At 36.8% G+C, this 1,153,433-nt stretch overlaps 1 protein-coding gene across 2 annotated transcripts; it reads right to left on the bottom strand.

The window, feature by feature from the left end:
- Positions 1–231,701: 231,701 nt before the first annotated feature.
- Positions 231,702–918,294, bottom strand: PCDH9 (protocadherin 9; the record flags this gene model as incomplete). 2 transcript variants are annotated; one of them, XM_084272703.1, is made up of 3 exons in its annotated part: positions 231,702–232,075; positions 475,741–475,942; positions 915,259–918,294. In XM_084272703.1, the coding sequence occupies 3 exons, from the start codon at positions 918,292–918,294 to the stop codon at positions 231,702–231,704; spliced, it is 3,612 nt and encodes a 1,203-aa protein (XP_084128829.1). The 2 variants fall into 2 exon arrangements, with proteins under 2 accessions (XP_084128829.1, XP_084128830.1); XM_084272704.1 differs by having other exon boundaries at positions 475,741–475,816.
- Between the last annotated feature and the right edge of the window lie 235,139 nt (positions 918,295–1,153,433).

Here is a 1,153,433-nt window from a genome sequence, read left to right as displayed (position 1 = left end):
GGATGATTACATTCTGAAGTGATCGATTTTTTAGAAATTAAAATTTCTTTTTGACACAATTACATTATTTCAGCTGACAATTTTTGGGTGTTTGTGTGGCAAGTGTTTTGTGGTAGAGGGGTCTGCAGGGGTGGTTTCTGCAAATCCACCTGTCTTTTATCCTCAGTATTAATCTAGACACATCTTGAAGTATGCTTGATGCTTTTTATTAGGTGGGGAAGGGGATGGGAGGAATTATGTTGAATCATAATAATTAAATATTGTCTGGAAAAAAACAGCAGAATTCCTGTCTCTTCCAAAGGGTGGCTTACTCATCTGTCCCCCATTTTTGGTGTTTCTTTTTTGGTCACGTTGCTCAGTGCTCAAATTTGTAACTGTATAAGGAGCACAAATACTTAACTTAAAGCCACTATGCAAGCAGCAGTGCTGAAATCAGTGTCGTATCTGCAAAATAGATGCATGAAGCCCTAGCTTCATACTGAGGATTCAAGCTGTTCAGGTACAATGTAGTCCAAAAAACAACTTCTTATATCCAATACTTAGCATAAAAATTAATATTTTCTTTAACCCATGATATTTTAAATGCTGAAACAGACAAAAGCATTCTCACCAACATGGTTTCCAGGATGTTGACAGTCTAAATCACTGAACCAAAAAATGTTACTTCAGCTGGCATTAATATTCTATAAGTTGACATGCACCACTGAAGCAATACGCATTTCATCACGGCTATATATCCAGTTGCAATTTTATTATGCTATTATACATAGTAACCTATATTCACATAAACAGTGTGCTAGTTTAATAATATGATAATAAAACATGGCCTTTATACAAACAATTATTTTATGAAAGATCATAATACACCTGCAGGAATGCTAAGCATTTCTCTTCTTTCTTTTCCTTCGGTGTCTGTCATTTTAGTATCCTTGTACTCAGCCCTGTGAACTGATTCTGAAAAGCAAACAGCTTTTATGGAATGCTGATACTTTTGTTTGGACTTTTCAAGGACTTTCATTTCCAAATGCAAGTTGCATTTGATTTTAAATGCATGTAAGTTAGCTGAAATAAATGGAACAAAAATATTAAATTGGAATTAAAATTTGTGTTACAGGAACTTCTATCATGCCATGTATGTGACACAAGTTGTGGTCTTTCTTATCTTGTGAATAGAAAGAATAGTATATTTGAAATAAATTTACCAGATATACATGAAAATATGAAGAGGGCAAGAAAAAGTAACTTAAATTAATTATGTATTTTTGTTTGTAGACTGAACTTGGAAGTGCTATACTTCCTTAGTATATTTTTTCTTCAGTTTTGTATATTAAAAACAAAAACTGTAAAAGAAGATAAGCCTTTTGTATTGTTTCTGCTTTCTACAATTAATTTGCATTTTATCCAAACAGAAAGTGCTCTTGTGTCAAGAAGAAATCCATGCATTTTCATTCTTTTATTCTTTGTTTTCTTCCTTTATTCTAATTAGGTATGCAGGTTGTAAGGAATAAAACCTACTGAACAGTCATGCTATCATAAAAGTAATGTAATTATTAATGTAATTATTAATTTATCTATGGTGGTGAAAAATATTTATGTTAAGAATGTGTAAGTTGCATACACTAATGTCTATATAGCTCTAGACAAAGAGGTAAATATTGTCTCAGATGCATTTTAAACCCTTTAAACCCAGAGATAGACATAATATGTTTGAATTATTCGTTCTAGTCACTTTGGCAAGGTATCTGCAGTTATGTAGGCCTGATTGCAAAATGGCAGCCAAAAATCTGAAATATTCTTTAAGACTCTTGTTAGTATCATGTAACTGAAACTAAAATAAAATATCAGACTTCATGACATGTAGAAAAGCTTTGGTACTAATAAGATTCACACAATACTTAACTTAAGAAAGAATACTAGAAGTTTAAGAAATTGAAAAGAAATAGTTATTTTTCAAGCTCCAGTGCTCAGTAAAAAATATTTTCTGAGGGAGGATAAACTATGCAAGATTATATCTATTTTTAAACCTTGGGTATGGAATTACATATAGAAAATACATAATTTGCACACCTTTGTTTGAGTTCCAATACCATTTCTCTTAACAAAATACCAGGAATGTTGAATTCAATGTTGTCACAATCCACAACCAGACAAGACTAATTTGGCAGAGGTTAAACCCCCTTGTGTTCCAACCGACCTCAGATCTCTCTGGGTGACTGGGGGTGGCTGAGTTTAACCCCTGAGTGATGTCCAATTATTAGGTGTTTTATCGTGACCAGATCTTTGCAATTCTTGAGAACAGAATTAAGCCTCAAAACGGAGTCAAGGTTCAAGTCACTTTATTTGTCCCACAACAAACATGCAAGAGAAGGGGCGAAGAAAGAGGAAAGAGTGGAAGAGAGAGAGAGAGAGAGACACACACACACACACACACAACAAGGCAATGTGCACAGTCCTGCACTTGGGACATAAGCCCATGCAGCACTACAGGGTTGGAGAAGAGTGGCTAGACAGATGTCTGGCAGAAAAAGACCTGTGGGTGTTGGTTGACTGCTGCGTGACTACTGAGTCAGCAGTGTTGCCAGGTGGCCAAGGTGGCTAATGGAATCTTGGCTTGTGTCAGAAACAGCATGGCCAACAGGTCCAGGGAAGTGGTTGTGCCTTGGCGTTGGTGAGGCCACACCTTGAGTACTGTGTTCAGTTTTGGGCCCCTCACTACAAGATAGACAATGAGGTCCTGGATTGTGTCCAGAAAAGGGCAGCGAGGCTTGTGAAGGGGCTGGAGAGCAAACTTTGTGAGGAGCAGCTGAGAGAACTGGGGTTGTTTAGCCTGGAGAAGAGGACGCTGAGGACAGACCTTATCCCCGCCTACAATTACCAGAAAGGAGGTTGTAGAGAGATGGGTGTTGGTCTCTTCACCAAGCAACAGGTGATAGGATGAGGAGGAATGAACTCAAGCTGTGCAAGGGTAGGTTCAGATTAGACAGTAGGAAAAAAATCTTCACCAAAAGGGTTGCCAGGCATTAGAATGGGCTGCCCCGGGAGGTGGTAGAATCACCAACCCTGGATGTATTTATAAGACGGGTAGATGAGGTGCTTAGGGATGTGATTTAGTAGAGGATGGGTATGGTTGGACTCGATGATCTCAAAGGTCTTTTCCAAACAAGTGATTCAGTGATTCTGTAATACAGATAACTCTTTTGTGCTTCTATACCTTTTTTGGTGGATGCTTTTATTTAATATTTGCTACTTTACATTCTGTTATACTGAACATTCAGCATAGTACACCCCCTCATTTAGGATTCTTCTTTTTCATGTAGTCAAAATGTTGCATAGCATCAGAAGTGAAGTTAAAATGAGAAGGGTAGAGGGCAATATGGAAGAAAAGGTCAAATGCTATGAACTCCCAACTAAGGAATCCAATGAAACTTAACATCCACGGGCATAAGAGGATGACCAAAGCATATTAAAACAGCCATTTGTCACTTCATGAGGCTATGTGGAATGATTGTAAGTGAAGAAAAGCAAAAAGTGGTTCTTTTTTTTTTTTCTTGTCAGAAGGTGAACCTACACGATATGCATGAAGAAGCATTAGCTTTAATAGCCTGGAGTTAGTTTATATATATAAAAATAAAGTCAGTTATCAGACTGCTTTACTAGGTTTTGAGAAATACTGCACTTCCAGCAGAAGTGAGTTTGGGAACACAGTGTTTTCATATAAGAACTCAAAATGAGAAAGCAATTTCAGAAGCATTTATAATAATATGAGGCAGTGAGACAAGCTGTAATTTCAGAGTTAAGGACTCATTATTTTGAAAGTCTGATTTTGACTTAAAAGAAACAAATAGATTTTTTTCAGTTAATAGAAAAAATACAGGAGCAGATGGACAGCTATAATTACTAAAGCTGGGTCAGCTAAATACAACTATTTTATAACATCTGTCTTTCTAATCCGACCAAAGTGATTATTAACTTTACACTAAAAATACTTTATACTTGTGCACAAGAAACAGACATGACAAACATTTAATACTCTTTCTTCATAAAAAGCACACACAAAAAAATTAAAAATCACAAAGCAAAATCTATAATTATTTGTTCTCATATTCAAAATTTTCTTGCTGCAGAAGGAAGATGAATTACAGATGTTAAATGCTTCATCCTGTAAAAACAAGTCCTGAACAGAAAACACAGGCATACCTTTTTCACTCCTGAAATTATTCATGCTCTGTATTCAGTGCAAGCTGTGGCCATTTATCCTGTAATATAAGTGCAATACATGATTTTGGCTATTCAGTAGTACCTGTATATTACCTCAACAGTATTAAACTTACAAATGCAACATTACCACAACTTCATCTTACAAGTAAGTATCTTACAGTTTCTAGAGTCATCATGGTATTTAGCCTATTACCTAAAACCTGGATGCTGACACACAGGTCAGAGAGATATCTAAAACCTAATGATGTTAAGAAGAAAAGGCAGTCCTGTTCCATATTGACATATAATGCTTAGAAATGCTTAGACCATTGAATGATGAAGCTGTTCCCCGTATCAGGGGAAGAATTTTTTTTTCAAAACCAATTGTTCTGTTATCTACAACTAACAAAATGAGATTTAAATGAAAGTTTAAAAATAATGGGAAGTCTTATGCAGATCTCTGGCACTGAAACAGATGGGAAAGCACCCTTTGAAACTGTGTTTGTTATCTGCTGAAATGTTTGTCAAATTATTAAAATCCACATTACCCAGTGTCAAAAAATAAGCAAAATGAAGAGGTGATATAAGAAGAATTTGGAAATGCTACATAAAACTCAAGTGGCAACATTACAATGACAGAAGATTATAAGAAAGACTTCACTGCCACAGGACACCTTATTCTTTAGCACATAATGTCTCAGGGCAGTTTTCTCTATTCCCATGATTCTTAAACAAAAATAGAATTATGGGAAAGGAGAGGTAACACCTCCAGCTTAAGGCATCTCATAGGTGCCATGGACCTTGTTGTCTCCTTTGCATCTGTCAAGTCTACACAGCAAGTATTCTACCTCATAGTCATTCTGTATATTAACAGCAAGTCTGACACTTTGAATTTGTCATATGTGAACAGCTTGTATAATCTATCTGGCTTCAAAATACTACAAACTTGCGGTGAGACCCGGTTCCAATGACTTCATGCTTTCAGATGCTTCAGCTTTCTTTAGAAAAGGATTGAAAAAGGTGGATTCTTCTAAAATTTCAAAGCGGCTTGTATCACACATGAGCCAGTAGGCCACATAGAATCTAAATGGATGAGCAGAGCAGAAAATGACTGAAAGAGAATTGTAGAGTAAAACACTGTGGATCTATCCTGAGGGTGTTAGGGAAAAAGAAAAAAGCAAAAAAGCAAAAAAAACCCCATCAATCAAATAACCAATTTATAAGTGGGTATGTATGTTACGTTAATGACACAATTACATTTCCTCCTCTTTATAGAAAATGAGTTACTGATCCTCTAACTGTTCCAGGCTGAAAAATTATAATTATTGGAGCTTTCGTCAGTTCAAATGGAGACCACTTCTTGTCATTAGTGTTAGTAAACAAGCACTCTGTCTGAGGGAAATACAGACCACTGTTTCTTTACAAGTTCACTTCTCAATGATTGGCACGTTTAAAAGTTAGTGTGGTTTTTTTTTCTTGTCAAAGACTCACTATATTTTGAAGTTCAAAGAGCTTTCATTATTTGTCATTTAAGAAAAACATACCATTAGTTGTCTCAGTAAGTTACTCACTCTTATTGATCCAGTTGATTTTCCCTTTCAGCCTCTGAGAACAGGAATATATGTTCCAGTATGAGACTTTGTGTTTTCTTCTCTTCTTGACCTGATGGGAAATTAAGAATCCTAATAGAATTTATAAAACCAATTACTTCTTCTCATTCAAATTTCTTTTTCAGTCTCACATCTGCTGTGCTACCAGGAGAACACCAAGTGGCACGATTTCTTACAGTATATATATATCCCTGCACACATGCTCCTGTGTAATCATGAGATCATCTCCCCATGAAAGCTTCATTTCCCCTATCCTTTCAGCAGCCCTAGCAGAAGAAACATCCATCAGTTTTCCCTGAAAGAAACAAAGTGAGAAAATACTGTAAGTGAAAAAAATACTGTAACTGAAAATACTGTAACACTTTTCAGTAATACCCCACAGAATACAGTAAAATGCCTGCAACTTGCAAGCATGCACTGCCTTGCAACTGCTGCTAGTTTCACCTGAAGAAAATATTCGTTTAATTAAACTGTATAACATTCGATTGACCAAGTACATTGATTCATATCTGACAGGAATTTCCCCCCATGTTAAAGAAATTCAGATATACTGACCTGATGTAAGAAGCATCCCTTGACCTATGGGGACATGACTCTAAAATAAAAATTTAACAAATCTAATTTTCATAATCTAAGCTGCAGAAGCTTACTAAGTCAAATATGTTGTTAAGAATAATAAAAATTACTTGGAAAAAACATTCTCGAACATGACAGCAGTAAAACAGTTCAGCTTATTCATTAGAGGCTGAAGTGAGATTATGTCTCATTCTCATGAGCTAAGAATATGTACTTGGAAAAATAACACAACAGTGTGTATACATGGTAAATTCTTAGAACCTGTTAGCTCAATTAAGAGTTGATTCAAAGTAGTTACAACCATTCTCCAAGGAGAATATTTTCTTCTTTCTAGTACAGAATATAAGTCCTTAAACTGTCCAAGTATAATGAAGGGCCCAAAGCCCTTCAAGGCTTTGCCTGCACTAGAAAACTTGGTTGCTTCAAAGTACTAGCAGATGTGCAAATACGCCACTTGAGCCAAGTTAGTAATTATACAGCCAAGAACTAAAATAATCACAGAAGTACAAATTGTGTCCTGTTGTACCAGCACAGTCTGAGGTGTTTTGTTTATATATTTATGTTCACAAGAAAAGTGCTACTGCAAAATGTCAAATATAGATGCCCTAGAGATTTATATGTCCATCCCCCTTGGCAAAACTGTATCAGAGGCAGGAGTCCTTCACACAATAATGTTTATTGCTTTTCTAAATAAAACAATATGGATTAAACCAAAACAAACTTGTGAACTAAATGTTATGTTTTGAGTAAATCTCTTTATTTCATACACATACAGCTGAGAGAGTAAAATAAAGGATAACGGTCAGAAAACTCCCTGAAAGATTTATTCAAGTTATTTGGTTAAATAATTAGTTCCCATAATCTCTATCTTCAAAACACTCGTTCACCTCCTAGTAAACCACGAGTTCGAAGATCTACTTTTTTTAGAGTCAGTCATATAATTTAGTTTCCAGAAAAAAATCCTATGGTAGGAAAAATAAAAGGCAGAGGAGAACATTTCTATTTCTTAAAATCTATAGCTTTTGCTGACATAAATACCTCTACATCAATTTCACAAACACAGATCTTCAAAATACTATGTAGGAGTCAAACACCCAAATAATAAATTAAGTCATTTTGCTTCTCCACGTTAGAGAAAAGACATCAGAATCTACAGTGAAAATCACATAATTCATTTGGGTCATATATGTAATAAAATTCACACCTGAAGTATTGTAAAAAAATGAGATCTTACTGGTCTATGGATCCTTTTCTGTAGTTAAGGAAATCAGGTCTGTGAGTGTTGGCTACTCTGACTAAATCCATATAGCGGCTATGATAATTCAACGCAGTTCCAGTGACATAAAGACAGTTATATGACTTTAAATTAATCAACTGACCCTAGACACTAAAACTAAATCTTATTATTTCATCGCACACCTTTTGCAAATTACTTGTTTCTTCCTTCTGTGTCTGCAAACCTTATCCAACATAAAAACTGAGCGGAAAAAAACAAGACCCTTAGAGGTGAATACAGACCTTCCTATTAGGTCTTTCTGCATCCCATACAGTACACAAGCTAGGTCAGGTTACCACTAAACCAGGCAGCACACTGCAGGTAACCACCTTCACACTAGGAAAGCAACATAGACAACAAAAACAAAGTACAAGGGGAGAGCTCTTGGAACATACAGATGTAGGATTCCGGGTCTTTGTGAAACTTTTTCATTAAAGAAGTATGGCATTTATGAATATTTAAGAAGCAGCAGAGAGTGTTTGCAAGATCATCATTTCCGACTAAGTTTTTAATATTGTGTTCAAATCCCACTTCGATACATAAGTCTTTTTGATGGATGAGGCCCAAAGTTTTGTTTGTTTGTTTTTTTAATTAAATGCCCCTTTTCAATTTTCTATTTGAGAAATCCCTAAAATAGCTACTGTGTCGTTCACACAGAGGATCTGAAATTCAGATAAATCTGTTACTCTGAGTTTTTATATTTTGATCCTGTGGTCACAGAGCACCTAATATATATAACATTTTATAAAGAGATTTTGAAGTCTTAAAAAAAATATTAAAATAGTTGCCTAATTTGACCAGAAATTTATCCTGAAAAACATGTTTTTTGTGTTTATTCAGTTTTACTTCTTTCTTTCTCACTCAACTGAGAAATATTTTTGAAATTACATGTTAATCCCTGATGTTCCTGCTGTAAAAGTTGGGCATAGGTCTTAATTTACAATGTTAAAATGTTCAAAGCTTCGCTTTGCACCTTTTATTCACTATACTCACGCTGCTTCTTCTAGAAAAACCTAATAAATTCTTCTCTTGAAGCATTTTGGTTGAATTATGTCAGTACAGAGTACTGTCAAGCTTTATTGCATTCAACTGGATCTCTGAATAAGACAGAACTATTCCTATTACAGCTAGTAAAATAATTTCTTCTCTTTCACTATTTTTAAAAGTTATTGTGGTTGTTACATGTTGACAGTCAGAGCTTCATTTCCAACTATTCTCCTGAAATCCATGGGTATATTAAAAAAAAAAAAGAGAAATATGTATGGAGCCACTAGGAGATATGTTTTTATATGAACTAGTGAACAATGACAAATGTATTAAAAAGAAATAAAAACATGCCATTTCATTTTCCCAAGTCAACTAAGTAAAGATAAATTTTTGTCATTAAAAAGATAGATATTTAGTAGAAATATACATATGTAATTTCACTAAATGCATCTAAAATAGCCTAAAGTTACATAAGATCTGTAGACTTCTAACTAGATTTTTCAGTAACAAATAATGGCGAAAAGCTATCCTTTATTTGTCTGCAAAAACTGCTTCGTGGTTAGAGAAATATCTGCAGACATTACAAGAGAGGAGATCTGAAGGCCAAGAGGTTAATTCTACTTACTGCAACATATATTCTTTAACTGACTCGTAGCTGTGTGATCTGCAGAACTCTCGCTTAATAGGCAAGGCTTAAAGAGAAAGAAAAACAAATTCCTTTTAATGGTAGCTGAAATCACTATGGTTTACTGAAGGAAAGGAAGACTAATACTGGGGGAAGGGAGTTGCTGTATTTTCATCTTGTTCTTTGTTGTCTTTATGTTCAGAGAAGGACAGGAGAGTGTTTGAAAGCATTTTTTTTTCACTAGGTATCAAAGGAGATATAATGATAGGGAGGATGAGCTTTTATCCTTTAAAAATAAAAACATCTACAAAAAGCTAATACCAGAGCCATGCACATACAACAAGGTGAAAAGCAACACAATCCATTTACAAAGGAAATTGTGGAAATAACAAGTTCCCAAACATAAGCATCATTAATCTTAAAAAAAAAAAAAAAAAGTGTGGGCATGAACCATTAAATGTACTATAATCTAGTCAGTGAGTTTAATGTAAGGGTCATTATGAATTTAGTGCTTATTAATGATTTATAATGCAATGGCAGCTAGAAGTCACTCCTGGGGTAGACACACCAATGTGCTATGTTGCTTCTGCATACTGATTAAGTGAAAGAGTCAATTCAGAAAACAATTGGCTAACTAATCTAAAGAATCTAGAACACTCCTCCAGAAGTTTTGCAAAGGATAAATGTCAAACTGCTCTTTTCTATTTCCAAATTACTTGGATGTACAAAACCCCATGCAGATCCTTTTTATTCTTCATCATTTTTCCTATGATTTGGGATATGCCCAAGATAATATTTAAATATTTTATACAATGAGTTCAATGTAAGATTAGATCATATGTCTATTACTGCAGTATATGGAACATTACTTTTCTCATACTTCACACAGATTTAGATTAACAGAGCACAGCAGCATTTGCATATCATGCTGAGATGTTCAGAGGCTCCAGCAGGGTCATCTAGCTGTTTCATACTATGCTTGACAGACACTTAAACAGAGAAGGCTGGGTAGACCTCCCATCACCATCACTGATAGTCTAATTTTGCCTTCTCCCTTTTGCCTTCCTCCCTGTCATTGTGAAGTGGTAAGATTTGCTTTTCTACTGAATACCCAGCAAGCAGGCATATGCCCAGGCATGGTCCTGAATACTTATTTTTTTCTTAATTTGTTTGTTTAGGTTTGGGTTTTTCTTTCCTTTAGTTGGTTTTTAGCTTTTTTTTTTTATTTTCTCCCAAATTGCTTGCTGTCTGTAATCTTGTGTCAAGTGCCTAAGGTTAGCAGGGGAGCAGAGGCTTCATGAATTGTGGTAGTTGCACCATGAAAAAAAAAAAATTTCAAATGCAAAACCTGACAGGCTTAGTAGCACTCAACAGAAAGCAGACCCTTAATTTCAGATAGAATGTCATGATATGGTCTTTAATGAAGAATTACTGAGTAAAGAGCTTTATTACACCTTTCCCTAAATCATCATTAACTGGAGAAAGAGACAAAGGTGCCTCTGTTGCTGAGCTTCAGCTTTTACTGCATTGCACCTTGTAGACATTCACAATTGAATTGAGTGAATTTTGGTCATTTAACAATAACAATGCCTAATTTGCCTATTCTAGAGACTTCCTGTTAATACAAAACTTGGTAAATGACACAGAACTTCTTTCTAGCTTTGTACTCTTGCTGCAAGAAAAAATAATTCCCTGACAACAAATGAACATGCCTATCATTAATATATTGAAAGTCACAAATATAAAATCGTATCTCTTTCACATATGCAGCTTTTAAAATCTTCACAAGTACAAAATGCAATATTTAGTCTCTTTCTAGCTCTCCTGACATATTTAGTGCCGTATCAACTACACATTACTGGCTCCTGTAATAAAAAAGATCAGTCAGAAAATAAATTACAAAATGCATTCCACACTGTACTTTTCTAATTAAGTGTCATGTGGCCATCATCATGATCTTTGATTTAAAAGACAATGGAGAACAGTTTTTCCCTTTACTCCTGAGAATATTCACTCAACCAGGCGATCATCAGATTAAATTGGAAGGAAGGGTATGTCACAAAATGTTGTCTAGAAAGAGTTAAAGGATTCTAGCAGGGCAGTGAAAATGCCATTGGCATTAATGACTATGACAGATTAAAGGCCTTTGGGTACATACTCATGTAAGATCAAGCACCTTTTTTGTCTGACTGGTACTAGATCAACAAAATATCTGCCGACTATGGGGATCACAGAGGGAAATAATTTCTTTTCCTTTTCACTGTGTATTATTCAGTGCAATACAGTTTGAAAAATGGCAGTGACACCTCCTGTAATCATTTGTTTGTGTATTTATCCAGATCTCTGCTGAGAGGAGGATGACAGCACCTATCGCTTATTGTTTAACTTCTATTTCATTGTGCTGTGTTGAGATAACTGCATCCCCAGCTACATCTCCAGATGTTGCAACTGATACAGTTTGAAACAGGTTTATTTAAAAAAAAAAGTTCAGAAAAAATAATAAATGTAGTGACTTTTTCTCAACATTCACTAGTCTGAAAACAACTATTCTAGAAACACAGACGTACCTGAGATTTTTTCTCTTCTGGGTCCTTGTGAAAATATTGGCATTGTGACCTCTGAAATCTGGATCTCGTTCTGTTCTATTTCTCCATATTTTGTGAGTCTACTGACCTACCCAGATCCCACTCTTTCACAGAACATAGCCCCACAGGCATGTGTGGCACCAAACACTAGCCAATCGATTCAAACAGTTTAGTTGTCAGTCCTCAGGGGAAATAACTTGCACACTGTTTTACTGGTCTCAGTGACAAGTGAATGAAACTCTAAGAACAAAGTAATAGAATAAAAGAGACACACTAGAGGAATGTGACCATTTGGATATTGAAATCTAAATTTTATGTGGCATATGTGTTAAAAATGGGAAGATAGGAGGGAATACAGAATGCTGTGTTCTCCTAAGTACTTAGACGTATCATCACATCAGTATTTCTTGGATCTGGAGTTATTTCTGAGGAAAAATGAGTAAAATATAGGGGCCCAGGGTAAATAAAAATGGAATAAAGTAAAATAATCAAAGTACACAGAATTACTAAGTAACTATAAAATCAGAATGGTTTGGGTTGGGAGGGACTTTCAAAGGTCATTTAGTCCAAACCTCCTTCAATGATCAAAAAAATCTTCAACTAGACAAGGTTGCTTAGAGCCCCATTCAACCATGAATGTTTCCAGGAATGGAGCATCTACCATTTCTCTGGGCAACATGATCCAATGTTTCACCACATGCATCATACAAGATTTCTTCCTTATATGTAGTCTGAGACAATATTACTAAAGCTGCAGCTACAGCTATGGCATCTGTTGGAAGAGGTCTGACACTTCATTAACTAAACCTGAAGACCTATTTCTGAAATAGCATAAAATTTATGATGCAGTTGAAACGTTCTTTTTAGATCAAACAGAGGCAACATATTGAAGAATATCATAAAAGTATACTGTGCTAAATCTAAAAAAGATAGAACCTCATGGAAAAGGGTTTTTTTGAAACTAAAGGCTGTTATGAAAGACAAAATAAATTTAGTGTCTCATTTAGAACAAAGAGGATTTGTGCATTTTAAATGTATTTATTTGGTTTTTGTATGTCTATCTAACTTACCTACTTAAGTAAACCTTAGGTGATGCTTTCTAGAGAATACAAGGAAATCAATTAGATGCTTCTAATCAAGACAATAAAAAATACCGAGTGAAATATCAAAGGCATGATACAATCATAGAATCATAGAATATCCTGAGTTGGAAGGGACCCACAAGGTTTATCAAGTCGAACTTCTGGTTCTACACAGGACCAGCCAAGTTAGACCATGGGACTGAGTGCATCGTCCAGATGCTTCTTAACTCAGTCAAGCTCAGTGCTGTGACCACTCCCTGGTTAGTCTGTTCCAGTGCTTAACCACCCTTGCATTGAAGAACCTCTTCCTAATATCCAGCCTAAACCTCCCCTGTTGCAGCTTCATACTGTTCCCTTTGGTTCTATCACTGTCCACCAAAGAGAGTCATCCCTTCACTCCCTTTGTCAGGAAACCACAGACCATAATGAGGTCTCTCCTCAATCTCCTTTTCTCCAGGCTGAACAGACCAAAAAAAAAAAAAAACCCCAAACATTTTTGAGTATAAAAAGATTAAAAAATTTTTAGGGGTCTTTTTTTCTGTATTCCTTTGAGTCAATTTTTCATTTAATACGAGTGTCTATAAAATATTACTATATCATCAGGAAGCTTCTTTTCTCACAAAAGAAGTCTACTTTTATGTATATACTATTTTGCAAAGTCTTTCCCAAATTGTCTTTCAGGGTGTCTTTTTCACTTTCTGTCTTTTCTGGTTATTGTGCTTAGAAGCGTCATCCACACAAGGACAGAACCGCAAATTCTATTCTTTCCTTTCCTCCTGCTATCATTTCTGTCAAGTTTTAGCCCCAGCTAGCAGCTAAGCACCACATGGCTGCTTTCTCACCCCTACTTCTCTTTCCCCATGGGGTGGGGAGGAAAATTGGAAGTAAAGCATAGAATTTGTGGGTTGATATAAGGACAGTTCTACAGGAGAGCAAAGGGAGAGGAAACCAACCACGATACTTATAAAAGAATATACAAAGTGGATGATGCACAATGCAATTTCTCACTGCCTGGAACCTAATGCTTATCCCCTCCCTGAGCAGCAATCCCTCCTACCCAGCCAGGTGTCCTCCTCTATATACTGATCATTATGTCATATGGAATGGACTATCCCTTTGGCTAGTTGGATCACCTGTCCTGGATGTGTCCTCTCCCACCAAAAAATAGAATATTTCACAGAAAATAACTGAACTCTGATAAATACCTGACTTGAATGCTGGAATACAGAATGCCAAAGCATACAAACCATTATGCTCCTTAGTAGGAAAGTAAAGGCAAAATGTTGCCTGCAGCTTTAATTAGTCAGCCCAATAACTGACATCAAGCTATGGAAAGATTGTATGTTAGTTAGTATTACTTAATGTCACTTTACACTCCACGGTTCTCTTCTTCTTTCTACGGAGGCGTGCAAATAAGACATTTGGAAGGTGAGTGCATAAGGGGATCTATTGGAAGTATGAGAACAGTGACTAGTGAATGGTATGCCCACACAAGATGAAGCCTATCCAAAAAGACTATTCAGGTAAGGGGGACCTTGTCGCAGTTTTCTGTAGCTGTGCTGCCAAGTTGGCTTCTGCAAGAAGCAGCTAGAAGGTCTCTGCAGGCCTCAGAGGGTAAACATCGGCTAATTCAAGGCCGGAGTTGCTGCTGACCAGGGCCAAGCCAATCAGAGATGGTCACAGCGCCTCTGGGAATCACATATAGGAGAAAAAAACCCTGCAGGCAGACACATTTTACCACCAGAGAAGGGAGTGAGAAGATGCAACAAGCTGCACAGACACCAATGCCAGGCCCAAACCTGGGGGAGGAGAGGATGGGGGGGGGGAGAGGGGCCAGGAAGAATGATTACCAGAGAGGTCTGCTAGGAAGGGAGGGGTGGGGGGAAGGTGCTTTAAGACCTGTCCGCGCTTCTCATTACCCAACTCTGGTTCACTGGGTGTGTGGTTCACTGGGTGTGTAGTTCACTGGGTGTGTAGTTGTAGTAGTAATAAATTAGTTTTCTTTCTTTTATTCAGTGTTCAGTCTGTTTTGCCCATTGCACTAATTGGAAAGTGATCCCTCTGTCCTTATCTTGAATCCTAAGCCTCCCAAGCAGGTGGCTTGGTGGGCATTTGGCCTCTAGGCAGGGCCAAACCACCACAGTCTTTCATCATATCTTCCTTGTTGGAAAACAGAGTTATATATGAACTTTGTTTTATAAATCTTTCTAAACTCACACTAACAGAATGTATTTGGGGCAGGTACATGTTTAGTAAGTCCTTCAAAATTTAAACTGACTAATTTAGAAAACGGTAAGTACTTAAAATGATAGGTATTTGGTCAGGGGAATACATAAATGGTTGTCAAATAGTGTAAAAGGCTGAGATGAGCTGAAACTGTAACACCCGAGGCATTCAAGTCAGGACAAGTGGACCCATCTACCAGATTGAGGGTCCTCCTCAGCTGAGTCAATGGTGCTGGTCTAAACTGGACCAGAGGGGCAAGGACCTTGATTTGTGTATGGTGTGTGGAGAGTGTGCGTTACTGCAGAATTTATATTATATGGCACTGAATGGTGTGGTTCTGTTCTTGTTGACAACCTACCCCAACTCCCGCATGGCATCTGGTGGCTCCATATTAGAAAATAATTGGGTTTCAGTAATTTATGTGCATGGCAAAGAGGTTCTACATCTAGATGTCCCTTTTCATTAAAATATATTTTCAAGATATATTTATATATGAAAGTGTACATGATTTTTTCATTCTATAATTTAGCGTACTCCGCAGTTTTAATTGAGGCAATTACCGGTGCATCAATGTCTTTATGCTCTTGATCACATTGCTTATTTCCTTACAATTTCACAAGACTTGAAACATTTTAAGGAAAACAACTTCACCTTTTCATTGATATTTCCAGAAAGCAGATTGACTTCCAATTTTCTCTGTTTCCACTTAATGTTTTCTTTCTGAAATTTAGGAAGGGAATTCGATGAATGAAAAATTTCATAGAACTGGAATCTGAGGGACAAGGGACAAGGAAGTTCTGAAAGGACTACAATAGAATTAATATAGAAGTGGCCCAGCAATAAAGAAGACTTCAGACAGACTGAAAATCAAATGAAAATGGAGAGAGTCAAGAGAATCATAATAATAAAATTCAAACCCAGATAGAAAAGTAAATATTGTAAAAGTGTACCCCATTTCAAATATTTATTTTCCTCTTCCACTGGCTGGAGGCTAATAGATTTAAACTCATCAGAACGTGGGGGGTTGTGTCTATATATGTGTGTGAATATTTAAATTTACAAAGTGACTTTCATTAAAGTCTCCAGACAAAACAGCTATATTATCTATAAATGTATAGAAATGTATCCCTTGAACTATTTATAATCAAGAATCTGAGCTTGCCCTTAGGCTTTAATATAAACCTCACAAGTGTTCCTCTGAAGACGAAATGTTGTCCTTTAGAATGCAAACCCTGGAAATTGGGTTCTGTTGCCTTGGGAAATTTCCTTTGCACTAAATATATGCTGCATTTTTTTTCTTTAAAAAGGCAAGTCGTAAAAGCAAATGACAATAATGTATCATTCCATAGCTTTTATGGTTTGACAGCTAGCAATGATTAAGTCTTTCAATCGGTGCAAGCATCTATCATCTCTAAGTCTTCAAACAGTCAACAGTATTTAGGAGTTTCTGCTATATGATTTGTATGTGAAGGAGTGGAATTCCAGAAATTGTTTACATTAATATGCAGTGTTATATATTCCTCGTGACAAATACTAAAATTCAGCTAGAACATGCAGATTTACATTGAGAAAGGACACAAGATTTTCTAAGTTCTTCTTTTCCAGAATACTGCTTTACACTGGGTCAACTTCTAATGACATTTGAAATCACAAGATTCCACTTAGCTGTGACAGCACCTAAGAGCATTTTTGTCCAGGAAACAGAGCTTGAAAATTTCACCATTCAATGGTTATATATCATAGGTACAAAAAGATAGTTGGATAATATAAGTCTTAGAAATTTGCCAAGAAAATAATATTTTACTACATATATGTGAATCAAAAAGGTGTTGATGGCACAGAAGAGGACACTTTTTCTCCACTGTATTGATCTTTCTTCCTCAGGATGTGCTAGTTTTGGTCATTATTTTCTGAGCTGCATAATGTCTTTGAAATAGGAAATTCTTTTTTTTTTCCCCCTATAAAGTTAAATATAGTTCTTATCCCTCAAATTGACATACAGATATTCTTACTTTGTAGGAATGAAGTCTGTAGGTAGTGATAACCTGCCCCTTTGAAAGGAAACAATTGTAGCATTTCATTCTTTCTGAGATAAGTTGATTTTTACCGTAAAGACAGTAATCAAGCTTTTCTAGTGAGGCTCTTTACACCATTTCATCATATAACAGTTAATGTTGAGCTTAGAAGTTTTATTCTACATGTAGAAGTAAAATTGCAAATGAAATGTAAAGCTTCAGTGTATCTCCAGAAGACAACCAGACATTAAGTATCTGGAATTTTTTCTGCTGTTGATACAGACTTCAGCACACCAGTACCTTCTTATTTGCCAAAATATTTAGAGAACCATTTAATTAACTTAACTGGGTCTTGATAAGATTTAAGCACAAGTTTCGATACTTTTGTTAATGTAAACCTTCAGAATGACCTGTGAAAAGAGAGGGGGCAGTGAAATTGAATGCAATTTTCTAATTGTATGCCCAATTCAATGAATCTTGCAGCAACCACTTAGGCAAACTACATTGCACAGTGATCTTAATCATATGTGTTTTCTTATGATCTATATGCAGGAGGATAATGATAAAGATATAATGTAGTGCTATATGTGTATGAACATAATTTGAGAAAGAGAAAATATTCTTTAAAATACATATAAATGAGGTACAGAAAAAAATTTCTTTACATCTTAACATCACACATTAAATTGTACTATAGTAACGTTTAATTAATAAAATATAAGGAAATTGTGAAATTTCATTAAGCTGCTTGCCACAAATTTAAAAAAATATAAATTCATTGAGATCATATCATAGCATTAGCTTCTCACAGGCAGAACAACATGTACTTTGCAGAGTCATTCTCATTTGAAGTAAATTATAAGACCATTTGATTTTATCACTGTTAAGTGAACTTCTTTTCATTGTGTCAAATTCTCGTGTGTGCTGCATGTTATCCAACTCTCTTTGTAATCCATAATGGAAAGCCTTCAAATGTATGCACTAAACCTGTGCCAATATAATCACCTAAGGGGTTAAAGAAAAACACATGTTCTTATAATCAATTACTTTGCAGAGCATGGAAGCAACAAAAGATATTCATTTCATGTTTACTGACATGTCCTCCAGTAATTCCATTTCTAGTTCACGATTCTCTTTCTGTTTTTCTCTTCAGAAAACTTACCACTCTTTCTTCTGCCGTGCCAAAACCTGTCTGCAAATATTGGTTTGATATTTAATATCCCACTTCCCTGAGGCTTCTTCAAATTTCTGCTCAGCTTAGCCCAGCACTGTCAATCAGTGAGTTGTTGCCTATCTTGTGTGTTAGTAACACCGTAGTGTTCAGGCAAGTGTGAGCATAATGAGGATCAAAATATCATGACAGACAAGAGCATCACAATCCTCCAGCACCCACTGTTGTCTATGACACAGTTCTGAGCAAGACTTATTTGATGTTTCAGTGAATATATTGAAGATACCATTAAAGATACCAATTTATCCTCTAACTGTAAGGTCAGAAAAGGTAAAAATTCTAGTTATTATTTATTTATTTTATTTATTGATATTTATTGGTGAATAATCAGACTACTAATATTATTGTGATGAATTATTTATTTACTTTATTATATGTACAACAGTGAACTTAGCAAACAGCATTTTCACAACCATGGTGCTGCCCACATTTTATTTTTCCCATTGATGTGATTGGAGCAAAATAGAAGGATTTGGGAGCTAATGGCACAAAGATTTTCTGTTGTGGAAGCACTGCATGGAAACATTTTGGTTCCTGATGAAAACAGATTATATTTCTTTTATTTCCGCCGCCCCCCCCCCCCCCCCCCCACGTCCATCTTTCTACTAACATTTATAATTCAAGATAGACTTCTACTAGAAAACTGAACACAAAGTTCTTGGTTCACGTACCTTTACAGTTACTGAATTGCAGTAGTAATTAATAAGCATATATGAATATCCTTGAATGCTTTGGTTTATTTGGGAAGCTGAGGGCATCATGGAAGACAATACATATGAGAAAGAAAATATACCTTTGTTTTTTATTTAATATCTAGAGAAGAAAATAGTCTTCTAATGTCATTGACAAAACTCACATGAACTGTCTTGGTACATAATTACGAAATGTAATAGTAAATAAGTTTAATTACTGAATTTTGTTACAATTTTCTGTCAAGCAAATTACAGATATGACATATTCTTCTGCAGTTTAGTTACTGAAATCTACTGTACTGATATGATCTACCACACCTTTACCTATTAGCTGTGTTATTGCATAATTGCCCTTAAGTTAATTGTAGTTGTCAATGACAAGTTGAATACCTCCAAAGGTGTAAAACCTATGAGATGCAGAAATCCATCTAACAAGTAACACTCATGAAACATAAAAGATCTTCTCTCTTCTAACCTTTCCCCTTCCAGTTCTGTGGAGAACTTGTCCTGACAGCCCACAACAATGAAGCAGACTGTGATAAGAAAATACTAAAATATATTTAAGCAGACCTCAAGACGGGGGACGAGAAAACTGTTACCTTGAATACTACCCTTTTCCTGTTGCTAACAGCTAGCATGTTAACAGCTCACCGTTGGATGAAATCATGAACAATCTTTCTCCTCTTACTTCTGCCACATTATAATTTTATAACTGACTCCCTGACTGTTTTTTTGGGGGGGGGTTGTTTTGTTTTGTTTTGGTTTGGTTTTCTTTCTTTTTTACCCCAGATTGAATGGTTCTCACTTGTTTGGTTGTTCATTTGACCGCTTTCTTGTTTTCCTGTTCTTGGGGAGAGTGTTTTTTGGGAGATAAGAACTATAGAAGGCATTCAAGATGTTGAGAGGTCATAGATTTGTAAATAGTGACTTGATTACATAGGTGTCATTTTCTTCTCTGTGCCCTTCTTAATAGTTTCTATGAGTAAATGTGTTTTCTTTACCTTTACTGAGCATTAAAATGATATTTTCACTGAACTAGTTACACTAAGGACATGGCTAAAGCCTACCTTGAATTAAATAATGGGATCACTTCTCTTTGACCTTTTTTCAAATTCAGGAGTGACAACATGTAAAGTACTAGAATTCAGGAGAAAATATTGTGCAAATACTGAAGCTACCTTTTGGATTCACTCTACTGGTACAAAATACATTACTGAATTAATAAATTTTTATATGAAAACATTATTTTTAACATAGTAGTCAACATATAGAACTTTAAAAAATAATATATATGTATCCTTATAAAAAACAATTCAGAATTCAACATAATTCAAAATAGTCATGATAAACAAAACTGTAAATGAAAGGTTATATGAGTATTGAAAACTGAAAATTGTTGTTGTTGAAGTTTACATATATGAACTCAGTATAATTGTGCAGAATTCTTATAGGATGGCAAACAAATTTATTTTAAAACCTTCATGAACAGAATTACCAACGTGCTTTGGTTGCTTTGTGCCAATTCAGTAAACACAAATTTATTAAAAGAAGTTTAAATGGTCATTCAACTTCAGTTTATGGATATTTTGTGACTTCAGAATGGCAGAAAGAACCTGGAATTTATAGATAAATCATCCGCAGTTAGTCAGCAGAGAATAATCTCCTTCTTTATATATCTGCATCATATTAGTGAACTCCAAAGATACAATTTTTCTCATTATTATTTTATAGAATGTCTCCAGAAATCCCAGTGACAATATATACTTGTTCGTTTTATAGCTATATACCACAACTAAGCCTACAGCAGTATTACAGCATCTATAGTAACAGCTCACAGGGAGAGCAACATTGCATTTAAATATAATGTTCTTTCATTAATACATGAGTATAAGGTGGCTATGAGCAACTTTGTAAGGAAATTAGAAAGCATTCAATGCCTAAAAGAATGAGTTTCTACATAAGTAATGCTGCTGTGACTAACTACCCAGATCTAAGAAGTAACATAGCAAGTTCTTAAGTTTATATGACAAGTATGTTATAAAACCAGTCTGCAGTTACTCAGAGAGTCCTTCTAGTCTTAGATTTTCTTATGTTTCCAAGTATACTTTAATAAAAAAACTCTGCCCCAAGCTTGCTGGGGGGTTGCTGTGGAAGAAGTGCAGGGCCCAGCACTTGACCCTGTTGAAGCTCATACAATTGGCTTTGACCTATTGAACAAGCCTGTCTAGATCCCTCTGCAGAGCCTCCCCACCCTCAAGCAGATCTACACCTCCACCCAGCTTAGTGTCATCAGCAAACTTAATAAGGGTGCACTCTATCCCATCATACAAATCATCAATAAAGATATTAAACAGCACTGGGCCCTGGGGAGCACCATTCATGACCAGCCACCAACTGCATCCAACTCCATTTAACACAACTCTTTGGACATGTCCATCCAATTCTTCTTCATTAAAGTTGTATTCATAAAGTTAGTATTATTGTCTAAGGATATAGTATCAATATGAAAATTAAATGAAAAAATGTTCTTACAATGGCAGAAATTAGAGTTATCTCTGAGAGGTTTGAAAAGGGAAAAAAAAGTTAACACGGGAATAACACTTTAAAGTATGACCTCAGTTATGCCACATACATAATTTTAAGTATATTAGAAACATTGTTTCCCTTCTTTAAAAGGTTCTTTCAATGTGTGGAGGCAAAGACAATTGCAGGTGGGGAGTCAAAGGGATTGCTTTTTGAACCCCAGACTGCAAGCCATAGAAGAGATCAGGTGTTTTCCGGATAGGGTCATCTCAGAAGTTATTTTGCTGAGCACACAGTCTGATTACAGCCAGGTGTCTGCATGTTCTATTTCTTTCAGTTATCTTTGACAAGGAGGACACAAAATGGATTTATAACAATCTTACTTCCTTATGTAGAGTGAAAAACCTGTTTGTGGTTTTTCTTTTTCAATTGATAACAGTTTACATAAATATATCCAATTTATTCACATCACTTTGGATTTGATCTTATATTGTGGTAATGACTTCAGAGAAAGGCATTATTGTGTGTAGCAGGTACAATATTTATTTTACCTACCTATCTGTACAAGCAATAAGATAGTCTCTTTGCACAGGTGGTGATCAAATCACACAGACTGGTTTGGAAATCTTTTGAAAATGTAATCTTAAATCACATGGTCCTTATTCCACTTTTCTGTGTTATACTGCCTGTCAATAACTGTTCTCTGTCAAATATATGTGTAAGTGTAAAGTACATGTTCATTAGCATTCTGCCATATGTTCCATGGACAACTATCCAGACATGATTTCTGCATATAGATTCCTTCAGTTTTCCCTAATTAGGAAGAATCATCCATGACCATCTGTCAGCCTCTGTACCCAAGTCCTCCAGTCCGAAGCAGGACTTGGATCCCTATCAAGTCAAAATTCAATCAGCAATTATTCATCTTGCCATGCCAATAAAGCTATTAATGCTGAAGGTAAATTAACACAAAGTGTTCCCTTCATTTCTGACTCACAGCTAAAAAGATGCTTTAGATTCAGGCTGTCTTCCTGAGTGGGCTGTGAGGTGTACTGAATTTAACATTTAATGCAGTCTTTTTTGCTTACAGAACTTTACTCCAGGGGAGTAGATGCAATAAAGGACTTGTGTCTCCTTCCCTCCATCCTTCATCATGCATTTAATTGTATAAAAAGTTTTCAGATCTTCTTCAGAGTTTGGGATTGTTGTGGGTTTTTTTGGGGGTTTATTTGGGGCAGGGGGGGAGAGTTTCTTTGGTTTTAAATGAAAATTTGTGATTACTTTTTAGCAGGGGTCCATTCATGTTACAAGACATTTGTACAGTACAGTTTACTTTTGTATTGGGTTTAAGTGGCAAGGTTTTGTTAGCAGAGAGAGTAACAGGGATGGCTTCTGTGAGAAGCTGCTAGAATCTTCCCCCATGTCTGATAGACCCAATGCGAGACAGCTCCAAGATGGACCCATCACTGGTCAAGGCCGAGCCCATCAGTGATGACAGTAGTGCCTCTGGGATAACAGAGTTAAGAAAGGGGAAAAAAATAATATGCAACAGTAGCTGGAAAGAGGAGTGAGATATGTGAGAGGAACAACTCTGCAGACACCAAGGTCGGTGAAGAGATGCTCCAGGGGCCAGAGCAGAGATCTCCTACAGCTCATGGTGAAGACAATGGTGATGAAGGCTGCTCCCTTACAGCCCATGTAAGTTAACAGTGGAGCATATATTACCCTGCAACCTATGAAAGATGCCATGCTGGAGCAAGTGGAGGCACCTGTGTGAGGCTGTGACCCTGTGGGAAGCTCATGCTGGAGCAGGCTCCTGGAAAGACATGTGGACTGATGGGAAGAGGACCCCCCGTTGGAGCAGATTTGATGGCAGGACTTGCAACCCTGTGGGGGATCCATGCTGGAGCAGTCTGCTCCTGAAAGTCTGCACTCTTTGGAAGGGACCTAGCAGGAGCAGGGTAAGAGTGAGGAGGAAGGAGCACAACTTCCATTCTTTATCCTCCCTGCATGACCTGAGAGGAGGTAGAGAAAATCAGGAGTTAAATTGAACATGGGAAGAATGGAGGGGTGGGGGAAAAGAACTTTTAAGATTTGGTTTTGTTTCTCATTACTCAAATCTGATTCAATCATTAAAAAATAATTAATATGCCCAAGCTGAGTCTGGTTTGCCCATGATGATAAATGGTGAGTGATCTCTCACTGTCCTTATCTTGACCCACGAGAGGGAATGAGAGAATGACTTTGGTGGGCACACGGTATCCAGCCAGGGTCAACTCACCACACCTGTTTACAAATACAGGTAGCCCACAGTTAACAGTTAGCATACAGAATTGTTTCTGCAATTATGCAAGATATTACATTTCAAAAAAATCTAATGAGCTTTAGGGTTACATGATTGCTTTTGATAGACTTCTTGGATGATAAATAGCTTGGCATGACAATTTCCTACAGAGATCTGAAAAACTGTAGCTTGGTTAGTTTTATTAGATAAATAAGACACGTTGTTGTTTCTCTTTCTTGCTAGGATAATTAACTTCTAGACTCATGTTTAAAGTGTATTCCCACTGATATGTTCAACCAAAGCTATGGAGATGTTATACATTTTTTCTTGTATTTGCATATTGTTAGTAGTTTTGATGATTGGCCTGGGATCCATATCACAGCTTGAAAGGCAAGAAAAAACACACCGAGATAGATGAGGTTATTCTCATTTTTTATAGTCTGATGTTGGTCGGAATTAGATTGGCATTTATTTGAATCTCTTCCCTTATGTTTTAATAGCTATTTTTCCACCTGATTTTTGTCGCTTCAATTATTTTGGGGGACAAATTGTCTGCTGATACAGATAAATAGAGTTGACCTAATTTCTGTGATGCTTCTATTTACCTTACCTGAGAATCACCTTTTGTTTTCAATGGACTACATGAAAATTTCTGCAATCAAAGCTGGGAAGGTTTCTATATATGTTTATAATGGAATTCCAAATTCATGTTTTATCCTTAAAATGTCAAATCAATTTTGTTTGGAACAGCAACTAAAGTATAGATTTAGGGAAAAAAAAAAAAAAAACATTTGAAAAGGGTATATCTCTAAACTTTTGTAACACATTTTCTGGGTTGCAGGGTATAGGATTACTCCATCAGGAACCACCTGAACCAATGGCAGACAAGCCTTACACAAAACAGTAAAAGTACAACAGTAATCAAACCTGAGCTGTGTTTGGTGCCCAGTAACTCCACACAACAGACCACCTCTCCTGCCCTGAGGGACCACTGTAACAGGTAGAACTGAAGTAATGGACTGAGTTAACTCACTGGATATTTTATGGAGAATTTATAGACACTTTGCAGGAGAGGACCATAGACTAAGGGAATGATGTCTGTGTACATATCAAAGGATTGGAAAGGATGGGGTATTTAATGAGGATTTATTGAGTAGTATGGGATCTGAGCATGGAAGAAATAACATGGAATAAATAACATGGAATAGAGAGACCAAAGTCAGTCTATTACTCCCCTTCTTAGTTGGACAGGGGAGAAAATATATATTAAGAGTCTCAGGAGTCAAAATAAGGACAGGGAGAGACCAATCTGTCATCAACAACGTGAACAAAACAGACTCAACACAGAGTGAAGAGGAGAGAAACTACCTAATTTATTACACTACACTACAAAGAACAGTGAAAACCAGAGTCAGAAGTGTGACCAGATCTTAAAACAGACACAACCAGATCTTAAAACACTTTCCCCCCACCACTCCCTTCTTAGAAGACTCCAGTCAGAATTTTGCTCCCTTCTTCCCCCCCGCTCGCAGTACATGGGGGGCAGGGACTGGGGAAAATGGGGTTAAGGGTAGCACCTTCCCCCCATCCCTCCATTCTAAGTAGACTTCCCTTTAGCCATGATTTTGCTCCCTTCTTCCCCCCACTCACAGCACAGGGGGGCAGGGACTGGGAGATGGGGACTTCGGTCAGTCCCTTGCAAGTTGGTTTCCTTCTCTGCCAGAGTTGGGGGGGGGGCATTCATTCCACATCCTCCCCCTGCTGCAGCATGGGGTCTCACCCACAGGAGATAGTCCTCCACAAACTTCTCCAACATGAATCCTTTCCCACACGGCTTTATCGCTTTATCACAATGTCTCTCAGTCCCAGTCCTCCACAGGATTCCAAGCCTCCCCCCAGCAAACCTGTTCCAATGCAAATATTTCACTCTCATCTCTGTGTCTCTGATTCTCCTCATGACTGCAAGTGCTGGCAGGGGCTTGTTACAACGTAGGGTCACCACATCTTCTCTATGTCTCCACCTGCTCCATCCAGCGTGGAGCCCCTCCACGGGCTGCAGGTGGGGTCTCGGCCTTTTCCATGGGTTTCTCCACAGGCTGCAGGGGCATTCTTCTCTCCAGCACCTGGGCCGCCTCCTCCCCCCCTCTTTCCTGACCTTGGTGTCTGCACAGCTCGTTACATCTTCTCACTCCCATCTCTGGTGGCAAAATGCAGTGATTTCCAGGTTATTTTGTCCTATATGTGATTCTCAGAGGCACTATGAATCCATCTCCCATTGGCTCAGCCCTGGTCAGAGTGACTTTGGCCTTGAATTGCCTGATGTTTACACTTTTGGGGGCCAGCGGAGCATTCCAGCAGCCATTTTCTGCAGCCCCCAGTCTCTCTCTCAACACCCAGCTATGCAAAACTGTGACAAGGTTGTACTGGCTTTGGCTGGGAAATAATTATATGGTGCTATGTTTTAGCTTTGTGAATAACTTTAGATTTGCCAACATTTTAGCTGTTGCTGAAAAGTGTTTATACAGTGTCAAGCAAGTAATTTTCTGTTTCTCATGCTGCCCTACCAGCAAGTAGGCTGGGGGTACACAGGAAGGAACACAGCCTGGATAGCTGACCCCAAGAGGTCAAAGGGATATCCCATACCCTATGACATTGTTACATTCCCTGCAAGATCAGAGAAAGAAGGAAGAGGGGATATTTAGACTTACGGTGTTTGTCTTCCCAAGTAGCCATCACACATGAAGAAGCTCTGCTTTCTTGAAAAGAGCTAAGCATCTGCCTCATTATGGGAAGTAGTAAATGAATTGGGTTTGGTGGGTTTTTTTGGTTGTATTTTTCCTTCTGTGCACATAATTTTTGCTTTACCTATTAAAATGACTTTATCTCAGCCCACAGGTTTTTTGATGTCCTGATTGTCTCCCCCATCCCACTGTGGGGTAATGAGCAAGCAGCTGTGTGGGGCTAAGCTGCCTACCAGTATTAACTGACAATAAAATTTTGTCTAGAAAACCACAAACTTGAACACATTTAATAAATGTTGAGAATTGGAAAGGAAACACTGGACTGGGATGGGACAGGAACAAGTTCTGTCCCCGATAGTTCATCGGTCAGATTCTCAGGTTTAAAAAAATACTGTCACTTTCACTTGCAAAACATTTTCTGGTTTTCTATGTGTTTTCTTTTGTTTGCATTATATACATAATAACTCTTCATTAGGATTAAAATGCACGAAGAGTCATAATAGTAATGTGAAATGTAACAGCCACTGAAATCCAGCATAATTCTAAATTATGCATGAATGAAGAAAAAACACCTGCTTTTATACCTGTAAAAATGTCGGTTGATTAGATACTTTCTGTTTTGCTGAGCTGGGTACTCATTTTTTCTGATAAAATTGTCTACATGTTATATGAGAAAATCAACAACAGAGTTTGAATTAAGAGCATGAAGAGCGCAGTTTATAGCTAGCTGAGGCAAACAGCACAGATGCTTACAGCCAGTGCATACTGTTGACAGTGCTCATCTCAAAACAACATACCACAATAACCAGAGGTTATCTTGCAGACAAAGCGGGAAATATGGGATCCCGCAAGAAATATGACACAGAAGCTTTCACTGCTCAGAGGCTGCAAGCTGAGAACTTCTTATGGCTAGAAACATTATAGACAATTTGACCTTGCCTCTAGGCCCCAAAATTTTCATATTTCACATATGCCATTCCCCGCTCTTAAAATCCAGCTTCAGTAGTGCTCACTCTTCAGCTGCTGTGCCTGTGTGTCTTTTTGCAGTACATTTTTCTTAAAATATGTGATTATATAGCACTTACTGATAAACAAGTTGAGCATTTTATTCACAGATGGCTCTTTCTTACTGCCACAGTTTATTACTCTAAAGACTTCACAATTTTTTCATTTTGCTGCTAAGATACCAATATGAAGTAAGTTTTGAGAGGTTATGCTTTTACCAGGCCAACAGATACTAATTCCTACAATTCTTCACACATCTTATTACTCAGGAAAGGTGGGGTGGAGGGTGGGGTGGGGCATGATTCAGTGGTCATACACACATTCCTAGACATCTGCGACAGAAGAGAATAGCTGAATTTGAAACAGTTCCTATCCTAGTAAGTGAGTAATTCTTGATATACTAAAGCACTTGTCCCTCATTTGCTGTTGGCTTATGGCAACTAAGTCTTGGTCCAGTTGTAGCATTTTGCCACTTCTGACTACATAGTCAGGCAGATAAATTAATATATATTTTGAAATAAAGCATCATTTCTTTTTTCACTGTCACTGAAGGGAGTGGAATTGATTGCTGAAATTTGAGTTACACTTGTATACATCTATGCCATTGAATAAGGCCAGATTTCCAGGAGTATTTAGCCACCCAGCTTTCTTGATAGCAGTGGGTATTAGACATCTAAGCATATTCATAAGCCTGCTTCAAAATTAAATTGAAAAATTGAGGAATAAACTCAAAAGATAGGAAAGACATTTACTGGAACATCTGTTGGATCTCAAAGGTATAATTGCGACACACGCCACATGTCACCTTCAGTGACTATGTCCCACCAGCACTGAAAATTTAGAGAACTGGAAGATGGCCATATGTCAGCCAGAGGAAAACAGAGATTCTTTAGCAATAGTAAACACAGACTTTAATTTTAGCCAGTTTGAATAACAGTTTGTGTTCTGTTTATATGGGAGGATAAGCAATATATTTTGTATTTTTTTTTTTACTTTCAATGTTCTGCTACATTAGATGACATTACCAAAGTCCTTAAAATGTTTGTAAAGACATAATAATAATACCTATAATAGGTTCATTCTTCAAATAAGTTTAAAGGAGAAAAAATAAGTTCATCAACACTTAGACAACTTCCAGACTATTTTCAAAGCTAATATTCCCTTAAAAAGTATAATCTACTAAGGAAGCAGAGAGACATGTGTTTTATGCCAGAAACGATACTGTAAAGTCTTCTCTACACACATAAGCTTCAAATAACCAAATTTACCTCAAGAAGACAGCAAAGAACAATTTTTCTCCTGCTTCCTTTGAACAAGGCATTCCAGTGCTATGTAAATGTACCTCAAAAATATTTAGAGTTTTCACAGGTTTTAATATATCTAATTTCAGCCTCTGGACACTGAATTTTTTGCTTTTGTCAAACAGCTAAAAGCACTTCGTAATTAAATATTTTCTTTCTATAAGTCTATACACAGTGATCTGCTCTCAAACTGCCCTTAGAGTTAATTCTCTTCATAAGCCTAATTTATCTACCTTGTTTGCCAGATCTGAACTACAGCCATTTTGATACATGAAGTATAACACATGGTGGCATACTATATGATGATTGCTTTTTTTTTTGCCTTTTTTTTAATGACTGGGTATATAATTTCTTTTCATTGATAAATGTTAATTTCCACAGGAAATTTTGTATTATTCAAAATAGTACACAAATATATTGTTTTGTGGTAGTTCAACCCCAAGTAGTGGCTGAGCACCACACACCACTTGCTCACTCCCTGAGGAGAAACAGACAGAGCCTCCATGGGTTGGGATAAAGGGGAAAAAATAACAGCCCATCACAAAATTACACTTCCACCTGGTAATAAGAGTACCTTACACATCCAATGACACAAGGACCAACCCAACACTCCAGCCACACCAAGACTGCCTTGAAGGTACCCAGGACCACCACTGTCCACAAACAGCCCCTTTTATGGGGGAGTAATGTCAAGTGGTGTGGAAAACAGCCCAGACTAAATTAGTTCACCTGGCTTAAATCAACTCACCTGTGATGACTGCTTGGGGAGGTTAACTCTGTCCTGGACAGAACCAGGACAGGTTTATATTTCTGTCTTCTGAAAATATTTGGAAAGTGAGTATAACTATTTTTCAGGACTGTCATCTAAAGATAATCACCTAAAAGCTGCTCTAGATCCCACTCTTGAAGTCTGATCAAAGTCAGTTCAAACAATGCCATCAGTTTCACTGAGATTTAATTTGCCCCTTACATACTTTTCTTCAGATCAATAAACCAGGAGTATTTAATGCTTTCTAAATGCATACAGTCCTGAATCTGTCACCGTTCAGCTGTTAAACTTAAAGCAGGACAGTTCTCCATTGAAATAATTCATGGATTTATAAACAATTATGTTATAAAATGATAAAAACACTGTTAATTTATAACATGGTTATAATTTATAACAGTTATAATTTATAACACTTTATAATTTATAATGATATTATAAATTATAACAACACTAATAACACTCTAAAGCATACACAAGTATGCTGTTCGTACTTGTCTGTAAAGATAGCTAACAAATTCCTGTTTAAAATGTAAAGAACAGCTCTTTCTCAGACTCCAACAAATTGCAGCTCAGGAGCATCATGATCCAGATAAATTGCCTTTGAATATTTCTTTTGTTAATCTATCTGGTTCTTAAACCACTGTAAAATTTCACTAAACTCAATATTCTGCAGCAGAGAGGCCCACAGTTTTAATAATACGTTACATGGAAAATATACTGTGGGGGTGGTGGTAGTGCTGCTGTGTTATATTTTTTTTTTACTTAGTTGTTCCCAATGTGGAAGATGTTAAAAATATTCAGCCATCTATGCTGTGTTCTCTGAACTTGTTCCTCTTCTACAATATCCTTTTCAATACGATATTGGGACCTGGACTGCGCACAATATTCAACATGCAGGCACAACAGGGACTTATGAAGTGATATGATTCTCGGGGATTTGTCTTAGTGTCTGCTCATGTTTTGAGGAACAGGCATTTGCTTTTATCCATTCTCCTCAGGTCATTTTAGATAAGCTATTTCCATGAAGTTATCTAAAATAACACCAACATCTCTAAGTAAAGACTGTGATGAAATCAGGACTTCTCTTGTGTTAGTGATGTTGGACTTAACCAGTTCCATCTCCTTACCACTCAGACTTGTGCAGTCTTCCACAGTCAGCCTTCCTCATTATTGCACTGAATAACTTATTGATATAAGAAAATTTGCACACCTTACTACCCCATGACCTTTTCCATACTTTATAATGATATGTACAGGAGCATTACATCTAACACAAATTTCTGAAGCACTCTATCAGTGTCAATCTCAGAGGTAAAAATCAATCATAAGGTCTTCCCTTGTCATTCTTTCCATTCCCTTTACTCCCTTTTATCCCCTTTCACTCCATTTTCTCTTCCCTGTCCCCTTCGCTTTTAAATTTTTTTTTCTTTTTTTCTTTTTTTTTTTTTCTTTTTTCCATTCAAGGATACATCTCTTGTCCTTTATTTGTTTAGTTTCTTCAAGGACATTTGGTGAGGAGCTATGTTTAATGTCTATGAGGTTTTAAAACATTATGTTAACCTATATATTTTTTACATGCCTGATTGTCTCAAAGAAATCTAGCAACATTTTAAGGCATAATTTCCCTATATATCTTATTTATCTGGCCACCTAGTGATTTTATCCTTTATTGTACATTCTACTAATTCATTGGGTACAGCTCTCCAATATCCAAGTGTGCATTTTCCCAGATCTTTTCTAAGAAAAAAAATATTATTATTGAACTTTTATATTATTATGACATCATATTATCTAACTTTCAAGCATGTAGGACAAAGTTGCCTTTAAGCAAGAGGTTATAAAACACATTTAATAGATTGGCTATGTAATCCCTGAGCTCCCATTTTTTGTGTCTATCATCTCTAGAGGGCTAGAACAGAATCTGCAATCTCAAGGAACCTCTGATTATTCCACTGCATCTGCTCCTTCAATTAATACTCTCCAAGGATAACTACTACATTGCTGAGTTTCTGAACTCTCTATAGCATAGGACACTGTATGAACTATGAAGCATTGGCCAATACAGCCCATTTAAAACATGAGATCATAGAAACTAAACAGTTGATGGCTTCAGTTACCTGGATTCTTCATGAAAATAAAAGCAAACAAAACAAAGCAAAACGATTAATAGCAAAACAAAAAAACCCAAACAAACAAAAAACAAACCCAGACCAAACCAAAACAATACAGCAGTTGCCATCTCTATTCTTCTTCTAAATTAATCCTCAAAAATCTGGAAAAAAAATTGGAAACTAACAAAAATAGATATCCCAATGCCCACTTCTGTCCCTGAGACAGACCTTGAAATATTTATATTCAGAAAAGTGATGTAGATTAATTTGATTATATTTTTCCAAGTTCAGTGGAAAAAATAATGTATCATGCACTTGGTTTTGAGTTTAGTTTTAGAATTAACAAAGCCATTCAGTCATGAAACTCAGCCATAAGAGACAGACATTTTTACTGCTGGTTTGTACTGCAGATGCCCACGAATGGGTCTTGTTTTGCTGAATCCAAAAAAATTGGACTTCAAGATTTTTAATCCAAAGTAGAAAACAGATTCACCTGTAATGTTTATAGAAATTGTTATTATAGTTGCCTTGGTAGTACTAGTGGCACCCCTCCCTCATTCTAAACTCTGGATCCATCTTTAAAATATGCAGGAAGGAACAGGGGTGTTTTTGCAGAAATAGATTGTTAACATTGAGTTGAACAGTTCATATTGTTCACATGCTGTGTCATGTTGAATTTTAAAACATTTAAGATGGAATAATTACAAAGAACAAAAATATATATTCAATTAGCAAAGAAAATTGCCTGTGAACGACATAAATGTGCCAATCAGTTGAAAATATTACAAGTCTGAATTGCTGTTTTAAGAACTCTGCCTTTTGGGACATATTTATTTCATTTTAATTGAGAACCACTGCATTTTAACTTGCTCTACTGCATTGAGATAAGCTTATATTTTGCTGATGGAATACAGTATTCCACAGTTCTATATTTATCTATAATAATTTCAGAAGGCTTTATTACTTGCAAAAATCAGGGATATTTCATTTAAAATAGTTACCTTACCAGGTTCCTTAAAACCTGAACTTTGAATAGATTTTACCAGATATGTATTCTGGCCAAGTTACATTTACCTGTTCTATTTTAAAGCACAGTTTGAACAGACCAGTGAAACATGTGTTGACATTGTATCAGGTATATTGAATTAAATATGATCTTCAGAGTATGAAGAGAGTTCATCTGTGCAATCTGCAGGTGCACAGTATGATTTGAAAAATCCCAGATGTGGCATATGTTTACTTATTTACTTTAAATAATTTCCAGCTAGATTAATATAGTTAAGCATTCTTCCAGTCCCCATGAACTTCACTGCTTCCTGTCTTAAAGATTGCTTTATTACTTGTGTAGGCACCACTTTGGACTTACTGGAACCTATGACTTGCTGCTGAACTGTGGTACAGTCACTGCACCTCCTCTGCTTGACTGATCACAATAGGCAAAGCCCTAGTGGGATCTGCTCCTTCAGATATGATCACAGAAACATAGAACCATGGAATGGTTTGGGTTGGAAGGGATCTTTCAAATCATCTAGTTTCAATTCCCATGCCACAGGCAGCAGCCCTCTCCACTAGAGGTAGATGCCCAACCTTGAATGCTTCATAGGAGAGGGCATCCACAACTTTTCTGGGCAATCTGTGCCAGTGCCTGATAACACTCACAGTGAAAAATTTTTCCTCATATCTAGTATAGATCCTTCATCTTAAAGCCATTACACCATGTCCTATCACTACTTTCCATTGGAAACCAACCCTTTCCAGGCCCCCTTTAGGTACTGGAATGCTGCAATTAGGTTTCCCTGGAGCTGCCTCTTCTCCAGGCTGAAAACACACAACTCTCTCAGCCTGTCTTCTCAGGAAAGGTGCTCCAGTCCTCTGATCATCTCCATGGCCCTCCTCTGCACTCACTACACATAGAGGGAATGCAGCGAAGGAACCTGAGAAACAGAAGGCTTCCAGATGGGGGGTTATGGCACGAGGTATAAAAGTGTAATAATATTCAGGTCCCAGTTTGAGGAAGTGAAGTTGCAAAAAAAATACCTAAGATAGCTAATATCTCTGCAGAAGAATCTGGATCATGCCATAAGAAAATAAGAGGAGATCACAAAATGAAAATAGTAATTTGAAAGGACTTAGGTATGTTCAGGAGAATTTCTTTTCTTTTAAATCATTTAAGAAATAATCAGTAATTATTTTCTGGTTTTATGTGTTTATAAAAATCATTTTTTTTCCTGGCATTGTTATATATATTGGAGAATGGTCTGCTCAGTTTCTCAGTTAAAAATATAAATGCAGATTATTTGATATCAATTTATATATTAACATTACTTTTTTCTTTGATAAATTTGTTTTCATGGGTATTTCCATTGCATTTTTAAGGATATTGTAAGTTTTTTACTTTTTACACTACTTTAGCCACTAATGATTATAGTAAAGGAAAGTTTGTTGAACGTTGTATTTGGTATCTGGGTGTTTTCTTTAGATGTTTATACTGTGTTATAGCCTAGCACTTTTTAAAAGTCTCATTCAATAAAGCATTCAAGAGTATATTAAGTTCTGTCAATGGTAGATTAGTTATTGGTACATATTTGGATTCCTTAAAAATGTTAACCAGCTGAGGCAATCACTCATGCATTCTGATTGCATTGTCTTTTATGTATATGTATATATATATACACACATGCACACACACACATGTATAAGATGGAAGGCTGTGATTCACTTACAGCTGCAGGCTGAGAAACTTGTATTGAACCTATTGTGTCTATATCCTCTTTCCTACATGCTGTAAGTAAGAGGTATAAGGACTGTCCAAAGAATTCTGACAGAGACAAGTACCCCCACAGTATACTGTAGAGTGCAGTATCCAAATCCAGTCAATGAAGTGACTAATGGAGGCTTCAAATCCACCATTTTCCCCACTGCTGCAGTAATTATCAATTAACCAGAAGAAAGGAATGCCTTCAGTGTTGAATAGATCTACCCCAAATCACCTAAAAAGCTACATAGATTCAGCATTTTTTTTCCATATGGAAAAAAAAATAAAAATAGAACTTCCTTACCTGAAACTGGAAGTCAGCCTTGGCCTTGTCACTGCAAGAGATCTAGCAAAGAGTGGGAAGCAGTAAAAGAAGAACATAAAACAGCAATGATTTCCCTTCACAGTCACAGATCATCATTTCCTCTTCCCTAATGTGATAGGAGTCCTGCTGCTTCACCCCCGGTCAAGCACAGGAAGACTATCAGAGGTGGTTGCCTAAGAAAAGAGAAAAGGAGGATAGGACATCTGGAACAATGCCTCGAGTACTCGCAAAAGGTTTGTCTTCTAAGACCCAGATGATGTTTTCTTCTTGTTCAATATCTTCTTGAAGTGTGACCAATCTGCTAAGTTTCAGAGAAAGAAGTGTCTACAGTATTATCAGTACATACATGAGAACTGAAATATGTTATTTGTGATTTATATCCAGGGCCAGAACACAAAAATTATTCTGAGGGAAACAAAAAAGGTCCATCCCAGAAAGCTTGACGCTACATTTGGGCAACCACTATAATGACATATTCAGTTTCTGATTTCCAGATGAGAAAAAGGCCTCAAGTAATTTTTATGCAAATCATAACCCACATCTTTGTGATACAACAGGAATCTGCAATGGCACTTCATACTGCCAGGGGTTATTTGTGTTTTTATCCTAATTCAGTATTCAGCTAAAAGTATGATAAGAGACAAATTCTATCTTTTTCCATGAAACTATAGTCTCCAATATATTATCTGAAAGTTTTACAGGTCTTAAGATTATATATAATAGTAGATTTTATACAAAGTAATTTTCAACAGTGCTTTAAGTTTGGGTTTTTTAAAAGATGGGTAATTTGCTTTATAAATATTTATGAAAGTTATAAACTGCAAGGAGGTAAAAAATCATTCTATAATTTTTCCTGTCATCTTGTAAAATATATAGCTTTAAATATGAAAGTAAGTTTCTTGGCTTCAAGGGAGTTGTTCTTAACCAGGCTGTAGGATGAATGTTTTCCCACATTTTTTAACAAGAATTATTGGGAAAAGATGTAGAAAAACCAATGTAGTGATGGTTTTTGAAATTGTGGTGATGCTGAGTAGAATTTAATTTAAATTTTTCATGGTAAAAATTTCATTTATTGTTATTGTTTCACAGAAGGTAGTTTTCCAAATATAAAACTGATTAGATGAAAGCTGCTTACACTGTAACATTCAAAACTTTCACTTTTGTCTACTTAGCTAAATAATGAAAAGGTTGCTTCTTCTTTTCAAATAGCAAAGCAGCACATGAAAATGATACTATACCAAGTAAAAAGAATCAATTTGGTCTTTATTTCTTAATGACCATAACAATAAAGTATGTCATATTGGGTGCACTTATTCATACAAGTTCTAATCTGAAAATCTGATTATTCTATGAGAACAGGATTTGAAGAAATTCAGAACTATTTATTCAGCCTGGAGAAAAGGATGCTGAGAGGAGACTTCATTGCAGTCTATAGCTGCCTCATGAGTGGGACCAGTGACCAGTGACCAGTGATAGAACCCGAGGGAACAATGTGAAGCTGCAACAGGGGAGGTTTAGTTTGGATATTAGGAAGAGGTTTTTTACTGAGAGGGTAGTCGGGCACCGGAACAGGCTCCCCAGGGAAGTGGTCACAGCCCCAGGCTTGACTGAGTTCAAGAAATGCCTGGACAATGCACTCTGTCACATATTCTTACTTGACTGGTCCCATGTATGGCCAGGATTTGGACTCGAAGGTCCTTATGGGTCTTTTCCAACTCAGGATAATCTATCATTCTGTTTTGTGTGTTGAAGTCTCATTGTGTAATTTGAAACTATGCTTCGTAATCCAGACAAAGAATATGCACTTAAATTGTATTTGAACATAGAAAATAGTCTACTTAAAGTTATATAATTGACAGTTCAGTGCTATCCTGTGGGTCCCTCATTTGTTTGTTTGGTTGTGTTTTTTTCATATCAAATCACTATCTTACAGAAACAAGCTGCTCTAGAAATGTGCCTATCAATGCATACACGTATGGGTATTAGATGTTTTTTCCTGAGAATGTATGTTGCAACTGTGTCTTTCTTGTTGCTACTCTGGTATGAGTGATGAGTCACATTTAAATGACCACATATGACAAACATTTTTTCAGTGAAAGGCTTTACAGTTTTCTTCAATACATTCAATATGGTGGTACAGGTTAACACCATTTTATTCAATACATTCAATATGGTGGAACAGGTTAACACCAAGGTTAAATGTTGTTAACCATTTTCCCTTAGAAAGAGACTCTAGATCCTATAGTGGTGAGGGATGTCAACTAGAATTAAATGTGATATCAGTTTCAAAACCTTGAAATGCTACAATGTATCATCAAACTTTTGTAAAAAGCAAACCCATCAATATTAGCCTCAAATCGTATGTGACAAAAGTTGGATATTGCTTAAATATAATAGAGAAGAGTAGGCTACATTTCAGTCTTCTGTCAGCATTGCTATTTCCATCAGAGGCTTGACGACAGAGTAGCTCCTATTGAAAAAGGTTTAACTAACTGCATTGATTTTGCTTGCTTTCCTTACTTGAACTGAGATTGCACTATAAATATGCATGCATGCTTACATATCTAGTAATGTAAGTCCATAGTAAAGCTTTGCCATTTGATTTGTGGCAACTCAGGGAACTCTTAATTGACACGGTATGACAGAAAGTCAGCACAAAACCCCCCCACCTCTGATACTATTCCACCTGCAATGGGCCATTAGTGGTATTATTTCCATAGTATTTTAGATACAAATACTACTCCTCAGATTGACAGATCTTTCAGTTGGATGTTCACTTTATTTTTTTTTATTCAGAGCTCCTTTTATTATGACTTTAAAAGTTAGGTATTTAGCAACACGAATCACAGAGTCACAGAATCACTGAATCATAGGGGTTGGAAGGGACCTCGAGAAGTACAGCATTTCTCCACAAATCTTGGTGGGACATTGATTTCTCTAAATTACAATGCTGCTAGTTATAAATTGATGAAGTTCAATATTTCCCCCAAGATACCTCTGCACTATCTTTAATAGATATTACATTTGCACACTGTAGATTTTCTTTTTGTCAGTGCATTTTGATACATAAGTCGAAAAGTATCTCCTCCTCTCACAATTATGGAAGTAGGCGTAAGTAGTTGTCTTCTAAATAGTTCCAAAGTATTTCAAAGTAAATTATTTCTCTTTGGGGTCCTTTTTATTTGTTTGCTTGTTTTTTCTCATTTAAAAAAAATACTTTGAAAGGAATAAAGGGAATATTGGTTGGGAATTTCTGTCTTGCATTGAAATGACAGTACCTTTGCTCAAAACTTGTTTGGATACTTCAGTGTATTATGGAAAAATATTCCATATGCATAGTTAGAAAATGGAATGAGAATTAACAGAACCAATAATTACAGAATTAGATACTATACGAGCCAAACTGCATATAAATTTATTATTTTTTGTCTCCTATCAAGTAGAACTAAAGTGCTGGCTAACATTTGTTTATCCACCTGGCTAATAATTATAAAAGAATAAAAATTCTCCTCATAATGATATGTAATTACATCAATATTTTACATGTTTTCCTGATCATAAATGAGTACAAGAATGAATGAAATGTGAGCAGTAACTGTCTTTCAGCTATAGTTCTCCTCAGGTTTTGTTTGTTTTTTTTTTTTTTTTCTTAGCAATTTTTTCATTTTAAAGAATTTCCTTTTTAAAAATCAACTTTCAGTTTGATTTATTGACATTAAAACAGATTTGTCTTCAAATGACTTTTCTGTAGATGACACCAACAGTAGAAAGGAAAGTGGACCAAAACTCCTTAACAATCATAAAATGGAATTGCCTTTTTCTTTTCACATCATAAACCCTTCTGTTTCCCCAGTCGTGCTTGTCTAAAGTCTCTTGGGGATATAAAAGGGTCTTCATGTTGCCAACAACCATTCTCAGACACCATCCTCCTTCCTTTTCTGCAAAGTGTCAATCAGTTTAGAAAAAGGCAAATGAACGACATGAGTGTGTTCACTCTTTATCCATTTTCTTTTTTGCTGCCATAGACCACTAACCTCTTTGCTGATTTTTAAAGTCCATCTTGTCTCTCACTCAGTGTCAGGTATTTGCAGAGGCAAGTATAACACTAGCAAATAATTTACATTCATAGAAAATGGAAGATACCTGTGCATGGTCACTATCTGTATCTTAACTGGGAAAAGCAAGTCAGCCTCAACGTTTTCATAAAAGTGATCACATTCTTGAAGTTTTATCTGGTCAGCTATTGCAAAAATATTCTTATATAATTTTTAATATTTCATTAAAAAAAAAAAATTCAGACTTCAAACACTATGTCTTAACCCTTATAGCTATAAGGTTAAATCAAACTGGGAATCTAAAATTAAAAGCACATGCTTATAAATGACCCCTTTCAGGAATTACCATCTGCAGTCCCAAGTGATCCTGCCTTGCAGTTATGTCTCTCAGCTATTTGTACACAATATGCAGCTGCCTGTCATCTGACAATTGTGCCAGCTCAGATGAGACTTCCAAGCAAACGTTTCATATGTCATTCTTTGAAACATACACTGAACTTTGTAGAGATCAGCAGCCTTCCATGAGATCTCTTGCTCTTTCCTCAGGCTCTGCTGTGACTGTAACACCCTTTAAAATGTCCCATGGAAATAAACTGCCTGATGTTTTCTGCAGTATGTCAGAAACATGATACCTGAATTACTGAGACAGCAATTTTAGCACAGACAGTTCCATATGTAACACCAAATGAAATGAGCTCCGAATTTGTAATAAAATCTTTAAAAATATGTATCAACAGCAACAACAAAACATTCCCAAGCACAAAATCTTATAATATTTTCTATGTATACATTGCAGCAATGTCCTTTACCCAGGAAAATTAGTTCATCTCCTTTTTTTTCTGTTTTCCTCTCTGCTTCATAAAAATACCACCTGCCAAGTTGCAGAGTATTTACAGATCTACAATCTTTGTTAGCAGATGCTGAATTATTCTGGAATTAACTGATTCTTTGTGTTTCCTTGTAGCAATTAAATGTGTAGCAGTTCTCTGAAGTTTTGAAGGATGTAATTTTTCATTTGCATAATTTTTTGTTCTAGTTAGTAGTTTAAAATCAAATCTTACAAAAAGCAGTGCAACAGAAATGAAAGACTGATAAATTAGTAAGTACCTATACAGCTGGAGAGAGACTAGTTAGGGCTATTTATATACTAGCTAAAACTCAAGATCACAGAGATTTCAGAAGATGAACTTTTTATGAGTTTAAATTAGACTTATCTCCAAGTTACACATGCAGTCTTTAATTGGAGAAGCAATGATGAGGAAGAAGAGAGATCTGCATGTCTGACTGTAAACCAGGAAAACCTAGAGATTCTTTAGAATATCAAAATATATCTTTTCATACCTCTAAGTCTTTCAGTCCTTTTTAACCAATGGTTCACCCACTGGTTCCATTGGAATGTCAATTTCAGTAGCATTCCTGTTGGCTATAGACACAGAGTATTAACTTTTCATAAACATACCAATTTCTTCGGGGGGGGGGGGAAGTTTTAATTTTAATGTTAAAAAATTTATTTTACTACCATTTTAAGCACTACAGGAAAGGAAGACTTTCTGAAAATTCAATAAATGCATTAATTAAAAAAAAAGTAGCTTATAAAGTCACCTACTTTTTATTTTGATTAGCCTGAAAAAATATTACTTTTGTTTAACTGAGTAAACAATACTAGTCCTGGGTTACCAGGACATTGCTGTTCTAAAATAGCCTGAAACTGAGTTGGACTGGGCATTTGCACCTTGGCCTCTAGACAGAGGTAACCTTTGATAGTAAAGAGTCATCATGACAGATATAATAGACTGTCAGAGACCTGCCTTGGAGGAAAAAGCATACTGCCTGTTTACCCTCTTGCTGTTCTGATCCTCAGTCCTTTAACATGCTCAGATTTTGATGGTACATAAGCTAAATCAATTTTATGCTGTCTTAAAATGCATAAGTTGGCATTGGAGCCAACTAGAAGTAAGATAAACTTATCATGAGTGTCACTTAAAGGCTATTGGTCTCATATTTATTTTAGACTTCTGTTAACTTTGACTAAAGATCCAAGTGAATCCTTGTTATAATAATAGTAACAATGATATTCTCTTTTGCATAAACACACCACGGCTTTACATTTCCAGAGATATTGTTCAAAGACCAGCCATTTAAGCTTTACTACTGGCATAAATGTAATTATTGAGTTTCAATTTCTGAGTAAACAGTAAACATAGAGATATTTTATCCATCTTCCTCTAATATGCTGCCACTAGCAAACCACTTGACATCATGATACAAAAAATTTGGAGTGAGCTAGAGTATATGAGCTTGTAGAGAGGTGGGCGATGGTCTCTTCTGCCAGGTGACAGGAGATAGGACAAGGGAAAAAGGCAAGAAGTTGTGCCATGACAGGTTTAAATTCGACATTAGAAAAAAAAATTTTGCTGAAAGAGTTGTCAGGGCCTGGAACAGGCTGCCCAGGGAGGTGGTTGAGTCACCTTTCCTGGATGTGTTTAAAAAAAGGATAGACGAGGTACTTAGGGATATGGTTTAGCTTAGGATGGGATTGGTTGGACTTGATCTTCAAAGGTCTTTTCCAACATTGTGATTCTGTGATTTTTTTATAGACAAGCAAATTAAAAGAATTCCACTGACCTCATCCTGTTTATTGCAAGGTTCTGCTTCAGAAAGTCCAGTTATTTTACTGTACTTCCTAAATTAGCCACCATTCTGATACTATGCAGGTAACAGTTAAAGTTCTATCACATCTTCTACAGTAATTGAAATGACCTAATGGCGTTGATAAGTTGGACTTCTCACTGGTATCTTGGTCTACTATCCTCTTTCGCTCTTTAATTTGCATCCACAGTCTCTAGTCCAGAAAGTTTATCTTGGCTATCGGAGGCTCTTTGACTACCTAATACAATGCCTGTAAGCACAATTGGGTCTGGAATTTGAAAATTCATGCAAACATATTATAACAACAACTTCTTTCCTGTTTTTTTTTCTTCTTCTTTTTTTTCTTTTACAAGCCCACCGGCTCTTATACTGCAACAAATATCATTACTTGTTACTCAGTGTAGCATATCTAATTTTAGATTGCAAACTGCTTGGGGCAGGTGTCATGTCTCTTATGCATTGTGCAAACCGGATTGTGAACATTGTATAACCCGAACAACAACATGGGGCTAGATTGTACCCTTGAGTCATATGCACAGCCAGCCTTTTTTACTGAGATTGCTTTGTAGACCAGTCTGGGAGAAAAGGATATGTGAGCTGGTTCTTCAGTGTCACCCTGTAACAATGAAACCCTACTTGAGATCACAAAAGAATTAGCTGTAGGTTTGAAGCAGCTAGATGAAAGAGCTTAAAAGGATACATCATTTATTATAACAACTAAATACAGATTATCAATAAATTCTACTCAAAAGGGAAGCCCTGAGAAAAATTCATTAGGCCATAAAATTATAACTTACAACAGTTATTATTACTTATTTTCTAATGATAATAATAAAGGAAGAAATTATGCTTGCTATGTTCAGGATTAGCTATCTATTTCAGTGGAGTCAGTCCAGATTTATGTTGGTGTAAATGAGAGCAAAAATTGCCCTAATTAATTCTCCTGAGTTTCTATCAAAGTCACTTGGAATGGTTTCTGTCTCACCCTCTAGCTATTTTAAAGACACCACAATACAAAGATTTCTTTCTTGCCAGTCTGCCAAAACCTTGACATTTGCTCCTGTTTAATAACAAGAGCATACATTTTAACACTTATCTAGAGGCAACTACAAACATTCCTAGTGACAACAAATCCTCCAAATTACCAGAATATATGCAGTTACGTAAGAAACAAGTATCAACAGAGGCCTTCACCTTTATCGCCACAGATTATTTGATCTGCCCAGCCTACTTGAACAGTTTCTTGCATAATCCAAATAAAACAAATACTTGATCATTTCATCTAAAACTCAAAGGTAGCAGAATGGAAAAAAGCTCTAGTCACTGTACAAAGTAGTAAAAAATTTCCTGCAGATCTCTATTATTCTATAATATCGGTGGATTAAATTTCTAAGCCATTATTTCAGAAGTCATATCAGTTCAGTGAAGTTCTCACTGACTGGAATAAACTAAAGGGGAAGTGTAACCCCCGTTTTTAAAAAAGGAAAAAAGGGAAGACCCAGAGAACTACAGACCAGTCAGTCTCAACTGTGTGCCTAACAATATCATGGAGCAGATCCTCCTGGAGACTATGCTCAGGCACATGGAAAATACGGAGGTGATTAGTGACAGACAACATGACTTCATTAAGGGCAAATCATGCCTGACAAAATCGCATGGCCTTCTATAGCAGGGTTACAGAGTTGGTGGATAAGGGAAGAGCAGCTGATGTCATCTACTGGGACTTGTTTGTGTCTAAATTGGAGAGGCATGGATTTGATAAATGCACCACTCAATGGATAAAGAATTAGCTGGACAGCCACCAGCTCAATGTCCAAGTGGACATCACTGACAAATGGCGTTCATTGGGGTTTGATACTGGGACCAGAGGTGCTTAACATCTTTGTTGATGAAAAAGACAGTGGGATGGAGTGCAATCTCAGCAATTTTGCTAATGAAAAGCAAGCTGTGTGATTCAGTTGACACACTAGAGGGAAGTGATACCATCCAGACAGTCCTTGAGAGGTGGGTCCAAGTGAACTGCATGAACTTCAACAAGGTGAAGGGCAAGGTGCTGCACATGGGTCAGGGAAATCCCAAGCACAACTACAGTCTTCTTGGAGAATGGATTCAGAACAACCCTGAGGAGGATTTGGTATTGATTGATGAAAAGCTCAACATGATCTGGCAATATCACAGAATCACAGAACTGTAGGGGTTGGAAGGGACCTCAAGAGATCAAGTCCACCCCCCCTGCCAAGCAGGCTCCATAGGACAGATCACACAGATAGGCATCCAGACGGGTCTTGAATACCTCCAAAGAGATATGTTCACTTGAAGCCTGGAAAAGCAACCATACCCTGGGCTACATCAAAAGATTTATTACCAGCAGGTCAAAGGAGCTGATTCTGCCCCTCTACTTCACTCTTGTGAGACCCTGCCTGGAGTACTATGTCCAGCTCTGGGGTCCTAAATACAAGAAAGACAGTAGCAAGTCCAGTGAAGGGCCACAAAAATGGTCAGAGGTTTGGACAATCTGGTTCAAGGCCAGTTTAGATGTGGCTTTGACCAGCCTGGTCTAGTGGAGGATGTCCCTGCCTTTGGCAGGCAGTGGTGGAACTAGATGATCTTTAAGGTGTCTTCCAAGCCAAATCATTCTATGATTCTATTATTCTATGATTCTATTGCTCAAAATTAGCCTAGAGACAAGAACTTTAAAAAGGAGACAGCTACTTTCTTTTATTTCCCATACCTGTAAGCCTTTTAAAAAATGTCCATCAATGTAAAAATAAAGAAAGAAGACATAAATATTCCTTAATGATAGACTATTTTGAAATCTTGAGCAGAAAACAAAAGATTTAAATACATTTCTTCTTGTTCTAAATGAATCTCTTTTGTATATTTATCTATTTATTGTTCAGCTGCCAAGTGTCACCTTGTGTTTCAAACTTCAAAAAGCAGGACTCAAGCCTGCCACTTCTATTAATCTTCATTACATAGCTTCTGGACAGAATTATGTCTCACAATCTTAGTAATCAAGCTGCTTTTCAGCATCACAAAGTTAATTTATATTCATTTCATTCTGTCTTATATTCAATTCAGTGACCTTTCCATCCACTATCTACCATTAGGTTAGAGCAGAGCATTATGAGTATTTTGATGTTTTATCAATTATTTAGAGGTTCTGCTTTAGTTTTGGATACCCACAGGCCCTCAAAGTGTATTAAAGTGTTTATAATATTAGCACAACTTGACATAATGAAGGAATATGTATTTCATGTATCTTGTAAGAATTAACTTGTAAAGATACAAATAGCAAAGCTCAAATCATCTTTGAAGATATGCACTTTTGAATATACAGCTTTTTAAACTTTTCTGGGATTATGCTCAGGAATTGCAGTGTGCAAAGTTTCAAAACTTCCAAATTCTCAGGTATTTGTTAGGGCAATAAAGAAAGAGAGAAAGTAAAGAAGTATTGAACAACATGAGATCATGTTATATTATCAACACTTTATAACATAGTGCATTTTTACTTCTTATCCAAAATACAGAAGTATATTTTAACTAGCCATGTCATAAATGGAAGGTTTTGACTATTTTTAAAATTAAGCATAAAGGTGCTGCAAACAAATAATAACTTTACTGACCATTTTTATTTTTATGTTTCAAATTATTCTCTCATTGTTCAACCCAATGGGTATGTTAATCAAAACTTTTCTATAAAAAGTGCTTTGTGGGGTTTATTTTTTAATGTTGTGCTATTAAAATAGGCATTAGCTTTCATGTTTGATGAATCAGAATGAAATATTAATAGGTTTTCTATTCTCATTAATTATCCTTTAAACACAGAGGTTCCATTAAGTATTGTATGACAACATTAATTACATTGTTTTGATGCATGTTGCGATAGAAAAGAGCTATTTACTTTTTGTGAATATTTTATCATGCTGCAATAGATATCCTGAATAGCAAACTGAATTTATATAAATGTTTTTAGTTCATATCCAAAAAAAAAAGTGATATGTCCATGAATGAACCAAATGATAAATGACGAGAAACAGTAGACAGTGTAAGATCATTTACTCTTGTTCAACAGTCAAGTACTGCCACTCCAAAGCATTTGTCAGCTGTGAACAAAAGTGGTTCACTCCAGTATGATTTCTTTTCTCTGGTAAGGAGCAGACAAATTCAGTCTGTTCTTTTGTATCTCGGTTTGTTTGTCCTTCCAGTGAAAAAAAAATAAAAATATATTATATCAGTACTCTCTGTGTTTCTGAATTTGAGGTTCTGATGATCTCTATAGTGAATTACATCTGCACCCACTTGAAAGTCCATTTTTATGGGACCTTAGCAAAAACAAGAGTCAGGCTATGGCACATTCTTCAAAGATGAAATAGGGTAATACAGCAGTGAAATAATTATGGCAACTAAACCAAATTAGGGATCAATAAATATCCTCCTGCACTGCATTTTACAGGAGCATGCCTTCCAGAAATGCCATCAGCTTATGTTTTATGAGTTGCACTAAGTTGTTCTGAAGATCTTGCCTCTAGGACATTATATATACTTACAGTCATGATGTGCATTGTTGAATATCCAACAGAGCCTTAAATCAGCTGGTTTTACTTTTTGTGCCAATGCCTACTAGTGATAAAAGGATGCTTGCCTCTTTTGTTTTAACTGGCACAGTTAGAAGCCAGAGGGCTTATTGTTAAGTCACTACAGATTTCCTTTCTATCTTTGAAACTGTTAATACAACATGGCATTCCCATTCTGAATCTCAGATAGTCCTAATTTATTTATTTTTTATTTTATTTTTAGAAAGTCTTCATTGTGCTCATTTGTGAACAGTTGCTTTCTCTACCCATATGGCTTTTTAATATTGTCTAAGTTTATTCATATACTTTATTAAAAATACATGATTGAAAAAGGAGAGGCACTCTTAATGGATAAACAAAATGATGTTATGCAGCATGTTAGCACTTTATTGAGTCCCTTGAAGTAGGGAAAGTTAGATAAAAACTGTAGCTTTCAATTCAGTTAAATGCTTCTGCTTTTACTGTGTGGAAAAAGAATACTTTCTTTTCTTTGGTTACCATATTATCAGCTAGGTTTTTATTCACAGATACTGCCCTACATGACTTTCAGCAATGATAACTGTCAGCATGGTGATAAAAGTACAGAATGCATGTCACAAAGGTGTAGTAGGAGTAGTCATACAGCATAGCCCCATGAGCAAGAAAACTGAAAGGTAATGCAAGGAAGGGACTTATGCCATTTGCTGAGACTAAACTTGTCATCTCAAGTTTACCATACCATCAAGTCACATTCCCCCGATTCTCAAAGTTTTCCTGTTATGAGGGTGATTTGAAAGATTTTCATTGCTCAGAGGGAGCAGTATCTTCTGCAGAGGAAACAAAAAAATCCACATGACTCCTTATGCTAGACTTCCTCCAGGAACAATAGTCACTGCAAAGCAGAAGATGCATATGACAACAGAGACTTCATAATGAAGAAATCTGGTCCTCTATTTGGCAGTAGATAGAATTGTGCAACTTGTAACACATAAGATAAATGCAGCCTGAACATCTACTCAATCACATTAGCAACTCAAGTACTAAACTCATATCTTTAAGATTTTGGATTATATTGTAGTTATAGTTTTTATTGTTCTCATTCTTTCACTTTTTTATTATTATTATTTTATGTTTAGTGCATATTATTATTATGTATATAAACCAATAAATGTGTTTTGAAGACAAATTTGACTCTCAGAATAAACATGTTTCCTCTCAATGTACCTGACCTTATTCCCTTCACCATTAGAAAAACCTTCTTTTCTTTTTATTTTATTCTTTTTTAAGTTGGTACGACAAGAGATATTGTAATCAGTTCGGTATGCCTCCAGAAAATAGATATAAAATCATGGAATCATAGAATGCATTAGGTTGGAAGGGACATTTAAAGATCATCTAGTCTAACCCCCCTGCAGTAACCAGGGACATCGTTACTAGATCAGGTTGCTTAGAACTCCATGAAGCCTGACCTTGAACGTCTTTAGGGATGAGGCCCCCACCACCTCTCTGGGCATCTTGTTTTACTGTCTCACCCCTCTCATAGTGAAGAACTTCTTCCTAATGTCTAATCTAAACCTACCCTGCTCAAGTTTAAAACCATTGCCCATAGTCCTATCACTATGTGTCTTTACATACTGTCCTTCCCCTGCTTTTCTGTGGGTACTGGAAGGCCAGTACACAGTCCCCCCTGAGCCTTCTATTCTCCAGGCTGAACAAGCCCAACTCTCTCAGTCTGTCTTCATAGGAGAGGTGCTCCAGCCCTCTGATCATCTTTGGACCAAGAGGTCCAAATCTTTCTTTTGTTGAGGGCTCCATAGCTGGACACAGTACTCCAGGTGGGATCTCACCAGAGCAGAGTAGAGGGGTAGACCCCACCTCTCTGTATCTGCTGGCTACACTTGATGCAACCCAGGATGTGATTTGCCTTCTGGCCTATGAGTGCACATTGTTGTTTCACAGCTAGCTTTTCATCCATCAGTAGCTCAAGTTCTTTTCTGCAGGGGTTGCTCTCTACCACATCAACTGCCAGCCTGTATTGGCACATGAAATGTGATTGTCTTAGTTGATTTATGACCTTCTGACAAAGGTAATGAAAAAAATATTTTCAAGTAAAATATTGTAATCAATGTATCTCTAACCTCAATAAAGATGAAATTATAATCAGTTCAGGTATGATAAAAACAAGAATTAAAAAAAAAAAAAAGAAAGCTGCTCTGAAATGTTCCAGAACCAGAGTTTATTCCTGTAAAGATAATTTCTAAAGAATATGTCTTTTTAAAAATATTATATGATTCACGCATATGGGGAGCAAAGCTGGAAAATAGTAGCATTTAGGGAATGATCATAGAATCATAGAATGGTCTGGGTTGGAAGGGATCCCAAGAATCACAGAGTTCCAACCCCCTGCCACAGGCAGGGTCACCAACCGCCAGATCTGGATCTACACAAGGCTGCCCAGGGCCCCATCCGACCTGGCCTGGAACAAATCCAGGGATGGGCCATCCAGACTGTCTCTGGGCAGCCTGTTCCAGCACCTCACCACTCTTTCTGTAAAAAACTTCCCCCTAATACCTAATCTAAACCCTCCTTCCTTTAGTTTTAATCCATCCCCCCTTGTCCTGCCATTTTCTACCCTTTAAAAAGTTGATTCCCCTCCTGTTTATAAGCTCCCTTCAGGTACTGGAAGGCTGCAATGAGGTCCCCCCGCAGCCTTCTCTAGCTGAAAAACACCAGCTCCTTCAGCCTCTCTTCTTAGGGGAGGTGCTCCAGCCCTCTAATCATCTTCATGACTCTCCTCTGAACCCTCTCCAACAGTTCTACGTCTTTCTTGTATTGCGGGCCCCAGATTTGGACAAATGCTATACTAATAAAGTATGTATCCTGATGATATGACAATTAAATGATGATATAATAATAAAATAAGGGTCCTGATGGAATGCACCCATGAGTGCTTGGGGAGCTGCAGAAGTCATTGCTAAGACACTCTCCATTATCTTGGAATGATAGAATCATAAAATCATAGAACACACTGAATTGGAGGGGACCCAGAAGGATCATCAAGTCCAATTCCTGCATCCACACAGGGCCAGCCAAGTCAGAGCATGGGACTGAGTGCATTATCCAGATGCTTCTTGAACTCAGTCGCACTCGTGCTGTGACCACTTCCCTGGGGAGCCTGTTCCAGTGCCCAGACACCGTCTCAGTAAAGAATGGTCCTGGAGAACAGGTGATAAAGCCAATGTCACTCCAGTCTTCAAAAGCAGCAGGAAAGATGACCGAGGAAACTAGAGGTCAGTCAGCCTCAACTCCATCCCTGGCAATATGTTGGAGAAGCTTATTCTGGAGCTCATCTCAAAACATTTGGAGGAAAAGTATTCAACATGGATTCACCAAAGGGAATATAGGAAGTTCTCTCTAAACTTGAAAAGGAACTTCTTTACTGTGAGGGTGGTAGAGCACTGAAACAGTCTTCCCAGAGAGGGTGTGGCATCTCCATCTCTGGAGACATTTAAAACTTGCCTGGATGCTGTCCTGTGCAGCCTGCTCTAGATGATCCTGCTCTGATAGGGAGGTTAGACTAGATTATCTCCAGAGGTCCCTTCTAACTCCTACCATTCTATAATTCTGCTATCGGTTACTATACAACTGCAGACTAAAAAATAGTGTGTTTTGAAAAAAAAAAGTATTATTCTTGGCCTTTATGTGAAATAATACAGTAACCTACTGAAGCTGTAGAGTGTTGTGCCTGGATGTCATCCAAACAGTTCAGCTCTTCTGTACTTGAAGTAGAGATGCAGTAAAAGCACATTGTTGCTAATGGAGAATTTAAATTTAGTGAAATATTTATTGTTAGCAATAAAGATGAATTTGAACCTTTGGAATGTATTAAATTGCACAGGAAGAGGAAGCAATGAATTGCTTGTGTATAATTTGTAAAGCATTACCACTAGAGCAGCTGCCAAATTGCAGCAGTGCAAATAAGAACACAAATATTTTTGAGTATTCCACTGTCATAGAACTCAAATGCACTTTTTTTTTTCTGAAAAAAGATAATGAAATTTATTTGAAGCAGTGTTTCATGCGGAAAAGTTTTGGGTTTTTTTTTTTTTCAGTAGGAAAAGCTCTTATTCCTTTGAAACTCCTTTAAGTGACTTTATCAACAAATGACTGTCATGAAAGTTCCATCTAATTTTCTGAGGGTTGTACTATAGAATTTAATAATTTTACATGTCTTATGAAATGTCCAATCAAGTCCAAATATACCTGGGAATGTCTCCTCTGTTAATGTTCAATTCCTTAGTGCATCCCTGATTAGTTAAAATTATGCTTGGGTGGCTAATTTTGTCACTGCACAAGGTACTCATTTTGGCAACTTGGACTTAGTGTTCTGATGCAGTCCACATGTATGTGGATAGTTGACTGAACTCCATGTCTGATCACATCAGGAATAAAGAGCTACTGTGATACTAGTATTACTTTTTGCAGTGATCTAGGTCACAGCCACAGTCTTCCCAGCAGAGAACTGGTCACACTGGATCGTAATGAATAGAATGGCCTGAGTGGACAGAAGGTCACCTAAGTTTTTCTTGCTGGACATTCTGCTTACAGAAGCTCCTTTTGCATCTGATTTTTTTTTCCAGATGACACAAACTCCATCTTTACTATCTTAGTAATGCATCATTTTCTGGACAAACATTTGCTTCAGTAAAGCCTATTTACAGGAAATACACCAGAGTCTTGACACATTTTGGGATAGCTGTGTTTATTCTATACACTGAACTCACTGTCATTATTATGCAAGCATTATCCCATCATTTGGTATGTTTCAACAACATAAATATATATTGGATTTGGCTGCTTCATACTCATTTCTTGAGAGACATACCCAGTAGATCTGTTCAGGATTCATGTTAAAGTCAGAAAGGCAAAAGCATCAGCCACTAGTCAAGCCTAGAAACAGTATATGATGCATTGTTGTTCCAGAAAGCCAGGTCTGGATTAGAAATCTGTATGCAGGTGAAGATGTCTAAGAGGCTTTGTCTACCAGACTGTGTTAAAGTTTTGTCATCAATATATCTCCTCCATTTCACACTGATGGAAACTGCATGAATTAATCTGTATGCCACACAGATAAAATAGAAAACTTGGGACCCTAATAAAATTTAAAGTTCACTCTAACTTAATAGCACATATATGTCCTTGTCATTTATACTTGATTGACTGAATACTTTTCTTCACTCAGTGGACCATGGAATAAAAAATCAATGAGGCAACACCTCAAATTTAATTGTTTTGGTCCTTTTATCCCCAAACCCTTTATTTAAAACAAGCACACTCATTACAAATTTAGTCAGCAATCAGATCAGCAAAGTAACAGAATACTCTTATACTTTTGTCTTTCCGTAATTTTATGGCATATTCCTTTTTTCTTTTAAATTATACAAATAAATATTAGGGCTTAGGGACATATTCCATATATTGTTAGTTTTGTCATGTGTCTTTCAAGCAGATGATACTCCAAAATAAGTGGAAGGGTTGCTTTCTGTCTTGGAGTGTAAATGAGGTAAATTTTTAAGATGCTTTTGGACCAACATCGTTCTCTGAGAAGTAAATACTGAGCTTGGCCTAAGATTTACTTTAGTGGGTGTTGATCCATGTGACAATGGCATGTGTGTATGTGTGCTTGTGTGTCTGAAAATTCAAAGTGTAAGAAAAGGCACCATACAGATATAAAGAAACTTCTTAGATGTTTCAAAAAGTGCTTATTGGGCTGCTTCTGTTAACATAATACACATTTCTTTCTTTAGCTGTATGCTTGCATACAGAAAGCAATATCCACATCCATATAAATAGAGAATAGGAATCAATGGCATATTCTAAATAGATGCACCCATGCATAATAGATTTATGCATACACAGATGAGGGCTTAAAATTGTATTTGAGCTGTTGGGAACCATATTCTTTTAATAATAGTATCTTAGCATTATTTCTTTAAGAATCTGCCATCCATTGAAAGACAGGAAGTTTAAAGCTACAGAAATGCACAAAACAAGTGCAGAACCCCAGTACAGCAATGCAACATTAGGCTGAGGTAATTGGATCACACATATTGCTTGGTTATGAGACAAGAAGGGACATATGAGACAAGAAGAGATATAAAGAGACTACAGGAAATGAAGCTCATATCTAGTTAATATTTTTCTGCTTCACAGTTTCATACAAAATCCTGTTCTGGCATGATTCTGAGGAATGGTCATACCACCTTCTGGAGAAGCCATGACATGTAATACCTGTGAACTGTCAGCAACCATGGGACTTTTTGCAGTTACGGCTGACTTTTTCATCCACATTTATAGGAATATTCATGTTTTTCATTCCTAAATCAAAGTATCTAAATTTCCATCTGGATTTGATTACTTGTTTGATTTTAGCTTTTTCCTCTTGAAATCAATTCCATTGTTCTTCCAAATGTCATTTGACTCTGGTATTGGAGTTTTCACCCTGCAGGAATTTTAGAATTTAGGGTATTTTTTCATAATTAATCAGAATGAAGAATGAAAAAGGTGAATTTATAGCAAAAATTATGTTTTGATAAAAAAATGTTTCAGAGAAGGCAGAGTGTATATTTTCTATCATTTGTAGGCCAGCAATCCCAGCTAGCCCAGCTAGCTTGGGGAACTGGGACCATGTCTGTTTTCTGGGCAGAGATCCAGAAAAATAGTCAGCCAAGAAACGGTCTGACCAGGAAACCATGTAGCCTAGGTTATCCAGGGAGCCGTGGCATTCCTGTATCCTAACAGTTGTACTATAAATTAGCCAGAGCTCCCAGGCACTTGGGCATCCTTCACCCAAACAGGTGGGATTTCAGGGAGCCAGGGAAACCACGTCAGTCATTTGACTGGTATGTGAGTTGACAGGAAAAAAGGCATTCATGTGAGCCTTCCAAGGTACCCATCTGCTTTGCTTTTTTAAAAGTTTCTGCTAAGTCAACAAAGTTTCTAGGAAAACTCTTAATTTCACGAGATTATTACTTTTTTTAAATTTATTTTTTCCCTGAGAAGAATTATTAGTAGCAAAGTTTTGCTCAGTTCTGAGCAAGGTAGGGAAAGAAATTTTGTACCATTTCAATGGCATTTAAATCCTAAAGCAGTGATGATAAATTAGAGCATGCTAGAGTGCAGACAGAATACACTACACTGCAGAAATTCCCACTCAGCAAAATTACTCTTAGGGTTGTTTCCATATTGGTATAAAATGTAGTAGTCCCAAGATTATAAATTAGCTATAACTATTTGAGAGCCCCACAAAAGTTGGTGCAGAATGGTGGTTAAAAACCTGAGCTACTGCTGCAGTGATTGGACCTGTGGCTCAAAAAAGTACACAGACCTCAATGTGCATATATCCTTACAAGCAGTACAAGGCAATCATTAAAATATAATAAAGAAGAGTACACAAAGTGCAAATAAAACTTCCTAAATGCACTTTAAATGATCTTTAAATTATACATTGGTAAAAAATATTTCAGGCACCTTTTTTATCTTCCTCCCCCCAGTAGAATTTACAAGATAATCAAGGGACAAATAGTTCCTACAGTGTTATTACTTGATATTCCTGCTTCCTCCTCATTTTGACACATCTGGGGCATGCAATTATTCACAAAGGTCATTTTCCACACAAGAAAAGGACAGTGACCAGAAGGCAGCATTTAGGCTGTGAATACACCATGACAATTTAATCAATGAGAAAACCCTAATGTCAAGAACCAGCTTATTTCCGGGTTGACAAAGACTGACGTCTCATCAGTTGCTTGTAAAACTTACTAAAGGCACAAAGCGGTTGGAATTTGGTGCAGCACCCAACAACTATAAGTGTTCAAATACGTTTTTCATCTAATCTTTAGATGGTCATTTTATAATTAGCTTGAAGAAGAAAGTATTTAGAGAGCAACAGTTGACATGCATTTGTAGTTTATACTCACAAAGAAGTCACTGTCCTTCTTAATAAGAAACTTTTAAAAGCTACAATTTTTTTTTCTTTCTGAGAAAATTTAAACAGAAATAATTTAGCTGAGGTTTAGTCATCTAAGTGACACGAGATTAACACAGAAATCCCAAACAGAAATCCTAAAAATTCCAGAAAGTTTCTATCTAGGTATGGATTTATTTTAAACGAATAGCATCCAGGCATGTCTGAAATGTGTGCAAGACACTAAACTTTCCAACTTTCAAACTCCATCATGATCCACAACTTAGGTACTTGTTCACCTCCCTTGCCTGTTGCTGTCAGTCTGATGATGCTATGTGCCTCAGGTAATATATAAAATAGACTCAGCTCAATACTTACTGGAAGGTATAAGGATACATTTCAATTATCTTGAGCTAATTAACCACAGCTAAGCTAACCTGAGCCACATGTGTACTTACTGGTATCTGGGCCATGGGGTTGCAGAAGTGCAAGAGTATGGAGGAAGACAACAGCAGCATCAATGCAAGTAGTGTAGTTTTGTACCACATTGTGATAAATGCAAAACATATTTGACCTAATTTTTGGTCCATCTGGCACTGTATGAACCAGGGGGGTTGTGGAGTCTCCATCTCTGGAAATATTCAAGACCTGTCTGGACGCCTATCTGTGTGATGTGTCCTAAGGAATCTGCTTTGGCAGGGGGGTTGGACTCTATGATCTCTTGAGGTCCCTTCCAACCCCTTCCATTCCATGATTCTCTGATTCTGTGATATTCTACTGCAACAAAGAAATGTTAAAATGGAAAACCTAACTAGACACTTAGAAGAAAAATGGTCCAAAGTCCTTTTCCACTGTTAGCTGAATTTTGGAATAAGTATTTCCAAACTAACTTAATTAATCTGTAATGATTCTCAGATAACATGAATCAGATATCTTTGTTGACACAAATTGACTGTGCTGATATGCTCTGATTTCTGTGTACTTTTGAGGTGCCATGAGTATCTAATTAACAAAAACACAGACCGGATCCTCTTTTTTTAATTTTTCTTGAACTTATTTTATTGCAAACTCTTCACATCTTTTTAAATATCCTTTTCATTCTGTGAAAGCAAATAGAAGATTTTATCTCCACCCTGGATGCACTTTACTTTTCCCATTTGAAATAAGACACTTTTCAGTGAGCAGAATTACTCAAGTGGATTTTTAGTTTTGTTTGCCTACTAGAAGCTATACCTGCTCTTTCATGGGGACAGTAGGGTGAGGTAGTTCTTAATTAAGTTTATGGAATTGCTCAAACTGATCTATTGCCATAATCAGATGCACCACAGACACAGGAAAGAAATACATACAGTTCTGCAGTTGGAGAGGTGCCCAAAGACTGAAGAAAAGCAAAGTCTCTCTTATCTTCAAAAACGGCAAGAAGGAGGACCTAGGGCTGGTCAGTCTTTTGTGGATTCCGAGAATGTTCTCAAACAACTAATATATGAAACTATATCCATGTTCATGAAGGACAAGGGGGTGATAAGGAATAGGCAGCGTTGGATTCACCAAGGGTACATCATGGTTGACAACTTGATAACCTTCTACAATTAAATGACAGGTTTGGTAGATGAGGGGAAAGAAATTGATATTAATCTACCTTGACTTCAGTAAGGGTTTTGACATTGTCTGTTGTAAGATCCTTACAGATAAGCTGTTGGAGTGTGGGCTAGTTGAGCAGACAGGTTGATTTAAAACTGGCTATGCAGTAGAACTCAGAAGGTGGTTATGAGTGAAATGAATTCTAGTAGGAAGCTAATAAACAGTGGTTTACATTAGACGTCCATACTGGATCCAATCCTTTTCAACATGTTCAGCAATGGTCTTCCCAATGGGACAGCGTAGGGTCATGTAGATGATTATGGGGCTGGAGCATCTCCTGTAGGAGGCTGAGAATCTGGAACAGAAGAGAAAATTCAGGGCAGATCTTATCGACATATTTAAATATCTGAAGGGAGACCACAGAGAAGAGACACAAAATCTTTCAATAGGTATCTAGTGACAGGACTTGAGGCAGTGAGCAGAAACCAAAACATGGGAGGTTCCTGCTGAACAGAAGGAAACATTTTTCACAGCAAGAATGACCAAGCCCTGGTATGGGTTGCTTGTAGAGGTTGTGGAGACACCATCTCTGGAGATATTCAGACGCTGTTTGGACATTGTCTTGGGCAAGCATATCTAGCAGTCCCTATTCAAGCAAAAGACTACCTCTAGAGAACCCTTCTAACCTCAACCATTCTATGAACTGAATTGTTTTAGAGACATGGATGAATTCAGTAGTGGAAGTGTTTTGCTTTTTTTTTTCCCCTTCTACTTTATTTGACAATTATTAATCAACCATAACCTGTTTACCTGATTATTTTTGCTTCACTTCCATTAAGATGACTGCACACATGCATGAACATGCGCACCTCCCTGCAGATATGCCTCTAACACTCTTCTGCAATATTATCCTTCAGGTATATAATTTATACATTTTTAGAAACGTCATAATAGCACAAATAGAAATAGGAATATTTTATGTTTTATTAAAAATTTGTTTCTTCCTTTTCAGTAGATATTTTCTCATGTGGCAAGCCATTAAATCTGTCATGAGTACTACCTAGCAGCCTACTTACATTATAGAAATTAATGCATGATCTGGTAACTAAATATACAGAGCATATACCCAGACTTCACACCTTCAGTCTTCCCCACAAGTATGACCAGATCAATGACACAGAATACACAGAAGATGAAAAATATTGCAGGTGTTTTCCTTTCTCCTTCTGTTGATTTAAAAATCCAACCTTAAACAGTATGATTAGCATGTAAATAAGACTTTAGGTAGAGACTATATTTTAACTTGCATTTATTCTTTCCATATACATGCAAAAATGGTTCTTTTGCTGATTATTGCAACCCTTTGCTTATAAGATTGTGCTTAACATCTGTACAGGGGGAAAGGACAAGTTGGTTCATTTTCTTAATAAAACCAAGGTGGAGAACCAATTCTGGTTCTGTTAAAAACCAGTTTTTGAAACATATTTCACAAATGTTTGCATCTTTTGTTTGTATCCCCTTTTGTTCTGATGGTTCTTCACAATTCCAGCAAATATAAACTCTTTGTGACTTTGCAGAGCAATTTAATTTTGTCAGTTTATACAGATCTCATTATGCACAGTGATTATAACAGAAAAAGATATGAAAGATAGTGATAGGAAAATGAATAAGAGGATATATGAAGAAAATTAATATGAATATTAGCTATAGGATATCCATGATGAGTTTTGATCTCTATTATAGATTTATTTCTGTTTTCTAAGTACTGTAGAGAAAGACTGAGAAGGCTAAAGATTACAGGAGACTGAGGTGAGAAGTAAGAAAAGTTCATAGACCTTTAGTATTGAGCAGCTTCAGAATCAACACTGATATGACAGTGGGTGTAAATATACGGCTATGTAGAAAACCAAACAGTGTACTGGAAAGAAGAAAAAATCTACAACAAAATAGAAGAAATAAAAGTAAAATACTTAAAATACAACAAAAAGAGAATAAGAATAAAGTCACAATTTACATGTTCTTAATGCCATCGTAAATTATTATCTGGTGTTCACAAAAAATAACAAACAGCATCTCAGAAATATCGAAGAAAGTGGAAAACATGTAAGGAAGCGGAATGAAGTATTTTCATCTTGAGCCAATTCGTATTCATTATACTGTTTTACGTATAAAAAGGACTTTGGAAGACTAATCCATTCTTGACAGGCATTTGTTTCATCTGCTTTACAGTACCATCAATGACAGGTCAAGAGTTTCCTTTCGCAAATGTTCCATTCTTCTTTTGTTTTTGCTTCCAAAAGTGCTTTCTAGTATGTCTTATACTAGACAACTTTTTTTTTTTCAATTTAAACCCATTATTTCTTTTTTGATACAGAGAGACTGTTTCAAAGAAACAGTTATCATATAATTTCTATATCTTTTCTTTATTCTATCTTTCCTTGCAGGTCATAATCTCAAGACCTTCAATCAGTATTTCTGCTCTGATTGGCACTATTACGAATTGGTACTTACTCATTATAAAGTCTTGTAGAAAAATATTCCATATAATAGGCAATTCTATTAATAAATTGAATGCATGCATCTTGTAGGTCAGGCAAAATGTTTTAGCACAAGGTCCAGTTTTTAATTTTTGTTTTTTGTTTGTTTGTGTTTTTCTTTTAATACTATGAAGTTGTTCACTCATGCTTACCTTGAAGCCCTTTCTAACTTGGAGAGCTGTAGAACTTATACTTAGTTGTTTGCAAATTCATGTGTGTAATTTACTACTTCTTCCTGAGTATCTTGCAGTTGTCTCTATTGAACAGCATCCTATTATTCCAAGCCTAATTCAAATTCTTCAAGATTTTTAATTTTATTCCTGTCCTTCAAGATACTTACATTCTCTTCCAATCTTGGTATCATATGTAAATATTCTCTATTCCAACATCCAGAATATTCATACTGAAGTTCCAGAATGGAATCTTCAGCGTACAGATTCAGTCCTTTCAAGAGCAGTACTTAGAACAGCAGAAGAAAACTAAAGTTATCTGATATACAATGCAAGCATTTAAGGGGGGATGGGGTGGAAGTGTAATTAGAAGACAAGCAAGACAATATACAGATTATACTGCAGGAAGGAGAGGTTTGGATAGTTCTGTCTTTAAATATGATCCCTAGTAGAAATAAAATTTGTTTATTTGTTTATTTCTATAATCAGTACACCTATAAAGTCACCTTCAGGCATCTTCAAGCAAAACAACTTTCTCATTGTCCAAAAGCTTTTAGATTACCTGTGTCTATGGAGCCTTATGCAAGAGAAATCCACGTGTTCCAAAATTCTGTATAAATCAATTGGATAGTTCAGTTTCTGACATAGTAATCTCTCTTTCTCTTTACTTTGTATGACACATCATCAGATTCTGCTTGTCTTTTCTTAATTTTAACCTCCAGAGTGAGTAGATGTCAAGATGTTGTCTTCTCTACCTATAACCATAGCAACAAGAGGAACTATGGAAATGTTACTTAGATGTTTCAATTTTCATTCCAATCTTCTTCCTTTCCCAATTACAGGATATTAGTATAGTTGAAGTAGATGATCACTGCAATGTCAGTGAGTTACACATGGAATAAATACAAATATGCTGTGGTACAATCAATCAATGGTATTCAAAACTTTCTCCTCCATCTCCAGAGCACAGAATGTAGATCCATAAGTCCAACCAGATGAATATTCTGTAATCACAGTTATTACATATACTTTCTATTTCTCTCCAAAAAGTGATCGAAGATTACAAAATTCATAGAGCTGTTGGAGCAGGTCCAGAGGAGGGCCACAAATATGATCAGGGGGCTGGAGAACCTCTCTTATGAAGACAGAATCATGGAATCATAGAGTGACTGAGAGACTCAGCCTAGAGAAGAGAAGGTTCCAGGGAGACCTAATTACATCCTACTAGCACTTAAAGAGGCCCTACAGGGAAATGGGAAAGGGACTTTATCAGGGAGTACAGTAATAGGAAAAGGGGCAATGGCTTCAAGCTGAAAGATGGCAGGTTTAGATTAGAGGTTAAGAAGAAATTCTTTACTATGAGGGAAGTGAGTGACTGTCCGGAGATGTAATGGAAGTCCCATTCCTGGAAGTGTTCAAGGTCAGGTTGGATGAGACTTCGGGTAACCTGGTCTAGTTGAAGTTTGTCCCTTCTTAAAAGCAATGGCTATGAAATATACTTTTCACCCCTGAAAACATTGATGTATGTGCCAAGTAGTAAGATCCTAGGATTGTTGTCAAAGTAGTACATACTACATTAAATAAATTTTTAAGTTTAGGAGCTGTTTATTTATTTTTGCTTATTCATTCTGTACTGAGTTACAAAAAGACTTTTTCCAGAACCCATATGTAAGATTTAGCTTGCTTCAAATTTTCTGAATGACTTTGAAAACATGTGCATCTTCAGCAATTTGTTGCCTATGCCTGAGTATATTGATAAGCATTATTTTTTGTCAAGTGATAAAAAATGTAAAGGGATTAATTGTGCATAAGATATATTTATGTTGCATAATTATTTGTTTTTCTTGTAATTTTAAAAATCTGAATTCTTACTGAGATCTACGGAAGTCTTTAAACATGAGTAACATGAGTTAAGGAAGCAGAAAGATTTTAGAATTTTCTTGTCAGTTTCATAGCAAAGAATAAACTTTTGAAATTTCAGATAAGGTGGAAGACAGAAATAAAAAAAAAGGAGGAAGTATGCAACATTTCAAGAAAAATTTCATTCCTACTCAATGTCTCTTTTTCCTAGTTTCTTTCACTTAGAATTGCTATTTTTAGAACAATAAAAACATGTATAAGACCTAAATTTTTCTTCAGTTAGTAAATCAGTTTTAGTTTTCAGTATCAATCTTCTAAACAAAGGTAAATTTCACTAGATGTAGCTCTAATTTTAATATCTATTTTTCTTAGTAGAGACATCCTCCATCCATTTTTCTCTGTCCAGTTAGTCTTTCTATGCTGTGAAAGCTTTTGTAGGAAAATGTCTGACTAATTTCACATTTTATCATGAGGTTTGAGCAGATAATTTAAATGCATTAAGAGGGTATGATGCTTCATATTTGTCTTCTGTCATTTTTTTTACTGTCCTCTGTTTCTGATTTCATTTTTATTGGTATTTTAATTCTTTTCATTGACTACTTTTTCTTATAATACTTCACTATTCCTCTTTTTATGTCCTATGTATTTTCCTTCATATGTCCACTTAATCTTGAATAATTAATGAAAATAATCATAGCTCTCTAGACACTGATTTTAGCACGCAGTCTTTCTGTTAGCTGTCAGCTTACAAAATGTAATGCTCCATTGAGTGCAGTTTCAAGAAGTCACACAATTCAATTATTTATGTCCACAGAGGAAGAATCACAATGTGTTAATACTTTCCTATGGTGGATTTTATATTTTGGCAATAGATCATAGTAGGGCTGCAGCTTTTCAAAATCTGGCAAAGTAAAGGAGAGTCACCAGATGGAGTCCTCAGGTAACATACTGAAATCAATGTAGTTTATTAATACAGAAATGTTTGGGTAGGCTGTGTATTAATCTTAACCTTCAAAAGCAGACTGACAGTGCCTTCCCAGATTTTGAAGTTCACAAAAAGAGACCCTGATAACTGATGAAGTTATTTCACATATTTGCTTAGATTTATTTTAAAGAGTCTTTGGAAGGTTTATCTAGCATGTGCCACTCTATTCCTCAGTCTTCCTAGCCAAATAGAGAGAGTTCAGCCTACCCATTTAAAAGGAGCCCAGGCCGAGTAATTATATACTCCAATTGTTCTCCATCTGCTGCTTGCTTGATCTACAAATGCCTTTTCTTGTACCAGGAAGCAAACAGCAGAAACTCAGCTGTTCAAAATTTCCATCTGGGAAAGTGCAAGTTGCTATGTTCCAGTACCTAGAAGAATCTTTTCCTACATATGGTTAAGTATAGATTAAAATGTATTGGAAAGGAAAATAACTTTAAAAAATAGAATTATGTAATTTCTACTGGACTAATACTAATGGTTAAGCAGAAAAAAATCCTGTGTCAATAAGCCGCCCATGACAACTTTTTGTAAATTGGAGCTCTGCAAGTTAGAACACATGCTACACCCTTGGATGTGTGGAATATAGCTATGTCTATATGGTACTGGAGGATTCCAGGAAATATTTCTTAGGATCATGTTCATAATTCTTCCCAATTTATGTGCTATCAAGCTTTTTACATGAGGGGCAATTATTAAAATCACCAGGTAGTGCCCACATTTTAACAGTAGCCTCACAAGGATAGAAATGATTGCTTATTCTAAAGCTTGGAACAAAATGATACAGATTTAATTGATTTTAAATGCTTATTTGGCATAAAACAAATGTCTACAAGCAAAAGAATAGCTATCTTTTTTTTCTATATGTTGCCAAAATATGCAATGACAAAATATTCAAAATAAACATTTTTATACCTTCAGCTTTTAAAAAATTATTGTATTTTTTTTATTAAATAAACACATTTCCTAGTTGAACTAAATATTTTCCTTGAATTAAAAGGGAAAAAAAAGGGGGGTATTAAATAGCAACATTGTTTTTTTGGTTGATTGATTGGTTGCGTTTTTTTCTGGATAAAACCCAACTTTCCAAAATAAATTATTTTCACAACAAAAATTTAATTTTGTTCATAATAGACATTCTAACATTTTGACATACCATATATTGAAAGATTTATATGACTGGAAGGCATAGTGAAGCAAAATCTCCTAGTAACAGTATTTCTGGAGGATAGCAAAACCGCAGGTGTGTATGTGGAAGCAAGAAAAAAAAAACAAACCTGATCCTCATTATATTAAAAACCAAAATAAATAAATAAGTAAATAAAAGAAGTACCTAAAGTGGGAGAAGCAGAGAAATAATATATATGATAGATATTAGCCGCTTTAGTACAATATGTATTTAATGACTGATTTTATTTGTTGTACTTACATAGAATACATGTCATACTTACTCTTAAACTCGGTTTTTGTTGTCTGTGCATGGGTGCTGGCAGCAGTGGGAGCTGCTGTGAGGAGAGGCCAGGACTGCCCCGAGCCAGACACAGCCGATTACAGCTGACTCCAACTTACCTACCTTGAGCCCCCTGACCAAGGTGGGGGCATCTTGGGGAAAACATATTTAAGAAATGCTAGAAACTACTAAAAGTGTGAGGAAAAAAGTAAAAAATTGTGACAAACAGTGTGTGAGAACAAAGAAGGAGCAGAAATTCTGCTGGAAGCTGCATCAAGGCATACGGATGCCAGTGAAATGATTAAAGAAAGCCAACATGGCTTCACAAAAGGCAAATTGTGCCTGACTAATCTGGTGGTATCTTATGATGGCGAGTCTTCACTGGTGGATGATTTAAGTCATATATCTGGACTTCCATTAAGTGTGGTGGTTTGACCCTGGCTGGAGGCCAGATGCCCACCAAAGCTGTTCTGTCACTCCCCTTTTTAGCTGGACAAGGGAGAAAATACATATTGGAGGCTTAGAAGTGGAGATAAGGACAGGGAGAGATCATTCCACAAGTAGCGGCATGGGCAAAACAGACCCAACACAGAAGAAAGGAAAGCAAAGTAATTTATTACACTACACTACACACACAGTGAAACCAGAGTTGGGTAATAAGGAGTGCATCCAAATGTTAAAACACCTTCCCCCACCCTCCTGTCTTCTTCTCAGACAACTTTAGTCATTATTTCACTCCCTTCTTCCCCCACATTGTGGCAGGAGAGGGGCAGGGAATGGGAATGGGGGTTTCTGTCAGTTCTTCACAAATTGTTTTCCTTCTTGGCTGGGGGGTGTGCCTTCCTCACACCGTTCCCCTGTTGCACCATGGGGTCCCACCCAAAGGGAACAGTCCTCTATGAACTTCTCCATGAGTCCTTTCTGTCGGGACTTCAGCTCCTCAAAAACTGCCTCAGCGTGGATCATTTCCATGTGGTTGTGACCTTCAGGTCCTAACTGCTCCAGCCTTGTCCCTCATGGAGTCACAAGTCCCTCAGCAAATTTGCTCCTGCATGGGCTGGTGTCTCCATGGGCTGCAGGTTTCACTGCCAGGAGTTTGCTCCAATGTGGGCTTCCTATGGGGTCATAGAATGCTTCAGGTGTCTCCACCCACTCCAGCGTGGGGTCCTCTACAGGCTGTAGATGGGATCTCTTTTCCCGTTCGTCATCCATGAGTGGCAGGGGGACAGCCTGCTTCACCATGGTCTTCTCCACAGGCAGGTGCAGGACATGGGAAAGGCCCATACTGGCATGAGGAAATAGCTTTAGAAGGAAGGCATGGCAGAAAAAACCTGTTATGGAGTGAGACAGTGGCTGGGTGGGCATCTGGCATCCAGTCAAGGTTAACCCACCACAGTACTGCATTGGGGAAATGCCAGCCTCAATAGCTCATGCAGAAAGAGTAAATTCTTTCTTTCAAGATGCACAGAAGGTAATATTTTTTTTAAATTTATGTGTTTAGGTAACAATATTAAAGATGCCATTTATTTATATAGCTTTTCATGAGAAATTGCTTTTAATATGGCAATGATATTAAAAGTATTTTTTAGAAACTGGGGTTTTGCTTGATGTCTTTCTTTTTTTTTTTTTTAAATTAAGCAGGGATTTGGTCAACATGGATTTTTTGTAATAGACAGTCTCAGAATGACTAGCCTGATAAAACAACTATTACAGAAAAGCTATCTTTCAGAAGTTTTTGTAGAAGTTTGTTCTGCCCTTAAATGTTTCTAATTTGAGTACACGACATGAAGTGTTGATAAGGATTTTTGTTACAGCTATTCTGTCTTTGGTTTTCTCAAGGACATTATTTCCTAGTCCTTGAAGTTGTATGTAGAGTTCTTGAAAAAAATTTAAATTTTCTTCAAGTGAAAAGCAAAAAAAACCCCAAGTTTGATTAAGATGTTCATAAGAGCTGTTGATACATGGTGCAGGTATACTAAAGATGGTAATTAAAGTGTTTTATTAAACTTGTTCTCTGTTCGATGCCTTTCAGCTTGTCAGAAGAAATTATTGCTACAGGTGTTTTCATTTTAAGAATGAAACAAAATGATGAGGGATTAGAGAACAAAATCCTTGCGGGAATGTATCTTTTAGTTACTGTATTGATGTTACTGCTGTCTGCTGTGTGATGCAGCAGATGTAAAATTACTGGTGGTATGTTTTTTAGCAATTTATGGAACTAATCACTATGACAGACAATCTTAAATATATAATACCCTTTCTGTCTTTTTAGAGTAATATATAGACGGTAAAATCCCCACTGAACCTTCCCATACAGAAATATGTAATAAGCACTTCAATCACTGCAGTATGTGAAACAGTCCTTCACACATTTTAAGTGTTAAAGAACAAAGCATGGTATAAATAAATTTTATGCTACTTATGCCCTGATGTACAACACTAACTACTAAATGTAACATAACACAAAATGTTGGTAGACATCTATTTTCATCCAGTTGGGACCATAAGTCACCGCTTTAATAGATATAATAGAAGGATTATAAAATCGATCTATTAGGAAAATATTTTTAAATGAAATCCAAGAATCTTCAAGGTTTCAAAAAGATAATAATATTAATAATAACATCAATAATAATAATAATACAGTCCCAGAAAAATAGACACACTGACTAATATGAAGAACAGAGTACACAAAGCTCAGGTTCAATGAGGTTCAAGTCTCACAGCAGGTCATGGTTGAATCTCACTGTGTCCAGTAGCTTTGCAAAGGCATGGGTAGCCATGATCACTGATTCTGCTGCAGATTTCAGAGAGACATTAAGTCCCCTTTATATTCAGAACCATATTGACAATTAACAAAAAGCCTAGTTCCTTCTGTGAAAGAAATAGGTTGGCACAAACAAATTCAGTTTCTCAGCTTGTGGTCAAGCAAGTACCACGCAATTATTTGGATCCTATGTTTGTTGAAACTGTCACTGTCTTTTAATGTTCATCACATCTACTTGTATGAAGACTCAGATCCAGCCTTTGCAAAAGTGTTACTAAGCAAAATTTGGGTCTTGGCATGTTTTATACTCTTGATGTTGGTCAAGCTGTGGATTACAAAAAAGCAGCTTTGAAATTAATTAATATGGACTTAATAATTAAAACAGCAGTATCAGCACCCAGTAATTTCTGTACATTAGTCAGTTCACAGAGTTTATTTAGTTTATCTGAATTAATTAATTCTCTTTTCAGCACAGTCTTTTTCAAGGTAACTGCTGTTTTGAACTGTTCAGCCATCGTAGTGAAAAGAATTCAGTATAGTATAAGGGATTTATATTGTGCCTCTTTTTTTATCTTAAAAGCCTCTAAGTGTGTGCTGTGGTTGTAATGGGAAAAATGTTTCTGTTTTCCTAATAGAATGACATTTCCTAGGGTACATTTATGTGGTTATGAGCAGTACATTGCATCGTGTATGGCAGAAGCTGTTAGAACTGGCACATTAAAAGGTTTGCCTGTTTTGCTTAGAGAAAAATAACAGGGCAAATCTCTGTATAACTCCAAATTTCCAAAGGCAGACCCAGAATTACACCACATCTTCATTTACTGTAATTGAAAAGAATGTAAGCAGAGTGAGATCTTGGCTATCCTTCAGGTCCCGGTGCATTGAACAAATCCTAAGGCAATAGTTGGATTATTTCCATCAGCCAAACACACTCCAACAGGTCTGCCACCTTTACAGATGTTATAAACATAACCAGCAAACCAACCAACCAAAAAAACTCAACCCAAACCTACAAACCAACCAAAAACAAAAAAAAGAAGAAAATAACAACCTCAGACACTTCCACTTAACTATTGGCATTTTAATGTGAAAACAGTTTCGCTTACAGAAAGCTTTCTAAACATTTTATTGTAAGTAATGCTAATTACATTTGCTTTAATTGATTTATATATATATTTATATATGTACACACTATATAAGTAACAGGTAAAAGTAATGTGTGACCTTGTTCTTCATGAAACAGAGAAGTGTTTCTAGGTGGAACTGATTATGTTTAATCTGGATTACAGAGCGAATGTAATCCAAAAGACACAGTAAGTAATTGTGTTTCTACATTGGGTTAGTTCTGTATTATCAGTGTTACTGAATGATATAGATAAATAGCAGAAGATAGCTCATATTGTCTACATAAGTATTTCTTGATAGGAATAATATTTTCCTCTGTGAGAAAGGATAATTTTTAGTAGATGAAAGGTTAACAGTTTTAAAATTCACTGAAAGAGTGAACGTTATTGTTCTTTTGTGTGTCCTGAAAAATGTTTTCCTTAAGTGGTATTTAAAATAAATTGCACAGTCTAACCTTAAAGAAAGGACAGAGGACACTAATTAACGCTGCAGAGTGTGTCTTTTCTTGTTTAATTTTGCTTTTTCTTAAGGATCTAGATCACTAACATTCAGATAATTGACCTGGTACTGTAGTGAGGAAAAATATTGTAGTGCCACATTGCTGACAGAAAAGAACAGTTCAGTTACCAAGACCACAACCCCTTAGACCAAACTCACTTTGTGTATTTTTATTTTTTTTTCTCCTGCCAAGCTTATCTACTAAGATCCATTTACCAGGAAATATCCTATCAGTATGAGTGGGTGATCTGAACATAATTCCTAGGATAGCCAAAAAGGGAAGGAAAGGAGAAGGGGAGCAGAGAAGAGGGAAAGGGCAACAGGAAAAGCATAGAAACAGGAAAATGAAGACATTATTTCCATAGAAGTATAGGGTTATTACATAGAACTACCATGAGTATGCCCTCATACTCATCATTGCTCAACTTTATCCCTCAGCAATCTCTTTTGCGAGACTATGATCTATGAAAAACATTGCATTCTTAGCTTCTTTTTGTTCTGTTAACCTCCAGAAGGATCCAATTTGGGAGATATTGGAACTTTGGTATAGGAGAGATCATTTAAACTTTTGAATAGCTAAGTATTCCTACATGAAATTGCCCTTAGTACAGGCCATGATTTAATGTAATTTAGTGTAATTTAATTCTGTGTGTCCAAGCCAAGATTAACTGAAGTACTGTACTTAGCATTTCTACAATTCAGACCTTGAATGATCCCAAGTCATCATAATATAAACATTTAAGTGTTCCTACATAGATACACAGTTCTGGTAATTCACCGACCCTAAAATACTGTGCTATGATAGGGCTCATTTTTGCCCCAGAGAAATGATGACTTTCCATCATAGACTGCATTCACATAGTGTCAAGGCAGGAAAACGTTTTTGAATTAGTAATCCAAAGTACCTACCAATCCCATCTACTTAATGTTAGACAGCAAAAATCCTTGGAGACACCCGTGTGACCACAAAATTCGCTAGAGGATGACAAATACCTGTTTGGGTCAGACAGTGTATATAACCCATCTCAAACCATGGATAAGTAACACTAAGGATAATAATACCACAGACTTGAATTTCCTGTAAGAGTATTCTCTAAGGGTCACCAGGCTGTGGATTTTTGTACATAAAACATTGCCAAGGGATGTATTTGAATTTGTGCCCACACCCATGCTCAAGATTTCTGTTGCATGGCCTGAGTGGTATCCCAACACATGACACATTCCTAACCCATTCTGACAACTGATGTTTAATAGCTTTACCGCAGTGTTAGGAGAGCACATTATGGTTGACAGGGAGTTGAGCATGACCAGCCAACTAATCAGTAAATACTTGGTTTGTATCTTAACTCAGAAAAAGCAGCATTACACTTCAATGTTCACTTTAAAGATTCATTTGTCTTAAACATCCTTAAAAGCCAATAAAATTTCATGCAATTTTGCAGAAAGTCCTTTAATTTCTTATTACTACAGCACAGTGAAAGTGTTGCTGTTACTATGTATCTTCATATTTCTTAAAATTTCCTGTATGTGGGTATCAATAGATTTCCAATTAACAACTGCTTAAATACCTGCACTTTAAAAATGTTGTCATACATACAAAATAGACATAGGAATTATTTTTGCTGGGTCAATAAATTCTTCCCTATTCCTGTAGATTGTGTGGATATTTTGCATAAAATGTTTTATATTTAACAAGTAAATAAGATATATTCATTGTGATTCTTTGTGTGAAATTCTAAACCATCATGTTGTGCTTTCTTTCTTTTCCTTTTTTATTTTTCTTTTTTAAACTCAGTGGTATAAAACCTTGAAAAATAGAGAAGAATTTTTTTCATCGAAATGCTTTCAGATCTTCGAGTACAGCAAGTCGGTGACATTGTTATGTAAGAATTAAATAAATGTGCCATCTCTCTTCACCGTGAAACACAGTATTCCCAGAGGGGAGTTTCAACTAGATCACTATCCGGTCTTGGAGAATGTTCATTGATGATGTGAGAATTGTTATTCAGGGCTCTTTCAGCAGATCTTCTCATCACTTTAGAATTTTAAAATCCTCATTTGTGTCAGCAGGTCATTGAAGTAGAACTACATTTCTTAGGGAAGAGGTGATATATACAATAAAGTGGATGAATACATTTCACTGAAGACTAATGCAACTTTTACAGTGTCATCTTTTTGCACTTTAAGGCATTTCTGTATATTATGAAGGCTAAAGTCATGATAAATGGAGACAGTTTAAAATATGTGTACTAAGATCTCTTACCAATTTTTTCAGGAAAGAACATCAAACAAAACAGTAAAGAAATTTTTACAGTTTCACTTCTAAATATTATGGTTGCTTGTGTACTGCAACAGATCCCAGAATTCCTATCATTCAAACTTTAAAGTACGTGTGAGATTTATGCAATGGCATATTATGCTTTTGTTTGATTCCTTGTTCAAGTATTTTTCATAATCTATTTTACATAGGACTGGAAAGAAAAAAAAAAAGATTTTTAAAAAGCAAAAAATTGTGCAACAATTTCTTTGCTGACTGCACCTGTTCCACCAAAGTGCCAGGATTCTGCAAACCTTCCACTTAAGTTTCTCCTGCTTGGACTGAGCAGCCAAGGTCTTCTTCTAGAGTGGATGTTTATGCTTCAGCTTCAGAAGTTTATAACTATTTTACTAATCCCGTACCTGTATTCTTGTCTTTTCTCAGGGCCTAATAGTGTATTATTTAGTGAATTAGCTAGCTCTCATACAAAAAAGTTAATTTTGAACAAAAAATAAATGTACAAAGCCTACCAGAAATAAAAATAAACAAACAAACAAAACCCCTTAACTTTTTAAAACAGTAATCTCTCAACAATTTAGTCAATCAATCAATATCGGTAGGACTTAAACATTTTGTTGTCTTGGTCAGAGCACTACATTACTTCTTGAATTGAGTGTGATCTGCCCAATCTGTAAATCAGCACTGCCTCTTAATGTAGATTCAGGTTCTTTGTGGTACCAGTCTTCCTGAACTTTATAAAGAATAAAATGTTATCCCCATTGGCTGTAAAACTTCAAAAAACCCGCCAACTTCATTAATCAAGACTTGAGAACTTGTGTTAATTACCCTTTCTGGGACCAAATTACTGAAAATATCACTAGTCTGAACCACTTAGGCAGGAATACAATAGGAAGCAAATAAATAAAAAATCACCTGTCATAAAGAACAATTATGTTATAGTCTCTGAATATTCCATGCTTCCAAAGTACCTGCAACTAAAAATTATAAATGGAGTAAGTTTAAGAGCTAAGAAATCAGACAAAATTTCTAATTTAATCTTTGAATCACAGACATGAGGCTCCTGGGTACCAAATGTTTTACACAGAATTAATGTAAGTACCAAAATTCACATCTGTAATCCTCAGAACATCCCGAGAAGAGATTGCTGACACGTAAGATTGCCCTAGGAAAAATCTCTAGATAAATAGCATGCTGCTGCCATAAATGGCCAGGACTGTTGCCGTCTGGCTTGGCTGATGTACTATACACTTGTTTGATATGCAGTCACATTAGTAACCTGTGTGGTCACACTTTGCTCAAGTTTTCATTTGAAATGAGAGATATTATTTAATACAGCTAAAACACATTTAAACATCAGGTCAACAAGACATTCAGCAACCATTGCTACTTTCATTAAAAATGTGGAAGCAAGGATTGAGAAAAGAAATATGTAGTTATCCTTACTAAATATCACATCATATTTTTACTCACTCAGAAACTGGGAGATCCAGCTTCAATATCCTTAGCCTAAGGATGTTCAAACTCAGGTTTCCATCCCAAGTGTGGAGCCAGTGGCAAGGATTGACAGTTTAATTTATTACATGCTTCTGAGGAACCTGTGCTGATTAAAACTAAAGAATGTTATCCTCTTCATTCAATTTATAAAGCTTTCAAATGAAAACCAACAATCTATTTTTGTTTTCTGGCCATAAAGAATGACTGTTAAACCAGAGAAACATGTTCAAGAGAATTCCCACAGAAATAAAACCACAGTTGTCAGCATCTCTCATAAATTTGACAAATCAACATTTCCCTCTTTTTCTCCTTAAAACTTGGTAGTTGTATAGTCTTCTTCTAATCTTTTTCAGCTAACAAGGAAACTTACTTTTCTCATTCTGAGCAAGAATCTTGAAGAACCTGTATCTAGAGTATTTGTGGCCATACTCCTGTTATGTAGAAAAAAAAAAACCCTATTCCAAGAACTCGCATAGATTGCTATAATCTTTCTCTGCTTCCTAGCCATCCACTACTAAACACATTTAGTATCAAAATACCAGGTTTCAAGTCTGGTACAACTGTTCTTACAGTTTCACAGGAAATACTATTCGTCTATGTGAAAGTATTTATTAATGTACTACTGCTAGTACCTGAAGGATAGCATTCATAACAGCAAGAATGTGAATTTTTCACTTTTTTGATTTTTTTTTTTTTACACATCTAACTTGGCAGTTTTGCCTATTTATGATTAACTAATGCAGAAATTACAGATGTATTCTATTAAGTGAGTATTAACTTATAAGTCTACATCTACTGTATCCGTTCTAGTTAATGTATTTTTTTCTCCATCAGAGACTACAGGAACACAAATTCTGCCTGAATGAATTCTGCAACAATCTCCTCCACCTTTTAGTTTAATCTTTAACCAGAACCATCACTGTAATCCCATTTCCCCAGAAACATCAATAAAGATTTTAGCTTGTCTGTATTAGTTGCTTTGATGTGGCCACATCATTGTCTAACAAATATTTTTCTCTTTTAACCATTGATGTGATGCACTTTGAGTTGGCAATCAGTGGCTTTATATTTATAAATTTGCAATTAGAAATTAGTTGTTGGTTATGAGGAGCATCTGTTCTGCCTATATTTGGCATAGATGTAATTGGGATAATATTTGCTAACCAAGAAAGACAGAGTAGATTACAGCAAAGCAATTCTGAGACCATACTAGCCGTCAAACTGAGTTATAAACCAGTTTTCAGTGTCATTGATCTTTATATAAAACTTCCATCACTCAGTAAAATCACTAAGGAATGAAATTAACCTAAGAAAAAAATTATACTCTTGTCCCCCTAACTTATTTCATCATTTTACCCACAGCAGAAAAGTGACCACTTCTTGTATTTGTAGAAGTATCCACAAAAAAGGCAAGTTCACGTAGTATGAAGGTTTAGAAGTTAGCATATTGATAGGTAATAAGTTTATGTTAGCTACAGGCCTATTCCAGTCCACATATACCTTGCTGAACTTTCACTTGTATTTTTCTCTGAGAAAATGTCTTTGCAGTTATCACAGGTACCTCTAAATTTGGATTAGAAGCTAAGTCAATTTATTATAAATGTTTCATGTAATTATCTAGTTTTCCATTAATTAACAAGTTGGGACTTTTCAATTTTTTCACAGTATCTGCTTATTTCCACAGTTATATAAAATTCTCTTGTTCATTTAGCTTAAGAAAATATGCAGACATCAATGACCGTATCCATAAACAAGGAGTAGTAATAAAGAGAACAAAGGAAGTCCTAGGGCAATCATTCACCAAGAAAGCAAAACTAAACAAAATGAGGTACATTACATGATGGTTGGAAATCATCCTGAGTAGTCTTCACTTCATCTAAATTTAAGAACTCTATATCTTTATACAATTGCAGTACTCAAAGATGCCAAAGACATCTTCATGGAGATAGTAGACACTGAACGTCACTGTCTGAGAATTAGTTTTCTATGTCTGGAGATAAGCTAATAGCATCCTGAATGGCAATAGATGCCTGATTTGATCAACTGAACTCAGCACTAGCTGTCTGAAAAGCCTAAATATGAGCAAAGTGTCTAATTTCTCATGATAGGAGGTCCTTTATATATATTATATTTCCATAAACTCCTTCACAACACATCCCACAATGACTTTTCAATTAAATGTAATCAATTTAGCACAATTCTAAGCATGGATTTCTCCTGCTTTGCTTATTGTGTTCATCTATATGTGGGGTGGAAAGATAGAGGGTGAATAGAGAGTTGTTAGGCTTCACCTATGAAGAAAAAGATGTGAACAAATATCTTACAGATATAGGCTGCCATTTCTAGTCCTAAGCTACGTATTCATATCTTTACATTTAAATAAAACAAAACAAAAAACCTTTCACCAAATGGCATGGTCCATCACATAACCCAAATTTGTTGTCCTTCTATTTACCCCTTATAGTGAATAGACACATTTACACTTTCTTAATATTAACAGTACCTGGAAGAAACTTTGCTCCAAGATGTGCCAAGGTATTTTGTGGAGAACTGATCAATGAAATTATTCATTTCTTCGCAAAAGCTTGAAAATTATTGAGCTAATGGTTTGTGCCAGCTTTATGTAGCTACCTTGATTACTACTTCTAGGCATATACAACTAATTCCAGCTATAGCTTATAACTCAGCTATTGTGGCTTTGCATGGCAAGGTTCTGGTGGAGGACCAGGGGCTGCAGGGGTAGCTTCTGTAAGAAGCAGATAGAACCTCCTTCTAGAGTAAATACCAGCTGGTCATAGGACTGGGCCTGCTGCTGACCAAGGCTGAGCCCATCAGTGATGGTCATAGTGCCTTTGTGAATCATATTTAGGAAGAAAAAAGAAAGAAAATGCAACTGGCCACTTTTTCCATCAGAGAAGGGAGTGAGAAGATGTAAGAAGATCTGCAGACACCAAGGACAGGGAAGAAGAGGGGCAGGGGATGCTCCAGGTGCCAGAGAGAAAGATTCCCCTGCAGCCTGCAGAGAAGAGCATGGTGGAACAGGTTGTCCCCCTGCAGCCTGTGGAAGATGATGGGGAGCAGAGATCCCGTGTAGAGTCCCCACGCTGTAGTGGGTGGAGACATATGGATGACACTGTGACCCGCATTGGAGCAAGCACCTGGAGGACCTGCAGCCTATGGAGACACTGACCCATGCCGGAGCAGGTTTGCTGGGGGAACTTGTGACTCCATGGAGGACCAGACTGGAGCAATCTAGGCCTGAGAAGCTACACCCTACAGAAGTGACCAATGCTGGGGCAGTTTCACTTCCTGAAAAGGACAGTGATAGAAACTTTGGTGGGCATCTGGCCTCCAGCCAGGGTCAAACCACCACATCTATAGAAATTTGAATAAAGCTTCATTTAAAATAAAGAAAAAGCTGTTGAACTAGTGGTCATAATGAGTGTCCTGCATGTAATATAACATGGAACAATAATGCTTTCTGAAACTCAAATATCTGCAGAAGGCAAAATGTTGTGGTCAAGCAAGGTACATGAAATCTACTCAAGAATATGACTGAAATGGGATGAGAGCATCACTGAGAATTTCTAAGTTTAAGTGCATGATTAAAAGTTCAAGTAGAGGAATAAATGATCATGGATAAATACAGAAGCCAGGTAATAACAGCAGAATTCAGGGGGTAGAGGTGGGAAACAGTTTTATGTTCACCAGAAGAAAAACTGTAAGAAATAAAAATAAAAAGTCCCTTGCTTGATTCATCTTCTACTCAGGAATAAAGAAGAATTACATCTCTTCTATAAATGATCAAAATTGTATCAGAAACTCCTAATTCAATTTCATAAATTTCTTCCCATACCAGAAACAATCCTGTGCTTTACCAGTTGCTCAGGTCAAATGGGGTTATGGTGAGTTGACCCTGGCTGGACAGTAGGTGCACCAGATCTAGCACTCCCCTCACAATGAAAGTTTCATGGGTCGAGATAAGGACAATACATCACTTACCCATCATGGGTAAAAAAGACATCACCATAGCATCACGGGTAAAAAAAAAATCAGCTTTCTTTTGGAAATTAATTTAATTTCTTTCTCATCAATATCAAAATAATGAGAAAGAGAACTGAATCTTAATAATACCTTCCCCCCACCCTCCCCTTCTTCCCGGGCTCAGCTTGACTCCTGATTTTTTTCTTCTTTCTCTCCTCAAGCAGCACAGGGGGACACTGAATGGGGGGTTGTGGTCAGTTCATCACATGTTGCCTCTGCCACTCCCAACATGGGCCCCTCCCATGGGCTGCAGTTCTTCACAAACACCTCCAGCATGGGTCCCCTGCGAGATTACAAGTCCTGTGAGTAAACCTGCTCCAGTGTGGGCTTCCCTCCCTGTGGATACAACCTCCGTAAGGATGTATACACCTGCTCGAGTGTGCGGTCCTCCATGGACTGCAGGCAGACATCTGTTTATTCCAATGCCTGGACCACCTCCTCCCCAAGGTTTTTCTCTTTACTTTCTTCCAGCTTCAGTTCTGCAGCTGTTTTTTCCTTTGTTAATTATGTTATATCAGAGGTGTTACCATTGTTCCTGATGGCCTTGGCCTTGGGCAGCTGTGTGTCCATCTTGGAGCTGGATAGCATTGGGTCTTTGGGACATAAGGGAAGCTACCTGGACATAGGGTAGCTTTTCACAGAAGCTACCTCTGTAATCCCCCACTACAAAAACCTGACAATTTTAATCCAATGCAAGACTGCATCCAAAGTATTATTAAAAAGTCATGATAGTTAAAAACAAGACATCAGATGAATAGTGAAAGTTTAAATTGTTCTGCCATGAAATCAAGCAGATTACTAATTTTAACTTTATTGAAAATAAAATTATTAATGTAGCATATATGTCGTGTTTATGTAATTCAGATTGGGAAAAAATGGTAACCAGAAATACTATATTATAAGTGAAAGATCTTGAAAAGACCATATTGTCTGTCTCACAGAGCACATCAGCAGCAAAATTATTCTGCCCAAGGCACAGGAAACAAATATTGTTAAGTACAACACTATTTCTGTTATAATCTCTCTACTGTCCTCAAGGACTGTAATGTTTCTGATATCAATTTCTTTATATGTTGCTTTTTTGTAACAAGTCTTAGTGCCCTTGTACACACTCAGCCTGTTCATCTGCTTTCACAGCTATGGACTTTCAAGAATGGAGGTGCATCCAAGGACAATAGCTCTTCCCAAAGTTCTAGTGCTGTACTAAGGATAAACTACCTGATTTCCTAAGAACCCTGGACCTACTTGCACAGCAAGACTAGATGATGAAAATAAATATATTACTGTCTTTAACTTACTCTCAGTAAAATTCAAAACACCTCTCATTTAAATATCCTCTCATCTTGGTTTTGTTGTGCTTTATAGAAAAGCCTATCAGTCAGGCTCTCTATGGAACACAGGATGAATTTCAAACTTGGCAAATATTAGCACTAACAGAAAATATAGTGGTATTATTATTACTAACAATCATTTATAGAAAACTGTAGAAAGTGCTATGCTTTGCAAAGAAAGAAACATTCTGAGCTGCCAGAATTAGTTAATCTAAACAATAGACAAAGCAAACTACAAAAAACAAACCACAGGACAATTGTCATTAAAGCTGAGGAGTGCTAATTGTTACAAAACAAAGAGAAATATCTTATAATATATAGTTTTTATGAAGTCTTAAAAAAATTATTATAAATAAAAGCAAGCTTCATTCCAGTTGTACAGATACAGTGTGGACAGTTGTTGATCCCTACATCCAGTTTTACTTGTTGACCTATGTTGATGTTATTAGTCTAAATCTAGATACAAACATGTAAAATTGAAATCACACTATCGAGTTTAAAACAGATATACAACTCCAGAAAGTGAATCGGGTTTCAAAAATTCTAGAAACAGATGCTTTTATTTAGATGGAAAGCCTTTGGTAGTCATAGAAATATTTTAAAATATATTTTCTGGTTTATTCTAAAGTTTGAGAGTTGACAGATAGCTACTTGTAAGCACATCACATACTTTGGTGTGTATGTCAAAATAAACTATTAACTTGGTTTGTCTTGCTCCCTAAAAGAGGGATATGGAGCAATCTAGATTGCAAGTCTGTCTATGGTTATTTTGTCAACAGCCTGGAATTTAACTCTGACCTAATTTAGCCAGAGCCTTCTAGACTTTGCACTTGTATTATGGTATAATTACTACACAACGACATTTTTACTCTTTGTAAATTAATTGATCCAATAAATTGTTGATGAAAGATTCGACCTGTTCTTGGTAGTGGAGCCAAAATTTATTTTCACCTTAAAAATAATTTGTGACCTATTTTATCCCAAAGCTATATGACTAATATTTTGTTACAGCCTACGTGTACCAGGACATTTTGGCAACTATGATAAAAGTAAGTGTACAGAATTTCTAGAAATACTTCTTTTTTAACATGAAGTGCATGTTGTTACTTTTACTAACCAATAAAAATGTAACTGTTTTTTAAAGAAGCTGGAAACTCTAAACCCCTAATACCCATAATTGTTTATGTATAAATAATACTTAAAGCCAACCGCATATGAGATTTATTATAGCTAATAGCACTGAAAGTACTTAATCAGGGTTGACTCTCCCATAGGGGTCTTTACGGGCATATTTAATATCAAGTAAGAAGACTAGTACTGGACTTTATTATATATGATTTTAATATACTAAAAAGTTACAACACAATAAATGATTAGTGAGAGAATTTCAAAAGATTTATGCATCTCTGGTGAGCACCAAAATGTTCTATCCAGCAGTCAGCTTGGTCTCCAGAAAATGTGTTATTTTGCTACTTTTCACAAAAGTAAAGTGTTTAAAGGTTGTTTGTATTCCTTTCTTCTAGCCTTCTATCACACACACTACACACATTCCTACACAGATTGCTTTGCAAAAACATTTTTTTTAAAAAAAACATACTAAAACTAATGAACATAAAAAAAAAAAGGTGAAAAATGCATCCCAGATTTTGTCCCAGGTAAGTTTTGCATAGATGAGTACTGGTAGAGAAGGGGGGACTGCAGAGATGGCTTCTGCAAGAAGCAGATGGAGGCTCTCTCCAGGCCCCAGAGAGTAAACATCGGCCTATTGAAGGCCAGAGTCATTGCTGACCAAGGCAGAGCCAGTCGGCGATAGGCATAGCAGTTTTGTGAAACACATTTAGGAGAAAACAATTGCAAGCAGCTGCATTTTGCCACCAGAGAAGGGAGTGAGAGGTAAGGAGCTGTGCAGACATCAAGGCCAGTGAAGGAGGGGGGAGAAGGCGCCCCAGGTGCCAGAGAGAAAACTGCCCCTGCAGCCCCTGGAGAAACCCATGGTGGAGTGGGTGTCCCCCCACAGCCCGTGGAAAAGGACAAGACCCTACCTGCAGCCCATGGAGAGGCCCCATGCTGGAGCAGGTGGAGACATACAGAAGACATTGCGACCTCCATTAGAGCAAGCTCCTGACAGCATTTGCAGCCCATGGAGAGAGACAGAGACACAGAGATGAGCAAGGGAGAGATTCATGTGCTGGGGGGAGGCTTGTGAACCTGTGGAGGACTGAGACTGAGACACATTGTGGTTTATGACTGCACTCCATAGAAGTGACCCACACTGGGGCAGCTGGTGAAGAGCTGAAGCCCTGTGGGAAAATACTCATGTTGGAGAAGTTAATGGAGGACTGTCTCCCATAGGTGGGACCCCATGGTGCTGCAGGGGAAGGGTGTGTGTTTGTGGAATGCCTGCCCCACCCCGCCCCCGGCCAAGAAGGAAACCAATTTATGAGGAAATGACCAAACCCCCCATTTCCCCACTCCCTGCCCCTCCCTGTGCCACAATGCCTTGGAAGAAGGGGATGAAATCATGACTAGAGTGAGGTCTGCTAAGAAGAGAGGGGGGTGGAAGATGCTTTAAGGTCTGGTCGCTCTTCTCATTATCCAACACTGGTTTCACTCTGTGTGTAGTGTAATAAATTAGAGAGTGGTCTTTTTTTCTTTTATTCTGTGTTGAGTATGTTTTTCCTGTTACACTAATTGTGGAATGATCTCTCCCTGTCCTTATCTCGACTCCTAAGCCTCTCAATATATATTTTTGCCCTTGTCCAGCTGAAAAGGGGAGTGATAGACCGACTTTGGTGGGCATCTGGCCTTTCCCCAGAGCTAAACCACCAGAGATACAATATATGAATCTCTTTTATAGTATTTTAATGTTTTCCTGAGAAGATTTTACAGTATTTGGTGTCATGAACACATCATGCAACAGCAGATAGAAATTATTTTTTGTGATCTAGTATTCAAAGTGATAAACTAAAATCAATAAATCTTAGTATAGGAATTGTATATTTCATTCTACGTATTTCAAGAGCATCTTTATTAATTGAAACACACATTTAAAGGGTTTGAGCATTATCCTTTTCATGGACGCATTCCCCATTGTAATAAAAGGGTTTTCCTCATGAAGTTTTATATTAGTTCATTCCTTATTTGTCAACCTTCTTTTTTAATAAATTATGCCAAAATCAGACACCTCTTTGTATAAATGAAAGAGGGTGAAGGTACACATATATACATCTAAAAAGATGAAGACTTAGTCTATATTTGCTCCAAACCATTTGGGTATAATCCAGCATCATTTCAGAAGGGCTACAGTCATATCAGCCCAGGATATAGACACATCAGAACACAAAGAAACTTGCATCTATCTACACATACCCACACAACAGTCCTCAGAATATAATTCACACAACAGGGAAGAGTAAGGAGTGTGATGTATCTGAAATTATACCCATCTATATTTTACCACTGAGTAGGTGGAAGTAACCAGATTTCACCAGCCTTAATCCTCTCCTGTAATTTAGAATGAAAGCCCTCTCTTTAAGAGAGTCGACTTCAGCCTTCTTTCTGTTACACCAGTAGTGGGATTCTACCATTAAAGCTGATTAGCTATCCTGTCTGTGTTCCAGTTGTTACCACAGGACACAAGCCTCCCACACATCCCAAGACATATTTCTTTGCCACACATGGAAGTCTATGATATCTTACAGCATTTGAAACAGTGATAACAAATTATGTATTGAGTATTTAACTTCTGAGAATATCACCTCCTGGTCCATTTATTTTCATCCTAAGAATGGTGTTTCAGACAGTTCAGATCAATCAAAGAATCATAGAATGATTTGGGTTGGAAGTGACCTTAAGGATCATCTAGTTCCAAACCCACCTGCCATGGGCAGGGACACCGTTTTGGTTTTGTGTGGCAAGGTTCTGGTGGAAGAGCGGGGTGGATGCAGGGGTGTCTTCTTCAAGAAGCAAATAGAACTTTCCCCTAGGCCCAACAGAGTAAATAACTGCTGGGCTGTAAGCCAGACCTACTGCTGACCAAGGCTGAGGCCATCAGTGATGGTCCTAGTGCCTCTGTGAATTATATTTAGGAAGAAAAAAGGAAATGTAACTGGCCACTTTTTGCCATGAGAGAAGGGAGTAAGAAGATGTAAGAAGATCAGGGAAAAAGAGGGGCAGAGGATGCTCCAGGTGCCAGAAAGAAAGATTCCCCTGCAGCCTGCAGAGAAGAGCATGGTGGAGCAGGTTGTCCCCCTGCAGCCCATGGAAGATGATGGGGGGCAGAGATCCCATCTACAGCCCGTGTAGAGTCCCCATGATGTAGTGGGTGGAGACATATGGAAGACACTGTGATCTGCATTGGAGCAAGCTTCTGGCAGGACCTGCAGCCCGTGGAGACACCAAAGCACACTGGAGCAGGTTTCCTGGGGGGACTTGTGACTCCATGGAGGACAAGGATGGAGCAGTCTGGGCCTGAGAGATTGAGAGACATTCTATGATTTTATGACTGCACCCCCCAGAAGTGACCCACACTGTGACAGTTTGTGAGGAGCTGAAACCCTACGGGAAATAAATCACATTGGCAAAGTTCATGGAGGACTATTTCCTGTGTGTGAGACCCTACACTAGAGCAGAGGAGGAGAGCGAGAAATTCCTCCTCACCCCCCCACTAAGAAGGAAAACAGCTTGTGAGGAACTGACCCAAACTCCAAAACTAGCTTTTAAAAATCAAGGACATAATTTAGGCAACATTTGTACTATAACGTTGCAGCTACAGGTGGAGTTCCACAGAACATGTAAAATGACATGAGACTGCTGCACTGGAGTAAATTAAAAATCTCTAATATAAAGCCTAGAGGCTCCAAATTCCATTTAATGTTATGACTTTGAGATCCATTCAGCTACTTAAAATTTAGCCATCTGATACAGTTTGGAATGCCCATGGGTACATCAGACACCAAAACAGGCTGGCAAATAATACAGGGAGCTTAAAGGAGGCACAGGACAATAGATGTTCACAGGCCGGCAAGTAAAGTGTGTCCTGACAAAATAAACTGAGATGATGATCCAAAGTTATCCTGGTGGCTCCAACTAGATTCATAATGCTCTATCTAGAGTTCTGTTAACCAACGATTCCATGATTCATTTGCTCTTGGTTTTGTTTTAAAGCAGGGATTTGAAATTTTTGGCTTGATTCTCCACTAAGTAATGACCCCTTTGAACTGGTCTGTAGCCTATGAATGATCCATAATTAGTTCACAAACTTTCTGGCAGAAAATTCCTTGGCAACTGTCCATTGAGTCCATAGTGTTATTCATTGCTCTTCTGGAAAAGGGCCCATCAGAAATCATAATATAGAGATGTCCACTGCCAACAATAAAAATCTAGGTCTGTGGAAATTTTACCAGTTGCACCAGCACAGTTTATTCTAGCATTCTTAAAACTCTGAATGTATACCAGTATAATTTTACATGTCAACATTTTTATACAAAACTAAGTGTGGATTTTTGGTTTACCTAATGCTGCTTTCTAGACAATTGTGGTGGGTTGACCTTGGCTGGATGCTTTATCACTCCACTCCTCAGTAGAATGGGCAGGGGGGCAATAAGATGGAAAAAAACTTTGATGGATCAAGATAGTGAAAGCACTTCAATAAAGCAGAAGCAAAAGGCTGCATGCAGAAACAAACAAAAAAAAAGAAAAAAAACAAACAAAATATTTATTCTCTACTTCCCATCAGCAGTGAATGTCCAGGCACTTCCCAGGAAGCAGAGCTTCAAGGCACAAAACAGTTGCTCTAGAAGACAAACAGCTTAAATTACAAATGCCCATCCTCCCAACCCACCCCCCTTCTCTTAGCTGTTATTGTTGAGTACATGTCATATGGTATTCCTTTGGTCAGTTTGGGTCAGCTGTCCTGACTGTGTCCCCTCCCAAGACCTTGCCCATCCACAGCCTGCTGGTGATGGTGAGGAATGCTGTATAGAAAGCCTTGCTGCCGTGCCAGCATTGCTCAGCAGTAGCCAAAGCGCCTGTGTGTTACCAACACCTTTCTAGCTACCAATACACAGCACAGCACTGCGAGGGCGACTGCTGGAAACATTAAATCCATCACAGACAGCAATACAAGAACTTCCTATTGTGCTTATGTAGAATAATCATATTTTCAATTGTACTGTTAAAATTTTGTAAATATCACTTTTTATCTGGATCCAAAGAAAAGGAGTCTTTGTGAATATTTACAATAGAAAAGGACTATGCACTGCACTAGGCTTCAAACTTAGAACAATGTTATTTGAATTATTGTAGGGTGAAGATGAAGAATAAGCTTTTGTGCTGTTGGAATGCAGATCACCATAGGTTGGAACTGTGGGAAGTAAACAAGAAAATTTTGGCAGAAATATTAAGACACTCTTGTAAACAAGTATTCTGTTTCAGCTGTATAATGTCAAGAGATTTAAATTTATTTCATTTTCCACCAACATGAAACTGAAATTTATCAAAAAGGAAATAATCCCTTCCAGGACATATAGGGATGGAAGGTATTTGCTTGACTTTGGTAAAAGCCAAACTTAATTCTTGCTTTAAATAACTTAGGGTAGACATTAAGATTTTGCTCACTCTTGAGATGATTAACTAAACCACTAAGCCTGTGGCTATTCTATGGAATGGCCTTCTATAATTAATAATTTTACCCTGTAGCCTAGAAAGTTTTATCATAGCTAGTATTTTCCATGAAAACTCTTGACTTCCATGAAGAAGCTTATATCTTGGCAAAAAAAGGAAAAAAAGAAAAAATCTTAACAAGCTAAAGTGGGAAAAGGTTAGAAGAAAGGTGAAAGAAATCTCTGGCAACAGTTATTAGCAAGCGAGAAGAAATGGGTATATGAGCAAAATATCAAAAACTTTTCCGGAGTGATACTTCTGTACATTTTGGTACAATCTGACTTTTGGTGTAATACAGCTGTATTATTCCCTCTAGCTAACAAACTGCAGAAGACACCAACCGTGAGCAGGCTGAGAGACCTCAATTATCACAGTTCTACGTGACTAGGCTAACCACCCCCACCAGAGAAACACACAATGTTCCTATGATGTTCTTGTCAGATGGCGTCTGATGAGAGTGCTTTCTCTGTGCAAGAACTGTACTTAGGAATCTGCAGACAGTGGATCCTTTATGGAGGTTAGATGTTGTTTTATGGAAGTGAAGAGCTGACTGTTACTGAACGTGGAGAACATGGCAACCTGCTGAGAAAATTTAATAAGAACCACAAGATAAAATCTCATAACCAAGTTGGGTGGCAATGTTCCTAGGAAATGCAAGCAATATTTCTGCTGGGCATCCAAAAAGGTCTTTTCTAAGCTCTGAGGGTTTTTTGTTTGTATATACCATGAACAAACAACAAAATCAGAACCCCAAAACTGCCTGTGAAAAGAAATTTCCATTACTGCTTTCTCACTCTATACAGAAAGTCACAACACTAAAGATGAGTCCTGCTTGAAAAAATACACAAACATGTACCAATTATTAGCTTGGCTTATTAATTTGGGATTTTAAAAAATTAAATTAATTATTCCCTGCTCCTTTTCCTCTTCTAGAATTTGGATATTTTTGGGGAGGGAGGGGTGGGATGTGTTCTGGATTGTATTTTTCCTTTTTTTATGGGTGCTATGCTTACAATTGAAAACCTATTTAAGCATATGTGACAAACATGCATATAAATATGCATATTTATACTTTAGAGAAATAATTATTTTCTCCAGTTTCTTGATGAAGACTAGACTTGCTAGTGTCTGTTAAGCGTTACAGGAATGCCAGAGTTTTAACCAGGCTTCTTGTTGCTGAAGCAGCTTCCTTTTCCTTTAAATTAACTAATCCTTTTATCCAAGAAATCTCCTTAACTCATATCAACATTAACTAGATCACCTGAAACTGTACAGGATTTCCAGCCTATTGAAAAGTATCTCTAAATCAGATATATGTAGAAAACTAATTCAAAGCTGGAGATGAAAATGGTCAATATATTAGTGTCAGTAAGACATACCTTCAGCTTTGTCAATTCACAAAATATTTACAATTCATACAATTTTTAAAACTTATGAGAACATTTCATAAGAATATATTTATGATTAGATGCACTGAACAACTTGAAAGATTAATTTGTAGATAAGGAAGAGTAATCAATCTGAGATTGTTTTAGTTGTAATGAAGAAATTATTAATGAAATAACATTCTATAATATTAAACCTTTTAACTAAGTGCTGTATAAATTTAATTAACACCTTTGATATGAAAATTAGCAGTATCAGCATCATGGATGATAACAGTGTTGAAAAGACATGTCAGAAAGTAATTATATATGAAAGTGCCATCCCACAAGATTTCCAAGTAACATTTTTTTCACATTTCACATTTCTTAGTGCGTCCAAGACCTAAAGAGTATACTCGAAGTCAAAAATGGGAATGATATGAGGCATCTTTATTTATCTCTTATAGTTATTTTGCAGTATCTTTCTACAGAAAGTTACTCTACATAGCGGAAGGGAGGGAGCTTAATCAGAATGACTATCAGATTGAAGGAATGTGTACTTTTAAGCAAGGAATATAGCAATTGTTTCCCACAGATAAAGGAGCTAATATTTTTAACTACAATACTTTGAAAACACATGAAAATACTTGCATCTTCCATTGCATTAACTACCATAACATGAACCAAGAAAACTGTTAGTCAGAAAAACTGTTCTACGAAAACAATACAGGGTTTTAGCTTTAATATAATTTCACTCTTCCCCCCCCCCCCCCCCCCCAACCTCTCCCCAAGTTTCTGCTATTAGCAATCTGTGGCAGATAACAGGTGAGAATGACAAACAGGTAATAAGAAAATTATGTTCTTATCACTTCTATTTTACTCAGCCAACTTTAATGCTTTTGTCAGAGGAAACTTGAATTGAGCTTACAGAACTGGCATTACAACCTAATCAACTATCTTTGAACTGCTGGCTGGAGTAGAGTTTTCTCATTTTCAACTATTTATGCAAAAGCAGAAAGATCTTGAAATTCAATTGAAATTGTGGAACCTTTGAAATTAACAGGGAAAAGGTTCTAGCCTCCCAGGTACTGTATATTAAGCATCTAAGGGAATGAAATAAAATGTTGGGGTATATAACACTTGCTTTTCTGCTTTAAGGACAGAAAAAGAGGTCCTAAATAAAGTTCTCTTTCCTTAATATATTTAAAAAAGTAGAATCAGGGTAGTTATCTGTAAAGAGAGTAAAAAATTTGAAGTAAATAAAGTCTCCTTAAAAATAGCACTAGAAAAAAAAAATCCTAAAAATGGGTATTCAGATAATAGGCAATGCCTGTGTACTAGCATTCAGTAAGATTTTACCAAGCTGGAGTTCCAAAGAACTATTTAATTATTTAAAATATTTGTGACAAATTCTGATAGAAAGTGCTAAATATTTTAAATAAATTTCCAAATTAACTCCCATACTAAGAAACAAATTTACTTGTAAATTATAAGCCAATTCTATCCATTCTCAGAATCTCAAAGCATAGGTGCTGGTTGTAAACAATACTTTCAAGGAGTATAAGGTGTACTTTGAACACATTAAGTACATTCCTGTTTTAAGTGCAAAATGTCCTTCATCATAAGCTTCTGTAAATGTCTTTCTGCTCTCTTTCCTTCCTTTGTTTCACTGATTTAGAATGGGCATAGATGAGAAGTAGAAGAACAAAAAACAAATACTTCGTTGATTTCCATTTTTAAAACTAGATATTGTTCTAAAACCAGATATTATTGTGTCTAGATTTCACATAAACTGTTTCATAGAACCAGGTGTTCTCCTTTCTGAAAAAATTCAAATAAGAAAATGTGAGGACCCATAATGTATACCAACTTAAGTTTTACTTTTGATAGTATCCAGTAAAGGATGCTTAAAGAAAAAGAAATAGACAACCTATAGAACTCTATTATCATAGTTCTTGGTATGGGAATTCCAGAAAAGGAATGTTTTCCTTTTCTGGTGAGAAAGAAAAGGAATTTTAAATTGATTTTTTATAGTTATTTTCACAATATTTTCTTGTCTTGCACCTTCTATTCTCTCTTCTTTTCAGTTACATGCAAAAAGTATACGTGTGGTAAATTGACCCGAAACAGGTACACAATTTTATTCAGAGTTGAATTCTTTCCAATCACATTTAAGCAGCCCTCTCCAACTCCCACAAGCCTTCATCCTTTTTTTTACCAGTTAACTGTCATCTAAGAGAAGTATAATTAACAGAGAGCTATAAAGACAATGCACATCAGAGAGAGTAAAATGCTCAAGCACAAGGAATTGTGCCATATCTGATGTTTAGCCCACATATATAGAGATTGTATTACTGAGTTAGCTGTACTGTGGAATGATAAACATTTTGTTTCATAACCAGGGGAACAGATAAGAAAAAATCATTGCTGTAGTCCTCCAGGGATGCCTCAGGCTAGATAAATCGTTTTAAGACTGACAAAGATATTCACATCTACAGTGACCAAAATGGAACTACTGCCATTAATGCTCCCTTCCTGACCTTAAATAATAAAAAGAATGGAATGGTAGCGTATATCATGACTCAGAATAGGTATCTTGTACAAATAATGGTTTACTGATGTACTGGTTCCCTTTATAAGGAAAGATTCATAACAGAGATACAATGGTTGCTATTCTAGATAATACATCTTACAATGAGAAAGACAAATACTTAATAATATTTGCAGAATTACTTGAAAGAAAGAACTTTCAAAGTTTCCACGAGGCGTCACCAAAGTCTTTACAGAAAGTTTCCATAACATGCAGAAGACATAAAATCTGAGTGGAATACTTTGTTTATTATGAAGGTACTTCGTGTGCAAAGTAGGGCTGTTTGATGTTTAACTGATATAGAAAGCCAGATTTCTTAATGCAACCTCTGTACTCTGAATAACATGGATTAATTTGGTCATGGGAAAGGTGTTTTTGGTGTGCTTAATCTGAACTTAGTGTTTCAATTAGTAAGACTCTATGACAAATACATAGTGTAGTAGCTTCTGTACAGCTGCATAGAATGGAAATACGTCACCATCCTCATCTTTTTTTTTTAGTAAGCTGAAGAAACAAATATGATATGAAAGGCTTTTGAAAACTGAAGTAATTTAGGTTTAAACATAAGAGAGGAAGACTGGCCCGTGATAGAGTAAAAACTGTCTCTCTGTGCTACGTGCCTGGTACAATATTTAATCCATCTCTGTTATCTAACAAGTAGTTACATGCCATTTTAGGTGTTCTTACCATAACATTGTGTTTGAAAGTATAAATTTAGTTTGCCCACCTCCACAATAATACTGACAGATGAGAACTATCAAGTACAAAGTCTTCTCTCTTGTCTATTCTTATTCAGAAGATTCAGAATTATCTTCAACTGATATTCATTTTACAACGTTTTTGTAAAAATAACATAACCAGCAGAAGCTTTTACCTCAATATTTAGAAAGATCACAACAAAAAAAGCCTAGTGTAATAAATGCAGAAGGTATTTAGGCATGTATTTAAAATGTATAGTAGTACTACTTACTACAGATGATAATGCTCCATACATTTGACTAGTGGTTGCAGTGATTGCAAATATAAATGTATTTAAATAGCCTACTGGGATATTCTAGAAATTTGTGTTAAAAAAAACCCAAAACATTTAATAAACCCTGACCTGTTTTACATTCTTTTTGAGATATTTTTTTTGCTTTAAAATAGAAGATACCTCACAATCCTGACAAAATTCTATCTTCTTACTTCTTCAGAATTGTAAGTTCTTGCTTTATCTATGCACACAGAAGTTTGTAAGTAGCTGTCAGTTTATCCATCTGTCAAGAAAGAAATAAACAAATCCCCCTCCCAAAACCCACACCAACCAAGCCAAAAAAAAACCCTACAGGATCTATCTTATGTATTATGTGGATTAGGGATTTAAGGTGAAATCCTCCTCTTAACCTCTAAAGTTAAAAAGGAACTGTCACATCTGAAAAAAATGCAGCCTCTTGGGAATATGAATAAATGCTTAGTTTCTCATTTTTTTTTTTTTTCTCTAGCTTGACGGATTTTGCCCATGCATGCATGGTAGTGGGAAATGAGAAAGATCTTTCAGAGTTTGTTTAATGCTTTATTAAATATACAGCAACCTTAAGCACAAAGCAATACTTAATTAAACAAGGCTAAACATCACTTACTCTGTGGTATATATGATTCTTTAAAACATGTTCTTAAAGAGTCTGTACTGTTTGTGCATCAATCCAAGATTGGATTCCTCATGAATAACAATTTCCATACAACATTCACAGGACAGTACATTACAAATAAAAACAGAAGGCAGGAAAAAAAAGCTCGAGGAAGTAGCTATACTAAGAAAACAATTCTTTTTTCTTAAAGTGATTGTCCAGACAAATTCCATCTCTGGTAACCAGTATATAATTCCTTCAGTGGGTGTTAGGTTATTTTCATTTGAAGATAAAGTTCAGGACAAACCTATTAAACTTAACTAAATCTGCACTTCTAGACCAAAGGCATAAGGAACCTGGGAAAGGAACCAAACCACAGTTTGATAATATCAGAGAGAAGTGTTTCTGAGAGAGTTCACAGATGGTAATGTTCCTTCTTGGAATGAACTTTTAAATTACATTTGTTGTCACACCTTTGGTATAAGGCAACAAGCTTTGACAGAACTTGTAACCCATTTACAGGAGTAACTTGGAACAAGGAGGCCACTAAAAAAGAAACTATTCCATTGAATACCCCAATTTTAAAAAAATTATTATGTTTACAAAATGACTTATTATATGTTTGCAAAATCTCATATAAAAATTACCTTTGAAAAGACATGAGGCTTTTAGAAAAAAATATGTAATAATTCAATCTTTAATATTTCTTCTTTCTTGTTATTTGGCTCTTGAAGAAGATATTGGACATTTGAACCCATATTCCTTCTGGAAAAATACTTTAAATTAGAATCTAAGTCATATTTTCATCAAAGAGAGAAAAAGAGGAAAAATATTTCAGAAATGATGGTCAGAGGTTGACTAAATCACTTGCAGAAATATGCTATAGTCTTTCAACAACTGTAAAAATAGATCTGGGGTTTGACTACAATCCCAAAATAGATGAAGTCTGAAAGCACTGTCTTTGAATCCGGTATCTGAAATCAGAATAAGCACCCTATATGAAAGCATCATTTTACCCCTTGTCTGTGTAATGGAAGGTAGCTTGATGGAAGGTCCTGCGTATATGTGGTCAACTGAAAACTCATTTGAAGCCTGAGTTGCTGTTAAAGCCTGTCATCAAGACGTGGTATGTTATTCATGCACTTGGATATAACATTCCTGAGAAACAAAAACTGGATTTGCCAGAGCCCTTTTATTCCTGTCATATTCAGGGAGAAGGTTATGAATTTGGGGAAGTAATAGATCCTGACTTTTCAAGGAGATTTTGTGCATCATCATCATAAAGAACAAAAGTCAACTCTTCTCATAAATTACTTTACATGGGATTTTAATCCACAAGCAAATTTTTCTCCTCTTTTTTTTTTCCTAGTTAATAGGTAGAATTAAAATAATAAAAGAAAGACAATGCAACTGTCGACATTTGAAAACTGGTACTGTTCTCATCTCAACAGACACAAATTTAGTGGCACAGTCTCTAATATTCCCAAGTATAAGAAAGAATAAGAATAAGAAAAATGCATAACTGTCAGAATTATTTCTTTTTCATTGAACACATTACCACTGTTTTTTAATTTCTTTTCCTATTTTTTAGAGGAAATAATCATAAATAAATAGAATCTCAATGCAGCAAAACAACTGATTTTTTTTTTTAAGTCAACATAGAATTATGTGCCTATAGCTCTTTTCTTCCATCCAAACTTTGTGTTTTGTCTTTCTGTCTCTCAAGATTTGGCTCAGGTCCTCCTTATACACACATTCTCTCATATCCTCCTACAGGTCTTAATGGTGTCCACAACAATATTCTTGTTTCTTCTTGAAAATACTACTATCGTCCTCTACTTGTACACATCTAAGGGCCTATTTCTCCCTTGTACTGATAAAGACTTGTCACACAGCATGCAACTTTACCCTTTTTTATTTCTTCAAATTGTTACATTTTCATTCTTGCTCAGATTTCAAGACACATTCATAATGTGGAACAGTTCCTAACTTATGGATTTCTCTGTGATTCTCTTCCTCATTTGCTATAATATTCTCAAACTCTTACCTTCCCTGAGGCAGCTATTGTGCAAGAGTTCATAAAGGTGTGGAAAGGTAAATGTAAGAATAGAATGTGTGGTGGTTTCATGAGAAGATTTATTTGACATGTAGAAACTATAGTGATGTGTAGATTTGTAGATTTCAGGGATGATTCTGTCTGTAATGTTGTCTGGCACAATTTACATTGCAGAAGCAGAACAAGGCACATGTATGTCATGATACACTGTACAGACAAGCAAAAAAGTACTTCTGAACTGGATAAATTATATTTAATTCTTGTAACAGGGAGAAATAAACAAACAGACAAACAAGAATATAAGTATTGTTATGATGGGAATTGAATAGGATTGTTTGATAGTTCAGGCTGGAAGAACTTCAGGAGGTCTCTGTCTGAAAACAGAATCAACTATGAGATTGGTTAGTTACTGAAGGGCTTTTTTCAGTCTGGATATACAGTTGCCATCCTATATTATTTTAAGAACCCCTTTGATCGAATAGAAAGTAACTTACAACTGAAACTAGTTAAAAGACATTTTTCACTGAACGAAGTTACACAATATTATAATCTGTAAAGTCTGATACTTTAAAATTACAAAATGGCCCTAAAATAGGTTTCTACATAACTTGGGATATGAACATTGTTTATCTGAGCTGAGCAACTTCATAAGAAACACATGCTGAACCGTATTTTTTTTTTCTTTAATTCTGAAGAGATTCATGTATGAGCACAATTTTTTATCTAACACAGCCATGGAAAAGTAGTTTGTAATAAGTGGCTGAGTTTTCCCAGTCCCCTTGTTTTTTTAAAGTTTGATGCTTTATTCTAGAAGTACTCCTGCAAGTTATTCTCTTTCCCTTTGAGCTGTCAGCAAACTTGAGAAATAAATCCGTTCAAACCAAAAAGCATTTACTACTTCAATAATGTGCAGGTTTTTTGTCTAAAACCAGGTAAAATATGTCATCTATTGTATTCTTAGTTTTGAAATGTTTCTATTTTTCTGACATTTTAATGCACTTTTCTGGTCAAAAATTGTAGAGCCTACAGAAATGCTGTGAAAATATCAGATCAGAAACTAGATCAGACTGCTTTCCCTGAAGATGTTTAATGTCCAAGCTGTATTAGTGAGTGATGCGGTTAATGCTCTAATCTAAAAATACAGCAAATTGAAACTCATCCTGTAGATTTCAACACAGTGCAAATAAAACAGGAATAATATAGTATAAAGGAGTCTAGAAGTCAATCACAGTATTTCTTTGACTATTGCAGCTCCATAAACAAGATTTTGCTAGTATCATCTGCACTGAAACCTAGTGTAACATTTCTCCTTAAACATATGCATAGAATGGGATTAACCTTAACAACTTTAGACTTCTACTATATATGAACTAATATGAACTTACTAATCATCTAGAACCCTTTAATAATTCAAAAGAAATAGGAATTTTCAGGGTGTACTTGACATGACCTATCTTAAACTTCTACCTTAAGAGTGGAAAAAGTGCTGTCTGGAAAAAATGTTCAGTCTAGACTCATGATAAAACAAGAATGTTGTCCAGAGTGGCTACATTTCAAATCCATTCTCTCCCGCACACATATCCACACCCTCAACAAAACCACAACAGAAAATGGCACAAAATAATTATTTTTAGTGAGGTTTTTTAGATGTTTATCACATTTTATTCAACTACAATTTAAAGGTGTTTCTTTTTTTTTAATAATCATTCCATTCCATTCTAGTCTATTCTGATTAATGTTAAAGAATTATACTGGCAGAATTATGAATACAAAAGCCCATACATAAATTCTTAAGCTAATCACTTTGTCATATAGATACATAGAAATCAAGTCCAAACTAAATATGAGTATTTAAAAAGTCACTCAAACTTTGAATCTGGTGATTGTCCTATCAGTTTTTCAGTGACTCCACTTATTCCCAAACTCAGAAAGTTAGGCATTAGGTGCATAAAAGGTGCAATAATTCAATTACTTCAATTTCTAGTACATACATTAAACTGATGGATAGACAGCACCAGGCCTGGAAATCTGTAGAAGCTCATTCACGTGTCTTAAGTCTCTGGAACCCAATTTCTTAAAATATATTTATTATATTGAAACTATTAGCACTGTGCTTTTTTTTCTAATGGGGTCTAATTATATTTCTCAGGCACATTAAAAAAAGTGTGTAAATGTGTGCAAGTTGCTTAGACAGTTTCATTACATTTATTTTGGTAGAATATCTGTGTACACTTCAGCGATGCTTCACTTCAGAAAAACAGTGTTCTTCACTACTCATACAAGGGTATGTATGACATGGGTTCATTGCTGAGTTGCACCCTGGAGGTTGATAAATTTATTCAGCACCTACTGCTTCGGTGGTATATCCATATTAATATGAACCTGTTGTGTGATTTAAAAATCAATTTTCTAATTATAAATAATTACTAGATAATAGCCCAGTAAAAAGTCAAATACAGTGGAAATCATGTATTCTAGTAAACAAACGTGTCATGTCTACTCCAGCTCTTTACACCCACTAAGCTACTATATAATTTATTATATACACATAGAAATGCATATGTTTTTATATTGTATAAAATAATATTGATAGAAATTTTATAAAGTACATTTATATTTCATAGTAGTTGATGCTATTACAATGTAATATAATAAGAAATAATACCTAGAAACACAAAATAAACTCCAAGGAAATATGAAAGACCAGCATTACATTAAACATTACGAGCCAGTAAGTGTACTGTAAAGTCAAATGTCATAATAACATCTTGTTTTCTTCTCTGTGAATAGACAATAGACAGAGAAACATTAGAAGATAATTACTCATCAGAAAGATTAAAATAAATTGAGTGCACACTTTACCATTTTTATGTGTTAAGGTTAAGCTTAAAATGACACATTACATTTGTTTATCATGTATGTATCTGTGCTGGTTTTGGATGGGATACAGTTAGTTTTTTTCACAGTAGCTAGCATGGGGCTGTGTTTTGAATTTGTGCTGAAAACAGCATTGACAATAAAGGGACGTACTTTTTTTATTATTGCTGAGCACTGCTTACACAGAGCCAAGGCCTTTTCTGCTTCTCACACCACCACTCCAGCCAGTAGGCTGGGGCTGCAGAGGAATTTGGGAGGGTACAGAGATGGGACAGCTGACCCCAATGGACCAAAGGGTTATTCCATACCTTGTGATGTCATGCTCAGCATATAAACCTGGGAGAAGAGGAAGGAAGAGGGGAGTATTTGGTGTGATGGTGTTTGTCTTCCCAAGTAACCTCTATATGCAATGGAGCCTTGGACATGGCTGAACACCTGTCTGCCGACTGGAAGCAGTGAATAAATTCCTTGTCTTGTTTTGATTGTGTGCAAGGTTTTCATGTTACTTATTAAACTGCCTCTATCTCAACCCATGAGTTTTCTCTGTTACTATTCTGATTTCCTCCCCCATCTGGCCAGGAGGGAGGAAGCGAGCAAGCAGCTGTGTGGTGCTTAGTTGCTGGCAGGGGTTAAACCACAACAGTTTGAGTATGTAGTAAAATTAATCCCCTATTCATGTCAATCAATTAGCATCAGAAATAAGTATTAAAGCTTTTTTTCCTATCAGATCCTAGGTAATATTACCCAAATCAATTTGAATCACACTTCATAGAACAGACATGGTTCAAATAGATAAAATCCAAGTACACAATTTCTGTCACACGAGATCTAATGATTATACAATGAAAAAAATTTTCTTGTTTTCAGTGGTATTTTTATTAACATGACTCTAATTTCCAAAATATATTTTCTGATATGTTACAGTGTCAAAATTTATTAAAGTAGCTCTTTTAAATCACACTTTTATGTAAACCTTTACGCTTCTGAGAAATTAACTAGAACATCATTAAATTTGGCTTCCATTTCATGTTATATAACTTTCAAGCTCCTGAAAATAAGTAATTTAGGCTGAAAAATATGTCTGTGAATAGAGAAACAGATGCACTTCCAGGGCACAAGGGATCCCATCCAAAGTTTTAGGATGGGATGTGTCTGTCTTTCTAGAGATCTCTGCAACTGTTTGATGAGGCAATTTACAATAACTATTTATTTTTCAGGTGTTGCATAGATAAAACCAAGGATAAGCAAGTGATATGTTCTGAACATTGTGTTAGATTCAGGCTTTTATAACTTTAACTCATGTCTACTTACTTGTAACCGCTCACAACACAAGTTACTCCTTCACCAAGGAGAGTGGCCATGCTATTTCAGAAAAGTAGCAGTCTGTCTTACACTGGATCCAAGTTGAGGTGGCTTCCCACCAGATTAATTGTCTATGCAAGATTATACTGATGTTTTTTTAACGAATCCTCATTCATAAGTCACAGTCCAGCTGTTTTTCACAGTAGGATGCCATATTACTGAAGAGCTATTACCAGGCTGGCACCTGCCCTCGTCACTTTACATCTTACAAAGTCATTTTGATTACAGTTACTTTCATTTATTTTTGAAGTACTTTACAGCAGAAATGATATGAAGATGATCAGAAAAGTCCTCAGAATACTCTGCTAAGTTATAATCACAGTATGTAGGTCAAGGAAGTATATATATGTAAAACTGCATACAAATACTTGAAAAGCCTTTGTAAAAGAGAACAGGGAAGTTTAACAGAGAAATTAGTCAAAGAGTTCATTAATATAAAATTCATATATAACCAATAATTGATAAACAGCTGGTTCACTTGACAATTACCTCTTATATCAACTCAAGCAGCTTCTAATCTCAATAAATCCATATTTACAACAAAGTAAAGATGCATGCTTTTTCCTAATCTCCTTTCAGCTTTATAGTTTACATGGAAGACAGAAGAATCTGCACCCTAAAATAGGTTTTTTATAGGTTGTCACATGGGTTTAGGTTTTTTTTAAATCTACAAATGTGAATTTATCCTATCTAATATTAGAAAACTAAGCTGTCCATTTCTTGTGGAGAGAGATACACAGCATCTCTAATCAAATAGCCCGTTGGATTTATATCAGCCAGAATTCTAGGAGTTCTTGCTTGTAGCTCAACATCAGACAAAAAAGATGAACCAAAATGTTTCTAAACCTGTATTGTTGTTGCAGTACCTGGGAGATTCATTCCCCTGACATGTGAGATTTCTCCTAACACAGAAGATAAGGCACTGTTTGGAACCCTCCTTGACTGAGCTCTGAGGTTTCCTTACAAGAAAGATCACAGAGAAGAAGGAAGAAGCTGTACACTTTGTGTTGACATCCACTTAGGGTAGAGTATCCTGTCAGTATAGGACCCCCACAGTAAAGAAATGCATAGTTTGACTGGCTATAATGCTTTATGTGGTCTGATAATAATCCATATATTCACTTTTCCACTCAAACATGAAGTAATATGTTATATTCTATAAATATTTGAAAATAAACAAATAAACAAATATTTTTCCTAATATCCAATCTAAACCTCACCTCATACAGCTTGAGACCATTTCTCTTTGTCCTGTTACTTGGGGAAAACAGATCAACACTCACCCAACTACAGCCTCCTTCCAGGTAGCTGTAGAGAGCAGTAAATTCTTCCCTCAGCCTCCTTTCCTCCGGGCTAAACAAACCCCATTCCCTCAGCTGCTCCTCATAAGACCTGTAAGTACTAAACACACTAAAAATGTAAACACTTTAAAATGCTTAGTTTTAACAGTGTAATCATCTCAGTCAGAAGAGTTTTGTTTAACTTCACAGTCAACAGGAAATTGCGGGAGGACTTTTTTATTATTATCTCATGTAATTTAGACAACAATTTCACTAACTCATTTACCACTGTTATTTTCTTTCAGTTTATAAGGAAAATAGTTTGACCTACAATACAGATTCTCTTGGTATTTTGTCAAATTTATTTTATGCCAGCAGCAGTCACTGATTTTAATTGAATGGAAACAACAGCTCTCATCCTCTGTGTCACATTGCTGCATTTTGTATCATTGAATTTCAATCTGGTTTCAGTGGGACCTGCCGAATGTGGCTTACACCAACCTCTGAGTCTCCTTGCTATACTCCTTTCCAGGGCAGCATTGTTTGCCTTTTGTCTGCTTTCTGATTAAATTGACACCACTTTACCTTTTGTGACTCCTGTGTCATTTTCTGTTGACAGCATCTAGTAATGGTAACAGACCAGTGTCCTTGTGGAAGGGGCAGAAACCATTGATTGGCTGGGTGTATTAATGCAGGCTCTTTAAAAGTCATGCAGACATGGCTTTGTGCTAACTGGCAGCTGAATGGGGGCTAGTGAGAGATGTTATTAACCACAGATAACAGTCAGCACCCTCTATTCACTAGCAATGTCACTTTGCACCATTTGAGGAACAGTTGGTACTGAAATTTGTTAAAGCAATTCTTTCCCTCCCTATACACATCCTGGACTGAAGCTATTTCAGGCAGAAGAGTGGAAATAGTGTTCTGATTAGGCTGATGTTGGTAGGATGTTCAGATAATTTCCAGGGAGCTGAAACACTTAATACAATCCATCTGCACTTCACAGCTAAAAATCTCTTTAGGACAAGATAGGCTCTGCTGACATGAGAGGCTAAATGTTTATCATAGATAGGGAATTTATAATTGCCTTTTCAGAAATGAATGATTAAAGTGGTTACAAGAAGCACCTGGCTATATAAGTTGTATCCATAAAAACACAAGAGAGATGTAATAGTTATGTCAAATGTTTCTGCTATGATCCTTTAAAATGTGATAGGAAAATTAAAATACCGAAGCTTTAAGTGATGAACTTTACAAAGCATCTGCATTTAAAGTTAAAATGTAAGTGTAGAATGGGCTTCATGTAAGCACATATACTGAACATGAAACTCTTATTCAGCCCCAGTTCTGCCCAGCAAGTCAGACTTGTTTTTTAATGTTTTCAAGACTTACATACAAATTTCAGAGGTTTTTTTTCTAGATTAAGGCATTTGCCAATAGTTAAAGTTGAAACTACAGCATGATTTTTTCTTCCTTCTGCTTAGTTTGCATTATCATGAATAGCATAAACTAACCAATATAATTTTCATCAGTATTCTGAAAATATAACTGTCCTTGTATTTTCCTCCGAAACTGAGAATTTCATCCTGATTCTAAGTCACCCTGCGAAAAAATCAAAACTCTTGGCAGGTTAAAATTTCTGACGAAAAATGTAGGATATACTAGCTCATGCACAACACCACATTAAAATCGCTGGCTTCCACACTATAGCTGTCTCACATCCAACCACCTCTTAAGCACTACTGGAATAAATTCAGCCTATCTTCATCCACTCATTTAAACATTGCCTAATTATGGCAAGACATTACAGAAATTGAATGGAAGAGCAAATCCCCAGTGATTCTCCTAATACAAGTAGGACCCACACATATATAAACGTAACCCGCATATATATGAGCAGAACCTGCACAGAAGTACTGATTAAGCCAAAAGATGGTATGTGTTGTATATTGTTTTGAGGATAATTAAAACGCCACCTCCTGTGACATTACACATGTACTATTCCGTACACTCTGTAGAATGATATTTACTTTATTGAGTGCCTTTCTTCACAACAGTTATTGTTTTGCTCCACTGTGGCACACTGCTGCCTACTTAGGATATTATTCACTACCTGTAGTTTCCAAAAACATATTTCCCATTATAAACAATGATGTTATTAGAGCTTTTTTTTACAGATTTTTATTTTAAATTGCAAACATAGAGAACTCTTATATGTAGTAAGGAAAGAAATAAAACCAAAAGGAATATTATGTCATTTGTATTCATATTCACCATGATAGCATTCATTCCAATTTTGACAAGCTGGTTTTTGCCTTTTTTCAGAAAAACGTGGCAATATGCTGTAATACAGCATATATACATGTCCATAGGCTATTGCCAGACTATTACTAGAATCCTATTGCACTGTTATCTCTTCTCAGCAGTGGAGATTCTCAAATAAGAATTCAGTGGTGTGTCTGTTGTCTTCAAATATGTCCCAAAAAAAAAAAAAAAAATTAAAAAAAAAAAAAGTGTTCAGACCCTCATTTTAAGTAAACTACATCATTGATTAGGCCTTTACATACTGGCATTTTTTTTGCTGCTGCATTTTATATACCCCATCAGGTATCTAAAAATATATGTCCCAGTAATAATGATATTGCAATATTTTTCAATTTTTGGTGACATAGATGAAATAGCATCTGGTTGGAATCATAAATGATATAGATCTGTCAAACTAAGTCCTGATGGATATTTTTGTTTCTGTGTCTCCGACTGAAAGAACAGTAATGTGGATGACACTTCGAGGCTGCTGTAATTAAACTCTCAGTCCATCTGTGCAGAAGATTTCGTAATATTTTCAAGAATAGAATGCTTTCAGTATTTGTACATCTTTATTTTGGATTTTTAAGGAACATATGATACCGTGCAACTTTCAAGAATGCTTTGTATGGAAGCTTCCTTCAGAATGTTTCAGTAAAGCAGAAGGCAGCAACTACCTACAGTATTTAAAGGTTAACCTACTTTTTTTTTCTTTTACAAGACCTGTGTGCAGCCTGAAAGATGCTTCTTTTGTAAGAATTGGTGGTTCTACTAGAAAATAAAACAGGTTGAAAGGGTGGGTTTTTTTTTTCCTTCTTTCTCAGGCATTAAATATTCTATGACTATGAAATGTTTAGGCAGTGAAGCTACACTGGGGCTAGAGGCCGAAGAATTGTAAAGACAAAAGAAATGGAAAACAGAAGTTTACTGATTCAGTGGATAGCTGCATATATTTATTTTTTTTAAAAAAATGAGAAATCATGTAAAAAAAGCTGTTAGTGATTTCAACAGCTCTAGCAAAAGATGTTTTGCAATCATGAGCTCATGAGTCGGCAGATATATATTAAGTCCTCAGAATGATGGAAAACCTTTTTGGACCTCAAATAAGAGTTAATATATACAAAAAGTTTCAATGAGTCTTTTAAAAAAAATATAAATCAAGACTTTTAAGTACTGTACAAATAGCACTAGAAAGTAGTGGTGACTAGAGACTGACAATTCCATGTCTCTAGAAACCTTTAATATCTCAGTATCTGTTTAATCCCATGTTGGGAAAATGAACAGACAAACAAAACCACCAAAATTCTTTCAGCCCTCCCGCCCTCCCGCAGAAAAAAAGACAACCCCGCCCACACACAAAACCACAACAAAACAAACTAACCAACCAGAAATCCCACAAAAAAACCCAAAAACAAAACCAAAAAATCCTACAAAATTAAGACAACCAAAAATATATTTTCTGACAATTAGGTGCATAAAATTGTAGTGTCAATATCCAATACTATCAGTATAAGATGCTATGTTCTAAAATATTTGCCTGAGCATTCTGTCTACAGAAATTATTTTAACTCCTTTTACTATCTCACACAGTTGTGCTTTCAGTATCCCAGGTCAATTTTAGTCAAACCGAGTACAGATAGAATGCTAGTTTTCATAATTCTTGCTTAGAATCTTACAAAGAAAAGTAGGGAGTTATTGGTTTTCATTGAAGCTGTCAAATTTCTGCTAGGTATTTCTGTTTCAAAAGTATATTTTGCCCAATATATTGAATATATTCCAAATTCTTCCACTCATGAAGTAATAAACAAATATGAAGTATTCTGTTGTTTTTCTTGTAGTAAAATAGATTAATTAAAAAAAAGAAGGATTCTTATGAGATTTTTTTTTTTTTTTTTAATGAGAAGATTATATACAGTTTAAATTGAGAGCTGTTTTGACAACAAAAGAAGTGATGGTCAGGATCTTTCAAAAAATCACAAATAAATGTATTTTACCAGTCCTAAATATTTTGTCCATAGTTAATACACTCCTGAATATGTTTGTTTGTAATTCAGTCAACGGTTGTGAGTTTGGATTTTTGCCAACCTCACTAACCCATCTGTCGTCACTTCTGAGTGCTCAGTGGCACTCCAAAGCTTGGCTGCTGCTTACTGTTGCAACTGTTTTTGAGTTCCTCACAAGCTAAAGTTCTGCACAGCTGCTAGCATCATCATTTGTCTGCCACCAGTTCTTGCAGTCTTGTGTAGCTGATCACTTCCACTATAGGATTCAATGAAGGGAAGGAGGAAGTAATGGGAAATAAAATCACTATCTGAAGACTAGGAGCTACAGACATCACTAATTTGTCCTTTTGTATTTTCTTACTTAACAAAAGGCCACACAATTAATGAGAAACCCAAACATATAATGCAGCATGGACAATGATCTACCAGCTGGAAATTATGTCCATAATATTTAAATCTATAATTAAAAATACAGGGGGGGTGGGAAAAAAACCTTAAAATAATAAGTATGCCATAGTTAGAATTGTTTACATCAGTCCCAACAACTAATTTTAACATTTCTATTTCATCACTTTTTTCTTCATATTTTAGAAAAGGCTATTCCACTTAGATCTGACTAGTTTTTCTACACTACATTTGACCAGGTTTTTAATTCCATTTGTAAAGTCAAAATACAACAGTTTTTTGGGTATGTTGTATTGCAGCAAGTCAGTAGAACCTGAAAATAAGCTAAAAAATCCCCAACAAACATAAATCTGTTTTCAGTTTTTTCCTCAGGGTATTTGGGATTTATTAAAATACATCACAACATGACAAGAGATGGGAGGGCTGTGTTAAAAAAAAACAACACAGAAAAAAAAATAATTGAGGAATTCAACATCAGGTTTAAGCTTCCTATGGGCATTTACATAAATATAAGCTGACACTTTATGAAAGGCCACTGTAGTTCATAAAATTATAAGTTTAGAAGGGAGCCCAAAAGACAAGGTCTACCATACAGTAGATCTTGTCAGTACTGAAACATGCATACCTGAGTTTCAGTTAAAGAAGCTTCAAATTCTCCGCCATAATCCATTCCAGGGTTTATATTTTAAACTGGGGGGGGGGGGGTATCCCCACCATTTAGTGCAGTGAAACTTCATTACTTCTTAGTTTATGCTGTTTGGAACAAAGGAAATAAAGTTCTTGTTTCCTGTCTTACAGTTCCCTTTTTATGCATATGAAGCTCTTTATTGCATTCACTCTTCAGCCTAACTTTTCTTTTTATGAACTGCACATACTAATTTATTCAGGGCTTCCTCCCTTGATCCTGTAGACTAAACATTTGATATTTAATTCTTCTTTTAACTATTTCCTGTCTATTCACAGTTTCACAAGTATTTCTAGAATATTTTGAGAAATGTGCCTAGAACTGGAAGTAGTATTCACAGTGAGTTTATACAGCTCTAAACAGAGTAGAGAGATTGTTTCATATCTTCTAGGTTATAGTTCCTGGATATTATGCTTGCATTCTTTATGGTCTTGCTTAATTTTATTATGACTTTACTAAAATCATGGTCTGTTACCTTTATTACTCCTTTGTTTACAATTCCTCCATAATTTTATACATAGAAACTGGTTCATTCAAATAAATCCATATTGGCTGTAATATTGTTTTCTTTATAGGTGCCTCGAAATATTTCAGTATATGTCCTGGCTGTTAAAGTTAAGGTGACAGGTGAATAATTCCCTACTTTTCCCTTTTTGAAGATGAGACCAGTGCTGCTTTCCTCCAGACTTTTGAAAGAAGATCATATATTTTCACAAAGACTTCAAGAATAATTGCTAATAGTTCTCAGGTTCCATCAGCTAATACTTTAAATAGTGTGGGCTGCAACTCATTTGTCCCAGAAAATCTGAAAACCTGTCTTTCTAAACTGTTCTTCCTCATTCAAGCATGAGATCTGATCTGCTGATGTTGTTGACAGACTGCATTAACTACATAATAGATGATCTTTTTGTTAAAACAGATAGAAGCCCCCCAAAATTCCCAGTCAAATATCTGTTACTAAATAAAATAGGGCATGAAGCACCTATTGCTCATTTTGATGATTATTTACACATCATTTAGTAGTGGTTTAGCTCACTACATCTCATACTCCTTAAGGCAATACAAAGGCACAATTCAGTAATTTGAACTAATTTGATTTTGCTCCCTCATTTTTTTACAGTTCCCTAAAACTATTGCTGTAAGCTTTACACTGTCCTTCCTCACTACATACCTTCATGTCATGCACCGTAGCCCACAGTGCACATCTTCAGACATGTGTTGAACCTGTCTCAGATATGGGAACACAATTCTCTGCTCACAAACTGCCAGAGAATCCCCTGGCAGGGTTTTGGCACATGCCAGCTAGCACTGGTCATTCCTGAGTTTGTGAGCTGTAAGTTTGCTGGGGCCATTTCCAATAGAGAATTTTCTGAATCCACAGCTTTGGAAGTTCACTTTGCAAGCTATATGTAAGCTACATGGTGTTAGCATCACTGCCAGGAAATGTTCCTGACAGCATTACTTTGGTAGTGTAGACACAGCATCATCTTCCCACCGCAACAGTCTCTATATTATACAAGATCCAGAGCTAATATATTGCTTATCTAGCCAAATTGTTCCTGAAAACCAGAGAACAGTTGCTAGCTCCTTTTAGTTAACTGATGTTTTAGGTTTGTTTTTGGGTTTTTTGTGTTTTTTTTTTGGTTATTTTTATTTTTATTTTTATTTGGCATCTCCATACTTATTTTTGTATCAATAAGACAGTTTCCATTGTAAAAATGTTTTCTTCTTTTGTTTGAGATCAGTGAAAACTATGCAATTTAGTCAGGTTTATCACTCATAACATTTCAAGTTAGGACAGTTTCACATAAATTCATATTTCTCCTTTTCTGTTTCAAATCTAATGCATTTCCTCTTTCATATTCTGAAGATTATGAATGTAATCATTTCATACTTCATGTCTTCCTAGCTAGGTCCCACCTCAATATTCCCAATCAGTTCTTCTCTATTAATTAGAATAAAATCTATTAATTAGAACCACATCCTCAAGATGTTTTCTACACCTTCTGTATAACTAAATTGTTACCTATGTCTTCCAAGAATTTGTGGATTAGTATGGCCAGGGGATTCATCTTATCCAGCTGTTGAAATCAACAACGTAGACTAAGAACTCTGACTGTGTCATTGCAAAATTCAATTATAGTCAGTGGAGAAAAAGAAGCACTTGGAGTACATAATTCACCTTCTGCATGCCATGTGAAGGATTCTGTTATTTATCAGGCCAACCAACTGAGGAAACAGTTTTGGTTGAGGGACTGGTTTTGATCCACTCACAAACTTGGTTCTTAACTACAGCTGCTGTCTTCACATAATGAGTGAAATGACATTTGACTAAATAAATAACTGTAGATTGGTCACTGGAAAGCAATGAAATAGTTTAGAGTTTCCATCCTACTGTATCATATAACAAAGTTAATTTAGCTGATTTCACAGAATCACAGAATGGTTGGGGTTGGAAGGGATGTCTGGAGATAATCTAGTCCAACCTCCCTATCAGAGCAGGATCATCTAGACCAGGCTTCACAGGGCAGCATCCAGTAGGGTTTTGAATATCTCCAGAGATGGAAACTCCACAACCTCTCTGGGAAGACTGTTCCAGGGCTCTGTCACCCTCACAGTAAAGAAATTCCTCCTCATAGAGGGAACTTCCTATATTCAAGTTTATTCCCATTGCTTCTTTTCCTGTCACTGGGCACCGCTGCAAAAGGAACCCCATTCTCCTGACACCCAGCTCTCCAGTATTTATAAGTATTGATAAGATTCCCCCCTCAGTTCTCTGTTCTCTGGGCTAAAAAGGCCCAAGTCCTTCAGTGTTCCTTTGTAAAAGAGGTTCTAGTCCCTCAGCAATCTCCATAGCCCTTTTTTTTGTATTCTTTCCAGCAGACCGATGTCCTTTTTGAACCAGGGAGCCCAGAACTGCACACAATATTTCCTTTTAGGTCTTATTGTACAGAGTCACTTATTGTAATTTATGCATTCACATGGAATTTTAACACTGACGGTGACCGTTATTGTTCTTCTGGTTCTCTCCTATGTTATACCAGAAAGCTAAAAACTTTCTAGTTGCAATGGTTCTGGAAATGCTTTAGTAGTTTTGTAAACAGCTAAGATCTCTTTTGTCCTTAAAGTCTATATTGGAAAATTGTACTTTTTTTTTTTGAGAAAATGCCAATTATGAAAGCAGGCAACATGAGCAGTTAACCAAATGGGCTTGAACTTTTATTTTTTTTAAATTGTTTGTCAATTAATCTACTACCCACAGTGTTCTCTGTGGGTGTATGTATATGCACAAGTTATCTTTCAGGGCTGCTCAAATTCTGCCTTTGAGATAGCATGGGAATCATGTTTTTCATTTATTTATTATTTAATTTCCCCAATCTATACATTAAAATTTGTTACAAAATCAAGAAATAGACTATATGCTTGGATTAGGAATTCTAGAATGCTATGTGAACAACATGCTTGTGGTTTTATTAAACAGAGACTTATATGGCCTGCAGTTCATTACATAGTGAACTGATCCTATCATAATAGGGTCAGTTTTGTGTATTCAGTAACTTTTGCCAATTTTCTTTCCATGGTAGTGGATCTGCACTCCTCCTCCTTCTTACTAGATCCACTTTACATTTTTGATCTATTATAAAATATTACCCATTCTTACAATGCTCTGTTGTATGAGATACTCTCCTCAAATAGTATGTTTGACTATAGAATCACAGAAGAGAGTGCATGCACAACTCTGTCAGCAACCTCTTACAGGGCCTCAGCATCCTCACAGTAAAGAATTTCTTCCTGATATCTAAAGTAAATCTCCCCTCCTTCACTCATCCTTTCACTATACTACTACCTGATAAACAGTTCCTCTCCATCTTTCCTATAGGCACCCCTCAGGTACTGGGAGGCTGCTCTAAGGTCTCCCCAGAGCCTTCTCTTCTCCAGGCTGAACAAACACAACTCTCTCAGCCTGTCTTCATAGGAGAGGTGCTTCAGTTTCTGATAATCTTTGTGGACCTCCTCTGGACTTACTCCAACAGGTCCATGTTCTTCTTGTATGGAAGGTCTCAGAGATGGATGCAGTACTGCAGGTGGGATCTCACAAGAAAAGAACAGAGGGGTAGAATCACCTCCCTCCACATGCTAAACATAAGTAGTAGCTTATTATCACTCCAGTATTTCAAGTCCCACAATAATGTAATAACTGCTGGCATTTTTATAGGCTGGTATTTTTTCATCCAAGAATGATAAAAAGTGATAATGATAAGTGAATCTTAAAGGAACAATTTTGAAAAGCTTTAAATCTCATCAACTATTATTTACTTCTGACTAAAATAAAAGTTACCCTTTAAACACAAAAGGGTAGATCTGTATCAGAAAAAGTCAAGATAGAATTTGTTGGCTAAATACTAATTGCAGAAATCACTAAATGAGAACCCATGGCACATGTCATACAAGAGGTCACACTAAATGACCATAATTTTTCATGAATCTACAAAAATAGCTGTTGTTGCTTTTTACTTAATACAACTGTAGCTTCCTAAAAAATATTTTTTATTCCACAGTTTAGCCTTTTGTCTTGAACTGAAATCTTCTTGTCTTCAGGCCTTAAGAATCTGATTGACACGTTTTTTTCTTTTACCTTTTATCTTTGGGAATATCATTACTTTTAAGTAAAAGAAGCGTAGTTTGTCAGTTCATGTACTGGACTGCTGGTTGGATGCTCTGCTTCATCATCTTGGTGTGGTGATCTGGGCCAGCTGCCAGACACCCACCCAGATACTCTCTTACTTTCAACCTCCTCAACACAACAAGAGGAGAAAATAAAGTGAAAAAGTAAATTTGTCAACATAAAGAAAAGGAGATATCTTGCAAGTTACTGTAACAGGCAAAAGAGACTCAACTCAGGGAATATTAATTTAATTAATTGCTAATTTAAAACAGAGTAGGCTAGTAAGAAACTAAGACAAAAACTAAAACACCTTCTCCCACATACACTTTCTTCCCAGATTCAGCTTAATTCCTTTATTCCTCCTAATCTTCTACACAAACACGCACACACCATGAATGGCACACAGGAGATAGGGAATGGGCTGTTTTCCGTAACAGTTTCTCTCCTGTTCCTTCACAGCTGTCTGCACGGCACATTCATCTGCTGCAGTATTGGAGTTCTCTATAGGTACAATGTGGATATCTGCTCAAACATGGTCCTTCATAGATTGTGAGGGAATATTCACATCCCTGCCTGGACCACCTATGGCCTCCCTCCTCCCACAAAATCACAGAATCACAAGGTTGGAGAAGACCTTTGAAGATCATCAAGTCCAACCATTCCCATCCTAAGCTAAACCATATCCCAAGAACCTCATCTACCCTTTCTTTGAACACATCCAGGGAAGGTGACAAAACCATATCCCTTGGCAGCCTGTTCCAGGCCTTGACAATTCTTTCAGTAAAAGTATTTTTTCTAATATCCAATCTAAACCTGCCCTGGCACAGCTTTGTGCCATTTCCCCTCATCAAATCTCCTGTCAACTGGCTGAAGAGACCATCGCCCACCTCTCTACAACCTCCCTTCAGGTAGTTGTAGGTGGTGATATGGTCTCCCCTCAGCCTCCTCTTCTCCAAGCTAAACATCCCCAGCTCCCTCAGCCGCTTCTCATATGATTTGCCCTCCAGCCCCTTCACCAGCCTGGTTGCCCTTCTCTGCACTTGCTCGAGGACCTCAATGTCCTTTTTATGCTGGGGAGCCCAGAACTGCACACAGTACTCGAGGCGTGGCCTCACCAATGTGAGTACAGTGTCACAATTACCTCCCTAGACCTACTGGCCACACTGTTTTTGATACAAGCCAGGATGCCATTGGCCTTCTTGGCCACCCAAGAACATTGCTGGCTCATATTCAGCCTGTTGTCAACCAACACCCCCAGGTCCTTCTCTTCCTGACAGCTCTCCAGACAACCTCCCCCAAGCCTGTAGCGCTGCATGGGGTTGTCATGTCCCATGTGCAGCACTCTACACTTGGCCATGTTAAATTTCATCCCCTTGGTCTCAGCCCATCGGTCCAGTCTGTTCAGATCCCTCTGAAGAGCCTCCCTACCTTCAGGCAGATCAACACTTCCTCCTAGTTTAGTGTCATCTGCAAACTTACTGAGGGAGCATTGAATCCCTTCATAGAGGTCATTGATAAGGATGTCGAATAAGACCGAACCCAGGACTGAGCCCTGGGGGACGCCACTTGTGACCGGCATCCAGCTGGATTTAGTTCCATTCCTTGGTCCTACTTTATTTAGCAGTATTATCAAATATCACTATTCTAGTGTCACAGCTTCTTCCATTTAGTTGTTATTGCCAATAGCAAGAGGTGATACAGATCGCTCATATGCATTCTGTAGTCCTGGTACACCATCCTTGCATTTAAATAAGGTGAGTAAATGAAAATAAAGAACTGTGAGGGACTGCCTAGCACCAGAATACAGCATGGTCATTATCTGAAAAGTAGATCATTATAAACAGGTGATAATGTGTGTATCTCGGAAATCTGTTGAAAGTAGTGATGTGCCAATAAACAAGTTTCATACATTTAATTTTTTAGATACACATGTCTGCAAGTTTTGCAGTTTTGCAGTTTGAAGATGGCTAGACTTGCAACAAAAAATAACTCCGATCTTCTCTGTATAGGGAAAAAAAGGTCAAAAAAACCCCAACAAATTAATCTACAGACCACATCTCCATACCAAAATAGCAGGTTTCTTTTCCCTTATCAAATGAATCTCAAACTTTTCACAGATATTCAGTTTTTCTTTTATTTTTCCTTTTTTATCTTTTGGGGTTTTTTTTGTTTTGTTTTGTAAGTTGAGTCATGCAAACAGCCTTACCGTATTTTTAACAAGTATTTCATCTGTTCAAGCACTAATATTGAGGTGAATATGTCCCTCTGGGACACAACTCAATTATGCATCAGTTTTATCTCTAATTCCTACAAAGTGTTCTGTTTTCCTTGAAGTTACTAAGTTTCTGTTTCTATATACCTTCGAGCTAGAAATATGCTTTTCTTCTTTTGCCTAAGTACATAATTTATTCCCAAGTGATTTTTTTTTCCTTTTTAAACTGCATGCTTCTATTGTATACCGGGGTTTGAAACATGTGCCAATGGATGCAACAATTCTATTAGGAGATTCTACACTGGCAGCCAATGTCAACATATTTGGGCTCCAACTTGCTCATACGACTAAAGTGCTATGGTGATACTGCAGAGGAAGAGAAGTTTTCATCAGACTATAAAAAGCTACAAGATGCCAGTTGGCTAACTCTCCTAGAGTATACACTGCTTCTCAACACATTCTTCTGGGTCAAAGTATTTGAAATACTTTTGGCAAGGAAGTCTATCATCAGTACTGCCATCATCACCATCATGGAGTCACTACTCTTAATCAGTAATACATTTCTGGCAGTCTTCTAGCATATGAGCCTTTGAATCCACAAGATTTTGTATTTTAACTATGAATATTAAGAAATTAAAACTAGTTTGAACTGAGTCATAAATCCAGACACTTAGACCTTTTTTTTGTTTCCTTCTTGAATTCAGATTTTAAAATAATCATTTAGGCTGAAATGCTTATCTGTCTCCAGACATATAAAACTGAAGATCCTAGTCTAAAATAACTTTAAAAATTGATAGCATTACAGTACAGTTCTACACATCACATCTGCAAATGGCTGCCTTTTTACTACTGGCAAAAGAATGTGCCAATACAGCCACTTTAAACTAAATATTTTAACTTTCGACTGTTAAAATTTTATGTGAAAAATATAATTTGTCTTACAATTCCTACAGTAGAAAAAGAACAAGCTTGTTCATCACTGACTTAAAAACATGCTGTAGCTTGGTTGCTACAACAATTATCTGCTGAGATTTTTATCCTGGATATTCCGAAGTTCATATCCATGGTTTTGCAGATCTAAAGAATATATCAGTAAGTCCCATCTTCCAGGAAGAAGTTCCAGGCAGTAGTTTATGTTTCTGCATGACCTGGTGTCTTCAATACCACTGTCACGGTTTTATAAAATACTTGGATTGGTGGTTATTATTATTATTATTATTATTATTATTATTATTATTATTATTATTATTATTATTATTATTATTATTATTATTATTATTGTTATTGTTATTGTTGTTATTATTGTTATTATTATTATTATTATATTTGTAAAACATTTTTTCCTGTGGGAATACAAAATAAAACTACTGCTGAAGAGTTACAGTGTGGCTTTGTTGTTTGATTTCTTTCCTTTGTATCACTGGGCTTTGCACTATGCTATAACCTTAAGCAATTTGTCCCATCCCTTACTTCCTTGCCTTTCCATTCCTTTTCCTTTCATGCCTCTGGCAGTCAGACTGTACCTCATAGCACTTTGAACACTACTGTAGTTCTTTGATCTGGTGCTTAGCTAGTGAATTTACACTGCATGGTGAACTGAAGCAAACTGCCACAGTATCCTGCAGTCAGTAAAATGCTGGCACTATAAATGAACTCTATTCTTCCATTAGGCTGAGCTTGTCGTCTAATGGGAAAACAGCATCTATTTTATAACTGTTTTAGGAAGCCTAATAAGATGCTCACTATAAAAGAAATGGTTCTGAAAGTATGAACATATCTGAACTGAAAGTACTTATCACTAACTGATTCCTATTTTTTGTGTGAAACTGGTATTTCTTTCCGAGCTTCTCTCTTTATTATTTTCCCCTTATGGAATTTCTACTTTTCTTGGATCATAAATCCATATGATTGCACAGATCATCTGGGTGCCTTGGCAAGTCTGATACTGCAAAAATTGGGTTAGCCTGCTTTACTCAGGCTCTTATGAAATGTATGTGAAGCCTACAGAAGCCTTTTCGGAGATAGCTGTGAGCACTTCCAATATCATAAGCTTACAATCAGTTACTCAGTTTAAGATTACTTTTAAAGGTCCTTTGGATTCACTTTTTGTTGATAAGTTTTTTCATATTTTCCATATTTCAGCTTGTGAGTAGCTTGCACTAAAATATGATGGCTGGAAAATGCAGTCCCTGAACTCAGGTATCAGATTATTATTCTGAGTTTGAAAGCAAAACATGACATTTTCCTAGATAACAAAGGAAAATTCCTATATTATTGGACAAATCTGTCACAGTGTCCTGATAAACAGAAGTTTGGAAACTCATTGTTATTGTTTCAGGGCATAATTGGTGTGTTGAAAATACAGATATTGAAGCAGCTATTTTTCAATTACAATTATAGTCAGTTTTATTTACTACTTTAAAATTTGAATAGAATTATCCTCTGAAATTAAGCAAAAGTAAATCATTGCTTTTATGCAGATCTGTATATGCTTCTATACAGAATCTAGAGGACTGGCTTGTCTAAATGAGAGAATTGCAAAACCAGCTTACTATTTTTCTAGCATATTAAAGAAAATCCTATTGACTTCAGTTAATATATGCTTCAATGAATATTCAGTACTCCTAAGAAGTGATTCATTCCTCTTCCAGAGAGTTTTCCCCATAAATAGGCACAATATTTTTATTTCTTGATGACAATAAAATATTTAGGAGATATTCACAAGAGAAATATACAAAAGCTCAAGAATAAACAATTTGTGAAAATCTCTGAAAAACAGAGGATTTATAAACCTTACAATATTATCTTCCCGACTATTTGTCATTGTACTATACTTTGAAATATAAAGATATTTATCATTAATTGAACCAGTATTCTAGAAAGACTGACCAAATTGTCCTTCCATCTGAATTTCTGCTCAAGAATTTAAGATTTTTTTCTTTAAAGGACTCTGATATCATCAGTAGATCACCAACATATTTTGCTTCCTTTAAACTTTAGCTTTACTTCTCATGGATTTATGCTGGAATTACATGTAGTATTTATGCACTAATCTTTTTTATATGTCAACTAGACATTATGTGTGTGGTTGTCTTGTAGTGCTTGGTCTTCAGTGGATTAGACTCCCCAGACTTTAAAACATCAAAAGACGAATGAAATTTTAAAATTTGATTCCTAAACTGCACTCATGTTTACATTTTATACCCCAAGTTATGGTATAATATTCTACAGGGAAAATAGAATAGGACAAATTGGTATGTTGTAGGCAGAAACCAAAATTCTCTTCAAATGAATAGGCATCTAAAAGAACAAGTAAAAATAAAAATGCTACCTTGTAAAATGTATTTGAACCCTGAGTGAATTTAGAATGAAATCGGTTGTTCTGCTTGAGGAAAAGAAAACAGGAAACAAATGCTACAAGAAACATCCTTTAAACCAGGATGTACTCGTCTGGGAGTGAGAAGTACAGAAGATGCTAGAGAGACTGTCTATGCCAGCTCTCTGAACCACATACTTGTGTTATATAAGAAATCTGAGATACAGAAGATGTGCAAATCCCTAAAAAATTACTTAATGCAAGCTTACAATGACAATTTTCAGTATATATTGCACACAACAATCTTTACTAGAAAACATAGGAATAATGCTTTAAAAAGTTCTCCTCTGTAAATAAAAACCCTCTGAAAATTCTGTTAGTTCTTAATTTTGACCTTCACTCAATTCTCTGAACTGTCAAATAAAATAAATCCTACCCCTACACAGATCTTTAAAGCCTACCTCCTTCAGTCAACTTCAGCAATGTTAATTTAGGAACAGAATCTTAGATGCACACACACATACATATAAAGCAACAAGCTAAGCTATACTTCCTTCTTGTGTTCCACTCTGTCTAAACACACCTGTTAAAAAAAAAAAAAGTTTAAAATTACATTTAAAATTATCTTTTCTTTCAGAATTATTGAATATCTAGTCATTGCTTCATTGTGTGATATACCTACAAGATTAATGAACTGTCATGGTTCTTTTTTGTGTCACCGGTTGTCTCCATTGTATTTTTGATGTATTATTTAAACACAGTACCTAAAAACCTGATCCTTTTTTCTAGATAAAATTCTTATTGTCCTCGTTCCTACTGAAAAAAATTCATTTGAAAGTCAAAGCTATTTCATCTTCAATCCTAACCAAGGAAATAGGACACTACTTTACTGTTGGTAAACTGGTAACAGCTTTTAGAAAGTAAGAAGCTTATGCTCCCGTGAAAACCCACCTGGAATACTGTGTCCATCTCTGGGTTTCTCAGTACAGGAAAGATGTAGAGATGTTGGAGCAAGTCCAGAGGAGGGCCATGAAAATGATCAAGGGGCTGGAGCACCTCTCCTATGAAGACAGGCTGCAAGAGTTGGGCTTGTTCAGTCAAGAGAAGGGATGGCTCTGGGGTGACCTTATTGCAGTGTACCAATACTTAAAGGGTTCATACAGGAAAGTGGTAGAGGGACTGTTCACCAGGGAATGTATTTATAGGACAAGGGAAAATAGCTTTAAGATGAAAGAGGGAAAGAATAAATTCTTTACTATGCAGGTGGTGAGGCACTGTAACAGGTTGCCCAGAGAGGCACTGGAAGCCCCCTCCCTGGAGGCATTTATTCTGTGATCCTTGATGTTTGTACATTTCTTTATAAATAGAATAATTTATTCAATATTATTGTAACATTTTTGCAACCATCCTCAGATGAGTCATGAGTGGCAGCATTAATATACTCATTAATATAATGCATAAATTCGGAACCGGAGATTATATACCTCCTGTTAATATACTCCCCAATTTCCAGCAGTGACTCCCTGAAGACACAAGAATTCAAGTCATGAACTTTCAACAGCATTTATCTGTACAGAGAATATATTTTTTTTTATTCTTCCAGTGTACCCAACCCATCACCTTAGCTGTTCACATAAAAGAATTTGGGATCATCTTTAGCAGAAAAGCGAAGAGACACTTCTATATGTGGCAGATGGAGGATTTATGCTCTTGTAAATCACACCTGGTATCTCTGTGAGGGGTACCGTTTCAGAAAAATCTTACAGGTTTTACCGTTTTTGTGCATAGTAAACTAGGAGAAAAAAAGTTTTATGTGAAAACAAAAAAACAAACAAAAGAAAAACCCAGAACAACAACAACAAAGGTGGTTGCATATATACTGCTATATTGTATGGTTTTAAATGGCTTGCTTCATGAGCATTATTTTTCTTTCTTTTTTTTTTTTGCCTTATACTGCTAAACATAAAGTAGAAATTCTTCTTTACTGCATAAAGCTCACAGTGCATAATTATGTATTTATTAGTAAAAAACACATCAATATTGTGTTCACTTGGGTTTCTCTCTTTCTAATTAGCTTTTGTTTTTCCTCCTCTCTTTTCTTTCTTTTATACTTTATCACCTTACGTGGAAACGGAGTTCAGATTCACACACATTAGGCAGGATTTAGTTCAGCTGCCTACTCATAGAATAGCAGTGCCATTTTTGTTGTTAGGTGGGGCGTTTTTTTCTGTCCTTCAGTTTCTGTTTCAGAACTATACAGGTCTCCTCACAGCATTGTGGTCAAAACACCATTCATGTGAGATGGCTTGTATACTCTAGGGCAAGTAAAATTGAGGTAGGTACCTACATTTAAGTCAAGTGATTACATTTATGGTCAATACAGTCACTGAGACTCAAGAAATTTGGTTAAATGTGTTCATCTCATGCCATTTGTAAATCCTCCCTCCAGCTGCCACTCCAGGAAGACAGAAATCTGCTTTACGTCCCATCTGTCACTTCAGTGTGTATTTCTTGGATATCCTAGAATATCTCAAATGGCACCACAAGCTTATGTTTAGGCAGTTGAATTAAGTCTATGCAGGCTAGAAAGCTCTTCAGCTGACTACATTACATGTCTCCTAAAGGCCCAACTGAATAATTCCTCAGGTCTCCTCAGCTCCACTTTAATAAAGACTTGATTCATTTTCCCAAAATAGGTACACAGTCCATTTGAAATGCTTCTCCATGTCCTTCTAGACCTCAAGTGCCAGTACAGTACTACACAGGTCTCCCATACTGGTCTTTTTGTTATATCTGCTAGCTCCACACAAAGACCTTGGACATCATGAAAGATCTCATCTGACACTAAACACCTGTACGTGGCAAATGGAAAAATTTCCAGATCCTGACAGGCTATGACAGCACAGATATCTCACATGTCAATATGTACATGTGTACTACTTGACTATAGTTGCTTATTTCAGGTGCATACGCTTACGTGTCTGGGTGGCATAGGGAACTTACTTTGATCCATTTTTGGCTACATACATTTCTGAAGCTCTTGTTTCATAACTGTTAGCCCAATGGAATATCTTGACTACTCCAGGATGTCTCAAATGACAGTAGATGTCTATATTTGAGCAAAACACCCCCAGTCCCATCTGACTACACAGATGACACCAAACTGAGATCTCTTCATAGAGACTAAGGCTGCTAATCAAAGGGACCTCAACAGTTCAAAACCTTATCATGTTCAAGAAAGACAGATGCAAAGTCCCATACCTGAAATGGGATAACTCGATGAAACAATATAAGCTGGGCACCATCCTGCTAGAAAGCCAGCTAAGCACCACACAGCCACTCACTCACTATTACCATAACAGGATTGGGGAGAGGATCAGAAGAGTAAAAGTGAGATAAAGACAGCTTAATAAGTAAAGCAAAAGCCACACCCACAAGCAAAGTAAGACAAGGAATTGCTTCACCACTTCCCGTTGGCAGGCAGGTGTTCAGCCATGTCCAGGAAAACAGGGCTCCATCATGTGTAACCGTTACTTGGGCATACAAATGCCATCATTCCAACCATTCCTCTCCTTCTTCTTCCCCCAACCCCTTATAGGCTGAGCATGACATCATATGGTATGCACTATCACTTTGGTCCGTTTGGGTCAGCTACTTCAGATGTGTCCTTTCACAACTTCTTGTACACCCCCAGCCTTCTCATTAATAGGGTGGTGTGAGAGGCAGAGAAAGCCTTGACTCTGTGTAAGCACTGCTCAGCAGTAACTAAAATGTCTCTATACTATCATTACTCTTCAGCCCAAATCCAGTTGGCCCATACAACTAAAAATAATCTTCTGGGGGATTTTTGAACCTGTTCCATTTAGAGTTATGGTAGACCATGTTCATTTTTCATTTGTGTTTTTAATCTAAAGTTCTCAGTTTAAATTGGAAGAAAACACTGGTCAGATATTGCCCCCACCAACTGTGAGATTTATAGTCAAAGTATTAGAGCCTGAAAACTTTAACATTCACATTTGCTGTAACCATGTCATTAGAATTTGATGTTTGACCTGTGGAGCAAGTAATTATTAGGGCAGGAAGAGTAGCGAGGTAAGTGATATTGAGTATTTTATTATGAATAGTAACATTAGCTAACAGTGCTCAAAGCATGAACATAGCTTAGGAGAATAAGAAATAGCTTCAAGTACAATTGCTCACATTTATGAGTTCACACTTCACTGTCTAGGCATATTCTCTAATACTTGTTCTGAATATATTTCAACACAAACTCCAGAGAGTAAACTCATCGATGAAATATTTATACCCAACAAATAAAGAAGCGAGCATTTTTGCAAAACCAAATCATTTCATTATTCAGGGTTATCTGAAGTATTTGGTGAATTTTTGTTTATTTTTCCCTAGCAAAAAAATAACATGTGTGTAGTCAACTGGTTCTTTACATTTAGTCCATTTTTTCCTGAACATTATGATCAGTCATGGCCCATATTCTAGTACCACAAAAACCTTTTGAGACCTGACAGTTTTTATTTTTTTTTTTTAAACATAACAGTTACAGCAGTTCTTCAAATAAATACCTGAGAAAGAGTCTTTATTTTCTAAATGTATTTGAGATTTAACTCAAACCTACATATTGTATGCTGCCCTATCATAACAAAAAATCAAGTTTCTGTAGTTTGTAAATACAAATGGTCTGATTAAACATAAATGATCTTCTGGGAATACACAAAAGATACACAAAGGAAATGCCATGTCCCTAGGTCATCTGACAAAAGGACACGAGATAAGTCATAGACCCAGTAAAATTCACTTCTGAATTTCAGACATCCAAACCCAGGCATCTATAGCTATATTAGATGTCCTATCACATCTTGCACTGTTGCCACTTTTTTCCATTATACTGTTGCTCAGCTTTCCCATGGATCCAGCCTATTTATACTCCTTGGTGATTTTGAAGTGTGAAGTTTTTTTAGAAATTAGTGGAACAGACAATAGCCCTTAGACTGCTCCCAGAAACAGGTACTGTCCTCCTAAGTTTAGTTTCAGGAAATGGGATTTTATCTAAGTCTTCAAAGTAACCACATTTTTCTTTATTGAATGCACATTCTTTGAATGACATATTCACATTCACCAGCCCGAGGGTGGATGGCATGGGGTCCTGGGTTAGGGTCGGGCGGAGTTCCAGAGAGGCTGGGAAGGGTCAGGGAAGCCTGATTGCCCACCAGCCCTAGCAAGTGAAGCCCAATCTAATCTTAGAAAACTGAAAGTATAATACACCAGGGTATATTTCAAATCTATAACAATAATCTATCATTCATAATATAGTACTTCATATACCATAATAATGTATAACATATAATTATATATATATGTATAGCTTTATAATATGTCATAATATTTAATTCTATAATAAATTATAGAATTATATAATTTATTATATAATTATTTGTATCAAATTTATCATGTCTGTTAGGAAAGAAGTCACAAAGGAAGGGGGTTTTCTTGTAAAAAAAATAAAACTTTTTAATATATTTACAAGAAGAGGAGTGTTTGGCCTATGAGGAGGTTATTCTTAATAGAAGGTAAATCAATGAAGAAAAACTATCAAATAACTAGATGGTTCCTTCTTGGAGATTGTTTTCCCACATCTTCACTCAAGTAATGAAACGTATAATTTATGCATATGGAAGTTTCCTTAAATCCTTCTATCGGTTAATCTGATTTTCACACTTGTGCAGCTTAATCCTGTTCTTTGGAGAACTTCCTTTACCATGTAATTTCTCAAGAAGTGCCCCAAGTAGCACAATGAACATCAATGTCACAGTGAACATCAGTGGCACAATGGAGCCAATGCACCTGGCTATATCCAGAAGCAAAAAGCCTCTTTTTGGTTCTTCTCTTACAATCAATGTTTTTGTCTTCTGTCTCCATCTCAGAGTTTTAGTCATCACTTGGTACACCCAGTTGGCTTACAAAGTCAAATTCTTTAAAGAAGCATGAAGCATAAACCCAACATATTTTAAATGCATACAATTTAATCTGAAGAACAAAAAGAAACATTGAAAAATGTAACTTACAGTCCTATTATATAATTATGTTACTCATAATTATATATAGAATTACATTTAAACTTATGAAAGAATGAACTTACAGAGACAATTTTGAAATATACAACTGCATGCAAAAAAAATACAGTAACTTTAATTTTGCTACTTCAAAAATAGTAGTTCATTATTAAAATCCAAAAAAAATTTAAGAAATATGGAAAATTTTAAACAGGTTCAGGTTTCAGAAACTTTTGGGGCAGCGCTTTGTAAATTCTTTTGCCTCCATTTTAGTAGCATATTTACATGTATGAAGCTCAATAACTAAAAGTAAATGAGACATGCATTTGACACTTAGCTGAGGAAGGAATCAGCCTTCTGATGCTGAAAAACTGCCAGGAATAGAGGAGACCCTATGTTTATTAATCATACTTCTGACAACTGAAGAATGAAAATGCTTCTTGAAAATACCAGAGCTATTTTAGGTAACACTAATCATCCATGATCTGGTAACGAAGACATTTACTGACAGCCAGTAATCCTGCCTCACATCTTCCCAATGCTGCTGTCCTGGAACAAGTAAGAGAACCAATGCTGACTTCATCTGGTGTGCACTCTACCAGTATACCAATATAACACTTGCTTAATACTAAGATTTGCACTGAACTTCACAAAAGACTGAAACACTGACAACTTGTTTTAGGTTTTCATGGCAAGGTCTTGGTAGCAGAGGGGCTACAGGGATGGGTTATGCAAAAAAGCTTTTAGAACCTTCCTATTGATTTGATAGAACCATTACCAGCACACTCCAAGATGGACCCACCACTAGCCAAGTCCCAGGCAATCAGTGATGATGGTAGCAACTCTGTGACAAGATATTTAAGAAGGAAAAAATAACCTAACAAATTAGCATCAGCTCTTGCAGCCAAAGAGAGTAGTAAGCAAATGTGAGAAAATTTGCAGACAGTGCAAAGTGAAAGAGGTCAGTGAAGAAGGGAGGGGAGGATGTACTCTAAGAGCCAGAGCACAGATTTCCCCTGCAGCCTGTGGAGAAGACCATGGTAAAGCAGGCTTTCACCCTGCAGCCCATGGAGGATAATGGGGAAGCAGAGCTTCTACGGTGGAGAAGTGGAGCCACCTGAGGTAAGCTGTGAGCTTGTGGAAAGCCTGCACTGGAGCATGTTTGTTGTCAGGACTTGTGACCCTGTGGGGAATCCATACTGGAGGAGTCTTGGAAGACTGCACTCTCGGAAAGGGACCCATAATGGAGAAGTTCATGAAAAGCTGCAGCCTGTGGGAAAGACTCACATTGGAGAAGTTCGTGAAGGACTACCTCCTGTGAGAGTCTCCCCACGCTGGAGCAGGGGAAGAGTGTGAGGAGTCCTCCATCTGAGGAGGAAAGAGTGGCAGAGACAATATGTGACAGACTGACCTCAATCTCCATTTTTTGTCCCCCTGTGCCACTGAAAGGGAGGAGGGAGAGAATTCAGGGGTAAAGATGAGCCTGGGAAGAAGGGAGGGGTGTGAGGAGGTTTTTCAAGATTTGGTTTTATTTTTCATTACCCTACTTTGATTTGCTTGATAATAATTTTTTTTTTTTTTTTCCCTAAGTTGAATCTGGTTTGCCCATACATAACTCTGGGGTGGTCTCTCCCTGTCCTTATATCAGCTATGAGCTTTTTGTTATAATTTCTCTCCTCTGTACAGCTGGAGAGGAGAATGATAGAGTAACTTTGGGGGGTACCTGGCCTCCAGCCAGGGTCAACCCACCCCACAATAACAACTGTTATCTTCCCAAAGTAACAAAAGATCAATCAAGATTTTTTTAAAAGAGACAAGAATAAAAAACAAATGACATAAATCTTTCATAAACATAATATTTCATTGAATAAATACATAAAATTAAACTAACCCTTATAGCTATTGCCCATACTGATCAGTCAAACAAGCCTACGTGGTAGAAAAATAACACTGGGCAAGATGTAGGGATTTTTGTTTATTTTGGGTTTGCTTGGGGGGGTTTTTTGGGTGTTTTGGATTTTTTGTTTGTTGTTTTCATTGGGGTTTAGTTTTTGGGGTTCTTTTAATAGCAAACAGAATGATGGATGATACAGTGTTGTGAGTTGGTTTGGTTTATTTTTAATAGAGGTCCTGCCTGTTTCTTTTATTGTACAGAAACTAGACTAGACACCAGTCATCTATGCCATTACTCAAAATGCCAAGTGGGTCACAGAACAAGTCCAGACTATTCAACAGTTAGTATAGCTTTGGTCTAGGTCAATCAGGGCTTTCTTGTAAAAAACTCAGGCATTCCTGAGACTTAGCACAAGAAAGCACTATTGCTAAGGTGTTTGCTCCTATCTGTTTCAACAGAGAAAAACTATTTTGCAGAGGAAGAAATTATAGTTGTCCGGATAAAATTATTTCCATGTCATTTGGCCTCAGGGCCTAAGAACCATGCCATTCTTATTTTGCTAGGATATACGTAGAACTCATCCCTCCAAAGCCATAGGATACTAAATTTGCTCACAGCCGATTTCAAATCTAATGCTTAATATTTTGCAGAAAGATGTCTGTCAGCACATCAGCAGGATGTGTTTTGCCTTCGCTAGTCGGTAAGCAGAGACCTGTTTCTGTTGGATAACTAATTCTAGTAAAGAGAAACATTAAGAGCTGTAATTTTACCTTGTTTCGTACATCGCATTATTGCACACACTATTCCTATATACCATGTAACTTGCAATTATGAATATAATGTTGCAGCAGCTTCCACAAAAAAAAGTCTGTCTCAGGAAAATAATAATTAAAAAATAGTATCTGAATAACATAACAAGGAATGATACATGGAAATTTTCAGTTTATCTAAGTGCAGGAAACTGCAGATGTGTAGTAAGGGAGTCTTACCAAAAATACCTGCCTGCTGGGCCAAATTTTCCATCTCTGTATCAGGTAGCTCTGCAGTAAATTGTAGACAAAATGTATATTCATATTCAGTGTATATTTAATGTGATACCAAACTGTTTGATTTGGAGTCATATGTATTGTAATCAACTGTGCATTGAGCTAAACTGTAGGCCTAAAATTAAATGGAAAGTTGTCCCCCTACTGCATCTAGACTAGGGAACTCAAAAATGCTTCCCAGCTTCTTTTTGTTTCCTTACTTCCACCCCTCAACAGAAGGAGTTCTCCAACACACTCCTCTGCATCACACATATGTAGGCTTTTCTCAAGCTAGACAAACTGAAGTGAAACAGAGCTACAGCATGTAAAACCAGTCTGAGTGTTTAGTATCCTGAAGCGTGCTGTGGCACAGCTCAGAAGCTATGGACATGACCTGTGAATGCCTATTGTTAGAACATTAAATGTCTACAGTTAGATAGAATATCAGTGCTCTTGTGAGTACTACAGGAAAACTTCCTTAAGTAGCATCTGGGCAGTTCTGATTCTTAGAGAATGTATAGATAGCAGGAGTGTTTTACGTAAGTGGAATAAATTATATCAATATGTATTTGATCTTTCAAAAAAGAATTTGCAAGAAACTTGTTTGCAAAGCATTCCTTCTTTGACAAAATTAACTCAGGCAGTCCATGTGTCTGCTATACTTATACTGCTTTCTACACAATTTAGTGCTAAAAATGAGTAACAAGAAGAATAATGTAATAACTATATGATTTAATTGGAATTTATCTTAACTACAACAGAATTAATTCTCCTTTTATTTGAACTGTCGATGCTGGCAAAAATAAAATCTTTAAATTTTGTGGTTAACACATATGAAAATATGCTGTTATGCTCATATGGCATTTTCTAGGTACTTAAAAATAGTCTTTCTTTTTCATATATATATAGGGAGGTTGTGGTTTGTTGGTTTGTTGGGTTTTTTTTTAATTCATCGGCATACCGAGCCGTTACAAATTGTGCAGGTTTGAATTTAGAATTCAATAGATACGATAGCTCATCTTAGCACCTATAAAATACCATAATGCAAAGTATCACATAAAAGAGGAATATTTAAAGAAACAATCACACCTGCATTTTTTGATGACTGGTTAATAAAAGTCACTAAGTAATGCAAACCAAACATATTTGTTTAACTTTAAATATTAATACAAAGCTAACCAAAGCTGAAATACTCAACATCTTACTAGGTCCTTAAACAGTCTCATTATTGTAGTATGCATTTCCCAGTTTGCTACTATATTATTATTATTATACTGAAATTATTCCAGAAGTATTTTCTAATGATGCATTCCTTTTAAATATTAATTTCTTATTCATATCCCTTATCAACATCAGTACCTCCTAAAACAAGTAGAAGGAATCGTATTTTGTGATAACCTTTTTAGTGAAATTTTTCTGATACAGGGGCCTCCTCTATTCTGCCTAAATAAAAAGTTTTATTTTTATTTTGCAGAGCTTTTATAGCATTCCCAAGAAAGTAATTTTAGTTCCCTCTCTCCCAGATCAAATTAATTTGATCAGGCATAATTTAATTAGCATCATTTATTGTACATTGCATGTAAAATAAATGACTACATCAGTAAATAAGTACACCAAACATCTAACCATATGTTATGAACTGCACTAACAAAAAAAATGTGTTACACATTTGGCAAAAGCAGGTATATATTGTTTTGACTTTAAATGACTTCTTTCCTTTCTCCTTTATCTAGCAGTCATTAGACAGGCCCTAACACCAGACCTTTTCTTTTGTATGGCTGGCAGTACAGCAGTGTCAGCAATGACGATGTGTCAACTGCTGGCAGATTACCAGGGCATCACTGCTGTTTCTGTGCTGCTGCACTGGACAGGCTGGAACTGCAGTATGAACTTGAGTAAAAAGAAATGTGACCTATGGATGAGTCCATGTGGGAGCAGGACACTGCAAAATCTAGCCATCAGTAAGTCCACACCAGAGTGGATATATCTTGAATTGTTTGCGGCCCTGATTATGTCTATGCCACAGCAGGTATACCTCTGAAAGGATGGTGGCCAAAGAGTAAGTCCATGCTGAAGAAGGTATGCATTGAAGTATTGGGCATATGAGACTGTGTATGAGATCATGCTGGAGGATCTCAAAGCATGTGGCTGTGGATAAATCCATGACAGAGCAGGTTTACTTCTCAAGGAACTGTGGCTGGAGAAGGTGCACCTCAAAGCAACTGTGGCTGTGGTAAGTCTGTGTCACAGCAGGTGAGACTGTGACTCATAGATAAGGCTCTACTTGGAGAAGTACACCCCTAAGGGACTGCCATCTGTGGAGTAGTCCAAGCTGGAGCAGGGGCAAAGGGAGGAGTTCATTGCAATGTTAAACTTGATGGTCTGGTTCAAAGGGACTGGGTGGAGTGTAATGAATACTTAAATTATTTTAACTCATGGTTAGAGTTACATATTGTATATACCAAGTAACTCCATGCAACACACCACCTCTCCTGTCCTGAGTGACCAATATAACAGATGGAGTCAGAAGTCACAGGCTAAATGAAAACAGTAAATATTTTGTGGACATTTGTGGACATTTTCTAAACATTTCACAGATGTGGTCCATAGACCTAGGAGATGATGTCTGTGCATTGTATCAAAAGATGGGGGAGGGAAGTGATGGTTAAAGAGATTGTGTTGGACAGTGTCGGACCTGAGATGACATAAATAGTATGGAATAAGGGGTGGAAAATGTTCTAGGTGTGGCTGAAATAGAGTTAATTTTCTGCATAGTTGCTAGTATGAGGCTAAGTTTTGGATTTGTGCTGAAAATACTGGTGATAAGAGGTTTTTTAGTTACTGCTGAGGAGTGGTTATGCAGAGTTGAGGACTTTTTTGTTTCTCACAACACCCCACCAGTTAGTAGGCTGGGTGTGCACAGGAAGCTGGGAGGGCACACAGCTAGAACAGCTGACCCCAACTGATCAAAGTGATATCCCATAAAATATGACATCATGCTCAGAATATAAAGTTGGAGCAAGAAGAAGGAAGGTGTGGACATTTGGAATGATGGTGTTTGTCTTCCCAAGTAACTGTTCCTCATGGTGGAGACATGCTTTCCTGAAGATGGCTGAACATCTTGCAGATGGGAAGTGGTGAATAAATGCCTTGTGCGTTGCTTGTGTGCGTGGGTTTTGCTTTACTTATTAAACTGTCTTTATCTCAACCCACAAGTTTTCTCACTGTTACCCTTCTGATTCTTTCCCCCATCCTGTTCAGAGAGATTCAGTGAGAGGCTGCACAGTGCAGGGGTTAAACCACAACACCCTCCATTTCCATCACATGCGCACATTCCAGAGTTTTGCAGCATACATTTGTTTACCTTACATGTTATCTCTAACAACCTTAATTGAAAACCCAAATTCTGACCTCATTTAAAACTAAAGAAAAATATAGATTCACCTCTGAAAACAAAAAACCAACCAAACAAAACCAACCCATACTCTGTAAGCACAGCTTATAGAAAAATGAAGTATGTTCTTAAAATTTTCCCCTACAAAGGCAAGAGAATGGCAACCTGGAAGACTGAGTTACATCATCACAGACCAATAATGGATAATTTCTCTTTTCATGTTGTTCAAGTTCAGCAAGGAATTATTAATATAAACACAAAAACTTTCATTAGTTTATCCTGAAATTTCATTGAACAATCAGCTGGGAACTGCTGAGCAAAAGTAGATATCCGGTAAGATACACAAATGCTTCCACCTGTAGTGAAGAGAGTCTTTATATTATTCTTACTAAAAGATATATGTGTGTCATCATAAACACACATGAATGTCTGTCTGTGTGCACACTATGTCTGTTTGTGCAGAACACAAAGTATCCTAACAATTGATATATTCCCAGGTAATTTGTTTGCTAGATGTTACCCCACTTTTTTTTTTTTTCTTTTTAAATCTTTATCTGATATATGTATTTACAGAGGAAATCAAAGTGGTGTTGTGGTTATACCAGCAAATGGCAAGTACATCCTTCTTTTAAGTATAATTAATCCTTTATTAGGTGTCCATGGCACACATAAGAGAGAAATCAAACAGTATTTTTCCCCATATTTCTCTGTGTGGAATCCTGTTGTATGAAGAAACTCAATGTCTAACAAACTTCATAAAGCACAGTCATATCCTGTCTTTTTTCACCTCTCCTCAGATTCTGAATATATTCATAAGTATTTTTGTTAGCCTCTTTTCCACTTTCCAAAAGATGTCATCTACTATTATCTTTAATACCACTTCATCTAGGTTTTTTCTATACTAATATTCTTGAAACAAATATTCTTGAAAAATATTCTTATATAATTCATTGAATTAGTTTAATTCTATGTTATTTATATATTAGTGAACCTATATATATATACAAAAATATTTCATAAATCATTAAATGTCTTAACAGCCTCTATAAAAAGAAGAGAAAAAATACAGTCTTTCACTCAATTTCATAAAAAGAAGAGAAAAAATAAAATCTTTCACTCAATTTCATTATGTCTTGTCTTTCCAGGAAATTTGGTTTTGAAAATGTTTATCTGAAAATTAGTGAATTATAATTTTCAAATGATTTTTACATCCCAAGATGCATTAAAAAAACCCTAAAACTGGAAAACAAGAAACAGGAAGTTGAGTTACAAAAAGACTACAATGATGTACGTGTCTTAAATTATTATGCCCAAGCCAAAACATGCCCATCATCTTTTAAAAATATACAGCAGGGAGAAAAATACATTGTAGTTGTATTTCATGCATCATTGTAAGAGATCTCATTTTTGACAGGCAATAAGAAACAAATTTCTTTCTTACATGAAATAAAAATTCTTCTTAAATCAAAAAACTACATTGATCAGCTCTTTCAAGTTTATTCATTCTCAAGTACAATTGATTTTACTTTTATTCTCCATATCAAACTTTTTTCCTTTTTTTTTTAATGATGAAAATGAATGAGATTTGACTGTTAGAATGTAGATTTTTTTAAAGCATACACAATTTAGATTATAAAATGGTTTAGGACATTGTAGAGATCTACAAACCAAGACTCAAGTATATCCTTCTGATGTTTTTGTCAGTCAGAATGGATTGGGTCACACAAACATGCAGACTGTGAAAAGGGGAGAGAGCTGTGTTAATGGAAGAGAAGCTTCAGTTACTGATTTTTACATTAATTTATACGGCTTCCTGCCTGTAGCAAGCCTAATAACTCAATAAGAGATAAAATATTTAAAATAAAAGGGCAATGGACAAAATCCAGGCTACTGAATGTAATCCCCAGCAGTCTTTTTAAAATCTAATACTGCTACGAGACATCAAATAATCAGCTCTGCTGCCCTTAAAAACAGTACTAACCAGCAGAATTTGACAGGAGCAGTAACTAAGTTTCCTTATGCATTTCTAGTGAGCCCAAAATCCTGGATTGAAACTGAAAATGAAGGTCTAAATATCTACAAAAATATGGGCTATATTTTCCAGTTCATTCCCCCACTCCAGGAAAGCAAAGAGGTGACAGAAGACAGCAATAGCTTTAGGTGGAGGCATTATATAAAATCTAACTCCTGTTAATCTACAGAAATAAAAAGTTTCAGATATTTTATATGAAGAAAACCTCTGTATTCCGTATCTTCTAGCAGAAGATTATATGAGTTAGACCCTATGCCACTTTCGTATTTTTAGTAAATACAGAAAGGAAAAGTAAAATTTGAATATTTTGTTAAATTAAATTCCCATTTTCAAAATAAATCAGGTTAGAGAATTCATCTGATACAAAATGCTTTATTTCAAGACATTGGTTAGCTCCAACACTTCAACTTAGAGCTTCTCTAACACAGATAATTTTGATTGCACTGAGTTAGGGAGTGATTACACAAGCAGATCCGAGGGCAGATCTGAGGGTGGGGGAGTATCTGGTGGGTGGAGAGTAGGAGATGAGCAGCTGCTCTTGAAACACGAGACAGCCTTAGGTGACCTTTACCGCTGTTTGTGCTGAACAAAACTGAATTTTTTGCACTTAATACTGTATAGAAGGAAGGACAGAGGAGTGAAGGAAGGATAGGACATATGGGAGAGCAGGAGGACACTCTCAAGTACACATTTAAGCAGTTGATCTGAGACAAAGGAGAGCAACATACAGAGGGGTTTATTTTAAATCCCTGTCAATGAAAAGTACAAGAGAAAGTAGGTAACTTGCAAAACACTGACAAGTATTTCACCTGGTAATTATTCAGTATAACATGTGGACTTTTCCATAACTAAACGAGGTCTGAAGAACACATTGGTCAACTGTGGTTTCCTTAATCTTTATCAAAATACCAATCAAACCTGAGTTATCAGGGCAGGGAGAGGGAGGACAGAGGAAGGGTGAAGGCAGGCAACCCAAAATCAAGATACCAGTGCTTGTGTTCCAATAAAATACTCTTTCCTTTTTTCTTTTCAACATGGCAAGGGTGATATTTCCATGCCAAAGAATCTTTCTATAAACACTTTATTTTTTGTACATATTTTTCACTCATTACTTCACCAGTGCAAACAGAGGTCGCTATGACTGACTTGCCTTAAGTTAGCAATTAAAATGTAAACCTGATTTGAAACCTTTTCGGTTGTCTAGGAAAGATTGTTGCCTCAGGGCAATATACTATGCTGAAAGGCTCATGGAGTCTGCTGTCACACGCTGCATTCGTGTATTATTACATTGTGGCTGTTGACGTTATGCCCTTGGGATTTTCATAGGCCTTTAAACATGATATGTAAGATTGCTCACAGTTTAGCTCCTGCACACTAATATACTACAGCTATAATACTCCTGGGCAGGCCAAAAATGTAAGCCTTTTCTTGCATTGGCTAGTAAGAGTGTCAAATTACCAGCCTAAACCAAGCGAAAGGGAATGCTAATTAAAAGGGCAGGATGTGTTCCAGTTGTTCTAATCAAAGAGAGCTTAATCCTTTCGTAAGCTGGCTGGCTTTGTTGGAGGAAATTCTGAACAACCTTGTTACTTTTGATAACTGTAAGCCACTGACTCATGGCCCCTTGACAGCTAGCTGAGCATGTAATAACATTTCTCTGTATTTGGGGACTGGCTTAGCTGGCTTTATAATAGATTATTGTGGATGTTAAAGTGAAATGTTAGTCTTTCTTTAAAGCTCTGTATTCCCTGGTAATTAAGGTTATAAAAAGGGCATTGAACACAATGCAGCCTCAAGGTCACCAAACACAGATACAAAAGTCTTCAGTTTGTGTAAATAAGGTATTAACCATCGGTTTATTCTGCAGCGCTAATAACTGAAACACGGTTCTTCCATTACCAGTACATGACAAATTCACTGAAAGCTATTTTTAAGTGCAAACAAGTGCCTTTGAGTTCAATTAGAACACCCAGGAAATTGTAAATACTTTTATAAGAAGACAGAAAAGGTCAAAATACACTGAACAAACAAACAAACAAACAAACAAAAAACTCTCATGTAAGTAGAGCACTACCGGACAGAGCACAATCAAATGACATTGGAAAACTACATCTGCAGAAGAGGAGGTTACTTGGTGTAACAAGAACCTTAGCGAAATCTCAGGTTTTGGCAAGTGTAGAGGGACTGTGAAAACCAGGATTTCATTTTAACTTTAAGGGCAGTGATGCTTATTTTCAGTTTTCCAATCTGTGTATTCCACTGTGAATTTAAAAGCTTGTAGAAAGGAATCTTCTTTAAGTATTAAATTTCTAACACGTAAGAGTAGTACAACAAGAGCTACATAGCCTAGGAATGCTAAACCCTTTAGACAAATAGGTTAAAAAAAAAAAAAAGAGTCTTTACTATTTTGGTGAAAAAATTATTGAGGGATAAAAGAGTTAAAATTATATATAAGGGCAGCCATTAGGAATGACCAGTGTAAAGGCAATCTGAGACATCTGTGTGCACCTGCATTTACTAGTAGACTATAACTTTTTTTTTGACAGACACAACATAAGGAATTCCTACTGCATTATGCCCTGATCAGAAAATGGGTGCTACCTTTCAGATCTGTTAATTCAATTGTCTTATAGTACTCTAAGAGAAATGTGTGAAATTACTTACAACAGCTCCAAGCATGCGTACACAAATACATCATACAAGCACAATGGGAAAATGAATGGGCGTAAGCTAAACTAAGAAATGATCAGGTTGACTAGAAGGAAGTATTTTTCATGATAAGGAAAGCAGTCAACCAATGGAGTAGTTTGTCCAGAAAGACTCTGGGGTTTTTCAATACCTGACTGCATAAAGTCCTGAAGAATCTGATCTTTCCCATAGCTGACCCTGCTTCAGCCAAAATCCTACTGAGATTCCACCCAATGCTTAAATATTTACTCAGAGTAGAACTGTTTCTATAAAAATGTAAGCAATTTTTAAACCTTTGGTCATTGCTACAATCACTGCCTAATTATGATTTTTTTTTTCACAAAGCAGGTTATTTCAAGCAAAATTCAAAACAAAGCACTCAACTCCTGTTTCTTTTCTATGAGTTTAAAGAGAGAGAAGGGAGAAATAAAACAAAACCCTATCAAAAAGAAAGATATGAGTTTAACTTACAAATAAAGCAGTACTGTGTCAGAAAACAAATCTTAACTGTCTGGCAAATCATAGAATCATAAAGGTCGGAAAAGACCTCTAAGATCCAAGATCCAACCACCCCCCTATCACCTGTATTACTTACAGAAGCATGTCTCTAAGTGCCTCATTCAAACTTTCCTTACACATCCCAAGGGAACGGTGACTCCACCATCTCCCTGGGCAACCCATTCCAATGTCTAACCACTCCTTCTGAGAAGAAATTTCTAAGCTGACCCTCCCCTGGTGCAACTTACAGACATTCCCTCTTGTTCTATCACTAGTTATCTGCGAGAAGCAGCTGACCCCCAGCTCACCACAACTTCCTTTCAGGTACTTTTAGAGAGCGATAAGGTCTCCCCTGAGCCTCCTCATAAGAGTTCTGTTCCAGACCCTTCACTCCACAAACATATAAAGTTGTATCTGTACATTCAAAATTTTAATTATGATGTTCATAAAAAAGACATCATGTATGTAAGTTAAAAACCAAAATCCCCAAACATCATGTAATCATCCAAAGTATTGCTATCATGAAAGCGTATGTTTACATAGTTATAGCAATATATTGTGCATTTATACTTAGTTATTAAAAATAATCATCTTCTCCAAACAGAAGAAGAATGCTATCTCATTCCTGAAGTGTGCATACAGGACCTGATTCTGTTTTTCAACCATATTAAGTTGCACAAAGACAAAACACTGTTATGCAGGATAGTATATAGATGTAGTTGCTCTGAGAATTGCAGTGTGGACTCGACCCAGTAAACACATCAAAAGCGAGTAACTCTTTTTGGAACACTTTAAAAGGAATAGTACAGCTGCACGTTGTGAAGGGCTCAGTCTTTTTGCTATGCATGTTCTTAAAAGGCCTCTGAGTCCTTCGGGGGACCTACAGTCTACTTGATTTCAAAATCCTGTCTGAGACTAGAAGCCAGGCAAGCAAGCTGCTCTGTTGGGGGTAGATTTGTGCCAAATTATAAGGAGTAGGACACAGCTGAAGTTCAAAATACCTGAATTTTTTGTGCCACCATACGTGCTGACAAAGGCGTATATGAATATGTCGTACTTCCCATTCACTGCTTGCCCTACCCTGAGCTCCAGAGCACTCTTCCCTGTGGAGCATTTCTGCTGATTCAAAGTCCTGTGACCAGGTAAAGATAAATGGTTTTCCGCTTTCTCTGTTACTCATCATCGTAAATATTATAAAAAATACAGATCACATAGATACTTAAATAGTAACCTATGATAATTTATCATATACATATGCAGCACAGCATAAAGTAATAAAGTTATTTTCATCCATCTGTTTTCATGCATGAAAAATTTCCCATTGCTTAGAACACCTTTGAAGGCAGAACAAGTAAGCAGTATGTGGGTGTTTTACATCAGCTGAAGTTACTATACATTCCCAATTATTTATCCACTGTATATCTCTAATTACAGTTGTGCACTTCTAAGATCTCCCAGTGTAGACTACATTTCCCATTTTGCGCAGAAATAAACAAAAATTCCAGTCTGCATTGCTCACAGCAGGGTACCAAGGCACCAGGCTTGTATCAGTTTGCAAATGTAGTCAGGTAGGATCCCAAAACAGATACAGCTTCTATGATACTAGGAGCCAAGATGCCAAATACTATAAACAGGCATTTCTTCTCTGACTTTGTTAGAGGAAAATTAGTTTACACTGAGAATTTGCTTAGAATTCTGTGAAAACTATTTGCACATGCTTTTATTTATATAGCTGGTTTTATATGTTTTTGATAGTCTATTAGTAAAATTAAATTAAATTTACTAATAAAACCAACACTTAGCAAGATAATAGAATATTCACTCTAAGGAGTTAATGAAGAATTAAATGATTCACTTTGTACCTAATAGTTGTCTACAGAATCTACATAATTTATATTTATGACCCAGGTATTCATTAGTCAGTTAATAATGATTTTTCCCCCATGGGAAATTCATCAAGAAATAAAGAGACAAGCAGGAAAATCCTAATGAAAAGTTTCAACAGATTTAAGTTTTCCTAAAGGCTAGGGCAGGATGATTATTAATTATTTCTACCATTTTAGCTTGTGTGAGTTCACACAAAATAAATGGTCAAACAACTCAGAAAAAGAGGTCCGCAAACAAGCAAACAAACAAAAAGACATTTTGGGAGTTTTGCTTTGCCATTCTCTTAGATTCTTCTGAAATATTTTAGGTCTATACTTGTAGCATTCCCTTTCCTCTTCCACTACTAGACAGAAGCCAAATGTCTGTCTTCTGGCCTGATCACTATTACTGAAGTTCATCATTTTATTTTTCCCTCAGATTGATGCTTGTACTTTCTTCTAGAGTTATGCATGCAATTTCTGGATTTTTGTAGAAAAGCATAAAAATACAAAAGATTTAGAATTTATTTACAGTGAGATTTTACAGATGGCTCCAACACATTTTCCTTTAACTACATAATTGAGGAACATCTCACGACAATTTTGTTCTGCAGCAAGATGTGACACAGACGGGAATATAAGGATTATATAGAGCTACTGTGTGATTCTGTGTGAGGTAATATTAATAGAATCATATTTTACACCTTCTTGAACCAACTACATTTGTATCATCAGTTCCTAAGAGAAAAACAGTGTGGCATCAAGTATAAGCATGAAGAGTGCTACATTTCCCTTGCATATTAAATTTGAACTCTGGGTTTTGACACAGCAACCTTCTGATTACATACCATTATGTCATTCATGACAATCTGTTAACTCAGCTGAACTAATTAAACAAATTTAATACCATTATGTAAGCATATATGTACAAACATATATGTAAATATTTATATGAGACTGAGAAGTGCTTGTTGCTTTCCAGGAAAGGACGAAAGAGATGCAGTCTGTCAGTGAAGCTTCATATTCACCCAAGAAATAGCAACTGATAGCAAACAGGCATCCCAGTTACGTAACTCAGATATTCTTGTCTTCCTGTTACCATTATACCCATCAGTACATTCTGATGGTTCCTTTTTGACCCTGCAGTGTTTCAAGGAACCACCTAGGATGATCCATCTAGGTCCAGTAGTTTTACAGTCAGTGGCACAAGGTATGTGCACTGTGCAATTTTAAAAATTTTAATAATCCATTAATGGAAAGGAGAAATATCTGTCTATACTTGTACATCTTTCAAATCATCAATTATTTTCTCAAGAGTGTATGGTTAGAGGGTTATAATTATTTAAATTGTGTCTTACTTAAATTATTTTTCTTTTAAATGCTTACCAATTCCAAGGAGTAATTCTCATCCTGGTATTTCCCTCCATCTTCTAAGTGTATGGAGTACCCTGTGCAATAGCTTAAACCAGACCTATTTCCCTTTCTCTCGCCAAATTCTCTTAGATTCCTCAGATACTGTGGCAAATTATTGCCAATTACTCTGTGGTGCAGTAAAAAAGCATAGAGTAACTCCATTTTGTATGACAACCTAATCCAGTAGGTGCATGATAATGCAGCATTCTCAAAATGCTTCACAGATTGAACCCTTTAGGGAGCGCAGACATTTCTCCAGTTAATTTCTGGAAGCTAACAGGGTTCAGACATATGGCTGCTCAGAGTGGGGCAGGTTTTGGCATGTGAAGAGGTACAGTTTTAAGAATATGTGTTTGTGGAATTTAGCCATGCCCTGAAATTTAGGTAGCAGTCATCTGCACATGTATTTTGAGGAAAAAAAGGAGAAAATTTTTGGACAATCTTTCCAAATGAAAAGTTTAACTCTTTCAGCCCTCATTAAAATAGCATAACAATGAAAAATTCGCTATATTCCCTCACAAAATCTCTGTTGTGAAGCATTCAGAACTTATTATTAAAGCACTGCCAATCCTGCTTGAATCAGAAAACATCAGAAATATCATGTTATTAGAGTGAGAGCTTCCTTTTGTGTGATTTACAGAAAGTACAATGTCTGTATAAATACAGCACAAGAATAAAAACTCTGCGAGCCTTTCTGACACAACCTATAACTAAAACAGCCTGCTATTTGCAATCTTATTACAGTGAAGAAAGTGGGAAGTCTTACTTCCTTGCAAAGTAGTATAAATGAAAGTGTGGTTATTAACATAAAACAGCAATGATACCCTTGAGTGAAGAAGGGGCAATCAGTAACAAAGGATAGTAATAATATAACAATCATGTTATCATCAAATGATGACTGTTTGATTGTGATGGATTAAACAATTGCAACATTTTATTACTTCATATCCCTCCTGCAGTAACATTACAGCAGCAATCATGTCATTTTTTTCCTGTAATTTTGGCACCTGCTGACTTAAAGTCATTTATAGGATGTTGTTAAGTTGGTTTCTTAATGCACGTGCTAAGTTACCATTAACACTCTTAATGACCACAAGAAATATGAAATTGGATCAATTAAAAGAGGGGGTTAGCCCTCCCACAGTTTCTAATCACATGTGGACAACCACTAATGAATTGGAGCTCTTTTGGGTATCTATTCTGAAAATCAAATCTTCTAGACAGTTAATCAATTGAGATAGATATCCATTGAGCTTGTGCTCTGCTGGATTTCACTGCCTCACTGCTACTTAGAGAAAAAGAGGCCAAGTGAGAAAGGAGCAGTGGTGGAAAGTAAGTTTAAAGGAGTTTATGTGCTGTAATATATAGTAAGTAATTTTGCTTTGTGTTATTCCCGAAATGCCAGGAATGTTGACATAGAAGGAACATTCTAAACTTTCTGCTGACATTTTCCATGCAAAAGTAATAAAAAAAAAATTCCACAAGCAAGGAAGATCTATTCCATTTTTCTCAGATCTTGGACAGTAATACTGCCGTGAAATAGCTGTGGGCTAAACATCTTTTCTGGCACAAACACAGTACACATCGTTTTTTTTTTTGCTTCCAAAACATCTACTGCCCCATATTGCCAGATATATGCAGTTTTACTAATGCCAGTACTGCAGCAATGATTTCCTTATTTCCAGATTTAATCACATGTTGCGAAAAGGAATATGTTCTGATTTAAGGAAAATAAGATGGAAAAAAAAAAAGCCCTATAAACCCCTGAAGCCCTCAGAGATTAAAAATATTTTAGTGCTTTATCTTTGACTGCACTGTAAAAGTGAATGCTAATTAGGGCTGCCAAGTTGTGCTTTCAAGATTTGCTATTCATATACTACTTTATCCACTGGCTTGAAAATAAGAGTTTTGCCAGTATGCTGCCTTTTCAATACCAAATATTTTTTAAAGGTATGTATTACAGCAATGTCACATGCACAGACAAGAAGAAAGCAATGGCTGCATATGATCTCAAATCTCACTGTATTATATCAGTTTCCACAAGGGATTGACTATGACTCTAGTTCCATTCTGTTTATTTTTCCTATCATCTTATATGAAACACCAACCAAAAACTCTGAAAAAGAAAAAATGGTGGATTAACTGGCCATGCAGAGGTGATACACCCAGACCATTCCACATGAAAAGCCTTCCAATCTCTGTGGAGATTTGCCTCTGCAAATCCCTGTTCTTGGAAGATTGACTAGAACTGAAAATTACTTGGTGAAGGGAAGTTCAAGAGTACATAAATAAGCTATCCCAAAAAGAACATATGACTTTGCTTCTCAGCCAAGAGAGTGCTACTCAGCAAAAAGTGGGAATACAGCTCCAGATGGCAGCTTTTCAAATTTGAAAGATAAAGATATTTCCTAAACAACTTATAGGAGCTGCCTACTATCTAAGAGGATGGATCTTCAGACTTTCAGCACTACCTACTTCTTCCTGATCAAGGATAAAATGAAACTTTAATCATTTAGGTTATTAAATAACAAAATTAATACCCTTATACTCATCCCAAATTCCATAAGTAATTGAATTTTAAAAAGAAATTTCAGTCAATAAATTCAATGGATTCTTCCTTCATTAATAAAGACACTGAAGATGCAGACATGTTTCTTCTGAATTGTCTTTCTGGGAACAAGACAATAATTAGACATAGAAGAGGTATTACTTCCATTAGTCATTGTACTTCATAATTTCCAAAAATCTGGAAATGAGGAATTATTTACTCTTATTTCCTCAATATTTCAGGTCAAATCATATATAAGAATTGTTGGAATTAGTAATTCACACCTGCATGGTAAAAACTTGTTTACTGGTATTTGTGATATTGTAGCAGTACATGTGCAGTACCAAAAGTTTGGGGATTTTTTTAAAGCATATTATTATCTCTGCTACCAGACCATTAGAAATATGTTATCAGAATGTTTGTGTTTCTCACCTTGAATACATAATTATTTTTTTTCCATAATAAATTACGATAACAGAAGCAGGGTACTCTACTGATTTTTTTGTTACATGTATAGATATTTGTCTGTAACATGGTATTTATATTCCTGTGGATATGATAATTCATACACTCATACTCCTGGATAGTGTGCTCTGTGAATGAACATAGGTTTTACTGTTCAAATGTCACAATGAGTTCAATGGGGTTTTTTCAACAGTCTTGTCTTATATCTTCGATGTGAGTGAATTTACCAAATATCAGATAGATGGGCATCTTATCTCTCCAAGGTCAATGGTTAAAAGTGTATCATATACTGACATGGTAAATGTATATGGATTCATGCTCACACATTTACTAGACAAAGAGAAAAGGAGGAATATTGTTATATTTCCAGAATAATTTTTCTTCTATTTCCTGATCTCTGTTTTCTTGTCTAAGGATTAGCATTTTTTTGCTTTAAAAATTTTTCCTCTGGCTTTTTTATGGGAAGTTATTCCCAGTAATTCTAGTCACGTTTTTCATGTACTCTTTCTAGTATTTGCTTAACCTAATTAGTGTTCACAGCTAATGCAATAACCATTGGTGAGCGTGAGCTGAAATAACCAGAAGAGCTTGCTGCAGCCCAGTCTGGTCAATACCAGGTTAAACCCAGCACTGTGTGGCAATCACTACTGAAAGGTTATTGTTGCCCAACATTTCAGTTTGCCCATCCTTTCTAATCTGCTTCTCTGACAAGATCCTCATGAAATTATACCCAGAAGTAGGAGATAAGACAGGAAGAATTAGAAAAATAATCCTTTAGAAACAGTTATTGCAGAGGAGAGTAGGGGTGGGGAGGGTATCTGGTAAGAGCAACAAGAACTTTACTGATGCCAATTCCTTCTTGCCCTCCTTATTTCCACTTAGAGAAATGAGCAATGTACATAAAACAGGTGTGCTTAAAGTAGAAATGGTACCATCTCAGTATCTCCTTCCAGAATATCTGAAGGTCACAGATGAAATAATGAAGAAGAAATGCCTAAAAAGGTCAAACTGAAAAACTCTCATTAGAAACTAAAGTCTCAAAATTACAATATTGAGGTCCAAGGGTTTTCCCCTTAAGCATTTAAACACCATGTAAAAAAAATGTTATCTTAAAATATTATGAATTCAAAATCATGATTCAGAGAACAAACAATTCAAGGAGGATAAATTTTCATTATACAGACACGAAAATCATAGAAGCATAGAATCATATAATATCCTGAATTGGAAGGGACCCATAAAGATCATCACTTCCAACTTCTTGCTCCACACAGGGCCAGCCAAGTCAAAGCATGTGACTGAGTGCATCATGGCAACCTTTAACAGTGGTCAGTGGTATCCTAAAGAGCTGCAGTTAATTTCTAGCGCATTCTGTAATTTAAAATGTTTTTATTAGTGTGTTTGCTTCAAAATTAATCTCCAGTTCCCAGAAACAAAGTGGCAATGATATCCGTAATAGATGAAAACATACATTAGAAGCAACAAGCAACCACAGTCCTTGAAGTAGGAATTTAGCAAAATTTATAGACAACACAGGCTAAATTTCTTAGTTCCTGAGCATCTGTCCCCTCAACTAAAAGTCACTTAACCTATATTAGTACTTCCATTTTATCCCTGATGCTCCTCTACATATATCTCAGAAAAATTTACCTTTATGTCTCTGAATAGATAAAAGCCCGATATAATTCAGAATTTATAAATTACACAGCAAGACTGGACGAAAAGGAAATTATTCCAATGTTTGTTGTAGTCAGAAATTAGGAAATTTTCCAGTGGAGCAGAATATAATACAGGTTATATTCTCTCTCAGACTGAGAAAATTGTCTCTGGTCTACTTTTACAAAAACAATTTGAGATTTTCAATTCCAAGCAGCAGTCCTGTTGGCAGCAACATAGGAAGGAATAATCTCTCTACCTCTATTTTTTCTTTCTTGAATGTTGTTTTCCAGATCCTATTTCAAGTTCCTTGCTGTTCTGTCATCCTGCATAGGTGTTTAGGCACCTAAATTGGGGATGTGTTTCCCAGTCCAGTTGGATGCTTCAGAAACCACCTTTCAAAATTCTCACATTCTTTATTAGATAGACCCATTGCTATTTGTTAGCAGATACACTCATTAGATCTATTTATTATAAATAATAGGTAGCAATTTCAATGAAAAAATATCTATCTAGTTTCTAGGAAAATTTCCATGTAATAAATGCTGTAGTTTGTAATATCAGTCATGCTGGAGTTCTTTTAAATCTATTTAAATATCCACCATTAATATTCTATGACAGGGAAAAAGAAAATACATGGGATTTTTTGAAACTACACACAAATTTTATCTTCTAATTTAATAGATATAATGTAACATATACTGGGCTGAAAATTAAAAAGATAAGGAAAAATTAGATGACGTAGGAAGAAAATATTTACAATATTTACAATATTTTAAATGTGTGTATGATTCTCTGCTTTCATATACAGATATTCACCAGCAGACATACTGTATTTGCTAAATAACTGCTAGATCTATTCTTGTGGTTTACTAGCAACATTCATAAACCAGTTCTTAACTACAAGAAATTATAGACTGACAGAAATTCACTTTACTTTGAGATATAAAATGTACCTTCTGGAATTTCAATCTCATTCAATGTGAGAAATTCTGTCCTATATTCCTAGACAGGGCACCTCTATCTATATAAATGTAATCACATTAATTGAAGCATCTGTCTGACATAGCAATTGATTAAAATTACAAATCAGAGCATTACAGAATTCTCCATTGCACACCACTAGATGGAAATTTGCCAAGGGATATCTAACTGCCCATCAAGGAATTAGGATTTTGTAAAGGTTGAGACAGGTACAATAGATGGGTGGATATGGAAGATAGAAGGAAGGATTTATTTTTTGATGGTTTAAGCATAAAGAATTGCAATAGGCACTGGCAGTGCTGTAAAAGTGTCTTCTTTCAAGGTTATCATATTCATTATTGTACCACACAGGAAGAAAACTAAAACAAAACCAAAAAAAGCAACTGGATTTTTTTCCTAAATTCATTTTAGCTTGTTGTTTTGTTTCACAGAAATATACAATCGAGCACAAAGCAAAGAAATTTTCCTTCTTCAGCTTCACTGCACTTAAAGAAATCTAGAAAGCTCTAGCTAGTTTGCTTTTTGTCACTGCTTTCTCTTCTCCTAAATTTTCCTTTTCATGTGATTCACTCTCTGCCAGTGAATATTTGCTGAGCCATCAGCAAAGTAGAAAGTTAATGTCACTTTCCTTTTCCAAGGAGACAATCAGGAAAAAAAAAAAAAGAAAAAAAACAGAGGCAGGGCAGGCTGGGGGGCGGGGAGGGAACACCAGATAAAGACCCCAAATTGAGAGCTGTAAGATAGTAAAATAGAAGTTTGTACTAATTTGTAGATTTTCTAACCAGAAGGTATCATAGTCATAGTCATAGTCACCTAAATAGATTCTCTGTCAAGTTCATAACTTTGAAATGAGACATAGAATTTCAGTGAAAAAAATGGCTTTATTGGGTTAAAGACTTCAAGTGAGAGATAATACTTGCTACAAATTCAAGGGTACATTTTTCTCATGATTAAAAAGCAGAACTATTAAACAATTGTCTTCTAGTTCTATTCTAAATTTGCCTAGTTTTAATTCTTACTATTGCATATTATAAAACTTTTCCTTATTACACTAGAAAATGTGTGTTTTCAAATGTTTGGAGGTTTTTTTGAGAATTAATTTATTATTTAGACAATTTAATGATGCAAAGTATTAAAGTTATTGTAACACAGTCAGCACTTTTAGTCATTTATAACTATGGAGTAGTGTAAATCATTAGTTTTACCACGAATTTCTGTAGGTTGTTGAACAAATTGTCTTTCTAGGTACAGATATATGCCACTTCCACCATAATAAAAAGTACCTTCACCAGTTGACAAATATGCTAGAAAAAGGCTAAAATGTATTCAAAATAAAACTTCATTATCACCAAAACCAGAAAAGCATTTTAAAACTTTAGAATTTTAAAGCAAAAGAAAACCAACCAAAATGCAAAACCTCAAACTTATAATAAAATAATATATAAAATATAGTAATTTTAATTATTATAATAATATATATAAAATAAAGTAATTTTACTACACGGAATGCATATAACTTTAATTGCTAGGCCTATATGTCTGGTTATGCACATCAATTTATATATAAGCAACACACACATGCACACGTACATATGTGTATATATCACATAGTTGGAAAAGTTTTAATGCTTTGAAACCTTATGCTATAATTTAGCAGGCATTATGTTGATAAATATTGAAACTTACAGATGAAGGGATATTCCAAAACTTCAATGAATCATTCAATTTCCAGATGTACTTCCTGCATGTATCAGTAGATTCCTAGTGTCATGCTGTCAAACTCTGGAAGGTTATGTTAGAATTAAAAACTCCAACTCAGACTTTAACAGAGGATGGAAAGCTTATCTAACCTGACAGTACTCTGGAAATAATCGTTCTGACTTGTCAAAGATGGTACATGCTAGGATCTTTACATTATTTAGTAATGAAGGAAGTTGAAGGGGAAAAAAAATGGGGGGGGAGGGGCATGTGTGGGGAAAAAAAGAAAAAAAAAAGAGAAATCTTAATATGTCCTAGGGTCACATTTGAACTGTGACAAAGGAGAGAGACATAAACCAAAAGAAAAACACCAAAAGTGCATAGAATCTCATGATATATGTAATTTATCCCTCAGAGTTTAGCTCTAACCGTTAGCTACACCTAGAATTCTATTCAAATTGAAAGAGTAAATGATAAAGTATGTCTCAATATCATTTGTCAGTGAGAAGCTCTTTATCATCTGTTTATCACCTGGTTGTAGCTGCCTTTGCAGAAGCAACCTTCAATTGACAAAGGACATCTAAAATGTTTTTTCAAAGAAGAAAAAGCTTGGCCTATTCTATTGTTTACAAAGAATTTAGGGAAAAATTTGCGAATATGACTTTTGGATATGATTGGGCATGATTGTGATACATACTGGTAGTCTGGGCTTTTTAATATTTTTCCCATAAAATAGTTTAAATGTAGTCTCCAATATGAAAATCTGTTTCAGTTGCCAATACGCCATTTTAGGTGCCTAGCATATGGCAGGCAGACCTAGAGATGAGGTTTGCCTTAAAACTTAATCTTAAATTCAGTTTATTTTGCAGAAGGTTACTATACCTCACAAATGTGAGCTTGTGCATTTTTCAGGTCTGGAATGGGTCATCTAGATTTATCAGTGTTTTTTTAACTCCACTACATAAAATTAAAATTTGCTAGATCAGTATAGTCAAGATATACTTGTAAATTTAGCTATTATTTTTGTTTATAGATTGTTTATGAAGGGTTCCTAATTTTACAAGTTGGTTTGTCTAATGTCTTTGCTACTGTAAGTCTGTAGGGTCTGGGTGGTGGTGCTCTTTATCATTCCACTCCATTCCAAAGGAGCCTCCTTTTGGAAGTCTTAAATTTTCTACGCTTACCAAAGATGCATCATTAAAATGGAAGCAGATTAGTTAAATTGTTCCTCATTGACTCTTAACACAGTCTGAGGATCACCATCCCCAATCAGGGTAGTCCTTACTGATCCTCTTTATATGTTAGTACTTCAGTACAGACATACTACACTGGGCACATACGGATGTTATTTTCACATTGGCAGTGATCCATCAATACGTGTCTAGTACTATTTTCACTGTCATAGGCCTGGGCTGGTCCTCAGCTGCTGATATGGAATAATTTGGCTTTTTCATAGGCTCATGCCCTATTTCCACTCCTTTGTTGAGGTTTTAGAGACCTTAAAGCCCTTAAATTGGCACCTGAGTCACTGCTTTTGCACTAAATTACACGTCCTTAGGGTTATAAAGTTATACTTATTTCTTGTGTGTTATTCAGCACTATTGCAACTGGTGTCCTACTAAATAACCGATTTCTAGGCTTTATGATAATACTAGAATAAATCATTATGATTAATAACAAAGGAGAAAATGATAATAAGTAATGATAATATTACTAATAGTAATAGCAAACATTATAAGGAGTTTAGGAAGAAAAGGGAAGCAATTGGTATAAGCAATGTAATTTTTCTGCATATCTATAAGAAACAAGATAGCACTATAGTGAAAACGTAATACATGCAATAGTAATATCTGAAATATATAACCATGAGAAATTACACCGTGAAGTGTGATCTGAATCAAACTATTTGTTATTGATCTGTTCTCTGAATCAAACTCACTACATTAAAGAGAGATAATTTCCATGACTTCAGACTGTTCTGAATGAAGATAGCACTGCAGGATGGAAACTGGTATTGCAGTTCTGTTGGTCTTTGTTATCACCTGCTGTCTTTGTTATACACTGGAGAAGCATTGGATAAAGAAGACAAAAAATAAGGAAAATATTTGTTAACTTTTTTGCCCCTTCCAGCTGCATGGATAGTAATGGTTTTAAAGTGAAAGAGAGTAAATTTGTATTGCATATAGGGAAGACATTTTTTACAACAAGAGCAGTGAGGCATTGGAACAGTTTGCCCAAAGAAGCTGTGGATGCCCAATCCCTGGAACTGTTCAAGGTCAGATTGTACAGGATTTTGAGCAAACAGAGTGCTCAACATTTAGGCATCAAAACTTCTTAAAGGAGAAGAAGGCCTAAAAGTCTGGATCTTTTCTGAAAGAGTGACCTTGCCACTAAGTGACTGTACAAAAGTCACCAGTGCATACAGAGAAACTGAAAAGAGATCCATCTCAGCTGTCTGAATAAAGAGAGTTTTGCAAGGCTATGCATTTTTTAACAATCTTTAGTTGAGGAAATTAACAAAGTAAAGTTGAAGACTACACCTTGAACACATGGTAGTTGAAATTTCAGCCCACAGGAAAATTTTCCATGGAAGTCTTAGTCACCTTGGGCATATCAGGTGCTGTAAAATCTAGGTAGCATTTTGTTGGGGTTTAACCTTGTCTTTCATTCCCTCGCTCCCCCCCCACCGCCCCCCGCCCCCCACCCCTCAAGAAGGATGGGGGACACAGTTGAAAAGAAAAAGGTAAAACTCATTAATTAAAATAAAGACAGTTTAATAGGAATAACAATAAGAATAGGAGTAGCAGTAAAAATAGAATATACAAAAAAAGTGATGCACAGCACAATTGCTCACCACCAGGAAAGGAGGCTCAGGTAGTTCCTAGGTTGCCCTGATTCCTTGCAACTCAGTTACATGCTAAGTATGATGTCATATGGTATGGAATAGCCCTTTGGACAGTTTGGATCTGAAAACTCCTTGACTGCTTAGCAACACTTAGAATATTATTGTGTTATCAACATCATTCCCACAGTAAATCCAAAGCACAACAGTATATCAGATGTTAGTTAGAAAATTTAATTCCATTCCAGTCAAAACCAGATCACATTTATAGATTGCAGTCCTGAATTTAGGCTTACAAGTAAAACTTCAGGCTTTGTAAATTATCCCAAAGTACTCTTCTAATGGTATATGTTCCTCTAGGTCCTAGCATGTACAAATTTATGCATGTTACAACTCCATCTTCAGAAACTTTTGTTTTAGAGCAGAGCTCATACGAATAACCAGAGGCATGTGCACATAGCAACAGTTAATTTGGAATTAAAAATCTGATCTTGTAACAGTGTTATCATGCCCCCAGAACATGGAGCCATGAGTAGTACAGCCCTCAGACATAAGATCCTTCCAAAAATGTTACCAAAATAAAAAGGGATGGTATCCAGACTTTCCAAAATACCCTTCCAACTAGTTCTCGTCTACAAGCACCTAACTGATGCAATAATTGTATCAAGTCTTTCTCCTACCTTGTTTCAAAATACTTCAAGAATCTGTCTTAGCTGCAGTGTGAGAGGATCTAGAACCAAAATGCAGTAACAGAAAAATGTACGATGACAAAAAATGTCAGCAAAGGGAATTCCAAGAAAATTTTGAGTGCCATCTGGTTTTTCATTATATGACATGAAAAAGCAGCTTTGGTGTTACTTTCCAATGATTCAGACACATGAAAAATTTTCACCAAGGTGATTTTTCACCTGACTTTTATTCCTTCCTCTTTTCTTTTGTCTTTCCTCAACAACTTCAAAGACATTTGTTTATTATGAATTCACCCTGTATCGTCACCAATTACCTGAGTGCCTGAGGGGTTCCAGGAATCAGTTTGAAACAATTAAAAAAAGATGAAGCAAGACTGTCCCTTCCAGCTCACAGAAGCAAAGGTTTAGTTTGGACTGAAATTAGAAAAAATAGGTGTTGTGTACACTGTTTGACTGCTAAATAAAACTGCATCTAACAGCAAAGGCCAGAATTTAATCATGTGACTTTGAGCACTGACCAGAATTTTTTTGGCAACGGTTGTCTATTTCTGACAATGTCTTACATAAGTCATATTGTTACCTCAGTTTAGTTGGACAGTCTTTGCTGGAATGTTATCTAACTCAAGGTCATTAGGACCTAGATCTAGTTTCTATTCAATTAATAAAATGAAATAAAATAAAACACACACCCTTGTAGGAAATTATCTAGCAAATGATTTTCTTCAAACTCTAGTCTCAGGAGAAATATTTCACTCCAAGGCATAGCTAAATAAACACCTGTTAACAGACTTCAGTTAATATGCCAGTACTTCAACATTCACCGAGAGAAGACCTAAATAGTGCTCAGAAAACTGAGATGCTACTGTTAAAAAAAAATAATAAAAAAATAAGGGCTGGAGCATTTATAGCACAACTAAGTTGATTAATTGCACCCTCGGGGTTCTGTCTTATGCATATATGTAAACTTCATGTGATCAAATATGACATCAGATAACGATATTAAATCTAAGTAGGTCTATCACTGTATCAGACCTTGCTACAAAACATGAAATAAACATCATTGTGTCAGGAGTTATTATTACCATCTGTCTACATGTCCTGTTTCTGCCTAAGCCAGACTTAACCTCCCCAAGCAGCCATCACAGATGAGCTGAGTTAGCCTGGGCTGTTTTCCGCACCACCTGACATCACTTCCCCATAAAAGGGGCTGGTCAGAGAGGGGTACTCCTGGGTGCTTCCAGGGCAGTCCAAGTGCAGGCAGGGTGTTGTGTCAGTCTGCCTGTTGGTGCAGCACTCTGTGTTATTGCCAGGTGTGAGTCTAATTGGCTATTATTTTTCTACATTCATGGTGGGTTTTGTCCTTATCCCAACCCATGGAGGCTCTGTCTGTTTCTCCTCTGGAAGTTAGTGAGCAGTGTGGAGTGCTCAGCTACTGACTGGGACTGAACCACCACCCTACACTATATAAGATCAAGTAACGGTTCTTCCTCTGTCTGTTTTTAACCAGAATTTGTACTTTGTACCTTGATAAAGCTGTCATTCTTTTTTTTTTTACGTTGCAAAAACATTTTCACTCTTTTCATTGGTTTTCTTCCTCTCCCTCTCAGTATATTTTTAAATTTTAATTGCTCAGGGTTTGTTTTTTTTTTTTTTGTTGCTTGGTTGTTTTTTAAATTTCTTTGTTTTAAAGGACAGTTTTTAGTCTTCATAAATATTATCATGAAGGCCTCTTAATAAATGTTTTTTCTTCATTCCAGCTTAGGGAACCTAATTCTCCAACTAATCGAAGACTCTATTCACTATTTTTGTCTTATGATGATAATTGCTTGGGTAAGCTAAGGCCTGGGGAAGTGATAGTTTCTTTTTTTTTTATTTGCTTTAGATTATCCTTTTATTTCCTGCTTTACTAGAGCCTATGGTGTACTATTTCTTGATTTCATTATTATCTGTAGCTACCACCCTTTAATGTTTAATATAATCTTTAATACTACATATTTTTATCCTCATAAATAGATTTCAAATGCAATACAATTTAATTATAGCTAAACTTATTTCCTGAAAGATAATATAGACATTATTATTACTTGTACAAATGCATACAATACATTTGGGGAATCCAATGGTGGTGAAAGATGAAGCAGAATATTTCTTAAAGGTGCAACTAATTAAATAAAATGATACCTTAGTAATGCACACAGCTTCTCAAAGGAAATCTGTCTGATATGTATAGTCTATGTGTGGCTTTAAGATATTAAAAGTATTTGTACCATAAGTTTTAGATAAATGAGTATGGGAAGTCCATGCATTCATATACTATACAAGTTTTTATAAATCTGTATAAAAAACCAGGGTAAGATTAAATAGACTGTAATTTGTTTGATGTTCATAGCAACGTGAATGTGTGGTACTGTGTGGGCAGCAATTCTTTTCAAAACTTCACCTTCTTTGTTTAATATCAAAATCTAACTTTTTCATAATGTAAACTGTTTGTTCACTTATGCTTTACATGGCACAAATTCTTAACCAACATAAAAAGTAATCCAGATCAAATCAGAGTCACCAGATTGAAGTAATTTAGAGCACTAGTTTTAGTTGTAATTTTGTCCTTTTGTTTACTTTTCCGTCATGAGAGACAACTCCTTCAGACCCTTCCTGAGGTTATCCATAATAAATCCATAAAATCCATTCTAGCATGTGAGGGGAGAAGTCAAATAACTATACCAGAATTTAAGAAAATAAGGAATACTAACTAAACATATGACAAGAATCAGATTGCTTAATAATTTACTAGATTTTTTATATTACATGAAGCTGCCAAAGGAGACACATTTCCTAAAACCTTGTAATAGGAAAAACAAAAGGTTATTTTACAATATGATTCGGTATCTAAAATAGTATTTAATTAAGACTATTCCATGAATAAAAGAAATCTGTCTGAAATGAAGCTCAGACTAAGCTGACATGATACTGGTGAGCTGGTGAAAACACCTGGAAATTATTGCAGATTTCAGATCAGCATCTTAAATGAGTGAATATCATCTGTTCTCATCACTGGTGCTCTCATTTAAGGTTTATTCCAGATTCCCAGCTGCTGGTGGATGGCCACACTTCGGTAATAGTCAGCTCTTTTTTGTCTTATCTGAGAGTCTTTATTGTCTCCATTTGCATTATTGGTATGTCTATGGAAGGACTATACTTGACTAAAATTAAGAAAATGAAACAAGCCATGTGCTATAAGGGCATATGAAAGCAATGGTCAGTGAAATACAGTAAAAAGTAGCTTCACTGCATCTATGGAAGTATCAAACTAAGGGTTATACTGGCTGAAAACTCCTTTTAAAGTAAGTGAAAACTGATTTCCGTTCAAGAGACAAGGCAGATCTTAGTTGCTTTTACTCTCTGGACTTTTTTTAGCTGGATGTCTTTAGGCTTGAGCACTACCATGACACTCACTTCTATGTCACATGAGACACAAGAGAGTCCCAAACTAAATTAGGGCTAGCCTGAAAAGTGTGGATCAGTTAACCTCTGAAATAAGCAACTAACTGAATATAATTAGGTGGGGTGAGCCTGGGACCTGACTAATTTATGTCTGCCCATACAGTTTGGCATCTAGTTGCTTTATCCTTTCTGAGAAGCAGTTTTTTGCCTCAGTAGTGATTTTCAAATTCTTACAGGATCTGATTTGAAACAGTTCATTAACAAGAAAAAACTGGGAAAACCAAAGAAAAAAAAAAACCAACCTCCCAATGGAAGTGTGAAATCTGATCCTGTATTTGGTTTGAAGCAGAACATGAATTTCACTCTCACAAGAAAAAATAGAATTCAAAGAATTAAGAAAATCAGGCATCTTGGACTTAGAGTTAAGTGCCATTTGAGACACCTTAGAGTATTTGATATCCCACAAAGGTTTCCGCTGCGTATTGCAAATCCTGTGCAGGTTTCCGGGACATTTTCTGAAACAAAGTTACTCTCAATGTCTATGGTTAGACAATTAAATGGACCTTTTCTTTTCAGAGGAGTGGGGTATTTTTGCTTAGCATAAATATCCAGGCATATTTTATTCCTGTGGCTTTTAAATTTTATTGAAAATGATTAAGCCAACATGGAAACAGTATTTTTGACTCTGTTTTCTTTAAAGCTTAGCCTAAAGATTATGATCTCATGGTGTCAAATTTCATGAAGTAAAGGTTCAGGCAATAGCACAGGGTTTTTAATGACTGAGTTTTTGCCAAGAACAGATTGTTTCTTGTTTCTGCAATGAATAAAAAATGCACAAATCAAAAAGAACACATATCAAACAGTTCCTGAAGGTCACCTGATGTAATAAACACATTTCTTCATTCATATATCCACTTCTTCAGAAAATATCATTACCAGGACACTTTAAAATGAGAGTATTCCACCAAGCCCAGGATTTCGCTCAAAATCTAATTCTTCATAAAATGAATGCAATAGTTAAATAAAGGAAATGATTGACGAAATGGCTCTTTGGTGATTATGATGGTGGAGAAAAGACTTCTGTAAGGTCAGTTTTATACAAGCAAGCTAGTACATCCAATAATGCGATTGATGAGTGACTGTCTTGTAATCATTTTGCTGTTTTCAGAACAGCACATCTCATGAAAGATGACATGCAGTCTCCCTCATCAGGAGTCTGCAGAGCCAGTTTAATGAAGGTAAAAGTATGAGTGTTGCAGTTGGGCAAGCTTTTTAATATTGCTGCCAAGAAGACAGAAAAACCTGGAAATTCTGTGTCGGTCTTTCAAAACAATAGTCACAGCAACAAGAAAATCAACATCTGTTGTGTGTTTTTCCTTTGTTTCTTCTAATCGATCCAGAAAATCTTTGCCAAACATTTGCACAGTATGCCATAGAAATGTCACTTGGTGAAAAAAGAGTGTCACTTTATAAGTAAATGTCATTTTGCAAGTAAATACCATTGAGTAGGGAAAGAAAAATGACACTGAGAAGCTCAATGGCTAAATGGCTGATGATACAAACGAGAAGTAGAGCATGTAATGAAGATTCCAGTTAATTTGTACACCATCTGTCTGATGTCTTGGTAATACTAGATGGTAAAGGAAGTAGTGAGTTTCCAAATCTTCTCAACGCAGGAACTTTACTATTCAACAAGCATCTGCAGTAGACAATGTGTTTCCACCCTAGCAAGTCATGGTGACTGAAATTCCTCTCCTTTTCAATTACTTCTTTTCCTGTAATTGAGTTTTGTAGAGTTCTCATGTTATCTCTGTCTCCGTTCTCCTAGCTCCTTTTCTCCCTTCACCTCCTGTATCTTCTTTGCACTCACTTATCTACTCTAAGCACTGTGGTCTAGCTGATACATTAGTCCAGCTACCTTACCTTGGAATATTTCAAAATCTCTACTGTGCCATCATTCCTATTTCAGTCTTATAATTTTGACTATTTCTCCATCTCCTTTCTGTAATGTACTTTCAAAGAAGTGAAGGTTGTCAGCCCTATCCTGGACTGAGTCAAGGAAGTGTCACCAGCAGGTTGAAAGAGGTGATTCTCCCACTTTACTCTGGCTTGGTGAGATCTCACTCCTGGTATCCTCAAAAATATGGACATAGACCTCTTGGAGTGAGTCCAGAGGAGGTCCTCAAAGATGATCAGACAGCTGGAGCACCTCTACTATGAAGACAGGTTGAGAGAGTTCAACTTGTTCAGCCTGAAGACAAGGCTCCAGGGAGACCTTAGAGCAGCCATCCAGTACGTGAAGAGGAGCTTACAAGAAAGCTGGAGAGGGACCATTTACAATAGCATGTACTAAGAGGACAAGTGATAATGAACTTAAGCTGAAGAAGGTTAGACTTACATTAGATATTAAGAAAAAAAATCTTTACTGTAAGGGTGGTGAGACCCTGGATTAGGTTGCTCAGAGACTCCCACTTCCTGGAAATATTTGAGACTAGGTTGGATGGGGCTTCAGACAACCTGGTCTAGTGGAGGGTGTCCCTTCCCAAGGCAGGGGGACTGGCACTAGATGATGTTTGAGGCACCTTTTAACCCTGGACAGAATCACCGAATTACAGAATATAAATGGTTTGAAGGGATCTTGAAGTTCATCTAGTCCAACTTCATGGCCACGGACATTCTATGATTTTATGATTCTACAATTAATGTAATATGTAATTACCAGAAAATTAATAACAAAGCTTGCTAAGGCTAGGTAAAAAAATTCATGTCTTATGCATTTAGTAGAAATAGAAGATCTTTGAGGCTTTATGACACATATTTCATTATTTTAAGGCTGTCTATGCAAAAGCTACCTGGCAAAGCATCTATGGAATCTATACTCAATGAAATTATTGACAGTATGAATGAGTGTTGATATTTGATTTAGCTTTTAGGATAGAAATAACAATTTATAATATGAACTTAAATAGTTTGCATAAATTAGTAAGAAGAAGGTGAATGAGATTTTTCTATTTATTTTAAACTTCCTCTCCCCAACTCTTCTATTTTCCTTAATGTACCACCTCACTCTTCTATTCTTTAAAACCTTCTATGTAGGTTAATTGTTGCAGATTTTAGCAAGAAGTACTTGTAAGTTCTCAAAGTGTCGTTATTATCCAGAAGAAATAAATAAGTCTGGAAAGGTGCTAGCAAAACATACACACACAGAAATAGTATTGTATTTAAGGCAAATTTATTCTTCAGCTATACTAAGGAAATAATATGTATCTGCAGTGCTTGAAGAGATCTGAATAAACATGTATGTTCTACCTTCACAACTTTTACCTAGGAATCTCAGTTCTTTGCCTAGTAATTTCCACACAAATACCAAAATCAATATCCCTGTCTTGTGATTCTGTTTTCTGACTTCCAGCCTTCCAGTCAGTTCTACGCTTTTCTGCTCCTTCCATTTAAACTTTTTCTGCCTTAAACTTTCAACTCTGCTGTTTTGCTTACAATCCTGGAGCAAAATCTTTTCATACCTTGGGTGTGCTGTAATCCAAGTTCCCTGTCTTCCCCAAGTTTGGTATGAAGAAATGAGGGAGAGAAAAATTCCCATTTCTCACAGAAAGGTGTGGAGGGGGAGGGGAGCAGTATTTAAATGTCATTTTGTTCCAAACTTGTCTTTATTCTTCTTTGGTAAAGTCAGCAGCGGAAGATGGAATCAGTGTCCCTAGCTCTTCTTGCCTGGAGTGTCAAGCAGAGAATGTAGCTTAGAGAGTTTGGCTTTTATTTTATTTCCTTGTTTCTCTCCCCCTCTATGCTCTGGTTATATTAATAATATAGTCACCCAGGAAATTATGCTTTATTCCCAGAATCTGCCATTTGGCTCACTTCAGACATCATACACAGACAAAATGTCTGTTTGCACAAGGGGAAACCATATAATTGGCAAATGAGAAGCAGAGGCCAGGAAAACTGTAGGTTTCTGTAAACTGTGCCAAAACAAAACATGTTCAATATTTAGTGCTGCTAGTGACATTCCCAAATTACACATCTGTGCTTTTGATTTACATTCCAGAGGACCTGGAAACAGATGGAAAAGACCATGAGACATTCAGAAGAGGACTATTCTCCCTTTAAAAATCTGTGTAGGACCTGCTAAAATCCTGACTGCTGACAATCACATGGTTATTTTCTTTTTTAAAATAAATAAAATATTGAATGAAACATTGGTGTTTAAGCACTTCACAATGCAAATACATTTCTGATATGGATGACAGGTATTTTGAAGACCAAATCAGTCCACTTGCAAGGTTTCTTACTTCTCTGCTACAAGGCAATCTTCACTTTATTCTGAAAATTCTGTAAACTCACATGGTAAATCATCTAAGCCAGCAGAAAGGAGCTAAGATGGTACACATACATTTAATGTATTATTTCAGTCTTTATCCATAATATACAAGGTTGTGATTCTCCAGTACTGATGATGATAGTGGGATTCTTCATTATCCACGTTCTTTATGACTTGAATACGACTGTTAGTGCTGCAGGTAAATGACTTGGCCTCCAGGGGACAATGCACTTCCTCTTCCTTTCTGAGGCTTCTAAAAAAGAAATTATTTAACCCTGGTTTCACAACAAGTTCCAAAGTGTTGATTTTATTTTGAATAATGATTAACTTGTTTCCAGACTTGGAATTTTAATTTCAGTATCCCCCTCAAGTTAAGGAATGTTTTCTTTAAGATGTTTCTCTTTTTTTATATATATATTTTTTTAAATTACATTTGAATGCATAATATGAAAACAGTATCTACTTTAAATATATAGAGCTGAGGATAACTTATTTAAAGCTTACTGTAATTTAAATTACATTTTTAACAGTTTGGCATTGTTTTGCTTAAAGCTTCCTTTTGCTGTTAGCAGGAGGTATTAAACCTAAATAAATATCAAGAGAATGGATCTTTAGAAAAATAGTTTTATGTACTAAGCATGCAGAAGAGAAAAGTATGAGTACGTCAGGAAAACCTGGGGAGAAAACTTGACCCTATCTCTTTTATGTTACAGTTTAGGTCCTCAAAGCAAAATAAGAAATTAGTTTTACTGCTACTCTATGTAACCTTTGTTTACTGTCATATTTGGAACATCAACTGATATCAATTCAAACCACAATACATTAGCAGGCAACACAGAAAACTATTCTTGTTTACAATTTCTTCTCTAAGCTCACATAGTATTGGAAGTATGTGCTGCTGTGTCCATTTAAGACTGAGATCTACCCATACAGCTTTACTGCCTGCACAGGATAAAATGTTTATTGAAGAACAGTAACATATGAAATGAAAAGATTGAAAAAGCACCATGGTCTAAATTACCATATTAGCATCTTCTTCTAAAAGAAACATAACAGCAAATTAACACAGTAATAAACCAAATTTAACACCAGTATTTATAATCAGAAACTTCTTAAGCCAATCAGAAAACCAGAATTTAATACACAAAATGTACTTCAAATATAGCTATTATTGTTAATAAAATTTAAAAAGCTGTAAACTTGGGTGTTTAATCTCCAAAATTAGTTTTAGTAAAAAAATATTTATAGACATTTTTTGTTCTTCTATTTCCTGCTCAGGCTAGGAATAATACTTCTAAAAAACAATTAATAATTTCCCTTAACTTCATATTCTTTCATAGCTTTAAAAAGACTTACAGATACTGCTTTCTGTTAGTAACTTTTTATAACCTTTATATACTTTATATGCTATATATAGAAAAGTTGTGAGTGTATGATAATTGTCATCCAAGTTTTCTTTTCACTGTCTTTTAGTGTAAAAATTGCATATAATAAATGCTACCACACTGCAATACACTCTTTAACTCTTATTCAAACTTTGTCTCTCAGACATACAATACCACTGGAAAGCTCATTTGACACACTATCCTCATAGAGAAAGACCATATAATTCATATAGTTCTCTCTTCAGTTAATTTATTGAACATCTGAGTCTCCATGAAAATCAGGCAAACAAACAAAGCCAAAAAAAACCCCACTCCCCCAGAACAAAAACAACCAAATACAACCTCCCCTTAAAAGCAGATAATGAGAAAGCCTTTTTCCTGTTTTGTGACTATGACTAAAAGGTAAGGAAAAAAGAGATAAAAAGACATTTTTGGATCTTATTAATGCAGTTTTGCAAATCTGATGATTAAAACAAGCCAAGCCAGCACCTGAAGTGAAGCAAATTGGCCCAGATGGAGTGTTTTAGATGAGATTGATCAAGCTGTGCCAGAATATTAGAATGTTGTTGTAGAATTCACGTTGACCTTTGGATATATCTGATCACAATGATGATTAATTCATACGGATTATCATGTGATAAGCCACCACATTTTTCTCTTCAGTGACTGCTCTGTACTGGTAATGGAATTCATACTTCAGCACCAGATCTGCAACTATGTGTGGAAAATGTCCATGCTAAGCAAATAGTTCAGGTGTCCCATTAAAACTTCTGACTTGTCTCAAAATATAATTTTATAGAGCTGTGAATTGTGTGTGTGCGTATAGGTGTGTGTGTGCACGTCCATGTACATGTGTTTCTGTGCACATCTAAAGGACTGGAATAAATTCCTGTAATTAATATGTAACCTCTAAAGAGACATATGAGGTTAAAGAAGGCATTTAATCAGACTGTTTTATTTTCTGATAAAGAGATCTGTTCCTAGCTTAATATTTCTGTAAAAAGGGCTGAATGTTTTCACAGAACACTAAAATTACTGTATCCCTACAGTGTATGCAGATAACAATAAAGCAATACTATCTATGCTAATAATATGCTAATACTAAAAGGCCAGGTTTGGTGAGGTTTTGGGCAACCCAGTCTAGTGGAAGATGTCCCTGCCCTGGACTAGATGATCTTTGAGGTCCCATCCAACACAACCATTCTGTGATTCTGTGATTCTATGACTTATTTTTTTCTCTGCATTAATTGCTGCAGAGCACATCTGTCTTCAGAGAACAGCTAGTGAAGGTTATTCACAACATCCCATCTTCTCTTCAGATTTCACTGGCCATCAACTTGCAGTGGCAACTATATTTTCATAGTGATCTACTATTTGGTAAAGTACACCATGCCATTGGAAAGCTCTCTTCTGTATTCCATACATACCAGAAATCCCCTTTTCTCTGTGCAAACTAGGCAAGTGGGAATGCTCATTCAACATGAAGGAACCTAAAATTATTAAAGAAGAAATAACTGCTTAAGTGGTGGTGCCATGTGTTTTATTGTGAAGAATATTCCCATAGTAATTCTCCAATATTACTTTATGAGAATACAGTTATTTAAAAGATTCTCTTTAAAAGGATTTACTTGTCTTCAGTTACAGGATCTAGTCCCTTTGTAAATAAAGACATTTATACCTTTTCTACTTATTCCATGAATACAAGATAAGAGATTTGCTGTGTTTGTATAGAGGTTGTCATTTTATATTATGACATAACATGGCATATTGCCTCTGTGGTACATTTTGATAATGTCAAATAAATGTACATAAGACTAGAATTTGTAGTTACAGTGTTTTTGGGGGGTTTTTGTTTTTCCCTCAACCTAAAGGCATGGAATCATTCAAACATGCAAATTATTTGCGAGAAAATCTATTAAATAAGCTTTAGCTGACATCTAAAAACAATAAGATAAAACTAAAAAAGATAGATTTCTTCAATGTGCAGCACAGGGCTTACCTGTTGGTTACACTGTTTTCATGATGATATTTTATTATCTTGTCTTCTTGATCATCAAAAGCCTAACCATGCACACAAAAGAAACCAATCAGAAAAAATAGTTCTATCAAATTAATTATTCACTAAAAGCAGTATGCTCAACAGAATATCTTTTAGATTAATATATCTGTAAAGAGAATACACTATCTTTGTACTAAACCAAAACATGCATAATAGTACAAAGACAACTCTTTAGCAAAACCTAATTGAGGATAAGCTTGTCACATTAAAGCTTGTTCTTGGCAATAAGGTTATGCAGAAACCTTTCTGTGATTAATCTAAAAGTTTAAGCTAAAGGAGTACCGTATAATTGCTTATTATCACGAGCTTCTTACAAAATCTTAAGGGAGAATATAATTTGCACAAACATATGCTCCTTCTTAGATTACTAAATATTTCTTAGGGGAAAATGGTTAGAACATTAATGAATAATAACAACAGATAATTTCATTACATTTAACACAGACATAAGCATTTGTTTCTGTATCAGAAATGTTAATTGCCACAATATATGAGAAGCAGTGATTTAGAAATATGTTGTGGGGTTTTTTTATTGTCTTGCATGTTTCACCACTTATTAAACCTGCCAAAAAATTATTGTGAATCATCCATTTGATTTCTCTCTTAAGCTTTTTTGAAAATCTCCATGTATACAGGGAAAAAAAAAGTGTCTTCTAAAGACAAAACCATTGAATGTCACATTTTTCCTGTTAAAATAAGACAATAAAATATATTACATGATGTTTAAAATTTTGCACAATTTATTTAACATAAAAATATTCTGATGCATAAGGAATGAAAAGGAAAGTTGCATCCCTTGAAGTTTCAAAAATAAGGAATGTAGGTGTAACACTTTTACTAGTAAAAATGTCTTCAAGTACTTGATTGTATTTTCTACTTTTTTCATTTAGCAGTACTGAAAAAATAAATGCCTTTGAAAATAATGTTTTGCAAATTATGACAGATTGCATCATCAGCATTTATTTCTGTATTGTTTTATAATAAAAAGTATCTTTCTATAAACCATTTGATAAGTGATATATGGGCTCTGTTGTAGTTTTTTAATGCATCCAAATTTTTGTCATTAAGTAAATGTCTACCTAGTAAGACAAGTCAACAATACCAAAAAGTCTTTCTGTATCAATGGTCAATCCTTATTTAAAAAAAAAAAAGAAAAAAAGAAAAAATACTTAGCAATAACAGGTCCCACATGCTATTTAAATGATTAATTCCTTTTCGTACATTGAAAAGGTGTGATCTGCAGAAATACATGTCTTATCATTTAGAGACTGGGCTGATGGTCTAGTTTTTACATTTCTTTTAAGGCTGTATAATTGGTATTCACCTGAGTAAGAACAGAGCAGAGCTGGAAAAGTATCAGTAGGATTTACAACAAATGTAGGCTTTCATTTCCCTAAAAGTTTAGCTACCTTGGAAGTTTGCCTTACACAATTTTGGTTAGAATTCTCTGTTGGGATGTGAGGCAGATCAAAGACCTGTACATAAATCTAAGTGCTTTCCATTGGTCTGTCTAGAACAATATACTGTCTTGGACAGTGGCTGTGACTCAGGTGTTGTCACCATTGTTATTTTTCTTGTTATTATAGGGGCATATTGTCCTCAAATGTTCTTTTCATTTAAAAAGAAGTTAAGGAAATGCTAAATCAGCTTTTTTAAAAAATTGAAATGCACATGAAAATACTCCTGACAATGTTTACTATTCAGGTACTCATGTATTAAAAGAGATATATCAGTGAGAGATAACAAATAGTTTGGCGTTATACATTCTGCAGACTCTACTGGAACTCCAAGCAATAAATGGCCCTGTATGAGCATTAGTGCAAAATAATGATTTTTTTTTTTAATCTATCTAGTTGCCTAATCCTGTTTCTTTATCCATTTAAACTGTTTTTTAAATGATGATATTCAGCACATTTTTCCATATCATAGACTTATGTTTCAGGAAACTCGTAACTTTAAATTTAGTGATAATCACTCAGTTACTTTGGAACTATGCACTCATCAGTTAGGTCACTATTCCTACACTGAAGTCACTCTCACCTCCTGGTTCACTTTTGCAGAACAGCCCTCTTTGTCTTGCTGCTGCTGCTGCTTGGACTCTGTTCTAAAGAACATTTAAATGTATTATATTCAGTATTAAATATTTAACTTACCAAAGTTTTGGGGATGATGTTCTAGATACCTGACTTTCTACTATACATGTTTTGTGTTATTTCCAGGTAAAGTAACCTTCAGAGATGCTTACCAAATTCAGGCTTTCACTGTGTTACATGTATAGATATGGTTATATAATGAACAATTTCTCAATCAGAAGAACTTATCTTTACAAAGACAAGGTAGGTAAAGTATAAAAACCCAATATTGTATCATTTTGCAGTTAGAGAAATAAAGCATAGACATAAGCAGTGTCTGCCATGAATTGAATCCAAGGATCTTAAAGACCAGAGCACTCTGTGACCATTCTTCTTTTGGAAATATGTTTGTGTATACTAGAATTCCAGACTTTTTTTTTTTCAGGCCACTTGTAGTTATGATGAAAATGTGGGTGTGGGAAGGGGGATGGGGAGGTGGTGTTGGTTTCTTGGTGGGTTTTTTTCCCCCCAATCATCTAATACCTGTACCAAATGTGTTGCTACTATACAATACCTATAGCAAGTTTCAGCTATCGCACTAAAACCTCTCTGTAAATATTGGTCCTTGTTCAAAGCTATTCCTTTTTCTTTTCAATCTTACAAATATTTTAACTCTATTTTAAAGACATATAGAATGAAATATCAATCAGAAAAAGGACTCCAGAGATCTCATAATTCTGAATGCCATACTACAAAACAACAAAAGACTTCATATATACAATTGTATCTAAAACAAGTCATTAATTTGGGCTTCAGCAAGAAGTTATGTCTCTCAAATAACAAAATATTTGTATAACTTGTAGAAAATATGAAGAAAAAAACCAATAAGCTCTTGTTTCCTATGAGACAATTTCCTTTTTGTCAATGGTCATTAATTTTCGGACTTTTATGTTCTTCAGTCAACATGGCTCAGTAAAGGTTTTAAAGATTCTGTAGTCTTACTACTTTCAAGCAAGATCATAAAACAGTTCTGAAGCTTCAGAGTGAGGACTTCACCTTTTTAACTTTCTCTTTGCTTTATTTTTTACAATACTATATAGCAGTTAATATCAAGCTAGGTGTAGGCCATTATATTTACATTGCAAGAGGGGGATCTGTGTACCTCTACAGACCTGTGTAAGGAATACAACAGGTTCAGTCACTTTTTTTAGATAACAATGGTCTGGTCTCAATTCCTTTCATATCCCTTTATGCCTCCTTGGACTATTGTGCATAGTAGACTGAAAACAGTAACTAGGGATGACATTGTCTACACCATTTAAGACTTCATGTACATCAAATACATTTTAGAATTGTGTATATGCCACAGCTCTTTTAAATCAATGGCTTATAGGTAGATTAAACTGTCACAATGACATTTTATTTTTTCAAAATATTAACAAGCAATCTATATTACACAACAACTTACTGTGTCATTGATAATAGCACTCACTGATCCTCACTTCACTATTTACACTACTGTTGTCTTCTTTTGAAGTTTTACAACTCCTTTGTGTATCTGCTGTTTCTGTATTCAATAAAACTATTTTTGAAAGGCAGCTAAGTAAGTGGACTGTGTACTGTGGACATTTGACTTTATTGTCTTCTATTATTATCATAATTTAGCACTGTTGCCTGGTCATTGGCTAAAATTCAATCTAGATTAGGCAAAAAACCATTCCATGTTGTACTGTTAACACAGTGGTTTAGGAAAGCAATCTTTTACTAAATCCTAAATCTTTCATCTTTCTCTCCATTCTACAGCATGCTTCAGAGATTTCCCAATTAGCACCAGAGAGGTTGAAATAGGTTGAAATCAAATCATCCATAAGCACAATCTTGTTAACCTAACTTGCCCTCCTTATCTCTTCATACAGGTTTTCATTTCTGGGTTTTTTCCTGTCCTTGGAGGTTCATTGTATGGTGTACCTGCCTTGTTATCACTTCAGTACTCCTACATATAAGCTTTGTTATTTTCTAAAGATGTCAATTCATTACTTCATGTGTTTCATTTTTCCTAACTTGTAAGAGTGCAATAAAACCTGAACAAAACAATCTTTCTTGGGAAACTTTATGCCATAATAGAACACTCTAAATAGTATTAAGTCATTATATGTGATATAGATTGTTTTGCCTAAATAGTATTGCTTCTAGAATGGATCTAAGAAATCATGTTACTCTAAATCTTCCAGAAAAATGTTTAGCTTTTAGATTACATTCAAATACATATTATTATTTCTTTTAGACACAGCATGTCTTACAGTTAATCATGGCTTTTGTTTTAGAGAACAAGGGACAATTTCTCATGACTACTCTCCAACTTGTGATATGAACAAAGATCTGAATCCACAGAAGCTTACAAATACAACTCTCTCAAATACTCTTTAAAAAATAATATATATATGTAATGCTTTTATTTTTTCAAATTAGGGTTTATTTGGGTTGGGTTGGGTTGTTTTTTTTCCATCCTATATGGATAAAAAATATTTGCAAAGGAAGTCACTGCTACAACAAATTTTAGTTACAAACTGTTTTGTTAAAAATTGATAGCCAGTTCTGACCTCTACCATGATACAGAGCACACAAAAAAATGATTCAGTACAAACATTCATTGGCACCATTCCATCAGAAAACTACAGCCACTTCTATACTTTTGATTAGTACCTAAGCAGTCATTTCCCTTTCCTTTCCAACTCTGAAAACAGAGTTCAGTTTCCTTAGAGAATACCAGCTTGTAACCTTTCCAGACACAGAAAATGAAGAACAACTCAAAATGGATTAAAGAAAGAACAGGCTATAGAGAAAAGACACTATACCTATAATCCTCCAGCTATCTTCTTCTATTCTGACCTCCCTTTACAATCAAGCACCTTAAAATGGTAAAGGAAAAGGGCCAAATCCTGCCTCTATATTATATACATTTCTCACTGTAGTCTAGCTGAAAGCAGAACTCAAGCCCAAATTTCTTAAAGTAGAATCTATTCACATTTAATGTAGGACATCTTCCTTTCTCCTCAGGTCTTATTTCTCAAATTTAATCAAAATCAGTTTTTTAAAAAATGTCTTTTCACATGAATGCCCTGACTCTGGCACTTTGCCCCTATCTAATTGTTATTTTCATTGTCCATTTCTACCTTCTGTGTATGCAGTTTCTTTTCATTTGTTCCTTTATTTTGTAGACTGTTTTGCTTGTCTGTCTTGTTTCCTTTCCAGCTGTTCCTGAAGTTCCCAGTGTAATTGTCAAAGCTCCTCCTTGTGGAATTCCAAGCATCTAAATTTCCCTGCTAGTTACTTGTTAATTTTTAGTAACAACGTTTTTAGCTGCCCTAGGCCTGAAAATGTTACTAAGCACTCAAGTTTAGGTGCTCAAGCATTTATATTAAGTTGCCCTTTTGTTAACTCCAGTATGAAATGTAAGTGTATTGTATATTAAAAAAAAAAGCGCACAATTTCAAACAGGATCTGATTAAAAAAAGGATAAAAGTGAAACTTGTAAAAACATATATTCCTACTCCCATTAAGTTCCTTTAATATATTACCTGCTAAGCTCTTAAAGTGTCACTGATTGCTCTATGAAAACAATAAGAAATGAGATAATACCTTGTACATTGTACGAAATGTTTATGTAACATTTCATAATTAATTTCAGGGGTGTTTTGGGGTTTTTTTGTGGTTTGGTTTTTTTTTTAATATGTGGATGTGTGTATATACTTTCCTGCTGTAAACAAGCTTTTCTTCCCATCTGGAGCAGGCATGTAAGGAAGACTGAGAAGATTTCTGAGGTTTCTGGTAAAGTAATTTCAAAGATGCATTTTTTTCCTTCAGTAGACACCACCAATTGCTGTAACTGATGTTTCATCCATTACATCAACTCAATTTCTCAGACAGTAGATAATTAGCCAGACTCTAGTTCTGGATTATTATTTTTATCTTCTGAGGAATCTCATGTTATAATGGACAAAATGTCATGAATAATATCGAATTATGTTGGTGAAAGCTACATCACTAAACCTAAAAGTTTATTGTACCTTGTCTTTGAAGAAGGAAAGAGATTTTTATGCATTAGTGGTCTCAGATCTGTTTTCTTGAGAGAGAATGTTAACACTATCTAGAAAATTAAAAACTAAAGATTATGTAGTGCTTATATCTGAAGAAGAAACTGAAATACAAGGAGTGATGCAATTTTAAAAATCCTCAGTATGGTCAGACAAACTTTGTTATTTAATCATGCATGAAGATTTTTTGCCTCTGAACTGGCATGTTATAAAATTATAATTGTATTAGGTGACTCACATTTATGCAATTACCTTAGGATATTGCATTATATTTCCAAGGATATATTTTTACTAAGTGCTGCCTATTGAGTTTATTCACATTATCTCAAAGATACAGATGAGGCTCTTTTATTGTCTGTTTTATGTGAGATGCTTAAAGTACAGAAGTAGGTGCCTTCCCCATGTGCTGCATGGTATCAACATTGTGTAGAATCCCCTGAACCACTGCACATTTTACACACACCACAAAAAAAGTGGAATGCTCTCCCTCATTTTCTTCTAAACTACCAAAAAACAGGAATATATTTGTGTTCAAAGAAGTTTCTGCAGAGGTTGGTACCACTGAGCAAGCAGCAAATGAAGCCAAGCCAATGCAAATTATTAGAATTTCACTGCTGAGTTCTTGTCTTCATGTGGCACATGACTTTTACTTGGAACTGCTTACAAGCTTGAATACTCAGGGGAAAGCCAGCAAGAGAGAGAGATTGATTACTGGAAATACACAGAATAGGAAACTCCTCTTGACTTTCACTTCATTCCTGGACTTTTTTTTGTTCATTTTTATGCACTTCAGCACCTGAGAAGCTATAGGTGTTCTGTAAGGGAGACAGACATTTCTCTGTATGAAATACAGATACTGAGATCCCATCTAATAATATAAGTCCTAGGTATATTTATCATAGTTTCCATATCCATAAGGATTTCAAAGAAAACAAGAAAAATAATTTTCTGACTATATCTTCATAACTGACTGACTTTGCATAATTTAAGAGCTTTGCTATTCTACAGAAGTGTAGGTAGACCCAGAGGATGATTCATGCAGGGGTAAGTTCTTAAATTAAGTGAAATGCAACAAAGCTGTTGGTAATTCATTACTTCATACTGGAGTATCAATAGTGAAGAGGGTTTAGAGGAGTGACATGGAGATGATTAGAGGGCTGGAGCACGTCCTTTAAGAAGGGAGGGACCTCATTGCAGCCTTCCAGTACCTGAAGGGAGCTTATAAGCAGGAGGGGAATCAACTTTTTAAAAAGGTAGACAATGCTAGGACAATGGGGAATGGATTAAAGCTAAAGGAGGGAAGGTTTAGATTAGATATTAGGGGGAAGTTCTTTACAGACGAAGTCGTGAGGTGCTGGAACAGGCTGCCCAGAGAGGTGGTGGATGGCCCATCCCTGGAGTTGTCCAAGGCCAGGTTGGATGGGGCCCTGGGCAACCTTGTGTGGATCCAGGCCTGGAGGTTGGTGTCCCTGCCTGTGGCAGGGGGGTTGGAGCTCTATGATCCTTAAGGTCCCTCCCAACCCAGACCATTCTATGATTCTATGATAACATTCCAGGATGTTCCATACATGAACCCCAACACTTTCAAAATGATTATTGCCAGGACACTGCACCAAACAGCTATTCCCCATGGGCTTGGGAAGCAGAAGCAGAGCATCTGGGGCTCCAGGGGCAGCCTCAAAGCTGGACACCAGGATCTTCCCTTGGGCCAGTAACAGGCTAAAGCTGGGCAGGGGAGTGGGCCTGAAAGGTGGCCCTGGCTCAGGGGGGTCCATGGCCCGGTGGCAGTGTCACTGGGGAAGAGGCTGATGGCCCCAGAGGGTTGAAATAGGGTCTTGGGCTGTTGGCAGGTTGAGGGAACACCAAGAGGGTGGGGAGAAACAGTGAGGGCTGTGAGTGTCCTCAGGGACCCGACACTATTGTGGATCCAGGACTATCCTGTCAAATTGAAAAAAGTTTCAATGTTCAGTTTAGCTAGAAGTTATTTAGTAAAATAACATTCATGCATTGACAAAATTACCTAACTAAAAATGAAAACTACTAGAATAAGGGTGGTGTCAATGAAGCATCAAGACACTTGATGGTGCTCCAAGTGGTGATGGAGAAAAACTGAAATTCAGCTGGTACAGTCCTTCTTCTACGCCCCAAACAGAAGTGTTGTCATTACTCACAAGTGCCAAACAGACAGGTGGTCAAAACAGTTATTTACTACAACCCACAAGATAAATGTAAATCATAAGGAGAGCGGGTTTATGGTAATCTTTCAAAGTAAAGAAATTGTTATATCTAAGGCTGACTCCAATATCTCTCCCTCATGCTGTAACTGTGCAGGCAGCCATACATACCTCCCTTCTCCCTTCTGTCTCTTCACACTTCTTTACATATACAATGCCCAAACAACTTTTAACTATACTATACCGAAATAAATAAGTTGGACCTCTGAAATATTAGCATATCCTACAGATTACTCCAAGGTAAAATTGAGTCACTATCCCTGGAGTTATTTAAAACACATGTAGATGTGGCACTCAAAGACATGGTTTAGTAGTGGACTTGGTAGTGCTAGGTTAAAGGTTGGACCTGACAATCTCAAAGGTCTTTTCCAACTTAAATAATTCAATGATTCTCTGATTCTCTGAAAATTACAAAGTATTCAGTGACTAGCTGAGATTTTATTATCTCAAAATATCCTGTGTTCATGAACATTTAAATTTTTTTTACTCTATAATTATTGTCCCATCTAATGATTATAAAATATTTTTTATTTCAGTTGAAAGGAGAATTAAGAAGCACTTAGGTGCCATAGCTGAGATATTTAATAATGTATGAGTGTCTTGTAGTTTAATGCTTCTAATTTGACTTTTGTAATGGCTTCAGGCTTTTCATTCTTTTGACTTCATATATTATATTTTAAAAATGGAGAACATCCTCTGTTGAGTACTTTCTTTACCAAGAAATTATTTCAGATGGTGGTCACTACAAGTATGTTGTCTCTTTAAGTGATTATATCCTTCAAGGAAAAACATCACGGACTGTGTATTTGGGAATTCTATATTTCCCATTTATTGGACTCCAGACAAGTCAAAAAGACAATATAGTATGCTACAAAGTAGCTTCAGACTTGTTTCTGACTGGAGATTAAAAGCATTGCTCCAAACCTGAGACAAGGTTTTATTTTTTCTTTTGTTTTATTTTTAAAGGCGTTTTTAATGATGTGTCCTTCTTTTTCTCAGAGTTTTCCTTCCTAATTTGAAAACAACTGTGCACATGAGGTCAATTTCATATTATTACTCATGAACTGGTGAACAATAGCTTTACAGGTAACCAGTAGTGGCAATTACAAGACTACAGTGTCCAGTGAAGCACACAGATTGCAGCTCAGCAAGCTGAGCCACTGAGGACTCAAATTTAACAAACAAAGCCTCTTTTTGTAGCCATTGTAGGTTTTTTTTTTAATTTAATTTCTTATTAATAACCTTTTAAAAAGTGGCAAACAAGGATTTTAGCAGCATGTTTCCCATTGACTTTAATGAGAATCACATAACTAAAATCATTGCAAATATTTAAAAACATAGCGGTTGCTGGAAAGTATTGTATGGCAAATAATTAACCAAAATTCAGACCACACACCAAACAATTCTAGAAATAAAATAGAAAATTGTGGATATGACAATTGGCACAGGCACACTGCCAAATCAGAAAGGGAGCAGTAGGACACATCTACAGTACATGGGGGAAATCTGTAATAGTGTAATTAAAGCTGCCACGAATTGGTTGGTCAAATGTAGATGTCTACATTAGGGTGAGATCCTTCACTCTCTGAAGTCTGCTGTTTGTACTGATGAGCTAAAACCAGCTAGGACAGGACAAGCTCAGACAAGTGCTGACACCCTGCAGTCAGGTCAGTGCAAAGTCTATGGCCTTCTACTACTAATGGCAAAATCATATTTACTAGGATGTATCACTATTTATGTCCTCAGCTGTAAAAAGCATTAAATCTGTGATCTAAGCAGTGACCAAGTCAGCAGGAGCATTTGAATTATGCATCACTCTTTAAACTACATGCTATTAATCCAGGTTACTTAGAAAACATGATGAATGCTGGAGACTTCAAATGTAGGGTGGTAATTTAAAACCTGTTCAATTTAACGACCTGATAATGCACACACAACCTGATACGTCCACCATCAGAATTCAACACTGACAGGCTTTGCTGTAATTTTAAAAATTTTATCTTTCATGGAAACCTTTCCATAAATAAAGTATTTTCCTTTTTATTTTTCTTCCCATGCATATGACATGCTGAAGATGGCATCTTTTCAGCATAATTCATAATAGCAGCATTATTTTAATTAATATTTCTTTGGCCTCTCTCTATTCTGAGAGTATATACACATTTCATAATGATGCCTAAGATAGGTATTATTAATATAGAACAGATTGATATACATCAGCAGTTCTCATTCTTAAAAATATTACCTGTTATGTATGCACTTTAGCTTTGTTTCGACAGTATTACCCAGTATTGCTCTGTCCTTTTGAAGATAATTATTGACTGGTTGTGTTAAAATTTCAATATCCATCCTTCCAGATCAAAAGATGTATTAAATACACCAGGATATTCAATATATCAGTTAATCCAACCCAGGGAATGAATCCTAAAGAAAGAAACATTAAGATCTTCCACCATCACAGTCTTATACTTCAAGCAGACTGGATTCTAATCATAATCTAGTCCATTTTTAAACTCTTATCAAATGATCACTGAAAGAATTAGAAATACTTTAGAAAAAGGGGAGTTGGGCACATACTGTTAATGTATTTGAGAAGAAAATTGGTCCTTAAAACTTCTATTCATTGTTTTGTTGATGAACTAGTTGAAGAGGGCTTTTCTTGCCTGGAACATAAAAATACAATAAAACATACCTGCTACATTCAGTCACCTTGGAGTTTTGCAGTTCTTTGTGCCCTCCTCTTTGCATTTCATTGCTCTTTCTCAACTGGCAGATAATGTAAATATTTTAGTGTATATTTTTCAGAACTGTTGGTTATTAGAAGGATCTAATCACAGTTTATTACTTCAGTGGGGGATATCCACAGGTTTACAGATTTTTCGTGATATTTCTGTTTTAAAGTATGAAACCTAGATTTCTTTTTCAGGAGTTGTAATACATGTGTTTGTGATTATTAACTATTCCTGTTACAAGTATCCCTGTGTTTATATCTTATATTTTTACTTTTAATTAAATTTTAACATATTTTTTGTTATGTACTAAGTTTTTGATAGAATAGACATTTTCATCATAAGAAAATAGAACTAAACATAACATATTTTCATGCTATATGTCTTATATAGCTATACAATATACGTAGAGGAAGAAGGAAAAGAAAGGGAAGGAGAGACGCAACTGCAAACCCTACATCAAGTAGTTTGTCCAGGCTTTCTTCAATAGAATGCACTGATTTTAAACCACACCTGCCCTGCTGCCGTTTTATCACTTTTTCTTTTGTTTTATTTTTTTTTAATGAGTTGCTGCAATTGCATATTACTTTTCTAACAGGTATTTTTTCATAATCTTGGAAGAATATTTAGATCATCAGAAAGCCATATGTTCTAGGTAACACCCCTTAATTTATTGAGAAATGAGAAAGCAGCTGGTTAGCGTGAATGACATTTTCTGTTACGCACCACATTTGCAAACCCTCAAGTATTTGTTTCAAGGTTGTATTTAGAGATGTCATTGTTATTGTTACAGATCAAAGAACCTCACTATGGGTAGAAAATATTTAATGTCTCGGTTTCCTGCAAATTGCTCTAAAAACTTCAGTAATGACACATCTCCTCCTTTGACTTTATTTTCATGGAAAGAGTGTCATCCTGATAATGAGCATAGATTAATTATAGTAATGGACTAAGACTGACTTTTTGTAACAGCTGTGAGAATCTAAATTGTTCTGTGGATAGTGCAATGTACATAAACAGGAGATTCAAGGTGTCACTGGTCTTAATTAGTGCATATAAAATTTATGTATTTCTGGTGATTGAGTAGCTTATTTGTTCTAGTCTCCTTAAACTAACCTGGAAGATTTTTTTGTTTGTTTATATCTTTCTCTTATCTTTTGCAGCATCTTTGGTATATGTTTCTGGTGTTATATTCCACGAATTCTGTTCCATTCAATTTGTTAATAAAATATCTTAAAGTTGTAGATTTCAAGTAAGGCACCTATTTGCTTTAATTTCCTACTTTCTTTCAAACAAAACTGACAGATTATTTTTACAGAGAATTAGTAATTCCTTTCAGTAGTGGTTAATAAAAGATACCTTTCTATCCCATCATAGCAGTGATACATCATCAACTTTTGGCATTCTCCTGGATTCATGTTAACATTTGACTTTGTGGTATCAGCACTACGGCAATTAAAAAATAACCATATTGATAATGTGGGCATCTCCTTATTTGTATATAAGAATAATAAGAAAAAATAATAATCACCCTCTATTCTTAGAACACTGCGTAATGCAACGAATCCTGAAGCAGACACCCCATATCAGGCACCTTCAAAATTAATCTCTGTTGACCTCTAACGCCTGGGATATCTCACAGAGAATCCCTATCCCTGTAATGATGACTTGCATTTGCAGCTGTTTTCTGTAGGAGATGTCAGCCTGACAATAGTGGGAAAATTTAAAAAAAAAAAACAAACTTACTGAAGTTTCTCAACTAGAGTAACAAAGCTTTATCTGACCAGACTAAAAAAAGCCTAAATTTAATACCCTTTCAATTAAAATATGAACTTCCTCAAAGATCACTGAAGATGGCACTGAGGGATGAAAGAGGATTTAAAACAGAAGATGAGAAAAAGAAAGAGATAAGTTGTGGTTAAAATACAATAAATAAAAATATGTTCCTAGCTCTGACTGCCTTAAGAGAAGTAGAGAGAAAAAATTGGATCACTGTCCAATTGTTAGAGCAGTTACAATTTCCACAGTGACACTTAGATGCTGCAGTGATATATGCTATTATAAGAACTAGAAACTAGCAAGCTTGCTAGAAGAAATTAAAATAATATATGACCTGACTTCAGTGGCAGCAGTATTAGATCTTGAGTCAGTAGGTGTCTGATTAGAATTTTTTAAGAGCTGGCTGTTTAAAATTTATGTTTTAATTTATGTTAATTGCTTTTTTGTACAATTTGTTATTTAAAGATGATTGTGAATAAGGTTAGCACATTTAAATTCAGTATTAAGGGTCAGTTCATGGTCATTTTGTGGAAAGCAAGACCACTTTTAGATTTTGATTCCAAAGAGAAGTCAGCATTACAGTCATGATATTGAGAGTGAAATCCAGTGTACCTAATCTGGCAAAGAGGCAAACCAGGCCACTTCAAATAAGTGTCTAAGCTTTCAATAAATGTAATCTAGAAATATATGCATTTTGTAAACCTGCAAAGTGAAATCCAGGACACCTTAGTCAGCTGCTTAACTCTTTTCATTACATACATATTAAGGCTTGGCCACCAGACGATGACACAGTCTATATCTAATCTTTCTTAACGTAAATTGCATGTCCTTCAGACGACTGCAAAGCTAGACAGACCTAGCCATGTGTGTCTCAGTGCAGATTGAGTTACATGGACATACTCCCACTTTTTGTTTTTACATTTCAGTGACTATTACACTAACCTAAATTGTGGAAAAAAAAGACAACCACAAAATATAGAAGATCAGTTCCATTGATGTTTATGCTTTTAATGTGTTGCACTTCAAATAAAAGTCAATGAGAGACATTTGCTACAGAGCACTCGAGTGCCTAATGACTAATTTACCCAACAGAAGCTGGTACTTTTCCCAGTAAATAACTCTGAAGAATGAAAAGTTTAAACACTCACATACTCCTAAAGGTAGTCAATACTGAAAGAGAACTTGTCTAGCTGTATTGCATAGAAACTGCATCTGACATAAATTTGTTCTGGACATGTGACTGCATAAGGAATAAAGTTCATCTGCTAACACAAGTGGGGCATCATTGTTTAAAAATCTGCAGTGAAGTAATAGTATCCCTCAAAGCTTTATGTCTGAAAACTCATTAAAAAAATTATCCTGCTGTTATTTGCTATACTCATACTTTGGAGAAAGTCATGGTGGAATTTCAAGCACTGATATTCCACAGTACTCAACCAGCATTGGCTTAATTGTTATGCACAATTTTTCCTCAACAACAAGCACTCCCAGAAACACAGCTAAAGCTCTGATGAGATGTCAACTGCAAGGGACCATTTTCAAGGGAGGGTATGTTTGGAACAGGGCTTGACTCCTTTAGAGTCTTCCACAAATTTTTCTGTAGACTTCATCAGTAGACAACAGAAGAGCTACAGATGTCATCTATATGGACTTCTCCAAGGCCTTTGGCACAGTCCCCTACAACATCTTTCTAAGTTGGAGAGATACAGATTTGATGGGTGGACTGTACAGTTGATAAGGAATTGGCTGGATGGTCGCATCCAGAGGGTGGTGGTTAATGACTTGTATTCCAGATGGAAGACAGTGACAAGCGGTGTTCCTCAAGGGTCTGTACTGGGACAGGTGCTGTTTCGTATCTTCATTAATGATATTGACAATGGGATCTAGTGCGCCTGCAGCCAATTTTCTGACAACACCAAGCTGGGTGGTGAGGTTAATGTGCCATGGGGAAGAGATGCCATCCAGAGGGACCTGGACAGGCTGGAGAAGTGGGCCCAGGTGAACCTCATGCAGTTCAACAAAGCCAAGTCCTGCACCTATGCCGGACAACCCCCGTTATCCAGATAGGTTAGGTGATGATATGCTGGGAGTACTTGTGGATGAGAAGCTGGACATGAGCCATCAATGTGCATATGCAGCCAGAAAGCCAACCACATCCACTGTAACAGGTCAGTGGAGAGGTAGTGGGGCCCCCATCCCTGGAGATATTCAAGATCAGGCTTGATGGGGCTCTGAGCAACCTGATCTAGTAAAGATGTCTGTGCTTACTGCAAGGGGGTTGGGCAAGATGACCTTTAAAGGTCCCTTCCAACCTAACACATTCTATGATTCTATGACTTTACATGCAGCATATAATTACAGTTTTATACATGCATAAATAAATTTTATTTTACATGAAGAAACATGCACAATGTAGTGGTTTATGGACATGTGGGCTTCTTCTGGAATCCAAAGCTAAATGGAAAAAGTTCTAATGCATCCAGTTTGTCTTAGCTCTTTGACAATATGCTCTAGGCATTTTTGACAAAAGCCAGTCATTTTCACATGAGCTCTGACACAGGGGTTGTTAACTGACCCTTATATTTTGAAGTATAGACATTCCTCTGAACTGGGTCAGGATTTAGCACTCACAGTACGCATTAACTCCTTTTCCACATTGAATTAAATTAGGTTTGTCAATTCACATGGTCACACAGAATTCTGTATACTGTTTATCTTTCAACAGGTAATGATTTCTTAATAATTGAGTCAAGTTTAAGGTATGACACTATATCAAAGGGCTCTTAGAATTTCTAAAGTGATTAAGATACAGCATAGCTGGAGGTGATATCAAAAATGCTAAATAAAAAAACTTTTTTTGGTTTTGTTTTTGGTTGGGTTTTTTTTTAGAGGAAGATACCAATAGAAAATCAAGAAAGGGATACAGTTCAAAACAAAGTTTAATTTACCAAAATCTGTAATTGGAACCCAGAGAAATTAGCATTATGGATTTGTGTAAGGATCCACAATCTATCAGTTGTTTACAGGGAAGGGAAGAAAAAGCTTTGGAAGTAGATCTTATGGTAAGAAAATTAGGTACATTTTAAAACTGATTTCTATCACATCTTTGACTTGGCTGTACATCACAGGTCTTGAATTTTGTAATAAATATTTTCATATAGTAGAAAGAGATAAGGATGACTTTAATCCTAAAACAGAGTAATGCTCCAGCATTCTTAAGTTTTGGATGTGGTAACTTACACTTGGAATTAGTGTAAACTGCGCTTGAGTCACCTAGAGTTTCAACAGGGTTTTTTTGTACTATCCAAATGTTAGGAGGATGTTTCTCAATTTAAGCTATACAGATTGGGAGCTAGTGTGAGTCATTAATTACTGAAGTGTCCAATAGCAATGATTTGATTAAAGTCAGGGAACATGCCTGATATCTGACAGTCGCAAACATGGGTATGGTAGATACAAACTTGGTAGTGAAAGCGTTAGATACTGACCAGTCCATACAGCATCTCAGTGGTGGTATTAAGGATGTCAATATCTACTAAGAATGAAGACCTGCATCTGAAAAGCTTTTTGGCTTAATCTTAAAATGTGTTGCATATTCCTATGAAAATATGTGCGGATTAATTTTAATATTAATAGCTGCTATGAAATTGCATACTTTTTCATAATTAATTGTATTATTCATACATTATTCTGGCAATGTAGCACTGATTTCAGTAGATTCCACATATAAAACACATTCTTAATCTGCATCGACATTTTACAAAAAAACTCCTCCAAATTAACTGTTAATATGGATGATGCCAATATATATTAAATTTAATTCACCAAATCATCCAGATGTGCAGTATTCATCTTAAAATGTATTCACATATTACTAATTTAAGATATTTACTCTTGAGACACAGAAGGCTAAGCTGGACACTGGGAGTGTATGTCCAGGATGATGCTGGAAATATCTCATAAATTTCCAAGATTGAATTTCAATTTAAGAATACAGCTGACATGCAAAAAAGTGAGAAAACTTTGGGAAGGGATTTGGTGCTCTGTAATCAGAAATGAAGCTACAGGTTGTGAAGCATGTTTTGGCACTCATGTATCTGCTATATACAAAATACTTTGGTAACACCAAGGCTTCTGCCATGTCTTTTTTTTTCTCCCACATGCTTCATACATTTCTTTTAATTTTTATTGCATTGGAATAAGTTTACTAGTTTAATGCTATAAATTCCAAGATTGTAATTGTCTTGATGCTTGGGAAATCATAGGCTGCCAGGAATTCATAGGCTGGGAAGGTGTGGCACCTTGTTTAGGAATCTTCACTAGAAATCATCTCTATGCAGAAAGAATTGGAGGCTTCTGCCTTCTAGGTATCCGTCTGTGTTGGACAGTTCAGTATGAATCACTGTCAAAAGTCAGTGACTGAGACATCTTCCACATTACCATTGCCTCAAGAAAAGCTAAGCTAGGAGTTATGAATCATGACTGTTTCCTTGCATCCACCTCTCTCACTAGTGGATTTGGAAATTTCAGTGATAGAAGGAAAACTCTAACCCGATAACTACAGATTTGAGGACAAGAATGCATCTCCAACATTCCCAATGTGGAGATCTGCAGTGACTTGAAACCTACAACACCTCTTTAGAATCAAAACTGTACAGAGGTTTACTTTGTGCCTTGGACCTTTGCCATGTACTTTGCATGGCCATAGAAGAACACAAAGTCTGTTTCAGAAATACAATTCTCAATTAATATGAAGCGGTACAAGATCAAAGTTATATAAGTCAACTTGGAGAACAGGTGGCTCCAAGGGGAATTCTTGCACCCTTCCAGTACCTGAGTAAGGTCTACAAGAAATCTGGAGAGGGACTGTTTTAAAAGGCATGTAGTGATAGGATGAGGGGAATGATTTTAAACTGAAGGAGAGTAGATTTAAATTAGATATTAGGGAGAAATTCTTTCCTGTGCAGGTAGTGAGGCACTGGAACAGGTTGTCCAGGGAAGTTGTGGATGCCCCCTCCCTGAAAGTATTCAAGGCCAGTCTGGATAGGGCTTTGGGTAACCTGGTCTAATGAAGGTTATCCCTGCCCAGGGTTGTTGGAACTAGATGATCTTTGAAGTCCCAGCCCAAATCATGATTCTATGAAATGCAAGTAACCAAAAGCATAATCAGAACTATTTAGCACTTTTTAAAAAAATACATTATATTTTAAAAATATTTCTCTAGTAAACTATTTTACTTTTAAAAGTCATTAAAAATTCAAAAGGATGAGACAGATGACATCACTGATTTAAATAGTTATCATAATACACAATTTGGAGAATAAAAGGATTCTTAAAGGTGGCTAGGGACCCTTTTTTCCCCACAGAGAAGAGATATTGCAGCCAGTGGCAGCATCCCTATATTAGTTTTCACATAGCCATTATGTTATCAGCAAAATGTAACAAGAAACATCTTGAAAATTGCACATACTTGCTTCCAGACTGCAATAAACTAGTTCCTTAAGAGAAAGAAAGCAAAGAATTTAAGTCTGTGACTCACTCTTAGAAGTCTAGTGGCTTGTAGTGTGATGTATGGATTTTATTAAGAAGCTCAAATGCATTTGGGTTTACAGTGGCAGCTGTCTAAATTGTAGACAAATATGTTTATAAACAGGATTATTGGCTCACTATGTCATGCAATAATTTCAATTTTTTTTTTCCATTTGGACTCAGTGTAACAGCTTTTTCTTCCATTATGATTGCTCCAGTCCTTCCCCTCACAGATTTGTTTTTTTGGGGTTTATGTATTTGTGTATTTATTTATTGGGATAGCACATGTTTCAGAAGGACAAGAAATTTCTCCTTGTAGCTCAACTTCTTTCATAACTAAAGGTAGGGTGCGGGGGCAACATGATAGCATTCAGGGTTTTTTTTTATTATTTCTGTAGGCACTTAAATGTTAGGCTATCAGTTTTGCTGAATATATTAAGAGAGAACAGTTATTGTTAAAAATGTCTTTCTGCTTGTCTTGAACTCCTGAGGTTGTACAAATAAGGTACAAATCAGCTAAATTTTCGAGCTCTAAGTACAATTTTGACAAGGTATTGAGCCAGCAATCTATTCAGGATGGTCTGTAGTTTTGGCACAGGGCTTTAAATAACTGCAGTATTGACATGGTACCTTACATGCATTATAAAAAAACTCCAGAGCTTCTCATATAGGAAATCAATGGTCATTACATTTAAGTTGGTACATAACAGAGTTATTTACATATTGCATTTTCACGGGCAGATTTTTTCTGATATGGCTGGCAACATGCATATAAGGAAGAGTAAACAATAAAGTTCACAATAAGTTACAGATCTAAAACACTGACCAACCACATCAAAATCACAGTTTATAACAAATATATTTAAACTTTGTAGCCCCCATGTATAATTTCTGTATAATTTCTCTATAACTAATCAATTCACAGAACATTATGGGTTGCAAGAAACCTCTGAGGATCATCTAGTCCAACCCCCTCCTCCAAAGCAGGATCACCTAGAGCACGTTGCACAAGATTGCATCTAGGCAGGTCTTGAATATCTCCAGAAGAGACTGTACAACCTCTCTGGGAAGCCTGTGCCAGTGTTCTTTCACCCTCCGAATAAAGAAATTTTTTCTCATGTTCAGATAGAACTTCCTGTGTTCCAGTTTGTGCCCATTGCCTCATGTCTTGTCACTGGGCACCACTGAGAAGAGGGCTCAGTGACCCTAGAGTGCTCTAGACCCTTTTTCTCTTTTTCTAGACATCCACTCTTTAGATATTTAGAATCCTTAATCAGATCCCTTCTCAGTGATCTCTTCCATAGGGTAAATAGACCCAGAGCACGCAGCCTTTCCTCATTTCCTCTGGTTTGGGCTCGGATAGAGTTAATTTTCTTTCTAGCAGCTGGTGTAGTGCTGTGTTTTGGAGTTAGGATAAGAGCAGTGCTGATAACACACCCATGTTTTTAGCAGTCAAGGACTTTTCAGCTTTTCATGCTGCCCTGCTAACAAGAAGGTTGGGGGGCTCTAAGGAAACTGGGAGGGTCCACAGCCAGGACAGGAGACACAAATTGTCCAAAGAGGCCCAAACCATGACTCAGGAAAAGATGCTCTGGTCCCCTTGTGATTTCTGTAGCCCTCCACTGGGATCTTTCCTGTAGTTCCTTGTTTTTCTTGACCTGGAAAGCCCAGAATTGGACACAGTACTCCAGATGTGGTCTCACCAGGGAGGAGTGGAGAGGGAGGATAATCTTCCTCAACCTGTTGGCCATGCAGTTCTTAATGAAGCTCAGATATTTGCTAACTGAACAGGGGTTCTGAATAACTAATTGCCTAATTATACAACTACTATTATTTCTGAAGTTGAATTTCAGGCTGTTCACCCAAATCTGTCTGTTAAAACACACAGCATAACTGCTATGTAAAATTCATCATATTCTACTGTTAATTTTCACAGAATCACAAGGTTGGAAAAGACCTTAAGATCATCGAGTCCCACCATTCCTGCCCTATGTTAAACTATATCTCTAAGTACCTCATCTACCCTTCTTTTAAAGACATCCAGGGTTGGTGACTCAACTACCTCCCTGGGCAGCCTGTTCCAGGCCCTGACAACTTTTTCAGTGATTTTTTTTTTTTCCTAATATCTAATCTGAAACTGCCCTGGAGCAGCTTAATGCCATTTTCCTTTGTCCTTATCACCTGTCACCTGGCTGAAGAGACCATCGCCCACCTCCCTACAACCTCCTTTCAGCTAATTGTAGGCAGAGATAAGGTCTCCCCTCAGACTCCTCTTCTCAAGACTAAATATCCCCAATTCCCTCAGCCATTCCTCATAAGATTTGCCCTCCAAAGGGCAAACCCTCTTTCAAAGATCATGATACACATTCCTGCATCTTTAAAGAGTTTAGACTCCTATGCACTTGCAAAAGCTGTCAATTTAATTTTGAGAATGGATATAGGATACTCTTGGGGGCAAATCTGTGTAATTTTCTTTAACATATATACAGAAAAAACCCACAATCTAGAATCATTTAACTAGAAATACAGAAATATTCTTAAGTGCCAAGTAGCAAAAGCATTGTTCTAAAGGTTTTCTTAAAACTTAGGATATACATTATTTTCTGCTACCTTTGCTTTTCTAAGACTTTTCCAAAGTGTAGGTTTGTAGTAAGGAGTGAAATTCAAACCTCAGAAAGTTTATTCATTGGTTATCAAGCCAAAAGGATCATTAGAATATCTACTGTAAGATTCTGTCTAAGATTGCATGTGGTTACTCTTGATTAGAGCCCTGTACCTTGTGTTTGTCTACAGTATAGTTTTCAGAAGTTTGCCTTGGAGACAGCAGTTACAGATCATATCCAAGAATAGAAAGTTCTTATTAGAGGCTATACTTGCAAAGACTTTTGAATGGCTTTGTCAAGTGCTCATCTCAGTAACTGAAGATCTTTGAAGCTTTTTGTCTATTTATGTAATAGATCAATGTTAGAAAGAGAAAAATCACCAGTTCCAACTAAGGGTCCTGGAAGAAATTGCACAGCACTGTGGTAACCAGCCTTAGATTAACAGAAAATTACTGTATTTTTACATACACTTGTACCTTAGAAACACATGTTTCTTCAGCACAGATGTGTTTTATTGCGGTGCATTGATTAGTTCTGTCAATTTGGCATTTGAGTAAGCTAATAAAGTTGTAATTTAAACACATATACATCTTTAATGTGTATTTCAAGTATTTTGATCAGTCCTAATCATATATGTGTATACCAGAAAAAAATTCCACATTTGAGAATTCATAACAGTGTTTTAAGAACAAGCACATGACCTTGTTTAAATTGAAATCACAAAATGTTATCTTCTTAGAGTTGCAGTTTTTGGGACAGTGTATTACAAAAACCAGCAAACTGTAAGTCAGATATAAAAGGTTTAGTTCTACTCCATTGTTAAACCAGATTGCTTCATACTAAAAGAAATAATGGAAATAAAATTATCGTTTGATTACTTGAGCTGAAACTCCACAGTTTTATGTTTCAGGATTAGGTCCATAGCTGACTGTAATGTCACTTAAGCTTCTGTTTTCACAAAGGTCAAAATCAGAGTGCCAATATCCATAATATATAAAATTTTAGTCCAGGATTTTGATAACTTTGGGATTTTTTTTTTTTTTTTTTAATTTCAAGACACTGTGGTTAAGATGTTGTGAAAACAGTTTCCAAAACCTTGGAACATTTAAACACTATCCACAATATGCCCATGAATCCAAGCTCTCATTTCAACAAAATCTGGATCCTAGAATCATCTTATTGACCGATCTTTTGACATAGATGACATCAGCTTGGCTATTTGCTGTAACCACATTTGTATAAAATTCCCACAGCTTTTAAGTAAGTGTTTAGTAATGACACTGACAGCAATGAAGCATGCACCATCTTGTTACAGTATTTTGCTCTTATCCTTGAAATGTATTTCCATCCCTTCTACAACACTGTAATAGGATATGCTCATTATTAAAGTGCACACAGTTTGCAACTCTGTTCATCAGATAAACCTTGTTATATAGCATTGTTATATTGAATAAAATAGGAGTTTATGCTATTAATCATCCAAGCATCTTTTTCTTTTCTTTTTAAATTGAAGTCCTACTTAAACCTCAACATATTTGATTGGAGCAACACTTTTGCATCATAATGTGGATAGTTCCATTAAAGATAGCACCATTTCAAGAGGAAACAGGTGAAAGTGAGAGTTTTTCACTATGCTATTTTGCATGCTGGCATCAGCACTCTCATAATTGACACACTGTTTCAAAATGGATTCTTCAGGCTTTCCTGTACAAAAGGGATTATTTTTCAAATGAGGTCCAGAAAATAGGTAAATTATTGAAAACTAAAATGAGGATCTCCATGACACTCTGAAACAGACACTAAGATACAAGAAAAGAATTCGAGAAAAGGAAAAAGAATTTTGGAGGATGGCCCCCATGTACTTTAGATGACATAATTATCTGAAAATTGGATATCTGAAGAGTCTTTTAATCCTGTTTTGCTAGTACTTATCTAGAGTAGAACGTTAGTAATATTTTTCAGTAATAAAATGACTCCTGAATAAAAATTAAGGTCTTAGTCTTAAATACTTCATACCAAGTAGATCAGTGTACAGAATGTTATAAGGTTCTTGTATTTCGTTGAATAGAGATGAAGCAACAGATAAATTTTATATTCTCAGATCATGATGCCTTTTAAAAATTAACCTTAATGGTGAGTAGGAAAGGAGTCAGATGAGAATATATGTTTGCAGAAAACTGTATTAATCTTTTAAGAAAAAGAAAGAAAGAAAATTCTGCTTCAAGGAAAAAACTAAGGCTTCTAAAATTGTTCTCAGCTATGGAACTGGAATTCCTCCATTGCACCAGAGACATGCTTTTCCAAATACTGGAAAGAATGTCTGCAAAGACTGCAGTAGATGGCAAAAAATCAGTGGGTGCCTTCCAGACGATTTTGTTACAAGAAGAGAATATGTGGGTGAAAGTAATATTATTTCATTCCATATACACATACTGGTAAATTTATTGGAAAGCATTTTAGAGAATATCTATGATGGAAATCTAAGATTTGCAAACACAGCAAAAAAAAGGAAGTAGCATTTCCTGTAAGAACTTCTGTGACCATTTAAATGTCTGAGAACTAACGTAACTAAATAGAGATGTAAATGCTGAGTAGAATCACAGAACTGTAGAATGGCATGGATTAGAAGGGACCTTAAAGATCATCTAGTTGCAATGCCCTTGCCACAGGTAGGGATACTCTCTGCTAGATCAGTTTGTCCATAGCCCCATCCAACCTGGCCTTCAACCCTGCCGGGGAAGGGACATCTGCAACTTCTCTGTGCAACCTGTTCCAGTGCTTCACCACCCTCACAGTAAAGGATATTATCTTTCTAATATCTAATCTAAACCTAACCTCCTACAACTTAAAGCCATTATCCCTTGTCCTGTTGCTACATTACCTTGTAAATGGTCCCTCTCCAGATTGCAGAGGCTGCAATAAAGTCTCCCCAGAGCCTCCTCCAGACTGTACAAGTGCACATTGTGCACTTGTGCATTATGCAAGTGCACATTGCTCGCGCATGTTGAGCTTCTCGTCCAGCACTCCCAAGTTCTTCTCCTCGGGGTTGCTCTCAATCCATTCTTCACCAAGACTGTAGTTGTGCCTGGGATTTCCCCAAACCATGTGCAGGACCTCTGCTTAACAAAAATGTATTTTAAATTGTTATAGGAAAAAAAAACCCAACCTGATGTCATATTTTCCTCTCAGGATTTCAGCAGGTTTTTTTTCAAGTAGCATCTCTTATTTTCTTCTCCCTCAGGATTTGTTGACAGTGTATACTATTCTACCTTGTTTGATATAGAAGACATTACATTACAAATTATTTCTGCTTGTTTGTTACCTTGTACTACACATATTTCTCAAACATCTCAGCACTGTTATTTTTACATAGATATCTTCTGGTACAGTCAATGTCTCACCCACTATGAACTAAAGACAGGTTCTCATTTACCAAACATACTGCAATACTAGGCACTGGAATAGGCTGACAAGTACTGGAACAGGCTGTCCAGAGAAATTGTGAAGATATTCAAGATCTGCCTGGACACAATCCTGTGCAACCTGCCTTAGATGATTTTGCTTTGGCAGGGGTGTTAGACTAAATTATCTCCAGAGAACCTTTCCAATGTCTACCATTCTGTGATTTTGTGTTTCTGTAATAGAATCAAGAATAAAACAAACATAAGCTTATGAAAACAATCATGGAAATGAAGAAGCCCCACATCAAATACATCTGTTTTTATTATTGTTTTTGATATCTATACCTGTTGTTGGGGGATCCTAGCAAGCAGCTAAGCACCCACACAACTTCTTGTACACTCCCCTTTCCTGCAGGATGGAGAGAAAGCAGAAAGTGAGAATCCTCATGTATTGAGACACCATTCAATAGGTGAAGCAAAAACTGATTATGCAGAGCAAAGATGTAGTTTATCCACTACACCCCATTAGTACATAGCCAATTCATTGGTAGGTGTGCTAGATTATAGTTGGGATAGAGTTAATTTTCTTCATAGTAGCTACTATAGGTCTATATTTTGAATCTGTGCTGAAAACAGTTTTGATAATACAGAGATGTTTTCAGAGTGGAAAAAAAATGTTCTGTACGGATTGTTCAATAACAGACAACACACTGGTGTTATCAACACTCTTTTAGTCACAAATCCAAAACACTGCACCATACAGACTGCAATGAAGAAAATTTATTCCATTCCAGTTCTGTTTAAGATTTTTATCAATGATCTGGATGAAAGCACCCTCAGTGCTCCCTCAGTAAGTTTGCAGGTGACACCAAGTTGGGAAGAAGTGATGATCTGCTTGAGGGTAGCAAGCGTCTGTCTACAGAGGGATCTGAACAGGCTGTATCAATGGGAAAAGGCAAACTGTATAAGCTTCAACAATGCTGAGTGCCAGGGCCTGCACTGGTGAAGCTGCACCTCAAATACTGTGTTCAGTTTTGGGTCCCTTGCTATGAGAAATACGTAAAGGGGCTGGAGTGTATCCAAAGATGGACAACAAAGCTGGTGAAGGGTCTAGAGCATGAGTCTTACATGGAGCAGCTGAGGGAACTGGGTCTGTTTAGCCTGGAGAAGAGGAGGCTAAGGCGAGATCTTACCATTCTCCACAACTACCTGGAAGGAGATTGTATTGAAGTGGGTGTTTCTTTCTTCTCCCCAGTTACTAGTGACAGGACAAGAGGAAATGGCCTCAAATTGTGTCAGGGGAGGTTTATATTGGATACCATTTAACTTACATTTCAACATTTAGCATGCTATTAGTCACATCTAATAATAGCATGCCATTATCGTTCTCTAGACCAGCCTCAATGAAAAATCTTATCTGGTGAGTGCACCTCTAACAGGTGGAACTCCACTGTATGCCAATAAATTACTGGAGAAATCAACCTTTTATGTCTGTGACATGTAGGAGTCATCTGCTTCTCTGCCATTATTCATCATGCTGTTCTGTTTAGAACAATTTTCTTTCAGAGTATGTGATTACTCAGATTGATATAGTCTTTTCAGTGTACAAGCATAGGTAGAATTAATCTAAAAAAGCTTATCTGCATCAATGTGGTCAAAGAAGGCTGTCATCCAGACTCCTTCTTATTCAGTGTGTGGAAATAGGCAACTCCAGACAGTGATTCATCTGGGGTTAGTTGTTGGTTGGGGTTTTTTTGATCTTTTTTTTGGAGGGGGGGTATGCGTGTTCAGATCAGGAGGTATTAAGCCAGTACACAAATCTATTACCAAAAAATTGGGTTTAAGGATGCATTTTGCAACACAGAATACAACAGGAACCTGGATAATTAGTTTTCACTGGAGAGTTAACTTTTAAATAATGAAATTACTGTTTCCATGCCACCTGTTTTCTCTTAGTATCTGCTTCTTTAGTTGGTCCATACAGCAAGAAATAAAGCTGCCATTACTGTTGGTATCTTGATAAATAGTCCTTCAATTGCTCCTGTCTGAATGGTTGGTTTGTTATCTCAATTTAGTCTGCTGATGTATGCAGCATCACGTGTTAAATTTTTTAAAGGAGCACTGAACACAATACATCAAAATGTAAAGATGCTGTTTTGCTTAATTAATGAAGTTCTCTATAATGTAAACATTTTTAACTGTTAAGTAGACTTTTATCAAAAGCATATACTGGTCTTCAATTTCTGCTTCATCCCTCTGTCACATCTTTCTTTATTTCTGTGTTTTCTAACAAAGTGTTTAACTAGTGGTTAGCAGACATATGTGTCCTAGGACTGATTGCTTTACAGTTGTTTGATTACTCCCATCTTCAAGAAGCTGAGAAATTTTCAGGAAATCATGTTCTACATATTACAGTTATATGCTCTTATTTCCAAGCCTCACTTGATCAAGTTTCATATCACTGTTAATGAAATTGTAGATGAACAAATTCATCACATGCCACTTCAGTGTTCTAATTCAACATTCTATATAGTTATCAAAAACCAAACCCTATCCTTAAAGAATCAATCTTTTTATATTAGGTTTATCATCCTACTGGGTTATTATTGGCTGTTATAAGAAAATGTATTGGACTAGCAAAGTTGGGGTCCTATTTCTTGCCTATGGAAAGCATATCCACTTGTATATTGTTTCTGTCTTTATTCCGATTTATTTCCTTCCATTAAACTTTGAGCCATTTCTCCCTTACGAGCCTTCTTATCTAACAAGTCAGAATGACTCATTTTCAATTCTGAGCTGAACAGAAACTTGGCTTGCTCCCCTCACCATCTATAGCCTACCCTGAGGTTCAGATACTATCTTCCCTGCATGCCAGACAGGTTTCTCTCAACTACATGTAGCCTGTCTGATAGTCTATGTCTATGATGCTAAGGGGAAGGGAGGCAGGGAAACCCTTACCAATAGGGAATTATTATAAGCTAAAACTAGCTCAGCCAAGACTAGAGTCATGAGCATCCTGAGGACTGTCAAGTCAGTGCAACCTCTGTTGTCTTGTATTAGAAATTAAAATACGTTATTTACCAGGATGCAATTTCATTTGTAAATGTAGTTGAAAACTGCCAGTTGTTTAATCAATTATGTGTTTCAAAAGCTTGCTAAAGAAAGGAAGTTCAATTTGAAGAAAGGTTGATCTTGAGAATTTGTCTAGTCAGGTATCAATTTACTTAATTGGAGTTCCAAATATTTGGAGGAAAGTAATTATAAATTGAATTACAGTACAAAAATGTAGCACAAATTAAAAATACTAACTTTTATTTTCTATGTCTAAAAGGTACTTTTAGGTCTATTTCAGACTAATGCATAACTTGAAAATTTATTTGTAAACACCGAGTAAAAAGAAATAAAACGAGACCTTCAGTCAAATATTTTAAGTGCTACCGGCAAACACCAAGGGATTAACCTCAGTAATACAGGTGTAGCAATCAGAGGTGTAGGCATATTATAGTATCTTCTGTCATGTGTGACTGTGGCGCATTGTTCTCATGGTGAAAGTGCCACAGAAATAAAGAAATGTCCTATTTGCGGAAAAACAACTTCTGAAATACCTCAAAGGGACACCTGAAATCATCCTGCAGAGATCTCCATGAAGCAGTTGCAGACTTTCTACAGAAGATAAGAGCAATAAAGAAGGGTAAGTGCAACATTAGACTTTTATCTGGAGTTAATATACAATATATCATTTGAAAAGTCATTGCAGTTTCTCAGAAAGTAGTGGTCTAATAATTCAAAGTTGAGAGAATAAATTAGTCATAGAAGGCATTAAGACTGGTAAATGTGCCAAAAGATCATGCAAATAGCCATGAAGTATGAAATAAAATAATGTGGTTATAAAAGATAGCGTTGTGTGTATAAATGTTATTAATTATGATTTCAGGTATCAGTATTATTAAATATATTACAAATTCTGGTAGATTAGGATAATAGTGTTTCCAAGATAAGGCCTTTTCACAATAAGCTTTTATGGTGAGAAGTAGTACACATTAAAGAAAAAAGCAGCCAAAACAACCACCACCAACAAAAAACCCTAAAACTTGTAAAACCCAAACATGAAAACATTTATCTCTTAATAGAAACTTTAATTTCCAGGTAAACTTTCAAAATTTAAACTTTCAAATGTATTTTTAAATTAATTTTAATATTTTAACAGTTCACTATCAATGTACAAGCATCTCCTCAACATTTAAGGACTACTATATCAGAGAATATTTGTTTTTTCAGATGGATCTCTAACATATATTTTGTGTACAGTGTGCTTATAAGTCCAACTTCCTGTCTCTGTGACCCTCTTCAGTGAAGTCTGAACCCAAAAGTCTGGTTTTGCCCATACTTGGTAGAATGGTAGGTGTTTCAAAGATAATTAGGAAAAAAAGTTCTTCAGGACAGACAAGATATTGGAAGTGCTCTCTATAATCACAACTTGTGGAAAAGCTGCAAGTTGAGCTAAATTCCTAGTCAATAACAAAAAATCATAATGGGATGGGGAGAGAGAAGAGAAGGAAGGAGAGGAAAAGGACAAATGAAAAGGGGAGGGAAATGGAAGCTGGAGGATGAGAAAGTTGAACAGAGGAAGGGGAAGAAGAGGAGAAGAGGAAGATGGAGAGAAAGGAAAATGAGAAAGACAGGAAAAGGGGAAAAAAGAGAAAGGGAGAAAGGGAAAAGGAAGATGGGAAAGAGACCTTGTAGTTCAGTGATATGACATTGACCATAACAACATGCAGCCCTAGGCCTTGTATTTATGTGACTGTGCTGGGTGTCACTGCATTGAACACAAAGTAATGGTTGTGTGTGAGACAAAGCTGGGGGGATGCTGTTGCGCAACTTCCAAACGCCATCTGAGATACCAGGAGTAGAAGGCAGAAAGTGGCAACAAGAAGACTACAGCACTGAGGAGCCAATGACACCCTCAGAAACACACCACTGTCACCAAGAGTGTTCCTCACAGCTACAATTCTGGGTGCCACTACTTGATTGTGGTACCTTGTACCTCTGAACTTGAAGTGGCAATCTGTCACACAGGACTCAGAGAGACACTGGATGGGCGGGCATAACACCAGAGAAAAGAGATAGGCAAAACTTACTTTTCTTTTATAACAAATTCAAGAACATTATTATGCAAACCTGGTAACCATGTGCTGTACTTTGGTTGCAAGATTTTGAATGTAACATTACACACTGATCAGTTTGATGAAATGCTCATATCAGTGCTACAGAAGCATAGGGCACTTCTGTTTGTTAGTGTTGTACTTTAGCATGGCTGGATTCTGGTAGAATCTTGCTTATGCAAGCAGCAGCTAGAAGCTCTCTGCAGGCCCCAGAGAGTAAAGATCAGCCAACTCAAGGTCAGAGTCATTGTTGACCAAGGCCGAGCCCATCTGTGATGGTCATAGCACCTCTGGGAATCACATTTGGGAGAAAAAAATGCCAGCAGCTGCTTTTTACCAGCAGAGAAGGGAGTGAGAAGATGTAAGAAACTGTGCAGTCACCAAGGTCAGTAAAGAGTGGGGGAGAGGAGGTACCCCAAGTGCCAGAGAGAAAGATTCCCCTGCAGCCCATGGAGAGGCCCCACGTTGGAGCAGTTGGAGACATACAGAAGATGCTGTGACCTGTGTTAGAACAAGCAGCAGTCTCGGTGGAGGACCAGTCTGGAGCAGTCTGGGCCTGAGATACATGCTATGATTTATGGCTGCATCTTATAGAAGTGACACAACACTGGGGCAGCTGGGGAGGAGTTGAAGCCCTGTGGGAAAGGACTCAGGCTGGAGAAGTTTGTGAAGGTCTGTCTCCAGTGCGTGGGACTCCACACTGCAGCAGGGCAAGGGTGTGAGGAATGCCCGCCCCTCTCCCAGCTAAAGAAGGAAAAGAACTCCTGAGGAACTGACCAAAACCGCCATTCCCCCATTCCCTGACCCCACCCTGTGCCACCCTAGGGGGGAAGAAGGGTGAGAAATCATGAATAAAGTTAAGTCTGCTAAGAAGGGATGGGTGAGGGGACGTATTATAAGACATGGGCACGCTTCTCATTATCTGACTGGTTTCACTGTGTGTGCAGTGCAGTGTAATAAATTAAAGAGTTTTCTTTTCTTTATTCTGTGTTGTGTCTGCCTTGCCCATGACATTAATTGCAGAATGATCTCTCCCTGTCCTTATCTGGACTCCTAAGCCTCTCAATATATATTTTCTACCCTGTCCACCTGAAAAGGGGACTGATAGAGTGACTTTGGTGGTTGTCTGGCCTCCAGCCAAGGTCAAACCACCACCATTAGTTACAGGGCTCACTGACTCCTTGTTAAAGCAATACTGCAAAATAAAATAATTTTAAAACACAAGATTACATTCAGTGCTTTATGCATACAATTTACTCATCATTTAATGAAACACTGTACATGGCTTTTTTATATACACCAGAATAAAGAGATTTGCTCAAAAATCAATTTCTAAAAATACAGGATTTCTGGAGGAAAAAGAAAAAAAAATGCATATAGATTAAAATTAATATTAGGAAAATACCAGGTACATATTTAAGTGTATTTACATTTACCAAGCTTTTGTGCTCCCTAGGAAAAATGCAAACAGAAAAAAAGCCCACACTGGTTTCTTTTAGCTTCCGTTTACTTTTCTTTCTCTCATTTCTCAACCTTCTGTTGAGGTCACCTTTTTCAACCACATCTTTTCCACATTTCTACAACCATCCAGTTCCACTATTGATCCCTAGAAGCAATTACTATATGGGCTGCACTTCCAGAGGGACTCACTGTCAGCAGTAGCTTAGCAGGGCTTTTGTTGTTGTTGTTTCTATCCATACTGATACAGGTTTCTTTTTAGGGTTTGGTTTTGTTTTTTTTTTCTTTTTCATCTCCCCAGCTACCCCCCCAAACCCCAAGCATCTTCATCCATGGACAATCCACATTTAAGACCTGGAACTTGTAGTAGCCACTTACAGCAAACAGCAGCCATTGCATCTATAAAGGGCAAGTGGAATGCTTGGTAGGGTACTCTTATATACAGTGACATTTCTATATACAGTGACTCTGCAGGACTTTCCCAGTGCTGCATTTCTAAAAATGTTTTAACTCACCATTTAACTCACTCCACTATCAGTCGAGCAAATAGACCGATGCAATTTCAAGCAAAGGACAAAGAAAACCAGGCTATGTTTATAGTTGAAAGTGGACCCAGATTGAAAAATAAAAACAACAACAAAAAAACCCACAACAAAGCCAAAACCAAACCCCCCAAAAAAACAAAATTCCAAACAAACAACAACTAAAAAAACCCTTCCATTAAAAATACTGTATTTCATTCTGGAGTATAGAATTACTAAAATATTACTTGGAAAGTGACAAATTTATGCTGTTCATTGATCACTAGCTATTTCCATCACAATGTGGGATGAAGGATACAAATCACAGAATTATTAAGTGGTGTTTCCATGCAATCTGATGCTTTAATTTGTCAGGCAGCGCATTTAAAAAAACCAAAAAAAAACCCCCAAAAAAACCCAACACAACAAAAAAAGACTTTTAAAGCCAGTTGTTCTGATTCTTATTTCCTTAAGGTGAATAGAGAGGAAAAAGGCCAAACTAATTGCAGATAATATTCCACAGCTTCCCTGCCTATGAAATCAAGAAGGAGCAGGCATAGACAGGCATACCTACACTGAATTTTTTACCTAAATAACATGAGCATGAATGTGTCAGTCTATGACATCACTGTCATAGAACAGCGAGACATTCCTTTGCCTGATGAAAATGTAGAAAGAACTGCTATAGTTGTTATACTCAGGTAAGCCTGGAAGCTGAGAAATATACTTGCAAATACAATGGACTTTTTATTTCATCGAACCATTCTTAGTCCTTCAAAGGGAAATACAGGCTTAAGTAAAAATCTGATTAGTATGTCCATTAAGTGCAATTTTTCATCACATATAGCAAATAATTAAGTGCTAATATCACAAACAAATTAACTTTTCTCCATCTCTCTCATATATCTGGATGTATGATTTTGAGATTTAAATAGCAGTAAATACAACATCTGGAATACCTTTTTCATCTTCATTAAATCTAGTAGAACAGAGAGATAGTAGTAAGAATAAAGCTATTCAGTCCTTCCTAATTGGACTAGTTTTTTGTAAGTATAGACCACTTTTTCCTTATAATGGGAAATTAAAGTCTTGTTTAGTTTAGCTTAGCTTAGTTTAGACAAGTTTAGTTTAGCTTAGTGTAGTTTAGATTAGTTTAGCTTGGGTTAGTTTAACTTTGTTTCCTTCAAATTATATTTGTTTATTATTGCTACTGTCTTCTTAGTATAGATTCCTCAACCTGCTCATACAAACTGTAGAATATATCTTTAAAATTTTAATTTACATGAAAAGAAATTTTTAAAAAAGCTTTTGATGCAATATATTTTAGTGCAGTATCTTTCATGGTTTCCTTTTGTTTCCTCATTTGCTTGGATTTGTTTTTTTTCAATTTATTTTTTTTTCCCCACAAGGTTTCTTCAATATGCCTGAAGCATGTCCTTGTTTCCCATGTCTTCTGTGTAACTCTAATGTCCCTCAACACAGTAGGGCAGGCCTGGGAGTCTGATGCTGTATTTACTGCAAGAACAACAACTTAATTAAGTGGTGCTTTAGAAATATCATCAGTGCTTTGTTGTTACTATTGCACTTGGGCAGGTATCACATTGTTCTGACAACGTGTTGGGAGAATTGCTTTGTAGTTTCTCTTGTTTCTGCAATACTACTGGCTAAGGACCCTGGAACAAATTGTTTGTATTGCACAACTGGGGATAATGCTCTCGCTTCCAAAAATGAGCACAAAAGAGACAGGATGAGGATCAAAGTTCTTTCAAGGCAGTGCACAATCTGAATCAGAATTAGACCTACTTCACTTTCATTGATATCCTGGATGCTTGCCATAGGAGATTTTTTTTTCCCCTGTACTTTAATAACACAGAAAACCCAGGATCAAATTCCTTTTTCCAACCCCCTTTATATGTGCAGCCCGGGAAGGCTGGAAAACAGAAGAAATTACTTTATTATTCATTCTATGAAAGCTGGACCAGCATTTTCTGTTTTATTCAATTGCCTTGCACTCTGTGTGGTATATTCACTTGCATAATGTGGGTGTAAGTGAAAACAGTTGGGCTTGAATCTCCGTCAGTTTTCAGCAAGTGTGATTATTTGCACCTTTGTGAAGTACAAGATGAATGTGGACTATGATACAAAAGACAATTCTGCAATTACTGTCCTTAGATAATGTGAACGGACCATGGTGCTAGGAGAATCAAAGTGTCAGAGCCTTAGTGAAGCATGGCTAAAGCTAGTGTTCAGAGATTACCTATATTACATAAAAAAGGGTTATTATAATAATTTTATGGAAAAATCAAGGATGAAGCAAAATCACAGGTTTCCTGTCACTGTGAACCCACAACTGCAAACAATATAGGTAACAATAAAAGGTTTCACAAAGTAGAGTTTAAGTAGATGCTGTTACCCACCAAACTAATTTTGTGTGTTCATATGTCTCTTGAAAAGCCTAGTTAAAATTTCTGGTTTAAATTCTCTCCATGTATTTGCAGGGTTTTTTTAGATGTTATTGTTCCAGTTGGAACACTACACTCATAGAGTCACAGAATCACAGAATGGAAGAGTCCTTTAGAGATCACCTAGTCCAACTCCCCTGCCATAGCCAGGGACTACTTTCTCTGGATCAGGTTGCTCAAAGTCCAGTCCAACCTGTTCTTGAATGTTTCCAAGTATGGGGGATCCACCATTTCCTTGGGCAAGCTGTTCCAATGTGTAGATCTTACCTCTCTTCCCATCCTGATGATCTGAACTCTGTAATTATGCCATTATTTCTCTGTTGTCTATTGGAAAAGATTACATGAGATTGCTGTACACATATTTAGATTTCCTTAATGATTTCTGCAATTTTTTCCCTGAGAGTTTTGAATGTTCTAGAGCCTGTCTATTCCATAATAGCAATACAACCAACACTATATCAGCAGAAACCGTATGCCAAAAAATACTTTTTTTCTGTTAGAAATTTTTCACATTTCCCCCATGTAACATTAGTTAAACCAGCAAAACACGTGGTTTTAACTGCTCAGACGTTTTGCTCCAAAATGGCTATACTAGCAAAATCATACAGTGTAGTTCATGTCTGAATTTATCATTTAGATTTCGGTACAAATATTTTCTACCAAAAGTATGATATAGACATTAAAATATTTAGGTCATATAACACTGAATTATGTTTGTTTGTTTGTTTGTTTTCTTTTCCCTCATACAGTCTTTTGATTGTAGAAACATCTTCAATGTCCTTAAGGATAGCTTCATTCTTTCCATGACATGGATTTATTTCACATCTCTTACGCTGTCTGCACTGCAGAAGTGCCTGTCTGGCTTTCCTGGAACCCTTTTGTACTTAATGAAGGGAAATAGCCATGTATATGCTGCAGTACCTTTCACTTGGTTTAGATTTCTAAATTATGTCTGCACTTTATGAGTACCTGCAATCTTCATTGACTATGATGGGAGACCAATTTAGATAGAGCCATTTATACTTGTTTTTTATCATATGAAGTGCATACCTTGTAACAAATACTATATCCACGTGTTCTGTATTCAAAAGGTCAGCTCTGCAGATAAAAAACAATTGTCTTGATAGGTGTTTGTACCATAAGAAAACCATGGATAATAACAATGCAGTGATAAGTAGTTCTAACACTGAAATGAATAGGTGCAGAAAATTGTTGTGCAATATATATGGGGATGAAGGATCCAGGGGGAAAAAAAAAAGCCTACATAAATTATGATAAAAAGCTGTCTGAAATTCTAACATGAGTGGATATGGTTGTTATATGGATTTACAGAAATGGATAAATGGTATGCTATTCAAAAAATGTGTACAGTAATTTTCTTGATCATGGGGCTGAAAAAAACTTGTTAGCATTTTCTGTCAAAGACTACAATTTCTATAACACTATTTCTATATTACTTTAAGAGACCATATTCTATGTCAACAAGCCTATGGGGCATTTCTGTGAATAAACGTATTCTAAAAAAAAGTAATTTTGAAAACTGTGTCATTGTTTTGTCTTTCAGACTTTATCATCATTTTGGCTCTGTATTTGGCCAGAAGCATAAAAATAATTCTCTCAAAATGAAGAATTATATCATCTTAAAGTAATTACAGGTAACTATTTTCTTCCTGTGACCTAAGTGGTCATGTTAGAGCCTCATGCTTCTCTGAAACACAAAAGTAGATATATTTCTTAGCTAACAATATTTTGTTTCACATTATATAAACAAGATACACCTTTTTTTTATTTCACAAGTACTATATTAAAAATAGATTAAAATATTGGAGTATCAGCACTTAAAAAATATGGTTATATAAAAAAGAAAAAAATTGGAGGTGATTCCACAATATTAACAGGTATTTTGTGAAGACAATACTTCCTAATTCTTTCTAATTCTTTTTCCACTTAGAAAAATTATTCTAATTTTTTACACATACAGTCATTAAGATTTACCAGCAAATGCAACCTCCATTAATTGTGGTGTTAACCTTACAAGGGTAACCTCCCCTTTGTACACCTTGTGCTTTTTTGATCTCTTACACATAATGTAGTGCTAATAGTACTGTAGGGTATTTTTAAGCATTAGTTATTGCAAAACGCTGCATCAGTTACTAAAATTGTGTCATTTTGGGTTTTTTTCTTTTCTCCTTTCTTTTAAGCTGTCTGGACAGATTTCATGTATGTATTCAAACATGCACCAGGGAATGTTTGCAAAGCTTTTATGGTGTGCTTTAAACAGCTACACACTTTTGGTTTTTGGAGAGCATTGCCCTGGAGGAGAAATCCTTCAGAGATAAGAAGAAAGGGAACACAAGGACTCAGGAAAAACAAGTTTGTAAATGGGGAGAATGATTAGTACAAAGGAAGGAGGAGGAGACATCTGTTGATTAAATGATTTTTAGAGATAATTAAGTGCATTCATCCAGAAATAACAAACATTACACATCGTTTGCAGGCACACATGGCTTTCCTGAAAACAAGAGAGAATTAAAGGGAGACTACAAATTAATCAGCAGCTTGAGGACAGTCAAAACTGTGTCACTGGGATGACCTTCCACATTATGTACAAGCCTTTATGAAGCAGTAGTAGCAACCAGGTGTTGAGTGCTAAATTAAAAGGGTCTAAATATAGATATAGGAAGCTGAAATGAGATAATCCTTTTCAAAAATATTTATTAACTTTTAATTTCTCAAGCAATGAATAATTGCTATTAATGTTACATAATTCCATTTCTGTCGTTCTTACCTCAAAAAATTCATGCTTTTTCCAAAACGCATTAAAGAAGCTGAGAAGCTTCTGATATTTTGTCTAATATAGCAGATGTATGAAGAATTTAAGCACAAGATACACACCAGTTTGGAGGAGTCATGTACTGTGAGATACAGTTAGGGCTATTATATAACTTAAGGAGCAAAGAATAAACAGGAAATTACATTAGTGTGAATTTTAATAAACAAAAAAACTATGCTCATGTGAACTTTTTTTGCCACCATCATGTCTACTTGGAACATTTGTGATTAGTATATATGATACCTCTTCATACTATGACTTCACCTGCTGCTTCTCATGAGACTCATGTTCTAGACCCTTCACCAGCTTTGGACATGCTCCAGCACCTGAATGTCTTCCCTGTAGCAATGTACCCAAAACTGAACACAGTACTTCAGGTGTGGCCTCATTAGTGTCAAGCAAAGAGGGACAATCACTTCTGTAGTCCTTTGGCCACACTCAAGTCAGGATGCTATTGGCCTTCTTGTTCACATGAGCACACTCATAGTCAGCCATCTTTCCCAGACTGGTAAGAACCCTGAGGTTCTTTTCCGCCAGGTAGTTTTTCAGCCACTCTTTCCCAAGCCTTTAGTGCTGCCTAGGGTTGTCCCCAGTGCAGGAGGCAACACTGAGCCTTGATGAACGGCATACAGTTCATCTTGGACCATCAACGAAGCCTATCCAGATCTCTCCATAGAGCCTTCCTACCCTCAAGCAGATCAACACTCCCACAAAACTTAGTCTTGTCTGCAAATTTACTGAGGATGTGCTCAATCCTCCTGTCCAGATCATTGATAAAGGTATTAAGGAGAACTGACCCCAGTACTGAGCCCTGGGGAACACTGCTTGTGACTGGCTGCCAACTGGATTTGACTTCATTCAACACAGCATCCAGCCAGTCTTTTTAACCACTGATGAGTGCACCTGTCCAAGCCATGAGCAGTCAGCTTTTCCAGGAGAGTGCTTTGGGAAGTGGTGTCAAAGGCTTTACTAAAGGCTGACAGTACCCACAGCTATTCCCAGGTGACAAGCCTCTAGTTCCCCAGATCCTTCTTCTGGCCATTCTTGTAGATGGGCGTCATATTGGCTAACTGGTCAACTGGGACCGGCACAGTTAGCCAGGACTGATGATAAATGAGGGTAAGTGAACACTTCTACCAGCTTCCTCAGCACATTTGGGTGGATTCCATCAGATCCCGAAGACGTGTGTCTCAAAATGATGTAGCAGGTTGCTAACCATTTCCCTTGTATTATGAGGGCTTCATTCTGATCCTCATCCCTGTCTTCCAGCTCAGGGGATGGTTACCCAGAAAACAACTTACTATTAAATCCTGAGGCAAAGAAGATATTAAATACCTCATCCTTTCTCAGTATGTTTCATCCAACATAGGATAGAGATTCTCCTTAGCCCTCTTCTTGTTCCTAATGTCTTTATAGAAACATTTCATCTTCTACAGCAGTAGCTATATTAAGTTCTAGTTGGTCTTTGGACTTCTAATTTTCTCACTGCCTACATACTCAGGATATCCTTGAAATCCTCCTGAGTGGATTATCATTTCTTCCAAAGGTCATAATTCCTCCTTTTTTCCCTGAGTTCCAGGCAGAACTGTCTCCCCAGCCAGGCTGGTCTTCTTCATCTTTGTCTTGTCTTTCTGCACATGGGGATAGCCTTCTCCTGTGCCTTTAAGATTTCCTTCTGGAAGAATGTCCAGTCTTCCCGGAAAACTATGCCCTTCAGGACTGGCTCCCAAGGGATTATTTCAACTGGTTTCCTACACTGGTCAAATTCTGCCCTCTGAAAGTCCAAGGTGGCAGTTCTTAATTTATTACTTTTCCAAGAATCATAGAACCATGGAATCATAGAGTTGTTTGGGTTGGAAGGGGCAGGAACAGCCTCTACTACACCATGTTTCCAAAGGCCTATCCAACCTGGCCATGAACTCTGCCAGGGAGGAGGCATTCACAATTTCTCTGGTAAATATCTCCCAAAGCCTCATCACCCTCATAGTGAATAATTTCTTCCTAATATTCCTAATATCTAATCAAAACCTACCCTCCTTCAACATAAAACCATTATCCCTTGTCTTCTAACTATCATTCCCTGATAAACAGACCCTCTCCATTTTTCCTGTAGGCATGCAGTCCTCCTAGGTCTTCCATGAAAATATCTGTTTCACCATGGTCCTCCATGTGCTGTGGTCTTCTACACAGGCATGCTCTACTCTGGCACTTGAAACATCCTCATGTTCCTTCTACACTGGCCATGGTGTATGCAGGACCATTTTTTTTACTTACTGCCACTCTCTCAGCTGCTGCCATGCAGTATCTTTTTTACCCTTTCTTAAACATGCTATCACAGTGGTGCTACCAACATGACTGATTTTGTCAGCTTTGTACAGCAGCAGATGTAGCATTCCACAGTTTTTATTCTCATCTTTTCATTTGTAAGTTACCTTTATTTGTTTTATCATAACACAGGGAAAATTTTTCTTCCCCGTTTCAGAGGTACATTTTTTTTTTCTCTTCGACTGAATATAACCAGATTTCATATGCTATATTCTGTCAGTAACTTATGAGCCAGGTGTGGCCATTTTCCCACTTTTCTTTACAGATTATATATTGATACATGTAAATACATCTCAATATACATGTCATGTATTTATACACTTTCAACTCAGGCAAATTATTCCATACGTACTAAATCAGTATTTATGCAGGTTTGCTTACCACAGTTAATGAAATACCACTGCAGGTCAAACATAGATCTTCTAATTTAGGAACACAATTTAAACACTATTATAGTAAAATTTTGGGTGCTTGCAAAAAACGCAGTACTAACATTCCCCACAGAGGCATTGAAGATACATATTCTACTTTCTGCATAAGAAATGGTAAGAAATGCTAGGCATGCACACCACATTCTCCTATCCAACTCATTTTTCTTTTCACCTTCAGAGGATAAGACCTAATCAAGTAGGAATTTTTATTTCTAATAGAAAAAAACAAACAAACAAAAAAGAGTTGAAAATAGCATCTGAACATTCTATGGTTTTTATAATTTCTGTACAGGTAGTCCCTTCCTTACATGTGAGCCATAACTTGGATAAGATTAGTTTGCATTTCTTCTAACTCTCATCAGTAACCGCGCAGTGACGTAGTCTCAAAAAAAAAAAGTAAGATCTCCTACTGAGGATACTCTACAGATTGGTTGTCACAGCAGTGTCCTAGGAGATGCAAGTTCAAAACCTTTCCATCTAACAGGGTCAAAAAACAAACTTAGAGATTTCTACTTCATGTTTGAGCTACATCACAGCTATCAAATGAGACATGATGTTTATACACAAACTTGACAGTGGCAAATAACATTTATGTTTTGGGGTTTCTCAGTGGACTTCAATCATGCACACGAGCCACATATGAGTTTCAGCCTGAAAAGAAATACCTGTTCCCTCAAAACAGGCACTTAGCAGGCATGACAAATTAACTGTCATTGGCAAGTGAGCATTCAGGTTAAGAAGAGCAAGTAATGAATTTCAGGGTAAGCAGTCCTACGAAGTAGCAGACTGAGATGCTGGATGTCACTAAAGAGGGTTATAGGTGACTAAATTCCAATTAATGAGGACTTTTGTTGATTGAACTCCATGACATGAACAATCTTGTCCTCATATTTGCAATTCCAAGACAATCAAAGCACCAATATTTCTGACTTGATTCAGCCTTAACATATTTTTTTAAACTTTATTCTTCCTCCTTTGCTAGTTATCTATGTAGTGAAATCACAGGTTTAGAAGTGCTTTATTTTTAAACTGTATTTTTTTCTATCTTGTCTATCCCTTGAATTTATTCTTTGTACAGTTTTAAAGATTTAAATAATCCTACTGATACAGGTTTTTCCCATCATAATTATAGTCTAAGATACCTGATCTCAAGTTTGTAAATTTCTGATTTTCACACTAACTTTGACTGCTTTAATTTCACTGTATTTTTTTCCTACTACATATACATTTTTCTGTGGTCCTTTCCATTTCTATCTTTGGTATGTATGTCTTTGAGCAATAGCCAGGGGATTATGAAACTTCCTTTGCTGCCTCTTGGCAGATCTGTGAATACTTAAATTCTTTTACTTATTGCTTATCTTAACACAGTTTAATCCCTGACCACTTCTATTGCTTCAGTCTTTAAATTCATCAATATATTTCTGGTAAAGGGATGTCCAGAATTGAATACAGACTTGAATCTTATCACTATGTATTTGAAATAGCTGTGTGAGATAGGTTTTAAGTCAATGAACAAAAACCTCACAATGAAGCACTGGTCAAGTTGACATATTATGAAGGTTAGATTAGCTGCTAGGAATTTTGCATTTGCCTGCAAAATGAGATGCATACATCTTAGAGTTAAGTACAGCAACTCCAGAACAGAAACAGATAAATCAGACTTGATGTCTTCTAACACTTGTAACCTACACAAGTAGAGGAAGAACCTCAGCTCTAAACTCCAAACAAACAAACCAATAAACAAAAAAACCAAACCAAAAACAATAGATTTCAAAGCTAGTAATAAAAAAAAAATACAGGAAAAGGAACAAAATCACTAGAAGTTACTCAAGTACTGCTACAGTAGCACTTCAGCTTCTGAGATGCTTGGGGACCTCAGCAGTCATTAAAAACAAAGGTGGTCTATCAGTTTATGAAAAGGACCTTATTAAATTACTCTCTTTTGTTCCCACTGTATATAATTCAAAAGATATGAATAGCTTAGCTACTATCCCAGCTTTTAGTTCCTTAAAAGGGCATCTCACACCTCCAGAAGTTCAAGTCCTTTTCAGAATGGAAAAATAAGGTTTTACATTTATTTAATTCTAAAGAAAAGTATTTATATGTATTTACATATTCTCCCCAGCTACAAGTGGAGCTTGTCTATACCTGCTGGGTTCAGTTTTCTACGCATCTATCAGGGATTGTTCTTACACATCCCCCTCATACATACGCATCAAGAAACCTATTTACAAACTAATAAACTGTTTTTGCATCTATCAGGCTAAACCCAGAAGCCTAGTGATGTCTTTTACTATTAGAATCACACACACATCTGCATGCAGATACCTAAAAATATTTAAACGTCTATATAATATGTATAACTGTATATAAACCACATAGGCGATAGGTATATAATTTAATATCTAATTTATAAATTATATCTGTAATTTTAAAATAGCATTTGAAATTAAGTCTTTGTTCCTATTTAACAGTATGGTGATGTAGGAACATATCTGTGACCAGTCTTCTATTCCATTTAATCTCATAAACTTAAGCATTAATTACTTTAATATAGCAAATCCCTTTTCTAGAATGGGCATGCAACTAGTCCTAAAAAACATGTAATGATGACTGTGCTTTATTTAGTCATATTTTTAAGGTATGGAGAAGGAAAATAACTCTTCTGTACCCTTTTTCTTTGTTTAAGCCGGACAATGAGTGATGCCAGCTCATGACAATTAGTAAGTTGTTTGTTTGGGGTTTTTTTTCTTGTTTATTTTGAGGATTTTATTTTCATTTTTCTGAAAATTTTATTTTTAATATTTTTTTTTTTTAATTGTTCATCTTCCACCAAATAGCCCTTATACAATAAGAACTTTGACTTAAAACACCTCTAGGTCAGATTGAATTCAACTATATATAAAAGGGAAGATTTATTGACCAATCCTAAAGTTTCAGAGTTCCATTATTCCAAGAACTCATTATGAATCACAGAATCACAGAATTGTTGGGGTTGGAAGTGTCCTCCAGGGATCATCAAGTCCAACCCCCCCTGCCAAAGCAGAACATGTCACACAGGTAGGCATGCAGACAGGTCTCGAATATGTCTGGAGAAGGAGACTCCACAACCCCCCTGGGCAGTCTGTTCAAGTACTCTGACACCCTCACCATGAAGAAGTCCTTCTGCATATCGGTGCAGAACTTCCTATACTCCAACTTGTGGCCATTGCCCCTTGTCCTATCCCCACAGACCACTGAAAAGGGGTTGGCCACTTCCCTTTGTCTTCCACACTATTAGATTCTTTTTTATAGAGAAATAGAAGTGTTTTCAGTCATTCAGCAAAAATGTTTGTTTGTGAAGTGTTAGTGACATTGAAGCAATTACTTTTTTTCCATCAGTTTTAGTGTTCATATGCATATAGAGTTCATGGAATACACCTGAAGCAAAAAGAAGACACGTAAGTTAAAAAAAAAACAACAAACAACTCAAAAAACACGAATGTTACATCATGCTAACCATTAGCACTGTTACTACAGCATTCACCCAAGTTTTGGAAAATGTATCCTCTTCTACACAACAGGGATTTGAATCTCATTCTTCTGGTAAAAAGTGTAAGTTCCTGACTAAAATAATTTTTGAAACTGTAGGTGTCATCTAAATACTGCATAGTCTTTACCCATCCGGAGGAAAGTTTATAAAACCGATACAACAATTTTCTTCATAATGCACAATCTAGTTGTGTTATTTCCACAGTTGGAAAAAAAAAAAATCAAGATATAAGATGCTCCACAAAGAATGAAATAAATTATTAACAAGAATTATGTTAATATTTAAGGCGCAAAATCAATGGATTGGGTGGTAATGTGAAATAAAATACAAAGAGATCCAGAGCAGCAACAGCAATGTATGAGAGTGCCATCAAAAGAAGAGGTGACAGATTGATAAAGACAGTTTTAGAATGGTTGCCAAGCTCAGAAATCCCAGCAGAAGAGACTAAAAAGAACTGCAGAGAGACAGAACCTGGTAGATAATCGAGAACAGCAGGGGTACAGACTAACCAGATACTGCAGAAGATGTAACACATGGGGAGCCCTGTGTCCAGCAGTGGATTGATAATGGCAGATATGCTAAAAATGTGTTGTAGTTATATTTCTAATGCAGTTGTATGATGCTGCCATATTTGATTAAGCTGTTTCATGCTGTGTCTATCTCTCATACTCCAGCTTCATGTGGTTGTACACAACACCATGAAGAGACATAATGGAACAGAATTGTTTTTTTCAAATGGATTTGCTGTCAGTTTGGATAAAAGGCATTTATGTGTAATCTTACTTTATGAAAAACTATGTTAATGTAACAAATAGGACATACATTCGATTACTCTAATGAGTCTGTTGCCCAAGTCACTTCTTTATTCTAGGTTTTAGTCATGTACAACTCACACTGAGTCCCCTGGGAACATTGCCTGAGTGAAAGCTGTAAAAGCCGACTCCTATGGTGACTGAAATCAGTGGGAAATTTTCCGAAGATTTTAATGGAATTTAGATCAGACCTTCAAGAAAGAAGGCCATTAGGTATTTCATCATTTAGCTCTTATGTACACAGATGTTAGTAGAAACTTCATCCCAATGGAGGCACTCGAATTCACTCTACAATTCATACGGGTATCTCCTGTCATATCACGAAAAACCTAACGATCCAGAGCACTTAACAGAGTAATGAAATCTCTGTTTTCTAGTGGTTATCCATGACCAGAAACAAAAGCTTGATCATTAGTATCGTACAGCCTTGTTAAGTGTCCTTAATAAGCTATTGGGGCTGTGTTGCAAGGAGTTCACTGACCCTCACTTGGACACAGTCCTTCAGTGTCATCCAATGTGGAAAATACTGTATTCTCCAAATATTTATTTGTAGACATTGTTTCTAGGCATATTAGTACTTGTTTAAGGAGGTGCTTAACTCCCACTGACTTTGATGGGATTCAAATTAAGTAATCAATTTGAAGCAGGTACTTATATGCCTAGCTGAATAAAGTCATTAACTAAGTGCCATTTTTTAGATTTTTTTATTTTTTATGATTACATTACTTTCAACATTGAATTTCAAACAAAGAAGTAAATAGTCAATACATGACTTAGTAAAGGAATTTGGGCAATGACTGTTGTAAATTAAGCCCACAGAAATAGGAATTCCTGGTGAAACATTAAGTTTTTGCAAAATATGATTTCAGATTATACTTTTAGTTCTCAAATGAAACCTGCAAACTCAGGAAAGTAGGCTTTGTAAGGCTTTTGTTGTTGTTGTTGTTGTTGTTCTTTATGCAGATGCTTAAAGGTATTCCAAGTCAGGACTCCTGAAAAAGGCAAAATACCTCATAGAACTGTAAACACAAATGATAGCAAATAACATTTTAAAGCTTATTTTGAACAGTTTTAACCAGTCTCTTTAATTTTATAAAGTAAAACTTAGAAATGACAATGGAGTACAAGGCACCTAATACATTTCTTAGCCCATCTCCTTGCCTCTATAAAAGATAAGAGGAAAACACCCTGCTGATACAGAGATTTAATTTGAAGTAAGATGCATAAACTTTGATACCTCCTTACGGGTTTCTTAACTCTGCCACAGATCTGCTACATTCTGCATACTGTATAAACACAGTTCTGAGGGTAATTCTCACACTAAAATTAGAAAAAAGAATAGCATGCATATTTAATACCTCCCTGAAGTGTTTTACTTCAGCAATAAAGCATAGCAGTGAAGTAAGAAAAAGCTTGCAGATGCTTTCCTAAGCTCTTTGCCTGAACGGGATCACATTGCAGCATTTGTTTTATTATGTAGAAATGGATTCATTTGAATAGAAATGCATTTTTCCACACCCTTTTTCTATTTATAAATGAGAAAGAAAGAAAAAAATAAATATCATGCATCTCAAAGAGGCTCACAGACAAAGCTGATCTTTGGCAGTTTGGATTCAGAAGCAGCAATGCTGTGGGAAATGGCCATTCTACAATTGAAAGCATATACTATATTTTTAACAAGCCTTCATTTTTCAAAGAAAAATGAAAATAGGTAGGTGGCTACCTTACTAGTTACTGTAATATTTCAGGCACTGTGATTTGATGTAAAGTAGAAAGCATATGGACTCATGCATCATTTATTAATCATTTCTTTTTCTGGACTCATTAGCAAACTTTCAATGAGAAAAGTGCTAATAAGACAATAATGCAGTGAAATACTGTTCCCTACTAACATATTGTTATCATGAAATCACATCTGAAAAGTAAATGCAATTGCTTGCAATTTCTGACACAAAAGAAAAAAGCCAAACAAACCAATAAACAAAAAACTATAGAGGCTTTAGTCTTTCAATTTTCTCTGTACTGAATTTTACAGGTGCAAACACCTGTTGCTAATAAAAGTAATGCTTATCCTATTTAGATTGTTACATAAGATACTTTATATTATTATATAAAACTGTAGTAGCAAGGGTTATATTTTAAATTCTTTGGGCAAACATATAATGAGATACAACAAAAGGGAACTGAAAGACATTTGTGAATACTGTGATCTCACTTAATGCCAGGTCAGAATCTAAATATAACTGCTTAATTTGTAAATTTTAAGATTACATTCTGAAATCTGATACACAACTAAAAATGTAGTACATTATCCTTTCATATGTATTTTGTGTCTTAGTGGACAACAAAGGATATAGCTACAATGTAATAACAACAGAATAAATTGCAGTAGCAATTTAAAGGGTCAAATTTTATTTTGATGTACACCATTTTAAGAGACTAGAATCACTGCAGACAACAGATTTATTTAGTAAAAAGGTAGTGAACATCAGAAAAAAACTTAAACAATTTAAATGTAGTTCTTCAAACATCACTTACAGTAATAGCAAATCTATTGGCTGATTTACCATGCCATGTTTGTCTTCAGTTCTGGTTGAATTTTTTACTGTGCCATGTATGATTTGTTCAGGTTTTGTGATATATATGGCAAGCAATATATGAATACTGAAATTAACATATGGATTATATATGCATATGTATAATTATATTTGATATATGAATATATGAATTAAAATAGGAAGACACTAAAAATAAGCAGGGGAGAGGTTTTAATGTAGCTTACAGTTCTTGTGTTAGACTTGAAAATTCACATAAAATTATCTTGAGTTTTGTCAGTTTACTAATAGCCTAGATTCAACTATAAGCCAACACTGAGTGTGGATTAAATCAAGAATTTTCTTCCTGAATGAGGGGAAGTTTGGGTCTGCATTAATTTGAAATAAGATTAAGTTCCAATTAAGTCAACTACATGAATTCAGCAACTGGCTGAATCTTTGTCGGGTATCTAGGCAGTATCATTTTTTTTCTTTTTTCTTTTTTTTCCCCTGTTGTGGATTTCAGTTCTGACAACATAATACTTGAGGGTGTTTTGGTTTGGTTTTGGAATTATTTTTGTAGTTTTGTCCTCTGGAGAATTTTGACAGCTATTTACCCTCTTGAAGTGCAAACTCCTCTGACCAAATCTAAAATTATAACTGGATGCAAAGAAAGGAAGGTAACTTCTTGAAATATGACAGCAGTTTTCAACTCCATGCAAAAATTTCTACCGAATGTGTTTTGAGCTGCTAACTGTCAATGTTCTCTTTGGGCATTCTCTGGACTTACCTAATGGAAGGTTTTAATGTTTCTACTGTGGGAAAAAAAATTCTTCCATTAAAGACTGTTTCAAAATCCTAGGATATCAAATGAGTAACTTTGGTTTTGGTACACTCCCATCAGACCTTCCTTTTTGTTGTGTTTTCCTATGCCCACCATGACTACTTTTTACACTCTGATAGCCTCAATACTGTAGTTTCTAAAGACATCACCTTGCTGAGGCCTAAAATACAGCGTGATGAAGTTCAACTGCATTTCTTTATTTAGGACTCCATTATGTTGAGAATAATTTAAGTTTTAAATACTACTTACTGAGAAATATTCATAGCACTGAAAGCAGATAAAATTCTTGTAAAGTTATGCAAGCATTTCACAGTGTAAACAACTGAATCGTGCTTTCAGATTGCTGCTAAATAAATAAATAGATAAATAAATAATGGCTACTAAAACCAAATAACATTTTATTTTAATAATCACTAGGTACAGACACATATACCTACAAATATTATGCGGTTACATTTTAAAGAACCTGGCCAACAGCAGAGTTACTCTTGGATCCTTAACATCAGTTTAAATTGCAAAAAAAGCAAAATGTTGTTTGAAAGGAAAGAAAGCTGTAATGAACCAAAACATTAATTTTACATTGGAAATGTCAATTTGATTGTGAAAACATTGGTTAGAATTGGCAAAAACACTTGCTTTATTATAAATGTTGCAATATTTAAATGCAGTATTTAATCCAGCATGAACAAGATTTTGAACAAGGGAGAGAAAAATCAAATAATAGATTTAATACAGTAGGCTGTTAAAAAAAATATGGACAGTCAAGATTCAGAATCACAGTAACATATGTTAGTTTATAAATATGCTAGGTGCAGGCAATGTCTTCTGATCTTCCACCAAATCAAGGGATCCCTGCTGAAGGTACAAGAGCCACAGTGCCAAGTTACAACTGTGAAGGAAGTGACAGCATCACACAGCAGTACTTCTGGCCCTAGCAGAGGTCAGCAAACACAATCAGCATTGAGGAAGGAAGTTCAGCTTCATTTGCTTCTTGCACTTTAAATAAATGAATGCTCAAGAGGCATGCTACAGTAAGATCTGTAACCAGTTCACCCTTTACCATATGGATTATAAGCTTTTCTCTTCATTACAAGAAAAAATATATAACAATATTTAGACAGTTTTTGACACTGAACATTTACTAAAATTTATTCTGAGAACTTTGATTTAAGAAATAATATTGAAGGAAAAGGTGTGCAATTTTGAAAAGGCAATTGTACTTTGTGTGTCTAACACTAAACCAAAATACGCTATGACTACGTATTTTTATTAGGTGAATTTAATCTTTTATCTGTGTAACTAAGCTCATATTTTTATAACCCAATAAATTCTTTCTCCAGCATAGCAAGACAGGTACATTTGCAAAATAATTAAATAATATAATTAAATGATGAGTTTTTAAAAAGTGATCAGGAGAAAGCAGAGGCAGATTCAGCAGTGTTGCATTTATCTAGCTCCAGTAGAAATTAATTTTCTTTTCCAGAAATCTTATCCAACTACACAAGCTAATGTGAAGACAGCTGACATCTGATTATTGATTTTTTTTTTGCTATCATTGGAAACTGCTGCCTTTTCATTTAGCTTTCATACGATGCAGAATTTTCTTCTTTATAGATTCTTTTCTTTTAGACCATCCACTCTATAGTAAAAAAAAGACAAAAAAAATCCAAACCGAAATATATACAAATAAAACGTGATAACCATTTTATTATTTTTTTTAAATTAGGATATCAGAGTACTTAAATGTTAGATCAGTCTCAGAATAGTTGCGTAAGGATAATGAGTCTGAGTCACATAGTCATGAACCCTATTTACGTTAATCAGACCCCAGTCTGTTAATAGCATACATAGGTGAAGAGGGAGTTGGAAACAGAATCCATACAGGATCCATTTCTCCCCTTTTTGACACCTGCAAGCTAATACTAAAGCACAATTTTACTTTCCTCCCTACTATCAATGAGCTAAACAGTCTTCACTATTTTATAACTGTAGTGTCCGGATGCCCCAGTGGAGATACAATAATACTTTCCCTCATTCCTACCTTTCTGAACAATGCCACATTCATGTTTTGTTGGAGAGAAACGTCGTCTCTTTTTATTAAGTAATGGCAATGATTGTTTTTACACTATACGAAGATGAAAACAGAGAAAAGTTGCAAGTAGACCTCACTTCTCTCTTCCTTGACTTCACCAGTCAGCATCTTTTCTGTACTAGAAGCCAAAATGAACATTCAATTCTTCCTTATATTATTATTTATGCTTTACTCAGTTTGATATTCTTTGGGCTGACACACATTCACATTTCTAACATATATTGTCACTGATGTAGCCACATCTAAGAGGATGAAGTTTTGCATCAGGGAATGCTCAGGATGCTCATGTCAATTAAACTTATGGTGCTGTGAATTCTTCAATGATTCTTTCCTACATATAAAATAGATAAAACAGAGAATGTTTTTACAGGACCGTTCAAATGAAAGCTCTGCGGGATAAAGGATATCAAATGACAGCATTGTCTGAGACCTGCTTTTCCTCATAAAAGAAAGAAGACGAAAGTTGTCAGTTTACTCTGCAGAGAGAAACAGTTCTAAAGCAAGATTCATCTCATCTTAATACAGATGTCTAAACAAAGCTGGCTTACTGGCTCTGTGCAAGTGTCTATTTCTCTCCATTGACAATAAAGTATGATCGAAGTTGTTAGCCCAGATTTGGATGTCTATGCTATAGAAATACAAAGAGATTAAATTAATTCTATATCAAAGTATTCTTCTCATTCCAGGTGTTAATTTATGGATGTTTTTGTCTATTCCCTTAAAAATGCTCCATCATATATGTCATAAATTGGATTGCACTTACTAATGATTAACTAACTAATTAATTTTTAATTTTGCATTTTGTCTTTTGGTCAGATCATTTTTTTCCTGGTTATTATCTTCATCCTCTGTGCATTGTTTGGTTTAAATTGTTTTCTATAAAGCTTTCTAGAAAAATCTAGATAAGAGTATACTCATGCTTATTGTTACATGCTGCCTTTTCTGCTACTCAGCATCATTTCTCAAAAAACTCAGGCATCAATATTGTTTATTTTTCCTCACAGCTAGAACTTTGAGGGCTTAATTAAATTGCCTAAACAACAAAAGGCAACTATTGTTTTCTGAAATACTCTAGGTTACTTGAATAACCTACAGGGACGAAAAGCATAGTATAACATCTACAGGGGAATGATACTTTGGAAAAGCACTGGAAGTCAAAGTAGGCTGTGTAGGGCAACTAAAATGACATTAATTGCTGATCGCATTAGTTGAACTGAACTCTGTTAGTTCATTGGCTCTATGAGTATGTGACTTCAGATCTGCATTCTTTTTGGGTAAACTGGTTAGATTAGAAGTGCTACATTTATTCTTACTTTACTTCCTATAAATAAAAACTTAAATATGGAATACTACTTGACCTTCTCTATCAATCTATTTTTTTCAGACTTTATACAACCTGTAACAGGAGATGAAATTCCATTCTTAATTGAGAAACCTTAAAGCAGGTATCTATACTTCTACAAATTGAAGTGATAAGCTCACAATTCATTGATAACCAGCTCAGTTCATTGCTTACCTATGTCTATCCACTGCCATTTGAGTTGGCTAGCATCTATCTGACATTTGAGACTGGTGAAGGGTTCCTATAGGTCCTGAGTCATACATGAAAATTCATGAAGCCTTCTTGATTATCTTTGGAAGCGTCAGATTGGTTCTAAAGATCTATGTTTAGGTATTTGAATCAAGCCCCAAGTTAAATTTCTTTCTAGGCTCCATTGGCAGCAGTCTGAATACCACAGACACATAGAAAACTAAATGAGGGTGTTTGGAGCTCAGACCCAGTCTTTATTTCACTGTTATTTTCATTGCCAGAGTTTGAACCAGATACTACAATACTTTTACATGTACAGGCTAACACACCAGCACCTACAAGTAAAGATAAAAATACACTGAAGATGAGAAAGACCATCAAAAGTAAAGCATCAAAAATTTATTTTTAGTTTTTTTTCTTGACAAAGTTATGTTCAGGATCACTGCAATATAGAAAAGCCCACACTGCTCTCAACCTCACAATGAAACCTATAGTGTGCTTCATATTAACTTATTCAGCTTTTTCTTGTTTGATTTTGAATTTTTCTACTCCTTAAACATGAGCAAACCCAAAACACATCAAAAACAAATGTGCCAATTGGAAAGCTAGACAAAGCCTGGGTCTACTTAAGCGCTGCTATCCTATTTATCACTACATTGTGAAGAGTCAGAGCTAATCGCCTGTCACTGGTGCGAGGTTCTAGAGCAGCAAAGGAAGAGTGGAGGAGCCCTCCATTACTGAGGGTTCAGTCTGAACTCAGGAGCATGGCACTGTAAGTAATTTTACTATAATTACAGTACCTATTTAATTTATATCAATCCAAAATAACATTTTATCTCATTTCAAGTACGTTGTATGATTATTTCCCCAATCAATATTTTTTGTTGTTGTTAAAAAATATTCTTCTGCTATATCACCTTGGGCCATAGATCAATATAGAAAACCTGGACAAAATCGAAGGTGAACAAGTCTTTTCCTCACTGTACCTCTATCTCTCTAACCATAGAGAAGTTTGAAATCAGCCTCCTCTGCACAGAGATCCAAGACTGACTGATAAAAGCAGTATCAAAAAAAGTAGATATTATTACTATTATTTAAAAATGTTGAGTTTTTTTCTCCATTTGGATGGCAAAATGATGATTTGTGTCATGTTACCCGACCAGGGAGACTGAGCAGATGAGGGCCTCTGTAAACGGACAGGAACATCCTCACTTTCACAAGCCCTAATCTTCATGAGGGACAACACAGCAGGGCATAAGCAATACAAGAGGTTCTTGGAATGTATTGACATTAACTTCCCTTCCCAAGTGATAGAGGAACCAACAAAGAGAGATGCCGTCCTGGACTTTGTTCTCTCCGCCAGGGAGGGCTTGGTAGGGGATGTGAAGCACAAGGATAGCTTTGGCTTCAGTGACCATGAAATGTCGGAGTTCAAGATCCTCAGAGCAGTGAGGAGGGCGTAAGGCAAGATCACTACCCTGGACTTGAGGAAAGCAGAAGAGAGGCCCAAAATAGCTGGCTAGTATTCTAAGATCATCTTATCCAAGCTCTACAGTGATGCATCCCGACAAGGAAAAGCCAGGCAAAACCAACCAGAGGCGTGCAAGGGTGATCAAGGAGCTCCTTAGGAAACTCAAACACAATAAGGAAGCCTAGAGAGGGTGGAAGCAATGGCGGGAATACAGAGAAATTGTCCAAGCAGCCAGGGATGAGCCTAGGAAAGCTAAAGTCCTGGCAGAATTAAATCTGGCCAGGGACGTCAAGAACAAGAAGAAAAGCTTCTATAGGTATGTCACTGATAAAAGGAAGACTAGGGAAAATATGGGCCCCCTCTGAAGCAACACAGGAGACATTGTTAGCTGGGATAGGGAGAAGGCTGAAGTATTAAATTAATTTTTGCCTCTGTCTTCACCACATGGGCCCTAGCCACACCACCCAGCTCATCAAAGGCAAAGACAGTGACTGGGAGAATGAAGAAACAGCCACTGTACAAGAACAGTTTTGATACCATCTAAGGAATCTGAAGATGTACGTGAGGTCTGATAAGATGTATCCACAGGTCCTGAGAGAACTGGCTGATGAAGTTAATGAGCCACTATCCATCATATTTCAGAAGCTGTTGCAGTCTGGTGAAGTTCCCACTTACTAGAAAAAGGTAGTGCCTTTTTTAATATCCTTTTTTAACACCCTTTTTTAACACCCTTTTTTAACACCAATTTTTAAAAAGGGGCAGGGTGGGGGGATAAACTAAAAACTGGTCAGTTTCACCTCTGAGTCCAGCAAAATCATGGAGCAGAACCTACTAGAATCTATGCTCAGACACATAGAAAATAAGGTGATTGGTGACAGCCCACATGGCTTTACAAAAGTGCCTGACAAATTTTGTAGCCTTCTATGACATGGTTACAGCATTTGTGGGAAAAGTAACAGCAACTGATGTCATCTGCCTGGAATTGTACAATGCATTTGACACTATCCTGCACAATATTCTTGTCTCTAAATTGGAGAAACGTGGATTAGATGGATAGACTGCGCAGTGGATAAGGAATTGAATGTATAGTTCAACTCAGAGTTGTGGTCAATGGCTCAATGTTCAAGTGGAGACTGGTATTGAATGGTGTCCCTCAGGGTTGGTATTGGGACCAGCATTGTTTATTATCTTTATCAGAGAAACGGACAGTAGGTTTGAGTGCATCCTCAACAAATTTGCCAACACCAGGCTGTACAGTATGGTTGACATGCTGGAGGGAAAAGATGCCATCCAGAGAGACTGTGACAGGCTTGAGAGGCAGACTTGAGAAAACTGCATGAATTTCAACATGTCTGGGTGGGGAGTGGATTAGGAGCAGCCCTGAGGAGAAGGACTTGGGGGTGTTGGTCAATGAGAAACACAACTTGAGTGATCAGTGTGCAATTGCAGCCCAGAAAGTCAACTGTATCCTGAGCTACATTAAAAACAGTGTGACCAGCAGGTCAAGTGAGGTAATTCTGCACCACTATTCCATTCTCATGACACCCCACCTGGAGTATTGCACCCAGCTCTGGGTTACCAAGTACAAAAAATACATTGACCTGTTGGAGTGACTCCAGACGAGAGCCACAAAGATGACCAGAAGGATGGAGCAACTCTTCTGTAAAGACAGGCTGAAGTTGGGCTTCTTCAACCAGGAGAAAAGAAGGCTCCAGGGGAGACCTAATTGCAATTTTCTACTACCTGAAGAGCACCTACAGGAATATGGAGAGAGACAGTTTATCAGGGAGTGTAGTGATGGGATGAGGGTAATGTGTTTAAACTAAAAGAGGGAAGATTTAGATTAGATAGTAGGAAGAAATTCTTCACTGTGAGGGTGGTGAGGGTCTGGAAGAAATTTTCCAGAGAAGTTGTTGATGCTTCCTCCCTGGAAGCGTTCAAGTCCAGGTTGGATGGGGCTTTGCACAGCCTGGTCTAGTGGAGGATCACCCTGTCCATGGCAGGGGAAGCTAGAACTAGATGACGTTTGAGGTCCTTTCCAACCTAAACCATTCTATGAGTCTATGAAAGGAAGAGCAAAAGGTCTCCAGCTTTTATATGCAATTGGTATACAGAAATGTACTTTTTAAAAAGGAAGTCGTAATAGAATAAATTTAGCAGAGGGTTGAGAGTCAATTTTCTAATATTTTAGATAATCAGTACTATAAACATAGAGAAATCTCTAGAAATATGTCTGCAAATAAGGATCACAGAGATCACAGAATATCCGGAGTTGGAAGGGACACATAAGGATCAAGTCCAACTCCTGGCTTCACACAGTACCAGCCAAGTCAGAGCACATGACTGAGTGCATCCTCTGGACTCTTCTTGAACTCAGTCAAGCTCAATGCTGTGACCACTTCAGGACCCTGTTCCAGTGTTCAACCACCCTCTCAGTAAAGAACCTCTTCCTAACATCCAGCCTAAATCTCCCCTGTCGCAGCTTCATGCAGCTCCCCTGGGTTCTATCACTGGTCACCAAAGAGAGGAGATCAGCACCTGCCTCTTTGCTCCCCCTTGTCAGAAAGCCACAGACCATGATGAGATCTCATTTTCTCCAGGCTGAACTAACCAAAGTTCTTAAGCCTCTCCTCGTAAGACTTCCCCTCCAGACCCCTCACCATCCTCATTGCCCTCCTCTGGACACTCTCCAATATTTTTGTGTCCACCTTGTACTGTGGCACCCAAAACTGCTCACAGTACTCAAGGTGAGGCCACAGGACAATCACCTCTCTGGACCAGCTGGTGAGGACATGCTTGATGCACCCCAGGATACAGTTGGCCCTCCTCTGTGGGCACACTGCTGGCTAATGTTTAACCTGCTGTCAACCAAGACCCCTAAATCCCTCTCAGCATGGCTGGCCTCCAGCATCTGATCCCAGTCTGTCTGTGTAGCCAGATGTAGAATTGAAACCTAATGATTCATTTGTTGACCACATTGAAGCAGATCTTCTTTCTTCCATACATGGCTTTAATGTGTTATTAGAGTGAACCCTAATTTTTTTTTTGCATATAATTTTAGTGTTTCTGGACACTGGATCCAGTTCATTCAGATTCACAGGGAAAAGGTTTATCTGTCATTTTGGGGGGTTTGCTGCTTTTTTATCCAGTTAGCCTAGATAGATTGTGAGTATACCGACATATATCCACATGTACTTTTTATACAAAACTAGATGAGCCCAGATGTTTTGAGAGTTACAAGAAAATGAAAAAACAACCAAGAATTAAGGTAGATGAGAGAATGAATACTAAAGAGAATTAAATGCTCAAAACTCCAACAGGGGCAAAACTATGGTTAATCTATACATAGGATTTTATAAAAAGGAGAAAATAACATGATAGTAAGAAAATAACAAAATAGTTAGGATGACAATGCTAATTGTCTCTGAGTAAAAAAAAAAAAAAAAGAAAAGAAAAGAACCTGCTATGGAGTATCATAGAAAGAAAAAAGTACAGAAGAAATAACATCAGAAAACTGTGCTTGTAAGTATAACACTTTCCTATTTTTACCATGTTTACCACCACCCCCCACAAAAGTGAATGGTGTCCTCATTACCATTTGTAATGTTCCTGTTAAGAAGAGGCAGTATTAGACATATTAATGTGTTTGGTTCTCTTTTAATTTATGATTCTCTCCCCACTTTAATGAGATCTGCTCTACAGCCCATAAAATAATTGTTATGGTAAACTGACTTTTTAAAATTAGCTACACACCAGTTGGTCCAGAAACCTATTCCTCTGGACTATTCATGCACAAAATACCTTTGTGTGAAGCTCTTTCCAAATGTGTAATGACTGGAGTAAGTCCAGAAGTTTGCCTGCAGAGTCTCTCTGCATGATTGCCATTGCAAGCAGCCTTATAGTTTCTTTTCCCAGCAAAGTTATGGAGGGGGTTACTGCAATATAGAATTGCTGATATTGCTTTCAAGCTAGCAGTGAAAACTACAGTGATTCTTCATACGAAATTAAAGCAGTTTCCTATTAGAAAAAAGCTTTTAAAACTCCCCATTCTACACTTCTGGGTCACACTTTGCTGTTACAGAATCTTTTCAAGAAATCTCTGAAGGGGGAAAAATTATCAGATTTTCTGATTTGCTCTGAAGTCTCATTAAGTTACTTCAGTGCCATACAGCACTGCTGTTTGCCCCCCAGACCATGTGTCCCACTGAGACAGTTATTCTATACCAATGATTTCCTGCTGGGTGCATCAGTTTAGGTCACAACCACTGTTTACTAACAATACTTTCTAATCAGCCCCAGGAAAAAGTATTTTATGTTACCAGAAAATAGCACATCAGGAAAAAGATCCCCCAAACCTAAGTCAACTGTGATATATCATATTTTAGGGACTGTATAAAATAGAGATACTGAAGATAGTTTAATAGTCATGGCATGCCGATAGGCAAGCTCCATCAGATTTAGATACCATATAAAACTGTGTGTATGCTTTTATGTTGTCACTTGTCAAAATATGAATATTTCCTTGTGTAAGAAGTGGAACAAAAGTATAATGGAGAGCTGGTTTTATATCCCAGCGAAGGAGACAGAAATGTCTTTCCACTGCAGCTCACACATTTCTTGCTCTTCAGCTCTCATAGTAACTTCTGTAGAACACGGTGGCTGCAGGTGAACAGTGAGCTAATGTGGTTGAGACGGTCTCATCAGTCCTCAATTTTTAGACAGGAGTTGTGATTGAAGATGGTGCAAGGAGTTGAACTAATCTGCTAATGCTTCTGAAGCTTTGGCATTTGTAAAGTTCTTACCAGAAGAGAAATTAATGTTCTTGGTATTTTTTTCCCTTGGTTGTAGGTTTTTGGGTTGGTTTTTATTTTTCTTTTTTCTGTGATACAGATCAGGAGTGTATATCTGAATTGAACAAGCCTTAATCCTTGTTATAACCCTCTCAGAAAAGAACATAATACATATATACTATACCTGCACCCTAATTTGTGTGGCTTAGATCCTGGCTCATAGCACTGTTTCAACTTTTTATGATTAAGGTGTTTCTGCATCTGGAAGCAACATCTCAGTCTTACCCAAAAAAGCACATTAAACTTTAGAATGTAGAGATGTAGTTCTTTTAATGGTTGGGCATCTCATATTGGTCTGTACTTACACATAAAATGAACAGCAAAAGAAGAAAAAAACCACCCAGTCCACTAAACAAGGCATTCCTCTGGCCTCCATCTCTCTCAGCAGTCTCAGACTGAATGTGTACTTTGGTTTTAACTCCAGTCCTGCCGAAGAGGAAAAGACAGAACAGAGGGTGAAACGTGTTCCTGAAATCGAATCCTTCATTATGCACCTTCATAATTCTGGGGTGGTTGCTTTGTCTGGGGTGCTGTAGGGGGATGTGTCTCGGCTATACCAGCTGGCAGAACTGGCCCAAGAAAATCCCTTTAGTTCTGGTTGAAACAGACCACAGAGATAAGGATAAGAATCAACACCCACCATTTTAGAGATATGACCTGCAGGAAATAAATATTTCATGCCTTTCTTCAATCTGTGAACAGCTTATTTCATCAATGTTATTTCCTGAATTTCACCCTTTCACATTAAAAATCGGTACACATTATGCATTTCCTATCAGTTAGGGAAGGTAATAGTTGCACAATAGAAACACAATAGAAACCTCTTTCTTGTATAATAAAACATGTTTATGATTTTTGTCTCAAAATAATAAGGATTCATGAGATTACATCACAGCAAATATAAACCGGTGCTTAACTTTTCCATTACAGAATTTTTGCTTCCGTGAATCTGCTTCTTTCCAAAATAGCAGAAGGTTAAAATCAGAGCAAAAGGCTTCTCAGAGGTGGAAGTATTAAAAAAGTTATCCATGCCTTAGGAAAAAAAAAAAAAAAAAAGAAAATAACCCACACTCCAAACCCCCCACCATGGCAAAATAAACAAGAAGTCATTTGGAAATGCTCTCCCAAAAAGATGAAGATTAACAAAATGCCACAGCAAAAGCCCTGGAGAAACCTGCAGTTACTGTGAAATATTCAGCAAACAGGAAAAAAAAAACCCAAACAAACCGACATTATAAGATTACCCGAATTGTCAATAAACATAAACATACAGCACTCTTACCCAACAAGACACAAATCACATCACTAAACCTCTAGAAACACCACAGAATGACAGTAATCTATCATCATACTTTTAAAAACTGCCTTAAAAATGAAACTCAAATGAGTCAGGATTTTTATCATCTTCAGGCAATGAAAGAATTGGAAAAGTGACTCAATGAGACATTTGAAATTCTTCTTATTTGAATTGCCTGAGCCTGGAAAGCTGTTTAAATGTATAGAGTATCTGCCTTCTCTGAAAAGTTTAATGTCAAAAAAGAGTCTATCTTCAACCTACTCAAAAAGTCTGTTGAGATATGTAAAATATATTAAATATTCAACTGTAAGTAAACATAATTTCAACTAATTTAAATTGGAGGTGATGCTCCCCTCTCCGAGGCAAAGAAGCTCTCTTCATTTAGTGTAAAACTGGCTGATGCATCAAGTCTATTGCATAGTCAATCAGCACAAGTTTAGTTCCAGATGTGCTGTCTTTTGCTCTGTAGGTCTGTCATTGAGGATGTAGGAAGGCTTAGGGAAAAACAGATGCAAATCTGTGAAGGATTAGGCTTCAGTATCTCCCTTCCTCATAAAACAAATGTTTCATTTTCTAAGGGTGCAATTTTTCTTGGTTTCTGGAGTAAAAATAAAATATTGAACTTGATGTATGAAGTTTTTATTATTGGAAGAATATGCACAATCCATCCATATTGAGTATACTCTATATTAATGAGATAACTAGAAATGAATTAATAGGAATTTCTGACATAACTAAGTTAAAGTACTACAGTGACTGTGACTGTTGAACGGCTATTCTGTGTTTTAACTCTAAAAACTTAATCCTTGCTCTAAGACAGAGGCTTAAAAATAGCACTTAAAGAATTTTGGAGAGCAAAGTCAGTCATAATACCCCAAAGCAGTATAAGCTAAATCTTTGCTTATGTCTACACAGACATGCCATTAAGTGGTTAAGCTCTGCCTTTTTCTTATCACAGATCAAGCATCAGAAATTTCTTTGTTAAACCTATGGAGATGACTTGTGATGTTCTACAGTTAACACTGCAGTTCCCCTGCAGCACATTGTATTTATGCTGTAAATTTCTGGCACATCCTCTGAGGATATTTTAAAAGTAGAAACAAAAAAGTATATACAGAGAAATTTAAAATTAGTAAATCCTTAGGGTGAACAACAGGCTTGTTGCATACTTAGGGAAGGGTTTCAATTCATTTGAAATATTTGTATTTGGAAGTCCTTTCACTTACTGCTGGTTTTGGTCCTAGGAGGATGGATGGGAAAGGAAGGGAAATGTTATTTACAAGCACTTTATTCATTACTTATGAGAAATAGATTCACCACTATATAATAGGAATATTTAATTGAGAGTTGAATATGGAGGACAGAACTTCACTGTGTTTGTGGAGTCACAAGACGAGAAAAAGCCTGAAAGTCAATATGGTCTCTGCTGGACTAAGCAGTTAAGGATTTATTTTATTTTTTAGGAGGCACTTTGTTTCTTCTTTTCTTCTGTCAACTCACTTCAAAATTTTTCAGAGAGAATAAAGTGAGTGAAATGTTTCTGGCCATGCCAACAAAGTAATAGAGACAAACTAGTATTTATGCTTCCATCAGGGTTTCATGATGCTATTTGTGGACTTTCTATGAAGCCTTTAAGGAGACGTGATTAGGATGAGGATTAAAGGCTATTGCGGATAATGCCCTGTTTAGGAGATAAAACCTCAGAGCAAGGGGGAAATGATCCATTGTCAGACTGGAAATAGGCTTACACTGGGCATTATTATCACTAGCATTATTTACTAGTCTTGACAAATGGTAAACAATCTGATGCCCACATCTGAGGAACACATGCTGACTATTAGGAACGTGGTGCAGTCATATTCAAGGAAAGGGCTGGAAGATATATATTATCTTTCAAAGAAACTAGTCAAATATGAAAAACAGTAAAAACCTAACTGACCCCATACACTTGTTAAGTCAATTCAATAAAATACATAGAGTTGTAGGCCTACATCCTCTGAGAAGAATACAAAAGACAAGAACTTCAGTGGAAGCTAATAAATTTAGACAAATGAGGAGGAGACTCAGTGAATAAAAGATAAGGTATGTTATAGGCAAGATACATCATAAGGAATAATTTGAGTTTAATTACTGATGTATGTTTCTAGGTTCTAAATTAACTAGTTACTGAGGCTAAACACCTGTGAAGCTCACTGGAAACATATGTTCAGTTTGTAATTTAGAATTAGGTTTTTTTTAAAGAAAGAAATCTTAGAATAGAAAATTTTGCAAAAGAAAAAGTACTATGGTAGTAGTATGTGCTTTAACAGTGCCATCACCTAAAATATCAGTCATCTGTGATCATCCACCGTCATATATATTAGAACCAGGAAAAGAAAGGAAAAAAAAATAGTCCAGAAGAAGACAACTCAGCTACCAAGAAGACAGTGTCTATATTAAAATTTGAAAACTCTATAGTTTGTAATAAACCTGAAGGGAAAAAGTAACCTGTACACCAGTAATTGGTATAAAGTAATTAGAAGCTGGGAGCTCTCTTTTACTGTTTCACATAAAAATAGATAAACAAGAAATTGCTTTATCCATAAATAATATTGAATCTTTCATTCCAGCAGGCTATAGAAAAGCAGGAACAGAGTTTCCAGACTTGTATTTTTCCATTTCTTTTCAGGATGGCAAGTGCACAAAAATATCTCACTGAAAAACACAGGGAGGTTCACTGCAAAAGTGTTCTTCATCCGTTTCCAGAGAGCTTACCACATATGTGACCTTAATGATAGATAGTGACAATAACATCAAGGTTTTGAAGCCATATCCCCATGCAATCTTGACTTTTTACTGGTTGCTTTTTCCTCAAAGGCAAAGGAATGGAAGGCAGGCAGCTGTTGAGGTAGAACATTCCCCTAAGTTTTCTACATAGACAAAGAAAAGGGAGGAAAACTGATCTGATAGCACATGGGGGTGTGTGTGTGTGTGTGTGTGTGTGTTTGTTTTTTAAATTTTTCTCTTTTTGTTATTATACTGAACAATATGCACACGAGAAATAAGCTTTACAACCGTAGTAACATATAGCATCTGTTACATATAAGCAGATGTCCCCTGTCAGTGTCAGCCTACTAGTTTATCTATACAATCAAATGCATATGACATTTAACTCCCTGTTGCCTTCTGTGATCAGTCTGGCCCTCACATGAAGCATGTACCAGTTACAGTGTAAATAAGAAACAAAAGTGCTGCTGTTAAGTACTGACTCTTAACAGACATGTAAAGTAGGTAACTGGACTACTCTATATTTCAAACTATGGAAGCCAAGCTAAAAGAAGCTGAAACAAACTTTTAGATGAAAACTATAATAATTACACCCCTCATTCTTTTACTATTTTCTTTTTCTTCTAAAACATACAAGAAAAATGGAATTTTTTTTTTTTATATATTACACCATGAATTTCAGTGTGCAGACTGCTATAAGGTCAAATACAAGCTCGATGTTAAATGGTAGATCACATTAAGGGTCTATACAGCAGTACTGTTATTCAATTTGCTGAGTGGTTTGAAGACATGAACTAGTGACGACATATATGACTCTTAGACAAATGTCATCTGTACCATCTGTGGACCATATTGTGCATCAGATGGCAGGATAAAATTTGCAATAAGAAAGTTTCAGAGCAGAGCTATGTTCCAGGGACTGAAGCCATGGTCATCATAGAACAGCTGCACTGGGCTGGTCACACATCTAGGATAGAAGACACCAGCATCCTGCAGCAGCTGGTGTGCTTTGTACTTGAAGAAGCAGCATAAAGCCAGGACAGACAGATGAGTCACTTAAAGGATACAGTGAAATACATCTTCAAGTAATAAAAATTGTTAAGACATCGGGTGAGTAGGATTGGTACACCATAGCTCAGGTTGAAGACACTAAGTTGAATCTAAACTTGCGAGCAGAAACTTGCATGGTCCTGGTAACCCATTGTCAAAGATAGACTTCTCCAATTAATAATGCATTACTGTTCCTTCGTGCTTGGTTTCCTTACAGAGTGCAGGTGGAGGAGGCTAATATGTCTGGATCTGGTTCCCCTATGGTAGCATAATACAAATCTGAACTTGGCAACTTCGGCATTTCTGATGCTTATGATCCTGCTCATCTGAGCAGAAGTATTGCACCCATAATAAAGTAAGGAGACATCAAAGGGAAAAAAAAACACAACAAAAGCCCATCAACCCAAAACAAAACAAAGCAAAAATCCTTTGGAAAAAAGAGATCCCAGTCTGTCTGGGATAAAACTGTGTTTAGTTTGAGGATTTTGTTTGTTGTGTTCTATTTTCCTTTCCACCCTTTACAATATTTCATGAAAATACCATGAGAAGTATTGTCTTCATTCATAAAGGACAATGTAGCATAAAGAATTTGGTAAATGTCAGAGAAGGGATTCATGTGTGAAAATCACCTAGTGGAGTTGTCTCACACTTAAGTTGATGAGAAACTTAGTTTTGTGTTTGCATTAATTGCAGTTGAAGCAACAGAAGTTAAATGATTACATCCTAATTTCAAAGCCTCGCTTTAATTAATACAATTACTTTCAAATTTTGTCTTGAAATAATCAAACTAATGAATTAGTTCACAAAATTATTTTGATTTCTAAGTGATTATAGAAAAGGCTTAATTAACTTCAATATATTTGAGATCAGAGTTTCAGTATCTCTGAATTCCTGGAACTAAATTATATATTAATGTAAACCCTCACTTGCAATCTTAAATTCCAGTAAAAATCTTCAATCTAACAAGTAAAATAAGATATTTCTATGGCATTTTAATAATACCTCAAATTACCCAGAACAGGAATGATTATATTGTCTCTTTTCACTATACGTTATTTATTTATTTACTTGTCTACATTTTGGGTTTGAAACTGTCATTGTGAAATTAGATGAAAGTAGATGAAAGTAGATGTCCTTCAGGACTGCAAGTTGGAGCACAGGAAGTTCCGCACCAACATGCGGAAGAACTTTTTCACAGTGAGGGTGACAGAGCCCTGGAATAGGCTGCCCAGGGAGGTGGTGGAGTCTCCATCTCTGGAGATATTCAAGACCCGTCTGGACGCCTGTCTGAGTGATATGTCCTAGGGAGCCTGCTTTGGCAGGGGGGTTGGACCCAATGTTCTCTTGAGGTCCCTTCCAACCCCTACGATTCTATGATTCTATGATTCTATTCTATGACTATAGGTGTCCTAGAGCTCATCATATTTAAAACAATGGTTCTTTCCCACATTCACATAAACACACTAAAATGCAATAATGATGTGTCAGAAGGTATCTGCACGTAGACATTGAGATTTAGAAAACATCAACACCTGCAATTCATCCTTCTTGCATATATTACAATCACACAAAATCACACAGAGGTATTCCTAATATGGTCTCACTAGCTACATACTCATTACTTCAGTTCTGCCTGGACTGTGAATGCCAATCAAGACTGTCCAAAGAAATTATGAAAGTGGTATATCAGGATGTTCACCTAATTGGTGGCTATTGTATTGGAGCACCCTCCCAGAGTTCCTCACAAAAGAGTGTCACTTAGAGTGTGCACACAGCAGACTACCTGCTCCATGTGTCTGACAGCCCAAAATTGGACTTCATGTTCTTTCTTATTTATATTTATATTTATATTTATTTCCCTTCTCTTCCCCACATATATTTTTTTTGGAGGGGTGGGCAGGGATGGTAGGGTAAAGAGTAATAACATTTACAAGATGTAGTACACTGTGTCACTTATAACAGTCTCAAGCATTACAGATATTCCCTAAAATGAACATGGAATCACAGAATCACCTGGGTTGGATAAAGACCCTTCAGATCATCGAGTCCAATCACAGCCTAACCCTGCCTAGTCCACCTCTAGATCATGTCCTTAGCACTTCATCTACACGCCTTTTAAATACCTCCAGGGATGGTGACTCCACCACCGCCCTGGGCAGCCTATTCCAATGCCTGACAACCTTTTCAGTAAAGAAATTCTTCCTGATATCTAACCTAAATCTCCCCTGGTGCAATTTTAAGCCATTTCCTCTAATCCTATTGCTTGTCACCTGAGAGAAGAGACCAACCCTGACATCTCTGCAACCGCCTCGCAGGTAGAGAGTGATAAGGTCTCTCTTCAGCCTCCTTTCTCAAGACTAAAAAGCTCCAGCTCCCTCAGCCATTCCTCATAGGACTTGTGCTCCATGCAAGATCTTCATCCTGATCTTAGCTACAACAAGAACAAACATAAAGTATAACATCTTTCTTTTCTTTTTCCATTTCCTCTTTTCCTTTCTCTACAGACAGCCACACTCATCCCATCCTGCCCTGGCTTCTTGCTCCTTTCAAAAAAAAGATGAAAGCATATACAAGTGTATACTCTCTTACACCCTTAAAAAGCAAGACTTTCCCCTCAAAATAGGGGAGGTACTGCCTGCACTGATGTAAAAGTAATCTACAGCAAGCCCTGAAGCAAGTCAACATTATCTTTGGGATATGCTTTGTTCAGCAAAACTGAATTCATGGACACTCTTGATTGCCTCAGAGTCTAAAGGAGGAAAATGAGTGGCCTTTCCATCAATGTTACAAAGACTCATAGAGAAGGAGTTCCTGCAGAATCAGGAGGTTTGTAATTTGCTAAAATGTGTCACTAACCCCAGGTATCCTAGAACATTTTTCAGTGGAGCAAAGGTAGGTAGTAACAATGAAAGACTATACAAGAGCTTTGACATTCATTTCTTGCAGCCAGAAGGCTAAAATGCTACTAGACTAACACTGTGAACAAGAAGGCAGATCGTATCAAAAGAAAAATGTGCTTATTTCACACACCAGCAGGAATTAAAGATGTTAAAGGAATATATTTCCTGTCTAAGGAAGTCTCTCAGGTAAACTTTTTTTTTTTGCTTTTTATTCTCCAGTGGCTATATATGGACACCTCATGGAAGTAGAATGCTCTTGCTTGAGGAACACACATCAACCCGTATGCCTATGCTCATCTTAGCTTTTTGATAGTGATTATAAGGATCCCCCAGGATGTCTAAAGGTGTCAGTAGCCACCAGTCATAGCAGAGGAGATGCTGAGAAGTTTCCCAGTAGTGGGAGTGTAGACAGGTCCCTTTGGCACAGCTGTGTTGATGTTCAGGGGTAGGCTAGAAAAAGACAGAGGAAGTCCTCCCACATGTGGCATGTTGCCACCTACAGTACAGCCCTTTGCAGTAGGAGATCATGTAACGAATACCTTATTGTAGGCGTGCCATTTAGGGACAAATACAACACCTCTAGCTAATGCTAAAGAAAGTTGCTGGTAGTTCTTGCCTCCCATATTGCCTATGTGTGTTCCTAGACAGGGCTAAAAAGCAAGCTGAGGACATTTTTACTCAGTTCATAGTGCTCAAGTGTGATCTTCAGGATGTGTGTTGGCTGGAAGGTAAATGTGATTTAACCTTCACCATTCTCCACTCCTTAGGAAGAGATGAAGTTGTCCCCATTCGCTCACAATTCAGGCTCATATGTTTTATTTTGAGGATAAGAATCTTATTGATTTTAGACAGTGAACCTATTGATGAAACCAGCATTTGTCTAAGTCCATGAGCAGCTTGCTGGATAGACATGTGTGAGGAGTTATGTGCAGATGCTACTCTGTAAGCATTAAAAAAACATTAAAACTGATACAAGTCAACCATTCATTTTAGTGCTGATGGGAAGAGATTCTGTTGATGTACAGTAGGATGGTGTGTGGTAGATCTGCATGTTCGTTCTACAATTTAGGCAGTTTAAATATCTATGTTAAGATCTTGTTCTTTACATTTCTGTGCAAAGTAATTGTTTGTTATGGAGCAGGCTTACTTGAGTCCATATGAGTTTAAGGATTTTATGATGTCTCATATCCTTTCATCCTTATTTGGTGTAGTGACCCCTGACATGAAAACTGCTGCTTGAGCTAATCCATCTCCCACTGAAATCACAGGGAGCTTTAATACAGTGAACTTTGCAGAATGAAGACACCTTCAAGAAAAAACAAAAAGCATTTTCACAAAATTTTACAAATTCCTCTCTAGACAGAACTGCCAGCTATTTACTTTTGGCAAGACACCAGCTCCACAACCTCAGGATCCCATCAGCTGCTGCCTATCACGCACAAAAAAATGAGGAGACAAATGCAAGAGAAGGACAATGAATTCAGAATAGCTCCTCTGTGCCCATGACCTATTGTCATGTTTATTCTAGCATAATCACAATGCCATGAACATTCAAAATGCAAAAAGCAGTCACAAATGTCAGCTTTAGGTATTCAATAGATTCAGCAGCAACCAGTTCATAGTAAAGCCTGCCAGACCACTGGAAACTAGTCAGGAAATAATATTTTGGTAACTGCATATCCTGAAAAAAGCTAATTCATTCTCGTTTCAGTTTGATTTCACTTTTAACAATTCTTTTGGTTGGCAGTTGGTTTGTTTATTGGTTCAAATGCTCAAAAGCATCAATGGGTGTTAAATGGAATTTCTGTATTTTTGGAAATGTACAGACTGAGACCTCATTAAATTAGTAGTATCCCTTTTGAAATCATCCATGTCTACTCCCAGTGCTAATGTAGTCAAATTAGTAATTATGCAATTGTTGAGGACTAAAGAATTACAGTCTGTAACTGCATGCTTATTATAAACAGTAATCATGCATTTGATATTCTAAAAACGCAGAGAAACTCCATTTCTTTGTACGTCCTGTACAAGAACCATATATTAACTGAATGTGCATTTGTGTGGAATTATTGCTTGTAAGTATACTGAGTTTAGCCCTTAGCATGGTAATTGAATCAAACATAGTAGGGCATTCAAAGAAAATGCAATGTTAGCAATATACTTCCCTGCAGCTACATGTTTTACAAAGAAAAAAAAATAATCTTAAAATCTTGAACATATCTTTTCCTCATCCTTCCACAAAGTTTGCTTGCTTTTTTTTGTTGTTTCGTTGGTAGGGTTTTTGAGGGTATTGCACAGAGGATGCACAGAGGATGCACATACATTCAGTCTCTTACACTCTTGTTCTGCTTATAGGTTTTCATGTGTTCAATATTACTGATAGGTAATTTGACATGGTGAAGTACCCAGAGACAGCTGTCAGCTGCAAAGTTTGGAATAGGTTCTGCACTCTGATTCTCCATAAATCAGTGAGCTAGTGTGTTTAAATTTGGAAATAAAAGGTCTATCTTTGGAGGACCTGAAACATATGTTTACAATCTAGATAATGTGACATTATTTTAAAAGGTTGCTCCACCACGCACCTAAAATGAAGGAGCCAGAGACCAAGGTAAGATTCTTTAAATCCATATATCCAGAGGCTACTCATGTTTCAAATCATTTTCAGAATGAAAATGGTGGGTTTAGACCCACCATGAGGCAAAAATGTTCATTACTTCATTCAGTGTGGTTCCTAGGGAAGGAAACAGTGTGCTGCTGAATCAGTCAGCATCAGTAAGAAGGTAGTTCTGGCTGAACGTAAATTTTGCTTTCATAACAGAGTATAGGGGTTATTTTTGTGTGAATAAAACAATTGTGGCTGCCTCCTTTTCTTTTTCATTTTTCTCTTGGGTGCTTACCACCACATGGTGGACAGTAATTATGCATGATCTTTATCAATAATGTAGAAGCTACTTCCTATTGAAGACAGCTTAAGTGTCCTAGGAGTACAAGATCATGCAGTAAAAGCACAGGCCTATGTCATTCCCCATGGTAAATAATATTCCTGAAAAAAATTCTACAAAAAAAACCCAAACAAAAAACCCATAAGTACAAACATTGTAACCAGAATTGAAACTTTCTCTCCCAAAAGAAAATGATCTCTAAACATGCATTTTAAAAAAAAAGAGATAATATGTATAAACCTGAATACTCTTTTAAAGAGTCTCCTTACTTACGACTAAGAAGAATATAATTCTTGTTACATAAAGATTAATGATTTGCTATTGGAAAAAAGTAAACTTTTTTTTTCTATTAATATGATGTTGGGTTGGGTTTTTTTGGGGTATTGTGACTGAAGTTCTTTAATCTCACATTAAATGAATTTAAAAGTCAGAAGAAAACACAAATATCTTCCCAACCCAGAGCATTCTGCTGAATGTTGCACATGGAAAGAAATCCACTAATCACTCTGTGGTATTAAACCTGTGGTTTTTTATCACCTGTGCCCTCTTTCAAGCGTTGTGAGGTTAAAGTGTCTGAATTGTTTATCAGGAGGGTAATGAGGTAATGCTTTGTGTATCTTTTTTTTTTCCTCTTTGCAAATTGGTAGCAGATAATTTCTTATTGATTTTTGCCTATAGATTACTTTTAAGTAAGTTATCCAATGTCTAATGATTTTATAAGTATTTCAAATTAAGAATGCATTAGTCAAATTCAGTGCTGAATTTCTGAAATTGTGTAGTACTTTTCTGTTCTTTATACACATGTGGCTGGCAAAAGAGCAATGTATGAAAAAAAAAACCCAAAACATTTCCCAGGAGTGTGAATACCAACTGGAAGAAATTCAGCCGAAGAAAGGTACAGGCTTGCCATAATTCTGAGTACCCCTTTTTCATAATAAAATAGCATTAAATGTGCTGTGTCCACACAAACCTACTCAAATAACAGAGTAATTTCTTACAGTGTTAGAGATATGAAGATGCAGGGCACATTTCTAAGGGCCTTCATAATAATTTTTCTCATCATATTTAAATTTACTCTTTTCATTGCTGCTGTAGTTTACTTCTTCCCTAATACATACATAACACATATGACCGCCTGCTATCCCCTCCCTTTCCCATCTGTCTCCTTCACTCTCTCTTGTTCTCCATTGTAGAAGCAATGAAGTCAACAGCCTTCTTTATTAGCACCCATGTGACAAGATGTCAAGAAATGTCTGCATAGCTGCAGGATCCCACAGATACCACTTTCAACTTCCTCCCTGAAAACAAATACAAAAAATTGCCTCTTTATATTCTAGGAAGGAAATGATACAGGTAAATATTACATAGCAGCAGTCTGAGCTTAATGTTGAAATCTTGGAGGAGTATGGGTGGATTCTCAAGATCAAGAAAAGGCAAATTGTTGGAGGGAGCCTTAGGAAATGACTGGTAAATACAGTGCCCATCTGGTATTCTCTATGGATGTAACCAGGAACTGTTGAATTGGGTAGGCACTATAAACCCTCAACTGTCTCATGTTCAGTCCACCATTTCATGACTACATCCAAAGCAATAAGGGGAAGGGAAAGGGGAAGGGAGAATCTTTTTGTGTAATAGTTCAGTGTGTGAAACAAAAGCAGAAGATGAGTTACCATTGAACAAATACACATTGAAATGTGGGTGAAATACTGGCTTTTGAAATAAGCAAGAAAATTCCCCTTGACTTTGATATAACTAAGGGTTACCAAAACCAGTTCCCAGTTTTATCAACAAAAAAATTTTGAGCACCAAAAAGAGGGGCAAACTCTAGTTGATCCACTCTACAAAATAAAGAGCCAAACTGCCTGTGAAATGTGAAAAAAAGCAGGTTTTAGTGTACAAGATTTCTGATTCATCTTCTGTTAAAATAAGCTGTTCTAAACATTGTCTATGCTCAGAGTCTCTCCCTCTCCCACCTAAGGCCTAATATATCTTGACCAGAGAGATGAAGAATGTAGGTTCACTTATGATAGCTTCAGTAAGAAAACCCTATATACTATATTATGCATTTATTTTATGGCTGATTTAAAGTACAGATCTCATCCTAATTTCACTTGTGAATAAAGACAAAAAGACATTTAGAAGCCATTGGGGTACTGAGTGTTACATTAAGCAATATTATCTCAGCTTTCCTTGAAATTTGAATCATGTGTAAGGAGACAACAAACATATAAAAAGACACATTCTTAAAACTCAGATCACTAATAAATATTGTTATAGTTATATATTTAGACAAGAAAAGAAACAGTTATAATTCCCGTACAGTACTTACCCATTTTAACATTATCACATGGTTGTACAAACAGGATTATAACAAGCAAAAGAAAGCACTTTATTTAATGAATAAATAATCTAAAGCATTGGTGAGGGTCGTCTTAAGAATATGCTGCTTCATACAGTTTAAATTACATCAAACAACAAAATCCATAGTCCCAAAATTCCATTAAATAATACTGAGTAATTATGTGATTGATAATATTTAAGTATATATATATAATCTATATATATATATGTGTGTATATAATCATATCATTATGAGTAATTAAGGTATTTATTTACATGCCATGCAATATCAGAATGTGTCGCAATACCTAGGCACAACAGGTAGATTTAAGAATGGCTGTGGTAAAAAAAACAAAACAAAACAAAACCAAAACTAAAACCAAAACAAAACAAAACTAATTTTTGAAAATGAGGGACATTACTTTCTTTTAGTTTTTTTTTTTTTTTTCCGTAATATACATTGAGAATTTGAGATCCTTTCTAGTACTGAAAGACATACTTTTTGTATTTTGCAATTAGGTAGCAGTATAAACTTAAAGCTGTAGTTAGAGCCATGAGATGCTGCAGCTAAAGAAAGCATTCTTACTTCAAAACTAAGCATATGACATGTCTGTCTGTGATAATCTTCTCATTGTGGACTCAGTCCTGTGAAATGTTGAGCTTCTCCTGCAAGAGGATGCTTACAGTTGTGTTCTAAAGAAATCAAGTGCACTCAGTGTCTCAAAAGAGCTGCACAGTATTTGGCAGGATGAGGATGCATACCAGCACGAGTTTTATTAGTGTACAGTGAAGTGATGTGTCTGTATCAATTAAAAAAACCCAAGCCTTATAATTTTGCATTTATTAACATTAATTTCAGTTTATAAATAAATTATATTTTGTTTAAAAAACCTGAAAGTTACAAATTTGTTTCTTCTCAAGCATTTGCTAGTTCACTGCATACTAAAGGACTATGGCCCTCTTTGCTATGATTGTACTATGTCTAGCTGGTTGAAAACAAAGTATAAAATGGGATCTCACAAGAAAATCAGTTTATAATACACACAACTGTGTTATGTAAAGCATTGTCTTTCAAAGAAACCAAACTGGAGGGAGGGGGAGGGAGAGGGGCAGATCTATCCATTCAAGTAATGTATGAAAACAGATCTTACAATTTTACAAGGAAGCATATACCAATGAGAGGGGTTTTTTGGAACAAGAGGAAAAGTCAGAGGGGTTTTGGATTATGGGGTAATATATATATGATGGATATATCCACTAAGGTGATCAGCAGTACAAGTTAATAAAACTAATATTAATTGAGTTAGGGCTTAACTGTCCATGATATACTGAGCTGATTCACACCTCAGTGTGATACTGTATCCTGGTTTTTGTACCCAGAGCCTTACTCTGCTGTAGAATCGGTTTCCATTTTGACGTTTTTCATCACAGCAGAGAGTATTGCAAGCATATAAATTAAATAAAATCAGGACTTTGGAGCATTGTTCTGCTGAAGAAGTGTATTAGATAGGGAGGGATTTAGCATTTAGGGGTAATTCCATGAGCATTCTGTTGCTTTTGCTGTCTGAATTGGCCCACATGAGCACATGTGCTCTAAAGAAGTCTCACTGGTTTCTTTTACTTTATGGCAAGGATAGATGGCATAAGAAAGTTTTATCAGCTGAATCAGGTAAATATTTGGGGTCACTACAGATTACTTGTTTGGGGGGGTTTTGAGTTTGGGTTGGATTTTTGGTGGGGGGTTTTTTCTGTCTGAACTAGATATGACACCACTGATGTGCTCTCATGCCAGTAGGAATACTTTTGTAACTTATTTTGAGATATCAGACACAACTGTCTAAGGTTATTAGACCTACCCCTATGCCTTTTGTCAGGCCTCAAATCCTATGGATCCCCTGAAATCACTTACTGACATGTCCCATGATTCTCTTTCTCTTTTGCTAAAGCAACCAATGCCTCCTTTTGTTCAAAACATCACAAGATTAAAATTCTGATTGATGTGATCCTTGTTTCCCTAATTCTTTGTGTTGTCATGTCAGGTATGTCAGTCTTTACCTTCCGGTTCTTTCCTCTTGCAAAGGTATGCAGCTTCTGCTTTTATGCCATTTATGTGTCCAAAGCTTCCTGAGGCTTAGTCTGCTCAATGCTCAAGCCCTTAACATTTCTTGTGATCATGATTCCTATTAATAACTTTCCAAAAGGTAATAAATACAGTAAGCAAGCAATGTGAATATAATTGTCTTAATATCTATTTCTTAAAATAGATATGTATATTCTGCTCATGTATTTCTTTGCCTGACTTCTGACAGTTCCTTGGGAAAGAGGTCCTGAATGCTCTATCTTTAGTATGAGTTGGGACAACATAGGATTTGTATTTGAACAAAGGGCTTTGGTCACCAACAATAAAAGTAAAGGACTACTGAAGAACCCTTTGGTTTATCTTTTTAGTAATCCTTCAAACATATGCACTAAGATATAAATAAATAAAGGGCACACAATCTTCTTAGGTGAGGAAAAAATCTAGAGCTAGCATCAGAGACTCATCCATATCATTCCAGGTTACCAATAATTTTAAGTAAAGTTTAACCTCAAAGATAGCTAACTTGAATAGTCGCCAAAATTCTTCTGTCTTCTCATTCTGTGCAGTGGGATTTTTAATTTTTGGGTTTTTAAGCTCCTCATTTGATTAATAACTGAATTCCTGTCAGTATTTAGCCTTTTTTTTTAAAATCTTTCTTGATTTGTGAGTTTTAGATAGTGCTACTATTATTTCTAATTGAGCAATTATTATTGCTCAAAATTAATTATTTCTAATTTTTTCATAAACAAATGGTTATGAAAAAAATGAGAACTTGTTGGATACATGGTTAGGGCCAAATACAGATTCCATGGAAACCTCTGTAAAACACCTCTTTCCCTTAAATGGGATTAAGATACAGTTCCAAATGCTGCAAATCCTTCCTTCCTTGTGATCATGAAGCATCCATGAGATCCTTCCTTCCTTCCTTCCTTCCTTCCTTCCTTCCTTCCTTCCTTCCTTCCTTCCTTCCTTCCTTCCTTCCTTCCTTCCTTCCTTCCTTCCTTCCTTCCTTCCTTCCTTCCTTCCTTCCTTCCTTCCTTCCTTCCTTCCTTCCTTCCTTCCTTCCTTCCTTCCTTCCTTCCTTCCTTCCTTCCTTCCTTCCTTCCTTCCTTCCTTCCTTCCTTCCTTCCTTCCTCCCTCCCGTCCTCCCTTTCCCCTTCCCCCCTCCCTTCCTCCCTTCCCCTTCCCCTTCCCCTTCCCCTTCCCCTTCCCCTTCCCCTTCCCCTTCCCCTTCCCCTTCCCCTTCCCCTTCCCCTTCCCCTTCCCCTTCCTCTTCCTTTCTTTCTCTTTCCTTCCTTTATCTCTTTCCCTCTTTCTCCCATTTTCTCTCATCTTTTCTATTTCTTTCTCTCTCTTTCTTTTTCCTTCTTTCTCTTCTCTTTTTCATCTTTCTCCTTTCTCTCTCCTTCCCTCTCCCAATCTTTCTTTCATTCCTTTTCTTTTTAAAAAGAAAAAACAACCCACAGACTATTTCAAATTTGGGTGAGGCCTTAAGAATCTAAAATTGCACAGAATTTGAGAAAATAAGATGAGAAAATTTTCATCTGCTAGTGATTGTATTTTTTTGTGTTTCTCCTGCTCAGGTTGATGACAGCAACCTGGTTGTTCCCTTTCTGTAGCAACAGTCATATTATTTACTTTCTAGCCATGATAGATTCTATTTTCAAATATATTTTGTTTAAAAAGGCACTTATAATTTAAATAGTTGGTGCTATTTGAGTTTTCAAATAATTATTGTATCTCTGGTTTTAATAAAGCACTCAGGGCACCTCTACTTTAAAACTCAGCTTGTTCAAAAATAGGTTACTTTTATTGATACATCTTTTTCAAGGTTGTTGGGCTGCTTTTTTTACCATATTTTTCTTTTTTTTCATTTCCTGTGCTACAACAAAAGTGATTATATAACCACACATATTTTCTTTGCAAGAAAGTATTTACTGTAGTTTGATATAACTTTATTCTACACTCAGAGGGAAGGATGAGGTCTGGTAAGTGCTGACTTTTCTATATGCTACCACTGTACTGTTACAAAGATTCATATAATGATGCTTATAACGTGCTCAAGTATGCCTAACAAATGCGGGCTAGATTCTGTCACCTTTGTGCTGGGTAAGTAAAACTTCACCCAATTCAAATAACTCCTTGTAACAAGTTCCTACTTATCATAGGAATGACAGAATATGGCCCACAGAATTTATCAGTTGTTGTATATTCCATTCTTATATATATCTATATGAGCCAAATTTGCCATGATATGCTTAGAAATATAACTGGAAATTCAGAATGAAACAAAGAAACAAACCAATCAATAACAACAGAAAGAAAGATAAATTAACAGGAATAAAGTCCCTTAGGCACCTGCCCAAGAACTAACACAACACAATCAGGAATTCAGAACATTTATTGCAAGAGCTGAATAACTAAATAATGTTGAACTGGCAAAGCAGTAACAAGGATAACTGGTTAGATATTTATTCTGTCAAAGTCATCAAACACCCCTCACAAACTGACATAAGTACTGCAATAAGCAATGCACCCCTAACCCACTTTTATGCCTTTTATACTGTGGAGGGAAAGGAAAAAAAAAAGAAAAAGAAAAAGAACCCCAAACCAACCAACCAAACAAAAAAGAACATAAAAGGAACTGCTATATACAAAAGAATAAAGAAGAAAAAAAGTTTGTGTTTTTGGTAAGAATAAAATCGCCTTCAGATTAGCTACGATTGTTACTTTAAGACTGATGTTTTACTGTGGCATAAGTAACTTTTGCTTTTTTTTTTTCTGTAAGGACTTTTTTTTTTTCTTTTTTCTTTTTTTTTTCTCTTTTTTTCTTTTTTTTTGCATGCTATTTATTTGTGTAAATCATCTGTCATGCCTTAACAAAAACCATCTAAAAATGTTTGGATTTGGATTTGCTTTGCGTGCAACTTTTAGATCTTATTAACATCAGGAGTCACTCTGCTGGTTTGACTGAGGTGACGTGATACTGATACCTGCCAGGCATTGACCATCTATGATAACAAACAGTTAAACAGCAATAATTAGAGATTTAACCCTTTAGTTCCCCCAACTAGCCTACCAGGAGAATGCTCTGTTACATCATGAAGGCACAACACATTAAATATTCTGTGGCTATGGTCTAAAAACACTTGTGTTACTACAACATTAACGCAGATGAAGATCAACACAAATGCTGTTGTTTCAGCAATACAAACTGTCTTAAGTATAGACACACACCTGCCCAATTGGAAAAAACATGGTTATTGTATTTTACTCCTGTAGAATTTCCTCCATATATATTCCAGCTGAAATCAATGTCAGCTACTGCTTATGAAATGACAGACTGAAGCTAATTTGTTCAAGGATTCCAAATTAATAGCTTTCCCTCTCACCCGCCACCAGAAATTTAAATCCTCTTTTGTTTTGCAGTTTCCCTGTTTTATGAAACATAATGAAATTAAAAAAAAAGTGCTAAATTGTTAAGCCCTTACATAAGTCCTTCCATTTTACAATATTAAAAAAATAAAAAGAAGAAATTCTACCTGAATGCTGGCATCATTTGCTACTACATGGAAAGAACACCTCCCCCCCCCCCCCCTTTTTTTTAAACTTTCTACGACCAAGCTTCCCTCCCACCCCATCACTCCTTATTTTTCACTTGTAACACAAGTGTTTTGAGTTCCTTGGAACATTGTGTGTCAGACAGACTACTAACACAGAAACACCATCACTGAAAATAAAAGCAAAACAACAGGAAGCAAGTGAAATAAAGTAAAAAGCAACTGTGAAACACAGGAATATGCTACAGTATATTTTCAAGTGAACGTTATAAGTACACAAAAATTGTAAGTAATAATTGTTTCTATTTACAAGTATTTGAACACTGATCGACTTTTAAGTGTCCACTAACATTGTTAATAGCACAATAGGTTTAATGTTTACAGTTTCAGTTGTTTTGTTTGCAATATGATCTCAAGTATAACGGTCCCAGCATAGATCAATGACAACAAAAGCACAATTTTTTAACTGGATATGCTTTTCAATCATTGCAATCCACCAAACTTTCTTTGTCTCTCACTCTCCGAATGCATCTTCTGTTGTTCATAGCAGCAGTCCAGGGTCAAAAAACAAAGAAACAAACAAAAAAAATAGGATATTTGCAAACTGGAGAGAGCTCTGTAGATTTTTAAACATGTCTATTTAACAAAACCACACAACTAGTAGAAACACTCTTTCATGTTGCAGGACTTCATACCTTCCACGGTGCTAACATAAAGATATGCATATCTCTGCTAGGTGAAGCATAGTTCTAGAGGTCTACCCAGTACATAAAGCTCTGACACACACACAGTATTAGCAAGTCTAAGTAGGCTAAAGTCATTGGTCCAAAGTAACTATTTCTTATAGCTGGTGCTCCTTTGGACTCTCAACAGCTCCTGAGGCCTGTTTGTAAGACTTCAAGTTGGCCAGAGGAATGTCAGTCATGTGGTTGCCAGTGTTGAAATGGCCCTCACTGGAACCATACTGCTTTCGGTCACTGAACTGGTTCCTGTTGCTATCTTCTTTCCAGGTCCTGGTCAATGTGTGTCCATTAACTAGTTTGTCCTTCTTAACCCATTCTTTCTGAGGTGCAAAGGTGGAGAGAGGAGACTTTGGCTGTTGGTATGGGCCCAAGCTGGGAGGCATCCAACAGTTGTCTGAGTGACCCAAAACCAGGCATTCTTGAGTACACATCTCTGTAGCTTCAGCTAATCCTCGTGGCCCAAGAGGCCCATCTGTAGAAGAAAAACAAATAAGAAAAAGAAAGAGGGAGGGAGAAAGAAAGAAAGAGAGAAAGAAAAGTAATATTAGATTGTGATATTCAGCATTAAATTTATACACACATCTCATCAGAAAATTAAAATTCTGCAGCAATATACTGCGCTGATAAAGCCTGGATACAATTTTCATTTGGTTATAGAATAGGGTTGGCCAAAGGAATGCTTTTTATCTGGGATTATTTTAATCTCTACTATTTCACATATGTTGGTGCATAGTTCTAGACATCTATCTAGTGGATAAAACTCTGATGCACACTCAAAAGAAGAGAGAAGTTACATTTTTCTGGATTTAATATGGAACCATGAAACACTTCAAAACAATACAACAGGATAGAGAATAAATTCTGTAATTCCTCTGACCATTAAACTTATCTCAGATAGCTGCTATGCAACCATAAAAATCAAGGTGTAATTTTTTTTTAAAAAAAAAAAAGCTTCTATCAATCCTGCACTTCATAAAAAGCTTTTCTCATAATTCTTTATAAGTCAAGAATATGTGACCACAGGAGACAGAAACAAAGTCTGCTGAAGTACTATGCATATTAAATATCCACACAACTTTTCACATACTGCTGAGGACACACCTGGCCAGCTACAGGCATCTTGCACTCAAGCAGATGGATCATTCATGTCTTCAACAGTACTGAATACGTCTGTCTTACTGTATTTTTTAATAACTACATTTGTTTCTCTGGTCAGAATGAATGTATGAGGAAGAACAAGCCAGGAAAAAGGCAGACAAATCTCTTTGTGTGTCATTGTTATATATTTCTCAATATTTGAGATACCCTTTTCAAGTTTCTTAGCTAACTGCATTGTAATTTTGAGCAAGAATGTTAAGATGCCTCTTCTTGACTTCATGGTAAAACAATTGGCTAGTGCTGGAGACAGTTGAAAAGTTAAGGAGACATTTTTCCTTGATTAAGCAGTCCAGTGGCAGCAAGAAAATTATAGATTGATTTTTGAGAAAGAACCTTAGCAGGTAGTCATGAATAGTGAAGTTATGAAGCATGTTAGAAAGCATTACTAATCAGAAGAAAAATGTCAGTGATATATCAGAAAAAAGGTATATCTTTATAATAATATAATTGAGGCTCAGAATGATAAGTGAGGACACTCTAACAAAGATTTCTGTGTTACAGTGCCAAAGAATATTTAATTGTCTTGTACTCCATGCGTAGACAATAAATTTCCCTTAGTAACATCTTTCTTCTGAATACTGAAATTATCCCAATTAATGTTTTGGAAATTTTTATTCTTTCCCACGTTTTTAGGTTGATTTTTGGTTTTGGTTTTCTGTTTGTTGATTTGTTGTGTTTTGTTTTTTTTCAAACTGGCACATAACAGTTTACAGTAGTAAATTCCACTGAATATCAACCCATTGTTTTTACACACATACAGAAATGCAACTAGGTATATATCTACATGTTACAAGGTAATTAGTTAGTCTTATATTTAAATAGCTCTTAATTTTTTAATATCTGGAGAATATACAGTACTCAGTTGCCGTGACACAATATAATGAATCATAGCAACAGTTGCTTCTGCATTCTCCACATGAGTGTCCTATTGCTGAATATTAGAACATGAAAAATGTATAGAATCAATACTACTTTCCATTTAGGTCAATACAAGATGAAATAATTAAACCAGAAATATTGGGGAAAAAAGGAAAAAATACTGTAAAGTAGGAGCTTAGCAGAGTTTTCAATGAGAATCAAGAACCTTGATTCCAAAATAAGAACTGATTATTCCTTGGAACAGATTCCTTTTCCTATAAAACTCTTCCTTGAATCCTCTAGAACGACGTTATAATCAAACTGAGGCAGGTACTTAGCACAAAGAAAAACAATAATAAGTAAAGTAAATATTCATGGCATACTGTTAACATTCCCAAAATTTAAAACTGATTTTATTCTCATTTATATTTTTTTTACTGAAAACAGAATTCTACTTTTTCCATTTTCAGAAGAAAAAATTGAGAAGTGGCAGAACTATTTTCAAGTTGTCTAATCCCACAGTACAGTACTGTTGACCAAGAAGGAAAGGTTTGGCAGAGATTAAAACGTTTGAAACCAAAAGGAAACTCTTCAGAGCAGAATGACACATTTCAAGTAATATAGTGCATGTGTTTTATATTTCCAGTCCATGATGGAATAAAGGTTAACAGGAGAGCCTTCAGTACTTCTGAAGGGGATAAATTACTTGTTCAGTTTAATTAAATAAATTTCCATTTAAAATTTAAATGAGCAATAAGCTGGATTTACTTAGGACCAAATGTGCACGTGACCCTATAAGCTACATGTCAAACTCTTTGGAAGATTTAATGTGTGTTTTGCTTTCTTTAGCAACAATTCTGGGCAGTAAATGCTGATAAATTCAGAATGGATTTTAAACATCCTTTGCTTTAGCCATCTTTAGGTTGATCAACTTCTTGACACCAATGGAATATTTAGATATCCATTATTATGAGCAATAGGGAAGAATAGGGTAACAAGGCTGAGCTGATTGCCTGCTCAGCAGCAGCTCCTTGTGTTTTCTGGTTTATCAAAATACCACTGTCCCACTTACACACTTAATTTGCCTCCTTCAGTCAGTCTTGCCTATGCAGAGATTTCAAAGGCAAGACCATAGCAGTCTCTGTAGCAGGTCAATTACAATTTTTGTATAGAGCCTTTTGGTTTAAACCATCACAAAAGAATAATTAATCCACAAAGTATTTTTTTAGAAATGTAAAATCCTAAAATAATATGTTTTACTGTTAAGCTACTACAAGGAATGATCTTGCTTTACTACAAGGAATGATCGTGCTTACTAATTCAGGAAAAAAGCAGCTTCATTCATTTCTGTGGTACTCATCACACCTGATCTCCAGTTAAGGTCTTCAGATACAAGCATAATAATTTTGTAAATATTATTGCTAATAATGTTTATGATCATGATTTAGAGGACTCTAAATATCCTACTGTGAGACACAGAAAAAAGATGTAAAACAGATTTGGGGAAAAGGATTTCACTTTACAAAAACAATTATATAAGAAAAATACAGTCTTTCAATAATACCTTTTTTCAGCTTCTGTTTTGTGTAATTATGTTCTCAAGTATAGACAGTTTATTCTTTTCTAAGACTCCTTATTATTCAGGTTGCTATTCAGTAGCATAAACTGAAATGATCATGAGCAGTATGATGGGAGAGAGATCTTCTGGGGGTAACTTGCACTGAAGAGTTGGCTGCTTTGTATTGAGAAAGCATAATGATGCCTTAATGGTAATTATCTTTCTCCTCCACCACTGCTGAGCAATAGCTTTCACCCAATTTTCTAAAGTTGTTTCATTACCACATACAAAGACACCACTTAAAAACCTGTTCCTGCTGCTTTAATTTTATAATTGCATTAATTTGTTTCCTTTCTCTTCATAAAAATGTCACTGAAATTTCTGTATCAAGTTTTTCCACACTGACGTACTTTATTGATATGTGGGCTTTTTTTCCGAAGTATTTGTTCTCTGAACAATCCGTAATACATGAGGCTGGTTATCAGTCTTGGCTGCTTGAATATATAATGACACAAGTGCTGATAAAACTGTACAAGCCATCTGTCTCTGGAGTTAAATGTTTTGAAAGCAAACACAAAAGTGCATAACAAACACTCCCTTAAATTGTCTTTGTAAATATTTATATCAGATCTTACCCAAAAATGCTTTTTTGTTGTTATTTTATTCTGTTAATAGCTGTCAAGCAGATGCATGACTTGCCTACTCAAAAGCAGACAGGTGTAAGAAGGAAAATAATGTATGCCACTCAAGAGCTGGTCATACCCTAATGCAGTAATTTCCGTGTGGTCTTTTATCTCTTTTTATTATACCCAGAAGCTAAACTGCTATTTCATTGATTAACTTACTGCAGCAATTAGCAACTAGCTTCTGGTGTGTTGACCAGCTGCTTTTCAACCTGCTTCTTTAAAACTCTCTTAAAGCCAGAAAATGTATTCTTCAGCTCTGAGAGACTCAAGAACACAAGGTAAGTTTCACTCAGTGAGACTTTTTGGTCTCAGAAAAAAAAAAAAAAAAAGAAAAAAAAAAAGAAGAGAGAATGGGTATTCTTTGCCTGGGGAAATAATGTTGCAACTAGAGGATTTGAATGTGACCATAGCTGTGTTTTAGGCAATTGCACTTATTTAGCTTTTCATATTGTGTCTTAAAAGGATAAGAGAAAAGAAAACAACAGTAACAACATTTTCAGCTCTGTTTAACATCAAATACAGGAAGCTTTTCTAAGCTTTCATGGGCTACTTTACTAAATGACCTTTTCTGAGACCACATGTTTTTATAGCCTTCCCCACATGTATTAGAATTGAAATGGCATTGTTATATTTCATAGAGGTTTTGCAACTACTGTATATAATAAATATAAAAACTGGAAATGAGTATACAATGAAAAAAGTTTTTTTTTTTTCTTCTTAAGTAGCAGCCAAATAAATGAGAGACAGTTATTTATTTCTAGTCTGTTTAAAAAGAAAAAAATAATCCAAGACCATAAACTCACATATATACTGTGCTGGATGTGTTTTCTTGGTAGTATTAATGGTGTGGTTTTGCATGGCTGGGTTCTGGTGGAGGAGAGTGGGCTGCAGGAGGAGAGGGGGCTGCAGGCCAGCAGGTCAAAGGACATGATCCTCTCCCTCTACTCTGCCCTGGTCAGGCCCCACCTGGAGTATTGTGTCCAGTTCTGGGCTCCCTGGTAAAGAAAAGACCGGGATCTCCTGGAAAGAGTCCAGTGGAGGGCTACAAAGATGATTAAAGGACTGGAGCATCACCCCTATGAGGATAAGCTGAGTAAGCTGGGACTGTTCAGCCTTGAGAAGAGAAGACTAAGGGGGGACCTAATTAAAGTCTATAATTAACTTAAGCAGGGGATGCAGGGGGAATCAGCCAGCCCCTTTTCAGTGGTCTGTGGAGACAGGACAAGGGGCAATGGCTGCAAGTTGGAGCACAGGAAGTTCCGCACCAATATGCAGAAGAACTTTTTCACAGTGAGGGTGACAGAGCCCTGGGACAGGCTGCGCAGGGAGGTGGTGGAGTCTCCATCTCTGGAGATATTCAAGACCCGCCTGGACACCTGTCTGAGTGATATGTCCTAGGGAGCTGCTTTGGCAGGGGGGTTGGACCCGATGATCTCTTGAGGTCCCTTCCAACCCCTGTGATTCTGCAAGAAACAGCTAGAAGGTCTCAGTAGGCCTAACAGAGTAAGCACCATCTGACTCAAGCCTGGAGTCATTGTTGACCAAGGCTGAGCCCATCAGCAATGGTCATATCATCTCTGAGAATCACATTTAAGAGGGGGAAAAAAAACCATAAGCAGCTGCTTTTTGTGACCACAGAAGGGAGTGAGAAGATGTAAGAAACTGTGCAGATACCAATGTCAATGAAGAAGGGGGCAGGAGGTGCCCCAGGTGCTGGAGAGAAAGATTCCCTGGCAGCCTGTGGAGAAGACCATGGTGGAGCAGGCTGTCCCCTGCAGCACATGGAAGATGAAAGGGAGTAGAGATCCCACCTGTAGACCATGGAGAGGCCCCACACTGGAGCGGGTGGAGACATATGGAAGATGCTGTGACCTGTTTTGGAGCAAGTCTCTGCCAGCACCTGCAGCCTATGGAGAGAGACCCACACCAGACCAGGTTTGCTGTGGAGGACTGGGCTGAAGCAGTCTGGGCCTGAGAGGCATGCTATGATTTTATGGCTGTACCTCATAGAAGAAGTGACCTACGCTGGGGCAGTTGGTGAAGAGCTGAAGCCCTGTGGGAAAGGACAGTTTGTGTCCTGGAGAAGTTTGTGAAGGTCTGTCTCCAGTGGGTGGGACCCCAGAGGAATTCCTCCCCCTCCCCACCCCCGTACCCTCCAACGAAAGAAAACAACTCATGAGGAACTGACCAAAACCTCTGTTCCTCCATTCCCTGACCCCATCCTGTGCTGCCCTAGCAGGGAAGAAGGGTGAGAAATCATGAATAAAGTTAAGTGTTTTAAGAAGGGAGGAATGACGGAAGGGGTTATAAGATCAAGTTTTATTCCTTGTTATCCTACTCCGGTTTCATTCTTTTCGTATAGTGTAATAAATTAGATGTGGTGTGGCTTGGTTTTTGTGGTGTTTTTTTTTTTCTTTTAGGTCTGTGTTGAGTCCGTTTTGCCTGTGATGTTAATTGTGGAATGATCTTTCCCTGTCCTTATCTCAATCCCTAAGCCTCTCAATATATAGTTTCTCCCCTGTCCAGCTGAAAAGGGGAGTGATAGGGCAGCTTTGGTGGGCTTCTGGCCTTCAGCCATCATCAAACCACCACAATTAATTAACAGCAAGATTCATTACTGACTACTAAAAATGTATTTTTAGTGGCTTATTGCATGGTCATTCCACCTGAAACAGTCTGTACTGATATTCTGTCCCCAGATGACCTTATTCCAAGGTCTCTGGATTCCTATCATTGCTGCTACTAGTTTTAGTAGACCTACCATCACCACCTTGTAACCTGCTGCTTCCCTTCCTTCCTACGTACTCAGGCACAGATCAAGAAACTCCTGCTAGTTCCTCTTCCTTTTCTTGGTCCAAGCTTTTTTCTTCATCATTACTGAATTAAATAATGCTATAAGGTAATGCTGATATAAGCTGCAAGAATCCTTAATTAGCACAATTAGAGGGAGGGAGGATGTGGGTGGGGGTGTGTATAGATATGAGTGTTTTAAGGGTGTGTGGGATGTACTGTCCAGCACACAGAAATGTAACTTAAGTATTTTCTGAAAAGGCAGTTAAGCCTGGCAGAATAAGACTTCTTATGCAATTGTGTGAGGTACTTAAATGATCCAGATGGGTTCCACAGAAATGTAGGTGTCTAAGATCCAAACAGCAATTTCAAAAGTCATATGTGACTTCTTGACTGGTTGGCTAAAGTTTGAAATGCAAGATTTTTCAACTACTTGATATTCTGCTTTTATACAGAATTGCCTCAATCTTCTGATGGTGAAGATAGCTTCATGACAAAAACGTACCAGAGTTAAGAAACTAAGTGTTCCCTTCATATCTTGAATATCTAAATATTTTTGGAATTTTAAGAGTACAACTAACATGTGCCAACAGGCTGTAGCTTTGAAAAATATAGCTGTTTCCCCTCACCTCCAGTTTATACTGATTATAGAAAGGGTACCTGCCTTTTGTTTCCAACATTGTGCAGGGGTCACTTGTAATTACAACATTTCTGGAAATCTCAGCTCTAATTCCCTTTTCTTCCTGATAGATTCTGGCCCATCCCTCCTATAGATGTGTAAGGATCAACTTTGAACTTGGTAACAAAAGCTTCTCTGATAAATGAGAGACATTTCTGTAATCCTTCCTGCAGAGAAGGAGACTATAGTATGTTTCATTACAAACATAGAGAATGCTGAAATTGCCACTAATTTACTACGGAATAGGTGCCTTTTAAGACCATGATCACTACTAGAAAGTATTCTGTATTTCTCGAGTTCCTTTCATCCATAGCTGCTCCAGTACCGAATCTACAAAAGAAGGGAGAGTTACTTAAATTGTGTAATATGGTTTAGCTCTGGTTGCTGGTTTTGTTTTGTTTTTCAATAACAGCAATTACCTAAAATTGATTTTATTTAGGGCTTAACATCTCAGAGAAATAAATACATTTTTGTAACCTAGTGGTAGATTCTCTTGGTTGCTGGAAAATTCACAGAAATTTAACCAAACTGTAGCCCTCATTTATTTGTAGAAGATTGCAAGCAGCCCATTTCCTAATCTCTGCTGAATACCCTTATGCGAGTGCTGAGCTTGTGAGATACTAGGGGTCGTTTGTTTAGCATTGTCTAGTCTTTATGAATAGGCAGATGCGTTGTTAGACTTGTGATCGTTCTGCAGGGAAGTTACAAAATTCTTTGAAATCACAAAGGTGGTCCATGCGTGGTCCATGCAATCAAGGGTGTAGGAAAATGCCACAGGAGGCATTCCAGAGCAGCCATGGTCTGTAGTGATGCTGAGCTTCCCACTGAACAGCTCAAAAGTGAATGATCTCTGGTCATAAAAATACAGCTTTATTGCTTAGGGATTGCATATTGTCTATGTTCAGAATGCAACAATACCACCTTTTTTTTTTTCTTTTTTTTTTTTTCCAGAATTACCTGGGTGAAACTTTACACATAGTAGTTAAAAAGTAGATTCACTAGATAATCTAGTGGTTGTTTCTGGTCTTAAAATTCTATGTATCAGCAATTATTAACATAAAACTATTCTGTCTAAAGTTTCACTGACAAATATAGCCAATTGTAGTGTACCCTTTAGAAATACTGAACATGAAAAAATAGTGTCTGGGATTGTTATTTGGGGTTTAATGCATTCTCTCATTATAAACAAACAAACGAAACTGCACAAACGACTGCAATTTGTATTCTCGGCTTAAGCAACACATTGTGGATGCAGACAGTCACCTTCCAAGGAGAGTGGAAGAAAAGAAGTGCAAACAGGATTTGGCAAAACCCCTCTTTTGTTAACAAATAAATAAAGATTAAATGTTTTACACATCTCTCATACAGATTTCATTCTTTGGTCACAGATGAAAAGTCAACATTTGCAAATGGAGATAGTCCAAATACAATAATACATGGACAGACAGAACAGCAGATTCTCTCCCTGAGAGGATATTGTTATTTAGACAGACTTCATGGAACACAAAAAGCAGACAGCATATCTCTATAAATTTGCACCCATTTTCAGCATGGCATGGAACTCATCCATCTTCTCATCCACTGAACCTACTCCTATGAAGAATGCTAACTCGTCTAATTGTATTTTCTCAAAATTAGCATTTTTTTCTGCTATACATTTAATTTTAGCAGGACAATCTAGCAAATCAAAATTCCACAGAGAATTCCAATGAACCTTGTAAATTTGATTGGATCGCTTAATGAGACCAAAGCACCAACAGTGTTCAAGTACTTGGAATAATACTCATTTTCAGCGTAAGTATTTAGTGTTATGTAGCTCTTCCTTTTGCTGCCTAAAAAAGCCTTTATTCCCAAAAGGTGATGATGGATGGTGATAATAAAATACGTATAAAGCATCTCATGGTCACAATCATTTACTATCTTTTTTTTCTCACACCTAAACATTTATGGTATTTGATCAAAATATATTGTTGAATTGATTTACAGTCAGCCTGCTGAGACAGCATTGCTTTTAACATGGTCGCATTTTTCTGTTCTATTAATATGCCCCAAACACAAACCTGTTGCCAGTCAAAAACAACTTAAGTCTCAATTTGGAATATTCTGTCAACTGTTTATCATAAAATCAAATTTCGGTGAGTGATTTCAACAAATTGTGCACGAGAAAATGTAGGGTTCAGTGTGAAAACAGGTTTTATTCAGCATAAGCAAGACTGCTGTGAACTGAGATGAACAGTATTTATTTCGACACTATGCAGTCTGGTAAACTTTTCATGTAGCCGCTATATGCCTGACCATTAACTCATGCACCACAGAAAAAGTAAAACCAGTCAATTTGAATTTAATTTGATTTTTATGTTTTTAAAGGAAGTCTGTGTTAAAGACTTGTTTCTACTGATCATTACAATTTACAGCAAAAGCCTGATGTAATTTGTGATAAATACAAATCATGCCTTGAGGGAAGGAAGGCATGGTACCTTTTGATTTTAACAAAGGATATTTGATTTATATATATATATATGATGAACTACGCTATCTGTACAAATATATCTCACGAATTTTACTTGTGTACAAATATATTACAAATATTTTTTTTATATTTTCTTTTTCTTAATGCATATTTATATATACATTCTATCTACCAGTCTAAGCCCTTTATCTTCATTTAGCAACAATATGGAATGAATAGAGTGATCCATATTCCGTAGTAAATGGAATTACTCATGAAATGGGCAACTTAATTGCTGTGGTCAAGTTGGGTACATAGTCATCCTAACTTCCTTCTGTTACCAATGAAGAGAAAAAACATTTGCACAAAGTGATTTAGCTCTCTGAAGAACACTTTCTGGATGTGTCATTCTCTCTCCATCGATAAAAAGGTAGCCCAACTCTCCAAAAAATAAGCTTGATATTCTTATTATCCACCACAGGTAGGTCAAAGAGGAAACCAGGATGGGGACCACAGCAAGAGTTATCGTTTAATCACAAATAGTAGTATTTTTCATTCAGACTAACCTTTTATGGAAAAGGCTAATTACCGTAAGCATGCAAATTACTTCAGTGTTCTACAGCCTTTACAGACCAGGAAGTTGGTAACAGATTTCAGTATGTTTTTCATTGCTGTAAGTTTCACCTTTTCTCAAATCAAACAAACCACAGTTTTATGAGGTACTCCTGGGTGAAAGTTTGTCAGTTTGTTTCTCTCCAAAAGTAACAAGTCCGTATTTTAATCTTGGGAAAAAACAGTTCCAAGTTACTAACTTTGTGACCTTTAGCAAATTTATAAAATAAAGCTGCCACCAAGAACAATCACTGTAGCTTCATTTCAAATTCTATCACTTGGTTGTACTTTTAAACATTCAGCCCTATTTCCTAGATATTGTTTTCTTAACACTAGATTAACCTCTGTACTGCAGCAAGTGCCAAAGTAATAATTTTTCCCATGATTTTTGAATAAAAAAGAGGAAAAATCAATTGTCTACTTTAAGGAAAAAATGACAAATGGAAAGATAAAAAAAGACAAACCAAACCAAACTTGCACAATATTAAAAAGCTACAAATCTTATGCTCCACCAGAAATTCATCTAAGAGCAAACCAGAAATGCAGGCGTACAGTATGGGCTTTAAAAATTCAATGTTAATTAAGAAATATAATTAAGACTATTTTTGCACAGGAATATTAATTTCATTCTGTAATTAGGTTAACTAGAGCTGTCTAAACAAACATTAAATATAAGTTGAAATGTAACTTTTTTTATGAAGCCTTATTACTAATATATGTTTCTTGTCATTTTTGTGTTTTCCTATTTTCCTTCAGTACAATTCAGACCAAAATCAAATTTAGGTTAAACTGAATTTGTTGCAGATATCTGGCAGATGCCTTATGTTTAAGTGCATTATGTAAATAAGTAGCTTAACTGAAAAGGCCTTTTGAAGTACATTTCTCTTTGCAGAATTGGAACCTAAATTTTGGAATTTGTTCTCCTAACTTAAAGTATGTGAACCTGAATAACTGAGGTATGTAAATGAAGAAAGTGCATAAATTAGGTGCCTAGTAAGCTTGATTATATTGTTAATTTTTTCTTCCATTCTCCACAAAAATGTATGCTTGATAAATTTCACAGGACACAGATGTCAGAGATGCCATTAAACTAATCCAGAGACGAAGGAACCATTTCCTAATTCTGCTTGTATAATGGCATCTCATTTAGTTCATTTTGTAAAATTCAGTTCAGTGCCAGTTGAGTTGTCAGAACTGCAGGCATGTTACATGGAATACTAGAAAGTGTTTTCCTTCATTATGTCTGAGCTACACCCATGCTACTGTTCCTTCATTTTCTTCAAAAACTGTGTCATTTATATATATTTTTTTTTCAGAAGAGATATCCATAAGTCTCTTAATGAGCTTATATAGTTTATAGTAAAACTCCCATTAAACAAATGTTCCTGAGTCAAAAACACTTACATTTTACTAAACTCTGCTTGAAAATTAATCTGTGCTGCATTTAGTCATAACATTAAATATACTAAAAAATAATATGGAAGTAATGTTGGTATACAGTATTTTCCAAATAATTTTGGTTAATTGTGCATTGCCATTGTAATCCTTGGCAAAAAATATATTTCCAAGCTCTCAAATTTTACCTGGAAGACTGAACAAAAAAATCTTTGTGATTCTAAAGAGGAAATCAAACTATATTTCACATGATTAGTAAATTCACGTTTATTTGACATTGAAAAGTTTATTTTGTCATCTATTTAAAAAAATTCTCAGCAAAACAAGACTTCCACACCTCTCTTGTTTTTTACTGTGTTATATTTATTCATGCAAGAGAAGACAGAAAGTAGGCCACTTTAAATTGCATCCAAATATAAGTACAGAGTAAAAGGATCATCTGAAATTAGTGCATAAAATGGACTTGATAGGTCTCCACACACATTTAGAGTAATTTCCTGGATAGCATCTCCAGGTGCCTCAACTTTTTAATGCAAATATTAATATTATAATAATATTATTTATTTTAAAATTTATTAAAATGGATTGAGAGATATGCTGAAGGAAGAATTGTGTCTATGAGCACAGATCATCAACACTTACATGCATAACAGGCTTTCCACATTCTCCTTTATGATTGTACTCGGGTTGATTTCTTAAGTAATCAAAAAAAAAGTCATTGGAAGCTTGGGAAATTTGGTTCATGTGTAAAACAATTTTGGGTCAGGTGCTTACCAAAGGAAACTTGTTTTGCTTTCCTTAAACCATTAGTCCTGTATAACACCAAAAGACAAGTTTTGAGACTTACAAAATGTAGCTAAAATGTAATATTCCTTGCCCAATCATGTAAGAATCTAAATATTCCTATGACATGAGAGTTGTGAATCCTTGACAGATCACTGGACCTTTTTTTCCCCAGTTAAAGACATAAAGTTAAAGATGTTTCATATATTTAAATTTACTAGGTTTATTTTCCATCTTGTAATACTACTGAAAAGAAAAAACAAACCAATGCTGATATAATTTTTGGCACATACATAATAAGGTATAAGATTATCACATTCAAGTTTCCGAAAATAATGGGCACCATTAACAGCTTTGTGCTTACTGAACTTGTAGAATTGAAAACCTACAAAGCCACTCAGATTCACAACCTTCCTGCATTTAAAAAAAAAAAAAAAAAGAAAAAAGAAAAAAGAAGAAAGCTAATTTACCTAAATATTAAAAGCAAATCTTTTTTTTCAATGACTGATTAAGATGAAAAGCCCTGAAAAGGATCACTGACACTTGGTTACGAGACCCAGTATTTCCCTCCTAACTCCAGTCAGTAACACATGGCTTTGTGCCAACAGTTTAGCTTTAGAGAGAAACTACTACAAAACTGTAGCTATGTGGAAATTTAGTCACATTTAGAAGACTGTTATCTTTGTATCAAGCAAGTTAATTTATTAAATGGTGACTTGAGAGGCAGCAAGTCTTTTAGAAGCAGTACCAAACACTTAAGAGCACAATGATGGATCTGAAACACCAGAATACTTTATTGGTAGACAAAGGGTAGAATTCCAGGCCAATTTACTCCATAGGGTAACAGAGGTAGGCTGCTGTTTGTCTATACATTCAGTGGACACATACTACTTCTCCAAAATCAGTACTTCTGCTTACTGCTAGTTCTGCTTACTCTCTTCTCGACATGTTTTCAACTCAGGTCTCATTAGTATTCCAGGTTTTTTTCCAAAACACACTTTCCTCCCACAATCTTCTCAGCTTCCTGGATGGTAAGTCCTTCTCTTGCACATTTATATTACTGAATCTAGTTACCAGATTTCAGTTAAAATGAGTGAGGGGCTTCTTATTATACTTCATTTAGATACAAAATTTTAGGGTACTTAAATACAGTCATAAGTAAGGTAGGATTCACTCTGCCCTACAGTTCAGCTCTAGAGACAGTCATCTGAAATGATCTTGCAAAGAGAAGATTTTGCCTTGTGTGTTTGCAACTTAAAAGATCAAGTTGATGAACTGCTAGAGAGGAGCCGAGTATAGGACTGAGATTCAGATTCAGATGCAAAAATAAGATGCCTACAGTGTATATATCTACATGGGAATCACAGATACATGACTTTTTCTAATCTCTCATTTTAGTTAACAGAGATCCTCTTGATCCTATTGGTCCAGTCAATAAAATTTAGCAATTTTGCAAACTAAATGTGAATCTTAATAGCTCTCTATATTATACCAATTGTTTTGACTAGATAGATCTCTACTAGCCATAGGAAGAAATTAAGGCACTTAACTCTTCTATATGTGCTTTCATTGTAGATAGCTAAATTTACCATTTGAATTCAGAGCTATGTCCTACCCTTGGCTATGCCATAACACTTCATCACTTTGATCTCTTAATATGTGCACACAGATGCTTTATTTATAGAATTACAAGGCTAAGTGCCAGGTCCTGCACTCGGGTCACAACAACCTCAGGCAAGGCTATAGGCTAGGGGAAGAGTGGCTGGAAAGATGCCTGGTGGAAAATGACCTGGGGATGTTGGTCGATAGCCATCTGAGTATGAGCCAGCAGTGTGCCCAAGTGGACAAGAAGGCCAAGAGCATCCTAGCCTGAAACAGTGAGGTCAGCAAGAAAAGGGAAGTGATTGTCCTCCTCTGCTTGGCACTGGTGAGGCCACACCATGTTTATTTGTGGGTCCCTCACTACAGGATAGACATTGAGGTGCTGGAGCATATCAAAAGAAGAACAATGAAGCTGTAGAAGTGCCTAAAGAGCAAATATTGTAAGGAGTGCTGAGGGAACTGGGTTTGTTTAGCCTGGAGAAAATGAGGCTGAGGGGAGGCTTTATTGCTCTCCACAATTATCTGAAAGGAGGTTGTAGTCAGGTGGGTGTCAGTCTCTTCTCCCAAGTTGCTAGCAATAGGACAAGAGGAAATGGCCTCAAATTGTGCCAGGGGAGATTTAGATTGGATATTAGGAAAAAATTTCTTCACTGAAAGTGTTGTGAAGTGTTGAAAGAGGCTGCCCAGAGAGGTGGTTGAGTCACAATCCCTGGAGGTATTTAAAAGACTTGTAATGTGGCACTTAGAGACATTGTTTAGTGGTGGCAGAGCTAAATTAAGAGTTGGACTTGATGAACCTAAAGGTCTTTAAAAAAAAAAAAATCAATTTTTCCATTATTCTAGTTTTTTTTAAAATAATCGCTGTAACAAACTACTGACTTTTTTACTTAAGCCTGTTGAAGTAATGAATTTTTCCTGAGCTCTGTTACTTGTGAGTGGATTCCATCTGGACAGAACAGAGCCCCCCACTGTAGCAAAGCTTTCAGATGGTCTCAAAACACATGCTGAGGAGTTTCAGGACTTTTTTTTTTTTCTGCAGTGTAAAACAAAACCAGAATGGAAATTCATAGAAATACCAGGGACCACAGTATTGCAAATCTCTGTCACCATAGCAGTATGGATTTCTGCAGTATTAAGGGACCAAAGGTCTAGGACAGCTAGCCAGACAAACAAAACTGAAAAACAGTCAACAACTGAAAATTCTACTAGTGCTTGTTGATTGCAACGTGAGAAAATAAATTCTTTTAAAAAGTTTGAAAAGCTGTATTACATCATAAATTGTATTAGGTCCCTCATTCTGGCATTAAATGCTAGCAGTACTCTTGATTAAAATGGAAAATGTTGTTCCCTGCTGTGGGGAGAAAAATAGCACTGAAAGCAGAAAACACCTGGCAGACACCTTGAATATGAAAATTTTTATTAAGCACTGCATTTTTTTCTTTGTTAATTAATCTATTTCACAGTCTCAGGTAATCACTTTACAACTTCTCAGTAGTCTGACTTTCAAAGGAACTTTACGCTCTGTCAGTTGCTATACCTGTGTTGTCAAAGAACATGGGAGTGACACAAGCATCTTGGTAATTTGTTCACTGCCTGTTTGCATATCCCTTCCTCAGTGCTCTTTTTCCAGAAGGCAGTAGCATTAAAAATGTGTTTTTTTTTTTTTTGTTGGAATGGGTATGCATTGACAGTTTATTTTCTGAGTCTATGTCATTTTATTAAATAAACCTTCAGGGTCCTACTATTTTACAGCTAAAAAATGGAGGGGGTAAGATCTCTTTGTTGACAAGGCTGATCAAGTGAGACTGCAACACTTGTCTGCACAAGCATGGCCTGCCTCAGTCACAGCACTACCTAGAAATACTTGCTTAAATTTCATGCTAACTCTGTTGCATATTACCTAAGGTTTACCATCCATACTTGATGTGCTTTTGTCTGATGCCTGCTGTTTACTAGAGAGGCATTTACTACAGATAAACAGGCACTATTAATGAGTGGAAAAATCCAGGTTCAACACCAACCAGTTTTATAAATACATGAAGTATGAGATGGGTACTACTTGACTAGGCTGTCATAAATGTACAGCCAACCTTAGAGGAGAGAAAAGCGAGCATAAATTACCACAAATCTATAAGAACTGATCTGAAAGAATTAAAAATAATTAAAAGGAAAATATAAAAATGTGACTACTGAAATATGGGAAGATCTGCCACATCAATTTTAAGAGTGGTAAATAATGTGAGATTACCATAGTAAATTACTTCATTTTTAGAAGCAGAGGAAATGGAGTAAACCTCATCTCTCTGGACTTCAGTAAAGCACGTGATGAAGCGTCATAAAGGAAATTATTTTAGTTTAGCTGGAATATATGCTAATAGAACCTGTAGGTTGATTTAAGGAGTGAATAGATGGTGCTGCAAGGGGAAGCATGGGGCTGGAGAGAGGTTCTATACAATTCAATATCAGAACTAGTAGTGAATAATATTTTCAGTAATGACCTTGATATAAATATCTGTGAAGACCTGATACAATTTGCTACTGAAACAAAACTGTTAAGTATTATCAGTAAAGACCAAATTAACTGATCAAAAGAACTAGATAAAAGAAAAAAAACCCACAAACAAACACAAAGCAAACAAACCAGAATGAAACACAGGAGTCTTTCTTATGTGGGAAGACTAGGAGATTTTAGCTTGTTTCATTCAGAAGAATGAAAACAGAGAGAGAAAAAGCTGAAGAGCAAGGGTAAACAAATAGCGATGTAAAATTAATTTGTAAGTTAAGAGACAGTGTGCCCATGAAAATAAATCTGATGACATTGTGTCTATGATAAAAGACTATTTGACCCCTAACTAATATTTAGATTCTTATAATAGCAAAAAATCCACAAGAAAAACAGAAATGATTTTTTACTTTTAATATTAGTGGATTTTATAGTTTTATATTTTATTTCTTAATGTCTGAATACAGTCATGGCAGCTGATGTAGAATACAAGTTGGCACTGCAATAAAGGATTAAGAGACTATAGGTACTATGCATAGTTTCCAATAGAAGACAGAAAAAAGGATTTATAATTCCATACAGAGACAATATGGAGCATTATGGATAAGAATTCTTAGGAAGATGGTGGGATTTTTTGGTACGAATGCTGTCCAGCATTCACATACTTCGGAAAAAAAAATATTTAAAAACTCTACTAAAAGAAGGTATGAAAATGATCTAATGACAGAAATACTGGCATTTGTAATTGAAGAATACCTTTCAGCTAATCATCTAGATTCTGTAAACAGGCTCCTTTACAATGTGACTGAATATAAAGCCAGGAGGGGTAGACACTGGCAGGACAAGGGGGAATGGATTAAACTAAAGGAAGGAAGGTTTAGATTAGATATTAGGGGGAAGTTTTTTACAGAGAGGTGGTGGATGCCCCATCCCTGGAGGTGTTCAAGGCCAGGTTGGATGGGGCCCTGGGCAACCTTGTGTAGATCCAGGCTGGAGGTTGGTGTCCCTGCCTGTGGAAGGGGGGTTGGAGCTCTGTAATGCTTGGGGTCCCTTCCAACCCATGCCATTCTATGATTCTATGATTCTATGACTCATCTGAAGTCCTTTAGGTTTTACTTCATGATAAAATGAACTATGCCCTGAAAATGTGTACTTCTTCTTGCTGACTACTAAATTACAGAGAGTCCTTAGATCAGATTGATATGTGGGATCCTTAACTTTTACATCAGAAGCAACGGAAGGCAGATCTTTAAAAATATATACTGAATCAAAGACAATGTGTGTGACCTTCGCTGTGTCGTTTAGTTCCTCTGTGCCTTTACTGCTCACCTGTAAAAGGGGGATAATAGAATTTCCATACCTTGCAGGGCAATACAGTAGGATGCAGATTACAAGGCCCTTTAATACCATGGCAATGCATGGTGTATAAGTACTTACGCCTCTTCTGGACTATTACATGAAGAAAGCTAATGAGTAAAACTCACAAAGTACTCTTTCTTTTTTTTTTTGAGAGGGACATCTGACATCTCCCTAAACAAAGCACCACTGAAGGATACTGTTCATGTCAAGCACACTATCATAACAATGTGATAGTTCTGAAAAAGGGAGTATCCCTCCCTCCTGAACAGAAAATTTGCACAGGATATATTTTTTGCTTTTATCACAAGCTGTTCCATTTGTCCATGATTTAAGTAAACAATTACTGCAACAACAAAAGAATGCTTTTTGTTCATTGCTCACTGATACATGATACATCCTTTAAAATTTTCTTTGTCCTCTTTTAAGTCAGCTATCAGGGAAATGTTTGCCAGGGTTTTTAAATCTTCAGTGAAAAACTCATTGCAAAACATCTCTAGTCTTAAATTATGACTCCCATGCTACGGTATGTGCTTGCTTCATATATGCAATGTCTGATTTTTTTACCTCATTTACACCAATACCATTACTCCGAATTTACCCTTGAACCACTGTAAAAATCATCTTCATATTTCAGCCAGACCTTACAAATCTTCAGGAAAGTGTCTTTTTATTGTAAGGTTTAATTGGCATTCATCCAGAATTCCCTGGGAGAAAAGGTTTTTTAACCACATTGATTTAGAGAAACATAGAGGCCTTATTTATTTAAAATCAAGGGTATAAATATTTTAACGGCAGCAGCAGCCATAAAGAGAAGGCACTCATTCAAAGTCACTGCAAATAAAAAAATCTCCTCTTAAGTTATCTAGAGCTAATGGCTGATGATAGAATTTGGGGAGTGCAGAGAAGTAGGTACAAAGAAGTACTTGTCAATAATGAGAAAAACAGCACTATATTTACAAGCATATGTTTAAAGCCAAAATAGACATTCTTTTCTCTGTTTGATCTTAGGAAAAGTTATCTGCAGCTCACAGGCCCGAATTTGTGTCTTCTTATGTCACTCAAAAGAAGTGCAGAGATAACTGTGCTAGAGATGATAGACTAGTAACCCCTCTAAGCAAGCCAAACCTGGAGGGGAGTGGGGGCCACTGTCGTGCTTTCTGGATCTGGGCTGAAAGCAGTCTTCCTACTTAGAAATGCTCTCTTTTGTTCTCCCATAGTGCCTGAAATTCATTCTCAAGAGATATGAAAAGTTGAAATTCATCTCATAGAAAAAAGGTCTCTTCAATTTCCATAGGAACAAAGAATCACAAAATGAATGTAAATCTTTTTTTTTTTTTTTCCTCTTTTTTCCCTTCAAGGCAGAACAGCTCATGGAAGTCAAAAACCAGATCCCCAACTATATCAACTGCTCTAGCACCACTTAAAGTTAGGTGTCCCCCTCAAGTATCTGTCTCTGTAAGAGACACATAAGATTGAGCTAATGCTATTCAATCTCAATATAAAAAAAATAAAAAATGAAAGATCATTTGTAACTATATGTTTGCAACATAGATTATTGCTAACTAGACAACTGCCACAAGAAGAAACAAAAATTGATGACTTACTGAGCTATTGTATTTTAATGGAAATTTGTCTTTCTCTCAAACATTTATTCAGTATTTTACTTGTTTTAATAAATTATCTCCTTAAGTAAAATACAGCAAGTGGAGAACTCATAAATTAAAAAGACAAAGAAATTTGAGAGACCAAGCTCACACCTGTCAAATCACATTATTCCAACTATATCCTGAAAGATCAAAACAAGAGTTCAAATTTTGGAAGGTAATAACATTATCAATTGAAAAGCATCCAGAACTACCTTATTCCAGTTTGGCAGTTATCCAAAACCAAAATTTCCATGAGATCAAATATATTCCTAAATCAGCTAATATACATGGTTAGAAACATGGGATTTTGGGGGGGGGGTGTTATTTTATTTTTTTTTTTTTAGCAAATATCATTCATGTCTGCACTGGCAAGATCATAATACCATACAGTTTCTACATTTAAAATAATGCCTATGCTATTTAGAATATACCAGGGAACTAAGGACCTTCTGTTCTCCTCCATTCAATCTATGAGTCTGTATCTTTTCCTTCCACTCAGGAACTCTCCCATTCCCCACATGATTTTCAAAACCCGTTTGTCCTGAAGTTTCCCTTTTGTTGACCTCGTCTATCAACCGTGAAGAAATAATATGAGCAACTAAACACAGTGTGTCTATCCACAAACCAACACCACTCAGAACTGGAGGTGTGCAGCCAAAGCAGTGTCCACGTGCCACTTGCACAGTGAGTGTGGCACTGAGACCAGAACCCAGCACACGAGCTCCCTGCAGGGGTTCCACCAGTGTGTGACTTTGACAGAGAGAGATAGAGTTCCTGCCTTGGTGGTGGCTTTTCATATAGCTTGCTTTGCTTCTGATTTAGGTCTGCTTAAGTTTTGGAAGCCGGGTTAAAAAAAAACAACCCTGTTTACATCAGGGTAAAATGAGACAAAATACACAGGAACCCTCACACAGTCTTTAGACGTTCTGGTAAAGCTACTCTCCAAACATAGTTGCAGAGCATCTCAGACAAAGGCAATAAAAATGCCTTTCAGCTCTGATAATGGAGGTGCTGTTTCTTAGGCTTAGCTGCTCTGTAACCCTTTTACAGCTCCCTCCCTGTTCAAACATAATTCCCAAACTCTAGACACACAGACCTTGTTAGCTGGATCCTCTAAGGGTCAAGTCATTCCTTTTTTCATCTTTACAATCAAAAGGTTTTTTCTTTGGTTTTACTTTTTTATTAGGTTATACAATATTTACACAGCAGGGGGTCAGATTCTAAACCATTAATCTTCCTTAATTACTCCTTTGACTATTTTTTATGCAATGATTAATTAGGATTTGATTCTGATTTACAGAGAATATATTGAACCCATCACCTTCAAAATTCTGGACAAAAAATAAGAAGTAATGAAAACCAACAATGGAACAGCAAAACATACTTCTTTAAACCCTCCACTAGTCTATCAACATATTTTTTTTCAAATTTAATTTAAAACATAGAAATAATTGAAATCTCCTACTTCCAACAAATGAAATAGAAGAGGGGACCAGCCTGATGTATATTTAAGTTACCTTTCTTTAGATAATCATGAAGAATCTAGCACACAGTCATATTGAATGCTATTGTACTTAACATACTGGAAGAGTGCAATTCTTACTTTTTGCCAACAGGTTTTATTTCTGGCTAATTAGTATCTTAACTAGAAATATCGTATTACTTTTTCTTCATCAGAGGAATTGGTATGATTATGTATATTCTCAGCACAATCCAAATTTATAAAGAGAAGTAGTATCTGAAAATAAAAATGTAAAGAACACAAAATAACATTTTATTAGGCTAATTGCCAGACCATAGTCCTGGATAAACTTTTTAGGAGATGAAAAATGCAAAATATTATTTTTAAATCAGGAAATATAAAAGATTCAAGAGACTCCAGTACATTCTTCAGAGTATACATTTTATGTGCTATTAATAAAAAAAAAAATCATAGCTAAATTTGCAAAAATGTGCCAAATATGTCACTCAAATCACTTATTAATGGTAAGCTGATTAACACAACATTTTATTTTGGAATGAAATTCAAAGCCTGTTATAGCAAAACAATTTAAGCTTACAGGATTGTATCAAGCACTGTTATGCTTGACCATGCTAATGCAGCCAGTTTTATTTCAGAAGCACTGGGGAGGGAAGCATGAAATCATTAGTAATTATATAAATATTAAGGCCACACAACTGGATCTATTGCTGTTTTCAAATGGTAGCATCTGCAAATTCAGCCTGCAATAAACACGAATGCATCCAGAGCCTAGAGTGCTGACACATGAATGGGATGCTTTGTCAGACTTGCATAAAAATGTAGATGAACTGCAGGGAAAGAAAACCAAAGAATTCAAAGGCTTTCTTGATTGCCTTCTTTAAAATGCCAAGAACTTAAGCTGGCCTTTCTTATCTTCCTCTACATGCATGTGACACTTTAGGAGGTCTTTCTTATTGTACTATAATTCAGTAATTGTTCCAGCTCTGTGCACCATGCCTTCCTTCCAAAGGGCAGCATGAGATATATAATTCTGGTAATGAACAGCTGCATAATTTAAGGGTCGAACTAGCAAGGCACTGTTCCTTATTTGTGTTTTCTTAGCAGTTGCCAAGATATTCCAAGCCTATTTAGGAATACAATCCTTTGTCTGCCTTATTTCTCGTAGATGATATATGTTGAGACTTGGTCGTGTTCCAGAAAGCAGATTTTATCAGCTGAAGTACCAGAGCTAGCTTTCCTCTCATTTTGCTTCAAAGGGCAGCAGTACAGAACTATAACAAGGTAATTCTTTTCTCTTTTTTTTTTCCTTCCCCATCCATGAACATTCTCTGTTCTATCGTGCAGACTTGTTCAAAACCAGTGCTATCCCCTTTCCAAAGCATGATAGACTTAATCACAGAGCTATCAAAGGCATTTCCACACAACATTTCACTCACAAAGGCTTATCTTCTAAATATTAAAAAGGTCCAGGCAGCTAGGCCCTTCAAGATGAAAGCTGCATGCTGATTAATCAGCAGCTTTTTTATTCTCTTCTGGCAAGTGTTCCCTATTTGTAAATAAAAGGTTTACCCTGGATTTCCTGTAAACTAAAGAGCATAAGGCAGCTTTGGACCAGACTCATAAAGCAACAAAGCCTTCTGCTGTTACATCTGCAGGGGTAGGTTGTTTATTCTATCACAAATATACTTTCAGGTGTCCTGGAGAGAATGAGCTAATCTAACACAAACATCATTCCAACATGAGAAAATTACGTGGCATCCTCAAACTTGCCTGCTTATTAATTACGTTCTTTGGCTTCCAGCAGCACTTTAATTGTTGCTTGCTTGAGGAGACCTGTCTGCAATTTGTGTCACTGCAGAAGTTCAGGTTGGTTTATGATGTGTGGCACAATATAACACAAGTCCTCACAGAAACACTCTCGTATTAAAGACGAATACATTTATTTATGTTGCAGAGTGCTGGCTCTCTATTCAGATGGTAAATAGGTAGTGTGAAAGAGATGTGACAGACCCAAGAAGACTAGAAATTGTCTGCAAACTGGCAGCTACTGCGGTTCACTGACAGCCCGAATTACTTTCAGGCAGTTTGGCACATCTCCATTTGTCACACTTAAAAGCTGAAGCCAAAGATACCCAATTAATACAAACCAGAGTATTTCTCTCTCCTCAGAGCTGGAACAGAAATGCAGATGTTTAAGATTCACAGCGCACATCATGTCACCCAGATATCACAAAGGGATGTAAAATAGTTATAAGCATACGTAACTTAAATGGTATCACACCCTCTTGGCCAACGCTCACCACAGGTTATCTTCTATTCTGTGCATACCACCGCTGTACTATTTATTCCAGACAATGATTTCTCATGTAGACTGAATCCCTTCTATTGTAAATCATGCAAATAGTTAGCACAAGTAGTTTGTGAATACAACATGTACCAGGGAATGAGCTTTTGAAATATCTGTCTAGATCAAGAAAGGCAAACTGTTCCTCCTGCGCCCAAATTTTGAAGACAAGGTGAAGGTTGCTTATTCGGAATGTAGCAGAACCTTAATGAATCAATATCAGATTTTGACATTATTATAGAAGTCCATCAATCATAGCACAGCAACAGCAGCTGTATCTTTTGCTATGACCCAATGCCAGTTTATGTCTGATTTGATTTGAATTATTGGTAGTGTAGTTATGAGGGTCAGCTTTATATAGCTCTTGCGTGGACAGAATTTTTCTTGAATCACAGGATTTTATTGGACTATTTACACTGTCCCTAAGTAAGTTTATAGAAGTCCTCTTTCTATTTCACGTACTATAGGTGCTCCTTTAGATTATCTAAAGCCAAATTAGACGTGTGAAGTAGACACTTGGAAGGCTACACTCCTGGCAATCTGTCATCAAAAGGTTTGAAATGCTTTTCAAAGTAACTGATGATATCTATTCTATTCATCAACTGCATTTGGCAACTTGAAAAAGCAAGAAGAAATAATAAGGGTTAAATAATGAATAAAGAATGAGAATGCACTTTCCCTGCTTTCTGCTATCTGAAGAAATATGCAGCTAACCCCTTTCTTTGCTTGGCCCCCTTGAAGCACCCACGAGAAAGTGTTTAAAAAAAAATAAAATAATGTTCTCAGATACTGATCTGAGTTACTGCCTCTTCCCAGCCAAAACCAGATATTGAACTCAAACTGATATGAGCTTCACTATCATTATTTTAAGTTTAGTGGTGTAAATAATTGCAGAATCCCTGGCTTTAATTGCCAATTAACAAATTTTCCCAACATTTTTCCTGCTTAATGCCATGGCAATTTTTTGACTTCAAAGTCCAGTAATAAATATAGCAAAATAAATGTTTGTTAGGCAAGGTATTTCAGGACAATTTTTTAAACTAATCACTGGAGTACAGTGATTTTTTCAGCCATTTTTGTGCTGAAGATTTCACATATAATTTCTTCTGCTAAACATTCGCCATTTAATATAGAAGGTATTCAGAAAACTTAATCAGATGATAACTATTAAATAAGAAGGAATGCTGTTTAAAGATAACTTCTTAAAGATATTAATCCATTATAAAGAAAAAGTACTCAAAATTCTGATGCAGATTTTTAGTCCTGTGGTAAGCAGAAGTAGCCTTTCAAAACCAGTTAAAATTATTCTGCAGCTTAAACCAACACCAGAATGTCAACTACAAAACAACTTTTATAGGTTTTAATGTAAAAACAAAGAAACAGACTTTTGTTGCTGTATTAAACTGGAATTGTGAATTGTGAAGTTTATGAAAAAATATAAAGTATAATATAATCTATTTTCACTTAGTTGTTTGGATTTACATTCCAGATCTCAGCTATCATTATGAAAAGAGAGTCTAGCTCCTTTTTTTTTGCTTTATTCCTAATGTTCATTAATGAATAGTTTCAAACGTTAGTTTGCTTTCTACGTCACAGACATATATGCAGTTTCTTATGCAAAATCTTCAAGTAGTTAACCATTATGTATTACTTGATGCTAATAATTATATGAGAGAAATGAGTATGACTGAAAATATATGTAATTTCATGTCTAGCCATATATACATAGATATAATAGAGATTATTTTTCAATTGGGGTTATTTATTTCCCTTTTATTTTTGGCAATCCAGTCAAATACCCTAGCCTATCAAAGGAAACCTCCTTAGTTATTTCAGCCTCTCATAGCAAATGAAAATAAATCAGTGCTTGTGTGAGATTGTGCCTGGGATGGTTTTCTCCTAGAACAACCCCTCTGTGGCACAGTGAGGGGAGGAGTATGGGGCAGGCATCTTTCCCAGCAGTCAGGAGGCATGCAGCCGTGCTCCTCCAGAGGAAGCTGTGCTGCCTCATGTAGATGCACGATATCCAGTTGGTCTCATTTCCTTGAGACAGTCCCAGGCATATTTATTATACAGGGAGTCTCTGTAGCAAAACCAATAAAATGCATCGAAGACTTTGTTGCAATTTGTGTAACTTTCTGCTAATAAAAAAAGAAATTATTTTTTGGTTTTCTGTAGATATGTATGTGAGCAAACCATTAAAATTGTTCAGTTAATAAAAATGAACATTGACTAAGGGCAAGATCATTTTGGTGGGTTTTGTTTTTTTGTCTTTTTTTTGGCCAGCATTTGAAAACAGATATAACTGCAAATATATTTCCCACATTTAATGTTACTGCCACAAGTAGTATCCTGGCCTGTGTCACATTATATCGAGTCCTTGGAATTACTGCTTACATTTCAGTGTTCTGCCAAGACTTCCCCAGAAACACTTTGTTTTATTTTATTTTGGTTTTAAAGGAGGGGAAAAAGAAGTGTCTTTTGTTAGAAAAAAAGTTTGAGGCAACTACCAGAAGAAAAACTGTAATGAACTACCTTGTCACAAATACCTAGTAGAACTGAAAAATGAAAACGGAAGATGATTCATTACACTTGTCTGCTTACAGATGATTGTTTGAAAGGTCACCCAGAAGAAAAATGTCCTCTAAACCAATGACACTTGTAAAACAACAAAAAAATTGCTATATTTATTACTTTCATTAAGAAAATAAGTTTTTTACTGTTCAAATACTGTTTAAAAACACCATCCTTCTAGTGAAAAAAATTCACATATAATTCTTTTATTTGCTGCCTGTATATGCACATACACAGATAGCCTCTTTGTTGTAAATATTTTTTACTTTAGACAACAGAATTTTTCTGGGCAAATCTACTCAATAGCCCTGTGAACACTGATTATGGTATGAATCTACAGTCTACAAAACAGTCTTGAGTAATCAGCTGCCTTTAAAGTTTTCTCTACTCTTGTCTTACGCTTTGTAATCCATACTCCATTATACCCATTCTTTGCTGTAATTGCTGCCCCACCATGTTTCCAGTGAAAAATAAGTCCATTAAAAGATGCAGCATGCTGTCTCAGCTGAGAACATCTTCTTCAGATAAAACCAGTGTTGTTACATAGGCTGAGTAATAGTAAGGTTACATGAATTTAACTAAATCTTAGTGGAGAATCTAGATCAAGGTTCTGCTCCTCCATCCTAGAGGAGAGGTTTGTGAAATATGAGGAATTTTAAGCTAATGTAAAGTCTATAAATAATAGAATGAATTCCCTCAATTAGTCGCTCCTGCATGAGATGTGCTGTAGGCTACGCTCCGAATTCATAACTGAAAAAGAGACACCACAAAGGATTTATGTGAACAAATTGTACAGTGTCTCAAAACCAGAAATATTCAGCATACGATTTTTTCCTTTAAATACTGTATGTATGCTTCCTTTGTCCTAAATATGTCATGTCAACAGTTATGTGTTTATTTTACGCACTGCAACACTGAATATATTCTCAGCTGAAGTCATCACGGTTGCATACCAGAGTATAGAAGCCAACTGGCTGTTTAATGATAACGGAAATGTTTTGCTGAATGATTTGTATAGTAGTACATGAACACACAATTTAGATAATGAGTTCTTTTTAGGATTGCTATACTTGGCTGTGACGTTACTGGAATACTTCTGAAGCTGGAGGTTTAATAAGTAGAGGAATTTCTGTTGATGACAATAAAAGACAAACTTTGAAGGAAAACGTGACATAAGAGAAGAAATCTAAAGAGCTTTTAATTCAAATTAATATGTTTCAAAGAAGCTGATGAAATATACTTAAGTTCATTGAAGTAAAAAAATTGAACAAAGTTGTAGGTAATAAGCATCTAAATTCTTTTGGGCAAAGTATCTCTAACTCGTTAGTATCTACTGTCAGTAACTCATAATCATCACCTGAAAATGAAGTCCTGAATTTTATTAAGGATAAAATTAAAACTAGAATTGGAATGAAAATTTATTAGAATAGGAATAAAAAAGAAAAAAAAATCCTTCTTTATTGAAGACCATGTAAAACAAAAGGACATGTGTATATATAATTGCTTGATCAGAATTCTACTTCCATTCAAAGTCATGTAAGCACACACACACGTATAGATAAGCATGTCTCTCAACACATGCCTGCATCTGTATAGCAACAGTGAAATTTAAAGATAAAAGTAAGCAAAAGTGTTGACAGCTCTTTGTTGAACTCCATCAAACTTCACAGTTCACAAGTCTTTTCTACTTCAACTTCAATCTTTCCAGCTTGATAACTCTGTCTTATAAATTGTCTCATAGTATTGCTTCAGCATCACTCAGTTCTGGAACCGAACTGAAGATCCGCACCCCTCTCTGAACATATTGCAACTTATTAAAAGGTAACAGCACTCAAGTAAATTCTTCCAATTGAGCTATCCATTACAGTGTAATCATGACCATGCACACAGCCCTGATCAATAGAAAGGTACATAGTTGCTGTAAAACAGCTCCACTAACCAGAGTAAGTAATCCACCATTTTAAAGACTTGAAGAACCAACCAATTAAACACTGGATAAGGTCAAATATTATTGATCGTAGATTCAAGTGAAATTCCTTTTGATGCTTTTCCTTCTTTTGATTTTGCTTGTAATCCAAGTATTATTTCCTTAAAAATACACTTCTTTTTTCAGTGGCTGCACTTACATAGCAATAGGATATGAGTGGTCTCACAGAACAACATAATGATGCATTGACTTGGAGATCAATACTGCTACAAAACCTCGGAGACAGAAAAATAAAGAGGAAAATACATTTTTTTCAAAATCCACTAATGGTCTAACTTCTACAGCTTTTAAACAGCAGGGTTTGACAATCCCATGAACTTTTCTAAACAATACCAGACAATATATTTTGATAATTGGGGAATACTAACAAAAGTTAATTTCAGGCTTCCTCCATGGACAGTGGATAGGGAGTCTAAAATGACATAAAAAGCAAGAGTAAGGTGCTCTTAATGAATACTTTTCCATGTCTTGAACATGTTAATGCTCTGGTACAGACTAGTCCTATTCTAATATATATAAAAGTCCAAGATATCGACTATAGGTTAAGCATGCTACGCATGCTCTTTTGTTCTTTGTTGGTTTGCTGTAATAAAATCTTCAGGGAGAAATCACTTTCACAGTTTGGAAAGTAGAACTATTAAGTATTACAAAAATTACTCAAAGGCAAAGTTGTTTGCAAAAAAAGCAATCAGTTCATAATTTTTCTAATTCCTTTATTCTTGGTCAAATTCACATAAAAAGTACATTTTTCTTATACATACTTCTGGGACATCTTCTCTGCAAAGTAGTTAAGATCTTTCAGCTTCCCTTTCAAAAACTTTGTAATATCACCACCACGTACCTCCTATTTTAGAGACGATAAAATAAAGGGCGGGGGGTGGGGCAGAAGAAGAATACAAATTTTCCTTTCCTTCTCAGTTGGTAAGGAGATCACCTCAAATCTTTTTTTCTTGTAAGTTTCTTTCACTCTGAGCACAAAGTCACTTTGATGAAGTTTCACAGTGGCCAGATATGCCCTACATCAAGTTTCCGAATGGGAGTCTTCCGCACAGAGCAGGAAACGAGAAACCTTGATTTCTTTGCCTTTTTGCAGTTCAGTGTGGGAGATCTACCTTTGAAGCTTCAAACTGGTAGGGACTAAATGTATACTACAGCAAACTTCTGGGTTCTCCGATTCAAAATAAGCAAAAGAACTCTGTCAATCTGACAGTCTTCTAGAGTCTTTTTTTACTTCAAACAGGCGCCTGCAATGCAACAGCTATTTTAAGTTCACTATGAGCTGCTATGAACACTGATAATGTGGGAGGTTAACAGTGTTATTTATTTTATGCTTTTTACAATACAGTGATTTATTGCATTTGGTATAGATCCATCCTTTTGGTTTGCACATTTTGCTTTTCCAAGCACATTTAACATGTTGCCTTAGCTTTTCTCTAGATTTCTAACACCATTTTCATTTACCCTAAAATCATTAATAAAGCCTTGTTTTCTCCTGCATTTTTGGCCTGTTATTAAATTAGTCTCAGTCTCATATATATTCTCATGTATCCACAGGTAGAATGATATGCTGGTGTATTTTTATCTGTCTGTCTCCAGAAAGCTGTGAACAGAGACATGGAAATATCACGTATTTGGAGAAATGCCACCTGGCACAAATCAGTCACTAGGTGAATGAATATTGTGAAGAGAAACAACTGGCTATATAGAAAATCCACTTATTAGAATCCAGCAGTGCATCTGACTCGCACATTTAAGAGTGAAACAAAATATTTGTCTTTAGTTAATGGCTTTGATGCTGTTTAACCAGGTTTTCCTGTCTCACTAATACAAATAAGTTACCTGATGATGTTTTATTTCTTTGGGGATTTTTGTGGGGGTTTTTTGGTCGTTTTGGGTGGTCCTGTCCCGTCCCCCCCCCCAACCAGTAGCAAAAGAATAAGAAAAGTTACATCCTGTTTTTATTAAACAAGGCACTAGTTTATGGGACAACATAAACCAACTTACAATCCCTTTATACAATACTTTTAAAATTTACTTTGAGCTCAATATAAGGTAGAAACTATTACAGCTTCTCAAATACGCTGGTATCCTTTAATGTCAACTGTTCCTACGGCAAATACATCCTACCTGCCTATGCATTTGTGCCAGTATTTTCTATAGGTCAAACAGAAACTGATATAAGAAACCAATTACCTGAGCTAGCATGAACAAAGCTTAAATTGTATAACAGATGTGCTAGGTCTAACCTATTTTTTTTTCCCCATAAAAATTGTTGTGTTTTTTTCAAACAGAAAATAGAAATTTTCACGATGTTACTCTGCCATTTCTGAAAGGAAGGAAAGGTTACTGCAGATGAAATCCAGTCAGGAAGGTCAAACTACAGAAAGGAGGATAAGAAATCTGCATTGCAGATCTTTTGAGGTACCAGCACATATTTCTGAATTAAAATACTTGATACTTGACTACAACAAATTTGGCTTGGAAATTTGCCCAAAAAACATTAGCTTTATTCTTCTGAGTACCCCTTTTCACAAGATTCTGAGGTTTAATTTAAATGAGCATAAAACCAAAGTGATTTTTACTGTTTACCACTTTTCTCCTGCTTGTCTTAAGAAGAAATAATATAAAGGAAGAAAAAGAAACTAGGATCAACAAACTTGCATGCCAACCGGAAATATAGTCTTATATTAGATGTTTCAGAGCAGTTTTACTGAAAATGACATAGAGCAGCATTGTACATGAAAAATTCTGCTGAAGAGTGTAACTTTCTCTGTTATCATCTCTCCATGTTTGTTTCAAGACCAAGAAAATTGCAGTGGGATAGTCCATTTTGGAAACCCTAAGGATGACAATGAAGTATGATTTACAAGAAACAGGATATTAAGAAGAAAGGCAAACAAGTACGTACTCCAGCTAAATTTGATATGATGAGAGACCTTCAGTGAAGTCCACAGGTGTAAAACTAAATTGCATTTACCATGCATCATCTCACCTGGTCTTGGCCCACAAAATCTGTTCTATTGGGACTACTTTGAACGTTGCAGATCTCTGATCACCTGTCAAACTCCTGTTAGTTGGGTTTTTCAATTAACATAAAACCAACCACAAAGATTAATTTCTTTTTGTTTACCACATTAGATTAATACCTTTGTGGACACCCAAGATTGTACTGTAGCACTTGCAGTTAGAAACCTGCTCTGAAGAGATTTGCCAATAGAATTAAACTAATTTTTTTAACTCAGTAGAACTACTTACAATGTGTAAAATAAAATTTAGTACAAGTGCAAATATATTTATAATTGAATTTGTAATGTTAATGGAAATATATGGATATATAACTGGATGTACTTTAGTTTACGGAAATACTTGCTTTTGCATGTACTGATTCTATGGTATTAGCTTCCCATATCGCAGTTCTTTTTAAGAGTCTTTTTAAGTCCCTATACTTTCCTAGTTGCCATGCAAATTCCAGTAAATTTGTGGGGTGAGAGGGGGAAAAAAAAGGGAAAAAAAATGTAGTAATTTTCTTCTCCCAGTTCCCTGAAACAAGTCCCCTTATCATGTGCTCTAAGTACATTGCTGGTTGCCCCTCCTCTAAATGATAAGAGGATTTAAGAAACTAGCTCATTCTGTAGGATATGATGGACAAAGAAAAGGGAAAAGTATGACCTTGATTGATAGCTGTAATTACTTGAGGTATCACAGTCATTTAATGAAGTTTAAAAAATACCTTCTAACCTGTAAAGATTTATTAGATTGAATTTCCACCAAAGATAAAGCATTTTATGGAAAAAAAAAGTTCTAATAATTGCAATTTCAATATACTTTTTACATAATTATCATTAGTATTATAGCACCTACTGTGAATTGTTATTGTTTATGGGGATTAGAAAGATCATAATTTGCAAGATGTAATTATTCCTGCTAGAGACATCATTTAATATCAGTTAATTCTTCAGAAAGACTGTCCATACTTTTCTGCCAAAGACAACAACTTAACTTTTCCATCTGATACTTAATTCTATCCCAAAGCAATTCCAATCACGGTTTTGGGGTTGTTTTTCTTCCTTTAATTATTTTGTTTGGAGGAATGCATGCAAAATAAATTGACTTCCTTTGCTACACTGTATAGTCTAATGCCAGTTCTGAAGTCCTCAGTGATCCAAAATTGTCTTTATCAAGGGAATCAGATATATTTGTGGTAAACTTAGTCCTGAGAGAACCCTGGATAGAATTATAGGACAGTAAGCAAAGGAATGTAAATGGAAGATGCACAAGCTGCACAATAGCAATCCTTTAACAAAACAGTAATCTACAACAATGTATAGCTGCAGAGAATTTGTTTCACTGATTTAATCCAAGAAAAAAAAAAAAAAAACAAACAAAAAAAACCCCACAACATATCTCTGCAAAAGTGTTTCTCCTTGGCTTAGCTCATCAGGCACATTGTTTTATCCGCTGCTGTAAACAAAGAAAAACTGCCTATGCTCTATCTACAATCCTGAAACTCCATTTGATTTCAGCAATTTCATGGTTCATGTAGTAGCTGAAAGAAAATTTCTCCCAAGAAGACTATGTGCATGAAGCACTGCCAATCTCAAACATATAAAATTCTGAGTCTGGGATCAAAACTCAGGATACCTTAAAAATAAATAAATAAATTTAAAAAAATAAATAAAACACATTCAATTGGTTAGATACACTTTTTGCTTTCTTTCAGTTCTTAAGGTAAGTTTTCATTTCCAGGTTTCTTCCTTAGATCACAGTTTCTAGGCTTTTTATTTATTTTTGTAACTATATTTTATGAAAAGTTTACATGCTCATGCATATTCCCATCATTATAGACTCAGAAATTAAAAAAACCCTAAAAAATATTCCAAACATATGAACATGTAATCCTAAAGACACACTGCACTTTTCCTGTAGAAAACACGCAGAAATAATGTGCTTGCAGGAAAATTTTCAAATGACTAAGGATTTTAAAAAAACATAAATCTCTGCAACATTCTACTGATTTGCATACTGTGTACTGAATTCAGATCATCTAAGTTTTCTTAGCAAAGTATGCCCACAGAACAAAACAAAGAGAAATGCTGAGCAGAATGGCAATGAGGGTGGCTTGTGGTTCCTTTGCAGAACGTGATGGCATTCTATATTTTCTTGCCCAGACTACTGCTGATTTATGTCCTCTGTGCAACTGGACATTATGCAATTTGCTAATGTTTTGCATGACAATAATTTACCTTTCTCATTTGCTGGCCCCCTACTAGCATTAAGCAAATACAGCAGATTTTGTAGTAAATGGCTTTACCACATAATTATCCAAGACTTTTTTTTTTTTTTTTTTTAAATAATTCAGCTGCTATATAATGTAGAACTACTGTGTGCTTCTAATAGCAGAACCTGAGATATGGGATATGCAGGTTATTTAAACTGTACCTGTTGTACCAATTATTTGTGTGTGAATGATTAACTGCTCTGCATCCTTTATAGAATACAATAAAAAGAAATAGGAAGTCATGCTACTTAGCATAGTTTTGCCAAATAGGATTTAAAGTATAATGAAGAAACATTAGGATGATCTGAAACTACTATTGGAGGAAAGTAAATTAATTTAAAAGGCTTTCAGTTACATTCACATTTGTGTACATTTAGTGACTTCATGAACTTTCCTTTAAATGCAATATTGGTAAGTTGAGTGATTGTAGGTTCAGATCTACCAAGGGCATGTATGTTACCATTTCAATATTTCCCTATATAATACTTCCCTAGCACAAAACATTTTTCAATGTGCATTGTGTGCTTCTTTTCTTCTTCTTTTTTTTTTCCTTTCCTCAAACCAGATAAAGTTTGGTAAAATACTTAAGTAAAAATGCCTGGGAGAGTTTAATAGATATCATAACAAAAAGTTGAAAAGTACTGATGGACAGAAATTTCAGTTCAGTGGGTTTATACCTACTGAAAAATTGTTAGCTATCAATACACTTGGTATTACTATGATTAAAAGTGGAAGGAAATTAAAAAATCTAATCTTCTATATGCACTATAATTCATTAATTTCTTTGCAAAAATGATAAGTTTAATTTGAACATTAAGAAATAACAATGTACAATTTCAATTCTAAACATTTCAGAACTTCAAGTTGGAGAGAATACCAAAAAACTTAAATTTCCAATAATTCTGATTAATGAAAATAATATTTATATAAATTTAAAATGTAAAAATTGCTACATACCTTTTCATTTAAAATCTTAATCTCTCACTTTTTTTTATTATACCTTGCACTTAAGGGTAAACATATTAACATATCCTTTAGAACTGAAACCACAACTTTGCTTATCAGCAAACACATAGAGACAAATAGCATTGAATTAAAAATCTGCAATAAGTTATATCATTTCATATGAATTATTTCCTACTTAATTGGTAAAAATGAAGAGAAAAATATATCCAATATATTGTCTATTAAATAATAAATTCAATTGCAATAAATTAATCGCATTGAAAAGTTACCACAGAAGACTGTGCTTTTCCAGTAGTACTGACTGAAGAGACAATTGAAAAAGCTTTAAGTTTTAGAATGAAAACTAGGTATAAAACTTGACTCACAGTTCAAAACACGTAATTGGTAAACTGAATTATCATAGTAAAACCAGAATCACTGTGGAATCAAATCTCTCAGGAGAATACAGCTACGACAATACTGAAGTTAATAGCATCAAATGCTTTAATACATATATGTATTGTAAGAAGATGATACGGTGTCAAGCACATTATGTATAAAGTGCCACTCTTAGACAAGAATTCAAGCACAGTATCCATGGGCTGATAACTTCTTACAGACAGGAATACAGCATCCTGACAACCTGATGCTCTTGCACAGTAAACAAGGAATGATTACAAAAGTTAGTGTTAATATAAAGACACAAATCAGCATAAAACATCCTATAAAATAGTTCCCTATTGAGAAAGCCCTAAAATCATAGGACTTTAAGGAATCTCCAGAGGTTCTCTAGTCCACTCCTTTCTGCAGGTAAAATCAGTTATATCTATGGTATTACTTATAGATGCCTGTCTCACTTGCCCTTATAGTCCCCCAGTGACAGAAACTTTGTAATCTACTTAATGTTTTCAGCATGCTTCCCTACCTGTACTACTGGAAGATTTTCCTAGCTGCATTATTGCTTTCTCTTATTCACAGTCTACATAGAGAACAGCATTTGTAGCAGTCCATTATGTATTTTAAAATGCTCAAACCCCCTTGTCATCTCCCCTTCATGACAAGCTTAATTTTTACAATCTTTACATGCAGATCATTGTTTTGAAATGGCTTCTTGATCTCTTCTGTACTCTTTCCAAATGGTCCACATCCTTCAAGCTAGGGTTCTGCTCAAAATCAACTGAAAGAGCTTATTTCTTTCCATGGACTATTAAGGGAGCCTAGGGTTATTAGCCTCCCAAGGATAAAGTTAATCTTTGTGAAGCACTGAAGTAAATAAATTGTATTTTGTAGTTTCTTGCTAGATGTCTGCAATGTAAGGACCATTGCTCCTAAAATAGCTCCCTGACTGTTATTGTATGGTAAATGAAGTGAATGACTTGTTGCTATATTCACAATACAGATGGTCTCAAAATCCACAACTATGTGGCTTTATTATGTGACTAGGTTCTGAAGTGTGCTACTCAGCTATTTTATTAAACTTACCATGTGGAATACTTCAGTTCAACAGATGGAAATCTCTAAGTCATATTATGAATCAGAAGGCACTCACTGGGTACCAACTACTTGAAGAAAAACTTCACTGAGATACAGTCAGGCCCCCTATCTCAAAACAGCTATCTATCTGATACTGTTCTTTTGCTCATCATTTTTTCATTGTGAATGCTTTCTTCTTTTTTTTCTTTTCTTTTTTGTATATGACTCTATCATGTGGTCTAAACCAGGGTCGATTTTGATTCTTCAGAATATTATTTTTATATCATCAGAATGCAAATGCTAAAGCTCCCCCACCTCTGGCTCTTGGGCAATGTGTTGCTTTGTAAGACTTCTAATGCTATTTATTGCCTCAGAAAAATTCAAAATAAAACTGAAATCAAAAAGTAGAAGAAACTATGTTGCTGCTTACAGCTTATTACTTCCTTAATGTTGCTGCCTATATGTCAGCCAGTTTTGGAGGACCATGGTTATATCATATCTGCTCTAAAGATTTTATGAATACCAGCTAAGTATCACTCTACACACAGAATGGTTATCAACCCTTTTCCTTCTTCAGGACAGTTTGTAAGGCAGTGCTACAATAAATCAAAATACTGGGTCAATCCATAAAAATATATGACAGTTACAATTTTTCCACTTGTATAGCGAAGTCATCATTCATAATAGTGAAAACACACAGTATGTCCCTAAAAAAATAAAATAGTTGCACCCTTAGGAGTCATCTTGGAACAACAATAAAAATATTGCTGGCTATAAAATTGGTGTGTAGGTTCTGTTCTCTCAGTACAGAACCAATGAAGATGAATTGCATTCAAAAGGAAACATCCAGAACACCCAGCGTGATAGCATACGAACTCAGAAACCCAACACGTACAGTAATGAGAAGTTACTAGTTCTCTACCTTTTGCCAGCTGTCTATTGGAATAGGTTACCTGTGGTGACTTTCTATCTCATGTTGGATAAAGGTTAATAAAGGTTAGGCACTCAATGAGTTCAATATGAATCTTTCAGCTGACATCAGCAGCTATTGAACTTGGCCCTAGAACAAAAAGGATTGTATGAGGGCATCTTTCAGAGAGCTTTTCTTTTATTATCTTAAAAGAAACAGCACTGAGAACAACAAAGGTAAAGATGCTCTTTTGTCTATCTACTGAATGAATAAAGCTGCAAAGTAATATTGATAAAGCAACACAGAAAACAGCGAGGGTTGTTATTTCCTTCTATCTGGTATTAATGGCAAGTTATAAATTCAGTAACACACTCTTCTCTTTTGGTGCTTCAACCAAGGTCATCCTATGCAAAATGGAACTCGCACTCCAGATGCTGAAACCAGGACAGTGTTTATTAATCTCAAGATGTGATCCTTATAAGGGGTTGTCGCCTTCACAACTGCCATAGAGAAGATTGCTTGGATCTCTTTATGTTGAGCAAATGTTGATTGCAAAAACAGGTGCATTGTCATTGTACTTGACAGAGTATGCTTTCAACATTATTTTTAAAGTACCAGTTTCCATACAGAGAACTCACAAATCTGTACCACAAAGGAATGAGGACAAATATAATCGTTCATAAATCACGTATTTCAAACTAACAATCTTGGGTGATTTGAAAATATACTGAAAACAGCCTCAACTCATTTTCTTGAATGATACTGGAATTTACATAGGAAGAATCCAAGGTAAAAGTGACTAACATGAATTGTAGAATTTTTTATTATCCTCTCTAATTACTACCAGGCAAACATATATTTTGTTTGTATTCTTGGGTAGCTTGATCCTCACACCTCAAACAACTATCCCAATTATATCAGAGGGGTTTGTTTTGTTTTGTTTTTCTTTTCCTTGCACCTGAAAAATCTTTCCTTCGAACACATCTGAAAGGTAACCAATTCCTCGATGCAATTTCTGATCAGAGTCTTTGAGAGCAAGCTGAAGACAATTCATTCAAGTGGGATACCACTCTGCTTTCTCAAATACTCAAGTTAAAATCTTCTCTGTTCCTATATTGGCTAACTGATGAGATAATTTACATAACAATGTGCCCCCACTGTGTGTTTCTACTGAATCAATACAACCCTCAATCTACACAAAAGCGCCACCAGCATGTATTAAGCAGATAGAACCTACACTCTCACAAGGAGTTTCCCAACTGATGCAAAAAATTGTGTGCTAATCTCATAATTGCACTCCTAGAGCCCTCCATGCGTTCCAACTTTTGCATCTTAACAGTTAATGTGTGTAGTTCAAACTAGTCTTTCTTCTAAATTGAAACATGCTGCACAGGAATACAATGGTTTGAATTTAAGACATGAATTAGAGATGGGTGGATGATTTTTCCATAATAGAATAGATGCTTTTCATTTCAGTTGTTAAAATATCACTTCAGAATCCCAGATTTGAGATGATATACACGTAGAACTTGAAAATAGTACTTATACACAATTTGCGGCTGTGTTACTAAATGTGCCCCGGTCCTCAGGTAGGATTCAAAACATGGGAATTTAATGCCTTTTTACACTGAATTTTCACTGAAGTAAACTAGAAGTTTCAAATCTTTCACAGCTAGGCTTATTCTGTCATTATTTCAGTTTCCACAGTTCAGTCCATTACCCCTTGCAATGCCCACAACAGCAAATTGCTGGAGCAGCAGGAATGGTTTCGTAATTCACACCTGATAGTACCAAGGCCCTTAGAAAACTTTGGGTGAGAGAGGATCGTTGTTTTGAATTCTATTCTAGCTGTCCCCCTACTATGTGTACCACTTGAAGCCCCACAGAGGTCTAGTATTTGGTTCAGATGCCATATCCCACTAAGTGTGAGGAAGTCTTGTGTGGTAGCATTAAAAATTTCACACTGTGTCTGAGCAACTTTTCAGTCCAACATGATTAATAATAATAAAATAATAAAATTTGAAGTAAGAGCAATATCTTCTATTTTTTCCCCCCCTTCCCCATATTTTCTAAAATTGTCAATAAGACACATTTCTTAAAAATATAGACCTCTGTCAGCTATGATCATTGATATTTGTGTCAGGAAAGTACAAAAGCTTTCAAAGAAGATTTCAAAAACAAAATTTATTTTGAAGTGAGTAGTGGAAAACAACACAAAGTTTTGTGAGAGTAAATGGTAAACACGGAATATACTTTGGATCCTTTTTTTCTTATTCCTCTTTTGCTCAAGGCATTTAAAAGTACACAAATGTAGAACTGCAGTGCTAGATTTTGCTGAGAGATAAAGTAGATTATTACTGGTTTAAAGTTAATTCCTGAATCAGAGCAACTCCTTGTTCCATAATCTCCTATTTGGGACCAAATCTTCTCTCATGTACCAGAGCTATGATGTAGTCATACCCTCACAACGCACATCAAGTCATAAAATCAAGTGAGAAGAATCTCTCTTCTGACTAAGGCCATCACAAGCCAAATATAGGCAGTGATCTTGTACTATTCAAAAATTACTCTGGTCTTACCCTTTTTTAAAATCACCTTATTAAGAGGAAAATACGTTTGTAAATTAATATCAATGTTGTTTCCAAAAAAAATCCCCAATGTGTCCATATGGTCAGTTTCCAAGCTTTCCCAGTCTAACTCTTCCTCAGACATATGTTTATTTCTCTTAATCTCAGTGGGGGAGTGATTTGAGGGGGTGGGCAGGGATTTTTTTGTTTGTTTATTTTTCTGTGGTTTTGGATTGCTAAATCAAATAGTACAAATAAAACAGCATATAATATTGTAAGGATTTCTTAAACATCCGAAGAGTAAATATGGTTTAGGCAGAGTACAATCTAAAAATTTAACTGACAATAATTAACAGGATAAAATAAATTTTGAGACAACAACAACAAAAAAAAAGAAAAAAAAAACCAGCGACCCAGACACCCCCCACACACACATAATCCAGAAATAATAAATGCATTTGGTACTATTTGCATATTTAAAAGTTTCAACATGATGATCAATTTCACCTTTAAGACAGACAGTAAAACAGAAGCATTACTAAAGTGCTGTTCTAAAGAAGTTATTCTCCTGTACAAAAGCAGAATTAACCGAGGAAAATGATCACTAATTTCAGGAAATAAAATCCTATTGCTATAAATTGTTAAGGATTGTTATTTTATTTTTGTTCTATTTTAGTACAAGTTGTAGAGATACTATTATCACAAACATAACCTATTAAATGATCTCCTTCACTGCCAAGTAACCAAATTAAGTTTTTGCAGCGAAGCTAAAATATTAGTGGATATGAACATTCAGCTGGAATCTTAGCACCTCACTCCTTGTGAGAACTTTAACACAGATGGTAAAGGGAATATGTTTAAGGCTTTTATGGAAGTAATGATGAGTTCAGTCATACAACAGACTGAAATAGGATCTAATCTGCAGCAGGATTCTTTTTTTTTTTTTTTTCCTTCTTTTTCCCCTAATGTTCACAACAAAGAATATATTTGGGTTATATGGGAAAATAATTAAGAATAGTTACTTTCTGCCCGGCGCATTACATTGTTAAATTTTTGACAGCCGGAGCTGAATTACTGGTGTACACTGAGACGAGAGCTGTATGGAAAGGAAAGCACAATTGCCAAATAAGGGATTAGAATGAAAGAGGAATAAAAAAAAAAAAAAAAAAAAAAAAGAAAGTCACTGTGAGGGAAAAAAATTTGCATGAAGAAAGACCAAATGGCAATATGCTGTTATAGCCTTCAAACGTGCAATTTGCAGATTGATTTCCCTGCTCTCTTTGCATAGTAGATGTAAAGATTATGCTGAAATCTACGAAAATTTGATTGTACATGTGCCAAAGTGGATTGAGAACTTGAGTCAAATGCCTGCCCCTGTTCTAACAAATTCATAATGAGAAAATAGCTCTGCAAGGCATTTCTTTGTAAACAGATCCAACTAATTTTGCAGCTATGCATTTTAAGAGTGTAGGCATGTAGGATGAGTCTCCCTAACTAATTCAGTTTGTTCTTGTAACATGACTGAATGTGTGCAGCTTTAGCCTTCTGTGATAAGCAGGAATGTCACACACCCCCTTATATTCCTCTCATCTCTGTGTTGTCAGTGCTGTTAGTTGAGGTTTTACTAATTACTTGCTGTCCCTATTTCTATTACGTGTTTGGTAGCCATTCTCATAGCAGAAGGCAGAACTACTGAAAACACTTCCTACCCTTATCCCTAAACAAGAAATAGTTCTCAAATGCCACCCACAGGCGGCTTAATTGATAGATGTACCACCTCTGGAGCAAAACTCGCCACTCCTATTCCTCAGTCATCTCTGTTTATTTGGAGCAGTTGGCTTTCTCCCTTCAGATACTTGTCAACATTTCCGGAAGATGTTTTAACTGGCACCCTGTCAGCTGACATATCTAAAGCAGGAAGGCTGACTAGCTGTGAAAGATGTGACTCCCAACCCCAGCAAGACTCAAAGCACTGGAAACCGAAACAAATCCCTTAAGAGCATATGTTACCCTACTTACAATGAAGTTTTTGTGACATCCTTTTAATTGCAACCATATGACACTTGCTTGTAAGCCAGAGGCACTGAATATGAGTGAAAAGTCTCATGTGAAGTACTAAGTTCGAGCTTTCAAAGGAACTTTCTAAATAGATGAATAGCTTTACTTACCATGCAAAACCAAACAAAACCCCAAAAGCCTTTTTCTGATGTGATTTTGACTGTGCCATTGTACAGAGCAGGCATATATACAACTCATTCCTGGAAATAACTTATAAAACACAGAGTGACTGTTTTGTGAATAACTTGGATTGGTGGGAGCAGAGTTAAGCATACAGGATTCAGACAGGAGGCAGACTCTATGCTAGCCTTAGCTGTCCACAGGTTAAAGTATCATTCCCTTGGATACCAGAGAAGTTAGTCTATGTTTCATCTAGAATAAATGAAAATTTATTCATGCTTAGACCCTCAAACTGTCTTGCCTCTTTTCCTTTCCTTTGAAACATCCAACACATTTCAACTAAAGCATACTACCAAAGAATGTACTTGGTTTGTTTTATTTCACTATCTCCATTCCTCTCTCAACCTATTTCTATATCCAAACACACTTTAAGAAATGTAGATAACAGTTACCTGACTGATTTATTGTTCAATAAGGTATGAAGCTCCAGAGTGGTTTCCATTAGCATGTCTTGCTTACACTGCGTGGGGTAGGAATGAAAGACAGTTTACGTGACAGTGTTATGAGAAATCAGAGTGAGATGACATACTGAGATATATAATTTCACCGAAGTATGATTAATTTAATTTTAAAAGGGCATAAATAATATCAAAGTATCAAATGGGAAACAGTAGAGGAAGCTGTCTAAGATATAAAGAAGGAATTAAAATTAAAAGCTGTGTATGCTATATTAATCTCACTGGAACTACCTTAGTTTAGCCCTGGATATAATTTGATCCCCAAGTCAGGAAAGCACTTAAGCATGTGTTTAAATGTGTTTCCATTTAGAGAAGCACTTTAGCACATGCTCATCTTCAAGCATGTGCTTTAAGTGCCATTGACTTTGTGAAACCTAAACACAAGCTTAAAAATCAAATCATATAATTAAAGCTCTGTATGGAGTAAAGAAGCTTCCCTGAAAGGGTTGCTTTGCTATGTATGTGCAAGCGGTTAAATTGAGATAACTCTAGAAATAAGGGACTCGCATTGAAATGGTATTGGTAGCTCAGTGCCTAAAAGGCAGAATGGAAAACATCAGCCACCTTAAGCAAAATTCATGGCATATTCAGGTGCAAATATTTTGTCTTAACCACATTTCTCAAATAGTCATGGTTATGAAGAGGCTTCCCCTATGCTAGTATGCAAGTTCCAAGATTCCTAATTATGTGCTTTTCTGTTTCTAGATTCATGTCTGATTTTATTTATCAGTTAGTGTTGGCAGGAATAAAATTCTGTTTCCATGCTGAATACCCTGACTGCACTGTGGTTTCCTAATGGCTCTCGGGAAAGAATGAACCTAGCAAAACTATTGTCTATTTCCTCAAAAAAGCTGTGAAAGATTTGCAGCCAGGATCCTATCTGTCAGGGATCCAAAAAATGTTGCCAGCTTGAACCCACACAGAGGTGTTGAAGATTATGAAAAGAATGCCGAGTGGCTTTGAGCACAGCAAAGGCAGGAAAGAAACTCTATCAAGACATGACTAACCAGTCATGGCCAGTATTTTTTAGGGGGGGGGGGGAGGCTAGTGTGAAGAACAACAGAAGACTCTGAGACTATCCATGGCTCATACTGGAGTTGCATATGAGATCTGCAGAAGACCAATGGATTTATCCTCTGCACAATACAAGGAAATGAACTGCCAAGACATAAATGATTGGCCCAAAGTGGCACTAGGAATGTATGTGAGGAAGGAAATTGAATATACAGGAACAAAATCCCATGACAGTTACAAAGACTGAATCATTTTTCTTAGGGCAAAAAATTGACTTGCAAAAGAATAAAACAAATATTTATTTTTTTTAATTGGAGGAAAAATACACATTGAAGTTTTATAATAAATTGCTAAATATGTATATATATATGAAATCTTTAAGTCTATATACACATGTAAATATTGAAAATCAAAGCAAAAACAAAGAGAAAGAAAATGTGTACTAAAACCAGGCAAAGAACAAGATACATTAATTGTAATGGTGAAAGTAAAAGTAAAAATAAAAATAGACTTGGTTAAGAATTAGACTCTTACATAGTAATGACTTTGCTGAGTGAACTGCTCAATTCAGAAGATAAATTTTGTGCATGTTTTCTGGAAAGCAAGTTAGAAATATACAGAAAAAAATCATCAAGCTGATGTCAGAAAACATATTTACAACCCCAAATTAAAAATAAAAATAAATGCAAAAAATTGTTTGTGAAGAATATTGTATGCAGCGTTAAACTGCCAAACATGAACATTCTGCTCACGAGCTGCTCTATGTGGAATAATATAAGAGACTATGACTAACAGCAGAAGAGTACAGTAATTCAGAATTTGAGATATCAATGGGATTCATCTCACCTAAACTTATGTGTTTAACAGTGACATCAAGTAGTGGATAGTCACTGCAGAACAGCTGTTATCTTCAAATGGCAGTTCCTTCCTTTCTAAAATTATTTTCAAAGACAGGCAGCATCCATTTCCCCTGAAGATGCCTATTTCTTTCATTTGATGATAGAAGGATCCTGACTAGGTTAAACTTAGGTGACAAATATTTAGATGGCCAGAATAAGATGAGATGAATCTCACACTGTTGTAGAGTAAGGGCCTTAGAAAGCCTCTGCGGTTTGGATTTTTTTCCATTACAGACAACAATTTAGTTGATTAATTTAGGCCAGATCATGGCTAAATTTGAAATAGGTCCCAGCATGGAGCATAGCATATTTTTGTAGAAAGGCAGATAAAAACATCTCAGCAAAACCTGGTCTGTCTAGAAATGCCATACAGTATCAAAAAAGCTTAGAAATATAATTTACTAGCAGAAATGGATATTGTTTCCCTGTCCAAAATCTGGTGACTAGACTCATAACACCAACACTTCAGGCTGACGCATGTATGAGCAAGTATAGCAAAAGGTGAGCACATCTCTTTGTAATTCTGCATACCTTAAATCTGAGTCACGCTCTGCAAACACAAAATCACCCTCTTACAAAACAGCAAGCTAGCAGTTAATAACATTCCAGTGAGGTACCTGACAAGGTATCAAGTAATAGGATGAGTCTAAGCCTAATTATATAGACAATCCTATCTGTAGACAACCTCTAATCCACTAAGAAGCTTCACTGAAAATAGGCTAACCATGAACTTAATTTTCCTTCTCTAAAAATATTAGCTCTTCAGCACGTCATTCCCTGATTAAATGAGAACACGCTTTTTTGGTATTGTCTTGAAAGAATTGCTACTTCAAAACTTACTTTCTATAAATGTTTTTGTAAGGAAGGAACAATTTTTCATTAGAAACTTATAAAAGGCTCATTGTGCCCTTAGAAATGGACTGGTTTAAGACTCACATTTTTTTCTTTTTACATTACCCAAATTCGAAATGTTACAGTTACAAATGTTTTCTTGTCTCAAGCATGAACTGTAAATCAAGTCAAATCTGAAATAATCTACAGTGAAAATCAGAACCAGAACTTTACTGAATAAGGGCAGCACACTGAACTAGATCATCTGGTTCACACTCATTAGCAAACGATTCTGTGGATGAATTATGTGCAAAGGCTTCAGATTAGACACTTTCCTCTTTTAATAGAATGATTTTGTTAAAGCAGAAACAGAGTAAGAAATCCAACTAATCCAGAAGAGTTTTTCTGTGATACTTAACCAAAAATAGCTCTTCCTACCATCAAATATAGAAAAAAAATTATCATGAAACATGTGAGAAATTAACATCAATATTTAAAGAAAGATTTGTGATGTTTCCAGTTTGTTCAAAGACATAATTTTGAACTGGTGTAATTTATTGTTAGCATTCACGAATTACCTCCATTGTGTTTTATTATTATTCACATCATCTTTTCCTCCTAATGAAAGTCTTATCAACATCCATTTTCTATCTTCCACAGAAAAAAAAATCAACATGAAAAGAAAGGTTTTACAGGCTTTTTTAAATTCTTCCTACACACAATAGAGACATGGCCCACAGCATCACATAGATTAATTAGTTTAGGTTTTAACTCAGTTAATCGTTAGCTTTCAGCCTAATAACCTGTTTAAATAACAAATTCAAATTAGTTAAATATTTCTCTGCAACATATTATTGGGAACTTCTGGTGGTCGAAAGTCTGTACTCAGCTTTCTGATAGAGAACTCAGCTTTCTGATAGAGAAGAGAACCTTGGCTACTGTCCTGATGACTCACATTCACATGTGCTCAAACACAGAAGTAAATGATGTGCAGAAACTGAAAATTTAATAAACAAACTGAATAGTGGCTTGGAGACGGAATCCTTCTTGAATGAGTAAGATCTAGTAAAGGAAACAGAGAGAGGACAGAAAACCATAGTCGTTCATTGCACTTTCATTACAAAGGTTTCCTCAAAAAACTTAAGGCTGATACTAATCCATCTAAAGTACTGTAATGCATTCACCATCACATATATTTCTAACTGTACTGCTCTCTAATCTTCACTTCCTAATTACATTCATCCTTTTGGTCTCCTCCTTATTTCTCCTCCAAAAATCTCCTCTGGCATTGAATAGCATTTTACATGAAAAACCTAATGAAGACACTGTTCCCCAGTAGTTTCTCTGTTTCAGCGCTAGAATTTCACTTGAAGTTAGAGAACCTACCTCTGATGCTTGAAACACAGATTGAAAAGAATTGAAAGGAACTTCCATTTTCCCCTGCTGGAGAATGTCACCGAAGCTTTACAAAGCATTTACAACATACCAACATTTAACTAGAAATAATCCATAACTTTGAGTCCAGCAAAATTTTTGGATGCACTGAGATCCACTGCTTAGAATTTTGGATATTTGCAAAATTACTTCTTAACATTTACTGACTTACAAGAACTTAAAATTCAAAACACTACTGTATAATAATAAAATCTTTCTAAAACTTGACAGATCTTTTTGCACATTTTTAAAAAGAAAAACGATGTAAAAATCTATCTGCAACACAATACTGGCAGGATCATACAATACACAACTACCTGCAACTGTAGATAAATTGCAACATCTATTGTTATATAAGATCACCGAGGGCATAGCACCAGATTTAGCAGTAGATATTTTGAAGAATTCCCCACTGAATTGTTCTTCTAACTTCTTTCTAAATCAGTTATTGCTGTTGGCTATAGTGGGTACATTTTTAAATTTTGCTTTTCTCTGTGATATATAAGCACTCCCAAGGAAGTCCTAGTCACTGCAAGTAACATCCATCCTGTGTTGTTTTTTCCTTTGGCGTGATGATCCATCCTCAGCATGCTCTTATTCATACATTCAAGCATTTTATCCGGTCTTAGCACCATGTCTTAGACACACACATGTGGTAGAAACCACGTCTCTGAAGGCTCATTATGACAAGACCTCAGAGCACTTCCATTTCCAATGGTGTCTTTTGAGTGTTCAGGAAAGTGGTTTTTAAGAATATCACACGTAACCACATGGGCTCTCCATTACTTAGTATGCGTTTTTTCTACTGATCCACATTTAAAACATCAAATAAAAGCAAAAGACAATATGATACAGATCACACAGGAAGAAAAAAAATATCTCTCACTGAATATACCTAAGGCTGCAGATATCTGGAATAAACAATAACCATGACTAGGCTTCTGAAGGGCTACAGATTAAATGTTGAATTTTTTATAGACATGTTCATTTTTATATTGCTCTCTTACACATGTTCAACAGGTATAGTGTAATCAATATGCAAATGTTTCTCTCAAAATCTAGGAAATAAAGGATATCTGGAAAAAAGTCTTCGTAAATCCAATATTAAGTTCCTTGAGTATTACATAGGACTAATTTACGGCAAATTTATACCAAAAAAAAAAGATTAATTAGAAGCAAAAGAAAACGACTTTTTTTCAGAAGAGTTAAATGTGAAACTCCCCCTTTCTCTATACACTTGCAAGGGCTTCAGAAGTTTTTTCAAAGCAATATTAATAGTCGTATGAGTAATTGCTGCTGGAGGGGGACTGAAAATGGACCTTCCTGGGAACAAAACTGTAAATGATGTTACATCTTTCTCTCTGTATACGCAAAAGTGGTTAGATATTAAAAATATACTTCCCAAGAAAGCTGAATTACACAGAAATAGAAATACTCATTCAAAATATGTTTCAGGGCTACATTTTTAACTCCTCTTTATAGGAATGATTACGAAATAACTGCTGAAAAGCCCCAAGGAGAAAGTAGAGCACAAAACTGTGTGTTTAAATGAAAATGGATTTAAACATGAAGTATTGGAATTGTTGTCATTCAACACTTTGGCAATATAATAATATTTTATAAAGGCTTTTCAGATCCTCTGGTAAAGGCATAATCCATCTTTGATAACAGTTGTTAGCTCATAGAGTTCAGAAGTAAGTATACTATGCTCCTTTCCTCTCATTTCTGGCACAGAGAAACAATATAATTACACCCAGCTTTAAGACCTGATCAGTGTACAACCTCTGTTTTTCTTTTATATAATAACTTTGCTACAAGTATGTGTGTTCTGTTACAATTAACCTAAATATATTCAAATAAATAAGTGAATAAAAGAAAACAGAAGTTGCACATTAAGAATGAACCATGTTCTCTGGTATTTACCCACTTTATAGTGTGGTATTAAAATAAAACTTAAACTCCTGCCATGTATACACTTTACTGACATAGTTTACCACATGGTTATACAACCATTTTACCATTATAATATTTCACACATGTGCCAATCTCCTGCTACTTGATTAAGGAAGTAAATTTACATAGTGACGACTGGTTCAAATCCTTTTCACATGATATAGTAGCTAGACAATAATTCTCCTAGAACAAAATCGTCCACAAAGCCCAAGATGGAACATGCAATGGTGAGGTAAAACTGAGTGGTTTATATTTTAAAGACCTGATGCAGAAGAGACTGAGGAAAACAGAATGCTGTGCAAAATACCCAGTTTTGGTAAAGACCTTCCTGCAGAATACTTTGTAAAGGATGTATCAATAGATTGATCTATCTATCTGACCCTGCTAGGTACAACTAGCTCAAAAGGGTGAAAACCCCAAAAAGACCTTGAAAATAATGAGCAAGTCATATTACATTTAAAAATTCACCATCAATAAAGGAATAAAAGATCTTCACTGGGACATCTTTGATACAGCAAAACAAGGCTCTGAGTCTATAATTTACATATGCCGGGACTGTTCCCTGGCACTGAGATCACCAGTGTGGAAAAGCCTGCGGTGCTGCTATTGAGTCTTTTGCTCTCCAAAACAATCAGATGAGGACAAGGCACATTTGAACTGCCTACTGGGGATGGTCTTTCCTCAGCTCTGACTGCTGGACTGTGCCGAGGAGCTGCTTGGAAGACTCTTATTTGGCCTGGGCCGAAACCATGAGAGAGACAAATTCAACAGTTTAACAATGTAAACAATTCAGTTCCAGTGGCTGGAAACATTCCTTGGAGCTATTTTATTTAGTATAAATATAGCCTGTGTAGTCACTAGAGATTTGCTATTGATAGTCAAGTTATGTGGAAGGTATTTCAATGACATGTTTATGAATGACAGAATAAAGCCTTAATATAAAAGACAGATCTCTTAGGGAAGCATTGAACAGGTTGTACTTCTTATGAAGCAACAGCTCTTTACAGAATACAATCAGGAAAAAGCACTTTAAGATTCTACTAATATAAAATTAACAAAGTAAACCTTTCCACGCTTATTGAATTATACAACAAAAAAACTGTTGTATTTAAAATATTATATTAACAAATTTATTATTTACTATATTGATTATACCATCAAAATAATCAACTTCAATTTAGAAATATGCATTTAAATCAACATTTTCCAAATTCATAATAATGTAAGCTGTATGATTTTATAAACAAACCAACCCCTCTCTGGCTTCAGAGGAAGTTACTTTAAGGTATAATGTGACACGCTGATAGCAACATTACTAACCACAGCAAATAAAACAACATGTCTCTGTCTATAGGCTAGTCTGTAGGCTTGTCAAACATGTTCAAAGTAAAATATATTAAGAAAAAAAATTACCAAATAGCTAATAAGATAATTTATGCACCGCATAAAAAAATACAAAGAATATAATCTGTGAACACTTTTTTTCACTTATAAGGAAACTTCCAAGGTGATGAAAAATCAAGAAGAATTTGACAATAGTAAAATGCAGTTAGGAGGCCCTATATAAACAATAAAACCACCAAGCTAAAAAATGGCAACTTGTGGAATGACATCATAACCAGAAGATTTAAGAAAAAAAAAAAATGTTTGCTGCCTTAGCTGCAGACAAATGTATCCAAATAAAATTTAAAAATTTAAAAAAATCCTGAACACATTACACTTCTTCACTTTCCCCAAAACAAAACAAATTCAATCTTAACCTACTGCCATATAAATATTTAATTCCTCTCTTTGAAAAATAAAATATCTTGTTTATTTTACATTTTAAAAATATATAGCTACCTTTCTTTCTGTTTACAGAATAAAACTAACAAGTCCTTGGCCAAGTTGTCCTCTTGTGGCTGTGTTATAGGACATAGAGAAATTCTATTTTGACCTCTTTTAACTTCCAGAAAATAAATGGGACAGCACATGTTCAATCAAAGTGATTATATTACCTGAGGCTTCGCCCTCAAATCTGCAGCTGCTAGCTGGAAAGCAGTGAAATGAGGTCATGAGGAAGAACACAATGACATCCAGAGCTACAGAAGCACTCCTGGATGTTCCGTGATGACAAAGTGCTTGAGCTGGCAGATGTCTCCTTTTGGTCAGATATTTTAATACCAGCAAATAAGATTTGCTTCACCTGTTACTAACCAGACCTACTCCGGACATTTAAGTCACAGCAGAAAGACGGTCCTAGGAACACATCTGCTGCATAAAAGAATTGAGGAAAGTGATCAAGTTGGGAGGGATATCAGGAGTTCTGTAGTCTACCCTTGTGCATCAGCTGTAATACTAGTGAAGATTGCTCAGGGCTTTACCCCATCAGGAGAATCTCTAGGGATAGAAACAGCAGAGACCCCCAGGAAGCCTATTCCTGCACTTGACTCTTCAAAGGGGTAATTCTACATGTTTTGCTTAGTAAATCTAGTTTCACTCATATGCACTCAGACAGACCATGTGTCATGTGAACTGCATGCTCAGTGTGACATTATTTGCAGCTGGACAGTACTTGTCCAGGCTCCATGCGCTTGCATCTTGAGATTTTAGGCATCAAAAAATAATCCCTGCTTGAAAATTAAGAGTATTTGAAAATGGATAAATATACCTCACTCAGTGATACAATTTACTGTGACTGCTAGTACTGCTACTTTCAGGAGATACCACTATGTCTATAAATGAATGGGAAAAGAAAATTAAAATTTGATTCTACGTAATTGTCAGTTCTCAAAAAAAACCCACAGCAAACATGACTTAGTGCAAGTCATCATGTTCTCTTTAAGGTTATCTAATAAAAATAGTAAACTGCTTATTCTTACCTACCAGATTAGTTTAAGAACAAGGGAACACATTTTACTTTGTCAGGTGTGAATACACAGTGATATTAAAGATCCCAGTTTTCTTTGTCACTTCTGCTTAAAAAGAAATTTGAAAATTTTCTAGCTATGAAAAGTTACTTTTCGTAAATTTAAAGTTCTTTATAGATGACAAAAAGACCTTGTCAGCAACTAAATACTACTTTCAAGTATTTTAGCATGTACTAAAACTTTTTACGATACAACTTCTAAATTAGAGAAATTTGATTGTGTATGTGCTCAGGTTTCTGGCATCACTGAAAGATTACCTGACAAGAAAGAACCAATGACAATTAATTTGGTTATAAACATAACTTTTATCTAAAACCACCCTAGGGCAAAGCAGAAGAAAAATTAAAAAGAATTGTAAAGACACAATCATGCTCAATTAACTGACTTCAAGTCTTGCTTTCATGAAATAACATTGTTATATCCTGATTCAGTTACTTTTTTCTGGAAGAAAAGACTGCAAGAATAACAAAGTTTGAAAAGAAAAAAGTTTAAATGTCCAAGAAATATCATGTAGTTCACAAATACTGGATTGTGTATTTGCATGCTTCATAAATACTTTTTTAAAGAAATAGTAGAAATACTGTAACATTTTATCTTAAAATCCCAGCTTTTTAGATTTCTTTATATTTTGTTGAATTTACTTAGTCATTTCAACTTAAAATGGAAAAAAAATATTTTTCTTGTGTAAACAGACTTGGGCAGATTTTAGAAGCTCATGAAATATAATTTCTGCAAAGGCTGAGATTTAAATTAATTTCAATTACATTCATAGAGTTATGTCTTGAAGTTCAGAAAGCAAAGATGTATTGAAATGCATTAAAAGTGATAATATCCACCAGTTAATATTAAGTCAAAGCTAAAAATAATTGAGAGCAGTGAGAATTGTGAGGGCTGTGGAAATGTATATGCAAGGAAAAACCCCAAACATTTAAAGGTAAGGGAAATGCTGTTCTTCAGTATTCCTTAGAATAAAATATTTTTCCATATTAAATATAGTAGTTGTTGAAAGATGATTATCGATTACTTCCCTATGAAGGGGCTAAAATGAAGATTGATTATAATAACACATTTTAAAAAGGAGAAAATGGTACAGTTAGGGATTATTTTAATATTCATCACATTACGTATCAAGTTACCACTTTCTTGTACATATCATATTTGCAAAGGTTCTCTGAGAACTATCACCAACAAAATATCAAGACTAGATCACTGAAAACTAAATAAATACACTTTTTTGAAGGATCCAGAACCTTTAATTAAACTATGTAATATTCTGGCTAGCAATATTACATATCAACATTAGGCTAAGCAGGGCAGGGGCAACAACAGAAGAGACTAAAGAAGGACAAGGAAATATTTTTTCCCACTCACACCCATCCCCCCAGTTCCAGAGCCAGCATATGCTCATAGCCCAAAACTCTCTTTCCTCTGAACATTAGCCCTTCCACAGCTCCAGCAAGTAGTATTGTTCAAGACATCAGTATGTCAGTTGCAGAAAACTATAGAGAAGGTAAAATGCTGTGTAAAACCATGAAGTGTGTTTCCTGTTCTTCAGATCTTCATTAGTCTCACCACTGATCCGAGGCAAATATGAAAGAAAGTCCATATTCCCCAACCTTAGTAATTTTGAGACTTAGTATAGCCCTCTAACCTAGAGATACTGTGGTGCCTCAGTATCTAAATACAGTGAAACAAATAAACAAACTGGAAAACCTCTGTAACACACATTAGAACATTCCCTTTATGGTCTTCAAGATCTGATCTTACCTACTTTCATTTCTGACATGACACATAGAAGCTTTTACTTTTGGCTGGGATGGCCATTTCTGTGCTACCCTGCTACTAGGTGAAATTGGAAATAATTTTTTAACAGGTGCCAAAGCCACCAGTACTGTTCACTTCAAGAAAACAATAATCTAATGCAAGGTCAGCTGCAGAAATTTATTCCTTCTATGTAGAAATAAATGATTGAATAAGAAAATAATATAAAATAAGGCAAAATGAAGCACATTTACCAGCCAGATCTTGCCTGAAGAAGGTATGATGTATGACACTTAAAAGTCAGTTCATTTCCAAGCCACAAGGACTATCTTTTTAATTTTTTTTTCTTTATCTATGCTGAATATTTTTCAGTTGGAAATTATCTGGTCACAGTGACAACATTCCTAAAACTGCTAAGGACATGATTATTCTCTAAGTTTAATGGAGAAAGACATGCTTACTGAATATCAGTCTGGAATTCTTATTCTGTATTGAGGTACAAGTACATTATGCTATGTTATGTTGCCCTGTTCTTGGTATATAAAGGGGAATTGAGAAATTGTCATTCATTCAAGTTACTGAACAGGTAATCAAAATCCCTAGAGATACCCGACTGCTCAGCAGGATGTTGCAACACAGAGAAAAACAATGACTATGACAACAACAACAACAACAGACTCTAACAATAATCACTCTGAAATAATCCACTTCAATCGGGATAGATAATTGGCATAGGCTAAACAGTTACCATGAGTAAACCACATTTTCAGTAATATGACAGATGATGTCTATTTTCAAATTCTCATGTATAGAGACTGGAAAAGAAAGTCCATAATTATAGACACTAAAGTAATAAGATTTTATTAGATACTGTCAGATATAAGAAATAAATCTTTCAAAACCTCCATAGACATGTATTTCAAATAGTAGCAAATGCTTTATGGTTTATAAGACAATTGGAATGGAATTTGTTGTAACAAAACTAAATATCCATATCTGAGCTAATCACCTTAGTCACTTTTTTAATGAGTGAAAAGTGGGTTTATCTAGCATATGATTCATTTCTACCTAAAGAAGCCAACTAGAATAGGTCAAATGAATTATGCTCTGAAATGGACATCTTTCTATTGCTGTAGATGTCTAAAACTAGGCAAGATGAATCCATGAAAATGAGTAGCTAAGACACCAGTATAAAAATCCAGTACATTGAAAAGATTTGGTCAGATTACACTTAGGTATATCTGCTGGTACATTGAAAAAAAAAAGAAGTCTGAGAGTCCTTACTCCTTTCACATCTCCTTGAGAATGAATTTATGCTACACAAACCTTTGACTAAGTGTCGTGCATGTCAGTGTTTTAAAACTGCTGAAGTTCCAAACTACCATCTAGCTTCCACTTTAAAATTGCAGTAAATTAAACAACAGTTCTTAAATTGTCTCTAAGTGGCTATAATTAAATCTTCACTCCTAATGATGCTGTCCATTCCAAGGACAAATTCAATATGGTAAGAGGTGTAGGAAAGGAGAATTATAACAAAATCCTATGGCTTGGCATACAGCCATGTGTAAAGGGCGTACATTAGCACTTCAACAGTTTTCTGCAGGAGTTGCTGGAAGAGATTCAGTCTGGAGAGGGTACAGATGAGACAGTAAAAGAGAAAAAGTCTTTTCTTATTATGGCCCTCTATATCTCTTCAACTATTTTTTCTCTAGTTAATAAATTATTGTTTTGTCAGAGGAACTTTAACAAATTCTACTTTATATGCTTCTTAGTCAAGCAAAGTATAGCCATGGTAATACACCATAGTTACTCAATATTAAGGTGTGTGTCCAAATCCAGGTATTAACACATTCCCTGATGCCCCTCTACTCTTCTTGGAAGCTCTTATCATTAACCCTTGTGATATTAATTGCTGCTGAGGAATACACAAACTTTCTCTTGTTAAAAATGGATAGGAAAGTGAGTTTTAACAGTGTGTGTGACTGGAATACTCTCTTCTAAGACAATGTTGTCCCAAATCAGAAACCCCTAAATAGGAAATTACTAATGACAAGCTTTGCATGAAATTGCCATCACAGATTAAACAATAATCAGATAATTTCAAAGGCACTTTCGAGAAATTAAGTCAGTGTGACCAGAAGAATAAAGCATTGTAACATTTTGTGATGGGGAAACACTTTGGAACAGAAAAGTGGTAACAGACCAGCATGACACTGGCAGAAGTCATCCTACCATCATCCTGACCTCCTTCTGGCCTAATGGGTTCTCCTCCCCATGTGCCATAAGCAACAGCATACCAGCTAGAGGGCTGGCACTGCAAGAGTGCCACATGGTGGCACCCATGCCTTGCAGTACTTGTGGAACCCAATGGACCTTTTGCACCAGAAGTCAGTTGTAGGGAGAAGCATGTGTACAGGTCTGTTTTGGGCCTGCATCACAAGATTTTGGTAGTGGGCTTCAGCGGTGAGTTCTGCAAGAAGCAGCTAGAAGCTTTCCCTAGGCCTGACAGAGCCAATACCAACCGGGTTCAAGGAAAAACCCGCTACTTCCCAAGGCTGAGCCAATCAGCAACAGTGGCAGTGCCTCTGTGATAGCATATTTAAGAACAAACAAAAAAACAAACCAAAGGGCAGCTTTTTGCAGCCAGAGAAAGAAGTGCGAAGACGTAAGAAACTCTGCAAGCACCAAGGTCAGTGAAGAAGGGGTTGGAAGAGGTCATACATAAAGCCAGCACACTTGCAATCCCACTGGGAGGTGTGTGTCAAGAGGGGAACCCACACTCCTAGACAAGATGGGGTGTGCATATAGCCGTGTGTTTGTATAGGTGCAGTTAGAGAGCTTCCTGGGATTACTGGAGGGCAGTTAAAAATGTGTAGGGGTACACATAATTCAAAAATCAATAAACCTGAATTGGTTTAACTAGAGTTCCTCCCTGCCACATTTGCTCAATTTACAATTCAGAATAATTACAGGTCTGATAAAAAACCTTAATTAATTCCTACCTATCACCCACCTAACTGTTGCCTAATAAGGTCATACAACAGTAAGGATTTGCAAACTAGATCATCTCTTAGCTCATCAACATGCAGCTTGCTGAAAATTTTATTTACCAAATGATCTAAAGGTCTGTCAAGAAATTGAGGGAACTACTGGACAGCAGTACTGGAAAAGTAATAAACTAATCCAGTTTTCAGAGTACTGAAGTGTGCAAATATGTCTTGTTTACATATTTACATGTACTCTTTAAGATAAATAATTGTATTTATCTTACAGTGAATTGTTTTCCCTCAAATTTTGTGATACCAAACCCACACACAATAGCAAAAGGTATTGCTATGGAAGCCAATTCAATGGTCTAACAATGAAGCTCCACAGGTTCATTCTGAACAGAGTAACTGAGGACTTCTGAGGCAACCCTCAGAAACAAAAATAATGGTAATAAAAATTAATATTATGCATGTTTCAATATTCCAAAGTTTCAAATTCTTTTTGTTGAAGTTTTGTTAATTTTCTAAACTTTTTTTCCCCCTAGAAGATTCTGTCAAAATCAGTCTGATGTTGATAAAAATGGTTCAGCTGAAATGTCAGACTGTGAATTTGGCTTCTTTCCTTTCTCAAGCAGAAGGTGGAGAAATATGATGTTATATAAAATGATTATTCCTCCTTTTTTTCATGTACAGACATTTGCCAGTGCTTAGATGCTATGGGGAACAATAGCAATGTAATTTTGGACAATGTTTGTCCTAAATCTCTGCCAGTTTATCCCCCTATATCTGACATTGTGGCCAGGGAGTTTATTCTGAATGCAGAAGTTAGCGTACAGATTTGGCCACCACATATTTCAGGCAAATTAATCCCTGTACCAGGCAGTACATGGAGCAGTAACTGATCCTTTCTATAACTTATGCCTGGCAATGTTTTGCAGTTATAAAGTGCATTATTTTACTCCTAGATTTTACCTCTGAGAGGTGGTGTCTTTCTTTCAGGTGAAAGTAAGTCCTCTTAAAGCAGAAACTGAGTGAGTAGATACACAGCTGCAAATGTGAGGGCTGTTACATGAAGACAGTGTTGTTATTTATTTTAACTAGTTTTTAAAGTATACAAAAACTTTTGTAATATTTTTTTTTTATGATGTGGATTACTAGAAAGACTAGACAAATAGTTTTGGGGAGTGTAAGTGGAGTCTCCGCAGTGTAACCATAGAAAGGAATATGTCCAAGAACAGAGAAGTTGCTGTGTTATTTCAGTCCCTTTCCTTCCACCAGCTATTTTCAAACCGGCATTTGACTTTCTAACACTAATTGGAGTATTGACTGACCATATAAATGCTTGCCCTCATTGTTCTACTCTCACAAATTAACTAGTGAGTGCCTCCAGTTATCTAAATAAGGTGCTGATTGATCGTGTGGAAATAATTAATCAAGCCAGAGCTGATATGATCTCCAGCCATGTCAGAACTTTCTTTTCTCATTATGCTTACCTAGTGCAGAATTTAAATTTACAGCCTGTGGCAAAAGGTAATGTTTTTTTGAGAGGTTTCTACAAGTCAAATTACAAGGAGGAAGTCAGATTTCATTGTAATAAGACTTTAAATGAGTCCAATTACATTTTAGTTCAAACAGTCTTGTTTCAAATATTGTTCTGCCTGTCTGGCAGCATTTAATAGAAGCCAACATCGAGTTTAGAGCACTGGGGAATAATATGCCAACTTTCCTGTCTTGAATCAGTGAAAGCAGGCGTCCTTAGTGGACAGGCACTTAAATGCATGTAATGCAGAAACTGAAACGCTGTTACAACTGTATTTCTCCTTAACGACAAGTAGACATAGTAAGCAATACAATGCTTTTTGCTGCAGCAACTCATTTATCATGAACAAGCTTACTGTCCTTCACCCTTCACCCTCCCCATGTTCACACACACGCGCTTAAATAAAGAAAAAAAAGATCTTTTTAACTGAAAAAGCGGGAGTAGCATACGTTATTAGATTGTTCACCGAAGTATGTTACACTCTCAGTGATCATATAAAGTCCCCGGACTTCTGCACAATATCTTAGCTAGGAAAAAGACAGCAGAAGTGATCTTCTAAATCATCAAATCCGGAGTACTATAATGATGAACAGTCACTCCTTGCTAGTCTTTCTTGACTGGTCTTGGTCCTAGCTGGCACTTCAACACAGTTGTTCTTACAGAGAACTGGAATTACCGAGCTTCTCCTCTCAACACGCTAGAAATGAGACAAGAGAAGAAAGCTTTTATCAAAGCTGTCATAATCTTACAACAATACAAGGTAGCTGAGAGCCAATCCAGCTATTTCCACAGCATAGAAGTGTCCCTGCTTTCTCCAGTAGTAACACAAAAAGTCTAGAGGCACAAGATCCTGACTTAGACTAATACATTGTCCCACACAGTTGTGAATTTCTGCGACATCCAGAAATACACCACCACTGAGGAAAATGAAACAAAATGCAATGTGATTAATAATTAAGAGTAGTGCCTAACTATGCTTACTTCAGCAGCATTCCCTGAGATTGTTTGGTAGTGAACCCAGGCCCTAGAGCATTTTCTACTTCAGAGGTGGCAGAAACAGTGTCTCTGTTTTAATTGCATATGAATCAGCTTAAACTGACTCTTACATTGTTAGAAGAGCACAATTCACAGCTTTTCTCCAGCATGCAATAGAAAATTTATACTTTTACCCTTTGAATGAAGAAAACATGCATTTGTAGTGAGGAGGAAAGAGCTGGATTCTGCATGTTCAGGCATATTCCTACGCAAATATATCTACAAAGCGTTTGACATTAAAATGTAATTATGAGAAGGAACTGTCGCACTGAGTATTTGAAAGCAATGCACCTAGTTTGCAATGATATATCTTTAATAACTGTTTAATAGCCATTTAAGATCTTCACCAAAAGGAAAAGAAGACAAATCTGCAACATCGCTCAGTTGGGAAAACAAACGGTCATCTTGTTTCACTCATAAATGACCACTGTTGGCAGTGAACCATTATGGAGAAAAATATTACCTTATTTCCAGTAGTAGACCATTATCAAATGCTACCAGATGCTCACCTCAATTGTCAATGTCATATTTGAAGATTCTAATTATGCTAGCTAGTTTCCTGCATGACAAAATTACAGGGTTTCTTCACCTCAAAGCTGCTTATCCCAGGATACAGTACCATTTGGCAAGCGGGTTCATATCCATTTTGAATGCACAATTTCTTCAAAATAGACCATGACCTACTGGAGAGTTTATTAACTGTTGCAAAAGCTTGTCCTGGTAGCTTTCCACAGCTTAATACCCAAAAGGGAGATAAATACCTGAACTGCAACACACTGGTTATGCTAGCAGTATTGAGTTTATCATTAATGTATTATTTTATGCTTTAATCATAGAACAGAATTTTAATTGAGTAAGCATGTTTAAAGAGAATGAGTAAAAAAGAGCAATGAATACTTAAGAGTATAAAAATACTTAAGTTTTTAATTAAAAGAAATGTATTGTGAACACAGTATAGAAAGTTTTATTTACCCATATATACATACATATATATATGTAAAAATATAAATATAGAATAGTCATAGCTTCAATGCTGCAGTCTTAAATTATGCCTTAGATTTTAATCCAGCTAATCAGTTTTGGCCTCTGCTTGCAGTTTGTATGGCATTTTAAACCAGGCTTGATTAAAATAAAAATGCCTAGCATATTTGAAAGCCATGCAGAGCATAGCTGTGCTTAGCTAAGTGGATCAAGCCATGAGTCAGAATGTTGAATGACCATTTGGTATAGTAAATAATTAAAGGAATGCCATGAAATAATTTATTACAAATGGAGTTTTTAAAGGGAGTCAGTAAGTGCATATGAATTCCTTGCTAGGAGATCTCGCTGCTTCAATCACTGAATTCAAACACCATTATTGAGATCCTGCTGGGAGAACAGCACAGGTACTTTCTGGATGGCCTATTTGTTTGCTCCCATCTCTATTCTTACTGTGCAAGTATTCCTTGCTTTGTAGAAAGTATGTGACTTCTCAAAAGGTGGCTAGAAATAACAAGCTGAAAAGGTTTTTTAAAGACAGATTTGAAATTGCAACTGCAGTCCACATCAGACAACAAAAGATTTTATCTAGATTACAATAAAATTTCATTCACATTTAATTTACAGATCAAGGCTAAAATTGAAGCCTATTAAATGCTGTCCTGTGCAACCTGCTTTGGTGATCCTGCTCTGCCAGAGGGCTTGGACTAGATAATTTCAAGAATAATGATAGGGGTTGGAAGGGACCTTTTGGGATGATCTAGTCAAACCCCCCAAAGTCCAACTTCCTTTAGTGCACTGAAGGAACAAGATATACTCAGTTCAAAATTTCATTGCCTTCACAAGAGCCTACAATTTTCACCACATGTGTGATTTTTTTAAACTACCACTATGGTTTATTTTAATAATTTTCTTGGATCCAGAAATTGCTGTCATCTCTCTTTTGTTATGTGAACAAAGTAAATGTTTCAAGCACATCAGTGTCAACAAGAATTGTCAGTGACAGTTACATGTTTCATTGCTTTCATAAGAAAAACAACTTATTTCACAACACCTAGCACAGACATTAATATTCAGGTTCAGTGTTTCAAGTTACTATTGCACGGCAAGAAATTTATGTGCATTCTTTGATGCCAGAATTTATAAATGTTCTGTATTTGAATGACCATGCTCATGACTTCATGGGTGTCCTCCAGCAACCTATAAACAACAGAATTAATCTGCCAAATAACTCATCATACACGGTGTAGAAATGCATTTTAAGAGTCCAGCCTTGAAATCAAGATCCAAATGTGCTTACAAATACTTTTGCTTCAAGTCCCATGGAATTTGCATAATTTTTTGTGAGAGCACACAGCTAGTCTGGACATTCAGAAAACATTTTTTATATTAGCTAGGAACTACAGAGCCTCTTAGACTTTCTAGATACAAGTCATATTTATATTCAATAATCACAGTATTTTACTTTGTTTCACAGCATCAATATCTCTTCAACCTTCTCCTTACTATATTTGGCTACTTTGACTTGGGACATCCAAGTCTTTTGCTTGCGAAGCAAAGAACAATGGTTGTGCATGTAAGGACATAGTGCTTCTATTTCCATGAGGTTCATGGGATTTCTATTTCTTCGCAGGAGCTTACTGATCAGGATTGTGTATGAGTGCTAAAACACATCCTGTAGGGTTAGCCTCTAGGAGTCACTTGGTCAGAGATTCTAGTAAAATAAAATAATGGCTAATTCACATAAAATAGGTGCTTGCAGATGATCTACGGATAATGCCAATGTGACATATGGACAAATAGTAATAGGACAGGGAAATGGAAATCTTAATAGCAGAGTCAGATAAACAGAGCAGAAAAAACTAATAAATACTAGTATTCTACTTTTGTTCTGAAAAGAAGCAGTTAAAGCAACAGTCCAGAAACTTTGTGATTCACTATCACGATGTATGTATAATATGGGCTCAGGAGGAGGGAATTAAAACTGTAAATGATAATATTAAAAAAATAAGATTAATTTGCTTTACCCTGGTGAAACTATATGTGGGAGATTAGAGCTAAAATACATGATTAGGTAATGGGGTGATGAAGGCTAAGCAAGTGTTTAAAATGAAATACTAATAGTAATATATCACTTATTATTTATTAAATAACCATATCTAAATATTTATTATTTAAATATTTAAATAATTACATCTATACATCTACATAGCACAGACTTTTCTAACTTGTCTAAACTTTTAAACATGTGAATTGATGGAGTTCCCTCATATTTTTGTTATTTTATTTTAGAGAAAGCAGTAAGAATACATGAATTCATGATGTTGATGAAAAAAATTAATTAAAATGTTAATAAAAAACTCACAAAAAATGTTAAGTTCTTTCAGCACTGAAGTTACACACTAGACAAAGCCCATTCAGTTTAGAGGATACAATAGAAACATTTATAGTGACAAAATAATAGCACATCTGTAATTCATTGCAGAGGTAAAAATGATGAATCTATTAATGCACTGAGTATATGATATGGATGCAAAGAACTGTTTGCACATTAAATAACCCTTTTGCAAACTATCATGAAACACATTATATTGTGTAAATGCTATTTAATTTAAAGGGTATTATACTGTACTATTTTGAAAAACAAACAAAAAACGCAGGTAAAACCCAAACCAAAACAAGAAAAACCCCAAGTAAAAAACAGATGGTCTTATGAAAACTTCAATCCTAAAGAAAATGTTAAGACAAAATGATAGTATAATTCAAAAATAGCTTTAGAACACAAATGGGACTTGAAAGATTATAAAAAAAATAGACTGGCAGAAATAAACTGGAAAAAAAAAATTAAACTACTGCAACAAAGCCAGAAATACTACAGCACCGTAGCAAAGGAAGATATCTGTGAAGAAGGATTCAACTACGCAAACTACATTCTAGGTAGGGATAACTGCATAGGAGCATTCAAAGGCATTTGACACCAGGTGAGACCATGATACTTTCAGTAATATTAAAACAAGTTACAATAAAAACCAGGGGGGGTGGGGGAAAGCATGAGTCTTACTGTTTTGGATGTCACGTGTAATTCACACCAAAACACAGCTTCTGAATTATATGTTGTTTCACAAGTACTAAATCTTGCCTTGAAGCCACACAGAGTGATCAAATTCAGGCTAATTGGAAACAAAACTTAAGCCTAGTATTTCTTGATATTTAAGTGAAAAATCTTATTTTTCGCACTTTGTTGGTTTATTTATTTTAATCATTACATTGGGAAAAGTCACAGGCATACATCTTTTGGGTATACCATCTTTTTGACGTCATAATCCCGTTGTGTAAACATGTATTCATTATTAACTTTTCATAAATGATGTTAAGGATATTCAGTCTAAAGTGTGAACAAACCACTTTGCACATTTCATTTCTACAAACCACATAGATTCCTCATTCCTTTTCCATATGAAACTAAATATTTTTCAATAGACTGTCCACTTTCCTTATTAACCAAAAGTTCTACCCATTTTGTACAAAAATACCTGTAGCAGACCCTAGAACATTACAGATCCTTGTCACCCTGACACCACCCACTCAATCCCTGCTCAGAAACAGAACAACTGATAAAAAACTAGAATAGTAAAGATAAATCTGTAAATGAAAGAAGTAAATATTTTCTGCATATTGTCTAGTGCTTTACAGTTTGGCCAGATGAGAAACAGGAGCACATGCATAAGAATTACAGGATTTGCAACAAGAATATATGTTCTTTAATATAACAGTTTTTCATCGGTTGGTCTTAAGCACAAAATGCTGGGTGTTTTATTTGCAATACCTTCAACATTAACTAAGTGGTTGAGAGTCCCATCGAGGAGTCATATTAGAAAGTGAACATGCAATTTTGTTTCTATTTTCTGGCATGCAAATACAACCTTACTACTGAAAAAGTGGCCTGATACATAACTTTATTTCAAGATCCTTCTGCTTGGTATAGCTTTTTGTTTTCTGACTGCTCAGGTGGGTCCATGTTTCCCTGTGACCTGAGGCAGAGTTGCCAATCCAGTCTGTCCAGCCCGCCCCAGCCAGTGCCAGCTGTGAAGGGACAACCTAATAAAGGCCTGATTTGAACAAATCATCACATTCCTCTTGCATGTATAGGCATTGTCTTGGACCTGCATCTCTGCTGAAGAGGAAATTGTCTCCTGACTCACTGCAATCTCAATGGGCAACTCCTACTGCCCATCACTGCCAGTTACTGACTGACAGATGTTTTCTGTTCCAGGATGAGGGACATTTATAAATTTGAATACATTCTTTAGCTGATTTTTTTTCCTTCTCTTTTTGTCTGCTGAAGAGTAAACGAATAAGCTTCCAGAAAAGAGCTCAGATCTCATGATTTAATCTCGTTCAATTAACTAGAAACTTCATCTATTTATCTCCCATTTACAACATATTGTACCTAATTAATTTGGGTGAACTCTTTTTATATGGGAAGGAAATGAATACAGAAAATGTGTGGTTAAAGTGCTTACTGAAACTGCAGGGATCTTAGTCCAGTTTCCCATTTGACAAAGACTTCCGCTGTGATCACTGTCAACTCATTTCATCTCCCTGTCCCAGTTGTCACTCCTTTGCTTGTTTAACATATCCTTTTCATTTACTTTTGGGTTGTTGGCTTTTTTTATTAACAGAGGCTTTTCAGAACAACAACAACAACAAAATTCTATTTCTAGGATGATATGAGGATTATTCTTAGATTTACTGTATATGTACATTGTTTTGTACATTGTTTTGTACATAGGTGTGTGCAAGTGTACACATCCACATCTATACATATATCCATATAAATATATACAGCTACTTACAATTATCTTTGACCAGTTAATATATATGTGAGTCTAAGTATAGCTTAATCAAAGCAAATAGTAAATCTGTACTAGCAAAATTAAATATCAGTAAAGATAAAGTTTCTTATATCTAGTATAGCATCATGTGTGAAATTTGTGGTGAAAGGTAAGTGGATAGAGTAATACCCTGGTGAGACCACATCTGGAATATTGTGTACAGTCCTGGGCCCCTCAGTTCAAGAAGGACAGGGAACTACTTGAAAGGGCCCAGTGCAGGGCCACCAAGATGATTTAGGGAGTGGAACACCCTCCTTCTGAGGAGAGGCTGAGGGAGGTGAGCCTCTCTAGCTTGGAGGAGACTGAGGGGTGACTTTATTAATGTTTATAAATATGTAAAGGGTGAGAGCCAGGAGGATGGAGACAGGCTCTTCTCAGTGATGGCCAGTGATAGGACAAGGGGCAATGGGTGCATGCTGGGGCATAGGAAGTTCCATGTGAATGTAAAGAGAAACATTCTCACTCTGAGGGTGACGAAGCACTGGAACAGACTGTCCAAAGACGTTGTGGAGTCTCCTTTTCTGGAGACATTCAAAACCCACCTGGATGCGTTTCTATGTGACCTAATCAAGGTGATCCTGCCCTGGCAGGGGGGTGGACTAGATGATGTTTTGAGGCCCCTTTCAACCCCAAACATTCTGTGATTCTGTGATATGCAGTCTATAGCATTCACTTCTTTTCTGCTAAAGTTATAGTAATTTACTATAATTTGACAGTAATTTGCCAGCAATTTACTGGCATCAATTAATGCCAGATGAATGTACAGTATGCTTATAAATATACAGTGTTAAGAAACACGCATGTCTTTTATGAATCATTTAGTGTTACTACGCTAATAACAAAATCATTAAGTAGCCTTTGTGTAATTTTAACACTTCACTGTGAGAGTAGTAAGGCACTGTAACAGGTTTCCCAGAGAAGTTAGGGATGTCCCCTCCCTGAAGTGTTTAAGGCCAGGTTGGATGGGGGTCCGGGCAACCTGTTCTGAAGATCAAGACTATGAACTGAAAATTCAGGGAAAACAGATATACAATATTTACCCAGCAGTCCAGCTCCTTCTTACTAAGTGTGTCAGAATTTTCTTTTAAGGTTAAAAAAAAAATTGCATCTTTATAAAAGACTGAAGATTTTTCTGTTCTTTGTACCGATAAACTGCACGTTAGTGTTAGATTTAACTGTTAACATTCACTCTCCTAATTTAAGTATTTGAAATTATAATTATTTGCAGCGTTGTTGATTGACTTGGATTTTTGATCTTCATAACAGATTGTTCACAGATGTTGTTACTAACTAGAGTTCCTATTAATCTTGCTGTGCTGTGAGAAACATAGCATGTTAAACTCACCTATGTTAAAATGCTTTATTCCTAGTGCTGTAAATCATGTTTGAACTTAATCATACAAAATGCACTTTAAGCATTGGAACACCAAAACATAAACAGTGAGACAGCATATATAAGGCTTGACAATACTCTGTCTTATCAAAAAAACAAATTATAAGAAACCAAGTACAGCTTGAATTGTAAAGTGCATTATTTGTATTCACTTTCAAAATCTTCATGATTGTCTGTCTCAGGTATCACACTGTTCTGATGCATCTGTGGTGCAGCAGGTGATTTATACACAGACCATTTATAGGTATTATTTATAACTACTATTATAACATGTACCTGTACCTTTTCAAGACACCTCTATATCCTCAACAGCCAATAGATCACAATAAGAAGGGTAAATGCTTGAACTTCTTCAACAACTAACAGTCATCAGGTTTTATGTGCATCTATCTTGTAAATTAAAATTATTTTTAAAATCGCACCAGGAACATCAAGTCCAAACTAATAGAAGGTCAAATCAATGACAAGGGTAAAACCAGACTTTATTGATGACTACTGTTTCTATTTCCCATACTCATTTTTACCGTAGAAACGTGAGTTTGCACTCTCACTGTTCAGATACAAGAAAATGAGCATGACCTCTTTTCAAACTCAAACAGCAACAAGAATTTTAATTAGGTTACAAGCAAAAATTATGTACAATCGGAAAGCACACATTAGCGTGTCTCTCCATTTCTAGGCTGATTTTGTTGACCTGGCATTTGGAAAAGATTACTTTTATTTTGTGACTGATAATTGAAGATATCTGAGAAAAAGGGGAAAAAAACCCAAACAAAAAAAGCCCCAAATACATAATGCCATGCTATAATTTTTTCCACTCACTTTGTATCTCAGGACTGCACTAACATATTCTCCCCTGTTGCAAAACTTCAACAATGGGTCTTTCATGAAGACATTCTTACAGAAGAGTGCCTGGGCCCCTCATTCAAGTAAATTCAAGCCAAGACTTCCAAGGAAAACTTCTGGCCATGATTCACATGACTTACATCAGTTAGAAAAAAAGACTGCCCAACAAAGGAACAAAAAGAAACAATGTCCCTTAGAAACAGACAATCCATTCAAGTAAAAAAATAAATACACAGTACTGCTATAACTGAAAAGACCATGTGTAAAGAACACTAGAGGATAGGACCTTTCCGTTAAAGCGGTCATACTACCAGCTGACCTTCACACTTTCACCTCCAGTGTGAGGCATTATGTACAGTACAGTGAAGCAGTTACAGAACTAACAAGGAGGAGGAAAAGAAGCAATTAGTATGCTTCAGCACAGCATAGGGAAAGGAAAATAAAACCAACCCAAATCCACAAAAACAAAGCCACAACAAAACAACAAAACACCCAAAGCACTATGAAGCTATGTAAGAGCACTGTTACAGCTAACTCTCTCCTTGCTCCCCTCTCTATGCTCTCCCCTGCATATTAAACACTGAGTTCAGTAAGGGACACAGCTTTTTGGATTCTCTAATGGAGAAGCATCCTTTTTCCATTCCAAGTACATTATATAACTGTGTAAGCGATGGAAGCCAATTCCACTGCCATGCCCTCGAGCAGCATTCATCTAATGCAAACAGCCATGGAGAAATCTGCTGCTGCCTCACATGTGATCCCAATCTAAGGAAAACATAATTCAGGACTTTGTCACACACCACAGCCTTAACCATTTGATTTTAACTTACTGATTTCATAGGAAAAAAAAATATTTATTTTCATTGTTCCTCATTCCAAAGTAATCAGTGAAACTCCCTACAGTCAAAGCTGCTCTGTTATATAAAAGATTTAGCTTGACTCATTGCAGGGAAACAGTTTTGGTTGAATCTCTAAGACGATTCACATTGATATTTAAAAATAAAACAGTAGCTTAAAGTGTTTGCATTTATTGGCTATAAGAGCCAGAGTTTACTTACCTGAACAGGCTGACTGCAGTTTATATGCTAACATTCCCAATTATTATTTTGCAAGACAGAAAGCAATGTTTCCTCATGCCCTGGAAAAAGAACCTAACAAAGCCTCTAAACCTACACACAAACAGCCCCCACCCCCTAATTAAAAAAATGCTTTCAAGTATAGCTTTTCAAGCTAGCAAATACAGAGTTAAAGACAAATACATTCAAAGGAACGTATTCTTAAGTAGCAATTTTTCTCCATACAAAAGGGTTGTTCATGAATCATCTTTTGAGTCTTACAAATCCTATCATCTCTGGTAGCCTCTGATTACTGCATGGAAGTTCACAGAAGACCCCCTAAATTATGCACATGGCTTTGGCATGAACAGTTTTTGAATGTATGTACTTCTGTAATGGAGATAAATTAATTTATTAAAATTATGCGTTTTAAAAAAACAAAAAAAGGAGGAACTACCAAAAAGAAAACATAATGACAAAAATGTTCCAGTTTCATCTATGCAAAAAAGACAGTGTATTGCAGAAAAGAGCAACTAAAGCACAAAGGAAAAGCTGTTTAATGTTTCCTGATGCTTCTAAGGTTTCTTGATTTGGTGATAAAAAATAGTTTCTCTGAGTTTGCTGCAACTGTTGGCAGTAAATATTAATCATGGGTTGGTTACTATCATGTAAGTAAACTACATGCACAAATCTTTAAAATAAGGTTAAAACTCTGGATTATTTTTTGACATTTTCAGTTACTCTGCTCAGATTTTTAATGCCATTTGAATGCTAAATCTATACCAGTGCTGCTGCACGATTAAATTCCATTTTCATTGATAAATTTGAGGCTTTAGCAGACTGAAACAGTAGGAGTTCTGTCAAATAACTTCACATCTCTATGCTACAGAGATGTCTGTACGTCAAGGCAAGTTCGGCTGCTTTATAGTCATTTCAGAGAAACAGAAAAGTCCTGGATAGTTGAAGTCATACTGAAAGGGACATCTAAACCAAGTCATACAAATTGTTCCTTACAAGTGTCTATTTGTCTCCACTGACAATACAGATAGTGACTGGACGTAGACACCTACAGTTTAGAACAAACTCATTCCAGATCTTCTGCAGCAGTGAAGATCTACCACAAAAGAAGTCAGCACTGAACAATGAACATACCTAGCATTTTTGTGGCATTAAAAAAGGAGTCAGTTTGAGACTCGTCGACACTTTGGACAGAGCTGTCATATTCTTAGACATCTCAGCACTAACATCTTTTACAAAATCATGTGCAGTGTTAACACCTTTCACAGGGGTTTTCTTGAAGCCAGCTTGATACAGATGTTTAAAAATGAAGTAATAACGTAGATAATCAGTAAAGAACAGGCACTTTTACACATACCCTCTCTTTCAAGAGAAAGGTTTCTAAGCTCAGCATATCTGAGCAATCAGTTTTAGATTTCAATTTTAGCCCCAGATCAGGTGAAGTTTATCAGAAAGTAGTAATGAAAGAAAAGGCATTTTTCTTTAGTTTTCATTCTCCCTGTAATGGAGTTATAAGCTGCTATTTGAAAATCACAGCTTTATTTCTAAATTATGTTGATATTTAAAAATAAAAAGGGGCAAAATCTTGAATGGTACAGTCAGCTTTTCAAAAATATGAATCTTCACATCACATTTTTCTTTGAGTCAGCTTTGACATGGATGACACAATACAAAACTAAAAGGCATAAATATCACACCAATGACCTACTAGTACCCTAAATACTGGTCAATGTACTTAAGAGTTCACTAGAGTTTGTTTGAGTGTTTTATTCAAATTCACCTGCTTGTTGTTTTCTTTTTTCTTTTTTTTTTCTTTTTTATTATTATTTCAGCTTTCTGGATAAGTTTCTCTGGTTTGAAATAATTGAACCCCAGAGTTCCAGAATAATGGAGGTCTGGGCATAGTTGGAAAACAGCCAAGTGCCACAATTTTCCCTTAAACTGCTTGCTGAGCAGGTCAGCAACCGGAGGAGTGTGATACTGCTGAGTATGAAACTAGAAACTAGTTACTGAGAAGCTATAAATCACAACTAAAATTTAGGGTCTACGAAAGAGATTAGGAAAAAGAAGCATGTGATGCTTTTGGCACCCACTGTGCAATAAGGACATTGCTTATAAAGGAAAAATTGTTAGAGCATTAAGGCTCTTTTCACAAAGATAAACCTACTGCACTTTGTTTTATGCTTTACAAAGTATCTGCTTTATGGTTTATAAAACCTGATGAACGAAGTCAGGAAACAGTGCAAACTGGTATTCCGGGGTTAGGCAAACATTTCAAAAGTTTCCAGAGTTGGTGGGAGAAATGTTAAATGAAAGGAGGGGGGGGGGAAGTAACTGCAGCAAAGAAATGCTGATATAGTTCTAAACACTAAGTACGAGGCTATTTTTTTTCAGTTCACTGAAAGATATCTGGAAGCACTGGAAACACAGTTTTATCAGGATTTGTGTGTGTGTATATATAGATATATCTTTGTACAGAATGTAGAAAAAAGGCAGTTAAATGCCAAAGATTGGATCAGCCTTAACAACAGTGATGCAACTGTTCAGTAGTGCTATAGGAATACACAGATAAGAGGAAATAAACACAGAGCATATCTGTACTGTTAAATAAATGAGACTAGGGAGCAAACTGGAGCACCAGCAGCATTCTAACCAGCTCTTGCCAGGACTCAGTCCTAGCACAGCTCACAGGGACGTCTCTGTCAGAGACCTTTACAAAAATTCAGCATGGATGTGCCCTCAGCAGTTTTGGATCCCTTTGCCCTGTTCTGCTCCCTGTCAGCATTGTCCCAGCAAGCTGGCATTGGTAGCCTAAATATAAAAAAAAACAAAAAAAAAAAAGCCTTGGTGTTCTTTAGGACTTTGTATGCCCACACCTGAAACATAACGTGCATCCTCTGTTTCATGCTATAAAAACATGGTTTTGGTGGTTTGCAGCACAGCCTTCAGATCAGTTCAAAATTGTTTGGAACTGGTACTAATGACTCATACAGGAATACCAGCTGGGACTCTCGACTCTCGAGGAACACCACAGCTCAACACAGCCAGTCTGCTCCAGAGGGACACAGTCCCAAATAATGTACATATGAAGCATGCTGCAGCACTTGCTATATATACAAAATACTACTTTACTTATGACTTACTATATTTACTACGTACCTTAGAGGTAAAGAAATTAAAAAAAAGAAATAGATTAGAGAGTAGAACTTTTGGGCAACAGAACCTGGATCACTATTTAACTACAGGTTGGTATTTTGAACAAATCAATTAGGATGCCTTTGGTTAACCTACCTAATCAGTGAAAAAGACATAGCCTCATATTTCTTCACTCAAGATCTGCCTAGTTAAATGTCTAAACTTAGATAAGATGCTTCTGAATATTGAAGAGCTGAGAGCTTGAGAGAGCAAGCAAGTGTGAATGTGTGAGAAGAAAAGTAACAGAACAGCAGAAGAAAACAAAATTTCTGTTCAAAATGCTGAACAATACAGTGAGGTGTTGATAGTCTGTGGAAAGAAAAACACCCTTAAAACCTGCTAAGTGAACTACTGTGATCCTTTTTCTCAACAGGTGAGAAAAAAATATATGTTTAGATGATAAATTGAAAGCAAGAGCACCAGCGCAAAGTTCATGAAATGCTGTAGGAAATTTTGAACAGTTTTTGTTCTATGTAGTTTTCTAATAAACCTGCTTTTCTTCCTTTTGCTGGAAACCTATGAGAAACTTCAAGACCAGCCGTTTTTCTCCTCAGTCCCACATATTGCACATTATGTCTTTTCCCTGCAACCTAAAAAAACTCATCAAGCAAAAAACCTCAAGAAATTTGGAGCATATACATATGCAAGATTTTGATTTTTCAGATAATGTTTAGAGTATATATCCTTGAATTTTTTACCTGCTTTACATGTTTTATTTCAATTGGTCTAAACACTGTTCTTTAGATACTTCTAAGAGCAATGAAACAGAAATTAATCATTATGCACTACAATTTGGCTTGCTTCCATGGGAAAAGAGATAACAGTATTCCACTGTAGAGCATTTTCAAGTATTATGTCTCTACTTCTTAAAAAAAAATAAAATACATTTTTGATGTAAAAGGAGAGCCTAAGGAAATACATAAAACAACACTTCAGTTTTTACCCTCACATCACTGCACAAGAAGTACCAAGCCATACTTCAGAGAAAAAGAAAGGAGGAGGAGGAGGAGAATCCTACACAATTGATAAATTAAACTTCATGCCTTAAAACCTCTGCTAAATGAGTGATTAAACAATAGAACATTAAACAGTGAGTGTGTGTTGTGGGTGTGATGAGTGGGTGTAAGTGAAGGACAACTGCAGTAAGCACTTTTGTGGAAAACAGGAGTAGTAAAAATACCTGTATTCCCATCTTTTGTTCCAACCACCAGTGATTTGAAAACAAATAAATAACATACAGTAATTTATCTCCTGCAATATTCTCCATACGCACAAAGACATATATTCTAGGACATACAGGTTTAGATATTCATGTTTTTCCTACTATTGCTCGAAGAGACAACTAACTCCCACAAAGCCATGCTTTAAACTCACAGCTGGCTAATACTAACAAACTACTTGAAATTCCTGTTTAACCTTTATAAAAATTATCCAGTAGTGACTATAGGGCTTCTGATAGAATAAAAAGAATTAATAAGCCTAGCACCACATTATCATTTTCATAGAGTATTGAAATGTCATTGAATTGAGTGACTTCAATGATAAATTTATTTGAGAATTTTGAGCTTTAGGCTTGTTCAACCCTCAAATGCTTTCACACTTAACACTTACTGAATTCAAGGGAGTTGCTGAGGTATGTCTAATAGAAGATTTTGACCCTCAATGATGAATTTTAAGACATTAAAATAGTGCTACACTCTTTTAGGTGGCTATATACAAAGAATATACACCTGAAATAGCAAAGAGGAGATTAGTCAATATGCCGCTGTTAATCAGTTAAAGCCCCTGCAAACATGTTTATAAACTTGACACACCATTGAACACATTTTATAAATTGGCATCCTGTTTTGGCATTTTAGTCTATACCACTTTAAAGTACACTTTTAACCTCGTGGCATTATTGGATATAGTATAGGCAAATAGATTTTACATTCTATTTTTATAGCCACACTATAACAAATCTATAGGATTTTTCCAGGCACCATCCAGTCCTGAAGTAATTGCAATGCTTATTGCCCTTCTGAAGCACAACCAGGAAGATTTTCTCCTATCTTTAAGATTCTAACATTCCTAAAGTAAAATTCTATAGGGCACAAAGAAATGGGTTGCATCTTTACATAAAACAAGCAAAAATCTAATGAAAACAGAATCTTGGAAGATTTGCATACTTTCTGGTCAAGTAAGTAATTTCTGTATGTGCTGTATGTAGTATAAAGTATATACTATATGATTATGCATGAGGATAAATTAGATTACTCTTACAGGTGATGCTATAAAGAAGTAGATCAACATAAATAATATATACAGTATTTAAATTGCAAGCCAGTTAATTCTGTATGCCAATAATGTTTTGGTCTTAGTTCATTCTTATTTAATTTGGAAAGGTTTACTTATCCTTAATATCACACAATGTCTGTATTATTAAATTAAAAATCTATGTGGCATCATCAATAATATATGACATGACAGTAAATATCTCAATTTCTATTCAAAATTAATCAACAAGAAAAAATATGTCAAGCAAAATTATACCAACCCAGATTAACACAAAATAAAATCCCATGTATTATTTTAGAAGAATGGCCATAGAAAGATTCAAAGACATTGGTTCAGAACTGTTCATTTAGAAATCTCTGGAAGTTTTGCAGCAGCTTCAGTGAGGGTAGATTTGTAACTTGTCTAGGTATAAATGAACAATTCAAATAATTTTCAAATTAAGCAAACTAAAATGTAAAAACAATGGTAATTCTAAATACACAAATGTAGTGCATCTGCCTTTATCTTGTAAAAGTCACCTTTTATGTTCTAAATGTTAGAAACCTTTTGACAAATTCCTTCTACCACTGAGCTGAGCTGATGGTGACAAGGAATGAACAGTGCAAGTGGATATATTTGTGCCACCTTTAGTCAGCTGAAGGGGAAACAGACACTTTTGCATCTAGGTCTCTAGATACATTAAAAATTGACTGGAGAAGGTAACCTTGACTTACTATTTGTGACTAAAGTACTATGTATATTTACTGTTCTGTAATTATAATTTCCTTTGGTGTTTAATCCTTGAGATAAGGACAGATGTAACTCCCCTGTGTTCATGGAATACCTAGTCCAGAGATGACTTTCACCTTTTTGTATTTATCTTATGTCCTGTCTTATCTCTTGGGTGTAGAACCTCTACAATTGCCTCGAAAGTACATATGAAAGCCTGGTTTTACAGTCTGAAAGTATAGATATATCTGCACAGATATGACAGACTTCCCATGCTTATGCTTCATGTTCTCTTTTTTTTTTTTTAAGGGAAAAAAATCTAGTTAAGCAGCTTAGAATGCACTGATGTGAAAAATCCCTCCGAATTCAGTAATGATGTGTTCATCTTTCTGCACATCTGCTCAAATTCCAAGTCACGATGAAGAACCTATAAAAATTCCAAGCGAGTGAGAGAGAGAGAGAGACACTCAGAAGTGTTAAAGTGCTGCTGAATCAGTATTTCCACTACAGACTTTTTATGGCTAAGGAAGTGCAGCAGTTACAGTCGCAGTCTCCCAAGTGGGACATGGGAATGCATGGGCGACAAATACAAAGATGCAGACTTGGACTGTTTCCTGCACTTTGTTATAGTCATACTCCATTCAAACCTCACAAAGAAGGAGGGGTGAACCTGCCTTTCGTCAATGTTGATTGAACCTTTTGCCATTTAACTAAAAGATTCAGAATTACTTATCATCTTGCTATTCTTTTTGGTTTTGCTTCCAGCTAGGAAGCAAATCTTTTCCTTTATCTGAAGATAAGTAAGTGTAAGAGAGGATATTTATACTGCTCATTAATTTATTGGATCTGTTGGTCTTGAAGCCAACATTTCAAACTTTAAAGAGGGCATTATTTTTTTGACTTGTGTAGCTAGCAAGAAGTGAAGGCAATGAGTTGCTATGAGGAAGAAGAAAAGATCTTTCTCAGTGAGAAGAAAAAGATTGGAAGAGAAAGTGTAGAAGAAGGAAAAAAACACCCCAGTAGTATTGTTCTCAGTTCAGCATATTAGTAACTGGTCTATGTTGAATGTAACAATATTTGCCTTTCAAATTTTCATAACAATTTTACATTGTTTTATTATAATTCATCATAATTATAAATATTAAAAATAAAAATAAAATTGGTGATGTATTAAATCCTACACCATATTCTTTATTTGTGGTCTAAGTAAGCCTTCGACTATCACTGACTGCTCCTTTCTCTGAGGAAAGCATGTCTATATCATAAACATACATGAAATCACAGAGGATGATTGAACTGACATTGATGATTTTGTAAAAGGGTTATATGTACTCCTGGGTAATGCGGGGAGGAGTTAAATTCATAACAGCTGGATGCAAAGCCTGAAAGATGCTTACAAAAAAGATCAACTAATAATTAGATCAAATTTTCAACATCTATTTCAGAATACAGACATACAAGAAGGTGCAGCAGCATCTTGTTAGTCTCAAGTTTGAAGCCAGCCTGACACTGCATTTGTCCATGAAGTTTTCTTCTGACATACAGTACTTCAGTTATACTGGACAGAGTAACTGATGCAGGACCTTGGCCCTTTGCCTCAGGTATGTCTGATGAACCTGAAGAACCCACTGAGCTTGGAAAATTGTTTCCCATAGGAATGACAGTGGTCATCTTTTGCTTTTGCTATTTTTACCTTTTTTATCATGCCTGACAATATTTGTTACAGAGAGTTTCTTTAGACCCTGGGTAGGAGAAATGAGTTTTTACTGTTCAGATAAACAGCGGTAGAAATACTCTAAGACTGTAAGATTCACTTTGTCCCCTGTATGGTTCTTACAATGAAAAAGAATATGTAATTTAAGATATCTTTCTTCACAGCCTATCTCAATAAGAACTCTGAAATCTCCAAATATAATCCTTCTGGCAGGCAATAAAACACACTATAGCATATTCATCACACATTATATCATATTGTATAAAGCATTACAACATAGAAAGCTGTAGAGGGACTTTTTACAAGGGCACGTAGTAATAGGACAAGGGGTGATTAAATTAGATATTAGGAAGAATTCTTTACTGTGAGGGTGGTGAGGCACTGGAACAGCTTGCTGAGAGATGCTGCAGCTGCCCCCTCCCTGGCAGTGTTCAAGGCCAGGCTGGATGGGGATTTGGGCAGCCTGGTCTAGTAGAAGTTGTCCCTGCCCATGACAGAAGGGTTAGAACTAGATGATCTTTGAGGTCCCTTCCAATTCAAAGCATTCTATGATTCTTTGATTCCATGATAGCATTTAAATAGTCACACTAGAGTTCAGATGTGTTAATTAGATTACAAGTAGGAGAAAAACAAATTATTCAAGATAAATCATATGTAAGTAAACAACTGAAGATTTTTTTTTAAGGGACAGTGCTCAAATTGCAAACTCAATTAAATCTTCCCAATGCTAACCTCCCATACTGATATTAAATCTGTACAGGAATGGTCTGCAAATGATATGCTAATGTTAGAACTATGGTAGGATTAATGAGCCATGCTTCTGTAGAGAATGGACATTCTTCAGAAAAATCAGACTGAAACACTGAGTAGGAAGAGTGTATCTTAAACTGTCTGAGTTGCCATGAAAGGTGATAAATGCGAGGTGAGGTACACCCACACATAGATTTTTTTTATTTAAAATAATATTTTTCTTGGGCCTTTTGTATCTTCTCTTAAATGAATTGATACTTCATTTGAACAAAGCTGTCTGATCATTAAATACCACTGCTCACAGACACCCAGTGTAAAATGTATTTTTCCCTTATGTGCAAAGTACAACAGTGAACACATATTCTGCAACCCAACCTATAAATGAGAAGATTACAAAATACAATTTTATGAGGGATAAGGAGTGAAAAACTAACATCTTAAGGCATACACAACAAATACCTTTATGTAAGTTAAATGTCTTTGTTATCTAGTTTGATCCCATATCTTCACTTCCAAATTTTCATTGCTACATAAATGTCAGTTCATTCATAACTTTCCAGACTAACCCAATAAATTGTTTCCAAAAGAAAGTCTGTGTACTGTCCCAGGGCTCGTTTGTATGACCACGATTACATCAGGTTGGCTCTCTTTGCCCTACACAGTTCTCCAACACATTTCCCACAGGTTGTATACCTGTAAACTTTTCCACTAGCCTTCAGGCGATACCACCGAATAGGCCATCTTCACACCCTTCTTTATGTTTTAAAGCATACTAATAAGTAATATAGGTGGTAGGAGGACAGTTGGACTATATGACCTTGGAGGTCTTTTCAAACCTTAATGATTCTGTGATTCTATGAAAATTACCATGCTGAGAACTGCAATGCAGTGCACATCCTTCCTAGTATTTCAGACACCCTGAATTGAGAAAGCACACATGAAATGGTAGCATTGTCTCAGAGTGATACAGGCACCAGAGAGAGTCAGGACCGTGTGCTATGTAGCATGGATGCAGCAAGTCTGGTCTGAGGTGGGGTAGCCCTGAGTGATGCTCTGCACATGAGCCATTCTGCACTACTTGGCATGGGATCAGCCCCTTGGGGTGGGTGCAGGTGCAGCCAACTGCTAAAAATGAATCCAAGGTGAAAGCAGCACTAAAAAATGTGGCAGCTGATACCAGGTTTCTGTTACCTGGTCTCTTTGCAATACTACCCTGACACTCTTAAATCTCCCTTGAAATTCTGGAGATTATTTTCTGTTTAGATATAAATATTCACGCTTGTACTAAACATCATTGTAGTCAACACCTCAGCTGCATGCACTTAGAGAAAGAAAACAAAACAAAACAAGCACATAAAAACGAGGTCTACTTTATTGCACTGCAGCTGAGATTTATAAGACATGTTGGAGGTAATTTCACCACTGTCTATATTCCAATAGTACGTGAGGAGAGTATGTCTATAAGCACATACATACACAGAGAAAGACAGTGTAAACTTACCTACCTCATCCTCAAGGCACTATAAAGCTATCAGCTGAGAGGGGCATGAAGTATATCAGGCCTGGTTTCTCCAGGCCCATTCACTTTTAGGAGCAGCAGAAGTCTCATCACTGGAGGAATGCTAAAACACAACATGCTGCAAAAAGACCCAAATTTATACTCTCAGAAGCAGCCAAGGTAGAAATTATTACCCTGGCTTTCCCTAAGGATATGTGTACAATTAGATGTGTAGTTAGATGTAATGGAAGAGTATCCAGACAGAATTAAACAGAAGGTGAAAGCTTAGAGAGTGTAAATGTCTGACACCAGACTGAATCTGCAAACAAAAACTGACTGGCATTTTGTAGTATGAGCATCTCAAGCAACTCCTTCTCTTGCTGTTCCTCTGTAACTGTTCCATCATTGGGGTAGCTTTCATCCCTCAGTGTAGAATACAGCAGAACTCACAAAAGAATTCCCAAAGTTTAAACGGACCCTGTAAGTGTTACTTGGTATTGTGCTTCTCCATTGGGAACTACACTATGTGACATAGGCCATGGATCAGCCTCTTATGAGATCAGCACCCCCACGGCAGTGACCACATTCAGCATTAACAGAAGCATTGTTACTGCTCCGCTTTAGGCAGGGAAGCCGCATGTCCTGACCACAGGTCTGTTGCCCAGTGTAAGCAACACTGTTTCTCACAGATAATGGGTCTCACAAAAAAAAAATAAAGAAAGAAATAAAAGAAAGCTAACGGAATACAAGGATCAATAGGAAAAAAATTAAGCACAACCACCAGAAAATAAACTATATGAAAGTACACAAAATGATCTAGTATCATCTACCCGTCTACCAAACAGGAAAATCTAGGGACCTCTTCAAATACCCTCAGGGTAATAATATATAAAAAGAAAGAAGGGATTTATTTACTCTAGGAAATGGTAAGGACAGGGGGCATCGGCCAAAAGCAAAGAGCAGAAAAGTGGTGGCAGTAAATAAGAAAAAGGTCTTAACTTTAAAATCAATCGGTTGCAGAAATAAGCTCCTTAAGGGCATTTGGTTAAGGCACTGTCATTGCAGATGCTACAGCAAAAGCTAGATAAATCATTAGTTGGAATGATGTGACATGGTTCTGCAAGGGGCTCAGTAGCTGCCCAGTGTGATTTTTTTTTATCATTATTATTGCACAAGTAGTATCGTACATACAGCTCACTTGCCCCCAGATTTCACATTTTCATTGTAATGCAGGTCTAAAAAAGACCAAAGATGGGAGAAAAACTATTAATTTCAATGTCCAGCTGTTTATGTTTTTAATGTCTTAAGAATTAACTGTTATATTTTTAGGATCTCATTTAGATACTGCTGAGAATCTAATTTTACACTAACTTTTTATGCATAAGAGCTGAAATATTTGTCAACACCAGCTAGATTGATGCTAACCACAAATCTCATCATTTAAAAGTAACTTTTTGATGCCTTTTTGTTACGAAGCTACTGTCATTGGCAAATTTTTTTCAAATGCTTTTTTTAGAAATATGTGAAGGAAAAACCACAAAAGTATAAACCATTAAGGAAGCCACTAAGAGGGAAGCCATTTTCTTCATTTGTTAATAAAAATTTGTAGGTGAAACATTATTTAAGTAATATTTTTAAAACAAATAAAGAGGAGGAAAATATGACTCCACAGAAGTCATGAGTATGTTGTGTGAATTCATTATTTAAAAGACAATTGCAAAATTCCTTTGACACTAGCAAGACCAGGATTTCATTAAATTTCATGGACATCAGGTCTCATGAGTACACAGATTAAAATGATAGGATTAAATAAACAAAAAACAGATCGTGTAATGCTATGAATGTATGCCCCTAAACAACTAAGCCTATTATGCCTGATAAGCCATTAAACAAATCGAACAAACATTTATGTACCGTGCCTTTTTGCAGAAAGAAAATGTAATTACAAATCCACTTTCTTTTTTTACAGTGATAGGAAATGATGTGGCACAGGGATCAAATTAACATGTCCATATGCCAAGCCACTACCACATAGCAGTAAAGGTAACACAACTGCCTGCGCTGTAACCGTGTTGTGGTAGTGTGAGAGCAAAGCTTATTTACAGGCTCCAGGGAGACAAAGTCTGATACCAGCAGCTAATAACTAACAGCACAATATTGCAACACAACTGGGCTAGCTCAGATCACGGAAGAAGACTATGTTTGGGGATTTTCTGCAAAGATGATAGATGAGGTTTGCTTTCCTTCTACTAAACATGTGGAACTACACTGTCTTCAAAGCAATATTTTCTTTACTACTTTTCTCACTGTGCAGTGCCCAGAATGCATCAAAACCCAATTTTTACTCCTCTCAAATATTACATTATGATCACTTCTCAACAGCAAGGTCATTTAAGAAGACCTGGGAAATAATTGTCCCCAAACCTTATGCTCTAGTAGCCATTATATTAAATATTATTTTTTTTTACTAACGGAAAACTAATTTTCTTCTCTATGGTCTCTGTGTAGAGGTTGCAAACAAGAGTCCCACACCTTAATCTTTATATAATCCAGATTGTTTGTTCCAGGCATAAAACATTAACCTTGTGTCATGTGAAGGATTTGTTACAATCTGTTTCCATAAATGCATGTTAGAAATGGAATAAAGATAAGTACAGAATCACAGAATCACAAGGTTGGAAAAGACTTTTAAGATCATCAAGTCCAACTGTTCCCGTCCTATGCAAAATCATATCCCTAAGTACCTCATCTAACCTTTTTCTAAACACATCTAGGGAAGGTGACTCAACTACCTCTCTGGGCAGCCTGTTCCACATCCCCACAACTCTTTCAGTATAAATTTTTTTTCTAATATCTAACCTAAACATGCCCTGGTGCAGCTTCTTGCCATTTCCCCTTGTCCTATCACCTGTTACCTGGCTGAAGAGACCATCACCCACCTCTCTACAACCTCACTTCAGGTAGTTGTAGGTGGTGATAAGGTCTCCCCTCAGCCTCTTCTCCAGACTAAACATCCCCAGCTCCCTTAGCTCCATCTCCTCATATGATTTGCCCTCCAGCCCCTTCACCAGCCTGGTTGCCTTTCTCTGGACAAACTCCAGGACCTCAACATCCTTCTTGCAGTGAAGAACCCAGAACTGGACACAGTACTCGAGGTGTGGTTTCACCAATGCCAAGTACAGGGGCACAAACGCTTCCCTGGACCTGCTGGCCATGCTATTTCTGATACAAGACAAGATGTCACTAGAGCCTTCTTGGCCCCGTAGACACACTGTTGAGTCATATTCAGTCTGCAGTCAACCCAAACCCCCAGGTCCTTCCTCACCAGGCAGCTTTCTAGCCAGTCTTCCCCAAGCCTGTAGTACTGCACAGGGTTGTTATGTCCCAAGTGCAGGACTCTGCACTTGGCCTTGTTGAACCTCATTCTGTTGGTCTCAGCCCACAGATCCAGCCTCCCTCTTAAGAGCCTCCCTATCCTCAGGCAGATTGACACTTAGCATGTGCTTCTTTCTCCACGTGCAGCTCTGTCATCTTTTATGTGTTTTGTGCTACCTGATACTCCATCACATGCACAGATCTCACTACTGTTGGAGAAAAGCAGTACTAAAAGTGTTGCTTATAGCATTCAGCAATCTTAACAGATGCACACCAAAGAGATTACATCACTCAAGGATATCAGCCAAGAGAGTTTCTAGTAGTCCATCAGTTTTCAATTGGACTTAATAGTTCAAAGGACATGCTGTGGCTACTGGAACCACACTGTATGAAACATATGGAAGGTTAAAATCTGAAAATCATCTCTTGATAAGTTGCAACAAATTATAGAGATGTGAAAATGGTAGGGCACTGCTGCAAAATAAAATGAACTGGGTAGTAAGGAAGCATGCAAAGGCTTAGAGGAGGATTGAGAGGAGAAAAAATGAAATAGATACAAGGGGATTGTTGTGGTTTTACCCCAGCTAAGAGCTGAGATCCATGCAGCTGCCTGCTCTTTAAAGGAAAAGAGCAGGGGGAGAAGGGGTGTGTGTGGGTGGGGGGGTGGGGGGCGGGGGGGAGGGGGTGAGGGGGCGGGGGGGAGGGGGTGTGGGGAGTGAGGCAAGGGAAGGGAAAAGGAAGGGGCAAATAACAACCCCAAAACCAAGAAACCAAAAGCCCGTGGGTTGGGATAAGGATAGTTTACTAAGATAACAGAAAGATACAATATAACAATGCTAACAGGACTTTAGAGCAAAAAATATATGAAGCTGTTGATACACAATGCAGTTTCTCACCGAACCCACAACTCAGGCCGTGCCACCCAGAGCCGTCCTGGAACCCGACCGTCCCCCAAAAACTGTGCGTCCTGGAGCTGCCTGCTCCTCCTCCCATCAGCCCCCCTTTATACTGAGCATGATGTAATTGGCATGGAATACTCTCTTTGGCCAGTTTGGTTCACCTGTCCTGGCTTCATCCCCTCCTTTCTCATTAATAAAGAAATATCAAGAGCTGAGAAAGTCCTTGACTGCTTGACTCAACTAAAAACATCAGGGTGTTATCAGCACTGCTTTCATTTTAACACTCAAACACAGCATTCCATCCACTGCTACAAAATAAGTTAACTCCATCCTGACCAAAACCAGAAGAGGGATACAAAAACATGGAACAAGAAGACAAAAGTTCATGGTTTCTTGGAACTGCCAAGACTTTGGAATATTGTGATATGTAATTTCTTTTGTCACCTTGGTAAGGAACTCCATGAAGTGTTTCATAGTTACTATTCTCCTTGATTCCACTTGGTTTGTCCCTCACATACTTTTCATGTTTGACTTCAGGAATGCTTATAATGCTTATAATAAATCTGCGTAGTTCAGCATAGTTTACAAATAATTTTCTGTAATTTAATCATAGAAGTGTTTCCAATGTTCCTGAAAAAACAGATCAAAAGATGAGTTGAATTGATTTTTGTTTTCATTCACTACAAAAAGGAATTAATAATGAAAAAATATTTTATTCCTTCTTTTAGTCATGGCAATCCAACTAGAAGTGAACACATAATCATGGGTTATGTTTTGGGGGGATATAAAAAAAAAAAGAGTGTCATACCGTTGTGGGTTAACCCAAGTGGGCAGCTAAACACCATATACCTACTTGCTCACTTCTCTTCACCCTACCCCCAGGGGAATAGGGGAAAAGGAGAAGAATAAAAGCAAGAAAACTTGGGGTCAAGATGAAAAAAGCAAAGAAACAAGCAAGGAAACAGGAAATTTTAAAAAAAGTTCAAAGGAATATTAAAGAAGGAATTATTTAGTAAGTGGAAGAATGAAGAAACCGAAACTAACAATGCAATCACTTGCTAGACATATGCCCAGCCAGTTCCCAAGCAAAAGACAGCTAACTCTCCTAAAACCCTCTCTTTTCATTTTCATTGCTGAGCATGACTGTATCTGATATTGATTCTCTCTTTGGTTACTTCAGGTTATCTGCATGGTTGTGTCAGCTGCCACCCCACTGTGCCCCCGAAACTATTCACTGGGGGGCAGTGAGAAGCAGAGGTGGCCTTCATGTCGTGCAAACACCATTCAGGAAAACCCAGAATATTAGTAACCAAACAGTATTGTTTTGGCCATAAATCTAAGATGAAGAAAATTAACTCTATCCTAGCCAGGCCCAGGACACACACATGATATTAGAATTTAAAAACAGGTAAATTTGTTTAAAGCAGAGTATATTACTATGTATTTCCCTTCAACATCAGCACAGCTTCCATTTCCAATGGGATTCTAAGCAATTTTTTGCAAATTTTCCAATGGGGAAATGGGATGTTTGCAAGAGGGGAGGCAAAACAAAACCCTGTAGACAAGACTCACCATGACAAGAATAAGTTTTTAAGATAAATTTTTACAGATTAATAAAGCACTGAAAGAACTTTCTATACACACCTGCAAGGCGGTTGCAGAGATGTCAGGGTTGGTCTCTTCTCTCAAGTGACAAGCAATAGGACAAGAGGAAATGGCTTAAAATTGCACCAGGGGAGATTTAGGTTAGACATCAGGAAGAATTTCTTTAGTGAAAGGTTTGTCAAGTATTGGAATAGGCTGCCCAGGGCGGTGGTGGAGTCACCATCCCTGGAGGTATTTAAAAGGCGTGTAGATGAAGTGCTAAGGACATGATCTAAAGGTGGACTAGGCAGGATTAGGCTGTGATTGGACTCAATGATCTGAAGGGTCTCTTCCAACCCAGGTGATTCTATGATTCTATGAACTGCAGTTTAATATTTTAATCTTAGGAATTATACCTGCTAGCCTCCCTTTATGATGTCTCTAAACTATGTGCAGAATGATATACCTATTGTGAATGTTCTCTGATGTTGTACTGCATAAATTATTAACTTAGGTTCATAGCTGTCACACAGAAATAAAGATGAAGTACTATATATTTTAATTAATACATTTATTAAATGAAAATTAGCAGATTATCAACTATATTAAAAAGCTAACATATAATTATCATAGCTTTAAATGGCAGGTTAAATGTATTATCATCGATTAAAAGCTTAATTCATTAATATAAGGAGAATTTCAGCACATTTTTGCATTTGTAGTTCTTTAATTATAAAAGAATAGGTCAAATTATCTTGCTTTTCAATGATGTTCATGTAAAAGTTACATGAAATTAACGTGCAATTAAAGAAGGATAAAATGAATTTTTAGCTATGCAGGGCACTTATGTGGCTCCTAAGAGGATAAATTAAGGGAGAAAAAGCCAAAGGCTTTTTGCCAGTGTAAAAACTGATTATTGCTAAGCAGAAGAGTATTAATCAATGAATAAACTGACAAAATGTGATTTTAAAAAGTTTTTTATCTTAGTGGAAATCATCAAGAAAGTTACCATTAGAGCTGGCAGAGCTATCTGTCTTACATAACTGATGCAGATTTCTATCATATGTAATATCATGCACCTTTGTGTGAGCAGCCAAATCAAGACTTAGTTACTTACAGTGGCTAGTTCTTCACAGATAGTAAATGTGACCTTTTGCACCTGTTGCAGATGTGGTCATCAAATTTAATGTACTCAGTGTTTCTCCTTTATGTATACATACATTTCGGGATTCTGTTTCCTATGGGAAATTGTTTCCTCAGTCCCCAAGACTGAGGGGCAGTCTTTGGGATTGCCCCTCAATTGTTATATTTTAGGTCAGTAGACAACAGCAACATGAGACATAGAATTGTATGGAACATCCCCACTCCTTGCTTGATTTTAGCACTCCTGCTTTTTGTTGTATGTTTAAGAAAGATGAAATTAAGCTTGTTCCCCTAGAAACACCAAATTCCTCGTTACTACCCAGCATGTTCTTGACCATTGTTTTTTACATGAAGATATGCTAGAGAAGTATTAACTACAATAAAAATAATATATTTTTTTAATTCACTGCAAATCTCACTATAGGAATCACAAAATCAGTGAGAGTTCCAGTGCCAGTGATTGAAAACTATATTTTCACCTTAGTGAGGTCACTCATTAAGACATTATCAGTTTCTCCTACAATTTTCTCTTACATTTATATCAGTCCCAACTAGTCATATTATTTATATAAAAAATTTTAAAGAAAAAATCCATTTAATGCTTAGAAATCTAGAATATTACAAAATGCAGAAGCTAAAATAAGTAAATGGCTTTGAGATGATCCAGAGGAAATATCATTACAGCAATCAGAGCTAGCAATTAGGTTGTTGAATAATACTATTAAGCAGCTTGTGAAATAAGTAATGTCCGCATTTATCAAGGAAACTTTTTTGAAAATAATATAGAAGACAACAAGCTCAGAGTGGCAGTTATTTGGATGATCCAGAGGAAGAAATCCGTTTAAATTAGCTTTTCTCATTCAGCAGATTTATTATGACAATAGTCAGGTATTTTGATTATTTAAGAAGTCCCACTCAGAGTATCTATCACATTTTAATGGTAATAAAGAACATTATTGAATATGTTTGTCATTTACACAGAGAAATGAATTCATTCTGTTTACTGTATTCTCTTTTTTTGTCATAAAGATTAAAAAGAGATCAGTATCTCAGGCTGAGCTTCCCTGACCCTGGATGAATAAATAGGACAGCAAAGAGCTATATTCATAACCTTTAGATCCCTGAATTTACGCATCAGTGAAACACACTTTGCCAGAGAAGGAATTAAACTAGAAACTGCCTCTTAAGAAGGGAATAGAGAAATCCATTAAGTCTCGGCTGGATTCCTTGGTGTTTCAGGGAATGTCAACAAATTAGCTTTTATTATTTGTGCCTCAAACAATTACAAGCTCAGTGATGTTTAGAATAGAACCTAGTGAACTGAAAACACAAATCACAAAAGAACAATTTAAAAGAAAATATTTAAGGTAGTGTAATTAAAATAGAATTAAAATACACATAGCAATGCTTTAATCTCAAGGCAGCTTGTATTCAGCATCTATTTAAGAAGGGGCAACTTCATCTCATTTGTGGGGAGAGGGGAAGTAAGAGAAGAAACACATGGTAGAGACTTTAATTCTTTCAACTGAAAAAGCAAATGAGTGTTTAACAACTTCCTTTTGGCAACCAATTCAAAAAATTGTTAACTAAAAATATGATTAGGTCCCCTTAACTACTGTCACCCAGAATTTAAATCTTTCATTAATCTTTTTCCTCCATTTTTAAAATAAAGTCAGCTGTTTCTTCCAAACTCAAGCTGAGAAAGTATTTGAACATGCCTTAGAAGGCAGCATCTGCTAGTCCTCCTCTCTTCCAGCACAGGCTGCCAAACTTACGATCAGAAAGAAATTTTAAAAAATGCACTTCGTGTACAGAAAGAGCAATTTTCATTTTCTTTCATTAGCTTTCTACTTTCTACTCGTCATTTCTTTTTAATGTCTTGCTTATCTGTGTTCTGAGATAATATCAAGCTTCCTGTTTCTCCTGCTCTGCACTGCTTGCTTCCACTTTTTTCTTTGTATTTTATTCCTCTTTAATGATCTCTTTTACTAAATATTCCACCTTTTTTTGGTTGTTTGGTTTTTAATGCAGCCTTACTGGGAAAAAACTTAGAAATGGAAATATATATTGTCTTACATAGTATGGTTTTAGAGGGACACAACGTGACAAGTTTCTCGACATCACAGATAAATCACAGTCCAAAATGACAAATGTCTGTCAAAATAGCTTCAGCATTTTTTTAAGTAGAATTTTATTGCATGATTTAAAGATACAAAACTCCAATACGACTTAATGATATATGAGGAAACCAATGTCTGTAGTGCCGAGAAAATACCTTTTATGGGAAATAAAACGTCAAGTAGCAGCACAAGAAAGAGACTAAAAAAATAAAAGAAAATCCAACAACCTAACCTTTTAAAATTCACCATTGTTAAACTCTGGTAGGAGCATTAATAATGCACTAGAAATTACTGAAACACCATAGTGCGTAGGACAAATAGCTTTAATAGAAATAAATACTTAACTTATTTGATTATTTTTGTTCTTATTTATTGATAAATTATCTGGAAAAGTATAGAATTCTCAATATGAACAAAAGAGCGTCTAGTAGCAGATAAGATTTTTTTTGTACTTGTATTTAAAGAATGTGTTCAAGCTCACGTTTAATGAAGCATATTCAGTGCCAATAAACAGACATTGTAATTTGAACCACTTGAGGTCCACATCTTTCAAAGCCAAGATTGTCATGACGTTCATAAAAGAAGCATGCAATCAGACACTTCTTTCACTCCAGATTAAATTATAAAATATTTGTATTTTAAGGGGATGATGACTGTAATGTTACAAATGGTCACATAAAAATAATAGAAGGAATAACATTTGAGCAGAATATTACAACTAAAAAGTGTCAGTTACCCAAGAGTTTTAGCTGTGGGCTGGAAAATGAAATGTTCTCAGAGAAGGAGGCAATGTAATATTTTCCAAATTGTTACTTAATTGTTGATAATACTACAAGCTGTACAAAGAGCAACAAACAAATCCCTATGTTCTTCTACGATGAACGTTAAAATTCTATCACAGTTGCAATGAATGAGGGATTGAATGACTGTGCTGGAGATTTTATTAAAGCCAGCAACATTCTGAACAAAGGTCTTATCATATACTTGCTTCTGTATCGTATTAATTGGTTTCTTATCATATTAACCAACTCCCCTCTCCCTAATAGCATACAAAAGTGAGTAATATGTTAAAACGTTGATAATACTTTAAGACTTATTAGCAACTTTCATGAGATTAGCTTCTTCCTTTTTCACTAGCGGAGAGAAGCTCTCAGATTGTATACTGTCAAGTACCTTTCATATCATATTAGTTTAAAGGTAATCATTAAGACAAAAGGCAGGCCAAAGATATGATATAAAAATCTCGCTGTTTAAGGAACTTCCTAAGTATACAGGCTTATATTTTATTATAATAGATCACAGAAAGCATTTCTACTGGCAGTATTTCCCTCATATCATTAATATGATGATAGATGATTACATTGTGTATAAAAGTCAAACAAAAGGCAGCATTAGCATCCTCCCTTCACAGTGCAGCCACTGTAATAACTCAGGTTCCTGGAATACGTCCACTGATGTATGACTATTGCATCAAGGGGTGATGATGCCCTTTTCCTGTATTTCCACTTGGTTACTCTCTGATAACCGACTTCCATACTAGCATGGTATCTTAATTAAAGAATATGTTGCAGCTGATACGATCACTGATGATGGATATAAACACAGCTTTACAGTTGCCTTTTATTCATTTGGATAAGAAAACTATTCCCAGTTGATTTAACACAAATTTAAAATGAAACAATATTTTTTGAAAAGACAGAAGCTGCCAATTATCCTCACACAAACACATCTCTATTCATTAAGAAAGTTGAGGGGAAACTGCCAAAGAGGGAGTTCTCATAACCAAATATGCAGGATGTATGATGTTATCCTGTAATGCAAATGCTGCATGATGCAAATGGCCTCCTATTCTCCCTGGGGGACAGTGGTGACATTTGCCTCGGGATCCATCAGGGCATTGTGAGAGTGACATCAGCGTTTGACATCAGCAAAAGCAGATGACTATGAGAAAGTTTACATGCATCACTGCTCACTGTTAGCACTGGGAATAAGGAGCATTTTAATAAAGATGCCTATAGGTATTAGTAGCACTGTAATTTGACTTATAAGAACTTTGGTTTTATTTCGACCAAACTGTTCAAATATTGATTAAACAATCAGTAAATTCCGAGTGCTTCAGAAGGTGTATTTCCTTAGTCAGCACAAATTTCACAGGTGGATAGAATGTGTCCACAGAAAAATTATCAGTTGGCTTCCTCCTGCACTTAGGATGTACTCCAGATTTATTTAGAAAAGCCTAAGATCAGCACAGGTACTCCTCTTCCTGTGGCTGTATTCATGGAATGATCTGTATTCATCTTTCGAGTCTACAGACAAAACTGCTGTCTGCTCTTACCTGCATTAGCATGCAGGCCAGAAAAGGGTAAAATGAACCCAAAGTCATTTATAAAAGATATCTCTATAGGCTGCAACTTTTTCTGAGGATCAGGGAGAGGTGGGAATGAGTGGATGGAGACACAGGCATAGCTTTTACTCAGCTGTCACCCTGAAATTCCTGAGTTAGAGCAGAAAGAAACAATGTGTCAGATATCTACAAGTGGGATAGTTTACTTTCCTTTATGAACAAGGGTGTAAGAAAATGACAGCTATGATTTTCTAAAGCACAATGTGGTCTCAGTTCTGTATTTCTGAATAACGAGAATTGTGCTTCCTTTTTCTAGAGGCAAAATTTTGCTGCAGTATTTCTTCAGTAGAAAATGTAATAGAGGTATGGTGTTGCAGATTGAACTACAGACTTGAAAACTGTGGAAGCAACCATAAAGTTTCAGTTCTAAATTTATTTCTTTCTTTTTTTAAGTCAGTTCTGTTAATAGATCTTCTCTGTAGCATTCCACCCTCTGGACTGTAGCTATAATAGGACAGATAAATCTTAATAGGTAATAAATGACCCAATTCCCTCCCTATCAAATACATAATATTTGCATATGAATGAAAGCAGAACTATGCACATTTTAAGCATGATTTACATTATAGTGCCCCAGATTTCCTATTTAAATAAGTTTATAGTGCCTTTGTTTCCTCCAGTTAGATCAGTTTTGTTAATTTTGTGTTTAATGTTTACTTACCTAAGAAAAATGCCTCAAAATACAGGCAGCAGATAATATATATTATTCCCTAGTGGTAACCTGGAAATCAATGGATTAAAAACCAGGATATAAAATCCCTCACCAAAACCTCCCATTAACAGCCAAAACTAACAACCCCAAAAAATGAAATAGAAATTTAAAAAGCAAGTTCCCAGTGTATAATGGTAGAGACAAATTTAAAAAGATATTAAGATGAAGATTAAAATAATATAATAATGAAAATTAAGCATATAAACTTCAATATTTTTACTGTGATATGAAACCATTTTTCTTGACTATAGGTCCCATTTTTCAGAAGGAAAGGTAACAGATACATAAACATATACCTACACCATAAGTATACATTTGCCTATGGATTATGTGGTTGAATATATACACTGATAAATACTTATATGTATGTATTCAACCAATATCAATGGAATATTTTCATACTGTCAAAGGAAAGTATTATATAACTCTTTTATTGCACATGTACCTTTTCTGAAATGTAATCCTTCTTAAAATTGAAAGCAGTACAAGAATACAACTACAGAAAGAACCAAGAAATTAATAACTTTATTTTTAATAGGCCTTGCATATACACAAATTTGATAAGAAAATAATAGTTAAGAAACTAAGTAATTAAATGGCATAGTTTTAGCTTTAGAACCTTTTTCGAGAATTACATGTATTTTCTAAGAGAAAATTAAAGGTACTGTGTTTTTCTAAACATGTAGTCTGAACATTTGCCTTCAGTACCACACCTTGCTCAAGTTAGCATACTTGGCTACCCAGCCATTTTCTACTGCTAATCTAATCTCCCTGTAAAGTATCACCATCATTCTGTGGTCCCGTTACAGTCTTTCCAAGGGGGTTGAGTCTCCCCATCTGTTTCCAGATGAATAGTCAAAACATTAGACCATAGAGACAACACGGGTACAATTAATCTTATCTACTTGAAACAAAACTACAATGTAGGCAACAGAGCTAATCAGTCTAGTTTCTTTTATAGTCAATGGAGAGAAACAGATGTTGTTAGCATAAAATTTATTTGATGTCTTAGATATCTGCTTTAGGGTAAGACAAATTATGGCTAGAACTGCCTTTTACTTCTGTAGCCTGTAATCAGAATGTAGATAGGTAGCTCAGACATAGATGCTGCCTGTAAGATAAATACCATCGCTTTTTGCTCTCTAAGTGTACCTACTTCATTTTTTGGGGCTTATCGGTTTGCAGAAAATGAAGAATTCAGAGAATCCATTCCTGAAAAATAAAGATCCTCTTCCAAATGTACTTAAAAAGTTCAGAGGGACAACTACAATGAGACTGAGGCAAATGAACCAAAAAGAGTTAATAAATGGATTTGTTTTTAATTACTCTAAGGAGCCAGCTTGGAGCATCTGCTTTGACTCATTCACAGCAATTTTGCAAAACAGATATTACATATTCTTTGAAAGAAGAGTAGGCCTCATAAAAATGGCTATTCTGAGGTAAATAGTCCTTACTTTTTTCTTGGAGTGTTTTAGGAGTCTTAGTTCTTGTACTGGTTTTGACTGGGAGGAGTTAATTTTCTTCACAGTAGTTCATATGGAGCTATGTTTTGAGTTTTTGCTGAAAAAAGTGTTGACAGCACAGGAATGTTGTTATTGCTGAGCGGTGCTTGCACAGAGTCAAGGCCTTTCCTGCTTCTCACACTGCCCCAGCAGTTAGTAGGTTGGGGGTGCACAAAAAGTTGGGAAGAGACACAGCCAGGACAGCTGACCCCAACTGACCGAAGGGATATTCCATATATTATATGATGTCATGCTCGGCATATGAAGCTGAAGGAAGATGGAAGAGGGGGACATGCAAAGTGATGGCATTTGTCTTCCCAAGTAACCATGACATGTGATGGAGCCCTGCCTTCCTGGAGATGGCTGAAAACCTGCCTGCCCATGGGGAGTAGTGAATGAATTCCTTGCTTGCATGCATGGCCTTATCTTTACTTCTTAGACTGTCTTTAACTCAACTCACGAGTTTTCTCATTTTTCCAATTCTTTCCCCCATCCCACTGTGGTGGAGTGGGCAAGCAGCTGTGTGGTGCTCAGCTGCCAGCTGGGGTTAAACCTCAACAGTTTTATTAAATGCAGACTACAAAACTTAAAAACTCTTGAAATACTTCCCAGAACATAAAAATAAAAATAATTTTAAAAATCTCATTCAAATAGGATATCAAAAAAGATTTTAACAAAATGATGTTGACTCACAATACAGTTCAATAACCACCATTTAGAAAGTAAATTTGTCTTCAACCTACAAAATCCTTTCAGCCAAACCTGTGGTAGTAGAAACATGCCAAGGTCCTTGTTTGTCCCTTTAGCAAGATGGAAGTCAAAGCATTGGAGCTAACTATAGAAACCAGAAAAGATATATGTATGAGCTGATATTTAAGGTGACTTTGGCTGCTAAGAAACAAGGTTAGAAGATTTTCACTCTGGCTCTGCCTTGGCTTGGTGTCAATCGTTATCACAGAGCCAAGCCAGCCACAGGTGCTGAACTCTAATTTGACTTTAACTTTCATTACACTCCTCACCACATTGTGGCCAAAACAGTATACCTGCCAAATCTTCAGCTGGAACCAAAAAGGCTCTTAATTGGGCACCAAGGGTGAAGACAGTAAGAAAGAAGTCCTGTTTTATTTCCCATTGAGAGACTGAGAGTATGATATTATAAAGTAAAACGATGAGTTCCATGTTTTTGGCTTCCAAAGTATCAGTACTTCCACTCCTCTTCCAAATCATTAGGCTAGGCAAAATGTTTCCTTCTTCATTTTTTATTTATACAAAATCCAGGAAAATAATTATGTTTATATAGTCAATATTAATCCAGTCACACACACACACACACAAAAAAAAGCAAAAAGCCAACCCAGAAGTCCTGTTACAGTGGCTTTAGCACATTGCTATACTGACAATGATCCCAATAGCTTTCCATCCCAGCCCAATATTAATCTTCTGACCTACTCTACAGAGAAAATGATAAGCAGCTGAATGCTTAAACCAGTCTGGCCTGTGTTTTTTTTAAAGACACCAAGGCACTATCAGATAAAGAGAACAAATGATTAATCACCAAGTCACTCTGTCATTTGCGAAATTCCTCAATTGCCAAGATTCATTCACCTAAGTTAGTAATCTAAAAGTAAGTTGAACATATTTGTATTTCCTTTATATTTAAAAGAAATTTAGGTTAATAAAAGTGTTTTAAGATTGTATTAAATCATTATTTGAAGATACCTATCTCCATTGTCTACAGAGACAGCCTGGAAGAACCGCTTGATGAGACAACTAATTGCTAAATATCTTAGCATTATATTTCATTGTAACAGAGTTCACTGGGAGCTAAGTGACTAATAGTCTTTACTCCATTAAAAGAGAGCTGAAAGAGGTAAAATAACATTTATTTACTGGTAAAAAGGTAATAAATACTTTTTTGTTCTACATAAAGCACAAAAAATAATTACAATTGTTTTCCATATAGATTTCTCATACGCTATGTTTTTGGTGGCACTGCTGTATGGTATACATATGTTATACTTGTGAACTGAAAAGCTTCTCAAATCTAGAAACACCAAATGCTGATCACTTTGTACCTGGTTCAAGACATAGGGAATTCCTATAAAATGATGCCCTCTCTTCTACCTTGACAGTATTATATAAACATGAAATGCTGTTTGTTCGAAAAGCAGAAGTTTGTTATAGGCTTCTATGACCTCTTCTCAAGCCTCTGTAAAATGTTTAGATTCCAAATTTATGACAAGCCATAACTACTGTCTCTGTATATCAAACGCATTTTTTAGAAAGAAAAGAACAAAAGCATGTTTTCTGAGTATATTTTGGCAAAATAACTATTTACCTGTCTAAACACTAACCTGCGTACAACATTCTTACTACTTTTTTCATTCCAGCACTAGGTTTCAAACTAGCATTTGACTATCCTTGAAACAGACAGTTAATTTTCTCATGTCAGCTTTTCTTGCAGCTCCTTACCATCCAGAAAACTACCTTTATTTATGTCCAAGTCCTGGATGCTGTGCAACTGATATTGCAATCTGCCAATATCTGATTTTTGGACAGCCAGTTGTACTTGTCTCATAACAAAACACTCTTGCTCTCTAACACATGAGGAATTAATATTTACCCTTATTGAACCTTTCAGCCTGTACCAGAATCTTTAACATAAGCTGTCCAAATCTCCATCCACCCTTGACTGGGAAGATTAATAATAAATCCTTTTGATCAGAATTACTCTGTTGGGCAGCAATGGTTTCCATGGTAATCAGGTGGTAGACAGAGCTGAAGCAGATTTCATCAGTTGTAAAACAGCATTAGAATTATCCTACACTTCTAATTATATCTTAGTAGGACTGACTTTTACATACTGTAGCTCAGAGGCATAAAACGAAGACAGTTTTAACTACTGGAAAGCTTCTACAAGGAAAGAAATTGCAGTGCTTTCTAATAGCTGGGGCTTTTGGGGGTGGTTTTGTTTGGATGGTGACTTTTTTGGGGGTTGGGTTTTTTTTCAGGTAAGGGTGTTGTGAATTAGTGGATTTCTGTAAAAGGAACAAAATATGATGGGCTTCAGTTAAATGCACCGTCTGTATAACACTGAGACTTTCAGTCAGTGTTTCATGTGCTAATGGGAGCAACTAAAACTGCTGCAGGTCTTAGGAATTTCATGTCAGAATAAATCATATGTCTTCAAAAACAGTGGGTTTAAATGTGAGGATAGGTGATTCTAGCAGCAAGGACAAACACATTTTCCAACTCACGCTGTAAGCATTTGTATTGGTTTTTGGTGGGTTTTGGGGTTGGGTTTTTTTGGGGTGGGGGATGTTCCTGATTATTTCTGTTTGTTTCTTTAAAGAAAAAGTCCTTGGGAAAATCCAATATGAGATTTTTATTCCACAGTCCAGCTGGTTCCCCTGGCATAGCAGTAGCCAGCGTATGATAAGCATGCCAAATGAATACTTAATCCTTATTTTAGTGGCAAACTCAAGAGTTGGTTGATGCATGTTTGGAATATGAATTAAACTTGAAAAGAAGGCAGCTGTAACTTACTATATATGCCTACATTTACCACAGCACAGCTTAATTCAAAGGGTAGCAGTACATTTGCAGTCAGTATTCCTGGAAGCTCCAGATAGACTTAGGAGCAAGAGAAGGGGGAAGAAGAAGGGAATAAACATTACATGGAATTTATTATTCAGGTGAGAAAGACGGGGCATAAGGGACATTTGATGAGACTCTAGGATGACAAATTTGGCAGCTTTGGCTCAAACTTTAATTTTAAGCCTATGGGCATTGTGTACTCATCTGACTGCAAGCATTTTTATTACATGAACAGCTATTGCTGTATATTCCCAAAATCAGGGAGTTCTTTGAAACTATGACCTTCATAATGAAGCATGTAGTCAATTACAGGAAATTACATAAGGGAATGCTAATGCAACTTTTCGTTCTACTACTAACTGCAGAAGTCATGATAGGACAGAAGACAGACATTGAAATATTATAAATCTATACCTTTTCCAGTTTGAAATTATATAAAGTTTAAGACTACTAAAATTCATGCCAGGGGGCAATGGAGGCCAGAAAAAAGTTCAGGGTCAGTTTCCTAAAAATATAATCAGAAATGTAAACGTGATTCTAGTTCATGGAGTATAAATGCCATGAACATGCTCTTCACAAAGGAGTTACTAGGTTTGAGTTGTGGAACACAGGCAGATGCCAAAAGGTGGAAGGTCCCATAGCAGGATTCCTTGAGAGTGCAGACTAGCGTCTGCATGGCTGTCATATCTTTAACTGATGTCTGTTCCCAGAAGAAGCAGACCAAAATCCATCTCTCAAGTCACTGTGGTTACAGTAAGGATTCTTGGAGCATCAGGGAACTCCAGCTGCACACACAAGACTCCAAACCTGGAAATCTTCCAAATGAGATCTGAGATCTACACCTCCAGGATCAGGCAACCAGAGGCTATGAGCAGTTAAATAAATCATTCTGATGACTGTGGAGAAGCAAGCATTGCTACTTCCATTTTTAAGGTCTAATTTTGCCTGGAGATGTAGTTGTTATTTACTATTAATTTTATTAGTCCAAAACCCAAGAGATCCAGTTAAATTTGAGGACCTAACTATGCACAACACAGAATAAACATGGAATAAAAAAATATGTGAAAGTTAAGGCATTAGGACAAGGCTTAGAAAACAGTTTAAAAGAATATTGTAAGAAATAAGAGAAAGAACAGGAAAATGAAATATAACATTTCAGAGCACTAAAGGATATAAAGACTGTTAAAAGGACTATGGCCTTTCAACTTTTGACAGACCATTAGTTTGTATGTGATCAAGTTCATTAATGTGTCCAAACAAAACATCATTACTGACTGATAGCTATTCATTTGCTTATGAAAATTGATCCTACGGTCTCAGTTCACTTCCTGTTGGACAGATGTCTGCATTACAGCTGACATTCTTGTCGACAGTATCAAGAAGAAAACCATGAACAGAGCAGAGGTGGATAAAACCTGTTAAGAGATTTTGCTTTCTTGTAGAAAGAGGTTTGTTTGGTTGTCTTTTTCAATACAGGACTTGAAATACTCTTTCATAAAGATATTCTTTGTAGCTAATCTCATATTGACAGTAGTCCTTTCCTCAGTAGAAATGTGGTGCTCAGCAATATTTCAAAAAATGCATGTAAAGGATGGAATTTTGTATTTAAATCACTTTCATTATTCAGAACTTTCTTTTTTTTACGTGTGATTTTTTTGCATTAGGTAAATTACTAGTCCAGCATTTACAAAATTTCAAAAATGTTTGTGTTCTTGTAATAGATTGTTCAGAAAGCAGCCCATTCTTCCAAACGGTAATTACAGACAACCCTACCTTTCATCCTGAGCAGTCTCATTAAATTTAGTATTACACCTAACATAACTGTAGATAGTTGTAAGCCTAAGTATCTTTCTGAATGAGGGCAAAGCTGAAGTGATTTATATAACATAACCGGACAGGACTATAAAGGGGACCACTATAAACCAGACTTTTTTTTTTAAACTGGACACAAAGTTTAACAGAAAATAGTCATTCACTTATCAGTCCATTTGTTTAAGAGGGAGGACACAGAGCAAGCAGTAAAGGAAATAAAATGAGTTCCACGTTTGGCCTGTAATTTGCAAATGTTGGGTAATTAACAAATTAAGTTTAACATTGCAAGAGAAAGCACAGAAGGACAAAATTGTAACATAATTAGAATCACATTAGAGTAAGAAGACTGAAGACCTGATTCTGCATTTATCAACAGCAATAGCAAAACTCCATTATTTTTGACTCAGGCAAGATCAGATCCCTTAAAAACTGACATGTTTCCAAAACAGCTAAACAATGGCCAGCAGCAGCAAAAGAAAACAGATTGTTCAGATGTTGCAAATAGAACACAGCTAATAACATCAGAAGAAAACTCAAATCACATATTTATTAGTATGAGGCACAATGTTTTGTAAGCTACGCAAAATCTTCAAGGACCCCTGGATTGGAATATTTTAGAAGTGGGGAAAATCTAGATTTATATTTTCTCCCATCCACTTAATAACAACTGAATTGTAACAGAAATATCCTGGGGAAATTCAAAAGAAATGTTTCTACGTGAGATTTATCTGACTAAATCTACAGCTAAGACAGAGTTCCTTATACTCGATAAGAAGTGCCAGTATTTTTAGAGTATGATCTCGTTTCATTACCAGGTAGTTGTTTGCAATAAATGTTGAATCATATCCTAGGAAAGCCTACTACTTTTCACTAACTAAAGAGGTAATCTAGGTAACAAGGTAAAGTTAGGTGAGACGAATCTCCCAAGATGTGTAACTGGTGGGGAAAATGGGCAAAGTACATGGTTTAGGGTAGGAGTACCACTTCATACGATTGGCTAATCACAATGGAAGATCCTTGAGTGGGAACAGAAGCCTCTATCATGACCTGTAACATACCTAACATGGACTAAGACTTGACAAGCAACCCTTCAGTGTCATGATGCTCGAACCAGAGGCCACTTCCACCCCTCTGCTCTTTGTGCAAAGGAACATTTTCTTTCAGCAATTTAGCCTGCAGAAAAGCCAGCCTAAGGCCAGTTGTTTGCATCATGACAGGAAACATGCTAATCACTGAATACCCAAATACCCCTCACAGGCAAATTGTGCCTGACCAATGTGACTGCCTTCTATGATGACAGAACTGGTTGTGTGCTTGAGAAGAGAATAGTAGACATGGCATTCTTTGGCTTTAGCAAGACATCTGTCACAGTCTCTGTATTCTTATAGCCGTACTCATGAGCTAAGTGGACAATGAAGTGGGAGAAGATCAGTTGGACTGTTGGTCTTAAAGAGTGGTGACCAGCAGATAAAAGTCCAACTGGCAACATTACTGGAGCAAGTACTGTTCAATTACTTTATTAACAAATTGAAGAACAGGAGAGGGGACACTCAGCATATTTCCAGATGATACAAAATTGGAAGGAACAGATGATATGCTCTAGGGCAGGGCTGCTATTTAGAGGGATCTGGACAGGTGTGAGGAATGGGCTGACAGCGACATCATGAAGTTCAACAAACTGTAAAATCCTGCATCTGGGAAGGAATAACCCTTAGCCAATGCTGTAGGCTGGGGGCTGGCTGGATAGAAAACAGCTTGACAGAAAAGTATCTGAAGGTTTTGGTGGACAAATTGAGCATGAGTTAGCAGCACATCCTTGCCGCAAAGACAGGCAACTGCAACATGGGATTCATTAGCAGAAACATAGTCAGCGGACCTAGGAAATCAACCCTTCTCTGGTTGGCAGTTGTGAGACTATATCTCAAGTTCTGTGATGAGTTTTGGGTTCCTCAGCACAAGATAAACAAATATACATTGAATGGGTCCTCAAGCAGGTGAGGGAGGTGGAGCACATAATGTGCAAGGAGAGTAAATAATGTTCTGCTTCCTGTGAGTATAGCTTGCTCTGATGAAGTACTCTCTTGTTTCTGAAGGCAATCCATGAAGGCTTTTGCCATTTACTACATCTAGCAGAAAAATCCCAGTCAGATCTGTCCCTGGGTTAAGGGGTTAAGGGAAGAGAGTTATGCAGGCAGTTTAAAACATTGAAGTGAAAAAAGAGAATTGTATATATGCTGGCTCTCAGCAATATAGACAAATTCATATTTAGTTCAGATAAGGGTACTTCAAAGAAATCGGTTAAAGAGGCATAAATGGGACTGAAGAAAAATAAACTTGACCAAGACTTAAGGAACTAACAGAGTATGGTAGCCAAAGGGAAATTGATGCTTGGAAACAGAGCTATGGAAAAAAAAAAATATTTAAAGAAGTAGCAGACAGATACGTAGCAAGGGCTATTTGTGGAGGCAGCAATGTATTAGAAAGGATTGGTTCCTGTGTGATTTTGTTTTAAAGTACATGCCCATTACAAATAACTGAAAAGATTTCATGTAGAAATACACTAAGATAACACTTTTTAAAGAAAAAATACTTTAAAAATCCTGTCTCACAGTCTGCTGCTGAAGGTCACACTTCTTTAGTCTATCATACAGAACTATTTTCAATTTCTATTGTCTATCCAGCTTCTATCAGAGGAAAGGAGACTAATATAAAGAAATTAAACTGTGAAGACAATCTCTTTAATGCAGTTCAAAAAGAAATGTGTGTTTGTAATTTAGGGATAAACTGCAAGAACATCTGTTCCTCTCAGTGAAACCTCCCAAATTTATTTTACACATAAAAAGGGACAGTAGGTATGTGAAAAGGAGTATGATCTGCTTTTCTAAGAGCAACTACATGGATAGCCACAGAGCTCAATAATTTCAAAGATGATAACTGCTTTTTGGTGCTATTAAGTAGTCAAAAGAACCTGAAAATAGTAAGGATTGTAAAGGCAGATTCATAATTCAATCTTTTACACAATGGAACAGTTACAGTTTCAAGATTAATATAGTTTTGTATAACTCAGAGTACAAAGGTATGCTTTCTCAAAACCAGATTTTTTTTTCTTTGTTGAAACTGTAATCTTGAAGTACCTGCTAACAGCCAGTGTCCTTTTCAATGTTTCACTCACAATATAATTAATATGCTACAAATGAAAATTCCACATTCCCTAGTATGACAGGTATTAGAAATTAATTTTTTTCTTTCCTTTTCTTTCCCATTTCCTTCTGCTATTGGTAAACCTGAGTGGGCAGCTAAGCACCACAGAAACACTTGCCCACTTCCTCCCCACAGTGTAATGGGTGAAGAGGAAAGGAAGAATAAAACCAAGAAAACTTGGGTGTCTAGATTTAAAAAAAAAAAAAAAAAAAAAAACATTTAATAGGTGAACAGTAAGCTGAAGAAGACAGATGAACAAAACAAGTGATGCAATCAACCACTCACCACCTCCCAGTGGTAAACAGATGCCCTGCAAAATCTGGAGTAAAAGATGGCTAATCTTACTAAAACACCTTTTTTTTCCTTTTCATTGCTAGCCATAATGTTATGTGGTAGAGAGTGTCTCTGATTAGCTCCGGTCATCTGCACAGCTGTGTCTGCTACCAACTTACTGTGCAATCTCCATTCTTTACACTAGGGGGTCACAGCGAAAGAGAAGGCCCTATCACTAGAAAAGCTAGAACATTCCAGTCTGACCAGTTTGGGTTACAAATCTAAAACAGCACCACTATGAAGAAAAGAAACTCTCTCTTATCCAGCTACAGCTGTTTTTCTTATCCCTTCTTGCCTCTCTTCAATGAGGGCCATCTCCAGCATGGTGCAGTTTGTACACTATCATTCTTGGTAATACTGTATTATATATATATCATTATATTTCTCTTCTGCGTGCTAATACTGAATATAATTTCTCTTTTCTAGACTTCCTGAAGGCTGTTTTTTAATGTTCTAAATATAAGTTCATAGGAACATATCTTCTTATTCCCAGCAGAGAAAATCAGTGCAAAAGTACTTACACAGTTTATCACTCCAGTCTTTCCCAAATCCACTAGCTTACAAATATGAATGTAGTAGCTTACAAATATGAACAAGACCATTGCTTTTGCAAAGTAACAGCACGAAGTAGTGCATGAAGAACTGACCTTGACTCCTCCTAAATATATAAGTAGTATTTATTATTATTGAAAGGTACTGAATTAAAGAATAATGTTGCATTTCTTTCTGCAAAAACTCCAGCCTTCATATAAGCGCCCTTCAGTTCTGTCACTCAGAGGAAGTACCAGAGGGTCACATGCAGTTTTGTATTCCCTTCATACAACTAAAACAGACCCATCAGAGTAAAATACAAATGGTTGCTTTTAAACATGTGCTATAAGCTAATAAATAGCTGACTTCTGTCACTACAGACCCAGGTTGCTTTAGACTATTTAATGATTTTAGCCTTGCGACATCTTTGTTAGTTTGGAAGTATTAAATTTCATTTTAAATATGGAAAATGTAGGTGAAGACAGACCAAACAAATAATACATAAAGTCTAGTGGAAATTGGATGTACCTTAAGCAGGAAGGGCATAGAAATATGATTAATATCCAGGTACTGACAGGTTTTGCCAGGAAAGCTTATAGCTGCCTCAAGTTCTGTTATTGCTCAGACCCAGGGGCTACCCCAGAGGCTACTTTACTTACTGTGAGCATTTCAGTATCTGTTTCATACCTGATGCCCATCTGAAAGTCAGAAATGGTCCTGCGCCTGAGATCCCTGAGGGACCTTATCTGATAGGCATATCTAATACATGGGCACCACTGAGTTCACTGCAGAGGCAGCTCCTGGATAGTGTGTGTGTGTTGGGGGGTGTGTGTGTGTGGGGGGGTGTTTGTTCTGTTTTTAAAATAGGGAAAATATCAGGTGGGGAGATGTACAAAAACCTTTTTTCAAGAGGGTAGAGAAGTGAAAGGAAGCAAAGAGAAGGGAAAAATCAAGATGCAATTAAATACCTTTGGCCTAAGGAGTTACTGCTCATCAGCTGAGTTTGTCAAATTTGATGTTTGCGAGGTATTAGCATAGCATAAAGAAGAGGCAAGTTTGTTTGTTCATACCACAGTTGCTGTGACTTTTTGTGTGAGGAAAACAAAAGTGTGATGCAACTCCCTTATCTTTATCCACTTAAAAGCTGCGTATCTACTATTCACTACTCTCTGAGACTCCTTCTATATCCAGTGGGGTATTTACAGAGGACAGTTCTTTCATTTCAAGATAACTGACCAAAACAGGTGATATGACTTTCTCTTAACACTAATCTAAGGATTGGAGAAGACATTTTTAATGTGTTAAGATGAACTTGATTCACTCGTGCCTAAAGTGTTGCAAAAGGGGAATAGTACTGTGCATCCTGCTTTTATTTTACTGGAGTAAAAATATCCACACTCAAATAAAGCTGTACAATCATTAGAAGGCCATTCTTAGGATCAGATTTCAAACTATTTTATTTTCCCACTTAATACTTTGCTTTTCAGAAGACAAAACTCAAGTCTGTAAATACAGATAATGCCATGCTATTCTTAAATTTGCTCTTCTAAAGCTTTGTCGATAGCATCTAGATGATTCCTATATCCAGTGATTAGGCTAATTTAAGAAATGATTATACTGAATTATAAAAAATTGGCCCAGAAGGAAAAAGATTCGAGGAATAATTAGAAGAAGTGAATCTGCCCACTCCAGATGCTAAGCACATGGTGATATGATGAATTTACAATATTCACATAACACTCAAACATATTTGCAGCAAGTAATAGTCAATCATTCAATAAGATATGCTTGATAGGTTAGCAAGTTAGGAGTATATTTTCTGCAGAATTACTGAGCATAAATAATGCTAAAACTAACTGGTATTAAAAGTAAATTAGGTAGTTAATTATTTCTTTAAAAGGAATCAAGTACCTTACTGAAAGCATTAGTTTTCATTCTTTCAAAGGCTTGTTGATTTGTCTGAAGTCTTGAAGCAAGCCCTATTTCCACGTTGATCCCATGAAATCTTAATGCAAGGGATAGGAAAGCAAATCAAGGAAACAGCAGGGAATTATTTTTCATTCCCCTGTCACTTTGTCAACTCTGATAAGCATGTGAACTCATACTAAAAGCAGTTCCAAATCCATGAGGTGTGAGTTCATTGACAGGAAATCAGTAAGTTCAAAAGATAATGCACATGTGATTTTTTTCTTGGTGTCTATCATCCTTCCTGCCAAGCCGTGGTCTTTTAGGTCTGTGCAGGGTGAGAGTGTGAGCACTGACACTGCAAGACCAGTTTGTGGCGTTCTCATTCCAGGAGACACAAAGAAGATGTTTCCAGCTACTGCTAGCAATGTATACAATAACAGTACACTTAGCCCTCGGTAGTATATTTAATATTTAGAAAGCAGTAGTTTTCTCTTTCACACATAAAACCTCTAAACGGCACGAACTATGAACTATAGATCATCTTTTGTGCTAAATTGGATCAACTCAAATCACTCTGTACATATATTCACGCAATCATATCAAAAGGAAAGTCTGCATCTAATCTCTTCACAGTTGCAGTACAGGGGGTATTTGCAAAGGACAAGCACTTTTACGGTCCCATTGGTCTCTGCTTACTGTATGTAACACCATTACTTCAATTATAACAACTCTGCCTCTTTGTGACCTGGTTCCCTGAGGCTTAGCAGTCACAGGAGGTTAATCTGGTTTTCTGATTTTTGATTTACTCCAAGTTCCAGTATCTTTACTTTTATGCAAGTTTCCTAGAGGCTGTGCACTGGAGTGAATACATGCACAACCTTTCATCCTCTTTAGCTCAAGCATAAACTCAGACCAAAATAAAAGCCTGCTTTTAAAAAGCTCTACAGAAAAAATGATTGTAGAGTCACCAAGTCATTAAAAGTAAATAAAATCTAGAGGGGTGCAGGAAAGCAACACCAAAAAAACCTTAATAAACACAAAAATTGTGTGACTTGGCAATAGACATAGCTTGGCTCCTGTGAGCCTCTGAGACCCAGTCTTCTGCTTACCTACCAAATTCAAAACCTACCAAATTCAAAACCTACAACTTGTTATGGAGGGTGGGAGGTGGGGGATATCTCACTCTCCGTTAACATTACTGTAATCGCAGTAAGGAATGAAAAAGCTCCTGTGCCTTGAGAAAAGACCTCTGGGTAAAAAAAGCCTGCAGCTATTTCACTCACACCTTATGAAAAAATAATACTGTATGCCATTACACATATGAGTATTCCCAGCACCTGTCTTGGAGCAAATGCATAATAGCATTTTTTCTTTAAAGACTGAATGAACAAAAGATCCTATTAACAGCTTGAGACTAAATTCAAATATACAAGAGGTACATATATGTTTAAAAGAAGTATATTACCTCAAATGCCATTTTGAGTCCCAGAACCCCACTTAAATGACCATATGGATATCACTATCTGGAGACATGTTTACTTTACATAAACTGTAATTCAGATGGATTATCTGCAGGCATGAGTTATATGACAATAAAATCAGTAGCAAATAAAATAGTCTATCTAGTATCTATCAAGGTGATCCCTTTAGCTGTATCCAGGGAAGATTATTTAATTCTTGACTATGATAAATGGAAAACACATATTTAAATATAACTAGTAAATCTGTGGTAAATTGGCAAGCATTTTCAAGACAGCAATTATGATGAGGAAAGCCACTTTTAAGTGCATGTCACTCAAGCTGACGTGGATTGTTTTTCCTTATGTGGTGATCATCCACTCATCTTCCTATACCTCCACTTTTAAGCCTACCTCATTACTCCTTTGGGTCTTTTTTTTTCCCTTCAATTCTATACAAAATGTAATTTTCTGCACCATAAACTTAGGTATTTTAATAACGTTCTGCAAAGTCAAGTAAATTATTAGTAGCTCAGACAAATGCATACTCTATATATTGTATTTGTTTCTCCTGCAAGTCCTCTAACCAAATTTTAGACAATACTCTTTCCTCAATAATAGTGAAGTAAGCTAGTCCAATTAGTGTCAGTGGGTATCACTACAATATTAATTTCCATTACCCACTCTTGCATGAGATGATATGGTGATGATACAAAATAGCATTACAGAAAAATGTGTCATCTAGCTGAAAACCCCGTTAAATGTAATAGTACTGCCAGTGAGGAAAGGTTTATTGAATAATGCTAAGGTAATTGTTTGAATCAAGGGCAGGATAATTTTAATTCAATAAAAAAAAATATGAAGATGAATTTATTTTCTATATCCTTCTCTCTCACAGTTCACTTGTGTGGGCTTTGTTTAAAGAAAGATAAACATCTATTCCAAAATGAGACTCAGTAATATTAGAGACAGTCCGAGCAAATTTATTCTAATAGATGCAAAAATGAAGATACTTCCTCACCACTTAAATGATATCTTAATTTCCACTTGCAGAGAGACTCATCACAAAGTTAATACTAAGATGTTTCTTAAAAAAAATAAAAATCAAATAAATTCAAACACACGACAGTTGTACTTTTCTAAAATAGTTTGATTCAAGCTAAATTTTATATGTAAGCACTGGGCTGACTCTGGTAGTAATTAAAGATGCAAGTAATTAGTCCTAGGAAAAGAGATTCAAAATGCATCAATGTAGGCGTTTCAATGTAATCATTTGTAAGAAAAAAAAAGTATTTCAAAAAGAAATAACTGTTAAGGTATTTGGTTCCCTTTTTTCTTCCTCTCTGTTAATGAGTTTTCCTATGTTGCTACAGCTGACTTGAAAATTAAGAACTTTTACTAATGCATCTGGATTTATTCCTTTGGGATTCCATGGCAGAGTGCTACAATTTCCCGAGCTGTTCAAATAATTTCCTCTTCCTTGGTTAACAACAGCCTGTTTATTAATTTCCTAGAAACAAAATAATCTGTCTCCTCTTGTTGGCTATTATGAATAACTTTAGCTGAAGGTCCTATTGTTTTGCAGTGCAGTTCTTAGCAGAACTAAGTATACTAATAAGTACTAAGTATGCTAATAAGTCTTTTTTTCATTGGCACTTTACATAAGTGTCCTCAAGGTAGCAGGTACCTTGCTTAAATATTCACCACAAAGACTGGTAATGAAATGGATAACAGCAGCATACATTTCTTCCTTTACAATTCTTCTTCTGCCTTTTATGCAGAGTACCTTATTTTTCAAAAGTAATTTACATCTAAGTATTTTTATAAGTTAAGGCCAAACTACAAATACAAGGAGTTAGTTTTCTTCAAAATACAGTCTGTCCTATTGTACTACATCAAGAATTACTGTAACTGAACCTTCATACTAGAACATACTATGAAATGGTGCTTTCTTTTGCTGCAGAATTCGGAGAATGAAAGAATGAGTGGGTCACCTGGCTTATTTATTCTATGATTTGTTTTTCAGGATAATGAATTTATATAAAGAATGCAAATCCCCCCCGCCGCCCCTCTGATTAGTGTCAGAAGTACATACTATGCCTTACAACATGCCTCAATCAATAGATCTTCTCCATAGAGAAAACAAATTATAATTATTGTTTATTGGAGGGTAGTAAATATCATATGCAAAATGGCAATAATGAGGATGGGCATACTGGTGAAGAGAGAAAAAAAAGATATTTTCTACATATCTTTCAGTTTGGCAGAACCAGAGAACACTTACTGAATGTTAGACTCCCATCCTCCCATCCTGGTAATCTGCTGTCGGTGCCCTTGGAAGAACGTGTAGGAGGATTACTTTTTGTTTAACTTCTCTGTTTAACCTTCACAGCATTTGCTTACTGTGTTCTCAGTAAACACAGGTCTTAAAGGATATGTGCTGCTGGAAGGATGGTTAAGTGCAAAGTTAAGCAACTTTTCCTCAACCTCTGTGTAACTGCAGGTGGGAGTGTGTGGATATAAAAATATAATTCTTAAAGAAACAGAAAAAAAAAGATTGAGCAGAAATTAAAGGTAATTAGCTGACAGGCAAAAGACTTGTTTCGATGAAGATTTCTCCAAGTGGATTGCAAGTCGAATTTATCTGATGCCCATAGAAATAGCGTATTGTCATTTATGTAGCATCCTGTAGATATCATAGAATCATAGAATCACAGAATTGTAGGGGTTGGAAGGGACCTCGAGAGATCATCGGGTCCAACCCCCCTGCCAAAGCAGCTCCCTAGGACATATCACTCAGATAGGCGTCCAGGCGGGTCTTGAATATCTCCAGTGAAGGAGACTCCACCACTTCCCTGGGCAGCCTATTCCAGTGCTCTGTCACCTTCACTGTGATTGATTATTTCTTCTATGATAGTACTGTGGTTTTGACAAAAGCAGGACAAGTACGTATCCAGAATTCTTGAATGAGACCAAGACTCCTGAGGAATTGGCTGATATAGTTGCCAAGCCACTTTCCAAGATATTTGAAAAGTCATGGCAGTCAGGTGAAGTCACCAGTGACTGGAAGAAGGGAAAAAATACATCTTGTGAAGTTTAACAAGGACAAGTGCAAGGTCCTGCACTTGGGTTAGGACAATCCTTGCTACCAATACAGGCTATGGGTTAATGTGATAAGAGAGCAAAGCTACAGAAAAGTTTTTGGGGGTACTGATGGATGAAAAGCTGGACATGAGCCAACAATGTGTCCTCACAGACCAGAAGGCCAATTGCTTCTGGGTTGCATCAAAAGAAGTGTGGCCAGCAGATCAAGAGAGATGATTCTGCCCCTCTACTCCACTCTGGTGAGACCCCACCTGGAGTACTGCGTCCAGCTCTGGAGCCCTCAGCACAAGAAGGACATGGACTTCTTGAAACAGGTCCAGAGGAGCACCACAAAGATGATCAGAGGGCTGGAGACACAGGAACAGGTTGCCAAGGCAGGTGGTGGAAGCTCCATCCCCTGGAGACATTCAAAGTCAGGCTTGATGAAGCTCTGAGCAATCTGGTCTAGTAAAGAAATCCCTGCTTACTGCAGGGGGCTTGGACTAGGTGACCTTTAAAGGTCCCTTCCAACCTAACACATTCTATAATTTTTTGGTAAACTCGTGAAGAGACAAATTGTTGGCTAATACTACCTGCATACCCAAAACAGTCAAAGAATGGAAAGGCAGCTAGAAACAGAGGTTAGACGAATTGCTCTAAATCTTACAATAGTCAACGGCAGACTGAAGATGATTGAAGATTTCTTAGCCATAGTTCAGAGGCTTTACATTATGCAACCAGTCCTTTTCACTGGATAAAGCTGCTAGCAAGTACAGAGGGCTCCGTAGCCCTTACCTTAGTGAGTATGGGTGTTTTGCTTCACTAAAGACTGCAGGATTAAGAGGAAGCAATGGCTGTTAAAGGAAATTAAAGTGTTTGCAAACTCCATTCTCCTGTTGACAAAGAAGCTGTAAAACCAATTTAAATAGCTAGGCATATGAAGAGAAATTGATAATTTTCAAATCTCTGATTATTGTGGAGATTGGTGAAGCAATTGATTTACTAAAAGAAAACAGAGACTTGAGTCAGAAAATCAAATGTGTTTGCAACACCTCTTCACACATGGATTCACTCAAACATGGAGACCAATAATATCTTTTTTCCTTCTACTTACAAAATATTGACAATTTTGATTTGCATTGGCTAATATTGTGAAAGAGTTCTGTTTAGTTGCACAGCTATGGAAGCATGAAAATACTTTGATAGCAATTATTTGCCCTCGGTGAAATTCAGTGCAAGATTCAGAAGCTCGCATGCTTGTAGCAAAAATTAATTTGTGCTCATCAGCCAGAGACTCAGAAAGTTGAAAATACACTTTTATAGTATTTACCCATTTTAAAATACAATTTTGTTGGGAGACAACAGGGTACTTAGCATAAATTTCTTGGAGTTTTTCCATTTTCTCTTAATTTAGTAGAATTGTTAGAGTATACATTTTCTAACCGATTTCTGACCAGTTTGTGATGTTTGGCTTCTTAAGACTATTGTGCCATGATTCTTCATGCACAGAGGAAGATGCAGGAGTTCCAGAATATCCATCACTCTCAATGGAAGTTTGCAGCTTAAAAATACTGGGACTATAAATAATCTTTTTTCCCCAGTCCTGGCATTGAGCAGAATGAGTACTTGAGCTCTTACATCTTCTTACCATTCTGATGAGATTTTATAAAAAGCTGATGTTGTAGGCATGTAATCAGGTTTTGACTCATTCTTGCAACATTGCTAGTACTCTTCCTATAGATTACCACATGGAAACCAAAACAGATTTAATGGTGACTCATTTAAAATGCTACCCATGTTAATTACAGTTAATGAAGCTGTAACATCACAGAAAGAGAGCATCATTACTTACTAACCTGTTTTTATGCCTCTGAAGAAGACATGTAGACACAAAAATAAGATTATTAATTTTAGATGAACTCTGATTTATTTGATTATAAATTGCAATAGAAATCATACTCGTAATTTCTGTGGTTTGGCTTCCATTTTTCCTTGTTTGTTTCCACACCCCTGCTGAACAGAAGGTATGAGGCAAGTGAGTAAGTACTTCACTCATTTGGACTGAGAAGCTAGTTGAACACAAAAATACTGCATCAACAGAAAAATGTGGCAAAACTTTGATTCACTCAGGAACAGTATCTGAAGACCATTTGCACTGAGTAAGCTGTGACTTGCTGGAAGTACAACTCTGTTTTACTCAGCAGATGAACAGCCAATGTATCCTCCCTGTAAGAGTGACATGATCATGGCTTATATGTACTAGGACTACATTACTTAGGTCAACTTAACAAAGTCACCTCACATGTACTCTCTTATGTAAATCATGCTCTGTTCAGGATATTAATTGCTAAAAGAAATCTCCAAACTACCAACAGTATCTGAACAGTCTGTGCTGCAGATGATAATTTGTAACATCTACTGTCAAAACCCTGACATTTTATTTAGGCTAATAGCAGAATGTGAAACTAAAGCAATATTCTTCAATTACAGTAGCTAATAATAAGTAAGGAGTAGCAGGAGAGCACCCTAATCTTCACACTTTTTTGCTGACTAGTTTTCTCTGCTTAGTACTGACAACGCTGCCAGCAGAAATTTAGGGTCCTGCTATATCCTGGGTAGAAGTGAATCAGTCTCCTTTAAGTGGCTGCCTATGTGGATGGGCTGACCTAGAGCAATAGATTCCATGCAGCTGAGCAACACAATAATGCACATGTTCAAAGGGCTCTGCTCCAGGGAAGGTTGTGTGTCAAGCCACTAAGTACAGCTGTCAGGAAGTACATAAGTGCAGAGAGGAATGGATGAAAAGGCAAATAAAATAATTAATCGTATTCTGTATGACTTGAAGACAAAATACATGACTTTCCGGTGCTACTTCCATAGCTGTCCATACTGATAGATTCTGACATGATCAAAAGCTCTCTATTTTTAAAATGGCAAGAAAAATCTAGGGTGTCTTTGTTCAGCCATTGTTGCAGTTCTGACAGCTACTCTTCTCAGTATGAAAGTCGGGAATTAGCTCAATGAAACTAAAAAACAGACTACCATTTACAGTGATAAAGTTAATACATGGATACATAGATGTGTATCTAAACATTTTAAATTAACTTATTATGTCTCTCTCCAGCAGTTTCAGCATAATTTATATCTTTTTCATCTTCATATTATAATCTAGCAAAAAGCTCTTTCAGATGCCCAGAAATTAGTAAATATCTTCATGCTGCATTTCAATTTAAATTCAGTGTTACACACTTAGTGCCAAATTAGGGTATCTGCAGATATTTAAAAAAAATAAAAATTGCACAAACACAAGGAATATATATGTTTAAACAAAGTTCTAAAGAAAGAATAAGTGTATCTTTTGATATTCTACTTTTTTTCATCATGTAATGCAGCTACATCGTGAATTTGACTTTAAATTGTCCTGAAGTCCTCCTGGATACAATGACATACATGCTGCAGTTTTAAATCTGAAGATCTTAAATTAGATATTATAGCAGTCTTAAATGCAAATCACTACTTTTTATGTTATGTTTTTACTATGTGTTACATCATTCAATATTTTTTGAGATTTAGTGAAATACATACTGTAGACATCACACAAAAATTGCAAGTTTATTTTTTAAAATATTTGTAATGTAGATCCATGTGCCAACCCCCCCACCCCCCAAAAAAAAAATGAAAACTAGATGAAAAAATTATCAAGAAAAATTCAGGTTGTCTCTGAACCTATATATAAAGGGAGAAAGAGATGGGGAAAGGTGACTTACCCCGTAGTTTAAAAAATCAGAGGTAGAATCCACTTATAGAGCTGCAGTTTTTTTCTGACTGCTAGGAATACCTGAAAAGCTTTACCTGCCTGAAAGGATTCTAGCCCAAGGAAACCATACAGAAGACCAATCTACAGTTTTCCAATACAGACTGATGGGTAAGGCTACCCATTTAAACTAGTGATTATAGAGAAGATGGTGGGCAGATTTAGGAAAACAAGTTCAGGAAAGAGTATTTCAATGTTGATAGCTAAGACAGATTCAGAATGAGGACCTCCCAGAGAACGTTTTTTATCTGAAGTGCTGCTAACTGAGAAAGGAAAGCCAGCACCACCTTACCCTTCAATATTCTTTTTCTCTGTGCACTCCAACCACAACATAACCCGCCTGGAAACTCCTATTCTCATGTCATCATTTTCATCCCATTTAAAACTTGTTCTGTTGTCAGTGTTACCAACCTCAATATTCTATTTGCTTGAGTGGTAGCCCTCAAAGCATGTGGGAGCAACCTGTAAATGTACTGTTCTTGCATTAGGATCTGCTTTACTAATCAAGTTCAACCCAAAATAACACAGTAGCTACAGAGGTACAGCCGTCACTTTCACTCAATTACACTCACAGTTAGAAGGCAATTATTATTACAATCATTTAATAATAAGTAATTAATGCCAGGGCCCATATTTTTCCTTGAGTCATAGTGTGCTAAATACATGCTACGCTTAGGTGAACATTTATTGTGAAAGCATGAAATGGTCCAAAGTAAGTGCATACTTAATGGAAGCCTTCAACCAGTGTAAATGAGAATAGTTCCATCAACTATAAAAGAATAATACGCTAGATCCAAAATAAGTCTCAGGGAAGAGATGCTGATCTCTTTGGTGCTAAAGACAGGATTTTGAAAATGCCTTCTGTTGTCAAATCTTGGAAGCATCTACCTTACATCAACACCTCCACTTTGGACCCTGCAACTGCCGTAACATCTATATCAGTTTATGTGCAGAAGTAGGAGGCCATGCAAGGGCCTGTTGGTTCTGTTGATTCAGGCCTCCCTTACAATTTAAAGTCATGGAAGTCCCTGCTCAAAGCCTGTCTAAAAATGTCAACAATAGAAACAGGAATTGTGTAGAGATGAGGCCTAATGCTGAAGCCAACCCATCAGAACACTAAATTGCAAATGTAACTCTAGGCATTGTCAATGGATGTCCCACAAGACATACAAAAGTCTCGCCTTTGTGCACATTAAAAAAAAAAAAAAAATTGTTCCTTCAAATCTGAAAGCAGATCAAAGATCATATTGTATTCCTGACGTCTAGCATGGCTTTTAAGTGCAAACAACAATTAAAGACATTTTCACAAAGAAGCGTAACACATTTTTGTGTGTGTGTGAATTGCAGAGGAAATTCATAAAAAAGAGCTGAGGCCTACTGTAAGTGCCACAGTTATGTGACTAGGAATAAAGAAAAGCCCTAAAGGGAGAGAAGGTGGCAGCCATGGTCCTGCAGAGGAAGAGGAAATTCTGTCTGTCTGTCATCACAGACAATATGTATGGCTTGACAGAAACTACTGGTCTGTCCAGGAAGTTTATTATGACATTCCTGTCACAACCTCTACCAGTGTTTATGTGTTTTAGACAGAAAATCATTGAAACTCAATCCTAGGAGTTAGGACTGGAACCACATGTTTTACAATTTTGCCATCTTGCTAATTGTTCTGAATTTCTATCTGTTCATGATGAGTTTTCAAGAGAAAAGGATTGTCAACCATATATTCCATCTTTGTGGAGAAGTGTTCAGCCTTTTCAGTTTATGAAATAAGATCCCGCCTTACCCTTTTTTCTTTTTTTATCAGACAAATATTTAAATAGATCATACAAGCACAGCAGAGAAAGAAGAAAGATTGAGAAAGACTACGCTCAGAGTATATCTATAGCCTAGTACTTGATGCAATCTTCTAGGAAATATGCATTCAAGTTTCATCAAGCACTAAAATGATCTAAAGAAAACTTTATCATACAGTGAATGGTTCTTTAATCAGTGAATTGTTACAAAAAACGTGAAGAACTTTGCTATGCTATATTTTGTGTTAAGAGAGTGGCTTGAATCTGTGTTTCCAGAACAGATTTTTTTAATCCAGTGAGAGGAACAATACTCTTGCAGAAGCGAGGCTTAAAGGACACTCCTCTCAGTGCTCAACGCAACCCCAAGCTAAATAGGAGTCTGTAAATTCACTGGGTTTGTTGCTTCTCTCACCTCTACTCCCAAATTAATTTGTGCACTCAAGCTACTCAGTAGAAAATACCAAGCACTCAATAAGCTACTAAATAACTTAAAAAATATATTTCTAAAGTTCTTGTGAATCACACTCTTTAAAAACTGTTTCTCCATTCTGGGGCATTTGTAATACAGCAAATTTACAATGAATATATAGGTACTTGGGGAATAAGGATTTCTTAAGTGAACCATTTTCTCTATATAGAGCTAATCTTGCAACTATTAATGCTTCCTACAACATATTGCCATGTTTCAATGCAGCGCTGGAATGAATATTGATGTCCATAAAATTATGATATGTACTAAAATCAGTAAAACTTACTAAATATAAAAAAATAAAGAAATACTATCTGCTTATTCATAATGCAATGAAGGCACTCACCTTTATCTAACTGGAAAGTTAAGAAACATAGAAAACGAAAAGGAATAAAAAGAAAATATTTTACCCCCTTCCATTTGTAATAATTATTCATTCTGAGCAGAACAAAGAAAGAAGCAAAATTAAACAGAAAGGTCAAATTCTGTTTATTACCATATTATTATATGTAAATTAAAAGCATTCTGTAAATAAACACCAATATATAATTGGAGACAGAATTCACTGCACAGTGGCAAGTTGTACTTAGGTCAGCCAATTACAGAGTTTACACTCATTAAAAAAATCAGAAGTTACCATTCCTTACAAAAAAGTTAATAGTCCACATCAATGGTTTTGTGGTTTTCTGCAATGAACAGAATCCATACAATTTCATTTGTGTTGTCCAGAAACAAGTCATATGCCCAAAAAGCACACATTTTGAAGACTGAAAGGCTGAGGTCAACCTTCCAATCTCTATAAGGAGGAACAGCCTTATGCCATATTTAGATTAAAAAAACCCAAACAAAACAAAACAAATATAATTTTTTAGTACTGAGTTTTGACTTGTACACTTTGTTAGTAAAAAGGGTTATTAACTCAACACATTTTCCTACTAAATATCCCCAGAAAAAGAATATGAAACAAATGATGTGTGATAAGGTGAATCTTCCATATTTTCCAGGTTACCTAATTTGAGTTAAACACCAATATGGATAAACGTAGACAAAAAATGCTCAATGTAAAATATGCAAACCAAAAATGAAATAAACACAACACCTGTTTAATCAAATGGACCACTAGAAGATCTCAAAATTTTCTTGGTTCAGTAGATTTACAGTACTAGTAATAATTAGGCAGGATGTGATGTACTCAGTAAACTACAGTAGCCCAAGCTAAAGTTTTAACATGCCTGGTTAACATATTTGATACATAACTGTAGAGAGTGGAAATTTTGAAGCACACACACATTTTTTCATAAATTTTGAACTCAGTAGTCATAGTATATGATTATAAATATGAACAGGCATTCTGTAGCCTTGATATGTGTTAGCTTATTGATAGAAACACTAGTATATATCAGAACACTGTGCTGCTGAGAAATTGCAAGGGGAAATGGAGAAAGGTTCTATTCAACAGGAAATGCAGAATGGATCCCCTAAGACAATGGGGGGAGAGAGGCTACACAGAAGTTTTCCTGGGTTATTTTTCTAGTATTTATAAAATTGAGGGATTTTCAAATAAAATCCATCTATATACAAAGAGACGGAAGACTGATTACGAGGTTAACACAGCCATTCTCCAGGGTTCATATTACTAATATCTAAATTGCATTAATTGGAAAAGGGGTAATGTTCCAGCTCTGCCTCATTAATGAGATGTGAATAAACACCTTGATATCTATATTTTTGGATCTGATAAAATGTACAAGTTTATTGACACCCTGTGTTCGTGTTGATTGTGCTCCAGGCTTTCTCTTTAATGTTTCCATTGTGAAGGGTTTTTTTTTCTTTTTTTTTTTTATTTTAGCCTTTATTATCAAAACACATAATTTGTTCTTTGCTCTTGGGCAGAAGGACTCCTTGAAGTTAAAAACAACAGTTAAGACAAATCAGAATTAGAAATAAGGCATGCCATTTTAATTAATTTTTCAGCAGTGAGAGGGTTCTAACTAAAACCAGATTTTGGTCAATAATTGCACTGAATGCTTCATTATTGAACTTTTTACAGAAAAATAATATTCAACATTTTGCCTGAAAAGATATCCAAGGCTTGGCTACTCTTCTTAAAGATCAAGTCAATTCAAGGAACTCCCACAAATTTTTGTTTTGAATAAAGACAGATTACCTTTTTTTTTTTTTTTTTACTTCCTTTCCTCCCCTCACTCCCTCCTAGTTTTTCCTGGACTTAAAATCTCAGTGCTGATTCCCACTGCCCAGGCAAAACCAATCCATTTTCATAAGATTTTCTCAGGCATTTTACAAAACACAGAAAAACCCCTAAACTAATTGAATGTACACATCTAAATTAAACAGTTATGGTGCAGAATTTGGCTTTTTTATTGGTTCAGTGATAGTCCACTATTCATTGGACTGAAGTTAATTCCTTGATGCTTCCTTTTTTCTCTCATCTTGAACGGAGTTGTCTTAGCTAACTTCCTTGTAGCTAAGCCTGTCCTTCTTAGAAAACATCCAGAATAACTGTGACATTTCTTGGCAGTCTGAACCCTAGTGTCAAGCACCGAATGAGCAAGCATTCAGTGCTTAGTCATGCACAGGAGTGGACTCATGCATAGCACTGGCCTCAGGATTGCTGCACGCTGGCTAGGCACCGTGGAGAAACTTGCATTTCTACTTCCCTTTTCAAACTAAATCTCCAAATCTGCCCATCCATGGTCACTTTGCATGGGGATGAAGGCGCTCAGTTTAGCCAGCTTAACGTCAGGTAATTACTGAAAGCGTGTTAGGTTCCTATAGACCTCTATGAAGAGACACAGACTCCTTCCAGAGGATGAATGAGTCATCCTTTGGAAATGCCTGTTTCTTTATGAAGAAAAGCTAAGTAACTGTGACCTTAAATTCAGTGGTCTTAAAAGCACCAAATTATTAATTTCAGTGCTTTGGGTAACACCACATACCACAGGTTCCTACCACATTATTATGACCAAGGACGTTCCAAACTACAGAGCAGGAGATATAGGACTGAACTGTATGGGAAAGTGTTTCTGAAAAGTGAGTACTGTAAATATTTTGAAAGTAACTTTTTAGTGAACAAATTAATTTTTAATTGGAAATATTTTTTTCTGTTTGCAAATTTTCACTGCGCTTTTACTTCACAAACAAACCAGGATCTTTGTCTTTTTAAAACACCAAGAAAACACCAACCTTATAGTGCAGTGGAAGCAAATCACAGGAGAAAGATACAGAAAATCTCAAATGATGACATAAATTCTGAGACCCAGCAGCATACTTGCTGTTAACTCAGACCACTGCAATAGGTCATTCTCAATGTCCTTTGCACAAAATGATCTTTAAGGTCCCTTCCATCACAAACTATTCTACAATTCTATGAAGAGTAGGAATAATTTATTTTTTTAACAAGTCCTCACAGAAAACCCTAAATATTATAGAACTGATTTTTATTCATCCTGTTCTTAATTTTAAAAGAAACCCAGCTATAAGGGAAAAAAGTAACCAAACAGTCTCATATCCTCTATATTTATTCAGATTTTTTGTTAAGGGTCAAATTCTGTCCTCTGATGCATAGCTCAGGAAAGATTAGTTTCCAGAGACTTGTAAGAGCATTGTCTCTGACTCATTAATTTTGCTCTAACCCTAACTTACTTCCCAAAAGAATTGCCACCTTCTGATAGATTTGTAGAGAGATTTCTGTCTTCAGATGGCACACAAATGCAGTTAACCTTAAATCAGTGACAATATCAAAGCAAAAGATACCATTAAACATTTCAGTGTCTTTTCCTACATAGAAGTCTGACAATGATATGCTTCTCAGCTTCCATTCTATAAGCCAAAAAAAAAAAAAGAAAGCACAACAGAATTTAAAAATTATACACAGATGTTATACTCTACGTGACAGGTGCTCTTCAACACTGATCTATACACATGATTACCCAATCATTCATTTTTGGGAACACGCAAGAGAGCAACACCGTTACTTTTAACCTAGGAACCCAGGTCTACTTATCAAGCAGTAGGAGAAAATAGCTCAGAATTCATCCCAGAATAAAGTCATAACATGGCTGGAGGCATGTAGCAGACTCCATGAAATGGGATTTATTCTTGCAATGCATCACAACTGTGAAATAGCCAGAGACAGATTTCACTTTAGTGAGAGAATTGAAACATCTGGGTTCATGTTCCTGGTAAGTCCAGAAATTTCCTTGAGCAACCATCATAGGCTTTCTTGAAATGTGCAGCAAAGAAAAACATGGATGCAGACATTCCCATGCCACAGGTAATATCTGCTGAATCTGATTCTTTAGGTTGGAAAAGACCTCTACAATGATCAGGTAAACCAAACACTTCCAAGTCCACTACTAAACCATGTCCTCAAACACTAAATCTTCAAGTCTTTTAAATACCTCTAGGGATGGTGACTCTACCACTTTCCTCAGCAACACGTTCCAATGATTGATGGCTCTTTCAGTGAAGAATTTTTTCATAATATCCAATTTAAACTTTCCCTGGTACAATTTGTGTCTTTTGGCACATGAGGACAGCATACTCCTGCATCTTTAATATTTTCTCCTTGGAGAATGTTCATCCTTCCTGGACTCCTTTGCCCTTGATGATTGCCTCTCAAGGGACTCTATCCACTAGTATCCCAAACTGTCCAAAGTCTACCCTCTAGAAGCTGAAGGTAGCAGTTTTGCTCTTCTCTGAGAACCAAAAACTCAATCATTTTGTGATTGCTATGTTCAAGATGCCCTCTGATCATCCCTTCACCCACAAGTCCTTGTTTGCAAACAACAGGTTCAGAGGGGCAACTTCCCTAGTTAGCTCCCTCACCAGTTGTGTCAGGAAATTATTTTCCACATCCTCCAGGAACCTTCTGGACTGTTTCTTCATTGCTATATGTATTTCCAGCAGATATCTGGTAAATTGATATCTCCCATGCCAAAAAGGGCTAGCGATCATGAGACTTCTCCCAGCTACTTATAGAACATTTCATCTGCTTTTTCATACTAGTTGTGTGGTCTGTAACAGACTCCCATCATGGTATCTGCCTTGTTGGCCTTCCCTCTGATTCTTACTCATTAACACTCAACCCTATCATCACCACTGTCAAGTTGTAGATAAAACATACATGGCTAGCCCACCACTTTTCCTTCCTTGCTAATGCTTCCTGAAGAGTTTATAGCCATCAATTGCAGCATTCCACTCATGTGAGTCATCCCACCCTGTTTCCATGGCAACTATATCATAGCTTTTCCTACTTCACAATGGCTTCCAGCTCCTTCTGTTTGTTGCCCCAGCTGTGTGCATCAGTGTAGATTCACTTCATTTGGGCTATTGATTCCACTAATTAATTTGAAGGAGAAGCCTTAATTCCTATCTGACTACTCAGGCATTTTCATGGTTTATAACCTATCAATAATCCTTGTGTTTTTGCTGCTGCATGGATCTATATCCCCTACCTCCCACTGAGGTGGGAGACCAAAGGAACTTGCTAGAACACCAGCCCTCAAATGTTGGTATGCACTCCCGAGGCTTGTCTCTAGTGAGTCATGTTTTATCCTTCTCCCTCTTCAAATATAATGTAAGTTCTTTTAATGAGTCCTGCTAACTCCTCTAAGAAGTTCCTTTTCCTTCTTTGAGATAGGTGTCCCCTGTCTGTTCCCAGAAGGTCTGGTGGTGTGTAAACTGACCTATAATGAAAAAAACCCTAAAATTCTACCAATGACACCAGGCTGGGAGCCAGGTATAAGTCTTCTGGCTCTTCCTGTTCTTCATCATTCCCTGCAACTGGAAGGGTAAAGGAGAACACTAGTTATGCTCCTGATCCCTTAATCAGTTGCCCAAGCCCCTGAAGTCTCTTGATTGCCCTTAGATTTCTCTTAAAACTTCATTGCTTCCTACCTGAAAAATCAATAATGATTAGTAATCTGAAGGTTGTACCAGAGTAGGAAGTTTTTTCTTTACATCTTTAACTCAGGCCCCAGGGAGGCAGCAAGCTTCCCTAAGAAGTGTGTCCAGTCAGCATATTGGGCCCTCAGTTCCCTCTGTTCAGAAGTGAGACTCATATGAAAATGACCCATCTTTTATTCTTTATTGAAGTAGTTTTGATGCAGGACATAGGCCAACTTATCCTCAGCTACATCTCCAAGCTAGATGAACCATCATCCTTGTTAATATTTGGTTGTACTTGCAGAGCCTCATACCTATTTTGAGACTGACAAGGTGAGGAAGTCACTGAAAAGACCTTTCCTGCTGTGCTGGGCAGGAATTTGTCACCAACGGCCCCTATCCCTTAAGTCACTGTGTTCATTCAGGTGGAGAGAGGATAGGGAATCCTCCATATCATGCATCATGCCTGTCTGTTGGGCCTGTCCTAGGGAAGAGAGGGTGTGATTCCAGTAGTCTCTCTCTCTCTCTTTCTCCTCTCTCTGGTATTCCTCAGCCTTCTCAGCTACCCCAGAGCTCTGTCACTAAGCAGAGGACTTCCTCTACCTGGGTGCACTTCCCACAGGTGTACTCACTACTGCCATCCAGTACTGGCATGAAAGCACTTGGGTGCCAGTATCTTCCCACCAGAGTTCTGTCTGGGAAGCTGCATCAGCTCTGGTGGGTACAGAGCTTAGAGAGACTCCGGCTTTCTGCTGGGTAAATACCATAGCTCCCTGCTTGGGCCAGTAGAGCTGCTGCACCCTTTCTGAATGCCCTTCCACACAAACTGCTGTGCTGTACCCTGTTTGCCCACCTTCTTCACCATGTTACAGTTTGCTTCCTAAGGGCTGCTTTTGTATGTATGGGGAGTATGGGTGTGTGGGTGTGTGTGTTGGCTGCTGTTGCTCCTGGCCCAGCCTAAGTCTCTTCAGCAGCTGTCACACAAGCTGTGGGTTCCTGGTGCAAGATTGGGTCTCCATGAGGATCCCCCTTTCTGGGAAACCCCTCTGTGCAACTGATGAGAGCACTCTGATATAGATTGTGGCAGCACTGGTGCTGCTCACCTCACCAACAGACTGTTAGATTTGGTTACACCATATTTAAACCTCCCATTGTTGAAACAATAGCACTGGCTCATGAATATTTGCTAAGTAAATTCATTAATACTTCTGAGATTCTCAAGCAGAAGGACGAAGGCCCACAATACCAAGTATTTCAGACCAGAATAACTCAAAACTAATTCTCCAATTTTTTGTGATGGATAGAAAATACATAACTGTAGGGTAAAACAAAAAGTGAGCCGGTATTAAACTGCATAGCTTCTTGCCACCACACGTATGTTTGGATATTACAAATCTTTAATGTATTAAAGTTAGCAGGAATGTAAATAGATTTACTTAATTCCTCCCAGACACACTGAATTTCTGATAAACAGACTGTCAAAATATTCCACAGAGCTTCCTCTATTTGATTTTTAGGTAGCTATGAAAGCACTTATTTTTCAAGATTTGTTCTGCTACAACCTGAAGGGACTGGGCTTTCTGACTCTCAATTTTCTATATTTTAAAGCATTGTTAGCATCATTCCAATTATGTTTGCTTTGATCTTGATGCAAGAGCCAGGATTCTGAAAAGTAGTAAGGACATCTTACTCCATGTGTATCAATGAATAATTCACTATGAAGACACAGCTCATTTATCGGGATAGCTCACCTCTATTTGGGTTGAACTGAACTTCTAAAATCATCAAGCAGTAACTTTGGAAAAACAACAGTGTTTTATTTTTTCAATGCAGAAAATAATACATTTTAAATTTTATTTTTAAAAATGGAAAATACATATGTATGCTTTACAACATGGAAAGTTAATGGAAGGATAAGGAGAATGGATTAGCATCAGTCCTAAAGCTATAGTCATCAACCTTGGCAGATCCACGGGTAATGACACACTATAAGAAGAATGTGCAACATCATATTATGTTCTTTCTTTCGCTTCTCACTTTTGTCAATATTCAGTGAGTGTGAGATACGTTGAAAACAATATTTTCACTGTGTACTGTAGACAGAACACTGCCTAACAGATCAGAGAATGCAGGTACAGCGGCAAAATGGAATCTGATAGACTTTCCCTGAGTCTAGCATTCTATCAATCAAACCCATTTCTTTTTTTTTTTTTTTTAAATCTAGAAATCTGTTGACATCTAATGATGCTACAACCCAGAGTTACAGAAATTTCATTTTTTTTTCTTTTGTTAAACTTCCTCACAAAATTCCCATTTGGGCATTATCAGGACAGTCCAGGCAAGTACAAGTGAAAGAAAAAGTTCTTTTTTTTTCTTTAGTTTTTCAGTCTTCCTCCAGATTAAACTAAAATATAAAAACCCAAACAACCAATCAAAACAATCCCAGTCAGAATTTTCTTCTGGATGCATTAAGAGTTCACTTATTTTTACTGGAAGTGTCTGGAAGTCCAATTGCCTCACTGAAGAATTAGATGGACAGCAAAAGTATGGGTTTGGGTTTTTTGGGGGGTTCTTGTGTACCTTCAAAATGCTAGATTTAATCCCTGGATTATTTTAACAGCCTGTGTTGAAAGAGGAAGGACTTCAACTCTCCATTATTCTTGGCTCTCAAATTGTAGAGCTAGAGTTAAGCTATTGTAACAGCTTTTTCAATCTTTTCAAACGTGCACTTGAATTAAGAAGTGCAGTCAAGTTGGTAAATTTAAATTGCCTTGACTCTGAAAATGTCAGTTCAAGCTGAAACAAAATTGTTTTGAAAACTAGTAATTTAATACAAATTGACTATATTACAAAGTAAGCATATATTTGAGTATGCAAGCCCCATCTAATGCTATTCATTATACTCCCTGAGAACCTGTGAAAAATTAATATTCTATACCACTTTTCCCTAGGAAACAATATCAAATATATTATCACACGAAAAGAGAGAAAATTCATGCTATAAACCCACACAATCTGATGACCAATTTTATTTCTTGTGTTATCCCCACATAGCCACAGAAGCATAATACATATGCCTTCATAGGTACTGTACCTTTCATCCTTTGTCAAAGAGCAAATATTTATAAGGGCCCAAATACACTTCCAAATTCCAAATTATGCTGGATACATAAAGCCCTTGGATAATTTTAAAGAAATGCATTTAAGTTGCTCTGCCTTCTCTGTACAGTCACTGGAGCAAAAGAAACACCTTGAGGCCATTTCAGAACTCTAGTAGCTACGGTACTGGGAAAGCTTGTCTTTCTTCACTGTCTGGTCATCAGCATTAACAAAATAATATTTAAAAAAAATTTCTAGACCTTACTTCCTTTGGGAATTGTTGAGGATATTCCTAAAAGATCAGTTTACCTGTGTGGTACTCAGCACCTGACTCACACTGCCATCATCATCTGCTGCATTCACTATCAACTTCTGTCTGATTTTGCAAGAACAGTGTACAGTCTGGCGCAAAAATCTGCAGCACAGGCTGTTTCTTTAAAATGCTGCATTTTCTCCCATTTTAAATGACTCAAGCAATAGGGCTTCCATTTCCTCCTCTGCAACACTATTAGCATTAAGTTTTCCTCTTATGCTATTTTCCTTTGTATTACTAATTCACACATTTTATTATGTGCATTAATAATATGCATTGCTGAAATAATAGGTATTTAGTACTCCTTTCCTTCAACTATCAAATTTTCTTGTTGTGAACATGTAGTTATTAATGCTTTAGAGACTTTGTCATAAGCACAGTTTCCAAAGAGGGTATTTTTTCACTGCAGTTTGACTACACTTTCTGGTATTAATTTAGTCCTTCCTATATACTTCTTTGCAATGATTATTGGCTTTGCTTTGCTGAATTATTATTCTTACTGACACTGTAATTGCTATCATATATAGCAATCTGTTTATAAATAAACATGTGGATGAACAGCAGAAAACAAGCCACCAAAATAATGTAATGAGGAGCAATTTGCATTTAGCAGAACATCAGAAAATTGCACAAAGTAACAAGAGAGAGAAATAAATATTTTTAATTTTATTTCCAAAACTTTAAACTTCTTTTCTAAAGTATCCAAGGCTTATTGATCACTTACTGAGAATAGGCTCCAATCTGAGATAGGGACATATCATTAACCGTGGCGGTAAAGCAGATTTGACACAAATAAGGCTGCCCAGGAAATAATTTTCCCATCAAGATTTACTTTGTAAGTTTTTATAATCTTTCTCATACCACAGTTGAACAAACAAAGGCCTTTCAAAGTTTCTCAAGAGTAGGGAGAGAGCTACCTCCACTCCAGAATGACAAACTGTGGAGAAGGGACCAATGAGGACCGGGGCTGTGCATCCCCCTGGAGTCCTACGTTCAAGTCCCACACACTAATGAGTGGGACGTGAACTTTTCTCAACACCCCTATGAATGTCAGTTACTGAATGTTACAGGTATTTCCCCTCTCTTAATGATTGATGGGTGCAGGAAATATTGTGTCGGACAACCTTCACAGGAACTGGAATGTTTCTGAACAAACTATGATTTTGCTAGATTTGTGTTTTCTAACACACCCACCTCACCTCTTTCTTGAAAAGTCAGTTCTTAGAGTTCCAGCTGTACACTAGAAAACACAACACAGGGATTGACAGTGGACCGCACTGAGACAGATCACAGCTGATAAATTCTTGCCTCAGTATAGCTTAGTATTGCAGAAATGGTATATTTTTTCTTTCCTCACAAGATATTCAGTGCTTGTGTTTCAGAATGTTTTCATCTATTTAACATTTTCCCCCTAATTTTCAGTTTTTCTTGCTTCTTCCCGCCCCCCCCCCCCGCCTTGACTTTATTGCTATTGGTGGTTAAATGTTTTCAGATACATAATAAGAGGAAAAAAATATAGGTTTGGTCTTTCAATGAAAAATATTAGGCTGATTTTACACAGCTGAGAAAATATTCCAATATTTTTCAAACTATTTTATAAACATATTTTAACAAGAAGTATTTTATTAGAGAAACTCTTAATGATAGTAAGTCGGTGTCTTCAGCAAGCTGAATTCTGTTGATTTATTCAGGCAAAGGTTCTGACCCCAATAGCCCTTGATGTAAGAGAGTGAACATTAAAGCCAAGAAAATACTGTCTTTACATGGACATTCATCAGTATATATTGAATACTGAAAGCCTGGAAATCAGAATTTCACTCAGATTCATAAATAATTTCCATTCACCACATCTCTTTAGAAAAAGCAAGCAAGTTAAATAATTAGATATATAGTTGTGGTTGACAATTTAATTTGTTTTAATGAGGACAGTAATATACCTGTTTCCAGCACAAAGAAACATTGTGCTTTGACAAAAGCATATTATGTTGTCTTACAAAGAAAGCGCTGCAGAAACCACTATTGAAAGCATAATAATATAAAGTGAAAATATGATGAAAATCTTTCTTCTAGTGTCATTTTATTTATGAATATTACACTTCAGAGGTTGCTGGGGCATGGTATTCTTTTACTTACGAGTTTACAAGAGAAGAGAAGGATCATTGCTTAAAAAAGACAGAGCTTCAGATACATTCAGCCATTCCTCCCACGTATGTGTGAATGAATAAGTACTAATCTACTTGCAGCTATTACTTTAACCACTAAAGTGACAGTATTGTCTTATTTTTTGTCACAATTTTAAGAAAAAATAAAATTCTATCTGCATTAGTTTCCACTAGAGTTTCCAACTCTATCAGGACAAGGCCAGGCCAAAGAGAAAACCTGATTCTGTGCTCATTGACTCTTTAAGCAAGCCTAGAAATACATCATGACTGTAATTAGTAAGTGTTACAGTAGCATTTGCTTGAGAAACATGAATGGTGTATAAGATAAAGTCATCTGAAACCAGATTTACTATTTATTAAACTGTAGTAGTATCTCCCCTGGCTTAAAGGTATCTCTATTTCTAAATCTGTAGAAAAAACCCCACCAAATAAGCAAGGTCCTGATGGATGGAGATCCTCAGAAATTTTACTATTCTGTTCAAAATATAGGTTTCTTCTACAGCATAATTCCAATGTAATGATCCAAATCCCTACACTTAATAATGATCCCCACCCCCATCCCCAGACATTTCCCAACTGGTTCTGGTATTGTACATGTGATTTGAGTCTGAAATACTAGAAATATTTAACCATTCTTTTACTCATGGCCAATTCATACAGCTGAAACAAGAAGTAGTAATGCTGGGAAGGCAGGAAGCCATCTGCTCCTACACCAGCCTCTGCAGCTGGAAGAACTGGTCTTATTGGCAAAGTCCATCAACTGCTTAGTCCTTCACCTGATCAGCAGAAACCATTATTGGACAATGAAAACACCAGTAGGACATCTCAACCCATTAAAAAAGGGACCCTTGCTGACCTCCAAGCCAGCCCATCCAGACCAGCTGATTCAGCTGTTTCACTGTTAGTTTGGGGACATTAAAAAAATGTCCTAAAGCAGATTAAACACAGCATGAAGTAAAAATGTCTCAGTGTACTTGCACTGCTGGACACTCTTGAGAAATCAATCATAAACAGTGAAGCTTTGAAAAGATTTGTATCATTTAAACAATGAGAAATCAAAAGGCATAGTTAGTAAGTGGACAGAATATAAACATTTTGGTTTTGGATCATCACAGTTCTCAGTTACACAGTGAACACAGAGGGAAATAGTATTTGTAAGCAAAATTAGGAGGAAATATGCTGACTGTGTCTTGTTGAGAATTAAATCCCTAGCAGGACTTCTTGTCAGACAGAGCAGAGTTATGCAGTCTGGAAGCAGAAATTACATTTTTCATGGCCACCTTAAAAAAAAAACAAAACAAAACAAACAAAAAAAAAAAACAGAAAAAAAAACCCAGAAAAAAAAAAAAAGACTTACAGTTCCAGAAGGGTAAAAAGTCATAGGAATTGCAACACTGTCTGCAACGAAGTATGAAACAAGGTTTAGTTAACAGTGAAGAGGACTTTGGGACTTTGGTTCTTTACTTTGTAACTTACAACAAGGCCTAAGAGCAGCACAATGTCCTCAGCTATTAAGTAAAGAGATTAGCTGTAATGATATAAACTAATTTAGAGCATCCCATTAAGACTCAAAAAGATCACAGGATCACAGAATTGTAGGAGTTGGAAGGGACCTCCAGAGATCAAGTCCAAACCCCCTGATGTCACAATTCTAGAGGATTTCTCACCAAAAAAAAAGATAATCATGGATGTGTGGAACATGGATATGACCACTGCTCACCAACTTACAGCCCTGTATCACTACAGCCCCTCTTGTTTATTGTCCTTCACATTGAATTCTGGAACCAGATTTTATTTGTGTAGGACTCTGAAGTCTCCTTAACCTAACCTTTACATAATCTTTGGAAGACTGTTACTCTCTTTTCACATTAAACATTTATTTCCAAACTAAATTGCACAGCTGCTTGCTTCCACCAATAAAATTGTTTTGCTGGGTTTATTTTCTTTAGGTGTGTTTTTTTTTTTTTTTTTTTTTTTTTTTGGTTTGGGGCTTTTTTCCATTTCTCTCTTACATAATGGTGACAAGCCTTAATGCACATATGCCGCATCAGTGCATGAACAGTTCTAGCAATACACACTAAAGTTAAGCTTGAATTACTTTAACAGAATTCCACCAATACTCCTGAATAATGCATTTATTAGACTCCCTACAATATAACCTATAATTTACTGTACAAGATGTGATAAATGACAATAGATGAACTCTTTTGAATATTTGGAATGTCATTCGATATTCATTTCACATGCACACTTAGACAAAGTACCTTGCAACACTTACCATCTTTGCAAAATAAAAACTAGCTCTAGTTATTAATATCTTTATTTAAATGCAGATCTTGATTTCCCCTGGAGACTGGTAAAGCTCCGGCACTGAGCTATCAGGGGAAAAGCAAACTTTGAGTCATATATTAACCACAAAGAAAGGATTTTTCCTAAGGTTTAGTGCGTTGAGCTTTTTTCCTTTTTTTTTTTTTTTCCTTTCTGGTGTGCTGGCAATCTATAATTGTACATGTTTGCCTTTAATACCATATTGTACTTTCACTCATAGGACACTATGAAAAGCAACTGCTTTTGTATCATGAGTCAGTATGCAGATTACAGTCTATAAATGTAACACTAATAGGGATGATAATTCCTGTCTCTTCTATAGCATTCTCTTATCAACAAAATTCAGTAAGTTTTAATTGGCAAGATAGTTATCTTTGGTTAATGGATAGAGAAAGTGAGGCACTGAAGGAACTTAAAGATTTTATTTCAATGTTTGCAAAACAGGATATTAAGTTTTCTTCGTAAATTTGCCATTTATGAAGAAAGAGTTAGCTGGTGGAAGATATTTCTAGGCCACTCTCCATCATCTTTGGTAAATTGTGGAAAATGGGAGAGCTGCCTGACAACTGGAGGAAAGCAAATGTCACTCCAGTCTTCAAAAAGGGCAAGAATGATGACGCAGGTAATTACAGACCAGTCAGCCTCACCTCCATCCCTGGAAAGGTGTATGGAATAACTTATCCACAGTGCAGTCCATAGGGACATCAAGAATAAGATGGTAATTAGGAGCAGTCAACATTTTTTTACCAAGGGGATGTCATGTTTGACCAGTCTGATAGCCTTTTATGAAGACATAACCAGGTGGATAGATGTTGGTAGCACAGTGGATGTGGTTTCCCTTGATTTCAATAAAGCATTTGATATTGTCTCCCACAGCATCCTCACGGCTAAACTGAGGAAGTGTGGTCTGGAGGATCGGGTAGTGAGGTGGATTGTTAACTGGTTGAAGGAAAGAAATCAGAGTTGTGATCAACTGGACAGAATCCAGCTGAAGGCCTGTATCTAGAGTCCCTCAGAGGTCAGTACTGGGACCAGTACTATTTAATATACTCATCAACGCCCTAGATGAAGGAACTGAGTGCTCTGTCAGCAAGTTTGCTAATGACACAAAACTGGGAAGAGTTGCTGGCAAACCAGAAGGATATGTTGCCATTCAGCAAGACCTAGACAGGCTGAAGAGTTGGGTGGGGAGAAATGTAATGAGATACAACAAGGGGAAAAGTAGTCTTGCATCTGGGGAAGAACAACCCCAGGTACCAGTATAGGTTGGGGGCAGACTTGTTGGAGAGCAGCACAGGGGAAAGGAACCTGGGATCCTGGTGAACAGCAGGATGACCATGAGCCAGCAATGTGCCCTTGTGGCCAAGACAACCAATGGCATTCTGGGGTGTATTAGAAAGGGCACAGTTAATAGGTTCTCCTCCACCTCTACTCTGCCCTGATGAGACCGCACCTGGAATATTGTGTACAGTTCTGGGCCCTTCAGTTAAAGGACAGGGAACTACTTGAAGGAGCCCAGTGCAGGGCCACCAAGATGATTAAGGGGGTGGAACATATTCCAAGATGAGGGAATGGTGAGGCAACTGGGTCTCTTTAGCCTGGAGAAAAGGAGACTGGGGGGTGACCTCATTAATGTCTATAAATATGTAACAGGGTAACAGGTGAGTGTCAGGAGGAAGTAGCCAGACTCTTCTCAGTGATGTCTAATGATGGGACAAGGGGCAACAGGTGCAAGATGGAGCATAGGTTCCATGTGAATGTAAGGAGGAACTTTTTTCACTGTGAAAGTGATGAAGCACTGGAACAGACTTCCCAGAGAGGTTGTGGAGTCTCCTTTTGAATGTCTGGAGACATTCAAAACCCACCTGGACGCGTTTCTGTGTGACCTAATCTAGGTGATCCTGCCCTGGCAGGGTGGGTGGACTAGATGATGTTTCGAGGTCTCTTCCAAAACCAAATATTCTGTGATTCTGTGATTCCACTCCAACTGTTTAATTGAAAACAAAAATATTATAAAGGCCCATAGAGGGTGCTGACTCATTGTGGTTTTTTCTGAGTATGCCGTCAGCTGGCATTGAACTGGTGCAGAACAGGAGAATATATTTTAAATGTCATGTTCCAGGGAATTTAAAGACTTTATAAAAAAAAAAAAAATAAAAACTTAACATAGACACAATGAAGTCAGCCAGTACAGCCACTGAAATGGAATCCCGGGTATTTTTCCTTACTATGATAACTACAAGGTAATAATTGCTCTTTAATCACAACATAAGCTTTAATTAAATCACTGTACACGCCCCCCTCTCCCCACCCTCCAAAGCCTGAAAGAAATCTTACAAAGCTGTAGATAGCAGAAAAAAAGTTTTGTGATTTAAATGTAAAATCAGAATTACCCTGGTGCACAATAGCATGGGTTTTCAATCTTATTTAAGATTTGAAGCTGTTAAATAGTTACAAAAATGACACAAAATAAATCTGAGATGCTGAACACTTTCTACTAAGAACAAGAAAAAAAAAAGTCTAAAACCAGAGGAAGAGGGTGCTAACTTATCTCTACAGGTTAGGAGATTTAGAAACATTCTAGACCAAATGAGAATGAACAAGACAAGAGAAACATAGGCTTAGAGGTCCAGGGAAAAATTGACATGTGGAAAAGTTCCTCCTATAGGAAATAAATCCATTTTCATGGGAAGGAACAGAAAATAGCTGAAAACAGTAGCCTAGCTAATCTTCCAGGATAGCCATGGCTGCTCACAAACAGAAAAGAAAAAAAATCCAATTACTTATTACTCAGGATAGAGTATCCTTCATTAACAGACAGCTAATAGGATAGTTTTATTTTGGGGTGAGTTTTTTTGAGTGAAAGTAACTGTTTTCACTTACGAATGCTAGGGATGTGCTGGAATGTCTAGTGAATGAAAAGACATAACCATTTCTAGATGACTCACCTAATTATTAAATGAGTCCTACCCATGAACATGAGAGATGGTGTTCCAGTTAATGAGACTCTATCCAGGCTGTTTCTTCCACCAGGAGAGAGATTCCAGATGATTACTCATTTCATTTTAAGAGTGCCACTAAATTTGGAGAATGGAAATACCTTTCTACACTGAGAAAGCCGAAAGAAGAGCTTAGACAAGATGCCTGGTTTACATTTCTAAAATAAATATTATCTACGCCATAAATACAAGATTATTTATGTGTCTTTGCTCACTGCACAAGAATTTATGGGTGATGGTCCATTTTAGTACAAGTGCCATTTCTCCATCTGAATTCATAGAACTTGTGGGGAATCAGCTGACTCAGCCAGTCAGAGGACATTAAACTAACAACTACCAAGGAGGGTGTAAAGGAGAAACAAATGAACACTCATTTAGCACAAAATCAAGATGTCAAGAATAAAATTAATCAAGGCACCAAGAAGCTTGAACAGAAATGCTTTAGTTGCCTATATATGAATGCTAGAAGCCTAGGTACTAAAAAAGAGAAATTGGAATTGGAATTGCTCTTTTATGATCTAGCCGGTATTACTGAGACCTGGTGGGAAGATTTGCATGAGTAGAATGTTAAAATCACTGATATACTGTATTTAGGCAGGATATAGTGAGCAAAAAAGAACAAAGGTTCTTTATATCAAAAAGGGGGTATTACTTTCTCCTGCGTTCTGTGGTAAGTCACAAGAAAACCATTTTGTATGTTCATAGATTCACACTCTAACAAACAAAAAGCTTAGATAGATACTAATTGGTCTGTAATAGACCAACAGTCTAGTTTAGGGAAAAGGATGATTGGCCTGTACAGCACTAATTTCTGCTGCATAGGTGGAAAAACTGGATTAGGATGTGTGACCTCAACTTGAATAGCTCTTGTTGGAAGTCTCAGAACCCTTCTGATTTTTAAAAAATTATCAAGAAAAAAAAATAGTAATAAAACAAATGTGGCATGCTAAATGTTCTATTTTTGTTACAATTATGTCAAACAACTAAGCAATTCTAAAAATAAATACACGTATAGACACACTTCCCACTTTAAAGGTTCCTTTTTCGCACAAATGATTATGGCTTAATTACATCTGTCACTGGTAAACAACAGTGCGTCCAAGCAAGTAAGACATGCATTCTGATCAAGTGTGTGGATGACACCAAACTGAGGAGAGCAATCAATATGTTGGAGGACATGACTATCATTCAGAAGGATTTCTACAGGCTGAAAGAATGGGCTTCCAGGAATACCATGGAATTAAAAAATGACAAAGCCATAGACCTGCATCTGCAAAGACAGAACACCCTGAACTGGTACAGCCAGCCTGGCTTGGGAGCAGCTCTGCTGAAAAGGACCTGTAAATCCTGATGGACTGGAGATTAAGCTTCCTTTAGAAGACAATTATTCTTCCTGACTATTTTACTGTAGCATTCTCAAAGACTACAATTAAGAATGGAACCCTAGGTTAAACTAGAACATGGCATCTTCACCACCAAAACAAAAGCCAAAAGTGATCATTAAAGACCATAAACACAGTAAATATATATATCTCTTTCATTTAGAAATTCAGTAAAATACATGACTTCACTAAAAAGCATCCATGGAACCTGGAACAGCCCTTTTAAAAGTCAGTTCTTAGGTCATGAATGTATTTTATTACTATTTTTCTTTTCTGTTCTGAGTACATTCTCAAAATGACATACTGCTAAGATTTAGAAAACCCTCTGCCTTGAAGGAAGAAAAAATGCCTTCTTCTTAACTGGCTAACTAGTATGAAACAGATTCAATAAAAGGAATGTGAAACATTCCAGATAAGTTATGTTTCAAAGATAAAAAGAAAACTAAGCACAGGCAATAACAAAGTTCAGTGTTATGGGGCATAACACTAATCCATAGGTCATTCTCACAGCTGAATTAACCTGGGGTTTTTTAACTCTTGGATAAGGAATTCAGCAAAGCATTGCTAAGCTGTACAATGAAAGTACTAATTATTACAATATATTATTTATACTCCTTTTTATCAATGTCTACCTACATCGGGCTTTTTCTGAGTTTATTTTCTTGGGTTATTTTCTTAGGGAGTCATGCTATACTAATAGGATTGCACACTTTACAACAGTGGGAGGCTGTGTAAGAAATGAAGTGCCAATGACTGAACTTCTAAAAAATCAGAGGCAGAAGGGAAAAAGAATAATACCTTGGGAGATTTTGAAATAGCTTCTTGCTAGCTGGTGCAATGCTTACGATGTGAATTACTGGTTTGAATTAGAATGTGTTCCTTTTCTCAAGATGGATAGAAATAGTGACTACTTTTTTTGTTGTTAATTATTTGTAATGCAATGTTTCTTTCACTGGGTCTTTGCAATTTGATTTTTAAATTCATGGATTTTTATGAAAACTAATTTAATTTGCAGTAGAAAACCAGATGTTTTTTATTAGTACATCTTCTTTCTGTAGTTTCAGTCAATTTAAAGATGGTTTATATATCCTACAACTTGCAATTTACTGAGCCTTCTAATTATACTAAGAATCCTCCAATATGAAAACTTTACTTCCCTGCAAATTTATAAATTTGGAGTTTTTGCAATATTATATCAGTGCACTACAAATGAAAGCAAAATATCACCTTGTTCTAAATGATCCTCACAGAAATGGCAAGTAAATAATTTAGAATACCTTTACAGCTGAAAAAAACGTTCCTGAAATGTTTGGCTCCATAGCTGCATGTGTTCTGCCATCTGAGTTAAACAGCACCAGAGAGTAACAGTAATTGTCAGTTGACCTTTTGATTAGACTAGTCCTATTAAATGTTATGAGAGTAATCAATTGGTACTAAACAATGAGCAAAACAACCAAACAAAATAATTTCATTAAATGACCTTTTTTAACAGTATTAGCTTGAGAAGGGTACTTTTGTTTTTAGCTTGGCTGTGACATAAAACGATTCGCTGTAAAAAACGTCCAACTACAATAAGGACAAAATCACAGTGGTTATCTAAATCTGGCAATACTCTTAAAACAGCTTTTACATTTTCCTGTGCACCTCTTCCACTTCCATCATTCTAATCCCTTCCACCCCAACAGGACCCATCAAATGCCAAGGTTGAGTTCAGAACAGGAGCCCAAAGAATTGCATGTGGGTCCATGCATAAGGACGCTTTGCATAAGGATGTTTTGCCTGATGGAACTAGCTGTTGAATGGACCATGTACAGTGATGCAGACAGTAATATCCCTCATGGACAACTTAGGGGTATCCAGTCTATAGCTTTAAAGCTCTTGGAAATGTCTCTATTGCTAGGGAAAAAAAAATTCTTACTTAACATACATATATAACAGTATGCTATGCAGTTCATTTGGTTATTTCATTAGTTATTTTTCTTACAGCATATTCAATTGCCATGGTAATGATTTTTTATGCTGACCTGAGGCTAGCTATTTTTATTGCAGGGCATTCCATTCACTCTTCCTCTGAGATAGATCCAACTGTTCAGTTTTGCTTCACAGTCCCCCGACTCTGAAGCGTAACTGTTCACCTTTTAAAACAAAAGTGGTTCCCCTCCGGGTACAGTAACAAAACAAATTGATGGTACAGCGTATACAAACTTATTTCAGCCTTCGGAGACTTGCTTACTGCCTTTCATACTCAGACACACATAAACATGGTAATTCACTCTGATTTTATGAATTGTCTCCTGACTATCATTGGGGAGTGATGGTTAGGCAGTGCTAAATGAAAGTATCTAAGGCAGGTTGAGAATGACTGCAGTGTGTCTCTAAAGATAGATGAGTTGGCAGGTAATGTTATAAATTACCATCGGGTGCCATTCACAGACGATAGGAGCTTCATCCTGCATGACAGTCATTGATCCGATGCAGAACTAAGATGCAACCTTTGATGACACTCCTTGAGGATAAAAGGTTATGCTTCACATTTAGTTATGAATAATAAGGTCATGTTTTAATTAAAGTAGTATCTCAGTGGAATATTAGGGCAGTGAAAATGTACAAATTAGTATGACTTGTATAACAATTGTTGCTGGAAAACAGCCTAGTGCTGAAGATAATAATGCAGAATAGCAATGCAATTATATTAATGAGGCAAATAGCCCACCTCATTAAAAAGAGCTGAACTATTCAGACCCAAAATTAAAAGAAACAATATTTTTTTTGAGTTTATATTTGACACTAAAACCAGCAAAACAAAAAAATTCACATTTAGGTAAGTAATTCATGAGGCACACCCCAATATTTCTTGATACAGTCATTTCAAAACACTTGATTTCAGAAATAATTTCTGCAAATATTAATGTCCAAGCTAAAATAAATTTGGGATTTATGATTTAAAGAGGTTTCAGAATCTTCTTTTCTGGTGAACTCAAGGGATTTTTTACAATTTTATTTATTTGTACAGTCCCAACAACATTCCAAACCAAGTTTGTCTGAAAATAATAGTGACCATATAATAAATGTACGTATTCACAAACTGCAATTAAATGAACACTTGCATATCGCTCATAAATATTTCTGAAAACAACCCTATTGTATAATACAATATAATTGATAAATATTTGTGATAATGATCTAGCCAAATAATTACACTTGTGCTAAATTTAAGCATAACTCATCTAACCAACTCAAATTTTAGAAAATTAATTAAGGGATGTAGGTTGGGATAGAGATGCTATGCCATCTACTCAATAGACAATGAATAGCACATATTCCAGTTGATACTCTGTAAGGTGATTTCACTCACCCAAGTTTCAGGAATTAACCTGTCATATGGCTAGTGCTATAAAAGGTCAGGCGTGAGGATTTAACAAGAAAGTACCATTGCTACCGTTTGCATTCTGTCAGTATGGCAAACTTTATTTATTTTTTATTTTGACATACTGCAAAGCATGTACCACCAAGCCTGTCTTTCTTTCCACCCACAGCTGTTCTAGCTTATGGTGTCCTCAATCCAATCTAAATGTTCATTTTGCAATTACTCTGCTGTCAAATGATAAGTGAAATATAGGATATATACACAGTAAGTACTTAATAGCTTTAAAAATATACTTTCCATCATAATGTCACTAGTTGCTTGTCAGAATTAGCAAATTTTAAAACGTTTAGTGCTCAAACTAGCAGAACACATACAGATCAGAAAACAGGGATAGTCACACTGTAGGAGGCTGGCTATGCAAATGCTTGAAAAACATAAATTGCTCTGAAAAGGCTGAAAATTCAAGATCAGATTGGGAGGTCAAGAGATTATGGAAATGAGCTATCCACCCTCTGTGCTGCACAACAGATTTTCATTTGCTTTTCCCAACATTGCTGGCCAGACACAAGGCACAACACAGTCACTACAGACACAGCAATGCTCGCTGTGGGGCTCTTACTAAGTTAGGACACTTAAAGAAATGCAAAACCTCAAGGCAACTCAAGGACCAGACCAGTTACTTTGCACTTCAGAACTACTGTTAAATCAAGCAAAATTGAGGTAGAGGCTGTTACGAATTTGTTTATAGCTGTCTGAAGACATAATCCACAGCTTTGCAGGGCAGATGCACTTTTTGTCATTTTGACAAGAAATAAGTGACATTCCATATGAAAAATGTAGATCTACTGAATATTTAATTTACATATGCTCTAGATTGTTGCTGCTATCAGACTATAGCTAAAAATGTTAAATCAACACATAGAATGGACTGAGATTCTTTTTTTTTTGAAAGCCACATAAAATCCTTCAGAATCATTGTCTAAGCATTTAGATCATTATTTGTTTCCTATAATTTTTAATTCAGTTTCATGATAACAGATGCATGCAAAGTTAAAATATTAACTATGTAGCATAATGTGGTAACTGATTTTTCTTTCTTCCAGTTTTAGTGAGGAAATACACATTCTTTGCATAAAGAAAAATAAAATATAGTATGTTCTAAGAAATATTCTGTGTTTTAATAGTCATATTCCATGATAAAAATTTCTGCATTGTGAGGAAGACAGGGTAACCAAACACTACTTAATAGCACTACCTTCCAAATTAAACAGGGTAATTGTGAGTGCACATGGGGATTCTGGTCTTCAAAAAGGGCAAGAAGGAAGACCCAGGAAACTACTGGTCAGTCAGTCTCACCTCCCTGTCTGGAAAGGTGATGGAATAGCTTATTCAGGGAGGTCATGAATAAACTCTCTATGATCACCTGATAGGAGGTTGTAGCCAGGTGCGTGCCAGTCTCTTCTCCCAAGTAACAAGAGATATGAGTAAATGGGCTCAAGTTACACTAAAGGAGGTTTAGATTGGATATTAGAAATAGTGTCTTCACTGAAAGGGTTGTTAACCATTGAAACAGGCTGCCCAGGGAAATGCTTGAGTACCCATCCCTGAAGGTATATTACAAATCCCCCCCCCCCGCACTGTAAGAGCAGAGCAAGTCCGAGACCGCCTCATGAGACTGAATGTCTACAAGTCTATGAGGCCGGATGACATGCATCCTAGGGTCCTGAAAGAGCTGGCTGATGTGGTTGCCGAGCCGCTCTCCATCATATTTGAAAAGTCGTGGCTGTCAGGAGAGGTACCTGCGGACTGGAAAAAAGTCACATCACTCCCATTTATAAGAAGGGGAGCAAGAAAGACCCAGGGAATTACAGGCCGGTGAGCCTCACCTCTGTGCCTGGGAAGATCATGGAACAGATCCTCCTGGATGACGTGTTGGAGCACATGAGTGATGAGTGCGTGATCTGGGACAGCCAGCACGGCTTCACCAAGGGAAGGTCGTACCGTACCAATCTGGTGACATTCTGTGATGGAATTACAGCATCGGTAGATAAAGGGAAGGCGACCGATGTCATCTACCTGGACTTGTGCAAGGCCTTTGACACAGTCCCCCACCACATCCTTATCTCTAAATTGGAGAGATGTGAATTTGATGGGTGGCCCATCCAGTGGATAAGAAACTGGTTAACAGAACATAGACAAAGGGTGGTGGTGAATGGTCTATGTCCAGGTGGAGGCCGGTGACAAGCGGTGTCCCCCAAGGGTCTGTCTTGAGACCGGTGCTCTTTAACATCTTTATCAATGACATCGGCGATGGAATTGAGTGCACCCTTAGCAAGTTTGAGGATCACACCAAGCTGAGTGGTGTGGTCAACACCCTAGAAGGAAAGGAAGCCATCCAGAGGGATCTTGACAGGCTGGAAAGATGGGCCCGGGTGAACCTAATGAGGTTCAACACTGCCAAGTGTAAGGTGTTGCACTTGGGCCGGAAGAATCCCAGACACAGATACAGACTGGGAGAAGAGCTTCTTGAGAGTAGCCCTGCTGAGAAGGACTTGGGGATTCTGGTGGATGAGAAACTTAACATGACCCAGCAGTGTGCTCTTGCAGCTCGCAAGGCCAATGGTATCCTGGGCTCCATCAGAAGAGGGGTGGCCAGCAGGGACAGGGAGGTGATTGTCCCTCTCTCCTCTGCCCTCGTGAGGCCCCATCTGGAGTACTGTGTCCAGATCTGGGGCCCCCCAATACAAGAAAGATGTCGAACTGTTGGAGAGGGTTCAGAGGAGGGCCACGAAGATGATTAGAGGGATGGAGCACCTGCCCTACGAAGTGAGGCTGCGGGAGCTGGGCTTGTTCAGCCTGGAGAAGAGAAGGCTGCGGGGGGACCTCTTTGCAGCCTTCCAGTACCTGAAGGGAGCTTATAGGCAGGAGGGGATTCAACTTTCTAAAAGGATGGACAATGGCAGGACAAGGGGAATGGATTAAAACTAAAGGAAAGAAGGTTTAGATTAGATACTAGGGGGAAATTCTTTACAGAGAGAGTGGTAAGGTGCTGCAATGGGCTGACCAGAGAGGTGGTGGATGCCCCGACCCTGGAGGTGTTCAAGACCAGGTTGGATGGGGCCCTGGGCAACCTTGTGTAGATCCAGGCCTGAGGTTGGTGGCCCTGCCTGTGGCAGGGGGGTTGGAGCTCTATGATCCTTGGGGTCCCTTCCAACCCATGCCATTCTATGATTCTATGATACAAGAGGTATAGATGTAACACTTAGGGACATGGTTTAGAGGTGGACATGACAGTGCTATGTTAACGGTTGGACTTGATGATCTTAAAGGTCTTTTGCAACCTAAGCTATTCTATGAGTCTATATTAATATAGAGTGAACATACAAATGCTACCACATTTCCTTCTCTTGGTGAAAAAATAAAATTCAATAAAATACTGTCTTCTGGCAATAGTCCAGTTTATTTTTGTCTGGGGATTTTTGCTTGGGTTTTTGGAGAGTTTGGGTTTTGGGGGTTTTTTGGGTTTGGGGTTTTTTGGTGGGGTTTTTTTTGGTTTTTTTTTCCCCTGTTTCTTTACTGATCCACTCTCTTGTGCAAAAATATGGATCAAAGAATCATCAAGATATTGCAGTTCTGAACCCAATATAAATGGACTGTAATCACTGGAGCACAGCAACATCTATCAGCAAAAGCTAAAAGCCTTAAGAGGAGAGACTATCATAAACATTAAGGTTAAAAAAAAAATGCATGCAGGGTTCATCTGTCACCTACAAACCCACAGCCTCTGAAATGCTGAAGGTTTATCTGACACATAAACAACTTGGATTTGATTCTCAAATACTTAATGGCAGAAGCTCGAAAAGCCATTTTCAAGCAATCTAACAAGACATATAATGAGGAAATTGCAACAGATTTCTCTGTTGTTGAGGACACTTCACATGTGGAAAAGTTACAGATACATGACTAGAAAATGAAAAGAAATAAGGTGGCAAGGTAAAACAAAAGAAAGAAATTTAAAAGGTCTAATAGCATATACTTTTTAATCTGAAGGCAAAGGAGACTTGAATGCTGAATTTCCAGTTTTAACAGCATCATCCCAGTAAATGCCAACATTAACACAAAGTCCCTGAGAGAGAAAAAGTTTTTGAACATGCAGAATATTGTTTGAAGCTCCTCTTCATTATACCTTACTAGAAGAAAATGTGTAGAAACATATTGACGATCAAAAGTCTAAATAATTATCTGCTTTATTAACTCATTCTAAAATTACATTTTACCAATGTCCCTGCAATACATACTTCAAGAATACATTACCAATATTTTAATATGTTCATTTCAGTGAAAATAGTATTCACCCTTTGGTGACTGTTTAATTACCACATCAAGAAACCTCTGCCATTCTTCACCCTTTTGGCAAAAATAATATTCTACTTTGTTTTCTTTTTTTAGGCCCTTACCCTTCAAAGACATAACATGGAGTGTGATCTCAATACATTTATTAAGAGGAAGGTTGACTTTTTGAAGTACAAAATTGACCAATGGGATTTGGTAAGAAATATCTAAAGGGATTATAAATCACATCAATGATAATATTTAAAAGTCTTCCTAGATTTACTTATGTATTCACCTTCATGCTACAATTAAAACTAATGCTATGTTGAAGATTCTTTTAAAATCTAAAAAAGGATGTTGTATACTGAAGATAGCCCCCAAGTTTGATAAAATGTATTCACACTAGCATTTCATTTCTGCTGTTTCCCTTTTGGGTTATATGCATTTTTCCCTTATTGTGAAGCATGCAAGATCTGCTGTATTGAGAGTCATCTACCTTTGGTGTTGTCCTGGTTTTGGTCAGGACGGAGTTAACTTCATTTGTAGCAGCGGATGGAATGCTGTGTTTGAGAGTTAGAATGGGAGTAGTGATGATAACACCCTGATGTTGTTAATTGCTGTCAGACAGTCAAGGACTTTCTCAGCTTTTCATGAGAAAGGAGGGGCGAAGCCAGGACAGGTGGCCCAACTGACCAAAGAGAGTATTCCACGCCAGTTACGTCCTGCCCAGGATATCGGGGGCTGACGGGAGGAAGGCCTGGGGCGGCTCCGGGACGCGTGGTTCTTGGGGGACGGTTGGGTTCTGGGACAGCTCTGGGTGGCACGGCCTGAGTTGTGTGGTTTGGTGAGAAACTGCATTGTGTATCAACAGCTTCATATATTTTTGCTCTAAAGTCCTGTTAGCATTGTTATATTGTATCTTTCTGTTATCTTAGTAAACTATCCTTATCCCAACCCACAGGCCTCTTATTTCTTGGTTTTGGGGTTATTTGCTCCTTCCTTTTCCCCTCCCTTACCTCTCACACCCCACCCCCCCCCCCCCTTCTCTTTTCCCTGCTCTTTTCCTTTAAGGAGCAGGCAGCTGCGTGGATCTCGGCTCTCAGCCGGGGTGAAACCACGACAGGTGTGTTGGTTAGGAAGTGACCTTAGCATTGGGCAAGCCAGCAAACTCTTTTACTCAACACATTAGAAGTCTTCTCTTTCACAGATCTGTGTTAAAATCAAAAATTACTCAAAAGTTGTTTTAAAATCAGAAGGAAAATAAGGAGGGGGAGGCTTGTTTAATTGGTTTTGTGGAGGTTTTTTGTTACTCGGACCTGATGGTTGATTTCAGTCAAAGTACTCTTTTTATGACTACAGAGACTTTGCTAAGTGATTAGGACACGATCTAGCAAAGCACTTAGTATTTGAGTTTGGAATGTATGAGGAGATCCACTGATCTCAGTAAGCTACAGGAATCCATCTATTAGAAATAATTAGAAAAAGGAAGAGAAAGCACATTTTGCTATGCTTCAAAAAAGTGGAAGAGGGAATGATGCTCCTTCCCCCACCTATATGTCTAATTTTTACCATTGTTTTCCTTTCTATCACATATGACTAGGAAGCAAACTAACAGGAGCAAATAAAATGATATGAGGCTTGCTAATATAAATATCAATCTGTCCTTTTTTTTCTTTTCTGCTCTTTATTCCCTTGATTTATTCCTCCTACTAATTTCTGAAATACAAATCTTCTTCTTATTAGAAATCTTACAGGAAAAGCCAGTAAATTATCCCCTGGAAAACTTTAAAGGAAATAGCACATAAGCTTACCCCACAACACACACCACACGCATGCATGCCTCCCCACACAACCTATATGCAAATATCTGTGTACAGAAAAGATATCGTTTATGAAATCAAGTGGAGCTAAGCAGATAAGTGAGATTCTAATCTGAAACTGTCCAAAGATGCATTTCTACATCAATTTAAAAATACAAAGTATTGCTTTTCATTGTTTAAGATAGAAATATTATTTTTTAACAAATTACATTTATGCAATTTTATGATTTTTCAGGACACATTGCAATATTTCAACTTAATAAGTAAAAGATCATATAAATATTTTGTCATAACAACATCTCAGAGTCAGATTTATGCCATGTTATTGCACCATCAAGGGCTTAGTTTTGTCTCTTATTTATGTTACATGACAATGAAATATTGCAAACCCATGCAGGATATTAAAATTAAAAAGTTGTTCTCGCTCTGCTTAAGCTCCATCTAATTTACTGCCATTTCTCCTTTTTGCCTGGAAACAAAGGTTCCTTTCCTTTGCATCTTACCCTTTTCTGGTTCCTGGATGAAGACACGGTTAATGAGGGTTCAGCCTAAAAAGTAGGGGATGAAGACCAGTACTTGGCTATCAGGTTCCACTACACTGAACAATTACAACAATCTTGTGGCAAACCATGTTCTGATCTGAACCTAACCCTAGAAGAGGTAAGGAGAAACCCCAGAGAAAACTAATTTGGGGTTGAGATAAATATGAGCAATTCTGACCACAAGTGTGAAAGTCCCAAGAGTGGATCACAGGGCCTTCAATTTTCATATCTGGGCAGCAGGTTGGAATAGTTCTGCTCTGAATCATTTATAAAGAAAAAGCCATAAACTGCAAACCCAGGAAAATGTGAGGAATGCATTTCTCCATTATCCTCAGGCACTGGCTCTTTGTACGATTTTACATATGCTGCTTGTTATGATGATATTGATTAGTAAGTCAACAGAAGCTTTCACAAGGGACTGCAGATCTCTTTACTACTGCTCTGTAATATTAAAATGTCATTACTGAGTCACCAACTTTTTGCCCTGCTGTAATGTTATTCTCTGATGATTGCCTGCCTGAGCTGAAATTTGAAACTGTCACCCACAGACTTGTAGAAGTGATTCAACTTCACTTATAAGGGAAGTGAAATTAAATATTCATCCCTAGACTGCATTTCAGGTTCAAACTGACTGAAGTTCCTCAAGGCAAAATGTACTTAAGTTGGAGATTTTTTTTTCTGTTTCAGAAATTCAGGATGTCTATTTTTCAGGGCTGGATAGTCAAATAATAATTTAGCTGGAACTTTTGTATACAGATTATTTTCTATGTTTCACAGTATGTTTTTTATTGTTTTGTCTAGGTAAATTTGTTCTCCAACATGGATTACCTTTAGCAAACCGAACATCCAGACTGACCTCTATCTACTATTCAGATAAAATTGGTTCACCTGAACTTCCTTACAGCGCTGAGCATTTCCACAGGTACCATGCTTTGAAATTAAGGCAAATTACTTTTGCAAATAAGTGATTACAGTAACAACTAAAGTCCAGTTATATCCTCAGACAGTTGTAATATCTTGAGACTTAAATTAAAATTACAGATTCACTTCAAGGTTTACCCACTTTAAAACTAAAAATGCCTGAGTAGATAAAGATAGGATGTTAAATTCACCCCTACACAAGATTTTCTTTGCATAAAAGAAGAGAGAAAATTCACTGATCCAGGATGAGGAAGTAAAGGATTTTTCTTCACAAGATAAATTCTTCATTGCACAGTTGCAGCCAAATTATTGGAAAATGGCCCACAGACTTGGAATGTTGTTCATTGACAGTGCTTGAAGGGGAAAACACTATTTTATTTAGAGATTTCTTGTTTTATTCTCAACATTCTTGCTCTAATGCTGGGAATATAGCATAGGATTTGGTATTATTTGTGATGGTTTTGATATAGGATTTTTAAGGTTCTTTTACTAAATACTACTCAGAGTAAATTTTATTAGGTTTAACAAGGTTATATTTTCAGAGGGTCCCAAAGCCATATATAATCACACAGAAAAAGTGTGAGCTAAATATTGCAGGTACCAATATGGGCAAAGCTGCCAGGTATTAGGTTCCAGGCAGCCTCAGACCAACCCTATCCAGGTAATAAGGAGGAGGCAAAGGGGCTTGGGAAAATGCTCAATTCATGGCTGTCCTCCCAGGACTGCTCTTAAAGGATACTGAGACAACAGTAAAAATTATAAGATTTAATATTGTCCCTCCATTCATCCTTATGATCATGGAGTAGTCAAAATATTAATAAATACTCATTTTATAAAAATGTGTAAATCAGAAAAATAAAACCAGTACAAGGCAAAAGAAAAAAAGAGCCCACATTTATACATTCATATAATTTTCTAAAAATCGTAACCATCTCAGATATCCAACTTACTATGTGTAGAAGGGCTTTTCCCTTTAAAATCCATTGCTGTAACATTTCTTTCTCTCTCTTGCAGAAAGATGTGTTTATGTTAAAGATGCTTCTCAATATAATTTATTGGGTTCCTCCATGCTTTAGAACAGATAAGGGGTAAAGGTGGAGGCAGGATATAAAATAATTGCCAGTGGAAATACAATAAAAGTAGAAGTATATTTTTAGAAAATCTGCAAAATATATGACATGCATTCAAGGCTCAGGCTGGTACTGGATTTAAATGAGAACCACTGGCTCAAATGAATGGATGTTACCTTCAGTGAGTACTGGCCCCTTTATCTCTAGAAAAAAATCCTAACTTTCAAATAAAAAAAAAAAGTCAAGAACACATCATCCAATAGCCTCAATTCTAACCCTTGGTTTGAGACTTCTGACTTAAGCAATGAGACTTTGCTTGTAATTGCAATGTGTGGATTTTCAGTTTCTCTTTGGTGTCATGAAGGTTAAGACAAACACTGAGAACTCATCTAGGAGGTTTTGGGTCAACTTAACATGTACGAAGGGATTTTACTTCATTCTTTAATGAAGGATGTGGTATGATTACATAGAATTCAATTTGCAGGTAGAATTCCAATAGGTAATATAGCATAATCAGCAAGATTTTTCTTCTAGATTACATTCCCATTTCGACAGGAATTTCCAACTTAAAATAACTATCTGCTTTGACTTTGATCCATAGCATGAATACAAGTTCTGCTTTTCTGTGATTTTAAAATTCCAGACAGGTATGAATTTAAATCTATGACATTCATGCTTATCTTCCTTGTATGACGTAGCAGTATTTTTCTCTCTAGGCTTCTCGTCTATATGAAGGAAGGTCTTGGCCTCATGCTTTTCCTCCCAGTGCAAAGTACTGTGTAGGAAAATTAATTATAGATTAAAATTGGCTTCTGCCTAAGCAGATGTCAGAACTAGATTATGAAAGGACAAACTGAAAATACTTATTGCACAAACCACGTTTTATCTTTTTATCTCCTCTTCTTTTTGATGATCAACACAGCTAGAAATATTTAATTATTGTTTAATTATGTGTACCAGAAATATATCCAAAAACTATAATCTTCCAGGACTGAATTCTGGGTAAGACATTTGCAACAATGCAAATTGATGAAGACAGTACTAAAACTTACGTGTCATTAGAGATACTTTTTTTTTCCTATGAATTTATATTCATGACAAGACCATGGATCAACATTTCTACTTAAAATAAAGGGAAACCAGCTGAAGAGGATACAAGTATCAGTAGTCTGATTGAATTCTTTATCCCCTGGCATAATGAATTGTCCCTGAGTAATGGCTAAGGCTTTGTCCCTAAATCATTAGTACATTGTCTTAGACTGTGCATGTACCTGAGATCCCAACAGATTTTTCATCTCCAAGGTGAGATAATAAAATCAACAACATCTAGCTATTAAATGCCCATTTCACATGCCAGACAAATTAAGTCTCGCATTCTGGGGCTAAGCGTAAGGTACCTAAAGATAGGTACTTGGAAGAAAGATGGCTTGTTTATCATGCCACTACTTAAAATTTCCCTCCAATTGATTCAGAGAGGTTCAGGACAGGACTGTACCTTGCAGCAAGGAAAAAAAAAAGTAACAAAAAGATTAGATTTTCATAAATCATAAGGTGATACAGGGCCTCAGAACTTCATAGTGGACACACTTTCTTGGATTTATGGAATCATCTTCTATCTCCAATCCTTTAGAAACCCCAGGGAAGATACTCTGTAGAAACACAGTGGTGAGGAAAGCTAGGTTCCTAGGTAGTAGAACATATATAGTAACTGCAATTATATAATAATTATAAGATTATTACATAATTAGTGTATCTTTGTCATACCTACAACCACCCTAAAACAAATTTTGAAGGTCCCAGCAAGTTCTGAATAGAGAAAGAGAGAAAGAGAGAAAGAGGAAGAGAGAAAGAGAAAGCGAGAGAAAGATTAAGAAAGGACAAAGAGAAAAAGAAAAGAGAGAGAAGGAGAAAAAGGAAGGATCATGTTTCCTTGAGGTTTATATCAGAAAGTTGTTTGTGTTTTTTTTTTTTTTTTTTTGCAATCAAGTTAAACCAGATCACGTAAAAAGTTTTTCACACTTGATAAAAACACTGTAATATCCTTTCAGGTGGTTCTATTTTATCTCTTAGTAGATCTCATGCTTGGACTAAATTGAGAAATACCTTTTTCTTTTTTTTTTCTATGAGGGAAAATTAATACACATGCTGCCATTTAACAAATCTGTTTGTAAATTGAAAATGAAGTCCATGAATATATAGATTCTTTGCTTTATCAGACATATTACAGCAGTTTTAAGTAAGTTATGAATAAGGACATAAAGAGAGAATCATCTCACTTATCTTTAGAAGGCTTAAAAGTTACATGTTACACTTTACACCAAAGTGCAGTAGTGATGTTAGTGTCCTGTACAATCAATACAGAGAAACAGAGAGGACTACAAAGGTGTCTTAAATAGTTACCTAACAGACAGGAAGAGTCATGCCCTCATGGTGTCTATGTCCTTTCACTTGGTGCAAATGTCATTGACTGTCTCATTCCATGGATGACAGGTGAATTTAATATCTAAATCAAAATAGATTAAAGTATCCCAGGGTGGATAAAACATGTATTCATTATGCAACTTTTATTTTTTAATGCAACATTATAAATGGGAGAAAGAAGTATAGATTTTAGATTTCTAGATCTAGATTTGTGTTGTAATTTTCTAAACACCCAAATAGAAATCTAATGAAAAATAATTTACTCTCATTTTTTGATAAAAAGTCACTGATTTACTTTAAGAAAAGATATTACTGAAATTAATTAAGCTATTGAAATTAGTATTCTGAGATTTTTTAAAAAAAGGTTAAAATAAAGCGTGTATCAAGTGGCATGGAGTCATCTTGACAGACAAAAGTTACATCCTGTTACTCAACAAGAGTTACAAGTCACAGTAGCCATGCAGCAGTTCCTCAGTTCAGAATCATATTGACTGTACTGAACAGGGTTTTTTTAGGTTTATGTGTGTTTTTTATAGCTTTTAGTATTGAGGGGGAAAAATGAATTCACATAAGAACTTGGGGGAAAAAAAGGTACCTAACATATCACTAAAAACTCATTTTTCTTCTAGGACTGGACAGACCTGTGATTCAAATTGGCAAGAAGAGGTTTCCCATTTCTTTGAATTCTGTGGAATGATCATGACAAGGAAAACACAAGCAATACACAGCTTCATGCAAAATAAGCAATAGCTGGAGATTAATGAATGAGCCAAATTCCCTAACCCCTCTTAATAAAGCATATTTTGCCAAAGCAAATTGTTCTGTAGCAGAAATAAACTGTATTATACATGAATCTGGCTAAATTCCTGCATACAAGCTGTTATGAGAATAGACATCTTTGGGTTGTGATTTTGGTATTAGAAGGAAGAGATTTTGTACAAGAAATGGAATAGATTTTTGAGTCCCAAGAAAGTTTTGTATTCATATCCAACCATCAAGTAAGCTACCTTATTATGGTCTCCAAACCTTTTGTTGATCTACCAGACTGTAGATTAGAATAATGCTGAAACTTGTAATAAATACAGCTTCATTCAACCAAAAATCCCCGCCCCCACACAAGAAAAAATAAAAAAAAATCTTAGTGAAATAAGTTTCCTGAACTGTGTACTTAGACTGTCAAAAGAAAATTTGTGGATTTAAAAAAACCAGAACAACACCAAGCAAAATATTGGTCTGCTTATTTTTTAAGAAATTGTCACAAACAACTGTACCAGTAAAAAACAAACAGGCACTAGGTGTATGGTGCATTCCCTTATTCTAATGATCTAAAAGATTCCTGATGTTTAATTGAGGTGTCAAGAACATACTTTCAGGTTCTTGAAGTTCACCAATTCCTCACTCATATCACTACTGTATAATTATTATTTTCTAGTATATTTAGTACTGCAATTATGGGTACTATTTAGAATTCATGCTAAAAACAGACAGTCACACAAACCAATTCATGTAATAGTGTAATTATTACCAGTGACAGTTCAGAGCTCCAATATTCTCATAGCATTTTGACAAACTTGAACCTCTCAAAGTATAAAAAGTTATTAAAAAAAATAAAAAATAAACTAGGATTCTTGTATTCATATTGAAATTTACTCCAAGCAACAACGTATGCAGGTGTGCAGCGTAAGAGCAACTAATATCTATTTTTTCCCCCCAAATCAGTAGCTCAGATGGCAGTGCATTAGGTTTCAACATACAGCCTGAAGCTATCATTGTACAACGTGTGTTAATAACAGAATTATTACTGCTTTGGTGTCAAACAACCAGTATGTACATGACATTCATACATACACACAAAAGGGTGTAAGTAAAGAAGAGAATTAGAACCCTCTCATCAGAAGACTCTCTTTTCCACTTTTCATCTTTTCACAGCTCCCTCATCCCCTTCTTTTCTTTTTCAGGTGGGTGTATGCACCTTAATTCTTACTGGTGTAGTTTGGCTTACTAAAGAACACAATGAAGCAAACATTTTTTTTACAAAGACGGGTGACTCAAACCATTTTTGAGCTAAGTAACCATCTGCATGTTTTTAGACCCCAACAAATGCAGGTAAACCCATAAGCTTAAAGCTTGTTGTCACTTACTGCAGTGCAACTGATGCATGACAACACGTTCTGTCTGTAGTAGTAGTTTCATTCAGTATCTAGCTTAATTGTCTGTGTTCATTTCAAATGAGTTCTGCACTAAAGTGGATTTTTAATATTTTTTTACTGCAAGTACATGAGAATGAAAACTCCAATATAAAGTTCTTTGCTTCAGTTGCTATGATGCTTAGCAATAGGTGCAATATATATTAGCATTTGTGAACCTAGGTATCTCAAGAAACCAAAATATTAATAATGTATTTTGCACCCTGACAGATGAGTTAGAGTGCTATGTTCCTCCATGATTTCACTTGCACAAGAATTATAAGCAAACAAGTCTATAATATCAACTAGGGTAAATATTACTGTACTACGTATTCCTATCTTAATCTCCATCAGTATATTTTACTCTCAATCAATATCTTAATTTCATAAAAATACATGTATCATTTTGTTCCTTTAGTACTCCAGACAAAGAAACCTTCTCCCTCTCCAGTTGGAATTTGGCAGAAGTTAAAACTATGGGATTTTTTTTTCCCCTCACAGAGAAATATCACCCTGACAATTTAGACTTTTAAAAACGGGAGACAAATTACACTGTCATTTACCTGGACATTGATAACAGGATGGGTGAACTGTCTATGAAATTTAAACTACATCATAATGTAGGACATATTTTGCTGTCAACTCAGTTTAGACATCTTCAGTATCTTAAGCAGCAGTCATATCATTTTGTAACCCCAAAAGAAGAGATATGCACAATATTGTCAGTTCAGGCACTGCACATATGACAATATAAGTAAATTCAATGACTATTATTTTTTCTTGCACTTTCTGCATTTGGGATTTTTTGTTTTTCTGAAATTTTAAGGGAAATTTTTATTATCATTTTGCTTCCAGTGAAAGATATGCAGATGGGAATCAAATTATCTGGAATATCTTACATTCAGTCATTGCTCAGGAAAAGTAAATTGCTCTTTCAGTATTGTTATCCCTAAAGTTTTGTTTAAAATTAAAAATTTACATATATTATATAGCAATTTTAAAAGCATGAATATATTTTCTCTGTAGCCCTTTTATCTTCAGTGATACCTGTTCCTATATCTGTATGTCTTTTACATAACTTTGTTCTCCAGTAAAATTCCAATGCCCTTGCTCTTCGCTTCAGACAAAAAAATGAAGCCTATAAGCTCCAGGCATATCAATCAAAAACAACAGAGTCAGCACTAAGTCTAATAATGAAAACCATGATTTCATAAATCATTCTCCGCAGGTTGGGGTCATCTTTTAAAAATTTCTTATCAGGTGCAGCTCAAGATTTCTCAGACTCTCATTCTTCTTTCTTTAATGAAAACAATAGGAAGGATGTCAGCATACAAATGATGTGACCCTCTTTAGCTTGAAAATATCCTGAAAATGAAAAGATTATGCCTTGCTTTGTCCTTGAAATTGTGGAAGTCAGGATTTCTGCCTCCCTTTCCACAAAGTTCAAAGAAAAAGTTTCTCTCACAGCTCTATAATGAAATAAAAGTATCTAATCATATGTGGATTTATTTAATAAACTGTAGATTTGGTTTAAGGAACCTGGTGCTGTAGGAGAATTAATCTATTGCCTGTATTAAGTACATAACAATTTGTAAAATTCCTTTTAAAAATTTTTGCAAGGATCTAATCTACTCCCTCATGAAATAATTAATTTTCTCCTATTAAAAAAAAAACCCACCCTAATAAAAAATACAGGTACAAAGCTCTATGGGAAAGAAAAAGGAAAAGGAAAAGAAAAATGTGTTTACCAGTTTTTATCTGTAGAACTGCAAAAGTAGTATCCCTCAAATGAGACAGTTTTAAAGAAGCATTGCAAGACAGCAGTAATACCTACCTTGGTTAATTGCACCTGTATTGTTATGTAAACAAAACCTGGGTCATGCCTTGCTATTGATGTACTAAAATTAGAAAAGTTTCAATGTTTTTATGGAATGTATTCATACCCTTTATGAAAAGAAGAGCAATTGATTGTAAAAAGAAATATCAAGTTGTGGATGCTGTCTTTAAAAGAGCAAGATCTTTTCTGTGATATCACAAAGAGGAGGGCCATGAGGATGATCAGAGGTCCAGAGCACCTCTTCTATGAAGACAGGCTGAGAGAGTTAGGCTTGTTCATCCTGGAGAACATCAGGCGAACATTGCTATTAACTTTATAAAAGAGTTTGAGATACTCTGATGCAAAGTGAACAGTTCAGATACAAGCAAATCATAAAACTTACTGGTAAAAATAATTTTACTTTCAGCATTCCATCTCTTAATAAGTGGTGGTTAACTTGATTAAAAAATATGTTTTGGTAGGAAGCTACTATTTATCAAGAATTTATCTTTTCTACCTGTGTCGTATTTTAAATAAGTTTATGTCACCAGTTTTTTTTTATTAACAACCTGTCATGAATATCAAATAGTTACTTCCAGAAACAAGACTAAAAATAGACTTTAAAGTTTTTTTACAAACTGCCAGTGACACAAGGAAACTCAGAAGATTCTTTAGAAGGACAAGAATTGACTATGAGGAGATTGCAACAACAGTGATAAGCCAGTACCTCCCAATGAGATCCTGGATGATTTCATAACTTCCATGCCAAGAAACAATAGCAAAGCACATTCACAAACTCAGTAATTTCTATAAAACATCTCAAATTTCTCATTGGAGATACCATTGAATTTACAGAAATGCCTCTTAATGGAGGATGGAAAATGGTGACAGACATATAGAGAGAGGCAATTTTATAGTCATAACACCTTGGAGTTTTATAGCTCTGGAATGAACAACCACAACTCTCAGATTTTCTTTGTAGGTTTTCCAGCCCCTTTGATCAGGCTTTTTCATGGCCACCCTCTGGACCTGCTCTCACAGGTCCATGTTTTTCTCATAATGGGGACCCCAAGATACGATTGGCTTTCTGGGCTGCAAGTGTACATTGCTAGGTCATGCATAATTTTTCATCTCCCAATAACTCCAAGCCCTTCTCTGCACGGCTTAACCCACTCATCCCCAGTCTGTATTGTTATTGGGGATTTTCCTTTACTCATTTTGAGTACAGTTTTTAGAGGACAGACCTTCAGACAAGCAGCACAAGTTTATTGAGATTTAGCCAACCCTGTATCTGAATGGCTGCTTCTATGCAAGTCATAATCTTATGAATTGTGGAAAAGTCATCCTTTGGATTAGTATGAGTACTTAAACATCAAAATTCACAATAGAAAGCAAAATCCTACTTTAAGCAAGCCCTCCAAAGTTCTGTGCAAATTAATTGGTCTATAACACAGACTTGACAATAAATATTTCAGCACTTCATGCTAAAAATCCCTTGTAGTTAGGAAACAATACACTTGACTCCTTAAAATGAAATATAGGCATGTAAAATGCAAGTTCCAGGCAACAATACAGTCCATCACTTTCCAATACCAACTGAAAAGACAGACATCTAACCTCACAAGACAACTTTTTTGACGTGAAAGCTTTTTGTGTGATAATACACTAGCACCTATCAAAACCCAGAACACTGCACTTAGAGAAATAGACACTTAATGATCCCTTTTGCATTCCAATTTCTTTTAAAGATTACCTGGTTAATCAGGGATATCTAGTGGATTATATAATTTATAACTTTTTATTCCTGTCTTCTATGAGGCTAGTGTTTCTAAGATGAATATAATATATGGCAAACCAGGATGGTATTAACAGAAATTAACTGGTCTTTGCTAAGGCTAAGAAAATATCTTTTTAATATTATGAGAATTCTTTACATGTCATCTTAATGTGATATGAATCCCCCTGTTTTAAAAGGAATTAGTGTATCAACAAAGATTACTTCTCTTTTCTCTTTCTCATTTATTACTAACCTAAGGAAGCATGTAATAATTCAATTTAATTTATATTTCCCTGAAGAAGTGCAATTCAATGGATAATACATGTGGAGCTTCTGTCTTAATAACACCTAGCTGGAGACAGTAGAATACATATGGTATGTAGTGGTTAAAATTAAGTAGGAAGACCTGAGACAGAGGCATTTGTATGAGCAGCTTTGTACTGCTTAGAAAAGTAATGGACCCTGAGGCAAAGCTGAGGGACTTCTTTATCTGCTATGATTAAAACTATTGATAATTCCCAAAGTGGTAGGGTCAGCTGCTGTTCCACATTTTATTGCTTAAGATATTAATGAGAAAAGAGAAACACTGCCTGTGCTATTTAGTTAATAACCAGAGGCCATATTCCATTTGCCATTTCTTCACGATTAGTCTACATTACTGTTGTTGATTTCACATCTTATGAAATCTTCTTTGGCTTAACCCATCTACTAAGAGTATATAATCGCATTACTGGTATGACAGGACTTTTGTGATACCTGAAGAATATATTTTTCTATGACTGGTTCTACAGTTTCACCTATTTCTACCCATCAATATTCGGGTATTAAACCAAGTGTAGAATAAAATATGTAGTTTAGATTAAAATATTGTTTCCATTCATGATGCATTGACTCTTTGTAGAAATACTGAAATGTTGAATAGAGCAGAGAAATGCTGTCCACAGAGAAGAGCGGCAGAACAGTCTTCCCTGCAATCATTACACTGGAATGACGCTTGACACTGATATCCAGTCAACACAGACTTTCTTGACACTGAGATTTACCCTTTCAAGCGGGATGAACAGTGAAATATTCCATCTAAGCAGCAAAATGTTGGAAGAGCGAGGTCACTGGCTGAATCAGTCACATGAAGAATCCAAGCAATGAGAGTTGAAGCACTAATTGTAATAACAAAGAATGAAAGAAGTTTGCCAAGCTGTGGTGTCTGATGGTGAGAAATAGTCATGGCAGTAACTGTACAGAGTGGCTGCTTGAGACATGAGATAGACAAGAATATCAGACTCAAAAATTCACTTCTAATCGGCAGTAAAATTTTAAAAAGCATGCCTACCTATTTTAATAGGTTAAAGTTATTACTTTGTCTCCCTAGCATAAGGAGATTTTATGCAGCTAAATTCCCTTGGAAGCACCACCTTTTCCTTTTTAATTGTTCTAATTTTATCTTCAAAAAATACTTTTGACAAGTATCTTTTGTTTCTGTCTGGAGATGATCCTTTTTATGTCTGGTCAGTATAACAATCTAAGATTTACTTAAAAAAAACCCCCGAAAAAACAAAACGAAAACCAACCAACCAAAATAAAAACCACAAAAAAACACCAACAAAACCCAACACACACACGCAAAAAAAAACCCAAACCAAAACACACCCCCCAAAAAAACCCTCCCAAAAACCAGAAGAAAATAACTCCATGCTACTGGTTTTAGAATGCCTGAAAACATGAAAAATAATGACAATTTTAAATTATCTTTATAATAGACTTCTTATATTTAACTAAGATTATGTGAACAATGTGAACATCTGCAGACTGAAATAATTCACTGGGTGAAGATGCTTTGTCACTTACCCTGTTCACAGGACAAGAGAAGCACCCAAATATTTGGTTCATCTTATGATTGCTATTACATCTTTGGACTGGTAAAGTTTCAGCACTTTGAAATTAAGGGTATAGCATGTTTTCCAATGTACTTGTAATATTTGTAAACATGTCTTCATGGATTTACTCTGACAGCAGTGTGTAATAGTACACAGTTGCAAAGAAAAGGACCTGGATAGTCTGTTGGCAATGATTTAGAAAAAAACCCGAACAGATACCTCAATATTTTATTTTCTGGATTGGTGCTAGCCATTAAGATTAGAAAGATTATAAGATAAGAAGATAAACGTGTTGTAGTTTTGCTTGGCTGGGCTTTGGTGGAGAAGGGGCAGATACAGGGGTGGTTTCTGCAAGAAGCAGTTGGAGGCTCTCTGCAGGCCCGACAGAGAAAACATTGTCTGATTCACGGCCAGAGTCAGCTGAGCGGAGCAGCGATGGTCATAGTACCTCTAGGAATCACATTTAATAAGTAAGAAAAACATTAGCAGTTACTTTTTTGCCACCAGATGATGGACTGAGAAGATGTAAGAAACTGTGCAGACACTAAGGCTAGTGAAGGGGGTGAGGAGGCGCCCCAGGTGCCGGACAGAAAAATGCCCCTACAGCCCGTGGAGAAACCCATGGTGGAGCAGGTGTCCCGCTGTAGCCCATAGAAAAGGCAGAGACCACACCTGCAACCCTGTGGTGAGGTCCCACAGTGGAGCAGGTGGAGTCATACAGAAGTGGAGTGAACCTCTGCCAGCACTTGCAGCCCGTGGAGAGGGACAGAGACACAAAGATGAGAGAGGGAGAGATTCGTACTGGAGCAGGTTTGCTGGGGAGTGGAAGGGCTTGAGACTCCATGGAGGACCAGGCTGGAGCAGTCTGAGCCTGAGAGATATTCTATGATTTCTGACTGTACCCTATAGAAGAGGTGACCCATGCCAGGGCAGCTGGTGAAGAGCTGAAGCCCTGTGGGAAAGGACTTGTGTTTGGAGAAGTGTGCAGAGGTCTGTCTCCTGTGGGTGAGACCCCACAGTGGAGCAGAGGAAGAGTGTGAGGAATGCCCCCCACCCCCCCAGCTAAAGAAGGAAAACGACTCATGAGGAACTGACCAAAACCCAATTCCCCCATTCCCTGACCCTCCCTGTGCCACAATGGTGGAGAAGGGAGTGAAATCATGACTAAAGTGACGTCTGCTAAGAAGGAAGCATCTGGGGGAGGTGCTTTAAGATCTGGTCATGCTTCTCATTATCCAACTCTGGTTTCACTGTATGTGTAGTGTAGTGTAATAAAATAGATACTTGTCTTTCATTTATTCTGTGTTGAGTCTGTTTTTCCATGACACTGATTGCAGAATGATCTCTCCCTCTCCTTATCTCAACTCCCAAGCCTCTCAGTATATGTTTTCTCCCTTGTCCAGCTGAAAAAGGGAGTGATAGTCTGGCTTTGGTGCGCGTCTGGTGTCCAGCCAGGGTCAAACCACCACTGCACGGTAGGAGCATAATATAGCTTGAAATAACAGCACATTGTTTGGAATAAGACAGATAAGAGATTGTCTGTTTTTATTGTCTCTAAGGTGCTCAACTACCAGTGTGCAAGATACCCTGTCTGAACAAATGGGACTACACAGTCACACTTGCTTCTTACCCATAAGCTTCATACCTTCCTTCAGAGCCAACAATCCAAGGGAAGAGACTGCAATGTCACACCCTCACACGAGATTAAACAGTTATGTATATCCCATGGAAAGTTCTAGTTACAGGAAGAATATTTTTTTTCAGACAGAAGTTTTTGGCTTTCTCTAATCACAGAAAATGCAATTTTTCCATGGAAAACAGATGTGTTTCATACCATATGAGTCTACACGTATGCTATATGCTACGGCTATAAATATATATAAATATAAAAAAAACATTTCTATGACTGTGGTGCAGAACCTATGTTTCATACATGTGCACAATTTTGATATTATTCTTAATGAAGAAAAGAGAATGACTCTTAATTATTTTCAAAGCGAATTCTTTAAATTTGAAGAATTGGCAGAAAAAGTGACCATATATTTCACTAGTGAAATGAAGATCTGTTTTTTATTTCTCAAAATGAGAATGTCTTTGGGATAAATGGGATAGATAACTAAACTCCCATGCATATACTGAAATTATTCATTACAACTATTGTTTTACACCCTTATGGAATATCTTATGGAATATATTTTTTTTTCTTTCCTACAAAACAAATTCACAAGTAAAATTCTTTTAATTCTGACTTGATTGCATGGTAGAATATCTTTTTCTAATTTCTCCGGACATTTTCATGTGCTTCGGTTATGTGGCCATAGACAGCAACCATAGCTCTCATTTGGATGTCTTTTCAAGACAGAAAGACTAACATGTTTAAGCTGCACAACTTACTCTCTGTATTTGACAGATCAGTGGCAGTCCCATTAAAATAAGATGTATGCTTTTACATTAGCCTGACAAGGGATTACACTAAATAAAATGTTTTTGACTGGCATGAGTTTCCCATTACTCAATTTGTCCTTTGCTGCCAGAATAGGGATATAAAAAGGAACATAACATGTAAAGTCCTTGTCCTCAGGCTCCTTGAAATTACTTGGGAGGCCAGCAATCCTAAAATTCATATGTATTCTTTATTTAGGTTTTACAAGTGTGCAGTTTTCTTATCATGATAATGCTAACATTTAAATGCATTTACTTCTCAAAAATAAATACCATTCTGATCGATAATTCGCTAACAACAGTTCTATACTGGCATTTTTGCATGTGTACAGAACTATGCTTTCACCTCAGATACATCTCTAAAAACAGAATTTTTGTCATTCAACACATTATAGTATTTTACTGTTGTATTTTATTCCTGTGTCACATTACAATGTAAAGGCTGATGAACTTGTGCTACTCCACCATATTTTTAAGTTAAAAATGTGATATTGAACCAAGGTCAGTTAGGAGCTCTCTGAGGGTGGGTATTTTCATGATCTGGCTTCTAGTGGGACCAACATTACACCATTCAACACTTTACATGACCTTCAAAGAATTTAGTCTTTGTCACTCAAACTAAAACTCAGTCAACACAGAAAGAATTATATGGGTCATCAAATAGCCTGTCTTTTTTTAAATGAGCCAAAATAAAAGTTCCCACCTGCTCAAACAAACATACAGTGTCTGTCCTGATTGGAAATCACTCCTGCCAATTCTTTTCCTGCTTAGTGGAAAGGACACAGCAGAGTTCATCATTTCCACATTGCCAACTGATATAGCCACCAGGAAAAGCCAAAAGCTAAAATAAGCTTAACTGTCCCACAGAATCTTCCAGTCATAGTGACAAAGTGTTACTTCTTCATCCAACAGAAGAGAAAAATCAAATTCTCATGGTTCAGAGAAGGCACAAAGTAATAATTCACAATTAAATCAAGTCTTTGCACATCTTATCCCTGGTTTTGAATTAGCAACTCAAGCAGTTCCTCAGTTTCCATGGAGTCAGAGGTTTCTGCCTCACCAAATCAAAAGCGTGAAATAATTATGCTTTACATCTAACAACTCAAGTGGGTTCACACCGGCTACCCACTTGCAGACACTGAATGTCTAACTCCTTTGATCCAACTATACTAGCTCATTAAGCAATTTTTTTTCAATAATTCTGTGTATGTAAACATTGAACAAAAGGCTAAATATTGTACCAAAGAAGAACTGACTACTGCACAGCAGGGTTTGATGCTAGCAGCCAATTGCCTCCCCTGCAGTTGGAAGACAGCTTGGATAACTATTCCAAAGATTAATGAGCAATCAGTTCTAAATTAAACCAAGACCTATGTTTAAATCTTTTTCCCTCACACCCTTTACAAGTCTCAATTTGAGTTACACTCACAGAGATAAAATGCAGTATTTGGCTTTGTGTGTTGTAGACCATTATTAGCAGAGTGAAAAATTGCTTCTTTAGCATTTCCTTCACATTTTTCAGCTTTTATTTTCCTTAGCAATTTGAAAGGAAATGGACCATGATTAGGTTTGCTGCTTCTGCACCAGGTTATAAACAGAAGTTCCCTGTCAGTCATTTTTAGAAAATATACAATCCCATTTTGAAACTGAAACAGAACTATTGGATCTGTGAGACTTGCAACTGTTCTGACTCGTCACTTTCATATTGAGTTCAGTTTTTAACTACTGACAAAGCATTCCAGTAGTACAAAACAAATAGCACAGCAAACAATGTGAAGAAGTGTCATTGAGGGCTTTTCAGCAGCTCAGTAAATTACAAGTTATTTTGTGTCTACTCAGCCTCTGTAGCTCTGTTCCTCTCCCCCTGTATCAGGTCAATTTCTAAGTACATAACTGATACAAAGCACAATACTGATAAACCTAGGTGTTAGGCACACGTGTACAAGCATGCAACAGTAGTTACATACTGTAAGCACTGAAGCAGTTTTTAGATTAGCCTAAGTAAAGGCATTATAGGGTAAGAATAACATTCTGAGCATGACTGCTTTTGGATAGATGGCAGAACAAACAGAAATATATTTCTGACACATTTCTGTTCTGATTTCCTAACTGACCTTTCTTTCTCTTCCTCCTCCTCACTTAATTCCAACCTAAAAAATATGAGACAGGAATCAAAACATATCTCAGAGACTGACAAAGAAATCAGGGATGCAAAAATTATCCTTATACAAAAAACTTTAAGAACATGTTAATTTGCTGTGTGATTTCATTCTCCCAGGGCGAATTTCCTCATTTTGTCCATGCACAGCTTATTGTGCATGTATCTACAATAAAGGATCAATTCTATGTACCATCAAATTGTGGTTTTCACTTATTGCTTGCATTGTGCAAAGAAAAAAAACACAGGATAATGTTTCTGAGTTTAAATCTGCTGAGGTTCTAAACATTTTGAGATTAATTAAGGTACAGTAAATCACAGACTAAATAGGATTAAGAAAGCTATGTAGTTTGATAAGACTCAGGAAGAAAAAAAGAAAATCACAGTGATACATTTTGATACTGAATACCAGTCACATTGCGTGCCATTCTGACATTCAGAACCGGATCTTTCCTTTTCACTTTCCATTATATATCAAACAAAATAGACACATTTCCTATAAAGATTTTTTAAAAATAACTAAATAAAAGGGAACAAAAAAAAAGCAGCATTACATCACTCATCACTTTTTTACCTTCTTTTGTAAAGAAAGTTGACAGTAAAACGTAGAAGTTTGGTTTGGTGGGGTTTTTTTTTAAGTAGTATGTCTAAACACACTTCCAACAAAAGGCATTCTATTCATTGAAAAAGCCCACCTGTGAAAATTACAACATAGCACAACTGTATTACAATACAGCTATTACAGGTCAACGAGGTGATAGTGATTAGATAAAATACAATATCTATTGTGGAGTTCAGCTGTTATCTGAAAGCACACTCTTGAGCTTTGTGAAATAGATAAGAGGAAGCACTTTGCTGGTAGAAAATACAAGAACTGATTTAATATATTTAGTATTGACAATGTGTTTAATATTATACAAAATACAGTAGTCTTCCAAACTCTGCCTTTTCCCTTTTCAGGGAAAGTATATTTATATGATTAATAGTTCCTGATACTTTCCATATACTTAAGTTAAACCTATTGATTGATTTTTTAAAACATATATACTGTTAATACATACATATATTTCATTTTTTAATTGAATTATTTTTGAAGTCAAGCTAAAGAAATGAAATCTTAGTGAAATTAATCAATATTTTTTTTTTCCTTTGGTGTTGCTGCTAAAATAGCCTCATTAGAATATCCATTGTTAGAAGAAATTTTTTATAACCCTGATATAATCAGTTGAACCCAGGACATACATTGCTCACCCACATTGGGTAATGGACCTCTAAACTGGAATACTATGTCTGTTGCCACCCTATCAGCCGAGCTGGGATACAGAAACTCTATGCCTATGTTCATTTTCCTGACAGGAATTATCAGTTAGGCCACACAGCAGTGCAAAAAATAGTCTTGGTTCTTTTAGACCCAAGATATGCCATCTTAGGAGTTTCTGTACCAAACTCACCTATTTCTAGATATGCAGTTGAAGAAGAAAGATAAGATAGGACTTTTCTGTAGCCATCACCAAAGATAAGCCAAGAGACAGTATCTTATCTTGATACCTTGATTTTGTTTGTGTCAGTATCCTTTTCACCCCTGATTTCATGTATAGTTTTCTGTATGTGTCTAGTTTTAGTGCATAAATGCTGCATAAGGAAAAAAAAAAATCTCTGTATTACACAGCTTTTGAGTGCTTTCTTGGAAAACACCACATACTCTAAGACTACCACAGATCTTTGCAAAGGTATTAATGTAGTTGGTGTATTTTCATAAAGCTCAGCAATTGTTATGTTTATTACTTGTAGCTTAAGCTTTCCCATCATAAGCTAATGTTAGCAATTTATTTATCCATTACTATTTAGCTATGTAGAAAAGAAATATGAGACATAAATAGGGAAACAATCATAAGTTCTTGTTTTTCAAAAGCTCATGTTCACATTATTTTATCACCATAGCATTAGAGAAATTACTGTGTTACATTCAAATAAATAGAAGGTAATGGAAAAAGTTGAATTGTCTGTGCTAGAGCATCAGAGTCTAATAAGTAACGATGTTGTACAATGGTTATTAATTTTCTTTAGAACCAAATATGCCCTTTTCTCACACACATTAGATTATAGTTTTGATTTTGCTTTTCATTACTTGTTGATGATTTTTACTTTGGGTGATTGGCTATCCATGAGTGTCAAGAATATACTATTTTACAAGATCGGTTCCAGCATTAAAGAGGGTTTTCAGAAACACAGTCTGCTCCACTCGTATAATATGATTGAAAACCTTGACACTTAATTATGTAACTACCTAGCTGTCCCACTGTAGTTTCCACAAGAAAAAGTGCTGTTCTTCTCTACTTGGTGCTTCCTTCCCTGCAAATGGTCTATCTGCAAATGGTCAGCTCTGAAGGGCAGATCAGCCACAAGTCCCCAGAGGAGGCACTGATGAGACGTAAAAGATTAAAAGAAAAAAAAAAAAAAGAACAAGGGACACTGCTAAAGGAAAGGAGACAGAAAGACAGAGCAAACAAGTGAACTAAGAAGAGATTAGGAGAAGAAAGTGTCGGAAAAGATTAATTTGAAGAGATGAGGCATAAGGCATAGTATCAGGAATTTTTATGGAACAGCTAGAGAGACAGATCAAAAAAAAAAAAAAAAAAAGAAGAAAGAAGAAAAGGAGAGAAGGGACAGGAAAATAAGAATCAGAATAGGCCTATACTAAAAATAAAAGAAATGCATGGCAAGAAGGGAAGAATAAAATGAGTGGTGAGCATAAAGAAGGCAGTTGGTGACAAAACACTAGAAGGAAGAATTTATGCAGAACTGTAAATTAACTGGTTAAATGCATTGGTTGGAGTACGCTTCATCCTAACAGACTAGAATACCACCTTCAAAATATAATTTCAGTATCACCTGCACTAAGGACCAAACAAAATATATGTCACTTTACCCAAAGGAGGTAAAGTCCAATTTCCCTACACTACTGAGAAGCCTGCTCAGAGCCTACTTTCAGTTCCTTTGAAAGGTAAGAACATTCAGCTGATGCCGCATGATGTTTTAATGAATGCACTTCACATCCGCACATTTAATTGGTTGTATTTTACACACAGCTATCCTGAATGTTTGTTAGCATGAATCATTAACTTCTTTTTTCCCCCCTCTTAAAGTTTATGGTCTGATTGTTGAAAATTGTGTTACTTACTGAAAATTAAACACTTTGTGAACATTAACTGAAATTTAGACTTCAATTCTCATGGGAGTTTATAAGGATTTTGAAAATACATAGTTAACAAAAAGGTTAATAAAAGGTTAATAGTTCTTATGAGTGAGCAGAGTGGATAGAAAATATGTACACTTTAGTAGCTTATTCACATGTTAACTCATTTCATCTCCAAATCTCTGAGGCTGCAAAGTGACTATGCTACCTCTGTTTCTCAGGTGAAAACAGTCTAGGGACATACCAGGGCAATAGTGTATAATCAATTTGACATCAGTTGAGGGAAAAGTGAAAAAAGCTAAATTTAGGCTATCAAAAGTGATCTACACAAAAAGTATTACACTGATTAATCTTCTAAATAGGTGCTGAAAATGAGTAATCAACCCTGACAGTATCTGGCAAAATTCTTACCTTGAAAAAGTGTAAATGAAGACGTTGTATATTCCAGTAATTGTAGATGCACTGATATTTTACACAGGATAATAAAAGTCCAAATAGAATATATATTAAGCAAAAAGAAAGAAGCTAAAATATACGAGGCTAAAGCAATGTATGCCTGTAACTGAAATACACAACACATTGGGTATTCTTTGATGTAATGTCTTAAAATATTTATCAAATTAAATGTTTATATGGGAAACTTTTAAGAAAAACAGAGTAAATTAAGGGGTAAATCACAGCCTTTTAAAATTTGACAAAAAAGGAGAAACAGAGTTATAAACAACCCAGTCTTACAAGAACCTAGGTTTTACTTATTTGTTTGCCTGAAAGGATGTAAGCCTTTTTTCATCCTCTCAAAAGACTATGCCAGAAACATTTTTGGGACATCTTGTCAATCTACTCTATATAAACAATTAAAAATTAACTGGAAGAGAAACAGAAAACTGTGTTTATCTGCTGGATGGATGCTCTAATCATCAGGCGCTGGGCCCTGTAAGTATTTGCATAACTTTCTGTATTGAGAAGAATCTCTGCAGCAGAATGTACTCAGTGAAATCCAAGTCTAAAATCCTTAGACACTAATATTTAGGGACTTGTACTGAAATATGAAATATAGTAATTTAGAGATCTTCAGACACAGAATGGATCTAGCCCCTGAAGCTTTGTGTAAAAGGAAAGTCATGGCATCCTTTTCAGTTTAAGATTAAATGCTAGGTGAAATTTGCAAATAGTCCCATGATAATAGAAAGTCAAGTTTTAAACATAATAATAATTGAGAAAACATCATTCATCTCTAGAAAAGACAATCTGAGAAAATAGAAAAGAAACTGAAATCTCAGATTCAGCTCTTCAATGATCCTACAGCAAGCATTGTATTGGTGATGGAATAATTAGAAGACATCTGACTGTTACTTCTGTAGCAATAGTGTAGCTCTACTACATGAAGGAATACAGCTCCATTAAGATCAGGACTCTGACATGACTATCCCCTCACAATCAGAATCGTTGGGTGTTCTTTATTGCCTCACTGAAGTTCACTATGAATATTAAGTAGCCACTCACCCATCACAAATCTTACCAGGGATCACACTAGACAGAAAACATACTCTCTATCTCACTTTCCTCCTAAACAGCAGTTAAATCCAGTGTCAATAAAATAAAAAAAAAAAAAAGAGAAAATACTAAATAGGGAAGGTCACTAACCTCTAAAGTAATGAGAAGGGGGCTTCTTTGGTTGGGTTTTGTTTCTTTTATTCTTAATTTCTTTATGGATAAGAGATTTTTTTTTCCCTGATGGTGGGATTCATTTTATTAGCTTCTGATTTCTGAAAAATACTACAAGAAAATGCTAAGTAGGTAAAGCTAATTTTATCAAACCAGCTGTTGAATTTTTAAAAACCTTAGAAAAACATAGTTCAACATTGGTCTGATAAAAAAACCTGTATATTATTACAAATGTCTAGACCTGTCTCTGATATACACATTTATGATCAGTATTTTATATCAGCTGCCAAAATACTATTCAGTCTTTTGTTATAAAATCAAGAGTGTGGGCATCTAGATGATTTCTGTATTAACAGATCAAACTGGGTAATCTCAGAAGACAAGCCAAAAATTGGCATCAATTTTAAGACATCCTGGCTAAGTTCCAGGCTGGATTTGAAGACAGAGCACATCTAGCAAATCTGATGTAAAGCTCAGAAAAAGATTAGGTATACTTCAATTTGGATTTTTGAATTGTTTTTCCTTGCTCTCAGCTCCCCTTATCCTACAAACATATATGTTACATTTCCTGAATGAAAGGGAAGGCATGAAAAAATCAATATTTACTAAACATTACTTGGACAATACCACAGATTTTGACCACTATAACCACATGGGAAAACTGTGGTAACCATAACTTGGATACCACACCATCACAGCTATTAATTAGTGCTGGTGTATTTTTTTCCAATGGACATTTGTCAAATCTTACAATGGTAATACCTAAGCAAAATGTTCTACTCACAATTCAGCATTAGAAGACATTTTACTGTTTTTCACTGTTAATACAGGAGTTCAGTTTTCATCTTCCTGTTCTACTGCACAGGAACAATTGGAAAGTTACAAAATTAGAAGAAAAGGGTACATTTGCACTTTAATCACTTTTCTGGATTTGCTGAACATAAATCAGACATTCCAAACCCATCAGCACATCAGAAATTATACTCATGGAGTCTTACCGACATCACTTAATCTTCTATGTTATGTGCTTTATGTCACAGAAATTTACAGAAACTGGTTGGGGGGGGCCTTCCATTCTTTACTATTTTTAAATTTGTAGTTAGAATAAAGACAAGAACAAAAAAGTTCCTTTAACTCTATGGTTTGTTAGAAATAGAATTATATAAACACAGACATTTTAAAATGAAAATGAAAAAGTATTGCACAATATTACTAAAGAAAAACAACAAGAAGAAATGTAGAAAATGAAGTTATGCATTGAAAATGCCAGATACACCTATTTCACTGTAGATATGCATGGGATTTCCTCAGTCCAAAACAAGACTGCTTCGGTTTTCACACCCACTAAACCCTCAATACAGCTTTTCTGACACAATTGCTTTGCAGTACAGACAAACTTTCAGGAAATATATGATTACTTAAAACTTCTGCTGTGCAATTCTATGAATCCTGTACAAGTTGTAATCACTCCCAGAGTACTATAAGTTGGTGTTAGTGAGAGATGTAGTTGCTCATCTTCTTATGGAAATAGAAGAAAAACACTGCAATTGCTGGTTATTTCTCAGGGAGAGGAGGAAGAGATGATCCTCAGGACAGTAAACTACCCTTTGTTTTTGGAGTATGAGCTAGTTAAATGGTGTGAGTGTGTTGAACTGATCTCTGTTTTCATATCACAATGTCTTACTGCATCTTTATAATTAGTACATAAATATTTGTCATTTATTTATGCTTAAGTTAACCTGTGGAATACTGAGTTTATATGTAGATACTAATTTTTTTTGTAAATCATAAATACCATGTGATAGCAAAAATCCTTCTCAGTGCAATGACTTATTTTATACACTCACACTGATTAGAATTATAAAGTTGATAGAATTAAAGTTTTTAAAAAATTATGTTCCAAGTAGAAAAAAAAATGTAAAAAAATACCTTCATTGTCTTCAAAAAGTTTATAATCTGTCTAGTTTCTCATGAAAGAAATACTGAGAAACAGACTTGACAGCACAAGCAGATAAAGATGATCCAAATACATTAATTTTAAAGCTAAATAGTACTATTTTGGTCACTTATTTGATCTCATATACAGAAAGAGTAGAAATTCACTCACCAATCTCTTTTTCATACTTACTTCTGTATACAAAAGCATTTACTATTTTTTTAATTTAAAAAATCCAATAACTTTTCATAGATTATAATGGGTGTTTAATGTATTATTCTTGTTGGTAAATTGTGCCTATGGTTAAATATATTCATCTGCAAATGTGACATTTAGTTTTCCTTATAATTGCCCTTTAATCTCCAAAATGCAATTTTAAAAATCTGATCTTAGAAGAATTTTAAAATAAAACTAATGATAACAGAGCACTGAAACAGACTGCCCAGAGAGGTTGCGGAGTCTCCTTCTCTGGAGGCATTCAAAACCCACCGAGACACTGTCCTGTGTGACCTAATCTAGGTGATCCTGCTCTGGCCAGGGGTTTTGGACTATATGACCTTTTGAGGTCACTTCCAACCCCTAATATTCTTTCATTCTGTGATGAAAACAAAGGAATAATCATTACAAAAATTTATGTTTGATATAAAAGCACAGTAAATATAGGGTTTTCCATAATGAATTTTTTTTTTAGTTTATTATATAATTATTTTATTATACAATTTATCAGAATTTAATCTATCCTGTATATACCTTCAGCATCTTATGCTTTTACTAAGTCACTCCATGCTCTTTACTTTTCAGGAAAAAAAAAAAAAAAAGTCTCATTTTTCCATATCATTTTTCTAGCATAACTATTTTGAAACCACTATTTAAAAAGCCATTAACCCAGAACAGTGAGTGCAAATAATACCTGTCTGAAAAGATATGACAGTCTAAACTTTTTTTTGCCCAGTACACTGCAACTACTGTGCCTGGCAGATAGCTTCCAAACCAGCTTACAAATCCCATTGTGAAAAAAGTATCAGCTTTTTTTTTTTTTTTTTTCTTTCCCCAAGCACATTCTTTAAACACCTCCACCACTTCCACAATCTGCTGGCTCCTATAGATAGGTAGGGATTAAAATCTTCCTGGCAGTCACTCTCACTAATTCCACAGAGAAGTGGCAAAGTCAAATGGTGCACCACTGCCAAGGCTTGAGTGGCACTGCTCCCGCACAGTCAGCTTCCCTGGGGATTGATTGCTACCACAGCAGCAGAGAATCTCTCCGCTAATCTCCTCTAACTGTTGTTGACCTATCTCTGCCATCCCCTCCCAAGTATACAATAAATCAAGCACATTTTACATGAAAAATGAAGTAATTACTCGGTGAATCCAATGCCTAATTGCACACAGAAGCCTCTGGGAGATGTGGGACAAATCCATGTCAGATTTCGAAAGGCAGAGAAAAAGGAAACTAAGTTAATAACTCTTCAAATACTGTCAGAGAGGGATTGAAATGCACCGTTTCTTCAGAGAAACCAATAACCCGCTTAAAGGAAATGGAAAATTCTAGCTATACAGTTTAGCTTTACAGCAACAACTGTAATGATTTTGAGGAAACACTGTACCAAATTCAACCAGTTTCTGGGGAAAAAATGTCATGGGGCTGCAGCTTCTTATGTCTCTGATATCATTACTACATGTTATTTAAAGTAACCTCTTTTTTATACCTTCCCTGCTTTCCACCTGCTCTGCAAACACGTACTTCTGAGTCCCATAACTCCTTGTTCAATTTCATTCAGCTGCCTCTTTCCCCAGCTGCCCTCTCAATTGCTCCTCATCTAGACAAACCTTCCCCAAACTCCTATTACTGATGTATCCCTCCAGCTGCTTAGATGTCTGGTACCTGAGGTAGTCTGCTTTTGCAGCCACATTGTGAGGGAGAGAAGAAAAAGGGCTGGGACAAGGAGAAAACAGGTGACAGAGAGACCAATTCCCCTTGCTTCCATTTGAGTTCCTAGCCAGCCTTTGCTGAAAGCTGATCACATCAGGTGTGATTAGTTTCACCCTTGAGGCTCTGACCTGAATGAAGTACTTCTGTCATATTTAAGCATAGGATTTCATCATCTGGATATTACTAGGAACAGTAAAAGACCAAAATATGATCAGTGACTTTTTTTTGAGGTAATAGTAGTGAAGTCCTGGTAAGTATCTACTGAACATATGTGCTTTTTCAACTTGGCTAAATTTTCTTGGACTGTCACAGGATAGCAAAAGAAACATCCGTGACACAAATGCCACCACCCTGCCAAATTTCAAGGTCACTCACAATTTAGTTTCAAAAAACCAACACATTTTACTCCAGCCTAGATGCTGGAAACAGCTGCACCATTTGGGTGGATTTTTTTTTTCACGTCGTCGTCCTTAAGTGACTAGCCAGCATGGAAAATTTTATCCTGTATAGTTATAGAACTTCCAAGCCTCATATGTTTAGTGTGAGACACGCATTTTCACTTATTTCCTAGGTGCTCCCATAGCAGTTACCTTCATCTCACATAGCTACAGGGCAGTGCTGAGGTCTTGCCCGCAATTCAAGACACCATCAACAGTATACAACAGATCAGCCAATCCTTTTTTTTTTTTAGTGACAGAGAAGAAAAAAAAAACCCTATCTCAAAATGAACCAAACCAAAACAAAAAACCCAACAAAGAAACAAATGACCTTTGCAGTTGGTTCTTTAAATATATGACATTAAAAAAAACCAGTGACTCCTAAATTAAATTTGGATGCCTGTGCTTCTCTTTATTGGTTAGACTTCTTAGCAGGGGCTACAAGCCTAGTTACATCAGGGGAGATAATATCATGAGAGAAAAAAGGGGGAACAGAACTGTCTGACCTACAGTTTCTTTAGCTCCTTGAAATAAGGTTTGGATTAGTTTTAGTTCAGCAGTAGAACTTGAAGACTTTTTGAAAGCAGAAAACAGGAGGCATTTGCCGAAGAGTTCTAATGGTTTAACACAGAAATATTCAAAAACAAAAAGTGAAAAGCTCATGGGCATTGGAGGATCTGAGGTAATTGAATTTGATCAGACAAAGAGGGAGGCAATTATCTACATAACCAAAAAAAAAATCCACAGAGGGAAAACAATCTTCCATTCGTGATACCTTAGAAATAATCAGACATCAAAACATTACTTTCATGCAGCCATGTTTTATCATCTCCTTAGGTTTAAGCAACATGCAGGGATGAATTGGAGATACTTAGACATTAAAAATTCTTTCCTGCCATGTATGTTTCCTTAAGTCCTCTTCAAGACTCTTAACTTTATTAGTCTAATGTACTTGCTTGTGTAAAGCAAAGTTTCTTTTCATTTTAATATCACAAAACAACAGTGACACATCACAGATATGACAGATTACACATGTAGTATTACAATTGTTGCAGCAAAGATGTTAAACTTGGAAAATTTGCACCAATCAGAACCCCAAGGTGAGTGGATAGACGGGTACATGCAGTGGGCATTATACTACATATGTCTCTGAGTGTTTGTGTGTGTTAGAAAGGAGAATCTTTTTCAAAACACCTCTGATTTTAGTTGTTTTGGCTTTCCAAAACCATATTGCTGTCATTTCAGTGCACCTGAATGTCACTGTCTGCACCTCAAACTTGAGATGATAGGAAAGACAGCAGTAGCCTACTTTGATGAATTCATATACCTCGTGTGGGAGGAAAGAAAATGTTTTTCTCTGCTGTTGATTGGTTAGACAGGGGAAGGATGCTCAAAAGAAGGTAAATGAGTTTGCTCTGAGATTTGTACTGAAATGACTAGCACTTCAGTCAGCCTGATTATGTATATACAAGCCTGAAACACAGCAACAATACAGGGAGTCGATGGCAATACATTAGTGCCACTTAAATACCATTTGGGGAAAAGGGGAGGAAATGTTTTTAGTTCTAATTTCTGCTGAAAACTTGAGAATTCTCAGAAAAATGAACATTTTAATGCTGTGCAAAACAGTCCTTTTTCATCTACAAATACTCCAATGTACAATTTCTGAGAACCAGTATTTTCACTTGATTATATTGAAAATGGACATCTACACAATTATATATATTTACATGGTTAAAGCCCAGCAATACCATATTAAATCCTAGATATATTTTTATATTTACATATTTAATATTTTTTTAATTTATTTTTGGAAAAAATATCTTACCACTAAGGAAATGCAAATGGATGCAGTAAAAGTACCAGCTTCTTAAATGCTATCCCTTTGCAGAGAAAATGCACAACTGGGAATAAGATAATGAAAGTAAGAAATTTGTCTGTTTTCTGAAATGTGTTTGTGTCCTAAACTGTACCATGAGAGTCACTTCAGTTTAATTTCTGTATTACCTTTTTTAAAAAAAATCATCATACTTTTTTCATCTTTTTTCAATAATAACTAAAACAAAGATGTTGCATGTTTATGCATTGGAATGGCAGGATCTCAATGCTGTTTTCTTGCACTGTAATACAAAAAGAGTTCACACCGAGTGGAAAGTACTAAACATATATTCTGAAATATTTTATTAATCACTTTTTCTTTTGAAAATCAGTGTGGAAACTGATTTTCAGATGACATTTTTGTTTTCTCCTCCCTCACCTTCAGTATTCCACTGTCCCTAAAGGAAACACTGATTTTCTCTTCAAATTCACATTTGTTTTCTAAATGCTTATTACTATGCCAATAGTTTTCTTTAAACCCCATAAACGCAGCCTTAAATCACTATGGAAAAAAACCCAACAAACTGCTATATATATTCAATGAAATATTCAACCTCTGAACGTCTTGCAACTCAATTCTTGGTGTATTCCTGATACAAGACTAGGCAGTGATAAGGCAGTGAGTTTGACGATAAAGAGCTGAACCTGACACACTAAAGATAAATGAGAATTACTGATAGAAAGCTGCTCTACTTTTGCCTTCACTGTATGGGAAGGTGGGTTCATTTCCATCTCCCTGTCAGGTACCTGAAAACAACGGGCCTTATCCCTCCTTAATCTCAATGGGTTACCTTCATAAGCTCTTTAAAAGTTATATATGGAAGCTGGAGTAAGCCGATTAGCAATGGTTGTTTGCAATCGGACATCAGCAAAGTACATAATAATACTGCAACATTACTGAGAATACGGAATGAGGATGGTACCAGTGGGAAGATACAGCAATGTTATTTAAGACACAGAAGGGTCACATAAAACTCAGAAAGTAGACATGTACATTTTCAAACACCATCTCTTCCATGCTGAAACAGCCATTTAAAGTTTCCTGACTTTGAAGGGGGCACCTTTGCTGACACTACTCAAACTACAAAAGCTACACTGTAGATCACTTTCTAGGCAGACATTCAGTATTTCTCAAGTTTTGATTTTCTGAAGTTCTAAAACGATGATTGATAGCACTCATTTATGACTATTAGGTATACTTTATTGAAATACCATCTGTATGCCTAACTCTCCAAAGTACATTTTGAGGGTTTGGGGTTTTTTTGTTGTTGGCTTTTGGGGGGGTGGGGTGTTGTTTTTGGTTTGTTTTTTTTTTTTTTTCTCCTAGATTAATGCAGCTTTTAAAAATTCACACTAGCATTTTGTACTGGAACATTCTCTCCCTAATATTAGTACTGTGACAATGGGTTGGTTATAAGATATATATCTTCTCTACTTAGTGTGGCAGTAAAACCAATGCTGAGCAAACTATGATGCCTAATATCCCCTTCTGAACAGATTTTAGCTTGGCTTGCATCCTTTGAAATGGTAACTGTGTCATGTTTGCCCATTTGTCAGTCCTGAATAAAACTGAAAATTGAGAGTACAGGAAAAAAAAGGGAGTTGATTAAAAGTAAAAATAAGGCAGGTTAGCATATACTAAAGTTCTGTGTGATTCTCCTCTGAGATTAGACAACCTTTTGATTTAATTTTTCCTGACAGTTCAGTATAATATCATAACAGACAGTATGTCCTTGGTTATCACTTTTGCTTCCTCTCACTGTTTGTCCTTGTCTAGTGCAGATGCTCTGTCTGGACAACATCACTTTTTAGACAAAGCAAATAAATGAGAATATTTTTACCCACAGTTGTAAGTGAAATTAGTGTGAAGGGCCTATCTATGATTTTTGTTGCAAACATAAGTATTGAATTATTTTCTTTTCTTTAGCGTACAGCACTGTAGAAGGGAACCTAAGACATATGGTACCTGCAAATATTTTAATGAGCCTACATGACAGCTTTCAAGGCTAGATGTACCCCATATTTACATTAGAAGCCTTGAAGGGTATCTTCAGATATGCTCATAGCCTGAACTCCTACATATTCTGAACATATTAGTATGTTTCGGAAGTTGTGTTGACAAAGCACAGCCTCAGCCAAACACAGAATATCCTGGACTTTATAGTAATCCCTAACTATTTGGGAGGGTACTTTGAACATTTGCTATATCTGTGCTATAGAAAACAATGCGGTGAGAATTAATGGGTGAAGTAAATCCCTCTCTTCACCTTGTGCTACAGACAGAGCCAAAGGTACTGGCAGAGTCACTTAGAGGTGTAAAGACATCAAACTTTATGGGGGTTGATGACAATTAACCTTAGGGGGGTTGATGATGGGAGGTTGATGACAGTTAAATACTAACACTCAGACCCTGAACGAGGTTTTAATGGCATATCCACAGTAAAAAATGGCATTTTGCATGGATTAGGTCATAAAACACTTATACAATTGAAAATAATTCCTAAGGCCAAAGTTAGAACAACAAACTCGACACACTTCCTTAATATACTCCTATACATCTAATATGGGGAAAAAATAGAAATAGCTGTTAAATTTTTTCTCTCTTGAAGCTTACTTTCAGCAGGAGAAACTGTGCTAGATTTTTTGGCCTGCAGACTTACACATTGTAATCATAGTGTTATCTCTGGTTATATTTTACACAATTTTGTTAATGTACTATGTGAAATATTTTCCAGAGACAACACAAAAAGGATAAAAATTATAAGCACATTTTAAGTGCTACATGTATGAGGCTATCACCCTACAGTGTTTACTTAAATTTTGACTTGCAACAAAGATACTACAAAAATGTACAGTTTAAATACTAGTGATTCTTACTTATCTTTTCATTCATAAATCTCTAGTGCATTGTTAATACAGTCACTTTACCCCTGAGAAAACAAGACTGTGACAAGTGACATCTCTTCTCCCATTATATGCCAGTAAAGGCAGGGAAAAAGCCTCTTACTTGGAATGACCCAAGATCCAGCCATACTATTCCTTTTGCATTTTTTGAATGTTCCTATTAAGAGAGATAGATGGCAATGCAACAGAGGAAATAGGCTATATGAACAATTCTGATTAAACAGAAAGCAACTACAACCTTCACAAGAACATTCAAGTATTCTTTTGCAGTTATTCTTCCGCAGCCTACTAAAAGTATTTCTAGGCCTCCAAGCATATTATAATTTCTCAAACAGGGAGTTGGACTTCTCCCTGGAAAGGCACCGTATCCTTCTCTTCATGGTTCACATGCCTCATTACTTGCCATTTCTTCATTGTAATGATTGCAGAGATTTTAAAGGGACAACAGAGGCAGTCTAGCTTTGAAAAGAGCTAGGGATAGATGGAAAATACTTGCTGCATTTAAGGTGTACAACAAATGCTATGGGAACGAGAAATGAATTCACTTCAGTTTAAGCCACCAGTAGAAATCTCTCAAGAATATGCATTAAAGATGTTTTGAAGTAGGCTGATATCCAAACTCCTCTGAGATTGCTGATTTCTAAACTTATTCCTTTACTGTTCTTATTCCATTAAATGATACTTCTACCAGTTAGTTAGCCACACAGAAAAACTGAGAATACTAGAAAACCAAAGAATTAATATAACTATCTCTGTAGGTTTTAAGGAGAATTATTTTATTTTATTTAAACCAATGATAACTATGACAGAAGGTGGTTTAACTAAGACCTGTCTAAGGTCTGCTTGCACATTTGTTTCTGTAGCACTGAAAGGTAAGTGGAAGTCTAGGAATGAGCTAAAGTCCTTTTAAATCTATAGCTATGTACCGGAACAATTTTCCTATACAAAGAACAGGCTAGTTATGTTCTCTGCCCTACTAAGTTCCATACACTCACTTTAACTCTTCTGGATGTGGGTAAGTACAAAAGGAATATATTTTAAAGGTGATAGATGAACGCCCAGCGGAAAGACAGGGTCCTTTTTAAGTTCTCAGTGCAAAAGGATAACTTTGTTGCTTACAAATTTATGGTAAAAACAGTTAGCTACATAGACATTGAACATACTGATACAGGAAAAGACTGACCCACTCTCATGGCCAACAAAGTGCTTCAGTTCAAGTACCCAACTACTGCCCTTTGAATGGAGAATCACTATAGTGTTATCCTTAATTTATCTCACCATTTGCATTTATCTAAAGTGTGATAAATAATGAAAACGAAAGGGACTAAAGTTGCTAAAATGATGTTCTTGAAAAGTGCTCAGACTTGTTTAGAGCCTGTTATTCCCAGACATCCTCAATGGCTTTGTTCTTATTTTGATTTTTAAAGGCATGATATAAACAGATACCGGGTTGATTTGTATTATAAAATTAGGTGTGACAGAGTCTCAACTGCATAGGGGTCTAGAGTGAAAATGAATCTTAAAAATTCAAAACAACCATACACAAAATCACACACACACACACACACACACACACACACACAAAGTTCATTATCCTGCTTTTCTGGTAGCTGTATTTGGGAACAAAAGTGAACAGGAATAAGAAAACAAATTTTTTACCAGGATAGTTTATTGAATAATTCAGTACTCCAACTGTATTTGAGGCTGTAAAAGAAAGATAGAAAACTTTTCTTCTTCAGTCTATATATATTATATATTTCTATAGCCACTCACACAATGGGGTTGCAATGCCTTTGAGGTTTCTGGTGTTTCTTGAATATATATAAAGGAAAGGATGAATTTTATTCTTTCTTTGTGAATACTGTACATATACATTCATAAGTTTTCAAGCAGTGAATTAGAACATTCCAGAAGATAAACTGTATGAAATCCTGTGATGTTAAGGATGTAGTGGTCTTTATCTTTACATATATATGGCCACGTGTGAGACAGCATAATGTAGAGTAACCATAGCAACAATACAGTATGTTGAGTAAATCAGCTTGAAAACTGTTGAGTGCATTAGATAAGCAGGACATAGAGGGTTATTTTTTTTTTATCCTATTGTTGGATCAGGACCATACTGGTGCTTTATATTAACCAGTGCTGTTATACATAAAAACTCCCTAACCCTTCCCAAATGAAGCAAGAATCACTTCAGGCTCTAAAAATGATTGCACACTTGAATACAGTTAGGAGAATGCTTTGTTTGTAGAGTGCTTTGAAGATAAAACCTAAGCAGAGCTTTTAATCTACACAAACAGTAAAATAAAGTGCAGGCCTACACATATTTGTATCACAGAAAATTTTGAGCAGCATATTGTGGATGATTTTGAGGAAAATGCTATATTGAAAGCATACAACAAAAGCAAATAACAAAAAATATTAAAAAACCAGTAGAAGTTCTGAGGTCTAAAACGGCATCTGCTCTCTATTTATCTTACTTCAAACTATGACCTATGCATTCCTTAACAGCTGCAAACCTGTGCTGGTCATGAAAATATTTGAAAGGAAAACCATAACACTTAATCTAATCCCTGGGATTTGATCACATCAGATTAGGATTCTGAATGTGTCCATAAAAATGAAGCTAATAATTATGTCCTTGTGAGATGTCATTCATTATTATTTTTGTTAATTTGCATGGTTCTTGATGTATTTTGTCGGATAAGTGTATTATAAGATCTGAAGACAATATATTTTCTCAGTTACAATTAAATAAACAGGCACCTAATTCAGATTTTTGGCAATCCCAAATTTATTATCAAGATTTTAATTTTCATTCTATTTACACAAAGAAATTGAAACATTTCCTAAATATAAATATCTGAGTAGAAGATAAATGCTCACTAAACTAACTGTATCAGGTGATGCTCCTAAGTTTTCCCATCAAATCCAAAGTAAAATGCTTTGAGCTCTCAGCAGTTTAGATCCTTCACAAGGAAAAACTGCATTCAGTGTCAGTGTTATTTCAGTTGTCATATTTTACCCTCTCTGCACTGTTGCAGAGATGGCAGCACATATCGGTACTCACAGACTCTAGGGTGCTTCTACAAATGTACCAAGGTAATCTGTTTTCAGAGTTATTGAAATGCACCACAAACTTAAAAATGGCTTTTTTGTAAGGAGTGACAAAAGATATAGTCATTAACACCCCACATCATATTTCCTTCTTTTGTGGTTGCATAAGAGATTCTGAGAAATCTTTTTTTTTTTTCTTTTCCATGTTGCTTTCTCCCCACATGACTTCTGTAGGCCAGCTGTTTTGAATCTTTTTTTTTCTTTTTTTTTTTTTTTTACTAAACCATGCCTATAATAGAAATCTTCAAATATAAGTTGGACCAGGTATGTCAAAAGCCTCTAACTAAATTCAGGTTGCCCGTTAGGAAGCCTTCATACTCTGTTAGCTGCTATAAGGTATACATGATGACTGAGAAAGCAACCTCTGACCCACTGGCTTTTTCATGCTCTAACTAGTAAGTAGGAAACAACAGGGGTTGAGGGGAGCTCTATGAAACAGTGCTCGTCAGAGCGTGACAAATTGGAAAATGGGCTCTTCTGTATTCTGTAATGACAAGAATATTTAATAGGCTATGTAGGGGGTACATTAAAAAAGATGTTAGCTAGCCTGAAAGTACACTCCTGGGGTGAAGTCCTAGTCCCACTGAAGTCTATTGCAAAAAGTTCCATCAGATTGAATGGGGCCATAATTTCACTCCTGGTGTACACTCAAGTGAAAACGTCTATTTAATTTTACAATAGATAGGCATTTCGATGTATGCTTTTTGATTCTACACAAACCACTGAAAATACCTGTTTAGGTAAAATGGCACAGGCCAGCATTACAGCTCCTGAGGCTTAAAATAAACCAATTTAATTTTGTCTTCCTACTTCACCACTCTCAAAATGAGAGTCTGCCTTTAGGTGCTCAGCGGTGAATTATGTCAGCTGTACTTTTTTATCCCACAATTCAATAGGGCGTAGAGGACCATAAAGTGGATTATTGAAAAATGGCTTGCAAGAGTGCAAAATAAAATTTATCTAAGTAGGCTTCCTCCCCCCCCCCCACTCCCCCACCTTGGCTCATAACTCCAATATTAGTAATTTTGCTCCTACTGACATTTATAAGAATTGTGACTGCAGAAAGACCCAAAAAACTTCTGTAAAGAAGTGATCCAAGGGCTGGGGCATAAACCTAGGATCTGTGTTAAAGTCCTTTCTCTTCCAGTAATATCTTGGCAAAGTCACTTTGGACTCAATTTTTAAAGGTGTTAGACTTCAAGAAATACAGACAGGCACCAGATTAGATTTTCAAAAAGCGTTTAAGGTATCTAACTCTTTTTAACTTCTATGCTGACTTTACTGACTCTGAGAAAAGGTAGCGGTTTCTAAGATGGTGGTAATAGAACTTGCATACCTTACACGGGCCTCGTAAACATAAGATACCAAACACTGTGAAATCCTTAAGTACACATCATTCACAAACATCTAAACAGTCACAAGAAAAAAAAAAACAGTGACAATCAGGTCCACAATTACTCTATCTTTCTTTAAAATGAGCAATATTTTGTTATTCAATCTTATTTGTATAAACAGACATACTGGGTGGTAAAGTAATAAAGTATGAATAAAGGTATCAGACTTGGCCTGAAAATGATTTTGTTTTCACATGCAACATTAATTACCATTTGGATTAGACTAATGTACCACTTATCACTCAGAAGTGGTGTTCAGGGAAAGGAGGAATGGAAGAAACCTTAGTGTAATTATTATTCTTTCTAAGTGAATCAGTATGCTTTACATGTCTGTTTTCTTTAATCTACTAGAGTAAAAATCCTTTTTTGCAAACTGCTGAAGAGTTCATTTCATTAATCCTTTAGGAAGAGTTTCTGTCAGATGCTTTAACTAACGGCTCTTAGCCCCCGGATGAGTTTGAAAGGAAAATATTACTTGGATCAATAATTAAACACCTGAGTTTTGGGGTTACTTTTTTTAAAAGGAATTATATATTATTATTCTTGTCAACCTTGCTTGGCATTGACTAGTGACTTTAGAAATCGTGTTATAAGACAAATCTTTTATTTGCCATTGGCCATTTCCTTTAAGTTTAAATGTCCTAAACATTCTGCTTTGGAGAACATACCTTCAAAGTGCTCTTTAATCACTACTATATTAACTGCTGTCAGTAACCAGCCGCTTCCATGAATGTTTAATACTGGGATGACTGATTTTTACTGAAGCTTGTATTAACCATGGGTAAGTAAACACATTCCAGAAAATATATGAATAAAAGCCTACATTGAAGCATACATTGAAACAGCTTAAATTTCTCTTTTTCAGTATGACAAAAGCTCATACATTAATTCTGGTCTGCAAATGAGTCCATCAATTATGGATCCTTAACACTGTTATTACTACTTTAAGATAGAATTTAATGTTCTTACTCATATTGGGTAGCACTTCACTGTGAAGCAGTCTCATTATTGATTTTAATAGGGCTATTTATTAAGTTAAGTAGTTTTCAATATGAGTCAAGATTTAACTATTAAATATCTATTCAAATAGTTTAATTAGGTGTTTTAAATATGGTACCTCTGCACTAGCATTTTAGTTTTCATCAGGAGTGCACTTTTGAAGGAAAGCTCTTGAACTCCCATTTACTGCTCTTTGGCTTACAGCACAGAGAATCCTTGGAGCATGCAACCAGAATTATTCTTGGATTAAATTAAGACACAAAAGACACCCTAATTGCTACCATTAACAATAATGGGTACTCAGTCCACAGGACCAAACCAAAGCTACTAGGAAGAGTACACACATACAGCCCACAAAACATGTTCAGTGAGGACACAGAGTCCTCAACACAACCTCTTTCACTCCATACATCTGCTCCCACTGAGCCACTCCACCTACTACTGTAGACATATTTCTAATGCACTCTAACTACTAGCAGGCATTTAATCTAGAAGATGAAAACAAAACCAGTCCAAAATAAAAAGTCTGAAATGTTCACAGTATGAACACTGTACCCTTTGCCAATTTATTTGTATTGGTCCAAACTTCTTGTTAGTTAGAAAATAAAAATAGAAATGCTAAGTTACCCATATGCTTAATGGAGACGGGGAGAATCTCTGGAGTGGAGTAATTTAGAACTGGCAAGTCACTGACATAAAGGAGACAGTATTGATATCTTCTGTGACTACTTTTTTCCTTTCTCTTTGACAGCTGGATGGCTAATGTTATGTTTTAAGGATAACAGTGCAAAATAGTGTTGAAAAACTGCTAAGGAAGGACCTCAGGCTGGACAGTTCAAAGATTCTCTGGCATAATATGTTCTGAGTAGAAAACTGAACAACAAGCTGTCAATGGGAGCAATAAAACCATAAGCATCTCACAATTATCATTTCATGACTTATAAACACTATCTCTCATAATCACTTTAAGAGCTTGCTACTCCATTTCTATCTACTTATCTCTCTATGCTCAGCCACTGAGCTCCTGGTCACTGCTAGGTTTCATTCTGTCACTTAATGTTTAACTCCATCAACAGCTGATTCAGCTGTTGGCCTAACTGATGGGGTGAAAAGCTTAAGTGATGAGGGAGGGAGAGAAGAAATGGAAACAAGATGAAAAAGTCAGGAAAAGGTAAGCCTGGTTTGTTTCTGACAGAAGGAAGCAATGCTTTTAAAGTGTTCCTGTCCTTATATATGTTTCCATCCCCATCATTCATTCTTAGTTTGTATATTATATCATAGTATACCGTACAAATAAATAATATTGCTGTATTTCCATTCTAGTTTATGTTCAGTTCTTGAGGCTTTTCTTGTGTTTGTATGTTTATTTGGTTTCTTTCCATCACCTATTATGAGAAAACTATATGACCAAATTAAGCTGCTGCAGGAGGTAATTGAATATAAAGACTATTTCACAGCTTTGTTCTATGCGGGAATATGGATAGATCAAGTCTCTATCACAAATAAAATCTTCCTTGTTTCCCACAGTTAGCTAAAAACAAGCAACTTGGCTTATTTCTGCCATAAGACTCCATTGAATTTAATCTGATATATTTGGGCTGCATTCAAATTGTCCTCAGTGGCACTTTGTATATGTAATAAAAGCAGAACATTATTTTTAATAATTATACCGTATTGTAAGATTAAAACCAATATTCATTAAAGAGTACTATAAAACCATGTGGGGTTGGAAAGGGCAGGGAATGAATGTATGAAAAAATACTTGGGATTTCAGGAATAAAAGGGAAGCCTACACCATAAAAATGTGAAAATGTGATTTAGTATTTAAACAATTGTAAGGGAAAACATACAATGCCAGCAGTATAGTAATATTTAACCAGCATCTTCTTCTTGAAGAAAGGAGAAAAAGATATGAGCTCTTTGCTAAAAACAAAAAAAAACCCAAAATCACTTTAATGAACATCAGTGAAAATCCAGACTTCAGTGTTGACTCTTGTATTTTAGACAGCTACAGCAATGCTGACTTACTCATGGCTGGTTCTCAGATGCAGTCAAGAACACAAAATAAGTTACAGTTTAGTATTTTTCTCAAGTCTGCCTCCTAATTTACAAACTGTACGTACTTTTAAATTTTAATTTCAGACTATGGATTTCAACTCTTGGTACTCACTGGGTTTCCCAGACTTAAAGGAATGCCTCCTGAGTTCCAATACATCAAGCAAACAGGATGGCAGGTTACAGGCAGCAGCAGTTGGAAATCTGCTTGTAGCTATCTCAGCTTGTAATTGCTGCTTCACAGCTGAGATCAGAGCCTGAGTATATGAGTATTCCTGCTTTGGTTCATACATTGAAGGTGGCAGCTAAAAATATAGTTTCCCAGCTGAGTCTGGTGCCCAGCTGCTCTTCCTAAGTAATGCATGCAGCTACCTAGGTGGGATGCAGGTCTCAGATGTGAACTAGCGCTATTAACTGATCATGAATACTACACTAGTGCTGCTTTCTTTCCAAGATGGAGAGAATTGCGTCGACTCTCAGAGGACACCTGGTCCTCTAATTCCTGCTGAGTGAATGTGAGAAAACTAGAAAGCTTTCACAATGATAGTGGTAGCTTCAGTTGCTACTTCCCAACTGAAAGAATCCTATCCCCCCATACACACACACCAACTTGTCCTCTTCTCTGTTCAATAGCTAACATTCAGACACAGCAGAAAAATCAGTAGTCTTGCCTAACCAAAGGTAAAGAATTAAGACCTGGACACTTAACAGCACATAACTTTAATCATAAAACTTAAATTAGGTTTCTAAAGAAGGCAGACTGTATCACTTATCATTCTCAAACCTAATTACTGCTCCTGAGGTTGGTTCTGAGATGAGAGTGGTGTAAGAACTGGTATAAAATGGAAAAGAATATGCACACTCATCAATCCTTTATTTTTCAGAAATTGGTTGAATATTTTGATGTTCAAACTGCTGAGCAAGCTGATCAGTTCAGTGCCAGCCCATCTCTCATGGCAAGGAAGACACTTAATTATTTTGCAATTCTAAAAGGTCAGGTAATTTAAATTAAACACAAATAATTTGCAGGACATGACACACAGCAAATAAAATGTACCAAGAATCAATATACCACAGAGTTGTTTCTGATTCGAATAAATCAATTGGACTATCACATAAAGCCTGCCTTTGCATGCTTTTCTGAAACAAAAGAAAGCTTGAAGTAGGTATAAATCAGCCTGTTTAGTGCCATTTCTTATTGTCATATTTTCAACTGTAATATGAAATAAAGTGTCAAGCTACCTGGTCGACTGCCAGGAGCTCACCTCTCAGTAAATGACCAATGCTTATGTTGCAAGTGAGATGAAGCAAAAATGGACCCCTCTTAAAAATTCTGGTCCTTCTACATCAAATCTCAGTGCCCCTGGAGACAGAATGCACTATGCCTTTCTCTGTTACATTTTAAGGTTACCAATTACTCTTTTGCTAGATATACACACTGTAAGGATAAAACCTATAACAGATCAGAACAGTTATTTTAATTAGAATAAATGAGTGGTTTAGCCTGGATATCTTTGATCGTTGTCATGTTAACAAACTGAATAACAATGAAGTCTTCGAACAGCAGGCTCTGCTGGGATTTGTGTAGCGTATAACGTCCAACTACAGCTAAAACCCACTAAGCCAATCCTTTTGTTTCTTTATGCAGTTTCATCGTAAAGGTAAATGTTATCCAGTACAGTTATACATTAAACACCATCAATGACTGTTAAGTCTTTTATAGAGAATTGTCACTGTCAAAGGCTAATCTTCTTTCCTTTTTATCATTATTTTTCTGCCTGACAAAAGGCACAGATAAGGTTTATACGGATACAAGCAATGGCTGCTCACACTCATTAAACTTATCCTACTTGTCTAGGTAAGAGACAAAGGTGCACTTAAATAAAGCTTTCCATCCTAATGACACACGAGTCAGCAATGCAAATGTTCTACTCATGCTTTTCATTAATTTAGCTCACTTTTGTGTGCTTACTTTCCTATCTACCTTCAAAGAGAGAGAAAAGGAAAAGACAGAGGCAAATAGTTATATAAACCCACATACATTTTAATGTTGCACCACTGCTAGCACTTTATTGTGTCTTGAAGATGCTGATATTTTCATAGCAGACATTTCAGATCACAAGATGAACTGTTTGTTCTTTCAGTCCCCAAGTACAGCTCATCTCTGTGTGTTCTGTTTGATTTAGAAAAAGCAAAAACATGTGACAGCAGGACTTCTTATCAAATAAGGCCAGTAGTTTAAAGAAGCTTTAATAGCTTTAAAAAAACTAAAATAAGAAAGCCTATCATCCTTCAAAACCCCTGTAGGTTTTACAAAGTGCTGGAAACAGACTGACTTGCAGTGAGCAGGTGCTAAGCATCTGACAGAAGAGTTCACAAAATATAATAAAACTTTCTAGCTAATAATGGGAAAAAATATTCCTAGATCATTATACATAATGGTTTAAAGCATGCCATAATTTGACCTTGCAGACAGTCACCTAGGACAGTAAATTCAGAGTGACTTCCTTGACATTGCTTCATCATCATCATCTTCACTTTACAATTCCCACAAGCTCAGTCATACTGATGCACTGCTTCAAAGCACAGCCATTCATTGCTATCACTCTGCACTGCAGCTGCTCAGCGTCTTTCTTTTGGCTTCCATTTGACAGAATGGGCCACATATCCTTAAATGCCCCAAAACCTGAGAACAGTGAGAGAAGAATCTGTGGCAAGATGACTCCTCTCACTGTGAACACAATACAATCTTACTTGAAACACAAAGGGCAGGAGAAGGGTTTGTTGGTTTGGGTTTTTTTTCACCCTTGTTACTAGTGCTTCCCTACTGACTCAAGTCATGTTGTGATCCTGCAGAGAGGGTTTGTAAATCCAACACAATTCCTGTACTTTTTACCAATAGTTTACTGGATAGCATTTTTACTACTGAAGTTTACAGATGACACAAAGATTGATGTAGTAATAAACACTAAGGACATGTTCCTTTCACAAAACGTTGTGGATCGCTGAGCTCAAAGGCCCCATTGAACAAAATGCATTTTAATAGAGGAAATAAAAGCTAATGCACCTGTGAATTAACAATTCAAGCTGTACTTAAAAATTAGGAGCCTTAGCAAGCAGTGACTTAGAAAAGGGTTGTTAAGGCCTTGAGGGCATTCACAGGACTCATTCTCCCTGACCAGACCCCCCATGGCCCAGGTTCCTCGGTATAAATCAGCCCCATCAGCCACAGCGACACCATAGCAGGACCAGTCTCTGGCTCCCCACAGCCCTTTCCTGCCCAGCCATGGGCCCTGAAGAGATGGCCCCACTGGCCCAAGGCCACTCAGTGCCTGATGCGCAGGGCTGGCGCTGCCCCAGTATGCCCTCACTACCCTGCTCCTGGCTGGGGGGTGGGACAGGCCTTGGCTGCCAGGCCCTGCCCAGGGGAGCCCATGGGGAGACCCCACCATTCCTGGCTAATTGGTACCTCAACAACTATTTGTGAATCAACATAAATAACTCCTCTCAGTGCTATAAGCACAGGAAATATTTTAAACTTTGCAGACCTGACAGTGGTTGACATAATAAAAACTACACACAGCGGCCAGCTCAGAGGTCATTTATGAGAAAAGTAAGTGTGAGAATTGGTCATTGTTTCCAAGTACCTGCACATCTGGACCAAAAAGTTTGATAGCCACAAGTTTCAATCTTCCAGACTGAAAAACAGTATGAAATGGCTTCAACCTGAATTTGAGCACATTCAACTTTGGAGCAAGACTTGATTTTTCCAACTGTGTGGATAAGTAATCACTGGATGATGGGATCACAAAGACTTGCATCAGGACCCAGATGTGTTATAAACATAATTTACCATTTTAATTTGAGGATCTTTTTGAAAGGTAACTTCCAGTCCAGGTGTAGGAGAAGATTAGTATGATATAAATTCAGGAGTTGACCCAAAGTAACAGTGCAAACATTACATTTCTGACCACTGTGACTTTCCTCATACATGTCAGTTGCTGGCTCATACAATTAGCAATTAATCTACACTGCCCAAAAGGAGGGGACTGAAAGTCACTCAAATAAAACAATAAGGACTCCAAACAAACAAACTATATGGGGTGCTCTGAATGCCTTTTTATTTCTGTGTAGCTATAGACATGCATGTCTTTTGATCCATTTTGTTTTACTTTCTTATTGCTTAGTTGATTCAAATTATGTACTGGTGTGATAATTATAAAGTACTTCTGTAATGGTCTGAAACATACTCCCATGTTTCTGTGTATATGTGACTTTTTCTCCTTTCTGGATTCTGAGATCATAGAAGGCTATGAGATTGGTCGAGCACGATCTCCCCTTGGTGAATCCATGCTGACCACTCCTCATGACCTTCTTCTCTTCCAATTGCTTGGAGACGGCATCCAGAAGAAGCTGTTCCATCACCTTTCTAGGGACAGAAGTGAGGCTGACTTGCCTGTAGTTGCTGGGATCCTCCTTCTTGCCCTTTTTAAAGACCAGAGTGATATTGGCTATCCTCCAGTCTTCAGGCACTTCTCCTGTTCTCAGGAAATCATCTATGACCACTAATATCATGATTTAGGAGAATAAGTAAACAGAAAAAAATATGAAGTTGCTGGATTCACAAGTTCAAATGGTGCAAATAAAGGGGAAAAAAAAGAAAAAAAGAGCTCATACAGGATATATTGTCCTCACTTTGCTGAGCATATTATAGAGACTAGCACTGGAAATCACACTGGTATTGTGATTGAACTGTATATTGAAAGTGCTATATTTTGCTAAGCGTAACTTAAATTTGTATTGTGTTTTCAGTAAATTTCGTATTGCTCTAGTAAATGAGAAATTCTATGTAACATCAATTGTCTTCAGATAAGTAAATTTGCTATTAAACGTTCCACCCTTCACGCATGGGATATCTAAAAGATCAGAGAATATTCGACTCTGACACATTATAATAAGTAATAATTCAATTCTCTTTAGTGACCACCTGCAGCTCTTGATACAGAGGCTAAGCCAATACTAAATCTGGTGTAAATCAGAGTGGTTTCAGTTGTGAGTGAAATTATGCTAATTTACACTAGCTGAATATCCAATATGTGAAGTCCACAAGATATGGAAGACTAAACACATGCTTAAATGATTTACTGAGTTAGGATGATAATGAAATTTACTTACTGTTAAAGTGCCTTCTCTTCGCTAGACTTCGAAGGGAAAAATAAAATATTGTGTAGCAAATACGCTTACCTGATTTTAGACATGCAGACAAAGGAAATCTCACAGCTCCTTTAGAGGTTGAGCTGAAGAGAAATAGCTGAATGGCAGATCACTTAAGCAGAAGGATGCAGAAAAATTTAATTGGCCACAGAAACTTACATACAACTTTCCCATTACTACAGAGATCATAATACAGCAGGAGGAAAAAATCCTTCCTAACATCTATCTGGATATATATAACAAAAAAAATTTTGGGAGGTTTTAAGGTGTCTCATATTCTGCCGGTGTTTTTTTTTATGTTCCCCACAGCACTTTTTCCCTTTAGCATGGATTTAGTATGTTTAACAGATTATCATGTTGCCATAGATGAGTGGGTGCTTAGCAGTAGTCACTCAGAACTCTTCTTTTTTTCTTTTTTCTTTTTTCATAGAATAGAAGATACTTCTTTTAAATAGGTTTGTGTTTATAAGAAGATAACCTCTTTTTGCTAGCTCCCTGGCACTTTTTTAAATGGAGACAGCAGTCCTTGAAAAGGTGGAACTGATTGCAGGAAAGGACAACTTCATCACAGTTTCTTTAAATGCATGTTACCCTGGGAAGTATAGTTAAACTAAATTTGTGATATTTATCTTTTTTTGCAGCAGTGAAGGAGAGTAGCATTCTATGAGCTTAGAGACGTCATTGGCAGTGTGAGAGCCTATGCAAATCTAGCAGCATATTGGCAGGGCTCAGAGGGTTGTGATAAGCAAAGCAGACTCTAATTGGATGCCTATTGCTAGTGGTGTGCCCCAGGGGTCAGTCTTGGGTCTGGTCATCTTTAACATATTCATCAATAACCTGGACAAGGGAACAGAGTGCACCCTCAGCAAATGTGCTGATGATACAAAACTGGGAGGAGTGGCCAATGCACCAGCATTCAGCGAGACCTGGACAGGCTGGAGAGTTGGGCAGAGGAGAATGTAATGAAATACATCAAGGGCAAGTACAGGGTCCTGCACCTAGGGAGGAATAAGCCCAGACACCAGCGCAGGTTAGAGGTTGACCTACTGGGAGGACCTGTGAGTCCTGGTGCACAAGTTCTCCATGAGCCAGCAAGGCACCCTTGTGGCCAAGAAGGCCAGTGGTATCCTGGAGTGCATTAAGAAGAGTGTTGCCATCAGGTAAAGGGAGGTTATCCTCCCCCCTCTACTATGCCCTAGTGAAGTCACATCTGGAGTGCCTTGTCCAGTTCTGGGCTTCCCAGGTTAAAAAACAAGGAACTACTGAAGCGAGTCCAGCAGAGGGCTGCAAAGATGATGAGGGGACTGGAGAATCATCTCCTTTATGAGAAAAGGCTGAGACATCTGGGTCTGTTTAGCCTTGAGAAGACAGAATCACAGAATCACAGAATCTTAGGGGTTGGAAGGGACCTCAAGAGATCATCGGGTCCAACCCCCCTGCCAAAGCATCTCCCTATCTCACATTACACAGATAGGCATCCAGACGAGACTTGGATATCTCCAGAGAAGGAGACTCAACCACCTCCCTGGGCAGCCTATTCCACTGCTCCGTCACCCTTACTGTGAAAAAGTTCTTCCACATGTTGGTGCGGAACTTCCTATGCTCCAGCTTACAGCCATTGCCCCTAGTCCTGTCCCCACAGACCACTGAAAACGGGCTGGCCAATTCCCCCTGCATCCCAGTATCGAAAGCTTTGCTAAAGTCAAATCATCATTCTCATAAGCACCTAAAGGGTTTATGTCAAGGGGATAGAACTAAATCCTTTTCAGTGGTATCCAGTGACAGGACAAGAGGCAATGGGCACAAACTGGAACACAGAATGTTCCATGTCAGTATAAGGAAAATCTTTACTCAGAAGGTGACAGAAGACTGGAACAGGCTGCCCAGAGAGATTGTGGAGTCTCCTTCTCTGGAGATATATGAAACCTGCCTGGACGCAGTCCTGTGCAACCTGTTCTAAGTGATTCTGCTTTAGCAGGGAGTGTTGTACTAGATGACATGCAGAGGTCCCTTCCAACACCTGTGTTCTGTGATTCTGTGATATTCTTCTTCACAGGGATCTACAACTTTAAGATAAACACTTCCTTCTCTCATAAAACTAACCAGAATCCAAGGGAATAAATGTATGAAAGACTACAAAAACTGATGACCAATCTCCTCCTGTTCAGAGCAGGAGAAAACAACACAATTTGCAACAAAATTCCTAAATTCTATAACATTCTTGTGAAACAACTGGTAGTTTACCATGGCACATTTGATATTGCTGTGCCAGTTTCACCAATTTAGTAATTTCAGCAAGAAATTAAATTTGACCTGAAGTGCGTATCAAACTATCACTTTAATTCACGAAAATTAGATGCAACTTGTGCTGTCCAAACTATGCAATCAGCAAATTAATCATTAGGTATTTTTTATGCTACAGCTAAAGTTTAAAGTTCTCTGAGGAAACGTGAATGTAGTCTCGTATGCAATGACACAACTAAAAGTTTATGTACACTTACACTGCTGACAGGCATCAAGGATAAAATAAAAAAAAAAAAAAAAGGAAAAGCTCTGAAAACTCAAGCTACTTTTGTTTCTCTGCAAGAGCAATTAACACATATTCCCAAAGGAACAACCGAAAGAAGGATAGAAACAGAGGATTCCCTTTGGGGGGGAATAGTAACTGTAGGAGGCATTAAATATGCAAGCAGCCATTAGGCATGATTAAAGATTAATTCTGTGTCATAGACAAGACCTGGGGTCATTATAGGTCACAACTTTCATCTTAATTATTTGGCTTACTGTTTTTATTTAATTAGCTTGGCCTAATGAGTCTTTCGTTATAGATGTCTGGTACACTGGATTACTGTACACCATATACTAAGTAAAAGGCTTGGCTATTTAACTTCTAAGCAGACGACTTCCACAATCTCAGCAATAAGATTCTGGATAAAACCAAGTGGATTCTAACTAATATCATAATGTTGCAATCTTATCTATGTCTCCAAAATCTTTATTGCAGGTTCTACTGAACTTGGTGGAATGTGTTAGCTCATAATTTGTTGGAATTATTCGAACTTTTAACGGAAAAAAGGCCCCATCTTTCAGACTTGAATTTTTTGGTACTGCCTATTATTAGTTACATTGGTAAAACTCTTTGTAAAAGAGCTATCAGTAGGCAATGTATATTGTACTGGCCACATCAGGGTATTTCAAGTCTTTGTGTTCATTTTATTGGTCTTAACACAATATATTCAGATGGAACATAAAAGGACTGATTACACAAAAATTAATTTAAATCACAGTTTTTCTACAAGCTGCAATAAATGTTTCTATAATAGAGATCTGACCAAGACCTTCATATACTTGTTTCTTACACGTTTTGAGTAATACCATTGTGCTTTGAAGGCCTACCATCTCTTCCCTTTAAACCCATACTTCTCCTACCTCTCCCAAAACTTTGCCTAACAGTCAAATAAATCACAAGTACGACTAAATCTCAATGCAATGTGTTTTCTCCTCCTGCTTCAATTTGGGGGTTATAAATCAAATAATAATTAGAGCACCTATAAGAAGGAAAGGACTGGGAGAAAAAGGCTCATGCTGTGAGTATAGCTCAGGGAACAGGACATTCTTCTTTTCAGATTCTTTGTCTTCCACACCAGAATGAAAAGAAAATTACCCTGTTCTTAAAAGACTTGAATAAATAGTCAAAACTTCAGAAAAAAACCTAAATGAAGGGAAATTCCCTTTCTCAATATCCCCAAAAATGGATGGAATTTGTCAAGGCAAAAACTACTAACGTCAGGACAGAACGTTAGCTCTGAATTAAGAGTGGTCTTAAGGCACAGCAAATACTAGGGAAAAGAACCAAGACCATTGTGGCCCAGAATAAAATGGAGACAGCTAAAGCTTAAATCAGGCTTAATGAAATTCACAGAATTAACATTAGAATAATTTTTCAGTATATATGATGCAATAAAATAGCCAGATAATTTACTAGGTAGCATGGTACATATTTGCTTATAATTTTTAAGGAGAGTAGGAATCTCAGTTCATCTAACAGTTATATTCAGGATTTTCTGAATGATGAATCTAAGGGACATGAAGAAGAGGCAGAAGATGATAACCTAATAACATAGCTAATCTGTTTTTTAAAAATTGAAAAATTAAAGTAAGTTTTTGTCAAGGGGAGTAAGGATGCTTGTATGTATGAGGACTTTGGAAAGGACAAATATTTTGCCTATAAAGAAAACTTTCTTTGTATAGAAATATTTGGAGGTGGATCAAAAGGTCCTAGGAAAAAATGAAGGCAATGCAGTTTCTGGTATCAGGCTTATTGAGAACGGAAGACTTTATCCAGAAAATTTTGGCATAGGTTTGTTTCAATATTGGTGCACAACAATAGGACAGATGTTCTTGGTCATTGATCCTTGTAATCATGTTATTTAAAAAACTTATACCCAGAAAGAAAGTTAATGATTTAATGACTCTTTTATCCATTGAGCTCCACGCGCAGCCAAGTCAGCTGTAAGTTCTTAACTGTGCATGAAGGATGAATCCATTCTCTTGATACAAAGCTAGTGTCTCTTCAGCACTCACTCATGGCTGACAACAGTCAGATTTGCTTTTAATTCTTTACATTGGTAGTGACCAGAAGGCTTATAAGAGAATAAAAAAAATAAAGTTCAGAGGACACCAAACTCAGTGGCAGCTATTAATAGTGCAATTAGATTAGTGGGTTAGAAATGTTTATGAAAGTTTTGCAGACTGTGAGCTCGTGCCAGACACTGAAAGAAAAAAGGACTGGAACAATGTGAACTATAAAGCAGCCAAGACTGTATTTTCTGAAAGTGTGGCAATTGCACAGAATTCTATCTGATAAGTCAGATGGATGAACTATTTAGGGATGACAAATTCTACCAGATGAATGCAACCTTAGAGACTACTTGGGAAAAACTACTTAGACTAGGAAAGAGTTCAAACAAGCTGGTTTTTTTATGCAATGGCAAATACTTGGGACATGTATAACTACAAGAATTTGGGGCTAGCAATTGGCTTTGTACCTACGATTGTCACAAACTGAGCCTCTGATTTAGTACCTTTTCCATGTGGAAGGAAGCATATATGATTCAAAGCTGAAAGTGTCTTACTTTAGTTATTAGTTATTTAACTGAAGACCAGATCAAGTTCAATCAAAGCTGAATCTCCTATACTGTTCCTCTGCCTGAGCTTACACTGATAAATTCCATATACACGCTATCTACATCATTTCCTCTATCACACATCTCCCTTCATCAATAACTTCTTTGGCTTTATTACCATCTCTTTTTCCCTTCTGTATTTCTGAAATAAGGACTGTGCCTCACTACAGGGAACCTGCATTTGGTATTAAGAGATCTTTATTATAAACACATGGTGCACCGAGCACAAAGAGAGAACTGATACTCTGGAATGGATCCAAGGTCTATTTAGTTCAATAACCTGTCTCTGAGAGAGGAAGATATAAGAAACCTACAACAGTCAGATCTAGGGTTATTCAATCTAAAAAAAAACCCGGAGAATACTTTACCCTTACAACTGACATATTCTTTTCAAAGCAGTGGTTTACAATTTGTTACAAGAAGCTAAATGTGTGGTCAATGTCATTCTTTCTTGTAAAACTGTCCTCAATGTATGTTCTAAATCATGTCTGTTTTTCATAAGCTCCATATTCCATTTACATGCGCATGGAAAACAATAGTAAACCTTTGAACATTTCTACATTGCACAACATTTTTGTTTTACTGTCCTCTTATTCTTGTGTTCAGAGATATGTAGAATTTGCCTTATGGAATATATCATTTATAACATAAATCAGAAAAACTATTATAATGTTCCTCATTTACTCACATTTGCTATGGCTGTAGTTTCAGCTTCTTTCAACAGAACCTTTCCTCACCCTTCATGATTTCATTAACTGTTATTGAACCTATTTTCATTCTGTGATATCCTTTAAGACACAGGATGGTCAGTAATACACAGCATTCTAGAAGAAATATTTAAAGCATTATGGTGTCTTTTCTATTCTTTGTTATCCCTTTACTTATACATTCTAAAAGCTTGCTCTTTTTTTACTACATATATATGTTAAGCTGAATTGCTCCATGATTTCTATACCATTATACATTATAAATATGCATTATTTTTAAGTGGTTATATCCAATTTAAAAGACTATAAATCATATGATTAAATTGAAATATGATCTATTTTTCCTATTTATTATTAAACTAATTTGAATATATTGCATTTTAATTTACCATTTGTTTCAGTTCCCTTGGACATCTAAAAAAACCCCATGATTTCTCTGATCCTGAACAAACTTCTCTTTGTTGTTAGATATGTGATCTGGAAAGAGATCTGCCTCATTAGTCTCTGTATTTTCAGGCTACTAATACAGATATTTAAAACAAAGATGAAAAGTAAAAGACTAAATAAGGAACCCGAACTTGACCTCACTGCTGAAGTATTCTCATCATGTTTTATCCATTATTTGAGCTTTGACAATATTTCACATCACTATGTATAACTATTTACTTCTTTTAATAACCCTCTATGTTATAGGGATATTAGCAGCATTAAAAAATAAGCAAATTTTATGATAATGGACTACTGTTGGGGCATCAGAATATTCCTTCATTTATAATCCCATATTGTCAGAGAAATTCAATACTGAATGTCTTTCAAATAGTTGTTAATGATCTGGTTTTTCTCAAAACAATAATTGTTTCTTTTTCAGTTTTCAAGATGTGAGGAGCATAGAAAAAAAATGTAGAAGCAAAACTAGAACAATTCAGAAATGGTTATCACAACTCTCATTAGTAAAAATGCATAGTCCAAGGATAATACCACAACAGTGTGATACTAGAACTGGTCGACTTTGGGTAGTAAACAGACAGAAAAAAGAGTCAGTGGTCTTTAGCTGGTGAATTTAGTTATTTATTTAACACTCAGTTCCATGTGTATTGTATTGGTAGCTTATCCTGAACACATTTCTGAACATAAACAATAGAAAGAGTCAATTTTCCATGTCAAGGAAGACAGTATGTTAAAGCTTAGAGTAAGCCTTTTTATATTCAGCAGCTAGTTTAATGAAGTGCTATAAACAATTTATATGACCAAGTTTTCAGGGGAAAAAAGTTTCTTCCTATTCTATTTTCTCATTTTGCATAATGTTTTTCCTAAGGGAATGGCATGAGGGAATGGGGAAATCAATTGTACATCAAATTGTAGAAACACTGACACATTCTTCTGGATCAGTAAAGTTACCAGGCAGTAAGGAAAAAGTGTATATAATTTGTCCATCTGAATTTATCAAAATATTATATGACAATTCATTAACCCACAACAATTCTAATCACATCTGGCACTAAAATTTTGTATCTGCCTTCCTAACAGAACATCACCAAGCCAAATTTCTAGAGGAATAAAAATAGTGCAACATGAGTAAAAATCTAGTTTAACCAATCAAAAAAAAACCTGCTTCATGGGGCCATTATTTCCGAACTCCACCCCACACCCACATTCCCCCTCTCCGGATTTTCTGGTGGTTATTTGAGGTTAATTAAGGAAACGATGTCCCACAATCGCTGGAGTCAACCTTATAGATAGAAAAAAGGATGATATGAAATACAAAAGCTAATGGGGTGAGAAAAACTGAACAAGGAATTAGTTTGTTGGAAGAAAATGTACCTCCATATAACTGCATAATCTGTGATAGACCAAAAAATATGGATTTGTTTACTTAATAATGAATAAGATAAATTTACTTTACTTCTACCCATAAGGTTCAATTTTGTATTGGTTATAGATACTGATGTCAGAACTGATATCAATAGAAAGTGGTTATAAACACACAGTTTACTATTATTTAGCTATTTTTAATAGATTTTTTTCTACTAATGTCTTGAAATACTTTATTCTCCATTTAATGCTCTGACTCTTCCTGTTATATAGTGAAAATAGACCCTCTATTTTGGAATTTGTTATTGACTGTTGTTGCTATATGAACCAAAAATACAGGGCAGAAAGGATTTCAGCAATCTTCCTCTTATTCATAGGAAACGATGCTTACTTATTTTTTTTCTCTGAAGCAACAGTGTTGCTACAGATTCAATTCCCATACTATGATTAAAAAATAAACAAAACTGATACCCTTTCCAAAGTGGTCTGGTTATTTTCTTTCTACTATTTGGAATCCTTTACTAGTCAAAAACATTTAAAAGGTAGAGAAAAAAAAAAGGGAGAAAAAAACTCCACATAAATACACATCAAGTCTTTATATGCTTCAGTCAGGTTTTGGATTTGTATTATCCATGAGGAATGAAACTTTCCTTGTGGTTCATACACGAAACTTGTATTGCCTGGACCTGTTTTATTCATGACTACCAGATAAGGATCAAAGCATGAAATTAGAGATGGTAGCTCACAGAAGATGTAAGGGCAAGGATATAGTTGAAAGCTATTGCCTATTGATGAGAAAAGCAGCTATATTTCTCACCCTCTGAAACCTGTACTTTGTGTTTACATTCTTCCTTAGATTTTACATATATATATACTTATATATATATTCTCGAGCTCACAAATGTAGAACTAATATATGAGGCTGGATGGGATTCACCTAAGGATATTAAAAGAGCATGTTGGTATGACTGGAAAGCTGAGGATTTGGCTAACAGAAACCTCATGAAGTTCAGCAAAGTACAAAATTATGTGCCAAGGACAGAATAAATCCATGCATTGATACAGACTGGGAAGCAGCTGGCTGAGTACCAGGCCGCCTGAAAATTATCTGGGTGTTACAGTGGAAGGCAGGTTAAGTAGGATCGAACTGTATGCTCTCATTGTAAAAGTGAGGCAAACCACATACAGAGCTACATGAAACTAACTGAGGTCAATGGATAGAGGTAAATTATTATCTTCAGCTCAGTCCCACTGAGGCTACAGTTGTGTTTAGTTTTGTGTCTCAGTTCAAGAGACATGCTGGAAAACTGGGAAGTACTCCTATGAGTACCTGCCTGCCAGAAGAAATTGAAGGAGCCAGGTTTGTTCAGTCTGTCGAAGAAGAATCTGAGGAGGATACACCTACAATCACTTGAAGAACATCTATAACCGTAACTCTCAAACTCTTGGCAGTGGCAAATTGTAAAACAAGGAACAATCACTAGAAGCTGTGACTTTCAAGGCTTAGGTTTCACATTAGGAGGGAAAACTTTTGTACAGCAATGGACCTTGTGAAATTTCAATCTTTGGAGATTACCGAGTCTTAGATAGGGAGAACCATGGGTCGCCTGATGCAGTCACCATTCAAGAATCTGGCTTCTTGACTTCATTGCGGAGGCTGAATTACACAACCTCCTGAGGTCTCTTTGAACTTATATTTCTGTAATGCAGATGCACATCCTCCTGTAGGTGGAAATATGAGTAATGATTCCTAGAGAACAGTAAGAATAAATACCGAAATAGAAATATGCTGACACTATTTGGTCATGTAGACTGAGTTTTAAGTACAACAGGACACCATGTCCTCCACTAAAATAAAAATCGTGTATCTTTCTTATTAAAGGAAGACAGCATTTTACTAGCTTCCTGAAGCCTTACCTAGGACTGGGAATAATTCTCAAGAGGTTCTAAGTAAGAAAATACAAGGAACAAAATTAAAATCAGTTCAATTTTTAATTTGAACAACTGTCATCATTGAGACAAAAATGGCCTTTTTGACAACATAGTACATTATTTCCATATGTAATTCTATTAATATTTTTATCACTCTTTTATTGATATTTTACTTGCTTTGGCATAAAAACTTGTTTATGATGCAAACCCCACGAACACAAGCCCTTAGGTTAGAAGAAAGAAAAGATCCATTTATAAAGTGAAAAATTTGGACACTGTTACGTGATCTGAATGATAGTCACCAACTATGGTAATACAATATTCTAGACACTAAAAAGTAAAAGGTCACATTACCAGATCTAACTCTGAAGTTAGTTAGCCCTGTTTTGAGGAGGCTGGGCTAGTCCAGAGATTCCTTTGAACACAAATTATTCTGTTAGTCTATTATTACTTCTAACTAGTGAAGGAGAAGGAAAATAAATGAAAGATACTTCTAAGGCTAGAAAGCTTTTTCTTAGGGCTGAAAAAGCACCCTGTTCATAAATACACACACAAAAGTAGTCTAGATATATAAAATGGGGGGGGGGGGGCAGTATTTTTTTTTATTTCCCCAGAATTAAAGTACCTTTAAATCACTCAAATGTCAATAGTAAAGTCTTTGAAAGAGTGACTGATGTTACATAACAGAGACAGTAATGTGTTGTAGTGTGGCAGGGTGAACTAAGGACACAGCTTTATTATTCTGCACTCAAAATGTCTTTGGTATAGTGGGTTGAAGTCAAACCTTTAATGTGAGCAAAATGTGGCTTTTATGCGTTAATAGTAAGATAAGTGAGGATACACAAACACAAATCCATCTTCGACATTTATAAAGCCCTTCTCTTCATATCTAATACTTGCCTTCACATCCCATTATGTCAAATCAGGTGCTATAGTGCTACATGATGGATATAATCTAATGTGACAGGTTACAATGTAGCACATTATTTGGAAAATTGGGAAAAAGGCAGTTGTTATGAAATTGGTTGCTAAAGATGTCTCAGGTTTGTTTGTTTGCTGGTCTGTTGTGTTGGGTTTTTTTAAATTTTTTTGTTGGTGGGTTTATTTTTGTCTGTGTTTTTTTTTCCGTGGGTTTTCTTTTTGTTATTTTAACCCATACAAAAGAAAGCCCTAAAGTGGCAGATTTTATTTTTAAAAGCATAATTCATCTCTAATGTAAGAGCTAGGGATTTCTCCACATACAGCAGATGTTTAAAAGGTGTAAGCAATTAGAGATGGGATCACTAAGCAGACATTCCCTCTAATGAGCCAGCAAAAGGAAAACTTGTGCATGTTGCAGTGATGGTGCTTTCTCCATTTTCCTCACTGAGAAACTCCAGCTATGCTAAAGCATATCTCTGTAACTATGCAATAGGAAATAAAACCAGATAAAACTTACGTTCAACTACTTGAATGAGTACGATTACAGCTCTGATATTTTACCATGTTTGTGTCCCATGTTTAGCATTTTAGAATTCATAAACATGTTAGCAATGCTTAGAAATAGAAAGACTCTTAGAACATTTTGTTGTTGGTTGGTTGTTTTTTTTTTTCTTGAATCACAGAATCATTAAGGTTGGAAAACACCTCCAGTATCATCCAGTCCAACTGGTTTCCTACCACCTATATTACTAAGCCATGTCCCTAAGTACCTCATGAACCTTTCATTAAACCCTCCGAGGGATGGTGATTTCACCACCTCCCTGGGCAACCCATTCCAGTCCCTGACCACTCTTTGTGAGAAGACATTTCTAAACTGAACCTCCCTTGGCACAGACACAGCCATTCCCTTTTGTCCTGATGTTAGTTATCTGCAAGAAGTGGCTGATCCCCAGCTAACCACAACCTCCTTTCAGGTAGTTGTAGAGAGCAATAAGGTCTCCCCTGAGCCTCCTCCAGGCTAAGCAGTCCCAGTTCCCTTAGCTCTTCCTCATCAGACTTGCGTTCCAGATCCTGTCTGTGTTCCAGACTACTCCTGTTTGATTTTAGGAGATAAATGCAGGCTTCAGCAACAACAGATAAAGCTTGCAAGTAAATTTCACAGGGACTGAAGAAGCAAATCTTCTTGTACATGAGAAAACATAAGCATTTGGTAGATTTTAAAAATTATTTATTATCTTTTGATTTACTGTTTTATGTTTGGGTTTCAGATGAGAGATGGAAAAAACCCAAATGTCTCTGTCATTGTGGTGCAGCCTACATACTTGTTTTTTAATCAGCCACAGAAATGAAGTCCCTAAAGTCTCATTCTACCTTAGAAATTTCACAGACAGAGAGAGAGGAATGGAAAGACTTAGATCAGAATTATTTTAGATATTATTCCAATAGCAGGAACTACTTAATTATATTATTATATCTATGATGCTCTTCAACTATAGCAAGGTATTTCAATATTGTAATAAGATGTGTATTGCAAGAATCAGGAAAAAGAGGAGAGGAGAATATGCATTATGTATTGATATATATTAAGAAAATATAATTTCTGTACATTGTTAGGTTGTTCTGTGATTTTTTTTCTTTAAAACTTTGAATGGTTTCCTCAAAATATCATATGTTATGGGATCGACAGCCACACTGAACTTAAGACAATGAAAATATCAATAAATGGATCGCCTATCTTTCAGATCAACAGACATACCATGGAAAACTGTAGCCTAATATACATATTGAAAAAGTATCTATAAGAGAACTACTTTTGATCATTCAGAAGACCACAACTTCATTCGCTTTTGGAAGTTCCCAGATGCATATGATGATGCAGGAAAAGAAAAGTGAAGAAAATTTTCCACTATAAATCTGAAAAAAAGTTGAAAATGTTGATTGTGTATATTCAGAATGTATACATACAAACATAAATTTGAATATATATCTACATATATGTGTGTGTACATATATATATATATATACTGTGGAAAAGCTTTTTGCAGAATAACTTTTTCACAGTAAGGGTGACAGAGCACTGGAACAGGCTGCCCAGGGGGGTTATGGAGTCTCCTTCTCTGGAGATATTCAAGACCCATCTGGACACCTCCCTGTGCAATATGTCCTAGGGAACCTTCTTTGGCAGGGGGGTTGGACCTGATGATCTCTCGAGGTCCCTTCCAACCCCTATGATTCTGTAAATCTGTGAGATAGATAGATAGATATAAACAGAAATTTTGTCTTTCCATTTCAGTGGTAGCAAAATGTAGCAGGATGGTATATTAGTAAGCATATTTGCACGACTAATGCATAATTGAAAGATAATAAAAAATTATATTAGCTATAGTCTTCTGGGAGGAATTGTTATGGGTTTTTTAACCCAAAAAATAACATAACAGAAGCTCTTGTGTATTTCTCCAAAGATCTATTACGGTGTCCATCATTGTAAGTTGCCATATTTCTATTATTTATATTTCCATATACTAAAAGTAAATTGAAGACGTATGTAAATATATGGGCCTAGGGGATTGTTGAATCAATCTTCAGAACACTACCCCATGCAAAAAAATGTTCTGGCTCCTTGATATCAGTGAGGACACAAGATGCTGATATCACAACCACCCGTTAAATAGTAAGTGTGATCTTAGGTTTGACAAGCATCATCTCAAAAATAGCATCTCAAAAACTAAACAAAGAATACTTGACATCTCTGAAGGAAAACTGCAATTGCTGACTTATGGAAAAAAGAACCATTTTATAAACCAATCCAGCTGAAAGGGATATAGATTTTCAAGTACTGTGAAGAAGGCTTCTTTCACATAACATTTTTACATCAGTGCAATCCCACTTCTGGAGTGGAAACTTTTTTTTATTAATTATTATTTCTACGATTACTACAAAAAAGATAAACTGCCAATTTATTATGCCTTTTATTATAATCTGCCCTAAATTTCTATCACAGTTTAGTATCCATTCAAGCATCACAGTAGGGAAAGTTTATTATTACAACCATGAATCTTAGGAGGCATTTTGCAAAGGTTTATCCATTATTACCTTCCATTAAAAGCCAAATAATCCAGTATGATTAGCTCCACATGTCCCCTCTGAAATTATTTAAAATTCAGTCTTCTGGTATTATCTAAATCTGTAATAATTTAGATAGGGGAAAAAAAATCAAAAATGGGGCAAAAGAAATGGTACCAGGTCTTATATGGGATTTATTTATTTTAAAATTTGTTATATCTTACGTTTTTAATAGATGAAATGTCCCTAAAGCTAAACTTCTTCAAAGATATGCCCAAAACTCAAGGGACTTCAAAACTCTTGTATAAGGACTTTTTATGAGGGTCATGCACATACATGTTTAGAAAATCATAGCTGAACTCTGTGAATACAATACTTTCAACATCCTACAAATTAAAAGACTCTCAAAGTAAAAAAAAAAAGTTAAAAAAAAAATCATAATTATGCAATGGATTTTTTAAGCTTTCCCATAAAATTCCAAAGTTTTATATTTAAATATCCTAATCATTGAAGTTGATTCTTTTAGTAGATTTAGAAAAATCTCTTAGGGGAAAAAAAAATAAATAAAATAGGGAGGAATTATACCTGAGCATCTGACTGACATTTCATAGCAGAATAATCTTTCTTTATATTTTAGGTCATTCACAAGCACACTGGAAAAATGTCGAATAATGTAGCAGCATGAATGTTTATATCTCTGTGAAAGACACTCACTACTGACTAACACCCCTGCATTTTCTATTACACGATGCCTAATTAAGCCCCATGACGCCACTCTCAAATCTGACAAAGCAGAGATAATTCTTGACATTTTCAAAAACTTGGCTTATGTTCCCCTTCTTTTTACAGTGACACAAGCTGGGGCTTCAAACCGATAATGACATTGCAGCAAGTTTCTGGTTTTTTAGTCTTTTTCACACAGTAGTTTACTCAGAATGAAGGGAATCACACAGACCTTTATTTGCCTTTGCAATCTTCAAGCACAGAATAGCGGCAGCCAAAAGACCAAATTTTGCCCTTACATGCCTCTGTTCAGGTCTCACCAAAATCAATGGAAATTACGTGTTATGCTACCCAGGGAGTGATTGGGTTCATAGCACACAGAGAGAACTGCCACAGCACGTATGAGGTGATAGGTCACATCACTTCAGTTGTCCCTATCTTCTTTCAGCGCTAGACAAACATCAGAAGAGACAAACATAAAACAGTAAAATAGCAATAGTAATACTCAGTGTCCTGGTGCTGTCCCTGTCACTGCTGCTCCTCCAATCCAGCCATAATGCAGAATTTTCTCTACCACATGCGGTGACTCACATTTACCTTTCTTGGGCAGCAGCAGGAGGCAGACCAGCAATATTTGGAGACTGTCTTTAATTTAAGAGTCATCTCTTTCAACATGAAACTGTGGCCTTTCAGACAGAAGGATAAGGACAAGGTTGAAAAAGGTCCTGCATCCACTTTTGAAATTATGAAAACTAACAGAGGAATATCCTTTCCTTTAAAAAACAAGAACAAAAACACAAAAAAGTAACCAAAAAAACCCCCCAAAACCCCACAAAAACCCACCACCAAAAACAACCAACCAAAAAAAACCCCAAACAGGTCTTTGCATTGCTTGCTTTGCATTACTTAAAGGACATCACTTTATTTTACTATGTTCACTGTGACAGCAAGAGACAACACAAGATCAGTTTCTCCATTAAAAGAAACAATAAAAAGAACTGGTAATGACTTACACATTTTTTTCCACAAATGTCTTGTAATGATTAAGAGCTGCCTTACAGATCTTAGGGGAAAAAATACTGAAACTCAAGTAAAATTACAGAAGCCTATACAAATCTCATTAGTATATGGTTTAAGAAGGCACAATTTGCCATTTCATTTCTCAGTCAAAAGGGCTTAATCTCCCGGAGTTAAGACTAATGCAAAAATCATTAATATTTTCCACTGTAAACTCCTGAGACCTGTGCACCAATAGCAAAATGTCTTGCTTTTCCACAATTTTCTTCTAGAAATTGCTTTAATACAGTTTTACAAGAAGCATCATTTGTTCAGGTTGTGTCCCAATTCACCCTGCAAACACAGACAACAAAACTAATTATTTTCAACCCCAACCTTTACCCAACTATATCTTTTGAAGGCAGACACCAAATTGGTGGAAAATTACATCTTACATTGGATTTCATGCTTATCAAAATTTTTCCCTACCTTTCTTTCTACCTATTTGATTAAATCATTTCACATCTTTCAGAAGTCATAAATTGCAAAGAAAAAAAAAAAAAAGAATTCACCATAGAAAGATTTAATGTCTATAAAGAATATCCCTATCACAGTTGTGGATTTTGTCCTTTGGCCAGTCAAGATAAAGAGCACACTGTAATCCAACTTATTCCTGAGCAACCATAGTCACGGGACATGATCTTCTCTCTTCCAACACAAGCTAAAAGACTAGAAGATAAAGCTATTTGTTTTACAAGAAACATCATTTGAGTTTGCATTTGCTTTGGTTTATTATTTGCATTATTGTAACATTAAGGTTCTAGTGAAACCAGGTACTGGGCAGCCATGAAGTAAGAAAAGGCTCATGACCAGATAGATTTACATTTGAACCAGAAAGATCAGTCACAAAGGTTGAAGACAAACTTAAGCCTAGAGCAAAAAAAAAATTTACAAGGAAGTTGATACTAAATTCATAACATATTACAGGCACAAGCCTTCAAATCTACATTTCAACCCCTTTGGGGCTACATTGCTCCAAATAATTAAACTCAATAACTAAAAAGGCATATTTTTCTCCTTACATTTAAGTGTCAAAGAACAATCACTAAAATCAGTTGAGGAAAGGAATGCAGAAAACTAAGAATCCAAAGAAACACTACTGTTGGATAAAGACAAGAAGTGATGGAAAACAGAAAAAATAACAGTATTTTTTCTATTTTTATTTTTCTATTTTTAAATGAAACATTAAGTCTTGCAAAATTCTCTGATCAGCTGCAATAAATATAGCTCATTGGGATTCCACTTCATTATGGGATTTTTACTACTGTTAGGAAGCTGGATTTGGACAGTTAACTTTTAAGAAGGAAAAGTATAAAGACGCTCCAAAGTAAAACATAATAAATTCCTTTATTTCATGCAAATCAATAGGGTGCAGTAGCCTGAATGAAAGTACTGAAGACTGATGGTTTAGAAAGAACATTGTGCCCACAGGATGGAGTAAAGAATATCATCTCTTTGAACCTTTTAACGTGTTTCTGCACCACCAGGTGCCTCATGGCTGCCCTGTCTGTTCACTTCTGTTAAATCAGCTCTTTAAACACGCTCAGGTAACCTGCAAGTTTTGCAGGGAAACTCAAAACCATAGCAAAAAGACCAGCAACTTGCTGACTAGTTTGTACACTTTAACAAGTGGAATTTTAATTCCCTGGATCTGTTAGATGCCATCACAATGAAATGCTGGTAGCCTTTCCTAGCTATGGTGAAGAGACACAGTCTAGGATTTTTCTGCTTGTGGGACAATTCTTGGTTCAAAGAAGATGGAAAACTTCTTTTTTTTTCCTCAGTGCCTTCTCCTACTTTTATGCTGTTTCATTAACCCTCTCACATTTAAATGGTCAAAGACATTCCCCATAGGACATGCATACTGACATGACAGTAACATATCTTTTTGTATGGAGATTATGTATACCCTTCATATGAGTCAAATTTGATGCAGTACAAAATCCTAATAATCATATTGACCAGAACACGCATATCTATTTGCATATATCAATAGACTGATTAGTTCTCTGATGCAAAATCAACTTCTGCTTTTCATATAACTCCAAACAAACCACAGGAACTACAGGCCTGAAAATGTATCATTCACTAAGGAATGGACATACATGAGAGGTTTTATAAATACACCAATATGGTGGATTCTCCTTTCACAAGTGTAACAGTAAGGGTTCTGTGTAAACTCTCCAACATGACACCTAAAGACTGCAATTTTCTCAAGAAAACTATTTTCATGGCAATATGTGAATCCAGGATTGATGCATTTCTATTTATGTGTTTTTCAGATCAGATAACTGGTATAAAAGATATTATTTTACTTGAAACAGATTCAAATGAACTGCTTTCTTGAGTCTTTCTTGAGTAACTCCTAACAATGACTAGCTTGATTTGACAGCTTGTTTGTTCTTAGGTAAAGCTGGATGACAGTCATCCACAAAAGCATTTGATTAGTTTATCATTACCTGTGTCTTTGTTTAGCAGATGTTTTCAAAGTACTTTGCCTCAGTACTCAGTGTAATTTGTCACCATATAACGTGAAGTGGGGAACTCTTTTTTCAAGTTACCGCTGAGTCCTTTCAACATTTTACAGCAGGATTTTTTTTCATCACTGAATAAAAGTTGAGATCATCTGTAAAGTACAATATTTGTGTTTATTTTTAAAATACACGGAATTGTGGGAATACCTGGAAAACTAAGGTGCCATAAATGGATATTAGGTAGAAGAGTTGAAGAGAGGGGGGAAGATAATATAGAAACAAAATTTTCAAAAGATCCCTATATGTATTATTTATACATTAGTCCCAGTAGACCTAATATCCAACAATCATAGCATATGTTGTGTCATGTTCTACCCTAAAAGTGAAGGATACTGCCATCGTGGTAAAGAAAGTGTTGCAGTGTGCCAGCAGGTAAAAGTGTGTTTGTAAAAAGAAATATTAAACAGCCAATAGTAAAAGCTTCAAGACAGGACTGCGTTGCCTATGAAATCAGAAACTGCAGTATTATTTTGGAGTAAGCTTTTGCAAATTACTATTACCTTTATACAAGAACTTAAAACTCAACTGTAGCCCTAGAAAACCAGCAGAACACTTGGCTTTCTGTGTTTGTGAAGCTGTCTCTCCCATGATGGAGAGCTGATGCTTCATTTCCTCTCACTTATGGAAAGATCTAATTCAACATAACTTTTTATTGTAGAATGGCTATCTCAAATATTTACCCAACAAAAAAATTTTGGCAGGTGGGCTACTTAATCTAGGTAATTTACTAGAGTGTTACAAATATATCTGGCAAGAAGGAGTTCTATGATTTAGCTAATCTCTAATGTACCGCATTACTCACTAACATTCATCTGTCTAGAAACACTAGCATTTGACCCTCTATCTTCTAAATATTGCAAGTTTTAATCTGAATGAGAATTCATTTAGATTAAGCAAGAATGAGCTTATGACAGATCTACTTTACTTCCTTGAAAGAAAATCAAGATTTAAGAATTTTTATTAATACTAATGATATCCAAAAGATATGTAGTTTTGTATTAGTGAGAAAGGATGCTATTTTCACTATTATGTCTATACATTGATATAAATATATTCTATTAATACATTCATATCTACTTGCAAAAATCTAAGTGTTGGAACATTTTTTTCTAATCCCAACCACTTCATGCAGACTGACATAGTACACTGAAATTAAGGCGAAATAGCAGAAGAAAAATGTGGAGCTTTGCCACAGGATTTCTTTGCTTGCTCAGTAGATTGAGCTAAATTCTGGAAACACTGAGGTTGGAACTATTGTGCTGCTAGGAGATTACAATGGTTTACTACCAGACCACTTAGATTAAAAAAAAAAAATAAAAAATACACCTTTCAGTGAAATTGCAACTTATCTTTTACCAAATACTTTCTAACCTAAGGTAATCCAAGCATAGAAGCCACAGGAATTGGAACCCTCATTTACTATCTTTCCATGGACCATGCAACGTCACCCTCAGACTCCCCTCAGTTTGCCCCTCCACTGGTCCTCAACCTGTCACAACCACCTGGTAGTAGAGAAGCATCTCTTCAGTCAGACAAGAGTTCAACAACACTACCCTAAGTCACTCCCTACTGTCTAAATAAGGCCCTAAAGCAGTTAAGCATGGTCGACATTTTTACTGAACTACATTTATTTCTGTTGAAACAGTCAGAAACTGTCATGATGAGTATATTCAGTTTGATATACAGGGGAAAAAAAAGGATTAGCAGCAATCTAAGTGAAAAGATTTAAACTCATGATATGCAACTCTTGTTCTAATTTTAACACAAGTTTTCCTTCAGCTACTTCTATATTTATCATAATTTGTAATGAATTTCATGACAGGCAATTTTCTTAAAATTTAAGTGACAAATACGAATAGATTAGCTGGAATATCACTTATGTGAAGTCCAGTGTATTCTTGGCTCACTGTGTAGTTACATTGACTGAGAATATGAAATAGCTGCTCAAGGAAAGAAAGAAACATGTACTTTCCAGTCCCTTGCTGTCACTTTGTTATCACATACAGCGAAGCTGCATAAAAGATATGGGTATAAGATCCAATTCTTTAATGATTTCTTTCTTAATGAAAGAGCTCTCAAGTTTTGTTTGAGGAGAAAGTCAGCAGCCTTTACATCTGGGTAATTCCCCTTCACCCTAGCCCCCATTTAACTAATTAAATGTTCTTTAGAATTTTAAATCACTAAGTATAACAAAGCTCCTGAGAATCATAAGGAAAGTCAGGAGGAAATCTCAAACACAGGAATGGTTAGTATAGGGCAGTCTAGGGAGTACATGATGCTTTCAGTATCATTTTGTACCGTACTTTAGGGCTTTAATAACCCTTCCAGCAATGTTGCACCAACTGCTAATCAATACCAATTATTTTTCTCACCATAGAAACGAGGTTTAGTTAACCCCTTGAGTGTCTTATCCTGAAAGAAATAGAGGATACATTTTTTACATGGATGAAGAAAACCTTCCATCCAGTACAATGAAATTGCAATGAAAGTGCTTCTATATCCAAATGTTAGTCATTCAAAAAATTACTCCAGTCCAACAGTTTAAGGCCATGTTTTACAACTATTAATTTAAATAAACAAGCCAAACATTATATTCTGCTACTATACTGATCCATTCAATGAGACAAGTGGGAAAGTCTCCTACACTTAGCTGTCTTGCACGGTTTCAATCACAGAGGTCTGTTTTTGCTCTTATTAATTACTTTTTTGAATTAAATTCAGCTCATAGAAGACACAAGGTTTCAGAGCAAATATCCAAGTAGATTGTTCAAGATTTTTCCCTTTTTTCTGTAAGTAGGCAGATAGACAGTGGAATTAGTGAAATACCTAAATATATCAAAGGTCTTACTTATTAGTGTTGAAGTCATTTCCAAGTAATTAGTTTAAAGGAAAAATAAAAATATGAGTAGCGGAGGCGAAAGGTCTTAGGAAAATGACTACTTGATAACGTTACTGCTGCTATACAAACTCACCATCTTTGTGATAATGGAAATATACATTCTCCTGAAGTAAACGCAATTCTCTGCTAAGGGGCCATAAATGGTGTGGGTGGGTGTGTCCATGTGTCTGTCTGTCTCTCTGTCTGTATCTATTTTTCTATTTGTCTATCTACCTACCTGCCTACGTATCTGTACCTATCTGTAAGTACACAGGGAACCTTTACCTAGCAGAACATTGTATATATTTATTCAGTGTAATATACCATCAAAGCGATGGGCTGAGACCAACGGGATGAAGTTAACAAGGCCAAGTGTAGAGTGCTGCACATGGGACATAACAACCCCATGCAGCACTACAGGCTTGGGGAAGACTGGCTGGAGAGCTGTCAGGCAGAGAAGGACCTGGGGGTGTTGGTTGACAGCAGGCTGAATATGAGCCAGCAGTGTGCCCAGGCGGACAAGGCGGCCAATGGCATCCTGGCTTGTATCAAAAACAGTGTGGCCAGTAGGTCTAGGGAAGTAATTGTGCCCCTGTACTCAGCATTGGTGAGGCCACACCTTGAGTACTGTGTGCAGTTCTGGGCTCCCCACCATAAGAAGGACACTGAGGTCCTTGAGCGAGTGCAGAGAAGGGCAACCAGGCTGGTGAAGGAGCTGGAGGGCAAATCCTATGAGGAGCGGCTGTGAGAGCTGGGGCTGTTTAGCTTGGAGAAGAGGAGGCTGAGGGGAGACCTTATCACTGCCTACAACCACCTGAAGAGAGGTTGTAGAGCGATGGGCGATGGTGTCTTCAGCCAGGTGACAGGAGATAGGACAAGGGGAAATGGCATGAAGCTGCACCAGGTCAGGTTTAGATTGGATATTAGAAAAAAAAAATTTACTGAAAGAGTTGTCAGAGCCTGGAACAGACTGCCCAGGGATGTGTTTGAGTCACCTTCCCTGGATGTGTTCAAAAAAAGGGTTGATGAGGTACTTAGGGATATGGTTTAGCTTAGGATGGGAATGGTTGGACTTGATGATCTTCAAAGGTCTCTTCCAACCTTGTGATTCTGTGATTCTCTGATTCCGTGAAAGAGGAATAAATTAGAACACCAGATAGTTTAATTTGGTAGAAGAAAAGAAGACCCAAAGATGACAATTCTAATAGGACTGAGAGACGGATAAAAAAATAAACACTGATGGTGGGTACTCTTCTGCAATGGATTTATCAATACATATAACTAATTGGCTTTACATCTTTAAGTCACCTGAGCTAATATGACATTTAAGTGTTCATTTTAGAAAGTGAAGCTATCTATAACCATTCAGGATTATGTAATTACTCAAAATACAGTGCAATATTCATTCAATCTCAGTATACCATATGGAACTATTCTAAACTAGTTTTCACAACCCATTTTAACTAAAACAGAGTTCTCACAAGAGAACCTCTGGAGCTGCCACTGTTCTCTACACAAGCTTGAAACACTGTTTTCACATTGATATTTTTCTGGCGTTCATCACAAACTAGCTCATATTATTACTAATATATCCCATATCCTCTGACGCACTGGGGACTATAAACAGTTGTAGTGAAGTATATTTCAAAGCCATGTGAAACTTTTTTCCAGGTGGTGTAGAAAAGTTTTCCTAAGGAGCATGATTTTTTTTAAAGTGGAAGGAACAAAATTTGTACTGCCTTGATAGGAATCTCTGCCAAAAAAGAAAATTAGGGACTGGTGACAACGATAAGGTGAATCTTCTTGGAAGTTTTTAACAAAATTTTCAAAGGATTTTTTTCTTAATGTTTTAATTGTTTCACTGCTTTTTCTAAGTAGTATGAGAAGACAGAACAAAGACCTAAGAATTTTAATGTTTTTTTGATACACTGAAAATAATACTGAAAAAAAAGAAAAGTAACTTCCTTTCATTACTTTCTCAGTCCACTGCAACTAAACACAATAACATAAAACAAAATGTCTTAAATGTAAAAAGTAAAAATGGCCAAACCATTTATCTTTGCTTTCACCATTACACTTGTCCATTATTTTACTAAAATACTGTCTTAATTCTGATGCCATGCAAAAAAAGCTATATATTTCAAAACATAATGCATTCTTGTACTTCAGACTACAAAAGTACCTGTTTAAAATATTGAAAGACCTTTTCTTCTGCTTTAAATTAGGTCTTTTTCGGTGTTTTACTGCATTACGTTCACCATATTACTCTCAACATATTTCGTAAATTGAAATTGCTAGAATATCTTGGTGGCATAGCAGAGGGAATGGGAGAAATTCCCAATAAGACAAAAAGCTTCCATCTGTATTTCATTAAGCAGTCATTTTTGTATAATTTACTCTATCATTTTAAATCATGGAAACCATTTAGATGTATTATTACATAATGATAATTTTCAGAGATTAATTATATAAAAATACTGGTTTGCTCAAGCATTTATTCTATTGCTGCATGGCCCAATATTTCATAAGTTAATTATCTGAACAGCAACAACAACAAGAAGTTATTTGCTAATGGTGTTCTGTCTTGGATCTGTCAGAAATTTCACTAAGTTTGAATTAATCATTGAACTAACAGGTAAGTGACCATAATTTTATGTACTTTTATATATACAAATAGAATATGCCACCCTCCAGCAAACATGTGGTAGGTATTGAAAGAAAACATTATTTGTCTTAATTACTTATGAAACATAAATTAAAGTAAATATTTTAAATTATACTAATGACTAATTTCAATAATATTTATTAGAATTTCAAAACCATAGGTCTTCTTCAATAAAATAAGGCAGCAGGCAGGAAGGTTTTAGGGGGCTTTTTTTGTTTGTTTTAGTCACAACTGAAAGAAAAAATTAAGGAACTGCATGTTGCATGTCCAGTCAATGTATTATCCTATTATACCAGATTTCTTAAGAAACTAAGAGACTTTTACATACTCTGTACTTTTGTGTTTGATCTTTGTGCTAGATTGCCATCTCTCATGCAATCCCACCTTGAGTACTGTGTCCAGTTCTGGAGTCCCCAACACAAGAAGGATAAGGAATTGTTGGAACTGTTGGTCCAGAGGAGGGCCATGAAGATGATCAGAGGGCTGAGGTACCTCTCCTATGAAGACAGGCTGAGAGAGTTGGGGGTTGTCTCTGGCAAGATCTTACAGAGGCCTTCCAGTACCTGCAGGGGGCCTACAAGAAAGCTGGGAGGCACTTTCTAGAAGGGCATAGGATGAGGGGAAACATTTTTTAATTGGGAGTAGATTTAGATTGGATATTAGGAAAAAATTCTTCACAATGAGGGTGGTGAGGAACTGAAGCAGGTTTCCCAGGGAGGTGGTGGATGCCCCCTCCCTGAATGTATTCAAGGCTGGGTTGGATGAGGCCTTGAGCAGCCTGGTCTAGTGAGAGGTGTCCCTGACCATGGCAAGGGAGGTGGAACTTGGTGATCTTTAAGGTCCCTTCCAAACCGTTCTATGATTCTATGATCTCCTAGGTAACTAGAACTGAATTGCTCAACCACCTTCAAATTCATGAAGCTTGGATGTCACAAAATCTGATATTCTCTCAAAATATCTATGCCTTTGCAAAGGAGTAGAGACAAATAACTGTCTGACTTTCACCGTTGTGAACTTTTCTTCACTGCAGGTCTACCTCTGCTTTTCAGAGCTTGTATAGCAATGTCCAGCATTGAATCACTTTTTTTTCTTCCCTCGAAGTTTCTCTCACTCTTGGTTTTTGAGGTTTTTTTCTTTACGCTATGCCAGTATGTATATGCAGAGGTAATCTGAGAGCACAGAGGGCCTAGAACTTAAATAGTAATCCTTGCTTCCAAAATAGTGGGGGAAAAATAAAAATAATTTATTTTTTTTTTTAAATCTCAGCAAAGTTTTAAAGAAACGGAGTAACAGCTTAAAGCTGCTTTTAAAATGAGATATTTAAGGCAGCCTAAGTTCTCTGTGAGAAGACTACATGTCACTTTGATCGTGGGTTGCAGTATTCATGTGGGGAGATGATTTCTTCTAAGAGAATTCAGCTTGTACTTAACAGAATTTATGGGCTGGCATCAGACATGATATTATTTTTACATATTGCAGCTACTATAGAAGCAGAAGGCTATCTCAGCACTGCAAATCAACAGGTCTCTTTCTCTCTCTCCCACAGAGTTAAATATTAGGGTAAGGGTTACCTATGGAGACACCAAGTTATAAACTAAGCTGTCTTTGCAGTGTAACGTTGAAGAATTTTATAATTTCACTGAAGCACTTGGGAAAGAATATTTTTTATTCTAATATAAGAAAGGGAGAAAAAAATACTGTTAGTGAGAGGTGAATTGAGTGCTAAACACTTGTTTCAGTTTGCAGGTCGATTTTAATTTTGTGTTAGGGATTACAGAGAAATCTGTCAATAAGACAATAGAACAGCAAACATCTGAAGGCAGTAGAAAAGTAACTGTACTATATAACGTAAAAGTTCCTGTGTAAATTATAATATTGAAAACAAAATAAGCTTATATATTCTTCAAACAGACTATCTAGTTTTCCATACTCTCAGAGGCATCATATTTCTGTCTGGTTCAAACACATGACTTCCAGATGTCCTACAGAAACCAGAAAAGACAATTCCAGGTGTACAGAACAGCTACGTAAGATCTGACGTTTAATTGCAAAAGTACAAGTCTTTGCTCTAAAAAAAAACCCAACCAAAACCCAAAACAAAACCCCACACACAGGGCAAACAAAAGCACTTCGAATTAGTATAACTTTATAATGCTTCACATATTACTCTAAAACCACCTTCACTGAGCCATCTATCATAAGACATTTCTACTACATACACAATGACAGGGCCAGTAGTTGGCAGATGAGTTTCTCTGCCTGGTCTGGAATCTCCACATTTTGGGAGCAGGGAGCACTTGCAAGCAGAGACTGAAAAATCTCACCACAACTAAGCATGCTGTCACTCATAGTCCCTTTGTGTGCCCCCAGGAATTCGACAGGAGTAGTAATGTTCTCTTCTAAGTCCCTGTTAGTAATTGTTCCCAAATAAATTAACTGCAGTGCACATTACTAGAGTTCTTAAACAAAGTAGGCATTTAATATCTATTGGTGCTCTAAGACAGGAATAGTACAGAAAATAACAGGTGGTATTAAATCAGTTTATTAGGATTTATTTTAGCAATAATGCATAAATCTGTTGTATTTCTACCATACCTTAAGAACTGAAAGATCTAAACCACTATTTAAATACACTGACATATTAATTATGTTAACATTTAAATCTCTGTGAATAACTAAAAAATGCATTTGTGTTGCATTACAGTATTTTAGAGAGGAGATGTTAGAAGGAATGATTTGAAACCACAGTATGATGCCAACTTCAGAAACTGGTCATTTTGGGAGGGTTTATACTGGTGGAGATCCCCTAGTAAGACAATGCAAAAGTCATGAGAAGAATAGCACTGAGAGGATGATTGAAGTATAAGCTGTAACTGGTTTACAGAGCACTAGTCATACAAGAGAAGTCCAATAGCTTTCTAGTTAAAAGTTAAGAATTTTAAAGGAATCAATCAAATGAAATATAAGCTTTCCAGGGTATTTCCTGAAACAATATTTTAAAACATAATCCCATTGAGATATCTATCTCTTATGAATTTGTTACTTAAGAAAATAAAAGGTTAAAAAAAAATCTAAGTATTCATATTGCGATCACACTGTTATTTGAATAGTGATATTCATTCCCTCTTTAAAAAGATTGAGAATTGCAGATGAAAACTGTTTAAGTAACATTTTCTTGCTAGATTCTGAACATTTCCTTTTTAACATGTCCTGAACATAATAAGAATTTCTATGAAATATGGTTCTATTTAAAGTAATATCAGGTTTCAAAACTTTTTATTATGAACATTGTATTTGAGGTCATTGTCAAGATGCAGTCTGTTTGGCTTAAAGACTGTAACAACAACCAAACAATAGAGCTGATGACAATTGAGGGAATAAACCTTAATTCCAATTGCCTATTTTTCTTCAAATAGCCTTAATGTAGTGTTTTCTTCCTAATCAAAGAAAAAAACCCTTATTTTTAATATATGAGAATATGTCCTCTCTTTTAAAAAACAACGAAAGTCGAGACAGGGAATTTAAAGAGAATGTACGAAGGGTAAGTATAAAAGCAGTATTTTTTAAAGAACTTGGGAAGGAGTAAGAGTACATTTTATTAAAGTGAGCTTGCAATTTATATCTGAAGATTCTCTATCGTGCATATACTAGCAAGTTTCATAACTACAAAGTAACTAAGCCACAAGTTTTGATATGCTGCAGGAATAAAGCTATTACCAAGGCAACAAAACACAATATGGTGTTTACTGTACTTTGTCTATTAAACTGATGCATTTACTTAAAAAATTTACATTTACCCACCTAATATGAGATCTGTATTTTAAAGAGGATATTTTCCTTCCTGTTTCCTTGACTGTCCAAATCATTCCAGCTAAAGTACATACATAATTACATTTGTATGCATGAAATCTAGTGAGTTATATGCAGGGTTAAAAATGCAACAACTTAAACACAGTATCAGATGAAAAAAAGAGTTCACGGAACGTCACTAAAAACAATTTCCACTCAAGCAAAGGACACAGTAATATCCAGGTAAACTCAATTGCCTACATACTTCTCTTAATTAGTAGAAAGCCACTAGAAAAAGCATTCGTTCTAAGGTCTTTACTTGTATATAAAACTAATCTATTACATAAATAAAAGCAATTATTTAAAAAGCAGAATTGACCATTTATTTCTTTTTTAATCTCTGTTATTTAATGTATGTTTTAGTAGATTTGTATCTTAGTACTCTTTGGCATCAGTGGCAACAGGCCTGGAATTGTCCTCTATTCGAGTATCACAGGCATTCATAGGGTAGTAAAAACCATGAAACTTCCAAGTAAAATAAAACATGGGAATGAAAGCCATGAACACTTGAGCAGTTACTCATCTGAATTTATGGACCTAGGAGGTGGTTTGTTTGTTTTTAAGGAAGGTTGATCAAAACAGAGTTGGATATTCCTGATACAATTCCCTTCACAGTCTACCCCACTGAAAGACTTTCTTGAGCATATTCTGCTAACCAGCTGTATTCTAGATGAGCTGTTACTCGTCAAGCTGCCTAAAGACAACTACTCATGAGACAAACTCAGTGTTGCCAATGACACAAACATAAGCTAACTTCTTTGAAGGTAATTTTAATGTCATACAATCTTTATTTTTAAATTTTATAACTGATACTTGTCATTAGTATCCAAATTAGGCAGTGCGTAATAGCAGAATATTTCCTCCTACCAGAAGCTCTTCAATTCCTCAGCATTAAAACCTGTGGTTTGGTTGGAAGAGACTGGAGGAGGGAATACAGTTCCATTGGTGATCACACCTAAGCCACCAGGTTCCTTAGCTGTATTAAAATGATCCTATAGTAATTACATTTATAGATGCCACATAGAAGAAGGTGTATATGTAGATTCCATTTACTGCTGTGGTTATTGTTTGGTTTGCTTTGTTTTTGTTTAAAATTGACTGCTTTGCCCCCTCCCTGGAAGAGTTCAAGGCCAGGTTGGATGGGGCTTTGGGCAACCTGGTCTAGTGGAGCTTCTCATGGCAGATGGGTTGGGACTAGGTGATCTTTGTGGTCCTTTCTAGTCTAAACCTTTTTATGGTTCTGTGGTTTAATACAAAGTCTACAGACCCATGCAAAATATCAAAGTACAGTAGCAGAAGTGGAATAATTTTAAAAAGTAACATATTTTTACTGGAATTAAAGACCTCCAGTTTCCAAACTAGAGGTGAGGGTCAACAGCTGATAGAGCAATAAGAATTGAAAATGCATTAATGTTTTCCATGTTGTTTGAGGAAGTGTTAAAAAATACATTAATGAATAGGTGTTACCTTAACTGATCCCTTTTACTATGTGAGGGAAATTGCACTGCTACTGATAAGCCATACTAATGTTAAACCATCATAAAACTGTTAAAAAAAAATCAATTACAATCTGTAACAGAAAATGCTTTGATGTGACAAAAATGTCATTTGTAGAGAGTTATTTAGCAAGTCTGCCTGGGAAGATATTTCCAACAACTGTTGAAGAAAGATAAACGAGAAGTATGTAAAAAAATATGCTATTGCTTTGTAAATTTATTAGTTGTAATCAAAATTAAAATTCAAATTCTTTTAGATTAATTAGAGGACCTGAAATTGTTTCTTGTTTCAGATTGTTGAAGTGATATACACAAGTATAGTCCCAGTCCCCATGGGTCATTATATCAAAAATTACTAATGGGAAAATCCCTTTTTTACCAGCCTTGGGTGTTTCTACTCCATTCTGCATGGTTGAAACCACACTAAAACAGAGAAGTAATCTGTTTTGTTTTGGAATCATAATTACATATTGACAAGTTAAACTGTGAGACCTAAATCAAGGGGATTTGGGCTATTATGTGAGCATTCTCATGGGGCAAACCTAAAGGGACATAAATTATTTTTCCACAACCTAACTCCTTTTCAATTTTCCCTTTTTGATTGGCATTAAATACTTGGAGAAAAGGAACTATAGAAATAAAATTGCAGTGCAAATGTATCATGGATGTTAGAAACAGTTATGACTTATAATTAAAATAAAGATAGATATGCTTTTTTAGGAAAATGTTCAAAAGTTTTATTACTACAAAATACCTCCTCTTGTTTCTTAATTATTTTTCTTTGGGGTTTTTTTCCATCTTAAATAGTTTTGATTATGTTACTAAATCCTTACCAAAAACCTTAAAGAAAGATCTAATTTACTGAACAATTACTACTGCTAAATTATTAGTCCGAGTGTTTTGAAATCATTTACTAGTTGATAAAATGGAGTTTATTAATAACATACAGTGAAGAAAGGACTCATTATTTTTTCTTTTCTTATAAGTTCAAATAATATTGAAAAATTTAAAACCATATTGCACACAGTCAGGAATAGCTGAACTATTCCCTCTTGACATACTGTAAAATCACTCATTAGGAGCCAATTTTTAGATCACCATAGCCTATTTCCATGTTCCACTTAGACTACCCATATTTTTTGTTTAATTTCAAGAACACATCTATACAAAAGTAAGAAACATCAACTACATTATATCTACCATTTACTCACTTCAAAAAAAAGAAATCTTGCTACCAATTTTTGGCTTAAATTTCTAAGAAAAAGGTCAAAGAAAAATATCAAATACAACAGATTCAACAAAAGGAAAACAAATAGAAAAATATGCTCCTATCTAAATTCTCACAAAGCAAGAAAATCTTTAAGTTCCTGAAAAAAAAAGTTCAGTAGAAACTTGCTGTTACATGAAGAACATGAAAAAGCAGTAAACTAACTTCAGAAATTTTATCTAATCATATGAATAACATAAAAGTGTATTACTATGTATGGTTCCATTTTTTGTTCTTCTGCAATATTTCATCTTCTGCAACTAAATCTCAACAAGAAACCAAACACTGTAAGCCCTGTTGGAACTGGTTTTACTGAACTCGTATTAAACTACTTTTTTAAGGCTGATTTTAATTCCTGCTTGAAGGTTTGGGTTTGCCTTTACAGGAATGTAACATGCCTGAAATACATATTTCACTGTCCCTAGTCTCTATGAATGGAACATGTGAGGTGTGGTGTGTCATTGCTCATGTCTGCATTTTGATTACTTGTAAAGCTCCATAGCAACCAAAATAGAAGCAGCTTGTTCTAGCAACAGGAGATTGCTTTCATATTTTACTAAGATTGGGTGTTCCACTTGAGTTGTAGAGTAGTGGATGACTTACTGGTTTAAAGAAAAAAGAAAAAATGTTTACAGAGTAAAAAGTTTTGATTCTTTATAAATCTAAATGTATGACAATCAGCAATCTTTGCTGGTGTACAATAAGATATCAACTTCAGGGCGAAAAATCAAAAGAAGATGATGTGATTGCATATTAAATGACCAAACTTTACGGATTCAATTAAATTAAAAGAGGAAGAGTGAGCATGAGTCTAAACTAGCAAAGAGGAACATAAAAACAAAACACCATCAACAACAAAAAGAGAAGCAAAATGACACAATTATAAGGTGATGGCATAATAGTTCTGACTTTTCCCAAGGAAAAGTAAGCAAAATCAAGTAGATGAATGAAAACCTTTCCCACATGGAATTTTTATCAAATTGTTCCTTAATGAGACTGTAGTTTGATGACAAAATCCTTTCCTCCTCTCCTCAACTATAAATAGCAAAAACAGTTTGTTGAATGATTTTGAATTCTGTTTCTGACCTTCTTGGCAGGTTTCTACACTGACTGCAAAGCTCTCTTTTATCCTAGAAGATATATTTACAAAGGGAATAGTGAACATCCACAATTTCTTTCATCCTTGCTGTTCCTCTTCAGCGCAGTGAAGCCCGCAGAGGAGTTTGGTGTGGTTAAAACTGAAGAAGTTGAAGCAGCCACAAAAGCATTTAAATTTTGTTTATCCAAGCTGTTTAATATGGGACCAAGTAACAAATAATTTCCTGCCTGCAGATCAAAGGCCAGAGGGGACAGTCATTCCCCAGGCAGACAGTACCAGGATGTTGCATGCATATGACACAAATTCTGGTTCACTCATGCCTGCTATGCCTCATGATCAGTTGGATGCCTCCAAGTGAGAGCTACATTAACATGTCTTCAAAACTGTAGATTGCTTTGTAATTTTCTGCCTGTTAAGTTTTGGTCCTCATTCTTGGTTCTGAACCCTGCCTTTACTGTTTACATCCTTGAATTGTACTATTTTAAGTCCTGTCCCTGGGGAGTTCACATAGGTTCTAAGGTAATACTACTTGTTAGTCCAGTATCTCCTGATTAGTTGAACTTCTAAATTATTTGGTTTTGCACTGAGGTCTTACTGTGTCATAAAACTATGGAACTGATGTCAGTGGCTTGTCCAATCTATGTTCCAAGAAGGTAAACCATATAGAAAAAAAATAATTTTTAAAAAAATCTAACTTTTTCTAGATTTGCTGCATCTTATCTGTACTCAGGGAATTGCACTGGTCCTCCCCACCCCACTTGGTTGAAAGTGTTTATTCTCTACTGTGTATGCCCAGTTCTTTCGATTATTCTTCCTCTTTAATTTGCTTTCCAGATTTCCACATGTAGTAAAAAATGTGAACCCAAGAAAATACTCCAGGAGTAGAAATAGGATGGGCTGGTAGTTCTCTTAAAGCTTTTCCTTATGCATTGCTTCTTTATAGTTAAAATGCACCCCCTGGTCTAAGACCACAGAAGGCAGAAGTAATCACCTGTGGTTGGACAGGGCTCCAGTATCCAACTTCTTTTAAGGGAATTTTTCAATACATTGCATTCCTTCCCCTAAGCAATCCTCCATGCAGTCCCCCACTCTTTTTGGGTGATGCTCCATTTAATAGGCTATTATGTAAAAGGAAACATTCCTTATTAATTGCTCAATTATTTATTCAGATTCACAGAAGCTATTTAAATATAATTCTAGGAATGCATTGTTCATTGTGAATCACAACCTCACTGTAGAAATTTAATCTGAATCACAAATGGACAATTAAGTCTAGTGACATAAAGCATCCTTGTTCTGACCATTTCTAATTCCTGATCTTAGTCAATTCTTTTCCTCAGTTCTTTGGTAGCATGAGATTGCTAAAAATTGTAGAAACTAGTTTGCAAAATTCTCAGCTTCCTGGGATCAGGTATATGCCTCAGCTGTTTCCTAGCTCATCAGCAGGGCATCAGTTGTGTTAACTAATGGCTAGCCACACAAAGGAAATTGTGATACACAAGAGGAGAAACTAAAAGAACTATGGAACATTCCAAGTGGTGCCTATATCAAAACCTAAGAAAACTGGACCTTCAATGGTACAATCGTGTACCCTCCCATCAAATGCAGGTGCCTAAATTCTCCTTTATGTTTGTGGATACCTAAATCAAATATCTAAAAACTTGATCTCCATGTTACTGTTCAAAGATGTGATGTCTCATTCCTGTAAATATGATCTATGCTTTAAACTCTATTCACAAGAGCAACATCTTTATTCAAAACATGAATCGTGAAACTTTCAAATGGAGGTTCATTTTGCCATTAATGAGCATGTCCAACTCCAGAGAACTTCAATACTGCAAACGAGGACAAAATGTATTCCTTAAATAATTAATTGGAAGTCACATTCATAATAAATACTGTAATTTAAAGTTTGCTGTACAGCTATTCATTGTCAATCAATATCATACTTGCTTGGAAGAAACAGATATTATGTTATTATTAATAATGACTTGATGTTGCTATTCTTTCCATTCAATAACCACAGTTTTAAAACATCCCATAAGGGGCAATGGCCTCAATTGGTTTTACCAGGCATTTTTATCTAAACTATGAAAATACAAAGCAAAAATCTCTCATACTGATACATAGATGTTGTAGTTGGGATAATTTATTCTGGGTTTAATGTAAGCACAAATCTTCCATAGGGTTTCAGTGTGCAAATCTATGGTTTTAAATTAGACAGAAATTATTTTGAGTGATGGCTCCTCTTAGCATCAGGGGAGTTCTTACCTTTCTCACTTTACTTTGTACGTGGCAGGCCTCCAAAACTCCTACTGTTTAATCTGAATTAAGTAGCCTTAATATGTATGATACTTAACATTTTCAGAAGCTATGCATTAAATCTGTAGCCTAAAACTTCTAGTTAAGGAATGAATCCAACACTTCAGGGGCTTTACGTGCATTTCTTTATCTTTAATTCCTCTAGCCAAGTGGATGTTTAAGTGCAAACTGTATAAAAGTTCACATCACCTGGATCTGTTTCTGCAAGATTAGTGGAGTAACATCTTAGTCTGAAACTGATCTTTTTTTCCCACATCTTTTTAGTCTCTGAACTCTAAGGCTCATATAAAATATGAAATAGGAATAATGAGTTTTAATTTTTAAAGACATTAAATACCCTGAACAAGCTGGTTAAGAATTGTAGAGTGACTTTGTCACCAAAAAAAAGAGCTTAGCAAATCCAGTGAAGAACCACATTAGTTTTCTATATGCATGATTTTATATATTTGCTGTTATGAATTCCTGAGAAAGTGTTCATTCCTTGAAATTTCATTTCTTCTGAACAATGTTAGATCATGAATGAGTGAATGGAGTCCCATTTACCCACCCAGCATCTTGCCACTACACTGCAAGTAATACTAACCCTTCATGTACTATTCTGTAAAGGTGTTTACATGCTCTGAACATGTATGACATTCAATAACTTTGTTGTCAATAGGAGTTTCTTTCTTGCTTCTATGATAAACAAATGGATTCTTTCTCTACTTATACTATTATAAGACCATATAATTAAGATATCAACATAAATTCAATATTATAGTAATTTTATTTTCATTCATTTATTCACATTTCTCAACATGAATTTATATTCAGTTTTACAGACTCAGTTGGCAATCAAAATTACTTTAATTAAATCTCTAAATAACAACTATCAATAAGTAGGTGTTTATTTAGAGGACAAGGTATCAAGATATATATAGAAGTATCTCCTCTGAGAAAACTGATAATGTGTGATAATCACACATTCAGTCACAGACCAGCACTTTTCCCCTTTACCCATAAAGTCTTTCAGGACTGAGGTTTCTACTACTGACACAAGTAAGTGGTAGACTACCTTGCATCAGTGCCTTATGAAAGCTCATACTTCTGTTGGCAAATCACTGTGACTTTGTTTCTATTAATACCTATTTTTTTATTGTGAAAGATAGTTAGCATTGTAGAGGAAATAATGGGGTAGAACCCCTGGTCTGAAAATAATAAACTTTTGAGTTAGTAGTGTCATAGGTTGACTTTAGCCACCAGATGCCCACCAAGCTGCTCTATCACTCTCCTCCTCAACTGGACAGGGGAAGGAAATGCAATGAATAGGGACAGGAAGATTACTTACAAGTTACTGTCACAGGCAAAACAAACTCAACTTTGGAAAATTAATTTAATTTATTGTTAATTAAACAGAGTAGGATAATACAAAATAAGAACAAATCTAAAACCACTTTCCCCTCATCCCTCTCTTCTTCCCAGGCTCAGCTTCACTCCGGACTGACTTCTCTACCCCCTCCTCAAGAGCAGAGCAAGGAGAAGGCAAATGGGAGTGTTCTCGAGGGGGCTGCAGAGGAATCTCTGCTCTAACATCTGGAGCACCTCCTTCCCCTTCCTTCTTCATTGACCTTGGTTACTTCAGGGCTTTTTCACATTTTCTCCACCCTCTCTCCTGAGCGTTCTTGCATAGTATTTGCTACCCTTACTTAAATGTCAGGATAAGGACAGGGAGAGATCATTCTGCAATTAGTGTCATGGGCAAAACAGACTCAACACAGAATAAAGGAAAGAAAACACCTAATTTATTACACTACACACACAGTGAAACTAGAGTCGGATAATGAGAACTACCACAGAGTACACCTCCCCCACCCTTCCGTTCTTAGCAGACTTAACTTTAGTCATGATTTCTCTCCCTTCTTCCCCCCTCCCACTGTGGCATGGGGAAGGTATGGGGGAATGGGTGTTTCAGCAAGTTCCTCCAGAGTTTTTTTCGTTCTTAGATGGGGGGGAGGGGTGGGGGGGAGGGGAGCGAGGAGGGGGGTGTAATTCCTCACACCCTTGCCCTGCTGCAGCATGAGATCTCACCCATGGGAGACAGTAGTCCACAAACTTCTCCCACCTAAGTCCTTTCCCACGGTGCTTCAGCTCTTCACCAGCTGCCCCAGCATGGGTCACTTCTATGGGGTGCAGTCATAAAATCACAGAATGTCTCTCAGTCTGTCAGGCCCAGGCTGCTCCAGCCTGTTCCCCCACGGAGTCACAATTTCCCCCCCAGCAAACCAGCTCCATCATGGATCTCACTCTCTTTCATTTTCTCTGTGTCTCTGTCTCTCTCCATGGTCTGCAAGTGCTGGCAGTTTGCTTCAACATGGGCCAAAGCATCTTCTGTATGTCTCCACCTGCTCCAGCATGGGGCCTCTCCATGGGCTGCAAATGGGATCTCTGTTCCCCATCCTCTTCCACAGGCTGCAGGGGGACACTTGCTTCACCATGGTCTTCTTCACAGGTTGCAGAGGAATATTTCTCTCCAACACCTGAGGTGCCTCCTCTCCCCCTTCTTTACTGACCTTGGTGTCTGCACAGTTTCTTACATCTCACTCCCTTCTCCGGTGGCAAAAAGTGGCTGCTTGTGGATTTTTTTCCTCCTAAATGTGATTCATAGAGGCTCTATGACTATCACTGATGGGCTCAGCCTTGGTCAACAACTCTGGCCTGTGTTTAATCTCTTGGGCATGCAGAAAGCTTATAGCTGCTTCTTGCAGAACCCATCCCTGCAGCTACCCCTCCTGCGCCAGAACCATGACATGTAAAACCACACCACCACCAGCAGATCCCTCTTGGAGACAGCTGGAACTGGCTTTGCCCAACGTGGGGACAGCCTCTGGGATCTTCTCACAGAAGCCACCCCTGCACCCTACTAGCAAACCTTTCCACATAAATCCAATGCAAGTAGCTGCAAGGATATCACATGATAACAAATTATATAGGAAGTAAGAGATGAAGATATAGAAGAATATGTCTACATTAAGTAAATAGCACTCTATGTGCAAAATTTTAAGGTCCTCCTACATTAAAATTTATTGTCCCATAGTACAATTTATTGTATGCTATATATTAGAAGATAGACTTAAAATGGCTTTTCTCACTATTTACTCGCAAATAGGATTACAACACAGGCCACACTACCTACTATTCTCTCTAAGCAATACCTTAAGGCAAACTGGGAAGGAAAAATATTTTTGATGCCGAAGACTATCTTAATACCCATTTTCCATGTAACTGCTGTCATCTTAACAACATATTTCCAACTGTGAGAACACAGATAGCTTCCTGCCGAGCTTCTAATCTCAGGGCCATTTTGCAAAGCAGCCAGGAGGATGTGCTCACGTAATGAGAAAGCTGGTAACTACTGCCTAGAGATATAACACTTCATGTCTGCTCACTTCTCAAGCTCTGTTGGCTTGAAACAGGGATCCTAGCTTGGCTCCTAAATCTTTCCTTCCCTAGGGAGCAACACATTATTCTCACACCAGATAGCTTAACTTACTGGCTGCCTACAGAGCCCCTGAGATCCCTTTTAATTATATACAAAACTAACACACAAGGTCCATAAAACACTTCTGAGTCAGTCACAACCACTAACTACTTGGATCTGAATTGAACATGCTTATGGTTGGATTATGTTGGTACCTAAGTTTACACTGCAAGTGAACACAGAATATTCCAAAGATCAAGGTGGAGTACTATGCACAAGGTTGTACAATGGACACCAAAGTTAGTGTCCCAGATTTGCTTCATTTTAAAGACGACAACATAGGGTTATTTTCAGGAAAAGATTCTAAAGTCCATAAAGAAAGGATACTATTTCAGTACTTTTCCCCCAAAATAAGTTTAAAAAATCTTCTTTTTCTTGACATAATTTCCCTGTGGCATTGTGCCACCTCCACATAGCCATCCATAACTCTTCTCCTGCTTGAAACAATCTTCAACATGCCACTCTTGTTAATGACTGAGATACCCCCTGATGGTGCTTAACATTTAATAGTGCTAGAGCTCCACGTTTGCCCAAACAACCTTTTCCATTTACCTTACCTCAAAGGCGTTCTAATTTTTCTTGAGAGACAGAAATCCTTTAAGCCCATTGTATCCTAAGGCTACAAATTTACTGAGATTTAGGTTTCCAATAAGAGCGCTGAGATGAATGCCACCTTCTCATTTATGAATCAATTTTTGCCCATCGGCTTTTCAGTGTTATTACTTTTTATTTTATTTTACACTCAAAGGGGAGAACCTCAGGAATACATACATACACACACACACAATATTGGGGGAGGGGGGAGAAGGAGGACAAACTGAATAAAATATATGACACCTTCTCTTCAAGATATCCTAAACACAGAAATCTCACATAACATGTAGTCATAGATACAGTATCTTTCTCATCTTCAGGATGCTTGTTTTGATCATCAGCACTTTCCACAAAGGCAACGATACTCTTTCTTAGCTTCATGAGCTGTGTTTCTATATAATGCTTGTGAGTGCTAAAGAAGCATTTTTGATGCAGCACAATTCTACTGACACTATCATCCATTTTCAGTAATTAGCATGGTTTTGGTCTTAATGCAGACAACACTGTGTTTTGCAAAATCCTGTGAAGAAGGAGTAGCACATGAAAAAAAAATCTTTTCCTGAACTAACTAAAAATCCTGTGCCCCTCCTTTGTAGCTAAATTTTAAATAGATGAAGCAATAAACAGAATAGTTTCGAAAGTGTAGTTTCAAAAATCTTTTTTTTTTCCAAATCACTGATTTCTAAATTCTGTTTTATTTTAATAAAGTTTTGACTGAAATGAGTATTGAACTTCATGTAAAGCCCAACAGGCTAAAGAATTCTAATTAGAGAATTATGTGGCCATGGACATGCATTAGGTCTAGACAAACTATAATCCAATTTTAACTGCTTGCTGGCGGCAGATACTTTTCTTGCTGTATGGCTCAGAATTCAGCCCATTTGAGGAGAGCCGTGAAGATCAAGAGATGGAATCAATCTTCTATCAGAAGTTAACCTGTCATGACAGAACTCTCCTTGGCTACAGAAACATCCCATATAAAACCAGAATTGTCATATTAACCAGGCAACTCTTTTTCCAAATCCTGATGACATGTGCAAATTAGAATTTCAACTGTATTTATGACAGCTGTAATATTACCTTTAGTTACATCATTACATCATAAGAAAGTATTAAACAACAGGAATAGGTTCAGTTAATGGGAAGGGAGTTATCTTGAGAGTTCACAAGCTATCTACAGAATCCTAACAACCGAGCGGAATCTTTCTGGAAGTAAGAATTTACCTCTGAAGATTTTACTAGAGAGACAGAAAACATCTTCCAGGTTAGCTGAACTATAATATTAATAAAAGCAATAATACTGAATTCAGTATCATCTATATGTACGGTTAGAGGATACTCCTGGTCAATGGGTGACTAGGTCTCAAAAGACTCGGTGCAAAAATTGAGACACATCCCATAGGGTCTACGGTAACATGGACATCCTGACTGCCTGACTGGACTGCTCCATTTACCTCTTTTTTTTTTTTTTTTTTTTTTTTGCCACCTGCACATCTTTATTCTGCTCACTTTATTGTACATCTGGATTTCCAGTTGCACAGACAGAAGGTGGAAGTGATGTCGGCAGTTGTGGGCTTACACTCCTAAATATGCCTTGTAGTCAGATTAGGAAAAAGAAAGAGGAACAAAATCAAAGAAAACCAAAAACTAAAGAAAAAACCCTCTCAAGAGTGCTGTTGCTTGCATTTGGAGAACAGGTCTTGCATAGCAAACATCAGGAAAAGCCATTTTCAAAGGTTATCTGAACTCATGTTAAATAGTTGACTATTCAACCAAGCGAAAAATAGATCCAAAGGATGAAATAATAAAGCACCAGGGACAAAAGATCCACACACTATTTAGCACAGAATGAGGCTCTCTATAATGGAAACATAAGCAGAGTCTCTTACAGTACTTTGAAAAAAAAATGATTGCAAGCAAAGCCTTGTGAAACATCAACGTATTCTGTGACAGCTGTTTACAGTTTTTCCTTTTAAGCTGTTCACAGTTGTATGTCAGGGCAGTAATTTTAGGAAAAAAATAAAGATCTGAATGCTTTTCCAGATACAGGCATGCAATAAAAATATACTCACCTGGAAATAAATTATAATGGTATTGTTGGGTTAAAAAAAGTTTTGTGCAATGTGAATTGAAAGACTCTAACCCTTGAGTTTTCTAAAATGCATTTTTCAGGTTTAGATATGCATTATTTAATATTCAGAATTCATTTTCATAGTTTCTGGATAAGCCATTCAGAATGGTAATGTATTATTGTTGAGAGAGGAAGGAGCGAAAGAGAATACAGTACAAAGCATCTGCAATGTCTCCTGCTCCTTTTTCATGGGAAAAAAAAACAACAAAACAACAAACCACAAGCTTGAAAACCCAACATTTTTTGTTCTGCTGAAGCAAGAAAGTGACATTCTTAGCATAATGTGTTTAAAATAAAGCTACATTCCAATTCAAAAATTAGCAGTGCTACACGTTTCATATCCGTATCTTAATTTCAGTTTATGACAACAATGCAGGACTTATATTTTTATTTATAGCTGTTATAAGAACTGAAAGGAAAAATATCTTTTAAAATTAATATTAATATTGCAAAGCATTGTTGTTATACTCCAGTGCTGTGTAAACCAGTCTTCAAAATCTCTGGGAAGCAGTGAAAAGGAGGTGAGTGATAGCACAACACAGGTCATTTGGAAGCTGTAGCAGCTTCTGTTGTGCAAAGTGGATTGGCAAATGCTGTGGGGTTTGGTTTTTTTTTTTTCCCAGACTCCCTTTTACTTATATGGAAAGCAAAATCTTACACTATGGAAGTGCTTTATTTTAATAGCATAGTTACAGCTCTTGTAAAGGGCTGAAATGGCAGAGTGACTTAAACTCTCTATAGCTTCTTCACGTAAGAAAACAGGAAAACGATCTTTGCTTAACAGATTCTAGTTTCTTGCTGCTACCTCTCCCCGCTGACCCTAATATAGGTGAGACACGGCTTATTATCTTTGGCTTTATGACTCCAATAATATTCTCATATGTCACTAAGGAAGCTTGCCTTCCTAGATGGGAAACACTTACAGAATAATACAGCTCTTTTAGGAGAAAGCTTGCTGTTCCACATGGAAAGATTTTGTTGAGGAATCAAAGGCTTGAACAAAACCTTGGTTGGAGGCAGTGGGAGAATAGTACTTTATTCAGCCTAAGTCCTGTTGTGAAATTTTATACTTATGAGAGTCACTTCAGTGACATGACAAGATCCTTCTCTGAAATGCAAATATATATACATTAAAAAAAATCCTCAAAACTTCATTATGACTTATGACATCTTCCGTCAAAATTCCTCACATATATCTGTATGGTAATGTCAGAGAGGCAGTATCTGACAAATTTCAGTTATATGAAATTATGGGCTAGATAGACTAGAGCTTTGTCAGGAAGGTAACATAAAATAAAAACTGAACCATTGGAAATGCAGAAATTAAAATAATATAGGATAGATTAAAAACTGGCCATAACATTTTAACTGGAAGCTTCAGTGGTAAGGGTGAGTATTTATTGAATTTTTTTTTTTCTCTAAACTCTGACTCTATTTACCTAGGCAACTAGATTAAACTACCACTTGTGGTGGGTTGACTTTGTCTGGCTGCCAGATACCCACCCAGCTGCTCTCTCACTCCACTTCCTCAACAGGAGAGCAGAGAAAATAAGTTAGAAAAGCTCATGGGCTGAGATACATACAAAAGAGACTGTTTAACAATTACCACCACGGACAAAACAAGCCTGACCTGGGGAAAATTAATTTATTGCCAACTGAAATAAGAGCTGGGATGTGAGAAATGTCTTACGTACAGTTTCCCCAAGATACCCCCACCCTAGTTGGGGGCTCAGCCATGCCCTGCGGTGGGTGGGTTGGAGCCAGCTGGAACTGGCTGTGTCCAGTGTCCAGCTCTGGGCAGCCCCAGCCTCTCCTCACAGAGAATACTGCATAGAGATAGACTGAGTAATGAAACAGAGACGTTTTATTTAGCTGTAGAGAATTTTTCATATATTCTTTCTGATTTATAGTCAAGATTAAACATTAAAAATGAAATATTTATCTTTTTTAAATCTAGTTGAAACACTTCAGCCAGAAAGGTTAAAAAAAGTTCAGGCTACAATCAAACAAACAATTTAAGGCCATGATTTATGTAGCAGGTTCAGAGTGATAATGAGCAAAACTGCTAATCAGTGCCCACAGATATTATATAATAAATTAAATAGGTTGAAATGGGTATTTGTAGTGCAGCAAACATTAGCCCATTTATTGAATTAATCTTAGCACAGACAAATTCTTGCATGCCAAATTTGTTTGCCACATGACATACTAATGAAAATAAAACTGGTAGGTGTTCTTTACCTTTGTGAATTATAAGAGTGATTTCAGAAGAGTTGAAAGGTCAATAAATGATAAAGAGACACAAACAGGAGATGCCAATTGATAAGGTATTCATTCTTTATTACACTTTGTAAGGCTGAATGGAAATGATTCGATTAGTACAGTGTATCAAAGAACATACTATGCAAAACAGATCTAGAAATAACCGAAGTGCTTCATAATTAGTTCATCATTCTGGTGCTTCCTAAAACCCCATTTGTTGGATAAGGAAGAAAATCTCTGTATATCTGTGCACACATGGCTGGAAGTTTAGATCTCTATGCTAATTAACGTTTTATTCCTGATCATCAAACAAATGTGCTTATGATGGTAACTAAGCATCAATTTCCTCAAATGTCTTGCCTGAGAAGGCAACACCTTGAAGAAGCCCCAATAATGAAAATCATTGCTGTTCTCTCCTTTTAAAATGACCAGTTTCTATCATGGGGCACAAGCAAATATTACAGTAGAAAGCACTACTTTCAAGTTGCTTGCAGTTTGGCCCTTTAATGCACAGATCAATGGCCTAGTCTGACAAACCTTTCAAAAGAACCTCAACCACAGAAAGCAGCTCAAGATTGTTTTAAGTGGGATGTTTGTTTGTTTTTTAAACTGGTCACCCTTCAGCTATTTTACTGAAGCATCATGGGGAGAAGTACAGTTACCTACAACAATCCTCACTTTTAAATTGTGTCTGGCAGATTCAAATGATCAAGGCTGTGGAATAAACTCCATCAAAACAAAAAATGTTAATGACTTAGTAATGACTTAGGTAGACACTAAACCCAGTTTATAGTCACTTATCTGTTTGGTAGAAAAGAGTTTTGATTTTTTTTTCATCCAGTAGAACAATTTTAAAGCCCAAATTGTTTAATCTGGGCTAAGAAGTAATATATGCCAAATTTATTTGGGGAAAAAACCTCAACAAACAAACAAAAAGTACATTTTGTCATCTTTACCACATTTTCCTAAGACTGAAGACACCACTCTGTATGTCTGCCGTTTAAAAAAGATTAATTTGCATATGAATTATAGTTTAATTGCAGAACGTGCAGAAATTATACACATTTGAGGAATAAATAAAGCATAATAATATAAAACTAAAACAAAAGGAAAAACAAAACAAAACAAAAACCTGTTCCTATACTACTGTTAGTATTAGCAGGTATATGGAATATGCAAATATTTCCTCTCTCTGCTCTTAAGCATTGCATCTGGTACCATGAAAATTTAACACCGTTGGTTAGTCTAGATATGCTCCTCAGATCTCATAATCTCAACTGAAATATATAGATTTTAATAGGCAAACAGGGTAGAAAAGTAGAAGACTCCTGTCAGTGAATGTCCAGATTTATGAGATGCCATATACCTTGTAGCAGAATACAACATTGAGTAGGCTGGTATCTTGTGGTAGGCAAACAGTTGACAAGACCAAAAAGGAAGGAGGCTGAATTAAGCAGTATGACATTTGTCTTTTCCCTCAATGAAGAGCACACTTTCTCAGTTTGGCTTTTTTTCCAGGTTGCTCTGGAATTTTGCAGTCTTCTGAGGACAAGCATTCTTCCCTTCAACTTTGTTCAGTTGACAGAATGATTCATGGACATTTCTGAGCCATAAATAAAACAGTTTTCTGACTTTTGAGCAGCACAGAGCTGTTCTACAATGTTTTCATGTCCACGGAAGAATTACCTATACCAAAGTCAGTTCCCGGCACTCTATTTTTCATATACCATGCCTACGCTGTTGTGCATGATCTATTCAGCTGGCAGTTTACCTGACACCTTTCAAGTCATTCCTTTCTCCACTTCTCCAGTAACACCAGTCTAATCTATCTCCTTTTCTTTCCCTACACTTGTGCAACAGAATAGGCAGTATCAACAGTCACTTCTGGACCTGCCCACTCTGGCTTACCATCAACACAAACACTGATTTAGAAATGAAAGACATGAGATACAGACAGATGTCAACACACAGTGCTTCCAGGATTTATACTTTTACTGTGTGAAGACACACAGCAGCTGAACTAGCTTAGACAGAAGAGCAGAATATACACTAAAGAGGAAGTCAAACAAGCAAGCAAGCGAGAGACTTATAAAAGGTCACAGAAAATGTTCATCCAAAAATGAAAGACTGTGACCCATGAGTCTCTTTCATCCTAGGATGTCTTCTAAGGGATCAAATTGTTATTTCTTAAATGCTTCTCTGACATTGATTGTTCTTTTATAAAGATTTTTCCTTTTTTTTTTTTTTTTTATTCATGTATGTTGTTTTGGAACCAACTGATCACCCTTAAGCCTAAAAGTAAATAAAGCATGTAAGTAAAGCAATTTACTGTTCTGCCATTCTTCATTATTTTTCCCTTAACCAGATTTCTTGTCATGCAAAACTCTTTTGTAATACTGTTGTCATTGTTTGCAAAAAGAACATGGATAAACTCAAAAGTGACTCTGAAGTTGTTTTTTTCATCCTATTTCCCTCTTTTGGCATGACCCCCTTCTTCCATCATTTACACAGAGAATAGCTCTACTCTGTGTGTGTGGCAAATTTTTGGTAGCAGGGGGCAACAGGAGTGGTTACTGTGAGAAGCTGCTAGAAGCTTCCACCATCTCCAATAAAACCAATGTCATCCAGCTCCAAGACACACCCACCACTCCCCAAGGCCAAGCTTATCAGTGATGATGGTTGTGCCTCTGGGATAACAGACTTAAGAACAGGGAAGGTGGAAATGGAGCAATTTGCAGCCAGAGAGGAGTGAGAATATGTGAGAAGGAGAAACGACACTGCAGACACCAAGATCAGTGAAGAAGGAGGGGGAAAAGGTGTTCCAGGTGCTGGAGCAGAGATTCCCCTGGAGCCCCTGGAGAAGACCATGGTGAAGCAAGCTGTGTCCCTGCAGATCATGAAGGGTATTGGTGAAGCAGATACCCACGCTGACACCTGTGGAGGAAGCCAAAATGGAGCAGGTGGGCACCTGAAGAAGGCTGTGACCTCATGGGAAGCCCACGCTGGAACAAGCTCCTGTAAGGACCTGTGGCCTATGGAGAGAGTAGCCCACAACAGAGCAGGGTTTCTGGGTGGACTTGTGATCCCTGGGGGATGCATGCTGGAGCAGCCTTGTCCTGAAGGTCTGTATCCCATTGAAGGTACCCACGCTTGATCAGTTTATGAAGGGCTGCACATGGGAAGGACTCGCACTGGAGAAGTTTGTGGAGGACTGTCTCCCATGAGAGGCACCCCACGCTGGAACAGGGGACAAGTGTGAGGAGTCCTCCTCCTCAGGAGCAATGAGTAGAAGGGACAACATGATAAACTCGCATTGAACTCACACTGAACCACAACTCCCATTCCCCATACCCCTGTGCTGCTTGGAGGGAGAGTTTAGAGAAACCAGGAGTGAAGTTAGTTCTGGGAAGAAGGGAGGGGTGGGGGGAAGGTGTTGTAAGATTTGGTTTTTTATGTCTCATTATCCTACTCTGAATTAATTGATAAGGATTGGTTAATTGTTTCCCCTATTTCATCAGTAATTGCTGAATGATCTCTCCCTGTCCTTATCTTGACCCATGAGCCCTTTGTTATATCTTCTCCCCCCTGTCCATCTGAGGAGGGGAGTGATAGAACAGCTTTGGTGGGCACCTGGTCTCCAGCCAGGGTCAATCCAGCACAGTAGCTCAAATATGCTGCCCTAATTTCAGGATAGAAAGTGATGATTATCACATATTTTTTAATACCAATGTATTTTTATCTATTGGGAAGCATTAGTCTTAATTGTGCATAATGCATGATTAGGGTTAAACAGATTATTTTTGTTAGGTATCCCACAGATGAACAGATCAACCACCCGATGACAAACACAACAATCCATGTATTCCGTAACAAAGCTTGTGAGCATAGGCTTCTAGACAGAATTTCTTGAAAATGTGACCCTAAGAGTCTGATTAGATTGCACAGAGTATCAAGAGAGCTTCAACAGTGATGTACCAGGTTACTTTCAACTGTGTCCATCTTTAAGATCAGTCTGGCTATCTCTTTAAATGCTGAAGGTAAGTCGGGTAGCAAAGTTATTATCATTAGTAAAAAACTAGATTATCTGAACTCCTCTGCAACCAAGCTGAATGTGTTATATATATGCATGTCAGTATGCATAGATATGCATATATTTGTCACAGCTGGCACAGTGACCTATATCCATCTATAACATATGTTAACTATTTTTATATTTCTGTAAAAAATACCATTAATATGTATCTAAACAATGTTGTTTTCCTGCAAATATAGATTTATATTATTATTTACAATTGAAAATATATGATATCCATTCATAATGAAGCAACAATAAAGGACATGTATGTATAGTATTTTAAAAAAAAAAAAAAAGACGTAGAGTAATTGCACAAAGCAATTTCCTCACACTATTTCTTTAATTTCTCATGAAAAGAAATATATAAACTGTGAAACTATCATCCAAACAATGAACCCACTGTGGTGTGGATTATTATTTTTGAGTCATTTGGTTCCTCTTCTGAATGATCCAAGGAATCTTCAGTTAAATCAGCTGAAAAAGGCAACAGTGCAAGGAAATTTTTGATTACACTTTTAATTTCAGAAGCTGACCTACAAATGACTTTAAAATTTCTGGTAGCACTACAGTACTACTAACCACCTACACACTTTTATTGAAAGACTGTAGCTACAATCCATTACTTAATGACTATGCTGTGCTTGCCAGATCACATTCACACTCACAACAGCTAGTAAGTGGCTCGGTTTCAAGGGCCTTGCAATAACACTACCAATTAAAACCAGCCCCTTTTGTTAAATTTTTAAAAAAACTAATATACTTTAAAAAAAAAGAAAAGAAAAACCCCAAACACTCAAATTGTATAGCCTTCTCTACTGAGAATAAAATCTATTTTGTATTCCTTTGCTGTGTTACAGTCTAAGTCTTTAGCAATATTGAAATATGTGCTTGCATATTTTAAGGACATCTTAAATTGCAACAACTTACGTGTTTTGACTAGTAAATTGCTTTCCCTTAAATTCAGTAACTGACCAATGCTCTTTAACAGAGAAAGATTTAATATTCTGTAAAAGCTAAACATCAAAACTGGACAGTTATTATCTCACACTGTTATGTCAGTCAGATAAATTATATTACATAAGCAAAAAAAGAATTTTTTTCTTTGTTGATAAACATGCCCACCAAGAGGTTTTTTGGATTAAAAAAATATACAATGATTATAAAGTTGAGGTTTTCATTTTTTCCCAGTTGTTTTAGATTGATGAATCATTTATAACTGATTCTTTTGTTTAATATGAAAGTAGCTATCTCCATGACATTTTCCATAAATGCAGCTATGCAATGAAATACTTCAGTACTGTTCTGGAAAGACAAAGTGAAAGAAAGAAATTATTCAGTCTTTCTCAAGGAACTTAAACACTTTCTTTAGATCCTGAAGACAACACACATCTAATCTAAAAGGGTAATTGGGCATACCACTACGAAAGCAAAAAGAGTCCGTCTCCTAAATGGTAGGCATATAGAATTTAATTTCCAGTGTTATCTTGAAAATCACTTTTTTTGTGGGTTTTTCAGAGTGAAGAAATTTAAAACTGCCATAAATAGACTGGGAATATTTAAGCATGTAGTATTTGGAAGATAGTTCAGTAATATAAATTTCTTTAAAATGATACATGATTTGACAAGACAGAGAAATAAATTTATGTTATTAAACGGTATGTCTACATTAACTTTCGTAAGTGTACTTCTGATACAAATCTCCTAGATCTCCACTTGACACACTTGGGTGAGTGGTATAAAGCCCTTTTGGAACACAAGTGAGATTCCTTTTGGATAAAATTAAATTATAATTATTCTCTGATAACTAATGGGTAATTGGTCCATGGGACCACAAAAATCCAGAGTAAACCTCACAGAAGTTTATGGAGGAAATGATGCGTTCTCAGCACCAGCTGCTTCATACTCAGACATATTCCTATTGTGCTGTATGTTACTTGCTAATGTAGCTATAAGAACACAGATTAAGGTATAAAAATAATACATAGGTAATGCAAGACTATTTCGGAATTCTCCCAAAGAGGATCAGATGTTCCTAAACAAAAAAAGTTTTGGTGGTTTTTTTTAATGTAATGGTGATGCAGCATGGACTATTGAAAATCTTTTTTGCTGAAGCAGCAATTTTTTCTAACCTTCCTGAAGAATTAAAGTCTTATCTATGTATTTATTTCTCTCTTTAATTGATTGTGGATGGGCAAAAACAAGGTTTCAGGTTTTGGCAAAGATTTTGTACACATTTCCATTTCCTTGCCAAAGTTCAGTAGCTTATGATGTTACCACCTCTGGATGACTTCTCTCCAAAAGGCATGCCTTCACCTTGCAATCAAAGAAGAAACACATGTGACACACTGTGCAGAGTGAACAAAGGATTATATGATTCTATGATTATTTTCATTCTCTCTACTTAGCTTCTTTTAAGATGTATTTACCTGGATCAGTATGAAAAGGCATAAAGTTTTAGAGCTTTAAGAAAAGATTCAATATTTCTAGGTTTACTTTTATATGTTTTAGACTGTAAATATCGTTCCTTATTTGTTTTCAGTCCACTTAATTAATCTTTCCTCCCCCTTCTTCTCTTGTTTAAGACAAACAGATGAAGTTTATGCATAGAAACATAAAGCATTCCTTGGGAAGGCAAATATTTGAAAGAAAACAGAATATTCATTACTTACAAAACAGATAACTTTCAGATCTTACTCAGGGTACCTCCTTTCATATGCATGGATTTCTCCTTAGATTTGCAACAAAGAAGCAACCATAAAATATGAGACAAAAAGGAAAAACCATAAAATAAATATAATAACAAAAATAACACCTAGTCTGGACAAGAACAGGTCAAATCTGAAGACACTGATATAAAAGGTTTTTTCTTAAGATGACACACTTTTTTTTTTTTGCCAAAGAACTGGATTTCCTTCTTGGAAAGCAAAAACTTATCAAACTATTTGCTTTTTGGAAGGAACTCAGTATCCTGTGACTGGATTCCATGAATGTCCCATACGTGCATTCTTAAAGAGACAGTCAAGATCTTTACTTCAAACATGCTATTTTTCAAATTGGCATGAAACTACTGCCATTAAACTGCTTACAAGCCAGTATTTGGTGGTTGGGTGGAAGAAGGAAAACTGATTAGAGAACAAAAACATTATTAGAAATTATTAGTGCTTTAAAAAATAGGATGTTTTAACATGAGTTAAAGCAAAAGCAAAACAAAAAAAAAAAAGAAAAAGAAAGGGCAAGGAAGAGGAAGGTATGCAAACTGGTATTTGTATTCAATTAGTAGTTGGCTTTTTTTGTTGTTTTGGTTTGGGTTTTTTTGAAAAATGTTATATGCAGGTATGTAAGAAGGACTGTCAAATCTCCCAAAAGATAAAAGTATTCCCTCAGCAAAAAGAGCATCTGGGATTCACCTCACATAAAAGGCTGGATTTGTTGGAATCAACTACATTTAAGTATCTAATCTTCCCCATACACAATGGCACTCCAGTCAATACAGCCTGGAAAACTATGCCTCTCCCATTAGAGTAGACACGCGTTTGGTAACTGAATGGATCTCTTGACTCAATTATGATATTGATTAGGTCTCCACTCACTACAATTGGAGCTCAGACTACCTAACTCTATAAATGAGTTATAGATACACAGAGAGGTTACAAGTATAACACCTGCAATCATACCAGTAGTCACCTACATTAATTTTTGAATGAATCTCAACTTAAACCTCACTTCTCCTGCCTAACCATTAGCAATTTGCCCACATTAATAAGGCCCTCCCTAAGCCTTCTCTTCTCTGGGATGAGAATCATCTCTGTAATCCACTGCTGAACTCACTCCATATTTCCACTTCCTGTGTGTACTGGGGAGCCCACCATTGGTCTCAGCATTTCAGATGTGTCTCAACAGTGCTCAGCAGAGGGGAAAGATCCATCAACCTGCTGGCAACACCCTTCCTAATGCAGCCCAGGAGGTTGTATTATTTTCTTCAGAGGTGCATTTCTGGCTCACAGTCAGTTTATTGTCCACCAGGACACCCAGTTTTTTTACTGCAGTGCTGCTTTCTAACCAGTCAGGCCCAGGTCTATGCTGGTACAATGGTGTTAATTCATCCTGCACAGAGCCATCAGCAATTCTAATTCTACTTACAATTTGCAACCACTTGAATGTTTAAATTAACAATTCCATGCTAAATGCAACACTTTTATTCTCACAACTATAATCTTTCTTTTAAACAAGTAAGTGCTTGCCATTGTGAATAGGAGTTACACTGCTAAGACTTCTGTTAGAAACAGAATGTGAAACATCAGAAAATTAATCTAAGTATCAATGTAACAAAGAGTCATAGCTGGAATAATAACTTCCATTGAATTTCAGAAAAAGCAACCTCAAAAATCTCAAACAAATATTGCTGCCATAATCACACTACCACACTTTTAAAAGGTGTATTGTCTCGAATATAGCTGATAGAGCACCTAGAATGCTAATAAAGCCCTTATAATATATTTAACTAAGATACATGTATTCAGTTGGGCTTTTTAATTCTACTTCCCATCTCTAAAGAATAGGAAAAAATCAGTTGCTGTTCTATTGCTAGAAAGCATTGTTAAATAGCATGCTCTTGCAGCATGGAAAAGTACCCACTCAGGTCAAAACAATCAATGATAAAATGAGAAACTGATTTTTAAAAAGTCTGTGTTTTACAAGAGTTGCATTTCATTTTTCTTATTATGAATATTTAACTTGAAATTGTTGACTATCTGTAAGAGTGTTAGAAAGGACTGAACGATTCACCATTCTTTTGTGTTCTGGCCAGGTATATTCAAAAAGAGAAAGGAAAAAAAAAAAGGGCTTCAACAACAAAATACATTGCAATATTTAAACTACTACAAAAAACTAATTTATTACAGATCCAAGATAGCTTGAGCACCATGTCTAAACTATGGACACCAAACATCCAGTTTATCAAGTAAAAGATGAAAAGTCGATTAAATCAAAATCAGTAAACATTGGAATACTGTTTCCTCTGTCACTGAAGACCATTAAATTATTAAAACATTCTGAAACATATGGTGTAGATACAAGCATAAGATATGCACTTTTTATAAGGCATTGGCTAAGATTTCTGACCTGTATTATTACTAGCCAAAATAGTTCCCTGGATCTCAAATATCTATAAGTCAAGGACTTCTTATTGACAAAGGGCTCCCCAGTCTCACAGACAAGAGCTGAAAGCTGAAAATAAATGCTTTCAGACTGAGAATATGATACCCATTTTAACACTCGGGTGGGTTAACCTTGGCTAGCTGCCAGATGCCCAAGAAGCCGCTCTACTACTCCCCCTCCTCAGCAAGACAGGGGAAGAAAATAAGATGAAAAAGCTTGTGGGTTGAAAAAGGGATATGGAGATCACTCACCTATTACCATCACTAGCAAAACTGATGCAACATGGGGAATATTACCTTAATTATAGACAATTAAAAATAGGAGTGTGATAAAAAAATTAAAAAGTAAAAACTGTGTGTCCCCCCCCTTCCTTTTTCCCAGACTCAGCTTCACTCCTTCATTCCTTACTCTTTTTACCCATCCTTCTCCCCCTGCCACCCCACTCCTTGTGAGTGTTGCAGGTAGGCATGGGTGGCAGTTTCAGTCAGTTCTACCAGTCTGTCATCACACTGTTCCCTTGCTTCATCATGGGTCCCTTCCACAGGGTCCAGGTGTTTGGGAACAGACTACTTCCAGGGGCTGCAGTTCCTGCCAGGAGACTGTTCCTGCATCGGCTTTCCACAGGCTGCAGCTTCCTTCGGGGTGCACCCACCTGCTGTGGCGTGGGTCTTCCACAGGCTGCAGGGGACACAATGGTCTTTTCCATGGGCTGCAGGGGAATTTCTGCTCTGGCACCTGGAGCATCTCCTTTTTCACTGACCTTGGAATCTGCACAGCTGCTTCTCTCACATTTTTCTTACTCCTCTCTTCCAGCTGCTCCACAGCTCTGGGCTGCAGTGGGTCTGTTTTGCAGCCAGCAGGAACTGGCTCTGCCTAACGTGTGGCCAGCCACTGGCCTATTTTCGTAGCAGCAGCCCCTGCAGCACAGCACACACACCCCACCCTCCCCCAACCACCCCAACTTTGCCCAATACAAACATGAAGCAAAATAAATCACTGGACTATTTTAAAACACAGACTTGATTCAAGAAATTGTGTGTGAAATTCTATGAACTATGCTATGACAGAGGTTTGACTAGATAATGATAATGCTTTAAAACTTAAAAAATCTATGAATCTCTGCAGTAGATTTGGGCTTGCTGTGATAAGAAGAAAAGTCTTACGAGCAGATAACTCTTACTGATAGGAGAAAATAACTCTTAGCAATCCTTAAATCAGTCTTTTGTTTTAGCCTGAGCCACTGGCAAAGGATCTGTGGTTTTAAACCGTCCTACGTATCTGCAGCACTGGCAGTCACAGGCACCAGCTTTCACATTATGTGCAACCTTCCCCTTCCTTTAATCCTCTAACCCTTCTAATTTTTTCTTACAAGTCTGAACAGTCCCTATGCCCCATCTAGCCTTTTCAGCTCACTATGGAGGACCTGCAATTTCTCGCCTTGGATGGCAGCAGCAGCTAGAAAGTTCAGACACTCTAGGTGTTCATCTTACAAAAGCAATGGGACAAGTTCCCCTGTCACTGCCCATTCAATGGCTATGCCATTCTGATTTACATTCCAATTAGCTTTGGTGTATGGGGGGAAAAGTGAGTAGAAAAGGACGAGATGTAGCACAGTGGCTTTTCTAAAGCAAAACAATTTTAAAATCCTTGCTATAATGAGGCAGCAAAGAGATATAAAGAGAAATACCTCTTATGCCTTTCAGATCTTATTTATCTTTTTAAAGAAATAAGTGCATGGGCTAAGATTGAATTCAGACTTCAGACTATTTTATAGCTCTTCAGTACGCTAATTCACCAACTTGACTCCAGTTTTTCTTACTCCTACTTGCCCGTAGCTAAATGTGACAGTGTTAGATTCTGTGTGAGGTATGAACTTGTGTTTAATGAAATGGAGGAAATGACTCAAAGGCAAATGTTCCTATTTTAGTTCACATAGAGTCTCATATTATGAAAACACAAGAATAACTATGGACAGTGATTTATCTGGAGCTAAAGCATTAACAGAGTAACATTTCTTCCCGCACCTTAGGATGTTCAGCTATGGACTCCAGCATTGCCAAGAATGACAAGAAATTTTTGAGGCAGCAAAATGAAACGCAGGATTAAGCAGAGGGTATGCCCGCAAGGTTAAACCATCATCACCCACTGGGTGTAATGATAGTGACACTGTAAAACCAGAGCTCTTTGCATGAAAGGCTTAGCATCTCCACATGGGACCCTATCATATGACCGAGTGTAATACAAGACAGTCTTGCCATTACTCTGAACTTTAATCATAATTAAACCACTGCCACAGAGATATTCCTACTTATTACTGGAATTATAGCATGATTTAATACCCCTGACATCACTTGACTAAACCACCATAGTATTAGGTTTATTAAAATGTGGGAACTCAGGTATTTATCAACCACATTTATCCATACAATTTTTAATGCACTAGAAAGAAAAAAAAAGCTATCCACCAACATTATTATTGGTAGAGAGCATTGTGACATTGCTTTCAAGAATATGGAATAGCTTTGGAAATTGCAATTAATAACTTAAGACAGAATATTCTACTTAGTAAAAAGGATGACCTTCAAAACAGTGCTTTTGTTACAACCTTTTCTACAGCTCTTTGCTTTTATCAAGCTTTTACTTTGTGTTATGTAACATATATTGATACTACTTATTAATGAGGTGTAGAAAATAGGCAAGCATTTACTTAGCTTCATAAACATATATCAGAAGACATAAATATTATATTTCTGTCTGGTTTTAAACCATTGAAATTATTGCATAGATTCATCCACAGTGTATAGTAGGCTTTCTCCCCAGAGCAGTTCTAACACTCCACTAAATATATGCTATTCCTCTTTATCTCTTTGAAGAAAAATGAATCACATCCACAGCTTGCAGCTATCAAAATGTGATTTATCAAGCATTTTCATGAAAGTGCATTTTCCCCCGTCTTTACACTAGGAGGCACATTTTTCCTTCATACAGTTCTATTGCAGAGCTCTGTCGAATGAAACCCTTAGATACGTTAACAATTCTATTCTAAATTTAAGTCCCTGAAAACCTTGACTAAACCACAGTGAAAGAAGAATTCTTCACTAATAAGGGTTTCTTGGTTTTTGGGTTTTTTCTCCAAACCAATGAAAATCACACTTTCAGTAACGAAAACAGCATTCTGCACCTGACTGCAGCAAACCAAAACATAGTTTTCTTTTGACTGATTACTGAAGAACTAATTCACATTAAAATACATCAGACACCTCTGCACTCTTAATGTAACTGATTATAAAGAAGATGATTGAGTTAAAAGTACACTTCCTGACACGCGCATTTATAAACATTAAAAAGCAGGATTTTTTGGTAGTAAGAGAGGCTACAGAGTCATACCACTAAATACTTTTTTTTTTAAAAAAAAAGATACTAAAGAAACTGTTTTCTAAATTCTAAATATGGTACAAGGTAAAGAACTTTAATCAGCTGATTGATCATTGGAATATATTCCCGTAGTTTTTACAGGAAGTTTATTGTACACACCCTCCAAATGCGAAAGATTGTGCTCATTTGGAGAACACATCAAGTCATCACTCCACACACCAAAGCATAGTCCTGATTGTTCCAAAACATAAGTTTCCAAGAAATTATAGAATCGCCTTCGTTTTGCCATTTGTCTCTTGTTTTTTGGTTTTTTAGGGTTTTTTTTTTTACAGAATCTCATCATGTGTGATTTTCCAGTTTTTCTCTTTTATTTGTTATTGTGGTGACAAAGAATGCAATTAGGTTATATCATACTGCTTTCCTTTTCTCTTGGCCCCTGCATCTGGCAAAGTCATGGTCAGCAATGCAAGGCTGAGGTTGTTAATCACTGCGTTTAAATGCAATAAAATATTGTGACATACACAAGGCTTGCCTTCCAAATCAATATTGTATGCAAAATTAAATCATCATAACCATGACTCCTGAATAATGAGACTTCCTGTAGTAAATTTGAATTACTTGTTATTATCATTTAATAATGCATAACAAAACCACAGCGCTGGTGCCACTCTGTAGCATCATGTTGTTTTTAAACATGGTGAAGTGTTACTCACTGATGGAAGAATTCTTATGAAGTGCATCAAGGTGAGACAAAGGTGAAATATGAGGAAGTTGCAACTGACAGGCTAAGATCACTGTCCTCTGACTATCACTTAACATTGATTATTTAACCATGGTGAAATGGAAGATATCTAAGCACACTAAATGAAACCCTCAGGGGTTAAAAAAATACACCCAACATACAAAGAAGACAGGTTTGAATGATGCAAAACCAACTTGGACTCTACACATCACTTTAAAACTTCTTTTAAACTTTATTTTTTACTTCATATTTCTATTTTGTTGGCTTTCTCTCAAATCACAGTGACAGTGTGTGGCTGACAACACTAGTTATTGGCATCTCTCTTCATCTCAGTTTCCCCCAGTGAGAGAGATAACTGTTTTAAGATTAGCTAGATGAATGTACTCTCATTGTGTATCTTTCTTTCATTAAATCACATAATTGTAGTTCTTGTGACTCTGTAGGGCTAATGATTGCAAGAATATACAGCAATAAGGTTTCTCACACCTTTGTGTAATAAGATATAAAAACTGTTAGGGTTTGTTTTTTTTTTTCTATTTCAAGTTTTGAAGATTTAGGCCTTGGTCACTCTTCAAATATAATTAAAATAGCAGCCTAATACTATTTGAGAAACAATGGCTGCATTTTTATTCACACAACTTCACAGTGTACAATAATAAACCACACAACTCACTGAGCATTAAAGCCATTAACCAAAATTGCTCTCACCATGAGGCAAGGACTTTACAATCAAGATTAACATTATATTCCCATGAGCTGAAGAAAACCTTTACTTAGAATGAACTTTCATAAAAGTACAGCAGGACAAATGTGTATTTTTTTGCAGATCTTATTCTTGGAGATCATTACAAAATATTCCCATAAGCAATCCTCATTCTCTTCAGATGAAACATGCAAAATCAAAGTAAAATATTCTTCTTCAACATGTAGCATCTCATACTTTCAGCACTGTATCTACATGGTAATACTAATACTCTACACTAAAACTTCTTCTTTGCTTTATAGCTGTATGTTTTACCTCAGCATGCACAAAATATTTTCATAAACAGTAATCCCTTAAACAGACACTGCAATGAAACTACCTCTACTGATGTACACAACTGTTTAACATTTCACTGCAATATAACTAGAAATTCAGCTTATAAGTGTCAAAGAACGCAATGCTGAAATGATACTACAACACATTTTAACCATGAACATATATAGAAATACCCACAAAGTAATTTTGCCCAGTCACCAGATAATATAATGCTTTCCTGTAAACTGCCACAGGATCTTCAATAATCCTAAATTGCTTTAAACTCTGTTTCACATGTCATCCAAAAAATTTGTGCCTTCAGTAGCAAAATAACTTGTGAAACAATGTCTAGATATAAAATTCACATCCATCTAATGGGCAGCATCACTCCCTTCCTGTCATGGGTTTTCTCAGGATGATTTCTGTCACAGTAATGACCATATCATTCCCTTCTTAGTTTGTGAGTTCTGATAAGGTATGGAATGCGTTATTTCAATATCTCTTCTAATTCAGTCTGATAAACGGTGAAAAACCGATACTTCAATACTTTGCTAATCATTAGTACAACTTGATGATTAGATTTTCATAAATTTTCCATGAATTTAGCATCCCCGAGGCTAAATCAGAGGTAACCACAGACAAGTAAAACTTTTCAGACAGCTTTTAAGAACAATTATTCACTCTGACTAATCTGCTATTAGTCCCTGTGTTGAGGATGAATAGATCATCATGATTAATATACTATGTTTGCACAATGTGCTTGACACACACTTTCTAAAACTACATTTTTAGTAACTTGGTTTAAGGTAACTAAGCCCATGATTTTACCACCTCTCCTGGAGTATTTTTATGCTACGTTTTGAAGATGTGCAATTCAGAGTCAGTGAAGCTAATTGTGACAGTGCCAACACACAATGCTGCCTTAAAACTCCTCTCTGATCTTGTTAAATCTTTCACACGTGGTCAGAGAATTAACAGGATAATTCCACTTAAGCTCCTCACTTGCTTTAGCAGACATACATTCTTGCTCCAGAGTCAATCCATTCATAGCTGCAATTCTTTTGTAGCTCTTTGTATTTCTACACATTTAAGGTTTAAGATCATAGTTCCAACAAGAGTTCTGTTTTAGTAAAGAAAATTAAATTCAGGTGTCATAGCCACAGACAAGGAAAAGGAGAAAAGGAAATAGGAAAGCAGAATACAACTCTGAGACAGCAAAGCATTTCTTCGTAGTGTTTCACCTAACACACGCTCTCAGTCTTCACATAAAAAGTATGAGAAAAATACTTCTGAGATCAATACCCCACAGTTTGCATTCTCACCTGCCATGATTTAAAAGTCATAATTCAGATCCAGCTCTGCCCGAATGAGAACATGGACCTTAATATTGTTCATCAGATCTGAAGGCCAACTTCTCTTCTGGTTTGTACAGGCCCAGTGACAATTTAATCATCTATACAAAAGGGAGAAATGCCAAAGGGAGAAACTAATTCTTATTTCTATACTCCTGGGATGCAAGAGAACTCAAGTTCAATTACCTTCCAGGAGCACAGATAAGACTTTTAACCTTTGTCTCCACATTCTAGACAGAAAACAAGAGCCTTAAGGGCTATGTTACTGCACACCCTCACCATTTTCAGTGTCCAAGTCTCCACATTTCAATGCCAAAATACAGTATTGGTTAAGACCTTGCTTCAGCTTTTAGTACTGTCACAGTCACATTGTAGAGAAGGAAGGAAGAAGAAAGACAGAAATTGCTGTACCAAACTGCACATACTTAATATTTGTATCAAATCACCTTACAAAAAGCAGAACCTCAGGCTATTCCAACTTAACAAAGAAATCCTGTTTCTTACTGTTAGAAGGGGGAATTGTAGGTGTGTTCTGGTAATCTGGATTTTTAAAAATTTTTCAGTGCTTCACTGAGCTGCTGTTCTCTATGTTAGTCAAACAGATTGTGCTACCTCCATGTCCTTGCTCTTTAAATTTGTATTTAGAATGGCTTTCCTAAAACAAAGCCCACTGCTGAATAGCAACATCACCACAAACACCAAGAAAAGCTTGCTGCCTTGTAGGACTTCCTTCTTCCCAGCTGTTCTCACTTACTGTGCAATTTGTATGGAGCAGTTTTTTCTCACTGGATATATTTTTGTTTCTACAGACAAACTACACCACGAGACACTTCAGGCGAACTACATCATTTCCTGCTAAACATTATGAGCTACATGACCAAACACTCATGCATGTGCTTAAAAATATCTCTACCATTGCAAAGCTCAAAGGGATGAAAAAGAAAGTAACCAAGTCACCAAAGCAACTCAGATAAGTGGAGCACAGACTGTGACTCACCCGAGTTGGGGTCGGAGTTGCCATCAGCTTCAGTCCTCTTGTCCGGTGAAGCCTGGTCGTAGAATTCGTCCTGCGGCTGAACCAGAGGGAGAGCGTGTGAGATCAGGGTTCCACCACCCACCGGCTCGTGGTCTCCCAGACCACTGTCACTGCAGCTTTCCTGGGAGCCATCGGGGAGGTGAAATGTAACACGGCGCTGGGACTACAAAGAAGAGCACAGGACACGCTGATTAGTGCTCTTCTTTTCTGTTCTCCTGACTTCTTTTTTACCTTTTTAGTCCGTCCCGTCCCGTTCCCCCCCCATTCTTAAGATAGAAAGAAATTCCTGACACTGTTTGAGAGGCAACTGTTATTATTGTCCTTGCCTGATATTTTGTTGGGTTTTGTGTGCTTTAGAGCAACCCAGGGAAGATGGCAGTCAGATTTCAAAGGTCTGCATATGCTCGTCTCTGAAGCTTCTCATAAGAAAGTGATCAGCACATAGCTAGGTACGTTTCTCCTAATCTCAAACATACAATCTAAGTAGCAAAAATAGCTGCAAACTATATTATAAAAATCAAATTACACCAGAATATGTAATAAGTATATCTATTTCTGAGGGAAAACCTCTATTATCACTATTCATACTAGAAAAAAGAGTCCACCAAGTTAAACAAACAAACAAAAAAGTGGTTGTTACCTTCCAGGAATAAAAGGGTATATAAATATATATCCATATGGGTGTTTCATTGATAGCAGTTCTCTAAGTAATATGGATATTTAAGACTAACATTTTATCTGTGAAATCACAGTGGTCATCAAAGAATGACAGAACGTAATGTTGGAATAAACAATTATCAGTCTGGTAAGAGAAATAAAAATAAACAGCACATACTTTTTTCAAAACAACACAGTCAGAATTACAAATTTTCCTGGTTTGAAAAAACACCAAAACACAGTCATCTCAAAAGAAAAAAAAAATCTACACTGTACACTTGGTTTAGTTAACCATTATTGATTTTGAACCTCTCTCATCTGGAGAAATAACCTGACTTTGTGCATTGCGGCCACAGAATGATACAGTGATTCCCCATGAGCTCCAGAGCCGAGAGCACTGCTGCAAATTGTTTAGCAACCGAGACTGTGGAATTCATGAAAGGAATATTACAGGTCTTCATGGATCAAAATACTGCATCTTTGAAGCATTGGAAACAACTAGTTCAAGAGCATCTCAAGAGAGCGGTTAAATTAAGTTAAGCACATCTTCCCACAAAAATGAGTTTCAGCAGCAGGGAGCCTGAGTGATCTGGTTAGCTAGATTGGTTTAGAATACAGAAGAGATTTAGAAAGTTTACATTAAGCTTGATAATCGTTTACTTTGGTGGTGACTTTCTTATCGATATTAACTATGTGAAAGTTATGGGTTATGTCTAAGTGAATCACTCAAGATTTTTACAGAAAGGAAGATACTAGAGATATCTTTCACTCGTTATCTGGTTTTAAGTAGTTAAAATCAGGTGTCTTTTATCCATCCCAAATCAAATAAGTTAATGGAAAGTTCTTGAAGTTAATGGAAAAAGCATCAGTCCCTGACTCTTTTTTTACCTCTTTTTTTTGTTTTTTTTTTTTTTTTTTAATGAGAAAAACCTCAAGTTAATAGTACTAAGTCTATGTTTGCTTATTAAAAACTATTTGTTAATGGTAATTGCCACCATTTTACATGATGATCAATATACTCTACCAGGTTTCTTTTTATTCATCTCCCTTGGGTGGACATAGATAGTTGATTAAGTCAATTTTGGATTACTATGTAATTCAGTATAGAAATAAATGTAATACTATTTGCTCTTGGCTGTGATTTTATAATTAGCATTTTGCTTTTAAGTTCCTATTCTAGCTTTAGGATTAGTATCCAGCTGTAGCAAAACCAAATAGATCCTGTGAGTCATTGGGCTGTATTCGCTTACATCAACATAAGACCTAATTCTAGATACTGTTACTAAACAAATTTTTACTTCACTTCATTACTTTTTCTTTTTGAAATTGGGAATTTTTATTTCTTTTTTTTTAATTGGTTCTTTTCCTTGAAAATAGAAATATATCTAGCTACAGAGCTTAAAATCTTCTCTTCCTACATTTATTTTCAGTAACTCAAATTGAGAGACCTGTGTTTCCAAAGTAAGAATTTATGTTACTAGTAAAATCAGTACGAAGCACAGGGAAAGGAAATTGCTTTCATTTTTTTAAACAAAAGACTATGAGAGTAGTTGAATGACTAGAAAATCCTTAAAGTAAGGGGGGGGAGATGAAAAAATAAATTTAATTTTCTGAAATAGAATTATATCACTAACCAATTAACCACACAAATATACAGAAAAACACATAATTAAAAAAAAAAAAAAGAAAGAAAGAAATCAAGTTTCATGAGTTTGGTAGCAAAAAAATAAGCTCCTCATTCTGGACAAAATGTGCTCTGACTCTATACTGGCAGGTAACCAGTTACCCAGTAAAATGGCACAGGCCTGACACTAATACTGGCAACTTCTTAGCTGATATTGCTATAAATTTTTTAATCCATACTTTAAATGATAAGAAAAAAATATATCGCCTTGGCTTTCTGAGCCTCTCACTGAGGACCCCACAAATCATAGAGGATTATAAAAAAAAAATCTAAAGGTCATATAAACAATGATCCTGTTCCAGGGATGATGAACGGACAGCATGCAGTCTGTCGAGAAACTTTAGACTTAGCTGTGACATCAAAACAATGAGAAAAAGCCTTCTGAAAGAGAAACTCAAAGCAAACGCTTAAGATTAGGCATATCATATTAATTGCAAGAGAAGACTGCCACAGCATTCTAGGAGCTTGTTTAGGGTGTTCTGTGATATGTGGCCCCCTCCTTCAGCCACCCTGATTGAGGATTCTCCTGCCTGGTTGCTGGACACCAAACCAGTGCTCGGGGACCCAGGGTGTCTGCTTGAGTTGAAGGGTGCTGCTGCTACTGTGCCCTGAACAGTAGCAAATCTGCTGCAGTGCTATTCTGAGCGTGTAACAGAGACAGACAGACACACTCAGGGACGCAGGGGACAAATGGCTGTGGCTACAATGACAGGCTCAGAGAAGTTGCTGCCCCCAGCAGCTCCCACCTCCAGGACTCACCCCAGACACAAGCACAACCAACCACGTCCACTCCTCCTATTGGGCTGTGGCAGAGGCAGAAGGCCACCAATGCAGCACACACACCACACTCTGCAGGTGCACAAGCACACACACATTCACAGACCCTCAGAGCCCCATAAGCACCTGACTCACTACCTGACCCAGCTGATCGCTTGCTGCCAACATGCAGTGCACACACACTTGTGGGTCCCCTCAAATACCAGCACGGACCCTCCACTCACTTGATACCCCGGCCCAAACCCAGGACATTCTACTTGTTGGCTGATCCATCTTGGAGTTTGCCAGCAAATCCACACGTGCACCCCACGTACACCCAGTTTGGGGCAGGTATAGACACTTGACCCCAGCAGCTGGCACCCAGGCTGTGACCCAGTGCTGAACCCCTCTCTTACACATTGAATTTCTTCTCTCTACGGTATTATCAGGGACTGTTCTTTAAGAAGAAAATCCTACAACATGCTTACACTGTGTTAGTATTTATCTACTCCCTTCTGCAACCAAATACAGCTTTCAATTCTTTTCACCTAAAGACAGAATCAAGCTATTCTGAGTAATGAGGTTTGTAGTTGGTACAACACTGGGACTAATGATAACAAGTAATTACAATTTCAATTATGCTACAACATATGCAGGATTATATACAGCATGAGGTAGGGTTATGGTTCAGGTCCACAACACTTGGCCAAAATTCAAATCTAAAGTCTGTGACATATTCAATCACAAACCATTATTTGAGGGTTTTTCCTCAAGTCCTAAAAAACATCCACTCTTTATGTTTAATCAGGAAATATCACATCATTGTTATGTGAAACCCAACACACAAAAAGGAAAATTCTGTTGAAGCAATATGATTTTAACTTCTGTCAAATTAATTTCAATACATAATTTGGAACAATTCGACTCAATACATTGTTGAACCTGGGCTGAGTTTAAAAATCAGGAGAACGATTGGTATCAGTTACACGGAATCATTCTTCTTTTAATCACCTATTGCAGCAGATTCTTTAAAGCTCATCCAGATGAAGCATGACCTCACACCCACAAGAGATACAGAGAAGAATTAATTCTGTATCTTAAATGTCAATAAAGGATAGCAAACTCTGGTGCTGATAAAAGGACAGTTCAAGCATAATAGGAGCATGGTTTTTGTTTGTTTTCAGACCAGGTGATCAGGCAGCCAATACTCTTTTTAATCATACTAACAATCAGCATTATATCAAATTGAGATTGTATGAAAACAGCCCAGCTGCTTTTTTCCTGCTACAACAAAAAAACCCAAATGCATACCTAGCACTGTCTAATTAATTGCAATTTTTGGAATTAGTGGATATAAGTAATAGATGTGGTACTTGAAAATGCCAATAAAAACATCAACAAGATCTCTTGGGTGGAGGGGAGAAATGTACAGTAACGGGTGGGGATATTCCTAATCTTAGTGATCAAGCCAGAAAAGTAGTCCCTGTGATTGAAATAGGATTTCACATCTTACATCATTACAATATTTTATTTGGAGATAACAAAACCATTTGTAAAATATATTTTAGTCGCAGATTATAGTTTTCTCTTTCTCACACTCTTCTGTCCTAATTTTCCCACTTCTGTTTTCTTGATAAGAGGAGTTCAGTAGTAGCCAGTGACAGACAGGCAACTAGGGACACAATCTAAACACAGAAGGTTCTGAGGATCAGGAAACCCTACTTGATGGAGGGGTTGGACCAAAAGGCCTCCAGGGGTCCTTTCCAACCTCAACCATTCTGATTCTGTGATTCTGTGAATTTTATAATAGAAAACATAAGAAAATCTAGAAATATCTGGAGCAGTTTCATAATTTTCCAGTGCTGAAAACATGATTTTGTACTGAAGTGCTTTATTTCTGAAAACTCTAGCAGTGTAAAATGTATTCTGATAGCAGAATTTCATTCCATTCACATCTATAGCATTGGAAAGTGGCATAGAGCATTAAAAACACAATCCTGAAATCCTTACTCCAGGGGAAGGAAAAAAAAAAGAAAAAATAAAAATTGTACCTCAGCATGGATTCCTAGAAAAGGTGGGCCAATGCCAGTGAGGTTCTGGCACTGTATTTGTGAGTGAACTCTTTGCTGCTGCTTTATTTTCCCCAAAACCCCTCATACAGAGGCAGAAAATGGGCTGTAAATAGTGCAAGTTATTTTGTTGACCCAAGTGCTGAAAGTCTGGAGTAGAGGAAAGACCATTCCATGTGATATCAAGTGTTTGAAACGTCCTATGGCAGATGAGTTACAAGCACTGTTGGAAACAGAACTTTAATGTAGTAAGCATAAACACTAGTTTTCAAAACTGTGCAGTGCTTTCCATTGTATACTAGCTTCTAAAATGCATTTTACTTCCAATTACGTGCTTGAATCAAATAGCAAGTTTCAGAAATCAGCATTGAGAGGAGCTTTTGCATGGTGAGATTGTTTTATTCTGAAAATCAGACTTTCAAGCTTTGTACAACTGCTGTATTGTTTCTGCTAATCAGGGATCCAAGAAATAATTATACTATTGTTCCATTGCTGAATATCTCACAGGGACAGATTTGGCTACAGATCCTACCCATTGTTATAAAACAAGCTATAATTAAAAAAAACACTTCTACACTGGGTTGTTACAAATAGAACCTGCTGAATTTAAACTGAGCTGGTTTCTGACTTTACAAATCAGTTACTTTAAACAAAATGCCTTCTTGTCCACGCAACATAGCTGTAAGCTAAGAGCCTTGGTTTTTGTCCTTGATTTTTCAGACAGACTCAAGTCACCAAAACATTAGATTCACAGCAAGTCAAATTAAACTTCACAAAACGGGCCATATGTTTGCATATCAGAATATATATTCAAGCATGACACATCGTCAATTGTCACTGAGATGGTTTATTTTAGACATGGAGATTGTGCATCAACAAAAATTCATTCCCTTTCTTTTCTGAACTATTATGCCATACTTTGTGCTAAGATGACAAACAAAATATTATGAAGGAAAATCAAAGACAGAGACACATTCTGGGAATATTTTCCTTATGGAAAAATTGTTTATATAAAGGCTTAAAAGAGAAACTTATAAAAAAACCCCCAACAAACTATTTATGGAAAATAAACAGAAGAATCTACATATGACATACTTTACTCAAAGTCCACTCATGAATAAAGAAGTCAGAGAAGAAACATTAAAATAGAATCAAGTGTAAACAGTAAGCACTTTATAAAAGCTATAAAACTATGATAATGAAGATACTGGTTTTGGATAGGTTTTATTTATTGTAAGGATGTAAAAAAAACCTATGCTTCATCGGAGTTTTTCTGTGCAAGATGTCTGTTTGATGAAGTTGGTTCCTCTCAAAGGAAAAAGACTCTTGGTTCATACACTAAAACATGGATATAATTTTTTTATAAGATCAAGCCTGCGAATAGAAGTCAGGTCACAAAAACCAGACTAGTAACAGTTTCAGAAGGGAAGAGAAAAGATGTTCTGGGCACCACCAAGCTTTAAAATATAGTTTTTAACAAACAATAGTTTAAACCCTTTTCTCTCCATGTTTGTCTTTTAAATTCTTACACTTGAAACACAAACAGTGCACCTTCTAGTGCAGCAAGAGTATGATTTCAGACAAGGAGATTCTTTTTAACTAAAATACAACAGGAAACTGATGCCAAAAATATCTATGTTTGTATTTGCTCCACAGAAAGAATTGACAAGGTCTTTGAATTTAAATATAGTTTACATATTAATTTTATAAATAAACAATGGTTTGTTACATAATTTTTTTTTGTTCTGATTGACTTAAAGAAAGCCCCCTAAAATCTACAATCCACCTTCTCCTTTCCACATTGTAAAGATGAATGAAAATACACTCTTGGACTGTGACCTTCTCTGAAAGGGAGTAAGTTGTAGTGTATCTCACAGGAAGGCCACGAAGGACCTGAGGTGGGGCTGAGTATTTTGTATAATTCAGTTCAGTGATCACTTGTATGCATCTTCTTCATGTTTCACTCAAGCTCACAAAGGAATATGATTGTGAGAAAAAAATCATTGTATATTCTTAGTAAAAGCCACCCTTGCTTCTCTCAGATAATCTTGGCTCAAATCAGTTTTACATACCTATTTTGTAGTAGATCCCCGCAATTTGCTATGAGTGTTGTAGTTTTTAGTGGCTGTATTCGGGTGGAGAAGGGGGGCTACAGGGGTGGCTTCTGCAAGAAGCAACTAGAAGCTCTCTGCAAACCTGACAATAGCGAACACCAGACAGCTCAAGGGCAGAGTTGTTGCTGACCAAGGCCTGGCTCATCAGCAATGATCGTAGCACCACTAGGAGTCACACTTAAGAGAAAAAAACCCATAAGCAGCCACTTTTTGCCACCAGAGAAGGGACTGAGAAGATGTAAGAAAGTGTGCAGACACCAAGGTCATTGAAAGTAGGGGAGAGGAGGAGCCCCAGGTACTGGAGAGAAAGATGCCCCTGCAGCCCGTGGAGAAACCCATGGTGGAGCAGGTGTCTCCCCACAGCCCATGGAAAAGGCCAAGACCCCACCTGCAGCCCGTGGAGAGGCCCCTCACTGGAGCAGGTGGAGACTTGCAGAAGATGCTGTGACCTGAATTGGAGGAAGCCTCTGCCAGTGCTTGCAGCCCATGGAGAGAGACAGAAGACACAGAGACAAGTGAGAGACAGAGATCCAGACCAGAGCAGGTTTGCTGTGGGGGAGAGTTGTTTTGGGTTCTTAATTGGACACTCTAAAGAGTGACAAACCTTTAACTAAAGAAACTAAACAAAGGACTATCATATATCTTATTTGAAGTTTTGCCTTCCTAATATCCACTTAGAAGGTAAATACTCCTTTCCCTAATTGATATCTATCTGCAATCATCTTGAGAGCAAAGTAAATCTGACCTAATAGGAAAGCAGAGTGCTACATTTTAGCCTAAATCAGAATATTACCTTGTTCAACTTGGGAGTCTGGTAAAATGCTAATAAATTTTCAACATTTTCAATCTTAGCCCCCATCCTCTGAATTAATTGTCTGAGACTCAAGAAATCAGTTCTAAGCCTACAATTATGCAAATTAATATCTCAGAGGCATGGAAAAGCAAGTGGGGGGAAGAGATGAAAACTGCTGTACACAATAAAACATAAAAGAAAATAGCCAGGTGTGCTAACATTACACAACTAAGCTAATGTTCAGAAACATTTTTCACCCGAATGGATAAGATGATAGTAAACCACATATTGCTATATTTATTGCATGTTTCTTAACAGAATCTCTGTGGAAAGTAATCCTTAGAAAGTCTTAATTAAAAATTTAATAATTTTGTAGATATCAATTGAAAAATAGTATCTAGGATAGCTTTCTAAATACACTTGCAGTTAGTAGAGAAAGAAAGGCAGCTGTAGTGAATTTATGCCATTCTAAAAAAAAGTCATTAGAAAATAACATTAAAATGCCTTTTTGATATTTAAGTCAATTTAGGAGACATATCAGAAGACACAAAACAGGTTAATCCCTTTGACAACTCTGTTGTTATAGCTCTTGACAGTAGAGAGACATAAAATTCAGAATTTCAAATTTAAATGCCCAAAGTTAACCTACCAGCAAGAAAAAGTAGATCTTGCATTATGTTAATAACTATTTAGACACAACTTCAGATATTCATCACTTTAAATTTTAGCTGCTATTAAGTATTTAGTAAATAAGAACCTGATGAAACAGATCTTACTGTCAAAAAGATACTGCACTATGAACTGCTGTATCTGTTGCTCTGGCACATTTTATAAGAAGCATTTATTTGTATTACAGCATGCAAAGCAACCCACATATAAAGAATTTAGTTGTGATAGAATTATATTTTATGTGATCTTTAGTAATTTGGAGACTTCAGTGATCTTCAATTTATTAGTTTAGTTTGATTTTCGTGATGAGCTCCTCCTAGCAAGGCAGATAATGCGCATTAAAAGTGCACTCAATTGAAGAAGCATTGCAGAAGCACTGTACCAATTATAACGATAACCAGCATAACTTCTCTACACTCTCAGAAGTTTTACATTAGAAAAAGCATGTGTTGATCAATAATGTATATGAACTACTAAAACACAGAAACAGCTGTTGCTGAAATTTAACAAGTTTAATTAGAATAATAAATCTGCCCTGATTTACATTCTGTGAAACTCATCTGGTTTTGGTAATGTGAACAGAGTAATAAAGTTTCCGGGGCTTTATTTTAACTATAAATTACATTTTTAAATGTGAGAAAAAACAATTGAGAATATTCCCCGTCTGAGGAACGTATTTTATATGGAGGCTGTTTATAAAAAGAACTTTATTATTTTCTTGTATGGATGGCATAAAATAATGAAAATATTGACTGCTATGTTTGCAATTATATTTATAGTGTTAACATAAATTATGTTTATAGTATTTAATGAGTTACGGAGGTATTCCATCCACTTAGTTTTATTAATTGCATTGAGCAAGCAAACTGATACATGTGGTATCATGTCAATAACCATTCTTGATACTGCATCTTATTGTTGAAGCTGGCAATTACTATGTTATAGAAGTGTTTTGTATTTATGCTTTCACCACAGCCAGTCACTACAGCAGATATGCAGAGTTATGCAGCACCAGTACACAAGAAACTTTCCAGTGATCTTCAGGAAAAATAAAGATGTGATAAAACCCCCTTTAGTATTCTGTTCTATTAGCATTCTTTACTCCAGCATATAACCTTGGAGCAAGCCACAGCTCTTGTGTAAAGGTAGGAATCTTTTGTCTGGGGACACGCAGCCCTCACTCTACATTATAACTAATCACAGGACTTGAATACTTCATTTTTAGTTTTATATACAAGAAGGAAAAAAACATACTTCAGAATCCACAGCACAAATGACCACTCTCCACTAGGAAGCTTTGTATAATAGGGCTTTAAAAGTAGTTGGATTAACACTGTTTTAAAAAAGGAAAATTAAAAAAAAAGAAAAATTCAAGCCCTTTAAACAATCACAGTATAAAACGATGAGTGCTCATAGTGGCATCATGATGTCAATCTTCACTTTTACTTATGTGCGTTTGAGGAAATGCAATTAAGAACATCGTGTTTCTGCTCAATAAAGCAAGAAATAATACATGCAGAAAAAATAAAATAAAAAAAGAATCTTGTAAAGATTCTAAGGAAATCCCATATTAGCATGGGGGTGGAAGGAGGGCAAGGAAGGAGGCTCTCAATTTAGGGCTGCTGTAGGGGGAAGAGTACATTAGAACATTGCCTCCTGAACTAGTGCTAGCATGTGTAACGGGTATCTGTCACTGACAGCTCACTGGGTTACAATTAATTCTGAGTCATCAGTCATGTCTTCTCCTGCAAGCACAGAAAGCAGAAACAGCAGTGGCATTGCCCTTTGAGGATAAGACCTTTTACATGCTATGATTCTAGAACACAGCTGTACATCTATTAACACAATGGACGCTATAGCTGTCACATTAGATAAATGGATCCACATTGGAAAAGCTGAAAGTGGACATGATTGTCAAGGATAATACAGTTAAGCTGGTGCATCCTGGGAAAAATACAATTTCTATAATATTTTAATTTTTAAACTAACAGTATTATTTCAATCGATTGCACATGCTATAAGTTAATTAAACCACCCCTGTTAAAACACATCTGCATCTCTGTCAGAAAAGTAACTAGACAATAATGTATTTGCACCATAAAAACTGCTATGTTTTGTTGGGACAGGATGCCCTTAAGAATTGGTTTCCTAAGATCAGATTTCTAAATTTTATTTTACTTTTTCCTACATTGAACTCCCAAAGCTTTGGAGTTTTTGCATAAACAATCACATGCTACAGAAAATAAAAATAAATTTAAAAAAAAATAAATCCAGCTTTTCACTTAGGATTTTTTAGAGAACAACAGATATTATGACAAACACTGAATACAAATTCTTCTTCCACCACATAGAACACGTATGTACATCTGCCTGCCACTAGCTGATGATGTAAATTTTGAAAACTAAATCCACAGAGAATATTAGGACTTTCAGTGTATGAATGGACTTTTTTGTTTTGATAATGGGTCTTCCATTTCTGTGCCATATTGACTATTAAAGCAAATCTCTGCTACATGAAATTACATTCCCAAATAAGATGCAAAATGAAGAGTAAGCATATTAAGGTGTTTTCACACAAAGACTTCTAGAAAAAATATAAAATATGCTTCAGTAGCATAGTGAGTGGAAAAGCTAAAACCTCATTTATTAATGAACAAGATTAAAAAAGAAAGAAGAAATCAGCTACACAGAGAAGACTGTGTTACTACTGTAGTATCAAAATGGCAGATACTCTCACAGGTATCTTACTGTGAGAGCAACTAGTTAGAAATGTATTTTCTTCTGGCCTCAAGTAGAAGTCAAATGAGAGCTGACAAGAATCACTATTATTATTAGACTTCATCCAATTTTCAGTATTTTCCACAAATTGCATATGGCATGCTCTTGACACATTAAAAGTTACAGGGAAAGAAGAACTCTGACTAGCTGAATAGTTTTAGAAAATGCTGCCAATGCCATGGGTCCCACTGGAATAGGCTGAAAGATAAGTTTGATGGTCTCTGTTCATGTTCTGGTATTGATGATCTAAGGTAATTTGTGCCAGTTGAGTTTAATGTTAGTAAAATAGGCTGATGAAATCCTGCCTTCGCCTTCGCCTTCCCTTCCCTTCCCTTCCCTTCCCTTCCCTTCCCTTCCCTTCCCTTCCCTTCCCTTCCCTTCCCTTCCCTTCCCTTCCCTTCCCTTCCCTTCCCTTCCCTTCCCTTCCCTTCCCTTCCCTTCCCTTCCCTTCCCTTCCCTTCCCTTCCCTTCCCTTCCCTTCCCTTCCCTTCCCTTCCCTTCCCTTCCCTTCCCTTCCCTTCCCTCCCTCTAAAAAAAGAGGTCTTTGAAGTTACATCAACTGATTATAATAACCATCTACTTCTGCTTAGTATCTGATGGAAATAGATTCACTAAGTTACATATACAAAACAACAGACCTTCATATGATCTTGGCCTGTGACTTCTTCAACATCATCTCTCTACAAAACTGGAGAAAGCAGGACATTGGACAGTTACTTTGGGCATAAACTATTTAGTGATCGGTGCATATTATTTTTCAAATTTACATGCTAGCAAGTTTCTCATTTCACCAAATTTGTTGGATGCCATCACCTTTGATCCCAGTGTTTAAAACTGATGCACTTATTCATGCACTTTCCACCTAGAGCACACAACCATATCTATTAATACAGATAGTCAAAGACTGCTGACTTTTGAGCCCAAAATTGACTAACATTTCAACATTTCAAGGGTAATTCATATGCATTTTGCAAATGCTAGCTTTTCATTAGATGAACTGACAAGCACAAAACTTCTGTTTCACGTTTTATTTTATGCAAAAATAATAATTTAAATAAAAGCATGAAAAACAGAGGCACAAAAGAATGAATTTGCACTTCACAAAAATATTAAAAAGGTATACGAACATGCTTTGCATGTCTCTGTTTTCCAAAGAATATTAAAAAAAGAAGTCCAAAGATGTTGTATCCAAATATAAGCCAATAGTTTACGAGCATTACTGTTACATCATGACATGTTCTGCGTTGCATTACCAGAGAATGGGTGAGGCACATTTCTGAGTCATAATTCAACATGAGAAAAAAATATATATATTTAAGGGCTTTATTGCTTTAATATCAATCATGTCTTGCATAGTAGTAGATCAGAATCCATTCTGATATGTACTACTATGACAGATAGAAGAAAATACATGGTGGTATTTTGAGATTTAAGGTGTTGTTATCAGATGATGGAGTACATCACAGACCTCAGTACTTGTGGAAGCCTCTGTATCTAAGTCTTCAGAGGTTGACAAGAAATGTAAGGAATGTATTCAACCCCCCTGGTTTGATCTTTATCATTGACAGATCACAGACTTGGAAGATTTCTATAGGAATTACAAGTAAGGTGATAACTAGTCAAAAATGGCAACTAGCTGCACCTACTTCAGCAAGAATTTGAAAGTGGAAGGTTTTTTTTTAGAGGGAATGAGTGGAGGAAGAAGATGTCATTATTATATTACAGTTACTGGTAATATAAAAAAGCAGTTAAAATAACTTCAACTCTGAGAAAGTTGTCTGAAATGGACACTTTAATCCTTGTTCACAGAATTTTGACTTTCATTTCTAGAAGGAATAAATGTGGGCCTAGCCTAGAATTTAGTAAAGTCACTGGAAAGTTGACTTTCCAGTGATATCAGTGGGATTAGGATTGGTGCAGCAGCATCTTCACAAACCCTAAGGCTAATAAAATCCCACGTTTTTCTTGTCATCTAACAGTCAATGTTCTCAATGTTTCTGACTTCGCTGACCTTTTTAATCTAAATTGCATTACTCACAGATACTATATTTTGTACTGAAGACACTCATCATACATAATCTACTTTTTTGCCTTGTGGTGTTGGATTTTCTTTTCCAGTGTGTGCTAATAAGTGTTCTTTGGATATAAAAATTTAAATCTGATTATGGCTTCTTAAACAAGCTTTAAATATATTAAATAATCACTTAGGTTCAACATTAAGTGTTTTGTGTGTCAGTGTATTGTGTCTGTGTGTGCAGATTCCCCTGTTGAACTTCTTAGAATCAATTACATATATATTCTTTTAATAACTTATCTATCTGGTTTCTAAAAGGAGATCAAATTTTTATGTGTAATTAATGAACTATATATGAAGCATGCCCTCAACTTCTTAATTACATAACGGCCAAAAAATCTTGGTAAAAAATTATGCTACAGTCAAAGCTAGATCAGCATTTCAGTATGAAGTGACAGGCATCATTCATTAAAGGTCAGATCCTGCAGTAACTCTTCAGAAGGTAATGGAGGCCTTGCTCTGCAGTAAGGATTGCTGATTTCAACAATTATTCCGTTCATACCTCCATTTCACAAAGACAGAAGGACCAACTAAAGCACCCACCACTTTTCTCCAGAACAAAGCACACGTACATGCAGATTATAGAATAGACATAGAAGTCCCACAGATGTACTCCCTTTGCTCCTCAAAACAGAACACACAACATACCGAGGCAGAGTGACAGCAGCTATAGCAATGTACTGGAGGGACACAGCAGGTAAGCTAGTTAGATCAGTGGCTTTTGTATCAAGCATTTCTCTGGAAGATTTCCCAAACCTTGGGACAAAAAACAGGTAAGACTATATTTGGATAAGTGCTTATCACAAAATTGTCTTTTTTCCATGGGAACAGTAATAAATGATATTTACTAGAACTAGTTTTATTGAAAGGAACACACTCTCAATGATGAAATAGTTAATTTGCCATCTAATGCAAATGAGGGCCTAAAACATATATAACAGATTAGAGAAATGCCTTGTGCGCACTTTGAAAAAGACCAGAGGGTACAGGCTTAGCTCTACAGAGGCAAGATTATTTATCATTGTTTTTTAGGAAAACGCATAGTGCAAAATCTCTAGAATTGAAGTGAGAATCCCTCTGGGTAGTATATTTTGAATAGCAGTCCTAGTAAAAACACTAAAAGTAGCTAAAATAATCCAACATCAAACTGTACATAGTTAACTTCATAATGAGGAAGCCAAATGTTTCCCACACTAGAAAAAAATTGATATGGTACATGCCCTGGGTTGACAGATGGAAGGAGAAGTGAGACAGATGTGCTCTAATTTCTTGATATTTTTTTTTTTCTTTTAGGTTTTTTTTTGGGGTTGTAGGGTTTGTTTTTTTTTTCTTCTATAAGATGACTATCAGGCATAGATGAAACTTCTTACTCAATAATGCTGCCTACCGATATTCACCAGAGTAATAATGCCAAATATCCTTTAGCACTTTGCCCACTAGTATAATCTCAAATGATATTCAGTAACAAGCAAAATGACTAACAGCTGGCACTTTCCTTAGAAATGGCAAAACACCAACCAGGTCCAGTTTGTGCAGCCCTTTCAGAGGGGACCATCTGGAATGCTAGCCTCAATCTTAACAATTAAAATCAGGGGCCAGGTCAGACAAGTAGCGTCTTAAAGAATTCATGATACTGAGTTTCTAAACTAAACTGAAAATGACAGAGAAGCTAACATGTGAGAGGATATAAGTAGTCATTCTCACCCAGGGGATGGAGGGTGATCATGTGGTTAAAGGACAGGACATGGAGTTAGGAGACTGACTTTGTGACAGATTTCATGTGTAATAAATCGTAAGTCACTGTAATCAATAGAAAGTTTCCCATTAGACTCAGAATCATGTACCTGGCGTCTATCTTCCAGGTACTGAGAACATCCTGACAGTGGCCAGCTGCTGTCAGCTGACAGTGATGTGAAACGCTCAACATTTTGGCTTATTGATAAGAGGGAAACATCATTCCATGATGCTTATGAAAGCTAGCATGATATTTTCAAATGAATTTAAGATGCTCAAATGACAAATGTTACCATTTTAGGTGGAAGAGTTTATAATTTACTTGATGAACACTGAGCAGGGGAAGGATGGGAGAGAAAACAGGAGTGGCACTGTGAGAGGTAATACTGAAATGACATAAGAAAGAATGCTGTCCCCACACAAAATATACAATCTGATTGAAGACTGGAGTAAGGACTATAAGAGAGCCACGGGGAAATAACAAAGGTAGCAGTAACAGCTCCTTATGATTACTATGGTTAGCTGTGTGTCTTGCTTGATGGATCTAAATCATTATGCTTTCTGGCCTTCTTTAAAAATCTAAACAAAAATCAAACCAAAATAACAACAACGACAAACAAACAAAAAACCCCCACAAAAAACCCCAACAAACCAACACAACAACAAAACGGATCTTCCTTTACTTTTTTCATAACTTATTGCTCTTTTCTTTAATCTTCTATTTGTACTTTGATGATGATGAATTTTCCTTCAAAATATTCATTTTCAAACTCTGATTTTTAAAAAAAATAACAGAAGTTGCATTTACTCTTCCCCCTCCTTTAGTCATTTCCTTGAAAAGTACAATAGTAATCTTCCTGTAAACAGCTAAGACATCTTTGGGAAAAAAAATATAGGAAGACCCATTTTCAGGTACTGGCACAAACAGGATAATCTCCATAACCACTTCTATTAAACGGTTGTGAAAATACATCAGTGTAAGTTTTCCAATAATTAGAGGGGTTGTTTTAATTTTGGAAGAGGTCTGTGATACCAGTCAGCTCACTGTGTTTTCAGGCTATCATTTACTGCCATTTTAAAGATATTTTAAACCAAATTTCTTCAAATTTACAACCTTTTACTGAAATTATATCATATCATACATGAGTAATCCAAGCAAAACCACAGAACTATTCATTTCTGGAAAATTATGACCATAGACATTTATCTGTGATGATATGTAAATGTTGCTTACATAAATAATAGTGTGAAACTCTTCCAAACCAAAAACCCCAAAACTGCTTTACTCAATCCTGCTTTCTGTCTAAACTCAAATATGACAAATCCATGTGTTCTGCCAGCCTCCAGAATAAATACTTCAGACAGTACAAATGACAATTTTCACTGCTATCTAGCACAAAGACCTTCTATATTTATTTGTTATTGTGTTTATTTCATATTGAGATGATTAATCAGAGTAAATGTCTTTATTTTCTGCTGTTTTAACTTCAAGAAATGATCTCTTCTGTTTTTATCCTATTATAAAGATCGTTACAATACCAGGAAACAATTAACACTGGGTTTAATGCGTGAATGCCATAGAGCTGAAGTAATTGCACTCAAGGTCTGCTAACTTTTTAATCAGGCATTTGCTTGCAAGCTGCTCACGATTGATTCTGAGAGAAGAACTAACACAATCTAGGCAGCAAAAGCAGGTGTGCCAAAAAAGCAGACATGTTGGCAACACCAATGAAAGAGTCTAGAGGGTGAAAGGAACAAAAAACAGTGGAAAATCCTTCTTAAAAGCCTTTTGCTTGGGTACCAGTCATAACTAAGTGAAATTAATTGAGGCAAAATGAGCATAGAGAGAGTTTTTTAACCAAATAATTAAGAAATGTGAACAGCAAAATCACAAAAGCTCAGTCTAGAGAAGACTTGCCAGTCAGAATCTTAGTAAGCAGAATTAATCAGATTGGGGAGTTGAAATTTTCATATGCATTTTGCTAAATAAATAAATAAGAAATACCATGAGAGATTTCCAGAATTACAATTAGAATGTTTACTATTCTCAGCATTTGTGGCTTGTTTTTGGAGAAAAGAACAGATGCATTTTTATTTCTATGCATTAAAATATTTTTTCTCCTTTCACTAATAAATCTATTTTCCATGATTAAGAAAGTCCTGAATACAAAATTACAGTGTGGTGCTAGGTGCACTTAAAAATTACATGTGTTGATGAAGACTGTGACTACACACACATACACACATTTCTATAGAATCACAATTACGTCAAAGAAACAAGTGTATCTAAGTGCAACTTTTATGCTGAGAAAACTTTTCAAGGTAAAATACCCATCCTGGTTCATACAGTACTATAAAAAAAACTCCTTTACAAAGTGCCCTCAAGGAAAATCTCAATTTTTTTATATGTTTGCATACCATCTTCAAGGTTTGTGGGTTGGTTTTGGGTTTTAATTAATATCTTTAACTAAGTCATCTATGTACCTAATTTCAATGACTTCTCACGCTGCCTCTTAATATATAATTTCTCCCCTGTCCAACTAATAAGGGGAGTAATAGATTGAATTTGGTGGGCATCTGGCCTCCAGCCAGGGCTAAACCACGACATCAAGAAAGAATCTCACTTATGAACCAGTAATCACCATCCGTATTGGAAATAAACCCCTAGATAACAGGTAATGCAAGAAGTTTGGAAGGTTTATTCCACAGATATCTCTGAAAACCTTGTACAAATAACACTTTCTAAGAGACTGACAAGAAACAGTATTGAGCTGAAACCCAGGCATCTCTAAAACAAAACTGTTTTGCCAAATCCTACTGAGCAACAATTTCCCTGTAAACTTGAGAAATAGGTTTCCTGTCATCTAGGCACACTTGGTGAAGAAATGACTAGCATCAGCTTCTGTGTTTTGCTATTTCTAACGCAAAGCAGGCAATGAAGTCTTAGAACCAGACTAATATGTTATGTTAAAAGCAAGGGTGTCTAAACATCATAATAAACCCTTGCTGGGTTTTTTGTTTGTTTGTTTGGTGTGTTTTTTCAGATGAGTGAATCCAATCAAATACAAGATGTATTAATTAACATAGATAGAAAGTCGCAGTATACAGACGCCCACACATTAAAACACATGGATCTAACAGTGTCACTTCAAATTCTTTTGGATTTGCTTGAGTACAGAACTGGTTGGATATAGGAAGCTTTAATTATTGCCCTATTTCCTTTCATCAATAGCATCATCTATTCTCAAATTGTTTACAAACACTTGGAAAAAAATCCCCAAAACCCAAGCTGCAGCAGCTTGGGCACCAGCAGAGTAAAATAGCAAGAATAGCTTCTTACTAAAGGAGATGACTGGAGATGCCTAAAAGTTTTTCTCACTGCTGAAATGAGAGTGATTATGTGAAGCAATACCCAGCTCCATGGCCACTATCTCACTTTGGGATAAGTATGGAGGAATAGCAACATATTTGTGAATCTGCCAACACTCCAATGACAGTTTTCTCTCTTCCACCTTCCTTCTAACAGCTATCACTCAGTCACTCTACTGTCTGTCATCTGCAGGTGAAGGGTTTTACAGAAATGAAAGGCATTGGTCTGGCACAGGGCCACCCACACACTCTCACAAAGAGACCCTTAATCATAAGGGACTTTCACATCTCTCTGATCTGGGAGCAATTCAGGATAGATGCCAGAAGGAAGAAGAACAAAGAAAGCAGCATTTGAAAATTCCCTCAGTGGCTTAATAATACTGCTGAGATGGCTTTTGCCAGATTAAACAGACATGCTCCTTTAGACCCTAAATATTGCTCTGAAACTAATTCCCCAAGCATTGTCCAGAGTTTAACAGGGGTTGGGATACCGACAATCAAACTTTGAAGTAATTCTTCAAATTCCAGCGGAGCTGGCAGCAGAGACAGATAGAATATTCAGGTCTTTCCAGGCCAAGGAGAGAGAGGGCAGTTTGATTTCTTTGCAATTGTTGTCTTTAAAGGACTTGGACAAAGCAATTCCAACAAAACAGCTTATTTCTAAAATGCTTTAAAGTAAAAGATAGGTGTAGGGGGTAGTGAACTAGCTGATATTTTTGAATGGTGCCTACATTCAGCACAGCATTCTGACACTTTAGGAGAACACTACAGGAGCTGCAATGCGTTAGTGAAGCCTGACAGGGTAAAGATCTTTCTTCACTTGCCATTTTGTTTTGAAGTGACAAGAAAGCTACAGGCAATAGAGGATTTCAAGATGAGGATTCTATCTGATACTCACATGAAGCATCATTGTATGCAATCCTCTAAGTGATGTCAATAACACAAACTATAACTGTGTATAGGCAGCAAAAAAACCCTTTTAAAAATCTTAGAAGAAGCATAATTTGAAAGTGGCTAATGCTTTAGCTTCCTATATGCCAATACTCACCTACATAATTCCTCTGAGACACACTCAGATGTTAAAAGAGCCCATTTGCCTATCTATGTTCATCCAGTTGAACACTCAGCAGGATCACTTTCTTATGATGTTTCTAGTAGATGGGTTAATTTCATTACACTCTGCAAGATATTCATCATAAAGAAATATCAGGATATCAAAATGCAATGTAATACTTAATTCCAGTCCACTTATATGGGTGAATCAAATTAATGTCAGTCTGGGAATTTTTCTCAAGAGTTATGAGTGAATATATTCACTCCTCCCAGGTCCTTATCAGCTTCAGCAGAATCTGAGGGCTTTTTTTTTAAAAAAAAATCTGAAAAGAAGATCTTAAAACTATAAACTGAATGAAGGCAATGTGGTGCTTGCTTTCTATATCAGCAGACAGACAGCTGGAGTGCCACTGCTGCAACCCAAAGATTTGACAGGCTACAGCAGAGTTAAAACTGACAAGAGTCTTTTGTCATATTTTCCTGCTGCTATTCAAAACTCTCTGAGCAGTAGGAGACTGACGAGAGGAGGTTAATTTTGCTCTCTGGCAGTTTAAACTATGGAAGACTTAAGAAAGTAAACACTGTAGTACTGCTTCATTCCTGCAAATTGCTGCACATGTGATTTGGGAAAGATGAGTTAGCAAGGCAGCTTTTTTAATCAGACTTTATTATATCTTTAAGAGTGGGGTGGGTGTTTTGTTGGTTGGGGGGGTTGTTCTTTTGTTTTGGGGGGGTTTTGGGTTTGTTTTTGGTTTTTTTTTAATTCCTTGATTTCTATCTTTTTAACAGCAAAAATCCAGGAAAACATGCCTGAAAGTATTTTTCAGTGTATTATATTGTGCTAGAATACAGTCATTTATGGAGACACAACACTTTCTTTTGTCTTTTGGAGCAAGATATAAGAAGCAATAGACTGCCATAGGTACATGAGCTAGATCTCTGCAGGGGATGCAAGGTGTGTACGTTGTGACAGGAGAAGTTGCAAGGAACTTGAATGTAGTAATAAAACCATAACAGGACAGATTACTGAAACTGGACAGAAAAAGAAGAAATGGACTCAGAGAAGGAATCTGAAACTTGTAGATTGGAAAGAAGAATGAAATGAAAGACAGCACAATGATAGTAGGTAAGACCAAGGCTGTACGACAAGCCAAGCACAAAATAACTATAGATATCCATTCTTATTTATCAGTGGGAGAAAAGGGAGTTGGTGAAAGGAAGAAGATGTTACAAGGAACTGGGAGAAAAGCCTCTAGCTGTCCGGTACAGTCAGGACTAGGAATAGACAAGGAGAAATCCCCTGAGAAAATAAACACTCCCTGATGGAGTGCAATAGGAGAAAACTCTCCCAGGAATGAAACAAAATTCAGTAGTGAATAGTGTTATAGTGATCATAAATGGATCATTTGTTTCAAATCTACATATTAAAAGAGATATGTTAAAGGATTTATAAATTTCCCCTTGAAAAACCATACAAAAAATCCCACTCTGAACTGCGTTTTCTCCTTGCCTTCCTCCACAAAACATGTACACGGTACATTGTACGAGGGAAGTTGTTACACTTTCTACAAATGACCAATTAAGTTAAAAAGAATGGGTTACTTTTCAGGTCAGCGGGGAGAAATAGGCATGTGCAAAGGATGCTATGTTGAAGACATCATCCTTAAGCCGGGATGAATCACTTCCTGTCGGTGCTACTTACTTTTTGTTAACTAAAACCAATGTCTGCATGACCTCCTCTAAGCAAGATGAAATGTTACTGAAGTCAGGTAATTTCACCTTTAGTTTCTGTTCTTTATTTCCTGAATGACTAATTTAGGGTCTGAGAGTTGAGACCATGTACGCAACAATGGCTCCTCCACTTCTCCAAAGCCACAAAGGGTACTAATATCCTTTTGATTCTGTGTTGAAGAATAAATGCATTAATATTTGCAAAGCATTCAGATACAGTAGTGATAAATGTCACAGCAAATTCCATGAGAAAACTAACAGCTCTGTCTTTAAAACAGGATATGAACACTGCAACAAATAGTGAACAATGAGGAGAAAGGCAAATACTGAGGTTAGCTCATTATCTCGCGCTGCATATTTTGTGCACTGAATAGGATCAAGATTATCTGGAAATAATGATTGATATATCACTAGGTAATTAAAGACTGTACTGTAATTCCTATGGGGCGGGGTGGCTGAAGTTTCCAAGAGCAATATTAATACTGACTTCTCGGTACTAGATTCTGCAACATTAAAACGATGATTAAATATACTTTATTCTTAGTAGATTTACCACACCAACTTGCGAACAGCTAGGGAGAGATGGTGTCTTGCCAAGAAATCCGCAAAAGTTTGAGATACAGTCCTGCTACGGGGAAAAAGATCAAAGTAATTGGAAACAAAATCTGTGCTTTCTGCACAACTTTTTTTCAATCATCTTTGCCAAGTAATTTTAAATCTTTTGGAAATGCGGTTCAGGTTTTTTCCTGTTTGCTGTATTTGTATCCTCTTTATCCTTGTTCAGGAGTTTTAATTGCTTCTCTTCTTTACCAAGTAAAGACAAACTGACATTACAAAAGACATTCAAGTTTCTGTTTTCCATTCTGCCTTTTAAAGCCTTCACTGGAAAACACTATTTTTGACCATACTTCCATTAAACCAAATCCATATTTTTTTTCATTCCCTCACATTTTCAACACTCACTGTTTAGTTACTATTTATAAGTCTCACGGATTGCAGACTGAAATGCTTCCACAAAGACATACTTGGCTCAATTTGTATGCTAGTCTAACTGGCAAGAAACAACAGCAGTGTTCAGGACTGACTCTGTTTGGAGAGAAAGTCTCTGTGAAAAGTGAACCTATGTACGCAGCCGTTGAGAAATCTTAAAGTGCTGTGATTGGAAGTGACAATATGGCTTGCTTGGTGAGGATTTGTTTTGAATGTGCAGCTTCAGAATTATTTACTAATTAAAAATGTTTTACCATGGAGAAACCCATTGAGATTTGCCTCTTGTTTCCTAGGGTGCAGGAGCATGAAATCATGGATGAATGAGCTATAGCACCATAATTTGCTTCTGTCAGTTTAAATGAAAAGGTCTGAAATGAACTGGTGAAATTACTTCACAACATTTTTACCCACCAGTAAATGCAATTTAATTTTATGGTAAACTGTAAAAGCATACTCACCTTTCACAAACTTCTAATCTTATACCAGACAGCAGACTTATTTGCCCTATATTCTATTCCATGCCCTCTTAAGACTAGGGAAATGAAAGCATCAACCAATTGACATTGAATTCCTAACATTCAGCACTGAATATGTCGCTTGCATGTGGATAAGGCTGAAATTCACCTCTGCACACAGATAGCTCCTATTCTGCCTTCTCCCTGACACATAATAAGCCGAGGCACTTTTATTCTGATGTTTACTGTGCTGCAACAAATAGCAGCTCGAAAGACACTGGGAAGAAAGAAAGGACACTTGCAGTCAGTAACAGATATGCACGTGACTAAAAAGGACTAGTATCACTCTTCCTAATAGTAGAATAAAGTCACTCAGCTGTGAAATGACTCATAATTAGGATGACCTCATTCAAAACCCAGTTACAGCAAGATACTAGATAAGCAAATCAAAATCATCACTTCATTTCTTTAAAGACAGATACCATGCAGTATCCATCTGTTAAGAGATACCACCTGTTCTATCAACTCACTACATTGCCTCAAGTATTAAGCAGGAAAGTCAATTAAGTCGATCTATGTGCAAGAGGACCTTCATGGAGGCTGAGCAATTGGTCTCTGCTACCCAGTATCTCATCCTAGCAAGGAAGAAACAGGACAACTCGAGAACAGCTTCATCTGTCCCCTGTCAGACTCCATCTCCACCTCTTGATTAATAATATCGGAGGCATTGAACAAATACAGCATAGTCTATATAAAATGGGTTGTCTTTTGTAATCAACACAAGGTCATTAGTCTCTGTGCCATGCAGAGACTCATACCCAGAAATATATCGAAGCAAGTTGTTTTTTTGTGTTCCTCTAAGCAAAGACTAAATTTCATGTGTCAAAACCCACTATCATCTCAAAATGCTCAATTACCAGAATATGTTGTTTCAGCCAAAACCTAATAATAAGTTACGTGCGTAAGCCGTGATTGCCAATATATGCATATTTACACAAAATACAAGTTTCATTGCATGAGGAAGCTATACTCTGTGATTCAGATTCTACCTCTATAGTCAGAAATTAGTATCTTCACATGGGGTTAACTATTTCCTTGCATTCACAATCATTAGAATTATTTACTTCTTAAAAATATTTAATCACAGAAAAAAACACATTAAGATTTGCCTTTCTGATGTTTATTGGGAAGCAAAAGAAAATTCTTCATCAAAATTCTGAGATTTATATCAAAACTGATTTACACTTTTAGGATGCCACATTGAGATTTAATTCCTACAAACGTGGGATTGGATGTAAGTCACATACAGTCCAAGACATCTTCGTAGAAGACACACTTAAGCAATGCAGTACTGACACACAAGAAGTGAATCCTAACTACATAGCTTAGAAATGATTTTGTAGCCTTATGCCTGCTAAATACAAAGAATGAGAAAAACCTCTCATCACCAGAAGAGCTGACAGTGAAATCAGTCTTCCTGGAATCTAAGAGGTAGTGTGCCAGGCTGAGTAAGTTCTGCAAAATCATGGCAAGGCTGAGTTACTGTATTTATAGTGTTTGATTAGGGAGGGATGTGGTTCCCTTAGTAAATGTGGCATTGCTAGGGAAATCCTTAAAACCCCTGATTAATATTAAATAAAGCTAAAAAAGCAAAGGGAGTTTTAATATGCCTTCAGTGATATTCATTCTCTTTAGCTGGATAAGATTTCTCTTATCTATAAACATGTTTCTCTATCTGCACTCTGGTCTTCTTATATGAATAGAAGTCAGAATTTGCTTTAAATGTGTGGGTAAAAAGTGGTTTAGTCTTCTTCAATTTTTATATGCAGTCTTATGCAATTTTGTTTTGTGGCTTGTTTATTGGGTTTTTTTCTTTCTTAGTTTTTCGATAGTGACGAGTAATGCTGAATTGTGTAAGCAAAAAAAGCAAACATACACAAAAAAACACCTCAAACCCAAAGACCATCAAACTCTGTACCCACAGTTGGACTTGATGATCTCAAAGGTCTTTTCCAACCTAGTGATTCTGTGTGATTTCATAGTAATGTCATTCTTCTAATGGCGACTTCATGTTACTGTTTAAATTATCCGTATCTAATATATGCAGAAGGTGCATTAACTCCTCCAAACAGATTTCAACTGTGACTGCAGAATCACGATGAAATAACAAATGACATAGGTCTTTATCTGCACTGAGACTGGAAAGAAGGAAACTGCACAACAACAGTCTAAAGATCTGGGTAGGCACAACTCTGGGCAAGATGAAAAAAAAAAAAAAACTTTCTATAGAATAAATTAATGTCAGCCAAGCATATGTTGTTGAAAAACCACTTTTGCCAGTTGAGAATTTATTCCATGAAGCTGCTTTTATATTTTTAGTTTCTTTCTGAGACTAAAAGATTTACAGTCTAACAGTCAATATGGGTGTTCAGGGAAAGTTTTGTATTCCTGTAAAGATACTCACCTGTGTTTGATAACATAAGTGTGTCTTGGATGCTAGTTTTGTTCAGGGGGTTGTTTTTTTTTTTTTCTTCAACAACTTTATTTTAACTAGGAAAACATTCCTTTTTTAAATCTCTAGTTCTTAAGAATGTTATAATCTCCAGCTGAAGGATTCTGTAGATTTTGAATTTGGGTTTGCACGGAGGAACTAATCTATGGAGAAATTATTTTGCTAGTTGCTTGTTACTTTGCAGTTTTCTGATTACTCTCCTACTAGTGTCACTTAGTGATATTTTAAGTAATGTTTCTCTCTAGATTCTTTTCTCTTGGTTTTCACATCCAGACATTGCCTAAATTTTAAGGACTCTTTCTGACAGATGTTGGAATATATTCCTCATCTATATCTCCACAACTAAAATCACTATCCATCTTATGCCTTGATTACAGCAACATCTCTTCCTTACACTTTATAAAATACAGTCTTGCTCCATTCATTTCCATTCAGAATACTATCACAAAGATCATCTGACCACATTATCCCTACCTATGTTTTAATGACAATACATACGAATTTGAATTTAAAAGGAGTAGAAAAGAATAAAGCTTATCCACAAAATTCTTCTCCCCTAAATGCATCTCTGTTGATCTTCATAAGGAATTAGATCCTTCTTGCTGCACAAGAGCTAGCAGCATAGCATCCCACATCACAAGACCTACCTGCTGAGCAAATCTTCAAAGCAATAGCAGAAGCATTCACGCTGCTCAGCAAAGAAGAGGGCACAGGGAAAAGGATGACAACAGCTGGAGTGAAATGCAATGCTGATGCTTCTGTACATATCTCAGGAGCTAGATCTGGTTTTCAGTTATCTTTACTTTGCTGCTACAGACCTGAAAGTAGCAGTTGCTCTCCTGCCTGGAATACGTATACAGAAAGCAAGCATATTCCTACATACGCCAAAGTATCCCACCTCTGAAGCTTTTTTTTAATTAGCTTCTATTACACGGTATTTTTTCAGCAAATTTCAGTGGAGTCTACAGTTCCAGCCCGCAGTGACTGAAGCACGTCATTTAACCTGTTATCAAGGACATGTAAACCTTTTCTCAAGCAGCCTTCTTCACTGGTACATAGCAGGATAACATGGATTCAGCCCCTTTTGGAAACTCATTTATATTCTAGCTTCCAGAAATTCCTCAACTCAGTGGCCATAAAGGACTCGGTTCCTTCCTTGAGACTCAGCAAAATCCTTTTTTCAAGAGTCTGTTCGCAGTGTACGTAGCTAAACCAAACCCAAAAATAACATACTTACATGTAACAGTTCTTATTCCTGAGAAAAATACCTGTGAGCTTTTCATTTAGGTGAGCTACACTCTCAAAGTATGCTAAAGGATGTTCAGCATGCTTCTTTCGAGTATGAGTTTACTTCCCAACAGTTCACTTTCTCTCACAAAACATGCCGATTACAAAAATAGGTGCAGCTATTTCAGATTCCTTCTCTGCTGCTCTTCACTGGCATGCAGAGGCAGGCTGAATCTCTTCACAGCACTGTGATGCTCATAGTCTGTCTTGCTCTCAGGCTGCAGCCAAGCAGAAGGTTTAGTTCAGCATTTATCACCGTGATCTGTGACACTGGTACTAGCTTTATCATATTTCACGAGTCTACATAGTTTCATATGGTTTAAGGTGAGAGGGGACTATTAGATCATCTGCCCTGACCTCCCATATATCATAAACCATTAAGCTTCACCCACAAGCTCTTAAATTAAGCCCAAAGACTTTAGTTAGCACTTCAGTTCTCAGAAGACTAAGCTTTTTGCCAAAGGCAGACAGAAAATGAGAAAAACAGATGCTACCATTCCAAACTCCTCTGCAATGGCAGGCAATTGATTAAGTGAGATAAGTGATTTATACACACCTTCTCTGGCGTTAAGAAGGCATTTGCTGTGGCGGCTAAAAATTGGGAAACATGAATTTTATACCCTGCTCTTGTTGCTGACTTCAGACAAGCCTCTTCCCCTTTGTTTGCCCCAGGTTCTAATTTTGGAAATAGTTGTAATTAAAATTTCCTTTCTAAAAGCTTATTATTACACTGTTCATGAGACAGACTTATTAAGTACTTACATAAACCTTTTGTCTTTCTTTAAGTAATGCTTTAGTTAGGAAAAGTCTGAGTAGGAGAGTCCTTTAGCATAGCATTGCGGTTTGCTATTCTGTTTCTAAATTCAAATCCACTGCTACTTTCCATCTGGCCATGAGACAGACAGGGTACAGTCTTCTGTTTCTGCATCCTGCCTTTGTCTCAGTTCACTAATGATAGGCACCAAAGAAGAGACATCAGTCATAAGTAAAACCTGAAAGAATGGAGAAGAAAAGTGCAGGTAGAGGATTTTTATAGGATTACTGAGTTATGATAAGAGCAATTCAAGGGTAGCAGCACAATTTCAACTTCTAATAATTCATGGTGAAGAAAAAAGTCAGCACAACCGGAAGAGCTGTTCTGCATACACCTTACCTACAAGATGGCAGTCCAATTTCTTCTACAAGTAACTTTTTGAAGTGTATATTAAACACAGAATCATGGAATATCCTGAGTTGGCAGAGACCCATAAAGATCACTCAGTCCAACTCCTTGTTGCTCAACACAGGACCATGCAGGGTAATTTTGGAGGGAAAGAAATGTAGGAAGCATTTTCTACTGGAACAGTGAAACAGTGTTGTAATTTTGCTGAAATTTTGTTTCAAAGAAGCAAAAAGCTGACGATGTCAACTGTCTTTAATCCTTTCTTCTGAAATTACTATTCATAGAATTGAAAGAGATCTACTAGGTTAGCAAATCCAAAACCATGCTGTCACAGGCAGCCATGAAATGTCATCCTGTTCTATTTTCTATTTATATTATTCTGTGTATTACAGTACAAAAGAGAATTTCAAGTGATTAATTTGAATTTTTTTTTTAAATCCCCTCATACAAATTTTCAGATTTAGCTCCAATTCAAAAGGAAGACACATTTCTAAAGCTTGAGATTGTTCATGGGAAAAAAAATAGAAAAAAAGGCCTGCATAAAGCACTAATAAAAAATATCCTTCTTATAAATGGCAGGTTTATTGTAACATTTCTTCAACTGACCAGAAAAATTCCTTCAGATAAATCTGACAGGGCAGCAAACAGGAGAAAGGATTGGTAGCAAATAGCAAGTACAGTTCCCACCGTTCATCTGAGAAGAGAAGGCAGCAGAGAAACAGTATGTGAGCTTGGTATGCACACTGCAATAACAGCACAAAAGTCAACTCAGCAGGGTACGCTACCATCTCCACCCAGGCCTACGCTAGCTCCATGCAGAAACCCCAGCACACAGAAGTTAGAACGTGCCCCGTTCTTGATGTCCGCACAGTGTGCCTGGCAGTTCCCACATGCCACACTTGCTAGGCGGCAGGCTGGTCTTTTATGCTAAACTGCAACTACACTGTGCAGGCCTGTGGAAAAAAACCAACACCCTCATCGAATTTAGTACCAACCAAACTTCCTTTTAAGCCACGGGGGGCAGGATGTTTAATGCATGCCAAAGCTTCTAAGATGCGGCATTCAAAGCACTCACATCTGGAGGAAACATGCAGTATTGTTTAGTCTTTTTTTTTTTAACCCCCCTTTTTTTTTTCTCCTTCATTTTATACTTCTATTTTTATCCTCATGCAACATTGCTGAGAAAAGTATTGCAAAGCTAATGAGTAATGAATGAAGGGGGAAGTGAGCAGGTGTAAAATCTGTTTTGCTCATTAGTGCATGACAGCATTTTGTATGAATAAAATGTTTCGTGCCTTTTTTCCTTGCAAATAATTCAGAATTCTTGCATTTAGAAATGTAATTCTTGATCGAAAAAAGTGAAGCGTAACTCGTGTATATACATAGAAACAGCTTGGGTAATATTGCCTTTGGATCAGATTTGAACTCTATTATGAAAAAAGCCATAACAATCCAATTGTTTGATGCAGAAGTCAAACAGGAATTACTGCATGCCTCTGCAATTACAGAGTCAAAAGTCTTATGTTTTTTTTACCAGTCTGCTTAATCCTGAGGTTCCTGGATATCAAAGATAAGAATTACACATCTTGAGACTTTTTTGTGTCAGTGTTAAACTAACACACCTAAATCTATTTTGCTTCCCAAAGTAGTTTGCAATAAGTAACTTTGTCTTCAATTATATATTCAGAGGGGAATCTCATTTTACATTTTATTCATCAACAGAAGAGATAAAAGCAGTTAGAAAATACTTGATAGCAGAGTTTTATTGGAATAGTAAATCATACCTCTGCTATAAAAGTTGAGGGAAGCATTATGTGAGGTTGTGTTACACTCCAGGATTTTACAGCCTTGAAAAAAATCAGCAATGAATTTGAATAAGGCTGAGGAGGAAAGCAGCTGGAGATGCAAAAGAGAAGTGACACCTTTATACTGTACTCCTATTTACCGTTTATCTGTCATTTTTACCTCCACATCTTGAGATTAGAAATTTTTTTTTTTTTGCATAGATAAAATGTTGGTGACAACTTTCTATTTTAACATCTTAGGCTGTCAATGACACTTTGTTTTAATAACTTCCAAAGAACTTCTGAGTACTATCTTTCTTACTTGATAGAGGAATGAGAAATACAGAAGGGAAAAATGTTTGTGCATGGAATACTGTATCCCGGTTTCCCTTTTTACATGATTAAACCTATTTAAAAAATAGGTTAAAAGAATAACCAACAGCTTGGAATTGTTTTATAATTTACAAATCCTTCTGAGCTAAAGATATTCTCACAAATGCATCTGTGGGTAATTTTTAGAGGACTAGAAAATTCATAGCATAACACAAAGCTTTTCTTTTACACTTCACAGTGGCTCAAGTTACTTTTGAAACTAAATTTCAAAAAGCTATTGCAACAAATTTAATTATTGTCCTTTTGAAATGATTAAAGCAAAATGAACTTAGTCATTCTGAATATCACTGAAACCAGAAATGTTTTCATCCTTTTTTGGAAGAAAAATTTTCTCATGCATTATGCTCAGAGTAATCCCAAATTTGTGAACATATTCTACAACTATCTCTGTTGTACACCAAGGACTTCTAGATACAAGTACATCCCATTACCATTTCTCTGGTAACAATTCTGAAATACAAAGAAAGTTAAAAGGCCATTCTCTGTGGAGAATGTTCTGGTAGAACATTTTCTAGTAGATTTAACATTCAGAACCTTTCATCGCTATAGTTAGGGATGATTTCACCTATTTTATAAAGAAGATGGTATTTTTACAAGTTTAGGAAAATAAACTAGAAACAGTACAGCCTGAAAGCAACGACAAGTATCTTTGCCTTTTATGAATTTGAAAATCCTGAATATTAAATGCATGCGAGTTATCTCATGCAATTTTAAACTTGCTTGAAAAGTAAATGCTGTGCACATGAACTGCAAACACTTTCCATGCTTGACCAACCCCGGCCCCGTCTGCACCTTAAACCTTAACAGGTTTAACAGGTGTGACACCAACACCAGCCATAATTCAAGTAATTTTTTCATGGATAATATGCCCTTTCCCCAAAATCAAACAAACAAAAATCTAAATGCAGCTTTCAAGTCCTTCTTAACTGTACATGGAATAATTAGAATTTATTAAAGTTTTTGCTTCGCTATATTAAAAGATAAAGAAATCTTTTTCTAATTATATCTATTTAGATTTCATTTACAACTCCAGATAAAAATCTGGCCCAAACTACACTTGACAAAATCCTTCACAGTTTCACAGCCAATGTATATCTGCACAGCAGGTCCATGTATTTACATGTCTTTCTAAACATGTGGGCAGGCTGGTAGATAGATAGACCACCCTATAGAAATGTGCATAAAGATTTTATAATCTACAGCATATTCATGAAGATCTCTATGTGTCTCATTATCCAGGGAAGGTATAGATATGGCAATTTTGGATTCTGTAAAAAGGACTAGGTGAGCAGCATTTCTTTTCATTTTTCCACAGATCCATGGAATACTGCCAAAATAATAACACACATAGAAAAGAGTAACAGTCTGTACTATTTTAACCCTCAATAAGCCAAGTAATTTCTGTTGAATATTTTTGTAATGACTGTTTTAAAGTAGGCAAATCAACATCATTTACCTTTGTGCAGTGGCTCACAAAATGAGGAATTCAGTGAACTTTAACACAGAAATCTATTCATGAAAGTAGTACAACATGGTATTCAATCAGTTCTTCTAAAGCTTTGCTCCCTACCCCTCACTTATGCACTGTGTAATTTCCTACTATAAAATGAAACGTCCTCATCATGTTTGGAAACTTATGAACAAAAAAGGTGTGTCTGGAGAGTGAAAGTTCCTAAAATAAACTTGAGAGGTACTATCAGGTAACTGAAAGGAAATTTTAAAATCTGTGGTTTGTTTTTTGATATTTTTTTCAGCCAAGTAGTGGCTGTTGGTGTCCATGTCTGATCAGAGGAAATCATTCAGAGCAGTCCTGTCAGGATTCCTTAAAGATTTTCAGACATCTTGTTGTTTCAGTATAGAGGTTTATGAATATTATGTGGAACTAATGAAATGCTATAACCAAAGGTCATTGTCTCTAGAGGGGAGTTTCACTGTATAGGTTACTCTTTCCAGTCTTACACTTTGAATGAGAGACAAAAAATTCCCACATTTTACATGTAAACAATGTGAATTTTTTGGAGCAGCATACATCTTCGCTAACAATAATTATTAAAATTAAGGATTCATTATCAGCTAATTGTCTAAATTTATTCCAATATGATACATAGTGAAAAAAAAAGTGAAAAAAAAAAACAAAGTTTATGATGCATTTGTATTTAGATACAAATTTATCTAAAGCGGGTGAGATGAAGCAGCCTGTGGAGATGTGTATATCTTTCTACTTATCAGACAATTGTAAAGTGCCTAATTATTCAGACAGTTGAATCTATTAAAGGCTAGCCCTCTGCCAACAGGTTTTATAGGTGTGGATCCACATGATGTAATTTTATCGATAACTGAATTGTTTCTGTGATGGGTATTTAAAAAAAAAAAAATTTACTAATACAGAATAAAAAGTGAAAATAACCACATTGTATTGAAAGATACATTTACAAGTTTGACATCACGCTGAACTGGTGTTCCAAAAGACTGTGAAGTGTCAAGAATAAGATTTTTTTTCAAGCTTGAGGGAAAAAAGCCCAAGTTTGCAAGTTGTCAATCTTCTGTTTTTAATAGCAAATCATGAATTTTCTAAATGAATTTATTCATTTTTGTGACTGCCTCTCTACTGTTACTGTCAAAACTCATTCAGGTTCTCTGAGTACTTAGAAATCTTAGCTGTGACACTGTAAAGTTTTAACTCTTTCAGACAGAAGAGCCAGGAACACCTGTATGTGCATTTCTTCTAATAAACTGGCCCCTTGATTAAAAGAATGGGGGGGGGGGGGGGGGGAACCCCATACCATTGAAAAATGAGGGTAGCAAGGTAACACAGGTCTCTAGTCTTCTTTCAGTGAACTCGGTAGGGGGTTCCACTACAGAACTGCAATGTAAGGTACTGAAGTTAACTTTTCCTTCAGCTGATCTCTTTGATGATACTCAGATGCAGCTGTCAAAGAATGGTATGATCAATGTATTTCAGTCTTAAAACCTAAGAATCAGATGTTTAAGTTGAAATTAGACATCCTGGAAAACTTACTCTTAAGATTTTATTCAGAGGCAAAAGCAGTTAGAGAAACAGGCAATACTACAGAACGGTGCATCTATTTATGTCCTCTGACTACAGAAAGAAGAGTTTGATAAAGTGTGGGATTTAGGTGTTTAAAGTAAGGTAGAACAGATCTTTTTCCTAAGATGAAAACATCACCCTGCTCACCTTTCCAAACCACTTGCTGGTTGAGGATTTGAAGCAGTGGTGACAGCAGTGAAAACAGTATCTGCTGCTTTAGATTAAAGAAAAAAAAAGGAACTTAATTCATATGTATATGATACTACATTATGGTAACATTAATTTGAATTTAAATTTCATTCTTAACATCTCATTTTGAATGTGCTTATTTATGAAAACAGAGACATCAAAAATTGCTTGCAAAGCTACCGTATACATACAATGCACTCATCTAACAGCTTAGCTCTCCTGACATGTATACAAAAATAGATAAAGCATACTTATCTCACAAAAATATTTGAGGATTGATGTTTGCAAACTCCCCAGAAAAAGTTTCCAATTATATTCTGATTTAAAAAAACCAAAACAAAACAAAACAAACTCCCACCAACTCTCTTTTGGTATTCAGCATTCCCGAATTTATAGGACTTTATCTCACATCCATTATGATCAATGAAAGGAGAGTATATTATGGAAGTTAGATGGCTACAGTAATTTCTGTTTTTTAATACTGTCCTGTGAATAGGCTTCATTTGTCTTCTAATGTTACAGTGCTAAAAGCCAATCACAAAAATGCATAGATTAATTAACTGGGTGATACGATGTAGTCGTTACTTACTGGTAAATCTTCATCACATTCCTGATATTCTGTGTAAAATTCAGTTCTAGTGAGCCATTTACTATGGGTACCTTACAATTTTGATTCATTCTACCATGCAACTTGAAGCACAGAAGCGAGACCTCAACTAGGAGTCTATTTAATCTAGGCTATCAACTCGGGTGCCTCAATTAACTGCTAGAAATGAAAGTATAAACCTTCAATTTATTGTAATGGGAATCCAGATCTATCTTATTGCAGGGCTGGATTCATGCAGGAAGATATCATCCATATATGATCAAATATGCAAGTACCTGGGACTTTGTTTCTTAGTGATTTTTCGAAATCTCTGTGAATAATGTAAAAAACATATATATTCCAAAATTTACCACATTGCCTTTTAATACCTTCTATGAAAAAAAAAGAATTAGTGACATTGAAGCATTATAAAAGAGTTGTGGGTTTTCATTATATAAATAATATACACAGCTACATAAATTTTTCATTAGCCTTAGACAACCAGTTAAACACACTTTCCGTAAAAATTAGGCCTGGCATGTACGCCTACAGACACACTTCTTGAGAAGAAAACAGTCAGAACATGCACATGCTCTCAGGTGCTGCAGCACTGAAGAATTAGAATCAGAAGCTGCAGAAGTTGAGCCCAAAAAATACAGACTTATTTTAAGGTTGTTTTTATTTCACTAGGTAAATAGCTGCTTCTGGCTGCATTTTATGTGTGGGGCACATCCATAAAATGATACCACACTATTAATTATAATTTTCCTGTTCATTTTAATGACATTTGAAAAGCTTTTGTAGCTCGCTAAATGAGCCGCTTGGACTCCTTTTCTGCCTGGTTAGTGACTACCAGCAAGTTGCAGTGTACAGCAGGGATAGTCTAATTACTGCCAAAACCAAAGGTCACCTAATTCCAGGCAATGCAAATAGACTAATTATATTGTTTCTTAAGGAGTCTTCCAGACATGTGTCAATCAGCAAAAATAGCAAATAGCAGGATAAGAAGTCCTGTACCAGCATAAATTCTACATATTTCCATTTAGAATAATGCAGTGAAATGATACCACATGAAATTGGTTGATAGGGAATTTAATTACTATGCTTTACAAAAAGGAAACCATGGGATATTAAAAAATACTGGAAACTCTTTCTGTGACCTTTAAGTAATTAGTGTTTCATAATTATGTACATGCAGTCTGTAGTTACTTTTTAAAAGTCCCCAACAACACCCCTCTAACAAGTCACACATTACAGTTCTTTTCATTTTTATTCTAAATAAGAAAATTTCTTATTGGACCAATATTTTTCATCATTAATCTGTAAGGAAAGAAAACAGAAAATCACCCACATATTAAGTATTACAGAGTTCTGACTTCTGCTTCTATGATTACTTGAACTCTACATACATTATCTTTAAATTTTTATTTAATGCCTTTGGGAAATTTGTGCTATCAGTGACACATGTATTCAAATCAGCAAGGGATATTTCAGTGTGCTCACTGTGTCTTTTCAAAAAAAACCCATTCACTAGAATGACAGTTCCAGTTTAAAACTATGACCAGTCCTGATTTGAAAATTCTCTCAGAAAAATCTATCCCCAGTGACAGAGAGAGCTCAACGCCAGCACACCATACTAGCACTATATTACTCTACCATATGGGTAACGTGCTCACTAACAGCAAGAATAAAAAAAATAGCAAATTGTAATGCAAGACTCTGTTGAAAAAGCAGACAAGTCTATGAATGATACACATTATGTGATACTCAGCTGCTATCTTTCACACATATGCCCAAGTAGCAAACCATCCACTGCCTCCTGTGGATAGTACTGAAAAATAGCGTCAGCTCTGAGATACTTCCTTAATTCTCTGGCATAAATTATATCTGAAACAGCCCTGAAATTTCCTAATGTACTACATATGTTTTAATTCTACCTTTCAAAGTTACTTAAACATACCATCTTTACTTGGATGTAAGGCTCACAAAGGCCTTGAAGCTGCTGATAGCCAGCATGCGTAGGTCCAAGTACCAGTTAAGTCTGTTTTCAAGAGCTCAAAAAGTCAAACCCTGAAATGCAGAGACAGACACACAGAACACATGACAATGCAGTCTATCCTGACTCAAGGGCTGTCAAGAGGAAGCATAAAAGAAACAAAAGGAAGCACCCAACTCACTACTGGTATTCTCTAAATTGTCTGTACATAGGCTATATAGAAAAGAAGTAATAGAAAAATATTATCAGCAAAGTCCATAATACCTATGAGAACTGCAAACGCCGTAACTCAGTCTGCAACTGTCATTTAAATTTGGTTTTAGGACATGGTGCAGTACAGGGGTCGGTTTCTTGCAAATCCCATAATCAAGAAAACTTCAGTTTTGATGGCAAGCCTATGAGACACTTCCAATTCATATTTTTGGCCCAATGGACAGTCACAAACTATTGGCCTAGTACCAGTTTAGTCCAAGCACACTGTCAATTTACAGAGCTTAACCAGAAAGTCAGGCTTGTCGCCAGTCATTGTTCTCAGAGGAGTTACACAACACCCCATCAGATACAAGGACAAATAGTTAACATAGGAGAAAAACATAACATAAAACCCACAAAAAAACCCACCAAACAAACCAAAAAAACCAACCCTGCAGCTGCACATTCTGTGTTGCTTCCCTCATTCTCAGGGCAGAAGAATTTGAAGATATACGCGATGTGATGTTACATCCTATAAACTGTCATCCCAAAGTAATGTAATCGCAGTGCCAGAATGAACACAGTTCCTGAGTTCATTCTTCATTACTTAACTTACTGTGCTGAATGTCAAATTAGTGTATTCACATTGAGATTGCAGTTCTACTGATAGATAGTTTTCTACAGATATAACTAATTGTATAGGTTCAAAGTAGTGAAAAATGTATTTGCTTTTATCCACCATTTTTCTATCCTACTTAACTAAAATTTCACAAGCAGAAGCTGGCTTTCATGTGGTGACGTGTCCACTACAATGTTTAAATGAATAATTTACTATCCAAATTGACTGCACCGATCATCTAAATTTAGAGATATCAGACTTTTAGCAGATGGTGCACTGCAGACAGTAACTCTTGGTCGAAAGTGCTTCTGGAATATGCAATTTGCTATGGTAAACTGGTCCATCAAATCAATCTGGCATTCTGCCTCTGGGGAAGGGTAACACTTAATCCTCTATAGAAAGATGAACTTCTCCCATAATACACTTTGTCAATTGTGCAATGCTATACATTTTTGAGTGGAAGAAAAAAAAATCTCTATGCTTTCAGGTAAGTAGAATTTGTTATGGTACCCACTGGAAGATAGCCAATATCCAAATAAATTATATTTTATATTAAGGGTATGACCCTAATATCCCTTAAACTTATTGACTTAAATGGAAGCTCTCTACACACAGTATTTTCAGGAGCAGACAACAAATTGGCACATAGTTTAACAGTTAGGGTATAGAAAGGAAATTAAAAGAATCAGAAAGTGTGCATGCTTTCTATTTTAGGTTAATGCACTTCTAAGGACAGGAAATACTATTGTGGTTATTTGACTTCCTGTATATTATAGATACTACACTTTAATTATTTCTGCTTCAAATTCAATATTTAAGCTTGATTTAGACTATATCTTTAAAAGAAGAAAATGAATAAAGGTCATTTTTTTACTTCCAGTGACAGAAAATCTATCAATTGCATCAGAAAGTAGTTTCCAGGATTAGTTAAAATATCCAGCTTATTTTTAGTTTGATTTGGCCTATGTTCTGCTTTTAGCCATTACATTTCGACATTTTCCTACCTTCAGACTTAATAGACCAGCATTAACAAATTTTTGTTCTCCATGTCGGTATTTATAGCTTTTAATCAAATCTCTACTAAGGCCACTTTCACTTTTTTTTCATTGCAAAGCACATGTTCCAATCCATTCAATCATGTCTTGGTGCTTCTTTGACAGTTAGTGTTTTGGTTTTTTAAGTGATGGCACCAGAATAGGAAACAATATTAGCTATATAGTCATACTGATGCCAAGAGCTAGGGCAATATAATCTGAACCTTGCTCAATATTTGCATAGCCACATCTCTAAAAACCTTTCACTTTTGTGAGCTCACATTCTACTGTTTATCCAGTATTTCCCTCTACAAAATTTTCACTTCGTGAAAGTGACTGCTCTCTTGAAGCAGTATTTTCCCATCTGTAAGCACAGTCCATCTTCCCAGGATTTTACAGTCTTCACAGTGGAATTCGTATCAGTTTACCAAGTCTGATCAGAATTTTCCATTTATTTCTTTATTACCAACCATTTAGCAGCTTCTGTGGCACCAGAAAACTGTATCATTACTGAATTTATGATTTAATTCCTCAACACAAAAAGTAACGGGGAAACAAGAACCAATTTCCCTCATGCAGCACAAAAGCCCTCTTAAGCTCATTTTCTTCACGTCTGAAAGTTTCGCTCTTGCTTTATTTGTGTAATCAAATATGAAGCTCTTTGGTCATCCTAGGCACACTTGACACTGGAAAACCTGCTATACCATCAGATAAATCAATAAAGTAAATTTAATAACTGGTATCACAAAATTTATTTTTACCTTCAGTTCTTCAAGGACACGTTAGTAATGCAGTAATGTTACAAAGAGCTCAACAAGATCACCCAGAATGGTCAGTTCAAAGGATATTAAGCCCTGCTTGATGCCAAGCAAAAATATCATAATTAAATAAGTCCTGATGCTCCTCGATAAGATGATTAGTGGATTTCCAGATGCACTATAAACATTACTAACACTTTAAGCACCATCACATCAGAATAAAAGATGTAATAGTTTGCAAACCTGAACTAACTTGTCCCACAATTTTCTTTTAGCTGTAGTGATAGCAGTAACCTGCTATACATGTTTGACTTGTCCTTTTCTGGACAGTTTATAAAATACGCATCTCAACTTCCTTGTTCAGTTTTGCAGTATTTTCCTAACACGAAGAAAATACAAAGAATTGTCGTAATAGTGCTGACTCTGATTTATATTTCCCGCTTTGTAACGCTTCCCTCCGCCCCCGCTTTGCCCAGATTGAGTACCTATTGTTTTCCTCTGTTGTAATGAATACCTGGCAGCAATAGCTGATAACAAACCCTATGAGCACTGTACTTTCTCAGTTGAAAACACTAGCACAAGGGTTGCTATTCTATGCTAGTTTGAAACAAAATCCATTTGATTATAATCCACAATAGAAAAAAAAAACCAAACCAAAAACATTGTTAACAAGCTGACCATAGTAAGAGATACCAGAAATACTGCAGACTGGACGCTGTGTTCTTTACTTGCTATTATAATTGTCACCTAAGGTCAATACACATCAGTAAGAGCTGCCACCTTCTACTGTATAAATATCTAACTTTCATCATGATGTAAAATGGCCTCACAAACAATATAAGCATGTGTTGACTGAGTCTATAAAACATACTGTAGTCTGTTATGAAAGGTGTTATGAAAACTGTCCATGGTTCATATGTCCTGAGCCATCTAGGCAAATCAAGTATCCTCTAGCAGTTTCCAAAAATTCCATGGATATATAAAATAAAATAACATCTATTGCAATGAGGGATACAAAGAAAAAAAAGTCTAAAATTAAGAGTGTCCCTAGAGAGCAGAATCTGAATATAATAAATAACATTGTCCATAAAGCATGTTCTTAAGAGATCATAAAATCTAGTCTTTGAAATGGAATCGTTATTTTTGAGTTCTGTATCTTTGAAAGCACGGAGGAAATTGTTACCAGAAAAAAATAGTTCTACTTACATTACACATAAACTCACCCCTCTGCAAAAACTTGCAGGAGTCTTTAAGATCAGAACAGCATATAGGAACATTTTTTTCTGCTCTGACTTCCTCCAATTTTTTTTGAGACCTCCAAGGAAGCATATGACAACCCTTGTTCCCTTCCCAAAGAGACAATGGCAATACCAGTGTGAGGTAAGGTTTGGGACAGAGGTGGCTTCTTTCTAGGTGAAACTGAAGTGTACTGAGCAGTACTGTTCCCTTCTGAGTGTAATATTACATGACTTTGTAACAGACAAAGTTATGAGAATAAAACATTTGCTTCTTTTAATGCATAATTAAATTTCCATGTTATGGCATACTGTCATAATTTAGAGTTTTCAAACATGGCATTATCAAGTAGCTGATCTGGCCTCTGATAGGACCTCTACATTGGGTTGCACCTTAAATCAACCTGGAAACTATCTGGTATAGGAAGGTGTCATTCTGCTTGATATGCTTTGTATCCCTTTATGAGCATTTGACATCTGCTCTCCAAATCTGCTCTGGCTGCCTGTTGTTTTTCAAGTGGAGTCTGAAGTGCTATTTTTGACCTATAAAGCCCAAAATGACTTGAATCTTGCTTTTTTGAGAGACTGACTCACTCCCCATGTGTTAAGATTACTGACAGCACTGAAGCACCTTCGAGTGAAAGATAGGAAACTAATGACAAGGTATATAAGCGCTCTTTCACTGCAGAATTCACTTCCACACCTATCTGAAGTGATCTAAATTTGTTAATCTTTAGAATATACCAAAACCCCATCCATCTACACAGACATGGAGGTAGGATTTCTGTCACGAGAAGTGAAAAGGGGAAGGGAAGGTTTTGTGTGTGCTGTTTTCTGCAGCAAGGGAACGACTGTTGCCTATTGACTAATGTTCCTGTCCATCGTGAATGGCATTTTAATTTGTCAAGGGCACCAGTGGGTCAAAAAAGATATTTGAAGGTGTTCTGAAGACAACACACAGGCTTTTAACACGATATATACAGAGATGGGAGTATTAGAAATAGCTCTGTGTATTAAAATGAATCTAACCCACCCCTCAAAACAAACAAACAAAGAAACAACAAAATAACCCAAGACAACAAACCACAAGGGAACAGTCACTTGCTATTAATTAAGACAAATGTTATTCTGAATTGTTCTATAAAGTAATGACAATTAGCACGTTATTAAAAGTCAAGACATATAAAGATCTAGTTATAATTACACTGATAACTAAACTCCTTGCATTCTGATAATTTAAAGGAATTTTAAATTAATGCTGTTTTGAAACTTTAGTATGTGCATTTATACCTCCTCCCCTACAGAAGCACTTCCATTAGCCCCACCACTTTCTGTCCCAGAGAAAGACAAACCAAAACAACAAAACAAAACAAAAATACCTGTCACTTGTATGTAGGTGACTAGAAAAGACTTCTACAGCCCTCTAGTGTTGCCAAACTACTGACCCTGGCTAAAAATAGACCAAAGCGGTGCTAACTTCTGCCCCAAGTCCTGAAGGAAGCCCTGCTGACTTTGCCACTGTTGGGCATACAAGTTATTCAAACAACTGAAATCACAGCTTTGGCAGAACGAGCTACACTGCTCTTGCTCCCACATTACAAGGGAGGGGGTGCCAAGCCTCCAAAAAGCTTAGAAGTGGCCTTTGAAAAGAAAAGCATGTTCACGGAAAGGAAGGAGTTTGGCGAAGGGGGCTCGGGGGTGGGGGGATGGGGAATAATATCAAAGAGCCAGGTTAATTTGCTGTGTACATATTTAAACAGCCGACTGGAGAGTTTGTTATGCCTGATTGCAGGCCTTCAGCAGCAGCGATCGCTCGTTTTCCTCCCCTTGCTCCCTCCCTGCTCCTTTCCCAGCGAGTTTCCGTTGACAGAGCCTACGGCTATACTCTCAGAAATCATATAAAACCTGACAGTGCCAAAATTTCAACCGCAAAAAGGTGTTTTAAGGTGTTGCCTTTCAAATTTAATTTTAACAGACAACTGTGTTCGGCGAGAGCACATCCCAGGGTGGCAGCACTCGGCTGCCCATGGGCTGCAGATGGAGCTCTTGACAAAACAGTTCGGCTCACTGGAGACGGGCTGGGCTGGCACCGAGCGCCACGGAGCCCGAGCTGGCTTTTACAGCGGCCGCGCTCCTGCATCGCTACGATTCGTGTCGGTGTTGTTTGCTCTTGTTGTCGCTGTGGTTTTTGCTTTTAAGTGTCTCCGCACGACTGGAAGAGAACGGTCTCAACCCCACCCCCCCCACCCCCCCCCCCCCCAGCCTTAGGAAGCCAGGGCAGGATTCCCTCGCCAACCTTCACAATATCCTTAAAAGAACCGGTTAACAAATCCACACAGGTGACTAAAAAAATCCAAATGCACAAAGCGTGTGATGGAGGGGGAGATAGGGAAGGCATCGCTGTTTGTGTTACCAGCATTAACTCCTTTTTGAAATGAACTTTACAAAACCTAGTCGGTTTCTACAGCAGGAAAAGAAAGAAATAAATAAAAATCATGGGCTACACACTCCCCTAGAAATCCTCTTTATGAAGTAAACGTTTGTGCATCAGAACACCTGACACACGCAATCATTATTGATAGGAGAGGTGTAACAGGAAAAGAAAAATAAAAATTCACGCTGTTTAACTGTATATTGCCACTTACTGCAGCTGTACACACATCGCTGTGCAGGATGGCTGCTGCAGCACAACAGTTTATTTTGCACTTGAAATTTCTGATAAATATTGCCTGGAGATCTCTGCAGGGAACTAACAGAATCCCAGCTGTTATATTTACTAGCAAGGAAGTTAGCTCAACCCTCCTTTGGACAACTCAAATTAAAGCACTGGGTCATAATTATGCATCAAGCAAGAATGATGACACAGATGATCTTCGTGTTCTCATGCTATTGAAAAAAACTGCATTGTAATTAGTGTTGCAAGCATGATAACGTGTTGCTACAGCTTTGAAACTCCTCATACTTTAATTTTAGCAGATAAGTACAAAAAAATAAGTAATTGCCTAATCTGAATCAAAGGTTTGAATTAAAATTCACAGGTCTGGAGATTAAGATGGATTTTCTTATTTTGCTAGTTAAAATGCTGAAAAAAAACCCCAAACCAAACAACCCAACCACAGCCAAACTGTATTCCTGGTTGCTTCAGGGTTTCTTCAGTATAAGTGAGAAAGAGTAGTCGATTAAAATTCCTGACTACTACTTCATTAAAAGCTTATGAAACCAAATTTCAAACTCATTCTGCTGCAAGATGCATATGTCAGAGTGGCACTGCCCCTTTATGATTGTTTTTTAAATTATACTCAAGTATATGATACACATTCTGCAAACACTCTGAGCATAAACACCACCCCCAAAAGCTAAAATTATCTACATCATAGACTGCATATGACTTAGTGAGTCAATATAGAAAAAAGTAGCAAAAGAATGTTACAGATACCATTTTATTAGAGAAATTTAGGAGACTCAATGTCCAATAGTACACATTGTAATCTTTTATTCTTAGGGGTTTTTTGCATTTACCCTGTATCGCCTAAATTATAGTCCTGTTTTGGCTTGTTTGCTTGTTTGTTGTCTTTTGTTTAAACTGAACGAAAACTTGTGACCTCCATATACCATTAGCATTTAAATAGCCCTTTAACTATTTGGTGTTCAGACACCACATTAATCTGCTTCAGTTTCAAGCTTGCCAAAGCACATTAAAAGCCTCTAATACGTTTGTGCAAGATTTAATTCTTTTTTCTTTTTTTTTTTCTTTATGGAAGGCATATAACATAAAAGGAGTATTTTACAACACTCTGTTGCATTTCATACTTTTTATCCAGGTGAAAAATTGGGAACTTATGAGTAATTCTGGAACACAGCAAAACAAAGCTTAAAGAGGACCCCAGAATACTTCAAAGTACCTTGTCCTTGCCCTGCAGGTTTTTACCAGGAACATTCAAAACAGGCACCATGCAGTGTGTTTTTGAAAACTCCAGACTCCTTGGATCTCAAAGAGAAATGTGCTGTAGAGAGGGGTATACCCTTACATAGTCCAAATGCTGACTGAGCCTCTGGGCCATGATCAGTCTCCGGCTCTCTTTCATTTAGCAATATAGAGTCTTAAATTCACCTGTCACTTCTGGAGTTCTTAGACCTTATTTATACGGTGCACTTGCACAGGCTGAGAAGTAAAGACAAAGCATTATCTAGCTGTTGGGAGATTTAATCCAATAAAATACTATATAAACAAAAAAATTACTACAGTGATAATACAAGTAATGTTAAATCTTACAACAACATGCAAAGTTCTTACAAAAGATCACACCTAAATAATTCAGTGTACTCTGATTTGCAGTCATTGCAGATTAAGGTTCACTGCTGTCCATTTAATTGTGCAGTGAGTTTGTATTACAGGTCTGGGTGAAATGGAATGTCACAGCCCTGCACAGCATGGTGAGGAAAAGTGGATTAAGAAATGAGGTCAGTAGTAAAACATTTCAAATGTATAGACAAAGAGGAAGAACTCTTAGGAAAAAAAGTTCCATTAGAAAGTTGCCTCATGGTTTGGTAATCATCTTGATGCAGGGGGGGAGAAAATGGAAAAGTTGAAGAAGGTGAAGTCAGGATTTCATGGCTTACAAAAACTTCTGCTCAGTAATTCTGTACATGGGAAAAAAAACCAAACCAAACCAAACCAAAACAAAAAACTCCAGTTTGATAAGATCTAGATATTGGAGAAAATGCAAATACATTTTTCAGTAGATTGACATGGAATTTGAATTAAAAGTTTGGAGTCAATGTTTCTGCAGTCAAATAAGATATGACCAGGGTAACCTAATTTTAAAACATATGTTGACAGGACTATTTTTCTCTAAATGTTTGCCCTCATTTCTAAGTTCTTGCATTACTACTCACCATTAAGGTCTGTTTTAAATTAATTTATACATGTATATTAAGACTGTTGTGTTTAACAAAGGTGAATAACATGAGATTGGATGTAAAAATATAATCTTCTTGTTACACTTTAAATGGGAAAACACAAAATTTTGATTTAGGTATATTAAAATCAATCATTGAGCTACTAATGATATATTGGTATACTGTTTGAGATCTTAGCCTTGTTGGAGATTTTACTAAGGCACCAGGTTTTATATGTTTAATTTAATATTTAAAATTTTCTTCTGTATTTTCTATTTATTTTATTTAAATTAGAATAAATGTGTTTATATAATACAAATACTATTTTTGCCAGGCACCTTCCATATGATGATGCATAATTATAAAGTAAAATTCAAAAGAATCTGAGAATCTAAGACAAGACAAATTATTGTCAAGCATTATTAATGGGCATTGGATATATTTGTTGCACAAGTTATGAATATTGCAATCATTGCTGATATAGTTTCCTGATAATATAAATATTAAATACATTGCACACCAAATAGCTAAGAAGCAGACCCAACAAGTTTTGCATAATTCAGAATGTATGCAGACATAATTCGAAAGGAACATGTACCAAATTGAACATGGAAAAGTCATTGAGGTGTAAATGATACCTATTAACATGCAATACTGGTTAAATGTGGGATGAGAATTGACACAGTTTATAATAAGGATCCAAGGGGAATGAGGTAGCTGAAGAAGACACTGGTATTGTCTTAGCAAAGAACTCAAACGCACAGGTTTTTGAGAAACATCACACTATCTTCAGTGATCTCAAGAGCCCCAAATTTGTCTGCCACTCAGAACAGCAGCAATTTCCCACAATTTCCCCCTTCCTGCCCCTCCCTGTCCTCTCTCCCCACCCCCCCCACCCCGTTTTTTATTTTAAGTTCTAACATGTAAAATTATTTAGGAAATTATATTACACTAACCATCCTCTGTTTTTCTCCTTTAGTACGTGGAGGGAAAAATCTGTTGCTCTAGCAAGTGAGGTAGCATATCAAAGTTGTGAGAAATTTGCAGTAGGAAGTCAATGGGATGTCTAGTGTCTGATACAAATCCTGTTGAATTTAGCATGAATGCTGATTCTTAATTGTTTTAAGCAATTAGTGCTAACTATAAAATCCTATGTTTCCATTTACCAAGCCTGTATTTATGTAGTCATTTTCAACTGCTAAAAAATTGCTATTTATAAATTAATATTTAACCAACTAATAAAAAACATCACTCTACCATTGCTTAATAATAAAACTATTTCAATAAATCGAGTTAACCAAGTACATGAGCAAAGAATAGAGCCTATAATCTTGAAACTACACCCTAATTTGTGAGGAAAACAATTCAATCTTGTCTTGGGGGCAAGGAGAAGGGAGAAATCTGATCTGAATTTTAAATAAAATTCTACAATGGTAAACTACCTATTCACACTAATTTTATTTCCATTTTGCATCTACCCATCATTCTTGTGTTTACTAGAATCAGTGAAGAAACTATTAAGCAAAACAAGATGGTAAATTTCGTAGCTGTTCTAACCCTATCAATTTTAAACTCATATACGCTATGGTAAAACCACATATCAGTTCCTACTGTGCAATGGCTGTTTTATACGGTTTGACTATGTGATGAAAGGAACTAGTTGACATGCACTTACCGTATTAAGCCCTGGCACCTGCATTGCAGACACTAATCAAAGTGCTCCTTCAGAGGGGTGAAAGAATCACCATTTGTAACGCAATAATTAGGCTGGGTAGAAGGGCCTGAAAAGTAAATCAATCTCGTCTGCTCTCTAAATCTGACACCATTCTCTAGGCAGATTGTTAACATAATGAGACAGAAGCCTACAAGAGGTCCCATAAAAGACCTATGTCTTTTTTTTTTTCCCTCTTTCTTTATACTTGCAATGTTACTAAGAGCATAATTACAGACGATCCTACCCTAAGTCACTGGCATAAAAGCAGCTATTTCTAAGAAGCTCATCAAAAATAAGTTGGCAGAACAGACGGGCTATATAACACAGCAGCAGGCTGACTGTATTTGCCCAACTGGATGAAGATTATTTTAACCTATTCCCTACTAAAGTTATCATGATAATGTCTGACAAGGAAAAGTAATAAGTTACTATAACATGGCAAGAAAATAATTTTGGTGAATTAATCTGATTTTCTGCTCACACTGGTCAAATGAAGAATAATACCACGGAAATCAATATTATTATTACAATTATGTGAGAAAAGAATCATGTCCAATATGATCACTGTGACTTCCAAAAAAAGGAAACCAGTAGCAGAATAGCAACACTAGCAGTAAATTTTTTTAACAGGCAACATTTTATTGTACAGCCTATCAAAGTGCAAGAGTGCAATCTGATTTAATGGCCAAAAATAAGCAATTCCATTTTCCTTGGAGAAACACTTGGACCATAGTTAGTGCTTTGCAATACCGAAAGCTTAGGAGCCTTCGATACAAACAACCCCTTTTAAATGCTGTACATAATTATGTCAAAAATCACATAAAAATATTTAAGAAAATAGAAAAATAAAAATAATCTAATCAGCAAGTGGTGGAATGCAGAAAGCGAATATTTGTGTAAAGCAACAAAATGAATCGGATGAATCTGCTTTCACAGTCAAATACACATTAGTCGTTATTTTTCCTTATTTACAATCATTTCATTTAATCACTCCCATTTACATGGTGTAATTGTGAAGCCCAGTAGCACAGTATTGTCATTGACAGTACCAAGGGTAAGCTTTGTACTGCATCTGCAGCGCCTCTGGACTGCGGCTGTCAGGTGTGCTCTGCCTGAGCTTTCCTGGACCTGCAGCTTTGTTTTACTTGGTTGAGTTATGACAGCAATTTCTCTATTTGGCCAGGTGGCTATGGATAATCTGTATTACTTCTGTGTGTCTTGTATAGATAGCACTAACAAGCAATTAATTCTACATGGAATGAGATATTTATGACTCTAACATGATGATGTAGAGAATTAGGATGATAGCAGCGGCCTTGAGAAGTAGGGACACAGCATGTGGCACAGAGGACTTCTAAGGTACATTCAATTAAATTACATGCTTTCCAGTGAGTTTGGGTTTTTTTCAGCTGTCCGTGCCAGTTCTTTCAAAGATCCTTATAAATTCAAGATACTCAATGTGACCAACAAATACCAATAAAGACCACTCAATAATTTCTAAAGGTTTAAAATACATAATTCATACCTATTTCATATGTACTTATATTCTCTCAATACTTGGATACAATTCATCTCGCTTTAAATGACTAGAAATTGTGTTTCAAAGCAAGTTAGCCAGCTTTCTTCTTTTGCAGGTATGCCCAGAGTGTAATTCCTGCAATCTGTCTGACTGATCTCAAAGCGAGATTAACTGTGGTTGGTGGGCACCTAACTTTTTAACATAGATTGAGTCATGTGGCTTACATTTGGGCATCTAAATTCAGGTAAGGAAAATTAGTAAGAAAGGAACAGTGTAAAGGTGTCAGACTTCCTGCAGTCTTTTAATAGATTCCTGATTTTTTTTTTTAAGGTTTACTTTGTACACAGGTTGTGTACAACTTAAACTTTACAATCAGAATCTCACACAGACTATATGCCATGTCTGAATCCCGTTCAATGATGAGTCGCAAAACAATCTCTTATCCCGCTTCTGTCTCTTTTGCAATATTGTACCCTCATATTCTACACTGATTTGTTGTGTTTGCTCTGTTGGGAGTTTTGTTGTTGTTTTAATTCAGAAACTCTGCCTTGCAAACTGTAAATAACAAACAGAGAAGGAGAAGAAATCATCTAAGGCTGAAATGGTGGCACAGCACATGAATGCTATTAACAGCACACAGAAGCTTTATATAGTCATTTAAGATGGCAGGAAAAATTAAATTGAAAACTGGCTTCAGTCTGAAACCTGGATAAACAGTGTTTGGCTAGGACAACACAGATTCATTCCTGTAAGTCAACAGATTTAAGTGTGTTAGATCAAGATTTTAGAACTATGCTTCACAGAAAAAACAACAAAGTTTCTCTATCCCAACACCATTATCAATGTTCAGTATCATTTTATCTAGAAGAGATACAGAATTGCTTCTGTGTTATTTCTAAGATTTATCACAACATACTGGTTTAATTACATCAATAGCAGATTTGACAGTTTGATTAACTATTTTACTATTTCTTTACTGGTTAAAATGGAAATAATGTAGGTGTTTGGGTGGAAGGGAAAGTCCTAATTTTTCTTACAAAATTGAGTTTTGCAATGGACATCCTATATATTTAAAATAGAGTATCTGTATCAATATAATATTATACAGCATTTCAAATTATGTTTTAAAATATTTAGCATATATTTTCCAGGTTTTAATAATTTGTTAATGGCTTTTATATTGAGAAAAATGTTATGTTTGGGTTTTTTGGGGGGGGGGGGGTTCCAGATTATTTAAATGAAAAAATAGCTTTTTTACTGGCAGACTGGTGTACAAAACATGTTGCTGATTTTCATGTCAAAATAATGTATTAAATATTTTTCTGATTTTTTCTTGGCTATAGCTTTCACCATAGCATATGGATATATTTCAGTCTTAAGCCTCAAACTCTTAAGCTCAAAATTTGAACCCAAGTCTCAAATTGTATGTGACAAACACAACGGTCAAGAAAAACCAGACCTTTTCTAGTGCTGTTTTTCCATAAGCTTCCAAATCTATACATACAAATCTGCGCCTGTACATGTGTTTGTGTGTGTGTGTGTATAGATTATATACACACAGAACATTCCTGCTTTATTGAATAAAGGAATGCAAGTTTGCAAGTCACGCTGCGCTTGTATTTACATAAAACGAAGGTGATCACCATAAACAATGTTCTGCCTTTTGTAAGAACCCTTAGCTAAATTATCAGGGAAAAACAATATTTCACATTTATTTCCTAAAGAAGGAAATTAAACGCACTGAAATAAAAACAACTACAAACATAAAAGGCCTACAAAGAAAATGGCAACCACAACTCAAATCCTAGAGGAGTGCATGCCTCTCCTTTCTGGAGGGCTGGCAGATAAGAATCTGAGCATGCCAAGAGGAAGAAAAATCTCTTTAGATGTTTAAAAAAATGTAATTAAGGTTAAAATCTCTTCCTCAGTGCCACTGCAAAGCTCTTATCTGCAGTGCTGATCTTTATTGCATTTATTGGTGTGCCTTTGTGTACTGCCTGAGAGCAGTTTAGGCAACATATGCAAATCACAAGAGAAGATCCCCAACTATTGCCAGTGAGTCCATACGGACCCAGCACCTCACTAGGTGAACATCTGACATTCAACCAGAGCAGTCTCACGACTTTTCAGGATATCAGGTGAAATTTAATTTTTACTGGCCTTACTATGTCAGACAAAGATTGCGCTCATGCTGTAACAGGGATGGGGACAAACCTGTAAGAGAAAGTCAGACGGAAAACAGTTCTGGCTTGCTGACATCGTGAAACATAAGGGTAGTAAAAACTGCTGTTAGGTGAAGCCTAACATCCAGTACACACCCTCTCTGATGTGCACACAAGATCTCTTTTGGGAGTACCTACAGCCGGGCTGGTTTCTGAAGTCTTACTTTTCCAAAAATAGCACAGCTATGGCCATTTTGCTGTTCCTCTCCTTTCACACCTGCAGTTTCAGAAAGCAACAGGAGCAGGAGTGCTTTATAGTAAAAGGGGCGGGGGGGGAGGGGAGCAGGGGAGGAGGGTAGTGGTGTTACCTGACTTCATCCCTAACTGCAGTTTCAAGGAGGTTCAGGCAGAGATTTAATGAAAGAAATCAAATATGTGCATTCTAACAACTTAGAAGAGAAAGTTGAAGATGTTTCTAACATTCCTGATTCAGTAACTTTTTGTCCAAGATAAATTGCGGACTGATGCTACAAAAGTTAACTAAAAATATTTATGTGTCCATTTTAATTATTACAGAAAGAGAGAAAGAGAGAAGAAGGGAAGGAAGGAAGGAAGGAAGGAAGGAAGGAAGGAAGGAAGGAAGGAAGGAAGGAAGGAAGGAAGGAAGGAAGGAAGGAAGGAAGGAAGGAAGGAAGGAAGGAAGGAAGGAAGGAAGGAAGGAAGGAAGGAAGGAAGGAAGGAAGGAAGGAAGGAAGGAAGGAAGGAAGGAAGGAAGGAAGGAAGGAAAAGAAAGAAAGAAAGAATCCAGTAGAGGCCAAAATCTGTCTCTTGATTGCAAACTGTTAATGTAGAATAACTTCACTAGTTTACTATTCAAAATTTAGATTTATGCAACTGCAAATAGAATGTCAATAGATTCTTTCAATTAAGCTAAAAAAAGAAGAAAAAAAAAGAAAAAGAAAAGTAAGTCCTCTCTAATACTGTGCAATTCTAGGTGCAGTTCAGAAACTAGAATTTGTTCTACACAGCAATAGTTTTTTTAATGCTTTTTTCAGTTTTCCAGTTGAAAACATGTCCCTGAAGCCATGGACCCTGTAAAACACTATATATGTGTCTTATTTTGGGGTCATACTTTGAATAATAGTTCTTGATTATTCACAGACCAAGTGGGTCTGCAGCTAGTTCAAGAAACAATAGAGAGTGTTTCAATAGCACAGATTCACAGAATTTTAGGGTTCGGAAGGGACCTCCACAGACCATCGAGTCCAAGCAATATTTAGATTTTAAAAAGCATATTCAGATTAAAAAGAGTGGCAAGACATAGTAGGCATTTTAGCCTAGTAGGCATTTTAGCCTACCGAAAATTGCAAGGCCTCCATAACAGTTCAATAGCCTAAGACATTCTGGATCCATTAGGCTGAAGACTACATTATAGTATTATAGGCAGACATTAGATATAACCCTCCCAAAAGTTTAGTGGGACACACTAATATCCCAATTTTGACAAAAGGAGCAAGAAAGATATTTTGCACACTCTTATTTCTACTGACATTTAGTGACATATTATTAATGTCTCATCTGTGATGTCTGTGGACAGCCAGCCTAATTTCAAAGGGTGTGGCAATCTAAAAAAGCTGTAATCTTCTGGAATGCTTGTGTTAGCTAAAGACTGGTAATATTGGAGGAACCAAGAGAAAGGGTCTGCTACCTACATTTTATATCTCACAGCTCATCTCCAAAGATTCAGAAGTAAAGGCAAAATATAAAGATAAGTGATGTGTGTTATCATGGGTATATTTTTACTGGATAAAAAGCAAGCCTTCAGATATCCACTTGATACATCTGATAGTTAACAAAACAGTAACAATAGAGGTAAAAGAACAAGTGGCACCAGAGGTGTCCAGAGTTCTCTATCAGCAGTCCCTCTGAGATCACAGGCTATGGGCAGTATTGTAGCACTACAGCCCTGATGCGTTACTTGCCTAACTGTCATGGCCATAGTTATCACTGACTTTTGTTGAAGCTAAAGGACTTCTCAAAATTTGTCAACTTGGAGATGAATCACTCACTTTTACATTCTCATATGCTCCCTTAGGTTTTCCATGTGCTCTGTTCTGGGCTTCAGTGAAAGCTTTTATCAGAGCCATTGTTTTTAAACAGATAAAATAAAGAGGCCATCAAGGCAAAAACTGACCTTCAACAGAAATTTAATTAAGGGAAAAGCAGCTAATAAATTTGAAGACCTTCTAATTGCAAATTAACCCCTGACTCACCCACCTGATTATCGGTTTAGCTTTGATGCTACTTAAATCTCTCCACACTTGTAAAGAAGAAATACTCATCACTCTTCCTAGCCAGCATTTGTTTCAATCTGAGAATACAACAGGAAGACTATGGGTCCAGTTACTAAACAGCGATAATAAACCCACCTTAATTGCTTCAATTAGATCACCCACAGGGAATCACTTTACACAACCTATAGGGATTAACAGGCTCTTCATGAAACACTGCAAACAATTACACAGAGATGAGCAACCATCAAGAGCTGGCGGAAAAACAGAAGTTGCTATCTATAGACAGTTTTCTGAGTTACTCTCTGTGCTCATATGTGGGGAGGAATTATTCCTCACTCAAATACAAACAGCTAGGCAAGACAAGTCTGAGGCAGATTTCTGTAAAACTACATATTGGACATCTCTGAGAATCAAGCTAATATTAAGCCCAAAAGAAAATGTAATCTCATCATACGGGATGTGTCACAAGAGCAGGTGTTTAGTATTTTGACACTGGCATTGCTCAGCCTATGTGCCTTGCCCTTTTCAAATTGTGCTCTCCTTGTCTTTTTCAAGAGGTGTTTATTTGGTTTAGCAAGAGAGTCAAATGCTGTAAGTACAGAAAATCAAAGAGATTAATGTTTATAGAAAGCAAACATAGTGGAAGTATTTCTTTTAATGGACAAATATTTAAACTGTTTTAAACTTCATTTGATCATTTTCTGTGGACATGATGTTTTTAAGTCACTTCTATTGGCAATGAGACTTCACAAGATGAGAAAGAAAATGAAAAAAAAAAACCACAAAAGCCACCCTAGTGCTTCCTCTGTGGCAATATGTATATGTGGGTAGATACGGACACATGAACTTAAATATTCACTCACATTGCATGTGGCGGAGAATATGAGCGCACACAGGAGGACAATATGGAAAAAATGTGTGTTAAAATTACAAATACCCTAGGGATAATTAAGTAATTCTAGAATTATGCTCTGGGCACCACATCCAAGTGGGAAGGATGTAATCTCCTGAATACAGAAAACTCTGCCTTACAGCAAAAACTTCAGCTTTTGGGAGACCATGCAGTACTCCACATGCTTCAGTGAAACTATGCTTGTAGAATAGAACTTGGCCCCCAACCAAATTTATGGTGGTTGGTTTGAGAAGCCTATTGTAATTCCACAAAATGACAAAGTAGAAGCAGTCTTGTCACAATTTTAGAAGTCAAAGTACATTCTTGGATGTGATGAAAAGTGAGACAGAGTATTTTAGCCATAAGAAAATCCCCAGGGTTTTTTAATTTTGCCATATGCCTGGATGTGCTGGTTGATTATAGCACTTGACAACTTATATACCGTTTCAGGAAAAAAAAGGCTTGTTCTGAAGCAATGGATTGGTGACAAAAAGCTTCTAAGAAGCTTTGGTTGCAAACGATACAATTGCTCATTAACTGCATCATCTGAGTCACAAGCATTTGACTTAGCATAGAAGATAGCTTTAGGACCTTATTTTATTCACCTATTTTTGCTTCATGAGACCCTTACTACATGTCACTGACACTGTGCTTCCCTAACAAGCTGAAGATGCAAACAAATCCCCACTATCTTCCTTTCTTTTCCTAACCAATATTTAATGAAAAAGGAAAACATTACAAAATATCTGCCTGATAACATGCCCTTTTAACTGTGGGCTGGAAATAAAACTATGCTGAATAAAATTTTGTAGAATCATAGAGTCATAAAATCATTTGAGTTGGAAGGGGCCTCAAAGATCATCTAGTTCCAACCTCCCTGCCATGGGTAGGGACAACCTCCACTACACCAGTTTGCCCAAAGCCCCCATGAACATTTCTAGGGAGGGGTTGTCCACATGTTCTCTGGGAAACCTCTTCCAGATCCTCAAAACCCACCAACAGCTGGATACCTTTTTTGTACTGGGGACCCTAGAGCTGGATGTAGTACTTCAGGTGGGGTCTCATGAGAGCAGAGTAGAGAGGCAGAATCACCTCCCAGGACCTGCTGGTCATGCTGGTTTTGATGCAGTTCAGGATACAGTTGACTTTCTGAGCTGAAAACCTGAAATGTTTTATGTTGCCACTTGAAAAAGACATTTTTCCCAACAGGTAAACACCCCCTTTTCATTCGTCGGAATGGGACAAATGAATGAATGCCTGCACTCAGTCATTGAATCAGTATACTTGCATAACCCAAATTATCTGCTAGCTCTCCAGAAGCAGAGAGGAAAGTTCTGAAAGTGTTAGGCTGGGTTGGGTTGGGTTGGCAGCAAGGATGTGCCTGATCATTTCCAAATGATGAGTGACATCCTAAAGAAAGAAGTATGGAAAGTAGAAAATGATTGCCTGAGAAAAGTAGAATAAAACCAGCACCTGCGTTACAGTCAGACAGACATTACAAAGGACAGATAATGCTTCTAAGACTAATAACATTCCTAGCACTCAAATTGGGGAGAAGATTTTTATCTACTGTATGAGCAGTCTTACTAGTATATATCTTTTGCTCTTCCAGACAAGCCTTCACTCCCTCTATCATACCACAGTACTTAATTTGCAGCTATTGCCAATTCAGTGTTTCATCTAAGCAAAGCTGGCAGAATTTCTACAGAAAGGTAATGCTCACATTGCACAAAAAATAAAATAAAATAAAATAAAATGATGATTCATGTTATTCCACAGTGCAACTGAGACTGAATTTGATGCCCTTTATTGAATTCTTGTTCTCTGGAGGTTGATATGGGTAAGTAGGGAGTGTTTTGAACTTAAGAACTACTCATTTCAATAGCAGTGACTTTGCTGTGTGGCCTACATTTTGTAAATTCAAGGTTGATTAAGATATCATGTTGCTTCATTTCAGAATTTTATTCTCCAAATTTCTTTCTAATGCCTAAAGCATTTGGAAAGGAACTTTTCAATACTTCAGACAAAATATACTACAATAAATAGAGACATACATCAGATCCCCAGCAAATCAGCTAGAATGTCAAATCTAAGAAAGAATAAATATTCCATATTAGTGTATTTTATTAAAAGAATAATGGTTTCGTTTGGGACGGGGTTTTTTGGGGTTTGGGTTGTTTGTTTTTTTTTTTTTCTTGTACTGCATTCAGGTTTTTTCAGTATTGTTTTCCCATTCTGGTGCTTTTGGAGTTTGAGATGTGTGTGGGGGTGTTTTAATTAATTTAATTCATTTATTTCACACTGTCCCACACAATATCCTTGTCTCTAAACTGGAGTGAAATTCATGTAATGGATGAACCACTTGGTGAATAAGGAATTGGCTGGACTGTTGCAATGCTGAAACCAGTGACAAGTGGTGTTCCTCAGGTGTCGGTACTGAGACCAGCACTGTTTCACATCTTTGTCAAAGACATGGACAGTGGGATCAGGCGCATCCTAAGCAAGTTTGTTGATGACACCGGGCTGGGTGGTGCCATTGACACACTTTAGAGAAAGGATGCCATCCAGAGGGACCTTCACAGGCTTGAGAGGTGGGCCCAAGCAAACCACATTAAGTTCAACAAGCCCAAGTGTAAGGTCCTGCACATGGGTCAGCATAATTCGAAGCACAACTACAGGCTGGGTGGAGAATGGATTGAGAGCAGCACTGAGGAAAAGGACTTTGGGGTTTTGGTCAATGAGAAGCTCAACATAAGCCAGTAATGTGTACTTGCATGGAAAGCCAACTATGTCCTGTGCTGCATTAAAACAAGTATGAACAGCAGGTTAAAGGTGGTGATTCTGCCCCTCTACTCTGCTCTTGTGAGAACCCACTTGCAGTACTGCATCTAGCTCTGGGGCGCCCAGTACAAAAAAGATGTTGGGCTGTTGAGGCAAGCATAGGGGAGGGACACAAAGATGATCAGAGGGCTGGAGTACCTCTTCTATGAAGACAGGCTAAGAGAGTTGGGCTTGTTCAGCCTGGAGAAGAGAAGGCTCTTTGGAGAGCTCATTATGGTCTTCCAGTACCTAAAGAAGACCTACAGAAAAGACGGAGAGGCACTGTTTATCAGGGAGTGTAGTGACAGGACAAGGGGTAATAGGTTTAAACCAAAAGACGGTAGATTTAGACTAGATATTAGGAAGAAATTCCTTACTGTGAGGGTGGTGAAGCACTGGAACAGGTTTCCCAGAGAAGCTGTGGATGCTCCCTCCCTGGCAGTGTTCAGGGCCTGTTTGGATGGGGCTTTGGGCAACCTCTCCATTGGGCCCTGTCCCTGTCATGGCAGGAGGTTGGAACTAGATGGTCTCTGAGGTCCCTTCCAATCCAAATCATCTATTCATCTATGATTCTTTTAAAACAATGGATTTATATTTTTTTTGGATACAGAACAAAATCAGATTCACTGTTTTAGCTTGACTCTCTGAAGAATGTCTGACCTTGTTTCAACTTAAAAAAAAAAAAGTGAAAAGAAAAAACTCCCCATGAGACAGCATGACAAGAATGCATTCTTTGCCATGTACAAAATTACTCTCTCGGTGTGAAACAGACACATGTTCTCCATCTACAAAGACAAGTGCCTTTGCCATGCCCTTCACTACATAAAGGTTTTACAAAGCTATAGCCACTGCTTGTTTGTATCTTCTTCAACTACATGCTAGATTAAAGTAAATAAAATTTGTATATTTAAGGGGTAACTTATACTATCATCAAAGAAAGCATGTTACTAAGAAAATGGGAAAACCTTTCCAGAACAAGAACTGATCATATATAAGGAATAATAGTCTAAATAACTAATTCAGCTTGGGATGCTTTGAACTAGAAATATGAACAAATCAATTATTCTTCCAAAACTACAAGAGGAAGAGGCATATCCATTCTCCAAGAATAAAAGGACTTCTAATAATTGAATACATATATAAAGGAAGTGCTGAGATTATTTGTTAGAAAAGACTGGTGATTTTTCAGAGATGTTTTGGAGGTATAAACAATTATTTGTTAAAAGCTAACACTGCAGTGGTTATGTACAGACCTGCAGCAGCATGTGGTACCTGCCACAAACTGCTTACAGCATACGTACAGGATTGTGACATTTGCCGAGCATTTACACAGAGGAATAATGGAGCAGAAGGTTAGGTTGCTGTCATGCTGAGACCACTGCCCATCATGCTGACCAATACTGTCTCATGGCTCCTTTCTGATCCCCCATGGCCTGGACATATTTATTATCTCTCATCTTAGACTGTGCTCATTTTAAATGAGTCACAGTGGCAGGTGGCCCTTATTAATACCTCTTAGGATGTGAGAGATGCTGGAATGCTTAACCAGGGAGAAGGAAGCAGAAGGTGGGACAGGAAAAGTCCTGTGAGGAAACACATGAAAACAATTAGATTTGGAAGATAAATATGTCTTGGTGTCATTTAAGTTAACAAGAAAAGTGTAGTCCAAGAAAAGGACAACTTTGTTTCATAATAGCTAGATATATCCTCTGTTCAGAACAGGGTGAGGATTTATAATATTTTGTACCATCCTTGAAAATAAGTAACAAAAATCACAGATGACCTTACCATAACAGAAGATAAAATTAGTATAAAATTAAACTATGGGCAACAAGTCGTTCCATTTGATAACTATAGCTAGAATAAATTAATTTTAAACATAGATATTTAATGGGAGCTAAAAACTTTATTAACTCTAATGTTGAAAAATACGTTTCCACAGAGGTAAATTGGCTACGTGTTCTCCAACGAAAGCTTAGACTCCAGTAAGAAAAGCACTGTGGAATAGTGCACTCTTTTCTACTCGTTTACTGCAACTGTATCTCAGTTATTTTTTCATCATCCTTTTCTTGAATGGAAGTTGAAAGAACAGCAACAACCATGCCAGTAGACATGTGTCTGGTCTATAAAGAATTTAAAACCACAAAAGCAAAAGGAGTAGAGAAATTGTTATGGAAACACAACATACCGTAGTAAGTGGAAAAAATAGTAATAAATTAATCACAGGCATTAATTTGTCTTTTAACAATCTTGCAAGACAAGTGTAGGAACTTAACTGCTTTGCGCAAAGCATCACAACATATGTATTAAGCGGCAGCAGGATGTGGTATGAGTGATGCACTTGGTTTTCTCCATCTGTAAATGCCTGACTAGTCTGATTGGTCATAGGCTAACCAGTATTAAATTACAATGAAAGGTTATTTTTTTAATGAAGCCCATACTGGTTAAACAGGAAAACTTTCAGAGTGCCAAAATTAACCAGTTAACCAAATTAGTTTCATTTTTAAGAAATCAATTGCTACACAAAACTATAAATACACGTCTACAAATGTGAATGTACAGACACACACATATATTCTCATATACCCATGAAAGTGGAATGCCCAGCATCAAAGGAAAAGGTGTTTCGTGTATAATTTTCAGCATATAAAACATTAATTTTCAGCATATAAAACATCATAAACCACTTTTTATAAAGTATCTGCAAATTCAGAGTGCTACAGTCTACAGTCACTGGAATGGTCACTTACACCATCCAGTTTTAAGAACAGCTTAAGTTTTAAGAACAGTTTTACTGTACAAAAAAAAATGGCTGCTTGTCAATTGCTATTGCTGTGAGCTATAAAGGGTATATAAAGAATTATTTTTCATGTATTTATAAAATATATAAATATATTTATAAAATATATGCATATACACAGAGAAAGAATGAATGGCGTAACTTTTGTCTCTATTTATTGGAAGTACTTACTATAAAAGACTTTTGGAGTGTGTTTACATTTATGTTTATGTTAATAGGTACATCACCTTTATACAAGCAAGTCAATGTTGCTGCGTAACAGAGAATGAAGGTCTGGGCCCACAGAAAGCAATTACTGTTCAGCTACAACAACAAGGAAATGAAAACAATTGAAAGCACAGTTAATTCTCATCTCCAAAAGAAATCTTTCCTCAAGCTGAGTCACCTGATCTCCAAACTATTCTATCCAGTTCTTGGGGGGAGAAGGGGAAGGGGATCACAGTATTGAATTAGAGTACTATTGTGTACCAGTTTGGGTCATTACATATTAAAATAGGGAAGAAAACAATATTTGGCATGCTGTTATCTTTTAGAGAGGAAGTAGATCTTCACATGCTTTCAGCTCTAAAAATGTGTTTAATGGAGGAGTAAAAACATGAGATTAAGTATCTAAAAGGAGACAGGAATCCAAAATTCTCAATACAGCATACCTAGAGAAGGAAATCAAATGAGATCAACTATAAAAATACCGTAAGGATTTGTGGGAGTTCCCTCAAAGCTAAGTTTCATGGGGAAAATTTACGTCACAGAATCATAGAATCATCCAGGTTCAAAAAGACCTTCAAGATCAAGTCCAACCATTAGCCCTAAATCACTGAACCACTAAACTATCTCCTGAAGTGCCTCATCTACTTAGTTTTTAAACATCCCCAGGGATGGTGACTCCACCATCTCCATGGGCAGCCTATTCCAGTACTTCACCTCTCTTGCAGTGAAGAAATTTTTCTTAATACTCAATCTGCACCTCCCCTAGTTTAATTTAAACCCATTCCCTCTTGTCCTGCCACTAGTTATTAGGGAGAAGAGGCCAACACTTGCGTCACTAAAACCTTCTTCTAGGTATTTGTAGACAGCGATAAGGTCTTCCCTCAGCCTCCTCTTCTCCAGGCTGAACAGCCCCAGCTCCATCAGCCTCTCCTCATAAGACATGTTCTCCAGACCCCTAATCAGCCTCGTTGCCCTTCTCTGCACCCTCTCCAGCACCTCAACATTCTTCCTATACTGTGGTGCCAAAACTGCATACAGTACTCAAGGTGTAGCCTCACTAGGGCTGAGTACAGAGGTAAGATCACCTCCCTGGCCAAGATGGTCACACTGTTCCTGATACAAGCTGAACTTCTTGGAATGTTCAAAAGAAAAGGCATCTAGAGGCCTCAGCTCTTAATCCAAACATAATACAGTAATATTTAGAGATTATTTCAAATAAATGTACTATTTAAATGAAGCATACAAGTCCCTTTGACTGTCAGGGTACCCTGGACATGCAAATAATCAAAGCCATAACCAATTTTTCATCAACATAATACGATTTTACTTGCAATGTAAACAAAAAATATTTAGAGTTCTCTTATGTGTACTTCTGGTTTGAAATGTCTGAAGTTATTACAGTGAGTTGACTGCAGTATTTTTTGTTATTGATTATTTCAGGAGTTGGAATAGGCACTTAACTTCTGTTTGTGAACGGCTAGCTATGTGTGAGATTTGATCCAAACTACCAAAGTAACAGCTTTATTTTATCTTTATACCTGTATCTTACCTCCCACTTTTCTTGTTCCCTTTCTAGCTCATGAAGCAACTATTTTTTTCATTATAATCTCCTTCATGGGTTACAGAACAGGAGCCATGATTAAACAAAAGAAAAAAAATAGCCATCACATATGAATTGGAATTTTATTGTTTAACCAGTTATGGTTGTGAAGTATTAAAGCAGAAATAAAACTTGAGCTGCACTAACTGGAAATCCAGAACTAATTTTAACTTCAGGCTGGTCCAGTTCTTATTTCCTAGAGCTTACTTATTTTTCATTCCCATTTCATGTTCATTCCCCAAAAACAATTGATGTGTTTTGAGATTATTAGTAAAGTAATTCAAGAAAATGTTGTCATGCTGATTAACTAGAGTAAATGCTGGCTGGTTTCAGTCTAATAGTTATTTTTGATCTGGGGCTCAGATCCCAATACCTGTCTAGAAAGAAGTCTAGCATGCAGATTTGAAAAGGAAGTTGGCCTCTGCTCACCCTTAGTTTAAATTAATACTTTCTTTAGTGTAGAGAAAAATGTGCTTTGTTCTTCCTGAGGTTAGTTCCTTTCTTGCTTTAAATCATTTCTGGACTAGATCTGCCAAATACCCTGCACTTGGCTAGTCAGTCATGCATTCCTACAGAACCGAGGAAATGTACCTTGCACTGTCTCTTCCCCCTCTCCAAACCCGCAACCCTTCTGCAGGCTATTGTGAGCTGCGCTTTGCCTGACCTTTATCCACAGGTCTCTTATTTTGATCTTGAGGAATGAAACCCGGCACTCGTTAATTATACAGAAATGTTGCATGTAAGACTGCAAGCAGAAATGGGAATAAAACTCCACTTGTAATGTATCAAATACAAGCATTATCCAGTTTTCCAGAGTCTGTTGTTTTTATTTTTATAAATGCAATGCATCATGTTTTATTGTAATGCTCACTAGTGTACTACTAGCTCTTATTCTGTCATTTAGTTTAAACTAAGAGGTTTATCAGAGTGCTGTTGACTCCACACTAATGAACATTAACCTTTAACTAAAGTGGTTTTAGAGACACAGCTCTCAGGCTCAGTTCTTTGAGATAACTCAAACACAGTTATTGTTACTTTTGCTGTTATGTCAACAATATCAGATGGTCAGGGCAAAAGAAAAACAATAGTTCATTCTATTCCTGTCACCGTTAACAGAAGCCAAAAACCACTGGAATAGAAAACATCCAAGCCGAGCCTTTAAAAATACCCAGGTTTGTCCTTCTAGACTGCCTGGATAGTCAGTAATGACAGGTAGGATTCTTGATAAGTCAATTCAGATCTCAGTCACACTCACACCACTGAAACTTGGAGCATCTGCGCTCAAGTTTCAGCTGCCTCAGTTAAATGTCTCATATTAAGTGACATGAATCTGGGCCCCAAGTGTCGTCTTTCTTTTCTGCGAGTGGACTAGCTCACACCTTCTTAAAACACTGTGCATGTGTATGGATTACCTACTTAGCCATTATACTTGTTCACGAGATAATATACTAGCTACTTGCAAGTAGAAATAAAAGCTTCCCACTGAGAATTCTACTATGTACAATGTTATTTAAATCTATCGCTACTTCCTGTATACCAAGGGAAATATTTTCTCAATCTTAATGGAAGAGAACACTTTTCATTTTGTTTCTGAAGATCAAGCAGGATTTTAGAAAGGTTAGCTAGGAAAGGGAAAATACCTTGATTGTTTTCTATGTCTCAGTCTATCATTTTTTCAATTCATCTGTCTGTCCATCTGAAATAACTTGAACAAACGATGAAGAAAATGCTCCACAAAACTTAGAGAATAATCTGCATTTAAATACAATTTATACTTTACAAGGACTATATTTGGTCACTGCCTTGGTTACATATTCTTGCACCATGGAGATGTTTTAAGATTTAGACAAAGATTTCCTATACCATTAAACCCTTTCTAAGGTGTTATTACTAATGTTAATACCAGATCTAATTGCATTATCATCTTCATCATAATTTTGATCAAGGCAGTTTGGACTTATGTTTTTAAGATGTACCATTATAAGCATCACCCGCTTTAGATATAGGTGATTAGGCAAGCCCAGCTTTCAGAGGGACAGGCAAGGACAAGGATGACTAACAGAGTGTGTGGCTTCTTCTTTGACTACTAGATTACAAACAACGATTTTGAATGTAAGAGTCTGACGAATCTCGCACATTGAAAAATTCTTTCTGTAACAGATAACAATTAAGAGGGGTAAAGGTGTCAAACTCCAGTCAGGTTAATGAATGCAAACTATGCCATTTCCTACATTTATACAGTCATAGTAGTACTTTTTTTTTTTTTTTTTTTTTCAGGGAAGAATATGTTTGTTGCTGAGTTTTTAAATGAGATTGAAATATTATTAGACAAATTGAGAGCAGCCCTGAGGAGACTTGGAGGTGCTGATCGATGACAAGCTCAACATGAGCCAGCAGTGTGCGCTAGCAGCTCAGAAGGCCAACGTGTCCTGGGCCGCATCAAAGGAGGTAATTCTGCCCCTCTACTCTGCTCTCGTGAGACTCCACCTGGAGTAGTGCATCCAGCTCTGGGGTCCCCGATACAGGAAAGACATAGAGTTGTTGGAATGAGTCCAGAGCAGGGCCATGAAGATGACTGGGGGCTGGAGCGCCTCTCCTAGGAAGACAGGCTGAGAGAGTTGAGTTTATTCAGCCTGGAGAAGAGAAGGCTCAGGGGTGACCTAATTATGGTATAACAATACTTAAAGGGGGTCCTACAAGAAAGTGGGAGAAGGGCTGTTTACCAGGGAATGTAGTGATAGGACAAGGGGCAATGGCTTCAAGCTGAAAGAGAGTAGGTTTAGGTTAGATCTCAGGAAGAAATTCTTTACTATGAGGGTGGTGAAGCACTGGAACAGGTTACCCAGAGAAGCTGTGGAAGCCCTGTCCCTGGAGGCGTTAAGGCCAGGTTAGATGGGGCTTTGGGCACCTTGGTCTAGTGAGGGTGTCTCTGCCTATGTGAAAAATAGTCCTGTGAACACCAAGGTGAGAGAAGAAGAAGGGGGCGGAGATGCTTCAGGAACTACTGCAGAGATTTCCCTGCAACTAGTGGAAAATCCCATGCTGGAGCAGGTTTATCCTAAAGGAAATGCAGCCTGTGAAAAGGACTCATGCTGGAGGAGAGGAAAAGTGTGAGCAGGAAGGAGAAGCAGGAGCTGTTGCAGACTGACCTCCACCTTCCTGTGCTGCTTGGTGAGCACAGGTATATCACTCCTGTGGCACTACAGCAATTCTTCTAAAACAAGACATGACTTACCCCCTTGGCAAAGTATTGTACTTTGAGTTAATTATTTTCACAAATAGCTGCATCAGTACTGTACATAATAGGATCAAGAAGTGGCCTGTATATCCAAAATCTTTTTCTTTTTACTAAATGTAACAGGTAGCCTAATATCACCAACAAAATGCAGCATAACCTTTTATTACTCTTAATCACAACTAGTATACACCAGAATATTTACCTCTCTAAAGTTTGTGTTTCAAGCTTTCCTTCAACATCAAACCTGTGGCTTTTATTCAGGTTTTCCTTAGCAAAAACTATGAATACTTTCTACAGTGGTAAACATTTTTATCACAGCAGCATTCAAAGATCTGTGTGGCAAAGGCCCTCAAATCCATTGCTTATACTTTCTAATAGGGAAAACTGATATAAAAGATCTGAAGACTTGTGTGATCAAATGAATCAGAAAATAGATATTCCTAATGTAAGCATAAGATTTTTAAGAGTACTAAATACAGATAAAACAAAACAAAGCACACAGACAACAGCCCCAAAACCACCAAAACGCAATCCCCTCACATATATTGATAAGGAAGGAGAAAGGAAAATTTCCTTTCAAATTCTGAAGAAGATGTGGAGAACTTCTTAGAGATCCTTTCGGAAAGAAAGGAAAAAATACGTGATGCCCAATCCACATGGTATCGTTAAATATTTTTGTGAATTAGTCCTGCAACCCAGCTGTGAAATGACACTACGTTCTATTTCCAAGTACCTGATAAATGTCTTAAGTATGAGATACTGTATATGCAGCAAGGGACATATTAAGGCAAATTGCCAACAAAGCATTTCAGCCTTACACATCTAAATCTCATCTATTTACACAGGTTCTCTCTTTATCCAGTTCAAAGACTTCTTTCAGACAATTTCAACCACTCAGACACGTTTGAAGGGTATAAATCACATGATGTCATTTTCTTTCCACTGACCATAGGAGGAGCTAGATGTCCAATTTACAATTTGGCAACAATTCCTAGACAACTAAGGAATAATATCCTCTTTGCCAGAGGGAAGCTAATGCAAGGTCAGCTTTGTAAAGTGTAGGTTGGTTGTTTTTTTTCTCTTTGCTTTTGTTTTCTTTGCTTCACTTTTACATTGTCCCCTTTATCTTTAATATCTTTTGATTTAAGCCACTTCACAAAGCTAGTTCCACAGCCCTCCAAAGAGAAAGGAAAAAAAAAAAAGAAAGACAAAAACAAAAACCACAGACTAAGCACCAACACAGAGTTTGGAAAGTTTACCTGGATTTTAAAAGCCAATCTTAGTAGAAAATTGTTAGCCTGCAGGCAATGGTGCAAACTCTAAATGAAGCTACTTTGTAGTTTACCTTATTGGACTTCTATTTTTTTGTTTGCTTGTTTGATTTGGACCTTTAGAGGGTATCTTCTAGGTTAATGGGTACATTCTGAGACTGCAGGTTAGACTCATTCATTAACTTAACACCAGAGGGAATGCGCTTGAACCAGACTGGCATAAGTGGTGAAATGATGACATCTATTTATTTCTTTTGTTTCAGAGTAGAAATAAGACTGCTTTTAAATGTAAACAACATAAATGCTGAACTTTGAAATTGGAACTCATAAGAAAGATCTCCCATTTAACATAGTGCAGTATATTACCTCATTTCATAGGAGCAAAGAATAATTTCACAGCCCACCAAAGCAATGAGGAACTGCAGTGAAAATTAGCAATAAAACACCAGGGTGTTTAGCTATAGTGTAAAATATCCTAACAAAATTTTCACCTTGTATCTTTGACCACCCAGGAAGTAGCTTTAATTAATACAAATTGAAGCCTTGTGTAATGAGGGAAAAAGGTATATATTTTGGAAAAGACACTGCACTGTGTAAATTTTCCTCCTTTTTGCTGAAGATTTTTATCATCTTTGACTATGAAAAAAGTTGTTTATGGAACAACAACTCTGAAAAAAACCTGATTAGAAAGTATGTGTACTGAAAACACTTGTTTATGTATTAAATTCTACCATGTGCATCAAAAAGTCTATCTATCTCTTCCATGTAGCATTCTCAAGAAGTGAGACTTGATCCTCTCTAGTGTTTTACCTTGAGTAATCATTTACACTTCTGCAAAGTCAATGTAAATCACTGCTAAATCAGATTATCCTCTCAAATAAGACAGCAGTCAAATAAGACAGTGACTGTTACTATAGCTCCTGTGAAGTCAATAGCACTGTGACAATTTGTATGAGCAGAAGATATGCTCCTGACATGACTTCAGCCACTTTGCATAGGTTTTCCAAACTTCACAGAGCAAAGAGTCCAATGGTAATCTCAATAGAGACTGGCAAGAGTGAGGACCTCAAGCAAAGGCTGAACAGATAGAGCACTTCAGCATACTTGACTATAGGGTGGTTTTGCAGAAGGAGGAATTGATATTTGTTCATGAAGGGCCCAATACTGTGTCAAGTGCTAGGATCAACATCTGCCCATCATGACACACTGTACGCTCAGGATCTACAGGTTAACACTGTCTTCAAGAGAGTTACCACAAAGGTAAGAATTTAGTCCTGGTTTTTTTATTTAATTTTATAAAAATATTTTTTCTAAACAAAAACCTGCATTTTCCCAATGAAACACAGAATAAATGACTACTTTTTTACCTTCATGGATTGTTTATAAAATATATTACAAATTTAATTTAAAACAAATCAAGCTTAAATCTAGTTCATAAATGATACAGGTTTTTTGATAGTGAGAGATTATACTTATCTTTTCAGAAGGAAGAAAAAAGTATGAGGTCCTTAGCATTTATTTACTTTTCAAACTGGATTATAAATAATTTAGTGGTGATATGACTTCATTTGAACAACATAAAATTTTATAATCTGTTCCTAAGTAAACTGCTTGTTAACTGTGTCTTATGCTAAGGCAGGTCTTTTACATATTATATTTCTCATATCCGCTCTCCATACCCCTTTGAGTTTCCTTTTATACTATTAAAGCTTTTAACAACTAAAGTAAGTTTTTGGGTTCGTTTTGTGGTGTGTTTTTTAATAACCAGAGAATCCCTTTTTGGTCTTACTGTGACTTCACCAAGTAATTTAATCATAAATAAATTATAGCAAAATAAGCACATGTAATAAAGACAGCTATAGATAGTGTCTAGATCAATATGAACATTATAGTTTGCTTTCACTGTCTTTTTAACTCAAAGGAAACCCTTGCCACTCACACAGAAAATCATTGAGCTTCCACTCCATCAACATCTTCTCATTAAGAAATCGTCACAGAATATGATGAAAAGGGTTTTTTTCAGAACTTCAAAGGAAAATTGTACAGCATCATTCTGTCATGCTCATCCATCTTAAGACAAAGTTTTTAACTTTAAAACCATAATGAGGCCTTAAATGAAGATGCAAGGGGGGAATACAATAGAAGAGAAGCTTTTTATGCACTTCTTAATTGGTGAATTTTAATAATTATTTAGGGGTTTATTTATAAATCAAACTTTCCTTAAAACACCATTTGTCATTCTCTCTCACCTAATTCCTTTTAAGATATTTTCAGTCCAAGATAGTGTATTCTACCAAAATTGTTGTGCAAGACTTCCTCCAATATCTGGACATAGAGACATCCACATTAACCAATTGTTTATTTTTTCTCTCTGGAATAAGGTAGTTTCTATCTCTTTGTATGTCCTCAATAATGTATTTCCTCTCAGCCTTTAAAATTATGTATTTTTCTTATTCCATACTTCTTTCATCCTAAAAGGATGTGGAAGCTCATTAGTCCAACAAAGGAAATCAGTATGTTTAAAACTGACTATCTATATAAATTACATACAATATAAGAGGCTTACCCAATTCACTTATATCAAATACAAGAGATGAAAACTTTCCAGTATTCACAGGCTTAGGATGATTATTTCTGTCTATTTGTAATTCTACAGTTGCTTTGCAGGAGTAACAGTTCTAAACACCATTTTGAGCTTTTTGGATCACACAGAGGAGCCAAAACCAACAGACAACCTTCAGCTAAAAACCTAAGCAAAACCAAAGAACAACCAGACAATAAAATAAAATGAAATAGAGGTAGATTGGTCTTTTCCATAAATAGAAAGTCTTCTGAATTGTAAGCTGGTAAAAGACAAGTGTATCAAATAGATAGTAGATATTGCTTTCCATGCATTTGAAACACCTGAACAGCTCAGAAAAGTAATATTCCAGGAATATAACTTGAAAAATGGAAATAAGAGTGATGAGAATAAATCTCTTTTAAAAGTCAGCCACCTTATCCCGATCTATCAACAGTTGGCAGATTCATGCCAACTTCACGTATTTCCAGAACTCAATGTTGTTTATTTTTCCATGATTTATACCAAATAGTAAGGCTATTTTAAGGTATACTTGAGCTGAAGAAGTCTCAAATCTCTTCGTTTTATTGGCAGATGGAGGCCGAGAGGGACAATTAATGTGTGTGGGTTCTTTCTAAGTAAAAAATTAGATAAGAAGATTAACATTCAAAGTCCTGAGTGAGAAAACTGACAAAACATCTCTGATACTGCAGTTTCCTCATGCTTCCAGAGTTATATTTACCTGGAATGTTCCTAAAGTTGTAAAATAAAAGAGATGGTGAAAGCAGAGCAAAGCTAAAGTTAGAAAAAACAGCTGCCATATAGAAGTTAAAAAGCCTGCTTATTTTCTACACAAAAATACATAATCCCTACCACAGAGTCACCCTTGATGAAAGTACTTTGTTGATTAATAGAAATCAATTCCTCACTCACATCACCAAAATTATAATTTGTGCATCTCAACCACCGAAGAGAAAGATACTGTAATTACATTCGATGCATTGGAGTCTTAAATAGCTAAAAGTTCATTTAATTTCAGTAATTCTTTACAGCTTGACTCACCAAAGATTTTGATGTTCATATGTATTGCTATTTTCCCTTTTTGTTCTGTGTTTGTCTGTGTTCTTTAGTAGATTTTTACAATCCTTATAGTTTTTTTCCAAGACCCTAGCAGGCTTATAAGAAAAAAAAAAAAAGCTCTAATATTTTTGACACAGACAAGAAATCACACTTACAGGTTTTGAGTGCACAGTTGTAAAGGAAAAAAAGAGTTTATTAAATATCTTTAGCTTCTAAGGAACAAGAACACTTTCCAGCATGCTGCAGCAACTGGAAACTGCTGTAAAATGCATCAGAATAAGGTTTCAGTTCATAATGAGGTATATTAGGGAAGCAAGACAAGATCACTAACATCACTGTAGTTCCTAATTTGCCATCAAATGATTTGGGATTAAGAGTTTTGAAGGGTTTTTTTTAATATCTGGAAGTACCAAATACAAATGACACATTTATTATAAATGACTGTTGATTCCTGTAATGATGAATTCATATACTACCTCCACTGTGAATATGTTAAAGCATTTTGTTGGAGTAAGATTATTTCTCATCTTCGGGAAGAAACTAGAACAAGTTCCACAGAGATTTTAATCACAGGGACACTATCAGTATAAATTGCAAAAATCACACCTTTGAGTTTTTATATATATTTTACTTTCCAAAAGCATAGGTCAAGACTGCCTCATTCATCTCAAAAAAAACCTACTCTATTTACACTTCTGAGTCTCACACATAACAGAAACAACGTTTATGAATTTGCAAAAAGGTTAGTCTGTAGAAAGGTGAACATCACAGTGTAGTAAAGCTACTCCTAACCTTGTATTGCTGAAGTTGTCAAAACAATACTATATCAAAGGCATGACTTTTGTTTTGATTCCTTCAGCTTTTACTAGGCACACTAGGTTGATTAATTTTAGCTATCTATAACTCCAGTTAAACTCCATTAACTGTCTATAATAGAATAAGAATGTTAAAAGTTTACTTCAGTAACTCTTCCTGCTCTGGATAGCATCTCTCTTGATGGAAAAAAGTGAAGAAATATATATCTGGCAAGTTGAATTATAAGAAATGGCATTACCATATTATCCACTCCACTTTCAGGCTTCTTTTATGGATTTTCTTTTCTCAGAAAAACTCTTAATGTTCAGTTACCAAGTACTCAGATTTTTCCGATATTGAAATTTATTTGGGCTCATCAATTTGTTTCTGTAAAAATAACGAGACATTCCTAAGACATTTTTCTCGTATTTTAAGTCCTCTACCTTAACTCCTGACCTGTAGAGTTGTTTTGGGATCCCATTTACAGGGAAAAATGAAAAACAAAATAATTCATATCCAGGCTCTTCTATTTCCCCATGTGCTAGTAAATGAATTAATTTGTATTCAGTCTTTATCCCATCAGATATTGGACAGACACTACCATATATTCCTTAATTAGCTTAATATTAATTTATCAGCATTTGCTTGTGTAGGCTATATGATTTTTTTCCATCAGTATGCTTATGCATTTTATATCACCCTCAACAGAATTACAAAAAAATTAGCCATAGGCCTCTAACTTAATGGTTTATTGGCCTGGCTGTCAATACTAGCAAGGTGGGGATGCTACAGAAATAGGATTAATGCTTTTGAGGAAGTATAATTTCCTTAATGTTGTAAAGATACCATTAGCTCAGGAGGAAAGGCAGATTTAATTCTATTTTCACTTGTATTTTTCTTTTTATTTTATAAATTCTTATTTTTAAAAAGTCAGGTAAATATAAAAATAATGCATTCCATGCGGTGTAGAGACACTTTCCATGTTTCCTATGATGTGGAGGATTTCTGAAAAAATACCACAAACAGTCTAAAAGAGGCTGCACATCTTTCTATTCCTTTAAAAATGGCAAAAGTGGGTGCATGCAAAAATCCAATTCTGTGTTATAAAAAATGAATATTCAGAGCCTGCTGAGTGCAAAAATAAATCACTCAATAAGGTTAAAAGAACACTGAATTCTGGGAAACTGATAGAATACAAGCTACAGCACAGATAATCATTAGGCAATGAGAAAGATCTGGCAAGATTTCTGTAACAAAATTAATGCTGATAACTCTGCATCATCAGTTTAGAAGTACAAGTGGGATTCAGGATAAAAAAAGAACCATGTCCTGTTTAAGTACTGACAGAATATAATACCATATGTTGAAAAGGACACTATTAATAGGACAATCTTTTCTGTGAGATGGAGAAATACAATTTCACTTACAGAAGCTGTAAAATTTCTAAATTCAGAGGTTAAAACTTTGCTTACTATCAAAGCATTAGAGGAATCACTCTTAGTTATTTGTAAGGAAGAAAGGTTTAAGTTAAAACACAATTCCGTAAAACCAATCAACAAATAAACCCACCATGATTTAGTCAAAATTATATTTTCTGATTATGTATCATCTTTCCACCAGCTGAGGTGCTTCTCCATCCTTTCACAGAATCTGATTATTCTTGTACAGAATTTGTTTTCTGTGATCACTCAGCCATTTGGGAGTTTTCCCCCTGTGTCTTGACAAGTCTTCTCTATCTACTTTTTGACTTTTCAGACATAGTCTACCTCTCTGGAAAAATAATTACCTGCTACGTTTGGATTGCTTGAGGTTTTTTTCTCTCTCTGCAATTGTAGAACTCTACACCTGTGTCAATTAACAGAACAAAATAGGTATTTGTATCATTTACTAATCACTTACAAACTTGCATACGATGCAGGAGCAATTTCCCTGCTTTATTTAAATCCCTAGAATAGCTCCCTTAAAACCAAATCAAAACAGACATGCTATATTAATGCAGAATACTCTTTGACTAGGAAAAATGCAGACATCAGTAAAAGGATGTCTGCATAACATAAAATCCCATTAAAAAATCAGTAAGTTATTAGTTCCAAAATTTGTAACCTCCAGACCACTATCAATCTGTTGTCAACCCAGTATTTACAGTATTTCCTTCCAATTCTAGCCCTTTAACCTTCCAATATCCGACTCAGGCCTTAAGAACTCCTTCCTAGCCTCCCTGTTTAAATTAATTCTTTCTGATTCAGCCGTAGGCTGGTTCTAATACCCACTATATATAAAACATATTTCTTCCCACAGCATTTTGGCTAGGAATCATTTTAAGGACGAGAAAGAGAAAAACGGCTATCCTGGTGTTGATGCATGTTTCTCATCCTAGACATATAAAAACGTTCTATAGTTCAGATCCAACTGAACTGTGTACTCTGTTAAGTCAGATCTGTCCACGAGGAATTTCTAGGGAATTCTGCTGCAAAACATCCTTATTTTAATGTTTTGTTTTTCAAAGTACCAATAAAATTTCAGTCACATCTTGAAATCGTTTTCATAGCTAATCACTTCAAATGCCCAAGCATTTATTTTCATGTACACTTCATTATTGTGTACCCAGAGGAAAAAATAAAAATACAAGAAACCAGATCAAAACATGTCTCTTAACTATAAGAAAAAGCAGAAAGGAAAGGATAACAGAAGGCAGAATACAGCTATCTGCTTTAGGGATTTTTTTTTTAAATGTAAATTCCATTAGGACAGAAAACAACAACTTAGTTGATACACTTCACCAAAATATTTTTTTAAGACTAACAATTTTGACCAGACTCCCATTCGCAAATGAGATGAGGCAACAATAGATACAAATATACAGAAAATTTACTTCTTTGTAAAAACACCAAAGAAAACATTTCTCTCCTTCCAACAAAGAAATCCCTATATATTTTATTTAATTCAGAGGACTGAAAGCAATCCTGAGGAGATACAGAGTATATAATCATGGAATAAAAAAGCTAGCACAGAGTTCAAAAGATCACATTTTCTACCTTTTTTTTCCCTCTATAGAAAGAACTATATTTGTTTCTATCTTAGCTGATGTCAGTCCAGTTTCAAAAACTCTGATTGGTGAAGTTTTCAAAACCTTCCTCAAACGCCTAACCCAGTGCTTAGGCATCCTTACTGTTAGAAGATATTTCCTAATGTCTAATCTAAATCTCCCTTGCTGATTTTAGTCTTTATTTGTTATGCCCACACAAGTTTGGTATTGTCTAGATTGAACAACCACCGTTCTTTACAACTTTCCTCATGGATTATATTTTCTTTAGGCATCTGATCGTTCTCATAGCTCACCTGTAGTGAACTCTTTTCAACTGGTCCACATCTTTTTACTCTGGATTGTCACCAATTGAGCCTCATCCTTTCAATTATCTAATATCAGAAATCAAATGTATGCTCTGTTAACCCAATCTTTGTACAGAAAACCTATAATGGCCAGTATTTCCCTCAGAGGTTATATTAGAAAAAGAAAATGGACTTCTGTATGTACCACAACCTGTGTTATTGCTGCAGATTGACACAAAGGATAACCTGCAAGGACTCAGGTCTTGATCAGGTATAGCAGCAACACTTTTAATTGCTGAGGGCTTCAATATATGCACTTTTTTCACAAAACAAAATATTCTATGCTTTTTGATATTACCTGATAGATAATTCTAGAACACAAGTACTTTACACACACACACATATATATGTATGTAATTATATATATATATATATATATATATATATAATTTTAATAATATTTGCCTGGTGCACTAATTTAAGATTATTAATCAATTTCAAATGAAGAAAACAACAGAATATATCGAAAAAGAAAAAAATCTGTAACACCCTATGGCATTCTTTCAATGTATAGATGCTTACACGTACTACATGCATGGAATTTTGAGCCGACATGTATGTACATTCTTCAACTAAAGGTGTCATTGCAGTTTGCATGGGTTATTTGTATGGGACTGCATATGCACTGCAGCTCTTCCAGCTGTACTTTACTAATTATATCTGGCAGGCTCACATACTGTGGTAACAGGGAAACTAGCATAAATGAGTATTTTGCAAAATTATTTTACCCCACCCATTTCTGAGTCAATGAATGGAAAGTTCGGTTGAGCATGTCAATAGGAGTCATCCCTCTGACTGCAGTTCTGACATACCCATAAAGGGATGAATAACTCTAGGGACTAGTTATTCAGTTCTGGGAGGTGCAGCTTCACATATGAAAAGAACTAATTGAAATTTATTAATCAGTCCTCCCCAAGAGTTAAATGAGCTACATCAGATAAAATAGACTTCTCACTGTAGCAGTAAACATAAAATTCAGAAGCAGGGGTACTTTGGAGATTCTGTCAATGTTTAAAGTTTCCTTCAGTCGAACTAAACAACCAAATGTTGATGTTGTTGTTCATCCGAAATCTGTTTCTGTGTCTTATTTTAGAAGAAATCTTTGCAGTTTACCCGGTCTCCAGCAATGCAGCAAATTTTCAGTATTTTTTTCAGATATGTTTCCAAATCTTCACAATCAGCCTACTGAGCTGGAAATATGAGCTTTTTTTATATGGTTTGCAGTTGTTTACATTCCTCTATTTTTCCTGCATTTTAAATATAGGGGACAATTCTACATATATCTCAGTTTTTTACCTAGGAAACTTCTTCCATTCCAAAGTTCTTTGTTTACATATCAATAAAAGGTGAAGCAGGCACCAGACTTATTTCCTGCATACTATATGAATTTCTCTTACCTTTGAGATACTAACTTAATGAGTCTCCCTATCATTAGTTTAACAAAAAGTTAGAAAATTTCTGTATTTGTTTGTGGGTGGACAAATGTGTTTAAAGTATGATGAAGATAAAGTATAAAGAAGATTTCAACCTTAACGAACTTCTTGTTCATGTGTTTATGTGTGTATACGTATTCATTATCTATAGATAGGCATATCTATATGCTGAGGAGCTGGGCTGGTTCAGCCTGGAGAAGAGAAGGCTGCGGAGGGACCTCATTGCAGCATTCCAGTACCGAAAGGGAACATACAAACAAGAGGGGAATCAACTTCTTAAAAGGGTAGACATTGGCAGGACAAGGGGGAATGGATTAAAACGAAAGGAAGGAAGGTTTAGATTGGATATCAGGGGGAAGTTTTTTACAGAGAGAGTGGTGAGATTCTGGAACAGGCTGCCCAGAGAGGTGGTGGATTCCTCATCCCTGGAGGTGTTCAGGGCCAGGTTGGATGGGGCCCTGGGCAACCTTGTGTGGATCCAGTCCTGGAGGTTGGTGGCCTTGCCTGTGGCAGGGGGGTTGGAGCTCTATGATCCTTGGGGGTCCCTTCCAACCCAGACCATTCTATGATTCTATGATATACATATATAGAGATGCACACGCACACACACACACACATACATCCCTCAATAAAGAAAAGCCCAAAAATTCACAACTGGCAAATTATTACAACACATTCTAGCATATCTCACACTGAAGTTTGTTGTTATAAGGTTACAATACTTCCTATTAAAGTGGGTTACTTTTTTCTTTTGACCATTTGACTCTGTCATTTAAGCAGTTTTAAAAGAAATGTTGGCGAAAAATATTAAATAAGCTGAAGAATTATATATATATAAATATATGCATACACATGGGCATAATAAATATATATGTGCATTTGTATGAATAAGCAAGGAACAATTCTTTATATTCTTTGTACTCAATGATTTATTTTTTAATTTTTTTTTTCAGGATATGACAGGATTTCACAGACCTCAACACCTTTAAATGGATACAAATTTAGAATATAATTATGGACAGAGGGACATCAGGAATTAAAAGAATTTTTGACCAGGGGATTTTGTTCTATTTTTTTCCCTATCCCCACAGCTGAAAGAAAACTGCAAAGCCATCATCTTGATTAAAATACACAGAACATAAGTACCTATTTTATTTTCTTATTTCAGTTTTCACCATAGCTATAAGTTGTTTACAGCACATTTCTGTCATTATCTCTAGCTGTATACTGTGACAGAAAGAATCCTGCCCACAGTCCCCATGACGCCCTTCTGATGTACCTATATATACTTCACTTGGCTTTTCAATATATTCCTGTACTAATGTTTCCTTTCCAACCCTCCTCATTTTAAATAAGCTTGGGAAAAGTCGTTTCTGAAACAGTGATTTAGCTCATTTTCTGGGCCTAGAGGAATATAGTTAACTGATTTATTGCCCTATGGATGTTGTAATTGTTGCAAAACATGATGTATTCCCAGAACAGTGATATCAGTATGTCATTTTGAAAGTATGCCTCCCAGCATTCCACTGAAATTAACGAAGCATAATTAAATAGGTGCAGTTCTTAAGCATGTTGTACATTCCAGCATTCAAAGAGTTATTGACAAACTTCAAAATGTCAAGAGGTAATATTTGTCAACTCGAAGCTAATACAGTAATAGCTTCTGAAGGCAGGTTTTAATAACATCCCATGTTTAAGCTCTTTAACATGCACTGTAACTTTGAGAACAACCTGCAACAGGGAATGAGAAATGTTTGGGTTGACTTCAAGTATGCAAGTAATTTAGGTGTCACCACATAGCTATTACAAATTATCAGCTAGAATCCTTCCCACCCCCCCAAAAAAAATATTGACGTAACTAACATTACTGCTTGCAAAAGACAACCTGATAACAAGCAAAATAAGAAAATATTAATTTTTCTCTAATAAATCTTTACAAGATTCTTTCAGAATATTTATACTCAGGTAGAAACAGATTCTTCATATTTCCATCTGTAATTTTCCATAGGAAATTAAAAGATAGGACAACATTTTCAGGATCAGGTAGCATGCATTTTCAATATTCTCTAAAATCCAGTTATATATGGCTACATAAAACACCTGGTTAAAAATATACCGCATAGCTCCTATTTGAGCATAATTTTGAAAATTAAGGTACAAGAAACACATTTTCAAAGGCTGGTAAAAATAAATGAGTTGAAAAATACATTCAAATTTGGGAATCTAATTTTTACCATATGTTAAATGTTATTCTTGTAAAATAAAATTAGATGAGGACTCAATGCATACTTCAGCCAAAGCTTATCAGCTGTCCAAAGTGCCACATACTATTCTGTAATGTGTCTTGACTATGACCAAGTCAGCAAAGTCTTAAAGGAAAATTAGAAACAGGGAGATCCACAGCACTGTGAACTCAATCACACACTGACAAAATTAAGGAGATCAAGGTTCCAAGTTCACCCTTAGAAATTAATTCTAATTTTCTAATCACGAGAAAGTTATCCTGGCCATTTAATATTGACCTAACCATCTGAATTAAGTGTCTCTTCTAAGCAGAGTTACAATATACAGCTTGGTTAGCTCATATGACATAGATTATTTGCCCTTCTATTACAAAAAAACCTCTTTCTTTTAATGGTCCATTCTTGATATAGGTCATTGATGCTCTTGATAATACCAGTAAACCCAAAATAATTAGTACTTATCATCTTCATTTTCTGAATCAGTTTATTCAGCACTGCATAAATGGAGTGTGCTCAAGTTTTCATGCCAATAGGCCAACATTCCATTATATGTCATATTTTTGTTTACAAGGTACTTACTAGTCTCCATATGGCTGGTATTCTAAGAAATATTGGAAGCATTAATAGTCTGTCTTTACTTATGCCAGACAAATGGCTGGGAATTTATTGATTAAGACTTTTTTATTTCATCTAATGATCTGTCAATCAAAGTACAAGCAGGTATTCTATTATGGTTACTAAGTACTTCATTAACATTTCATATTACTTACTGTTCTTAAACTACCAGAGCAACAAACAAAGCACCTTAAATAGCTATAGACACAGTAGAAAATAGATATGTGATATATGAGAAATACTAGCAATGAATAAGTATTGCAGGCACTTAAATACCAGAGACAAAACATATATACATAAAAATTCAGATACACACTGATAAATGTTTATATTCACTTTTTTATTTAGTGTATTCAAGATAGCTGTGGTTCTTATCTTTCTCTTCCAAGAATGTAAAAAAACCCCTCTATTTAGATTTCTATAATGTTTTCTGTATCCTACATTTCTGCATAGATTACACAGTGTCACTCTTTAATAAATGGGGGTGGGGGAATAAAATAATAAAAGGACTTAAACAGATACCATCCACCTGAAAGTCAAAAAACTGTGGGTTCTGTATTGATCAGATCACTAATACCCCATGAAGGGGAAGTTTAAAGACAAGAATTCAAGAATCCATTACTTGAAATGATAAATAAAACCCATAAATACCATAATAAACAAAATATTTCCATTTACTGCACACTGTCAAAAGCTGAAGGCAGAACAATATTTTGCATGTAGGCTGATGATAGTCGCCTGAAAATGTGATCAAAAGTCACCTTAGCAATATTCTTCTGTCAGCTGAGAGTACAGATGCCTATACGATAACTTAAATTAACAGCATCTATTTTAAAAGAAAACAATGATAGCATTAGTAAAAACAACAATAACAGTAACCACTTTAGAGCTTCTAATTATTTAGGAACCACAGTATAATCTTCCAGGCCATACAAAATCATGTCAAAAACCCAATAAATTTAGGAAATTAGAGAACTAGTCTTTTTGTTCTAAAGTAATATTTGCATAAATTATCATAAAAATTCTATTATCTTACTTTAATTCATTGTTTCATGATGACAGAAACAAAAAGAAACACCCCCCCCTCCCCCCCAAAAAAAAGGTACACTCAGATTATAATGCTGGATATGAGTCCAAATGAAAGAGGCCCTCAGAAGAACTCAGAAATATGAAGCTTGACGATCTCTAAATTCTACAAATTCTACAGAATAATGTACTACAAAATTGTTGTCCAAAGAAAGTCTTTCACTATACAAATGGAACTTAATACTGAAAAATCTATATTTTAATAAACTGGAGGAAAGGAGTGGAGGAGAGGGAAAAGCAAATCATTCAACAAACAAGAAAAACCTTTTGTGAGCATGGTGGGGTTTTTAATTATCTCAAACAAGGAGAGTGCTATTGTTCAGCTACAGACTCTGTACTGCCATTTACTTCATTTAGAAGGCACTCATACACCAGGGTGATGGACGGCAGCCTACAGCAGAGAGATTACGGTAGATTTAATGCTTGCCTTCCCACTTAGAAGGGGGAAGGAGGCTTGGTACTGTATTCTCCCCCTCTCTATTGGTTATTCACTGGCTAGCTGACAGCAAAAGGAAGTAACCATACATCACCTTCAATGGGGAGCCAAAGCAAGGCAAAAAAAATCTTAATAATGTTTTACAAAAACAGCAGGGAAAAGGCAGGGTAATTTTGAGATGCAAGAGTGATACGCAAATCCTTGATTTTTATCACACAGAGTATCGGCATAGAGAGCTATTCACATCTCGTACAAAGCAAAGCTACTCACTTTTTAATTTACTCCTGAGTCTTACTAGTTTGGATACCTCCCGATTCATTTTGCAAGGTAAAACGACAGCACCGAACTCGAACCAGGGGAAAACCATTTACCTAGTAAAAGTTTATTGGCTGAGAGCATGTGAGTCTTATTAATTGGACTTTAGAATTCGGAGAGGAAAGAATGACAGGTGTCCAGCACGTCAGCACAATGATAATGATTTCTTGCATTGAATTAATAGCAATGAAACATGCCTGATTTCAGCAGCTGTTGGAAGCAGCGGGGTTGCTCCAGTCAGAATAAAGAGAGACTTCCACCTCCCCAGATAAATGCATTCAAATCAAACAGCGCATACCAACAGTCGGCAGTACCCTGCTCTTATGTTAACAGTGATTAATCACATTGCTGATTGGTTCTCAACTATCTTCACTTCCATCCTTGCTGTGGACAAGATCGCTGAGCTGCTCATTAAAAGAGCTGCACATGAGCTGCAGGAGGGAAGGATGGTGATCCCTGAAGAATTATTATAACCAGTATGAGGCCTTTTCAGCACTTTATATAAGCTTAACTGAGGTCAGGTGTCAGTGATTCCCCACACCTCTCTTGAGGCCAATACCACTTTGCACCCCGCTACCGACAATACTGTCCAAGTAGTGTAATTCACTTTTATTGGTAGAACATTTGCAGGAACTACAGCATGGGGAAAAAAGACAGTTGACTCTCTATATTAATAAATGGTTTGCAAGTGCTGGAATATGTGAATACAGAAAAACGGATAGGGCATGTACAGAGTTGTATAACCTGGATAATTTGTCAGAGGCACATTATTATTTAACCCCTCTTCCACTGCCTATTATTTTAGCTTTCCACAAGTTAGGCATCCAAACTAAATTACTCACCCCGTCCACTTCTATAGACAAAAGAGAAAGATTCTCCAGAGGATAATCAAACAACAGAAATTAGATGCCCCAGAGAGCACAATTTACTCCCTTGAGATTATTGTTGTTCTACACTGACCATAGATAGATCTGGGATGATGACTTTTGACCTAGCACCTAACTTTTAGGTAGCTAACTTTTGTGTGAGAAAATAAATTTTTCTGAAAACAAATTATTGTTTCAGTCATTAGATTATTTCAAGTTCTTGATCAACCTCTTTCTATTGCTGCTTCTTGGTTTGTGGGCTTTGGTCAGATTGTCAGAATTATTTGCAATATGACTGGACCTTAGACCAACCTGACCACATTTGTCCAGCGGTAACACTGGCCCTAAAGAGACCTTCAAGGATCATTGGTGTCTGCTCTCAGCTGGATTTGTCTAAGGCATGGAAAAGGCCTGTATTGATTGAATTAATTTATTATTCAGCATTCTTCCAAATCACTTCCCTCCCCCGTTTCTGCTCTCTGATCTGACACACGTACTGGTAGCTCTTAAAATCAGATCTGTCTCAGCTCATCCACTGCTGTAACAAACCTCCATACTGGAAACTGAAAAAGACCTAATCTACGCACAAAATGCTGTGGAGGTCACCTCATTAAAGTTTTGCTGTAAGTTACTGAACAGTAACAAAGCAGACAGTTTTAAAGGCATCTGTTACTTAGCCACACATCCTTGTGGATTTTGGTCTCTGTAACTCTTGACAGCTGCTTAAGTCATTACCATATCCTCATCAATGTAATCAGTACCCTAAGGCTGCCCTACCTCTCAAATTCACAATCTGCAATGCTGCTCACTTCAGTGCTTTGGGGCATATTAGCAACTTGAGCTTTTTCTGCTTTGATGTGCATGTTCTGTACCACTGACCCCAAAATATGCAGGTCTAATGAATTGGCTTTAATAGTTTTCTTACCCACTTAAATGTTTTTGTTTTAATTGGCTATACTACCATGTGTCCTGAACTACACTGAAAAGTTCACAGCATAGATGCTAATGGTGCCTTTCTAATTACTGCATAATGAACAAAGGTCTGTCAGAGCAATTTCAGAGGTTAGACTTCACAATTAGAAACCCCATTTTAATAAAAATCAACCTAAAAAATTTCACACACTTAATAGAAATAGTCTACCCCACAAAATAATATTTTTTAATACCTGATTTTTTAAAAATATTTGTATAAATTCTTCTAGTTACACAAAATTATTATTTTCTTCATTCCTTTTTATTCTACCTGCCAACAGTCACAACCTCAGCTCTATCACATTGTCCCTGAAGTGTACTTAACTTTCATGGATCACTGCTCTGGGGCTGAACTTTATTTCTCTTTTCATTTACTTTAGGGAGCACTGATAACTGAGGGGCAGGGTCATGCCATCTACTGGCAAGTTTTATATCCAGGCTTGTACGGAGCAGAATCAAATTATTTGTCATAGAAAACTCCAATGATTTTTCAATTTTTTTCCCCCAGTATTTCCAAATGTATAGGTATCAGTAAAGATATTATTTCTAATGGAGACAGAAAGTGTAGCAGCTGGTCCTATTTCATCCCCAGTGCCACCTGCTTTGCGCATCAATGGCACTAGATAAAATACTTTTGCATCACTGCTAGCTTGAAACCCTGAGATCATGATAGCATGGTGAAAGTTGAAGATTAGAGCAGATTAAAAGGATGGAAGATATCTCTAATAATGTCAAAAGACTGTGTATTAGCCATGAGCAAGGTCCAATATCAGCAATATCCGTTATAAGATCAGCTCTCCACTCCCTTCATTTTCCTCCTGTTACATTATGTTTGACAGTTGTTGAGTTTGAGATATGCACTTGTGTTGCATGCATTAGCTGAAATTAAAACCAAACCCATTGTTGGAATAGTTAGTATAGTTGCACTTTTAAATGTTCAGCCACAGAACTGGTGAAGTTCAACAATAAAAAACATTGAGGCCTTTAACAGCCATTTCCACTTAAACATTTAGATAGTTTCACAGAAATGCAGTGTAATTTCACACATTTTTTTTCCCCTAAAACTGTAGCTACAATAACATTCCATTTCTTGTGACATTTTTATCTGGCTATGTTTTTTTGGGGGTGGGTGGTGAAGTGTCTCTTTAAAATTTTTCTATTAGAAAATCCCCTTAGAAACTAAAAAGCTACTTTGTTGCAGATGGTGCAACTGCTCATTAGGAGGAAAATCAGGTAGCATACAGCTTTTCAATAAAATTAACACCATGGTACCAGTAGTTCAACTGTATTAAATGTTTTTGGACTGCCAGAAATCCATATTATATACAGATCAGATATGGTTTACTTATAGGAGCATTTTGGTTTGAAACAGGAACAAGTTATAGAAATCAACATGCAGCTTGTGTGCACTGACCAAGCCTTTGTTTACATTGTGGAGAGGTCTAGAATTGCACAAGATGGCTTTCTGGTGAATTCTGCTGAATGGTAAAATGAGTTCCAGCTCACAGTATCCAGCACAGGACCAGACAAGAGCCAAACCTTGCAAAATTCTAAAAATTCATGAAGTATAGAAGTGAAGACATCAGCATCAGTTGTTTCACTCTAATGTGATCTTTTGGGTCACTCCACCCGATAATATCAGATGCAGTCTACCTACTTGGAGAAAGAGTGAAATAGCAAACTTGAACTCCTTGCTTCTAGAAAAACAAACTAACAAATAAATTAAAAAGGAAAAAAAAAAAAAAAGGTGCGTAGGGCTTACAAGTTTATGTTGTTTTTTTCTTTTTTTATTTTTTAAGAATAAAACAAATTTTGCACAGAGCAGAAAGCCACATCACAGCAGCAGAAAATTACCTATGCCAAGTGTAGAAATTGGATTATTTTTTTTTTAATAGTATATTATGGTGACTGTTCAAACGAGTATTAAAATCACTTTCTCCTTTACAGATGTAGCTAGACTTTGCTAAAATGACTGTCATCTCTGTGGAAGTCACAGAATTACAAGTTCTTACACAAACATGAAGGTAAGAGAACAGAGAAGAAACTTCAACTGAAATTTGAACAGTTCCAAAACAAGATCCATATAATTATTTTAATTAAGCAAGTTTCTTCAAAGATACAGCATCTCCATATACCCATTTCTAATTATTTTATCTTAGGGGAGAAATATTCACCGAAAATCTCTTATAACATTTTTCTACATTGCCCCTGAAGACTAGCCACATGTGATTATTGTCTTCTCATCGCACTGATCATTGCAAAAGAAGGAAAAAATCATCAGCAAGGTAAGTTCTTAGACTGAATTTTAAGGTTTTTCTCCCATGTTGTTCTCTAGCAAAAGGGTTGAAGGGTACCAGTGTGGAAAAACTTAGTCATATTCCTACCTAAAACCCTAAGAGCAGAAACAATCCTTTCAGACTTCAACTCTTTAACTAATAACCAGAAGTCAGGAAGCGGACAACACACATTTCTTGACTCTTCCTTGCTACTCCCTTTAGTCACTTCAGTATCACCACCTTCTCTACATATTAATTTCTAATGGAAGGAAAAGACAACATCTAGGCACAAGATAAGTCAGTATTTTTATATACTATTCCTCCTAAAACAAAAAATTATGACTACTTCACTACTATACTACGCTACCACCAATTACTGTAGAAAATATATCAGAGCCCCTTCTCTCTGTAACGATTATCTCCTGTTCTCTTTTATGTAGCCTAAGTAATTTTTTTTAAAAAATGCATGTTTCTGGAGATGAGTGTAATCTGTGAACAATAATTATGATTCTATTTTGGTTATTTTCATTCGTGTCTTGTTGAATATTGCTTCCTTCCATAAACTTTAGTGTTTATGCATAAAGAACACTAATTGATTATTAAACTTATAATGAATTTCAAGTGGACAGTTATTTCACTATCCATGAAATTAATACAAAAATAAATAGCTATCAAACTGATGAAGGCTTCAAAAGGGAATCTGTGCATCACGGGGACAAAATATTTCAGGCAGTGATACTATATAACACATATATCAAATAGAGTTTCATTGGCTGGCTAAATTCCACAGTTAAGAAGGCCACAGCTGATCACTTCTCTCCTAGAAGTAAGTCACAGTTCCAGTGGGCAAACTATTTGATTTTTTGATGGAATATAGCCAGGAAATATCACTATGAGACAACAGAGGAAAGGACACTGTCAGATAAACCAATACAGCTTTCTATCATGCAAAGCTGAAACAGGAGTGGAGGGGTAAGTGAAATTCCCAACAGTCTTCAGATAATGTTCCACTTACTGGATGTTTTTGTGACTACTTAATGAAGCTTCTATTCCTGCCTGCAGATCCCTGTTATATAAAAAAAGATTTTTCACAGGTGCAAGTAAGAACTAAAAAATTACTTTCTATCCAACTTCCTCCTATAAGCATCCTCTTAAATGTGCATTAATGAAATACAAACAAAACCAAACCACAAACCCCCAGTAAAGTGCTAATTCAGAATGTGGCTAGAATTTTGGGACATTGAACCACAGATAATTGTGCCTTAACATGAAAAAAAAACAAACAAACCCCTTTAAATACTGGCTTTAGAACAAAGGAAGTGTTCACTCTCTCACTTGGTACATATTTACATTTAATTTTCATGTTTAAAGGGCTTGCATTCCAAACTCCAAACTGAACTTTAATGCAAGCTGTGGGTAAAGAACATCATCTTCATTAAGCATCAACCAGCAATCAAACAAATAAGAACATTTCAAAGTAGAATTCCCACCCTGCAGGGTTCCAGTGAAGGAAATAATAAAGTGAAATATGAAAAATAAAACTGTTCTTCAAGAAGAACAGATCTAATTAAAAGGAAGACCTAACAACTTCATGGATTAATTGGGAACCAACTGAGATAATTAGACCTCTGGGAGTAAGATTACACCCATCATAAACTGCTTTTTTCACAACTACAGGTTAAGTGCTTAAAGCTTTAATTGGGGGCAGCACTAAGAGGAAAGTGGAACTTGCACAGAAGAATTAATATTTGGTGAAGCTATATCCTGAAGTACTTTGGCATCGTTAAAAACCACATTATTATTTTTCCCCAAGTGCGTGGGATTCTTGGAGCCAAGTTGACAACCGTGGTTACAATTTGTACCAATCAAAAAATACTCACACTATTATACTTTGACCTATAAACCACATGTAGCTACTCTGTGCATTAGTAGTTCAAATACAGTTTCACCCTCTGTGATTACAGTTTAAATGAGCTGTTATTTTAACACATACATACACACACCATGATAGTTTCTGCAGTCAAACCATGTCTTTCAAGAGAAATCTACCCTGAGACTAATACAAAAATTAAATTAAATAATTTAAAAAATTTTAAAGACTAGGTAACTGCTGCAAAGAATAACTTTCTCAAAACTGCTCCAAGGACTAATTTTAGTTAAACTATTTGAAACAGAAACAATATAATACCATAATCAAGTGTCATGGAAACATTGGCATCCAGCTGATGAATTGTGTGCCCATTAGACAACCTGGAAAGCACAGTAGGAAAGTTTTACTAGCAAAATACAAAAGGTGGTCAGAGTTCCTACTTTAATCCCCCTTTAGGGGTAGAAAAACACCTGCAGAAGAAATAAAGTACATATTTTCTAAAAGCACCATATGCTTTTTCCTAAATGGTAACATTTAATATAAAGACAATTTCTTTTCAATTACAAATTTTATTTGCATTCAAAATAGCCAGCTTCAATACTAATTCACTGTCTTTTGTTTTTGACTGTATAAAACAGATGAGATGGTTGAATTCTGTAAATTTTTTTAAATACCACGGAGTATACATGGGATTGGATTTACTGTGATATATTTTTTGTGAAAAACAACTTATGTGGACCATAATAAATCTGAGAGTTATTGGTTTAATTAATCACTGATAAAAATCTGATCTAAAAAGTTTGAAGAGTGGCTCTGAGATGTGTATTTCAGGGGGTTGTAAACATGTTACAAAGGCCTTCTCTGAATATGCATGGTATGTCCCATGGCTATTTGTTCAATTTACTAAAATATTTTCAGGAGATGTCAAGCCAGTCTTGGTTTAAAACAGGAAAAAAAGAAAGTGTCTAAAGTCACTTTCTTGTAATTGCTTCACATTCACTTTGTCTTGTCTCAGTCTTTGTCAAGCTCCAGGTGTCAGGCTCTACCTGCATAAATAATAGCTATCCACTCTAGGCATGATGAGTTTTCTGAAGGCTAAGAAACAAACCTCCATGCCTGGTATGGTTACCACAGGTAACAGGTAATTTCACCCAATGCTCTCTGTTTCAGATGTTGCTTGAATGTGACTTGGTTGTTGTCTATTTTATGATATTTCCCATCTCCTGCTCCTATAGTTCAGGTTCCTCCCTTTTCTGTATTTTAAATTCCATCTAGTTACAAGTCTCTGGGACAAAGAGGCAGCACAGGTGGAAGAAAGTGCGTCCCATCATCATGTCTTACAGATTGGCAAATTTCTTGATTCCCCCAGTTCTCTGATGATTCTTCTGGTCTCTGACCATGTTCACACTTTGGTCTTTGAATTTTACAGTTTGCAATTTTTCTTGTTCATCAATTTTTGTAGCTCCAAGAAAGTCTCTAGCTTCATCTTATTAGAGCTATACCATGGAGTGATACATTAATTGACATAATCACAGATGTCAGTTTTAGTCAATGAAATTGTGTGATAAATTTGATATAACACCGTGACTTAGTAAGATAACAATAAACACATAGTTAGTAAGTGGCATCTAATTTGTAACTTGGTGCAAAAAATAAACACACAATAATAAAGTAGATCTATTAGCAATCTTATCAAAACCTGTATAATCTTGGTCTCTCAAAACACAGACAAAAATCTCAAAAAAAAATGTTATACTATTTATAAGCGCATCACATTCGAAGCCAAGATTGTCAGTTGATTCTAACTATTTCTATATGCCTTCTGGATTCAGGCACTAATGAACCAATAGCTATCAGCATGACTTTTGCTGAAATACTGTTACATTAATGAGTTTGGATCAGCTGCTCAAACAGTTCGGCTGAAAAAGATGTCTGCTCAGGAAATATATTGGGGGAGGGGTATATAAATGTTACGGTTTAGCCCCTTAAATTTAGTTGATTGCAAACATGATGCCCAGAACCTTTTTTTTTTTTTTTTTTAACATTTGGCTTGATTTCAGACTACATTGAATAAATTATACTGTATATAAAACTGCCTTGTTTATCTTTCACGCAAAAAAAAATGGGACAAGTTAAGTTCTTCTCTTTATTATACAATTCATAACCTAAATGACATCCTATGTTACACCAGTGTAAACCACTGGTGAATTTGTCACTATCATATTGAAGTCAGCATTATTCAAACCTAAAAGTTATTCCCTCAGTTGTGCTATACCTCTATATTATCCTGTCTGAGACTGACACAAACTCCAGTGGGGTCACATATCCCTAGAATTAACATTCTGGTGTGAAAAGGCAACAGGGATTTACATATGACATTGCTTAAATTAATTCTTTCTGTTGTCTTCAGTACAGTACTTCCCTGGAGCACCTTTAGTCATTCAATCCAGAATGAGAAAGCTTTCTGTATATTAACCTATTAAAGGAAACAGAATATGAGTCACCAGTCATGTACTTTGACTGTAAGGAAGACCACTTCAAATAATGATAATAATTAGATTATACCTGAATGAAATGCACTCTGCACCTCTGATAAAGTAAAGATGATATACCTGAACCTGATGGTTCAGCACTCTCTAGACCAAATGTGTTTGAAAATGGAGGGGAAAACCATGTCTGTCATCTTTTCACCTACACATTACTAAACTGTGCCCTTGGGGGAAAAGGAAAAAAAAAAACCCACCAAAATTTAAAGTGCATTCAAGCCTATTTGACTGTAAAACCTGAAACTGAAATTCCACACACAGTATTTTAAAAATATTTTAGTGACATTTGTCCTATATAAGAAGCAGCTACATTTATCTAGTTTAAGTCAGACACCAGCACTTGGGATTTGTTCAGCTCCAGGGCTGTATCATAAATTCCTTGAGGGAATTCACAATTCACTAAATGACGTATTGTTATTATCACCAAAAGTGAACCATATTCAACAAAACAGTACTCAGTGGGCAGCAATTCTGTAGTGTATAATTATAGTTGCCATTTCTCATCCCAGGATTAAATGTGTTTTCACTTTTCAACTTCAACAACAATAACAAAATAACCCCCCACCTTACTCCACCCCCCAAAACACCTTTAATATTTAAAAAACTCTTTATCTTGATTCTTTGACTAAATTCCACCTATGCTATTCTTTCATTGGAGCAGCTGGATTTAGCTTCCTTTCTAGCATTACTTTAGGTTTTGAGGCTTGGGGTTTCTTTTGTTTTGGTTTGGTTTATTTTTGAATATGACACTGCTACCATATATAATTATCAGATGCATCTAGATTATAATTAAGGTCTTGCTTCCCTGTTGAATACTGTAAATGCATTGGGAGAAAAACCCAAAAACAAGAAAAAAAGGAGTATTATTTTTTTAAGCAATATAAAAGACTCTGTTGCTCCAGTTTCTGAGTTATGGCATTTTAAGCAATATTGTTGGCATCTTTAGCTAGCTAAAATCCTCCATATTTCTCACCTGAAAACCTAAGGTCATGTTCCATTTTCAGTTGCACCTGTAACTTCAGAAAAATTCTCTCAGTCTACAGACTTTGGAAGTCCTTGCAGATATTTAGAATGGCTATGTGTCCTATACTTTTGTTGGAATAATAGATCTATCTCATAGCTCAATAGTTACAGATGTGGTTTAATGTATGAGACCACATGATATTCTTCATTGGTGTAATAGGATTCAATTGGTCTTGAAGTACATTGAGTGATGAATACTATGTTATCACTATATTATACTTCCTGTCATTTACAGAGCATTGATGAGCATACCCATATCATATAAATGAACACAACATCCTTGTTGCTAGCATTTTCTGGAATACCTTTGGAATAATCAGCAATGTAGACACATTTATGCTATGCCAAGAAAATAGGTCCTTGGCATTGCTGCAGTAAAATGTGACCAAGTGCATTCGCATGGTGATGTCCCATCTGATGCAGATTTATTTGCTTGCATTAACATTAGCTCACAGATCCATATATCAGAATCAATGTCATTATGTTACTTTTACCCTGTCTCAGTGTGGTATGAATTCTTTCCGTTACACCTCTTCTGATATCCAAAGGTAGGTGTGCATTTCTATGCTAGAGGAGAAAGATGTATGCTAACTACCATCCTGAGGATCCTTAAAGACCACAAGACAAAGATTCTTATTCTGCCTTTTAAACTCCCATACTCTTCTCTTTCTTTTCCATATTCCCCTATGAATTGTGAGGGATAATTCACACCCTATCCATGTCTTCTCATCTGAAATTTTAGTAACCTACTTGGCTGAGTGGGTTTCTGTTGTTTCTTTTTGTTTCCCTAAAGATGAGATGTTCCTTACAACCTTTTGAAGGTACAGCTTTGCATCCATAAAACTTTTAGCAGAGGCAGTGAGATTATGAATATGAGAGATGGTATCTTTGACTACCAAATATGATTGCAAATTATGTAGTCATATGCAGTTATTCTACTGACCTAGTTTGTAGGTAAGGAACTGTGCATCTGCTCCACCACCTCTCTAAAAACATGCCACTGAAAACTGCCTACCACACCAATGAAAAACACATATGAATCAAATGCAGTTTCAGAATAAATTTAAGTATGTTTGTAGAAGAGTAGGAAGAGTACATGAAGTTTCTATCTGCTTGGATTCACCTTGCTGTTTAACACACAGCTGAAATGACAGTAATTCTAGAGTTGCTTCCTGCATTTAACTGCAGACTTGAACTCTGCAGCCTTTCTAATTGGTCTTGCTTGTCACACTTAATTTGTTCTGATTTTATTTTAAACAATTATTAAATACAAATGAAAACACTAAAAGCTATTTTGCTCCATTAGCCTTGTGCATTCCACTCTGTATTCAGGCCCTACATCAACAACTGCTGCAGCAATACTGTTTCTTTCAGGATAAAGACAAAACATGGACTACATCCAACTTTTAATCAGCTGTACAGATGGGTTTATTTCACAAATGCACTAGGCTGCACAGATGGAAGTTCCTGAATGCCTGACAAGGTGTTAAAATGGTTACTGAGATTACAAAGGAATAAAAAAACAGCACTGAAAATTGTAATTAGTAGGGACTCTATCTCATAAGGGCTTATTAGTTCAGAACTTAAATTTTGTCCTTGGTGTGTAGAAAACGGTTTGCAGAGGGGGATAAGGTAAACACATATCAGATTAGCTACGATAACTGTTTTCTATCCCTTAAGAATACACACAATCTTACAAATATCTAAGTCAACTGTTATACCTGATACAATACCCACTGAAACCATCCAAAAGCATGACATAGTAGTTTTGACCATCCAAAGGCAAAACAAACAGAGCAGCAGTTTGTACTCAGCGGCATACCAAGTTTAAAAAAAATCCTGCAGATATCAGTGGAGAAAAATAGCTTTATACACACTTAATGGTATTACGCTTCTGAGCAGTTTTATTATAAACTTACAGATTCTATGCCTAAAAAAAGTTAACTGAATTATCATACTTGACTGAACAGGTTACAGCATTCATCACCTCATGGAATACCATGCCAATTGACTATCATGATGCCAAATGTTCTAAATTGTGTTTTGGAAATAACACAGTAATAAAAGAGGTCATGAATAACCGTGATCATTACAGATTCCTGTGTTCTTGTTTGCAAGAGTGGAGGGCTGTAGACACAATGCTATCTTTATGCTAAGAATACAAACCTTTTCTCCACCTTTTATGTGGTAAGTTATGGGTCATTCAGGAAAGAAATAAGGTTCCACAAGGGCCTCTGCAATCTCTTCCTATATACACTTTCGTATGGGTGAATCAGGAATAAACTGTCCCAGTGCACTGGAAGCTGCAACATAATTTTATGCAGAGCTTTGTGCTGAATATTTTATTCATAATATGTTCTGGTGAAGATCTCAGATCTTTCAGGACTATGAATAAGAGATGTTTACTGTCTAAAACTCTAGTTTGTTTTCCATTCAAAAGACTCAGTGATGAGCACAGTACATAAATGTGCATGCTTGACACAATATAGACAATAGGTCCCTCTAAATGGTTCAGATTCATGTAAGGGATAAAAACATTTTACTAGATCCCAAAAGATGCAATGATCAAGAAAGACAGTGGTACTAATTTTAAAGTATAACTTAGAAGGGAATGGAAAACATCTTTAAGAAGAGGGCATTAAAAAACAAGGTAATCATGTTGTTACTGGTATGGTGGAATAGTAGATGACACAAAGGCAATACAATAATATTCCATACATACTTTGTTTCTTTTCATAGAAAAAAGAAAGAAGATATGAATGGTTTTAGAATTGAACTTCCCTTTGATTCTAAGCAAAGTAATACATACCTGTAGGGATAATATAATATATATAATAATAATAATTCTGTCTTTCCATGACATTTTACTAGTGAAACTAGACGCTAGAATCAAGGCTGTACATGTTAAATAAATACATTTTTAAATGGCTAATTTATAAGTGTCAAAATGCAAAGGTAAACATAGAATCATTATCAAGCCTGTTTATTTCTGAGCTTCTTCAGGTCCCAAATCTTTTTAAGATTTTCATGAATGGATGAAACAAATAAATTAGGGATGAATTTTTGCAGATGACATAAGGGTTTGGGGAAAGTGAATAAATATAAAAAGTGACAGATTAGGAGGAATTTTGAATTGCAGTGGAATCTGGGCCCAAGCAAACTAGGTATTTTAACATGACCAGATATAAAAACCGTAAATGTGGGATTGGAGTGGTGGTAGGCAATGAACAAACAGAAAACCTTGCAGACCATGTTTACACAGCTGGGGAAGTAATTACATGCAAGAGGATTTGAGGGCTGTTATGGATAATTAGCTGAACATGAGCTCCAAATACAAGACAGCAAACAAGACAACTAACATGATTTTTACATACCTCATATTCAAAATACTCATATAGTTACTGAGATTTCTATAAAAATATGAGCAATGCATTTGGTTTGGTGGGTTTGTTTGGATAGGGGCTTTTTTGTTTCATTTTTTTATTTATCTATTTATTTATTTTATTTCATGCTGGGGAGGCCATGACTAGAATGTGGAGTTCATCTTTACATCGGGAAGAAAACTAATAGAGGTAGAGAGTTCAGAGAACTATACAAGACAGTTTCAAGGCTGAAGAGCTGCACCTGTGCGAATCTCAACAAAGCAAATAATAACCTTTAATTGTATTAAAAAATTGCTGAAAGGAAATGCTTTACTCTGGCAGACACAAAGTGCAGCAAGTTTAAATGACTAAAAACTAAAATTCAACAAAGTCATTTTTAAAACAAAATTATTGCTTGATAAGAGATCCAAATTAAAGATGCAACCAATAAGAGGAAACTCTATAGTCCTTGTAATGGAGAAATGCATGTTAGACTATCACATGGCCCTCCCTGTCTTTATAAACAAGAACCAATATAAAATAATAACACTGATATGTTAGTAAATTTATTTGGAGAAATATTGAACTAGGTAAAGCCTACATAATGTCTGTGTACATGGGAGGATCTGCATTCCTCAGGAGGTAAAATTGACCCACAGGTGCTATTCGATTGTTTAAATAAATAGAAGTTATCTTTTTAGTCAATATATGGCTTCATACTACTTTACAGTGTAATGTAATGAAATGCAATTAGTGTTTTTAGTTTCTGAGGTTGATTTCAGCTTAAACTTATTTGTAAATAATTTATAGCATGTAAAGATTATGAAATTACTAAATATATTTATAAAAATACATGACTTCCTCATTAAGGAGTAGAAGTGGTAGATTAATAGTCCTACCACCAACAGATTAAAAATGCAACATTTAAAGAGAATATATGTTATCCAGATAGGGAATCAGATGTTAAATTATACACTATGCAGATCAGTAAACACTGGGATGGAAGAGTGTCAATGGAAACATCAGCAATCCAGGAGGGCATGTTATATTTCATCAGTATCTAACTCTTTTTTTTTTAAAGAAAATTGCAAGGTGATGATGTGTTTGGTAAGGAACGGTGCTAGACACTGGAATATAATGCTAATGTGCTGCCTCTCAAATAAGAAATAAAATCAAGATCCAGATCACTAGGGATTGCTTCAAATCTCATTAAATATTTCCTCATATGAAAAATACTATCAGTGTTAGACTTGGTGACCTTTGCAAACTTCATTAATTAAATTTTGCCCAACTCAGACATCTCAAAACTTATATTTATCTGACAGCACAATCAATTAATCTATAGAGTGCCCATTGTCATAGCAGTTTGGAATAAATTTTACAAATTAACGATATTGATAATAATTTCCATAAACTCCCCCCCTAATGAAGAATTGTTGTTTCCTAAAGAAACATTTGAAAATGCAACCGCATGTCTTTAGAATATAGAAGGACAGAAGTCAGTGACATGAAAGAGTTCAAATACAGTGTTTATTTCATCTAATTGTAGATGTCGCAATTTAAGTTGCCTACAGTAAAATGCATAGATAATCTCCTTAGCTAGACTTTGAAGAAAAAACACACATTTCCCGAAGGAGAAGACCACCTAACCTGTTGGAATTTATCCTCAGATCCATTTGCATCACTATCTTAACCATAACTTAAATGACCGAAGGTTCTTCAATTTTACAAAAAGATATTTCAGGGCTGAATCTTAGACCAAAAGTACATGTCTTTCTTTTCCAGACAAAAAGAATTGCATTTGGTTTGGTTTGGTTTGGTTTGGTTTGGTTTGGCTTGGTTTGGTTCGAATACTAGCTAATTTAAAACTCCCATGTAAATTTGAAGGCATAGGAGTCAACTGTCTTTTCAGGTTTAACATATATACCTTTCCATGATGGAGCTCTAGATGACTAAAAAATGCCCATTTTAAGAAGGAGGAGGATCATCAAGGGAACTGCAGGCCAGGCAGCCTAGCCTCACTACTCAGAAAAGCTTCTTGGAAGGGCTATCTAAGCACATACAGCAGAGGAAGACTGAAAATAGACTACTTGCACTTACCAATGGCAAGATGTGCTTGTCCAACCTGACTGTCTCCTGTGATGACTACCTTGGTGAAATAAAGTGTACAATGATGCTAGTCAGACACTGTCACGCACAGTATTCTTACAGATTGGTGAGATATAGTCTGGAGATGGGCTTCTACTCAGAGGGAGCTTGACAGCTTGGATACCTCAAGAAGTCCAGCAATAGTAAACACAGAGTCCTGCTCCAGGAGGGAATAACCTCATGTAGCAATGAAGTCTTGGGGCCAACTGGCTAGAAAGCAGCCTAGCAAAAAATGGACTTAGGGGATTTCTTGGAAACCATGTTGAATATAGTTTGGCAATGTGGCTTTGCAACATGGAAGGCCAACTACATTCAGGGCTTTATTAGCAAAAATGTAATCAGCTTGAAGAGGGTAAGGATGTTTTCCCTCTTTTCAGATCTTGTGCGGCTGTATCTGCCATAAGGTACTCTGGTTTGGTTTCTCTGTTTTAAGATGGGCTTTGGACCTCCAGGGATCACTTCCAGACTAAAATATTTTATGATTTTATGACTGCTACTTATGCATCTCTTTGCCAGACTCATAAAGGATATAAGTCAGAGAAAATTTTATACTTTAAAGCTTACACACTTCGTTGAAGCCTTAGAAACTAGTAGTTTTATAGACAATATGACTTTTCACATGCTGAAGGACTTGATTTCACCTGAAGTCTTGACATACAAGTAGCAAGTACATCCACTAAGAGCTCGTCTACCAAGCAAGCTGGGTAAAGTACAGAAAACAAATGAAGAAACATTCCAGTGTTCATTCAGGTCAAAGTAAAAATTCACATTTTGAAAAGCCTACTTTCCCTCTAGTTAGTCTTGGAATAACATGAATGATAATATGGATAAAAGGCTGCAACTACTGAAAAAGAACTAGGATCACAGAATACTTCAATTTGACATTAATCCAAATGACATCCATATGCACATCTCAGTCTTACAAGAGATGATGGCTGAGAAACAAGTCTCTTGTTCCATGTTTTCGTTAGCAAAAATTATAAGACATGAAATGGAAATCACTTTTTCATGAGCAATACTGTTATTGCCCTGGGAACTATTAGGAAAAAAATAAATTATATGAGAGTTAGAAGGATAGTGATCTATCAAACATATTGATACATTATGCAGTCCTTGAAGAAGCAAACAAAGCAAATAAGTCCAAACTAAATTATATATTCTGTGATGAACTTGACTAATATACAGTACTTCAAATCCACAACAGAGATATTACTGTAGGTAACACAAATGCAGAAATATTAAAGAAAAGGTGTAAAAAATAAAAATAAAAATCAGGAAATAGATTTCTTGGTATTAGAAATGGCAGTAAAAGCAGATTAGTTTTACAATATTTAAAATTCGGGCTGTGAAAATAAAACTTTCTTGGAATATACTTCCACTTGAATTTCAGTAGATGAGATGTAGTCATCCCTAGAAAAATTAAAACTTTTTTTTATGTTGCTATCAGAAAATTGGGATGGTCATGATGCCTAGTTTTGTCACAGTGGTTACTCAAGAAACAGAAAACCTGTTCTTCTCAGTCTATACTGAAGTCCTGGAGGATGTCCTGATCACCAGGCTAGATTATAAATATTCTTTACTCTTTCTGTAGAAATCTCTTGTGAAATCAAGATTGCAGAACTTTTAGTCATGAAAGTAAAGCAAATGAGGCAGTTTAACAGTACCAGCACAGACTGAGGAAAGGGAAGTCCCTGGCTCCTGTCCCTACTCCCAAGGATTTTACAGAATGGGAAAAAAAAAATCTTGAATGGATTTTCCCCTCCTAGGTTAGTAATCCTAAAACAATGGAGTTATGCTTTCTCTTGTGCTATCTTCTTTTGGACTCTTTTTTTTTCTTTTTTTCTTTGTTTTTTTTTTGGGGGGTGGGGGGTGTATGCATTAAATGTCATATTTCTATCACACTGACATTGGATAAGAACATTAGAAACAATTAAAAAAGAATGGTTTATGATTTATTTTAATGTGTAAATGATCACTAGCATATCATTCGCTATGCGTGTTGTTCCTCACCTGCCACTGCATGGACTATATAGTCTATTCACAATTTTGTTTAGTTCCCTTAGCATAACACAATACATTGCTGAAGTGCCCTTGCTATCAGTAACACAGTGGCTGGACACATGGTTTTCACCAGAAATGTGACAATAAATTATCCAGCCAAAATGATTCTAAATGTGCAAGGAGACTATTTGCCAAGGAGACAACTAGGCTGACTAAATGAAGGAAACAGACAAGTGGGAAGTAGAACAGGATATTCTGGCACTGATTATTTTAGTATACTCTGGTGGGCATTGCATTTAGTAAAAGGCTACTGGGTACACAAAAACAAAAAAGAAAGTTTTTAACTAAACAAGGTAAAGTATTTCACTTCATGGCAAAGAAACAAGACATATTACCCTTTATTTTTCATGCCTTTTTTAAAAAAAAAAACAATATTTTTTATTTAACATGGGTTCTACTGTATTTTATTTTAGGGATACCTGAGGCAGTTTTTATTGCTTAACAGCTTTCATTCACCCATAAAGATAAATAGGTATTTTAAGTTTGAGAGCAGGAAAAAAGATAGATACCTAATTCCTCTGAGAAAGAATTTCACTGGAGATTTTACCATCTGGCAGTGCTTGATTATTGAAGCTTTATTTTCATTGGTTTTTGAAAAATGCTACAACATTCAAGCAAGTAGATTAAATGCTATTAGCTTTAATACCTTTTTAAACAAAGTAATCTGTTGAGATGATAATGGATTTTTAAGTAAGTATACGCATTACATTGGTTTTCACACCATTGTGGTTTCCCTGTTGGCTACATGAATCTCTAAACCTGACATTGTTAATTACAATTATAATACGTGGCATGTGAACACTTGATTAACTTCATACTATACTTAAGGCAGGCATAATTGAGGAATTCTACCACCAAACTTAAAGAGTGTTATCACAGAAGCCCAAAAATACTGCTTGCCTTTTCATTCACTTGGAAATGAGCTGCACAAGATTTCCAGAGCAAAGCTACCATCTATTCAAGCTTGAAAATTAAAGTTTTATTTGAAAGGCGATCGGCTAATTCTACAGGCATGAGACAGGCACTAGAACTCATCAAAATTTTATCGATGGGAAAGGTCTGAAGCTGTCGTGCTTTTACATGTATACCCCAATTTAGATTTTTAGTTACTTTTACTTGAAAAATTGGCTTCGACTCTCCACATGGCTTGAGGCATAGTTTCAATACTACTTTTTTGTGTCAAAAACACCTGTCTTTTTACTTTAGTGCCAGAAGGGCTTAGCATCTTGTCAGTGAAGTAACACAGCCTGCACATTTATAGGTGTCACTCACTTTACCATCTGTTTTTTAGGATAACAGTCACTACTATCACCCAGCCCCTCCAGAGGCTCTAACAATCTTTATGGATTAAGGTTTAGATCTACACTGAAGAACAGCTAGGGGTATCCCACCACTTCTAGCTCATTCTATGTGTCCTTTAGCCTTAACTCTGTGAATATTTGGTCCTACATAAATTCAGGAAATATCCCTCATGCAAAATTTTTTGATTGTAGAATCCTACCACTTCTTTAAAGTGCTACAGCAAATAATTGTCAAACAAATGTCTGCATGGTGAACACTGAGAGAAAACTACATGCATATAAAAACACCAGCCTTTGCACTATGTCCAAAACTTCATCACAGGCAGCTTTCTTCTAATCTTGAGAGATAAGAATAACATCATCACTAATCCTAAATTACATTTCAATTATAAAGTTTTTAATCAGATAATTTGGCCAATGGATTAATAATAAATATGTATGGTAAGAAAATACAGACTTAATTTATCTATTAGTGAACAAAAAGGGGTTTAATTTAAAGAGGCTTTCTATTTTTTCCCAGAAAGTAGAATTCATTAATCCTTACTTTTCATTAAAACAAATAAATATATAAATAAATAGCACCATGGACCACATTACATGCTTTTTATGGACCAATGCAGCTAAGATTTTTTTTCAGATATACAAGACCAAAGTCAGAAGACATATAGCTTTTGATGTATGGATGACATCTCAATACAGCTGTGAGAAAATACATAGGCCAGTTGGAGTAGTGGGGAGAAAAAGAGCATGGTCAGATGTTTGCCTCAGTTGGGGACCTATATAGTCCTAAACTATGAGACAGGTTCAAGTCTTGCAGTACAACGAAATGGAAGAGGTGCTACCAAGCAAGTACCATTGCGTGATATGGTATCTATATTCTTCCAGAAACAATACAACCTCAATGATTCTTTGGCACATAAACATTGTTTTATACTTTCTCTGATGTTAAGGTACTAATTAAGAAGCATTTATGTCACCTATGATTTGTCCTTGGCCTGAAAGTAGCACTTTATCAGTTCTACAACCAATGAGAGCCAAATGAACATTACAAATACATTTCTAAGTTAAAATCCTCTCAAGGGCTTTCTAATAGTAATGTTTTGGTTGTTAAAAGCTTAATGTATTCGGGTCTAAAGATACACAATGAGAACAGATTACAAAGGTAAATTTCCTGCTATATCTTCCTGATGGATATCTAAACATATAACTCTGTCCAAATTACCTGGAATAACACAACCTCCTCTTTTTTCCTAGCTCGTGCATCATAATATACCGTTCACACTTTATTATCCTCTTCATTACTTTCCTTAGAATTGGACATGTGTAAGGGTGGACAATGATCAGTGAGACTGCCCCAAGCAGCTATAAAGTTTCAGATGAAGACTCCTCCTTTCCCTTTATAAAGCAGGCAGACAGATGCAGCTGCTGTCCCACATTTCTCCGTAGCTGAGCTGCCTGTCTGCCAAGACAGTTAGTTAGAGTTTGAAAGCAATGGTAAACATGCTCATGTTGACAAAATTAATTTCTAAGCCAGAGTATACAGTACAATTAAGAAAAAATACTTTATACTGAATACAGTACAATTAAGAAAAAATACTTTATACTAAATCCGAGTGCAGACTGGAGCTATTAAACAGCACCATTTGGAAAGTCTAAACAGGTAATTCTGGTCTCTTCCCTCCACTGTCTTGGATGGATTTGTTTCAGCTTCCTGAATGAAATCTGTTAATTTCTCAGATGGAAGATGATGGATGCTGTCCAGCCTTTCCCTAGTACACTGAACCCACTGGGGCAGGTTCTTCCTTTCTTCCTCTTCACCCTCAATTTGATGTATGAGGTTTTTTTATTGTGAAGCAGTGTCTCTGTCACCAACATAGCATACCTTCAAAAGTAATTTAAGCAATCATGTTAACGTGCCATTACTAGAAGTCTGTAATTATTGTGGTCTGCACAGAGACATTTTTTTTGTTGTCATTAGATGCTGGTTAAGCAGTGTTCCTGGCATTGAGTTGTAGCTGGCCAGTGTTTTTCCACTAGGCCCAATTTTCTTCCCATTTTGAATTGGAAAAGAAGCAGCCTAAAATTCCTCAGCCAAGTCAGCTTGTTCACTACATTATGACATTTCGGCTGTGTGGGTGGAGGGGGTTGAGAGTGGTACTGTCTTGCCATCCCTGTAAAACATTTTAGTCTCTCACAGAGCAACACAGCAGTGTCAGCACAGCGCTCTCATTACTGTGGAAATATTACATGTAGCCATTAGTCTTCTCCCTTCAATTAGCGACAGTCAGTTAAGCTGTGCCCCCAGCCTGCTTCAGCTGTTGGCAGCATTGCCAAGTCAAACTTGTCTCCCATTTGGAAAGTAAACTGGGAAAACCTACTGTTTACCAGCCACGCTCTTTGGCTGTGAAAAGGAAAAGAGGACAAGGGCATAGATTTGTTTGAAAATATTGTGCAATTCATTTACAGGTAAGCAAATGGCACTGGAAAAGATTAAGGAGATCTCCATGATAAATAGCTGAAACAGGGTTAATATGATACAACTCCTGGAGTACCATTTCACAGACTTCCTCTTGGTTTATCTTATTCTTCTCTCTCTTCCCCTCCCCTCTCTTTTTGTTAGTTTTCAAGGGGTTGGGATGAGTTCTATACAATGGCACAATTCGAATTAAGGAATATTATGAGAGTTACATTTTTTCAGCAGGACATATCAGAAGAAATTTGAAAGGTGAGCTGTAAAAAGCAGTTTTGTCTTCTGCAAGGTGAAATCCAATTCAAATCGGCAGAAAAGAGGACTCTAGCTTGAGTGATAAAGTAAATGCAAAGCTGAAGTTCCTTTGATAAACTCTGTGGGGCAAAGAGTCTACCAAAATAAATGGGCATAGCCTAACTGATGTTAAATGGAATCTCATTTATTGATAGTAAAGGAGATTTGGGTGCTATATCTCTACAAAAGATCCACTAAACAGCTAGTGCTGAGATATGATCAGACAAGATCAAAGTTTTCCTATGTGTTAAATCAACATGAGATTTTAGATTCTAAAAACACTATAAACTTTGGAGTGTTCAAAATAATGGCTTAGAACTGCTTTTCTACCATCCTGAATACAGAATCAAAAAGCTTGAAGCCAGGTAACAGTGAAAGCTTAATGTAATCTGTATACTTTGGCTCTGAAAACATGATCTTTATCTCTATTTGTACTGTAATTATTTTGCTGTTTTGTTTTTCCACATGAAACCAAGCATTGGTGGCTGTTAAACACCTGAGCATACAAAACTTCATTACTGCTTCCGTTGTTCATTCTATCAAAACATCCTACATTTTTTGATCAGTTCTCTCTGAATGGGGTACTCCTGTTAGTTGTAACTAGAGACCTGAAAGTTGTATAAGTTATTAAGGAACTACATTTTTTAACATTTTCAGTGAAGGAGATTACCTTTGCAAGATATCTTTACATAATAAAAATAAACTTTGGACCTATCACTACTTTTCTTTACAGCTTCAAAAAAAATAGTCCTAGTTTGCCACGTCTGCCAATCCAGTTAGCTGCTCTAACATGAAATACTATTTTCAAACAAGACTTCTTTAGGTTATCCTTTCATGTGAAAATACTGTATGTAGTTTTTACTACTAAAGGTCAGTTAATAGAGCACTTGGATTGAATAACAAGCAGGAATCAACATACTGCAAGAAGTCTGCTATCAAAAGACTTCTGCTACATGACAGATGGCTGGCATGCTGTAAAGAGCCTACTATTAAAATACTTTGAAAAAAAAGAAGAAAGAAAAAAAAACCAAAATAAAGTAAACATAAACCACTAACAAACAGAAAGAAAATGTATGAGCAACATCCATGTATTAACATATCCATATTGGTCAGTCACCTGTGGGCATTTGACCTACTTCCATGATGTCCTCCTACAGTGATTCAAGCTTTTCTTCTTCTCAGCAGGTAGTAATCTTCCAGGAAGAACTGCTGAGAACTGCAGGTATCTCTACTTGCTGATCTCCCAAATTGTTTTTGGTGATACGGGCATTTTGCAGTGTATGTACCTTTTGCTCTCTCTTAATTTACCATTTTCTCTTGACAATCCAGCAACAATACAGCACAAGAAGATTACAAGGTCTGAGAGAAAGGTCAATACTAGCTGCAGTTGCAAAGTCCTATGTACTCTCAATATGCAGCATGTTCAGCATTGGTTTTGCACATTTTATAATCACAGAATCACAGAATCACAGAATTGTAGGGGTTGGAAGGGACCTCGAGAGATCATCGGGTCCAACCTCCCCTGCCAAAGCAGCTCCCCAGCTCATATTGCACAGACAGGCATCCAGATGGGTCTTGAATATCTCCAGAGATGGAGACTCCACCACCTCCCTGGGCAGCCTATTCCAGTGCTCTGTCACCCTCACTGTGGAAAAGTTCTTCTGTGTGTTGGTGCGGAACTTCCTGTGCTCCAACTTGAAGCCATTGCCCCTTGTCCTGTAACCACAGACTACTGAAAAGGGGCTGGCCAATTCCCCCTGCATCCCATACTTCAGATATTTATAAATATTAATTAGGTCCCCCCTAAGTCTTCTTTTCTCAAGACTGAACAGTCCCAGCTCACTCAGCCTTTCCTCATAGGGGAGATGCTCCAGGCCCTTAATCATCTTCTTAGCCCTTCTCTGGACTCTCTCAAGGAGATCCCTGTCTTTTTTATACCAGGGAGCCCAGAACTGGACACAATACTCCAGGTGGGGCCTAACCAGGGAAGAGTAGAGGGGGAGGATCACCTCATTAGACCTGCTGGCCACACTCTTCCTGATGCATCCCAGGATCCCATTGGCCCTCTCAGCCACCAGTGTACACTGCTGGCTCATGGCCAACTTATCATCAACCCAGACCCCCAGGTCCTTCTCCACAGAGCTCTTCTCCAGCAGGTCATCCCCCAGCCTGTACTGATACAGACAGTTATTCCTCCCCAGGTGCAAGACTTTATACTTGATACAGCTTTGTATCATCGGGTACTTGCTGAGGGTGGATGCTATTCCCTCATCAAGGTCATCAATGAAGATATTAAACAGGACTGGACCCAACACCGAGCCCTGGGGAACACTGCTAGTCACAGGTCTCCATTATAATCATGGAATACAGGTCATCAGTAGCTTGTTAGCAGAAGAAGAAGAACCCTTTCAGGTATCACGTTCAATTTATGTTAGCTTACTGTTCCTTCACATTGTGTATTTCCCCACTAAACTCCTAAGCCTGAAAAGTCAAGGAATCCATATTATCGCACAGCTCAGGGATTCATTTGTCTACTTCCACTTACCAAGTGTGTTAATTTAGGCCTAATACAAGTAGATATTCCCAGCTGCTGACATGCACTTCTATTCATTTTCATTTGTACAGGTACATACGGAAGAACTACCCTATCTGTTTAAAACCAGACTAAATAGGGTTCATATTCACAGTCCAATGAACCCAAAAATATCAGAGTGGGCAAATGTTGGTCTGGAAATGTCTCTCTGAAAAGTAACTTATTTATGCCCTTCTTTCTCTCCCTTTTCCCACATTTCTCACAGAGAGTAGAAGGAAAAAGTCTTCTGAATACATAACTTGGATAAAAAAATAATAGATAACAAAGTCTTCATAAAAAGAAAAAGAAAAAAAAAAGATTACAGAGTCTTAATAAAATAACTGTTTAAACTGTTTGTAGAGCAGGATGTTAAGATTATAAGAAAAGCCATTCTTCTCCATCATGATAACTATTTCATATTGTGCCATTTTAGGTAAAAAATAAAGGAACACTATATGTTTCAACCACAAATACTCTTTGGGACTGATTAATACAATTATAGATAGTTATATTTGCACTGCAACAAATTTCCATCTAAAGGCAAAATGAAGTTTACAATCACACTAGGCTCTGCACAAATTAACACTTCATTGAATATTAATGAATTACTCTTTGTGACCAATTGCTATGCAAATAATACTTGTGTCAGAATTTATAATTATATTTATTTCAAGATAAAATACATGAATATTCACATGAAAAAGACTTCCACAATAAAGTGAGTAAATCAATTAAGACACATGCCATAGCATTACTAAACTAATGGTTTTGTTGCTGATTTTGCACAACTACCTAACACTATTTTTTCATACTAATTTCTAATGAATATGAAAATTCAATAGTGTCTTTAAATTTTACCTCTATAAAACTGAATTTGTGTTTCAAATCAAACACAATTCATATCAGTTGCACCATACACCATTCTAACTTATCAGTTAAAAGCAAAATGATACTGAGTATTTTTGTTGACTTCAACAGACATTTTATATCACCAGACCTAAGATCATGTAATGGTAGGTGGAAGCTACACCATTTCTTGCATCCTTTTTCCCCTTAATGACAAGCTTTTTTTAATTGTTAATGTGATGTTTATAGAAGGAGCTTGCAGAACTAAATGCTTAATGTATTTGTCCTTCTAATGCAGCCTTGGGAGAAAAGAAACTGCTGTAGAATCATCTCAATACCAAATAACTAGTATTGATTCTACAAAAGTCATATAGGTTCTCTTCGCTCCAACTGCAAGATTGTTTCAACATGCTCCTAAAACACAGTCTGTCAAATAACAGAGCCATGGTTTTTCATAATAATACTTTAAATATCGTTTATGAAAGGTGGGGTGAAATATGTTTCAGATTTCTCTGCTTCTCTGTAAAGAAATCTGGGTTAAACTCGTGTTTTTCCAAGCCCGTGCAAGGTAAAGAGAGAAAAAAGAATTTTTTTCTAACTTGTTTTTTTTGCAAGAATAAGCCACATGAGAGGCAATGATAAGAAAAAGTAAAAAACTAATAAATTAGAAAAGTAAATAAAATATTAGCATCGATAATACAAATTCTATAGATTTTTTTTAAATACACCCTGTATTGTGGAGACTACACTAACAGAGAGCTCTTTAATTTAACAAGATAGTCATAAAGTATAGAAGCTTTTACTAATCTCATGGCATACGGATGGTGTTGAGGTTATTAAAGTGAATTATATAGTTTTACAAATGGGATCAATTCTAAGTACACAGTAAAGTCAGGAGTGAATTTCACTAGTATGAAACAAATGGATATAATTAATTATGGTGTCAACCACTCTAGGAGAGGGCATCATGCCAGCAGAAGACCGAACAAGGATGTGTTGTTTTCTACCTATTGCCATAACGGCAATTGTTTCCTTGTGCTCTATTTCTCTTCTCAATTTCAAACAGATGTGTGATCCCCAGCACAAGAAATAATTTTGCAAAGCCGTAAAATTCAGAAAATGCAATATATATTGCTACTGCTTTGCACTGTTGTTGCTGCAGTAGTGAGCTACTGTGGAACACCTACCACACAGCACTACATTCAGGAGTTATATTAACCAAGTATCCTTGTCCGAAACAAATTTACGATAACTATCACTCTAATTTCACACCACCGCAATTCCATAATATTCTGAAATAGGAAAGCTTCATCTCCCAACTCTACGGAGTTAATGCTGAGCTATTAGCCATGCATTAGAGGAGGGACTGGAAGTCCCACCAGCAACTTAATGCAGCCACTGTAGCCAGAGCCATGCACTCAGTGAAGCAATACTTTTCCTTTTGCTGTCAATCTTCAGTACCAGAACAGCAGGGTTTTATTTTATCTTTCCTTTTTTCCCCATTTCACAAGGGTATTTAAAATTTGATCACAACAATGGTTCAGTTCATATGCATATTACAAACTGCTTTGGGGACTGCTCAGTGCAAAATGGGCGGATAATGTTACAGATTAACTTGACTCTGGAGTGTGAACTGTCAGCTATATCCTTTAGCTGGGGAAAAGATTTTAAACACTACCTGGAAAATTGTGAGGCCTAATCTTTCTGCTGTGCTGGCTTGCAGAATAATCCGAATAATGTGAATGTGCTTTCCGTCTGACTGAAGCAGGCATGCTGTTAAGTGATTTGAGCGATTTGCCTGGTATAATAACCAGTTTTCTCTGTCTCACTGGATGCCAGGAACTTCCTGAAAATCTTTGCCTATGGCTTGACACAGACTGCTGAGTAGCCACAAAACTGTTTGATAAAAGCACCAGTTTTGTCCAGTATAAATCAATAGAATCCTGCTGCAATAGCTGTATTTGACTGCAGCACTCAGCTGTTATCAAGTAGGGGACCTGTTCTGACTATTTTAACTTCAGAGTACATATCTTTTTCCCAGCTGGTCTGCAACACAGCAGGGGTGGCTGCGGTGGTGCGCTCAGTGTGTTAGCCAAAGAACATTCAACATTCACAGCACTCTGCTGGCCCCCGGACAAGGATTAACTAAAAACGCATTTCGATGCAGATATCAAATTGGTTTACTAAAGTAAGAGTACACAGAGCGCGGTTCCTCAGATGCGAGTTCTTAAATCTGAACTGGAAAGACTTTCCAGTAATTTCACCCGTCCTTCCTACCAGACGCGGCCCTATTTTTCTAGGAAAACCTACCACGGAAAGTCACTTCTCACGTAAGTAATCGCACACTTTCATGAAATTAGCTGAAGGAATTTATTGCCACTGAAAGGAAGCTGGAAAACATCTCCTAACATCAATGTTCAAAACATTACTGCACTCACGTCCTTTGTCTGTACTTTTTACAGAAGTGAAAATGCTTTTTGGGTAACAAGACAAAATATGTTTTCTACATGGCACAGTACACGTGGCACAGTGAGAATAATTAAATTTATTCTCCCTAAAACTGAAATTACTTTTGGAGAAAAATAATGTATCTTTTCTAATGTTCTATGCCACTAAAGCTAGAGAAATGCCACAAGTTAAATATTTCTTATTCTATTATTGTTATTTCTTGTGGGTTTCCATTTTTCACTTTGTATCTTGCAGGGCATGAACATTTGCCCAAAGCATGTACGATCCTGATATGTTGGTCTAAGAAAAGGACAAAGCATCTAGTGATAGCAACAATTGATCTTTCTCCTGAAATTTCACTTAGAACATAGGGCTGATATTCTTTCATAAATTCTTGGTTCAAATGAAGTACACTTAGAATTTTTGACCTTTACTACAATGAAGCCAGTTCTCCAATATGTGACAGAATTCTACAATACAAGGGAATTTATATTTCGCTGTGGTCTGGATGTGTTATAATAAAAATAATTAGAAATGTTCCTGTGTTTTTCTCAGCCACAAAACCATAAGTCTCATGTAATTTGCCGGTCAAGTGGACGGTTCTTTCATGTTCCTCATGCCAACTGGCATATTGGGCAGGCCAATATCCCTTTTCTTCCAACTTGGCCTTGGGAATATTGTGAAAAAACACATATGATTCCAAGACCTGATTGACACACTTATTTTCCAAACTTTTCTAATACTCTTCTGTATGGGCATTTCAATGTTACTATTAAATTAATTAAGATTCCGAGCTCTTATTTTACATTTCTACAAACTGAGGTTCATAGATCTTCTTAAATTATTTGTAGCCTGAAAGGGCAAAAAAGAGCAGTAGGAAAGTGCTCTGAAGGTTTCTGACTTAGTTGGGTGTAGAAATCACTTCTAAGAATGTGAGTAGCTTGGATTGGGCTGCCCCTAACAAGTAATGTCATAAGTAAAGGATGTTCACTTATAACAGAGCAGAGTATCACAAATCAGGAGCAGGTTGGAATTTCAAGCATTCATTGTATATTGAAAAGGGTCCACACAAAACATGCAGAGGGATGTTGAACACCTATCTACAATACCTCTAGCTTCTCTAACCTGATTTGCAGCACACTTCCAAATTCCAGTTAGCATACTTTGAAACCAACAACTTAATTTTCTGTTCTGAATTGGGATGTTAAGCACTGTCAGCTGCTCACTTTCACCTGGGTTCCTGTGAGAGCTTTTGCAAGTTATCCACACTATCATAATAAAAACGTGGAAACTATGCATCTGCCATATTAGAGGAAAGGAGAGAGGAAGGAAGGGTGGGAAGGGAAAGGGAAATGAGAAAGAAAGCCTGCATGTAGCTAATACTAAATTTAAAAAAAAAAAAAAATCAGCTTGAATATCTGTGTGCAGATATGACATGCTAATATAGCTAAACACAGTAACAGCCAAAGGGGATCTGCTGCTCAGCTGCCTTGAGTGATTTTAAGTGAAGATGTCTCCTAAGCACACACGTTTAACTTATGCACACAATCTCTGTAAGGTTTTCTAAAATGCTACAGGAGATTCAGCATGCTCAATACCACAAGGTGCTTCTGGTTAGCAGTACCTTCTCCGTTTCTTCCAACAACAGTGGTGGGTTGACCCTGGCTGCAGGCCAGGTGCCCACCAAAGCCACTCCATCATTCCCCTCCTCAGCTAGACAGGGGAGACAAAATACAGGAGAAGGCTCATCCGGCAAGGTAAGGACATGGAGAGATCATTCAGCAATTACCATGACAAGCAAAACAGACTTGACTTGGAGAAACTATTTTAATTTATTACCAATCAACTCAAAAGTGAGTAATGAGAAATGACACCAAATCTAAAACCACCTTCCACCAACACCTCCATTCTTCCCAGGCTGAACTTCATTCCCATTTTCTTTCCCTCCTCACTCCCCCAGCAGTGCAGGGGGATGGGGAATGAAGGTTGCGGTCAGTTCATCACGTTGCCGCTCCTTCCTCCTTGGGGGGAGGACTCCTCACACTCTTCACCTGCTTTAGCATAGGGTCCTCCACAAAGTTCTCCAACAGGAGTCCTTCTTCACAAATTGCCCCAGTGTGGCTCCCTTCCACAAGGTGCAGACCTTCAGGACCAGTCTGCTCCAGCATGGGCCCCCCATAGGCTAACAAGTCATGCCAGAAAACCTGTTCCAGTGTTCCTCCTCCCTCTACTTTTTCACTGACCTTGGTGTCAGATGAGTTGTTCCTCACATATCCTCACTCCTCTGTCCCAGATGCTGTTGGCCTGTGATTTTTTCCCCCTTCTTAACTATGTTATCCCAGAGGCACTACCACCATCATTGACGGACTTGGCCTTGATCAGCTGCGGGTCCATATTGGAGCCAGCTGGTATTTACGCTATTGTACACTGGTGAATCTTCTAGCAGGTTCTCACAAGCCATCCCTGTAGACCCTTACTAAAAAAACCTTGCTATGCAAACCAAATACAACACTTCCCTAGTCTTTCCTTCAGTTTTTCAAGTTAATTATCTGTGGAAGATTTAAATTTACTCCTTTAGATTAGTAGATATTAAGAAAAAGTACAGAAAAATTGTGTTAAGATGGTTTTCACAGGCATTCAGAATAGCTCTGTTATTGTCTACTACTACTTCTACTTTGTGATTAAGGCAGATTCATGATTTTGAATTGTTGTTTATGGAAGGAGAATCCTGTTTTAAACTCAGTGATTGCCACCTAGACTTTGTTCTACAACATGGCAAAGAAATTTTATACCTGCCTCCATTTTCAGACTATCTATATCAGAGTATGTGCCTGTGTTTGGTCGATGTTTGCTAAATACACCACCCAGGTCCTGTTTAAACTTGCGTAAGTTATGATGAGAAAATGAGTTTAATTAGAACTTTCCTAGAGCTTTAACCTTTATTTCAGGCTGACATATATGACTGAATTTCAACCTGTGTTAAAGTATTCTTGTCTCTAAACCATGATTTGGGTTTACTGTAGCCTGCCTGTTGCATGCAGTAACTTAAGATGCCAACTAAACAAGAAAAATATTTTTTACTTGCCTGAATCAAAGACACAAGCACACTAAAATAGCATAACTAATGATGGTGTATAAGCATATTTTAACATTGTAAAAACATTGACATCACCTTGCAATACAGCTCAGCTTTAATGTATAAATAATAGCCTTAACTGCAGAGGAGATGATGCAGTTGTGACATAGTGGCACAAAGAGGGTGCTTTAAAAATGTGCAAGTATTGAGCTCTCCAAGATAAGAATTGAGGATGCAGAGTAGGCAAGAATGATGTCTGGTAAAACCAAAATAATCCTGCAGAGCAGGCAGGCAGAGTGTCTGATGGAACCAGAATAATCCTGCAGAATATGCAGAACAAACCCTCATCCCAAAAATAAATGTCAAAAGAAGCTGAGATCACCCAATTTTCTTTTGGGAAGGAGCACAGAACATCAATGGTGTTTTATGGAGAAGGATGGAGGGGAAAGAATGTGGCAGACTGTTCTGGCTTTTCCTCTCAAATTGTTCTCTAGACCGATGGATTATAGTCATCAGTATGAACTAAAACTGCATCAAGTCCATGGTATTTTACACTTGCAACTAATTTAAGATAAGCTTTTTATGGATGATTGATAGTGATTAAGTGCTAACTACTGGCAATGTGCATTTTTAACAAGCTCAGTCAATCCAGTCAAGAGTAATTTTGAAGCTTGAAGCAGGCTGGTTTGGAAGTCTTCTCCCATCACATTCCCATCACAATGTTCTTCTCTTAACTTCTAGTATGTAGATATCTACCTATATGCAGTTGCAATGTTATATTTGCACACTAAATTTTTCACAGGGCTTTTACAAAAGTTTCTAAATCCCTAAAGATTCATCACAGCAAGAAGCAGCATGCAACACATACAGCTTTTCCACCTTACTTTGTTAGATTCTTACAGGTCAGTGTAGTTTTTAGGACGTTTCATGGTTTTGTATTATTTTTCTTCCCTTTTCTGTACAAAATCAGTCTAAAGTAATCACCTCAGTAAAGACATGAAAAGTAAATATAATCATGTCTATTGCTGTGGTATACATGAGTATGCCATATGTGTACACAGGTGTACACAGGTGTACACATATACATCAGATACAGGGAGTGTAAGGACTCACTTCCATGTCTAGGTTTGAGATAACTGAGGTAACAGTCTATGAACAATCACCTGTGGCATCTTGAAGTCACTGCATGTGTGTACACACAAACACACACATTACCTACTTTGTAGGTACATGGATACTTTTGACTAGTACAGCAAAAGAGAGTAAGAGAGAGAGACAAAGAACATGGTTCTCACTTCACATTCTAAAATAAAATTGTTATTAGGTGATGGTTTTACACAATAGATGGTTTTACATATATGTAGCTAAAGCTCTTCTCCCCTCACTTGTGTCTTCTTCCTGGATACCTCTGATATTATACAGTGTTATTTCTATGAGACAGACCTGCAATTAATTCTGTACAGAATAAATGCCTTCACATACAGAAAAGCATAAAATAAGAAAAAAGGAACCACACCAAAATCCCCCACATGTAATGATTTTTAAAATCTATACTCCAGTTGCTCCAGCAGCAAACTTTTCAGTGTATTAAAAGAAGGCAGGGGGGGAGAGAGATAACGACTATATTTTCTCCTTATTCAGTGAAATAGTGTCTGATGTTTAATTCTACATCATTGGAATAGTTTATGGAAATAGTGGTGCTAATGGTGAGGCTATCAGTGGGCTCGTTAATTTGTAGTGGCTATTTCTCCTGACCTAATTTCCCTTCCTGCTTGAAAACTGTTTGAAATTTCATCTGACTACAATCAGGTTTATTGGAAATATTAATGTCTGTGCTCTCCCCATAAGCCACCAGCAGGGTAATTGACTTGAAAGATGAATTACAACATCTGCATTAACAGAATATAGTTGTAGTGTGGATTTGGTTCTTTGTCCTTTACTGCCCTCCTTTCCTTCACTCTGAATGCGATTCTGACAATTGAGAATTTTCATTTTTTTCGAGAGACACAGCCCTAGGAAAACATCATTAATAATACACATTACACATTGTAGTTTATAATAGAAGGTTGCTTATCCAAAGGTTGGTGAATGACTCTTGAAACTTACTTAGTCTCTGAAACAAATTGGAATTTCAATGAACTACATAGCCCTCATTATATTTATGGGTGTGTGATATAAGCATAATTTATTAACATTATTTGCCGCAAAACTGAAACAGAGAAAGGAAGGAAATATCCACTTCTTAGATAAATAACATTCCCAAACTGCTCAGTGAACATTATTCTACAGAGAAATTAGTATGGGGCGGGGTGGGGGAATCATTAAAAACTTTCATGTAAGCCCTTATTGAGGTCTGTCCTACTTACAAAAGTGTTTAAGCATGCAAAAATCAAGCACACAAAGATACATTGCATGGAACTTGGAAAAAAGGATGTGGCAAGAATCTGTGGTTCTTCCAATGCAATGCCCCTGGTATCTGTGCTCCATATATTTAACATGACACTACTATATGTAAATATAACTGTATATGATACATGAAATTTGTGTTAAAAAATTCAATACAGAAGCCTAATGCTGATGACATTTCAGCATTTTCTGTTACTCTGTGAAGAAGATCAATTTAATACGAAACCTAAAAGGAAAGTCAGGAGAAAGACATTTTGCTTTTTAAGATTTGCATCCATAATGAAGTAGTTTCTTCCTCTACAACAATTATGTAATAGTTTCTTACAAGTATTTCACTATTTACCCTCTTAATTATTCATGCTTTCAGGATAGCACATGGACAATAGGATTTGGAGGAAGGAGGCAGTGGGAAAGGTAATATATTATCCATAACAGAACTGCTTGAAATGCATCTTGTCCAGCTTCTTAGAAGAACAAAGGATGAAAGGATAATAAGTGTTCCATGATACAAGGCTTATATCTCAAACGGAAAAAACATATGAAAGCTACTTTCCTTGCACAGAGTGAAGGAACCAGACAATTGATTAGCTAGATAAATGAACCAAATTAGCCTGAAGAGTATTTAGGGGTTTTTTCAGGCACAAAACCCAGACAACTGACTAGAAAGTCAGTTCAGAACTGGCATTATCATCCATACTATCAGTAAGTGTGAAGCAGCATTAACAGATTTCTATGCTGTTGTCTTCGTCCCAGCTCTTTCTATGACCTCCAGAGCTTTCTCAGTACTTAGACTATTGCTACAACTTTTGGGTCATTTTCTGATACTTGTCTCCTACTGATGTAAACAGAGATCAAGAATTCTTTCTGCCTCCCAATCCTTACTAACTTACATCTTGTTTACAGTATGGGTTTTTTCCTATTTATACCTCTGTCTTAAATCTTGCTTTAAATGATTAAAATCATCAGATTTTAATAGTAACAGAAGCAGTTCCTCTAATTCCTCCCATGCCTTAAACCTGAATGCTCCATTATTAATGAATCATAGAATCATAGAATATCCTGAGTTGGAAGGGACCAATAAGGATCATCAGGTCCAAATCCTGGCTCCACACAGGACCAGCCCAGTCAGAGCATGTGACTGAGTGCATCAGCCAGACGCTTCTTGAACTCAGTCAAGCTCAGTGCTGTGATCGCTTCCCTGGGGAGCCTGTTCCAGTACTCTACCATCCTCTCAGTAAAGAACCCTTTCCTAATACCCAGTCTAAACCTCCCCTGCTGCAGCTTCATACTGTTCCCTCTTATTCTATCACTGGTTACCAGGGAGAGGAAACGATGCCTGCCCCTTCGCTTCTCCTCATCAAGAAGCCATAGAGCACAATAAGGTCTTCCCCCAGCCTCTTCTTCTCCAGGCTGTATAAGCTGAAAGACTTAAGACTCCTAATACTTCCCCTTCAGACTCTTCACCATCCTTGTTGCCCTCCTCTGAACACTCTTCAGAATTTTTGTGTCCCTCTTGTACTGTGACACCCAAAAGTACACACATTACTCAAGGTGAGGCCGCACCAGTGCACTGTGAAGCAGGACAATCACCTCCCTGGACCAGCTGGCAATGCTGTGCTTGATGCACCCCAGGATACAGCTGGCCCTAAATAGTTGATATACAGTTGAGACCATGCATAGGCCTCTACAACCACTTTTTACATAAGTTCTGCCTTCATATTTATTGAGAGATCTTCAGTCATAATGAAGTAGTTAGAAATTTATACAAGTGTTTTTATGATGAAATGTTTTTACTCATGTAGTAGTTATAAAACCATGAAGCAGATTTGTTAAGTTCACAATTCATAAATAAATTTATGTAATTTCCCATCAGTTAGCTAAGATGTCCTGTTCAGTTAGATTGGGCACACAGTTAGATTCCAACTAAAACAGCTGGTTTGGAAGTTGTGTTTATCCCTATAGACATCAGGTTTATAATTGCTTCTCTGAGCTCCCCCAAACCTGTAAAATATTAGGAAATCATTACCAAATATTGTTCTTTCCCACCCCACTCCCTCCCACCCCCTCACCTCTACAAAAAAAAAAAAAAAAAATCTGCTAGTCACAAATAAAACCACTCAGAATATCTGTGTTTGGACTTGGATGTTCACAAAATGTAAAGATTTATTGTACTTCTGTTGACATTAATTTCACCTCAGTCAGTATAACCTCTCGGGTTAATAACTCCTGATGCTCACCTCCACAGAAGTCAGTATCACAAAAAAGTATGTGCTAGCACCAAGCTTCAGTTAAAGTTGAAAAATAGTTTCGATTATAGGTACCTGTTTTCACACACCATGCTCATTGTTGCCAGAAGCATTCAAAAAACTGTCTCCACAAGACAGTTTTGTTTCTTTGCCCAAAGATGAGGCAACCCTGGATAAAGCAGCCACATTATAGGTGGTGTCTGAAAATTCTATGCGTGTTTATAATTCTGAGAGCAAATTTTATCAACAAACAGCTTCAATTTTTCTGTTCAACTCTCAGCCTTCTCAAGAACCACACGCAGTGAATATCGGTTTTGCTGATGGCATACTGTCAGAATTTCTGTTCTTAAGATTTCACATTTTTTAAGCATGGTTTTGCTTGATAGCAATGACACTTAACTGCTGTGCCATAGTGGGTTCTTTACCCTCATATCCGAAAATCACAGTTTATTAACTTACCGAAAGGTCTTCTAGTTTCTAAGACTTAAAGAACAATCATGTGGTTTCTATTTACTTTCAGCTGCTTAGTTATGGCAACATTTAACAATTCATTCCAGGAGGAATAACAACATGGTATAAAAGCTTGTAACTTCTAAATAGCATTTTCAGACATTAGAAGGCAGGTAAAACTGGATAAAACACACATAGAAAAAAATGTTGGGTAGAATGCAATTTGACATCTACTTTCAATTTTCTCAATCATCAAGAAGCTCTACTAAAACCAGAGGAAGGTTTAATTTATCTAACCCAAGTTTTCACAGAGTGTCAGCTGTTTTTTGTCTGGGGTATCATCCTCTTTCAGAGAGAAACTTCCATTTTTTTGTTTTGGTTTGTTTGTTGGTTTGTTTTGTTGGGTTTTTTTTTTCCTTTTAGATTTCATCAATTACTCATAGAATAAGGTGGGAATCTTCCTTTTATCATTTAGGATGTAGATGTGCCCGTCCTTCACAACTAGAAAGCTGTCCAAAACTAGAAAGTTCTAAGACACAAACATGGATGAAAAGATATCTTCAAAGGACTTCAAAACTTTTTACATCTTTTTTTTTTTTAAATTTTGTTTTCTGAAAATGTGTTATTTTCCAAGAGAAAAAGGGATGAGATATTTTTGAGTACTTGCTACAGTAAGTGATTATTACTTCATCACTGTTATACAAACTCAGTGATGGGAGGAGTTTTGGGGGGATTTTTTGGTTTGTTTGGGGTTTTTTCCTGGTATTTTTACGATGGACAACTACAGGTGAATTCTTCCCTGCAGCTAAATAACAGAGAGATGTCCCCCCATTTTAAAATATTTTTACAATACTTTGCTTTGGTCTTGCAGAATCTTTTTGAGAAATTGAGATCTTCCAGTATCTCTCAAGGTGGCAATTAAACTACAAGTAGCAAATTATAGTTGTAACTATTTTTGTAACAGAAATAGAGTAAATTTGAAGGAAAAAGAGTAATATAAGCTTTAAAGTTCAATGTAAATGGCACATCTCCTTGAAATATGCCCCTCATCAACCACATTTAGTAATATTAAACATAAATGGACAACTGCGTGTCTGTACAGCAAGATGGCAATGCTATTCAAAATAACAGAATAAAATGTGTGCTAATACTGACTTCAACACAACTTTACATTTCAGTCTTAAGCCCCCAAACTTATTACGGGGAAAAAGGAAATTTTCCACTGGCACAAACATACCCTACAGACACAGCATGCATCCATGGCAATGATAATTCTGATTTCAATTAGAACTTACTAGCTCTCTTGTGCCTCATTTTTACAAGGAAAATAAAATTGAGAAAGGCATCGCTGTGATTAGCTCCTACAGCCACCTTTTCTGAGTAGTCTGAAGTGACAGCCACAGGGGTAAAAATGATTGTACTAAAATGTCTACTAATGAGGCCCCTGTAGTACTGCTCCAAGAAGGACCATTATATGCTACATTTGTCAATTTCATCTCTTTGGCTTTCTTTTTATCATCTGGAAAAAATACTGATTAAGAGAGGGTTTCTTTTTAAGGCTTTATTCTTGTTTAACCTTCATAATAATGCTCATTGCCTTCCTGTACAGCTAAAATGTTCCAAACTAAAACATTAAAATGTTCCATACTTCCTACTGACTTTTCTCAGTTTCTTGAGACTAATATATACTTTATGATAACAATTCACAAACTTTCTGCTGGGTTATAGAAAGGGAGGTATGAAAAAAACCTGCAAATATCCCTATAAATGCAAAGCAGTGAGTTGAATGGAAAATAGTAATACTTTTTCTATTCGTGTGGAAGATATATTCATGACAAAAGACCTAATTATCTCTGAGGTGAAACTAAAAAAAGAAAAAGGCAATTTTAAAAATACAAATAAAGTAAAAGAGCAACTAAAAAAGAAAAAAGTACAAGAAAGAAAAAAAAAGATGTGTTATAGGAATAAGCAGTAGTTATTTGGGTGATTACAAAAAAGGAAAAAGAAAGAAATACATTTTCAAACATGAATGATGACAGAAGCTGATAGAATGTCCTATTGCTGTCATTCTGCATAGTATATTTGAAAAACAGATATATATATAAATATTACTGCATTTATGGCTCTTAAGAAGAAACATGATTAATACTTGTGGACAAACTAACTGTTATATTCTAGGAAAAAGGCACAATTTTTCAGGAACACATATCTTACCTTATTTTTTATGTGACTAAAACTATAATGTTAAGGAACAGCTTATTTGAAAAATTGAAATCTAAGACGGTAGTAAAGAGAAATTTTGAACTGAGTAAGTGACAAAATAAAGAACACAGACATGAATTTCAAAAAAGAGCTAAAACATTCAGAACTGGTTTGTTTTGCTCATGTCATAAAATAGTAAAGGACCAATACTTAGTAATGACTTTAATAGATAAACTTTAATAAAATTACCAAAAGTAACATCATAATCTCCAAAATATGGAATTAAAAAAGGGGTGTGTGCATTTAGATATATAGATCTATCTGTGTGTATCTATTTATATACAAACATATCTCTGTATGTGTGTATATATACACACACATGCATAAATTTTTAAACTTTGGGAGTTCAAGCACGTGGTCATTATTAATTGTAACTCTTTAGAATGCTCTCTAGGCTAATTCAATTTTTACAGAAATATTTTTGATGGATTACAAGGAACTAGCTGAAATGATGGAACATCAGTCTTGATTAATTCTGTTGATCAGTCAACTTTTGAAAGATGTGTGTGTTTTAGAGACATGCAGCTTGGAATAAGAAGTCTGGAGTCTTGATAAAAATGTAGGAGAATGAGTGCTCACTTTTATCCTCCAAGAACAACTTGAAATTACAGTTAATGGGTTTATATTTCTATTTTAAAGATCTTGAAAATTTATTTTCATCGTAAATTGATAATGCCAATTAGAGATTAAATGTCTTGGTTTTATTTTCCTCACTCATTCTTCTCTCACTCATTCTCTAGGCAATAGCTTATTTATTTTGCTAACAAAATAACATTGTATATCTGATTAGTCACTTATCATGATGATTAGACTTCACATTTTACACAAGAGGGTTTTCGAATTATTTTTTTTTCTAGTTAAAGAAATTCAGTCAAGTGTAATCTTCCATGGCAAGGAAGATTCACCTGCCATTAATACCACTTGGCTTTGCCTCGCAGTGTGAATGTCTTAGATTTATGTATGTTTGTATTTGCAAGGTCTTCAAACACCGGGCTTAGCACACCCAAGTTTACTTTAAATATACATATCTGTAGACTATATTGAAGACCACTATCCTGAAAATGGAAGAAAAATTCATTATCAAAACCATCAGACTGCTTTATGAAACCAGCTAACACAGAATTACTCAATTTTCTAAGATTTTAAGAGTACATTTCTGCAAGAGTATGTGTTATGTCTTTCTGAAGATGGGAAGTACAAAGTATAGTCTCCAGTACTTGTACAACTCAATTTGAAAGAACCTAATGAGTTGAGACTTTTAATGTCTGTTAAATATGTTGAACTCTATGGGGATATGATTAGGGTATTATTTTCTTTATTAGGTGAAGCCTGCAACAGTACTCTTAATCTGCCAGTTTCCGATTACTAAAATTGCAGGGTTTATTTCACCCTCAATGTTAAGCTGTTGTTTATGAAAGTTTAGCCCTTCACACTAAAGTGAAAGTCCCATTTATTGTGGATGAAATAAAGGTCTAACTCCTTAACTCTAACTCAGCCTCTTCGTCTGTCTTCTCTGGCTGTGAAAACGTAAAATAAGTCACTGGAGATACAGGGTAATTCTTTTTGCATATTACATGTTTGGTTGAAGCATTACTTCTTTTTTATCATGTATGATCCAAACTCTTTTAGAATCCTGTTTGGCCTTTTGCAAAGAAAGGCACAGCCAAGAATCTACTTCTCTCATCCTTTTGGTCTTAATGAGAAAAAGTACTCCTTCCATTCAGCCTCCATTTTCAGAATAGTTCGCTGGGAGTCCAACAGTTCCCATAGGGGCAACTGTATAATCCCAGAACTATCTGGTTCTAAAACAAATCAGAAACAAATTTAATGCTTTTTTTAAACAATTCAGTATGCCTTGTGACAAATTTGTCCTACAAAAGTGCTGCTCTAATGCTTCTACTCTGTTTTTAAGCAAGAGTTTTATGGCTTTGGTTGATTCTAGCATTATACTAATATGTTTACTTCTTTGTGTAAACTGAAGCAGTGCATGCTAACTAATTTAGCCCAGTCTTACCTATAATTAATTAGTGCTACTTTATATCTTATCATAGTGCATGATCCCAGGACTGAGGATCAATTTCATTTTGGTACCCTTCATGCACAGGTTAAGAAACATTTTGTGCTTCCCTCTAGTTTTCACGCCTTTATAAAATAGAGACCTTCTGACCAGTAACTATTCCTCTGTCTCTATTTATAATAAATATAATCTCATTTCTTCCAGACTTGCTAGATATTCTTTAACTTGCATAACATTTTACACTGGTGACTTGATTAGTTATTTAATGATAATAAACTTACTTGAATATAAACTGCTTGTTACACAGTATCAAGTCAATTTTGTCAGTGGGATTTCTAAAATAATAATAATAATAATAATACTAAAAAAATATATGTTTTGCCAGCAGATATATTAATTAATCAAAGGAAACATAATTCAATACACTACACTTTACTCCCTTCCATATAGCACACTGAATACCTCAGTGTCCACCCCGATAGTTAAACATGGTTCATTTTTACTGAAATGTTCCCACTTTTTTCTTCATTTATTTCACAATGTAACTGTTCAATTTCTTACAATTTATGTAAGTCATATTCAAATACACATGAACAATAATGCTTATATGGATAAGATGTTGTCGAAAATGTTTAGGACTCTATTTGAGCCATTGTGTTCTGAAGTGTGGGTTTAGAACAGGCAGGTCAGTACTGAACAGTAAAAAATGCTGAGGAAATACTGGCTGATGAGTAACAAAGGTAGGAGAATGACAATGCTGAAAGATGGATTATTATTTTATTTCTTTCCTTTTACAATCTTCTGATATTTTTTTCTTCATCCAAGTTTGAAATTTGTACTGTTTTTAGCAAATTGCCCTGGCACTATTACATTCTCTCTGAATACAGTTGTGTGGGTTTTATTGCTTCACACTGCTGAGTGGAAAGGATTTGCCAGCTTGGGAAAATGCCAGAATTTGCATTTTAATAAAGATATGTCAAACAATAAACTTGCTTAACATCCTGTGACGGATCTGGTGAAACTGTGTCTTATAAGTGTGTATTACTGCACTCACTACACTTTTCTGCAGTTGTTGTTCTAAGAGAGACAAAGCTAAAAACAAATTCATATATTAACTTATTTTCAGCAATACCTGAAGAAAAAAACTGTTACTGTGGTACCGTAACTCAGAACTGCAGTGATATGCAGGAAATACCTCCCAAATTCAACACCTAGCCTAGTCTGGAGTTGAGATGAAGACCTGAATCATATCACAAAGTTACAAAGTTTTTCAGAAAGGCAGCTGCAATTAGAAAGGAGGTAGAAACCCAAAGATCTTGCAGTAAGCACAAGATGAAAGTGTGCAACATGCAGGCCACTGATTAAAACTTATAGGACAGTATTACCTTTACTGTCTGTGCACCTGTGAAAATATAGTACTATGCCACAGTCTCCCAGAAAAAGTAAAAGGTTTATAAAGCAAAAATCCATAGCTAAACCCAAAGTTATTAATTATTTTTAAAATATTATTATATCAACCCTACAAATCAATAACAGTTTTATGACAACATTGGAAATTGTCAGAAAATGACTGAGACACATATCACAATAAACTGACATAACAATAAGAAACAAGTGTCTTTTGCATTCAGTGTAAGAAAACAGGAAATACTGAGTCAATAGATATATTTGCCGACTCACTCCAGGTTTCTGCCTGTCACATTTTATTCAGTTACAGGTCGTAAAAAACCCATCCAACCAACCAAACACAAACAAACCCCCAAAACATAACAAAATCCACTCCTGTATCCAGGAAAAATTAAAAAAAAAAAAAAAAAAAAAAAAAAGTAAAAATCAGGATCCCTGCATTTTGGATAACTTATTTCAAAGAAAGTGTCTGGGATTTAAAACATTGCCTATAGGAGTTGTTAAAGTCACATGAATGAAATACCCAGATAAGAAAGTACTGTGGAGACCAGCAAAAAGATATTTTATAGCTCATCAACTTTTCAAATGGAGCATAGAGGTGATGAAGAATATATCTTTGATCTCTGCTTCCATAGACACAGAAAATATAACAAGCTTACAAGATCTTGGTTTTCACTGAAGTGCAAAAGAGTAAGTCAGAAGGTCTTCCCTATGAAAAACCCCAACCTGGTCAGGCAGCCTGCATACAAATAACAGGAATTCACCAAAGCACATCACATTTTTCATATGATTTCTTGGTTTTATTCATTGAGAACTTCCAAGTAAAGAAATGTAAGATTATTGTTGTGGTTACTGCTACTTTGCTTTCCCTTGTTTGCTTGCTGGCTGATGATGAAGCCAGTTGTGCTGGGACATACATGCTGGTGCTAACTACTCTATAGTTTATCTCTGCAAACTTTTAGTCATAAATGCAGCTTTCATTCATGACAGCTTTAAAGTACCAGCTTTCCTCACAAATCCTGAGTTCTTTTTTCCACCTGTAACAGCAATTCTTACAAATGGCATGAAGAAAACTACAACTATTGAGTAGTGTGGTTTGTGATAAGGCAGTAGTATGGAGAAGGGCTGTTCTTAACTCCTTATTCAAATAGTTACAATTAAATGCTTAAATGTCACCATCTTTAAAAGGGAATAGCATCTGGCAATGACAGATACCTAATTAATTTCATGTAATCCTACATATATTTTCCATGCAAATAGTGAATGAAATTTTGGTGCATCATAAGGTAAAATGTAAAAGCACCAAAACTATTCTGCCATAGGAATTGTGTCATTACACTTGATAAAGATGCACCAAAGGTTTTTTAATAGCTGGTAAATACTTTTAACAATAAAAACTAAATTTACAATTATTTTTGGTTTTAAACTGAGAAAAACACTTTTTCCTGACATTCTTTGCCCATGTTTTATTTGTAAGTGTCATAGCCTTTGAGGCATAACAATTTGATATGGGGAATCTGATCTTGTTCAGGATTAGACTTTTCTGTAATGTTATATCAGATCATCAATTAATACAAAAATCTTTCTAACACCTGCATGTCTCAAATGGTTGGTTGTTTTTTCTGTTGGTGGTGGGGGGGTTGTTGTTGTTTTTGTTGTGGGGTTTTTTGTGATGTTCATTCCTTTAACTCTCAGATTTTATAACACACTTTTGGACATTAAAAATGTTACTTTTACTTCAGATACCAAACAGTGTTTATTTCCAGAACCTTCATCCTGAAGTCTATTCCAAATTTTCTGTTGAGGGCACTTGTTCTTAGAATAAAATGTGGTATGCAGGAGAGAAAAGATAGAATGCCAGCCTTGCAGCTGTCTTTTTTTTTTTTGTTTCGTCAAAATAAATTTTCTATACATTTTCAAATAGTTTAAGGATTTTTTAAAGAGGTTTTAGGTTAGGTTGCTGTTTCAGTTGGTTGGGGTTTTTTGTTGGGGTTTTTTTAGTTTGTAGAACAAGAACTGCAAGCTTCCCCTCAAAGTCTCCAACAGAGATCAGTAAGAAGTAGAGTCAGAATATTTTATAGACAGATGCTCTTGCAAACTTCAGCATGCCAGCTAAACCATAGTTGGCTACAGTTTCAAAATCTCCTGGAACATGAAATTGTCCTTGCTCTAAATATACCACCTTCCAAGAGCTCTGGGGAGATGCAAGGGTACTAAAAAGATACAGGAGGTGCAAGGTGGGGGGAAAGAGGAAGGGAGTGGGTGGTAGCCATGTGAGCTGGCAAACTCTACTGGAAAAGGACCAGTGTGCCATTTGCCAACACATTAGGCCAGCACTAACTGCTTAGATAGGGAACCAGAGCTTGCAGCTATAGTGAGGGAACCAGGCAAATATATTTACATTATCTAGTTGGTAATTAGTGTGCTGAGAATGAGGTTTTCTTTTAAGGTGCTGAACACATTAGTGCATGGGAGTCATCCCACTTCTAGATTCTGCAAAAATAAGTTTCACTTTATCCGAAATGAGCTACAGTTCCCTGTATAACAGAATGGCCTGGATTATGAGAAAATACTCTGGAAGGGAATAAACCAAAACCACTGCTTTCTGTGTCCAGCCTCTAAGTCTCCTCTTCAGCCAAAAGGCAGGCATAAGCACCTACCAGAAGGCTCAACTTGTATATGAAATTAGTGTATATGTGCTGAATACTACATTCATACCTGGGACAACAAGGTAAAATAAAGAACAAAAAACCCAAACAAACTGCCAAATGCAAATTATCAAAGGCTTAGCCTATGTTTAAATGTACAATTAATTATTGAATATAGTTGTTATTCAGAATTCTATAGCCATTTTTTATGTTGCATAACAATGTATTTTTATATCACTAAGTGAACTATTTTGCTAAATAAAAGCAACCTCCAATAATAAACCCTTGGTCTTCACCTTGCTATATTACCTTTTGGGCCTGTTCTAGACAGTTTCAGCAATCACTCTGTAAGTAAATCCTCCACAGAAGCATCTAGGAATAAGTGCTGTTTACATGAACCACTCAGTGTCAAAGCCAGAGAGTTGACCATAGTGTACATTTTCAAATAACACTACAAGCACGATCAGCATTTTTTGTTTGTTTGTTTTTACTAAAGAAAACTTTTTTACCCCTTAAATCATGCAAAATACTGTGTATTAATTCAAGGAAAAAAAATAGTCATGCTGCTGTCCAGTTGGATTGGATATATATGATGGCTTCAGTCTCAGGCTGCACTTATAAACACTCATAGCTTTCACGTGGTACAAAATGTGTGACTCACTTGTTACGGTTACAAGGATTAGACTACACTCAATTCTGGACCAGTGCAAAAAGCAATAGAAATTGTTGATTTAATCTTTCAGGACCTTTATATCTTAGATCTTACCTTCCTTAGAAAGTACCTCTTTATCTATGCCAGATGTAGTAATAGAGATCAGAAGAGATCTTGTTAACAGGGTCTTGATTCGCAGCTGGAAAAGCCAGAATGTGTAAAGACTCTACAGAGGTATTTGGAACTTCAGAAAGTTTGTTTTATCATACAAGGAGTGACACCTTGCCAACAGTTGCAAAACTATAACTACTACTACTTCTCTGAATCTCAGTTTAAACATTACTCCAAAAATCACATTCAGTGAGAAAAAAATATTTAGACACAATCAAAGATATGGATTTCCTTACAAACATGTAATGTATGCTATATGTAGCCTGACAGACCTGAAAGAAAAGGACATACTTGATGACATTTACATTTAAGAACAAGAGACATTCAACAAGTTGCCATTAATAAATTCTGGAAATTCTGATTATTTTTTTTTCTGTGCGGATATTTACTGTCTGGAGAAAGTAATACATGGTGCTTTGGCAAGTAACATATCAAAGAACAATCAAAACTGGAGTAAAGACCCTAAACAGCTGTTTAAGGGACAGATGATATTTTGAGTTAGAATGAAATGTGATGTTGTTTTTAGTTCTCAGCAGTTTCACTTCTTGGCTGAAATCCAACTATAATATATATATTTTGGATTTTAAGCATGACAGAATAAAACCCAGATATTATAGCCATGTAACTCTTCTTCTTCTACAGGGAAATACTTATTGGGAACTTTGTCTGATCTCGCATCAAATATTTAAGAAACTCATGCTTTCACTGTTTTTTTTCTGCAACGTTTACATAAGACAATTAAAAAATAGCAACACTCATACAAATATTTTCAGCAAATTCATTTAAAATCCGTTCTATGCAAAAAATTACTGAGTAAATGACTCTTCATTAAAAAGTTAAATAATTCTACCTTCCAAAGATGTCAAAGCTGTTTTAGGGGCTAGATTTGCATATCCATTTAGTACAAGCTATATATAATTATTTATATTGAACTTTCCTTTAATGCCTGACCCTTTTTTTCCCCACTTTACTCAACACATACAATACATCACTATCTTTCTGATACTGAAGAATATAGATTGGGAGTAGATTTCACTAATCCTGTAGACAAATACATTTTAGAAGCATTAAGTCAAGAGCGCAAGAACTCTTGACCCTCAGGTGTAAGAAATCAGGAAAGGAAGGTATGATACCAACATGGTTCTCTTAAGACCTGCTGATCAAACTAAAGGAGAAGAAGGAAATGCAGAGGCAGTGGAAGCAGGTATCCTGGGAAAAGTATAGGGTAGCCATAAATTATGGAGACATGGGCTCAGGGGGGCCAAGGAGTCCTTCAGCACAGGAATCATAGAATCATAGAATGTCTTAGGTTAGAAGTAAAAAGGAAAAGAGCATAGATTCAGACTAGTTGTAAGGAAGACATAATTTTCAGTAAAGGTGGTGAGTCACTACAACAGGTATCCCAGAGAAGTTATGGATGCTGATCCCTGGAAATACTTAAGGTTGGGCTGGGCTTTGAAGAACCAGACCTAGTTGAAGATGTTTCTGCTCATTGCAGGGGAGTTAAAGGTCCCTTCCAACCTAAACCATCCTATGATTCTGTAACTGAAAAATTAGAAAACTCAGTAAATAATATCTATGACATCAGAAATTCTGTGATATAAACTCTAGGAGTACATCTTCCCAAATCATGTGTTTATTTTAAAATAGGCTTAGAGGCTAGCATTTGACTTGGTTCAGATTTTCTGCTATTTCCATGCCTTTCTCTCACTTGTTAGTAACAAAGACACTGGATTGCTATCATCTACACTGCATTTCCCATTTGTGGTTTAAAATTCATTTTTCAGGCTGAGATTCAGCTGACCTTAAACATTCAAAAGCTGTACTCTGTCCTGGAAATGAGTACACTCCTGGAGCACCTCACTTCAGTTATGATTGTGAACTTACTAAAGAAGAAAAGACACATTCTCTGAAAAATTGCTGATAACTTAGAGAAAGCCTATAATAACTATCTTACATTTTTGGTTGACAAGTTTGGAAAGAGGAAGCCTGTCCTTAATTTCCAAAATGCAGTGGATAAGTAATTAGTCCCACAGAACAATACAATACCTGAAATTACAAGAAATCTCCTTCCATGCTCAGACATCTCCCAATTGTAAAGCAATTCTTTGATTGTTGTTGGTTCAAGATCAGCTGATGGATCAAATAAGTTCAAAAGCTGCCCTTAAATCTTACTCCTTATCCAGATCCTGTCAGAATCCCTGAACAGATGGATCAGATTCAGCATTCCTGAAATGGGGTTTGAGTATTTGAGTCCCAGAATTAATTCATTTCGCCTGACACACATGGTCAAAAATAAAGGGAAAGTAAGAATATCTAATTTTCTGGGACCTAAATGGAGTCAGCTCATTTAACCTAAGCTTCCAGAAGTATCAGATGGTGATTACTTATTTCATTACCTACCCTTGTATTAAGAGGTTAAATATATATTTTTTGCTGTGATACCCCCTACGCAGCTCATATAATTTTTACAGATTCTGTTTTTTGAGAGAGAGCAGTTTGATAGGGCTGTTGTAAATTTATTCTGTAAAACTGATGTATATGTTAAAAGTTTGCACATGAAAACTCGCATGAAAATTGGCCACGAATTCCTATCCTTCAAGATTACAGATGTTCACTGTTCCCAGAATTTTATTCTCTTAAGTCATCTTCATTGATATAGCCACAAAAAATCTATACTTACGAATCATGAGAAAAAAAGAGATTTCTAAGAAGGTCTTTTCACTCTATGGACACTAATGTATAAGCTTGAAAACCTAATTTCATTGTTTTCTAATCTTCAGGTGGACTTAAAAATGAAATAAAAATCAATCTTAGTGCTGCACTCCAGAACAAAATTCGACCTTGCAATTCATCTGTTCCTACTGTGCTTATGAGTTACAGCTGTCCATCTTTCTTCAGGCATAATTTGACATTGTACAAAAATCATGGTAAAGCTTCCATGGATTTCATGCTAGCATTCTGGGGTTCAATAACTTGTTTCAGAGAGCCCAGGCAGCAGTCCATCTCTTGACATATCCTGCCAGTGCCTGTAAACCTAACGTCATTTGCAATTCAGAATGCATCTTATGTGGGGTGCTGAGCTGTGTTTTGGTTTCACGATAAACTAATTTATATTTTCCTCACAGAAGCAAAGACAACAGAATCTTTGTGGATTACACAGCATGACCTGTATAAATAGAATAAGGAAGCAGCTGGTTCCAAGGGAAAGAATCATGAAGTATCACATGATAACACAATATAACAAAATATATGCAAAATTGAAGCTGTGCACCCTAAGTCTCATTAGGCAAGATGTGAAAAATTGCCATTGACCTATTGGAAGTTGCACATAATCTGCAGAGAGGGATTTCAGGCCCTCTGAATGCTGCAGTATTAAGACAAGGATTCAGGGCAGCATCATGTATTTTGTAATTGTCAATCAGTTGTAAGTCTCAGTCTAGTCACTGCAATAGAAGTATAAAACAAGCTCTAGAATTTTCAGTTCTTTATTTCGACTTGTCAAATTTATTTCAAAATCACTATTACTTATTACATTAGGATTAAGTGCTCAGAGGTGTATGCTCATTGCAGAGATCTTAGGCTCCTTAATAATACAAAAACAATACATGAATTTCTTTCTCATCCTTTTTTTTTTTTCCCCAAAAGCTTCCTAATGCCACGTTCCCACATCTTTAAGTAGCATTATGAAAGAAATCTGTAACCTGAGAAATAAGAAATTTGTTTCTACGTATACCACAGATCTCTGAAAAGACCCATAAAGGACATTAGGTGTCTAGGTACCTACTCTCAAGGCAGACTTTATCAAGAAGCTACACACTTAAATTCTGTAATATATTGAACTCCTTGGAATGGAATTTGCAAGTGTGATCTTGGACAAGCAGATTGTGATAGGCACAGAGAAGAGCTACACTGATCAAAAGGAAATACGCAATATATATGTCTTTCTCTCATGGACTTGACCATACCTGCAAGATTTAAGTGAGATTACAATTTTAAAATTAATTCACTACTCCTTAGACTTCATTTTCAGTCAAAGAAACATATAGAACCCAGGGCAAAAATTAATGTTAACCTCTAACCGACATCCCATATTTAAGAAAAAGAAGAAATATACTCTATGTTTGTTTGGTTGGTTGGTTTTAATTGCTTTTGCATTAAGATCTTTGGGCAAATAACATTCCACGTGCCAAAATGACTGAAAATATGCTACTAAGCCATGATTCCTTTCCTTTGAGCTCTCTCTTTCTACATCCCAGACATAGGGTTCCCTGCCATACAGAAACTGTACTAGCTTCAGCAAAAGTGTATGTGGTGCCAGATTCATTACCCAATATGTTCACTGAATAAATACCACAGGTTCAAAATTTTAATTCTGTACATGTAAAGTAAAAGGATCTGCACTATTATCATTCCATGACAGGTCATGACACGTGCTATGCAGTCGTCACATCTTATGCATTCCTAAAACCCACTTTCTTGGTGATCTATCTTCTCACAGGGATCATTCAGGGTGGCAAACACATTGTGCCTAGTTGTATTTGGAATTCAGTTCAACCAGGTTGTTGTCTCTATGCATCCACACTGGAAGATTTTTAGATATATAAACATTACCTGAAAAACCTCAGGTACTTACAGACTCTCCAGCACTGAGGATCTAAAGTAATTTGTTTTGTTTTTCCTTTGAATTACCTTCTACAGCTTAGATGTTAACCTCTAAACACCAATCCACATCTGGGAATTTGCCATCCCACTGTTTCTATACTCTTTCCAATTTTTAGTTGTACTTCCAACCTTACATAAAGCCAAATTCTCGTGCCAAGCATCTTTTACTTGGATAAATATCTTAGCAGTTCTCTGATTACATGAATGTACCGTCTGTTGACATTTAAAAAAAAAAAAGGTGGAAGATAATAGGTGATTTTTAAAAAGAAATTACCCCAGCTAGCTGAAGAAGAAACCCCAAAGGAAATTTATGGAAGAAATCTCATAAATCAATTTGAGATTTGTTATTTTCAGGCAAAAAAAACCCCAACCCCCAACACCAAAACTCAAAGAAATACTTTTTGCTGATACTGTACTTAATTTCACTCGTTAAATCCTTTGACAATATTCAACACACATGACCAGTTGTAAACAAAGACAATGATGAAAAATTACAATATTAATATAATGAACTTAACCTCATAGGGTTTTCTTAGTTATCCTGTACATATTTTTTTTTTAAACAGTAGGTCACCATTTGAAAACCACACTGTAGCTTTATGTTCTCGAATTAACATTGAGGTAGTATTGAAAGTACAGTAAGAAATACTGAAAGATGATCTAATTTACTGGTCCTGGCTTTTCATTGCATTAAGTTCCAAACTTAGAGTGAATAATAGCACGTCAAAGCAATCTCCGGTTGCTTAATGAAAGTCTAGCAAAAAGGAAGTTTAGGTAAAAAACTGTAAGCTTTCACTTTCTGAATTCCCATTTCACATTAGAAATATTCTAAATGTGCTGGAAGGGCTTAAATGGTTTCTCTCTATAGACTGAATTCATGCCGTTAAACTCAAAACCAATTTTGCATAGACTTTAATCAGAGCAAGATCAAACACCTACTCTTCTTTCAGACCTACTTCCAGCAGGAAAGACTCAGCCAACTGGAATAAAATAAAAGCAGGACATAAGAGGTGCCCTGAAAGAGTCTTCAATGTTAGTAGTACGTGTAATGAAACAGCGTTATCAAAAAGTGTCTGCCCTTAATACAAAGCTACTTTTCATGACTTATGGCTGCAATAAGTATTGTTCGGCGCATCTGTCAGGGGCCTTCATGCAAGTAGTGAAGGATCTTCGCTACAAGCTGGCACCCATTGCTCCCATCTTCTCCCAGTATCATGGTTTCTAATTTTTGTCTCTCTAGCCTTTGCTTTCTGAGCTGCACTACTGTCGAAAGCTATTCTGTTACACATTGTTGATAGTACCTGATTTTCAGTACCATGGACATCCAGAGGCTGGATTGCATAGTAAAATGGATATGGAAACTGTAAGGCTCAAAGAATAAATCTTGGTTCTGTTATCGGGCCTGCTAGTGATTTCCTGTGACGCTTTGCTCACTTTCTTAACTAATCTCTGCATACCAGCTCTTACATCAGTAGTAATATGCATGAAATAACCTATACACATTGCTATATGTAGATAACATTGTAACTCAGAACTGTATTTTTTTAAATTTTTCTTTTCCCCCATTTAAATTCATTATTAACATGGGAGAGGGAAATTTACATCATGTTACTTTAACTGTCTCAACCTCATTTCTAACATTCGGCTTCACTGCCATATTAATTCATCAAGAATATTTTTTTAAAACATAGAAAAGGTAAAGGAATTTTGTGGAAAACATGAAATGGCCCACATTAATTTTGTATGCAGTGAGTATGAATAATGTATTTTTTTGTATGTATCATATTGTGTTGCATAAATTCATCTTTGGCCTTTTACCTTCCACCAATTATATGATTTAATCACTATCCTGATTTAAATCAGCAGCAGTGATGGGTGTCAGAGCAACATGCATAACCGCTGGAACCCTGACAGAAATTCTGTGTTAAATATCTATTTTTGCTGTATATAGTTTTTTCATTTGATATTTCCGACTTCATAAAATTACAGTATAAGGTAACAAGCCATGCTCTGTTAAGCATATTAATTCTCCCCTCCCAGTATCAAAGTGTGATAGAATAATGTCATGTGATATGGCATAAGGCTGGAGAATGAGGAACAAGTAAAGCAGAAAAACTGAACCTAGATGTCAGTTTGGCGTGCAATCAAAGCTGTCGACTTCTAACCACTGCAGCTGCCTAGACTTTGGTTAACCTCTCATTGATTTCTCCAAATAGGATTTCATCTAAAGCACCGAATTAAAAACTGAGACTTGGGGCCGGTTCTGTAAATTGAAAAGCGTACAAATGAATTGGTAGCGAATATACTTGACAGCTTTCATCTTTGTAAAGCCTCTGATTCTGAACCTAACAGAAGTTAGTAGAGGTCAGGTTAATTTTTGGGAAGAGGGGGAAAAAGAAGGAGTATGAAGCAAAATATAATGATTTATTTTACTCTATGTTAAAGAAGTATTTGGTGAATGAAGGGCAGTTATTAATGAATTTACTGTTTCAGACAACGGAATGGTATAATGAAAAAACCCACAGTAGATAGGAGAAAAAAAAAACAAAAAATAACCCCAAAACAACAAACACCCACAACCAAAAAAACTGCCCCTCTTGGATGTAATAAATCCCTGTGATCTGCAGTACGCTGTCAGACTGAAGAACATGCAGTAACAGCCATTTCACTTTGTTCTATTTCCTGATTGCTACATTCACGTACCCAAGTGTATATACCCAATTTTCTATGGGTGCTAAACGAAGGTCCAAGCTGTGAGAGTTTACAGTGCTGCAATATATAAGAAATATGACAGCTCAAAACAGCACTTTGTAAACCCAGAAAATGGATTTAGAAGAATCAGCACTGTTGAAACATTTCAGAAGAAAATACTTTTCCTTCCTTTCCTACAAAGATCACTGACTGCTTATCCACTCTATCCATGAAGCCCCATTAATCCTAAACAAGGAACAATTAATCTGATACATCATGCATGCAAAATATTGAAAACTCTTTCTTATTCATATTTTGGATCCTCAGAGGCTACTAAATTCGTTACAAGTGTTTGATCCTAGTCTGCTCAAATCAGGTGAATCATCACAAATGAGAAAAACTTTTTAAAGCTATTAAGTAATGTCTGCATAACTCACCCTGAAGAAGGGAATAATAATAATGCTTTTACCCAGAACCGACTACATTTCTACAGATGAGAGGAAACGCCTGCACATATTTGTCCAACTTCCATTTCAGTCAAATAGAGTGGGTAAAATCCAGAAGCATTATGAAGGTCAAAGGCAAATTCCACTGACTGTAATCAGGATAAAGGTGTGCTTATCTGTACTTCTTGAGTCATTGACAAAGATGGTGCTGAATTACATTTTATGTATCACTTCTGTTTATCCCCACAAGACACTCTTGCTAGGCTACACTGACATTTCATGTACTTATTCAGTTTCTGCATCTGAAAGCTTATCAAATTCTGCCCTCCATGACAACGATGTGAGCTGATTTTTGCAGGTCTTGATGAGGACATAATCTGATGTTGCCTGCCACAAAAAAGTTGGACAAAAATGTTAGGTGTCCATAGAAAACTTCAATCTCTGTAAGTAGTTTTCTCTTGAGTTTCTTTAACAATTTCACTGGATATGATTTGGAAAACAACAACAAAAACCCACCCAAAACAAACAAACAACACAACCCAAACAAAAAATAAAAAACAACACAGAATGTAACTTGAAGGCTGTGTTTCAACCCTAGTCCCAGACAAGCAGCTAGGCAGCCACAATATAGGTGTTTTTTACACTCCATGTACAGGCGGTGAAGTACTATGACTTCATTCAGTTGTCTAAACATGGGGTCTGGTAATATTTGTGGTACTATAAAGTATGCTACTTGCTCTCCATTACAGTCAACTACCTATTTAGAAGTATATAAGAGAGGAAGAAAAAATATATCTAAGAGACTTAAGCATATGAGAGAGAAGCATATAAGAGACTTAAGAAACAGTATCTCAGGTAAGCACCAAAAAAAACCCCAAACCAAACCAAAACAAAAAAAGAAACAACAAAAAATTGTTACACTATAATCATAGAATCATAGAATCGTCTGGGTTGGAAGGAACCCAAAGATCATAGAGTTCCAACCCCGAAGCCACATGTAAGGGCCACCAACCTCCAGGCCTGGATCTACACAAGGTTGCCCAGGGCCTCATCCAGCCTTTCCTTGGACACCTCCAGGGATGGGGCATCCACCACTACTCTGGGCAGCCTGTTCCAGAACCTCACTACTCACTCTGTAAAGAACTTCTCCCTAATATCTAATCTAAACCTTCCCTCCTTTAGCTTCAATCCATTCCCCCTTCATCCTGCCATTGTCTACCCTTTTAACAAGTTGATTCCCCTCCTGTGTTTCCACTCCCTTCAGGGACGGGAAGGCTGCAATGAGGTCCCCCCGCAGCCTTCTCCTCTTTAAGCTGAACAAGCCCAGCTCCCTCAGTCTCCCATTGTAGGGTAAGTGCTCCAGCCCTCTAATCATCTCTGTGGCCCTCCTCTGAACCATCTCCAAGAGTTCTGCACCTTTCTTGTATTGTGGGCCTAAGACCTGGACACAGCACTCCAGATGGAGCCTCAGGAGGGCAGAGCGGAGAGGGACAATCATATCCCTGTCTCTGCTGGCCACCCCTCTTCTAATGGTGCCCATGATACCATTGGCCTTCCGAGCTGCAAGAGCACACTGCTGGCTCATGTTAAGCTTCTCATCCACCAATCAAAGGAAATGCATCCCTCCCCACCTCCTCCCTCCCCCCCCCCCCCAAAAGAGTATAATTTATATTACTGTAAATCACACCTTTACCCATTTTTTATCCTGCTCCCCACCTTTGTATTTAACACGAGATGATAAAACCTTTGAATTATGGAACATAATGTTCTTTTTTAGTTCTCTCGTCCTCCAAGGGAAAATGCAACTGAGAGCATTTCCTTTTAATACAGCAAGCAAATTTATTTTAATAGGGATAGAACACATGAAGAAACTTTGTAAAGAACTGTTCTCATGCCTACTTCCTCACCTCTCCCACCTACAATAATTATTGGTTTAAGAAAACAAAATAGCATAAGCGATAACATACAGACAGGAATGTCCTAGAGACTTCTCATATGAATATATGATCAAACAAAACCACTCGGATAACCTCTGTGGCATCTTTCTTCCCAAAAAAGACTGGCATCTTAGTAATACTAAATAATAGATACATCTTCCTTAAAATATTCAGATACATGAAAATGTCTTTTTTTTCCCCCTTAAATAAAAACAGCTTTTAAAGAAAATTAATCTGTGGGAGTATTTTAAAATGCCTTTTTTGATAGTACAATTCAGTACTACAGTTCAAATGTGTTTATCATACTATATGCTGATGACTTTTTAAATTTATTTTATGTATGATTATTGTTCTGGAAGAAAAGAACATGAGAGCTGCTGTATCTCTTTAATTCGTGTTTTGAATCCCTATACAGGACCAGCCTTTCCAAAACATTTCAACACCTTTTCTACAAAGAAGAATAAACCATCACCATCAGATTGGCCAGGCATATGAATGACTGCTTTCTGTTTCACACGTCAATGATGTTCAAAAAAACCCAAAAACATTGTATCGTTTGAAAAATCAGACTGAAAGGTAAGTGTGCCAGTAAAACATGTTGGAGTTGAAAAGATGAAGACAATACTCCCAAACAAAAATATAATTATTCAGTACTTTAAGAAGTTTTTACATTTTGCTGTTTATCTTGCTCTGCACAAATGCTTAACAAGATATAAAAAGTGTCTGTACTTCTCATAAACTTTTATACAGTATTTATGTATAGGAATACACTATATATTTGCATATATTTTAATAGGTACACATTAAACATATGTAATAAAATATTTCTATGTCATGGTACATTTAATAAAGTGGGGTAAGACCAAGGCATTCAGAGATGCTTGCTAATCTACTGAAAGGGGCTTTAAACTTCTGGACATGATGGACAAAAGATCAAAAACATAGAGGAGGGATGGGAGAAAGCAGGGAAGTGCTCAGGAGCAAGCATGACACACGAGGAACATCCCCTGTAAACACAGCACAGCTGTGGGGGCTCACCTCAAATGGCTGTACATAAGCACATGCAGAGTGGAAAGCAAGCAGAAGAGACACTCAGTTGGACCTCAAATTTAAAAAAAAAATAAAAGGTAAAAATATACAACCCTAAACATTAGAACAACAGATTATCAGATTTCAACTTGTTCAGGGATATTTCAACTTGTTCAGGGATATTCTTTGTGGGACCTAATGGGACACCATGGTGGGGGGTAAAGGAGCCCAGAAGAACTGATTGATCATTAACACCAACTTCCTCAAAGCACAGGAAAAGTCCACTGTGATATCCATGAAGTCAGCATAAAGTCAGCATGGATAATGGAGAACTCCTGACTGAGCTCAGCTGAATTACAAAAGCCAATACTCTCTTGGAGTTGATACTAGCGATGACTGTGAAGCATAAAAAGAAAGTTACACTTCTGGTGGACAACTATCTCAGCATGAGTCAGCAGTGTGTTTTTGAACAAAGAGGACCAAACATATACTACACTGCATCAGTAAAAATGTAGCCTAAGGGCTCAGAAAGGCTATTCATCCTTTCTATTCAGTATCTATCAGACTGCATGGGGAATGATGTATCCAGTTCTGAATTCATCAGTACGGAAAAAAACACTGGACTAAGACCAGCAAGGGGTCAGCAAGTTGGCCAGGGGGCTGGAGACTATTAGAAAATACCTCTTAGAGGTGCACATTCTCACCCTCAAGATGTAAATGTTAAGGGGAGAGCTTATTGCAGTTTTAGCCACCTAACAGGAGGGCCAGGAGAGAATGGAGCCACACTCTTTTGCAGGTGCACAGAGAAAGGATGAGAAGCAGCAGAGAAACTGCTGCAACAAGAGAAACTCCAATTTTATATGAAGGAAAAAAAAAAATTCACAAGGATGACCAAACACCAAAACAGGTTTCCCAGTGATATATTGGATATATGGGATATATTGGATATATTGGATATATTCAAAACTTGATTGGCTAAGACCTTGAGCAGTCTGATCTTAACCCTCTTTGGCTCCCTTCTAACTTAGACTACTCCAAGACAGTAAAATAGTGCCCCATACATGCAACAAAACTTACATCTTAATCACATGCCTAGCCTTAATATATTTACTACTCTTCACTATTATATAATATTTCAATACATAAAAAAAATCTGTATAGTATACATAAAAGTGAATTGTACAAAGTTAATCTGTTTGAACAATACTTATTTTGATATTAGAATCATTTTAACTACTTAAAGTGTTGTGATGATGCTGTTAGAAATCATACAAATAATGACACAGTATGAGATTATGAGGTTGATGTCATTATAACACACAAAACCAAACTACACCTCTACTTTGCATATGAGCTTCATAACTACAAAACCAAACAAACAAATAGGAAAGGTTAAAAGAAACCCAAAGCAACAAGCACTACAACCAACAAAAAAATCCTACCAGCTTCTCCCTCTGCTATCACTTATATTTACTTCATTAAAGTCAGACAAAATACCACTAGTGGTTTCACATCATTGTTTCCAGGTAGAAGGTGATCAAGTTGGAGGCAAGTCTATTTGCAGGAAACAACTGACAACTGCAAATTAACTTAGTATATTTTATAGAGATCACAGAAAGTTCATGGAATTTTGAGAAAGAGGAAAAAGGTCAGGAAACTTGAGTCAAACCCATATTTTACTCTCCCCTCTTCCTGCAGAGTGGAAATCCTCAAGTGAAGGATATTTACAGAACACAGATTGGGAAACCACAATAAAATTTGATTGCAAGGATGTTTTTTCTAATTGTGGTTATGACATTTAAATTAACACCAACTGTTTGATTACTCAACTCTTTTCCTCCTCCATGATGGATAAATATTTAATGAGAATAATTTCCACTGTGATTGTGAGCACTGTAAAGAAGTTAATTTCACCTCTATTTTTCCTCAGGTCCCTGAGAAACCAGGTATAATCTAAGGAGTTACAGAATAACTATCTTTCCTCTAAATGTCTTTATAACTATTCACCAGAAAGCTAATATTTATTTAGATATACCTAAAGGAACTTTGTTACCCCAGGAGAGATCCTGCTGAACTTTACACAGGGCAACCATACTTAGAATCAGGAACGGTACAGAATAAATGCGATTTTTTACTTAAGCTAGGTCTTCAGTCATAGTTACAGATGCAATAGCTCAAAGCCTTAGTCTGCCTGACTCAGATGTACTGATAACACCTCTTTATCAGTGGCAGTGGAAGGAACACGAGGCTCCTTTCAGAATCAGATATGAGGAAATCCACACACTATTACATTATTTCAGCTAAGAAAATATGACTCAAAATATCTCAAGAAATCCAGCAGCCAACAAAGTTATTATTAACCTAGGACTTCGTTTTAGTTCTATATTTAATTACTGTATATTGCATCATGAAGAGAAGCTAGAGGTAGAAGAGTGCTATTAAAACTATATAAACCTTCTAGTGTAGGAACCAGAGTAGATTCCCAACAAAGAGGGGAAAAACCCCAATCTAAATCCCACATTTTAAAATATTAAAATATTACTGAAATAGAAAAATTCATGACTGATGCTCTTTTTTCTTACATATTATATACAGAGATACAGAGAGATATAAGATAAAAGAACATCTTATTATTTTATTCACTAAATATGAAAATGTTATGTGGTTTAGAGACAAAAAAGAAAAAAAAAGGAATATTTTGAAGTGCTGACAGACAGCAGCATCCTGCTTCCAATGGCAGATTCTTAGCAAATGTCTTCACCCAGAGACAAAAAGATGCACTCTTTATACAAGATTATGATTTGCACTAGATGCCAAAACAAGGGTGAGAGAGAACATCTACATTTACATTCCCATACGAGCCATTAGACCTGTCATAACAACGCTGAGACAGACACTAGAATACTTTTCCTTAACAACACAAGAGAAAAGAGTAGGCAAAAAAGATAATGTGTAAGAGCAGACTCGAGTCACAGTTCTTCATGAGAACAGAGAAACATGGCATAATCATTTTGATTAACACATAGTATATATTTCAAATTTTCTACACATATCACACTCTTAAAGGTGAAGTAGTTGATGAAAGAATTGGAATATTGTATAACAAAACAAGAATGGTTTATCTTCACCCCAGTAGGACACTTGGTTCTCCATATGTCACTTCATGCACTTCTGGTGTGCATCTGTCTCATAGAAAACATTAGATGGCTAGATTCACTATCAATTACAGGCTGGAACAAGTGTGATTTCAATTACAGCAGGAGAGGAAAACAGCTGGGATCCCTAAGGGGAGGTGCAGGCACCAAGGGGCTGAATCAAAAATCAGAATGGTACATTACATACTGCTAATTAGTGAGAAATGAAGTCAACTTATATATGTAAATATTTATTTTTATATAAGCTTGAAGTTTTTCAGTTTTACTGCGACTGGTACCTCATTGACCAGCATCTATTTTGATTTATTTGAAAGAGATATTTCATAAGAAATTTTAATGATGGGACTAAACTAAAGAGCAGCTTAGTTGTGAAAACAAAGTACAAATAAAATATAAAGAAGATTGGTGTTTGTCCAACATCCCTGAATTACATCCAAGTTAAGAGTCTTCTTTTACCATCTAATAGGCACCAAGTATTATGATCAGAGGAAAATGCAAATTGTTAAAACTTTACCAGGGTTAAAACCAATATCTGTATATGCAGACTCCAAAAAATAAAACATACAGAGCATTCTTCTTCTGAGAATACCGACTCAAGCAATTATTATTATTATTGAACAGCAGAAAAAAAAGCTGTCTTTTTTATTTCATTTAAAAACAAAAAAAAAGATTCCTGCACAATCTATTATTTCAAAACCAAGTCATTTATATGGAACATACTCAAATGAGATAAATGGGATATTTGAGCAGTCTCAGATGCTTTCCTCTAATCTTAGCCCGTTTCCTACAGCTCTGCATCTCTCTCCTCTCTTGAATAAAGATTCTGTTACTTTAGGATAAGCTCAGTCATAAGCTTCATGTTCATAACACATCCTTCACAAATCTGTCCCTTCCTCCTACTTTCGATTATCCCATGCAGATTTTCTCCATCTTATACATGCAGACTCCCAGATTTGTGTGTTTGTGTGTTGGGGCGGGTGGGGGTGTCTCCATCCTAAAGGAACAGATGTTAATGTTAGCAGTGCCACAGTTCTGTTATATTCCTAGAAGAGATCATTTAGATCGCGTATCACAAGACAGAACCTACTCAAAAGCATCCCTCAGATAAATGGGACCATGACTACATCTATACATCTGTAAATAACAAAATTAAGCTGGTACGAGATCAAAACCAAAGCTGCACTAGTTGAACTCTGTCATACAATTGTTGCTGATGTCACACTTTTGTAACACACTTGGGTTGGGAGATCAAAGAATGGTAGAAACCTCAGTGACAACTGCCAGTTGGCCTTACTTATGGATGATATCAAGGAGACTGGCCTGAGGTTATGTGACTAGTGAGGCCACACAGCTTGCCTTATAGTGGCTTAAACCAACAATAAACAGTTAAGGCAATGCCTCCTTTTGTGTGGACACATCCATGGGCATCCAGCCCATATTTCCTTAGAAATCTGAGACTGAACCATGCACACCAGGGTCCAGCTGCCAACCAAGACCCCGGCATGTACTGCTGAAGTTAGGTCCGCTGCATACTGGTGTGAACTGGACAGGAGAAAATACCTCTTTGACTGGGGGGGCGGGAGGGTTGGGGTGGAGGGGGTCCGGTGCACACACACATATGCATGTGTATGTTGTAGAACAGTTTTCTTACAACGCAAATTACTATCCACACACTACCATCCCTCCCACAGGCTAAATAAAATTTAGATTATTTATCACTGAGTGTCGTGTTCCCATTCCTGCACCCATTCTGACCCAGCCCAGTTTCCCCACAGAATAGTACTGCTCTGAACTGCAGCTTAATCAGGTATACAAGACGCTTGCCTAAGAAGTTCTGCATCTAATCTTTAGGTCCAGATACCACCAACATTAAAGTCAATGACTAAAATTTAACTTCAAGAAATAGAAAATCCATTAGGTCTAAAACTTGTTTCAAGAGGGTTTTTTAATATTCTATTACATACAATGCTAATGGAGATTTGCTCTGCCAAAAATCTTTTATAAAGACATTGTGTAATTGCTATTTAGATGAACAAAGTACTCACAGGTAATTCAACTGTTTTTTTAAAAAGCAAGGATACAATACATCTTTATTCATACTCAATAATGCATTGCAAAATGAGCAGTCTTCATTCACTCTACAGACCATCAACATTACTTACTTATTGCTCAGACTGTGAAGATCTATCAATATTGAAATGATAAAAATAAATTTAAATACTTAGAATGCTTTTGTAAGTAAAAGGTTGGAAGATCTTTTCAAAGCCTAGCATACATATGGAGGGAAATGAAGCTTTAATTAAACTGATTAGCCAAGTTGCTGCTGTCAGCTAGGAAAAAAAAAAAAAAAAGCCCAAAGTTTTCCATGGCGAATATTGGCTGGTAAAGAGACTGAATTTTCACATTTCTTAAAAACTAGAACAGCCATGGGAATTTGTTTACTTATTTGTTTAACTTTCTTCAAGTATTGAACGTAATTCAAAAGATTTGCCTGACAAACAGGAACAATTCTTAGGGAAAGGCTGAGACAGCTCCATAAAATTTTCTAGAAGTTATCTTCAAAGCTTGGAACTTTCTTCCTGATTTTAGAATTTTATTTTTAGTAATTAACACCGAAGTTCCATGAAAATGATTTCCCTAACACTTATGATTCTGATAAAAGACCAGCTTTTACAGTGCAACATATAGTAAAACATACTCTCCTGCAAAAGCAGACTCCATCTTGAAGCATTACATATATACAGTTCTTAGATCTTTAAGTAAAACAGTAAATCAGGACTCTCTATTTTGTAATTACTATCCAATAAAAAAAAAAAAAAAGTTAGAAACTATAGCACTCAAACAAAAAAAGACATCCCAAAACTGAGCTAAGACCTTCAGTGCATATTTAGTCTCATACAGTACTAAACTGCCTGAAACCATGTCAGTGTGGCCTAACCATTCTCCTTTGCCTTGACAGGAATTTATATATAGCTATAGGCACACAAGTTTCTTGTATGTGGAGCTGAATCCTAGTTATTATTGTGTTTACTATAAAATACTGTGGCCCAAATGTATATGGTAGGTTTTTTTTCATTCAAAATTTACTTCAAAATTAACGTGTCACTGAATTAATATATAACTACAGCATTCTCTATCACTGGATAGGATATAGATAAGACAGATATTTAGATTTATCCAATAATGTTGATTCGGAATATTTTACACTAGAAAGTTAAAGCAATTCCCTTTTCTCTGAAATGTCTATATTATGGCTAAAATAGCTTATTATTAAGGCTAAAAGGTCAAATAGCCAGTAGATAGTTAGAAAATATAGTTCTAAATTGAATATCCAGTTTGCAGGAAATTTTCTTCTTTTGATATAGCTTAGAGCAACACTACAGAATGTTTAATTTTAGGGAAAGAGGCCTGTATTATAAGTTAAAAAAACCCCACCTTTTTACTGTGATCTTGTAGTTTGAATAGTTGAACAAATATAATCACATACATCATAAGATACAACTGAATTTAAATTGCATTTATTACTTTTAACCTTTAAAACAATTGGAAGTTTTGCACTTCCACATTGAGTTTTCTGGTATTAATTTTAGAAAGACTCTTTGAAAGTAACAGATAGTGGACATATACCTATTTGGTTTTGTCCTTTACTTCACACAAACAAAACCCAGCACCGAAAACAATGGACCAGACAAGAGCTTTGCACAGAAAAGAAACTGTGGGTCTAAATAGACCATGGCTTATTCTTATTGCAGAGCTACAGAAATCAAAGCAGCGAACCCTGTTTTTTCTCTGATTACTGCCTCTGGAAGTAGAGAACAGACAGCATCTGCCAGACTCGTTTTCTTAGAAGTCCACATGGTACTCAGAAGGAGATTGATATTTTCCTTGGCTTATTGGGTTGGAGTTCAGAGCAAGCATTAAACAAGCCTAACAAGAGGATGCCTGAAGAAAGGTGCTATTTGGTAGTCCCAGCTGTGAACCATGAATTGCTATGATGGGCAATAGCTAACTGCTCACTCGCCTGAGCAAAGATAAGAGAAGAGGTCTTAATATAACCTTCAGCTGAGCAATTCTCTCTTCCCCCTGTCAGATGCTACTGTACAGCTCTAGTTCACTACAGGCATTACTTCAACTTCACACCAGTGTGACAGTATTAAAAAGAATGGAAACACACTTGCATAAATTTGCAGTAATGCACTTCTTACAAGCCCTGCAGGAGTTTTGCCCATTGAATTCAGCGACAGCGGGGCCCAAAATACCTATCATAAAATTAAATGTTTATTTTATTTATTTCAGTGGATCTGATATCTTACCACCCATGGTTTGTCAGGTACCCAAATCTCCCACAAGTACTTCGGCATATCTCCAAAATTCAGTGCCTAAAAAGCAATAATATTTAAATAAAAAAGATGTGTCATTCTTACTACAGATCTTCAGATAACCCACCTCCCCAATGGCCCGATATTGGTAATATAGAAAGCAAACTGTGAGTAAATTTCTACTGAAGATAGATAAATAACTTTTTATGATGGTTCACAAAATTGAGAGCCCGTAGCTGAGTGTTACCAAACATAAGCATGGTAGCATTTAAAACACTACATGAAACGTCAGTTTGGTTTCTGAAGGGTGATTGTATAGCATTTTGCTGCAAACAGGCAACAGACTTTCAGATGGGTTTTTATTGTTCTGTTTAGTGAACTACCAACTGAAATTGCTGTCTCATAATAAGAAGAAACTTTTTTTTTTAATTTAATGCACTATTAAGCTTTTTATTAAGATATTATTAATCAACACTGAGACTCTAAAAAGCAAAACCAGCAGATCTTTAAAACTGCAATTAAAGCTTTGTTTAATGTGGGAGCATTAATGGATGTTCATGCTCTGTTACTAACTGCTGAATATAAATAGCGCTGTGTACTTCAGGTTCCCTCCTGAGTACAATACTCAGACACCCCAAAATATCATGTCTCCGAGGAGTCAAGTCATAAGGACTCCGTTTATATGTGACTGTAAGAGAACTGTGGAGGGAAAGTTCAGTAAGTTACCAAGTTTGCAGAACGTTCAAAGCCGCATATTCCGGTTGGAACTGAATTCGTTATCCAACCCGACAGCAGAATAGTGCCACAATAATTCTGAACAGCCTAAACCAGCACAACACAAGCATTTGGAAAGACAGTGAGAAACCCAGGTATCAAGCCAGCACCAGGCCTTTGAACTGTTTTATTTTATTTGAGAAAAGAAAGCTTCCCAGAGAGAGAACATTACATTAAGAGTAATGCTTCTGGAAAGTCAGACAATTTCAAATCCATTCTCTGTAGAGTAATATGCCCAAATTGCAAACAAACATTCTGTGCACCATATTCAGAAAGGACATTAGTATTCTGTACAGAATGGTTTATCCGTTCCTTTACCATCATACAGTGAGCAAAATCCTCAGAAAACTTTAGTTCAAATAGTACTTTTATTCACAATGGAAAACACATGTCTCTTCCAAAGTACTCCCAACAGGTAGCTCAGATATCTCACAAAAGTTCTGTGTTCTTGGAGAATTATATCACAGTTCTGAAAGCTTTTTCAAGAAATCCCCTTGAAAGCAGAAAGTCATCTTAAGTATTTTTATCTACCAAAAATATTCTCCTCTGATATCTGAAGTCACATTTCCAACTAACTTCAGGAAGTCCCTTCCTTGTCATCTAAAATTTCATTTGAAAGAAAACCAAATCCAAAATGCTTTACAAAAGCAGAAATGCTGCTTGGACTTATATTCTGAATCAAAAGACACTTACAAAATCCATGGAGATTAATAACCATAGCTTAACAGAAAGGTAAAAGTCACTAAGAATGCCTCATTTTAATATCTGTGTGTACCTCCTCTGATATTTTACATATGATTGTTTTCCTCATTTACATGAGTACAAATGAAGCGCAATTCACCCAAAGGCAACAGAATTAAACTGGTAAAAAAGCAAAGAGGGAGCCCCTGTGGAACAAGCTCTCCTTATAGAATGTATATTGCATGGTTTTATCCACTTTGATAAACTGATGAGTTTCTGAAGGCAGACTGTGTGCCATATTAGCACTTGTTAAAAGTCACCTTTACAGAACTAAGTCCCCTTTGAGGAATTACTAAGTATTGTTTCCTGAAAATAATTGGAAAGGAATCACAACAGTAATTTCAGTAACAACAAATACTGAATGCTTCCCCTATCCCCTTTACTAGTTGAAAGCTTAGGGAGAACAACTAAAGCAGGAATAAGCAAGAATAAAATAATAAAATCTCATTCATATAAAAATAGTAGATTGAAAAGACAAAGGCATGGCATTATTAAATAGGATGCCTTCTTTTTAAATAGCTACTTTCTCAAAATGCAGACTACTGCTGCATTCAAAGTGAAAAAATCTTTTTCTCTTTCCCTTGCTTTTGGGAATGGTTAAGATCACTATGTACCACAGGGCCAACAAAGAGAACGAAGGAAACCACGGCTTTGCAACAGCTTATCTGGCTCCCCATCCTTGTGCAGCTTCACTGTGCCCACTGGCACTTGGTAGAAAGCTATAAAGAAAGTTGCCTCTGCTCTCAGTCTTACTACCAGTGGCACTTCCAGCTGGAATTAAAATTAGACCATTTTCTTCCCCAAAATAAAATACAGCTAGAGGCTGAGGGAAAGATGTTTTTTGGAAGAGGGCTTGAAAAAAAATATCTGTATGGAAACCATAATATGAAATGTATTTTTAAGTATTAGAAAGAATAGTTTGAAGTTCTAACAGAAGTACCTTGTTCTGGAGGTCAGTATAGAAAGTACTCCCATCAGTTGGTGACCTAAATTCATGACTCCTGAAATGGCTTGTGTCTGCCATACATTTCAAATTCAGGGCTGGATTCAAGAGGTCTTAACTATATATGTGTGTGTATATATATATATGCCTGTGTTTGTATATGTATATGTGTGTGTATATATATTCATATATATATATATATATATTTATGTTGACTTCAGAACATCTTTTAGGGAAGAAGAATATACCTTCTTCCCTAAAAGATGTTATATATATATATATATAGCTACCTTCTTCCCTAAAAGATGTTCTAACGTAAACATAATTTAATCTATCATAATACAGGCAAGATTTGTTTCTGTAAAACTTAGTACAGTTTTCTCTTTTTCTGTCCAACTGTCTCTCTATTTCATGAGCTGACATCGGCAAAATCCTTCAACCAAAATGCACACTGGCTTTTTATTTCATTTATCATCCAACATTTACAAACAAAAATGTGGAAATATCTTGATTTAAACAGTTTGGATGGAGGAGGGAAATTACAAAGTCAGCATCAAAAATGAGATTGCAATCCAATAGCAAGGAAGATAACAAAGAAAAAACTTGCCATTTGCTTTTTCCCAATAAAATGAACAGATAGAACCAAGGACCTCTAAGAGTAATGAAAACAACTTACTGTGTCATCATTTTATGCAAGAAAAGGAGAGAGAAGATTAGGCTAAAACTCCTACAATAATATGGATTTTTTCAGCTGACAAAAGCAATACTATATAAAATCTTTTCTGTGCTTTATTTCTAATTACCATCTATCCTTTAATGAACAAGAAAGTACTTGATCTTGAAAGTCCTTGTGCAGTCAAAACTCCCACTAAAATTAATGGGACATTTTTTCCAGCCTAAGAGCTCTGAGATCAGTCCTCAAACTTAGCTCTTGCTAAGCTTCTTCCATTAATCAAACTTCTTAGGTTTTTTCCTCTCCTTTTCTGCTAGGATCATATATTAAAAAATACAGACACCAGAAATCATAACCTTGTCTGAGGAAGAAAGCCTGCTGTACTTTGTTATCCTCAAAAGTTTAGCCCACTTTCCCAAGTACAATTCTGACTGTGAGGAACCATGGTTCCTGGACATCAAATACTTAATTTTGGCCTCTTCAAACAGTTTGTACAGATGTTTTTGCACAGTTCCTGTGGAAGTTAAGCTGTCTGAATCACAAAACTGGTATCTCTGTACATAAACTTTCTAATCAGGCAAATCTCTCTGAAACAAATGGACCAAAACATGTGGGCCTCTGCACAACCTTGTCTCTCCCAAAAAATGAGTTCAGGGACTGAGGCTAAATGCCCATTTCTCCCATCTAGCCTCACCCAACCTGCAATGTATGTCTGACATTTCAGTGCTTGTAAGGAAGAAATAATAATAATAATAATAATAATAATAATAATAATAATAATAATAATAATAATAATAATAATAATAATAATAATAATAATAATACATATATGCCTCAATAAATCACTTTCATTTGCAGACTATTGCTCACTCATTTAAGGAAAATTAAAATTCTTGGACATGTTTAAAAAAACAAATCCAAACAAACAACACAACAAAATCTAGCAAGAAATGTCTGTATTTGAAAGAATGTACTGTCTTTTTGGCTGTAATACAGTAGCATCATTACCCCACTATAACTCTATAATTTCTCCTCCTGAAATTGTGTAGAGGTTGTTGCACAAAAATAAAAATAAAATACACCATAGCTGTCAAATCAGGTAGTACTGTGTCCTAAGAAAATCAGGTAGTACAGTGTCCTAAGAAAAAACTATGAGACTTGTTTATGGCTGATCATTAATAGGCCTTAGCAAGGATAATTTCCTTTGTTCATTTTTACACTTCAACAGCACAGTAGTGTATATATGAGAGAGCTGACAAGAGAGCATAGCATTTAATTGCTCATTTAGAGAGCTTGTGAGAGGCTGTACTGCACTGGCATACACTCTAGAAATGATACAGTTCTGCACATATCCTTATATAGGATTATACCTTCCTATGAAGATGCTGCAATATCTGTGAATATTCTGCAACATTGCCTCCATTTATGAAGAATTCAAGCATAGTAAACTGCTGATATTTTAATTGCAATGAAGAAAAAAACAAAACCAACCAAAAATGATCCAGCAGATAAGAGAAAGAAGGAGAAATAAAAATGATGGGCTGATTTGCACTTTGACACATTAATACAATTAGTCTTCACCAACTCACTGGATTCTCTTCTTTGTCAACTAGCTTGGTTTGAATTAACTTCTGCATTTTTCTGCCTACAGCTTGTATTTTTAAATGATGTAATTTATAGGACTTGGAAACACACAGGAATATATTAGATAAATAACACCTACTGCTGACGGATGCTTATCATGGAATAGGAATGACCCATCCAAAAGAAAAATCAGCAACTACATCAGTTACAGAGATAAGCAATTTTGTTTGTTTAAAAAAACAATCCAAAGAAACACCACCCCACACACACATACACACAAAACCAAAACCAACCCAAAATAACAGCCCTAATGAAACCCACAAAGACATCGTTCTAAAGTATGAAGTAAAACCTTAAAAGGCAAATTGTTTTTTTTAAAAAGAATGAAACTAAGAATATAATGTCAGTGTTAGAACTGAAAGGTTCACAAGACATGCAATTATTTTCCTGTGTGAGCAATTAAGTATGTTTTTAGAAAGACAAATGAACATTTTGTTAGATAAAGAAACCAATTATATTTTTCACTTCTTGAAAAAAAAAAAAAAAAAAAAAAGAAAAAAAAAAACCCCAAACACATAAAAACCCTACTTTAGAATCTACCTGTAATGGTGCTAGCAGTGAATACAGAACACATAAAATCTAGGAAGAGATATATCTTGGAGATCACAGAGAAATTCTACCCCATGAGAATTAAGCAAACAGAGACTTCATAATTTAATTTTGATTCTCAAAGTATGTGCATTCCCCATGCAACCCCTGTACTTGCAACATAATACTCTATGCTATCAAAATTGTACTGTTAGCATTGCATTTCTTAGGTCTCATGGATTTATATTCCCACCTTTGTCCCAGACTCCTCTGTTAAATAAATTTCTGGTATTTGCCTAGCAACTGTTAAAATAAGATATAAAGAGGAACTAACACTGCAAAGACAGCAGTAAGTTCACCTTTCATATTCAACAGTCCGTTCATTGCTCTCATCTATTTATTGTCTATGTAATGTCTAATTAGTGCTGATCTCCTGATGTGAGACCAGGTATAAAACTTTATCACATGTAAGGTACTAAATATATAATTTCAGCACAAGACTTTGCTTATTTTGATCACAGACATCTAGATGCAATGCACACATAAAGACAACATACTCCAATTACTAACTAAAAACCTCTTGGCATTTCTAGTACAGTGCAGTTTTTTATGGCTGATGCGGATCAGGACTGACTGTTAATGATGACAGTTTATAACAGGTTTCAGCCATAAAGATTATATTATCATCCTGCAAATATTAAATTATTGTGGTTTTTTGCTTCTTCAGTGTTGCCTAAAATTACGATCTGTGAAGTCTTCTATCCTCATCTCAAGGGCAAAGGAAAGACATGGTTATACAAGACAAAGAATAATGTGTGGTTCTTGAGAAAGAGATGACCACTACTTAGGCTTGTGTGGATTACTCCTACAAGAAATAAATCAGTGGTTTCAATTTAGCTCAGAGTATATATGATTTATCTATGAAAAACCACAAGTAGACTATTTACTGGCAACTCTAAGGTCAAAAGGTCAAAGATTCAAACCACTACCTGACCAACAGTGACCGAGTCTTTGCACTGCTGTTCATAGCGCTGCATCTGCTATGTGGATATACTGTGACAAAAGTGGATGATAAATATCTATACACCACCTCTCAAAACTGTGAAACTCTCTTCAGGTGAAACTACAGAAAGTTCACTTGTATGAAAGCACAGTAACATCAAGGGGACATAGTGTTTCAGGACCTGCAGCACTGTCAGAAAACTATATGCAATGGGGAAAAAAACCAAACCAACACACAACAAAACACCAGTTCTGCAATCTCCAGATATTTCTAAATGCTAAGTGACAGTATGTTAAAGGGGGAGGAAAAAAAAAGTGAAATAGAATCTCTCTTCAAAAGTAATAAAATCTCTTTCTCATTTTCTTTTTCTCTCAAAGGCAGCATTTTATGTTGTAAGGACAATCCTTTACACCTCAGAAGAGGACTCTAGTCTGGTGGGAGGACTCTTAGTCATGCAAAGCTACATTTTACCAAAATCCCAAAGGTAGATGTGATTCAGCTTTGAAATTGGCACTATGATATAATGTACTAATTTTTTTCCCCAGTTTAATGCTTTGACTCCAATCCTATGATTTCTATGAGCTTGAATCCATGCTGGGAATAAACATATACTGTAGGACTTTCTGGTACTGATTTACACAGGTAGCATGGCAATTATCTGTTATGTAGTGAACAAATAACGAAGTGAACAGCAGCCTTCTGTTTGAGGAGGAGGAGGGGTGCAATTAATTATTCTTGCCATTCAAAGAAAATAAGTGCAAACTTCTGACAATAATCAAAAGAAAATCATAAGGTATTTATTGTGATCAGTTTATTTTTCTCACTGTAAAGAATAGAGATAAAGTAATCCTAATGAAGACCATCAGGATATCAAAGAAACAAAAAAAAATACTTGAAAGAAACTTCAGAAGTTACCCTGATTACAGTGCCTAGGGTATGATTGACTGAGCCCACTGTTAGTAACTTTTCTCTTTCACAAACTGAAAAAAATATTTTGTCAAGATTTACATAAAGAACCTACATTGTTACAGACATTCCTATTCAATTATTCATATACCTTGTTTCTAGTAAGTCTAATCTTATTTTCTCTTCTGTCTGAATGTCACAAATTTTATCCCAGTTCTTACAAAGATGTTAATATTAGCAGGAGAGGAAAGGGTTGTGCTGAGGTTTAACCCATCACATACATAGTAATACAATTAACACAGCTGGCTGCCTGCCTTCCTAATCAAAGGCTGATTCATACCCTAAAAGAGCTTAACCGTATTTAACTTATCTATATTGATCCTCCTGTCATCCATTATCACCATATTGAGAAAAAACCCTACCCTTTTAAATAACTAATATGGTCTTCAATCTCTTTAATATTTTTTAATTGTACAAAAGTGAAGCTTAAAGTGAAAACAGAAGTCAACAAATTAAATACTGTCTTTGCAGTAACTTGGATAACAAGCATGTTCCTCTCATGTTAAAGAACAAGATAAACAAAATTTTTCAACAAGATAATGCCAAACTGAACTCAAAGGTCTGAAATCTTGGCTTGTTCTACCATCCCACACTAATCCTGAAATTGCCAGCAGTTGATTTGTATCAGTGAGTATTACAATATAATGTAATTAGTAATGGTAATATTACCACAAATAGTATAAACAGCCCCGCTCTACTGCCTTTAAATTAGTTTTGTAAGCATGTTAATAACATACCATCAAGCGTCAATACAAATCCTTGACAGCTTCTTGAAAAAAGATTATGCATGTCTAAGCAATTTTCCTATACACAGGTTTTCTTTAGAAAACATGTTGTCACTATTCCATTAGCTCAAAAGGGAGCGTATGCATAAAAGAATCTCTGCTAAAGTCTGACTGCTAGCCAGGAAAGCATATGTTCAATAGTCTGTATTTACTGCTGGCTGGGATAGGGTTGTAGGTACCACAGAATCAAATGTATCTCTTCTTTAAAAGATGTCTAGCAGTGCAGTGAATGCTTTTCATTTTCAAATGGGGAACCCTTTGAATGTCACAAAACAGTATTTCAATAGGGAATGTTGGAATGAAAGCAGAGTAGATTAACAGATACATAGAGCAGACATTTTAAGTCTAATCCAAAAATCTCTGAAGTCCATCAGAATTTGGATAGTGACCTAAATTAGTCACCTTCTTGAAACCATTAAGAAAAGAACACACACACATACACACACACAATCCAAAGCAAACACTGAAACACCAGAACCAAACCCAAATTTAAATTGATGTATTTTTGCTGCATATCCTACCATACCCTACAGTCAAATGCTACATTATTGGCAAGGTAGAAACATGGTCTGTAACTCAGTTTTCCAACCTGTATTATGCAGATCTGCCCTCTGGAAATACCACTCCTTTTTACTATAGATGGAGCCCCGCGTAGGTGTTCAAACTTACATGTCTATCATTTTGCTGTCGAAAAGTTCAGCAAGAGGATTCTTATCAAGATTGTTCAAAGATATTTTCCATACTGTCAGGCAGTTGGCTGATTTGATTCACTTTCCATTTTGTACAGAACTATTTGCTTAATAAGACATTCAGAATGCCAATAGGTATCCTTAGCTTTATGATACAAGCATACAAGGTTAGAGAAAAGTCTGTTTTGTCAAATTAAATTATAAAGACGGAAACCAGATTTTTCTCTAATTTTAATTTTTTTAGGGACATTGGAACCATTTTAACTCACTGCTTTTCAAAAGTTTTTTATGTCTATAGTCAATATATTTAATTTCCTTTTTTTAAGACTTTGGTTACTGCAAGCAAAGATATAATGGAAGTGTGAATTTGGTTTTGTTTGGGTTTTTTGGGGGAGGGGGGTCTTGGATAGTTGTTATTGTGGTGGTTTCTGGGGTTGGCTTTTGAAAGCACACACAGTTTTAACTATGGATATTCTTGATGGAAATTTACATTCACAGATATATTCACACAGTTTATCTGAAGAAGATTAATGTTACTTTTCTATTTTTTTTCTCTTTCCACTTGCCAATAACCTTCACAATAATTTTACTGAAGTTATGATCTTGAATAACAGAAAATGCCAATTCTGATTTAAATTCTACCTCTTGCTTGGGAAACCAAGAAAATGGAAAAGATGGGCAAGCCACCCCAAAAATAATCCTTCTTTTGACCCTTAAAGCTCTTTTACTGTTACTTAGATGCATCAGTCATGTTTCTTCTGAAGCTGAAGTGAAATTTTACTGCTGTTTTCCACTTCGATTTAATTTAACATTTTTACATTTGAAGTGGCTGATGTTTAACAATTAAGTCATTTTATGCTAAAATAAGCAACAATTTTAATCCTTGAGTTCAGGGTCATCATGAAGCCATCCCTCCTGTAGCGAAGTATTCCACTCAGAAAAGAAGAAAAATAATCCTTCAAGATTCCCCCTGTCTGAGGATTGTGCAGACTATGAAAATTAGAGATCTATTACATCTCTCATTTCTATGGCAGCTGGAATGGAAATGCAGATAAACAAGCTATGACTCCTCCTTTCCCACACTTTGCCTAAGACAACATGAGTAGGACTGACCAGGTTGATATCATTCTGTGATGAAGTTTCAGTAGCCAACATGAGCTTCTTCATTAAGCTACTGACAAAGAATAAAAATCATCCACTAAGTCTATTATATTATCAAATTTTTAAAATACCAATTATGCAAGTTTTATATTACTTTAACATTTAGTGTCCTATTGCAAATCCAATGTTCTCTAATGTGATACAGAATCCTCTGATGAAATACAGCAGCTAATAACACCGCAACATATTTGACGTTTTTATTAACTCTGAAATCCAACATAACTTTTTCATTATTTTCATAAAATTCAATATTGTCTTAAGAAAATATTAGTACACCAATGAATTTAGAATCCTTTTAACCATAATTACTTATGTAAGATTTTGCAATGGTACATTGCTGTAAGTGCTATGACACAACTTATATTTAATTATACATAATGTTCTAAATTCTGAATTTGGGAAAATAAAATCATTAAAAAAACTCTCAATTTGAAATACAAGTGATCAGTTTATTGCCAAAAGAAAATAATTTTAAGAAGTCTCAAAGAAACCATGAAAATCCTGTTAGAAGACGGGCAAAGGAAATGTATAGATTAACTTTTTTGATTGCATAAGTTTTGTCTAGTATGTTTCACTAAAAAGCATTTGCTGCAATATTATTGCACAAAGCTCTTCAAATCACTCAACTGTTTTTATTCCCTTAATAAATTCTAATCGCCAAGTGTATCATAAATCTTTTTCCCTGTGCAGCTTTTATTAGAAGTATTATATAAAGCAGGTCACTTATGTTATCTCTTTTGTATACCCAGAGTACTAATTTATTTGTATTTGGATAAGTAAGGAGAAGAAATGAAATTCCTGGGCCCCATTTGATTGGAGATTGGAGGAAAACCTCAATAGTTGAAAACAAAAAACTTTAAAGTTTGAGTTAAAGATCTACATTAAGCTGCCTCAGACTTTAAAATCCTCTATGAAGATTAGGTACTACATAAAGACCCTCTCCCCTTTAAAATTTTCTAGTGTGGTTTTCAAGACAACATCATTTATTTAGTACTTCAGCATTAAATTACATAAGCTATAGTAAGTACTATGAATCAAATTACAACAGAGATAGTCATACTTTTTCAGAATTTCAGAAATTAGGACAACTGCTTAGCTTCCAGGTCCAGGCATGTACAACATTAACTGGGTGCCATGACTAAGAAAACCGCATTTCTGCCTGACAGAAAGAACCTCCAACTAGAAGGGGGAGGAAACCAAAACCACCACCACCACCACCAAAACCAACCAAAAAAAAAACCACTGCAAAAGGCATAAATATTTGAATATGCCACATGAGAGGTAGCAGGTTGTTAGATCCAATGACTTCCAGAGTACAGCCATACCAGCTCAGGCCAAGGACCTGCCTGGCTCAGCATCCTGGTTCCAACCATCTTAAAAACTTTTGTTAAATAACCACAGTACAAACTCAAGAAGACTCAATCATCTGGATCTACAGTGGATTTATTCCTTCATAGGTCTACAATAAATGTGCAAATTCTTGTGTGCATACATTATGCAGCATTGGTTATTCTTCTAGAGGAAAAAACAAAACAGTCAGTTCTTTATTTCAGAAAATACACTGCAAACCAAAACTGATAACAAAGAATTCATACTGACCATGAGAAAAGTAAGAAATAAGCATCGCTCAAGCTTTTGCCCAGCCTCTGATTATTTGAAAATCAGCCCGACAGAAATTTAGAAACCCACAACTTTTCTCAGTGTTTCATATTTATTCAGAAAAATGTCTTCAAACACTGATAAAAAGGATCACATGAATAGAAAGAAATAAGCTAAAGCTAGGACTGGCTTATGCAGTTAAGTGTGAAGTTTTTGATTTTTCGAATTCTGTCTTTAATAATGGCTACTACTTAGTGACTCAAATTTCACATATTTTGGATTCTTCAGTACTATTCCTTATTTGTCAAGTAATAGAAAAAAAGAAAAAAAAAACAAAACAAAACAAAACAAATGACAATTTTAAGAAGTCCAGCTGGTACAAATAGTAGCAACATATTATTTTAGTACTCTGTCCATGCAATGATATTCTCACCATTACAGAGTTCAACAGAAAGATGCTGCAGAGTGTCTTTAGCTCAAAACAGTACATTTCCCACTGTGTCTCCCATGACAACCAAGCTCCTCTGAAAACAAATTGTACCTCCAGAAAGCATCAAGAGTAGTAGAAGGAATTTCCATTCTCCCTTCTGTTGACTTCACCAGAAAAATTGAGCTTCAGCAGTTTCAGAACTAAAAGCAAAATCTCTCTGTTTTTTTCTTGAAAACTCCTACATAGAAATGAATCAGGGATTGCATCAGCATACATAGTAAATATAAAGAAAACGAAACCTGAGTATCTAATTCCCTTGTTCTAATGGAAATCTTCAGACATCACTAAAATAAAAAATGCAAGTAACAGAGCAAGGTAAAGGAAGATACCAACAGAATTATGCAGTTGCCATTCTCTAAATTCCAGTTTAGCAAACATTCACAAACCCAGGTCAAAGCTTTTTTTAAGATAAGTTTTCACTCTGTAAATGTTCGTCAAGGTTTATGTGATCTCAGGTGGTTCTGCCACCAGAAAGACAGCCCTCACTTTTCTTCCCTTTTGCTGGGCACATCCTTTACTATGTCAATACTTAAATCACGTAGCTCACCAGTTATGTCAGTTCCTTGAACTGACTAAAAACTAGACCTGCCTCCCCAAATTATTATTTTTCCCAGAACAGCTGAACAATCACTAGTCCTGACACAAGAGAGGTGGCAGGAACAGACAGCTGGAGGCAGGGAAAAGAGCACGACTTGCCTTTTTGGCAGTAGTGTGGTCAAAACTGATGCTGGGAGATCAAAGAGAAAGCTAGAATATTATATGACAGGAGCTGTATCTCATTCTGTATTCTTCTCCTGAACTGGAAGAGCATGAGATGAACATGAATTCCCATTAGGACTAGCTTTATTATACAGCCAGCTAACACCAGTACTTTTTCACTATCTGGAACAATGATCTGATGATTTATGGTATTCCAAGCCAGGCTATCATTCCACAGGGGGCACACTGAGTAGGATTTAAACTTTTTAAAACTTAGGAAAACCAGTTCTTTAAATAAAACTAGTAGCCACAGAACTAGAGGACTTGATCAGGAGCACCTGCCAAAGTAGTTACTTTGTTGTTCCTTGGGAGCTGTTAGAGGAAAGTTTCATCAAACATCTACCATGTTAAAGCCTATAAAAAGTATCTATATTGCATTTATCAAGGAAAGAGGGATGAAACAAAGTGCTCATAGTAAACTGTAACTGCGTGCTTTTCAGGTCTACTAGATGACTTCTAACTTCACATAAATGGGAGAGAACTCAAAAAATAAAATAAAAATGTGGAATAGATGATGTGGATGGATAAGCCATTTGATACTAAACCTGATTAAAAAAAAAAAAAAAAAGGAAAGAACCTTTAAGATTAAAAAGTAATCATTTTTCCTATCAGTGGTCCACCCCTGACAACTATTGGAAGTGTATTTCCAGAAAATTTACTGAACTGAAACACTGAGATTTGATCTCTTTGCTTTGAATATTTACTGAATGTTATCAGTAACCACTTCTTCAAATAAGTGCCTGGATTGGGAGACATACTGTGTTCTGTCTTTCCAGAATGAGTAATCTGCAACAAAACAATGTTAGAACTGAACTTTCAGGGTAAGTACATTTGTTAGCCATTCTCTCTAATTCAGTGTCAGCCTTATTACCTACACTTAGTTATTAAACTGTTGTCTGCACAAGTGCCATAATGACAAACACTGAATATACTCTAGAAATGTTAATGTACACTCAAATAACAAATACAACTGAAAAATACACGATTTAAATCATGTTTTCACATTTTTTATAAATATGCACAGATTAACTAAACTAAAATAAAGCTTTTGACTTTTCCAAAAGTGGCTGTGAAAATAAATTGTCAAAGGCAGGTCCACAGAACAAGCATTAGAAGAGGGGAGTCAGAACATCAGGAACAGCCTGTGAAGTAAATTCATCAGCAGTTATGCCTAAATACTGTGTAAACTACATATACTGTTTGATTCTAAAAGTAACTTTCCAACCAGTGGAAAAGGCAGTATTTTCAATGACTGAAAAAGGGAGAATAGATGCAAATAAAGTATCTATTTTATTTTAAAATCTAAAATACTGCTTATCTTCAACCATTTCATAGTGTCAAGGCCCTAACGCGTTCACTTCCTACTGAGGTTTGTTTTACTGTGTGAGATCTGAGCTAAATTAAACTTCACCATTTGATGAGCTGCACCTATGTGATCCTACAGCTTCTGCTGTACAAATGCCCAATTCCCTTGCTCTGATCCCTCCTCTCACTGAGGCAGATCCAGTAATCCCTGTCGTACACTGTAACTAGCCTCAAAAGAGAAAGTATTTTCTATGGCAGTTCTAGGGAGACTGACACCATTGTTAGACATTACTAAGCCCTCAGATATTCAATCTCTTCCAAGTCAGTGAATTTAAAAAGAGTTCCTTGTAGCACCAGGTTCACTGTTTGATATTTTGCACTTGAACATGTGCCAACTCACCTTTCAGCCCCATTGGTTACTAAGGTAAAAACACTTGTAAGATGTTTGTTCATTTTTCTGAAATGGGAAGGTTATTTCTCAAAGTCTAACAACCTTCCGACATTGATACGGCAGGAAGGTCTAGCATTCCTTTCAATTAAAATGCTGTGGTTTTCAAACTGAGTGAGAAATTTGATAATGTAGAGAGCACATGTAAAGCCTGTGACTTGCAAATGACTGAGAACTTGCAATCCATCATCTAAAACAAAACCCGTAAGAACTGTCCTAGCATGAAAGATATCTTTCCCAGAACTATTATCCATTGGCATCCCGCACCATTTCACACTGCTACACTGAGAAAATATGAAAGTATTCCTGAACAGTTCAGAGAATACAAATGCATTTAGTCTTTGATTAATTGCATTAAAACCACAAATGTGAAACCTCCACACAGAGAAGTGGGTGAATAGGACACTTTTTTTTCCTCTTTTATTTTTGCCTTGTTATAAAAATGTCACAGTTTTCACTTTTAGGAAAGATGCCAGAAATGCTGAAATACACTGAAAATGTCCAAGTGTTGGCTAGAATGAACGTTTTGCCATGACTTGTAAGGGTTCCTATAAAAGATGTTGGGGCGGGAGTGGGAGGGGGTGGGGGAACGGAGGGCAAAGAAAGGCTTAAACTATGAGATTTTCACGGTGATTTTTTAATTGATAGTACTACACACTAAATTTCTTCTAATAGTTTTAGGTTCTAACCTTCCACTATGCCCACAGTGTGTCAATTTCCTTCAGATGCCTTGTTGCTTATTGCACCTATACCAGACACATGAAATCTTACTGTCTTGCAGACCAGTCCATTACATATATGTGAGAACAGCAACCCAGAGTGAGTAACTTCTAATCTAAAATCAGCACCTTGAGTTTGATCTGTGCACACAGGATTCCTGAACTTTAACAATTAAGAGAATTTAAGAAATAAAGATCTGTGACAATTTAAATAAATTTCTACAGATTGCATGCATCTTGTTTCTGGCTGTACCTATACTGTGGGCCATTAGCAACTGGAAGAGTCCTGTAGTCTTGTCTATATTGTCAGTTGAAGAGAAGAAAGCGCCTACCATGGATGAGAAGGTAAATGTCCCGGTGGTAGAAGTCCTTTTTTTTTCATCTAATTATAAATACAGATGTCTGTACTTCAACAGAAATGTGAGAGGCAAAAAAAACCCAACCAGGTTTGAGATTGCTAACAGAATTTCTCACTGCAAACCATAACAATGCAATGTTACTGAAAAGAGACCACTTACCAAAAACTATCAACTGTATTAATAAAATTTTACATATGATAATGCAATGCTTTACCTACAGATCTACACTGTGCACAATACCATTAAAAGGGTTCAAAGTTCAGATGTGAAAGTGTCTTAAATCAGATTTTTCTGAAAAATGTTCAGAATTAGAAGTGTATTTTTTAAATAGATTTCCATATGTTTGCATATCCTTGAGGCAGATTTGTAGCATATGTTTCCTAGCAAATTATTAATTGTAATGGCTAGCAGAGTACACTACAGGCTACTTCAGACTAACTCTGCCTATCGTTTGACTCATAAAATGAGTTTTCAAGAAATATATTTGATTTGAGAACAACAACCTAATAGTCCAAGTCATTTGATCTATTAACAGTGTTTGAGTCACTGCACAATCTTGAGGTCTCAAGTTCCAATGCTATAATGATGACAGGTTGGCCATGAGCCAGCAGTGTGCCTCGGTGGCTAAGAGAACCAATGGGATCCTGGGGTGCATCCAGAGGAGTGTAGCCAGCAGGTCAAAGGAGGTGATCCTCCCCCTCTACTCTGCCCTGGTCAGGCCCCACCTGGAGTATTGTGTCCAGTTCTGGGCTCCTTGGTATAAAAAGACAGGGATCTCCTGGAGAGAGTCCAAAGAAGGGCTACGAAGATGATTAAGGGCCTGGAGCATCTCCCCTATGAGGAAAGGCTGAGTAAGTTGAGACTGTTCAGCCTTGAGAAGAGAAGACTAAGGGGGGACCTAATTAAAGTCTATAATTATCTTAAGCAGGGGATGCAGGGGGAATCAGCCAGCCCCTTTTCAGTGGTCTGTGGAGATAGGACAAGGGGCAATGGCTGCAAGTTGGAGCACAGGAAGTTCCGCACCAACATGTGGAAGAACTTTTTCACAGTGAGGACAACAGAGCCCTGGAATAGGCTGTCCAGGGAGGTGGTGGAGTCTCCTTCACTGGAGGTATTCAAGACCCATCTGGACGCCTATCTGAGATATATGTCCTAGGGAGCTACTTTGGCAGGGGGTTTGGACCCGATGATCTCTCAAGGTCCCTTCCAACCCCTACAATTCTGTGATTCTGTGAAATATGGATGGTTAATAGACTGCAAGATGATGATTTGGTTTGCCACCACCCATTCCACTTCGTTTCCGTAAGTTCATATTTCTTTTTCACAACTCAAAGCACTTTCATTGGAAGTGAACAAAAACAGCTTTTCAAGAGTGGCAACATACCTCCATTTGTCTAATGCTGCATCATTCCACAAAATAATGCTTCTTATAACTCATCAAATTACATTGATGAGAGCAGAAATGAGCATGAGGACAAATTAGCAATTATATTTGCCAGGTAGTTTTATATATTTAAGAATGTATATGGAAAATTATATCACTACAAAGCAATACAAATAGGGGAAACAAATTATCCTCCAAAACTAATTATAGGTGTTTATTTAAAAATGTATACTTATTAGAGTTTTAAGACCATTCAGTGAAAGTAAAAGCAAACCATTTCTGGGACAAAAGGCACAGCAGAGGTATGTGGACATTGAAAACATGCTTTGGATTGCACATCAGGAGGTGTACAATCCGTGATGGGCATGATATGATTTCTCAGGGAGTTTTGGCATACCAGAAAAGAATACTTCCATTGCGCTCACTTGAAGAGCTGTGAATGGGACAACAAGCACAGCTGCCTATAAAGCTTTTGCTCTCTGAAAGTCACACAGAAGACCATCACTTATGACAGCAATAGACTTGGTATACTTGTAGGAATTGTGAAACTACTGAACTGTCGCATAATGCTGTCATGCAACAGATTTAATTTGCCTTTGTGAAAATTACAGAAATAACAGAAAGGAGAAATGAATTGTAGGCCAGTATATAAATAAAACAGAAAGAAAGAAAGAAATGAGGACAGGAGAGTTTAGGAAGAAATTGAATTAGTAATAAAGATCATGCTAGCCAAAGGTAAACTCAGGGTTTTCACATCTTGGAATGTGAAACTATGTCATGTAAAGTTAATTTTCTTAAATATTCTTGAATCAAATAATTGTTTTCAGTTTCTTAAGAATTTTCTTATTAAAATAATAATTAAAATGTACTTAGCTTTTAATTTGTTGTTTTCTATATTTCTAAGAATAGCTTTATATATATGTCAAGAGTTCAACATAAGATGGTGAACACAAGTCTTCATCTGAATCTTAATTGAAAATAATTCCAGTTAAATCAAAGGACATATGGAATAAAGATCTGGCTCTGAAACAAGACTAACAAATAAATTATTAGATAGGTTTTACACAATTCTTCATTTGGCCCTTGCCACTCTCTAAATTTAGTCACCTTCTATTTGCCTGAAACTTTCATCTGCTTTCATCAAGTTTTCTCGTCTTAGGTTCTACTGGAAGTAACTTTTCCTTGTTGATGCTTGAGAGAGTATGTAAAACATTGAAAAATAAAGGAAAAACAAAAAATACTTTTATGAAACAAACAGAAAATTTTGTTGCCTCTTCTTTTGAAGTGTCTTGGCCATGAGGATGAAATCTCTTGGTGAGGGATAATATTTCTGGACTAGGTAGGGTTAGGCAGTGGTTGGACTTGATGATGTAAAGGGTGTCTTCCAACCCAGTTGATTCTGTGATTCTATGAAATGTGATGTAGTCACACAGGGTTTGATCCAGTGTTTGATGCCCTCAGTGCATAGATACAGATATTATATGTTGCTTCCCGTAGCAACCTGTAGAGATACCACCTAAACCAGGCTTGGCATTATTGATGGAATAAGCTGCAGCAGTAAACTCCAGTCCAAATGCTAAACTATATAATGAAAGCTGAAGTCAAATTTATAACAAAAATGCATTAAAAATAGAATATTCTACATTACTATTACATTGACTATTGAAGACCTTTTCAGTATTTTTTTCTTAAACACTGTTTTTTTTCACTTTTGAGTGTAAGCAATAATGACATTAATATGGTGTAGATACCATCAGAAAACCCTGTCCTAGACATATTTCCAGGCCTCATGTAACAATTCGGTTTTCTTGATTTACAGGGTGTTTATTTTTAAACAAAATCCAGGTACACCTACTGATTTTCCAGTTGTCAATGCTTACTCCCTCACAGGCAAAAACATTTTATTTCTAAGACTAAGAATAAAAAGCTTAAATACCAGATACAGGAATAGGATTAACTTCCTTATGAAGAATGAGAAAAAGGAGAACCTGTATAAACATTTTGCAGACTTCATTAGGATCTTGAAGTATTCTCCCTACTTACTCCCCATATGGCTACATGACCAGTAAGTTGATTGTTTAACTATCATCACTACATGTTTCCACGTATGAATTCTCAGGTTTTCCCAAGTCACATCATGATATTGGACATTCTGACTTCAGCGGTCAACATATCTGTGAGTGTGGTCTTCTTCCCTAGCAGACCACTAAAACAGCATTAACTATCAGGCAAAACTTAAAGAACATATTTGTTTTAAATCACATTTCCAATGATGAAACGTACTGTAGCACTATGTAAGAACAGAATTCATTATTAACACAATTAGGATTTCCCTCAGCTACTCTGGAGTCTTCACTTCTGAAACTAATTAGCCTCTAACCAGCCCCAGGGTTGTCATGCCTTGAGAGTTCTCAAATATGCACCTTTCTTTCTCTCATCATTAAAGATGCAACTGCAGTTACACAGAGTGCTGCTCAGAAAGACCAGCCCTTTTCCAGACTAAACCAAAATGATCACTTCCTTTGTTTCACAGTTCTATCTTCTGGTTTTGTTGTCATTGATTGTTGGGATATCCCTGGGTAATGCAGAGGATTAAGTTTCATCCTGGTCCTGATCCTCAGGAACCTTTAATTAAAAATGTCTTTGGAGACTCCAGTATACTTCTGATTTTGGTCATTTAACCATTATAGACACCTGAAATTGGTGAAATTTATTGACTATATTATTAGAAATATCAAATCTACAATCTTAACTTTTAGATTTGTATCTTTTATTTCTCTATCAGTATTTAATAAAGACCAAATACCTGGGAGTGAGGTCTTCAACAGAAAACTATTTCCCAGGGATATGCTATTAGTTTTAAGAGGAAATCTTCTGACGGTTGTCACAAAACCTAATGAGGTCTGTTGTTACCCCTGCTCATGCTGTAACTTTCTTTTCCCATTTTCATTAAGTACAGAAGAAAGCCTTAATGATAATTACGGGAGTAGCTAAATTGTAAATGCATTTTTACTTACTGATTTTTTTAAAATTTGTTTTCAAAACAGTCAAGTACAAATTGTATTTGCAGAGCAAAAGAGAATGGGGTAGGGGAATGGTGAAGAAAGAAGGGGGTAAAATGGTATCCAGTCATGTAGATGTTGTTGATAAAATTTATAGCTAAAAATTTAATATGTTTAGAACCATGATGAAATGCTTATCACCAGTTTGCATTGCCTCTAGTTCTTTCTGATTCCAGCCTGCTCAGCATAGCCTGGTAATGAAATGAAATGGCATGGGCCCAATGCCTGAGAAATAAAATTCATTTCATCACAGTTTCAGAGGTTTTCTTTTTCTTTACTTTCTTAAAGACTGGACTTGGGAACAGGAACATACAGATCACAAACATTTATGGCTTTATGGGAAACTTATTCTCCCCCTCCCCCCACCCCCCCACCCCCCCCCCCAAAAAAAAAAAAATTATCTATTGCTAAAAAGGATGAAGAATATATTAAATTTAAATTTACTGGCAGTGACTGCAATATATCCTTCCCTTCACCCCACATATGGTCTCATGACTCCTGAGCACCTATTTTAAGACATTCTATTCAGAATCAATGTCACCATTGATTGAGTAATACATTGGATTCTTCTTCCTTGGTTTCTCTGTATTTACTCATTTACACATACCCAGTCATGCTGATTCTAGCTTAATAATTTAAAGGTTACAAAACACCAACCAGGACCCATTTTCACTGGACCTCTTCACTGGGGGAAAGAAAGGAAAAAAACAACCAAAAATTATAATTTGATTTCTGGTAAAGCAAACCAAGATTTTTTTCCCCTTGGTTTTATGTTGCCACATATACCAGTTTTTCACATAGATATAAATCTATGGAGAAGCATAACTGAGATGCAAAATTAGGCTATACCTAAAATATCACATTCTAACAAACATTACATTACTATGATTCATAATACTAACATTAACTAAATCTTGCTACAGCTAAGTTTACCTATGCAAACTGATGTGCACACAATTTTATCAACAGCACTAAGAACAAGATCACTAAATTAAGCTCTGGGTTTACTGTGCTGTCCCTTCGAAACTTTAATTTTTTTCTTTCAAAAGACAAAATTGTCTTTATTTTTTTACTAAAAGAATATTTAACACTTCCTGGAATTATTGTTATTTTAAAAACTAAATTCAGACCTTTGAATTTAGACTACAAAATTGTGTTTTTCCATTAAATATACCACATAGTTGCCTCAGAATTTGGCCTCTGGTATTTCATGCCTTTAGCAGTAAACAGATCCATATTTCTGTCATATAAAACCCAATTTTACAAAGAGGTATGTATTCTATGCTCAAATATGCTAACCTATTTTGGAATAAACCAAAACAGAAGTCAGTCTGAAAGCTTTTGACATTGATAACACGAAGAACCCGTTATTTAATTTGTATTAAATCCAGGCGGGAGCTGACGAAACTCTCCACTGAGGTGTATTGCTGTTTTATGAGAAAACCGACTTTTAAAAGCAGAAGATGAAAATACTTGCATTAATAATCTTTTTCCAGAGGATGGATAGGTACAGTGATTAAAGTGTTATCTTAGGGCTTTAATGACCTGGGTTCAAGTCTCTGTTCTATTTTCCTTATCTCTTTGAGACACAAAGCTACATGACTTGTGTTCCCAAACTAATAAAAATACCCAGATGCTAATGATTCCCTGTCCTTGAAGATACTTTCAAAAGTTTCAAGTTAACTATGTTTGGTAAGCACAGACTTGATCCAACTAAAATAAATGAATTCCAAGTGGACAACATTTTAAGATGTTATCCAGTGTAAAAAAATCCCAGCTTCCTTAGAAAAGCAAAAGTTCTTGAAAATTATTTAATGTCTTTCTGGCACTCTCAAGTAAAATATCTTGAATTTGAAACATCTACTGACTACAAAGTCTTGCTTTCTTCACTTCTGAATACTTGCTCATATTAATAGAGCATAGCACCTAGTAAATACTATTCGTACTTAATGGCTTACAATGGAAACATTCTTCTACTTTTTTTTTTATTTATTTTTACCTCAGACTAATCTATAATCCCACTTGTCTGTCATTTTCCATTGTCAGACCCACTCTGAAGGCCCTCATTAGAGTAAATGAGGGGATGAGTGGGCAGCAAAGTTACACAGTGCCAATTTGGCTTTACCTGAATGAAAAATGCAGCTAAATCTGTGGAGGGAGAAGAGCCTAACACTTTCAAAACAGAATGACATTCAGCAAGGTGCTGAAGAAATTAATTGTTTTACAGGACTGGGTTACTGACCTCATTAAAAGCCCCAGGAACAATCAACTTACTGAATTTTTTACTTGATATATATCTGCTGCCCTCTGATAGCACATCCCTTGTTGGTAAATTTAACACAAATCTTTTGAAATGGTAACAGGCTGCTTTCTTCTGTCATTTTCTAGGCTTTCCTAGTGGTTGTCATTCACTTCTCCTTAAACTGGATTGCATTTCTCAAAAATTATTTCAATTCTCCACAAGGTAATGCTTTATCTTCTCTGATTTGCAATTCTGGCATACTAAAACATCAGACATATACCAGATTATGGCTGCTACAAGGGAGATTTGGTCATTTTCCCATTAAGTCTGACTGGCTTCAATATCAGTAGAAGGAAGGAGACACTTTACTGTGTGCTTCCCCAAACTCATTCCACCTCCTTTCCTTATGTTTACTATCACTGTTACTGAGCTTAATGAACAAAAATACCTTTTTCCTGCACTGGGAAGTGTACCCTGTCATTAGGAAAAAAAAACAGTCTCTCAATTAGTTTACAATAGACCACATTTGCCCAGAAAAAAGGATAGAATGTGGGAATGAAGATAGTCTTCTAATCTCTGGCTATGAGATGAGAAATTCATTTTTATGGACTGTATGGATTTAAATGTAATGCCAATTACAGAGAACGAGAATTATTGACCTCTGATGAGTATTCATCAATCTATATTTCAACAAGAAGGTTCCCTACTTTTTTCTAGAACTGCAAAGAAGAGGAAGCTAAGGATAAGGATAGAATCAGGAGTATCAATGGTTTGGCTGACTCAAATATATAAAAGCAATCGCTGTTAGTAGGGGCTTACTGTGGGACGAATGCAGATAGTCGTGTTGACATGGGTCAAAGGAACTAGAGAAAGAAATGGAATGGGTAGCAATCAGTAATGAAAATGCCAATCTGCATTCTGAACGAGCCACAAAGAATGAATAATGTGGCAATAGATATCTTTCTCCTAAAAGAGACTAAGACTACACACTTCGGTGGGTGCAAGAAAATGCACCCTTTCTCCCACTGTGCACTAGACACATAGATACATAATAAATAAAGATTTCTGACTCCAGCTCACCTATTAAATATATATATATATATGATCTATGTAAATCAATTTAAAAATCTGCTGAAAGTGTATCTACAGCTGGACTGTAAGGTGATGTACTTATTAATATATCAAACATTTATGATTAATAATAACCATCACCATCTCATGACTGAGTTAACACATTGCATATTTCAGAATAGACCAAGTCAAGCCAGGTTAAGTGATTCACTCTGCTGATTATTTTCCCTCAACATGAATTTGATGAGATATGTTGCCTCTGGAATCTGTTATCAATAACTGCTACAACCTCCAGCCCCAGTTCAGGTCTCAGGGCCATAAAGTACTGCAGTACTGCACAAAAGAAGTACTGTAAACACTGCAGCGAGGTTTATTGAAGAAGTCTTGATTACCATGACAGTAAACTCCTCTAACCACAGCCAGTACAGTGAAAGGTAGTCACAGAATTTATCGAGTCTTGTTCAAATCAAATATATATCTACACTCACTCTTCATTTTTATTTTTCTTCATCACCAAGAAGAACATAATTTTTTGGTTTATCAGAAACCTTCTGTCTGTTCTGTCCTCTGAGTCATTTGTCACACTCCTCAAGGTCACAGGGGAATCTCAGTGGGAAAGCATGCGTGTTGATTGATTGGTACTGTGATGCCTATGTCTACCAGGGCTGCTAAAGAAGCTTCTCTCGCCTCTCTCCATACCCTCTTGCCTCCAAGCAATGATGTGATTGAAGTGGGGAGGATGGATGGACGGGACACCTTAAAGAAAAAAAAAAAAAAAAAAAAAATCTTGCCTGTTAAGAATGTTCATGAGGCAGTAGTATCCATGGTGAGAAAACTAGCTCATATCACTAATCCCCAGCTGCTCTCTGTCTAACAAAAAGGACATCTATTCCATGGGAAAAAAAAGATACAGTAAGTTTCAGCAGAGTGAGAACAAACAGACAGACAGACAGACAGACAGACACAGCACACAGGAGCAAGGAAGAGAGTGCAAGAGCATGCATGAGAAAGTGAGCAAGCGTAAGAAAAAGTGCACACAGCAGAAAGTGAGAGCGCAGGAGAGAGCACAAGGGAGAGAGCGAGAGCAAGAGGGTAAAAGAATGATCAAGCAAGACATGAGTGAGAGCACGTGAAAGAGCGCATGGTTGAAAAAAGGAGTGAGGGAGCAAAACACTGCTCACAGCAGGTGTAATAGCACAAAAGCAAGTGAGACAAGTGAGAGACAGTGAAAGGGAGATAAGAGGAAATAAAGAAGGAAAAAAACAAACATGGAAATACTCTTCCAGGAAAAAAAAAAAAAAAAGCAGAAACTTCCCTCTGTGGCTTATTGCTACTTCCTTTTTTTCCTAAATAATATTGTATCTGCATTCCTAATATATATCTATTAGTTACATTGAAAATGCATATGATTAAAATTTTGAAATGGACACTGGACATATCTGATACATTAGATGAAAAGCTGTGCTTCCCTGAACATCTTCCTGTTCATCTCTTAGAAACTCATAAACGCACAGGGATGCCATCAAACAGATTGTATCTGCAGCATCCAGAAGCACCATTTTAATTTCAGAGAGAGAAGAAATTGGAAAGATTATAACTGCAGTAGGCATTAGTGGCTTGTGGATTATCATCATATCTCCAATAAAAAGATCTGAGATTAAACCAAAAATGCACTGCCATAAAAATGATAAGTAAAATACAGGTTTCTTAGTAATGTATTTGGTCTTCATTATCACGTGTAATAGCCAGTACCTAGAGGAGTGTTCTTCCACTGGACTTCAGTCACATCAGCAGTAAAGAAACAACAGACATGTGGGACGTGGGAAAACAGAATGAAGGAAACTGTCATCTCACTGATTTGTAACTTATACAGTATAACAAGGTTAAAAATTCCCTCTTTTTGTCACTCAACTCATACTCTCATACAGCAGGGCTATTAAACACATTAACTTTTAAAGGTCTAAATCATCCCCTCCTGATGGACAGATTGTGTCCATTATATGGGAACAACTTTGCCTAAACCCTAAGGATAGTTTGCATTGGTTGGGGTTTTTTTGTTGGTTTTTGGGGGGTTTTTAAGTTAGCCAATATTCCCAGCTTCTAAGTTTGTTCAATATCAAAAACATTGCCAGTTCAAAAGGTAGGTGAAGGTTTACCACTTATGAACCTACCAATATTGTTTTGAATTCTGCATAACCTAAAGAAAAGTGAAAGCTATTATCTCCTTTATAAGAATATCCATTAAGAAAAGTAAGTCCAATTTTATATTGTTGATACAGCACAGTGTGTAAAGGTTCAGCTGAGGCCATCCATGCACAAGCCCCACAAAACTACATTTTATCACCAAATGAAAAACAGATAAATATACAACAATTTTCCCACTGACAAAAGCATAGCCATAGGAAAAATAGATGAAGAATTAGTCCACTCAGTGAAGTAGACTATTAATATAAAGTTAGTTGCAAAAAAAACCCCAAACAACCCCCCCCCCAAATCCCCCAAAAATAGCCACCCAAAAAAACATCCCTTGTATGAAAATACTAATTTTCTGTGCAATGGCAAACTCACACAATTCAGAACACAAGAACAGTGGAGTATGATAGTACATGCAAACCTGTAAAGCTTTCCTACTGTTAGGGTTGGAAAATGCATAAAAACAAGCATTTTACAAATCTCAAGATGCACAATGAACAGATAAATCAGTTATGAACAGATACTGATATAAGATTTATTATTAAAATTACTGAGTGATCAGTTTCACAGAACAGATGTCAAAACCTAAACACTCAAAACCACTAATCTTGTACAATTTTAAAAAATATTGGCAGGAGAAATATAAACAGCTACTCATTTGTAATGGCATGCTGAATTCTTTACAAATAAGTAAAAAATAATTAACAAAACCCCAAATATAATAAAAAGGTCAGAAATAATGGACATATCATTTCAAGTGAACTTTTCACCTTTTTTTTTAAGTAAGCAAACCCCTAAATTTAAAATTAAAAATTTACACTAGAAATGTATTTCACATCTCATTAGATTTGTATAAAATATGAAAGATAAACCTCAGGTTATGTGGACACATCAAATATTTATGATATTAAAGTTTTCAGTAAAATAATTGGGATTACCGCACAAGTCAAGAGTGAAAAGAAACAAAATGTTACCATAAGGCACTGCATGTCACTTTAAATGTGGTAGAGGATACATTATAAACCCACAAATAAAAATTATAGGAGCAGTCACACTATAAAGTAGCGTAAAGATCTGTATTTTTGTAATTGAGAAAGATCCTGCAATGCAAGGTCATCTTTTCTGAGATTTTTTTTTTTTTTACTGTACATATAGATAAGGAAAACCATCTATCCTAAGTCTATATGTAATTTTTCTGGGGCAACTCAAGGTGATATCTCCAATGCAGGATAAGAGGTAATAGCAAACATGGTAGTAAACATATAAACAAAGCACTGGCGATGTGTATAAGCATATGTGTGGTTTCTTTGCTATAACAATAGAAACATCTGCTCTGGGACATTTTTGGCTACTGACTGCAGCATACTGTTAGCTATTTTGACTATATGTCAGCAGAGAAAAGAGAAGTCGCATGTAGTAAAACCCACAGGTAATCAGCAATAAAAAGAGAAAAACCTTAAAAAGAATTAGTTTGCAGCAACATCCCAAATCTCAGTACTATCACAAACTAACCCACTCAGTTGTAAAATTATAACAGAAGCTTTTTACAAGCAAGATTTCCCAGGCAATCTAACACTCCTTACCTTTGCCTAGGACAGATATATTGCAAGCAAAATATTTGTCTTAATCTTTCTGCTTCTAGGAAACACAGAGGAAAATCAATTAATGCTGTAATGACTTCAGTATTAAAAAGTGTTTAGTTAAGTTCTGGGGAAGGGAATGTTACTGTCATTCTTATTTCAATTACATAATCTAGGTTTTTTATATTTTTTAGCTTCTAAATGAGTTGAAGTATTAAAAAAAAAAAAAAGCAAGCCCACTTTAATCTTAAGAAAGTATTTGTGGAATTTGCATTCTATTGCCCTGTTCAAGTTGTATTATAGAATGATTGGTAAGTTTAAAACTATTATCACAAAATGCCCAATGTCTAGTCTCACTCTCTCCTTTAAAACCCAAACCAGTAGAAAATAAAAATTAATGAAAGCTAACAAAAATACACCAGTGAAAACGTCACCCTTCTATATCCTCAACTCCACACCTTTACTGCTATACGATGTAGATAACATTCAAATGTCAGACATGTGTCTTCAAAAGTGTCAACAGAGTACACATTGCAAGCTAGAATAAGAAAGTTATACTAACATTATACTTTACTACTTGGACATTCTGCATCAGCATGAGTATTTGTTTTGAAAAGTAACAGGAGCACTTCCTCAATCTCTCTCATTCTCACTCATAATCACTCAGAGCAAGTAACAAGAACTTTTGCTTTTCAGTTTTTCTTGGCTTTTTTTAAACTCTTTCCCTCAGCCTGTCTGCAAAGTCAGGTCTATGGCACCTCAATAAATTATTCAGACCCATGTTTCTCCCTGTCTTGCTCAGTTGTGGGACTTCCTGGCACACATCCCCATTAACATCCACGGACATATGCACGACGAGTGACGAAAGTCATGTATGCTTTTTTGTTAAATCCCTCAGCCTGCATTAATCACAAGAGCATACAGCTCCAGTTGCAATACAAAACCCTCATGGGGCAGTCCTGTTCCCTTCCTCTCACTCTTCTTCTTGTTTCAAGCCTAACGTGTACTCCCGTTTTCTAAATTTCTATTCCCATCTTCTCTCTTCTCCATTCCAGTTGTTTATTAGAGCTCAGGACGGCTTCAATACAAGCTACTGGAGCTGTCACTTGTTCTAAATCCTCCTCCTCCGCCTCCCACCCTCCCCCTCCATGCTCAGTTCACTCCACGAACAGCTGCATCACAGCTGTCAGGGTGAACGGCAAAGATGTCCTTTTCCGATAAGACTGTGCCTGTGGCACACAGAGTTCCTTCGAACAGCTAATTAGCAGGAGATAGGCCACGGCAAGGTTTGGTGCCGTCCGTCAAGCCTGCTGCCAATGTCAACACCATCAGCTGAGCTGTCACGTTTGGTTCCTCATTTAGGGGGGGACTGGCAAAGTGTCTTGTTATGGCTAAGGAAAGATGGTGGAGTATGGGTAGTAGAGAGAAAGTGGAGGGTCAGGCTCTGTCAGTGTTCAGTAAGAAGTTTTTCATACCTACTAAAGCCCAGTCTATGCATACGCTTTGCTTCTTCCAGTTCACTCTTCTGCTAACAACTCACACCTATGAGAGCAAAACAAAACTTAAAAGGCAAAGGCGGGATGGATTAATCCTTTTTTTGTAAAAGTAGAGGCAAATATGCCTGTAACTGTTGTTATATTTGTGATCACATTTTTTTGGAAACTATCCTCTAAAAGCATTAATCTCCCTAAATTTTTTTCTAGTAAATAACAAACTGTAGCATACAATTTCTTGAGGGTTTTTTTTTTTCCCTTTCATGGCAAAACTTCCTAAGTATACACTGAGCACTACAAGCATTGCAATTAGCTGAAGCCAAACTCCAGTCAAAATGACAACCTTTGGACGGCAGGGATGTTTTATCAAGAAGATGAAACTGCAGAAGGGAACAGGAAAGGAAAGTAAATCTCTGATTAGGTCACTCTAGAGCAAAAGGTTGTGGGATGCCCATGGGGAGCTGCCATATTTCATTTCAATTGTTTTTAGATATTTCAGCTGTCAGAGCTAAAGCACAATATTTAGCTATGGCCGTGAGAGTGGGCATAGTACTGTCACATCAGGAAGATAGAATCTGAGCACAGACATTAACCAAATTTTAAAATATAGAGCAGCTTAGAACTGTAAAATAATTTATGTTAAAGAAGAGAGCTCAGGAAATCATCTAGTCCAAGAAGAGGCTAATTTCAGAGCAAGGCCAGGTTGCTCAGGACTTTGTCTATTCATGTTTTGGGAACCTCTACAGATGAACATTCTCCATTGCCAGTTTTAGCTTCATGCACCTGAGTACAAAATGTCTCTTCTCTCAAACCATACCTGGGAAAAGACTATGCCTGTGGAGGGCAGAGGTTTTTTTCAAGCTGAAGTCTTTGTACTTCCCAAAACAGAGGCATGGATGTTACCCAAGTTCATGTAAGAAAGGGACATAGGGACATCTTTATGACAGGCTTCTGAAAAATATCGTAACACTCTGTATTTTCAATGTAATATCTATTGGGAGAAAAAAAAATAAATATATACACTATCAAAAGGACCAAGGTCTTACTTCCTAGAGCATACAACCTGCTCCAAAAAAGTTTTCTCATTGAAGTAATTTTTTAAAACTTTTTTCCCCTATTTGTTTCATAATTGCATTTTATTTCAGAGTAAATACTTGAAAGAGGCAAATTTCAGGTTAGAATTAGGAGCTACGGAACCCAACTGTTGTGATGAATAAGTTTCCAATTTATTTCTCCTCTTTGCCTTTATTATTCATTTTTCATTTGATCCTGTTACATGAAGACGGAGCAACTACCTTTCTTTTTTTCACTTGAATGATTTTCCCGTCATAGTGTAAAATTAGCTCTTTAAGTGCCAACATCCTATGTATGGCACAATCACACAATTTTTAGTAAAGAAAAATGGGACTGGGTTGAACAAGGAAAAAAAATGAGTAGACTATTATGAAAAAAAGGGGGCTTTTATTAAAAAATACGGATGCAGCATACTACCAGTTAAAATAGTTTTATTTCCATATGGCTATAATTGATCACTGACAAAATTAACCTTAGCTTATAGATTCCACGTTGAACTTAAAAAAAAAATCCAAACAGTAGGCTATTTTCCCTCATCTTCCAGAATTTTGTCCCTTGTTTAGGTCTTCTATCTTAATCAGTCAACTTAGTGGTGTCTTTAGTAACCCCGTTTCTGGGTGCTGGGATTCTTTATTTATTTTAAATTAGAAGGAATAGCTACTTGAATAGAAGCAATTAAGTTTTATGCTTCTTATTACTGAGAGGTAATTGGAATGTGGTTATCATCCAGTTTCACAAAGGTGCAGGCACATACTTAATTTCCTCAAAATCTGAGTTACATTTCCAGGTAAAATATGGAAAAAAATATTTCTTTCTTTCCATCAAAACATTACTCTTAATTTTTATTTAAACTTTTTTTTTTTAACCTCCTGATTTTCAAACATCTCTCCCAGACATCTTCACCCTGGAATTTCATGCCTGTCCTTTCTGTCAAATTTGTGCATTAAAGATTGAAATTCTCACTCATTAAAATCTTTTTCCATCAATCCTTCAAACTTTGATTCCCACCTGACATTGATTTTTGGATTTCATCCCTACAAGGAAGAAGTCTTACCAGAGACTCTCATATACTGCACACTGCATGACTTGGTAAAACTACTTCAGCCGAAGCACCAAAGGCACTGACAGGGAACAGCTACTTCCATTGAAACAAAGCCTAATGTGAATTCCAGTGGGATTTTAATTAAGAACACAGCATTTGGGAAAAGTAGAGTATTTTGCCTAATTCTATTTTTCAAACTTCGAGTACAAAAGGTTTGCCTACGATGGACAGTATAAAATTATTCAATGTTTTGTCTTCTCTTTCAAAACAGGATAGCAAATCGCCTCATGTAAAAGCTTTGTCAAAAGCCTTACTATATGATCAGTTATATACACTGCTCAGTTGTTACTTCATAAAAGTACCTCAGAAAACAAATGAAGTGCATACATTTTACCTCCCAGATGAAAATTAACAATTCAGAACTACAGAAATAGCAAAGAAACAACAACTACTTTACTTCAGCTGTCAGCTGTATTCACTGAAATGTAAAATAAGATTTGGTATGTCTAAATGTGCAGGGAAAATACTCAAAGTCCTTTTCCGCGTGTAACTGCAGAGTGGAAGTCCACAGAATACAAAGATAAAATACAACCCCTGATCCAGTGGGCACACAAACCACAGATTGCAAACATTTAAAACAGAAGAACAACTCCCCCCTCCCCCCCGAAAAAATTAAAAATCAAAACAAAAAACCCCCACAAAATAAAAAAACCTCCCAACAAAACAAAGCAAAACACACACACACACACACACACACACACACACACACACACACCCCTCAACAAACCACCAGCAAACACAAATAAAAGTATGACATACATACACAATATGTCCTGATCTCTGGGGGGAGATGTGTTTTCTTATTACTGAAGGTCATTTCATAGTCTAGGTCAAGTCTTGGTCAGAGTCCAGTAGGACTATTCTTATGTATGTTAATTGATTAACCAAACCAGATGGATATTGAGACTAATTAAAGCATTTTAGTTAACAAATTTTCACTTGTTGATTCATACCTTCAGTGAAAAAAAAATCGATGTGATGTGAAGGAGTAAATAGTTTACTCTCTTTATTTCTAAATTTCCCTTCTCTAAATTCAGCAGAATGAGGCAGCAGGTCTGGAAGAAGCAGCACAACTTTAGATTTGAAATGTCTGTAAATACACGGATTGTTGTGGCAGCTGCTACAGGACACAGGCGGAACCAACAGACAAACACTGGACAACCAAAACCACAATTGCTTTGATAAAAAGCGAGGAATTATGCCCTCTATGAGGAAACACGTGAAGAAAAATAGGCTTTAGAAACATCCATCAAAGAAAAGAAAAAAAATCCACTTGAAGGGTGTGAGGGTAGCTTAAAAGTATTTTTCAGCCAATTCTATGCTGCACTCAAATTCCATTTGTTCCCAGATGTAAAGTGAACTAGATTAATTTTCTACCTGCTTTCACACACCATTAAGCTTCCTGAAAATAAGCATTATTCTGTAAATCTGCAAGGATTTCTATTTTCGAATACTTGTGATTCACCCAGTTACTACAGTGATGTGACCCCTAATTAAAAGTACATTCTTAGATAAAGAGCAGACCACCTGGCATTACAAAAAGATTTAAAGTATTTCTGGAGTTCACAGAATGAATTCTGAACCCTTTTGGTGTTGGATTTTTAATTTTATGACCTCCACACTTTCTTTGAATAGCCTGATAATGCCCCAGTATGCCAAACATTTACATATATGCTTAACCTTACATAGAGTCCCCTCTGTTTGACATGATCTGTTTTCAGTTCCTCTGAATTGTGTCTCCTATTTCTTTCATGTTGTAAGGAATTGTATGTGCCACTTTCAACCACAGAAGTCCTTGCTCAGAGAAAGAATCACCATCTGCATTGAGACAGTAAAATTTGTGTTGGGTCTCATGGAAAACAGCACATGCAGCTACTGTGGTCCCATTCTTTGAGAGAAATGAGATACAGCAAAATGTTCACACCAAGCTGGAGGTATCCCATGTATATCAACAGTCATTTACTGTGACACTAGCAATACTGAATGAGTAATTTTCTTTTTTCTTTTTCTTTTTTTTTTTTTCTTCAGAGAAAACGTATTAAGTCATGGCTCTGAAGTGATGCAAGGAGATCAAATTCAAAAAGAATTCTTAATTCAGACTTGTGATGATCAATCATGATCAGCAGACTCCTTGTTTATCTGGTTGAGATAAATAACGATCAAAGTTTGTTTTTGTTACAGAAATTCAGTTTGTTAAAAGTTTATAGAAAACAGAAGACCAATGCAATGCTTTCTTAAAAAAATTAAAAAGAAAACCCTTTGTAGAAGTAAAATAAACAACAGTAATAACCTTTTACGTTTTATTCTGAGGCATGTTGTTTAATTATATGTACCTGACTGAAAAGTAATATTAAACTCAATATTAAAAAAAAAGTGAAATGTTTAATATGCAATTATTATTGCCTACCACACCAGCAAAAGGCAAATATCCTGTAACAGTTTTATTTCTCAAGAAAAGATCAAAAAGTATATTAAATAGAAAGGCTGTATATCTTTGAGTTGGAAAGAAAATGAAAAAGGAAATATATATTTTTGTAGGTCATTATTACAAAACCTTAAATTCTATTACAGGTAGGACATATCCCCTCAAAAATCCATTTTTTATTCTTTATTCACTGTACAAACAGGTATGCGAGAGGAGCAAACACTGTCATCAATTAAAATAGGATCTCTCTGTGTACTTCCGTGAATGGCAAGGCAGTAAACTCAGTTTCAAGGTTCCTAATTCACACTTTAAGATATTACACTGTGTTCATATGCTGTTCCATACTGGGTTTTATTTGAGCATGCAGTAAAAGCTGCTGCCAAACAGGGTTTGCTGAGAAGAACATTTAATAACGTAATAAAAAAGGGGGATAAGAGAACTGCATTAATGTCTTGGTGTACAAAGGTGAGAAAATGCAAGCAAAGACTAACTTTTGAAGGGCAGAGGAATTTTCTCAAATTTTCAGGGAAAGTGAGTGCATGGGCATGCATGATTTGTGATTTATATTTCACAGAATGCACTTCAGGTTTGTGAGTACACAAAAAAAAAAGATTTTATTTTTTCTTGAAATTGTAAACCACTAAGCATTTAGCACAGTCACTCATATTAATCAAGCACAAAGCACACACAAAAAGAAGCCCTTTTGTCTTTATTATCAACTATTGATAGTTAACTTCCTAAATTTCTCCCTTCCTATCTTAGACAAATGTACCTTCAGATACACAAAGGGCTCTGAAGGGATAGAGGAATCAAGAGAAATACAGATCATATTCTTATAAACACAACAGGATGAGCCAAAGAAACATGCAACTACATCCTTCCTGTTTTATTTGTTCTAGGGGAAATAAAGCCAAAGAAACATTAAAAAAAAAAGTCTACCAAAACCAGCCCAACACTGGAACAGGAACCTATACTTCCATTCCCAGAAGTTTAAAAATCATTTGTCCTCCAAATTCAACAATTTGGATTCCTATTGTTCCTGACCATATTCCTACACTATAGTCTCAGATGCAACTGCAATTAGACCTCAAATTTAACCTAAGAAGCTTGGGCAATGATGGTAGTGGAATGAGCTGAGCACACTCCAGTTTCTAGACCAGTCTACCCAGGCTCCCAAAGGATGAGGGGTGAGAGTATTTCAGCCCATACTGAACACAACACTGACATAGCTAACTTGTTATCTACTTGATCAGGTGTGTATACACAATATATATATATATATATACACTGCAGCATATATATGCTGCAATCATGTTGTTGGACTGCAGGGTAAGATCAACCTGAGATATCAGTAGGGGTGTTTGGGCTGTTTTTTTATTCTTCCTCCAACATGGAAGGGAAAACCACTACATGGGAGGGTAGTCTACCAATGCCTATAATTGCAAAGATAACAGACTAGTCCTGTCCCCAAATTAAAATTCCAGGAGCCTCTCTACTCAGACCAGTCTAAAGCAATGCATTTTTTATCCCATTCCTTTTCTACCATTGCTAAGATCCCCATGAAGATCTGCACAGCCTGTAAAGCACCCAATTAAGCACTCCTAGAGAATCCTAGTCCCAGAGATAAACTGCTTTTAGATACATATGGGTAGATGAATTCCAGCAGTTCAAGTTAGTTCAAGGGAGTCAGAAGACATATTCCAACTTCCAGGTTTGTGCTGGAATTTTATATCTCCAACATTTCAGTCTCTCATGTTTGAATGTCTTTATTAGACTGAAAGAGCTGCATAAAAAAAAAATCATTTATGGTAACACATGGCTATGAGCATTAAAATCTGACAATTCTAAACTACTCAAATTAAAAGCAGTGAAAAAACCCAAGAAGTGAAATTCACCCAATGCTAGGTGTCTTTGGAAATTCCACACTTGCTGAAACAGAATCTCTTCACAGTTGGACAATGGTGTTTTACATAGACACTTGCCACAGTAAATTTGAAACTTAAAGGTTTAACGCAACAATATTAAGGCTGAGGAAATGATAGATAAGAATAACCTGGCTTTGCCACCTTTATAGATTAAGCAACCCATTCCATAAACAGTCTCTTTCATAAGAAAAAATAAGCGGAGCTACCTCCATCTTGTGTTAAATAAGGAAGCTCTGACTGAGAGTTGGGAAGCACTTAAAATTCAAGTACAAGTCTTTAATCAAATGAGATGAGAACACCAGAAAAAAAAAAGGTGAACACAATATTTTGTGAAATCTGCTAATGTTGGCAGGTCTTACAAAAGACCTGTGTTGCAAGTTCCAATAAACTGCACACTCTAAGTAAACATTTCAAATTATTGTGCAAATGAAGACTCTCCCATTACTCCCATGACATGTACTGTGAGCACAAAGTGACTGTGATGCATTGCTGATCATGTTATGTGGAGCTGACCTGGGCATACTGAGTGGTAGTTTGTCAGAGAATTCTGGAAATCAGATTGCTGAGCTAAATAGAAAAACAGAAATCAAAACCTGAATAAAATAGAAAGAAAATAGAAAAGCGGTAAGCTACCTCTGCAAGAAATTTCCAAATACTACAGAATCTAATAAGAGTTGCCAAGTTTAATCAGTACTTTGAACTGATTGAGGGAACCAAGTAGTATTTCTGCAGCATATTTTTAGGGCCATTTTTCCTCATGACATTAATGTAAAATATTTTTCCCTTGTTTAGTTTTATATAACCAGTATTAATAAATTAATAGTGTATAGAAGACATCATAAAAAACCCACAAAACCCCACAAAAAAACAGATGGTTGAAAATGGCAACAAACTTAATGAGGAAACAGCAACATAAAAGAAAACCCTCCAAGTGATCAAGGAGAAAGTCAGTGACACAAACATGAAGACTCCCTAGAAACATACTTCATAATGTCTTTTTCCAGTCTTCTGCAAATGAGAAATTATCACACAGGGATTTCATGCACAGTTGTGAGAAGAATACTGTCAACTTTGGTAGGCTGAGCCGTACTGAATTTGACTGCCAAATGATCGTGAAAAACTCGTCAGCTACTCACAGCTCAAGGTGATTACCAATAACGAGCTTCACTGCAGAAAAAATAACATCAAGTGCTCCAGACAAAGCAAGCCACAGAAATCACTGAAACTATCTGTAACTTAGAAAGTCCTGTAAATTTACATGGGAAAGCTGAATTGTTCATGAAAAGTCAGCTCCAGATTATGGATCTCTGTTAGAGTTCTGTCTAGTCCTAAATTTCTATACACTGACTTACACAAGTCTTTATTGCCAGCTATCTAGGAAACTGCAAGCCTTTAAAACACTCCAGCTAGATTACTGTTATTTACCACATACACTGCTATGTGTTGAATTCTTAAGCTAATACAAAATGTGATTGCCTGATTCCCAAAAGAATAAGTTAATACATAAACCTGAGCATCTCACATATTCTGTTCCATCCTATTTCTGTGTTGCTGGAAAGGCCTTGATCCCCATCCAAAGTTTATCAACAAGTCATGACCCACTTACATCAGTTATACTGACTCCTATTACTCCTATTCAGATGTCAGCAGTCTTTAAACCCACAAAGAATACGAATCTCAGAAAGATGAGAGATAATACATAGATGGGTTAAAGGGCTGTCACAACAACCAGGACACAAGGCCTAGACAAGAACTGTGGTTTTGACCTTGTGGTGGTACAAATTATTAGCAGACCAGAACTCAGCATGCATCAACAGAAATGTGACTCAGCATTGAAGGGAATAGAGTTAGGACTTGTATCATCTACTATATCTTCTGTTTTGTGGCAAATTTATAAATTTCCTCTTCTCAGCTAACAACCACAACAAGGACTTTGGAGATAGAAAGAAAAAACACCGTAAAAATCCTTGCTCTGTCAGAATGAATGAGTCCTTGCCAGGCCCAGATTGAACTTCTCCTAAAAATGGTATCTTGTTCCCCGGTCTACCAACTTATAATAAGTCTTTATGGGATTTGCAGCATTTTTCTTGTGATGGGGATATTTAACAATGGATACATAAGCTAAGAATGCTCCATAATGATAAATATGCTCAAAAATTATTTACCTACTTCAGTAGGTGTTGCTTTGCATTAAAGGTCACTGAATAGGACCCTTAGGTTCTGCTTTCACTCCAGCAAACAGTTTACTTTTATAGCGGTATTGTAAAACTCTAAATGCTTTCTTTTGAAATGCTGCTGCTGCTTTTCTATCTTCTGAGAGAGACAGAATGCATTCAGAGGCCTCAATTGTACAAGTAAGCATGCTTGCCTGTTATAACTGCTCATTTTCCTGAAGAGCATGTAATTTCTCTGAAGGATCTGCTAAACTGTAACAAACAGTATTTCTGAAAAGTCACAATAAAACATGGGGTTTTAAAATACCATTAGATATCACTGGGAACTTGTCAGATCCCACACAATTCATTCCCCCATCCAATGACGCATGATATTTGGCACATAATGTACTTATGCTTTTTGTTTGCAAAAGGAAGACATTTTTTTTCTCCCATGCTTCTGACCTTTATTCTTATTATCAAATACTCTTTTTCTTATTACCAAATTCTCACTGAATTATGCAAAACTACCCCTTGTGAGTAATGTCAGAAGGACTTTGTCCCTCTCTTGGAATGAGATATTTGACATATTTTACATAGTCAACTTATGTTTCCAAATTCTATTTAAATAAGAAAATATTCGATTCATTACCAGTGCAAAACCAGGCAAAAAATATTACAGAGCTGCATGTTTTGTGTCTCAGGATTAACTATTATATTTAATCAGTAATTTAAAATACAAAGAACAGTTTCTCTAACCAAGTTCAGAGATTTCCCTGTCAGTAACAGAACTAAGTACCTGTAGTGGAAAAAGGTGCTGATAGTGACAGAAATAGAAGTAAAATAGCTTTAATTTGATTATAATGTATGGTGTTACCACTATTCTGGAAGGGTTTATCCAACTTTGAAATACTGCTATTTTTAAGATCACTAACTAGTTTTGTTATTACAAAAAAAAAAGAAAAAAAAAAAAAAGGTGTCGTTCAAACCAGGAAGGCATTTCTTTCATTTTAATTATGTAATGACTATTTTCAGTGATTGGCAAAAGTTCTTCCAAATGCTATATTCAATCTGTATTCAATCAGGGACAATCTGTACTGCCTACATAGCATTACCTCATCTTACTAGCTTTTACAGCAGCTACATGTTATCTATTGAGATTTTAGGATGTAATTTCCTGTGAATGACAGAAGCTGATAACAGTCCAAGTCATGAAATTGAGAACGATAGTCACTTGCTTTTTAGAATATTGAAAATATATGCTACATTAATTACACAAATAATTGAATATTTTTGTTATAGGAAGCACTGCAGTGCCACTACCCTGCAGGAAAGCAATAGCAGTGTATGCTCTTATTTAGTTGCTCCACCTACTCTTCCTACAAGATCAACATTGTTCACAAAAGATCAATAGAACCATTAGAAAATGTGTTCACTATAATTAAGGAGGCAGGAGTCTTGTATTTATGCTGCAGGATGCACTAAAATACCAACAGACATCAGAACTGAGTTAGCACTCTCTCAGCCACACCAGTTATTCCTCACTAAACCATGTTTTATTTATTTATTTGTCTCAAGTACCACCAATTTCTACTCCCTCATTAAGAACCCCATGCTCTAAACTTAAAAGCCCTGCAGGAAATGTATTTTTTTCACATCCTTTGGTAAGGAAACAGTTTAAAGAACATGGAGTAGAGGAAATCAGTAAGGACTGTATTTCAAGTTTCCTTTGTTATAAAACAAAATGGGAACTTTCATCAAAACTAAATAGAGATCAAAATAGGAATTTCTTTTGTGGGAAGTGAAAGGGAATCAACCAACCATTTTTGTATGTTTATATAGGACTGTATACATACATGCACATACACAAATCCCATATTCATGTATATATATAGGTTTAAACCTGAGAAGGATCTTACTATCATTAATAGCCACTTTTAATTTCTGTAGACCTGAAAGCTTAAGATGCAAGACTATGATTCCATTTTGCTTATTCAACAAATTTTGTCAGTAACAATTCTTCTGAAGTTCTCAAATTATGTGCTTATCTGAAAAAGGATTGAGACTCTTACCCACTATGCCTGAACTGATCCACAGTCAAGTTTGCTTCATGTTAAGTACTGTTGGAATACACCCAACCAATTTGAATAAGCATACAATTAGGCAGAGACCAAACTATACCACAAAAGGCTGTTGGACCATAAGAGTAAATAAATACATACAAGTAAGCATGCACTGTCTTATATTGTTGTAAATATCACAGCATAATAATAGTCTAAGCAGCAGTATATTTACAAAGCTGTAATCATTTTTTTTATTGTCATATGCTATCACCGTTAAGTATCTGCACATATGGTCTGCAGAATATTGTCATATTCGGAATTGTTATCAATGACTTGTAAATCAGAGGAGCACTAAGTGTGCACAAACATATGCATAAATCCTTAAGGTTATGAGATTATTATTAAGTGGAAGACAAAAACTTCAAATTCTTGCAACTATGTACAATACAATTACGATTTAAGGAAGCCAACAGAAGTCATCAAGAAGTCTTCTATTGGATGTTCATCTGCATGTCTATACAAGAACAACAGAAAGTGAAATTTCAACAATTGCTAGGTCTGCAGAAACAAACTCACATTTGTTGTTGGCAGTGAGTTTCATAGTTTTTTTGTAGTAGCAAGTTTGCTATGTCACACTCTAGAAAGATGTTTAACACTGTGTTAAAACCAGCGTTAAAGTTTTTCTAAAAGCTGGAAGGATAGTTTCAGAAATCAGATACACTGACAGAAATAGGATGAATCACAGAAAAATACATTTTCCTTACAGTGAAACCTGTCAAACTTGCAACTGTACCTGTTGCCACAAAAACTTATTTATTCCATTATGCAAAATGGTTAGGTTTGGGGTTTTTTTAAAACTGTAAATCACTAAAAGGAGATTTAAAAATAAGTGGTGTATCTGTTTAGAAAAGGATTTGAAAGAATTAAGCATCAAAGTGAAGGGAAGCCAAACAACCGAATGTCAGTCAAAGTTTGTTTTTTTCTTTTAGGCCCGAAGCAATTTTACCAGCAGAATCCAATTCCAAATAAATACATTTATTACCATAAAATTGTATAATGAAATCTTGCACAACTTTATGCAGTTGTACAATACCGTATTCCTCCAATGTAAAAAAGGTAATTTGCAAGAGATGGAAGCAGGGACAAGTTACAAAAAGAGCAATTTAGAAACGCTTTTAGGGCACAAAGGGCTGGTGTTAGGAGAGCAAAAGCGCACCTAAAGTCAACACTTTAAATGGGTATCAGGGGCAACAAGAAGAATTCTACTATGATGCCAATATCAAAATCATGAACAAAGAAAATATGGGTCTGCAACTGAATTGCGCCAGCATTTTAGTGACAGCAGGAACAAGGATGAGTTACTCAATGTTTTCTTATTCTGTTGGTCTTCATCAGCAAAGGCTCCCAGGCCTCTGGGAAGACAGACAGGGTCCACAGTAGAAAGCAACAACCAGCAAGAGATGAGGATCGAGTCACAGATCTATGTCAAGATAAGAATTCTGTTCCTTTAACTCTGAAACTGTGATAGCAAAACTGAATTGAGACATAAAGATATCAAATATTAATAATGTTTTTTTTTTTCCCACTGCATTTTGTATTCGAATTAGAATACACTTGGAACACTGCGCTCCATGGCATATGTTCATAATTAAGCATAGCTAAAAGTATCGGAGAAAATTACTCTTAAACCAGGTCTATTTTAAAACATCATGTTTTAAAGTGAATAGGAAAAAGTGGACAAAAATAAGCTATCACTATTTCATAATAATTGAATTAGAACTGTGTCAAGTTTAACAGTGGATTTGTTGCACATATAACAGGCATCAAACTGCAGAAATATAAAATAAACAACTATTTCAGTTACCCATTGAAAATAATCCAGGAAAGGTTTGCAAATAATATATTAAATGTACCATTACAATGGAATTGTCGGTGATTTAATTAAGAACTGAAGAACAGCACCCTTTTTGAAAGTAACCCAGCAGGTTTCTAGTAAATGATCTGTAATATACAAGCCAGCCTACTTCAGCTAAAATCCAACAAAGCATTAAGTGTACCAAGGAACAAACTGCAGAAAAACAAGTGGTGGGAGAATAGTAAGCAAAACCTCACAATTAGGAGAGCCAATCTTGTATTTCAAAGTCTAGCTGAAAACATCATTCACATTCAATCGTTGTCCACCTCTCCATCTTACTATATCCAAACTGGATGCAATTTCAAGTCATTACTCACAAAGCAGAGGGAATGCAGAAACACTTTGGTAGGGATCACACTTTAGATGTCCTGCGCCTGTTACTGCTCTCGAGTCTAAATGGTTCATGACCATTAGGTTTGAATTTTCTCCTCTTGTTCTGACCAAGTTGCCACAGGCACGGATTTAGACAAAATTCTTGTCAAAACACGCTTTGAACAGTAATGGGGTCTACCTTGCCACTTCCCTGCATACAGTTATTGTCTTGCCAGAAAGGCATTTCGCAGTAGGAAAACGCAGTGAAAGGTTTCAAATTACAGTAGGGTAACATGCTGGACTGGCTCTGCAGATCCGTGTTGCAGGCCACCGTGATTTCCTCAACATTATGCTTTCAATAAATTGAGACGAGAAATGTAGGCATTTGTAATGCTACAACCAGCTGAATACAAATGCCATTTTGGTCCAAAGACTGCCTTAGGAAGAATACATCAGATCTTTTCATTAATAGCTAAAGGAATTCATTCCATTTGCTGCTAAGTAGACTGGCTCTACCAAAGAACTGAAGCGTTGTAAGTATAGTGAACATACTATTCACATCATACAATTTTATGCACTTCTCTGTACACTGCAGAATTAACTCCTTTTACATATTTAATATGGAACATGACCTTACTGCAGTGCTAAAAAAACCCAACCCCCTGTGCAGTATATTTCAACTAATTTATTTCCGAAACAGATGAAGTACAAAACTGCAATACTGATATCTGATTAAAATAAGTGATTGCTGTCTAAATATGGAAACTAGCTGTATTTTAGCTCAGAGTTCAAATTTACCTCTCGTTATAAAAACTGTAATACAATTTTAACCGAAGATACCTTTCTAAGCACCTGTCACAATCCACCCAAAAGCAGATGCATTTCAGCAGATGCTGTAGATGTGATTGAACACGTAAGCAAACAGTTCAGGCTATAATTTTTCTGCAAATTTGCTTAGAAATTTATGGGAATAGGAAGCTAGAAGAAACAGGATTTGTTTTAGTCTATTTTAATAATGTATTTGGGTCTTAAAATTAGGGAAATTCTGAGTACAGAGAAAAAACCCATTTCATTACCTGCACAAATGTGTGTGCACACCCTGATGAGTGCTCAGTTTAGATTTTAGATAAAGAACATATTTTTTCATGTGAGCCTTAGGACAGTGATAAGATCACAATAAAAATGATGTTTGGGAGTAAGTTGATTCACAAACCTGGACTTCAACATAACCTAACAATATAATGAATATTAAAATCTTCTTTCTATACTGTCTTCAGGTTCTGGCTCTGTCAGCTTTGCAACTGTATTGACTTTTCATGGCAAGGTTTTGGTAGCGGGAGGAGGCTGCAGGAGTGGCTTCTATGAGAAGCTGCTAGAAGCTTCCCCTAGGTACAACACTGCCAATATCAACCAGCTCCAAGATGGACCCATCACTGACCACGGCCAAGACAGTGACAGTGGTAGTGCCTCTGGGATAACAGGATTAAGAAGGTGCAAAAAAACTACACAAGAGAAACAGCAGCTGAGACAGAAGAGTGAGACGACTCCACAGACACCAAGATCAGTGAAGAGGGAGGGAGAGGAGGCACTCTGAGGAGGCACTCCAGACACCACAGCAGGGACTCTTTTGCAGTCCCTGGAGAAGACCATGAAGCAAGCTCTGCAGGCCAGGGAGGACAAAGGTGGAGCAGAGATCCACCTGCATCCTGTGGAGGACCCCACGCCAGAGAAGGCGAAGGCACCCAAAGGAGGCTGTGACTCTGTGGGAAGCCCACACTGCAGTAGGTTCCCGTCAGGACCAGTGGCCCCATTGGGGACCCACACTGGAGAAGTTTGTGAAGAACTGCAGCCCATGGGAAGGACTCACTTTGGAGAAGTTCATGGAGGACTGTCTCCTACGGGAGGGACCCCAGGCTGGATCAGGGGAAGAGTGTGAAGAGTCCTCCCTCTGAGGAAGAAGGGGCAGCAAAGATAACATGCAACAAATTGACTGTTTCCCCCATTCCTTGTCCCCCTGTGCTGCTGGAAGGGAGGAGAGAGAAAATTGGAGAATAAAGTTAATCCTGAAAAGAATGGAAGCATTGGAGAAGGTGTTGTAAGATTTAGCTTTATTACTCCTTATTCGACTCTGAATTGATTGGTAATAAATTAAATTAATTTCCCCAAATGGAATCTGGTTTGCCCATGATAGTAACTGCTGAATGATCTCTCCCTGTCCTTCTCTCGACCCACACGCCTTTCATTGTATTTTCTCTCCCCTGTCCAGCTGAGGAGGGGAGCGACAGAGTGGCTTTGGTGGGCAATTGGCTACCAACCAGGGTCAACCCACCACAACAGGATAAATATTAGAAGCAAGCTTCAGCGGGGAGAGGGAAAGATACTACATATGAAGACAGGAAGACATTCAGTATGACTAAAAATCTGGGGTTTTTTTACTAAGATCACTGGTTTTTCCCCCTCATTTTAAATTCACAAAACAGTCTAGCCTGTTCCAAAATTTTAAAATCTATGAAGCCCAAAGGGGTACCAAAGCTAAGGTCTGTTCCCTCAAGAACAAATAAAATCTGTCTTTAAGATGGAGGGAAAACTGCTACAGTAACCTACAACTGACATTTATTCTGCATCTGTTCAGGACACAGTTTTACTTTTCTTATTCTGCTGAAGGAAAAAAAAATGAAATCCATCAAGTTGTTGATAGTCTTACTGATAGTCAGTTCAGTATCATTAACAATCTGAAAACCACCAAGAGAAGATTAAATAATTATGGAGAAGACCCAAAATCAAAGGTATTAGATGAAAATATCAGTTACTCCTTGGGCAGAGTTCAGTAGCCTCTGACTTTCATCAAGCGTGAAGCACCTAATCGCTTAAAATCAAAGTATCAGAACACATCTGGAGAAAATAAGATTATTTTTTTCCCAAAAGGGAATTATAATCTGCTTCCTGGGTTTTTCTCTTTGGTTTTTATTTTTTTGATTCAGGAGAAATGAGGAACTTGAACAATGGTTTTATCTTTTCACTGTGAGCCAGAATCAAGAACTTAAGCAGTGTCGCATAACACAAAACTCCCCCTTGTGCTCCCACCGAGCGCGAGGGGGAGTTTTGGGTGAGGAATGAATGCAGAATCATGTCCTCGGGCTTTACTCACCTCTTATTTGGAGCTCCAGTGTAATTGTAACTGACATAAAAAAGGCCAAAAACCTGCTCCTGCAGCAGTGCTTTGACTGTAGAGCTTCTTATTCATGCTCTTCAAAATCATATTAATGCCAGTGTATTTTCAAAGGGAGATTGAAATCTTCCTTCAATTCCACCATTCATAGGGTCCTCCCACATGACCCTGTTCAGTTCTCTTTTAAAAGGAGCAGTAATGGCTGAACTATGCCTTTGATCCCGCCACCATTTTTTTTTTTTATATTCTGGCAGTATAGAATTGATACAGTTTCAGGGGCTGCTTTGAGAGTCTTTTTGTAGTTGGGAGCTCAATAATTCCCGCATTTAGGCTACAGGAGGATCAAACCACAGCAATCTTTCAGGCAAGATCCTCATCTTGATACAGGTACAGTCTAACTCCAGCCACGAACTCATAATAAACTGCAATACTTAGTCTTTCATCTAATTCTCCTACAAAGGCATGATAGCTCTTAAAGAGCATATCCTAAATGTATGTGAGCCACATTGCTTTTCGCATTCACTGAAAACTGATCTCACAAGCTTAGACAGGAGAATTTCTGAATGAGACATATCTTGTAGGACGAAGAATCTATAAACTCAGCCACAGAGGGGAAAAAAATTCTCTTTGAAATCCTTTGTTTTAGGCACAAAACCTGTACAACTCTGCACAGCAATTTTAGAGTTTATTCTTTAAATCCAAGGTCATGTAGCCATAGCAGCTAGTTCATGCTCAGAGGGGAGGTAATCATCCTCTGTTCTTCTCAGCAAGTGCTCTTTGCTGAGGTCAAAGAAATGGGGCAATGTAACACTGGAATCCATTACAAATTAGCATAATGTCACCACCTCTCTCTGTGACATTTAAAATGAGCACAGATGAAGGACAGCGCGGAAAACAATGCAATTACAAGTATCTGGATCCAACAATAGTTCTGAGAATGAGCAAGGAACTGGAACTGCATGTAATGAAACCTTTAACAAACTCCTGCATTTGTTTTGGTGCCTTCTTTTTCTGTCATTACCATTAAACAAAACAAAACAGAAAACAAAGAAACAAAAACCAACAAACCAACCAACCAACCAAAAAAAAAACCCCACCAAAAAGAACCCCCACACCACAAAAAAGCCTCAAATCCTAAACCCAGAAATTCCAGTCAGACACTCACTTTTGAAGACAGGAAACCTGAAAGAAACACTACCATAAGCTTTCATCATGTACAAATGCAAAAGGAGAGAATACACGTAAAGGTGAGAACACCACCATCTCAGCACCACAATGCAGCACCGCTGTGAGGCAATCTGTGAAGATGAGATATCTCTCTGCCTCTACACTGACATCTAATCACTTTAACACTTCCGAAAATTCACAAAAAAAGACACAAAATATAAAGAAAAGGGAAAAGAAACACACAAGCCCCATAAAAAAAAAGTGTTATCTTGTGTTACACAGTCCAGTAGTAATTTCACCGTATTCTTTAACCAGCCCTTCTCAGAAACATGAGCAAGGAACATAAGCACAGGTCTTTACATATCAGGAGAAAAGAAAAATATCCTTTAAAAAAAAAATTAGCAACTTCCTTTTCTTCCCACATGTTCTAAGCTGGGAAAAAAATGGAAGTAGCTAAAAACTTCAGCCCTAACGTATTCTGAAAACATTTTTAATTTTATGTCTTTTCTGAGACATGATAGCTAATTAGTTATTTGATTATCATAATCAGAAACACTAATCATTGCAGTCTTGATGAAAATTCAGTGATTATCCCAAGAGGGTTGCGGTCCAGTAAATGTGTTGACAGGCTATTTGTTATTATAATGGCAATGCATCATGATAACATATAGCAGAAAATAAAAGACAAATACAGATTAATACTATCCATGATGCTTCAATACAAGATAAAAATATAATGTGACCTTTAGGTCAAATGATGTGGTTCATACTCAAGCAAAATTCCTCATAACATCAGTTTTGCTTTCAAAAGACTGCAGTCTCCTAGTGAATTAAAATATAAATCCCACTGAAATGACCAGAAATCAGTGCCAACCCATATCATGACCTCTCCTTAAAATTAACACACAGTTAACTGAAAAGTTAAAGTTTCTTTTAGTGTTTAGAAGAATCAAAATGTTGCAAGTACAAATAAAACATATGAAACAGCATCTCTCCCATTCATAAAGTTTTTTCTCTAAATCCATCAAGGACAATATTATTTATTCTATATAATCATTATTATATATTTTTACCTTTAGATTAAACTCCCTTTTGAGAAAAACTTAACAGTACTAGACCTTTCCTCGTGAAAATTCAACCGAAAACTGACATTAGCTAAATTTCTTTTCCCAAAAAGTTGCAGCTTGCCAACCCACTTGAAGATTTATTTTTAACCCCATTCCTTCAGCCTACAATTTCTTACTTCCACTTGCAATTTAACAAGCCGAAAGTGGAACTGTTCAGAGATGAAGTAGTCATGGAGTTGCTTTAAAATACTAAATTACTATTATCTGCTTTATGAGTTGGAACCCTTTCCTCTCCTTCTCATTCGTGACTTTTTATTTTTATTATTTTCAGCAGGTAATATTAAATGTCACCCAAGCTCTACAAAAATACCAATGCTATTACTTTTTCTTTTTTTTTTTCCCCTCTTTCCCCTTCAAGACTAACAGCTGCCAGAATTGCGGCTGTCAAAACTGGCAGGTGGGAACTTTTCCCATACTTGCCAAAGAGTTGATTGGAGATATGCAAATAACACTTCTCCAAAAATTGTCCAAGGGGTCCCAAGAGGCACAACTGAGGTTAGATACTTCCTTTACAATTCTGTGAAGCCACTGTGTCTTTCGATCTCCCAGAAATAGAAAGCAAGAATTCAAGACAAAGAGATGTCATTTTCACAATGACTTCATAGAGTAGCTGTCTATCACTCTACAGTGTAAAAGTATATGGCTTCCATTGTCACAGTATCCAAGCAATCTCAATATTTCACGTAGATATACTCCCACCATGACTACCAAATGTAGAAAAATTACTGTATTTTAAGGTGGAGAGGCTGAGGCACAAAAATACAAAACAAATGCGGTATGATAAACATAATATTTATAGATTCATATTAATGAATGGGAAATGATACCTCACAGAACATCTACTTCAACTACATAAAATAAAGAAAAGCAATTATATTTGATTCATTTGTCAGACATTTGGCAAACTTGAGGAAAACTCTTGGAAAGAAAATATGTGTGGGTAATTTATTCCTAGGGTTTACTGCCTGATAAGCTTTTACATCTTTTACCCTAACTTTTATCTGTAGATTAACCCAATTTCTTCTCCTTTAGTGGCCAAGAAAAAGCAATTTGCTCATTTGTCCTTTATACAACAAATTTTTGCCTAACACACACCTCCTCTTTTCTCTGAATCTTCTTTTGTCTAGATTAAGCAAAAGAAATTCTGCCAACGTTTCTTTATAGATCATGTGTTCAAAGCCCCCTCTCATTCTTACTCTTCTCTTTTCGACTTTTCTAGCTTGTTCAACTCTTCCTCAAACCATGACCAAAAATAAACAACATACTAGATATGGCCTCAGAAGGACTGACTTGACTAATTACTTTCTACATCTTGCAGACATTAACCCTGTGAATGCATTTTACAGGATCGCATTGTTAATTCATGTCTCATTTCTGACCATCACCTGATTAGCCAGGTATTTTTGGCTTGGTGCATTTAGTTTCAGCCTTCCAAGCATAACACTTGCCACAAAACTTCAAGGAATATAAACTTGTCACTTTAAAGGTGTTTTCCAAAGTTTTGAATGCTGATCCCCAACAAGGCCACTACAAGTGTGACCTTTGTTAAAAAAACCTTGATTGTTTTAATGCAAGTTTTACAAGGATACGTAAGTCTATCATCAAAATTATTAACAAAAACACTGAAAAGAATACTCCGTCCAGGACAGACAAATGCAGGACTCTGTTGACATGTCTTCATAATTTGAAAGGAGACTAACAGTAACTGATTGATTCTTATACAACACATGATATTGATTAAATGCAGCCCAAGTTTGCCTACAGGAATGTCCTAAGGGACAGAATAAAAGAGTGTACTAAACTAAAGGTTTGTTACATCTGTGGATTTCTTTAGATCTGTTACCCTGTCAAAAGCATTTCAGAGTTAAATTCAGTTCTTGTAGATAGTAATAGCTTGCTCTAGGCTCTTTCCAAGGATTCAGGTCAGACTGACTATGACACCCTGGTTATCTTTTTTTGTTTGTTTGCTTTGAACCCAGCAATATATTTACATTCCTCTAACCCCCAAGGACTCCCTCAGCCTCCATGAGTTATCAAAATGTAGAAGATTCAGAGAAAGCTCTTATTGATGAGTTTTTACTTTTATTCATTATTTTTTTTCCAAGGCTTTTCTTTTCAGCAGCCATACTTCAACATTTACTTGACCATATACCCTGTGCCCTCACACTTTTCATGTACTTTATGTACTCATTAAAATACTTCCATTTGGTATCTGGTCAAATAATCCTTATTCTACTGTTAAATATCTTTCTGTCTGTGAGGAAGAAGAATGACATGTAAGTTCCAAGTGTTTATTGAAAAAAATATTATTCATACATGTTCAAAATCTGAGTCTTAGAAAGTTGGACAGGGTCACAAACAATTGTCACACTCAGACTAAAAAACTCATTTCTTCAGAATGTCAAAATGACACTCCACACCCTACCCCACTAAACTCATTTTCTTGCCGAAAAAACTTTTGAAACTTTTCAGGAAAACCCATGTGTCTCAGAATAACCTACCCTTCAAGTGTTAATGTTCGACCATTCAAAAACATAACCAGTATAAATACTGGTACTGTATTATTTAGAGGTACCATTTAACATTTGATAACTAGACACAGTTAGCTTTCTGATCTGCAATCACCATCATGAAGAAGCTTCACTTGCAATTTAATTCAGGAGTCCTGGGAAACATAGTTTTTAGTACTTGTTAGCAAATGGAAAAAAAATATCAACATTGTTTTCCTTTATAACTACAGAGAATAGATATGCAAAACAAAAAGAATACGACCATGGGACTTCAGGAGACTGTCTTGTGTGCCAGACCAACTGTGACGTGTTCTAAAACACAACCACAACATGAAAGGCAAACTTATTTAAAGACAAACAACAAGAAAGCATAAGTATAAAAGAAATCTTGCATTATTGGAAGGCATATAATTTGTCAGATAAGGTGCAATTTCACTTTGCCATAATTTACATCTTGTTAGCTACCTCACACTAACTACCCTCAAGCCTGGTCTTACTCCTTTGCAAACAGGAGAAGGGTAAACACATTTTGTGGGGTCACTGCACACTCTAACATGTGTCAGCATACTGTAGCTGACACTTTGCAACCTAAACCTTGGCTCATATCAGAGAAACCATTTATGTTGACATCATCAAAAACGGTTCTCATCGATCCCTAGCATTTTGTTAGGATAGCCTGAAAATATTTTGGCTAAAACATTAGTTCCCTTGAATTTTTAACATTTACAGTGTGTTTTGTACATGTCTAAACAAGACTGGAGTGATGAATTTTGCTGTCTAACAGTGGTGGTTTACCTCAGCAAATAATTTCTCACATTAACAACCTTTCCTACATGAGTTGAGTGACCTTGTATAAACATATTCACTCTTTCTATCAAAAATTAAAACATGTAGCTTGATTTGACAATCCATCATTTTCCTTCCTATGAAATTGAAAGAAGGTGCAAATCCCAAATGTGTTACATAAATTATGCATGTTGTCTATACACTACAGAATTCTGAGAACATATGCATTTCTGTAGCTTCTAATTGGGCTTTTTACATTTAAGGTGTTTCCCACTGGGAAGCATTTAAAAATACAGACAGACAGTTGTCCCCACCCCACCATGACCCGAATCCACCAAGAAATGCAAAATAGGCCCACAAAGATGGCATCACTTTGCAAAACTGAAGGTGTGTTTTTAAAAACTTTTCCTAGGGAGTACAGGAATTGGGTGATGTTGCATTTAGTAAAAAGACAGACATCAAGGGCCTCCAATTGTGGAATACCATTATAAAACAAAGTTTTACTATAAGACTGAAATCCAGGGTGCACTAAAATGAAATGGGACACTTTTGAGGCTTTGCTATTTTAAAGAGTTTGAACCCCAAATATTAGTTGGTGTTACATACACTTCAATAAGAGAGCAAGAACAAAGCATTGAATGAGTTCCTGCAATCTAAATACTACTTAACAGTATGTCAGAACTGCTTTATAAAAGCCCTACCCATGGCAGCTCACAGTGTTAAATCAAACCAAACATTTAAAGCTAGCAAGCAGAAAATTGGGTTTCCAAAACCAGTTCTAGTATTTAAAATAAAGGATCATACGCAGCACTGAACAAGATAGGTATCCTACTATTTTTAGTCAATACTAGCAGGATCACATAGCTCAGCACGGGTGAAAAAATGAAAAATGTTTAGTTTTATGAATATAGCTAAAAGAAAACAGCTGAAAAAAGTCCCCAAAATATTAATGAAGTTGAAAAATAGATTAAAAAACCAAAAAGCAACCAAACAAAAATTTAAAAAGTGGTTTGAACAGTCTTTTGAGCTATTGAGATCGAATCACTGTTCTTGATCTTAAATAACGTTCCTATCACAAGTTTGCCTTTGTATTTATGATAACATGATGGTAATAGCTTTCAATCTCAGGTAATCAAAACCATAATTTCAAATCTATTATTTTATTCATGATGGTTACTGAAATTTATGTTTCTAAACATAATCAAGTCCTCCTGGCTTAACCTATGCTCAGAATATCATCCACGGAGTTGAGTTATAACCATAACCTATTCTTTTGGAATACAGCACACAACAGTAGTTGTTATGTGAAATCTGTGAGAGCAAATGTAAAATAAGCTGGGTCAATAGGGCTTATTTATGGCTTCCAGATAACGTAAATAAAAAAAAAAAATCAGAACCAGGATACAGAAAAAGGAGTTTTGTTATACACCAGCTGTCAAGAAACATTAAAAGCAAACAAGCAAGCCAAATGCCACAGTTTCTTAATACGGTAAGGATACGGAACATCATTCTCTACAAAACTACTTATGTACTAAATTTAGAGTTCGCTATTTCAATAGTGGGTGCAAGAGTGTTTCATAAAAAGCTAAAAGAGGCAGAGAAGATGGATAAATAAAGATATGATTTACAGTCAAAGCTGTACAAAGAACTTCGGAAAGCTGAAATTCTTGGAAAATATGTTAAATTTTTGCTAACCACAGAAATTCAGGTTTCAGACCAGACTCAATGAAACATCAACTAAAACTAAAGCAAACTGCACTGACTGCATAATTGTTCTGTATTTTGTAGTTGGCTTTTCATAATATGACAACAATCCAAATACTGGATGAGATTCAGTTACCTAAACAGAAATGTCTCATGCCATTTAAAAAGACTCCTTCATATGACAGATTATGACATATCTGCTGTCACATAGGATTGATAGAACATAAGACCACTAGGCCCACTACATCCTTCTAGAAGAGCAGCATATTTGGTGTATGCCAATGCATCACAACCTGCATGGGACTACTATGTTCAGGCATCTGAATTCCACTCAAAGTATCCTCGTTTCTATTCCTTACTTCACAAAATCACAGAATCACAGAACAGTAGAGGTTGGAAGGGACCTCTGGAGATCATCTAATTTAACCCATGGCTAAAGCAGGTTGCACAGGATTGCGTCCAGGTGGGTTTTGAATATTTCTAGAGAAGGATACTCCAAAACATACCTGGGCAACCAATTCCAGTGCTCTGTCACCCTCACAGTAAAAAACATTTTTCTCATATTGAGATGGAACTTCTTGTGTTCCAGTTTGTGCCTGTTGCGCCTTGTCCTGTCAGTGGACACCACTGAAGAGGCTTTAGCCTCATTCTCTTGACATCAGCCCTTTAGATGTTTATAAACAATCATGAGATCTCCTCTCAGTCTTCCCTTCTCCAGGCTAAACAGATCCAGCTCTTTCAGCCTTTCCTTATAAGGGAGATGTTTCAATTTATCTTTGTAGCCCTCCACTGGACTCTCTCCAGTAGTTCCATGTCTTCCTTGGCCTGGGGAGCCAAGAACTGGACAATGCACTCCAGATGTGGCCCCACCAGGGCAGAGTAAAGGGGGAGGAGAACCTCCTTTGACCTGCTGGCCATGCCCTTCTTAATGCACCCCAGGATACCATTGCCACAAGGGCACCTTGCTGGCTCATGGAGAACTTGCCTACCATCAGGACTCACAGGTCCTTTTCTGCAGAGCTGCTTCCCAGCAGGTCAACCCCTAAGTTGTACTGGTGTCTGGTGTTATTCCTCCTTACACTTGCCCTTTTTGAATTTCAATACATTCCTTTCCACCCAATTCCCTAGCTTGTCCAAGTCTCACTGAACAGCAGCACAGACTTCCGACATGTTGGCCACTACTCTCAGTTTTGTATCATCAGCACACTTGCTGAGGGTACACTCTGTTCGCTTGTCCAAGCCCTCTGGGGCATGCCACTAGCTACAGGCCTCCAACTAGACTCTGTGCTGCTTATCACAACCCACTGAGCTCTGCCATTTAGCCAGTTTTTAATCTACCTCACTCTTCACTCACCTAACCCACACTACCTAAGCTTACCTATGATGATGTTATGGGAGAGTGTCAAATTCCTTGTTGAAGTCAAGGTAGCCAGATCGGTTAGGCATGATTTCCCTTGGTCAATCCATGTTGACCACCTCCAATAAATTTCTTTTCCTCCACAGGTACATTGATGACCCCCCTGAATGAGCTATTCCACCTTTCCAGGGAGGGAGTTGAGGCTGACTGGCCTGTAGTTTTCTGGCTTCTCCTTCTTGCCCTTTTTGAGGGCCAGAGTGACATGAGCTTTTCTCCAATCCTCAGGCACCTCTCCTCTTCTCTATGACCTTTCAAAGATGATGGAGGGTTTCTTAGCAACAACATCTGCCAGCTCCCTCAGCATTTGTGGGTGAATCCCATCAAAGCCCATGGATTTGTGGGTGTTGATGTTACCTAGATCACCTATGGCCCAATCTTTCTCAACCAAGGGAAATTCTTCCTTTGTCCAGACTTTCTCTTTTGTTTCCAGTCTGGGATTCCTGAGGGCCAGCCTTAGCAGTAAAGACTAAAGCAAAGGCAGCATTCAGTAACTCCACCTTCTCTATATCATCTGTCACCATGGCACCCACCTGATTCAGCAGCAGGAGCACATTTTCCCCAGCCTTCCTTCTCCTGCTGATGTACTTGAAGAAACCCTTCTTGTTGTCTTTGACATCACTTTCCAGATTACTTCCCTGGTATAGACAAAGAGGTTTTTTATTGTTTCCACACACTTTTGATTTCACCACTATGCACAAACTTTTCTTTTCTACCTGTTCAGCTAATTTATTAGTGCTTTAAAATAATGCCAGTGGAACAATTTCTGTTTGTGTTTGTTAGCCTTAATAGGCATGTCCTACCTGTCTTCTAGGCAACTAACTATGGTAACCTACATTAACTCAGTGTTTTTTTCCTAGATTCTCAGCATGATTTAATGTATCTATATCTGAAGAACCCTCTGAAGTTATCTGTATTTTCCTTTTAACTATCAAAAAAGTGCTAAGTTTTGCACTTCAGCTAGCTACCTCATTTTAGGGAGACCCATAGATCAGTCCTCAGGCGTGGGAAAACTAAAATTCAGCAAAGATGTGTGGCAAATGTAACGAGCTGGCTCCTCACCTTCATGCTCCTCTCATCTCAGATACACTGAGAGCTGGGTGGCTAATGACAAAAATTACTTGGCGGTTTGGGACTAGAATTGCGAATCAATCACAGGCATGTCTCAATCCAGTATAATTGGAGTCACCTGACTGGGAAGTGATGGAGACAGTGACACTCAGAGCACAAAGGACAGCTCTTGCAGGAGGAAGACCTCAGACCTGAAGGCTCTTATTTCCTGTTGAAAATAAATCACTCATTGCGCAAAACAGCAGCATAACTCTCCACCTTAACTCTTTACCCAATTTAACGTTAGAGAAATTCATTGTTCTACTGCATGGTATTTTTCTGAAATCATTCAAAAAATATTAAAAGACCTGAATTCAAAAAGACAGCCTCTGAAGATTTACCAAGATTCGATTACAAAAACATAACCATAAACTTAAGACCTTCTCCCTAAAACACAATAACTCCTCCCATTCCGCACAGGCATGATGATATCAGATCAATACTAACCCTGCATTACACTCTGTGACTGCTTCAGGGCTTTCTACGTTTATCGAAAAAGTAGATGAACCATCGTAAGGAGTACTCTCCCCTTCTTTTGCACTACAGCAAAATCACAAACTCTCTTCTAAGGGTCTGAAGTTCTTGCTTCTGTTTTGTGTTCTCCCTGATGCCCACAGGAACAGCCAGAAAGCACAACCATTGTAACTTCCAGTTGAGGAAAAATGGCATTTAATTCTGAGCATTCAACCCAATTCTCGGAATTTGCACAATAAACTGACTGGTTAAATATTGTCAAGAATTTTCTCTCAACTGATATTAATTTTTTATACAATCTATTTGATTAGAGTTTATTTAATTACAATCACATTATCTGTTATGTGAGTCACTGGTTCCTCAAAATGCAAGGGAGAACTTACTTACTTTGAATAACCTACAGAATTATCTTCATTCCTGAAGAAGACAAACTAAAAGTGTTCTTCAAATTGAAAACAAACAAACAGATAAACAAAAGAACAAGGCAAAGGGGCAAATGATGGGAGCTCAGAAGGGAGCTAGGAGTATTGTGAAAGCAGAAGTGGTAATGAAGCAGAGAAAACTGGAGAGAAGTTGACATTACTGGAGGGGTCTCCCAGACAACAGGCAAATATGGGTTTACTGCAGCAGAAGAAGAAAGGCAGAATAGGTTTAAAGATATAATTTTGCAACAAACTAGGCTTCATCCTTCCTACCTTTCACGGAATACGTTCTTGCCGAAATTCTGGGTTTTAATGTAAACTCTCCAGACCCCCAAGAAATTCTCCTCATGAACCCACACAGTGTTTTCTGGCTTGAATAAGTTTGTTAGCAGATAAACACCGCCGCTGCCTCATGCTTGAAAAGTTTTGAATGTAATTGACTGTCAATGATATGATGATTTATAATGCAATCTGCTGCTACTTCTGCTGCTGCAGATAACTCTAATTTGCCTCTATTGTATTAGATATGATGAACTTGAGAATCATTTTCAATTTTCCTATTTGGCTTTCATTCAGGTTGATGTGGCCAGTAACAGTGAATTTTCATTGTTCTCCCCCGAAAGCAATAAAGGAACAGGAGCTTGTTTTATATGAAGCAGTTGGCTGTTTCCAAAAGACTCATTTATTGTGTAATGAAGCTTCTGCCAAGCAAAATATTTAGCAGAAGTGTGGACTGAAAGTTTTGTTTCAAATCTTTATATTTCACTGAATTAAATACTGTCCCAATTGTGCCACACGGTGACAGGGAGAAAAGGAGCATACACACATGATGGGCATTGCACCAGCTGGTTAAGGTTACACGGTTACACACAATTTTGGTCCTACTCAGACCTGGAGGCTTTGGCTTATCCAGGGAAGAGAAGTGAAAGGATAAGATGTTCATGGTTTCTCTTTTTAAGGAAAACTAACAAAGAAATGGAAAGGAAAAGTGATAGAAAAGACCCATGTGCACATAAAAAAAAAAAGAGTTGAAAGATACATTTTGCAGACAAGAAAGCACCATTTGACAACCCTTCGATTTATAGCTGTCCTACTTTGTAAGGCATCTACTCAAGAAGTTAAAATATTTGATTATTACTAGCCATAGAGGTAATAAAATCAGTCTTAAAGTGATACATGTTGGGCTATGAAAAGACACTGTGGCTTCAGATAGCCCAGCTTCCAGCATCTCAGCTGTTATTTTCTCTCCTTATAAAAGATGATGATACCTGCATTTGTTCTAACCTTCTTTGGTATGCACAGACAGAAATGTAAGATGTAAAACTGATGTATTTCCAGCCCATATATCATCTTCTACTTGCAGAGTTACATCTGTTTCCTCATCTAGCGAATTTTCGTAATTAATTGAAATGCAGTTGCAATGCCACTCCAGCTATCACATGGGAGAATGAGCCAGGCCCTATTCTGCTTCATCCATCACCAAAAAAGGACTGGCATCTAAGTTTCAGTAAGTAAACTCTGTTCTGTGGGTAAGAGATGAGAGACAGATTTAAGATTTCAAGTTCAATTTGAACAGCTGGCAGGTAAAAAAAGTGATTTTTTGACTTGCAAGCTAAACATATTTAATAGGGAAATTATTGAGAAAGAATAAATATGGAACTCCACGCTGTCATTTTCACGCAGTTACCTTTTTGACTGTAATTGCTTTTCAAGACTGACATAATTTATAGTGTCATGCTTTCTGTGTATGTGCATTAATCCCATTATCATTCACTCATAATAAACTATATTGCTGTAAAGGTTAACTTAGTTTCCAGATGCTATGAAGGAACTTCTTTAAAATCAAACTTTTCAGAGCCTTACGCCAAATTTGGGGGCAAATTAACTGGTTTTCTCCTTTTTCTCAATTAACTCATAACTAGAAATCATACATTTCAGTTGCTCGTATTTACAGTATAAAATATCACCAACAACATAGCATAAATAATGTTGTTATAAAATGTGTGGTGTGCACAAATGCAAAGGTTGAGAGGAACTGATATTGTTTGCCAGGCACTTGCTACAGTAATTCAGGATTTGAAAACACTCAATGATCACTTTTTCCTCATAAAACAATTGTTAGAATCTATAACTAGAACTTAAACATGCATTTTGAAATGTTGCTTCTTTAGAAACGGGAATTATTTCTATTAGTCGAATGATATGTGTTTATTTTCTGAAATATTTAGAAAATATTTTTTGAATAATTTGTTCACAAATCTTTTAGAAGGAAAAAAACCCCATAACCATCCTTGATCAACTTAGGGGAAGAACGAAAACAAACCTATAATGTATCTTCAATAATATCAACTTGTATTGTATAATTAATATGTAATCACACATCAATGAAGCAAGCTGCATCACTTCACATGCAATGGCTGTAGTTACTGAAGAAGTGATTTCGGTTGGAGGCAAATGTGAAACACCGGTTACCGAGTCTAACAGGGAATCAGCAAGAACAGCAAAGGCAGTATTACAATGTGGAAAAATGCCTGCAGTTACATACAGGTAGGACACGAGGAAACAATTTAACAAGACAATATCTTTTGCATGTGTCCTATTTTTCAAATATAATTTTACTTTTACTCTCCAAATAGAATTTAGAAGATGCTGTGCCACTTCTGCTCTAGTCACACAGAGTGGTATTTACAGATAGAAACTCTGCAGTGATCTGTGCCCGAACACCATGAGAGGCTATATGGATTACATTTCCCTACATCACGTAAAGCATGGGGTCCGAGTACACAGGCACAATGTTTTCTCAGTCCTGAAACTTAAATGCAAAAACATCAACTGACTTCAACAGCCCTCAAAAACAAACAAGGCATTGCATCTACAGAACCGTGGCCCATGTGTGCAGGCATGAGCTTTAACCCTTTTTTCTTGCCCAACGAAATAAAAAGAAAACATCTCTCCTTCAACGTACAAGCAAGAAAAATGTGTTGTTAAGCAAAAGTCCTGTGTAATACAACTGTTTTTTGTCAGCATACAGCACGTTTTTCAGTCCCTGAAAGCAGAGGCAAAATAAAAGAGAGTATTTGATGGAGAACAGAACAGAAAAGTGCAATTACAACATAGCAACAGTGCAGAAACTTAGCAAAAGCTACAAGTTTATTATCATGTACATATTTGCTGTTATCTTGAGAAGTTTTCAGATGATACCTTACTCATATGTTAGCAAAGTTGGGGAAAAAAACCCCCAAAACCTCCTGAGAGACAGGCTGGTTATGGTTGACATACTAAATTGTAATTCATCCCTTTCTGTCTACCGTGTTATTTGTAGAGGGAGGAAGAAAAAATAAAGACAAGCTTTTTTTGGTGGCTTGTTTAATCTGCTAAAACCTATCCGAGGTAATCCCTGCTCCACAGTGGCTCCCAGTGGGAGATGTAAGCTGGCAGCAATACAAGCAGTCCCCAAAAAACTGCAACTGAGACATCTCCTTTAAAATACAATCTAAGAACAGAGAGATGAGCTCTTTAAAAAAAAAAAAAAAAAGAAAGAAATAAAGTATTTTTCTACATGCAGTTGCCAGTATGGCACCTCAAGTTAACAACAGAAGATGTGAAATCCCCTGTGCCTTTATGTGATAACGTTTAAATGGCAAGTTGTTGAAAAATTTGTTGAGAAATGAACCACTACACACATATGAGCTGAGTACACAGTCCCTCTCCAGAGTTGGCCTCCGGTGTTTCAATATTGTAACAATTTTAAGTACAGAAGCAAAATCTTCATCAGGAGTTAGGTACCCTAAGTGTTTTACTTCCCTTATCATGCCAATGAGCTTTACAAATATAGATTTCCAGGCAGAAAAAGGTGTTAGCTTTTTAAACCAAGAAACCCTTTGAAATTTGGTGTCTCTATTCATTGCTCTCTCAAACAAAGAAAATAAAAATCTACACACCAAACAGTGCCTGAACACGTCACACTTCATACAGCTTCTCTGAACTGTGGTAAGCACTACCTGAATCCTGCAACGTGTACAGAGCTCAAAAAATGAAGTTATTATTAGAGCTTTTATGAACACATAAAAGCAGTCCAATGATGAAGGAAGAACTTCCTAGCATTTTACAGTGTAGATTTGCTACTGAAGCAGCAGCAGCATGTAGTTAAAGAATTCAGGTTTTTTTCTAAAGAGATGCTTCCACATGCACACTTTGATGACAGTATCATAAATGTATTCTGATAAAAAAGGGGTGAAAAACCCCCCAAAATAAAAAAAGTCCTCACTATTTCTCCTTAATGTTATCCTTTTTTTCTCCCCTCCGTTGCTACAGAACATGCAAACATCTTCAGACCTGACACTTAACAGCTCAGCTCCTGAATCTGTATGGGGTATATTTAACTGCAATTTTTATTCAATTCACTATGGGTGCAGACATTTAGCTTTACACACCAGATCTGAAAGCATTGGTTACAGTTCAGACAAAATTGTATCACTGGGTAGGAAACCATAATATCAGAACTGGTGAAAGACTGTGCTCATTTTAGATTGTACTACATGGCAGAAATAGAAGGAATATTTAAAAGGCCTTGAAAGAGAGATGCTGTGGTGTGGGTTTTTTGAGAAACTGAACTGTAAGAGTGAGAGAGAAAAGGGGAATGTAGCTGTCACGCAAAGAGCTGGACTGCCAGCGTTAGAGATGGTTTTCATTTATAGAGAACTGCAAGCAGCAAAGAACACTAGCATGCTTATTGTCAGTGAAAAGCATAATTTACCTTTAAAAGTTCCTCTGAAAATGAAAAGAAAGTCAATATAGCTGTGATAACTGAACTAATCTTTGTGATCGCCATTCAAGTGAGAGAGAAAAATATGTACAGGGGACTGCAAATCTAAATCTTCAGTCTACGTCATTGCAGGGGTTTCTTATCTATTTTAAATACTCATAGTAATTTTTTGTTGAACATTTTATGATGAATAGCAATGAATGTATTTCCCGTTCTGTACCTTTAGAAGGTGTTCTTATTGTTTCAGCTCACAGACACCAAATATTTTCTCAAAAAGACTGGCAGTGGCATTTCCTAAGTCATGTATTTTGTCGAAATGGTATTTAACCAGAACCAAGTTTCTCCTGTTCCTAAGCCTCGTGTCCCACTAAACTTCAGCTCTGTATTGGCAGCCCTGTCATGCAAGCCACCTGGAGCTGGAGATCACCTGGCTTCTGGATTTCTTTATGGAAAGGAAAAAGTCCCAGCGCTGATGGAATTTTTGTGGCTGCTCGCATTTAAGCATGCCCTAGGGGCCTGATTTACCAAATTATCAGACATATTAGCATCCAGTCGGGGGTGTGCACCCAGGCTTCCTTTCTCTAGGAAGAAAGGGTTTAGAAAGGGGGAAAGCCTGGAATACGGAGGCCTTGCATTAGCTGCAGAGTCAGAAAGGGACCCGTTGATATGCGCATCCAGCCCTAGGGCCTTGTGTAGTTAAAGCCTCAGGCTCCACTCCAGGACCTGCCTGACCTTGATCTCTGCTTTCTGAGCCCAGTTTTCTAATACAGTGCAAGAATGCCAGCCTAAAATGCAAAACGGATTTAAGACAAAACAAAATACTTAACTGTCCAATAAAAAAGCTATTTTAAACACTGTTCTCCTTTTGCTTTATTTTTTCTATCTATAGAAAATAATCTCCCCTTCTTCCTGTTTAGCAACTTGAATTTCAAAATAGCAACCTAAAAGAAAATGCTCTGGATCAAATCCTTCAAACTTGTCAACGGCACTGAACTTTATAGATGACATCCAAAAGAAAAAAAGAAAAAGGAGGGGGAAAAAAAATCTCTTTTAAAATCACAGGCTTTGGGGTTGCATGCTGTTCTGGTAAACAGAACATTCATGTGGGATAAAGCTTTTTAATACCAATAAACATTGTGCTAGTTAAACAGAGATAACAGTACAGTGCTGTCAAAAAATCTCATCACAGAAGTTAATGCATGACGGTAATGGGCTTGCATCACCTTATGGGGAATAACAGCAAATGAAACAGAGGGAAGGTTTAGATGACTATCCAGGAGAGTCACATGCAGAATAGGAAAGGACTGCATGGGTGCAGATTCACCTTCTACCTAATGGCTGCCTGCCACTGAAAAAGATAATACTAGTCCTCTTCATCTCCCAGCACTCCTGCAGCTAGGAGATAGTTGGTTCTTACTGATTTGTGGAAAAGAACATATTTTTTTTTTCCTTTTAAGGGATACAAGATAAGGAACAGGAAGCACAAGGGCATAAGGGCTGGGAGCAACCTTGTTGGCAGCAGCCTGTAATTACATCAGATTAGGTATAATGTGATACTATGCCCAAGGCCATCTGAAGTTTTAACACTGCCCATTACATTTTGGTAGACAGAGAAAAGAAGAAGAGAAATCTCTGCTGCTTACCAGAGTCGTTGATATACATATATAGATGATGGAACTGAAGATGATGGGAGCCATTTGCTAAACAATACAGTCAATGCACCACAAATCTCCACCATCAACCCACGGGTCAAGCCTATTATTAGCAGCATGCTAAAGAAATCTGACACTTTAGAAAGCTAAGATTTGTTTAAACCCCAACTTTTCTAGTGTGTGGGTGTGTGTACTCCTTGCAATGCTTCTATGAATAAATTAGCATTAACCTCCAGAGTATCTTATCTACCAGACACTCCTCTCTGTACTGCAATAAAAGTGAGGCTTCCAAACCATCACCATGAATTCTTCCTTCTCATTGTTTGGTCTCAGGCTGCCTCTACCATTCTGACTTTGAAGACTCATAGATCCCTGTTATAAGTAATAGCTCTATTTACTGGCCCAGGCAATTACTGGTTGTACCTGACCACAAAAGGTTTTAGTCAGAAGCTAGAAGTACAAACACACCAGGCTCAGCTCTCCTGTTTAAACCTCCAGTCAGGAGGTCTCAGATGACACTGGTAAATTTCTCCATCACACTGACAGTATCCGAGAAAGACAGGCAAATTAAGCAACTTCTTTGTTGTCCTCAGAAACTTTTCTGTGTATTAACCAGCATATGTCATGGTTACACAGATTAGGATCGGTGAAGCCTGGCATCAGTACTACTATAATAACTTCTACATTTATACTCCTTTGAATGAAAGCATGGTGTGGTCACCTCTCTTCCAAACACTGTCTAAATAGTGGCAGTGAGAAATATTTTCATGCATAGAATTGCTAGTTTTCATTGAAGTCTTTTTTTAAAATTTTTTTTTTACTCCTACAGACTGACAGATCTTTCAAGAATTTAGCATCTAGCAGTCTGTTAAACTGACAACAGTATAAGGTTCGGGACGGGGTGGTAGGGGAGAGGCTGAGAATGACAGTGGATAAGGTGAAGAGAAAGAAAAACAAATATTCTTGCATAATACCTAAAAGAACTTTTTTATTCCCCCTTAGAGTAAAATTTAGTCTGTGCATCACTTTCTATACAGAGACTATAAATCCCAGTTATATAGCCACATACCAAATGCACCAAGGGAAGCCACTTCTCTTTTTCTCTTGATAAGGTGTCCCCTTCTGCCACTACAAGATGAGTAAATTACTCCACCTGTCTAACTGATCCCCAGTATTCAGCCTGACACTGACAATGGCAGTGCACCTGTTAGTGTGATGGACAAGTGATTGGCAGCATGGCATTTGCTGCTTTCTATAATAAGTTGGTTATTATACAATGATGTTGACAATCTAGAGAGCCTGCAAATATTAAAGTGTAACTAGGTACAGGTTTGAAAAAGAAAAAAAGACAGGTTATGGGTGAAATGTGACCCTGAATAAATTTCATGCCAAAGGCTTCTTTCATTTTTTGAAAAGAAAAATATAAAATTTTAAGCATGACACTTTTTCCTAGGAGCAAATTATTCTATTTACATGTAGCCACCAAATGTCAATTCTGAGTTTTCCCACAAACTGAGCACAAGATTGCAAGTCACTGCCTTGATCAGCATCTCAGACATATTGCGTCTCTAAATGCAAAAAAGTGTAAGCAACTACAGTTACAGCCTTTGTAAGAATACACCTTCTGCAGTCATAGTAAACTACTGCTTTGATGCAACTCCCATTTTCTACCAGATAGTCCTGCTATGTATCTTCCTTCTATACAAGCATCACTCTGGACCAAACTTCACTGTACTCTTTGAGAACAGGCAAAAGCTTCATGAGCTATTAGCAGCTGGAAGTCTGAATGGCCTTGGTATTTAACAGTTACCAAAGATACCAGAAAGACTGTAGGCTATAAAACTTACTGGCTCACTTTGAAAACAGAATACAGCTCCATTCTGGAATTTAGCAACTGATAAGATCATTTCAGGCAAATGAATATTGCATTTAAAGCCAGCATCTTGTTTCCAGCTGTTACCAGTATCATACAGAATAAACCCACTGTACCAATTAGGAACCTTTAAGGTCCTTTCATCCCTATAACATTTTCATAGTAATTTTTAATGGTGAGGAATTAACTTAAATTGTATCCCAAGTATTAATCTGGCTAGCACTACTTACCCTAATGATTGATATCCTTGCTCTTCACTTAAAAGTCTACCAATTTACTAGGAGTTTGTGGGGTTTTTACTATGTCAAGCTGTAATACATGACAGTCCCAAACTGTTAGTGTTTTCCGTTTCATCCTGGAGCACATTACTGTGATTAAACATAGGCAATTTATACAAATCATAAAACCTGAAGATTATGAGATAATACCTCCAAAACTATAGAATTCTAATTATAGTGTTCACATAAATAGTACTCTTGACTTTCCTTTTCCTTTCACTGTGAGGTAACAGATGCATAATGACATAGGTCCTCTTCACCAATAATTTTACATGGTGCTCTAAATTAAATTGCTAATCCTGTCCCTAGTGGCTACGTTTGCCCTAGTAATCTCAACAGCAGCAGGTCATGGCATTGAATTCTAGCACATATGTATCCACATGGTCAAATTGTTCACTAGACCATAAACTGGACTGTGAAAACTTCTTACCCTCCCTTAACATGGTTGAAACCATCAATATGGCCTGAGACAGCTCTCCCAGCAGGCAACCTTTTTTGGTGAAGGAGAACAAATAGACAGAGAAGGTGAACAATAAATGTTTAGATGTAGGGCTGTGATCAGTGCTGTGACATTTAAAGATTGGAATTTTCCAAATCCTTTTGTTAACCTCCAATCAAACACAACAAATTCTAGAGAAATGGACAACACTTGGAAATGTGCACTTAAAATCAAGGTTTAAGCAGTAGGCCTTAACTGTCCTCATCATACCTAGATTGTTTTCAAAAAAAAGAAAATAAAAGTACCATGCAATCTTACTAAAAAACTACCACATCTGATTTTGAAGTGCACAGCTTGAAGTTTTTCTGCAAACAGAATGCTAATTGCTGATTCATTATACTACTACTAGAAAAAAATCTACAAGATTCTAGTCCTAAGATCTCCTGAAAAGAAAAATAGTAAAGCTTACAAATGAAATTGTCGTACTGTGTGTCCACGACACCATTAAAAATTCATGTATTTATTAATAGCTGATAAATTAATAATGTCTTAATAAATTTGTAATCCACAGTAATTGATTACCCACAAATCTTATAATTTAGCATTTAGGTTTATAACATGGGTTTCAAGCACATACTGCAGCTTCTGTGTAAAGTGATACATAACACATGGTATTCACAACTGCAACATGCTCAGAAAATACATTAAAATAGCTTCTAACCCTTTTTAAACAGTAAAAGCTATTTCAAATAATTATTTCTTATATATAGCTATTACTAATATGTACACTCTCACACAGAGAAATACTTTTCTATTCTAAGTTTAGTGGGGAAAAAGTCCCTAAATTAAAAGAGCGCTGAAACAAGCAGTTACACACTCTAAATCAGTGCTGCAATGCAAAATCCAGTTTCACAAAGCTTGCATAGGGACTTGAAATCTATCATTTTTTTCCAATCCAAATGCTATTTTTCAATTCAGTGGGCCTCAAGCTTTTCAACAAACTGGATCAATTTGAAGCTACTCATTCAAAAGGGCTTCTTAAATGCCAGTCCTAGAATTCAACATGACAGAAGAGACAAAGAGTCATCTTCATTTCCAGTCACAATCAGTTGTGCGCACAGCCCCACGTCAGTGTAGGGCCACTGGACTGTGCTGTGCTCTTTCTCAGGAAAAGAGCAAACAGCTTTATAGGGGTTTTTTTCCAAATTGCAGCTTAGGCAAGAAAATAAATTAACTTTTAAAATGCAGAGTAATTTCTTTTTTTTAATATCACTTCCTTCAGACAATTCAGAACTATTGCACCACGGTATGAATGGAAGAAGCAGTTGCTTTGTTGCTTAGCAAATGGATAACGAGCTCAAGGGAATGGCATGAAGCTACAGCAGGGAAGGTTTAGGTTGGATATTAGGAAGAGGTTCTTTACTGAGAGGGTGGTAGAGCATTGGAACAGGCTCCCCAGGGAAGTGGTCACAGCACTCAGCTTGACTGAGTTCAAGAAGCGTCTGGACAATGCCCTCAGTCCATACTCTGACTTGGCTGGGCCTGTGTGGAGCAGTTGGACTCGGTGATCCACATGGGTCCCTTCCAGCTCAGGATATTCTGTGATTCTGTGATTCCCACATAGAGTAACACTACCCACTTTCAGTGACTTCACTTGGCAAGTGCTAAGCTCAGTCACCAACACAGAGCACTTGAACCTGCATAAGCCCTAACCATGGTCAATAGCAATTATACAGCACAAGCATATGCCAGAGGTCTTCTCCCAGAGATCTGAGAACGGTTTGGGAAAGAATGCAGTCTCTGATGGCTATGAAAAAACGCTGCCATGATACCGTGCTTGTGAAGGGGGAGATGGTAAATGAAAGTTCAAAAGACTCTGGAGCAGCTGCTCTGTCTCCAGTGCACACCTATACTCACCTAACACAGCTCTTTGATCTCTCGTAGAAATTTGGCTGCCTTATGCTGTTTGCAAGCAGAAGGTATGTCACTGCAGATCCATTTGTATGCAGCTGATTTGTTTCTATACAAATGCATTAAAAAGAGGGAAAAGAGCTGTGCTGGTGAATATAAGTACAGAAAGAAAGAGCTAAGTGTAGGAAGCACAGCTCATATTTCAACAAAGGGCATAGGAACAGGAAAGTACATCAGGATTTTTATAGGAATAGTAACAAAACCACAAAAATGGAAGATTCTCAGATATTCAGAGAATTGAGAAAGTTATTTCTGTACTGGTTTGGACATTTACACACAGAAAGTGTAGAACCAGACAGAGAGTAGGACAATGGAAGAAGTCAAGGTCTATTCAAAGACTTTTTCTACCTCTATAAACTGTCAATACACAAATTTGAGAGACAGAACACAACAGGCAATCAGGCAATACTCTTTTTTTTTTTTTTTCAAACTCTGCTGGGTGTATTTTTTTATTATTTTTTTTTCTGCCATCATCTTCTCATTTGCTATAACACAAACTAGCAGCAGAACTGGTATGTCAACTGGATCCAGTGCCCCACCTTCAACTCTTAGCTCCTTTGAAGCCCAGCAGAATGCTACCTCTCATCAGGTGGCACCCCATCTGTCCAGGTTTTTGAAGTACTGAGCTATCCCAGCCAAGGAGACAGCATCCTGGCACATATCTCAGAGAAGGCTCTCCACTCTGCTGTGATGCCACAGCATCTCAAGTATGGAAGGTTAATAGTATGAAAAAATCATGAAAATATTTTCACTTCCAGAGAAAGGAAAGATACATTGAGCTGGCCCCAAAATGCATTCTGTCCTCACATTTAGCCGCCGGTTTATGAACTGTGTCACACAATAAATTGACATTCCTGCAAACAGCACACCTGCCTTGCCCTTTTGAAGCTCAGTTGCATCCAAACAAATGAGGGCATTCTGATAGGTGTCCTTTCCACAGTACAAAAAAGGCCATAGGTTTTGTTCACAGCCAGTTCCGCTGTGTTGTTTTGTTTGCTTTTTATTTTCCCTTTTTACAATGTTCCTGATTGATAGTTCTATCAAATCTGTGGTAGTAACCAACTGGCAAACAATGCTCCAGTGGAAAAATACAACAGAATTTAATACAGATAAAAATAGAGTTCTACAGAAGTTTTTCCTTAAAACACATAAAACAACTGCAGTGTATAAGCATCTTTTTAATCTATCTACTTAATTTTCTAACAGGATTACATGGCAAGGCAATACACTGAAAGTGCCAGGCATGGCACTCAGGTATTATATCCACTAGCAGATATTCAGTTCAACAGAGCAAGTCACCAAAATTATTACCCATGACTGTCCCTACATATATATTCAACAAATTTAAAATTTGGACATAGCTAGTAGGAAATATGAATGTTGCTCATCATATTCTAATGAGTTGATGCTGGCCAGAAGCCATGTTCCTACTTATGCTGCTCTATCACTCCCCTCCTCAGTTGGACAAAAGGCAGGAAATATAACAAAAGGCTCATGGATTGAGATAAGGACTGGGAGAGACCACTCACCGATTACCATCACAGGCAATATAGATTCAACTTGAAAAATTAAATTAATTTATTACCAATCAAATCAGACACAAGTAATGGGAAATAAAACCAAATCTGAAAAACACCTTCCCTCTACCTCTCCATTCTTCCCAGGCTTCTCTACTTCCTTCTCCCCAGCAGCACAGAAGGACAGAGAATGGGGGTTGTAGTCAGTTCATCACACGCTGCCTCTGCTACTCCCTTCTCCTCAGAAATGTCTCATCCTTCTCCTGCTTCAAAATGGGTACCCCCCCAAGGTCATAAGTCCTGCCAGAAAACCTGCTCTGGCATGGGCTCCTCTCCACAGGGCCACAGGTCCTGTCAGGAGCTTGCTCCAGTGTGGGCTTCCCACAGGGTCACAGCCTCCGTCAGGTTCCTCCACCCACTCCACCATTACCCTCTGTGGGCTGCAGGGGAACAGACTGCCTCACCATGGACTTCTACATGGGCAGCAGGGGAATCTGCTCCAGCACCTTGAGTGTCTCCATACACACCCCTTCTTCACTGACCTCGGTATGTCCAGAGTTGTTCCTCTCACCCCTGAAGACTCCCCCACTACGAAAACCTTGCCATGTAAGTTCCATGCATATAAATTTTATAAAATGTTTAGAAATAAATTATTTTAAAATGTTACAGCCTAGTAACTCTGTGGAGTTTTATTTTAGAACATCCAAAACTGTCAACATGTGAAGACAGAATCATCAAATAGTATCACCTTTTCCTCTCTTTATATGGAACGTGTGATTGTTATCTGTGAAAGCTACCCACTGTATATGTTGCAATACATATTGTGCAAAACAATGTGGTTTTGGGGTTTTTTTTTTACAGAGAAGATATAGTAGTGTTATTTTCTTACAGACATCCTTTTGTCATATTCTTTTTGACTCACAGCCTCTATAACATTCCCAGGTACCAACTAGATTACATTAGTAATTTGATAGACTAAACATCTGTCAAAATTTCAGTCAAAAATCTATTAAATTTACTGAAAATTAATCTTTTACAAGTCCTAGTAACAGTTCTATTATTTTGCTATAATAGCTCTCTTAACACCATCACACAATTGCAAAATCATTAAGACACAGTACCTCTTCTTTAAAGGGTAAGAAAAAGAACAAAAAACCTCTACCCTATTAGAGGACTATGTGCTATTGGCTCAATTCTAAATAAAATCATGTTGTACCAAAACTATACTTTATAGTTGGGAAAGGTCCTTCTACTGGTCATTTCTATAATTTAGAGCAGAGAGTCTGAGCTACATATACTACAACCATCTTCTCTTTTCTTTACCCCGAATCAGAAGATGACCAGGGAAAGTTGGCATTACATAAAGCTATAAATCTCGCATTATTTAAAACCTTTCTCTGCACGGGGATCATTCAGAGCCTTTCTGTGAAGCACAGAGCAGGCACACACCACACTTAAGATCAATCAGATCAATCCTTTAAAATTTTCTTCAGGTTTATAAGAAGAAAAGTTGAAGAAATACATCACCTTGCTGTACAGGATCTTCAAGAGAACATTTAACAACCTCCCCAAACATTTTGATCCTGAATGTTGCAATATTAAGCCACGTGTACTGTGACACTCTGTTGACACCATTTTGTAGTATCTAAATAACTTCGAAGGCTCATTCACACATTTCCATTTTAAAAAATATATATCTGTAAGTGGATGAAAACTACAGCATTACAAAGGCTTTTTCTAATTATGAGCAAATATTGCAGTTCACAAAAGCCCAACAAACCAATGAATAAATAAATGCAAGAGAGTAGGAGAAAGAAGCAAGCTTTCTATGTGTTTCTTAGTGCCAGCAGTTGGCCTGGTCTGTCCCTTCAACTACACACGTCTTCTCCCTGGAAGTAAAGGTGAAGTGATGGTTTTTGCATTCAGAAGCACAGATACACTATGTTCTTTTACTTTACCCATAAATGCCTACAATGATGCAGAGAAAGAATGACAAGGCAAAGCTTATCATTAATTGCGGGCATTGTGCCAGTTGACTCTCTCAATACAATGCCTTCTCCGAACCTGAGGAAAATGAAATATGTAAAAGAGAAGATCAGAAAGCCTGGAGAATCTTTATGCAAGTATTAAAATGAGAGGCAAATCAGACGAGCGTATGTGTGTGTGTCTGTGTGTTTTTACGAAGTTCTACCCCACACAAAGAATAGGAAATTAATTAATTGCACAAGAAATGCTGTGTGCATAAATTATGCCTTTCTTCCACTGACAAAAGAAATACAGACACAAACATTTTTACATTGCAAATGTATTTCCTAGGTCAAGTTAAGTCTTTACTAAAAAAAATTAAATTTGATCCTCAACATTGCTAATTAATAAGCATTTGAGTGATATTCAGATAGTTAAGATAGAAGACACAGGTTTTTTCCTGTTGCATATGTCGAAGTATCTAAGTTTTAATAATGATTTAACAGCTAATGTCAAAAGACTTGTGAGTATTCTTAGTTTTCATCACTGTTCAGAATGTTACTAAAATCAGAATTGTTTTTCCTATGAAAAAATAAAATACAAAGTCACACTGGATTGATTTGATTTAAATATTTGGGGATATCATTATTTATCTGAACAACAGCTTTTATCCAGTAAGTTCTCCCTGCACCCTTTAAATGAGCAGCTCAGTGTGGCAGAAGAAACACAACATTCAGAGCAAGTCATTCATATGTGACAATATAAATGATTCCTTCCAACGTGTTGATGAAAAACATATTTCTATTTGTTTGAGGTATCACACATCACAGCAGAGAATCCTTTAGACTGAGCCCATTCATCAAAACCAAGCGGCTATGTTAGCAGACGAGTTACAGGAACACTACGTAGCTCTTTTTTCAACAGCAAAATTGACTATATTCAGAGGTTAAAATGTAAATAGTAGAAATTGAATTTTGTGACATGAATAGTGTCATTGCAATATGACAGAGAAAGGCAATAAATGAATAATCATGTAGCCTTTCTCCTAAATGTGTTCCTATAGAAAGTTCCCCACAAAACTTCGCAGCACAAAACTTCTCACATCTGCTCATATTCACTAGCTTCCCAGCTGAATCTGACACATTACAAGAGAAAGTTAGAATTCATTGTTTCAGGCAAAATCTGGCTTTGCTTTCTTTTTTCACAAAGAAAACAACAACACTCAGTTAATATTAAGCACAATTTAATCCTTAATGTAAGACTTTCACAATCCCTAAAAAATAAAAATGTGATTTAGAAGGAGAAAAAACCCCACTAACCAAACAAGCCCCAACAGCTGTATGCCCTTTTAATCTTCAGGAAAGCATGTGTTCAGAGAATTATGTTTGTTTTTAAAACATCTGTAGGCATTTTATAGAAAATTACATTCTGCAAAAAACAACATATTGCAATCACAGATCATACACATTGGTATTCTCATCCTATGCACACCATACTGATACTTCATCTAATATTGATATAATGAAAGTATGCCCCACCTACAAGCTATTTGTGCAACTACAATACACTTTTGTTTGTAAGATATAATAGGATTATTTTAACTAAATCCTTATTTTATACCACAAATAATATAATTTTTTTTTAATTGCATCTGGGAACAGAAAGTAAAAAGCCACGTAATTCCCATTTGAACAGAAGGCAAGGGTGATGCAGATTTACAAGAAAGTATCTGTTAATACAATTACTTATTCTCTTTCCATCCTAACTTCAGCATAAAAGTTCCTAATGCATTTGGCATGCACACCTGTCAATTGATCAATTCCTACTGAGTTACTTAGCCGAGGCTGGGAAAAATCACATGATAATCAAATCTCTCTATCTAAGGATATATTTGAAGCTTTCTACTATCATCTGAACTGTCATGCTCTTCGGCATTCAGCTTAATTACACAGATGTTTTCACAGATGAATACCGACTGTATCAGCTACTCTTGCGTGGAGTAGCAGGCTGCTGAGCGGTGGCTGTACCGCACTCTCCGTTCTTACCGAGTAAAAGCACAATGCACTTCACGGGCTAGAAAGTCAGGGATACAAATTCCTCTTTGGCACTCCGGTGTGACTTTTTGCTAACTACAGTAACACTGCTTGCAAAACAGACATTTTTACACTCATATGACACCCCGGCCCCCCCCGACTGCCTTCCCCCCACTCCACAACACAGCACTAACGCTTTGTAATTCATGCACCGCTTCCAACAGCGGAGCAGCCGGCTCCACCTGGCTCACCTTGCAAGCGGATGCTCACATGCGGGCAAGGCAATGAAAATTGATTCCTGCAGATACCGTGCACCAGGTGGCTCAACTATTTTCACTCAGATATGATGGAGGCAGGAAAGGAAATAGGAATGAGGGGTCTGCAATAGAGAAAGGTCTGCACTTGGAGAGGTAGAAACAGCATCACTTAGGGCAGTGTGTCTATTTTTGCTGTTGTAGTTCTCAAGTCATCACACCCAAGGAAAAACACGGGTTGTTTCTTGACATGTTAAGTCAAGATCCTGCCTAGTGATGAGTAACCTATAGTTTCTGTGCCTTCCTCACAGACTCTGTCCCTTAAGTATGCTCCAAAATAGTACAGAGCTGTTCCTGCTACTGATACTACAGACCTGTAAACCGAGTCACAAAAAGAACAAGGCATGGATTTGAAGGGCATTTTGGTTATCCAGAAATCCAAATGATGTTACCATATGTACCTCTACAGGACTCCGATAAAGACCCACACTTCTTATGCTTTACCAGGTGCAAAGTAAACTATTTCCAAATTAAACATCTTTTAAATTGGGATAGGAAACACTGCAACAACCTACAATGCCAAAGACTATTTCATCTCTATGTAAGTTAATTATTATTACCTTCTTAGAGAGAAAAAACCTGCCATCCTAACCCAAATGTGCCATGCAAATCTTCAAAAGTTTCTGTCAAGATGAGGTAGTCTTGGAATTTTTTCTCTGCTGGCTGTTAAACTTGGCTATAAAAACGTTAAGATGTTTTTCCTGCAGCAGAAGTTAAAGACAACACTCCCAAGTGACAAGGTCAAGTTTTGTGAGACGAAGAGAATGAAGGTACACAAGGTCCAGATTCCCAGTTGAGCGTGAACAGTCAGAAATGGCTCAGAGATCTGAAACAAGTCCCTTCTTTATTATTGATGAAAAACAGATTTCCATCCTCACTTCAGTAAGGAAAAATAAAAACCTGGATGGTATACGAGAATTATGCTAACTCAATCCTGTCTCTTTGTTATCTAATCAGCATGATAATGTATGCAACTGCTCAAGAAGCCATGCTGTAAATACGTGACTCAATAACTACATGAGCAAGTTATGAAATCAAGTCAGAAATTTAATGTAAGAAAAAATACTTGGTTTTTTGTTTGTTTTTAATACCTTCCACTGTCATGTAGTATGTACAGAGCAACCATGTTGGTCAAAACACAAAAAGCTGAATGTGAATTCATGGGAATAAAAGTACACTAATTCTTCCTTCTTACCCAAAATTTTAACCACATTTTTCAAGCCTCAACACAAGTTATTAAAAAAAATAAATTGCAAGAGTATAGATTCAGTGCCCAAAGTCACTACATCTGCTGTGTAACTGCCTTGAGCTTTGCTATGCAGTTGCGTAGCCAGATTGAGCATGCCCAGCAATATGTTCAGCAAACGATGAATTTCAGCTGTTCCTTGTCCGTATGCATATACCTGTTTTCAAAATGCTCTAATATGAAGAACATTGCTGTCAGAAGCAATCTTTTTGTAACTATAATGCACAGCCTTTCAGAAAACTGTTATGAAGAGCTAAGGAAGTTACTGGCTGTAGGAAACACTGTCTTAAGCTGTTTAATCAAATCCTTACCTATATTTACCACGTGAACTGCTGAGCAATAAATCCTTCCGAGCTAACGCTTCCTATTCACTGCCTAATGTACGAAGAGAAAAAGTGTGGGTTTATACACATTTGCTTTATTAGAAACCATTACTGACAGCCATTTGGGAACATTAATACCTGGTGGTTATTTTCTGCTTTTTAATACTTAGATGAATACCTCAGTTTTTATACATGCCACAATGTTGTTGTTATGAAAAAGCAGGTTTGTGTTTTTCAGACTTTACACTGTTTTCACAGTAGGTCTGGTTACATGAATTCTAATTATCTTCAGCAGAAAATTCTTGGAGTCATGAATTTCTAATGCATAACAGTTTCTTCTTTGCAACTAACATATAGAGATGATACAGAAGATACTGTTTCCCCTTCCAGAAAGAAAAGAATTATTTTCACAGAATTTGCTGCAATAAAAAATTTATTTGTGTAAGAGATTTTATTGGTTAACACAAAATGAGGCCTCACAAGCTTCCAGCCTGATAAAAAAGCAGATGAATTTCCTGGAAAGAAGCTAACAGCTAAAGAGGGAATAAGATATTTTAGATAAAGATTCATAAGAACATACAGTTCATCTCCAAAAGCAGTTGGAGCTAAGACTCTACCCCAGCAACAGCTCCTGAACCGCCTTAACTTTGTGCTCTGCAAGGAATCAAGGAGACTGTCTGCAGCTCCTGAATGAAAACAGTTTTGTTAAGTAGCAGGTTAACAATCCTGCTTTTTTAACTGGTTTGTTGTTTGTTTGGGTTTTTTTAATATATTGTGACACCACCCCACTATCGAAAAAAAAGGTATTTCCTCCCATCTATGTGAATTTGATTACAAGACTATAGTTTAAGTGTAACTGTTCCAAAAAAGAAACTATCTTTATCTTTAAGCTTCTCAATCTACTAACTACACATTTCTAGAAACAAATTAATCTGACATCCTGCCCTAAGAAGGGTGGAGAGTAACAGATGAGGTAATACAGCAATATAAACACTTTCCTCACTTTTCCTCCACAGAATTTATGGCATTTCTACCCGCTGTTGCGTGGACTGCTCCCTCTTTTCCCAAGTATTCATACCAGTCTTTCCTGTGTGAAAATATTTACATAAATATAAACTATCACATTTATTATCACTTGATTCTCATGTCAGGAACAGGATTCTAGACAAGAAAAGAAATCAGGAGAGCTGCTTTTTAAATTTTTGTTTGTTTGATTTTAAATCACAGTACATGAAATACCAGCTGTCACTTTAAAAGGAACTTGGGAAATACAGGATGCATTTTGGGAACCTGACCCACAATACTGAACAGACAGTTACCTGCTAAAAATAACTGTTATTTCTGGTTTTAAACAGTTCTAGTTCAACTTTTGTTTCTAAGGTTGACATTACACACATATGAACCTTCCACTGAATAAAGAACATCCCACAGAGACCGGTTCTGACCGTACTTGAAAGGTAGGAGGTAACAAAAATCCAGCAGATTACTAAAGTACTAACTGTAGATTATTAAACTTTCATAAGGAGGACAAGAGTAAGATTTCTAGCTGCAGTGTGCCAGAACACTACATCCAGTATTTAATATCCAGTACTTCCTCAGCTTTTGACTTCCATAGAAAACTCAAACATCTCTATTTTCAAGGTTGTGTTTTGAAACTCAAAGTAGTCAATTAGTGAGAAGTTTAAAAAGTGATTGCTCTCTAAAGAAGAAATAAATTGCTCAAGTAAAAATACAAGTAAAATTTCAAGAGTAAGCACCTTGTCACACTGCTGCATTTATGGTAGTTAGATAGGAACACTCGTAACTGCTATTTTCTACCTCACTGGAGTTTCAGTTACCAGCCGCAGCAAAAAAGTATTCAAGCCTGCATGACTTGTCTTTGAGAAATTGCATCCATCTCCCATTAGGAACATGAGCAAGTTAATGAACATAGAATCCCAAGTTTTTACACCTTGAGAGCTGCTTACAGGAAAGCCTGTAAAAGAGCACATAACAATTAAGACACGCCTGTAAAAATAAAGTAAAATAAGTTTTATTAGTTCTATTTCTTACAGCTTTTTAATCTCCTGTCTTACTCAAATATTCGTTCTTCTACCTTCTTTGTCTTCCTCAGACTAGAGTTGTAAGATTTCTAAAACTTGCTGAAACATCAAGGGTCAAGCTGAGGCAAGAGAGAAAATAACTTTTTACTACACTCCAGGAAGTCCCCAGACCACATAACTGTGGAAATAGTGTGAAGGGTGGATTTTGTTAAAAAAAAAAACACATACACTTTTCTCAATCCTCTTCACATTTTATTCCACAGTGGAACATCTGAAAACTTAAGAAACCAGGAAAGTTTCCTGAACACTAACTTCTTCAGATAAAATTATTATCTTTAAAAAGTGACTACTTTATAATGACAAAGGAATGAATTATTGCATTGGTGGAATCTAAAATAAATACCATTTAGATTGTTTGGTGGGAAGATGATAGCTGGTTTGAAATGCAGCCTCTCTCACATATGGAAACTGAGCAGTTTAGGACTTCTGCTATACTCCTGTGTCTTCATAAATCTTATGCCAGGCTCATCATCTAATCACGATATGAGTCACTTTATAACAGTATGTTTGAATGCTGTTAGTCTAAGATTTACAGCTTAGAGTCTTAGTGTCCTACGTTTAAGGCAGGAGAGAGAGTTTCATTCCACTGTTCAGCGCTATAGATCTCATTGTTCATAAAAAACAATAAACTCTGGCAACTGGTGATTTTTAACCACTTAGGTTTCCACTCCAGAAGAGAAAACCGGAGCTGACAAGAGCTTGCAAGCAAAGCAGTCTTCTACCTTTGTCGAATCAAATAAAATATGAATCTTTAAAGATACTTTAGTGCTCTGTTTTCAAAATGAATTGTTACTCTCTTTTGCAGCACTGCTAGAATAAAAGAGAAGCAGGTTCTGCTGGTTATTCATCCTGACTAGTCTTAAAAGTTGAAACTCCAGATAGGCCTATCTTCATTTAACCTATAAATATAAATCAGTTTCATTTTATGTAAAATCTAACTCTGATCCAGAAGGGAGAATAAACATGTCAAAACAGAATTTAGTAAGGAAAGGAGTAGGAACAGCATCTTGTATTTTAAAGAAAGTTTCTCTTTTTCAAGATAGAGGCACTGCATTTTTAAGGGTTGTAAACAACATATATTGTATGTTTTCTTCACTTCCCTAGTAGAGAATTTAATTTATCCTCTGAGAAATGAGTTCATGTATATTTAAGGGAAAAAAAAAAAAAAAACACACCAGCACAAACCAAAATCATGCTTGAACTATGCATTTTACAGTTTATGAATGCCTTCTCTTAAACACATACGATTTTCCTTACAACCAGAACTTACTAAAAATAAATAAATAGATCAGTCATAGCAAAGTATGGATCAGACACAGCAGACTATGGAGGATCAGAAGCAGGAGATTCCTTGCAAAAAGAGCATTCTGGGATAACCTTCTTCCTATCTGGACATGTGTTTAACCCTTAACTACTGCAGCTTGTGAGTTTATGATGTTGCAGATGTTTTCTTTATGTACACCATGTGAAAAATACCATGATGAGGCAATTTTCCCTGAAGGGATGGTGATCATTGTATAGTTTCAGATTTCAGATACTTAATTTAACTGCTTAGCCAGAAATTATGTCAACACATTCAGATATATGACATAAGAGAATTACCGGGGATACTTTTTGTACAGTAAAAACTCTCACACTACTGTATAAGGTGACACTTTTAGTGAGGTTTGGGTGACAGATACCAGCTTTTGTAAATTCAGTAACAGAAAGATGCTTTGGTCCCACAGCCATTGGGGGGGGGGGGGGGGGGAGAAAAAGAAAAAAAAAAAAAGAGAATGGGTGGCTATATTTTAAATTTAAATTTCATCTAAACAGCTTGCTATGAGATTTATGAATAAATTTTAACTGATGCTTTAATGAAAAGTTCTTACACTATGCAATATACCTACTATTTCAAAAGGAACTCTGTGAGGAGAAGAAAAGCAATAAAGAAGGATGAGAGATTAAAGACAACCACTTCACAACTGTGGAATATTTATATATTTATTCTATTTTTAATTCATTTGACCAGCTTCTTTCTGTCTGGCCCATTTAGCATACACTTTTTGTCTGACCTCACTGTCTGGAGATCATCTCAAAATGACAACTGAAAACACAGCATGATACGCAGTATGCATCCCCTAGCTTACCACTCTTAGAAGAAAACAATAAAATAAATAAATAGTGAAGAAACACAGGGGATGAGGCAAAGTCTCCTAACAGTCACCGTTAAAGCAGAACAGAATAACACAGTGAAATTCTGTTCGTCTCATTAGAGAACACCACATATAAAAAAAAAAAGATATGCACTTATGTCACATCCTCATACATAACTGACTACTTCACTTCTTGTTAAATGAACTGCATACCTAAGGATAAGATTCTCCACTAGCAACATGCACAGACCATTACACCTCTACAAAGCCAAAGAATCTTTGGGGAAAAAAAATCTAGTGTATATACAGTACAGTTACATGAATACATACTTTGTCACAGAGATGATAATGATCACCTGTAATAGTTTTATTGACATTCATGTATAATCCACTTCCTTCTTTTGGTCAAAAAAACAAAAAACAAACCTCCACCATCAGTATTACATGAACATGTATTTTTTATCAGTATAAACTTTAAAAGTCATTCCCATTGGAAAAAAATGACCATGTTTGCCTGTTTTACTGCTGTCTATAGTTGTCATTTGCTTTACTTAGGGCTGCAAAAAACAGATTTCTGCTTTACAGCAAGAAGGATGCTGCTATTACCTGGGAGCTGTAAATCATCTAGCACACTGCTTAGAAAAGAACGGCGTATTTCAATAGGGAAGCAAGAGAAAACTACAATTTGTTTAGAGATTGCCGATGCCTGAGTAAGAATAGTATTTTGTTTAGCTTTGCTATTCTAATAGCAAGTCCTGTATCTATTTATAGATTATCTCACCTTTAAATAACTGACCCCATTTCTTCTTTTGAGTTGGTTACTTTTTTAATATAGACATGCTGCTTGTTTTAAATAGGTACCTTTTCAATTTTATTTTGTTGTGCTTTGGGTTATTTTAATAAACAAGTAAAACTCATCTGGGTCATATCCGTTAAACTTTCTTTAAAAACAATATTTTTTTTTAAAAAAAAGAAATCCAAGAAAAATAATTTCCTCATACATCAATTAATATATCTAACCATACAATGTTAGAATACAGACTGAATATGCACAGAAATGCGTCTTAATTGACTTAGCAGATTCCTTTACAGCTGTTGAAGAAATAAATTAATCACAAAGCTTTATGTGAACAACTAGAGTAGGTTCACTCTGTCTGTTTTTCCTTCTATTCTCAGTCATTCTCTTTTTTTAGGTCTGATCTTCCCAGCCAGAGAGCTCAGAGAGATTCATTAAACACAGCATAGGTGATTTCTAAAACATCCCTGTAGCTACTGAAAACCAATTTCCATTTGAGGACTTCTCACTATCCAAATTTTCAGTTTCCTCAGGAGCATCTTTTCAGAATCAATCCTCACATTCCTGCTTAAATTTGCCAGCTCACTATCCACCACTACAGACCCGCTGGGTTCCAGGCCAGGCAGTAACACTGGCACACAGGCAAGTGAAAAATACGTAGCCACACTCTCCTCTCATACACAGGCAGAAAGCTTCACTGATCATCTCAAAATCTGACTTTCACTGGTTAACCTGCTATCCAGGAGGGTGAGGTGATCCATGAAACATCTCCTTAAACACTGCATTGTACCCCTCTAAGCATAGCACCGCAGGGATTTGTGCTCTGTAACAAACCTCTTTTACAATCTCTCCATGTCAACATTCACAACAGGTCTTTTGGCACACAAAGTTTTCCAAAGACACTAAAAAAAAACCCCATGCCTGCAAGTGCAACCTTTTTCTTTCAACAGAATTTTCCAGCCTATCCTGACAGGTTGTGGGGAAGGGGGCATTTTGAGGAAAACATGAATTTCATTCTATGCTACCTAATAGAGCTTAATAAAACTAAGCTAATAAAAATAAGCTTGAGTAAACTAAAACATTTATGCAAAAACCTGAAAGGCTGTATCACCAGATATCATACAAAACCAAGATTAAAAAAAAAAAAAAACAGAAAAATCTTTTTTCAGCAACCTGCCCAAGCATACTTTGGATAAAATAGAAGTTACTCTACAGCACAGTCAGAGATCACAGACATGAAAGTAGCTCTATTCTGATCAATACCTATATGGTTCACAGAATCACAGTAAAAAGCAGTCAACCAGAGGCAGCTATGGACCAAAGTTATTTGACCTCCAGGGCCACTATCCCATCATGTTTGAGATCGAGTCATAACCAAACGAAATATTGTCCACTCACAAATTAAACATTACTGCACTTGAAGCTGCCTTCTAAGGAAAGGGGTGAATGAATTAGCAAGAAGATTAACTTCAAAGGGTTCTTTACAGAGAAGACATATGTAAATATCAGTCCTTTGATCAACACCGTCTTTCTCCAAAGACAGTTCTACTGTTAGTCATTAAAGAAAAATACACAATCAATTATAGAATAGGCATCTGCTTTAAATATTGACTATTGAGTTGAAATACACCTGGCAAGCTTTTGAAATTTGTATTCCCTAAAGAATGCACTACGACTTCAGGTTGAGACACAGCCTTTCTATAGCAAATTCTTGTACCGCAGGAGCTTCATGGGAATTAGCCCACCTTAAGTTTGAAAATTGCAGGTGCTATTGATAATGTTACTTAAGAGCTAAAACTTTATGTCATTGGTTACTTTCCACGTAGTTGAAGCAATCTCCTCACAGTTTATAGAAAAAGAGCACTGCATATAGACAATATGTTATAATCAGGAAAAAAAGCCAACAGAAACTATATATGCACCAAAACAAACAGGAAAAAAACCTGACCAATAAAACAAAGGGGACATGTGAAAGCACTGCCTCTTCTATCAGACCACACTTTCAGAGCATTTCACCCCAGAAAAAAAACCGATCTTTATTTCTGCAGCAACAGAAAACACAGGTTTACTGTTCAACACAAGACAGCACACAGACCCTAATCCATCCCTTATCTCCACCAAATACAGCACACATCTATCAGGAGGCAATAAATTAGATTCACAATCAGTACTAACTGGAGGTCTAGTGGAGGGTGTCCCTGCCCATGACAGGGGGGATGAAACTAAATGACCTTTCAGGTCCCTTGCAAGCCAAACCATCCTATGGTTCTGGGATAATTCAGGAGCCATTAGCTCAAAAGTTATGCCACATTGTCCTGCTCCATCTTCAGGATGAGGTCTCAAGTCACCAATGAGGCAGATTTTACAAAAAGAGGGAGGTTGTTGTCTGATTGCTTAGAAACCTACAATGAAAAATGTCTTCTTTGATGAGAAAGAAGTTTATTCTGGTGGAATTTGCAGGCATAGCAGCATACACTGTCGAGCAATGGTATCTTATATCTACCAGAAAAGCCTGATTTGCTACTGTCTTGATCATTGTGTAGTGATCTGTACCTGGATAAAATGAGCATAAAATGCTGTTTTCTTCTAGTTCGGTAGCATTTTTATACTCACTTTACACCACAGTCAATGATTACACACACTGTAAGGCAGTGAAAGTTGGGTTTGAAAGGCATTACTTCTTACCTGTCCTTTCTCAGCAGAATGCAAGTATAAAACTGTTGCCAATCACCACCAGCAAGTCACTTGGCTCTATCTGAGAATTTCAAAGCATTTTGCAAGCAATCAATTTCAAAAACCCCAAAACCAAAACAAAATCCCCATCTTTATTACACAGTCAAGCAAATGGAGCTACAAAAATGTTACCTAAGGCTAAGTCAATTGAAGAAACTCATATGTCTTCAGGAGACCTAATTCCCAGTACCCTGGCCTAACCTGTAGGACACACCTGCACTTTATCAGAAAAGACTCTCATTTCTTTCTCTATGTATCGCAGTTATATCATCTCTCTTTTCCCTTTTCCCCAGGCCCTAGAAGAGACATTAATCCTCCTCTGATACCAACCTCTGTTTCTCTGACATGCTGATGTTCATTTAGATGTAGTTTTGCACCTCTTCCTCGCTTTTCCTCTCAGTGGGTAAAGCTTAAGGTGTCTTTATGTTGAACGAAAGGGTAAACACAAAACCAGAAAGAAATAAGAAAGATGAAAAAGAGCAAGATAAGCAACAGCAAGTGGTTCCGCAATTCTCAACACATGACTCTGTGCTGTGACAAATCGGGCTTGTATAGATTCTGTCATAAACTAAGCAAAAGACAATACAGCTTTCAAAGGTCACCCCTGTTTTCAAACCCCTGCATTAAAACAAGATGTTGCTTTTAATTGCTTTTTTTTTTGGCCAACAATGCTGTCCTTCCCTTTTTCAAATGCTGACAGGAGTCAACTACTTGTGAAACATGGTTGCCACTCAAGCAATTCTTAAGGCAGCTGAATTTCACAGAAAATACAAATACCAGTAAAGATAGCAGCAGCAGCACTTCTTTTATGAGTGCCATTTATTTGATACAGGGGCCAATCAGACCACATTTTCCTCAAAGAAACCAGCTGAAATCCCCAATCCTTTCCAAAGAAAAAAATCAGGCTCAACTTGCAAGCATGCTTGCATTCAGCTGCATGTGAATTAAGAACTTACTACAGCATAATTACCCCTCCAGTAGGTGCCTTCCCAGCAGGTACTTCTTTTTAAATCACATTAATTATTAGGGCCAAGTGTGGCACTAGCAAATCATATCATGCGTTGTATAATTTCATGATAAAAGTATTCTCCAAGTACATCATATACATGCTTACAAGGGATTTTAAAAGTATAATTCCAGTGTTGTAGCACTAAATGCACACTAAACCACGCGTAAATATTTTCTGTATGTCCCAGAGGAACTCATTTTAGGATTTCCTCTTCTAAGAAGCTTCAGCAGGCAGTTTTCTTTCCTCAATGTCATTTGTTGCAGTAAACTAGCTCTTGTTTATCTGAACTGCTACATGTGCATAATGAAGACGTGATTATCTATGTCCTTTAAGTTCCTTTCTCCTGTTCCACCAACCTGCCAGCATCAGGAAATTCACAGCATAACAATTATGACACTCAACATCAAAAGCATGTCGCTATGACCCTCACTATTTTCTTCAGATACAGTGTACGTTTACAAGTCAACACTTTGCAAGACAGAAAGATGAGCTGGATCTCAACATAGCATAAAAAACCTACCACGTCCCGATGCGTGTGCAATCAGCCATACAGGGACTGAAACTAAAAGTGGTCCTATTATGCAAACAGTAGTCTCTGGTATGCAAATAAACACAAACAAAGCAAAACACAGAACTCTTGAATAATATCAGCTGCTGCTGGCAGTCAAGAAATCATTTCTTATAATCACCTAAAAACAAACAAGACACCCCCCCCCCGTTTTAAACATGATTGTCATATATGCACCTAAAGGGATCACGGATATGACTGGAATGTGTTTAAAAAATCCAAATGTCCTCACCCATTTCTCTAACAAACAGTGGCTCTCTACAAGCAGACACTCTAATTAACCTATTTTGCAACTGAGCCATCACCACCAGCACAGGAATTACAGGAACTAGGATTACAGAATTTAATTGCATAAACCAGTTTATGTGAAAGCAGAGTAACCTAACATAGGCGAGAGCAAACTTTGAGCAGAGGACAGATGCAAAGGACAAAGAATGGAAACTGCTGTTTCTGAAGCATTATTAGCAGCCTTCACTTACTTTTGCCCCTGCCCCCCTACTAAAATAAAAAAGAATAGAAGAGGAATGCAAGTAGTTTTGAGAACTGCCAGGAGCCAGTACTGCAGAAGAGTCTCTACATCCCCTTTTGTTTTAGAGTTCTTGCGGCAGCTATACTGAATCTGCATTACAATGCTTTGCCTCTGGGCAGCAGCAATACCATAGCATACTACGGTTAACTATAAATGTTTAATCACTGCCTATGATCTCAGCACAGTCCACCAGTTTCATTTTGTGAGCATGGGCCAAGCTGTGCAGAAATATCCTAAATCAAGGTTTAACAGCATCAGTTAGAAATTACTCTGGCTGTGAATCCTCTTATCTCCTCTTATTCATACTACCCAGCTCTGAAGGCAGACTGCTTTTCCAGCACAACTGTTAAACCTAAAGATGCACCCCACAATGCAGAGCACGTAGACAAGCAAATTAACTCCCAGTCACATTAATGTTATCTAGACTTCAGTGATATCCGCACTCCTATAAGCTACAAAGCCAGCTGTCTGTTCTCTGTGAAGCTGAAAAGTCATAGTAGAACCCAGAAAAAGTGAGAAAATGAGATTGATCAAGTTCATTTCAATACTGCTTTTTTGCATAAAAGAGGCTTTTGGGTAAGTAACTAAAGAAGAGATTTCCTTCCTCACTGGAAGAAAAAAAAAAAAAAAGGAAAGAAACAAGGTAGAATATAATAGGAAGGTCCGTTATATGATACGATAAACTGAATTTTCAGGCCCCTGGGGCATAAATAGTCTAAAGATGTAACGAACTGACATTCAACATCCTGTAGGCTAATTATGAGAGCAACTGCACTAGTAATCCTGAGTGAACTATTCACCTTCTTCATTGACAGAAATGCACTGGCGTAACCTGACTTTAATAACGGACTGGTATCTCCAACATTGTGTTTTAATGAGTTCTGATTTGATATTGGTAACAGCTTGCCCCATATTACTGCACTGGTGATGGCCTCCTACAGTTTCTCTTTGAAAAGAAACTGAATTAGGATCATAGAACAACAGATTTTGTAAACTCTAGTGAATAATCAAAAGACAGGCACTGATCTATAACAATTACATAGGACATTAATACAAGGATGATTTTGTAAAATAATCAAGTCTGTGCCTGTGAAATGTGTGCCAGACATTAACATGTGACTATATTTTGGACAGTTAACTAGATGTGCAAATGAATAACTATTTCTTCATGCAAATTCTCTTTGCGAAACTACATTGCCCTTCACCACAAAATGCTGTTTTCTTGGTACTCCAGTGGATGCTTCTGCTGCGCACATGTGTGTATTGTGCATTTCTTTTAGTAGATAGTTGTTTTACCCGGGTTTGGAAGAGATACCACTGAACAACTAGCACACAAAATTTGGAAAATTACTGCATTGCATAGTCCCACAGCTTCAACGGAGGTTAAAATGTACTTTTCAGAAGTGTCTATTTAAATGAAGGGGCAGCTTGCTCCCCCAAACAAGTACCACAGACAGTCATGCTCAGCTTTTTCCTAAAGAATGTTTTGTGATTCTTTGACTATCTTTTTTTTTACCACCCCCATTGTAAAATGGAGTTGCAAGAGACTCTACTGTTTAGTAGAGGGCACAAGGATTGTCTTTCTAAACCACAGTAAGCCACTCAGATATCCTGTAAGTAGAATTACTAACTTTGAATAAAGGTCTCCCACACTCCACTGGCCTTGTATTGGTTTACTCCACTCATTTTTATCACAGAATCACAAGGTTGAAAAAGACCTTTGAGATCATCAAGTCCAATCATTCCTGTCCTATGCTAAGCCATATCCCTAAGTACTTCGTCTACCCTTTTTTTTCAAATACATCCAGGGATGGTGACTCAACCCCCTCCCTGGGCAGCCTGTTCCAGGCCCTGACAACTCCTGGCACAGCTTCATGCCATGTCCCCTTGTCCTATCTCCTGTCATCTGGCTGAAGAGACCATTGCCCACCTCTCTACAACTTCCCTTCAGGTAGTTGTAGGCAGTGATAAGGTCTTCCCTCAGCCTTCTCTTCTTCATCCCCAGCTCCCTCAGCCGCTCCTCAGATGATTTGCCCTCCAGCCCCTTCACCAGCCTGGTTGCTCTTCTCTGGACACGCTCGAGGACCCCAATGTCCTTCTTGTAGTGAGGGGCACAGAATTGGACACAGTACTCAAGGTGCAGCCTCACCAAATGCTGAGTACAGGGGCACAATCAACTCCCTAGACCTACTGGACACACTATTTCTGATACAAATTATCTGACATTCCACAAAATAGTTTTGAGATTTGTAGATTTCCCTTTGCCTGTTTCTTTGGTAATGTGCATCTTCCCTTTAAAATTACACAAGACCATTTAGATACAGGCTTCTCACATCGCTCTCATTTTCAAAGAGAGAGAAAAAAAAAATATCTTTGGGGAGCCAGTAGGAAAACCTTACAGTGTTTATCTGCTTTCAAACATTATGCATCCTATATAAGGGGTCAAGCTTTTAACTCACTTCTGCGCCCTGCTCACTGTAACAAGGCAAAAAGATAGGGGTCCAGATCCCAGCTGCAAGCACACAGGATGCATTTTGGAAGCCCGCTCTTCTCACCTGTTCCCTCCACTGAAAGCAAGGGGCATGCTTATTTTGATATTGTTGTTGTGAAGTGCTCATTAAATTATTGCTCATAGCAGGGGGCAAGGATACTTTTGACTAAATCTGTTAGCCAGACTCCTGCAGCGACTCTCCTCTGGATTCCCCAGCAGGCGCCTCTTTGAAGTGCTTATAATAAATGGAATACAACTGGGAGAAATCAGAAAGGGCAATGTTGACAACTGTCATAGCAGGTTACAGCTTGAGTGGCAACTGAGCAGAAGGTCTCTCTCTCTCTCTCTCTGTGTCTCTCTCATACCTCAGATCTCCTTAGCATCATTTCTGGTAGGCATCCAACCTCCATTAGCAAGAGCTTCTGGAAAATTGCATTTCTCCCTAAATTCTCTCTCTGTGCTGTAAACGTAATGCACTGTTCCAGGCCACCAGGTCTTCTAGATGAAATGTTTTTGCAACTGTAACAGCATATCCACTATGATAGGCAAAATGCCAAAATATAATTGGTGATACATAATAGAAATTACAAGCAATATTAATGGAGGATATATTTCAAGGAAAGACCCATTTTCATTCCAGAAGCATTTTTATACCATTATATAAAGGGCAAAAAAGTTAATGCTACTAAATATGGTATAATTTCTAAGCAACCAATTTTATCTGATGAATGCTATATATTTATGCTCTACCGCAAATTGCCTCATCAATTATCTCATTTCATCAGCAGTAGGAAATTCAAAATATATGACAACATTAAAGTACCCACTAACAGCTGATAGTTTTACATACTACTTAATATATTGTGAAAGCACAAATGTTTTTTAAATAAAACTTTTTTAATGTACTAACGTGCACATGCATACTACTTTAGTTGGTAATAACAACTCTAAGTTCCCCTCAAGTCAGGAAAATTATATCTCACCACTGTTCTAAGGGTTCCAATATCTAAGAATGTTTTTAGTTCTTGTTAATATGCTGCTTTGCAATATCAACCTCTAAGGTGAGTGCTTAAAACCCCATGAAAATGCTAAGATACCTAACAAAAGCTCTTTTAAGACTAAACATGTGAATTGACACAAGCAAATAAACAAAGATTAAAAAAAAAACCCACAAAAAACAAACCAACCAAAACAACAAAATAGAAAAATAAACCAAAAAACAGATTTCCCACCAAAAAAAATAAAATTCTCACAGTGTAGCAAAGGAAAGACTCACTATTTCAAATCAGTCTAGAAAATTCCTGTTACAGCAAAGGCTGATGCTACACAAACCAGTAGGCTTTTACAAATCCTAATCTCTATGATTCTACCACAAATGCCCACCAAGTTAGTGGGAATTAAAGTAGCTCCAACTAAAGGATGCTAAAATGCAAGTTAACACTCTGAGCAGTAGCAGCTCCTTGTGTTCTTGTCCTCAATGATAACTCAGTGCATGTGTGAGACAAGCCTGAGGCCTAACCAAGACTTCCCAGGGAGAAAGGAAGAACAGGCAGCACAGTATGAGCCCCACAGCAACACTTTCAAGTGTCACATGTAAAAAATAAATCTCAGACTAGAGAGGTAGAAAGGACACAGGGACAGAAGCATTAATTAACCCTCCAAAGAACAATTTAAAGTTTATCTTTTAAAAGAAAAACTTTCTGAAATTCGTCATTTACAGAGAAACTGAAGAACATGAATAAAGTGTATCAGTAAACAAAAACATACTGATGAAAACTGACTAAACTGTCAAGAGATTGTGCCAAGTTTGAAGAAAAATATCAGTTTCAACAGTTTCCATGAGAAGGAATAATGACGAACTCTCCAGGGACTCAAATTTTACTCAACACATGCAAACAGAGAGAACAATAACTTCTTGGATACCAAGGAAATTATTTGAAATAAAATGTCACATATTCTTTGAAGTCTCTCCTCCTAATACAACACTGGGATAATGTCACTGGCCTTAAAGTTAGCTGTCATACTATTTTATTGCAAACTCCAGGAAAACCTAAGTTTTCCTATCATGTACTTGTCCATCAAACCAGCATAATAGATATTTAAAGGTTGGCCACGTGTGGGAGATCACTGATGCTGTAAAAAATGGCATCAGTGAAATATTTGTCTAATTAATTCTCAAAACAGATTGAAACATAACACAAAGCAAAAAGTGCAACTGTACAGTTATAAAGAAATGTCACTTCTCAGCTTGGCTAGGGACCAGGGACTAAAACTTTTGTGTTTGCATAGCTTCTCAGTATTCACTGATACATTTCTCTTCCATGCCCACAACTCCATTCTCCAGTTGTCTGTGCTGTGGTCAGATGCTAACTTCTCCATTTGAGAGACCAGGACTTGGAGATGCATTACAAAATTTCTCCTCTTGCTTTTGATATAATGTTGTGTTATCTCAAACATTGCCAGATACAAAAGACTCAGTACTCAAATACATAGAAGTTACTAAAAGAGAGAGTTAAAAGAACTCTGACTTTGGCTGTAGGTGATACTGGACCCACGTAGGACTGTCTTTCCTAAATCTGATTCAACATAATTGCCTTCAGCTTCCCTTCAAGTAACAAAGAGATGCTATTTCTTGACCTACACAACTAAAAATTCCATAACCATCACAAAGACAAAAGGATCAGATGATTTACCCCAGCGAGATGATAGGCTATACACCGACTATCCATACTGACTCATCTTGAAAGGCTTTATAAGCAGTTTGCTGTAAAAGCTGTTGAATATGTTGATACTTGTTTTCTAAGCAGCTCCTTAAATCTCTTATTCCATTCAAAAATGTTTGCCAAAACAGAACAATAAAAATTAATACGATATTCTTTCTAGTTTTATCCACCATAAAAAAATAAGTTCACACTAAGAATTAGCTGATTCCAAATCCAGCGCTTAATTTTTGTCTTTTCCAGGGGAAAAGAAAAAAGAAGAAAAAAAAAGAGAAAAACCACCCTAAACATCTATTCAAATATTATCATGTGAAATGTAGATTTTTCAACTTTTTAGTGATTATTTTTTGACATTAAAAATGTATACCACTCAAGTAGAACTTAAAATCAGCTACTAGAAAAAACTTATTGTAAAAAGTCATATAAAATCAGTACGAAGGAAATTAAATCATCTTTATAAAATAGTAACAATACCTTAAAAAAAGACTCATGTAATTAAATACCTTTCAAAAGGCTTACATGATTATTTATTTTCTTATATTTTAAGCTTTTTGCATTGCAATGGTATAGTCACAACAAATTTAGTAACAGCTGCAATAGTTTAAGATGTCAGCATCCCACAAAGTGCTAGCTGAAGAAATTGTCTGAATACCCCTTGAACGATTTAAGTGGAAAACCTACCAAAACACCTCCTCTGGCTTTTAAATTCAGGTGGCTGGGTATGTATCATAGCACTAAGAATCACAGAAATTCCTATAGGTAAAAGCAGCAACTCTGAGCATTCACATGGTAACAAAGATAAAAAATTAAAATATTTAATTATAAAAAAAAAAAGAGTAGGGATCTTTCTCCTGTGGCAATTATTTGGAAGGATGCAACATACATGAAAATAGAAAAAGCTGCTCTAATGCGAGCAAGGGCTGATCTTCTATACTAAAGAATAGGAATTTTGGAAAGCTGATATTGACACAATTAAAACTCACTAAACTGCACCCAAAACATCAAAGTTACAATCTTTAGCTGGGTAACTAAGAGATCTGTGTAAGGTAAACAATTTCCTGTTGGATTTTTTCCCCCTTTTCCAATTAGCTTGAAGTTGTTTGTATAATTTGGACTTGCAAAGAAGTAGCTACTGGAGATGCTCTGAATTTTGAGTCAGCATGGAATTCATTGCTTGTAAATATTTTCCCTATATATATATATGATCTCTGTCATTTTATGAGTATTTACCTTTTAAAGAAAGATTTTAACTACTATTTTAAGTAGTTATCTAGTTCTCTCAGCATCAGCCTGAGTTACATCAGGGAGGTAAGTTCAATAGGCATTTCGACTAGGTGATCATTGTGGATCCTTTTCAACTGAACTATTTTGTACTGTAACGTGTTGGGTTTGGGGGGTTTTTTACTATTAGTACCATTATAGCAACTGTAATGTTGTTATTGTAATGTTGATCACTGAGCATATGGAATAGGTTACCAACCCCCAATCTTGCATGCACTAAGATTTAGAAAATGAAGCATATAGATATGGTATTGGCAAATAGGATAAAAGATCTTAGAAAGTTTAGCTCAGGCATTTTTATTTGTCTCTAAAACTAATATCCAGAAATTAAAAAACTAAATAATAATCGAAATCCTGCTTTTGAGTACTTCAAGCCACTGCAAGCACTTCTGTCCAGCCCTATTCAAAAGCAAAAGAAAATGTATGTTGAAAATAGTGTTTCTTTGCAGGCTATGCTGGAAGCTGAAGTGGTTTTGTACCTTAATAGGTAAAGAAAGCACATTTTTATGGTAAAAGGTAAGTGTTTTGGTACAAAACTGCAATTTAAAAAATGTCTTCCCAGATGCTGTCAAGCTCTGTAAGTATCCATGTTGCACAGTTGTGGCAGAACCTTCATTTTAGGTATCGTCTTTCCTAGATCTTACCACAATAATTATTTAGGACTTACTTGGTAGGTTTTGGGACAACATGCTGGAACATTGCTTTTCTCTTACTCATTACTGAGCTGCCTGAATACTCATTTTAGCAACTATATGCACTGAGACTAAAATACAATGTGCTTTTATTTCAAGTTCTGTGAAGACAAACTTGAGATTCAAGGATAATACCACTGTTTGGCAAGGTACGACATTGCTGTTGATAGTGCTGTTAGATGTTTATTTTCTTCACCAGACCTTAGAGATTGAATCACTCACTGGATGCAATGGTACATGAGTTTCATAGTAAGGAGAGCTATAAAAATAGTCTAAGCTAGAATTTGAATGCAACGCATTAAAAATGTATATGTTGTTCTATATAATGCAAATAAACATTAATCTTAGCGAGCGCTATCCTTTTATGTGTAAAAAACAAACTGATCAATGGGATACAAATGGAAAAGTGTTTTTTACTTTGGAAAAGGAGGGGGGATAAGATTTGTCCCCATTCTGATGCAGGAATAAAGCTCACTATTAAAAAAAAAGCAAACCAAAAAAAACCCGAAACCATCATGATTACTACTTGTATTACACTTAAAAAGATTATATTTCTCCTTTCTGTTTCAGAACAGTAAAAATGGACTAACTCTTATTTTTAATATTCTCATTTGACTAAATTAGAGGATTATCTGGGAAAAAAAGATAAGATACAGCTAGTTCAATTTGTTCAATAGAAACATGCTTTAAAAATTCTTTCTCTCATAAATCTTAATAGTGAAATATGTAAAGAAAACATAAGAATCTTACTTTGCAGATGTGAAATTAATTACAGAGATAAGTGAGTTACCAAGGGTTACTCAAAATCTTTAAAGGCATTAGAGACTGAACACCAGATCTCAGCCCAGTGATGCATCAGCATATCGTTTTTATGAGTTGCACAACAGCAGATCTATTACACTATTAAAAATACACATATTTACAGCCTTCTCTAAATACACAACCTATTCTATTGGGAAACAAACAAACAAATAAACAACCCACAAGTAAATATCATGAGAAAGAAGAATAATTTTCCTTTGCAAATCATGAACACATAATCTTTCTTCTCTTTAGAAATTTGTATGCTATCAACACTATTTTGACCACAGAACCATGCATGGCCATTCTTATAAATGAAGTGCTCTTCAAGAAATCCTTCTTGCTTATTCAAAATCCTGGATGTAAGCTCTCACAGAGCTTATGGGATGCATTTTAGACACATGGATAGAATCCAGCGGATTAAACACAAAACTTACACTGGCTTTGGATACAGCCAAATCTATACTGGAGAAAAGTATACTGATTCATAAAGGATGCCAATTCATAAAGGATGAGGGTCATAAAAGATGGTGAGGCCTCTTTGTCATTCAAATACATGGGAGCTTGAGGCATATTTAACTCTGTATCACATTAGCAAGATGCAGCTCTTTCACTAATCCTCATCCCCTTGGTTGTCCATGACAGACCCTTTGCTCCCAGCACTTGGGAGCGCATTTGATCACAGTTTCATAATGGATAACAAATGATCACACCATAATAAGCAAACAAGGTGATGTATGATTTTTATTTGAAGCTTTCTAAGTGTATACATTGCCTAAGCCCACCAGCCATACAGCAGCAGGATTTGCTTCCAGATGGATCATGGGCGAGAGTAGCAGTTGCACTCTGGGATCCCTGTCGATTGGGATCAAATCCACAGGTCAAGAAAATGAAACTTTGGCTGTTCAAAGGCATCTGAGGGGAGTTTGCAGTTCCCAGGAGAGCTATGTCTAGCAGGCTATAGCAAGCAAAGCCTGGTGAAGTATTACGGTTCAGCTACAGTTAAGTTCTCTTTTCAAGTGAAAATACAATAAAAACAAACCCCAAATCCACAGATAAAAGTGCCTTACACAGCTAACATTGGACCTGCATTCAGAAAGAGTCTTACCCTGCACTTCTGCAGTGTTTCTGTTGGCATGATCTCTTGCCACAGGACAGCGGATGCTTGGTGCAGGAACTCCTGGATAGATTTTGTCCTCTGAATAGAGGTTCTGCACCCATTTTCAATTGCAGGAATTCCATGTGGGAAAAAGAGTTAAGAAATTATAGCATGTCTACTTAATAACAGCTACTCCAAAACATGAAGAGGAAACTGTAGATTTGAACTTAAATCTTCCACATGGAAGCATGCTGCTTTACCACTGAATCACTACCTTCCCTTTTAATGAATTCACTTCTGAGACTCGGAATAAAGATACACATATCGAACACACTGTTCTCCCTTTATTAAGCAAAAAAGATCTTGCTTCAGCTTTAATTGTATTTTCCTCAAACAGCAGGAAGAACTAATTCAAAAGAGAGCAAATCCAAATATTCTTTAACCACATGATGTGGTTTAACCCAGCAGGCAGCTGACCACCACACAGCTGTTCACTCACTCCCTGCCCCCAAGTGGGATGAAGGAGAGAATTGGGGTAAAAGAAAGTAAAACTTGCTGGTTGAGACAAATAGAGTTTAATATGACAGAAAAGGAAAAATAAATGATAATGATGATGATGATGATGATGATGACGACGATGGTACAGAAAACAAGTGATGCACAAGGGAATTGCTCACCACCTGCCAAATGATACCCAGCCAGTTCCCAAGCAGTGGTGACTGCATCCCTTCCCAGACAACTACCTCCAGGGTTGTTTGGGGGATTTTATGTTCAGCATGGTGTCATATGGTATGGAATAACCCTTTGGCTAGTTTGGGTCAGCTGTCCTGGCTGTGCCCCTCACAGCTACTTGTGCAACCCCAGCCTCCTCACTGGCAGAGCAGTATGAGAAATTCCCTGAATTAGTGTAAGCATTGCTCAGCCACAACTAAAACATCAGTGTTTTACCAATGTGGTTCTCATCCTAAAACCAAAACACAGCATTATGATAACTACTGGGAAATGAACTCTATACAAGCTGATGATGAGACACCCAAAAATTAAGAGTTTAAAATTCAGACAAAACATTTTTAAGTGTTGATTGGTGACCTACTGTGACTGCAACCAAAAACTTCCTTCACAAAGACATAGGAAAAAAAATGTCCAAATTAGCATACAGCAGTTAAAACACACCTGAAGAATACTAAACTAAAATAAAATAAAGCACTAGGAAAAAAATATTTGTTTAACCACTTCAGGCCTTTTTAAATAAAACTTATTATGAAGAGGAATGCCTTCTAACACAAACCCATGTATGACAGTGCAGGTAAAGCACTGTAAATTAATAGAAAGGAATTTTCTTCCTGAGAGGAACACAATGGGATACAGCTTTACATCTGAAGAATGAGTAAGTCTTTGTTCTGATGGAGAGTGAAGCTGAAGGGAAAAAAACAAAAACAAAACAAAGCCCCCCACCCCCCCAAAAAAAAATTCCCCCCCCCCCCCAGCACAGCTCTCAGTGCATTTTGAGGTGCAAATCCCCAGGAGACATATTACCACTGTGGTGTAAACTATACCACAGTTGCTACTGCTTACATTTTTATATAATAGTGTATCCATTACATCAGTCCATTAAGGACTGCCCCATCTAGCACATGCTGAGTAAGCATCTTCAGCAAATAGCTCCCACGTGCTGTCCATGGCTACATTGCTAGCAAAAGCAAAACCGTCTCAGTTCAGGATAATTGAGAATGTCTACTATTGCCAGGGAGGTGGCCCACCACAGCTCACAGTTGCTAGATAAGCACTAAGTGGACAGGCAGATCTGGGATCTGACCCAGTTAGCAGAGAAGGTTAGCAGAGAAAAGGCTCTGAAGAAGACAGAGGGACAGCCACACAGGTAGCTCCAGATACCTAACACTGGCATCTGATTTCCCTGATAATCCCACAAGTTTTGCGGTCAATATTTTCCACCACTACCTGTGTGGAAGCTGCCCACGAAGGCAGAATATAGGCTGGAAAAACCTACACTGAATTTCCACAACAATTTGAAGCATCCTCGTCTCTTCCTAGTCCCACCTTCGCTCATGAACACATCTGAACGGAACATGAGAGGAGGACTACCGTCCTCTCACTGAAATGGTAAATGATGGATTCTTCAAATTAGGCAGCACAATCTTACCTGACCATGAGTGGTTGTTTTCATCAGTACACACATCGGATGATTCAGCTATAGGATGATTTTACTTTGCTTACTTGAAGGAACATGTGCTTTGAAGACGCTGCCAGGCTACCCATCACTGTAAAAATTAATTAAGTTTCACTTAAGCCACTGAACAGCCCACTTTCTTAGCAGAAATTTCAGTTTCTACCACCTTCCTGGAACATTTTCAACCCAAGATGCCAAAATGTGGAGAACCCAGTCTCACCACTGACTCAGCTGGGGAGGAGAAACAGTGTCAGCAGAAGTCCTGTAACAGATGGCTTCTGACTGCTTTAAAAAAAAAAAAAAAAAAGCACCAAGTAGGCTCTTCTATAGCTGTTTATCTTTTCTCTCTCAGGCCTCATAGATGTAAAAGCAGAAGAAAGTGGCAAGATGTCATCCCTGTTTCAACACTACGCAGAGGGAAAGCAGAAAATACAACTTTTTGGTATACTCATCAGTTTGAATGAAAAGCTGCACATTATTTATGAGAAGAGTGAGAAACAATCCATTGTACTGAACAACGATAGTCAATCCCAGATATAAATTCTCCACTGGTCGATAACCACTATACTCATTCCCTTAGCCATGAAAATGACCTGACAGAGCCATAAATTCACACATTGTCCATTTTTCACAGACAAGTTCCCCCCACAGACAGCCTGTAGTGCACCAGCCATGACATCAGTGTGTAAACATTTACTCATTTATTATTTTATGCTGACTGCTTTTCAGTTTCCTGACAAAAGGACAGGAAAGTAACAACAGTGCTATAACTGGGGCCAAGCTCAGGGCCCAAGCGCAGGCTGAATATAGGTTTCAGAGATGGCACATGGCACTAGCGCTTCCTATCCCAGCAGCACACTAGAACTCTCTAAATATGGATTTTCTTTTAACACATAAACTCCCATAAATCCATACAGCTTCAATTTATGCACGCATAAAATACATTCTCTGCCTACAAGTTGTTTGGGGTGGTTTTTTTTCCCCAGAGAACCAAACAGAAAACTCAGTCTAAACTTACTGAAAATCTTAATAATGCCTGGCATTGACCCAATATGTTTCCAAAGAGCCTGGCTGATAATTAGTGCGTTCTCAATGATTTGCCACTTTTGGGGCTGGTGTTCTAATGGGTTTTAGCGCTAGCGAATCGGTGCTTGGATTTGTTCTGTGCATTAACGTGCACAGAGTGTTAAGCTACTTATTTGTAATGATACTGTTCCTGTAGGAAAGCCTGCCTTGATTGTTAATGATACTTGAGGCTCTTAATCTTAAAACGGAGGGGGAGAGAAACTGCAGGGTGTGGCATAGCCTGCTACACAGCTTGTCATTTACTGAAAATAAAAACCTCACTTAATTCCATTGATAGCACTCAGAATATTATAATAGGCATTTAATTTCCTAAACAAATTGCATTTTAAGAAGCTGGAGCAATCTCTTAAATTACACTATTTTCATTGTTTATATTTGTTGTTGTTGTTTTTTAAGCTAGAATCTATTCAAAAGTGATTTATTCGAAAAGAATAATTTGAAGAAACTTGCTCTTCTCTTCCACTAGGCTTGTGTCTTTTTTTTTTAAAATTAGCAGCAGGAATGAAAAGGAACAGTAATATCTTATTCCTCTTCCTGATTAAGCCTTAAAGACTGTTGTATGATAGTATTACTGCACTGCTGCCTAATAGTATACACTGTTGATACATTAATTGGTTTATTGACTATTTTAAAGTTTTACAACTTTTCATTCAGCCCAATGTGCCCTTGTAGTGAACTCACCCGAAGAATTACCAGGTTCGATAACCTAAATTATATTCATTAATACTATAATAGATATATGTAATGAAATAGAAAAAGAACACAACAATTACCTTCACACAAGTAGTCCTATTGACTTCAATAAGACTGATTTTACAGAGCAAAAAACCACCCAGACAATCAAGACTTTGAATATCCAAAATAAAACCTGTGCATGCACGATGTTAGACTTCAGAGCATCCTGTGCAAAAATAAACTGGGAGGGCAAGGCCCATAATTCATATGTAGCTATGGTCAAAAATGCTATGACATCCAGAAAAAAAAGAAAAAAAATCTGGGGTGACTGATAAATTATAGCAAAATAATAATGTGCCAGATTGCCCTGTTGCTGTCAATCTTTAAAAAAGTTCATTCCAATCTTCCCAAAATATTTTGAAAAACTAAATTGCCGGGGAAAAAGAAAAATCTGTCTTACCTATACAGTTTAGAATTCAAATAGGAAGTCAATTTGAAAAACTCTCTGTAAAACATAAATTTCAAGTTTGTCACAATATTATAGAATTGAGATTGTATGAAAGGTTATGTATTCCTTGTTATAAAGAAGGGTTTTAACATAGATATACACACATCATAGGAGAACTCTGTGTGACCTGAACTTGGCTCTTCCATGGGAAGCACTATCTTTACCTTCTAGAGACAAAATGTCAGTTAATACACATAGTAGTAAGTCACAAGAAAAGTAATTTGATGTTTGTAAATAGACACGTGTATTTATAGTCATACATATATAAAAGGGAGTACTGTTGACTAAACAAAAACACAAAGTAGTAGAAAAGCCTCTAAGCATAACAAACAGATGTGAACTCAGCTGATGGTGCAAAAGATAAAAAGGCAAGATTCAGTATCGAAATAAGACACTGAAAGGAGGTCAAGCAACTTAGTGAATCAGCTGCTGACCTCATATCAAACTCAGTCTTAATCATAGCAAAAGAAAATTGCTGTTCGTAGATGGCTGGGAAAGGCTTTAAGCCACAAACCCATTCTTGATTTAATATACTATGCACAGAAACTGGAGCATGTTATCATCCCCTACACAACTCCCTGAATGGTCTTGCTGTAAATTATATAGAATCATTCTGCATTTTCATTCCCATTAATTACCGGTCTATATCTAAATGAAGATATAATTACTTTTGTAATAAAATACATGAAATCCAGTTTCAATTTAGTTATTTCAGAAATCATGTAAATACCTAAGGTAAATAACCCTGCTGCTTCGAATACCTCTCAGAATAGCCTGCCCTTATGAACTGATTGGAGTGCACAGGGAGATAGAAGGAGTTTGGTATTTTTCTGTTCTGTTTCAACCTTAAAAAGGTCAGTTCCAGTGAGAGAATAACTGTGAGAAAATTTCCCTAAATACAGCATTTATGGAAAGAGACAAAGACAGACATCCACATGCATGCTGGCTCTGTGTTCCTATTCTTAGAATATAGACCCTGCAGAACGTTGCAGTATGTTGAGGTTTCTTCAGAAGTACTTTTGGACACAGTAATTCACCTGTAACCATGATTACCTTAAATATTTCTTTACTGAGTAGCTATAAACTCACTGTTCCCAAAGCACGTTATATATACACACACACACACACTTAAGTTCCTTCAAAACTGTTGCGTGTATGCTGTCAAAATACCAGAATGCCACATGCTGAAAACACTTTCCAAGTTATCATGTGTGTTACTGTGATTGTCAGACATGGCTGGTTGCTCCCAATTTAACTCATGAGCTTTACATAGCCACCAAGCTGGCTAACACAAGATTTGGATTTTTGAGGATAAACGCCAGTATAATACCCTGAAATCATCCCAACCCACCATCCCAAAATGTCAGATGTAAATCCATTTATGAAAGTAAAAAAAAAAAAAAAAAAATGAATCCTTCAGTGATCAGTTCCCTGTGGTAAACGTGCAGTTCCCTAAAACACCGGTACTGGCAATAAGTCTGGCCCCATTCTCCAGCTACATCTACAACAAACCCATTTGATGGTAAGGAAGAAAGAAAGTCACCAGATGTGGTGGCTGGTGTCTTGGTAACTAACTATCAGAGTCAGTTATCCATACTGCTTGTAATCAGGCTAAAAGTTCCTGAGGCTTCGCCATCTGGAATTTTTGCATAGCATCTCTAACAAGTTGGGTTTTTTTTTTTAGGGCTTGCTTCTTTTTTTTTTTTTTTCTCTAACTATAGCTAGACTTCAGTCAGGAACAGTTTGGAAATAAGCCTGCCCATTCCTTTTCCTTCAGGTGAGCTCTACAAGCAATGCAAAATAAGGCGCTTTCTTACTTTTTCCCGTTTTTTTCCCCTCTAGAGCAAGCTGAATTAGAAAATAAGTTGAAAAACAAATACAATTATACAAAAAAACCCTCAGAATATAACATAAATAAGAAAAGGCTATACACATATTTCTCTCCTGCCTGCTGTATTTTTTCCTCCTGCTTTCCTCTCAGTTCAGCTTCCTTTCAATAGCTTTGCTGTGTTGCAAAAAACTCTGTAGAAGTGACTGTCCCTTGGAGGGGTGGGAAACAAACAAAAAAACCCCAAACCAACCAAACAGAAAGCAAACAGAGTAACCTTTCCCTCCATCCCTCCTACACCTCTGTTCCAACTCTGCCCAGCAATCTCTAGGTCTCTCTCTGTGCTGTGGAAAGGCTCATCCTTTGCCCTCACTTTGCTCTTCCCTCTCTCCTTCTACACAATATCCCAGGACAGGGGTAAACACTTTCTCTTTGCAGATACTCCACCTGAGCCAAAGTCCAGAGGCCAGATCAATGCAAAACAAGAGTCTTTTTCTCAAATAGTCATTTTCTATCTTTTAAAGGAACATACCACGCAACAAATAAATAAAACAGAAATATTCTATTACAAGGACTATTTCTATTGTAAGGAAATTTAGCCTGCCTAAGGACTCTTCCACATTTTTATTTTTCTTCACAGTGCTTTTTACATCACCATTCTCTACAGTGACTCCCTCATATAACTTGTTGTAATTCTCCTCCTTAACATGGTATTAAATTCACAGATCTACAAGATTACATTCTATTAAGTTGTAGAGTCAATGAATTTCTTCTTTTTTTCTTTTTTCCCTTAACCTAATTTAATTCTTTGGGGGTTTTGACTTGTTTGTCTGTTTTTATCAGGTGTCATTAAGTACACTTGTAGCACCAGTTCTGTACTGTTTAATCCAATACTTCTAAAATCAAGATAATCACAAAACAACTGGATCAAGCATCTAAAATTTTCCATATATATATATATATGGATCGTACTGTTCCAGCTAAATTTTTGATGCCTATAATATCAAAAACCTCTGTACCATTCACAAAATACAGCAGATCAGTTTCAGCTGTTGCCTTGTACAGTATGAACCCCAGACAGAAATATGTCTACAGACAGACTGCCACTGCTAGGTACTGACCAGGGAAATTGAAGACAGTTTGTACATCACCCTGCAGATCAGGACAACTTCACATTAGTGCAATGTACAATGAAAAAGGAGGTTCAGTCTATAATAATGAGCTTATTAACATATCTATATAATAGTCAAGCTTACCAATTTAATCTCACTTTCCTTGGTGTAGTCAATTCAGTTCAATAAACCATTTTAATTCATAACGTAAGTATAAAAAGTGCGCTTTATTGGGTGATATTGGATGACACCCATATATAAGAACAGCCGGAAGGAGCAGTGTGCTCAGGCGGCCAAGAAGGGCAATGGCATCCTGGCTTGTATCAAAAATAGTTTGGCCAGTAGTTCTAGGGAAGTAATTGTGCCCCTGTACTCGGCATTGGTGAGGCCACACCTTGAGTACTGTGTGCAGTTCTGGGCTCCCCAGCATAAAAAGGACATTAAGGTCCTCGAGCGAGTGGAGAGAAGGGCAACCAGGCTGGTGAAGGGGCTGGAGGGAAAATCCTATGAGGAGCGTCTGAGGGAGCTGGGGATGTTTAGCTTGGAGAAGAGGAGGCTGAGGGGAGACCTTATCACCACATACAACTACCTGAAGGGAGGTTGTAGAGAGGTGGGAGATGGTCTCTTCACCCAAGTGACAGGAGATAGAACAAGGGGAAATGGAACAAAGCTGTGCCAGGGCAGGTTAAGATTAGATGTTAGGAAAAAAATATTCACTGAAAGAGTTGTCAGGGCCTGGAACAGGCTGCCCAGGTAGGGGGTTTAGTCACCTTCCCTGGATACGTTCAAAAACAGGGTTGATGAGGTTCTTAGAGATATGGTTTAGCATAGGATGGGAATGGTTGGACTTGATGATCTTCAAAGGTCTTTTCCAACCATGTTTGTGATTAAGGGCCTGGAGCATCTCCCCTATGAGGAGAGGCTGAAGAAGCTGGGGCTGTTCAGTCTTGAGAAGAGAAGACTAATGGGGGGATCTAATTAATGTCTATAATTATCTTAAGCAGGGGATGCAGGGGGAATCAGCCAGCCCCTTTTCAGTGGTCTATGGGGATAGGACAAGGGGCAATGGCTGCAAGTTGGAGCACAGGAAGTTCCGCACCAACATGCGGAAGAACTTTTTCACAGTGAGGGTGACAGAGCCCTGGAATAGGCTGCCCAGGGAGGTGGTGGAGTCTCCTTCACTGGAGATATTCAAGACTCGTCTGGACACCTATCTGAGTGATATGCCCTAGGGAGCTGCTCTGGCATGGGGGTTGGACCCGATGATCTCTTGAGGTCCCTTCCAACCCCTACGATTCTATGATTCTGTGATATCCTAAAATAATTATTGAATGTTGCTGTTGCTGATGATTTAACATATACCATTTTCTACTAGTTAAATACTATAGCTAGAAAACAGGTTGCAAAATTTGTATTTCATTGTCCAAATTGTTTTTTCATGTGTGTCAGCTCTTCAAGAAACTATGCAATTCATTCTCCAAATAATCTTTTCTAGTAATGAATGTGACTGTCTGATAATGGAAGTAGCAGTTTATAACATTAGCCCACTTTTGAAAATACTTAAGTGAGTTCATCTGGTCTGGTGCACCCTCCTCAGGAATACTGAGCCATGAGCATGTGCAGTACTACAGATACTTAAAATGTTGTCTGAATTTCTGCTATTCCTGCATGTGATAGTCTCCTGTCAAATTGCTGATTTACCAGTTGCTGCTATGAACTTCCCCATAACTGGAATTTGTTGGCCTGGTATTAAAAAATAAAGAAACAAAACTCAAGCGACCCTCTCCCCCTGCTTCATGCTCTCCCCCCGCCTCCCCCCCCCCCCCCCCAAAAAAAAGGCCAAACTCACCAGTTAAATATGAAGATATTTTAACCTGATTATATACCATAGGTATACTCTTTCGTGTCAGTACATTTTAACTCCAAATCTCAAACAGGTGATAACTTCTCCTCTGCAGACCAAATGTTTTCCTAGAAGGGGTACATACAGGTTTCCAGGAAAACACCTCAACAAAATCTTTTATTATTGTTGGGCTTTTTTTTTCCCAAAACAATTCTATTGAATAAATAAAGCAGTTCCCCTTCACAATATGCTGTATTTGATCAGGAAAATAAGAACGCGGGGTTTGGGAGAGACAAGAAGCTTGATAACTTTCATTAGTCTCTCATAACAGTCAATTTCTATATACATTGCCTTGCAAAGATTTGATGGTACCTTAACTGAATTTGATAAACATCAGAAAAGGACACCCAAGAGGCTCTCAAAGCCAGCCAGGAAAAAAAATAAATAAAAATCTAGAAAGATAATAAAATATTTCAGAAAAATGTTCATTTTCATTCTTCTCTGAAGATATGAAAACTTTGATAAATTCAAATGAAACAGATTGAGCTTAGGGAATGTACACCAAATGCTTATCCATGCTATCTTGTCTATCAGTTATCAGGAACTGCATTTTGGAAGATTAAAGGAGCCCTCCCTTCTCTCCTCCTCTCACATCTCTCTCTCTCACACACACACAGATATGACATCACCACAAATGCTAGTAACTGAAGCAAGTAACAATCTCCAGCTAAAAACAGCAAGAAACTATTTCAAATTTTTTTGGAGCTGCAGTTACACTTCATTACTAGCCAAACATTTTCAGAGTTTATTCAGAGTTTTGGCATAAAAAGCTGATATCCAACTAAAGTGTAATCTTAATCTGTAAATGGCATTCATAAATAGCATAGAGCACTTCTGCATTTTCAGTATGCCACAGGATTCACTATCAAATTTTCTGAATTTACAAGTCAATAGACAGTCTTTCAATCTATCTGGTCCTTGCAGACTCAGCATGCTACTTGTAAGCCAAGCTGTTGTCCTTCTGGCTTCGTATATTGCTGCCAGCACTAAAGATTTGGCAGACAAAATTCCTCTCTCAGTAGACACAGCACAGCAGACTGGGGTGTGCTGGACGTTCCCAGATTAACAGGTACTTCAGATGGTAAGTGAAGTGCAGCTCCGTGCTGCAGTACAATGCAGCAGCAAGTCAATTCACTCACTGTAGTGCATCCGTATTGTGTTCCTCAATGCTACCAGTTCCACCTACATAGGCAGTATATATAGGTCCCACAGCCTATACAGAAATTAGCTCTGAAAACAGAACATTACTAACATCCTGAAAGCTTAATGAACCATCAACTTTGCTCTCCCACAACCCCCCCAGCTTTACAGGGTTAACAATAGCACTAAGGGGATGAAGGAAAAAAAACAACCAAACAAAAAAGCCCAACAAAAACCCAACAACAAACAGAAAAAACCACCCCAGAACTACAACAGCAAAGAAAACCTAACAACCCCCTGCTTTTAATATATAATTCTCTCTCCTCAAATGAAAGTTGCAAAAGTGATCATAAAAGAAACCAGAGGGCAGCATGTGATAAAAGTTCCATTCAGTCTGTTTTTCAGAGTAAAGCAGTGCTTAAAATATCATTCTTCCTCAACTAACTCCTTCCTAAGAAGAAAATTTAATAGGATGATAAGATGTCATTCCTTGCAACAGTAAAAAGGAACTGAACACAGAAACTCCAGAAGGTCGTCTTCAGCCTTAAGTTCCCCACATGCTGTAAATATGCATGTTGTCTTCTCTCACTATTCTGTTCTAAACTTGCCCCACGAACCAACTGTCATCCTTGATGCCTGCAGCTCTGTTACCAGGAGAGAACACCAACATTATCACTAAGGATTTGCTACTGGATCAATTCTGTAGGTGTTGTAAATCAGCACAGCTTCAGTTCCTTCAGCTAAGTGATGATGATTTACAACGCCCTGAGGATCTGGCCCCCTGTCCTTATTACTTCATTAATCTGCATATTCCTGCAATGTACACCCATCTTTTTCCTAAATTACTTTTACTTCAACCCACCTGTTATCAGTCTGATGTGGATTTATACAGAGTTCATACCATACTTTCTTACTCATTTTTGAAGAAGCATTGCCCTGAATCTGTCCATGGTCCATAAATGATCTATATGGCCGACTGAATCAAGCCTAGGCTGCTAGCTGTCAGCAGGTATGAATTCAATTTCCCAGGACCAATCCATTAGTATCTAAACACTATTAATAGAGTGGACAGGGAGAAGCACATTTTTTCTATCCCAGGCCACTTCTGGTAGGAAGGTATTTGATCAGGTCTGTCAGAGCCAGAAGACCGTGGTGGATACCTTCTCATAATAACGAGTAGCTCATTCCCAAGAGAAGAGAAAGTTGGTGTCAGGGAGAAGCGTGTTTCATATTCCTTTAAGGCATCACTGAAGCTAAGAGCCCAGCAAGATTCAAAGGACATTTAGATACTTACATGGATTACAAGACCATCAACTACTACATTGGACAGTATATATTAATTTTTTTGTAAGAAAATAAACCCTCATATTTCAGTGCATAACTCTGCTGCCAGAAATGTGGGCTAGAAACAGGCTCAGTGGAAATGTTCCTACATTTCCATTTTGGAGCTTTCCCTAGTTCCCTTAATTTCCCTTTGACACAGTCTACTGTTAAAAAAGGACCCTGAGGGAATACCACTCTGATCCTCCATGGCATGGCCTGAAAATCAAGGAACCCAGTCAGTGAGAAAAAACTAACAACTGCTACATTTTATGTGCAAATTTACTTCTGAAAAAATAAAGTATTGTGTTGATCATGAGTTTAAAGTGAGGCACCAATAACCCACATCAAATTTATTATGTGGACATTTAAACGCCTCCAGAGTCCTTTGAAAGTAGCACTAACATGGAAGAAATAATTTAGATGGAGTTAGAAGTACTATTACTTGTACCTAAAACCTGATTTTTTTTTTTCTAAAAGCAAATGTCCTCAAGCATTCTCTGCAGAAATATGTAATGGTTATCTTTAACAAGTCAGCATTTTTCAAATGTTACAATACTGTAGATGTGAAATGGGTATTTTTTATAAACTTAAAATAGAATGAACTGTGACCGCAAACACTACTTTATTAACAAGCCCAGGCTTTTAAATAGCATGTCTGACCATCAGAGGTATTTACAGAGGGACTTAAGACTCCACAGCCTAAATAAGAGAATATTAGCATCCACTTGGGGAAGGTTAAAAACTGTATTTGCCTGAGACCACTAAGGGAAAGGAAAAAATGTACTTTCTGTAGGCTGAAGAAGGACGCCCAGTCAGGAGCAGCAAAGATTTCCTGCACAGGTCTAAGCATTGGTCAGAGTACAAAGTAGTGTATTTCACTGAAATAACTAGCTCCAAGAGAAGGAGTTACCATGCTGTAATTCTGCTAATGTTATTTGTACACGTGAACTACATGCCTAGGGAATAGGAATCAACTGAGTTGATTTGAAGAAAACTCACACCTTGCTGATTTCATCAGTTCTACAAGGTAAGGAAATGCAACTTCTTAGACATCCCCTCTTCAAAATCTATTTTGGGCTACCAAAGATTATCTTGCTCATTAAGTAAAATTCTCTTCAATAATAAGGAATATTGTAATAAATGCCTGCCTGCCTTCTGTAGGACCAAGATAAATTTTAAAGGGCCATGCAAGCATTCGCATGTATCAATCTGCATCACTGGAGTATAGCTGCTAACTTCATAAATTGAAGCTAAAAAAGAAATACTAAACAAATTACTCTGCTCTCCCATTTCCCTATATGGATCCATCAGTAAGATAGTGCTTTTAATAATTTTTCCTATAGTTTCTGGGAGAGAGAATAGTTGCGAAATGTTCTGATTTTCCTCTAAATCTTTCTAACTTGATAGGCTTGCTGTTGCTATTCTTTTTATGAACTTCTTGTACATCAAGGAGAAATCTTGTTATCATTTCTATTCTGAATGCTTTTCTTCAGGCAAGCCACCCACCATTGCTCGTTCCATCCTTTAGAAAATAGCATTTCGTGGGATTTACTGACTGTTCTGTAGACAGTCATGCACCCAGTTTGAATCTCCCAGTGTGTTTCAGCAGTGACTTTGCTGAAATTGTATGTGACTTCAGAGAATGAATATTAAGTGGATTTCAGCCACAGCAATATGAAGACCTCTGCTAGATTAAATAAGAATTCACAAGAGAAATGAATGGGTGAACCACTTAAAATTTCAACCTAGGATTTCCATGCTGTAACCCCTCTTACTATTTCCTTTCTTCTCTCTTATTTCAAAATCTTAACTAGCTTGTTTGCTACATCCCAAGTCTTACACACACGCATGCACACGTGCACGCGCACACACACACACACATTTGATACCTGATTCCCTTCTAGCTACAATAATCCCATTTTCCTACTACATTTCCTATCTCCTCAGCCCCAGGCTTCTTATCTGAAGTCACTACATACTCCAAGAGTAAACTATCATTGCTCATCACCTGCTGTGAATCACAAAGTCACTGCAGAAACTAATTAGGGACCCTTCCTGGCAGGAAGCAGTAACTGCTTTCTGTGGCTCCTTGCCCCAAAAGAAGAGCCTACACAGAATGTACCCTGATAGTGAGCTGCTATGCACTGAGTGCAATTTGTGTTCACTGGTCAGTGCCCATTGCTTCTCAGTGACGACCATTCACCATGGGGAGAAAAACGTCACTGCCAGCCACTGACTGGCAGCTGCTCTGTACAGAAACAGGTCAGCAATGATCTCTTGAAACAGGGTAAGCTGTTATTGTGTGTCCACATTTGAAAAGGGGCTAATATTGCAGTAACAGCAGGAGGTGGCTCCGATGGGTTACAGTATGGCAAATCCAGGTTGTGTCACCTGATCAGCTTACAGTAGTGAAATACATATTTTTGTCAGGATAGACATGGCTGTTGATAGTTGTTAGCATTAATGAGCTACCAACAAAACCAGAAACAAGCCATTACCAGTTAATGATAAGTAGTACTTGTTCTAAATACACAAAGCCCCTACTAATTGAGGCTAAATAACTAAGTCTTTTGTAGTAGTGAAGGTTTATCAACCCTTCATCTGGTTTTATCATCTTAGGGTTGGAGCTCCTCTCCTGTGAAGACAGGCTGAGAAAGTTGGGGCTGTACAGCCTGGAGAAGGGAAGGCTCACGGGAGACCTGAGCAGCCTACCAGTACCTGAAAGGGTCCTACAGGAAGGCTGGGAAGGGACTGTTTTTAAGGGCATGTAGCAATAGGATAAGGGACAATGGATTTAAACTAGAAAAAAGATAGGTTTAGGTTGGATATTAGGAAAAAATTCTTCAGTTTGAGGGTGGTAGATCACTGGAGCAGGTTTCCCAGAGAGGTAGTGGAGACCCCATCCCTGGAGATACGCAAGGTCAGGCTTGATGTGGCTCTGAGCAACCTGATCTAGTGAAGATGTTCCTGCTTACTGCAGGGGGGTTGGACTAGATGACCTTAAAAGGTCCCTTTCAACCTAATACATTCTATGATTCTATGATGCCTCCATGCCCAAGTTTTTCTCTTACATTTTGCTACAATATTCTTCCATCCTGTTTCTACTTTTCAGTAGTGCAGCATGATTTCCATAATCTTTCTAGCTGCAGTAACCACAACAGCTGCATTTCCCCATCCATTCTCTTCTTTTCTTCACCTACATATGGGTACCTAGCCTATGATCTCTCTAAAAGTTGTTCAGCAGATAAACTGGAGCAGCAGCCGCAGCCTACTGCTGCCCAGGCAATGATAACTTGCTGCCTCACTGTCATTTCCTTGCCTGCAAGCTGGAGAGGTGGTAGCCTTGGTTTATGGCAAGAACAAGGAAGGTCAAAGAAATGCCTTGATGTGTCAGATGAAATATGGGTTGCCAGGGGTTGGTTTAGATATGTAGTCTTTCCTAAACTTCATTTCTTTGGAATCTAGATAATAATAGATGTGGTTGTTGTGAGGATTTCCCCCCCCACCACCTTGTTTTTCAGGTTATATCACAGATTTTTGGCAAGGTCCTGTCTAAGCAGACTTATTTTTAAAAAAGAACTGGTAAAAAAAGATCTTAAGTAAGATCCTAAAGTTCTGGAAAAATGAATGCCCCAATTTCCCACTGTCTTGCATCTCACATAATATGCTCTTCTGCAGCATTTTTAAGCCAAACATCTTACTGAGGTCATCAGCTTGATTCATATTTTACAGATGTAGAAAATGGATAATGAAATGAATGGATACTCGGTAAGAGTTCCAGAGCCAGGAATGAGTAACAGTGCTTTGAATCCCTTTCCAGTGTACTGTATATGCAATAATAAAGAGCTGTGGAGGTAGCTGTGAAGTACAGAATCACCCCAGTTCAAGTGATTATATAGAAAAGTTTGAAAAGAAACGGAAAATCAGGCGTTGGGTGAGACATAAAGCAAGTAGATAAACCAAATGTACCTTCGTCCTTTATTAACTTTCTTAACGCAGTTATCGCTGACTATCGGGAACTCTAACGAGACCAACAACCATCTATTTTAAATGCCAAGCAAATGCCTGTTAAGCAACAGACTCCCTCTTCATAGGGCTGATGCTCTCAAATCCTAATAGTAACTGACAAGACTTCCCCATCTGGACTCTTTTTCTTTTTTTTCTTTTTTTTTACTTTGCATTTTGAGTATGTGACAAAGCACTGTGCAAGGGATTGCCTTCACGAGCAGAGCTGTATGTTTTTTAAAACGGGTGAACAGCATTGTAATAACATATGTGGAAAGATCAAAATGCAATTTCTTTTTATTATTCCTATTATTGCATTCCCCCACACAATGGCAACCTCTTCAGAGACATTGTCTGCAACATAATATTGATTTAATGCGCCACTTCATATGCCTGCCACGTCCTGAGATTAAAGATTTAAATTAATATGACAAGTGAAACACTAAGAAATTCAACAAATCACTGGATAGCCTTATCCATACAGGGTACATTTTATAGTTAAAAAAAACCCCAAACAAACAAATGAACAAAAACCCCAATGCCAGCAGCCACAGCTTAAGCGTAGACCAGATTTAATTTGCTTGATTTATCTTGAGAACTTTGAGCGCAAATTCATTATTCTCTTATTAACTATTATCATTATTGGAATTTATAAGGAACCTATAAACCTATTAAACTGGTCTTAAATGTTGCAATCTATTTATTGAACACACCAGCAATGAAAAATTAATTATTAAACAACCACCACAGGAAAACATCAGTGGCCTTGTCACCTCAGAGCTTGATTGATAGCATGTTACCTTCTGGAGAGTGGGGCCCTGCAACACTCAAATATAAACCTTGGAAGGGTAATGCCGAGTATGTCACAGCATAAGTCACATTTTTAATTTAATGTTTTATTAAATGTTAGATAGAATAAATTTATCCAGTCCTCACAGACTCTGTCTTAATAAATGAATTGGCACTCTTTCAGATGTAAAAAATGGTCACAGCTTCTCAAGGACATCAGAAACCCTGAAGCATAAGACACCAGTAAATACAAAGAGGAAAGGCAGCATGGACAGTAATATATTTGCAAGCACTGCGGGTGAGCCAACACTTTCAAAATGCTGAGGCTAACAAAACAAGGGCAGTGAACTCCCAAAATGAGAAAAGCACCTGCAGTAAGAAGCTGTGCTTGAGTGCTGTTGCACAAACGTGTCCACTACTGGAAAAGAATTGGAAAGGGTGTGGGTTTATCACCCTCCTGCTACTATATTTCAGGATATGTTTGTACGTTTAAAATTTCATGAGAAGTATTAATAATTTATTTTTCTCCTGTCCTTTAATTTTCTAAGGCTACACTTTGAAAACAAGAGGCAGGGAGATGATATATTCTCTCCCTCCTCTGCAGCTATCTAAAGCACCTTCGCTTGGCGTTTCCCTGCAGAACTCCTGTCATTAGTAATATATAATTTGGCGAGGAAAAACGGTTACAAGTTCCTTAGTCAAAACCAATATGCCCCTGCCCTGGCACATCCCTCCAGAGACATCCGAAGATTTCCGCAAGCGGCTCCATTTCGAAAGCATTTGGCTTACGTAAGGCAGGACAGCTCAACACTACCACTCAAGCAACGAAAGGCTTTCACAGCATAATCGAGCCGTACTATGTATTTCCACAGACACTAAACTAAATGATCATAAATGACTGTTAATACCTCCAGAAAAATCCCCTTCCCCTCACTGTCAGAAAATAGTAACAAAAAAATACTTGGCCTGTTTTTGTTTGGGTTTTTTTTTTTCCCCCAGAACTCTAAAATGTTAGCCCTCAATCGCTATCCATCTCATCCTGCCATACATGCCACATCGTTAGCTGACGTAAGAACAACAGGTTCCACTAAGCTACGCACCAAACCATGGCGAGTAGTGTTGCAGGGAAAACATCTCCTCCCGCAGCCTGTGCTTCCTGAATTCAGGCAGCTGGCACCCTTCTGCTGAATGCACGAGAGCATTTGAATGAGAAGGTAGGAAGGAAGAGGACCCTGAAACTTCCTTTGAGCCTGGCATTTTTCCAGAAATCTGGGAAGCAAATTCCCAGCATGTGAGCAATATACAGGAAAGTGACAAACAAAACAAAGCCCACAATTGCGCCTAAGTCCTAAACACAAGATATTCTAGACCCAACTGCATGACTTGCCACACCATTTACAAGTCCTACAGCTGATGTGAGAGGAAAATTGAAGGGCTTCACATAGGCATAGGGTCATATGGAAACATAAGCAGTAAGATGAACTCGCTACCAGTAAAAATGAGAAAAAAACCAAAATTGAGCTACACTGTATTTAATCCTACCTGTCTTTAGCTGACTCAAGGAAATATATTATAACCTTAGATGACTAGTCACAGTTTATAACAGAAACTGCATATTTAGATGGAAATTTTATTTTTTGTATTCAAAATGTGATGGAAAAGGTGAGAAACAAAAATATTCCTTTTTTCTCTGAGAATAATAACTTTGATATTATGGGTGAAGAACTGGATCCAAGAATAGAAACTGGTCCAGAGGTAATGAAACCATGATGCAGTATATATTCTGGAAAACAAATACACAGGAATCAACAAATAGATAGATTAATAATATCTTGAAGTTTAGTTTTGTATTGGTTGGGGCTGGGATAGGCTTAATTATCTTTACAGTAGTTTATGTGGTGCTGTGTTTCAGATTTGTGACTAAAGCAGTGTTGGTTACACACCCATGTTTTAATTACTGCTGAGCAGTGCTTATACAGCATCAAGGCTCATCACACTTCCCCATCAGCGAGTAGGTTAGGGGTGAACGAAAATTTGGGAAGAGACACAGATGGGACAGCTGACCCCAACTGACCAAAGGGATAACCCATACCATATGATGTCATGCTATCAGAAATAAAACCTGGGAGAAGAAGGAGTAAGGACAGACTTTCGGAGTGATGGTGGTTTTCTTCCCAAGTAACATGATGGAGCTCTGGAAATGGCTGAAACTCACCTACCGATGGGAAGTGGTGAGTGAATTTTGCTTTGCTTGCACGAAAAACTTTGCTTTACCTATACAACTGCCTATCTCAATCCATACGTTTTCTGTTTCCCTCCTGATTTTCTTCCTTATCTCCTTGCAGGAGAAAGTGGCTGTGTGAGGCTGAGCTGCCTGCCAGGATTAACGGTTAACAATTTTCTTATGGTTTTTTTTTAATTATTTAGGCAGGAACAACACTATCTTTTTTCATTTTTCTTTTTTTTTTTTTTTTTTTAGCAATAGCCACTTTCATTTCACAAGCGGTTTTCTTATTCATACTTGATTGCCAAATCACTTTTCTTTGGTAGTGGGAAGGAAGACAGACAGGTTTAAAAGAAATAATTTGAACAGTAATTCTTTTAGCCACAGTTCCAGCTTCTAAAGGAAACCAGTTACTTTAGTATTTTCTAAGAAACTATTGCATTTTGACTACAGTTTTGAGGAACACTGCTTTGTAACTTAGGCATATAAAATGTTAACACTTTTAAGCTAGAGTAAGTGTGTACATAAGCAAGCAAATAAATACATTTAGCATGGATGAGAGCAGAAAATCAAGCACAACATTAAGTAGCTCAAAATGTTCCAGCTGCCTCTAAACAAACCTCCTTGGAACACAACTCCATCTTCTCCCCAGTCAATGTGCCCTGATTTCCTTTCCAGGATTATCAGGACACAGAGAAGAGGATGTGGCAGATGCCCTTTTTTTGTCAAAATGTGAAATTTGGATCCTGTTGGGACTGTGCTTCCTGACTTGGAAATTTTCAAGGCTGTTATGTCCAGTACTACAGATATAGTCATAGTGTCTGTCTCCTGCTCCAGAGTGAAGAGAAATCTGATAGTGGTGGAATGAAAGGGCTTATCTCTTTGGTCCAGAACAAAGAAAATAGTGATGGATTGCATCGGTTTTTCACCCAAGGATACACTCTCAATTCAATGTATCCGATTACTCTCTCCATTAAAATGACAAAAACATATGAAAGTTAGGCAGGGGAAGGAGTATAAAGTGGTAGTTAAATAATAAATAAATCTTAATCTTTTTTCTAGTGCTTTAACATTTAGTATTTTTTCTAGAACTGTGAAAGTTTCAATATTCAGTAGTTATAAAACTCACCTTGCTAAATATGTGATGCTGCAACATGTATTAGTTCACTTTCTATTAAGAAGCAAAATTTATGAGCCTGTCTAAATAAAATTATAGCCATCAGATATCAAATCCAGTCTGTGCCTTTCCCGTAGACAACCAAGAAATCATATATTCTTCTTGACCAGGATAAATGGCCATATAAATTTATTTCAATATTTGCAGGCAGAAGATAATTGGCCTAAATATATTTTCCTGCCTCTTACCAAGTAAAAGAATGCAACCTGAAATTCACACTTCTCTGCTAGTAAGCAGGTATCCAGCTGAAGCCTTCTGTCCAGTGAGATAAAACAGACTTATAATAACTGGCATAGAATGTTCAATTTCATCCATGATATAGTATATGCAGTACCATTATGTCTACAATAACTGTCCCAGGCCAAATCTAAACCCAAATCTAAAATATGATACAGTTTAGGAAATCCACATACTGTCAAGAATGTATAGCTTACTCCAATATAGCATACACCTGTAAAAGTAGCCACTAGATACAAATTGATATCAGACTATCTGTGCTATCAGTACTTAAAAATGAGAAACTCTATACCTACCACCTATGACTTGCATATAAGCTTTACCAACACTAAGTATATGAACTTTCAAAACTTCATCAACTGAGACACTTTACAGTGAGTCAGCAAAGTGAAAGTCCATCAAAGAGAATAACAAGTGAAATAATGGCTCCACCAATTTTAACAGAAGAATTTGTGCTTGCTTCCCATTTCTCCCCAAACCACAATAATTTTTTATATAAAGTACAAAACAATGATAGTAGTTAACAGAAAATTTCTCAAAGATAGATGGATCTCAATAGATGATTATGTGCCAAATGTTTTTATCCTACACAACAGAAGATAACAGATGGATAGGTAGATAGGTAAATGGATAGATGCAAAGCATTAGTATGTGCGAGCATATGTATGTCCATGCATGACTAGAAAGCTCCTTGGCAAACCCATTACATGCCAAAAAGACTTATAAATTAATGTTAAATGCAAACTAAAAAATCAAAAGTCTGTGACATGTAGGATGTTTGTCCTTTAGTAACCTTTGGTTTTGACGATGAAAAATCGAGATTTGCCATCCACTTGTACAGTGACTAATGAGCTAATAAATTTACAGACAGATGAATGCAGAATTCTTGATTTTTCTTTAAAAAGGTGCCTATAATGCAAATGAATTATTGTAATCAAAAACAGAGGAGGCACAAATATTATGAAAGGACTACATTTTCAAGGGTTCTGCCCAACACTTACAAACATAAATGAGACTTTTTACTGTGGTACCATTACTCGTGAGTATAAATACTTGTTCTTTTAGTAAAGGCAAATGTTTTTTAAACAAATGAATTCCCAGAAGCTGTGTGCATTATAAATGATTTCACATGTGGAAATTGTGGGCATTATAGATTACAGTCTGTGTTATAGTAGGAAAGAATTATTATCCTTGGTGACTTTGGGCAGGTAATTTCATTCTCCTTTTTCCCCCTTCCCTTCCTATTCTTTGCCTATGAATCCTGTTTTTTGTTATAAGCTCTTTGAAGCAAGAATTATTTATACATGTACTTTAGTCCTCTAGTATTGTCTGGAGACCCCAGGAACAATTGTAATGCAGATATAATAAATGTATGTATGGATATTCACAGTTGAAGTTGTTACACCTACGTTTTTGTTATGGTTACCTATGAAGATGCTACTCTGTTTGGAGTATGTGCTATAAAAGGAAACTGATCTCACTTTTGTCAAAAAACTTATACTCATTTCTAACACTTTCAGAAGTTTACAACATCCTTGTCTCTAAATTAGACCTAGTCAGTAGATAAGGAAGTAGCTGTATGGTCACCTTTGAATAGTCGCAGTCAATGGCTCCATGTTCACATTCCTCAGCGGTCAGTACTGGGACCAGTGCTGTTCAACATCTTTGTCAGCAACATGGACAGGGGGATCAAGCACACCCTCAGTAACTTCGCCAGCAGTGCTTGCCTCAGAAGGCCAACCGTATTCTGGGTTGCATCAAAAGAAGAGTGACCAGCAGGTCCCACATGTCCTGGAGGTATTGAGTTCAGCTCTAGGGTCCCCAATACAAGAAGGACACGGACCTGCTGGTGTAAGTCGAGAGGGCCACAAGCAAGCTGGAACACCTCTCCTATGAAGACAGGCTGAGAGACTTGTGCTTGTTCAGCCTGGAGAAGAGATAGCTCTGGGGAGACCTAATTGCAGCCTTCCAGTACCTAAAGGGATCCTACAGGAAAGTGGAAGAGGGACAGTATACCCGAGGGTGTAGTGATAGGACAAGCGGCAAAGGGTTTAAATTGAAAGAGAGTAGATTTAGATTATATGTTACAGGGAAATTCTTCACAAAGTGAAGAGTGGCAAGACACTGGAACAGATTGCCCAGAGAAGCTGTGGATGCTCCATCCCCGGAAGTGTTCAAGGCCAGGTTGGATGGGGCTTTAGACAACCTGGTCTAGTGGAGGGTGTCCCTGCCCCTGGTAGAGGGTAGGAACTAAATGATCTTTAAAGCACCTTTCAAACCAAACCATTCTGTGATTCACTATAGAATTACTTAACTTATGGTCCTTATCACGCCATTCCTCCCTTTCTCCTTTCACTTGTCTCCTTTCTGTCCCTCTGCAACATATTGCTACTGTGGGAGGTATTCACACTGTCTAACTTTAGTCAACTAATTTAGGGCTCTGAATCACCCTCTAGGAGTGCCTACCTCATAGAATATGACTATATATGGGATAGACATTTTTAAACTTAGGTGTTCTAATATGTACTTTCTTCAAATACCCAAAGTAGCTGGGCCTACGTGGTGTTAATATTCCACTCTATAAAACACTGCCTGTCAACAGTAAGTGAATTTATGAAATGGTCGGGTTGCAGATCTTTTTTCACAAGCTTAGCACCTCACTTCCATTTTCTCTCACCTAGATTTAACACAGTAAGCACACTATCTGTAGGACAGCATAAAAAAAAAGAAAAGTAAAAGATTAAATGCATATGGTATCTACCCATGGAATTTGCTAAAACATTAGTAGATTTTAAAAAGCACATGGCTGCTCAATAAACCGCAGCACTCAGCCAAGGAGGCTGCCGCTGTGAGTACGACAGTACATCAGTCCCATGCCTAACCATGTCTTGACCTTTCTTCTAAGACTGTCAACAAAGGTGCCAATTAGAGCAATGATTAGAGCAACACATTTTGTATTGTGCTAAGCACAACTGTTACCAAGGGGAAAAAAATAATACTTTTTGCTTAGCACTGGCTTCCTGACTGACTCAACACAGATCTTCCACTGACAACCGCTTTGCTAAGTCTCAAGACAAGATGCAGTTAAGTGTACCATCCGCATACTTTTTTTTCCATCTCTTGGGACACAGAAAAGCTTTTACTGTAAATGAATTATTTCTCCTCGTACATTGTTGATTTTGTTTAGTTTGTCATCCTTTTCACACAAATTAAGTGATCCAAGAATTTACTAAGTCCCTTTTATATCAGGATTTAATTTTAAAAGTATTTGTTTCTGCACATCATGACTATGTCAGCCATAAATTATGCACCCCAGTCCAACACATGGAGAGCTGCATGCCAGGTATTCAAGATCAGCTTCTCAAAGTCTTCCCTTAAATGACACTGTAACAAAAGGCTTGATCAACATATAAATCAACTATCAATCTATTTACTTAAAGAATGTCAAATGTGTTAAGGGGATGAGAAATAGAAACAGTAGATTTTTTTTCCTCTCAGTTGCAAAATGAATGCATACAATTTATACATAACATGAAGAGGCAGGATGAAAAGAATGTGTATTTTTATATAGACTGTGTAAAAAAAGCAGTGTGCTGTGTACTAACGGTAGGGAAAGGCTATGGGATTTCATTATACCATTAAGCTTTATCTTGGAGTTCCATTATTAGAAGACATGTTGGTGATGTCATAGACAATAGAATATAAAGACCACTAATCTATTTTAAGGGTACAGGAAAATGTTTAACTGACATACAAAGATTTATTTTGAAAGAAATCAAGCATTTCTATCCATGGTTCTTTAAATTTACAAAGAATGTATTTGCTGTTTCAGGTTGCTCTTTTTCTTTCCCCCCTTCCTGTAGCCCTAACTACTCTATTGCATGAGTGGCACTGTGTTGTACCTGCTCAGTGGAATATGAAATGCAACCTAAAAGTTAAAGGTCAATCTGATTTCACTGTTCAAAATCAATGATCTGAAATTAAATGAAAAATAGATGAAAAATTAAAAACAAATTAAAGCCATGACAGTTACAGCTGCTATTAAATGACAAGGCAGTTAACTTCTATTAAGTTTTATAGAAATGAGGGTAAGTTTATAGAGGATGTAAGGAAGAATTTCTTAATGAAGTGAAGAGTGGTGAGATACCAAAACAGGTTCCCCACAGAAGTTGTGGATGCCCACTCCCATGACATGTTCAACGCCAGGTTGGATGGGGCTTTGTGCAACCTGGTATAGTGGAGGGTGTCCCTGTTCATAGAAGGGGGTTTGGAACTGGATGATCTTAGAGTTCCCAACCCAAACCATTCTATCATTCTATGAAAGATTTATCTTTAAAATAATTATATTATTCATAGGGCAGTGTCCTTTTTACAAAACTACAAAGATAAATACAACATTTAAATCTTCAGACTAGAACATTTTAGTAACAGTCTTTTTTGACATGCTTTTGCAATGAATGGTCAGTAAGAGCTTGGGAATACATAGCAAAAAATTGCAATATTCTATTTAATTTTGATAGGAAAAGATTACATATTTCTCCTGATTCAGCCCCAGGTTCCATATCAATTAAGAATATTCAAAGAAAGCACTTTGATAGCTATGTTTTCAAAACACAATCCACTCTAGTGATGGACAGCATTCCTACCTGCAGTTCATGTATTGCTAATAATGCACTGAAATATTTAAAGTAATACTGAATATGGATAAAAATTTATGCATAGCTTTCTCGAACATAGGCAAGACCTGTGATAGTATGAAGACAAGAATCTTCTTTTAGTAATATTCAGCTAGGAGAGTATTTTCTTCTCTAACAGGTAACTGGCACATTTTGTACATTGGCTGTCAAATACTTGATTTGATAGATTCTCCATTTCTCAAAGTGGAATCAGTATGGAAGAAGAATATTTGAAGTTAATGTAATAATTAATGTATCTGTCCATCTAGCTTTAGCTTTTTCAGCTGTTTTCTTCTGGGAACCATACATAATTCTGCTCTGAGAGTTTTGACTGGATGGTTTGAGGATCACAGTTTGTCTTACATAGACAAGTATAATTAAAAGTGTCAGGATAAAAATCAATGTCTTTGAAAAATAGAGTGCCATCACAAAACAAAAAGTGAAATCACAAATGATTTGAGAGTGTTCATAAAAAACAGTTTTTCAACTATATCTTTGTCACATATAGATGAAATCTGAGCTCCACGGAAGTAAAAGCCAAAATTCCTATTGACTTTTACTGATACAATTTTCTACCTTTAAGTGAATTTGAATAGTACAATCACATATGTTTATGTCTTTATGATTGTGTATATATGTGGAATATTCCTAGTAAGGGCAGCAACGATACAATCAACTGTCCCATCTGATTAAGTGTAAGATAGCCAAGTAAAGAACTTACACAGGAACTTTTTTAGAGCTGTGAATCTTGGGTGAAAAAAGCAGGGAAAAAAAAAAGCAGCAGCTAAAATTCATGAAGGTTACCTTTTGTGCCTCATTATTCTATTAGTTTGCTTAGCCTAATGAAAAAAAAATCATTATTCTAGGGTTTATGTGAAGTTGAAATCACAGAATCACAGAATGTTAGGGGTTGGAAGCCACCTGTGGAGATCATCTAGTCCAACCCCCCTTTGCCAGAGTAGTGTCACCTGGAATGTAGATGTATAAAAATGCCACCCAAGGCAGCTCCCAATAGGTATGGAAACTCCCATGACTTAAAGTTGATGAATTTCCTTTCTCAGATTTAATGATATGATGAAACAGGACCTTCGAAACAGACAGGTACATTAGACAGTATAATCCTCCACAGCTTATTCCCACTGTGCTGTTTCATTTACTATCTTGTGTGTTAAAATTACAACCATTGATACCACTCCCCAAGAAGAAGTCATTACCAGGGAATAACAGGATGGAGGGAGGGAAAATATCAAAACATTTCATTTGTGAAACACAGCCTCTCTTGTGGGTTCTGATGTCCTACTAAAGTCTGAGGAACACAGGTGGATACACAGTCTTTTAAGGAAATGAGACAACCAGTAAGCCTGCCTGAAAAGCACTGAAAAAAACATTTTCTATGTTCGTATTAATTTGATGCAGGTTTTAGAGAAAAAGAAAAGGAAGAAAAATATTCTGTAAAAAATGTGCCGATTCTGTGCTGGAAGATTATCAGGATACGGATTTATTTCAGACAGCATTTTAATACTTATTTATTGATACATTTTTATTGTGGTGGGTTTACATGAACAAACGTGGACAGGATAAGTTTAACAAGTCACGTCTTCCTAGAGATGTTGAAAAGTATTCTGTGATATCCTCCCAAATGGCAGTGCACCATTAAAAGGGCATATATTAATCTCTTAATACTATCTGAATACATACACATTTCAAGAGATATGTTAACCCACAGCGAATGCAAAGCATGGATATTTTCAGCATGAAGCCAGCAGCAGGCGCGGTATTTTCACTGGTTTCCATATGCGTTGTTTCTGCAAAACTCAGCCTTCAATCACTTTATTTTCTTAGGTTTGGATGGCAAGCTGCAAAGACTTACATAACTTTGTATTAAGTTGCTGTTTATTTTGTAAATATATTGTGAAGAGCATCCAGCTTTGAATTGTTCACTGCAGTAAGCTCATATTTTTGGTATGCATTTTTTTTCTCTAAATTAAATGGCACACAGTACAGTTTCTGTTCTTATATTTGATGCAAAAGCGTCATTAATATAACATTATGCTCATTAATAGGTGTGACTGTACAATTTATGTTCTATCTCTGTCACTTTCTTATGCTGCACAAGCACTGTGGTATTTTAGAACCTTCTCAAAATTAAGTTAAGAGCACCAAGTTTTCTTCCTATTCATCTTTTAAATAAGAAACTCTATTTATATTTTTGATTGTGCTGTATTATACTGATAATTTTTGTGTTGCTATGTATGAAAATAAAGGTCACGGTGGCCTTTACTGTTGCTCTCTAATAATTCAGCATCCTATATTTGACTATATCAAAATAGCTTGCTCAAGGAAAAAAGTATATATGTAGTATGCATACTCATATACACACACAGATATATATGTGTGCATATATATTTAACTATATATGTATGTATAATTGGTCCACAGACAGCCATAGATTATATTCCATGTTCTGCCCTCATATCTTACTGGGTCCACTTGTAGAGAGGTTACTACCATTCTAATAGGCTCATTCAGAACAAGAAAGACTTGATACCTGTTGACAATCTCCATTCCACCCAAAATGGTTTAGCGCTGGGTGGGCTATGGTATGGAAAATACTGTGTTTCCTTCAGATAAAACTTTGGCAATATCATGAGAAGTTCTAGTTGTCCTTATAGTTCCTTTACCAAACAGGTAGGGTCTGAGTTGCAGGTGACTGATCACATTTCCACCAGTATTTTCAGGATCTCTTTTAGTGTCGGTTCTGATTTCAAGGCAGTGGCATGCATCTGTGTAAGGTGTCCCAAGCAGTCTGAGGAGCCTTCCTCTGTGCAAGAAATCTTCTTCGTGAAGAAAGGTGGTGGAGTCTGTTGAATACTGTAGGCAGTCAGGGTTGATGAAGCAGACATACACTCTCTCAGGGAGAGGATGGGGAACACTTAAGAGAAAGAGAGAGAGATACCAGGAAATAAGCAGGCCTAGGGGATGCCAGGAGATATAAAGCCTCAAAATAAGTTTGCCTTTTCCCTTTTTCACAGGAACTTTGGGGATTCCAAACCTTAAAATATTTTGGTTCATAACAGATTTTGAAAGAAAGTATAGAAACTTAACAGCTGCCTAGACCTTACCACTATTTTTTTTTCCTTCTTGTATTCACACAATTAGATGTAAGAAGTAAACTGTTATGCTCGTTCCTATTTAGATGGATTATAATCCTGGGGTTTTTAGGATTATCACCAAGACAGTTTTAAGAACTGCTATGTTAACAGCTTGCTCCCATTTTAATTCTGAACATGTCTGCCAAACATACTGAATGAATTAACTACTTTTCCATCCTCTGTCCTTCATTTTCATACTTGTGGTCACAAAGAGCATAGTTGTCTTTCAGAAATTTAGCTTTAATTGTGAAGGTATCCAGCCCTTAAACTTGTTAGAGTAACTGAATAAATGTGGCAAGCAAGAACAATGTTCCTCTCAAGAGACTAACTCAGTCTCCATGGAAGAGACTAAGTTGTTTCGAGATACAATGTACAATGAAGCAAAACTTTTCCTAAAGAAAAATAAAATGCATATATATTGCCAATTTTCATTACAGCAAACAGTTAACAGCAGGGTGCTTCAAGGCACGAAACAAGGACCAGGTGTTCAAAACACATTAATTGATATGATGAAAATGAGTGAACAGCAATGTGGAAAAAATTGCAGATCACAAAAAAGTTCTATTAACCAAGTTTGAAGAAGACAGGAAACTTCAGAGGTAACAACTGACCAAGCTAGATGGATGAGTCATCTTAAAAGAGGTGAAAATAATTTCTTTAAATGCAAAGTAATGCATACTGGTGAAAAGCAAACAAACAAAACCCAACAAAAAAAAAAATTCCAGGAAAAAACCTAACCTGTAACAATCATTCATTTTACCAGAGATACCAATTGAGATTGCCAACTTGGGAAAAACACTTGGGCCTCACTGCAGACAGCTCAAAGAAGAGCTCTGCTCAGCATGCAACTGCAGTCAAAAAAGGAAGTAAAATGTTAAGATGCATAAGAAATGAGTTGGGGAATAAGAAAGAAAATATACTGTTGTTACAAAAATCAATAATTTTCCCTTTTCTGGGATAGTGTGAAGTACTGGTCACCCCATCACATTACTGAATTAGAAGGTATTCAGAGAAGAGTGATTGTGATAATTAGGCATATAGAGAAGTCTTCATATGAAAAGACTGGAGAAAAAAAATGGGATTGTTAACCTTAGAAAAAAAGATGAATAAGGAGGGATATGATGAAAGTATAAAAATGGTAAGTGGCAAAGAGAAAATAGATCAGGAGCTTCTGTAATCCTGCATCTCATAATTCAAGAACAAAAGGACACTAAGTGAAAGTGAAAAGCAGCAGCTCAAAATCTGATAAAAGGACATAATTTTTAATGCAGCTCATAATTAGATTATGGAACTCAATGCCACAGGATGTCACTGATGTCAAGACCTTACCAAGATTCAAAGAAGGACTTGGCACTTACAACTCTTGAAATTCTTGGGAATCTTATGCGGACTAACTGTTAAAAAGTTTTGAAAGAGAGGTTATGTACCATGTTCCATGATTTAAAAGACGACACGTTTAAAAGAATTTAGAAAACAGTTCCCTGGAAGCAGATTTTCCCATCTCTGGCTATTGGATTATTTTGGTTTTTGCTTTGCTTGTTTTGTTAGCATTTTCTCTTGAGACACCTGAGCGGTCTTAGAGGGAAAATGTGTGATAATGAATCACTATTCTGATCCATTTACTATTATACTAGTACTACCTCAGTACCTTAGTATCTCCTGTGAAATCACAGCCTTAGGACTTGGTCTTCCTTCCCTTTTGCAGAATAATTGTCATCTGCTCTATTGTATTCCACTCCATTCCAGTTAGCTGACTGGATTTATCACCCGTTGTCAATTAGTATAACCATTGCTGAAAGCTATATAGCACTGTGCATGTGTTTGGAGCAACTGTGAAATTTCTAGATGTAGAACCAAATACATTGTTGGTGTGGCAGCTATAAAATTGATTCCATGTGTCCCAATTGTCTTCAAGTCCTACCTAAACCTTCAGCTCTGCTATTGACATCTTGCTTCACCTCCTGCAGCTGGAAGACATATGCAATGTCTCCAAACAAGACACACTTTGCTTCTTATGCTTCCTATTCTCCACATTTTCCTTACCACATTTTTTTTCTCCTTTCTGCCTGTCTAGCTGCTCAGAGAGATAAGGTGTTCTTCTTCCCCCTTTTGTTCTTAAAATACTTCTTTTCTAATTCATTAGCTTTTCTTTCCCTAGTTCTTTCCCATATGAAGACTCTCAGTACACGTAAATAATGATAGGCGTGAGCATAAAAGAGCTTTTCCTCAAATCAGATCTGTAAACTGGAAACTGAATCAAAGGGAGCATGAAAGACACTTGGTAGAAGCAGGATCATCCATTTTGAACAGGATTCTGAAATAATTCTTCCTTCCTCTGTTATTAATTACATTACACTCTCAAAGGCAGGGAGAGGTGGGGAAAAAACCTTTAAGCATTGTAAGTATCTGTTAGAGGTTTTGGAGGAAAATCGTAGTAGTCTGTTTATTATTATTGGTATTGTACTAAAAGCCAATTTAATTATATAGCATTAAAACCACCTACAATTTTCAAAGATTTGGATTCAACTGACTTGTCAGAGGCCTCATTCAATAGAAGCTATTAAACAAGATAGCAGGGAGATAAACCATACTGGTACCTTTACAAAGGTTCAATTAACTGCTACTATTGCTTTCATCTGACACCTACCCAGCTCAAAACCTTTTAAGTTCAGTGGAGGTTTAAGAAAATTTGAGAAAGTAAGTGAAGAGACTCAGGGTGGGGGTACACAGAGCAGCTGGGCTCATCGAGCTAGGTAGGTGAACAAAATGCTGGAAGGATGTAACTGCCTTGAAGAGAAGCTGAATTCAGACCATGCTCATGAAATGGACACCTCAGAGAGACTGTGATGATAGCTGATCCAGGGAAAATACCTGAGAAAAGATAAGCAGCTGCAATTGAGTTCAGATGTGAATAGCTACTACAAAGAAAGGTGTGCTTTGTCTCCTCTCCCTTCCCAACAACTTCCACCACTGGAGGTTTTCAAGCTGCAATTGGACTGGGTGGTAGATAAGCTCATCTAGCCCCCCTTTTCCACAAAGGGTTATCCCAGATGATCTTTTAAGGTCACAAAATCACAAAATCGTAGGGGGTGGAAGGGACCTCAAGAGATCATTGAGTCCAACCCCCAAAGGTCTCATCCAGCCTCAGTTGTTCTAGGATTCTAAGAATTGCTTCTGCTTTGGAACTGCTTATTCTTCTTAGCTTTCAGATGTGTGACCTAGAGCATAGTCCTACGACTGTTTTCTCCTTTTTTTTTCCAGGAAAAAAAAATATTATATTGCATAAAAAGTTTTAGCTTTGCCATCTAGAACAGTTATATCTTGTACAATGCTACAAAGTACCATGTGGATTACATACTTGTGTCAGTGCTGTCTCTTGAAATGTCCACATTGCACTTATCATATGGTTTAGATATATCTGAGGGTTTACAGCTAGTCTGCAAGACTGGTTTTAGGCTGAATCCAGGCCACAGGACATGTACTGAACACACTTTAGCATAAATATGCTATTGTACTATAATGTTCAATAGGAAAAGAGGAGGAGCAACAACAAGGGTTTTGATTTTAAAAGTCTAGAAGAAATGAATCCTACACTACGTGGGATAATAACTATGAACTGATGGTCTCACAGGAATATGAGAGGTGTTTCTAGCCTATGAGTATTCACAAACATGAGCTCATAATAATTAGTATCTGTATTGTACTTCACCTTTTATATTTTTATTAAGACTTAATTCTCATTGATAACGATTCCATAATCATGAAACAATTAAATGCTTTTAATTTGAAAGCCATCTACTGGGAAAAGAGGATATTGTATTTTTTCTTATTAAGTACTACAGAAATTTAAAAATATATATATACCCTATTATTGCATAAACATTGTATTTCCAGCCATATTTCGGCCATTTTATTTTTACTAACCACCACTTAAAGTTAGCTTTTCTCTATATTTCATGCTGTGAAAGAAGTAGCAGAACATGCTATGAGGAAGAGCAGATTTAGCTAAATGATTGCTATTTTGCAATAAAAACTTTTCACATAGATGCCCATGCTGCCTTTTCAAGTCTGCCAGCCTACCTTTCAAGTCCTCTGTTCTAAATTTTGTCATCAGTTAAAAAGCATGGCCTGAAGTCAAATATTATTTTCACATGAAAAATCTACACAATTACTGAAAACTATTCCAACTAATTTACTTCCCCTTTCTTAGCAAAGAAGCATAAATGTCAGCCAAATATTAAAATAAAAGACAAAATATTTCATTACAGTCATGCAAAATTAGGTTTCCCACAATAACATTGCCTTGTTCATGTTACACAAATGTATGCTATCATCTTGTTTTGCATATTAAACCTAAACAACATATTGTGCTTTTTTTTTTTTTCCCCCTCAAATTGGGTATGTGTTCTTTTGTTATACATTGTTCCTGGTACAGACAAATAAATACACTTCTCTTACCATTAAAACAATCATCTCGTGTTAGAAGTTCAGATCCAATTAGATTAGGTAGAAGTGTGCATGGAATGAGATACGGATGGGATCGATTTTAGCATCTCAGCTGAACAAAGGGCACACTGGCTTGCTTGGTGTCACTTTATACTCAAAAAAGAGGTTTTGGAAGAAGTTCCAGTAAGAAGTATATGACAACTGCTTCTATTATGGCAAACGCCTTTTCCAAACAGAAAAGGCAATTCATGGCTATTTTAAATGACCTCACACAGCACTTATAAAAAGTGAACCTTCCAAACCTGGAAATGTCACTTGCCCAATTACAAGTTAGACTTCAGTACCAAAGGTGTAATTTAAGGAGGCTCTCAAGTGCACTGAAACAAAGTTTTATGATCTCTGGTCTATTACAATTTTTTCTATACAATATACACAATCATATTCAGTTCTATGCAGAAGTCTTTCATTTGCTCATCACTTTCTCCACACATTATTTGGGATTTGGCATACACTACACTTCATCCTCAATACAAAAGTGATTCCCTACCCCCATCCCTCAGTACAGAAGATTGAGCTATGCTTAATGGTACTGAATTGGTTTTCCTAAGGCTGAAAAGCTCCTTTTTCTCAGATGTTTCAATCAAGAATGGTGTGATTGGAAGACACCAATGGTACAGGACAGCTTTTTTATATTGTAATTTTCATCAGGACATAAGCCACATTTCCATGACAATGGTTAGGCAATTGGAAAAGCTTAACTGTACTTAATATAAATCTAAATATAACTAATACTTAAGTATACTTAAGTATGCTTCTAAATGTAACTTACATATAGCATAAATATATAGTTTATACATATATTCGCTCTTCTTTTTTTTTAAATCCTAAAATAAACCATAGACTCCCAACCACAGCAAAATAATAACAAATACTCTGCTTCTACTCTCCCAGAAAAATCTTAACTCCAGGTGTTACTGCATAGAGTATGATGTGTTACTATTTCCTTTGTCCACATCTAGTGTCTGATATGCAACAAACATTAAAATTTTCCAATATGAAAATGTAGTTAGTATCAGATTTGTAATGGGTTCCACAAAGCTACTCATGTCTCAGAATCAGCCTGTACTCAGCACTCTAAAGTGTCCAAGAGCCCAGATGTGCAACCATTATCCATATAATTAATCCCAAGATATTCACTAATTATGTTCGTAAGGTGTTTGTAGGATAAGTACTGAAATAATTATTTTTCTCACAGCCAGTAGTTATTTAACCAAAAAGGTCAGCTTTCTAAGGTCTAAGCTTATAAGGGACATTACAAAGTGGTCATCTTATGCTATGCAGTGGACAATTACTACATAGGATGGTTGGTTAGTTGTTTTGCCTGATACTATCATTGCTAGTAAATTGAATTATGTAAAAGCAAAGCAATCTCCTGACTGGGAAGGTCTCAGTTGACTGGAAGTTAGCCAGTGTGACAGTCACCTACACCAGGACTAAGGCAGCGATTGTCCCCCTGAACTCAGCAGTCAGTGAGGCCCCTTACTAGAAGATAGACATTGAGATGCTGGAGTGTGTCCACAGAAGAGCAACAAAGCTGGTGAAGGGTCTAGAGAGCAAATCTTTTGAGAAGTGGGTGAGTGAACCAGGCTTGCTTACCCTGGAGAAAAGGAAAGAGGGGAGACCTTATTACTGTGGTTTTGGTCTCTTCTACCAAGTAGCAAGTGATAGGACAAGAAGAAATGGCTTCAAGTCATGCCAGGGGACATTTAAATTGGACATAAGGAAAAAATTATTCACATAAACGTTTATCAAGCACTGGAATAGGCTTCCCAGAGAAATACCTCCAACATCCCTGGAGTTATTTAAAAGATGTATAGATGTGGCACTTAGGGACATGGTTGAGTGGAGTACTTGGCAGTAACAGTTGAACTCAATGATCTTAAAGGTTCTTTCCAACCTAAATGATTCTATGATTCTATGAACTCCTGACATAGGATGAAGGAGTAGAAATGGGGAAATCCTAAATATGTTACAGTTGAGTTTTTCAACATCTGGATTATTAGGTAAGGTACATTTAGGCTATGCATATTGTGTCCTCTACCCAAGCTCATAGAGAATTACATAGTCTTAAACTCTCAAAGGGAATGACTCTGCTACTAGTGTAGCTATTTGTATGAAATTATTTAATTCTCACTAGTTATTAAGTTCTTCAATGTCCCAGTGGTGAGATTTAATGCTAACACAAGCTGCAGTTGTAACATAGGATGTCAAAAGCCAAAGGATAACGTCCTCTGCTGTAAACAAGACAATGATACAGAAGAACTGAGAGCTGGCGTTTGGCCAAATTGAACATTTGTATATGAAAAATGGCATGAAGAAATTATCTTAACTAGCCGTGGATAATTTTTGAAGGAGATAAGAAAAACAATGTCATTGTTCTTGACAACTTCAACATTATCTCTCATTGTCCTTAATTTCTGTGGCCAAATCAGAAGTGGTATCTGTTCCTAAACTTTCCATACAAGCCAAATTCCACCAGTTAACTCTAAACAATGAATAACCTATAAAGCAACCGTTATTCATGATTTGGGGGTTTTTTAGAAAACTTTTTCTAAAGAAGTGGCTATAATTGTGACCTTTTGCCTTACCAGAATTCAGTAGCAGGTGTATATTGTCTGACAGATATCTAGTATTTAGTTTATTTGTTAATTTGTTGGCTGCTACTTCTCTACCTAATGTCTTGGGCAATTTACCGGCTTAGTCTTCAGAAAAGTGAGAGGTTTTAAATAGTAGGTTGGTCCCAACATTCTGCAATTACACTACAGCTATGGCCCCTATGGCTCTTCAAAGCTACCACTCACAGGTCCTAATGGGCAGTACTTTGGGCTTTGCAACAGCAATTGGCCTGTTTAGACTATAATTAGCGACTGCCTAAGATACCTGTTTACTAAGTACTCACTGATGTGTCTATAACAGCTCCTTCTTCAACAGGACTAAATACAACATTACAGCAATTCTACAAGAAAACATCATGGTTCAATCTGGGTTTTTGCACATATTCACCGCCTTCTAATTTGGAAAATTCTGTCTTTTTGTTATATCGGGAATTTAATTTAGCCTACTGGCAAGGAGAAATTAACCAGATCAATTTCCCAAGGATCTGAAGCACACAGAACAAGTCTCTGAGTGAAACGATAGAAAGGCTAATGAAATAGCAATGTACAAGAAGGCAAACCCTGTTAGAAAGTCACTCCATAGCTTGAAAAATATTTATATTTCTCTCTACTAATCTGTAAGCAACTTATTACTGATACAAAAAGCCCACAGATACTTATAACCTTAAACAAATAATAATACAAGTGCACTTAATTATAAGGATGGATTTTTATGGAACAGAATTACAATCTGGACATTGTTTGGGAAGGTCATTATTTGCCATTTTCAAAAGCAGCTTAACAATACCTAAATATCTATGACATTATATTAAACATCCCCCAAGTGACACTGTATGCACTCAATCTGTCATTCTCAAGGTACTGTGCTGCCCTCAAAGGAAGTAATAGATAGCATTTTAATAAATGAGTGAGCTACAAAATCACATTTCACTTTGAGGAGACTTTCCTACTACTTTACTCTCAACATAGCAGCGGCAGGTACCTTCACCTCAGGGCCATTTTCTATGTGCTTTTAGACCAAAGGGCTCTATTTGAAATCGCAGCAAGAGTTCTCCCTCTGCCCCTTCTCATTTAACAGAAAGTTTGTACTGTGTAACCTTCCACAGGGTAGAGCAAAGGATTCACGAGAATCCTCTCAGCTTGAGCATGTAAAACTCTTTATTATTACCATGACAGAAATCTCATTTTCCAAGCATACTCTCTCTCTTGCAGAATATACAAGGTTTAAATGCAGATGCAGTCAAAATCTCATTAATGACTCAGATCAACAGCTGCCATTGATCGTTAAAACGTAAATGAAGTGACTTCTAAATCTTAAAATGACACAGCAGCTGTGCATTTTGGGAAATGAGAGGAACTGTGGCTATAACAATCCATGAATATTTTCTTCCTGCTACCCAGGTATTGCTGAGAATTTTCTAGTTAAAATGTAAAGAGCTACATAGCCTTTATATGACATTTTCAAACTATCTGATGGAAAAAAAAAGTAAAAAAGAAATGCTCCAGGTTTTTCTTGATGTCTATCATATGCCACTTTCTTGATGTGTGTGTAGTTTGCTTTCACTCTGCAAAGAGCTGCTTGAAAAGAAACTTGGAATGTTTCTCCCTTTATTTTTCTTTAAAACATGAGATCTTGTAAACCCCCACATTCTCTAAAGTAGCATATTTTACTGGACTACAAATTCTGTTGGCAGTAACGGATTAGAACACAAACTGGGCATGAGTTGCAGGTAATGGCCACTAGTGGGACCCACTGCCTGCATCACTTATCATGGCAAATAGTTATCTGGTAATTAAAGATATAGAGTAAAACAAAATAAAAACTAAAAATACCTTCACATAAAAAAAATCAGGTACCCATCACCTGAGATATCTAACATTCATAAACAAGTTGCTCATCACAGAATCACATAATGTTTGGGGTTAGAAGAGTCCTCAAAAGATCCTTTAGTCCAACTCTCCCGCCAGAGCAGGATCACCTAGATCAGGTCACACAGAAAGACATCCAGGCCAGTTTTGAATGTCTCCAGAAAAAGAGACTCCACAACCTTCCTGGGCAGTCTGTTCTAGTGTTCTGTCACCCTCACAGTGAAAAGGTTCCTCCTTACATTCACATGGAACTTCCTATGCTCCAGCTTGCAACCACTGCCCCTTGTCCTACCATTGGACATCACTGAGAAGTGTCTGGCTCCTTCCTCCTGACACTCACCCTTTACATATTTATAGACATTGATGAGGTCAGCCCTCAGTCTCCTCCAGGCTAAAGAAACCCAGCGCCCTCAGTGTTTCCTCACCAGGAAGATGTTCCACTCCCTTAACCATTCTTGTGTCCCTGCACTGGAACCTTTCAAGTAGTTCCCTGTCCTTCTTGAACTGAGGGGCCTAGAACTGGACACAATAGTCCAGATGCAGTCTCATCTCTATTTCTCAATTTATATTTAAATCCTATCTAGTCAATAGGAATTGAGAAAGATTCTAGCAAAGCAAATTAAAAAGTCCTATTAAGAAACAATAAGAAAAAAGAGAAACACAGATAACCAAAAAATCATGGTTAAAAGTATTTTTAGTCTAAATTTAACCCATAAAACCACAATTTGGAACAGGTGTTTATGAAATCTTTTCAATTTGATGCAACATGCAATATGTGATCTGATTGAAACCAAATAATAACCAATCAAATCATTCTCAAGCACCTACAATGACTGTGCATTGCAAATGAGTTCCTGGGGAAGTCAATGAAAATTACCAGGTGACTCCATCCATCCCCAAGTTCCTGTGACAAAGAAAGTGCAACTGGAGTTTTGCATGGCAGCAACACTAGCTGTCTGGGGGGGGAGGAGGGAGACAGAGTTTAGAGGAAGGTTAACAGCTGCAACCATTGCCAAATCCAAAAAAATGGGAGAAAGCAAATACATCCCCCTCAGATGTGTAAGTCATTCCCCTCAAAAAGCTTACCAATTTTCTTGTCAGGCACCCTTAGTTAAACTGCCTCCAGCACCACATCTCCCCCACACCCCAGCCTCTGCAAAAACCGATGTAACTCTTACTGGTCATGAGTGTTAATGAGCAAACTCTGAATAAATTACTGTTTTGAATCACTCTTTTTTTTTAATTTTATTGTAATTGTTGTTTTGTTTGGGTTTTTTATACTTTGGTGATGTAAATACTACCGTTTTGACCTGTTAGTGTTTTGGTATTACTCTGTACTAAAGAAAGCCAGTAACAAATCAGGCCTCAAGAGTTGTTTCCTCATAAACTCCCTGTGAGGTAAATGGCTTTATCTGGTTTAAAGTAAAAAGCAGCACATTCAGGGTAACACCTTGGTAAAAAAAAAAATAAAAATCCTTGCAAAGAACAAGTAAACGCAAGCTCAGGAACAGTACTTATCTAGTCAGTACAAATTAGAAGTCCCTCCCTTTTCCATTCACCTCAGCCTGAATCACAGTCATTATTTCAATATACTTCCAAGAAGTAGTAGTGTGGGTATGCTCCAGGGCTTTGTACTAGAAGACTAAGGAAAACACTGACAACAAGCTGCAGACTTATGATGCATGAATGAAGCAAATGTTCGTCACATGGCAGAAAAAGCTGCTTGCCTCTTACTGCTAGACTTGTTTTGCTGTTATTCATTATTTATCCTTTCCTGCACAATCAAGAAAAGCAGAAAGATCCTTGAATATCCTCTCAATTTCTTCTTGACTTATAAGTCTTTGCCTACCTATCAAGAAACCACAGCCTCGGGAAGCTGTCTGTCTCTGTACACTGAGGAATATTTGCATGACTAGCATAGTAATTCTGTTTCAGGCATTTGGCTTTCACAGCTTAACCATCTTTGTTGCAAACAAATTGCTTTAATGGCTTTGGGTAGCAAACACATACAGAGCTGTGCCAACCGATCAAAAAATAGCTGAGTAGGTATGACCCATGATCATATTTATTGGCATTTAATTTAAAACCTCTTCTGAATCATCATTTGCATTATCATCTAAGTCTGATCTCTTTTGTTCAATAAGTCAATGCTTCTTGTCTGCTTGTTCTAAAACCAACAAGAAATCAAAACTCAGGACTCTATTCCTCCACTCAAAAGCTTGAGAGTCAATAAAGATGTGTAGGAAGAGATTCCTCACCTTCATTAACAACATGGTTGAAAGGAGCAAAGCTCCCTAAAAGTGGAGGAAGACGGGGAACAGCCTATCCACCAAGAACATAGGTATAAAAAAACAGTAAAGGCTGACATCCTATGATGGCACCACAGGACCAAATCCCTTTTGGCTAAAATGCCTTAAAGATTTCTGGAAATGAATAGAGTTTTGACAGAAACTCAGACAAACCTCTCTGTGTACCACAAGTGCTGCATATCCTTGGCATTTCTAACAAAATAAGGTATTAAAAACAACGTAAGGAAAGATCATGCTTTTGAAGCATGACACAAGTACAACAATTTATATAGTTTTTAATATACTGCAACAATTAATGCTGTCATGTATATTTTATTTTGGATGTTTTGCCATTACTGAAGAACTAGCTTGCTGTTTCTGTTAGGAAAAACAACAGAGTCATCAAAAATTTCCTTCACACAAACCTGTTTACTTACAGTAAATGTCAGGACACCTGATTTAGTCTAGAAACAAAATGCAGTTTTCATGCTCAGAAATAAACATTATCAGAAAAAAAAAAATCCCTAGAACATAGGAAGAGGTTGCTTGCTTTTTCTTTGTTTGTTTGGTTGGTTTTGGTTTTGTTTTGTTTGGGTAGTTTTCTTGTTTTGGTTTAGGTTAGGGGTTTTTTTGCATCTTCATAGCAGAAAGGCCATGACTTCATAGCTTTTGGCCACTCACCTTCACAGCTGCAGCCAGTAAATCCACTGGCCTCTGAACCTTTTATTTCTTCAGGTGGGTAGGTAGAAGTTCCTCCATGAAGCCAAACGCTTTGTGGCACAGCTTCTACCATTTCCAGCAGTGACTACATAAAAGAGTGTTTAATTGTTCCTTCTGTGTAGCCTGAAGGAAGTATGGTGAGCCAACCTACCCACCAATTTAACTAGGTCTGCAAACAGTTAGAAATTGAGGTTAAAGAACTTAATTTAACCCAGTTTAACACACTGGTCAGACCCACCGTCAAAAGTCTTTCCCCTCCCATCCCCCTTCTATTTTTTTGCACTGCCAACTGGACTACATCCTCCACTGAAAACCAAACTTTCCCCCACCCCCCACCCTGTTTTTTTCCTCTTTTTCTTTTTTTTTCTCACTTTTTTATTTGTGGTTTTTTTTCACACAGATTACACAGGATCCAGTAAAACCAAGTATTTACATGTGGCCTTTAAAATATACTGTTCTGCATGAAAGTACAAAGTTCTTAGACTAATTTTCCATAATATTTGGGGTATTTTTGAGACTATTAAACTATAATGTGAAGGTTGCACATTAGATGCAGTGCAAAGGTACATGTCTTTAAAAACTTAGTCCAGAATACTCAGAGATGTATATTCCAAACAGATAATATACTTCTGACAACAGACTGTCACTCCTATATATATTAGGAAAGAGACCTTACTTCTGTCAGTCATCAAAACCTGAGCATCACTTTCATTCTGACACCAAACTTCCCTCCAGTGTAAAGGAATTATCTATTGAAGAAGGCTAGCTCAAAATGGTTTAAGTTCACATGGTTAAAACACCTGTCACCAAGAATAAATAGAACCACATTTCTTTTAGATGTGTGATAATTTCTGATATTTCATTCTTGGAATTTGCCCGGGCCATTAACAATAATTAAACGAGATGTTAAAATGCTCATGTACACTCTGTTTTAATATTGGTTTAAGTGTCCAGAGGAAAATGGCAATGTTTAATATTTAAATATCAAACACTTTGATTAAACATTAGAACGTTAAACTAATATTAAGGAAGGCTGAAAACAAGTTTATAGAACTGTCCGTAGGTCTTTTGGGTTGCAACTGCCAAAACTCTTTTTGAAATTGGCCATGTAGGCATTTTTTTCAAAACAAAAGTCTGACTCCAAGCTCACAAATGTCAACTGTAATTAATAAGCAACATTTCAAAGTTTAGATGCACATCTACCATAAGACACAAAACCTGCAAGATTCTGACTAAAATCAGACATGAGTGTAGCAGCTCAAAGAATTAGGACAAATTCTACTCTGCATCGACTCACCCTACTTGCTCTCTCAAACAAATAATTAATTTAAACTCTTTCTATTCTCCTAGAAATAAATGGAATTCCCTAGTAGAAAATATTAAGCTGATAGGCCTCTCAGGTCTGCAACTTTGTAATTACCTGAGGAGTTCCCCTGAAATCTACCAGGGGTTAGTCCAAATAGGCATCTACACCTTGGAGCCATTATACCTCCTCTCAAGATTCATCCTTCCCCTTTCTCCAGAAATATTGGTCTATATCAATCATCTATAAGAGCTCTATCCTATTTCTCCTGAAAAGTCCCATCACAGCAGTTTGAACTCAAATTTACAAACAAACCTGCAGGGATTTTTCTAAACTCACCAAACAAACAAAACAAAGGAAAACACCAAAAAAAACCCCAAAAAACCCCCAAACCCCAAAAAACCCACCAAACCCACAAACCCCAAAATATGGAGAGTTCAGCTTTTGAATTAATTGCTCATTGCAAAGACGGTTGAGATTAAAATAATAAAAAAAAGGTACTCCCTAGAAACTAGCTGTTCTCAATCCTGAAAAACTACAGGGATTGCAGACGGGGATAAACAACGATTGCCTGGGTGCAAATGCTTTCACAGTTACTCATTTTACATCATAGTTGCAAATTATCAAAGTGCAATTTCCATTGTATGAAGAAGGCAGCATATTATGCTCCTAGCTTTCAGTCACGTTTAATAAAGAGAAATCCTTCTATTGAATGAACAGTACCCTGTGGCTACTTTTTAAATAATCCATTGAGAATACTACAATATTCCACACACACATATATATATATAAAAATAATATTGTGTTTCTTTAAGGAAATACCCCAGAGAAACATTACTCTCTTCCACATGTACATGGAATAAACCTGCAAATACTATGAGTTTAGTGGTTGGGGGTTTTTTTGGTGGGGTGATTTGATAGTTTTTTTGCTTTAATTATTGACAATAGTAAAAAGATTGTTTAAGACTAGATGTGTCAGAGTTTTGGATACCAAGTGTGACAGGCTCTGCAGGTGTACAGTGCTTTGCCTATTGATACAAATTGAATCTGAACATAGCAATTTATTCAGCAAATCAAACCAATCACTGCACTGCAGTTTTCTCTTTCAGCTCTCATTTCCCAACCAACTACTCTTAACCACTTTGCTACTTCTGCATTACAGCAAGGTTTCAACTGCTATTAGGGGTTGTTTTATGGTAAGGGGATGGGGGCTTAAAATTTTTTAAAGACTGTTACACCCTTCACTAGTACTATTAAGTGCCGCATCGTTCACATCTGTTCCACACTAGTTTCCTGTCTCCAAGCACACTACTGTGAAATGCGTTTCTCACCCCCTTACCCTAGTAAAAAAAAATAAAAACAACCATTGTTAGACACGCAAAGCATTTGAACAGCTTGCAAGTGAAATTTGTTCTAATAAACTCTGAATATTTGCCCAAAGAACCAGATTACCTTAAATCCTTCTTTTTTCTTTAAGAACCATACTGGGAAAGATGTTTTTTAGTGCAATTGTGTTAGGTTGTTGAAAGATATTTGAGCTAACCAGTCCTCCAAAATAACAAACTTGGAAAGATCAAAGAATGAAAACTAACACCAGATTGCTCAATAGATATGTGGGGGAAAAAACCTAACCAACACGGGAGAAACAGACTGTCAACCACTAAAGGGGGGAAAAATAGAGCAATCTTGCAGTGTTGAGCCAATATATAACCCTGGATTAATAGCTAGCCTTGGCAAGGCTCAAATGTGAAGATGCTCACATTGGGCATCCCAGACTTGCTGCTACCAGAGGTTGTTGCTATGGTAACCTGTGACAGTCAGCCAACAGTAAAATGAATTTAGAAAAGATAGTTAGGAAATACTGAAAGGAAGAAAGAAAAAGAAAAGAAGGAAAGAAGTTTGATGTCTGTAAGTAGATGCACAGTTCCATCATCTGCCACTTGCTCTACGGTAGCGGAGGAATCAGTCACTGAAATGGAGCTGAATTTCTATTTTACCCCCATGATATCTGAAGGATATTCCTGCCTGTATGAGTTTCTAATTGAAAGAAATTATTGTCTCGTTCACAGGACAGCTTGTCAGTGACTCAGCAATCCAGCAAATTCAGCCGCCTCTGAAAACTGCATGGAACTGTTAGCACATTGTTCTCATCTAAACTGTTTACAGGAAGCCTGGAGTGGCCCATTTCTGTCTTTTGCCTTTAAATCAGCCCGGGGATGGTTCCACCCTGACATGCAAAATGGTTCAATGGAAGAAGTATTTGTCACTGAAACAAAAGGATTTGGAACTTTACAAATCTGGTGGAAAAGTCGGTTGATTTTTTTTTCTTTTCTTTTCTTTTTTTCAAACAAAGAACAAAGCAGAGACCAGTCTTTTTAAAAGCAAAATTTGGTTCAAAGGAGGCTAGCTGGAACTGCAGTCAGTGGACCATAAATCACGGTATCCATGCCCAGCTGTGCAGCACTGCATGGAAGAAAAGGTTTTGGATGGCAGTGTCCCTTAGCTGTGGATGTGTATGCCAGAGAGGTAGCTATTGTTGTTTACTTGCTGTGCTATCAACGTGGTATGCTAGAAAGCACACTTTTTAGGAATCAGTGTGTGTGCACTATATTATCTTATCTCTCACAAAACATCGTCCCAGCCCCCTGGAAAACTCCTGCTGGAGTACTGGCAGAAGGAGATAAAAATGAAGTACTACGTCTGGTAAAGCTGAAGTGCTGAACTAGACTTCCCTACAAGCACCTTTTCCTGAGATTGACTGTACGCCACGATCAAGAGGATGAACAAGAAAAAGCTCGTATTCAGCCCTAGAAATCTTCAATGGCTGATTTGTGTGCATGCGTTTTTCAAGCCTAGAAATGGCACAGAGATGGGAAGAAATGAAAAAGTTGTGAGACAGAACAAGCATGGAAGAAGCTGTTCTTTTCATTGAATAAATATCTAGAGGCATTTACACAAAAATGTGCTTTTACAGAAATATCAGGCACAGCCACAGTTGGAGAAATTGGCCAAGTCTGTCTCCCTTTCCAGCCCTGGGACCATGAGGGCCCAGTCACTTGCCCTTCTAAGGTCGTGACTCAGGAAAGTCACTTAGCTGTGCTCTGCTTCGTTTTCTCCATAAGTAAAATGGAAAAATACAGACCCACTCAGCCTTTTAAAAGTGCTTTCATGTTTAAAGAAATGAAAAGTGCTAAGCGAGTGGTAAATATTGTTTGAGTAGATTAATACTTGGGTGATCAATATACATTATGAGACTGCTCTTACTCATCATGTTTCCCACAGCTAAAAGAATGCAAGAAATAATAATAATAAGATGATTATAGCTGGTAGAAATGCCCCTGGTGAAGGCTGCCAAGTTTCCTAGAACAAAGAGAAAGCTGTGTTCTCATTTACTCTTTACTGCAACTTTTACTGTATGAAATTAAATTTATGCCTGTCATCTGAATCAGACTGGCTCAGGGTTTTCATTAATTGATGTTTCGGATTTGACTTGATTTTACCAAATATTTCAGTGAAATAGTTTTTTTATTGGTTTTGAAAATGAAACAAATTATAACCAAGTCATTTATCTAATATTCATAATGAGAATTATTCTAGCATTTTCTTTGAAGACCTTTATAAAGGCTTCAAGCTGCAACCTGATACTAAGCAAAGAAAGAGTTCTGAGATCACAGAGCTCTTTTGTTAGATCCATGAAAACAAGTCCAAATAGATTTCATCAAGTTACAAGTTTCAAAAGGTTATATGCATTCAAAAAACAGAGCATATCTTTTTTGGTAAGCAGACTTCAGCTATAAGTATATGAAACATTCCTACAAGCACAAGGGAGAAAAATAATGTTCCAAATATTTGGAGAGTAGCTTTGACAGTGCCAAGGAATTTTTGAATTTTAGATTCAACACACGTGATAGCAACCCTGTCAACAAGTACTAATCAGAGATCAGAAGTATCATTATCTAGCTGATTTTTATAGAAAGTAGGCATATGGTAGAAGTTATTGTAGTTTCTTCATATTCATAAAGGATAACAAATAGGGTTTTTTAACAGATAAGACCAACCTGTTATTTTTCAAGTAGGTGACTCATAATACTCACCTAGATGATTACTATCCCTATAAAAAGCTAGATCACCCAAAGTACAGTAAAAGACAAAAAATAAACAGAAACATCTCATGCAAAATCCCTTGTTCATTTATTTTTAATGCATTTGAATCCATAGGCAAAAGTTCAGTGGTCTGCAAGAATGATACCTGAAGCAGGCACTTTGTGGAAACCTACTGGTTTCTCCAAAGCTCTTCAAATCCATTGATCTGCCTTGCCACCTCCTTTCTCAGAGGACCTGTATTGTAGAAGGCAAGGGTCGACAAAGATGATGATATGGAGAATCTCACATTGGAAGAAACATTTCCTCCTTGGGCAGATGGTGGCTCCACAGTCCTTTTGACACCCTCAGTCTCTTCTGAGCGTTTCAAGAGAAATGTAAAAGCTTAACTCTTGCACATGCAGAATTGCTTGCTTATAGACAAATAGGTGAGGAAAAATACCCACAGATCAGAATATAAATTTGTTCTGAGAGGACAGGTAGTTTTTTGGACATCAGTGTATCTTTGCATGCCTAATGTTCCCCAGGAACTGTAGTGCCAGGCCCATCCTGACATAAATCATTAAGAGCTTAAGCTATCAAAAAAATTGGGGCAAGCCATCATAACAAAGTACTTCTATGTAGACAAAGCTAGCCTGATACAGAAAAAACCCACAAAGCTGCATTCATCTATTAAAAAAAATAAAAAGGTAAGATGAGAGCTGAAAAAAACAAGCATTTTTAACTCATAAGTGAAATAAAATCACTGTGAAAATATGTACACTTACAAAGACAAGAACTTGCTAATTAGCCATCTGACCTAAAGTCAGTGTTGCATTGGAGAGTAAGAAGAAATCAAGAAGAAACATTCATTCAGTACTCACTGTTACTAATTCAAGGAATAAACATTACTTCTCCATAAGAAAATAATTTTTTTTGCTCCTTAGTTTCATTAAATAATGAAAACACTTGTGCTCTTTTAAGTACCTTTGAAGTGTTTGGCACTAGTCCTAATGCTTTACAGAAAAAAGTCCCCTTTTTAGCTTTTAAAGCAAGAACAGTTAGATGCCAGTCTTCTTCTTCTACCCACAGGAAAATCGGGGTTTGCCCTTCCTGAATTCATTAATCATTGAAGTCCACCTAACACTGAAATAGTTCGTGTATGCATGAAATATGAGAATGAAAATACTTTTCACCTGCAGTAGATCTGACTTTGTCTTTATTTATACTTAAGGAACAAGTATATATTATTTATTTAAATTGAGGTTATGAGCCAGAAACCTTTCCTTATGGGCCTCACCCCACTTAAGGGGAAAACCAGTGAATTTGAAATTTGCAAACATGCTGTGGGTTCAACGTATTTTAATTTGAAGGTTTTTTCTATGAGAACCAGACCCTAATGTAAGAACTTTGAAAGACTCAAGAGGACTCATTGTCCTCAGTGGAAGCTGGGTGTAATTTCTATATACCAGTTATCTCAAGATATATATTCAGATAGTATGGGTATAAAAGGTGTTATCTCTTTGGAAAACCTGGCTCAAATTCACCTTTTTCATATATTTTCTAATTAACACCGAATAAGCATTTCCTAGTTCTTTCATACATATTTAAAAAGTAATCAAATTTGTAACGTTCTTTGTCTATTTTCTTTTTTGATTGTAGCTGTAAAGGAAACAGTACATACACAAGCAAAATATGAAGAACAAAAACTAACCCTGGTATAACCAAAACCGGGCCAAACTCCTTTCACCTGGTCCTTTGCTAAGAAGAAACCAAAAGAGTTTGGCCAATTCTTTTTCTTTTTCATTTTTTTTTTTTTTAATTGAAACTTCTTATTCCTCTCACCCACAGAATACTCTGCTTAATTATCTGCCTGACAGTTTCTATCTGCACTGGTGCTAGGAAGCACAAATGGCCTAGCCTCTAAACCTACTAATCTGTAGCCTGACCCCTGATAAATCAATGCTATAATCTATAGCTTGCTGCCTTTTGCTTTAGCTCTGTGTGGCATGCTTTGATGAATATCTGCCTTGCAGGAGAAACGTATGAAAATTATATCATGTGCAACTGGTTTGAACTGTTGTGCAACCATGGGACACTGAGCCACTCTGGGGAAAAAGTTAAAATGAACTACAGTAGATAAATGTCAATTTCAGGGGGTTTGACATTATATTATATTTAAATTAAAGGGAATGTTATTCTGGTTCCTTCCTGCTCTGAACCTGCTGGTTTTTCCCTTTCAGAAGATTCTGATAAAATACGTAATCATCCTCTGCCAAGGCTCTCAATTCCTCTTCGGTGCAGACGGCAGGGTTTATATGATAAAATTTTAATGACCATGGACCTGCATAGCAATGTGAGGTACCAGCACATTTTCAATAATGCTAGGCGCCTGCAAGGACTGGCATCGGGTGATATTCCTACTGCTGAATTCCATGCGTCCTAAGAGGCAAGCTTCACGGAGATAGAGGCAGCACCAGAGCAACCTCCATTATCATGCAGCAGTCATACGGATAAAATGGAGATTTATGAATCCCCGCCAAAGAAACTGTATTATGGACTGTAAATTAAAACGAGGGCTTAACACATAGTGAACTACATGCTAGAGAGGCTGATTTCCAGATTGCTCTGTCTATTCCGGCCCGGGCAGCTCTAGAGACCACCCCTCGTTAAGCGGTTCTGAGCTTTCCGTGAAACTCAGACATTCTAGGTTTGAAAAGGCAACTACCAAAGCTTTCATATTCACAGCACAAAAAGGAATCCTCAGCTGTTTCAGCAGGCATTTTACTTGCAGGGTATTATTGTAGTGTGGTGACTGGGACGTAGTGGCTTCATTCTCAGATGTAGTTCCAATGCCTTCCATGAAGGCACTTCAGCAGTTTTACTCCTCTGCAAGTCATAGTGCGTTTGCAAGCTCAAAGCACCACATTTTGGTGTCTGAATTGGTATTGCTGTTCATGAATCACAGTCTTCTCAGATCTGCCACTGCACGCTGGTGATACTTCCACACGAATCACTAATACCAAGGAATTCAAATGGCTTACCATGTTTTAGTGAGAATCTTCAGAAAGCCCCTCAGCCAAAAAATACAATTATCAGTGAAAGGCACTAAATTGTAAGTTGTGAAAAAGTTTCTAAAACTCTTAGAAACAGCAAGGCTGCCGAAAAACCTATAAGGAAAAGGGGTAAGTTCCATGGTGAACTACTCCTCTGTGTATGTGAGTGTTTCAAACAGGATTTAAGTGATAAAACCTGTAAGATTAATATTGGAATATACTCAAATATGCAATTGGTATGCCCAATGGCTAGGGAAAAAGAAATGCAGAGTGCTGTTTCCAATGGACTTTTTTTCTACCCCAGGCCATGAACACAACACAGTAATTTCTTTTTTACTTACCACCCATTTAAACAAAGAGCTCCACATAATAAAACACAATGTAAACTTACTCATCGCACATGTCAAGTTAGCTTTGAGAGTCTCACTCTCCCATATTCTTTATTATATTTAATATTCCTTTGGAACTAGCTTGCACCCTTACAAAAAAAAGAGGTAATTTATCTTAGCCCTCCTACCCATCAAAACAAAAAAAAGGAACAAAAAGCAGAAAAAACGTGCAAACCTTCCCACCAACTGCCCTGAAACAGGAAAAAGAATATAAATTAACTTTCTTTTTCTGCTTATTTGTACAATTTAAAATGATAAAATTCACTTCACACTTCAGACCTCTACAAGGACACTTTGCCTCAAGTGAAAGCAGTTCCACATGGACCATTTTGTGCTTGTCTAATGTGTAAATGTGCTGTTTTATGTTGAAGTAAGTATAAGCAACTATACAGTGTGCATACAGTAACTCAGCTATCACTTGAGCCCCACAAGTGCCATGCCCTAAGGCATGCTACAGGCCATGCTTCATAAGGCAAAGAAAGTATTTTCAGTGGACTCTCTGCAGTGGCATAGCATGTAACAGAATATAATCTAGACCTCGTGAAGCAATGTGTTCCAGAAAAATCAACATTTCTTCTGGAAGGAATAAGGATAACACATTGTGTGGCCATTTTTCAAATCATAACAGTGACACTTTAACACACACAAATGTCTACTGTAAAGTTCTGGGTAAGAGATCTGTTCCTTGATTTACTCTCTTTTCCATGAACACATTTCTATTGGCTTTCCTAGCATAGGAATATTAAAGATAGAGAGCACACCACCATCTTCCTACTAGTGGTGAAGCAGTGCTGGCAAAGCATATACGGCTGTGACTCTGAATGAATAAGTGTCTTTGTAGTAAAGAACTTCTCAGCTCCGTGATAACTAGTACCAGGCAGCACATAGCACTGCTAATAACACACAGTGTGACAGACAATAGCCTTAACTGTATCTCCTCAAGGAAAGGCAAGAGCATAGCAACCTTCCAACTTCAGGAGGATGCAAAATGTAAACCATCCCATTTCACAGCACCTGGAACCAGTCATCCAAATTTGGCTTTTGATTTAGTCACCTATAACTGCAATTTCAATGGCACTTATCACTGTGCTCACAGGAAAGGGTGCACAAGCAGAGCACAACATGCGAAGAACAGGTATCACCACTCATCATCACCACTTGCATCCTCAACTCTCCTCCTGCTGGTCCAGCCCTTACCCTGCCTCAGCCAGTCCTCAGGCAGATGCCCAGTGCCCAGGACGGGGGGGCTGCCCTGCTTCTGGCTGGGGCAGTGGGGTCCTGTCCCCCGTTCCTGCCCCGCCCCCCCCAGGGACACCCCTAGCTGCCAGCCCCAACCTACAGAAAGACACTCTCTCATGTAGTGCCAGGGCAGCAGCTAATTATAGAATGCAAGAGATGGGGTGACCACAAATACCTGTTTAACAACATAAACAGTCAAGATTTTGGCAGTAAACCCAAAAGCTCTACTTAGTTTATGCCAGACTTTTCCTATCTAGTTTCACAAGCCAAATCCTGCACCTTGGAAGTGGCCAGAGTGATGCTAGGTAAATGAGATAATTTTTTTTTTCTTTTTTAATTGTTCTGGTTGATTTGTTTCATACAGCACGGCTCCTCACTGAGATGAAGGCTCCTTGTACACAAGCACCTACACCATGCATCTGTAATCATACCCTGTAAATGGCATCAGCAAAAGAAAGGAGTGACATTTTTTCCTCTTGATCACAACAGAATAAACAACATTTTAAAGGTTAAATTATTCAAATTCTACAGTTACCTGTAAAATAAAATGACGTCTCTGCTGTACCTTCAGATTTCTTACATCCAATTATTTTGATTTTTTTTTATCCTGTCCCAGGCTTCCTGACTACTGCTGCTTAAGGTGCAAGAAAAAAGTGTTGTAACTAGTGGCAACTCATTTACTTCCACTGATAGCTACAGCTCCTGATACAAGGCTTCCAGCTCAACTCAGAGAAGTTAGCTGAACTTTACAGCAAGTTAGTCAAACAGAAACAGACAACACCTAAATGCATATCACAATGCCTTTGTGCATTAAGAAAATCCTATTTGGGTGTCAACTTTAACTTTTTTAAGGTCAGACAAATGTGACTGTGATGGGCAGGAAGTATGAAACGACACTTAAAACAGTCTCTGTACAGATGAAGGCAAAATAAAATAAAACAAAACTAGGGAATTCAGTCTGAAATCCACTTTTAATTAATGTCAATCCTTGGAATCCCACTGTTTCTGATGCTACGAGTTACTCCATAAGGAACCATAGTGGTTCACATAAGCAAAAATATTGGCCTTTCAGTAACAGAAGAGAAAATGGTACCCATCATTAAATTTGGAAGGGTTTGATGATTTTTCATTTTATGATCCCGTGGCTATCTATTAAAAAAAAAGAAGAAAAGTAAACAGCAAATGAAACAAGGGATTCTGCAAAAAATCTTTGTGTGATGGAGCAGCAAGAACTTATTACAAAGTATTGTTCCTGTCAATCCCTTGCAGCCACTTCCTTTGCCTCCCAGAAGCATCCCTGATGATGATGCCCCTGCCTCTAGCTTCGATTTTGCATAGATTTCCAAGATGCAGGTTTACACATGAAGATTTACTGTTCTTTAACCTAGAAACCACAGCAGATTGAGAACTGAAAAGCAAGAGCATGACAATTCCAATAATTTTTTCTGTTCCTTACAAATCCATTAAAGCTATACCTTCACATGCACACTTTTTGATTCAAACCATGCTTTTACCCTATTTTCTGATGCTGTTCCATTTCTCAGGGTGTAACCCCATAAATTCTTTCACACAGTTACGAAAAATAACTAAAAGTAATCAGGGAAAAAAAGCCATACCACACCATGTAAAGTAACATTATGACTGAGCTCATAAAAAAAGATGCTGACTGAGGAATTTAAAGTTTTTCAAAACTTTTGATCTTGTTTATACATGTGAAGGTTTGATGTGAAAGCTTGATGTCAACTGTAAAGAGAAACATCTCTCAAGACAAAAATAAAAAACAGACCTCCTGTAGAAACGTACCCAATGATAACCAACAAGTTTCTGATCTTGAAGAGAACATCATGTGAGTGTCTTGCATTTAATATTATCTTATGCCAAGCAGCCCTACTTTTTCTTCTCATTATATTTTCTTCATACATAAGTGTTTGGCTTCATATATTTGATAAAAAAGAAAGTTACTGGAGTAGATGTTCAGTCACTCTTCTTAGAATAACTACCCAGCTATATTTGCTTTTCATATGGGTCCTGAGATAACACACTGTTTTGCGAGGACCCATGTGCAAAGTAAATATAACAATTATTCTTTTCATTTGCGATAATCACAATTATTAGCAAGCTGATTCATAATAACCCCTTTGCATTTAACTCTTGAGCTCTAGCTCAGCGAAGGAAAATCTGAGCCTGTCATTTCAAGTATTTCTAGATTTAATTTGCTTTCCATATTTATTATTTTTAACTTTGGTTGCAAAATACCAATAGAAATAAGTTATTTAACATTTCAGCATTATATGCACAGAAGCATCTTAGTGCAAATTAATGGAGATTTTCCCTTCCTGGAAGGCATCAGAAGGTATAAACCAACATCTAACATCTGACTGGATTTGTTAAAAACTGAACCACTTACTTTGATTTTAATATTCTGGTGATAATAAACAAATGTTATTTGAAACATTTTACCATTAAAAGGGTGCAAGCAGTTCTTGATTCTAAGAAAATAATCTTTATATGTGCACAAAATTATTGCAAATAAGATACAGTATTGATTCTGTAAAACAAAAGAATTACTTGTGTATTTGCTTCTAGTGGCAACACAAAGGACTTTGGAAATAGTATAATTGTGAGATTGTTTAGGGGTTGGGGGGCTGTGGTAGGGGGAAGAGGTTGTTCTTATTTTTAAAGAGAAATCTAGAGACAGCCTAGATATGCCACATGTGAACAAAGATTGCTGTTCAAATGTCACTCACGACCTGACACAAACAGGGAAAGGTTGACAGACATTTTAAAGCATACTGAGAGGCTAGATAAATATTTTACCTTCAACTAGTTTATTAATCTTTTGTATATTCAGAGAGGTTTAAAATGCTTTCCTATCCACCTGTCAGTGTTCTTCTAATTAACCCTTCGGCAATATCCGTAGAAAGTAATAGAAAAGGTTCATTATACTTGCATGGAGCAACATAAAATGAATGTTGAAAAATTGAAAAGATTGCAGGACAGTTTATTAGTCTTTGCCATGTTAACATGTACTTTGCTTCTGACCTTGGTCAGGCATTCAGGTAAACTTGTATACAAGTTTTTAAAATACGATCGCTTGATAAAAGCTGATTGCGATGGTATATCAGAGTATTTTTACGCATAAAACCTAATGGTTTTATATATACACATTATAGGGAAATAAAGTCAGGAACCTTTTGCAAAGATTTTAAAATGTTAGTGAAAATAAATCAAACACAGAAGTTCTTAAATGAAAATGAACGGAAAACCAGTGAGGAATCAAAAAAAAAAAAAAAAAAAAGTGGCACATGGAAAAAAAGAAACCACAAGGGAAATAAGAATATTCCCAACCATGCTGGGAAACCAGTTTTCCAATGAAAGTGATTAACTATATTGTATATTTGCCAAGTATATTATTTGCATTTTGGATTTCTGTAAGTCATTGGGTTCTCCCAAAAGGCTCCATAAAAGGAATGAGTTTTGAAGAGTTATTTGAATGAAGACAAAAGACAGTGATTTAACTCATGAACAGAAGTCTACTAAAGCTAATAGTGAGATCCAGCATAAAAGCCCAGAAGGAGAAAGGTATTAGGAAAAAAATAAAGAACAAGAGATCAGAACGAGACACTCTATAGTAAAAAGAATTAGAGGAAAAGCAATCTATAAAAACAAGTGACTGCAGAACTAGGAAGAGCTTCGAAGGAAAAAGCTTTCAGTGCATTAACAGGAGTCTTTTTGTTGACTAAAGGGGATTTCTGATAAGTCCATATGAACTTCACCTTGATGATCTGGAGGCATTTCCTTTTTCTTTAAGCCAGGCTAACAGGAATACAGCCTGTGTCAAAACGCCACTGTAACTCGAGATAATGTAAATCTGTATCTGTGACTTCACTGTCCAACCCACAGTTCACACCTTCCATCAAAGGTTAAACAAAGTAATAAGTGAATGCCCAACAACTTTAAAATTAGTATGTACTATAATGTACAGAACTACTCTGTTCTTTTTCAAACACAGATCAGCAAGCAGAGCTTGCTAAAAGTTACTGGGGATGGTGCTATTTCAATCTGCTAAAGTTGCCTCACCAGAATTCAGTGAATCAAGATTTAACATGAAGAACAAGGACTTTCCACATAGTCCAGCCTGTTTTTTTCTGTGTATATGTGTAGTTAAATTCTACATAAACTGACAGCATTTAACATTAAGGCACACAACATCTTTCAGTCAAATGAAAATCCCATATATTAAAAAGTAAATGTAATTCTTTTTTTCCTGAAATTGAGAGTTATGTAGGCAGTATCCCATCCAAATTTAGGTTGGGTGTACTAGAATTCTAATACCAGGTAATCTGAAGTGCTCATTAGAGATATGCAAGTAATTCATTACCTAAGTGTGTCTAATTTAACCATATTTTCCCCCTGAACGAAGGCTGCCCTAGTGGAAATTAGTGATCCAGCCCACACACTTCCAATCCTGTCGGTACTTTCAGTTTACATTTGCATTTTTTTTTAGAATTCTAAAAATTACTTTCTCTGTCTTCTCTTCTGATCTCCACTGAGTATTTATATGCAGCAAGTATAATTATGCTCTTGGCAAGCTAGTGAAAATTAAACCCTTACAAGCAAGGGAAAAAAAAGAAAGGAGGGTGAGGAAGCAAAGAGGAAGAAAATCTGGTTTAAAGTGAACTTATCACAAGCTTACTTGTGTATAAGCAGAAGGCAGCTACATATTGTAATCCTGCAGCACATTTCTAGGAGATGGTGACATTTGGCTCATGCTTAATGAAAGCTGAGGATGGGCATTTTATTGATTTGAACAGGGAGTGTATCTACTGGAAGATACTGAAGTAATGACTTTGGCAACTTGTCCTGTTTTAAATATCAAATCATCTGCTCCTAAAAATCCAGTCTCACTGACAAGCAGAGATGTATCTTGCAGGGTAGGTCTTGCAGTGCTACACACACTATGCACTCTGAGGTCTGATTTTCATATACATATCACTTTTGCATTTTTTTCCCTCAGTAACAAAATAGCAGCTCATGCCAGCACACCACCCTGCTGACTATTTTAATTGAAAACTTTATCTGGCTTTCTTCTTTCAAATGTTGAGACTTAACTCAAAGTGAAGTTAATAGTAGATGAGGTGTTTGGGGAAATTCAGCAGTGTAACACTTTCTTCTTCATAAGGTCCAGCATCTTCACAGTACCCAGGAACCTGAGAGCTATCAAGTCCTGCCTCGCAGTGTACAAATGCACTGCTTCAGAGAAGGAATGGGCTGTGAAGACCCTTTTCCCTCAAATCTCAGAAAAGTAACAAAAAGAAGGCTATTCCATGCAATGGCTCAATACAGTCTACACACACTGTGTCCTGCACACCGTCATGAAAGTCTCGACAGTGCCAGCAAAGGCAGCCCTGACTGTTGTACTCACAGGTCAAGCTTGGGATGCATACAATTAATTTTTGAAGACTTTGTGAAACTACCTTGCCTTTACTGGACGGACAGGGCAACACAAATTATCCATCCTGCACTAGTGTGTCATTAACATCAATCCCCGCACTCTCAGACAGAGCCTAAACAGTTTGCACAGAGGCAAGGTTTTCTACTCAGATGTGTCTTTCATAGCTAATTCCTCTTGAAGAAGAAGCCACCATAAATCTCATAAAAATTTTGCTCCATAGAAAAAGCTGACAGTCTCAGCTGCCTAATTAGAGCAAAGAAAGGCCACTTTCAATGGCTGAAATGTCAGCAGCATAATTTCACAATAGTTCTAGCAGACACAAGTATTCTGTATGAGTGAAACCCTCTGAAACTGTTTTGTAGCATGCATGAGCTATGGGGGGTTTTGGCAGAACATATAATGAAACGTGCACATCACAGACAAGAAAAATCTCAGCCACAAACAGTTAATGGATTCCTTCATATATCAATACTTATTTTTTGTCATAGTTGTATACTTCTGTCTACAATAGCAGTCAAAGATAATCTGCAACCCACTGCAAGAGAAACTATGAAGAGAATTAGCCAGCATGGTACTTCTCAAACCCACTTGCCCCTGAAATGGAATAAACAAAATTTGGATTACTGCAAGAGTGTGTGTTTTGCACACAGAAACCACAGAAAGCAGCATTATTGCAAGCCTGCTGGGAAAGTACAATAAAAATAAATCAGAATGAAAGAAAGCACTGTGGTTAATACATAAAGATGGAAAGCCAGAATGAAAGGTTAAGAGGTGGGAGCTTAATGGTTATTGTCCTATCATATTTTAAGAACCTGATTTTCATTTTGCCAAGGTAAATGTAGTGCCAAGTAAATGCAGGTCCATATTTCTAGCCTTAATACTTACTTATGAAGATGTTGGGTGTTATTCACTTGGCAGAACAATCCTTAAACTAACAAAACATGCTTTGTAAGAACATTGTGTAAAGTGAAGGTTAAACTGAGTTATTTATTTAGAGGGTTCTTTGTCACCAAATGATGCAACACAGATCTAAGTGAAAGCAGGGTGGGAAACTCTTACATGTCTTGTGATAAGGAACTGATAAACCATTTAACTGAAAGGGGGCAGAGGGAGACAATGGAGTGTGACCTTTCAGCAGTGAATCAGTATCTAAATTGTATGTCTTTAATCACCACTTTGAGAAATATAAGAAGTTTCAATATATATCAATATAAAAAGCTGTCCTGTCAAGAGAAAAAAAATAATAATAGAAGAAAAAATATATAAGAAGAGACAACCTATCAGGGCCAGTAAAAATTTTTTTACTGAATAAACTCTGGATAACAGTCAAAAAGGTTTTAGTGTAAATTAAAGTTTGCATAGTCTTGGACTAGCTGGGAAGCTTTGTCAAGGAAAGTTAAGGAGACACTGCTGTAAAGCAGAAGCAAATGACAGAGAAGTGAGTGAAAAGTGACTTTTCCTTATTACTGCAAGTTCTGTTCAGCTTCCCCAAGGAGTTCCTCTGACTCTGTATTCACTGACCCAAAAAAAATATTTGGGTCCATGCTTGCTGCAATAGATGAACCGCTGATGAAACCAAAAGAGAGTTTTGAGGGCTCCCATCAGGGCAGTTAGTCATGCCAGGGGTCCTCTGTGAAGGAGCCTGGAGACTGAAAGCGCTGAGAGGTCCGATTCATGCTGTATTTATCTCCCATTCTGCAATGGAAGCAGCCTCAAGTATCCCACTTCCTATGAAAGCCACAGATCCTAAAAGCCACAGTAGCTGATCACTAAACTGAAGTTGCTGGTCTGTCAAGAATGCCAGCTTCACTGAGCAACTGCAGGGAGCCTATTTGAATTCAAAACAGCATGTGCCAGCAGTCTTGAAACTTTTTTTTCTTAAATTTTTGATTCAGCAAATTGCAAAAGGATTTGTTTTTCATCCAGTTCAGACCGAACTTTTTTCTCAAACCCTAAGATTGATGAACAGAGGGCTGGAGCACCTCTCCTGTGAAGACAGGCTGACAAGGCTCCTGGGAGACCTTATTTCAGTACCTAAAGAGGCCTACAGGAAAGATGGGAAGGGACTGTTTATCAGGGAGCATAGTGATACGACAAGGGGTAATGTTTTTAAGATGAAAGAGGGTAGATTTAGACTAGATATTAGGAAGAAATTATTGATGATGAGGGTGGTGAGGCACTGGTCAGGTTGCCCAGAGGAGCTGTGTCTGCCCTCTCCCTGGCAGTGCTCAGGGCCAGGTTGGATGGGGCTTTGGGCAACCTGGTATAGTGGAGGGTGTCCCTGCCCATGGCAGGGGGGTTGGAATTAGGTGATCTTTAATGCCTTCTCCAACCCAAACTATTCAGTGATTCTATGACTCATTCTACGATTCTATAATTCCCAAATCTGGATTCCTTTCTCTAACAGTCTCCAGTGTAACAGGCTTTAAATCAAACAATAGAGGTTTCAGCTCTACCTTTTGTAGTTTCTATGGTTTTCTTCATACATTTAGTCCAACCCTTGGTATGCATTATTTCCATTATTGACTCCTAGTACTTCCCAATTTACCATAAAAAACAATCAATCAAGTTATTTGAAAGCAAAAGTTATAATACCAGTTGGTTGGTTTGCTAGTTTTTATACAGCACATGCAGCTCTGTGAGAGGCTTAACTGGCGAAGCCCAGTTTAATATGGCTTTATGTCTGGCATTTCTATTATCCCATGCAAGCTCTGTTTTTCGAAGATTAGGGGGTTCAACAGCTCTCTTGTGAGGACTCAGATGTCTAAAAGTATAGTTTATATACTATATAAAGATGTATGTACATCTAATCTCTGACAAATTTGATGTATTTATTAGAAGACAGACAAAAGATGTTCAATGTCTAGGAGATTAGTGTGTTAATAACTACAAAAGTTACAAAGAGCTTATAATTAATGTCAGCTAAATGTTGGGGGGTTTTCTCATTAATAAATTTTTACCACACAGCTCCATTCCTTCAAACACTGTCCTCTGCAGATTCCAAAATCTGTTCCCATGTCTGTTTCCCCGTACAGTACCAAGTTTTACCCTAAGCCCTTAGAACCACACTGGTTTCTGCTTTCTGTCTCAGTGAAACTTTCCCCTTTCCTTCAAAGCAAGAAGCGATTACCTTTGATTCTATTAAGATGCATTTTATGCAGTTTTCAGGCAGTATTATTGGCTGCAAGATTAATATGCACCTCTAGTTTCAGAGGTCACACTGGCTCTTTAAAAAGAAGCACTTTCTCTTTTGGTCATTTGAATTTATCAAGAATTATGCAAGCTAATACACCTAGCCTGGAATAAACAGGAAAAAGAAAGTATTCTAGACAGTAGCTATCTATTATTGTAGCTTTACCTTTGCAAACAATCCTTGATTTTGAGCTGGGGTTTTTTTGTTGTAGGTTTTTTTTTTTTGGGGGGGGGGGGGGGGGCATCCCTGAATTTAATATTATTAATAACTTTAGTGGCCATGTAATCTCAGATATGCAAGCATTAAAAGATATACACAAATCTCAAACAATGTTTAAAAAAAAAAACCAAACCAAGCCAAAACAAAATGAACATTTGCCTTCAGTTATGTGAGTTTTGATATCTGAGCAATGTAATCATATTTCATAGGACATTTTGTATCTTTTATTTGTCAAAAAGGATATGAAAATCCATTTTCCACTGTGCTGGAGGTGACAACTCTAATAAATAAATATTTACTGCAGGTAAATCACAGAATCACACAGAATCACTAGGTTGGAGAAGACCTTTGAGATTATCGAGTCCAACCATTAATATTTTTGTCTGACCACAAAAAAAAAAGAAGAAAATCATACAGACTTGAGGGGGTTTTGCATGTTGAAAAGATGGGCATCTCTTGTACAGCATACATATACCAGATAGTAAAAATCTGCAGTGAGGACTGGCAAGCCGATGCGTTTCCTACACACTACGCATGAACGTTCCCTGTCTTACTGCAGTGACCTTATGATCCCTGGTGCCAAGTGTTCAAGTCCCAGCTGTGGATTTAAACTCAATCTCGTTCTGAGTTTCCATTCTGTTGGCAGCAGAGTCATTCTTCACTGCACTGCTCGAGCCAGGAAAGGCTTCCTGACTTGGAGGCAGGCTCAGATAAGCAATGGCTATAAGAGAAGTTGTAATTGCACAAGCTCTTTCTTTCCCCCAACAGGTATTACTACAAATGAGCGTCACTGGAAATTCTTCCGAGCTTTAACAGGGCAGATAACCTCATAGGCAGCTGCGAATCTAACACGGTGTCCAGATTAGCAACGTAGACAGAAAAAAGGCTTGTGTTATTTAACCCCTTCCCAGCCTTCTGAAGGAAGGAAGATGAGTCGATAGGCCTAGCCTGAACATCAGTGAAAGCTGCACTGCTGAAACAATACAGCAGACTGTTAACACCACAAAATCAGGTAACCAGAAATTAGGAGACGCCAGAATAACAACTGCTCTGCTCTCTTTCCCCCCACACCTCTGTGCATAAACGTTGTAAATGACATCTGCTATTTCTTTTCACTGAGTCCAATGATCAGGCACTGCAGCTTTTCTGTGCTTAGGTTCAGAAAATACACCATACATCCTTTCCAGCACACTGTTCAAATCATGACTTGATACCTAAGTATTAACTTCCTCAAGGGTTCTTGATTCTCCCACTAGAGCTTTTGAGTTCTTTCTTTATATTAACAGATTTATCCACACAACATTACCGTGCACAACATTACCATGCAGCGTGCGGTAGCATTGCTGGGGATATTTCACAAAGGAAAGCTGATGTGCAACTGCTGAAACCAAAAACAGAGAGGTGTGAAATAAATTTCAGAGCTCCGGGGTCTTTCTTTGTGTGGCGGTCAGCACTGTGCAGCCTCTCACAGGCTCTGAACAGATACCCCTCGGCCTGGGCTGCCAGGGCAAGTGCTAGGCGTTCTGCACATCAGAAAGGGCGCATCGCAGGCTGTCGCACAGCAAGCAAGCCTTCACTGAAATGAAAGGTTCCTTTAAGTCACTTGTCGTTAGGCTAACTTCAGGCATAAAAATTTTCTTTTTCCTAAATTTCCTTTCCAGCCAATGAAGAAGGCGAGTTAGCATATCTGGCACAGGTAGCTGATCTGGCTTTCTCACCATCGATATCAAAATGATCCTACAGAAGCAAGCTTCCAGCTTTCCAATTAGCCCTCATGAATATTTTCTAACTCAGAGCTTCTAATTCATTGTTGTTTTCCAACTCTGAGCTTCTCATCGACCTGTCTACCTACATTTTCCTCAGTGACCGTTTCTTGTCCTGTCTCTGCTACTACTCTCCCAGATGCATTAGCCCTGTTTACCTTGCCAATATTGTTCGTCACCTTTGCTCTAATCTCCAGTTTTCACCTTCCTGACTATCTGCAGCAGCATCAACCATGGGCCACCATGTGCCTCTCAGGTGGCTCCTGCCATTTCTTTTTCCTGCTTACCAAAGTATCCCTTCCACTCCAACTCTCTCGTTCCCTACTCTGCGCCTGCTCCTCACCTCACTGCAGCCAAGCCCGACGCAATTCTCAGTTCTGTTTCTACATCAAGTGGACAAATACTGAAAACACAGAAGAGACTCTCTCTGTGGAGACCAAGATCCCTCTGCGAGGACCATATTGGAAGAGAAAAGCTGCTCACCCTGATACACACTGATACAGCTATTTAGGAATGGTACATGTGCAGTCAGGTCACATCAGTGATTTCTGAGAGATAAAGCAAGCGCAATTCAGATACAAATCACAGACTTTAGCTGCCAAATGCTAATGTTGCTACTGAGCCAGGGCAAACTGAGGTATTTTTAAATGTGCATGAGTGGACTAAATGTGGGTTGTTTTCCCAAAGAAAGAGCAAAAGATGCATTCTTATAAATTCCAGGTTCATTTTCCAAAGCACAGTGGGGCTGAATTTCCTCAAGTAAACAGTTACAAGAGGGTTGTTTGGGTTTTTATTAAATTTTATTTTAATAATATATTTTGCCTCTAGACATTTTCAAAAATCTGAGCCTAGCAGATCTTGGCAAGGGAAAATGTCAGATAACTTAATTTTGGCAAAGTTATAAGGAACTGAAAACAGTCTCCTAGTGAAAGGTCCTTTATTCGAGAAATGATGTTACCCTTTCATCTACGAGAGCTTGCTCATATGGGTAAATTTTCTGGATTTGCTTAACAGCAATGAATCCCTGTGCTGATACACTCACCCATTCTGGAACTTTTCAAACAGCCTTTACAGGCAACATTATTGCACTCGATAGCCCTAACTCAGGATTCCTGATACATCCACATTTCTGTTTCACTTTAGTGGAGTTTAGCCAAGCAAAGTGTAAACTCTTATTCATTGTTCTGACAGAGGATTAGTTAGACCTCCCAAGCTAGCAGTCCATCTGCTCCGCCAGCTAATGCTATTGTCCCGGAGACACCACCTCCTTCATTGTTCCACCAAACAATCCATGCCAGCTCTTTTCTCAGCTGACACTGACAAGTACATGTCAACCCGTTTGCATTCTCCCGCACACATCTGTGACACTGAATATAGCCTTTCATGGTTTCAGGCAGTTTAAAGCCTAGTAAGAGCTAGGAAATACAATACTACAAAAATAAGAATACACTCAAGCTTTTAATTACTCTAGATTAGTTTATCTCATCAGTGCAATGTCCAGATTTACATGTTTACTTTGCTCTCTTCTACCTTTCTCTTCCTAAAGACATGCTAGCTAGCATTGCAATGTGAAATAAAATGTTTTAAAGCATTCAGCAAATTTAAAATACAGTTATATATAAAGAAAATTGGATTCTCTAGCATAACATGTTCTGGTAATTTTTTTAATAGATATAAGAGTAGAACCTCTTTCACTGAAGACTGCTTTTTGGGCTGAATCCACAAAACAGAAGGACCCAAATAAGGAAATCAATTCTTGCCAGTAGGTCCCTGAAAAGCTCCTGCTAAATGAACTGATGCAATCTCAGTACAGGACTTATAGTCAGCAATGACAACAAAATTCTCATTACTCCCAGCATCTCAAGGAAAAAGCAAGAGATGAAGTGAAACTATAGCTGTTGAAGGTGGTAGAAATCCAAGATTATTGATAAGGCACGGACCAAGCTCAATGCTCTATCCCTTACCACGTCTAATACTGCTTCATTCAAACCTCAGGTGAACTTCATGCATTCCAAAACCACGCAGCCTTATTTGCCAATGCTAATTAATCAACGACAGAAAACAATGTAGGTGAATAAAGGCACCACTCTTTAAAACAGCAAGTGAAAATTGCAGTTGTGGCCTGCAACACACAAGTATTTAAGGGCAGAAAGAAACAATACATTAACTCATTGGCACAGTGTCTGTATAAGATACTGAAATGCAAACCACATAATTTTGCTGATCCATCAGGCTCCCAGGGAGTGTTATTTACTGGATATTCCAAAGAGGAGCCAAGCCTCCAAACCAGAAGGGGAAAGAGTGTGCCTCTGTTGTGCCAGACCACATTCTCAAAGTGTCCTTCAAATGGCTCCTACGGTGGCTTTCAGCCTCTGATGGGGAGCCACAATGACCACAGCTCTTGGACCAGGGCAGTAGGTCATAGGCACTAGCTTTAAAACAGTATAATAAGGGAGAAAACGGATGCATTCTCTACAGATAGTGTGCGCTTTTAAAAAATCTTAATTTCATTTATGTCAATGTAAACTCCTCTCCAGAGATTTCTCTCGAGTGAATTCTGCCTCCAAATAGGAGGCATCTGACAATTATCCACCAGTGTCCCAGTTTAACTAAATTGGTTTTAAATTGGAACAACTTGTTATATGGAAGGGGGAGCTGGAGGGGGATGCAGTTTTGTCTGAGACACATGATTAGATTTTAGCATTGAAAGGGAAGGTCCCATCCTCTGAACACAGGCTGTCAGACCAATATAGCTGCTTTCATCCCCCACTCCCACCCCCAGTTATTTTTTTACAAAGAGGGCAAAATCACTCTTAATTTGTTTTAACACAAACAAGCACAGCAAGGTGACATATAATCAAGCGTTCCCAGACTGATGTATTAAAATGTTTTCTGCCAAGTCCTGCCCTGCATCTATGATGTAAGAATACTTCTTCATTATTCCTTTTTATTGTTTTCCCATGCAGATCACCATGACCCATGCTGATCTTTGTGAATGTAGATGATAATAGAAAATCCCTTCCATCACAGCAAATATTTTCCTTGAACATATAAAAGGTTTGTTCATTAAAAATCCAAACAGGAAACCTTCCTCAGTGAGGAAACTGGTTCTCCTATTATCTATAACAACCAAAAGAACAGTGCTAAAAAACTGCAAGGAAGCCACTGAATCACCAGCATATCCCACAAACAAGAGGCCTCTAGTAATCGGAAGTAAGGGGAGAAAGAAATAGAGTCATAGAACGGTTTGGGTTGGAAGGGAGCTCAAAGCCCATCTAGTTCCAACCCCCTGCCATAGACAGGGACACCCTCCACTACACCAGGTTGTCCAAAGCCCTATCCAACCTGGCCTTCAACACTGCCAGGGAGGGGGTGCTCACAACTTCTCTGGGTAACCTGTTCCAGTACCTCATTGCCCTCATCATCAAGAATTTCCTCCTAATATCTAATCTAAATCTACCTTCCTTCAGCTTGAAGACATTACCCTTAGTCCTATCACCACAAGCCCTTGTAAATAGTCCCTTTCCAGCTTTCTTGTAGGGAAATAGGAATATTTTCACATAAATTATTCTCTAAGAAAAAGAACCCTGTATGTCTCTCTCTGTGTATATACATATAATTGTGTATCGATGAGCTTTGTCTGCATGGATGACTTTCCCAACTCTGGTGTTAACCTAGGAAAAGAGATCCATCTGGTCCTGACTGCTAAAGTGTAGGAGACCTCTCTTCAACAGCAACCAACTTCTTCCAAATTGCAAAGCATTCCAGCTACCCTAGATTAGAAAACAGTAGACTGGAAAATTGCAGGAGATTGGTTTCTACAGGCTCTCTGTTTACAACTGCAGTCTGTAACTAGACAGCTATGACTCGTTCTGCAAAGGAGCTCGCCTGCAGCAAGTGCCCTGGAGGCAAGTGAGGATCTTCTGTTTGTTCCAATAGTAGATCTCTGGCAAAAATCAGTGTGATAAGTCTGGAATTCTGTCTTCCTCCCTTTCCTCCTCCAATTTTCAGTATTATTTTCACTCAGGCAATCAGCCTAAATATCATTAAGAAGACTAGAATCTTGGCTAGATTTAATAAAAATATTATGTGGAGAAAAAAATATATCCAAGAAATAATGAAATAACAAGGAATTACTATAAAAAAAGTCTCATAATCAGATACTGCTTTTATCACATCATATGCATTAAACTTCTCTGAACTGATGTCCTTTTCATCCTAATGTACTAAATTAAATATCTGTTCCTTGTAGAATTTGATTCATCTAAACTAGATTAAAATCAAATCATGAACAAAATCAATTTCACTTAAAGTACAATAATCCCAGCCCACTGAGGCCCCCTTCTAGTAATCACAATAAATGCTGTCGCTACCACCATTGCCATCCTTTATTTCCCCCCCTAGCCTTTCACTGGATGCATAATTTTCATATCATATTATAAATTATGACCCTGTATATCTTATTCATATCTTATTAGAGCAAGTTGGCCAAGAAGCCAGAGGCAAGACAACCTCATTCAAACATTCCTCCAGGGTTTTCAGGTCAAGTCATTTTTTAAATTGGGATTGGTATAAACCTCAAGGGATTTCTTGATTTAAGAAAGAACTACAAATATTAAGCTGTCTTGGGGGGATTATGCTGACATTGGATCGTGGGATTACCTCCCGCATAAGACTCAAGGGATTTGGACTGGTTCGGCATCTCGTCAGAAAACTGGGCAAAAATGCTTCTTATGTGATGTTAATCAGATATTCAATCATTCCTTGCTGTAAGCATGTCAAATGGTGGCAAACAAAGGGAGAGGAAAGCAGTTGCTCTGAGATGCGTAGGAAACAAAAGCAATCCTCTGGCATACTGTAGCATTTTGACTCCTTCATAAGGCAGCACAGTTCCTGATGACCACAGGTCAAAATCCTAGGGAAAAAAAAGCTTCAAATCTCTTTGATACCAATCATCTCAGAGTTTGCCCCTTGGAATCGCAGATGATCACTACCAGCAAGGTGTTATCTAATGAAATACATTTACTAATAATTAATAACACTTGGCATTTCTATGACAAAGCACCGTTTTTCTTGGAGCACTTTAATCTAATAACCAAGTCTGACAACAATCTTCAAAAACAGGAAACTGCAATTGTAGCTGAGGCAGTTGGAACTACAAGGTTTTAGGCAAAACTCCCTCTGTCCTAGTCAGATCCAGGCTTTGATTCAGATCTGAGGGTAGGCTTGAACTGCAATTGAAACCATCCTGTCAAGAACAGCACTTTAATAAATTCTCTGACCATCAAAAGTAAGTGTGAAAAATGTCATTCTCCTTCAGTAATTTCCTTCTCTCTCTTTTTTTTTCTTTTTTTTTTTTTTTCTTTTCCCTCCTAAAGCAGAAGTTAGAGGGGGGAAAATGACAGGAGTTAAAGTCATTCACCACTGGAACAATAAAAGGAACAATAGCCAGCAACATCCAGAAATAAAATGACTACTTGAGAACTGTATCTGCTTGGTTCTGCCAAATGTAAAGGGTCAATGCCAGACCATCATACTGAGAAAAATATTGCAAAGGAAAATGGATTTTTTAACAGAAGGAATGTTGAAAGAAAATTAGAAGTCACTCTCAGAAAGGGGTAATAATGTCTTGTCAAACATGGATCCAATCCCTTCAACTAAAGTACATTCTTTGAAAACCTATTCAACAAACAAAAATAGCAGAACACAACCCTAAACTCATTAATTGTAAAGCATATACATGTTCAGTGTGGAAAACCTGTCCTGGTCCCAGGATTTTTGTTTGTTTGTTGGGTTTTTTCCCCTTCAGCTGCTTCACTGGAGAATGAAGAAAATGTCCTCCTTCAAAGGCATACTCTTTACTCCGTCACTCAACCACAGCTTCATCCCACACATCTCTACTGTCCACCTGTGTAGCCTCTCATATCACCAGTACAACACATTGTAGAAAGACACAATCAAAGTTAGCTTCAAACTACAAAGGCAGAAGATAAAGGAGACTGGACTGCGACAGGAAACTCAATCATAAGTCTGTCCTTTTTAAGGGTCCCTGACGGGACTCACTGTTGGAGAAATCTATCTCTCCATGCATAGAAAGCTCTTACGTGACAAGTCCATTGAACCAAAATTTAGCTGTAATAGTCTCTATTTCAAACACAGGCTTTCTTCTTTGTATCTTTAAGGCAGCATAGGAATCACACTGTACATAACAAAGATTGTCTATGCTGGGGAAAAAAAAAAGAAACACAAAAAAAAGAAACAAAAAACCCCCAATCCTAACTAAACTTGACAGAAAACTACTTTCTACTCACTCATGAAGAGATTCCAGCATCACTGACAACAAGCCCTGCTGATTGGGGTCAGTCACTTTTCAAGCCCAAGGGGACCGTCTTTTCCAACTTCAATCACAGTCTCATAACTCCTCTATAAATAAACATACCAAGGAACAAAAAAAAAGCAGGGAGAACCAGCAGTAACAATCCACATACAACAGTGGCATCCATTAAACCGCAGTAATAATGTTTGTGTTCTGGGAAGTCTGGAGAGGAAGGAATCAGTCTCCTTCACACAGATGAAAAAAAGCTTTATTTGATCTATGTTTATATCTTTGAATGGTTTGGTAATTTTACAAGCACATCTGCCCAGACAAATGCATTATAAACACTAAACACCATCTGAGAAGCTTCTAACTTTTTATGCTCACAAAAGAAAAACTGCATTAGAATGCCTCAGATGTTTAACTAACACAAAAATGAAAGTTTCATTTTTAATGCTGATTTTGGCTCAGATTTTGGTGCTTAGGATTCCAAGGACATGATTTTTTCATTGAATCTACAATAGAGTTTTCAAGCAATCTTTCTGTAAAGCAGGAAAACAAAATTATGATTAACCAAAATGCATAACTTATTTCATATTAGTCATAACCCAAAGTGTTGATAATTTTTTTAGGGAGAGTAACACTGTTTTAATTCCTGGCATTGTTTAGCCTGAGATGATCCTATGTGAACGCCTATGTATATGTGAAGGGGGGAAAGCAGGAAGACAAGATTAACATTAAGAAATTTTGATTTATGGATCAGAAACAGTTATATTGAACTCAAATGTTTATATGGCTTTTCCTTGTAAAGGACCCGTCAACCATTTTATCTTTTAAGGATTTTATATGAATAGGAAATGTTCCTTTGGGCAGTCTTAAGCCATCAAAGAAAAATGTATACATGCATTTCTAAATTTATTTTTTGCTATTTAAAAATTAATCTGCATCCACGGCTATAGATCAGTTCCTAGATATAGAGCAAGTCTCAGTATCAAAATACCCAAAGGAACCTTTTGTAACATCAGTATTTCTGAGATGAAAAAAAGGAAAATAAAATTCACTACTTTGGAAGTCCATTGTAGCAAGCACAAAAAACCTATGAACTGTTTAGTACAAAATACACTTGGTTTTGGTTTGGTTTTTTGGTTGTTTTTTTTTTTACCCATTCATGCCATAACTACCAGAAAAGAAACATCCTCACGTCACAGCATTATAGAAAGCTATTGCTGACAGAACCTCAGGACATCAGCTTGTCCATCTCCCTAATGTGAGGCAGGATTAAGTGTGCCTAGTATCTGCCTAACTTATACTGAAAAACTTGCAGAAACAGGCATTTCACAGCCTCCCGTGTAACCTATGTCCAAGCTTGGAGAGCCCTTTTAGTTAAAAGTAATAATGCTAATGGTAATAATGCTATAGTTTGTCTAACACCCATGCAAGGAACCAGTGAATTAAGCTCTGTGTTCAGCACAAGTACTAAGCTCCTCCGTTGTTACTGGCCCTGTGCAGTTGTGTGGCATCTGCCACAGGTTCTCTCTGTCGTTATAACATAAAACACGTGGGGTCAAACACTGGCACACAATTATCAACACCCACTCCTTCAACCATGCCCAGTAACATCTCCCAGGTAGTGCTGTGTGTGAAAGAGGAGGATCCAGTAGCGATTTCCACCTGGAGGTACAAAGCAAGACAACCTCTTTCGGAGGACAGCTGAAGAACAGGGGAGAATTTTAGCCATATGGATGCGAACAGCATGGTACTGTCTGAGGGCCAGTGTTTTTTTTATTTCTTTTGACCAATATAGTCCTAGCCAAAGGGAGAGAACATGTTTCTGTAGGAAAATAATTCAGACTAATTAATGCTATTCTGTTTTTCTGCCAACATATAAGCATAAAATTAGCATTCTGTAAATATTTAAGATGAGATTACATTTCCTCTGTGAAATCACATTTCTAATCTGTTCCAAACAAAAGTACATGCCAACTCCTTGAAAGAAGAAAAGCCTTCACCCTATTGAGCACCTGATTTATTAATAAAAAGAGCAATCCAAAATTAATATTGCTGCATATGAAACTTGAGTCCTTTTTTTTCCTAGTGCTGTCTGATTCTGGGAATCCTGTGTACCAAACTTGAAAGGTTTAACCATTTCCCTTATTTCTGGTTAGCTGTATAAGGCATTCAGTGCTTTCTCAGCCGGTTCACTATCTGATCTAACATTGCCAGAACAACATGCAATGCTGATCCATGAATAGGGACACTGTTTTTTGAGTTTTCTGATTTTTTTTTATCGCATGCCAGTAAAAGCTGCCTTTTTCACAGAAGGCTTAAAATGGTGAAAGATATACTTACTTTCTCTCATTATATTGGTCTAACTCCACCACTGGTAACAGCAGTGGGAGCCATGGCCTGCAGCCACTCTTCTAATCATAGTGCTAATTAGCTCAGGAAAAAAAAATAATAGAAGCACTAAACCTTTGCAATACTCAGTGGTGACATATCTGTCTGGCACCCAGTTGAAAATACGGGGTAGATCTGTGTTAGGGTGGTCACGTTCCCCTCTCGCTTTAAGTGCTTGAGAATAGCTTTGCAAAGGCCACCAGCGTGGACAAGGAGAAAGTAATTGGAAGGGGAAGAGCAGGGGATGTGTAATCCCACCTCTCAGTATATCACCTAACTTCAGATGACAGGCTCTCTGGACAGGTGAGTGGAGGCTTAATCTGTCTTGTCCTCAGAAAGCCAACGGGAAGGAGTCCCAGGAGGAAGAATCCCTGCTTTGAAAACAGCACATGCAGAAGTCAGGGCTTTTAGCAAGCCAGAAACTTCAGTACACGAACAGCTGTATGCGTGTATCAGTGCAGCAGTGTTGGAGGTTTTATCAGCAGATATTTTGGCACACGAGGGCTTCAGCACAACGGTAGCTATCAAGAGTTTTCAGGATCTCATTCCCATCTAAGTGCTGAACATACCCACATAATCTGTGATTTAAGTGATTAAAGTCCTTTAGCCCAAAATGTTCAATGAGTTTGTGGGGTGTCTAAACTATGGCTTAGAGAATTGCCAAAGCCAGAGGAACTCAGTTGTTTGGAAAAGCTCATAAGAATATTCAGAAAATCATTTGTGTATGGCATGACTCAAACTACTCCGATGATATTTGGAAATACAGCAATAACTTCCCAGCACTGGCAAAGTAACAGATTAGTAGCTACTCTGAAATTCCACGGGGTGTTTGAAAGGTGATATTTTCTATCATGTCGGAGCATCTGACATTTCATGTTTTCTTGCCAACTAATCCCAATTTATTAAAGTCACCAAAGAGAGTGTTTTTTATTAAAATCGAGTCAGAACATCTCTTTTAAAGAATTTTCAAATGAATTCTAATCACCTACAGTACAACCTTAAGTTAATTTTCCAAATATTTTGTTAACATTTTATAGTTGTGGGTTCCTTTGATGTCTCCTTTTTATGAACCTACATCATATGAGGCTGCTGGTTTCACACTTTATACTCACTTTTTAATGCACATAATCATGTTAACTGGTAGTTAATTTGGTTTTGATTGTTAGAATTACATTTTCAAAGACCTTTTAATCATTTTGAGAATGTTTTCTCCAGCCTGTTCACAAGGCAGAGGGTTTGATCTCTGCAATAGGAGTCTTTTTAATGAAATTGTTATCCCATTTAAAGGTAGCGACTTCCTCTGTCACAAGCAGCCGTACAAGAACACAAATCGTAAAAAATTGATCATGATGCATATGGAAAAAAATAAAGTATTAAATATAAACATGTAAACATAAATCGAAATAGATTGTCATACAGTAATGATGTTGTGGAATGTAATAAAATCCTTCTGCTTGCAATTCCTTGCAAAACTCATTTACATGCCCATGATTTGTTGGTTGGTTTTTTTTTTTCAAGATGATAATTCAGTTTTGAAGATCTGGCTTTAGTTTTGAAGGAATGTGGGCAAGGGCAACTCAAGTCTTTTTCCCATATATTTTTCTGTGTCAGGTAATGCCCGAGTCATTAGGTCAGACATTACTGAACTGCCCACCCACTCTTCCTAACTGTCATTTGGACAGAGGCTCTTTATCACATCAAATATATGTTTGATTCTTTTGTAACCAGCCTAGCTGGAAATTACAGAAAGGCCACAATGACTTGTTTTCATTTGCAATGTTAAGATACATTTTTAGCTTGGCATTTTTAACCACAGCAACAAACATCCAGTGGCATCCGCTCTGGCTGCTGTTACTGCCTGGGTCTTCCTCTGCCCTTGCTGCCCTCCTCCAACCAGGCACAGCTGCCATGTGGATGACAGCTACAACTTTTATAAACAGAAAAAAGGGAAGTGGAAGCAAGCAGGCAAAGAAACATCAGCTCACAGCCTTGCCAGGCTTGCTCCCTTGCCTTTTGCTTTTCTCAGACTGGATGAAGCTCGTAACTAATGGAGCCTGCAGGGAAAAGAGGAGTACTGGAAAAGGAGGGCACACTGGTCACTAAGGTCGCCAGCTACTGCTCTGTTTAAAAAGAAAAAATAATTCTGCATTGATGTTAAAATGCATCATAACTCATGAATTAGAGCCCCAAATTAACTGCTTTGCTGCAGTCTACTGGTACTGTGTGAACCATCAAGATGGAAGCAATTATGTGCTCAAAGGAAATAAGATATGGGCTGTAGATTTAATGCTGTCACATTTGTTCCTGCTCTAGGACTGTCACATCTGAAGTTAAGAATCTTCTCAAATTCCCTGTAAAGAATAGCATATGACGTAGGCAATGTCTCCCCAGAAAAAAATGGCTCTTAAAATGTAGGGCTGGCCATAGGATGCCATTAAGCATAGGGCAGTGTCTTCATCTGCCTTCATGTATCGGCAGTTAACTCATTATTCTATACAGCTTTTGAGAAATTCTTCATATAGGGGAAAAAAAAAAAAAAAAAGAAGAGAAAGTAGTGTAAATCCACCTCACTGTGCAGCTGTGCTAGCAGTTCTTAGTGGCTTAAAAAGAAGCATCATTGACAGGCTTTTAGAGGCAGCTGCATCCTGTCCTCTCAGCCTCAGCGCATTGCTCTGGGTAGGGCTAGCTTGTGGGGAGGAGGGATGGCTGTTGCTGCTGAAAAAGCCGGGGATGTGACGTAACTGAATTACGCAAGGTTTAGGAAAAACCTGAGGTGAAAGGGCACAAAAATTCAGGCACATGGATCTACTGAGCAAACAAAGCCTTTTTAAGACAAGAAAGCAGCAGTAGTCTGTGGGAAAGGCAAATGAGGTGTGTGTGTGGGGGAAAGTATTTTGGAGCACTCTGTTAAGTCACGAAATTGGTCTTTCCAGAGGATCTTTGGTTTTTATCTAATAAACCACTTGGATATTTCAAAAGAAAAAAAAATAATAAAAGCAGCTTTATTTTAAATTACAGTTCAGTTTATCTTGTATTTGTAAATCCAGGTCTTTGTAGGAGTGCCTGTAAATAGGAATAAAAGCCTACCAATTAATGCATTTAACCTCTACCTGTTGCTAAACGTTTCTCTGTGTGTCGTACCTTGTGAACATTTATGCTGTTAAAAACCCCCCGAAAATTCTATTTTAACCATCAGCTAAAAGTTGTCATTAAGCTCTTGAAATTGGTAACCTTGCTACTGATATCCTCATAGATGGTGGCCTTTTATTTTTAGGTGAGTCTGACATCAAATTGTTGAATTATGGAGAAACGTAGCTTTGATACTTCCAACCTTTTTCCAACCCTTTTAGGCTAGATTTATTTCAGTAACTATTATAACATAAAATTATTTGTTTACAGTAATTGAACTGAGCAATCAACACAAAAACAATGTGTTTGAGAGCTTCTCCACTTGTGTTACAGCAGTCATTTATTAAATTACACACAGATGTCATTCAGCCCCTTGAAAGGACTGCCCTTGGGTTCAAGCCTGGATTACATGTCTACATTGACATTCTATTATTAATCTTTCGGGCCTTTTTATTTCCTCTTACAATATCAAAAATGAATTTTTAGTTGTCTGTATTTCAACAGAATCAGTACGGTCTTCATTGTGGTAGGGATGAGGGGGTAGTGCAAATGAATCATGATTAGAAAATAAAGCATGTTTCTGCTTCTAATTCAAAGTCAGTTGGGGAATTTGACGTCATAACCTCTTGCTTTTCTGATTGCTCCCTCACATTTTGTACTGCTCCGGTCCATCTCAGCTACAACACTCAATTTACTTTTCAACATACGCAAGTATCTCCTCCCAACACTATCACCTACCAAAACAGTAAACTAAACTGAACAGAGTTGCCCAGGCTGTAGTAACTTTAACTTAGAAGTAGCTTGAGCAAAGCAAACTCAAAAATATTCCCTTTTTTTTTCTTTCCTTTTCACATACATATAATGTGGATTTGTACAAAAATTCACATTAAATAAAGTCAAATTAAATAAAAGCTATCTGGTATGTATCACAAGGAATCACTTGCTCAATAAACTCTGGAAGTGTGAATAAATAGTTTTAATAAAACAATGACTGGAGTTTGCAGAAGGTTCTGAAAAGATTCCTGTTGTGTTTGTTCAAGGGGTTTGCCAGGATCACACATGCAGATAGAGGACTTCAAAGGTCTTTATTTCCCTTCTGAGTTCTACTTCCCTTAGAGGATTAATTCTACAACAGAAGTAATAGTTCAATAATATTCAAACCTGATGTACCCTGATTTAGATCAGCGTTCTTCATTTAGGACATGCTGGTACATGCCAGTAGCAGAACCTGGCCAGTACAATCACTTCTATGGCAATGCTGGATGGGCAAACTGACTCTGATGGTAGAATGTTTACCTTTTTCTACCTCCCTAAGTTTGTCATGAGGTTCTGGCTAGACCCTGAATTGTAAACAGAATTTAGACAAAATCTGATCCATACTTGAATACTGGTTAATCCTGGATAACTGTGTAGATGAATGCCGGAGCTTTTAAAGAGGTTTCACATCTTTGGTTGTTCCTTCTGCTAGCTGGAGGTAGCAAGACATAGCCTAAAGATGTATAACTGGCCAATTGGAACGTCAGAGCAGTAGATGAGACATTTCTGGAAACAATAACGAGCAGCTTTCTAATGCTCGTCAGACTTATAAAAAAACCTCATGGCAGAGGATCATTTTCACCTGGGAGAAGTGAAAGAAGGAACCCATTTCTATGGCTGAGAAGTCAGTGGCTTCCAGGCCCCTGAAACTCTAGCCATGGATCAACACTAGTCTCAGGAATTAAATCCTGGTGAGTTTTAATGGCTAAAAACATCAAATAACTTGATTTTATCAGTTTTGCTGAAAAGAAAAAAGAAAAAAAAAGTGTCTCCTGCGGCCCCTTTATGCACTAGAGGAAAGATATATTTGTACAAGGTTACTGGGTAAGCACCAAAGGAAGAAAGAGAGCACCTCTCCTTTCCCTAGGTATTGAGCAACCCCAGGAGCTTGTATCTCCTTGGGTGGCAGCATCGCCAGTCTCCCCCTGGGGATCAGTAAACAGCTTGAGTTACTGCAGAAGCATGAAAACACTTTCCAGAAGAAGAGAACACGCTGCCAGGGCATAAGGATCCCCCACCCTGGGATATTATGCCTATTCCAAGCTTAAGTAATGAAAATGCCTTCAGCAACCATTGCTCAAGCAGTGCATGTCCTCCACTCTCCCTCCCAGACGGCTTTAAGAGACATTAATTGAGCCATTTGTTTGTAAACTAAAGTGTATGGATAGCATGGGATTAAGATGTATACTTAATGGTGGGTAAATATCAAGATATATTCTCTTTAGGTAGATTAAATTTCATTCTGTTTTTTTCACTGCAGTAAGTTATGTGGCTTTAGAGGAGTAACAATTGTTATGGATGCCGCACTAGGTACTCAGCCACTTAAAAATAATGCAACATTTCCAATTTGCAGTCCCAATATACATTGGCCTAACCCTATGATTTAAAAGCTAGGCCTTAATTGTCTTCTAGCCATTACTCTTAAACTGCAGAAGCCCTTTCTTTCCCACACCCATTTACAGTCCCCTCTTATCACTTTCTTAGCAACAGTGTGCTAGTGCCTGAGGTAATAATTTCTACAGCACAGAGTTGCTACTCTGGAAAACAAAACCAAAAGTTATGGCACATAAAAAATGTGGCTTCAAAGAGGAAAAAAAAAAAAAGTAAAAAAAGTATTTAGCAGACAACTTCTAATAGTAACGAAACTGTAACATGGGATTCCTAAGCTCAACTCACTTTTTGGTGTCCCCTATCAGGAGTATACACAGTACCAATCTGACTGGCCAGAGCTTTTCAGGCTGTCACATACCCCAGGAGTGTATGTCATAGCAGATGATATCAAATGGAAGTGTTCTTGCCCCTTCAGCCCCACCAGGAAATCCATACCCGCACACAGTTATCACCTTGATCTCGGGGAAACCTTTGTAAGGAAGATGGATCTCTAATTTGCTTGGTTTGAGTCGAGAGAAGGCAACACGGCAGAACCGTGCAGGTCACTGCAACAGACAGTCTCTTCAAGGACCGCTGGAAAGGCTGTGCAAGTCAGCAGGCTCCAGCAGACACCTTTTCAGAAGGAATCAGCCTTCGCTTCACTGCCACACGCACTCCAGCTCTTCCAAGCAGGGGTCCCCGTGTAAGCTTAGTGGCACTATCAATACCACATTCCTCACGGTCTTTTTCAGTCCTTGCATTTAAGGCACGCATTGATTCCGCCCCAGGGTACATGGAAAGTAAGAAAACTAGATTTCTAGTATTTCCCCACCGGCACACAGTATAATGTTAAACCGCTCTATTCCTGAGTCTGTCTGTGCTGCACAGAGGGAGTATAAAGCTTAATTAATTTATGTTTGTAGTGTGAGCTTCTCAAAAGGAAGACACGGTGTAAGTAGAAATTACTCCTATTAAATCAGGTATTGGGGGAAATGATCTCACACTGTGGACTGAAACTTCTTCCTCTGTTCTTTAAATAGCGAGGACGCAGGCAGCTACGTCAATGGAGGCTGCATTCCTCATCATACATTAGTTTATTCATAAAGTTCAAGCCAAGACAAATTCTCCTGGCACCTGTTCTGGCGCTTTGTCTTGCAAACCTGAGCTGAGGACAGGATCTACTCTTTGTAAGTGCAGACATTTCGTAGGTACTATGTGTGGTCTCTGTGGGGGATGAATCAGTTGTCATGGGTACTTTCTGTTTACAATCCCACCGACTGGAACTGGCGTCTGCTACAAAAAAAAGCAGTCTCTTGTTGAAAGCAAAGTACTTAGGAGCAGATCCTGGCTAAAGGGATGAAAGAGCTTTGGGGGTGGGGATGACCAAAGGGAATAAAGACAAGGAACCAGAAAAAGTAATTTCAATATTAGCAGAAAGAGAATTAAAACTTTTATAGAGAGAAGCAAAGTGGTTATGTAAATAATTCAAAAATTAGTTATCAGAGTCTGGTAATTTGTCTGAATTGCCAAATGTACACAGTTATTTTTCATGTTTGTTAATTTTACAATGTTATTTCAAGTAAACTAAGTCCTAAAAAATAGTTTATGAATTCCTGATCATAATCACCGACTCCTTGTTTGAACGAAGCAAGTCACTTACCCTTCCTACACAATGGGAAATAATAAGATGTATCTGTTTAGAGTGATGTTGTGAGAATAACACAATATTTCACGGTGCTTTAGCAGGGGCCATCACTCTTCAAGTAGGGCAGTACCACAGAAAGCACAAAGGTGAGATCCTAAGTGTAAGCCTTATTAGTTACGCTGTTAACAGCGTGAAAGTGCAGTGAGGATAAGTGAGAGCAATGATCACTTCGTGCTTTGTCACAGTGCTACTTCATGTATCATCGCTTCCTTTATCAGAGCACATCTCACCCATGGAAAAGGGTTCCGAGCAGACGTGAAAGATAACGAGCAAGAATGGAAAATGAAACCTGAATATTACACCATTGTTTCCTTTCTCAGCTGCTAGCACCTCTCTGAATGACATTCAGCTCAGTTCAGCATGAGATTGTTGTATTTTTCCCCTTCCTTTTTCACTCCAAACTTCGTTTGTGTCTTGGGCCTGAGTTGCAATGCCTTGGCATATTGTCAAAGCATTAGTATGAAGAAACCACAAAGCAGTAGCTTCTCTTTTATAGCATTTTTTATTTTATCGTTAGACTGACTGGACATCTCTTCTATGGTTGCTAAGCAGAGAGGAAAAAGAGCGTGAGTGTCTGCATGTATGTGTGTGCATGTAGTGATGCCCAGCCAAAAATATCTCTGACCTTACCAGCCACGTATAAACCTAGAAGCTATAGATGGTTTAGAGAAAAAAAGCTAACTGGCTGCAAGGGCAGGAAGAGAGGTCAAGAACAACCCCAAATCCTCAGGAAACCATATTAAGTTTTTATTACACATATGACCACCACTTAACCTTTAACTCCTGAAGTTAGCTGCTCTAAATTATGAAAAAAAAAGTCATACCTAAGGTAGGAATCCTGTCAAACTTCAGTTCTATTTCCTCTGGCTTCACAAAGAATTTTTAATTAGTCTATCCAGACCCTATAGATTAGTTTGCAGACTGTTCCTTTCAGCCATCTGAGCAAATTTTAAAGAGATATCACAGGACTTCCTCTCAAAGTGGTTTTTTTTTTATAATTTATCAAAGTTGTGCTGTTTTGGGATACAACTGGGACATTTTCTATTGGGAATTAGAAAGAAGTTCCGAGTTTGCTGAAGGCACATTTTGTTTACCATTGTTCATTTCCCCACACCTTAAAATTCCTGTACATATAGAGAGCAGTTCTTGGTGATTGCTCCAGAAAAATAGTCTAATTGAAGGAAATTTACAGATTCCTGGAACTAAAGGAGTGTTATAAAGCCCAAGGGAAATGGCTCCAACTTCCTCTCCCCCACCAATAAATCCCCTAGGAGTGTCAGGGGGTTTTTCTCTATGGCTCACCAACCTTGATGGATGCCCGCAGCATAATCAACAACTTACAGAGACACTGGGAGTGGCTTTAATTGCAACCATAAACATTACCAAAGTAAGCACAAGTAAAGAGTTAGTTTAAACAAGGAAGGCATCTATGCAGCAGTGTGGGAATTAAGGGATAACTCTTCTGATATTGTTTGGATTTTTGTGCTCTGTCAGCTACAACACCATTAGCGTATTTGGAGAAGTTAAGAAAACCTAGTGCTTCACAAAGAAGGATTTGCATGCATTTATGAAAATACAGCACTGCCAAAACATCCCTACAAAATAATTGCATGAATACACTGTTGCAAACAGGTTAAGCAAACAGCAGGTCATCATTCTTACAGAAATGCTATAGTATCATGGTTTTGGAGTATAATTATTAATGACTTGCCCTTACCAAAAAAAAAAAAAGGGGGGGGGAAGCATAAAGAAATGGGAAAAAAATCTAACAGCTAATGCAAACCCACTTCTACCGAAGTGCCCTAAAGCAGCCAAAGCAGTCAGCATCCAGCCAGATCATTTCATTTCCTCTCACAGAAATCACTCCAGGGTTTTTACAAAACAAAGCAAACAGTGAATATGTAATTGTGCAACATTGTTTTAAAACGAAGGAAATTCAACAGTACAACAGCTGAATGGTTATAACATCAGTATTTTGGTTTGGCTTTTTTCAGCTTGCTTTTTTTCTTGTTTTCAAGCTGGAATTCACCAAAATTCATGTTTTCATTTCCCTTACTAGAGGGGTCTACACTGTAATGAGCAGTGTTTCTACAGGGAAGAAGGGAACCACATTTTCAAGGAAAAATACTAAGATGTTTCCTGAGTGTTCTAAAGAAAGTGATAGAAAGGTTTGCAAACAATGGTAAATGAAGGAATGCACTCTGGCATATTCAATGGTCAAGTTTTTTCTATACTTAAGACCATTAACAATTTTCAAATATGCTATAAAAGGGAAGGCAATGGATTTGGAAAGAGGAGAGCCCATGGTGAAGATGACACTATGGACTCAAAGCAAAGAAAATTGGTGTAGGCTAGACACCAAGAAAAAACCCAAACCAAACCAGCACAATTTCCCAAGAGTAAGGATAATGACAGACTGAAAATATTACATAGAGGCTGCTATTTTCCACCACTGAAAGTTTTCTTTTAAAAATGTACATAAAATATTTATCAGGAAGGTTTATAGACAGGTGAATCTGTCTTTTGCAGACACCTTTCTTGACTGGGTGATCTTCCCTTCTGTCACAGAAAACTAATAAGATGTGAAATACAAGAAAGGAGAGACAGGAAGAGAGAAAGCCATTTTAGCCTAATACACATTCACATATTGTTCTGAATCACTACCCTTAAAGATGACTTGTCTGTGTTACATGACTCAGAGACTTCTTCAGAATTTATGTGGGAAAAATTTAAGCCTATGTGCCAAATCACAGGTGCTGTAACAGTGAACAGAGCTTTAGAGTGGGATTCAAGAGATCTACATCCTATTCCTGATGCTGCCTTATGACCTAAAAAGGGATTCTGGTCTTGACACTCCACTTGACCCTGTCTCACTTTCTTTTTCCAGTCCATACAATAATACTTATTTTCTTGTTCATGTGCTTCTAGATCTATTGGTGAAATCCCAAATCAGAGCTATATATTGTTACTGTTGCTGTTGTAGTATTGCTATTACTAATACTATTTTAACTTTTTCTGGGCTGGCACAAATTCTAAATCAAAATAATCAAACAACTCCTAAAACTACATGTGCACCAAAGATGAAGGTGTCTATTTGTTGTTGTTTGCTGTTAAGACAATGTGAAAACATAACCATAATGTATTTGTCAGTTTAAAGATTTTATGTCTGTTTTTAACAGCAGAGAAGTATCTAACTTCACCTCCATGTGCGTTGACCCAATATTTAAAATATATCTAAAAGCTCTAAACAATACAGTAGCCATACATTTAATGATGGAACTAAAATCTGGAATGAAAATTTACCTCTAGACAACTTTGCCTTCTGGGCATTCACTCAACAACACTACCACTACCAGGAAAATAATCAGTGCCAGCAAATGTACCAAGGGACTGAAACTCAACCACATGTTAAATTACACAAATGCTCCTTGGCATACTTTTATTCCTGGCCAACTAGGCCTATTCCAAACTATATTTCAGACAAGCTTTAGAGGTTAACAGTATTCTCCACAGGCAATTTGCCTGCACTCACCTTCTTTTGTAGACTAGCAAATTTTAATAATACGGACACGGGTCGCTCCATGACAGCTGACCTTATTGGCATAAACAGTCCCAGGCACATTTAATTTCCTAGTGCAAATCTTGCCAAGCAGCTCTTACATTAAATAAACTAATTTTTATTCTAGCTTGAGCCAAAAAGAAAGTAAATGCTTTATTTTAATAAAAGTTCACTGCAGCTAATTGGCTGCAATTTTAGTTCTTAATCTATTGGCTCTGTCCTCTAACTAAATGACAGCTTGATGTGCAAAGATTTAGGAACCCCTTGTGTTACTACTAAATAGGCGTAACTTCCTCACAGTTGAGCTACCCACATACAACTTTACAATCTTCTGTTAAGGCAATCCAATCATGTGATGTACTTGACAAGACCTACTGATCTTTAAATGCACATCTACAGTATTTTTCGTCAATTTAGCAAACTGTAGCTGGCTTCCCTTTGGTATAAAAGTCGCCTTTTGAGCAGTACATGGAAAGTCATGAATAAAAAAATCAAAATCACTCTTGTTGCTCCAGAAAGGTGTCTCCCTTGCAATAACCATAAACTCTTCCATTTTTAATGTTTAAAAGTTGACTGCACATGGCCTAGTCTACTGGCCTCTCTGCTTTATTACGCCACCACTGTATTACGGTGGTGTGATACGGTCAGGTAAAATTTTAGCTTTGCAGTATGGCTGTTTTGGCTACTTAATCTTGGTCTGCTCACTTGTAGCACAAGGTGACTTTAGCAAAATCTTGTCCTTCCATGGTACTGAGATGTAAGTGGACTTAAAAAGCAGATGAGTGGTCGTCTTCGTGTACTGAAGATGTAGTAGTTTGCATCTCATTCAAATGACAACTATACTGATTAATAACTAATGTATTATTAATATGTATTTATTTCCTCTGCTGTATCCAGTTTTATAGCAGGATGCATAATTAATGTACTATTTTAATCATGCTATAATAACGAAAGTCTCACAAAAGCAATACACAACTGGGTTTCGTGCAGTCAGCGATGTCTAGTGGGAAGCATTTGCATGTCAACTATAAATAAATAATTAGAAAAATAAAATGCGTGTCACTGGCATTATTAAGGCAAAAGGTCTTTCTATAGTTTTGTTAAATATCAACAAGAGACACTGTACGATTTCGTTTCTGTTGTTTCTTTTTAAACAGGCCACTTGAAAGAGAATGGTTTGGAGAAACCCAGCCACTGAATTACTGCCCTGGCCTTCTTACAAGGTTTGATATGCCTCAGTGATTTATTTCCAATAAACTGCTCACCCATCAATGGGGAAACCAAACTGACAGGAAAAAAATGGTTTGCAGTGGGAAAAAAAAGGGGGCATGGAAGAAGCAAGCATTAATTTCTATAAATGGAGAATGTAAGTCCAAACATTCTAAAACTAAAATGCACCAGTGAACACGAGAAAGCAGTAGCCTGGGGACTGACAGTCCACTCATGACAAAGTAAATGTATGGGGTTTGACATCTATCTATGAAGATTGGTGTACTTCTCCCCTTGTAGCAGGACACCTTTGGAAAGATCTACACTGAAGTTTAGTTATGTGACCCTAAACTGAAATGCTGCACTGCTTTCAAATGTTACTCCCTACCGTATACTCTATATATCTAATTAAATTTGAAAAATTAATAATGACCAAGCTACATAAATGAATCTACTTAGCATCAACTATATCAATAGTGCATGATAAGAAGCCTCTCTAGTAACTGCAGAAGATTTGAATTTCCTAATCTTCTTAATTATATGGGCTATTATTTAAAAAAAAATAAAATAAAATCAATAGTATTCTAACACATTAAATTTACGTTAGCAAGGTCCTTCAAAATCTAAAACCAACAATAAAAACCAGCAGGACTTTTTTCATTCACAGATGTGGTATCTCTTAGAAGATACTCTGCTTGTGTTGTATGTGAGATATCAATGCCTTTGTTTCTCACTGTATTCTATCATTATTGTGGTTCTTTTTTTCCATTTACTTAATTGTTATCAGCATAACAACACAAACATCAGTAAAGAATGTAACTGAAAGCAACTACTCTGCCAGCAGACATGGCCACAGTTCTGTTAATTTCCATGAACTTTTTATAAATAATGCAAGGGTAAAAAAAAAAAACACAACGCAATCTAATATTTAATTCAATCCATTATGAGTGCCAAAACCAGGACCAAAATCTAATTATTTAAATTCTAATCCAAACAGTGTTGATTCCAGTGGTCAGAAGTATTAGTGCTTATGTCCATGATGCAGCCTTATCAATGCTGAAGACATTCCAGAATTACTATATTAATGACTGAGAATAAATTTCTATTGCTTATAGAATAAAAGATGTGGGATAGTTTATCTGCCAATTTTATATATCTCTTTATATGGAGTTGGTATTATTGGTTAAAGGAAGATGAAATGATAATGAAGCAGCCAAGCGTAATCCCTCCAAAGTTAGCAAAGCTCAAGGAGATGCCAAAGAAATAGAACTTATTTTTATGAGTAAGTTACATGGAGTAACAGGATGAAGCCCACCTTTGGCATAGCACAGCTTCAGGTATTTCTTTACCATAGGCTGTGCCAAACATGCAAACATCTATTATTTGTACTTCAGCCCTAATCATCAGGTCTGAACTTGTCCATTCAGTTTCAGCGGGCAGGCATATGATGCCTTTAGCTCTCTTAGTCTTTCTTTTGATATTCTCTGTGCTTGTCCATTGTGTCCATCATTCATGAAGTTTTGAATTCCCCTTAAGCTTTTAACCTGCACTTGTAAAAAAGTAAACTTACTTTTAGCTTATATATTTCTTTTAATGTGGTAAGGTAGTTTCTCACTCAGATCATCATGTCTGCTGCTAAAATCAGTTGATGACAGAATGTACATTGCCATTCTTTTTATTTATTTTTTAAACATGAATTTTCTTGGGTTACTTGCAAGGAGTGGGATTGAAGGATATAAAATTTTAAAGAGAAGGCTTCCAAAGATATACTTTTCTGAAAAAGCAGTATCACTTGGGACTGCCTGCAGTTGGGAAGGTTAAAATGAATCAAGTAAAACTATGAAGTTAATGCAGAGAAATTAAAACACATTAAACTATACGTAGATGCTCTCATTCTGAATTAAAATGCCTTTATTTTTTGTAATTTAATCCTCCCTTAAGCACTCTACTTCTCAATAAGAGTTTCCATATAGGGGCTTAACGGTCCTTAATTTAGCTGCATTAACTTCATACTTTTAGCTGTTCTCCCACATAGAATTGCCATAAGATATCTAACTACTGCATTTACTTGGTGATTGCACAGTTAGGAACATACAAGGCATATCTAAGTGGTGCCATTTATAACAGCATTAATTTGAACCTCAAAACTATTAATGCAGAACTATTAATGCAAAACTATGGACACTTCAAAGCTGCTTTTAAAATCCAGACAACTTTTTAAACAGTTCTCTTCAACGGGCGGTCTCAAAACACCCTGCACAATATGCAAATATTATTGTTCCTATTATTCTGAAGAAGTGAAGCAACAGAATTTAGTGTGAATAGAATTTAGGGTGAAGCCCATAAAGCAACTTAGCATCCTTCAGGTCTTCCCAAGTCCTGGGTAAATGCAATGTGTCTTGAGATAAAGTGGCTGCGGCTATGACTAGTTGCAGCCAAACCCACTGCTTTCTGTGTATGTTAAGCTCCCTTGCAGAGCACCTACCCAGAGCAGATTCCCAAGGATGCTTAATTTGTAAATCTCTGCTCTTCCAAGATAGCAAAGCTCCTGGGAAAATCCTGACAAAGAACTTTCATCTCACTTGGGAGTTTGAAAAAATGGAAACCCACAACACCAAATTTTCAATTAACATGAATATCATGAAATGCATGAGTAAAATGGAGGGAGAATATTTGAGATGTTGATAATGGCATACAGATGCTTTCCAGTCTTAGCAAAACGCTTTCAACTTAGTTTGAAAGAACGGTGCATTCCGCAATAATTAATAACCCTCAAATTGTCTTTGGGGAAAAGGGGAAAAAAAGAAAAAGAAAGAAGAGTTCAATTCTACAACCCAATGGGACAATGCCTGTTTTATGACAAAAAAAACCCAAAATCAAAACCTAGAACTAGCAGTTAGAATTGGTGGTGTCACCTGGGATTTCAGCCTCATGGGCTGGCTGATATGGGAATTGTGAGGCAAAAAGATGAGATAGGAGAAGATTTAGTCTGAGAAAAAGAAGGAACAGGGCTTCTGGCAGCACAAACATTGTGAGAAATTTGGATTTTGTTGTTGTTGTTGTTCTTAGAAGAAAAAAAAAAAAGAATCAGTCATAGATATGCAGAGGGAAGCAAGAATAGCAAAGATTACACTAAGGTTATGGTCCCAGGAGACAGGAGGGATAGTAAAGTTGTAAATGGGGACAGAAAAATGGCAGAGGAGAGGGACTGAGGGGAGAGATAAGAAATGGTTTATGTTACTAGTCTAAATGTCATGCACTTCTTTTCCCCCCTTTCAGTTTAACAAGTGTTTTAAACCACAAGAAACATGGATGGTATCAGGAAGGTAAGGTCTTCCCAAGGGACTTCTGTCATGTTAAGATTGTTTCTTTTTTCCTCCCCAACACTGACAAGTGCACTTCTATAAACAGTTTTCTGCTCTTAAATCATCTAATTTGTGCTTTAACAATTCACAGGTTTCAGAAAATATTTAAGAAAGCACTATTTATCATAGATGATGAACTGAGAAAAACAAAAAAAGCCCACAAAAAATCAAGGAAAGCAACATTTTATATTCTAGGAGTCTATGATGCAGTGATTTTCAACTCCAAAGTTATGAATGTGAAGTAAGCAGATATATCACTTCAGAGGTATTATACCATTATGCAAGAACAATAAAAATATATACCTATACAGACAACAAACATTTACATATTTGGATCTGGACTCCATGTTCAGGTGTTTAAATTGCCCTTTGCCCCTTCAATCAGAGTACATTTTCCACTCCTCCTTGCCTGCAGGTACCAATGTTCATCTGAGCCACCCCCCACCTCCCCAACCAGGAAGCTTGTCAGCCAGAAGAACATTAATTACTTTGTTTTGGTATGGTTTGTTTTCTGCCGACATGGCATGCAGCAACTCCTCACAGAGATCAGACAGAGCAGAGGATGGGGATTTGCACCTTGGGCAAAGGAGGAGGTACCTTTGCAGGGCAGATTTTCCTGGTAATGCTGCCAGGGACTCAGCAGAGAGGATCCTCTTCTGAAAGGGTCAAGTGTGTGTTTGCAGTTCTGCAGTTGCACAGTTTAACTTTGTTTTTCCCTGTTACAGCTTTTTTAAACTTACTCCAAAGTTGATCCACATGTCTGAAGAAGTACCTTTATGCACCAATAATGACTTTCATTACACTTCAGGGGTTTATTTCACATAAAGGTGAAATGTGAAGGATATTATCAGGCAGTTCTCAGTTCTCAAAATCGCTCCGTTGTTCCTTTCTATTACTACCTACTCTGTATTTTTGTTTTCCCTTCCTTTTCTTTCAGAATCCAATAGTACAGTCGGTATGTAAACTTAGTAGTGTTGAAATGAATACTTCTGTGACACTTCTTGTTACAGTGATTGGAAGTTTGCTCTCCACTGATATTTGTTACTAAGCAAGCCAAGAAGAATGAACCTGGCTTTTAAACTGTGCCACATAAAAATCAATGGAAGAGAACAATAATACTGCTGATGTTTTAAAAATGCTATCACCTCTATCAGGAATCACCATGTACTTCCTGAATACATAGAACTATCAGTCTTTCTCTTAACTTTCAATAATACATAAACACACACACACAGAGTATTTTTAACTTACAGTGGTTCTGGTAGCATCCTCAATGTACTGGGTAATTTATCAAGGTGAGGACTTACAGAAACATAGCTCTTTCTGTTGCTTGAATTAAGGGTAAATAATCTACCACTGACCAAAATATTTTAGTCTCAAATAATGATGGTTTCTGAGTTCCTTGTGAAAAAATACCATTCACTACAGAAGGGAAAGTATTGGAATCATGCAAAGTTGTTCACAACTGGCATAGAAAAATTAAGACAGGAAGAAGATATCTGCAATGCTCCAAAAGAGTAAAATGAAATAATTTGCTAAAAAGTTGTCATCACCATTGGCAGTGCAAGTCTCACCTGCCTATAAGAGAATTCATTTTTAAACACCAAGCAGCTCATTCTTGGGAGAGGTCTTTTCAAACTTAATTTTGACCATGTCTCCATGTTCCTCCTAGCTTTGCTGTTCATTAAAGCATAGCACAGCTGTGGCAGAAATGGGTGTTATTTTCTCCTAAGGAATCTGTCTGGCTTTATGTCTGCTTAAGTCATTTGCCACTCAGAATGTGTGGTATGCGTGGTGGTCTCATATTTTGAAAGAAATGCCACTAATGTTTTTTTAAAAATACACAAAGAACCATATAAATACTTTAGTGGTAATTCAGGATTATTACTGACATATATCCAAACAGGAATCTGAGAAAAATGAAGCTGTCATGTTCTAAATAGATAACAGATAATCACAATAATTACCAGCTAATTTCCAACTTCCTATCACCCTGTAGAGGATGATCATACATAGTTTATCCTTCTCAGGGGAGGGGGTCATGTTCACCTCACCACAAGTTCGCCTGAAAGCTGAAGTGTAGTTACTGGAAGCAGGTACCATCAGAAGATACTCCTTCCCTTCCATATATCAGAAGATATTCCTTCCCACCCCGGCACCACATCCCAATCCCCCCCCCACACACACACACCTGTTTAACAGTTCAGTTATCCGGATCTCAGCCTTTCCTAAAAGATAATTTCCTAATTCAGAGTGATTTAATACCTTTTGGAAGACTTTAGACTACCTTTGGAATTCAGTTATTGGCTACACCTATGTTAACATCTGGTAAAGGGTCAGACAGACAGATTTCTTCTGGAGACGTTGTCTACACAGAGACATGCAGCAAAATTATTCTGCATTTAATTTTTAAAGTAGATTATTTAAACTACATTAAATCTCTGGTAGTCGTAATTCATTTGGAAGGGAGTTAAGTTAAACCAAATCAAGGCAATTTTTATTCTGAATGAACATCTATACAGGGACTTAATTAGGTTTAACTAATCCACTTTAAATTCGTTTTTACAGATTAATTTTCCTGAAAGTCTCCATATAAATAAGCTTTCAGTGAACTAAATGTAGTTTCCGTAAATTATTACCAAAAACTCATTCTGTTTCAAACACGGATAGTGTTTTGGTATGTATTTTCTTGTTAAACTTTGACTACCAGAATATATCACAGAGACAACATGGCACTAATCCATTTAAACATCACTAGGAAACTGACAGGATTTTGTGGGTTTTTTTTCTTTTTTTAATGAAATGGTCTTGTTTTTAAAGGATTAGTTATTTAAATTAATGTTTTAGAGGTAATGCCACACCAAGAATAGGCAATCCTCTTTTTTTTTTCTTTTTTGTTTCTCTTTATGTGATAACATGCACCTTAGACAATACACGAGGAACAATCTGAGGTAGCCCTGCATAGAAAAGTCCTTATTCCAGTTTACCTTTACCCCATTAAAAACCAGACTCAGAAAAACAAAGATAAAACACTGTACTCTCCAGCAGAGGGATTTTGAACATAAAGATTTAATTTGGATGAATTTAATTTAAACTGAGTGTGTTAATATTATCTTTACACACCCATACCCCCACATCCTCACACACCCACCCACACCCCCATGTCCACACCCCCACATACACCAAGCCTCCCCCCCCCAAAAAAAAAAAAAAACCAAAACAACCAACAAACAACTTGCAGTTAATTTCCTCAAAACTAAGCAAGGATATTGTATCCTACTGAGGCACAAAATTAAGGTATGGGATCATACATTTAGGGAGTGCTGCTTCTTTCTTTATCTGCGTGGGAGTATAATAACATTACTGTTTTGGAAACAGAAGAGGGTAACGAGTGTTAGGAAATGTGGTCTCTACCCCTCGTTCTGTCTAAGCTTTCTTAGCTCAATTTGGGGCAAGTATTTTCCCTTCCTGTTCCTCACTTTCCCAGTATGTAAACTGTTGCTAAAAATACTGAATTCCTTTGTACAGGACTCTCAGATGTACAGTCAAAAAACATTTTAAGAAAAGCAGAATACTATATTGCTATTTTAGTATTAAGGATGAAACACTGTCACAATGATAAAATGAACAGACATCAGATGTGTTCAAAATACTAGCAGGGGAAAAAGTAGTGTGTAATGATAGAAAGTGCAAACTGATGTATTTCAATAGAAGCCTAAAATCATAAACCTTCATATCTGTCTGAAAAGCAATGAACCTAATGCTTCCCCTGGATTTCAGGGAAATACATTACTGCAGAGCTTAAAAGAGAATGGGGCCAGGGGTGGGGGAGGGGGGTTAGGGTAAGGAATTATGTTCAGGTCGCATGAATTGATGATAAATATATTAATACTACAGCATTCACCTCCAACTGACTGCCTTGGAAACTGATGAAACATTATAAACACAAAGGTCATTGCGACCAAGAAATGAGGTGGATTCCCAAGATGGAGTCACTAAACACAGAGAACCCTCAGTAGTAAAATAAAGAGCTGTAACATAAAAGTTCTCTCAAAATAATTGTCTTTGTTGCTGAGCTGGCTTTACTCAAACAAAACTACAGGCAGAATTATGTGTATGGGGTAAAGGCTAGGACGCTTAATGACATCAGCTACAGCAAGGAGACACTTCAGCACTTTCCATCCTTCAACACCCCGAAACAACTGTCAGACGAGGAAAATAAAATAATGACTCTGAACATTAGAATATGAATTTGAATTAAGCAGTTAGCAGCAGTAAAATATTTATTATCAATTTGCTTAGTGTTATGAGCATTTCCAGTGATTTCTAACATCAAAGGCACAGGAGGATCTTACACTTATTTTTACCCAATACAGAAGATGTTTCCTTGGCTTATAGTAATGGACTTTTGGAGCTGCTTCCTTAAACCTGATAAAGAAATGTTTTCCATGTAATTTTTCTCCACATTATTCTCTCATTTTTTATTTTTTTTTTTAAGATGCACTAACATGCACACATTAATATCTTAATAAAAACACAAATTTCTTGGAGAAGAGAGGGAAGGCTATCAGCACCTTGGTCCCTGCTCCATCAGCCCCCATCACTTTCACATTCTTTGATGACTGGACTGTGTGGTAGGGGATGCAGGTAGGGAAGGTCCCTGATTCCATTCCAAATTTATATTAAAATTAATTTTCTTGCTCTCTTGGTGCCTAGTCTAAAGCAGAGGCATGATTTAGCCTGGTTTACCCTCTGTCTGACCTCCACAAACAGTTTATCTCTGAAGCTCTACTAGGAACAAGCTTTAGCAGCACTGCAAGTACTAACATACACCCCATAGTAATTCTGCAATAGAAGAATATTCTGTCAATTTTTCTATTTTTTTTTTCTCATCCGGTACTTAAGAACAGTCTATTCCTTTTTTCTAAGCAGAGGTGCCACACTCCTCTGTCTGATCTATGACCTGTGTATGTTTCAAAAAAAAAAATGTGCCAGTCTTGGGCTTTTTTACCGTCACTCAAAAGTGAAATATTTCTCTCTCTCTTTTTTTTTTTTAACATTTTTCCCCCCTAAGCAGGAATCATGTTGAAGTTATCTGACACAACCTATAGCTTGTCACAGAAAACAGAGGAAAAAAGCATGAAGGGACCTGTGGTGAAAACAACAGGTCTAAGTGGAACACGATATAAGGGGCTGACACTGCAAACTGGGTAACATTCATGTTCACCAGTTGCAAACAGAGAGGGAGAGAGACATGATTCTAAGGATAATAACTTAAAATACACTTAAACCCTCCATTTAGCTTCTTCTAAGACCAAAGGTTAAAAGTAAGTTTGACACCTTGTTCTACTGCCTGTGCTCACCCTCAGGTAATAAAAGAACGAATGAAATATAATAATGGGTCCCTCTGCGCCATGATACTGCATCACATCTATTACATACCTCAGGAATATCAAACATACTCTTATGGGGAATTCGAAATCACTAACGTGTGTTTTAAAAACTGTGGCAGCCACAACATTTTTAAGCATTTTACATCATTCCTTCTCTCACAGGTTTTGTTGGGTTTTTGGGTTTTTTTGTGCTTCAATGATTTATCAGATTGTCTGTACATCATGAAGAATTTATTTTCTTTCTAAAAGACATCCATATGAAAATATCTAGTATTCTCACAGCTGCTCTTATACCTTGTTCATAGGTTTTCTCACCTTATACCCACTTTTCTGGAAAGCAAACTGTATTTTGAAATACAATCTTGATTATTAATATCCCTCACTTCGTATGAAAGTAAATAAAGAAGAGAGAAAAAAAAAAAGAAGTACTAAAGGATCTCTTGAAGTAATCCCCATGTGATTTGATGTGAGCTAAGGAGCTGAACTTGACTCTGTGTTATTGATTTAAAGACAATTAATACTGACAGTCTTGCCTTTAAAATTCTCAATGCTGTGTAATGCCCTGAAAATTTAGATGCTTATCTCTTTGAACTAGACACACGTAACAGTTCCTATTAATGCTAGTGAAGTATAGTAATAAACCACAATTCTCTCATGTTAAGAATTTTGCTTAGAGTAGTGTAAAAATGCCCTGAATTAAGCTTCAAAACACACATAGGAACTAGGTATTATTGTTCCTGACATACAAACAAGGAAACAGGCCCTGCAAGATTGGCTTGCAGAGTTTAACATGCAGGTTTCATTCCAGAAAAGGTATTACTGCAAGTAGTAGGATTTCACCACTTGCTTGAAATTTCACACATCCTAAACGCTCTCCTGACTGAGGCCTAGGTGTGTGTCAGTGAGGAAGCCGTGACACAAAACTTTGGCTGCCAGTCTCAAGCTCCTAGCCATTTGTGCGACGAAGGTAAAGAGTTGGCTTAATGTCTGCATATTCTAAGCACAGATATTGTTCAGCAAGCAGTAAAAAGCATGAAAGGATAAAGCATGGCTTATAAGGTAAGCACTGTAGCTTTCCCTTGGTTTTGAAAAATAGTAATTCAGATTTCTTCCAAAAATCATGTTCTCTCTCTCTGTTCTACATTCGAATCCCTATTCTTCCCCCTTTCTTTCAATCTCTTTAAAAGCTGCTAACATCAGCTGCTTCTTTGTGGATTTTTCTTTTTGCTTCGTTGCCTACAAATTGCTCTAAGCTCTTCATTCCCCGTGAACCTGTTCAGCTGGAGCAGAACAGCTGTACAGCAGGCTGTTCCTAGTACACCTCTGGAAAATGTATAGGAAAATGATAACAAGCCATACAGATGAAAGTTATTGTCTTCTGAAGATCTGAGAGGGGGTATACATTTATATATATTTAAACCTGCACGCATCTAAGACAATGTACAGTTGAGAAAGACAAATAATCATTAAGAAATGGGGTACATTTCTCCAGACAGCAAAAAGTCTAAAATTCTCTGTCTCTGATTTACATCCCCCAGGGTGTCAGAGGATGTCTAACCATGTCAACTGGAGTGGAAAAACACTGCATGTCAGCAGGAGAAGGCCTGATTGCTATAAAACAAGTATCTTTTTAGTTCCTCACCTCCTTAATCCCCTCCCCCATTAAAAAAAAAAAAAGTTCATTCAACTGACTCTCATTCTTTAATATCTTAATTAGTTGCAAAAGATAATAATCTCAAGAACTCATTTTACCTCAAAAGATAAATATATTTTCATAAAAAGCACAGTTGTTTGTTTTTTTCTGGTTTTATTTAAGTAATAAAAAAAGTAAGATAAGAAACTTGAACACAAGTCTCTGAATAAAGGACAGACTTTTGCAGGGCAGAAGAGAGAATGTGTGAAGAGGAATAGTTTTGAGTTTTGTTTGAAATTCTCCAAAAGGATGCTTCTAGCTGAGGAAAATCGACCCTGAGCTTCTGATCAAAAGCTCAAAGAAGGAGATGGAAAGATTGCTACTGACTTCTAAGTGTTATGTCTAAAGGACCTGGTTTAATCCAAGAATGAACTTCAGTTTCCTCTGACATAGACCTGCTAGTTCAAACATATAATATGGGCAAAGCAAATAGTCATTCCTAATGGTGATGCTACTGCTGTGCTTTATGGTTCTACATGAACAGGCTGGATAAATCAAGCTACACAAACAGTGTAATACCAGTCACTGCAGTAGTTCTCTTGGTTAGCCTAGGAGGGGATGGCTTTACATTTGCCAGATGTTTAAGTTACTTCTAATATACTTCTTTACTGGAAGCTTTTGTTAGAACAATATTCTGATAGCCTCATAACATTCAGTAGAAAAGAAGCCTAATTTTTTCATTATTTTAAGCTTTACTGACAGTTTCAGGGAGAAACAGGAAAGTAGCATCAGTGAATGACCACAAACAACACAAAAATTATTAAATTCTGATCTTTCAGTAATATCATAACACAGGGGGTTCTGTGGCCTTTTCTTCCCTTTCTTCTTGTTCTCCACTTGCTCCCCGGCTGTCCTCTCCAGGCTGCCAGGGACAAGGGGGAAGTGGAGGCAGCTATGCTCCTCTCCCCATACTAAATGCTTGTCCTTCAAAACACCTCCAAGAGGGTACTTCTGAGACAAGCGTGGGACCAAAAGTAACCTGGGGGCTCTGAAGGAGATGAAGAATTTTTTATGCTATGGTTAGATACCAGAATACTTAGAGGTCCCAGTACACCTGGCAGATCCTCCTGCTACAGACTTCAGCATGGCCAAAGTGTCCCTGGGTCTCTGAAGAAATCCACAAACCCCTGTTGATTCTTGTCTGAAATGTTTAATGGTGTTGGGATACTTGGAGGATCTTAACAGACTCAAATAGCATTAAAAGATTTTGGTATAACCCGTCACTATGGGAAAACACAGTATTTCTAGATCTTATGTCATCCAGCGCTCACATATAGGAGATCACACTACAATCTGAAAATCAAATAAAAGCCCAGAGCACATCCCTGATAAATCACAAAATAATAACTATGGGATGGCTCATTAACTTCCAAAGTTCCTGAGAGGTTGAAGATCTCTGAAATGTCTGTCCTTCTGCAGTGCCTGCAAGCCTGATATGAGATTTAATGAGTCCTCTGTATCAACACAGAAAGAAAGAAATCTTCTCTCGTTTCCAATTCAGCTGGCTGTCTTTTTACCTCTGTAAAAATACAGTTATGCCAGAGGTTTAACTGCAACTTAACAGCACAGTGTTCTGTTTCTGTAATGTGGGCAAGAAGACCAGATTTTAAAGTTAAAAATGGATGCTTTTGCAGTAGAGAAAAAACCCTGCAAATTAATTTATTCTAGAATCCATTTTTATTACTATTTTTCTCCAAGAATCATGAAATCGATAGGAGGAAGGAGTTCTCAATATAAGTAGCAGGTCTTAATTCTTCATTCAAAATGTTGAAGTTTACCCTAGTCCATGGCAATAAAATCTTCTTAAGTTGATGACCTATGCACTGATAATTCCACATATGACATGTTCAATATCTACTGCAATTGTACATACAGTCTGCTTTATTTTATTTCTTACACAGAATTGCCTTGAAAAGTTACGGTATCAAACCAAGACTAATGAAATGCAAAAGCCTGCAGAAGCAAAGGGAACAAACTGTCTTAAGTGTAGAAAAAATCTCTTATAACTTAACTGTTGTTAAGTGAACAGAAACTAGGCATGCAGCTGGAGAAGGATGCCATCATTTCAGTCCTTTTCAGAAGTACTGAGCAAATGTTGTGGACCTACTACTATGGCCTAGATAGAATCCTCCTAATTTCCAGACTCCTGCTAAACCACTAAACTACCTTTCTCTTAACCTGACCAAAAAAGGACGAAAGTACTTGTGTTGGTTTTTATGTCTTCAGTGTGATAACCTGGCCACAAGAATTGTCCTTGATACTGCATTATCAAGAGAAAAATACTGCATAAAACCAAATAGGTTTGTGGGTTTTTTTTTTCTTTTTTAATCCTATCTTCAAATATTTCATTTTTAAAAGTGAAAGATTCAGAATTTTATCTGGTTTTGAGGTCACTCAATACATTTGTGAATACAAAACAATAAAAAAAATTAATAAATTATTATTATTTATACCTTATTATTAATACATAGGCATTCAGGGTCACAAACAGAATAGATACAATAAAAAAGGAAATATTATTATGGAGGAAAAGTGGTTATTAAAATTAATGTGCATCTCAGTTAAAGAAGAACTTTTACTCAGGTACTTTGACACATATGGTATTCTTACCTCTTGAAAATCTTAGATTTTAGCATCAAGTTCTATTGAAGGAATTGCACTGACCCAAAGACACACTGTCTGTAACAGGTTTCAGCATTAGCTAAACTTTTTTTAGCATTTACACAAACTTGCAATTTATCCAACAGATAAATGCAAGAGTGGGCTTTTTATAATGGCACACAGCCTAACAAAGACACAAGCAAGGTTTAAAAATGGAGGATTTGCAGAAAGTCTTCTCGTGCTATACTGCGCCCAAATTAAGAAGGAAATTTTATACCTTGTTTAGGTAGGTAGATTGTTTTCTGTTATCATGAGGCTGATGGGACTGTTGCCCTCACTCAGTTCTTAGATTTAGTAGGAAAGGTATACATTTTCTGGAAGATCATGAAAGAATGTTGTAAATATGATAACAATAGAAGGATTAACACAATATGTTTTCTGAAATACAAACTCATAAAGTGAAATAAATTGGGGTTTATTTTGTTATTAGTTGGTTGGGTTTGGTTTGCTTTATTTGCCTATAATTTTAAATTGTGCAAAATGGCATGTGATGAACAGAATGATGAAAGCTACAACATGCATACTCTGGCATATGTTGTCAGCTCTTTCAGGATTAGCTTGGGGAGACTGATTTCATCCTTGTGATATGTGGGGTTGTGATAAGTTAGCATCATCTACACTCAGAATGGCCTGTCTGATGATGCTAAGAAACAGCATGGATGTTAGGCGCCCAAGGCTGTAACAGCATTTCACTCGTTTCACTTGCTGTGCTGCCTACAGCAAGTTAGCACCTGACATACCTAACCAAGCAAAAGCAAGCAGTTCATGGGATTCAACCAACAAAGTAAAAATAATAATAATATATATATATATTAAAAAAAACCAAACCAAAACCCACCCAACACCCTGGTCACAACAAAATTATTCCATTTGGATATTGCTGCATTATTTTTTCCCCTTTAGACTAAATTTACTGTCACTGTAAAATACATTCTTATGTTTTCTACTCCTTGAAATATATTGCAGCTACATTTTAGGCTGTTCAATTCTCACAAAAAAATTTAGATACCTTTGACATGAAATTTAGCTATCACAGCTTTAGTAAATTGCCTGTAAGTGCTTATGGAACATTAGCAGCCCTGGCACCATTGACAACCCATATTATAACAAAGGGCAAGTTTTTATTCCAAGTTGTCTGGTTACAACAAAACATCTTGAAATAACCAATGACCTAATAGCACAGTTTTTTACATGGGTATCTGATGCTCTATGTCCTTTTACTTATATATACAATAAAAGCCTCCTGATATATTCATCCCGAAGAATGTATTGTAAATTTAAAAATTCAGCTCTTAAGTACGTTCTTCCACAGTCATTTCCCTCCTATGCACGCACCAAAAGACAAATCTCTCCTCTAGCTGTGGAGTCTTCCTTTAAGTTTCCCAAGGCAGTTTAGATAAATTTTCAGCACTGTAAATCTCAGTCTCCTATATCCAGGAAGCTCCTTTTCCAGAGACTAATAGTAAATATGAACAGTTACAGAGTATTTCTCATCACTTTCAACATTCTCATCCCATCTAAAGACAAAAGGATCCAGGAGTATACTTTCTTGGTCATCAATTTTCCCATTCTTCAGCTCATAGGCAGCCTGCGAATTGCACATATAATGGTAAAACCTCATTCTGCTTCAGGAGTTGGAGAAATTTTGAAGGTTTCACTTCATGAAAATTCCCTAAGTGTTCTGACTTAACTGCTTTAAACCATCTTCAGCAATCTTGTAGTGATGTTACTGTGCTATACCTAATGAACAGTTGTTCCTAGAAAACCAGCGGGACCTGGACAGGCTGGAGAAGTGGGCCCAGGTGAACCTCATGAAGTTCAACAAAGACAAGTACAAGGTCCTGCACCTAGGTCAGGACAACCCCCATTATCCATAGAGGTTAGGAGATGACATTTTAGAAAGCAGCCCTGAGGAAAAGGACTTGGAAGTACTTGTGGATGAGAATCTGGATATGAGCCAACAATGTGCATCTGCAGCCCAGGTGGCCAACTGCATCCTGGGCTGCATCAAAAAAGTGTGACCAACAGGTCACGAGAGGGAATTCTTCACCTCTACTCTGCTCTGGTGAGACCTCACCTGTAGTACTGTGTCTAGCTTTGGAGCCCTCAACACAAGAAGGACATGGACCTGTTGGAGCACTTCCAGAGGAGGGCCACAAGAATGATCAAAGGGCTGGAGTACCTCTCCAATGAATATAGGCTGAGAGAGTTGGGCTTGTTCAGCTTGGAGAAGAGAAGGCTCTGGGGGGACCTTACAGAGGTCTTTCAGTACCTGAAAGGTGCCTATAAGAAAGCTGAGGAAGAACTGTTCACAAGGGCAGGTAGCAATAGGATGAAGGGTAATGGTTTTAAACTAGAAAATGGGAGATTTTTAGGAAAAAAATCTTCAATATGAGGGTAGTAGATCACTGGAACAGGTAACCCAGAGACGTAATGGAGGCCCCTGCCCTGGAGATATTCAAGGTCAGGCTTGATGGGGCTCTGAGCAACCTGATCTAGCAGCCCCTGCTTACTGCAAGGGGGTTAGACTACATGACTGTTTAAGGTCTCTTCCAACCTAACACATTCTGTGATTCTACCATCAAACAGTTGCTACTGAAGTATTACAGAAAGTGTTGTCATAGGTGATGCCTGTGATTAATTTTAATTCTATCAGTGAGATTTTCATGTAAAAAGCATTCTGAGATCATGCTACTCGAATGACAATGTGAGAAAGACAAACGTATTTGCAGTAATGTACTGTTTACTAAAACCTGTACTACTTCATTTGTAGAAGGCCTTCATCACGGCCAGCATACATGCTGAGAGAATAGACTAGACTAGACTAGTTCAGCTGTAAGGGACCTAGTACAATCACCTAGGCCAAATGCCTGACCACTTAAAGACTGACCAAAAATTAAAGCATATTATTAAGGGCAATGTCCCAGCACTACTTAAACACTGACTGGTTTGGGGCATCGACCACCTCGCCGGGAAGCCTGTTCCAGTGTTTGACCAACCTCACAGTAAATCAGCGGTTCCTAATATATGGTCTGAATGTCCTATCACTGAAAACCAGGGAGAATATCTGCTAAGCATTTTTTGAAAACAATGGCAGAAGTAAATCTAAAGGAATGTTACTAACAAATTATGAAATTTAATGAAGTGACAGCGAATCAGTTCAAGTTAATTCTGAAAGAAATAAGATTGTGATGTTACTTTTATTCTTGTTTGCTTCTTTTTAAAACTTTCATGTTAATATCATGTTTTCTAATACTCTCATTTCTTGTGGTAGAAGAGCTATGACTGAAAATTGCTAGATGTGCTAAAAAACATTCCAGCATATAAAAGGTCCTCTGTGGTAGACTAGAGATTCATGAATGATCACACCATCAAATCCTCTGACTGACTGATCATGCCAAAGTGATTTTCAGTTGCTGAGGTGTTCACTTTCATTGTGTGTGATCATGAGAGGCTGAGTGTGTCACTCCACAAACAAAACCATCAAGTCTCTGGAGTTTCAGTTTCCCTGATTTTGGCTTAAATGCCACCTTTTATTGGTGTTTTGTTGTTGTTGTTTGGGGTTTTTTTGAGGGGTTGTTTCTTTGTTTATTTGAAATAGTATGTATTTATTTGTATAAAACTTTCCAGAAATACCAGCAATTCGATTTTTGGCATGAATATGAACACAGGAAGGTCAATGAAAAAAAAAAAATCCCATCCATGGAAATTTAAATTGACCTACTGGGAGGAGAAAACATAATTAAAATATCCACATCCTGCACTAATCAAACTGAATCTATTCAAACTGAATAGAGAGGACAAAGGAAAATGTTGTTCTGCTATCCAATGGAGAGAAAAAGTTACTGACAGATGACACTGTGAAGGCCAAAGCGTTTAATGTCTTTTTTGCATTAGTTTTAATTAAAAAGGTCAACAATGAGGAGGTGACTAGCATAATTAATACAAACAACAAAGGAATTATTTCAATTAAACATACAGACAGAAAAGGTTAGAGAGTACTTAAGTAAATTAGTTTTCAGAACAGATGTGCCTGATGAACTTCCTCCTAGCATATTCAGAGAACTGGTAAAGCCATCTCAGGACCATGTTGTCATCTGAAAATCAGTCTGAGAAGGACACACGAGGTATCAGTAAAATGGAAAAAATTAAAATGCAATATTCATCTTTTAAAAAGTAAGGAAGCAGGAACTTAGGAGTAACAAATTCATCTGCCAGCTATTAAGTCTCAGAAAAGTTCTAGAGCAAATGAACAACATGACTTGTAAGTAGCTGGAAATATGAAAAGGAGGTAAGGAACAGGCAAAATCAATTAGTTAAGAATTAGTCAATCCTTTAAGAACAAATCGTGTCAACAGAATTAAATCTCCATAAAATGGTAACAGACCTCGTGGAGAGCTGAGTGGCAAGCAACAAAGGTGAAATGGGAGCAAGAAAGGTGAGTTGCAAGCAAGGTCATTTGTCTTGCTCTTGTCTCTCAGAAAATTCTCAATCATCCAAAAATAGAGAAAAAGGGAAAGCTTGTGTAAGTGGTGCTAATATAGTGTGGATGCAAAACCAATTAGATAACTGTACATATAGTGTAGTCATGACTAAGCTATTTCTAACAATTTATTTCTTTTGCTATTTTATTCCTCTAGCAGGCCTGTTTAAAGTTTTAATAATAATGTCTGTGATAGAGAGGGTGCTTCTTGTATTTAAAAAAGACACATTACTGGGCTTGCTGCTGGTGTGTTGGAAGGTCAGTTAGAATGCAAAATTCTTAAAGGCAGGGACAATCTGTACAAATGTAAGGTACAGGCCAGCTAAATGGGTAGAGATTTTTCAGGAAAGGGTCTGGAGATCCAATTTGGAAATAAATCAAGTGTCTTTCTATTGTAGGAAGCATATCCTTAAATATGTAAAACTAAAAACTACCTGCAGGATATGAGAGACCAATTTTCTGCTTTGCTCCAGTTTCAGGAAATACTGAGTTAGGCTGTGTCTGTCCTCTTTTGGGTAGCTCAAATTGATATGAATAGACAGGAGAAATTCCAAAGGAGAAATACCATGAGTCGGGCCAATAAGGAAAGATCTGAGATTGAACAACCTGAGATTCTAAAAGCTAAAGAAGAGGAGGCTGAAGATAAAGATGATGGCAATCTTTTCATGTATAAAAGGTAGCTCTAAACTAAATTTTAACTAGATGTGAAAAATACTTCTAATATTAAGAAAGGTTACTGAAACACTAAAACAAGTTGCTAAGAGAGTAGTGGGATTCCCATTGTTGAATGTCTTTAAGAAACAAGCATCTGTCAGAAATGACCTAGGCACAGTTGATTTTGCTTTGGAAGGGATGAGATCATCAACTTTATTATTTTTCCTGATTTTTTTTTTGGGGGGGGGGGGGGAATGTGTGCTTCAAATTGGAAAAAAACCCAAATTACTTTTTTAGAGAAAGTTTTGTAGTACTTTACACAGAGTCTTCCAGAAATACTACCTGTATGTTTAAGAACTACTATAAATCATTTCTGCAAAGTCAAGCCCTCACTGCTTTAATGCTATAGGTAGCTATCTATATCTGAAATTATAGAGAACTCTGGAATTCTTTGCTATTTTCTCAACCATTACTTGATCAGACCATTTGTTTTCAGACTGGAGAATAAATCAGGTTCAGACAGATTCAAATTTCACTGAAAAATTGCAAGAGTGATTTGAATATGGTATTTTAAAGCTCATGCATACAGTTTGAATACGAAACTCAAAAATGAGTATAGGAAATTCAGCTATGAAACTAGGAATGGCTACAAAGGCTGATGCTATAAAAATACTTCCACACACAGAATGATGTGATAATGAGCCATACCTCAGAAAAAAAATTATAGCAGACAATATGAACGGAAAGCATACTTAAACTCAAAAGGACACCTGTGCCAGCGTTAAAAATGATTTATTACATGAATCGCAGGTCAGAGCAGACAATACATGCCTACAAGAATAAACCGAGAAAGGGTCTCCTTCCACTCAAATTTGTGCTATTACGTGCATTTCTAAATCAGCGTATCGCCTAGTGCTGTAAAATTAACTCAAATTAGCATACTATAAACAGCACTATTAAGAAATTTAAAAGCTTTGACTAAATGAAGAAAAATTCAAGTAAAGTCAGCCCACAAATCTTAATTAAGGCTGGTGTCTTTGAAATACAAAAGGAAAACAAAAACAGAACCCTTGGACAAAAAAAATACTGCAGCTTTGTTGGCAACTAGTAAGTCAACGTTTGTATCACCCAGTCAAGTACAAAATAACCATTTTCTATTATGTGTAACCGATCCTCTCTGGCTTCGCTTTTTCATCATAACTCCAGTATCATAGTAACCACATAAGTAATATATCTATCTACCTATCTACCTACTTACCTATATATGCAGACATACAAATTACTTGAAGCAGACTGATACCTGATGGTACAGCATTCCATTTCAGAATGCTAATTGCATGCAACAAAATTTCTGGGTTTTGGGTTTGTTTTTTTTTTCCAGTCAATTTTGATGTTTCTAAAGATTATCTACACATTCTTCATTTTTAACTTAAGTACACAGAATCTATTTTCAGAATATTTCAATCATTTCACAATTAGCAGATTTATTTATTTATTTGTTTTTATGAATACAGAATCACAGAAAGGTAGGAGTTGGAAGAGACCTCTGGAGATCAACTAGTCCAACCCCCCTGCTAAAGCAGGATTACTTAGAGCAGGTTGCACAGGATTGTGTGCAGGCTGGTTTGAATATCTCCAAAGGACATTCCACAAGGTCTCTGGGTAACCTGTTTCAGTGCTCTGTCATCCTCAAAGTGTAGAAAATTTTTATTGTGTTCAAATGGAACTTTATGTGTTCCAGTTTGGTCCCATTGCCCCTTGTCCTGTTATTGGGTACCACTGAAAAGAGTCTGGCCCCAATCTCTCAACACCCGACCTTTAGATATTTAAAAATATTGATTAGAATCACCTCTCAGTCTTCTCCAGGCTAAACAGGCCCAGCTCTCTCAACTTTTTCTAATAAAAAGAGATGCTTCAGTCCCCTGATTATCCTTGCAGCCCTCTGCAGGACTGTCACCAGAAGTTCCCTGCCTTTTTGACCTGGGGAGCCCAGAACTGGACAAGACACTCCAGATGTGGCCTCACCAGGGCAGAGTAAAGGGGGTGGAGAACCTTCCTTGACCTGCTGGGCCCTCTTTTCTTAATGCACCCTAGGATTCCATGGGCCTTCTTGGCCACAAAGAGCACTTTGCTAGACTCTGTGCTGCTTATCACAACGTTCTGAGCTCTGCCATTCAGCCACTTCTCAATCCACCTTACCGTCCACTCATCTAACCCACACTTCCTATGCTTGTCTGTGAAGATCGGGGAGACAGTGTCAAAAACCCTACTTAAGTCAAGGTCACCTCCCCCCATCTGCCCAACCTGTCCTGCCATCATAGAAGGCTACCAGATCGGTCAGGCATGATTTCTCCTTGGTGAATCTATGTTGACCACCTCCAAAAACTTTCTTTTCCTCCACAGGCACATTGATAACCCCCTGAATGAGCTGTTCCAGGGAGGGAGGTGAGGCCGACTAGCTTGTAGTTTTGTGGGTCCTTCTTCTCGCCCTTTTTGAAGACCAGAGTGACATCAGCTTTCCTACAGTCCTCAGGCATCTTTCTTATTCTCCATGACCTTTCAAAGATGATGGATAGTGGCATAGCAATAACTCTCTCAGCACTTCTCTGTGCATCCCAGCAGGGCCTATTGATTCCTGGATGCCAAATTTGCCTAAATGTTCTCTAACCTGATCCTCCTTAACTAAAGTAAGGTCTTCCCTTCTCCAGACCTTCTCTCCTGCCAACAGGGTCTGGGATTCCTGAGGGCCTTAGCAGTAAAGACTGACTCAAAGAAGGCATTCAGTAACTCCACCTCTTCCGTATCCTCTGTCACCAGGGCACCCACCTTATTCAGCAACAGAATAGCCTCTTTTGTATCCTTGATCAAAATCATATTAGAGAAGATAGGAAATTGTAAGCAATATCTTTACTTTTTTTTTTCTATAGAACAACCATTTCCTTCTACTTATCATTATAAATTACCATGCCATATGACTACTGCAGAAAGATCATGTTTAACAGGTGGCAAACGCTATCAAAGAAAATACCTGGTATTTAAGATACAGTAATAATCAGCTCTGCTGTACAGGCAAGCCTCTGAAATTCAACATATTTTGTTCTGCACTGATCTACATCAATATAATGTTATACTGAGTTCCTCCTAGTCAAATACCTGATAAATGAATCAGTTACAAGAAGTAATTGAGTATAAAGCAAGCCTCTGAACAGGTTTCCATTGCATTTGTCACTGCAATAAATGAATAAATCTTTCAAATCACTACTTCTGGTGCATTCTCAAAAACCCTCATCATGAAACCTGAATTACAGCATTCTGAGATATAGGAGGTTGCTTCTTGACAAACAACAAGCATGCTAATTGTCTTGCTTTGCCTTTCATCCTCAGTAATTACTTTTGTTCCATATGGTGACAAGCTAAGTGCCTTCTATTTGCGTATAAAACCCAGCATCAGCTCCTGATACCAAAACTGCCCACATTTTGTGTTGTGCAAGAAGTTGGATTAACACATCCCATGCAGATGTGTGGGCTCGGCAACATGATCACAACTTCTGCTAAAATTTTCCTTTGTCACTATTACAGTTGAGCCCCATAGATAAAAAGAGTGGAAAATAAAGTATTAAATAACTGTTTCTTATCTTTTTCATAGGATTGCTGGGCTTCTCAGTTCCTATGTGGAGTAATGGGGACTGACCATTCAGAAAACTGACTCCATTCAACAGCCAATTCTGACTCTTGCCTGTGGAGCTGGCAGGGGCAAAGGCAAGAGCAGAAAGAGCAGGAATGTTAAGCCAGTTGATAATAAAAAACCTGTGCCCCCTACTCCTCTGGCTTTCACCGTATGCTTGTGCTAATTTAAACATATCTTCCCACAAAGACCTATTTATCTATTTCTTGCTTCCATCACTACTACAAAAATGGAGCTAAAGTAGTGACAACAAGAAAATATGGAAAAAATCCTGATGCATGCAATAACCCATGAAAAGTCTTTTTATGCTTGCTTTAGAGATATATAAACAAAGAGAAGGAACTGCCACTTTTTAGGCCTCTCTGTCATGAGGAAAAAAATAAAGCTGCACATTAAAAGTTTTAAACACCATTTTCTTCAGTACTAACCTACGGTCATCATCATTTCAGCTAATTCTAAAAGCAAATAAATTCCACCCAAATAATTTACTGCAAGTCTGGAATACAGACAGACTGTCCCAAAGGTTAATTTAATTTTCCCCAATTTAACTCGCTCTCTAAAACCCACACAATTTTGAATGAAGATCTCAGGAAACAGATTGCTAAAGTATGAAAGAGCTTTATTAATTCTTTTTAATCATGGCCAACACTTAGGTAGAAAGAACATTCAGGAATATGCCAGTGGCTTGCTGTTAAGGTAGAGTTAAACTTTTCATAACAGGTTTTCTTTAAATAAAAAAAACAAAACAAAACAAAACAAAATTATCCCAAGCTATTTTTTTTATTTATTGTGTATTAAAAGCTTAGCTATAAACATCTGATTGTGAGATGAACAACCAAAATGCTGTGAATTTAGCTAAAGTAGGCAGCTAGTAAATTAAAATAACTTGAACATGTCTCAATAAGTAAACAGGGCTTAAACAGTAAACACATGGTGAAAAATTGAAGATAAACAGTGAATTTAATGTTTACCTTCTTTGTAATATAGCAATCTAAGGAGTAAAGACAATATGCAGAGAAGATTACGTACTTTGCCACTTATGCCATTTTTAAATCACACCAATTTCATACTCTGCCCGTGCCTCAGTTTACAAGTCGTTACATTATTAGGTAGTGTTCCAGCTTCTCCTTAACCTGACCCTGAGTGCATTTTTTGCCTTGCAATACAGATAGAGCCTCAAAGCACCATCCCCTATTAGACTCTATCGTCTCTCCCATCCAAGTGTGCAGCTCTCTCAGACAAACGCACACACAAAAGAAACTTCTTAGGCATGAGAAAAAATGCAAAGATCAGACTGTTACTCTGGTGTTTTGAGACCCTCAAAGCAACCAGAACAAACTCTCAACACAGCAGCAGGTAATACTTTTTTCTTTTTTTTTTTTTTCTCTTTTTTCCAGTCTTCATCTATAATTATTCAGTTGTAACTCACAGGAAAAGAGGAATTTAACTAAATTGAGCCCCTAACAGGGTTTAATAAGACTCCTGAAAATCATCATAGGCTTCTCCTAAACAAAGGGTGTAACTGGAGCTGCCATATCTGAACTTAGTGCTAATGGTTTGTGTCTTTTGCACTTTAGGGCTAAACTGAATATTTTATAGAGAATTGGTGTAGGAAACTCTTGAGGGAAAGTAGCCTAGGAGATTCCTATGAATCAATGTTTCCTTATGTATATTTATTTCTCCTCACAATGCTCTCAAAAACGGCAGGGTTTTTTTTTGGTTGGGTTTTTTTTTAAATCAAAGCTTCTCTTCTCCCCTTAAATAAAAGGCCAAAGCAAGAACAGATTGTGAAGCCATTATATTCATGAAGAGAAAAAGAGAGGTTAATTCAAAATTCTATGGTCTGTTGAACCCAATATCCGCATGTTCCCCAAAGCAACAACAAACGCACCACGGAAACTCAATCAAGGCATCAAACCCACTCCAGCAAATGTGTTGTGCCAACCCATTATTAATGTTGCCTCTCAGGGAAATTCTATATCAGCGTGAAGTTGCTGAAAATATTTTTCATAAATTCACATTATACCATTTCCTTGACATTAAATGCCAAAGATGCCAAATTAGGAGAGGCCAGAGAGAGGGGAGAGATTCAAGGATGGAGTTCTGTTCACAGAACCAATCTGATGAACAAACTGTGCAAGCACGTTCACAAAGGGTTTAATACACTGACAGTAGCTGTTGGCGAATTTGACAGGTTATAGATAAGTAAGTTGTCCTTGTGAAAAGAGCTTCTGTGGATTCGTTTTCCTGTATTCCTCCCCATGCCAATCACAGGAACAGGAATGAAATATCGGTGAAGGAACATTGCTGAATTAAACCATTCAGCACAAGAGTATGGAGCTTAATTGTGTTCCCTTGCATCTTTTCCTACTGCCAAATAAAAACACCATTGTCCTTGCTGAAGGATTCCCTTTCATGTCTCAAGGATCTCTGCCAACCTAGTTGTGAAAGTGCACACTGAGTGCCCAAGTGGAAGCGAGGCGATCTCACGTCTTCAAATTTATCCCCTCACCCTCTTTCTTGTCAATGGAATTTGAATGCAGTGAGCACGGCTGAACACACCGAGAAAGTTCATTCAGTAGGTGGCTGCACCAATAAAAGAAAGAAGTAGTTTTACAATTTGGATGCGAGCTACATTGAAAGCTCTGTGCGCATGTCATCTCGATGAGCTTACTAAATGCATGTTAACTGCATTCCAGCCTCACAAGCCCCGAGTACAAATCTTATCGGAGGTGATAATGCAAATGTCCACTTCCGTAGATGAACAGCAGCAGCAGGTGGGAGGGGGGAGGAAGAAAGGAAACACTTTCCATAATGTGACCTAATTAAAACTGCACATTATAAAAGAAATTGATGGCACAAAAGTTCAGATATTAAATACATATTTTTAAAGATTCAAAGTCATGTTGGGATGTGGTTATTTATTAGCAGGCTCTGTGAGACCAGGGAACACTAGAACAAATTTTGCAGGAATTTTCTGTAATACCAGTGACTGAATTGCTCTGAAATCCCATAGTGGTTTTTTTTTTGTTTGCTTTCTTAGAAAAAATGTCACTCAATAAAACAGCAGCAACAATGAAATGTGTTGCATCTGAAGCTGTTGTAAGTCATTATGGCTATCATCTGGCTATCACTGATATAATAAATCACAAAAAATTATTTCATAATCAAACTCAAGTTTTACACAGGTTGTTGCTTTTTTTTCCTTAAAAGAAAACATGACATGTAAAAACATTTTCACTGAGGTGAAAGCAAACAGTGACTTTGCTGAAATATTAAATAGCACACTGAAGTATGAAAAACACAATAAGGATAATTCATTCAGTAGGAGAACAAATAGAATTCTGTATTCATTTCTTTAAATGTCTGCACTGAAAAATCAGCTCTTGGCATGTGTCATGCAGCTGGGACAAAACCAGTCTGTAATTTCATTCGGTGCTCCAGTTGGATTTGATTTCCTAACACCTCCTGCAATAAGGACAAACTGTTGTTTTTGCAGAAGTCTGGGCAACTAACCCTACAGAAAGCCTCTAAAAACACACTGGTTGTGAATGGAGGAAACTGTGAAATGCACAAGCCAACAGTTTTATTTGGTAATAAATTCAATCTTTTGGTATAATTGCCATATGGCACATGATTTTCTTTTCTTTCTTTTTTTTTTAATGTTTAGCAGTTTTTCATTAGAAATTAGTGGTTTTCTTTTCTTTTTAAAAATCCCTTTATTAGGGTAAATGTGCTTTTCTTGCTTTCCTTTAAAGCCCAGGGCTCTGACAAAGGTAAGTGTATATTCTAAATACCCTACTAGGTGGATGTATATTTTGTTCAAAATCCTTTCAAGAAGAAAGCAATATCCAGATGAAGATGGACCAGAACCGAGACCGTAAATTAAATCAAACACACAAAAAATGAGATTTATAGCACATTTGCTCCCTCAATCTACAGCTCATTTATTCTAAATACCTCTTCCTAATGAGTAATTTTCTGGATGTCACCACAATTTACTAGGGTCAGCATCCAAGTGTAGTACAAGCAACATATTTAAATTAGTTTATTTGGTCAGGAAAGAGCAATATAACCTGGCATACATCAAGAAATTCTTAATTTGGCTGTACTCAGGGACAAAAACATTGCTGCTGCAGAAGAGAGGTGGTAAGCTGGGAGTAAAGTATCCTTTTTGACTGCATAAATGAGATTTCTAAAAGGTGCTGAATAAATATGGATCTAGCATGATTCTTCCAAGGAGGATACTAGGATTCCAGACGCTAACTTTCAGTGCTTGGATTCAGACTGTGAGAAGCATGACCAGAGATCCAGGCTAATCTGCATGTATCAGGCAATTTGGGTGCCAGAAGACAGTAGAGTGAGACAGCTTTCAGCTTCTGACTCCCCACTTCTACAGACCAAAGCCAGCAAAGGTATCCCAGGCTTAGTTTTTGCTACTAGTTTCCTCGTTGTGCATGATAAAACTATCATTTCCGTGGGGGTCTAGGGTTTCCCCTCACTGGAGAGAAAGGGAGATTAAAAATCTTTTAATGAGAAAGCTATCCTGTTAATGCTAAGGACCAAATCTGAATCAAAGAAAAACATTGTATGATTTCATAGGTCTGTATTTTCCTGGTCATGATAATGTGCAGCATATTAACAGTAAGGAAGCTATTTCTTTAAAAGAAAGCATCAAAATACTGTAGGTAAAATCATAACTATCCCAATTTCTCAGTTCAGTGGGAGTTTTGGTATGTGCTAAACTTGCACTAAAAATGAGTTATGAAAATAGCTGTCATATAGGCCATTTTCAAAACATGAATAATTCAAACAAGTTCCTAATTTTTTTCTCAAAAAATATTAAACTCTGTAGCTTGTACAATTAATGCAGCTGAAATAGTGAGACTTTAAAAGCAACCACTTATTCTATACAATAACATTTCATTGGAATTTTTATTGTGTTTATTTTCATGGATCTCAATAGACAATATATCCTGCACAAGGAAAAAATGTAATCCATTTTACCGACAGTGCACAATCAAAAGAGAGATGGAGAGTTTGCACTTTGCATGTTGTGAATGAAAATTGAGAATGTATGTAATAAGCATCTCTAAACCTTAATGAGTTATTGAGCTGTGTGTCTCCTAGTGTGTCAGTGATTCTTTTTAATTTATTTTCCAGTTTCTACACAACTTTTCTGTAGAAAAAGAAAGCCCAAATGAAATTAGAGTGAAAATACACAAAGAAGTAAAATTAATAAAAAGCAAATGCTATTGAAATTAAAACCATATTTGCCCCAAGGTAAATGCATGGTGAGAATCAAACCAGGAGTGACTACGGCACTGAAACTCCATCTAGAATCATCCCTGGGACTTCCAGAAAGAAGGTACTCATCACAGCTATTCTCTCTAGAGGCATATGTACAGACAGAGGCAGGAGTGATAACTGCTGCTTAAAATTCTGAACATTTTTTAAACATCAAAGGCAAATAATTTTATTTCCCCCCCAAGATTAAATGGAGGAACTCAAACAAAATATGTATCTCGTCTTCACAGTTCTTCCAGCAACCACAGGTTTAGCAAAACCCTGGTTCAGGATTTGGAAGAAAACATCTAAGTAACAAGCAGGAGTCAGAAATAAGTATGTGTATTAGGATAGAAATGTAAATACTGTCAAGACAGATTGAAAAAATATCTAAAAGTCTGTAAACAAAAGCTGTGGACCGAAGACTCTGTTCAAACGAATGGCAGAGTTTGGGAAACCACCATCAGGTTCCCTTTTCACCACAGGCTTCCCATGTAATTTCTGCTAAATGGCTTAAGCAAATTATTTTGTGGACCTTTCAGTCCTAGAGCTAGAAGTCACCTCTGCCTATAAGAAAATAATTCTTTCTATGTTTATAACATGTTCATGTCTTCAAGATCCACAGAGGCAGCAGTATCACAAAACAGTTCTGCCACTTAGCCATCTTCACCACTGAAAAGCTCTTCTAAACATATAACCTAAAAATCCCTTCCTTCTATTTCAAATCAGTATTTTTTTCTTATCTAATTTGGCTTGCTCACATACTCAAGTGACCTTAGTATAGAGACATAACACACATGAGCTCAGCTACATCAATGAATCATGTCTAATTACACTTAACTCTTAGCCAATTAACTTTGGCTAAGAGTATTCACACACTACTGAAGCCCAGAGGATGTGCAGTGACCATGAAGCTTTTGTAACTCAATGATACGTCTGACCTGAGCATGAAATCCATTCCTCTTCCTTCTCAGGACTGACTGCTTCCTTCTCTAGTCCATCCAAACCCATGAAGGAGGCTTGCTAGATCAGTTTTAGTAGTAACCACTCCTGCGTCACACCTAACAGATCTGGCATTGTGCATGAATGTTGCTGTTTCAATTAAAAGGTTAGGGGACATATTCTGAACTGGACTAGAAGACATCTTTCTTGATGGGAATCAAAATGATGAGTGCTTCCCACTTTCCCAGGGAGATATTCATGCACAAGTAATATGACCTATACAGTAAAATAAAGTGGAATTAAACAAAGAAAAGCTTAAATTACTAATAGCATCTCGTTCCTACACCATAGCTGCTTTCAAAAGAGAACAAATGAGACGTGGTTGGAAAAGTAGGTAAATCCTCTGGAGTCACCAACTACAGCTTGTGGTGGAAGACCACTTGCATACATTCAGGTAGACTGACTTAACAAAAAAATAAATTAAAAAAAACCCCAAACCAAAACAACAAACCGACGCTTATTCCCATAGTGATTAAGAAGCATTTGTTGTCATTGTCCCAGAAATGCAGACCATCTTGCCACTGCCTGTGTGTGTGGTACCGTCGTGCTGTCGTGGAGCTACTGCACTACCCTGCAAGCCTCGGTAGAGCCCGGCTGGCAAAATATCAGGGAAGATTTCCTAATGATACCAAGTCTGCCTGACTTGAAGATGATCTCCCGACAAAAATGGCTTAAACACAGACGCTTTGCACACATGAGATAGATTCAGTCAGACTGGTAGAAAGCACAGACTTGCAAAGGGCAAAAAAGTACTGGATAGACAGGCACATAACTTTTAATATCTTTCTTCTATTCATCCTGAAATAAGCTAAATCTTCTAGTGAAATTGCATAATTAAAAAAAAAAACCCAAGAAACAAAATGAGTTCTAGAAAATGCTAATAAATAAAACCTCAAATATATGCTTCCACTCTAACATAAAAATCTAGTCCCTCCGTTGTTGGTTTTTTTCCTATACTTAGTATTCACTACATATTTGGCTGCACAGGTTAAATTTCATCCTTTGCACTCAGTGTAACTTAACAATTTTTTTACACCATCATGAGTATCTCACAAAGTCAACTTCCTGAAATATGTTAAGTTGCTTTTACGAGCAACTTAACTTATCAATGAAGAGATGTTGTGCACCTTCATGGGCTTCCAGAGATCCTGCCTGCTTACACACACACACTCTGCAGTAACTGCATAAAAACACAGGCACTTAGGTCTGTCAGGAGCAATTATGCAGTAGACATTGAATATTAAAGCACAAATTAGATGATGGCATTAAAAAATTGCCCCCAAACACCTTTCAGAAAGAAAAATAGAAGACATTCCACAACCATTTTTTGTGATAATCCACAGATTTCAGCAGTTAGACAAAGGCACCTCAATGTGGTATCTCATGTCATGTCACAGCTTTCTGTCTTTCTGCTCATGGCAGTCCACTGGGAAATACTTTTTTTTTTCCCTTTTTCTTATGGCTTTGCTACATTTCAAGAGAGGTGAATGAAGAATGAAATCAGTATTCCATGGAGGTTCAGTATGTTTTAGAAAGGTCTCTTCTTGAGCATATTGCCTCCTGTCACTGGGGTGACAGTACTGTTGCTGTTGAAAAAATGTTTTCATTATATTACACATATTATACTACACACATCAAACATACACATATGTAAATCTACCTTTTAGTTCAAACCCATTACCCCCTGTCTTTTCACTACACTCCCTGATAAAGTGTCCCTCTCCATCTTTCCTGTAGGGCCCCTTCAGGTACTGGAAGGCTGCAATAAGGTCTCCCCAGAGCCTTCTTCAGGCTGAACAAGCCCAGCTTTCTCAGCCTGTCTTATGAGAGGTACTCTGGCCCTCTGATACTCTTTGTGGCCCTCCTCCAGACTTGATCCAACAGTTCAATGTCTTTCTTGTACTGGGGACTCCAGAGCCGGACACAGTAATCCAATTGGGGATCTCATCAAGGCAGCGGAGAGGGCCAGAATCACCTCGATCTGCTGGTCAGGTTGTTTCTGATGTAGCTCAGGATACAGTTGGGTTTCCAGGCTGCAAGTGCACGTTGACGACTCATGTTGAGTTTTTCATCAATCAACACCCCCAAGGTCTTTTTAGGGCTGCTCTCAATCCATTCTCCACCCAGCCTGTAGCTGTGCTTGCCCCAACCCATGTGAAGGACCTTGCACTTTACTTTGTTGAACTTCATGTGTTTCATACAAGCCCATCTCTCAAGCCTGTCAAGATCCCTATGAATGGCAACCCTTCCCTGCAGTGTGTTGACTGCACCATACCGCTTGATGTTGCCAGCAAACTTGCCTAGGGTACACTTGGATCCCACAATCCATGCCTCCAAGATGTTAAACTGCTGGTTCCAGTACCAACCTCTGAGGAATGCTACTCATCAGTGGTTCCACAGAAGCCAGGTTGGATGGGGCTTTGTGAAACCTGGTCTCATGGACGGTGTTCCTGCCCATGGCAGGGGGATTGGAACTAGAAGATCCCTTCCAACCCAAACCATTCTATGGATCTATGATTCTATGCATATTTTTGCATTAATGTTATATGCAATATGTTATATAAAAATAAATTAATTTTAAGAATGAAGGGAAAGTACTTTAAAGGAAAACATGCTAAGATTATTTCCCAACATGTTTAAAGAGTAATCAGAGTATTAAGAAGTATGCATAATTACTCATGGAAATGAAATAACCATTAAAAAATAATTACTAGCAAGTGCAGCTAGATATTTTTTGAATGCACCTATTTGCTTTCCCTTTGAAAATTGTGATTCCAAGCCAACTGATGGACTAATGTCTGTACTTGTTATATTTTCATCGATCAGTTTTCCTCTTCTGTGTGTGTAAGCCATGAGGGAAGCATACTAAGGTTAATTTTGGTACCATTAAGTGATATATAGTAAAAAATAACATCTGCTTGAAATGTACATTAGAAGAAGAAGGTGGAATTTCTAATCAAAGCACTAGTTCTGGGGTAAATCTGAACTTACTGGTTCTGCAAAAGATTCTCAAAACTTTTACAGAATTTAAGATCCATAAACTTTTGGTGATAAGTATTAGAGAAAATATAAAGAGAGAGGAACTTTTGAGTAGAATTGTTAAATGATTAGTCCAACATCTTATAGTAAGTTAAAGGCAAGTTAATTAAAATAATGTCTCCTTATTCCTTACAAGTTCAGGCTGGGATTCTCCTGATCCCAAGACAGAACATGGACAATTTTTCACAGGTAGTTAGGACAAAATAACCAACCTGAAAAAAAGAGTTTCTGCAGTATCTGTGAACACATCTACCTTTCTCGGCTGCCTTATGTTGGTCTGTTGGGTGGAAGGCACCCAGGCACTGGCAGCAGCACAAGTTGCAGGGATATCTGTGAGGAGAGGCTGGGAGTTTCGGGAGCTGGACACAGCCGGTTCCAACCGGTGCCAGCCCACCCACTGCAGGGCATGGCTGAGCCCCCTGACTGATGTGGGGAAAACAAGTTAAGAAAGGGCAACATTCTTGCACCGGCAGCAAGAAGCGAGAGAAGTAACTGTGAAAAACAACACTGCAGACACCCAGGTCAGTGAAGAAGGAGGGGGAGAAGGTGCTCCAGGCACCACAGCAGTTTCCCCTGCAGCCCATGGAGAAGACAATGTCTGAGCAGATAGCTACACTGCAGCCTGTGAAGGACTCCGTGCCAGAACAAGTTTGCCCTGAAGGATTGCAGCCCATGGGATGGACCGCGCTGGGGCAGGGGAGACACGTGAAGTGCAGATAAAAAGTGTTGTGAACTGATCAAAGACCTTATTTCCCATCACACTGCACTGCTCAGGGGTGTAGGGGAGATGTTTGTTTTTTTCTTTTTCACCATCCGATTTTATGTTTATTGGCAATACATTAATTTTCTTCCAGTTGAGTCTGTTTTGCCCATGACAGTTACTGGAAGCAATGTCCCCATCTTTTACACGACCCATGAGGTTTTCATCTTATTTTCCCTCTGTCCTGCTGAGGAGGGGGACTGAGAGAGCTGGGTGGGCATCTGGCATCTGGCCAAAATCAACCCACTACACTTCATCACACTGAAGATTTTCACACCTTTAAGGTCTTGCTTTTGAAGACACAAGGAAGAGTCTCAGTTTCCACAAAGCTCAAGTTTCACACACAGAGCAGACTTAACCCCATGAGGACTGATAAACTAGATGATCTGCCTCCTTTTTCTGAGGGCTTGATCTTACAGACACTCTCAAGCTCCTGTAGCAGATCAAGGTCTATACAAAGTACCATTCTAAGTACCACTTAAAAAATGAAACCTGGCTGCAGGAAGAACCATTGGTCCCAATTATCCTGTAGTTGAAGCACTGATGTAGTATGTGAGAGGATACAGTTCAATTGTCTTTCAAGAGTATTCCAACTCCTATTGACAAGTAAAGTGCTGTAACGTCAGACAATGAGCTATGATAAGGTATTTTTCATTCCTGCTGCTGAAACCATTCATAATGGTGCATAACCCACCCCCTTCTCCCTGCTATTAGCTTGCTTAAGTAGGTCTCTCCTCATGGCAGTAAATTTTGCGGATTCCACCCCAGATATGGGGCTCTCCCTGTGCACTACATGGGTGGCTACAGATCTAGCCAAGGTTCAGCCTCAGAGATGGACGGACATGCATGCAAGCTTTTGGCATTGCAAAGCTCAGGATACAGCCCTCACTTCCTTTTTCACATCTCAGCATGACTGCTTCCTTCATGACTTACATTAGAAAAATAAGCACTGTTGTGAATTTAATGATGTCTTTGCCTTTCACTGACAACAGATTATGCTTGTTAAAGAGTTTTTTGTTTGCTATTGTTTTACATCTAGTTTCCAGCACTAGCTGTTTTTATACACTTCTTTCCATTCAGCTGAGCAAAAAAGCTATAGTAGTAGCTTGAAAAAAAAACCCCAAACCAAACTGCTTCTTATTAATTTTCCTCCACTGCCTGGGAAACAGATTTATGAAACACTATGAAACAGATATGAACTATTTTATATTACTGAGTCTTCCCCTCCTCCACCACGGACCCCACATTTCCTGTTAACACTGGAAGGCGGGTAAGTCCGTTTATGAGAGCCAGGGCACTCCTGAAAACAAGATTATAAACTTCAAGCAGCTATAGCAGAGAAATATTTATTTTGTTTAAAATAAATGGAGCAACTCTTGGATTATAACTGGAGTCATATGTTATAAATCAGCTTATTGAATAACACAGCCTTGGAACAATCACTGTTCTGGGACACAGCCTTCTACTGCAGAGTGGAACTTCCACAAAAACAACTACAGACTATGTTGCTAATAATAAACATTGAAAAACTAGAAATGCTTTTACTTCCTTCTTGCTGGGCCTTTTTAAATGGCTTTGGGCCTAACCCTTAGGAATTACACAAGCCAGACATAAAATAAGAGCTACAGTGAAGGCTAAACCGATAGGAATTTCTTTCATGTCCTTTCCTGAACCAGTGCTTTCTCTGCTATCATTAACGTATTATCTTCCATTAGTGGAGCTTATGCTTTTCATGCTGTGAGAACCTAAACTCCAGACTGAAATGCTAAGATGCTACATGTATGGGATAGGACTCTCTTGTGCCTGTTAATAGTGTAAAGAAAAAAGCAGTACCAAATCTCATTATCATCAGAAGAGCAAGAGAGTCTCAGGAATTAAAAATAAAAATAAAATAAAAAAAAAAAGAAGGAGGGTCCTCACTGTCAAAACAGGGCCAGTTAGATACCCTGAATTTTCCACCACTCCAGACACGTCAATCAAAGATAACACAATGCAAGAATATCTGAGTGACACTTCAAGCTGCATTCATAAGCAACCTGCCTCATTCAAAGTCAATGAAGAGACAGGACTTACAAGCCCACACTGGAAAGTTATTGAAATGTGACTGACATCTCAAAGGAAAAGTGTCAACGGGATAGCATGACCCTGTGCTGAAACACTGCAAGGTTAATCAAAGTTATGGCAGTCAGGAGCTAGAAAGACCCTACCTTAGACTGAATTCCTGTAGTCACAGCAATGATTGGGCCGCTGTCTCCTTCTCACTTCCTCTCCTACTGACATTTGCACCCCAAGTTTGTATCATTTGTCCACTCTTCTTTTAGTTTTGTTTTAGAAAGATACTGGTAGATGTCACCTGAGAGAAAATTTTCTACATCTGTGAAACGATAGGTCTTCCTTTTCTTCCAGTGGAACCCATTGTGCTGTTAACATATGATCTAAGATAGTAAATATATCATTGGGAAATTAAAAGAAAGTGCCACAAATTCTAGAGTTATTGCTCAAAAGAGAGTAGGTAAATCTGAGTTAAAGGATCAGTAGAAGTCCTCTGAGCTTCATGGAGCTATAAGGGGAGTAGGTAAATGCTGTTTTTTAAAAATGTTTTAGCTCCATAAGTCTGGAGAGTTCTTGACAATTAATTGTTTACTAGTATCACATCAAGAAATACATTAGATGGACATATTTCCTTCTCTCACCATGCCACCCACTCTCTAATTTTGTAGGTCTATAAATACAATTTTTTTTCTCAATAATTTGTGTAAATATGTCAGTAACTATCATTTTTATTCAGTGCTATTATGGCTAAAATGTAGATCACAACTATCCATTTAGTCTTGCATCTAGAGAAGAACAACCCCATGTACCAGTATAGGTTGGGGATGGGCCCGTTGGAGAGCAGTGTAGATGAGAGGGACCTGGGGGTCCTGGTGGACCATGAGCCAGCAATGTGCCCTCTTGGCTAAGAAGGCCAATGACATCCTGGGGTGTATTAGAAGGGGTGTCATTAATAGGTCAATAAAGGTTCTTCTCCCCCTCTACTCTGCCCTGGTGAGACCACATGTGGAATATTGGGCCCAATTCTGGGCCCCTCAGTTCAAGAAAGTCATAGAACTCCTTGAAATAGTCCAGCACAGGCCCACAAGCATGATTAAGAGAGTGGAACATCTTCCTGTGAGAAAAGGCTGAGGGAGCTGGGTCTGTTTAGCATGGAGAAAAGGAGAATGAGAGGTGACCTTATTAATGTTTATAAATATGTAAAGGGTGAGAGTCAGGAGGACGGAGCCAGACTCTTCTCAGTGATGGCCAGAGACAGGACAAGGGGCAGTGGGTGCAAGCTGGAGCATAGGAAGTTCCATATGAATGTAAGGAGAAACTTTTTCACTGTGAGGGTGACAGAGCACTGGAACAGACTGTGCAGAGAGTTTGTGGAGTCTCCTTTCTGGAGACATTCAAAATGTGCCTGGGGGTGTTCCTGTGTAATTTACTGTAGGTGATCCTGCTCTGGTGAGGGGAGGGGTTTGGACTAGATGATCTTTTGAGGTCCCTTCCAAGTCCTAGAATTGTGTGATTCTATGATTCTAAGCATGCTTCCAAAGTAACAAAGCTAGCAATACAGATAAATTAACAAGTAGCCAATGCAATAGTTATGTTTATATGCTCATGGTTACAAAATGCAATCCTTAAGTAATTTAAGCAAGTATGACTTACTTTTATACCCCCAAAAAGGAATTCTCTGGTTTATTTTCTTCCTGGATGACATATTTTTGCTTTCTTGAGTTTGCTTCATATGTTTCTTGTTTTCTTATTCTGTCAGCCCATAGCAATATCTCACAGATACAAATAGCACCTTCTTGACACTGCATATCATCAGCTAAAAATGCTAGTGGCCCTATTCTGTTGGTTTCATTCCCTGCTCCTCCTCCTTTTCTAGAAGGCAAACAGTCTAGAAAGTAAATATGCTTCTTCCCTAGAGCCTAAGGACCTAGAAACCTTTTTCCTTACACAGACTCACTGTCTCATTTCTAAATCACTGCCTGCATTGAATGTCACACAACATTTCCATTATGGAATCAGTCCTCCAGTCAATTATTTAATTAAAGGAAGATTTACCAAATAACACCCCTTTTTCCTCCAGTAAGAAGAGTAATATGATAACAAAATATTTATTTATTTATTATTAATTATTTTTTAAACTGATGATGTGAAAACTTCAGACGGGGGAAAGATCACCTTGGGAATATATTATATAAAACATGACCAGCAAGGACTCTTCTTTTAGGAAGAATAATGGTTTAATGTTTAATTAATCCTATCCATTTCTGCATTTATGGGAAGGCAGAGAAGAAGAGTCTGCTTTATAATGTGGAAAATTAAATATTAAAAACTTTGTGCCTATTTGACTTTACATTTTCTTGTTATGAATGGGTATTTTCACTTTATTTCACTTTCTTCAAACTACAAGAGACAGAAGCAATTACTGCAGCTCTGCTGAACAAAGGTATTCTCAATGTACCTCTGATACTGCCTTGCCAATCCCAAAACAAAACAAAAAATTAAAAACCATTTAAAGTATTAATGGAACCTTTAAAACTCACATTCAAAGTGACGCAGGTTACTCAAGATTAGAGAAGGCCTGGGAGAACTTCTGAAAAGCTGAACAAAGTTATGTGTTTAAGAAACTCAACAGATAAAATTCAGTGTAGACAAGAGGCAATACACCCGGGATGAAATAATGTGAATTGCCCCCATGTACAAATGGGTTCTAAATTAAGTGTGCCTATTCAGAGAAAAAAAGATGTGAAAAGTACTTTGGACAGTTCAATAAAACCATTTTGTTCCATGTACAGCGGCAGTCAAAAAGTCCAACAATATTATTAAGGCCTGAAGAATTCAAAGTACTAAACGAGAGAGCAATAATGAAAATAAAGCCTTTAAATACAGTGACCTTAAATAGTCTATGTTCCTGCCTTGTCTCAAAAAGTCAAATTAAAAAAAAAAAAGTTCCATTCAGAGGAAAGCAGCAAAATAATGAAGATGGTTAAAAATATGACAGCTCCTGTGAAGGGAGAAAGGATGGAGGAGAGGTACAAACAGCTTCTCTGAATCACTCGCCTAGCAGCCACTTCGGCTTCCTTCCCACTTCTGAATGGCAACTCTGAGAAATGCCCCAGTGTCCCACTGCTGCAGGAGCCTGGACTAGTTGCCACTCCAGCACCAAGCCCACCTGAGGCCCAGTCCCTGCGTGGATCACAGATCAACCCACCCATGGTCGCACGCCCACCCCCAACCCCCACCCCAACACTATGCCTGCAGATGTTTCCTCCTGTCTCCACTTTTGACTTAGTTATCCTTCCTTTCCTATCCCACTCTGTTCACTCCTTCCTACTTTCCGTTTCTCTTGTCTTTATAAAGGTCTTGGAGGTTAAACGGAGCCTAAATTGAATACAGTTTTAAGCCTCCAATAGTAAATCATCTCTCCCTTCCACTGCCGAGTGCTTGATCTTCGTCTGGAGAGACGCAGCCCAGCGGGCTGCCAGCAATTGTCTGTGCACTGTGTTGTGCCTGATACTCTGAATCTGACTTGTTCAATTCACATTCAGACCCCGGTCTGACTACAAGATTAAAATCTGCTGTCTTGTCCCATCTGCTAGCGGCCACTTCTTCACCGCCTGGTTTTGGGGCAGGGATGTCCTGATGTGCACTCTTCTTGCTCTGAACAGAAATATTATCATGATGGAACTTAAATTTAACATTGACTTAGTTAAAATTTGCATAGAAGACCTTGACTGTAGGATCTACTCTGGTTCACATTAAAACTAGCCAGGAATACCACACAGCCTATTAGGAAAATATTAGTGGCCACATTTAGCTTTTTGTTTCTCAGTTTGATTTAAATGTAGCATGAGTGTCTATGTCACTGTTCCACTCTGGCCTCCTCCCTCTTGTTATCCAAAGAATGCTGAAGTGTCAATGCCACCTTCCCTCTCCCCGTGACCACTTAAACCTTAGACTTCTTCTCCTCTTGTGCTCCCAGAGGTCTACTCCAGATTTCATGGCAATTATTTTTCTCTATCCTCATTGACTGCTGCCAATTTTCTGCCTTCCTCCATGCTGATTCTTTTTTGCCTTTTTCAATGGTCAACAAAGCAAGAACAAGAGCCCTGAGTCAGCCACCCGAGCGCCTTTGCCATAACCACCATTAATTTCCAGCCAGTTCGCATTTGGTTTAGAGTTGCTGGCCTTACATCATGCACCTGTTGCGGACCGTGATGCCTGTGCGTAAATGTCAAGGGACACAAACCTCTGTAAATACCCAACACTAATAATAGTCCATCCAGAATAGGCACTGAGACAACTTTCATTTTATATCATTGCCTGTAAGTGGGACCTAGCATAGACGGCCCTGACAGGCTGCCTGGCGGCCTGAATTTCTAATTGTAACTTTCCTTTCGGTTTGCTCAGCGAAGTTAGGAGAGCTGTGTCCTTCTCCTCCCATCTGTAAAACACGGTTAGTCAAGGTTACCTCCTCTAAAAAGCTTTTAAATCTACTCAAACAAATGCCAAAGTAAGAGCTGGGTATTTATTATTTTTTAATCACTGAGAGGTTTTAAATGGGCCATTCTCACAGAGCTAACCCCAAGGTTATACTTGAGCTCCTGATTAACTGCTATTTTATAGGTATGTGTAGTCAGTATTTTGTGTAAATATATTAGTTGCTGTGTCTCTCAGGTGTTCTGGCTAGGAAGCTAGATATTTGGTTGTGACCCAAAACGAAGATTTATGACCACAAAACACCTGAGCTTTTCCCAAAAAAAGAAAAGGGCATCATTGTACAGAGGCTAACTTGGTACAAAATTTAGAAAATTGAGTTTTCTAGCAAGGTATTTATTATTACAGAAAACGTGAAAGAAAATAAAGGTTTTGGATCCAAACCAGATACTGCAGCCAATAATCTGAGGATCACACACAGGCAAGAAGTTGGCCTCCCTTCTAATGAAAGTCCATTGGGGATGCTGATAGACTGTGACTGGTTTTCTTACTAACATTATTAATTAGGACCCTCAGGAAATCCAAAACTAAAAAAAAGGGTGAGAGGGAATGTTTGCCAGAATTGCTGAAGCATGTGTGAACCCCCCTCACTTTTAAGACATGTACACAAACCAGTAACATTTATCTATTCCAGCACAATTGATTCCACTGATTTCGCGTATCAGTTTACACTTAAGGGTAAAGCGCTTAAGTGCCTTCTCTAATTGAATGGTTTTTGTTACAAGTTCTGGTTTGTCTAAGCAGTGTGGTGTTCAGTACCTTAAAGATGCTGTACAATGGTAGCTCAAACAAGTGAATTCTGTAGGAAGTTATGAAAAATATTATTATTATTATCATTATCATTATTATTACTCCTTAGATTTACAGTTTCCAGAAGCAGACACTACTGCTAACAGGCATAAAGATCAACACCTTGTGTGCTAACTAGGTTTTGTTTGGGGGTTTTGTTGTTGTTGTCGTTGGGTTGGGTTTTTTTAATGTCTAAACAGTTAAAAGCACAAGGGGGTTGGAGAGAAAAAAGAAATCTAGGGCAGAGGCTATGCCATTCTTGATTTACTTCTGCTCAGCCCTGATAGCTCAATGATTACAGAATCCATTTTTAGAGCAAGTAATTCAGGGAGGTTGTTTAAAAAAATAGATATGCATTTCTGATCTGAAAAATTCAATCTGTTGTGACAAGAGCCAAAGGCAGCCAGACCTTTGAAGTACTGCCTTTACTTACACTGAAGTGGTACTCCCTTCCAGTATAGAGAGTACCCTACAAACTCCAACAGGTTCTTAAGCATTAAAGCAAGTTTGTATTTGAACTAGCACTAAGCCAAATATCTTGTAATGGGGAATACTCAGCTAAGTAAACCAGCAGATTTATAAAGAATTAAAATGTGATCATCACAGAATCACAGAATTGTAGAGGTTGGAAGGGACCTCAAGATATCATTGGGTCCAATCTCCCTGCCAAAGCAGGTTCCTTAGGACAAATTGCACAAGTAGGTCTCCAGACGAGTCTTCAGTATCTCCAGAGAAGGGGACTCCACACACACACACACACACACACACACACACACCCCGGGCAGCCTGTTCCATAAAGGATATTCCCTTCAGTGTATCCCAAATCATGTATCTGAAATCAAATTTCTTTTCCCTAGGTTTGGTTTCAGACCACGGACTTGATCTGGATTGCAGCACACTTTGTGCAGTACCCTCTAGGTCCCTTGAAAGTTTTCTTTCCATCACCTCTGCACTACTGCAGCACATCTGCTACCTGTACTTTTCATCAGGTCCCTGCCCTCTGACATGCTACAGGCTCCTGCTTAGCTGCCTCCCACTCTCTGCTCTCTGCTCTGTGATCTCTCTTATACAAGAAAATAAAGCTACCTCCCTCTTACCCAGTCACTCCCTTGCCAGAGGAACAAAGAAATGAAAACAAATGCCATCCATCACACATATACATTCAGGAACCAGCTCTGTTCTCTGTTCTTCTCAGAAAACATCAATGCAGGCAAGAGAGCTTCATGACGATAATTGGGAGAACCACACTGGAACATACATCACTGTCTGCATCTGGTGCTATTTCATATGCTCCGTGAGAAGATCTGAAGGGGTGACATTCCAGTGGACAAACGGTGTTTCAAAATAATACTAATTTATTCTGCAGCCTCGCACAATCTGCAATGAGAGCGAGTGGCAACAGATTGAACAGTACTACAGATCTCTCCAGCACAGGCTCTTCTCCTACAAATGCAGAATTAAGTATTCATGAAGAGCTTTCAAAGGTCTAAAATGACTGTAGAGCCTTCAAGATGCGACACTGAACTAAGACACTGTCAAATAGCAAGTCATAACTGGAAAGGCAAAATTTATCTCCTGAATATAACAGATATTTATAATTATTTTTCCCTATCTTTGCTTTCACAAATTAACTGAACTGAATTTCCAAAAAAGAACAGAAGTAGCTGACAAAAAAAGGAATAGCCAAAAAGAAACATAAGAATAACTGATAGGCACTATACGGAACAGTTCTTCCAGCCTTTTTTTTTTTTTTTAAATCTAAACATACAACAAAATGGCTGCTAGTTACACTTTCCTGATCAAGAGAATACAGAATTGTCTTAATAAAATAAAGGCTTTTGAAGATCATACTGATCTTTCATAACATATGCTCTATAGAGAACACAACTTTTGCAACCAATATTTATTACATGCTTTTTTCTTTAGTACCGCCAATGACTGCATATATCCCCCCTCCCCCAAAATTAAAAATAAAAAAATACCATGTTTTACTCAACTTGAACGCACCAGACTCCATCAAACATTTCCTTAAACAGAGCAATACAGAAATGATCTCACTGAGGTAACCTAAAGCACTCCAGCACAACTGGACACTTTGAATAAAGCATACCTGCAGAACCAGGCTGAACTCACAATTACACATACCCATTGTGAAAGCACTAATATGCTTCCTTGTACAGGAATAAAACAGGTAGAAACTCAATGTGGCAATACCAAGAAAGTCACAATCCATCTCTGCTTAACTTCCTCCATGCTTGGAATAATAAAGTCCAAGAGACAGATGGCCTAGACCAAGCAAAGGGCTCGCTGTCAGAGCACCCAACTCTACAGTAGTCTTCACTACAGAGGATGAAGTCTGCCAGTTGCCAGTGCATGATCACTCCGGGTTGCGTGGCTTGTACACACCACACAGAGGGGGGCAAACCTATGCACACACAGGCCACGCACTGACTTCAGATTCGCTCTTCCTGATTTTTTTTTTTCATCACTTAGCATGTAAAGCCAAAATAAAATGTACCCCACGTGAAAAAACCCCTACCCTCACTCAAAAATTCCTTCTTCCGTTAAGTTTAGATTTGACATTCCTGAATAAAGGAATGGAGGGTAGATTGTAGCTGAATCAAATTACAGGACACCGCATCTGATTTTGAGGGATTGCTGGGAGACGAAAAGTGAGTTTGACTTCAGCTTTGCTTATTATCTGGAGAGGGAAGGAGGAGGGAAGCATTTATTTGTTTCTTTGGCTAGAAGGGTATTTTATTACACATAAGGCGGCAAATGCATTGACATATTTATTTCCCAAGGGAAGTGACAAATCAGTATATACCAGGAGAAACTTTGTCACTTCTACTAGAACAATCCCCTCTGTTGCTCTGGGTGACTGCATATGCCCTGCCAACAATTTTATTTTTATTTTTTTTGGTACTGTTTTTATGATGTTTGCCATTAGGTTACCAACATCACAGATAAAACACCCCACACACACAGAGCCTACACAGAAAGACACACTCAGAAACTTGAGATTCTTAGCTCAACTTAGAGAAAAATCAAAGCTGTTTTATTTTTCTTTTCTTGGCATCTTCAGCATCTCCTTTCCACTCACAGTTTTATGATGTATAAAATGCTTTTCGACTACAGATTTACAAATAAATGTTGGGAACAAAGCTGTCTTAGTGTATTACTTTGTAAAATCTTTTTCATATACACCTTCTTATATATTGCCCATTACTGTGTCATATGAGACTAAAACAGTAGCCATGTGTCATGGTTTTACCCCAAAACCGGGACACCATGGATACATCACTTTGCCACAAGTACAAAAAAAATTAAAAATTAGAAACTCAAAGTTGTTCCACAAAGCCAAAGCTTACAAAGAAATTTTTTAAAGAGTTGATTACCTCTGTGTGTGTATTTAGATAATTGCACTTATTTTTCATTACTTGTAAATTTGCATTAAATTATATTTCTCTAATTCGATACCTATAAATATCCTTTTGTTTATTTTTTCAGTTCAGGTTTATTTAAAACACGTAGTACCTTAACTGCTTTAAATACTGCATTTGGACTCTCGCTCTGCCCTGAGAACGGTCCTTTCCACTCTGAGGCACAAAAGAAAAAGTGTCATGTCAGCCTCTTATCTGTTCTACTGTTTTCATCTTGTGCTATTGTGTAGGCAAAATTCTGTATTGTGCAGTTTGTGGTGGTTTGTTGTTTGGTTTTTTTTTGTTGTTGTTGTTGGCATTGTTTGGGATTTTTACTTTAAGTTTCCATACTGTGCACACAGGCACCTCTATGAAAATGTTGTCTCAGAAAGTGAGTATGTGATGAAATACAGTGGACCAAATTAGATCAATGGGTCAAATTCATATTGAAAGTAAAAGAGCCCAATTCTATTGCTTTCAATGGAATTCAATGAAATTCAAGTTTATAGCAAAGCACCATAATATAAAGACATCTCATGCGTTATATACCATATCTGGTGACTATGGAACTGATAGAGCAAATGACAAAATCCGTCTCCACAAACTATGGTGTCTTCAGTGAGCTGCCAAGCTGATCATAAAAGCTGTTGGAACTTGTAATTTGTTCCATATAAGTAGCATACATGCAAGCAGCTGATGCATGAGTAATTTACTTGAATCAGGTCCTTTTGTTGCTACAGTTTGGCTAATCATGAAAATGCAGAAGTTGTTTGGTGCAGCAGAAAGCTCCCTTAGCTGGAGAAAAGCTTTTGGGTCCCACCATCCACAGTATTTGATTTCAAAACACTAGAGGGCTGCACACCTTGGAATGCCTGTATGCTTCCATCCTGTTATGCAAGGTGGCTTTCACAGTGTCTGCTGGCTAAAGAGAATTCAGTTTTTACTTTCCTGTAGTGTGATCCCCCCTTCTCCCCAGCACCCGTTCTGCAGCAGCAGAGGTAATGTTACTGCAACCTTTTCAGCTTCCTGCAGTGGGACAATAAGCAGTTATTTCCCTAGAAATTTTCTTCCATTTACAAAAGGTATATTGTATATATGTATATACCACACCGCCGTATTTTGTGTTCAATTCTGAAGTCACAGAGGTCTCTCCAGTGAAAAGAAGACCGGTATGATGAGGGTAAACTATAGGTGCACAGGGGAACTTGAATTTTTGTTTTGTATATGAAGCTGGCTGAACTAAGTGAGACTTCCTGATGAAGCAACAGATTATTTGTTGTGATAGACTGTCCTTTGTCTCACCTTTGCTGGAGCAGAAGTGCGAATAAACTGAGTAAAGGACTGTAAATATGCTGCCCTCTTTCCCCCCCACCTCCTCGATAAAGGGAAAGAATAGTCAGGCCAAGAGAAGCTGCACATTTCAAATTTGCTTTGGATGGGCTGTCAGGATTTCTCTTACATTTTGTAGCCTTTTCTGTGCTTTTTGGCTCTTCGTTGTAAGAATGTGTGAGCATTTAGAGGGAAGAAGGCCATGCAGCTTGTAAATAAAATATACATGCAGCTCCCCTAGTTGCAGGGATGTTTGAAAATACCACCCAGGTGGACTCAAAATGTTCAAAAACCAAAAGGCAAACAAAACAAATATGAACTTGGTTATTTTTATACACTGAATGCTCTCTGAGAAGTCTGGAGTGCTTGAGGTTGTCACTGTTTGTTTTTCTTGCCAGCAGACTACTGAATTGTGATCTCTGCTTTGCCCGAGGAAGGTAAAGACAAATTAAAGTCGCTGAGCCTGTCTGCAGTGGGTCACCTTGAAAGGGGCAACACTTAAAGGAACTAGTTCTCCCTGGGAAATGGTTTCTGAGAAAGAAAAAAAAGAAAAAAAGAATTATACGGCTTAAGATGCAGGAAGGCAAAATAAAAATATATTTGAGAAGATAAGCATAGAAAGCAGGTGTTTTCTGGATAAAGCAATATGTACAACCAGATAAATATGAGGAGAAAGTGTGCAGTTACGCAGCTATAGACTTTGGGGAAGAAAGGCTCCAGCAGGTTATTTTATTTGTACCGAAGTGAAGGAAGTTAGTTATGCATGCTCACTAAAACCGGCCCAAGAGCACAGTTTGGAGAGGAGAGAGGTGGGGAAAAATATAGCTTTACAGCACTCAAACATTCAGTAATCCATAAAGGAGAAGTGCAAATTAATGCAAACCCCCCAAACTTCCCTATAAAGCCAAGGGACTGCCCAACCACTTTTAGTTCTGGTGCTATCTAAATAGTATGCATTCATGGTATAATTAAAAAAATTAATTTTAATGTTCAAAACCATTAAAAATACTTGAAGAAGCTCATAATCAACACTAACACAATTTTAAAATTCTGTTGATCTGAACTTATCTTTTCATCTTACCGGATATTTTAATTTGGTATTCAAAAATAAAGGATGGATTTAGAGACAATTCTTTGTATTTTAATTCCATGGGAGTTCATAAATACTTTGCAAAGTAACTATAAGAAATTTCTATCTTTGTCTCTGTCAGCCAGCACTCATCTGCCCCTGATAAAAAAGAAGTTAAATGGGACTTAAACTATGTAGGATCACTAAGACTCCTGAACCTTGCAGGCACATATAGTTAAATAATAATAAAAAAACCAACTGTCACTCTCCTTCATTTAAAGAGCATGAGATGTTAATCTGATTACTCTGACCAGTTCATAAACAATGAGTATTAAAAAGCTAGTTTCTTTCTCACAGCACATATGTCAATCCTTTACCAATTTACCTGATGTGGAGATTAGATCCCGGTAAACAAAGTTGTTAGGCTCTTATTAACTAAAAACCTGTCCTCTGCAGTTAAAAATATGTCACAATTTAAGAATAATTAAGCTTAAATCCATGCACTACATTTCTGACAGACAGGACTGAGTTAATTTTATCTTCTAGGTTTAGACAAGGCACATGAATTTTGATGATAGATATTTATATTACTTTTAGGAGTCCCTAATTTGATCCCCTTTGCCTTTCAGCGGTGGACTACTATAACCTCCGCTATTCCAAAGCTCATCTTTCAAACAAGGGTGTTTAATGCAGCCATAAATATCTAGATTTAGAGAAGAACTACGTAACGTTCATTATTTTTTCACAGAAGACTTCTAACTTATTCTCCTTACCTTTCCTCTTTTGTCTCAGCAGAACAGTGGAAAACCCACAGATGAGAGTTCCCACTGGAAGAATAGCAATGCTGAATATTCAAAACCCAATCCTCCACCTTTTCATTCACAGATGCCCACAGAAGGAGTGAGTCGATCAATCATATGTTCCTAAAAATACCTGAACCTTCTTTCATGTCTGTCCTCATTTTTGTGATCATTTTTATAAATGTTGGCCACATGGGGCCTCCAGACAATCCCTCTTTCCTTCACCAGCATGCATTCATCCTCAAACAATTTCTGCCCTGCACACAAAGACACACAGGTAAAGTCTCACGAAGGGGAAGATGCAGTGCTTCGAAGAAAAGATGCAAGAGACCTTTCACTCTTCCTTCACTCTAGTCACACAGAGGCTTGGCTGATCATAGTAAAATCTTAGGGTGAACCTGAAAACAGAGTCATTCAAGTATTTTTAAGGTGATAAAGTTGCTAGGATCACTGCTTCTGTGGGAATTCTGTGAATGGAAAAGGTGTAGATGCCTGTGAAAGGAGCTCAAACTTACTCAAAGAAAACTGAAAAATCTTGGAATCCATTTAGTAATTTCCACCTAAGACAATACAAGTAATCAGCCCCTCTGATTCTTATCTTTATTAAAAGAACAAAAACGTTACACAAAACATGCTGGATAAAGAATCTATTGTACCAACAACCACTGTACTTCCTGAAAGAATGGCTTAGCAACAGTATTCAAGGTACCTTCAGAACCGATAGTCACAATAATTTCATTATGAATTCTGCTAATTTCCTTACGTCCTGACAGCATTATGGATTCATTTTACCTTTTCTTTTTTAAATAGATTTTCTGATAGTGAACGAGAGCAGTAAACAACAAAAATGGTAAATCACAGAAAGCTTAATTTTCTGAATGTGTAATGTAATGGGAAAACTGACAACCAACAGCTGACCTGTTTCCTCACTTTCTGTACTGCAATCATTGAGGTGAAACTCTCAGACATATTCCTTTAATTTTTCAAAAGCAAGAAAATGAATAAAATACCCTTTCAGCGATCCTGGTATTTAAATAAATGACATTTATAATAGGAATGCACTTTTGCCTCCACTTTAGAACCCTTTTTTCTCCTTTCAGAACAGCAGTTGCCTATGACAAAGAATGACAGTCCATTTCCATTTCTATCTCTGATTCCTGTAGCCAGGTCATACTGTCACATGCAAAGGGAGAAGGAGAGGGCAGCTTATTTTGGCACCAAGGTTTTATCTATACTAGCCAGTGAGCTGACGTACTGGCACCAGAGACTAAGCATCCAGACCCACCTTGCCCACACACGAGCATCCTATAGCAAAGCAATTCCACTAATAGCTGTCTTTTGTTTCAGCACTCAGCTGTATTTGATGAGGACAGAGCCCATAAGTCTTTCTGCTAAGATGTTCCAGCATTTGCTCCTAGTCAATTATGAGCAAATTTGGCTGATCCTCAGGGAGAATATAGGAATGCACCAGAGGACCATCCACATTTGGGTGGCTTTGTCTATGTTCTTCCCAGTGTGTGGGCAAGTTCTGACCCTGGAAATGCAGCCTTCAGCAGAATCCACCTTCAGTCTTGACCTGCCAATTTAAAGCAAAGAGAAATGCTAGGCACATAAAGCTAAAGTATGCATATCTGTGAACTTATGCAATTCTCTTTACCATTTCAATGGGCTATTGATACTAGCTTAGATGAAGTTTAATAAATGAATAGAGTCTCTGGACTAGTTTGCAGTTTGGGACTGCTGGCAACTATATAAAAAAAATCCTTACAACAAACCATACAATTCCTCAGCATTATGATCCTATACATCTAGGAACAGCTATTGTGAGTGGCAGTGGCTGTCTAAGAATATCTGCATGTTTATTGTTCCTCCCTGAGGCAACAAGCATTGTCTGAAAGGAAAGCTCTGTGTCTTGACTATCCCTTGAGAACTATAATTACAGCTATAGAGGAATATACCATACTGACTCTCAAGTAATTGAAAAAGACTGACAGGCAAATGCTTTCTGTGTCCATTGCTCTGGGATCAGATCCTCTGAAAGTTAAAATGCATAGGCAACGGCCCAATTCAGCCTCCAAGTTAAAGGACTGAATATACTGACATCAATAGAATTATAGCTTTTTATATTGTTCCCAATTTTGGACCAGTGCCTTCAAACAGAACCAAAATAAGTACTGAAAAAAAAAAAAAAAAAAGCACTGCATTTCCAACATTGTTAATTCTAAATAATAACCACAGTTTTTGGCATACAGCTGAGTGGTTTTTTTAACTGAACAGACCATATCTCCTGTTCATAGCTCCAGTGGAAAAACCAGAGTCCATAGACTTGACAGAGAGTCCAGGCTGAGGGCATGACTGACTGAAATACACAGGCAAAGCTACATAGAAGAATTAAAGGAAGGTAAATCATGCTTGAAATTTGACAGCAAGTTTATAATAAAACTGTTTGAGATTGTTAGGAAAATACCTCAAACCACAAAGATCCACTCCATTTAAGAGAAATGTCAGAGTACAAAGTGTGTATGTGAAGAAAATAATATGAATATTATATCAGATTAGGTTGTCATCATAATGTAAATGAATTAGGATCATTTACATTCAAGGTTCTTAGAAATCCTTTCTTTAGGCAACCAGGATAAATTAGTGGTCACCTCTACAGCCAAAGCAGCCTCAGGATTTATTGTCATGGATTAGGATTTTACCCTTTTTTCAAGTTAAATTATTTTTTATGGTCTAAGAGAATTCCACGAGAAACAAAAGATTTTTGACAAATCCAGTTTCATCTTCTAAGTCTACATCCTCAAAGACAAATGTAAATAGTCAAATGTTATATCATTCCACTTTTCTCATTTTTTTATTTTAAAAGTCGAGCCATGAAATGTTGTTTTGCCAGTTGCTGGTTCACATGAACAATGGAATTGCTAAAGGAGTCTACTATTTATCAGTTAAGGTAGTAATAGTTTAAGAATTTTAATTAAGATTGACCAGGACATTTTAGGTATTTTATTAGCTACAAGTGGACTGTCATCCTTAATAGCAACAGTTCCTAGTACTTCATAATGTAAATTAATCTTAGATATGGGTAACATCAGAAATCTCATCTCCAACTTTATGAATGACTTTAACATAAATTCAACAGATTTCAACATGCTAGCAAGGAAATTCCCTAGCACTATATAAATACATTACTCTCATCTGAGTGGGAACCATACAGCTGCATTTCATAATCAGATGGAAAAGACATCACACTTGGAATGATCTCCTCTGTAATTTATCAGTAACTGAACACGCAGTAACAGAACTGTACATATTCGTGGATATATAGCTTAACCATATTAGTAGCTAATTTACATGCTTTAAAAGGAATCAAAATTGTGAATGAAATGTAAATCAATATAAAATTGAAATGTAAAAGTGGTTTCAATGTAAAACATTTTAAGATGTCAAAGGAGTTGGTATTGTGCTTTTTTGATAAGGTTTTGTAGAATAATGCAGAGACATAAGTTCCCTTCCATTTCTACTGTTACAGTTTTGAAGTTCTTCAAAGGAGGTCTTTTTCCATTTTGAAACAAGTAATAAAACAAGAGTAGCTAGAAATAATGTCAGTAAAGGTGATATCAAGCATATCACCAAGTTTTTAAAAAAACTGTTTAACACATCATCCGATATGGCAAAAAATCCCCAAAAAACCCCAAACCAAAAGGTATCTACCTTGTTCCTTTAACTTTTGCTTTATTCTATTCTTCTGAGAGAAAAGACAAATCCAAAAAATTTAAACTGTGAGCACAGGAGGAAAGTAATGGTCCAACAACTATCTGAGTTTAACCAGGATAGAATAAACCAATAAAACTAATCTAAGCATCTTGAAGGACTTTTTTGTAAAAAGGGTTAAGAATCAGAGATTGACAAAGGACATCAGAAGATAAGAATTCAGAAAGAGGATCACACAGGAAGCTGTTTGCTTAGTTGGAACTACAAAACCCTCCTAATCAATTTTGTCTGTACCACAAGGTATCCAAATTCTTTTACCTCCTACAGTCCAGTGCATTTTCTCTGTTCCACAGCTTAACTCAATGCTTAGGTTACTCACAATGTCTGACTGACTAATAGCCATACTTTTCAGACAGACACAGAGAAGAAATTATCTTTTAAAAGGCAGTCTAATGTATCCTTCTTTGTTAAATCTCTGATCATTAAGGTCTGCTCATGTTAAAAATTGTTTAGCATCGTGTTTGTGTATGACAATAAACACAGGGTTGCATTTAGTAAACAACTAGGATTTTTTCATTTGTAATTTTGTTAAAGATTTAGTATTATTTACTGGGTTTCAGTACTTTCAACTTTTATTGTACTAATCACAGCTGCATTATATTTTGACAATGATAAACTGCAAACTACATTCTGATACATTTATAGTGCTCTGTAGGCATACAATAGATTGAAGACTGGCAGAACAGAATATAATAGAATTGAAAAGACAAAATACTTGAGCAGCATTTTATCATGCCTGCAAACCTTCACTACGCTCATGAAGGCAGGAAGAGCAAAGGTTTTATAATGAAAACTTGAATGGCTTAATGACAGCATTTCTCAACTTCTCGTCCCTCCATATGATGTTCTAAAAGCAGACTGACCAATCAGCTCTTCGGAGAAAAATCCTTTTGAGGACTGGTCCTTTTGAGAAAAAAAATGTTTCATACTGTTCCAAAATGAGTCAGACCCAATTTCAGTAGAACTGTGTCTGGTATTCTATTCGTTGGTGACCTTATTTCAGATGAACACCTGCTCTTCCCTTCCATATCCAGTCTCTTCAAGAGCTACCTGAAAAAGCTGTGATGTCAGCCTCTCATACAAGCTTTTCTCTTTCTGATTGCTCTTTCTGTCCTACTCTTAATACTTTGCAATTTAAGGCACTTCATGGGTAGAAGTATTGGGGGGTGGGGGTGGGGGGTGCAGAATATGACCAATGTTTTCCCAGGACACCATGTTTTTCTATCTGCTTATTAGCACAAAATGGCATCGCTATATGGGAAACAGAAGTCTTTAATTAAAGAGGAAAGATAGGTTTTAAACTGAAATACAAACTAGCTTCAGTTTCAGGTCTGTCTATTTCATATCCTCCTTAGAAACATTCACCCCTCCCAGTCTTACATTTTTCATTCATGTGAAATGTCTAAATTTAGCTTAATTTTCACTTGGTTTGTTTCTTCTACCCTATGAGGAATTAGCGTGTATCCTTTACACTTCTATTTGCACAAGTATAATTTCCACTGAACATAAACTGTTATAGGACTAATTTTCATATTAGCATAAAGCAGTCATTTGTTTACCTTGAGTTTGAAAACGTCTTCTAGTAGATAAATTCAAATGGGTACCTCACATAGCCCTCATGTTGCCAGAGTCCAGCACCAAAGAATAAGCTCTGAACCTTAAAAAATTCACTAGTTAGCAGCAATGTTTCACAGAATCATAGAATATTTGAGGTTGGAAGGGACCTCTGGAGGGCATCTGATCCAACTTCCCTGCTGAAGCAGGGCCACCTACACCCATTTCCCATCACCATGTTCAGAAAGCTTTTGAATATTTTCAAGACGAAGACTACTAACCTAGCAACCTGTGTCAGTGCCCTCACAGTGGAAAAGTACTTCTCCATGTTCAGGAGTAACCTCCTGTGAATCAGTTTATGCTCATCATCTCTGGTTCTGTCTCTGAGCACCACTGAAGAAAGTCTGGCGCCCTCTTCTTTGCACCCTCCCTTCAGATATTTATGCAATATTTAATATGATTTCTCCTACATGTCTTCAGCAGGATGAACAGTTCCAGCTCTTTCAGCCTCTCATCATAGGAGAGATGCTCAAGTTCCTTCATCATTTTAGTGGCCCTTCACTGACCTGAATGCCCATGCCTCTCTCATGCTGGGGAGCCCAGAACTGGATACAGTAATTCAGCTGTGGCCTTAACAGAGTTTGGACAACAAACAGAATCCATCCCCAAGACTAACGCTCCTAAATGGCATGGCAGACCCGTAAAATGGTAAAGTAAGTATCCAACTACTGTGCTGTCAATGTGTTTCAATTTACTTAGGCTAGGAATCAGTCCTGTCATTTAAATATTATGTCACTTGAGCAGTACAAATTCATTTCAGTCATACCCACAGCATCATAACACTACAATAGTGCAACCATGTTATTTTGTCATTTGTGCATTCTCAGTATCAACCCTCAAACCGCAACTGTGTCAATGGCCTAATGGGGGCACAAAGAGAAATACATACCATCATCATAATTTGAAGGATGATGATCATCTGAAGGATGATGATATGTATTTCACGATACATATTTTTCTTGCATTTTTTTTCTTTTTCTTTGTAGTGTCATTTTTCTATCAGTTAGAGTAGGCAGACTCTTCAATGACAGGCACTGGTTGGAACTAAGGTACACTTACACCAAAAATTTGCCCACAACATACTGTTTCAGACAGCTTAGAAGCTGTTCACCAAAGTTGAGTGGAGTCCTAAAAGTAATCATCCTTCTATTTCTCTATGAAATTTCTACTAAGTTTACATTAGTTAAATACATTTAACTGTATTTTCCAATTTCTAAGGCTATATTTAACTATTAACATATTTTTGTGTTGCTTTGGACGTTTGAGTCGGTTTCTTCTAGATGCCCATTGCAAATGCATGCATTTAGCTGATTGTCTCTTCCTCTTCCCCTCCATTAGTATAAATATCTTGGCATAAATATACACATATATATACTATTCATTTCCGTATGTGTGTTCTAGAGCATTTTATATTGCAACCAGAAGCTTAATTGATGTCAGTGCAGCCATGATAACTCACATTAACTAAGAATCTGGTTCCCTTTTCCCAGACATGCTTTTGTTCCTTCATCGCTGCTTTTGAACGTGCTAGGATTGAATTCCCTGAAAACAGCCAAATTTAGAACAAGCACAACATAGGAGCAATGAGAAAGCTTTCTTGTTTGTCCTTGCTTGCTCCCTCCTTCACTATATCCTTGACCCAAAATAACCACTCCTAGACATGGGATTGTAAAATAAGTCTCAATGCTCATTCAGCTTTCCTTTTATTGTTGTCTGTAAGCTAATTAATGCACATAAATTTTTACCTATACAGCAGAAATTGAATTGATCCAACATTAAATTGATAATATATGTATAGCAGACACAGCTAAACAGAAATTTGTTTTAAAAAAAAATCTTTTCAAAACAGTTTTCTTTACTGATTTATTCTGATGTATTTGGCTACACATTCTATTCATACTCAGTCATATTCACATTGAAATTCTAATTTGAATTAAGATTCTATGGGTTGTCTTCCAGCCATCTGTAAAAACTTAAAGAAAATGACAGATAGAACGAAGTAGTTGGTTTCCATGCCACACCTTAAATGATTTTTGTGTCTATTATCTATAAACATAAAGACTTTTTTTTCTTCTTTTTTTGTGGTGGTGGTTATGAAGATGGGGAGATCATTAAAAGAGGAAGAAAAAAGCAGTCATATACAAGTGAGAGATACACAGCCCAAAGGAAATAACAAATCATCACTTTTTCAAACTACTTAAAGGTGTTTGCTAATATGGCAGCAATCTGCTGTGAAGTCAAGCTGTAAATAGACTCTTTTGTGTTAGATTTGCATGCACGAGATGTTAATCAGTTCAGAGGCGCAGACATTCATGTTCCTCAGAATTATAACAAAAAAGCTCTCTGACATCTCTATAAATGGAAATACTCCGAAAGAATTGTAGAGAGCACTTTGTCTCATTTTTTATGTACAGAACACTACCTATCACATGTAAAAGATCAAAAATAAAAAGGAAAGCTTAAGTACTTGGCTAATTGCGCACTAGTGCACAAACTATGCGGACATTGTTTTGCTACACTGCACCTACACATAGCTAAAATTCAGCAGCTCAGGAGATGTGATCTACCTCTATGCATTTGGATTACCAAACAGTGCACTTTCTGTCACAGTGTTCCTGTTCAGCATTCATCATCTATACGAATACTTCAGTGGACTCATTGTAAAAAAAAAAAAAAAAAAAAAAAAAAAAAGGGAAGAGAGTGGGGATTTCAAAGCTTGTTCTTCTAGGAAAAACCACTTCTTATGCCATTTGTCATCTGATTATAAGCAAATCTTCTAGTGAGAACTGTTTCTGTATTCCAAATGTCAAATTATGGACTCAGATACATGGCATGCATCAACGGGTAGCTTCAACAATCAACATCTATGCTATTTTTTATATATGCAGACATTAAAGAGGCAAATCAACTTAAGTTCAGCTCTGACCCTCTCAACACATTGTATTCCTAGTCCTGTTTCGTATCTGAACAAATCAAAGACCTTGTGTATGGCTATTAGGAGATAACTGATTGTTTCTTTGAGGTCTATGCTTACCACATACCTGCAACAGGTTTGGTGGGTTGATTTTTTTTGGCACTCCCTTTAGTGTATGTGTCATTCTCATTCACAGTTTTTACTTCAAAAGAAGTACATCTGTTCTTACTTCAGAGGAATGGAGGAAAAATCAGCTTGTTCGTGAAGTCATGGTGATTGATTGCTACATTTTTGCTTACTTTTTTTTTTTTTTAGTATTGGGATAGTGAATTTGGTAATCTACCCAGAGAAAAATCCATATTTTAAAGAACTTAATACCTAAAGCAAATAGTAGCATTTAAAAAAAAAAAAGTATAAAAAAGTGTGATGGAATGTGCTACATCTTCAAGAATCATGAAGAAGTAAGGAAAAAATAAGGAGTTATCTCTTGCCAGGTGAAAGGGATGTGGGGTAAGTCAGGACAAATGGCTTTAACTCAAAAAAAGCATGCTGGGAGGAAAAAAATCCCACAAAACTAAACAGTGTTCACTTTCAGACTGTAGATTTTCTGAATGTTTTTATCTTGGAAAATCCTAATGCAAATTACCTTACTAACCTAATTCTCTTTATATCATTGTCTCTGTCTTCTGTAGGTTGCAGACTATGAAGGCCACCTGGGTCTGCAAACTTTCCCAATGACCTGAGTACAGATGGAGGATAAATCAACTCACAGATAATGTCCAGATGATCTACAATTCTTTATCCAAATTTCCACAGGATTACATTGGTATGGGATCCCTTTTCTGATCCTGTGCAATTCCTCTGTGACACTTCAGATTGTGCAAAGTAAAAAGTATCTACCATAAATGTGGGTACATTATTTTTGCCATAACTGAATCTAGGGCAGGAAGATGTTCTTTCCTCTCTGGACCTATGTACTTAGATATTTAATAGCAGGTCACCCTGGTGTTGCAGGTCACATTGCAATAGTCCTTCACTCAGCTACCACAGGGAAATGACAACATGATTGCATGACCAAACTTATGATGGAATTCAAAAAGACTGTGACAACTTGAAAAAGTCCTACTCATTCCATGACAGTGGAAGTATTACCTTCACTTTACTTGTAGTAAAGGAAGTGAAGGAGGAAAAAGCTGGCATATCCCTATGCAGGTAAGTTCTCACCTGACTGTCCTCTCACCTGTGTCAAATCCATGTTACATGTTATGACAGGTCTTTTTTGATAAATGATGATGTAAACAAGGATGAAATCAAGACAATGAGTTCAAGGTTTCCTACTGTAGGCGTCCTTTAAGAGTCAGATTGCAGGATGTGTTGGGTGTCAGTTTGGAGGGGGTGGACAAGTATGTGCCCCAGTCCTTGTTCAGTGACCTTGCTGTGAGAACACGGGGGTCCTGCCACAGCAGAAGATGAAGCGTCTGAGGCAGGATAAAACTATCTTATCCTTAAACAAATGTTCCTTTCAAAAGCTTAATACAAAGCAGGTCTAGAAAGTCTGCAGCTATAATGATTTCATGTTTTGCTGATCCCAGCCTTTTCTACTGAAAGACTTTTTAGTGGTCCCTAGTGGAAAGTTGAGATCAGCATTTAAATGCAAGTCTATCTTTTTAATGTAAGTCCTCAGCAGCCCAGTAGCTCTCAGTGATACTGAGAATTTATAAATAGTTATGCATGGATACACACACACAGATATATATGTGAAATGCATATCACATTCCTTTATGGATGATGACTGTACACTGACTATATTTTTGCAAAAGAATTGTAATTTCTGTTGGTTTTTTTCTCCATTTCTCTATTAATGGAGATGCAAAGCCACAGCCTAATAAGATCATTTTTCTTGTTCAAAACACCTCTTTCTGCAGACAGTTAGGGACCAATTATAGACATTTCCTTACCTCCTTTGAATTTCTACACCTGACGTACATGCCTTCCTCTCCTAAGTAACAGGAATGCTACACGTGTCGAGGGGAATATGAGGCAAACACACTGTTCTTTCTAGCTGTGTAGGTAACCCTCACTATCTATTTTAATGTGACAGATAATTCTTACTGTAAAGTGAACTAGAACCCTCATAAAAGACAACTGGAAGCCTGAAACATAACTGACACATCAGTTTAGCTTCCGCAACTCCTATCTCCCATAACCATTTTTATTTCCTTTTTTCCCTTCTGCAGAAACTCCAGACAGCAAAACTCTATTAGGCAAAAGGCTAACATAACCCTCTCCCTGTGCATCCTGCTGGTCACATCATTTAATACTGAAGAAATTTTTATTGGGAAGCCTTCTGGAAAAGCTGATCAGTGCAGAAGGTTTCATGTTCTGAGGTTAAAAGGAACACTTGCCTGCTCATTTAGCTCCTATTACTTTGTACTCTAGAAAAATCTGGTGAAATCAATCTCAGCTTCCCTAAATGCCGTACACCAAACAGGCAGTCTCTCTTGCTGCTTATGTTATCTGCACATTGCAATTCTACTTATCACCGTGCCAGCGAAGCAATGCATGACTTAGTAAAACCTCATCAAGCAGCAAACGTAAAGATCGGGATCCCCACACAGAGCTCCCAAAACCCTTAAAGTTCTGGCTCTGAGGGACTGCTCCATGCCTCAGTTAGGAACAGCACATAACTGCAGTTTCAACACATGGAAATTCTTCTTGGCCTTTTTTTAGCCCTGCTTCACTGATCTGCAAGAATCTTTGTGCATTTCCCTGGCCCTTCTACTCAGTATATGCCTCCTTTCTCATCTGCTGCCTGCTCTGTCTGCCAGATTTTTCGAAGACTCAGTTCAGAGTTGACCATTAAGAGCTCCTTGAGTCTCTTTGTTCTCGCGTGCTCTTTACCTGTGGCTGAACACAAGGCATTTAACCTCTCAGCTTTGATTTTTGTCACTTGTAAAATGGGGAAAATAACCTTTAATACCCACCATGAAAGAAGTCAATATTTATCATTGATAACCAGAATGTACAATCCAAGATATCGCACTTGGGCCTTCATCTTGTTTCCCTCAAAATCAATGCAGAGTTCTCATTGACTCAAGGACAGCAGCATGTAGCCTTTCCTTCTTTATAACCTAGAAATTCTGTGATAACTGAGATATTAAACAACTGGTAGTCACTGGCTTTTAAATAGACTTTCCGTAACAGCCATGACTTATCACCACTACTGTCTCATAAAAGAACCAGGAGAATTAATTCAATTTTGGTTTTATCAGAGGCGTAAACATTTTTATATTTTTTAAAAAAAAGCACTAAGGATTTGCACCTTATTGCATGCATAAAAGCTGATCCTGTTCACACAGCAGTCACTGAGAGTGCGAACTGGCTTCAATGCAATGAGGATAAGACTTTTATTAAATTTTGTGTTATCCCACAAATTAAATGATTGGAAGGATTTCAATCTAGTGTAATACCAGTCTGCCCAGATCTGGAATCACAGTGGGGTTTTTTTTCCAAATCAGTGGATATTATTACTTATCATTGCTCACCATAAGCTACTTTTTTTTTTTTTTTTTTTCAGACTACAACAACAAACTCAGTTTTTTCACCCCAGTAGTTTCTAGTCTGGAAACACAACAGGGATAGAACAAGAAGGGAGGCATAATGTGGGGCAAACGCTACTTAGTTGCACAGGTTCCTGTTTTGATTTAATTTTAATGGTTCCATAAGTATTTTTTTGAGGGACTTTAATGGTAATTCTGAAATGTATCTCACTTCAGGAAGAATTCATTCAGAAAAGAAGAAAGGCACGCAGAGCCCAATAATGGACGTATTTCTAGGAACTATGCATTAGAATTGAGTTAGGTGACTTATGGTGCAGCCAGAGTATCGCATCACCTTTACAGAAGCAGCTAGACCTTCTGTCTTGGCAACCAGGATATGAATGTAAAATGTTTGCTGGATAAAATCAAGCATGCTTATGTAAGATCTTAGATAAATTGAAGTGCCGCACCATGTCACGGAGCTTATAAAGCTCCCGAGCCTGCCTCATTTGACTCTATCACACTCAGAAGAAAAGTGAGCACACCAAATGCACAAAAGGAATAAACAGTCTGCTTCCTTTGGGCCGAGAGCATCATCCCTCAGCTAGCTTCAGAGATTAAGTCCTGAGTGTTTTCAGGGGCCTCCAAGCAAATGGAGAGGCCAGACCCAGATGGATTTGCTGCCCCGGTATCGCAGTGGAATAATGAATTCCACACTCGTTCTCTCTGAGATGACAAAATTAACAATAAGCCTCTCATAGCTATCTGTCCTCAGTATTTGAAGCCATGCTGTGCCATTCAAGCTTCTTTATCAATAAAAAAGCAAAACTGAAGGAATGTCTTTTTCACAAACATACACATTTTTGCTTTTATTCTGAAGTGACAACATAAGGGCAGTCAAATTCATGGGCACCATGGACAGGTAAAAGAAGTTTTCCAATCTCTGATTAAATCAAGCTTCTTTCAATATGAAAAGACCTGAGCACTTTCCTGAAAATATCTTCAGCTTCAAAATGATTGATGTCCCTGTTGAATGGCAAGACAGGAGAGCAATCTGCAAGCAGTTATGTCTGAAGGAAGAAAGGCAGGATGGAAGGAGGGAGATACAAGGTATGCTTCTATATCAACATGCGTTTGTGTTTATACACAAAAAAACCCCTTTTAAAATAAGGATCTTAATGGTCATTAACATTTTAGAAGCAGCTATGAGCACACAGGAATATTCAGCAATACATGTTGCTAATGCTGGTGTCTTTCATAACATAAGTCCGGAAAACTGAGAAACAGGGGATACCTCTGAAAATGAATTAGCAGTCTACAAAAGAATATGATTAGATTAAACATCTCGATGTCTGAAACTGAATAATACTTTTGCCTTTCAAAACTAAAAGAGTATATACAGAAGATAGATAGCTATCTGATTGCTATTCACTATTTTTCACTCATTGAAGCCTCCTGTCAAGCTAATGTACTCAGGTTGCATGCACATATCTGGCTAAAGAAAAACAAGCTCTGTTGTTTAACAGGGACTATTGTAATTAGAACTGTCAATACATGCAGAAAGATCAGACAGCGCATATTAAGCATATTACTTTTAACCCTTCAGGTATGACCACTCTTTCTCATAAAAACTTTTCAGACACATGTGGTATCCCGGAGTCAGTCATGCTTGTTTTACCCTGGAACCAAGCATCCCTTTTGGGCCTGGTCCCCAGTTGAGTTAGCACCCACAGACATTGAATTCTGGATGTCTGCGAATAATCGCAGGGGTTCATCATCCCCTGGCATTCATAATCTCTGCAGTTTATCATTCTCTGGGTTTATAATCCCAAATTATCAACCACTATGGAAGCAAGATACTACAGAGATTAAGTGTAGGGGGCAGAAAACTGTAATAATATATGTAGTTTATTTTTCAGGATGCACTGTACCTTCTCATGCTGTTGTTGAACCACATAAAATTAAAGGTTCAGCCAGATTCATAATCTGTGCAGGAGTAGGGTACATTCAGTATGTTTAGCAATAGGGTCCCTGCCAGTTTTAAGGCAACTATTGCTGTTCTAGACAATACTGTGGCATAGTTCAGGGGTGACCTTGAAATGGGGACAGCTCCCAAACTGCAGCACAGTGTACGTCTTGATTTTAAGAAAGACAGTCTAGCTGCCTGGATGTGAGCTGTGATCATACTGCTCATCCTCAGAGCTGAAGAACAGGCTTCAGCTGTTTTATTTGAGGCAGGTGTTGGTCTCTTCTTCTGAATAACAAGTGATAGGACAAGAGGAAATGGCTTCAAGTTGTGCCAGGGGAGGTTTATATTGGATGTTAGGGAAAATATTTTCACTGAAAGGGTTGTTGTAGAATCACAGATTGTATTATGTTAGAAGGAACTTTTACAGATCATCTAGTCCAACCCCCTGCAATAAGCAGGGACATCTTTGCTAGATCAGGTTGTCCAGCATTGAACCAGGGTTCCCAGGGAAGTGGTTGAGTGATCATCTCTGGAGGTATTTAAAGGACATGTAGATACGGCACTTAGAGATATTGTTTAGTGGTGGACATGGCAGTGTCAGGTTTACAGTTGGACTAAATAATCTTAAAGATCTTTCCCAATATACAAAATCCTATGATTTCATGATTCTATTTATCAGTCTTGAAAAAGACATTGAACAATGTTTTTTATATTTTGTGTGGCTCATAAAATTACAGATACATGTAAGTCAGCACATTATTCAAATCATTGCTTAAATCTTCACCATATCAGATGATGCTGTCCCCTTGTCCAAATCTCTAAATTGCATGATACTATATTCTTTATGAAATCTTAAAGAAAAGGGTCATTCTCCAAAAAGTAGCATTTTTTCATTGTGAAAACAGAGAAGCACATATTGCCAAAGGAAGAATAAGGAAAGAAATAGCATTTACCTTATTTATTTTTGAGAGCAAGATGACTGACATTATTCTACCCCTAAGTGGAGGAGGAGGTTGAAGTGTAGCAATAAAACTTGTCAGGAAAACTGGTGCAGGAATATTTGCTGAAATTTGCTAATGGAGCAACCTCAGCAAAACAGAAAAAAAACCCCACCTTACAGATATATGTGGACATTAAAGATAGTGGGAGATGGGAGAGGAAGGAAAGGGAAGGGGCAATTAACCAATGCAATTTTAATCTATATAGAGTCCAACCTGCTGCCATTCACAGGGGAAAGGAGAAAAAAAAAATCCCCCCAAAACATTAGCACCCATTTTAACCAGAAAAGCAACAAAGAACTCTCTTGTCAGTGAGGTTCATATATGATTGTCTCAGCTTCCTGACACACACCTTTCCAGATCGTTGCGCTCAAAAGACCTGTCTCTCAAAAAAGAGCTTTCCTAAACATATCATCTCATAGATTGAAACTCTGTTTTCTGTAACAACACCAAGTCCTTAAATAAGGATGGTGTACAGATTTTGTTCGGGCTCCCAAGTTTCATGTCTACTTCATTATAAGACCCTGGAATTTAGAGCTGCAGCATTTTTCCTCTATAGATCTACAGTTCTCGTGTGGAAATGGTGTCCATGAAGACACATGTCCATGTGTACTTGTATTGATGTGAAATTAATTAAGGAGAAATTATTATTTCTCTCTGCACCCATTACCCACCATGTTCAGAGGCACAGTAACATGGGAAACCACACAGCTGTCAATCAGATACACGTAATTGTACCTCTTTTATGTACAACAAGCACAAATAATATTCTTTAAAACAAATGTAAAATAAATACTTACATAAGGAGTGAAAAATACCTGAACTGATCAGGCTTATCTGTACTGTGATTGCATACCACACCGTGCTCTAGGTATTTGTTCTGAGCATGCCTGCAACCTCTCATTCAATCAGTCTTAGATGCCTGCCTTCAGCAGGAATAATGCTGAATAAACCTTACATTTATCCCTAAAATTTAATTTGAGCATATTTCAGGGGGAGAGAGGGAATTAATTTCCATTATTCTTCCTTTCTTTTTCTTTACCTAACAACTTTCTAACATAAAATACCTGAACAGCACAATGAACAGATGTATCCCTGGGGAGTTGTTCAGCCACTACGATATACAACCAAGTGCCTTCGTGTTTGCTGTCCTAAATCCATGAATCTTGAATCCCTGGGTGCACAAGTGGCCTAGTTTCAATAGAATAAGAGCATTTTAGAAGGGTGGTTTGGGTTTTGTGGAGTTTTTTTGGGGTTTAGTTTGAGTCGATTGGTTTGTTGGGGTTTTTTTTTAAGGTTAATTCTTTCTCTCTGTTTCTTGTTCAACATAAAGACTGATATAGCATAGGCATTTTACCCTTCTTCACTTTTTGGTCTTTGATTACTAGAGAGGTGTCAGAGAGTAGCAACTGTTTGAGTGCTAAAGCACTGACTCACAAGATTGAAATTCAAGTCCTTGCTCTGAAACAGACTTCCACATGTTACCCTGAGCAAGCCACAGAAGCAGTGCGTGCCTCAGTTCTTAACTGTAAAATGGAAAACAGAAAAATCTTTAAAACCGTGCTACATAATATAGTACAGTACATGACATAGTACATTGCAGAATATGAAAGGCAATCATATCCTATGGCAACAGCAGCTATATTCACACTGTAAATATAAATTAAGGCTAGTTAATCCCAGAAAGAGGGACATATTTTTCACAGAAGTGTCACAGATTCCAATCAGCTCTAATACCAATTGACTATAAGTCACTTGTGATCCTTCTATTGGCATCAGTCTGCTTCAGGCTAAGCTCTCTCACAACCTTGTGATATTTGGGTTTCCAGTACTGAAGGTATTTCAATTAATTTTGAAAGATCACTGAGATTTTTTCAACAATAAATAATTCTATCCGCCCCTGTAAAACCCTTTGTTTCCAACGCTTTATTTTCTGGCATAAAATACCTGCCAATCTCCCTTCTCAGTACTGAATGAAATATAGAATGGAAAGTAAAATGGAATAAGAAAAAAGAAAATGGTGATGCCAGTGAGAGTTGCAAATATGCAGCATTGATAAAAACTCCCAGGATAAAAAGTCAGTGTGAAAGATATGAAAGAGGGGGGGGAAAAAAAGAAAAAGAAAAAAAGACTGTTGCTACCTGGAGTGGAAGTTGGATAGTACTTGAGTAGCTGCTAATCAAATATTCACTGTTAAGCAAAAGAAGAAACTCACTGCAAAGAGAAAACTGAAGGCACATGGGAGAGTGAAAGTGAGTGTGTTTGAAATAGGAAAAAGAGCCAAAGGAGCACTGTACATGCTAAAAGTCTCAGAGACTTGCCGCATGACATATGGACGCATGGTGAGTGAGACGTTCCTTTAATGCTCAGCTCCACCAGTTTTCACTGACTTCAACAAAACTTCACATCATACCATGTCTCAGCCTGTCATAGAATCCTTAGTTGCATCTCCCATTATTTTTTGCCCTCTCTCAACTCAGCAAAGACATTCGAAGTCTTCGAGCTGCCTTGCCTCTTTGTCCACAGGCACTTCCTTACAATCACTTCAGTTATAATTCACTGTGAAGCTTCAAGTTTGTCACTGTATTACAGAGCACAGTTCTGAACCCAACTAAGGCCTCTAATCTTTTCCAAACCAGCCCTGTATCTCGTAGGTAGAGTAACACCTTGAGCTTCTCGAGCCAAGTTGTTCAGTGTAAGAGTGAGTTAGTTTTTAGGGAGCAGACAGCGTTACCATGTTGGGAAGCAATGCATGTTACAGAAAAATGCCATGCTGTCACAAGGTGACAAGCTCTCCCCTTTCTGATATGCCCAAGGAATTTGGGTATATTACTCGAGTCCTCCTAACACTTCTCCCTCTCCACGTTCATGACCAACCAGTTCTGAGAGATCCCAGTGTTTCCCTGCAGCAGAAACACACCCCTGCTCTTTGTTCACCTGCCACAAAAGCAGCTGAAAATGTACAAGGCAGTCCCTGGAGACAGCCAGGGCTGGTTGGACGCTCAGCGCTGCAGTGTCAGTCCAGCAGGACACCTGGGTCCAGGCTCCTCTCATCAGCATTCTGCTGCAGAGGATGTGCTGGCAAGGGAACACACACAGGTTGTCAGATTGGTCCACAATACTCCCAACCCAGTGGGAGCTCTCTTTATGGAACACCAGAGAGATGCACGCATGAGAATGTGTTTCACAATGAGTATGTTTTTACATGCAATTATTTATGAAATATTTCAGTTTCTAGAGAAAGAAAAGATACATTCAGCGGGCCCCAAAATACACTCTGCTCCCGTATCACTCTAAAATTTAACGACCAAGGCCAAGATTAAAGGCATAAACATTCATATAGTTTGGAAGCAAAAAGAGATTAAAATCACTGAATATGATTTATATTTTAATGTAATATGTGAATTTATATTTGACTTTATATTTGAATAATGATATAATTACTTTTACTGAAGATAAAAATCAGTGCTGGCAACTTTGTTCTTTATCTGTGTATTTTAAAAAGCCTCTACAATACCACTATGACAAGATTCTCTTCTCACATGGCCTAATTCCTCTTACAGCTCTGAATATTGCCTTCGCAGGACCTAGAAGGTTGAGAGACATGTTTTTCTGCAGATGGCATGAGAGAAAAATTAAGGCATGACGTAGAGAAAGATGTTAAGTAGCAGCAGACTAATGGAGAACATTTTGTCCTACTTTTGAGGAGCACATCAGGAACAGCTTGTTTTTATAGTGGATCCGAAATATAATCACTGGCACTATATGACTGCTGCAAGCATTGCGCTGCACTAATCACTACTATATTATTGTGAGTTTTGCTGAGCGTTTTGTAAAAGATACATTGCATTGCCTTTTTTTTGGCACTTATCTTGAAAATGAATCAGACGTACCAAAAGCTCCAGACAATAAATAACGATTAAGTTGTACCTTTTAACATTCTTGATAAGTTGCAGAGATTTATTGCTTTTCATTTTAACTAGATACCAAGAGCAAAACACTGACTCAATCTGCCAAGAATCAAAACACTGACTAAATCTATCTATGGATTTCTTCTAGGTAAATCACAATAACTAAATAGTGGAAGTGTGAGAGGTTATTTTTGATGAAAAGGCACCAAAGCCTTGAAGCACCTATTTCTAAGTCTGCACCATTCATCCAGTTTTGCCATAGTATACACCAAACATTTTCAAGGACGGTGTTGTAAAATTATATTCACAAATTTCTATTCAGATATTGATCCAATATCCAGAGTCACTGAAAACACAAAACCACGAGAAATCTATTTAAAGTCTTCTCTTCCAAGCACATAGCTGTCCTTCAGTCTTGCCATCTCAGTTGTAGGAAGAAAAATAAAAAATCTACAAAATCAAATATTAACTGTTCACCTGATATTCTCCTGCCAAAGAAGTCAAGAGAGAAAAAAATACCCAAACCCACAACCTGACAAACCTGCAAGTAACATCTCCTAGTCATACTACTGAATATACTACTGAGCTGTCCTCATTTGGTATATGGAGAGTTAAAAACATCTGTGCTATGCAAAATCAGTTTGCATACATCAAACAGGGATACGCTGTGAGCGTATGACTGATGAGTTGGAGAATCATGTAATCTGCTAAACTTATGGACCTGCTAAATGTGAACTGGCTCTTCCAAAATCTGAGCAGTAGACAGTATTTATGAAGCAGGTATCTATGAACCTTTTACCACCTGAGAACACTAGCCATTAGGAGTGAGCCCTGACTCTTGAAATCTTTGAGAGGCCAGCCAGTTGCTTCAACAGATCTGCTTCTTTCTGTGGATTAATCCTGGTACAAAACACATTTTATTTCTACTGAGTTGATTTTCATCAAAAAAAGGAAACTGATTATTCTTTTAGTGAAGTATTTAGAGTCCCCTGTGTTCTGCTTATAGTCTTTTTTTTGTTTGTTTGGTTGGTTGTTTTTTGCTACTTATTGATTTGGACATAAAAGAGAGGTAAGGAAATGGTCTTCTTCAGGATGCAAGCAGTTTATTCTCTGTCAGCCTCCAGTGCTGTTCTGAATTTGGCACAAGATCCCCTATAAGCCAAATATTTGAGAGAAATTTCACCACAGCCACTGGGGATCTTCTCAATGCTAGATTTTGTCACAGTGCCTTTTACATCTAGATCAGATTTCCCTTAAACAAACAAAAAAAACCCCCAAACAAATCAAGAAAATCTTTCTGGTGCATTTCTTTCCTTTCTCTCTCCTTAGGAAAATACCCTCAATGGTTTCATAAGTCTAAAAATGACACACCTTGTCATAATCCTGTATAAATTTGAAAGCGTAAATAATAGGTATATATATGTGTATTTGTATACATTTCTATCTACATCCTATATAGATTTTCATTTCTCCCTATATACATAGATATGCAAATATATTATTTGTTTTCAAGAATGTAAGGAACAGGATTCAATTTCATTGTTCAAATAACGCCTGCTAGCTGCAACAGCCATCAAGTTCCTCTGGCCTTTAGCCAACTACAGGCAAAAGTCTATTTGTATTGGCAACTGCAGCTGCCTAAGTAAGGAGCACCCTTGGGGTTTGGCTCCTGTAAGTGGGGCTGTCTGCAACCATGGCCCAGCGGGGCTGGCTCTGGTGGCAGAGGATGCTTCTGGGTCCTTTCCCGTGCACTCCCATGGCACTGCAGGTCGGCAGGTTGGTATAACGAAGGAGTTGCTTTCCCAGCAGTGTTATGTTGAAGGCAAAGCTGCTTGAACTTCCTTAAGAAATGTTTTTCATCACTTTGAAAACACTGTCTGTGGGAAGATTGTTCTTTTGACACTTGAAGCAAGTTCTCCCTCCCCAAACTGAGAGTGTTAGGGATAAGTGCTGAGTGAGGGCACGAGTATGTGTAAAACATCCAGCCTCTTAAATTTTAATCGAGCTCATACATAAGTTTCTCTGGTGATGGTGTAAGTGTCGGAAATACAAAGCATGCACACACACCTCACAGCAAATGAAACGTGTCAGCAAGTGCTGTAATCAATAACAATATAATATTCTTTCCTAAATAATGGTACAGCAGCAGAAGTGTGTAAGACAGTGATGAATTATTCAGCAGGCTTGCTTTGCTGCTACATTGCTCCTTCCATGCTTTAAGCTTTCCTACAGCTGAAACACCTGGCACAGCACACTCTGACTTCATCTTCTTCTGAATGCCTAAATCTCTTTCTTCTCTTGTATAAAAATTAAGTTACCTAAGTGCCTAAAGCTTTAAACAGTTCTTCAGTGGCAAAATTGTGTGATGTCTCAAACTTTTTAAGTGCCTTATTTCTACTTGATAGCTTCACATGGAGATTTGCTATGTGTGTTAACAGGCAGCTGCGTATTAAATATTTTTAAAAGTAAATGCTTCAGACTATGGAAAATTTAATTCACTGGAGGGTATATGACATTCTGGACCAAGTATTCATTAAAAGACAGAAGGCAGGTGCGCTCAACTGGTTAAAATGAAAGCCGAAGTTATGAAATGAGTATTTATACTGAACAGTATGCTACTCCCTTGGAGCTAGAGTTGGTGTAAGATACTATTTGGCATTAGCTAGAATACAGTACATAAGAATTTAGTTTTGTAAAATAAAATTATTTTCAGTCACCTAGTACTCTAAAAATGCATATGTTTTAAGTATGTCTTGAAGCATATCTTTGACTACAGATTATTATATGACCTTCATACACTGAGGAAGCATTATAAAAGTTAAACTATATAGGCAAAACTATGGTTCACAGCAGGAAGGTAATGTCTGCAAGATGAACAGGAAAAAAGTTTAAACTTTTTTTTTAAAATCTCAAAGAAAAGTTAATGCACTTTGTTTCCATTTCTAAGCTATTCTGGAAATTATTTACATCTTTTTCTGGGTAGTGACACATTTGTATCTAGAGATGTTCATCTAATCTGTCATTCAGCTTGTGATGGTGAGGTACATCTTAACATATTTCATGTGCTGCGCGTAGCTCACTTTTAAATGCCACAAGCAATACAAATCCGTCATCTCTCCTTGGGAAGCTGCCTGATTCTGTAATACAGCTTACCACTAAGTACTTTCTCTGATACTCAAGCTATATTTCTCCAGCTTGATTCATGTTCCACTTCCCATTACCTCGCGTTAACTCCCTCTGCCCCTGCTATCGAATGAAGGAGGTCTGATTCCTACCTGTACTAACTGCTAACTGCGCTGAACTGAGCAGCAAGAAATAAATAACCCCCCACTGCAGAAGGTCATCTCTGTGATCTCTCTGCCATCATGCCATGCCTTTGACACTTGCTGCTGTCCACTTTCAGGAGCAGGACCTTTACTGTGACCCCAGAAAACTATTTTCCTCTTCTAGGAGAGACTGCTGGATTGCCACTGAAATACCTCAGCACTCGTGGGGGAACATGATGGTTTTGAACAGGGAGCACATTAACTCCCAAGATCTTGCATAAGAAAGGTTTGTAACCGTTTCACGTGACACCAGAAGCGTTTGGTGCCACGTGCCTCTCGGCGGCTGATCCGTGAGCTTGCGGTGCAGCTATCTAATAAATAGCGCTGCTGCTGAGGAGCAGGAAGAATGCACGTGGAGTAAGGTCACAAGGTTTTGACCTAGATTTCAGTCAGCAGGAAACTGCATCAGAAAATAAAAATTGGACGTACTTCAGTGCCCTTGACGAAAAGGGCTACAGGCCTGAATGAATGGGGGGGGAAATAAGGTGCAATCTTGCTTTTGCGTTGCTCGGCGCGTAGCGGGAGGATGGAAACTGGCTCTGTGTTCGTTTGTCTACAGCGTGCTCTGTGATAATGTGCTCAGGAAAAAAAAAAACCCCACATCTATGTCAAACAAACTGCTGCTCGGAGAGAGAAAATAGCTATCTGACTCATGACCACTGAAACAGAAAAATCTTTCTTAAACAAATCATTAAATTTTAATAGTAAAGTTTGGGGAAAGTTGGCTGGGAAATCTATGCAGAAATGCTTATGCAAAAACCATACTTTCCTACCAGAATCCTTTCTTGCTCCCTCTGAGTCTAGAAGTTGAGAGACGTGACCTGTCTAGTCACCATAATCATTAGAACAGGTTGACAAAGAAGCAATTTTCTTAGAGTGGTTTTATTAACTTTGGCAAATGGAAATTAAATTATCTGCAAGTTTTCACAAATGCAGTTACTCTGGCAACTCCAGAACATGAAGGAGAAACAAAATGCATTAAATATAAATAAGTGCATGGAGATCATAATTGTCCCTCCCTGTATGAAAGGGAATGAGCAAATAATACCAGTTCATTTTCCATAAATCTTACATGCCCTCAGGACAAAACAACCCTTCTTGTTTCGGTTATATAGAGGAGCATAATTTACTAAGGGAAACAATGACAAGACCGCATATGAAAATATATTGTAAACTCTTATCTGCAATTCTTCAGTGAAATGATAAATCAAGTTATATAATCTCAGGTGACAATTCAGATGTATTACAACTATCATCTGTGTTTACCCAAACACTTCTAATCTTAAATCATCACAACTATTACTTCACTCCTTCAAGTTCCAGTGGAATTTGTATATTAAATAGGCCTCATAAAACAAAGTAACAGTTCACCAACTGAAAATGGTACGACAATGAAACGATCAAATATTATTCTAAAGGGTTTTTGACAATGGCTGTGATAGCTCATTGTAACTATCCTATTTGCACTACAGCATCTTCACAGAAAAAACCCAAACCTTTAATTTCATTTAATTTTTTATATTATTGAATTTATTATAAGTACTGAATTGAAAGCTCCCCTCTCTCAAATTTACCAGTGATAGCTTTTTACTGTGAAACTTTAACAGGAATTTTCATTAGTAAAGCTGTAAATAAAGCAACAGAGTTAACATCCACAATATTTCGTGAATACTAATGGATAGCCAGTACTGCTGACGAGCAGAAGTCAAACTTAAGATGATCTTCCAGAGTCAAATCTATTTCTCATTCCCACTCTTGACTCAGGCAGATTCAACAAAAATTTGCTTAGAAAACAATAAATATTTTTAGGTAAAAAAATCTCTTGTATACATGGACAGATGAGGGAACAGATCATGTGTGAACATGATCACAATGTGTCCTACCATATGAAGCAGACCTTGTAATAGGTGTCCAGATGTAGAGCATGTTGAGATGGGAATGTGTTGGGTGGGAAGCTTAGCTTCTCACAGTATTTCTGATGCCACCAGGACGGTACCTCCATTCCTCACCACCAGTGGCTCAGCCTCTGGAGAGTCCTTTCTTGAGATACAGACCAAGATGATACAGCCTCTTTCTTACACAGCAGTGAGTAAGGGAAAGTGGAAGTGCAGTCCTGTTTAGAAAGCTACTTTGTCCTGAGATTGATTTTAAAAACAATAAAGTATGAAAATTCTAATTTCACTGAGCAAATCTTTTGTGCCTGGAGGCAGAAAAGAATAAACTATGAAAATCTGTGTAAAAATATGGGTATTTCCTTGTATATACTTTGTAATATGTTTTTCCACATGCATTTAAACTCTTCTTTAGCTATGAGTACTCACTCATTGTCACTCCCAGACTGCTTAGAGCATATTTTAAAAACAACTGTAGATACCAAGTCTTCAGTTTATTACCAGTTTTAAACTGGCAGCACTCATTTAAAAAAAAAACAAAACCAAATAAACAAACAACCCAGTTTTAAAAATAATTTTCTTTTTAACTATATTTTTATGGTAAATATGTAATTTTAATTGTGTATTTGATGTGATATGGCATACAAATATATTTAATGCAATTTGTTTTTCAGCAGTTCACATTACCTATATTCCCAAACAGCAAAACAGTTCCTGAAATGTATACCACTAAATGGAGAAGGAACAAGGTCTATGAACATCTTTGGATACAATTCAGCCCACTTAGAAACATTTCAAAAGCTCTTTGTGGTTCACCTCATAAAGCTTCTGCCTCTGGTCCATGAGACTCCTGCTTCAGAAGATGCATGATGCATGCCCAGAAAGAGATATGACTTTTTGCATAAAGGTCTGTATTTTATACCACCTGCACAACAAGATTTTTACCAAAGTGCGTAGCCTTTTCACAGTGCTTCAGTGAATACCTTCATTCAGCATCCAACTATGGCTAAGATTGATCTTCCATAATGTTATGGCAAGATATTTATGTTATAAGCTGGGGTAGTCACTAAGCTTCCCTGTATAGCAACATATATATATATGTTATATATATATTATATATATAAAAGCCAGCAACCCTAAAAACTGATTCATCTCTTTTTCTTTGTCTGCCTTGTTTGGGATGGATGATGCTTTGGAGGTGTACAAATTGACAACATAGTGAGTTGGTGACCACCATGTTATTAATGCAGACAACACCATGAATTAGGACAGTTCTGGGGCAGTATCTGTACATCGTATCTCCCAAAGTAGACAGGAAAAACTATCATGTAACTTCTCCCCATCTCACATCTTTGTTATTGAAACACCACCCCACCTTGCCTCAACAATTGCATTCGACACATGAGCAGTCATACAAAACTCGTATGCAAAAGGTAATTGTCTTGGCCTGATGTTTTCATCATATTCTTTGCTTAATGCCCTTTTTAAAGGTTGTCTCATTTGTATTATTTGCTTTGCCATACAATTACTGTTTTTAATGTTCAAGAACTTTCACAGATGACCTTCCATTTTTCTGTCAATTTTTCTTCCATACTGAGAAGGTTGACCTCTGTCTCTGATGAGCCCATGAGCCCAACTTCTGCCTCCTATTCACTTTCAAACAAATACCTCTCTGTATGTGTATCAAGCTTGGTGAAATGCCTCCCGGCTACCTACATAAAAAGCTAACCCATTCTTTTTTAAATTTTCACTCATAATTGCCCTTTACCATAAAACAACTCCTCTATTTTCTGTATTCCACTGTCTCTTTGATTTTATCCAGCTTTTAATTCTGTGTTACATGTTGGGGGAAGGGCACATCTTTTTCATCTCTGTACAGAGCCCACTCAATGGACTCTTGTTATTCTAGGTGTTAATAATGCAAAAAGAAAAAAAAAAGACAATAGAAACACCAACTTGAAAAATTAGCATTCTTTCCTGAGAGTCTCATGTCTTCCTTTGCAAATAGAAAGCATACTGCTCTTTTTCTAAATTTGCCTAGCCTTCCCTTTTTACCACAATTTAACACCGGAGAGCTCTATGAATTGTTTTGGATAGGTACATAAATTTACTGCATTACAGATTGAAGAAAAGGTGTCCAGCTTTGTCAAATATAATTGAATAAAAGCATCCTAATTTTGGTACTTGCACTGGTGTCTCAGCAGAATGTTCCTCTTGTTCCCTGTTAGAACAATAAATACAGAACAAGGAGTTTAATGGTATTCTTTTTTAGACCAAACTGATGGGGTGAAGTAATTGCTTTTGGTGCTCACAGTATCTGTAGCTAGATGAATTTACAAGGAAAGCACTTTAGCCTTAGAGCAAAATTATGAATATGTATCAGGCTCCCGCATTACATTTGTTGTCTCCAGTACACAAAAAATCAACTTTGGCATAACATGAAGAGAGAATAACTAACAAACTATCTCCTGAAGAAGAAAACTATTATTTAAAGTGACAGTCTCACCCCTCTTTTCCTCTACATAAAGGACAAGGGTCTAAAACAATCATCTATCCTTTTTCACTTCTCTGTAGTCTGTTCACAAGGAGCCTGCCATTAGGCATAGCACTGCTGACACCAACATTTTTATATGATACTTCTGATGACAGCTATTAATGCACCATCAATAGGAGACTTACAATCCTAAACATGCATTAAGGAGCTACTTCTTTCAAGCTGTCTGGAAATTCTCTAAAACAATGAAGGGAACTGGCAGAAGTCCTAGTTTGCCATCACGTACAAACCAAAACAATTTGTATTCATCTAGAGCAGTAAGGAATAAGGCTTTCTTGATGCTAATCAGTGGGAGAAAATACTCTTTAAAAGCAGATTAATCTTCAGATTAATAAATGGATTAAGATCATACATTCTGAAAGAAGATGATTAAAACCTAAATAGGCGAATGAATGTACAGCAACTGATAATAAACCTTCAAATGAAAAAAATATAACTGAAAGCACTGGAAACCAACAAACTAGGTATGATGGACTCTCACGGTGGATATCACTGTCTCACACTATTGAGCAAGTCTTTTGCACATTAGTTACAAACCATGACAGAAGCTTTATTCCCCCCAGATTTTTCTTAACATATATGATCTAGGAATCATTTCAATACATAATGCCTTTACTTCCAGATGATATCACTTCATGACACTGCTCCAGTACAGTAACACAGATTCAGAAGGTTGATATAAAATACTTATAACCAAAGAGAAGGAAACGAAAAACAGGGAGAAGCAGAGACAGATGAAGAGATTTGAGTGTACATTTTGGAAAAAAAAAACCCAAAAACCAACACACAATGGCAACTAATGCAAAACTAAGAAATAGAGAACCACAGAACAGACATCCTAAGCCGTATCAAAGCTGGTTTTATGCAGTGTACTCAGAAAGAATACTATATTCAAACTGCGTGCCAAAAAATACCAAGCATAATGAGGTAACTCTTGTCAAAGTCTATTCCTAAAAATAAAAGCTTGTCATATTCAAAAAAAATATTATTTCTAGATGTTTTCCTTCTTTATTTTGCTTCAAATTTTCCAAGTTTTGGAAAGGGTTGTTTCCACGTGTAAGACTCTTTCTGTTCATTATCTGGAAGCAGAATCTAATTAGGAAAAATAAAAGACCAATATTTTCATGTGCATCTGAATACCTCTCATAAAATACTGTCTTGAGTTTTATTTTCATTTGAAAAAGAAAAGAGCTTGGATTGTTGCTGGGAAATTAATCCTTGCTTTCACTCCTTGTTTTGGCCTCTTAAACAGAATCTTAACTTCTGAAAGGTTAATTTTTACTATAATTGCTATAAAGAGGCTGCCCTGTAAAAGAGGCTTGTTTCCTAGTCAGACAATGGCTTTATCAGAGAGCTTACTGTCCAGCCATTGAAATGTTCATGTCAATGTCAAGTCGAAATACCATCATACTCATGCCAATTTAACGAGAAAGAGTGTTCAGGCACTTACTAGAGCTAAGAGTCTTACTTTTCTCTCTTTTACAAGCTGTTTCTGAGCCAACTTCACATTTGATACGAGCCAAAATTGTTGGAAAACAAATGTGTGATGGCTTTGTTGCCATATAAGGAAAAGAACTGCACACAAGCATCTCTAATCCCAACTGGATAGCAGGAAAATCTGCAGAGGAGGATCTCTTAGGTCCTCCATAATCACCCCGAACTACATAACATGTATCGTTTTCAACTAGTGAGGATGGTAGATTTTGTCAGACTTTAGGAAAGTCAGCTTTATTGCCACCATTCTCACTCCTTCCTAGGCTGAACAGGGGACGGAGAGAATCTGGGCATTTTGTAGGCCATTTGTTCCCTCTCAGGAAGTGGAGACATCACAGCAATGGTCCAGAGCAGAAGATGTGAGTTCTTACCCATTGAGATGCAATGTCATGATGTACCTGGGTCCATTTTGGCAACAGCTATTATCTCAGTGGCATGATATTGTTTTGGAGGCTCAGGTTTTGGGGGAGAGGACTGGAAGATGACTGTGCTTTGGAGAATTCTAGAATGGGAAAAATCCTAATTCACTAGGCATGAGATCATTGCAAGGCCATCGTTCCCAGCTGCTAGCATTTGCAGACACTGCAGTAACTCTGACTTCACAGGTGACAACTCGTGACATCTTATTAAATCGGTCTAAAGAATGATAAATTACCTTCCCCCCTTCTGAACTGGATCCAGGATAGAGCATATTGTGCAGGAAACTATCACTTGGAAAAACCAAAAAAAAAAAATCCATCCAAGGTATGTTTTTAGGATGATGTCAACTAAGAGTCACTACATTAGAGAGTGGCTGAGAGAAACAGTGGGAATCGAACAGCTACTGCTTTTCATCCAAGACTTCTGGCCATTAAATTCTCATGCTAAAGAATTATGTGGATGGTTGGCTGGACACGGGTATGACAGTAAGAATGACATTATAAGCTGTTTCTTCTATATGCTGTTCAAGATAGACAGAGAACTGGCTGGAGTATTTTTTTTAATCAACTGACATCAGAAAGTTTTAGAATTCCAGTGAGACGCCTCTGAAAAATATTGTATATTCTTTTGGTCATCAAAACCCAAAAATTATCCACTAAACACACTTTAAAGAAACCAAAACAAAACAGAAGTTTCCTTTTTCATAAGTAATTATGAGTCTATTACACCAATGATCATCTAGATCTACAGAAAGAGAATATATTCTATTACTAGGAATTTATGTATTACATAGAGAATAAGGGATTTTTTTTTCAGTGATGTTCATACCAAAGTTTGTAAACATTGTTTTACAAGGACTACTTTGCCCAGGAGCAAAGTAGTCAGAGTGGAGATGCTAACAGCTTGTGTTTTGGAAAGGATGCTTAGCTCTGACATCCTTCTCACTGAGGAATCCTTGGAGAGACCTGGAAAAAAGATTTGTGTGAGCCACTACCCCTGGACAAAGCATTAGGCATCGAACCCATACATTTCTAAAATATTCACCATTAAAATACAATGAATTTCGTCCACACTTGAAGGAATGCAACTCTGTAAAGTTTAGATGAATATGGACTGATCTGTAAAACTATTTTTCACCATTATATATTTTAAAACTTGAAATGGCTTCCTTAAATGAAAAAAAATTTTACATTTTCAACCTGAACATAAGTTCAACTCAAGAGAAACTGCTCTACTATGGTGGAATAAATTTAACAAAGAATGATTTTTCTTATTGTTTTTTTTTCTTTGGAAAAAGTCTTTTACTGGGAAAAAAAAACCCCAACAAAACAACAAGACAAATCTTTGTGGAATAAAAAAAGGGCAGAACAAACAACTTGCATGCAATTTGCACAATAAAGACTTGCTCTACTAAACTGAATAAATAAGGCAATCAGTTTTAAGAAAGAAATCTTTCTCACCAATTAGACAGATCATTTTCAACCCCGGAGAATTAATTTGCCCCAAACTGTATTGCATGCCTGTCGTCAGCCAACACCGCTTTTCCGTAAAGTGAGAGAAGTTTCCACATGTTTAAAATACAAATACAGCTGTATTCTTCTGAAGATGTGTCAGGTATTTCTAAGTCTACAGTTTATATAATGTAATGATTTCTTCATTTCACATCGCTAATAGCCATTCTTAAAGCTCAGCTGCAGTGTTGAATTTTATCAGAAGTGTATGCATTAAAACAAATCTACATGAAATGTACACACTGACACAAATAGCATTTCCTTGCACATTAGCAAGTATTCTGAGCATCAGAAGAAGTAACAGATGCTTCGGTGTCATCTGACACAACTGGAAGCACACACAGTGAGTGCACTGTGGCTGATACATACCATCCAGACTTCCAAATCACTCCTTCATGTAAGTCTCTGTGTATGAATGATAGCGTAGAGTTGGTGGTCTGCTGGCAGAACTGCTCATTCTAATACAATTTAAGGGAAAAGTGGAAGTCACAGGAATCCGACTCTCTAAGGAGCTGTGATTCACTTAGGTTGCTGTGTACGTGGTACGCTGTACTGGAAGTAATGAGGAAAGAAGAGAGATGCTGTGGTCGTGACACTTCATGTACGAACTGTGGCCTATATGTCCTTTAGTTTAAAGTTCAGATTTCAGGTGAACTGTGAATGTCAGATTACTATGTGAATTTATGATCATCACTCCTTTTGCTCCAGGGATCCCACTTCCCCCCAGGACCTCATAAAAATATTTGCCCTGCCTCAACCTTTCATTTTGTTCAGCAAAGATCCATTGAAAAGGTATCTGTATCACAGCTGCAGTCCAATGTCAGCCAAAAAAAAAACCCTGTACAAAAAGTTCTGCTGAGCTGCAACTTACTGCACTGAGCTGAACAAAAGCTTCCTTCCTGAAGAACTGCAAAGGCTCTACTTCTGACAAAAGCTTGCTTTCTTTCCTAGCTCTTTAGGATTCAGCATCATGACTTCAGGGATAGCTGTAGACATGCAGAGGTTATGTGGAGATTTCTGAGATCTGAGATTCAGTTGCTGTTATATTTCATAAATCACTGAGCTACCTTTCTAGGATACTTTTATTTTTCAAGTAGAGAAGTCAGCCTGCTGAGATAAACCTTTCTGGAGACAGTTGTCTTTAGAACAGGCACACTACTAAGGAGTTGTGTTCATCAAGTGCACTATCACTTTCCTTAGAGATTTATAAATTAATTTCAGGTGTCATACAGAAGCAATTTTAAACATAGATTTAACAATGGCTGTAATTTGATCTGGTTCTGCAAACACCGTGCCCATTTGTGACCAATGCTGGTGCTGAATTTCTAGCCAAAATCTAAGCAAGGTTTAAATATCTTGCAAGTTCTTTCCTTGGTCTCTTCAGAGTAAGCACAGTGGGAAGAACCTCCTATGATTTTCAAGACTACTAAGTGCTACTGTTAGGAAGGTCTGTTGGGTTCGTTTTTTTTGTTTCACTTCAAACGCTGGGGATATCCCTCACAGTAATGTTGATTCATGCAAAAGAATAAACCGAACATATCTACTTGTTCTTTTTTCAGTACCTTAAGTAACAGAAAGCAAAATAATTTGAAAAACTTGTTCATTTTAAACTTGTGTCAAGAGGCTAAACTATACCAGCTGCAATTTTAATCACAGCATATACTCATATTTGTCTGACTTTATGAGGTACATGAAGTATAGGGCCTATTTGAAAGAAAAAGGTCATAAAAATGGGTCATAAGAAACTGAATGTTGTCCAAATGTAACAAGCTGGCTCAGGTTTTCACAGAATTATTTGGAGGAAACAATACTGAGTGTTCATACTAGAAGAAAAGAAATAAGCAAGGCAGATTAATGTGGTGAAAATAAAATATTATTGTTTAAGTTAAGCAAATCTATCTTAGACTCATCTCATAAATACTCTCACATTTACTATATCTAACATCCAATTTTCATTCCCCTCGTAACAATTTCCAAGTTAAAAAATGTAGTCCAAAATTTACAGCACGAAAGACAGAGGAGTTATTCTTCAAACCCATTAGTGTGGAGTCAGACTTAAAGCAGCTCATACTTAGCACGTACTGTATTTTTCCTCACAAATTATAACATTAGGTCAATTTATTTTCTTAAGTGCACATGATCCGTTGAAGTGTTCTGCAAGTACTTGCACTACATTAAAAAATGCCAAGGAAAGAATTTAACTGTAACTGAAATCTCTCATTTTCTATGACTTTTTTTTTTTTTTTTTTGTGTTGTATCCAAACAACTACCAGGAGAAAACATTATCCATTCCTTATCTTGCAAGAAGGCCAGGGAAGTAGGATTACAGCTGGTGGATCACTAGTAACAACCTTGACACTGAACCTCTGGGGAAAGGATGCACATGCAGATTTAGCTCAAGTGGGGAGATCAAGGGCAAGGCAGCCTTGCCTACCAGCATTATGCTGCCCATAACTCATACAGCCCCTGGGTGGCAAAAGGTGCATCCAAGCTCTGCAGCTCCGACTGCTGTAGCAGTGCAGAGGAAGGAAGAACAGTTTCTGCTAGTTGCCAGCGATAGCCTAGCTTTCAATAAGCAGCAAGGTATTTTCTGAGACGTTTCAAGTACTTAAATTCTTGCTCACTGGCTTTGTGCTAAGAATGCTATACAAGACCAGGTGCCTGAAACAACTTGTCATACTCACATAAAAGGCTGGACATTGTTTTTACCATCCCATTACTGAGTTCTCAGCTTCAAAATTACAGGACTTGTATAAGTACAGTCATACTGTTTTGGAGAAGAAAAAGTTGTTTAAAATATTCTAAGCAAGTTATTGCCATTGCTATTATCTTTAAAAGATATAAAACAGATAGACAAACAAACAGTTTAAACAATACCAAACATGAAAGGAAACAAAATGTTAAACTGTCATTGGAAGACTGCTTTTAAAGTTCAGTGTCTTCATTAAATTCCCCATGAAGGGTCCAAAAGCAGAATGTACCTAAATAAACATAACTGGCACCACGGAACTTGAAGATTTATGTTAGCTTTCTACAAAAATGTCCTATCTAATGTGTATGCAGTTAAGGCTGACAAAAGCATATACAGTGATTTTCTCCATCTCCAATTATTGAGTTAGATAAAATGTTCTGTGTGTGGGAAAGTTATAAAGAATTTATGGAAGGGCAATGTCTAATTAGTACCTGAAGTTGTACTGGGCTGCTGATTCTAATTAATAACACTTCCTAAGTGTGTTCAAAGGCATTAAAGTGAAATGAAAGCCTTCAGAAATGCATTGAAGCATTTAATGCCTAGATACTGTAGTAATAAGTCTGCTATAAAAGCCTAAAATAGGTTAGACAGATTAGACTGTCAGATAAAACAGAGAGAAAGAAACCGTAGGCAAATAAAATACACAGTCAGGTATGGAGGAGACAAATATGATTGAAAAGGAATAAATACAGAGAAATGAAAAAGTGATTCAATTTGAGGAAAAGCTTGTGCTTGGTTATAAAAACTCTGTAGCAGCATAGTTTTAACTACCATGCATGTTATAAAGGAAAATGCATCTATGTAATATGGATTAGATTGCAAACAAAGTTGACTTTTTTTTTTTAATAAAAGCAATTAACATTCCCTGGGGGAATGTGTTATGACATACATGTGCTATACTGAACAACCAGCTCCTCTGATCAAACATATCAAATCCAAATAATCTAATCCTGCGAGATATATTTAGTACACTACAACTTCAGTATGTTCAGTCAGCAAAGCAAAATAAAGAACTGTAAGTCATCTTGTGCTGTTAAAAATGCCAAATGGTCTGTGTCTGTTTCTTTACAATTATATATGGAACTCAGGTGTAATATCTAAACTGTAGACAATTAGGATTAGGTTAGATGAACCCCACCTTGAACATGTTTCTTGTCTTTTAGGTGATACCATCTCGGTGTAGGATTTCACGTGCTTATATAAAGTAGCATATTAGAGGAAAAAAACCCACAAATATACTATACACCAAAATGTCTGTTAATCTGAAGAAGCAAAGGGCCAAGCTGCAGCTGAAGCATCCTTGAGGGTTTTCCCTTTTCGTTGCACACCCATGGCAGTAATCAGGGTGTTACAGAGGAGCAACGAGATTGCTGTTTATTTACTCTGCCGGGTGTCCAGGAGAGATGATAAGAGCCCACTGAAGCTGCTGAGTGACTAAGGAGAAGTGAATTATACCTTTCGGAAGACTGACACAGCATGTGCCACCCAGCCTCCTGGGATGTGTATTCAAAGGTGTGACACTCCCAAGAGACAGAAGTGTGATGTCCAAAGGCTGCACATTAGCAATTGCTGCAAAATCTGTACTGACCATCGTGGATGAAGGAAGGGGAGCTCCAGAAAGGCTTGGGGATTTTTTATTTTTTGGGGGGGGGGTTTTTGGCATTGTCAGAGCAGCCTGAACACTGATGGAGAAACAACTCTGAGGCAGTGCCACTAAAAGGAGGCAGGACTGCAACAGAGCAGCAGTGAAACCCCCACTGCCCACGCTGAACAGAAGGTTCATCAGCTGCCCACTGGGCCACAGACCTGGCCTGTTTTAACACTTAACCAAATTCCCCAGAGCCATCCACCTGATCAACCTAGCTTCAGCTCGAGAAAATTCAGTGGAGCTGGAGGATCCCTTGCTCTGTGAGGCACAAAGACAGCAAGGTGGAGGTTAAAGAAGTTCCCTGTGAGATGACAAGCAACCTTCCCTTTTAACATTTTTGTATGTCTCTAATAGCAGTTCCTCCTGCATAAACCTCAAGCAGGCTGGGTCTGTGTAAACATCCTCCCCTCCCCTCTGCTGCGCTGGGCCTTTCACTTATCCCCCGCCGGCAGCTGTGGCTCGGGAGGCAAACAGTGGTCATGCTGTTCTGTGCACAATGACAGACAAATAAAAGAACAAGCAAGCTTGGGAGATTTAAAATCTAGAGCTGAGGGACTTCTCTGAGTTTCACTGTGCCTCTTGTGATCCTCCCACTAAATGTAAGAGCTGTTTTTTTCAATAAATGAAGCCCATAATAAACATCTCTCCTCGTGTCTCTCCAGAGCCCTTTGGGAGCTCTACAACAGCGGAGCGTAGAAATTTGCAGAAAGGTGTCCTCTGATGGATTTGACTTACACGGCATCAGTTGTTATAAACTGCCAAGAAATGGGAAATGGGATGTCTCATGACACCCATGGACTCTAGCCATTAAATATCTTTGTATCAAATGCATATTTGAGCTTTATTTCAAAGAAGTGTTTGATTCTATCAAACTATTTTTGAGGCATAAAGGTTTATTTATAAGGACTTTTTGCCTTTCATACCTTCCGTGTACTCTCAATTCAAAGTTTTTTTTTTCTTAAGGGCATGAAAAAACTTGTGTTTTAATTAGAAAATTTAATTTCAAAAAGTATTTTCTCACAGAATACTGAAAATGGGGTATATTAAGTTGAAAATATGATGAAGATGTTTCTAAAGTTGGAAAAAGCAAGGCCAACCAGTAATTGGACATCACATCTGCATATTCAGAGCAAATTTGATGGAGGACACATTCCAAGTGTTCAGTCTCAGCAGGCTACTATCATGATACATATTAAACATGCAGAGCCTTACAAACTCCCATAAATATATTTACAAGAACTGAGAAGTAAATGCTTTATAATCTATAATTTGTCCAACATTCAAACCCTGATAAAATTAGAGATATCATTTTCGGAGGGCTTAATGTCAGGTCTTTTATGCTCAGTATTTAAAAGAAAACCTAGGAAAGATACTGTTTGCTCAATTCTTGGCCTTAGGCCTGATAAGGATCTATCTGTCCAACCATTCTAAAAACCATGCAAGTCTGTTATAGCAAAAACCACCAAGTTTTTACCATTATCAGAATTGCACCTCATTTAAAAGTGAGCTAAATTTCTATCCAGCAAAATGATTTAGTGGAACCTGAACTGCAGAATTTTTATTAGTAAGCTAAATGTTGAAGTCAGAAACATGGATTTTCAGGTATTGTATTCACAGAGCTGGCAATTAGAAAAGCCATCTTTGACAGGAAAGTCATTGAGAGGAAGTACAGGCCTGTACAGGCTTTCCAAAGTCATTCTTTCTGATCATATTTCCAGCAATCTCATATCTCAAAAATATTTGTGTGCAAAGTGGAGAGATAGAAATGAAAACCAGTATCAAGCAGGATGTAAAATATCCCCAACACAGTTGCACTAACGCTTATTTACAAAGATATTTTAGCTCTTTGTACACTTATCAGCTCAACGCTCCACAAAGTTAGTAATTCCGGTGTAGTTAGTTATAACTATCTGAATGCACTGTGTAATTGGATTGGACACGGATCCAACAAACTCTGAGAGGATTCTGAATGTTGTTTGGACGATCTAGATAGATGTGTTGCATCAGTGTGCCAGTTCCCACAGCAATCATTCACAAAATCTCTATTATTATCAATGGGAAAATTATAGTTGTTGCTTCGTTTTGCAAATAAGAGCAACAACAAATAAACAAAAAATGGTTTAAAAGTCTTTAGCATTTGTAAGACAGAGATAAAGCCTGCACAACAAAACCTGCAATATCATTGAGATGACCTGGTGTATTATGGGTAGAAATCACACAAAACTATGTAACAATTTTCTGAAACAAAATGGTAGGTAAATTACTTACCTGAACAGGGCAAATGTAAGTCACACCAAATACATCATCTTACGTAAATTATAAGACACATGTATAAGGCCAGATAATAGAAAAGTAAGATAGGGATTACTAATTTCCTATGTGTTTATTCATTTTGCCAGTAATGTTGTAGCTGTAAACCCCTGTAAATAGGTGGATTATTACAAGAATATAAAGGATATAAACACTATCCCCAAAACTCTCAAAGTGGAAATGAGTAAGATTAAGTGATAAACCACAAAAACCAAAATTCTAGAAGAATTAAACTACACTACACATTTCAGGTTCCGATTAGATTTTAGTAAAAAAATCTTCACTGAAAGAGTTGTCAGGATGTGGAACAGGCTGCCCAGGGAGGTGTTTGAGTCATTGACTCTGGATGTGTTTAAAAGAAGGGTAGATGAGATACTTAGAGATATAGTTTAGTAGAGGACAAAGAACGGTTGGACTCGAAGATCTTAAGGTCTTTTCCAACCTAGTGATTCTGTGATTAAATAAAATAAATCCTGTGCTATATAGTTGATACACAGCAACAGTAGTGACTTTATAAAAGACCGGGAATTATCCTTGGCAGAATTTTATCCTCAAGTAATGACTCATTGTATATTCCGTGTTTATATATTGTTAAAGGACAACAAAAGATGAATTTGCCTTGGTACAGTTTTATTACCTTCAGCAGATTTTTCAGTGATGGAAGAAGTGGGCCTTATATCTTGCATTATTTTGATTATATTATGGACTTATACTTAATACCACTTGCTTTAGCACTGGCAGTGTGGTTCATGTTGTAGACAAGCAAAAACTGTATCTTTGCAGAGAATGCCATGACTGTTCATTAACAGATAAGTTAGAAATGCTGGTAGACTTTTAGTTTGCATGCATGTTTATATTCAAGGCAGTACAATATGTCAGAGGTAAAGATTAACATTGGTCTGCCCAATGTTAGCAACTGCATGCACACTAATAAACAATCACTTTGGCTTTGATGCTTTCCTGTGCCCTGGGAGGATATGTGAGATGATGAGAAACCAGTTCCTGGTCCCTTCTTCTTGACCTCAGCCCCCTACCAAGTGCTTACAGGGCAGCTCGAATTTGTGTTACTGACAGAGGGTTTTTCGTGAGCCCAGGATGAATGGATACCTCCACAGTGGGTTGCTCCCACTGCTGCCCTTCTTCTGCACCTGACTTACTCCTAAGGAGACCAATGTGACATTTCGAGTTGGAGCAAATTGCTTGAGATTCTTGGCTGTGTATAGCGTATCAGTTATCACACATGTTAATCTTTAGATGCACCTTATGTATATTTATTATTGTTATCAGAAAAAAACCCAAAACAACATTAAGAGCAATTGATAAATCATGTTAAGTTAGAGTGGGTGAGGCTAGATTTTATTTCTGTTGGCATGACCATCACCTTTTTTTTTTTTGTTCAAAAACACTGATAAACTCCAATGTTTTAAGCCCAGTCTTCTCTGATCCCTGTTTCAATTGTAGCACTTTTGACATTCAGATGATACAATACAGACTGAGGACAGCTTTTAGTTTAAAATTCTCTGCCAGCTGCATCTTCCTACAGTTTTGTTTACTGCCTGACATACTCAAAATTCTGTCTCTATTTTCCTGAGTTACTTCTCAACTGGGGACTTGATCTTGAAACGCATACACACACAACTTTCTTTAATTTGCTAAAACTGATGTCTGTAGATTTGGCGCCAATGCTGTAAGAAGTTCTGCAAATGCAGAGAGCAAGCCACATGGGATCTGGCTGTGACAGTACACTCTTGAAGTTACTGTCTATATAAACAGAGTCTGTAATCAAAATACTAAATCAGACAATAACAGTAATGGGTGATGGTGTATTTAATCTCTTCTACTGATAAATTGATAATGAAAATGAATATTCTTCTGACATTTTAGCATATATTCTGAAAATTCAAAATGAAGGATAATTCCTCTTTTGATGCTTTTTTATAAAGCTTCTTCACTCCTTGCATCTCTTTCTGCAATCTTTATCATCCCTCATTTCATACAATACTCAAAAATGTCATTTCAAGATAACCTTTTGTTTGACCTTTCAGCTGACAAATATCCTCTAAAGATATCAAACTTATATTTTCCAATTTCCCATTTTCAAATCATCAAGAGCAGGGAATATACAAAGAAATACAGTTCTGGTTCTTTTTCCTGAGCTCAAAACACCAAATTACCATTTGACCCATTTTAATAATTTCAAACTATTTTTTGTTTCTTTTAATCTCATAAATGTCAATTAAACACTGTCAGTTATAATGATATCAAATGACATATCCTACTTCCTTTGAGGAAAATGATTAGTTTAGAATTGCAGACCCATTTTTATGCATTTATGAATTTTTTCCTTTCAAAAGAAACACCAAAGGAACAGATCTAGTACTTCCATATACCAAAGGTGAAAAGTACATTTTGGTATCAGTATTGTCATGAGAAAATCTGCACAAGATTTGGATTGGGTCTATAAGGTTAGAGTAAAGGGGTCTGGTCCTGCTTCATTCCTTAAGTTCATGGTTGGAAAATATGGAAGAATGCCTCTTAAAGTACTACCTTCACACTGCTGAAAATGGTAAAAGTCAAGGAATGCTTAGGACAGCTGACAATTGCTAGCTGGTGGCTCTCTGTACTAAACTCAGACTTCTGAAAACCTAGCTGAGTGGGATGAGAAGCAGAGAATATTGAAAGCGACAAAGTGTGATCTATCTAACAACTGGCTCAAAGGAGGGCACAAGGGATCCTATACCAGTGCTCGTAGGTGTGTCTCTTTCCAGCTCTTCCATCCCAACTGACTTCAAAGCTATTTCTCATATGCAACACCTATGAACTGAAATTCTGTAACTTCAATATTAGCCTTCAGATTTATTCATTTCCTTTTAAGACTACTTTCTGATATTTCCAGCTGTATGCAAATGAAATTAGTTTCTTCCAAAGCCAATTGAAACTTCTCTGAGTCTTCCCTTGACTTTGCTCTGGATCTGTCCAAATGTGAAGAAAACATACTAGATAACTAGAGTTCTTTGGCAACTGTCTATGGCTAAATAAAATAAATTAATTTAAAAGCATAGATTTACTTTCTGTTTACTTCCTGGCAAAAAATGATTACTTTGAACATAAGTTCCCAGCGGGGAAGACTTGAGAAGTGAAACTTAAGTTAAAAGATATAGGATAGAAAAGATAGACTGATTTTTACTTGCTGTTGACTTAAAAACCTTTGGTTTGATTTCTAGAAAATCTGTATAACAAGACACATTCAAATAAATGCCATAGGATCGTAGTGACATCCCAAATAATTAAAAACTGAAAGGAGACTTCTGTATCATACATGAAACTAAGACAAGTGAATAAAGATGGGATGTGAGTAGAACTTTTTGAAAGATCCCAACCTAAATGTCACTCAGCAGAGAGATATTGGTGGTATTATGTCAAAAGAATCTTCTGCTATCAAGATCTGTGCATTTGCTCAGCAGAGGAGATTGCCAGCAGTATGGAAGAATAAAAATCCTCCAGTACTCAATTGGTTAGCAACCTCCTTCAGTCCATCAAGGAGCAATGTGGACTTTCTAGGTAGCAGCATTCATGCCTCTTCACCTGACCAATCTGGGACTGGCTAAAAAAAATGAGATACCCCGGAAAGTATGAGTGAACTAAATTCATATAAATTAAATACACCCCCTGAGTGAGCTCAAGTATTTGCTTTCCCAGGTGGAGAGAATTACATATGTGCGTACAATGACACAAAAAAAATTAACAGTGTTCTTTGCATTTAGAGTATTTAATGACATTAGTTGGTTGTTGGCAAGACCTTGCATTAGAATTGCCTCACTGAATATTACTTGAAAAAAATGCAAATGTTTTGACTGAAAAATCTCTAGTTTCAAAGTCTGAAATGCTTGGCTGAACTATAGTTTGTGACAAACTGTATGATGACTCCAACCAAGGCTGTCCCCTTGACTTGACGAATAATGCAGAAAACACACAATGTTTTCATTTATCTCTTTTGGTTTAACTGCACCTTGAAAGTGAGGTTGTCACATCAGGAAAACCTTATTCATAGTGACCTATGTATCAGATCACTACATCACTTCTTCTTCCCCACTTGTAAACTGTAAAACACTTCTGGTAAACAACTTAAATTGATTTTCAGTTAATGCAGATCCTAGCAGATACTATTTTCAGCAAGAACTCCCTGTCCTAGACTCCTAGACTCTTCGACTGAAGTCAGGACCAAGCTTTTTCAAAATGAGTACTGATAAACTTTCATCAGTTTTGAAAATTAGTGGAAACTTAGAAATGCTGGCCTTAACACTTTTCACTAAACTCCCTCAAACACAGAAAGATAAAGGTTTAGCGCTTGGAAAGCATTTTGAAATCCTTATAGGAAAGGAAGTATGGGTAGTATCCTGAGCCTCTTCTAGAAAGTGCAGTCACAGCCTTTTTAACTACTGTTATTTCTAAGATAAAGGTTACTTCAGATGGCATTCCCAGGCTGGAACACCAGGCTTCCTCTGTTATCAAGTAACTGCTTAGTCAGACTGGGGAAGACATTTAAGTGACTGCACTCAAATGATTTTAATGGGGCATGGACTCCTAAATACTTTTCTGGGCAGGACCTGTAAGTGCAGAATCTGCCTAACCTTAGATATCACTAACTCTTCCCATTGACTTCATAGGCAACCCTGGGGAGTAGGATGTCTGAAAGCTTACTGCTGTTTCAAATCTAAAGCAGGTATGTAAAAGTAGATGCCCCGACTTTTGCTTCAGTGATTCTGATGAGATTAAGAGAAAAAGAAAGTAGTCTGACTCCAACCTTCATTATGATTTTATGTAAATTATTTTAAGTAAGGATTCTTAGCCTCCAGCATTCAAGGATCTCGATGCTGAATTACTTTTTAAAGCTAGTTTAGCAAACTTTCTAAGATTTTGCAAGCAAACTTCTTATTTGCATGGAAATCCACACTAAAGGCAGATGTATGTGTGTTCCAGCGTCATAAAAAAACCACTAAATACCTCAGTGTTCTTTTTCTGTCTACCTCTCCGTACTTGCATTGTAGAAACAGTAAATTCTTTCTCACTGTGAAAAAAAAAAATAGTACTGGAGAATTACTCAGATAAGATTTGGGGTTTTTTACAACATCTGTAGGCAGATTGTCTATTTAGTTGTTATGAACTGTTATTCAAAAGTCTCTAAAAAGGACTGCCTGCAGGACTGTCTAAAGAAAAATCTAGTGGTGATGGACAAAAAGGAACAAAAAAATAGGGTAAATTAGTTTGCACAGGATTTCACAGACATTTCTACAGAACCCTGTTCTTTGTACTAATCTTGCAGAATTTCTTCATAAAGGCAGTTCCTTGCTAATTTTCTCATCACTGTGCCTGAACGAGCTCTCAAATTACAAATATATACCAGAAAGCATTCTCCTGAGGCTGAAGTTCTGGCATCAGGCTTAGTCAGGAAAGGAAACCATGGAAAACAGAAACCTCAGTCCTGAATCCTGAAAGGTTACGGTTCTCAGTAAAAAAGCTCAGCTATTTGCAACGTGAGGCACAAAAAAGATACCAAAGAGCCTCCCCATAGCCAAAACGAGTAACACGCCTGGCTTTGATATTCATTCCCTTTCCAGCAATTGGCTGCACTAAGTCAGAATTTTCAAAATGTCTATCACTTTACATATGTAGGTTTAATTTAATTTAAAACAAGGCTCACTGTATAAATGCGTTGTAGGTTCAAAGACAGGCTTCTTAAAAATTATAGCATGAGAGCTTCCCATGGTTTCCATGGAAATGACCTTTCACTATTTCCATGGTAATGGATCTAGTTTTATATATTTCTCTTTTATGAGACTTTATTATACCAACAAAGCTACCATCCAGAATACAGCCCTTAACTTATGGATGCGAACTCACTGAGAGAAATAATGTGACTCCCAAGCCCCATGGGCACTCTGAGCTTTTGTATGTCTTTTTAATACTGTGTAAGTAACAGAGTTTTGAAAAAGATCACCTACTGCATATTGTCAGTAGAGAAATGCTGATATATTTTGCTCATTGCTATGTTCCTAAAGGAGTCTCTGGATTCATCTGCTGCAGTCTTTTCCAGACTGCTCCACTGCTCCCAAAGGCATAACAGCTGGAAAAAAAAAAGAATGGATTGAGAGCTCAGAGTCTTTTATAGATCCCAGGCTGTTGATCATATCCCACTGTGAAATAAATATTTTTGCTAGTGCATTTATTGAAAATCCATAGGTCTTTGAAATTACATATCTATAGGCTTGTTGTTCTCTCCTTCAGAATTTATGTTTGAAATTGTTTTTCTGTTCCTTTTATCATTTTTTTTATCATTATGGTTACTGTTGGTGTCATCAAAAGCTAAAACCCTCTTCTTCACTCTGGAGACAAAAATAATGGAAGCAGTGGCTTCAAAGCTGTAATACTGAGAGCAACAGAGCAACTGAGGTAGCCCTGTCCCCAGCACCTTTGATACCTAAAGAAACCCAGCTAGACCTAAGGTGTTAAATGCCTTGAGGTGTTATAGAGATGGGACTTGGCCAAGACTGCACTGCTACTGAGGTTCACAGATAAAAATCCGTATCTACCAGAGTAAGGGTGAATTTTGGAAGGAAATTCCAGAAATATTTCAATAAAGCTTCTTCCAGCTCTATCACAGTATGCAGGGTTTAATAATGAAGCAAATCCTGCCCATTCAGAAAACGTAAACAAACAAACAAAACAAAACAAAAAAGAAAAACCCACCAAAAAAAAAAAGTCTCTGAGGAAGCCTTTACAGAGGCACAAATTTCTCAGAGAATGAGAAAAACATATAAACCTGATTGACCAATTTAATCTGACTCATATATAATTGGTGATGATGCATAAGAAAGAAACAATTATAGCCTGTCATTCAGATTTGAGTTTTCTGTGCTAGCCACTAGAAGAATACCATTTCAAAGTGTGAGCTAGACAGGAGTCAGGCATCAGTGGCTGAAAGACAATGATTGCAGGTGACAAAGCTATAAGAGCCACTTATCAGCATAAAATTTAGTTGTAATGCACTTTTAAAAAAACCTAAAATATAGGTCACAGTAGTGGTGGTTAGAGGGCTTGCTCTTAGAAATGTCCTAAGAATTAACTCCTTCACCTGCTTCAAAGGAGGTAATGACCAACATATAAATCACTTATCATTAAGTGGTCAACTGGTATAAAACCCTCATATATAACTGTTAAATAACTGAAATTCTAGGATCATTACTTATGGTGTTTGTTAAGGTACTGCAATGACAATGACTATCAAGGCTTTTGATTGCCATCACTGAAAACATTGAGTTCCATTTAATTCTATTCCTTTCACATTTCTAAATTAGGCACATTACAAATAATGACTTTGATTCCATATATTGAACTCATAGCCTTGGAGAGAGAAATTCTGAGGCTGGAAATACTTAGAAAGAACACTCAAACAAATAGGATGTCTGAAAAAAATGACCCCATCCAGCTTTAAATCTCCACAGGGTTCCTGTCTACACATGAGCTACTTAACATTTAGGGTTAAATTCACAGAATTGATTTTGGACACCTACTTCAGGATGAAATGAGATCAATCAACACCCAAAATTGTTTGTTTTTCTCCACTAATTATAAAGGGTGTCTAGGTGATTAGATCATTCAGCCAGATGAATTTAATCCTAGATAATTGCAGAAGCAGGCAGCTGATAATACTGGAAGACAGCAGTTTCTTTCTCAGAAACTATTCCTCTTACATATCATTTTGTGTTACCAGTTCTTTAGAGAGGATATTTAAGAGGGCTTTAAAAATTATTTTTCTTAATGTAGTTTGTATTTTTATTGATAATTATTTTTTCTTTAGACTGTTAAAATAGGACTATTTAAAGATGGCTTAAAGCCTTTACTGAAGTAAAATACTTGCTTTTGGCAACCAGCTCTTTTTTGGATATGAGAGTGAATTACTTTTTTCTCTTAAATAATGCTGATTTCCCATTTATTTCTACTGTAGCTTGACATTCTTGTCACACTTACAAAGACAGACTACCTAATTTCTTGTCATGGTATATAGCAAAGATGTTTCCTATGGTATTTGTATAGTGATTTGGATCAGAACAATAATGTACTGTTTCCATTTTTAAAGGTATAATTCTAGGTGATGTCAACATTTGTCTCCCAACAAGATAATACTGTGTCATCCTGAAAAAGAGATATATCAACACAAAAGACTAGCTAAGAAATAATATTAATTAGATTGGGAAAAAAAATCAATAAGTTTGCAAGCCTGGAAAGATGGGTAGTGTAGGATAAGGTAGGGTAGGGTAGGGTAGGGTAGGGTAGGGTAGGGTAGGGTAGGGTAGGGTAGGGTAGGGGGAGAGGAGAAAAGAAGAGAGAAGAATAGAGAAAAAGAGAGAAAAAGAGAGAAGAGAGAAGAGAAGCCCACAACAAAGCCAACCCACAACAAAGCCATGTCAAAATACTTTTTTAGATAAAGTATAAAACTGCAAAGAAGCATGGTGACTTAACAGTGATGAAGCTTTCTTACTGCACCCCTGTGGTATTCATGTATGTCACCACAGAGTCCTAAGTCTCTTATCAGAGACTTCTACAAAAAAACCTTTAAAAACAGTTGTTTAACAACCATGGTTTTAAAGTATACATGGAGATAAATACCTGGTATACTGATAAAAACGTAGTCTCCTAGTCCTGCAATTGAAACACGACTACAGCTCCTACCACCTCTATGTGCCATGAAGGACAAGCAGTGACATTCCCATTTGCAAAGAGAAAATATCCTAGGCGAGGTTCTTCAACTGGTCTCTGTGGTCACCCTCTCTTTCTAGAGAACATATGACTTCTCTGGCATGAAATGGGACTTGTCTCTGTGATCTCTGAACACGCCTTTGGAAAGGCTAGCTTGAAGAAGTTGGAGGAAAAAAAACCCACAACCCTCTCCAAACCACTGATAATGCTATTGTCAGGCATATTGCTGTGTACTATCAGACTGAAAAAGTAATGTTTCTGACAGCAAAATGAGCTCTTACGTTATTTTGTAATTAACATACGTTCCAAATGATAGATTGTGTTTCAAGTATTTAACATTAAAATAAGAAACTAAAAGCAAAAGGAGGAATGATGTGACATTTCTGGAATTGGATTCACTGGTATAATCTTTCTACACCGTATTTTCTGATCCATCTAAATAGCTTTGTAACTGGTAGAGCATGCCCCATACCTCCCAACTGTAGGAACTGTCATAGCCATTTGGATTCAGAAACAGATTATGTTCTCCACTGGTTTTAATTATCATATTTCTGGCCATAGTCAAAGCAGTATTGAGCATTTCTCATGTATCTGGATTCTAATCCACCCACTCTTTTTGATAAGACGTTGAGTAGTGACCTGAAAATAGTGCTGCAAAGAAGTTTGAGAAAGAATTTTGGGGGAGAAAAATTGTAGCATTAAAAATCTGTTAACCATTAGTTGCTAATTTAAACAGCTAATGATCTAATGGAGCTGGAGCTAAGACTCCTATTGATTAGCTAAGGTTGGCAAAACATTCACTCCCAAATATAACTTGCTGTAAATAGTTACATTTACAAGGGAAACAAGCTATAAAAAGAACAACTCTGCGACATACTAGTGGCAATGAATGCAATAGCTGTGAAACTCTGTGATGGGATATGACATGCGTTTCTCCATACATTTACATTTTAAAGTTTTAATGAAAGCATATTGTCAGGGAATGCCAAGCCCACTATGTATCTTCCCTTTGCAGTGCTGTGACAAGATCCTGCTTCACATTGCAAGCAAGAAAACATTTTGTATTAAATGCAAAGTGAATATGCAAGAATGAAACCGAGCAAGTTCCTCCAGCAAATTTTCTGCCCATGAAAAATCTAGGGGAACCCTTTTTCAAAGACTAAAAACATTTGACTCCATTTCTTATGAAGCAGGTTCTTATCAGATATTTTGGCTGTTGGAAAATTCCCTCTTTCTTCAGGAAAGCCATAAAGTAAAAACTCAGGAGCGCATCCTGAAACTGTATCAACAAAATAATTTCTTCTATTAAGAAAAAAAACCTGAAAAAACCCCACGCATATGGAAATAACTGACCAAATCTGACTGTTAAAAGCCTTTTAACATGTAACTTCATGGGCTGATCGTATGACTTTATGTACAAAAACCTGCAGCAACTAAAAAACTAACTTTCATAAGATCAAAATAAGATTTAATTTACAGCTCTTTCTGTAGGGTATAGTTATTTAGTTTATCTATGTTACAAAGCTAAATTGAATTGTTCCCCTGTGTTCATAATAAACTATGTTTTTCTTTTTTCCTTTGATGATGGCTATCAGTGAAGATATTTAGTTCATCCTACCCCACTCTCCTGCTACAGCTGGCACTCATCCATCCTTTTTTTTTTTTTTTTTTGCTAGAATCTGGGTCTTACTAAGCTAGACAAGGTTTTATGTTGGTGGTGTATGGTATTCAGTGTGAATAAATGGCATAGAAACATCGGTTCCATGTGTAGCTCTTAAAAAAAAAAAAAAAAGGCCCTGATATAAGAAGTCTGTCCTATTTGAGGAAAATTACCGTACCCTAATTTGACCACACCTTTGATTTTGCCACCATTTCAGCAAGATATTGAGTATTATAAAACCTTATAAAATAAAACTTATGATGGGACTTCTGATTACGGACACCAGGGTCCATTTTTATGTTACTTGGATCAAATTATTTAAAACTGAACTCAGGGGCCCTCAACCTCACCTGAAGTATGATTCTGCACAGGATAATCCACCTATTTGGCACTAGATGACACAACCCCCGGCACACCAGTGAGCACTTACTAGCACACGGTGTAATATTGAAGCTAACGGGGCCCCCTCCCTTGCATATTTAGCTGCCAGCTAACAGGAGCCTGGGTTACACAACCAGGTTCTAAATTAGGCTAATCACTCAACTTTGGCAGTAGTATTGCAATAAAAATATTCATAATTCATAATGGAGACGGCAAAGATGTGAACCCGAGCAAAAAGACACAAAATCGTACATCAAGAGACAATTATGGGTCTCAGACACCAGAAAGCCAAGCAGGTAATGATGACTAGTGTCAAACCAGGCAACAGACAACGTGCTGACTTTCATTCCTGAGGACAGGAGAGTGTTTTGTTTATTCCGCTGTGCAGTGATGTTGGTGTACTATTTCTAGTCTCTGCTATATTTGCAAGAAAAGTACATGATCCTACCTCCTTTTGGTCATCAGTGTTTCCTCACATGAGAATACTTGAGCATCCATTCCCACTTCCAGAATTAAAAGTGAAAATGTTTCTCTCATTTGGAGTATCAGTGCTTCACCGTAATTGAATGTTGAGTTAGCCCTATAGCAGATCTTTAATGAGATAAATGTTATTAAAGACTGGAAAAAATAGCTGAGTATGGTGAAACTATCTATCTCCTTAGAGATCTGAGGGCTCTCTTTAGAGCCTGAATTTCAGATTCTTTTCTGAAGACAATTCAGAACTGTTCTTCAGTCTTTTATGAAGGAGTCACTCGAAAATAAAGATCTGATTTTCTGTAGCAAAAGCACCATTAAATTTAAGGCATTTCTTAAGTAAAGTATTCAGCTGAGTATTATCTGCCATTAAGATAATTAGGTCTAATTTTGCCTTGGACCTTAGTTGAAGCTTTGCAGTGGGAAATAATTTCTGGAAGAGTTTTTACCTATTTAAACAGACAAGTTAAATAGGGGATTTTGAAAGACATATAGATTTCTAGCTCATTCTCAAATCAGATTTACTTGACATCAGAATTACATTTTTAATGTGAAAAAAAACACAACTAGCTAAGCATAGTTAAGGAGCTATATTGGGATTTCTGAATGGGAACTATCAAGCTATATATGTTTTCAGATATGCAGCCGTACAGTGCCAGTGAAAGCATCTTGAAAAATTACAGTCTCATGATAATACAGGTATGCCATAAGGGGTTGTCAAAGCTGTACACTAATGACCTGAAACTGTGCCACTAGCAATTTTCATAGTGACATCAATGGGACAATGCTAAATGTTGGTGGTTTTTTGTTTGGTTGTTTTTTTGGTTTGTGGGTTTTTTTAAAATTTAATCCATAAAAATAAAAGCCTAATCCTGTCTTGGTTAAGCAAACAACTAAAAAGTAGTAAATTTCACATGGAAACGGCTATTTTACCCTCAAAAGAAAAATTATACCATCCTCTTGCTTGACCTTTTCAGTCACTGCTACACATAGAGCTAAATAGAAACTTCTGATTCTGAGCAGAATAATTGTCACTTTTTTTTTTTCCAGATGGGGAAGGACAGAAATGAAAAACAGTCATTATTCCAAGCTCTACAGAGCTTAATTACCTCTTTACTCAGGCAAATTCCCCATTGAGGCCACCAACATTTTACCTCAATAACTACTGAATCATCTAATAATAAAATAGCAGTAAAACCAAAAGACATAGAGACTAAAACTGAAAGCTTGCAATAGATTTGACTGTGTACTGTGTCACTGCATCTTTCTCCAATATTGTCATATTTATTTTTTGTTTCCATTTAGAGCTATAAACCAGATTTTTATATATTCTAAGGTAAACACATGCTTTTCTTGATTTCATCCAGCTCATTCTGCATAGTCTCCTGGTTTGAGCCAATACACAAAATACATATACATTTTATCTCACCCTTCCAGTCCAATACAGAGAGTTTCTTGAACCCAGACTGAATCTCCAGCAGAAATTGCAGAAGTGCCAGGAGATGCTGTGTTCAACAGGGCAGTAATCCCTAATTTAATGAAGACTTTTTTTTAAAAAATGGAGATACTGTATTTTGTGATATGGCATACCTGATTTGAATCATGATGATGTTAACCACAGATTTATGCATACTTGAGAGTTTAAAAAGGTTTGAACAAGAAAATTCAACACAAAGCCTCAACATTGTACAAAACAACTTCTGAAACTTTATTGTGAATTTTAAAGTACATTTAGAAAGGATCTTATCCTTAATATCATTAATTAAAAATAAATTTGAAAGAAATCCACATACTAGTAGTTTAAGCAAAGTTCAGTACAGACTTTTTGAAGTCACAATATATATACATTGCATGAGAGTGCAATAAGCTTCCAATTACATTAGGTATATATTTTTAAAATAAAGAGTTTTGATTTGACATGTGTGAGAGGCATACTGTTTACAATGAAGTCTTTTTACAAAATATAGCAAAGGAAAAATGGAATTTAATACATTTTGAATGTACAACTACTTTATATCCGGTTTAGGTAGTTCTTTACTCAAAGTGTACAAAGGTCCATTTTTTAAAGGACACCTGTTTGTTCGCACTGTCCAACACTGATTAGAAATGACAGCTTTAAAGATTCATTACTATACATATCAGTGAATTCTTATTCAACTCAATGGCCACTACAATGAAGAAAATATTACAGAATCATTGACAGCATCTTCTTCTCTCCTAAACTATGCATAGATAAATACATAGCAATGGTGCCTATTACTACAATAAAAGTGAAACACTTCACCTGATTTTTGCAGCTATTCTTTGCATAAATATAATGCATTATATATATATTAGGTTTTTTGACAATCAATTGATTGCTTATTTTAAACACTCAGTAACATATAGAAGTACATACACTGCTATTCCTTAAATATTTTCCACTCTGTAGTGGCTCGTAAGATTCAAAAAATCAACACCGTAAATTCATAATTCTCAACCTGGGGGAAGAGTATCCCTCAGATGGATTGATACTACTTATACAAGTTAAACCATATTATGAATCCATAGCGTCCACCTCCAACATACATAACAGGAGTAATATAGTATACTGTGGCTACTAACTACTGCATAATCATTATATAGGAAATCGTCACATCAAGTGTTTTACATTTATGATTACTTATTACATTATATCACACACAGAGCGAGACTTTTCCCAACAGATGGACCACCTTTTCCACAGTTTTTCATGTTTTAGAGAAAAATCATCACACAGTGACAAAGTTATGTCTTGAAAAGTATGCAAAATGTGTTTTCTTTTTCAGGATGGAAAGAGTGAGCAGCAAACTATTAATCATTTTACAATTGGGATGTAAAATTTACATCTTTAAGGAGAAAGTAAAGTTTTCATCACCATAATTAAACCAACCATGTAGTGGAGGTGTGGGACTGTCACTCAAAACTGTGGGAAAAGCATACCAGAAAATTAGTTAGCCAATAATGAATTAAAAGTCGTATTTTCCTTTCAAACAGAGCACAGTAGGGTTATATGATTTGTGTCCAACCACACTGTAGTGTGTTATCTGAACAGCTCAAGGCATTGCAGAGGACAAGACAGCTTTGCATTCATTATTGCCAAAATAAAAGGAATATGCTGAAATCTGTAGTAACCAACCGTGGATTTTTACCTGCCATTAAGATATGCAGAAGAGAGCACGATATTTGTTTTTAAGTACATGTGTAGGGTGGATAGACTTCTCCCCACCCCTCCAGCCCCGTGTGGATTCGCTTACCTACTTTTCCTGAACTTCTTCACCATAGTTAAAATGAAGCCTCTCGCCTCAAAGGGCCTTGCTGTCTTTTCAGTATAACTCTCTCTTCTACGGAGAAAAAGTTTACACTCTCTCTCTGCAAAACACGACCTAATAGCAATGATCACTTACAGGGCAGACTCTCCAACACAGATGTAATCCAGTTTTGGCTGGGCTACTAATCCTGGAACCTCTCTTTGCCTTTTCATGCTAAATGTAGTAGACTAGGCCTTCAGCTGTCATCCCCATTACAGCAGGAAGAAATCCTAATAATTTTGCAGCTCTACCCAATGTTTCTTGCTTCTGCTGTCCACTAACCCACCGGAAACTTCGTGGTGAAAAGCTATAAAAAAATGCACCCTGATTTTGCCCAATATATATGCAAGAAGATTGCAGCGTGCCCACCAACTTCAGTCACACTATACTTGCCTGTCCACCACAGACAGCAGCATGCAGGGTGAGGCCCATGGATTGCCTCAGGAACCCAAAGGGAAAGGAAAAGAGAAGTCCCTGGCATGGTTCCAGGAGGCAAGACAGGTTTAGAGAAAACACTAATGGCATGCTGACAGGCTGTACTTTAAGGCTTCTTTTTTTAGAAAATAATAATAATAACCAGAAGCTTTACCAGTCAGAAACCTGCCCAGTGTTTCTGTATTAGAGTGTCACTTCAGGTTAAAAAGAAATCTTTTAGCTTACATTATGTGGCACATTTTCCCCTTATTTCTGTTTTAAAGATACAAAATAGCCCAACCCTTCCTTTGATATCTTCAAAAAGGGTAAGTGAGGCCTTCCAGAATCCTTGACAGCTTAAGTATACAGTAGGAATAGTTGACAATTACATTTGCTTTTCCCAGTGTGCAGAAAGGATGGCTAATGGAATTAATGAATCGTTTGCTGTTCCACTAGTAAAAAGTCTAAATAACAACATGACCTTCAGTCAACGCTGCCGAAGAAGCGTTTCCTTAAACAATTCACAATACATGAGAGATGACCTCAGACAGCAACTTATAAGTGTGTTTGTGATTTTTCTTCTTTAATTTTCTCTCTGTTGTGTAGATCTACATAGATAAAAGTCTAACCATTTGAACCAGTTGCTATTTTCCCTAATGACTGTTTATACCAAATTAGGAAGAAAAAAGTATCTTGCTCTAAAGGCTAAGTTCAGCTTTCATGAACACGTTAAAACTTCCACTTAAGCAAAAAAAATAAATCCTCCTAAGTTTAGATTTTTCTTGAAGAGGTAATAAACAATGTTTAATAGAGGAGTTCATTTCAAAAGAAAAGTTAAACATAAAGCTGAATAGTTCTCTTCTTGCTTCTCATTTTTTCTGCATCATGCAAATCCACTACCATCACGGGTGGAATTGTTGGTTTAAATCAGCATGAAAAGAAACCGAGTATCTGATAACAAACCTGTGATGTTTCACAGTCCTAAACAGTTTAGTAAGAATACATTAATATTGTGTAAGAACTTGGGGCTAAGATTACTACCGTTGTTTCAAAAATGGGTGTTTATCAAGGGGATGGAAGGTGTTTATTTGACATCAGGTCAGCACATGAATGCAGACTGCAAACTGATTTTTATATATATATATACACACACTTATTTCTAAGTTCCAAAGCTGGGAACACTCTTGCTAAACCAGAACTGTATTCCTTAATTATCTCTGAAGAGAAAGGTTGAACAAACCCTACATTTTTAATCTTTTTTAGGATTTCCTTTAGCAGGCTAAGAGGTTATGGCAGAGTAAAAACATGATTTAGTACAATGCCTACAATCCACCGATGCTTAATATAGTTGATCATAGAAATACTTAAAATGATAGTATTAAGTGATTTATGCTGATGATGACATAAATGTTTATGACAGCCTTAGCCACATAGTTGCATCCGCTTGACTTTCACACACTATTTGAAGACATGCATGTGTAAAGATCAGTAACAATTGCCAATTTGCCTGATCTACCACATCACCATACAAAAAATAAAATAAACAAAAAACCCAAAACCCCTACAGATTTTCCTCCCCCAGGTGCAATTTTGTCATACTCCATTAATCCTTTCAATCCTCCCCCCAATCCTGTGGACTTGTTATTAAGTAATCCCTGATTGTTGTGGTGGAGGAACATTGGAAAGTCTCTGCTGTCCGCAAGGCAGAAAATTACAATGGTCTATTAAATTTGGCTCTTAAAGTGCCCGTTTGGATCAAACCTGCTTGTCACAAATGAAACCAATAGCCATAACGTCAGGACAAATTATCACCAACATCCAAAATGTCAGTTTTAAGCTAATTTTATGTCTCACAAAGTGTCGCCTCTTCAGTACTCAGACAAAGCCAAAAGCCCAGCTGTATTTTAAGGAGGGGGCAACAAAATCTTAAATCAACATATCACGTAGGGTAGCTTCATTCACTTATGCATGTCAGGTTTTCAGTTTTCAACTCCCAACTGGGAACTCTCCCACATGATTGCAACCTATTGTGCAACTGAACAACTTGGCTGTCTTCCACTTGAGTCTGTTAAAGAGAGATTACAGGGAGCATTCCTTTCCAGGGCTGCTCTCGTTTAATATGAGATTCTCTATAAAGACCAGCGTTTCTCTTTTTAATTCAACATTTTTACACTGCGAAGTAATCTGTCCAGATCTTCTCTCTCTCTCATATGCACATGCATGCACATGCACAAAGCCACAGGGTCATATCCCAAATCAAATATGTGTATCCCTATTTTTTTTCCTGATAAGAGACAGAAGTCAAATTCATCTATTATTTATGAAGACAAACAAAACCAAACAAAAAACACCAGCCTTTCATCAGCTTGATTATTTTAAACCTGTAAACCTTGGTTTAATACTACTGACATGAAAAAGTTAACAGCTACAAGCTTCTAGACAGGATTTGTGATTGATTATCTAGCGAGGCCTTTAGAAAAGACTGCTTATTTATTAGTTGTACTATGATCTGTATTCAGTGACATATCCAACCACAGTCTTTAATTAAGAAAAAACCTGACTAAATATTTAGATATCTCAATTCTGAGATAAATAAACAAATAAATTAAAAACAAAACACAAAACAAAAAAAAACCCAAACCAGCCGAAGCTTCACAATCAACCACAAAACAGAGGACATCTTAAAATCAACCTCTTCTTAGTTTTCTCAGGTATTTAAAGTTATGACATTTTATTTCTAAGAGCTGACTTGTCTTTTGGAAGCATTGTACTTTCACTACTATCTCATCTCTCAGAAGTCCAGCAAGATCTTGTCCTTTCTGCTAGAGCAGCAGTCACGAGTGTGATGACATGCTTGCTGCACACCACCAACATTTCTCAGCATACTGTTACATGAATCAATCTTACTTGCTGATAGGTGTAGTTTTGTGCTGGTTTTGGCTAGAATAGAATTAACGTTCTTCATAATAGCTACTGTGAGGTCAGGTTTTCGATTTGTGTTAAAACCAGCATTGACAACACTGTGATGTTTTCATTGTTGCTGAGTAGCACTTACACAGAGCCAAGGCCTTTTCTGCTTCTCATACCACCCCACCAGTCAGTCGGCTGGAGGTGCACAAGAAGTTGGGAGGGGACACTGCCAGAACAGCTGACCCCAGCTGACCAAAGGGAGGGATATCCCATACCATATGACATCATGCTTAGCATATAAAGCTGGGGAAAGAAGGAGGAAGAGGTGAGGGAATGTGATGGTGTTTGTCTTCCCAAGTAATCATTACAGGTGATGGAGCCCTGCTTTCCTGGAGATCGCTGAACACCTACATGCCCATGGGGAGCGGTGAACAAATTTCTTGTTTTGCTTTGCTTGCATGTGGCTTTTGCTTTACCTATTAAACTGCCTTTATCTCAACCCATGAGTTTTTTCACATTCACTCTTCCTATTCTCTTCCCCATCCCACTGTGGGGGAGGGAGCAAGCAGCTGCATTGTGCTCAGTCACTGGCTGGGGTAAAATCATGACAAGGGCATAGTACTACTACCTCCAGACCACTGAGCTAGTTTTGTTTGTTTTGATGTACACAGAGCATAACATGTGGAATAATCTATGCAGAAGAATGATATTTAAGGTTGATGGGACTACTAGAGCCTAACCCAAACTTAATATATTCTTTACCAAAAGGCACACTGGAATTATTTTCTATGACTAATTAAAAAAACCCCAGAGATTTCACTGTCTAATTTCAACATTTATAATAATAATCATCATCACAAATAATCTACCAGTGATACCAGCCATGAGTTCTTGCAACACTGTTTAAAACAGTGGAATAATCTCATGGTAAAACTCTTAGCAAACTGCAATTTCTTGTATGAAAATAAAAGGCTCAAATGCAATTAGTTTGAGAGATCTTAATGCACGCTGAGCAACAATGAACATTCAATATCTGATAGAGAAATTAAACTGGAAAAGAAGGTTTGGGTGTCAAATTCTGACCCTAGCAGTTCTCTAAAAGTCACACTAGTAGACTAAATGGATACGATGTACTTCAAAACAAGTCACACCAGTTTGTACTGCTGCTTATATTAGCCCAAACTACATATGCATGCAGACTTTGCTGAAGGAGGTGCTCAGGACAGGCCTTCTCATCAGTAAAGGCAGAGCCCAACCATGCCACCACCAAATGCACAAGCCATGTTGACAAGGACTTTATCTTCCCGCACAATGAGGTAGTCCCTTGCACACAGAAATCATGGTACCTGACAGCTCATTCTTGGTACCAACATGGTGTTTCTTTGATGAAAATTCTGGAAAGAGTATCTGCCTGGCAAAAGCAAAGATTCACGTGGTTTCAATCCTGATGACTTTCACATCTGGTAAAAAACACTAAAACGTAAGCAAACCTAAATGGAATAAGAAATACTCATGTGCAGGTACCTTGTGAACTCTTTCAGTCAGAGACTCTTCCCCTTCAGATGCTAGCTGATGCCTTAATGACATCCCCAGCTGTTTTAATTCCCATTTAGACTGTTAGCAGCAGGGATACAGTCAGGAAACTGCCTGCTAAGGAGCCTGGCAGTTACAAACTGTTCATCGCTTCTGCCTTCTATCAGTGCTTTTATCTAAAGGCATTCCTACAGCACCTATTCACCTCTGATGTACATATGCTCTAAGTCTCTGTGGGATAAGCTTCACATTGATTAGGACTGCAATTGCACTAGATTTTCAGATGGTTCATTGGAGTGACTGATACCTGATTTTACCCCATAAATTATATCATCAGATGTCATTAAATGAAGATCTTCAGTTGTTTTCATAAACAAAAAGATTGTCCATCAGTACAGAAGGACTTGGTTCACTTCTCAACTTAAACATGTAAAGCAGTTTGGGTTAGTCATAAGAGAAGTAATGTTGGTATTTCTGAAAGTGTCAAAATTTACTTTGAACTTCCTTTCTATGACTCTTTATCTATTAACTGTGTAACTGTGCATGTTCTTTGGGCAGCATGAATAATGAACCTTTGGCCCGCATTGTGTCTTTAAGGCAGAATCCTCAGTATGCTTCAGTAAGTATATATAATCTTGTACATACATGCTCGCAACATACGTATCTGTATATATATCTACACATGCACATGCATAGTGACAGGCCAACGTAATGAGTGATAGTATATTCTTCTCGCCTGATTTATTTTTATGCCTAAGTAAACTAATATAGCTAAAGTAACTAAAAAACCCAAACCAAATCAAAACAAAAAACTAGTAGAACTAAATTAAGGGGTTAAAAATTTGAGGCATGGTCACTATTATTAAAGAATCACAACACTGAGCTGACAATTTAGTATGAATCTGAATCAAAGTACCCAGTTCATATATGGTTTCTCCTTGCACAAAACAGCACCTACCTGTTACAGTTTTAAGTCTGTGGGGCTAATGACTTGGTAATTTTTCTTCAGATTAACTACTGTCATCGCTTATGTTTCCATTTAAAATTATCTAACCTCCAAATTAGATCACATTTCAGGTGAAGCAGCAGATGACACCCTTAGGATTTTATTTTGTGATCCTCCTGAGTGTAACATGAAGCAAAAGGGTAGGCTTTTCAAAAGCACTTAATATCAACTGTAAAATTGCTAGAGATTTTAATGGAAGCCTTTTGCTAACCCTAAACTGTTCTGACAAAACTTTCATCCCCCTGTGAACCCAGGATCCAGTTACCTTGTGCTGCTACCTGTAGATCAAATGCTACGGATAGTCAGTTTTCCAAAAACAAGCCCAAGCAGGCAATGCTATCACTGTTACCTCAGCAAATAAGAGAGTCATTGCAAAATAATTATGATCTTAAAACAAATAAAGGGAACGTCAATTCAAGTAGCAGTTTAATATTCACCTTTGACAAGAGGAAGATGTTAATTTCCAGCTGTTTCCATTTTTAATTGATGATTTTTTTATGTAGTGAGTGAAAGGAAGCCAATTTTCTTCAGAGAAGTGTTCCTATTCTCTTAACTCGGTAAGAACTATATGCTTCTTATTGGTCTACTGCACCATGGGGATGGGGAAAAAAAAAATGAAAGCAAGGATTTCTTTATTCTAGCCTGGAAAATTAACCGTTAAGCTCAGTGGGGGCAGAAATGAAGGTGGCATTTAGATATAACTAATTTAGTATCAAACCAAAGCAGAGAGCCTTCTCAGAGAAGAAAGAGACCAAAGGGAACACAAAATTGTACCTGAATTATTTCTGAGTCAATTTCTATAAAAGCAGAAGAACTTTCTTTTATGCTCAAATGGATTACACATTTCCCTTTATAATATGCACGTTGTTCACAGTTTTTAAGATAATGGAATGAACAACAACTGCTAAGAAAGAATGAATGATTATTTTTTTAATACATTAAAGTGTAAGGGTCATTGAAAGATGAGATCTGGACTGCTTTTTAAAAAGCAGATTGTAAGAGAGATCCTCATTTGGTAAGAAATGATATGGCTCTGTTAAGTTTGTCATACAATTAGAATGTAACGTAACTGTGATTACAATTTGCTTACATTACCATATGTTAATAAAATAACAAACACAACTTGTAAATTTTGTTCTTTCCTTTATTTTTTCTGCTTTTAATTGCTTGGATTTTCTTTAATTGTAAAGAGTGTTTGTTTGAGGGGATAAATTTTCACTTGTGCTGTCAGACCCGGCTAATCATTCCCTACTTATCCACATTTCTAAAGGCCTAAGATTTTGCTTGAAAAGAGGCTTAGAAGCAATTGTCTTGTGTTCATTAATCCATAAACATTTGATTTCAAATCAGATTGCCAGCAGACATAACCTCTTTGCATTGCTACAACAGAGACTTGATTTGATTAATCAAACAGCTCTGATTCACTGAATTGTCTCCAGAATATTTGTCCCTGACAGTACTATGCAAATAACTGCTGATGTTATGCTGGCATTCTCAGCTTTATACAACTGTTACATTTTCCTCCATGAAAACATCAACTTTTTATATCTAGTTCAATAACTGTTCTGCATAAGGGCCACTGCATCTAATGCGCATCATCTTTATTCCATGTTCTATTCTCAGCTTTGAAAGCACCACCTTTAAGACATTGTTTCTCTACACCTCAACCTACCCTTTTACTGAAATAGCAGTAATGATATTTCTCTATTGTAAATCACTTTAAAAGTTTTATAAATTATATTTTTAAAATAATACTTAAAATGAAATAAATTAGGTGCTATGCAACATTATATCCCCTATAAGTATTTTTGACTGTTCTGTTTGAAATAGCTCTCATGATAGCAGAAATAAACAGATTGATTTAGGAAATGAGAAAGCTTTATGGTTTAAGATTCCAACCCCAAATATGGTAAATATTCAATAAGCCTACATACCTAACAGTAACCGTTGATAAAACAGCACAAAACTGTAAGTACATGAAACAGACGTGTGATTCACTTCATGACAAATAATGGTTACACTGTGGGAGTATTTGCTCATTCTCCTGTGAAACACAGCACAGGTGAAAAACAGTAAACCTGCGGTCAGGGGGTAAGAAAGTGGTAAGAATACTCTTGTTACCTTTGGTTAGACAATAAGAAGAGGAGCCAAAACACCTTAAAGAGGTAGAAAAACTAAGTCTTCGATCTAAGCAAAAATAGCAGGAGTCACAAAATTTTCATCAGTAGATTCCTAAAAAGTTACTATTTCCAAGCCCCCACCCCCCAAAAAAAGCCCTGCATGGACTTCAACAGGTATCATGCACAAGAAGGCTCCAGGGAAAGCAATGAAAAACGTGAAAGAAGCAAGTATCTATTTTATCCTGGGCTCTCTTAAATACTGTGGTTCCCAAATGAGGGTTAGTGCAAGTACTGATGCAACCAACTGGTTTATTCTTCTGGTTGACCCTTCAGAGGAGCACTGTCTGACTTGACCACCCCTGAGTTGTCTAAAACAGGCTGCCCAGGGAGGTGGTTGAGTCACCATCTCTAGATCTGTTTAAAAAAAGGGTAGATCAGGTACTTAGGGATCTGGTTTAACATAGGACAGGAACGGTTGGACTCAATGATCTTAAAGGTATTTTCCAACCTGGTAATTCTGAGATAAAGGCTTCTCTAAGGCTACCAAGATTTTTGCTTTCCAGGAAAGCATATTCACAATTAAAATGCTCAACTCCTCAGTATAGTGTCAAATACCTACATTAACTGAGAACAGGCAAGAAACCTCAGCTGGCCCACGACTCCGCCAAAGTGCAATTTGGTTAGATTACATTATTTCTCGCTTTCCTTTTGACACAATCTGTTTCTTCTTATGATTCAGAGAACTGAAGGATGGACCTTCTGGTGTGATCTCAGTCTAAGCCCACCATATTGTTTTGGTAAGCTTCTTAACAAATACTTCTGTATATTAAACTGAGTATTTTCAGTATTCCTGGGAGACAGACAATTAGGTTACAAGCACTCACCGTACATAAAGCTTCACCTCATTCACCATGTGACAAGACAAAACACTACATTATTCATGCGATTACTGACAGTGTACTTATATTTCATAATTTATATGTATTAGCATCAAAAATACGTATGTTAGTACTTGCGTAAGTTACTTGTTTATGATCTGTGCTAGACTTGCTGCAGGTTTACGTATTGTATTTTGAACTGGAGTGCGTACTCAATAATGGCTTACAGAGTTACAGAACAGTTGGCAATTTCCTTTCGGATTTTTGGCAGAGACTGAAGTCTGAGTACAAGTGGAGGAGGGGAAGGGGAATAAATGTTTGCTTGTTTTAGAAATAAAAAGTGAAACTCTTTTAGTTATTACACTGGTAAAAATGTAATTTCCCAGGATCAAAGGAAGGAAAAATGAGAAGAAAAAAAGGATGCCAGTTTTAAGGAAGAGATGCAAGACCCTCTCCATTCCTCTAGAGGTAGCAACCCTTTCTACATTAGCCATCTTGCTTCAAATCAGGGATGTGGTCAAAAGTGAAACTTCTTTTAGACTTTCAAGTACTCTTAACTGGGCTTTTGCCCAGCATGCAGATTAGCATAATACGATGCCTGTGATAAAAGAAAGGTCCATGACTGCAAACAGCAGGAGTGCCTCAAGTCAGAATAGAGTTGCTTGAAAGAATTGAATAAGGAAGTGTGAACATTGCGTTTATTTATATTTGTTTTTATTAACAGCAAAGATGTGTCCCCTCAGACACTTGCATTCAGTCCAGGCATCTATCACCTGACTTTGTAAATGATGTTACGTAGCTTGCAGATGATTCTCAGAACCCAAGCTTAAAATAAGAAGTTTCAACTCAATTGAAATGCAAAGACAAAATACTGCATCCCTTTCCCAGCTGAGCTTCTATTTAATGTGCCAGATTAAGAAGCTTGCTCTACTTTACTGGATCAGAGTCAGCACAGTTTGTCCAAGAAACTCAGAGATAAGGGGAAAACAGGTCTTAATCAGGCAAAATTTTCAATAAAACAAGTGGGCATTTTTCCCAAGTAGGTTCTGCAGCATTTATCACAGTATTTTTGCCTCCACTACATCTGCAAAAGTGGATTGCTGCTTTCACACCTTTACTTTGGGACAGCTACCCCAATTCCAGAAGAGAGCACAACCAACCTTATCCCTTTATGACATTTGTTTTTATCAAGCTTTAATCAACTAGGAATCCCCCAAAGAAAATTCACACAGCAAATTGGAACAGCATAATCTGAAGGTCTAGTGGTTTTGGATTAAGGATAGTACATTGTGTTAAAACTACCTCATAAAACCACTAGAAATGTGATTCTATTGTCCCCTGTGCTTGGAAAATAATGACATATGGTTTGTAACCGTGCAAGTTCCTGTTAAGGTCTCAGGTAATCCTAACAAGTCTACACTCAGAAGTACTTTATCCTTTAAAACAATGGATGTAGCCTGATTTGCAGATTCAACTGTTTTCCTCAGTATACTCCTCAATATTCTTTTTCCTATAAATTCCATGCTGTCCTGGCCTGCTGTTCTTAAAATGTTGAAGTATCACAAACATTAAAACCTGAAACTCAATATAAGGATCTTGGAAATTTCATTCTGGGTAAGTTTCTCTTTAGACAATACCTAAAAATGCTGTCTATATGCCTAAGTAGCTCAAAAGTGGGCCATGACAGCAAGTGCCCAGGTAGTATCGGAAAACATCTCAGTGCACTTAAAACTACTCATGGCAGGTCACCCTGAGAACAAACTAAACCAAAAAGTCAGAGCTACAAATTATGTACACAGCTATAGCAAGTCTGTGCTTGGAAGAGCATCAGACAGGCAACTTGACAGTCAAACTGGTAACTGCGGAGGGGGACTGAACTCCAGTTTCCCTAACTCTTGCTATGTAATGTGAATTAATGCTCCATGTTAAAAAACAGGTTTATGCAAGAAGCTGAAAGAGAAAGATGGGTGCCGCAGGAAAGAAAAAAAATTCTTAAGAGATCTCAGAGTTTCCTGCAGACTTTTGGTTGTGGGAGGAAGAAAGAGGGATTATCACATAGACAGGAGGAGACAGGTTCAACTCTTGATTACAGGGAAAAAACTATCAGTGAAATAGCTGTAAATTCAAACATGTAATATTAATGGATGTGAAATCAGAATTGGGGTCAAATAGCCTTTACGCAGAGATACATGCAACAGAACAACAAAAACCCCAAACAAACAAAAAGAACTCTGAAAAAGCCTCCCAGAAAAACCCAAACCCAAACTTGGAAGTAAATGATATTAGCATCTTCTTGGCCTTTTTCCATGGCTATAAAATGGCATTAGTGTAAATGTGACTCAGACTTGGGAACCCTGGTCACTGTCGCAGCCAAGAGCCTAAGTGTATGAAATCTCCTTGGCTCTGCTGAAACGCCAGTGCTAAATTCTGGGAAATGATAACACTGATTCATCTCAAAACAGTCTATATATAACAGCAAGACTAGGCACACATAAAATTATGCACTATCTTGCCTCAAGGTTAGCAACATATTCCTAGTAGAAGGAAAAATGTTATTTTCATTCCCTGCAATCATGTGATAAATAGCTGTAGGGCAGATTCAGCAAGATCTCGAAGGTTGTGATTTTACAATATAATGAATGTATGTCTAGCTTTTTGCCACCTGAAAAAGCAGCAAAACAAAGCAGGACTTGTCAGTATTTTGCTGATGGCAGAAATCAGACAATGTCCAGAACCCTTTATGAGACACACTGCTACCTTCTTAACTAGTTTGATTATAACATCGACTTCAATGCTTCAACAGCTCGGCTTTCCAGCATATGGCATAATTGGAAGCAGCAGCCAGCAGGTATCACATGCGAATGGGAAATGTCTCCCGCCGGGTAACTACTGACTACAAACCAAATACGTGGCCTTGTGGGTAGGTTTGTGGGGGGAAAAAAGAAGAGAGGAAAAAGAATACTGAAAAGGAGAGAATCCTTAGATGGATGGGTGGAGCACCTGTGCAGGATGTGAGGCAAGGAAATTACCTGGAAAGTTCAGAAGTAGAAAGTGCAAAAAAAGGTCATTGAGTTTAGATGAAAAATGAAGAGATAAGACAATAGTAAAGGAACATTTCAAGAGGTATAAACCAACTATATTTCCAGATTGCTTACCTAATACAAAACAACAAATCTTAAAGGCATTTTTAAAGGAATGGTAACACTTCAGTTGAGAGGCATTTGAACCAGTGAACTATTTCAGTGAACTATATTTACATACCACACTTTAATAAAGGTGGGAGACAAGCACTGAGAAGTACATTCCTAGGAGCAGGCAGACCCAAACCACAGCTCAAAAAATTGGAGAAGGTGTCTCATGCCAGGTCTGCTCACCTTGCTTGTAAAGGACTGGCATTTGTTCCTATTCTATTCATTTATTGTTAAGATGGAGTAGACTCTGGAGGAAATGTTTTATTCTGATCATGCTTCCTATAAAATACTGTGTTTTACCGAAGTAAAAATTGAATACAGGCACATCTATACCATCACCATCACAACTTAATGGCCTGTGTTAAATTAATGTTTGATTTTGATGCTTCACATTACTCCACTTTGGGGGGGGATGACTGAGTTATAACCATTGTATGCAGCTGCAATCATTGATGCAGTCGTGCATAGTTTGCAAAATGGTAGCACCAACATTGATGAAGGTGTGCAAATGCATTTGAATTATACCAGTTGGTAATGCAAGCCTGGCAGGAACTTCTGGGGGCACTGCTGCTAATGTAACCTGGGATAAATGTTAAAAGTCCAATGAGAGCTCTACCTCAGCCACAGGACCAAATTGTACGGTTTTGCAACACAGTAGGGCAGAGGTTCGCTTTGCATCACTTTAGAAGTGTAAAAGGACCCAGAATAAGTACACATGTAACTCATATCCTCAAAGGCACCTTTACATTGCAAGGTAGCGTGACATGATTTTACATTGAAGTAGGTAATGCAGTATAAAATCCTGCTAATGATAAGGTATTGTAGTTTCACCTGTACATAGCCAGCTGAGATCAACCCCTGGTGTATTGTTCGGGGCTGACCTCGACCAGCTACATCAAGGTATGAAATACCTGCTTCTTGTCTCCACGAGGATTTTACATTCGGACAGATACCTCACAATAGCAATTTAGATGTAAAACACACCTTTTTTTTTTTTTTTTTTGTGGAAGATAAAGCCTTAACAAAAATGAGAAAAAAGGCACATCATGTTTAAAGAGTAATGAGTGTACGGCACAGTCCAAATGTAAATGAGATCAAGTCTAATTCAGTCAATCGAGCTGTGCAGAATAACACACAGCAGCTAAATTTGAACCTTCGTATTTTGTAAGATATCTAAGAGCAGCAAAATTTACAGGAGAAAAATGTCAAATAAACTGGCATCACAGGTATAAAAAGTCATCTGAATTTTTTGTGTTTACAAGATTGCATCTTCTGGTGCAGGAGTTAATGCACTTTGTGAAAGTTATTACGCCGTGGCTTATAAGCTTCAGCTGGATGTGGTGGCAGTTCAAATTTCATGACAGAATGCTAAGTTATCTTTGCTATTGAAAAAACTAATGAGGTGGTAAATAGTTGCAGAGCGATGTTACATGCAGTGATATGCAGGTTTCGTGGGTTTCTCATTATCTGTGTAACTGTATACACGTAAAAGTAATGAAAACCCAAAACAAGCAGCAAAAGCTTAAGGCTTTAAAACTTGAATAGAACTGTGTTAGTGTTTTCTAACGGAAATATGATAAATTTAGGCAATCTCAAAAAATGCCCCTCGATATTTCAGCAAGAGATTTCTGCTAGGTCTAAGGTCTCACGGGCAGTGCTTAGGTGAAGATCAGAATTAAGCTAACATAGCCAATTTATTCTCATGCTGGTTTTATTCTAGTCGAGGCAATGGCATAATGTTAAGCAGTCTTAAGGCTTCTCTTTGTTATGGTTGTTGCCTATGGCTTTTAATTGAAGGTGCTATCACAGCATCCCTATCAGACTCCAAATGTCATGAGCAGTAGCAAGCAGCAGCACACCGTGCAGAGGGATCTCCTGACCCCCAACTATCTTTAGTGAGGACAGCAGGAAGTAAGATATAACATTCTTCAGTAGCTAGAGGCTTCCTGAAATGAACTTCGACAGCACCGAACACAAGCCAGGCTTGTATTTAGCAGTAGGACATGAAAATGTTAAAAAAAATATCAAGTGTGAGATAGTGAATACAGAATGCTTTTTAATGTGGTCACCACTGATCCAAAGAATGAAAGCTCTGAAATTGGGAATTACTCCTGTGACATATTTATGACAGATAAAAATCATAAATGGCAACAAGAAGTACTTTGTCTGGAGCTGATCTGCACCATCTATAAAGCGTCTTAGTAGGCAATGCATGAAACCGCTCTGCTGAAAAGTGCTCAGCATGCCGCTTTAAACAAGCAGACTCAAGGATCACTGACATTCTGTATATCACAGCAGCACTGCCAGCTTTCTTATTAAAAGACTAAGTTTTCCTGCAAGTCCAGACATGCACACTGAGCTTTTAACCATTTTGAAATGTAAAGATACATAAATGTTTTCATCTCTCATCCCAATCTCCCTTTCAAATTGCTGAATTCAGGAAGCACTATCCAGTTACTGAGTTGCAGTCTCCACTGTTCTGCTTTGTGATTTACATTTTTTGCTGTTGTTTTCAGAATCAATTTTCCATCAGAAGCCTCAGTGAGACACCACACCTATTATGAATTGTGAATGCATTATGCCATCTGTGAGAAAAGCATGAACAATCTTATAAAAAAAGAAAAAAAAAAGAGCAAGCAAGAAAACCATGTATTAAAGAACTATTTTGTCTGCTTGTTTTAACTACGACAGATATGGTATGGCTACAAAAATAGGTGGTGAAATCCAGCAGGCTAGGGGATACTACAGCCTCGCACAGTACTCTAGCAGCTGTAGGTGAAGATAGAGAGGATTTTGGTTGTGTACGTCTATAACACAGATGTTAACTGCTCTGAAGGGTGATGATTCATACAAACCATTATGCCGTACAAAACTAGTTTCACTCCCCTGTAATGTGTGTCTAGGATGCCTATGTAATATTAATTAGAAGTGAACCAGTTTGGGCCAGTATGAATTGCAGGTGAATGAAACTACAAAACCAACCATCTCTGTTCGTCTTATACCTGCTTTTAGTACTTAAAAGTCCGCAAAATGAAATATCAGGATTTGACATCCAACTTAGGGCCAGATACATTTACTCCCTCAGTTCCGGTTATAAGCAGAAGGAACTGCCCCAGCTAAAATCTCTGCAAATTAATGGTTATGAACTTAGGCCCTAGCTTCAGCTCTGCAAAACCTTCAGCTCAGTTTTGCAATCCAAATGTAGTATGACACTGAGTTGCAGAGGGAAAATGAATGTTACATGTTGCAGGAATGGATTTTCTTTTCAGATATGTATTAAAAGCTATAAATTGTTCTAATTTGATTGTTTTAAATCTACTGGAACAATTCAAAACAAGTGTCTACTTCAGAAAGTGTTTTTACTTCCCGTATTATACTTCTATCCAGATTTGCTTCCAACTACTTCAAAACTTTGAATCTTAATGAAGCCAGTAGTCATTAGAAGTCCTTACCTATAGCAATGTGTGGTTATGAGTTGTGTGGGCCACATCAGATTATACACAAAACATGCCACTTCTCTACTGTGATTGGTCTTCATTTGAGGAGAAATCTTGCTTTCTGATATGCATACGTATGTTTTATGAAAATAAGTATGCTCTCAGAATTAAAGAGATTGAAAAGAGAAACAAGAAAGCACAGTGACAATATCTCATAAAAGAAAGAGATGTATTTAAGCATCAGCCAAATGACACCATTTTTCATATCATTTATAGTGGAAGCTTGAAGATTAAAATACTCCACAAGCCATTAGTCTCTTGGTACTCTGTGACGGATTAGAATATTTCTTAATCAACTGCTAAAGCACAGAAGAAGACCAAAGCCTAGATTGGAGGAAAGCCGAGTAATAGAGAAATCCAGAGATGTTCAGCAGGGATGCTATCAATAGACACATCACAGAACCACGGAAGTGCGTCAACTTCCTAAAATTCTTGGAAAGCACCTACCATTTTGACAATTTCGTAGTCCAAAATTTGAAACAAATCACCTTTAAGAAACAAAAGTTCTGATTCATAATTAGGGAAACAGATTTAAAATTATAAATTATGAGAATCATATTACTTGCTAAAGGTTCTGGACAGCCCTTTTGCCTGGAGGCACTTAGAAAGCCTACACATCTCACTCCGAAGTGGTCCTGCTCTACTGATTAAATATTATGGACTGAATGAAGTCTGTTGCAATGTTTTAATTCTATAGCAAAAATGAAGAAAAATGAAAGTAAGTTGATTAAACCTCATTCATACAATATATTTTCACATGAGACTGACATTCACACAATTAACAGTTGTAGTCACCTACAGCGTCACTGTCCACCTGGCCTGTACCAGTACTTTCAAAAGGATGGCCATCACAAGTCAAGACAGACCGGACTGGGGTGAACCAAAGGTGGCATCCCTTCACCATATCTATGTTGCTCATCTGTTTCCACAGTACAGGCAAGCATTGCCATTTTTGAGTCACTGTAGTTCGAGGAAGAAAAAAAGGGGTTGTAAAATAAAAATAAAATGCCAATCATAGTAGTGGATCACCTATCTTGTCTCATTTTGTATTTCTGCTGATTGACAACCTGGTGCTCTTGTAGCATACAAAGGCAAAGGAAAAAAAAAATAAAAATCAGGTGTTCATTTCAAACTGAAATGTTTGACAGATGTAACAGCTTTCTGCAATGAAACTGATGAAATCTCAAATAGGGAAGTCCATCTCCTGTACAGGGGAGAGATTAAATTCCAACAGGCAAGGTTTACTGTCCTTAGACAGATGCAGATTTCATTTATTTTTTTATTTATCTGGCAGTTGTTAAAAACATGGGTGATGGCAAGGGCTTTGCTATTGGGGCACAGTCTACCTCCTGCTGTTTTGGATGCCACAGACTTCAGTGTGATCCATGTTTCAGGATACTGTTGTCACAAACTCTAGGCGATTTCAAATTCTCTTCCCGGTAACACTGATATTTTGACCCATATTTTTGAAATGGTGAAAGTGAAGCAATCTGACAAGTGACTGAAAATTCATACAGCGATAAACATAGCTAAAACAGAGAGGTAAAAGAAGCATTTTTACACTATAATGCGAATGGCCAGGTACAACTGGGGGTAGAGATCAAGAGTTTACAGCTTCCTTCTCCTCAGCTCATACTCACAGAATGAGTTATCAAGGAACACGTAGCACCGAGAAGAACCAGAAAGACTTGTCACACCACCAAAACAAAATAATTGGTGTTTGCATGGCCTTTCTATGATAGACAGCTGTGTGAATGGCCAGATAACAATTGAATAGAAAGTCAGTAAGAGGCTTTCTGTTGATTCGGAAGCCTTTGCATTTGGGCCATAATCTAAAGACTTTCCCCAAGGCGACTGTGCACGTTATATATTTTTGTTTACATATATGCTATTCAAATGATACCTTTACTTAAAGAAATACATATCCTTAAAACCCTTCTCTTGACCTCAGAGAGAAAACCAGACTGGATCATGCTCTTCACTGGTGTGGGATGTATCTCACCAGACTGCATCCATCAGCTTCAGCTATTAGTTAAAACCAGCATATTTTCTTTAGGGTGGAGTAAACCATGAACTCAGTGCAGCAGACTTGATGTACAAACAGAACTTAGAAAAGATTAATCCCACTGTAATGTCAACAGAAGCAAAGTCAGGTACTGTGTGCACTGGTGCTACCAGATAAGTGTATCAGTGAAAATTATAAAAATAATACCTTTTGTGAACATAATTTCAGAAATTAGGCTAGATTCACAATCAGAAATTGGGCACCTAAAGCAACCATAATGTTCAGATATATTCATTACATATCTTCCTCCAAGGAGATGGACTGGCATAACAACAGTATTCCCAAAACCTACCACACTAAAAAGCTACTAAAACCAGGGCTTAAGTATTACTGCCTTTCAGGCTCTGCATGTTATTCTACACAGGAGGGAGGTGTTCTCTTAAATCAAAATTCACAGATCTGCAGCCTTTTCTGGTGCTCCCAGACTCCTGCCTCTGACACCAAACCTTCTGTTACAACTTTGTTGTAAAGTGCTGGTTGGAGAAGAGAGAAACTCACTTAAACCTCAGTTGTGAAAGTATTGCGCCATGAAGTTCAGTAGCAAAGCTTTTACTTCTCTTAAGGCACCTGAGTGAACACTCCCTATAATAACCTGATATATAGGTCATATGTAGAAACACATGTACCCTACAGATGCCTTTATATCAGAAACGCAACTGCCTCTGTAACCTTATGTGTTTTCAAGGAACACAGACTATAAAACAGAAATCTGCATCATTCAGGTTTAGCCATTTAAAAGATACTACTGCTAGCTGTCAACCAACAAGAGGCTGTAAGAATGGCAAATGCCATTCACAGATGAAATACAGGCTTCATCTTACTTTTTTTTGGTGGTTTAAAGACTGTACGATCATATAAAGCATAGGCTAAAGAAGCCCATTTGGTCAAAGGTAGTATAAAGGCAGGCATTTAATGGATTTTAATAATTAAGAAAACCAATCACCGAATTTTCGTAGCAGCAACTGTTTTGGGTTTTCAGTACATGAAAGCCTAAGAGGTACTCAGAATATACTGCAAAATTACAAATAGAAGTAGTTCTAACACTTAATTTGGATGTAAGTAATGAGGGAGAATGGATGACTACCAGTTTGAAACTATGAAGTGTTTTACAAATCAGTATCAGTAGCTATCATCTTTCAGATATTAGCCAGTGAGAATATGTAATTCAGTTTTTTTGAGTGGGGAGAGGTTGCTATTTTAAAATGCTACCTAGGACTTGTTTCTGTGAACCTGGAGGAGGACACAAAGGAAGGATGAAAAATCTGACAGCTGATCCGTCACAGTTTGTCAAATTCAACTCAAAATAAAATGATTCACTTGATTGCTAATTAATTTAAATATTTTTCATATTTTGGAAATATTAACTCAAGATCTTCTTATTGCTTTTATAAAGAAGTTATCATCAAGAAAAGCTGCAGATTGTGTTAATCAGCAGATTTACCCCAGTTTGGATTTAACTTCAAATGTCGAACTGTTAGTCTAAGAAAGTGTTCCTTATATTCCTCCTGTAGCAAGAAGTGTGCATATTCCCGAACAACTTACAAGTAACAATATTTGTGGCACAAAAAAAAATCAGTGTGGCATTTCACAAAAGAAATGGCAAAACTACAACATCAGCTGATAGGAAACTAAAGGCACTACACACCAACAAATCCTGACAAATGCTGTATTACTCAACTTTCCCTCTGTGCAACAGAAGATGCAAGGACAACCCATGCCAAGACTTTAAAACAAATCTCCCCCGCAACTTGCTAGTTGCAAAAGACACAGACACAATGAATGGGTAACTTTTGGGACAGGTGTAATTTAGACACCTCGGTACACCTACGAATCAGATTTTTAACCACCTTTGTCTGCATTATCACACATAATTCATGGTACTCACAAAAACTGAAAACTAAATTGAGAATGCAGGCCAAATTAAAGTCCAGATTCTATTTTTTTATAAGATCAAGATGAAATGAATACTCAAAATTATAGTGGCCCCAATGCTTCCCTGAATCCTTAGGTCCTAGAAATAATCTACAGAGGGTTTTTTTGACTACAACAATGCTGCTATACAAAACAATTTCATCTCCTTATTTATTTGACGTTTTCATAATCACACAACCAATATAGTAGTGCAGCAATACCAATTTAAGCTGTCTTCTGTCAGTAATGGCTATTTCTGTTTCCAGAGAGAGTTTATAACTCACTAGAACACAATCCATTACAACAAAATTAGTGCAATTATATTAGAAGGAACTTTTTCATATGATATTTTAGTTACAAAGGAACAGTTATGATGATATGCTTTTTGTGTCTAGACAAGCACTTAGGTAAGATGCTAAAGCCCCTCATGTTGCAAATGTCTTGCTAAAAGACTTCAATGGACATGAACAAAAGATACACACACACCCACACACACACAGAGTAAAATATGATAGCATCCTTTGATTTCTTATCTACAGCCTGGGAAAACCTTCTCCAGTCAGAGGAATGTTACCTCATGTAAACCCGAAATGAACCAATTAAATGCCCACACCAGTCTACTGGGGTACACCACTTCACAGATGTTCCACCACAGGCTAGAAAGTCAAAGCAGTAACAAAAGAAGAGTAAAGTAATACATGATTTTGTGTGTGTGTGTTTTTCCTTCAGCCAAGGCATGAACATTACAGAATATATGCAAGATGGTTGCATTCAAGTAGCAACCACGAAACTCCTCAGAACAGACCTTGCAGACCACTCTGATATTTCGGGGGAGAAGCGATACCGGAAATTTAGGTGTCGTCTCTAATTCCTGTTAGATCCTTCAGAACACGGTGTCGGCTACACTGTATATGTTCGGTGCAATTAAATTTTAGAGTAAGAAGATACAGCATCTCCTGAAATAACTGAAACTTGAACTCAGCTATTCTTGAACTGAATTTCCCTAGATGAGGATTGGTCCACGGGGTATTATGTATCCAGCCTCGTTCGGAGTATGTATAGACGAGCAGTTCTACTGCAAAAATAAGAATCCTAGAGCTGATGAAGCAGTGTTACTCAGGACTTGAAACCTGCACTCCAGACAGGTAGACTGTGCCTGTAAAGAGTTGCTGAATGTAAATGGGTCACAGTTTTCATATCTTTAACATCTGTTGTTTATACCCAAGAAAGCACATCAGGGGCAAGAAAATTAATTCCCCAATTGCTGTCAACCGAGTTAGGGAACTGCAATAAACAGCTTACTGTAAGCCTCTAGCTACAATAAAGTTGTAGTCGATAGTGTGGCTGGTATGGTTTTGCTCTGCTAGAAGAACAGATTCTTTGGAAGCAAAAACCTGAAATGGAAACTGAAAAGATCCTCCCTTGTCCCTATATACAAAAGAACATTATCACAAAATTCCAATAGCATTAAACTTTCAAGATCCAGCTCTCGCTCCTATGCGTGGCATAAATTTATTTGCATTTGTGAAACTTTGGCTTTGTACATGCAGGACAGATGAGACCTCAGTGATTCAGATAAAAATCTTTTGCATGGGAAAAGGTTTAAAGAGAAATGAAGCTTTTACTGTCTCTATCTGTATACACAAAATGTTCTCTACTCTAGTTTAGCATTTCTACTGTCACTATTGAAAATGGTATTATAGCTTAGGGTTATGTTCAGATTTCCATTATAACCCCCAGTTTTCACATGCTCTTAACTTTCTGAAAAATTCTTCTTTTCAGCTGAAATTTTCCATGCTTGGTCTCAGCTCAAAGATGAATTTCTTTAGACAGTTGAGCAAAATCCGTTAACCTATTTTTCAGTTATACAAGGATAGAAAAAAATACACTGTACAATTTCACCATTTCTAATATTTTAGTATAGATATATAGAAATATACAGAACTAAAAAACAATTGCATTTTACATGCAGATTTTTTTTTCCAGGTGACTTAGTCCTCACCCAAGAATAACATCCATGCTAACACATAAATAAAGCATAAAAAAAGAAACAATGGAAGCGTATTTTTTAATACTAAGTGGTAAAACAAGGCCACTAAAAATAATACCGCGCACAGAATTATGGAATGCTATGGTTACAGAATTTTAATATTTGCAGGTGACGTAGACTCTGCACTGCTGTTCCAATGCAGATTTCCATCAAGTTATGCACCTTGAAATTGCCACTTTCAGTGTATCAAATTAAGAGTCATTAATGTTTTCAGCTCTTCCTTTCTCTTACATAAACCCTAAAGTTACAAATTTAAACACTCCAGAGTAAGATAACATCAATTACATTTGCCACAGAAAGCTTAAGTGATGTGCATTGATCAGTGGGAGCCTGGCTACTTGTTCCCTGATCAGGCAAGAACTCCATTGACTGAAAAAAGGAGTAAAGCAAGCTCCATAGAGCTTATGTTATTGACTATATGATTAAAAATATACCTTAGTACAGAATGCATTTAACATGTCAATCAAGCCCCGAGTCCTTAAAGATTCTGCCATGAGAGCACAGAAATAAAAGGACAGTGTTAACATATATTTAGCTTTCCTGAACCTACTGGAACTGCACACATTTCCAAAAGTTATAGATTATCATCTCGATTCAGGAAAGTACTTAAGAGTCTTCTCACAGCTGTCTTTTCTTGAAGACAACATTGGAAATCTTTTGGACTAGGGATCTGCTTCAGTCCTACCACTTTAAATGAAAGTTAAGTACACGCCTAAATCCTATTTGATTAGGAATGAAGACTGAAGGTTTTACTCATAACCCATACTGATGCATATTTTTAAACCTGCCATTATTTGTCACTGCAGCACTTCAAATCTGATTAAATGAAGTTATTATAATTTTAAACTGGGAAAACCATGATAAATTGGCCCTAATATCTTTTATTATTTAATCTATTGTTAATCTAATGACACTGAGTAGGAGGTTTTTGTCTGTTTATTTGCTTTTTGTAAGAGGTGTTTCACATAGAAGAATACAACATGTCGTCTCCTACTGTATTTCTATGTAGCTGTTTGGTGTAGTGACTTACTAATTTGAAGTGCATTTTGAAGTTCAATCAAATACTGAAAAGAACACTGATTGAGAAGCCTGCATAGATTTCAGTATTTTTATGAGTCATAACACTGATTTTGGAAGCTTAGCTATACAAGCTGGTGGTGTGCAACATCCTTTCCATACTCCTAATTATGTGAATTAGCATTTAGAACAATCCCAAGTTCAAGTATTCAAAAATGCTCTTTTCAGAGCATCCACCAGGTTTACTGCAAGATAGGCACTTGAAGAAGGCTTTGGTTTTTATACTGGGTACTTCTGAAACATGAGCCTGTGCAATTCAAAGTGACATGTGAAGGCTTAACCACAGAATTTCCACTAAATTTATTGACAATTGCACAGAAATTGCCCAGCAAATAAGAAAAAGAAACCCAAAAAACAAAACCACAACAAACAAACATCAAAACCCTAAGAAATTTGTATTGAACAATCTCTTTTTGAACAATATTAATCTATTAATTGAGCAATTCTAAAAGCTTTCTGACTTAGGAGGCAGTTCTAACAGATTTCTAGGGCCAAGCTCCCATTAAAAGTAACAGGATTTTTGCTTGAATGAAGTCCAAACGTGGACTCCTGTCTCAGCTTTCAGTATTAATGTATCTTCGAGATACAGTACATGTGTATTTACCTTGGACTGAAATACACTGTAAGTAAAAACAGAGGATGCTTGTATTTCTTAAGATATACATTAATCCCATATTTCTTCTTTCCCTATCTTAACATCCTCCACAACAATTCCTGCACCCTTGGCAAACCACATAAAGAAAACTTACCAAATATATAGGTAACTAACTACAAATTCTAACATTAGATACAGAGAAATCACTTCTTTTTAACCTCAAGAAAACAGTACAGTGGCACGGAACTAAATATCTCTTCCCAAAGGATTTTTTTTTAAATGTTGTTGAGATACTGTGGCATTAGCACACAGTACTACTAATGAGTAAGATTTTTAAGTCTGAGTATTTTGCTTAAAGGCCATAACTGATCACAATTCTGAAAAACAAAAAATTATTAAAAAAACCCAAACGATCTAGGAAAGTATATTTAACTCCTGTGCCAATGAATATTACCTAAAATGCATCCTACCATTGCTGATTATACTCCTCTGGCCAAAAGTGACAAGGGGGCATAAAAAGATTATGTCCTTTAACACTCATCTTTGGGGGGGGGGGGGGGGGGGGAGGGTAGGGGGGGGGGAAAGAAGGACATTATCACCTTCCCCACAGAATAAAAATATACAAGCTCAGTTTAGATAACTGTCTACCTAGGAAACAGTTATATTTTCAGTTACAAACAATATTACAGCTTTTGCAGGGAGTAACCCAAATCGTATGATATGAGTTTCTGTCTGCTGACTTCAAAAAAGGATTCAATAAGACTTCAGTGGAATGTGAATCATGCCCATATACAGGTACAATGACTGATATTATTACTAAACTACAACATTATATTTAATGGAACAAACACAGGTAACTCTGAAAATGCTGCCAGTACTTTTTGTTTGGGTTCTCTTCCCTCCCCCGCCCCCGTTCAATTTCACCGTGTAAAGCTCATACATCCTGTCAGGTAAATCAGTTTTTGGGTTTTAACTGTCTCTAGATGCCGTAGGGGATTAAGTTCCAGTTTCCTAATAGAGTTTGGAAAGCTAATTTAAGCTAAATTAACATCTCAGATCAGAAAAGGAATGCGTGGGTTGGGGGGTGTTAGATTTTTTAACTAAAACTGGGGAGAAAACTTCAGCCGAGTAACCACAGATTATGCAGAGCTGTTCTATAAATTTGTTGGGGTGGGGTTTTTTTTTGGGGGGGGGTTATTTTAGTTGGTTCTTTTTTTAACTTACGCTGACAGTATGTATGTGGTGCCGTGTAACAGCCTGAAGACGGCCCCTGGAGTATCTACCCTTAAGGAAGGGTCCTCAGGAAGGTTAAGGCTTTGTGAGAACCTTCCGCCACATTTCCAGCGCCTGGTTGTAAGTACAAGTTGTTTCAGAGCCGTTACTTCAGCTGAAGTGCCTCAAAAGCGCTTGTTTTATTCTTAGCATCTTGTTAGCGTGACACCTTACAGACACCCGAAGTCAAGACACCGTTCTGGGAACGTCACGCTCATCTCAGAGGAGGCTAATGCAACAGCGAGAGGGTGACTCTACCCTAAACTCGGCTACTGTCAAAACCTCTCCGCAAAGACAAGCCCAAGATGTGTCTCACCCGACTCTCTTTTCAGATTCGCATCCCTCCATAAATTCAGACAAAACACCGTCACTTGGAGGGCGCAGGGCCAACGTGGGGGGGGAGAGGGGGGGGACGGGCGCGACTCCCCGCACCCGCGAAGCCGAGCGCTCGGGATGGGGGCCTTGCAAACGCGCCGACCGAAACCACTGGCCACGCCGGTGCAACTCTGATCAAATAAAAGGTTCTTTGGCTGTAATACCGGCTCCTTCCTTCCCGCCTCCCGCCCGCCCCCCGCGCCCCATCTTGCGCCCCCCCCGCCCCCAACCCCCTTCGCCGAGCTACCGCAGGGCTGGCAGCGGGCCAGCGCGAGCGGCGCGGTACCTCAGCGCCACCTACAGGCGCGGCCGGCGCGCTGGCTCCGCGGCAAAGGACGAGCGCCCACGGAAATAAATTAGACAGCGCCGCGTTTAAATCTTTATTAGCGGGGAATTATTAGACCTAAGAAAAACTAATGCTGGATTTGGTTGAAATATGAGTTCTTCAGCCTCCTAATCCCTCTTCATATGGCACATTTCACAGTTTAAAATGAGTTATGACAGATCACTTACGCGCTACCAGGATGAGAAAATATTTACAATGGGCTGGCTTTCTTTTTTTACTTTTTTTTCCCCCTCTTTTCCTTTTTTTCTTTCCTCTCTGCATAATCCAGCTGTATTCAGAGAACACATCCCTTTCCAAAGTATGCTTTGGCCACTATATATTTTTTTTTAAATTTTTGTTTTTTTAGTTAAATACGCGACAAACTGTCTACAAGGTACCAACTTTAGTCTGTTACAACGAAATCACTTTGAACTCAACACCGAGGAAGACTTCTGTATGGCTTAGTTATATCCTACCAACAAACCACGTGCTTCACAGATGAAGTAGCTTGGGAATTCGTCTGTCTATTTTAGGGGAGGGGGGAAAAAGTAATTAACCCTTTTAAAGTAACACTAAACTCAGCAAAGTTCCAAATCAGCTTGAACTATCAAAGAAACTCACGCCAACTCACTTGTAAATTTAAATGTACATATCCCTTGAATCTTCAAACAGTCAAATATCCTGACTGAGATTTGGCATTTAAGGAAACAGTTTTTCTTCTTCAATAACTGTTACATTTGGACAGTCAAATACTGGGGAGAAAAAAAAAAGTCCTTTTTTTTTCCAGTTTTGTTTATGCACATGTACATGCACATGCATGGATGCATAACAGTCCTTTAACAATCAGTATTCTTCAAAACCCAAACTATCAGAGGCATTTGGCAAATGCATGGTTAAGCCCCATGTAAATGATAAAGGGGTCAAGTTTGTTTCTGGGGTTTTTTTGGTGTTTTTTTTGTTCCCCCCATAAGATAACTAAATTAAATTAGACAGAAAGAAAAATAAAACCAAAACAACAACCCCACAACATAGTGGCACTTTTAATACTGGTTGATCGGGCACTTGTATGCAGTACTTATAGACCAGTAAAAGTGCTCGTTTACCTGTCTGGTGTGTAAGGGGCCCTTTGTCTTGAAGCCTCCTTGGGAACTGCACTCTGAGGCACTGAAGTGATCTGAACTAGTGGAAGAGCGTTTGGAAAGGGTGTCACAGCCACCAACAAAGGTGTTGTCCAACGGGAGTTCCTGAATCACGTGGTGCTTTTTCACTGAAACTGGAGTGTCAGGTTTGAGATGAAAAGCAGACTGTGGAGAGGCAGATTTGTAATGCTTGGCAAGATCAGGACTGTTAGGCTTAAAGGTTGTTGGTGGTGCTGTGCCCCAATCAAATCTTCCTATACTTTGCTCCTCCAGCTCTGCTGGAAGGCTTATTGTCCCGTTGATAGGTTCATGAACTGCATCATCAGGTTTGGACTCCTCAATGGTCACAAAGTTCAAAAGAGAGCTCTTTGGAGATTTCCTTTTCTTCCTTTTCTTTTTCTTGTTTTGCTTGTTCTCCTGATTGGGAGACATCCACTCAGCACCTTGCTTGCTCCTCTGGGCGGCTTTGAATCTGGATGCGTGTCGACAGCGAACAAGAACTGTGACAAATATCACAACTATGACAACCATGGCACCTGCCACAATGGCGATCATGATCGTGAGATAGTCCTCGTTTTGGTAGGGTTGGCTACTGTCCCCTATGTTCCGGTCCAAAGGTGTTTCCATAGTCCTGCGTATCAAGTCATAAATGTAAGACGCGTTTCCAGCAGTATCATTTACATACAAAAATACAAGCACAAGAGTATGCAGGGATTTGGGATAACCCAAATCACTTATGTTGACAACTAAGCGATGCAGCCCCACGTCGTTAGGAGTTGGTTTTTCTTCCAGAGTGATATTACCTGTCACCGGATCAATCCGAAACAAACCCTTGTTATTTCCGCTTACAATAGTGTACTTAAGCTCGGCATTCATTCCAGTGTCTATATCCACAGCAAACACTTCGGCTACCACCGATCCAGGAATCGCTGAGAGTGGCACTAGCTTAAAAGAAGTATTAGAAGGCGGGTAGATGACAACGGGGCTGTTATCGTTAACATCCATGACATTTATGGTTACTTTTGCGGTAGAGGAGCGAGGAGGTTGCCCTCCATCTACTGCCTTAACATCAAAGGTGTAGGAGCTCTGCTGTTCTCGATCAAAAGAAACATTGGACTTTATAACTCCAGAGTACGGATCCAGCACAAAGTTTTCATTGTCATTCAGGATGGAAAGGGTCACCGCTTTGTTTTCACCGGCATCCGCATCGGTCACTGTGATCACTCCTACCGTGCTATACTTTGGTAAGTTCTCCGATACGAAAAACTGGAAGTGATTATGAGTAAATTTGGGACTGTTGTCATTTTCATCCAACACAGTAACAATTACAGCTGCTTGACTCTGCAAAGGAGGGGTGCCATTGTCGCGGGCTGTAACAGTGAAAATGAAACGTTCCTGCTCTTCTCTGTCAAAAACTCTGGAGGCTGTCAAAACTCCTGTCTTTCGATCCAGATCGAAAAAGGAGGCATTAGGGCCAAGCTGATAAACAATGTCTGCATTTTTCCCACTGTCTTCATCTGTGGCACTAATAGTTGTTAAGTATAGACCACGCCGGTTGTTTTCAGAAACTGACAGCTCAATTACAGGCTGGCTGAAAATCGGAGGGTTGTCATTTTCATCCTCCAGTTTAACTCTTACCAGGGCAGTCTGGTTCAAACTGGGCTTGCCAGAGTCAGAAGCAACAATTTTAAAGCTGAATTCTTTGGTGCCCTCATAGTCCAACAAGGAAGAGGTCTCTAACAAATACTGGTTGTCATAAACCGCCTTCAAGTGGAAGGGGACCTCTCTCTCAATGAAACAGATCACTTTGCCGTTCACATCAGTGTCCTTATCTGAAACCGTAATTAGGGCGATCTTTGTATTGATGGGATCTTTCTCAGATAAGTACACTGTGCCATTGATGGGACTTATTATGTACCTGAGGTCTATGTTAGGAGGGTTATCATTTACGTCAGTGACATTGATGGTAACAGTTGCCCGAGCTGGTGTAGAGCTACCATCACTAGCCAGCACTGTCACTTTGTGAATAGCAGTCTCTTCTCGATCTAAGGACCTCTGAACTGTGATCAGCCCTGTGGTGTTGTTTAAAGCAAAAAATCTTTTGGTTGCAGGGGCGACTTGGGCTCCAAAAATATATCTGATTTCTGCATTGCTTCCTATATCTGCATCTGTAGCATGAAGCTGAATTACGGAGGTACCTACAGGGGCATTCTCTGGTATATGAACCTCTACTTGACTCTCTTTAAACACCGGCCTGTTATCATTGACATCACTTACTGTGACTTGCAGGATGGCTGTGCTGGATTTCTGGGGGGTGCCTCCATCCTCCACTTTGATTTTCATCACGTAGGTGTCCTTTTGCTCTCTGTCCAAGTTCTGCTGCACGATCAGCTGAGGCCATTTCTCTCCTTCAGGAGTTTCTACAATATCCAGTCCAAAGACACTCTGCCCGTTTAACAACTCGTAGTGCTGCACACCGTTGAAACCTGTGTCAGGATCTGTTGCTGATGGGATTGGAAAGCGACTGTTGATCAGAGTGTTCTCTGGGATGGAGATATTGATGACAGGGGATGGAAACATAGGTGCATTGTCATTAGTATCCTTTACAATGATTTTTATTTTGATCAGCCTAAAAAAGTCATTGGGGAGAATCACCACTTCAAGTTCAAAGAAACATTCGTTTTCTTCTGCATAGGAAGCTCCAGCACAGAGTTTTTCTCTGTCTATTCTGTTAGATGTCGTAAAGATTTCCCCGGTGGTACTGGACACTTTGACCAGAGGGGCATCCCCTGCTTTAGACACCAGTCTGTAGACAAGGCTGGCACTGGTCCCCGTGGCAGCATTGATGTGAGAGATGTTCAGGTCCTTTGGTATGTTCCCTATGGGTACGTTTTCAGGCAGCTCCTCTCTAATAGTGTAAATAAGTTCTTGAGCTATAGCAGAATCCAGCCTTAAACAGGCAATCAAAGCGGCCAACAGGTAAAAATCCCTCAGGTCCATGATAATGTTTTTATTCTCTTTTCCCAGATTTTAGGACTTAAAGGTTTCCAGAGAGGAATGATGCGCGATTTGCAAGAGGAGGCATGCATGGACTGCAGGATGCATTACATCTCATTTCTTATTTGGAGACAGCACTGTCAACACAACCACACAGAACAGCATTATTGGTTTTTTAGGCATGACAAATTCACAACCTCCAACTACTACTTGTTTTTGCAATGCACACTTGCAGCAGTACATTTCCCTGCTGCTCCCTTTTACAAGCAATCCTCCTGGACAAATGCACCAATATCCCATTGGCTGCATTTGCACAGAGCAAGAATGGAAATAACTACTTGCAGGATTAAGGGTAGCTACAGTTTCGACACGTACTTTCTGAATAATTTCTTGGTACACCGTGTAATCCGTAACGTGCATTCCCCCCCTCTACCCTCCTCCACCCAGTCATTTGGTGCAAGTAAGAAAAAAAATCTTCCCGCACTACTTCTGGATTCTAACTGCTATGTCAGCTGCCAAATGCAATTTGTTGTTTGCTTCCATACATATTTTCTTTAGCTCTTGCAAACCGTATTTTTCTCTGCTCCCTGTGCCTCGCATCCCTCTCTATAGATATCGTACTGGGAAATAACCACCCGGACATGCTGCTGCTGCAGCAGTCGTCACTGGCTACTTCACATCCCTATTAACTGATGAGACAATAACAGGACTTACAGTTTCTTACACTCTCAGCCCAATGTTTCCTCTCCAGATGTTGGGTACTTCTCCTTCTGTTCAATAACCTTAAACTTTGTTTGCTTTTAAACCACACAATAAATCAGGAGGCTGGAGATTCCAATGCAACTTAGGAGCAGCCAGCATGTTTACAGATGGGGGGCGGGGGGGGGTGGGGGGAGGAGGGAATATATTTTCTGATGACGAGAGGGAAAAAAAAAAGAGAAAAGATGCAGCCTTTCCCCATCGACACTGATCTCCCTCCAGGATGTTATTAGCAGCTGCCACACATAAATACTGCAGGCTAATAATGCAGGTGGAGGAAAAAAAAAAAATGAAAGAAAGAAAGAAAAAGAAAGCGACAGACAGACTTGTGCTTGCATGCTCTGCTAACCGCGAATTACCCGGGTGCAAGGCTGCCAGCATCCACAGTTTGGCGGAACCGGGCAGCCCCTGAGCACTAATCTTATCTGCATTAAGCTGCACGGTAGCTGATGCCCGTGATTACTTCCAGCAGAGTGATGCAGGTAGGGATGCAGAGACAGCGAGTAGGTGAGCCTTTGCCACCAACATCAACTGAATCCGAAAGACTGATCCTTTCCCTAGATAAATACACTGCGTGTTGGCTTTTTTTTATTTTTTTTCCCCTCTCTCACATGAAATGCATCACAGTGTATGGGTAACTTTGCACTTACGTTGGTTGTCTACCTTTGACGATCTGCTGCAGCTAAGCAATGATCTGTTCCAGCAGATACAGCACAATGCATCTGGTAAAACACACCAGTTTTGGAGAAATCAGCAGCAGCCAAACGCTTCCTCCTTGAGATATGTGTTGCTTCGGGGTGGCAAATTAGCAACTCCAGGGAACAAATTCACAGTTCTGTCGTTAGTCATCCTCTCCACGCTTCATTTCTATTAAGCGGTGATCCTTCGGGTGTTTAACGTGCACGAAACAACCCAAACAAACAGCAAGCAAAAATCCGGTGCACTTCTTTAGACCGGGGGTATTTTCCACTCTGCACTGCACACAATTTCCATCCCTCTCCCGGCAGAGCAGAGACGGCTACATGAAGTCTGCAACTTCTTACTGGAAATGACAAGAGTTGGTCTGGCGGTGCTTCTCTCTGCCTCTTTTATCTCTGGGGTGACAATTGCCCCCCCTCCCAAAAAAAAAAAAAAGAATAAAAAAAAAAGAAAAATTAAAAAAAAAATCCTAATAGGTTATTGCTTTAGTGACGGGAGGAAGCGACGGCGCTTTCCCTCCTCCCTCCCAGCCTCTCTCCCTCACATACGCTCTCTCCTTCTCTCTCTCCTCTCTCTCTGAACTGAAATTCTTGATATAACTCTCAATAAGCCCAGAGGGAGGGTGTGAGCGGCGCTAAGCCACCCCTCCCGCCGCACCGCATTGGCCCGCGCCGGCGGGGGCGGTGGATGGTGGAGCGCGGCCCTGGCATTGGCCGCCGGGCACGTCGCTCCCCGTGCCGGCCGGGCGGCGGGGCCGGCCGGGCGGCTCCGCGCCGCGCGGAAGGGTTAGGCGGGATGCGCGGAGCCGCGCCGTGGCTGGGGGTGGGGGGGGGCGGGGAGACACGGACGCTGAGCCAGACGCGGAGCCGGGGGTCGCGGTGACCCGGGGAGCGGGCGCTCCGCAGGCGGGTGCGCAGCGCCCGGGGAGGGGGATGGGGGGGCGTAGCGCAGCGGGAGTCGGGGCCTCCCCGGTGGGAGCGGAGGAGGGCAGAGAGGATCAGCGTGTTTGCGAGGAGCCCCGGGGTAATCCTCAAAAAAACGAGGGTTTGACGTGGCTTTGGGTTGGTGGTGTTGGTGGTGGGCTGGGGGATTTTTTTTGGGGGAAGGGGGGTGCGGGCGGGGAGGACACAGACGCACACGAGTCGAAGCGCGCTCAGTCTCCCTGGCCGGGGGTGGGGGGGGGAAGCGGGAAGCGGGAAGCGCCGCCGGCCGCGGTGCGGTTGTGGTTTCGGAGAGCAGCGCTGGTGGCCGCGCAGTCTCCGCGGCCTGCCGCGGGGCCGCCGCGCCGCGCCGGAGGAAACACCCTGCCCCCGGCCCTCCTCCACGCCGTTCGACCTTATATTTAATACATGCTTTTTCATCTATAATTCACGCTGCTCTGACTCCAGCCCCGTCTCGGCCCCCATTTACGCCTGCACACCTTTCTCCTTCCCCTTCCCGAAGGGTCAGCCGAGAGACGCGCGGAAGGAAAGGGAGAAGGGCCCTGCTGGTTTGGGTTTTAGTCGGCTTAAAACACCGAGCTGGAAAGCGTCCCCCTCTCCGGTTTGATAAATAATAAAAGCGATCGTTTCTCCTTCCCCGTGAAGTGACACAGGTAAATTATCCAGCTACCCACAAAGAAGCGTCACATGCCTGGAAGACACTGTAATAAAATGCCAGTGTATTACGATATGAGTGACCTCAAAAGTGTGACGGGAAGATGATTACAGCGCATTATATATAGTGCATTATACGTAGTGCCTTTTTCAACGTTTTCTGAAGCATGAATGAGCCTTCATTTGACTGTGCTTTTATTGCTAGCTTTTCCCAGCTTGAACTTGCAAGCTGTATGACACAGTACCTATCCAATTTAGTGTGCCTGGGTATGTGGCCATGCTGGCTGCTGTTTCTGGTTAAGCCTTTCAAATACATACGCATACAAAAAATACCCAGAAGATAACATCAGCGTTTGACTTGTTCTGCACGCAGCACTGCATCTAGATAATTTACACGTTTTCACTTGATAGCACTGGCCGGCTAAAGACCCGAGTAGCTACCTTGAAGATTCTGTATTTTCAGATGCAGGCTCTTACCTTTAGATTCCCATATGCGTGCGCGCATAAGACGCACCCGTTAACTAATGGTGGAAACGGCTTGTATCTGTCAGAGGTCAGCGATTTGCATGGCTTGGTGTTGTGTGGTACATACTGATAAACGTAGGCATCCTTGCAAGTCCTAGGGATGCAGACGCCGTGTGCGAGCACTGCGCATCCTGTATTCCCGTGATGTGTGAAGATTAAGCACTCTTAGTCTTGCTGTGCTTTGTGTCAGAAAGACTCCTGTTACAGATACACACAGAAGGGAAAAAAAAAAAAAATTGATCCTGGTTTTGATGACATCAAGTAATGGTAGCTAACGGAACTGAATCTAATAATAGTTTAAGAAAAATGTTCATTATGTAATTCAGGAAGGATGGCTCGAGCCCCAGCATTGAAAGTCAAGCGAGTGACATGAAGGAGCAACCTTGCTGCCAAACCACTTTAGAAAAAGAATTCTGTGAATGAATTAAGTATGCGGTTCTTTCGTCTTTTAAAAAACACAAGGCAGAACGGCCATTAATAAAGAAGATAATTAGAACTACTAGCATTCTGTGAATGCAGTCTCGGCCTGAAATACGGCATGTTTATGTATGCGTTAATAATGCACACATTTTTCCTGACACTAGTCATATCACAGCAGTATGGCATCACAGACGTTTTATAGCCTCATTCAAGTAACATCAGACATATAACATTCTTATTCTAATCACACCATAGTCATTTCAATGTCACATTGTAGTCACATCACATAGCCTGGTAATAATTATTTAACTTTATTGCTAAGCTGAATAGTTTTTCTGTTTGCTCAGGGATGACTTTAACTTGTAGTCAGAACTGATTAGCACATGCTCATGAATGAGGTCTTCTCATGTACACAGGGTTAACCTCGCAAAAAGTTGGGAAGAAAAGTCAAATTTGAGTGAACTAGCGGCTGCTGGAATTAAACTCAACACAGTCACAAGTCTCAGTAAAAGAATATTTTTGCTGTTTCCTGAAGTTATTTTAGAAAGCCAAAGATGTTTACATACGGTTCCATCATTTTAATGTGTATGTGCTGGCTTTAAATGCCGTAGTTCTTTAACTAATCATACATTATTAACCTCATGGAAGAGGCAGGTCTTCAAGACCGTAGTGTTTGCACAACAGATTGTAAAATTGAGGCCCAGAGTACTAGAACTGTCACAACTGCTTCTAATAATGGCAGAAAATGAATAGAATGGGATGAGTTCCCTAGCAGGAGTTGGAAAGTGCAGTCTCTGAAATGTGAGGAGCTGCCCTGAGACGTTTCCCATGCACACTTCAGTAGCCATGTTTTATCCTCCAGTAAGTGTTTATTCGCTCGCTCTTAGGTTTGAGAAAACCCACATTTTTTGGTGTTCATGCTCTCCTCAAACACAGCTATGTACTATTATTTACGCTGCTCCTTAATAGTCTTTCTTTACTGTGATGCATTAGGCTTTTGTCTGCGTATAAGAACACTGGACTCTCTAATCACATCGTAGCCTATTAAAATGACTTCTGTATTACAGCATATTAACTATTCATCCACATCATTGCTTGTTATCTTCGCCTCCATATTATTATGTATCAAATTCTTTTCCATATCATATTTGACTCGAATTCTAGCATACTAGGAACTGACTCCAATTATTCTGTACTAGCTATAGTCAAATTGCGCTAAATGGAATTGCTTACATTGTATCATACCGGCTACAGGCTCGCACAATACATTATACATGAAACTGATTCACATTATGCTTAGCTAACTAAAGACTTTAATCTCGAAGTGTTGAGCATAAAATGCTATCATTCTTCACTGAACTGGCTCTGGTCACTTGATCATTTTGTACCTGGGATTGCCTCTTACAGGCTGTTATTATTAAAGCAAAATGGCTTTTCCTCTCCTGCTTCTACTACTTTCTATGGCGAGCTGATTCATATGCTAATGAGCAAGCTCTTCTGCTCCCTGCCATCACACTGCAACGGTGGAACCCGACCTGTGGTGCACCTATAGCACGTCCCCTTCGGTCCATCGCAATGAAAAAAATATGTTGTAAACATGTGCTTGTGTGCTCAAATAGCAGGTTATGTGCTAGCTATTTACCAATCCTTAATATTATCCCCAGAGGCCTTGTTTGTTAATTGTTGCTTAAATCGTTAGCAAATACCGCCTCGGTCCCATCTCCGGGAGGAATTATTCGAGGCCAAGTTGCCAGTTCTGCCGAGATATTTTCCCAGGAGTTTTGCTGTGCTCAAGCTAGCACTGGCATTGTTCTGTCCTTGACATGGGCTTCCACCCGATTTGGTCTTGGGGTAACCTCAAGAAATCCAGTTCTTAAAAGAAGAACCACTGTTAAAAAAGCGATGCTTATCTCCCTAAACCCCGAGAACTTCAGGGAATCTATGAGTTCAAGGGAGGAGAATGCTGCAAAGGTGGGAGCAGCATACAGAGAGGGTGGCAGAGGCTGTGTTTTCTAACAAGCACGTTGTTTTTGTCCAGACTCTATACACCTGATAGTTTGGATTTCAGGAGCTTGCTTCAGTTTCCTTCTCTTCTTGGGTGTAGGGGTTGAACCTGGAGTCTTTATTTACATACGTGGTTCCAGTGAAGTCAATACAAATATTTTGTGCAATGTAAATGATACACAACTACAGCATTGAAAAAAAAAAAAAGCCAGGTAATTGAATAAGAAGTTATATTTATTTAATATACTTTTTTTTTTATAATTTCAAAGTGTGTTTAATTGTCTTTCAGGCTGGTTTTGAGAGCTGTAGGAATGGAAAAATACACTCAAACAAACAATTCAGGACTGTATAATAGTCTGTACTCCTAAATAAATAGCAATAGCTAAATCAGTTAACAATGAATAATTTAAGCCAATCGAGCTGCTGAGATGGGGCAATAGTTGCAGAATCGGGCCCTTTTAATGTGTCTTTCTTCAGGAAAATAAACTCAGTCCCCGGATAATCAAATCACAAAAGGGGCAGGTGACGACCTTTATTCCATTTGAATGGCAGAACTAAATTTAACCGAATTTGCCTTTTTTTTTTTTTTTTTTTGACTGACAAAGATTGCAAATGTCACTTCATGGCTCTGAAGGGTCTACAAATGCACAAGCTGAAAACTGGCATTTTGCAGTGCCAGTGTTTAATCCCTGTCACTGTACAATACAGCAAGGTGCCGAACTCCCATTAATTATTGCTGTTTATTTAAAGGTACAGATTAACGTACAGACTCAAATTGTTTGCTTGAAAGTCTTAGGATTTTTTTTCTCCCTCGCAGGGCTTTAGTAACTATTTAGTAAAACAATAAAAATCAATTTGGATATAGCAAAAAGAGAGTAATAAACAAGTGCTGTTTAAGATGCAATTATTGGACCACTTAAAAGAGATGTAATTGCATGTGGCACAAAAAGTAAAAAAAACCCCATGCTTTATTCTTTGCTACCCTCATGTTATTTATTATGGTGGAAGTACCTGATGAATCAGAATACAGAAGCAAATTCCAGCTGGTGTGCTTTTGTGTAAGGTGAAAATATTCCAAGACCTGCAAATAACCTGATGTCTTATTGATGCTTTATTGTTTAAAAAATAAGAGGAGGAAAAAAGACAGGGAAAGAAAGGTAGTCTAAAGCTTTCCAGACAAAATGATGTCTGAAGAAAGCTTTGCTAAAGCATTTTCATTTCCATCAAAACAATAATGTAAATCTGATTGATGGAGTTATGCTGATACAGTGTTGACAGGATCAGAATGAGACCCAATGCGCGGAATGAGCCCTCCTTCAGGCATTTACTTTGTTTTTCTGCTTTCAACTTCTGACCTGCTCCTTGCTTGCACAGAAAATAGAAAATGCTCAATTTAAATCAATATATATACTCACACTAACTTGCATTAGCGAGATTGACATCTTTACATCCAGATTTGAACTTAAATATCTTCTGTTTTTCAGTCCTACTCTGATGTCAATCATGCCTCACCATTTACAAAAGGTTACTAAGGTAGTGAAGCTTGATTAAACTCTATGTCCTCTGGGGAAAAAAATACTCGTTTGACATAGACATAGCTTCATTCTTTAAATTACAGATAGGCAGGCAGACAGATGACTAATTTCTGTTTAAAAGCATTCTGCTGTTATGATTGCTTCTTACTTCCAACACTTTTCTTCGAAATGAGGGATGTAAGGCCTTGAGGTTTTATCTTTTGGGGCGATATGTTTTGCAATATGATGGTAGAAATACTGCAACAGCTACAGTCTGTCATTGAGCAGATTATACCCGTCTATTTGCCATGCACATGCACTGAAGGAAGAGTGCAGATTCCTGAATTGCATCCCTTTTCCATGTCCCAGTGGCTTGGCTGAGATTCTCAAAGACCCTTTGTCCTTCGGGGCTCCAGAGCTGAAAAGGAGAAGGTGTCTGTCTTCCTTCCATGGGTGGTACTACACCAGTTCTCCATGTGCCACCATGTTCTGGGGAGGTACTTTGATGTAATTTTGGCTTTCTGGAGTCTAATTCCTCTCAGAGCTCCTCTTGATGTGGAAGCCAGAATTCTTCAGAGTGCCCATGCAGAGCTGAGCCAGAAAGAAAGAATTAATCCAAATGAAATTACTCTCATTAAAACAATGGGGGGAAAATTACAGGTCTTTGTTTGGTATGCATTCAGGAAATGGGAAATGTCACCAAATATCTTTGTATTCATTTGCGTTCTGCTCAGTATTCTAAAAATATTTAGATTCTGGACAAGAGTAGAAAAAAAATCTAGAAGACCCTAAACCACAGTCCCTGTAGGTTTTCATTTTTCTATTCAGTGACTTATTGGCCAGGTTCCTGAAGAGGCAGAAAATCTTAAAGTAATGTGTGTGGTAAATTACAATGTAAGCAAAGTAAAAATACAAAGATAATGGGGCTGTAGTTTCACTTTATGGAAACTCACTGGACATTCATAGTCTGAAAATAGTTTAGGGAAAGAATAAGAGGGTTTCATTGTTTTTTTTACTACTAATAAATCACTGCTTCTGCCTCCCATGTTGACAAGCAGCAGATGTTTCAACACAAACTCCATCAAAGTTAGTCATTTTGTCCTCTTCCTTATCAATGTTTCTGTCGCTGTAAGGACGACATGCCTCAGGAAATAAGCACCTATCTATAGGGGCATCACTCAGTCATGCTTAGACAATTATCACAGCAAAACACACCTCAGACTGATCAATAATTGCTTTCCTTGTCAAATTTCTGGATGTCACAAGTGGCACCAAAGAGAGGGATCAGACCAGAGCAAAGCCTTGTCTAGACAGGTAGATTAGATTGCTTTTAGTCCAAACAAAGGCAGAAGGGTGCTGCAGTAGTCCACAGCAAAGCAAAGGCTCACAGGGCACTGGTCTCTCTCTGCCCAGCAACTGGGCTTGGGCAGACTCGGGTAGTTTGAGCAGGGAAAATCCTTCCTTCTGGGGAGAGCACCTTAGAGTTAGAAAAAAAACAACCCCAAAAACCAATATTAAGAATTTTTGGAAGTGTCATAGTATTTTTTCTGGCAAAGTTTGTTCTGACATATGCCAGAAAGTTGTTATTTTCAGATGTATTTACAGGGATCAGTGCTTACATTCCCTTTCATATCTCTGTCTTTCCCCTTTATCTTTCTAAAGCTTGGATAGACTGAAGGCCTTCTGGCTGATTAGCTTATATCTGTGCTTGCAAACCTCAGGCCTGCAATGAGGAGAAGATACTTGTTTCCAAGATAGGATATTCTGGGAAACAGTAACTCAGATTTATTGAGTCCTATTTAGGTATTCTTTTTCCGTATAGTTTGTGTAGCTATTTGTCACTGAAGACAGTAAATTTGGGTGATTAAAAAAGAAACCTACACATTTTCTTGGACTGAAAGCTCGGATGAAATGCACGTGACCCTAGAAGACACATGAAGGCGTAATACAAAAATGATAAGTTTATCTCATTTCTGTAATTGGGAGGTCTTTTCCTTTTGTGCGTTACGAAGTATGTCAGTCACCAAAACCAGATCTATCCTGCCTCTGCTATTATTGTAGCAGTGAGGAGTAGTAATTACAAAGCCTTTTTTTCCCCACTGCTGCACTGCTGTCAATCCCCCAAAACACCTGCACAATTTAGTAAACTTCATGTAATGAATACCAGTCATTTCAAAGATGAACTTAGCTATTGCTTGGCTTAAGTTACTGTTCAGCTGATTCTTGACCGAGAAATGCAGGGAATTTTACTGAAGGGGATTTTTCTTCCTACTATGTGGGTGCTGGAGGACTTCAGGATATACGATGAGAGTAGCCAGTTGTATTCAGCACAATAATATGCTGTTCGTTACTGACAGAAATAAGATTTTTTTCTGTAAATTCTGAAATACTTATTAATGTGATTACATTTAAAGGAATGAAGAAACTGTCCCTGCCAGCCCTAGAGATACATATTTTTCACAGATGGTATAGCAAGAATCTTTCTCTGTATGCATACCTATGCTACTATGAGAGCACCAGTGAAGCTGTAAGCCTTGAATTTTCTTCCCCATTAAGTATTTGGCCTTGAATCTTAAGTCTTTGAACTGGAGTGAAAAAATATACATATAAAAGTGTTTGTTACCCACTTTGATCCACAACGGGTTAATGGCCTATACTTTATCTATGGAACAGCTACCTGGGTATTCCTTGGCTAGCCCCATTAGTTACTTGGAGGCATTTAATCTAAACCATTATAATGTAAAAAACAAAGCTTTTGCAAGTTTGTCATTCCTTGGCAGTGACATGTCTGTGGCTGAAGAGCAGTATGTCTATTTTCTTCTTATTATTAAATGGATGTAAGCTTCCACCCATGTTGCAGAAGTTCAGAAACTCATGTGTTTCGGTTTTCCTGAGAATGGGGGAGTAAATGAAATTAGTCTGAAATGTGCTCTGAATGAACATGGACTTTAAGGTACTTGGAACTCATTTCAAGATCAGGGTCTGCATGTCTTAGTAGTATTATGAGGAGGTAATATTAAAACCCCAGATCATTCCCACAAAATACAGACATGAGGCTCATTTTCATAATTCTTTCTTTAATTGTATGAAGTTAGCATTACAGATGATTATGTCAGTGTTCCCACATAGCCTAAGGCAGCTCCGATTTAAGGCATACCGGCACAAATTCTTCTCTTGTGAACACTGATACTGCTTGTTCTGATGTGAAGTACATCTTCTGTAAGACTTCAAGACCACTGAACAGGTATGCAGTTAAAACCCCCCTGAAGACTCAGAAAACAGATCTAAAAAGATCTTGATTGTCTGAAGATTAAGTTATGGACAGAATATAGGCATCTACCTTGGAATGCAATCCCAAAAACCTGAACTTAAATGCCATGAGGCTGGAGGAAGTTTCTCCACAGCTTGCTTCAATTTACATAGTTAAAATTTCTGAGATACTGAAATTTTACTTTTGTGGCTGCTCAATGACATCTTGGTCTTGATCTGTCTGAACAACACATACCTCAAGCCCCATCAGGATCTACAAGAGAGAGAGTTTTTCTGTTCTCATGGAATAAAACAATACATGCCTGCAAAATCAAGCTTTGTGTAAAACACACTGCATATTGTTTTATGCTATTTTTAAACACAACCATGAAATTTAAATGGTTTTAATATTTCTTTATCCCAGAAGGCATTTACTGAATTTCTGTCTTTATCGACTCAAAGTCACAACTCCTACTTTTAAGAACGTCTTGACTGTATCTCTTGATAATGCTGTTTACTTAGATACTGCAGTTAAAGCCCTACTGGGACAGGTTGTGTGTACGCTTACATTCTTTACTCCATGAACCACATACCACTCTTGCATGAAAGAGTCATTGAAAAAATCCCGCATAGCATCAGTAAACCTGACTCTACACCAATAAGCAGAGTTTCAGGTTAAGACTCTCTGCTAATGGGAGAGTGTTGTGGGCTCAAATCATATAGGACAGAGAGGGGAAAAAAAATAATAAATCTTGGTTCTCCTGCTTCCTCGGAGAACTGTCAGGAGCTTTCAGCTCGTGATTCATGTGCTCTTGGTCGTTCATTTACTTGCTTCTAAGAGGTCTGTAGCGGGTAATTAAAAAGCATGCCTACTAGCAGTTATTTTCAGTTTCAGAAACAATTTCTTGTTCTTTAAGAAAATTTGTAGGAAGGAACAAATTGAAAAGTTGTTCAAGGCGTTGCTTCAACATGTACAGCTAGATGCTCTACATGCCCATGTGGGTAAACAGCCAGTGCAGTTGCAGTGTCTTCTTCTCTGACGGGGTAAAAGTAAAGAGTGGCCTCTCATTCATTGTTCAAGGGGAACACACTGGAAATGTTAACTTTGCCTGTGTGTTCTAGAGACAAGCAAGGTGTCCCTGTGGGGGACAGGCAACTTGGACATGGACATTTCAACCACTAAACAGCTTCCTTGAACTCAACGTAACCTCAAGCCCCCTAAAAATTTCTCAGAGACTTTCCAGAATTTTATCTACTGCAAACTGTGTTCTACAGAGGCACAGAAGGAGTTTCTTTGTGGGTTTGGTTTTAGTTCTTTTGGGTTTGGTTTGGGCTGGGTTGTTTTGTTTTGTTTTGTTTTGTTTTTTAATCAGAGAAATGTCAGAGAATGTCTTCATTATCCTGACTTTAAAAAAAATCAGAATTAGAGGGTAATTAATCCTTCTTGAAGAAATTTACATCTAAATAGCAGTAACTGATCTAATGAACTCAAATTTACTGTGCTACAATGAATGTAGATCATGGAACAAAGAACAGTTGGAAAAAAAGATTAATATTTATACAGTGTCATTTTTAAACAAAGCCATCCAGAATAATTAAGTATGTGTGTATGTAAGAGGGAGTTTCAGTAATTAGGAAGCATTCCTATGGTACATTTTATAGCTTAAGATGCAATGAAAACTATTTTAATTGTATTTTAAAGAGCTGTCCTTGCTGTTGAAAGAGAAGTACACGACTTTTGTTTAGTTTTATAGATAAATATAGAACCTCTTCTTGTTTTCACTGAAACTGCTGAAATCTTGGCCACTGACGTCAAGAGAGCAGGCTTGGGCTCAAACAATAGTTGTCAAATGTATTTCGTTCAATTTACAGCTATTTCTCACAACCGCCTGCACATCTTCTAAATGCAGTAAACAGTGTCATCTAGAGGATATTTTTAAGTACTGCATGTCATTTACAAACCATCTCTTCCACAAAGATTTTGACAAGCAAAGTGAAAGCATGAAGCTAGACAGTTGCCATAGTAATTATCCCTTAAAAACAAAAATCAAAGCCCATCCAAACAAGTATTTTTGAATACGTTCTGCTTTCAGGACACCAAAAAGCCAGCTACACTGTCACAACAAAATACTTGGATGCCTTAAGGCTGTTCATTTAATCACAGGCATTTAAAGAAATTAAGCATCCACTAGTACTGTGAGTCTTCATTATAGTTCAATTAAGGTGACAAAATATTATGTAAAATTTCCGTAATAGAAAATAAGGGAATAATTGTTAATACTATGTAGTTTTGACCAGTGCATATTCAGTAATTGCCTTTAGTTATTCGTACTTAATATAATGTAATTCAGATTGCACTAAGGAGTGCATACAAAATATTTTAAAAACCTAATTAAAACCAGAAAATAGTAATTGTTAGCTCATAAAACAATAGGGTGGGACCCATGGTAGGAAGTGATCTCTTTGAACGGATTTGAGAAGCACAACTTGAATGTCATCTTACACTGACAATTTGACATTACTAAGAGATTTCTATTTCTAACCTTAGATGCGGCGAGTGGCAGCAATTAACAAAACCTCATTCCATCAGCAGGTGATGAGTTATACAGGTCCTCCTCCCCCTTTTTTATAATTCAGTTCTCCCATTTTCTGGGATAAAATCTTTATCAGACCTTTTTCAGTTAAATCAAAAGCTAACCAAACAAACAAAAAAAAAAAAACCAACTGAAAAAAACCCCACCCAACCACCCAGGAAACCTATATGTAAATAACAAATTGCTAGCACAAGTGTCACTCTTTGCCTTAATTGAAGCTGTGGAGTTTTTTTTTCCGTTTAGACCGCAAGCATCTTTGCATCCTGAAGCCCTCTGCTATTCCTGCTTTGCCAAAGAAGGACTTACAAATTTCATGTGTTACCCCACTCCTGTTTGTCACAGTTTCATGTTATTTTTGCAAGAACCGAAATATCTAAGGCTGTGTCTAATTTCAGTCATGGGTCAGGCAAGAGTGCAATCTGTACAGAACTTGAGTGCAGTAGGTCCATTAGGATGTAAGTTACTATCTGCTTTACAAATGAGCTGCATTAAAAACATACCATTGCTTAATGAGGCTATAATGTTAATTAAGTTAATTAAAAACCATAATATGAAATAAAATCAAACAAGACAGTTACATGATACAGGAATTTAATTAGAACAAAGTTTCAGTAAAGCTGTCGAGTTAACTAGTTGCGTATAAAATCTTTGATTGGATAATACTACCTAAAAAGCAATTTTTCTTTTATAATCTGTTATAATTAAAGTGACCATCCATTTTGCAGTTTGACATCACTTGCATTCAACAGTAAACGTATTTATACGAGCACATATTATGGGAGCAATGACAGCATTAGAATGGTGACCGAGGTAATTTAAAATACTACTGCATCCAGAGTGTTACTGCCTGACAAGAAAAGTTGCAAACACTTGCAGGAATGAAGCTGAAGGAAGAGGATGCCTGTCAGCTGACGCTTTTCCTATTCTAGCGACTCTCTCATAAAAGTTTGGCAACACAGATACTAGGCCCACCATCTCGTTTGCAATCAGTAGTAATTAAAATACTTAAAAAAAAGCAATTTCAAACCCATTTGCGTAATCCAAAGGCCTTGCTTTCTCAGGTAAGGAAGAGACCACAGAGTGGGTAGTGCACCCAGTTAGGAGAGGCACAGTGGTGGGTGTGGGGGAAGTGCGCAGTGTGCGGAGCCGCTTCCTGAAGAGGCAGCAACTACGTCCCCACAGCGACAGGTGCTTTGTCAGGCAGAACTCTGCTGGATTTGGATGTTTGCCTGGTAAATGCATTTATAAGGAGAAAACAAGCATGTTCCTGCGGTCGCTCTGAACCTGTCTTATTTCCTCTGCTCCCTTTTATTTTCAGGTGGAGGAGCACTGTGAGACTGACTGCTCCCTGTGCAGAACTCCAGGGGCAGCGTAGGCAATAGAGGGTAAGTTTCTGCACGTTGGTATTTCGAACATGATCACTAATGTTGCTACATCTCCAGAGGGTTTAGGTGTAGGAAGACAGTTGCTCTAGCAGGGTGTCTGGAGGTAAAGTGTGAACTCTAATGAAATAAGTGAAAAAAGCAAACAGCTGTGCTTCCTAGCTCGAGATAGCTGGGGAAATGGAAATGGTCCATAGGAGCATCAAATAGGAAAATGCGATCCCTGGCAGTAGATTCTACTTATTTATTTATTTATTGGGTTTGGTAGTGAAGTAATGCTTTATGCATTTAGCTGTAGAGATCATAGATGTTGAGGAAGCACAAAAGATGTGGGAGTATTCTGACAAGAAAGGGCTGTGGTCAGGAAGGCCAAGAATGAAGCAGAAACAGAGGCAACACCAAGTGAGAGGATATAAATTAGGAAACAGAAAGAAAGCAGCTTTTATTTAAGTTTGGTGTAATTAAAACTAAAGTTGCACAGCTGTCAAGTTCTCAGTGGTCTAAAGCCTTGACCTCCAGTGTCTGTAGAGGATGATATAGTTCAGTATTGAAGACACTGCCAGAGTGTCTGAGACTTTCCCCACCAAACAGCTCCATTGCTTGCAAAAATGGTTTCTGTGCTCAGTGGAAAAGATCATGCAAATACAATTACACCAAGCGTGAAACCTCAAAATAGAATTCTTGATGCAGTTACTTCCAAAATGTAACTTTTGCCCAAAATGACAGTTTTTAGCTCATCACAAATGAATATTTAAGTAAAAAGGAGCAGGGATAACCATGAATTATCTGTGCATCACCGTGCCTGTGTCATGTAATCATCTGTAGTGCTGCCTTCTTATATGCAATACTGGGGGGTTGTTGTTCCGAGAAGATTAATTTTTCTGGAGGATAGCCAGGCATTTCCTTTTCCACAGGTAGAGATCACTGGTTAAAAACACCATATGACTTTCATGAATTCTTTTTGGAAGAGACATGGTGCAATTCAAAAACTGTAGGAAGGAACAACCCTGACAAATCGCGTTTTTCTCTGCTACACTTCAACAACAAAGACTTCTCGCTCCTGTTTTTACTTGCTCAGTAATCGTTAATTACATGCTGTATTGAAAATCCTCCGTTGCACTGACAAACAGTTGGGAAACAGCAGGAGTTTATGAAGCAAATACCTGCCCTTACATACCAGTTTATGGAACTGGGAAGGTCTCTCGCAGACAGCAATAAAGATCAGGGTAAAGAAGATAGCAAGAACAAGCTTTAGCTGATGGTGTCAGAGGATTGCTGCTGGAACCATCTATTAAATGTGGATTCCTGGTATTGGACTAGATAATCACACTGAATTGATAGGATAGCACAGCCGGCAATGGCAGGAATATGCTTGCTGAAAATTTATGTCAAGGTTGCCTTGGAGCTGAAGGTATCATACCAATATAAGATTTCCTTGTCTGTAGAGATGCATTTTGTCATGAGCATCTGGAAACTTACAATTTCTGACTGCTACTGGTCAGTTGTAAACTCATTTGAAACTGCTGCCTTGTCATACCTAACACTGGCACCAGCAAAAATGCAGGTCTCAATAGAAGAGCAAGGCAGGAAGACACATTATGATTTGAGGAGCTGAAGAGCTTCACATTCTCAAATGGCGACTTCAGAAGCTGTTTGTGCCTTTCTTTTTCTATGTGGTTTTTCTAAGGAAAATCATTAAGTTCATCATTTTCTGCTGTGGAGTTGAGCCTGCAGCAAACTCATGCTCCCAGAGAATAATGGTAATCTGAAGTTGAAATACTCTGGTTTTGTATTCCCACACTCCAGTGGGATTCTGCTTTTGAACATCAGATTCAAAGTTATTTAATAAATGTTATGATCTTCTGCTTGGGCTATCTGAAATCTGAAGTCTTTACCTAGCTGCATGCATATTATTTGCAGAAAGGAACCCTCATGGAACTTGCCCCTGCATTCATATGGTGGGAGAGCAAATGACAAAAAGAACTCCGAGAGAGAACAAAAGAACGAAACCAAAGCAAACTCAAAAAAATGTTGCTTAGCAATGCATCCTGCATCACTCCAGGGAGATGGTCTTTGCCACAGATATTTACATGTTATGAGTAGAGTTTATTGAAAAGCAGAGAAACATTTGCAGAAAGCCAAAAACATAAATAAATGCTATAGCACAGGTATATTTCAATGCTGAAAAGATCAAACTAGAGAAAAAGATACATGCAAAAATCACCATGTATACATATTTTTTAAAAGCAGCTAATCTGGATAAGGTATTTATTTATTTAAATTTCCCTTACTTGTCCTTTCTCTTTCACCCCTATTTTTGCCATTAGGATTTATTTTTATATTCTTAACTTTGCACTTGTGAGAGCTTCAGAATGGTGAAAGACAGCATTCTGTAACTTTACAAAAAAAACAAGTGTTGGAAGAATGGCAGACCAGAAAAATTGCAGGGCTTAATATTGGTGCTTTCCTGACTCTTTAAGGAATTGAGGGTCTGGAAAAATGGAAAAGGGGAAAAAAATCCTTCAACATTTTTATATTATTGTATTAAATTGCAAAGAGCAAGAAAAGTAAAAGAGCATAAATTGAGGGCATTTCAACATTTACATTAATTACTCCCTCCAAATCTGTATGAAGAAAAAAAAAAAATCTATAGCAGCTGTCTCCATTCTTCCAGGTGTTTTTTGCTGGGTTTTTTTTTGTTTTGTTTTTGTGGGGTTTTTTTTGGGTTTTTTTTTTTTTTTTTTTTTTGGAGAGGCTTGCCTATTTGGACATCTCCCTTTCTCCCATTGATGGTCCACTTTCTTTAGAGCTGGCTGCTACAGACCTCTTTCAAAATTGGTGTCAGTGTATTTTTTATCCTTTCCCTTGTAGGGTAAAAAAGGATAGAAAAGCTTTATCATGTAAATATGCCCAATGTGTACATGAAACCTCGGCATCGCAGATATTAGTTTTCCTTGTGGATTGACTGATGCCATGCTTTAGGTTACAAGTTTTGCAGTTTCCTGTGAGATACATTTCCTGGCACAGCATTGTATGCTGTCCGAGGTGTATTTCACAGCTTTGTGTAATTCCATTTTATCTCAGCATTTTATCAGGTATAATGCATAGCATTTTTAACAGCAGACTCTTGCTGGGAACATTTTACAGCATAAACTTGCATATGTATGAAAATATATAGAGATGGCAGGGCACGGAAGAGGCAGGAGGTAGAGAATATTTTTAACCTCTGACATTTGCAAAACTCTATTTATTTTATAGTGGAATTTGTACACGTCTTCCAAAGATTAAAAAAAAAAAAAAAAAGGAATTTAAGGCACAGAAAGTGTCATATTCTGGCTCTAATATTACAAGGCAGAGACACCTTGCTGTTTGTGCCAGTATAGATAATATGTTCTTTTATCACCTTAGAAGGAATCCTTCTGAGTAATAAAAATCCTCAGTACCTTCCTGATCTGGTCCTTCTTAAACAAGCGAGTTCTCTGCTTCCTGGCTACACAAGCGAATGACATTTTACGATGTAAGAAATGAGGGAGAAATGCACATAGGATTAGTTGCTTGTCCTCCAATAATCTCTTAAATTCTTTTAGCCTTTCCTACCGTTCAGCACCCTGTCACCGTGACACGTTAAACAGCCCGAGCTAGTTGTTTGTTCACAGTTTCCGCGCACAGCGTGTTTTCCTTGAAGGGCTGTGCCAGATAGCAAGGTCAAGAGCTGCCGCTTTGTTTTGTCCTGGATTTTTCACCCTCTGAAAGGAGAGGGAGATGGTGTTTTCTCGGAGAGCGAGCTTAGAGGCTTTTTTTTCTGGAAAACCTCTGGTGAGCGCGGGGTGGAGCGGGCAGGGAGCCCGCAGCTTGGCATGAGAGCCAGCGCCGACACAGAGGTGACAGAGAGGAAACTTTCTGAGACGGTCAGGGGGAGGCTGCTGCAATCCACGGTGAAGCTGCGGGATGGAGAGCAAGGTCAGAAGGAAGGACGGGTGCAGCGGATAAGGGGGAGAGCAGAGATTTGTTTTCAAACGCTTTAAGCTGATTCCACCACAAAATCTTGTTTTTCTCTGTTGTAATGGTTACCTTGTCCTACCCTGTGACCTAACGAAGGATTATTTTTAACACTTAAAGCCCTATTTTCTGGTTTGACGTAAGGAATAATGTCGGTACGCCTACCTCACGGCTTTGGCTGACTCAGTGTCACATCACACTGACCAGCAATTTGCACAACGGACAGCCTCTCAGCTGCAGGACAAGAGGAAAAACTTACTGCATTGCCAGTCTACATCCAGAATAACTGAGGTGGAAAAAAGACTTAGTGTCAGTACAGTTTCCCAAAACAGGGAAGGGGATATGAAGGTAACATTTCTGAACTGAATGTAGGCAAGAGTATTTCTTCTCTAGTGCCAAGTCAGCTGCTGCTGGGAGCTTATTAACCTCTGTGTATGACCATCGAGGAATGAATTCCTATCAGTTTACAAGGCATAGAAAATATTATAAGGCAGAAGATGGAAAAAGACATGATAGGACAAACTGAGCGCAGTCTGAAGGGCACATCTTTTTATTAAGCCTGCTGAACATTGCCTCCTGTAATAGCAGACTATTGAGCTTTCCAGGTTTTGTAAATAACTGTTTCCCCCATTAAAGTAAATGTACAGTATGACTGGGCCTTAGACTTTAAGACCCTTACTCCCTACCCCCCATTCCCTTTCTTCCGGCAGATGTATGGTCTCAAGCACAAATGCCTTTGCTAGTTACATGCTAATAGCCTGACACCAATGTAAATTTTATCCAACCATTCCTAATTGTTGTTGGAAAGCTAGAAATGTGAATAAAAGTGCAAATATTGTAAAAGCAAAAAGGAGTTGGTCAGTCTCTGGTCAAAAAATGAGGCTGATAGGAAAGAAAAATACTGTCCCTCCCAAAGGTAAGTACAACCAGTTAGGTAATGACTATGCTAACATGGTTCCAATTTGAATTTGAATTCTGTAAGTGTGGGAACTGTATGTTGTATTTCCCATGTTTCCACATGGGAAATAACTTCAGAAGCATAGACAAAAGAAAATCAGGTCCATGGTGATACATCCTTCTGGAAATTCCACAACAGATGGATAAAATTATTTATTCTATTGCAATTCTGGCCTAAGATAATGTATCTCTGCATCATCTTACTGTGTATATCTAGTAATGCTGTCTTCTCTCCTGACTTCAGCATTTTGGTGTTTTTTTTTTTCTATAGCCCCTTCTTTACCACCCTTTTTGTGGAGATGTATGGGTTTGTGAGGGATTCCTCAAGGGAACAGGTCAGGTTACTTGAAGAATGAAGGATTTCTTCCACTTCGCTATGATGCTGGTTTCAAAAGGAATTTTCTGCAGCCTGACAGAGGACTCCTGGGCTGCAGAAAAGGATGGGCAAGTGCAACCTGCACAGGTTTTCCCCTCCACTGAGTATACACACACACACAAAGTTCCTTGTAGCCAAGCTTTGGGGACCTTGAATTCAAGAGGAAACACTGAAAAGTTCACTTACAGTCCACAGGTTTCCAGAGGAGGAGTTAGGCAGAAAGTCCATAGGTTGACTAGGCTGTGAACTGAATCAATTGCGCATGTACTTTGGTGACTTGTGTGGATCCCATTTGTCATAGCTTTAGTTCTTTTGTGCAGAGGTTTAACGGCTTTCAATTTTTTAGTAGAAATTATCATAGACTTCCATTTTTTGTACTTTAAAAAGACCACCTTTTGGAAATATGTTGCAGATAAATTAAAAATGAATAACTTTTCAGAAAGCATTGTTGCGTAAAACGTAAATGAAACAGTGCAAGTTGAGTTTGATAAAAACAAAGACAAAAACAAGAGAAAGAAGCTCTTTTCTTCAGTATTAAAAAAAACAAGATAGCCTATGTGATTGTTTCTCAGTGTTTTGGAGAAGTCTCTCACCTCTGTCAACCGAGCCATGGTGATGCTTTCACAGATAACATGAAAACATGTTATCACTGAGTAATTTCTGACCTTATTCAAAGATATCTCTTTCTTTACTTTAGTCATCAAAAAGCGCTGTGCACTGTTGTGAAACACCCTTGGTGCTGACAATACTTTGTTGCTGGTGAGCTGAATCTCCAGCACAACAGTAGGTAGCTGCTGATCAATAGCAACCGAAGGTGACACGTTTCCAGAAGATGCTGGCTGTGAGCTTCTGAGCTCTCTGGATAATGCAGAGTTTGGCATGAGAGACACCCAGAATCTTAAACAGTCTTTTTTATCTCCTGATTCTGTAGTTTTACTGATCTAGGTAGTTCTCTTTTTCCACCAAGCAGTACTTGCTTTATGAACGTCAAAATGGCACTTTAAAAGGTGAATATGATCCAAGCAGCAATGACATTCTCCTCCACAGTTCCCGGTTCTTGTTGCCAAAACTATTGTTTCTATCATTAGCTTTATTAGCAGTCTAACTTAATTAGCTAAATGACATTATTTAGTGGCAAGTTCTTCAGCACATCTCTGCTAACCATTGCATATTTAATGTGGATTTTATTCATGTAGATAGGCTGGCCAGTGAGCAAAAAAAGAGATAGAGGACAGAAAAGGAAGTCAAACAGAGGGACCCTTCCTACCCAAAACATTTAACCAACGAGGATGCAAATTGAAAGGAGAAAGACTATTTCCTGTGATGCACTTCATTATAGTCTTCATTCTTGAGGCACAAGAGTTGATTGCTGTCAAGAAAAACATGCTAAGATGGCAGACAGGCAACAGGTGATGTATTGAGTGAAATCTGATTTCCAGGTGCCCTTGCCCAGGCACAGAGGGAGCATCTGCCAGGTACCTCTTTCCCTGATTTATTCCATGGAACAGCAACTCCCAAGTATTGTCCAGAAAGTTGTAGGAGCAGCTTCTATCCAATGCTTCCCCCGAAATCTTTTTCACAGGGAAATGAGAAGAGCAAGGCTCCAGAGATTCTGCTAAGGAAAGTACAGCATGTATGGTACCACTCAGCATGAGATTGCCAAACATATGGCAGTGGCTGTCCACTACAGGATGTTACTGTGTTTAGTGCCAGTGGCACTGCAATGGCATCCAATGCTTGATAGCTATCAAAGGGCTGTGTATATACTTTGTCAGATATTGTGCTTCAGCTTTCATTTCCCTTCACTGCTTTTTAATATAACTTACAATCCTGTGAGATCGAATCAGATCAATTTTATGTAAAAGTATCTTCAAGTTTCTTCCCTGTGTATTTAACTGTTGTTTCCTTATGCAAAAGGTAAATACCTTTTTTTTTTCTATTTGAATGTGCCTCAGAAAACACAGTAGCGACCTTTTTATATTTTCCTCAGAAAGAAATCTAACCCCTTGTTGCCAGAAGATACAGGAAATTTTTCAAATTCCTATTAAGTATAAACTGACTGCAGACATCCCTGGCATATTTGTAGGGCATGACCAGATGTATATATCCCACCACAGAACCAGCCTTTTTATCTGCGGTGTTATACAGTATAATATATCGGTTGGAAACAGATTCACACCTGTAGAGAAAATGGAAAAGAAACAGTGAATTTCAGAAAATAAAGTAGGAGGGGGTAGACCAGGGTGTCGACCACCAGGATTCGTCACAGAGGTCACAGCCCACTTTCTCACAGTTGTGGTATCAGCTGAAAAGAAGGGGTCAGAAGCCACAACTCAGATGAATTGTTTTGTAAATCTGTGGACTGTGGCCTGGTCATTCTGCAAAAGGACTTGTTATTTCATTGAATCAAACTTTCTGTAGGCATATAAGAATTCAATTCACAATATCCAGTCGAGGCCTCTGACACGCTGAACCCACGGCCAATGTGCTAAAACAATCAATTGAGGGACCAGAAGCAACTAAAACTATAGTGCAGCACAGGGATTGAGCAGGAAAGACTGAGGATATTTCTAAAATCCCTTTAGTGGGACTTGGCTGGACTCAGATGAGACTGTTTTAATAGGAAACCTTTAACGGTCAGATCTCCAATGTTCTAATGCTTTGTCTCCACGCTTTGTCTTCATACCTCATAAATAGTTGAAGAATTCTTCAATTTTGCAGCTGTTATTGTAATTAGCAAGCTAAATTACTTCTGCTTTTAAAACCGTGAATCACAGTTAACTGCTTAATGTTACTGCCGTAAACATGTGCTTTATTGACATCTTAAACTCTTTCATTGTGAGTCTTTTCTTCCCTTGCATATACCTCTGTTAATAACAGTCCCCTGTCCCTACCCAAATAAGTGGTTCATCAAGCAGCTCTCAACCTAGCTGAGACAATTAGTGATCAGTGGTTTTGTAAGTTATTTTTCTCATGCATTTGTTTATGTGTTAAGGGCCTAATTTAGCTTTCCTTCTATTTGTTTATGTGTTAAGGGCCTAATTTAGCCTTCCTTCTTTCAGAAAACTGTGGCTGTAGTTCATCCAGAAACCTAACAACGTGCTTTGTTGTGTTCAGGGGAATAAAAACGAAAAAAGAAAAAAAAGGATATCGGTTGCAGACAATTTCTCTTATCTAAGAGATTTGTTTTCACTACGAGTGTTGAGTAGTTACGCATTTTTAAAAATTATTTTTATATTTTTAAATTTTAAATAGGAAATCTGCTGCATTTCACCTTTGGGTGGTTGCATTCCATTAGTATATGAACTCATTCCTTTGTTTTCTAAAGGAGCTTGGATTCTTTGATATGAATGAAACGTAGATAAAAGTTGTTGTTGTCGATACCAAATCAAATACATTTCTGTTAAAACTCCACTGTTTTTATCACATTTCAACAGGGTGAATGTAATTTAATACCGTTGTTACCTTGAGAAGGACTAGAAATAAAAGTTTTCATGTTTACAAATACTGTGTGTTGGTCACTGCTAAAGAGGAAGCATATTCTGCACAGCTTTGACATTTTACTCAGCTCTTTCTGTGTATGTGAGGCCATCAGAAAGGGATACCTTGAATCTGCATCTCTATGTACCTAACTGTAATTACAGTATAGTAATGTGTTGAAATTCAGATGCTGTGCTGGATATAAATACAGCACGATTTTCTTCTTTCCCGGGTCATCAGGGAGACTCATAGGGATTCGGAGAAGAATTTAAGTACTGCAATACCCAGCTTCTGAGAGCTCTGCAGACAAACAATATTTTCTCCTTTTTCAGTGCATGGGGAAAGTGAGGTGTCACAGAAACTTATAAGCCGAACAGGGATTCACATGAAATAGTCAAGCTCTTTGAAATACTGAGGATAGAGAAGGGTAGGACCTCAACCCCTTCCTCAAGAAGACGCAATTATTTCTCTGACACAAAAATTCTCTTACATAAGAGCCTGAGACACCTCTCTTACACGCTGCTACCCAAAACCCAACAAATAAAAACCAAACAACAAGAAAGCCTACAGAAAAGTCCCAGCCACTCTCAATACAGTAATGGAGTACTCATCTAAAGGAGGCTGAGGTTAGAGGTGAGGATTCAGTTCTCAGTGTCTCTGTCCTAGGAGACTACTAAGATGCTGGATAAAAGTGTTTTGTGCGATGCTGTTCAAACATATAAGAGAGTTGACCATACTGGAAGTCCCTGGTGAGACCAGCCATTTAACAGCCTTACCAGGGCATAGGCACAAAGCAGTGTGGTAGCATCAAGACCTCTAATGGAGATCATTGGACAGGGAGTAAAGGATCGTCAGTTGTGTATAGAAGTGGGTGACAGTCCAGCAAGGCTTCTGAGCAACATAGTAATGCCCCAATGTTGGTGCTCAGTGTGCAAGACCCTCTATATAAGTAGCCTAGTATGACACAAACACGGTCACAGTATTTCCATCACCAAGATATGTTTGTGGCAGATCACTGGCACACAGTCTAAATTTGTCACGAATTCTTCAGCACTGCAGGCTACATTTTTTTCTTAAAGTTTCCAGATTCCACAAGGCTCCAGTGTAAAATTTTTTCCTGTCATTAACGTTACAGATCATGGTATGGACAGCCACACTTTAAGGCTTTTTGTTGACTAAAAGATGAAAAGGTGCTTGTCATAACTATAACTGGTTGACTGTGATCTAAGCAGCATTGACAATAACGTTTTATTTTCTTCCTCTCTATCTGCATTTATGCAGACTGAAGAATAAATTTAGAGGAGGAGTGTACAAGACTCTCAGAAGTCCATGTAGCTTATTGAAAGATCATGAAGAAATATGTAGCAATATTTAGGAAATGACTAATACCTTCTGGAACAAAGCTTTCCCTTTTGGTAGAAGCCACATCTGTTTTTCTATTGGATTGTATGAACTGTCAGAAACATGAATTTAAAGTATAGAAATATTTTAGAATAAAAGGCATATTCTTAGTAAGGCTTATGCTGCTCTTAGATCCATCTGTCTTCTCAAAGAGATTTAGTTTCTTTCTTCACCTGAAAAATACTAGAATGAACAACAACAAAATATGACAACAAGAAAGATACAAATGCATAACAAAATATGACCAAGAAAGCATTCTAGTGTCTCTGCAGGGGTCTTTCCATTACTGTTTTAAGCATTTTGTGATCCCTGTAAAATTTTACATTTTGTGAAATATATAATTATTATGCTGTAAGTTGCATCATAATTTCTAAATATCTAAAAAAGAAAAAAAAAAACAATATGGAAATTTCATTGAGGAATAAAGGTGTCCCAGCTTGTACCTTTATTGGTCAAGCTCTGCATGGAGGAAATCTCAGTGCTGAAGGTGTCAAAAAAATCTATGTTTATGCAGATTTTGTATTTATTACTACACAAATATTCAGGTATTTAAAAGGCAAAGAACTACAGCAAACAAGGTACCAAATGGGTGTCATAAAATGATGCTTTTGAGCTCAGTGAAACTTCTATGTGTAAATAGTGTCAGAATTTCATTCTATACCTTTGTCTTTGGATGTCACCAACAGGGAAATAGATTTGTTTTTTTTTTAATTCTTGGGGGGATCCTTCCAGCCGTTAGACTGAAGCACTAGACAGATCAACAAGAAGCTGCAAATGGGATTTTTCTGTAGCTTTGGTGTTATTGAAAATGGGACATAACTGCCAAAACTATTGCTTGTGTTGTAGAACAAATTCTCCCCTGATGTAAAATGACACAATTCCATCGACTCCAGTGACGTTGCACCCAATTTATGCCAGGAGAATGTATAGCTCTTTATCCATTTATCTATAAGCTGGTTGCTGTGACTTAATTTCAGATGAATTATGTTACTGTTCTTGGTCTGTGCCCTTGCAGCACTTTATTACTTAGAAGGCTAGTTCAGCAGAAATAAATAAATATGTGATGTGCAGTCTCAGCAAACGTCCTAGCCAGGAACAATGGCTTCTCCACAGTGTTCTAGACTAATTGCCCCCAATTTTCTGCTCTAACCTTCATACCCAATTCATTCCCTTCTTTCACTATTCTCCTTACTCTTTTTCCACCCGATCCTCATGTTCAGATTTTCTCGTGTCAGCAAGTCTTTAACCACCAGCTCTTACACATTCAAATTCCTTAGAGAATAACTTCCTCTACAGTGATATAGAAAATGTGTATTACATTTAAGAAAGTACGTAATTTTTTAAAAAAGAATATGCTTTAAACCTTTCCTTCTTAAACACTTGCCCTGAATTTTGGTGTTTGATAGCATACCCTAGCATTTATGGTAACAAATACTGTCATTATAATTGTGTCCTGTGCTTACTAGTACATCATCATCCAATGTTTTTCTAATTTCATAGTAAAAACCTGCCATCAATTATTATAAGCAGTTTAACTGACAGTCATAGAAGTAGGAAGATTTTTAAGCTTATTTTAAGGCTGATTGGCAGCAACTTTCTGTTCAAAAACTGAATGCAGTAGCAATAAGTTAATGATAAGCATTAATAAAATCATGCTTGAGGTCATTGCTTAGATACTAAGGACCTTTTGATGATTAGAGAACACGTCTGAAAATTGTTCTGGGCACCTACTTAACAGCCTGTGATTTTGGAAGGCATTAATCCAGAACATTGGCTTCATTTTCTCATTAAGTCTTCTCCATTTTCAGAGGTTGTTTGTGAGGCCTGTTGGAATCAGTGGTGCACAGGAAGGATGAAATTAAAGAAATGGGTCTGAGAGAAACAGTACTTCCCAGCTACTTACTTTGGGGGACACCTGCTGAATTTAACTGAATTGGATTCCACAGTCCAGCTGCATTTCTGCTGAGTAGTTCAGCCAGGTGTGGAGCCTGAGTCTATGACCTTTGTGTGCTTATCAACTATGAAAGGCCATGGATCATTCAGTTGAATACAGAGCACAGGTAACAAGAAATATTCACAAAAGCCATGATATCTGTAAAATGGATTTGTTATGCTGTTGAATTCTTTTAAGTCTGGTGTAAGAAAAAAGCACGTTTTATATACAAGTGCATGTTTTGAGGTTTGTAAATATTCCTGACTGGACTTGCCTCTGTCTGTGCTATGTTGAAAGTTAAATGCTAAGCTGTGTTTTCCCAATATATCCTTTTTCCTTCCCTTCAGGTTTCTCTATTTCACTGTGTTCAGCTCCTGCGCCAGCATGGACTTTTTCATGTTGTACATAGTCCCAGTGCTCCTGTGGTGTTCCCAAACAAAGAATCATAGTATAATGCTCTCTTTCCTTTTGTCTATATTCAAGGTTTTGTTAAAGTCTCTTCTTTCTGTCATCTGTAAGTACATCAGGGCATATAATCTAGGTAACATTTTGCAAGCATAGTTATGTTCACTGGGGTTTAAAAACAAAGTCTTAGATAACTTTGCTAGGGAAAAAACCAAAAAAGTGTAGATACTCTACCTGTCTAATACAGCTTTAAAAAGATCGTTTAATGAGGTTTCCAATAACTTCTCAGAGCATTAACTTTCCACCAAGGAAAGGTGTTTGTAGAATCAACCAGACTAAACTCATGCATTTAAATTGAGATTCTTAATGTAATCAAATGGTTTTTTAAACCGATTATATTTAATTTTTTTGTGATATTGGGGTACACTCATGATTCTAGACTTCAGCTGGTGTTACTTTGCACAGCCTGGTCTGTCTTTGTCTTTACCCCAGTGCTCTCCCACTGCCTGGTGTTCAACATGTGTCTCTTCCTTTTTGCCACATGCTCCACACCTGGCCAATGCAGGTTCTGCCTCTTTTCAGTAAAATATCTGATATGCTATTTGCTTTGTGCAAGGAAGAGTTAGTACAATGAATAGAATGAGCGAAGGAAGTATTGCATCAGTACACTAGCCTGTGTAGAAAACACTCGCAATACACCCAGAACCATTTAAAAGCCTGTCTGTAACAAATTTTTATTTTTTTTTATATGCTCCTGCTGGCTTCAGGACAACTGTTGTATATGTTCACTGTGCAGAAAGACATGCATGCTTATGAAATGTTTACTTGTAGCATCATAGAATAGTTTGGTTTGGAATGGACCTTTAAGGGTCAACTAGCACAACCCCCTGCAAAAAGCAGGAACATCTTCAACTAGATCAGGTTGCTCAGAGCCCCATAAGTAAGCCACCTTATGTAATACCTAGATGAAGAATTATCTTTCTTCAGCTTATTTTTCCTCTATACATCATCCTTTATCATAGATTTTAAAATATCATCGTATGAGGAGCCTTTTGTTTGCTTTTGTGGGAAAAAAAAAAGTTTTAGATTGGTTTTCTTTCATTTGCACTTTGTATGAAGGTGTGATGTTTGTGTTTTAATAAGGATTAAAAAAAACCCACAACAAAACCAAAACAAAATCAATCAAACAAACAAACAAAAAACCTCCAACAAAAACCACAACATAAAACCCAAAACAAAATGCTGGGAAAAAAAGCTTTAAGTAATTTCATGGCCAATTTGGAAAGTTAGAGCAATGGAAGCTCATTATAGGACAAAATAAATTCCCTACTTTATAATAATTTTCCATATTTTAGGAAAAAAATCAATTGCAAGTTTTAAATATGGATTTCATTGATACAGGAGAGTTCTTGAAAATTAATTGAGCAAGAAATTGTTATTCCTCTTATATTCCATTCAGTTTCTTCCAAACCTACAATTTCTTTCCACCCAAGCCTGACTAGCTTCTAGACATGCATTCACTGTAGGTCAGGTTCTGCATTTGGCTTTAAGCCTATGTGTGTTTACTGAAGGTCTCCTACATATTAAGAAAAGTTGTTGACTTTGATCTTTTCTGTGGATATCAGAAGGGTTAATTTATTACTCTAGAAGTCCAGGAAATTTTAAACTATCAGTTTTTGAAGTCTAACCTCCTACAAAGATCCTTAGCATTAAATACGAAATTATGTCGGCTTTGGAGAATATACTTTCTTTCTGTATTTGACCAGAAAGTCCTTTTTGTTTACAGTTTTCCAGAATTTTCTTGAGTGGCCAATTATCCTAAATATATATTCAACTGACAACATGTTGGAAAATCACCAAATTCGCTGCTGTTGCCCTGTTTTGAACAGAGTTCAGTTTGGCCCCTGTTACATTCTTATGACATCTCTCTACAAAGTAGCCTAATGTATTTTCCTCCTAAGAAAATATTAATGTGCCCTAGTTTAGGCATAAAAAAGAAATGCAATCTTTCTGTCTAACTCAACCTGTTGTTTCTGAGATTGGTATCTAGGATAGGTCAGATGGATTGCCCTTCAGAGGTGCCAATTTCTTTCCAGCGACTATCAGGGCAACTTAGGGTGACTGTCTCAGTCTTATATCTGTAACTTTTAGATGTCTGAAGTTAAGTGACATAAGCTGTTCTTCCTTATCATAACATTTTCTGAAGATATTAATAATTAATTCCCTTCAGAAAATATTACCTTGAAGACAATAGTGTTTTGACTGAGACCCAAAATGTTAAAGACAGTTCAATGTACATATATTTGGAATATTATATGCTGCTCTGGCAGAAGCTCGGGAGATTTGATGAAGCAAACGAAGTGAGCACTGGCACTCATGCTCAAAAGTACAGGAGCATTGCCTGTACTTTTGGACACACGTAACTAGGATTTTATATAGAAAAATAAAAAAATTAAAATATATTCTTGGAATTAATCATGCTTAACTTTAGAAATCTACAGTGGAGATATCTACATGTGATATAGACTTTGTAGGTTCCTGTTCTCAAGGGACAGGCTTAAGACATTTAAAGGTGCAATACTGACATATTTTAGACTCTTACTTTAAAATGAGATAAACAGTAGTATGAAAGTTTCTTTCTCTGTCACTCCCCTTTCCAGCTGGATGGGGGAGATAATATATATTGAGAGGCTTAGGATTCAAGATAAGGACAGGGAGAGATCATTCCACAATTAGCATCACAGACAAAACAGACTCAACACGGAATAACCTCCCCCCCCCCAACCATCTAATTTATTACACTATGCACAACACACACAGTGAAACCAGAGTAGGATAATGAGAAGTACAACCAAATCTTGAAACATTTCCCCTACCCCTCCCTTCTTAGCAGACTTAACTTTATTCATTATTTCTCTCCCTTCTCTCGCCTGTGGTGTCACAGGGGGAGATGGGGAATGGGGGTTTTGGTCAGTTCCTCACTTCAGGAGGAACTTCTGTTTTCCTTCTTTCACGACTGGAGGAACTGTCAGTTTTCCTTCTTAGCCAGGGAAGGGCAGGTGTGTGGATGATTTCTCACATTCTTTCCATGATTCAGAGTGGGTTCCCACCCATGGGAGACAGTCGTCCGCAAACTTCGCCAACATGAGTCTTTTCCCGTGGGACTTCAGCTGTTCACCAACTTCCCCAGTGTGGGTCACTGGAGTGCCGACCTTCAGGCGTCAGTGGTGATTCCGGCCTTGAGCTGGCTGGTGTATACTCTCTTGGGCCTGCAGAGAGCTTCTGGCTGCTTCTTGCAGAAGCCACCTCTGCAGCCCCCCTTTCTCCATCAGAACCCAGCCATGCAAAGCCACAACAGTGGCCAAAACCTTGTGCTGGAAATGTAGTCTGAAAATTGCTTGCTGAACCCCAGCTCTTTTAATGTTGCATAATGTTAATATGTTGCCGTGACATCATTTAAGAGCTGTGACATGATGCAAATATTTATGGCTCAAACGTGACATTGATTGATTATAAAGTCAATTTCAGCTGTGTAGAGACAATTGTTCCACATACTGTTACCTATGACATCATTTAAAAAAAAAAAAGAGCTTAAAACCAATTGGCAATTGGTTTTAGAAATTTGACAAGAATGAGTTGGTGAGAACATTTTGCTAATATCTCAAGATTTTGAATACAGCCACAGATCGTCATGAATACTTTTATTTATAAACTGTTTTTTACATTTTTTACAGACTGTTCTGTCATTTTGCAAACTGGAAGTACTTCATCTATGAAAGCTTTGTTATTTTCCAGTGCTATATGCTTCCCCTTATTCTGTCTGGGCTGTTATGTTATATTTCTTCTTCCTAAATTTGAGCAACATGCTGGTTTTGTTGTTCCAAAATCCTTCATCAGCTTGAAATGAATAAGACTTGTGGCATAGTATTAATTTTTGTTGTTTACATGGAGTTCATGTAGATATAAAAATACATCTATGAATTATTATTTTTTTTAAAATCTCTTGCAAGGATATTGCTTTGTAAGCCTTTTTACCTTGCATTTCCATATGTCTTTCCTTTTACTTCTGTTTACCTTTTCCACAACCAGTTGCCCAGTCTCTTCAGGTGACGTTGTAGTCTTCTCTTTCCCAACTATTCCTATACATTTTTTTTTAGCCATCAACAATTTTAATCATGTCTGTGCTTATATTTGTGCTAAGAAAACTCTGTGATGACAGGAAAATGTTATGAGAAAAATAAATAAATAGTAAAGCAGTGAATTTCTTTCTCATTTTTACACTGGGACATATATCTTTTTTGTGTTTGGCTATTAATTTATGAGTATGGTATTATTTTTGTTTCACTAAGCTGAGTGCCAAGCAGCCTTGCCTTTCATGCTCTACAAATTGCTGTGTACAGGCTCTAGCAGCACAATAAATAACAATAAAGTGACACTAAGAGACAATATGGCCTGGGATCACTTGTGAGGTCCAATGTCATTCACTAAATGAAAGTGAACAAGAGTCTGTTAGAGAGGCTGACATACGACAGCCCAACCTTTTTCCACTTTACTAATTTTTAGGGAAAAAGATGTCAAGAGACAAGAAAAGATTTTCAATGATATAAAACAATGTGGAGAGTATTATATCAACCAGTGAGTGATTTTCATTTTTACTTTATCCTTTTTATTTATATCACTCAACTAGTGCTTTGAAGACAAGTTAAAAATTACAAATCTTTTCCTATTTTTTCTAGGAAGAGCATTAGGCCACTGGGTAGAATGAGATTGAAGGGTGGGAGAGACATTTTTTATCCATATTTTTTTGTATGCCTGGAGATTAAGAGACTACTGATGTGGTGCAAACCAGGAAGAGTGGGCACCAAAAAAAAACCACCATATGTGGAAATGTACCTCAAAGCACACAATTTATCATTTGTTTACTCTAGTTCAATGCCTTAATTTTGAGTTGTAAAACTTTGTAGGTGCCCACATGTGCACCGGAATGACAAGCGGCTGTTGGGAAGTGAGGTCACCAGCACTTACCTATGGTTCATTGTGGCTTGGGCTGGTGACAGATGGGCACCTTGGTTAAACCTGGCCCCACAGTCATGCTCACAGCATTCCTGAAGCACACCTGGGTTTTGTACCTTCAGCAGTGGACACTTCCACTGTAATGCATGGATAGAGGAAAGGTGTTGCTTTGGCAAGGTACCTCCCACCTCAAACAACCTTCAGTTTAGGGAGGAAAGGAGAAACTTAGTGCCACTAGTTTGGGTTTTGTTTTTTATTTTCCTCTGCTTGGTATTTAAACCTATGCCTTCATCTTCTGAGAGACTTCTCTAGTTTTCAGGTGACGGAAAAGCCATGACAGCTTGACTTGTCACAGAAGTTTCCCACTGCTGCAACTGCACCAATATGCAAAAAGACATATGAGAAGACACGAGATTCTTGGAACCAGATGGAGAGAATTTATGATCTGGGCTTTACAGTTGACTGGAAGGGACATGTCGCTGATAAAGAGAGACTTGCACTCAAATTCTTGTGTCCTTAACTGTTTATGTATTTTTACACTGCATGGTAACAGGATTAGAAAATCAGAAGCAGGCTGCCAACAACCAGAACCCAATTTCTTCCACATGCAAGTAGTGCATTCTCAAAACCAGACTGCCAGGTTATTGTTCTCTCCTGCTCTCCACTGCTACCACAAGTCTTGCATTCCTTTTCCTGTAGTCATTCATTCAGCTGCGCGTGAAAGCAAAATGTTGCAGTCACCCAAACTAAAATGCTGATGTAATTTCCCCAGGGTGAATTGTGAAGTCAACACAGGTCCCTCACTGTTTGGGCAACTGCACTTAGCCACTAGGGCAGTATATTGCTGACATCTACTCTTTAATGAATCTAAGTCTGCTCAGTTAGGCTTCCAGACGTTCAGAGATGGGCCTAGCCTCTGCTCCTATGCTGACAGAGGCATCTTGTCTCTGGGAAGGGAGGTCTGCATCCAGAAATATGTATGGAGTTTTTTTCAGTTGACTAGCTTTACACAGATCCTTAACAAATGCAAAATGGTTTTGTAGATCATCTTTCTCAGATTGTCTCTTGTCATTGCAGAACAGCCTGTGAGGATGCTTACACCAGGATCTCAGAGCCATTCTGTTAGGGCCGGGTGACTGTATCTGGGATGAGGTGAGAACAGTGGGGTCAGTTTATCATGCAGGCACTAAGCAGCACTGCATTGGCAAGTGCTTTAGATTCTTCTAAGCAGCTGTAATACTGTTCTTTCTCGCTTGCATCACAGGGAACTGAAGAATTACAAGTACAATTCCCCTGAATTGGATGAATGCTCAAATCACACTGTGATTCATGCTAACCATAATTATTCAGGGGTGTATATATATATATGTATATGCATATGTATTTTTCATACAGCTATAGATGTAAGTCCAGTGATACCTGAATCTCCCTATTCTGATTGCAGTATAGTTCTAGTACTCAGTATAATCGGCCTGCAACATCCATAAATGGGTTAAAGGAAAATAAAAGTCTCTTTTCTTTACCAGCTTGGTAATAATACAGGGTTTAATTGACCTCTCTGCAGCAGAAGTTCTAATTTTGAAATAAAAAGTGAAAAGTCAGGGATCTTAAATTCTGTGTTAATAGATCTTAATGAATCACCCTGAAATAGCTGGCTCAAACAAGTCAGAACACTGTCAGCCAGCTCAGTTTGCCAAGAATCCATTTCTCTTCTAAAGAGATAGATGAGGTTCCTCAGTGTGGAGAATGCAAAGTGCTAGTGTTATGCCCTTTTATTTTAGAGTTGATTTATTCCGGTTGTGATGAAAGGTCACAAATTTCAGTGTTCCTTTTCTGCTTCTTTCAATTCTTACAAATGAAACTATCCAGAGTAGGGCTAATAAGACATCTGAGAGTACACTTTGTGTCAGTCAGTTCTACCATTATCTTTGCGATTCAAATGACCATTATTAAGATATATTTTAATTTCTGGCATTTGTAATATCTATATTGTAAAATCCAATCTAATGACTAGTGAGTTAATACAAAACTTCAGGATCATTACTGTGGATTCTGAATCGATCCCTGTATTACGTATGGTGACCTTGGCATGCCAATGAATTCATAGGGGAAAAGCATACTACTTCAATAAGTGTCTATCTGCCAACAAAGACTAATATGACACTGTATTCTGCAAGTGATAGTTGGCCTTAATTCTAGAACAAAATTAAATTCAAGTGTTTGTTGTTGATCATTAAAACCTTCAATGACTTATGTTTGGATGACAGGAAAAACTTATTTGAAATACTGAATCCAGTTGTATTGTTTATCCTGAAGAATGGAATTAGGGATTATGATAATGAAGCTGATAGGAAGTAGGTTATAAAAACAGTTAAAGAGCTATCCAAAGGAGATCAAAAGGATCACATAAAATTATTATACACTATTCTTACTTAACTTAACAGTGATGAGCATAGGAGAGTGCTGGAGGAAGGAAGACCCAGGAGAATCTTACTGGGTTTTATTAGAGGTTGTCAGGGTTTCAAAAAGACTGTTTATTATAATATAAAATTCTGGACTGAGGCTTAGTGTGAGACCAAGCATGTGAAAAATAATAGTCCTCAAAATTATGTAAAGGAAGATGCTGTAGGAAATAAAGTAAGGGGGAAAATTTCCATCTCCATCTTAAACATTTCAGAAGGGATTATCTAAAGAACAGAATCAAATGATATGACATTGTCTTTGGGGTACCTAGATTAGTTCCTGTCTGTGCTTCTAGATACTCTGAGGTGAATACTCCTGAGCTTTTGTTCCAAAGCCTATAGGGCTACTGGAAATTGCAATTGCAATCTTTTAGAGCACTGTATAGTCAAGAAATAAGAAGAACATCATAAAAAGTTAGCAGCCATAGAGGTGAGAATGTACCTTTTCCCGCAAAGGTTGCAGGTCAAGTGAACAGTAAGAGATATAATCTAATGGCACAGATATTTTAAGAGCAGAGTTAGTACTGGCCAAATTAATGCAAACAATCTGTTCACAGGCCACTAAAAAATTTGTGGATTTGAAATAGTAGTTAGTCCTATTATGCTGCTCTGGAGAAAAGACTACCAAGGAGTCCCAGGGCTAGGAGAGTTTCCAGGAGTTGACTGAGCCATCCTGTTGCTTCAGAGTCAGCTCAGCCCATGTAATTCCTGGCAGCTGCTTAACTAGCTTCAAGGCCTCCAATAATGGAGATGGAACAGTCTTCTTTGAAAAAAACTATTGCATGGGTTTGCCATATTTATAATTGGAAATATATTCTAATGCGTCACCTCAATATCATCTTTCTTCAGTTAAAGATGGTTTTTCACTAACTCAATTCAATTCTTGCTTAATTTTACTTCTGACTTGAAGACTGTCATGGTCCTTCTCAGTTTTTTTCCTCTTTAGGCTAAACAAATGTGTTTCTGTCAAAGGTTATACCATTCAGACATTTGATCATTCTTATTTATCTCTTTCAGACTATCAGCAGTCAGTCCACCTGAAATTTTATTGCTCCTAGCCAAGACCTTGCCAGGGCTGTATTTGTCCATATGTTTGTTCAATACTAAGGCAGTTCCTATTGCTAGACCAAAGAAAGGAAAAATGATAATGCAATTTACTAAGATCAGCGTTGGTGGAACTTGTGCAACTCTTGCTAAAAGGGTTGTCTCTTTCTGATTTCCAATAATCCTATAGAGTTCGCATAATTTCATTAATTTCTTCATATTTTATGGTATTCATCGTTCATTCATGCATTTCCTGAAATAACCCCCAAATTCTAACATTGAGCCACCTCCTATTAGAACAAGGAAGATCTTACAGCTACTTTTTTTCACAGAATGCAGAAATCCAGAATTGGTTTCATGTAAGTGAAGTCAAAATCCAGCATTTTAAACTGTAACAGTGCCTTTACTATGATATTCATAGCTTTTTATTATTTTTTAATAGAATTCTTTTTGCTAGAATTTGGCTCAAAATGTAAGTTATTTAACAGATATAATTAGGTTGCTAAGCATTAACAGTTAATTATCATATTAATAAACAGTTATTACTCTCATTCTATACTGAACCATGCCAAAGCAGCATTATTATGCATGCATTGCTTTTAGGCAACGTAATTGTCCTTAAAGGAAATCATTACAATTTAAATGAAATTGGGAGCTACTGTTTAGGGAAGGCTGTAGGGCATGCACAATACATACTAAGCAAGGAACTGTAATTTCCCCAAATCACATCTTTTCAGTAATTTCACATCACAGGCTATCTCTGTTTAGTTAAGAGGAAAACAGTTTATTTTTGCCTTGCAATTTTACAAGGGCATTATTTAACCAAGGACAAGCTAGCCCCCAAAATGGAAGGCAATGCAGAGTCACTACATCATATTATTTAATATGGGTTGGTAAACTACAGCCATAATTTAAAATTTGTTTTATTTCAGCCTATAATCTAAGGAATGGGTTTGTTGTGGCACTGGCACATGCTGCCCAAGCAATGTGAATCATAGACTGAAGGCTACAAGTACCCTGAATGACATCCAATGTAAAATATATCGCTGTATAGAAATAACTGTGTCTCTTTTTGCTGATTAGATTTTTGCTTGCTTTTGCATGCTCCTTCTCTGTGTTTAACAGATACACTAAAGACTTGCTCTCCTCTATGACTTTTTTTTTTGTCTTATGAGGGTTAATTATTTGACTTAATCTCTTTGTCATCTTTTAAAATACAAAGAGTTTGAACATTCATTCCTGGAATCTTCTTAGACTGATAACTAATTAATGTTTTACACTGCCATAAACATTTCCTTAGTTTAAGTGAATGACTCACATTTACAAAAGGGTTATATCATGTGTGGGTGCTAAAGAATTTTCAGATGAATTAGCCAATAGCTCAAGATTAACTTTATTAATAAGCATTATTTGACAAATGTGACACATAGCAAATTATATGTCTCATAAAGTACTGCAACAGAGAACAATCTATAGCCTGTCTTCCTCTTTTCAGCAGCAAAACATATTAAAAGTATTTTTTTTGTGCAAAAAGAGTGCCCAAGTAGTTAAGAAAATTCCTCTAACCCATTCTAGCAATGTAAGTAAGCCTCACATTTCCTTTTTCATACCATTTGAACCTTTCTTCTTTCATATATGTTAGGCTAATGTAAGCATGACTCCAGTGTATGGTTGAATTGTGCCAATAAAATAACAGAGCCGTCATAGAGATCAAGCATAATACAGAATAGATTCATCAAACATCTATCTGGTCCTCTTTTTTCATACTGTAAAAACCCCCCAAAACCCCACATTAATTACACGTGGTGTTGAATAAAGCTGAAGTAAGTCATAGTGAGTTGAAAAGAGAGATATTTTTATGTCTACCATTCAGCACTACGGTAAGAATATTGACTAAAGTACACACAAATTGAAACCAAATGTCTTTGACAAGAAACTCGTTGCCCTGCCTTTAATATAAGCTTTTAAGGTTCATATTCTTCCTTCCTTGTCCCCAATGTCAACCTGGAATACTGTTTTTGAGTCCTTGACATAAACCAGAATAGAATCTGACCTCCTTGCTGCGGAGGCTGCTACTATCTGCATCACCCAAATAAGCTTGTGTGACTTTCTAAAGCCATACTCAAGGTTTTTTTTAAAAACCATTAAAAATAACTTTTTCTTATTGAGAGGCGCTATCAGTGACATTCATTATTTCAAGCTTTATTGGCATATGAAGCCTATGATTTACTGCTAGTATCTGAATTTGTGACCTCACACAATGTTCTTGTCATTCCTGTGTTTTTTGCCTTGTGCAATCGGACATCAAGTCTGACAGTGAGGGGTTACGGCATTACCATAGCTGGCATGAGCTGAGGAGCAAGAACCTCTGATTAGATGTGTGCCACTGCCAAAAATGCCAGCTGAACAGAGTTCAGATTACTGCTCTGAAATAGATAATAAGCTCCTGACTGTAGAGTTGCGATTACTGTAACACATTGTGCTAATGCTAACAAAATGCTTCAGTGTTAGGGATTGTTGGAGAACATGTGCAGTTCACAGCACATGTTCTAAGGAATTTTTGGTGCAGCCAGGCCATCACAACCACACTTAATTACAAAAATCAAGTCTTGGAAATGAATTCCAGAAATTTTGCTTGCATTGAATTTGAAGGTAAATAAAAAAGCTGAGGATTGGAATCTAGTCCTGTAACTGATACCACTAGAGCTACTTGATGGTATTTTATCCAAAGCTTTATTCCAGAAGAAATGAGAAATGTTCATCTCATTAGTTAGGAGCATGTATGATTTGTGTATCTACTTACAGTCTCCCACTTGATATTATAGTAATGGCTTTAGACCTGAGTAAAATGGCAGTATTATAAGGCAATATTCTGATTAGTTGGGCATGCTTCATTAGAAGCCAGAAAACTCTCTATAAGTAGCCTTGCCAAATAGAGACCAGTAATCATTTTACTTGATCCTCTATGTCAGAAGGACAAGATGTGGTCTTGTCCAAAATGCAGATTATCAATCAATATCAGACAATAAACTGTGGGGAATACAAGGAAGAGTAGTTGATGGATAATGGTTGAATAGCAACAGCTCCTCACAATCCTGGGACAGGATCTGTTGTCAAAATGTTCTGAGCTGAAACCTTTCACAATTAACATTGTTCTCTTATTTGCCAATCTATTATGTATCAAACTTACCCTCCCATTAACTTAACTTCCAGGTTAATTTTTGCATTCGATATACCTGTTGTTTTTAAATCCAGAATTATTACTAGAGAATCAGGAATTACTACCTATCAAAGATAAGAAATTTAATATAATTTTCCTTCAATTTGCCAGGTGAAAGCTTGACCAAGTGTTTCTATTTGATTTACAATAAATACTGTTAAATAAATAATCCTACCAGAACTATCTTATGAGCAACAGACACTGACAAAAATAGTATTAGTACAAGGGAAGTATTTGGATGGAACAATATATTCTTGCTTTCTTTGCAGGACTATTGCAGTGCTGCTTATTTCCTGTAATAACATGGCACAGTGATAGTAACTGGGACAGTACTACCAGTTTTGCATAGGAGTAGCTGTATGAAGACAATACATAATCAATTACCCTTATTTTTGATAGTACTTTTTTTTTCCTTCTCTACAAAAATATGAGTCAAAAGATGACATCTATAATGACTGTTAGTGGATGTCAGTGCTCCCTGATGTTAGTCAATAGTTCTCAAAGAGACTTAATGTGAATAAACTTATTAACAGGGTTTAGTGAATCTTGGAGTGCAAGTTTAGAAACGGTGCTGGCCAGCATCTGTAAAGATATATTTGCTGGCCAGCATCTGTAAAGATATATTTACTGGACATAATACTAGCAATAAAACTATACAGCATTTTATCAAATAGGTGCTGTGTGATACTGTGTGTAAAAATCTCTATATGTGACCTTTTGAAGAGGTATAATGTAGGGTTAGTGTTAACTCTGAATCCCAATGATGGCTGACTCCAAATATAATGAATTTTGTTCCTTTAAATTTTATCAGGTACACTTCATTACCTTAGGAAGTACATATTCTTAGTACTAAGTCTAAGCAATATTTTTTTTCCCGGATTTACATCATTTTCTTATAAAACATCATAATGATATTGATAATATTTCTTTAATACTAATTAATTGTTTTAAGGCTTTTATTTTGCCAAGGAATACTTTCTTTTGCATTTAAGACTTTTTTTTTTGGTAAGGTTAATACTACAGTACTTTGTAGATTATGCTGCAACAAAATTTCCATACAAAGCCTGATCTCTTGAATGTTAAAACCATAAAAAATATTATTCTTTTTAGCTAGCTGTATTTCTACCATATTTGAAATGAGCTAAATAGTGGGTTCCTGTTTCAACCCTAAACATCAAAACACTTAGTAGACTTCTAAAAAAAGTCTTTCAATTTTTCCTTCTAAGAGGTGAGAAAGCAGGAAAAGAGGAAGAAAAAACTTCATATACTGATGTAGTTGAGACCCATTCACAGGATCAGAGAGCAGCTGATTGAAATCTAGTTTCAAACTCCACTAGGGCTCAATTGTGAGAGACAGAACGATGCACCTGCTGAGGGCAAGGATGAATTTTTGGAGACTTGCTCCTCTTTCCCAGTAGAAATGGTCCTCAAACAAAAACTTACTGTCAAAGAAGATTTTCTGTGGAGAATGGGTTATACACAATACAGCGACACATTAATTGTCATGATTAAAATGCATCACACTCTGGATGAAAACAGTGGAACATTTGGAATCTGAAAATTGAATGAACTGGTTTACTTAATAATTACAGATGTCTTTGCTGACTAACAAGTACTGTACACTTTGTGACTCCTACATAGCTCCTAGTATTCTGCAAGGCTTGGGGGGTGTGGGGGTCACATTCTGGTAAAAGCATAGGCCATGGAAGTGGTGGAGAAAACGTAAGGAGAATGCAGAAAAAGGAATGAGACAGGATTAAGAAAACAAGTGGAATAGTGGAGCAACAAGGGACAGAGCAGGGAACCTGAGAAGCAAAAAAAGTGAAGGGGTATTCCCACACATCTGTGCTGTAAGAAGTGCAAGGCAAAACCTTCAAAGGGAAATTTTACATTTCAGAAGCTTGCTTTCTTCCTTTCCTTCCTTCCTTCCTTTGCTGTTTAGGTTATAAACTTTTCAGAGCAGCTGGAGGAAATCAACCCTCTGTATGCTTGAACGACTCTCTGGGCAATACAAATGAGTCATCAATGAGTTTAGTGTGCAGCAGGAGAAAGATGATACTGGAACAAAATGTTCCGGTGTGTATTTGTGTAGTGTCTAGCATAATGGGCCTCTGCTCCTGACTGAGGCCTCTGGGCATTCCAGTGATGTAAATATTAACTAATAATAACAAAAGGACAAGCACTTTATTTGCATCCATGTTGCCATCTGTTGTGTAGACTGAATCAATATCAAGTACATGTTTAGCTTCATTTGCTTTTCTCTAAGCAGTGCACTTCATTTGCTGCAAAGAACCTGACACTTTTTAAAGCTTCCAGTAATTTTTTAGCATTGAAAGACATTGCCAATGTTTTTTAAATCTCCTTGTTGATAAGCTGTAGCTGTAGATTCGAATAAGAAGTAACCTATGCAAGCAGTTGTTGATTGTGCTGCAATTAATTTAAAATTAAATAATCATATTCTTGATCTTAATACATATTCTTTGAAAAGAAGGTGCCAGGCTACATACATAGCAAATAGAAGAATTTTACTTCATTATTGTACCGTAACTAATATAGATTTGCTTCTTTTTTCACAATATTATTAATAAAGTACAGTGCCCAATGATTGCTAGTATCTTTGGAAGGACAAAGGAGACTACCAAGCTGGGTGTGGCTATTGATTTGGCCATTGCCCTTCTCCAGCAACTGTGCAATGTTTCTTTAGGTCAGAAGAGTACACTGGCAATCTACATTATGCACAAGAAGTCACAAGGATGCTCAACAGAACTTTTGAACTGGTTTAGGATCTTAAGTATATAAAAACAAAAGCTGCTATGTGCAGTTAAAGGAAAGAAGAAACGATAAAAAACATCTGTGTCTCAAGTCTCTGCAACTTTCAGGAATTAATCTTAAGTAAATGCCCAGCTTGTTTATGAATAGGACCATATCTCTTGTTTCAGGGAAAGGCAGAGAAATCACTTGTCACCGACAGTCCAAACTAAGGGAAATTTGAGCACAGATCTGGTGAATGGTTTAACCATATGAAAAGACATCAGTGAAATCATTATCAATCATTATGTGAAATCAGCACATCATTTATAATTTTTCTTTAAACACAAGTAAACAAGAATTCTGCTGAGCGATAAATGAATAAATAAAGTGGAATTTTGCCTAAAGTAAACAAAGACACAAAATAAAACGTTGACAAAAGTAAGACATCATAAATAATCTGTGATTTTGTATTTGACAGTTGTAGCTTAGTTTTAATTATTCATAGTAATACTTCAAAGAGCACTAGCAGATACAGTGCCAATGTTTAAAAACCATAATGGCCTTCAAGACTGTAGATCTGCTGGCCTGACATTTATCCTGAGAACAATAATAGCTGAACTGTTAATATGGGACACAATTATTAAAAAAAACCCACGAAAAACACCAACCTTGCTATCCAACTGGAATAATGTGATATCAGTAACACCAATCAACATCAATTGAGAGATAGTGGAGTCTGCCAAGCTAGCCTGTTACCTGCTTTTGGTGATTCTGGATGTTCAGTTGGTAAAGATAAGGGTGTTACAGAATTTGTTTCTTACTTTTTCTTTTTCTTTTTTCTTTTTTAAATGAAGTATTTGTCTTGTTAGTGCATGGAATCTTTTAATTAAGAGGTTGGAATGGGTAATTGTAATGTTTTTGTCTGCAGTGGCATTAGTTTTCTTCATAGCAGCCCAAATTGTGCTGCGTTGTGGATTTGTTGGGTTATACAGAGATGTTTTCATTGTTACTGAGCAGTGTTTAGAGTGAAGGCCTTTTCTTTTCTGCTTCTTACAGCACCTCACCAGTTAGTAGGCTGGGGGTCCACAAGAAGTTTGGAGTGAGGACTGTTGACCCCAAGTGACTAAAAGGTTATCCCATAACATGATTCCCTGTTCAGCATATAAAGCTGGGGGAAGAAGAAGGGCAGGAGGACATTCAAAGTAATGGTATAATAACTGTTACACGTGATGGAGCCCTGCTTTCCTGGAGATGGCCTACCAGTGGGAGGTGGTGAATGAGTTCCTTGTTTTGCTTTGGTTGCATGTGCAGCTCTGTCTCATTTGAATGTCTTTATCTTAGTCCTTGAGTTTTCTTGCTTTTTCCCTTCTAATTCTGTTCCCCATCCACTGTGTGTGAGTAAGTGGCTACGTGGGGCTTAGCTGGGGTTAAACCACAACATCTAACATGATTTGCACATGATTTTATGTAGTGAATCAACATCACGAAAACAGTGCTACTTGTAATCATCAATCACTATTTCTCTTTTAGACCACTTGAACTAGTTTTCTTCAACGCACTGTCCAGGGGTGGTGAAAAAGATGGCTCTCTTCAGGGATCCATTATAAAAAAGACTCTGAACAGGACTGAACCTGGTCCTGGTGCTGTCCTCATTCCTTCAAGAGTATCAGCTGGATTTACATTTTCAAATGGTTGAGTTTGTCATCAGGTTATACTCAGGGCATTCAGCACATACTACAACATGTTTCATGGTATTATAATCACCATTTTTACTGACAACAAAATAGTCCTCACCATAGTTCAGATAGCTGACCTGATTTTTTTTTTCTATGTAGTAGTGGTAACTGTGCCTTGTGGTCAGAGGGATACCACAGGCTGTGAATATAGCCAACCTGCTGTATGAGGCTCTAGATTTGGGCAATAGGGGCAGAATTCAGTCTATAAAACCTTGCTTGGAGATCTACTCTTGGCTTCCTTATATGTAGATATGGTCTTGGACTTTACACCCATCTATGTCACATACGGAATAAAACATGATTGATAAAGACTGAGAAATACAGAATAGTAGAAAGACTTGTATGTTGCTGAAAAGTTATATGGATGGTTATAAACTAGAAACAGGCAAATAAACTTGTGTTTTCGTATGTCCAAACATGTGGTCACACACTGAATAAATTGAAAGATATTATATTCCAGGGCTGCATAAGTGAGGAAAAATAAATTCAGTTATCAGAGGGTTTATCTATGTAAGTTCCCATTAAGACACATGAACTGAAAGAACTCATGTAAATATGACAGGTACAAGCAGGACAATACTAAGTTGCTGTTGGGACTGCACTCTGCCTTCAGTAGTGGTGGAGTAACTAGTATCATAGAATGTTTTGGGTTGGAGGAAGCCTTAAAGTTCATCTAGTTCCAATCCTCCTGCCATGGGCAGGGACACCGTCCACTAGACCAGGTTGCCTTGAACATTTCATGGGAGGGGGCATCCACAACTTCTCTGGGCAACCTGTTCCAGTGCCTCACCACCCTCATCATAAAATTATCTTCCTAATATCTAATCTAAATCTACCCTCTGTTTTTTATGCAACGCAGGATACATTTGGATTTCTGGGCTGCAAGCACACGTTGCCAGCATGTGGAGCCTTTCATCAACCAACACCTCCAAGTCCTTCTCAAGCCTGCTCTCAAACCATTCTCTACCCAGCCCGTACTTGTGCTTAGTATTGCCCCAACCAATGTGCAGGACTTTTCATTTGGATTTATTGAACTTCATGTGGCTCATAAGGGCCCACGTCTCAGCCTTGTCAAGGTCCCTCTGGGTGGCATCCATTCCCTCCAGCGTCTTGACTGCACCATGAGGGATGGACTGGATTCCACTGTCCTTGTCACTGACAGCCAAACAGTGCTGGTCCCAGTACTAACATCCGATGAGCGCCACTTTTCACTGGTATCCACTTAGACAGTGACTCATTGACAGCAACTCTTTGAATGTGACCATACAGGCAATTCCTTATCCAGCACGTGGTCCATCCATCAAATCCATGTCACTCCCATTTAGAGACAAGGATGTCATGCTGGACAATGTCAAATCCTTTGTACAAGTTCAGTACAGTGCAATCTCGTCCTAGTGTCCACATTTCAAGAGAACAGATGATCACAGTGGCCACTTTATAATATAACATAATCTAAAATACTGTAAAGTAAAAGGATCTTAGTAATAGTCTGTAAGTGAAATCACTGTGGTACCTGGTTGTTAGAAAATTAGACACGGGTGGAAATGGCTGAATTTTGTGTGCAATCTGTTATAAATGGTACAGCAAAATTAGACACATTAGAAGGGTTTCTATTGCTATGTATATTTTATTCCTGAATGGCAAATTACTTTTGATTCATGTTTCTAAATTAATATACTATATATATTTCCCTTCCTACACGGTCAGAAATTCTTCCCAAATCATTGGCCAAGTGCTTTCTAAGACAGCTTCTTATTACTTTCTCATCTAAGATAGACCCACGTAAGGCCAAGGTAGATTTATTGTACTGTAGGGGATGGAATAGGTGAATTAGTAGACATTCCACACCATTAATTTCTATGAGGAAAATCCAAAAATTATTCATAAGGTCATCTAAATTAGAGCCCTTCCCATTAAACTCACTTGGAAACTTTTTACTTGCTTTCATTCTGCTGATGTATAAGGGACTATAAATTGGTGTAATCATTACACTAGAAGGCATGTAGAAGATGTAAGTTAAAGTAAGCTGGGAATCTGTTTGACCTGTATTGTCTTCAGGTTCCTTGGCATGCAGACTTATGAAACTAAGCTTTCTTATTTCAGTTATAAAATAAATTCACAACTGTGGGTACTTAAAAAACAAAAACAAAACAAAACAAAAGCTCATATGTGGAATAAACTCAGTTTGTTGGCACAAGGCTTAAACTGGCATAACTTTCCAACATATAGCATATAAATCATTTCATAGATTCATCCCTTCTGAGTCCAGAAAAGATCATTGTAATCATCTTGTCAGACTTAACAGAGGCCGTGGGACTCTTTGAGCTAATTTTGATTCAGATGTAATACATGTAACCAGAGCAATAAAATGACAGTAATTTTTTTATGATTTTCAGCCACTTGCATATTTTCACAATGAAAATGCAAAGTCCAAAATTAAACTCTTTGACAATACAGTTTTCTTCCTTTAGCTGCCTTTCCTGAATGTGCAAGTGTCTATAAACTCTGTGCTGAAAGGTGCATGACTAGAACATAGATTTAAAAGAAAAAATAGACAGCTATATGTTAAAATTTCCATGAGAAAATAAAGCATCAAACATAAAGCCTGTGAAAAATTATTTAACTTAATTACATCAAACGGTACTGAATTCTACAGTACCATCAGAATGTAAGGACAAGTCAGTAAGACTTGTCAGTAAGGGAATTTAATGTATCTTCACCTTTTTAAATATTATAAGTAAATACAGCCTTCTGAATTTCTCTGGTGAAAGATGAAAAAGTTATTCTTATGCTGAAGGGGTTTTTTTGTTGTTTGGTTTTGGGTGTGTTTTTTTCAGTTCATGGCAAAGAGAGTTCTGGGATGAATGAAAGAATGAAAGTTAGATCAATAAAGAAAGGATATACTTTGCTTCCTGCTTTCCTTATTTATTAATATGTATAAGAATCTTACCCACTAATTATATAACTACATCTATGATTTTTAGTTGGAGTTGGAGCATAATTCATTAAATGAATTATTTTGCCAAAACTACATGGTTATTGGAATTGTATTTCTTTAAATCCAGGGAAAAGGCAGAAGAGCTGGAATCGTGTTCATATCTCCAGCCAGAGCAATTAGCACTGAAAAGCATGACCTATAGTCCAGGCTTTGGAATGGGGGATTTAATGTTTGCTTGTTGCCAAGGTGGCCAATTCTGATGCTACATCTTGACAGCAATTGTTTAAGATGGACAAGGGGCACAAAGCATCTGTTGTTTATAAAACACAGTAGCTGCAATGGAGAATGACTTTGGGGACAGCGTGAGAAGCAGAGTAATATCCCCTTACTACAGCGACAGTGGAAGATGGGACTTTGTTTCAGAATAGGTATTCAACAGGATAATACTGAAGGTACTTAGGGAAAAGAGTACAGAATATGGCTATGAATCAGGCAAAACCAGACCCAGAACAAATGTAATAACATGCTGCTAGCAGGGAAGCTGACCTGCAGCATTAGCCTTGTGAATAGGAGCAAGTTACTGTGGTGGTTTTAGCCCAAGCCAGCTGTTAAGCATCACGCAGCTGCTTGCTCACTCCCCAGGCAGGACGGGGGAGACAAATGGAAGTGTGAAAGTTAGAGAACTGGTGGGGTGACATAGACACACACACCAATATAATAATACATATTAATAATCATAGAATCATAGAATGATCTGGGTTGGAAGGGAACTTAAGGATCATAGAGCTCCAATTCCCCTGCCACAGGCAGGAACACCTACCTCCAGTCCTGGATCCACACAAGGTTGCCCAGGGCCCCATCCAACCTGGCCTTGAACACTTCCAGGGATGGGGCATCCACCACCTCTCTGGGCAGCCTGTTCCAGGACCTTACCACTGTCTCTGTAAAGAACTTCTCCCCAATACCTAATCTAAACCTTCCTTCCTTCAGTTTTAATCCATTCCCCCTTGTCGTGCCATTGACTACCCTTTTCAAAAGTTGATTCCCCTCCTGTTTGTATGTTCCCTTCAGGTACTGGAAGGCTGCAATGAGGTCCCCCCACAGCCTTCTCTTCTCCAGGCTGAGCAAGCCCAGCTCCCTCAGCCTCTCTTTGTAGGGCAGGTGCTCCAGCCCTCTAATCATCTTTGGGGCCCTCCTCTGAACCCTCTCCAACAGTTCCACATCCTTCTTGTATTGGGGGCCCCAGATCTGGACACAGTACTCCAGATAGAGCCTCACAAGGGCAAAGTAGAGAGGGACAATCACCTCCCTGTCCCTGCTGGCCACTCCTCTCCTGATGGAGCCCAGGATACCATTGGCCCTATGAGCTGCAAGAGCACACTGCTGGCTCATGTTAAGTTTCTCATCCACCAGAATCCCCAAGTCCTTCTCAGCAGGGTTACTCTCAAGCAGCTCTTCTCCTGGTCTGTATCTATGTCTGGGATTCTTCCGGCCCAAGTGCAACACCTGACACTTGGCAGTGTTGAACCTCATTAGGTTCACCCGGGCCCATCTTTCCAGCCTGTCAAGATCCCTCTGGATGGCTTCCTTTCCTTCTGGGGTGTCTACCACACCACTCAGCTTGGTGTCATCCGCAAACTTGCTGAGGGTGCACTCAATTCCATCATCCATGTCATTGATAAAGATGTTCAAGAGCACCGGTCACAAGACAGACCCTTGGGGGACACCACTTGTCACCGGCCTCCACCTGGACATAGACCCATTGACCACCACCCTTTGGCTACGGTCTGTTAACCAGTTTCTTATCCACTGGATGGTCCATCCCTCATATCCACATCTCTCCAATTTAGAGATAAGGATGAGGTGGGGAACTGTGTCAAAGGCCTTGCACAAGTCCAAGTAGATGACATAGGTTGCCTTCCCTTTATCTACCGATGCTGTCACTCCATCATAGAAGGTCACCAGATTGGTGAGGCACGACCTTCCCTTGGTGAAGCCGTGCTGGCTGTTCCATATCACATGTTTATCCCTCATGTGCTCCAACATGTCGTCCAGGAGGATCTGTTCCATGATCTTCCCAGGTACAGAGGTGAGGCTCACCAGCCTGTAATTCCCTGGGTCTTCCTTGCTCCCTTTCTTATAAATGGGAGTGACGTGACCTTTTTTCCAGTCCCCAGGGACCTCTCCTGACAGCCACAGCTTTTCAAATATGATGGAGAGCGGCTCAGCAACCACATCAGCAGCTCCTTCAGGACCCTGTGATGCATGTCATCCGGCCCCATAGACTTGTAGACATTCAGTCTCATGAGGCGGTCACGGACTTGCTCTGCCTTTAGAGTGTGGGGGGGAATTTACTCCCCCAGTTCCCACCTAGAGGTCCAGGGATAGTTTCTGGGACTTGAGAATTGAGAATCCTGGCTGCCATAGAAGACTGAGGCAAAGAATTCATTCAGTACCTCAGTCTTCTCCACATCAGTTGCAGCCAGCTCTCCATTTACCAAAGGGGATATAAACAAATAATAACAGCACAATTCTCTACACCCAAAGTTGATGCTGCATGAGATCCCCTCACAGCTGCCATGCAAGACCCCCCAAACTGCCCAGTCTTTCGTCCCATGTGCACACCTGCCCAGTGGCAGACAAGTGTTAAGCCATCACCCGGGAGCTACACAAGACCCAGAGCTGCCACACCAGCAGCCACTCAGCTCCTCCACCCACCCCCCATTATAAACAGAACATGACACCATATAATATGGAATATCTCTTTGTCCAGTTTGGGTCAAGAATCATGGCTGTCCACCCCCAACTTCTTGGGTACCCCTTGCCTTCCTGTTAGCAGGATAGTATGAGAAGCTGTAAAGTCCTTGACTACTCAGCAACAACTAAAAGCTGGACGTGTGTATTGTCAACATGTTGTAGTTTTGTATGGCTGGGTTCTGGTGGAGAAGGTGGGGGCTGCAGGGGTGGCTTTTGCAAGAAGCAGCTAGAAGATTTCTGTAGGCTTGAGAGACTAAACACTAGCCGGCTTAAGGCCCATGTTGTTGCTGACCAAGGCTGAGCCCATCAGTGATGGTCACAGCACCTCTGGGAATCACATTTAAGAAGAAAAAAAATGCTAGTAGCCACTTTTTCCCATCAGACAAGGGAGTCAGAACATGTAAGAAACTGTGCAAACAATGAGGACAGTAAAGAAGAAGAGGGGGAGATGAGGCATTCCAGGTGCCAGAGAGAAAGATTCCCCTGCAGCCCATGGAGAAGACCATGGTGAAGCAGACTGTCCCCCTGCAACCCAAGGATGATGACGGGGAGCAGAGATCCCATCTACAGCCCGTGGAGGACTCCATGCCAGAGTGTGTAGAGACACCTGAGCGATGCTGTGACCCTGTGGGAAGCTCACGTTGGAGCAAGCTCCTGGCAGCGAACCTTACAGCCCATGGAGAGACCAACACATGCTGGAGCAGGTTTGCTGGGGGCTTGTGACTCTGTGGGGGATCAGGCTGGAGCAGTCTGGGCCCAAAGGTCAGCACCCCATGGAAAAGAGCCATACTGAGGCAGTTAGTGAGGAGCTGAAGCCCCAACAGAAAGGACTCACAGACAAGTTTGTGGGTATCCCATGGGTGGGACCCCACGCTGGAGCAGGGGAAGGATGTGGGGAATATCCCCCAGCCCCAGCTAAGAAGGAAAACAGCTCATGAGGAACTGACCAAAACCTCCATTCCTCCATTCCCTGCCCCTCCCCATGCCACAATGCAGGGAAGAAGGGAGCGAAATCGTGACTTAAGTGAAGTCTGCTAAGAAGGGAAGGGTGGGGGGAGGTGCTTTAAGATCTGGTCACAGTTCCCATTATCTGACTCTGGTTTCACTGTGAAATAAAGAAGTTTTCTTTCCTTTATTCTGTGTTGACTCTGTTTCGCCCATGCCGCTAATTGTGAAATGATCTCTCTCTCTCCTTATCTGGACTCCTAAAGCCTCTCAATATATATTTTCTCCCTTGTCCTGCTGAAAAGGGGAGTGACAGAGTGACTTTGGTGGGCGTCTGACCTCCAGCCAGGGTCAAACCACCACACAACATTGCTTTCATCCTAACTCCCAAATACTGCATTACACCGACTGCTGGAAAGAAAATTAACTCTATCCCTGCTGAAACCAGGACAGTTATGACAAAGATGGTTTCTAGAGAAGGTTCACAGTTTTCTTTCTCATTGTAGCTACCACATGATAAGAAAAAGAGAGGTCAAATTATGTGTTTGGATTTCCCATTGTAAGTACTGATGATTATAATTTGAGCAAATCTCAAATGAGGAAAAGACTTAATGAAACAAGGGTAAATACAGCCTACTGCGGACTTTCTGGCTTGAAAGTCATCACTTTACATATGCCCAGAAATTGCTGGGCTGTGCCTGACCCTGCTTACTGTCACCAGACCTTATCCTGATCCTGGCTTGTTTATGACTTCTCAGCTTGACCTTAGATGTTCCCCATACCTGCAGACATATCTGGACTTTTGGCTGATCCAGGTTATCACCACCAGACCTGTTCTGTTGGTCTAAAATCAGACATTTTCAATTTTGGAGAGTCTAGGCATGATAAGAACAAGAAGTTGCTGAGAATTCTGTGGCAGTTATAACCTGCCTGCAAATCTCTCAAGAAAAGATGTTGAAATGGTAAGGATAAAAGGCATGAAAAGAAAAGGGGAATCAAGTCCCAGCAACTTTAAGGTTGTAAACATGTCTACAGAAAGGAAACTCAGCAAGTTAGAGCCTTTGTCAGTGTACCAAGTGGCAGCAGCAGTAGCTGCCTTCTGTCCATACAACAGCTTTCAGTGAATGACCTATCTCAACTCCTCACCCTTTTATAAACCCTGTGTCCATGAGCTGCAGAAATCCATATCTACCTTTACAGTGAATTTGGCATTTTTGGGTAAAATAAACTTTCGGTCTTCTTTACAGATGATATTAAAGGAAAATAATGACACAGGCATCAGAGTTACAAAAAGAGGGGTTGTTCACAAGCTGTTTCTCCTTTATGGTCAAGCACAGTAGTAACAGCTGGAGGAATTCAACCTTGTGTATGCTTGAATGAGTCCATGCGCAATACAAATGAGTGATCAATTGGTTCAGCTTGCTGCAAAAGAGAAATAGGATTGAAAAGCGGAAGGTATTAGTAAACACTGCAACATTTCAATAACCTTCTGTGGAAAGCCTCCTTATCCTCACAGAAACATTGCCAGGAGCACAGAACAGGTAAGCAGCTTTAATATTTGTTTTGACCATTCCTGTTGAACTAGCTGTTAGAGAAAGAATATGCAACGTGCAGTAAAGCACTTTGAAATGAGAGGGGGAGAGCTTATGAGAGCTCTGCCAAAGGGCTGTCACATTTGCTAGTGAAAAAAGGGCCAGATTACGCTTCTAAAGCTACTGTTCCAAGGTCTCCTGGCCAAGGGTGAGGCTGACCTCTATGCTGCTATAGATAGCTTTTCACAGATAAGGTTGCTCAGTGGCTGAGAGCTTTAGAGAAGGAGACGGAAAAAACTTGTCCCAAAAATCTTAAAGACTTCACAGAAGAAACCGCTTTAAGAAGGAAATTAACATTATATCTGTTTCTTTTAGTGTTGCATGATTTTACCCTGGGGTGTGGTTTTGGGGATGGGGAGGAGAATTGGGTTAATATTTTTGTTGTTTTCCCATTCTAGGAGACTACCTTAAAAAAGAGAATATAGCTATTACATGTCCTCTAGTTGTACTCACAATTTTTGCAGGCATTCTAGTGAAAACTTGACTTGCTACTAGAGGTGTTTTCTGCTTACATGCAAATATTTGAGAGAGTAAATTATGAATTTTTAATCTAAGGTATTTTCATCAGATACCTGACTTCATTTGCATTTATCCATTCATTGAACAACATTTGTATGTCAAGAAAAATAATACTGCATTTGAAATAACTGTTCAAATGAACAATTCAATATCCATGTTACTGAGAGAAAATAGATGGTGAATAGTCACAGGTAATGACTTTAGTTGAGAAAGTATTAAGCTACTTGTGGGCACCTAACTCACAGAAAAGAGGCTAAATGTTATTAAATTATTCACCATGAGTCATTTGCTCTTCCACACTCCTTCAAGTCACTCTTACTTGGATCTGTTTGTATGGTACCAATTGAGGCTACAGTGCCAGAGGTGTGTGTCATCCTTAAAAAAGTTGTTATTGTTGTTGTTATTATTATTATTATTTCAGTGATAAGCATTGAAATAGCAGGAAAATCTACTGACAAACAGGAATTCTGCAGTGCTCAGAGCACTGTCAGTAGGACAAAGCTATCTCTATTTAGCCCCAATGTGTAGAGACTGTATTTCATAAAAGAAAAAGATGTTTTAATTGTGAAGGTCATCTTCTACCTAAATGTTTAATGGATGGATGGAGACAGAAGGTTTGAATATATGGTGGCAAGGCAGGGAGATAAAATATAGTTACTGTGTTGTGAAACTTTAAACTTTACAATGTAAAAAAACCCAAACCCAAAAATGAAAACAAGAAAGCTCTGTCATTGGTATAAAAATATTTTAAGTTATAATAATAACTATTTCTTTTAATTCCTATTCCCTTCTAAAACTTGGTACCAGTTCTGGCAGGATTAAACTTTGCCTCATATCGTCATGGAAAAGAAATCACTTAGTTTTAAGTAAGACTGAATTAAAAAAGAAAGGATACATGTTGAAAGGAAAATTAGCTATTACCTATCCCAGGTACATCTTCCCCAGATACACAGGGGAATATGTACTTCTAAACTTCTCTTAGATTGAATATGCTTCCTCACTGCCTGCTGTGGGTACATCTCTGGTGTTAATCAGTTTCAATTCCAAATTCCCTCCAGTGTGCCACTCCAGATTGCATGAATGGCAATTCAAGCTGAAGCTCACAATGCATCAAGCAGCTAACCTCCAAACATACCCAGAATGTTTTTAAAAGGTGTGGTTGACAAGAGTGAAGCAAGTTTGTTTCCTTCCTTCAGTATTACCCCATCTCATACATACCCTATCTACACACCCCTGGGCAATGCAATACAGGGACTCGCTTTCATGCTGTACAAAGATCACTTTGGTGAGCTGCAGTAGAGCTTTCACATTATTCACTTTGTTTTAGGGAGAAAGAAAAAAAAAATCATTACACCTTGCCCAAATGAATCTCAGAAAAGATCCAGCACTGATTTCTATGTATCGTAGATTTAGCCAGTCTGCTTTAGTGTACTAACATGCAGCAGTGTGGAGCACTGTTCTCTACCTCTTGGTCTGTAGGCAGGGAGAACTCCCTGGGGGGAAGAAATTTAGTAGAGTAGACATAACCTCTGGCATCCTTTCAGGGCACAGGTCTCGCTCTAAGTTCCTGGTTCTCATAAGCAGGATGCAACATTGCTTGATGACATTGCTCTTGCTCAGCCTCTACTGCCACTGAAACAGCTTTTCCTGCAAAACCTAATAGTATATATTTGGTGTTTACAATCGGAGATGCACATAAACATGTCATGCTCTGCTAATGGAAGACCAGATCATGTAAACCAATAAATACCTTCACATGCTTCTCTGTATCAGCTTTTTCATGACTGGTGAGCAACTTGCAAAAAGAGCCCATCGCCCTTCTTCGCATTTTTTCAGGCATAGTGTCTTTCCTCTAGGCTATGAAATAACCTTGCGTTTCTGCAGCTGACTTCCTCCTTTCAGTCTCTTTCATTCCAGTCGTATAAGACTATATGTGAACTGACTAACCCAGAACAGATTTTCATGTACAGAATGGAAAGAGACCTGAATGCCCCTGTATCACTAGCACATCAGTCACTGTGGATGAAAGTTAAGTTGATGGCTAAAGTTCCTATTTACCTCATCAGGTCCCCTCCTATGGATAAGTGGTGAACAAGGACTCTGAGGCTTATTATGGAGCACACCCACCTTGGAGAAAAAGGTCTCAGCAAACCTTTCTTTTATAATTGTCAACCAACTTTTTCAGGTAATTCTCAGACAAGTTACCAAAGACAAGTTACAAAGACTTTACTGTTACCAAGTAATGATATACTTCTCACTCAAACTTAAAAGAAAAATATTCTGGGTTGCATGCATCTCTTTGTTGAACATTATCCCATTTAAGTCATCAAAGTTTAATGTCTCTTGTTGTCTGTTCTGTGATGAAAGCAAGAATTTCTCATAACACCACCTGTGGGAATTAGCTCAACGCAGAGCTGAAAGTCAGCAGAAAAGACATGCAAGGCCTAGGTTCAAAGTGATGTTCGCAACCTGACACTTAGTACCAGCACTATGTACTAGCACTGAATATGAAACATAGCCCATAAACTGTAAATAGACTGAGACTGACTTTTTAACATTTTCATATATACACCAGTAAAGCTCTTTAATACGCATGTAATGCTTTATGATAGACTATATATGCTTTTATTTTGAAAATCAGCTGTATAACATTAACATTTAAAACTCAGGAATGGGTCACTCACTTCTGAACATTCTGAATTCACTGAACACTTGTAGATGTTTTTTTTTTTCTCTACGATTCTTATTAAAAAATCTCTACCTACCTATTATCTTTTAATATTTGAAGTTTGAGGTTCAATCTGTCATCTGTTGAAGTAGGCAAGTATGTCTAGGGTAATAACAGGTATCTCATTAAGGAGATTAAATGAAAAATTAGAAATAACCTTTAAAGCAAGAAAGACAAGTTTAACATATTTCTTTCCCTCTGCTCCCCATGACTAGAATTCACACTAATTTCCTTAAGGTACCAGTCACTATTTCCTGAGAAGTGCCTTGACACAGAGAAGGGTATCATGCATCAGGTAGCCTTTGTATTCTTGCTTCGACACTTCCTTTTCACCCATTGTCTGCTAGATATGGCTCAATTATAATTTCTGAGACTAAAGTGTATCAGGAGACATCAAACAAGAAACAACTTTCATTTGTAATTTCTGTAAGACATAATGTCTTCTGAAAACTGTAAGTGGAAGTGTGTGCTGCTGAGAAGGTTTGCCCTGTGTTTAAAGAGTATTACAAGTGTCCTCTCAGGAGCTTAGTCAGACAATTGCTGGAATAAACGAGAATGTTATTTTTTATTTAACCAAGATCATGTTCAGGCTTCAGCAATGAAATATAGAGCAGCACATTTATGTGTCTGATTGTAAAAATGCTTTTTAATCAGCACCAATAGCTAGCTATCTCCTCATCCTTCTTCAGACATGGAATTTCACATTCCACTGTATCAGTGCCAGATTCTCCCCTCAGATTCAGCTCTAGTTCAAGCACTTCATCAAAGCTTCAACTCTTTGAATTTGCAGTTTTCTTCAGAAGCACAGTACAGGTGCAATGATAGGACTGAAAACTTGGACAAAGCTATTTTCTGGGTATTAGAGATGAAATGTATAACCTTTGGAGCTGATCTTACATGCTATCATCCGGAGGTCAAACAGTAGGGTCATAGGATGGAGAAAGACCTGGAAATAATCCAGTTCAAACCCTATGAATTGTAGGTAACTGTCCTGTACAGGGTCTACAGAACATCTACTTTATACGACCTTATATATCATAGACCACATAACACTTTCTAGCATCCTGTTACGAAGTGAAGATTTACAGTAAGAGATCAAAACTCTCAACCAACCAGTACTTCAGAAAGAAAGAAGAATCTCTATCCATATCCAGGATTCCTGCAGCCAGAGGAAATTTGAGAAGTAGAGTTTTTACCATGGGTTTTTACCCACATATAACCTGCATGTAGCACTTCTATTACACAAACTCCTCAGCTTATACTTTTCTCAAAGTGGCTTGTTATTTAGATGCTATACTAGGAAAGTAGTTCCTTTGGATAGGGAAAGACATCCCCTTCATAGGAAAAATTGCTTAATGCCTCCCAGATGTGTAAGAAAAGTGAAAAACAATAGCTCATTTGAGGCAGGGTTTATGGCTTAGTGAGCTTATTAGTTCTCTGAATGAAGACTTATCTGCCCTGTGCTTCTTCAGTTTCATTTTATGTACAGACAAAAAAACCCCTTAGACTAAAATGAAATGTATTAGGCTGCTCATGCCAAGTACCAAAAGGAGATGGATTTAATAATCTAATGTCTACCAAATATATGTTGTTTTAAAGAATCCCAGTTTCTGGGGCTATCCTTACTATTCTTATCTCATATTCAGCGTCAGTTGGTTTGTTTGAAGGAGAAGATTTTAAAGGAAAAGTAGAGCTAATTTTCTGTGTCAGCTTAACAAATATAATCTGTGTACTGTGGATAACAATCATTAAAAGGCTCTGTCATTAAAAATTGATCTAAGATGGGTTCTCTTTGTTAGTCTTTTGATAAGAGACAGTAATCAGAATTGTTTGAAGAAGGATGAGTGAGTGATTCTATGGAACAAAATATGCCATACCGATTTAAGAACTCATTACATAACACAGAAGCAATATTTTTTTCTATTTTTCACACTTGCAAGCAGTGCATCCTCTTAGCTGAAAGTATGATTGCCAACAGCTGATTACTGAGGAAGCTTACATATCACTCACTTGGTGTTTAAATGACTAAGCTACAAGAGTCGAATGGCTTATTGAATTAGAAGGGTAATTGTAAACAGGACTTCACATCTCTGCACAAAGTTCTTTCATGATACAAGAAACTTGTGGACTAAATCAGCTGGTTAGTGCTGTTTGCTCAAGTAGTCTATTAAGTGTAGACACCTACGATTCGCTCTATTCAAATATTGATATGGAATCATTTGTACATGAAGAGGACAAGTAGGCTGGTAAAATCTGCCCAAAGCAGACTTTCTAAAAATCTGCAATTACAGGACCTTCTCTAGACCTCAAAATTTGTGTCTTAACAACAACAACAACAACAAAAACCCCCCAAACCCAACAGATTCTTTAAAGGTTCCTTCCACATGATGCATAAAATAATATCAGTTCTGGTTGGAACACAACCATAAATATAGGGGAGAACTGAAAAATTATCTGTGTAAAACTGGATTCATGCATTGGGGCTATTAGATTGTTCACAGCTTTTTCAAACATTCGAACCCTCATTAAAGTATCCTTGACTTAATTCTGGTTTTAAAAAAATAAAAAAGTTGCAATTGACACTCTAATGCTGCCTTATTCAATCTTCATGTATAATTTATTCATCATACACTGCCATTGCTAAATCATTTAAGAATAAAATTTCATTGTAAAAGGACCGTCACTGTAGTTAGATCATTATGTATTTCCAAGAAAATGTATTACTCTAGAGAGAAGAAAATATTTTTAGCTTTCTTATCTTCATTTTTTTCCAGTGATCTCTTTTTATCTCTCTTATGTATATCCTTCATCTTTTAAGCTCTCATTCAGAAAAAGCGTGTTGATTGCTTACTTTAAGCCTATACTTAAAGTTGATGAGACTGAAAAATGTGGTTTCAGAACATGGGTAATTATTTTGCTAAATAGTGATATTTTCACAAGTTGGGGACTCGGAGAACTGTTGATGCTTGCTTTCCTTGAAGTTGCTCATTATATCTTCATTATAGTGTGTGAAAGCATAACGGTCGTGGAATTGCAACATAGATTGGCAGACTTGTACTAACTGTTCTCCAGGTAATGTAATTTGGAAAAAAAAAGGGGAAGAAAAGTCACATGATTAGCAAACCGACCAGTTAGGCTTATGTTTATGTCTGTGAATGTGTGGAGCAATTTGCATCATTTAAGTTGCCAAGAAAGTTGCGTATTTAGTTTATACTTGACAGCTGGGTGGAATTCAGTTCCCAAAACATTTAATCTATGTGACATTTAAAATATAGTAGCATGCCTAGTGTCACTTTCAGCAATATCTCCAAAGGGGTGTCCATAGGGGTCTCCTTTGTCATGTCTGCCAACCCTATCTTGATGTCTCAGGTATCCTAAAATACTCAAAACAGAGCAGAATTCCTATTTTTAGGCAAGTCTTCAGAGGGGATTAATTTAACTTCTAAAGTTGTTCTCTGGTTTCATGGGATAAATAGAGTTTGGGAGAACTACTTTGGACATAGTGATTAAATATTAGGTGACTGAAGATAGGTGAAATAATCTCTTTTTCCAAGACTAGATGAATTTATAATCAGTCTCTGCTCTGTGACATAATTCTATGTTCTATGAACAATACTGAAAAGCATATGAAATACAGTCCGTTAAAACCTACAGCAAGGTATATAAAATATTAATATGAAGAATAGTGTGATAATATTATAACCTTTGTTCTGTGTGCAAGTTGGAGGGCAATTTTGGTCTTAGGCTTGCAATGGCTATGTTTTGTTGCTCAATTTACAGACTTATAATATTTTTTTTAGCCTCCTTGAAGTAAAGGGTGAAAAATGAAAGCATACATTAGAATGTATATCAATTATCTGTGATAATAAAGATAAGCCTATGTAATTTATATATGTGTGTATGTATGTATTCTAAAAACTCTACACAGAATACTTCATAAGATAAGGAAAGGAGATTAGAACAGCATAAAAGTATTACTTATTTTTGCTTAAATATTTTTTCAGTACTTTATGAATTTCTCTATATTATTGTTATATTTTTGCCGTTGTGTTTTATTACTCAGTAGATGATCATGGCCTAACTTTCTAGGTCAATACATGGTATTTGAATTATACTTGAAAGCTACATGATGGTAATCAAGAGCAGGAGAAAGAAATGTGAGGTGTTGGTGATTTACATAAGAATTTCTTTAGAATACTACAGTTTCCTGACTTTCAAATTTCTTATTTCTTGCAGAACATCCTAATAAAGTTTGTGTTTTTTTTTTTTTCCTAAACTAATGGAGAGGCATATCTGAAAATTAGCGTCAATGATTTTTAAGGGGATTTGGGTATTTTTAGTAAAATAAAACTAATATATAGTAAAATATTTAATAAAATAAAACTAAATATTTCTATTTATTCCTAATTCTGTCTTTTAAAGTATTCTCTGGCAGGAAGATGCTCTGAAGTCCTGCTTTTTCTGAGTACCTGCTAAACAAAAGCTCTGAAAGCAGCCCAGCTCCTGGGAACCTTTTAAGCTCTTCATCTTCCTTAGCCCTCATAGTTCTGTCTAGTCTTGTAAAGCTCATAAACTCCTCACTCCTTGGTGAAGACAGGAGAATAAACCACATTTACCGTTTCTACAACATGCTGTTTGGGGGATATGCTGTTCTGAAATACATTAGGATAATGTAACAAATGCAAATTACCACTGATTTTACAGCCTCTCAAATCTCACAAATGCCTTGTCCAATTACCCTCAAACTTTCTAAGGGGAAAAAAAAAATCATCTTTTTTTCAGAACACCACACAAGAGAAATTTCTAATAGAACAGTCTGATGTTAAAATGAGATGGAAGGGCCTAATTGAGCTTATAATGGAAGGTACTTACAACCTTAGCCATGGAATGACTACCACAGCTCCATAATACCATCTATTTCAGAAAATCAGAAAGCTTTAGACAGACTGTCTGACAGTATTCAGAAATGGGGGACAAAAATGCTAGCCAAGAAAGGTCTGTGTTTATCAAGATGCTGATATTGCCTCTTATTGTATATCAAGAAAAAGATACAGTATGTTGACTAGCCAAACATTGTCCACATTTGTATTGAAAATCTACGAAATCTAAGTACTGTGAAGATTGTTTACTAAAGCCAGATGAGTTTTTAATTATACTACACATATAATGTAATTATATGTGTATATATGTATATATACATATATGTGTGTATATATATGTATATATATGTATGTATATATGTACATATACATCGGGATTGGACCCAATGATCTCTCAAGGTCCTTCCAACCCCTACAATTCTGTGATTCTGTGATATTTATATATATATAAATATATATTACTATCTACTCAACAGTAAGACAACTTGTGTCTTGAAGAGTGCCTGTTTCTCTCATTGCCAGTGAAGGATGGAAAATGTGTTCAGCTAAGATGTAGATATCTATGCTGTAGAGCTACAAAACTGATTGAGGTTGGATCACATCCTTACCAAGAAACAACTTTCGGTTTAGGAGTCCCGTGAGATATTTTTGTCTCCCCTCTGTTTCCTTGCAGGTGGGATGTGTGCACTGCACTGCAGCACTAGTGTGATACAGGCTGAACGCAACTTTTTGGACACCTTTCAGAATGACAAGTGCTATTCTGAAAGGTGGTATTTCTTTGTGGCCTTACCTGTGCTGAGGTGCCACATGCCGTTTGTTGACTCCCGGTTATGAGCTAACCCGATTACTTTGTCTCCTTTTGCAGGACTACGTATTTACGTATGTAAAAACAGAGAGTGTCAGCGATACTCATCTGCCAGAGTTCAGATGTTGAAAATCTTTATTTTTCTGTTTGCAGCCTGTATCTGTATACCAGGTGCAGGTGCCCAGGTGCCGGCAGCAGCGAGGGCTTGCAGGGCTCTCTGTGAGGAGAGACGGGGCTGCTCAGGGTTGGACACAGCTGGTTCCAGCTGGCCTTAACCCACCCACTGCAGGGCATGGCTGAGCCCCTGGCTGAGGTGGGGGTGTCTTTGGGAAAATGTATTTAAGAAAGGGTAAGAAAAAAACCCTGTGGCAGCGAGGAGAAAAGAAAAAAAATAGGAAACAACCCTGCAGGCACCCTGGTGAGAGAAGCAGGAGCGGGAGGAGGTGCTCCAGGCACAGAGCTGACATTGCCCTACAGCCTGAAGACCACACCAGGGCAAGTTTATCCACACATCAGGAACAAAGGAGTGAATTTGAGACTTAAAAAAGGGTGGGGGATAGGTCGAGGAGGTATTGCTTTATTTTTTGTTCTTCTTTGTTTCTCACCACCCTGCTCTATTGTAGTTGGTGATACATTAAATATATATTTCCCAAGTCAAGTCTCTTTTGCCTGTGGCAGTAATTGGTAAGGGATCTCCCTGTCTTTATCTGGACTTACGAGGTATTTCATCTTACTTTCTCCGTCTCTATGGCATCAATCAACTTTCTGTCTATAAAATGGCAGATCCTTTTGTTCTCTTCAGTGTCAAGAGGGATCCTTCCATTAAAAAATACAGTAGATTCCCAGATAGTGTAAGTCAGTATAGATCTTTATGTCAAGGAAAAAACTTTTAAGAAAAGTTCTGTGTGTAAAGACATCAACTCTGAAGCTACATAGAACATGAAGTGGTCACAAAGACAGATGCATAAAATATGTTTTCTCTTAAATACAGCACATTTATTTGTTATAACTGGATATCTCTTTGCAGTGATACAAAGCACATATTTATTGAGGTTGATGGAAACAAAAAGAATGAACTCCCTGCTAAAATTTCAGGTAATTTTAAGAACTGGTACTTTAATTTGTTAGAAAATAGAAAAAGTCCAGAAATTTTAAGAAGAAACAATTTCATTTGTACTGCTGTGATGGATTGGCCCTTGCTGGAGGCCACTGCCTCCTCAGCTGGACAGGGGCGAGAAGGTATAAAGGTTCATGGGTCAAGATAAGGACAGGAAGAGATCATTCACCAATTGCTGTTATGGGCAAAACAGACTCAGCTTGGGGAAATTTAATTTACCACTCAACTCAGAATACAATAATGAGAAATAAACCCACATCTTAAAACACCTTCTCCCCACCCCCCTTATTCCTGAGCTCAACTTTAGTCCCAAATTTTCTACTTCTTCCCCCCAGCAGCAAAGGGAGATAGGGAATGGGGGTTGCAGTCGGTTCATCACACTCTGCCACTCCTTCCTTCTCAGGGGTAGGACTCCTCATACTCTTCCCCTGCTCCTGTCTAGGGTCCCTCTCATGAGAGAGAGTCCTCCATGAACTTCTCCAACATGAGTCCTTCCCACAGGCTGCAGTTCCTCACAAACTGCTCCAGCGTGGGTTTCTTCCATGGGATGCTGTCCTTCAGGCTATGACTGTTCCAGCATGGATCCCTCATCTGGTCACAAATCCTGCCAGCAAACCTGCTTCGGTATGAACTCCCCTCTCCATGAGTCCACAGGTCCTGCTAGGAGTTTGCTCCAGCACAGGCTTCCCACAGGATCACAGCATCCTTTGGGCATCCACATTCTCCCGTGTGGAGTCCTCCACAGGCTGCAGGGGAATCTCTGCTCTGGCACCTGGAACACCTCCTACACCTCCTGCTTTACTGACTTTGGTGTCTGTAGAGTTGTTCCTCTCACAAATTCTCATTCCTCTCTCTGGCTTATTAATTGCCTCTCTTTTTTTTTTTTTTTCCTCCCCTTTCTTAACTATGTTATCCCAGAGATTTTACCACTATGGCTGTTTGGCTCAGCCTTGGCCAGTGGTGGGTCCTTCCTGCAGCTGGCTGGCATTGGGTCTATCAGCTTCTCACAGCAGCCACCCTTGCTGCTTCTTTCCACAACAACCGAATACAAATATTTGGATGGAAATTTAGGAGTCTCTTCGGCTGGAAGTACAGCATTTATTTTTATTGCGGTGATTACACTGTATATGTACCCATGCCACAGCACTCACTGTTTTCAGCTTCGTTGTTCTGCTCTTAGGTAATTCATTCCTTCTTTAATTTTGCTGACTCCCATCTCTGAACCTACCAGACTAATTTATCTCTGGATATGGCACTACATGTTTTGTTATGACAAAAAAGAGAAATTACTGATGGTCACAGCTGGTAGATTTATGTTGGAGGAAGATTGAGAGACTAATTCAAATCTAGAAAGCAGCTAATAATGCCTTGAAATGTAATGAAGTCTATGGATCTGTACTAAATAAAGAACGGTACACACATTACTAATGTATTTTCCATTTAGAATTTAACATAAAAGAGTTAAAGCTGCGGGCATTATATGCAGTGTTTGATAGAGCTTTACTGTTTTTTCTGCATATAAGAAAACCATCTGTGCCTTGAGACCTTTTAAGACATCTTTATTTCTCTCCCGTGTTCTCATATATTTTATTTCAGTTATATACTATATTACGTAGACCCCTCTCCACCAGTGGTGACTTTGAGAATGACAGGCCTTGGCTTTGTGAATAGTCCATGTGAAAATCATATTGTGTTTCTGAGGATTACAATTCCGAACCAGTTAATATTGTTACAGTTTGAAAAAATCTTGAATTCTTGATCAATTGTATCGTGATTGCGGCGCTTTTAAATGCAGCATCATTATTATTGCATAATCTATATGATATGTTTGCATGACTACATGATCATTTAAGCTGCAGCATAAGAAGTATTCACACTCAGGGTATCACTGAATTGTGGATTACCTACAAGAGTCCTGAATAAGAAGATAGTAAGAATGGATTTTGTCAGTACCTGTAACATGCACCATCCACCTTCTCTCTCCTTCAGCAAGGCTTAGCTAGTATGACTCAGAATAGTACAGTAGTCTATTCAGATAATGTACGTATACTCTGACACACTTATGTAAGACATGGGATTGTCAGTAATTTACCTGCCATAGTAATTAGTTTGCTGTATTAGCTATAAATATAGCTCACAGTGTATTTGCTGTAGCTCGTTGTCTATTTAACTCTTGCAGAGTCAGCTATTTTTACGGTCTGATCCCTGCAGTTAGCAATACTGCTTATCTTAAATACCTGTCTTATAACAAATGCCTATTTCTCTCTATCAACCTGACTATAATATTAATAGCATACTTTTTTAAGTTAGCCCCTCTCTCATTGGCTTAAAATCTGAGGGTCTCAGATTATAGTAGGATACAGTGATTCTTAATGACGTGTTTTTTAAAAAAAAACAAACAACAAAGCAAAAGACACAATATTCTTGATAGCAAATGAGCTGTGATAATAGTTTTCTTAATCTGCTTTTTACAGACAGTCTTGTGAGCTACTGCTAAAAATCTTTTCTGCAACACTGTCATTCCTGGGAAGTTTCCACTCGCTTTGTCTAGAAGACATCCACCTTTCTTCCTTCAACTTTTGCAACAGCTGAAATGTATACCTACTTCCCAAATGGATAGTGTATATACCTTTCTCAAAAATGGCTAGTGTATACCTACATCCAGACAAATACAGTAACTGAGCAACAAACTGTGAACTGCAGAGTGACAGGGAGTAATCCTTGAAGGAACCTGCCCAGGAATTTGAACACATACTCTGTGTTTGTTGAATGCAATCACCTATTCTCTGTGAGTATATATTTACATACACACACACATATGTACCAGACCAAGAACAAATGGACTAATGAGCTTTTATAATTCTATTGACAGGGGAAAATTCAATCTCAGAAATTTTATTGTCACAAGGAAATAAAAGTGGTTCTGTTTTTTCCTTCCACCCCTCTTTACATCAGTGAAGAACCTTTGCAATACCCTAAAGATGACAGATCAATTTCCAAAATTTGGGCCTTTGTTAGCACTGCAGTTCTTCAATGATTTATACTCAGTATGCATTCAGTCACAGACAGGAGAAAGAAAACAGCTTTTAGAAAGTCTTGGATACATTACCACAATAATTGTACCAGCAAGAACTTTGGAGCGCAGACAAAAATACATGAAACAGAGGAACACTCACTATTCATTCAAGAAGCACAAAGGAAAAGATCAATGTTTGCTCAATAAGGAAGGTCAAAGTAGGCAGAAGGTAGAAGGAATTCACTGTCAAGATTGGGGTGCAGAAAGTGGAAATTGTTTTTCTAAAGTGCTAGTTGGTATCTCCAAAAAATCTAGATTCTTTTAGAGATGCATTTTGCAGAATGGTGGTAGTTAATAAACAGATGGCTACATAACAGATTTCGGCTGGAGAGTACCCATCAAGGGACAGAAGAGTGGAGATATGACCTTGTGTTTTGAGGCAGGAATGGGACTAAAAAACAGTGTGCATCCACGCTAAGTACCTCGCTGGAAGCCTGCAAAGTCAACTTGATTCAGTGAGCTTTGAAGAAGCAGGAGGTGGTCCAAGTAGTTACATGGTGACTAAACACAGAAGTTACTTTAATATTAAAAAAAAAAATGTGGGCTTGAATATAATTTTTTCCCTCTTTTTGAAACTTAAAGCTCTTTGCTTCATTAGTACAGTAAGCAGGGTTGTTATATTTCACAGCTGTGCCGAGATTGACAGTAATATTGCAGCAAAATGAATATAGGTTTGTGTTTGGGAAGGCAGATACTTAAATCTCTGTAATTAGGCTTCAATAAGGAAGGCAGTTAGTGGTAGTTGTTTGCAACAGTGCTGTGTCAAGGGCTTTGCCTTTCTGAACCAAAAGGGTCAGATGCAATCATTTTTATTACTTTTGAAATGCTAATTAAAGAGTTTATTGGCATCTTAAAATACTGTTTTAATAATTATGTCATAGTCTGAAGATGGCATTCACTAAAATAATGTGAGAAAAATATTTTTTTTATTCGATATAAGTAGAAGCAATAAAGACTGGCCAATATCTTCCTTCTAGGATCATACTATAGAAAGTAGTTTACTGTATAAGACATTCTTCTTCTATATTTTAACAAGAAGAGGAAGTTATATTTTCCACTCGTTTCAAGAAGCCTTGTGTTTTAGCCTGAGAATACAGAAGCATGGCAGTTTACAAGGTAAAGATGGTGACACTTGGTCTGATACAGAAAGAAATGGGACCTGCTTCTCTTCAACAGCAATAGTTTTCACACTTTGCAAACCTTCCCCTGGGGAACCTCAGAGAAAATCAGATGTGTGCCATAATCAAGTAGATATTTACAGGATTAAGGCTTCAGGTTTTGTCATCTTTGTGAGGGCACACTAAAAATTTATGACAAGGCTTTTCCATCTTAATAGGTACAAGAAAAAAAACAGGTTTTTTAGTGATGGTTTAGGTATTGATGACCAAAAAAAAAAAAAAAAAAACCGGCTGATTTTAAGCTATTAAAGCAGGAGCGTTCACCATCTGGAAGAGCTATATATTATATAACATCTGTTGATTTCACTCTCCAGAACGTCACTAAAATACTTACAATTAAGAAAAGCAGTGACTATGTATAAACATAGTTGACCATTACTGGAAGAAACAGCCTATAACAGATGTAATTTTGATACCATGTAATTCAACAATGCTTCATGCAATATTAATGTCCCTTCGTAACGTATTCTAATTTTAAAATTCATTACTGAATTATTCAGCAGTCTATAAAACAGATGTATGGCACCACAGCACCCAAGTTTCTGTATCCATTATAAAATTATATTTTTTTATAATCTGCGTGTAATTTGTCCTTTAAGTCTCATACAGAATCAACGGAAGTTTCTAGGTGCTGTGACTCACCTTCAGTTTCCTCACTCCCCTGAAAGGTTTAACTTGTGTTCCCTTATTACCCATTTCAACATTAAATGTCAAGCTTTTTGTTTAGTTTAATTGGTACCATTGCTTTGAGCTTGATAGACACATATTTTAGGAAAACAGAACAGAGTAAAAGTGTTTTATTTTTCTTGTAATATCTATTTGCATTTGCTGGAGGTTAGAACTTCTTTGTCTAAGCATAGTTGGTCTTTCACTCAGCAAAGTTATAAACTAGCAACGAGCCTTACTCTTTTGAAAGACTAATTTGGATTCCTCCTATAGGTGATGATACACCCTTGGATGCTCTTTGCACCTTCATCTCCCATGAATGTTGCTGAAAATGTTCTGGAGGAAATTATATGACCTGGGTTATAAGTCTGTATGACAGTTTCGGTAGCGGCAGAGAAGGAGAGGTGATTTTTTTTTTTCCTCGGTTGTGTTTGAATTGATGACAGGATGACACAAAAGAAAGTTTGGTTGAGCTGTTTGCCTTATTACATGGAATAGCAAAAAGTGGAGAAAGAGATTTGTCTAATTATAGTAGCTGAAACATAAAGGCTGATGAGGTAAAACAGACAAAGCTTAAGGGCAACAGGTTGTGCAAAGTAGAACATGTTATATCAGCAAAGAAAGAAAAAGAGGGCTGATTTTAAAAAGGTACATCCATATCATTTACTTTAAAGTCCAAGCTATGAACCACATCCAATTACCCAAAAACCTGCATGAAAGTCTACATAAATAGGTGCACACAGGGTCAGGCTGCAACTTTACTCAGATTGTTCGGTAAACATGTTTTCGCATGCATTTTTTTGACTATTCTGTTTCAGGGTCTGGGGGAAGCAAGATCAGAGACTCTAAATATGCCTAGTGCAATCGCAACAGTTCTTCAAATCAATTTGCTGTTGATGTACCTGACTTAGGTTTGATCTTCAGATCAACTAAGATTGAATTCATACTGGGCTGGTATTGTGTAGTTTCTAAACGGATCAAGGAAGCAGGATAGTCTGCCACAGTTAGTTGTGGGTATCATTAATAGAGATAATTTTAAGTTAGATACTTTGAACCTAGTGTGTTTTAAACTACTGTAAGGGCACTGTGAACACAATCCTCTTTTGCTTGTGTTAGAATACTTCTATATGACCGTGCAGAACATTCCCTTTGTTATTCTCTAGAACAGAAGCAAGACATCTGCAGCACCATAACTCGCTGGAGTGCACTGTGATATACAGAACCTGGGCACTGTCTGCTGCAGCAAAGATTTGACCCACTTGGCAGTATGTACCTAGAGTAGAAATATGCCTGATGCAGGATTTATCCCACATAATGTCAGAGAACCATCAATTCTATATCTAAATCTGAATGAATCATCCTATCTCCCTCCATAGTCATTTGACAGAAATGGGAACCCTCAGGAGGTTTATTTTTCTGATTTATCTTAGATGCCTATCATTGGGTGGGATGAATTCCCTTTTGGATCTGTTTGCAAAGGAACCTAGGATGACTAGTACTGGTATAGACTGAAGATGCCTAGGCTAGTGCAAATAAATTCTATTCCTGTTGCAAACTTCTCTCCACCCTCCCCCCCTTAATGGGAATTAATCAAATATTTAAACTTCCTCCATGGAGTCTATATGAAACTTGGCATACTTAGATCATTTACCCATTTAATTTGAAACATCTTGAGAAACGTTACCTTCCTTTTCTAAAGTGTTATTGTTCTTATAGGAACCCTGTGATCCCTGTGAGCAGTGTGACATTAAAAATAACAATATCAAAGACCTTTTTTTCTTCCCCCGCCCCCCCTGCATCTAGTATATTAGAAGTGAGACAGATTCCTATGGAAAGGAAAATATGTCTGAAAGGTTTCAGGGTGAGAATAATATAATAAATTATCTGCACAATCTGCCTTTCTATTTTTTTTTCCTTGAATAGGCAATATAGGGAAAATTGCTCAGCTATAGAGTTAACTAGGAGTAATCCCAAATGGCAGGAAGAAGGGCACTTCATAGTCACGTAATCAACTGAAACAGCGTTTAGAAAGAACAGACAGCTGGCCCAGTCCAAACATCAGCAGCCAAGTGGGAGAGTTTGTCATTCTGTAAATGGCAAAATAACAAACACCTGACCTGAAGATAATAGGTTAATTGCTTTAATATTACATTTTGCACTGATGTTTGTTTTAATGTTGTGATGGATGAAAAGAGGTCATTTAAAAAAAAAAATGCAGGCCTTCTAGGACTGCAAATGTCTGCCCACTGGCCTGATAAAAAAAAATCTCTTAGGTGATAAAATGAGTTGCATGCAAATGACAAGCAGGCTTGATGTGCCCTGAAAACATTCAGCTTGGAGTGACCTGTGATCATAAATTACTGGCATGCTGCATCAGATCCTAGACTTGTAATTTCATCAAGATCAACAAGATGCAATCTTGAAAACTGTTTGCATGATGTGAGGACGAATTGATGCCCTTGTCCTTCCAGACTGTTGGATCTGATGCTCAGGAGTCTGACTACTTTGTGTCTCTAAGTAGCAATATAGGGCCATTGTAAATAATTAAGTAGAAATTTGTTACCCTTTTGTCAAATGTATTTCTGATGTTACTCTTCCTTCGCCTCCATTAAGAAATCCCTTGATTAAATTTTAAAGTCTTAAACAATTTGAAGGGCTGAGAGCACAGGACACAAACTACAGTCTGAATGTTTTGCACAGGAAAGTCATATTCTCTCTGGGAGCAAAGAAAATAATGTCAAGTATTTAATATGCAATCCTGTGATTCTCTTTCAAGACATGATGCTATAGATTTGATTACCAACTCAGTGGCTGGTACTTGTAGGTCATTTATTTTCTCATCTATTTGCTTTCAGAGATTCAGAATTTTTCTCTCAATATATTTTAAAGTATTTATATATAAATAGAACATATAGCTGAAAACTTAATCCCATGAAGTTACAGCAAAAGGATACATATACAAATATACATATACAGATACAAATGTGGACTCTTCAGAATAAATATTGCCATTCCTAACTTAAAATCTACAATTCTACCAATAAACCTATTCTATGTTTTCTGAAGTGCATACAAGATCTTAAAAAGAGACATAATATTTTACAAATGAATCTGAGCTGAAAAAAATAATTACCTTTATCTTGACTTCTGCATCTGGAGAAATGATTAGTGATCACTCCTTTTACTATACACCTCTTTATATATATATACACACACAGTTGTAAAACTCATTATTATGCAAGTCTTGAAGCAGACATATAATATTTATAGTGGCAAAAGCCATTTACTGTGCATTGAACAAAGAACACAATCTATACTCAAGGAAGAAAAAAACATTATCAGGGAGGAGCATGTATTCCCACAGCAAAGAGCTTAATTCTGGACCAGAGGACATATCATTAATGTTGACCTATTAATGCTAGAAAAAATATTGCTGTGCAGGTTTAACTGCTCTCAAACAAATACATCAGCTAAGTGTTTTATTTTTTTTTTCTGATTTCCTTAACATTTGTACACTCAGTTACAAATAGCCTCAATCCCTTAAAGCTATATATAATTTTTCACCTCGCTCCAGCGGAGCAGTAGAAAATAAAAGCGTCCTAGTACAGTACAACATTTAAAAAAACACTCCTATGAGTGACAGTTCCTCAGTCATCATACGGCATTTGCACTCCCTAACTGGAACGCTGTGAAAAATGACAACTCCCTGTTACAGTTTTATTTACTCCCCCAGAAATATCTGGTCACCCATTTAGAAGATTATAGTCACTAATGTATATTGCAGGCAGTGTATGCACTCCTTAGACTTTCTATTTGAAATACGTAAATGCCCTAATTATTTACTTACAGAAAATGATGACTCATCCAGTTTTCACATCAGACAGATCTAATTACATTTCGTAGATTCTTGAAATCATAGAATCATTTTCTTAATTACATGCTCCAATGTCAGGTTAGATACTTTTCCCCCAGTTAAACTTTGTAAAAGAAACTATCTGTAAAACTAACCTCTCCGCCTCTCCTCTGCCAACACTTCATTATCCCCCAAGCTTGATCCACACTGTCCCTCAAGCTGAGAAGCACATATAGTTTTTTCTCAAATAAAAATATGCTGTTTCTAAGAAAACCTCAAGAAAACCTACATATGTACCACTAGGTATATCTACATCTTCCAACTAAATGAGCTGACTCCACAGACAGCATTTTCAATGTCTGTCAGAGAGCAAGAAAGGCTCAAAAACTGAACTTCAAAAACATGTTCAGCAACTCCGCGGAGAACATTATAAACTGCAAGATGAAGAAAGCTACAGGCATGATAGACTACATTATATTGTCCAATGCATGGTAGACATAACAGTACAGTAACAGAAAAACATCTTGTATATACTTGTCAGAGTTGGGTTCCAGCAGCAGATTTTTCTTTTTCAGGTCCTCTACTAGGAAGTCTGTAAATCTTCTGAGCTGGGATTGCCAAAAAAAGTAACTTTTTTTTTTAAATAATTCTATCAAATTTTGTGATATCTGAGATCCACTTTCTACTCTGGATGCTTTTGATGTAAATTTGGCGAGCTCAGTTGAATCCAGGGATTATTTTTGGCAGAAGAGCACAAGCGAACCCATGTTATACAATATTTCACTACGTTTAAAGAACTCAGGGGAGAGATGCCTCTTGAACAGGTGATGACATAGGAAAATGGATTTTTTTTGAGCATTTTGTATGCTCTTTGTTTAGTATCTTTAACTCACTAACAGTAATTTATATTGTAATGTTGAATGTACAAATAAACATTTCCCAGAAGAACTTTTAGAATAATCTTTTTGATCCACTTTCATAAAATTTTAATGTACTGATCTTCAACTTGCTTTGCAATTTCAGCACTGGAATAGTCTATAAAGTACCCACAAACATTACGAGCAGATACCGTAATCCCAGTACAGCTCTGTGAATCGCAAGACCAAGTTTGCCTGTTTGTGGCCATGGAAGATCTATACTGCTGTCACATAGTTGGGGTGTGGCTGAGCCGAATTCCAAATCAAATAATTGCTTTCTTCCCCCTGAACTTCATTTGCTAATTTTAACTAAATAAACTATTAGTCTTCCTTTTCTGTCCAGACATCTGGTTTGCTGAGTAATTTCAAGTATACCCCAGGATTCTTTTCAGAGGTGTCTGGTCCTTGCTTGTTTTGATTTGCTTATGTACATATTGTTCTACCAGGGCTAATTATTTCCTGTTTAGCATTGCCTCTGACTTCCTTTTGGCCACTGCAGTTATTCGCCAATCTATAAAGGAAAACCCTTAGCATTTGTCAGGTATTAGCATGGTGTGGTCTGTGAACTACCCAAGGACAAGAAGGAAGCCTTGATGTCATTGGTGCTGACTAGTGGCAAATTGTGACATATGTGATAACTAGTCTGACTCTGTTGCCTAGTTACTCAAACAGAAGTTATTTTGGGCAGAATGTGTTGTCTGGTGCTCATTTAAAAAAAAAAAAAAAAAAGAGAAAGGACAGTAATTTTTTTTGGCATATACTGTTGTGGATTTTCCTGGTGGAACATATATAGTTGTGCAGCCACTTCTTGGTGATTACCTCCATTGGTGGAACTATTCATGGAGAGAGATATTGATAACATTGTTAAAGAAGTTGTCCCAAGAGCATTTTGGCTAATACTGTGCTGTAAAAGCTTTTTTGCTTGCACTTTGACCTTATTTTAGGGGTAGTTTCGTACACTGTGATGTAGGGATTCTGAGCTTGCAGTCATTCACTCTTGTGGCATTTTTGTGTCCAGTTCTGGGTTCCCTGGTATAAAAAAGACAGGGATCTCCTGGAGGGAGTCCAGAGGAGGGCTACAAAGATGATTAAGGGCCTGGAGCATCTCCCCTATGAGCAAAGGCTGAGTGAGCTGGCACTGTTCAGCCTTGAGAAAAGAAGACTAAGGGGGGACCTTATTAATATTTATAAATATCTGAAGTATGGGATGCAGGGAGAAATGGCCAGCCCCTTTTCAGTGGTCTGTGGAGACAGGACAAGGGGCCATGGCTGCAAGTTGGAGCACAGGAAGTTCCGCACCAACATGCAGAAGAACCTTTACACAGTGAGGGTGACAGAGCCCTGGGACAGGCTGCCCAGGGAGGTGGTGGAGTCTCCATCTCTGGAGATAATCAAGACCCGTCTGGACGCCTATCTGTGCAATATGAGCTAGGGAGCTGCTTTGGCAGGGGGATTGGACCCAATGATCTCTCGAGGTCCCTTCCAACCCCTATGATTCTATGATTCTCCATGTGAGTAGGTAATAGATGCATTTACATTACTCTTCCTGGCTGGACACATCATTTGCAAATACATTATCATAAAACTCTGTGTGTATGTTGAAATAATATCTTAAAAGTGAGGGGAAGAAAAATTCCACTGAGGATATTTAACTCTTTTGAACTCTGAGGTTGATCTCTTACACTGTTTAGATCGCTGGATTGTACATATCCATGCCATTTTTAATTAAGCCTTTGTGAAAATTTTGCTGGTTATCAAAATATTGTAAAAAAAAAAAGTTTTAAATTTTTGATTTGATTTAATCTCAGGATTATTCCATTAGTTTACATAGCCTTGTTTGGAACCCTGTTTCTTACCCGAATGGAAGAGCTTTTTTTTTTTTTTTCCTTTAAAAGAGCAAACCCAGAAAAGAATGTTTTGAAAGGTAGAAGGAAATAAGATTGTCATGTTATTTGGTAGGTGATTTAACATTTGAACCTCTGTTATTTGCATATCAAAATGAGACATAAAAGAAGCTTGAAAACAGCAACTGCAAAGCAGTAACAAGAAGCTACTTACCCGAGCTGGTATGTAGGACTGGGACAGACTGGTTTATTAGATATATTCATGCCATTCTTGAAAACACAGAGGGAACAAAACCCAAAAACAACAACAAAAGTGTATGGAAACATGACATTGCAGGTCATAGTAACCGCAATTGCTCATTACTGAAATTCTTTTTTTCATTCTTTTTTCTGCTCTCGAATTTTAGTCCTTCTAGAGTTTCCTGTGCTCTTCCCCACAGCCTTACTTTTCTTTTTTTCTTTTATTTCTTTCTTTTCACTTGCCTTTTAAACACCGTTTAAAACTGCTCCTCCTTCCCATGGTGGAGTAACTGTCCCTTTCTGGGTATTGTTTGGAAGTGCAGCTCTTTTGACAAATATAAAGGCAACATTAGGCTGTACATTTTATTTTTAAACCAAAACAACATATGCAGCTGACTCTAATTTTCTGTCATTAAAGAAGAATCAAGTAAGTGGAACAAAGAACTCTGTATACAAATAACAAAATTTCACTTTCACCTAGACATGTAGTCACATGGACCAGCTGCTACAAATTGACATTGCCTTTAATAGAGCTATAGCAGGTGACACCAGCTGAGCATCTGGCATCTATTTAGAGGACAAAATCTGAAATCCGTTTGCTGTTTCGATATATGCCCACACTTCCAATGAGGAGAAGGTTGTTTGAGTTGGAATATCAATCTGCATGTTATTAGTTAACAGATTAAAACTAACCTGAGAAACACTGGTGATTACATACATATTTGTATTTTAACAAGTCCGTGCTTTTGCAGAACCGCGGGTAATTATATGCCTGACTGGGTGAAACGGGATGAAAGGAATCAATAATTTATTAGAAGAATTTACTCATTGATTTAGTGTGCAAATCATCAGTAATCACATGCACTGTGCCAAAGAGTGAGTGGAGCTGAGCTCATTAAAAAGTCTTATATAAAACTCGGCTCCTTAGGAAAGTTTGGTCACATGATTGACAACACTTAAGATTCTTACAGCCCTTCATTTAGCTCAGCCTCAGTAACAGGCTGTCCTTTTTGCTATGAAGTCAGAGCACTATTATCCCTCCATTTTCTCGGAGATGCACTTTCTTTTCCAGTCTCACGCTTGCAGTACTCTTTCAAACTCGGCTTTTTAGTATTTAGTTTGCTAGATTTTGGGCTCTCTTAATTGACGAAAATAGTAATTGGCATTCTTTTAATTCGCAAGAAAAGTGGTGAGGGTTTGGGGTTATGGTCGCTGTCGATGTATAATTCCCATTTGTGTTTTGTGAATACCCCGTCGTGTTTTACACTTCATTTTGAAGGTAACATTAAATGCAGCTTAGAGCATTCATTTTAAAACAGGAGGTTGACACATAGTGAAGAGACTATAGCTGGGAAGCTTTGATAGAGCAATCAAGGGCCATCAACACTTAATGGCTCTACACCAGTGGATCAATGGGCTTGCTAGCAGCAGGGCCATTGACTTTGAACAACTCTCTGCCCAGAAGCTGAAAGGGTGCATGTGAGTGTCATGGAAAATGTGCAGCATAAGCGCAGAGCGCTGAAAGGTGTCACAGGCTGTTTTAAAAGGGGAAAGTTGCCTATGCAAACGGGGAAGTTTCTTCTTCGGTACCGTGGGGAGCAGTTCACCAAGGCCAGAGGACTGTTTGCCTCCAAGACAGCCTAAATCCTGCCTCCACCGAAGGGAATTCCACTAAAGGAACAGGAATGAAAAACGCTTTCTGGGATGTTTAGTTTTAGATAGATTTGTGCTTTACTTTTTAAATACGTGTGTGCACGATTAAGAAATTGCGTAGCTGAGCCCATTGTAGTTCTTCCTTTTCCTGTGCATCGTCCCTGAATGTTGCCATCGGGAAATCAGACTACACTGAAGCACAGAAGTTTTTCTCAAAAATTTCCAAGTCAAATTTTTGTAGATGGCTGTGTCTCAAGGAGGGTGATACAGTTTTTACAGCGTTAGCAGTGGCACCATACGGTGTTCCACTGCATAAATGTGATAAAACTTGATTTTGAGCTACAGAAAGTTTTCTTTTGCACTAAAGAAAGTGTTCTGGAATTTATGATCAGCCACTAACTAGGATTAGGAGATGTAGAAACGTATGGGATTCAGTGATACGATGCAGACCTGACACAGAGTGCAAGCAAATAGTCTTGACAAATCTATGTATCAGTAGAAGGGTTTGGTTTTGTTTGTTTACACCTTCCTCTCAAAAAAAACCCCAAAAAAACCAAACCAAACCTCAAAGAAAAACACCACCAAAAAAACCCCAAAACAAACCACAAAACACTAAAAGCATAGGTGCATGCATTTTCTTCTGGCTAGCAAAATTCAGTAGTGTGACAGTTGCTTAGGTAACTGAATGTTTTATTTAAGAGCTGAAGAAATATGTGGTAAATGGACTTTGAGGATGAAATTCTCTACTTTGTGCAAAATGGCTGAGAAATTGAATGTATGCAGGGAGGTAATGGGTAAAAGGTGCACTAGATTCACAGGCAGAACAACATGCCTAATAAAAAAGCTGGATAATGGAATGTGGTCATTAGAAAGGGAATGTTTCAGAGGATAGATATGTTTTCAACAGTGGATTCAAAGGACTTAGAGAAGTACAGAGATTGACATTTTGTTTTTAAAAAGCAGCATTTATATAATACAGGCAAACCCTACAGCTTGTGGGCACTGATATCACATCAACACATCACAAGCTTTTTATTTAATTGAGTGTGATTTAGGAAAAAGCATTTAGAACACAGTCTGCTCCATCACATCAAATCAATTTAAATTAACAGACCAATGTTTCAGCTGTAAACTGATGCTAATCAAGGACAAGATGCTAGAAGTTACTAAGCACCTCTTGTAAGCTTTAGAGAACTTTGATTTCTCTTGACTATAGTAGGAACTGAGAGTCATGCTCCACATCTTTCACAAAAAATTGGTGTCTTTGTAGGATTTTTTTTAAGGTCATATACAGTTACTCTCACTGTTTGGTCTGGATTTGCCACAATTATGGGTAAATATCTAAGTAGTTCTTAGCTAACAAATGGAATAGGTGATGTTAGCCATATGATGAAATCAAGTATGTTTTTAATGGATGGTGGTTTTTGGTGTTATCATCTGAGTGTTCCAGAAACATTTTTAATTTTTTTTTTTCTTTAAGGTTGAGGCAATTAAAAATAGTTTCAGCAGAAGCAGTTATTAATGAAATCCTTTTATAATATTTCATTCCCTAATGCTACTTGAGTAATTAAACAATAACAATAAGAAGAAAATTCCCAAATGATGAGTTAATCTCATTTTCTTTCCTCCTCCTTTCCGCCTCCTTTCCTTCTTTTTGCTTTTTCCCCCTCCAACTAAAATCCAGAGGGACAAGTGGTTTGTTGGGTCAGCTTTAACAAATGGATGTGCAGTCCCTGTTACCAGGGCTACAAATTATGGCCATCTTCTCTCAAAATCATAGAAACAAGACTACAACAAACATAAATTACCTATAATTTTCTTATTCCAATAATTCAAATTCACATTTCCATTGCTGGGGATGAGTAAAGGGAAGTATGATTCATGTAGCAGTGAAAAGCTATTAAGGTCTAAGATTACTTAGGCTTTGAGTGAAAGGTGCCTGTTACTGTAAATGTGGAAAGCTAAAATAAAATCCCTGGTTAGATTTGAAGATGTATTAAAGATCTTTGCACCATTTGGCTGGAAATGTGTGTCACACTCTGAAATTTCACAGTGTCCCCCCCACAAATTTCCTAGTTTATTAATGCTACATTGAAAAAAACCCCAAATATCTCATTTTCAACCATCTCTAAGTACTGTTGGTCCCCCTCTGGGGAAAAAGAAAAGAAAGTTATGACCTAAATCTAAATAATTCTTCTCCAGCCTTTCCCCGATACCCTAGCAGTGAGGTAGAAATTATCTTAAACATAAGCCAAGCTGTTCACAAATGAGGGTCTCCTCCTTTGAGGATCTTTCCACGGTGTACTAGGAGCCAGGTTTTTCTGTCCTTGTGTACCTGGAAGCAGAGAAATCTGTATTCAGAACTTCAGAGTATTCACTGCAAGGTTTTCCCAGCCCTGCTGCATCCCCTCCCCATGCCTTCAAATGTTGGCCACTGGTGTGAATGTTGTCACCCTTTCCAATGAGGCAATGAAGGCCTATGACATTTGTATAATACTACGCGTCCTGATAGTTTGAATAAATGAAGGTGTATCGAGTCTAGGATTGATCTGACTCAACAGAGTTCATCTTTAAAATCCATGCATCTAGTTTTGAAATATCAGTGGACTGTAGGCAAAGAAATTTCCAGTTTGAGTCCATAGGCAGGAATCACGTCACCTGTGCTAACACGAATCACAGCCTAAGATTGTTAGATTTCTTTCTGTTGACTACAGAGAGAGCCTGGAGTGGCCAGCTCAAACCAGGTATCTTAGTTGTAGGTGACAGAATCAATTGAGTAGACATCCCAGCATGCGATGGCACCCACCACTGCCTTTTCCACCACCACCAGTGGAGATATCCTGGTCTTGGATCAGGCCCAGAATCAAGACTGGCTCCTTTCACTATCCTATCTAATAATTTTCGAAAAGATTTGGCTCAAAAATTTAAAATTTAAGAGTTCTAAGTTTAAATGCATATATGAATATAAAATATATCATCAAGGCTTATCACTAGCAATAATGGGGTAAAAACAGTGATTTTGGAATAGATTGTATGTTAATGTAATATTTTATACTTTAAGTAGAAGTAATTTTGATATGTACATTAATAAGTGCATGAAATACTAGCATTTAAAAAACTTAAATTACTTCAAACATGCTGTTTTGATAGTCTTGAGTGAATGTATTTAGACTCTTCTGTTGACTTAAATTCAAAAGCTTATGTTCCTACTTAAATTCAGAATTACCTCTTTCATCTTCAGTGAAATATTAGAATATGGTAAGAAAGAAACAGCTTCTAATCAGTCCTAAATAGTATTTTCCAGTAGCATTCAACTGTTTCTTTATCAAACAGATCAGAATAATTATTTGAAATGCATTTAAATAAATATAATTCTTTTTTTTTCCCCTGTTGAAATTAGCACCATCAATTAAATAATAAAGGTGAAAATTTGTGACTTTTAAAGAGTGAAGCAGTATTTGGGACACTGAGCATTGAAGACTTCAGGAGATTGATTGAATGATGCATAATAATACTGGATAGATTAAGATAGACATAGCCTAAGAAACAATCAATTAATATAGATTTAGTGTAAGGAGAATAGAAAATATTTATGTAAGGAGTTTTAGATTTTAGTAGTTAGTACTTAATAACAGGAAGAGATATGTTTCAGTGCTGGTTGTAATTTTGTGTGTTTATCATTTATCCCTTCCATATGTTCACAGCAAGCAAGACCAAGAGAGTATTTGTAGCTGCATGTCCTCAGCCTGGTTTGAAATTTATTAAATATATGTTAATGCATTTTGAAAAGTCCTAACTGCTCTTCCAGTAAGCTAGGGTTCATACAAATAGTAAACATGGAGATTTCATTTCATAAACAAGTTCCCACAATTCTTTCTTTGCCAAACAAGGGCTTTTAATTAACAAAATTTCCATCATAAGTAAATTAAAAGTAAAAGGTGTCATGAGATCAATCCTTTCAGCTCCTGAATGCCGGCGAAAAGAAATGCAATAAGCTAAAGTGTAAGAATCCTGGTTTGCAACGTGAAATTTCATTATAATCAATGAAAAGCTTTGCTATCGATTTCCATACAGCCCAGATTCCTCCTGACACCATTTGCTAATAGGCTCCTCCATCGCAGGGGGAATGTGTGCTGTCACCAGCAGGGTAGGCAAAGCTGCGCCCCTGTCGCTGAGGAGAGCACGGGCGAGCGGGAAGTAGCCTGAAGTACAGTCGAAGCAGAACAAGGCCCAGGCACAGGTGCTTTATGAGCTCCTACCAAATGCACAAAGATGCAGCAAAACAACGTTTAGGTTCTCATTTCCTCTCACTGGCAATCACTACCCAAGCAAACGCTTTCTGTGTGCTTTCAAACTCATGAGCAGGAGCAATCAGGAGCTATTGCCACGCTGTGACAAGGCGTGTTCCCAGTGAAGCAGCCTCTCTTGAAGGAGCTGCTGAAAGCCGTGTACCTTGTACCAGCTTCGGCTTTTGAAACGCTAAGCTTCTCTGTTCGTGTAGGCTTTTTGTATCATGTACTATAAAGCAGTGTCTTGAACAGCCTTACTTGTGGCTTTGTTATTATTCCCTTGCAACCCTGGGCGGAGCACTTTGAAATCTTTTGTTTTCTTAGCTTGCATCACAGGCTTAGAGAGAGAATGTAAGCAGAGCTAGCTCCAGCTTCAATTGTGCACAGCCTACAATTCAAATTACTCCAGCTATGCTCTGTTTTGTTTAAAGCAGCTTATGTTCTTCTCTTTAGGAAATAAAAGATTTTCTATAATGGGATAAGGGAGAAGACATTGTTAATTACTCATTTTCTTTTTCAATAAACTTTGGTTCACCCAGGGCAAGGCCAACTCTTGGTTACAAAAGAAATAGACACTTATTTTTAGCTTCAATTAACCGTTGCATAGATACCTTTTAAAAGACCCATTTCAGGTATGAACAAACCTGTTAGACTGTCTTACAGTGAGGCAGAAAACTTGAGCTACAAATAAAATTTCATGTATTTCACCAAAGACTTCAGGATGAAAGTTTATTTCTAGTTTGGAGGAATTTCAACAAATATTTAACTTTAGTGGAAATCTTTGGGTATTCTCAAAATGCTGGCAGGTTTCCATTCCTAATTTCATCTTTTTGATGATAGAGGAATCGCTGTGCTGTGACTCTTTCCCTGCTTCGTTTCTCACTATGTTTTGCTGACTGAATTCATGTGGAGGTACTGGTGCGATATGAGGCATGCCCTGAAGTTCTTCCCTAACTGTCTAACTAGACCTGATCAAGGCTGCTTTGTTCCCCCTATGTGTCCAAGCCTCCTCTGGTGTAGTCTACAGCATGAGAAAGAGGGGAACGAAGAACAGAAGAATTTGTAAAATGTTGACCTCCTCTGGGTATGTGCAAGGCAGCATTGGTTCAGAGGGGTTCTCCCAATCCCCTCAGTTTAGGCAGCCAATGATGCTGTTTCAATAAACTAATAATCTTAATGTGATGGTTGAGAGCTTTGACAGTTCCATTCTATAAATTAAAAAAAAAAAAAAAAGTGTAAAAACTTTGTTTGAAACAGCATTTAAGTATTATTTTTTCTGACAAGCTACTAGGGTAGTTGAACTGAAACGATCAAGTAACTGAAACAACTCATCTAACTCAGTTACTTTAGAAATCTGTATCCAACCTGGATCTTTGATTCAAGCATTGTCTCATTACCAAATTACACCATCATTGCTGATCTCCTCTTCAGTTTTTCAAGGAGGCATTTAGAAAATGCTATTATAGTTTTTCAGTTTAATCTAATGCAGTAACGTACAGTCTGTATGTTGGTAGAATTTGCAAAGTAGAAGCAAATGTAGTGACTGCCACACTCCAGCCAAAGCAATGTTTTCCCAGTGATTCAAAACAACTTTAGGAACACTAACCACAGACAACTCAGTTCTCTTCAATCCAGGATGCTACCTTTACATGAAATCCTCTGAAACATTTTACAAAACTATTAGTATTTAAGTATATTAAAATGTGAGGGAGAAGAATGTCTAAGGCAATAGAGAGATGTCCACGAACTCCAAGGTACACAAGATATGTTTTTTGTTTTGTTCTGTTGGGTTTTTTTCTTTTGATAGAGGTTTGCAGTAACTATTTACAAGTCATCAAATTTCCAGCTGCTTCTTTAATGCTAAAACTGAAATTATTTTGTGGGTTAAAAGTCTTACACCTATGAATATTTAAGTTTCAAATAAGTTCTCTTAGTGTTCAAAGATTCATGGAAAGAAAAGTACTATTTTCAAATAAATACCTAATTTACTGGATAACTAATAAATGGCTTTATGGCACTTGTACAGATTTTAGAAAAGAAGCAGAAGGGCTTCAAAGTTATTTCAGAGGATGACTTGAGAGAATGACATCCTGAACTTGGTAATTGCCAGCTAATGTATGTTAATAAGAACCTTTAAAGTCTGTACTTTTCCCCTATCTCTTTTACAGAGTATCTGGGGGGAAAAAAATGCAGCCTGGAGGTTGTAAAACTTTGACTTCTGTCAATCAGGTGACCATTTTTGTCTCTTCAGAGCCTTCTAATGCTGAAAAGGTATAAAAGAAAGACAAAACCTGTAGCTGATATGGGCAAAATTCCAAAGTGTTCATGAAAACAGTGTCGAAATCAATCTGTAAGTGAAATATCAGGCAATTAACACTGAAAGCCTGGTTAATTATGGTGAATCATGTAAAAGCAAATGTTGGATAGTTCTATTTGCACAATCATTATATTTACCCTTTTGCTAGAGCTGTAATTCAAAGTTTCTACACATAAGTACTAATATTGTCTCATTTTCCGTAAACATTATAAATTGTTCCACTTGTTAAATCTCAGTGACAATATAAGGAGGATTTGTTAGTTAATAACAGTGCGGATGCAGGACTAATGATAAGAAATCACTGTATACAATAAAACCATACACAAAACGTATGTAAATAGTAAATGCCTAGGGTTCCTATTGTAAAAATCTCATCAGAAAAATTTTATGACCCATAATCACACCCCAAGCATTTGCTAATTGAAGTCTTAGAGATCCATAGTCTGTTTTCTTATGAGAATAAAATGCTATCAGTTGTTTCTTAGACAAAAAAAAAATTGTACACATTTTATTCAATACATATTTAATAAAGTCTTTGTTTTGTAAGATATATCCATACATAATACACAGATTCTTTATAAAAAAACTTGTGGTCTCCAAAGGCTATGTCACTTTACGTGTCATGACTTTGTCAGTGCATGCCTCTGCAGAGCTGATCAACAACTGACATGGGAAATTATGCCGGAGTCATCTAATTTTTAACTATTGTACCCTTCCTCACATGAAGGTGAGCAAATATTGACTGACCGTTTTCATAATCCGTGGTGACCAGATGTATACTTGCTACCTGAGGGGAATATTCATAACATTGGTAAAGTAGTGAGAGCTGCATAGTTTTAGCTTGGTTTCTACCTGTATTTTAAAATTCTATTAAAAAAAAAACAAAACACCAACATACAAAGGGTTGAAAGAGACTGTTTGGGAGACAAAGAAATAAACAGAAATAAACAGGGTTTTGCTAACTGTGTGCTGCACACTAATCGCAACTTTCATTTCAGGGCAGGTAGTGAACAGGCCTGTTGCAGACCCACATGGAGTTTGGACTTTGCAGATAGGGACAAGGACTTTTCCTCTGCTGAAGAGCTATATTATCTACCATAAAGAAAAGCATGCTGGTGTGAGATATTCTCATTAGCCTGCTCTGCTTAGCGGGTGTGCTGCTGCCAGCTGTGCCAGCTGCAGCTTAGTGGTGGCCCTCAGAGTCAAGCCAAGGTACAGTCAAGGTACAGCACACAGCAGCAATCAGCTCTTTTGTGATAGGAACACAGTCTTTCAGATAATCACCCATAAGGATTACTGTATGTAAACATTTTGAATGTTTTAACTGCGATGCAGCACCCCGAAATAACGATGACAACAAAAAAATGTAGCTGGAAAAAAGGATTCGATAAGAAATTGTAAATAGTCCTAAAACACCAGGGAAATTATGCTGGATAATTAACAGCAAAAGACAGCATACAGCATCACTAGGTGTCAAAGATGTAGAAATTTTACTTCAGAAGTTCTGTAGTGCTAAAAAAGTGTAGCTGAAGAAATGAAACTACAGATGATCTAAAAATCACATTTGCAAAAACTGGAAAGTGAATCTTCTTAGTGGCTTATTGCTATATATGTTGTTTCATCAGTCACTTTACATTATTCCTCATGTCAAGGTGTTAGTGTCAAAAATTACCTTTTACTCATGCATCCTTTTAGTAGGTAAGAAAGCTGATTATCTTATTTAGGAGGTAATTACCTAGACAAGAATTAAGAGTTAGACTGTCCCTGGATCTTTCACATAAGCTCAAAGGGAAAGAAAAAAATAAAACCAGAACAGCCACTGTAGTTCTGTTGCCTCTGATGAATGGTTCAGTTCAGGATAAGACCCTTATGCCTTCATGAGCAAAATGTTTTATCAAATTTTGTTAATACTGAAAAAAAAAAAAAAAGATTCCCTGCACTTGATTTACCCTGAAATAGAGAAGTAAGTGAAAACTGATACATATGTTTGAACTGTAGTTTGTGTGGACAAACTCTGAGATACTTGTCCCTTTAAAGGCACATTTTCTTGATTCTTCTGTCAAAATCAAACATTTCTTCCACAAACAATGTGTGATCTGAATATCAACGTCCATATTCCATGACCATATTCTTAAAATACCATATATAATAGTTCTGCAGGTAGAATCAGTGCCTATAGCTGTGCTATTTTACACATAGAATTCAAGACTCACTGGGCACAAGACAGGCAAGTATAAGATTGTTTCAGTCTGTTACATGTGTCAAAATGAGGTAACAGCCCAATGAATGGGAAACAGAACTCTTTTCTCCTGTGTGAATCCTTAAGTACCAGACTAAATGGTTTTCTCAGATACATGTTTTATATTTTCTCAAACATAAAACATCATTATGCTGTCAACATGTGGCTGATGACATAATTTTTTCTGCTTTTGCTGCGCAGTACTTGCACACCATACAGGCCTTCTGTTTCTCACTCTGTGCCCACAGCATGTAGAATAAGGATGGGCAAGAGGCTGGGAGGGGACACAGTTGGGACAGTTGACCCAACTGACCAACGGGATATTCCATCATGTGGTGTGCTCAGCAATAAACCCAGGGTACAGTCTTTGTATCAGTGGGGCATTAGCCATTTCCTCCACTCTCTCTCCATCTCCATACCTATCTCCCTCTTCCTCTCTGTTTCCTTTCTTTCCCCTGCTTTTTCCTTCTCTCCCCCCACCTGGATTTACCAAAGTGGCTTTATTGTGGACCCATGAGTTTTTCTCTACTCATTCTCTCCCCTGTCTCACTGAGGGTAATTTGAGTGAATGACCTGGTGTGGGTTTAGATGCTGGTCAGAGTCAACCCACCACATTTACTTACTTGTTAAGATGTGTTGCCAAGCACAGTACACATGGGGCATGCAAAATAATAAGTCTTAGTGGGTCATATCCTAAAGAATTGGGTACTGACATATCTAAGGTTTATGTTTCTGAATTAGTTGAAGTTTTGTATTTTCTGTGAGCTAAGAAACTCAGATAGAAATGGAGATACAGAAGATGCTGGCAGGTTGAGAAGTTCAGCTGTATTGGGGATTTCTCAACAGACAGTGATTTTGAGGACTGATGCACTGATGACTAGATGAAATCAGTGCTCTCAGTGTCTGTTTGGTGGGTACAAGGTGTTGCACATTGGCTACAGTGAGAGATGACCAGATACGGAAGTTATATTGATTTCTTTAGGCAAGATCGTAGCTCCTATGGAACTTATTAGGATGTGTCTTGTTTACTTTGTCTCTGCTGATTCTGTATTGAATAATCAGAGTAAAGAATCAAATTGACTTCAATGAGACTTGGATCAGGTCCTGAAAGACTGAATAAGAAAGTTCCTTTTGCTGAAATTACACAATGAATCCTTCCTCCTGAATTCATTAGTTATTCTTTACACCACACCTGCTTCTCTAACAAAGATTGCCCTTGGTACATGGTTAAAACAAAGAGAAAACAACAAACAAACAACATCTTCATTCTTGGCATTGAAAGATGCTATTTTCTAAAGGTAAAAATAGCACAGAAGAGGACAGTCCTGCCTTTCTTACATTTTGCTTTTAGAAACACAGAAATAAAATGTTCAGTTTAGAGTTTTGGGGTTTTTTTAAATACAATATAGTCCGCATTTTATGCAAAATGAAATGTTTATTGAGACACATTGTTGCCAAATTTGGTGTAGGGAATAGAAACTAAACACTGATTTCTTTTCTCCCCTTAAATCTTATTGCCAGAATTGTGTGCATACAGCTTTATGGTTAATAGCTGTCATTAGTAACACCATGATCAGGGGAGCACAGTGAAGAAGCAACCACTAAAAACAAAGCCTGTTCAATCTTCACCATGGTCTCTTCTCTTGCTTTGTAGTGGCATTTCCCATTCACCTGTATGTAATTCTCCCATGATGAAATGAAGGTTGCAGTGAATAGTTCTGTTGCAATGTCTGACATATTGGTTTCTCCAGCAGAAACTGGTGTGATATAAATGGTTAATTTAGTCTTCAAGGATATAAAATTAATTTTGATAAGGATAATTTAGGACACAAGTTCTGGATGTGAAACATCCGTGTACCATTGCACTTTTTTATGTATTACCAGTATGCTGAGTGGACCAAATTCCAAGAAACACTCAGGTCCGAAACTCACATCAAAATCAGTAGAAATCCTGTGCCTAGATGTTAACAGTGATCTAGGCCTCAGTCTTCTTAGCTTAGATATTACTTATGGTCAAGTCAGTTCTTCATTTGAGATAGAATGGCTAAGAGAGCATTTCTTTACCCTACAGAGACACTGCTAAGTTCCTTGCACTCATTAATAGTTTCTGCTTAACTTAACCGTGCACTGTTGGGTAGGTAAACAACAGACACCATAACAAATTAACCTCTTTACCAAGAAATATATTAAATGAATAAGATGCTTCACAGAAAGTGTACAACAGAGCACTAACAATTACACATTTTTAGCAGAAGGAAAACCAGTATGAGGCACAATCTGTGATAACGGACAAGTAAGTTGTTTTTCATTATCTTGTCAAGACTAAAGTTTTAAAGACAAAAGTCTAAATGTTGTTGAGGAATTCTTTATGCCTTCAGGCCTCTTAGGACCCTGTTAAACTAGTTATCAATCAGAATGGTATCAATTATGTACAATGTCTGTCTGAGAATAATCTAGGTCTTGTAAGACAACTTGAACTTATCCCTGGTATGCACTCTCTTCATCACTACCTGGAACTGCTTAAGCCTTCTTACCCTTGGAGATATCTAAATTCACTTTTCCAACTTAAAAGGTGCAACAGTTCATGAGAACATTGGATCTTTCTGCCTTCATTATAAACACCACAGAGACTTCTGGAAACCTCTGCCAAAGATGTGAAGTATTCCTTATTTTATTAGGAAGTTATCTGTATTACTACACACTAGAATTACAACATACTGCTCATATACTATTTTTGCATATAGTCAACTCAATGAATATCACACATTGTGAAAGGCTCAAAGTGTGTTCAAGTCCAGTGGGAGCCACACACAGAGATGGGTATTTAGTGAACTCTCAAGTTTCTTAAAAAAAGATTTTGCTGCATGCACAACTGGCTAGGCTGTGCTCAGTCTTTCCCCAGGCCAAAGGTTTACAACCTTTTCCAGATATAACTGTGATGACAAAGAAGGCCACTCTTTATCCCTTGTCTAACACATTTCAGGAAAAAAAAGTTAATTATTCTAGCCAACTGGAAACATCAAGACTGATTTTATCTCCTAATTAAGAAAATTCTTAAAAATTAGAAGGCACAGAGACCAAACTCCTCTCAGTTGAATGCTCATCTTAGTGGATAGGATTAGCTTCTGCATTTCATCTTCTGAATTCTGTATTAGTTCTGAGCAGAGGTCTATCCCAGGTTCTGGATTCAAATGAGAAGATGGCTGGAATTTCTAGCTTAGTCCTAACAATTGGAGAGGTTTTCATGATCAGATATACATTCATATTTAGTTTCTCTTATTCTCTGGTTCCACCAGCCTTATGAAACATGTGATTTCGATTGACTTCATAACACTTCCTTATGCTTCCTGAGACAGGTCCCTTCTGCAAGGAATATGATTCTGGAATATATATGTTTAAAATCTAAGCTTTCCACTACCAAATATGAAAACTAATAATTTTAAAAATTTGACTAGGTGTATTTTTAGCTCAACAGCATCCTTCTTTCCTAGTTTATAAAAGGTTTTTTTTTTATTTTCCTCATACATCTTTCTCATATATACATTTAGTGGTAATAAGCACACCATTGGAAGCTTGCAATTATATGTTTAATCTTTCATTACCTATATTTAATTCTCTGCTTCTGCTACAACAGCAGTCCATGTACCTTTGTCTCATTTAAAATAAGTAACTGTTATGGTTGCTGTAGTGTGGTAGGTTACTTATACACAGTTTTCCATGGCTTCACCAAACAATTACTCTGTGCTAGAAGTCCTGCAATTGTCCTTTTTTCTTTGCAGCACTCATTGTAGCCGCTTGCAAACAGATTCAATTAACAACCTATTTGTTTTATTTTTTTTAATCCAAGTTTTCTTAACCTGTACTCATTTTGTTAAAATTGTTGCATTGTTGGTGTTCCTGAGCTCTAAGCTGTGCCTTTTCTTGGATTAAATTAGAATTTTCAGTCTTGTCAAAGTATTATTGATTAGAATTTAATTTACTTGATCAATTTCTGGCTACTTTGTTAAGGGTTAATTTTAATTTAAGATTTTCTCAAACCTTTTTCTAGTACTTGGTCAATTCTTATTACTTATCAGAGATAAATGACTTCTACCACCTCTTAAGAGCTATGACATTCAAAAACTTTGTTATACTTTTTTTTCCCCTGACTGCTTGAAACCCTGTCTCACACATGCTTAATTATGTACACAATACCAGTGTTCCAAAATTTCTGGGTTATTAAAATAGCCCTCACTTGTTTTAATAGGAAAAAATGGAATGGGATCTGGCGTCATAAGATACAAGATTGCTTTCTTTGTGTTCTGCACTGGTGCTTGTTGCTCAGAAACCTCGGATGAAGCACTGATTCATCTGGGTATCCTCTGCTTTTTCAGGGATTCTTCACCACAGACACAGTTTTTAAACACTCATTCCTCTACTTCATCCTACTTTAAAGTTGGTAATTTTTTGGGAACCTTTATCTCTTCTTCAATTTTTAACCGTTCCCCCCCCACTGAACAAAAAATATTTAAAGGCATTGTTGCCAAAACTACAAAAGTGATACATAGCTCTTAGAATTTATAATCAAGACTTATACAAGATAGGGAATTGTGGGAAAGAAATTCCAAGTTTTGCACATTCACTGAGTGTGCAAAATGGGCTGCTTTTCTTATTCAGGATAAGGGTTATTATATACCATGCTGAATGTATGTGTGTTTCGTAGCACTGCACTACGTATTCCTTCTTAATTAAGTACAAAATAACAGCACTAAAACTCTTCTGATCTTATGGTATCTAAATAGTTAGTGGCACAAGCAGGAAAGATGAAATCTCAGCTGAAACTGGATCAAAACCTTCCATGTTACTCAACTCATACACACAGATAAATGCATGTAACTGTGTCTGTAGTCATAGCTCCTAGCTCCTGGGGCTCCATAATAACAAATGTAAAAGCCAATAAGTCAGCTATTTGTAGATTGCTCTATATTTAAATGATAGCAATAGAATAGTTTTCCCTCTTTCCTGGCTCTTATACTCATGTCGCTTTCATAGAGAATCACTTTTCAGGCCAAGTTGTAAAACAATTCTTGCCTCCAGCTGTCACAGGTAAGGTAAAGTCCATCCTTTGATGGATTCTTATTAGTTATTAAATATTTAATAAGCTCTGAGACTAGTTCAAGGCTGTATTTCACTCTTCCCAAGTAATTTTTGTGGTGCTTGTCAGGGAAATAATGCAAGCTGAATGAAGCGCACACAGCTCTAGTTAGAAGTTTGCATACATGTCACTAATAATAACTTGCAGATGTATAATCAGGGTGAGTGGTTTTGGGTTTTTTAATTTTATTTTTTATTTTAGCTTACACCAACTTGCATTTTTAAGTACTACCTAAGAGTAAAAAATAAAAGTGTTGAAAACAGATGCAGGAAACAAAACCCCAACCATATCTAACCACTGTGCTGAAAAATTGAATTTAAAAATACTTTACCCCCCACTTTTTTTTCTGCAATTGACACAATTTTTAGCATATTAAGAGCAGCAAATAAGGTCACTAGGCTCAACAAGCTGCCTCCTGTTGTTTCCTTTATCTTTAGTTTCTTGCTTTTCTTTTATTTTCTGTCATTTGTCTATTAAGCATTGACTTGATTATTTCACAGTCTATGTAATATTCTGAACCAAGGACTATAATCTTGAAGATTTTCTTTATCATCATGGCAAAGTCATAAAAAAATTCTCTGAAAGTGCATCCATCTTTGAAGGCACAGTGTATAGCTGTTGAAATAGTATTGCCGTTGATTTTGAAAATATAAAGGTTTACTTTGTTTTATCTTGAAACTTCATAGATTAACTTCTGTTTACCCAAGTTTCCACTTTTCATTGAGACTCTGGTGCTCAGCATCATTGCCTAACCGCAGGTTGCGTGACCACCCTCATTAATTCAGTGGGAAAGATCATAGTTAGCCAATAATTACTTTTGGCTCTTGAAGAGCAGTCATGATCAATAAAAGGACATTAGCACAAAGATGCAAAACCCCCGAAAGTATTGAATAAAGCATACCATATATGTTGTTCACCTGCTGGATTTGAGGTTTACGAAATAAAATTTGTAATTTAAACTTCATTCCTATTTAAATATTGGCAATTAAAGTGGCATTAAAGCTAACTGAGAAAGAAGCAGCCTAACAAGGGTAATAGATCTTAAAAAAAACCCCTTAGTAAATACATTTATCATAGAATGTTTATACTTGTGAGGAACTAAATAAAATAACTAAAGATATGATTACTATCAAGAAGTAGAATATAACATTCAGTTGTGAGATGTTTATTTGACATTTATATGGAATATCATTGATATAAGTTCTTTTAATTCTCTATTAACAGGTTAAAATTTCCAGTTAGAAAAAGAAACAAAAACAAGTACCAGAGTCAGCAGGAGGAAAAAATTGGATGTGTCAATATGTTATTCAATCACTGTCAAAACAATTCAATGTTTCTCTTTTACACAAAGTACTGAACTACTTCTGTGGACGAGTACATTCTGATACTGGATCAGAAATTTCTGTAATGCAAATCTGTAGCATTGTAACCCAGAAGACGCATTAATGCTATTGTCTGGGACAGGCTGCAGACCTAGAATAGAAAGGGGAATAAAGACAGGGAGCTCACAGAGGCCTGGAAAATACAGGCAGAAGGTGAAAGCAGAGTCCAGTGTCTTTAAACTACTGTTCAACCTTTAAGTTTTTTTAAGAAGGAATGCAACCATGGGAGCTGGGAAAAACAGATATAGGCGAGACAAAAAAAAAGAACAAGCAAGTATCTGTTACATGTAAATTGCACTATATACAGTAAATTCAGAAATGTGGAGAACTTGTAGGTGAAAGAGTGTAGAATGTTACAATATATGAATGATGACCCTCAGTGGATCCTAGAGTGAGGAGGAAGAAACCATTAACATTTAGTATCGTACTTCTTGCATCAAAGGACTTGGTATACTAATGAAGGCTACAATAAAATTTTCTCATATAAGTGCTGTACAGGATCAAAATAAATTAGAATTTTTTACCTAAACATTTAATTTCCTGATTGTAATATTATCCTTTTTTTTTGTGAGGCACTAAAAGGTTTGAGATCACAGAATCACAGAATTATCAAGGTTGGAAAAGACCTAAAAGATCATCTAGTCCAACCATTCACCTATTACTACTAGCTCCCACTAAACCATGTCCCTCAATACAACATCCAGTCTTTCCTTGAACACCCCCAGGGTCGGTGACTCCACCACCTCCCTGGGCAGTGCATTCCAGTGCCTGACTACCCTTTCAGAGAAGTAGTGCTTCCTAATGTCCAGCCTGAACCTCCCCTGGCGCAGCTTGATACCATTCCCTCTAGTTCTGTCACTGTCTACACGGGAGAAGAGGCCGACCCCCAGCTCACTACAACCTCCCTTCAGGAAGTTATAGAGAGCTATAAGGTCTCCCCTGAGCCTCGTCTTCTCCAGGCTGAACAATCCCAGCTCCCTCAGCCGCTCCTCGTAAGGCCTGTGTTCCAGACCCCTCACCAGCTTAGTAGCCCTCCTCTGAACGCGTTCCAGGGCCTCAATGTCTTTCCTGTAGTGAGGGGCCCAAAACTGAACACAGTACTCGAGATGCGGCCTCGCAAGTGCTGAGTACAGGGGGACAATTACCTCCCTGTTCCTACTAGTAACACTATTTTTGATGCAAGCCAGGATGCCATTGGCCTTCTTGGCCACCCGCGCACACTGTCGGCTCATGTTCAGCCGTGCAACAATCAGTACCCCCAGGTCCATTTCCTCCACACAGTCCTCCAGCCACTCCACCCCAAGCCTATAGCGCTGCCTGGGGTTGTTGTGGCCAAAGTGCAGGACTCGGCATTTGCTCTTGTTGAACCTCATGCCATTGGCTTCAGCCCAGCTCTCCAGCCTGTCCAGATCCCTCTGTAGGGCCTCGCTACCCCCAGGCAGATCCACACTCCCAGCCAATTTAGTGTCATCTGCAAACTTACTGAGGGTGCACTCAATGCCCTCATCTAGGTCATCAATAAAGATATTGAAGAGATGTTTCACATTATTATAGTTAACAGGAGAACATGTTGGAGAGGATTCAATGCCTTTTTCAGGTAATGTCTGCATTCCCCCCCCCCCCCAACCCCCAAATGCAAAATGTTGACTTGCTAAATAGTATGAGAAATTAAATTACAGAGAAAATTTCCTGGCTTACTGAAACGTTTCCTTCACTCATTTTGCCCCAAGATCATTGCAGTCCTTTCTCATAATTATAATTATTCTGCTGGTTAGGTTGCTTCTTTCCTTCTCCTCCCTCCATTTTTGCTTGTTTTCTGTTTTTTATCCTTCTCAATTCTTTCTGACCTCCACAATCTTAACATTATATCCCAGAGATCTTCTGGCCAGAAAACTCAAATGGCTAAGTGAATAAAATTATTTTGTTTCATTTAGGAGGCTTCCTTTATAAATTTAATAATTTCTGCTGTTTTTGATAAAATATGTTATTTATCCTACTGAGCAGGAGAAGTTTAATCAAACCTCTAACAATGTTCTTCTAGGAAGATCCTTCTCCAATTACTTTATGTGTAAAAACCAACATTATTTTGTGGCCTGTGCTATTTTTTTTCAAAGCAGAATGGTCAACATCAGCCATGACATGAACAATTTAAAATGACTCAGGCTTCTGTGTAATAACCTAAGTGTAGACTTTGGGCCCAAGTGAGCTAATTTTCATTTTCTGTATACTGCTGTTCCTTTAGTTTTAAGAGCATTAAGGACATTGACCACGTGGAAACTCTGAGGTGAAAGCATCTGCTCTGTGATTAAAAGAAATTCAAAAGAATATACTGTAAAACAATTTCTAAGAAAACCTACCTAAAGTAATTAACCTTAGTGGAATTGGGGATACTTTTCCAAGAGAAGATTTAATATATCCCTCGCATGAAATGCAAGTATTGTACGGCAGAGAGAAAACTATCTAGAAGCATTTAAGAAATGTGGTTAGAATTATCAGTAGTTTTGGCTGATAATTAATTAAAAAGAACATATCCAATAACAATAAAGAAAGAGTAAACCGAATTCTTAAGCATGATCTGTTTTTACAGGCAAGGATGAGTGAGCAACCAGCAATATTGAAAATCAATAGACTAAAAAGCAATGAAAAGAATAATTTTCATGGTGTACAGAGGAAATATTAGTTGGTGAATAAAACTCATTATGAGATGATGCCATTTTGATTAAGAAAAGAACTACATGAATAATCAGGCGTAAAAGGTAGGATTAAAAAATAAAATGTGTAAATATTTGCACTTTAGTGAATGAACAAAATAGTAAGCATGGGGAACATGTATTTTACTTTTTTTTTTTTCCTTTGTTTCCCTCTACCTGCTTAATCTTATTTGGCAATGCATTAAATTACTTTTCCCAAAGTGAAGTCTGTTTTGCCTATGATGTTAAAACATAAGTGATCTCCCGGTCTTTAGCTTGACCCATGAGTTGCCTCAACTTATTTTCTCTCTCCGTACTTATAAGGAGATGGACTGAGAGAGCAGCTGGGTGGGCATCTGGCAGTTAACCAAGGTCAACCCATCACAACATGCATGTGATTTTCAGGGCACATAAGGTTTGTTGTGAACGAATGGGCTATCTGTTTGCAGCAGATTGCACACCATCTTGGCTGGGTGAGAGACACTGTGCATGAGCTATGTAACATGCATGGACATATTTTTGTCTGACAAATTGGCAGACACCTACAGAGATTTGTAGTCAATCTTTATTCCTGTATTATTTAGTTGGGCTGAAAAAATTAAATAAAATGAATACAATTTCTTTATTTTATTTTTTTTAAATATATGTATATATAAAGTTCTCTGAAAGTACTAAGCGTAATTTGATTTAGTTAATTCCAGAAGAGTAATGGGGGGAAAAATGTTTTCAAGAGTGCTGTGGGACAAGAAATAGTACAAAAAATTCAGATACTTTCTACTTGAAATCAGGAACATCAAAATATTCATTCTTCTTTCTCATCTCTCCACAAAACTTTCATCTACAAAAAACTCAAAGGTCAGCACATTGTGTAGCCTTGAAGGAGCTTGCAAGATAGGTAGATAGATATCTATATGAACTGCTCTGTCTAATCACTAGTGCAGTGCTATAACATTGGCTATTTCAATTTTCCAGGTAAGTAAAAGTTTTTGCCTAAGCTTTGGTCATGCTTTCTTGTAAGGCCTTGAGGCCCTGTCCTGAGCCCAAACATCTTTAAATTGTTGTTTTGGTTTTTCCTCCCAAAGTGATTACCTAAAAATATTTCATCTCTGAAATGCATGTGATATAAGTGTTTTACTACAGTACATATGTGAGATAAGGTGCAGACTTTTAAACTCATGTTTTCATGTTCAGTCACATGCTCTGACTTGGCTGGTCCTGTGTGGAGCTAGGAGTTGGACTTGATGATCCTTATGGGTCCGTTCCAACTCAGGATATTCTATGATTCTATGTTATTTGATTAGTGCTTAAGTACATAACTATTACACTAGAATTAGTTTTTTCCTAAGAAACAGGTATGCAAAGATCAAATCAATGAAAGGTGAAAGAGCTAAACCTCTTTAAAATTGGTCTACTTTTATTTATATTGGATTCCTGAACTTAATTTGCATTGAAGCAATGCATATAAATGAATGTGAGAAACTTGGAACTGTTTTACTCCTAAAGAACAAATGCGTTTTTAAAGGCCTGTAGACTTTGATATAATTTGATATATTTTTTTTCTGTGCCATAAACTAACAGCCTTTACTTATCTCACTGAAGGATATTCACTGAAGGATATTCACCTAGGAGAGGTAATTCAGTGGCATAATACATCCTCATTTCCCTCCTTTCCCCACACAGGAGCACATGGGACAGTAGTAATGGCCATGTCAAAGATACAGGTTGTGAGAAGGTGAGCAGGAAAGCAAATGGTTTAAGCATATATGGAAGTAACAGATTTTCATAGTGGTAATCTGGTAATCCTTTATCCAGTCATGAATTGAGGATTCCCAGTGTAGTTGCTAGCACCCCTGAGTGCAGCCGTGGGCCTGTGTCACCCAAATAAATCCTGAGAAAAGGTGACTGAGCTTCCTGAGGGACAAGTACTCCAGCTGCCCTCACACTGCCACCCCCTTGGAAAGCTGCTGTCCACCTCTCTATTTACTGTGTCATCCTTGCATTTCTGAGAAGTTAATGAGATGTTACTTACCTTACACATTCTGCAGACGTTAACACTTTCAGACGTGAACATTGACCCACATAAAACCACAGTAAGTTATTTTTTTCTGCCACATAATCACTAGTCTATTTTTTAACTAGTTCTTTATCCTTCTCCATGTCTTAATCTGGACCTCTGAAGCTTGTAGTTTTAAGCTGAGGCCTGTCATGTAAAACTTGATCAAAGGCTTGCTACAAATCCAAATGAAATATATTTTCTGCACAGTCATTATCAACCTTGTCTGTAAAATGAAGATATAGGTACAAAAAACCTTAGGCTGTAGCAATGTATTTGCAAGCATTACAATATGATCTACTACAGAGAGCTATTCTTTTGATGTTTCATTTGTAGTATATATTGTTCTGTGAATAAGGTAATCCTCAATAATTTTTATTCTGTGAAGTACAAAAAGAATGCCAGGATAAGTAAAGCATAATGTAAAAAGCTGCAGTTTCACTTCAGAATCAGTTGTGGTTTCAGTTTGGGATTTCTTTTGGGTTTTTGTTTGTTTTGGTTTGGGGGTTTTTGTTTGTTTAATCATGTGTATTTAAAATAAAAATTTTATTTAAAATTTCTTGCCAAATACTGCAATTAGAACTGTTATGTAGAATTACATGTGTTTTAAATTGTCCTGTTACTGCTGATAGAAAAATTTTGGTTAGAGGACATTAACATAGAATCAAGTTCCAACCCCCCTGACATGGGTAGGGACACCTTTCACTAGACCAGGCTACTCAGGGCCCCATCCAACCTGGCCTTGAACACCTCCAGGGTGGGGCATCCACCACCTCTGCAACCTGTTCCAGTGTCTCACCACTCTTGCAGCTGTGGTGGTTTGACCCTGGCTGGAGGCCAGATGCCCACCAAAGCTGCTTTATCACTCCCCTTTTCAGCTGGACAGGACAGAAAATATATATTGAGAGGCTTAGGAGTGGAGATAAAGACGGGGAGAGATCATTCCGCAATTAGAAAAAACAGATTCAACACAGAATAAAGGAAAGAAAACTGTCTAATTTCTTACACTACACTACACACAGAGTAAAAACAGAGTCGGAAAATGGGAAGTGTGATCACATCTTAAAGCACCTCCCCCTACCCTTCCCTTCTTAGCAGACTTCACTTTAGTCATCATTTTGTTTCCTTCTTCCCCTCTCATTGTGGCATGAGGAGGGTAAGGAAATGGGGGAATGGGGGTTTTGGTCAGTTCCTCACAAAGTTGTTTTCCTTCTTAGCTGGGAGCGGGGCATTCCTCACACCCTTCCACTGCTCCAGCATGGGCTCCCACCCACAGGAGATAGTCCTCCATGAACTTCTCCAACATGAGTCCTTTCCCACAGGGTTTCAGCTATTCACCAGCTGCCCCAGTGTGGGTCACTTCTACAGGGTGCAGTGGGACAGCCCAAAAGGTCTTTCTGCAAGGGCTGCAGGGGAATCTCTCTCTCCTGTACACCTGGAGCATCTCATGCTCCCCCTGGCCTCCCACCTCCCCTCCACCTTCTCCACTGACCTTGGTGTCTGCACAGTTTCTTACATCTTCTCACTCCCTTCTCTGGTGACAAAAAGTAGCTGCTTGCATTTCTTTTCCTTCTTAAATGTGATTCCCAGAGGCACTCTTTGGGGCCTGTAGAGAGCGGCTAGCTGCTTCTTGCAGAAGCCACCCCTGCCTACTCCCCTCCTCCACCAGAACCCAGCCATGCAAAACTACAACAGTAGTGAAGAATTTCTTCCTAATATCCAATCTAAATCTACCCCCTTCCAATGTAAAGACATTTTCCCTCATCCTATCACTATATGACCTTCTAAAAAGTCCCTCCCCAGCTTTCTTGTAGGCCCCTTTCAGGTACTGGAAGGCTGCTATAAGATCTCCCCTGAGCTTTCTTTTCTCCAGGCTGACCAACACCAACTCTCTCAGCCTGGCTTCATAGGAGAGGTGCTACAGCCCTCCAATCATCTTTATGGCCCTCCTGTGGACCCATTTCAATAGTTCCATGTCCTTCTTATGCCGGGCACTCCAAAACTGGACACAATACTCTAGGTGGGGTATCATGAGAGCAGAGTAGAGGGGCAGAATCACCTCACTTGACCTGCTGGACACAGTCCTTTTGTATCCTATCCCAGAACACAATTGACCTTCTGAGCTGTGAGTGCACATTGTTGGCTCATGGTGAGCTTCTCATCCACCATCACCCCCAAGTCCTTCTCTGCAGGGCTGCTCTCTATCACTTTATCTCCCAGCCTGTATTTATGATGAGGGTTGCCCCAACCCAGATGCAGGACCTGCACTTTTCTTTATTGAACCTTAAGAAGTTCACATGGGCTCACTTCTCCAGCTTGTCCAGGACCCTCTGGATGACATCCCATCCTTCCGGTGTGTATTGTTCTGTGAATCAGAAGGCTGATGTTCTTACTAGTGAGAGAGTACTTGGGTACTCAAGTCAGTTGGGGTCTTTGCATGAATTCTAAATTATATAAATATTTTTAAAATGTGCTCCTCATGTCAAACAGACATGAAAAGCATCACAGAACTGCACAAGGAGAAACTCAGTTCCTCACTTGTTTATAAGCTCATTGCTGCTGTCTTTCTTGGTCCATTGTTATGCAGACTGGCTCAAGGCAGAGCTTTTTTGTCAGTGGCTGAAAAGGGGCATTGATTTTGGCAGTTGCTGGTCAGCATGGCAGGAACAAGTGTACTATTTGAGGTAGAATCACTAACAAGGGAATTACCATGAGCATATCCCAGTTCCTGCACAGATACAACTGTTCAGCTGTTCAGTTCCTTTAAAGTATGGTCCTTTAGGAAAGGTTTTAGGTCCCATCATTCTTCTTTGGATAGCACTACACCATTCCAGAGCTGGTAGACTGGATCTCTGCACTGAGTCCTGATTATACTAATGTGACAGGCATGGAAGAATCTGGCATCTGTGAAGTCTTTCACACTTGATGTTAGTAGCTGATTGTGCCAAAAGGCAAAAACTTTATCCTGCAGAAGAGAATCTAATTTTCTGTTTCAACCAAGGTTCATGGAGTTTAAAAGAAAGGGAAAAGAAGAAGAAAAGCTTAGTATCTATGGATATTAGCTACAGTTTACTTACTTTCCTCATAATTTCTAAACTTTCACAAGACTAATTACCCCCAGAACTATCTAGAACTAGGATGGCTTTCTCTGTGCCCTGTACATCTCTCCCAACTTGTGCTACAACTTACTGACCTTCTTTTTGGGTCAGCTGCTTCAAGCCTCTAGAGGCTTGGTTCATGATTAGGAAGAGCACCTTTGGCTGCTTTGTGAGACTTTTCCTCATCAAATATTATCTAATTTTATTTCCATAGTAACCCTTGCTCAGTTTTCTTGTTAGTATTCTCTATGATAGTACCTTATCACGTCATACTTCTTTTGTATTTATTTTCTTTCTAATAGTCAAATTAGGCCAATTCGGTGTTTGCAGGCAGATAAGATGAAGTTTTGTTTGTATCAAGATTAATGCAAACAATTTCATGTAGTGTGAGCTGATACACCATGCAGAAAGAAACTTGGAACAATAGTTTCCAAAGTGTAAGAAAGCACAGGTGTAAAAATAACTTAAAAATTAAAATTTTTAGGTGTTAAATACTACACTTAAGAATATTACAGCAGCAGGATGTATCGCTTGTGAAGGATAACATTGCTTCTGAATCTTGAGGTGAAGCAAAGCAGTAGCGTTACAGATACTGAAATTCTTTTGTTGCGGGAAAAAGTGAAAGACTAAAAGGTTTCATTATCGCACTAGAGCAGATAATTAGGAAATTATAGCTATCATGAGTTGATGAAGTAAGTACCAGAACTCTGAAATATACCTGCCTGTCAACCTCAGCTTCAAACTTCAGCTAGATTTTTGAAGCATTGCTTATACTTTATACTCTTTTCACATTTCATTCTCTCTCCATATTTAGTTGTTGATTAGGGATGTTTTCTGTTACTAAGGAGTTATGAATAAAATTTAGAATTCATAAAAAGGGTAATTGGGGAATAATGTTGTCAGAAGACAGGGTGAGGATAGTGAAAATTGTAAGCACAGTGAGATTTATGAATGAAAGCATCCTATAACATGGATTTGCTTCTCCCAAGGACATATTTAACATGGAAAAACATGATTTAAAAGGAATTGGCGCTATTGTATAGATAAGCCTACATCATGCTTGTTCTCCTTAGTATTATACATTAGTTTTATGAAGAACATGGGGTCTTATAATCAGTAATCTAGTTATATCATGGACTTGCTTTGAAGTCAATATATATGTGCTGACTATCGTCGTGATAGTATCACCAGGACTCAGTTCCAATGATGATAAATATCTTTCATTTGGGAACTGGGAAACACTGTTGTACCTTTAAATTGTGTTTGACTACCCCTTCAGAGAGAGTCCATGGAGTTTTGATTTGTCATATGGACTTAATTCCATATTGCCTTTTTTTTCGTGTACAGGAGTATTTCTTAAAGTACACACCAACACACGATAGTATGTCATCACAGGGGAAGATGTGGTGGAGTGGCTATGAGAACAAACCACATAAAATCTTAAATTTATTTACTAAGTGCGGTAGGTGTAGTGGATGTAAAGTAACTTCCATTCTGAGATTTCTTGGACAAGCATATATTTTGTACAAAGGTACTCATGCCAGCCAAAACTCCTGCTTCTCTGGTCCAGTTGTTTCTGGGGACCACCCTAACCTTTCGAAGAGGTGGGGCACTGGATGGCACCCTGTCCCCTAAATGCAGCTGCTCCCACTCCAGTTTAGCCTTCTGCATGATGTTGGAGATGGATGAGTTCCCCTCCAAGGAGCTAACTCTTTGGAACCAGAAAGATACAGTTCAAGGTTTGTTTTGTCTGAGTAGTTCTTTCAGGTGGGTCTCACTCATAGCACATGTCTAAAGCTGCATATTTCTATTGCTGCATTACTATGCATTATAACTTTTAACTGCTCCACTGACATTTTTGAATGTCAAGAGGATAATCTGAAGAACAGAGAAGGGATTGATGGTCATAGGCTTGAGCAGGCCCTGATCTTGGAAACTATTGCTGGTTCCTGACTATGGTCTCCAATTAATATGCAACTAATTCACAAAATCAGGAAGCAGTAATGGAGAATTGAATTATAAAGATACTGAAACAGCTTAGCTGTTACAATTTCCTATTTTTATAAAAGAAATAAAGTAAATCTTAATTTGTTTTACTTGTTGATGACTTTGGTAGCTATTTCCTGTGTGAGGCATTGCAGAATCAGAATTATATAGCTTCCCCTGTGTGGACAGATCGCACAATAAAATGCCATCTTTTACAAATTGTGTAAGAACTTGGCATGGATCCTCCTAGACTGAGCAGAGACAGAGCAGGTAAAATCAGGAATAAACCGGCCTCATATCTAATGCTAATAAAAGATGATTTCTGATTACTTAGCCATTCTTAAAATTTCCTCTAAAAATTGGTCTGATGTTATGGTATAATATGAACATTCTTACACATTTTATTGAACTCTTTTTCCCTATGTTAGTTTCTTTACAACTAATTTTCAAATTGTAAGGCATTTAAAAAATGTGTTTAATTTGAGTGGTAACTTAACCTAAATGAGTTCAGAATTCCTTTGGGAATATAAAACAGTTCATCAGGTCTACTTTTTTTTTTTTCAGGGAAGAACATTGCTGATTTATTTATAATATTCAAAACCAATTAAAATGTTCTCTAATTATTAGGAATACTTAATCTTCTCTAAGGCAATATAACAATGAAAATAATTAAAATAACAGCAGAGAAATTGAGTTGAAAGAATAACTATACTAATTGTAAGACATTATTAGAAAAAAACTTATGGGAAATTTACCCACACTTTTGATAATGTTCACTGGTTGCTAAAATTACCTCTGTGTTCTATTTGGAAATAGATAGGAAAGGTATATAAAAAGTATATGCTTAAAAACTTTTTTCGGATAGTACTGACTTGAGAATTTGGAGAGAAAATAATGCATACTTGCTGGTTTATATTTATATAAAGTCCATAAGAAGTACTGCCTACACTGTAGTTACACTACAGCATAGCTTAGAACTGTTGTGTAAGAACCTAGTTACTCAAATGAAAAATTAGTGGTTACAGACTGTTTGTGTAATCTCTAGAATGTAATTAGCTTGCCTGCTTTATGAAAGTCAGGCAATATTTCTATGTGTTCCTTTGGAATCAATTTATTAATTAACAAATTAGGTCAGCTCCAGTGACCTAATTAACTCTAATAAAGCCAACTAGGTCACAATTAAGATTCTCCTTTCACATAGGTATTTTCTCTTTCCTTAGTGTCACTTGTAATTTAAGTCTGGAGGGCTAGTACAGTTATTTTGTACTCTTTGTATTTTACTTTCTCTGTCACCTATTTATTGAAAACAATGTGATTCCCATGGCTAACACAAGGCAGGCACAAGCTACTTGAAATGCCAAATCTAGCATCTGTATTATTCATACTATTCGTGGTCTTAATGTAAACATAAGGGAAAGCAAAATCTGTGCTAAAGAATGAGAAGAGTCATACTGTATTGTCATTGTGTCTTCCAGGGAATGAGCAACACTTCTGGTTTACACAGGTTGAACTTCAAGAATTGTCAACTGTCAGGTTAGGAGGTGTTGATTACACATGTGTCATTGGGTTAGGTTTGTTGCATTCAAGAACCATGTGCTTAAAAAAACACTGTCTGCACTACAGAAAACAAATAGCAAATTACTTCAAAATTATGTTAAAGGAATACCTCTATCCAAGTATAAACATTTTCAGAGCAAGATTGGATTCATCTTCCAGTTATGGTTTATGCAAAAGCTGCTTGGAGCAGGATGCTGAGATACATAAATAGCACTCTGTAGAAAGCTTGAAAGTGCTTACTCTAAGCTATTTGTCTTGGTTTCCACTGTAGTTGATTAACGGGGAGATAGGACACCTAGATGATGTGTTATACATCTTAGACACCTATTTTAAGAGAAATTACTTTTTGTACATATTTATCTCCACTTCCTAAGAGACTCATAACAGCTTAGATGAGAAGTCCAATTTTTCAGATAGTTATAGTAAGTTAAGAGGGCTATAGCAAGTTAACAATCACAGTAAAATATTAATGCTTATTACAGTCTGACCTTAGGACAGACTGCTTCATAATTCCTTTTCCAGAAGAAATCTATGATAAATAAATTAAGTAACACAACAGAAGACCTGAATAATTCCTGAAGAGAATGCCTCATGAGAAAGCAGACAATACAGAAAGATTTAGCTAGGAAGCATCTTAGCTGTAGGAAGAAATGTTGAAAAAGAGAAAATTCTCAAGCTTTCAGAACTCATAAGTATGTCAAAAATCTGTCTGTCAAGTAGTTAGATGACTCAATTCAAAATAGCAAAATAGTTATCTAGTGATTATGTCTGGTGTGAACGTAAAAGTAACAGATGAAAGATGATCTAATACCCTCATTGCTCATTTTTCATAGGCCTTAAATGTTACTGTTTCCAAAAGTTTCACTAGAAGAAAATGAAAATTTACTCAGATCAATTCAACTCAAAATTCATTGTTGGTAGGCAGCTGGAATCGATCACCTTTTTATATAATGCGTATTGTAAACTGCTTGCTGCTTCTGGGATTCCAAAGGAGGTTTGTGGTGTAAACATGTGGTGTAAACACTACATTCCGTTTCCTCTGAGGGTACTTAATCAAACTAAAACACCCAATTTATGAATTGAATACAGATTTTGTCAGACTGCTTCAAATTCTTGCACTATTCTTATCTATATGTGTATGTACTTTACTTCAGAAAGAGATGTTATAATCAAGTTGAAACTAATGTATGACTTAACAGTGCTAATTCACCAAATAGCACATCACCATAAACACAATTGCAAAAACAACAAAAAAGCAACTTTCCTTTTTAGAAACCTGACAAAGTATCAGTAATCAATAATTTCATAATGAATTCTAGTTCTTTGGAGAGTACCTTACACAGTTCCCTTACCAATTTTGCCTAAAAAGGATAAGTAGAGAATTATCAGTATCATTTCAGTGGAAATGTTTATTCTGTGTATAAAATGCTATCTTGTGACTGTTTATCCTTCCTCCTATTTACTTGTCAGTATATCAGTACATTACAATTCAGACTACAGCAAGTCGCAAGTGATTGGCCGTAAATCATAATAAAATATGTCACATAATATCTAGGTTTTAGTGTAATACATGAGTTATCTGGTGAGAAAATCTGGACATTTAAATTGTATGTGGTTTTCCATTATCTAAGAAACAACCCAGTTCTCCAGATAGCAACAGGGATATGCTTGCAATGCAAAAAAACCCCACATTAGGCAAGAAACTTTTGTCTTGTAAATTTCTTTATTTCCTCATGAGAAATAGAAGCAGAGTATTTTCTGAGAACAAAGCTTTCCAAAGGGCAGAAAAGTAGGAAAAATAATGTAATGGTCTTAAGTTATGTTGAAACGAAACACATTTTATCAAATACAGATATCTATATATCTCTGTTTCCAAAAATGTTATTCTTGTTGCTATGGAAATTTAATAGCTCTTTATTTCAACACTTCTGCATGTGACCTTAGCTCTGTAAAATGAGGACTTGTTATGTTATGCTGGAGAAAGTCTAACATGATTTTACTCCATGTATCTAATATAGCAGCTTTAGCAGGAGGATTAGCAAACAAAGTAAAGCGAAACATCAAGAGATGTTATGGAACTTAATGGATTTTTTGCCAAGAAACAGAATTTTTACTTTTTTTCTTCCCTGCCTTGATTTTTTAAATCAAACAGTACAGTTACAAGACTAGTGGATTTTTATTTATTTTTTTTTTTTAACCAGACTATTAGGAATCAGGTCAACATTCATGTACAGACCACTTAAGAACTGGGAAGAATGTGGAAAAACATAGGTTATACTTGGAGCTGCTTCTGGCGACAGAGAATGCAATAACCATTTACTCAAAGCAAGGAAAAAGCATGGCTTGGAAACTTGATAAGTCTATAAATATTCCTGAAATTTTGCTTTTAATGAGATGGATACATTTGCAAGCCTTTATATGCTAAAACCTCAAAGATTCTATGTGGTTAGCACTTACAGAAAAACTGCAGAGATGAGTAATTGCATATTCAGATGACTAAGAGGTATCTTAATTAAGCCATAAGGATCTGGATGTTTCCAGAATTTGTCAGCTATGTTGATGAAAATTGAATTTGAAACATGCGCGGTTTTGCGCGTGGGAACACTTGCTGTCGAATAGAAATTATGACATCTGTGGCAACATTTTGTCTATATCATATAGACTCAAAATGTAAGGATGATCTCTGCTGAAGAAGTGCGGTTTTCCCAGTGTGAATGGGGAATCCATGAATTAGTCCCTCACCTCAAGCTGTGTACATGGCTTTTTAGCATGGCAGATACCATCTCCAATGAGAAAATTAATTAAAAAACTGATAAGAAATATCAGTCCTTTAGAATGATCCTGTTGTATCAGATCAACAGGATAATTAATTATTGAATTAAAAATATTCTGCTGTTCCTTCTGGGGTTTTTTTTTGATGTGCAAGTCTTTAACAGCAACCTCTTTTTTTTTAACTGAATAGCTGAATATTGAAATGCAATGATTTATTGTAGTGTGTCTAGGGAATTAAATCTCACTAGAATCTTTTATCTGACTTTATTTTTGTATTCATAAATTGACCTGTTGTAGATATTAATCTGAGTTAGTAACCTGAGTAAGAACATTTGGGATTGATGATTAACTGTGGTGTGTTTTTTGTTGCTGTTGGTGGTGGCGGTGCTTTTTGGTTTGTTTTAAATTATTATTATTTATTATTATTATCATTATTATTATTTTGGACTAAATAAGACTACATAGCATCCCATTCTGCTTCTAGAATAGAATTCCTAAATTTCAGCCCTCTACACTTCAAAAAACTCAAATTTGTACTTCTTCATTTTGTGTAAAGAGTTACTCTTCCTTAGGCAGAACAATCACCTGACTATACGTAGACTGCTAGAGTGAATACAGCTATGTTTGAGATAGTGAGTGGATGCTCCTTTCACTATCAGTGAAGAGGAATAGGCTTATGTAGGACTTAGGTATATCATCCTGAAACACACAGTAGACAGATACCAAATTGAGGGGAGACCTCATTGTGGCCTACGGCTTCCTTACGAGGGGGAGTGTAGGGACAGGGACCGATCTCCTCTCTTTGGTGACCAGTGATAGAACCTGAGGGAATAGTATGAAGCTGCAACAAAGGAGGTTTAGGTTGGATATTAGGAAGAAGTGGCTGGACACTGGAACAGGTTCCCCAGGGTCACAACACTGAGCTTGACCAAGTTCGAGAAGCATCTAGACAATGCACTCAGTCATGTATCTGACTTGGCTAGTCCTGTGTGGAGCCAGGAGTTGGATTCAGTGATCCTTATGGGTCTCTTCCAGCTCAGGATATTCTGTGATTCTACGAAATTGACTGTTCACAAGTAGGTCTTATCTCTCTTCATTGACTATAAATAAGTTCCATTTTTCAGTTGTTTTATATAATTAGAATATGATGTGTAAAGCTACTGAGGAGGTTCAAGGGAGAAAGAGGAGAAATGTTTTGTATTAGGCAACAGAACAATTTTCTTGAAAAGTATAGATTCTAAGGGTTGGGGATTGATTTTTTTTTTTTTTTTTTTTAAGGACATGGCTGGTCCTTAAGAAGATACAAACCTGAAGTAACATCTATAATTGGCAACATGCTTCCATGCATACAGTGAGTCTCAAAGTTTTGAAAATGAAATCTGCCTTTGAAGGATCTATGTGCCTATGTGTCATATTCTGCATATAAATGCAAACTAAATAGGTTTTTTTTCCTTCAAAACCTTACTTTTAATTAGCAATAACTTAAATTTAAAATGAATAATTTAATTCCTAGGAAAGATCTTTTATTCACTTTCCTGCTTAAATCTAAAAACTCAGTACCTACCACCATTTTACCATTTCTCATCTGATGTTGCAGCAGATCAGTTCCTGCAGATTAGCAAATGAAGAAGATGTTGCAATTGTTTAAGAATGAACCGTAAGAACAGTAAGAACCACTGTATGGCTATGAATCATGCAATGTAGATTAAGGACCAGAGGGGTTTTTTCTGCTGATAACAAATAATAGATGTTTTAAAGAGTGTTGGAACACAAAGTTGTAGTGTAGGAAGCACAAAATATAGCTTCCATTGACAGAGCTTCCTATGCATACTTATTTTTCTTTTTTGAACTTATCTGACGATTTTTGTACTTCATATAAGTTTTTGCCATCTGCTATATTCTATAAAAATCAGTTTCAGAGATTAGCATTGCATAGTGTGATAAGAATGTCCCCCTTCTCTGTTGTTTTGAAAACTTGTCTGCAAGTGTTTATGTAAAAGGAGTGTCTGCTAATCACCTTTAATTGTTAGTACTGGCATTTATACCTGGGCAGAGGACTGAACACTGTGCTTCCTCTGTTTAAAGCCGTTGGAAGAAATAAATAGTAGTAGGTGCAGAAAACATTTTTGCAATTTCAGATGTTTCTCTATAAATAAAAAATACTACCATAGACATTGGAAAGTATGTATAAGATTTCCATTAAAATATATGCGCTTTTAATTTTTTAAGACAAGATATTAAAATAAATCAGAAAAAAACCTTTAAAATTAATTTTAAAAATAAAATTGTTCTTTTGGACAGAGAATAGAAAATTTTATGGGTGGTTGATAAGAGAAAGAAAGAGAGAAAGAGAGGAAGAAAGGAAGGGAGGAAGAAAGGAAGAAAGAGAGAAAGGGAGAAAGGGAGAAAGAGAGAAAAGGAGAAAGGGAGAAAGAAAAATAAATAAATAAATAAGGAAAGAAGGAAAGAAAGGAAAGAAAGGAAAGAAAGGAAAGGAAAGGAAGGAAGGAAGAAGGAAGGAAGAAAGGAAGAAAGAAAGAAAGGAAGAAAGGGAAGGAAGAAAGAAAGAAAGAAAGAAGAAAGAAAGAAAGAAAGAAAGAAAGAAAGAAAGAAAGAAAGAAAGAAAGAAAGAAAGAAAGAAAGAAAGAAAGAAAGAAAGAAAGAAAGAAAGAAAGAAAGAAAGAAAGAAAGAAAGAAAGAAAGAAAGAAAGAAAGAAAGAAAGAAAGAAAGAAAGAAAGAAAGAAAGAAAGAAAGAAAGAAAGAAAGAAAGAAAGAAAGAAAGAAAGAAAGAAAGAGAAAGAAAGAGAGAGAGAAAGAAAGAGAGAAAGAAGGAGCAGAAAGAGCAGAAAGTACAATACTTTTCTATGAGGAATACATTTAGAAAACATGTCCACAATAATCTGAAATCACCAATGTAAGTGTGTAGAAGTAAATAATACTGTTCAAGCTCATGTATGGGATTTTAAATGTATGCAGTATATAAAGAGTACAGTTCACTTATACCATCACTAATATTTTTTTTGAAAAAAAAACAGTTGTTCAGAGAATAATATAAAATTATGTATAATTTAATAGCTTTGATGTTCAGTGACACAAAAGGAGGAAACATATTGGGTTGGTGTATTGTCACTTTGGCTGAAGCTTTGGCAAAAAGCTTTGCTCTAGCAAATGCTTTTAATAAATTACTGGCATTATTATAGTGAAGTGAAAACAATGTTCATGCTTTTGTCCCTGTTCATCCACCTTACAATACAGAAGCTGTAATTTTTTTCTTCTTGTGTTGGGGTAGTTTTCCCTATAGAGGAACTCTAAATCTTTGCTGTCCCATAAATATGTGAACATAAACAGTGATTTACTGCAATTTAGCTCCTATTTTGGCAGAGGAGGTTTATAGTGCTGAGAAAACTCATTAATCTAATTCACAGCTCATAGTATAAACATAACCTTTACAATATATAACAGCAGAAATTATGCGTGGTTGTGATTTACTGTTTGTGTTTTGGAAGGAGAAAGAAGTGCAAACTTGTTTTGCCACTTCCAGTTTTAATACTCATTGATTAAATTGAAGAATTAATATGAAAGTGCTATAAATAACAATATGTGTATTTACTTTTGATATGTTTTTTTTAATATAAAATTTTAAAATTCAGAAGCTGTGAGAACAATGTATTATGAGTTAGACAATCAAATTCAAAAAGCATATTACAAACAGAATTGCTATTAACCTGATCATTTATTATGACAGTAAATCTACTTAAAAGGTAGATTTCGGAAGTTGTCTCTCTTTTGAGTATCTAAATAACAGAGTAGAGTAAGAGATTAAGTAACCATGTTGTAGTATTAAATTGCTCTTTAGGTCTTACATACTTAAGTATGCATATTTTATTTGGATTCATATTCTCACTGAAGTGGAAAACTTCAATTTTGACTCAAGAGTGGCTGTTAATATAATAATTGTAATATATTCATCTCATGTAATGCTGTTATAAGTTTACCTATGCTTCTACTGAATTTTAAGAGAAACCTGTGATGCTTGAAAAATAGGCATATTTTTTGTTTATCAAAAGAACAAAAGAACTTTCAAATTTTGCTGTTTCTCTCTTCACTCACTGTGCAGAAAATTGTGAATATCTAAAGAGATTACACCTCAGTGTTTTATATACATTCTGGTATTTCTTAATGTGTTTCTCATACTTTAACTTTCTATAATATCTGTACTGAGTACATTGCAAAATGTATGAAAGTGATGACATTGGAATTTTGCATGGTTAAGTGTATTTAGTTGAAGTCGTCTCAATATGTTACATTTATATATAGGAACATTAAAAACATGTAATCAAAAACCTTTGACCAATCCGATCATAGTTCTCTTATAGAGCCATGTTGCCTGTATAGGACACTACTTTTAAGAGATTTAATGGAAGTGAATCTTACATATTTATGTTTTTTAAAATAATGTTGATATACTGATCAATTATTCCTTGTAAGAATATGAAAATAATTTAATTTACTATTCAGGAATGATGAGAACATTAGGAAACATTACAGTGATAAACTATATTGCAAAATATTACTTTCTTATACTGCAATTGAACCTTTGATTTAAATTAACAAAATTTATGATAAAAATTCCTATTGGAAAAATCTTATTATTGAAACTTTTAATTCATAACCTCTATAATTCCTCCAAATTGTAATAAAATATTGGTGACCAGAAACTTTTTTACAAAGAGTGTTTATTACTTTTAGTTCATCTTTCATCTGAGCCGTACCACCTTTGGCACTTGTGACCGAAATTTACCTCTACAGATCATACCTTATTTACATTACATTAAGAGGATATAGGGAGAAAAATGATATAACTTTATATATTTCTGCAAAGTTTTTCCTTTTTTATATGGTGACAGTTCCTGGACAATAACTCATAATAATGAATTTAAAAGTTTCTACGACTACAGTGCATATTCCGGCAATGTGCTTGTAATACGCTATTTGAATTTAAAATACGCATATTAATTTACAAAATTAGTGGGTGCTAATTACTCAACTTTCCTTCCAACTTGTGAAAGGAAGAAATACATGAGAGCCATTTCTCCCACAGTTGATAAGAAGAAAATACAATGGTATCTCTAGTGACATTAAAAAAGAAAATACATATTCTTTAAGAATTAATTACTGAAGAAGGAAAAGAAAATCAAGAGTTATAAAACATTTTAATAAAATATTTAGTGACTTAGTCATTTAAAATACTGAGTTTTTACCCTCCTACATGTTTTACTCTCCCACACATGTTTATGTGTACTAAGTAATACATTATTCCAAGAGTTAAACAGAAAATGTTTGGATGACTCTAGGTGAAGCTTCTATGGAATGTGAGAACACTAAAGCCTTTGCAAACATTGATGTGTCCTAAGTAATGGGGTAATTTAACCTGAAATTCAGTAGAATTTGGCAGATAATTTCCCTAGAACATGGTTTAATTTTCAGTATTAGACCTTATGAGTGGAACGCATAAACGGTTTTCCTTGTATTTTTATTTTTTTACAATGTATTTAACCATCATGTACAGATGATTAAAGTAAGCATTTTAGAATATAGAGATGGATGTTTTCAGCTATAAAGTATTCTGTAACCTGTTTGTTGGACTAACATTTTTCTGTTTCTTCAAGCAATAGCAGAAAAGTCTGTTATCAATTCTGGAGAAAAAATATATTGAGTTTTGATAGATTCAAGTAATAGAGAGCAGTTGATCTAATTGCAGAACTGTGAGTCGTATCAGTGAAATGCTTGGCAATGTTGATTTTGAAGATTTAAAACATAAGTGCCATATACTGACCCTAAATTGTATAATCAATAATAATGTATGAACAATGATGTAGTAATATTGAGAGTTCTGTTATGGAATTACAATACCCTAAGTGAAGCAGTCTAGCTAATAAGAAAATATTTTCTTAAATACTAAATCTACTGAGTGAACAATCAGAACTGAACACTGGCACATTTCAGAGAAGGGCTTTGTGTAAGGCAAGCCATTCTCAATCTAAAAAGCCCAAGGATGTATTTAAATTTTGTAATATCCATAAATAAACCCATGTAGTGTTATATAAATCTACAAGTACATTTCCCTAATACCTAAAATTCAAAAGAAGACAATTCACTTTCCATTTTGGTAAATCAGGCTTAGTCATTCAAACCTAAAGATAAATTATTATGATCAGACGGAAGACATTTGTATGACAGGGTTGTTTCCTGTCTAGACTAAATTTAATCATAGCAAGTAGGATTTCATGTAATTCTACCCAGATCTATTCCCATCACTCACTAATTCTCCCATCATTCGTTAATTCATTAGTGAAAGTACTCAAGATGAAGGAAATTTAGAACGTGTATTTCAGTAGTATATATCAATATTATATGTATCATTGTCACATTACCCTACTGGCTACAAAAATAATTTTTCAGAATTAAAAATATACTGATGTCCTACTATGGGGTATTTTTAATTGTGCTTTCTGATATCTTTTGAAAAGAATATTTGACAATTGTTTTATTACTATGTATCAGGCTTCACAGAAGTGGGTGAGACAGTTTGTGAGGTCAGATACATGGTAAGGTAATGTCTGAAATCAGTCTTCTAGTTAATTCTTTATACAAATGTCCCTGGTGGGATAAGAATGCTTAAGTAATAAAATGGAGATCAAATTGTTGAAGAATAAAAATACAATTATAGTCATCTTTTTAAAGGGAACAAATTTTGAAAAAAAAATTCTGTATGTACAAACAATATTATTAACTTCTGCATAGGACATAACTTATTTTCTCATTTCTTTTTTATTAAGTAAGTCCAGATGATTTTCCATGTGACGGTTGGAAAAGTTTTTTTCTAGGTTATTTCCCTGTAAGTAAAGAACACAGTGAACACTCATTTCATATAAAGGATATTGAGTTACTAAACTTTTTAGCATTATACTGATTGACACATAGAATCTGTCCTTGGAAATATTTTGCACTGAAAGCAGCATGGATGTGTGACACTCATGCTATATCCATCCCTTACAAAATTAAAATACTTACTTGAAAGTAATTTTTGATGCACTTGAAAGTTCCATAAAAAAAAAGCATATCACCAGTGTGCATTTTTGTATCACAATATTCATATATCCTAAGAAAGGCATACTGTGGGCTTAATTGAACAGCATCTAGGAGTAATTCTGAGGGATCACCAACTGTGTACTCACAACTCTAGTTGTAGGTGGGAACATCATGTAGGAGTGCAGATTCATTTTTTAAAGGTGCTTAAGTTGCTTCACTAAATAAAGTCTCCAGATCTCTAGCTCTGACTGTTTCATGAGAAATGGATATACCTGAGCCATTATGGCACTTATTTTAGGCCAACATGGACTGGCATTCGGACATTCAGGTTGTTTAATTCATAATCTCATTGAAAGGCTGATAAAAGAATACTGGTTCTGTATGGTTCCATTTCTGTCCTTTCAGTAGCTGAACGCCACTTTTAATGCATTTTTCTTCTACTAAAGATAAATTCTTACATCATCTTTCAAAAATTTCTCTGGAGTGAAGTTAATTTAATGTACTCCTAGACAGATAAACATTAACCTAAACTAGTTGTATAAACATTCCCAAGAAGACCGATAAATACCTCCAAAGGAGTGTTCATCCTACCTGAAGACAGATGCATAAGCCAAAGCAGATGACTGTTCTTGTTTCTTCATCGCTGGTTCACAATCCTGACCTCAAGGTATACGCCAGACTGTTTCAGTGATCCATCCTCTGTATGCTTCAAATTAAGTACTTCAAACCTCCTGAGGTCCCTCATTATTTCCTCATGTTCTTTAAGATCTTTCCCAAGCCACAGTTATATCCTCTTACATTTTTCCAAGAAAATTTAGCAGGAAGAAACATAAAGTTAGGAGCAGAAAACCCTTCTTAATTATTTCTACTTTTTATTAAAGCAACTGGGAATTACAAGCAAGCTGTCATCTTCCCCTCCTTTCATGAATAAGAGATTCAACAGTATTTCAGACTGAACTGAATTCTTTCTTCCTCTTGCCAAATATGCTTTAACTGCGGTGGAAGATTTTGCAAAGGATACATTCAGCTTTGAGACAGGGTCTTCTTCTTATGGCATGCACTGGCACTGAGAAGTTAAAAATCCACCAGAACACTGTATGCCACAGTCAGTGACTGTGGAAGGGGCATTTTAGTCCCATTAGCATTAGACCACTGGTTGGCAATGCACCAGTGAGTCTCAGTCACTCTTCCATAAGATATGAAAGACCTGCCTTGAAAAATTCAGACATTTTAGAATTTACAGGATATGCTTGAGCAGTCACTATTTCCACTTGTCTGGAAGAGTTCACACTGTGTCTATCCCTACACAACACAAACACAGTAAGCTTATTTGTAATACTTGGGAAAGGGTAATGCCATGTAAAGGTTCTTCTGCTGGAAGTAGGAATCTTCATCTTTCCACCTTAAGTCCAAAAGCGGATGAAGCCTTGATCTAGATAAGGGCTTGCAAGGCTGCAAGACGCAAGAACGTGCAACACCTCTGCTTCTGGTAGTTTTTTAGGGGTAGCAATGATGAGGCATACAAACATGAATTGTCTCTGTTACCCTAAATTGCTTCATGCAAAACATTCCTTTCCATAGTGGAGAAGTGCTGGCTGCTTGTAAAAAACCTGCTACTGCTACTACCAGAGAAACATGTTTCCAGACCACACAGCTACATCCCTAGAGTGTAAGAATAACTTCCAAGCTTGACTCCTGCTGCTGTTTCTTGCTTAGTACTGTATCTGTGTCTTTTTTGTTAGAGACCAAGAAACTGTAATGGAAAATAGTGTATCTATCTATCTCCAAGATCCCTGCTGTCACTCTTGAAGAGAAAGTTTGCATTCACCTCCCACTCTTATCAAATTAATTTTGTACTTCAGAAGAAAAGCTGAAGCGCTGTTGGGACATATATAACTAGTTGTTTACTCTTGACATTGCAGTCCTACATATTGTCAATGGTAATACTCTATGCATTGCTTACCACAATATTCCTTCATCTGCCTACCTTGTTCCCTCTCTCATCCATTATCTTTTTTTCTCCTCTTTTCACCCTTGGATAGCTGGTCTCCAAGAAGAGAGAAGCCCACATATCTCATTATTTCACATTTTCCACCTCACAGATGGCAACCCCACCTGCAGATCTGCCCTTTTCATGCCATTACTAACTTCATGCCCTGTTTAAACTCTGTTATGTTTGCAACCAGGTCACCTGCTGAGGGAATGGCTACTTCTGACAAGACCCAATCTCCTATTGAGCAAATGAGCTACAGACACAGAGGCCCAGTTATTATTAAGTGTTAGCATAATTGTAATTATAAGTAGAGTGTTTCATTATAATACAGCTGTTGAGGCTTTAATGCATCCCTGTAATGTGCTTTATTAATAAGCTGTATGGAACTGCTGACTTTACAATTTTCTGGATCACATTTATGATAACAAAAGAGGTTATGAAAATGAATTCACTGCGGGAGCCCTACTGCGTTAGTTACTATGATTCACAAGTTTATTATGGTAATAAAGCAACATGAGACAATAATGTTGGGAACTGAAATACACTAATGATGCTTCATATTGTTCCAAAAACATTATGCAGAAGTGGTAAAAAGTGTTATGACTTGCAGATAGTCAAATGTAGCAGATGTCACACTACTGAATAAAAGCACAGGAGAATTCTGTTAGCCACTGCACCATTTTCCACTTCCTTCCAAGTCTTCCAAAGCAAAGAAACTGTTAAAGTTAGTTGGTTGACTGATTGGGTGATTGGTTGGTCAGTCAGTTGACTTAAAACAATTGGCTTTATCAGATCTTACCAATTTCTAAATTAATATTTTACTGAGGAACTGTACGATCTTATCTTCACTAGATGTATGTAAATTTATTGACACTTGGTAAACAGGTCTCTGGATCAAAGGATGAGTTTTTGAAGGCAGCATTCCTACTAGTCTTTAATGCAGTTTCAAGCTAGCTGTTGGACAGAAAATAAGAACAAGACACATCAGAACAGGGGATGTTTGATTCACGGAGGTGCTATGACCATTACTGATTGGCTTCACCTTGGTCAATGATGACTCCATCCTTGAGTCTCCTGCTGATTACTTTCTCAACGCTACAGAAAGCTTCTAGCTGTTTCTTGCAGAAGCCACCCCTACAGCTCCCCCCAGAACCCAGCCATGCAAAACCACAACATTCTACTCCTCATCTCTGTTATTCACATATTTAAGAATCATTATTAAATTCCTCATGCCAACAGAAATTCCCCACAATTATTACACTACACAGCTATGTTCAGTCTGTTCTTACCATTCTCTCTTCCAGTTATTGTCCTTACCTCAAATTCCTCAAGCCCCACATTAGACACCAAAAAGGAGTGTGGTGGTTCAGCCCCAACCAGTGGCTGAGCACCACACACTGCTTACTCACTCCCAAAGGAAAAACAGACAGAGCCTCCATGGGTTAGGATAAGGGCAGTTTACTGACAAAAATCACTGTGAAAGGAGAACAATAACAGCCCACGGTAAATTTCACTCACTCCCAGTGATAACAGTGTACTTCAAGACATGAGGACCAAGCTGTTGCCCTAGTCGCGCTCAGACTGCCCTGGAGACATCCAGGAGTGCCCCTTCCCAACCAGCCCCTTTTATGGGGAAATGATGTCAGGTGATGTGGAAAACAGTTGGGGCTAACTCAGCTCACCTGTGCCGACTGCTTGTGGAGGCTAACTCTGGCCTGGCCAGAACTAGGACAATGATGGAAGAATCCACTGTTCTAGATAAACTTTTTTTATGTGACATTATGACATACTCTGTTTGAGTCACCCTACACCAGGTTCCAACAAGATTTACTCCAGTTGATTTGGGATTACTCACAAATGGGTGGCGTTATTTAGATATGAAGTTTGATTGATATTTTTCAATCTTTTTTAATCTTAATTAATGAATTGCAAACAAGACACTGCCAAGGATATCACCTTACCCTAATTTCCCATGCTGCTTAATAGGTAACTGCAGCTGTGAATTTTGCTTTCAGCATTTTCAAATAGTTTACTTGAAGACAAAATATCTTTACAGGGTGCCATTCTTAAAGGCTGTGGACTTAGTATGTGATACTTATCATTAGGTTCTCTTGTGCCCAGTAGTATAGAACTATGCACATATATCCACATGCATTTATATAGAAATATAGTCTTCATATTTAAAAATACAGTTTTTTCATAAATACATTACATATGTTAATTTTAGTGCTGTAGGCCTCTATACAGTATGCAGAGAAATGGTAGTAAATTACTCTTGCATCAAAGCTGTGGCTCTCATAAAGTATGTCATATTGGTGAAGACTGAAGAGTACAATATACATTAGAAGTGTGATAAAAATTATTGCAATCATGGAGAACATCTGATTTAAAGAGAGATTAAACTAATGAATGGCAAAGTTATAAAAATATGTCTATCAGAACACAAGAACAGCAAAGACATTTAATGAAATTAAAGATAGCATATTAAAAATATATTTCTCATAAACTGTATGTAACACATTGTTATAGAAATTCTGCAAGGCCAAGAAAATAAGAGAAATCAAAATGAGTATTTACCTGAAGATCATGGTAGATGTAGAATCTGGTCTTCCTGAAAACATTTAAAATACAAGGAGAAACTTAGGGGACTGCTTAACACAGTAAATACTTAAATTCCTTAAGCATCTACTTGAGAATTTTGTTTTCGTTATTCTGAAAATGACTGGTGGTCTTAATTTTGTTTGCCAACATGTGCTTGAAATGTGATTTCTGCTGAGGTGGGCAATTTTTTGTCCAATTGTGAATTTTAAATTCAAAATACATTTAGGTGGCCCTTAGGAAAAAAAAAAGGGGGGAGGTGTGGGGGGAGGTTCTGAGGGAAAATTTGAAATTGGCAGTCTTTTTTGCACTCAGCTGTGTGTACTAGTAAGCAAGGTCACTCCTGTGGTTTGTGGTCTTGTGGTGCTTGCATGCAGGGCTTTGCAGTGGCCTGAAGTTAATTAGAAAGAAGTAATACTACATGAAATTGTGGTTTAAGTAACTGTCCTTTGCCTTTATGGAAATGACTAAGTCCTGCTGCAGCAATCTCCTTGAGTGAATCCTCAAACTAGTAGATTATTAAGCAAAACATTCTTTTCTCCACTCATTTAGTGAAGAGGATTAGGTGGACTGAGTTACAAGAAGCTTGAGATAGCAATTTCCTATGATTTCCTCTAGAAGAAAGAGCTAGGTACTTGAGCTAATTAACTGAGGGTTTTTTTGAAAGACCTCATTTTCAAGGAAAATAGGCAGGCACCTTATCTGGATGGACTGTAGGTATTTTTCTTGTCTTTAAAGGAGTCCCTCTTTAATGCAAACTTCATGTTAGACTGAAATGTCTTCATGGGGGGACAAGTACCTAACACTTTGGTGATATAATTGTTAAAGTGCATACCTAACACAGGATGCTGTGGAAGAATATTCTGTCTTAGTTTAATCCCAGTCGGTAACTAAGCACCACACAGCTGCTCGTTTACCCGCTTCTCACCATCCTGTCCCAGAATGAGATGAGGAGAATGGAAAAAAACCTACAAGGTGAGATAAAGACAGTTTGATAGGATAACAAAGGAATCATAGGATCATAGAATCTTAGGGGTTGGAAGGGACCTCGGGAGATCATCAGGTCCAACCCCTCCTGCCAAAGCAGCTCCCTAGCTCATATTGCACAGATAGGCGTCCAGATGGGTCTTGAATATCTCCAGAGATGGAGACTCCACCACCTCCCTGGGCAGCCTGTCCCAGGGCTCTGTCACCCTCACTGTGAAAAAGTTCTTCTGCATGTTGGTGCAGAACTTCCTGTGCTCCAACCTGCAGCCATTGCCCCTTGTCCTGTCTCCACAGACCACTGAAAAGGGGCTGGCCATTTCCCCCTGCATCCCATACTTCAGATATTTATAAATATTAATAAGGCCCCCCCTTAGTCTTCTTTTCTCAAGGCTGAAGATTAACAATAACAACAATAAATATAATAACAACTAATGTTGCAGAAATGCAATTGCAATTCACACGTGAAAGGAAAATAAAACAACCCAATGCCCAGCCTTTTTCTGAGCAGCAATCCTTCCTTCTGGGTAACTACCCCATCCAGAGCACAATGCTATGTGGCATGGAATATCCCTTTGGCCATTCTGAGTCAGCTGTACTGGTTGTGCTTTCCCAGATTCTTGTGCACCTGCTGGGCATGAGGAGCTGAACAGTGCTTGACTTGGTGTAGACACTACAACTACCCATCAACAACAAGAAACAGCAGTGTGTTATTAACATTATCCTTTAAACCCAAAACACAGCACTATACCAGCTACTAGAAAGAAAATTAACTCTGTTTCAACTGAAAACAGGACACATCACTGAAAGTTGTAAGATGCAAATTCAAACTGCTGATCAGCTAGAAATCTGTTGTGACTCAAGGTACCCCACCATTCTTAGACAATTCACTTCTCAGTGATTATCAAGCTATGCACAGCACCAAAAAGAAGTTGAAATGAGAGCTGCAAAGGACCATAATGATGAAAAATTTCACTATACTTAAAAGTGTTTAGAAATGTGGAAGATTTTAACTTCACTTGAAATGTGTAACAAATGCATGACAGCAGAAAAGGAGACATTTAGAAGCAGTCTTATTTCTAAAGCAGCTATTTCTGAAGCATTACCTGATTTTAATACTGCTCAGTTAATTCAAGCAGAGGAGGCTAACTACATAACTATTATAGAAATGAGAATTACTGCACTTCATGTAAAATAGATGGAAAGATGCTTTTAATAGAGTTTATTAAAATAAAAGCAGAGAGAAATTTGTAATGCATCTATGGATAAGATCTTATCTTCTGATTTGTGAGAGTACTTGTAATTTCTTATTATGAGATAGAAATAAAAATAACAAAGCTAAAATCAAACCAAAACAAAGCATAAAGAAACTTGGGTGAAAACAAAATACAGAAGGATATAGGAAATTCAAAAGCTGGAGTCTATCCAAAACTGCACAGCAGAGAACCCAGTCAACACAGCAACTGGGAGAAGACAGAGGAAATGATCATGACCATGAGAAATTGCAAGTGTCAGAACATCATGTGCACCATTGAAAAAATAGATAAAGTACCACTGGTTCAGAAGAATTATTTATAAGATGTTCTAGCAATGAAGGAATGGCAGAAAAGTACACAGGAGCTGCACTAATTTAAATTGATACAAAAGACACTGTGATGCCAGAAATAACACTAGTACTGTTAAAGACCTAAGTGTGTTAAATAAATATATCTGCAGATATAAAGTTGCAAATTTTAATATTTTAATAACATGGTCACTCACTTCAATGTAAAGGAAAAAGTAAAACACCACCACCACTGAGTATGCAGACAGCACAGATGAAGATTCTGGGAAAGTTCACCATGTAAAAAGTAGATTTTTTTTAAAAAATCTTGATATCAGATATTGAAGAGAAAATGTGTAATAACTTCATACACTTTATTGTTACTGAACCATTGGAAAAATGCAAAATTGACAAGAAATGAAGAAGAAAACAATTTGCTTCTGCTTACTGATAGGCTCAAAGAAGCAAATACCTAGAAAAGTAACTTTTTCATTTAGCTATGAAGAGAAGTATTTATTGAGACATGGCTGAGGCCAGGTGTTTTCTAATTTGATTCAGCGTTCAGGACCTGGCATGTGACCATAGAAAACTAGAGCTCGTGTTTATGTACCTTATACAGTTTCTTGTAAAGTGTAATTTCCTTTGACTGCTCTATGATGTTCAGCACTTGCTGTATATCACTGGGAAATGGAACAGATTTATTTTATTGCATAGAGACAGGTAATTTCTGCACAATTTTTTTTTTTTTTTTTTCTGAGAAATTGCAGTAAAAGTGTGGCCAGAGACACCAGGCAGTCTAGAGAAAGCCATAGCTTCCGGGCTAAAAAAATTAAACTTTTGTTATTGGAAATACACCTAGGAAGAAATGACAGTGGAAAAGAAGATGACAGAAAACCTTTTGATTCCCAGCACACCTATCATAGCAGGGAAGAAAGGATACTTAATGGTAAAAATAAACACTGGAATTCAATGGCTATATGAACAGCCCCAGAGTGCTACTGTGCAAAATTGTCAAATAAAGCTGAGATACAAATTCTATCAAAGAATTTAAAGAATTGAAATGTTTTGTATTTATTCCTTTTTTAATGTTTTTATAGTATTGCATAGCATTGCATAATTGTTCAAAAAGCTTACTGAACCTTAGCCCTTTAGAACTCTCACGGCAAGCAGAAAACTAAGGAGATGTGTAAGCTGTAATATAGAGCTGTAATGCAAGCTCCATGGTGGCAGGTAGGCTGCTTGGGACTTTTTTACAATGTAACTGACTTTCTCCTCTGACTGCATTGCAGCCATTGCTTAACTTATTCATACTTACACATGAATGTTAAAAAACAATGTTTCATCATAGTCGGTTCTAAGTGTCATAGATTGCTTAAGTAATTGTGTTTTATTGTGTTCAAGTAAAGAAGATAAATATGTTCTCCGTTTTAGGTATGGAAAGCTTCACTTCAGTTCTAGAGGGAAATAGGTAGCTAAAACTCACCATAAGCTGCATAATGCTAATTTTTGAGATCTATTCCTGCATTTTGAATTGTGTTGACAAATGTCTTCCATGCATAGATTTCTACCTTAAATATATGGATCTAATAGATTCTGGACTTACAGTTCCAATTTCCAGAACAGTTAAAAAAAAACCCAACAAAACAAAACAAAACAAAACAAAACAAAACAACCACCAAAACCCCACCAAAACCAAATAAAACCCCCAGAACAAAGCAACCGCCCCCCCCCAGGTGACTATTAACCTTTAAGAAGCAACTAGAAACAGTAATTTCATTATTTTTCATGATTTTTAGTCATAGGCACATAAAAACACACATAAGTACCTCTTAAAATACCATTTTTGGTCTTTATTTAAACTCAGTTTTAAGGTAAATTGTATATTTTAAATTCTTTTTCATATAACCTTTACATGTCTTGTTGTCTGAAATAAATACAACATGTTCATTAGTTCCAAGCCAAGGTATTATCTTAGGCAGAAATAATCACATGTACAAATAGAGTCAAAATAAAATCTAGATACTTCTGAACATGTTTATCTCCTGCTGCACTGAAGTGTATAATGTGCTGTCACTCAAGACCTTTTAGGGAGCTATGTGCTTAGTATGTATGGCTTGCAATGTAATCCATTACTCTTGTAGAACACAGCAGAACCTCTGCTGGAACATGAGGTGGAATTTATCTCACCTCACTTTATAATCCTCAGTGTAGCACCATTGTCTAAGTTGAACAGTGTAGAAAATATTTTTAAAGGGAAATTTTGTTTCTAAACAGGTCAAATAAAAATCAACCTGAAATAGCTGTTTCTCTCCAATTTGCGGAATATAGTAAAATGGATTATTTTTCTGAGTCCAGAATGAATTGTCTAAGTAAATTCTCAGTAGAAAAAAGAAGAGTTTTTCAGTAAAGACTGGGCTGAACTAGAGAAAATCTGAAGGAGAATGATCCCAGCTCTAGAAAACATCCACCAGGAAAAGGAGATCTGGAGATCTTTCAATCATTTGTCATTTTTGACATTAAAAGCCCAGCCAAGATCAGAATTAATGGAACTACTACATGACTGCTGTAGGACTTTATTGATTTTGGATTTTTGGTTGGTTTTGTTTTGGTTTCTTTTCTTAAAAGAAGGTCCTCAGATACACATGACAGTGTCAGGCATTTAAGAAACTGATTTCACATTCCTACATGATTTTGGGTCACAGATGTTTGTAAAGGAAGTTTTTTTTAAAAAAAATAAATTGTGATGGATTAGTAGTTAATATTTATGCCTAAAAGGGTGTTGTGAAAGAACACAACTGAGCTAACGTATACCAGCTGGACCATATTTACATATGTTCTCCTGATGTTCATATTGGTTATTGACAACCAAAGCTCATATGGTAAGTGAGACTTTGGTTTTTGCAATTTCCAAACAACATAATTATTTTTAAGGATAAATAAATGCCATTGGGAAGTTTACAAAGGTTTATTTTTAAAGATATTTGGGATTCAAACAGTCTTAAATTTTAAAAGTTCATGACTAAATCATATTTTTATGTGAAAACGGTAGATCCAGGATGTATAAGGAAGCTTAGCAAAGTCTCTGTCGGTCAGTGCTTAACTAGCTGCCTGAAAAGAAGGAGTAAGTTGTGCACAGGCTGTGTGAGTGATGAACTGTCTTCTGACTGGCAAAAAAGAAGAAATACTGAGACTGCCTGAGTTTTTCATTATAGCCAAAGGCACGATGAGGAGCAAAACCTCTATTATCTCAGAAACTTCTGGATAAATCTGCTGAAGCTAAATTGCCGAGGGTAATAAAATAAATAAATAACTCCCTTCCCCCAAAATGCTCCCATGTCCAGTGTACTCTTTGAAGAGGGATTTAGATGTCTGATTCCTGCTTTATTGCTTTATGTATCAGACCTCTGACTTCTGAGTTATGCGAGTGTCACTTATGGTATCCTACCATGTGCTGAGCTTCTTATATGGGAACAGTAATAGTGTGAATAATCAACCCCAACATTCTGTTGCGATGACTAGACAAAACGTTATATATCTGCAACTCTGTTTACATAACCGCCTTTGATACTTTAAAAGGAAATATATTAATATATTATTGTTGTTTAGTTGTAAAAGAAAGTGGAAAATAGTGAAAACTAACAGGAAAAAATTCAACTGTTTGTATATTTAAATGCCATGGCATGATTTTTCTAGCACCAGGAAGTATCTATATATTTCAGATAACAGCCTTTACAGAAAATGTCTTTCTTCTGTATGTAAAAAGTCAAAACAATTACTTTCATAATAGATGACTTTTATGTTTGATTAAGAACAACAAGAAAATCACTTTCTAAGTCATCTCAGTTCAAAATTCTTGTCAGAAAAGCCCTTCAGTGGAAGCATTTAGAGGTATGCTGCCTAAAAATAAATTATCAAACTGCTTTCCCAAGTTTGTGTATCAAAGACATAGCTAAACTTCTTCCATTTGAAGAAAATAGAGTATGAAAATACTTCATCATAACAGAGAATAACAGAAATCAGTAATTATTTTTTTTGTCATATAATTGCCTGTTTTCAAAATAAAGCTTTTAATTTCATAAGTACTTATTCTGTAGTAGGTGATTGTACAGGTAGTAGAAATATATATATACATATGCTTTACTTCTGATCTCCAAAATCAGGAACTATTACTATATTTTGGAGAGCAGCTTCTTTACATAAACAACAATTCAGAAAGAAAAGTGTCTGACTCTCAGTGGTATTTATGTACAATTTAGAAATTGCACACAATTCAGCCAAGATGAAACTGCTGCCCAATTAAGAACATTCTCTGTGTGTTACAGATTTAAATGCAAAAGCTAATAAGGCTGAGTACAGAAACACTGGAGGTGTAGTAATCCCCAGTGCAAGTGCCAGTTCATTCACTGCTGTTCACCATGTTATGTTCATGTGACATGCTGTAGCATGTGAAGTCTTATTAATTCTTCTCTCTCAAAAATGACTCCAAAGACTGTAGTTTTGCTAGGTTGCTTGACTATTTTGTACATCATGCTAATCTCTGAAAAAGGTTACTAGAAGGTTAATAGAAGGAAGGGCACTCTTGGTTTCTCTTTGTGACCAGTATTAACAAATCCCCAAGCCTCTTCTGCTTATGCAAATAAAGTATTAAAGAAGTGCCATGGAGTAGTCTTAGGATTTAGCTGACTTGAAGCATCTGGAAAACTTTGATCTACTCAGATTTCTGCGAATCACATGCATTGCCTTTGTTTTGTTTGGCAAATATCTTTTAGAGCACCAGCTGGTTCCCAGAAGTACCTTTTCAGGCCTTACGGACATGTGATTTTATTTATCATCTCAGTCAATAGTATTGAAATTTCATAGTGAGAGGAACCAGGTCAATAATTATCGCAGTTCTTTGAGGCTCTTTGTTAATTGCCACAATCAAAACCACAAATAGACAGATTAAATGTTTGACTAGTCACTCTCATCTAAGTATCAATATGGTTTTAAAAAGGACAGTGGTATAGTATCTGGAACTTTTGATCCTCAAAAGACAATCTCTTCAAGACTGGATCTTCAATTAATTCTGCCCTATATTATAAGCATATTCACTGGGTTTAGTTTAAGGTTGTTTTCAGTTGGCTGAGTAGATGTGAAGAGAGAATAAGGGGCTGTACTACATTTTGCTCTTCTGTCACAAGACTTCTTCCTAGGATGTATTTGTTAACTACCTCAAAGAATTTGAGGAGAGGCAAGGGTTCATGATTGCAACTTTACTGCTCATTTTCAGAGCACTCACAGCACTTGTTTATAAAACGCTGGTATATAGAGGAAATAAGACACACATTTCTCTTTCATGTATCACTCTCTCTTTGCCTTTATGTCTTCTAAACACTCCTTTATTGCCTCTAATTTAGAATGTAATAGACCTATCTTTTAAAATGTATTTGCATATAAATGGTAACATGGATATAGAACTTTTTTTCAAGAATCAGACTTAGATCATTAATCAAAAATAACAATACACATGTGATTTTATTTATGCCATTAAATATTCATTAGATTGTAACAGTTTATTGCTATTACTTAGCCAAATTAGATTCAAATGGATGACCAAGGGGTCACTGTCTTCAAACCCCATAATAGTCCTTTCAAGCATCCATTCCCATAGGAGTACTTCAAACTGAGCTTTAGTTTGTTATTGCAATAAGGTAATTTAAAGTTCTAGAGAGCTAACCAGTGGAAAGGCCTGTACTAACCTCTTGGCAGTTTTAGAGACCATGAGCTGAGAATATTCTACAGCAGAGCTCTGATGAATTTCTCCCTGTGCCCCATTTTTGTTTCATTTAGCATAAAAAATGTAAAACTATTGAATATCTGGCTCTGAGACAAAATAATTTTCAACACTTTGCAATTTACTTTGTACCTTTATATTTGCCTGCAAAAAAAAATACTCTTGATTTAGATCCTGCTTTAACTTTTATATTTCAATCGTAATGTCTCCATTATTACTACAAGGGCAAGTACACTGAAACTTTAATTTTGGTCAAGGCCTTGAGCTACATCAAAGGAAGGTTGAAAAACTCGTATTTTCTGTCTCTCCACCAGTGCAATGAATAACTGTCTGTCTTAATTAGCACTTTTTTTTTTTTTTTTTAAAGTTGAACTAGCACAGCTACAGAAGCTATCTCAACCTCATGGCAAAAATACAAAATCAGAGCATTGCGAATTTTGGAGTGACTACTCTATTGGCCCATAACATATTCTCTAACATTAACCAGGCCAAGTGTCACACAACAAAGGCTCAAGCTTTTCTGATTTCTACCTGCCTTTTACACTCTTTAGCCACCTTTGAGACTTAGAGCTCACTTCGGAGGAGAGCGCTTGGCTGTCAGAAGTATCTTCCTCATGAATTAGAAGCTATTCAAGACCTGGATGTTGAATATTCTGAGATCATCTCAAGCTGCCTCAATTGGTCTCCAGAGGGCTGTTAGTTTTAAAGATATCAGTGTCATAATGCTTGACTTGATCTTGGGAGGCACAGTGAGGTCAGCACACCAGAGCAACGGCATGAGTCATTATTGAAATTATGCCTACATGACTGCTATGGTTTTAATGTCCCATATTTTGCCAATGTACAGTGATTATCAGCTGCACAAAATTCCATGTACATAAAAAATAACTATTTAATAAGCAGTGCAGCTGCTAATTTTTAAAGAAGTGATGTTTAGAGGTACTAAGATTATGAAGATGTTGCAACACATAACAGCACATAACAGATAAAACTATAAGGGTGGGAAATTAGGTCATGTAGACATTGAGGATGGGAAATGAGATATGCAGTCTTAACTTGTTCTATAGTCTATGCTATGTAGGTGATTTTTTCATACATGCATCATATCTGAGTCTCTTAGTAATATGTTGTGATGGGTTGACCACATATGCCCCTCCATAACCAATACATTACTCCCCCTCCTCAGCTGGACAGGGGAAGATATAATGAAAGGCTCAGAGGTTGAGATAAGATCATTCAGCAATTACTGTCAAGGGAAAACCAGACTGAACTTAGAAAAATTAATCACATCTCAATCAAAAGAGAGTAAATAAAACCAAATCTTTAAAACTTGCCCCTTGGACACTCCTTCCTTTGTCCTGGGTTCAATTTTACTCCCAAATTCTCTACCTCCTCCTCAAAACCAGCACAGACAGATGGGGAGTCAGGGTTGCAGTCAGTTCATCCTGCATTGTCTCTGATTCTCCTTCCTCCTTAATGATTTCAGGTACAGCAAAAAAAGCAAATTAAACATTAGCATTATTAATTTTATATTGCTATGGCTGAGATGAGATGTGATGGACAGAACAGAATAGTGAAGTGTATACTGTTTAAACCAAAAAAGATAGTTGAACAAGTGTTTTGGCTGTGTGAGTAGCCAGTTAAATACGGTGTACTCTAGCAGGCACTTTAGATACTGCATTGAAAAACCTTAATATGGATTTACAGCACTTGAAAGATGAAGCCTGATCCATATAAAAGAAAGAAAATAATAGATATGAATAGCACTTTGGCAGTTCAAGACAATTTGAAGATGACAAACATTATTTGCATTTTTTTTAAAAAGAAACTTATTTGTAAGAAAAAATAGCTGGAGAGATAAATTTAATACTGAAGAATTTTTTCAAGACCATTTAATCTGTATTAATGTGACTGCATGATGCTATCAAGGCCAGTGAGACCTATGATAACATGCTGAGTAAATGCTGTTTGTAAAACTTGCAACTACCTGGGGCCAGCATTAATTATAGCAAGCAGTTTAACTCCAAAAAAGATAACAATCAATCGGTGAAGCTGGAATGAAAGCCACACTGGCACTTTTCAATTCATATTAGAAAAACAGAATTTGTCTTCCTAGAACTGGCTACTGACTGTATGCTTCTAAAAGATATGATTCTCTCTCTATTTCTAAAATGCTAAACAACGTCCTGAATCATTTATGAAGGGTTATTCATAGGAATAACCTCTACCCTTGTAATCCCCAGCCCGAGGAATGAGATACAGTCTTTGCAAGGTGTATTACTACAATTCAGATTCAACTGTGCTACAACTGTTACTGTAGTTACACTTCGATAATGTACTAACCAGTTGTTTGACTGATTGAGGGTAAGATAAGAGGTGAGATAACTTGTTTTGCATTTGAACATTGTCTGTGTGCACATGCTGAAAGACTAAGGCAGGACACATCACTTGAAAGGGATAACACAAAAAAATTTGGGATGATGGCTAACATGCTCTCTGCAGGTTTTTTAATTAGTAGTGAAGAGCCTTCAACTATCAGAGACCTCAGTCAGTATAAGCAGTTATAATTACACAAGGTAACTATTTACCAAAGAGCAAGGATATTTTGAAATATAGACCATTGCATTATTTCTTCTACATGTTTTAGAAGCTGATATGACTATAATGGCTATTTTTATAGGGGAGTGGTGCAGACTTGCCAACACATGCTACTCCTTAAAGGCATTTTTTTGCGCTAAATGAATAGTGTTCTGATGAAGGGTCAAAGCACAAGTGTGATACAAAGATACTTTTTCAGGTGAAATGAAATATTTTATTTATTGCTGGTTTAGGTACTTGTTTATATCTGATCTCTAACATGTCTTTTTATTGCAGATCTTATCTAGAATTGAAATTGCCATTTCCATGATTTTGAGCTGCTGAAAGTCTGTTTAAAGGAGCAGCCAAGTATATGGTGTCTTTTAGCTGATTTAGTATTGGACACTTTCAAACAAAAGAGTTTTGTCTATATTAAACCATGATCTTGCATTTAATAACTGTTACACAAATATACCTTCAGGATTTAGGAAATGAGTCAAGAAGAGTAGAAAGAAATATATGCAAGATATACTCTGACTATATATATGTATATATATTTTAATGACTGGCCTAATTCTAACTTTACATTGGTTTTAAATTGCTCTAAATGTAATGACATCAATCAAGGTATTTTTAATTTACACAAGTATAATTGAGATTTGAGTGACACCCAGATGTGCACCTGTGATTGCTGCTGCACTTGGCTGTCAGTTTTTATTATTTCTCAGCCACATTAAAGCATTGAAGCCACCTGATTTCTGAGACTGTAAAACAGGTCTTTTCTGTTAATACTTCTTTCAGCAGCTGCAGCAGTACAGTGTGACCTGCCTTAATTGAGCAGATAAGAAATTATCCTGAAATCTTGTACTTGCTTTATGTAATAATCGTTAGTTCTGCAAGAAACTCTTTCTTCAGTTCTTGGGCTGTGTTGCAGTCAGGATCAAGGATCAAGGAGTTAGAGTTTAATTACCTTGTACTCCTTTATACAAAGATCACAAAAATATGAAGGATGGAGACAAATAATAGATCACTATTATTTTGTGCTGCTCTTTGTTTAGTTTTAGGAACCAAATATTACAAGCAGAGATATATTCCTGTGAAAAAGTTTTTCTATTAGTTTTGTTAGAATTTTGGACGTTTTGAAATAGAACTGAAAATAGCATAAAATATGACTCAATTTTTAATCTCACTACCCATAAATAGCTTCATCTAACTTTTAGAAAGGATCTGAAAGCTGTCAGATGATAATAAAAAGATACTAAACATAATCTCTGCTTTATATTATTTTTATAAATATTATTCAAACTGCTGGCTCTTGATGGGTTCGAGTTTAATCATCATGTGAAAATAGTTATTGGCACTTCTAAACAAAGATTACTTGCCATATGTCATTCTAGTTTAGAAACAGATAATCTAGGATGTGCAATCTCCCTTTATTTCAATAGATGGTGAATCCAAACTGATCTTCCACATATCATTTCTTCAAATGCATTCTGCTTTCAGACTGTCTCTGCACTTCTTGGTGTTAACTGATGAGAGATATGGGTAGACTATATGTTCTAGGCTTTTGTAACATATCATCATCATCACTGGATATTGATATAAAATTATGAAGCAAAATATATGCAGAACTGTTTGCCATTCTCAAGCGTGTAAGAATATCTTTTGTTTGCTGAGAACCATGATTTTATTTTGTTATGTCCTCTGTTTATCAGTCCTACCATTGCACAACAGTTGGTAAAGAATGGCATCACAGTTCTCAAATGTCTTTCATGTAGTTCCTGTTGTATGAACGTATTAAGCTTCAGAGGGATAACTTATCATGCATCACACTTAACTGAGTATTCTAACATATTATATCCTTTCTGCAGAGGTGTTACTGTGATTATTTCAAGCATAAGACAAAGAACAATTTGTCTTCCTTGTTGAAATTAAACATTACTTCACAGATACCTATTTCCAAACACACTGAACTTTTCTTCAATTAGCCCAGGCTGAATAGTCTCTGATAACCTTACTGTGAAATTACAGAAAGAGCAGGCAGATATTCAGCTTGATCTTGAATCTCATCCTTTTTAGTCGTAAAGAAATCCAAACAGCATGCCATTTATCATATCCTAAATTAAACAGCTGGAGAGCTGCTATAATTTTTCAGTGGACTGTGTGTTGTCATTTGCAAGGTTATTCAGAAATCCTTTTGGAAATGAACCACATGTGTTTATGCTGCAACTCTGTTTCCCTACAAAAGCATACGTCCAAATGCTGTTTCCCAGTTGATGTACCATTTATTTACAAGTCATGCAAAAATGTTACTCTCCAAAGTAATTAATCACTATTGCTACTGCTTTCCTGATGTGCAGTGTTTTGTGTCTATTTTAGGGTCAAATCCATCACAGCTTGTATGTATTTTTCCTTAATGTTATGGAATACGCATTATGGTCAGTTTACCATTAAAACAGCCTGAGATCATATTTCTTTGTTAATTTTGTTAATTCAGTGTGTTCATATATTGTTTCATTTTCCTTCTACATCTGTTTACAAACCCAGAAGCACTGTACACATACCAGTAGCTTTAAAGATGGAAAATAATGCAGGATTTCCAATAAAATTCAGAATTTACGTGTGAATTCAGTGGACTGCAATGTGTCTATGCAGCAAATAATAAGTTAGTATCAAACACAAGAAAACCACTGTTGACTTCCCCTGTCCCCCCTAATATTTCCCTTACATTGGAATGAGGAATCAATTGAACATATTTATCAGATATTTAGAAATATTACCCCCAGGAAGGTCAGAAATAAGAGTTTGTTTTAGCTTTTAAATTTTCCTGAGTCCCAATAAACATATTTTTTCCCCAAATTACTTATCTTTCTCTCTCTAGTCTATAATCAGTTTTATTCCTGAATAAGAATTCAAGCCTTATTTGTGTCTCCTTTTCTTTACTCAATGACAAGCATCTGAAAGCTGCACAAGGGAATACTTGGGGCCTGAACAGTCAAGTACAAGTATGTAAGGATTGCTCTAACTGGTTTAAAACTTTTTAAAATTGCAGATATGATAGAAATATTTCAATTAATGCATCGTTGTTCTTATATTTACTGATAGAAACCTTACTTCCAGTATTAGTATCTCCCCACATTTACTTAGTGATCAGTCAGGAGCAGGAGAAATGTAAACAGTAACTGAGAATAGTTTTATATACCAGACTCCTATATAGTCCTCTTTTACTAATTGATCTTGAAGAGTAAAATCAGTAACTAATAACTTAGAAGAAAAAGCATAAGAAAAATTGTGGGTTTTTTATTGGAATAACATAGAATGGTATTTGATAGAAATGTAAATATTGCCACAAGATAGAATGGGTTTATTGCGGATCACAAGCTGAACACACAGGGAAAATTTGTGCTGTTGCAAAAACCTCCCAATATCATATTGTCATCTACAAATAGCAAAATCTGTAAGATAGTTTAAATAACTAATAACATGCCCAGGACCAGCATGTTTTCAACTTGTTATTTTATCTCATTTTAGTTACTACCTGTCTAGAAAGCTATGCACCAGTTGGAGACAAATTCTCAAGGATACAAACCAAGATGTTTCAGAGACATATTTAATTAAACAAAAATTACTTGCATTGTATAATAAGACAGCACTACATTACAACATTTACAATATTTTTACTTCAGGTAAATTTCATAATTACTTTAATGATATTTTTTAATTTTACTTTTATAAATACACAGAGAATTAGCAATGACCTGGAATTACTGGAAAGAAGGCCAAAGAATCTGACTAGGAGAGAGTGATCATCTTAAAAGTGAAGGTACTGGGTCTATGGGATATAGTGTGAGCTTTCACGGCAGTTTAGAAACAGATGTGAAAACTTCTGTCTTGCAGTCATACATAACTATCAGCTGTAAATGTATCCTAGAAAAGTTTAGCTCTTTATATCAGTGTAAGGTAGTGTCAATGTTTAGTGTTCTGAGAAGTATATTAATATATGAAATCCAGACTCCATTAAAGTCATTCAAATCTGTGCTCCTCAGAAGCATATTGGACTTGAGTAGAGTTCCATTTAATAACTGATATTTAATGAGAGCCTAGCAGAAATTAAATGCAGCTTTGTCAGTCTATGGTAGTTGAAGCCTTGAAAGAATATAAGTATTTGGGCTTTCAAGAGTAGTTTACAACAGGCAGGAGTAAAATCTTTTGCATGTGTAATGTAAAAGATTCTCACATCCAAACACATACAGTATCAAGTAATATAACAACTGTAATAATATGATGACTATAATATAATACAATAAATAAAACTGTTGTGATTTAGCCTCAATGCTGAACACCACACAGCCGCTTGCTTGTTTTTCACCCCCCTTGTAAAGTGGGATGCAAAAAGGGAGGCTGGAAGGGAAAAATAGTAAAGGGAAGACAAAGTCAAACCTCATGCCTCCTGGAACACAAAAGAGAGGGAGAAGTAACAGGACTTTATAGCAAAATACACTAACCTGGTGATACATAATGCAGTTTCTCACTTAACCACTCAAATCAGACTGTACACATCAGACCCATCCCAAAGCCAGACCATCCTGTAGCCATGTGCCCTACCCTCACCAGCCCCTGTTTGTGCTGACCATGATGTAATTGGTATGGAATACCTACATTGTTTAGTTTGGGGTCACCTGACCTGGCTGTGTCCCCTCCCTGTGCACCTCTCCCGCCCCTACCCCTTCTCATTAACAGGGCAGCAGGAAAAGCTGAAAAGTCCTTGACTGCTTGGCAACAATTAAAACCATCAGTGTGTTATCAGAACTGCTCTCATCTGAACTCCCAAACAGGGAACCAGCTACTGGAAAGAAAATTAACTGTATCCTAGCTGAAACCAGGACAATAATGTAACATAATAACCATAACATATAGCAGTCATTTTTCTAGAACTCAAATTTTCATTTGTTTTTCAATCATCATCAAACATTTGTGGAAATATGCACTAATAATGAAAGAAAATATGACCAGTTAATCCATCAACATTCTGGTGTTGTCATTATAGATGTAGTATAGAACAGACATTTCATGGCCGCTGTGGCAGAAATTTGGAAAGACAGCCACCACATTTCAGAGGCCTGATTTAGTTGAAAAATTCAGAAATTAATCCTTGTATGGATAGATATCTTAGATACAAGTAATTTTCTCGTCTTGCTAAAGAAAGTTCTCTGAAGTCTTCTAGAATTTCTTCTCATTTATATTCTGTTGCACCCCCTTATTTACAGTTCCATTATTTTAATTCACCTTTCAAGCAGAAGTTCAATTTCAGATATATATTCCAGATGCATCTTGTTGACCTTTCCAAGACTCATGAATAGTTTGTGCTGTCAGTCAGCTATACTTTGATGATAAACCCAGCCAGGAAGTACTAGAAAATGATACCATGACACGGAATCTCAACCATTATTGGGCAGGGTCATGCAAAAATCTTCCTAGAGAGTTTTTGGGTCTCATTAGAAATGGGATTTTCTATAAAGAAATCATGCTTCTGTCAACATCCGGTTTGTACTTTGTTGTATTTTTTTAAATAAATGGCTTGTAGAGGCCTAGTTACAAATAGTAGGCAATTAGTTCTGAAATGCAAACCTTCTTTTTAGCCACCTACCTCAGTACTAGGTGCATGCTGACCCTTTATAATGCTGTAATTCCTGAAAGTACTGAATTAAAGAACATATTTGAGGTGGTTTTGGTTTTTGGTTGTTTTTTTCACTCTAGCATGACAACTTAAGTTTGCTAATGTGTTTAATATGAAGAGTTTTCTTCATAAAAAATAAATTAATGAAGACGTTTCTGATCTTGCAAAGACTATTTTTTAAGAAACTACACAGAATTTAGACAAAACTTATTGAGACTTTGCTGGAATGACAGCTCACCATCCACTTTGAGGTAAGTTCAATTAAATTAGCATTCCATCACAGGTTATTAGTTTCGTGGTGCACAGAGAAATTACAGGTTGATATTTGCATGTATTGAAAACTGCAAGGGGAACAAAGCATATAGAAAGATAAATAATCAGCAGTAATAATCAACTTAATTTGTTGTTATAACTATGTATCAAATACAAGGCAAGCTAAAATATTTTTATAAGTGATCCTAGTAAAAAAAATTCAGCTTATTACTGAAAGATCAAAAGTTGTCTTACTGTACTATTTCTACCTTGATCTAGGTTTTCTTAGGCTATTAAACCAAAACCGAACCAACTAAACATTCAACAAAAAGCCCCAGGAGATATGGCAATATAAAGCTTTCGGAAAAATAGATACATTTTACAATGTCTTTTTTTATTTTTTTAGGTAAGAGGAATGAAAATAAAACTTGTTTAATGTACTGTATAATGATTTAAAAGTCTTAAGGTAAGATTTGTCACTAAGCATAGGGTTCAGATGTGTCTATCTGAGCTTTTCATGAAGGTTTACTTGATAGTAAAACCTGTTTGATATACTCAGTGGAGTCTAGAGCATGATTCACGTCATTGTCAGGTACGCAATAAAATTGTTTAGAATAGCTGCTTCAGAAAAAGTGTCCCTTTGTTTTTATTCACTATTAAGAGAAATAATGTGAGTAGATTGGTTTGGTGACATCTAAAATATTTGTTTTCTATGATGGGACTTGGACATGCAGGTTTATCCAAGAAATATTGCTTGCTTCCTTTTTTTTGTTGCTCCATGTTCTTATTTGTGAAAAAAAAAAAAAAAAAAAACAATTCTCATACCGACATTTATTGAACTCTTTAGGACAGATGGATGCCAAGTGCTATAAAATAGCTATTTCAAGGATTTCTGACTTTTTATTGATTAAAGTTGCATTTGGTTTTAAAATAAAAAGCTTATTAAATATATCAAAAATTACAGACACTGAAGTAAACAACAGACTTACTTTCCCATATAGAAGAAATAGAAATGTTAATTCCAGCTCTTTAGTTTCCTCAGATGTGATATTCCTTCTCCTCCTGTGTTGTTATAAATCATGCTCACTCCAAAATAAAGTTTTAATGACTTAAGCAAAAGAAAATTTATCACATTTTGAGGAATATAATTTAACACAAGATTCCCATAGCATGGTACTTAAGTGCAGCAAGATTTTGGTAGCCAGGGTGACTGCAGGGTGGCTCCTGAGAGAAGAGGCCACGATGCCTGTGTTTGTTCCAGCCAACTCCACATCAGACCCACTGCAGGAAGTAGCTGAGCTCATCACTTAAGTTGGTGGAATTTCTGAACCAACTGGAGGAGCTTATGGTGCCTCTGTGAAGAAGGCACTATAAGAGTAGAAAATGCTAATAGAGAAGAATAAGAGTCCAAAGCAGTAGGTGGTGCTCAATGATGGACCAGCTTTACCCCCAAAGTGACTGTAGTACTTGGGTAAATCATGCTGGAGCAGAGGAAATGAGTAAGAAAGAAACAGCAACGGAAGAAAAGAGTGAGGAACGATGAGCATCAATGAGTGGGCTCATTGCTGAATAAGGTGGATACCCTGGTGACAGAGGATATAGGGGAAGGGAAGTTACTGAATGCCTGTTTTGATTGAGTATTTACTATTCAGGAATCCTAGACCATGGAGGTAGGACAGAAAGTCTGTAGAACCTTACCTTAGCTGAGGAGGATCAGGTTAGGGAACATTTAAGCAAACTTGACATCAACAAATCTGTATCTCCTGTTGGGATGAATTTATAAATGATCAGGGAGCTGACAGATACTGCTGTGTCACTCTCCACCATCTTTGAAAATTCTTGGAAAACAGGAAGAGTGCCTGAGGATTGGAGGAAAGTGAACACCACTCTGGTCTTCAAAAAGTGTTTCCCTAAGTGTTTAAATATTTATCTTTATTTTACAATATCTGAATTAATAATTAATTTTTTAAATGTAGTTAAGTTCTCCAAGCATTAGTGCTCATGAAAGCAACTGGAGAATGGGTTCCTTGTCTTTACTTTGACCCATAAGTTCTCTTGCTCTTGTTCTTCCTATTTTCTCCACAGTTCTGCAGGGTGAGGGCCAGAGGGAAAAAGATTGACTGTATGGGTGCTTGGCTATTAGCCACGGCCAATCTGCTACAAGAACACATTTAAATTAATCAAAATATGACAATATTTCACATCTTTTGGAGATACAGCTGTCAAATATAGCTAGTTTGGCAACTCAGAAATGTCTGGGATTAAATAGGCATTCTTATAGTGAAGTAGTTACCTAATTGGATTAAAAACTACTTACAAATCAGAATACGTTGTCAAGAGATACAATATAAAATATAATGGTGTTTTTTGTTGTTTCCTTTCCTTCACAGAATATTCTTGGTCAATCACACACAGCAAATAGACAATTTGTGCCTATTGGTGTTAACTGTCCACTATCAAAACATATCCTTTTATATTTTAAAATAGTTGTTCTTTTCTGTAAATAAAGGGGTTTATTTTGCACTGACCTAAGCACCCTATCAAGCGCCGTGGCTTATTACCTTTGTTTCTTGCTCTCTTTGTTGCTACAAGAATAGATTGGTTTATGAATAAAATCAATTCCTTTCTCACACTATGGTTATTGGCATCCAGACCAGAAGTCTACTTCATCAGTGTATATATACTATAACAAAGAAGATGACTGAACATCATAAATTGTAGCAAGAAAAAGTGTTTGTGCCTGTGATCTTTAAGTGTTCTGTTATGAGATTATTGAAAGAAATTACCACACCCTTTGTATTGGGTTTGTGTAGCAAGATTTTGGTAGGTAAGAGGGAGGAATACAGGGGTGGCTTCTGATTGAAACTGCTAAAAGCCTCTACACGTCTGATAAAGTCAGTTCCACCTGGCTTCAAGAAGGACATTCTGCTGGCCAAGGCCAACTCCATCAGCGATGGTGGTATAACTGGGATAACAGTGTTAAGAAGGGGGAAAAAAAACCCAACCCTATGAAACACCCGCTGGAGAGAGCAGTAAGAGCATGTGAAAGAAACAGTGCTGAAGACATTAGTGTCAGTGAAGAAGGAAGGGGAAGAGGTGCTGCAGGCACTAGAGCACGGATTCCCCTGCAGCCTGTGGAGAAGACCATGGTGAGGCAGGCTTTAAACTGAAGGACCCAGGGGGTGGGATCCAGACTGGCAATGCTCATGTCATTGTATCCAACTGGGGAATAAGTCAGGCCAAGTACAGTAGCAATAAAAGTTTCTCAACTACCTCCCAAGATGAGAACCAGAAAGCTAACCACCTCAAGGGTGTGTATGGATAGAGCAGACCCTCCTGCATCCATTCAAGGAAACTTCCATGATCGTTGTTTTTACTACAGGCCACCTGATCAGGAAGGGGAAGTCTATGAGGCCTTCTACATAGAGCTGGAAGTAGTCTCACAACCACAGGCCCTGGTTGTCATGGGGGACTTCAACCACCCTGATATTTTCTGTAAAGGCAGCACATCCAGGCACACAGTGTCAGAATGTCCCTGCAAGGCACTGATGATAATTTCTTGACACAGGTGTGGGAGGACCCCATGAGGAGGGGGTTGCTGCTGGACCTTGTACTACAAAGAAGGATTTGTTGGGGATGGGAAGGTTTATTGGGTCTGGCAGATATGAAGTTAGTTTTCCCTGTAGCAGCCTTCAAGCTAGCAAGGTGTTGATAACACCTTGTGGTGGTAGCTAGCAAGGTGTTGATAACAGCTCAGTGTTTTGGCTGTTACTGCACAGTACTGGCACACATCAAGGCTGTCTCTCCAACATTACTCTCCCCTCACCAGTAGGCTGGCGCTGGGTTAGATCCTGGGAGGGGACACAGTCAGTATAGCTGACCCAAACTGACCAACAGAAAATTCTAAACCATATGACATCTGCTCAGCAATAAGAAGCTGAGAGATAAAGGGGAGGAAGTTTGAGAGCATTAATTTTTTACAACTCTTGTCTTCCAGAGCAACCCTTATGCATACTGAAGCCCTGCTTCCTGGGAAGTGGCCAGACATTGCCTGCTGATGGGAAGTAGAGAATAATCATTTGCTTTTGCTTTACTTCTGCAAATTAGCTTTTGTTTTTGCTGTAGTAAACTGCCTTTATCTTGACCCATTAGTCTGGCATTGTTTTTCCACTGTATTTGTGTCTCCTCCTTGTCCTACTGAGGAGGAGAGTGATAGAGTGGCTTACTGGACACCTGGCATCCAGCCAAGGTTAATCTACCATGGAAGGCTGCATTGACCGTGAGATGGTGGATTCTGTCATTCTGTGATTCTGTGAGACAAGCTTTTCCCCTGCAGCCTTCAGAGGTTAATCGTAGAGCAGATATCCACATACAGCCTGTGGAGGGCCCCATGCTGGACCTGAAAGGAGTGTGACCTGGTGGGAAGCCTCCACTGGAGCAGGCTTCTGGAAGAACCTGTTGACCCATGGAGAGAGGAGCCCATGCTGGACTTCTGACCCCATAGAGGATCCATGCTGGAGCAGTTTGGTCCTGGAGGACTGCACTGCATGAAAGGGACCCACGCTGGAGCACTTTGTGAAGAACTGCAGATCATGGGAAGGACTCCCATTCAAGAAGTTCATGGAGGACTGTCTTCTGTAAGAAGGACTCCATACAGGAGCAGGGGAAGAGTGTAAGGAGTCCTTCCCTGAGGAAGAAAAAGAGGCTGAGGCAATGTGTGATGAACTGACCACAACCTACATTCCAATCCCCCTGTGCCACTGGTGGGGAGGAGGTAGAGAACTTGGGAATAAAGTTGAGACCAGGAAGAAGAGAGAGGTGAGGGAAGGTTTTTTAAGATTTAGTTTTACTTCACATTACTACTTTGATTTTTGATTAGTTATAATTAATTTCCCCAAGTTGAGTCTGATTTTCCCTTGACAATATATGCTGAATGATTTTTCTCTGCCCTTATCTTGGCCCAGTAGGCTTCTTTTATCCCCTGTCCAGCTGAGAAGAGAAGTGATAGTATGGCTTTGGGGGACATCTGACCACCACATGCGGCTTTGCCTTTATGGTCTAACCTTGAATTTATGATTGGGTTCATGAAATCTGACTATGGTTTCTTTTAAAATGCTTCAATTTACCTAGATAATAGTTTACTTTATTAGACACATTATTGTATACCTTATTATTGAAAAAAATCAGAATATTTTACTGATCCAGAATTGCAGAATCATAGAATGTTAGGAGTTGGAAGGGACCTCAAAAGATCATCTAGTCCAAACTCCCCACCAGAGCAGGATCATCTAGACTAAATCACACAGGAATGCAGCCCAGTGGGTTTTCAATGTTTCCAGTGAAGGAGACTCCACAATCTCTCTGAGCAGTCTGTCCCAGTGCTCTGTCACCCTCATAGTGATAAAGTTTCTTATATTCTCATGGAACTTCCTGTGCTCCAACTTGCACCTGTTGCCCCTTGTCTTATCATTGGTCATCACTGAGAAGAGCCTGGCTCCATCCTCCTGACTCTCACCCTGTACATATTTATAAACATTAATAAGGTCATTAATAATTTATAGAATTCTGATTAAAATATCTGAAAAAAATATTATCATCAGTTGCCAACCTGCTTTGATACTGGTAAAGAAAACTCTTACTAGACAAGATCTTTGTCATTGTGTTAGAAGAACTTTCACTGAAACTGCTGCCTAAATCAATTTCTACATCTGAGAATGTGACAACGAACCACTCTAATTAGATCTATAAATATGTGGAAAATTTAGCATCTCCATTTCTTGGCTGTAATAGAAGTTTGGGACTACAGCGCTTTAAAAATTAATTAGTTTTTCAGTCAAATGAGTGAAAAAAATGGGATTTTATTTAGAGGTTGAAAATACAATAGTTACTTTTTAAATATTTGAAGTTCTTTTACCACTAAAATATGTATGGTAGAAAAGTGTTTTTCGTTGTTGATGTTGTTTAGTATGTACATTTCCAAGACTTGGAATTGTGGAGAAGGAAAAGTGGTGGCAGTCATTGGAAAAGAGGGAAAATTCCTTGGGTTGTACTGTAATTTTCTTATGCCATTGAATGACATAAAATGCAAAAAAAAGGTAAGAAAGGAGGAAAGAGAAACTTCAGCATTCTCATGGGAAGCTGTTGTGGTTTAACCCCAGCTGGCAACTGAGCACCACACAGCTACTCACTCAGTCTTCCAACAGTGGGATGGGGGGGAGAATCACAAGCATACAAGTGAGAAAAAGCATGGGTTGAGATAAAGATAGTTTAACAAGTAAAACAAAAGCTGTGCATGCAAAAAAAAAAAAAAAAAAAAAAAGCAAAGCAAGGAATTTACTCACAACTTCCCACAGGCAGACAGGTGTTGCCTTCTCCAGGAAAGCAGGGCTCCATTATGTTTAACGGTTACTTGTGAAGACAAACTCCATCACTCCAAACGAAGCCCCCTTCATCCTTCTTTCTGCAGATTTATATGCTGAGCATGATGTCACATGGTGTGAAATATCCCTTTGGCCAGTTGGGGTCAGCTGTCCGATCTGTGTTCTTTGCCCTTGTGCATCCTCATCTTACTTGCTGGTGGGGTGATGTGAGAAGCACGAAAGGCCTTGACTTTGTGTAAATACTGCTCAGTAGTAACAACATCCTTGTATTATCAAGAGTTTCCAGCAAAAATCCAAAACACAGCCCCATACTAGCTTACTATGAAGATAATTAAATCTAGCCCAGCCAAAACCATCACAGAAGCTGAACTACTTAGAGATGTTGTTATAAGATTTTTCATAAATAACTGGTTTTATACAAAATGAAATTGAATCAGCTTCTTGATCATTTCTAATATTATCAAATTCTACTTGACCCTAAGAGTAATGCTTTCCTAAAAAAAAAATAAAAGTTTACATCAGTAATATTTGTGGGTTAATATCAAAGAAATTACTTTCAGCTCACTCATGTACACTTTGAAAGCAATATTAGCAGTTTCAACTCTGGATTAAAGAAACCATAAATTGAACTGGAGCCAAAGACCACCTTCTCCACTCCCCAATATTTTCATGACTAGAAACTAGTACTACACAAGAGAAATATTTCTTGGACAATGGCAAAGTAACTCTCCTCTCTTTTGGAAAGAAGATTAAAAGCCCAAATGAGGCAAGAGAAAGATACCCCTATCTCTTATTGAGGGTTTGGATAAAGTTGTTCTCGACACCAAACTGTTGTTTTTATTGCTGAGCAAATGTGTTCTGCTGTGCACCTGCTTTTCCAATCATCCAGACTGGAACACAATTATATGTGTTGTATTGTGATCGTTGTATGCCCAGGTTTCCTTCCAAAGGAAGCCTTAGTATACAGACACAAAATGCATACCCAGGTGTCTTTCTGGCATGAATCTGTGATGCTTCCAGATCGTACAGATCCAAGATCTATAGAGCCCACCTGTCTTGTGGTGTTGATCGGGTCACTTTATCAATTTAAAGTGGTTTGGATCAGTTTTAAAATCTCATTTTATTTTTACTGTTGAATGGTTTTATCATGAATTTCAGAAGTGATGGATAATGAACAACTTTGCTTGATTGCTTTTTTGGTGCTAAATAGCTAAATGATACCTTCCTTCTCCCATCTTTCCTCTCTGTTCAGGCATTGAACAAGGTTCTGCAGGTTCCTGAAGCACCAGGATAATACAGCAACCTCTAAAAAAAGATTTGGAAAAAAAATGAAGTTAAAGTTGGAAGAACATCGAAATTTCCTCAGGAAAAAAAACAAAAACAAGAAACGACATCACATCATACTTATGCATGGGTATGAGGCTGGAGCAACACTTTCCACATATTCGCAGTCTGAAATTCATTATCAGAGACTACCCTATGGTTAGCCACATGTATTTCAGTGGTACTCAAGATAATGATTATGCTTTTTTTTTTTTTTTAATGACTGACTTCATTAGAAAGAAAAAGGAGAGGAAATAATGTTTTGGGGGTAATTTATATTTGCTTGCAATGCTGGTTTGCATATCATGAAATTACTAGCTAAGATTTATATTAAATAAGTTTTAGCTTTGTCTCTATTTCACACAGTAAACGTAACAGTAAATATAAAGAAGGAGTAAGAGATCAATCTAGTTTATGTGACAGAAACTAGACAAGATCCAAGGTGTGGCAAAAACCCCGACCCAGCAAGCAGAAGAAAACAAGGGGAACAAAAGGGTAAATGTTGAGTAGATCCCAAATTGTTACTGAGCGCATGACTGAGATCTGGCATTATAAATTAAGTACCGGCATTGGTCTGTTTAGACCAGTAGACAGATTAAAGGCAGCTGGCAGAGGCATAATGTGCCAGCTTTAATAGTGGCAAAGAAATAGTGGCAATGAGCTAGGGAAATGACTTTAGATGATCACCAATAATTTTAATTGATGAAGAAAACTCATCCAGTGGAAAACCCTAATTGGCAAACTAGTGAGTAAAAGTGATTTAATGTGTTCTATGGATCAGAAAATAAGACCTGGCATGGAGTATTGGCTATTAGTGCAGCTGTTGTAAAGATGATCTGCATTGGAAAATTGAACTGAAAAAAGCCACCAGTGAGCAGAAGATTTGGGAAAACATACTGGTATTTAGCAGTATTTTCTGCCAGAATTTTAGGATTTTTCTTCTTCTGAAGTTGCTACTAATCACATAGCAAATCATCACAAAGGCACTGTATGAGTCAATGTCCTGGTTTCGGTCAGGATGGAGTTAAATTCATTTGTAGCAGCGGATGGAATACTGTGTTTGAGTGTTAAAATGGGAACAGTGACGATAACACCCTGATGTTTTTTGTTGCTGTCAGACAGTCAAGGACTTTCTCAGTTCTTCATATTTCTCTATTCATGAGAAAGGAGGGGAGAAGCCAGGACAGGTGACCCGAATGGGCCAAAGAGAGTATTCCATGCCAATTACGTTCTGCTCAGTATAAACGCGGGCTGATGGGAGGAGGAGCGGGGCAGCTCCGGGACGCGTGGTTTTTGGGGGACGGTCGGGTTCTGGGACGGCTCTGGGTGGCACGGCCTGAGTTGTGGGTTCGGTAAGAAACTGCATTGTGTATCAACAGTTTCATAGATTTTTTTTCTCTAAAGTCCTGTTAGCATTGTTATATTTTATCTTTCTGCTATTTTAGTAAATTATCCTTATCCCAACTCACAGGCATTTTGGTTTCTTGGTTTTGGGGTTGTTATTTGCCCCTTCCTTTTCCCTTCCCTTGCCTCACCCCTCCTCTCTCTTCCCCTGCTCTTTTCCTTTAAAGAACAGGCAGCTGCGTGGATCTCGGCTCTCAGCCGGGGTAAAAGCACGACAGTCAATAAGAACATACAGTGATTTGGGAGGTTACAAAAAATTAAATGAACAGAACAATCAAGAAGGTAAGACACATTGTGCTGATACTCGGTAGACATCTACATTCTCCTGTTGTTATTTTTTTAAGGCAGTAACCAGATGAAACTCTTGAAAAGCAGTAATCATACAGATGAATGTAGATGAGTTGAAAGTGAAGTTTATAATTTGTAAAAAGCAAAGTCTAGCTAAAAAAAATGTTCATGCCACAAAGAACCTGTGTGTGACTGTACCAAACCCATAAGACACCAAGGGTAGAATCTAAAGCAGCTTTATGTGATGCCTTCTAAATCTATTGATATGAAGATACTGCACAATGAAGAACACAATTCTTCTTAGGTGCATTATGATACGTGAAAATGAGAAATCTAAATCTAAGACCACTTTCTTCCTTGCTGTGGAAAAGTATTGATCATGTAGTGGATGCCTAACTTTCATGTTAATAAAGCTAAGTGAGATGAATTCCGCATTCTCTTTGATTTTTTCTATGGCTAAAGATATCCAGATATTTTTAATCATTTGACAGCTTTTAAGGAGGATGGAGAATTGACTGGGTATATTTGAGTAGTATTTTATTAGAGAAATGTGGTCTTAGCTCTTCTTTCCCCCCCGATCACAGTCATTTAAAACATTAGACTACCTAAGACAGATTGTAAACAGTGAACTGTTATCAGAGAATTGGAACTTAGTACTTTGTTGTTATGAGCTAGCTATCTGCTAGCAATGTTAGAGGTAGCGTAAAAAGAAAATGTTTTTCAGCTGTGATGATCACTTCATATTTTATTACTGAACTGATAAATCAGATATGCTATTTTGTGCAAAACTATACATTCTTAGCTAGCAACTAAAACAATAAACCGAAACTATCCATGTATGCAGAGCGTCACTAAACTGTCTGATGTGTCAGGTTCTACACTGGGCAGAGCACTTGGATGAAAGGGAAGTGGATGGCTAATGACTACCTTGGCATTTTAGCTGAGATTTAGAGAGCCCAGAAGAAGAATCAGTTTATAAATGCCAAAATCACGTACAGTATAAGAACAAGCGTACAAATTCAAGTCAAATATTTTTCCTTCTGCTGCTATGTGCTATAAAACTTCCCTCCCACTAGGAATGATGAATAAATATGATGTTTAATGAGACATTCTAAAGAATTATCTAGCATGTGTTTTGTGCAAAAGGAAGTAGTTAAGGCCTGCATATTTTGAAACAGCTTACTGAATTTCAATTTAGCCATTCTAATATTTAATTGGGATGTTGAATATGTTTATTGACTTTCAGTACTTCACAATTGCTCAAAGTGATACATCCGATTGGTGATAAAAGCCAATTTCTGCTATCTTATATAAAACAGCATTGTATTTTAAGTCTAGTCTCACTGAAATCAGAAAGACATCCCATGGAATAAGAGACTGCCAATGGTGAATAAAGGTGGCAATGTCTTTTTATTTGTTTATAACTTCTGGAGAGGGAAAAGCCATTTACTACTGGCTTTATATTCATCTGATCTGCTGTACCTGTGGTTGGCTATCAGGTAAGCCAAGTCACTGTTTGGCTTTAAAATCCTCTGTTAAAGCTGGCTTGATTTGATTTAATCTTGATTTATTTGAAAGATCATTGATTTTTCTTTACTGTGGAACTTTTGTTTTGTTTCCAAACTCTGCAGTGCTTTGAACTGGGTTTGCTGTTAAAAAGCACTTTTGTAAAATAAAGTTGTGGTAAAAAACCACATTGTGTGGAGGTTACCTGGAGACTTCACAACGTGACATTTTCTCTGTAAAAGTACTGTGAGAGAAGTAAACAGCAATGCAAGAAGAAAAATATCCTTTTAAAAAGCACAAGCCTGCTACACAAGATAAGCAGAGGGGATAATGAACATTATAAACCCTGAAAATTGCTGCTTATTTTAGAAAAGTTTATATGTCAGAGAGGAAAAAAGTAGATTAAAAGAACAGAGTAATTTGTGTACACAAAAACTGTAGTTCTTCCCCCAATTAAAAGGAAAACTAACTCAAATTTTATCACTTAACTTGTGTGCCTTTACAAAGTGGAACATTCTGGTGCTACTGTTTGGGTACCAAGTGTCATGTACTGACAGCTCATGTGGGATGCTACTTTGGTACAATGCAGATTTGTTGGGATCATCAACTCATCAGTAGGTAATACTCAGTAAATAGGTTTTATTTAGATTACAAGATTCATTTTGTAAAAGGCAGAAATAACAGTAGAAATTCAACTGAAGCGAAAATATAGCCATGAATGCCCAGAGGAGGTGATTTAGAGGATAGACATGATTGTATGACTGCCATTTGCATTCAGTCCTTAACATCTCTCTTGTTGGTGCCAAGGGTTTTCAGTGGTGAGGATACTTGTCTACTAATGATTAGAAAGCAATCCCAAACCCATTTGAAATAGCAATGTCAGACACTAATGAATCAAATTTTACAGTCCTTCATTGAACAAATCTCCTTAAGCTTCATCCAAAGGTTTTTCCAGTCAATGGTTATGGAATTTGACCTCATAGAGTTAAGTAAGACCTGTTTAAGTCAATCAGTTGTTTTGTTTTATTTGTAAAAATAAAAATCTTCTAAACCTTGGATTCTCGCTCAAATGTGAGTTCTTCTCAAAGTTTGTTATGGAGTTCTTCTCCCTGCTATCAGATAAAGATGATGCTGGTCTGTATCCTCAGTACAGATGGGGAGAAACACCTCTATATAGACATTCTTTTACCTCATCTTTTATCAGGTACTAAAATATCTGGAATAATTTGGGAGTGCCAATTCTTCTCTGCTGACTATATTCAAACTGTAACAAGTTAGGTTTAACCAAAAGGAAGTTAAAATTCTGTCAGATAAATCTGGTATTATTCAAATAAGTGTAAAAGAATAAACATGGTGAAACTCTCATTGTATTTTACATTTAATTTAAAACACTAGTTTTTTAAAGAGTATATTTTTTAATTTTTCTGTGCCTGAACATTTTCTCCAGGCAGATGACTGTGAGCGTAGATTAAGATAAAATAAAGCACACAAACTTGTGCTGTACCTATGGCTTAAGTATCAGACCTGACTGAAAACTAAACTTCTTCCACAAAAAAAGGAGAAAACAAGCAGATGAACCCAACAACAGGGCTGATTAACAAGACATATGATAGGCAGCTGTGGGACTTAAAGGTCATCCCTAAACATGAAGCACATTTACCCTTTTAACTACAGTGCTGTAGTCTTGTTAAGGCAACAAACCCTTGGGATTTCACTGTTACCCATCTATGTTGAGTTACACTGCTAATTTCAATGCCTAGTGATTATGCTGTGTTATGATATCAATTGAAAGGTCAATGAATTCAGGAAATTATTTTCTTATAGCTCATATGACAGACTTTTTGTGATTTTCAACAAGAATTGGATAGTTGATTACTTTTCATATTACGCAAGACAATGGGGAATATAATGATAACATTCAGAGAGACATATGATGTACTCGCTGTGGGTTTTAAAACATAAAATTAACAAAGGAAAATAAAACAATCAAGGCTCCTCTGCAAAAACTACTAAGTCTATTTCACATACTAAGGCAAATGCAAAAAAAAAATGTCTAAAAGCTCTAAGGTTAAGAGTTTTTTCCTCTGCTTTTTAAAAAGTATAAGAGGGTAAAGTACTTATGCAAACAGATACGGAGAAACGTATTAAAACAATGTTTACAAATATTTGTTTAAATTCCAGATGGGAGTTTGTTTTAACTGTTTTCAAACTCCTTTATTTGCAAACTGTAAACAGTTACAAGAGCAAGTTTTTTCTTCTAAGGAATACCATTTTTTTCTGTTAATTCTAATATGAGAAGAAAGGCATTCACATATGGACATATGTATTTGTTATTTGGTGTTTGTTGTTCTCTACTGTTCTCTTTGCAGTCAACTGTAGCAGCAGCAGAAGCAACACCATGTGATGATGATGACTAATCACATACAGCAAATTTTGAGTAGCTATGGGAAACAATCCACAGGCTGCAATTGTTCATATATAGTGTCCATCAAACAACTACAAATAACAAATCTATAGAAATCTAAATAATGAAAAAGCTGTTAGCAGGCAATGGCCAAAATGGGCTATTTTTTACACCTATAGATTTAATAATTTTAAGGAGATTTAAAAAAATAAATAGTTTCTTTTTTTTATAGCTCTTATGACTTGGTCCTCTCACAGCACTGGCTTTGTCAACACTGAAAATTTGTGAATTTGTGAGTTCATATTGATGAAGGTCCAGTGAGAAATTAATTTTATATAGACAGTGAATAATCTGTGGTTTACTATTCTAGTTTCCTTTTGGAGGTCCACTTTACAGTAACTACATAGTTCTCAAAATTCTTGTATTAAACACTTAGTGTCATTTAAGAATTTGAACTTAAAAGAAGCTAAACTTTCAAGTTCAAATCCAACTAAACATTTAAAGTGTGTCCTTAAACATGAATAACCACTGATCATCATTTTGCTGTATGGAGCTTTGAAACCTTTCTCTCTTTTTTTTTTTACCACCCAGAGGAATAAAATTTTTAGGTTTTTTTTTTATGTGATATTAAGTTTTTGATTCTGATTTTTGATGACTGTTGTCAATATAGCCCTTCATAATGTATAATGGTGCTGTTGTTCTTTATAATCTGTATGTTATTACACATAAATTTGGCTAATAAAACCTTTGTTTGTATTTTTCTCTGGTGTTTTTGTTCTCCATGAACTATCTATTCAACAGAAAGTGAAGAGAAGCATGAAAACAAATGTCCCTCCCACAAGGACTGAACAAAAATACTCTGAAAACAAGGAAGCATTAGAAGATAAATCACATAAAATCACAACCAGATTGAATTAAACATTTTATTGGTTTGGTTTGTCTCAGTTGTAAGCCTCATATTTTCTTTGATCTGATCCACCTACATATGTATCCAAGACCTTATGTAAGTCATACACTTCTAGATAAAAATATAATGCTAGAAGAACTAGCAGTTCTGAATCCCATGCATTAAATGTTTATAAATTAATTTTATCTGGCTTATGTTAGTAATAATCATCATTCATTATAATAATCCATAAAAAATCCACTTGAAAGTGTGAAATATTTGTATCATATATTTACAAAGTGTGTAGCTTTGTGTGGCTGGGTTCTGGTGTAGAAGACAGGCAGGCTGCAGGGGTGGCCTCTGCAGAAGCAGCCAGAAGCTTTCTGCAGGCCCGAGAAAGTAAACACCAGCTGGCTCAAGGCTGGAGTTGTTGACCAAAACCAAGCCAATCGGCAATGGTCATAGTGCCTCTGGGAATCACATTTAAAAAGTAGCTGATTTTTCCCACCAGAGAAGGGAGTGAGGAGATTTAAGAAACTGTGCAGACAGCAAGGTCAGTGAAGAAGGAGACGGGGGATGAGGTACTCCAGATACCATAGAGATTCCCCTGCAACCAGTGGAGAAGCTCATAGAGGAGGCTTTTCTCCTGCAGCCCGTGGATGATAACAGTGAGCAGAGATCCTATCTACAGCCCACGGAGGACCCCGCATCAGAGCAGGTGGAGACACCTGAAGGATGCTGTGACCCTGTGGGAAGCCTGTGTTGGAGCAAGCTCCTGGCAGTGAACCCTGCAGCCCATGGAGAGACCAATCCATGCTGGATCAGGTTTGCTGGGGGACTTGTGACTCTCTGGGGGACCAGGCTGGGGCAGTGTGGGCCTGAAGGTCTGCACCCCATGGAAGGGAGCCACGCTGAGGCAGTTGGTGAGGAGCTGAAGCCCCAACAGAAAGGACTCACAAAGAAGTTGTGGAGGTCTGTCTCCTGTGGGTGGGACCCCATGCTGGAGCAGGGGAAGGGTGTGAGAAATGCCCTCTGTCTAAGAAGGAAAACAGCACATGAGGAACTGACTGAAATTCCCATTCCCCCATTCCCTGCCCCTCCCCATGCCACAATGGGGGGAAGAAGGGAGCAAATCATGATTAAAGTGAAGTCTGCTAAGAAGGGAGGTGTTTTAAGATCTGGTCATATTTCTCATTATTGAACTCTGACTTCACTGGGTGTGTAGTGTAGCATAATAAATTAGAGAGTTTTCTTTCCTTTATTCTGTGTTGAGTCTGTTTTGCCCGTGACACTAACTGTGGCATGATCTCTCCCTGTCCTTATTTCGACTCCCAAACCTATCAATATATATTTTCTCCCTTGTCCAGCTGAAACGTGGAGTGATAAAGCAACTTTGGTGGGCATTTGGCTTCCAGCCAGCGTCAAACCACCACACAAAGTCAATTCAGTTTGCAGTAGTATAACATTTCAGTTGAAATTTATTCCAGGTAAACTACTATTTGAAGAGTGCAATTTGAATTGCAAACAAACGTTGCAACAGCACAACTTTTATAAATAGTTCTTTATAAGAAGAGACATTGCTAGTACTCAATATGTGTTTTCCTCCACCCATTTAAGGTTCCCAGACGTCTGCATTGTCAACACTAAACATAAGAATCCTTATAAAAGGAATAAATAATATATCTGTGCCAAAAAATATCTGCAATTTTTGAAGGGCCATTCTAGAATTTTTCAAAAACTTTGGAAGAAGGAAGGAAGAATTCAAACAAAGATACTCATGTAGCAGTGGTTAAGATGAGCATTCTTTTGTGATTCTATTGCAAAAGGATGTGACAGTTTTAAGATGAAATGTTTATTGTGTACAGAAGTGTAGAAGTCTACATGTATGACTAAAGACACAAGAATACAGAATTCTGCAGTTGTGCAAGATAGACAATAGAGAAGCAAAGTGGTTTCCCTGATTTTTTCTAGTATTGTCTGGATGTTTTGAGTGATCTTGTAATTAAAATCATCCTACTAATTTCGTGTACATCGCAATCATTAGATACAGAGCACACATTTTTTTTTTTTTTTTTCTAAACTGGACAGCACAAATTCTCCCTCAGGTCTCCTTTAGAAGATAAAAAAATACCAAGCAGGCAGAAAGATGCCTGTCTGTTTCAAACAAATGATGATCACTGAGCACACACAAATTTATTTGACCTGCACTGAGCCTCATCAAACAAATTAACTATCCATCTGTCAGCTTTCTCTGACCCTTGTTTTCAGCATCGTTTTCATGAGGTACCTGTTTTTTCTGCAGTCAGAATTTTTCACCCTTAGACCAATCAGCTGCATATTGACTTGCGTTTACAGAGGTTTTGTCATCCAGAACGTTTTTGGTGCTAAAAAGTGACAAAATAAAAATGATGAAATGATGAGAGATTAATTGATGCTGCTTTTTGTACAGAATATGGAACAGTCCACCTTCAGTAACAGAGTTTAGAAAAATTAAACTATTCTGTCATTTACTATTTTGTAGTATCTTGTGAATTTATCATGATGGCATTTACATCTATAAATAGGTTCTAGTGTGGCATTTGTTTTGTCACAAACCATTCGTGTATGACCTGTGAACCTGTTCACACAGGTTTAGTTATAGGTCTTAGTATGTGGAATCCTTTATGATTATTATTACAGTAGTACCCTGCAAAGCTCTTAGGAAAAAGTTAAGCACTTCAGTAGAAGTTATACCTTCAGTCTTGACTTCCAGACGTAAAAATTTTATTGAAACTGAGTAACTTTATTTTTAGTTTTTTTTATTATTTTTAGTATTTTTAACTGCTGCTTTGCATAGACAATTTTTATTTGGAAATTAAATATTGAAATTAGTTAATGGCTTTCACTTTGATAAATTATCTCATTACGAGTATATAGATGCTTCATCTGGCTTAGGCAAAAAGTGATGATAAACAATATGAATATACAAAAGTATTTTCATTGTGAAATTCAGTTTTTAGAAAATGGTATCAATTTTTCTAAAAAAAACTATTGCAGATAGAACAAAAACCTGCAAGAAAAAAATCTACTCTGAATATAGAGAACTTACCTCTGAATAGTGGCATTTCTTTCACAATTACTCATAGTGTATTCTGATCTGAAACTGTGAAAAACTTAATAGTTCTTGTAATGTCCTGTCTCAGGTGAAAAAAACAGTTTAAAATGTGTATGGTAACATGGCAGATAATTGTGTGTGTGTCTGAAAATTTTTATAACATTTGGACTGAACAAAAGTGGCATGTCCTGAATCCTCCAGTTGACAGCAAGGTGAGACAGAACTACAAGTCAGGAGTTAGATCACGAGGCTTCTGCACGCTGACTGTTTAGATTTAGGAAGAGGTGGTGTCTGAAAGAAGATGGAGATCCTGGGCGAAAGAAAGATCTGGGATGTGGGCAGAAGATCCCAGAGATCAGAGTGCTATGTGGACACAAATTCTGGGGGATGGCCATGGACTTTGGGCAGTAATATACAAGGCGTGTGACTGTGCGCAGCAGCATGGCAAAAACCAAAATGACTTTCTGCCCAGCCTTCCTGGGCCAGCACTGACCTAGTGAATGTAATGCTGGAGAGAGTCTGAGTGAGTAAAAGCAGAGTAAAGTCTCCAATCTGCTTGGTTCTTAAATAAATCCTGGGATCTATAACCACCCTGTGTCCTCAGCCATAACAGATCCTTAAGTGTAAGTCACCTTACCCGACTAGACATCTGCTTCATATTTATTTTGAACAGGTGAGATTACTGGGCCAACACTTCCCTGTTTCTCCCTATTAACTATCCAAACAAGTTCAGATATGTCTGATGGATGACAAACTATTTACACTCTTGATGATATCATTGCTTATTCAAATATATGAAATTGCTGAACTTTCTACCACTGAAAATGCTCACAGGTGGAAAGATGAGACATACGCCCCTTGGTTAAAATTTTTTGGATGGAAAAAAAACCAAAACAGTTTTTCAGATTCTTAATGCATATAAGAGCTTTCTGGAAAAAAAGAAAAAAATCAGTACTGCAAAAAGTATGACAAAATATATTTATTGTGATTTTAAATGTGACCAGATATCTCTGGATCTGGGTGTGACAGTGGACAACGAATTGACCATAATCTGTAATATATATAGGATAATATTTTACTTGCTCAGAGATTTCACTGATGCTCAGGAAAAAAAACCTGCTGCATGAAGAACAATTGTTATAAGAGGGGTGGAATTATGCTTCTTAGATCCAGTAAAAAATTGCTCATGAAATGAATAGTGGAGCTTTTTTTTTTTGGTTTGTTGTTGGGGTTTTTTTTGGTTTGGTTTGGTTTTTTCCCATTTATTTTAGGGCACTAACGTTACACTCTTAAGGAGTACAGATTTTAATTCATTGTCCTGTTTGGTTCAGGAAGTATTTCTGCAGCAGAAAATCTAAATGGGAATTCAGACTTGGTTTAGGGTTTCAAGGAAGTCATGATTTGCTCTCAAGGTTCACCTTTTTAAATATTTCTTTTATTTTGTTTCATTCCAGTAAGTTATGCTGCTTAGTTAGTGTAAAAATTGCTCAACGATAGAATGTTCCTGGAAAACTCAAAGAGAAAAAAAAATAGCTTATGTGGTGACAAAGAAATGGTGCTGTTGACTCAGTAAGTGGCACTTGAATCTCTGGGTGAGCACAAACCCAGAGATCAGTTTTTTGAAAGGAACTCATACATAATACAATATTTCTTTGGGGATTTTTGCCCTTTATTACAATGAAACAAGACTGTAATCATTGATAATGTCCTAAATGCATGAAGAAGAATGAATTTGGGGCTTGATACTAATTATGTATGAGACGTTTCAGAGGACTACCCTTTAAATACTGAATAAGTGAGGGTAAATTACACATAGTATTGCTTAACTCTAACTCCTATAGTAATCCCACTTGACCAATTGTGCTCAGAGTCTAGCATAAGGCCCCTATGACTTTATCACGGAGCCTGTGAGTTCTGAAGGAACTAGGGCACCAGCTTAATTAGGACTCAAAGTGTGTTGCCTATCTTTCTCTGAGATGAATCTGGTCCCTATAGCTTTGCTTATGGTGACACTACACTATGAAAGGCCCTACACATTACCTCAAACAGGGTGAAATTCAGTGTAATTTGATACAATTTAATTCCATATTTCAATGAAGTCATACTTATAGTATGCATAGCATACACTTCTAATTTTGACTATATTGGCCATTGTTTACCATCTTCAAGTTTAGAGAAACTTTCTCTTTTATATATATATGTGTTATATATAATATATAACATATAAATTATATATGTTATATATAATATAGATATACAATATATATTATATATTATATAATAATATATAATAATATATAATAATATATAATAATATATAATGTATATATTATATAATATATATATAAATTTATATAATGTGTATTTTGGGGATCAGTTATATATAAAAATGTTCTGTGTATTCATTCTTGATTTGTGGATGAAAGGGTGTCAGATACTTTAATCAGTCAGACAGATATTTTAATGAGCACTTTTTGTTTTTAAGCTGAAAAATACATACAGCTACATATTGATAATTGGAAACTTCAGATGCTAAGGATTGATATTGGCATGCTAATACTTCCATGTACTGCATGTGTGTGGTCAGGTCCATGTTACCGTGACTACACTGTAATAGCAAAAATGTGTTGCATCTGGGTGATCTAGATGATACATTTTAAACTGGGAGCAGGGCAAAGACTTTTTCTGGAATGAACCAAAGGTGATTGATTTCTTCTTTTGAGCTAACTAGATGTCAGGCATCAGCTCCATTGGCTTGCAGAAACTTTGAAACAGAAACTACTATAAAGAGGAACTCCCTTCCAAAGCCAGAAACATAAATATGCCATACTTCCAGTATGAGCCATACAACTTTTCTGCATGTCAAGAGTCCTGCCTGGCTGCTAGTGAACATTGAAAAAAATCCACTTTTTCCTTAATTCTAATTTTCTAACCAGTTGCTGCAGGTTCTGTAATGGCCAGATGTGGTCCTTTGGATAGAGTGGAGCAATCTGCATGGAAACAGGGTATTTGTTTCACAGGTTCTGCTGGATATATGAGGATGAAATAGGTTACATGTAATATTATTTCAAAATAGTAGAATAGGCTTACTTGTTGAAGAAAACTATGAGAGAAAAAAGAAGCAGAAATTTGTAGTTAAAATTATATGGATTTTTTTGTTCTTTTCTGAGCCTGTTTCCCTCTACTACTTTAGATAGAAGCTATCTTACTATGCTAAGATAGCTGTTCATTACTCTAATTATCTACTGCCATCCTAGAAGAAAGAAAGAACACAGACAAAAATTATGACTATTTTAATATTCCTTAAGTTTTCTTACTATCCAACTATAAAGGATTCCATACTCCTTGTCATTCAGTTCTGGGAAACCACCCAGATAGTTGTGAAACATCCTTCCTGCTTTCTCTTCCCATAAGCATACATATATACCATGCTTGATTCTTTTCTAATTTGAGACTGTTTTCCTTTGTTATTTTGAAAACTGCTATATAATAGGAATTATTGAATTTATATTCTTGCTGTTAGGGTCATTCTTATGCTTATCCTGAAAATTATGGTGTACATAGAAGCCAGATTCCAGAGATTGTGAAACTAAGCATGGATTCTTTAATTTGAGTAACTTTTATACAATCTGATCTCATTCTATCCCAGTTGTGAGCTTTATAGAGTTCCATTAGGGGAATATATTATAATGGCACATCCTTTTCAATAATTTGTAATCTATGATCATCCTATAGCCCCAGACATAGAATCATAGAATCATAGGGGTTGGAAGGGACCTTGAGAGATCATCGAGTCCAACCCCCCTGCCAAAGCAGGCTCTCTTGCTCATATTGCAAATCAGATGAGACACATTAGTAGAATTTTAGTGTATAAGTGGACTGAGATTCTAAAAGGTCAATGGAGTATAAATAAGTACAGTAATAATGAGAGTTGCTAATATCAGTTTTTCCCTTGTTTGAAATAGTAATCTCCCCCATAATTCAAACGTGTGTTTGATGTTAATAGGGAAAATGAGTCTATATAAGTTTTGTGAATTTAGTAATTTCCATCAAGCTTGTTAATTAATAGTTTGGTGTGATACAAAGCTCAAAACTTTTCAAATTAATAAAATCTTTACAATAGACAAAATTTACCAATCAACTCAACATGAGCATCACATATTGTAAGACTGATCAAAGAGACAGCAGCAAGTACAGTATCTGCTCTTTAAGAGATGGAGCTCTTTTGTGCAAAGATATTTTAATTAGAAAGTTTCTGGTTTTGCTTTGTAAAATATCACTGCATTACTTGAAAATTTACAGCATGTATTAGGAGTGTGATTAGGAAGCAAAATTGTGTAAAAATTCCACAAAATAACTTGAAAGAAAATGTTAGATTTTGGGTTGTTTCAAAGAAAATAAGCAGGAACAATGTCAGAAGCCAGTGAATATGTAATACAACTCGTCATGAAGAGCAGAAGGGAACCCAAAGCAAAATACATGAAGCTAATTTTAAACATTTGTGTTGCAATATCTGCATTTGCATTAGTCATATTGTCTTCTTTTTTAGTCAGTAGTGTTTTTTTTTTTTTTTTGAAAAAAGTTATTCTAGAAGGCCATTAATCTCAACCCAACACACTTGTTTAATGATTAAGTCATTTAAGTTGGCTAGATATCTCCAGGAACATAAGATATAATTCACTTAGATAAGGCAACTATCTTGCTATATTAATTGTGTAGAAACCCAATGAAAAATGCTTAAAATATGTGTCCACCAGAGAGGACATCTGGTCTACTAAAATCTGTATATGTTGACTGATAGTGTAGGGAGCCAAAACAAAATGACAGGTACCTGTGTGACCTTAGATCAACTTCACATAACCTCATTCTGAAATCTAGTAGTAAACAGAGAAAGTAAATTTTCAAAAAGGTGACAATATGAATATGTGATATCTATGCTGTTAGAAATAGGTTTCTGTGTACAGGGGTAGGATTCAATTCCACAGAAAACGACTTGCAGCTAAGAGAATCCAAACCTTCGTGGATCTGCTAGGAGATGACCTGCTGTAGCTTCAGTTGTGGCAGTTGCTAGTAGGTATAGCACAGATAAACTAAAACAGTGTTAGGCATTTTTATTTTAGCAATTCAACTCTTTGTGTGAGTGAGACCCCCCCAAGTGACACAAAACTGGAGGGTTTGGTTGCTTGGTCTAAGTATCTAGTCTACTGCTGAGCATCCCATTTTGCCAACAGATGCTGATAGGAATGAATGAAAATTTTCTGTAGGTTCCCTGTACCTGATGAATGTGTTGCATGACATTGGATACTTGTGTTTGTGAACTGAATCCCACTACAGTTGTTTAAGATTCCATGGGCATGACTATAAATGTAGGGATTAGTCCATACATAACTTTTTAGAGAAAAATATACATGTCCTTGGGTATCTTACCTTGCCTCTATCTACAAGTCTAGAAGGCTGTTTTCTTTTGCAAACTATGTCTTGTATCTACCAGAAATTTGTGTGGCTGCCTTGAATGCTTATGAGGATTACCAAACTGCTCTGAGTCAGTACCCTGAGCAGCTAGCTGAGTGTGAGCAACTGAATCAAGCTCTGAGGAGCTGCGTTATTGATTAGGAAAGCTTGAATGTAGAGTGGTCCGCTACTAAGGCACAGGATTCTGTCCGAGTACTGTGACTCAACTGTCCACACACAGGCATCTAGTGCCACTTGAGACATCTGTATGGAGCTAACAGATACAGCAGAATTCTTATGAGAGGTTCATGATCTACTGGAGTGGCAGACAAAGGCCAGTCAGGATTTCTGAGTAAATCTCAAACAGAAAAAATTCCAATATGTAAGCAACCACATTAAGCCTGAGAGCTCTACCATTAATATAATTTTCTATAATTTTCTATTTTCTAGTAATTATTTAAAGCTGCTAAAAACATTAAAAATAAGTGTGAAACAAAATCTTGCTGAGTACAGACAGTAATGGAAAGCTCTTTTGTGCTGAGAGTGCAAGAAAGATTGTTGTAGCTCCCTTTAGACCACTTCTGTGAATGTGTTTTTCATAGAAAAGACCATGTGCCTCATATTGACGAGTTTCCTTAAATTAAAGAAAAATGTGATCAAATCTTAATTTCATGGAAGGCATTCAGGATCTTGCCATTGACTTTAGCAGGGCCATGAATCAGCCCAGAAAAATTAAAATATTAATATATATTTTCATTTTCTCTCATTAATAAACCACTTTTGTACAGAAATTCTAAATTAAAAATAGGTAAAGAGAAAAAAATAACTAATGGTTATACTTCAGCATTTTGAGGTCAAAAGCTGTGGGTTTTATGAAACAATGCTTTTAAGATTTTTAGTGTTATCATTCAAACGAACTGAATTAACAATGAACTAAAAATGCCTTGAGAAACAACCTTTTTAAAAAATGTGTTTCTGTAGTTTCTCTCTTTAGTGTCTGTCAAGAGAATCCTCAAGAGGCAAACAATTCTGAATACTAAGTAAGTGGCTAATATCAAAAGTGTCACTATAGTGATCTTCTGCCTTACTGCTGCAGATGATGCTCATGGGCTTGTGTATGAACACAAGTTTTCCCTTGCAATGAATGGGCACACATAATCGAAAAAAAGTAGAAAAAGGATGTTCTTGTTACCTTGACCTGAGTGCCCATCTTTAAGCTAGTGCATGACTCATGTGGTCTAGTGGGTCAAGGCCTTGTACAGCTACTACAAAGCATGGAATCATTAACATTGCTTTTGGCTGTGTTTTTATTTTAGTGTCACATATAGTTGACCTATTTCAAGGGTAAAGACTTTAACTCCCCAAATCCGCAGATTTTGTGTTCTTGGTTTGGCAAAGATAGAAGATGGGTGATAAACTTGATGTAAGGTATAGGTATGTACATATTTTTTCACATCAAATTTTGTTTATTGCTTTATCTTAATTTAATGGCTGCACAGATGATGTCTGGATTGAAGTTTGAAGGGCAGGAGAAGTGGGAAAAGATCCCAGCAGGGACTGTAAGAAGAGCAAATTCTGATTTTGAGGCTGAACATGAGAAGCGGGAGCTAGACTAGTTGGAGAAAGAGGAAAGGGATGCATGACAGTTTGCATATTCACTGAACACACTTTGCAGTACATTTGCAGAAAGTGGAGGTGAGGAAGAGGAGATTGACTGAGTTGCCGACGGAGGTAACTGTTATTGGAGAGCCTGCAGAGGCCAGGAGCCTGGCTACCAGCAGCTGTTGCAGAAGGGCATGGGCCTCCCATAGGTCCTGTGATGCAGAGGGGCCAGGCCCATAGGGATTTCCATATACCTCTGTGTGTCTCAAATGGTCATTGGTTATCATGCTTAGGTACCTTTCACAGAAAAAAAAAGAGACAGGGTGACAATTTTTTAAATATGTGAAAATAGCTACATTGTAGGCATCTATATCTGTGCTAGCTACTTTAAATACTCTTTATAATTGATGGAGATAGAAAGCACTTCTAGATGTGAAGAATCTTTTCCAGTAATGGAGCTCCGAAGGAAGTCAGGTGAGTAGCTTATATGTGACAATCTCTTTCCATTGTCTGTAAAGCAAGCACAGGCTGAGAGGTAGGCATCAACACTTAATGAAGTCTGGATTCTTCTGAAGCATCAGGTTCAGGGTGTAGTATCAGGCATTGCTAGGGCTGTGAGCAAGGGATTAGCATATAAGTTTAAAAGTCTGAAGAGGGGCAATTGACATGATGAATTAATTCTGGAAAGCATGATTTTGAGGAGACGATGAAGAAGAAACCAGAGGCAGACATCTCAAGACCATTAGCTCAGTACTTTTGCCCTTCCAAGCTTTATTATTGGTCTGAGAACAAAAGAGTTCTCTTCCTGCTTCTGCCTGTGGTTTAGGGTTTGGCAATGCCTGTTTTAGGTAGTGGTGCCTCAGTTTCCTCAGACCAGAGCAGGAAATTATAAAGCTTTAAATAATATTGCCATATAGTCATGTGAAATATTGCAGAAAAGCTTCTAACTCTACAGACGTTTTATCACGTATTTGTCAGATAAATTGGGGAAGAGGCCACTCTGAACAGTACATATAAAATTGCTATTTGAATTACTAAGAGAAGTAACAAGTAATAATAAATTAAAAAAACCCAAAACCAAACAACCCCACAGTTGCGAAAACTGAATAAACCTGTTTTAAAATGATTTAAAATCCAGTTTGAGGAAATAATCACACATACACAGCCTGCTGTTGTGACTTTTTAATCCAGTAGGTGTAAAATTGAAATCCTTACATTATAATGGGAGAACTATTTTAGGTAATTAGGGCAAAGCCATGTAAAATGTGTTAGACATAAAACATCCAGGATAAAGAATTAATGATAATCTAGGTATTTATGTTACCACTAGAGTCAATGAAGATCTAGTAGTAACTAGTGAAGGGAATTTAAAGAGTAGTTCAATTCACTGGAGAATAGATGAGGGTTTTTGGGTTTGGTTTTTTTTTTTTTTTTTTTTGTTTATATGAAGTTTTCTTGTCTCCATTAATTAAAACCTAAACTTTGGTATCAAAATATAGCCATACAGCATATTCCTCTGTAGTACTGAGGAATAGGTCCGTCTTTTGTCTGTCTATGTGGAAAACTACCAGGTATTTTCTGCAGGTAAAAAAACATGTATGTGAAAGGTGAGTGCCAAAATCAGGCGGATTTCACTCGACCTGAACACTTGCTACTGCAGCACTGTGTGATATCTGTCCACAATGCACTTACATAAAGATATATAGTGGGAGTACTAGAGATGAGTGAAAAGTATTATTGTCATGGCAAAACCACTGTTGAGCACATTACAGGTAATTACATTTAATAGATCTAAAGTGACAGTTATCATATAGCTAGAAGCTGGTTGAAAAAGAAAACTTGTTTTTCAGCAACAGCGGAGATTATGGAAGGTGACTCTGGTCTATAATTGCTGATTCCTTGCTTTTGAGATCCTGGATCCCATTAAGACTGCATGCAGTCAGCACATTGTGGAAAGGAGAACTTAGGTAACTCACTCCAAAGGCAAAGTTCAAGAGTAAAAGAGTACCAGTACTGTCTGTAGTTAGATTAAGTTACTGGATTGATTTTGAATTTTTTGAGTAATGCGATAGCAAGCTGACCCTATTGTGATGAAGTATTCTGAGAACATATCCAGAGAGCTCAGCAGTCATAAGAGTATATGAGTCAATAATGCAATTTAGGGAGAACCAGAACAGAAACAGATTTAAGAGTTTAATGACAATATAAAGGTCAGTACACAGAGCACAATAGTTGCCTAGTGCTAGAAAGCAACATGTAAGCTTCTCCGTTACCACTGGACCAGATACTTAGCCCAGGCTTTTCATGTAAGTAGTTGTTCAGGTATTCAAGGATAGGTGTATGTAGACATCTTTTACCTTTTGACCCTTCTGGGTTTTTTTTAAGTGGCAGATTTTTGAATTTGCTATTGTAAAAATTCTCAGTACTGGCACTGAGTAGATATACTTCACTTTTTATAGAAGTACTTTTTATCAAAAATATTTTCTTAATAGGGCTTTTGCAGGAATTCTTCCAAAGCATTGTTTTAAATGCGTTAAACACAGGTATATGACATACTACAACTTTCTGATTCTTATGCATGTTTTGCTTCGTAGTTAATTTATATGGAGTACGCAAACTGAAACTTGTCCAATCATGTTTTACTGCGAGAATGCTTACTGATAAATTTTATGTGCTGACAATCACTTTTACAGGCAGTTAATTTGTTGAATATTTTATGACTGATCAGCAAAATTATGTGTAACATACAAAACACTTTCAGCACTTAAGTCTTAAAAAGTCAGAGATCAATCATTTTTATATAAACATTTTTCATACATAATTTCTTTATGGCTTATTACAAATAGTAATTAATTTCATATATTTTTTATTGATTTGTCTGGACCTAGAGGAGAAGTGAGGTACTTCTTGTCATGAGATTGCTGTGACATATTGCAGCTCATTAACAGATCAAACATTTTTTATAATCTATCTCCATTTTACAGATTATTGTCTCATTTATTTATTATTGAAATAGAGACAAATTAGTAGATGTTAACAAATTAATAATGTAGAAAGGTCTATATGAACACAAATCATTTTGGGTTTTCTATGGTATGTTTAATTAACTGAAAAATAAAATAGAAATTTTAAAGTTTAAAATGAAAAAGTAGCATTGCAAAAAATGAACATTTCTCCTGTATAACTCACTGCCAAGATGCTCAGAACAGTCTGATGAGAAACAGTAGACTTCTTTCTTCCAGGTTATTTTTTGGTTTGTTGAACTAAATCTATATGACTAGCTTTATTTACTTTATTTATGCTGATCTTTCTGCAGATAGGTTCAGAGAGTGTAAAAGAAGCCTTCTTTCAGGAATGCAGGAAGGATTTTTTTTCTTTGAAGTACCATTGTGAAGGCACTGAAGTAGTTTGCTCGTATGGAAAGGTTAAAGCAAAGCACAGGGCTCCATTCTGTTTGCAAACATATTCCAAAATAATAGTAGTAATAATAACATATGTAAATACATATATGCACATATTCAGAGTGTAAGGTCTGCTGATAGAAAGGGAATTTTATGTGTGGATAATTATACAATCAAGGCCAACTTGACAAGATTCAGAAAGTAATTTGTCACTAATGAAAATGCCTGTAGGATTAAAAGTAAAAAACCTCGTAGTTTAGACAGAATGTATGACTGCAGTCTCTTATAAAAGAATTAAGAAGAGACACTGCTAAGAACAAAAAATTGAAGAATTCCCTGCTTAATTTCTCAAGGATTTACATAAAGAAGCAATGGGCACTGGAGATGTCAAAACTAGAAGGAAATTAAAATCTTCTGTTGTGGGATTCAGCAGTACTCTGAGTTTTAGTTTCAGACTCAAGTCCCATTTCAACAATGATAAGTGAATCCTTGTATAAGATTTTCAGATCTGTTAATAGTCCGAGTGTTACTATCTCTTGAGGCTCAAATGTACCATAAGATGAAGAAAATACCAATGACACATTCAACATTAGTACTTCCATTTGTTGGTATTAGAGAGCAGAGGCTTCCTTTCTCAAAGCAGCTCAGTCAACCCCTGCCTGACATGAAGGCGTACAACACGTATAAATAAAATTGATTTTGAAGGGTAGCATTACATTAGTAGCCCTGGTTCATGCAAGCACCAATAGAGCTTCACAGAATTACAAAGACTAAGAGGAAAAAAACCCCAAACCCCTGCACCCCAGTAGATCTAACACCATGTTGCAGCAGCTTCTAGCTGCTTCTTGCAGAGGCCACTCCTGCAGCCCCCCCTTCTCCACCAGGACTCAGCCACGCAAAACGGCAACAGTCTTTAAAGACTCCATTGCAAACTAAAATGAGAACTGGAATATTAACTTCATATAACAAGACAGTAACTTCTGGAGTTTAAATAAGATACCTTATTGTCCTCCAGCATGAGCCACACACGCTGTTGGTTTCTTTATAACAACTGTTTTGTGCAGTAATGTAAATCATTATTAAAAAAAACCCCATGGAGTGAACACAGTGACCGCAGCTTTTTGACACTACTTCTTTAATAAGAACATGACTCCAGGGGGCCTTCAGAAGCTAACAGCTCAAATACCAGTGACTGTTGACAAAACATGACACAGTATCAGTCTTTTTCAAACACTGTGGTCAGTGACATCAAAAGAAACTCATTCTTAATGTATAAATGAAAAAAAAAAAAAAGTCACAATAGGGATAAGAATTTCAAAGTTTGCTGGGGAAGGAAAAAACCCCCACAGAATTCTGAAGTGTTCTGAAGGACCAAAATATGAAAGAATTAAGAATTGCAGACATCATCTACAGCAAAGAACAGTACAACAATAGTGAAAGTGCAGTAAAAGTAGCAGGACCTGAGTTTTGAAATTTACAACAGGAACTTTTGTTTCTGCTAGGGTTTTTTTTTTTCTGTTCTGATAATCAGAATTGGTTTAATACTTGGGCTTACATCTTCCAATGTTACATTTTCCAAGTCTATAAATTCGATTTTTTATCCTGGCTCAGTCTGCTTTGTATTAAGAAAATGTTTCTGAGCTGCATGTGAAAATAGAGACTGGAAGATGTAATGACTCAATATATTGGGAAGCGAGATGAAGGACATTCCAACTTTCTGATACGTTTAAGGGAGCTGTTATTGACTGCAAGTCTTTGTCGTTGGATGGTTATTTTTGTCCTTTCTGTGAAAACAAAATGGTAGCACTATTTCAGTGTCAGATTCTTCTTTAAAGATGTTTACATCACAAAGAACTCACAATGGTATCAGAAGGGGAAAAGATGCATTAAGCATGGTCCTCTCTTCCCTAAGTGTGTTTCATTCAGGCAGTGATAAGACATATGATCAATGTGGAAATTGCAATGTCATTGCTACTGTTTTGTCTTTGGGATCTAGTGAACATACAGACTCAGTTGGGCTTTTTTTGTCCCCCAGCATATACTGGTTATATTCTTCCCCTCTCCAGAGGAAGGGCTTGTTTACCTGCGTTGAATTTTATGAGATTCCTCTCAACCCAATTCTCCAGTTTGTTCAGGACTCTGAATAGCAGAACAACCATCTGGTGTATTAGACATCCTTACCAGTTTTGTATTGTCTGCAAACTTGTGAAGGGTGTGCTTTGTTTCATCACCCACATAATCAATTAAATTGTTAAACAATATTGCCCCAGTATTGCCCCCTGGTGTACCCCACTAATGACTGGCGTCCAGCTGGACTTTGTCCCTCTCATCACAACCTTTTTTGTTCAGCAGTTTTAACAATTTTCACTCTACCTTTTTTTCCATATACTTAGCCCATACTTATTGGGGTTTTATTAGGATATTATGGGAAAGGGTCAAGAGGTCTATTAAATTCAAGATAAACAGCATCCAATGCTCTCCCCTCATCCATCAAACTATTTATCTGATCATTAGAAGTCTATCAGGTTTGTCAGACTTTATGAATCCTCAACAAGAGTTGAGTCACAGGAGTCATCCCTGACCACCACTGGGTCACAGGTTTGGCCATCTGGAATGTTACACTTCCCTGTTCCATAATGGGTGTCATTGTGTCTTGGCAACACTGCCTACCAGGTTTCAGGAGCAGGGGATATTGGTCAGGTGCTGCAGCCAAAGTTGCCTTCAGATTCCTGACAAGTGCTTCCTTGTCTGTATAAGGTTCAGCATTTCTCTTTATTTAAGTGTGCTAGGAACTTGTCAGCAATGCATTGCATTGCAGAATCTTTCTGGAGTGTTTGTGATCTCGTGCTGCCCCTTTTGACCCATCTTTTGGTCTTTATTCAGGTGCCTGATTGGTTGTTCATTAGGAGTCCTCTGACATTCTTCCATGTCTCTGTTCCTCATCTTTGTAAAGGTTTATATACTACTGAAAAAACAATGCTTCATAACTACTTTATCAATTTTTGGTCTCTCCATGAGCTTTGCCCTGCTTTGAGACTTTGATTCCTTCTGTTCCAACTGCTACTTCTTGATTCTAGACCTGCTTTGTTGGCATACTTCTAGTTCTGGATTTTGTCCTCTAACACTGTCTTTCTAATAGTTTCAGTCTTTATTTATGCCTTGAAGGTAGGATGAAGTATAGATACCACTTGAGAGGTTCTAGGGCAGTGAATATGAGATTGAAGAGAATACAGTTTTTTCTACACTGAAAATTCATCATAAATGCCTTAAAAAGCTGTATCATTCCAGATTTCTGAATATTGTGTTAAGTAAGTAATGCAACATGTCCTAAAATACTTGCTTGTTCATCAGGTAAAACTGTAACTTGCAAGAACTGTGCTGCTTGTAAAAAACTAGGCAGGGGATCAGAAGTCAGGCAGTGAAAAGTATAATGAACATGTTATTAAAGAATCAGTTCATAAATAGGTTAATGAATGTTAAACACTTATTTTGACCTCAACTTAATCAATTTTTTAAGTAAAAAAATCATCAAATGGAATCTTTCCCTGTCAAACCTTTTTTACTTAAAGGTTTTTGTTTAAATGTCACACCTATATGCATACACATTTGAATATACATGTATTAAATTAAAGACATGACACTTAGAAAGCTTTAATTATTTATTAATGTCAGAAATGGATAAATCAAAAAATTATTTCTCTTAACATCAGTTAAAATTAGCAACCTTAACTTTTCTTCATAGCAAAAATGTTGAATTGTCTGAAATTCCACATTATTCTTATTAGCTATTCAATTATGTTAGAAGACACATAATGTATAACTGCGTAACCTGGCAATACAATGTGCACACCTTTCTAGGAAGCTGCACTATGGAATATTGTAAAGTACTCTTTCTGAATAACATAATCCATGAAATAAGATATGTCCAAATAACATTAAAGATATATTACTATTAAAGAAACATTAAGGAAGTTGTCTGGAAGCTTCATTTGTTAGTAGCTTCCAGAAAATCCAAAGCATTTTAGAGGTCAAATAGAAAAGCTTTTTTCCTCTCCTCTAAATGTTAAATGACTTATGTTTCTTCCTTTTGGTCTTAAAAGTTTATCAGTCACTTAATTTTCTGCTTCTGCATACATCCAGAATTTCTGTGTGAACAGCCAAGGATCTATCTCTTACCCTGAACCTCAGTTTTATTTATAAGCTAGGCAAAGTATATGCTCATTAAAGGAAGACCTAAATGTATAGATAACTTGGCAACATGCCTAAGAAATCTTAATAGGATTGCATCTTTTACAAAAGGCATTTGTAGACAACATTGAAGAACATGACAATATGAATGTATAATAAACACTTACAGAAAGACCTTTCAAGTTTCAAAACATTATCCTGCATTGGGCCTGAAGGCTGAACTGGAACAGGATAATTCCTGCCACTGGATCTTCCAGTTATGCAGTGACTAGTATAATTGGTCTGTGATGGGAATATACAAGCTATGGACTAATTCAACAGTGTAATTGGTCTACTTTGTATGGAAAGGGAAAACTTACATTGCAGTCACTGTATGCATTTTATATAATACATTCACTGGATGAAAACCAGAATTAAACCTGATTCTCAGGTCTACAATTCAGCTCTTAAGCAGCAGAGAATTTCTTAAGTAGAAGGTGATAAAACCATTAAAATATTTTATAAAGGTAAATAACTTATTTCCTTAATACATTATTTTGTACCACTGGGGGTGGGGTGGGGGGGTGGGGGTGCATTATTATATATTTCAGAAAAATGTGGTTAATGAGCGCTATTCTGCATATTCTGCATAATTGTTTTCATTAGTTCTTGCATAACTGTCCAGAAAGATGGGCCAAAAGCCCTTTATAGGACCTTGTCAATCTGAAAAGAGATGTGTGCAAATTTGAAAGGGAGGGAAAAGGACTTCTCTTATGCCAGGAAATTGTTCTTGGGACTTAAAATGGGCTTTAGAAATGTTATTTTCAGAACATGACTGGAAGTGAGATTGCAGTGCCAGATAACACTAAGCATAAAAGCGTATTATGTAACTTTTATAGCTCTCTTTTGTGCAATGCCTTTCTATGCTGATTAACTGGAAAATTCTATCATTGTCATTTTGTGGCCCAGAGTGCAATGTGATGTTATTTAATAAGATGTATAACCTTCCTGCCTGCCTATTCTTGTCAGCACTGTTAAATGGGGTGTACATACATCATCATGACTCTGGCAATGTTTTTTTGTTGATCTAGTTATAGTTTCCAAAGTGCTTCATTGCAAGACATGTTGGCATTATTTAAAAAAAAAAGAAAAAAATCCAAAAGAGAAGGAAGAGGAATGTATTTAACATTAGTTTCATAACCTCTCTTTCCATAACTTAACAGTACATTTATTGAGTCAGGATGAGGAAGGATAGCTTTCAAAACTGCCTGGGAATTAAAACCAGAGAAGCCAGTCACCAGCTATAGCATTCTCCAATTAAATTTCAGGGAAAAAGTCCTCATGTTATGTCTTCTACTCACTGCTCTATTGCTCATTTGTAAAAACAAACATTTGCCATGAAGACATAACTGCCAATTTAGACTAACTAAGACAAATGAGATAATGAGGCCAGTGGCAGCTTTGAGTTGACAGACCCAGCTGAGTGCCCAGCTCCAAGTAGAAATCTTTCTCTTACTGCCAGAAGGTCTATATGCTAATACTAGCTAATTTGCCAAACTTGCCCCTACCGTGTTTGACAAAAGGAGAGCATACCATTTTGTTACAGATGTGATGCTAATTTGGGTGTAAACAAGGGTTGGAACAGGTGATCTATGCAATCTTCTAACTGAGGAGGAGGTCACCAAAAATGTAAAACCTTGCTTGGTAAAAATAAATGCAAAAATATGTAAGTGTGAAGGACAGATTATTTAAATGCAAATGATGATGAATGAATGACAAATTCTGTAGTAATTAATACAAGAAGTAAAGACACTACAGTCTACAGATGTTTATACCACTTTTGTTTAATGTCCTCACCTCAGGATTAAAAGAAGAACCAAAGAATTTGCCAAATTCCATATCCAACACAAAAAGACCACTTTTGAAGTTATATTTATTTGAGGAGCTGTATACAGAGAAAACTTTTCAGAGGTTGAGAAACACCTCTTTAAAATTAATTTCTGCCACTATTATTTTTCACTAATTTATATATTTTCACTCTTCAGGGTTGTGAGAAGCATCTGCATTTTTAGATGCATATTATCAACAATTTTCTCCCTTATGGAGTACAATATGGCTAATGTGTAACATTACTTGCAGTGTTGCAAACAAGGCTATATATTTCACCTAACCATAATGGAGTTGCTGGTGAATTTGATGACAGTTACGTACCTTAACCAAGGACATAGACAGCCTTACAGACACCTCATAGAAAAAAAAAAATGGTTTGTATAATTGTTCAGACTTCATTCTAAAAATTATCCCCACTCAGATAATTGAAATAGCTAGAAATATAATGCAATTTTCTTCCTATTTATAATACGACCATTATAAAATTCTTCTAATGTGGAGTAGTAGAATTAATCATTATCTATAACTAATGCACTTGAAATACATATGGGTTTATGCTGATTTGCTAAATGATCCATGAATAAAATATAGGCTTTCTTTTATGAGAAACAAACAAGTATTACATCAGGTAATTATATATCTGACCAGCTACTTGAACAGAACTTTTTTTTTAATGCAAAGTAAATAAAAGAAAAATATTGATGCAGGTCCTAATGAACAAAAAGAAGATTTTTTTCTAAAGTTAAATTAACCAAATTCACTAATGTATTGTGGTTTCTGAAGTATTTTCTACATCTTGATGTAGAAATGTTAAATTCGTTATTTGATATTTTAGAGTGAGAATCGGTATACTTTGCTTATATTTCTAAACTTGATGAATGAAATATTATTCTGTAAACCTTTCAATCCTTCTGCCCTCTCCCTTGAAAAACAGGGGGAACTCAATTTTTTACAGTGGTACAAGTGGTTTACTAGGTGCCCACAAGTAAAGCAGGGTTGGGTCCAACAATAGTTCCAACAATAGTCATTATGGGAATAATTGTAAAATTTACAAATTTCTATTTTGTTGTTGTTGTGTTGGAAGTTGTTAAATCTTTACAGTTTTAAACAATTGAAATTACAGCTTGTAATCAAGTGCATGCTGGTATCATTATAGCTTGTATCAGTAGTATTACTGTCAAATTCTGGATATTGAATCCTGAGACAAGCATAGGTCAATTGGAAGATTTTCAGCTACCTTTAAAGGACAAAGAAAGCACTCATTACAGTGTGAAGGACTGAATGGAAAAGGCTTCTCAAGTTGCATTTCATGTTTCATATCAATTTATCTCAGGAGCTCCTGAACAGGATTCATCTGGCATAGCTGTTACCTAGTAACTGCCAAGAAGACGTATATATGTACATAAAAAATTGCTAATGAGACTCACATAATGAGTCTTTATGTATCAATGTGAAAATAACAAACCTCAGAAAACAATCACCCAAAGACTTACAGTTTTTGGAAAGAAATGGTACAATGATTCTTGTAGTGATCAAAAAAGAACACATCACTAATTAAATGATACAAATGGTTTGAAAGACATGACCAACGATGTAATTTTGTGTTCTTTGGCCCAGTAGAGAGCAGCCAACTACACAAGAATGACTACATATCATTGTATTATGCTATGTAATCATTCTTGAATAGTCAGCTGCAGTTTAATCAATTAGAATTCAGTACAATGATTTAGAAGACACTATACTCCAACTTCGAAAAGCTAGGTGGGATTCTATCTTTTTAACTATATGTTTTATATTTTCTGGTTTTCTAACTCTGTGAATCTTTTTGTCAATTTTGCATGTCTCTTGCAATATTTTTCATCATTTCATGGGAAAAGCACAGACTGATACAGGATTCCAACAGAAACAGTTGATTTGATGATAATTTTCTATTTAATTATGTTTTAAGGTCTATCAGTCAGGGAATTGTAATCCACTTAAAAAACAGTACATGAATTGTGCATATATATTTTAATCTAATAGCATAATCACTTATGTCAACATTATCATAGTTCAAGTAATTACGTCAACATATTGGATCTCAATCTACTCATAATCACATAAAAAATAGATCAGGCTTATCTGGCATTTCTGATTATTTTAATACTCTGTTGACAGCCATTAATTAATGTTAAGTCATAGTTAAGTCTTTAATGAAGAACTGGTCTGATATTTTTCTTTTATTCTCTACTTTTGGACAATGCAGAATTATTTTAAGTCTTTTTGTTTCTTACAGGAAAAACAAAACTGGAGTAAAAAGTCTCAAAATGCTGACACATTTCTAAATTGTATACTTTTTAAAGTACCTAAAACTTTGGATTCCCCTAAATGAAAACTGACAACAAGAGCCTCTGATATTTTCAAACACCCAAATGATGCTTTGTAACAGATATCTGTCTTTCCTCTGTTCTTGAAAGAAGTACAGTGGAGAGACGACAGAAAACATCTTTTACCTTCCCTGTAGCAGTGCTACTTTTTACAGGCAAGGAACTGAGGAGATAAGAGTCACGAAATCCTAAGATATTTCTTTCTCTATGAAAGCAGAGATTAGTATTCAGTTCAGACTAATATGTTTGTAGGCTGCTTTCTGTGGTAAAGAGTATTAGATGTATAAGGTTTAGAAACTATCTAAATTGAGATTAGTTGATCTCAATTAGCGATTAGATGACAAATGCTTATGTTGAATGTCTACATTTGGGTGAATAATCTCTTGTCTGTGAATTCATCTTCAACTCAGAATGAACTTGAAGAAACAAAATAAATACTGGGTGGAAGTGATAAGCAGAAGGAGCAAAAGAGCTCCCTTAAGAAAGAAAAGCATAAGCTAGTTATTTGTGACCTGGAAAATTAAGGTGGTAAAGAAATTTAAAATGATATGGTGCCTTTGGAATGAAGAGAGTTTTATTTAAAATAAAACCAATAACAAATATATTTGTAGAGACATTGAACTAAGATACAGAGGAGAGCAGTGGCTATTTGTTATTTCAATAATGGAAGAAAAGAGAACAATCTCAATTTAGAGTACAATTTATCACAAATTATTTTATAAACCTTTATATATACAAGAAGTCATTAGTGTAAATGAACTGAGGTCTTTTTATCATTTGTGAAGAGAAACCAATATCTCTAAGGGTCAGTTCAGAGAAGTGATTTTATATGCCTTGTTTTAAAATTAAATGTGTTACTGCCTCTAACTGCACCTTTCTCTTCACTGACCATAAATGAAATCTAGACAATGAGCTCAGAGGTAGACATCAAATATAGATACCATCTAAAGTCTATCTGTCTGAAGACAAGATGTTTCCCTGCCCATTTCATGTTACTCATTTTGAGTATTAGGAACCATATAGGCCTGCTCCTGAAATCAGCAGAATTATTGGAAGGGAGAGGCTGATTCTACTTAACAAGCCTCGTTCACATTGGAGAATATTATTCATTGATTTCACACATGCATGTCCCGAACAGAGGAGACATAGCAGAATCAAAAGAAATTAAATTAAATCTATGATTTATATATATTAATGTGGATATATATATACACATATATATATATATATATATACACTTTATCAGACATGCATAGCAGAAAACTCTTGTGAATCAGAAGAGTTTGGAAGTATACATGCCTGTGAGCATTTGGGTCATATGTGAGGATAATACTGCCAGTTTTTTAGGCTGCCTACTCCCACTTTTGCAAATCACTGTTCTCAGGTATTTATAACTTTACCAAATTTCTGCTGTTCGGTTGGACTTTTTCAAGCTGAGTGTAAGACTAGGTGAAGTTAGTGGCCTCAGAAGATTGGCACCTCTGATGATTTGCCAGAAAATATCTGTGGAAGAATCCACAGGGGTGATCACCGTCTACACATTGCCGTTAGGGTTTGATTTAAGCTCCTGCTGCTCTCATGATTGCCACTATTATTGCTTGATGGCTTCTGACCAGGAGATACCACCGTGCCAGACATGTAGTCTTGTGTTCCCTCTGCCTTACTGACTGACCAGCTCTACAAAAACTCAACCTCCATCTAGTGATCCATTGATGTTAACCAACTGACATGCAAAAATCATGGTCTTTTTCTTACTTTATTATTATACTTTCACAATTGTAAGACAAATCATGTTAAGTGACAGCCTATTGAACTCTTATTTTATCTTATTTTCTTTTTTCTTTTTTTTTTTTTAAAATTTTCATGAATGGAGGAGTGTCTTTACTCAGTACTCTACTTCCTAAGCAATTAGCTCCAGTAATGGAAGATACTGAGCTTCAATATAGGTGTGCAGAAATGGATAGAAAGAAATTATCTGAGAATGATGCCTACAGAATAGTTACTTCAACACCATAGACAGACTTATATTAAAAAACCCTGTTGTTCTGAAGTTGTTTTGATCGGGAGTTATATATTTAATCTTGAAAAATCATTCTTCAACATTTTTTTCTTTGCATTTCAAAATGAAATAAGGTATGCCATCTCACACAGCAGTCAGGTTTCATGCTGGGGTGGAGGTGTAGACAGGCTAATGCTGTACCTTTCATAATTTGTCCAGGATACCTTTAATAGCTTTGCAATTGTAACTTCACATTCACTTTAGTTGAAAACTGTTGCAGTCCAGAATATAAATACACTAATCACATATATTGATTATGGTTACTTCCTTTTCAGTTAATTACAGCTTTGGCTTTTATAAATGAACGCATAAAATTTAAACCAATTGTTGATTTGTTTGACAAGATCTATGCGATTTCGTAATCACACTATGGTTTTATTTCCTTTGACTATGTTTAAAATTTTTGTTTTGAGATATGTTTTTCTTACATAAAGGAAGTGTTCAAGACCAAGTGTAAAATAAGCATTTGACAAACGCACTTTTAGTACTGTGTAATGACACTGCAGTGTTGCTGCTCTTCCTACTGATGAAGACTGATTTTATTTTCTTCATGTTCATGCATTTGTTAGTACTTGAAAAAATCATGGAACTATGAAAAGTAGAATTTCAGCACTCTGAATGCTAAACAATTTAGAAAAGAACAACTGGAGAACAAACAAGGCATTAATGCTTCAAGCCTCTGACTCATGAGATTTTGCTTTTCATGTATTTCTGCTGAAAATGTAGAAAAATTGTTTTTATTGGTAGTTATGAAACTGACATGAGTTCACTATGAAGAAAAATCTTCATTTTTCTTTGTCTTATTCTTATTGAAATAGGGATAATAGCATATTTTATCTTTTTAAAAAAATCTTATTAATTAGAGAAATAGAATAGAGCAAAGAGAATATAAAAAAAATGTTTAGTACAATTTTTCTTCCATCAAATTATGTTATAATTGCTGTAGTGATGTAATAAACATAGCAGTCACACCAAAGGTTCTGTCTACCTTCCAAAGCATATCAGTGTTTCACTGTTTGTAGTGTTATAATATTTAGCATCATGCAGATGTCCCTGAATTTTCTTTTGTAAATTGCACCTAACAGAGCAAGCAGCTGCCTTTTGGCACACATTCTGGAGTGTGATGTTTCTTTCTTCCCCACTTCCAACATACAAACATGAAATTCATAGAAATTATATGGGTTGATGGTTTCTCTCTCTGTTACAAACCACTGGACCCAGTCATTCACTACAAATTGAGTTCTCTCTGTAAAAATGCCAGTTCAAGCTATTAAAGATATCAGTTTAAAACACCAAGGCAAATAATTACAATCTGAACTCCTGTTTTCAAACCTTTTGGAAGTGTGCTTAGCAATTATTCAACATTCTGTCACCAACCCAGTCTTCTTCATGTAATGTTATAATGCTGGCTGAAAACAAGAATAGACATTTTAAAAAATTAATGTATTTTCAACTGTACTAAAAAACCCCATAACTCATCATTTTTGAGCTCTAAAAATAATACTGCATCCCAAAGATAAGACATATCTGACTACCATACAACATACATTTTCTGTTTGCATATTTAATACAAACTAATACAAGGGTACTAGTTCGGTACTCCAGTGGATCATGACTGATTGTTTTAAACCGCTCTACACAGATCAGTTTCCTTTATTGAAACCTAGTTTGTATATGAATTTATATAGCAGCACATAAAGTAGAATTCATGTAATGCAATATAATGTAAGTAATGTATTGTATTAACTCTGCATACCAGAGTTAAGTATACAGCCTTCAGCTAGTTGAAATACCTACATTCTCTATACAGTCCCTATAGAGACCTAGACATATCTGAACAGTGCCTTTGATAAAATAGTCTATTGGTGAGGTGAATCACTCTCTAGCTGTCAGTCTGTCTCCATTGACCACAGATGTAGCAAGAGATACTGCTTTGGTTGAGTAAATGTAGTTTTTGTGACAAGTAATCTGTCAGGTAAAGAAAGTAGACCCAGAGGTGCATTGTGGATTCTTCAGACTCATGGGAAATATACACAGTAAAAATCAAAAGCCAGTCTCAGGATTATGCTAGGAAAATGAGAGAGTGAGCCCATATGTATATGTACAAAAAATTGGCTCCCATGATAAAATGTATAATTTCTCATCAACTGCTAAACTTCCACCTACATTTTAGGGAAACAATTCAACACCAGGAACCAAGATTTCCATTAGCCAGCACAGTAAGCAGGAAAACACACAAATTAGCCAATAGAAAACAGCAGCGGGAACTCAGGCATCTCCTTCACTACCCAAAATGAACTTGTTAGTTGATTAAAATGAAAATTAACATGGTGCAAAATTATACTTTTAGGATGACATTTTCTCTGTGTATAGAACTGGATTTTTTCCCTCTCTACTGCTTTTGAAACATGTTTGGAAGTGTCAGTGTTGTCCACCTTTCATATGATAGCCCAGAGCACACATTCAAGATGTAACAGATCTCATTTTTGTGGCTTCCTCAGCCTCAGGCAATTCAAACCTGTATTTCCCTGGAGAGTGACTTAACCAGTGGAAAAGGAGGGAGCTTTCTCTCCAGTTCTCCTGACAGAGCTTTGACACTGAAGCTAAGAATTTAAGATTTATGGGATGAGAGAAAATAAACATAAGATGTTCCCTGCCTCTTAACCCACTGATGGGACCATTCATCTGAGAAAGTGTTTGTCTGTTTGGGGTTTTTTGTTTTTGGGGGTTTTGTAAATTATTTTATTTGTATTATTATGAAATAGAAAACACATAGCTGTTTGTAGGAGCAAAAATTACATTTAAGGATTTTCATGCCTCCATATCAGTAGTCCAATTTTCAGGCTACAAGGCCATGCCCCCTCTTCTGCAGTCTGTATGTCCCTAAGAGTCTTTCATATCTTTTGCCGTATCTCTACAGATGTAGCAAAAGTTGAGAACATGCTTTCCTTCTTTCCCAGGCTGGTGGTAAGGGTCTTGGGAGAGGAGAAATTAACACTTAAATCCAGAGGAGGTATTTAGAGACTTCAGAAGACACAGACTCTAGTGTTTTACAATCTTGAACATAAATGCTAATCACTAATCTGTGATGTAAAAATAACAATAGCTACATTCTTATCACTACTTCTATATGTTACTAAGTGTGGTTGGACAGCTACACTCAAGAGTTGTGATCAATGGCTCAATATCCAAGTGGAGATCAGTGATGAGTGGTGTTCATTAGGGGTCAGTACTAGGACCAGCACCATTTCACATCTTTGTCAGAGACATGGACAGTGTGACTGAGTTCATTTGCCAATGACACCAAGCTTTTCTTTGCAGTTGACACAATGGAGGGATGGGATGCCATGCAGAAGGATCTTAACAAACTTGAGATGTGGGCCCATGTGAACCACATAAAGTTTAATAAGGACAAGTGCAAGGTCCTAAACATGGCCGTGTGCAATCCCAAGCAAAACTACAGGCTGGGTGGAGAATGGATTGAGAGCAGCCCTGAGGAGAAGGGCTTGGGAGTGTCGATTGATGAAAAGCTCAACATGACCTGTCAATGTGTGCTTGCAGCCCTGAAAGCCAACAATATCCTGGGCTGCACCAGAAACAACATGACCAGCAGATCAAGAGAGATGATTCTGCCCCTCTACTCTGCTCTGGTGAGACTCCTGCTGGAGTAGTGCATCCAGCTTTGGAGTCCTGTTTGATCAAGTCCAGAGGATGGCCACAAAGATGATCAGAGGTCTGGAGCACCTCTCCTGTGAAGACAACTGAGAGAGTTGGGCTTGTTCACCCTGCACAAGAGAAGGCTCTGGGGATAACTTATTGTAGCCTTCCAGTACCTAAAGGGGACTGCAGGAAATATGGAGAGTGACGATTTATCAGGGAGTGTAGTGACAGGACTGGGGTAATGGGTTTAAAATAAGAAACAGTAGATTTAGATTGGATGTAATGAAGAAATTCTTTACTGTGAGGGTGGTGAAGCACTGAAACAGGTTGTCCTGAGAAGTTGTGGGTGCCTCCTCCCTAGCAGTGTTGAAGGCCATGTTGGATGGGGATTTGGGCAACCTGGTCTAATGGAGAGTGTCCCTGCTGATGGCAGCAGGGGTTGGGACTAGATGATCTTTAAGGTTTTTTGCAAACCAAACCATTCTATGATTCTATGAATCTTAGCATGTTATATTTCATAGCTGTACACATTTGTAATCATATGTACTATTCATTTTATTAGCATTATAATTAAGATTGCATGTCATCCTCATTATATTCATAATTCCACAATAAAAAGAGTAAATCTCTGAGATACATGAAGTAGTCACATTTATTCCAATGGAACTTAGATCTTGTTGAATCAAAGCCATGAGAATTATGACAATGTTAGTTCAGAAATGTTTCTTGAAACAGTTAATTTCTTCTTTCATTTTCTTTTTAATTATTAATGGATTTCTAGCAAGCTTATTTGATACACTTTCAGGCTTTTTGAAGCTTATTTCTTCTGTACTTAAAAGAATGATGTCTGCTTAGGTTTGACAAAACATTTTAAGATTTGGATTCAGAGAAACATCTCTATACTGCAATTGTGCTTAAGAACCTGCTTTTTGAAGTTAAAGTGAAATCTTGGATGCTTCCTGTGGTGCGAAGCACAAGAATAGACAGTGTAAAGCCAAGGACTGACTGATGAAGGAAGGAGAGTTACTCAGTTATATTACACCATTCTATTAACTACATTTGTGGCCATAAGGTGATGATTACAGAATAACATTGGTTATTAGTTGAGAGAGTGTGCATTCACTGTTTCCTTAAACTGATATTCATGGTTAGAACAATGTGCCTTCAGGAATTTGTAACAGAGCCAAACATCCTGAAAACAAGGATGCACTAATCAAGGTATACAATAGAAATGTTAATCAGATACATGAGGGAGAAGGGGAAGGAAAAAGACATCACCGCCCCTCCATCCCGCAATAGGAGGCAGGAAAATCCCACTTACAGAAAACACAGAAGAACCTTTTGGACGGAGGAGATAAGTTGGTGTAGTAGAAAGGATATGATTGAAACGTCTGGAGTGCTCCTTTTTTTCCTGTCTCTGATACTGAAGTCTACAAAAGGTGTCATCATAACTCAGGAAACAGCCATCAGATCATGAGGTTTTTTTTCCTGTCAAGAGCTAATTTCTGAAAAGGAAGTAGCAATTATTCACTGACTTTTAGGGACTGCTGCATCTGCAATATTATAATTTTTTTTTTTTGTCTATTAAGGATGTAGGAACTAAAATATCAGCAAACACTGAGGATTAGGAACATAGAGCTTTGCTGGACTGTAGTTCGTTCATGTACACATACCACCACCACAAGTTAATCATTAAAAAAGGAGAAAAGTTTGGGTTTTGAGAACTAATCAAAGTGCAAGACTGCATATTCAAAAAATTGGTAGGTCATCTTTGCAATTGAATAGAATAAAAATTGTGGTGAGATGCTGAAGTGGGGTGTAAAGAAGATATACCTGAGGCAGATTTACTGGAAAATCAAGAAGCACTAGAAACTCAGCTAATGAGCTAATAAAAATAAAATTAAAAAATCCTATTAAAGGACTGAAGAAATCTGAGAAATCCATGCATTATCTAGGCTTCAAGAAACATGATGTGTAAGTAGTGTCAATGCAGTGAAAAAGACTGTATAGACCAGGAAAGCAACTGTGTTTACATATGTTCATCTGAAATATGTAAGATATTTTGTAAGATTATAACAATAAATTATTGCAAAATTATATTGAATCTGAAGAAAAGCTGCTTAGTCCATTTGAGTTTGCCAGTAGCTAACCTAACCTGTATCAGTGTGGGGTGGGGTAGGAAGTATGGAGAAAAAGTGCTATAAAAACTTATATAGCCATTACCTCCTGCACTGAGCATTCACTAGAAATGATAGTGACAATAATAGTCATGTGCCATTGTCTTACACACCTTGTGTTACAAAGGCCATACTGGAATCAAATTAAACATTGCTTTCCCAATTTGAGTGTCTGTGGTATAATTTTTCAATCTTTATGAGGCGCTTAAAATGCATCACTAAAATCTTATAAGGACACTATATTTTATTACTCGCAATAAAGTTGTAAAAAAACTATTATATTTTAAGAATTTATTTGCAGAAGGTTGTAGCAGAGAAAAAAGCTGGAGCCAAAAATGTACTAATTAAAAGGAATGCAACAGAAAGATGAATGAAAAACTTTATGGCAATGGAAAAGAAGGTAAAGTGATCTTCCTCAGTATCCATCTGTGGGACAGTAATGTTTAAAGGAGGAAGCAAGCAAGATTTTTCCAGTGTTTCCAATAGGATTTCCTCAGACATGATAGTCATCCAAATTAACAAAACATATCTGATATGATTTTAATGGCAGAGCGATCACTTTGTGCATACTTCAGAGAGGTCTTTGTCTCTTTATGTCAGCTATCATATATTCCCAAAGAGGGGATGAGTCAAAAGGAGGCATGGAAAGCAAGTACTTGATTTTTGGTGGTTATGGGAAAATGCCTTCCAAGAAGGAATACCAGGTGGTGAAACCTGCACAGATTGTGAAACTGGAAACTAAAAGAAAACATCTGTGTCTATTGGATAGGTGCGGATGGGAAAGAAGCTGACTTTTTAAAATCACATTTTAATCCATGGCCAGATGTCCAGCTCTGTGGGATAAAGCAGTGCAGAACAAATGCTATTTTAGATGTCCACAGGCAATGTGAACTGCAGAAAATCTACTTCAGCTTTATGTAAAAATTATATCATATGAACTCCTATTTTAATCTCATTGTCAAAAACTTCCTTAGTTCATTACTACAAATATGAAAATAAGAGATTGTCTATGACTGACAATATTTGGGTAACTTAATTCATTATAGTCGTTCCAGTTGGTCTGCATTATCAATAGCTTTTAAATGTATTCTTTGATACAAGAACTTTAACTTCTCTAGAAGAATATAAAGTCTGGTTTCTTTAATCAATTAATAATTTAATATTTTTATATTGGCATACCTTTTATTCATAATCCTAGCAAAAGCAAAAATATCCCATGGCGGTCTAACAGTTAAACTACCTATGTGGTGAAAAAAAATAAGGACAAAAATACTTAAATGAAATATCAACACTGTCTATTTAAATTATATTTTTCTAGGGATTATATTACAAGCAACTTCTGCACTCCTCCTTACCTACACACAAAGATAGCATGAAGATTGGTGTATAAACTTCACAGAAAAATATAAATTAATATTTGAAGACAGCTTATATTTTACACATTTTCTGATTGGCTGCTTGTATTCTTAAAGCATAAATTAATTTCAGAAAATATCTTTCCTAAAGCACTCTAAACTGCCAGCTCATGGTGATCCAAGTTATTTGCTCTAAATAATTTATCTCCACATAAAGCTAACATAAAATTTGGTCTAGCAATTAACATGACAGGGTTGTTGTTGTCAGATACTCCTACTATTGGCTGAGACTGATATACTCACTGAGGAAGCGATGGACTGTTTAATAACAAGTCTATCAGCCACTGACAGAAGTCTGCTCCAGTACTGTTGTGTGAATTATATAGGTCAATGGCTTGTACAGCTTGGTTAATGCCTCAAAAACTGTCTTTATGTTCTTGCTTAAATAAGAGACGAAGTATGCTTAAGCTGAGTTTGCATCCCCTTTGTACTAGATGTCTGCAAATATTTCATCAAATAAGCTTATTGACAGGATGTTCATGAAAGCAAGTTTTAAGCTTGCATTAAGGAATATGAATTTTGAACCTCAAAATGCGAGGTTTTGTCCCATACATGGAATTGTCAGAATTATGCACCCAATAAGGAAACAGAAGTCATCTGACTAGAAATGACATAAAAGTGAGCAAATTACTCTTAGAGAAAAAACTATTTTTTATTCTTTTCAAATTCCCTGCATGTGTTAGTAGTTTTTCAGCTCTCCATCAAGCTAGAAAAAGTAAGAAAATCTAATAATAAAAAAACAGAAGAAAAAAATACTAGTGACCATGTTAAAGATGCTTCCCTCCAATTAATTTGAATCTGACATAATTTTTCCTTTAATTTGAAATGCTCAATGTCAAAACACAGGAATTTTCTTACTTCTACATATTAGGAAACTGAATCAGCAAAAAATTACACTCTACTGTGAAACACAGAGTAAGCATATTTCTGTGAAAACAAGATACAGACTGCTGTTAGAGGTCACTCTTTGCAAGTAAACGTATCATATGACAAAATGAAATTACTACATTCTTTGAGTATTGTTTATGCTATCAGAAGTGAAAATTTAATTCCCCTTCTCAGAAGAGTGAGGGGTATCTTATCAATGCTTATAAATATCTAAAGAGTGGATCTCAGGGGGTCAGACTCTTTTCAGTGGTGCCCAGACACAGGAAAAGGGGCAATGGACACAAACTGGGAACACAGAAACTTCCATCTCAACATGAGGAAAAACTTTACTGTGAAGGTGACAGAGCACTGGGAAAGGCTGCCCAGAGAGGTTGTGGCATCTCTTTCTCTGGTGGTACTCAAAATTCACCTGAATTGGACGCTGTGCAACCTGCTCAAGGTGATACTGCTTGAGAAGGGAGGTTGGACTAGAAAACCTCCAGAGGTCCCTTCCAGACCCTACCATTCTGTGGTTCTGTGATGCTGTGACTTTTATTTTGTGTGAATGCAGTTACACAGGTCAATTGTAACTGCATGTTACTAAGGGTATTTTGTATGTTGTAATTGGATAACACCAGTACTTTTAAAACCAGAAGGTAATTATAGCAAGTTATCAAGACTTTTTATATGCCATTGAATATCTACAGATTGACTCAGCTCCAAAAAATGCTTAGAAGTGGATGATTCTTTTAAATAACTAGAGGTTAACTTTCCCATGAATTTTCACATCATTTCCAGGTATATTTTAGAGATTGTGTTGATGAAAACAGATGGAAGACATTGCCCCAGAGCACTGCTATATGCTGGTGCATAAAGTTTTGCACTTTGAGTTACAATACACAGGGATGATTTGGGAAATAGGACAAGGACCTTACTCAGTAGAATTATCAGTAAAACTGTACTCAGAGTTCGGGAGACACTTTAATGCTGTAGTTCTCCCTTAATGATCAGAGAACAGCCTATGACCTTTCCGATTTATTTGTATAGATACTGCTAATGTTTGTCAGTACACTTAATGTTATAATTTTATCACAAAAAGTAATGGAATCTTAATTTTCTAAGTGTATAATAACATAAAAAGAAAAAAAAAAAAGAAAAAATATCTCTGTTAAGGCAGCAGTAGAATATTTTGGACTATTTTGGACTGCTTTTGAATATTTTTTTCCTCTAAATAGCCAGTAGTATATACTCTGATTCTGCTTATCGCTCTCTCTATAGTGTACTGAAAAGAGAAAGACCATGAAGGACATGAGTTTTGTCAAAAAAGGCACTGCAATAAGTAATTTTGTTACTATGCTTCTGAGTTTTTTCTAGCAAATGCATGCTTCTCTTCTTGCTTTATGGCAGGACTGGTAGCCTCTCTATTTTGACAAAGATTATGTTGTAGGAAGACCTTTACAACCTGAGAAAAGAAAATATCTGGACTAGTAATGAAAAACTAACCAAACAAACAAAAATCTCAGAAGAAATGCAAAAAAAAAGATACCTTTTATAGAAGAAATCATCCTTTAACCTTGCAGGACTTAATTCCATGCACTGTTTCTTACTGATTTAGTGGAGGCTGTCCCTGCTCATGGCAGGGGGTTTGGAACTAGATGGTCTTTGAGGTCCCTTCCAACCCAACCCATTCTATGATTATATGATTCTTCAATCTGAAATACCAAATTGGTGAAAAGTGATACAATCTATGAATATTTATATTTTGTTATATTTTTAAGCATAAGAAACTATACTCATTGATGTTTATGTGTGGCTACTTGTATTTTCTAAATATACAAGCTGTGCACATAGAAGGGTTTCACAGCCTACTAGAAAAATTCTAAATGCAAACACAGAAAGAAGAATGTAATTAAGAGATGCCTACACTGTGCTTTAACAGCTGGCTCTACATATTTCTCCTGATTACAGCAGGGGATTTCCAGGAGGAAAGCTGTGCAGAATGGATTTGAAAATTTTTGTTTGAAGACAACACATTGCCACTATGACTCAGACTACTTTTATTACCATGTCTGGAACTTGTCATTAGAGCTTTGATTAAGTTCCCATTTCTAGGCGAATAAGAAGACTGCAGCATGACAGTAATTGATGATTTCTAGAATCATTAGCTTTTTCTTCACTTCAGTTAGTGAGGTTGCATACCAAGAGATGAAGTACAGAATGCATTGACTGCATTTGTTAGTGATCTCTTCCTGACAAAAAAAGAACCCCAAACAAAACCTGTTGGTATGCAACTTCACTAACCCGAGACAAAATGCAGCCCATTTTTTAGATCTGTAGACAAACTTCCCTACTTCTGTTTATAAGCTTGTGTTTTTCCTCCTGTCATCTTAAGCAATAATAAATAGATCTTTTTCTTGCAAGATTTTTCTTCCTTTTCAAAGAAATGCAGTGAAAGGAAGTCATTAAAAAATTTCAAGAAAGATGGTCTCTATTCTGATCTCTAGTATATTAAATTTAAACTAATTCCAATCCCTTGGACTCAGTATAATTATTTATGATTTATTTTTCTGAAAAAGAGATCTAAATCTAAGCCAAACTTCAAACAGTTCCAACTCAAGAAAGCCTATTGATCAAAAGATTACAGCTATTCCCTAAAGATAATTATGGTTTTCAGTCAGGTCATGACATGTCATAAAACAATGTCCAGGGAGATATTACCCTTTATATAAATTACCCTTTTGTTCCTTCCAAAGGGACCAGTGATGACATTTAACAGTTACAAGTGAATTTGATATTGTTCTTCTGCATGAAAATATGTAAAATTTGCTCACATTTTACTTGTAAATGGAAATAGATGAAAAAGAAGAATAATATGTGGCAAGGCTCCCTCATGCAACACGGGCATAGAATTATATCATCTTTTAAATGAGATCTATTCAGATTTAAATATTTAAATAAGATCATAAATGTTTCTGTAGTTCATTTAGATGACAGAATTTCTCAGGGCCAAATGTTTAACTAGCCTTGTGTTTGTAGAACATTTTTTCCTGTGTATAAAGTAATAATTTGATAATACAAACATTCTACATATGGTCATACTACTTGGTAGCTGTTGAAAATTCCATCTGTATTTAAAGTTCATTCTCAGTATTACATGCTGCTATGATCCCAGTCACATCAGTGCCACTATGGAAAACTTCCTGTAAACTTATGATGTAAGGGCTACTCTAAAGACAGAGAAAGTATTTTTCACTTTGTTGGACTGCATCCATGTCAGGATTTTTGATACTTTTTTTGCCTCAATACAGTGAGGTAAATATTGCAACTTTACTGCATTAATTACTTTGAAAGAATCACTGCTATTTATTATACTTCTTCATATTCCAAGATGAAAGATGCTATTAAAAAGACATAGCTGCTATTATTATTATTATTATTATTATTATTATTATTATTATTATTATTATTATTATTATTATTATTATTATTATTATTATTATTATTAAATTTAAGAACATGGAGTCTTTCGTGCTTTAACTGACTCATATGCAAATTCAACATTCTTTGTCATTAAGCAATTATGCTATAAAAATTAAAAGCTTGGAACTAATTTTTTTCATTAGCATATGTGTTTTTATATGAATATTTTGCCAATACAATTAAGTTTAACACAAAAAATTAGAAACTAGAAATTATGAAGCTATGTTGTCCACTCGTTCTTTGTGGAATTTGAAATAACAGTTTGCCTGACACATATTTGTTTCATGTTACCATTATATGACTAAAGAAAGGTCATGATTCGTTTTGGACTATTATTATTCTAGTTCTCAAAATCTTTTGGCAAGTAGGCGGGCATATCTTTATAAGGAGTCACAAAAAGACAAAACCTGAAACTCAAATGTAATGTAGATACTAACTAAACCAAAAGCACACTGAAAAACTCCTAGTAGAATTCTGTATCTTTCTGAATGGTCTTGTCAATGTTGATTAGTTTAATTCTGTAGTGGTGCCTATGTATAAAGAGAGTTTCAGAGTATTTTGATCATCTATATCTCTTTAAGATCTTATCTGATGGGTAGGCCTTGTCATTTCTCAGTAAATAATGGCAAGTATACATAACAGAACAACAATACAAAATTTCAATCTAAAAAAAGGTTTTGACCACATTATTTTAGTATTGTATCCTGACCCACTGTAATAGAATTTTCTAATGATTATTATACTGTGAAGTACAAACAAGATTTTCCTTAGAGGTTAGATACAGAATTTTGTTAGTGCCTTTGAAGGAATTTCTTATCCTCTGGAGGATGCACAAATCTCTTTCCTAGCAGTGTTAAAATCATCTTTGCACTCATCAGAACATGTAACCCTCCTTATGAACAGTGTATCTTGCCCTGAAAGACAATAACGTGCACACTGCAGTTTACACTAGTGGAAAATAATTTAAACATATTCAGATCAGATGTGAATCTCATAATTTTGACCTTTTAATTATTATTGCTGCTTGAACTACTACTAAATTCCAAAACTCAGCTCTGCACCTTAAACACATTTTCCTCAACAGCAGGTACAATCCAAAGTGTGCAGAAACCATACACCACACATACATCCAAGTTTCCATAAAACGAAGCTCATGGACCAGTCAGCTCACAAGACACCACCTAAACATAGTGGCCTTTTCAGTTGTTGTCAAGCATGTAGTTGCTATGACTGCAGATTCATATCAAGAATGGTTTTGTAATTTATACGGATGTAAAAGCAGTTAGGAACTGTTAGCAATTTATTTGTCATTTATGTTGTCAAAGCAAAGATGCAAGTAGAACCAGACTGATTTTACTAAAGTTAACTAAATCTAACTAGATTTCTATCATAAAGTTTTATAGCAAAGCACATGTCTTAAAATGATCAGGTGAAACGGACCTTTAGAGAGCCTATTTGTTGCTGTCAGGGGCAAAAAGATGCCAGATCGCCTGTTCCTGTACAGGTCTTGATAATATTAGACATCTAAAGTTAAGCCCTCCCCATTTGGAGAGATTTCAAGGTATTTCAGAAGCTAAGTATATCTTTCATAGAAATCTGAAAATCTTATTTATCTTACATTAAAAAAAAAATGATGGTAAGGAAGCAATTTAATCTCCATTTTTGAGTCACCTAACTATAAGATTTATGATATTAAAGATTACTTTAAAATATAAAAGCAGATCAGGAACACTTAGTTGAAGGTTGCATGCATACTGGAATTACCTTTTCCTTTTTTTTTCAAATCAGAGCAATTTTCAACCAAATGTTACCTGTCCGCATACTTTCTGCGCTTTCTAAGCTGACACTTTTTCAAGCCTTAAGATGAACTTCCAGTTCAAAGTTCTGCTTGAAACCCATCTTGCAAACTCTCCAGGAAACTGTGTTTTAGTCCTATAAATGTAAACCCAAAACATTTTAATGGTATCGTACATGCCACTGACAAAATAATTTTATCTGAAAAATTTGATTGGCCTCTTCTTTGTATTAGCCACTCATGACATAAAAGTCAACAGATGTTTCACAGATGTAGAGGAATATGAGGTGATTAATAATTAAGATACTTAGTTTCATAATTGCAGAAACTATATAGATAAGTACCACATAAGGAATTTGTTCTACCAAATAGGTCTGTTGAGAAACATGACATTAAAACCTAATTTTTCCCTGTACTGTGTTCAGCATACACAAATTCTAATTGCAGACCTCTTTCTGTATGTGCATTTATTTTTTTCTATTCATTTTCTTTTAACAAAAGTCCCTGAAATCTCTGGCTACTTTGATCATGAAATTTTGACAAGCAGCTTTTGTTTGTTCCCCCTCCAGGCCCACAGTCTCTGCTGTGATATGTCACTACTGGTTGTGTCAATCATGCATATCCACAACAAGTGCTGTTAGAGAAGAGCAGAGAGCGATAGTTAAAATGTCTAATCATTTTAAAAACATATGTTATTACACCATACCACTAAACAACACATAATTGTTGTAGCAGTATAGATGTGTTTAAAACCAGCATGCACATTTTAATCACTGTATACATAATGGAGATTTATACAAATGACATATATTCTGAAGCTTTTTACAAAGGTGCTGTCTGTTCCTTTTTTTTTGTTTAGTTTTGAAATTAAAATGTAGCAAATTTTCTAAAGCTCAAAAGTTTTCAGTAGTGTGTGGTGGAGAGAAAGGAGGAGAGAGAAAAAGTAATATTCTGGGAAAGTCAAAGTTACAAAGTGCAACCACAGATTGTTTTATGTTATGTTGCTGAGACGAAGTTCCATTAAGATTAGAAACTTTAGATTTGGAAAGATACATGCCATATTACCTTCCATGAATCAGGAGAAACTTGTCCATATCTTTTTGGAACCAGCAAACTTATACAGGTGCTTACAAACTCCTAATACTGGAACTTGAAATGCATATTACATTGATTTGCTGTAAAGCACTGCAATGTAATACTAAAGTTTTGAGTGGTCTCTGCAGTATATTTTCTTGTTTTGGGTGAATGGAACACATACAGCGGCTGTTGTACTACATCACTGGAATTAGTTTCCTGGGATTAGCATAATGCTATTCTGTGAATCCTCCTTTCCATTTTACTACTTCTGTGTGGCTGTTTGTTTATAGAAAATCCTATCAATCACCTGGATTCATTAAAAGTCTGCCTAAACAGCACAGTTCTCTATAATTTTCTTTACCATTATTTTTAAAACTGCGCATGGGAAACCAGAGTCTATGCAATTTTTATTCAGTATAGCACTCTCCTTTGAGAGGTAGACTAGATTTATATCAAGGCTGATTGCACCGAGATATGATCAAGCTGCTAAAAAAGTATGCAAAAACATCTACACTTTTCATTAAAAAGGATCGTTTTGATACAGAAAAGTTGTTTGGTCTGGAATAGCAAGGAAAAATATTTTGCAAATGCTATTCCAGAATAATGATATTCAGACACTGCCTAAAACTCCATTTCAATATAAAGGTTTGGAAATCCTCTAGAGAAAACTACTTCTGTAGATACAGATTTAAAAACAGCTTTAGAAGCTTTTTTTCCAGTGATGTCAGGTCTACTGAAGGGAAAGCTTGCACTTTCTCTCACCTTCCTTTCTTTCTTCTGCCCCTCATCCAAGTGATACTAGCAATGTATAAAGCTGAATACAGCTCCTATCTGCAGCATTACCTGCGTCTTTTAGTGACTTGCACTCAAAATTACATGGTTGAAGGAATTAAACTAATGTCAAAAAGCCTTTAAATAGTCAATATGTAATTAATTTTTTTTTAAACATTTAACCAGAAAGGTGTTGTCCCAACTTCGTGGGGGAAATATTACTAGTCTTTTAAAATGTATGTGAGAGGGTGAAACTGTGAGCTCAGTGGATCCAGAGGGGAAAAAAAAATTAAAATTAAAGGGAACCAAAATAACACCCAGAGCATTTGATAGAATTTTTGAGTGGGTTCTCGGAATAATCTTTCTGAAAGCTTTTTAATTTCCACAGGTTGTTGCAAGTTAGCTGTGTTTACCTTGGTATCACAGTTACTTGTTTTCTACATATCTTGCATTTGTTGCTATCTTTCACACTTTTACAGTTTTAATATCTGGATATGGATTTGGTTATTTTTCTCCTGCATATTGTAAAAAGAAAGTCACTAAAGAGAAACAACATGCATTTCCTCTGCATTGTGCAAAGATTTAATAATTAAAGCCTCAATGAAATTTCAATTCAGGTGTTTCCACCCTTAAAAAATTATATGAAATAAGCTTTATAGTACCAATAGCAACGAGAAGAGGTTAATTAAACTATGCTAATTGACCTCTGAGGATCAATATAAGGATATGAGATGTGTACTCATAAATCCTCTTCTCTAAGAATTAGTGGAGGAAAAATATCTATTAGTAATGTAGTCTGAATAGAAAAGCAAAATGTCTTCTTTTTTGCGTTTTTGTCAATTCAATACAATTGCTTTATTATTAATTTTATGTTTTTAATAAAAACTTCTGATAGCATGTCAAGCCTGTAGTATATTGGGGTATTTTAGTTCAACTCCATTTAACCTGTAGATGGCATCACTACTACATTTACAAACGGAACTATTCAAAACAGGGGTAATACCTACTGCAACGATGAAGTTTCTTAAAGCACTTCAATACTGATCATAATGGCAGAAATACATTAGAAACTGTGATTTCCCTCAGTAGTTCAGTGGCTTTTAGGTCATTCTGTGCACATTTTGTGAGCCATATACTAGGACATCTTTTGGAGTAATTTCATTTGGAGGGACATGATGTTAGATAAATCACATAATGCTTCGTTTTCTTGACTCTTGAGTATGCTGCCCCAGTTTCTTTGCTTTTTTTACCATTTATTACTCATATTGAGATAGCATCTCTGAGTCATGGGTGTCCTTTTATGTGTTTTACAAGCATGTGAAAGAGAAGTTTCCTTCTGTCTTGCTTTTATTCCTCTGGAAGTAACGAAGTGGAGACTGAGGAAGAAATTGAATTTTACCCCTTCTGCCTGCTTTCTGCATGATCACATTCTCTTTGTGCCTCAATTTCCAATGTCCACAAGTATTTCAGGCTGTAATTATACAAATTTGGTAATGCTTTGTACCTGAACCTTGCTTTCCTGACTTCAAAATCAAAATAATCCACTGAAGTTGCATGAAAATACATACTGGGTCTCAAGGCCTAAAGTCATAATTATAGTTTGTAACATAAATAGGGCTGTGTGAAACTGTGTTCAGAACAGAAGAGTCAATAACAATTCTACCAGAATCCTAGGAAAAATACATGGTTTGTGTCAACCTCTCTAACAGTTTAGGGCAGAATTTGTGATCAACAGCTTTCAAATATTTCTTGTATTCACTGCATTAGTCTGTTTACCTTGCAGGAAAGAAGAGCTGCTAAAAGGGCTTGTGATAATAAACCCCATTTTGAGACTTCCTTGGTAACTCCTGCCTTGACTTTTTGAGTTTTCTATTAATCAAATACATATAAATTCCAGAAAAAATTATTAAAATTTTAAATAGCTAAGTGATGCTCTTTCTCATTGCTGTGATTAATAGCACTGTCCACATTGGGTCAAATATATAGTCAACACATTATTGCAGATAGAACGGAAATGTCTTTGTCATTTTGGAAACAGTTTTATGTCACTTTGGATAAGGAGAAAATGAATGCAGGAAAAAATGGAAAAACAGAAGGAGTATTCTGGAATACAGGAAACAAGAATTGCATGAACTATAACAACTTCTGCCTGTCCTTTTCTTGTCGTCTCTTCTTTATCAATCTTCAAACTCCTCCTTTCTTGGGCATATGTTGAACACAATTATTGCTTGTGAACTGAAAGGACTAACCATTGAATCTGAACTCCAGTTCCCATTTATTGATTGTAAACAAAAGTTCAAACATCTATTCCATTACCAAAAAAAACCCAACCCCCAAAACCCCAAACAAAACCAAGAAAAACCCACCCACCAAACAAAACCAAACTATTGTTGACTATTATTTGCTATCACAATCAAATATAAATAATGTGAGATTGCAAGTCTTGGAAAAGTATTAAATACTAGTGAAGGTGAAAGGAATTTAGTGTGACTGCATTAGTAATTGGAGAAAATATTCCCTTGAAATGAGGTTGAGTGAAAGATTGCAGACTGAGATAACTATAGTTTCCAATGGTTTACTGTTCTGCTAGAGGACACGTATTTAAACCAGAACACAACTGATTTACTCATTTGGGAGCCATTTGGCAAAAAATATTTTGTAGGTCATCATTTGTTGTTTCCTTCTTTCCAACTAATCAGTGACTGTTAGTACCTTCTGTGCTCCATTGCAACAGGCACCTAGATTTGTCTGGACCTCATTGTCTTTTCCACATATCCAGGTTAAAAGTTCAGTGAAAGAGGCAGTCACTTTGCTGTATTAAACGTTAATACTAAGTTGCCAGATTTTCTGGTGAAAAAAGTTCCTTCTCTGATAGATCAGACACAAAGAGCTTTTCACCTGCCAGACGCTGGCACTAGTGAGTACCTTGAATAGTTTCCCCTACATGGATGGATTCCTGTGGAAAGAAAACACTTTTCTAACAAGATTTTAAAAACTGTATCAACATTCAAGAAAGGAAATGTGTCCATCTTTCCTAAAATTTTTGATACAGAAGTTTTGATGAGCAACTATCAATCTTAATTGCAAAGAGTTGGGGTTGTTCAGTCTGGAAAAGAGAAGGCTCTGGAGATACCTCATTAAGGCCTTTCAATATATAAATGAACCTTATAAAACAGATGAAGAGACCCTTTTTAGAAGGGACTATAGTGATAGCATGAGGGGAAATTGTTTTAAATTGAAGGAGGGTAGACTGAGACTGGACATAAGGAAGAAATTTTTTTATGAGGAGAGTGGTGAGACACCGGAGTATGTCACCCAGAAAAGCTGTGGAACCCCATAATTGGAAATGCTCATAGTCAGGTTGGATGGGACTTCAAGCACCCTGATTTAGCAGAATGTGTCACTGCCCATGGCAGAGAAGGACTGAACTAGGTGATCTTCAAAGGTCCCTTCCAAGCCAAATAATCCCATGATTCTACTATTCTGTGATTCTACCACAAGTCTCTTGGCTTGCCACTATCTGCATAATTTCAACAAGCTCACAGTTTTCTTTAGTGACTTAAATGTTATAGCTTAATAATTAAATTTCTTCTTTTATGAAACTCCAGATTCTTTCTTTCCTGTTGTCTCAACACATATTTAAATAACCTGATACTAGCTGACACTTCTGACTCACTGGGTCCTGTATGCAATTCTTATTCAACGGGACTGTCCTGCAAAGGCTTTGCCAGTATCTTGCATGCATCAAAATGCTGGTGACTGGTGAATTGCCAGTTCTCAGTCCAACTAGGTTTTTGACTCTCAGACTTTCCTATTAATTTCTTTCAGCTACCCACAGCCTTACTTCTGCCATGGGTTTGCCCAGTTAAAGTACCTTGTAGTTTTCCTGAAGGGGATTACACTTACTCTACTCTTTAAGGAGTGCCTGCATTAAAATACCTGTGACCATCTTGAAATGAAAATTTAATGTTTGAACTGCTTCCTTCATGAGTGAAGTAACATTATTTATACTTCAATGTAATTTACTGAAAATACATGTATTTATACTAAGGAAACAAATTTATTTCCCCAATATAATTACCTGTTAATGTCTATCTGTTTGGGGAAAATTAGTCTGAGAAACAAATGCTAGTTTGGATCAAATCAAGCACTCTTGAAAATGACATCAATATAATCTGAGTTATCCACAGACCACTTTAAACTGTCAGGGTTTCTAAGCTTCTCAGCTTCAGGTTTTGCTTTATGGCAAGTTGTTATACAATAAGTGCACAAGTGGCAACACGATACAATTCAAAGACTAATCTTGGTAGATCCTCAGCATTCAGATTACTTGTTGTGATTGCAACAGAACATGTAGTTTGCTCTGCAATATTTTTCTTGGTGAATTGTCTTTCATTTTATTCAAAATATGCATTTACATGCACTCAAACACAGTTTTGAAAATGAACACATACAAAAAATGGACTTCAGCACCAACTGAATCATAGGGTAAGCTAATAAATAATAAGAATAGAAGTGTTGGTTCAGATGAATTACAAATCTTGCCTTGCAAGACATGGCACTCCTAACTTACTTTATTCTGTATATAAATGAAATGTTTTAAAAATTCAATTAGCTCTAACCATATGTTGTTGTATCAGAATATAGTAGATATATAAATAGGATATATATATAGAGAGATAAACTGTAGAGAATATTATGACACTGTAGATTCAGCAGTGGCTATTGTATTTAGGATGACAAAACTGCTTACTCCATTAAAATCTAACCAATAAATATATTCAAGAACTTATTATGGCAGGTGTTTTAAAATTTGTAATCTTAGGGCAATGCTTAAATAATACATATATATAATTAATTATTAAATATCTTAGCCATCAGAACAGGTAGCCAGTCCATTTCTACTTTTCTATTTTACAGCCAAATATGTTTTTTCAGCTGTATATGCTATTGGAAATTTTTAAAACACAAGATGTAAATGCTACAGACTACTCTTTGGTAAGGCAAATGGTGCTAAATAGTTGCTTATATCTTTAGACATGTCATACCCACAAGACATCATAAATATTTTTAAGCATAGAAAGTTTCTTGTATTTCAACAGTTTTAAATGTTTTTATTAACACACAAACACCTATATTGTATAAAAATATTCTTATTTAACAAAAAATAGTTAACAGCAAATCAAACAACAGAAAGAGTAGACCTCTATTTCTATTGCAGCCATATTTGACCAGGTAACAATCCAGATAGTGTGTGTTACGATGAGCTCAAATTTAATTCATTCTAGACAGCAGATATATCAAATAAATAATAAGCCATCCAGATTGTCAAATGGTTCAATTAGCAGGATTCAAGAGACGTCTAGATTTTAAATGCCATGCCAACATAGAGCAGTGTGCACAAATGAAATCACAAATTCTGTTATAATTTGAGAAGAATTTCCTTAGATTATTTGTAGTAATCTAAATGAAAATAATAAATTTATTTTGACTAAATGAAAATAACAGTCTGATACTGTTTTGCAGAGTTCTAAAAAGGATTTAGAACTTAACTACTGAACTGTGTCTCTTGAGCCACATCACTGAAAAATGGAATGATGACACAGTTAAATAGCTTTATTTTAATTATTTTCAAAATTTTATAACAAAAGACAATTGCAAATATCTAACAGGATTTCACAAATCACAGCACATTCTTTACTCAAAATAGCTTAAGATGGTGATAATTACAGTGGCTTATTTATAGGTAACACATTTTTTACCTAACAATTCTCTACGTAATTTCAGTGGAATAATAGTGGAATAATAAAAACCCTCTGCACCTACATCTTAGCCTCTGGCTTATAGTGTTAAGCCTTCAAATTATTTTAGTGTCCACTCATAACACATTGCTGTACTATATTTCAAATTTCAGAGTTATTCAAATCTGTCTTCATTTAATTTTGATTTTAATTATAACAAGCTAGTTTTCCCCCAAATGTCCTATGGAAGTTTCTAATTTCTTCCTCTTCAGAAAAAAATATCTAATTTCAGATTTATTGCTTAAATAAGCTGAGACATAGTACAACAATTTCTTCTCTAGCTGCCAAAGAAACCTGACCAGTAAAGATATAGGATATAAGCAAGAAAATGGGATAAATGGCCTGAGAAATAAAGACATATTTGAAAAATTTGCATTTTTTTTTGCTTACTTTACTTTCTAGAACGTGATCAAAATAGTTCCATGAAAAAATAGGAAATCTCATTTTTCAAAGCCATTATTGGATATTTTTGGGGTATTGTGCTCCAGAATAAGCAATATTTTCCGTTAGATCTTTATTAAATGAAAAAATAGGCAAGCCTCTGGTTCCAAATTGCTTTATCAGCCAGTGAAGTGTATTGGTTGACAGCAGGCTGAATATGAGCCAGCAGTGTGCCCGGGCGGACAAGAAGGCCAATGGCATCCTGGCTTGTATCAAAAACAGTGTGGCCAGTATGCCTAGGGAGGTAATTGTGCCCCTGTACTTGGCATTGGTGAGGCCACACCTCGAGTACTGTGTCCAGTTTTGGGCTTCCCACCATAACAAGGACATTGAGGTCCTTGAGCGAGTGCAGAGAAGGTCAACCAGGCTGGTGAAGGGGCTGGAGGGCAAATCCTATGAGGAGCAGCTGAGAGAGCTGGGGCTGTTTAGCGTGGAGAAGAGGAGGCTGAGGGGTGACCTTATCACCACCTACAACTACCTGAGGGGAGGTTGTAGAGTGGTGGACGATGGTCTCTTCAGCCAGGTGACAGGAGATAGAACAAGGGGAAATGGCACAAAACTGTGCCAGGGCAGGTTTAGATTAGATATTAGAAAAAAAAAAAATTACTGAAAGAGTTGTCAGGGCCTAGAACAGGCTGCCCAGGGATGTGTTTGAGTCACCTTCCCTGGACGTGTTCAAAACAAGGGTAGATGAGGTACTTAGGGATATGGTTTAGCTTAGGATGGAAGTGGTTGGACTTAATGATCTTCAAAGTTCTTTTCCAACCTTATGATTCTGTGGTTCTGTGAAATGGCAAAGCAAGAAGAGTGTATGGAGCATTTGAGGAGGTGGGTTTAGGATCTGGGGTTAAGAGGAAGACAGAGTTTTTTATTATTTTTAACGTAATTCTGAGGTGTTAGAGTATGATAAAAAAGTTGTAAATTTGAAGAACATTTGAGGTTTACTGATTAAAATGAAGAAATTACACAGTCAAAACACCAGTGTAAAACTTACAGCACTATAAATTTTAATGTTTTTGAAAGCTCAATAAAATGAATCCAACTTTTCTCAAGGACAAAAAAGCAGTATTCCAGGTACATTTAAAATGCAAGACCAACCTTCTCTTTTCCAGAGAAAAAAAGATGATTCAATGTCTTTCTGTTGACTGAAGCACTCAAGAAAGTCCTAAATCTAAGACAGGAACATCAGGATTCAAATACTTCTGAATAGGGCATTGAGACTTTAAAGTAGGAAGAGGATTTAATAATTTTTTTGATCAAAATAACTTCTGGCTTTTAGCAGGAAGTGTAATGTTCTAGGACAACCAAGACTTTGACAGCTCCTACTGATAGTCCTACTGATAGTTCTGATTCACAGAGTCATAGAATCATAGAATTGTCTGGGTTGGAAGGTACCCCAAGGATCATAGATTTCCAACACCCCTGCCACAAGTAGGGCCACCAACCTCCACTTCTGGATCTACATAAGGTTGCCCAGAGCCCCATCCAGCCTGGCCTTGAACACCTCCAGGGATGGGACATCCATCACCTCCCTGGGCAGAAATGATGAGACAATGCAATGGTGAGACACCACCTTCGCACATTTTCATTTTAAAAAATATCTTAGAGTATTTATCGTGCATTTTCAGGCTCTACATAGTTTGCCAAATTCATGACTTCAAAAGGGAGTATTATCTGGATATGGAACAAATAAGTCCTGCAGGATTTGGCATATAATGAAAGCTTAATGATGCATTTAAAGTGAAGAATATATCAAACACATTTTTACTTGAATTTCTGCCTGAAAATAAAATTGTGAAATTTTCAGATATATTTTGAGTCACAGTTTGCAAATCCATTTGACAGATCATAGCCCAAAGACAAAAATAAGCAGGTAGGAAATTATGAACAAGTCTTTTCTTTCTGGTAGTTCCCATGTTTTCTGATATAGAAAACATCTTTGTAATTTAGTCAGGTTTTGTTTATTTTTTTTTTCTTGCTCCTCAACTGGTTCTGCCATTCTTCTGCCCTAGGTTGATGTATATAAATCTTACAGGTCTATACCTTAGCCAGCTATTGGTCTTGAGATAGTGGATTGAAACAAGTGAAATAAGATTTATTGACCCCTTTGAAGTGCCTAAAGGGAGATGATTTGGCTCTGTAGATTCTAATTGTTCTCTACAGACTATGAAAAAACAACATACATGCCTAGTCAGATAACTAGAAACCAGGGCAGCTTAATCTTACCTTTATTTCCTGGGACCTGCCAGAAGTCTTAACATCTATATAGCTCAGTGAATAAATTCAGATATAGAGTGCATTCAATTAACTTCATCTGCTTCTCATTTCTACTCATAAGCAGTCTTTTGTGTTCTACTTTTTTTTTCTAAAAAAGAGTAATTTATAATGTATTCCTTAGTTTCTATATGGGCAATATAGCTTTCTAGTGTATAAAACAGATGTATGGGTTAATTTTCACTGGACATTAAGGTCAGTCAGTAATTTTTTTCTTTCTTGGCAGGATAAGCATACATCTTACAGTCAGTTTGTGGTACTAATTTCCTCTCAAATTCAGGTGATTTTTGTGGTTGGATGGTTTGTTGGTTTTGGTTTTCTTTTCTTTCCCCTCCACATGTGTTTTCTTACTCAACTTCTGAATGTAAAGTAATTCTGAACAATATCAGACAAATAGAAATAAGGGAAACTCAGTTGAAACACATTCAGAGTCTTTAACTGCTTAGGAATGTATGGAGCATTCTGTCATTTGCACTAGAAAGGATGAAGGGAGCCATTCCTTTTCAAAGATTTTGACCATTCTGATTATTCTTACTATTTTTAAATTATTCAATAATTTAATGCTGTCAGTATCAAAATCTAATGACCAAGATAGCCTGTTATCTTTCAGGGTTTTTGTTGTTGTGGGGTGTGTTTTGTTTTGTTTCTGTCTCATAAGTATTATTCTAGTACACTGTCTGAAGATATATATAAAGAGAGAGAAAGATATCTCTCTATATATGCATATTCCCCTCCCTGGTTCTTGTTTTCTCCTGCTTCTCTATGTTTCATTGACTTTTGCTGCCTGTTGAAATATTAGAGAAACTACTCCATATAGTTCTATTTAAAGCTCATTTTCATGAAACAATGCTCTTTTACACCAGTTGAGAATTTGGCCACTGGCCACGTAATCTAAAAGAACAATTTTGATTGATGTCTGTTTTAGATCTTATCCCAGATATTTTCTTGTACATAATTTTTTTAGTAGATAAATCGTTTCCACAGAAGTAATAAAATATATTTAGGAACACTATTAAGAAAATGAACTAATATTGCATAAGCTAATGTGAGAGGTCAAATAAGTGATATTACTTAGCTTGGCAAAATATAAATCAATCTCAGAATTAAATCAGAAACTGGGAATATTTTACACACATATAACCTTTCATGTTATACTACATTGGTTTAATTCATTTTTGAAGGAAAACACATTTTATTACCTCAAATTCTTTGTATAGAATTCATCTTTAGCTCATTTGATACTTTTATTTGCTAATGAAATATTATTATTGAACTCTTGTACATTTTAAGTGACCTATATGTTTATTGTTGTCAGCATCAACTTTATTCCAGAGGGCTGATGATGTGATATTGTGTTCAGTATTTCCTCTAGTGTTTTGATAAATGCTAAGGGAGTACAGAGGAAAGAAAGTGCAATTATTGTTCAGGAAGAAAAAGTGACTATGTAGACGGTCAATATATTTATGCTACACTGTAAGTCAGCGGTATTTGTGGGTCAAAGATCAACTCAGTGACACACCTGCACCGAATAGCTTGAAAGCTTCTGAAATTATATTTTGTTTCATTTCAGGCTTTTACCATTTCAACCACTTGAAGACTAGTCACTTTGAGGGTTTTTTATTATTTATTTTTTATTATTTGTACTATTACTGACACTTTTCATGGACAGAGGCAACTTTATTTGAAGTGCTCAATGAGCACTTCTAATCAACTCTAAAAGTGAGAATAAGACAAATGTAGGGCTTGAAAGGACACAAGAAACCACTCACTATTCAGTCCAGTTCTGTATTGAAATGGGATCAGGTGCACTGGTGCTGTCTAACTTGTTCTGAAAATCCTCCAAGGAAAAGGATTCTACAGCGTCCCTAAGAACATTGTTCCAGTGCTCTACAATACCCATATGGCAGTAAAAATTATATTAGAAAAATGTCATCACTGAAAAGGATATAGAACATGAAAGCTCTTTCAAGAGGCAAAGTAACTTTGCCCAGTGGATAGTCCATAGTTTAAGCCATAAAGTGAAAAGCGAAAAAAAACCCCAACAATCCCCCCCCCCCCCAAACCAAAACCATCACACTTATTGAAATGAAGTATAAAAAGAAATACAACAAAATAAAACTCTGCAGGAGATGACTTAGTGAGGAAGACAAGATAAATATATGCAATTGTACTTTATTTGACCAGAAATAGTGGAGTCAAGTTCTTAGAACTAATTTTTCATCTGAAATATCATCCTTCCAACTGCAGAGTGCCCCTTAAAAGCAGAGGCACTGATTCAGTGTTGAATCAGAGGGGAAAATATTGCCTACTAAATCACTAGTACTATTTCTTGTACCATCTAGATTTTTCTTGGAAGCTTTCAACTTGAGCTGACCTCAACCTTTCCAAGCAACTAAGAACAGTCCGGATCACAGTATAGACATTGTAAGTAGAGGTTGTTGTGAATATGAATTCACAAAACCTCTAGTAATTAACTGCAATTAAATATTTGTTAGCAATTACCAATATTGTATTTTGTTAACAACAAAAAAAGTTTGGAGATGATTTGGTTATGTTCACTTACTGCTGTGAGTTTGAGTTAAAATTCAATATCAATGTAGAACAACTTCTTACATTTTTTTTTTTTTAGGCAAGTATGATACACATAATGGAAGACAATGACAAATGGCTTACTGTCTGGCCTGGAGATTTTGGAACAGATCCAGAAAATCTATAGTGGTGTATAAAATAAGTGAGACTGAAATTCTGTTTGCATCCAAACTATCTAAGTTATAGTGTCCACAGGAAATTTAAAATATTAGGAAAAATGCTCTGAATTTGAATATATTAAGTATATGTCCCCATTGCTTCCATGCTTCTTGTGTTTTGAACTGTAAGTGCTCCCATATTCAAAAAAGGCTGTTTAAGGCCATATATAATTAGAATATTCCCTGTGAGTTTCGGGTTGGGTTCAAATCCCATCAAGTTCAAGATTTGTATCTGAGCTAGAATGTAGGTCAGTTACGTCTTTGTTGTGGAATCTGATTACTACTCATAATCAGATCTATATATTACTTGTCTTGCCTTGTGTTTTCTTTCCAATTATGTTCCACTTAGGCTTCCAATTTTCTGGAAAATTTTTACTTCTTGACTCCTGTGTTAGGAAACTGTCTAGTGTTTAGAGAACACTGATAGTTTAATCGTAGTATAATTTCTTCTTGACTATTTGAGCCCTCTATCAGTCAGACCTACTCAGCAGATCTGATTTAGTGGATGTCTGAAGCCTGTAACTTTGCCATACATTACAGACAGATTTTAAGAATATATTTGCAATTCTTTGAATCATTGTTCAGACACATAATTTTTAGGAACTGAGAAACCAAAAGTAGAAACTACATTCAGATGCCATGCTGATACTGATGAAAACTATAAATTACTTACTAAAATTTTGTTACAGTGGGTGCTTTGAAAGAAAATAAATATCCAGAGCATTCCTCACTTTCCTTGACACTGCACAGTTTGTATGTCTTTTCAACAGACACAGATGTATAAATAAACATATTGTAAATTTCAATGCACTTTGGCTTGAAATGTTGTCATATTTAATCACAAATATTCTGATCTATCGCATTTTCAGTTTATATATTTGACATTCCCTGTCACTATGAAACTGATCTATTGATGTAAAAACAAAGTATGGACAAAAGTTACTTTAGGGTGCTAAAAGGGATTAAAAATCTCTTTTGATGCCACACAAAGATACCAATATTTGTTTGACTACTATTATATAGTGCAGAAGCTACAGAGGCTGAAACATATAGGAAAAAAAATGAGTCAGATTTTTCTAGTTTAAAGATTAGCACCCACATTGAAGTTTTTCAATACTGGCCTTACAGTACTAGTAGGATTGCTGGACACCCACAAAACAGTTTCAGAACTCAAGCAGTAAATGTCTGTTCTTTTTCATTTTTTACTTTTTGAGCAGAATAGGCACCATTTCTGCCTTTCACTTAAATTATTTTGCTGTTATCCCTTCATGTGTGGAAGTCTTCTGGCTGAGACATTCACTCCAAACCTCATTTGCCATGGCTTAACCACATATATTCTTTCCAACAGTTTCTATTTTTCAGTACTCTATTTTATAATTTGCCTCATGGAAGTACAAGGACAAGAATCACAGAATTACAACGTTGGAAAAGACCTTTGAAGAACATCAAGTCCAACCACTTCCATCCTAAGCTAAACCATATCCCTAAGTACCTCATCTACCCTTGTTTTGAACACATCCAGGGAAGGTGACTCAACCACATCCCTGGGCAGCCTGTTCCAGGCCCTGACAACTCTTTCAGTAAAAAAAATTTTTTCTAATATCCAATCTAAACCTGCCCTGGCACAGCTTCATGCCATTTCCCCTTGTTCTATCTCCTGTCACCTAGACGAAGAGACCATTGCCCAACTCTCTACAACCTCCCCTCAGGTAGTTGTAGGTGGTAATAAGGTCTCCCCTCAGCCTCCTCTTCTCCAATCTAAACAGCCCCAGCTCCATCAGCCACTCCTCATAGGATTTGCCCTCCAGCCCCTTCACACCCGTCTGGTTGCTCTTCTCTGCACTTGAAGACCTCAATGTCCTTCTTATGGTGGGGAGCCCAGAACTGCACACAGTACTCAAGATGTGGCCTCACCAATGCCGAGTACAGGGGCACAATCACCTCCCTAGACCTACTGGCCACACTGTTTTTGATACAAGCCAAGATGCCATTGGCCTTCTTGGCCGCCCGGGCACACTGCTGGCTCATATTCAGCCTGCTGTCAACCAACACCTCCAGGTCCTTCTCTGCCTGACAACTTTCCATCCAGTCTCCCCCAAGCCTGTAGTGCTGCATGGGGTTGTTATGTCCCATGTGCAGCACTCTACACTTGGCCATGTGAAACGTCATCCCGTTGGTTTCAGCCCATCAGTCCAGTCTGTTCAGATCCCTCTGAAGAGCCTCCCTGTCCTCAGGCAGATCAACACTTACTCCTAGTTTAGTGTCATCTGCAAACTTACTGAGGGAGCATTCAATCCCTTCATCAAGGTCATTGATAAAGATGTTGAACAAGACTGGACCCAGGACTGAGCCCTGGGGGATGCCACTCGTGATCGGCCTCCATCTGGGTTTTGTTCCATTCACCACCACCCTTTGGGCCCGTCCAGCCAGCCAGTTTTTAACCCAGCTGAGGGTCCACCTGTCAAGGCCAGTAGCAGGCAGTTTCTCAGTCAGAATGCTGTGAGAAACCATGTCAAAGGCTTTACTGAAGACCAGGTAGGCCACATCCACAGCCTTCCCCTTGTCCATTAAGCAGGTCACCTTGTCATAGAAGGTGATCAGGTTAGTTTGACAGGATCTACCTTTTGTAAACCCATGTTGACTAGGCCTGATCCCCTGGCCATCACGGATGTGCTGCATGATAGCTCCCAAGATGACCCTCTCCATGATCTTCCCCGGGACTGAGGTCAGACTGACAGGCCTGTAGTTCCCCGGATCCTCCTTCTGGCCCTTCATATATATGGGTGTAACAGCTGCCAGCCCCCAGTCAAGTGGAACCTCCTCAGTCTGCCAAGATTGCTGATAGATGATGGAAAGGGGTTTGGCAAGCACATCTGTCAGTTCTCTCAGCACCCTCGGGTGAATCCCATCAGGTCCCATTGTCTTGTTAGTATCTAACTGGCCAAGTAGGTTGCTAATCATTTCCTCCTGAACCATGGGAGGTTTGTTATTCTTCCCCTCCCTGTCAGCCAGTTCTTTAGGATGAGTACTCAGAGAATAAATATATTTTCCTTCCTGTCCAATTTAAAAGGGGCAGGATAGAGCGACTTTGGTGCATCTCTGACCTCCAGCCAGACAAATTTACTATTAAAGACTGAGGTAAAGAAGAAATTAAGTACCTCAGCTTTATCCTCATCCCTTGTCACTAATGTCCCCCCTGTGTCCAGTAAGGGCTGGAGATTCTCCTTGACCTTCCTTTTACTGTTAATATACCCTCTGAAGGACTTTTTCTTATCTTTTACAGAACTGGCCAGTCTGAGTTCCAGTTCAGCTTTAGCCCTTCTGACTTTCTCCCTACATGATCTGTCTACGTTCCTATAGTCATCTCAAGACACCTGCCCTTCTTCCAAAGCTCATATTTTTCCCTTTTTTTACGAAGATCTTCCTGGATGTCTCTACACAGCCAAGCTGGTTTCCTTCCTCACCTCCTCCTCTACCGACAGACTGGGACAGCCTGTTCTCGTGTCGCCAAGATTTCCTTCTTGAGGAGCATCCAACACTCTTGGGCTTCTTCGACCTCAAGGTCTGTGTCCTCCACAGGATCAGAGGTCTGGAGCACCTCTCCTATGTAGACAGATTGAGAGAGTTTGGCTTGTTCAGTCTGCATAAGAGAAGGTGCTGGGGGATACCTTATTGCATCCTTCCAGCACCTAAAGGGGACCTAGAGGAAATATGGAGAGTGACGATTTATCAGGGAGTGTAGTGACAGGACTGGGGTAATGGGCTTAAACTAAGATACAGTAGATTTCTATTAGATGGAATGAAGAAATCCTCTACTGTGAGGGTGGTGAGGTACTGGAACAGGTTACCTGGAAAAGTTGTGGGTGCCTCCTCCCTAGCAGTGTTGAAGGCTATGTTGGGTGGGGATTTGGGCAGCCTGGTCTAATGGAGGGTGAACCTGCCCTGGAAGGGGGGTTGGAACTAGATGATCTTTAAAATCCCTTCTAGCTCAAACCATTCTATGATTTTGTGAGTGAGACAGAATCTGGTGTGCTAGGCTTGCTGTCCTTGTCACAGTTTGTTTAATGGGAATAGAGGAATCAATTCATATGAAAGTATGTTGCCATAACTTTTATAATGTCAGTAATTTCCTCCAAGGAACACTGGCACACCAGTTTGGGGTTTTTTGTTTGTTTACTCTAGAGAGATGGAACTGGTTTTCTAGAAAACACACAATGTTCTTAAGAAAAAAGCAAAAGAGAAGTTTACAGTATGGCCATGTATTTTTGGAACTCTGTTCTTGGATTTTTTCTTTCTCTTACTGATATAATTATTCTGTTTACTTATTCTGATTCCATTAAGAATGCACTGTACTTACCAGTGTGACAATGTTTATGATATTTAGGTTTCACCCTTTTTCACATACGGCAGCTGTGTAACAAAAAAGTTTTTACAAGATCAGTCCTATATTTCTACTCTCCTAATCATCTTACATGACTATGAATATAGTTTTGACAGTTTTAAACTTAATGAATGCTATTTCATGTTTATTATGCATCAATAGCAGAGTTTATATTGGAAAAGACTCCTCAGGATGAATTTCTCTCTGGATATCATAATAGAAATGAAGATAATTTCAAAGAAATGAGAAAAGATGCAATTTTCCTTCGATGTCCCAACATTTATATCAATAACATTATTTCTTTTGTTGTTGAAATCTCAGTCAATCCTTGAAAAAAATAAATTATTCAGTCATAGTATCCTCTCTTTGTTGTTGAGATATTGTAATTTCAGTTTCCATTTTTATCCTGTCAATTTAGATCTATTTTGTTGAAAACGAAATCATAATCTGTTTTATACTGTTTAGTATATTTTACCTATACTAGCCGTATTTTAAGGAATTTCTATTTTAATTTTATTTGATAACGTTTTTTGGACATGAAATTCTGGATCACTTGGATTATACCCTCTGAGGATGAATAATTATTCATTGTTATGTAAATTCAAGTGCATGGGGGATGTGCCTTCTATATTCCTTTGAAGATGAATTATCTCACAAAGCCTGGAGAAAAGCAGGCCAGTTCAATGAGATTTCAGGGTCCTTTTAAATTTGCTTCCTTCATTAAGACAGGAAAAGTGAGATTTAAACTCTGTAGAGGCCATACTTCTGTTTTGTAGTATTGTAAGAACTCTTGAATATATTCGTACAGTGTAAATTATTTGATTGTTGGCTGCTTTTTTTTTTTTAATTAGATATTTGTACCTTGAAATATGATTCTACCTTGAAAATTAGATGTTTGTAACATGACTTACGCTGCCAATGTAATATACCAAAAGTACATTCATGATCAAAGCAGAAAGAATCATAGAATCCTAGAATAATTTGTGCTTGAAGATCATCTAGTTCCAACGCCCCTGCCATCAGCAGGGACACTGTCCACTAGACCAGGGGATGCAAAGCCAGTCAGCAATGTTGGTAGCAAATGTGTGATAATCTATTTAAGAAGAAACAAAAAACAACCTAACAGCAGCTTTTTGCCACCACAGAAAAGAGTAAGATGTGAGAAACTTCACATATTCTAAGGTCAGTGATGGTGGAGGGGGGAGGAGGTTGTCCACAAGACTGAGAAGGCATTCCCTGCAGCCCATGGAGAAGACCATGGTGAAGCAGACTGTTCCCCTAAAGCCCATGGAAGATTTCGGGGACAAGTGACCCCCATGCTGGAGAAGGTGGTGACACTTGAAGCAAGCTATGACCTTATGGGAAGCCCGTGGTGGAGCAAAGTCCTGGAAGGACATGCAGTCCGTGGAGAGCATAGTCCATAATGGAGCAGTCTGTTCCTGAAGGTTTGCACCCTGTGGAAGGGAATCATTATGGGTCAGTTAATCAAGAACTGAAGTCCATGGGAAGGAGAAGTTAATGGAGGACCATATCCCATGAGAGGGACTCCATGGTGGAGCAGGGGAAGGTTGTGAAGAGTCATCCCCCTGAGGAGGAAGAAGTTGCAGAAAACGTGATGAACTGACCACAGCCCCCATTCCCCTGTGCTGCTGGGGGTAGAAGGTAGAAAAATTTGGAGTAAAGTTGGCCCAGAAAGAAGGGAAGGGTGGAGCAAGGTGTTTTAAGATTTGGGTTTATTTCTCATTATCTTACTCTGCTTTCATTGGGTAATAAATCAGATAAACTCTTTTTCCTTGTTGAGTCTGTTTTCCTGTGACGGTAACTGGCAAGTAATCTCTCCCTGACCTTATCTCAGCCCATGTGCCTTTTGTTGCTTTGTCTCTGCCCTGTCCAGCTGAGGAGGGGAATGACAGAGCGGCTTTGGTGGGCATCTGGCATCCAGCCAGGGTCAACTCACCACACCAATCATCGCAGTTTACCTTTTTCTTCCAATTATCTTCCCCATCCCACAGGGGAGGAGGAGTGAGCAAGTGGCTGCATGTTTGTTAGGTGCTGTCTGAGGATAAACCATGTCACTATTCTGTCTAAGACACTAAAATATAGGAAAAACGACTCTTTTAGAACGTGATTAATCTGATAAAATATGGATGTGTAATCTAGGATTAAATCAACTGCCTTCTAAAAATTGCTCTTTTTCTTCTCGATTATAAAAAGAACTGTAGGTGACTAGTTCAGACGTAGATAATTGTCTTGTAAACATCCACATTCAGCCAAATGAATTCATAGTAGTGGACACTGTCTGCATTTGAGAAAGCTATTTAGTTTTTTGCACTGTCAAAAGCCATTTGACTCCCACAAGCATGAGAAATCAGTAGGTATTTCCACTTTGGAGTGCTATGGCTCTTGGATTATTTCTTTACTAAAATAATCCATAAATTATAGCAGAAATTCCAGGAGTACAGATTGGAAACCATGTCTAATCTTTGCCAAAAACAATTGTTAATTGTGAGGAATGGAACCACTCATGTTCCTGCTCTATGCCTTTCCATCTCCATGAATCTTGCATTTATTTCAGTACTGACTAAACCCTTCCTAACTTAAATATGGTCCAGCTTCAATGTGATGGCCAGAGAACTTTAAAACAGCAGCGAGATTAAAATAAACAAAAAGAAGTACTTCTTTGCTCAAGGCACAATTAAGCTGTCAGATCTATTATCAAAGAATTCTGTGGAGGCCAAAAAAATAAATTAATTTAATCTCTTTTTTATCCATATTTATTTATTAAATATTTAAAGACATTCAAGCAAAGATTAGACTTGTTCACAAAAGAGAAGTTCATTACAGGCTATTAGACATTATGTTGAAGATGTGGACAAGTTGCAGTTCAGATATCTGGTGGCAGTAGTTTGTTAAAAGTTAGGAGAAGTATCAGTAACACTTATCAACAAAGGTTCAAAATGGGAAAGTCTTGTATAACTAATTGGATATCCTTCTACTATAAGGTGACCTACCTAATGGGTGATAGTTTGGGAAGGTGGTGGATGTAGTTTTTCTGGATTATAGTAAGACTTTTGATACTGTCCTCCACAGCACCTCTCTGGACAAATTGTCCAACTATGGTATGAGCAGAAATACTGTACACCGGGTGATGAAATCTGTGAATGCTAGGGCTCACAGGGTTGCACCGCATGGGGCTACATCTGGCTGGATTTTAGGGCCTTTTCTGTTCAATACATTTATTAAACATCTGCATGCAGGAGTAGAACACATCCTCAGTAAGTCTGCTGGTGATACTAAACTGGGAGGTGCCGTTGGCTTTCTTGAGGGACAAGAGGCCTTGCAGAGATATCTAGGTAGTTTGGAGAATTGGGCAATCAACAGTGGTATTAAACATAACATGAACAAATACTGTATTCTTCACCTGGGATGGAGTAACATTGTATGCAAGTATAAATGGGAGAGAAGTGGCTGGAGACTAAGTCTGAAGAAAGGAACCTGAGGGTGCTGGTCAACAGCAGGTTCGTTATGGGCCAACAATGTTCCCTAGCAACCATGAGAGCAAACTGCATCCTGGGAAGCATCAAATACAATTTAACCAGCTGGTCAAAAGAGGTGATTATCCCAGTGTATATAATGTCGGTATGACCTTGTGTGTAGTATGCAGTTCTGGGCCAAAAAACTTAAGAAGGATGTGCCCAAAGTCAGAAGGAGATTAATGAGAAAGTATCTTAATTTTGTGAAGTCTCAAATGAGAATTATATAAGCAAAAAGATAAAAGGAAAAGTAGCAGAATCTGGAGGATACAGAGAAAAGTCTGAGACTTGATGTACTCAGAGTGTATGTGTAATAGTATTTCCCTTTTTGTCCAGAAATCGTATGTGCAGATTACTTCTGGAAAAGTCTCCAGATTCTCTTGTAATAAAGGTTGATTTTATTAGTTGCACCAATATTTTTTAGTAATACCTTTGTAGGATGGACAGAGTATACGGAACTGTGGTGCTTATTGTCATGTGAGCTGGAAGTGGAGAATTTAGGTATTATTTACATGAAGAGGTGTCCTGGAAGCAACCATAGGAATTCCTGGGACAGATTTCAAAAGCCTAATACTAGAAATTAAGGGGAAGAAGAAGAAAAGACCCTGGGGTCTGAGGCACAACAGTCTTATAAGAAAACAATGTTCTCCACAAACATTAATGTAAAACTCTTAGATGCATACAAAAGTGCTTTTGGTCGTATCAGAATGGTTGGAAGTAGGAGAAAGCAGTATGGACCAACATATTTCAGGCTAGGTTATCTATACTGAACATAAGACTCTGCAGACCTGAGTGTTTTGATCTGACTTCTGTGGTAAAACAGGCTCTTCCTCTTCCAATTAGTAAACAAGGCCATCTGCTAACTACACTTCTGAAGATTCACAGAATTTTTGCTCGTGAGTCTGGTCTTTCTCAGGATGTGTTTTCATGTCAAGTCCTGTCCTTAAATGTAATCCATCTGGCTTAAAAAAGAAGGACAAGTGACAGAAAGCTAGATACCAGGAGTGCTGGGTCTGTACAATAAGCACATGGTACATTGGGCAAAACACAGAGACAGTGATCTGCCTTGTCAACTGTAACAAATGTTAGACTAAGGAACTAGATGTAAGAGTTAGGAGAAGCTTAAAATGAGAAGGAAGATTTTGGGGAAAAAAAATTTGGTACAGGTGCCTATCAGCTTGGTAGGGTATGGAAATGAGGTGGTTGAGTAGTAGAAGCAGATTTCCAGATGACTTTTTGTCTAATATAAGAGGAGGACAATGTAATTTTATGCTGTCATAGTTCTTTCATTCCAAACTAAAGCTAAAATGATTAAGTTGGTCTGAGTGATCCACTTGTCCAATATGTTTTGTCTATCTTAGCTTCCTACTCTCTAATTTTTGTCATTACCATGACAAACACAAGAATTGGCAAATCTGTTTCTAATACTTTATGTGGTACTGTAAAAAAATCCTTATAGATGCCTAGTTTGCCATCTTCGAAGAAAAACATAGTAGAACATTGGAGAGAGGCTTTGCATTTTTTTATATTTTGTGGAAAATGTTCCCTTTTCTAAGTATTGAAGGGCTTAATAGTGTAAAGTATTGCCAAATGCTAGTGGAGAAGGAAGGACAGCAAACATAATTTTCCATAAGGGTAATGAGACCTGATTAACAAAGTTGCAGGGCCGTCACTAGCAAGCCAAAAGAAAAAAAAAAAAAAAACACCAAACACAACAAACTAGAGAAATTCATTTAGTGCTGGTGTTCCTACCTGCTGTTGACTGGGTTAGACTATGGTCTTGTCATTGACTTCTGTGCCAGAATTTAATTATAGAAGTTCATTCTTTCTGGACAGCACCGTCCTTGGAGCAACATTCTAACATATCATTGGCGGTTGATGATCACTAATGATGAATCACACTAATATATCATTAGGTCTGTCACACAGGTGGCATTGTAGAGTAATTTCATCAGAGCATTGACCTGTGATGATGATGCATTACTTACAGGATAATTTTAATAAGAATAGGTCTTACATAGTTTTACATTCAAACATTATTTATCTGAAGTGTAATTAGAGTAACTTCAGATAATTTAACCAACTGACCAAAGCAAGTGTGTTCCTGGACAAGCATGTAATACATCAGAGATAGACTAAAAAGCTAAGATGAAAAATGGTCTCAAACCACAGAGAAGCTATAACTATGACAGTGGTGAAATGCAAGTTTTCTTTTACCATTGAAGAAAAAATGTTAGAACTATGCAAAAATATTATAAATATTTTAAATCAAACTTGACTTTCATTAACCAACAATCCTGGGATGCATCAAAAGAAGCATGGCAGGCAGGTCAAAGAAGGTGGGTGATCTTACCTGTCTACTCTGCCCTGGTCAGGCCCCACCTGGAGTATTGTGTATAGTTCTGGGCTCCCTGGTATAAAAAAGACAGGGAAATCCGGGAGAGAATCCAGCAGAGAGCTATAAAGATGTCTAAGGGCCTGGAGCATCTCCCCTACAAGGAAAGTCTGAATGGACTGGGCTGTTCAGCCTTGAGAAAAGAAGGTCAAGAGGGGATCTGATCAACATTTATAAAGTCTGGCACACAGGGGGAAATAGCCAGCCTCTTTTCAGTGGTTTGTGGGAACAGGACAAGGGGCAATGGCTTCAAGTTCCGCACCAAAATGCAGAAGAACTTTTTCACAGTGAGGGTGATGGAGCACTGGGACAGGCTGCCCAGGGGGATTGTGGAGTCTCCACCTCTGGAGATACTCAAGACCGCTCTGGAAGCCTATCTGTGCGACCTTTCCTAGGGAACCTGCTTTGGCAGGGGAGTTGGACTCGATAATCTCTGGAGGTCCCTTCCAACCCCTACAATTCTGTGATTCTGTGATAGGCAAGATATTGCAGGCAATATATGTCTGTATATACATATATAAGCAGTGAAATAGGATATTTAACATTTGCTTTACATTTTGCAATTGAAATAGCTGTGATTGCTTCAGAAAATTTCAGAAAAGTAGAGAAAATTACTTGCTTTTTTAACCCCTTTCCTTGTGCTTCCTATATACATCTTATGGAAGAATAGAATTTTAAATTTGGAAGACATTATTATTTCATGGGTTGATCTTCTATTAGCTTCTTTCTCCATGCATCCATCCTTTGATCTTCATCAAGAGGTACTCATTAACTTTCATCTTCCCAGTAAAAATACATCTTTTCCACACAGGTGTTAGTTTTTCTGAACTCCCATTATCACGGTACAAAGCATCCATGGCACCTCCTCCTCATAAATATTGTGTGCAGTTCTGGTCATCTTTTCAAAGCAAAAACTAGAAAAAGGATGCCAAAAGAAGTTCAGATTTATGATAACTTCTGTATGGGGAGAAACTTTAGAGGCTGAGATTTGGAACACAGTATTTGTAAAGAAATAACATCTAGAAAGGATCGAACATTTGAAATGCTGCACTAGAGGTAAAATTGCCTACTATTTTTCCTGAAAGCAGAAGAGAAGATATGCAATATAAGCATTATGTTTAAATCAAAGAGAATTACGCTTTTCCTTACAGTACAGTTGAGTCATGGACAGTATTTTGTTGCCATGATTTTTGCGGTGCATTATGGTATGTTTGCTGTAGAAATAATTTCCATTGCTTTCATCAGCACCTAAGAACTGGATTTGGTGTTATGTGAGCTATTGAATAATGAGACTGAATAACAAGCTTTAGACTGAGAAAGTAAGAACATCATACATGAGTTAATGATTTCTCTGTAAAAAAAGGTATTTAGGAATAATTTTTTAGATAAATAGCTATCAGTATTTTTTTAAATTAATTATGTGTAAATTCAGCAAATCAGAGTCTATATGCAAGATTTTATTTTCTCTAAAAGTTTCATACAGAAGAAGAAATTCTACTACAGTAAATTACTGAAAAAAAGACATAATGGGATTCCTTTTCTCATCTTTCAGTGTCTGAAGATTCAACTTAGTCACTTCTCAAACAAGAAACTGTCTTTCTGTTACTGCTAGTTCTCATGATCTGACAGAGTGCACTTTCTTACACATAGAAGGGTCAGACAGTCACAAGTACAACTCCATGTTGAGATTATGACCTGAGTTACATGAATCCAGCTATTCTCATTTTTTCAGTGTCTTTCCTGAAGTGTCTGTTTGGTTCTCAAAGATGTTAAGGTCACTTTACTCCCCTCTTGCCTCTCCCTGATTAAACTCAGTATCTGGTCTGAGTTTAATGAGTTTAGATGAGTTTACAAATGAATACATAGAAGAAACAGCCCTTTGAAATGAAGGTGTCCTTTACAGTCACTCTTTTTCAGGGAAAATATAACAACAACAACAAAAAAACCCAAAACAACAAAAAAAATTACTGCAGAAGGGGCTCCATAGTTGGGGGGCTAAAAATTTAATTGTTTGGTTTTGGTATTTTGGGTTTCTTTTGCCATTTAGTCCAGTTATTCTTTTATTTTGTACTGATATATATAAGGATACGTTAATGAGTGAAGTTTTCTGTATACAAACCATATTTTTTCAGTAGTAGTATATGTAATCATTCTTTGCTACCGTGCTATTCCAATATTGCTTTAGATTAATTAATTCCAATATTAAAGAAGAAGATCATGGGTCTATTTCAGAGAAGACAAAATGTAATATGTGTGAGAAAATGAACTGGGGAACAAAACACCTATAATATTTAAACATTCAGATTAGTCTTCCTGTAAAAGTTCCAGTTCTTTAGCAAAGTTGGACTTTGAAACAACTCATATACAATCCTGAAGTCAGTTAAAAGTCTTAATATATGATAATTGATGCTGATATCTAACAGGAAAAAACTTGAATTGTGATCACTGATAGAAAAAAAATTTAAAAATCTGATTTTTTTTTAGCATCAGCTGACATATAATTGAAGAGAAATAAATAGAATTCACATCTAATGCATAAAAGTGCACTGATAAAATAGCTGTGGCAGTAGAGAAACACACATCACTGTCCTCATCTCACCTGTATCTCCTGAAGTTTAATCGTGCCTAATTAGTCTAACCTAATTATGTATGTTCTGCACTGAATGACAAGTATTAATTCCAGGAAGCCATTACTCCTGCTTTAAGACAAGTAGTATAATTGATTCTTTGAAAACTGGAATATCTGTTGGTATGGAAAGAACTAGACTACCAGTCTAGACAAGTAAACTTGCTTTTTCATGGCTATAATTGTGTAAAACAGATGACACTGCTGAGGTGGCTATCTCTTCCACACTGTTGATACCTAATTGTAGGAGTCTGTATAGGAGCTAGATGCCAAAACTCAGAAGATCTTGTCGGTATAAGAAATATATAAGAAATACTGAGAGAGAGGAATCTGGCTGAACATTGATGTCTCTTCAGCGTGAATTGAGTAGCTCTTCAGAATTCTAGTCCATTTGTTGATCAGAGATACCCTTCCAAGCCAAAAAATGGGAATGTAGAGCTCCATGTTACATGCAAACATCTTTACATACACATCTACGTTAAGATGTCTGATCTAAGTTAAATTGTACTCATGTGGCTCATTCAGTTGCTGAAATGTAGGCATCTACTGCCATTGGAGAGATCAGAAAATGTCCAAGCAATCCACATTAGTCTATCAGATACAGAGCAGGACCTAAAGGAGGTCCTTGCTCTTCTTGAGCAACAGCTAGATGTTTAGTAAGAATGACAGATCATTTAATCTCAAAAGAAACAGTACAGAAGAAGTATGACATTATTATTGCGTGTTTGTGATTTTTCAGTGTGAGGAATCTTAGAGATGCAAGACCGATTTTCATTAAAACTAACTAAAACATGCTATCTTTGACTGTAAACTGAAACCTGACATCTGCAAAATGTGAAAAAAAAATCATAAAGTTACCCTCCACCCTAATTCAAATACACCTTTTTTTCTCGCTGAATGTGCATTCTGAGTGAAAAATATACATACAAAAGGAGCCATATGAAAATGAAATTCAGTTCTTGTCAGAGATTTGATATTCTGAAAATGTAGAAAATTCTGTTATTAAATTAAGCCTTGCTAAGTCTTTAGAACAGCTTTAAATTTTATTTCAACTGGAATGCTTTGGTATGATTGCAGGTCAACAAAAGTCTCTCTGCCTGGAGATCGATAACCAGCTCTGGTATATGACTTTAGCTAAACTATATACAACAAAAAGGGATATTACAGAGCAATTTGGAATAATCTCAAGGAGCATTACCCATAAGATAAAAACACGTGTTAAAAAAAATGAACATGTACTGTACTTTTATCAAAATTCTTTTGTCAGGGAACTGACTTTTTGGGAATGAAACCAAAATTAACTTCTTTGTCCCTTTCTTCCCTTCATTTTGTAGAAAGCTTTATATTTTTATCATAAATGACTGCATAAGATTAGAAAAAGCCTTCCTATCTGAAAGAAAATTTTATTGAGAATCAACTAAGACACTACTTTTTGTGTGTAGCATATTCTCAAAAATAGCCTTCTATGATGTCATGGCTGGCTGGGTAGATGAGGGGAGAGCATCAGATGTTGTCTACCTTGACTTCAGGAATGCTTTTTATACTGTCTCCCATAGCATACTTACAGGTAATCTTAGGAAGTGTGAGTTGGATGAGTGGACAGTAAGGTGGATTGAGAACTGGCTGAATGGTAGGGCTCACAGGATTGTGATATACTGCACAGAGTTGAGCTGAAGGCCTGTAGCAAATATTGTGCCCCAGAGGTCAGTGCGTGGTCCAGTCTTATGAAACATATTAATCAATGACCTGGACAAAAGGACAGTGTTCCCTCAGCATGTTTGCTGATGAAACAAAACTGGGAGGAGTGGCTGATACACCAAAAGTCCACACTGCCATTCAGAGAGATCTGGACAGGCTGGAGAGTTAGGCAGAGAGGAATCTAATGGAATTAAAAAAGGGCAAGTGCAAGGTCCTACACCTAGGGAGGAATAATAGGGAGGTCTAGGTTAACAGCTTACCTGCTGGGAAGCAGCTCTGTGGGGAAGGACCTGTGAGTCCTGATGGACAAGAAATTAAGCATAAGCCAGCATGGTGCCTTTGTGGTCAAGAAGGCTAATGGTATCTTGATGTGCATTAAGAAGAGCATGGGTAGCAAGTCAAGGAAGATGGTCCTCCCTCTCTACTTTGACCAGGTGAGGCCACACCTGGAGTACTGTCTGCAGTTCTGAGCACCCCTTGTCAAGAAAGACTGGTAACTACTGGAGGGAGTCCAGCAGAAGGCTAAAACGGTGATTATGAGGTATGTATGAAGAGAAGCTGGAAGAGCAGGGTCTGTTTGGTCTGGAGAAGAGAAGACTAAGAGGCAATCTCATCAATGCTTATAAATATGTAAAGAGTGGATGTCAAGAGGATGAAGCCAGAATTTATCCGATGGTGCTGAGTGAGAGGATAAGGGTCAAGAGGCACAAACTGGAGCACAGAAGTTCCATCTGAATATGAGGAAAAATTTATTTACTCTGAGGATGACAGTGCACTGGAACAGGTTGTCCATAGAGATTGTGGAATCTCCTCTGCAGATACTCTAAAGCCACCTGGATACATTTCTGTGCAACCTGCTCTAGGTTATCCTGCTTTAGCAGCTGGGATGGGGAACATGGACCAGATGAAGCTGCAACAGAGGAGGTTCAGGTTGATGATTAGGAAGACGTTCTTTACTGAGCGGCTGGTTGGGCACTGCAACAGGATCCCCTGGGAAGTGATCACAGCACTGAGCTTGACTTAGTTCATTAAGCATCTGGATGATGAACTCAGTCAAATGCTTTAACTTGGCTGGTCCTGTGTGGAGCCAGGACTTGGACTCAATTATCATTATGGGTCCCTTCCAACTAAGGATATACTATGATTCTATCATTCTGTGACTGATCTCCCAAGTGCTATCATACTGTAATTCTAATGAAATTTTCCTAATGAAATTGAATATCCTATTTGATACAGGAAACAAACAATGGTTGAAAACATATTTTTAAAAGAATTACCATTACAATAATCAATAAAAGGAACAAAATGAGGTTAGGCATCTACCTGCTTGCTTTATCAGGAAGATCAAAATCTATTTAAACCTCTTTCCAAGGGAGATGATTGCCCCTGCAGAAAGGGTAGGAGGTTACAGAGAAGAAAAAACTCTGTCTCAGTGAATTTAACAAAAAAAAAAAAAAAAAAGTAAGCAGCTCTGTCTACCATTCACAACTGATAAATAACATATATTCCATGTAATTCTTAGAGGATACATGTTTTATTAGAGCCACCACTGACAGTGGCATCCTCCCTTCTGATTTCTGTGCACCTTGGTTCCAAAGTATTCTCTGCTCTTTTTGAGTTAAGAAGCGTTTCCATAGCATTGACACAGTCAAAGTGAAAGCAGAATTTTTTTTGTAAGATATAATAAAGGTCTAAAATATAGTCTTCTGCTTTCCCATGGCTGACATTTGATGCTCTGTGTTCCTGGATGAACAACTCAGAACTATTTTAAGCAAAATGTAGAGATGGGAAGTTAAACCTCTTTTCCTGGATATTGCAAAGGGACATCACTTCAAAAGTATCTAATAGAAAGCAGTTTGATGCTGAATATTTTATCATAACACTGTGGTATATGAGCATCATAACCTAGCAATGCACAGTCTGCTTCATTTTTCGGAATACTGAAAGGGATATAATCATCTCTGGTGGGAGGTCATTTGCAGAAGCCTGCTGAATTTTGTGCATTTACTGTGTAGACACCTATATGGGTGGATGGGGAGCAGAATGAAGCCTCAATAATACAAGGGGAAATGGTTAGCAACCTGCTACACCACTTAGACACACACAAGTCTAGAGAACCGGATAGAGCTGGCAGAAATACTTGCCAAGACACTTCCCACTGGTTAAGGTGTTTATATATATATATATATGGAAAGCAGCTGATGGAAAAGAACCTGGGGGTATTGATCAAGAGCTGACTAAATATGAGCCAGCTGTGTCCCCAGGTTGCCAAGAAAGCCAACAGCATTCTGGTGTGTATCAGAAAGACTGTGACAAGTGGGACTAGGGTAGTGATCATCCTTCTGTAGTCAGCACTAGTGAGGCCTCATCTTGAATACTGGGTTCAATTTTGGGACCCTCACTACAAGAAAGACATTGAGGTACTGGAGCACATAGAAAAGAGGGCAATGAAGCTGGTGAAAGGTATAGAGCACAAATTTTATGAGAAGTGGCTGAGGGAGCTGGGTTTGTTTATCCCAGAGAAAAGAAGGCTGAGGGGAGATCTTATCACTCCCCAGAACTCCTTGAAAGGAGGTTGTACTGAGGTGCCTGTTGGTCTCTTCTCCCATGTAAAAAGTAACAGGACAAGAGGAAATGGGCTCAAGTTGAGCCTGGGGAGCTTTAGGTCAGAAAAATGTCTTCACCACAAGGGTTGTCAAACATTAGCCCAGAGAAGTGATTGAATAACCATCTCTGGAGGTATTTAAAAAAAGTTTTTAGGTGTGGTGCTTAGGGACATATTCTATTAATGGACTTAGCAGTGCTAGGTTAATGGTCGGACTCAATGACCTTAAAGGTCTTTTCCATCCTAAATGATCCCATGATTCTATATCTGAACAAGGGGCCTAGGATTCACTTGAAGACAGAGACATTTGCAGTGCAGAGTAAATTTAACCCTAAAATGCTCTAAGCTGATTAAATAAATAAATACATAAAAATCCCTTTTTTTGTGAGTGTGTAGTGGTATGCTAACATACCTGTGTAAGTCTTAGTATGCTGGTATAGTTTCTGCACAGTAATTTCCCATCCCATGCAAGCCACATTGATTTAATTTTTGGTTTATTTTTTAAAACCAGAAATTCTTTGATCTATGACCAACTCTGAGTATACTATTCACATCTTGGTGTTTTTCTGATTATAGAATATATCTCTGAATATATTCTGTCCTGATTAAGTGGTGGTTATAGAAGTCCTTGAGGAACATCCTACAACGGAAGACTCCAGAGAGTTAAAGTGACTAAATAAAACCATTCTCATTAAACCTTAAAGAGAACAATTGTCTCATTTGTGGATGTAAAACTTATAGTAACTGCTTAAGTAACTTGAAACAAAGAATCATTTAACATACAGATGTTGTTCATTGAACAAGGCTAATTGCTTAGTGTAGCCCAACATGAAATATTTGTCAGAGAATTTTGCTTATGCTGGAGCTAGGCTCTGTGGGATCCTACTGTAACTGTGACAATGTTGACTTCTTTTTTCTAATATTGATTAAAAAGATGATTAAGGATATTTTCAGCAAAGGGAAATGAAAAGAGGATAGACATTAGATTCTTCATAAATCAAAATTAATCATGCAATGCATTTCAATTAAAAATACAACAAATTTTCAGAGTTTTAAGCTTCACTGTGCAGGCTGGGGGAACATGGGTTCTTAAGGGGTTTTGTTTGTTTCTTTTTGAATTAATTGAGAATGGGGCATTGTGCTTATGAATATTTTTCTAATCTATTTACATTTTTTTACCTCAGTGCTTACTAAATTGGTCAATGGAAATGCCACAGTTATATTTTAATTTTCCTGTCTTATTATTTGTTTTAACAGTGAAACATTATTCAGATAGAGTTAGAAGTATTAGATGTTACTGAAATGACTGGTCTTATATTTTTGGAGATACCTGACACTTAGCTTTTATAGCTGCTATGACTGCATCAGTAAAACACATAGGAATAATTGTTAACTGTCAAGAACACAATGTATTTCTAATCATATTCCATCAACGACATGTGTTTTACATTGTTAAATCATTTTGGCTGAAAAACAGAGGCTCAGAGTGGAATATAAAAAGCCTGTTCTTTCAGTTTCTTTGCATTATTCATAAATGCACTACCTTGTCAGCACTTAGAGTGTAATCAAAACATAAATGATGTACAAATATTTTGTGTTCAAACTGCATGTAGGATGTTCCTAAGTTACACAATACATTGCATTGTCTTTTTTATAGTCAGTATAAAATTTTAACTATGTGTGTCATAAGTTCTGTAAAAGCAAGAGTGTCTACTGTTTCCTTTTTGTTCTCTGATTCAAAAGGATGAGCTGAAATTAAAGAAAAAAAGACCTGCAAAAAATCAACAAGCTGCTTTTATCCTTTACCATTGTATCTCATTCACACTCATTATGCTGTTGCATGGTATAACTTGATATCATTTTCAAAGAAACTCTCTTGAGCACTGTTTTGAGTGTTTCAGAGATAAATAACATCATGAATAAGTACAAAAATGCCATGACAGCCTGTTTTTTCTGTACAGTGAAGAAAAGGATTATGAAACATGACTTCTGGATTCTAACAGCTTGGATTCTCTGACTATGTATTGAAAGCTGAAGAAAAAAGAAGTCTAGATTCCTGGGAAATTGTGAAGTATCAAAGATTAAAAAAAAACCCCAACAACCCCCCCCTACATAGTGTAACTCTATAAAAAGAAAAATATCATTAAAAAGTGGATGTAATGATTTACAGTTGCAAATGTTGGAAGATTAATTAAAAATATTTTCATTGTCCCCTTTGATAGATACAGAAAAATATTCCTCCTATTATACTAGGTGGCTTTCTTATTTACCTGCCAAGTTTTCAGCTGCAACACACAATGAACACCTTGTTTTCAGTATTTATTTTTAATTTTGTTTGGGCATACTTGAGTACAATGAAATAAAATATAAATATGCATAAATTCAACAGAATACACATTTTTTAATGTATACTTTGCTTCCTTGCCTTACAAGAATTAATTGGAATATTGTTTTTTGATAGCTTTTTGAGCTGGAACAACTATCATGCTTTTCTGTACCTCTTTCCTGGCAATCCTTGCTTTCAGTGCTTTCAGTGGTAAAGTTTCATAACTTGTAATGTCCATAGTCAAAAATATTTTAAAATCAAAATGCCATTTAAGTGTGCCCTTGTTTCTTTTCCTTGGAGCATTTCGGCAAAATATCAGATAATAAGCTTTTTGGGGGAAATATATATCTATATATTACAAGATAGATACTCAAATTTATATAATTTTTTTTATTCCAAGCAACTGGAATGTCCTGCAATCCCCTATTCAAAGCAAAAAATCACAACTTGTGATCTTGTTAATATATTTTTTTGTTTAGTATTAATTTTTCCTTCGTATTTTAGCCCACATGGATACTGTGCAAGCACAGAACTAAAACATGTGTTATTGTCTTACAAGTTCTTTGTAAAAATTCAAGATTAATTTTATCACTTGATTTCACATAGAAAGGTTAATTTCAGGCACTGTATTAAGCCAGCATGTGGTATCATAAAACCAGCAGCCTTACTATTATTGACACTTTTTACAGTATATCAGGGAATTAAAAAAATATGTATTTTTCAGAAATACTTCGGAGCACCTCTTAAATTTGAGATAATGTTTCTTAAAAAAAATAACATGCAATTGAGACAGATCAGTTGGAGACTGCAGTCAAAGCAGTAACAATGTATAAGAGCAAATAAATACACAGACATTGAGAGGCTAAGGATATTAATTGTGGAGAACAGGGAATTTCAGAAGTTTGAGTGATACAACCAAAGATATAGGCTATGAATAAAATTTTTGCATGGTCTGATTTGCAGTGAACAGGAATGGAAAAATAACATGTTTTACTAATTGACAATTAATACAATATTCTGTTTAAGTCTTTTTCTTGTAGAAAAAGGTCTTATCTACTAAACCTTTTACTTTCATAGAATTATAGAATCATAGAATGGTTTGTGCTGGAAGGACTTTTGATCATCTAGTTTAACCTCTCTGGGGTTGACCTTTCAGTTTAAAGGCTTTGCCTTTTGTCCTGTCACTACAGGCCTCGGTAGAAAGTATCTTTCCATCTTCCTACATACTCGAAGGCTGCAATAAGAAGTCTTACTTTTGCCACCCTCTTCTTGACTTGCTTTAACAAGTCTGTTTCTATCCTGTGTTGAGGACCCCACAGCTGCATGCAGTAGTCCAGGTGGGCTCTCACAGGAGTGGAGTAGAGCAGAAGAATCCCCTCCCTTGACCTGCTGGCCACACCTCTGTTTATGCAGCCCAAAGCTGTTGCATAACCTATGACAGTTTGGGTTTCTGGGCTTCAAGTGCATACTGCCAGTTCACATCTAATATTTCATCCACCAGTATCCACAAGTCCTTTTCCACAAGGTTGCTTTCAATCCATTAATTCTCCAGCCTATATCAATACTGGGGATTGCCCCAACTCAGGTGCACAACCTTGTACTTGGCCTTGTTAAACTTCATGAGCTTCACATAGGCACACTCCCCAGCCTATCATAATCTCTCTAGATGACATCCTTTCCCTCTAACAAATCCCTGTACCACTCAGATTGATGTCATCTGCAAATCTGTTGGGGGCATACTCTCTATAAGCCACTATCTATGTCATTGCTGACAGTATTAAATAGTACTGGTCCTAGTATGGACTCTTGAAGGACACCACTCATTACTGGTTTCCACTTAGACATTGCTAAAGTAATTGCAACTCATTGGATGCAGTCATTCAAACATTTATTTCCTTATTCATCTAATAGTTCATCTATTAGACCCACGTCTCTCCAATGTAGCAACAAGAATATTGTGGGGGACAGTATCAAAGGCCTTCAGAAGTCTAGGTAGATGACATTCATATCTTTTCCCTTCTCCACTGATGCAGTCACTCTATCATAGAAGGCTACTAGATCAGTCAGGCACAATTTATCCTTGGTGAAGCCATGTTGCCTGTCTCTAATTAGCCCCCTGATTTCTGTATGCTTTGACATGTCTAGCTGCTCCATGATCTTATCAGGCATGGAGGTGAGTTGAGTGCTGAAAGGCTAAAAGCCTTAACTCACAAAGGTGAGACGAGTTCGGGATTAGTTTTTGAAAGTGCTCCAACCACTATAATAGTGAAAGGTTATTTGATGTCTTGTTCACTGCCATGTCTTAAAGAAAATAAGCCAGTTCTACTTCATTAGGTGCCCATGTTGAGAGAAGGGCTAGACAGACCGGCTCCCAAGAAGACACAGGTGCCTCTTCTGCTTAGCCAGCAAAGAATGATAGTCATCTAAGATAGTACCTCCAAGTGATAAGAACTTGTGATTGATTTTCTGAAATATTGTATTAGATTTCAAACATTGCACTAAAGCTAGATGACATCCATGCTTAACTGAGGTGTCCATATTGTGGATTTCAGCTGAAACTCCAAACGCAGTCAATATACCTCACAGAGACACTTTCAATACTATACAATGAGCTTCACAATGTTCTCTATGTAACCCTGGAGTATCCTATCCAGACATGAAAGTCTGGGAAATATGACACAGGAACTATGGAAATGACACCTCTCTTTAGGCTAGCACATGGAAGTCAGGCAAGATATGTCAACGCATCTCAAATATTATTAAACACATGTCTCTTTATAACTGAATCGAGTACTATATCTATAGCAATTAAAAATCTGGAGTAAAATAAAGCCTGGAACTAACAATTCCTGTAGAAAGAAAATAAACTTCAAATTGCATATAAAAGTGAAACTGAAATGGGCAAATTAGAAAATTCTGATGTAAAACACATTATAAGGAGTTTAAAATATAAATAAAATACCAATATATTTAATTATATGCAATTAAAATATATTTAAACCCCCAAGCTACATTTGCTTTAAAAGACTACTTACAGAGAAATAAAAAATGATAATGAATTCTAAAGACTCCAGTGGTATCATTTAAAAACCATGTAGTGAATTTATTAAATTTGCCATGGAAGATGAATATAATTAAATAGGAAAATACTTATTTTGATTTGAGACCTTCTTTCAGAAGCCATGTATCGCTGGGTTAGGGCAATTTTCTCTTTAGCATGTTTACAGGGAAACTACAAATACATTGGCATCAGTTTCACTTAACAGTGTTAACAAAGACATATTTAGTGTTAGCTAATGAAAGTAAGCTAAATGGCATTGTACCCACTCTATTTGTTGGAAATGCATTAAGGAACAACAAGGAAAGATGTACAAATGCACAATAGGCAGAAACCGATCTCAAATAGCCTTGGCATCAGTGGTACCCATTTTTAGTATCTATTTGAAATATACTAGTATAGTGCAGAACTCCAAATTTGTCTTCTGCATAGAACATAGGAAGAGCTTTGAAATCACAATGAATGATAGAATCGTAGAACAGCCCAGGTTGGAAAGGACCTCAGAAGATGACCTGGACCAACCTTTCTTGGGAAAGACAGCCTCAATGAAATTATCCAGCACCCTTTCCAATTTCATCTAGAAACCCTGCAGGGACAGGTACTCTACCACATCTCTGGGAAGGTTGTTCTAGTGACTGATTACTCTTAATGCAAAACACTTCTTTCTTATACAGAGATGAAAAATCTCATGGAGTAACTTGTACTTTGCCCCTTGTCTTCATACAGTTTCTTGTGAAGTGAGAGTCTTTGTAGCTACCCTTTAATTATTGGAACACTGTGATGAGGTCCTTGTGACCCTTTTCTTCTCCAGAGAGAAGACACCTAATTTCTTCATAGGACAGAATATTTCCAGACCTTTGACTATCTTTGTAGTTTTCCCTTAAAATGACTACAGTCTGCCTGTGTCTTTTTTGAATTGTGGGGACCAGAGCTGGACACAGTACTCCATGTGTGGCCTCGTAAGTGTTAAGTAGAGTGCAATGATCACATCTCTATCTTTTGCTAGTGAATTTGATAATAAGGCCTCATTTTTCAGAGTGTAAGAAGACTGAGGACACATTAGGAAGCAAGGTGTGCATCAAAAAATCGTATCAGATGATGTATATATATCAGAAACATCTCATATGTTAAGAGTGGAAGGGAAGAATATAAAACCCAAAGAAACCTGGAAATACAGAGATTTTATTTTCATAAAATTGTCAGATTTACCTTTTGATTTACTAATGTACAGAATCAATGCTATTCTTGTGTATTGAACTATTCAACCTTGCTTGCTATGCACAAAGTTGTCAGTGTTACAGTGCACCCTGAAGCAATTGCTTTACATCTCTGGAGTGACACAAAATACAAATGAAATGTTACATAGTTCAGCAGGATGTGCTGTAATTCTCTTGCTGTGTTTTAGAAACGATGCAAATAAATGTTCATGGCAGGAAATTGCTAACTAGTCAGTGTTTGTGTCTGTGTGTCTGTTCCTTAGAATGATTTCTATTTAATAGAATCCAATAAGTTTCTCAGTTCAGTAGTTTGCCACCTCATATTTAATATTTAATGATAACAGTAAACAAATGCTTATATTTATGCTTCACATCTATACATAGATATTTGTCTCTGTAGATTTACACAGGCAGACACAGGTACCTGAGACTTCGGAAGTATTCCATATCAAATAAAGTATCTCGTATTAAACTTTAAAGGCTTGTGCACTTGGGATCTTTCAGGAAAAAAAAAACCAAAACCACAAAACCTCAAATTTATTTTCAAAATAAATTAATTGAAACACCCTAAATAATTTCATATGTTTTCTTATACTGGGTTACTTAGCCAAGTTCATAAATTTAAATAAACTCAATTTGTTTTGATATGACCTTAATCTGTCTTAAGGAATCCACTTCAAATTCACAGTTTTAGTTGGAATTTATTTTCTTTAGTCTACATAGCCGCTACACAGCCACATCCAAGGGCAAGATCTAGAGTAAACAGGAACTGTTTATAGCATGAATGAGGACAACTGGGCTAGTTTTTGTCCAATAAACACAAGCTGTGCTCAACTATATTTTCTCTTCCAAATAGTCCACCACAATTTAGATTATTATAGAATGAATTAATAAGAAATTCATAGTTAACACTATGCTGTTATTTTAAAATGAGAATTAAGTTTAAGCTTATTAAAATTTTACACAAGAAAATCACTATATAGTCTAAATCTGTATGATATTTGAAGGTAGCTGGTCAAAACAGTTGTAATTTCTAGGTGCTCAAAACGGTACTCAAATTTTCTACAGATGTCATACATTTAGAGATAGTAATGTTGTGAAAATTTCAAATTCTGCATATCACTAAATCCTTCAGTTTCATTGTTAAAAAAAGAAAAAGCTCAGAAAAATGATCATTTAGCAAGAAAAATAATTTGTTTTCTGCAGTTACTGTAGTAAATCCAGTTAACCACTGTTGTTTGCATGTTTTTCATTCATACATAGTACTGAGACCAATTATTGTTTACAAATGTTCCCTAGAGAGGATGCTGTTCTAACAACAGGTAAAGGAATCTAAGTAAATCATCTGTGACCATCTGTCCAGATACATTTTTTATTTTTCAAGTCTCTGAAACCTGATTCAGTCCTATTTTCTCAATCATTATTCCTAAATCAAAATCTCCACGTGACTAAATGTCTGAAGCTTTCTTCCTTGCTCTGGTTGTTAGGTTTCACACCTAACTTTGGCATGAGAACTTTGCATTCTGACCATCTTGCCCATATAATGAAGGCTTCAACTTTTCTTGATTTTCAACATTATTTAGATGCCATTGATTATTATATCTGACCTCTTGCTTCTGGTGCAGAAGGTGCAGGTCTCATATAACCTGTGTGTCAGAGTTACCAAGTATCATAGATGCCTAGAATGCTTAGAAAAATTTATATGGCAGTAGATGAATATGCTTGAGCAGCTGAATATACCCCCTGGAACATGAGAGTATCCTTGCAATTTAGACACAAATTTCAGAATGAGACGGAAAACATATACTAATTTCTTTATTAACAATGGGAAATTAGGGTGGCTGTCTAAGATTTAGACATCTAAATTCAGGTACTTTAGATTTCATATATGAATTCTACTTCCAAAACGAATTCTGAACTCATTTAATTACCCTAAAATTACATACAAAATAGACATTAAAATATACGAAGATATTCAGAACGCCAGAATTCTATTCACAAACTGACTTTGTTATTAACCCCAATTTGTCACACTAGTCACATTGTTTATAATGGAATATTGTTACAATGATTTTTGTTCAGTATTGTACCAAAAAACCTGCAGAAGAGAAAAAAACCACCCCTAAAAAACAATCCCCCCAAAAAGTGAAGAATAAAAGGCTCCATGGAGAGATGGCATGATGTATAATCATTACAAGAGCTTTTTTGACCCTTCTTAGTTTTCTCTTTATTGGGTTGAACTAAAAGTTATTTATAGTGGCACTGTATTTCATATTTTGGATAAGAATTATGCTTATGTGACAAACTGCAATCAGATTCTTGAAGTTGTTTTTTCTACCTCTACAGGTGTGTCACTGCAAAAAAAAGAACGTTCCCTGATAAACAGAGATTTCTGAAGCATCACTATTTTCTCAGGAACCTGAAGAAGTGAAAAGAAAATGTTATATGCCATATTTATCTCCTTTATGATCTGTCTATATGGAGGTCCTTGAAACCATTCTCCTCATGATGTAGCAGACAAACCTTTAGACTTCACTATGTCAGACTCCAGGAGAGCATAGAGATGCAAGGGTGGATGGAAGTAGTATTTTTTTTCATATTAAGGCCATTACGATCACAGAAAAGTTGGGACTTAGGTATCTGGAACTTTTGCCTCCACCTAATAAAAATAATGTGCTATTCATTTCAGCTGATCTATTTTAAAGTTTTAGCTTTTTTGGGTTTTTTATTTTCTTTTGTTTGTTTGTTCCTTCATTTTAATATAGAAGCTATGGATGCCTACTTCATCAAATTTGTTTCAAACTTTATATTTTTGCTACTTTTTCCAGTAAGTTATGACCATAATTAGCCTATACCCCATTTATTTTAACAGACTTTAATTTTTCTGGTAACAGTGGTTTGTCTGGATTGAAGATGATAAAAGATTGCAACCACATTTGCTTTTCTGGGATTGGCTTTGATTTCATTAGGATTCTACTAGATAAACTAATACAGCTCTGGATGCATTTTATGCATGTCATTGATTAGATATTGTGGCCTTTCATACTTAAAAGGTGCTTATAGGAAGGATGGAGAGAGACTTTTTATGAGGCTCTGTAGTGACAGGACAAGGGACAGCAGTTTTAAACTCAAACAGGGTATAATTAAGTTACACATAAGGAAGAAATTCTTTATGAAGCAGATGGTGAGACAATTGAACTGATTGCCCAGAGAAATCATAGATGTCTCATCATTAGAAGTATCCAAGGTCAGGTTGTATGGGACTTGGGGCAATCTGATCTAGTGAAGATTATCCCTGGTCATAGCAGGGGCATTAGAGCTAGGTGATCTTTCAATGTCTCTTCCAGCCAGACTCATTCTATGATTCTGATTCCATATTCTAAATATCCCCTGCTTTAAACATTTCAGAAAGCAGTATCACTCAGATTGTATCATACGAGTTTTACTTTGTGTGTGCTTTTATGTGGAAGTAGTCTGATGGACTCTGATTAAATCCTAGTTCAGTCCAGCTCCAAAACCTAACTGGATATGGGCCTGGGCAACCTTCCCTAGCTGACTTTGCTAGACATCCAGCAATTACTTCCATCTTTCATCATTCTGTGATTCCCCGATTCTAGTGTTGTATATGTATTTAGCTTTTATTGACCCAGGTGGAGTTAGACTATTCAAGCAGAAAGGCTGGAAAATGCAGGCAGTAAGCCACAAATCTCATTTTATAGCCACATTTTTAACTTCCACTCTTCTCTGAAAATATGTATTAGTATTTTATACAAAATTAAGTTAATATAGAAAAATGAGAGAGGAATGAACATAAGAAAATGTGAATATGAGCTATGAGATTTCCTGCTGGAAAACACAGAATAAGGTCAGCAAAACTGCTAAGGTCTGGTAAGCAGCTGAGTTATTAACAATGACAAATTGCCAACCACATTGCAATTTATTGAATATGTGACACCATGTAGGAAACTCCTGCCCCGCCACATGCAAAATGGAACTGGTATAATTGTATTGTTCCCTCTTGTGTTGAAAACCCCATCCATTCATCTTCAGCCACATTCCACCCACCATGTAGCACTTTTAACAAACTTTCCATCTTTTTTTTCCTTGATCCAGAAGTCAAAGTTTCTTGCTGCTTTTAGAAATATAAGAAAAAGTTACCCAAATCCTTGGGCAAAATTCTGCATTTCTGTTTCAAATATGATTCGAAATTCAGGTTGCCTAAGTAAATTCATTGAGGCCTGAGGGACAAATGTGAATGTTTTATCAAAAGAAAAAAAACAAATACAATGAGGGAGAGTTGCAGTTTAATCCTGCTTTCCAAAATTGGACAGAGACACACCTTCTGGCATGGCATGCCTTGTGTGGTTCAAATAGAGGAATAGAGGAATTACAACTCAGAGAACCTAGGTGTGCTCTCAGTGGTCTAAGAGCAAATATGTGTTCATGTGAAGATATACAGGCAGTCTCAATGTAATTTTAGAGAGGTATCGAATGTGCTGGAGAGATCTCTCATACCAAGGTCATAAAAGCTCTGAGATTTTGGTGAAGTGGTACACCTCCAGTCCGGTGTACCTGTTTGAACTAGGACAGAGCTTGATTCTCATCTAATTTTTATTTGAACCTTTTTGTTCAGGGTACCTGGGTATAGCTGTATTTAGTAAGGCCATGCACATTTACCTTAATGAAGAATCTGTGCAGAATGAGTATTTACATGTATTTGCTTTATCTTTTTGAAGCATAAATATTCCAGGTTCATGTAAATTGTAAATTTATTGTTCTTTCTTTTTTTCTGGTTTGATGAAATCTATTATAAATCTGACACTTTTTTCTTCCTATTATGTATAACTTCTGTGTTTCTAGGTCTATAATACCAAGAAACAAACAAAAAAGATACCCTATTTTTTGAGTTTGTACATTAGGTACACATGCTACATAGAAAATATATTGATTTCTTCAGAGATTTCTGTAATACTTAGTTTATCTTTTTTCATATTAAACTCTGTTTCTGGTCAATTTATGAATAAAAATAAGCATGGCGAAAGAAAGAAAGAAGTTAAATAATACTAATTGTATTCTTAGTGAAATTATTCCAGATAATTGAAAGGTTAAACTGGTCTGAAGAGGAAACTAACTCTCTAAAGTTAATCATAATAAATACTTTACAGAATATTTTTATCAATAGATGCTACTGGCACTAGAAGTGATTTAAATGAAAACTTACTAAAATATAATTGACATCAGAGTCTGGGATTTCAGTTTTAACTTTTTTTTCTTACCCCATTGTGAGTTTTGGGGATTTAATGAATACATTGTAAGTATATATATAAAACTCACTACAGGAATAATAAAAGTAACATCAGTGATGAAGTGTTATTTTAATAATTTTTTATTTAATATCTGTTTGGCTTTTTTTTTGATAGCTCTACCCCAGGATTATTAAAACTCTGTAACACCTTTCAAGTTCAAATCTCTAAATAGAGGTTGTATTTTGAAAATGGAATGGCAGACTGATGAGCTATTTCATCTATAAAACTGCTGACAGAAACATAACTGTGGCAGTCTGCCTGTAAACCTTTTAAACCTTTATTATATTATGGTATACTGTATTTCCATTAACTTGAAAATGTTCAGAACTTTTTTTTTCCATGAAGTGATGGATGTCTCTCTTTCCCCCTCCCCCCCTTCCTGATTTTTTTTTAATTGTGTCATAATTATTAGGCCAGATCATATTGATTGAGAAAAAAAAAATCCACTCATATTAGCTTTCTTGGAATAAATGGTATTAGAATAGATGCTAAAAATAAAACCAAACCAAAAAACCAAAAAAACCCCCCTTAGTGACTAATATATCGACATACTCATTTTAGCAGCAGGTGTAAATTTGTATGGATGTCATAAGAGCTAGATATGTTCAAAGCTCTGCCTCTGTCACTGGGTATTACTGACACTTTGGGAACATACTTTTAGGACTAAATTCTGGCTGAGGTTGCATGATCAAGAACGTCCCTTGACTTCTATCTCTTCAAAGCTCAGTGGTGCCTCACCATAAGGCTGGACCTGACACTTGCTGTTGATGAAAGTGTTGATGACACTTGACATATTTCTTTGTTGCACCATGAAATAGGTAAAAGTTATAACAATGAAAATGCATATCAGAAGACATAAAATGATAAACAGTTCTAAGTAAAGGGGGAATTAATAAACAAAAATGCACACAGGCTCACATTTTGTAGGTAAGGGATAATATACCAAATATCTGATGTCTCCAGTTACCAATTTATGGGTACTGGAGAAGTTGCAGGCACAGCTTTGGAGAAGGACAGCCTGGTGTTTCTGGGATATCTAAATTTTTGAATTTAGAGTTTTGGGATTTGAGATACTTGGAAGGCTATGCAAAGGTTATGAAGGAATGTTTAGGGGAAGGGGGTTGGAGAGGAACAAAGGAGGATCAGGCAGAAGTGGTATAAAAGGGGTCACTAGTGTGTAAAACTATGCTGATCTATATGCCCAGCACCTGGTCACTGCTGTCTGTCCTGCTTTCTTATTAAATCCTTTCTTAATGATGTCTCTGTGTAATTTCTGTGTCAGTGCTGCAAGCTACTGGGGGATAGTATGTGTGGACTGGGTGCCAACTCCTGGGGTCAGACTGTGGGTGTGGGCATCCCTGGCCTGTGGTGTCAGCGACTGGAGCCAGTGGGGTCTCAGCATCAGCTGCTGGAGCTGGTGGGATCTTTAACCTCCAGCCACTGGGCAGTACATGTCCCCAAAACCATCTACTGGGGTGAGAGGGAGATGAGTGAGGGGCTTGGTGGAGTAGTGAATGACTTAAAACCACAGGTGGTGTCCGTGTGCCAGGTGCCAGCTACTGGGGAAGTGTCTGGGCTTTCCCCAAATCAGGTGTGCATGGGGTGTGCATGTGTATTTGATGGCAAACTCTGAGCTGCACCAACCACTGAGTAGGAGGTCCTGGGTCTGGGTTGAGCTATCAGGTAGGGAGAGGTTCTGTGCTGGTATTTGGGGGCACTTGTGAGTGTGGGGTACCTGTGGGATCAATCTGTAAGCGCTGCATGTTTGCAGCACTACTCAGAGCTGCCATCTACCACCCTAAAATGACCTGGTGTTCCAAAAGTCCTGAGTGACAGGTCTCAGCTCCCTGGGAGTATCTGCATGCTGTACAGCCTCGCCTCATTAAGAATTAGATACTTAGGAATAAGCAAGTGAAGTGAGACTTTAGGAGGTATGTGATTTCAGATTGCAGAAATCTAAATATAAGTGAGTACTGACCAAACATTGTGATCTAATTATTTGTTAACCCACCGGTGTCTAATGTTATATGTGAAGTTATATTGGATCCTCAGCCTGAAGGCTAGCCACCAGTACAACACAAATCTCCCAAAGACACTGCACCACATCTCAAAGCCCTGAGTGAATGTCTCAAATGTTCTCTCTAGAGAAAAGGACACTGAGGGGAGACCTCATTGCTCTCTACAGCAACCTGAAAGGTGGTTGTAGTGAGGTGGGGATTGGTCTCCTCTGCCTGGTAGCTAATGAGAGGACAAGGGGAAATGGTCTGAAGTTGTGTCAGGGACATTTAGGTTGGATATTAGGAAAATTTTCTTTACTGAAAGGGTTGTCAGGTATTGGAACAGTCTTCCCAGGGGGGTGGTTGAGTCACCATCCTTGGAGGTGTTTAAAAGAAGAGTAGATGTTGTACTTGGTGACATAGTCTAGTGCTGGACCTACTAGGGCTGTATAGATAGATGGTTGGACTGAACAACCTCAAAGGTCTTTTCCAACTGAAAACCTTCTATACTTCTACGGTATAATTTAGGGTATCCAAAAGAACAGCAATGCTTATTTTTGGCCAACTGCATTGAGCCAGACCTGTCTAATTTTAGATGAGAAGTATAGTTGTATGCACACCACTGATAGACCTCATTATGTAAGGATCTTAGATTCTTATTTTGTATGTATGTCATATATGGACTTGGGAGGTAGTTCTTTAGAGTTAAATATATACAGTCTACAGTTGTATTCTAACTCTGGGAGTATTTTCAAAGTATCTACATGCTGAAAGCTTCCATAACAGCTCTTGAATATTTCTGGAAATTTAATTTGTCATGTAAATACACTTAAATAGCATTGTTTAACTAAACCCAAAATAGACTCTTTGTATTTTAATTTTTCTTGTAATTTTAACAATTTTTATAGAAGCAATCCTGAATGAAAACACAAAAAAACCCACCTGTGAAATTCATTATCTGCAAGTGCACTTTAGTGCTTATAGTGAAGAAGCTTTTTCATTTCTCATTCTGAGCTATATCACATTTCACTTGTTTGCTTTGCTTATCTCAAGTAAAGGACTGGAAACAGCATATTACATAAAAATATGTTCAAAGAAAAAAAAGTGCTAATGAATACCCAGAATGTACGAACTATTGAAGAAATGGTTTCTGTAGATAAAAATCTTTCAGTTGAGTTCTGGTGCCACCAGCTTTATAAATCTTCAGTTTATAGAATTTGTATTGACTACAAAATTATACTGCAGACAATAACAGTTAACTATGCTTTAAATTAACTGGATTTTTTTAATTACCTAAATTCAATTTATTTCAAGGTAAATTATCTATATATTTTTATTAGGTATTCATGTCTGCTTTTCTTTTTCTTTTTTAGAAATATTGAGGGTGCAGTCAATCTCCTCATGCAGATCATTGATAAAGATCTTAAAAAGAACTAGACTCAGTACTGAGCCCCAGGGAATACCACTGATGACCACCAACTGGATTTAACTCCATTCAACACAACTCTTTGACCCCAGGCATCCAGCCAGGTTGGATGGATAGATCCAAGTGCCACACTGTTTTTGATACAAGCCAAGATGCCATTGGCCTTCTTGGCCGCCCGGGCACACTGCTGGCTCATATTCAGCCTGCAGTCAACCAACACCTCCAGGTCCTTCTCTGCCTGACAGCTCTCCAGCCAGTCTCCCCAAAGGCTGTAGCGCTGCATGGGGTTGTTATGTCCCATGTGCAGCACTCTACACTTGGCCATGTGAAACTTCATCCTGTTGGTTTCAGCCCATCAGTCCAGTCTGTTCAGATCCCTCTGAAGAGCCTCCCTACCCTCAGGCAGATCAACACTTCCTCCTAGTTTAGTGTCATCTGCAAACTTACTGAGGGAGCATTCAATCCCTTCATCGAGGTCATTGATAAAGATGTTGAATAAGACCGGACCCAGGAATGAGCCCCGGGGGATGCCACTCGTGACCGGCCTCCAGCTGGATTTTGTTCCATTCACCAGCACCCTTTGGGCCCGTCCATCCAGCCAGTTTTTAACCCAGCTGAGGGTCCACCTGTCAAGGCCAGTAGCAGGCAGTTTCTCAATCACAATGCTGTAAGAAACCGTGTCAAAGGCTTTACTGAAGTCCAGGTAGGCCACATCCACAGCCTTCCCCCTTGTCCATTAAGTGGGTCACCTTGTCATAGAAGGTGATCAGGTTAGTTTGACAGGATTTAACTTTTGTAAACCCATGTTGACGAGGCCTGATTCCCTGGCCATCACGGATGTGCTGCATGATAGCTCCCAAGATGACCCTCTCCATGATCTTCCCCGGGACTGATGTCAGGCTGACAGGCCTGTAGTTCCCCGGATCCTCCTTCCGGCCATTCTTATATATGGGGGTATGCTATTAAGATGCTTTTAAGGATGCAGATTTTCAGAGCACTGAAGTTATTTTTTAAACTGTGAGTCCTCCTTAGTTACAACTATAATGAAACCGGTGCTTTGCTATAATATCCCATTGGTTTCGTGAGACTTAAAGTGTTGGTATAATCCTTGATTTTAGAATTTGTCTACTCTGTGTCTCCTGGTGCTAAGCAAAACAACGGATGCTGAGTTGTGTTTCTGATTCTAGTTTTACTCTCGAATTGAATTTACTCTTCATCCTGAGTTTTATTAGTGCATGGCAAACCAAATTTATTTCCAGCAAAGATGTGCAAAGCAAGGTATGTGTGTGTGGTGGGTTGCCGGGGGTAGGGAAAGAAACAGAGGAAATTATTTCTGAAATGGGTTCTGAATGTCAGGATACTTCTGCTAATACAGTTATATTCCAGTTTCTGCTGAAGTTCACTAGGCAAGAATTTACTTGAACCATTTATCCAATGCTTACCACATTGCTATACTTTAAAATTGAGAATGGGCCCGTTACGAATTGTTGGGTTAACTAAATTTATAGCAGTAGAAAAGAAAGTAGAGCACTTTCTACAAAACTACTCATCCACCAGTATCTGTTAAGCCCGAATTCTTGATAACATTTTGTCATGGTTTAACCCCAGCTGGTATCTAAAGCACCACTATTCACCTGCTCCTCCGCCACCCAAGGGGATCGGGAGTACAATGGAAAAAAAAAACCCAAATTCTGGGTTGAGATGAAGACATTTTAATAGGTTAAGAAAGGAAGGTAATAATAGCAACAACAACAAAACCTCACCCCAATATCAATAATAATATATATAAAACATGTGATGCTCAAATGGAATTGCTCACCACATTTATAAGGAAACCCCCCCCCCACAATACTCAGTCTGTTTGCAAGCAGCTTATCTACATCCCAGTTAACTTCCCCAGATAAATATATATACATATACACATATATAAATGCTTATAAATATACTTACACACACACACACACACAGACACACACACACACAGTATGACGTTATATAGTAGGGAATATCCTTTTAGCCAGTCTGGGTCAGCTGTCCTGGCCATGCTCTCCCAGCTTCTTGTGCACCTGCCATGGCCTGAGAAGTTGAACAGTCTTTGACTTAGTGTAGACACTACAACAATCTAGTGACAACTAAAAGCATAAACTATTACCAACATTATTCTCATCCTAAATTCAAAACACAGCGTTATAGCAACTACTAGAAAGAGAATTAACCCTTTCTCAGCTCAAGCCACGGCATATTTTCAAGCTCAAAACTTTCTGTCATGTGTTTAGGCAGCTTGTGTTGCAGTGCCGCTGTGTAACAGCACACAGCACAGACTGTTCTCAGCACTATCTGTTGAAAGATATGCTAGATTGAGTCCCTCGCTCTTACTAATATCATTCCACTGCTCAATAAAAAATGTGCAATTCTTCTGTTCTTTGAAAGTAATGACTGGCATGGTTTTCCTCTCATTATTCTATATTATTATTATTTCCTCTAATAATTTTAGCTTCTAAACTCCAAAGCTCTCTAAAGTTATTTTCAACATTAATATTTAATCCCTTATCACTTTTACCTTGTAAAAGGACAAGATGGAGTTTCTTAGATTTGTGAGAATTATAAAATGCAATTAAATGTAGTGCTTAAAGTTAGTGTGGCTTTTTGCCACCAGGTTTACTCCCTCAAAATTTTACTGTTGGACAAAGATAGAAATGTTGGCAATTCAGGCTTTTAACAGAACATCTGCCAAGAAAGGAGGTAAGAATTTTTAAATCCCCATATTTATTTATTTATTTAGGACAAAAAGCAAGCTGAACACTTAAGTTTTCTGTTCATCTATTGTCTCTGCTTAAGTGTTTTGCTTTGATGTTCATAGAACAACTCCATCAAGCTCTGAAAAGCAATTTCAAATAATTTGTTTCAATATATGCCTTGCAAATGCAGGTAACCTCATAGTAATGATACTTACCCTATTGTTTTGGTTTTTATTTTTCTTTTTTCATGCTGTCTCAAATAATTTCTTTTGAATTACTTTCACCACCGTCTACTGCAGAGCTCCTTTTCATAAAAGTTACCTTGAGTCAATGAAAAATAGTAAATATCAGAAAAGGGTAAATTAATCTGGAGTCAAGTCTAATTACGTTCAATCTTTGTATTAGGTATTCTTTCTGGAAAAACAAAGGAGGCTTCTCTAATCAAGCAGAAATTGGTACATGATTAGTTTATAATCTAAGGCTTTGCTTTTTCATGAAACTCTAATGAAAGAGAATTTAAAACATATTCTTATAGTTGTGCACATGAAGTTCATTTTAAGTCCAAACAGGTAAATCCATTTCCAGGTTATTTTTATCACCTTGTTTATAATAGATACACCATCTGCCCAACATGTCTACTTCAGACCCTTTGACATTATAAAATATATAAGAGGTCATTTCCTATTGCCTTGGACAACATTTTATCTTCCAAAATCAACCATTGAACAGGTAAGTGTGTATTTCAAGGCAATTCCCTGCCTTTCAGAGGTCAGTGTGGTTCAGTGGCATTAGATTTCACTGCTTCTGAAGTGCTTTGAAATACCTCAGAAAATAAGTAGAAAATATCACTGTGTTCGGGTTTTTTTGTTTGTTTTTGTTTTGATTTTTTCATCTTTTTTTTCTCTGAACTGAAAAGAAAGTTAGTCTTCTTAGCTGTCTTTCTGAGAGATTTAGCTGTTGCCTTATGAGCACAATATGAACATCAGCCCAGTAATGTATATTTAGAAAGCACACATAGATGTATATATACACACAAAAATATATATGAGCTGGGTTATGAAGACTAATCAAAACCATACAATTTTATTGAAGAACAAATGGTGTAGGATTTACATGTTCTGGTGGAACTGTCATTATAGATGTTTGGACCAGGTGTTGCATGAAACATTTCTGAGTGTCACACTGGATTTAACCAGCTTCAAACCATTTTAATGATGAAGCTACCATTATCTTCAGTTAGTTCATTGTGCATAATGACAAAGATTTAAATTTTCAGATCTTATGTAATTCAGAAGGTACAAGTATAAAATAAAACAACAATCCCAGTTTACTATTTAATGTTCCCTCATTATCTGCATTTGTGCATACTTAAAATAGTTGAAACTTTACTACACTGCATTCAATGGTCTAATTAAATGTAAAAAAAAAATCAAAATCATACTCCAACCTTTATTTTTTTTTGTGGACACAAATGTAAATAAAAATACTTAGGAAATATAAAATGTGAAAATATCTAATGATGTATCTCTGTGAGACTATTCCTGTTATCCATAGCCACGTAAAGTGATTTCAATATGGACAATGGACAACATATTCCTTATTTACGGCCTTTCCTCCTGCTAAGCCGTAAACAGTGACATCTCAGAATGAATGAAATATTACAGTATGGATTTTTGGTGGTTTGGTTTGGTTTCGGGGGATTTTTTTACACCTGCTCTAAGGGAAAATTAACAGAACATACAATTTTCTTTAAAATAAAGAATCCAAATTCTGTGTCTGTTGCTCACCCTTTCATTGCTTCTCTTAAGAAGTTTAGGAAATTAAGTTGGAATGTCCTCATCTGAAACAATGATTTAAACAGTACTGACTTGCATTAT

Source organism: Gallinula chloropus (assembly GCF_964237585.1).
Source record: "Gallinula chloropus genome assembly, chromosome: 1".
Taxonomy (NCBI): domain Eukaryota; kingdom Metazoa; phylum Chordata; class Aves; order Gruiformes; family Rallidae; genus Gallinula; species Gallinula chloropus.
Note: the sequence above shows the minus strand (reverse complement) of the source record. Positions and strands in the feature narration are given on the sequence as shown.